Source organism: Bos mutus, chromosome 10, assembly GCF_027580195.1.
Source record: "Bos mutus isolate GX-2022 chromosome 10, NWIPB_WYAK_1.1, whole genome shotgun sequence".
Taxonomy (NCBI): domain Eukaryota; kingdom Metazoa; phylum Chordata; class Mammalia; order Artiodactyla; family Bovidae; genus Bos; species Bos mutus.
Window position 1 is genome coordinate 2,108,735 of NC_091626.1, and position 1,153,433 is coordinate 3,262,167.

The 1,153,433-nt window shown below is 39.9% G+C and overlaps 1 protein-coding gene, 1 long non-coding RNA gene, 2 other non-coding genes and 1 pseudogene across 4 annotated transcripts; 3 read left to right on the plus strand and 2 right to left on the minus strand.

Moving 5' to 3' along the window:
* Positions 1–381,643: 381,643 nt before the first annotated feature.
* On the plus strand, positions 381,644–886,718 carry KCNN2 (potassium calcium-activated channel subfamily N member 2). Its single transcript, XM_070377191.1, has 11 exons — positions 381,644–382,617; positions 540,345–540,430; positions 716,456–716,660; positions 717,495–718,783; positions 719,378–719,473; positions 760,640–761,058; positions 843,413–843,554; positions 867,079–867,189; positions 875,607–875,734; positions 881,946–882,015; positions 885,635–886,718. Exons 3-11 carry the CDS (start codon positions 716,639–716,641, stop codon positions 885,920–885,922), a joined length of 2,565 nt encoding a protein of 854 aa, XP_070233292.1. The 5' UTR covers positions 381,644–382,617; positions 540,345–540,430; positions 716,456–716,638; the 3' UTR covers positions 885,923–886,718.
* On the plus strand, positions 447,137–447,873 carry LOC102270388 (E3 ubiquitin-protein ligase RNF138-like; annotated as a pseudogene).
* Positions 476,537–476,608, minus strand: TRNAY-GUA (transfer RNA tyrosine (anticodon GUA)). Its single transcript has one exon. It is a non-coding gene; the product is annotated as a tRNA-Tyr (tRNA).
* Positions 716,197–717,468, minus strand: LOC138989355 (uncharacterized). Its single transcript, XR_011465537.1, has 2 exons — positions 716,991–717,468; positions 716,197–716,449 (listed from the first exon to the last, which is right to left on the minus strand). It is a non-coding gene; the product is annotated as an uncharacterized lncRNA (long non-coding RNA).
* Positions 886,719–1,103,198: 216,480 nt separating the features above from the next.
* Positions 1,103,199–1,103,785, plus strand: LOC102271324 (small ribosomal subunit protein uS17m). The gene has a single exon (XR_001351299.2). It is a non-coding gene; the product is annotated as a small ribosomal subunit protein uS17m (transcript).
* Positions 1,103,786–1,153,433: the final 49,648 nt, after the last annotated feature.

The following is a 1,153,433-nucleotide window of genomic DNA, read 5'->3' on the forward strand; positions in this document are numbered from 1 at the left end:
AGAGGTGAAGTTGGAGAGTTAGGTTGAGGCTACTTCTAAGGGGCGTGGAATGTCCATGTGTTAGGATCAATGTATTGAAAAATGGTAACACGTTATCTCTTTTTAAATTCTATGTACTTGAGTTTCTCCATCATCAGCCAAAGCATACAACTTCCTTTAGAGCACAGACATTAGAATTCTTTAAGTTGAAATGCAAATGAAAACCAAGTATTGTTATTTAGCTTATGATATTCAAAATAGGGTTTAGCTGCAAGACAATAAGCTTGGGAGCCAAGTTTTTTCTTAAAAGAAGGATTGCTTTCTGAATTCCTTTATCAGGCTGAGAACAGAGCCCAGGGCTTCGGAGGACGGACTTCTGCTACAGTGTTTAAAGATGCCCCTGTGTCTTTTGTTGTCTATGCCTGGAGGCTTGAATCAGGAATAAGGCAGAGCAGGGCTTCCCAGTCCAGTGGGTGAGGGCTTATCTCCTGTCTCTTAGTTTTCAGAAAAGCTTGGCATGACCTGAGGTAGCCATGCCCCTTGGCTAGTGGCTGTGGCACCTGGCTGGCAGTTTCTCACATGAACAGTTTTGTATGTGGCTTGAGCAATGGAATCAGGCACTCTGCCTATGCTTGGCTTAGGAGATGCTCTGCAGTTTGGACTCCACCAGCCAGCTGCTGGGCAGGTATGTTGCTACCCATTGTGGCCATGTGGCTTCCGACGCTGCTGCTGCTGCTGCTAAGTCACTTCAGTCGTATCCGACTCTGTGCGACCCCAAAGACGGCAGCCCACCAGGCTCCCCTGTCTCTGGGATTCTCCAGGCAAGAACGCAGGGGATTGCATAGGGCTGTGGGGAAGCTCATCTTCCAGGTGCTTGGAGTGTGGGGTGTGACCTGAGGGCCTGTGGTCAAAGTTCAGAGGCAGAGAGGCCTGGCACAGACTCCCACTAGACCCATTATGGCTGTATTCCCACAGATGATATATTTTTGCTCAGCTGCAGCAGATGCACTCTTTCATGGGGCCCAAGCTGTGGGTGGAGAGGCTGCTTTAACAGCGCGTGTGTCCTGTTCAAGTTAACTTTACCGTTAATGAGTGTGTATACTTGCATTTGAGGTGCTTTTACATAATCACTTACGATTTCAATAACTCATTTGTCTATGAAAGAAAAGAAAGAGCTCATAGATTCTTTAAATGTCACTCTTTCAACTATTATACATTTTTGAAGTTTTATTCAATCCCCAGATTTTGAATAGTTGCAAAATATTTGATGTACAAAAAAAATGGTTCTAAATGTATCACATCTTTGTGGGAAAAAAACCTTCTTATAAGGGTCAACTTTCTGAATTTGAAGAGCTCATCATTAAAAACTAGGTCAGAAATTACTTGTATACTTATTTGAGAGATAAAAACTGATACAGAATTTATGCATAAAGAGTCACACCTAAGTTTCTTTTAAAAGATTGAAAAATATTTATGTGTTTTATACAAATTCAAATTTAACAACTTTCTTGTTTCCTGTCTATTTATCAAAATTATAATTACAATGTAATATAATTTTTTAAGCAGGCCACATATAGATGTCCCCAAGTCTCCTCCAGTGTACAGAACAAAGATGGTGAACTTTTATGATTGTTATGAAAAAGGACTAGAAGCATTGGCAGAGAAAAAGAAAAGTCTGTGGTCCCTCTGCCCCTTCTCTAAGGCTTAGAAAGAAGGGAAGCCAATGAGGTCAGGCATCAAGGATTACAGAATTAGCCAGATAGGTATGAGGGAGCCTAAGATACTAGTTCTAGTAGTAAACGGTCTCAGTTTATGCTATGAGATGCTGCAGGATTTAAAAGCAGCCTTGCAGCTGGCCACTACAAACATGGAAAGTGCAGATGGTACCCAGCAGCAATGGTGGAAATGAACAGGCCTGTGGTAGCCCTTCTGGTTTCATGGACTTGGAGTCATGAGCAAAGGATACAGGAATCCCTTTCTGCCCCAGGGAGGGGATGTGGAGGTGCCCTCTGTGATAAGACCTGATGGAGGCCTGGAGTAAGAACATTGAGGTTACCATCTGTGGGGCCATCTAGACTGGGGACAAGCAGCTGGGACAGTAGACGTAGAGATGGATGCTCTCACATCACCTCCAAGCAGCCAGACTTGACCAACTGTATCATGGAGCAAGGGCTTGCTACCGTGGCCCTGGCTTCTGAGAAGAGAAAGTTTTATCACAAGGTCCACCAACAAGGAGACAGGAGGGAGGGGCAAATCCATCTCCCTAATTATGTGTTTGGTCAAACTTTATGAATTAGGGAAGGATGGGTTGGTATGAGGAAGCACTGGCAGGTCAGATTTTGATTAGGAGGATTTTAAGCAAGATAATTTATGATAAAGTCTGAAAAAGGGCTCTACCTGTGGATCTTCCTGAAAACGGACCCCTTCCTCCTCCTGAAGAAAGATCTGGCTTTCAAGGTCTGCTTGTGTCCCAGGCCTTTGATTCCCTGGTGGGGAGAAACTTGGGTGCCTGGATGTATCTCAGGTCAAAATATCCCCTTCTGCATGTGCTCCAGTGACATGACTCAGTTTAGACTCAGTGCCCCTGTAAGATGGCTTTGACATCCTGTTATTGATATGATAGGTCCAGACCAGACCAGACCAGTGTGAACTGGTCTGTGATGGGTACAGCTGCACCCGTGGGGTCAGGCAATCCAGCCACTCAGCAGCAAGGGCCACTGGACTCAGAGGATGCTGTTGTGGTCTGACAGTCCCTCTTTGCCACTACCAGGAGGGCGGGTAAGTGTCTTTTATCTATACAGTGGCCATCTCAGGGAAGTCAGAAGTAAGGGAGCAAAGGCTAAAAGACTGAAATTTTGATTATAAGGTCTATGCCATCCAAAAGAGATCAGGAAAACTAGCTGTTGCTATGAGGCTAGCTTTGCATAGACTATTTAAATGTAATCATTTAAACTGACTGTTTAAGATCAAAGACAGTGAAATATTACTAATGGTACATCTAAACTATCTATGCTCCTGAGCTTGGTGGGAGTTTGATGAAGAAGATCAGGTCAGTCTTAACAGAAAGAAAACACTAAGCTCTTAGGTCACATCGGATTGCAGTGTGAATAAGTGAGTATCCACTCTCCCCAGCTGAGGACTTTCACCTCATTTGCGAGGGAGAGGTTACTTTAAGCTTTTGTTGGCCCTAATGTCTCTCTCTGAGCTATAGACTGAAGCTATAGCTTCACCTTCTTTCCCTTCCATTCTCCTGAACCTCCAGTCTCTTCAGAGATGGACACACGCTGCCGGAACAAGAACGTCCTCACTCCTCCCAGCAAACCAAAGGAAAACCTCTTTTTACTTCAAATGATGCGTTTTCCTGTTAGGAAAAGTCTGGCCTAATAAATATGCTCATTAGAGCTTTTATTTCAGTTCACACTATCTTTTCTTCCTAAATTCTAAAATATACTAAAATGCATTAGGTGGCAGGAGAGTGATGAATCAATCCCCTTATGTAAAGTGGCTATAAGTAGAGATTGTTTGTAAAAAGTTGGCATTAAGACATCACCAAAAGCATCCTCTCAGGTCTGCAGAAAGGATTTTGGAAATGACATGTGATACATTAATTCTAACTTACTGCTTCCCACGTACCATGGAATGGAATAATCACTTTTTAAAATGCTGAAAATATTGGATGATTATTTCTAATGTGAAACTTTTAACATCATAAAATATGCATTGTGAAATGCCTGTCATATATATATATATCTGTTGGGTTGGTAATCTCTAGGATAAAGGCAAATAAATATGAAAGCAGAAACATGAAAGTTGTGAGGGAGCCAGGCCTCTCCCTGAGGTTTCTGGTGTGTCTAGGCCTCTCCCACCAGTGACATGAGATTTTTGCTGAGGATTCTACCTCTTAACTCTCCTGCTTGCTCTGCTGTCCTCCTTGAGATGCGTCTCACCGCGTGCTCTTTCTCTTGGAACACTCATATTTTATCACATACTGTATGGGAGTCAGGTACTAAATATCTATGTGATCTAGAAAATGTGATTGCTAAATTTTTTTTTTCTTTTTAAAAAGTGAAAAGTCCAGTTAAGATGCTCAGCTTTCAGTTATATACAGAAAATGTGACTACAGCTTCTTAACCTATTCTCTCTTAAATTACCCCACTGATTGAAATGTAATAAGGAATAGCTGCTCCACAAAATATGATTAAGAATGACATATGCTTAGATTTTAAATAAAAAAGGTCAGGTCCTTAATGTATCACAGAATCCTAGTTTATAAGGTCCTGCTTTATCAGCCCGCCCATCTCATTTGTCTCCTGGATTTCTCTATTTTAAGGACACGACGATGCTGTTGGTTTAGGGCAGGGTCCTCCGCTGTGATAGCGGAAGATTAGGGAGAAGGCTGACATTGACGATGCAGTCTTTCCTTTATTCTGACAGTCTTGTCTTTGAATGGGAAAGGGTCAGTATGTTCACTATGGAAATTAACGATGAGCCTTTTTTCCCCTAGAAAAGAAAAGGAGAAACATTAAGGTTTCAGATGATAATTGCTCTTTGATTCTGGACATGAGTCTTTGGAGAAATTCCCTTTGGTAAACGCAGTTCACTGCCATGCAGTGGAAAAGGCCATCAGAAGCTTTCATAAAGAAGCTAATAGTATAGAGTAATAACTGTTTTGCCAGGGCATTGGGGGAATTCACCAGAGAGGTTCTGTAAAGTGGTTTAGAGATGAAAAGTGCAATATAAATGCTAAGTAGCCACATGTTTTTTTCTGGGAAGAGGTGCAGCAAATGTAATCAGGGTTCTGCTCAAGCTGAGCTGCCTGATGGCCACCTCCACGCTCACAGTTCATGTTGAGAGAATCACCCGCAGAACTTCCAACAGAGCATCTTTTCCCCTGCTACCACAATTTAAGCCTTTCCCACAAAACTTAGGGCAGTTTAAGTCTCTGAAAGCTTTTGCATGATTGTGAAGAAAAAGCCAGCACAAGATACATAGTAGGCACTCTGTTGATTTTGTTTTGTTTTAGTATTGCTTGCTGCTGCTGCTAAGTCGCTTCAGTCGTGTCCGACTCTGCGACCCCATAGACGGCAGCCCACTAGGCTCCTCTGTCCCTGGGATTCTCCAGGCAAGAATACTGGAGTGGGTTGCCATTTCCTTCTCCAATGCATGAAAGTGAAACGTGAAAGTGAAGTCGCTCAGTCGTGCCCGACTTTTAGCGACCCCATGGACTGGAGCCTACCAGGCTCCTCCGTCCATGGGATTTTCCAGGCAAGAGTACTGGAGTGGGGAGCCATTGCCTTCTCCATGTGGGAGCCCTTTATTCGGTGCTTTTCAGTGTCTCAAGGATGTCAGCACTAGATGGCGCTCCGTCACTGCAGAAGACTGGCTCACCGGCAGTGCTGGCAGCGATGGGAATCTCTCATTTTGTAATTAGCCAAGGATGCAGATACGCAGAGGTCTATTTTAAGCCACTTTCTTCCCGTTTTCCTTGATAAGAAATCCTGACCTTTTTATTTTGGAGGAGAAGGGGTGACCAGGGACCTACTGTCTGATTTTACCTCTGCATAATGCAAATGCAATTTGATTTAATTCTCACTTTGAGGGACAGAGTGCCAGGCTGCTGGCAGCTCTGTCTCAAGGTGTGTGGTATTGGTAATGGGCTATAATGGCCCTCCTACCACTGACTCTGTCTCATATGAGCAGTCGGAAGATGACTGGAGGTCTGGAGAGACGGAGGTGTGTGATTGATTCTCACGATGAGAGTATGTTTACTAGTCTTTCCTTCTCTGAAAGCTACTGACTTTAATTTTCATCAGAATGAAAGTATTGGTTTTCTTTTAGTTCTTGGAAATTCCCATAATGGACCGAAATGTTCCTTTGCCCTTTAAAAAACAGTTTACAATGATTCAGACTATTAGTATGATTTTTAAGATAACTGAACAGTTAAGCCTTAAGGTAATGTCTAACAGCAAATGCTTAGCAGAAGAGATTACTGGCTTTCATAATAAGCAGAATTATTTTTGTGGGCAGAGGGACTATTCCCCGAAGCTTCCCATTGTCTACAGGTGCTGTGAGGAGATGCGTTTTGATTCGTTCATTGTGTTATGATCAGTTTGGTGTTAAAAACATTCAGAAGGAGATAAATCCTTTAAAGAACTTAAGAGGACAAAGGAAATGAGTTCTTCACCAGAATAAAGGCCTCGGAATGATTCCCTCGTTATTTATACATTTATCCCTTATTGAGGCAATCACGGGGCTTCCCTGGTGGCTCAGATGGTAAAGGATCCATCTGCAATGTGGGAGTCCTGGGTTCAATCTCTGGGTTGGGGAGATCCCCTGATAAGGGCGTGGCAACCTGCTCCAGTATTCTTGCCTGGAGAATCCCCAGGGACTGGTGGGCTACAGTCCACAGGGTTGCAAAGAGTCAGACATGACTGAGCGACCAAGCACAGAGGCAATAGGGCATCCCAGGTGGCTCTAGTGGTAAAGAACCCGCAAAAAGATTCCTTATAGCAGATACTCAGAATGGAAATGAGGGAGGAGGAATTCTTGAAAGAAAAGCCAGAGAAGCTACTGAAGAGGCTAGAAGTAGCTTGATCTAAGAGAAGGGAAGAAGTTCAGGTGTATGTTAACACCACAGATCTTAACCTGTGTGCTGGGACACCCCAGGGAACTGCAGCAAACTCACAGAGATGCCCTGTGACTCTATGATTTTTGAGAGAAACAGCATCACCTGTCAGAAACCAAGCAAACTACTTCAGAGTTACGGTATTGGATTGCGCTCATATTCCTTTAAATGACGTGTTTCTGCAAAGCTGGCTTTATTGAGGTTAAGGGGATAAAAAGCAAGCACTATTTTAACACCACCGAAGCAATGGACATGAACTCAGACAAACTTCGGGAGATGGTGAGGGACAGGAGTGCCTGGCGTGCTGCAGTCCATGGGGTTGCAAAGAGTCGGACATGACTGGGCGACTGAAGAACAAAAATGTAAAAATCAACGTGTAATAGTGAGGGTGGCAGTGTCTGATCTGATTCTGACAACTGGGGAGTCGTGCAGTGTCCAAAAGGCTCATAGACGCCTCGTTTGTAAGTGACTGTAGTTTACAAGTAAGTGAAACTATTTTTTTCCCCTTCAGTTTATGTGTGTTATTTTTTCAAATGGCTACTAAAATTGTTAGGACGTGAATACTTACTTGGTGTTTTGGATCTAACTACTCAATGAAAGGAACTATTAGGTATTTATTTTGGCATGGGGTTCCATGAAAAAAATTACTGACAACCTTGGGGTACCATGACCTTTGAGAAAGTTTGAGCACTTCTGGGCTAACTTTTAAGTGGCTGCTCTATCTTCCTTAAGGAAAGGCTGACATGCTCCCATCTCCAAGCCTTTGCATTTACTGTATCTCCATGTGGCATATGCTTCCCTCAGATACCTGATTGATTGAATCCATCACTTGCAGGAAGTCTGCTCGGATCTCATGTATTCACCGAGGCCTCCACGCATCATGCTCACCTCTCCAGCTCTCACCTACCCCTTCTTATTCTATTTTTCCACCATGCATTTCGCTTTTTAAGGCACTAAATTATTTAGTTGTTTGTTATTTTTATTATTGTCTACTCTCTCACTGAGCTGTGTCATATGGGAAAAGTTCTTTATTTACTGAATTGTAAATTAAAAAAAAAAATGTTTGGAAGAATGACTGGACACAGAGTTCTTTGTAAATATTTATTGAACTAGTGAAAAATTGTTGGTGGTATCTCAAGCCTGGTAAAGCCATGTTTCCCATATATGTTTTTATACAAAAAGTTTAAAAAATTATCCAGATAAAAATCCCTTAAGAATGAACTCTTCCTTGCTCAGAGATATTTTGTGGTTCATGTACTGGAAGAAAAGTTAACTGAGTCACATTTTTGTTGCTACTTAAATGAATTCTTGTGTTTTTACTTTATAGAATGATAAAGTAAATGAATCCAGAAGTTCTATTTTTGCTTTCCATAGTTCTCCATTCTTTAAGATTAGCTTAATATATACCAAAGCTATACTTAGACAATTCCTTTCATTATCTCCAATAGATGTGATCTTTAGTTCTGTGAAAGAATTAAGTATGTGTGATGGTTCACTTAAAACCTGAGACCTCTCTGAAGTTAAGAAAACCTCACAGAGGTGTCAGGCCCGCTGTAGTGAGGGTTGGAATCATTACAAAGAAATGAGGGAAGAAGGTCAGCTAAACTCGGTTGATTCAAGGTGGAAAGATTCCATGTTGACTCAGTGTATCCGTTTTCTACACTGCATGACACCTTACCACAAACTCAGCGGCTTAAAATAACACAGGTGTATGACCTCACAGTTGCTGTGGGGTGAAGAGGCTGTGTATGGCTGGCTGGGCCCCCTGCCCAGGCACTCACAAGGCTGCAGTCAAAATGCCAGCTGGCTCACACTCTCAGGTGAAGGCCTGACTGGAAAGACTGGCTCCAGACCTGAACTCACTCCTGTGACTGAGTGGCTGGGGACCCCTGCTTCTCTGGCTCTTGGCTGGAAGCCCTCTTGGATCCCAGAGGCTGTGCAGTTACCGGCCATGCGACTTTCTCCACGTCTGGCTTCTGATCGGCACTTTCTCCCCTCTTGGGCCAGGCTGCATGGCAGGCAGGATTGTAATTCCTTGACTAGGGATGCAGCCTGTGCCTCTCGAGCAGAGTCTTAACCCCTGGACTGCCAGGGAAGTCCCCTCCATAGCTGGTTTCTAACATGGCTGGTTGCTTCTTTAAGGCCAGCCCAGGACTCTCGCTAAGACAGAGTCATGTAACATGATTGTGGGAGTGACAGCCCATCACGTTTGCTGTATTTTATTGGTTAGAACAAGTCATGCATCTTACACTCAAAAGGAAGGGATTTTACAAAGGCATTAGCATCAAGAAGTGGGGATTATTAAGGTCTGCCTGCTACATCAGGTGGCAGAAATGGAACACTTCTTTATTTTCTGCAAGAATTCTGACTCCTGTTTACCATGTCAGCTCTATAGTAGACTAATGCCCTTTTCCTTGCCTGTATTCTCCAGCAAGAGCTGTGGAATGGCCACTAACTGTGCTCCTGGTGTGGGTTCATAGTGATGAAGCCCTCGAGCCCAGGCTGCTCTCTGTGCACTCTGAGGCCCCTTGACCGCCTCTGCTGAGAGTTGCTAGCCCCCTTATCTGACAGAGGTGGTTCAGCTTTAGGCTCTTTGCTGCAGAAACTCTGTGTTGGCTAAAAAATAAAGATTTAAAAATACATTCTCCTCCTTGAGTTTTAGGCTTCATTATGTTTATTTTTCTGAAGGTTCTTTGTTACATTTGTGATCTAATGAAGTACTACCTTGGAATCAATGATAACATGTTGTGTCTGGCAAAGCGTGTTTAGATATATTTAGATGATGGGACCTAACACATCACATACGTTTTCTTATCACAAATATAAAAAAATGACCGAAAAACTCTATAGCTTACCCCTGCTGCTGCTGCTGCTAAGTCACTTCAGTCGTGTCCGACTCTGTGTGATCCCATAGACGGCAGCCCACCAGGCTCCCCCGTCCCTGGGATTCACCAGGCAAGAACACTGGAGTGGGTTGCCATTTCCTTCTCCAAGGCATGAAAGTGAAAAGTGAAAGTGAAGTCGCTCAGTCGTGTCCGACTCTTAGGGACCCCATGGACTGCAGCCCACCAGGCTCCTCTGTCCATGGGATTTTCCAGGCAAGAATACTGGAGTGGGGTACCATTGCCTTCTCCAAGCGTACCCCTATTCTTATCTAATTTGAACTGCTCATCTATTTTATTGCTAACAAATGATGCTCTCTTTCTATCAAGACAGACTGCAGTAATAGTGGCGAGCAGCATGGTAGAGCTGCCTTGTAGCTACACTGGATCACCATGGATAGACACTATATCTTCTGTACCCTGTCTTTCCTCACTCTTAGAGTTTCTCAATAGTCTCACCTATAAAACAGCCTTCAGTCCTTGGAAGAGTACAGGAGGGGCAGATTGTTTTGTTCTCACTGGCTTAAGAAAAGTTTGGGCAAAAACGTGACTCAGGACTGCAGGAAGATATGAAATGCATTTTAAATAACTATATTTTACTTAACTTGACCTTATACTTTCACTGAAATACAGTGTGCATTTTATTCAATATTGTTAACCAGCATCTTCAGAAAAACATAAGGATAGGGCTGCTATTTGGCATCAGAGAAAGAGAAACCAACACTGCTTTCTTGCATTAAGCTCTAAAAAAAACGGGTTCATCACCTGATAAGTTCTACTAATTATAAAACTGAATTTTAGAAAGAAAAGAAAAACACAAAGTAGTGATTTAACAAAATTAATCTGTCATTTTTACAATGAATATATATAGTTTCAGTAATAAGAACAATTAAATGTTATTAATAAATAAATTAAGCTATCAAAAGACATGTGCAAGTTACTTAGAAGTCAGAAAAAAGTCATTTTGTGAGGTATTATGAAGTAAAATTTCACTGGGGATGAATACTGGAATGTTTTTCCCAAAGCTCATGAGAATCATAAATCCATGGAAACAGAGGAGTCTCATTTTGCTTTGGTGAAAAAGAGCTGTAGGAAGCTTTGCCCAGGGGTATGAACCTGTGTTTATAAAAGCCATAACAATTTCACTGTTTTTAATCATCTTGCCTTTCTGTGGATTTCACTGTGAGTGAACTCTGTACCCATGGAAAGCCTACAATACATAGTTACCCAACAAGATAGTCAGGATTCAACTATTCTAATAAATCAAAAAGTATTTTTAAAATATTTATCAAGCACTCTTAATATCATGGATGCCATATATAAACACATAGTTTTTCCCATGGCCTCATAATTCAAGGTATCATGGCATCTATCCCACCAATAATCGTCAGAATGCAGGACTGTACGTATCTGCACATTCTCTTTAGAAGAATGTTGACTTTAATTTCTGAAGGTTTTGTAGGCTTGATGTAGACTTTATAGGTAAGAACAAATTCTTACAGCCTTTTTAAGGTCGAGATTTCCTGTGCACATGCTGGGGGTGCTTTGTGAAGCCAGTCAGTGTCTGTGAGAGAGGAGTTTATTGACAAATAGGTCAACAGCTGCTCCAAATGGGGACCCACATTGAGAAGGTACCGTGTCTGCAACAGCGGACCTATAGCAGTGGTTCTCCAACTGAAGCTTCTATCAGAATCACTTGGAGGCCTTGTTAAAACGGATTGCTTCCCCACCCCCAGTTTCTGATTAAGTAGATCTGGCTGTGGGGTGTGAGATTCAGCATTTCTAATGGCGTCTTAGATGATGTGCAGCTGTTCTGAGAACCACATTTTGAGAAGCAGTGACCTGGAGGGTCACCCTAAAGGAACCAGTCCACCCTAAGGAAATCAGTCCTGAATATTCATTGGAAGGACTGATGCTGAAGCTGAAAGTCCAACACTTTGGCCACCTGATGCGAAGAACTGACTCCTTGGAAAAGACCCTGATGCTGGGAAAGATTGAAGGTGGGAGGAGAAGGGGATGACAGAGGATGAGATGGTTGGATGGCATCACCAACTTGACGGACGTGAGTTTGAGCAAACTCTGGGAGATGGTGATGGACAGGGAGGCCTGGTGTGCTGAGATTCATGGGGTGGTGAAGAGTCGGACTTGACTGAGCGACTGAACTTACTGACTGCCTGACCTGGAGGGTCAGACCATTAGCTAGTTTGATTAGGAGCTGGCTGCTTGCAGGGAGAACATGAGGAGAGGCAAGCTGTAAGGAAGACCTGAAATGAGAGTGAGGACCCTGAGACTTGATACAAAATACTTTCTTAGGGAGTCCATGGCTGACAGTGATCTTGGGAGCAGTCATTCCCTCCCCTTACCTGCTGGCAAGAAACAAGGAATTGCTCACGTAGGGAGGCAGTTCTCATTGTGATTAGGGCCACGGGATTTGGGGTTAGCTGAGAGCTGAGTCTGAATTCCTGCTCCACCTCATAGCGCCAGAGTAAGCCATTTAACCTCTTTAAAGACAGAGTAGGTTCTCAAGAGCAACAGTGTGGTAGTCATCCATCCTTCCAAAGCAGAAGGAACCCCAGTGAATGCAGCTTCTGCTTGTCCTCCCTCTGCCCAGCCCTGGAACCAGGGCAGGGTTCACATAACCTGGCTTGGCCCCAGGGCAGGGCAGGACTCTACCTCCAACCACCTTACATTTTCAGCTTCATTCCTGTTGTGTAGTCGTTCAGTGCTGTCCAACTCTTTTGTGATACCACCGACTGTGGCCTGCTAGGCTTCTATGTCCGTGGGATTTCCCAGGCAAGAATACTGGAGTGGGTTGCCATTTCCTCCTCCAGGGGATCTTCCTGGATTAAGGCTCAAACCCGTATTTCCTGCATTGGCGGGTAGATTCTTTACCACTTGGGAAGCCACCCTGGTAAAGAATTTGCCTGCTACTGCAGGTGACTCAGGAGCCTCGGGTTCGATCCCTGGGAGGGAAAGATCCCCTGGAACAGAGAATGGCAACCCACTCCAGTGTTCTTGCCTGGAAAATTCCATGGACAGAGGACCCTGGTGAGCTACAGTCTGCTGCTGCTGCTGCTGCTGCTAAGTCACCTCAGTCATGTCCAACTCTGTGCAACCCCATTGACGGCAGCCCACCAGGCTCCACTGTCCCTGGGATTCTCCAGGCAAGAACACTGGAGTGGGGTGCCATTTCCTTCTCCAATGCATGAAAGTGAAAAGTGAAAGTGAAGTCGCTCAGTCGTGTCCGACTCTGTGCGACCCCATTGACGGCAGCCCACCAGGCTCCACTGTCCCTAGGATTCTCCAGGCAAGAGTACCAGAGTGGGGTGCCATTGCCTTCTCCAGGGCTACAGTCTAGGGGGTCGCAAACAGTCAGACGCTACTGAAATGCATGCTCACATGCAGAAAGCTTTTCAGCTGGGGCTCTTTAAAAACAAACACATTAACAAGAGACAGTTGACTAACGTGCAGTGCGTGTCCATTATAAAGAGTAACTCAGCTGATGGCTTAGAAGTCTGGCTTACATAGAGTCTTCAGCGAAGAACAGTACATTTGTGGAGAAGTGACAAGACAGAGGAAAGTGATTTTAGGCTTCCAAGCACTGCAGACTGGGAAGGTAAACATCTGGGAGGGAACTAATGAGTAAGGTTTGCACACAGGTTCCTCTGGTGGGGTCTCTGGGCTGGTAAGTTAAAGCAGAATCTATATCCTGCTTTTCAGCAGAAAACGGGGGAGGATATGGGGAGTGTTTCCTGCATTTGCTGTTGCCCAATTGCCTTCAGCTTGAAATTATTTTTTATATCAAAGAGGTACATTTTGGGGTGACATATCCTGGTTTCCTTCAGCCATATAGATGTTCTGCTAAGAGTGAGGGGTGAGAACCAGTGGGGGAGACCAATGAAGGGATGGTTAGAATTTGTTGGTGGTCACAGCCCCATCAGTGCCATCTGCAGTGGTTGGAGCGTCCAGGGGTGAAGGCCCATATCTACTGCCAGGATTGCTCCATGTCTTCACCTCTGCCAGGACTTTGCTCACATGTTAACTTAAACAGGTGACATCTTCCTGAAACTGTTCTTATTTAAAGGAGCAGCCAACCTATCCCAGAACTCCCTCTCCCCATCCTAGCTTTAGTTTTTATCTTAGCATCATCTACCATCTTTTTTTGTCTGCCTCTCCTGTTAGAGGTTGAGTTTCATGAAGGAAGAAAATTTGGCTCTTGTTCACTGTTGTATCCCAGTGCCCAGAATAATATCTGACACATAGTAGTGCTTGATAAGTATTTATTGAATGAATGAACACTGTAAGCCTGTGATATTTTCCAGCAAATTCACTCTTTGCCTAAGAGAGCTAAAATTCATTTGTTGCTTGTAGCTTTTGACTCTGACCAATACAGACAGCTGTTATTATGAAATTTTTGGTAGTTTTTAGTTACTTTAAAAATCTTTCCATTCTACTTTCATGTAGAAAAAGTGTCAGCCAAGAACGTTTGTTATTAACCAGGATTTGGTGAGATGCAAATGTGAAATAGCTTGGTTTCTTATCTCCTTTTTTCCTTTTTACCATCAAACATGTGCTGCCAAGTCTTTTCCATCTCAACAGTGTCTTGGGCAGATTTCACTGCTTCCTGGACACTTTTGGGCATAAAATTCCAGGCCAGCTTAATTTAATCAGACTAAAACCTCAGCCTCATCCCCAGTAGAGAACTCTCCTCTGCCAGGTTTGGCTTGAGTCCCCCAAGACCTGTGTTGGTGAGGGGACTGCACTGGTGGGAGCCTGGCTTGCTCCTTGTTTCGTTCTGAGCTCCCTTTCCTTCCCTTTCCTGGGGTTCCTCTTTCTTGTAGGTTTGGGAGGAAGAATGGAGGAAGGGGCACGTGTTTCCTGTTTGAGAATGCTGTTTCATCCTTGGCTGGCCATGTCTTCTGTATGGCTGTTATCAAATGACAATGCTTTTATTGCTCAGTAGGCTGCCCTTTGGCCACACAGCTCAAGTCTGCCTGGCTCCCACGGTGTCCGTTTGACTCAGAGGAGGTACACTTAAGGTGGGGGGCAGACCACTACATCGCCACCCCTTTCTTCGGCCATCATCTTCCCACAGCTAATTCCTTGTATTCTTTGCTGAAAAGGTCGCAGAGGCAGATCAAGAAGTCCACAAATACGTGGTGTCTGGCTGGGGAATGGATGTCCAGTGTTCTTTGCAGCCACTGCTAATTTCTCAAATCCCATACCACTCGGCTCTGGGGCAAGAGAATAGCCTTGTCCTCAGAGCAGAGTGGAGCAGCCATGGGACTTTCACCTTATGCCAGGATTTCTTTTTTCATGTTTTAAAGCCCTTTGTTTGGCTATGTATTTGTGTGTGTGTGGATTTTTATTGGGGTGATATTGGTTTATATTATTATACAAATTTCAGTTAAACAACATTGTATTTTGGACTCTTATATACCACAGTGTGCTCATGACCAAAAGTTTAGTTTTCATCCAGTTCCATCGAGCTGACCCCCTTTACTCTGTCTTCCTCCATCTACCCACCTTCTTATCAGGTAACCACTACTCTGTTTTCTGTATCTGTGTGTTTATTTTGTTAATTATTTTTTATATTCCACAAATGAGTGAAATCATACAGTATTTGTCTTTTCCATCTGGCTTATTTCACTTAGCATAATACCCCCAAGGTCCATCCATAACAAATGGGAAGCTTTCATCTTTTTATACTTATGCCTTTTTTTTTTTTTTTTTAGGCCTCACTATTCATCTTGCAGGATCTTGGTTCTCTGATTGAAGCTGGACCCCTCTTAGTGGAAATGTGGAGTCCTAACCACTGGCCTGCCAAGGAATTCCTGATGCTAGTATTGCTTAATATGAGCACTATTGCAAATTTGGACAGGAAAATTCTTTGCTGTGCAGGGCTCTCCTTATATTGCATTGATCTTTAACATTCTTGGATCCTGTCCATTAAATGCCAGTAACATTCCCCAAAATGCCTCCTCACCATTTTCAGCCTCTACTTGGTTGGAGAACCACTGCTAGACCAACAGCTCAGTAACCCGTAGGGATTCTAGAATTTCCAATCTGTTACTTATACAGGCTGGTGGGAGTAGTGGGTGATGGCTGCATGGCTGTTAGTTCTGTAGAAGCATGCCGGCAGTTCGCTTTAGAATGTGGGGGCTCTTAGTACCTATTATCCTCAGCTGTGGGCATTAGGTGATATTCTGAGAGAAGAGAGAGGCTTTTAATATCATTTTACAGGCAGCTAGCAGCACGTCTCCAGATCACAGTGTAAGATGTGTTTTATCTGGTATTTCTTTTATTTCACTGGTCCCCTCCTGGTATGTACGTTCCAGTCAATCTCAGTCAGAAAAGCTGCCCCTTTCCTATCTCCTTCTTCTGAATTCTTCTGGAGTACTCTCATTCTTTGGCACAGTATAGTTCCTACTCATCTTCTTTAAATGTAAATCTTATCAGAATCCTAGCAAATTATTTGTGATATGTGTAATTAGGGATGTAAAAAGTAAAAGCTAATGGTTTATATTTGGTTGAAACATGGAATGGCCATTCTTGTAGGTTAAAAATGGTTGAATATGAGCATTTTGTATAATTCAGTCTAATTATGGTAGTAAACTTCATACCCAGTTTGAATGCAACTGTAAGGCTTATCATAAAGCAGTAGTGACTGTGACAGCAATTGAGACATTACATCACTTACAGGAGACACGGCCTCAGATTTTATCCCTGTTTACTGTGAGTCAGTAGTATCTGAAGAGCACAGGGAATAGGAAGGGAGCAAGCCCCTTAGGTTCATGTTGTGTTCTGCGGGTACAGAGTGTCTTCACGTGTGTGATCTCATTTGCTCAAGCCTGTTCTCTAATGGCATCGCTGACTTGATGGATGTGAGTTTGAGCAAGGTCTGGGAGTTGGTGATGGAGCAGGAAGCCTGGCGTGCTGCAGTCCATGGGGTTGCAGAGTTGGATATGACTGAGCAACTGAACTGATTCTCTAATTAGGCTAAATACTTACAATGTTCAAATAATCAGGAAATACCTTGTTATGATCGTAGCATTACATACTTTGGTTTCAGGGATATTATTATATATAGTTTTTATGACTTTTGATGTAGGTCATCAAAATGGAGTTGAAATATTGGTGTTGATTTGAAGACAAAAAAAATCTTTTGTGGGTAACAATAAAAGAGAGAAATTAGTTAATAATAATTAAAAATCCTCAGACTTATTTTTCAGTATCTACAAATAAGGAGATCTCCCTCATTATTCTTGTAGTGCTAACCCATGGAATTCCATTGACATGGATTTTTCAAGGAAAATCAAGCTCATTCATAATGTGAATGAAAACTTTGTGTCCATGTATGTGAATGTGAAGAATGTGCCCTAGTGAGTAGAGCCCTTTGAAGCTGAATGCTATGTAATATGTACATGGTTCAGCTCTCTCTTTCTTCTTGCAGAGAAGAAGTCATGAGAATCCTGGTGCTGTGTCCTTTATTCTCCTCACCCTGGAAGAATCCACGATGTCACATGGATCGGTTTGCTTTGAATCCCGTCTGTTTAATTGTGGTAATCATTTTTGCTGACCCTCCTTCCTGAGCCTCCTTCTTGAGGAGCAGTTTCGGATCTCTGCAACTCTGCCTCAGCCTCAGTCTGCTCTAGTATCTCAATCCTAGATGTTTAGGGGTTATTTAGATAACCCCTAAATGTCCTGGAAAATGCTGGGGGAAAGAGGTCAAGAGATGTTGGGCTAGTTTCAGCCAGAGACTTTGTTTATCACAGCTTAAATGAAAGCATTACATTTAATTATATTCCCTTTGGCATTCCTCTGTCTCTTGGATGTGATAATTAATGTGGCACAGAACAAGCAGTTAATAACTGTTGGTTTTTATCTGTCTGTCTTTAACTAATAACCTTTGACCTGCAAAGATGGTTTAGAAAAATATTAGGTAACTCAGTTTTAGCCATTATAATGTTGTAATGACTTGTGCTGACCTAATGTCCTTGCTTTATTTGGTGGCTCAGATAGTATAGCCAAAATATAAATGTGAGAACTCTCTAAATCAAGGCTAATACCTCCAATGACAAGACTGCTGTCAAGGTGCTTGGATGGAAGTGACTTTTATAGCTGTACCTTAGCTTGGATTAACTTTGTAATACAGGCCACATCACATGATCTCAATATTAGAGGTAAGGATGCATCGTGATGAAGCTTCCTACCAATTTTCAAATGTTTGCCACTTCTCAAAGCTATTTTCTCAGTTTCACTGCTGCTGCAGTTGCTATTGTTTACCTGGACTTTTTTTTTCTAATTAATTTATTTTAATTGGAGGCTAATTACTTTACAATGTAATGGTTTTTGCCGTACATTGACGTGAATCAGCCATGGGGATGTGTCCCCCATCCTGAAGCCCCCTCCCACCTCCCTCCCCATCCCATCCCTCAGGTTTGTCCCAGTGCACCGGCTGTTTCATGCCTCGAACCTGGACTGGCCATCTATTTCACATATGGTAATATACATGTTTCATTGCTATTCTCTCAAATCATCTCAAATCAAATCATCCCACCCTCGCCTTCTCCCACCTGGACTTATTGAAGACATTCTTCTGAAACCCAAGAAATAACTTTTGCGTGACTGCATGTAGTCAGGATGGTTGTAATGGTGTGAAAGTTTTTTGCTTTGAACCAGTTTCCTTCAACAACAAACTGTTCTGTTGCCCCCTTGGAATGATGAAACTTCTTCATAAATGGTATATTAAACACAGAATGTTTGAGCAACATCAACTATCTCAAGGCAGACATGATTTCTGATCAACAACTCTGGGGAAGGGCCTTATCAAAATTTATAGCAGAATTTTAGGTTTAAGGTTTTTAAAAAAATATTTTTAAGCCCCTGCCAAGTCGAGTGGGTTTGCTGAATTAATGAGGGAATGAATTGTGGAAGGCATCATTGTATGTTAATTGATATTCCCTATTTGAAATGGACAGCTCTGTATCCTGTGCATTGTCTGTACTGGACCCTTGACCAGTTTCTGGGCGTTGCCTGAACTTTCTTGTCTGCTGTGCCTATGGTCACTCCATTTACTCCAGCTTGATTGCCCTTTCCATCTCTACTGAAATTCTACCCATCCGTCCGCGTCATCCAAAGCTGTTGTTTCCCTAAAGCCTTCTTGGCTTTTTCTATCACCCCAGAGGAAAATACTAGTAACTATCTCACATGGTTGTCAGAGTACATTTGCTTGTTTCTTTTGTCTTCAGCACTTTTCTTGTGTAACAGTAAAATGTATACACACATATAATGTCTTTCCTTTTAGAACTTAAGTTCTCTAAGAATAGACTGTGTTCTGTTTGTCTTCCTGCCTCAGACACACACACACACTTCAGCAGAGTGTCATATATGTTAGCTCCTCAATCTTCTTTTGTTAAATGAATAAAATTTACAGGGGATTAACTTTTCTTTCTATATTGTAAGACCTATAAATTCCCCATCCTTCATAGAAATTTTTGACAAAAATGCTGATAAATTGAAAAAACATTAAGACTTGATTTTCACTGAAATTTTTAAGTCACTGGTAGACATGGATTGCGGGCAGGAGGAGAAGGGGATGACAGAGGATGAGATGGCTGGATGGCATCACTGACTCGATGGACATGAGTCTGAGTGAACTCTGGGAGTTGGCGATGGACAGGGAGGCCTGGCGTGCTGCGATTCATGGGGTGGCAAAGAGTCGGACACGACTTGAGCGACTGAACTGAACTGAACGGAGACATGTAAATGAAGAACAATGGACCAGGCTCTGGGAAAACTAGATTTTTAAAAGACATTGAGTGGATAAATTTGTTTTGATTGGTTGGGTGGGGATGAACAAAATCACTGTAAGAACCATTGATATTTAGTCTAAAAACCTAGGGAGATAACACAGCCTTTTTCTTCTGTCAAGAGTGAAATGTTTATTAATATTGTTTTCTAGTTTAGAATTCAGCACGTGGTTCTCAAGTAGTCTCCAGATCGTTTATTTAACTCACAAACTCAAAGCAGCAGCAACAGAAACAACACTAGAATATTATTTCTAGTTTAGGTAATAGATGGAACAAAAAATGATGAACAGGGCTTAGCCTGGAGTAGGGGTGGAACTGGAACCTCTGAAGCTGAAGCAAAGGTGTGGAAGGCTGCAGCTCTTTCTGTTTTACTGTTATTCTAGGCAGGTGGCTGTTTGGGCTGATTATTTATAGATACATCGCAGTGTGATAGCCAGTTTCCCGAGTGGAGCCTCAGGCAGTGAGGTTGGGATGAAATAGGCATGACGCTGCAGGTTCCCTCGAGCCATGGGAAGGAACTGCGGGGCAGCTATGCGGTATTACCCCCATCCCCTCCTGATTTTCCCTTTCGATACCATTTTCCCAGAGGGGTTTGCAAAACATTCATTCATTTTAAAAGGTGTTATGGTAAATTCCCTAGTGGAAGCTTCCTTTCTGGCAGAGACAGGTATTATAGCCTGAAGAAATCTGGGTTACTGACTTGGAAACCAAATAACTGAGGCTGAATGAATGGACCAGAAGCTGCACATAAAGGGAATCCCTTCTGACTGCATCTTTCATGCTGCAGGGCTTTAGCATGCAGGCAAGGCCACCCATGGGTTTGGGTTGCCAGGTAACCAGAGTATCCACAGATTTCCTTTTTTACTTTATTTCTGATTCAGGAAAGCTGTGGTTCTTTATGCAGGAGGTTAAAGAACCGCCCCCACCCTCCAAACACAGACACCCTCCTCCTCATTAAGGTTGAACCAATCACATTCACCTCTTGGTGGCTAATATGTTTCAAGGGACACAGTTGTTCTTAAAATCTAAGCTGTATGAAAATCAGAGTTTGATAATGTCAGAGGTAACAGAGTTCCTGCTTGGCAGCCAGAGGGAAACCCCATGCTTTCTGGAGGGGGAAAGGAGGAGTAGGGGAGTGGAGGGACAGGGATTAATCCTGCATTTTCAGCAATTCAAGCTCTTCTGCCCGCTTGCTGTGAATTTTCCTCGAAAACACCCAAAACTTACTAGGGAAATTCTCCCCAATTGCTTGATTTTATTTCCTTTAAAAATCGATTCTTTAGCCATCCTTTTCTAAAAGAAGAACCAGCTTTTATAATGGGTAATTTAGCAATATGGTAAAACAAAAAGGACTGAGTTCTCACTCTTTTATAGAGAAGGAATATGGGGATTAAAAGTCTTAGGTTAAGCAGTTTTCTTCCCATTTTGTGGAGAGGTAGCCAAACTGAATGGTTTTTGAAATTTTATGGAGCAAAAGCTAAATAAACTGGCAGCCCAAAGTGTGATGAAAAGTGAGCTTTTTGGATAGTTTCTATGCCTTTAGGTTGTCTGTGGCTGGGTGTGTGTGGGGGTGTGTGTGAGGGTGGTATGTACAGTTGAGGCTCTGGTGTGTGTTAAGTGGTATAATCCCTCTCTGAGAATACCTGGCAGGAGGCTTACAGTAACACCCTGCATTGAGCATGGCACTCAGCATAAGGCCCAGCTGTGGAAGGAGACACTAGTATTTCCCTGTAAATGGACAGTGCTCTAGAAGCGGTGGAAGGAGACACTGGTGTATTCCTATAAGCAGACAGTGCTCTAGGCCAGCGGTGGAAGGTGACTCTAGTGTTTCCCTGTAATTAGACAGTGCTCTAGGACAGCGGTCCCCAAACTTTTTGGCACCAGGGACTGGTTTCATGGAAGACAATTTTTTCACCGACTGGGGCTAGGGGCCTGGCTTTGGGATGATTTAAGACTTGGGGTGAGGACTAGGCTTTGAGATGATTCTAAGTTCGTTACATTCATTGTGTACTTTATTATTATTATATCAGCTCCACCGCAGATCATCAGGCTTTATTTAGATCCTAGAGGCTGCTCTAGGAAACATTCCAGAGATAAGTTTCTCCAGCTCTACTTATTGAGAATAAGTAGAACTGGGAAGACAGATCTTCAGTCTACTCTCTTTTAATGCTTACTGCCTGGGAAGTTTGTGCTTTAAAATCTCAGTCATTTTTCCAAGCTCTGATGGGATGAAGGCCAAAGTAAAATGAGCCTTGTTCTGACTAGCTGCCTTTAGCACTTTGGATAATCAACTGTTGATGGATCAGTGAGATCATTTTCTGTTAGTAAAAAACCTAACATTTAGAAGATTCGACTTAAATAAGCAGAGCACAATAGCTTACTGTTTAGTGGAATTCTTCAAGTCGCTAATAACCATCTGTAAAATTCATCTTGGTTGAATTAGCAAAGCCTGCTAACAGATAGTAAGTGACACCAGTGGCTGGGCGTTCTGAAATGCTTTTAGCCCTTGGTCCTTTAATGTTCGGGATGCTTCTTGGGTTAGTTATAAATTACAAATGGGGGGGGCTGCAATTTCATGATTTTAATATGGTGTAAATAACAGTATATTATAAAATGTTATTTCTCCCTCAGCATTTCTATAGAGATGAAGTCTGACTAAGATGAGCATCAAGAGTCATGTAGATGGGAAAAAGACATCACCAAAAAGTAAAACACGTCCTGAATGGTACTCCAGGCTGGCTACATCACCTAGTCCTCTAGGTAAAGGGAGTGATGAGTGATAATTGTGCTTACTTCTATTTGTTTATATATATCTGTATGTGTTTATACTTGTGGGCACAAATATGAATGTGTAATCACAGGTACAAGTCTCATTTTTAGTGTGAGTGGATTCCACCACATTCTCCTCTACTCTTTTTCAAGGCTTTAGTCCAGTTCAGTTCAGTCACTCAGTTGTGTCCGACTCTTTGGGACCCCATGAACTGCAGCATACCAGGCCTCCCTGTCCATCACCACCCCCCGGTGTTTACCTAAACTCTTGTCCATGGAGTCAGTGATGCCATCCAACCATCTCATCCTCTGTCGTCCCCTTCTTCTCATGCCCTCAATCTTTCCCAACATCAGGGTCTTTTCAAGGCTTGGATTCCATTAAAACCAGGGAACTGGAGTCCCCCAAGTTGGTCCCACTGCAGTCATGTCTGTCTTGTGGAGTGGCTGGGTCAGCTGGCGTATGTACTTCTAAGCATCTAGTGTGTCCTCTGTGTGTTTTATTGGGATGTGAGAGGCAAGGTGGGGGTAGGGAGAAGAGACTCATGGGAGTTAAAGGATGGCTTCTGACTGGAGGTGGACATGCTGCCTTAGAGGGAGTTGAAATGCCAGAATCAGAGTGTGCAGATCTAGAGGCTAGAAACTGGCTTCTATGCAGACTGACTCCACTGGCCCACTCTGGTTTTCAGAACTCCCCTGCTAGACACACAGGAAAGGCTGTTTAGAAAATGAAGAGATTTTCCTCTTCTATTCCTCCAGCATCTCACAGTCATCTTGATGGCCACGCTACACTTGCTGTACTGCCTGACACTCTTCTTCCTAAGAGAAAAAGAAAGGGTGAATAACATTCATTCAAGGGTGGGTACCTTGTCCGTTCAATTCAAAGTGTCCCCTCCCCCTTTGAGGCTCAAATCAGCAGAGAAATGGTCTTTAAATTTAGAGTTTATCCATAATTCCTGAGAAGCTGAATGTACAGTTTCACAGCATGTAGATGTTGTATGCAGGCTGTCAGATTCGGCTATGCTGTGTTCTCAAGGATGCTTTTAAGATTGTACCTGTCTCTTCTGCCAGTAATAGGATTTATATTGCAGAATTTTTTTGACTTATTTGTATGTATTATGTTGTTTATGCTGCTAAGTTGCAAAATGGTATTTACTCTGTGCTGCTGCTGCTGCGTTGCTTCAGTCGTGTCCAACTCTGTGCGACCCCACTGATGGCAGCCCACCAGGCTCCCCCATCCCTGGGATTCTCCAGGCAAGAACACTGGAGTGGGTTGCCATTTCCTTCTCCAATGCATGAAAGTGAAAAGGGAAAGTGAAGTTGCTCAGTTGTGTCCGACTATAATTTCTTGCTGCCTTTTAAAAGCAGTCTCTGGTTTTGATTTAACGTGAGACTTATTATTTAAGAATAAAATCACCAAGAGGAACCAAAGATATTTGCAGTATTTTTGTTTGGCTTCCCTTCGTGTCTGGTTTCCTCAGCAAGCTCTTGGCTCCGTGTGTGTGCCTGGGGTAGAGATGGATGCTGAAGAAAAGTAGTAATTGAAGGCCCAGTGACTTGGATGATGTCAGAGAGCTCTTTCCTCATAGAAAAAGAGATTCCTCAACCTGAAGGCTTTCAGAAGCCCTTTGATCTCTGAGCTGTGCCCCACGTGTGCGTGAAAGAAGGGAAGGAACAGCGAGGCAAATGAAGCCCGGGGCCCTTCTCACCGTGTGCACACAAGGAGCCCTGGGGGTGGACTCGAGTGTGCTGCCTCACAGGCGCAGTGGGTCAGATCCCTCAGGGATGATCGGGAAGGGGGTCTGGGGAAGAGCTGGAGCACTATGTTCTAGGGAGCACAGTATTTCTCAGAAGTCACAAAATCTGTGTCAGAAATTATCATCTTGAAAACTGTTTATAAGGTAGAGAAGAGTATTTTGAGCTTCATTTGAAACTGTGGAAACAAATATAAACGGTCTGAATATCGTGTCAACTGGAGTAAAAAAAGTCCATTTTCTTATAAATTTACCTTAAGTTTAGGATGAGAGCACATGCGTTAGGGTCTTCAGCAGCTGAATGAGGCTTTTCAGGTTATTAAAAATAGGAAGAAATATGGTGCATCTCTTTGTAGTTAAAGGTACAGGGTTGATTTTGCAAGAGCAGTTGGTCAGTGGTTACCTCTTTAATTAGCTTTTCCCATGGATCCTTAATCTTTCTTCTGCTACTTCCTTCAGAAGCAATGACACTGGGTGTTGGAGGAGAACATATGAGAAGGATCTTTTTTATTTTTATACTTTAAGTTTCGAGAAGGAAGGTGTCAATTTTTTAATAAAAATCATGTATTTAACCCCCAAATTTTGCAGTCTCATGACTGTGCTATCTAGAGATTTTTCAAAGTCTTGACTAGAGTACACACAGTGATTAGGACGTATTACTAGGTTAATTAGAAGCTGCTCCTCTTAAAGATTCAAAATTGTTCAGGAGAGAAAATTGCTAGAGAAGGGAGAGTTCAGGGAGAGGATTTGTCTCTAAAAGCTGCTCTCCCGTGAAGGTCATGCCATTGTTGCAGCAAGATGTGTCTGTGTTCTTGTTAGGCATGCTCATTATGCCTGCTTTGTAACAGCTGTGTTACGTGAACAGCAGTGTATTAGAATAATTTTCGCTCATTGACTAAATTAAAGCTAGAATACTAAACCAGCTTTGACCCTGACATTACTGGTGACTTAGTTCCCTTGGTGTTCAGCCCTGGCCAGTGCTCATTCTGCTTCTTGGACCAATGTCTCCTGGTGCCCTTTGCTGGGCTCTGTGGCTGGGTCTGCATGCCCTCTACATGGTTTAACACCACTTACATCCTGGGAAACCACTTTCCCAGCCCAGATCTTCCTCCTGACCTGCTGATCCATGAATATGACTGATCCCTCATCCACCTCTCAGACTCAGTGTTCCCAGCTTAACTTCATAGTCCCCCACCTTCAGATCTGCTCTCATTTTAGTAGAAATAAGTGTATCAACTTTGGTTTCTCTCCCTTCCACATCCAACAGACCCATGCAGTCATCACCTCCTGTAGAGTTTAAATCCACATCTCTTTCAGACACGTTCTCCCTCTTCAGTTCTACCAATGCCACTGTCCATCCTTGTCCTTCTGATCCAAGTTGCTTGGAAGGCTGCGACCCCTGGCCAACCAGTAAGGTCCCCGGAGCATGACTGTTCCTCTGGCTCCTTTCTTTGCTTTCCTCCATACAGTGAAAGTAACTAGTACACACAGCCTGGCCTTGCGGATGTGGTTCATTGTCTGTGAACTGGCTTGGAGTCCTCTGGAGAGGCGACGGAGCTCCAGAGCCCTGGGACTTGTCTCACCTGTTGGCAGTTCCCATCTGGGCTTTCCTCTGGGCGGTTCAACAGAGTTCCCTGCTTGCCTATGAGTTCTATCTGCAACAGTTGCGTTTCGTATTTCATAAAGGCTGTGGCTTTTTCCTTCTTTAGCACCTATACAACTGTTCCTTGGAGTAACTTTAGATAATCCACAGGGCCAGCTAAGGTCCTTCCAAGTGGTTTGCTTCTGTGACCGAAGGGTAAGAAGTAGGTGCTCCCTCCTTACTACATTTCTCTAATGTTGGTTGCAGTTGACCAGACTCTTTTCTTCTTGTCTTCTCTTTCATCCTCTTCTCTTCCTCTTCCCACCTCCCTTCCTCCTTCTTCCTTTCCTCCACCTGCTTCCTCTCCCTTCCTCCTCCTCCTGTTGATACTGTTGCCTCTTCACCTTCCCCTCCTCTCTGCCTGCCCTCTGCTCCTCACTTATACTCCATATACTTTTGTTTTATGTTTTTGGCAGAGGCCCTTTTTGAGGGAGTTTGTGTTTACTCATTTCTGAGATGCTTTTAGTTTTTTCTTTTTTTGTGCTTTACTTTAGTGTCCATCATTCTCTTCTGTTAAATACTGTGTACTCTGTAATTTTCTGTTTAGTTGGCCTCCACTTTTATCTTCTATTACGATTACCTCATCGCTTCAGATCCTCTTCTTCCTGTGCTGTTAATAATTTGTCTTCCTGGCTTGAATTTTGCATCCTCCCCCATTTTATAGCAAAAGTCATCTTTCTGAATTGCAGACCTGCTTCGGAGGCTCTTTGTGTGGTATACAAGCGCCTTTGTCCCTGGGTCCTCCTGACTCGCCAACATTCTTTCTTGCATTGACTTTCTTTGAAACCTATGTTTCAGCCATGAAGAGTTATCTGTGGCTCATGTGGTTTAACAGCTGGTGTGCTCTTTCTGGAGCCCCTGGTGCACAGGCTTTCCCTGTCTCTGCAAAGCTCTTGGCTGTTCTCCACTCCATCCATTTGCCTTAAATACACCTACTTAGTTTTCATAAGTTATCTCAAGTATGAGCTCAAGCATCTTTGTCTTAAAGACTTTTCTGCTTTTGCTTCTCCCACAGTAGAATTGACCACTTTCCCTTGTAAGTCCCCACTCTACCTTCTTCTCAAGAGTGTTCAGGAGCAGCGTTGAGCTTAATGAAATCTTAATAGAATCTCTTCATGACCCCTACTATGTCCCAGGCTCTGTTCTGAGCGATTTCCACAAACCACTTACCTGGTAACTTATCTGTCTCTGTATATGGACAGGGAATATCTTAGTAATATTTTAAAGTTATTAGCTTTCAATAATATGAATAAAAGATGCAATCAGAGGAGAAAGGTCAGTTCTTACCACAAATTTTAACTACTTGTATAGTCTGCATACCATCTGCTTTTGTTTCTGAGACCCATCCCTCTGGAGCTCTCTCTCTCCTTCTCACGGACTACTTTTTTTTTTTTTTAATAATTATTTGCTTTCTTTTGTGCATCTACTTCAGTAGCAGTATTGCCAATTTTCAAATCATAGCTTTGCAAGTGACTGTGTCTTTGTCCTTTAGTAACTTTATTTCTAAAACTTTGATATTTTGATAATTAAAAGAGCAGTTCCTCTCCATTGCCTCCCTGCAAATAGGTTCACCAGTACCATCTTGCTAGATTTCGTGCATGTGTGTTCAGTATTTGCCTTTCTCTTTCTGACTTACTTCATTCTCTACAATAGACTCTCAGTTCATCCACCTCCTTAGGATTGACTTAAATGCATTCTTTTTTAAGGCTGAGCAACATTCCGTTGCAGATGGTGACTGCAGCCATGAAATTAAAAGACACTTACTCCTTGCAAGGAAAGTTATGACCAACCTAGATAGCATATTGAAAAGCAGAGACATTACTTTGCCAACAAAGGTCCGTCTAGTCAAGGCTATGGTTTTTCCAGTGGTCATGTATGGATGTGAGAGTTGGACTGTGAAGAAAGCTGAGCACCGAAGAATTGATGCTTTTGAACTGTGGTGTTGGAGAAGACTCTTGAGAGTCCCTTGGACTGCAAGGAGATCCAACCAGTCCATTCTGAAGGAGATCAGCCCTGGGATTTCTTTGGAAGGAATGATGCTAAAGCTGAAACTCCAGTACTTTGGCCACCTCATGCGAAGAGTTGACTCATTGGAAAAGACTCTGATGCTGGGAGGGATTGGGGGCAGGAGGAGAAGGGGACGGCAGAGGATGAGATGGCTGGATGGCATCACTGACTCGATGGATGTGAGTCTGGGTGAACTCCGGGAGTTGGTGATGGGCAAGGAAGCCTGGCATGCTGAGATTCATGGGGTCACAAAGAGTCGGACACCACTGAGCAACTGAATTGAACTGAACATTCCATTGTATATATGTACCACAACTTCTGTATCCATTCATCTGCTGACAGACACCTAGGCTGCTTCCATGTCCTAGCTATTTTAGCAAGTGCTGCAGTGAACACTGGGGTACGTTGCTTCCCTTTCAGTTATGGTTTTCTCAGAGTGTGGAGATACAGACGTAGAGAGCAGACCTGTGGACCCAAAGTGGGAGGGTCTGCTGCTGCTGCTGCTCAGTCACTGCAGTCGTGTCCGACTCTGTGTGACATACAGACGGCAGCCCACCAGGGTCCCCTGTCCCTGGGATTCTCCAGGCAAGAACACTAGAGTGGGTTGCCATTTCCTTTGAGGGAGGGAGAGGGTGAAACAAATTGAGAGAGTAGCATGAAAACATGTATGTTACCATATGTGAAATAGATAGCCAGTGGAAATTTGCTGTGTGACACAGGGAGCTCAACCCAGGGCTCTGTGATAGCCTAGAGAGGATGCAGTGGAAGATGGGAGGGAGGCTCAAGGGGGAAGGGGCATATGTATACCTGTGGCTGATTCATGTTGATATATGGCTATGGCAGAGACCAGCACAAGATTGTAAAACAATTATCTTACAGTAAAAAGTTAACAACCAAAAAGTGCAACAGAAGAAAGTATGTGAAACAGTCCCTGATATAAATGCTGAACAAATGTTAATTATCAGATTATTAAAACTTATTTGCAGCAGCATATGAAATGCCTTATCATCATGTATTACCAAATATACTGTGGGCTGTTGTCCCCATCCAGCTACTGGCCCATTTACATCTGTGTTTCCTAACAAATTATTATAAAGAGTTTCCTATATTTGCTATCTTGGTCTCATTCTCCTTCTTAACTCATTGAAATGGGGCATTTATCCAAACCACTCCAGTGAAGCAGACCTTATAACATGAATCGAAGTCTCCAGGGATTGACACCATGTCAGTCAATTGTCAGTTCTCTCTCTTTGTCCCAATTGGCTTCTTAAGAGCAGTTGACATGGTTGATGATTCCCTCCTTGAAAAAGTTTCTTCTTTAAACTTCAGGCACATGGTAAGCCTGATTCCCCTCACTTTGGGGGCCCCTATCTCTGTTGCTGGCCCCTCTCCTCTTCTCTCCTCTACAAGATCCCTGAAAGTAAGCATCCTCCAGAGCTCAGTCTTTGGTCCTGTTCTTTTATCTGTATTCTCTTTTAACCTGATCTGACCTGGTTCCATAGCTTCAGTTCAGTTCAGTCACTCAGTCATGTCTGACTCTTTGCAACCCCATGGACTACAGCACACCCGGCCTCCCTGTAGATCACCAACTCGTGGAGTTTACTCAAACTTGTCCATTGAGATGTTGATGCTATTCAAACATCTCATCCTCTGTCGGCCCCTTCTCCACCACCTTCAATCTTTCCCAATATCAGGATCTTTCAAATGAGTCAGTTCTTCCCAGTAGGTGGCCAAAGTATTGGAGTTTTAGCTTCAGCATTAGTCCTTCCAATGAATAGTCAGGACTGATTTCCTTTAGGATGGACTGATTGGAGCTCCTTGCAAGTGTCTTCTCCAACACCACAGTTCAAAAGCGTCAATTCTTCAACGCTCAGCTTTCTTTACAGACCAATTCTCACATCCATGCATGACTATTGGAAAAACCATAGCTCTGACTAGACAGACCTTTGTTGGCAAAATAACATCTCTCCTTTTTTATATGCTGTAAGAAATGGAGTAGCCATCATGGTCAACAAAAGAGTCTGAAATGCAGTCCTTGGATGCAATCTCAAAAACAACAGAATGATCTCTGTTCATTTCCAAGGGAAACCATTCAATATCACAGTAATCCAAGCCTATGCCCCAACCAGTAACACTGAAGAAGCTGAAGTTGAATGGTTCTATGAAGACCTACAAGACCTTTTAGAACTAACACCCAAAAAAGATGTCCTTTTCACTATAGGGGACTGGAATGCAAAAGTAGAAAGTCAAGAAACATCTGGAGTAACAGGCAAATTTGGCCTTGGTAAATAGAATGAAGCAGGGAAAAGGCTAATAGAGTTTTGCCAAGAGAACACACTGGTCATAGCAAACACCCTCTTTCAACAACACAAGAGAAGGCTCTACACATGGACATCATCAGATGGTCAACACCGAAATCAGATTGATTATATTCTTCACAGCCAAAGATGGAGAAGTTCTATACAGTCAGCAAAAACAAGACCAGGAGCTGACTGTGGCTCAGATCATGAATTCCTTATTGCCAAATTCAGACTTGAAGGAAGTGGGGAAAACCACTAGACTATTCAGGTATGACCTAAATCAAATCCTTTATGATTATACAGTGGAAGTGAGAGATAGATTTAAGGGACTAGATCTGATAGAGTGCCTGATGAACTATGGATGGATGTTCGTGGTATTGTACAGGAGACAGGGATCAAGACCATCCTTATGGAAAAGAAATGCAAAAAAGCAAAATGGTTGTCTGAGGAGGCCTTACAAATAGCTATGAAAAGAAGAGAAGTGAAAAGCAAAGGAGAAAGGAAAGATATAAGCATCTGAATGCAGAGTTCCAAAGAATAGCAAGGAGAGATAAGATAGCCTTCCTTTTTGGGGGCCAGAGTGAGGTACTCCGCCCGTGGCAAAGGTCATGAGGAAGGAGGCTCGACATACGCAAAGGCGGGATCGAGCCTCAGGAGTCCCCCTGGAAATCCTCGAGCATCTACCCCCATAACCAGAGCTTGCCTACTTTACTACTTTGTGCTCTCACCTACACCTCTGACTTTATGGGGGGCTGTCCCCCACCACCTCTTTCAGAGAAGGAGTTAACTTAGAGCTCCAGTTAATAAAAACTCCTGGGCGTGACAAGAGTGTTTTAACCTACAAACTCCTCTGAAGGTTCTCTGGCCTGCCTGACAGGCTCATCCGGCCACATGTGATTACTCACAGCCTCCCAACCGTGAGAGGCACGAGATGCTTTAAACCTTCTAAAAACAGGTTCCTTAGAAAAGTTAGAAAACTATAAGTATAGTGGGCTGATTAGAAATTGTATTGGGGAAGGGTTTTTCATTTGTTGAGCCAATGTTTGTTGCTAAGTCTCCACATCCCCTGCCCTTACACACATTAATGAATATATAGAAGAAATAAGTATTAACCTTTGATATTAATCACGTTAGACCTTAGGCTAAGTAAATTCCTTCCTTAACTAAAACCCACTATACACTCACCCTATAGGAATGTAACTTTATTTGGGTGGCGTCTGTTTTAAGAATAATCACCCCTGGAGAAATAAGTGTCCTGGTTGACTGACCGCTGTCACAAGGAGAGGGTCATAAATTGTCAGCAGGCCCCCCTGGCCAGAAGATGATGTAACACCCCTAAGACCTCTGTATACATTTGTATGAAGCACCTGACTTTGATAAAAGTCAGGACTGCTGACCCCACGTGACTTTTGCATAACATCTCAGTGTATAAAAGTAGACCATGGAAAATAAAGAATTGGGATCAGTTTCTCGAAATACTGGTCTCCCCATGTTGCTCTCTCTCCCACTCTGGCTGAGTCTCCATCTGGAGCGCGGAACCCACCATGCTTACTAATTATGCCTGGGCTTCTAAGATCCGACTGGGGAGGCCTCAGTGTCTCCTCTCCTTCAGGAGAATGGAAGGACGCCTGTGGCCTACGTAAGTGGTGCAAGCTTCTTGTCTTGAAGTTTTATTGGTCTCCCGTGTAAACCAAGCTACTCAGCCTCTTTTCTCCACTGAATTTTCCTACTGAGCTATCCTCATCCTATTACTCTTTATATCTTTGATAAAATATTTAAATAAAAGTCGCCAACGCCGTCCCCACTTCGAATACCCTGGATCAGCCGGGGCTGGACCCTGGCACTTCCTTAGGGATCAATGCAAAGAAATAGAGGGAAACAATAGAATGGGAAAGACTAGAGATCTCTTCAAGAAAATTAGAGATACCAAGGGAACATTTCATGCAAAGATGGGCTCAATAAAGGACAGAAATGATATGGACCTAACTGAAGCAGAAGATATTAAAAAGAGGTGTCAAGAATACACAGAAGAACTGTATGAAAAAAGATCTTCATGACCCAGATAATCACGAAGGTGTGCTCACTCACCTAGAGCCAGACATCCTGGAATGTGAAGTCAAGTGGGCCTTAGAAAGCATCACTATGAACAAAGCTAATGGAGGTGATGGAATTCCAGTTGAGCTATTTCAAATCCTGAAAGATGCTGCTGCGAAAGTGCTGCACTCAATATGCCAGCAAATTTGGAAAACTCAGCAGTGGCCACAGGACTGGAAAAGGTCCGTTTTCATTCCAATCCCAAAGAAAGGCAATGCCAAAGAATCCTCAAACTACCACAAGGAGATCCAACCAGTCCATTCTAAAGGGGATCAGTCCTGGGTGTTCTTTGGAAGGACTGATGCTAAAGCTGAAACTTCAATACTTTGGCCAACTCATGCAAAGAGTTGACTTATTGGAAAAGGCTCTGATGTTGGGAGGGATTGGGGGCAGGAGGAAAATGGAACAACAGAGGATGAGATGGCTGGATGGCATCACCGACTCAATGGATGTGAGTTTGGGCGAACTCCGGGAGTTGGTGATGGATAGGGAGGCCTGACGTGCTGCAATTCATGGGGTCGCAAAGAGTTGGAAATGACTGAGCTACTGAACTGAACTGAACTGAACTGACCACACAATTGCACTCATCTCACACGCTAGTAAAGTAATGCTCAAAATTCTCCAAGCCAGGCTTCAGCAATATGTGAACTGTGAACTTCCAGATGTTGAAGCTGGTTTTAGAAAAGGCAGAGGAACCAGAGATCAAATTGCCAACATCCGCTGGATCATTGAAAAAGCAAGAGTTCCAAAAAAACATCTATTTCTGCTTAATTGACTATGCCAAAGCCTGGACTGTGTGGATCAAATAAACTGTGGAAAATTCTGAAAGAGATGGGAATACCGGACCACCTGACCTGCCTCTTGAGAAACCTATATGCAGGTCAGGAAGCAACAGTTAGAACTGGACATGGAACAACAGACTGGTTCCAAATAGGAAAAGGAGTATGTCAAGGCTGTATATTGTCACCCTGCTTATTTAACTTATATGCAGAGTACATCATGAGAAACGCTGGGCTGGAAGAAACACAAGCTGGAATCAAGATTGCCAGGAGAAATATCATTAACCTCAGATATGTAGATGACATCACCCTTATGGCAGAAAGTGAAGAGGAAAAAAAAAAAAATAAAAGAAAATGAAGAGGAGCTAAAAAGCCTCTTGATGAAAGTGAAAGAGGAGAGTGAAAAAGTTGGCTTAAAGCTCAACATTCAGAAAACTAAGATCATGGCATCTTGTCCCATCACTTCATGGGAACTAGATGGGGAAACAGTGGAAACAGTGTCTGACTTTATTTTTTTGGGCACTGCAGATGATGACTGCAGCCATGAAATTAAAAGACACTTACAATCCTGGTAAGGAAGGTTATGACCAATCTAGACAGCATATTGAAAAGCAGAGACATTACTTTGTCAACAAAGATCTGTCTAGTCAAGGCTATGGTGTTTCCAGTGGTCATGTATGGATGTGAGAGTTGGACTGTGAAGAAAGCTGAGTGCCGAAGAATTGATGCTTTTGAACAGTGGTGTTGGAGAAGACTCTTGAGAGTCCCTTGGACTGCAAGGAGATCCAACCAGTCCATTTAAAAGGAGATCAGTCTTGGGTGTTCATTGGAAAGATTGATGCTGAAGCTGAAACTCCAATACTTTGGCCACCTCATGTGAAGAGTTGACTCAGTGGAAAAGACTCTGATGCTGGGAGGGATTGGGAGCAGGAGGAGAAGGGGATGACAGAGGATGAGATGGCTGGATGACATCACCAACTTGATGGACATGAGTTTGAGTAAACTCCAGTAGTTGGTGATGGACAGGGAGACCTGGCGTGCTGTGATTCATGGGGTTGCAAACAGCTTGACATGATTGAGCAACTGAACTGAATTGAGGTGGTAATAACTTGTCTTCCAAGGAGTAAATATCTTTTAATTTCATGGGTGCAGGCACCATCTGCAGTTATTTTGGAGCCCCTCCCCCCAAATAAAGTATGTCACTGTTTCCCCATCTATTTGCCATGAAGTGATGGGACCAGATGCCATGATCTTAGTTTTCTGTGATCCGTATTTCAGATAATATCCATATGTTGATGAATCCTCTACTTTGTTTCTAGCCCTAATCGCTTCCCTGGGATCCTCACTCCGATACTGAACTGGTTACTGGGCACTATTACAGGGATGTCTAATATGCAACTGGGATGCAACATGCCCAGAGTAGAACTGCTAACTCTTCTTCTCCAAAGTTTCCTTCCCGCCAACCCTACCACGAGTAAGTGGGACACCATCTATACTAGGCTGCAGCCTAGGATTCATCCTGGATTGCTTCCTTAATTTTGTTCTCTATTAGTGAAAGTCCCCACAGTCTCTCTTTGTAATACTTCTACAGTCCCTAACTCTACTTTTCATCCCTCCTTTAGTCTTCTTGACTTTCCAAAGTATAAGTCCGATTAGGTCACCCTTCCCAGGAGCACTCTAAAGCTTGCATTATGCTTAGAAGGAAAGTCAGTTTCCTTGACATGGCCTAGAAGGCCTCTCACGAACTTGTTCTTTTCTGTCTCTGGGATCTCATCTTCTAGTTTCTTCCTCGATCCCTTCACTATTAACACATTGGATTTCCTTGACATTGAGCATCCTAAGCCCTTATCAGTGCCTTTGCACTAGTGGTTCCTTCTGTAGTGATATCCTTTCCTCAGATATTTTCATGGATGTTGCCTTCTCATCATGCAAATATCAACTAAAATATAGTACTAAGTATCAACAGAATGGTCTATATTTATTTAGAATTCTTAATTTAAGATGGCTCTTTTATTGATCTGTATTTTGTTTTTTATAACTGTTATGAAGAAGAGGTTTAACTTTTCTCCCAAAATTTAGCCAATTGTTCTAGTACCATTTATTTAATAGGCAGCTATTTTCTCCACTAATTTGAAATGCCAATAGCAGACACTTCAACTGCTTGTACTGGCATTTCTTGTGAAGGAATTGGTGAGTGCATTTAACCCAGATTTGGATTTCACAGGATGGCCAGCAAGTCTTGTGGATGGTGGCCAAGGTTTATATTTGGTTGAAAATCCTTTGGTCTCCAGGGAATTTTAAGCTAGCACCTACTATTGAAAGAAATTTATTTGTGAACAACACTCTTGTGAGCATCATAAGAAATGTCTAAGTTAAATACCTATTAACTACCTCCTTATTTGTAAAATATCTGGCCCATATGGTAAAGAGTCTGCCTGCAGTGCAGGAGACCTGGGTTCAATCCCTGGGTCAGGAAGATCCCCTGGAGAAGGTAATGGCAACCCACTCCAGTATCCTTGCTTGGAAAATTCTGTGGACAGAGGAGCCTGGCAGGCTACAGTCCACGATGGTGTCACAAAGAGTTGGACATGAGTGAGCAACTTCACTCCTATCTGTAAAATATTTTTCTAGCCCCTTTAGCTGTGAATCTTATGATTCTAGGTTTGGGCTATTAAAAAACTTTTCTCATATATTTTTCAATGATCTCTACCCATATATACTGATATTTAAGATATTCTGTGTTTCCATACTCCTTTTTTTTTTTTTTTTGCCTTAGAGATTAGAGTATAGAAATTCAGCTGTTTTTAGGTATTTCTTTTTCTGGAAAAATATTTGTCAACATCAAAGACTGTGCTTGTTAGCATTTTGAGATTCTAAACTTTGCCTCACATCCATCTTTGTTCTCTTTTTAGCTCAGCTGCTGTTTCGTTTTTATGACCAGACAAAATGTAGATAATCGTGGGGCCCCTGGAGTATGCTGGAGTTGTGCAGCCTTTACTCTTTCACTCCTGTTAATGCAGGAACTTTCTGGTCTTCCAAAGGAGACTGAACTGCAGAAATATCAATGTTTGTTCAAGATCTCTTTTTCCCAAATAGCTGTGCTGAATTGACACCTTATTTGGGCAGTTTCCATATTGAAAGGCTCAGAATGCTCTACAGACTCCTCTTTTGCCCTCTAAGAAAAAGGTCTAAACATTTAAAATAGATATAGCAAAGCTATTATGTGGGAAGTGTGGTCATAGGGAAGAATGTCATTTTGATAACAGAAAGCAGGAAAACTCCTGAACAGAGCCTGGCTTCGTTCTTCTCAGGGCTAAATAAATAATGCATTTCTCAAAGCCTGTATCTTTGGATAAAAACCTAGGTTTGGGTAAAGAAGAAAGGCATTTCAACTCTATTATTGGCCTTCAGATTGTTTCTGTTTTCCACCAATTCTGAAATTGCAGTCAATTAGGTACTTTTTCTTGTGACAGATTGGAAACCAGAAGGGAGCTTTATGAATTCAAACAGAGAAATTTGAGCTAAAAATGTCTGTAAAGTACTGCTTTGCACATTTTCTCCTTAGAATTTACAGAGTACATTAATTTTCTGATATAAGCAATTATGAGATGTTTTAGGCTTAACCTTATGTAAAGCTAACAGAAGACATGCCTTATTTTGATTTTCTAATTTTTAAATGTATTTATTTTAATCATTTGCATTCTGCTACAAAACTGATAGGCTGATTGGAATGGGATCTCATGAACCTGAATCCCCACGCTTTCTCCTTGATTATCAATTCTTATGTTTTTAGATTGATTCTGTGTTGATGATCCATGAGAGCTAAACTTTTTTGAGTTTGTAGCACCATCTGGGCTTCTCATTCTAAGTCTGTGAAGTGAAAATGATATATTTCCTTTTATGGTTGGCCATAAGTTTTTGGTTTCTTAAGAGCAAAGCTTCCCACTCAGGGTTCCAGTGGCCTCTCTGTGTTCGTGAGCAGAACTTAGAAGAGGGAAGTTAGGGATGATCTAGAGCCTGGGTTGGCATCTCGTGCTCATGGCTTTTCTCCTATATGATCCGTTCTTAATTTCCTTGCTTTCAGTTAGCATTTCTGCTGGTTTTGGTGCCTTACCTGGTGGTGTGACCCAAGCTCTCATTCCTGGGGGGTTTGAGCCCCTGATAATTCTACCCTTCTCCAGTTATGGTTGTTACACATGTCCATTTACAGTAGAAACTGGAGAAAGGAGTACTGGAGTTGTTTGAGTGGATCACTTGAATGTCAAATATATTCCTCCTTGTCTACACCTCCACCTGCTAATTAGGGTCAATTACCCTGCCATTATGATGACCATTCTTTTTGTCTGTGGCCCCTGGACATGGGAGTTCAAAGTACCCAAGTTACAGTCTTAGCCTGTAATTCAGTGAGCTCTTTGTTGTGTTCCCTGACAAGAGAGTCCCCCCATCTTTGGACCAAGACTTGAACCCTGCAGGGCCCAGAGCTGTGGGAACAGGAAGCACAAAATGCCCCTGTGAGACACTGGGAATGATGATCAACGGGGGCTATTTCTGCTTCTGTGCTTCAGTCCTGGGTCCATGTGGGCTTTTTAGTGACGAACAGAAGTCTCTGATTCAGTGTGTCTGCATCCTAAAGGATGACACACCCATCATCACAGAGTATTGCCTCAGAGCTGGCTTTCTAGCCCAAGTGATACACAGTGAAGGGCCGGGGTGAAGCTCATTACTGAATTCAATAGGATTAAAGAAACGACTGTATACTGAGAATGGGGTACGCAGTTTCTCCTCTCAGGGTGGACTGATTCTCAGGACACATGTAGCCAGAGAGGAGATCAAAAGTTTTGTGTTTGGATAATAAATGCCCATATCAAATGCATTTGATAACGCCTCAGTGAATGTCCAGTTCTCTGCTGATGGAGCAATCACTTTTAAAATCAAATTATCTGAACTGTTTGAACATCTGAAAAATAGTAATTGTAGGCACTTGGCAGATATGATGGCCACAGGGAGAAAAGTTAAGCATAGTACATAGAAAACTAAGAAAGTAGATTTTAATGAAAAAACCATGTACTAACTTCTCAATTTATTGATTTGTCATATTTATTGTCTCCTACTGGATATCAGAGCCAAGGTGCCTGGGAACTCTGTTCACAGATATTCCAAACGCTTAGAATGGAGCCTACCACTTAGGAGAGCTGAAGAAACAGCACTTGAAGATAGCCCCGTTGGTGCCTTGGAATACGGTTAAGCATCAGTAGATATTTGTTGAATGGGCTTGAATGAGTTAATAAATGCTGCCAGGTGGCACCGTGGTAAAGAATCTGCTGCCAGTGTGAGTTTGATTCCTTGGTTGGGAAGATCCCCTATAGGAGGAAATGGTAGCCTGCTCCAGTATTCTTGCCTGGAAAATCCCGTGGACAGAGGAGTCTATGTAGATTGTTGAGCTGGGGTCCCTGGGGTCACAAAGGGTCAGGGATGCCTGAGTGTGAACACACACACGCACACACACACATGAGTAAACTAAACCTTGAGCTTTTATTTGTTCTTTCAGTATCAATTTGACCCTTTAAAAATTAATTTAGTTACCATCATATATATTATAATGAGTGTGTGTAAGTCACTTCAGTCATGTCCGACTCTTTGTGGCCTATGGACTGTGGTCTGCCAAAGGATTCTTCAGGCAAGAATACTGGAGTAGGTTGCCATTTCCTCCCCCAGGGGATCTTCCCAGCCCAGGGATCAAATCCAGGAGAGTTCCTTGGACAGAGGAACTATAATAAAATACAATTATATGACAGCAATGGAAAAGGAGATCTTTTCAACAAAGGGTACGGTAGATATATGGTTCAATATAAACACTTATTTTTAAAAGCATATGTTGTATGAGTTGCTTGCTTGCAGTCAATGCAGTGATACAGCTTTGAAATTATAGACATACCTTGTTTTATTGCACCTTATTTTTTTTATTGTACTTCACATGTACTGTGTGTTTTACAAATTGAAATTTTGTGGCAACCCTACATTGAACAAATTTATTATTTTTTTTTCTAACAACATTTGCTCACTTCATGTCTCTGTCACATTTTGTTAATTCTTGAAGTATTTCTTTTTTTTAAATTTTATTTTATTTTTAAACTTTACAATATTGCATTAGTTTTGCCAAATATCGAAATGAATCCGCCACAGGTATACATGTGTTCCGCATCCTGAAGTATTTCAAGCTTTCTCATTATTGTTATATTTTTAGGGTGATCTATGATCAGTGATGGAGAAGGCAACGGCACCCCACTCCAGTACTCTTGCCTGGAAAATCCCATGGATGGAGGAGTCTGGTGGGCTGCAGTCCATGGGGTCGCTAAGAGTCAGACACGACTGAGCGACTTCACTTTCGTTTTTTCACTTTCCTGCACTGGAGAAGGAAATGGCAACCCACTCCAGTGTTCTTGCCTGGAGAATCCCAGAGATGGGGGAGCCTGGTGGGCTGCCCTCTATGGGGTCGCACAGAGTTGGACACGACTGAAGTGACTTAGTAGTAGCAGCAGCATGATCAGTGATCTTTGATGTTATTATTGTAATTGTTATGGGGCACCAGAAACCATGTCCATATAAGATGGTAAACTTAATAAACATTGTGTGTGTTCTGACTATTTCACCAACCAGCCATTTCCTACCTCTCTCCTTGGGCCTCCCTGTTCCCCAGGTCACAGCACTGCTGGAGTTTGACCAGTTAGCGACCCTACAGTGGCCTCTAAGTGAAAGAGTTGCACGTCTCTCCATTTTAAATCAAGAACTAAAAATGATTAAGCTTAGGGATCACAGCATGTTGAAAGCCAGTTAGGGAGCTAGGCCTCTTGCATCAAACAGTTAGCAAGGCTGTGAATGCAAAGGCAGGACTCTTGAAGGGAATGGAAATGCTATTCCAGTGAACACATGAATGATAAGAAAGCAAAACAGCCTGTTGCCTTTATGATGAAAGTTTTAGTGGCCTGGATAGAAGATCCAGTGAACCACAACATCCCCTCAAGCCAAAGCCTAATCCAGAGCAAGGCCCCCGCCTCTCTTCAGTTCAGTGAAGCCTGAAAGAAATGAGGAAGCTGCAGAAGATAAGTGTGAAGCTAGCAGAGGTTGGTTCATGAGGTTTAAGGAAAAGCCACCTCCATAACATAAAAGTTCAGGGTGAAGCAGAAGTGCTGATGAAGAAGCTCCAGTTTCAGAAGATCTACCTGAGATAGTGAGAATGGCTTCACCAAATAAGAGATTTTCACTGTAGAAGAAACAGCCTTCTCTTAGAAGAAGAATGCCATAAGACTTTCATAGCTAGCGAGAAGAAACCAGTGCCTGACTTCAGTGCTTCAAAGGACAGTCTGACTCCTTTGCAGCTGGTGACTTGAGGTTGAAGCCAGTGCCTGTACTCACTGACCACTTTGGAAGTCTTAGGGCCCTTAAGAATTACACTAAATCTTTTCTAGTTGTACCATAGAAATGGAACAACAAAGCCAGAATAGCAGTACATCTGTGACAACTTGGTTTATGGACCATTTTAAACGCACTCTTGAGATCTACTGCTCAGAAAACAGATTCCAGAGATATTACTGCTCATTGATGATGTGCTTCGTCACCCAAGAACTGTAAAGGATATATACAGTGAGGTTAATGTGGTGTCCGTGCCTGGTGACACAGCTTTCATTCATTCTCCAGCCCGCAGAGCAAGGAGTCATTTGGACTTTCAAGTCTCATTCTTTAAGAAGTACATTTTGTAAAGCTATAGCTGTCATAGATAGTGATTCCTCTAGTGGATATGGGCACAGTAAATTGAAAACCTTCTGGAAAGGATTCACCATTCTAGATTCCATTAGGGTCATTTTTAATTCATGAGAAGAGGCCAAATATCAACATTAATAGAGTTTTTTGAAACAGGTTTATCTAACCCTCATGGATAACTTTGAGGGGTTCAACTTCAGGGGATAAAATAATGGCAGATGGGATGGAACTAGCAAGAGAACTAGAAGTAGAGGCTGAAAATGACTAAATTGCTGCAATCACATGATAGATCTTTCATGGATGAGGAGTTCCTTCTTATAGGTAAGCAAATAATTGGTTTCTTGAGATGGAATCTACTCCTCGTGAAGATGCCAGGAAGGTTGTTGAGTGACAACAGAGGATTTAGAATATGACATAAACTTAGTGAGGAAAGCAGCAGCAGGGTTTGAGAAGATTGATGCCCATTTTGGAAGAAGTTTTACTCGGGTAAAGTGCTATCAAACAGCATTGCCTTCTGTAGAGAAATCATTTGTGAAAGGAAGAGCCAATTGATGCAGCAGACCTCATTGTTGTTTTATTCTAAGAAATTGCCACAGCCACCTCAGCCTTAAGCAACCACCACCCTGATCAGTCACCAACCATCAGCTTCAAGGCAAGAACCTCCGTCAGCATAAAGATTTCAACTCACTGAAGGCTTGAACTGTGGTTAGCATTTTTTAGCAATAAAATATTTTCAAAATTAAGCTGTGTACATTGTTTTTAGACATAAATCTATTGCACATTTAATGAACTATAGCGTAACTCAGTACGCCAACAAATTTGGAAAACTCAGCAGTGGCCAAGGACTGGAAAAGATCAGTTTTCATTCCAATCCCAAAGAAAGGCAATGCCAAAGAATGTTCAAACTACGATACAACTGCACTCATTTCACACGTTAGCAAAGTAATGCTGAAAATTCTACAAGCTAGACTTCAATAGTACACTAACCGAGAACTTCCGTATTTCAAGCTGGATTTAGAAAAGGCAGAGGAACCAGAGAGCAAATTGCCAACATCTGTTGGATCATCAAAAAAGCAAGACAATTCCAGAAAAACATCTACTTCTGCTTCATTGACTACATTAAAGCCTCTGACTGTGTGGATCATAGCAAACTGTGGAAAATTCTTAAAGAGATGAGAATACTAGACCACTTTACCTGCCTTCTGGGAAACCTGTATGCAGGTCAAAAAGCAACAGTTAGAACCAGACATAAAACAACAGACTGGTTCCAAACTGGGAAAGGAGTACGTCAAGGCTGTATATTGTCACCCTGCTTATTCAACTTATATGTAGAGTATACCATGAGAAATGCCAGACTGGATGAAGTACAAGCTGGAATCAAGATTTCAGGAGAAATATGAATAACCTCACATATGCAGATGACACCACCCTTACGGCTTTTTGAAATAAGTTGATTCTAACCCTCATGGATAACTTTGAGGGGTTCAAGGCTTCAGTGGATGAAGTAACTGCAGATCTGATGGAAATAGCAAGAGAACTAGAAGTAGAGGCTGTACTAGAAGTAGAAAGCAAAGAGGAACTAAAGAGCCTCTTGATGAAAGTGAAAGAGGAGAGTGAAAAAGCTGGCTTAAAACTCAACGTTCAGAAACTAAGATCATGGCATCTGGTCCCATCACTTCATGGCAAATAGATGGGGAAACAATGAAACAGTGACAGACTTTATTTTCTTGGGCTCCAAAATCAGTGCGATGGTGACTGCAGCCATGGAATTAAAAGACGCTTACTCCTTGGAAGGAAAGTTATGACAAACCTAGATAGTATATTAAAAAGCAGGAACGTTACTTTGCTGAAAAAGGTCCTTACAGTCAAAACTATGTTTCTCCATAGTCATGTATGGATGTGATAGTTGGACCATGAAGAAGACCGACCACCAAGAATTGATGCTTTTGAATTGTGGTGTTGGAGAAGACTCTTGAGAGTGCCTTGGACTGCAAGGAGATCCAACCAGTCCATCCTAAAGGAGATCAGTCCTGAATATTCATTGCTGAAGCTGAAGCTCCAATACCTTGGCCAGCTGATGTGAAGAACTGACTTAATGGAAAAGACCCTGATGTTGGGAAATATTGAAGACAGGAGGAGAAGGGGCCAACAGAGGATGGGATGATTTGATGGCATCACCAACTCAATGGGCATGAATTTGAGCAACTCTGGGAGTTGGTGAAGGACAGGGAAGCCTGGTGTGCTGCAGTCCACAGGGTTGCAAAGAGTCGGACATGACTGAGCAACTGAACTGAACTGAGTGTAGCTCCAGTATTCTTGCCTGGAAAATCCCATGGACAGAGGAACCTGGCGGGATACAGTCCATAGGGTTGCAAAGAGTAGGACACGACTTAGCAACTGAACCTGCACACACAAACCAAGATAACTTCTGTATGCACGGGGAAACCAGAAAATTTGTATGACTGTATTGCCATACTCACTTTACTACATTGATCTGGAACTCCACATACATCTGCGGTGTTATGTCTATACATTTTCTACAACAAGTTCAAAGCATTTTCCATGCTTAAAGTTCTCACAACAGAGTGACAAAGGCATTATGTCCCAGAAATCCTTATGCATATTTTTAGATGGAAAAGATAAAGGCAGAGCCAGGTAGCCATCTAGGTAAGGAGAACTGTGGGAAGATGCTGGTGGAGTTTAGGGCCACGGTTGGCTTCTATGATCCATGTTATTGCTCTGCTTGCTGGAGAACTTTGCCAGGCCTCTACCCACAGCTTCAAGTAAGTGACTTTTTTTTTTTATTGTATTGATATTTATTTATTTTATTTGAGTATAATTGGTTTACATTGTTGTATTAGTTTCTGCTGTACAACAAGGTGAATCAGCTCTCTGTATACATATATCTCTTCCATCTTCAACCTTCCTCCCAAACTCCCACCCTTCTGTAGGTCATTAAAGAGCCTCAAGCTGAGCAAGTAATCTTTAATATTACTAGTTTCCAGAATTTTCTCCTGGTTTTCAGTGGCCCACTTGTTATATATTCTCTCTAATATTTATCTCTTTGCATTTTTTTTAGCCTGTTTTTTTTCCACTTTCTTTTCTTTCTTTGGTCTAAAGGATGTCTTTTATTCCGATTTTAGATCAGCTAAGAATTCCCAGTTGGATTAGGTCCAGAGTCATGAAACTGTAATTAAATTGTCAACATCTATAGTGCTCTAATGTTGTTATTCTGAGAAAGGATACAGGACAGGGGTTGGGTCGATGACTCCAGAAGAGAAATGGGGGTACTGAGTTGTGAAAAAAAATGTGGCGTTTAGGACACTCTGGGGATAGAAAGGGAATGATAAAGCTAGGGACTTTCAGAGCAATATACATCTGCAACCTAGCAGGAAACCCGTATGAAAAAATCTCAGCTTCCTCTGGATTCAAAGGGCAGAGAGAAACAGCTCTTGCCTTGCAACAAAGGGTAAATCAACAAGGGATGACAGACCTGCCCAGTCACAGTTTATAGCTGAGAATTTCCCAAGTTGCAACAAAGCAGATTGTTTCATTTAAATAGCTAATTCTCTTTGTTTTACTGGAGGAGAACATAGGTAAATGTGGAGGCAGATAATGCTGTGGGCTATAGGGAAGCACCCTTGTGGGGACCTTCTGTACTGTAGTAGATGAAAGACACCAAAGTGGCAGATTTCTTGGATAATTAAAGATGAATCATGCAGGGAAGTAGCCTGAACTTCGTGAGTTATATGTTGTTTCAAGCAGCTATTAATTCTGTGCTATAATTAGCAGCAGAAGATTTTGAGTAGAGCCAATTTGATTATTGTTTCTTTGCTAGTGCATGTAACAATTTCCAAGTGTGCTAGTGCAGACAGGAGTCAAGATAGAGGGTAAAATGCAGATGTATAATTGGGCAGCCACAGAGATCACCGTTTGGTGGAGATCTTTCTGTTTGAGTATTATGCTGTTCAATACATACTTTAAAAAGAGGTCTAACATCCTACCAGTATAATAAATCTACTTCTCAAGGGGTCATGTTACTGAATACAGTAAGAACCATTGCAAAACAACACCTGAATCGGTTCCTTTGTGAAGATTTGCAAATCTGGAAGTAACAGAGAATAATGTAGAATTTCTTTTAACACCCAGAGTGAAGATTAGCTTCCATTTTACAGCTGCATATAATTATATCAGTATATTAATTAATTTTTGTCTATGTATGGAAACAAAGTCTATGCTGTTGAGAAATGCCAGGGTATATATTCTATTTCTCTTAAAATGAATTAGCTGGAAAGGTCCCGGGGGATGAACCCCAGGATGAGTGTAAGGGTGGAGATCAATAAACGTACAGACACCTGCGGATCCAGTCAGTGCTCTGCCTGGGTCTCCTCAGAGTAGCTCCATTTCCCTCTGTTCTGTTTCCTTTATGCTTCCTTTTTGGAAGGAATACCCTCCAGGATGCTGGAGCTAGCTTCGCTTCTGTGCAAGGAGAGCAGGGAGTGTCTGGGCATTTAGTCCCCAGATCCAACCCATAACCAGTGATGGATGTGATGAGGTAATACACCTCAATCTCCCTTGCCCTTGAGGGGACAGTGGCTTGCCCTCAAGTCCCAGTGGGATTGAGCTGAAGCTACATTCTCTGGGACTTGGCTTGAAATCTCAGCCTTGCACGGCTCCCTTCCCTGTCCTGTCTCCTTTCCCCATGTCCAGATTGTTTATTTCAGAATACTTCCTATCAATCAGTTTTACATGACTCTGCATCTTGGGGTCCCCTCATGGGGAAGCCAACCTGAGCACTTGCCCTATGCAGTTAGAATTGGAATGCCATGGAGTGGCAGACTGTTGTGTTATAATTCCTAATGTTTCCATTCTATTTCCATTCATTCCATTACTGACTTTCCTCTTACTGACTTTCCTCTTCCTTTTCCATTTCCATTACTTTTCCATTACTGACTTTCCTCTTCCTTTTCCCAAAGAAATCACCCACTGGTCTTCTGTATGTTTTTAGGATAGGTGTGCATTGTTAGATTCATATTGTATTTAAGTAAGCCTCCATATATGCCTATTAGTAGGTTACCTGAGACTTTAGTTAAATAAATGAGAGACTTCAGTTATTTTTATACTTGGGAAGGGAATTCCTCTTTAGCATTCAGATCCATGAATCTGCTTTGTAAACAGATTACTTCCTATACCAGTTTATTTCAGTGCATTGGAAGCAGCACTAAAAATTTATCTGGTATTTGCATAAATCTGTAAATAGAAGAGGGAAAAAGAAAAATGAGAAGTGGGGGAAGGTTGCTAATATTTATTGGGAATCTACTATATACCAGACACTGTATGTGACCTGAAGAATGGCAGGTTAAGGGACTTGCCCCAAGATCACACAATTAATAACAGTCAGGCAGGAATTTAAACCTGAACAGAAGTGAGGTAACATAAGCTTCTGTGTCATTTGAGGGAAACCTGTACCCTTATACATTATGATGATTTTGCTTCTGCTATCTTCACGCAAGCTTGTCAGTCTTCTTGGTTAAATTTACCACTGGCCCATTTTCCCCATTCTTACAGCCAAGGATCTATGTCAGGCTTCAGTGGACTGCTGCCACCTGCTCTGCATACTCCCTTTTGCATAGGAAGGCCAGCATCACCTTTTAGAGTGCCATGGCATCTCCAGAACACAGCTGTCATTCCCCAACCCCTCTTTCCATAAAATTAAAAACATTTTTTATTATGGTCTTAGAGACTTTCCATTAGTTGGAGGAATGTTCTCCTTTTGCCTGTTGCTGCTATTGTCCATTGGCTGTGACACGTCTTAGCAAGATAAACCAACTTGCTTTTAATCAATGCACAAGCCAGACATGGGCCTAGGACATCTAAATTCTTTCTCTCCTGACTGCTCACACGTGTGCCTTTTCCATGTGATGTCCACCAGGCCCTGGTACTGGAATCCTTACCAGCAGAGAGGAGGCCTCGGTCTTTATCCATCAGGTCCTCACCTGACTATGCACACTCCTCCCAGCCCCACTCAGACACTAGTCTGAGGGTCTTCTGTATTCTTCAATGGCCCTGCTCTTTGTTTTCCTGTTGTGAATATTCATGCATTGTTATTCATTCTCCTCAAACTTTCCATCACTTGGTGAAACCTCTGATTTCCTGGTAAACTTTGTGCTATTTTGATAACTTTGTGTTTATTTGTGAGATAGCAGAGTTTAGAGTTTAGAACTAAGAGCAACTTTTGAGGCCCTCTAATCCAGCCGTCTCAATTTAATTTGTACAATTTATGACCTAAAACAGTTCATAATTTCAGAAGTCATATAATTTTCGGTTCAGGAAACTTTGAAGCCAGAAGAAAACAAAAAACAAGGATCACATGTAATATTAGTGTCCAATGATAACTGTTACTGATATTTTGATGTATATATTTGAAAGAAATATCTTTTATGCTTGTCTTATAAAAATTTAAGTATGAATATTTTATGTTCTTCATATATGTTTTTAAGATATTTTAATTAAGCATGTAATGAGTGCATACTCACTGTTAAAAATTCTAACAATATAGCTAAATTGAAATTTCCCCTTGTTCCTTCTTCCCTGTTCACCTTCCCAGTCTGTTTTCTCCTCAGACTTAATTGCTATTAATAAATTCAGTGCATGTCTTTTAAAATCTTTTTCATACACATATATACATACAGAAATATATAGTTTTTCTTGCATATATATTTATATTAATTGTGTCATTATCTGCATTGGTCTGAAACTTACTTCCTCACTTAGTAATATGCTTTAGACATCTATCTATGTCAGTCTATCATTTCATTCTGGATCCTGACAGAAGATAAATAGCTCAAATAAAGTTAAGTAATTTCAAGACAGTTTGGTGATAACCTGAACTTCATGGCCAGGGTGTAGGGAGATCATAGGAGGCAGTGCCGTACTCTGAGGTTAGTAATAATGAGGGCATTGTTTTCACCTCTAGACTGGGGTAGAGGAGATATAGGGGGTGAGTGAGATGGGCTATGGGGATGGAGGGAAGGAAAAAACGGGGGTGGGGGTGGGAAGAGAGAGACGTGTGGAATGAGCTGCTTGGCAGGATCAAGATTCAGCTGCTGCTGCTAAGTCGCTTCAGTCGTGTCTGACTCTGTGCAACCCCATAGACGGCAGCCCACCAGGCTCCCCCATCCCTGGGATTCTCCAGGCAAGAACACTGGAGTGGGTTGCCATTTCCTCCTCCAATGCCAAGATTCAGCAGGGGGAACCAAATGTTGAAGCCCTGCCCCCAACCATAGCGTATTTGGACATGGTGCCTTTGGGAGGTAATTAGGGTTAGATGAAGTCATAGGGTGGGGTCCTCAAGGTGGGATTAGTGCCCTCGTAATAGAAGGTAATAGAAGATGAAAGAGCGTGCTCATTCTCGCTCCACACCCAGGCACTGAGAAAAGGCCCTGCTGGCACGTAGTGAGAAGGTGGCCATCTGCAAGCCAGGAGCAGCATTCACCAAAACCAAACCCTGCTGGACCTTGATCATGGACTTGACAGCTTCCAGAACTGTGCAGAGAGAAAATTCTGTTGTTTAAGTCACTCAGTCTATGGCTTTTTGTTATGTAGCCCCTCTGATCTTGGAGGAGGGTCCTTGTTGGCTGAATCCAGTGGGAACCTGGAGAGCTAGAGAGTTGTTGATGCAGCCCATATCAGCCTCCCTAGGCTCAGCAGGCATGTGCATGCAGATTTAATTTGTTCATAAATTTCCAGTCCTTCTAGATGACAGGCTTTGTTCTGGAGGTAAGGCAATAAGGTAAAAAAAGCTATTGTCATTCAGCAGCTCACACCATTGTATTGGAGCTAGTGTTCCATAGACTGCAGTGTTTCTTAACTTCCTTGTGTGACTTTGTTAAGGATTTGTTACTGATAGGAATTTATGTCACTTTAACTTTTCCTTATTTAAACAGTGCTTCATGAATATTTATATTTATGCATCTTTCTGTGCATATAATAATATTTCTTGCTGGTAGAGTCTAAGAAGTAGAATTGCTGGATTAAAGAATATATGTCTGAAAGTGTTAGTCACTCAGTCGAGTCTGACTCTGTGCAAGCCCATGGACTGTAGCCTCTCCCTATGGAATTTTCCAGGCAAGAATACTGGAATAGGTAAGCCATTCCCTTCTCCATGGGATCTTCCCAATCGAGGGATCGAACCTGGGTCTCCCACATTGCAGGCAGACTCTTTACTGTCTGAGCCACCAGGATTTAATATTAAATAAGCTGATCTAAATTATAGTTGTATAAATAGGTGCAGTTCATTTCAGTTCAGTCGCTCAGTCGTGTCCAACTCTTCTCGACCCCATGAATAGCAGCATGCCAGGCCTCCCTGTCCATCACCATGTCCCAGAGTTCACTGAGACTCACGTCCATTGAGTCAGTGATGCCATCCAGCCATCTCATCCTCTGTCGTCCCCTTCTCCTCCTTTCCCCAATCCCTCCCAGCATCAGAGTCTTTTCCAATGAGTCAACTCTTTGCATGAGGTGGCCAAAGTACTGAAGTTTCAGCTTTAGCATCATTCCTCCCAAAAAAATCCCAGGGCTGATCTCCTTCAGAATGGACTGGTTGGCTCTCCTTGCAGTCCAAGGGACTCTCAAGAGTCTTCTCCAACACCACAGTTCAAAAGTATCAGTTCTTCGGTGCTCAGCCTTCTTCACAGTCCAACTCTCACATCCATACATGACCACAGGAAAAACCATAGCCTTGACTAGACGAACCTTTGTTGGCAAAGTAATGTCTCTGCTTTTGAATATGCTATCTAGGTTGGTCATAACTTTCCTTCCAAGGAGTAAACGTCTTTTAATTTCACTGCTGCAGTCACCATCAGCAGTGATTTTGGAGCCCCCCAAAATAAAGTCTGACACTGTTTCCACTGTTTCCCCATCTATTTCCCATGAAGTGATGGGACCAGATGCCATGATCTTCGTTTTCTGAATGTTGAGCTTTAAGCCAACTTTTTCACTCTCCTCTTTCACTTTCATCAAGAGGCTTTTTAGTTCCTCTTCACTTTCTGCCATAAGGGTGGTGTCATCTGCATATCTGAGGTTATTGATATTTCTCCCAGCAATCTTGATTCCAGCTTGTGCTTCATACAGCCCAGCATTTCTCATGATGTACTCTGCATATAAGTTAAATAAGCTTAACATATAAGTTAAATAAATATAAGTTAAGTAAACACATAGGTTATGAGTATTTATTTCTCCTCCCACAATGATAGTTATTATTCTCTCAAATTTTACTAATCTGATGCAGACTGGGAACAGACATAGTGATTGTTTGTGTTTCAGTTTTGCTGACCACTAGTAAGGAGAAGACAATGGCAACCCACTCCAGTACTCTTGCCTGGAAAATCCCATGGGTGGAGGAGCCTGGTAGGCCACAGTCCACGGGGTCACAGTCGGATACGAATGAGCGACTTCACTTTCACTTTCATACATTGGGGAAGGAAATGGCAACCCACTCCAGTGTTCTTGCCTGGAGAATCCCAGGGACGGGGAAGCCTGGTGGGCTGCCGTCTATGGGGTCACACAGAGTCGGACACGACTGAAGGACTTAGCAGCAGCAGCAGCAGCAGTAAGAATTAGGAGCTTTTAACACGTTTATGGCTGTTTGTGTTTCCTATTTTGTGAATTCTCTTATTCGTACCCTTTGGCTAATTTTTTAGATTCATTGTCTTAATTATTTCAAAGAGTTTTTGGTACATTTTAAGTTGTTCTCAAAGTCTTGTTCTGTTTGCTTTAGTAACACTGTTTAGTCAAGCCTTAGGCGCTGTTTATATGTGGTGGCCCCTCCGTCATTGTGCTGATTTTCCTCAAATATAAGGCAGTGTTTGGTTGAGTTCATCTTGTAATTAAGAGTCCCTCTTGGTTCTCCCTTGAATGCTTGTCTCTTTATGACACCTTATCCCCAACGACTGGAAGTCTGTACTGGTGGGTGGACTGCACCGGCAGCTGCTCTCCTGGGAACACAATCCCATTGTTTTCCCTGGGGCTTGTGCTACTGCCTGACTCTGTACCCGGCTCCCTGCTCCTGGCGTGGATGTCTTTGTTGCTGCAGCCGTGCCTGGAGAGGTCAGTGGGGCCCGGAGAGGTCAGTGGGGAGCGGCACCTGTTTGTTCCAGCCTCAGGCTCCTTAACCAGCCACCTGCCGGCTGCTCCCTGTCCTCTCTGCCCTTCTGTGAGCTGGGCTTTCCTTGAAGTGACTCCAATTTCCCATGCTCTTTCCTTTTTTAATTTGTATTTATTTTTTAAAGTAATGGACTTTATTTTTAGAATAGTCGTAAGCTTATAGAAAAACGGACTAGAAGTTATAAAATTTACACATACATCTCCCTCATCCTTCCTCTCTCCACACGTTTTCCTCTGTATTAAGGTCTTGCATTAGTCTAGTACATTGGCTACAGAATGATGAACCAATATTGATATATTATTGTTATTAACTAGAATTCCTAGTTTATGTTAGGGTTACGTTACGTTAGGGTTCATTCTTGACATTGTACATGTTCTGTTGGTTTTGCCAAATGCAAAAAACTATTCATACAGAATAGTTTCATTCTGCTAAAAACCCCCTATACTCCTCTGTTTATTCTGCCTCCCCTAAGTTGTGGTGATCATTGATATTTTTACTGTCTCTCTACCTTTAAAAAATTTTTTTTATGGAAATATAGTTGATTTACAGGATTGTATTGGTTTCAGGTATACAGCAAAGTGATTCAGTTATACATATATAAGTATATTGTTTTATAAAACATTATCTCCCATTGTAGATTGTTACAAGATATTGGGTGTAGTTCCCTATGATATACAGTAGGTACTTGTTACTTATATATTTATATGAGTAGAAAAGGACAACCTGCTCTAGTATTCTTGCCTGGAAAATTCTGTGGACAAGAAGAGCCTGGTGGGCTGCAGTCTATCGGGTCTCAAAGAGTCAGACATGACTCAGCAGCTAAACCAACACCATGGTTGATTTATAGTGCTGTGTAGGTTTCAGGTGTACCACAAGTGCATTAGTTATACATACATGTTTGTCCACTCTCTTTTAGGTTCTTTTCCCATATAGGCCATTACATAGTATTGAACAGAGTTCCCTGTGCTATATAGGACATTCTTATTAGTTATTTATCTTATATAGGGTGGTGTGTATGTATCAATCCCAGTCTCCCAATTTAACCCTTCTGCTGACCATGATTTTTTCTACATCCATGACTCTACTTACGTTTTGTAAATAAATTCTTTTGTACTTTTTTTTTGGATTCCACATAGAAGTGATAGCATATGATAGTTGTCTTTCTGTATCTGACTTCACTCAGTATTACAATCTTTAGGTCCATCCATGTTTCTGCAAATGGCATTATTTTGTTCTTTTTGTGGCTAAGTAGTATTCCACTATAATGGAGAAGGCAATGACACCCCACTCCAGTGCTCTTGCTTGGAAAATCCCATGGGCGGAGGAGCCTGGTAGGCTGCAGTCCATGGGATCACTGAGTTGGACACGACTGAGCGACTTCACTTTCACTTTTCACTTGCATGCATTGGAGAAAGAAATGGCAACCCCCTCCAGTGTTCTTGCCTGGAGAATCCCAGGGATGGGGGAGCCTGGTGGGCTGCCATCTATGAGGTTGCACAGAGTCGGACACAACTGACGTGACTTAGCAGCAGTATTCCGTTATATATATCTACATCTCCTTTATTTATCTGTCAATGAACATTTAGATTGTTCCCATTTCTTGGCTGTTGTGAATGGTGCTGCTGTGAACATAATGGTGCATATATTTTATTGAATTATAATTTCATCTGAGTATATGTCCAGGAGTGATATTGCTGGATCATATGGTAATTCTATTTATAGTTTTTGGGGAATCTCTGTACTTTTCTCCACAGTGGCCACACCAATTTACTTTCCTGCCAACAGTGTAGGAGGGTTCTCTTTTCTCCACATTTATTATTTGTAGACTTTTTGGTGTTGTCCATTCTGCAGCTGTCCCTTTCTTGTATGTTCCATTTCCTTCTACTCCCGTTTGCCCTCTGTCCTTCAGGGGGTCCTTGGAAATTTATGTGCCCAAGAGTACCCCTTCTTGTTTTTCAGGACTATTCCATTCCCTTCTCCAGGAGATCTTCCCGACCCAGGGACTGAACCCAGATCTCCTGCATTGCAGGGAAATTCTTTATCATCTGAGCCACCAGGGAAGCCCATTACAGGATTCAAATATATTTTTCATATTATATTTGTGATTGGAGGGAGAAGACTAGCACATGAACTATCTTAGGTATTGCCAGACTTTTGCTGTGAAAGGCCACGTAGTGTTTGAGGCTTTGCAGACCAAATGGTATCTCTCATAAGCACTCTTTTCTGCCTTTGTCATGCAGAAGTAGCTATAGATGATAAGTGATGGATGGATTTGGCCATGTTCCAACCAGTATGATTCACAAACAAGTGTTAGACAGGATGTGACTCTCAGGCACTGGTTTGTGACTGCCTGACTTTCTCCCTTTTGTGATAGGTGAAGACTGAGCCATAGATGAGGTCAAGAAATTTGTCCAAAGCTATCCACTAGGGAGTAGAAGAACTCAATTGATCTCCTCATCTGCTTACTCATCTGTGATCTTTCCTCCACTTTGCTCTTTTTGCAGTGTTAAAGAATTTCCTAAACATAGCTAAGCTCCCCAAGAGCCTTGGAAACAAGAAAGTTACTTTCAGCTTTTTACTTTTTGTTGTGTGACTTGAGGGAAATAAAGCCCAGGCCAAGTTGCCCAGCTTGGAACTACTAGGGGATCTGAGAGCTGAGGGCTGGTTGGGTTGGTGGCATTAGGACTGTGCGCAGGATTACCTTCCATATTTCAGTCTTTCTTTTTGTCAGCTATAGAAATATTTGACAAGATTAATGGAGCATAAAGCATTTGAGCTCTGCTGAGACAAGGTTCTTTGTTACAATATGATTCCTTTTGTTTTGTGATTCCTGTTCATCTTGAATGAAACTCAGGATTTAAGTGTGTTAAATAATTAAAGATGGAGTTGCAGAGGCCAGTGTGAAATCCCATACTAGTTTTGAAACATTTGCTATAGTCAGTTCAGTTCAATCACTCAGTTTCCTCTGACTCTTTGTGATCCCATGGACTGTAGCAGCCAGGCCTCCCTGTCCTTCACCAGCTCCTGGAGCTTACTCAAACTTATGTCCGTCAAGTTGATGATGCCATTCAACCATCTCATCCTCTATCATCCCCTTCTCCCACCTTCAATCTTGCCCAGCATCAGGGTCTTTTCCAATGAGTTAGTTCACATCAGGTGGCCAAAGTATTGGAGTTTCAGCTTCAGCATCAGTCCTTCCAATGAATATTCAGGACCGATTTCCTTTAGGATTGACTGGTTTGATCTCCTTGGAATCCAAGGGACTCTCAAGAGTCTTCTCCAACACCACATTTCAAAAGCATCGATTCTTAGATGCTCAGCCTTCTTTATATTCCAACTCTCACATCCATACATGACCACTAGAAAAACCATAGCCTTGACTGGATGGACCTTTGTTGGCAAAGTAATGTCTCTGCTTTTTAATATACTGTCTAGGTTGGTGATAGTTTTTCTTCCAAGGAGCAAGTGTCTTTTAATTTTGTGGCTGCAGCCACCATCTGTAGTGATTTTGGAGACCCCCCAAAATAAAGTCTCTCTATAGTCTGTGAGTGATAAATTAAGAGTATTGCTTTAGATAAGGAACTTGCTTGGCAACATCCTCCAGAAGATGGAAGAAGGAAGGGGGCAACTGACAGAAACCAGACCTCCCGTTGTGTAGCGTTTACACCCTATTGGCAGACCCCATAAAATGAGACCACTGAGCCCTGTGACTTGAAGGCTCTTGGCTGTAGAACTGACTTCAGGCTGCTGGAGCTGTTCCTGGTGGATTTTGCTGGAAGCCTTGTCAGAACTGAGGGCCACTTCCTGCTCTTGCTTGCGGGGAGACCCAGAGCTGCACCAGCGACCCCTACTCATCTCAAGATGCCTTCTTCCCACACTTTTCTTTGGAGTAGGTCATTACCTGTGTTCTATTTTCCCTACTTTGATTACACTATGTTGTCTGATTAGTGTGATTAAACTATTTTATGCAGTAAACCAAGTGATTTGTGGATTGAATATGAGCTCTGTGTCATATATCTCCAGTCCCATGATTCTTATCTAGTTTTACTACTGGGCCCTGCAACAAACACATTCTCACTTAACCGTGAATATTATCCCTCAGTTTTAGTCAGCGGGTCCCTCATGGGGAGAATTTGATAGGATGAAAGCTGTTTCTCCTTTTATGTAGCCTGGGTGCAACAGAAAGGGATTGTGCTGGAGTCTGGATTGAGGGTTGAATGTGTATTCTGGCACTTACAGACTGGGTAAGTTGGAAAGCATTGCTTGAATTCTCTGTTTGTCATTTGATTCATCCTGAAATGAGAATTATAGTGCCCATCTCATAGGGGTTGTTGTGAAGATGAAGTGAAATAGTGTATAAAAAGGTAATTTATATGTTGAAAAGCATTGTGAAAGCTAAAGCTATTAGTATCTTGGAGATACTAAGGTTGGAGAATAGAAGCCTTGATGCAGATAACAAATTAGTGCCAGTTGCTGTGATTTATTATTTGAAATGCAGGAAATGGGGGAATATAACTGAAACACTCAATATGTTAGCTAGCAAACCCGTATAACATTTAATAGGAAACTAAATGTTATTTTATTTGTTTAATTTTATTATTCCTGGGAGCTTTATTTCAAGTTAGTGCCTCTACTTTTAATCTTCGTACAATTATCTAGGAGAATAAATTAAACCTGCCTTTCATTGGGGGTGTTTCAATGAAGTGTTCCTTTTAAAAGTGTACTTGTACAAAATATAGTACTGCTTTGATCTGAGGAATGTGACAGTGAAATGAGTTTCACCTGTTTGTTTTAAAAAGTCATTCTTCACTCTGACATCATTGTCAGAGTGCAGAGTTTAGATTTCTTGGTTTGAATTTCATATTTGACATTTACCAGCTTTGTCACGTTGGACAGGTTTCTCACTGTCTCTGCTTCTCACCTACTTCATCCATAAAATTGAGGTAATTATAGTGCATACTACTTTTTTTATAACTTGTTTTAAGAATTGAATGCATCAGTGTATGTAAAGCATTTAGAGCAGTGCTTGGCAGATAGTAAGGGCTCACGGAATATTAGATATTATTACTTTTTGCCAACACTGTGCTAAGCATGGTGCTAAGGATCTAAGAGAGCTGATCCATGTGTTAAAAGAGAAAAATGAGCAGATCTGGGATATTGAAAGAATAGTCTACTCTGAGTGATGTGGGCGGGGTTAAGGGGGGTAGGGAGAGTTCAAGGAGCATAGAGGCAAAATGGGGAAATGTTTAAGGAATAAATCTGTTGCTTACTTTTCAGAAAACCTTCTCAACAAGCCTTCAAGGCATGTGTCAGACTTTGCATTTCTTTTTGCATTTGAGGAGACTAGAGCGCCACAAATGGTGCCTGGTAAAGCCTGGTTTTGACCTCAGAAATCTGTCTTCCACTGTGCAAGGCCATTGCCAGGCCTGCTCTATGGAAATATCTGACAGCCCAATGGTAAAGCAGGGAATAAAACACAGCAGTAGCTATGGTGTATAAAGTGCTTTGTCAGTGCTAATAGCTGTGTTATGTTACGCCATGCAGAGATACATATTGAACCTGAATCTGGATATTAGCTCACTTGATGCATGGTAATAAGGTATATACCCTTGAGTGCTGGTGCCAATGTGTCCTGTCTACCTCCAGTGCAAGCTCCCTGGTCTAAAATAAGACAAAGATGGTGAATCTGTGGTTGTTGGCTTTTCTGAAGCCTCGGAGAGCAACCATTCAGGCTGCTGTAAGACCCTGTAGACTGTACTCCGCCAGGCTTCTCTATCTGCCAGATTCTCCAGGCAAGCATGCTGGAGTGGGTTGCCACTTCCTCCTCCAGGGGATCTTCCCAACTCAGGTATTGAGCCTACATCTTTTGTGTCCTCTGCATTGGCAGGCCCCACCTGAGAAGCAGGCTGCTGAAAACACTAAACCTCAGATGCTCCTTCCTGGGGAACAAGAGAGCTGCAGGAGAATTGCATCCGGATACACAGTTATCGTAACTTCTTGATGTTGCATGTGCTGTTGCATCACTGTTTACTTGTTCAGTGATAAAACAAAGTGAAAGGAAGGAAGTTCAGATCCAGTCATTGTTCCCACCAGTCCTTGGACCCTGAGTCATCTTTGGGCTGGCCTGTTTCCTACCTTAGGGCCTCATACTGCACTGTTACTGAACTTAGATCTTCCCGGGACTCTTCATCGTGGGGGCGGGGGCAGAATTCACAGCAGCAAAATCATGACTTTCACCACTGGCAAAGAGTCCAGAAGGACCACCTCACTGTGGGAAAGTGGAATCAGCTGAGCAAGAAACCCAACGCTCTCCACAGTTAACTTTCTCTTTGAAACTTTCTCTGTGGATCCGTTTTAATGATTGGAAAATGCTACCCATGAGACAGGGTACAACTGTCAGGAGAACTAACATTTTTCTTGCTTTGTAGCATAGCTTATTTAATTTCTAACTAAAATTTTAGTTAGAAAACTAAAAATTTTCCAACAGTATGAATACTAAGGAATCAAGTGAGACAGCTCCCAGTTATGGCAGGAAGAAGATCATGGTGATTCCTCTCTGCAAAAATAAATACAGAACTGGAAAAATTTGCCCAGATATGCGTTTAAGGGCATTAGAAATTGACCAAAGACAGACAACAAATTGACATGAGTTTAATCTTTGAAAATGAGAAAATTTAACATAAGGACAGCAGGCATAAATGGCCTTCTTGTGTGAGGTTCCTTCTGTAACCCTAGATAAAATACATTATGCCCAGAAATTTGAATTTCAGATAAACAATAAATAATTATATTAGTAAGTATGTCTAAAATATTGCATGGAGCATACTTATATTAAAAAATTACTCATTATTTATTTGAATTTCAAATTTAACTGAGCAGCCTATATTATTATTATTATTTTTGCTAAATCACACAGCTTTCCATCTCTCTCCAACCCCACCCCTCACACCAACACCTGAAGCAGCAACAATGTGGGGCTGGAGGGGAAAACTGGTTGTTTTGCTGCCAGAGTGAGTAGATTTGATTTAGGGTGGGAGGCAGGAATTAAAACCTGTGGCTTTGTCAGCTAAAAGTGAAGAACTTGATTGGGAACAAGAAAAATCATCTACTTTATTGACCTGAGGTTGCAATTTTTATTGGGGTGAGTGTTAGACCAGCCAGAAACTTAATGGAGAGATCCTGGAAATGAGATCAGCTCTTCAAACATTCCTGGCTTAATGGAAAACCACACAGATGCATGGAAGAGACTTGAGAGAGCTGAGGGGCAAATGAATCTCAAAGAAGAGCCGACTGACTGGAAATTTGAATATATTCCCAGGCTGCATATATCAGTCAGCAGAGGGTGGAAACTGTATGGGCTTAAGATGTTTGAGTCTAACCTCCACTCAAAACATTGACTGACCCAGTAAGCTATATAAATACAGGGGAAATCACTAAGAAGTCAGAGTAAAAGATAAAAATTAAAACAAAAATATCTGTCCAGAGACATCAGTGATAGCACATAGCACGGGAGACAGACTTTATAGTTTAAGTCTGTGCAAATTAGGAAGGAAAGATAAAAAATTCTCAGAAAAATGAAGCATTGTTGTTATAATGTATTCTCTAAAATGTCCAGTTTTCAGCCAAAAATTGTGAGAGATACAAGGAAACAGGAAAGTGTGATCAATATTCAGGGCAAAAAGCAGTCAATAGAAACTGATTCTCCTTGGGCCCAAAGGTCTCAAAACGGCTACTGTAAATACGTTAAAAAACAAAATGTTGTTAAAAAACTGCCACTGATAGCAAATGCTAAATCTTAGTAGAGAAATATAAACTATTAAAACATTGAACAGGCAGTCTAACAGTAAAAACTAAGATAACAAAGTGAGAAACTCAGTAAATGGGCTCCAGAGCAGGAAAGTGAATAATCCTGAGGAAGGAAATTATCCAGTTCAAAAACTAGAAAACATGAGGATGAACAGAACCTCAGGAACTCGTAGGACAATGTCAAGTGTCCCTACATTTCTGTAATGAGAATCAGAGGGAAAGGAAGGAGAAAGGGAAAAAAATACATGAAGAAGTAGTCATCTGAAACCTGTCAAATTTATTGAAAACCTGTATTCTACATATTGAAGAAGTTCAATAAACTTAAACAAGGATAAATACAAAGAAAACTACACCTAGTAATGTCACAATGTAACTATTGAAACACAAAGACACAAAGCAAGTTTGAAAGTAGCCACAAGAAGAGTGACTCACGTTTACAGAGAAACAACAATGAAAATAGTGCGTGATTTCTCAGAATACGATGGAGTCCAGAGGGCAGCAGAATGACACTTTAAAATGCAGAAATGAAGAAGTTTCATTCAATAATCCTATATCCAACAAAACTATTCTTCAGAAAATGACAGTGAAATAAGGCATTCCCAGATTAACAGAAACCAAGAGTGAAGTTTTTCAGAAGGAGAGGAAATGATAGTAATTCAGATCCACAGAAGGAATGAGGAACATAAGAAATGATTAAGATGTGAGTCAGTATAAAAGACTGTGTATATATACTTCTTGTCTTCTAATTTATGTAAAAGTATCAGTTCAGTTCAGTTCAGTCACTCAGTCGGGTCCGACTGTTTGCGACCGCATGAATCGCAGCATGCCAGGCCTCCCTGTCCATCACCAGCTCCCGGAGTTCACTGAGACTCACATCCATCGAGTCAGTGATGCCATCCAGCCATCTCATCCTCTGTCATCCCCTTCTCCTCCTGCCCCCAATCCCTCCCAGCATCAGAGTCTTTTCCAATGAGTCAACTCTTTGCATGAGGTGGCCAAAGTACTGGAGTTTCAGCTTCAGCATCATTCCTTCCAAAGAACACCCAGGGCTGATCTCCTTTAGAATGGACTGGTTGGCTCTCCTTGCAGTCCAAGGGACTCTCAAGAGTCTTCTCCAACACCACAGTTCAAAAGTATCAGTTCTTCGGTGCTCAGCCTTCTTCACAGTCCAACTCTCACATTCATACATGACCACTGGAAAAACCATAGCCTTGACTAGACGGACCTTTGTTGGAAAAGTAATGTCTCTGCTGTTGAATATGCTATCCAGGTTGGTCATAACTTTCCTTCCAAGGAGTAAGCGTCTTTTAATTTCATGGCTGCAATCACCATCTGCAGTGATTTTGGAGCCCCCCAAAATAAAGTCTGACACTGTTTCCATTGTTTCCCCATCTATTTTCCATGAAGTGATTGGACCAGATGCCATGATCTTTGTTTTCTGAATGTTGAGCTTTAAGCCAACTTTGTCACTCTCCACTTTCACTTTCATCAAGAGGCTTTTGAGTTCCTCTTCACTTTCTGCCATATGGGTGGTATCATCTGCATATCTGAGGTTATTGATATTTCTCCTGGCATTCTTGATTCCAGCTTGTGCTTCTTCCAGCCCAGCATTTCTCATGATGTACTCTGCATAGAAGTTAAATAAACAGGGTGACAATATACAGCCTTGATGTACTTCTTTTCCTATTTGGAACCAGTCTGTTGTTCCATGTCCAGTTCTAACTGTTGCTTCCTGACCTGCATACAGGTCTCTCAAGAGGCAGGTCTGGTGGTCTGGTATTCCCATCTCTTTCAGAATTTTCCACAGTTTATTGTGATCCACACAGTCAAAGGCTTTGGCATAGTCAATAAAGCAGAAATAGATGTTTTTCTGGAACTCTCTTGCTTTTTCGATGATCCAGCAGATGTTGGCAATTTGATCTCCGCTTCCTCTGCTTTTCTAAAACCAGCTTGAACATCTGGAAGTCCATGGTTCATGTATTGCTGAAGCCTGGCTTGGAGAATTTGAGCATTACTTTACTAGCATGTGAGATGGGTGTAATTGTGTGGTAGTTTGAGCATTCTTTGGCATTGCCTTTCTTTGGGATTGGAATGAAAACTGACCTTTTCCAGTCCTGTGGCCACTGCTGAGTTTTCCAAATTTCTTTAAAGCAATAAATGTAAGACTGTTAGATTTATAACATAAATAGATTTAACTTATATGATGATAATAGCCTAAAATATGGAGGAAGAAATGGAACTATATTGTATCAAATTTGCTATATTTTATCAAAATTAAGTCAATATTAACTAGGTTATGATTAGTTAATGATGAATAATGATTCTTAAATGAACAAGTACTTTAAGAAAAAAGCTTAAAACCAATAGAAGAATTAAAATGGTATATTAGAAAAAACATATTTAACACAAAGGAAGGCATTAAAAAGGAACAGAATAAGTAGGACATTAAACATAGAAAACAAATAGCAGACTAAGTTCAACTACATCGATAATTATATTAGAAAGTAGAGATGGTCAGACTGCATAAAAAGGCAATATCCTACTGTGCGCTATCTATAAGAGATACACTGTGTTTAAAGACACAAAATTGGCTGAAAGAAAAGAGATGGAAAAGATTTACTTTGTAAACAGTAACTATGAGACCTGGAATAGCCGTATTAATTTCAGGCAAAATAGACTTTATAGCAAAGAGTGTTATTAGAGTCAATGAGGATTATTTTTAATAATAATACTGGAGTGGGTTGCCATTTCCTTCTCCAGGGGAATCTTTCCAACCCAGGGATTGAACCCAGGTTTTCCGCATTGCAGGTAGACTTCTTACTGTCTGAACCACCAGGGAAGTCATTTTGTAATAATAAAGAGTCAATATATCAGGGATATATAACATTTATAAATTGTTATAGGAACAATTTATAACAACAATTGTTATAGGAACAGTCTCAAAATACATGAAGCAAGGGACAGAACTGGAAGATATTGACAATTCAGCAATTGTAGTTGGAGGTTTTAATAGTTCTCTGGAAGTATTTAATGGAACTTCTAGACAGAGAATCAGTAAGACTATAGAAGAAAATCACTGTGAAGCAGCTCGGCTTATCTGACATACGTAGAACACATCAACAGCAGCAGGATATGCATTCTTGTGTGTGTGTGTGTCATTTTGGCTGAGTACTGGACATTTTGTATAAAAGAGTAGTAGAGCCTGTGCTGAGTAGGGTTTCCACCTGGAAATGGGTACCTCTTTTTCTTAGTGATTCACAGGAGGGGATCTCGCCAGTCTAGCTTTTACTTAAGCTAATTTCAGGTCGTGTTGATGTATTTACCATTAATGTATCAGTTTTCAGATCTGTCCAGTGGTGGGTGAACTGCGGCTGCCTACTACTTAGTATGAACTCTAGGCTGCTGGCGGGGTTTCCTAGTGTTCCTCATTCACCCTTATGAAGGGCTGTGTCTCAGAAGGGTCTGTTTCTATGCTCTTACCGTCTCCACACTGTGTACTGCCATTTTTGGTTATTTGGTGGGAGGCTAAAAGTGAGGATGGGCTGTGCCCAGTTCTCTTGGTTCTGCTTCATTTAACCAGATCCTGGTACAGGGGTCTCAGGGATGGGGACTTTCCATTGGTCTTGTCTGCCATATGGCTCCTGAAGCTCTGCCTAGAATCTGTGGAATGTTGAGGGCCGGAGTAGCTCCCTAGTCCGCCCGAGTGGTAGCTGACCTCTGAACCTCTGCTTTGTGCCAGCACAGAAGCCCGGCCCTGGGGGATTTCCTGCCCGCTTCGCAGTGGCAGCGGCCGTAGCTTTATTCCTCCCTGGACAGTGGCCCTTGACTCGAGAGCACGCAGGTGGTTGCCCCGGACCTCCGCGTCCCAGCCCTAGCGGTGGATTAGTACTCCTTGTGTTGCCTGGTGCTAGCCCTGGTGGTGACGTTGAGGGGGCGTTCCCTGATTCTGCCCTCAAAGTCTCTCTTTGCCTGGGGTAAAGACAAGTGACGGCTTCTCCTCCATCCCAGAGGCAATGACTCTGCCTGGGCTCTGAGGCGGGAGCACTTCCTGCCCCAACCCCAGGGACCTTCACCTCTTGGCTCTCACTTTCAGAAGGTCTTCCGGAAGGGAAAATGCATGGGGCTTTGTGTGCAGCACCGGGGATGGGGGTGGGATGGGGTAGGAAGACCTGTGAGAGAATGGGCTTCCTTGTGTTGGGAACAGCAAGAGGCCTCAGCGTCACTCTAGCCCACGCTTTAAGGAATGAACAATTCCTTAAATTTTATCTGTTTCCTGATTATCCTCTTTTAAGATGATCACCTCGTCATGCTGTACTTTGCCACAGGTGAAGCAGTTCGTGTGTTTGACCTCTCATGAGAGGAATCTATCTTATGAAAATTAGTTCTCCTCTCTGCCTTGCTGCCTTGGCTCTCCATGAGCTTAAGGCATTTCATGATTTTATGTTATTCCATTTTCCTTGCTTCCAAGGTGAGTGGGAGTCACATTTTTGTTGTTGCCTTGTAGGTCTAAAGGGAAGAGACACAGGATTCCTCTTTAATTAGTCTTTACCATTTCTGACTTTCTTTTTGGCTCTCCTGTTCCACAAAAGGTAGCAACTCCTCGTACTTTTTGGGAGAAGGTATCATTAGGATTCCATGTACCCTTAAAGAAACTGAAGCCATCAAGATACTTCATGTCATCTTAAGAGTTGAGTAAAGAACTAAAGATTCTAAGGTTCATATTCTCAAGTTTAAAATTTTAATGTTTCAATACTAAATAGTTAATTGCTTTTAAAAAGGAAGTTATGAAAAAATGTGGGATGTGGTTGCAACTTTTGACTGGCTCTTGCTTTGAGTAATTTTAGATTCTTAATAAGTTGCTTACATTTTACAGTCTTATATTATATAGAATATATGTTTTAAAGTGTTAGAACTTTCTGTATGACTTAGACCTACGCACCATAAACATTTGGAAAAGAGTGGATGAAACAGCATTTGGAAGAGACTTTGGCCAGTAGATGAAATTTTATTTGGTCTTAATATCAAATAACTTTTAAAATGAAAAGTTTTAGTTTTCCACTTTTCAATTCTTTTGGCAAGATATGATGAAAAGAAATCCAAGAGGAGTGCATTGAGTGGGATGATAGACTGTGAGATGCCAAGAACACTAATGACTTAAGAAGAATGGGAAAAAATAGGAAACTGTTTTGAGGCAGAGCAGTTCAAATATTGAGAAAAACATCTCACTCAATTTGGTGAGAGGGAAATTCTGGTGATTTTATTTTTCTTAGTAAAGAATCAGTCAGTTCAGTTCAGTCCAGTCACTCAGTTGTGTCCGACTCTTTGAGACCATATGGACTGCAGCACGCCAGGCCTCCCTGTCTATCACCAACTCCTGGAGTTTACTCAAACTCATGTTCATCGAGTCGGTGATACCATCCAACCATCTCATCCTCTGTCGTCCCCTTCTCCTCCCACCTTCAATCTTTCCCTTCAGTCAGGGTCTTTTCCAATGAGTTAGTTCTTGGTATCAGGTGGCCAAAGTATTGGAGTTTCAGCTTCAGCATCAGTCCTTCCAATGAACACCCAGGACTGATCTGCTTTAGGATGGACTGGTTGGATCTCCTTGTAGTCCAAGGGACTCTCAAGAGTCTTGTCCAACACCACAATTCAAAAGCATCAATTCTTCGGTGCTCAGCTTTCCTTATAGTCCACCTCTCACATCCATACATGACTACTGGAAAAACCATAGCTTTGACTAGATGGACTTTTGTTGGTAAAGAATAGATTAACTTTAAAAATCTGCATTTCATCTGGGAGTACAGCCTGCTTGACAGATAAAGCAGGCATTTCACATGAACCTCCTACCCATTCGTGAAGCTTTAGACGTCTACAGGAAGAATGGTAAACCAACAAGCAAAAAACTCACAAATTAATCCTAAGAAGTAAATGCTTGGTTTAATTGCTTACAAGAACCTGTGGATGTCTGAGGGACCATTGCACAGTAAGGCAGTTTTTCTTTTCTGCAAATAGCAAATTTTCATTCAAAATACTCACAGAAGCTCTCGCTCTTCAGTTTTTATGCATGAGGCCAAATTACATCTACCTAAGACTCTACCTAGGTGATGGCTATGTAAAGTTGAACATTGAGGTTTTATTTAGATATAGAATAAACAGAATCTTCACAAAGGAGCTTATTTTTAAAATTGTATGTCTCTTTTATTCTCCAGGTTTTATGAAATCATCTAATTCTCTTACCTACAAATTTTCTAGAGTCCTCCTAGAATAGGACTCTTCTTTTGTGTATGTGTGAGTGACATGTAAAAATTATATAAAATTCAAATTTCAGTGTCATGAATAAGCTTTTATAGGAACACAGCCACCTCATTTGTTACAGGTCATCTTGGTCTGCTTTGCTGTGTGATAGCAAAGAATTTGGGTAGTCTTCTCAGAGATCAGGTGGCCCACAAATCTTAAAACGTTTGTTCTCATTTTTTATAAATTTTACTGACCCTTACTATAGTCAGTAAGTCTAAAACTGTAGTGTAATACCAGTCACCCAGGGATCTTACTAAATGTGGATTCTAATAGTCTGATAAGTGGTGTTCTGATAAGTGGTTAGTGAGAAGGTCTGGGAAAGAGTTACAAACTTCACCACCTTCCCTTCTGGATACTGTCGGCCTTCCCCTTCTTTTTTCTTTTCCCGTATTGGTCCCCCTGGCCCAAAGGAACGTGGGTCAGCCAGACAGACGTAGGCTGCATGCAGCCACATGCAGAGAAAGGCAGCTGGCCTGATGCCCTCTGACAGCCCAGCTAGCTGAGAGGCCTGGGCAGGGTGGAGTAGGCGTGAGGGAGCATGTCCTGCTCTGACACATGCCCCTGCCTGCTTCCCGTGGCACCCTCTTCTCCCCACCCCTCCCTGGCCTAGACCCCCACCATTACATCCCTGTAGACATGGAGAACCATCCGTTTGTGTCTCTGGAGCACAGGCTGACATGGTGAGAACTCCTGCCTTTCTTCTCTTTCACCATCTTCTTCACTTTATCCTTTTCCTCTCTTCCTTCCAGCTTATTTACTTCCTTTTTTCTCACTGTGTCTTCTCTTCCCAGGCGATGTCACCTGTTTCCATGGCTTCAGCTGTTATTTTTATATCAAAAACTTCCAAAATGTTTGACCAGGCTTTCTTCTGAGTATTGGTTTGCCTGCTTGAGATTTCTACTTGCTGCTGCTGCTGCTAAGTCGCTTCAGTCGTGTCCGACTCTATAAGACCCCATAGGCGGCAGCCCACCAGGCTCCCCCGTCCCTGGGATTCTCCAGGCAAGAACACTGGAGTGGGTTGTCATTTCCTTCTCCAATGCATGAAAGTGAAAAGTGAAAGTGAAGTCTCAGTTGTGTCCGACCTTCAGCGACCCCATGGACTGCAGCCTTCCAGGCTCCTCCGTCCATGGGATTTTCCAAGCAAGAGTACTGGAGTGGGGTTCCATTGCCTTCTCTGTGAGATTTCTACTTAGATGTATCAAATTTAATATTCAGGCATCATCAGTTCAAATGGATTATTCCTCCAAATGAGCTCATCAGCTCAAGACTGGTTCTCCTCCAGTGCTCTCTTTAATGGTGAATGACTGGCACCTCCAACTCAGCCATTTATGCCAGAGACCTGGAAGTTGGCTTGCTTCACCCTCTTTCTTGACCTCCTCAACCTATCATTATTAGCACCTCCTAAAGATCTTTGGAATCCGTCCATTTCTTTCCTTTCTCACTGTCACCATTCTAATCTAAGTCAGCATCATTTGTCACCTGTTCTTCTGCAGTAGTTTTCTGTTGAATATCCTTATGTCTGGTTTTGCCACACTAAAATCCATTGTTTTTGCTGTGGCTGGAGTAATCTGTTTAAAATGAAAACAGGATCATATTCCACTTCCTTAGGATAATGTCCAAAGTCCTTATGATCTGCAGGTCCTGCATACCTGGCCCCATTCCAAACCTCTAGCCTTTCTTATTACTTATTCCCTTGCTTCCTGTTTTTTTTGCCATATTAGATTTTCTTTCATGTACTTTTCAGCCAAGTGGTTCAAACATATGTTGTTTGTAATCTAATATCACGACATTGTAGGTAATCCATTTGAACACTCAAATTACTATGGCCCCCAGTAGGGAATTCCCATGGGGGCACTGTGCAAACCAACGTTAGGTACAGAATTTCCTAGCAGGCAATAAGCTTTCACTTAGACACATAATAGGTTTTGCATTCAGAGGGAAGAACAGCATAGAGGACTTTCAGATCTGTGTGCCCCTCACATTGCTGAGGAAATGAATCCCTAGCTCTAGACACTTTTCTAAATGAGGCTTTGAGAAAACATTCATTCTTAGACATAAATCCATTATATATATATATATTGAGATTTAGTTGTTCTTCCCAGAGATTAGAGACATTATCTCAAGGTGTCTCAGCTTCAGTGATACATATAATTCCATCCTAATGGAATACAGTGGTATACTCAATGTAAGGTGGTAATTTACTGAGAGTTTACTATGGCAGAAAATATTAATCATAATCTTAGATGTCAGTAATATCCAAGATTTATTGAATGATTACTATATAATTCTTACCCAATCATATAAGATAAATACTGTTGTTAACCCCATTTTCGGATAAAGAGATTGAGGTCAAGTAACTTGCTTAGAAACATAGCTAAAGGATTCTGGATTTGAAAGCTTTGAGAAAAACTTATTTTCCTGACTGTACGTTTACAGTGTAAAGCAATGAGAGATTTCCCAGCTTTTTTGTCATATGTCACTTCCCACCTCCTGCCCCATCCCATGCTAGGCCAGTCTTTCCTTGTTCTGTAAGCTCCCATATCTATCCCACTCATCCCCTCAATAGCCCACATCTTGTAGTTCACCATCTGTGTGTTCCAGGGTGAAAGTAGAATGCTCTCACCCTGAGGCACATCAGTAATGTGGGCTAAGTGTGGATTTGTTTTTGAGAAGTTTTTGCCCATTTAGAAGACTAGCATGGATTGATGGGATAGAGAGGGCTTTGAAGACCTGGCACATCAAGGGTTGAAGACAGAAGCGTCCATCCAAGACAGTTGTGAGGATTCCCCCAAGTGGGGAAGGAGACAGGTGGGAATCTCTGAGGACTCAGTGCCACCACAGTGGGAGGGGTCATAGCTGCAGAGTGAGGTCACCAAGCGTGGAGGCAGAGGTCCCGAAGGCCACACTGGACTTCATGTCCTCAAATGGAAGTACATCCTGGCTTGGGCCAGCAGCAGATCACTGGTGACCACACAGACTGAGGAATCGACCCTTCACTGTGACCCAGCATCCCATAAACCCTGAGATATTGAAAGGTACAAATTTCATGGAGAGAGGCTTGAAAATTTACTGGTATATTTGTCTTCATGTAGATCATTGTCTTTCTTCATTGTCATTCATGGTAGGGTGGAGCTGAAGCAGACACAATTGAGTTGTATCTGCACATTTACAATAAAGTGATGTGATATTATTGGCATCTTGAGTGACCAGGAACAACTTGCCCTTGTTGCAGCAGGCCTTGGTTACTTGCCATCTTGCCAGTTGGCCCCAGTGAGAATCTCAGCCTCCATACAGAAGTTGGCCAACTGGCACTATTGAGTGATCTTATATAGTGAGAGAGGACAACTTGTGAAGCCATCCTGAGGAAGTGTTCTCTGAAGGACCTGACCTTTGGTGTTGCAGCTATATGTTTAGGCTCTGGCATTATTGCTGGAAGTAACACTGTTTTATCAAAGACAAAAGTTATTGAATTTAGTTGAAAGTACTTCCTGTTATAAATAAAGAGAAAATACAACCTTTGAATTTACCTGTAATACAGCAGAATGTGATATGAACAACTGTGAAATCTTATTTTTATTTAGCTTTATTGAGTCCACGTGTAATTTTCATCAGACAGAATGCATCCAGTGTAATTTCCTGGTGCTGAATTATCTTAGATAAATGATAACTGTACCTTTTAAAATGATATCTAGAGGACAGTTAAGCATTCTTCAGTTTAGGAGATTAAAAAAAAAAGACACTATTTTTTCCACCAGAAAAGTCTAAATAATAGATGACCTTGAGTTCTTTGTGTGTTTTTTTTTGTTTGTTTTAATTTTATTTTATTTTTAAACTTTGCAAATTGATTTAGTTTTGCCAAATATCCAAATGACTCCACCATAGGTATACATGTGTTCCCCATCCTGAACCCTCCTCCGTCCTCCCTCCCAATACCATCCCTCTGGGTCGTCCCAGTGCACTAGCCTCAAGCATCCAGTATCGTGCATCAAACTTGGACTGGCAACTCATTTCATACATGATATTATACATGTTTCAATGCCACTCTCCCAAATCTTCCCACCCTCTCCCTCTCCAACAGAGTCCATAAGACTGTTCTATACATCAGTGTCTCTTTTGCTGTCTCATACACAGGGTTATTGTTACCATCTTTCTAAATTCCATATATATGCGTTAGTGTACTGTATTGGTGTTTTTCTTTCTGGCTTACTTCACTCTGTATAATAGGCTCCAGTTTCATCCACCTCATTAGAACTGATTCAAATGTATTCTTTTTAATGGCTGAGTAATACTCCATTGTGTATATGTACCATAGCTTTCTTATCCATTCATTTGCTGATGGACATCTAGGTTGCTTCCATGTCCTGGCTGTTATAAACAGTGCTGCGATGAAAATTGGGGTACATGTGTCTTTTTCCCTTCTGGTTTCCTCAGTGTTTTATCAGTTGAACCTCTTCATGTGAATGTGAAATCTTTCATATATTTGTAAAGTATGATTTTCAAAGAGGTACAATGATGATTTCCAGGTAAAAATCAAATGAATATATATCATTCACTTTATTTAATTATTAGTGAAGGAATCAGTTAGATGTTCATACCAGTTGAAAGGAGACTTCCCAGGTGGTGCTAGTGGTGAAGAACCCACTTGCCAATTCAGGAGATGCAAGAGATGTAGGTTCAATCTCTAGGTTGGAAAGATCATCTAAAAGAAGAAATGGCAAGCCACTCCAGTATTCTTTTGAATTTAGTTAATTTATTTTTAGTTGGAGAATAATGGCTTTATAATACTGTGTTGGTTTCTGATGTACATCAGCATGAATCAGCCATAGGTGTACACATGTCCCTCCCTCCTGAATCTTCCTCCCATCTCCCACCCCACTGCACCCCTCTGGGTTGTCACAGAGCATCAAGTTTGAGCGCCCTGTGTCATACAGCAAATCCCTGCTGGTTGTCTGTTCTACATATGGTAATGTACATGTTTCAGTGCTGTTCTCTCAAGTCGTCCATCCTCTCCTTCCTCCACTGTGTGCACAAGTCTATTCTCTATGTTTGCATCTCCACTGGTGCCCTACGAAGAGGTTGTTCAGTACTATCTTTCTAGAGTCCATATATATGCATTAATACACGATGTTTGTTTTTCTCTTTCTGAGTTCACTTTGTATAATAGGCTCTAGGTTCATCCACCTCATTAGAACTGACTCAAATTTGTTCCTTTTTTATGGCTGAGTAATATTCTATTGTATATATGTACCACACTTTTTAATCCATTCATCTTTTGATTGCTAGGTTGCTTCCATGTCCCAGCCATTGTAAATAGTGCTACAATGAACATTGGGGTACATGTGTATTTTTGAATTATGGTTTTCTCAGGGTATATGTTCAGTAGTGGGATTGTTGGGTCATGTGGTAGTTTTATTTCTACTTTTTAAAGGAATCTCCATACTGTTCTCCATAGTGGCTGTATTGGTGGGAATGTAAATTGATATATTCCAGTATTCTTTCTGGGAAAATCCCATGGGTAGAGGAGCCTGGTGGGCTACAGTCCATAGGGTTGCAAAGAGTCAGACATGACTTAATGACTAAGCATGCACTAGTTGAAAGAACATTTAAGAATCCAGGACATTTATAGGTAACTTTATAAAGAAATATTATCCTAAGGTAGCTGAATTAGTTATAAAACTATTTAATGTATTGCTTTGGCCACAAAGTTTGTTTGGGTTTTTTATAACATCCACTGGTAAAAACCCAATGAACTTTTTGGCCATCCCACTATAACAGGCCATAAATCTTTGGGGGTTGTCTGTTCTACTGGATAGAAGTCTACACACTAATAAGTAAATTCACTTCATCTAGACCCTTTAGATTGCAAAAAGATAGGGCGCTGAAAGATGAACTCCCCAGGTCGGTAGGTGCCCAATATGCTACTGGAGATCAGTGGAGAAATAACTTGAGAAAGAATGAAGGGGAGGGAGCCAAAGCAAAAACAATAGCCAGTTGTGCATGTGAGTGGTGATAGATGCAATGTCCGATGCTGTAAAGAGCAACATTGCATAGGAACCTGGAACGTTAGGTCAATGAACCAAGGCAAATTGGAAGTGGTCAAACAGGAGATGGCAAGAGTGAAAGTTGACATTCTACAAATCAGCAAACTAAGATGGACTGGAATGGGTGAATTTAACTCAGATGACCATTATATCTACTACTGTGGGCAGGAATCCCTTAGAAGAAATGGAGTAGCCATGATAGTCAATAAAAGAGTCCAAAATGCAGTACTTGGATGCAACCTCAAAAATGAGAGAATGATCTCTGTTCATTTCCAAGGCAAACCATTTAATGGTAATCCAAGTCTATGTCCCAACCAGTAACACTGAAGAAGCTGAAGTTGAATGGTTCTAGGAAGGCTTACAAGACCTTTTAGAACTAAAACCCAAGAAAGATGTCCTTTTCATTATAGGGGACTGGAATGCAAAAGTAGGAAGTCAAGAAATACCTGGAGTAACAGGCAAATTTGGCCTTGGAAAACAGAATGAAGCAGGGCAAAGGCTAATAGAGTTTTGCCAAGAGAATGCTCTGGTCATAGCAAACACCCTCTTCCAGCAACACAAGAGAAGACTCTACACATGACATCACCAGATGGTCAACACTGAAATCAGATTGATTATATTCTTTGCAGCCAAAGATGGAGAAGCTCTATACAGTCAGCAAAAACAAGACTGGGAGCTAACTGTGGCTCAGATCATGAACTCCTTATTGCCAGATTTAGACTTAAATTGAAGAAAGTAGGGAAAACCACTAGACCATTCAGGTATGACCTAAATCCAATCCCTTATGATTATACAGTAGAAGTGAGAAATAGATTTAAGGGCCTAGATCTGATAGACAGAGTGCCTAATGAACTATGGACAGAGGTTCATGACATTGTACATGAGACAGGGATCAAGACCATCCCCAAGAAAAAGAAATGCAAAAAAGCAAAATGGTTGTCTGAGGAGGACTTACAAATAGCTGTGAATAGAAGAGAAGCGAAAAGCAAATGAGAAAAGGAAAGATATAGACATTTGAATGCCTTGGAGTTCCAAAGAATAGCAAGGAGAAATAAGAAAGCCTTCCTCAGCGATCAATGCAAAGAAATAGAGGAAAACAATAGAACAGGAAAGACTAGAGATCACTTCAAGAAAATTAGAGATACCAAGGGAACATTTCATGCAGAGATGGGCTCAATAAAGGACAGAAATGGTATGGACCTAACAGAAGCAGAAGATATTAAGAAGAGGTGGAAAGAATAAACAGAAGAACTATACAAAAATAAATCTTCACGACCCAGATAATCATGATGGTGTGATCACTCACCTAGAGCTAGACATCCTGGAATGTGAAGTCAAGTGGGCTTTAGGAAGTATCACTATTAACAAAGCTAGTGGAGGTAATCGAATTCCAGTTGAGCTATTTCAAACCCTAAAAGATGATGCTGTGAAAGTGCTGCACTCAATATGCCAGCAAATTTGGAAAACTCAGCAGTGGCCACAGGACTGGAAAGGTCAGTTTTCATTTCAGTCCCAAAGAAAGGCAATGCCAAAGAATGCTCAAACTACTGCACAATTGCACTCATCACACACGCTAGTAAAGTAATGCTCAAAATTCTCCAAGCCAGGCTTTAGCAGTACATGAACTGTGAACTTCCAGATGTTCAAGCTGGTTTTAGAAAAGGCAGAGGAACCAGAGATCAAATTGCCAACATCCGCTGGATCATGGAAAAAGCAAGAGAGTTCCAGAAAAACATCTATTTCTGCTTTATTGACTATGCCAAAGTCTTTGACTGTGTGAATCACAATAAACTGTGGAAAATTCTGAAAGAGATGGGAATACCAGACCACCTGACCTGCCTCTTGAGAAACCTGTATGCAGGTCAGGAAGCAACAGTTAGAACTGGACATGGAACAACAGACTGGTTCCAAATAGGAAAAGGAGTACGTCAAGGCTGTATATTGTCACCCTGCTTATTTAACTTATATGCAGAGTAAATCATGAGAAACGCTGGGCTGGAAGAAACACAAGCTGGAATCAAGATTGCTGGGAGAAATAACCTCAGATATGCAGATGACACCACCCTTATGGCAGAAAGTGAAGAGGAACTCAAAAGCCTCTTGATGAAAGTGAAAGAGGAGAGTGACAAAGTTGGCTTAAAGCTCAACATTCAGAAAACGAAGATCACGGCATCCGGTCCCATCACTTCAAGGAAAATAGATGGGGCAACAGTGGAAACAGTGTCAGACTTTACTTTTTTGGGCTCCAAAATCACTGCAGATGATGATTGCAGCCATGAAATTAAAAGACGCTTACTCCTTGGAAGGAAAGTTATGACCAACCTAGATAGCATATTCAAAAGCAGAGACATTACTTTTCCAACAAATGTCCATCTAGTCAAGGCTATGGTTTTTCCTGTGGTCATGTGTGGATGTGAGAGTTGGACTGTGAAGAAGACTGAGCGTGGAAGAACTGATGCTTTTGAACTGTAGTGTTGGAGAAGACTCTTAAGAGTCCCTTGGACTGCAAGGAGATCCAACCAGTCCACTCTGAAGGAGATCAGCCCTGGGATTTCTTTGGAAGGAATGATGCTGAAGCTGAAACTCCAGTACTTTGGCCACCTCATGTAGAGAGTTGACTCATTGGAAAAGACTCTGATGGTGGGAGGGGTTGGGGGCAGGAGAAGAAGAGGACAACAGAGGATGAGATGGCTGGATGGCCTCACTGACTCGATGGACTTGAGTCTGAGTGAACTCTGGGAGTTTGTGATGGATAGTGAGGCCTGGCGTGCTGCGATATATGGGGTCTGAAAAAGTCAGACACAACTGAGCGACTGAACTGAACTTGTCAAAGATAAGGTGTCCATAGGTGCGTGGACTTATCTCTGGGGTTTGTATTTTGTCCCATTGATGTATATTTCTGTCTTTGTGCCAGTACCATACTGTCTTGATGACTGTGGCTTTGTAGTAGAGCCTGAAGTCAGGCAGGTTGATTCCTCCAGTTCCATTCTTCTTTCTCAAGATTGCTTTGGCTATTTGAGGTTTTTTGTATTTCCATACAAATTGTGAAATTATTTGTTCTAGCTCTGTGACAAATACCATTGGTAGCTTGATAGGGATTGCATTGAATGTATAGATTGCTTTGGGTAGTATACTCATTTTCACTATGTTGATTCTTCTGATCCATGAACATGGTATATTTCTCCATCTGTTAGTGTCCTCTTTGATTTCCTTCACCAGTGTTTTATAGTTTTCTATATATAGGTCTTTAGTTTCTTTAGGTAGATATATTCTAAGTATTTTATTCTTTTCGTTGCAATGGTGAATGGAATTGTTTCCTTAATTTCTCTTTCTGTTTTCTCATTATTAGTGTATATGAATGCAAGGGATTTCTGTGTGTTGATTTTATATCCTGCAACTTTACTATATTCATTGATTAGCTCTAGTAATTTTCTGGTGGAATCTCTAAGGTTTTCTATGTAGAGGATCATGTCATCTGCAAACAGTGAGAGTTTTACTTCTTCTTTTCCAATTTGGATTCCTTTTATTTCTTTTTCTGCTCTGATTGCTGTGGCCAAAACTTCCAAAACTATGTTGAATAGTACTGGTGAAAGTGGACACTCTTGTCTTGTTCCTGACTTTAGGGGAAATGCTTTCAATTTTTCACCATTGAGGATAATGTTTGCTGTGGGTTTGTCATATATAGCTTTTATTATGTTGAGGTATGTTCCTTCTATTCCTGCTTTCTGGAGAGTTTTTTCATAAATGGATGTTGAATTTTGTCAAAGGCTTTCTCTGCATCTGCATCTATTGAGATAATCATATGGCTTTTATTTTTCAATTTGTTAATGTGGTGTATTACATTGATGGAAATTGAAACTGTAATCAGAAATCTTCCAGCAAACAAAAGCCCAGGTCCAGACGGCTTCACGGCTGAATTCTACCAAAAATTTAGAGGAGAGCTAACATCTATCCTACTTAAACTCTTCCAGAAAATTGCAGAGGAAGGTAAACTTCCAAACTCATTCTATGAGACCACCATCACCCTAATACCAAAACCTGACAAAGATGCCACAAAAAAAGAAAACTACAGGCCAGTATCACTGATGAACATAGATGCAAAAATCCGTAACAAAATTCTAGCATTCAGAATCCAACAACACATTAAAAAGATCATACACCATGACCAAGTGGGCTTTATCCCAGGGATGCAAGGATTCTTCAATGAACATTAATTTTCTAGACTAGGGGTCAGACACCCAGGCACTGGAGTCATAGAAATCAGAGTTACACTGTTTGTCTACCTCTTATGAACTCTGTCACCTTGAGTATTTACTTCTCCTCTCAGGGCCTCAGTCTTCTTACAAGGATTATTGTGAAGGTTATGGAAAAGAATGACTATAAATGTTCATTACAGTGCCTTGGACACGGTTGTTCAGTAATACAAAATAAGTCACAAACTATGATTCATCATTGTAGGTTAGATGCTATACTAGGCAGGTCTTGGGCATTTAGGGATGATATGATCCTATACCTTAAGATAATGTTATCAAGCCCAAGCTCATTCTGCTCACTGCACGACAGGCCAGTAAATTGGGAGATTAGTTGTTGGAGCAAAAAATGATGACTTTAATCGAAAAGCCAGGAAACTGAGGAGATGGCAGACTAGCATCTCTAAGAACCGTCTCCTCTCAGTCAAGATTCAGGGTCCTTCTATATATGATAGAGAGTGGGGAGGGGCTTCCAGTGGCATCAATCAGCGGCAGAGCAGGGCTGTCAACTGGTTGCTGGTTGACCATTGCTTACTTGGTGGGGAGGAGGGTCCCTCTAGGGTGCCTGACCAATGGCTGAGTAAGACTGTTCAGCTGGTGTCTGCATCAACGGAGCATGCATGCTGGAGCCAAGGAGGGGAAGGCCCTTTATGCCTTGGGTCCCACCTGGGGCCACCACTTCAATAAGTGCTTCTGTCAGAAGGAGACAGGCCTGTTGTCAACAGCTATCATATAAAGTATTCATTGATTTTATAGAAGATGCATAAAGGGCTGTGGACATATTAGTGACAAAGCCATTAATTCAGCCCATCCAAGGGTGGTATATTGAAGAACATACAAGACCATGACCTTCAAGATGGGCTTTGAAGGAATCTGAATGTAATAAAGTGCCCCTGACCACAGCCCTTAGCACACAGCAGTACTGTGTACCCTTACAAAACCCCTGCCCCCAGTATGTTAAGAGTTACTAGGAACCCTTGTTTGTCCTGCTCAGCCACTGGTTGATGCCTCAGTGGGCCCTGCCCCCAAGTGACCAGCTGTCAAATGGCAACCATCAGTGGGGGCATTTTTAGCCAACAGGTCAGAGAGTAGCCTTTGGTCATCGTCAGGCAGAGAGTAAGGTAAGAGGCAGACCCTGTTTCCCCCGGGGGCCCTAAGCTTACCCTGCCCTGGACCAGCAGGTAAGCTGGGGGCAGGGGGCAGGCTGGAGGCTGTGTCCTGCAGGGCTCCAGAGCATTACCCAAGGCCGCCCAGTGGCTGGCAGAGAGTAAGGTAAGAGGCAGACCCTATATCCCCGGGGCCTCCCAGCTCACCTTGGGCTAGAAGGTGAGCTGGGAGCAGGAGGCAGGCTGGGGGCAGTGTCCTGTGTCCTGCAGGGCTCCAGAGAGTTTGCCAAGGCTACCCAGTGGCTGGGCTCAGGTGCTGAGGAAGCAGTGAGCCTCTCCCGAGCCCCGCACCATCCCTGTCTCTGCGACCTAATGGCAGGGCCCTCTGCATGGGACACAGCCTGCGAACCTGGTCCACAGGGGCAGTCTCAGGAGCCTGAGGACCAGTTGGGCCCTGGGTGCCTGGCTCCCGCAGCGATGACAGTTGGTGGCAGGGTCTGGGGACTGGCCCTGGGGGAGCTGCCAGCTGAGAGCTGCCTCCTCTTAGCCAAGACTGGGACCTTGGAGGGGAAACTCATTCCTCGGGACCTCATCCTTTCTTGTCAGAACAGAGAATCATGTCAGTGTGTTAGAGATTTATAGGAATATTGTTACCTGACCATGACAGGATCTCTAGAACAAAGGATCTGACACCAAAACGTTTGCAACAACTAACCACGACCCTCCCTCACCTTTCCTAGAAAAGGGCTTTGCTGAAAACTTTTGGGGAGTTTGGGATTTTTAAGAGATGAACCACCCATCTCCTTGCATGGCCCTCAGTAAGCCTGTCTCTGTTCCAAACTCCTAAGTTTTGGAATTGTTTGGTCTCACTGTGTGTTGGGCACATGGACTTGCATTTCAGTAACAGGTGTCAGCAAAGTTTTTCTTTACAGGGTCAGATAGCAAGTATTTAGGCTTTTTGAACCTTAAACATATTTCTGTCACAGCCATTTTTCTCTGACGTTGCAGCATGAAAACAGCCCAAACAGAAAACACACAAACAAATTTTGTGTGACTCTGTTCCAATAACTCTTTATTTACAAAATCAGGCAGTGCCTGGATTTGGCCTTTCTGGCTTAGAGGATGAACTAAAGAGTATAGCCTAGGAGAGAGGAGCCAAGATGGTGGAGGAGTAGGACGGGGAGAACACTTTCTCCCCCACAAATTCATCAAAAGAGCATTTAAACGTCGAGTAAATTCCACAAAACAACTTCTGAATGCCGGCAGAGGACATCAGGCACCCAGAAAAGCAATCCAACTCTTCGAAAGGAGGTAGGAAAAAATATAAAAGACAAAAAAAGAGACAAAAGAGGGAGGGACGGAGTTCCGTCCCAGGAAGGGAGTCTTAAAAAGAGAGAAGTTTCCAAACACCAGGAAACCTTCTCACTGCTGAATCTGTGCCGAGCTTTGGAAGCACAGAGGGCAACATAACAGGAAGAAAAAATAAATAAACAATTAAAACTCGAAGATTGCGAGTCCTACGGTAACTCCCCAGCGGAGAAGCAGCGCAGAGCGCCTGCACGCGCCGCCATTAGCAAGCGGGGCTGGGCAGGGGGCGCAGCGCGGGCTGCATCGCTTAGAGTAAGAATCTGGCCTGAATACCTGAGCACTATCTGAGCGAAATAATTTGGGCTAGCAAACCAGACTGTGGGATATCTACACACGAAAAGCCAGCCCCAACCTAAGACACCGCCAGGCCCGCAGACAGAACAAAGAATTGAACAGAGATAGCCGGCTGCAGACCTTCCCCCTCTGGTGACAGGCAGCCAGAGCCAGAAGGGGGCAATCGCAGCCCCAGAGAGACATTATCTATAAAACTGTAAGCAGGCTTCTTTGCTAACTAAAACTTCTTGGGGGTCTGGACGGTTAACATCTGCCTGAGAAGGTGCGCCGGTTTTACACCCAGATAACCGAGTGGCGGGGAGGCGATAAGTCGCAGCATTGGCGCTCGCCAAACACCTCATCACTTGAGCTGCTCGGACCTGGGAAGAGCACAAAACTCAGGCCCAACTGAGTCTGCACCTCTGAGGACTACCCGAGTGCCTGAACCTGAGCGGCTTGGACCTGGGAGGTACATGCAACCCAGGGCCAGCCTTGGATTGTTCCCGGCGGAACAACCTAGAGCCCGAGCAGTGTGGGCAGGGAGGCTACACGCGCCGTGAGCGGGGCAGACCCAGTGTGGCTGAGGCACTCTGGCTTCGCCAGTGTTATTTGTTTGCAGCATCCCTCCCTCCCCTCCCCACAGCGCGACTGAACAAAGAGAAGAAATACAGCTCCACCCATCAGAACACCGACACAAGCTCCCTAACCAGGAAACCTTGACAAGCCACCTGTACAAACCCACACACAGTGAGGAAAAGCCACAATAAAGAGAACTCCACAAACTGCCAGAATACAGAAAGGACACCCCAAACTCAGCAATTTAAACAAGATGAAGAGACAGAGGAATAGCCAGCAGATAAAGGAACAGGATAAATGCCCACCAAACCAAACAAAAGAGGAAGAGATAGGAATCTACCTGATAAAGAATTCGAATAATGATAGTGAAATTGATCCAAAATCTTGAAATTAAAATGGAATCACAGATAAATAGCTTGAGACAAGGATTGAGAAGATGCAAGAAAGGTTTAACAAGGACCTAGAAGAAATAAAAAGAGCCAATATATAATGAATAATGCAATAAATGAAATTAAAAACACTCTGGAGGCGACAAATAGTAGAATAACAGAGGCAGAAGATAGGATTAGTGAATTAGAAGATAGAATGGTAGAAATAAATGAATCAGAGAGAATAAAAGAAAAACGAATTAAAAGAAATGAGGACAATCTCAGAGACCTCCAGGACAATATTAAACGCTACAACATTCGAATCATAGGGGTTCCAGAAGAAGAAGACAAAAAGAAAGACCATGAGAAAATACTTGAGGAGATAATAGTTGAAAACTTCCCTAAACTGGGGAAAGAAATAATCACCCAAGTCCAAGAAACCCAGAGAATCCCAAACAGGATAAACCCAAGGTGAAACACCCCAAGACACATATTAATCAAATTAACAAAGATCAAACACAAAGAACAAATATTAAAAGCAGCAAGGGAAAAACAACAAATAACACACAAGGGAATTCCCATAAGGATAACAGCTGATCTTTCAATAGAAACTCTTCAAGCCAGGAGGGAATGGCAAGACATACTTAAAATGATGAAAGAAAATAACCTACAGCCCAGATTATTGTACCCAGCAAGGATTTCATTCAAGTATGAAGGAGAAATCAAAAGCTTCTCAGACAAGTAAAAGCTGAGAGAATTCTGCACCACCAAACCAGCTCTCCAACAAATACTAAAGGATATTCTCTAGACAGGAAACACAAAAATGGTGTATAAATTCGAACCCCAAACAATAAAGTAAATGGCAACGGGATCATGCTTATCAGTAATTACCTTAAACGTAAATGGGTTGAATGCCCCAACCAAAAGACAAAGACTGGCTGAATGGATACAAAAACAAGACCCCTACATATGTTGTCTACAGGAGACCCACCTCAAAACAGGGGACACATACAGACTGAAAGTGAAGGGCTGGAAAAAGATTTTCCATGCAAATAGGGACCAAAAGAAAGCAGGAGTAGCAATACTCATATCAGATAAAATAGACTTTAAAACAAAGGCTGTGAAAAGAGACAAAGAAGGTCACTACATAATGATCAAAGGATCAATCCAAGAAGAAGATATAACAATTATAAATATATATGCACCCAACACGGAGCACTGCAGTATGTAAGACAAATGCTAACAAGTATGAAAGGAGAAATTAACAATAACACAATAATAGTGGGAGACTTTAATACCCCACTCACACCTATGGATAGATCAACTAAACAGAAAATTAACAAGGAAACACAAACTTTAAACGATACAATAGACCAGTTAGACCTAATTGATATCTATAGGACATTTCATCCCAAAACAATGAATTTCACCTTTTTCTCAAGCGCACATGGAACCTTCTCCAGGATAGATCACATGCTGGGCCATAAAGCTAGCCTTAGTAAATCAAAAAAATAGAAATCATTCCAAGCATCTTTTCTGACCACAATGCAGTAAGATTAGATCTCAATTACAGGAGAAAAACTATTAAAAATTCCAACATATGGAGGCTGAACAACACGCTGCTGAATAACCAACAAATCACAGAAGAAATCAAAAAAGAAATCAAAATCTGCATAGAAACGAATGAAAATGAAAACACAACAACCCAAAACCTGTGGGACACAGTAAAAGCAGTCCTAAGGGAAAGTTCATAGCAATACAGGCACACCTCAAGAAACAAGAAAAAAGTCAAATAAATAACCTAACTCTACACCTAAAGCAACTAGAAAAGGAAGAAATGAAGAACCCCAGGGTTAGTAGAAGGAAAGAAATCTTAAAAATTAGAGCAGAAATAAATGCAAAAGAAACAAAAGGGACCATAGCAAAAATCAACAAAACCAAAAGCTGGTTCTTTGAAAGGATAAATAAAATTGACAAACCATTAGCCAGACTCATCAAGAAACAAAGGAGAAAAATCAAATCAATAAAATTAGAAACGAAAATGGAGAGATCACAACAGACAACACAGAAATACAAAGGATCATAAGAGACTATTATCAACAATTATATGCCAATAAAATGGACAACGAGGAAGAAATGGACAAATTCTTAGAAAAGTACAACTTTCCAAAACTCGACCAGGAAGAAATAGAAAATCTTAACAGACCCATCACAAGCACGGAAATTGAAACTGTAATCAAAAATCTTCCAGCAAACAAAAGCCCAGGTCCAGACGGCTTCACAGCTGAATTCTACCAAAAATTTAGAGAAGAGCTAACACCTATCCTGCTCAAACTCTTCCAGAAAATTGCAGAGGAAGGTAAACTTCCAAACTCATTCTATGAGGCCACCAACATCCTAATACCAAAACCTGACAAAGATCCCACAAAAAAAGAAAACTACAGGCCAATATCACTGATGAACATAGATGCAAAAATCTTAAACAAAATTCTAGCAATCAGAATCCAACAACACATTAAAAAGATCATACACCATGACCAAGTGGGCTTTATCCCAGGGATGCAAGGATTCTTCAATATCCGCAAATCAATCAATGTACTACACCATATTAACAAATTGAAAAACAAAAACCATATGATTATCTCAATAGATGCAGAGAAAGCCTTTGACAAAATTCAACACCCATTTATGACAAAAACTCTCCAGAAAGCAGGAATAGAAGGAACATACCTCAACATAATAAAAGCTATATATGACAAACCCACAGCAAACATTATCCTCAATGGTGAAAAATTGAAAGCATTTCCTCTAAAGTCAGGAACAAGACAAGGGTGCCCACTTTCACCATTACTATTCAACATAGTTTTGGAAGTTTTGGCCACAGCAATCAGAGCAGAAAAAGAAATAAAGGAATCCAAATTGGAAAAGAAGAAGTAAAACTCTCACTATTTGCAGATGACATGATCCTCTACATAGAAAACCCTAAAGACTCCACCAGAAAATTACTAGAACTAATCAATGATTATAGTAAAGTTGCAGGATATAAAATCAACACACAGAAATCCCTTGCATTCCTATACACTAATAATGAGAAAACAGAAAGAGAAATTAAGGAAACAATTCCATTCACCATTGCAACGAAAAGAATAAAATACTTGGAATATATCTACCTAAAGAAACTAAAGACCTATATATAGAAAACTATAAAACACTGGTGAAAGAAATCAAAGAGGACACTAATAGATGGAGAAATATACCATGTTCATGGATTGGAAGAATCAATATAGTGAAAATGAGTATACTACCCAAAGCAATTTATAGATTCAATGCAATCCCTATCAAGCTACCAACAGTATTCTTCACAGAGCTAGAACAAATAATTTCACAATTTGTATGGAAATACAAAAAACCTCGAATAGCCAAAGCGATCTTGAGAAAGAAAAAAATGGAACTGGAGGAATCAACCTACCTGACTTCAGGCTCTACTACAAAGCCACAGTTATCAAGACAGTATGGTACTGGCACAAAGACAGAAATATAGATCAATGGAACAAAATAGAAAGCCCAGAGATAAATCCACGCACATATGGACACCTTATCTTTGACAAAGGAGGCAAGAATATACAATGGATTAAAGACAATCTCTTTAACAAGTGGTGCTGGGAAATCTGGTCAACCACTTTTAAAAAGAATGAAACTAGAACACTTTCTAACACCATATACAAAAATAAACTCAAAATGGATTAAAGATCTCAATGTAAGACCAGAAACTATAAAACTCCTAGAGGAGAACATAGGCAAAACACTCTCTGACATACATCACAGCAGGATCCTCTATGAACCACCTCCCAGAATATTGGAAATAAAAGCAAAAAATAAACAAATGGGACCTAATTAAACTTAAAAGCTTCTGCACATCAAAGGAAACTATTAGCAAGGTGAAAAGACAGCCTTCAGAATGGGAGAAAATAATAGCAAATGAAGCAACCAACAAACAACTAATCTCAAAAATATACAAGCAACTCCTACAGCTCAACTCCAGAAAAATAAATGACCCAATCAAAAAATGGGCCAAAGATCTAAATAGACATTTCTCCAAAGAAGACATACAGATGGCTAACAAACACATGAAAAGATGCTCAACATCACTCATTATCAGAGAAATGCAAATCAAAACCACTATGAGGTACCATTTCACACCAGTCAGAATGGCTGCGATCCAAAAGTCTACAAATAATAAATGCTGGAGAGGGTGTGGAGAAAAGGGAACCCTCTTACACTGTTGGTGGGAATGCAAACTAGTTCAGTCACTATGGAGAACAGTGTGGAGATTCCTTAAAAAACTGGAAATAGAACTGCCTTATGATCCAGCAATCCCACTGCTGGGCATACACACTGAGGAAACCAGAAGGGAAAGAGACACGTGTACCCCAGTGTTCATCGCAGCACTGTTTATAATAGCCAGGACATGGAAGCCACCTAGATGTCCATCAGCAGATGAATGGATAAGAAAGCTGTGGTACATATACACAATGGAGTATTACTCAGCCATTAAAAAGAATACATTTGAATCAGTTCTAATGAGGTGGATGAAACTGGAGCCTATTATACAGAGTGAAGTAAGCCAGAAGGAAAAACACCAATACAGTATACTAACGCATATATATGGAATTTAGAAAGATGGTAACGATAACCCTGTATACGAGACAGCAAAAGAGACACTGATGTATAGAACAGTCTTATGGACTCTGTTGGAGAGGGAGAGGGTGGGAAGATTTGGGAGAATGGCATTGAATCATGTGAAATGTCATGTATGAAACAAGATGCCAGTCCAGGTTCAATGCACGATGCTGGATGCTTGGGGCTGGTGCACTGGGACGACCCAGCAGGATGGTATGGGGAGGGAGGAGGGAGGAGGGTTCAGGATGGGGAACACATGTATACTAATTAAATAAAAATTAAAAAAAAGAAAAAACCTTTAAAAAATAAAAAAGAGTATAGCCTATAGTGGCCCCCCATTATCTTTGGGGATACAATTCAAGCCCCACAATGGATGCCTGAAATTGTGGATAGTACTAAAGCCTAGGTATACTGTTTTCATTTGTATTAATGGGCAGGTAGCATACATAGAGGAGAAGGCAATGGCACCCCACTCCAGTACTCTTGCCTGGAAAATCCCATGGATGGAGGAGCCTGGTAGGCTGCAGTCCATGGGGTTGCGAAGAGTTGGACATGACTGAGCGACTTCACTTTCACTTTTCACTTTCATGCATTGGAGAAGGAAATGGCAACCCACTCCAGTGTTCTTGCCTGGAGAATCCCAGGGACGGGGAAGCCTGGTGGGCTGCTGTCTATGGGGTGGCACAGAGTCGGACACAACTGAAGTTACTTAGCATAGCATAGCATACATAGTGTGGATACAGTGGATAAAGGGATGACTCACTTCTGAGGTGGGATAGAGGAGGAGAGTGGAGTTTTCATCATGCTGCTGAGAATGGCATGCAGTTTAAAATGCACCAATCATTTATTTCTGGAATTTTCCATTAATATTTCAGATCATAGTTGGCCATGGGGGACTGAAACCACGGAAAGTGAAATGTAGGAGAGTGGGGGGATTACTCTCTTTGTTAGAGGTTAAGGATGGACACAGGGTAAAGTTGTTTGGTGATCTGATGGTGAAGCTCTCAAAAGGAAAATTGACAGAAGGTGGGAGAAGGAGTTTTCATGGTCTTGAGTTTTAAGTGACATAGTTTCTGGCTATGCTCTTCCCTTGAATATTCTTGGGTTGTCAAGTGGAGCACAGGTAGGGCCAGACCAAGCTTGTCCATAGGCATGAGCGGGCAGGGAGCCGTTAGGGTTTTCTATATGGAGCATCATGCCATTGGCACATACTGACAGTTTTCCCTCTTCCGTTCCAGTTGGTATCCCTTTCGTTTATTTTTCTCATCTGATTGCTGTGGCTACGACTGTCAATAATGTGTTGAATAGAAGTGGTGAAAGTGGTATCCTTGTCTTGTTTGAGATTTTAGCAGGAAGGCTGTCAGCTTTTCACTGTTGAGTATTATATTGGCTGTGGGTTTGCCGTAAGTAGCTTTTGTTATGTTGAGATATATTCCATTTATACCCACGTTGGTTTAAGAGTTTTTATTGTAAATGAATGTTTAATTTTGTCAAATGCCTTTTCTGCATGTATAGAGATGATCATGTGGTTTTGTCTTTTGTTGATGTGCGTCACATTGACTGTCACATGTCAAACTACGCTTGTGAATGTGGGATGAATCCCACTTGGTAGTGGTATACGGTTGTTGTTATCATTCTTAGTGGCTAAATTCAACTAATTGTGTTGAGACATCATGGTGTATATAATCATTACAAGGAGGGGACATTTTTAGGTTTCTAAAAGGAATTGCTTATAAGGAAGTGAAGTACTGTTGTCACTGTAATATCAGAATATCTACCAGAATACTCACGTTTTTATATATACATGTGTATGTGTGTATACATATACACACATACACTGAAAGATGAACTCCCCAAGTCAGTAGGTACCCAATTTGTTACTGGAGAAGAGTGGAGAAATAGCTCCAGAAAGAATGAAGAGGCTGAGCCAAAGCAAAAACAACACTCGGTTGTGGATGTGATTGGTGGTAGAAGTAAAGTCTGATTCTGTAAAGAACAATATTGCATAGGAACCTGAAATGTTAGGTCCATGAATCAAAGTCAAACAGGAGATGGCAATATCTCCTGTTTGTGAATATCAACATTTTAGGAAGCAGTGAACTAAAATGGACCAGAATGGGTGAATTTAATTCAGATGGCCATTGCATCTACTACTGTGGGCAAGAATCCCAGAGAAGAAATGGAGTAGCCCTCATAGTCAGTGAAAGAGTCCGAAATGAGTACTTGCATGCAATCTCAAAAACGACAGAATGATCTCTGTTTGTTTCTAGGGCAAGCCATTCAATATCACAGTAATCCAAGTCTATGCCCCAACCACTAATGCTGAAGAAGCTGAAGTCGAATGGTTCTATGAAGACCTACAAGACATTCTAGAACTAACACCCAAAAAAGGTGTCCTTTTCATTGTAAGGGACTGGAATGCAAAAGTAGGAAATTAAGAGATACCTGGAGTAATAGGCAAATTTGAATTTGGAGTACAAATGAAGTAGGGCAAAGGCTACCAGAGTTTTGCCAGTGAATGCACTGATCATAGCAAACACCTTTTTCCAGCAACAACACAAGAGAAAACTCTACACATGGACATCTCCAGATAGTCAATACTGAGATCAGATTAATTATATTCTTTGCAGCCAAAGATGGAGAAGCTCTATATAGTCAGCAAAAACAAGTCTGGGAGCTGACTGTGGCTCACATCATGAACTCCTTATTGCCAAATTCAGACTTAAATTGAAGAAAGTAGGAAAAACCACTAGACCATTCAGGTGTCACCTAAATCAAGCCTCTTATAAGTGGAAGTGACAAATAGATTCAAGGCATTAGATCTGATAGAGTGCCTGATGAACTATGGATGGAGGTTTGTGACATTGTGCAGGAGGCAGTGATCAAGACCGTCCCCAAGAAAAATAAATGCAAAAAGGCAAAAGGATTGTCTGAGGAGGACTTACAAATAGCTGAGCAAAGAATAGAAGCTAAAGGCAAAGGAGAAAAGGAAAGATATACCTATCTGAATGCAGAGTTCCAAAGAACAGCAATGAGACATAAGAAAGCCTTCCTAAGTGATTAATGCAAAGAAATAAGGGAAAAAATAGAATTGGAAAGATTGGAGATCTCTAAAGAAAATTAGAGATACCAAGGGAATATTTCATGCAAAGATGGGCTCAATAAAGGACAGAAATGGTATTGACCTAACAGAAGCAGAAGATATTAAGAAGAGTTGGCAAGAATATACAGAGGAACTATACAGACAAGATCTTTATGACCCAGATAACCACGATGGTGTACTCACTCACCTAGAGCCAGACATCTTGGAATGTGAAGTCAAATGGGCCTTGAAAGCATCACTATGAACAAAGCTAGTGGAGGTGATGGAATTCCATTTGAGCTATTTCAAATCCTAAAAGATGATGCTGTGAAAGTGTTGCACTCAATATGCCAGGCCTTTTGGAAAACTCAGCAGTGGTCACAGGACTGGAAAATGTCAGTTTTCATTCCAATCCTAAAGAAAGGCAATGCCAAAGAACATTCAAACTACTGCACAATTGCACTCATCTCACATGCTAGCAAAGTAATGCTTAAAATTCTCCAAGCTAGGCTTCAACTGTACATGAGTTGAGAACTTCCAGATGTTCAAGCTGGATTTAGAAAAGGCAGAGGAACCAGAGATCAAATGCCAGCATACGTTGGATCATAGAAAGAGCAAAAGAATTCCAGAAATACATCATTTCTGCTTCACTGACTACACTAAAGGCTTTGACTGTGTTGATCACAACCAACTGTGGAAAATTCTTCAAGAGATGGGAATACTAGACCACCTTACCTACCTCCTAAGAAACCTGGAGGCAGGTCAAGAAGCAATAGTTAGAACTGAACATGGGACAACGGACTGGTTCCAAATTGGGAAAGAAGTACGTCAAGGCTGTATATTGTCACCCTGCTTATTTAACTTATATGAAGAGTACATCATGCAAAATGCTGGGCTGGATGAAGCACAAGCTGGAATCAAGATTTCTGGGAGAAATATCAATAACCTCAGATATGCAGATGACAGCAACCTTATGGCAGAGAGTGAAGAAGAACTAAAGAGCCTCTTGATGAAAGTGAAAGAGGAGAGTAAAAAAGTTGGCTTAAAACTCAACATTCAAAAAATTGAAATCATTGCATCCAGTCTCATCACTGCATGGATAATAGATTGGTAAAGAGTGGAAAAAGTGAAAGACTTTATTTTCTTGGGGTCCCAGATCACTTCAGATGATGACTGCAGCCATGAAATTAAAAGGCGATTGCTCCCTGTAAGAAAAGCTATGACAAACATAGACAGCTTATTAAAAAGCTGAGATCTTTGCCAACAGAGATCCATCTAGTCAAGGCTAGATGGTTTTTCCAGTAGTCATGTATGGATGTGAGAGTTGGACTATAATGAAAGCTGAGTGCCAAAGAATTGATGCTTTTGAACTGTGGTGTTGGAGAAGACTCTTGAGAGACCCTTGGACTGCAAGGATATAAAAAACCAGTCAATCCTAAAGGAAATTAGTCCTGAATATTTATTGGAAGAACTGATGCTGAAGCTGAAACTCCAATACTTGGGCCACCTGATGCGAAGAACTGACTCATTGGAAAAGACCCTGATGCTGGGAAAGATTGAAGGCAGGAGGAGAAGGGGACGACAGAGGATGAGATGGTTGGATGGCAAAACTGACTCAATGGACATGAGTTTGAGTAAATTCTGGGAGTTGGCGATGCCAAGAAAGCCTGGCATGTTGCAGTCCATGCGGTCACAAAGATTCAGACACTACTGAGCAACTGAACTGAATTGTGTGTGTGTGTGTGTGTGTGTGCGCGCGCACTAAGCTGCCTCAGTTGTGTCCAACTCTGTGCAACCCTATGGACTATAGCCCACCAGGCTCCTCTCTCTCTCGAATTCTCCAGTCAAGAATACTGGAGTGGGTAGTCATTTCCTCCTCCAATCTTCTCGACCCAGGGGTTGAACCCGTGTCTCGTATGTTTCCTGCATTGACAGACAGGTTCTTTACCACTAGCACCACCTGGGGAGCCACGGGTGTGTATATACATGTTTAACTCAGAACATTTAGGACTGTAAATTCAGATCTTAATCGAATGGAAACCCACAAAGACTCCTTTAGCTGAAAGTGTTATATATTGGTCGAAAGCACTTAAACATGCCCTAGGAGATACATATCGTTCCTTCTTGTAGCAGCCTTCAGTCTGATTTTAAGGAAAAACAATTAAAAATGGCTCAGTAAACTCTGAAAGAATTCCATTTTATGGATGATTGCACCACTAAATAAGAAACCATTGCCTGTGAAATAGTCTAATTGAATTTCTGATGCCATGGATTAGGTTTATTATTTTTCAAAAGAAAACTACATTTAAGATAAACTGAAGCTTTAAAATGGTTATTAAGCTACCAAATATTTTTGCTTTTTTGTATAGTGAACATAAAATATTTGGAAAACTAATAAAATAGTTGGGAACTCAATCTAATAAGAAAATACATTAAAATATTTTAAATGATAGATTAGTAGATTCTTAAACCACTTGTATTATGACAGACTGGAAACCTTATCCCTAACCCTTTTCAGTATTTCAATAGAATCTACTTTAAAAATTATTATTGGTTCACTTCCACTGCTATCATGCTTCTGATTTTATTCTTGACTACTATGAGACATAAAAGATATGAATTTCTTAAGGTATCAATTCTCAAACTTTTAAAGAAAATTGTTAGCATTTTCCAATGGAAATTGAACTCATTGATAACAAGCAATCAGTGATGAACAAAATGGTACAAAATTTCATACACAATGGATTTATTAAAAGGTTTGTCCTTTGGTAGGATTTGTGGTATATAAAATAAAAATATTTGGAATTATAGATTATTCTCTTATAGTGACAAAGAAAGCACTTTCATTTTTAGATTAGTTTTCAGTTCAAAAGAAAGACCCTCATCTCTTCCTAGCAGGTTGTAGGCTGTGATTTTTCAAGTCACTAAAGGAACAGAAATAATTCCAGTGTCAGACTTGTTCAGTTCAGTTCAGTTCAGTCACTCAGTCGTGTCCGACTCTTTGCGACCCCATGAATCGCAGCATGCCAGGCCTCCCTGTCCATCACCAACTCCCGGAGTTCACTCAGACTCATGTCCATCAAGTCAGTGATGCCATCCAGCCATCTCATCCTCTGTCATCTCCTTCTCCTCCTGCCCCCAATCCCTCCCAGCATCAGAGTCTTTTCCAATGAGTCAACTCTTCGCATGAGGTGGCCAAAGTACTGGAGTTTCAGCTTTAGCATCATTCCTTCCAAAGAAATCCCAGGGCTGATCTCCTTCAGAATGGACTGGCTGGATCTCCTTGCAGTCCAAGGGACTCTCAAGAGTCTTCTCCAACACCACAGTTCAAAAGCATCAATTCTTCAGCACTCAGCCTTCTTCACAGTCCAACTCTCACATCCATACATGACCACAGGAAAAACCATAGCCTTGACTAGATGGACCTTTGTTGGCAAAGTAATGTCTCTGCTTTTTAATATGCTATCTAGGTTGGTCATAACTTTTCTTCCAAGGAGTAAGCAACTTTTAATTTCATGGCTGCAACCACTCTCTGCAGTGATTTTGGAGCCCCCCAAAATAAGGTCTGATGCTGTTTCCACTGCTTCCCCATCTATTTCCCATGAAGTGATGGAACCAGATGCCAAGATCTTCGTTTTCTGAATGTTGAGCTTTAAGCCAACTTTTTCACTCTCCTCTTTCACTTTCATCAAGAGGCTTTTGAGTTTCGCTTCACTTTCTGCCATAAGGGTGGTGTCATCTGCATATCTGAGGTTACTGATATTTCTCCCAGCAATCCTGATTCCAGCTTGTGCTTCTTCCAGCCCAGCGTTTCTCATGATGCACTCTGCATATAAGTTAAATAAGCAGGGTGACAATATACAGCCTTGACGTACTCCTTTTCCTATTTGGAACCAGTCTGTTGTTCCATGTCCAGTTCTAACTGTTGCTTCCTGACCTGCATACAGGTTTCTCAAGAGGCAGGTCAGGTGGTCTGGTATTCCCATCTCTTTCAGAATTTTCCACAGTTTATTGTGATCCACACAGTCAAAGGCTTTGGCATAGTCAATAAAGCAGAAATAGATGTTTTTCTGGAACTCTCTTGCTTTTTCCATGATCCAGAGGATGTTTGCAATTTGATCTCTGGTTCCTCTGCCTTTTCTAAAACCAGCTTGAACATCTGGAAGTTCACGGTTCACGTATTGCTGAAGCCTGGCTTGGAGAATTTTGAGCATTCCTTTACTTACATGTGAGATGAGTGCAATTGTGCGGTAGTTTGAGCATTCTTTGGCACTGCCAAAAGACTTGCTCAGTACTTAAAAAAAGAACAACAGGACTGAGATGGGAAGGCATGCTTCTGTTCCAGAAGGACCGTGACAGTTTGGGGAACATGACTGGTAAGCCCAGGATGTAAGACTGCAAGTGAGTACATTATTAAATGGTCTTTAAACATTGACGGCCAAGAATGGTTTCCCTTCTATCCTGTGCTGATTTATTTATGCATGTGGGTTTGGGGAAGAAGGGGGAGGCATTGAGCAGAGGAAGATGGAAGAGATGAGGAGAGGATAAGGAATCTCCAGGGAGACAATCAGATCATTTGTCAATAATATTATCTTCTCTTTTTAAAATTATCATTTATATCTTTCATTTTTTAACTTATTTCAGAGGTAAATAACAGCAGAGTAAGCATTTTCCTCTAATCCCTGATTGGGAAATGCCTCTTAGTTTTCACCATAAAGTGAAGAAACAATTGCTCTTGCTTTAAGGTAAATATTCTGTATCAAATGACAGAATCATTGTTTATGCAATCATATTATAACTTATTGGATGCTTATATTGTAGGCACTCTGCTAGGTGCTTGAAATAGCCTTTGGGGTCCAGTTTACTAACAGTTTTTAATGTACATATTTTTAATACCATCAGTGAATGCTGTTTTATTAAATATATTTACTTGTTTCAAAAGATTTAAAGCTTTATTTCAAGTTCCAGTATGTAATAACTTACATGAATGCATCTCATATTAGAAATAATTGAAAGGTGTATATCGATGCAAATATACATGAGTAATGTACAATTTCCACACAGAGAATATAGCTAATAACATTATCACAGCTTTGCATAGAGATGAGTGATTAACTGGTCTTATGGTAGTCTTTTATGGTAATCATTTATCCTTATTCTTATTTTATAATGTATAATTATTGAATCACTGTTATACATCTGAAACTAATATAATAGTGTATGTTAATTATAACTTAATTAAAAAGATACCAAAATATATCTCATATTAAACAACAGACTGGTTCCAAATCAGGAAAGGAGTATGTCAAGGCTGTGTATTGTCACCCTGCTTATTTAACTTATATGCAGAGTACATCATGAGAAATGCTGGGCTGGATGAAGCACAAGCTGGAGTCAAGATTGCCGGGAGAAATATCAATAACCTCAAATATGCAGATGACACCACCCTTATGGCAGAAAGCAAAGAAGAACTAAAGAGCCTCTTTATGAAAGTGAAAGAGGAGAGTGAAAAAGTTGGCTTAAAACTCAATATTCAGAAAACAAAGATCATGGCATCCAGTCCTATGTCTTCATGGCAAGTAGATGGGAAAACAATGGAAACAGTGAGAGACGTTAGTTTTTTGGCTCCACAATCACTGCAGCCATGCAATTAAAAGATGCTTGCTCTTTGGAAGAAAAGCTGTGACTAACCTAGACAGCATATTAAAAAGCAGAGACATTACTTTGCCAACAAAGGTCTGTCTAATCAAAGGTAGGGTTTTTCTAGTAGTCATGTATGGATGTGAGAGTTGGACTATAAAGAAAGCAGTCCATGGGGTTGCAAAGAGTCAGACATGACTGAGCGATGGAACTGAACTGAACTGAAACACTCTAACATTTCTGCAATACATTGATTTGACTAGTTTTTAAAAAACATTGTCCTAGATTTGGCTTGATATATTTTTATTTCAACTTGATGAATTTTGTGAATTATTGAACTGTAAGTATGGAACTGTATTTTATTTTTATTGAGATATAATTGACATATAACATTATATTTGTTTCAGATGTACAACATAATGGTTTGCAAAATGATGACCATTGTCAGTTTAGTTAGCTTCTATCACCACACAGTTACAAATTTTTCTCTTATGATTAGAACCTTTAAGATCTCCTCTTCTAGTAGAGTAGTCTACTACTCTTTACTAGACTTTAAAATGTACTGTACATTATTAACTATAGTCATAATGCTGTACATCACATTCTCATGACTTATTTATTTTATAACTAGAAGTTGTAACTTTTGACTTCTTCACCAATTTCTCACCATGGCTTCCCTGGTGGCTCAGACAGTTAAGAGTCTGCCTGCAATATGGGTGATCCCTGGGTCAGGAAGTTCCCTGGAGAAGGAAATGGCAACCCAGTCCAGTATTCTTGCCTGGAAAATCCCATGGGTGGAGAAGCCTGGTGGACTGTAGTTGGGGTCACAAGGAGCGGGACACAGCTGAGTGACTGCCACGTACACACCCATTTCACGCACATTTCAACCCCACCTCTGGCAAGCACCAGTTTGTTCTCTGTGAATTGCATTTTTGTTTGTTTATATTATCAATATAACTGAGATAATAAGGTATTTGTCATTCTCTGACTCATTTCACTTAGCATAATTCCCTCAAGGTCCATTCATGTTGTTGCAAATGGCAGCATTTCCTTCTTTCTCATGGCCTCATAATATTTCCTTGAATATATATGCCACATTTTCTTTATCCACTTTCCATTGATGGACACTTGTTTCCATGTCTTGGCTTTTGTAAATAATGTTTCTTGAACACCAACTTTATTTTAAATGATTGAACTCATATTTATAGGGGAGAGAGATATAATTTTCTTTTTCATGCAATTTTGTCAGATTTTTCCATCAGGGATTTTCTACTTTTGTATAGTTCACTGGGGAGTTTTTCATCTTTCCTGTGTTCTGAAGTAATTTATATGGCAAGAGCATTATTTGCTCTTTGAAGGAATAAAGAGCTTACCTATAAAACTGGGTCTAGTGGCTCTTTGTGGAGACAGTATTAGAACATCATTTTAATATTTTTGTCTTGTTTGCAAGAAAGCAAAGTGGTTTTTGTTTGAGGAGGCTTTATGAATAGGGGAGGAAAGAAGAGTGGCAAAGGCAAGGGAGAAAGGGAAAGGTATTCCCAACTGAATGCAGAGTTCCAGAGAATAGCAAGGAGAGGTAAGAAGGCCTTCTTAAATGACCAATGTAAAGAAATAGAGGGAAACAATAAAATGGGAAAGACTAGAGCGCTCTTCAAGAAAAGTAGAGATATCAGGGGAATATTTCTTGGAAGGATGGGCATGATAAAGGACCGAAATAGTAAGGAGCTGACAGAAGCAGAAGAGATTAAGAAGAGGTGGCAAGAATATACAAAAAAAAAGGTCTTAATAACCTGGATAATCATGGTGGTATAGTCACTCACCTAGAGCCAGACATCCTGGAGTGTAAAGTCAAGTGGGCCTTAGGAAGTATAACTATGAACAAAGTTAGTGGGCGGGAGGAGTGATGGAATTTTAGCTGAGCTATTTAACACCCTAAAAGATGAGACTGTTAAAGTGCTGCACTCAATATGCTAGCAAATTTGGAAAATAGAACAGTGGCCACAGGACTAGAAAAGGTCAGTTTTCATTCCAGTGCCAAATAAAGGCAATGCCAGAGAATGTTCACATTACTGCATAATTGCACTCATTTAATATGCTAGCAAGGTTATGCTCACAATCAATCAAGTTAGGCTTCAGCAATATGTGAACTGAAAACTTTTCAGTACAAGGTGGATTTTGAAGAGTCAGAGGAACAAGAGATCAAATTTCCAGCATTTGTTGAATTGTGGAGAAAGCAAGGGAGTTCTACTTCTGCTTCATTGATTACGTTAAAGCCTTTGACTGCATGGATCACAACAAACTGTAAAAAATTCTTAGAGGGTGTGGAGAAAAGGGAACCCTCTTACACTGTTGGTGGGAATGCAAACTAGTACAGCCACTGTGGAGAACAGTGTGGAGATTCCTTAAAAAACTGGAACTAGAACTGCCTTATGATCCAGCAATCCCACTGCTGGGCATACACACTGAGGAAGCCAGAATTGAAAGAGACACGTGTACCCCAATGTTCATCGCAGCACTGTTTATAATAGCCAGGACATGGAAGCAACCTAGATGTCCATCAGCAGACGAATGGACAAGAAAGCTGTGGTACATATACACAATGGAGTATTACTCAGCCATTAAAAAGAATACATTTGAATCAGTTCTAATGAGGTGGATGAAACTGGAGCCTGTTATACAGAGTGAAGTAAGCCAGAAAGAAAAACACCAATACAGTATACTAATGCATATCTATGGAATTTAGAAAGATGGTAACAATAACCCTGTATACGAGACAGCAAAAGAGAGAGTGATATATAGAACAGTCTTTTGGACTCTGTGGGAGAGGGAGAGGGTGGGATGATTTGGGAGAATGGCATTGAAATACATATAATATCATATATGGAACGAGTCTCCAGTCCAGGTTTGATGCACGATACTGGATGTGTGGGGCTGGTGCACTGGGACAACCCAGAGGGATGGTATGGGGAGGGAGGAGGGTGGAGGGTTCAGGATGGGGGACACATGTATACCTGTGGCGGATTCATTTCGATATTTGGCAAAATCAATACAATATTGTAAAGTTTAAAAATAAAATAAAAGTTAAAAAAATAAAAACAAAATAAAATTCATTGCAAAACAAAAAAATTCTTAAAGAGATGGGAGTACTAGACCACCTTACCTGTCTCCTGAGAAACCTGTATTCAGGTCAAGAAGCAACAGTTAAAACCAGGCATGGAACAACTGACTGGTTCAAAATTGGGAAAGAAGTACGTCAAGGCTGTATATTGTCATCCTGTTTATTTAACTTAACATGCAGAGTACATCATACAAACTGCTGGGATCAATGAAGCACATGCAAGAATCAAGATTGTCCGGGAAAGTATCAACAACTTCAGATGTGAAGATGATACCATTCTGATGGCAAAAAGCAAAGAGGAACTAAAGAGCCTCTTGAGGAGGGAGAAAGAGGGGAGTAAAAAAGTGGCTTGAAATTCAGTGTGTAAAAAACTAAGATCATGGCATCTGGTCACATCACCTCATGGCAAATGGAAGGGGAAACAGTGGAAGCAGTAACAGATTTTCTTTTCTTGGGCTCCAAAATCACTGAGGGTGGTGACTGCAGACTTGAAATTAAAGGATGCTTGCTCCTTGGAAGAAAAGCTAAGACAGACCTAGACAATGTATTAAAAAGCAGAGACATCGTTTTGCTGACAAAGGTCTATCTAGTCAAACATACAGTTTTTCCAGTAGTCATGTACAGATGTAAGAGTTGGACCATAAAGAAGGTTGAGTGCCGAAGAATGGATGCTTTCCAGTTGTGGTGCTGGAGAAGATTCTTGCGCATCCCTTGAACAGCAAGGAAATCAAACCAGTCAATCCTAAAGGAAATCAACCCGGAATATTCATTGGAAGGACTGATGCTGAAGCCCCATACTTTGGCCACCTGAAGTCAATAGCCAACTCATTGGAAAAGCCCCCAGTGATGGGAAAGATTGAAGGTGAAAGGAGAAGGGGAAAACAGAGGATGAGATGGTTAGATACTGTCACCAACTCAGTGGACATTTATTTGAGCAAACTCTGGGAGATAGTGAAGGACAGAAGAGCCTGGCATGCTGCAGTCCATGGGGTTACAATGAATCAGACACAACTTAGGGAATGAACAACAATAACATTATTACTGATACATGTTCTTGAAACAATTTTGGCAATTTCTGTTTTTCTAGAAAATTGTTCTGTTCAATGAAAAATTTCAAATTTTTATTCTGTATTTGGCCAGAGACAGAGAAGAGGGAATTTTTAGAGTAAAAATGATAAGCCTGACTTAGAATTTGAGTATATTGCTTTTGCCAGTTGAGTTAAATATTATATGAGACTTTCTTTAAATTTAATACTCAATAAATTATTATCACCTCTGATTGATCAAAATTTGTAAAAATTCTACAATATATATCATACCATTGTGCAACTTGGCTTCCCTTCCCTCTCTTACTATATCAAGGGAATCTTTCTTTGATAGTCCATGTAGAGCATGATTTCTTAAACTTGAACATTTGGGGCTTGATAATTCTTTAATGCAGGAGGCTATTTGGTGATTATAGGATGTTTATTTGCATCTCTATCTTCTACCTACTAGATGTCTGTAGCCCACTGGTTCAATGAACATGAGTTTGAGAAAGCTCTGGGAGATGGAGAAGGACAGGGAACCTGGCGTGCTGAAGTCCATGGAGTTGCAAGAGTCAGAACGATTCTGTGATTAGTTAATACCTACTGATGAAGCTTAATTTCTTTTCAGTTTTCTACTATTACAAATATGTCAATATTCTTTCACTATTTTCTAAGTATTTTTATGGGATAAATCCTAGTACTGGAATTTTGCACACAATTTTCACCTTAATATTGCCAAATACCACCCAAAGAGGTTATTCCAATAACTCTGACAACATTGTTATCAACCAAGTATTATATTATTTTTTCCCTTATATTCTCTGTGAAATAAATCATTAATCTTTCCAATTTAAATTAATTTTACTGCTTTAATTTGCATTTCTTTGCTTAATGTACATTGATCAAACTTCTGCATCATTTCCTATAATGTATCTGTTGTGTTTTTTGCCCCTTTTTATACTAGATTCTTAATCCATTTATTTTACTTTATACAAGTGTTAATATGCTCATTTGTTGAATTTTCCTTCAGTTCATTGTCTTTTATTCTTATCAAATTTATTTTTGCATAAATAATTTTGCTTTTTATGTAGTCAAATTGATGTCAGTCTTTAATTACTTCCCTGCCATGCTAGGAAAGACTATCTACATCCTAAGATGATTAAAATATTTACTCTTTTTCTTCTAACACATTTATTTTCCTATTACTTATATTTAAATTTTTGATCCCTCTGGAATTTGTGCTACAAACTGTTATATAAAATAAACTTATTTTTTCCCACAAGTGGTTACTCCATTTTTTTCATAGTATTTATTTACTAGTTTGTCCTTTTCTTTCTATTTAAAATATTACCTTTCAGATCAGATCAGTCGCTCAGTCGTGTCCAACTCTTTGCGACCCCATGAATTGCAGCACGCCAGGCCTCCCTGTCCATCACCAACTCCCGGAGTTCACTGAGACCCATGTCCATCGAGTCAGTGATGCCATCCAGCCATCTCATCCTCTGTCGTCCCCTTCTCCTCCTGCCCCCAATCCCTCCCAGCATCAGAGTCTTTTCCAATGAGTCAACTCTTCTCATGAGGTGGCCAAAGTACTGGAGTTTCAGCTTTAGCATCATTCCTTCCAAAGAAATCCCAGGGCTGATCTCCTTCAGAATGGACTGATTGGATCTCCTTGCAGTCCAAGGGACTCTCAAGAGTCTTCTCCAACAACACAGTTCAAAAGCATCAATTCTTTGGTGCTCAGCCTTCTTCACAGTCCAACTCTCACATCCATACATGACCACAGGAAAAACCATAGCCTTGACTAGACGAACCTTTGTTGGCAAAGTAATGTCTCTGCTTTTGAATATGCTTCAGGTTGGTCATAACTTTCCTTCCAAGGAGTAAGTGTCTTATAATTTCATGGCTGCAGTCACCATCTGTAGTGATTTTGGAGCCCAGAAAAATAAAATCTCTCACTGTTTCCACTGTTTCCCATATATTTCCCATGAAGTGGTGGGACCAGATGCCATGATCTTAGTTTTCTGAATGTTGAGCTTTAAGCCAACTTTTTCACTCTCCTCTTTCAGTTTCATCAAGAGGCTCTTTAGTTCCGCTTCACTTTCTGCCATAAGGGTGGTGTCATCTGCATATCTGAGGTTATTTATTATCTTCCACTTATTTGTCCATTTCAAATACCATACTGTTTTAATTCCTGAATCTTTAGAGTAAAATTTGGAATTTGGTAGAAAATTGGTCTTTTTTTTTTTTTCCCTAAATTGTTAGGTAAGAATATTTTTGCACATTTATTCTTCTAGGAATTTTGTGATCAATTTTTTATATTCCATGAAAAATCTTGCTGGAATTTTATTTGGATTATATATATTGTTTGGGGGAGAATTGAAAGGTTGCAATATCCCCTGCCCTTCCATTATCATGGTTTATCTCCCTATTTGTTGAGCTCCTTAAAAAAACCTTTAGTAGAATTTTTCTTCAGTAGTTTTGTTTAGTTGGTATCTCTCTCAGGTTACTTTCTCTAAATGACTGGTTATTTTCCATTTTCCATTTATTTTTGTGATGATTATAATAGGCAGCTGATATTTGTATGCTCACCTCAAATGCTGACCCTTTGCTCGAGCATGCACACTAGGTACCCTTGTAGTTGGTTAAGTGCTGCTTCTAGGTGAGCGTCCCTCTAGTGTGTGCAGAAGGTCCCCTGTACAGGTCCTGTACAGTTGGGTGTGTTTCACTCCTGGGGGAGCTGGCTTAGGCTCTAACTAGAAGTAGACTAGCCAGGTGCCCCTTCCCTTTGTTTAGACTTGGGCAGTATCAACAGTGCTCAGCATTCTGGCCTAGGCCAGGTGCTGTAGGCCGCTTCTGTATCCACTGGGCAGAGAATGGACTGCGGGATCCAGCTGTCAAAGGCAGTCTGTACTTAATTACCTTTAATTGTGCTTCACTGCCCATCTGGCTTCTGTTCCTGCCAATTCTGAGCCTAGAGCTTTCCTGGAAGGAATAACCTCTACTTCTGCTGAAGGCTTGCCCTGTGCTTACTTTGCATTTTGGTTTTCTCTGCTCTGGTTTATCTGTAACTATAATCTGTTGTGCTTTTTATCTTTCAGAAAGCCATCCATATTTCTGATAAAAGCAATTCTTACTTTCATAATTATCATGTTTTATCTTTATTAGTATGGATTTACTGCTTTTTAAATGGAAATTTTGTGTGTATGTATAGTTGGGGAGGGAGTATTCAAATCAGAAATTTGGAATTAAAAAAATATGTTTTCTAATAAGCTACATTTCCTAACAGGAAAGTGATTTGAGTAGATTATGTAAGTAACTAGGCACATTTCCGGATGTTATTTTTATTTCTAATGACTTTATTAGTTCATTCTTTTGTAGTTTTGGAGTTGCTTTCTGTTAATTTAGTCATCTTGATCTATAGGCTCCAGACTGTCTTCTTCTCCAAAGCAGTTTCTTCTGACACTGCTCGTGTCTCATCTATTATGTTGCCCCTGTCTGGGGGAAAAAAATACACATACACACACACACACACACACACATATAAATGCATACCTATATTTTATATCTTTTATTCTCTTATTATTTTGAACTCTTTTCATATTCTGCATTCTGGGTACACAGCAGACATTTATTGAAAAGAATATATGTAGTAGCTACCACAGCAATTTTTCCAAGCAGCAACTCATGCAAAATCTTGACTATTTTTCAAAATCAATAAAATCCTAAACATGTAGGTAATTGATTGCTAGGTAATTTGAAAATATCACAGTAATACTTTCTAATATCATTGTTTCATTTCTCTTTTCCATCATAGTCACTTAAAAATCATTTGTTGTTTCAATTATTCAGTCTTCTAGGTTTTCTCAAAAGGATTCAAGAGGATAATTTATTAAATGGTCACTCATAATGTTTTCCAGAAGAGGAAAAATAGGGCAGAGCAAACCCGTCTCTCCTTCAGTCCCACCATTGCATTAATTTCTGCCAGACCAAACTGTGTATATATAAAGTATTTTACTGAAGGGTTCGACATACTCAAAGACATACTCAAAAGGGTATTGCATGGTAGGAGAGTCTACAGTTGATGTATTAGCTGGATAAATGTTTCTTTTTGGAAAATGTTATGTGCTTACTTTTAGCCTGTGCCGTGTCTTCGCTGCACACGGGCCTTCTCTAGCTATGGTGAGTGGGGCTACACGCTCGTTGTGGTGCATAAGCTACTCAGTACAGTGGCTTCTCTTGTTGCAGAGCGTGAACTTCAGGGCGTGTGGGCTTCAGTAGTTGGGCACATTGTCATTGTTGCTCTGCGGCATGTGGAATCTTCCCAGATCAGGGATCTAACCCATGTCCCCTCCATTTTGCAGATGAATTATTAACCACAAGCCACCAGAGAAATCCCCAAATGTTTCCTTTTTTATAAAAGGGAACATATTTTTAGACTTTTGGCTTTCATATGCTCAGTGTTGCTTGTATATTTTTACTACCACTGACCTCACTTCTTTTGTATGTGACCCTCTGCTGTAATACACAGGTTTCTCAGTTAAACAACTTTAACATCCCTGAGGAAATACTAAGCTTTTCCAAGGAAGCCTTTATGCTTTGATCTTTCCCGGCTGAGAGGAGCTACCCCATGCCCGAGGTCAGGGGCTGCGGCCGAGAGGAGCAACCCCATGTCCAAGGAGTGGTGGAAAAACATCTATTTCTGCTTTATTGACTATGCCAAAGCCTTTGACTGTGTGGATCACAATAAATTGTGGAAAATTCTTCAAAAGATGGGAATACCAGACCACCTGACCTGCCTCTTGAGAAACCTGTATGCAGGTCAGGAAGCAGCAGTCAGAACTGGACATGGAACAACAGACTGGTTCCAAATAGGAAAAGATTGTCACCCTGCTTATTTAACTTATATGTAGAGTACATCATGAGAAATGCTGGGCTGGAAGAAGCACAAGCTGGAATCAAGATTGCCGGGAGAAATATCAATAACCTCAGATATGCAGATGATACCACTCTTATGGCAGAAAGTGAAGAGGAACTAAAAAGCCTCTTGTTGAAAGTGAAAGTGGAGAGTGAAAAAGTTGGCTTAAAGCTCAACATTCAGAAAACGAAGATCATGGCACCTGGTCCCATCACTTCATGGGAAATAGATGGGGAAACAGTGAAAACAGTGGCTGACTATTTTTTTGGGCTCCAAAATCACTGCAGATGGTGACTGCAGCCATGAAATTAAAAGACGCTTACTCCTTGGAAGGAAAGTTATGACCAACCTAGATATCATATTCAAAAGCAGAGACATTACTTTGCCAACAAAGGTCCATCTAGTCAAGGCTATGGTTTTTCCAGTGGTCAAGTATGGATGTAAGAGTTGGACTGTGAAGAAAGCTGAGCACCGAAGAATTGATCCTTTTGAGCTGTGGTGTTGGAGAAGACTCTTGAGAGTCCCTTGGACTGCAAGGAGATCTAACCAGTCCATTTTGAAGGAGATCAGTCCTGGGTATTCATTGGAAGGATTGATGTTAAAGCTGAAACTCTAATACTTTGGCCACCTCATGAGAAGAGTTGACTCATTGGAAAAGACTCTGATGCTGGGAGGGATTGGAGGCAGGAGAAGACGGGGACGACAGAGGATGAGATGGCTGGATGGCATCACTGACTCGATGGACATGAGTTTGAGTAAACTCCAGGGGCTGGTGATGGACAAGGAGGCCTGGCGTGCTGCCATTCATGGGGTCGTGAAGAGTTGGGCATGACTGAGCGACTGAACTGAAAGTGCACAGCGTAAGCATAGGTGTTCATCTCTGGGGCTTGTGACCAGGGGCTCTAGTTCCAGGAGGAAGAGTATGTTCTCTCATTCTACTCAGTTCTACTTTATTCTCTTTGTTAACGAGTGTGTTAGTCCAAGTCCAGTTAGGCAAATGGCATGACATCATACATTTTAACAGAATCAAAAAGTACCAGGAACTGGTATTGGAGAATTGAAGGGTGATATGGGATGTTGTTGTTGTTGTTTTTCAGTTGCTCAGTTGTATATGACTCTTTGCGACCCCATGGGCTGAAGCATGCTAGGCTTCCCTGTCCTTCAGTATCTCCTGGAGTTGTTCAAACTCATGTTGATTGAGTTGATGATGCCATCCAACCATCTCATTCTCTGTCACAACCCTTTTCTCCTGCCCTCAATCTTTCCCAGCATCAGAGTCTTTTCTAGTGAGTGGCTCTTCAGATCAGGTAGCCAAAGTATTAGAGCTTCAGCATTAGTCCTTCCAATAAATATTTAGGGTTGATTTCTTTAGAATTGACTGGTTTGATCTCCTTGCTGTTCATGGGATTCTCAAGAGTCTTCTTTAGCACCACAGCTTGAAAGCATCAATTCTTCAGCACTCAGCCTTTTTTATGGTCCAATTCTCACATCCACACATGACTACAGGAAAAACCACAGCTTTGACTAGATGGACCTTTGTCACCAAAGAGATGTCTTTGCTTTTTAATATGTTGTCTAAGTTTGTCATAGCTTTTCTTCCAAGCTTTTCTTTTAATTTCATGGCTTCAGTCAGTGTCCACAGTGATTTCTGAGCCCAAGAAAATAAAGTCTGTCACTCTTTCCATTTTTTTCCCACCTATTTTTCATGAAGAGATGGGACTGGATGCCATGATATTCATTTATTGAATGTTGAGTTTTAAGTCAGCTTTTTCACTCTCTTTCACCTTCATCAAGAGGCTCTTTAATTCTTTGCTTTCTTCCTTTAGAGTGGTGTCTTCTGCATATCTGAGATTATTGATATTTCTCCTGGCAATCTTGATTCCAGCTTGTGCTTCATCCAGCTTGCCATATTGCATGATTTGTAAGTTCAATAAGCAGGGTGACAATATACAGCCTTGATGTACTCCTTTCCCAATTTTGAACCAGTTCATTGTTCTATGTCTGTTTCTAACTGTAACTTCTTGATCTACATACAGGTTTCTCAGGAGATAGGGAGGGTGGTTGGGTATTCTAATCTCTTTAAGAATTTTCCTCAGTTTTTTTGTGATCTACACAGACAAAGGCTAAGCATAGTCAATGAAGCAGAAGTAGGTATTTTTCTGGAATTCCCTTGATTTTTCTATGATCCATTAATGTTGGCAATTTGACCTCTGGTTCCTGTGCCTTTTCTAAATCCAGCCTGTTCATCTGGAAGTTCTTGGTTCACACATGGTTGTAGTCAAGCTTGGGGGATTTTGAGCATTACCTTGCTAGCATGAGAAATGAGCACAATTGTGGATGTGAATGTTGGAACATTCTTTGGCATTTCCCTTTTTTGGGATTGGAATGAAAACTGACCTTTTCCAGTCTTGTGGCCACTGCTGAATTTCCCAAATTTCCTGACATATTGGTGTAGCAGTTTCACATCATCAACTATTAGAATGTTAAATAGCTCAGCTGGAATTCCATCACCTCCACTAGCTTTGTTGGTAGTCATGCTTCCTAGGGCCCACTTGACTTCACACTCCAGGATGTCTGGCTCTAGGTGAGTAATCACACTGTCGTGATTATACAGGTCATTAAGACCTTTTTTTTTGTACAGTTCTTATGTGTATTCTTGCCACCTCTTCTTAATATCTTCTTCTTCTGTTAGGTCCACACCTTTCTGTCCTTTATTGTGTCCATTTTTGCATGAAATCTTCCCTTGGTATCTCTAATTTTCTTGAAGAGATCTCTAGACTTTCCCATTCTATTGTTTTCCTCTGTTCTTTGCATTGTTCACTTTAGAAGGCTTTCTTATATGGGATGAATGAGGTAATGCAGAGATAGGAACTTCATGAAGTGACTGTTATCCTAAAGCAGAGGAAGTAGAAGAGTGTGAGGTTAATGGGACTCTGAAGGTTGATGTTGGGGTCCCCAGAGCTGACACCCAGGCCTGCAGATGGGAGCTGCTGCCCGGTGCTGGCATCTCTGAGGGAGTGCACTGAAGCCAGCTCTGGGAGTGAGGAGATAAAGGTGAAACTTGAACCAGCAGTTAACCGCTGCTGCTGCTAATAGGAACCATGGCTGGGCAATGCTGATGGGAATGTAGATGGCAGGTATGAAGAAGAAAGTTCTTTGTTCTTCCTCCAGCTCACAGTCTCCCTGTAGTGACCTCTATTGGCAGAAACTAACAGGAAGCTGCTGGGATAGGAGAGCTGTCTACAGAGTCCCAGTCCCAGCATCACATAACTGGGCAGAGAAGGGAGGGTTTGGAGGTGGAACAACAGTGAGTCAGTGAGGGTTTATCATGATGTGAGGTACCTTGCGTTCATCAGAGACGCACAAGCTAGTCTTGGCTTGTGGAAATCACATTTTGGTGCAAGGATGGTTGACAAATAGAGCAGTAGAGAAGATAGAGGCCTGAAATGGAAGGGTGGTACATACATGGTAACATGATTTGATAAAAGTACCTTGCCTTCAGTGGACAAATGATTACTTTTCAATAAATGGTGCTGGAGAAAGTAGTATCTATTTGGGGAAAATGAATCTTAAATTAACCTCACCATAAAAATTAATTCAAGTGGGCCATAGATCTAAATGTGACTGGTAAAACAAGAAAGTCTTTAGAATGTAACAAAGGAAAATTACCATGGATTAGGCAAGATTACTTCAATAAGACTCCCAAAACACATTAAGGTATAAAAGAAGAGAAAAGAAGATATATTAAACTTCATTAAAAGTAAGAACTTCTGTTCATCAGAAGATATCATTAAGAAACTGGGCAAACCTCACATTGAATAAAGACATTCATTATGTGTGTGTGTATGTGTGTGTATATATATATATATATATATATATATATATGAAGTCACTCAGTCGTGTCCAACTCTTGGTGACCCCATGGACTGTAGCCTACCAGGCTCCTTTGTCCATGGGATTTTCCAGGCAAGAGTACTGGAGTGGATTGCTATTTCCTTCTCCAATACACACACACACACACACACACACACACACACACACACCTGACAAAGGACTCATATCCAGCATGTATAGATATTAAGCATCAGTAAATCAATACAGATAAAGCATATAACTCAAGTGAATGCCACAATGAGAGAATAGAACAAAACCATAGAATGTCTGTAATTAAAATACTGAAAACATTAGGGGATAACAGAGCAGCTGGAGTTGCTGAGGGGAGTATAAACTGGTTCAGTTACTTTGGAAAACTTAGTTGGCATCTGTTAAAGCCAAACATACTCTGATCTTGTGACGCAGCAATTCTATTTCCACGTATATTTCCAAGAAAAATGAGCATCTGTATTTACCAAAAGGCATATAAAATGCTTTTTGAGGCTTTGCTGCTGCTGCTGCTAAGTCACTTCAGTCATGTCCAACTCTGTGTGACCCCATAGATGGCAGCCCACCAGGCTCCCCCGTCCCTGGGATTCTCCAGGCAAGAACACTGGAGTGGGTTGCCATTTCCTTCTCCAATGCATGAAAGTCAAAAGTGAAAGTGAAGTTGCTCAGTTCTGTCCCACTCTTTGCGACCCCGTGGACTGCAGCCCACCAGGCTCCTCTGTCCATGGGATTCTTAGTTAGCCCCAAACTGGAAAGAATACAAATGTCAAATGGTAGGAGAATGTAGGAGCAAGCTGTAGTATAATGTATTATTGGAGTGGACTACTGCTATGCAGCCGTGGAAAGAAGGGGTGCATAAACACAGAAACATGGCTCAATCTCAAAAGCATTCTTTCAGACAAGCGAAACCAGGCCAGACTGTGTACACCCTGTGTGATTCCATATATGTGAAGTTAAAGGCAGATAAAAATAATCGATGATGATTCAAGTCAGTGTAGAGGGTGTCTTTGAGGTGAGTATTGCACTGGGAAGAGGTGCAGGGAATTTTCTGGAGTGACATAAATGCCTATATCTTGATCTGGGTGATGCATACACAGGTAAAAAGTAAATAAAAATTTACTTAGCTGCTGAGTTAATAATGTACACTTAGCAGTATGAAAATCATACATCAAAAAAAGAAAGACTCTAAAAAGGGAAAGAATATTTCTTTTGTTAGCACATTCCTGGCTTTGCGTGTTTGGAGTGGTAGATTTCCGTGATCGTGCTTTGGAGTATTTGGCTCTTTTCTGTCCTAAGGAAAGCCTAGCATCACACAACAAAACAGAAATCGTAACAGCTCTTAGGTTGACCTTTTTGTATCCTTCTAGGAGTGGCATCATTTTCAAATTGAATTCTTTGATTTTTGGACACTTTCTGAGAGAGACCAAGGGGATGGGGAGTTTGTTCATCACACCCTGTATAGAAGGATGTAAAAGGCTCACTTACAAAGGCTTCACAGCACATGGAGAATCAAGTGCAGAGAGCACCCTGGAGACATAAAGGGAAAGCCGTGAAGCGATACAGAGAGCAGTGCTCAAGGGCTCAGGTGTGTCGTGAGATAACCTTGCACAGAAAGCTCTTGACAAGTATTAGCTATTGATGCAAACCTTAGGCTTTTAATAAAGCCAATAAATGCCATATCTGGCAACTGGTGAAGAGTTGTCTGCCTTTTTAAAAATCTTTGTGTGTGTGTATAGAATGTGTGAGTGTGTGCATGTGTATGTACTCAAATGTACACTGTGAGAAGAGAACTCTCTTTGTATTAAGTCATTGACCCTTCCCTATGAGAGATCACTTCTGTTGCAATAAATAGCCTGTTTGTATGTATACCTAACGCTTGTCAGCAAGGAGCCCAGTGGAGAGTCAAGCCCTTTTGTTGAGGAAGTCATGGGCATTCTGCCAGAGAAAGTCAGGCGCTCTGGGGAAAAGGTGATTGTAACTGAAGTGTAATTAAAGAAGCAAGAAGACCGGAATGACCATCATTTGGAAATGAGGGGAAAATCCAAGAAGGAGCGAATGAAGACTAATGGTGTAGTGCTAACCCAAAGCTAAGTTTCTAGCATTGCCTGAATAATACATAAACTTGTAATTAAGATTTAAGATGATCCCCTGTGGGAAATGTACTTATGGGCCAGAAGAATTCAATATTTCTTGTACCCATTAAAGGCAAAATGATAAATCATCTTTTTTCTTTCTCTGTTGGAAGTAGGAGCATGGTAACTTAAATCACAAAGAAAGTGCTGATGTGTTTAGAAGGAAGAACAAGTCTAGGGTGGTGCCAGGAGGATGGAAATTCAGAGGAGTCTTGGTGAGTCTCATCAGCTAAATGTGGCAAAACTCAGAAGAGTTATGACTTTTTGGTGTAGGCATGGGGTGCAAGATAAGGGTAGAATTGGCTTGAAATTTGAAATTTTAGGAGTTTTTCTTTTGAGAAGTTGATATGAAGTTAAGTGAAGTAAAAGATGTTTAGTCATGTCCGACTCTCTGTTACCCCATGGACTGTACTGCTAGGCTCCTCTGTCCGTGGAATTCTCCAGGCCAGAATACTGGAGTGGGTTGCCAACTCCAGGGCAGAAGTTGATATAAAGAGTTTCTAGTCTGCCACTCTGTTGGTGAAGGAAATGGCAAACTACTCTAGTATTCTTGCATAGAGAATCCTGTGGACAGAAGAGCCTGCTGGGCTGCTGTCCATGGAGTTGCACAGAGTCAGACACGACTGAAGTGACTTAGCATGCATGCATGCATTGAAGAAGGAAATGGCAACCCACTCCAGTATTCTTGCCTGGAGAATCCCAGATACAGAGGAGCCTGGTGGGCTGCCATCTATGGGGTCGCACAGATTTGGACATGACCGAAGTGACTTAGCAGCAGAAGCAGTCTGCCACTCTGTATTTGTTGGACTGAGATTTTCAGTTTGAGATTTTTGCAGTGAAAGTGTGAAACCCATCTTGATGGTTGGATGACATCGCCAACTAAATGAGAATGAGTTTGCACAAACTCAGGGAGCTGATGGACAGGGAGGCCTGGCATACTGTAGTCCATGGGTTTGCAAAGAATTGGACATTACTGAGCGACTGAACAACAACAATCTTGATTACATTTTGTGAAATAATCGTGTGTGGTCCTTGGGTAGATGCCAATTCACATCAATCAGGAAGGTGCAGGGAGAAATACAGAGAAATAGAAACTGGAGTTGTAAAGGTAAAGAGCTCACTTGCTTCTTTTTATACACAAGAAACCAGAGTAAATTGTCCAAAATCCCATGGCCACTTTTCAGTAGGGCTAGAACTTGGATGCAAATTTCCTGACTCAGCACCTAAGATCCTGTTCATCTTCCACAAAGCTCCACAAAGGGGTGATTTCCACCAGAGACACTGCTCAGTGTAGGAGTCATCATTTTGTCATCAGAAGGCATTTTCTGGTATCTTGTTGCCTTCTAATCGGTGCTGATACTGTTCACGGATGGAGAGAATCATAGACACTTTTTAAACTTTTAGGTTACAGGATTAAGGGATAGATCTCCAGGCAAGAATACTGGAGTGGGTTGCCATGCCCTCCTCCAGGGGATCTTCACAACCCAGAGGATGATGCCAGGGGATGATCCCAGGGCTCGAACCCCATCTCTCATGTCTGCCTGCATTGGCAGGTGGGGTCTTTACCATCAGCGCCTCCTGGGAAGCCCTGAAAGTGAATTTCACTCTTTTGAAATTATGGTTTGGCTGCATTTAAAATTTTGGAATGATGGCTCATTTTCCTGAGTACTTGGAAGATGTTGAATTGTTTTCTTCTGTTGTTATCATTGGGAAGTCTGTTGTCAGTCTAATAATTAGTGTCCCTTGATAAATAATTGATCATTTTACTCTGGCCTTTTCACATTTTGTTGTTGTTTTCTTGTGGTTTCAGGCTGAGGGCTGATGTATATAGATTTAGCTGTATTAATTCTACTTGAGACTCATTAGGATTCCTGTAACTAAGGATTCTTTAATCACCTGTGAAAAAAGTCACAGCTATTATCTTTTTCAATATTGCCTCTTTCCTGTTTCCTCCTTTCCCTCCTGCCACCCTCTTTAAAGATACATGCTGGACCTTCTCATTATCTCTTCTGCTCTCCTGAAGCTCACTTTCCTGGTTTGCATCTCTATTTATATTGGTTTCATCCTTAATCCTTTCTTCACAGCTGTCTTCCTCTTCAGATTTTGAATCTGCCTCTCTACCTATGCATTATGTATCCATTCCCTAAAGTTCTAAACTTCAACAAATAGGTTTGTCCTTTAGATGGTTAAAATGTTCTCTTCCTGATCTAGTCTTTCTCAAAAGTGGATCCCTTTGAGGATACCCTCTTTGTGTGGAGTCTGTTTCAGCACCCTGACTTTCCCAAGCTAAAGTTCATCACTGTACGGCTCTTAATATGCTAATCCTTCTAGAACCACCCCTCATTCTCTATTTCCTGATATCAACAAAGCTTTAGCTCCATTTACCATTTCAGCGTCTACTGAATTTCAGTTTTTTAGTTTTCCTCTTCATTTTGGAGCTTTTCTTTTACTTTTAGGTCCTCGGTCATGTGTGTAAATGGAATGTTGTTACCATGCTACTCTGGATGCTTTGGATGGAAGGGCTTTTAAGGTTATTCAGATCAGGGTTTCTTAAATTTAATATTCATATACATCACCTGGCAACTGTGTTAAAACGCCAGCTCTATTTCAGTAGATCTGGGAGAGGGCCTGAGATTTTGCATTTCTCACAGACTCTCAGCTGATGCTATTGTTTCTGCTCCATGGACACCATCTTAGTAGAAGTATCCTAAATCATATGCTTTTGTAAACAGAAACCCATGAAAATTTTATCTCTTTTCCAAAGAGGCAAAGGACTAGAAGATAGAGAAAAAAAATTCTAATTGTTTTATTAGTTAGACTTGTTTGCCTGCAAGTTATATCATATAAACACTAGAGAATCTCTTGGGATCCTAAAACAGAAACTTTTTTTTTGTCTGCAGAATGACTGAAAACAGGAACTTAAATGTGATCTACTTTGTCTGTTTCCTGCATTATTATGTTTTCTCTCTCTCTTATGTTCCTTGTTACATGAGCACATCAGCCATAGAAGAACTCTCTCCTCTTCTGTCTCTCTCAAGATCAAAGAAGTAGTATACCAGGCTGGACAAAGGAATGGCTTATTAAACCATCTGGTTTGAGTTATGACTTTGCCATTTACTAGCTGTTTAAGTTTGGGCAAGTAACTTAACCTCTATGACTCTTAGTACTCTTATATGTAAAATGGGAGTATTAACAGCTCCTACAGAATGGGATTAAATGAGTTATTATATAGACAATTCTTAGAATAGCCATTGAAATAGAGTAAACATGCAACAAATGTTGTAATTTTTATATTTTCTTCTATTTTACTTCTTGTTTGTCTTCTGAAAAATGACTCATTGGTTCAACTTGGTTTCGATACACAGACTTGGACCTATCAGAGATGGCCAGGAGTTATGATATGTGTTATATTGTATGAAATAGCTTATCTTGTAGTAGTCACGTGATTGAAAGTGGTGGCCATTCTTTGTAAAGAGGAGGGTTTGATCTCATGGACTATTAGTAGAGCTCAGTCAGGGGTTCACAATACAGTGCTTGTGAACTAATGTAAACAAGTATTTTATTTCTTCTAGGTAAATTATATTAATTACATAAACCATCATTTTTAAAAGCAATTAGGAGCTAGTTACTAGAAACTGAGAATCATTATTGATTTGTTGTAGTTATTCAGATACTCAGTAGTGTCCAGCTCTTTCTAACCCCATGGACTACAGCATGCCAGGCTTCCCTGTTCTTCACTACCTCCCAGAGCTTGCTCAAACTCATGTCCATTGAGTAGGTAATGCCATCCAACCATCTTGTGTTCTGTCGTCCCCTTCTTCTCCAGCCTTCAGTCTTTCCTAGCATCAGGGTCTTTTCTAAAGAGCCATCTCTTTGCATCAGGTGGCCAAAGTATTGGAGCTTCAGCTTCAATATCAGTCTTCCAATGAATATTCAGGATTGATTTCCTTTAGGATTGACTTGTTTGATCTCCTTGCAGTTCAAGGGACTTTCAAGAGTCTTCTCCAACACCACAGTTCAAAAGCATCAATTCTTTGGTGCTAGGCCTTCTTTATGGTCCAACTCTTATATCTATATGTGACTTCTGGGAAAACCATAGCTTTGATTATATGGAATTTTGTTGACAAAGTAATGTCTCTGCTTTTTAATATGCTGTCTAGGTTGGTCACAGATTTTCTTCCAAGGAGCAAGCATCTTTTAATTTCATGGCTTCAGTCACCATCTGCAGTGATTTTGGAGCCCCAGAAATAAAGTCTCTCACTCTTTCCATTGTTTCCCCATCTATTTGCCATGAAGTGATGGGACTGGATGCCATGATCTTCGTTTTTTGAATATTGAGCTTTAAGCCAGCTTTTTCACTCTCCTCTCTCATTTTCATCAAGAGGCTCTTTAGTTCTTCTTCACTTTCTGCCATAATGATGGTGTCATCTGCATATCTGAGATTATTGGTATTTCTCCTGCCAATCTTGATTCCAGCTTGTGCTTCATCCAGCCTGGCATTTTGCATGATGTACTCTGCATATAAATTAAATAAGCAGAGTGACAATATAAAGCCTTGATGTATTCCTTTCCCAATTTTGAACCAGTCTGTCCTTCCATGTCCAGTTCTAACTGTTGCTTCTTGACCTGCATACAGGTTTCTCAGCAGGCAGTAAGGTGGTCCAGTATTCCCACCTCTTGAAGAATTTTCCACAGTTTGTCGTGACCCACACAGTCAAAACCTTTAGTGTAGTCAATGAAGCAGAAATGATGTATTTCTGGAATTCTCTTGCTTTTCTATGATCCAACGGGCGTTGGCAATTTGATCTCTGGTTCCTCTGCCTTTTCTAAATCCAGCTTAAACATCCAAAAGTTCTTGGTTCATGTACTGTTAAAGCCTGGCTTGGACAATTTTGAACCTTACTTTGCTAGCATGTGAAATGAGTGCAATTTTGTGGTAGTTTGAACATTCTTTGGCATTGCCTTTCTTTGGCATTAGAATGAAAATATTTTATTTGTATAATTTAAACTGGCGTGTTTCTCAGGGCTAGTTTATATGACATCATAGTTGTGGTCCATGTATATTTCAGGGGTGTTATTTATATGACTCCAGTATGGATGGTCACCTGGATGTCTGCAAAAACTCCGGCATTTCTACAGTTGACTCAGCATGATTTTCCAATATTCTTTAAGAAACTTGGGTCCCATAAGGTTTAGCACAGTTGCAAAGGTCCTGTTGCAGAGTGCAAATGCAAACATTTGGATTTTTAAATGTTTTCAGGAAGGACTGTCTTATCAAGGCGCCTATCAGTCACCAGTGTGGTCTTGAGTGGCCCACTGCTTTGTATCACTCTTATTCTAGTTTTTTAATTATAAATCATGTTTAGCTTACATCTGTTAAAATTTTCTGTGGATTTATTGGTTAACCTTAAGTTTGTTGATGCAATAATTTTCTAAAAACTAGGTATTTAAATATGAATATAATTCAGATACAAATCACCCATAGTCCTATTGCTAATGTAAATTTGTATGTAATTTTCCTAAACTCTATATTCACTCTTATTACTGGCTTCATTTGCCACTTATATATGGGAATAAATGAAGCCAAGGGGCTGTGGTTTCTCTTTAACCTGCTAACATGGGGCTTGATGAGAAAAGTTGGAGAACCTTGCATTGGACAGAGTGTCTCCCCCAAAATGTTAAAGTCTTAATCCCCCGTGCCTGTGAATGTGACCTTATTTGGAAATAGGGACTTTACAGATGATCAAGTTAAGATGAAGTCATTAGACTGGACCCTAAACCAATGTCCTTATGAAAAGGAAAAATTTAGACACAGAGACAGACACATACAGGGAGAATGTCATGTGTAGGTGAAATAAGAGATCAAAGTGCTGTGTCCATAGGTAAAGATGTCAGTGATGGTCAGCCAGCCAGAAGCTAGGAGAGAGGCAGGTCAGATTCTCTTTCATAGCCCTCAGTGGGCTCCAGCCCTGCTGAAACCTTGATTTCATACATCTAGCCTCTAGGACTGTGAAAAAATGTATTTATTCTAAGCCACTTAGTCTGTGGTATGTGTTACAGCATCCCTAGGAAACCAATACAGAAAGGAAGTTGGGTAAACAGGAATATAGATAGATAGGAGATATGTAGATACGTGCATGGGGAGATGGGCGAATGGATGGACGGATGGATAAATTGATAGGTAGTTAGGCAGATAGGTAGATGATACACAGATAGGTAGATGAAGAGGAAATCAGGAGATGAAGAAGGTGAGGCCATGTTCTATACGATAAAAATGAATGCTAAGGCTGTATCATTAGCTATGAGCTGTGGACTTGTTTGCAAAGTCTGTTGCAAGTCATCCAACTTGCACGCAAAGCAGGAAAATCACAGTGGCCCTTGATACCAAAAAGACATCTTGTCTGACTTCATTCTGTTAGGGAGCTCGTGTCTGGTGGTCCAGAAGTTCAGTCAGACCATTTGGACATGTAGAGTGGCAGTTTCTGGCTGGGTGTGAGAACAGCAGATGGTTTCCATTTTCTCAGCAGTATTAAGAGTTTGCTACTAAAACATGCTGAACTGGGCTGTCGCTGGTTCTGGTTGCTGGTGAGACTGACCGTTCAAGTGCTGCCTTTTGGTATGTGCTCAAGAGCAGGAATGGCCAGTGTTGGAGTATCAGTGGGAAAGAACGGGTTGTGAGGATGGAAACATTCTTTCCAAGGAGGTTGGCTGTCACAAGACTTTATAAAGCTGGCAGCTCCTGGGGTTGGGATTGCTGCTCTCATATGAGGGGGAGGAGGCAGTGCTGGGACTCTCTCTGTTGTTTAGCTTATGGAAATCTCTGGGGGCTTCTTGCAATTTCTAGAGAATTTGGTTGAGTGTACCTTAAGCAGAGAGCTAACTTGCTTTAGGAAATTAAATAGAGAAAAAAAGTGCAAGGTCTCTGGCATAGGTTTTCCATCTCACTTAGGTACTGGAATGCCTCACTGAAATTGTTCCAAATCTCATTGATCCCTAAGTTGCTCCTGTCCCAACGTTGGTGCAGATTCTGAATCCTGATTCTGTTTCCCATTTCATCATGCCACTCCTGCCTTGTGCCTTGCTCACTATATGCTGTCTTAATTTTCTGACTTTTTGACTTGGGCCCTTTCAACACAAGGCCCTTTTGTATCTTTGGCTCATTCTGCTTCAGCATCCTTTGTATAGGACCCCTGACTCTCAGGGGACCAAGCCCTGGCCCTCTGACTGGAGACCCAGCTGGCCTTGCCCAGTCTTTTATGTAACTGCATCAAAAAGGATGATCCCACTGAACCCCGGGATAGGGTAAACGTGAAATTCCAGACTGTGCTACCACATCACCCTTGAGCAGACTTTCAGAGGAAATGTCTTGAAGTGACTCTGTGGCTCTGGAATCCCTGACCCACTTCAAGAATCGAGAAAGTAGAGGAGGTAGTGGTGGTATGGAGGTTTCTTTGGAAAACACCATTGCTGTGAATGCTCCTTTTTGCACAAAGCCCCATGAGCATGGATGGCCTCCACAGACGCTCTCTTATCCCAGGACCTGGCTGCCCCAGACCTGGTGCCAAGCTGTGGTGTGGAGGAGGTGGAGGAGGGGTGCGCTTATGGAGAGGTGACTGCTGCACGCTCCTGCACACTGCCTGACTGTGCTGCCTTTGGGCTCATGGTGTTTAAAGTTTCACTTCTGCCTTAGTGAAGATATCTCTATGAATCCATGTATGATGCTGTCAGTGGACACTATCTCGAGTCATAAGTACTCTCTTGTGTAACAGTAAAAAATATTTTTAAAATTTATTTTCAGTGTGTAGATGAGATCAGTACAATGTAACTAATCATTGGGTTGCTTTCAAATTATCTTTAAAAGTTTGTTTACAAAAATTTTTTAAATTTGAACTTGTGTTAAATTTATTATTTTCCCTTTTAAAACACAGGCTGTCAGCTGACCACTATTTCACTTTCCAAACAAAGACTGACATAGGTTATGTCAAGTTAATGGAGCAGAGACTATAAAGCTCACCAAATATTGCATTCCTTTCTTATACTTCCCAGCCCCCTTGCAAGTAGGTGAATTTAAGTGGAGAGTTTGGCCAATGCAATATGGGGTAGCATTTGGGTCTCTTCCTACCTAAGGTAGGGAACAATCTGTGCACGAGTTTGTAGTACTGTCTATTGTTGACGAGACATATTCCACATGGCACGATTACAATACAGTGGAGATGCAAGCATCCTGGATTCCTGGGTGACCACATGGAGCTGAGGTCTGTGAACCTGTGAGGGACAGGTCGTGTGAGAGAAATAAGCGAGTTGTGTCAAGTCACATGGACTTCGGAGCTAATTTATCATCACAGCATGGCCTTGCCCTCCCTGGCTAATTATATGTCTTCTCTAAATGAGTAAAATAAAACAATAGAGAGTTTCACTATCATATAAGTCATTGTCTAGACTTGGCTATACAGTCACCCCCATTTTAATAAGGAATAGTTTGAGAATATACCTCACTTTATATTTGACATGTATTGTATGTCTCTTGCTGAAACAGATTGACTGTTTCCTTAAGGTCATGTCTTTGAAGAGCCCCAAATTACTGTCTTTTGTCATTATTCATTTTACTCTAAAATTTATATTGACACTGATAACATTTTCAGCGTGTCCACCATTTCTCGTGTGGCAAATAGTATCAACAGCTGGTTAATATTGTCACTTAGAGCAGATTTAGTATAGAACTCTGAAAAATAATAATCTCTCTATTGTTGGCAGTGGAAACCCAGAGTTTCTTCAGTTCAATTCAGTTTAGTTCAGTCACTCAGTCATGTCTGATTCTTTGTGACCCCACAAATCACAGCACGCCAGGCCTCCCTGTCCATCACCAACTCCTGGAGTTCACTCAAACTCACATCGATCGAGTCAGTGATGACATCCAGCCATCTCATCCTCTGCTGTCCCCTTCTCCTCTTGCCCCCAATCCCTCCCAGCATCAGAGTCTTTTCCAATGAGTCAACTCTTCGCATGAGGTGGCCAAAGTACTGGAGTTTCAGCTTTAGCATAATTCCTTCCAAAGAAATCCCAGGGCTGATCTCCTTTAGACTGGTTGGATCTCCTTGCAGTCCAAGGGACTCTCAAGAGTCTTCTCCAACACCACAGTTCAAAAGCATCAATTCTTCAGAGCTCAGCTTTCTTTGTAGTCCAACTCTCACATCCATACATGACTACTGGAAAAACCATAGCCTTGACTAGATGGACCTTTGTTGGAAAAGTAATGTCTCTGGTTTTCAATATGCTATCTAGGTTGGCCATAACTTTCTTTGCAAGGAGTAAGCGTCTTTTAATTTCATGGCTGCAATCACTATCTGCCAATTTTGGTCATAGCAAGCACCCTCTTCCAACAACACAAGATAAGACTCTACACATGGACATCACCAAATGGTCAACACCGAAATCAGATTGATTATATTCTTTGCAGCCAAAGATGGAAAAGCTCTATATAGTCAGTAAAAACAAGACCGGGAGCTGACTGTGGCTCAGACCATGAACTCCTTATTGCCAAATTCAGACTTAAATTGAAGAAAGTAGGGAAATCCACTAGACCATTCAGGTATGACCTAAATCAAATCCCTTATGATTATACAGTGGAAGTGAGAAGTAGATTTAAGGGACTAGATCTGATAGATAGAGTGCCTGATGAACTATGGACTGAGGTTTGTGACATTGTACAGGAGACAGGGATCAAGACCATCCCCATGGAAAAGAAATGCAGAAAAGCAAAATGGCTGTCTGGAGAGGCCTTGCAAATAGCTGTGAAAGAAGAGAAGCAAAAAGCAGAAAAAAGGAAGGATATAAGCATCTGAATGCAGAGTTCCAAAGAATAGCAAGAAGAGATAAGAAAGCCTTCCTCAGCGATCAATGCAAAGAAATAGAGGAAAACAACAGAATGGGAAAGACTAGAGATCTCTTCAAGAAAATTAGAGATACCAAGGGAACATTTCATGCAAAATGGGCTCAATAAAGGACAGAAATGGTATGGACCTAACAGAAGCAGAAGATATTAAGAAGAGGTGGCAAGAATACACAGAAGAACTGTACAAAAAAGATCTTTACGACCCAGGTAATCACAATGGTGTGATCACTGACCTAGAGCCGGACATCCTGGAATGTGAAGTCAAGTGGGCCCTAGAAAGCATCACTACGAACAAAGCTAGTGGAGGTGATGGAATTCCAGTTGAGCTATTTCAAATCCTGAAAGATGATGCTGTGAAAGTGCTGCACTCAATATGCCAGCAAATTTGGAAAACTCAGCAGTGGCCACAGGACTGGAAAAGGTCAGTTTTCATTCCAATCCCAAAGAAAGGCAATGCCAAAGAGTTTCTTAGGAGGTGTCTATAACATATACTCAGGTTCATGTAGACTTAGAATTTGATGGTTCAAAAGCTAGAATCAGGCTTACAATAGGCCTGGAAGCAGGCCTGTATATACCAAGGGCTTCCCTGGTGGCTCAGTAATAAAAAACCCGCCTGACAATGCGGAAGATGAGGGTTTGATCCCCGGGTTGGGAAGGTCCCCTGGAGAAGGAAATGCTGACCCACTCCAGTATTCATGCCTGGGAAATCCTGTGGACAGAGGAGCCTGGTAGGATACAGTCCATGGAGTTGCAAAAGAGTTGGACTTGACTTAGCAACTAAACAACAACAACATATATTCCAAAGACATTGTAGCATCAGATAATACTCCCGCCACACATTAGCAGAATCTCATTTCTCCTAAAAGTATTTACCAATATTTCCCCAGAAGATGCCTCATGTGTATCCCCACAGCAGTTTGTCACCTGTGAGCACCGTGTCACATCTGGGTTCTTTTCCTGCTCTTGTTCTAGCCCTGTCTATTCCTCAGAGCTGCTAGCAGAAGGAAGAAGGCCACCCCTGTGACTGCCCATCAGGAAGACAGTTCTGTCTGTGCTTGCTAATGGTCTTTGGTCTCTGAAATCCTTAATGCTGGATTTGTTTCAGAAGCTTTGAGGCATATGGTCACTTGAGCCTTGATGCAACTCTGCTTGTCTTGAAAATGTCACCAAAAAATCTCTAAAGAATATTCTATATTATAATCCTTAGTCTTCCAGTAGGGGGGGTCAAACCTAGAAGATCTGAAGAGAAATAGGCAGCATACCATCTTCTTCGTACTCCTTGGCAAATTTTGTTATAAGATCCAATGAAAAATATGTTCCTTCTTTAAATATAAAATAGAACCTAACACGCCTTTCACCAGACATCAACACAGGGTATGTGTGTGTAGTGTGCATGCATGTAGCAGATGGAAGTGTGCATACCAGCAGAAGAAGCTGTGCCTTGGTAAAGCTGAGGCCCACTCTACACACGATTTTACTTCTCTGTGACTTGCTTTTCATTGTATAGAGCATTGTATCCATATCAAAGAGGCTGAGGACACTTGAAAAAGACTGATCTGGGTTTCTCAAACTAAACCAAATATACAGATTGTAGAAATATAAAAAAGATTCCTTTAATAAGAAAGAAAAAAGTCAAAAGTTACAATGACTCATGTCCATCAACAGATGAAAAAAATAAATAAATAATGCATATGAAGGAATATTACTTGGCTTTAAGAAGGAATGGAATGACAATATATGCTGTAACATAGGTAAACCTTGAAAATGATATGCTAAATGAAAGAAGACAGACACAAGGGACAAGTACCATATGATTGCTCTTAGATACCTAAGATAGACAAATTCATAGAGACAGAAAGCAGATGCTGGGGGTGGGGGTTGGGAATTCATCATTTAATGGGTACAGAATTTTCTATTTGGAATGATGAAAAAGTTCTGGAAATGGATAGTGGTGATGGTTGCACAATTCTGTGACTGTGCTTAATGCCACTGAATTGTACACTTAAAAATAATTAAAATGGTAAATTTTATGCTATATTTGTTTTACTGCAATAGAAAAGGAAAAAAAAATTCTGCAAAGATTCTAAGAGTACATACAATAATATTATAAAATACCAGGTAAGCTGTGAAATTAAAGGATGATGATTTAGTTTTGGTAGATTGTAAACTTCTTGAGGACAGAAACATATTATTGTAGATGTTACAGTATCTATTTGAATGTCTTACACATCTCAAGACTCAATGAATCCTAGATGAATTAGATGATAGCCTACAGGATTTTTTAAATTTAATTTGTCCTCAGAGGAGAGGAATAAGTGGGTTTCCTGATCAAACACAGGGAAATGCTTTTAAAGGCTTGTTCTCTTAGAACAGTTTATTTAGACCTCCTGGTGTAGGCTGGCTGCTCAGAAAGCTTGGCAAAGAGCCAAGCAAAGCAATAAGAGAGGACTGATAGGTTGAGGGGAGAGCGATCAGATTCAGTCTGATGTGCAGCTCTAGCAAAGGGATGCTCAAAGGTTAATAGCACAAGATACTGGCTTTGAAAAAAGAACATTCTTTGAAAGAATCCAAAAGGACACGGGAACAAACTTGACTGGAACTGATTGTACAGAATCTCTACTATGCAGAAGGAGGGGTTGAGTAAAAAGCACTTAGGATGGATCATATTCCTCTTTCATGGCAGCAGAATACAGGTGATGAAAGGAGCCAGTGTCTATAGCCACTGAACTTTTCTAAGCATTTATTTAAAAAAAAAAATTCTTTTCTTAGATTATTCCATTTGATACCAATTATATCTCTACATGCCAAAAAAAGTTTTTCTGGGAGGTTATATTCTTAAGGGAGTACAATTAAGCATCTAAATTTTGTGGTGTAGACTGAAATTTTATTTTATAATTTAAATTTAATCAGTAAGTTTTATTTTAGATCATTTCTTATAAGTAATATATAAATACATTATCACTTCATTAAATATTTGAAATGAAAAATATCTCTCCCTTCCAATTATCTCATTTCTTTTAACAGAGGGAAATACTGTCAAGTTTCCAGACAGTTCTCTTCTGTTTACATACATATATGTAAATATATACATAGCTTTTATTTCCATTAATTTATTTAACATAAATTGAATCAAATTGTCTTTTCCTGAAATCTGCTTTTTGCTGCAGTGGAATGGCTGAAGTTAAGGAAGAGACTAAAACCATGTCATCTACACACCAAAAAAAAACAATGTTTGTATGATGAGGAACTGCCCATATTAATTAGATATTTAAAGGAACAAAACCCTACAAGGTGATCATCAAGCTATTTGTATGAAAGGTGTGGAAGTTTATGTGACCATAAAGTAATAGGAAAAGTTTCACACACCACATACAAAAAAGTCTCACAACTTCAAAGTCACATCTTTATATTCATGTACGAAGAGTGCAGGCAACTTATTTGTTTTATCTTTGGTTGGATGAAACTTTAAGAAATTAACAACTTTTGTATATGTGTTAAATTCTGCATTTCCCTTCATCCTCTGTTCACCAAAGTGAAGAATCACAGCTAGTTGAATTAATTATCCAGACTAGAACACATATACTATTAGGCCAGATGTTTTGGAGGTCTAAAACCTGGAGCAATATAATTTAGCTACAGAATCCTCATTGAAGTCATAACCCTCAAATTAGAACTTGGCACTATGTCTGGCTTAGCGGGTAAGGAAAAGAGAAGACGTTTTGCCTCCTGATTTTTCTCTAATTACTATGTATTGGATTAAAAAGCATTTTGTTAGTTGTGTAGGTGTTTGTGTTTCATTTGCAATAAATGAGGTCCTTTAGGTTGCTGCTCGTTGTGTTGTTAGCACAAGACAATCTCTCTTTTTGAGTATTTGATCTATAGATAGGCAGGCCTCTGTGCCTGCCTCTGCCATGAGATGCCTTCCTCACTTCAGTCATGAACACCTCTTCATCTTCTGTGTCTCCCTGCATGTCAGTCCTACTCAGGGTTCAAAGGGCTCATTGGAGACTTCGCTGTGGTCCAGTGGTTACGACTCCACACTTCCACTGCAGGGGCCATGGGGTCAATCCCTGGGGAGCTGAGATCTCACATACTGCACAGTGCAGCCCAAACAGCAGCAATAACAACAAACAGAGGGCTTACTGGGGACGCTCAAATGCATTTGGGGCCTCCACTCCAACTGGGACCTTTGGAGTCTGGCGAATCAGTCACCAGACAATCCTCTTGCCTTCCTTTTCCCTCCTCCCTGTAGTTCTAGTACAGGTGGTTACCCCAGCTGGAGATGCCCCATTTTTTAAACAAATGTTCATTGCTAATAGTGAGGTGTATGGTCTTTTTTAATTGTTTTAAGGACAGACCTTATTACCAGCTAACATTTTCTAAATGCCTCCTTTATGTAAAACACTCAGTATTTATTTCTAGTTCTTTTGGATCCAGGAGAAATGCATGCTTTGTACCCTTAACTTTGGACTTAGCAGAATCAGACAATCAAAGATGTTTGGATATGGCAGGAGACCGGGTGTTTTATGGCCTTTTGGGTCCTTTAGCCAAATTATTATCAAGGGAGTTGATTCTTGACGAACTGATCTAAAACAGCCAAGGTTTGGGAGGCCAGGCAGAGGCAGATCAAGCAAACAAATAAGCCTGTTAATGATCTGTGCATATGGGGTTTTACAACTTCCAAAATTAATGTAGTGGCTTTAATTTTTGTGAGCTAAAGGATGATGCCAAACTAACCTGGATGGCAGGAGATGGAGACTGTATTAAACCAAGTAGGTTCTTAAAGTCTGAAAATGCAAATTACTACTGCATTTGTTAATGAGGTTGCTATTTTTAAAGACACACACTAATACAGCCAATCTGTCTCATAGCACAAGGTGACTCTTATGTTATTGCTCCTTCATGGATTTTTTTCCTTATCTTCCACTAAGCATTTTTTCCCCTCTTTTCCTTCTGGTGGGATCCACTTAGTTATTTCAACTGGGTTAGGAGGTGCAGATTAGGGAATGCCCTTGGGCTTCCCAAACTGGACATTAATCAAGAGGTTTCAGAGATCACCCAGTTGGATTCTTGGAGGTCAGCACTGGCCAACCTCATATTCTGAAAAATTCAGGAAAATAGGAACCTTAGAGTGGGATTTATGAGATTTGGGTGTTAGAGCCTCACGTTCACTAACAGGTTGGGTGAACTAAGCAGGTGATTTGATCTTTCTGGGCTGCAGTCTGAGTGTATGAAATGGGAGCTGGTAGGGAGGTGAATTGGTATAAGCCCTAGGGAAGTCAACTGAAAATATTTGTCAGAAATTACACATTTAGATACATTTAGATCAATCCCATTTCCACAGTTTAATCCTTCAGATTGTGAATGAGAGATTCACCAAAGACATCCATTGCTGCATTGTTGTATTATTGTAAGTTTGGCAGCAACCCAGTAGGGGATTGGTCAGATAAATGTTGGTACCTCTGTATGTTGCACAGCTGTACTCCATTATTGATATGGAAAGTTGTCCGGTATATATTAAATCAAAAAAGCAAGATTCAGAAGAATGTGTCTAATGTGCAATTTTGTTTAAAAGAAGAGGAGATGAACAAGAATGCATACTAATTCTTAAGCTTATTTGCATGCAGAAACTTTGGAAGGAGACACAAGAAACTAATTGAAAACCAAGCCCATCTTTTCCCATAGTCAGCCTGGACCCTGAGGTGGGAACCACATTTTATATCTACACTAATATGCCTTTGCTTTTCCACTGTTTCCAATAGCATTTCCTTCCTCCTCTGGGACAGTTATGCTCAAGCAGATGTCTTGGTTGTTCATTACAGGAACTTGCCCAAAGACTTGCCTACTCTTCACTGGAAAACATCAACCATTTGCGCCTTAAGATTCTTTGAATTCTTAGTTCTTAAAATCCTCATGATGATTTCATTAATCCTGGACTGTTGTGTGGAGATTCTTTTTTTTTTTTTTTTTAATATATTTTATTTTATTTTTAAACTTTACATAATTGTATTAGTTTTGCCAAATATCAAAATGAATCCACCACAGGTATACATGTGTTCCCCATCCTGAACCCTCCTCCCTCCTCCCTCCCCATACCATCCCTCTGGGTCGTCCCAGTGCACTAGCCCCAAGCATCCAGTATCATGCATCGAACCTGGACTGGCAACTCATTTCTTACATGATATTTTACATGTTTCAATGTCATTCTCCCAAATCTTCCCACCCTCTCCTTTCCAACAGAGTCCATAAGACTGTTCTATACATCAGTGTCTCTTTTGCTGTCTCGCATAATCGGGTTATAGTTACCATCTTTCTAAATTCCATATATATGCGTTAGTATACTGTATTGATGTTTTTCCTTCTGGCTTACTTCACTCTGTATAATAGGCTCCAGTTTCATCCACCTCATTAGAACTGATTCAAATGTATTCTTTTTAATGGCTGAGTAATACTCCATTGTGTATATGTACCACAGCTTTCTTATCCATTCATCTGCTGATGGACATCTAGGTTGCTTCCATGTCCTGGCTATTATAAACAGTGCTGCGATGAACATTGGGGTACACGTGTCTCTTTCCCTTCTGGTTTCCTCAGTGTGTATGCCCAGCAGTGGGATTGCTGGATCATAAGGCAGTTCCATTTCCAGTTTTTTAAGGAATCTCCACACTGTTATCCATAGTGGCTGTACTAGTTTGCATTCCCACCAACAGTGTAAGAGGGTTCCCTTTTCTCTGTGTGGAGATTCTTACGCAATTCCAATCAAGTCATTGTGTTAAAAGACAAGCCTTAAACTAAGTTTCCAATTTTCATTAAATTTTGACCTAATACTACAAACTTTTGCAATGTAGTATCTTCTTTTACTGCAGTAAAGAGTATACTCAGCTTTGTCTTATCAATAGCTTGTGTTGGTGAATTTAGGGGAACCAGTGTTTGATAGAATAAAAAGTCATTACTTAATGGGGCAGGCATAGTGTGTAAGGAAACTGGAGAGATGATGAAAGGGAGGCAAGACTCTTTCCAGATTTTTTTCATACGGTAAACTCATATGAATTCATTATCCATTTAAAATTAAATGGAGTAAAAGTAGATCTTATTTTGGATAAATAAAAATGTAAAATAAAGTCAGGGCTTAACTATTAAATCACTAAGCTTTCTTTCAGTGTTCTGTTTCTATTAAAATTTCATAAATTGGTGTGTTATTGAAGAAGGCTGCTCAGTTTATATACCCAGTATAATGGGGTAGCTTCCAAACACCCAGTCCGATGATTCACCGGTATTTCCAATGCTGATTTCAATTAACATTTGTCACAGCTAAAAATACATTTTTTTTCCTAGAGCCCAGGTCTATTTTGACAGAGTGATTTTCAACATTGTGACTTTTTAGCATAGGACACTGTGGTTTTAATTGGAAAACCAATTACTTTAAAAACTATTCAGCTCCTGCTCTTTACCATGATTTATATCAAAAGAGGCCTATATTTTTGGCAGCAATAATGATTATTAAGATTAGTGACTGGCAGAAAATCCAGTGTCCCAGAGTGAACTGGATCTAACTTCAGAGAACTCTGAAAGTATTCTCAGAGCCTCAGCTGACTGGGGTTTAAAGACTTGTTGTTTTTGAGGAGTCAAAGTAACATTAAAAAGAAAGAAAGAAAGAAAACTGGCAGAAAAGAAAAAAGAAATTTTAAAAGCAGTAAGAATGAGTAGCAAAACTAACTTTGGCAGGCTTTTGTGGGATTATAGTTTGTTTCATCTTTTTATTCCCTTTAAATAATATATGGAAGGAACAAGGTAAATTAAAAGAAGATGAAGACAAAGGAGAAGAAGGAGGAAGAGAGAAGGAGAAAGAGGAAGAAGGAGGAGAAGGGAAAAGGGAATAGGAAGAAACGGAAATAATACTCTGTGAAGATGTGCTAGGGTTAAGCTTTATGAAAAGTAAATCTAAGTGCTAAAAGAAGGAATGATTAGGCAGAGATAATTAAAAATGACACTGGAGCACTTACATTTATTCCTGAGCAGCCACATTCTTTAGGTACTTCCTTTTTACTTTATTAAATCTGAATATAGAAAGAAGTCATTAATTTTCAAAGTATTATACCATAGCTTTTACATTTGCATAATAATATGTTTTGTTTGAATGGAATTTACAATTTAACAGAGACTCTCAAATATGTTCTTATTCTTGATATCATGTAGTATTCACTATTCTCTATGTATGGCACATTGAACAAAGAATATGTTCTTTCTTTCTATCAATGGTATTTTTTTATTCTATTAATGTTACATGATGTTTACTTGCATCTTTCAGACATAAGTTATGATATTTATCACTCAATATTAAAACAAATTACATATTCAAGAGAGTTTTTTGAAGCTGGTGTCCATCTGTTAAATATAGCCTCAGTTGACTGCACCAGCTTGATTATTTGCTTGAGCCTTTTTCTTCACTCATAATCATTTTGTTTTTTTCTCTGTCAGTTGACAAAGGCTGACATTTTTGTGTTGGCATATGGGACTGAAATTTCTAAAACTTGGGTAACAAATTTTTCTTTGTGGTTAGAGAAGAGGTTGGATTGAAATTCTGTTTATCCTGTCACTTCTTCTGACGAAAACATGGAGCACTGCCCCAACTTTAGATGAGAGAATACCCACTGCTGGTTGGCTGTAAGCATGCCTGGGAACAGGTAGGGCAGCCTGCCAGGACAGCATCTGCATGAAGGACTCAGGTTTACTCTTGGGAGAGACTCATACTAAGGTGGACTTGAATACTCCCTACCATCTGTCTACCAACTCTGTTTCCTCCCTATCCCCATGAATATATAGCTGTGTCTTTGTTAATAGGAGAAAGGTTGATAAAAGCACAGAAAGAGATATGTGGTACAGATCAACACTGCAGCTCTGCTCCTTGGTGGACTTGTGGGAGACAGTGGAAGTGACTTGAGAATACCCCAGGTTTCACACACTTAGGTGGCACTGCCTGGGGGCTACCATGGTCTTGACTAGAAGCTGAAGTAGTGTTTGTAGGGCACTTGAGACTCAATCTTGAGCCTTGGGAGAAGGCTCACCAGACCCAGAGCAGACTCCATAGCACATGGGATTTCCACTGTATAGAACTACAGTGAGCAGTCACTGAGATTCTTTAATGAGAGACACTGATTCTAACTAACTTTAGCAAAACTATATACTTCAAATACTACAAAAATAGCTGCTCACTTTTTAGATTGAAAGAACATAGCATCTCTTTACTATAGACCTTTCTCACTTCACAACTGAAATTTTCAGCTCTTAAAAAAGGCACTTAGCTTTTATATTCATGAGAAAAAGTATTCAGAGCTCCCAATATTTGATGAGTAAATGAATGGCTGTTGATCCCTGAGGGTCTCTTCCAACTTTGTCTGACACAAAATTGTAAATAGAGGCTTATCTTTGCTGGCCTTCTTGCATTAAGTTGCTTTTCCTTAGACTCAAGTTTCTGTATTGGCTGAGTTAAGTGTTTCTGTGTTTGAAGCTAGGAGGTGAGCTAGATAACACTGAGATTTATTCTGGTGCTGTAAGTCTATTATTTCTAATAAAACCCAATTTCCATGCAACTCTTAATCCCCAGGGTCCAGAGGCTCCTTCCTTTTTAGTAGTTGTGGAATTTTGGCCAATTTTGGGTTCTTTTATTCATGTCTTACTATGGCTGGGAAAAAATAACTCCAACTTTCCTTATGTATATATTGAAAACCAATAGAAGTATGGGAGCTGAAAAATTATCATCAAAATAAAAAATAAGAATGGCTAACCAAAGATTTATTTATGGTTTCTTAGTCTTTCTACCCCGGAGAAGGCAATGGCACCCCACTCCAGTACTCTTGCCTGGAAAATCCCATGGATGGAGAAGCCTGGTAGGTTGCAGTCCATGGGGTCCCTAAGAATCGGACATGACTGAGCGACTTCACTTTCACTTTTCACTTTCCTACATTGGAGAAGGAAATGGCAATCCACTCCAGTGTTCTTGCCTGGAGAATCCCAGGAACGGGGGAGCCTGATGGACTGCTGTCTATGGGGTTGCACAGAGTTGACACGACTGAAGCGACTCAGCAGCAGCAGCAGCAGCAGCAGTCTATCTACTTTCAAGATAATCTTTTTTCCCCTTTTTCTTCTGTTTAGTCCTTCAGCAGGTATTAACTGGACATCTACTGTGTGTCAAGAACTGTGCTGTGTGTGTGTTTACTAAGGGTCATGTTTATAACTGGAAACAATGGGGAAGTGGTCTCTGATCTCATGGAGTGTTCAGCCTAACAGGTCAGACAATTAAGGACCTCTCTGCTATCTATTAACCTAAGCTTGTGCTTTGGTTTCATTTAGTGCACAACAGATGAAATAATGCTTAACTTATACTGTTTAGATTACTGTAGCTTTGTAGTATGGTCCAAGCCAAGCTTCAACAGGACATAAACCATGAACTTCCAGATGTTCAAGCTGGATTTAGAAAAGGCAGAGGAACCAGAGATCAAATTGCCAACATCCGTTGAATCATAGAAAGGCAAGAGAGTTCCAGAAAAACATCTAATTCTACTTTATTGACTATGCCAAAGCCTTGACTGTGTGGATCACAACAAACTGTGGAAAATTCTTCAAGAGATGGGAATACCAGACCACCATACCTGTCTCCTGAGAAATCTGTATGCAGGTCAAGAAGTAACAGTTAGAACTATATATGGAACAGCAGACTGGTTCCAAATCGGGAAAGGAGTATGTCAATGCTATATATTGTCACCCTGCTTATTTAACTTATATGCAGATTACATCATGTGAAATGATGGGTTGAATCAAGCACAAGCTAGAATCAAGATTTCTGGAAGAAATATCAATAACCTCGGATATGCAGATAACACCATCCTTATGGCAGAAAGCAAAGAGGAACTAAAGAGCCTCTTGATGAAAGTGAAAGAGGAGAGGGAAAACTCTGGCTTAAAACTCAACATTCAGAAAATGAAGATCATGGCATCCGGTCCCATCACTTCATGGCAAATAGATGGGGAAACAATGGAAACAGTGACAGACTTTATTTTCTTGGTGCAGATGGTGACTGCAGCCATGAAGTTAAGACAGTTGCTCCTTGGAAGAAAAGCTGTGACCAACCTAGACAGCATATTAAAAAGCAGAGATATTAGTTTGCCAACAAACGTCCATCTAGTCAAAGCTATGGTTTTCCCAGAAGTCACATATAGATATAAGAGTTGGACCATAAAGAAGGCTGAGCACCAAAGAATTAATGCTTTTGAACTGTGGTGTTGGAGAAGACTCTTGAGAGTCCCTTGAACTGCAAGGAGATCCAACCAGTCCATTCTGAAGGAGATCAGTCCTGAATATTCATTGGAAGGACTGATATTGAAGCTGAAACTCCAATACTTTGGCCACCTGATGTGAAGAACTGACTCATTGGAAAAGACCCTGATGCTGAGGAAGATTGAAGACAGGAGTAGAAGGGCACGACAGAGGATGAGATGGTTGGGTGGCATCACCGGATCTATGGACATGAGTTTGAGTAAACTCCGGGGGTTGGTGATGGTCAGGGAAGCCTGGTGTGCTGCAGTCCCTGGGGTCACAGAGAGTTGGACACAAGTGAGCAACTGAACTGACTGTTGTCTAGTCTGAAGTTAGTGAATGTGATGAGAAAGAGTGTGTTAGTAGCTCAGTTGTGCCTGACTCTTTGTGACCACATGGATCTGCCAGGCTACTCTGTCCATGGAATTCTAGGCAAAATTACTGGAGTGAGTAGCCATTTCCTTCTTCAGGGGATCTTCCCAACCCCGGGATCGAACCTGAGTCTCCCATATTGTGGGCAGATTCTTTACCATCTGAACCACTAGGGAAGCCCCATACTTCTTCCTTATTTTTTTTTTTTAAATAATGCCCAACTCATAGAACTGGTAGATGTATAAAAATGAGACAAAATATATAAAGTACCTAGCAAAATGTCAGCAAGAAAGCTCAATAAATGGGGGAAGATCTGTGTATGGTCCCTTTTCTATGTCCTTTGAATTAAAACAAGTTGGGTAGAACAATAACATTATGAGTAAATCTGAAGATAAATTACTTGGAAATGTTAATAAAGTAGCCCCATTTTCCAGTCATCGTCTTGCAGAAGACTGTCTGTATATTTCTTAAAAAGCCATGATAGTTGGGGTGAAGGATTGAGGAATGACACATACCCAAGTCTTCCATAGTACTGTTTTACTTCACTTGTTCAGTAATTGCAGGCTCCCCCCTGCAGGGCTAAGGAATGAATTAATAATAATAATACAGTCTGGCCTCCTACTCATTACACGTCTCAGAAGGGCTATTTCTCCCCCATAGCACTTGCTTTTTGTTGTTTTCATTTCCTGGGAAGTTGGTCATCAATGATGACTAGTTTAGTTTAGTTTCTGGTACACAGCAAAGTGGTTCAATTTTATATATGTACGTGTGTATACATATGTATGTATATGTATGTGAAGTGAAGTGTTATTTGGTCAGTTGTGTTTGACTCTTCGTGACCCCATGGACTGTAGCCCATCAGGCTCCTCGGTCCATGGAATTCTCCAAGCAAGAATACTGGAGTGAGTAGCCGTTTCCTTCTCCAGGAGATCTTCCCTACCCAAAGATCAAACCTGAGTCTCCTGCACTGCAGACAGATTCTTTACCATCTGAGCCACCGGGGAAGCCCATGTATATGTATATATTCATATATACATACATTGTTTTTCATATTCCCTTCAATTATGGTTTATTGTAGGATATTGAATATGGTTCCCTGGGCTATACAGTAGGACCTTGTTCTTGTCCATCCTATATATAATAGTTTCCCTCTGCTAATCCCAAATTCTCAATCCATCCCTCCCCTAAAACATTGTTCTTTGGACTTCTCAACTCAAACACTTTCTCCCAGTTTTGAAAATGTAACGTGCTTTGTGCCGAAGAGCACTAGGACGTGGGGGTTGACTTGCCTACTTATACAAAAATATATTGTACCTGCAATGATGGAGCTGAAATTTTAAGTTTGTAGAAGAAGGAATTCTATTCTTAGTTTCCTTCAGTAGCATAGAAGGCTGTGTCTATACAGAATCAAATGAGATCTGCCCATTATACAACTGTTCCGATCTGTGTAGATAATCAAAATACTGAAAACCAAAAGGTCAAAAATCCTCTTGTAGTTTTATTACTGGAATATCCTGATTTGTTGCTTGAATCAATTATCTTCAACAGATCAGTAAAAACTCTCCTCCTCTTGTTTTGTGATAGTTATAAAGTGGGTTACACGACTTCTTTCTTTCTGCATTTCAGATGGATGTGGGCAAAAGTTTCATTTAGGCACTAACAAAAGGACTGTCGTTTATCCATCCAGGATTTCCTTCGGTTTCTCTCCTGCAGTTCTGCCAGCTTGAGAATGGTGGTGCTACTGCGCTATTCTTGTTTCCCTGTTGAAAATGAGTTCGCTTAGGGCTTTCCCTCCCCGGATCATTAACAGCAATTGGCAGTGAGGTAAAGAAGAAAGCAGCACTTAGCACTGTGACTCAGAGAACAAGCCAGGGACTTCTGAAGGTCAGGGACAGCCTGCCAGCATCCTCCTGGCTCCCGTGCCTGGTGTCCCACAGGTTGCCAGGTGCCTTGGCTGGGTCACTGTCACTTTTACAGAGAAGCATCACATACAGGCATTGGCTTGAGGAGGCAGAGCTGATTGCAACAGACTGACAATCTGATCTGTGGAGGCAAACCCGAGGCTGATGGAGTATGTTTCAGAAAGCTCTCCAGCATTCCCCAAAGCACAAATCAGGTCAGAGAAAACTTGAATTAACTCTTGAAGCAAAGCACAAAGAAAGCAGCGCTTTGCTGGTGGGTGGAGAGATTTCTGTATCCCCAAAGCCAAGCAGTAGGGAAGCTAATAGGTGTTTTGCACAGAAGCCTTCCAAAGCAGGCTAGAGGTACATATGCCTGCCTCTAGGTGATGACCAAATGTGTCTTGGGTGCCCCAACCCTGAGACAATTCTGCATTTGTCCCCCTCCAAGGACTCTGGCTCCCTCTCCTCCTTCTTTCTGGAGCCCGAGGGAGGGGGGAGTCCTCCCTGCTCAGGTGCCCAGGGCTGTCACTTCAGCTCTAGGTCCTTGCAACCTGGCCCTCAGCAAGACAGGTGACTGTGTCAGCAGTCTAGCCAGCAGCCATAGGGGTGCTGTTTCTATGCAGTTCACTTGTCTCAGTGATCTTTGGAGGGTCTCTGCTTAAGCATGGACACAGCTTTGATGAGCTTCCCCCTCCCGTGAGCTTGTCCACAATATGCTATTCTTAGCCATATGTATCTCTGAATCGAGGCAATCATTGCCATTCTAGGGTTAAAATAATAAGAAAAATTCTTGACAACTTTGAAGGCAGACCCTCCTGCTACTTCTAAATCACAGGCGCTGTTCTCTGGAGCAATAAAAAGGAAAATTACAAAAAGGCAGGCTGGGAAGAAGCGTGCGCTCCTGCGCGTGGGCAGAATCGTCTGGGGAGTGTTTCCAGGGATCTCTGGCAGGAGGCTTCTAGTTCGTGAAGGATTTCCCCGGCACTGTGCCGGGGCAGGATAACAGATGGGCTGCTTGCTGCTGCGGGAGGGAAAATACCTTTTGTCATCGCCAATGCCCTTCACTGCAGGCCAGCAAATAGCAGAGCTATGCAGGCACCTCTTCTGCTCCTGGATGCAGTCATGAGGCTTTGGAGTTTGCTGTGTAAGAATAGAAACTGTATTTTCACACTGTTTGACTCCTGAAAACTGTCAGCTCTGAGGAGTGCCTTGTTCTTCTTCAGAGGCGCAGCTTCTGGAATGCTCCAGCGAGTAGCTAAAGGCGTTTTTATTTTTAGAGATTATGAGACATTTTCAAAGGCTTTCTGTTTATGACCCCCCACTCCCACCCCATGCTTTCCCAGGTTGCTGATCTCATTTTTCTCTGTCTTCAGGCTTGTACCATATGTGGAGACCAGAAGCCCCAGGATACCAGATCACAATTTGAAAAGGTTTCCCTAGTTAGAACTAGACTCTTAGCACCCTGAGCATACAAATTAAGAAAAACTCAGCTACCGCTGCAGTTCTCTAAAGTAGCCTGCATTTGGCTGGCCATTCTGTTATCATCTTGGGTTGTTTTGTTTGTGACCCCCAACACAGTGTACAGGAAAGAGTAAACCCATCCAGAATTCTTCACTGAATTCTCACAATAACCCAATGAGGTAGACGTTGTGAGTTTCCTAATTGTTTCCCCAAAAGGCCAAATCAAAGAGGAATTAGTATAGTTCAGATAATTTGGACCCTGTTTGTCTTCTGCTGGGTGAGGCCCGAGGGGAGCGTTGGTTCCACTTCCTTCTCATCTCCAGCCACCTCCAGCCTGGCACAGTGCCTTTCCTTCCCGGGGAGGTGGCTCTTGCTCCTCTGATGCTCCTGTGCAGACTCCAGTGAAGACTTCCAGCTGAACCTAGTTGTTCTGAGTGCAGATTTTGGACCTGTAAGTGTGCTGTGTACACACACCTTTTGTCACTACAATTTCATTTTGAGAGTTGTGATCCTTTCATACCTACTCTTCTTCCTTTTCCTCTTTTCTTTCTCTACTTCTGGCTCCTTCTCTTTCTCGTCTATTTCTTTGAGGACAATGGACTATTTTTAATCTATCATATGGGTTTTAAAATCAATGTTGACTCACTTTTATCTCTTGTTGCTATTTCTGAAAGATGTTTATGCAAATTGGGCCCCCAAATGCTAGGCTTCATTCTCAAACTACCTGATCTTGCTGCTGCTGCTAAGTCGCTTCAGTCGTGTTTGACTCTATGCGACCCCATAGATGGCAGCCCACCGGGCTCCCCTGTCCCTGGGATTCTCCAGGCAAGAACACTGGAGTGGGTTGCCATTTCCTTCTTCAATGCGTGAAAGTGAAAAGTAAAAGTGAAGTCACTCAGTCGTGTCCGACTCTTAGCAATCCTATGGACTGCAGCCCACCAGGCTCCTCCGTCCATGGGATTTTCAAGGCAAGAGTACTGGAGTGGGGGTGCCATCGCCTTCTCATCTGATCTTGAGAGTCTTCTAATCTCTAGTGTGAAAAGCAATTTTGGCCCTAAAACAGGTGATGAAAAACAGCTTCCCTGTGTTGTCATTTGTTACCAATGACTTAATGTGCTTATGCCTTTGTGATTGCTGGGTAAATCGCTGAGTTACTGTCCTCTCCTATCCTGCATGCTTCTTGGTGGCGAGGATGATGTCACTCATTCATGGTGCCTAGAAGACAGATTGGGATTTCAGCTAATTTAATTTAATCCTTGTAAAAAGTCTGTATGTGTCAGAGAGCTGGAGGAAATGATTCATGTACAGCTGAGAAGGGCAAAGCCTTTTCATTATGGATGTCTAACTACTAAACTATTGATTGAAAAAAATTAATCTTTCCAGATACTTATAAACTAGATAACTAGATACAGAACATGATCCAGAAAATATATCCAAAATTCTGTTATTTCCACAATGCTGCCAGGCATATTTGGAGAATTTTTAAAATCTCCTGGAAACCTACTAGCTTGTGAAAGGAAAAGCCCAGAAAAAATGTTTTAAACATTTAAAAACTTTTTCTTAACTCTTGTAAAGCCTAAATAGAAAATAATGTGTTTGCTCCAGAAATGTTTACTAGGAACCATGATAACATAAAAGCAATCAAGTTAGTTTTTTGAGAAGCACAGAAATAAGAATTCATCTTTGTGAAATTCTATAATTTATATGGAGTCTTTTGATGAAGTGGGGGATTTTTTTTTTCCAACTTCTTCAGAGGACAACACAGGGCTTCCCTTGTGGCTCAGATGGTAAAGCGTCTGCCTACACTGCGGGAGACCCGGGTTCGAGCCCTGGGTCAGAAAGATCCTCTGGAGAAGGCAATGGCACCCCACTCCAGTATTCTTGCCTGAAAAATCCCATGGACGGAGGAGCCCAGTAGGCTATAGTCCATGGGGTTACAAAGAGTCGGACATGACTGAGCGACTTCACTTCACTTCACTTCACTTCACTTCAGAGGACAAGTTGTTCAGGACCGTGAAGAGAGGTAGAAACAATGATTCATTCACTGTCAGGATTTTATTACGAACATTGTTATTTATTTAGTAGCAGATTCCTTTTTAAGAAGAGCTGTGTTGGTCAAGTGAACAAGCTGATACACAGTTGGAGCTAAGACAGCAGAGGGCTTGCTCAAGATCTGATGGCTTTTTTTCAAATTACTTTGAGGGTGGCAGGATTAGATAACTGCAGGGATTTTGCTTTGCTGACTGAAATTTGCAAGCTTGGTGCAAGAATTGAGTTGCTTGTGACAAGAAGATTTTCGAAGAATAAAGGAGACAAGGATGGTGAAAGGCTTAGTGACTATAGCGGCAACTGCAGGAGGGGAAAAACGTTGCCTTGGGAGGAATTGTTTAAAATGAAAATGTGCTGTGTGTTGCTAGTTATGTTTTCCACTCTCCTTCTACTTTCCCCTCCCCTCTTCAGTTTTCAGTAAATTTTCTGTTATTCATTGATGAAATTGGCTGGGAGTGTGACAGAAGCTTGGGTGTAACCTCATAGTGGGGTCATGAGCCAAGGCTGCTCAGGGGGGATGAGATGTATCTGTATATTCAAGGAAATCAGTACTTTTAATCCCCTGACATGTATCAGAGATCAGGAGAAAACCAACTTTGATCTATAGTCAGCTGCTATTGGATTCCAGTACGCATCCATTACTTGAACCATTCAAAGTTGTCTTAATTTATCTATACTTTTGCAGAGATGTGGTAAGCTGAATAATGACTCCCCAGAAGTACCAGGTAATGCCTGGAATCTGTAAATGTTGCCTCATATGGAAACACCGTTCTTACAGATGTGATTAAGTTAAGAATCTTGAGGTGGGAATGTTATCCTGGGTTCTAAATTCTATCACACATATGGTTGTAAGAGGGAGCAGAGAGGGATGTTACACAAACACAGAGAAGAAGGTGTAATGGAAACAAGGTAGAGAGATCTGGCTGGGAGATGTGGTCATGAGCCAAAGAATGCCAGCAGCCACAGCAAACTGGAAGAGACAAGAAATAGATTCTCCCCTAGAAACTCTAGAAGGAGCACAGTCCTGCTAACATCTTAAATTGGCCTGATTTCACACTCCTGGCCTCCAGGACTGCGAGAAAATAAATTTCTGTTATTTTAAGCCACTAAATTTGGAGTAATTGTCACTGCAGCCAGACCTTGGTATTTTGATGGTTGGCCTGAATTTAGTGACTTCTTATAATTTTTTACATCTAAATGATGCACGACTCAGAATGGTGTCAATAATATTAAGTACTAAGAACCAAACATATGCTCTCCCGCCAGTGTGGACCGTGTGCTGACTGCAGATGGCTTCAGTTCAGTTCAGTTCAGTTGCTCAGTCGTCTCCGACTCTTTGCAACCCCATGAATCGCAGCATGCCAGGCCTCCCTGTCCATCACCAACTCCCGGAGTTCACTCAAACTCACATCCATCAAGTCAGTGATGCCATCCAGCCATCTCATCCTCCGTCGTCCCCTTTTCCTCCTGCCCGCAATCCCTCCCAGCATCAGAGTCTTTTCCAATGAGTCAACTCTTCGCATGAGGTGGCCAAAGTACTGGAGTTTCAGCTTTAGCATCATTCCTTCCATAGAAATCCCAGGGCTGATCTCCTTCAGAATGGACTGGTTGGATCTCCTTGCAGTCCAAGGGACTCTCAAGAGTCTTCTCCAACACCACAGTTCAAAAGCATCAATTCTTCGGCACTCAGCTTTCATCACAGTCCAACTCTCACATCCACACATGACCACTGGAAAAACCATAGCCTTGACTAGATGGACCTTTGTTGGCAAAGTAATGTCTCTGCTTTTGAATATGCTATCTAGGTTGGTCATAACTTTTCTTCCAAGGAGTAAGCGTCTTTTAATTTCATGTAGATGGCTGCAGTCACCATCTGTAGTGATTTTGGAGCCCCCCAATATAAAGTCTGACACTGTTTCCACTGTTTCCCCATCTAGTTCCCATGAAATGATGGGACCAGATGCCATGATCTTCATTTTCTGAATGTTGAGCTTTAAGCCAACTTTTTCACTCTCCACTTTCACTTTCATCAAGAGGCTTTTTAGTTCCTCTTCACTTTCTGCCATAAGGGTAGTGTCATCTGCATATCTGAGGTTATTGATATTTCTCCCGGCAATCTTGATTCCTGCTTGTGCTTCTTCCAGCCCAGCGTTTCTCATGAGGTACTCTGCATAGAAGTTAAATAAGCAGGGTGACAATATACAGCCTTGATGTACTCCTTTTCCTATTTGGAACCAGTCTGTTGTTCCATGTCTTGTTCTGACTGTTGCTTCCTGACCTGCATATAGGTTTCTCAAGAGGTAGGTCAGGTGGTCTGGTATTCCCATCTCTTGAAGAATTTCCCACAGTTTATTGTGATCCACACAGTCAAAGGCTTTGGCATAGTCAATAAAGCAGAAATAGATGTTTTTCTGGAACTCTCTTGCTTTTTTGATGATCCAGCAGATGTTGGCAATTTGACCTCTGGTTCCTCTGCCTTTTCTAAAACCAGCTTGAACATCTGGAAGTTCACAGTTCACGTATTGCTGAAGCCTGGCTTGGAGAATTTTGAGTTCAGTTCAAATGTTTAGAAGTATTGTGTTAGTTGAAAGTGGCTCCCCTGTGGAGTATAAAGTGTATAAAGTGAGAGGCAGGCAGGAAAAAAAAAAAAGGGTCAATTAAAGGGGAGAATTTGAGGCTATACTACCTCAGTCAGTTCAGTTCAGTTGCTCAGTCATGTCCGACTCTTTGAGACCCCATGGACTGCAGCACACCAGGCCTCCCTGTCCATCACCAACTCCCAGAGATTACTCCAACTCATGTCCATCAAGTTGGTGATGCCATTCAACTATTTCATCCTCTGTCATCCCCTTCTCCTCCTGCCTTCAATCTTTCCCAGCATCAGGGTCTTTTCCAGTGAGTCAGTTCTTCACATCAGGTGGCCAAAGTATTGGAGTTTCAGCTTCAGCATCAGTCCTTGCACTGAATATTCAGGACTGATTGCCTTTAGGATGGACTGATCTCCTTGCAGTCCAAGGGACTAGCTGTTTGGTATTTTAAAAGTATGGTAGCAAATTTACAGCTCTATTGCATATTAATCAAAACATGTATCATTTTAGGCAAAAGGAGTTTCAGAATTCTTTCTTGAGTCTGAAGAGATATTTGGCTTACATTTAGGCACCATCATAAAATTATACTTTTTAACTTTTAGGATCATAGCTGGTAAGAATTGAAGTAATGGAGATAGGTAGGAAGATCAGGGTAACCTATCTAATGTTATGTTTGCTTGTAGGATGTGCTCATTGTGTGAATGATGGCTGGGATCTCATGCCATATGTGCATTGTGGTCTCTGTCTTGACTTTTTGGCAGGTGTGTCTGGTGAATCTGAGTTAAATGCTATGAGTTGGGATGCCACATTTTGCCATTTATTTGTTCATTCCTTCAACATTTACTAACAGCTAGTGGAAAGGGCTTCCCTGGTGGCTCAGATGGTAAAGAATCTGTCTGCAATGCAGGAGACCTGGGTTTGATCCCTGGGTTGGGAAGGTCCCCTGGAGAAGGGAGTGGCTACCCACTCCAGTATTCTTAACCTGGGAAATCCCATGGTCAGAGGAGCCTTGTGGGCTACAGTCCCTGGGATTGCAACAGAGTCAGACACGACATCGAGACTAAACGACAACAACCTTAAGGGTAGGAGTCGAAGTTGTGGGGAAAGGTGGTGAAAGGTTGTTGTTGAATCACGCAAAGATGCCGGGATTCATGGCCCCCGGAGGAGAAGAATTCAATCCGGGGCCAGAGATGAGGCTTGATTGCTCAGAGTTTTATGTAATAAAGTTTTATTAAAGGAGATAGAGATCGCTCAGAGCTTTTGTGTAATTAAGTTTTATAAAGGAGATAGAGAAAGCTTCTGACATAGGCATCAGAAGGGGGCAGAAAGAGTACCCCACTGCTAGTCTTCAGCTGGATGTTATATAGTCACTAGCAGTCTGTTAATGAAAGAAAGGAATGTCTTAAAATTCAGAATGGCACCAGGCCCCTCACCCATAAGATGCATTTTGGGATAATCTTGGCACCAAATGGTTTATCCTGGGCCATAAAATGATCAACTTGAATCTTGAAGAAGGGCAGACCACCATACAAATAGTTTCATTTACATAGATTAGGGGAACAATATCTGAGTATAACATACTGGTTTGTCAAGTAGGTTCTGAGCCAAGAGGAGGGACAACTTGAAGAAAGAGTTGGGGTAAATGCATAGCACATTAGCATAGCTTAAGACAAACATTTCCATAAGAACATTGGTTATCTCTAGGTTAGAGAATAGTTAACTTCAGGTGAAACCAGGTGTCATTATGGCAACACAGTATTTTAAGAGAAACCTCCTTTTGAATTTGTATAGAGAAGGAAAAAATATCACTAGTTTCTTTCCTTCTGGTGCTTAAGAGAGATAAAAAATGTCTGACACTTGCAGGCTATTTCCTCCTTTTGGAGACCCCTGGCCTTCCTGCCTGTTACCCTGCCATTGGGAAATAACTTTCTAAACAGAGATACATTGTGAGGAAGGCACAGAATGCCTGTAAACTTCAGGCTTTCTTAGGAGATAGTAGTTTTTAAGAGAGAAGGAAAAGTGTTCACCTCTGTTCAAGGTTCAGTAACAGATTACTTGTGTGGTGGACATGTTTCCTTGTTAATGAAATGGATTAACGTTCCCTTCATTTATTCTTGGCTTCTGCTTCTCTGCAGAATTTTATAAGAAACTGGCCAATGGAGGTGCACTCCAAAAAAGGAACATTTAATTTACTAATTTATCAGTCCTGGGGATGATGGTATAGCATTCTCATTTTCTTTTATTATTCCAACTTTACAAGCATGCAAACCATCTGTCTTCACAAGCAAAACTTAATGTAGAAGCCTGAACAATTAGGAAGTAATGAAGATCTTGTAAAACAGCTATCAGTAAAACACAGGAGAGGCAGCACTTGTAAAATTGGAATGAATATGAATCAACAAGCCTGCAGATGCGGGCTCGTCAGGCCTGAAGATGCTACTTAGCTAATTTACAGACTTGTTGCCAGTTCATTTTGAAAATATTATGGAAGAGAGAGCAGTTTGAAGTAGTTTTAAGTAGAATGGTTCTTGACAGTAGGTTCTAATAAATCTAACTCCATTGACTCTGGAAACACATGAACAGACATTGAGATAAAAAAGAGGTGAGATACAGAAGAGTTAGTTAGAACACAGTTAATCATGGGTCCAGTCTGGCTTTGAGTCCTTCTACTGTCCTTTACTGTGTGATCTTGGTCAATTTATTTAATCCTGCTAAGCCTCAGTTTCCTCCTCTGTAAAATGAAGGCAATAGTATCTATCTCAGAGTATTATTATTGTAAAGACTCAAGTGATACTACAAATAAAGCACTTAGCAGAAGCCCTTCAATAAATGTGATCTAATGATTAATTATGGAGAAATCATATAAATCCATATTAACTGATATTTTTGCATGAAATTATAAAAATAAAAGATAAAGGGCCTCAAATAGTGTCTCATGTAATTTACTGACATTGAACAATTCACATTCTCTTGGTATCTGGCTTTGTTACACACACCATTATAAGCAGCCTGGAATGGGTAAATCTGTTGGAAATGCTTTCCTTAAATCTTCATTGATTTGTTTTAAAAATTTCATCTTAAAATGCACCCTGTTGGTGAGTAAAGCAGGTGAATGGTCCATGTTTTTGGCCAGTAGAGGTCCAGGATATGCTTGTTTGGGCTTGTTTTATTCAAGAGAAATACTTGTATCTGAGGAAGATGAGCCATCACAGGTGCCAGAGTGATATTTCACCAGTAAATTCTACCCAGGCCATGACTACAGAGAAGTGATAATATGAGATTTTACTGAACAAACAAATCTAGACTACCGCCTCTACAAAGATTCAGAATCTACACTTTCATGAGCAAGAACTGAAAAAAGAAAACCAGATAGGCCAGAGGACTTGACCTGAGGGGTAGCAGGTAAGTCATCGGCTGCAAATGTCCTGTGGCATGGAAATAGCTAAGTTAGATCTGGTTGGATCTCAATATGATTTTTGGAAGCTGGTGTAAAAGCTTTTAAAAATTAGGCTAATTAATTACTTGATATTCCTGGTTATACTTTCTTTGCTCTTTAATATGAAATGACATACCTGGCAGTTGAGGGAAGGTGACCTTTGACCTTTCCCTATTAGTAATTAAAGAAGGTTCCAATGTATCACCTTGAATGGAATCAAAAGTGACTGCTTGGCAGCTTGCTTCCAATACTTCAACGTGGCTGAAAAGGGCTTCTGAGAAAGGCAATGGGACTCTGGGAAATTAGGAAATTAGAAAGATTAGCTTGTAAGGACAAAGGAAAAAGATGATCTATTTATAAGTTGTTAACAAAAGATTTATAACTTCTCAAAGTAAGGGAGAGATGTGATTTATCTTGCCAAACGCTGAAAAGTAGGAGTTCTCAGGAGAAAGCGTGGATTAGCAGACCCGAGGCTAACGACGAGAGAGCCTTGGAAATCCGTGACCCAGAGTAAGATTGTGCACTTTCAGGAAACCACTAAATTGGTAACAGAACAGGTTTGGCCAGATGGGCTTTGTCAGCTGTTTAGTGATGCAGAGAAGTTCATTTTGTCTGAGAGAAGCAGGCAGTCGGCAGTATTGAGGACTAGAGACTAGGGGTCAGAGAGATTTGAAAAGAGCAGCACAGGGACAGGCGACCCTGAAATAAAGGCCTGCTCTGAAAGCAGAGGCCGTGTCCTCCCTGGGTCCTGTTTACTGCTTCCTATTGGTCACGGGAACTCTGGGCCCACACTGTTAACCATGGCCAGGCCTGGGTCGGGACCCCCAGAAGAACTTCACGCTTTGTCAGTACAGAGGGACAGAGCCGCATCGCTGCCGTCACCCACAATCCCGGAACTTGTAAACAGCTTTTGCTTCAAGACCCAGTTAAGGTGTAAGACTTTAAAGTTCATTCTCCTGTGCTTGTACCTAACTTGAAACCAACTGACCGTTTTTATTTATTTTATTTTTTTAATTTTATTTTATTTTTAAACTTTACATACTTGTATTAGTTTTGCCAAATATCAAAATGAATCCACCACAGGTATACATGTGTTATTTTTAGATCTGGATTTTGGTGTTTGTAGGGGAAGTGGTAAGAAGTATATATTTGTTTTGAGTTCTAAGTTCTCCCTTCTCTGCTTATTAAGGTTTCAGGACCAGAACATTTCGGGTCCACGTACGTCACTCATGTTTTCCTATTGCTGCTATTGATTGTTGAAAAACTCACCCTTTCCTTCTAATTTCTAGGGATCTTTAGGTGGGAAACAAAGTGCGTGCCATTTAATCCAATCTGGCCTAACTACTTAAAGATTTGTTTTATTTAGAAATAATTTCAAACTGCAAAAGCTATAGACATAGTACAAAGAAATGCAGTACACCCTGTACCCAGATTTTAGCCCCATTTGGACCTATTTCTGAAGCAACTTAGCAGCAGCAGCTCAATAATTTCTTCTCTCTCTCATATATTCTTTCATGGGAACCATTTGAAAGTTGAAAACAATATAATTGTGTACCCCTAAATATTTCAGTGTAGATTTCCAAAGAAGCAGACTATTTTCTTCATGACTTTAATACATTGATCAACGTCAGTAAAGTTAGCATAGGTATAACACTTTTACCTAATCTACTTCATTATAGACCAGTTTTAGACCAATTTACTCTATACAGCCTTTTATAATATTTCTGTACATGTGTGTGGATTTTTCTCCTGTACTGCAGGATCCATTTAGGATCAAGTACGGCATTAACTATTAGCAGTTTTAGTCTCCCTAATATGAAATAATTCTCCAGATTAGGGAACTGTTCCAGATTAGGAAAAAAAAAATTCTTTATCTTTTATGCCGTTGACATTTTTGAACAATGTAATTTCTTTTTTTTTCTTTTTTTTAATTTTATTTTATTTTTAAACTTTACGTAATTGTATTAGTTTTGCCAAATATCAAAATGAATCTGCCACAGGTATACATGTGTTCCCCATCCTGAACCCTCCTCCCTCCTCCCTCCTCATACCATCCCTCTGGGTCGTCCCAGTGCACTAGCCCCAAGCATCCAGTATCGTGCATCAAACCTGGACTGGCATCTCGTTTCATACATGATATTTTACATGTTTCAATGCCATTCTCCCAAATCTTCCCACCCTCTCCCTCTCCCACAGAGTCCATAAGCCTGTTCTATACATCAGTGTCTCTTTTGCTGTCTCATACACAGGGTTACTGTTACCATCTTTCTAAATTCCATATATATGCGTTATTATACTGTATTGGTGGTTTTCCTTCTGGCTTACTTCTTTTTAAAAGAAGAATGTTCTTCATTTTTGGTCTATGTATGTTTCGTGATGATTTGTTTTTCAGTTGTTAGGTTGTGTCTGACTCTTTTGTGACCAAGTGGACTGTAGCTCACCAGGCTCCTCTGCCCATGGGATTTTACAGGCAAGAGTACTGGGAGTGGGTTGCCATTTCCTTCTCCAGGGCATCTTCCCAACCCAGGGATTGAACCTGAATTTCCTAAGTTGGCTGACAGTTTCTTTACCACTGAGCCACCAAGGAAGCCCCTCTGTGATGATTCCTATATACCCTCAGTCAGAATGGTACTATACATAAGTGGCATTGTATTCTTCTTAGTGTGTGTTGTCTGGAGGTATATGATTTCCACTTGCCTGCCATTTGTGATGTTAATTTTGCCAGATTTCTCCACTGTGTGGATGCTGTCATTTTCTCTCACTACTAATAAACAGCCTGTGGTGAGATGTTTTAAGACCTTGCAAATATCCCGCTCCTTATCAAAGCTTATTCTTCAAATGAAAGTTAAAACTACCATGAGATGTACTACCATCCACCCACTAGAATGGCTAAAATTATGAAGACTGATCATAACAAGCATGTGAAGCAACTGTAATTCTCATGCTTACTATGGGAATGGAAAGTGGTACAGCTGCCTTGAACAATATCCGACAGTTTCTTATGAAGTTAAACATGCACTTCTCATATGACCTAGGAGTTTTGCGCTTAGTTGTTAACCCAAGAGAAATGAAAGCACAAGTCCACACAAAGACTTGTGCATGAATGTACACATCATCCTTATTCACAATAGCCCCAAACCAAAAACAACTCAAATGCCCATCAAGAGAGGACCACATATACAAGTTATAGCATGCTGATATACCATGGAATACTACTCAGTAGTTAAAAAAAAGAATGGCATTCTTATACATGCAACAGAATGGATGAATCTCAAAAATATTATGTTCTGAGAAGGAAACCAGGCAAAGAATAGGTACTGTATGATTCCATTTATGTGAGATTCTGGAAAAGGTAAAACTAATATCTAGTAAAAGAAGGCATTATTGGTTGCTAGAGACTAAGGATGGTGGAGATGTGTTGACTGAAGGGGGGCACATAGGAATTTTGAGGAGAGAGAAATGTTTCTAATCTTGATTTTAGTGGTGGATACAACAGTGAAAAAATCTGTTGAAACTTCTGGCTGTACAAATAAAGGGTACCTCTTATTAATATTATGTGTAAATTTTGCCTCCCTATAGTTGGTAATTTCCCTCCTATATTTAGTATCTGTTTATGATTCTACCCTGAACCAGTCCTTACTATAATGGTTGCAAAATGATGATTTGCCAACTCCAGCATTCAGTCCACTTTAGCAGTTGGTACTTGACATTCTCTTGCATCAAATGTGTACCCTTATCTTGTATCTTTCTTTCCCTATTTATTTTCATTACAGACTCACAGAGTCCCAGTTTTTCCTCAAAGCCTTATACTTTACTAATCCTTTAATTGTTTGGCATTTAAATTGTTTGGTATTTGTCTTGGGTAGCCATCTCATGTAACCTGGTAGCTGTGACCTTGTGACACGCCTCATCATTTATTTTTGAGCACTTCCTTGCTCTGAAGCAAACTGAAGTTCCAGGCGAATCTTGCATCTTCTCTGTCCCCACCCTAGAACAGCCATTTCTCAAGATGTTCTGGTTTCTATTAATATTAGCAGGAAATCTTAATAGATCCTTTCAGAGCTGATTAGTTTTTGCCAGAGTCACTCTAATGAAAGGAATAGGGATTCAATTTTTGGAACTGTCTTCAGAGAGTTTGAGGAAGAGGAGTGAGGCTGAGAGGGGAGAAAACTATCCTTTAAAAAACTTGTTTTTTTTTCTTATAAAATAATGCATTCATTCTTAAGACATGGAAAAATCAGAACTGGAAGTCATCCAAAATCCAAACTGAGAGCAGTAGTCATGTTGTTATTTGTGGGTCTAGATTTGATTTAGCCCATTTCACTAGCTGTCACCACCTTGCATTCCTCATTTACATTGTAGAATTTTATGTCTATTCTCTTAACCATAAAAAATAGCATATTCCCACTGGAGCTCTGTTGGTTACTATGCTTCTCAGGAAGGCAGCCCCACGAGTGGGATGTGTATGGGGGTCTGTAGGTATGTGTGTGTGTGTACGGGCTTGTGTGTATGCTTAGGAAGGAGAAGCAAAGTACGTTCAAAACTGAGTAGACTTCAGAATTCTATTTCCACATAAAGTTGGGCAGGGCTAGAATCTCCTTTTCTTAAATGACCATTTATAATTTCACAAGCTTTGACATAGGGTTAGCAAGGCATCGTGGCCAAGAATATACGAATACTCAAAAGCAGGCCTCAGGTTTTCTTCTTGTTACTGAAAATACCCATAATAAGTCTAATTTATAGTGTCATAGCTGCTTAATCAGAATCTAGTGCCTGTGGCATGACTAGAAGGTCCTCAGGCAGGGCCCTGTTAGAACTCAATAATGAGGTGTAATCTTCCCTCACATTTTTAGGAGCCGTTGTCATCTTGTGGATGTAAGAGAACAGTTGGTTTCTGTAATGGGAAATAGACGAAACCCTGACACTTGAGTCATTTAATATGAAACTAAAAGAACCCAAGAAAATACACCGCAGGAAACACAGGAGACGGGAAGGCCTTATCCAGCTCTAATTTCTATTATTGAATAAGAGAAAGGTAGGAATGCCCATTAAGTGTTTGGAATGGCTGTCTCATCTCATGTTTCCTGTTGTGAAGTTTGATTTACAGAATTGAAACTCCGTTATACTATTTTCTTTGACTCATTCAGCAGATACACCAAAACATTATGGTTATATGATTTTTTTTCTCCTTTTTTCTTATTTCCCCCTATTTTTATTTTGTAAACAAAGAACTGTATGGGCTTTATAGAAAAGGATATAAAATTCCTTTGTAGAAAAGGATATAAGAGATTCAAGTAATAAAAGAAACTAGAATCACTCAAAAGTTCATTCAGAAATAACATTCTTAATATTTGATGAACTCTATTCTATAGGTATTTTAATCTATACATTCAAACAGGATAGGTAAAAATAATTTAGAAAACTGAGCTCTTATGAAACATGCTAATTTAAATAAAATATATTAAATAGAACCTTCCTTGACTTTCACTTGATTTTTGAAAAAAAAAAAAGATACTGAAAAAAATTTTTAAGTTATAATTGATTTATAATGTGTTGGTTTCAGGTATATGGAAAAGTGATGTAGCTATATATATATATATATATATATATTCTTTTTCAGATTCTTTCCCTGTTTATGTTATTACAGAATATTGAGTAGAGTTCTATGTGCTATACGTAGGCCTTTCTTGATTATTTTATACATAGAAGCCCTTATATATAGTAGTGTGTGTATATTAATCTCAAGCTCCTAATTTATCCCACCCCCCTTTCTCCTTTGTTGTGGCAGTTCAGTCACCCAGTCGTGTGTGTTAGACTCTTTGCAGCCCCATGGACTGCAGCGTGCCAGACCTCCTTTCCCTCACCATCTCCCGCCCCTTTCTCTTTTGGTAACCTTTTATTTGTTTTCTATGTCTATGAATCTATTTCTATTTAAAAGACCCTAAAATTAAACTGAAGGAGTTGCTGAAATACAGTAAATAATTTTCACTGTATGCTGCTAAGTCACTTCAGTCATGTCGGACTCTGTGCAACCCCATAGACGGCAGCCCACCAGGCTCCCCCGTCCCTGGGATTCTCCAGGCAAGAACACTGGAGTGGGTTGCCATTTCCTTCTCCAATGCATGAAAATGAAAAGTGAAAGTGAAGTCGCTCAGTCCTGTCTGACTCTTAGTGACCCCATGGACTGCAGCCTACCAGGCTCCTCTGTCCATTGGATTCTCCAGGCAAGGGTACTGGAGTGGGGTGCCATTGCCTTCTCCGTTTCACTGTATATTTGTACTTAAAAATCCCCCTACAGTTAAGAAAAAGGATTTAGAAAACAAAATGTGCACATGTGCATGTCTGTGTGCATGCCTGTGGTGTGATGTATTTGCTTAAATGCCTATTTTGTATGTGTGCACATCTGTGTGCCAGTGTGTAAGTGTATTTCTTTGTATGTTGTGTGTGCAGGTATACACACGTGTGTATTTGTAAAAAATGAGTTTTGGGGATTGGAATCCTTAAATTCTTACTTCAGCTGAGAATGTCAGTCTTGCAAGAGGAAGTCTTGAATCAAACTTTTTTTCCTTTGGAAATGTGGAGACACCACTGCACTTTTCTGCCTTGAGGTATTATACAACTATTGGTTGTGAGTTCCCCAACATGAACCCAGAGATGGGAGTAGCAGATTCTTCTATAAGTAGTCCTGGTGGCTTAGATGGTGAAGAATCTGCCCGCAATGCAGGAAACCAGGATTTGATCCCTGAGTTGGGAAGATCCCCTGTAGAAGAGAAAGGCTACCTGCTCCCTATTCTTGCCTGGAGAATTCCATGGACAGAGGAGCCTGGTGAGCTACAATCTGTGGGGTCTCAAGGAGTTGGACATGACTGAGCAACTTAACATTTTCACTTTCATTCACTTTCACTTCATTGTTATAAAGAAATCTAAGAACACTCTGATTTTTTTGCCCCATATGACATGCTTTATTGGTGTCAATGTCTATATTTTTAAAATATACTCGAAGCTCAGTAACTTCTTTAATATACGTTTTGGGGTTAATCAGTCTTTTTTGTATCATAATGGCATTCATTGCCTTTTGAGTTTCCTAAAAGAACTGCCTACATTCCTCTAAAGAAATACTTCTTGGTCATGGTGTGTTATTTTTTCAATATACTGTGCACTTGATTTGCTAATATTTTATTTTGAATTTTTGTATCTATATTCATGAATGGAATTTGCATACTTTAATTATTATTGGTGTTAAGGTAATATTAACTTTGTAAATAACTCTTTTTTTTTTTTTTTTTTTTTTTGCTGTGGTCTGCAGCAGTTTAACTATCATATGACTGGGAACTATCTGTTTTATATCGACTTGTCTGTAAAGCCCACAATAAAAATGTCTGGGGAAAGTGTCTTTTTAAGATGGCAGATTTTAAAAATTGGTTTTTTAATATTTACTACCAATTTTTTACCTGTTGGTATTTTAAATTTTTCTCCCTTTTCTTGGACCAGCTTTGGCATCTATTTTGTTAGGAAACCATCCATTTCCTCTAGTTTTTCAAAAATGTTGATATGGAATTGAAGATGATATTCCCTTAAGTCCTTTGATCTCTTCTGTATTTAAATCTTTGATTTTATTTGTAATATTATTAACTTTTGTTTTCTCCCTTCTCCAGGGCTTCATCTATTTAAAATTTTTAGAAGCAGCTTTTGTTTTATTCCTTTTTTCCTTTTTATTATTTGTATTTTTTTCATTAAGTTTATCTTTTTAAAACTGTATTAATTTCTTCTTATTTATTTATACTTTTTGCTTATTTTGTTGATCTATTTTCCAGTATATTATTTTCCATACTTAAATTATGCTTATTGTTTTTTAAAATTTTTCCCATATATTCTAACTGATGCCTTGATTAATGAACACAAGTTTGGCTTCTATTGGATATGGTTTATGTGTGGCTTATCCTTTACCTATTTTATCTTTTTTCTTTTATTTTTTAAATTCTGCCTGTTTAATTTTCATTCATTCATTCATAATAACTCATAATCTCTCCTTTGAACCATTGAATCTCTTTGAGATTTTTTAAAATAATTAATAAGCTTTCTGCAATTTCTTTGAGGCTACAGTTGACTATGACTGTGAATTCTTTCTGTGTTTCTTTTTGATGATTCCCCTTTGCAATGTGTTGTCTATTTGCCCATTGCTTGTATTTTATTATACGTCCCTCTTTTTGTTGGTAGATTTTTGTGCATACGTTCTAAATTGTTGCTTATCTTGGAGTTTGCTTGGCCACCTTATAGAATGTGGGATGGAATGAATTGGTGGAAAAGAGGAGAAAGAGTGATCATGATCATCCTAAACTTCTGCTTTGGTTTTCTGTCTTAAATCTCTTCCCTTAGATTTGTTAGTTCCTTTTTCTCGTGAGTCCTGTAGGTATAGACTTCCTGAGTCATGATTTGCAGCTCCTGACTGGTGCCCATCTTCCCCCAGCCTTACCAGTGGGAGCTTCCTTGGTTCAGATGCTCATCACAGGTAGCAGGAGCAGCCTGGCAACATGGTCCTCCTACAGCCCCACCTCCCCTGCCTTGTTTTGCATTGTTGGGACGATCTGTAGAGGAACACTCCAAGTTCCCCAGGATACTGCATGACCCTACATCTTAGCAGGCAGTCATAGGGTAAGTAGCAACACATCTGATGTCTGTAAACTTTTGAGGAAGTCTGTGTCCTGCCCAAGGCATGAGGCAAGGGCTCTGCATACCCCCAGACTTCACAGAATCTGGCTGCAGGGCCTCAGAGTTTGTTGCATGGTTCTATGTTCTTTCCCATTGAAACTCTGAAAAAGCAGTGGAGAGAGCAGCTGAATGAGTTCACTGGAAATTCACTGAGTGGATTCATTGGAAGTTCATTGCTGCATTTCCTTTCTAGAGGAAGTGCTGAAGAGAAAGGTACCAGTGAGAAGAAAGGAAAAAACACAAAAATCTATCAACAAGCCTGTCAGTCCTTGGCTTACTGAGAAATCCACATTCACTTTAGAATAGAGGAGAAGCAGACCTGCGTATTCGGGTAAAATGACTTATGAGGATTGATTTTGTTATTCTGAGAGATTTGGGGCCAATTTGTATTTATATTTCACCAGTTAAGATGCTTCACACAATCAAGGTTGCGTTTATTCATCTCTGGCATCAGTTTCATTGCTTCTGTTAGTGGAGATTTAGTGGGTGACTTGTGTGCTCTGTTTCAACATTAATAACAAAAACCCGTATCTGTTTCTGGAGGAGACAAGTTGGATTTTTCAAATGAACAGCCCCGAATTGTTGCCAAGAGGCGGGTGAAGTGAACACACTACTGAGCCCTGAGGTCAGGTGGGATCCCTGAGATCAGGGATGTGCTGCTGGTTTTCAGTTTCAGATCCACCTGTCTGTACTCAGTTTGTAATGCTGGGACTGGGACTGTGCAAAACACGTTTCTCTTTTGCCTGCTGGGTTTCAGTGAGGATACCTGTAGGAAGCACTGGAGAGTGCCTCAGAAGGCTGGAAGGAGAAGAGACACATTCTGTCCAGTCTGCACCCTGCTCCTGCCAGCAATACCTCTTTATCCTGGCAGTGCATTTGGTTCAGATCTCCAGATTTGACTTCCACATTCTATGAACCAACCTCATTATGCCTTCTTGAAAGCAGTAGTACCAGCGAGGCAAAGCTCTTGCCTCAGAGGTCTAAGTAAGCTTGACATTGTGTGTACACAGGAAATACTTGTCTTAACCACAATTTATCATTGTTTAAGAAAGTCAATCAAAGGCCGGTAATTTATCTTAAGCAGTTATGTGTAGAGAACTCTAAAATAGAATTAAATTAGTAAATATTAAGGGAAAGAGGCAACCTACTCCAGTATTCTCGCCTGGAAGACTCTATGGACAGAGGAGCCTGGTGGGAGAAGGGGGAAGAGGGTTGTAAGATTCTGTATTAAAATTCCTCTCTTTGGATGCTCTTCACCTGGTTGTGATACAAATGCGGTGAATACAAGTTTTTAATATATGTATTTAATTAATATATTTGCTGACAGCTACCAACAATTGTATGGCTGGCTTCTTGGCTTATATTTAATTATGTGTGTGCTGTGTGCTCACTTGCTCAGTCATGTCTGACTCTCTGTGGCCCCATGGGCTGTAGCCCACCAGGCTCCATTGTCCATGAAATTTTCCAGGCAAGAATACTGCAGTGGGTTGCCATTTCCTACTCCAGGGGATCTTCCGAACCCAGGGATTGAAACCAGGTCTCTCATGTCTCCTGCATTGGTAGGCAGATTCTTTACCACTGCACCACCTGGGAAGCTGTTAATTCAGTTCAGGCATTCAGTCACGTCCAACTCTTTGCGACCCCATGGACTGTAGCACGCCAGGCCTCCATGTCCATCACCAGCTCCTGGAGCTTACTCAAACTCATGTCCACTAAGTTGGTAATGCCATCCAACCATCTCATCCTCTGTTGTCCACTTCTTCTCCTGCTTTCAATCTTTCCCAGCATCAGTGTCTTTTCCAGTGAATCAGTTCTTCGCATCAGGTGGCCAAAGTGTTGGAGCTTCACCTTCAGCATCAGACCTTCCATTGAATATTCAGGAATATTTAGGATTGACTGGTTTGATCTCCTTGAAGTCCAAGGGACTCTCAAGAGTCTTCTCCAACACCACAGTTCAAAAGCATCAATTCTTTGGCACTCAGTTTTCTTTAATGTCCAACTATCACATCCATACATGACTATTGGAAAAACCATAGCTTTAACTAGACAGACCATTGTTGGCAAAGTAATGTCTCTTTTTAATATGCGTCTAGTTTGGTCATAGCTTTTCTTCCAAGGAGCAAGTCTCTTTTAATTTCTTGGCTGCAGTCACCATCTGCAGTGATTTTGGAGCCAAAGAAAATAAAAAGTTGGTCACTGTTTCCATTATTTTCCCATCTATTTGCCATGAAGTGATGGAACTGGATGCCATGATCTTCGTTTTTTGAATGTTGAGCTTTAAGGCAGCTTTTTCACTCTCCTCTTTCACTTTCATCAAGAGGCTCTTTAGTTCTTCTTCACTTTCTGCCATAAGGGTGGTGTCATCTGCGTATCTGAGATTATTGATATTTCTTCCAGCAATTTTGATTCCAGCTTGTACTTCATCCAGCCTGGTATTTCGCATGATGTACTCTGCATATAAGTTAAATAACCAGAGTGACAATATACAGCTTTCACGTACTTCCCCCCCGCCCCCGACAATTTTGAACCAGTCCATTGTTCCATGTCCAGTTCTATTGCTTCTTGACATGCATACAAATTTCTTAGGAGGCAGGTAAAGTGATCTGCTATTCCCACCTCCTTAAAAATGTTCCACAGTTTGTTGTGATCCACACAGTCAAAGGCTTTAGCATGGTCAATAAAGCAGAAGTAGATGTTTTTCTGGAACTCTTTTGCTTTTTCAATGATCCAATGGATGTGGCAATTTTATCTCTGGTTCCTCTGCCTTTTGTAAATCCAGCTTGAACATCTGGAAGTTCACAGGTCACATACTGTTGAAGCCTGGCTTGGAGGATTTTTAATGTTTCTTTACTAGCATATGAGATGAGTACAATAGTGTGTTAGTTTGAATATTCTTTGGCATTGCCTTTTTTGGGATTGGAATTAAAACTGGCTTTTTCCAGTCCTGTGGCCACTGCTGAGTTTTCCAAATTTGCTAGCATATTGAGTGAAGCACTTTAACAGCACCATCTTTTAGGATTTGAAACAGCTCATCTGAAATCACCTCCACTGGCTTTGGAGGAAGCTATTATATTTGATTATACTCTGAAACACATGCAGCATTACAGCTGAAGGTGAGTGCAAACTGACTGAGAGGAAGAGGATCAAGATTTGGAAACAGAACCCTCATGTCCTAAAAATACGAAAAGCATCAGTGATTTCACAGGTTGACCCCCATGTATGAAAGACTTAACTAAGACTCTAGGGTCCTCGATCATGCTTCCCTGGGAAGCACCTGGGTGGCAAAGGTCATCGCTTTGCTGTGGGTCTGACCACCCTGAGACTCACATCCATGATGCCGGCAGCAGAAACCGAGGCAGGTGAGCAGAAGGACCTTATGTGCCTTAGAGTTTAAATTATTATTTATACTTTTAAAAACATTTTAAGCATTATTTTTTATAAGCCAGTTCTTTTTTTTTTTTTCAACTTCCAACTTTTGTGAATTTGACAACTTTGTAAACCTAGACTTTGTTTTGTGCTTTTCTCTAATAACTGGAATATACAGCTTTTTATTTTAAATATTGAAGTTTATCAGATGATAGGGTAAGGTTTTCATATAATTGGTGTATCTTTTCTTTCAGTATCTAGACTGCAGTTGTACTACAGTGTTGTGTAATAACCTGGAAATGCTTTAGTCTAGTACATATATAGGTACATATATATGTTTATTTAATGTTCAGTTAATGAGTTTTCCAATTGCCTTCCTTTGTCAATACATTGTTATTATTTAACTTTCCCACAAGATGTGTTGTTTACAGAAGTCTTTAGAATAGTTTCCACTTTATTTCTTTATAATTTCCACTTGGTGGAAGTGATTTATAAGATGTTCACTTTTGCAAAGAGCATACAAATTCAATTTATGCTGATACAGAAAGGGGACTGTTTTATGTTATTTTGCTGGATCAACTTGTAAAACACAGACACACTACCTTTCTCTGGCAAACTAGGTCATTTGTATGGTGTATTCAATAATGTCAGTGTATCTGCTAATTTCTATGTCCTGCTCCTTTCAGAGTTTAGGAACTGATACTTTGGCTTCTGTATATTGACTCAGGTCATGTGATACTTTGGCTTCTGCATACTGACTCAGGTCATGTGATTTCACATTTGAAATTTCTGGAAGAAATAGTTTGAATGATCTCTGCTTGTGGAAAATGTCTTGCTCATATGGACTTCTTTTTTTTAATTAATTATTTTTTAATTGAATGATAATTGCTTTACAGAATTTTGTTGTTTTCTGTCAAACCTCAGCATGAATCAGCCATAGGTACACATGTATCCCCTCCCTTTTGAACCTCCCTCATCTCCCTCCCCATCCCACCCCTCTAGGTTGATGCAGACCCCCTGTTTGAGTTTCCTGAGCCATACAGCAAATTCCCATTGGCTATCTATTTTACATATGGTAATGTAAGTTTCCATGATACTCTTTCCATACATCTCACCCTCTCCTCCCCTCTCCCCATGTCCATAAGTCTGTTCTCTGTCTGTTTCTCTATTGCTGCCCTGCAAATAAATTCTTCAGTGCCATTTTTTAAGATTCTTCCTTCATTAATGCAACAAATGTGGTCAGTCACTGTCACATGCCAGGTACTGTGAGGCTCTGGCAGCAGTCAACAACTGCAGGTAAGATTCCTGTGCTCAGGGAGCTAGCCTTCTGGTGGCGAAAGACAGACAATATGTAAAAAGCATCCTGAAAAGATTAATGATAATTGTAAAGGGTGCACAGAGGGAAAGGAAATGGGCTCATGTGAAAATAACTGGTGTGGAGGTGAGAAGTGGTCTAGGGAGGTTTCTTTAAAGAGGTGGCACTTGAGCTGAGGCCTGAGAATAAGAGTCAGCCATGCTGCAAAAACTTAAGGAAGAGTGCTCTAGTGCAGGCTGAAGAGTGAGTGCCAAGGCACTGCAGCAAGAAAGAGGTTGGAATGTTTGAATGAGAGACAGGAAGTTAGGGACAGGGAGCCCAGGGTGCCATGAGGAGCAGGGGAAATAACAACCATCATGGAGGGACTTTTATTATTAATTTTTACTTTATATGAATATTTTATTGAGTGAGAGAGAAGCTGTTTGCAAAAAGGAATACTTCAAACTTAAAATATTGAAAGTGGTAAAAAGATCAGAGGCATGATGTCACAAGATGGCATATAAAGTGAAAATGAAGAAGCTGTTTAACCTTGACAGGGGGTTGGGGATAGTTGTCTAGACAGCAGGGAATATATGTGATTTTCTTATACAATTTTAGGTGGATGACTTAACTTTAATTTATGACTATCAGAGGCATTTACAAGAAACAACCTAAGTTAAGTTTTGCTTACATAGTTTAACTGATTTTGTATACTCAGAGGATTCATCTCCATTTTATTTTATTTTAACAATTTTGACACATTTATTATCTCAGATATGGAGGGGCAAGATTTACTCACATTATTGGTCTTTAAAAATAATTATTTTGCCTAGATGGATCTTTAGAAATTTAAATTTTATTCATAGTGCAGTAAGATGCCAATAAAGGAGTTTAAGCTGATAAAAGACTAAATCTAATATATAGTAGTTGTTACATTCTTAATCAAAGTAGAAATGGTATAAGGTGGATATTTGTCTCTTTTTTACATAATCTAGTAACATAAGTCTTTAAATTTCTATTTCCTAAAAAGTGTTTAAGATTATTATCATTTCATTTAAAACCTAAAATTAGATTAAATGCCATCTTGGACAATTTAGGTTTGCAGGTAATACATGAATTGATTTTTTTTCCACCTCTTATATTCTGTCTTTTATAAAGAAAAATATATTTATTATAGAGCAATCATTTCTAATGCTTAATAATCATGAATCTGATCAGGACCTCAGGGACTCATATATTTGAAGCCTTGGAAGAATCTAGAATAATCTAGTTTACCTGTGGGTTGAGTGGGAGGGTGGGAAATGACAAACTTATCTTCTCACTGGCAGCTGTCCTGGCCTCAGAGTGTCCCATTGAAGTGTCCCACTGACATGACTTGTAGGACTTTGGATCAGGATGTTATATCATTATATCAGCACCCCCTTTCTTTCTTCCTTTTTCTTCTACTAGGTGATACCCCCGCCTTGGACTGCAACCCTTGAACTGATATTGCAGTCCATCTGGACTGTGGAATATCAGGCAAGAGAGACATGATATTGTCCCCAAACAGTCTCCCAAGAATCTTATAAAAAAGGAAGCTTATTCCCTGTTCATAGTTGTCAGGCACATAAATAAGGACATTGGGGCTAGGTTGTATTAGAGAATTAGATTGTACTGGGGAGTTAGGAAAAGAAAGAATGTGCCTAGTAGTCTACCACCCAACTTTGGCAATAGGAAAGCATAATTGCCTTGTGGAATATATTTTCATTTTGAAAAACCTAAAAGGTAAACATTTCCAACATATTAAGGGGATGCTGAAGAGACAGGAACAGCATACTGATTGTTTTAGAACAGGGTTTCTCAGCCTTGACACTATTCTTTGGGGCCATATCATTCTTTATGAGGGTGAGGCTGTCTCATGCATTGGAGAATATTCAGCAGCATCTTTGGCTTGTACCCACTAGATGGCTATAGCATTCACTTCACTTGTGACAATCAGAAATGTCTCCAGGCACTGTCAAATGTCCTCTGGAAGCCCACATCCCAGTTCATGGAGAACCACTGCTTTCCATTCTCAGCCAGATTATCCTTAGGCCCACCCTTCTTTACTCCTTTACTCTTTACTTGCTTCTTTACTCCTTAAGTCATCACTTTTATGTCGGTAAACATCTGGAACCTTTCAACTGTTTTCATCTATCCCTTTCCTATCTTCAGTTAAAATTTTAAAATGTGAAATGTGTCTGTGCACTCGAATTTCTTCCTATTTAGTTTGTTTTAGATGTTCAAAGACCTGAATTTGCTCTGATTATCAGCTCAGAGGACTTAGGAGAGATTGCTTAGAAAGATGTTGAGTGTTATCAGTGGTAAACACAAGGGGAGAGCAAAGATACCATCAAGAAAATAGGTAGGGATGAGTCCTTTGCATCTTATCATATAGTGCTAACATTTGGTCAAATAATTTCTCAGGGTGAATAGAACCAAAATTTTATTCTTGTAGACTTAAGTTCAACAAGGGAGAGAGGAAACAAACAAATTAAAAGACATAGTATTTGAAAGTTCTAAACTATGTTGATAAAATGTCCTAATTTAATAGCAACAACAAAAATTAGTCTATGAATATGTTTAGAAATTTATGGCATTCAACTGATGACCTTAAATTTGTGATTTGAGCTTAGTAGCTGAGTGACCTTGGGCTTTCATTCTTTGATTTAGGGGAAAAATTACATATACACATAGCACTTTCAATTTGGATAACCATCAGTCCTCAATGGAAATCGTATATATGACCCAAATGAACTCTTTGGCCAACCTGGTAATAAGATGGAGACAAATACACCTCCTCTGGCCACCCGGTAATAAGATGGACAGAAATATACCTCCTTTGTGTTTCAGAAGAAGAAGTCCAAGGATTTAGTATCCCAACAGATTTAACCAAAATCAAACATTCCTAGTATCATAGACACAAGTCTTATTGGATCAATTCAATCAGATCAAACTAGTTTTTCAACCACATAATGTTTTAACTTAGTATCTTAACAGGTGTATAGATTTGACTGATAAGCAACTCAGGTGAAAGTGATGAATTTTTGCTGATTTTAAACTAGATAAAGAAAGTGAAAGTTGCTCAGTTGTGTCCAACTCTTTGTGACCCCATGGACTATATAGTCCATGGAATTCTCCAGACCAGACTACTGGAGTGGGTAGCCATTCCCTTCTCCAGGGGTCTTCCCAACCCAGGGATTGAACCCAGGTCTCCCTCATTGCAGGCAAATTCTTTACCAGCCGAGCTATTATCAAACTAGATAACAAATTTTAAATAAAGTCACTAGGTTGCTCTTACTTCATTCAAATATTTAATTTCTCCTTTCTTAAGAGGATAATTAGCTTTGTAAATATGGAAAGTGAGGCATTTTTGACTCATGTCCAATTCTTTGCATTTCTAGTTGTCTTAAGAAACTTAGTTTTCCTGTAGGGTCACACTGCTTTGTGAAGCCAGTGAAATCAAATGGAAGTTTGATCTCTTGTTAACTTGTCAGCACTAGTGCTGTTAAGAAATAGCCCCACTTGGCACTGTTAAGAAGTGACCATTGGGTATGTGAAGCTTGCCTTACCTCAAGCATTCTGCACTGTATACTATTCCCTCTCAAGATGCTTGGCTTCCCAGTCATGGCTTGTTAAATGTTTGCATCAGAGCTGTTCCAGTGCCCCATTACCTTGACAGATGATTTAGTCTCTTAGCTATCACTTTTACACTCTTACTGCCTCCCTCCTCCACCTCTTCTCCCTCTCCTTCCTTAGTCAGCTCTGATGCTACCTTTCATCCATGTCCTATTCTGGTGATGGTGTGAAAGGAATGAGAATTCTCACCACAGTGGCCTAGCTAGTCATTCATTTATTAAATATTCATGGGTTTGTACCTGTTTTAAGCCCTGCAGGTTATTTAGTGGTGAATAAAACTGAGTTTATACCTGCCCTCCTGCACCCTATAGGTAGTGGCGGGGGGTGGAAGTCAAATGAGCAAAAATAACATATATAATTAGAAAATATGTGGGAAGAGCAGGGGAAAGAGCACAAAAATGGCCTTGAGGTGGGGTAGAGTATGGCTTGACTTAGGATAAGGACAAAGGGCAACTTGTATGTTGTAGCCAATGGGGGAAAGAGAGCCCTGCTCTACTGTAGACTGCTCCCCCGCCCTCCATTTTCCCTTGCTGTCAATCAAGCAAACCCAATCAACAAAGCAAGGAGGTTTTAAAGCTTGGACCAGTACCTTATGAGATGTGGCATATTTGGGGAGCTTTCTTGATCTTTACTGGGCTCTGCTTTGTCAGGTTTAATGTAATCTTAAAACTCAACATTCAAAAAACTAAAATCATGGCATCTGGTCCCATCACTTCATGGCAAATAGATGGGAAAACAATGGAAACAGTGACAGACTTTATTTTCCTGGGCTCCAAAATCACTGTGGATAGTGACTGCAGTCATGAAATTAAAAGATGCTTGCTCCTTGCAAGAAAAGCTATGACAAACCTAGATAGTGTATTAAAAAACAGAGACATCATTTGCTAGCAAAGGTCCGTCTAGTCAAAGCTGTGGTTTTTCCAGTAGTCATGTACAGATGTGAGAGTTGGACCATAAAGGAGGCTAAGCACCAAAGAATTGATGCTTATGAATTGTGTTGGAGAAGACTCTCGAGAGTTACCTGAACTGTAAGGAGATCAAAGAAGTCAATCTTAAAAGAAATCAACCCTAAATATCCATTGGGAGGACTGATGCTGAAGCTGAAGCCCCAATACTTTGGCCACCTAATGTGAAGAGCTGACTTATTGGAAAAGATCTGACTCATTGGAAAAGACCTTGGTGCTAGGAAAGACTGGAGGCAAAAGGAGAGGGGATTGACAGAGGATGAGATGGTTGAATGGCATCACTGACTCAATGGACATGAGTTTGAGCAAATTCTGGGCATAATGAAGGACAGAGAAGCCTGGCATCCTGCAGTCCACGTGGTCGCAAAGAATCATACACGACTTAGCAGCTGAACAGCAACAATGTGATCTTGGCTACATCTTCTCAATGATATGTTTTGTACACTTTGTACTACACATGTCATTTCCATTCCTCTACTTTGCCCTCTAACTTGATTGTCTATTCTGCAGGTATTGTTTGCTCAGCTCAGCATGCTTTCTAGGTCCCTGGATGTGACCTTGCTTTTCTGGACTCTTCCCTACACATTTGTGTCTCTCCTCTCTAGTGTGGTACTCTAATGGACTTCCAGGGAGAGTACCACTCTCCCCCACACTGTTCCAAGGTGTCATCTTGACATTATCCAAACTCTGACGGTAACCTGGTTGTAACATTCTTGAGATGTTACACAGACATGTGCTCTTTCTTTTCCTCCTTTTCCTTCCTGCCTCCTTTCCTTCCTGCCTCCCTCCATATTTCTTTCTTTCATTCTTTCTTGTGACAATAGCTGAGCATTTTCTAAAATTAATGACAGAAACCAAACCACAGATCCAAGAAGTTCAGAGATCAAAGGGAATAAATACTTAAAAAAAAAAAAATTATGCCTAGACATATTTTCAAACTTCAGAAAACCAAAGACAAAGAGAGAATCTTGAATAAGGTTAGAGAGGAAGGAACCTATGGAGGAACAAAGTTAAGAATTTCATGAGACCTCTAATCAGAATCTATTCAAAGATGACAGAGAAGTGAAGTATTTAAAGTGTTAAAAGAAAACCCCCCGAACTAGAATTTAGTATCCAGCAAAATTATCCTATAAGAGTGAAAGAGAAATAGAGGCTTTCTCAGACAAGCAAAACCTGGGGGAATTTGTCTCTGACAGACTTGCCTTACAAGAAATGTTAAAAGAAGTTCTTCAGGGAGAAGGAAAATGATATAGGTCATAAATTAGGATCAACATGATGAAAGGAAGCACATCAGAGAAAAAATAAGTGCCAGTAAAGTGTGGGTTCTTTTACATTTACAGCTTGTTGGGAGCTGAAAGTGATGCACCTGGTTGTGGACAGAATAGACTCCTGTCTGAAAATTTCTTTTTGTATGCTGTTCATTGTCACTTCACCTCTCTGAGCCCTGTTTCCTCATTTCCAGTGTGGACATAAAATTACTTACTTCACAAAGCTGTTGCCAGCTTCAATGAAAGAACAGATATTTAAAATTTTGGGAATCTCAAAGACTTATTTCAATTCCTTAATTTATAAATTTAATTTTATAAGTCCATAATTCCTTTTTTTTTTAGTTTTTTTTTTTTTTCAGGCAATGGGAAACCCTCCACAAATAAGCACCAAGCTTTGTAATTTTTATGGATGCTAAACAAATATCAGTTATTACCCTTAGAATGCTAAATATGAAAGCAATTTTAATGGAGGAAATGAAGTATTTTGCCTCAGTGTTTTTGCCACCCATTAGTCCCTAAGGTTAAAGGCCTGACACTCAGGGTCCTAAAGTCTAACATTCAAGTTATTGACTTATTGTAAAAAGTTTTGCTCCCAGTGGCTTTTTAGTGAAATATGTAATAAGAATTCAAATGGGATCTAAAATATCTTAACTGTCCAGTGAGATTTCAAAGACGAATTTCTCACCTGACAAAGTGAATCAGGAGTAACTACTCTCATTGTTTGCAAGGGAAATAAAACATTTAGGGAGGACATGTTAGTCATCAACACACAGCCACCTCCACCCCATTAGAAATGTACTTTGTTTCTTGACTATTTTCATAACATCACAAAGATTATTAGGTCCTCAAAGAGTTTAAATCAGCCTTTCTAAGCAGATGAGGCCATTGAGAATTTCACAGGCTCTGCACCTTGCAGTTGAAGGGAGGACAAAGTAAGGTAGGCAAATCAGTTAAGCCTTTTGCTTAAGTGAGTGAAAGTCATTCAGTCGTGTCTGACTCTTTGCAACACCATGGACTATTTAGTCCATGGAATTCTCCAGGCCAGAATACTGGACTGAGTAGCCTTTCCATTCTTCAGGGGATCTTCCCAACGCAGGGTTCGAACCCAGGTCTCCCGCATTGCAGGCGGATTCTTTACCAGCTGAGCCACGAGGGAAGCCCTTAGGCAGCTTTAAAGTCAGAACTTGTGGGCCTCCAGCCACTACGTTAGTCCCATCTCCATATTCCAGTGAAGAAAGTGAAGTGGATAGCGACCCTGAGCAGGGTAGAGCTGCTCTGCTGCTTTCCCCTGCTATAGGCAGACAGAGAGCTGCCGGTGGAGGGGCGCCCAGAGATACCTGGAGATGCCAAGTGCAACTGGAGGTCATGGTCTCCAGGAGGGAGTCTGACATTCCACAAAGGAAATGGATATATAAAATTGCCCCATTCAGACGCCCTGGGGATATCAAGGTATCCTGAGGGGAGGAATGTGAAGAGTTGGGGAATGTCCGAGGCCAATCTCGTAAAACAGAGCTCAGGTGAGAAGAGCTGTGGAGCCTCAGACAATGCACAGGGAACAGAGATAGGACTCTAATTATTTCTTATTTCCTAGTTTTGAGTTGTACGTGTTAAAAAAAACTGTTTTATTAACTAAATAGACACCTCATTTTATAAAATGCTTAAGTGACTTAAGTAAGCCCGTGATTTTTAATGTTCAGTGTTGGAAGAAGTTCAAGTTAACAGGCCTTCATTATAGGAGAAATTACAGCTACAGTCAGAGACCTAGGAAGTAAATACAAATTCTGTCCATGATATTTCCTGAAATCAATGGGAAAACATAGTGTCTGCGTGATGCATTCAACTTTATTAACAGAGAAACCATTCTTTGTTATGAACACAGACCTGAGTGTCACAGCATGAAATAACTACAGCTTGCCCAACCCTCGTAGTGACTACAAGGATCACATAATCCCCAGAGCTCTAGTCCATGATCCTAAATATTAGGTGACTCATGAGATAAGCTGCACAGTTTTTAAAACAATCTCCCATACACCTGGAGAACTGTCTGGACATAGGACATAAGCAGGCTCATGACACAGTGCCCTTACTGACAGTACTTTAAATTCGTAGGTGCATGAGTGTGGCCTGAATACAGTACCCCAGAAAACGCAATGATGAGATTCTCCCTTGGAGGCAAAGAAAAGTTCAAAGTCAGCTGATAGGTTTGGTCTTTCATTTCCTTTTTGCATCTGAGTACTTGAAATTTAAAATGGCAGCTGGTGCTGGCCCTCGCCCTCACCATCTCCTCCTTGCTCAGCCCTGATTTTGGGGGGAAAGAGAGGGCAGCTGGCCCACTGGCTTCTCTGGACTTTCACTTGAGCATTGCTCCTTTTCTGACTCCTCCTTGGAGTGAGAAGTCCCAGTCTCTTGGGAATCAAAGTAATTCAAAATCTTCTCTGTACCTCTTTTCTTTTGTTCCCCAGGGCCCAATCAACCTCCAGTTGTCTAGCTGACCGGTGCTGTGCTCTGTGGTCCTCGTTCCCTGCACCTTCTTGCTTTCCTGTCCCCTCTCCTATTTTAACCTCCTGTCAAAACACAGGTCTGCCAGTCAAGTCCTTTCCAGCTTATTCTATCAGTCAGCTATTCTCTTCTGTAGTCTGGATGAAATCTAATTTGTGTCTGAATGCAGATCTTGTAGAACGTGTATTTTAAGGACCCTCCTCTTTCTTTCTATAAACCAGATCCTGGAAACACCAATTATCTATAGGCACTCATTTAGCTATTTACAGTCGAACCAATAGGAGCCAATGTGCCTATCATAGTTGTTTTCAAGAAAATGATGTATCAGTAGCTTGGTGGAAAAGTTTTTTCCCATCTTGTTAGTTCAGTTTTCTGATGAAGGTTTGGATATTTATTTCCTGAACTCCTATTTACAAATTTAATTGCAAATAAACCCTGTATTATTTTCTTTGTCTTGCTTGTAGGAGAGTGATGTTTGCTGTATGCAGCCATAAAATCACGGGAGAATTTTTCTCTGCTTTGAACAGCAGCCAGATTAGGAAAGGAACCCACAGGTTTCTCCTATCTCAGGAAAGAGAAAGAGGGAAATTTTACCAGATGAAGCTTTTAAATCAATGTTGGTACGGTATTCATTAGAAAAAAGGGGTTTTTAGTGGCGTTTTTGAAGTTATTTTCCTCTTAGTATGATGTTGAGGAAGGTATCATACACATAGGAACCTGGCTTCTTTCTCCTCAGGGTTTTAAGCTATGCTAGTTGCTGCGATAGTGATCTTAACAACACTTCCTAATATATAGACTATTAGATGATGTCATGTGGGAAATCAGCTGTCAAGAGACTATTTTTGGCATAGCTTTTTAGGCCATAGTGTAGAAAGAGCAAATGACAGAGAAGATTGGAAAAGTAGTCTCTTTCTTACATCTGTCACTAAAATGCTATGTAACCTTGGGCAAGATATTGATCTTATTTAAGACATAGGTTTTATATATGTATGAAATTCAAGGTTCCCAAGAATTCCAAAATTCCTATGACATTTGAAAGAGTTAAATTTGTTCTTCATATCATTTATGGAGTCTCGTTTGTTCAGCAGACTTCAAGATGGAAACTACCTTCAAATAAAAATGCCTATCTAAATATATATGATGCTCAAATTTGGGGGAACCCCTCTCCTTTCCCTGGTGGCTCAGATGGTAAAGAATCTGCCTGCAGTGTGGGAGATCCGGGTTTGATCCCTGGTCAGGAAGATCCCCTGGAGAAGGAAATGGCAACCCGCTCCAGGATTCTTGCCTGGAGAATCCTATGGACAGAAGAGCCATGAGGTACAGTCCATGGGGTCACAGGGTCGAACACAACTGAGCAACTGACACACCTCTCCCTGTGTCAGACTGCTCCAGTTTTTAAAAATTCCATTGGAAATAAACTTTCTTCTTTAGTAGTGGAACAGCTAAACAGTACTTAGATATTATTTCTTTGCTTTCAGTCCTTATCTGAAGTGGGAAGTTTGAATGCTCTCAGCTTCTAGCTGAGCCTCTGCAGAGTATCTCTCTCTCTCCTTTTATTTATTTATTTTTCATTTTATTTATTTACTTTTTCCATGGAAAGGCATTTTATTTTAAGTAATAGCAATGAGTACATGTTAATCCCAAGTGAAAGTGAAAATCACTCAGTCGTGTCTCTTTGTGACCCCATGGACTATACAGTTCAGAATACTGGACTGGGTGGCCATTCTCTTTTCCAGGGGATCTTATCAACCCAGGAATCAAACCCAGGTCTGCCACATTGCAGGCGGATTCTTTACCAGCTGAGCCTCCAGGGAAGCCCAAACTCCCAATCTATCCCTCCACCCAACCCTTCCCCCCAATAACAATGAGTTTGTTCTCTAAGTCTGTGAGTTGGTTTCTTTTTTGTCAATAAGTTCATTTGTATCATTTTTTGATTCCATTTTTTAAAGATTCTATTATAAGCTATACCATATAATATTTGACTTTCTCTCTCTGACTTACTTCACTTAGTATGATAATTTCCAGGACCATCCATGTTGCTGTAAAAGGGATGATTTCATTTTTGATGGCTGAGTAATATTCCATTGTATATATGTACCGTTATCTTCTTTATCTGAGTGTTTCTGATCATGGATCCTCGTGTCTTCTCATGATCTTTCTGGGCATCAGAAGGCAGGGTTGGCAGTTTAAAGCTGAAATCTATTACTGTTCTTTTGGGCTTAAATCTATTAGACAAACATTATTCAAGGCAATCTTATTTGAGAAATAAAGGAACATACCTTTTCCTAAATAGTGTTCACTATTTAGTTCACTATTTAGTTCACTAGGGCATTAGTTTCAAACATTTTATTCTTCCATACCTACTCAAGGAATTTTGAACATTATGTAACTCACCCCCCAAACATTAAAAGTGGGTAACTATTTTTCAATGTAAGTTAAAAATATTTGCAAAGAATGATAATTTCTGTTGCACTTAATTGTGTATATTGGTCTCTCAAATGTTTCAAGGGGAATCCAAATGCCATTTAGATTTGATACCCTACATCATCAGCTTAAAAGATAAATAAGTTTCTTGAACAGAAATTTTATGTCACTCCATTTGTTCTTGGATTTAAATTTGCATGCCAGATAACTATGCTTAGAATTCTTTTTCTGATCATGACCATATGTCTCTGCAACAGAAATATTTAGGTAAATTGAAATTTATTTTTTCTAAGTTTGGCCTTACCATGATACTCTTTCTAAATTATTTTTGAAAGAAACTATTTTCCGGATTGAGTTATCATCATAATGACTTTTTTTCTGCACAATTAATTAAAATGTAATAGATAATTAAAATTCTTTATGAATGACTTTTAAACATGATGTAAAATTTTAAGGAAATTTATCTCCTAGTAAAACGAATGGATTTTTTTCTGTCCAGTTGATTTGTGAGTCCGTGAATAAATGTTGCTCATGCCTGAGTAAAATAGGACTGACATCACTTTACGGCTTCTCTGGTGGTGGCTCAGGGGGACAGAATCCACCTGCAGTGCAGGAGCCACAGGAGACATGGGTCCATTCTGTGGGTTGGGAAGATCTCCTAGAGGAGGGCATGGCAACCCACTCCAGTGTTCTTGCCTGGAGAATCCTCACGGACAGAGGAGCTTAGTGGGCTACAGTCCATGGGGTTGCAAAGAATCTGACCCAACTGAAGTAACTTAGCATGCATACATGCATGAGCATCACTTTTATTTATATTTTTATTTTCCAGATATAAGCACCCAAAGTCATGTCCCCATATAAATATGTAAGAATGGAAGGAGTTTTGTTATATGAATTTTTGAACTTCTTCCAAGTTATACCTCCAAATCGTACCCTTGTCAAATATTTGATAACATAGTTTTGTGTTATCACAAATGATTTTTAATAACATCTTTTTAGCTAATAACTTCAATTATGTTGAAATTAAGGAATGGAAAACTACCTGATTACCAAATAAATGTATTATCTAGTCAGTAGAGCAATTTTCTTTCCCAGTTTCTGGAATGTATTAAAAAAAAGCTTTATCAAAACTTGCCAATGGATAATTAATTATTCCCATCACTTTTTACTTTTGTGGATTTTGTTGAATATGATCTATTAAGAAAGGGTTGGAAAACAGAAATATCGTTAATTTTAAAGTTTTTTTTTGTCAACTCAGTACTTTTTATTAAAATGCTTTAATTTCTTCCCCTCACATTTGTGTGTACAGATAGAGAGAGATGGATATGGATATGGATATAGATATAGATGTGTATGTCACAACCTTGAGGCTTTAGATTTAGCTCCTGCTATTTATGGAAAATGTGTTGGCTGTCGAATTTGCAAAGCCAGTGTTGACTGTTAAACCTGTCCAATGAGGCTTTTTCTCAATAAAAATCTTTGGTTCAAGTACACTTTTCATTCAGATACCCATCCTAGGGACAACTGTCTTCTTTTCTACCTTCTAATTGTAAAACATATATGTGTTTAAGGCATGAAGTCTTGCCAAAGGTTAGTGCTCAGATGATATAAGGCTCTGGGCTTTGCCATCTTCTGTACCATTATGCTCCTGGCTTTGATCTCTAGGGATTCTCATTTAGGAGTGATGATTATGCAGAATGGAAATGATGATGTCCTTTGGCATCCTGGAGCTTTATAAATCCTGAGACAGTGCACCATAGTAGGAATAGGGTAAGTGAAAGTTGATCTTTCTTTCTTTAAAAATTTTATTTTATATTGGAGCATAGTTGATTAAAAATGTGTTAGTTTCAGATGTACAGTAAAGTGATTCAGTTTTACATATATGTGTATCTTATTTTTTTTTCAAATTATTTCCCCCTTTAGATTATTACATAATATTGAGCAGAGTTTCTTGTGCTATACAGTAGGTCCTTGTTGATAATTCTAAATATAGCAATGTGTACATGTCATTCCTAAAGTCCCAATCTATCTCTCCCACCCACCTGTTTCCCCTGGTAACCATGAATTTGTTGTTTAAGGCCTGTGAGTTTCTTTCTATTTTGTAAATAAGTTCATTTGTATCATATTTTTTAGCTTCTATAAATAAATAATATTATATATTTGTCTTTCTCTGTTTGACTCACTTTACTTAGTATCAGTTCAGTTCAGTCACTCAGTCATATCTGACTCTTTGCAATCCCATGGACTGCAGGATGCCAGGTTTCCCTGTCCATCAACAAACAAGCCCCAGAGCTTGCTCAAATTCATGTCCATAGAGTCGGTGATGCCAGCCAACCATCTCATCCTGTGTTGTCCCCTTCTCCTCTTCCTTCAATCTTTCCCAGTATCAAGGTCTTTTCAAATGAGTCAGCTCTTCACATCAGGTGGCCAAAGTATTGGAGTTTCAGCTTCAGCATCAGTCCTTCCAATGAACACCCAGGACTGATCTCCTCTAGGATGGACTGCTTGGATCTTCTTGCAGTCCAAGGGACTGTCAAGAATCTTCTCCAAATACCAGAGGACAAAAGCATCAATTCTTCGGCACTCAGCTTTCTTTATAGTCCAACTCTCTCATCCATACATGACTACTGGAAAAATCATAGCTTTGACTAGACGGACCTTTGTCGGCAAAGTAATGGCTCTGCTTTTTAATATGCTGTCTAGGTTGGTCATAACTTTTCCAAGGGGCAAGTGTCTTTTATTTTCATGGCTACAGTCACCATGTGCAGTGATTTTGGAGCCCCCCAAAATAAAGTCTGTCACTGTTTCCCTTGTTTCCCCATCTATTTGCCGTGATGTGATGGGGCCAGATGCCATGATCTTCGTTTTCTGAATGTTGAGTTTTAAGCCAACTTTTACTTAGTATGGCAATCTCCAAATTCATCCATGTTGGAGTAAATGGCATTATTTCATTCTTTTTAATGTCTGAGTAATATTCCAATGTATATGTACCACATCTTCTTTATCAGCTCATCTGTTTAGGTTGCTTCCACATCTTGGCTGTTGTAAACAGCACTACACTGGAGAAGAGAACAAAAGGAGAATCAGCATAATGTCTCTATGTCAGTGACGTTCTCAACTGGCGTATATTTTTTTAATTGAGATGTAATTGACATATAATGTATTAGTTTCAGGTATTCAACATAATTCTTTACTTGTATATGATGTGGTCAGCTGGTCCATTTTTGAAGAAAGAGTTGAGTCTCAAATTGATTCCCTCAAAACCAACGAAGCTTTTATTCTTTTGGAAAACTTGGTAGACCCTCAGGAAGTATGCATTTTTAAATTTGGAGGCTACTGCCCTAAACCAAGCCACCAATATCCTTAGTGTCTTTATTTATCATGTGTTTTCCTCAGTGTAAATACGTAATTGTCTTTCATAAAATGTTTTGCATGACCTTGGGCATACTTTGCTTTGGAACAATGACCAGTGCTTACAGAGTTTGTTTTATGGGAAGGAAAAATGGTCATATTCCTGATACCAGAGGGATTTAAGGTTCCCAGCAGGGAATTCACCCTGAAAATGCCCCCATAACAACATCTGAACCTGCCTCCTGGGTGAATGACCACAGTTATAGACATGAATCTCTAACCAGTCCCTTTTCAACAGCTCTGATCCTCAACTTTATTAGCTCCTCAGAAGAACTGTACAAAAAAGATCTTCACGACCCAGATAATCATAATGGTGTGATCACTCATCTAGAGCCAGACATTGTGGAATATGAAGTCAAGTGGGCCTTAGAAAGCATCACTATGAACAAAGCTAGTGGAGGTGATGGAATTCCAGTTGAGCTCTTTAAAATTCTGAAAGATAATGCTGTGAAAGTGCTGCACTCAATATGCCAGCAAATTTGGAAAACTCAGCAGTGGCCACAGGACTGGAAAAGGTCTGTTTTCATTCCAATTCCAAAGAAAGGCAATGCCAAAGAACGCTCAAACTACCGCACAATTGCACTCATCTCACATGCTAGTAAAGGAATGCTCAAAATTCTCCAAGCCAGGCTTCAGCAATATGTGAACCGTGAAGTTCCTGATGTTCAAGCTGGTTTTAGAAAAGGCAGAGGAACCAGAGATCAAATTTCCAATATCCGCTGGATCATTGAAAAAGCAAGAGAGTTCCAGAAAAATATCTATTTCTGCTTTATTGACTATGCCAAAGCCTTTGACTGTGTGGATCACAATAAACTGTGGGAAATTCTGAAAGAGATGGGAATACCAGACCCCCTGACCTGCCTCTTGAGAAATCTGTATGCAGGTCAGGAAGCAACAGTTAGATCTGGACATGGAACAACAGACTGGTTCCAAATAGGAAAAGGAGTACGTCAAGGCTGTATATTATCACCCTGTTTATTTAACTTATATGCAGAGTACATCATAAGAAACACTGGACTGGAAGAAACACAAGCTGGAATCAAGATTGCCAGGAGAAATATCAATAACCTCAGATATGCAGATGACACTACCCTTATGGCAGAAAGTTAAGAGGAACTAAAAAGCCTCTTGATGAAAGTGAAAGAGGAGAGTGAAAAAGTTGGCTTAAAGCTCAACATTCAGAAAACGAAGATCATGGCATCCGGTCCCATCACTTCATGGGAAATAGATAGGGAAACAGTGGAAAGAGTGTCAGACTTTATTTTTTGGGGCTCCAAAATCACTGCAGATGGTGATTGCAGCCATGAAATTAAAAGACGCTTACTCCTTGGAAAGAAAGTTATGTCCAACTTAGATAGCATATTGAAAAGCAGAGACATTACTTTGCCAACAAAGGTCCATCTAATCAAGGCTATGGTTTTTCCTGTGGTCATGTATGGATGTGAGAGTTGGATTGTGAAGAAAGCTGAGTACTGAAGAATTGATGCTTTTGAACTGTGATTTGGAGAAGACTCTTGAGAGTCCCTTGGACTGCAAGGAGATCCAACCAGTCCATTCTGAAGGAGATCAGCCCTGGGATTTCTTTGGAAGGACTGATGCTAAAGCTGAAACTCCAATACTTTGGCCACCTCACATGAAGAGTTGACTCATTGGAAAAGACTCTGATGCTGGGAGGGATTGGGGGCAGGAGGAGAAGGGGACGACAGAGGATGAGATGGCTGGATGGCATCACTGACTCGATGGATGTGAGTCTGGGTGAGCTCCGGGTGTTGGTGATGGACGGGGAGGCCTGGTGTGCTGTGATTCATGGGGTCGCAAAGAGTCGGACACGACTGAGCGACTGAACTGAACTGAACTGAGCCATTCTCAAATGCTCCTGACAATGTCTTAGCCAAGTTTATTTCAATAAACTCCTGACTTAGGATTGTCAAAACTGTTCATTTTAGAGCAGTAAAACCCTTTTCTTTCTTTTTAAATGACTATTTGAAAAGATAAAAGCATAGCTGCTTTATTGCAATTATGGAAGTAGAAGTCTTGCCTCCTTGTCGGTCCCTGAGTTCTGGGAAACCAGGTTTGAGAATCACCATCTCAACTAGCCTCTCACTTGCCTCCAACACTGTCATCACAGATCACCAATTGGATACCTTTTGAAACCACCTATCAGTTTTAAAAAATGCTAATACCCAGGTCTACCCTCAAGAGTTTTTGTTTACTTACTCTGATGTCTTCACACCTAGGTCATTTCAGTGTGCAGCCAAAGTGGAAAACCACTGCACCAGGTTTCCTTTAGTGTAAATTTGATTGTGTTACATTTAATCTTAACATTTTTAAGCTTCTCAGTGGTTCTCCAAGTGTGTACCCCAGACCAGCAATTTCAGCAGCACCTAGAAACTTGTTGGAATTACAACTGACCTAGCTTACACCCAGACCTATTAACTCAGAAATGCTGGGAGTAGGGCTCAGCAATCTGTATTTTAACACATCTTCCAGGGGACTCTGATTCATGCTTACATTTGAGAAACACTGACCTACAGAATAAAGTCCAAACTTGGGAGCCTAGTGTGTAAGAATTTTCCCTGTCTGAACTTTACCTGTTCTCACTTTACCCTACTCATACTAATACAGTACCTACTCTCTAGTCTCTGTTATGTTAATGATTTCATGTTTATTATAAAAACATTTAAAATCAGATAATTTTATGTAAGGACATTTCAATATATCCACTGACTAGGAATTCTAATACAGTGTTAAGTAGGAGTGGTGAGAGCAGGCATCATCCTCTTTCTGCCCTTATGGGAAGAGTATTCAGTCTTTCACCATTAAGTATATTAGCTATAAGTTTGTGTGTGTGTGTTTCTGAAAGTTTTTTTTTTTTTTTATCAGATTGAGATAGTTCCCTTCTGTTCCTACTATGTTGAGTGATTTTTACCACTAATGGATATTGAAGTTTGTCAAATGCTTTTTCTGCATCTTTTGAGATGATCATATATTTTTCAGTGTATGTATATTTACTGCTGGTATTGATCTAGCAACTTTATTTGGGTAATGTGGGGAAATTTTAAAACCTAAACTATCATTTATGATTCTAAAAAACACCCTCTGTGTCTTAGGGTATTTCCCTCTCATATGTGTCATGGCATTAGACTATTGCAATGAGTAGAGAAATAGTTGATTTTTCCTTTCATCCAGGCTAATCCTTGAGCTTCCCAGGTGGCTTAGTGGTAAAGAATCCACCTCTCAGTGAAGGAGATGCAGGAGACATAGGTTTGATCCCTGGGTTAGGAAGATTCCCTAGGAGGAAGAAATGGCAACCCACTCCAGTATTCTTGCCTGTAAAATCTCATGAACAGAGAAGCCTGGAGGGCTACAGTCCATGGGATTGCAAAGAGTCAGATGTGGCTGAGCACATACATACACATGCTAATGCTTTCCATTAGGTATCAATGCGTTTGGATTATACAATTCAGTACTTGACATTTTTTCTAGGCAAAATTATGACATGTCATCTTTCTTAGGAAAGGAAAAGATCATTAATGTTGATTAAGAATTCACTGTTCTTAGACTGTGTGCAGTTTATTATTTAACATTTTTCTTACACATATCTCATTGCTAAGAGTCATCTTCATTTTTCAAATGAGATAGACTCAGAATTTAGTTATTTACTTCTACAATGAATCTTATTCATGCATTATTAGTTTCAAAAACAATATTTCAACATTACAGAATGAGAAAATGGAGGTGTGAATCTCTCATCATCCCAGCACTCTATGCAATAAGTATTTTGGAGAATTAGATGTTGGCTATTTTTGTCAAAACGTCTATGACATCATTATGAAGAGCCATTATATTAAGTGCTTTTATATACTCTTTTAATACTTACTACTTGCCTTAGTGAGCATAGAGGAGAGTGTAGATAAATAACTGCTACAATACCTAACACTTCATATGCACCAATAAATGCATATGCATTTAGCTGTTGCTAAATGCAAATAGCTGTTGTTATCATTATTACGTTGCCATTTGTGTCCTGACCACAGTATTAGATTACGTTCTCAATACTTTCTGTAATCCCCAATGCTAGTCATCAGAGTGGTGAACATGAGCAAGGATTTTAAGAAAACTTAGGGGTTGATGGTCTAACCCAGGACCTTAGTTTGGTACAGTGGGAACTTAGTCTGTCCAGACTAAGCATTAAGGAAAAGGAGCAAGAAGGGGCGGGGGTTAAGAAAGAATGATGATGGCAACAAACAGAATTTTGGAGCACACAGCATCGCCTCTTTTTCCAAATGTCAAATTCAGGACAAGGGAAATGCTCAGCTGGAGTAGGAACAGAGCATTAGAGTGTGGCTTCACGCTCTCACCTCGTTCTGAGACCTTAAATTCTCCCACACCACAGGCATCGTCCCCGCTCTGCTTCAGATTAAGTTCACAATCTTGACCTATCAGTGAGAGTCTGATTTGTTCCCAGGAGAAAGAAGAGTAACGTTGGTCAGTAGGAAACCAAGTGGAACCCAAAATCCGAAGGCTTGTATTTGAATTACAGTTCTGTGTTTCAGGGTACTTTTAGGATGCTTTTAGTGATAAGTCAAAATAAAAACCAGAACACACCTGAACCTTCTTAATTGGTTCTACCAACAAGTTAACTCCATATCTCACATGATGGAGCTTTTAGAATAAGACGGGCTTCTGAAGTGATTATTAGCTCCTCAGAGATGCGTAGAAGAATAGATGGCAGGCTCTTCCTGACTGCATCTTTGAGGAGCTAACCACCACCTAGGAATCACAAACCCTTTTTCAGGAGCCCCGTAATAGGCATCACAACACACCTGGATCAAATTGGGTAAAGAGTCTGTTCCTAATTTAACTGCCAGCAAGAGAAATGGGTTTCCTGCAAACCTCTGGTCTACCTTGCACCTGGGGTGAGGCTGGATTTCCGTAAGGCCCATCTACGTACAGAATCCTGGTTTTAAACAAAAAGTGGGCGATGGATGCTCGATAGGAATCCTGTGTGTTTACCATATATTTCCTCTTCTGATCTAGGTGTACTCAGGCTACATTCAGAGTCCGGAGGGCTTTTGAATTTCAGTTTATCACCTCACTGCGGATAATGATACACTTCTCACAGGATCTCGTGTAGGTTAACTGAGGCTACATATGTAAAAGAGCTAGGATTAGAATTTTTATTACTGTCTGATCTCTTTAGCTCACACTGACTTCCTATGGAGTTTAATAATTCAGTAATGGTTTTATGTGCATTAGTCATATCTCCAAGTAATCTGTAAACATTTTGTAGGTAAGAACCATGATGCTTCTTTGGTTTTTTATATTCTCTAGAACATTGGGCACATACTGTGTTCTATATATTTAATTGACTATAGTGCTCTATTTGAAAAACGTGTTGCAGATTTTTTTGAAGTTATTCTTGTTTTAAAAAATCACTTATTCTAGAGTATATTTTTTTCTTTTTTCCTTATGTTTCATAGCATATTGATTCATTTATTAGCACTTTTGCAAATAAATTTAAAATACATTTCATTTTTCCATGATTTTAATGGCTCTGTATAATTTCTACTATGATCAGCAATAAAGTCCTAGATGGAAGTGGCAATCTATAAAGGCCTGATATGTTATCCAGCCTCTTCTCTAACATTTTAATCCTGGTAAAATTAATGATAAATATGATTAATGGTAATCCTGATATGTAACAGTGGAGGGAAAGTGAGCTTATATGGAAACCCACCTGGTAGGGGAATGTATGTGGTAACTGAGTTGGTTGTGAAACTCAATTTATTTCTTGTAGTCAAGAAGTAAATTTTACTTCTTGAGTAAAATTTTTAGGCCTTATCTCTTAAGCTTTTTGTATCAGTGGAAGCATTTCTCCTCCCTACCCTCAGAGTTACTATCCTAGTCCAGAGTCACCACCTCATTTCAGTTTATCTAGTATCTTCTCAACTTTGGATCCTTTAAAAATATCTGAATTATTTTAATCTAATATTATACTTATTTTTCATGGCTACTTCATGATACCTAGTGAGTTACTAGGCACATGTAATAATAACTGCCATCATAATTAGTGGAGATCCTGTGCCAGGCTCGAGGTTTAATGTTTACATACACTTTAAAATGCCTTTCAAGTTGACTTCTATTAAGCCCGTCTTATAGGTGAGGAAACTGAAGCTGAAAGCTTTTAAGTAACTTGCTTAGGTTAAGTGTTAGGTGAAGGATTTGAATCCATGTACTTTTGGGTTTAAAGCTTCTGCTTTCATTTAACTATATCTCAGATGAGATCTTCCAAATCTCTCCATGTCCTTTTATGTTAAACTAAAGTTGGACAACATGATACCAAGATTTTTCATGCCTTAAGTTTTTGTAAATGTTATGAATCCTAAGATCAGTTAAAATCTTATAGGGAATTATAGTTCTTGATATTCATATTCTCAATTCAAATACACTGATCAATGTAGATATCTTTGGAAGACAAAAGGCTTTATTTACACATGTTTTGTGCATAGATGTGTATATGAATATAGATAAGTATAATCTCTTCTTTAGTATTTAATATTTAGAAAATTAACAAAGATTTTAGAAGTTGTGAGATAACAGAAAACCCCTCAAATGTGCCATTAACAGTAGCTTTCCTTGAAAATAAAATATTTTGACTCTTGTTTGATAATTGACCTTACAAATATTAGGTACATTTTCTAAGTGCTAGGACTCTCATTAATGATTATTTCTATTAATTGAGTTGATGGAATTTCCTAAGGGCCAAAATTTAAATTCTCATAATTAAAATATTTTTTTCAATATACCACTATTAAATGAATCTCAGTTTTTCTCGAGTTTGCATAAAACATTATCATGAGCTGTTGCATTTACTTTGGTGGCAGAAGGCAGTGTATCCTGCTAACCCAAAACCTTATCTTTAATTTTGAAAAGTAAGTTGGTGAGTAAAGCCAAATTTAAGCTGGAATAACTTTTGTAGTCAATGAAGAAGAAAATACAAATCCTATCTAGGAGGAAAGTATATTTAGTGATGACTCAGACGAATGCTGGGGCCTGATAAGAGCACTCCTTCAGGTTTTTAATTGAAATGTGACTACAACAAGGGATTGACAGAAATCACCTCTGATTTCCAGATAAATGCACAAATCCAATGTCACTGAAAGCTGATAAGACAGATTTCCAGAAAAGCGATTTTAAAAGTACCTCCCGCCCTGCTTATTTCAAAATAGGACAACTCTAATGCAACTTCGTTTATCTGACAACTGAATTTTTAATGGCTGTCCGGGTGTCACTGGCAGTAAAGTAGGATTATTTCCATTTTCTCAGACTTTTTAAAGCCTCTTTGCTCCCTGTAGCTATCTAAATGCCAAGTAATAAGATAATATCAATAGCTGGCATAAGGGTTTTACATTTTAGTTATTACAGCAGAAAGCTCACCTCTAAGGTTGTTAGTTTCCTAGTGTGCTAAGAATGTATCTTTCTGAGCAAGATATTTCCATGCATCTCACCCTAACCCCTACACCTCAGGGCAAATGTTGCACAGCATGACACACACATTAAGAAGGAAATAGAATGGGTTTCTCTACTTACTAATTTATTCCGCATGAAAGAAGCTTCTGGTTCTTGCTGCAAATCAGTACTAAGTGTATCCATGGTATTCTGTCACTTCCTCTATTTATTGTGACCACTGAGACTACTTTGTTTGTAGCTGCAGGAAGGAAAATACCTAGTGGGATTTAGTGGGAGGCTCTAATTAACTATGGAGGCCTCAGAAGAGGATCTTATATTGGGAAAATAAGGCCCAATGGCTGCAGAGCCATCTTCTTCTACTATAAACTGGGTTCTTCGCCCATATCTCAGCAGATTCTCAAATCAGTATTGTTATGTGGGAGTTTCTTAGGGAATACTCTCAGGATCAACATCTGGGGAAGGGAAGGGAAAGGAAAAGAGGGAACCAGGACTGATCAGAGGAAGTTGGGTAGTCTCGAGGATATTCTCAAATAACTTGATGGAAAGTTCTGAAACTGGTATTACCCCACATTGCAACAAGGGAACTTGATTTTTATGTTCTTGTGTTGATTGTCACTGGATGCAGGCTGCCCCCAGGAAGGAGGTGCAGCCTGGGGTAAGAAGCTGTCTTCAGCTGAAACAATTTCTGGAGAGAGGTGACAATTGAGAGCTGTCAGCCATGGTGATCCCCAGAGGATCAGATCCTTCAGTCCTGGAGGAATACCTGTGGAGCACACCACAGTCTTTAGTTCTCCAGGTGATGGTGAGATCCCAGAGCCATGAGTTTTGGACTGAGCCTTAATGTGGGAGCAGTGGGTAAGAAGAATATATTATTTCCAGAAGATTCTGCAATAAAAATCTGGAGATAAGTATATATGTGTGTGTGTGTGTGTGTGTATACAATTATATCTATATATTACTCCTTGGAGAAGGCAATGGCACCCCCTCCAGTACTCTTGCCTGGAAAATCCCATGGATGGAGGAGTCTGGTGGGCTATAGTCCATGAGGTCGCTGAGTCGGACATGACTGAGCAATTTCCCTTTCACTTTTCACTCTCATGCATTGGAGAAGGCAATGGCAACCCACTCCAGTGTTCTTGCCTGGAGAATCCCAGGAACGGGGGAGCCTGGTAGGAGGCCGTCTATGGGGTCGCAGAGAGTTGGACACGACTGAAGCGACTTAGCAGCAGCAGCAGCATATATTACTCCTAATTGTATTCTATATTGAAATGAAATTACAGAACTGCTTTTCCTTGTTTCCTACCTATTTGATGGCATATTATTATCCTTTTATGACTTCTTTACTTTTTCAAGTCTAAGCTTGATGTTTGTTTTTTTTTTACCCTAGCTTTACCTTTATGAAAATATTGAGAAAATAGAAAGGTTTCTGTTGGGCTTCCCTCCAATCCTTAGAGATGTTCTGAGGCCCCTTTGAAGACACTTAGAAGATCTTGGAGTAGTTTCTTAAAAATTTATCGTTAAATCACCAGAATCAGAAATGGTAGTCAATAATGCTAGGGTCTTGTGCATATTATTGGCTTGTGATTTAACACATTTTATAGGGAAATCTTATATGTGGTAAAATTTGTAAGCCTAAAAGAATATTGTGTCCTTATGCATGTAATGTCTGATTTTGTTTCAACTTGGGTATGCAAAGGTACACAGATATTTGGTTGAACATTTCTCTAGATGTTTCTGTGGAGATAATTTTTTGATCTGATTAAATAAGTGAGCTTTCACTGGAGCAGATTACCATTCATAGTATGGGCAGAACTCATTTAGTCTATCAAAGGCCCTAATAGAGAAAAAACTGGCCTCCCCAATGAAAAGTGAATTCTGCCAGCAGACTGCCTTTAGGTTGGAACTATAATTCCTCTCTTGTGTGTGTTTTTGTACCTCATGTCTTTGTCCATTCGTCTGTTGATGGGCAATTATATAGCTTACATATTTTGGGCCATTGATATTTTCTGTTGTGTTTTTTTCCCCCTATTTTGTCTGTTCTTTATTATTTCCTTCCTCCTACTGATTTTGGACTTGGTTTCTTCTAGTTCCTTTACATGGTAGGTTAGTTGTCTATTTGAAGTTTTTATTTGTTAAAATAGTCCTATGTCACTATAAACTTCCAGTTTAGAACTGCTTTCACTGTGTCCCATCGATTTTAGACAGTTGTGCTTTCATCTTTATTTATCTCAAAATTTTATGATTTGCTTTTGATTTCTTTATTGAACCTTCGTGTTTTAGTAGCATGTTGTTTACTCTCTGCATGTTTGTGTTTTTCCCATTTTTCTTCCATAGTTGATTGCTAGTTTCACTCCATCTTAGGTGGAAAATGGCTTGATACAATTTCTATCCTTTAAATTTTGTTCAAACTTGCTTTGTGGCCTAGAATGTGATCTATTCTGGACAACTTTCCATGTACAGCTGTAAAGAATGTTTTCTGCTGTTTTGGATAGAATGTCCTGTATCTGAACTTAATGTCTCTTAAGTTCAGCTGACCTAGTGTGTCATTTAAGACAACTGTTTCCTTGTTGATTTTCTGTCTGGCTGACCTGTCCATTGATGCAAATGGGTGTTAAAGTTCCCTACTTTTATTGTATTATGTCAAGTTCTTATTTTATGTCTGTTACTATCTCTGTGTTATATTTAGGTACTTCTATATTATATGCTTCTATATCATGCATATGTACATATGTTATAATACATTGAGTTGGTCAAAAAGTTCATTTGGATTTTTCTGTAGCATCTTATGGAACCCAATATACCAATATATATTAAGCACATATATGTTATAATATATTATGTTATGTATATTATGTAATAACAGATAACAGATGTTAATGAATGTTATATTCTCCCAGTATTCAATCCTACATCTCTTGATTGGGGCATTTAGTCCATTATTATTTTGGGGGACAGAGGTAGTTTTTCTTTTTTTTTTTTTGGAGGATTATTGCTTTACAATATTGTGAGGTTTCTGCCATACATCATCATGAACCAACCACAAGTATACACATGTCCTGCCCCTCTTGAACCTCTCTCCCATCTCCCATCCCATCCCACCCCTCTAGGTTGTCACAGAGCACTGGGCTGAGCTCCCTGCATTACACAGCAAACTCCTACTGGCCATCTGCTTTACACATGGTAATGTTTATATTTCCAGGCTACTCTCTCAATTAGTCCCTCCCTCTCTTTCCCACCCTGTGTCCACAAGTCTATTTTTTATGTCTGCATTTCCATTGCTGCCCTGCAGATAGGTTCATCAACACCACCTTTCTAGATTCCATACACATGCGTTACTATGCAATGTTCATTTCTCTTTCTGACTTACTTCACTCTATATAATAGGCTCTTGGGCTCTTTTTTTATAGCTCAGTAATATTCCATTGTATATATGTGGCAAAATTTCTGTATCCATTCATCTGTCCATGGACATCTAAGTTGCTTCCATGTCCCACATACTGTAAAAAGTGCTGCAACAAACACTGGGGCGCAGGCATCTCTTTCAGTTATGGTTTTCTCAGGGTATATGCCCAGTAGTGGGTTTATTGGGTCATATAGTAATTGTATTCTTAGTTTTTTAAAGAATCTCCATACTGTCTTCCATAGTGGTTATGTCAATTTACATTCCTCCCAGCAGTGCAAGAGAGTTCCCCTTTCTTCCACATCCTCTCCAGCATTTATTGTATGTAGATATTTTAATGATGACCATTCAGACCGGTGTGAGGTGACACCTCATTGTAGTTTTGATTTGCATTTCTCTGGTAGTGAGCGATGTTGAGCATCTTTTCATGTCTTTGTTGGCCATCTGCATGTCTTCTTTGGAGAAATGTCTGTTTATGTCTTCAGCCCATTTCTGGTTGGATCATTTGTCTTTCTGCTATTGAGCTGCTTGTATATTTTGGAGATTAACCCTTTTTCAGTTGTTTCATCTTCAACTATTTTCTCCCATTCTGAGGGTTGTCTCTTAATCTTATTTATTGTTTCCTTTGCTGTGCAAAACCTTTTAAGTTTAATTTAGTCCCATTTGCTTACTTTTGTTTTTATTTCATTACTGTAGGAGGTGGGTCAAAGAGGATCTTGCTCTGATGTATGTCAAAGTATGTACTGCCTATATTTTTCTCTAAGAGTTTTATAGTTTCTGGCCTTACATTTAAATCTTTAATCCATTGTTTTGGATTTAAAAAAAGTTTATTTTTTGTGTGATGTTAGAAAGTGTTTGAGTTTCATTCTTTTACATGTAGCTGTGAAATTTTCCCAGCACCACTTATGAATGAGTCTGTCTTTTCTCCATTGTATATTCTTGCCTCCTTTGTCAAAAATAAAGTGTCCATAGATGTGTGGGTTTAGTCCATTGATTTTTAAAGTGATAATTGATAGGTACATAGGTACATACTCACTGCTGTTTTGTTTCTGGTTGTTTCTGTAGTTCTCTGTCTGTTTCTTTTGTTTGCTTTTTCTTTTGTGGTTTGATTATTTTATTTAGCAGTACCCTTGTGTTCCTTTCTCTCTAGTTTTTGTGTATCTGTTTTAGGTCTTTGACCTGTGCTTACCATGTGTTTCATGTATGTTAACTTACAACTATATCCAGTTTTAAAAACTGTCATTAAATTCAAACACACCCTAAAAGATCTGCATTTTGAGCTCTTCTCCCCTGTGTTTTATTTTTTTTCTATCATTACTTATGTCTCCTACATGTCTATTTCTTAACTGGTAAGAACATACAATGCAGTGTATTTTATAATTTTCTTCATTTACTCTTCATTTTCCATTATTTAAGTGTTTGATCCAGACTTTACTATATACTTGCCTTGACTAGTGGAAGTTTTCATTTCCTGTAAATTCTTGCTTCTTGTTGTAGCCTTTTCCACTTGGAGAAGACTCTTTATTAATTCATGTAGGGGTGGTTTATCATTGATGAAGTCTTTTGTTGTTTCCTTGTCTGAAAAGTTCTTTATCTCTCTTTCATTCTCCTTCTAAATGACAACCTTGCTGAGTAGATTTCCCTAGGTTGTAGGATTTTCCCTATTATCACTTTAAATATATCATGCCAGTCCATTTTGACCTAAATTCTAAATTTTTTTCTGCAAAAAATCAACTAACAGTCTTATGGGGAATCTCTTCTATATGACTCTGTGTTTCTTTTGCTTCCTTTAGAATTCTCTCTTCATCATACATTTTCCATCTTATGATAATTGTATATCTTAGTGTGTATTTCTTTGGCTTCATGTTTTTTGGAACTCTCTTTTCTTTCTATACCTGTATATCTGTTTCCTTCTTTATGTTTGGGAAGTTTTCAGGCATAATTTCATCAAATACATTTTTATCATTTTCCACTTCTCTTCTTCTGGAACTCCTGTAATACGAATGTTAATACACTTGATGTTTTCTTCAGATCAGATCAGATCAGTCGCTCAGTCGTGTCTGACTCTTTGCGACCCCATGAATCACAGCACGCCAGGCCTCCCTGTCCATCACCAACTCCCGGAGTTCACTCAGACTCACGTCCATCGAGTCAGTGATGCCATCCAGTCATCTCATCCTCTGTCGTCCCCTTCTCCTCCTGCCCTCAATCCCTCCCATCATCAGAGTCTTTTCCAACGAGTCAACTCTCCGCATGAGGTGCCCAAAGTACTGGAGTTTCAGCTTTAGCATCATTCCTTCCAAAGAAATCCCAGGGCTGATCTCCTTCAGAATGGACTCGTTGGATCTCCTTGCAGTCCAAGGGACTCTCAAGAGTCTTCTCCAACACCACAGTTCAAAAGCATCAATACGACTGTGTGGATCACAATAAACTGTGGAAAATTCTTCAAGATATGGGAATACCAGACCATCTGATCTGCCTCTTGAGAAATTTGTATGCAGGTCAGGAAGCAACAGTTAGAACTGGACATGGAACAACGGACTGGTTCCAAATAGGAAAAGGAGTTCGTCAAGGCTGTATATTGTCACCCTGCTTATTTAACTTATATGCAGAGTACATAATGAGAAATGCTGCACTGGAAGAAACACAAGCTGGAATCAAGATTGCCAGGAGAAATATCAATAACCTCAGATATGCAGATGACACCACCCTTATGGCAGAAAGTGAAGAGGAACTCAAAAGCCTTTCTTAGAGGACCCTTAATCTGTTCTCATTTTTAAATTTTATTTTTCCTCTTGGCTTTCTGATTAGGTGATTTCTATTATTCTGTCTTCCAGATCACTTATGTGTTCTTGTCTATCACTAAATCTGCTTTTAATTTCTTCTAGTGTGTTTTTCATTTCAGTTATTGTATTCTTCACATCTGACTGATTCTTTTTTATGTTTTCTAGTTCCTTGATAAAAATGTCACTGTATGCATCTTTTCTTTCCCCTAGTTCAGTTAGCATTCCTTTTACTAATGATTTGAACTCTTTTTCTGGTAACTTATTTATCTCTGTCTCATTAATTGCTTTTTCAGATATTTTTCTTGTTCTTTCATTTGAAACAAGCTCCTCTATTCAGCTTGCTTGCCTTTCTCTATGAAATAAGGTAAAATAGTTCACTATCCCATTCTTGAAGGGATGTCCTTATATGGGAGCATTCATATGCAGTCTCTGTGTGCCCAGTGGCTTTGGTGGGAGAGGTGGATCTGAGATGAACACAGGTCATGTCTTCCCCAGGCTGTGCTGGAAGCTATTTTCTTGGTGAGAAGTGGAGTTGGAGACGGAGGTTCTAAGTCATGAACCAGTTGTGAATTGGGGCCTCTCTGATGCTCAGTGACCAACATTGCCCTATTGATGGGTAGAATTGTGTTACAAGGTTCTAGAGTAGAAGCCCTGAGGATTGGGTCCAAGTTTCTCCTGTTCTGTTTAAGTGTGCACTCTCCCCCATCCCAGAGATGGCACATTCACCCCAAAGGGGAACAGCAGTTCAGCCAGAGTGGCTGGAACAGGTGCTTGGTGTGGGCCAGGCTGCATTCTGGGACGGTCCTGGCACACAAGCCAGAGCTCCAGACCTCTCTCAGTCAGCTGACCCTGCAAGCACCAGCAATGGTTGCTTCTCCACATTCAGACTCAGTATCAGGTCTGAGAGCCTTGGAACTGAGCACCCTCCTTGGCAGTGGCAGGCTTTCACCCTAGTGAGGAGCTTCCTTGCACAGCAAGAGGGGAGTTGTTTGGTGTGGGCCAGTGTGCATGCTTGGTAGGTTGCAGGAAATTAGCCAGAGTCCCAGGTAGTTTCAATTTACTTTTTTTGCTTTGCCCCAGGAGTAAGTAAGTGAGTGCACAATCTTCATGAGTGAAACTTTTGATTTTCTCCAGCCCTCCTATTAGTCCCACTGGTTTTCAAACCAGCTAAGGGGCTTGTCTTGCCAGTAGTTTTCTCCAGGCTAGGGGGCCCAGTGTGTAGTTTGAACTGCTCAGTCTCCAGGGAGAATCTCTGTGCCTATGTAATCCCCTCCTCTTCTGGGTCCCCTTCAGGTGTACAAGTCCCAAAGCCATCACTTCTGTTTTCTTCCTAACTGCCTCCAGGTGAATCTTTACTTACAGCCTTGGGTGTATAAATCTGTCTGCCAGTTTCCTATTTGTTTTTAGTGAGAATTTTTCCGCACTGTAGATGCATTGGAGAAGGAAATGGCAACCCACTCTAGTGTTCTTGCCTGGAGAATCCCAGTGATGGGGGAGCCTGGTGGGCTGCCGTCTATGGGGTCACACAGAGTCGGACACGACTGAAGTGACTTAGCAGTAGCAGCAGCAGTAGATGTATTTTTGATGTCTTTGGGGGTGGGGGAAGTGAACTCAATTTTCTTCTACTCTGCCATGTTGATCCCTAAGTAGTTGTAAACTTTTAACAAAAAAGAAAGAATAGGAATAAATTAAGCATTAAATTCAAGAAATTTGGGAAAATATACCATGAGTGTCTAAATCCCTTGTGTCCTTGAAGTTGTGGATGGTTAACTCTGGCATGGCAGCCCTGTTGTTGTGTGTGGTAATTGCTACATTTTTCCTAATCATAATTCTCTTAATTATATTTTCTGGGTCCTCATTGACTATGACATTAGCTGTCATTTTGTCACCTTAATTTTGAAGATTTTATCTTCAGAGCATTGCTTATGTGGTTTCCTGGTGCTTTTCCAGAAGGCTGAATGGAGCCTGGGTGGTGTAGGTGCAGAGCCAGGCTTTAGCCCTCCTAGAGATTTGGTGGGTGGCCTCCTACATGTAGGGGAGGTTGCTCCTATCTTTGTACTTAGAAATACTTAATTTTTAAATGAATAAAATTAAATGTACCCAACTTAAAATTAGCCAAGATGATTCTTTTAGAGTAACACGTCACAGAAATGAAATTCTGAGAGACAATTATAACTTGCACCATGCTCCAGCCAAAAACAGATTTTTATTTTTTCTAATATTTGTTATTGCTTATTTATTATTAAGATTAAAGTTATTTTATTATTATGCTAATATCTTAAGTGAATTAATAAAATGATCAATTATTTCATTCATAGCCTTTTATATTTGTGTATGTAGCTGAAAAGGGAAGCTAGTAGGCTTTTTGTTTCTTCACCCATGAAATCTCTTTTAGCATTGTGTTTATCTAGCTAGGTTTCTGGGCAAAGCAGGCATAAGAAATAATCCTTATGATACACATCTACTCTGTCTTCCAGAAAGGGACTGTGTCAGGGTATTTTACCTACATATGTCTTTGCTATTCATCGTCTGTTCCTCCGGAAGATGAGTAAAGTCCTCAGGATCATATTAGAGGTGACCATAAATCTCCAGAGTCTTCTGTGAATCCTAACGAAGAATTTTACTCTGTTGTCTTAAATCCTTTTTACCTCTTTGAAGGGAAATCATTCTCAATCTGTACAGTCTGGTATTTTACTCATTTGTTTACTTATTTAACATGTATTTTCCAGAGCTTATTAAATGTCAAAACTGTGCTGGATGCCAAGTTGTTATTAATAATAATACAAGGTGATATGAGACTGGATACTGTGGGATCTAACAGACTGTTCTTGAGCTAAACTATGTTGTGGTGAAAAAAATCTCAAGGTTTCAGTGGCTTAATTCCACAAAGTTTCATTTCTCACTCATGTTATAATCTTACAAGTCTACCATCATGAAATTCTCTGCTTTCAGCTGCATAAGCAAGTGAGAGAATTTGGAGATGTTCTACTCAGTTGTAAATCCTTCAGATGAGAGTGATGTCATTATCCCCAGCAAGTGGACTGAAGCTAGTCACAAAACCCTGTCTAACAGCAGGAAATTCTGGAAAAATATTGATGAGCACCGGGAGTATGTGGTGGTTACTCTTGTCTTTGCCACACTCAGTACAGGGATCAAGAGATATTTTTTTGAGGAAGGGACATTTATTCCAGCTAACACATTAGACAAGAGTAACAGTAATCAGAAAAATAGGTGGGAAAGCGTTTTAGGCAGAGGGAGCTATGCATATGGAGACTATGAGATGGGAAAGAGCCTGATACATTTGAGAAATTGAAAGATGACCAGTGTGGCTGTAATGTAGAAAGAAGAAGGGCTATGAGAGCTCATGTTAGAAAACAGGCAGAAGGTAGATCAGGCAGGATCAGGGCTTGCAGACACTGTTAAACATTTCTGATCCTTCATACTAAATAGAAATCCACTGCAGAATGTTAAGCAAGGCAGTGACATTGTGATCTTTGTATTTTAAAACATCACCCTGACTGCAAAGTGAAGATATTATTGGAGAGGATAAGAATAGGGCTGGGAGACCATTTAGGGGTTTTTCAGAAGTCCAGGAGAGAGGTGGTAGTGACTGGGATAAAGAAGGGAGCCATGAAAGTCAAAACACATGCATTTGAGAAGTCTAGGAAGTCGAGGTGGTTAATTGAATGTGGAGGATGAAAAAGGTCTTAGTGATGGCAGTAGGTTTCTTTCAAGAGCAACTATTGAGCCAGGAAATGTAGGGAGCACAGCAAGCAGATTTTTCAGGTGTAGGAGTAAGCAGTGGGAAGTGAGTAATTATATATTCAGTCCTAGACACAAGGAGTTGGAGTTGCTTGTTAGATGTTTAAAAGGAGATATTGATGAGTAAATTAGATATATTTTTATGAAGTTTCAAATAAAGGCCTGGACTGGAATTACACATTGGAAGTCCTTGATTTATAAGTGGTAATTAAAACTATAAAGGATGCTATGAATGCTTCAAAGGAGACAAGATGTCTTGAGATGACTCTGAGAAACTTTAGGAGTTAAACTTTAGGAAGAGGAGGAGTAGGCCAAAGAGAATGAGAAGCAATAGTAAAGAGGGAAGAGGAAAACCAGAGGGTGAGGCTGCAGAAAGAAAGGGGAGAGCACTTTTCAAAGGAGGATTCCTTTGTGAGGACGGTTGATCAAGGCTCAAGTCTGATGTCAGGAAATGTGATTTGATCAGGCAGATAGAGGTCCTTAATGACCTGATCAGAAAAAGAATGGCTTTGACCGAAAATAACTGTTTTCAGTGTCAAGGTGAACTTTCAGGTGTGCCTGGTAGATTCCCTGAGCAACTCCTCTAATAACTGGATTTTTCTTAAATATAAATTTATTTATTTTAATTGGAGCCTAATTACTTTACAATATTGTATTGGTTTTGCCATACATCGACATGAATCTGCCACAGGTATACATGTGTTCCCCATCCCGAACCCCCCACCCTCTCCTCCCTCCCCGTACCATCCCTCTGGGTTGTCCCTTTAAACTAAATGTTTTAGAAATCTTTCAGTAGAGCAAAGCATTGTTTAACAGAATTGAAAATGTCACTGCTTCAGCACACAGCAGATTGACACAATGGATACAGGTTTCCAAAGTTGAGTGCATAATGACATTTTAGAGAAAGTTTCAAAATGACTATGCCATCAGTACAATTATGCTATGAAAGTGAAGTCATCTATCTTCTTAGTCTGCTTTTTATTGGTCTTAAATGTACTGTTTCTGATTTGCTTTTCAATTTAACATGAAGATGCAGAAAGCCAGAGAAGCTAAAACAGTAGAAACTGTGAAGGGGATACATTGGAGAAATGGTCCGGGAGGCAAAATTAGCGTTGTCTAGCCTGTGTGAGAAAATGAGAAGGGGTCACGCTGTGACTCTTTAGTCACAGCTGTAGAGAAGTTCAGAGAGTGCTGGCTAGTGGCTCTTCTTTTCCATGGAGAGTCGGAGGAAGATGGATTGAGCTAGGATTGCTGTACGAGATAATTGGTTTGATGATAAGAGCTCTTTGACTGTAAGTGATTTAAAAATTGGAGAAGGCTATGAAGAGAAGTACCAGATTTCCCATCTTGCACGACATTTAGCAGAAAAGTTGAAAATCCTTTGGGTTTCTGTCATGAATCTTCTCTGGGAATGGGAAGTCTTCATGCATCTCTGAGGACATCCCTGATATGAGAAATAAACAGGAGAATGAAGCTCCTGACTAGGATTCTTGAACTTTGCTGATTTCCTTCTCATAGCATCTTTCAACCATGTCTTTATGAAGGTTGAAGACCCTTAGAAACTCTCTTTGGGGAGGGAGGCCTGGGATTTGTGACCTTTTGAGTTTTTGCTTATGCCCTATTGAATGAAGTAGATTCAGTATGCAGTAGGTTGCATTCTGACCTTCTCTTATAAACCTGGCTCATTTTCTTCTGTAAGAACTTTCCTTGTGTGCCAGTTTCCCCAAGATCGCTAGCATTTCTCAGTTACTTCTTTACTTTAACATCCAAAAAACAATCATCTGAGCCTGTAGCTTTTGTGAGCCTAGGAAGTCGACTCCTCCTTGCAAGGATGACACTGCCGAGTCTCTTTGTTGGCCACACTTCCCTTTGAATCACTGCTCTGGGCTTCTCTGCCTTTTCTTTTTTGCCTGCCTGCAGGAAGCTTTTCCACATTATTGAGATGCTTCCCTATCCCTCTTCATTCACCTAATGGGTGCAAAAGGTTTTAAATAGACTTTACTGAGTTTTAGGGAGGCAAAGAGGGTGAGAAACGTGGATTATACTGCAGAAAAGGCAAACAACTCTGGAAGCACATGTTGCTGCCTCTGGGATCTATCTGTATGCAACATATGTACCACATACCAACCCTGTTTTCTTCTTGGCTCTGGGCTGCAGCCATGTTACTAGGAGGCACTGATCTTCCAGTATAAACATTTCCTTTCCTATCTTTACTTTCTCATCCCTATTTTCCCGGATCTCACAACCCCATCCCCTTTCCTTATGTGCCTTATAAGGACACGGTAAGCAAGTCATCGCCTAGCTGTTAACCTTTTATATTATTTTTGCAGAGCAATTTTAAGTTTAGTTGCTTGTTGACTCAACTGTGCAGTTCCAGAATAGCCTTTGCTTTCCTTTGCAGAGTGAAGCACATTCAGTGAGGCTATTTTGTATTTTTCATCAGTAGAACCCTGGCTCTTAAAAGACCTTCACAACTTTGAGATGAAAAATTATTCTTAAAGACTCTGAAGGTCCCAAACCATCTTATTAATCTTGTATTTATGTACCTAAGTTTTGCTTTCCATGAGTCAGTTTCTGCCTATTTCAGCTAGAAAATTTTTTTCTAAAAAAAAAAACAAAAAAATTTTTTTTCCATGAAAATACATGTGTGTGTGTGTCTGTGTATTTTCAGAAGCTAAAAGTGTCTCCCCATTATGTTAATACTCCTTATAGTGGTGCTTGGTAGAGAGAATATTCAGACAAAAGCATATTCATACACAACCTCTTAAAGGAACTTGGGGAGGAATTTAAGAGTGAACTTTGCTCCTAGCCTGCCACATCCATCAGTCTCAAGTCCTGTTGATTTTGACTCCTTAATGTCTTTCAAATGTATCTCTTGGATCCATCCTGCAGTTACCTGTTTGAAGGCAGTTTCTGCTATTTTTGTATTCCCAGCTCTTAACCAAGATTGGCAAATAAGAGATGCTCATTCGAAGATTATTGCATAATTGGAGGCACAGAGGAATGAATGAGAAGTAACTAATGATGCTAGAAATTTGAGGGTGGACTCCTAGGAAAGTAGAACTCAAGGGACTGCCTTTTTTTCCTCTACAGAAAGATTGGACAGAATAAGGGAAGTACATGCAGGACTCAAGAGAACAAAGTAAAATTGAAAAAGGTAGAATATAAAGACTGTAATGGATTTTTATAAATCAGTTGAGCAGGAGAAGGGAAATGTGGTTCAAGTTCCTGTGTAAAGATAGATTTATGTATCTATCTATTGAGCTATTAGCAGAATGAGGGACTAAATATAACCAGAGCCATACTCTTTGCAAACTCATGGACTGTAGTCCGCCAGGCTCCTCTATTTATGAAATTCTCCAGTAAAGAATACTGGAGTGAGTAGCCATTCCCTTCTCAAGGGGATCTTCCCCACCCAGGGATCAAACCCGGGTCTTCCACATTGCAGACAGATTCTCTACCATCTGAACTACCAGAGAAGCCCATTAGATGCTCACTTTAACATAATACTAACCATGTCATGAACATTTTAGTCTTTACCTCAACTCTGTACAGGTAGTTATTAGCATTATCCCCATTTTATAGATGGAGAATTTGAGACATAAAGAAATGAATTAACTTGCCTAGGGTCATGTTACTAGAGAAGGATGGAATCAGGATTTGAACCCAGATCTGTCTGAATCTAGATATTGTGCTCGCAGCTTCTATAGCATGTTGAGTATAAATACTGCTAATACTCTGTATTTCCCTAATCTTAGTGTGGCTAAATTATGCTTGGGAGAAGGAAATAGCATAAAGGAAGGGGTGTAAGTTTAAATAAAAGTAAAAAATGCGGGGAGAGAAGGGGTTCTAGGCAGTCTCAACTCATTTCACAACCTTGCCTAGGGATGTCTTAATTTTTGTGTGTAGGCTAAGTGTTTTACAATTGACTGTATACCAGGTAAACACTTAATCCTCCCCTCTTGTCACCAAATTCATTTTATAGATGAAGAAGCTATGGTTCAGAGAGCTAGAACCTTGTAAAAGACTCATGCAGCTAATACCTTAAAACTGAAATTCAACCCCTGACCTAAGACTACATTCTTGCCTTAACTTGTGTGTAATAGCAAACATTTATCATAGGTATGATGATCTTAGATCTAGTCAAAGCTATTCTAGGAGCCACTGTTCTTGAGTTTCTTTGAGTATTCTTTTTGCCACCAGAATTAATTGCCTTTTTACATTTCGGGGACATTCTTTGAGCAAGTCTCTCTCCATACCTGTATACCATTCAAGGGTGAGTCTTAGGGCTGCTCTGTCTTCTGGGGAAAGAGCATCACAAAGTTCCCCACCTTGGACTCTGATCCATTTTCTTTGGTGGTGCCAGGTGTGTGGACTTGGCCACTGTTGACTTGCCTGCAGGCTTTCTATGAGACTTTTGGAAAAACTGCCTGTCAACTGCATTAAAATGAAGTCTAATTATTCTCCATTCTGCTGTGACAGACATCACAGTGATGGTATATTTGCATTTAAATACTGCAAATATTTAACATGAATTACATACTAAATATTTGAATTTGTGCATGCAAAATGTCTGTCTCTGGGATAGCTCATATCTGCTGAATTGTAGAATTCTGGGGTTTTATGAAACACAGGGAACACTGACGAAATTAAACTAACTTAGGAACAACAGTCAGACTGTCTAAATTATATATATATTATTGTCCCTCATTTGCATGACCAATTATAGGGAAGTTCCTTATTGTGAGATGTAATAATTTTATATAATTGCAGCAGCTTCAGCAGTTTTGAAGGAGGTTTCCCTAGCAGAACACAGTCTCAGGGAAAACAAATTATGTTGATTTACTAGCAATTCTGCAAATGGGTTGTCTGGGGGAATCAGGGGGAGTCTTTATGGAGCACAGAGAAATGGCTCACTATTTGACATTTTAAATTGCTTGCTTGGAATATGCAAAACTGCAGACCTCTAATTGCATGTTGTCGCCTCTGAGGAGCCACTGTTTTTGCACTTGGATTTGGAGACTTGCTGTGTGATGATTAAGAGGGGAAAATAATACCCATTTACCCAAGTTGTAGAGGGCAGGGCTCTCTATGAACATCCAGGAAAAGCGAAGAAGAGTGAGTCTGTAGTAAATTCCTATTTAAGACAGCACTAGCAGCTCTACAGTTTTGCTGAGATTAGCTTATGTGAATGTTCTCATTAAATGAGCAGTGTGGCACTTGGCAGTTTAGAAATCTCTTAGTCTCATAAAATCCAGGACGAGATGGGCTTTAGAGATAAACTCTGCTGTGCTGCTGTTCACTGTGCAGGCAGGAACCCTGAGAAGTGAAATTCCTGTCCAGGAGGCCCCAGCTGTGTGCTGGAAGAGCCGAGGCTGAATCTCCCTGGCCAGGGCGTCAGGTCCCATCAAGGGGGTGATTCCTGGCTGTTGGATGATGTTGAATGGGGCTTTGTAGCTCTGGATAGCATTTTGTTTCTTTTCTATTAGATCCAAGAAACTGAGAATGGCATTTTAGGGGTGGCCAGCTGTGACCAGCTGCTGAAGCAGATCAGGGAGCTGCTTCCTCGACAGAGCATCGTATGCTGAAGCTGCCCATGAGGAGGTGTGGCCTCTCAGACGGTCTTGTGTTCCCGACACTGAGAGTGCCCTTCTTCTGTTTTATGCTGAAGACGTAAATGGGGATGACAGGCTTGGGGCTGCTTTTTCTCTGACTAAACATTTGAGAAAACTTGAGCGTCTTCAGGGAATTCCTGGCCTGGAGTCAGGAAGTGCTAGTGCTCTCGGGTAGTCTCAGCCTACAACAGCTTGAAGCGTGATTTTGGTCTCTGGTCAGACTGAGGTCGGGCCGTGTCAGTGAGACCGCTGAACCCTAGTTGCTAGACTACGGCGAGGTGTGGACCAGTGACAAGGACCAGTGGGCAGTGACAAGGCTCTTTCTGCTAGCTATGTGATAAATCTCCACATTGAGATGGAAAGTTGGTGTGAAACAAGGAAAGTGCTTATTAGGAGGGAAAAGGGCACATGTGGATAGACCCGTGGGAGGGATCAGAGAGAGCCGTGCCCACCTAGCAGTTTGAATCACTTCTGTGGGACATTTCCTGGGTTTCTGGTTCTGAAGCTATATTTGGTTTATCTCAGGATCCTCCCATGTGTGTGTGCGCATCTCGTAGCCAAGGTGGATTCTAGTGAAAAGGTCTGAGGGTAGGTTGGCATCACTTACTCCGGGGGGGATGCCCCCTCTCTTTTTGACTTCCAGCAGGTCTTTCTGTTTATGTGTAGTCAGGAGGGTTTTCTTGACTTTGAGAAAGAGAAATACGTGGTCTTTTTACCTTTTATTTGGGCAGGGTCCAGCTCCTTTCTCGATCCTGCTGTTACGGGGTTTCTGTCCACAGGGAACATGCTCCAGGGGCTCACTCTAGGGCCCACCCATCTCCTGCCTAACTGGTAATAAACTTTTACTTATTTATTTAACCAGAAGTAGGTTTTTAAAAACTGAAAAAAAAATTTTTTTTCTATCTCCTGGATGTGTTTAACTTTTTACTGTATTACTCATGTGGAACTTTGATGTGACATTTTATCCTATTTTTGTTTTATACCAGATTAGAAAATTTTAGAGGATAGAGGATTCATCTGAAATAGTTTTCATCTCCTTCCCTGCTCAGCACAGCAGTGCCGTCCATGAAGACAGTTCTCATGGATTATTGCTAAATGAGTGGATACAACGCTAACCATCTCTACCCCCGCACTCCCTCCATGTTTCCCAGTATGTGTGGCTATGGGAGTAGGTTTCTGCTCCCAGTTTCTCTCCCTCATGGATGTTGTGGGTAATGGCATGGAGACCTCTGCTTTGTCCCTACCATCCCTTTACTAGCTGATTTCATTTTCCAAGACTTGTATAATAAAGAGAAATTTCAAAGATATCCTCTAGAACTGTGTGCACATCAATTTTCTCATTTCTAAATTCAGAAACTCAGTTTAAAAAAAAAACTTTTTTTTTTCGCTGTTCACATAGAGCTATTTCTAGTGAGTTTACTTAATGGGAAATACAGTTACCATTAATTTTAGAGAATTAGGCCCCTTTTTTTTGACCCTGCAGTTTTTTTTATTGATACTGTTTTATCAAGAATCTTGTCAGAAAAATGAACCATTTTTAGTTTCTCTGGAACTACACCTTTTTTCTGGGGCTTCCAAGGTGGTGCCAGTGGTAAAGAACCTGCCTGTCAATGCAGGAGATGAAAGAGAAGCAGATTGGATCCCTGAGTTGGGAAGATCCCCTAAAGGATGAAAATGACAACTCACTCCAGAATTCCTGCCTGGAAAATTCCCTGGGCAAGAGCAACCTGGGGGCCTATATTCCATGGGGTCACATGACTGAGTGACTGAGCCCACCATTCTTCTACCCCAAGTTTAAATGTTTGTAGAACCATTATTGTTGGTTTTTGGCAATTCTTCTGTTAGGTAGATTTAAGGCCAATATTCTGAAGGCCAATTTTGTTATTTTTATTCTTCATAAAACTTAGTCTCAGATTCATGAATAAATTTTATAATGTGAAAAATCCTCCCAAATGCTGTGTATATACTGTGTGTGCTCCCATTTGAGATCAGAGTCATTTGAGCACACCCTTACTTTGTAACTCAAAACAGGATTGTAGTAAGTCATTCCAGTGCACATGGAGGAGGAGGAATTTGAGGAGGTAGAGCCAGAGACCAAACTGGATTAACATGTTACCAAAAGGAGGGGAGTGAAGGGCAAAAGCTTAAGATGGAGAAGAAGAGAGAACAGAAAGAAAGATGACTATGTAGAGACTGATTCTGACTGTGTGCTTAGGATACATTAGGAATTACAGCTACTATAAGACACGGTATCTGGGAGAGGGGAGGAGCAAGTTTGTCTTAGTTAGATAACTACGGAGGGGTGCAGTTGGACTGGAACCTGGGGTTCTGTCCAGAGGTAGCCAAAAAGGACGTGGCATCCTATCAGGTCCTTAAAAATGGTGCCGAACTGTTGAATCTCCTTATTCTCTAGGCATCGAAAGGCTGAAATCATTTCATTCTAATAATTTTACAAACTAGAAAACATAGGAATCCCAAGGAACAAATATTTAACCTTGAAGATGAACTCATGTTTAAAAACTACATATTATATATCAAGATTGAGCAGATACAACCAACAGAATACTTAGTATTCTAAGATCTAAGCATTATATATCAGAAAGAAACTATAAAATAAGAAAATTTAAAGTAATTGGAAAGATAAAGAATAAATACATAGCACAATGAAAAAATAAAATTGTATAAAAATATTAGATAGAATACAAAAGAGCAAAGCAGACATCTGTGAATAAAGAACATAATCCTTGAAATTATAAGCATGAGAGATGAGTGCAATAGATTATTAGGCATAGAAGAGAGAATTCGTTGAACTACTATCATTAAAGTAAAATTCCTAGGGGGTCTAACAGATAAGATAATTGGAAAGATTCAGTTTAGTTCAGTCACTCAGTCATGTCCGACTCTGTGACCCCATGAATCACAGCACGCCAGGCCTCCCTGTCCATCACCAACTCCCGGAGTTCACTCAAACTCATGTCCATCAAATTGGTGATGCCATCCAACCATCTCATTCTCTGTCATCCCCTTCTCCTCCTGCCCTCAGTCCCTCCCAGCATCAGGGTCTTTTCCAATGAGTCAACTCTTCGCATCAGATGGCCAAAGTAGTGGAGTTTCAGCTTCAGCATCAGTCCTTGCAATGAACACCCAGGACTGATCTCCTTTAGGATGGACTGGTTGGGTCTCCTTGCAGTCCAAGGGACTCTCAAGAGTCTTCTCCAACACCACAATTCAAAAGCATCAATTCTTCGGCACTCAGCCTTCTTCACAGTCGAACTCTCACATCCATACATGACCACTGGAAAAATCATAGCCTTGACTAGACAGACCTTTGTTGGCAAAGTAATATCTCTGCTTTTCAATATGCGATCTAGGTTGGTCATAACTTTCCTTCCAAGGAGTAAGCGTCTTTTAATTTCATGGCTGCAATCACCATCTACAGTGATTTTGGAGCCCAAAAAAATAAAGTCTGACACTGTTTCCACTGTTTCCCCATCTATTTCCCAATGAAGTGATGGGACCAGATGCCATGATCTTCATTTTCTGAATGTTGAGCTTTAAGCCAACTTCTTCACTCTCCTCTTTCAGTTTCATCAAGAGGCTTTTTAGTTCCTCTTCACTTTCTGCCATAAGGGTGGTGTCATCTGCATATCTGAGGTTATTGATATTTCTCCTGGAAATCTTGATTCCAGCTTGTGCTTCATACAGCCCAGCATTTCTCATGATGTACTCTGCATATAAGTTGAATAAGCAGGGTGACAATATACAGCCTTGACATACTTCTTTCCCTATTTGGAGTCAGTCTGTTGTTCCATATCCAGTTCTAACTGTTGCTTCTTGACCTGCATACAGATTTCTCAGGAGGCAGGTCAGGGGGTCTGGTATTCCCATCTCTTAAAGAATTCTCCATAGTTTGTTGTGATCCACAGTCAAAGTCTCTGGCATAGTCAATAAAGCAGAAATAGATGTTTTTGTGGAACTCTCATGCTTTTTTCAATGATCCAACAGATGTTGGCAATTTGATCTCTGGTTCCTCTGTCTTTCTAAATCCAGCTTGAACATCTGGGAGTTCATGGTTCACACACTGTTGAAGCCTGGCTTGGAGAATTTTGAGCATTACTTTGCTGCATGTGAGATGAGTGCAATTGTGTGGTAGTTTGAGCATTCTTTGTCATTGTCTTTCTTTGGGATTGGAATGAAAACTGACCTTTTCCAGTCCTGTGGCCACTTCTGAATTTTCCAAATTTGCTGGCATAATGAGTGCAGCACTTTCACAGCATCATCTTTTAGGATTTGAAAATCCTCCCTGCTCTACCCATTATCTAATATTATCATCCTCGTCATAATGAACCTCACCTTCAAAATATATCCATGATATTGTAAATAATGTACCATGAATAAAATATGGACTAAAATAGCCCCATCCTTGAGAAGTTTACAGTCATCATCAGTATTCAAAGCCATCCTCATTGTTATTGGTTACATAACACATATCAAGGGTCAGAAACCAAACTAAGTATTACAGGTCAATTACTTCCTTTACTATTAAAGTTTACTTTGTGACTTTACTTGACTAACTAGAAGATGGCATCCTATATGTCTTCTTTTGAATAAATAAAGGCCAAATTAATTTTTCTGTGAAACCTTTTATCTTTTCTGATATTCTGTTAGAAAAGCTTTTTACAAATATACAATTCAAATGGATGACCAGCACAATTAGATTTATTTAATTTATTAAATAATTCACTAAACATTTATTGGTCATCTACTGTGTAGGCTAAGGTGTGTAGTTGTTCTAAAGTCTTAAGAGTTATGCCAATTATAGTTTATTATCTACCAATGTAGCCCAAGAATTAGTGCCTCAAAACAACATCCATTTATTTGCTCATAATTCTTTATCATGGCAGTATGGGTTGAGCTCAATTTGGTAAATTTCATTTCTGCTCCACATGGTGCTGGTGGGACTCATATGTGCATTTGGGCTTTGGCTGCTGCTGCTGCTAAGTCAGCTTCAGTCGTGTCCGACTCTGTGCAACCCCATAGATGGCAGCCCACCAGGCTCCCCCGTCCCTGGGATTCTCCAAGCAAGAATTCTGGAGTGGGTTGCCATTTCCTCCTCCAATGCATGAAAGTGAAAAGTGAAAGTGAAGTCGCTCAGTCGTGTCCAACTTGTAGCGACCCCATGGACTGCAGCCTACCCTGGTCCTCCGTCCATGGGATTTTCCAGGCAACAGTACTGGAGGGGGGGTGCCATTGCATTCTCCGTCAGTTGTGTCCAAGGATGTCTTAAATAGCTGGGGTGGCTGAAACAGCAGGGACTTGACTCCATAAGCTCTTATATCCTCCCAGAGCTTTTCCACATAAAGGTGGAATAGTTCCCATTAGGCTAGTGCTTTACAAGCCTTTGTTGTGATGTTTGATAATGTTCCATCGCCCAAAGCAAGTCATATGGCCAAGCTCAGAATCTGTGTGTGTGTGTGTGTGGGTGGGTGGGTGTGGTGGTGGTGGTGGTGCTTTAGTTGTTAAGTCATTAAGTTGCTAAGTCTGACTCTAGTGATCCCAGGGGCTGTATTTAGCCTTCCAGGCTCCTCTGCTCATGGGATTTCTCAGGCAAGAAATTGGAGCGGGTTGCCATTTCCTTCTCCAGGACATCTGGCTGACACTGATCCAACCCAGGACTCCTGCATTTCAGGCAGACTCCTGTATCACAGGTGGATTCTTTACTAACTGAGCCACCAGGTAAGCACAGTGTGTGTGTGTGTGTGTGTGTGTGTGTGTGTGTGTGTAATACCCAGTGTGTGTGGATATGGAAAGACGTAATTCCCTGGGGTCATTACTACAGCAGTTTACTTCAAGGGTAATTAAAAATCTAACTGGAGTTGAAATCTGAGTTAACTAAAAATTCTATGACAAAATTTTAGTCTTATTATCCCTTTAAGATAAGAAACCTTTAGTCATTTCTTAGATCATAATACTCCATCTGATTTAGTCCATAGGGGAATTTAGTCTAAATGGCTAGCCAATCTGAATTCTTCAGGTAAAAGCAGATGATCATTAAAATAGCTTCTAAGAATCTGTCCATTTTAGATGAGAAGACTGGTTTTATATAGTCCCTCAAATGTGCTTCCTTGGAAAGCTCTTCTTGGAGGCAGTGAATTATTGCTTCTGTGGAAAGATCAAGTGACTAACCTTCCATTCATATCTCACTGCCACAGGCAAAGAATCTTTTGGCCTCTTTAGAAACTAGAAGAAAGATGATGCCCTCTAGTATTAATACATTGGACAGTTCAGCCTGAAAGAATATAATTAATCATTACTTTCTGGGTCAGCTCTTGAAACAGCTCCTTTATCATCATCCATCTTTTTTCTAGAAGAGGTCTTTAAATTCTACTTTGTTAAAGAAAGAATAATGTGACTGCTTTTTGTGGGGGTGGGATAAGAGTTTGGGGAAGGTATCATTTTCTTTAAGAGAGAAAGATTTTAAAATAACCATATTTGTGAAAGTCCTAATGTTTTGAGAATACTTATATCTCCAGAAAAGGATCACTTGTACAGAACGTAAAGGACATTTGTGCCAACAACTGCTACCGCTCTATTTCTTTGCAGCAACCCTATGGTTCCACGTGGGAATTTACATGTTTCCTGGAGAGTGGACTCTATCTCTGTGTTCTAGCTTCAGTGTTAGAGCTTAAGATTGTAATTAGTCTTTCCATTTTATTCCACTAGCCTCGGTTCAGATGTGGTCAGGTAACCTAAACTATTATTAGATTGAATTTGTGGGAATGAAGGGAAAATTATATTCTTTTTTGAAATATGAGGAATAAAAAGTATATAGTGTGTGGAGATGCTGATAGCTCTTTTTCTCAAGACCATGAGAGGAACCAGTGCTGCATGAATAAAACCACACTGAAGGCAGAAGGACAAAATAAGGAGAAATTAGGTTCAAAATGGCATCAGTGAACTATTGAGTCAAGCTTTAGCCGAGAAACTTTTCAGTTACATAAATCAATGAATTATTTTTTTGTTTAACTGAGTTTGGGTTGCACTCCTATTATTTATAACCTAAGCCATCCTAACTAATGACCACAAAAAGCAGGTGAAATGCTCATTTTGTAAAAATCCCTGGAAGGTTACACAGAAGAGGACACCTTTAAATTGTGCCTTGTCACTCAGTGGTGTCCAGCCCTTTGAGACCCCCTGGGCTGTAGCCCACCAGGCTCTTCTGTCCACAGGGATTCTCCAGGTAAGAATACTGGAGTGGATTGCCATGCCCACCTCCAGGGGATCTTCCCAACCCAGGAATTGATCCCAGGTCTGCTGCCTTGCAGGAGGATTCTTTACCATCTGAGCCACCAGGGAAGCCCATGCCTTTAAAGGATGGTGATAAAGGAGAGGATGATTATAACCTACGGGAACATTGCTTGACATTTTGTTTAGCACCTTGTGTGAGAGTGTCTCACAGATGACATTACATGGTGCAGGAAATATCAATAATAAGAAACATCTGGAAATGGAACTATGCTTGTGCTCAGTTGTGTCCAACTCTTTGTGGCCCCATGGACTGTAGCCCACCAGGCTCCTCTGTCCATGGGATTTTCCAGAATACTTGAGTGGGGTTGCCATTTCCTACTCCAGGAAATCTTTCTGACCCAGGGATTCAAACTGCACCTCTTGTGTCTCATGCAGTGGCAGTTGATTCTTTAACCAGAATGACAAGGAAGATTTTGGGGACTGGTCTGCCTTGGCATACCTTCTACATGCAGAGTCACTTGTATGAATATTAATTTAGCAGATATTCATAGAGTACCTATGATGTACCAGATGCTTAGAATATGGAGAATAATAATGATAATCCCTATACTCAAAAATTCAAAATTCAATGAGAAGAGAGTAAAAGAGATTCAGTAAAATTTCAACTCAGTATAGCAAATCTGTATGAAGTATTGGGTTGGCCAAAATATTCGCTGGGGTTTTTCATAAGGTGTTATGGAAAAAACTGAAGGAACTTTTTGATCAGTCATTGGACATTGGACATCAGACATTAGAAGACAATTAATGAAATAATTCTATCCGCAGTCTCGGACAGTTCCCAAATGTAAGTCCATGGCTTATTTGTTGGTTTGTTTACCTGTGGCAAATGAGAAAATTAAGAAAAACCTAATGAGTGAGATTTTTATAAAAACAAAATTTATTAACTTGAAAAGGTCATTTATTCTGAGATTATATGCTTCCTTTTTGTTTTTAACTTGCCCTATATATTATGATAGGTGTGTGTGTGTGTATTTTTACTTGACAAAGTAAAACTGAGCAATCCAATATTAAGACTCCCTTATTTATGTTTGTATTTCAAAACTTGGTAGTCACTTGTCTAGGCTGGAAAAGGCTTTAGTGTATAGATTATTCTGAAATGCATCTTCAAGAATAAATACAATTTTGAGGCATAATGAACAAGACAGGGACCTCAGTGTAAGCCCTTGATGTGACAAGGTGAGGCCTGTTTGGGGCATGGCACCTCTTTTGGCCTATTTTAAAGGATAGATCATGCAGGAAATGGCAAGCACTGAAGATGAAGTAATTGGCCTGATTCAGATATTAAAAGACCTCGAATGTCATCTTGAGAACTTAGATTTGATCTACTAGGTGGTTGGAACTACTGAAGCATTTTATTTTTATTATTATTATTTTTAATATAAATTTATTTATTATAATTGGAGGCTAATTACTTTATAATATTGTATTGGTTTTGCCATACATCAACATGAATCTGCCACAGGTGTACACGTGTTTCCCATTCTGACCCCCCTCCCGCCTCCCTCCCCATACCATCCCTCTGGGTCATCCCAGTGCACCAGCCCCAAGCATCCTGTATCATGCATCAAACCTGGACTGGCGATTCATTTCACATATGATATTATACATGTTTCAATGCCAGTCTCCCATATCATCCCACCCTCGCCCCCTGAAGCATTTTAAAGTAGGGGAATAACATGACCAGATATGTGATTTTGAAAGATAATTAAAGTATTAGGGAAATGGATCCACTTCTTTGACAGTTACATTTTTCAGTGGAGCTAAAAGTAAAAAGAAGCTACTTTTAAAATATGAAGAATAAAACTCTTAAAAAGGTTCTGATATTTGTCAGCAGAAGGAATTTGTTCACAAGCTTGGCTGTTGCTGGTGGTCTTTGAACAGTAAAAGGAGTGCCTCTCTCTCTCTCTCACACACACACACACACACACATGACTTCAGAATACAACTCCCTATCCAGCAGTTTGCTTTTCCTCCACTTTATCTTCGAGTGAGGAACAGTTTTGTCCTCCTGATTTGCAGCACTGAGATTTGCAGTATCTGATTTGCAGTATCTGTTGGTACTCCTAGAAGCCAAAGGAGCTTCCAAGGAGCACCTTGGGATCCTTGGGAAAGCATCTCATTACTATTACAAGGAACTTGGAAAAGACATGCTCGTAGAGTCTGGGTCTCTCCAGGAGACACTGCTTGGACAAGGAGGCAGTTGTTGGTTCGTTTTCCCCATTCTAAATGAAAACGAAAGCGAAGAGCAGCTAAGCTGCCATTTTACCTGCATCAACACTGGATTAAATTGAGGCATAACTAGTAGAAAGAAAATGCTTTGAGGTTGGAAAGATTTTGTTGGAGTTCCAGGCCTTTGCTTATTAGCTATTTGATCTTGGCCAAAGATGTTAACTTTTCTGATCCTCAGTTTGTTCATATATCTGTTAAACCTCATAAAATCGCTGGGAGGTTTAAGTAAAATGACAATTTAGAGTCAGTTTCTGGCCCATCATGGATGCTCACACATTGGCACTTGACTTCTTACACAGGAGAACACCTGGATATTCTCATTTTATATTTTCAGGGTCCAGGCAAGAGTGCAAATGGAGGCCTATGTACCATATGTCTAAATGCTTATTATTAATATAAATCAGACCAACAAACTTTCAAATAAATATTCTTCTGGATTAGCAAATATACCTTCATAGTGGAAAGTTCAAAACTATGTGTAAAGCAACAATTCATAACAAGTAACTGTGGATAGGGCATGATCAAATTCACATATCTGCCAGAGATCATTGTTCTCTCCATAAATGCTCACTGGCAGTGGCCACTGGTCTGGGCAGGAGGAGACAGTGTCTTTTCTGAAGGCACGGCCAGGGCTTCGCCATTTTCTTGCCTGAAAAAGTCAGCTTATCTAATTCTATAAGATGTCAAGAGAAAATTAGAAATGACTATTAACTTTTTACCTTATCCTTAAATTTTAAGTTTTCTTTGTTTTTAACAGAAATCATAATACTTTAATGGGCTTCCCCAGTGGCTCAGTAGTAAACCCACCTGCCTGTGCAGGAGCCATGAGTTGAGGGTTCGATCCCTGAGTCAGAAAGGTCCCCTGGAGGAGGGCATGACAACCCACCCCAGTATTCTTGTCTGTAAAATCCCATGGACAGAGAAGCCTGGTGGGCTACAGTCCAAAGGGTCGCAAAGAATCAGATATGACTGACTGAGCATGCACACACATATAGTACATTAAATACATAAAGGTACAGGTTTTTTTGAGGTGACCACTGATTTAAGGAGACATTTGTTGGCCTGAACCCTTAGAATCCTTTAATTGGTAATTCAGCATTGGCCTACCACAGAGGAAAATCTTACAGTTTTCCACAAACTTTTTGGAAATAATTTATACCTATTTGGGAGGTGAGTGGGAAAGAGTTATCTGTTTGTTCCAAAACATTTAATGGCTTGCTTGTTATTGTTTAAAATATAAACCTTTACTCCTGAAACATTTTCTTATGATTCTGTAATGTTTCTGAACTGAGAGGGACTGGTGGAGTGCTTGGGGGAACAGTTCTCCCTGGCGTGGCACTTCCTGGGTATCACAGTGAGGTTAGCGTCCCCAACCTCTACCCGTTGAAAGGCAGGAGGGCACACCCATCTTGGGGGATAACCCAAGTTCCCCCAAGTATTTTCTCAGGCTCCTGGGGACCATCATTATCTGCCCTTTTAAGAACAACCTTTCCTGATGCTTTGTCTGCCCTTTCTGGATGTTTTGCAACCATCTGAATTTCCCAAATCTCCACCATGATCTTCCCTCCTGCTACCACCATATTCCAACCCACAAAGACCTCTCCCTCCTGTGAATGTACAATACCATATTATTTGCCCATATATATAATCTTGTGATATATATTATATTGTTGTCTTATGTCATTATTTAATATGCATATGCTTTATAAACTTTTATAGTTCTATATATTACTTTCCCAATTAGCTTATAGGCTGGGAGACCTGAAAGGTGGGAGAGGGGGAAGAAAAATCCTCTACAGTATTCCCTGTGCTGATCAATGCCTCTCTTTAATTGGGTTCCAATAAAAAGCCTGGAATATTGTCCCTAAGCAATTTAAGAATGACAGTAGACATTTCATCATGAATTATGAGCTTTACATGTCTACTGGGGACTTGAGTTTAGCTTTGGACCATTTTGGTAATATGACCTTCAGTGAATATGCTTTGGATAAATGAATTAAAAGTTAGAGCGACCAATGACTTGTGAGAACTTGGTCAGAACAGCTTCCTTTTCTCACTAGGGTAATTGGAAATTTTCCATTCTCATGACAAGAGAGAAAAGACTGTTCTCTCCTTAAATGGCTGTCTTACCACTGAAAATCACCCAGGATTTTGGTAGCATTTTGCTACCAACAAAAGCTCTTTGTCCTACTTTGATAAGTGAAGAGAAATACAGTGATAATTCAGATGTACCCTCTCCACCTCCTCTCCCCAAAAGGAGCATTCAGGATCTGAATAGCTCAACTGAATTCTATCACTGCTGGGAGCCAGTGAGGAACTCCGCCCATGACAAAGGTCATGAGGAAGGAGGCTCGCATACGCAAAGCGGGATCGAGCTTCAGGAGTCCCCTGAAATTTCGAGCATATACCCCCAAACCAGAGTCTGCCTCCTTTCTGCTTGTGCTTTCACCTAAACCTCTGACTTTACGGGGGCTCCCCACCACTACACTACCTCTCTGAAAATTGGAGGGTGGCTCTGACCAACCACCTTTAGAGAAAAATAAGTTTTCTGAAGAAAAGGTCTTAAATGTTAACAGGGCTCCGGCCAGAAGATGATGCAAATCACTAAGCTTTTGCATATGATAAGTTTGCAGGAAGAAAGCCTGGTTTGCTGCAAGAGCCCATTACCCCTTCCCCATTATCCTCTATGCATAACTTTAGGTATAAAAACTACTTTTGTCTGCTTTGCGGGCCTTGTTCATGCCTGACCAAACTTGGTCTAAGTAACAGTGAAGTCACCAGTTACAGCAAATCTCATAGAGGATAAACAAATATTACCCCTGGTTTCTAGCAAAATTTAGAGGATCAAGGCTTGCATCTGTTTTTCTATCTTCCTGTATTTCCTTATTAGAGGAGCCTATAAAAAATCTGGCATCCAGTCCCATCACTTCATGGCAAATAGGGAAACAATGGAAACAGTGACACATTTTACTTTCTTGGGCTCCAAAATCACTGCAGATGGTGACTTCAGCCATGAAATTTAAAGACACTTGCTCCTTGGAAGAAAAGTTATGACCAACCTAGACAGCATATTACAAAGCAGAGACATTACTTTGCTGACAAGTTCCATCTAGTCAAAGCTATGGTTTTTCTAGTAGTCATGTACAGACGTGAGAGTTGGACTATAAAGAAAGCTGAGGGCAGAAGAATTGATGCTTTTGAACTGCAGTGTTGGAGAAGACTCTTCAGAGTCCCTTGGACTGTGAGGAGATCCAACCAGTCAATTCTAAAGGCAATCAGTCCTGAATATTCATTGGAAGGACTGATGCTGAAGCTGAAACTCCAATACTTTGGTCACCTGATGCGAAGAACTGAGTCGTTAGAAAAGACCCTGATGAAGGGAAAGATTGAGGGCAGGAGGAGAAGGGGAAGACAGAAGATGAGATGGTTGAATGGCATCACTGACTCGATGGACATGAGTTTGAGTAAGCTCTGGGAGTTGGTGATGGACAGGGAAGCCTGGAGTGTTGCAGTCCATGGAGTCACAAAGAGTCAGACATGACTGAATGACTGAACTAAACTGATGAAAAATCTCTGTCCTTTTAATTTATTTTGGTTTTACATTTTATTACCTGAAATATTCCTAATTTGGTTTCCCATTCTCCCTTCTACACAATCCCTGATAGATTTCTGATTATCTTGTCAGGTGAGAATACTAGATGAAAACAGCTCAGCGAAACATTCCTAGTAGTCATCTCTAATGTGAACCCCCGTATCTTATCCACCTTCTTGGAGCCAGCAATTTGACTTCTTGGAATTTGACCTGAGAAAGAAATACCACAAGGACATGGCTGAATGCACAAAGATGTTTATGGCAGAATTACTTACAGTAACCTAGAAATAATCTAAATGTCCATTAAGAGGAACTGATGAAATAAATGATGCCACATTATAGAATTCTATATGCCTGGTTAAACAATGAAGCAAATTTTCAAGGAATAGTTAGATATCTAGTCTCATAGACCTGTATCTGTAGAGAATAGGTCTGGAAAGTTGGGGGGTGGGGCGGGGCTTTGCCTCTGAGGAAGAGTGCTAACTGTGCATTTCTTTTGTTCATCTTCTTTTGTATCCTTTGAGATACTTTTGCAAAGTTCTTAAAAGTTTGTGGCTCAGGCAGTAAAGAGCCTGTCTGCAATGTGGGAGACCTGGGTTCTATCCCTAGGTTGGGAAGATCCCCTGTAGAAGGAAATGGCAACCCATTCAAATATTCTTACCTGGAGAATTCTGTGGATGGAGGAAACTGGTGGGCTATAGTCCATGTGGTCGCAAAGAGTTGGATACGACTGAGTGACTAACACTAATAAAAGTTTGTGCATGGATGCTTATGTTTATGTTTAAGTTCCTAAGATTTTTTTAATTATTTTGTTAATATCATTTATTTTCTTTTTATCTTTTATTATCGGTGGGCTGTTATATAAGAATGTTATCGTATAAATTTGGTTGGTCTTTAATTCAGCACCTTTGCTGAACCTGGTTCTTAATTCTAATAGATTAGCTATAATGGAATACATGATATTCTTGTAGTCAGAGTCTGTTAAATTTTGAATGTAGCAAATCATATTGTATGTAAGTGATAATTTAACCACTTTTTTCTCAATCCTTCTTTTTCTTTAGTACATTTTTATTTTCTATTTTGGGGCTGAATTAATCAAGTCTTCCATAGCCCCTATACATTTTCCCTTTCTTGGCCTAGAAATAGTTATTGCTAAGGTTTTAATCTGTATACTTTATTACAAAATTTCCTTAAAAAAAAAAAAGAAACCCAAATATATTTAATATTTTCTTTACAATGGCTCAACAAGAGATTTACTTTTATTTTTTATTTTTTAATATAAATTTATTTATTTTAATTGGAGGCTAATTACTTTACAATATTGTATTGGTTTTGCCATACATCAACATGAATCCACCACGGGTATACACGTGTTCCCCATCCTGAACCCTCCTCCCACCTCCCTCCCCGTACCATCCCTCTGGGTCATCTCATTGCACCAGCCCCAAGCATCCTGTATCATGCATCGAACCTGGACTGGCAATTCGTTTCATATATGATATTATACATGTTTCAATGCCATTCTCCCAAATATAATTTAATTTTAAAACAGAAACAAATAAAAATGGCAGTACACCTTAAGATAGAGGATCCTATACAGAAATCAAGGAAAGGACGGACCAAAGAGAAAATGATAAAACAACATAGTGAGAGAGGCTGGACAGCTGGTGCCAGGGCTCTTGGAGAATCTGCTTCAGCTGGACTTTGTTGCAGGTACTTAAAGGTTTTATGGGTGTTTCTAGAACTTAGCAGTGTGTGTGTCTGTTCAGAGGGCTATTGCTGGATGTTGATTTCTAGCAGGCAGTGCATGGAGAGCATGTGGCCCTGATGTCACACGGGTGAGCCCACTCGCCCTCCAAGACATCCAGGCCGACAAGCTGCAGTGCCCACGTGCTGCTGGGGAGTCACAGGGACCTGAGACCTCAGATCTTCACAGGCTGTTCCCACCGCACTGTGGATGAGCTCCACCCATTAGGCAAGGTCTGATGCAAGCTATGCAGAAACTCCCTTGTCTCCAGGTATCCTAGGGTCACCAGGCCCTGCTCAAGCCCTTGACTGTGGGCCGTCAGCACCCCCTCTAGGTCTTACTCCCTTAAGGGTGGGAGCCAGTCATGGTTGTGGGAGGCCCTGATGGATGCTGGCAATCTAAAATTATTTTGTTCAAAATAATAGAGATTCAGAGGCAACAGTGGAAGGAAGGGAGCCTCCATTAAAGAGATAGGCTTTAAAGAATAAAAAAAAAATTGGTTTGTGCACATTGCAGACTCTTACATCATTTAGGAGGGTAATGTCTCTCTTTAGGAAAGATATTACTAAGGAGGAAGTAAGTCCATGAACAAACTCATCTGGATGGGTCGATGAAAGTGGGGAAACCAGATGAAGTAACTGAGGTAGGATACAGCTCAAACCCGTCTTTTCCACCTCTTCTAGCCAGAAGAATCCCTTTATTCTGATGTCCTATTTTACTCAGGGCTCCACAGTTAAATCCTTAGCTGACTTCTCATTGTCTTAAATATATTAGTTTGTTTGTTTTTTTCCAGAGCTTATTAAGGTTAGGGAACAAATCCTCAGCCAGTATCTGTCTGGGACACAGAATCAGAATCTGTGGAATCAGAAAGTGGATTGTCTTTTGTTTCAGAAGAAAACTGGGAAATGAAATTGTATATAAATCTCTTCTTACTTAGCCTTGATTAGACGCCAATATAGGTATTGCGATTTGCAAAGAAAGCAATGGCCTTGGGCTCCATCACTTTGTGTATTCAGATCGTGGGCTTTCAATTACCTTTCTGTGCACTGATAAGGATGCGGAAGGTTGAAGAGTGTCTTTGACTTAGTAAGCTAAACCCAGAATCATATTAATTGATTAATTAGACTGACAAAGACTTAGATAAGATTAAATTTGTCTTCTCTGTGGTGTTTTCCTGACATTCAGTGCAAAGACATAAAGACTCTTAAGGTCAAATTGAGATCCTGTCTCAGCTAGAGAATCTAGCTCTTAATCCCAAGGTTTGTTTTAAAGCTAAAAGTTTATAGAACATATGAGGTTAACTTGGATTAATAATGTCACGCGAGTGTATGTTCCTCGGTTCTTTGTTTCGTCACAACAAAGATTTGGAGTGATGGGCCATTAAAGCCCTCGGCACATCACAGCTCTTGGGTCTTGGACAAACTGTGCTACAGCTCTTAGGCAAATCAGTGTTACAGCTCTATTTTATTTAGAAGATAGCAGGAGAATCCAAGACTTGACGAGAAGAGAGTGGAGGAGTGCGTGGGGAGGGAGAGAGAGAGAGTGAGAGAGAGAGAGAGAAAGAGAGAGAGAGAGAGCGCATGCACGTGGGAGAGAGAGTCCGAGAGAACGCGCTTTGGCTCCTCCTTTTATATGTTTTTTCCTCCACCTGGGCCTGCCCTATGCAAATTGGGCTTAGCCAGGAGTGCTGTTTGTTCTGTTTGTTCTGCCTGAAGTCTTCACTCTGGTCCTTGGACCTTCCTTATCTTCTAGCCACCGCCATTTTGGGCTCCTTTTCCCTATTCTACCTACCTAACAATAATATATGTTTTTTATAAGAAATAGTATGATAGTATAATAATACAGATGCCATATTACACGTAAGCTGTAAACAACCTACCTCTCCAGCTTTTCCCCCTTTCCCTTTGTTCTCCTAATATAAAACTATATTCCATAAAACTTTGGGAGGAAAGAAATGAGTTCTGCTTGCTCTTTTCCCCTGCAGCTGCTGGTATTGGAATAAAGATGCCCCTGGCTGTTTCTGATTCAAGTCCAACTCAATGCTTTGTTTCTTCCAAATCCTCAAGTTCAATACATAGCAGATGTTCAATTCATACCTGTTGACTGACTGCATGGAAATTGATTAACTCTAATAAGAAACCTGGGGACCTGTAGGCACATTCCTCTGTGTTTTACACGAGAATGTGCCTACCCCTGCATTTGGGATCATCACTCTGCTGGATGGAAACTCTGAAGCATGTGGTGAAGATACAGTTTCTTGGCCCCCTCCCCTGCCATAGTATATGCTAGATAAGGTTCCATGTTCTCATTAAACTCTTTTATGAGTTGAAATTAAAGCGAATTAAATTCAGGTGGTTAAAAAAATTAAAAGCAATTACCTTACAGGCTTTTTTTTTTTTAACATGAAGTTTTAGCCAATAATCTTATGAGAAAGAATGCCACTGAAATGGAGGCAGCTGCCACCTCTGCTCTCCAGATTCTTGTTTGTTTCCTTAGGGGTGACATTTGGTGTGGCCCGGAGTCACTCCTGACAGCAGGATCCTTCAGGGCGGCAGGGGATTGTCTGACTTGTTTTGTCCTAAAATTATTCTATACCCCTGAAGACTGACAGCAAATAGACTTCTGGCTGAATAACAAGCGAGGGTTGGATGACAGGCTGACATTCTTCAGAATTTCTGCAGTAACCAGTCAATCTGCTGTACCTTGGGCACTGCTCAGCCTGCGCTGAAACATTTAGGAAAACCGCAGATGCCTCTATCCATGCCCAAATGAAGCAGAAAATCTTGCTTTCAGGACTGGCAGACAGTTAAAAATTCTCCCCCAAAGAGGTACTTTTGTGAAGTGTGTATACAAAAGCAGCTAATGTCCATTACTGAAATGACTATGTGAAGGAACCAATTTGTTTCCGTTTAGAAAACACTTTCTCTTTAGAGTTTTAAAATTAAGCCTGGGAAGTGAAAAGAGTTTTTTTTTTCTCTCTCTCTCTCTCTTTTTAAGAGCTAGATGTGTCAATGGAGAAGGCAATGGCACCCCACTCCAGTACTCTTGCCTGGAAAATCCCATGGAGGGAGGAGCCTGGTAGGCTGCAGTCCATGAGGTCGCTAAGAGTCAGACACGACTGAGAGACTTCACTTTGACTTTTCACTTTCACGCATTGGAGAAGGAAATGGCAACCCACTCGTGTTCTTGCCTGGAGAATCCCAGGGATGGGGGAGCCTGGTGGGCTGCTGTCTGTGGGGTCCCACAGAGTCGGACACGACTGAAGTGACTTAGCAGCAGCAGATGTGTCAAAGTTTTTGGTTATAAACCCAAGAAAAGTTAATTCATTGATTTGAAAGTGAAAGTGAAGTCGCTCAAGTCGTGTCCGACTCTTTGCGACCCCGTGGACTGCAGCCCACCAGGCTCTTCCGTCTATGGGATTCTCCAGGCAAGAATACTGGAGCGGGTTGCCATTTCCTTCTCCAGGGGATCTTCCCGACCCAGGGTTTGAACCTAGGTCTCCCTCATTGCAGGCAGACACTTTAACCTTTGAGCCACCAGGGAAGCAATGATTCATTAATTTGGATGGAGTTAAATAGAATTTATTTGAAATTGCTAAGATGTAAATTAGTTGAATCAATCATGTATCATATATTCAGTCATATAGTTAAATTAGTGCTCATGGTAAAGAATCTGCCTTTCAATACAGGAGACGTAAGAGACACGGGTTTGATCCCTGGGTGGGGAAGATCGCCTGGAAGGGCACAGTAGCCCACTCCAGTATTCTTGCCTGGAGAATCCCATGAACAGAGGAGCCTGGAGGGGTACAGTCCATAGGGTTGCCCAGAGTTGAACATGACTGAATTGACTTAGCATGCACCCATATATATATGAATGAAATCATATACATAGTTTTGATGGTGGACGGGTAGAAAAGAAAGGCACCAGGTGAAGAGAGTGTGCCCCTGGTTTCGAGAAGAAGCACGTGTTGATGAATATCACCTGGATTACATTGTGGCGAAGGCACCCCACTCCAGTACTCTTGCCTGGGAAATCCCATGGACAGAGGAGCCTGGTAGGCTGCAGTCCATGGAGTCTCTATAAGAGTCGGACACGACTGAGCAACTTCAGTTTCACTTTTCACTTTCATGACTTGGAGAAAGAAATGGCAACCCACTCCAGTGTTCTCGCCTGGAGAATCCCAGGGACGGCAGAGCCTGGTAGGCTGCCGTCTATGGGGTCACACAGAGTCGGACACGACTGAAGTGACTTAGCAGCAACAGCGTCAGGGAATACTAGCTCTCAGAAAGGAAGGAGCTGCCCTGTGTCTCTTTCCATTTCCTGACATTCTTTGTGTATGCTCAAAGAATGGAGAGACTGCAGCAAGAAGGTTCTGAGAGTCAGGCTCCAGGAACACTGATGAATGAATGGAGGAGACCCAGGGAATGCCCAGCGCGGGAAAAAGGAAATCACTGGTAATGTCATGTATTTCAAAGAACTTCTCCAGAGGTGATAGCATTTTTTTTTCCAGTTTTTGTTTGTTTTTTAGTATTTAGTGAGAATTTATTGCACATACAAAACAGTTCACAAACTGAGAGCTCGCAAACCAATAGTTAATGAAGTACAGAGGTATATTGTTATAAAACAGCTTATATAGTGAAAATGCAGAGACTATTAATTCTTTACAACGATTGGTTATAGGATTAGAGTTCCTGATAATACAGGATTGGTTACAAGTCATTACTTTATGCCATTTTAGGGGAGGAACTTAAGTTTTGATTATGATTTTCAATGACCAAGTTAAGTTCCACTTGTTTTAAAGAGTAGGCTAAATTGTTTCACCTATTTGCTTTAAATGGTTTTGTCTGCCTAGGGAATTTTGAGATTTGGTCAGTTTGCATTTAACATGAACAGTGTATATATACTGTCGGAGAAGGCAATGGCACCCCACTCCAGTGCTCTTGCCTGGAAAATCCCATGGATGCGGGAGCCTGGTAGGCTGCAGTCCATGGGGTCGCTAAGAGTCGGACACGACTGAGCAACTTCACTTTCACTTTTCACTTTCATACATTGGAGAAGGAAATGGCAACCCACTCCAGTGTTCTTGCCTGGAGAGTCCCAGGGATGGGGGAGCCTGGTGGGCTGCCGTCTCTGGGGTCGCACAGAGTCGGACACGACTGAAGCGACTTAGCAGCAGCAGTGTGTATATACTGTATTTTGCTTAGCCATTCATCTGTCAATGGACATTTGAACACTTGGGTTGTTTTTCCCTTTTGACTGTTGTGAACAGTGCGGCTATTAACATGGGTCTGCAAATATCTTCTCGTGATCCTTCTTTCAATTCTTTTGGGTATATACCTAGAAGTCAAATTGTTGGATCATATGGTAATTTTATGTTTAGTTTTTTGAGGAACTGCTATACTGTTTCCATAGTGGCTGCACCATTTTACATTCCTTCCAACAGTGTACCAGGGTTGCAGTTTCTCCGCATCCTTGCCAATACTTATTTTCCATTTTTATTTTTATTCTGATAGTAGCCATCCTAATAGTTGTAAAGTGTTTCTTGTAAAATGGATTCATTTAAGCAATTCAGGGCAAAGAAAGCAAAAAGTAAAAATTTATTTTAAAAGTCTCATCACCTAGATAAAAGCACTAATTTGTCATTGTTAGAGATGGGAGATATCAGAGCATGTTTATATGCTAGGATTGACCTAGTAGAGGGGAAGAAATTGGGCAGTTCATCTACAAAGACAGAGGTATAGTAGTCAGCCTATAAGATACTGTAAAATAATCAGCAGTGTATTTCTTGTTCATACCACAGTCCTCTGAGGACAGACCTCTGTCCTGGGCCGCACTCTTCCAAGTGGTGATTCTGGAATTGGAGTTCCTCCCGTCGTGTGGCTCTGCAGTCCTGGACTCCAGCACTTCCAATCATGCAAGGGTCAGAAACAGTGTGAGCCAAGAATCTCAAGGAAGACTTTAGGGGCCAAATGGAGAAATGGCCTTCATTAATTTCACCCCTATTCCTTTCATTTCCATTCGTGCTGTAACCCAGTGAGAAGGAAGGCTGAGAAATGCAGTTTCATGCTTTTAGGAAGGAAAAAGAATGGATGAACTTCTAGCCAATCTTTGTCATAGAAAGGAAGGCAGAACATTTGGGTGATCTTTTATTAGATATAGTTATGTGGACTTGTGGAAGTTCTCTCACTTCTCAGTGAAACAGGAAGTGATGGGGTAGAGAGGCAGGAAAGTTCAGGGTTTGAGGGAAGAGGGAGTGGTGTAGAATGGTCATCTAAGTGGGTGGAGAGTAAAAATGCTCAGGGGTAGTAGTAGAATGCCTCCCAGGGCATTGTGGTGCAGTGCTGGGGCTTGGGTCATGGCTGCTGTCTGTCTGCAGGTCCAGTAGAGGGGTGACAAGCCAGAAGCTGCAGCCTACGGGTGTATGTATATCTGCCAGTCACTGTGGCGGCCATGGCCCTTGGACAGCACTAGCTGTTGCTTCATTTCTGCCTCCTAAACATCATTCAGGTTCCCTTTTAGGTCTGCTATTAACCAGCGGCCCTAGAGGGAAAGGAATTCTGGGAAATGTAATTCTTAGCCTCAGTCAAGGTGGCAAGAGTGCAACCCAGCATACTTGGCTTTATTTCTCATCAAAGCACCTGTTCACCACTATTTGAAATATTTGCTGTGTGCTTCCTTTATTTGTTTTTTTGTTTTCTTGTTAGTATAAAATTTAACTTCATGAAGATGCTGATTTGGTTTGTCCTCTGTAATTATTGTCAGCACGTAGAACAGTGTCTGGCATAGAAAGTATTTGTTGAATGAATGAGTTTTTGGACATCCTTCTGGATGTCCTTCTATATATGTGTACACACAGCCACATACAAACAAGTGAAATTTTATAAGAATGGGGTCATACTCTCCAATTACAGCTCTATACCTTTATTTTTTAACATTGGAAAACCATAGGCAATACTTCAGTGGCAATAAGTGTTGGTCACTATCACACTTTAAAATTGTTGAAGAATAACAATATGCCTATCTTTATATAGGCATATAAATATATGCCTATCACAATATAATTAATAAATTGAATTAATGTAATTAATTGGTCACTGATTGGTAGGCATTGTGCTTGCCTGGCTCTGGATTAGTAAGGCAGGCTTGATGAAAATCACAGAAGGGATTCTTTGAAATAAAATCAATACAGTATGACTTTTTCAGTATAATTTCAGACTCATTGATCTATACTCATTTATCTATAACTTGAACTTTTTCCCAACCATGGGGTGCTCTTTAAGGGGTACCTGTGGGCTAGTGTCTAGGGTGGGTAGAATATGGAATATATTTTCCAGAAGGTCCTTTTCAAATGCTAGACTAGGCAGAGAGAGTGAGACAACTTGTGCTTACTTAGCAATATGATCCATGAAACTTAAAACTTGGTGTGCTCAGACTCACAAATCCTCAGAGGTCTGTGTGCTTTATTCTTATACATTTTCTCCATTCCTTTAGTACTAGGATATAAAAGCAGTAGAACAATAAATAAAAAGCAGGAGAACAAAACATGCTTATGGTATGTTTTGGAGTAGCCATTTGGAGCCCAACCATACCCAGTCCCCTATTGGGGCTCCAGGCTGGTGGTCTAATTTGGGGAAGTGATGATATATGTAAGCTCAAGGAGGGCTTATGTGAGATGCTCTGAATCCAGGCCTGGGAAAATGCAGAATGTCTTTGTAACTTATGAAAATATCATGAACATTCTTCAAAATCAAGGATTTTTTCTTATAACCCTTAACATGCATATGAACCAGCTAGTCCTCACCATAGACCAGTTAAAACAAGTCTTTGGGAAGAGAACCCAGACGTTGGCCTTTGCAGAATCTGAATAAAGTGAGCATGAAATTCACAAGTGGATACATTGCTCCGATTTCCATCTGTGCTTATAATCAGGGGGCCTGGGTACCTGTGACCATGTGAGGCAGAGGAGAGCTGTTTAAACACACAGTCAAAAGTGGTGTAAGTAGCAGCCTGGCCAGAGGGTCTAGTTATCACCTACCAATGGGGACCTGCTGTCACTCACAGCGGGCAAAGAGTCAACCCCACAGTGTGGTGTGGCCTGAGGGCTTGTGATTGTGGTGCCATCCACTTAGACTCAGAAGAGTCTCATATTTCCACCGTCACAGATGACAAGTGAGACTTAAATTTGCAAGCATTTCTAGCAGATAATACATTACATGTATGGTGCTTATTCTCTAGCTGGAAGCCACTGAGAGATTTTGTGAAGCTCATCTTGTAATGAGTTTACAGGAATATAATTATTTGTATGTTTCTTTGTAATTGTTCTAAGTCTTCTTTTTATTATTTTGTTCCCTTAAGTGAGAAAAATACATTGTAGTAAATATATATAGTGAAAGTGAAATTTGCTCAGTCGTGTCCAGCTCTTTGCAACACCACGGACTATACAGTCCATGGAATTCTCCAGGCCAGAATTCTGGAGTGGGTGGCCTTTCCCTTCTCCAGGGGATCTTCCCAACCCAGGGATCGAGCCCAGGTCTCCCGCATTGCAGGTGGATTCTTTACCAACTGAGCCACAAGGGAAGACCAATATATATAGTATGATCTTATTTTTTAAAAACTAAGATTACCAATGCTTAGAAAATTACTAACTCCCTGCATTTTCATAGGGAAAAGATGGAATAAGACATATCACTTTTAAACTTTGATGTCTTGAGTTAAGGGTGTGAAGTAAGAGTGAGATTAGAGAGGGATAACATTAATTTTTTTAATTATATTATTCACAAAGAGCACATTAATGTTGTAATTTTAGAAAAGGAATTTCAGACCAAAGTGTTTAAATATACAATCAGAGAGATTTTTTTTTAATCCCTTTGTGCTGAATGAAAAACTTAAATGGGAGGAAGTCTCAAAGAAAAAGATGATGGAATCTTGCTACTGATGTTACTGCAAAACCAGAAGCTATCCATTTGTCCATTCATTCACTGAATGTTAACTGAGCCACCACCTCATCACAGGTACTGTTCTGGCATTATTCTATGACAGCAACTAATGGAGCATTTTGTTACCTTCTCTTGCAGAAGAGACATAAACAAATGATACATAAGTTTACTAGTGAAAAGTGGTGGTGAGGATAGCTAACGAACGATATAGAGGCAGGGTGGGATGTGGATGGTGTGCCAGGGAAGATCTTACTGAGAGGTGGCACTTCAGTAGAGATGTAAGTCAAGCAAGGAAGCAAGCCATAGAAACATTGGAGTGGGGGTAATACATTTCCAGAAAAAGGGAACAACATATTCAAAAAAAAAACAGCAAGAAGGTTGGGCTGACTCAGGAGGAATGAAGGAGAAAGATAAGGTCAGGAAGCTGATCATGGCCCAGATGATACGGGTCTTATTGGCCAGTGGTAAGCACTTGAGGTTTTATTTAGAACGTAGCGGGGACCAGTCATTAGAGGCTTGTGAGTGAGGCAGCATGGTCTGATACACACTTGAAAATGATCACTTTGGATGTTGTGTGAATAGATTATTGGGGCATGAAAGTAGAAGTCATGAGACAAGTAGGAGATTGTTTCATTAGACTAAACAAGGGGATCTGGGAGAACGTTGACCTCTTTAACTTTCTGGTGCATACTATCATTTGTTTAGGTTCCTTCTGTTGTTGTTGCTCTTGGATATAAGGAAAACAAATTCAAAGGAAAGCCCCTTTGAGGTCCTAAGTGTGGACTGAGTGAAGCTATTGCAACTGAAATAGATTGCTTAAGAGTCTGAGCCACTCAATCATGTAATTGATCCTTGCCTTCTTGCCGGGATCCAGACCCGGTGGATCCAGGAATTGGAAGCGGGGACAGCGTCGGCAAGGATCAGGAAACAATTGCTTAATTAAACTTTAATTAAGGATATAAAGAGTAATATAATAAGGATAGCTCAGCAGGAAAATTCAGTGGAGAAAAGAGGCTGAATAACTTGGTTTACATGGAAAGCTAATAAAATTCCAAAGCAAGGAATTTACGTCACCTACATAGGCCACAGGCATCCTCCTGTTCTCCCGAAGGAGAGGAGACACTAAAGCCTCCCCGGTCAGATCTTAGAAGCCCAGGCATAATTAGTAGGCTTGACGACTACTATGCTCCAATTCAGCCAGAAGGTGAGAGAAAGAACGACATGGGGAGACCAAGTTTTGGTGAACTTGAAGCCCACACTTTATTTTCCAAAGTAGTTTTTATACCTTAAATTATGCATAGAGGATAATGGGGGAAGGGGTAGAGTCATGCAGTAAGCCAGGCTTTCTTCCTGCAAACTTATCATATGCAAAAGTTTAGGTGATTTGCATCATCTTCTGGCCCGGAGGCCTGTTAACATTTTAAGACCCTTTCTTCAGAAAACTTATTTTTCTCTAAAAGTGATTAGTCAGGCGCCACCCTCCAAAAGCATTAGATACAGTTGCATTCCTATAGGACAAAGGTGTGGTGGGCTATAACAAGAAAAAGAATTAACTCAAGGGTCCAAGGTTACAAACATTAAAGCTACTACTTACACCAATTATATTAATCAATACACTGCCAGGGACACAGCAGGTAAGGGATATGGAAATTTAGCAGCAAACATTGGCCCAAGTGAAAAACCCTTCACCAATACAATTTCTAATCAATCTTTTAACTGCTCAAAGGAACCTGTATTCAGACAGTTTAGAACATCTCATGCCTCTCACGGTTGTGAACTAAAACACTCTTGTCACGCCCAGGAACTTTATTAACTGGAGCTGTAATTTAACTCTTTTTCAGAGAGAGGTGGTGGGGGACAGCCCCCCGTAAAGTCAGAGGTGTAGGTGAGAGCACAAAGCAGTAAAGTAGGAAGATTTTGGTTTTGGGGGTAGATGCTCGAGAATTTCCAGGGGGACTCCTGAGGCTCGATCCCGCCTTTGCGTATGCCGAGCCTCCTTCCTCATGACCTTTGCCATGGACGGAGTTCCTCACGCTGGCTCCCGGCACCTTCTAAACACGTTTAGTTCCGAATGCATCACTTCTCTGGTACTTTGGAATGCTACTGACCTTATGACTTGATGTAGCAGATAACACAAAACATTTAATGAACAGCTCAAGTTGTGTACTTAGTGATGTCCAGTGCTCAGGACCACAGTCTCTATTGGGGCCTGTTAGCTCTTCAGGAGCTTTTGTTGAGTGGTGAGTAGTCCTTTGCTGTAAGGGCAAGCCCCTGGTCTAAAATCCCAGGAACTGTACTGTAAGTCTTCTAGGCTTCCCTGGTGGCTCAGACACTAATGTGTCTGCCTGCAATGTGGGAGACCCGGGTTCAATTCCTGGGTCTGGAAGATCCCCTGGAGAAGGAAATGGCAATCCACTCCAGCGCTCTTGCCTAGAAAATCCCATGGACGGAGGAGCCTGATAGACTACAGTCCATGGAGTCGCAAAGAGTCGGACACAACTGAGCGACTTCACTTCACTTTTTAGAGACTATATAGCAACTTCATCATTCACAGAGAACTCTGATATAGCCATACCTGCTGGGTCAAACAGCCCAAGAAAATAAAGCCCTTGTATTCAGTTTGGATCTGCTGCAGAGCTTTCTTTTGAATTGGACCCCACAAGGAACTGGTAGCCTTTAGTTGCTTACTTGATTGATATGTGGGATCAGTTTTCCAAAGTCCAACATATCTTGCCTCCAAAATCCAAAGAGCCCTACTAAGTGCTGAGCATTGTGCTTAGTGGTAGGAGGTATAAGGTACAATAAGTTTTATCTTTTAATTTAGAGGGAGTACCCTAGGCTTTTGGATCCCTGAAAACTTTACAGAAGTGGCAGTTCCCTGCTGTCAGGCTTGTTGACAATCCTCTGGGATACATCTCTTACTAGAGCATCTTGGGTACATGACCTGTCTGCCCATCAAGTTCAGATAGCATGACATTGTCAGTACAGTGAACCAGCATGATGACACGTAGGCTGTGAGGATGCTGAAATTCTTTAGAGACTATACCTTAGAGGGTTAATATAGCCCTGAAGAAAGAAATGCATTCTTGCTTGACAAAGTTGATTTTTATGCCTTCAGAATATTAGAGAATGGGTATCTTTGGGGAAACATTATTCTTCCTTTGACAATCCTAATCCAGAGACTTCTAGCTAAGAGCATTTTACAGATAAGGAATGTCTTCCTCATCAGTTCAGGTCCGTTCTGTCACTCAGTCATGCCTGACTGTTTGTGACCCCATGGACTGCAGCACACCAGAATTCCTTGTCCATCACCAACTCCCAGAGCTTGCTCAAATTCATGTCCATTGAGTGGGTAATGCCATCCAACCATCTCATCCTCTGTCATCCCCTTTTCCTCCTGCCTTCAATCTTTCCCAGAATCAGGGTTTTTTCCGATGAGTCAGCTCTTTGCATCAGCTGGCCAAAGTAGTGGAGCTTCAGCTTTGACATCAGTCCTTCCAGTGAATAGTCAGGATTGATTTCCTTTAGGAGCGGCAGGTTTGATCTCCTTGCAATCCAAGCAATTCTCAAGAATCTTCTCCAACACCACAGTTCAAAAGCATCAGTTCTTCAGGACTCAGTCTTCTTCATGATCCAACTCTCACAAGTGTCCATGACTACTGGAAAAACCATAGCTTTGACTACATGGAATTTTGTTCGCAAAGTAATGCCTCTGCTTTTTAATATGCTGTCTAGGTTGGTCATAACCTTCCTTCCAAGGAGCAAGCATCTTTTAATTTCATGGCTGCAATCACCATCTGCAGTGATTTTGGAGCCCAAGAAAATAAAATCTGTCAGTGTTTCCATTGTTTCCCCATCTATTTGCCATGAAGTGATGGAACCAGATGCCATGATGTTAATATTTGAATGCTGAGTTTTAAGCCATATTTTTCACTCTCCCCTTTCACTTTCATCAATAGGCTCTTTAGTTCTTCTTTGCTTTCTGCCATAAGGGTGGTGTCATCTGCATATCTGAGGTTATTGATATTTTTCCTGGAAGTCTTAATTCCACCTTGTGTTTCATCTAGCCCAGCATTTCTCATGATGTACTCTGCATGTAAGTTAAATACGCAGGGTGACAATATACAGCCTTGACATACTCCTTTCTCAATTTTGAGCCATTCTGTTGTTCCAGGTCTGGTTCTAACTGTTGCTTCTTGACCTGCATATGGGGATCCCAGGAGGAAGGTAAGCTTGTCTGGTATTCCCATCTCTTGAAGAATTTTCCAGTTTGTTGGTGATCTACACAGTCAAAGGCTTTAGCATAGTCAATGAAGCAGAAGTAGATGCTTTTCTGGAATTCTCTTGCTTTTTCTATGATACAACTGAGGTTGGCAATTTAATCTCTGCTTCCCTTTCCTTTTCTAAATCCAGCTTGAACATCTGGAAGTTCACGATTCATACTATGGAAGCCTGACTTGGAGAATTTTCAGCATTGCTTTGCTAGTGTGTGAGATAGAGCAATTGTGCAGTAGTTTGAACATTCTTTGGCATTGCCCTTCTTTGGGATTGGAATGAAAGCTGACCTTTTCCAATCTTGTGACCACTGCTGAGTTTTCCAACTTTGCTGGAATATTGAGTGAAGCACTCTCACTGCATCATCTTTTAGGATTTGAAATAGCTCAACTGAAATTCCATCACATCCACTATCTTTGTTTGTAGTGATGCTCCCTAAGGCCCACTTGACTTCACATTCTAGGATGTCTGACTCTAGGTGAGTGATCACACCGTCATGTTTATCTGGGTCATGAAGATCTTTTTTGTATAGTTCTTCTGTGTATTCTTGCCACCTCTTCTTAATATCTCCTGTTTCTGTTAGATCCATACCATTTCTGTCCTTTATTGTGCCCATCTTTGCATGAAATGTTCCTTTGGTATCTCTAATTTTTTGAAGAGATCTCTAGTCTTTCCCATTGTATTGTTTTTCTCTATTTCTTTGCATTGATCATTTAAGAAGCCTTTCTTATCTTTCCTTGCTATTCTTTGAAACTCTGCATTCAGATGGGTATATCATTCCTTTTCTCCTTTGCCTTTAGCTTCTCTTCTTTTCTCAGATACGTGTAAGGCCTCCTCAGAGAACCATTTTGTCTTTTTGCATTTCTTCTTGAGGATGGTTTTGATCACTGCCTCATATACAATGTTACGAACCTCCTTCCATAGTTCTTCAGGCTCTTTGTCAGTTCTAATCTCTTGAATCTATTTGTCACTTTCATTGTGTAATCATAAAGGATTTGATTTAAGTAATTACTGAATGGTCTAGTGGTTTTCCCTACTTTCTTCAATTTAAGTCTGAATTTGGCAATAAGAAGTTCATGATCTGAGTCACAGTCTGCCCCTGGTTTTGTTTTTGCTGACTGTATAGAGGTTCTCCATCTTTGGCCGCAAAGAATATAATCAATCTGATTTCGGTGTTGACCATCTGATGGTGTTCATGTATAGAGTTATCTCTTGTGTTGTTGGAAGAGGCTGTATTCTATGACCAGTGCATTCTGTTGGCAAAACTTTGTTAGCTTTGCCCTGCTTCATTTTGTACTCCAAAGCCAAACTTGCCTGTTACTCCAGGTATCTCTTACTTCTTACTTTTGCATTCCAGTCCCCTATGATGAAAAGGACATCATTTTGTTGTTGTTGTTAAGTTTTCAGTATCATATATGTTTGCCTTTTCATACTGTTCATGGGGTTCTCAAGACAAGAATACTGAAGTGGTTTCCCATTCCCTTTGCTAGTGGACCACATTTTGTACAACTGTCCACCATGACCCATCCATTTTGGGTGGCCCTGCACAGCACGGCTCATAGTTTCATTGAGTTAGACAAGGCTGTGATCCATATAGTCTTCCTCATAGCAGATAATATTCATCTCTCTACCAGAAAGATGGTCATCAGCATGATTACAGTTATTCTGGGTCACCTGTCTTCTTGCATTTCAGTAACTAGGATGAAGCGAGCTGCTGTAACTCCTTCTTTCCCTAGATTGGTTAGCTGTACTTCATAGAAACCAGAAACCAGGGACTTAGCTCTCAGCTGAGGCATCTAGTGTCTTTCTGTTGCATTCGTTATTTCTCTTCTCTATAAATCTATTAACCCATCCATCATCTCTTCATCCATCCATCCACCCACCCATTCTGTGCTGTGCTTAGTCGCTCGGTTGTGGATGCCTCTTTGCCTGCTGGGCTCCTCTTGTCCATCCATCCATACATCTACATAAACTTGCACTTGAAAATTATACAAATGCAAAATATACCAAAAATAGAATTAAAATATACAAAAAAATTTAGCTCAAATATGGCATAAAATATCCATAAAGTTAAGTAAAACCTGTCAAGAGAGGCAAGATGGTGTGCAGAGAAGTTCAGAAGGGATGAGGGAGCAGTGAGGAGTTCCATCCTGGGAGAGACTCTGAGGGCTGGGACTGGCGGGGCCTGGTCTGTCCCCTGTGGTCAGAGTGCGCCTCATGGGGGGATGAAAGCAAGGCTTCTAAAGAGGGGTGCTCACCGCCCACTTCCGTGACGAGCATCTGTGCTGCTTTGCTGTACCCCTGCGGATGTGAGGTGCTCTTGCCGTTTAGGAGTCTCCGTCTTTCCATCTGAGAACCATGCAAACCGGGCTTTGCCTTCCTCTTTCTTTCTTCATCTTTTATTATTTCTGTTGCTTGCCAGGTAAACATAGATGTAGGAAGGATGAATAAACCAACTTTGTTAAAGGCCTTTCCTTTGTGTTTATTTTTGTTCTTTTGGCAATTTTATTTGGGAAATTTGTTTATTAAAAATAAAATAATTAAGAACTTCAATAATAAAATTTGAAATTAAAACTTTATATATTGATTCCAGGCTCCTTTGAACATTAATTTCAATTATGGAAAATTTCAAATATATGAAAGTCAAAAGAAATACGGTACATACAATATGCTTAGTCATGTGCAACTCTGCTACCCTTTGGACTATAGCCTGCCAGGATCCTCTGTCCATTGGATTTTTCAGTCAAAAATACTACAGTGCGTTGCCATTTCCTTCTCCAAGGGATCTTCCTGACCCAGAAATCATATCCATGTCTCTCGTGTCCCCTGCATTGCAGGCAGATTCTTAACCCACTGAGCCAAAGGATGCCCGTCTATACCATATACCCATCACTAAAATTAAACAAATATTAAACTCTTGCTGTTTTCCTTCAAGTTTCTCTTTCTCTTTTAGTTTTTACTTTGTAGAAAATAAAGCATTATGAATGGATAAAAAATCTACCCCTTCACTTTCCATCTTCCTCTTACTCCAGAAGTGCATTTTTATTATTCCTAAGCATGTTTTTGTGCTTTTATTATACCTTACATATTTATGAATACTGATTTTTTGTTACTTTTTTATGCATCTCACATCGTGCTTTTTAACTCTGTTCTTGTTGACTCATGGAGTTCTCTTTTAAACGTTTTTAGCTATTAGAATTTATTCTACCCTTGAATTAGTTTGTCACCCTGCTTATTTAACTTATATGCAGAATACATCATGAGAAATGCTTGGCTGGAAGAAGCACAAGCTGGAATCAAGATTGCCAGGAGAAATATCAATAACCTCAGACATGAAGATGACACCACCCTTATGGCAGAAAGTGAAGAGGAACTAAAAAGCTTCTTGATGAAAATGAAAGAGGAGAGTGGAAAAGTTGGCTTAAAGCTCAACATTCAGAAAACGAAGATCATGGCATCTGGTTCCATCACTTCATGGGAAATAGATGGGAAAACAGTGGGAACAGTGTCCGACTTTATTTTTTGGGGCTCCAAAATCACTGCAGACGGTGACTGTAGCCATGAAATTAAAAGATACTTACTCCCTGGGAGGAAAACTATGACCAACCTAGACAGCATATTCAAAAGCAGAGACATTACTTTGCCAACAAAGGTTCATCTAGTCAAGGCTATGTTTTCTCCAGTGGTCATGTATGGATGTGAGAGTTGGACTGTGAAGAAAGCTGAGAGCCGAAGCATTGATGCTTTTGAATTGTGGTGTTGGAGAAGACTCTTGAGAGTCCCTTGGACTGCAAGGAGGTCCAACCAATCCATCCTAAAGGAGATCAGTCCTGGGTGCTCATTGGAAGGACTGATGCTAAAGCTGAAACTCCAATACTTTGGCCACCTGATGTAAAGAACTGACTCACTTGAAAAGACCCTGATGCTGGGAAAGTTTGAAGACAGGAGGAGAAGGGGACAACAGAGGATAAGATGGCTGAATGGCATCACCGACTCGATGGACATGAGCTTGACTGAACTCCGGGAGTTGGTGATGGACAGGGAGGCCTGGTGTGCTGTGATTCATGGGGTCGCAAAGAGTCGGACATGACTGAGCGACTGAACTGAACTGAATTAATTTATCTGTTCTTTGGTTTATTGACATTTAGATTTTTCCAGTTTTTCTATTATAAGCAGTACTGTGATGAGTATAAACAGCCCATTTCTTTGTGAATATTTGTAAACAGTTTTCTAGGATAGGCAACAGGAGTATATTTCTGCTCATTGTGGATCATAATCTATTTATCAATCTATCACCTATCTATCTAGACATACATATTCAGCTTTGTTAAATATTATCCAGTTCTTTTTCAAGGCGGTTTTTACCAATTTACACTTCACTGATAGCATAAAAGAGTTGTTCTTATGAGCCTGGTAAGTAGTTTGTATCAAACCATATAGAATGTGTGATAGGCCAAATTTGTCTGCCAGTGGCCACTCTTTGGAGAATTTCCATTTTCTCAGCAATCACACTTTTTGAAGTGTTTAAAACCCTCTGTATATGCTAAGTTATTTCAGTCGAGTCTGACTCTGTGAGATCTCATGGACTGCAGCCCTCCAGAGTCCTCTGTCCATGGGGATTCTCCAGGCAAGAATACTGGAGTGGGTTGCCATGCCCTCCTCTAGGGGATCTTCCCAATCTAGGGATCGAACCAACATCTCTTATGTCTACCCTTCATTGGCAGTTGGGTCTTTAACCCTACTGCCACCTGGGAAGCCTCTAAAACACTCAGGGAATGACATGAAGTTATACCTCATAAAAAATGTCCTGCCTTCTTATACATCAATCACTAGATTTATTCAGCATTTTAATATTTTGCCACTCTGATGCATATAAATTGTATTTCATATTGCCATTTAATTCATTTCAATAACTATATGGAATTTTCAGTGAATTTCTCAATAATGAGGTTAATCATTGTTGTATACATTCATTGGCCATTTGGATGTTTGTGATTTCTCAGTTCTTATCAATTATACGTCTTTCTTTTGGATTGTGTGTCTTTTTTCACAAACGTTTATTTGATTTATGTGTTATTTAAGTCTTCTTACAGCCTGTTATTAGTCTTTTTACTTTGTTGTGCCTTTTGTAATAGCTTTAATTTTAATGTAATCAAATAATAATTTCTCTTATGGTTTTGGGGTTTTGTGTCATGTTTCAGAAATTAATTTTTATCCTGAAATCAGAAATTAATTTTTATACTGAAGTTATAAAAATATTTCCCCAAATTTTAGAGATTTGCTTCTTTCACTAAAGATATTAATTTTTTATTCACGGGTTGGAGACCTGCTTTTGTGTTTTGCTATATGGATTACCAAAATGTTCGCACCAATTATTAAAGTGTATTTTTTTCACCATTTGATTAGTTGTATTTTCTCTGTCATATATATATATATATATATATATATATATATGGGCTTGGTGAGCCAATATAGCACTGTTTATTATAGTCTCAAAGTAAGTCTATACCTGAAAAGAACCCTTATTTTTAGAAATAGCTTTGGCCATTCCTGGTCTACTGAGTGAATTGAGTATCAACATGACAAGTTGCTTAAGAAGCTGTTGAGTTTTTGATTAAAACTGTACTAAATGAATTAATAGATGGTCTAAATTAGATAACTTTTTTTTAATATAAATTTATTTATTTTATTTTATTTTTTATTTTTTTCTAATTTTATTTTATTTTTAAAACTCCCCATCCTGAACCCTCCTCCCTCCTCCCTCCCACACCGTCCCTCCGGTCGTCCCAGTGCACTAGCCCCAAGCATCCAGTATCGTGCATGGAACCTGGACTGATAACTTTTTAACTCCTGGGACAGTCCTTATTTCATCATGTTGCATTATCACCTTTCTGTATTGTTATATTCAGTTTAGTAATGTTTTAGGTAGGATTTTTACTTCTGTATTCACAAGTAGCATTGACCTTTCTTTTTCTTTCTTTTCCATGTGTGATTTTGGTACTAAGGTAATAGTAGTCTCACTAAGTTAATTGAAGAGATTTTCCTCTTTTTTTCTATTGTCTAGAATAGGCATTGGCAAACTATGGCCTGTTTGCTGAATTTGATCCATTGCCTATTTTTGTAGGTATAGTTTTGTTGAAATATAGTTTTGCCCATTTGTCTGTGTATTGTCTGCTTTTATGCTACAAAACAGAAGTGCATCAGAGATCATATAGCCTATATATAAAAATAGAAAAACAGATTAAACCCCAAATAAGTAGGAGGAAGGATATAAAATTGAAAGCCAAAATCCATGAAATAAGAAAGAGAAAATAGAGAATTCCAGAAGAGCCAAGAGCTAATTCTTGAAAAATATTAATAAAAAACAAACTTTTAGTAAAATTAACCATGAAAATGAGGGGGAAATAAACATCTTTAAATAGGGAACAGGGGACATAAAAGTCAATGCTACAGTTCAGGGATATAAAATTATAGTAGAATATAAACAATAGAATTCTATTCAAATCTGAAAACTTGAACTAAATATATATTTTATTTAGAGAGTAAAAATTAACTGAAAATATTGGTTTTGACTCAAGAATGAATTTATTGTTGTTGTTCAGTCACTCAGTCATGTCCAACTCTTTGAGACTCCATGGAGTGCAACATGCCAGGCCTCTCTGTCCTCAGCAATCCCAGAACTTGCTCAAACTCACCCATTGAATCGGTGATGCCATCCAACAGTGTCATCCTCCATTGTCCCCTTCTCCTTCTGCCTTCAGTCTTTCCCAGCATCAGGGTCTTTTCCAATGAGTCAGCTCTTCACATCAGGTGGCCAAAGTATTGGAGCTTCAGCTTCAGCATCAGTCCTTCCAATGAATATTCAGGAATGATTTCCTTTAGGATTGATTGGTTTGATCTTGCAGTCCAAGGAACACTCAAGGGTCTTCTCCAACACCACAGTTCAAAAGTTCCAATCTTTGGAGCTCAGCCTTCTTCTTTTCCAACTACCACATCCATACATGACTACTGGAAAAACCATAGCTTTGACTAGATGGACTTTGGTGGCAAAGTAGTATCTCTGCTTTTCAATATGCTATCTAGGTTGGTCATAGCTTTTCTTCTAAGGAGCAAACGTCTTTTAATTAGATGGCTGCAGTCACCATCTGAAGTGATTTTGGAGCCCAAGAAAATCAAGTCTGTCAGTGTTTCCATTGTTTCCCCATCTATTTGCCATGAAGTGATGGGACCAGATGCCATGATTTTAGTGTTTTGAATGCTGAGTTTTAAACCAGCTTTTTCACTTTCCTCTTTCATTTTCATCAAGAGGCTGTTTAGTTCCTCTTCACTTTCTGCCATTAAGGTAGTGTCATCTGCATATCTGAGGTTATTGATATTTCTTCCGGCAATCTTGATTCCAGCTTGTCTTCATCCAGCCAGGCATTTCACATGATGTACTCTGAATAGGTGCTGAATAAGCAGGGTGACAGTATACAGCCTTGACATACTCCTTTCCCAATTTTGACCAGTCCATTGTTTCATGTCCTGTTCTGACTGTTGCTTCTTGATCTGCACAGAGATTTCTCAGGAGACAGGTAAGGTGGTCTGGTATTTCCATCTCTTGAAGAATTTTACACAGTTCGTTGTGATCCACACAGTTGAAGGCTTTGGTGTAGTCAATGAAGCAGAAGTAGATGTTTTTCTGGACATCTAATAGATATATATAGCCATTAATGAAATTGAAATTGTAAAACTGTACCCAACCCATGCGTGCGCGCGCGCGCACACACACACACACGGACCAGATGATTTTATAAGCAAGATCTTCCTCATTTAAGGAACAATCTTATATAATGTGTTCTGGACAATGTGTGTTAGTCACTCAGTCATGCCTGACTCCTGGGACCCCATAGACTATGTCTAGGCTTCTCTGTCCATGAAATTCTCATGGCAAGAATACTGGAGTGGGTAACCATTCCCTTTCGCAGGGGAGCTTCCCAACCCAAGGACAGAACGCAGGTCTCCTGCATTGCAGGCAGATTCTTTATATCTGAGCCATCAGGGAAGACCTGTGTTCTAGACTAGAGGTTGACAAATTAAAGGTATTCATTATCCAATCACTTTTCAAAACATTATTATTATTAATCTTTAAGTTATCTGCTTTTATGCTACAGCACAAATGTGAATAGCTCAATTCCGAAGCTCAAAGCTTCTCAGGTCATACTGGCACTATCAAATTTCTCTCCACACCAGTCTGAGGTTCTGGGTTTCCCTGGTGGCTCAGGTGGTGAAGAACCCACATGCCAGCGCAGGAGACACAAGAGATCGGGGTTCAATCCCTGGGTCAGGAAGATGCCCTGGAGAAGGAAATGGCAACCTGCTCCAGTATTCTCGCCTGGGTAATCCTACACAGAGAAGCCTGGTGGGCTACAGTCCATGCAGGTAGCATAGTCAGACACGACTGAGCACACATGCACACATGCATAGCTTGAGGTATAGACAGACTCCTGGCTACACGTCCTTATGAAGCCATCCCTTCCCTTAGCCCCCCCGAAATCCAGGTTGAGCTGAGCTTCCTTGTCCCCGAGTGATAGTGAGTGGATCATTTCAAGCCCCTGTTCTCACTGAGGGTGCAGGCATTTGAAGACATTGGTTCTAACACTTTGTCTTGCTGAGGCTCAAAACCTTATCTCTTGTCTCCAGTGGGGGCTCAAGTACTTTGTTACTGAGACAGTCGTTCCTCCAGCCTGCTCAAGGCATCCACCACAATAGCTCAAACACACTAACAATTATCAGTTCATCTCTAGTTAGTTTTGGAAACAAGTAAATCAGTGTTTGGGGCTGCATTTCATCTCCCCCTGTAGCCCGCCCACCACCTGCACATCTCACAGTCATGTTGAAGTCCTAGTCCTCTAGTCTTCAGACTGTGATTGTATTTGGGTTTAGAGTCGTCAACAAAGTGATTAAGTTAAAATGATAGGATCCATTGGGCTGGACCCTTTCCAGGAGAGCTGGTGTCCTTGTATGATGAGGAAATTTGGACATGGATACCTACAGAGCAAAGACCATGTGAGAACGTGGTCATTCGTGTACCAAGGAGAGGGGCCTCAGAAGAAACCAACCCTAGCAACACATTGGTCTTTGACTGCCTTCAGAACTGTGAGAAAATGAATTTCTATTACTTAAGCCACCCAGCCTGTGTTACCTTGTTGTGGCAGCCCTAACAAACTAAAGATTTCACTGTTTCTTGTGAGCTCAACTTTGCACTTAAAACATTTGCTATATCCTACCCAGCATTTCTAGTTGTAGCTGGAGGGGTGTTTAGATTAGCTAGAAAACATATTATGGGAACTCAATTCCCAGGCTCATTTTAAAGAGCCAGACTGTGCCTTCTGAAGTCTGCCAATCTTCATTAAAGCTGTCACCGGGTGTATAACAATGATCGTTAGACCAGAGGTCAATGGCCCTATGTTCGTCACAGGTTTCCATTAACTAGCTGCAAGCCAATTAATTACTCCCTCTCAGCTTCAGAGCTGTCATCTGTAAAAGAGTGGTTTCCAAATGGTTCTAAATCTCCACCTCCTCAAAGCCCCCTCAGGAGCTCCTGAGGCGTGAACGAGGAGGAGGAGGACAGGTGGGTTCTGTGCTGTCAGCCCATTTACTCTGTGTGTTTTTGCTTTTGCATTCTGAAAAATACCTCATGAACAAAGCATTGTGGGACCAAAACAAGCTTAAACCAGCTTTTTAAAAGATAAAATCTTCAGTTCCTATAGCATCCTGGCAGCCTGTTGTTTTCCAACAGTAGCCTCACGTCCACTGTCTGTAGATAAAACAAGGAATCAAGCCCCAGAGGTCAAATGATTTTTCTGGGTCTTGCCGGGAGTCGGTGGCAGACTTGACACAAGATGCCGGCCCCTGATTCCTGGGCTTTGCCTCTCGGCTACAGAACAGCGGGCACGTGTGGCTGAGGGCATTGTCTGCGAGACAGTGATGGACATAACACTCACGACCTGTTCAGGGCTTCCGTGAGAACTGTGGAGAGTATGATACTGATTCTTTTAAAAGTGCTGCGTGTTTTTCATCCATTCACTTTTCTCCCACTTGCCTGCACTGGTGTCGGCTGGCAGGGTATCTGTCAATGGCTTAACAAGTCACTGGAAAAAGAAATGGTATCTGGCCACCCGCAGGGAAAGGAGGCTGCATGATCACAGTGGATCAGAATCACAGTGGACATTCATTGTCCATCATAGAAGTCATGGTGCAGGCATTTCACTGACCACATCTCCAGCTGTGCCCTCTACAGAAGATACCCACCTCCCCACCCGCCCTCCCCCGACCCACTTCTCAAGCCCCGTGTGTAGCCCTTTGGTGTTCCTGGGTCCTAGGAGCCCCTGGGGATCAGCGTCCAGCAGAGGCACAGGCTGCAGACAACAAATGCTTATCTTAGCAATTTCTGTTGAAGCAAAGGTTTTTTTTGTGTTTGTACAGGATCCAAAAGCAAACAACAACAAACAGATAAAATGAATGCCATGGACCACTTTTGATTTCTGAACATGTAAAAAATATATTGGTCTCTTTCCTTTAATATTAATACATGCCTCAATTCTTTTTTTAATTACCCTGTTTTCCTCCCCAGTAACAATCAGTACCTACTTGCTTTTGACAGCTTTCCTGCTAGAAAGTTTCATGTTATCTTAAGTTTGTTGCAACTGTTTCCACAATAGTAAGAGGGGATATTCCCTTACATCTTTGTACGTCATGGAGTTGGCCTCTCGGTATCACAGTAGCACTAAGAATTTTGCCTGATTTGTTTTTCCTAGAAGAATAGATACATTTGCTGTGAAGTTTTTCTGGAGTTAGACTATTTGTAGCCGTGCTTTCATACCTTATCTCTATTCATCAATCACAAAGCATTACTTTAAACTGTTTTTCCCATGATTAAGAATCCGAATTTATTTCAATGAGATTTATAATGCCAAACAAAATATTCAACTTTATTTCTGATTTTTAAGGAATTTTTCATGGAGCCAAGCAAATTTGGAACCAGAAGTAACCTTAGCTGTCATAGTCTGCTTGGAATATTTCTTGTTTGTTTTTGAGTTTCCATTTGGGGATTCATCTTGCCCCAACTCTCAACCCTTGTGATTTGAGTGAAGTTGACTTTCATTCTCCCTTGCTCTGGGGAGATTAGGGGGTGGAGGGAATGACTTGGGCCTGGCTGATTAACATGTTCTATTTCTCTGATCTCATTGATTGGCCCAAGGATAGGTTCAATAATCATGCTTTCACTGTGTTAGTAGAGAAAGTTCTTTTTGGCTTTTGACTTGAACCTGGGAGGATGGGATAGGGTTGAAGCTGCTAGCAGTCATCCTGCCCCAAGTTGGAAACTGACAATGAAGCCCCTGTGGAGTAGAAGTGAGCCAAGGAATGGGAAGAGACCAGGTCCTGGTAATTAATACAGGGTAAGCTGAGCCTAGACATGTGTGCTCCTGGACATTTTAGTTACACAGGACAAGAAACTACCCTTTTCCCTCCCCAACACACACTCATATACTGTTATTTTTTCTGAATCACCTTGATTTGGATTTTCCTCCATCTACAACTGGATGATTCTAGGAGCCAGGGTCAATTTGGAGTTCTCAAACTCTTAATGCTAAAAGTTCAGCTTCTCTATATATCTGTGCCATGTCAAATCTTGGAGACCAAGTTTGGGGTGAGGTTGAAAAGAACAGTTTTCTTGTTTTGCCAGGCAAAGTGGAGTACAGCAGGCTAATGCCTTCAAAACCAAGTGTCCCCACTTGGGGAAGATAGTGCCAAGTTTTATAGTAATGGTTCAGAGAGGACTTGACTGGCTCATGGACTTCCCTCTGATGGGTTGGTGGTGAGGTTAGTGGGAGTCTGCGTCATCAACCTTCAGGTCCAGCTGGTCTGGAGTCTACATGCTTGCGGGCAGCACACCACTGTTAATCATTAACTTCTCCCACTTTGGGGAGGGGCTCACTATCTACAGATGGCTCAAAATCTGTTGGTAAGGAAAAAGGACCTTGCCCCAAGGCTGCTCTTGACTGCTTCTCCTTGGTCTTTCATGTGCCCCCTTCCCTAATTAACAATTGCTTGAATCTGCCCTTTGGAAGTCAGGGAGGGTCATGGAGGCTGAATGAAGGCTATTCCCATAATCCAGGAAATGGACACAAAGGCCTCGTGCCCAGGAGGCCCACAGGGCCCTGCATGGTATCACCCTTGGAAATTCCATGCCAGAATGTGGTATCATGCGGCCCCTGGTTCCCCAGATTTTAGCATCCCCCAGCCAATACTGCATGCTGGATATCGTCATATCCCCAGTTCTCACACTGGAGGATCTGCTTGCATGCATATATGGACACCCAGTCTGTGAATCTAAGCTCTGTCCTGAAAATCCCTGGAGTCACCCTCAGTCTGATGCTTGGGCTGAGGGATATGCCCTTTGGTGGTGTGGTTGCTTCTTAGGTGACAGATCTGAAGAATATGTCTATATAGTCCCTGTGGGGCTTCCTTGGTGAACCAGACAGTAATGAATCTGCCTACAACAATACAGGAGACCCGAGTTCGATCTCTGGGTCAGAAAGATCCCCTGGTGAAGGGAATGGCTACCTACTCCAGTATTCTTGCCTGGAGAATCCCATGGATGGAGGAGGTCTCAGAGTCTGACACGACTGAGTCTCACACACACACTCACTCACTCACTTCCTGCAAACAGGCTCAGCAAGAAAGATTTCTGGATCCAGGAACATAGTCTTGAAGGAAGAAGGCCCAGAGCCTGGGGAACCCACCCTGACCCCTGGTTTCTCAGCCCTGTGGAGATAAGGTTGGCTAGAGCTTGGGGTCCCTCTTGCTTGGGCCTCAGGGCGATGCTGGCTTTGCTTCCTCTTCTCCGCTGTCTAGTTTTATAAGAGCTGGTTCTTAGGGAGATGGGGAACAATTGACGGCTGTGAGTTGTGTGGCAATTATGGCAATGCTGACAGCCTCCCGATGTCACTAAATCTTTCTCCTGTTTCTGAGGGCTACCAAAGAGGGTGAAAAGGAGTGAGAAAACAGACAGGTGACTTTGATACTTCTGCTGCTTTTTGTTTGCATAATATCTTCTGTTTCTAAAAATAGGTATTTGTAATTAAATCACAGCAGTAGGCAGTATCCTTCTAGGATTTCCCTCACTAATTACCCTGACCATTGACTTCATGTGGCTGCACCATCCTCACCTTTGGGCTCTTCTCTCTTTCCCCACCCTGGCTCCAGTGTCTGGGCGTCTGCATTTTCTATGACCTTTGACTGCCTTGTGATAACCTTGAAATCCACCTTTGTATTACAGCAGTAACTGTGGTCTTCTTTGAGCTACTTACTCTTCTACCTTGGCCAACCACCTTATTATATGCAAAGAAGTCCCTGAATACCTTTCTGCATCCCCAAGCTCCTGCCCACACCCACCAGCCCAGCAGCCCCAGGACAGCTAACCTGTTTTTAGCTCAATTCAGTCTCCTCGCTGAAGAATAAAATATGGATTTATAGATATAGACACATACATATACTTGTAGAAAAAAGCATTAGAAGTCATCTCTAAGATTACCCAAACATTCTTTGGCCCACGTATTATATTTTATACAACAGGATTCTGTGCCCTATTAAGGTCTTGTGAAAAGTCACACAGCCTACCAAGGGCTCAGCTGGAACATTACCCAGGCCTCTTAACCCTCACTCCATGGCCCTCCCCATCCCCTCATGGTGACTCCCTCTGTCACATACAAGATTTTTCCTTCTTTCTGCCATGCTGAAATTATTGGAGCTAACAAAATGTAAGAAATTTTTATTTCAAACATTATATTTTTGTTTTATTTCTTATTTATTAGCTCAGGTTTCTCTTATGTTTATCATTATAATACCTTCTAGTCTATGAATATTAATACAGATCTCTGAGTTGGTTTGTATTTCTCTTTCCTCTTTTTTAAAAAAATTATTTATTTTTTAATTGAATGATAATTGCTTTACAGAATTTTGTTGTTTTCTGTCAAACCTCAATATGAATCAGCCATAGGTATACATATATCCCCTCCCTTTTGAACCTCCCTCATCTCCCTCCCCAGCCCACCCTGCTAGGTTGAAACAGAGCCCCTGTTTGAGTTTCCTGAGCCACACAGCAAATTCTCATTGGCTATCTATTTTACACATGGTAATGTAAGTTTCCTTGTTACTCTCTCCATACATCTCACCCTCTCCTCCCCTCTCCCCATGTCCATAAGTCTGTTCTCTATGTCTGTTTCTCCATTGCTGCCCTGCAAATAAATTCTTCAGTACCATATTTTTAGATTCCATATATATGCATTAGTATATGATATTTATCTTTCTCTTTCTGACTTACTTCGCTCTGTATAATAGGCTCTAGGTTCATTCACCTCATTAGAATGAACTCAAATGTGTTCCTTTTTATGGCTGAGTAATATTCTATTGTGTATATGTGCCAAAATTGTGTTCATGTAGATGGACATCTAGGTTGCTTCCATGTTCTAGCTATTGTAAACAGTGCTGCAGTGAACAATGATATACATGTGGCTGTTTCAGTTTTGGTTTCCTCAGGGTACATGCCTAGGAGTGGGATTGCTGGGTCATTTGGTGGTTTTATTCCTAGTTTTTAAGGAATCTCCATACTGTCTTCCATAATGACTGTATAAATTTACATTCCCACCAACAGTGCAAGAGCATCCCCTTTTTCCACACCCTCTCCAGCATTTACTGTTTGTAGACTTTTTGATGATGGTCATTCTGGCAATTATGAGGTGATATCTCATTGTAGTTTTGATTTGGATTTATCTAATAATGAGCCGTGTTGAGCATCTTTTCATGTGTTTGTTAGCCACGTCTACGTCTTCTTTGGAGAAACGAGGTTTTTTTCCCACTCTTTGATTGGGTTGTTTGTTTTTTTGGCATTGAGTTGTATGAGCTGCTTACATCTTTTGGAAATTAATCCTTTGTCAGTTGTTTCATTTGCTATTATTTTCTCCCATTCTGAGGGTTGTCTTTTCACCTTGCTTATAGTTTCCTTTGCTGTGCAAAAGCTTTTAAGTTTAATCAGGTCCCACTTGTATACTTTTGTTTTTATTTCCATTACTCTAGGAGGTGGGTCATAGAGGATCGTGCTTTGATTTATGCCATCGAGTGTTCTGCCTGTGTTTTCCTCTAAGAGTTTTATAGTTTCTGGTCTTACATTTAGGTCTTGACTTTTGAGTTTATCACTGTGTATCCTGTTCCACTCAGTTCAGCTGCTCAGTCATATCCGACTCTTTCCAACCCCAAGGATGGCAGGACATCAGGCTTCCCTGTCCATCACTAACTCCCAGAGCTTACACAAACTCATATCCAATGAATTAGTGATGCCATGAAACCAACTTATCCTCTGTTATCCCCTTCTCCTCCCACCTTCAGTCTTTCCCAGCATCAGGGTCTATTCCAATGAGTCAGTTCTTTGCATCAGGTGGCCAAAGTATTGGAGTTTCAGCATCAGCATCAGTCCTTCCAATGAATATTCAGGACTGATTTCCTTTAGGATGGACTGGGACCCTCAAGAGTCTTCTCCAATACCACAGTTCAGAAACATGAATCCTTCGGCACTCAGCTTTGTTTATAGTCCAACTCTCACATCCATACATGGCTAATGGAAAAACCATAGTTTTAACAAGATGGACTTTTGTCAGCAAAGTAATGTCTCTGCTTTGTAATATGCTGTCTAGGTTGGTCATAACTTTTCTTCCAAGGAACAAGCGTCTTTCAATATCATGGCTGCAGTCACCATCTGCAGTGATTTTGGAGCCCCCAAAATAAAGTCTGTCACTGTTTCCATTATTTCCCCATCTATTTGTCATGATGTGATGAGACTGGATGCTATAATCTTAGTTTTCTGAATGTTGAGTTTTAAGCCAACTTTTTCACTTTTCTCCTTTGCTTTATCAACAGGCTGTTTAATTCTTCGCTTTCTTCCGTAAGGGTGGTGTCATCTTCATATCTGAGATTATTGATATTTCTCCCAGCAATCTTGATTCCAGCTTGTGCTTCATTCAGCCCAGCATTTCTCATGATGTACTCTGTATATAAGTTAAATAAGCAGGGTGACAATACACAGCCTTGATGTACTCCTTTCCCGATTTGGAACCAGTCTGTTGTTCCGTGTTTGGTTCTAACTGTTGCTTCTTTAGGAGAAGGCAATGGCACCGCACTCCAGTACTCTTGCCTGGAAAATCCCATGGATGGAGGAGTCTGGTAGGCTGCGGTCCATGGGGTCCCTAAGAGTCGGACACGACTGAGCAACTTCACTTTCATGAATTGGAGAAGGAAATGGCAACCCACTCCAGTGTTCTTGCCTGGAGAATCCCAGGGACAGGAGAGCCTGGTGGGCTGACATCTATGGGGTCGCACAGAGTCGGACATGACTGAAGCGACTTAGCAGCAGCAGTAGCAGCAGTTGCTTCTTTACCTGCACACTGATTTTTCAGGAGGCAGGTCAGGTGGTCTGGTGTTCCCATCTCTTTAAGAATTTTCCAGTTTGTTGTGATCCACAGTTAGGAAGTGTTCTAATTTCATTCTTTAACATGTAGCTGTCCAGTTTTCCCAGCACCATTTATTGAAGACACTGTCTTTGCCCCATTGTATATTCTTGCCTCCTTTGTCAAAAATAAGGCACCCATAGGTGCATGGGTTTATGTCTGAGCTTTCTATCTTGTTCCATTGGTCTATATTTCTGTTTTTGTGCCAGTACCATACTGTTTTGATGACTGTTGCTGATCAAGTCAAAAAGGTTGATTCCTCCAGCTCCATTCTTCTTCTCAAGATTGCTTTGGCTATTTGGGGTCTTTTGTGTTTACATAATGAATTGTGAAATTTTTTGTCCTAGTTCTGTGAAAAAAATGCCATTGTTAATTTGCTGGGGATTGCATTGAATCTGTAGATTGAGTTTGGTAATATAGTCATTTTCACAATATTGATTCTTTCTACCCAGGAACATAGAATATCTTTCCATCTGTTTATGTTGTCTTTGATTTCTTTCATCAGTGGCTTATAATTTTCTTTGTACAGTCCTTTTGTCTCCTTTGGTAAGTTTATTCCTAGATATTTTATTCTTTTTGTTGCAATGGTAAATGGGATTGATTCCTTAATTTCTCTTTCTGATTTTTCATTGTTAGTATATGGAAATGCAAGTGATTTCTATGTATTGATTTTGTATCCTGCAACTTTGCTAAATTCACTGATTAGCTTTAGTAATTTTCTGATAGTATTTTTAGAGTTTTCTATGTACAGTTTCATGTCATCAGCAAACAGTGAGAGCTTTACTTCTTCTTTTTTTTTTTTTTAATTTTTTTTTAAATTTTATTTTTTTAAAAAAAATCACATGCTCCCCATCCTGAACCCTCCTCCCTCCCAACCTCCCCATACCATCCCCCTGGGCCTTCCCAGCGCACCAGCCCCAAGCATCCAGCATCGTGCACTGAACCTGGACTGGCATCTCGTTTTCATGACATTTCACATGTTTCAATGACATTCTCCCAAATCTTCCCACCCTCTCCCACAGAGTCCATAAGACTGTTCTATACATCAGTGTCTCTTTTGCTGTCTCGTACACAGGGTTATCGTTACCATCTTTCTAAATTCCATATACATGCATTAGTATACTGTATTTATGTTTTAAAAGAGCTTTACTTCTTTTCTGATCTGGATTCCTTTTATTTTTCTTTTCTGATTGCTGTAGTTAGAACTTCCAAAACTACATTGAATAATAGTGAAAGTGGGCACCCTTGTCTTGTTCCTGATTTTAGGGGAATGGTTTCAGTTTCTCACCATTGAGAATAATGTTTGCTGAAGGCTTATCATATATGGCCTTTACTGTGTTGAGGTAGATTCCTTCTATGTCCATTTTTTGAAGAGTTTTAATCGTAAATATGTGCTGAATTTTGTCAAAGCCTTTTTCTGCATCTATTGAAATTATCATATGGTTTTTATCTTTCAGTTTGTTAGCATGGTGTATCACAGTGATTGATTTGAGTATATTGAAGAATCCTTTCATCCCTGGAATAAACCCAACTTGATCATGGTGTATGAGTTTTTGATGTGTTGTTGAATTCTGTTGATAAAATTTTATTGAGGATTTTTGCATCTGTGTTCACCAGTGATATTGGCTTGTAGTTTTCTTTGTTTATGTTGTCTTTGTCTAGTTTTGGTATCAGAGTGATGGTGGCCTCATAGAATGAGTTTGGAAGTGTTCCTTCCTCTGCAGTTTTTGGAAAGAGTTTTAGAAGGATAGGCACTAGCTCTTCTCTAAATGTTTGATAGAATTCTCCTGTGAGGTCTTCTGGTCCTAGGCTTTTGGTTTTGGGGGGATTTTTGATCACAGCTTTGATTTCAGTGCTTGTCGTTAGGTTATTCATAGTATCTATTTCTTCCTGGTTCAGTCTTGGAAAAGTGAACTTCTCTAAGAATCGGTCCATTTCTTCCAGGTTATCCATTTTATTGCCATATAGTTATTCATAATAGTCTCTTATAATCCTTTGCATTTCTGTATTGTCTGTTCAGCAGTGGCCACAGGACTGGAAAAGGTCAGTTTTCATCCCAATCCCAAAGAAAGGCAATGCAAAAGAATGCTCAAACTACTGCACAATTGCACTCATCTCACACGCTAGTAAAGTAATGCTCAAAATTCTCCAAGCCAGGCTTCAGCAATACGTAAACCATGAACTTCCTGATGTTCAAGCTGGTTTTAGAAAAGGCAGAGGAACCAGAGATCAAATTGCCAACATCCTCTGGATCATGGAAAAAGCAAGAGAGTTCCAGAAAAACATCTATTTCTGCTTTATTGACTATGCCAAAGCCTTTGACTGTGTGGATCACAATAAACTGTGGAAAATTCTGAAAGAGATGGGAATACCAGACCACCTGATCTGCCTCTTGAGAAATTTGTATGCAGGTCAGGAAGCAACAGTTAGAACTGGACATGGAACAACAGACTGGTTCCACATAGGAAAAGGAGTATGTCAAGGCTGTATATTGTCACCCTGTTTATTTAACTTATATGCAGAGTACATCATGAGAAATGCTGGACTGGAAAAAGCACAAGCTGGAATCAAGATTGCCGGGAGAAATATCAATAATCTCAGATATGCAGATGACACCACCTTTATGGTAGAAATTGAAGAGGAACTAAAAAGCCTCTTGATGAAAGTGAAAGTGGAGAGTAAAAAAGTTGGCTTAAAGCTCAACACTGAGAAAACGAAGATCATGGCATCTGGTCCCATCACTTCATGGGAAATAGATGGGGAAACAGTGGAAACAGTGTCAGACTTTATTTTTCTGGGCTCCAAAATCACTGCAGATGGTAACTGCAGCCATGAAATTAAAAGACGCTTACTCCTTGGAAGGAAAGTTATGACCAACCTAGATAGCATATTCAAAAACAGAGGCATTACTTTGCCAACAAAGGTTCATCTAGTCAAGGCTATGGTTTTTCCTGTGGTCATGTATGGATGTGAGAGTTGGACTGTGAAGAAGGCTGAGCGCCGAAGAATTGATGTTTTTGAACTGTGGTGTTGAAGAAGACTCTTGAGAGTCCCTTGGACTGCAAGGAGATCCAACCAGTCCATTCTGAAGGAGATCAGCCCTGGGATTTCTTTGGAAGGAATGATGCTAAAGCTGAAACTCCAGTACTTTGGCCACCTCATGAGAAGAGTTGACTCATTGGAAAAGACTCTGATGCTGGGAGGGATTGGGGGCAGGAGGAGAAGGGGACGACAGAGGATGAGATGGCTGGATGGCATCACTGACTCAATGGACGTGAGTCTGAGTGAAGTCCGGGAATTGGTGATGGACAGGGAGGCCTGGCGTGCTGCGATTCATGGGGTCGCAAAGAGTCGGACACGACTGAGTGACTGATCTGGTCTGATCTGATCTGATTGTCTGTTGTAACCTCTCCTTTTTCATTTCTAATTTTGTTGATTTGATTCTTGTCTCTTTTTTTCTTTGTGAGTCTGGCTAAAGGCTTGTCAATTTTATCTTCTCAGAGAACCATCTTTTAGTTTTATTAATCTTTACTATTGTTTCTTTCATTTCTTTTTCAGTTATTTCTGCTCGGATCCTTATGGTTTCTTTCCTTTTGCTAATTTTGGGGTTTTTTGGGTCTTCTTTTTCCAGCTGTTTTTGGTGTAAAGTTAGGTTGTCTATACAATTTTTTTTTTTTATGTTTCTTGAGGTAGGATTGTTTTGCTATAAACTCCCTCTTAGGACTGCTTTTTCTGCATCCTGTAGGTTTTGAATTGTCGTGTTCTCATTGCCATTTGTTTCTAGAAATTTTTTAATTTCCCTTTTGATTTCTTCAGTAACTGGTTGATTATTTGGAAATGTATTGTTTATTCTCCACGTGTTTGTTCTTTACAGTGTCAGGAGCCGCATTAGGCATTACTGACAAAATAGAGGCACTGCCCTAAACCCCCTCCCTTTGTTCCGTAGGCACAGACCCGGAATGAAGGAGTTAGCCTTTGTGATCCTGACTTATTTTTCCCTTTCCTTGGGCTAAGTTGACTGAAGAGAATATTAAGGTGCTTATTGTTTTTGAGAGGATCATGAGAAGGCATAAAGCCTTCTGCAGCTGTGCTCAAAGAATAATTCATAAAGTTAATCACTGACATTTGTTCAAGGACTTTTACAAAAAAGTGTTCTAGGGTGAGCACACAGGCCGCAACTTGAGACCATGGGAGGGATTGGTATCTGAAGCCCATTTGTGAGAAAAGTTTATGGCAAAGAGTTTGCTGAATTTAGGGCTTAGGAATAATTAAAATCGTTAGAAGCTAAAGATTTAAGGATTGCTGTAATGTTAGCATATTCTACTATAGCTTATAGAAATTAGGGACTTTAGAGATATTATTAGGTAGAAGCCCTTTCTAAGAAATAGTGAGCTTAGGATACTAGGGGCAAACAGGACTTAGAAAGATAAGAATTAAACTGAGGAATGTGGTATGCAGCCCAGACATTAGCATGAGTTACAGTGTATTCACAAGGACACATGAGAAAAAGTAGATAAGAGAATCGCTGAGGAAGGAACTCCTTTTGAGGGGCAACAATGATTTTTGGAGAAAAATAAATCTGGGTCCATGGGAACTAAAAATATCAAACCTCTGACTAATGCTTTTGTAAATGTATAAAAGAGAATCATAAGCTTGAAATAAACAGGCAGTCCAAGTAAAATGAGAGGCTGCCTCAGTTTCTCACTGATACCGCTCACCCCTTCAGGTTGAATCCCTGGATGCTGGAGCTGGACTCCGGAATTACAGTTTGTTTCTGTGATTTATATCTAGTCCCATAGCATTGTGGTTGGAAAAGATGCTTGATATGATTTCATTTTTCTTAAATTTACTGAGGTATGATTTGTGACCCAAGATGTGGTCTATCCTGGAGAATGTTCCATGTGCACTTGAAAAGAAGGTGCATTCTTCTGCATTTGGATGAAATGCCCTGAGGATATCAATGAGATCCATCTCATCTAGTGTATCATTTAATACTTGTGTTTCCTTATTAATTTTCTGTTTTGATGATCTGTCCATTACTGTGAGTAAGGTGTTAAAGTCTCCTACTATTATTGTGTTACTTTTAACTTCTCCTTTTATGTCTGTTAGTGTTTGTCTTATGTATTGAGGTGCTCCTACGTTGGGTGCATAGATATTTACAATTGTTATGTCTTCCTCTTGGATTGACCCCTTGATCATTATGTAGTGTCCTTCGTTATCTCTTGTAATCTTCTTTATTTTAAGGTCTATTTTGTCTGATCTGAGGATTGTTACTCCAGCTTTCTTTTGCTCCCCATTTGCATGGAATATATTTTTCCATCCTCTCACTTTCAGTCTATATGTATCTTGAGGTCTGAAGTGGGTTTCTTAGACAGTATATATATATATATATATATATATATATATATATATAGAGAGAGAGAGAGAGAGAGAGAGAGAGAGAGAGAGAGACAGTATATATACAATTTTTGTATCCATTCAGCCAGTCTGTGTCGTTTGGTTGGAGCATTTAATCTGTTTACATTTAAAGTAATTATTGTTATATATGTTCCTATTGCCATTTTCTTAATTGTTTGGTGTTTGATTTTATATATCTTTTTCTTCTCTTGTATTTCTAGACTATATAAGTCCCTTTAACATTTGTTGTAAAGCTAGTTTGGTGGTACTGAATTCTCTTAATTTTTGCTTGTCTGAAAAGCTTTTGATTTTGCCATCGATTTTGAATGAGATCCTTGCTGGGTACAGTAATCTTGGTTGTAGATTTTTCCCTTTCTGTACTTTAAATATATACTGCCATTCCCTTCTGGCCTGCAGAATTACTGCTGAAAGATCATCTGTTAAGCTTATGGGGTTTCTCTTGTATATTATTTGTTGCTTTTCCCTTCCTGCTTTTAATATTCTTTATTTGTATTTTATCTTTGTTCGTTTGATTAGTATGTGTTTTGGCATGCTTCTCCTTGGGTTTATCTTATATGGAACTCTTTGCATCTCTTGGACTTGATTGACTATTTTCTTTTCCATGTTGGGAAAAGTTTCAACTATAATCTCTTCAAAACTATTCTCATCCCCTTACTTTTTCTCTTTTTGTTCTAGAACCCCTATAATTTGAATGTTGGTGCATTTGATATTGTCCCAGAGGTCTCTGAGGTTCTTTTCATTCTTTTTTACTTTATTCTGCTCTTCAGAAGTTATTTCCACCAATTTATCTTCCAGCTCACTGATTCAGTCTTCTGCTTCAGATATTCTGCTATTGATTCCCTCTAGAGAATTTTTAATTTCAGTACTTGTGTTGCTTGTCTCTGTATGTTTATTCTTTAATTCTTCTAGGTCTTTGTTAATTTATTCTTGCATTTTCTCCATTATGTTTTCAAAGTTATTGATCATCTTTACTATAATTATTCTGATTTCTTTTTCAGGTGGTTTGCCTTCATTTATTTGGACTTCCGTGTTTCTAGTTTGTTGCTTCATTTGTTCAGTATTTCTTTGCATTTTCATTATTTATTATTATTTTTTAAATTTATTGTGTTTGAGGTCCCCTTTTCCAAGCCTTCAGGGTTGAATTCTTTCTTCCTTTTGGTTTCTGTCCTCCTCAGATTGGTGCAGTGACTTTTATAAGCTTCATATAGGGTGAGATTTCTGCTGAGTTTTTTTTTGTTGTTGTTGTTTTGTTTTGTTTTTCCTCTGATGGGCAAGGCTGAGTGAGGTGATAATCCTGTATGCTGATGATTGGGTTTGTATTTTTGTTTTTGTTGTTGTTGTTGTTTGGATGAGGCATCCTGTAACAGGGTGCTACTGGTGGTTGGGTGATGGTGGGTCTTGTATTCAAGTGGTTTCCTTTGTGGGAGTTCTCACTATTTGATACTCCCTGGGGTTAGTTCTCTTAGTCTAGGGTCGTGGAGTTAGGGCTCCCACTCCAAAGGTGTAGGGCTTGATCTTGAGTTTTGTGTGGTTCTATATATTCTTTTCCACTGGGCAGGTACTCCTGTCTGCTCTCAGCTGGTGTTCTGCATGTACTTCTGTGTCTGATGATACGTTCCTGATGTATCTGTGAAGAGAGATGTACTCCATGTCTACCTACTACTCTGCCATCTTGTCAGCTTCTCTTTCTCTTTTCAAAAAAGGTGACTTAAAATTTTAAATTTCAGAAGCTAGTGTGTCTAGGATATAGACATTCAGTTCAGTTCAGTAGCTCAGTTGTGTCTGACTCTTTATGACTCCATGAATCGCAGCACACCAGGCCTCCCTGTCCATCACCAACTTCCGGAGTTCACTCAGACTCATGTCCATCAAGTCAGTGATGCCATCCGGCCATCTCATCCTCTGCCGTCCCCTTCTCCTCCTGCCCCCAATCCCTCCCAGCATCAGAGTCTTCTCCAATGAGTCAACTCTTCACATGAGGTGGCCAAAGTACTGGAGTTTCAGCTTTAGCATCATTCCTTCCAAAGAAATCCCAGGGCTGATCTCCTTCAGAATGGACTGGTTGGATCTCCTTGCAGTCCAAGGGACTCTCAAGAGTCTTCTCCAACACCACAGTTAGAGTAACCCTAGAAAGTTTAAGCTGTTTACTCCTCATTAGCCTCAGGAATTGGGAACATGGTTAAAAAAAAAGAAAAGAAAAGAAAAAGAAAAGGTGAATAGATGTTTTCCTCTAGTTCATCCACTAGCAGTGTAATTAATCACATCCTGAGACCATCTGAGGTCAAGGATATTTTCTATGTTCCTCTACCCAACATGAAACACATACACACGCACACTAAAAATGACTAAAATCTTTTTCTGAATAATCAACCATCTTTGCAAAGAATTATGTTTTCTGAGAATGAGAGAAATTCATAATGTATAAGATAATAGTTTCTAGCATAATTCAGTTCCTGTGTGTGTGTATTGTACTATTGGGGAGGGTACACATTTCATATGTAAAGATTTATTCATATCAGCAATTAGAAAGGAATTTTTTCTTTGCCAGCTATGTGACTCAGTGGTTACCCATATTCTGTGGACTTTATTAGATTTGGTTTTGCTCTCATGGGATTTGCAGTCTGGTTCATTTATATTTTAGTCTTTTTTTCAGATATATAATATGGATTGAATAGATGAAATCAGTAAATAAACACATGATAAATTCAGTTAGTAAACCTAGTAAGTGAATAAGATGAAATATTTACAGGCAACATAGTATATCAGTTGGTAAACTCATTAGTGAGGTAGTCATTGTAAGAAGAATTAATGTGATTTGCAAATTTAGATAATGTAAGAATGGAAGAATTTATACATGGTAATTTTTTCTTTATTATTTGTATAATTCTGGGATAATTGGTTAGAAAAATCTTTACTGCTCTGTATCTCATTTCAAAATTTCTTAGCTACATTTGGTCATAATTTGTATCTTTGTAGAATCTTATTGAATATTAGAGCACAAATGGGTATGCAATCTGTTCTTGATCATAACATCTGTTCAATAGTAAATCTTTGTGTTCTGCTGCCCTCACCAAAGGGAATATTGACATTTACTGAGCACCTGTGTTTCACATACATTATTTAACAAAATCATCACAGTTACCCTGCGGGGCATGCATGTGTGTGCAATCATTATCCTTATTTTAGAGATGTGAAAACTTTGATGTGAATGGTTCAGAAAAGATGTGTTGAGTCACAAAACTAAAGGATGATAGAATTAGGAGTTGGAACTTGATCTGACTGCTAACAACATGCTTCACAGCACAAAATAATACAACCACTCTAAAAGGCTGAAGTTGGTGATACTCTCAGTTAATGGCCTAATAATTCTTTTTACTTCTCTATTGATACTTGCTTTAACCACTGTAGAATCCTCTATTGCATCTTCATTGAGAAAGAGAAAAAAAAACCGAAATGGTCTAAATTAGGTGTAATGTTTCCATAGAGTGTTCAAGCTCCCAGAAATGTTCTTTAAACTGACAACTTTTCATTAAAGTCCATCTTCTGGAACTTTGGTGAAAGCTCCATGATTGAAAAAAGAGCTCCACAATAGAAACAAGACTTCATCTTGTGTTATTATTTGAACAGAGGCCCTTAAGTGCCTGGCACTTATAAATATAGCTGATAATATCAAAGAGAATACCTACTTTGTACCAGGCATCATACTTTGCATTTGTTTCATAATATTAGTCATAATAGTACCTACTTATTAGGTACTAATAAAAATAAATTTATTATTTAGGTAAAAATAAATCATCTTTTATTTATTTCAATATTTCAATGATGTAGAAACATTATCTCCATTTTACATATGAGGAAACATCTTCAGTGAGGTTGTCTAAACTCACATAGCTAGTTAATAGCAGAACCTAGAATTGATTTTCCAGCTAGGTGACTTATCAAAACTGAAATATTATAACTGACAGACTTTAATTGTCATCTAAAAGGAAGGGAATGGGGATAGTCCTGTTGAATGCTTTTTACCAGATGAAATCTCACAGGCATTATTCCCCGTCCTTCCAAAGTAATTTCTGAGCATCCCTTCTATGTGAAAAGCTCTCTGCCAGTGAAGGACTTTGGAAGATAGACAGTAACCTTGCTGTAAAGGAACTTACAGCCTGCACAGTAGAGATTGGACAAGCACACAATAGCTACATTACAACCTAGACAATACCCAGGGAAGAACACAGTGGGAGTCCAAGGAGAGGGTCCTTCCTTTCTCTCACTGGCATCTAGCCAATAAAAAAAAAGGAACTAAAAAAATTTTTTTTGGATGAGTAAAACAAAATGGCAAAAGCTTTTGAAAACCAGTTTAAGATTCTTATTAAGTATTTTTTCTGGATAAAAAAAAAAAAAAAAAGCCAAATGCTTTACAAGCTAGTTTTCCAAAAAAATGGAAATGTGAGAGGTTCTGAATAAGACAGAAAAGGAAAAGAAAATAAGAAAAGGTGGGAGAAGAGGAGATAGGATGGTGACAATAATAGGAAAGATCACAACTATTGTCCCTAGTTTTAGAAGCAGTAGAGATAGAAACAGTTTGGCGTTCTGAAGGGCATACTCTCAGAATGGCTAGTTTCCTGTGAGCAGTAGGCGGCAGTCTTAATATCTTCTGCCTTAACTCTAAAGCACGGTTCAAGAGATGGACTGTAGCCTTGGAGAAAAGGTCATGATATTTGGAAACTGGAAACCGACCATGTTAACAACTGACCTGCAAGATCCATTGCTACTTTTCCTTTCATTCAACTGTCAAATAACAACTGATGTCTGTCTTATTTTGTTCTCAATCTTGTGTGTTTCATTACTTAAGGATGGTAATAAGACAGAAACAGAGTTCTGAGTCGAGCTCTCTGCCATAGCCTCTGTGACATGTGGAAAGAGAGCAGGTTGTTTTGGGTAGAGTCATCCAAGTACACCTGGAATTTGGATTGACATAATTAAAATCACATGTGTATGCATAAACATGTATGTAAATATGTTTATATTTTATATATCTATCAATATACTCCATAGATAGTTAGAATTGGAGAATTCCCAAGGCTTATTGATTCCAAATTCCATAACATCCCAGTTAGTGTTATGAATTGCTTTATCTCGTCTTCACATGAAAATTTCCATTTCAGAAAGCTAGCGTGTTATATACTTCTCTACCAAAGTTGCTTTGCTAATGATGTTCAGAGCCTTCAGAAGATGGCCAGTCCTTTCAGTAGCTTCAGTGATGAGTGATTGAGCTTTAACTATTTACTTAATTGACTTTTGTCTTGATTTCATGTTGAAAAAAAAAATGATCATTTTTGAAGTCTTTGCATTATCATGGTTGAGGTCTTTGCTAATAGCAGCAGTGTCGTAGTGGTGTGGACTTATTATTTGTGTTATACGTGTCTATGTGCTGGTTTAGAGGGTGGATTTCTAAGTCCTTAACAGTCAAAATCCATTGAACCCTGTAAATACGTGAGGGTATAGCATCAGGACAGATGTCTAATAGCATAGGACCTGGAGCATGAACAGTTTGGGCAGCCATTCTTAAGAAAAAGTGTGCACAAATATTTAAATTTTGTCACCCACAAAAGCTTATGTCCATGGGAACATGTTGCTAAGATCCTCCCTTCTCAGAAGGGCCTATGGATACAGAAGCCTGGGTTTCATCACCATCGCAGTAAATTTGCCTCTGATCAGTACTCTCCACACTACCTTCAAAACACCTTTTCCCATTTCTCTTGCTTTCACTTAACTCAAGTCTTTGGGGGCAAGACCTTGGGTCTTTTTAATCAGCATATATTTAAGTTATTGTAAAAAATGCTTGTTAAAATAAGCAGAACTAGAAATTGCATTAGAAACTGGTGTCCTTGATATGTTCACACCTCGTCCTGCAGAAACTAGATCAAAAGATCTTAGTTATGTGAAGAATCCTCACTCATTAGCCTTTCTGTGTTTCTTCCCTCGACAACACAGGGCATGATCTTTTTCTGTGAGGTGTTGTGGGTAAAAATATAACAGTGATTATTGTCATAGCAGTGGTTAACATTCATGTAGAAGTCAAATTGTGAGGATGCTAGCAGAGTAATTATTTTACACATAAGAAATAACTGTTAGTTGGCATTTGCTGGTGAAACTATTAGGAGGAGTAGAATAGAGAAGGAAGAAGGAAATGATTTATGAAGAGCTGGGGCTTGCTCGTGTGTAGTCATCTCTAGCTAAAGCCTGAAAACCCGATGGGCTTTTTGTTGGGGGCCAGAGTGAGGTACTCCGCCCGTGACAAAGGTCATGAGGAAGGAGGCTCGACATACGCAAAGGCGGGATCGAGCCTCAGGAGTCCCCCTGGAACTCCTCGAGCATCTACCCCCATAACCAGAGCCTGCCTACTTTACTACTTTGTGCTCTTACCTACACCTCTGACTTTACGGGGGGCTGTCCCCCACCACCTCTTTCGGAGAAGGAGTTAACCTAGAGCTCCAGTCAATAAAAACTCTTGGGTGTGACAAGAGTGTTTTAACCTACAAACTCCTCTGAAGGTTCTCTAGCCTGCCTGACAGGCTTGTCCGGCCACATGTGATTGCTCACAGCCTCCCAACTGTGAGAGGCATGAGATGCTTTAAACCTTCTAAAAACAGGTTCCTTAGAAAAGTTAGAAAACTATTAGTATAAGTATAATGGGCTAATTAGAAATTGTGTTGGTGAAGGGTTTTTCATTTGTTGAGCCAATGTTTGTTGCTAAGTCTCCACATCCCCTGCCCTTACACACATTAATGAATATATAGAAGAAATAAGTATTAACCTTTGATATTAATCACGTTAGACCTTAGGCTAAGTAAATTCTTTCCTTAACTAAAACCCACTACACCCTCACCCTGTAGGAATGTAACTTTACTTGGGTGGCGTCTGTTTTGAGAATAATCAGCCCTGGAGAAATAAGTGTCCTGATTGACTGACCGCTGTCACAAGGAGAGGGTCGGTAAATTGTCAGCAGGCCCCCCTGGCCAGAAGATGATGTAACACCCCTAAGACCTCTGTATACATTTGTGTGAAGCACCTGACTTTAATAAAAGTCAGGACTGCTGTCCCCACGTGACTTTTTGTATAACATCTCAGTGTATAAAAACAGACTCTGGAAAATAAAGAATTGGGATCAGTTTCTCAAAATACTGGTCTCCCCATGTCTCTCTCTCTCTCCCTCTGGCTGAGTCTCCATCTGGGAGCGCAGAACCCACCAAGCTTACTAATTTTGCCTGGGCTTCTAAGATCCGACCGGGGAGGCCTCAGTGTCTCCTCTCCTTCGGGAGAACGGAAGGACGCCTGCGGCCTACGTAAGTGGTGCAAGCTTCTTGTCTTGAAGTTTTATTGGTCCCCCGCGTAAACCAAGCTACTCAGCCTCTTTTCTCCACTGAATTTTCCTACTGAGCTATCCTTATTCTATTACTCTTTATATCTCTAATTAATATCTAATTGAAACTATCGTATCCTGACCCTCGCCGACGCCGTCTCTCCTTCGAGTACCCTGGATCAGCCGGGGCTGGTCCCCGGCAGCTTTTAGAGAATCAGGCCACCAGTCCAGGATGAAGCAGATGTTCAGTTAGGCTACACGTAAAGGCCTTTTCCTCCTCCCCACGGGTTTTATGTTGATCTCACTTTCTGGGCCTTTTGGATTTTGATCCCTGGAAGGGTAACCTGGGTATGAAGTTCTAAAGGTAAAAAGTACTGTTTACTTTAGAAAAATCATATGGACTATATCCCAAGATTAAAAGCCCCCAAACCTTATTAGACTTGAACATCTCTGCTTATTGATTGGTTAACAAGTTATTAAAGGAAGATAGGAAGCAATTCAAGTGTACAATCAAACTTGCTTACTGTTTAAAAGGATTCTGAATCTGGAATCTCCTGAAGATACTTTGGTAAAACCACAGAATGTGAAGATGCTTTCTGTAAATAATACCAGTGTGGACTCCTCTGAATAGATTTAGCTGAACTATGAATTTTTAAGAAGGTTTGTGGATGTAGATGAGTATATGCAAGTAAAAGCTTACATTAATTAATGCATATGTTGGAAAGTACAGCCTCATGTCCTATGATATTTAGTCTTTGTCCATAATCAGTCAGTTCAGTTCAGTCGCTCAGTCCTGTCTGACTCTTTGCAACCCCATGGACTGCCGCTTACCAGGCCTCCCTGTCTATCACCAACTACTGGAGCTTACTCAAATTCATGTCTGTCGCATCAGTGATGCCATCCAACTATCTCATCCTCTTTCATCCCGTTCTCCTCCTACCTTCAATCTTTCCTAGGATCTGGGGTTTTGCAAATGCATCAGTTCTTAGCATCAGGTGGCCAAAGTATTGGAGTTTTGGTTTCAGCATCAGTCCTTCCAATGAATATTTAGGACTGATTTCTTTAGGATGGACTGGTTTGATCTCCTTGCAGTCCAAGGGACTCTCAAGATTCTTCTCCAACACCACAGTTCAAAAGCATCAATTCTTTGGTGCTCAGTTTTCTTTATGGTCCAAGTCTCACATCCATACATGACTACTCGAAAAACTATAGCTTTGTCAAGATGGACATTTGTTGGCAAAGTAAGGTCTCTGCTTTTTAATATGCTATCTAGGTTGCTCATAACTTTTCTTCCAAGGGGCAAGTGTCTTTTAATTTCATGGATGTGGTCACCATCTGCAGTGATTTTGAAGCCCCCAAAATAAAGTCTGTTACTGTTTCCATTGTTTCCCCTTCTATTTGCCATGAAGTGATGGGACCAGATGCCATGATCTTAGTTTTCTGAATGTTGAGTTTTAGGCCAGCTTTTTCACTCTCCTCTTTCATTTTCATCAAGAGGCTCTTTATTTCTTCTTCATTTTCTACCATAATGGTGGTGTCATCTGTATACAGATGTGAGGTTATTGATATTTCTCCTGGAAATCTTGATTCCAGCTTATGCTTCATCCAGTCCAGCATTTGTCCATAATACTTATTTCTTTTAATTTGGCACACCATTTTTGAGCTTTGCTCTCTCTTTTTCTGCTTTGATCTGATTTAATGATCTAAGCACACATAAGATATATTAGAGGTGGTTTTTCAAAGTCAAGTTGGAGGGTACAAGGTAGGAAACATTGTTCTTCCTCTACTGTCTTTTGTTCAGTCATTAGGACCTGCTAATTAAATTGATGAAAACCAGATTAACAAGAGAAAGGGCATATAGTTTTTGTGATGTTTATATTTTAATGTTTATGTGCACGGAGGTCTTCATAGATAAGAAATGAAGACCCTCAAAGAGGTGGTTAGTTTCAGGGGCTTATATACCATTCTAACAAATTTATGAAGAAGTAACAAGAAAAAAGAAAAGGATATAGACTTCGAAGGGTGGTCAGTTGTGGGAAGGTAGATATTTGGGAGAAACTAATGAAAGATAAGGGTAATTTTAGTAAAGTCTATTCTTGCATATCTACCTTAGTACTGATTTTCTATGACATAAAGTAAGGAGCCTTGTCTGGAAATCTAGAGGTGTAAGTTCTGGCCATCATTCTTCCTTCAGCCATGTGAAAAGAAAAATTGCTTTATTTGGCTTGTGTGTTGGTGGTGGGGTGGAGATCAGGATAGACTGCTGCTGCTGCTGCTGCTAAGTCGCATCAGTTGTGTCCAACTCTATGCGACCCCATAGACAGCAGCCCACCCAGCTCCCCATCCCTGGGATTCTCCAGGCAAGAACACTGGAGTGGGTTGCCATTTCCTTCTCCAATGCATGAAAGTGAAAAGTGAAAGTGAAGTCGCTTAGTCATGCCCGACTCTTAGTGACCCCATGGACTGCAGCTCCCCATCCATGGGATTTTCTAGGCAAGAGTACTAGAGTGGGTCACCAGTGCCACCTCTGCAGGATAGATTATCATTCTCTAATACATATTCCATGGAACACTAGTCTTGGGAACAGTTACTTCCCAATGATTCCATGGACAATTCAGGAAGCAACATCTCTTTATCAGAGATTCACAAAGTACATGAACTGTGAGAATTGCTACATTAAAGAAATCTGCCTAATACCATTTTATCTAGCATTGCCAAAATTATCTGACCAGAAGAACTTTCCATTTTGCTTTTAAAAAATAGCAACTTTTAAATACTCCTGGAAATATAGGTCTGTAAAAAATACTCAAGTAAAAACCTGAGCTTAATGCTCTTTAGGATACCTTACTGGTCTTATCCTTTATAATTTTAATATTTAATTAATTGTAAGAATCCATTTGTAATATATTGAGTGCTGTACAGAAGGTGTCAAAATTCATTTGCTTTTTTAAGACATATATACTTACACACAAAAGTAAAAAACACACCTGACAATATACAGGAAAGACATGGTAATATAGACAGAAAAGTAAATTCAGCTTATAAGCAAGATATATGCATATGTGTGCAATTGGCATGAAATGTGTACTTCAAAGGGAAGAATCACAAGAGAATTATAGTTGTGAGGCATGTGGAATGTCAGTGGAAATATGCAGCGTTATGTGGGAGAAACTAATGGACGATGAAAATGTGCAAGGGAACTAAGGAGCATATTAACGGGGCTGGGAGGACGGTCATTGAAGGGATGAGTCCAGGGAGTACAATGGGCAAGAGGCATGGGAGTCTGCTTGAAGATGTGTAGTAAAGGGAGAGGTCATTTATGTCACTTAGGACTTCCCTGTCCTGAGATAGGGACTTTTGTGGAGATGGATGCAGGCAACATGGTAGGATAGGGTATGTGTTAGAAATAATGGATCAAGAGGAGTTGGAATGATCCAAAAGCTAAGTTCCCTGATGCCAGCCAGAGGACTTCCTACCAAGGCGTCTCTTCTAAAGAGAACAACCTTGGTCCTACTAGGTTAACCATTTTCCCCAGTGGAATCTCTCATTCTATTTGGCTGATGGTTAAAATTAGTTCATGGGAAATAGATGGGGAAATAGTGGAAACAGTGTCAGACTTTATTTTGGGGGGCTCCAAAATCACTGCAGATGGTGGTTGCAGCCATGAAATTAAAAGACGTTTACTCCTTGGAAGGAAAGTTATGACCAACCTAGATAGCATATTCAAAAGCAGAGACATTACTTTGCCAACAAAGATCTGTCTAGTCAAGGCTATGGCTTTTCCAGTGGTCATGTATGGATGTGAGAGTTGGACTGTGATGAAAGCTGAGCGCTGAAGAATTGATGCTTTTGAACTGTGGTGTTGGAGAAGACTCTTGAGAGTCCCTTGGACTGCAAGGAGGTCTAACCAGTCCATCCTAAAGGAGATCAGTCCTGGGTGTTCATTGGAAGGACTGATGCTAAAGCTGAAACTCCAATACTTTGGCCACCTCATGCGAAGAGCTGACTCATTGGAAAAGACCCTGATGCTGGGAGGGATTGGGGGCAGGAGGAGAAGGGGACGACAGAGGATGAGATGGCTGGATGGCATCACCGATTTGACGGACATGAGTTTGAGTGAACTCCGGGAGTTGGTGATGGACAGGGAGGCCTGGCGTGCTGCGATTCATAGGGACACAAAGAGTTGGACACAACTGAGCAACTGAACTGAACTGAGCTAAAATTAGAAGCCCTTGGTAGTTATGGAAATTCTTCATATACTTTTTTTTTGGCATAAGTCATGCATAAAAGAGAGCAAAAACACAATTAAGCATACTGAACATGTGAAAACTGCTTTCCTAGGAGTTCTTGCTTTTTGGAGTGTGTGTTCTTTTTTTTTTTTAATGTGATAATTTGTCTGGTACAGAGAAATTTAGGACTGATTATCTACCAAAATCAACTTTGCACTTCCCTGCTTTCTCAGTTGTTTCCAGGCAGAAATAATGGTCTGTGGCTTTTCTCTTCCTGGCCTTTCTCTTCTCCATTGAATATACAGGTCCTGTTATTTTTGCAAATCTGTGTCTCATGAGACTTAACTTCTCTTAGGGCAAAGGGTATGCCTCAGTTATTCTCATATTCCTCCAGCACTTTGTAGCATGATAGCCAGAAGTTATTCATGTATGGATGTGACTGTTGGACTATGAAAAAAGCTGAGTGCTGAAGAATTGATACTTTTGAACTGTGGTGTTGGAGAAAACTCTTGAGAGTCCCTTGGACTGCAAGGAGGTCCAGCCAGTCCATCCTAAAGGAGATCAGTCCTGGGTGTTCATTGGGAGGACTGATGCTGAAGCTGAAGCTCCAAAACTTTGGTCACCTGATGAGAAGAACTGACTCATTTGAAAAGACCCGGATGCTAGGAAAGACTGAAGGCAGGAGAAGAAGAGGCTGACAGAGGATGAGATGGTTGGATGGCATCACTGATTCAATGAACATGAGTTTGAGCAAGCTCCGGGAGTTGGTGATGGACAGGGAAGCCTGGTGTGCTGCAGTCCATGGGGTCGCAGAGTTGGACATGACTGAGCAAGTGAACTGAACTGAACTGAACTGATAGAAATATTTAAGTGAATTAAATGAAATTAACATAAATTTTACTGGACATATTTTATAAAATTTGAAAATTTGATTTTTATTAATGTAACAACATGGAAGTTATTCAGTAAGCCTTTGGGATATTAGACATCTGACAAAATTTTATGCACAGGCAGGAATAATTGCTATTACTGAATTGATTAAGGACATTGTTAAAAATATTTGATCATTATTTAAACTGTAATACATTTAAACTCACAAACCTTATGTATCTAATTTCCTTAAACCTCGAACACCAATTCATTGAAATTTTCTTAAACATTTCAATAAAGTTACAAATCCAAGAAGATGATTTTTCTTAAATGTTTTATTAACCTTTAAAACACATATCATTATGGCAATAATTACAGAAGGTTTGATTAAAATAATTAACAACTGTTTTAAAATATCCACACCATGAGTGTTGTTCGTTGCTTCATTACTTGTGTATCTATTTCTATGGCTAACATTAGCTAGTCATGTTTGCTCTCAAGGGAAGCCATCCACATACCAGAGCGGAAAATGCCCTTTCTGGATTGATGCTCTGTGGGGTACCGGACCTGGTTGCGTCTTCCGTGGTCATTTGAATGAGCATATTTTGGAGTAGGTTCTCTCTGTGTTAAGGTTCCCCTGCTGTGAGGCTTGTGAAGCCATACTTTTCTGTGCAACCTGGCACTACCCGCTTTTGCTCCCGTGTTCATCGTGCCTTAGTTTCAGGGCGTTACTCCTGGTTCCCTGTTTACTTCATTATGTGGTATTAGTATTAGACTTTTTATTTTTCTGTGATTGATGTGCAGAATTGCCTGTTTCTACGTACCATCACCCTCTTTCTGAAACCCCTTCACATGGAGAGATGACTAGGTTTTCAGGATATGCTCCAGATCACTGGTAACTTTTATTTCTGGGACAACCGTATTTATTCTTCTAACTTCAGAGAGACAGGTGTTTTGTTTTGTTTTGTTTTCCAGAGCCTCGAGAGATTAAAAACTGTGAGTTGCACAAGCTGTTTTGTTTCCTATTACATGCAGCTTCTAGACATAACCTGCACAGCCTTCAGCCCTCCTAAAGTGGGAAGTATCTCATTCCAAGGTCCTGCATCTGTGTTGGCAGAGTGACAGCAAGGACACAGGAGATCCTGTTGGCTCTTCTCAACAAGCTGTCTTGGTTACTTTCTGTAAATTAAGTGTAAAGTTTGTAGCTGAATGGTGAAATCTACTCACAGCCTCCTTAGGTTTAACATACTAGACCTGGCTGGCAAAGTGCATACCAGGATGATACCTTTCTCTTTAAATGAAGAAATGATGTGAAAAGTCAAGGCAGCAGGATCCTTAAACAAGTCTTGGTGTTTGCAGGTGTCATGTCCTTCCAAAAAATAAAAATAAAATAAAAACATATAGAAGTGATTTATTCAAAAGGCTGTTACTACCTTTGCTGTATCTCTCTTAGAAACATTTATAAGAACTACTAACATTCTCTATCACAATAAAAAGGGAATGTGTTACATGGCTAGTTTCAGGGGAATTCCAGACCTTGCTGGGAGCAGAAGAGTGGGAGCTTCCTGAGATTCCCCACAACATCCGATATTCTGTATGTTTGTTCCTTACTTGCCTTTTAAAAAGGATTTCTGTTAGAGACTTCCAGAGGCTTCTCTGAACTTCCTATCTCACTCAGTCATTTATCCCTTTGTTCATTTATTCATTGATTCAGTCTATCAGTATGTAACTGATAGACTCTGTACATTTACAGAGTGGAATCTAGATACTAGATACAGTACTAACAAAAGAACAAAATGTAATCAGTTTAAAACAAAACTTTTCCTTACAAAAGTTTCTTCTGTTATCCGAGAGAGGGGATTACAAAGCTTGGCCTCAGTATTACTGATCTCGGGACCAAAAGGAAACTCATAATGGCCTCTAGGTTTAGGAGACAGAAAAGAGCCTGAGGTTAAACACAAGAGCTATTTACCATTAGCAACAGGGCAGCAGGCACCAGTCATCCTACGATTGTTTCAACTAGACTCTAATTACAAAAACATTGAGGGCTGCCGTCGATGGGGTCACACGGAGTCAGACGCGACTGAAGCAACTTAGCCGCAGCAGCAGCAGTGTCGGACTGACTTTATGACAATAAAAGCATTTAAAGTTAAAATGCTTTTATCAATTTGTATGTTGTCAGCTTGGCAAGCTTGTTTTCTTTTCTTTTTAAGAAGATTCTTCTTGCAAATATATAAGCAAAGAGTTAAGGAAACTCAAGAATAAACTAGCACAGAAAGATTGTCGTGTTTTACTGCCTTCTCTGGAGAATATCTGTAATGTACACATTACTTAGTCTTTAATAAGTCAAGTAAGCCTAAGAATGAATTGTCCTGTATTGATAATTAATGATGTTAACAGTAGATGTGTCACATGGGTGATGTGTGGGAATGCAGGGGGATGACATACTGTCTTTATCAGATAATCAGTTTAATAAGAGTATAATCTGCCTTGGAGTGTGTCTTTGAGCTTTCATGGAGAACCATCTTGAGTCCAGGCCTAACTACATCATTTGTGGGACTTTTTTTTCATTTTGCACCAGTGCAAAATAAAGATGTGGGATCTCTTTGCAAAAAAAAAAAAAAAACAGGAAAAATATACAATTAAAAGTGCTAAAATATAATGAAATATATAGATAAAATGCTTAGTAAAGAAAAATTAAAATTTAAATTATTAGCTTGAATTTTAACATTCATTTTATATCATACAAAATACCAGGTTTAAATAGAAGCCTTTAACTTTTATGCAGAATCACTGAAATTACACAATTTGTATTTTGCATTTTAATCCTGCATATGTATAAAAATAATTGCTTCTGACACTTGGATGAGGTCTGACATTTTTTAAGAAATTTCATGTATATAACTTTATATACAAATTAAGATACTATCTGCTATCATCATTTTATGGGCAACTCTGCAGGGGCTCAGAGGCTTTGTTGGTGTTGTTCAGTTACTAAATCACCTTTGACTCTGCAACCCCATGGACTATAGCACACCAGGCTCCTCTGTCCTCCAGTGTCTCTAGTTTGCTCAAATTCATGTCAGTTGAGTCAGTGATGCTCTCTAACCATCTTATCCTCTGCTGCCTCCTTCTCCTCCTGCCTTTCCCAGCATTTTCCCCAGCATCAGGGTCTTTTCCAATGAGTTGGTTCTTTGAATCAGGTGGCCAAAGTATTGTAACTTTAGCTTTAGAATCAGTCCTTCCAATAACATTTAGGGTTGATTTCCTTTAGGAATGACTGGTTTGATCCCCTTGCAGTGCAAGGGACTCTCAAGAGTCTTCTCCAACACCACAGTTCCAAAGCATCAATTCTTCGACACTCAGCCTTCTTTATGGTCCAACTCTCACATCTGTACATGACCACTGAAAAAGTGATAGCTTTGTCTGTACTAACCCTTTGTCATAAGCTATACCACATGTTTAATGAGTCTATCAAAATAGAGAGTCTTTGTTAAGATAATCTATTTTATTTATGTTATATTTCTACCTCTTAAATTATGTTGCTATTATAAAAATTTTGAAATCTGTAAACAGCAGTTTTCCTTTATTTAGCACTCACCCAGATCTTCTTTTCTTGTGAGGTATCATAAAGGATGGGAGTTTTTCTGATGAGGAGTAGTAGCATGGTAAGAGCGTTGAGCACTCCAGTTTTCAGCTCTGCTGTTTACTATCTGCAAAGCTTGGACAAATCATTGAACATGGGGATAATGAAAACGCCTAACTCTCTTCATGAAGATGAAATGAAGCACTGCATGTCAAGCACTTAGAACAGTGCCTGACTGTGTTATGCAGTCAGTGCAGAAAACCTGTTGTTATTACTGTGTGTGTGTGTGTGTGTGTGTGTGTTAGTCGCTCAGTCATGTCTGACTCTTTGCAATCCCATGGCCTGTAGCCCACCAGGCTTCTCTCTCCATGGAATTCTCCAGGCAAGAATACTGGAGTGAGTTGCCATTCCCTTCTCCAGGTATTACTGTTTAGGGGAATCATTTTGTTGCTCATTAGCACTTGTGTGGCAGAAGGAAGAGGAGGCAAAGGAAATATATCCCGTGTTTGTTAGTTTTTACACTTTCCTGAAATGTGGTGAAAGATTTAATTTGGGGTCTGATTGAAATAAAAGAATATAAGACCTTGTATCAGTAATTAAAAACTGCATCTTCCTGGTGAAACATCACAGGTTAGCCAGATTCATCTGTTGCAATGTCCCCAACTATACCCCAGTTCATCCGGTAGTTAATGTACCTCTAAGTAGAAGCGTTAGCTGCCTGTGAACTCTGAGTGTCAGAGGGATCAAAAAAGAGCCCATTAGTGAAAATCTCTCCTCCCTGGCAAAGAGACAGTGACTTTGAGTGTTTATAGCCCTAGAGTGAATGGTTAAGCTGTCCCTGTGCAGTTTGGGAAATTTAGAAAGAGACCCAGCTCTACTTCCAAGCCCCACCCAAGTCCCTTAACCTGGAATCATAAATTCTAAAATCTGCCTTCGTGCTTCAAAGCTCCTGTTTTATAATGCAGACACCCGGGGGAGCTGTGCCACTTTTAGCTGCTAATTTATCCTTCAAAGAAATGAGTTCCTGAGCTGCTTTTCTTTCAAGCTGAAGGGGTTCTGCACTTGATCATGGAGAAGGGCTTGGAGCACGGGGTAGGGTCCAAAATAGGAAATGTACAGTTTGAGGGAGAGCAGAAGACAGGCTTTAGTCTGCTTGAGGAGAGTCGGTTCAGGGGAAGATCAGCTGGCCGAGTCCGGAGACCTGGATCTGCTCTTGTATTGCCTCTGGGTTGCTGAGCAGCCTCGGAAGGTCAGAGGGCAAGCTCTTTGAGCATAAGCCCTGCTCTGATACTCTGTGATTCCCTGTCCCTTCTGTATTTGTTCTGCTAGCTGGTTTGTCTCAGTCCTTAAGTGAAGAACAAAAGATAGATCTCAAGAGATGAACAGTTTCAAACCTTCCCAAATGTTCTGGAAGGTTTCCTTTGCATGCTATCTATCCATTTAAGCCCTCAGTGTTTTCATCATAGTTTATTTCTAAATTCTCAGTCTGATAATTCCAGCATCTCTACCTTGTATGGCTCTGATACTTGCTCTGTCTTTTCACAGTGTTTTCCTTTTGATATGCCTTGTAATTTTATTAATAGCCAGACATGATGACTGGGTAAAGGTACTCCTGTACACAGGCCTGCAGTGATGTGGTGGTGAGCCCCACGAGCAGGTCTCTATTAGGGAGCCTGTGCCTCTTGACTGTGAATTTCACAGTGTTTCTCAGTTATATGTCTCCTATTTTAGGTGGGACAGGATGGTTATAGGGGGCTGGAATTGGTAGGTGGATTCTGAAAATACCCCAGCAGCTTAGGCTCTGGTTCACTCGTTTCTCCTGAGGACAGGCCTTACTCAGAACAGAATGCTCTGGTGTGTTTATTAATTTAGTTTTTGACCGTGCCAAGGTTTAGTTGCAGTACACAGGATCTTTAGTTGCAGCATGTGGGATCTAGTTTCCTGGTCAGGGATTGAGCCTGGTCCTCCTGCTTTGGGAGTGCAGAGTCTCAGCCACTGCACCATCAGGGCAGTCCTGCTCTTCAGCTTGAAAAAAAAGAGGGGCATTAAGAATGCTTCCTTTTCCTCTCCTCCTATTGGAGGAGGCATAAGGAGATTTTTCTCCAGCATTCACCGTGAGAACCAGGTCGAGCTTCTAGAGGTAAAACTCACAAAGGTGTGCCTCTCTCTGACTGGACTCTCCTGGAATTTTTAGCTCTCAGACTTGTCCACACTGAGCCTCCAGCAGCTAGTTAATTACAGTTCAGGTTTTCCTGCCCCAGCACTGGTTCCCATGGAGTCTTCTGCTCTGGTGTGTTGTGATTCTTTGTATTTATTTGCCTGTCTGTTTCTTCAGTGTAGGGTCAGAAGTTTGCCCTGTGACCTTAGTTCTCTAACAGGTCTAAGAAGAGTTGATGATTTTTCAGTTTGTTTAGCGTTTTACTTGTTAAGATGAGGTGGTGACTTCTAAGCGCCTTACATGTGGAACCAAAGACCAGAAGTCTGAAAAGTTTACTTTTACATACCTTGTGTCTGAAAGTGTTAGTTGCTCAGTCGTGTCTGACTCTTTGCAACCCCATGGATTGTAGCCCTCCAGGCTCCTGTGTCTGTGGAATTCTCCAGGCAAGAATACTGGAGTGGGTAACCTTTCTTCTCCAAGAGGATCTTTCACCCAGGTCTTCTGCATTGCAGACAGATTCTTTACTGTCTGAGCCACCAAGGTGTTGTATTTACAGAAGAATCTGCCACTCCCATCTCTGGGTTGTTGTTGGAAAACTCACAATTTTTAGTTTTACAGTATCTCGGGGAATCTCTAGTTTCTTGAGGGGTTATAACTAATTTTTCAAATTCTCTAAACAAATACAATAATATTCAGTTTCATGTTTTGAAAATAGTATTTGTGGGTATTACTAACCACAGCTTTGTTCTAGGTCTTAAACTAACTTGCTTCAGCCCCTCAAGAGCAGATATAGGGCTGTCCTTTGATGATCTCTAGGCTTACAGCTATTTGGGGGCATTTAGGGATATTTTCCTGACATCTAATAGGTTCAGGACAGACCCAGGACTTGTGAGTAGATGAAAAATTGCTACCTCCAAGTGTGAGCTGCTGATGTACTGGTGCAGATGAGCAGAAGCAGAGTAGACAGTCAGTCTTCTGGAGGCCTGTGGATGGCTGTACTAAAGTGTTCGGTGTGACAGCTCAGTGGTTGGCAGTCCAGGGCTGGGGTAGTTTGGCTTTTGCTGCTCACCAGGATTTCCCAGGCGTGCTCCAACCTTATTCTCAGTGCCAGGCAGGCAAGGGCTGGTACAGGTACAAGACCTCACAAAGCCATTGCTTGGGTGAATTCCTCTCAGTCTTCCCAAGATCCTGTAACACAGCCTGCCTCCCCAGAAGCCTTCTTCATTCTTTCACCCAAAAACATTGATGTTTTACAATAGAGCTTAGCAGTCCATTAAAACTGGAGCTGAGATCATCAGTAAAGAAAAACCAGTCATCCTTTCCCTTTCTTGAAGATAGAAAGGGCACAGACTCTTCAATCATTCCTAAAGGGGAGTATGGGTGATTTATTTATATTTTAGGTCTCTTCTCCATGATTTCAGGTCTCCCAATAAAGAAGGGGAGGGAAATTAACTATTTGTAGTGAAGTGATTAAAATTAAAAACTCTTGTCACTCACTGCCTCAAGGAGTCATAAAAGTCAAGAAGAACTAATATGTGGTTAGAATATTTTAAATATTGAGAATTATTGCTCAAAGACCCACTTATCTCTTTTGTACTTTTGGTACTCCCCTACTTACCCGTGGGGTGATTTCTGCCTTCCAAGAATTGGTAGCAGGAAAACGAGGCTGCATTTTCAGCTATCCAGTATATTTTACGTATATTTAGTTCAATAAATATCTATTAAGCATCACTAAAGCTAGATTTTATTGGATAATTGGAAAATGGAGAGATAAATAGAACATAGTTCTTGTCCTGAGGCTTATAGGCTAAAAGATAAAATAGATTCTAAAAATACATGCAGCATGAAAAGTATAGAACAGAGGTGGGAAACATTATACTTTACTTAGTGAATAAGAAAAGACTCTGTGAAAAGAGGTAGCATCTGAAGGAGTAAACAATGAAAAACATTTTTTGACAACTATTGATACAGTCCATGGGGATGCAAAGAGTCTGAGCACACACACACACACACACTTAGTAGATGTTATGATTTTCTCCTCAGCATCAAGCCAATATGTTGGTTAGGTCACAGCAATGTAGTTTGAATGATATTGACCCTATGGCTTCTCCATGGAGAATTTTGAGCATTATTTTGCTAACATGTAAGATGAGTATAATTGTGCGGTAGTTTGAGCATTCTTTGGCATTGCCTTTCTTTGGGATCAGGATGAAAACTGACCTTTTCCATTCCTGTGGCCACTGCTAAGTTTTCCAAATTTGCTGGCATATTGAGTACAGCACTTTCACAGCATCATCTTTCAGGATTTGAAATAGCTCCACTGGAATTCCATCACCTCCACTAGCTTTGTTCGTAGTGATGCTTTCTAAGGCCCACTTGACTTCACATTCCAGGATGTCTGGCTCTAGATGAGTGATCACACCATCATGATTATCTGGGTCGTGAAGATCTTTTTTGTACAGTTCTTCTGTGCATTCTTGCCACCTCTTCTTAATATCTTCTGCTTCTGTTAGGTCCATACCATTTCTGTCCTTTATTGTACCCATCTTTGCATGAAATGTTCCCTTGGTATCTCTAATATTCTTGAAGAGATCTCTAATCTTTTCCATTCTATTGTTTTCCTCTATTTCTTTGCAAGAAATAATTCTTCAAGCCAGGCTTCAACAGTACATGATCTGTGAACTTCCAGATGCTCAAGCTGGATTTACAAAAGGCAGAGGAACCAGAAATCCAATTGCCAACATCCACTGGATTATCAAAAAAAGCAAGAGAGTTCCAGAAAAATATCTACTTCTGCTTTATTGACTACTCCAAAGTCTTCAGCAGAGTGGATCACAACAAACTGTGGAAAATTCTGAAAAAGATGGGAATACGAGACCACCTTACCTGCCTCCTGAGAAATGTGTATGCAGGTCAAGAAGCAACAGTTAGAACTGGACATGGAACAATAGACTGGTTCCAAATCAGGAAAGGAGTACGTCAAGGCTGTATATTGTCACCCTGCTTGTATAAGTTATATGCAGAATATATCTTGCAAAATGCCAGGCTGAATAAAGCACAAGCTGGAATCAAGATTGCTGGGAGAAATATCAATAACCTCAGATATTCAGATGACACCACCCTTATGGCAGAAATCAAAAAAGAAATAAAGAGCCTCTTCATGAAAGTGAAAGAGGAGAGTGGAAAATTTGGCTTAAAACTCAACATTCAGAAAACTAAGATCATGGCATCCGGTCCCATCACTTCATGACAAATAGATGGGGAAACAGTGGAAACAGTGACAGACTTTATTTTGGGGGCTCCAAAAATGACTGCATGTGGTGACTGCAGCCATGAAACTAAAAGATGCTTGCCCCTTGGAAGAAAAGCCGTGACCAACCTAGACAGCATATTAAAAAGCAGAGACATTACTTTGCCATCAAAGGTCCATCTAGTCAAAGCTATGGTTTTTCTAGTAGTCATGTATGGATGTGAGAGTTGGACTATAAAGAAAGCTGAGTGCTGAAGAATTGATGCTTTTGAACTGTGGTGTCAGAGAAGACTCTTGAGAGTCCCTTGGACTGCAAGGAGATCAAATCAGTCCATCCCAAAGGAAACCAGTCCTGAATATTCATTGGAAGGATTGATGCTGAATCTGAAACTACAATACTTTGGCCACCTGATGCGAACAACTGACTCATTGGAAAAGACCCTGATGTTGGGAAAGATTGAAGGCAGGAGGAGAAGGGAAGGACAGAAGATGAGATGGTTGGATGGCATCACTGACTCAATGGACATGAATTTTAGCAAGCTGCACGAGTTGGTGATGGACAGGGAAGCCTCGTGTGCTCCAGTCCATGGGGTGGCAGAGTCAGACATGACTGAGCGACTGAACTGAACTGAACTAATCTTCTCACTGGATATGCCTTAATTGGTCCAGTCTATTTAGGGAATCCTGCTTCCTTTCCATTGTAATTAATTCAGGTAATCCAGGCTTAATTCATTTTGCCAGACCACAGACATCTGTCAAATTTTCCGGGAATTCCATGACATTTGTACTGTCTTTCCTTCTGGTTGCTAGTTTCTGTAGTGTATAGATATGAAACGGTGAACTATAGTCTCAGTGAGGGAAGCAAGCCTAACATTGATCCAGGCAAGGGGCACAGAACAGAGAGAAAGGCAGAAAAATGGAACCTCAGTACTCAGCTAACCTATACATGAAACTTGAAATCCTTCAAGCGTTTCCTTTCACAAACTGACAGCTTTACTTAACCATTTAGGCTAATTCAAATTAAGATTTTTGTACTCGGAAACAAAAGTGTTATAAATGATACAAGATGAGGGACTGTTGGGGGACTGGTGATACAAGATCAGGGAAGCATAGTTCAGACTTAACGGACAACAAAGATGAAATGTATCATAATTTGGGAGCACAAAGGTCATGAGTGGTAGGTGAAATTTGAGGATTAGAATTTTACAGCTGAACAGAAATGCAAGGATTGTACATTTAGTACCTTCCTTTGTCATGTGAAGAAAAGCCAGATTGGAGACCTCCTGACATTTCTGGGGTAGAAATGGGCAGTGGCAAGATTGGTAGTGAATGCCACCAACCTGTTCCTTAGATCCCATCTGCCTCTTCACTTCTTGTTTGGTCACAGTACATCATTTTCAGACAAGTCTAATTGCCTACTGAATAGCTCTTCCCCACAGTGTATTCAGATTCAATTAGGATAAGACAGAGCTCATGATTTTTTCCCCAACTCTTGTTATTTCCCCTATATTTCCAGGCTTCAGTTGTTCAAGATACATATCTTATTTTTTCCTTTTTATCTAAATGTTCTTTTTGTATGATCCACCCACTTTCCATTACACCTATATCTCTTCTTCGAGGATGGATTCTCCTGCTATCTTCTAAATAAAATAGAGCAGTAACACTGATTTGTCTAAGAGCTATGACATGGTTTGTTCAAGACCCGAGAGCTGTGATGCACCGAGGGCTTTAATGTCCATCGCTCCAAATCATTGTTGTGATGAGACAAGAACTGAGAAGCATACACTCGCCTGACAATTTGCTTGACTATGATGACTCAGCCAAAGTCCCACACAGTGCACAGCCTCTGATGGCTATGCACAGACTTGCCCCCTTGTTTTTATCTTCTAGTTTGGCTACCCAGAGTTCAGTATGTTGGTCAATGTCCCTTAGCCAGTTGAATTTTGAGCCTTTACTAGTGTGTAAGGCTTGCTGCTATCCAGTTGAGGGAATTTATGCTGTTGCTTTTGTTTGTTTTGCCCCATGTTTGGATTAGAACCAGTAGCTTGGAGTTTCCTTCTCCGATGGCTCCTGAGAGGGCACAGCTTGGACACACACACAGTCTTTTGTCTGCAGTGGAAGGAATGGCTGTGTTTAGAAATAATATATAAGCCTGGCTTCCTAGGAGTCATCTCTGGGGCAGAGCGGCTCTTTGTTCAGATGGTATTTAGTCACAGGCTGTGCTCAAGCCTCTTGTGCCAGTGCATTCTGACCTGTGTGTTGATGGGTCTATGTGTGGATTGGGGTTTCTTTCAAGTTTGCCTCCATCCACTATGACCACTCATGAGTGGGTTCAGCTTAGCGGAATTGCACAGCCTTTCCAAAACCCAGTGTTAGCCCTGGTGCAGTAGGGCTGCTCTTCTTGGCTGTCTCTTTCCCTTTTTCTCAGTGTTAAACTGGCTGCTCTGGTATTTAGTTTGTGGAACTACCATACATTCTCTTATCCAAGATATCTATTGCTTTGGACAATGGCCTTAGGCATGGAGTTTGCCACTTCCTATTCCAGATAAATTAGTCGCTTCAGGCATATTGCAGGACTTTTTATTCTCATGGCCTTCTTCTATATCAGGAAAGTCCCCTGGGCACCCAGTGTGAGCTGGGAGAAACGATCTTCTTTCTAGGCATAGCACTCTGTGAGTGAGTACTGGAGAAGGGATGCAGTCCCTGGTCTTCTCAGGTTCCCCTCCTTCCAGGGTACCTCTACTCTGGGACATCTGCAAATGGTGGACACAGTGGAGAAGGAAGATGTGAATGAAGCCATAGGGTAATGGTGGTGTCAAAGAGCTCTCTTCTAGGTGACAAAGGGCAAATAGTTAGTGAGAGAGTCAATTCCTAGACAGATTGATAAGAAGTCCGGGGGTCCCCAAGGGGGACCTAAAATTCTAAAAGGGTCTAAAATTCTCAAGGAGGAGGAAAGGACAAACGGTTTTTCCCTTCTATATACCTTAATATTATATAACAATATGGGCTTCCCTGGTGGCTCAGATGGTAAAGCGTTTGTCTGCAATGTGGGAGACATCCACTGGAACATTGAAAAAGCAAGAGAGATCCAGAAAAACATCCATTTCTGCTTTATTGACTATGCCGAAGCCTTTGACTGTGTGGATCACAGTAAACTGTGGAAAATTCTGAAAGAGATGGGAACCAGACCACCTGACCTGCCTCTTGAGAAACCTGTATGCAGGTCAGGAAGCAACAGTTAGAACTGGACATGGAACAACAGACTGGTTCCAAATAGGAAAAGGAGTACGTCAAGGCTGTATATTGTCACCCTGCTTATTTAACTTCCTATGCAGAGTACATCATGAGAAACACTGGGCTGGAGGAAGCACAAGCTGGAATCAAGATTGCTGGGAGAAATATCAATAACCTCAGATATGCACCCCACTCCAGTACTCTTGCCTGGAAAATCCCATAGATGGAGGAGCCTGGAAGGCTGCAGTCCATGGGGTCGCTGAGGATCGGACACGACTGAGCGACTTCCCTTTCACTTTTCACTTTCATGCATTGGAGAAGGAAATGGCAACCCACTCCAGTGTTCTTGCCTGGAGAATCCCAGGGATGGGGGAGCCTGGTGGGCTGCCGTCTATGGGGTCTCACAGAGTCGAACACGACTGAAGCAACTTAGCAGCAACATGCAGATGACACCACCGTTATGGTAGAAAGTGAAGAAGAACTAAAAAGCCTCTTGATGAAAGTGAAAGAGGAGAGTGAAAAAGTTGGCTTAAAGCTCAACATTCAGAAAACTAAGATCATGGCATCTGGTCCCATCATTTCATGGCAAATAGATGGGGAAACAGTGGAAACAGTGTCAGACTTTATTTTGGGGGGCTCCAAAATCACTGCAGATGGTGATTGCAGCCATGAAATTAAAAGATGCTTATGCCTTGGAAGGAAAGTTATGACCAACCTAGGTAGCATATTCAAAAGCAGAGACATTACTTTGCCAACAAAGGTCTGTCTAGTCAAGGCTATGGTTTTTCTGTGGTCATGTATGGATGTGAGAGTTGGACTGTGATGAAAGCAGAGCACCAAAGAATTGATGCTTTTGAACTGTGGTGCTGGAGAAGACTCTTGAGAGTCCCTTGGACTGCAAGGAGACCCAACCAGTCCATTCTAAAGGAGATCAGTCCTGGGTGTTCATTGGAAGGACTGATGCTAAAGCTGAATCTCCAATACTTTGGCCACCTCATGTGAAGAGTTGACTCATTGGAAAAGACTCTGATGCTGGGAGGGACTGGGGGCAGGAGAAGGGGACGACAGAGGATGAGATGGCTGGATGGCATCACCATTTTGATGGACATGAGTTTGGGTGAACTTCAGGAGTTGGTGATGGACAGGGAGGCCTGGCGTGCTGCGATTCATGGGGGTCACAAAGAGTTGGACATGACTGAGCTACTGAACTGAACTGAACTGATATAACATTAATGTATCCTGCTTGAGGACAGTTTCTGGAAAAAACTTCTGGCTAATCCTGTTATCTTAAAATGTAAATTATGGGAGTGGGTCTAGTAAGGTCTTTACAACCTCCAGACATTCTTTTGATTCACTGTAATAAGTAATTAAAAAGTATATAACTCCATTGCTAATACTAGCGAGGGAGCACTCTTTCTGCCTCTTCTGATGTCTATGTCAGAAGCATTCTCTATCCCTTTTATACTTTAATAAAACTTTGTTACACAAAAGCTCTGAGCGATCAAGCCTTGTTTCTGGCTCCAGATTGAATTCTTCTCCTGCGGAGGCCAAGAATCCCAGCGTCTTGGGTGGTTCAGCAACAACTTTTCATCTTGGGGGCTCGTCCAGGATTCTTCAGGACAAGGTAAGGATGCTTGGAGCTCTAATTCTTTGTTCTCCTAGTGAACAAGTTTTCTGCTGTACTTTACTAACTCTACAGTGTTCTTGTGTGAATGAATGACACGCCCTAAATGAAGAAAGTGAGGAGCCCTGCTCTACAGTTCCATGGTGACCTCATACGGCTTATGGCAGAAACCTGCCAATGCCAAGAGGCACTCAATGTCTCCCTCAGGGACCAACCAGAAATGGGCAAAGTGTGTGGACCAAACTCTCCGTTCTCGGTCAAACTTTCTGGTCTCTTTGACCATTTCATAACTTCTTGGGAATTCGAACTGCTAACCTATCTGCCAGATCATAGAGTTTCAAGGGACTTGTGATCTATGCTGTTACTGTGTACTGTTACTTAGGTCCCAAACTTGCATTGGTAGTCAGGAAGCACCTAGCCTCGCCAGGAGTCAGAAGTTCTGAAGCTAGATGGAGCTCTAGCTCCAAGAACATCTCTGAGGTTAAAGGTTACTCAGATTGGAAGTACAATGAGTTTCTTCCTTTGGTAAAGCTAGCTCTTAGTGGGCCAGAGGAGGCTTTCCAGTGGCTTTTGTCCCAACTCCTTAGATATTCTTTCTGTGGAATCTGTGGGAATGAACTGGAAGGACTGGCCCTAATAACTCGAGGACAAAAATCACTTTTTCCTCACTGGCCAGCCCTTCACCGTCTCTTTCTATGGCTTACTGGTGTGGTGATGGTTGGAAGGAACATCTTAGTTTTATGTTCTTATTGTGGTCAGGAATATACTCAGGGTCATGCACAGGCACTCAGTTGATGAATGTTTCCCCCAGCAGTCTTAGATTGGGAGGCATTCTGGAAGGTTACTCTGATTGCACCCTAGGTGGCATCAGAGGCAAGCGAGGTTTTAATGGTGAAGAACTGGACATCAGTCTGGGATGCCATCAGGTCTACCCCTGGTACATCTCCACCCGTCTCAGTGGTAGAACAGGGAGGCACAAGTTCGGTGCCTGTGTCAGTAAGAGACAGACTAAGTCCAACCAGGAAAGGAAAGCTTTGGTGTAAAGTCTGTCTACACCCCTATTTAGAGCAGGGAGGGACGCCTCTGGTAGAAAGATGATGCTTGTCACTTTTCCTCTCTCTTACAGATGGTAGCTAACAATTCCAGCCTCACTCCTTTGAACTATATCCTGAAAGACTGGGATGGATTTGATCCCCAGGGCTTAAAGAAGACACATCTAGTCTTCCTATGTGATACTGCATGGCCAGGGTATCCATTGGAGGATGGCAAACGGTGGCTGGTTGAAGGATCTCAATTATTACTGTTTTACAATTGGACCAGTTCTGTGGAAAACAAGGGAAATGGATAGAAGTAGGATATGGGAATTCTCCATTGGGACTTAGGCAGTCCCAACTATAGAACCAGACTGGGACTATAATACAGCTAAAGGAAGATGGAATCAGAGTCATTTTGTCAGATGTATTCTTGAAGGATGTATTCTTAGCAAACGCGTGCTAAGACTTTAAACTATGCCAAATTGGCAAACATAGAACAGGAGGAGAAGAAAACTTCTGGTAAATTCCTAGATAGACTGAGAAAAGCCCTTCAAAGATTCACCGAGATTGATCCTAAAAGTGAAGAGGGAAGAGTGATCCTAAAAGATAGATTTCTCACTCAGTCGGCTCCAGATATCCGCTGTAAGCTATTGAAACAGGCATACGGGCCAAATCAGTCTTTAGATAATCTGTTGCAACTGGCTCAAACAATCTATTATGGTAGGGAATATGAGGAAAAGAAAGAAAGGCAGAAAAAGACAAAGGAACAGGCAGAAGCCCTTGTAATGGCTGTCAGAATTGTTCTTAAACAGCCTGAGAAAAATGCCCAGAGAGACCCAGGTGAAAAAGGATGGGCTTGCTATTACTGTGGAAAGGAGGGGAACTTCAAGCAGGATTCCCTCAGGCATCTAAGCCGCCCCTGGCTCCAGGACTGGTCTCCAAGGGACCGCCCTAGAGGAGAGACTGCCCTCAGAAGTGTAGGTCTCAGGGGTTGGACTCTCAAAACAATCAGGACTGAAGGTGCCCAGGGGTACCCACACAAGCTCCCATCCTAATTACACCCGAGGAACCCCAGGTATTAATAACTGTGGGGGACCAATCCGTTGATTTCCTTTTAGATATTGGGACAACTTACTCTGGGCTTACTGAAGCCCCTGGCCCACTTTCTTCCCGATCTGCTTCCGTAGTGAACTGTCTGGACAAGCTGAAAGGTATTACTTTAGTTGTTCTTTAAGCTGTAACTGGGGCTCTGTTCTATTTTTTCATGACTTTCTAATAGTACCAGAGTCTCCTTCACCCGTTTTGGGGAGTGATATACTGAGCAAGGCCCATGCCTCTGTTTTAATGAATATGGAGCCCTCCCTTTCTCTCCCTTTAATTGAACAAAATATAAGTTAGAGTGTGGGCTGATGGAAGATCTGTGGACCAAGCAAAAAATGTTATTCCTATAGTTTTCAAGCTCAAAGACCCAAACTTATTTCCACATAAGAAGCAGTATCCACTGAAACCTGAGATTTAGGACAGGTTAAAGCCCATCATTGAGAATTTAAAGGAGCAGGGGCTATTAATTCCCTGTAACAGTCCATACAACACTCCTATTTTGGGTATAAAGAAATCAAATGGTAAAGGGAGACTAGTTCAAAATTTACAAATAATAAATGAAGACTTGGACTGCCCCCCAAAAAGGAGGGACTGTTCCCCTTTGAATGTATTTATGGAAGGCCTTTCTTATGCACAGACATAAGACCTGGAGCCTTAGAATTAGCTAATTATGTAACTCAGCTCTCAGCCTTTCAATAGGCATTAGTGGAACTCCAGGAGGTGACTCCTGACCCAGCCTCTAAATCAAGCAAGTCTCTGTTTGAGCCAGGAACTGAGGTCCTGACAAAAACATTGGGATCTGGGGGCCAATCTCTCAAGACCCTCTGGGACGGCCCTTGCCAGGTTATTCTTTCTTCTCCCACAGCTGTCAAAGTACCAGGAATTGATTCGTGGGTGCATCTCACTCGAGTTAAGAGGTGGCACCCTGACCAGAACTAAGCAACGTCATTTTATGTCTTTACTTTCTATGCTCTGACTTTGTACTTTTCAGATGGGCATGATAATCTATGTGAGCCTACTTCTGCTGACTCCAAAAATCCTGAGTCTACTGTTTGACCCACAAGACAATGTCTTCCTGTCCTGGCCTCATTCCTATGCCACATTTCACGATCAGTCTAATCGCTGGGTTTGTGGAGCACTCCCCTCCTCAAGTGGAAGACTCCCTCTGGTGGGTTTCTCCACTTCAAGGAAAGGACTCTCTTCAACTCTGTGATGACATCTAACAACTCTAAGATGGACTAGTGCAACACTTTGTACTTTAACTATGGACAAAATGTGACTTTCAATTTTGATTATACATTGTCTTGGTTTAATGACTGTTTTGCCTTACATCTGTAACTGTAAAACAGGGTTTGTTTCTAACCGTCTGAAAACTTTTAAGTTACAAATAGTTGTCCAAGCTCCTAGGAGTGGCACAGCCCCCTCCAACCCTGATCAGAGACCAGGGTTAGGAGAATATGTTGCCTCAGTAATTTAGGGACCATGTCCCTAAACAGCAGGACGTAGTTATGGAATGAAAACAATGTCTCTTTCCCTTGGCAACATAATTCTCCTAAAAGAAAAAGGGGAATGAGAGAGTCAATTCCTAGGCAGGTTGATAAGAAGTCCGGGGGTCCCCAAGGAAAGAGGGATCTGGAATTCTCAAAAAGACAAATGGTTTTTTTCCTCTATATTCCTTAGAATGTATTCTGCTTGAGGACAGTTTCTGGAAAAAATTTTCTGGCTAATACTGTTATCTTAAAATGTTAATTATGGGAATGGGTCTATTAAGGTCTTTACAAACTCCAGACATTCTTTTGATTCACTGTAATAAGTAATTAAAAAGTATACAACTCCATTGCTAATACTAGTGAAGGGGCACTCTTTCTGCCCCCTTCTGATGTCTATGTCAGAAGGGTTCACTATCCCTTTTATACTTTAATAAAACTTTATTACACAAAAGCTCTGAGCGATCAAGCCTCATCTCTGGCCCCGGATTGAATTCTTCTCCTCTGGAGGCCAAGAATCCTGGTGTCTTGCGTAGTTCAGCAACAACCTTTCAGTAGGACCTAGAGACCAGCAGATGTGATTTTTGCTACTATCTGTTGGTCTCAGAGGACCAAAGTTTTCACTTTTTCAAAGCAGAGCTTCTCTGCATATTCTGTGACTTTATACCTTCCCAATTCCAGGCAGCTCTAGATGAGCAGGAGGAGTTAAACATCTGGCAGGTCAATACTGCCTGTATATGGATCACTTTTGTTGAATTCCAACCCATCTGAGACTCTGGTGTCTACTCCGCATGCTCTGGTAATCCTCCTTTTTCTTTAGAGGTCTAATGCTGCCCTTGAAGGGAAAGGAAGAGCTCTTCTTTTTCCCATGTTGCATTTTTTATTCCTTTTGCTAATAAAGTGTTTGTGGATCCTTTTCATCCCAACACACACCCAAAAAGCCTCTTACAAATGAGCTGAAGTGGGGGTGATGATTGGGGTGCAGCATTTTGTTTCTGTTGTGCCTGGGGTATGGTATCTACCCCAGAGATGGGGCTGGATGGGGGAGGAGAGACCTCATTTTCTTGGCCTAGAATAGAGTTTCTGCATCAAGGGGTTGGGGTTGAAGACAAACCACCAGTAGACTATTCCTTCCAGGATAAAAGCATAGCCACAGACTACCACGAGCTGGAGGAAGGAGTAGATCCAAACTTGTCCCCCATCTTGGCTGCACAGATCTGGGGTAGAACTCTCATGACATGAAACTGATTGGGGATAGGTGGGAATGGATTGGCCTTGGCTCAAATGCCACAGTTCCTACTGAAACACAGTTCTTAGTTGATTTTTTTAATGAATATTTTTTTTTATTTGTTGTATCTCCATAGGACAGTTTTCAAAACCTCTAAAAGATTTTTTTAATTTTATTTTATTTTTAAACTTTACAATATTGTATTAGTTTTGCCAAATATCGAAATGAATCCGCCACAGGTATATCTGTGTTCCCCATCCTGAACCCTCCTCCCTCCTCCCTCCCCATACCATCCCTCTGGGTCGTCCCAGTGCACCAGCCCCAAGCATCCAGTATCGTGCATTGAACCTGGACTGGCATCTCGTTTCATACATGATATTATACATGTTTCAATGCCATTCTCCTAAATCTCCCCACCCTCTCCCTCTCCCACAGAGTCCATAAGACTGATCTATACCTCAGTGTCTCTTTTGCTGTCTCGTACACAGGGTTATTGTTACCATCTTTCTAAATTCCATATATATGCGTTAGTATACTGTATTGGTGTTTTTCTTCCTGGCTTACTTCACTCTGTATAATAGGCTCCAGTTTCATCCACCTCATTAGAACTGATTCAAATGTATTCTTTTTAATGGCTGAGTAATACTCCATTGTGTATATGTACCACAGCTTTCTTATTCATTCATCTGCTGATGGGCATCTAGGTTGCTTCCATGTCCTGGCTATTATAAACAGTGTTGCGATGAACATTGGGGTACACGTGTCTCTTTCCCTTCTGGTTTCCTCAGTGTGTATGCCCAGCAGTGGGATTGCGGGTCATAAGGCAGTTCTATTTCCAGTTTTTTAAGGAATCTCCACACTGTTCTCCATAGTGGCTGTACTAGTTTGCATTCCCACCAACAGTGTAAAAGAGTTCCCTTTTCTCCACACCCTCTCCAGCATTTATTGCTTGTAGACTTTTGGATCGCAGCCATTCTGACTGGCGTGAAATGGTACCTCATAGTGGTTTTGATTTGCATTTCTGTGATAATGAGTGATGTTGAGCATCTTTTCATGTGTTTGTTAGCCATCTGTATGTCTTCTTTGGAGAAATGTCTATTTAGTTCTTTGGCCCATTTTTTTGATTGGGTCATTTATTTTTCTGGAATTGAGCTGTAGGAGTTGCTTGTATATTTTTGAGATTAGTTGTTTGTCAGTTGCTTCATTTGCTATTATTTTCTCCCATTCTGAAGGCTGCCTTTTCACCTTGATAATAGTTTCCTTTGTCGTGCAGAAGCTTTTAAGTTTAATTAGGTCCCATTTGTTTATTTTTGCTTTTATTTCCAATATTCTGGGAGGTGGGTCATAGAGGATCCTGCTGTGATGTATGTCAGAGAGTGTTTTGCCTATGTTCTCCTCTAGGAGTTTTATAGTTTCTGGTCTTACGTTGAGATCTTTAAACTCTCACTATTTGCAGATGACATGATCCTCTACATAGAAAACCCTAAAGACTCCACCAGAAAATTACTAGAACTAATCAATGATTATAGTAAAGTTGCAGGATATAAAATCAATGCACAGAAATCGCTTGCATTCCTATACACTAATAATGAGAAAACAGAAAGAGAAATTAAGGAAACAATTCCATTCATCATTGCAACGGAAAGAATGAAATACTTAGGAATATATCTACCTAAAGAAACTAAAGACCTATATATAGAAAACTATAAAACACTGGTGAAAGAAATCAAAGAGGACACTAATAGATGGAGAAATATACCATGTTCATGGATTGGAAGGATCAATATAGTGAAAATGAGTATACTACCCAAAGCAATTTATAGATTCAATGCAATCCCTATTAAGCTACCAACGGTATTCTTCACAGAGCTAGAACAAATAATTTCACAATTTGTACAGAAATACAAAAAACGTCGAATAGCCAAAGCTATCTTGAGAAAGAAGAATGGAACTGGAGGAATCAACCTACCTGACTTCAGGCTCTATTACAAAGCCACAGTTATCAAGACAGTATGGTACTGGCACAAAGACAGAAATATCAATCAATAGAACAAAATAGAAAGCCCAGAGATAAATCCACGCACATATGGACACCTTATCTTTGACAAAGGAGGCAAGAATATACAATGGATTAAAGACAATCTCTTTAACAAGTGGTGCTGGGAAAACTGGTCAACCACTTGTAAAAGAATGAAACTAGAACACTTTCTAACACCATACACAAAAATAAACTCAAAATGTATTAAAAGATTTTTAACATATATATTTTTTCAATAGTTAATTGTCTGTGTGTGAGTAGGCTCACTACATTCCTTATTCTATCATTCCAGAAACTTCACTATTCACTTTTAACATCCCAAAATTTTAAAAATATGAAACTAACTTAGTTCTCTCTCAACTTTTGAGAGACCCTGGTTGCTACCATATAGAAACTCAATTTTTAATTAATGAGCAAATGAATAAGTGCAAACTGATGGTATTATGAAAGATGGATAGAAGTGGAAATTTAAGAGACTGTTGCAGTAGTTGAGTGTACAATGCCCTTTTTTTCTGCTTACTTCTCCTCCATTTTCTTTTCAACCAGAGAATTTAGAAATTTAGGCAATTTAGGAATACAGGATTTTCAAAATCTTAAATCTCCAGGCATTAGAAGCAGTAGCTTTTCTCCCAAAGGGGCCAAGATTAAAAGAATAGGAAGTGTAAATCTAATCTACCTCTGCACCAACTTCTACTTCAATCCATTGTTCACACACTTTTTTCAGTATAACTGCAATGACTTAGTGTCTTTGTATTAACCCTGTGTCCCATAAGAAGGCAACAAGATTGGAAATGTGTGGAATGAGAACAAGCAAAAATACCTCTACCAAATCTGAAAATCACAGGTCTTTGTAGGTACTTGAAACTGAAAATGAAGTCACTCAGTTGTGTCCGACTCCTTGCAACCCCATGGACTGTAACTTATGAGGCTCCTCCATCCATGGAATTTTCCAGGAAAGAGTACTGGAGTGGGTTGCCATTTCCTTCTATTAATCTCTGCCCTGGCATGGATGGAGGAAAAGATGGATGGCAAAAGGATCCCATTGAACTTTATAGAAACTCTATTGCAGAAAAATATACAGTTGATATGTATGTCTATTTAATATGGCTTGATCCTATCCAAGTTGTCCTTGATTGATGCACAAGGTAAGTGTGTGACATATGCATCACTTTCCCTAACTAAAACCACCAAATTAATTAATCATCACATAGCAATCTGTTACAAAGCTAGTGGTTTGTTCATTTCCATTTTATACCAGTTATAGATGTTGAGAGACATTTATATGTCTCTGTGAAAATAATGGACTAACATTACTATTGGAAAACATTCAAAACTCTTCCTTCCTCTCTCCCCTCCTCTTTCATTGTTGCTTATTGAATAGTGAGGATGAACAGTGGATGTATGAGATCCACATATGGAAATTATTGTCAGAATTGAAAATGGTCATTTACTCATGACTGAAAAATTACACAATTTATTTTTTCAGTTATTTACCTCCTGTGTAAATCTGGGCCTACCAGTTGCCTTTTAATATCTATTCTCCCTCTCTTTCTCACTAATGACACATCAGATTTTAGCTAGCCCTAATGGCATCTAGAGTAAAGACTACATTTCCCAGCCTCCCTTGCAGGTATATGTGGCCTTGTGACTTACTTTGGGTCTATCAAGTGCAGGTGAAAGTGTCCAGTTTTATTTGTGGGAAATGTCCTTAAAGGGAAAAGCATGTATATCTTTGTCCCTGTGTATTTCCTGCTACTTCTTGTTCAGTCACTCAGTCATTTCTGACACTTTGAGACCCCATGGACTGCAGCATGCTAGGCTTTCCTGTCCATCACCATCTCCCAGAGCTTGCTCAAACTCATGTCCATTGAATCTGTGATGCCATCCAACCATCTCATCCTCTGTCATCCCCTTCTCCTCCTGCCTTGAATCTTTACTAGCATCAGGATCTTTTCTAATGAGTTGCCATTTCACATCAGGTGGCCAAAGTATTGGAGCTTCAGTATCAGTCCTGGCAATGAATATTCAGGGTTGATTTCCTTTAGAACTGACTGATTTGATCTTGTAGTCCAAGGGACTCTCAAGAGTCTTCTCCAACACCATAGTTCAAAATTATCAATTCTTTACCATTCAGTCTTTTTTATGGTCCAACTCTCACATCTTTACATGACTCCTGGAAAAACTATAGATTTGACTATATGGATCTTTGTCAGCAAAGTAATGTCTCTGCTTTTTAATATGCTGTCTAGATTTGTCATAGTTTCCCCCCCAAGGAGCAAGTGTCTTTTAATTTCATGGCTGCAGTTACCATCTGCAGATGAGTGCAATTGTGCAGTAGTTTGAGCATTCTTTGGCATTGCCCTTCTTTGGGATTGGAATGAAAACTGATCTTTTCCAGTCCTGTGGCCACTGTTTTCCAAATTTTGCTGGCATAATAAGTGCAGCACTTTCACAGCATCATCTTTTAGGATTTGAAATAAATCAGCTGAAATTCCATCACCTCCACTAGCTTTGTTCGTAGTGGTGCTTCTTAAGGCTCACTTCATACTCCAGGATGTCTGGCTGTAGGTGAGTGATTACACCACTATGGTTATCTGAGTCATTAAGATCTTTTTTGTATTGTCTTCTGTGTATTCTTGCCTGGAGAATTCCATGGATAGAAGAGCCTGGCAAGCTACAGTCCATGGGGTCACAAAGAGTGAGACACGACTGAGCAACTAACGCTTTCTGTGTATTCTTGCCACCTCTTCTTAATATCTTCTGCTTCTGTTAGATCCATACCATTTTGGTCTTTTATTGTGCCTATCTTTGCATGAAATCTTCATATCTCTCATTTTCTGGGAGAGATCTCTAGTCTTTCCCATTCTATTGTTTATTTCTTTGCATTGATCACATAGGAAGGTTTTCTTATCTCTCCTTGCTATTCTCTGGAACTCTGCATTCAGATGGGTATGTCTTTCCCTTTCTCCTTTGCCTTTCACTTCTCTTCTTTTCTAAGCGATTTGTAAGACCTTCTCAGAGAAACATTTTGCTTTTTTGCATTTTTTTTTCTTGGGGATGGTTTTGATCATCCTATACAGTGTTACGAAATTCCATCTATAGCTGTTCATGCACTCTATCAGATCCTAGTTCCTTGACTCTGTTTGTCACTTCCACTGTGTAATCGTAAGGGGTTTGATTCCTGCTACTGGAATGGCTTTAATAATGCTTATTCTTAAAGAGCTACCTTAACTTATGATGCAGTCAAAGTTATAGAATCCTGGGTTCCTGACAACTCTATAAAACTGCTATTCTTCCCTGGACTGCCCACTTGTGAGCACTTTAAATGAGAACATAAAATCGTATTTTTAAGCCAATATTATTTTGCCTTTACTTTCATGAGTTTCTGAATCTATTACAAATCTAATCTCATCTATTCATCAGTGAATCAGTTTTTAGTTAGAAAGTGATAAATGTAGTATTAGGTGATGTTTGTAAAAGCACTATGCGTATCCGTGATGAGAGTGGATAATCAAAAATCACTGATATACTGCCTAATAAAAGAGATTTGAGGTATAATTGACATAGAATTTAAAACTTCATGTATTTAAGTTGTTCAGTTTGTTGAAGTTTGACATATGTGCGCACCTTTGAAACTATGATCTCAATTAAGATATTAAATATCTCCATCACATCCAGATTTCCTCTTGCTCCTTAAAAAATTGCTCTTTCTCCTGCTTCTTCCTGTCCATACCTAACTCCAACCACAGGCAGTTGTTGATCTGCTTTCTTACACCATGGAATACTGATGACTTATATTTATTGCTGAGTACTATTGCATTGTAAAGGCGAATCTATCATAATTTGTTTATCCATTCACTGGTTAATATATATTTAGGTGGTTTTCAGTTTGGGGTATTATCAGTTCAGTTCAGTTCAGTTCACTCAGTCCTGTCCGACTCTTTGCGACCCCATGAACTGCAGCACACCAGGCCTCCCTGTCCATCACCAACTCCTGGAGCTCACTCAAACTCACGTCCATCGAGTCAGTGATGCTGTCCAACCATCTGATCCTCTGTCGTCCCCTTCTCCTCCTGCCCCCAATCCCTCCCAGCATCAGAGTCTTTTCCAATGAGTCAACTCTTCACATGAGGTGGCCAAAGTAGTGGAGTTTCAGCTTCAGCATCATTCCTTCCAAAGAACACCCAGGACTGATCTCCTTTAGAATGGACTGGTTGGATCTCCTTGCAGTCCAAGGGACTCTCAAGAGTCTTCAACGCCACAGTTCAAAAGCATCAATTCTTCGGCGCTCAGCTTTCTTCAGAGTCTAACTCTCACGTCCATATGACTACTGGAAAAACCATAGCATTGACTAGATGGACCTTTGTTGGCAAAGTAATGTCTCTGCTTTTGAATATGCTATCTAGCTTGGTCATAACTTTCCTTCCAAGGAGTAAGCGTCTTTTAATTTCATGGCTGCAATCACAATCTGCAGTGATTTTGGAGGCCCCAAAAATAAAGTCAGCCACTGTTTCCACTGTTTCCCCATCTATTTGCCATGAACTGATGGGACTGGATGCCATGATCTTAGTTTTCTGAATGTTGAGCTTTAAGCCAACTTTTTCACTCTCCTCTTTCACTTTCATCAAGAGGCTTTTTGGTTCCTCTTCACTTTCTGCCATAAGGGTGGTGTCATCTATGGCAGAAATACTAACTCTTGTGTATAAAATTTTTGTGAACATCTACTTTCACTTCTCATAAGTAAATAACTAGGAGTAGAGTGGCTGGTCATGGTAGGTTTATGTTTAATATTTTGAGAAACTGCCAAACAATATTCCAGAGTTTTGCCATTTTGTCTTCCCATTAGAAGTATAGAAGAGTTCAGCTCCTCCACATCCTAGCACTTAATATGATTAGTTTTTTAAAATTTTAGGCACTGTAATAGATTCTAATAGATTTTTATTTGTATCTCACTGTGGTTTCTGTTTGCATCTCCTTCATAGTAATAATGTTGAGAATCTTTTCATACTTTTCCTTGATATATGTTTCTTTGATGAAATTTACGTTCAGATTTCTTGCCTGTTTTTTGTTTGATTTGCTTTTTTCCTACTATTGAGTTTTAGAGTTCTTTTGAGATTTTGTTTACAATTCCTTTGTCAGGTATGTGAGTTGCAGATTATTTTCTCAGGTCTGTGACTTGTTTTATTCTTCTCTTAACAGCATCTTTCAAAAAATAGAAGTTATTGATTTTGATGAAGTTCATCTTATCAATTTTTTAAAAGAGATCTTTGTCTAACCAAAGGTCACAAAGATTTTCTCCTATACTTTTAAAGTGATTTTAATGGCTTTAGAGTTGTTTACTTAGGTCTTTGATTCATATTGACTTAATTTTTATATTATATAAGGTTTGTATATGGTCAATTGAAGTTCTTTTTCCTTTTCTTTTTTTTTTTTTATTTCTTCAAGTACTTCTGTATCACATGTAGATCTAAAAAACTCTCAATCTGTTCACCAGGAAGCTCTATCCCAAAGACTGCTTGATAGAGTAGTCTTGGAAATAACCAGATCTGCTTTCATGGTATGAGGGCTGCTTGGGAAGAACATGGCCTTGGTAGAAAACCTAAGGCAGATCCTGGAGATTCTAGGCATTATAGGCTTTGAAGATAAGAAGGAAGTTCTTTTTCTAAGGGAGATCAAAACAGCACACCTCTATATGACTGTCAGTTATATTCTGCACAGGTAACTACAACCTTTATTAGTGAATAGTTAATTTAATAATTATCATAACATATAAACTGAGTTTTAGTGGTGACATAACATATGTTCTTTGTTGATTAAACCAAATAACACTTATCCAGTAAAGATTTACTGAGTGCCTATAACATGTTCAACACTGTTTTAGGCCGTGGGGATACTGTGTTGAATAGATATTGTACCTCTTTTCATGGACTTGACATTCCTGTGGGGACATATTCAGTTGAGCTGTGAAGTTATTGACTTTAGATAGACACAACCTAACAAATTACACACACTAAATCGGGTGTTCAGCAAACTTGATGTCATTCACCCTACGGATAGGCAGGCTAGCAAAGACTGCTGGCAGCAAATACACATTACTTCTTTCTCCCTCATTTTGCTGCTCTCAACCCCAGAGCTGAAGAGTTGCCTCTGAAAAAATAAAACCTACCAGCAACTGGAGGCTTCCATTCCTGGATCATGAAGAAAGGCATTCTGGCGTTTGCTAATGTAAGCTTGGCCCCTCTGAGAATCTATATTTTTGGTCTTAGAACAAATCCTAGGTCCTGTCCCATAGGCTAGGATAAGATTTCTTAACAAGTACCAGATGCCAATATCTTAAGAGGTCAGCCTGGGCCCATATTCCTCACATTCTCTGGTATACATTGCTTTACAATGTCAAGCTGCCTCTAATTCCATTCCAAAAGGCAAATATTTAATGATTTCTTATATTCCTGACCCAATCATATACACACAAAGTCTGTGGTTTAATCAAATTGTTTCTATTTGTTAAAAAAACAGCATGACTAGAAATTATAGATGATAAAACTTATAAAAAGGTATATGAAAGCATGAAAAAGGGCTTTGTAGTTCCATATTGCTATTAATTGTCCAACTTACTATAAACTAAGGCACAAAAGGAATTGCCTATCTGAGAGGACAAAATTCTTTAAGAATGGGAAGTTTTTTTCAGTAACTATGTAAAATCATTACCATGAAAATCAGCTTTTGAGGGATAGGATAACTTGGGGACTAATTTCTAATGGTAACAGCTAGTAAAGCCTAAGGGATGTGTTCCTCTCCTTAAGTCTTGAGACTTCTCTCAGTCACTCACCTCCTAGAAAGAGGTGTCAATGGATGATAAAAGCTCTAGCAATGCAATTTTCTACCAAAATCTAGTTGCACACTATTCACAGCAGAGACAATATAATATCACCGGAGGACTGGAGGTAGTCTGGGCTCTGTGGAGAGGCAGGTGCTCTAAGATGCTGATCTACAGCAGAATCAAGAATAACTCAGGATCTGGAATATTCAAGTGGAAAGATCTCTACCTCATCTGGGCATTCATCTCCCACTCTTCCCCCACACCCCAGACAATAATGCGAATATTGATTTGCCCCATTCTTCATGCAGGTTGGGGGCACTTCTACTGAATCACAGTTTAGTATTCAAAAGAAGGCTGAGCCCCTTGAGTAGCAAACCTGTGAGGAAATTTTAGTCTCCAAACAAACTGCTGAGGCAGAAGAATTTATTCTCTGTCCTCTAGAACTCTCCTTGTAGTTTGACATGATTTGTATTATTTTAAAGCATATTCATTTATGAGGATAACAGATTTCGGGTTATTTTTGGGTCTTCAGCAGGAAGATAACCTTCTATTACATTAATATAATAAAACACAGCAGATCCTGACAAATTTATGAATTCCATTAGCCAGAGCATATAATAGGGAAACCTAACCTCGTATGGCTTGTGTGAGTGGGTTTGGAAGGTTTCACTAAAGAACAGATAATTTATTTTATTTTGTAATTGAAGCAAAGTTGATTTATAATGTTGTGTTAATTTCTGTTGCAGCAAAGTGATTCAGTTATACATACATATACATTCCTTTTTAATGCTCTTTTCCACTGTGCTTTTTGATAGGGTATTGAATATAGAGGTTCTGTATGTACAGATCCTCTACTACACAGTAGGACCTTGTTGTTTATCCATTCTCTATATAAAAGCATACACCTGCTAACCCCAGACTCCTACTTCTTCCCTCTCCCAACCTTTTGCCCCTTGGCAACCACAAGTCTGAAGAAGAGATACTATAAATACAAGTTATGCTAATGGTGCCTTGTGCTGAGAGCAGTTCAGGTGGAAGGAAAACTTTGTGGAAGGCTTTCAAGCTACAGAAACCTTGACATTTTTGAAGAACTAACTAAAGAGCAACATAACTGTGAATGAAGAGAACAGGACAAGGTGAAGGTGAAGGGTGAAAGTGAAGAGGTCATTCAGATATGACCTAAATCAAATCCCTTATAATTAAACAGTGGAAGTGACAAATAGATTCAAGAGACTAGATCTGATAGACAGAGTGCCTGAAGAACTATGGATGGAGGTTCGTGACATTGTACAGGAGGCAGTGATCAAGACCATCCCCAAGAAAAAGAAATGCAAAAAAGCAAAATGGCTGTCTGGGGAGGCCTTACAAATAGCTGTGAAAAGAAGAGAAGCAAAAGACAAAGAAGAAAAGGAAATATATACCCATTTGAATGCAGAGTTTCAAAGAATAGCAAGGAGAGATAAGAAAGCCTTCCTCAGTGACCAACGCAAAGAAAAAGAGGAAAACAATAGAATGAGAAAGACTAGAGATCTCTTCAAGAAAATTAGAGATACGAAGGGAATATTTCATGTGAAGATGGGCTCAATAAAGGGCAGAAATGATATGGACCAAGACTTCCCTGTCTCTCAAACAGTAAAGAATCTGCCTGCGATGCAGGAGACCAGGGTTCAATCTCTGGGTTGGGAAGTTCCTCTGGAAAATGGAAGGGCAACCCACTCCCGTATTCTTGCCTGGAGAATCCTATGGACAGAGGAGCCTGGCAGGCTACAGTCCATGGGGTCGCAAAGAGTCAGACACGACTGAGTGACTAATGCACACACAACAGAAGCAGAGGATATTAAGAAGAGGTGGCAAGAATATACTAAAGAACTATACAAAAGGACCTTCACAGCCCAGATAATCACGATGGTATGATCGCTCACCTATAGCCAAACATCCTGGAATGCAAAGTCAAGTGGGCCTTAGGAAGCATCACTATGAACAAAGCTAGTGGAGGTGATGGAATTCCAGTTGAGCTATTTCAAATCTTAAAAGATGATGCTGTGAAAGTGCAGCACTCAATATGCCAGCAATTTGGAAAACTCAACAGTGACCACAGGACTGGAAAAGGTCAGTATTCATTCCAATCTCAAAGAAAGGCAATGCCAAAGAATGCTCAAACTACTGCACAATTGCACTTATCTCACATGCTAAAAATGTAATGCTTAAAATTCTTCAGGCCAGGCTTCAACAGTATGTGAATTGTGAACTTTCAGATGTTCAAGTTGGATTTAGAAAAGGCAGAGGAACCAGAGATCAAATTGCCAACATTCTTTGGATCATCAAAAAAGTAAGAGAGTTTCAGAAAAACATCTAATTCTGCTTTATTGGCTGTGCCAAAGCCTTTGACTGTGTGGATCACAACAAACTGTGGAAAATTCTGAAAGAGATGGGTATATCAAACCACCTGACCTGCCTCCTAAGAAATCTGTATGCAGGTCAGGAAGCAACAGTTAGAACTGGACATGGAACAACAGACGGATTCCAAATTAAGAAAGGAGTATGTCAAAGCTGTATATTGTCACCCTGCTTATTTAACTTCTATGCAGAGTACATCATATGAAATACTGGTCTGGATGAAGCACAAGCTGGAATCAAGATTGCTGGGAGAAACATCAGTAACCTCACATATACAAATGACACTACGCTTATGGCAGAAAGCAAAGAACTAAAGAACCTCTTGATTAAAGTGAAAGAGGAGAGTGAAAAAGTTGACTTGAAACTCAACATTCAGAAAACAAAGACCATGGCATCTGCTCCCATCACTTCATGGGAAATAGATGGGGAAATAGTGGAAACAGTGGCTGACTTTATTTTCTGGGGCTCCAAAATCACTGCAGATGGTGATTGCAGCCATGAAATTAAAAGACACTTACCCCTTGGAAGGTAAGTTTGACCAACCCAGACAGCATATTAAAAAGCAGAGACATTGCTTTGTCAACAAAGGCTATGGTTATATCTAGTCAAGGCTATAGTTTTTCCAGTGGTCATGTATGGTTGTAAGAGTTGGACTATAAAGAAAGCTGAGCATTGAAGAACTGATGCTTTTGAAATTTGATGTTGGAGAAGACTCTTGAGAGTCCTTTGGTCTGCAAGGAGATCCAACCAGTCCATCCTAAAGGAAATAAGCCCTGAATATTCATTGGAAGGACCAATGCTGAAGCTGAAACTCCAATACTTTGGCCACCTGATGTTAAGAACTGACTCTTTTGCAAAAACCCTGATTCTGGGAAAAATTGAAGGTGGGAGGAGAAGGGGACAACAGAGGATGAGATGGTTGGATGGCATCACCAACTCAATGGATATGAGTTTGAGTAAACTCGGGGAGTTGGTGATGGACAGGGAAGCCTGAGGTGCTGCAGTCCATGGGGTCACAAAGAGTCAGACATGACTGAGCGACTGAACTGAACTGATTGAGGAATTTGATAAACTTGCTCTAAAATTCATGTGCATGTGACTAAGTTATTAAAAAGAAGAAAACTCTAAGGAGGAACTAGGCCTAACAGATATTATTGCTATAAAGCCACCACAATAAAATATTTTGATGTTGACACAAAATGAGACAAAGCAGACCGAGAGAAGAGAAGGGAGGACTGGGATTCAGAACTCAATCCCCAGGCTGCGATCCTCCAGCCTGAGTCTGATCTGGTTCCTTCTTCTGGAGCTGCTCGTGTTTTCTGTGTGTCCTTGCTATTCTCTTGTCCTTTCCTGGGCTAGACTTCAGCAGATTCTCTGTGTCTATGCCAGCTTGCTCTGCCTGTGAGTGCTTGTTTAGTGATCTCTAAAGTGAGGCTTTGCTTCCCAGCAATGGTTTCTAGAAGATGTCTGCCACGCTTGTTACCTTGGGTGCAGCAGGTTCTTAGCCTGGATGCTTACATATCTAAGCATCTGTGAGAGACAAAGCACAGCTCAGAACTGCTCTGCCCTGGAGACAAAGAAGCTGGGGTGTTTACCTGCCAGTCCAGGTCACCGTTGGATGAGGGAGGCTCCCTGTCCCTTCCTCTCACACTGGTAGTTAGTTACTTCTGCGTGGGCTGTGTGCTGTGCTGAGTCACTTTTGTCACATCCGGCTCTTCATTCCCCCGTGGACTATAGCCCACCAGGCCCCTCTGTCCATGGCGTTCTCGAGGCAAGAATACTGGAGTAGGTTGCCATGCCTTTGTCCAGGGGATCTTCCCAATCCAGGGATTGAACCTGCCTCTGTTACATCTCCTGCATTGGCAGATGGCTCCTTTATTACCACTAGCACCACCTGGGAAGCTCAGCCACGTCTGCAGTCTGGGCATTTGTTGTTCAGTTGCTAAGTGGTGTCCAATTTTGCGACCCCATGGACTGCAGAATGCCAGGCTTCTCTGTCCCTCACTATCTCCCAGAGTTTGCTCAAACTCGTGTCCATTGAGTCGGTGATGCCATCCAATCATCTTATCCTCTGTCTCCCCCTTCTCCTCCTGCCTGAGATTTTATACTCCCACTGTTGGAGAAAACCCTTAGTCTGAGAGTCATCATTGTTGGTTGTAAAATGCTGTTTGTTAGCTCATACGGGAAGTGTTTCTGCTATTTTTTTGCATATATAGGGAACTTACAGAGTCTTATGGTTTTAAAGAAGCTGGTTAGAAAAACCAAAGCTATATTTAGGTAGTGGTGGTATACTTCTATTACTTGGAACTCTCTGGAAATGTCTTGATTTGGAGCTGTCTCTAAGCTAAAGATACAAATTGTTTCAAAAGTAGAACATAGTGGTTTTTCTTTGTGGAAACACCTCATAATTGAATACCACAAGCTTTAAAGTAATTAATTGTGTCACTGTGTTGAGGCTGAATTAATCAGCTTTTCAGAAAACTCTTGTCTTCCTGTTTTAGAGATCAAGTTCCTACTCAGTTGCCAACATCTCTTATCCAAGTGAAACAAAGCACACCACCCAGACTCCTAAGAGAATGGTCAGCCTCACAGTTACTCTCTTGACCAAGGAGAGTTGCTGCAGCCAGAGCTGCTTGCAGAAGAATGCTGATGGCTAGAGGAAGTGTACTGCATTTCCCCTGGGGACCTAGTGGCTGAAATAATGGCCTCAGTTTGCAAACAAATAGCTTAGTGTTAAAGCCCCGTATCCAGTGGAGAGCAGTACAAGTACTGGAAAAGGTATTAGACTGCCAGAAGATTAAGACTCAAAATTCCACCTGGCCATTTATTAGTTGTGTAATATTAGATGTGTAATTTAACCTCCCAAGTATCAGTTTCTCCTTGTGTAAAATGCCGGTTAGCTTAATTCCCAGGGCCATTTTGAGAATTAAATAGAATAAAAATAAGCAATGCCGGTATCACAAAAGATATTATTGATATAATAAGAAGAAAAAAGCTCTTTTTACAGGAAACAGAATTTATTTGGTTAGGAAATTAGTTAGTTATTGGTTTTGACCTTTTCTGTGGGAACTCCAGAATGTGCTAATTTAATTACAGGTTACTTCTGTTTTGGGCTTCCCCAGTAGCTCAGCTGGTAAAGAATCTGCCTGCAATGCAGAAGACCCCAGTTCAATTCCTGGGTCAGAAAGTTCCCCTGGAGAAGAGATAGGCTACCCTCTACAGTACTCTTGGGCTTCCCTTGTGGCTCAGATAGTAAAGAATCCACCTGCAGTGTGGGAGATGTGGATTTGATCCTTGGGTTGGGAAGCTCCCCTGGAGGAGGTACATCTGTTCCATGTGGTCTTCAGTTCAGTTCAGTCACTCAGTCGTGTCCGACTCTTTGTGACCCCATGAATAGCAGCATGCCAGGCCTCCCTGTCCATCACCAACTCCTGGAGTTTACTCAGACTCACGTCCATTGAGTCAGTGATGCCATCAAGCCATCTCATCCTTTGTCGTCCCCTTCTCCTCCTGCCCCCAATCCCTCCCAGCATCAGAGTCTTTTCCAATGAGTCAACTCTTCGCATGAGGTGGCCAAAGTACTGGAGTTTCAGCTTCAGCATCATTCCTTCCAATGAACACCCAGGACTGATCCCCTTCAGAATGGACTGGTTGAATCTCCTTGCAGTCCAAGGGACTCTCAAGAGTCTTCTCCAACACCACAGTTCAAAAGCATCAATTCTTGGTGCAGCCTTCTTCACAGTCCAACTCTCACATCCATACATGACCACAGGAAAAACCATAGCCTTGACTAGACAAACCTTTGCTGGCCAAGTAATGTCTCTGCTTTTGAATATGCTATCTAGGTTGGTCATAACTTTCCTTCCAAGGAATAAACGTCCTTCAATTTCATGGCTGCAGTCACCATCTGCAGTGATTTTGGAGCCCCCCAAAATAAAGTCTGACACTGTTTCTACTGTTTCCCCATCCATTTCCTATGAGTGATGGGATGCCATGATCTTCATTTTCTGAATGTTGAGCTTTAAGCCAACTTTTTGCCTCTCCTCTTTCACTTTCATCAAGAGGCTCTTTAGTTCCTCTTCACTTTCTGCCATAAGAGTGGTATCATCTGCATCTGAGGTTATTGATATTTCTCCCAGCAACCTTGATACCAGCTTGTGTTTCTTCCAGTCCAGCGTTTCTCATGATGTACTCTGCATATAAGTTAAATAAACAGGGTGACAATATACAGCCTTGACGTACCCCTTTTCCTATTTGGAACCAGTCTGTTGTTCCATGTCCAGTTCTAACTGTTGCTTCCTGACCTGCATACAGGTTTCTCAAGAGACAGGTCAGGTGGTCTGGTATTCCCATCTCTTTCAGAATATTCCACAGTTTATTGTGATCCACACAGTCAAGGCTTTGGCATAGTCAATAGAGCAGAAATAGATGTTTTTCTGGAACTCTCTTGCTTTTTCCATGATCCAGCGGATGTTGGCAATTTGATATCTGATTCCTCTGCCTTTTCTAAAATCAGATTGAACATCTGGAAGTTCATGGTTTACATACTGCTGAAGCCTGGCTTGGAGAATTTTGAGCATTACTTTACTAGCATGTGAGATGAGTGCAATTGTATAGTAGTTTGAGCATTCTTTGGCATTGCCTTTCTTTGGGATTGGAATGAAAACTGACCTTTTCCAGTCCTGTGGCCACTGCTGAGTTTTTCAAATTTGCTGGCATATTGGGTGCAGCACTTTCACAGCATCATCTTTCAGGATTTGAAATAGCTCAACTGGAGTTCCATCACCTCCACTAGCTTTGTTCATAGTGATGCTTTCTAAGGACCACTTGACACATTGCAGAATGTCTGGCTCTAGATGAGTGATCACACCATTGTGATTATCTGGGTCATAAAGATCTTTTTGTACAGTTCTTCTGTGTATTCTTGCCACCTCTTCTTAATATCTTCTGCTTCTGTTAGGTCCATACCATTTCTGTCCTTTATTGAGCCCATCTTTGCATGAAATGTTCCCTGTATCTCTAATTTTCTTGACGAGATCTCTAGTCTTTCCCATTCTGTTGTTTTCCTCTATTTCTTTGCATTGATTGCTGAGGAAGTCCTTCTTATCTCTTCTTTCAGGGGGCTGTGACTGGCGCACTAAGCGCAGCTGAGAGGAGCTACCCCACGCCCGAGGCCAGGGGCTGCAGCCAGGAGGAGCAACCCCACATCCAAGGAGCGGTGGCTGAGCGGGTGCAGGAGGGCCTAGAGGAGCTATCCCACATTGAAGGTCAGGAAGGGCGACAGTGAGGAGATACCCCTCGTCCAAGGTAAGGAGCAGTGGCTGTACTTTGCTGGAGCAGCCGTGAAGAGATACCCCACGCCCAAGGTAAGAGAAACCCAAGTAAGACGGTAGGTGTTGCAAGAGGGCATCAGAGGGCAGACACACTGAAACCATACTCACAGAAAACTAGTCAATCTAATCACACTAGGACCACAGCCTTGTCTAACTCAGTGAAACTAAGCCATGCCCGTGGGGCAACCCAAGACAGGTGGGTCATGGTGGAGAATTCTGACAGAATGTGGTCCACTGGAGAAGGGAATGGCAAACCACTTCAATATTCTTGCCTTGAGAACCCCATGAACAGTATGAAAAGGCAAAATGATAGGATACTGAAAGAGGAACTCCCCAGGTCAGTAGGTGCCCAATATGCTACTGGAATCAGTGGAGAAATAACTCCAGAAAGAAGGAAGGGATGGAGCCAAAGCAAAAAGAATACCCAGCTGTGGATTGACTGGTGATAGAAGCAAGGTCTGATGCATGAAGAGCAATATTGCATAGGAACCTGGAATGTCAGATCCATGAATCAAGGCAAATTGGAAGTGGTCAAACAAGAGATGGCAAGAGTGAATGTTGACATTCTAGGAATCAGTGAACTCAAATGGACTGGAATGGGTGAATTTAACCCAGACGACCATTATATCTACTGCTGTGGACAGGAATCCCTCAGAAATGGAGTAGCCATCATGGTCAACAAAAGAGTCGAAATGCAGTACTTGGATGCAATCTCAAAGACGACAGAATGATCTCTCTTCATTTCCAAGGCAAACCATTCAATATCATAGTAATCCAAGTCTATGCCCCAACCAGTAACACTGAAGAAGCTGAAGTTGAACGGTTCTATGAAGACCTACAAGACCTTTTAGAACTAACACCCCAAAAAGATGTCCTTTTCATTATAGGGGACTGGAATGCAAAAGTAGGAAGTCAAGAAATACCTGGAGTAACAGGCAAATTTGGCCTTGGAATACGGAATAAAGCAGGGCAAAGACTAATAGAGTTTTGCCAAGAAAATGCACTTGTCATAGCAAACACCCTCTTCCAACAACACAAGAGAATACGCTATACATGGACATCACCAGATGGTCAACACCGAAATCAGATTGATTATATTCTTTGCAGCCAAAAATGGAGAAGCTCTATACAGTCAACAAAAACAAGACCAAGAGTGGACTGTGGCTCAGATTATGAACTCCTTTTTACCAAATTCAGACTTAAATTGAAGACAGTAGGGAAAACCACTAGACCATTCAGGTATGACCTAAATCAAATCCCTTATGATTTATACAGTGGAAGTGAGAAATAGATTTAAGGGCCTAGCTCTAATAGATAGAGTGCCTGATATGGAATGAGGTTCATGACATTGTACAGGAGACAGGGATCAAGACCACCCCCATGGAAAAGAAAAAAAAAAAAAAACAAAAAATGGCTGTCTGGGGAGGCCTTACAAATAGCTGTGAAAAAAAAAGAGAAGCAAAAAGCAAAGGAGAAAAGGTAAGATATATAAGCATGTGGTCTTAGGGGTGGCTATATCCCAATTCATATTGTAAATGTTCATTAGCTTTTCAGGACATTAGGAAAAAATTGTCTTTGTCTTCTTCATTGCAGGCTTCTATACTCTTTGTAAAATCATCACAGAGAACTAATAATATTTTTTCAAGCATTATGCTATTAGTTAAAAAAATACATTTAAGTGACAGGAAATCCTTATTGAGTTATCAAGACTTGGAAAAAGACCAGTTCAGAATGCCTTTGGCACAAAGATTACATAAGAAATGCATTTCCAACCTTCTAGGAAGGTGAAACAGACTGCCCAGGGCCGAGTCCACTCTGAATGGGTGGGTGTAGTGATGCCAGCATCAAATACAAAGGAGTAGGACTGGTCACGGTTTCAACAGGAAGACTGCTGGCTCTGTGAGCAGGTTGAATCTTGCTAGAACTGTAACCAAGCATGTTCAAAAAGAACAAGAGAAAGATTCTTGAAATACCTGTTGATGCATAATATGAATCAAGTAGGAATACAGACATTGCAGGATGCAGTGTTTGGGAAAGGCATTTGGAAGTGGATCTTGTGTTGACTTGAAGATGGTAGGGGTCGAAAAGCCCAAGGAGAGAGATAAGAAATTTAGAGATGAGGGAAACAGTGCACCGGAACTGAATTCATGGATGAGCAGGGCAAGAGGCAGAACAGCTTGGCAGAAGCTAAAGCTGTTTGTGGGGGGCAGTGGGAAACTAGGTTTTGGGGGAGGAGGTGGGAGAGGAGGTTGATGTAGCAGTTTGCTTCCCTGGAAAGCACACTTTGAGACAGATATACATGCAGGAAATTCATAGGAGGATGTTTTTGGAATGAACATCTGTTGGGAACTGAAAGCAACAGGATTGAACAGAGGGAAAAGATGAGCTTCTCTAGCTTTCATTAAAGCTACATTCATTGGTATAGTTACTTTTACTTTTTAGCAAACACAACTTGCATTTTTCACTTATCAATCTTCTTGAATATCTGTTAGTATTAGTACCCATATCATTAAAAAAAAAAAAAAAACTGCCACATGTATTCCATGATATGGTTGCTTCCTTAAGAGAAAATTTAATTTAAACATACATACTTAGTACTGCAAACTATACTGCAGTGAGCACAGTTGTATTTGTTTCTGTACACTGGAGAATAATATGAAACAAAGATCAAGAGATCAAATATTTATTTGAATAAATGACTTTGTTTCAGCATTTTAGTATCTGAATTCTTTTTTCTCAAAACGATAAATTTCATAATCAGATCGGATCAAATCAGTTGCTCACTCATGTCCGACTCTTTGCGACCCCATGACTTGCAGCATGCCAGGCCTCTCTGTCCATCACCAACTCCCGGAGTTCACTGAGACTCACGTCCATCGAGTCAATGATGCTATCCAGCCATCTCATCCCCTGTCGTCCCCTTCTCCTCCTGCCCCCAATCCCTCCCAGCATCACAGTCTTTTCCAATGAGTCAACTCTTCGCATGAGGTGGCCAAAGTACTGGAGTTTCAGCTTTAGCATCATTCCTTCCAAAGAAATCCCAGGGCTGATCTCCTTCAGAATGGACTGGTTGGATCTCCTTGCTGTCCAAGGGGCTCTCAAGAGTCTTCTCCAACACCACAGTTCAAAAGCATCAGTTCTTCGGTGCTCAGCCTTCTTCACAGTCCAACTCTCACATCCATACATGACCACAGGAAAAACCACAGCCTTGACTAAACGGACCTTTGTTGGCAAAGTAATGTCTCTGTTTTTGAATATGCTATCTAGGTTGGTCATAACTTTCCTTCCAAGGAGTAAGCGTCTTTTAATTTCATGGCTGCAGTCACCATCTGCAGTGATTTTGGAGCCCAGAAAAATAAAGTCTGACACTGTTTCCACTGTTTCCCCATCTGTTTCCCATGAAGTGGTGGGACCGGATGCCATGATCTTCGTTTTCTGAATGTTGAGCTTTAAGCCAACTTTTTCACTCTCCACTTTCACTTTCATCAAGAGGCTTGTGAGTCCCTCTTCACTTTCTGCCACAAGGGTGGTGTCATCTGCATATCTGAGGTTATTGATATTTCTCCCAGCAATCTTGATTACAGCTTGTGTTTCTTCCAGTCCAGCGTTTCTCATGATGTACTCTGCATATAAGTTAAATAAACAGGATGACAATATACAGCCTTGATGAACTTCTTTTCCTATTTGGAACCAGTCTGTTGTTCCATGTCCAGTTCTAACTGTTGCTTCCTGACCTGCACACAAATTTCTCAAGAGGCAGGTCAGGTGTTCTGGTATTCCCATCTCTTTCAGAATTTTCCACAGTTTCTTGTGATCCACACAGTCAAAGGCTTTGGCATAGTCAATAAAGCAGAAATAGATGCTTTTCTGGAACTCTCTTGCTTTTTCCACGATCCAGTGGATGTTGGCAATTTGATCTCTGGTTCCTCTGCCTTTTCTAAAACCAGCTTGAACATCTGGAAGTTCACGGGTCACATGTTGCTGAAGCCTTGCTTGGAAGATTTTGAGCATTACTTTACTAGCATGTGAGATGAGTGCAATTGTGTGGTAGTTTGAGCATTCTTTGGCATTGCCTTTCTTGGGATTGGAATTTCATAATACCAATGATTAAAGTCTATTCTTTCCCCCATGATGTGAAATGGTAACTTTTTCATAAATTATATTTCTATATACAATTATGTCTATTTCTGGATTGTTAAAATTATTAATGTCATCAATATTATAATATTTTACCTCCTTTCAATATGTTTTATATCTGGTAAAAATACACTTTCAACCTTCTTCACACAATCTGTTTTCATATTTTCAGAATTTATTTAACTCTAGCTTATTTACTATTCCTTATGAATTTTAAAATCAACTTGTCAAACTCTGTGTAACATTTTTTTTTTGAGATGGCATTGATTTTAGATGAATTTGGAGAAAAAGTCATTTTCTTCAAGACTTCTTTTATGTCCTTCATTAAAACTTTGGCCTTTTCTCTATGAAGATCTTGTCTATTGCTTATAGTGTTTAATTCTAATTATGTTTTAGTTTCTATTTTGAAAGGTATCTTTTTTTTTTTTTTTCTTACTACGTTTTCTAATTGGTTTTGATAGTGGATATTGATTTTAATAGATTGGCCTCCTAACTGGAAACATTGCTAAACTCTCTTAAGATATAATGTGACATGTGGTTCTATGAATTTTCCTGTTCTTTGAGATCTGAGCATTTTCCAGTCTTCCTGGATATTTATAACCCCTATGGAGACCCTCTCTCCAAACTGAGCCCTTGTAATCTGTTATCCTGGCTGATGGCAAACACTTTCATTGTTGCTTAGTCTAGCTGGGGTGAGGGAAATATGTGGCTATCTTCTAACCCGGATGATCCTGCTACAGCATGGCAACTAAGAATTCTGTCAGATCCCTCAGCTCCTTCTTCTTGTACTTATCATCTCTAAAGGTGAAATACCCTTGGTAACGCTTCCAACTTTTGCAGCATTAATCTTCTAAACATGTTCTGAACTGTGATTAAAATGTTCAAACTGATCTCATCAGTTTTCTTCCGTATCTCCACCACCCCTGCCAATTTCTTGTCTGTCAAGAATTCGACTTCATTTGTAAGCCCAATAGTATATATGGATAAAAATAGAAATATCAAAGAGTCAGACTATAGCAAACATTGAAGCCTATTTTTTCCCAAATGGACAGTCAATTGTTCCATTACTGTTCATTAAATCCTTCATACTTTCTCACTATTTTTTAAAGATTGTTTTTTCATAGATTTTTTTTGTACATACAGATTAATTTTGGTAGAATTTATGTATTTTAATATTACAATATTAATTCTAAATCCTAGTGTCTCTAGCCATGGGCATGATATATGTCTCACCATTTATTCTTGCCATTTTTATTCTCTGACCATAAGAATACTTATGGCCTTTCTCCACAGTTCTTGCAAATTTCTTCTATGGTTTATCCCTACATGCTTTATTATTTATGTTGTGATGTGAATGGGATCTTTAAAAAAAAACCAACTTTCTCTAATCAGTTATTGCTATTAAATGGGAAGTTAATTATTTTTTTTCCACTCCCTTTTCTTGTTGCAGTTCAGTTTGGGTATCTTTATTAAGTTGTTTTCAAGTTCAATAATCCTTCTTCTACTAGATTCAATTTTTAATTAAACTTATCTATTTTTTTTTTTTTTTTCCATTCTAGGATGTCCTTTTGATTCTGCTAACTCCAGGATCTGGATCATCTACGAGTTTTCTTCTATTGGATATTTTTTTCTTGGCATGTGTCATATGGGTCCTGTGCCTTGTCATGCCTAGTAATTAGTTACTGAATGAAGGACATGTTTATTATAAGAAAAAAAGAGAGAGTTACCAGTTGACGCTATTTCCACCAGAGAGGTTCACCCTTTCCTCTATAGAGTATGGAGATGATCCCTTGATTTAGCCAGAAAGTAAATGAGTCACACCTGAGCTGCACTGTAAGTGAGATCCAGCCTACCTGCTTCACTCTGATTCCAAGGCTTTCACTATTCTTGCCTTTCTCTTGAGAGTGTACCAGTTATTTGTACTTCTGTTCTACTTTTAGAGATTTAAAGCTTAGCTTCCCCCTCTTCTATTCCATATAACTATAGACTGTAATAATTATTCTACGGGGAGACCAGTAGTGTGTTTTTGTCCCTTCAAATCTCCACTTGTATCATTCTAGCCCCCGTATAGCTGCCCAAAACTTCTGTGTTTGTTGTTGTTGTTGTTGTTCCTATACTGGGAACCAGATCTGGATTCTGGATTCCAAGCCTCTATGCAGCCCAAGTTGGCATATTCTCCTTACCAAAAATAAATAAATAACAGTTGCAGCTCATCAATGTGAACGATTTATTCCATCTAAAGATGTTTAAGCTTAGGGGCTCCTCTTGTTGGCAGTTACTTTTCTCTAAAGCATCAAGAGAATGCAGAAAATTATACTTTGCCTTCAGATTTTAGTCTCCACCCCAGCACAGTTGTGGAATTCTGCAGATGTTGGGGGAAATCATCCATGTATTTGAAGCCCCTTGAGTTTGCAGCTTTGTCACCACTTCACTGTAAACTCTGCTGGCTTCTCTGCTCCCCATCCGTGGATCCTCTGCCAGGGATGAGTGCTGATTCTCCAACCTGGGCCGTAGTCAGAGTCAGCCACTGCCTGTGACTGATCTTTAGTTCACTCTCAAAGTGTCTCTTCTCTCTAGAATTTTAGTCCCTGTAGTTCCAAAGCCCAGGATTTTCAAATTACTTTTAGTGTGAATGTCAAGCTTCTTACTGTATCTTCCCCAGTACTAGGAATGTCAGGCCATTTATTGGTATGTTTTGGCCCTGATTTCAGCACAACGTTTTCTTGCCATCACCACCACACCACCCCTAAGCTCAGTGTTTCTCAGCATCTTAGGTTTGGTGGACAAACCAGACATACGTGAGTAACCTTGGGTTGTAAAGTGACCGATATCCCTGGATATGAGTATTTCCACAGTTGAGTCTTGGCCCACTAGAATTTACTTTCAACAGTAGAAAACTGTAGGTATTTTCATACAGTATCTTTCCAATTTGTGAACTCTCAGTGCAAATTCATTTATTGATTATCTAAGCCATTCTTCAGGTTTCAAAGCATTTGGAATATTTAGTGTATTTTATACATGATGTATTTTCTGAGCCCTGTGCATTTGAATTTTTTCTGTTGCCTTCATACATGAATGGTTTGATATCAAACTCTTGAATAATAAATGCTTTATCCCTTTCCCAGGACTCGGGGGAATTTTTCTTCCTCAGATGTTGAAGAAGAGATGTCTTTTCTTCCTAGATGTTCAGGCTTATAGACATTTTCTATACACTTCGACTGTTTCTATCTTTTGGGTCCAGAAACTTTCTCTAACTTTGCGTATTTGACTTTAGAAGGGCAGGCACACCTCAGAGATATTTTGGTTCAGTTCCAGACCACTGCGTTAAAGTGAATATCACAGTAAAGCAAGTTACACAAACGTTTTGGTTTCCCAGTGCATGTACAAGTTGTGTTTACACGGTACTGTGCTCTGCTAAGTGTGCAACAGCATTATGTCTAAAAAGATTACCAATCATAATGTAAAATATTTTATTGCTAAAAAATGCTAGCCGTCGTTCAGCCATCAAGTAACTGTGGTAGTAATACCAAATGTCACTGCTCGCAGGTCACCATAACTAATATGATAGTGATGAAAAGCATGGAATATTCTGAAAATTACCAAAATGTGACATAGACGCGAAGTGAGGAAATGCTGTCAGAAAAGAAATATCAGTAGACTTGCTCTACGCAGAGTTGCCACAAACTTGCAATTTGTTTAAAAAAAAAAGTCTGCAAAGCAAAATAAAATGAGGTGTGCTATAATATCTTACTTTTTAAATTAAATAGGACACATGTTTGCTACAAAAGTTTTCCAATTTAAAGAATATTAAAAAATCATAAAAGTCACCCTAAATCCCACCATCCTGAACAAATATTAACATCTTTTGATCATCAGTCCAGACTCAGTGTATATATACAAATATAAAGATGGACAGATAGATAAGTAAATGTAAATAATTTCATAAGTATAATATTGTATTCTTATTCAAAACCAAATATTAGATTTTATTGTATTTTAACTTAGAATAAAAGAAAACTAAAGGAAAACAAAAGGAATTATTAAACTTCAGAATAATGTGTCTTTACTTCAAGACATATTTATTTCTAAAACATTCCTCTAATATTAAGGAAAAACCCATAATAGACATGTTTCTGTTTTATTCATTGACTCCTAGCTATGAGTCAATGCTAACAATGAGCGCTAACGACGAATCAGTCAGCACTCTTTTATTATTCCTTTTCATTTCCTGTCACCTCTGCATTTTCTGTTGTTCAATTTTATTTAGCATTTGTAACATTCAAAGTTTTTTACAACCATATTCCTTCATTCTTTGTTGTCTAGATGAATTCAGCGTTTTCTACCAGGTCACAATTTCTTGCTTGCTCTAAACATCATTACTACCCTTTTCTTGCTGTATGGGGCAATTTTTCAAAAAGTTCTTTGGGAATTATTGCCATCCTTGGATGTTTTCACATTTGATTGTGTCTTCCTCTTCCTTTTATAATTGAATTTTCATGTGTCTGAGCCGGGCACTGCCCATTTCTGCTTGTTTTCCCTGAGCCATGCAGACATGTCCCCTAACCTTCAGCATTGTTACTGCTGTGGGGAAAGCTGAGGCTGGGGTGGTTTCTTACCCCTCTGTGTCTGTGTATCTAAAGAATCATTTTTTATTATTAAAGTTTATTTCCCAGAAATCTTGATATTGACCCATTTAAGGCAAAAGATGACATTTTTGTTTGCAGTTTCGGTTCTGCCTAAATACTTACAAATATTTTGGGTGTCACTTTTGGGGTTCTTCAAAGATTTTGATGATCCTTATATTGTATTGTGTTTGCCTTCCACGTACCTTTGCTTTAGACTGTATTCTTGCTTTTCTCTTCTTTCTCAATGCCATTATTTTGCTTGTCAACCCTATTCTATTTTTTGCTATTTAATTTTTATGTCAGTAATGAGCAGTATAATGTGCTGCTGCTGCTGCTGCTAAGTCACTTCAGTCGTGTCCGACTCTGTGTGACCCCATAGACGGCAGCCCACCAGGCTCCCCTGTCTCTGGGATTCTCCAGGCAAGAACACTGGAGTGGGTTGCCATTTCCTTCTCCAATGCATGAAAAGTGAAAAGTGAAAGTGAAGTCACTCAGTCGTGTCCAACTCTGTGTGACCCCATAGACAGCAGCCCGCCAGGTTCCCCCGTCCCTGGGACTCTCCAGGCAAGTGTACTGGAGTGGGGTGCCATTGCCTTCTCTGACAGTATATTGTATTGGTTATCAATTGGTTGCATTCTTTCTGTAATCTCCTTTTAAATTTTATTCTTTACTCCATGGTCTTTTTTTTTTTTTTTTTTTTTTGAGCTCTTATTAGTTGAATTAAATTCAACAATTCTTTGCAAAAATATATAAGGAATCTTGTCACACAGATTATGTTTTCTTCAATTCTGAGCTGTTTCTCTCCCTTTTGCATGCTATTTCTCTTACTTTGTTTTACTTTATTTATTACAATATACGTTTCAGTTAAGGTCCTGGCAGGAAGAAAATGGTACATGAAAACCCGGATTACTGAGGAAAGTTTAATAAAGAAACTTTACAAAGGTACGGGCAGGCTTCCAAGATGCCCAAATCAGCAGTATCCCTAGGCCAGCAACACACGGTAACCACCCATTACCACCCTCAAGCCTAAAGGGATGCAGAGATGGTTTACCTCCTGGAGCCTAGGGAAGGCAGCTGTGGAGAAGGCTGCCTGATGGAAACTGTGTCCTTCTAAGAAAGGGTCAGGCTTCTCCATGGTCACATGAGGTCAGATGAGAGAGAATAAACTCCCCAGCCTCATTCCTCTCCTTTCTTCCAACCTTTTGCAAGTGTCTTCCAGTAGGAAGCCAGCAGGTAAATGTGGTGAGCACCAACCTTCCGGGGTGCTAGTGTAGGAGGGAGATGTGTGCAAAGAGGCTGGAGAGAAGGGCCGACGGGAGCCATCCGGGATTCAGAATACTGGCAGAGTTGCCATCCCTCTGCTTTTCCTCTTGCTTATGTTTCAGTGGTTCTGCCCAGATCTTCTTTTACTCTAATGCAATGTGGGTTAATTCTCCGTAGTGTTCATCACACCTAGTCTGAGTCTGTTTTCTCTTTCCCTCCAAATCATTCTTTGAGAGTGAGGTTGCTTCCCTTTTACTTTTCTAGTGCTGGGGCTACAGTTATAAATATGGGCATATGGGGAATGGTAGAGTTTAGATAAGATATGTGATCTGGATTTTACTCTCTTTGATTTCCGTTAAGTTTCTGATTTCAGTGCTCCACCAAAAGCTATTCATGGGTTTTGGACTCGTTTCCCCAAGATATTTTTCTACATCTATGATTTTAAATTCTGATATAACATTTCTGCTTTTCTTTCCTTTGAACTTTCTTTCCTTTAAACATTATCTAGTGAAATTTTAATTTCTTTATACTCTTTTCCAATGCATTAGGCTCATTTTTAATCTTAATTTAATATCTTTTCAACTTGTCCTGTTATATTTTTACCTTGCTGTTTACTTCTTGTGATTTTCTTTATATATAGACAGCTGTTTCTTGGGTCCTTGAGGGACACAAGTTTTCCAAAAATACTTATTTCTTGTAAGAAGTGATTTCACTCATCTGCTATTACTCTGAATGTGTAGGATAATGTTCCTTTCTCCTTATTCTGCAAATACTCTCACAGGGCCAAAGCTTTTCTCTCATTTTGATTGAAACAAGGCAGGAAATATCTATATACTCTCTTTGTCAAAGGACTGGATGTGTGGAATTCCCTTGGCTTTTCTCAGTGTCAGCTTGGGTATTGGTCAAATCCCCTTGTCAAGTCTACTGTTTAGAGACAAGATTGAAGTGGACAGCATCCAGACAACTTCCTAGTGTTCAGCAGGCGTTTGTCTAACGCATCTTGGCTGTACTGAGGTGGGAGCTTCCCCTGCTCCCTCTTTTTGGCAGTCTGACATTTTGAACAGATGCGATCCATGAGAAGCTATAATTATAGTACAAACCACTGCCAGGGTTTTTTCTGCTGGGGAATTTCTATGCCCAGCTAGAGTACCTCTCGGTGTGATCTGTATATCCTAGATTAGACTGTGCCACACTCAGTTCAGGCCTGCTTGGTTTATTGCCTCTTGATGAATACAGAGAAACTATAAAGGGAGGCATGATCTGCTTACTTCAGGAACACCAATCAAGAACTGACAGATTATATTTAAAAATTGTTTCCTGAGTTAGAGTCTCCACATGGGGACTCAGTGGGTGGAGGAGGAACACAATATCCTTCTATCTGCTTTCAGACAGGTGGCAAATCAGAATAGCTTTTCTCAGTTTTACTCTATAACCTTTCAGAGTTCATGGAAAGTCCTCAGCTTCTGCAGTGGTTTTTGAGAAAATCTGAGGTTTCACCTTTCAGAGGGCTCTTCACCATGGGAAGTTTTGAGTGTACATCAACGTGGCTGGAATGATATCATTTTCAATTGGGAGCCATACTGTCCTGGTTCCTGAAAATACAGAACATGTGAGAAAATTGGACATAAGGTATGTAATCATTTTTTCTTGGTTTCATTAAGTCTCAGAAGTTTCCTCCTTGTCTAGACTGACTTTTCCTTGATGTTGTTGCTGTTTTTAGTTGAAAGGCAGTGTGTAATTTTATTTAAATTTGCTTCATGTGTGAGTTTAGAGGCATTATTTACTATGTGCAAGAGCAGGCTGAGTAAATTTAGTTTAATAATAAATTATCGCTAACCAAATGAATCAGTAAAAGAAGTATGAGAAGTAACTGTGAAGTTCCTTGCTTGGCTGTTTTGTAATAATGAGATGGAACTACCTGCTTAGATTCTCTGTAGTGTGACTGACAGGAGCAGATTCTAGTAATCATGGGGCTTCTGTGACCTTTGATTGACTCCACTGCTAACAGATGTTTAATACACTAACCAGAGATACCAGAGTGGCTCCCCAGAGAACCATCCAGAGATTGCAGTCAGCCCTCAGGATCCATGGGGAATTGATTGCAGAACCAGCAGTGATGCCAAAGTTTGCAGATGCACGAGTCCCTTATATAAAACGTAGTGTTTGCACAAAGCCACATGCATCTTCCCATACAGTTTAAATAATCTCTAGTTTACTTATAATCTCTGATACAATGTAAATGCTATGTAAATATCACCAGCATTGGACAAATTCAAGTTTCACTTTTTGGAACTTCCTGGAATTAAAATAATTTTTTTTCAATCTGTACCTGGTTGAATCCATGGACACTGAACTCATAGATACAAAGGCCCATATGTTATTCTTTTTTTCTGTTCCTTCCTACCAATAAACATTTAGCTAAATTTCACCAATAATTTTTCTTTTGCTAGCTAATTTATCTTTATTTCTGTGATACTAAAAATGCAATTTTCCCTCTCAGCCTCCATATATATCTATGTATGTGCCTGTCCTTTCCTTTTGCCCATATAACACAGGCCTAATCCCTGTTATATATAACCCCTGTTATATGTTATAAGATTCTCAAGTGTCTTCTCCAATACCACAGTTCAAAAGCATCAATTCTTCGGTGCTCGGCTTTCTTCATAGTCCAATTCTCACATCCATACATGACCACTGGAAAAACCATAGCTGTGGCAGTGTCATCACCATTTCCTGCACACCAGCTACAGCACAGGTAATATTTCCCTTTTGTTTTGGTGATAGTAGAAGGTGTTTATTGAACTATAGCTTATTTTTCTCTGGTATTTGTGGATAGTAAAGCTCAGACTAGGGTGGCAGTGATAAGTGATAGTTTGGGATGTATTTTTAAGGTAGAACCAATAGATTTTGTTAATTCATTGGATTTAAAAGCTTGAGAGAAAGAGTTGAATGAAAGATGATACTAAAATGTTGGACCTGACTCCAACAGGAAGGGGCAGAGTTGTTATTGATTGAGATGCAGAAGGTCACAGGAAAAAAAAGCTGGGCAGCAAGGTGGGTATGGGGTTGGAATCAAGAATTCAGTTTATGATACATAAAGTCTGAGACATCTATTGGACATCCAAGTTGGAGAGGTTAAGTAGGCAGTTAGATATCACAGATAAAGGTTCAGTGAAGAGATTGGGCTTGATACATAAATTCATGATTACTAAGTATATTGTTTATATTCAAAATGTTAGGATTAGATGGGATCACCTAGGAAGGGAATGTAGAAAGAGAATGGTTCTGAGAAATTATTCTCAAAGATTCCAATCTTTAGAGACCCAGAAGGTAAGAAGAATCCAGTAAAGGAGAGAGAGAAGGAACAGCTATTGAGGGAAAGGAGATCTTGGAGAACACGGCATCCCAAAGTGAAAAAGTGTTCGTTGCTGAGTCATGTCTGACTCTTTGTGACCCCAAGGATTGTACCCTCTCAGACTCCTCTGTCCATGGGATCCTCCAGGCAAGAATACTGGCGTGGGTAGCCATTCCCTTCTCCAGGGGATCTTCCCAACCCAGGGAATGAACCTGTATCTCCTGCACTGCAGGAGGATTCTTTACCATCTGAGCCACCATGGCATCCCAAAGGACAAGAATAAGGTGTTTTAAGGAAAAGGCTGGGGTCATATATGCAGCTGCTATTGGTGGTTTATGTAGTTTGGGGACTGTGAATCAACTGCTTGATTTAGCAACTGAAAAGTCATTCATGATTTAACAAGAGCAGTTTCAGTGGAGGACTGAAAGCAGAAAGCACAATTGGAGGAGGTTCAGGAGATAGCAAGTGGTAAGACTACAGACAACTCTCTCAAGGACTTATGTTATAAAAAGGATCCAAGAGCTGGAGCAGTAGCTGAAGGGATACAGGGTTTAGAGGAGAAAGGGAATGAGGCAGAGAAGAAAGGGACAACCCCAGGAATCATGTTTTTGAGCTGGCAATTGAAAACAGGATCTAGTGCCCAAGAGATGGAGTTGGCCTGAATAGGAGTCCAGAAACTTAGAAAACCTGGCGAATGAAATGATACAAAGTTCTAAAGTCATACCTTTTCAAGAAGGGCTTTGGATGATATTTTTTGAAAGTTTTGAGTTCATTATATAGGATATAAGGTATCGTATAGGATATTGTATATTTTGAGCAAGAGAAACGTATGATTAGAGAATGACATGCTTCTGACAATGAATGGCTCTCAGGCTAAAAGCTCTAGAAATGAGCAACTCACACTGCTGGTCCTTTCCTCCAAGTGACTTTCCTCCAGACTCAGTCTTCTTTTAGTCATCCTATGGTGGTAGAACATTTCTGATTTGCTTTATGTTGTTTTCGTCCCAAGTTCTGTAGAGTTGTCTGCAAAGATAAGATTCAGGATGTATTGCATGGCTATACTGGAAATAAAAGTTGAAACTTTTATATTCTTGGCAACATATTCAATTGTATGAATTGTTCCACCAAAAGCATGGTTAGACTCTTTGGCATGTCCTATGGCCTTCCTCCACATGCCAGCTGTTGATGGCCCTCCCATGTTGGAGTGCTTTAATTAGACCAAATTATCATGATGGTATTACACTTCCCAACCAGATGGCATTATCAGAAATTTTACTGTACTCTTACAAGTAGATTAGACATTGAAAGGAAGGTCCTAGGTAGTAACAATAAATGTTTTTTCTAAATCATCTGGTCTAAGGTAGGCTTTGGCTCTGATACTTGATTTGACAAGGTCACTTTGTTCACACACATTAGATAACCAGTAATTCTCTAATGAGTATGACATTGCTTCGATTCTGTTTCTTGGTTTCTCTCCATAATAACTATAGATATAAGCCACATAGAGATCTAAATGATCAAAGCATCATTCTTGAAAAAAATCAATTTATATTTACTCAGCTTGCTCAATCAGTGTTAAATTAAACTGAGTCATGACATAGAAAATGAAAGTTGGATCATACCAAGCTACTGACTCATTCAAGGCAAAGCTATTTAAGTCCCTCTTTAATGAGAGAGTGATTTTTGGTGTTAGATACTCAAATGATAGCTTGAGAATCATGTTGTTCATTATACAATTTTCTGAGCTTCCTGAATGCTTAACATAGCATGAATACAAAGCATCAAGTCTGTGTAGGTTTTGACAATTAATAGACTAGGCTTTCCAGAATATGCTGAGTAAAGAATTGAATAATTATTAACTAAGAACTCAAGAAAAAGATAAAAATGATAGGCTCCTTATTAGATAGGACTTAATTTGACTATATGGAGAGCTTGAAAGCATTATCTTAATATACTAGGAAGTCAGCAGGAGGGCTGAAGCACCAGTCAAACCTCAGCTCCACACTTCCAAACAAATAGAGCCTTTATTGCCATTATCAGCTGAGCAACATAGTGTGCTTGTTTTGGTTCATAACAAGGGACAGAATGTAAAGTGTGTCCTTCTGGGGAAACTGACTCATTAATTTAGTTATTCATTCAGAAAAATGTGTGTATCAGACCATGTGCTAAGATGGGTAAGACATGATCTGTGGTATTAAGGAGACTTAGTTGGAAGTGACAAAATATTAACAAAACATGCCATCAAATGTCATAAGTAGCTTCATAGCAGTGTGTACAGCCTCTCGTGGGCTATTCAGGGAGTGGTCAGTGTACCTGCAGGAGCAGCAGGACAGGCAGAAGTTCAGGAAGATCATAGGATTAGAATATAATTGAGATGAGTAACTGTTTATGAGGCGTAAATGGGAAGAAAGGGCTTTACAGGCATAAGGAGCCATTAGAACAGAGCTAGGATGATGTCTTTGAGGATAATAGAATATTGGTAGCAAGAAGTGAGACTAGAGGTAAAAATAAGGGTTGTATCAGGTGGCGTTATTTAAGTCATAGAGAAACAGACTGGAATGTGAAGGACACCACAGGATGACCACTGCCGTGGTTGAAAGTAGGGACTCTGGAGTAACTAGAGTCTAGACTCGGCCACCTCACCCATGTGTGAATTTGGTCTACTTACTGAGCTTGTTCAAGTTTTAATGTTACAATTGAGCAGAGATATAATGTGATCCCTGAGCCTGCTCATCTCTTGTCATCTCACTCTTCCCTGTCACTAGGCTCTAACTATACCAGTTCTCTTATCTGACCTCCAAGGAATGAAACTTATTCCTGTATCCAATCTTTTGCCTGTGTTGTTCTTCACATTAGTATGCTCTTTATCCAGCTCTTCGGATTGCTGGCTCCTACTCATCATTGAGTTTCCAGCTCAAATGTCCCCTCCCTCGAAGGGCCTGTCCTGTCTATTGTTGGTGAAGTAGTGTCTCCCACCCTCCATCTCATACAGTCGGTCTCTATTTCATAACTCTGGCTCATTTCTTTCTTGATTTTTATCATCATCAGAAATTATCTAGATTTATGATGTACTTGTGTATTGTTTATTTCATGCCACTGGAATATAAGATGCAGAACTCTGTCTCTATCTCTACATATTTATTTTGTGGGGGATGCTTTCCACAACTTTCATTCAAATCTTAAATATGTATTCTTAATATAACACAGAAGTCACTGATTTAAATCCTGACTATCCACTCTTTTATCCAAATAGATTCCTAATGACACAAACATTTGGATATTTTAGAAAGTAAAAACAAAGATTTTATAATTGTACTATCCAACGTAGTAGCCTTGTAACTATTTACATTAAAATTAAATAAAATTGAAAATTCAACTCCTGTGTTTTACTAACTGCATTTCAAGTACTCAGCCCCTTGGGGCTAGGTGGCTACCATATTGAATAGTGCAGATATAGAACATTTATACCACTGAGAAAGTTCTACAAGACAACTGGGTGGATTTATTTATAATGTTACAGAAAAAAAGCCTCTCAAAGCAGGTTATAAAACCTAAAAAGGGAGAATTTGACAAATTTTATTATATGAAAATTAGAAAGTTCTGCATAGTCAAGTATATTACCAACAAAGTAAAACAAAATAACAAAGATGGAAAATATTTGCAACTGTAGTGACAGATTAAAAGGTAATTTCCTTGAGTGTATAAAGATTTGTGTAATTGAGTAAGTAAAAGAAACACAACTTGATTGAAAATGTTAAAGGAAATAAAGTCAAATGTCAAAAGAATATGAAGAGATGTTTAATCTCACTTGTTAAAAAATGTCTAAACAATAGTGGCATCCCTTTTAAAATCTATTAAATTGGCAAAAATGTGTATGTTTGGTACTAGTGAAGGTATAGGAACTTGCCCTATTCATCAAATAAATGTTTTTTTTTTAATAGAGATTCTAAAGGAAATGATGAGAAACAAGGAATTAGAATATACTGTTTTGGTCAGTTTGAGCTGCTTTAATAAAAATACTGTAGACTAGAAGCTTAAACATTTATTTATTTAAAAATAAATAAACATGTATTTCCCACATTTCTGGAAGCTGGGAAGTCTAAGAGGAAAGCACCAGCAGATCCAGTGTGTAGGGTGGGCCTGTTTCTGGCATATGTATGGTTGGGTACCACCCTCATGACCTAATTACCTCCCAGACTCCTTACCCTCTAATACCAACACCTTGGGGCTTAGAATTTCAGTGTGAGTTTTGAGGGGACTCAAACATTCAGTTCATAACATGAATATTGCTTGTTATCCTTTTGAAAAATCTTCCCAATAAGCATTATGTGATATATATGCTTCTATAACTTGTTTTTCCATTTATATTTTTGAGGATTTTTTGTCAGCCCATAAATATCTAGTTCATTTTTGTGGCTGTATGATATCTTGTTGTCTGTGTGTACATTGATTTAACTCTTACTTATAGCCATCCATTTTCTTTTGAAACCTCTGGAGTTGATCATGCTTGGTCTACATCAATCATGGTGGTTCCATTCCTGCATTCCTCTCCCCCACCCCAACACCCCCTCCATCTCCCCTAGCCCCAGCATTTGCTTTAGGAGTTGGCATGTGACCCTGCCAATGAGACATGAACAAGAGCTATCCGAAGGGCTTCTGGAAAATGTTTGCCTCCATGATTATTAATAAAAGAGATACTAATAGGAAATGGTCCCTCTACCACTGGACGTGATAACTTTTAACTTTGATAGCCATCTTGGGGCCATGGTACAAGCTAGCCTAAGGAACACACTTATTTGCTAATGATGACAGAGCAGAACTATGGAAAGATTCTGCATTCTTGATGATTTTGATGAACACTTAATTACTTAGTCCCTGAGCTAACTTAAAAGCAAAGACATTACTTTGCCAACAAAGGTCCATCTAGTCAAGGCTATGGTTTTTCCAGTGGTCATGTATGGATGTGAGAGTTGGACTGTGAAGAAAGCTGAGCACCAAAGAATTGATGCTTTGGAAGTGTGGTGTTGGAGAAGACTCTTGAGAGTCCCTTGGCCTGCAAGGAGATCCAACCAGTCCATTCTGAAGGAGATCAGCCCTGGGATTTCTTTGAAAGGAGTGATGCTAAAGCTGAAACTCCAGTACTTTGGCCACCTCACGCAAACAGTTGACTCATTGGAAAAGACTCTGATGCTGGGAGGGATTGGGAACAGGGGGAGAAGGGGATGACAGAGGATGAGATGGCTGGATGGCATCACCGACTCGATGGATGTGAGTCTGAGTGAACTCCGGGAGTTGGTGATGGACAGGGAGGCCTGGTGTGATGCAATTCATGGGGTGACAAAGAATCGGACATGACTGGGCTACTGAACTGACTGACTGAACTGACAGAGCTAACCTATCTCCATACTTCTTGTTGGATTAGATAGTAAGATATATTTCTATTTTTTAAGCCAATTGAATTAGAATTTTCTACTACTTGTAGCACCACCCTTATAGCAGAAAGTGAAGAAAAACTAAAGAGCCTCTTGAGGGTGAAAGAGGAGAGTGAGAAAGTTGGCTTAAAGCTCAACATTCAGAAAACTAAGATCATGGCATCTGGTCCCATCACTTCATGGCAAATAGATGGGGAAACAGTGGCTGACTTTATTTTGGGGGGCTCCAAAGTCACAGCAGATGGTGACTTCAGCTGTGAAATTAAAAGACACTTACTCCTTGGAAAGAAAGTTATGACCAACCTAGACAGCATACTAAAAAGCAGAGACATTACCTTACCAAAAATGGTCTGCCTAGTGAAGGCTATGGTTTTTCAAGTAGTCATGTATGGATGTGAGAGTCGGACTATAAAGAAAGCTAAGCACCAAAGAATTGATGCTTTTAAACTGTGATGTTGGAGAAGACTCTTGAAAGTCCCCTGGACTGCAAGGAGATCCAACCAGTCCATCCTAAAGGAGATCAGTCCTGGGTGTTCATTGGAAGGACTGATGATGAAGCTGAAACTCCAATACTTTGGCCACCTGATGGGAAGAGCTGACTCATTAGAAAAGACCTGATGTTGGAAAAGATTGAAGGCAGGAGGAGAAGGGGACAACAGAGGGTGAGATGGTTGGATGGCATCACTGACTCAATGGACATGGGTTTGGGTGGACTCTGGGAGTTGGTGACGGACAGGGAGGCCTGGCATGCTGTGGTACATGGGGTCGCGAGTCAGGCATGACTGAGTGACTGAACTGAACTGAACTACTTGTAGCCAAAAGTATCCTAATTTTACAGCTGATATATCTGTAACTTAAAACACACACACACACACATTTTTATGTTGAAATCATCATAGACTCACAAGTAGCTGCAAAAATAGTGTAGAAATAGCTGCCTATATTTCATCTTGCATCCCTCAAAGATAATAACTTGTATAAGCACAGTGCAATATCAAAACCACAAAACTGATTTTGGTGCAATACTACAGATCTTACTGAGTTTTCACTGTTTTACATACATTCCTCTGTGTGTGTGAGTCTGCACATTTTTTTCCCGTATATAGAGTTCTGTAGCTACCACCACAATCAAAATTGTTCCATCAGCTCCAAGGAACTCCTTTCTGCTATCCTTTTACATCCCACCCACTCTAACAACCACTAACAACTAACAACTCCCGTTAGCCTAGAATTTTATCATTTTGAAGATGTTATTTAAATGGAATTACTTTTGAGACTGATTTTTTCCCTAAGCATAATGCTCTTAAGAACAGTTTGTTGCATATATAAGTAGTGTGTTCATTATATGGATGTGCTAGAATTTGTTCTGATCTGAAAGGACATTTGGGTTGTTTTCAGTTTTTGCTTTTATAAATAAAGCTTCCATGAAGATTTACACACAGCTCTTTATTTTATTTAATTTTTTGGTGTGTGTTAATAGAAGTTTTCATTTCTCTGGATTAAATGCCCAAGGATGTGATTTCTGGGTCATATAGTTAATGTTTAACTTTTTAAAGAGACACCAAACACCTTTCCAGAATGGCCATACCATTTTATATTCTGACCAGCAGTGTACAAGAGTTACAGTTTCTCTGTAACCACCAGCATTTAGAATTATACAACATTTTAAAGGTCTTCTAATAAGTTTATTAGAAAGTTCTTCTAATAAGTGTACTGGTATCTCATTGAAATATCACATTTTCAAAGGATGCATAGAAATGATCAACAAGGGTTATATTGAGGAAAACAATATGAAAGCAAGAGGAAAAATAGACATTTTCCTTGTAACTTTCTGTTATGTATTTTTTAGGTGTATATATATTACATTTTGGAGAAGGCGATGGCACCCCACTCCAGTACTCTTGCCTGGAAAATCCCATGGATGGAGGAGCCTGGTAGGCTGCAGTCCATTGGGTCGCAAAGAGTCGGACATGACTGAGCGACTTCACTTTCACTTTTTACTTTCATGCATTGGAGAAGGAAATGGCAACCCACTCCAGTGTTCTTGCCTGGAGAATCCCAGGGACAGGGGAGCCTGGTGGGCTGCCGTCTATGGGGTCGCACAGAGTCGGACACGACTGAAGCGACTTAGCAGCAGCAGCAGCAGCAGCATGTTGCATTTAACAGATCAGCAGGATTATGGGTCATTGTCTTATTTTTATCTTTATATTTTTGTTTTCAAATCCATAATCAATGTTTAACAATTCTGATATTTTAAGTTGTCAGTAAACATCAGCATACCTGTCTCTGTGTTATCATCAGAATTAATGTCAAGGAAACGCTGCAGGCTTCTAATAATGTTGGATGTCCTGGTTTTACATTTCACTGGCTTAACCCTCATTTACCCAAACTGAATATAATCATTCCCTTGTGCCTACAAATTTGCCAGACTACATCCTGTACTGGACATGATTCCATTTGTTGTCTTCTGAAGTCACACAAAGCAGAATATATTTTCCTGTTAAATGCCATGCTTAATAGCATTTTGGAATTTAATTGCTTGTCTTTTGTGCAACTGAAAGAGAATGTAGAAAACAAAAAATGTACGTTGCCTTCCTTGAAGTCTGTTTGTTTTCCTCACAACAATAATTTTACTTCCAATTTGATCATTTTAAGAGGAACTGGCTTTTTGAGTAAGGTCACATAAGAGTAAATGTGTAGACACTGGTTATTTGTTATCTGAATAATGACTCTTAGGGAGGCCTGCAAACCCTCTCCATCACCAGAGACAGAAAAAAATAAAAATGCTTATTCAAGAACATGAAAGGAGCAGAAATAGAATGAAGTAGGGCCTGACCTGGCAGGGAAAGTGTGTTCTGCTCAGCAGAATCATTTCAGCCACCTTCAGCACCTTTTGACCTGAATGGATTGGTTGTGTGGTAAACCACGCTGATTGTTCACCTGTCAGTGCCCTTCGGGCAAAGACCAGCAGGAACACTCCTAATAATGAAGAGAGAGTCCATTACCCATTGTGACAATGGAGAGCAGTCACCACAGAGAACTACTGGTGTCTTATTAAGAGGGTATTGTTGTTGTTCAGCCGCTCAGTCACATCTGACACTTTGCAACCCCATGCACTGCAGCACCACAGGCTTCACTGTCCATTATCAACTCCTGGAACTTGCTCAAACTCATGTCCATCAAGTCAGTGATGCCATCCAACCATCTCACCCTCTGTTGTCCCCTTCTCTTCTTGCTTTCAGTCTTTCCCAGCATCAGGGTCTTTTCCAGTGAGTCAGCTCTTCACATCAGGAGGCCAAAGTATAGGAGTTTCAGCTTCAACATCAGTCCTTCCAATGAATATTCAGATTGATCTCCTTTAGGATGGACTGGTTGGATCTCCTTGCAGTCCAAGGGACTCTCAAGAGTCTTCTCCAACACCACAGTTCAAAAGCATCAATTCTTCAACGCTCAGCCTTCCTTATGATCCAACTCTCACATCCACACATGACAAAAACCATAGCTTTGACAAGACAGACCTTTGTCGGCAAAGTAATGTCTCTGCTTTTTAATATGCTATCTAGGTTTGCCATAGCTTTTTTTCCCTAAGGAACAAGTGTCTTTTGGTATCATGGCTGCAGTCACCATCTGCAGTGATTTTGGAGCCCAAGAAAATAAAGTCTGTCACTGTTTCCATTGTTTCCCCATCTATTTGCGATGAAGTGATGGGACTGGATGCCGTGATCTTAGTTTTTTGACAGTTGATTTTCCAGCCAGCTTTTTCACCATCCTTGTTCACCCTCATCAAGAGGCTTTTTAGTTCTTCTTTGCTTTCTGAAGCATTCTGACACCATAAGGGTGGTGTCATCTGCATATCTGAGATTATTGATATTTCTCCTGGCAATCTTGATTCCAGATTGTGCTTCATTCAGCCTGGCATTTCACATATTCTGCATGTATTCTGCATATAAGTTAAGTAAGCAGGGTGACAATTTAGAGCTTCACATACTCCTTTCCCAATTTTGAACCAGTCTGTTGTTCCATGTCAGGTTCTAACTGTTGCTTCTTGACCAGTGTACAGGTTTCTCAGGAGGAAGATGAGGTGGTCTGATCGTCCCATCTCTTGGAGAATTTTCCACAGTTTGTTGTGACCCACACAGTCAAAGGATTTGGCACAGTCAATGAAGCAGAAGTAGATGTTCTGGAATTCCTGTGCTTTTTCTATGATCCTACGGATATTGGCAATTTGGTCTCTGGTTCCTCTGCCTTTTCTAAATCCAGCTTGAACATCTGAATGTTCTCAGTTCATGTACTGGATATTAGAAAGAGCATCTTTAGGAAAAGGTTTGGGAGAGGGTCTAAGGAAGCTGGGTTTTTCTATAAGCTGGCTGTCAGAAAGCAGAGACCAATTCTATGGGTATCTAAATCTTATCTGTGGGGAGGGGGAAATAGAATGAGCACAGAGATATGACTGGTAAAGTAGCCATCACTCATCTTAACCAAGAAATGGAGGTGTTTGACATTTTATGGGTGACACTTAATTTTGCCCAGCATCAGGGTCTTTTCCATTGAGTCAGCGCTTCCCATCAGGTGGCCAAAGTGACCTTGATTTTTGTTTCTGCTTTCTGCCTCCCTCACTATCTCCTAAAGTTTTCCCAAGTTCAAATCCACTGAATCGGTGATGCTATCCAACCATCTCATCCTCTGCCTCCTTCTTCTCCTTTTGCCTTTGATCTTTCCCAGCCTCAGGGTCTTTTCTAATGAGGCAGTTCTTTGCCTCAGGTGGCCAAAGTATTGGAGCTTCAGCTTCAGCATCAGTCCTTCCAATGAGTATTCAGGGTTGGTTTCCTTTAAGACTGACCGGTTTGATGTCTTTGCTGTCCAAAGGACTCTCAGGAGTTTTCTCTAGCACCGCAATTCAAAAGCGTCAATTCTTCAGCACTCAAGCTTCTTAGAGTAATCTTGTCTGAGAATTATGAGATTTTGAGATTGTTAATATTCAGTGAATCAATATTATAGACTAAGTGTGGGTACCAGAGCAGCTTCTGAATGTCTATGATTGCTCCTCTGCTTTCTTTATCACATTATTGAAAAAGTTGAAGTCCCCATATCATCATTTGCCATAGGTACCATAGCTTGGTATATGTAATACTCCTATGGTCTAAATGGATTTCATTTACATGCCATAGCTTTTTGACCTGATTTTCAAATACGTCGTCATTATTTCAAGGTAAAATGCAAACATAACTTTCCCATCAACCTGGAAGTCAGTCTCTAGAGTCTGTATGATCCAGCCTTCTGCCTCCAGGCTAAGCTACCCATGATGATTGTGAAAATTTGATGCCTTTTCAGCTTCTAATGATCTAACTGAAAGGAAGACAATTTCCCTGTTGCCCTCAGAAGTCCATAGCCTTCACTCTGACCCACTGAAAATGTTTTCTACTTTATTCCCCAAGGAGACACTCTCTCTCTTGCGCAACTGAACTCATTTCCTGAAGCAGGCTTTAGAACTGAGCACTCAAAACCAGAAAAACCTGACCCAAATCTGGCCACCTAACCTGTTTTATTTTGTATGCATTCTGTTTTACAAAGAGGAGGAATTTTATATAAAATTCTCCTTTCACCTGCTTGATGAATATTTGGCCACACTGGGCAACAGACTAACTGAATTTGAGCAGCAACTGTTGCTTTAGGTTATCCAGAGAGCGACATGTTCCCCACCACAGTCTACTGCACCACTGCCCTGGATCACTCATGTTTCCTGCTCAGCTTCTTAACGTTTGAGGTGTCAACCTTGGCGTAGAGAACTTTTTTTCTGCTGGTGGTATTTATTTCTCAAAACAGGATATGGATTATAAGGTGGTCTGTGGGGTATATTGTGTCATTCAGTAAACATAATAGACCTTGCTAGAGTGTGAATTGTGCCTTAAGTTTTATAAAACACATTATTTTTATATTAAGGGCAACTTGGATATATTATGAAATGCAATGTGGAGTGGATTTAAAGATCAATCTAGAAATTTTTTAAAAATCCTGCTTCATGTAGCTGCCTCAGGCTACACCCAAGACCAACCCATGAGGTAGTTATGGAGACCTTGATATCTGCCACTGGAGTCACTTTGGTGGAAAAGTTACAGAAAATTAGTACTAATATAATCATTTCAAGTTTGTATTTTTGCAGACTTTCAAAATGTCATGGAGTTTCTGAAATGTAAGGAAATTTAATTATTAGATAACCTTTAGTTAGCTAGTTTATTAGGGGTATGAAAAATACTAATACATAAAGCGACTCTGGGCAGACAGAACCCAGATAACCAGATTTCCAGTTTTGTTCTATTTGAAATGTATAATTGCTGACCATAATAGCAAAAGAATTAGAGCTAAATTATATAGTATTGCTACCTTTTTGGTTTAATACTTCTCTTGTTACTTACAGAATAGCAGATTGAAAACTTATCTCTCAAAGAAATTCAAAAGTCTTCCTTGCTGCTGCTGCTGCTGCTAAGTCACTTCAGTCGTGTCCGACCCTGTGCGACCCCATAGACGGCAGCCCACCAGGCTCCCCTGTCCCTGGGATTCTCCGGGCAAGAACACTGGGGTGGGTTGCCATTTCCTTCTCCAATGCGTGAAAGTGAAAAGTGAAAGTGAAGTCGCTCAGTCGTGTCTGACTCCTAGCAACCCCATGGACTGCAGCCCACCAGGCTCCTCCATCCATGGGATTTGCCAAGCAAGAGTACTAGAGTGGGGTGCCATTGCCTTCTCCAAAGTCTTCCCTAATGTAATATAAAAATAGTTTCTAATGACATAGAAGATAAATAATCTCAGGTAAGACTCATATGAAATTTGCAGGCTACGCTAGTTTATATAGACTGACACCTTTAGACAGTTTTAACTCTACAATGATTTGAAGCACAGTAGTTGTGGCAGATGGAGAGAGACAAAATATTACAAGTCAAAAATGAATCTTAGTTTTCAAATGTGACTTGTGATATATTCCTCATCTTTGTATAATGAAAATGGCATAATTACAGATCAAACATCATGCTTCTGATTTAATGCATTTGTGTTTCCCTTTATTAATAGTCTCTCTTTTTTGCTTTTAATTGAAGTATAGTTTACATATAATACCATATTAGTTTCAGGTGTGTAACTGTGAGTCAACATTTGTATACATTACAAATGACCACCACAATCAGTTTAGTAACCATCTGTCACCATACAAGTTATCAGAATATTACTGACTGTATTCCTTTACTTTACATTAGATCCCCATGACCTATTTATTTTATAACTGTGGGTTTATACCTCTTATACTCCACCTATTTCACCCAAGTCCTCAAACTGCCTCTTCTGCAACCACCAGTTATTCTGTGAGTCTTTTTCTGTTTTGTTTGTTCTGTATTTTAGATTTCACATATTAGTGAGATCACATGGTTTTTGTCTTTCTCTGGCTTCTATAAGTCCATCCATGCTGTTGCTGTTGTAAAGATTTCATTGCTTTTTATGACTGAGTAAATATTCCATTGTATAATGTAACCACATACTCTTTATCCATTCATCCATCTGTGGACACTTGGGTTGCTTCTGTATCTTGGCTATTGTAAATATATTGCAGTGAACTGGAGGGTGTACATATCATTTCTGATTAACATTAGGGGTCTACTCTGTGTGGGCTGCCTGCACACACCTGGTATGGTTGCTGCTGGTAGACGTGATCGGCTCCCAGGTCGGCTGGCTTTGAAGCTTGCACGTGATTGTGGCGGGTGTCCTGGTGGGCAGGACTTGTCCTCAGTCTGGTTAGCTAGGAGGCCTGGCCAAGACTACTGCAGGTACAGGGATGCACAGGGCCGCTACTCCGTGTAAGTGGCTGTGATGCCTGGCTGCAATTGTTGTGGTGGCCTTGCTGGAGTGCAAGGCTGGGCCCCGGAAGTGAAAGCTGTTTTAGAGGCAGTGCTGGTCAGGACCACCTGCTGGGTTGGGCAGAGCAAGTTTGGAGGAACCTTGGTGCTGGCTGAGATGCACTGCTGAGTGAGGCTGGGTAGAGGTTGCTTTGGAGGGGTTAGCCCAGGTGGATGGGTTAAACCTGGGTTAACCCAACTGGATGGGTTACATCCAGCTTTCCTGGATGTAAGCTCTGCTAATTTTCATAGCCAGACATTATGGGGGCTCATCTTCCTGGTGCAGGTACCCTGAGCTGGGAGCCTGACTTGGGCCTCAGACTCCTCACTCCTCAGTGGGGACCTCCAAGCTTGTGATATCCCTCTAGTGTATGGGTCACCACACCACAGGTATCAGTTCAAACTATACCACATCTCTGCCTTGTCCTACCCATCTCGATATAGTCTTTTCTTTATATCCTTAGTTGTAGAACTGTTTTGGTAGTCTCCAGGTCATTTGGGCTTCCTAGGTGGCTCAGTGGTAAAGAATCCACCTGCCAATGCAGGAGATGCAGGAGATGTGGGTTCAATCCCTGTTTCGGGAAGATCCTCTGGAGTAGGAAATGGCAACCTACTCCAGTATTCTTGCCTGGAGAATCCCATGGACAGAGCAGCGTGGCAGGCTACTGTCCATAGGGTTGCAAAGAGTTGGACGCACCTGAGCAACTGGGCATGCTCACATGCAGTCATTCACACATACAGTTGTTCTATGTGAAGTTGTGGTTTGGTGTGTCCATGGCAGAAGGTACACTCAGGATCTTCCTACTCTTCCATCGTTTTTCTTTTAACTGAGGTAGAGTTGATGTCAATACCTCAGATATGCAGATGACACCACCCTTATGGCAGAAAGTGAAGAGGAACGAAAGAGCCTCTTGATGAAAGTGAAAGAGGCAAGTGAAAAAGCTGGCTGAAAACTCAACATTCAAAAAACGAAGATCATGGCATCTGGTCTCATCGTTTCATGGCTAATAGATGGGCAAGCAATGGAAACAGTGACAGGCTTTATTTTCTTGGGCTCCAGAATCATTGCAGATGTTGACTGCAGCCATGAAATTAAAAGACTCTTTGGAAGAAAGGCTATGACCAACCTAGACAGCATATTAAAAAGCAAAGACATTACTTTGCTGACAAAGATCCATAGAGTCAAAGCTATGGTTTTTCCACTAGTCATGGATGGATCTAAGAGTCGGACCAAAAAGAAAGCTGAGCATTGAAGTATTGATGCTTTTGAACTGTGGTGTTGGAGAAGACTCTTGACAGTCCCTTGGACAGAAAGGAGATCCAACCAGCCCATCCTAAAGGAAATGAGTCCTAAATATTCATTGGAAGGACTGATGCTGAAGCTGAAGCTCCAATACTTTGGCCACCTGATGCAAAGAGCTGACTCATTAGAAAAGACCCTGATGCTGGGAAAGATTGAAGGCAGGAGAAGGGGGTGACAGAGGATGAGATGGTTGGATGGCATCACCGACTTGATGGACATGCGTTTGAGCATGCTCCAGGTGTTGGTGATGGACAGGGAAGCCTGGCATGTTGCAGCCCTTGGGGTCGCAAAGAGTTGAATACGACTGAGCAACTGAACTGAATCACTTTGCTGAATAGCAGAAATTAACACAGCATTGTACATCAATTATCAGTTCAGTTCAGTCATATGTATTTGTGGTTTTGTGTGTGTGCATGCTGAGTCACTTCAGTCATGTCTGACTCTATGTGACCCTATGCACTGTAATTGATGAGGCTCCTCTGTTCAAGGGGTTCTCCAAGCAAGAATACTGGAGTGGGTTGCCCTACTCTCCTCCAAGCAGTCTTCCTGACCCAGGGATCAAACCTGAGTCTCTTACATCTCCTGCACAGTCAGGTAGGTTCTTTACCACAAGTGCCACCTGGGAAGCCCTACACACACACACATACACTTATACACTTATGTGTACATATATATGTATGACAACATATATGTGCACACTTATGTATACATATGTGTATATGTATGACAATATATAGTATATGTGTGTGTATGTATATTATATATATATATTCTTTTTTATATTCTTTCCTATTGATTGGGAACCTATTAGTTATCTCCTGAAACCTATTGCTGTTACAGTTGGTGATTAGATTGCATTTGCTTACCTACAGTTGAATAGTAACTGGTAAAATTTTGCACAAATGTTACAACAGAAGGAATTTTATAGCATATTTGAGTCTTTGGAATCTGAAGTTTGACTTATAGAAGGAGTTAACTGATCTCAGAGGAGCAACTGTGAGCCATACTTGAATAATTTATTTTTCAACAAATATCCAATGGCGGCTTCTTTTCCAAAAGCCTTTAGTTATTTATATCAGCTTCTGTGGTGGATCATAATTTCTTTAATTTGTTTCAAAATAAAATGATTAATAACTATTGCTGAAAATATATGATGCATAAATATATTTCACATCATATGCAACTTTGAAACTTACATATTCTTTGTTACTGGTTCTACATTAAAAGTGTAGTTGCTATAATAATTTTGCTTGAAGAATAGTCAGTGTTTGCTTTTTTTTTTTTTTTAAATGAAGGCAATGGTATCACTCTTGGCTGGATAGGAGCTCTAGGAACTTACTAGATCCAAACATAGAAGTTACCTTTTATAGGTCACAGTGGTTCAATATTAGTATTTTCATATGGTTTAACCTCAACTCTCCAGTTGCCTTACTTGTCATATTTGTAGCACCTGGAGGAAAACTTTCATTCCACATAAGAACCACCTCATGATCTTCTCTTGCAAAGCTGCTTTCCCTCGTTAGGAGAGGCACCTTGTCCATTCCATTCAGTAAGCTGGAAACCTGCGCCCCCTCTTTTACACCCGAAGCTGTGAAATTTGTTCATGTCTCTGTCTGGCACTGTGTTCTGTGCCCAGCCACTGTAGCTCCCTGTCATTTTCCCAGACCAGGGTGTACCGTATTTCCTGCTACCAGCAATCCTCTGTACGTACTTCACTCTCTACTTCAAACACTGTGTACATAATCGCTTCTCTCCTTTACCACTAATCATTCAGTTTTAGTACCTTGGGAAAGCCTTTATGTTTGCATTGACATATATCAGACTCTTTTTAACATCTCTCTGGGAACTGTGTTGTTGTTGTTTTTTTTTTAATTTCTGTTTGCCTCAATTTTTAAAAGGAATTTAGTGGTATTCTTCACATAAAATAAAATTTGTTCTTCTCATTTGACTGGTTTGTTGAGTTTTGCCAAATGTATAACCACCACTGTAATCAAAATATGTAACGTTTTCATCAACACAAAAAGTGACCCCTTTGCAGTCAGTCTCCTCTCCTGTCCTTCAGCCTCTGATAATCATTGGTATGATTTCCATCCCTATGGTTTTGGTTTTTCCAGAAGGTCACATAGAGAAAGCATATAGTATATCACTTTTACTGTCCAGCTTCTTTTACTTAGCATAATAGTCTTGAGATTCATTTGTATTTTTACATGTATCAATATTTCATCCTTTTATTTCTGATTAAAATTCCATTGCATGGTATACTACAGTTTGCTTATCCATTCAATTCATTTATTTGTTGTTACACATTTGGATTGTTTCTAGATTCCAACTGTTAGAACCAAGCTGCTGTAAGCATTCACAAAAAAGAATTTGTATGGACATATGTTTTCATTTCTCTTGGATAAATACCCACAAGAGGAATTGTTGACTCATATGGTAAATGTATATTCATCCTCATGTGAAATTAGCAATCTCTTTTCCATACAGGTTATACTATTATCCTATTTTGTACTTCTACCAACAGTAGATGAGAATTCTAGTTGCTCTGCACCCTTACCAGTGACTGGCATCATAGTTCTTTTAAAAATTTAGCCATTTTAGTGGCGTAGTGATATTTTGTTGTGGTTATTAATTTGTGTTTTCCTAATGGGTAATGCTGTTCATTAATTTTCATGTACTTATTGGCATTTGTATACTTTCTTTGGTTAAGTATTTGTTCAGATCTTCTGTTCATTTTTCAGTTGTTGTCTTCTTACTAATGCATTGTAAAAGTTTTTAAAAATATATTCTGGATACAGGTTTATATTTTTAAGTTAGATATCTGTTTTTTCAAACTCTTTTACAAAGTTGTCTATTTTACATCCCTGCCAATAGTACATAAGAGTGCTTATAACTCAATGTCTTCATCAAAACTTGCTATAGTCACTCTTAATTTTAACCATTCTAATAGTTGTGTGTGTGTGTTTCATAGGCTTAATTATTTAGAACAGCCTTTGATTGACTGAAAAATTTTGATTTACTGAAATACAGGAAGGTTCCATATACTGTGCACCCAGTTTCTCCTATTAGTAATGTCTTATACTAGTATAGCACATTTGCTACAATAATGACTATATTGAATATATTATCATTAACCAAAGTCCATAATTTATGTAGATTTCCTTATTTAGATTTATTTATTTATTATCCCTTTATTTAGATTTTCTTAGACTCTTTCCCAGATTCTAGGATGCTGTGTAGAATAACAAATTATATTAAGTTGTCATAAATCCTTAGGCTCCTTTTGGTTGTGAAATTTTTTTCCATTGTGTTTTTAGTTTGTACTTTTCTAATAATTAGTGATATTGAACATATTTTCATATGCTCACTTGCATATGGGTATTTTCTTTGGTAAAGTGTCTATTCAAATCTTTTCTGATTTTTGTTATTTTTCTACAGTTTTGAGAGTTTTGAGAGATTTTGTTAAATATTCTGGCTACAAGTTTTAAATATATATATATACTGCTTAGTCACTTCAGTTATTTCCAACTCTGGGCTTCTCTGTCCATGGAGATTCTCCAGGCCAAGAATACTGGAGTGTGTTACCAAGCCCTCCTCCAGGGGATCTTCCCAACCCAGGAATTGAACCCAGATCTCCCTCATTGCAGGCAGATTCTTTACCATGTTCAGTTCAGTTCAGTTCAGTTCAGTCCCTCAGTCATGTCCGACTCTTTGCAACCCCATGAACCACAGCACTCCAGGCCTCCCTGTCCATCACCAATGACAGAGTCCACCCAAACCCATGTCCACTGAGTCGGTGATGCCATCCAGCCATCTCATCCTCTGTCGTCCCCTTCTCCTCCTGCCCCCAATCCCTCCCAGCATCAGAGTCTTTTCCAATGAGTCAGCTCTTTGCATGAGGTGGCCAAAGTATTGGAGTTTCAGCTTCAACATCAGTCCTTCCAGTGAACACTGGTTGGACCTCCTTGCAGTCCAAGGGATTCTCAAGAGTCTTCTCCAACACCACAGTTCAAAAGCATCAATTCTTTGGTGCTCAGCTTTCTTTATAGTCCAACTCTCACATCCATACATGACTACTGGAAAAACCATAGCCTTGACTAGACGGATCTTTGCTGGCAAAGTAATGTCTCTGCTTTTTAATATGCTGTCTAGGTTGGTCATAACTTTCCTTCCAAGGAGTAAGCGTCTTTTAATTTCATGGCTGCAGTCACCATCTGCAGTGATTTTGGAGCCCAGAAAAATAAAGTCTGACACTGTTTACACTGTTTCCCCACCTATTTCCCATGAAGTGATTGGACCAGATGCCATGATCTTAGTTTTCTGAATGTTGAGCTTTAAGCCAACTTTTTCACTCCGCTCTTTCACTTTCATCAAGAGGATTTTTAGTTCTTCTTCACTTTCTGCCATAAGGGTGGTGTCATCTGTGTATCTGAGGTTATTGATGTTTCTCCTGGCAATCTTGATTCCAGCTTGTGCTTTCTCCAGCCCAGTGTTTCTCATGAAACACTTAGTCTGCATAGAAGTTAAATAAGCAGGGTGACAATATACAGCCTTGACGTACTCCTTTTCCTATTTGGAACCAGTCTGTTGTTCCATGTACAGTTCTAACTGGACAGTTCTAACTGTTGCTTCCCGACCTGCATACAGGTTTCTCAAAAGGCAGGTCAGGTGGTCTGGTATTCCCATCTCTTTCAGAATTTTCCATGGTTTATTGTGATCCACATAGTCAAAGGCTTTGGCATAGTCAATCAAGCAGAAATAGATATTTTTCTGGAACTCTCTTGCCTTTTCAATGATCCAGCAGATGTTGGCAATGTGATCTCTGGTTCCTCTGCCTTTTCTAAAACCAGCTTGAACATCTGGAAGTTCACAGTTCACATATTACTGAAGCCTGGCTTGGAGAATTTTAAGCGTCACTTTACTAGCATGTGAGATGAGTGCAATTGTGGGGTAGCTTGAGCATTCTTTGGCATTGCCTTTCTTTGGGACTGGAATGAAAACTGACCTTTTCCAGTCCTGTAGTCACTGCTGAGTTTTCCAAATGTGCTAGCATATTGAGTGCAGCACTTTCAGCGTCATCTTTCAGGATTCGAAATAGCTCAACCGGAATTCCATCACCTCCACTAGCTTTGTTCATAGTGATGCTTCCTAAGGCCCACTTGGCTTCACATTCTAGGATGCCTGGTTCTAGGTGAGTGATTACACCATCGTGATTATTTGGGTCATGAAGATCTTTTTTGTGCAGTTCTGTGTATTCTTACCACCTCTTCTTAATATCTTCTGCTTCTGTTAGGTCCATACTATTTCTGTCCTTTATTAAGCCCATCTTGGCATGAAATGTTCCCTTGGTATCTCTAATATTCTTGAAGAAATCTCTAGTCTTTCCCATTCTATTGTTTTCCTCTATTTCTTTTCATTGATCGCCGAGGAAGGCTTTCTTATCTTTCCTTGCTATTTTTTGGAATTCTGCATTCAGATGCTTATATCTTTCCTTTTCTCCTTTGCTTTTTGTTTCCCTTCTTATCATAGCTATTTTTAAGGCCTCCTCAGACAGCCATTTTTGCTTTTTTGCATTTCTTTTTCTTGGGGATAATCTTGATTCCTGTCTCCTGTACAATGTCACATACCTCTGTCCATAGTTCATCAGGCACTCTGTCTATCAGATCTAGTCCCTTAAATCTATTTCTTCAGTTCAGTTCAGTTCAGTCGCTCAGTCGTGTCCGACTCTTTGTGACCCCATGAATCGCAGCACGCCAGGCCTCCCTGTCCATCACCAACTCCCGGAGTTCACTCAGACTCACGTCCGTCGAGTCAGTGATGCCATCCACCCATCTCATCCTCTGTTGTCCCCTTCTCCTCCTGCCCCCAATCCCTCCCAGCATCACAGTCTTTTCCAATGATCAACTCTTTGCATGAGGGTGGCCGAAGTACTTGAGTTTCAGCTTTAGCATCAGTCCTTCCAAAGAAATCCCAGGACTGATCTACTTCATAATGGACTGGTTGTATCTCCTTGCAGTCCAAGGGACTCTCAAGAGTCTTCTCCAACACCAAAGTTCAAAAGCATCAATTCTTCAGCACTCAGCCTTCTTCACAGTCCAACTCTCACATCCATACATGACCACAGGAAAAACCATAGCCTTGACTAGATGGACCTTTGTTGGCAAAGTAATGTCTCTGCTTTTGAATATGCTATCTAGGTTGGTCATAACTTTCCTTCCAAGGAGTAAGCGTCTTTTAATTTCATGGCTGCAGTCACCATCTGCAGTGATTTAGCCCCTGGTAAAGAATCTGCCTACTAATGCAGGAGACACAAGAGACACAAGTTTAATCCCTGGGTAGGGAAGGTCCCCTGGAAGAGGAAATAGCAACCCCCTCCAGTATTCTTTCCTGGAAAATCCTATGGACAAAGGAACCTGATGGACTACAGCCCTTGGGATCGCAAAGAGTCAGACACGACTTAGCGACTGAGTGCACGGGCTAATGCAAACACACACGTATATATATACATATATTTATATGTATATATACTTTTTTACAAATCTTTACTCCCAGTCTGCGGTTTGTGGCTTGTCTTTCCACTTCCTGAACAGTATCTTTTAAAGAACAAAATTTACAGTTTTGGTGAGGACCAGTTTATCACTATTTTCTTTGTATGGTTTATGCTTTTTGTGACTTTTCAAGAAATCTTGGTCTAACTCAAGGTTAAAAACAATTTTCTCCTATGTTTGTTCTATAATCTTTATAGTTCAAATTTTTACATTTAAATTTTTGGAAGTTTATTAATAATCTACATAACAGTTTGATTTTGACTTTTTGCAATTGAACATTTTAGATTAATTTTAAAATCACTCAAATAAAATATATAAAATATAACATATACATTTAATATATTTAAATTTTTCAGTGACTCAGTATTCTTTCTTTTGCACCTCTCAGTTATTGGATTGCCTATAATGCTAAAAGTTATTTGCATATCAACATTACAATTCAATTTCTTTTTGAAGTGTGCATATATTGTTTCTTAATCACAGTTCCTTGGTTGAAAGCAATCGAAGCCAGAAGCCAACTCTGCTTCTATTAGCTAAACAGGTGACTTACTGGAAGACTATGAAAGAGCTGAAGAACCTGGCTTTATACAGAAGGAATTAATTAACTTTAAAAGGTCTTGGAGGTAAGAACTTGCTTCATCATTTCCACTGTAACAAATGCCCTGAAACCATCTCATTGTCTGGGTGGGGTAGGATTGGAGGAATCATCCTTTGGCTGCTGGTTCTGCTGCTAAGTTGTTTCAGTCGTGTCCGACTCTGTGAGACCCCATAGACGGCAGCCCACCAGGCTCCGCTGTCCCTGGGATTCTCCAGGCAAGAACACTGGAGTGGGTTGCCATTTCCTTCTCCAATGCGTGAAAGTGAAAAGTGAAAGTGAAGTTGCTCAGTTGTGTCTGACTCTTCGCAACCCCGTGGACTGCAGCCTACCAGGCTTCTCCGTCCATGGGATTTTCCAGGCAAGAGTATTGGATTTGGGTGCCGTTGCCTTCTCCGATCCCTTGGCTACTTGCCTCAAAATTAAAACTGAAGTCTAGCAGGGGTCTGGGAATGAAAATTGTCAACTGGCTTAGCTTGTTGAGTGGGTCATATGTTCACTTAATGACTGGGAAAGATGTTCCAATCAATAGCTCTATCAGACTGTATTCAGTGGGCTAGGGTCCTTTCCTACAATGAATTTTGGGTGCTAATATTTAAAGGAGGCTTGGATTCTGGGAAGCCTCCAGCAACAGATGTTCTTTCTATATGACGTGTTGCCTTGAAACTCTCCTTGCAGCTATGTATGTGTTTGTATGTATTTTATCCCATATGCAGAAACAAAAATGATGCCTAAATAGGTGTATCTGTCTTAATGAAGTCATCAGTCTGGCCCAGATTTGTTGCTGAAAAACCAATTAGTAGTTCAGACTTAAGAGAGAAAATATATAGTGTTAGAAAGAAATGGGATCCAGGACAACTGTATTCTAGTTTTCTCTGAATATTAACTAGCTGTGGGATTTTGACAAATCATTTAATTTGTTTGCATCTCAGTTTGCTTAATTATAGAATAAAATTATTAAACTACATTATGTCTATGGATCTTCCTGCTCTAAACTCTGTAGTTATAAGGATATGATCTATGTAAATATTAGCTGTTCTTGTGTTAAAAAAACAGTAGTTACAACAAGACAACTGCATACACAGAGACATACATACATAGGCGTGCTAGTTTGGCAGACAAAGTATAGGAAGCCTAGTTAAATTTGAATTTCAGATAAACAATAGATAATCTTACACATAATAAATTTTATCTGTTTTTATCTGAAATCAAATTTTACTGGGTGTTCTGTATTTTTACTTGCTAAATCTGGCTGCCCTAAGACATACACATGCACACAGAACAACAAACAGGAGGAATTACTTGGATTAGCACTGTGTATGCAGCTCATTCTTTTTTTTTTTTAGTTTAATGTTTATTTTATTTTTTTGTTTTTTAATTTAAATTTATTTATTTTAATTGGAGGCTAATTACTTTACAATATTGTATTGGTTTTGCATTCTTAATTTAATCTATAGCAGCTTCAGTGTATTTTTTCAACTGAACTCAAGAGGTTTTCTAGATGAGATAAAACCCTGTTCTTCCATTAAAGGACAATCTTGATTTAGTTGCTTTTGAGAAATAATTTTCTTATTGAATGTCATGAATGAATTTGTTAAATGTGCTATCGTGTACAAGCTCGTGCTAGTTTTTCACCTGGGGCAGAGAAGTATTTTTCTAAGCAGCTTACTGGGTTGCTGATTAAATGAGTATTTTGCCTTGTTGAGAATTGAGGTTGACTCTATCAATAAAACCCATTGGCTTTTTAAATCTCCTTTGCTTTGTACTCCTGTACCTATTAATCACACAGAAGTTGCTTATCAATCATCATCTTGGCTTTGATAGATACTTTATGTAATAAGTCTGGACCTTCAGCACTGAGTAATCACTTGGGAATTCCTGCTTACGAAGGTTCAATAACTATACAACAGTGAGACTGTTGATATATGATCTCTTTTGCTTTCATACTTTCCCCACTACCTGTACCAAAATGACAGAATATCTTTATTCTGTCTTTGTAATTTGCGATTGCTTATTTTAACTTTGACACATGATGCATGCAGCTTAATTTGAACAAGGACTTCTCATTTGTAAGCCCTATTGCAGGTATTCGAGGGCATACATGCTTTTAAAGGCAGAACTTACTGATGAGAGTACTTTCTCTTTTGTTATAGCTCTAATATGGAAAATTAGTTTAGTAGTATCTCTTAACAATCTGTGGCTTTGCTGTCAGAAAAGGTACTAGTATAAAACTAAAGTGGTAGAGTGATAAAAGAAATGACCACAAATGAAAATCACTTGTTTGTATTGAAATTCAAGTGAAAAGTAAATAAACTTTGAGAAAGTGATGTGAAGATTTTATGAATCATATAAAATAAAATTTCCTAGTAGTTTGATAGGTAAATTGAAAATCCTACAATTCTGTCATTAAATTTATTTCTGAAAATCATGCCTGGGGTAAAATGCTGAGTCTCATATTCATAAATTTCCTAAATATATTGAGTAAAATAGATTTCTTACTTATCTAAACTTCTTCCCAGTCTAGGAACAGCTTTTTATTACATATTCTTTGGAGGCCTAATTTTTTTCCTGCTCAGTTAGTAATGTCTACTTAAGTCTACTTTTTCTTAACTTTAACACTGAACTTTAATCAGTTCAGTTCAGTTCAGTTCAGTCGCTGAGTCATGTCTGACTCTTTGCAACCTCAGGAACTGCAGCACGCCAGGCCTCCCTGTCCATCACCAAATCCCAGAGTCCACCCAAACCCATGTCTATTGAGTCTGTGATGCCATCCAACCAGCTCATCCTCTGTTGTCCCCTTCACCTCCTGCCCTCAATCTTTCCCAGCCTTATGGTCTTTTCCAATGAGTCAACTCTTCACATGAGGTGGCCAAAGTACTGGAGTTTCAGCTCCAACATCAGTACTTCCAGTGAACACCCAGGACTGATATCCCTTAGGATGGACTGGTTGGACCTCCTTGTAGTCCAAGGGACTCTCAAGAGTCTTCTCCAACACCACAGTTCAAAGGCATCAATTCTTCAGCACTCAGCCTTCTTCACAGTCCGACTCTCACATCCATACATGACTACTGGAAAAACCATAGCCTTGACTAGACAGACCTTTGTTGGCAAAGTAATCTCTCTGCTTTTGAATACACTGTCTAGGCTGGTCGTAACTTTCTTTCCAAGGAGTAAGTGTCTGTTCATTTCATGGCTGCAATCACAATCTACAGTGATTTTGGATCCCAGAAAAATAAAATCAGCCACTGTTTCCATTGGTTCCCCATCTATTTTCCATGAAGTGATTGGACCAGATGCCATGATCTTAGTTTTCTGAATGTTTAACAAAAAAAATGTTGGCTTTAAAGCCAACTTTTTCACTCTCCTCTTTCACTTTCATCAAGAGGCTCTTTAGTTCTTCTTTACTTTCTGCCATAAGGGTGGTGTCATTTGCATATCTGAGGTTATTGATATTTCTCCCAGCAATCTTGACTCCAGCTTCTGCTTCCTCCAGCCCAGTGTTTCTCATGATGTACTCTGCATAGAAGTTAAATAAGCAGGGTGACAATATATAGTCTTGATGTACTCCTTTTCCTATTTGGAAACAGTCTGTTGTTCCATGTCCAGATCTAACTAATTGTTGCTTCCTGACATACAGGTTTCTCAAGAGGCAGGTCAGGTGGTCTGGTATTCCCATCTCTTTCAGGATTTTCCACAGTTTATTGTGATCCACAGTCAAAGGCTTTGGCATAGTTAATAAAGCAGAAATAGATGATTTTGTGGAATTCTTTTGCTTTTTCGATGATCCAGGAGATGTTGGCAATGTGATCTCTGGTTCCTCCGCCTTTTCTAAAACCAGCTGGAACATCTGGAAGTTCACGGTTCACATATTACTGAAGCCTGGCTTGGAGAATTTTAACGTCACTGGCGTGCTGCGATTCATGGGGTCACAAAGAGTTGGAGATGACTGAGCGGCTGAAATGAACTGAACTGAACTGAACTGAGATGAATGAACTGAACTGAACTGAACTGAGATGAATGCAATTGTGTGGTAGTTTGAGCATTCTTTGGCATTGCCTTTCTTTGGGACTGGAATGAAAATTAACCTTTTCCAGTCCTGTGGCCACTGCTGAGTTTTCCAAATTTGCTGGCATATTGAGTGCAGCACTTTCACAGCATCATCTTTCAGGATTTGAAATAGCTCAACTGGAATTCCATCACCTCTACTAGCTTTGTTCATAGTGATGCTTCCTAAGGCTCACTTGAGTTCACATTCTAGGATGTCTGGTTCTAGATTATCTGGGTTGTGAAGATCTTTTTTGTGCAGTTGTTCTGTGTATTCTTAACACCTCTTCTTAATATCTTCTGCTTCTGTTAGGTCCATACCATTTCTGTCCTTTATTGAGCCCATCTTTGCATGAAATATTCCCTTGGTATCTCTAATTTTCTTGAAGAGATCTCTAGTCTTTCCAATTCTATTGTTTTCCTCTATTTCTTTGCATTGATCGCTGAGGAAGGCTTTCTTATCTCTCCTCGCTATTTTTTGAAACTCTACATTCAAATGGGTATATCTTTCCTTTTCTCCTTTGCTTTTCACTTCCCTTCATTTCACAGATACTTGTAAGGCCTCCTCAGATAGCCATTTTGCTTTTTTGCAGTTCTTTTTCTTGCGAATGGTCTTGATTCCTGTCTCCTGGACAATGTCACATACCTCCATTCACAGTTCATCAGGCACTCTGTCTATCAGATCTAGGCCCTTAAATCTATTTCTCACTGCCACTGTATAGTCATAAGGGATTTGATTTAGGTCATACCTGAATGATCTAGTGGTTTTCTCCACTTTCTTTAATTTCAGTCTGAATTTGGCAATAAGGAGTTCATGATCTGAGCCACAGTCAGCTCCAGGTCTTGTTTTTGCTGACTGTATAGAGCTTCTCCATCTTTTGCTGCAAAGAATATAATCAATCTGATTTTTGTGTTGACCATCTGGTGATGTCCATGTGTAGAACTTTAATGCTCTTTCTACTCTTTACAAAGTTAAATTTTTATAAATTTATTTTATATTTTCCTTTTATTATATCAATTTATCTGAGCATTATTTCATGTAAGACTGATTGAAAAGAGCAAGAACCTTATTTATCATCTTAAAAAGGTGTGTTGTTTTATGTCCTACACAATGGTCTTATACTCTGGGTTTTCCTCCTAATATTTTCATGATCTGATAGAATTGTTTCTTGACATTTCCCCTCTTTCACCGTGCTATTCACATATCGAAACTTACCTGCTACCCTGAATTCTATTAAATCAAAGTCTCACTAAATAGCTGATTGTAAGTTTATTCTTAACTTTATCTATTTCTTTCTGTCGCCACAGAATCCCCCTCTTCTGTCTGACTTCATCTCTTGCTTGCCCTACTGCAGTAGGCGTCTAGCAGTCTCTCTGTTACTGCCATTCCTCCTTCATACCCGTTGTCTAAAAGGCATCCAACAGTCATTTCAAGGCGTACAAGGCCACATATGAGCAGTTCTTGCCTGTCTCTGCAACTGCAAAAGTGTAATTTTCAAACAATTATGTAATTCATTAATGAGGAAAACTGTAAGATGAAAAAGTTGGTTCAGAGAAGGATGTAAGACACAAATATGTAGAGGATCAATGGAAAAATTAAAAACAAAGGAAGTTGGAGTAGTAATATTGAGTTAGATATAACATGGATTAAATACTACAGAGAAATAAAATCATAGCCTTTGGGATTATTTACAAGGAAAAAATTAGTTTATGGATTTCCTGTAAATTAATATATACCTCTACAGAGATATAAAATCCCTGACTTTAATCAATGGTAAATAGTGAGTTACAACCGCCAAGAGTCAGAGTACTCTTAGGCATCTTCTTAGATAATACACTAGTATGACCGCAAACATTATATAGCCATCTTCCTGCCTACATTCTGAATTGCAAAACTTGTCTCCCAGTCCTCTCTCCTTTGGTTGCCAGGGCTCTTGCTACACTGACCTCCTTTCCATTTCTTTAGGCTCTGGTGCATATCATTCCCTGTTCCCGAAATATTTGGCTACCTCATTCTCCAGGTCACACCTCTCAGATGGTGCTTATCTCAATGTCCATGGGGTCGCAAAGAGTCAGACATCCCTGAGAGACTGAATAACAAAAACAACAAAGGAGTTTTAGTACCAGATAAATCAGACCTTGAAGGTCAGGGCTTCAGGTCAGCATGGTCTAAGCCTGAAATCCTTCCTGAAAACATATATCCAAAAGTCCCATCCCACAATCAAAATATCTTGTCCTTGATTATACACACACACCACACACACACACACACATATATATACACACACTCATATATAACTGTCAGTTATCACAGTGGCTTATAGTCTTATTTAAAAGTGAGTTCTCTGTCCTCCTCCACCCTCAGGAGAGATCCCAATGTGACAGTTTGCCTGAAACCCTGGAATGTTCATTTTAAGTAACATCTGGAGATTCTGACATTGTTGACCTGTGGACCACATGTTGAGAAATACTGGTCTGGGAAATCCAGATACCAGTTTTATGCCTGGGTATTTATATGCAACTTAAAGGTTAGCCAAACAGAAACCTGGGGATACCTGCCTTGGGAGTCTGGCTCCTAAGCATAAGGAAGGTCTTAAAGTAATTAGTTACACATCCTAGCAGGATCAGTAAAGGCTGTGGATTACTTACAGTAGGATGAGAAGTTAGCATAGTTTGCAAAACTTAACTAAAAGATGCACTGGCAATAAGCTAGTGACTATAAAAATGAAAGACTTTTAAAATTTGAAACTACTCAAGGGACCTTCTTTATGTCTACAGATTGCACCCCCATGGATTTTAGTATCCAGTTTGAAGATTCTGGGGCATTTCTGTAATACATTTTGGTAAAACATGGTAAGTTATTTGAATAGCCACTTGTGAAGTTTCCCTTTTTTGCTGTTCCTGTCTTGGTTCACCCAAGGTCAGATGGGCAGATAGCCCAGAATCATTTACCAGCTGTAGCAGGAGTCTGGACAAGCCCTGCGATTTTCTTGCTGGGGAAAGCACAGAGGAAAAGAAACCACACACATACTCATATCCTTGTTCCCACACAGACCGTGGTATGTCAGCTGATGTGATAGGAAAAACTAAAGGAATGCATAACCCAACTCAAAGGAGACTTTATTTTCGATCAGCAGTGCCTAATATAAAATAAAAAGAGGCAAAAAAAGATTAGCTATTGAGCCTAGAACAATCTGAAAGTGGAAAAGAAGACACTGGATGCTCAGAGGGAAGTACAAAGTCCCAAAGGACAGCCTGCGAGCATCTCCTGTCCTTCACGTACTTCACTTCCTGTTCAGCCAGTGAAAGACCCAGCTTGCCATTTCTCGTTCACTAGCTACTTCTATGAGTTGTTATTGAAACACCAATTTTGGTTAGTTAGGCTATTTAGGCAAACAACCTTGTAGATAATTTTGATTCACTGGATTGACTTGAAGTTTTACCAACTTTGTATAAATCTGGTAGCTATCTTGTGCCTTTGGGACACACTTTGTAAAAGGAGGAAGTTGCATTATGCAGTTGAAATGGGACTCTGTGGGGTATGTAGATTGTTGTCTTAGTTTTGATAGAGTCGATTAATGATTTCAACTGTATTCTATACAGTGTCCTGGAACTGAACCATGGCCATTAGGTAAAACCTATAGAAATCTGGAACTTCCCTGGTGGTGCAGTGCTTAAGACTCTACCCTTCCAATGCAGGGGATGCGAGCTCCATCCCTGGCCAGGGAATTAAGATCCCACATGCTGCGTGGCATGGCCAAACAAACAAACAAACAGGAAATCTGAGTAAGAACTGGACTTCGGCTAAAAACAGTATATTAATATTGGCTTATTAGTCATGACAAATGTGCCATACTAATGTCAGATGTTGGAATCAGGGGAAATTGAGCTCAAGGTATACAAAAACTCTCTATAAATATTTATGACTCCTCTGTAAATTTAAAATGATTCTAAAATTTTTATTTAAAAATGCATGTATATGGTTAAGGAGAGAATTTCTTAAAATCTAGGTAATATGGTGTTCAGGTTTCTACTTGGTTCTGTTGATTTGGCAAAGACAAGCAGTTCGTTCTAAATTTATTAAATGATCTTAAGACAGCACTTTAATAAGTTACATCTTCTCAGGAGACTGTTTTTGTGTTTTCTTCCAATCTGCCAATAATCTAAGAGCAGGATTAATTTGCTTTGTGCTCAGGTAGACAGAATTAGAAACATGATCAATGTAGTGGTTACTGAAATAAAACTTGACTTTTCTTTTCTCAGAATAATAGCCTACATTTTCTTGACTTGGAAGGAAATATTTCCTCAAGAAATAAGGAAGTTTTTATGCCTTATAAAATCTGGAGAATTGAAATAAAAGGTAGAAATAAAACATTTTCATCATTCTAATAAAAAATTAACTGTTATGAGCAATTCAACATATTAAAAATGTTTGTAGCAAATTAAATGAAAGCAAATGTAAAAACAGAAATAATGTCAAAAAACCAGGGAGATATAAAAACCATGGTGCATTATTGCAAAATAACTCTAAACAGGTGATGTGTTTAGTTAAGATGATGAATAGTCAGCAAGACCCTATTCCTCTTACTGTTTCCCCTTCTTTATAATTTCTTTCCTTCTGAGTTTATGGGTTCCATCACAAAGTAATCAAGTTTTAAGTCTCTAACACTTTTAACTTTTGGTAGCTTTTAGTGACGAGGAAGTAGGAGGACACAGAAATTAGCTGTTTCACTTTGTGGTCGTGCTTTTGGTAATATCACTACTGTGAAACCAGAAGATTTTATAGAAATTCTCAAAATATTGTGCACACACACACATATGCACACACGCCATACTGTAAAGCACACACCACACATCCTTACATATGTTAGTAGGCTAGCTGGAGGTCCTCAGCGTGCTAAGGGCACAAGCGGGAATGGACCATGCCCGTTAATCTGGAGAGTCAGCTAAGTGGAGATAAGTTAAGGAACCTCATGTATATAGGTAGATTCAACAGATTTTCAGCCAAATGTTTGCTGAGACTGAAAGAATAGCAGATTCCCTGGTGGCTCAGACTGTAGTCTGCCTGCAATGCAGGAGACCTGGGTTCGATCCCTGGATCATGAAGATCTTCTGGAGAAGGAATGGCAACCTACTTTCGTATTCTAGTTTGGAAAATCCCATGGACGGAGGAGCCTGGTGGGCTACAGTCCATAGGATCACTAAGAGTTGGACACAAATGAGCGACTTCAGTTTCTTTGAGAGAATAGAGCACAGGACAGATAAATTTTAGTTTAAGAGAGATGGATTGTGAGCAGGCTTAGGGAGTTCCCCAAGGGGGAAATTTAGGATAGAAAGTTAGTATGAGAACCCCTGAAGAATCAGGGGCTGCAGGGCAGGTCTTTATAACAAACTGTCCATAGGGAAGAATAAAATGCTGTTTCCCAATTTCATCCCAAGGAAACCTTCATAGGAAAACATCAATGTAGCCTTGTGACCAGAATGACTGGTTTGAGACTTGGGAACAGGATATTTCATTGTCCCTTGTCACATACACAGAAGAGGATAAGTGTCGTTGCACAGGGGGGTCAAGACCTGCATCTAGTCTCAGCTTTACTTCTAATTTAACTTACAGCCTTGGGGAAAACATCTTACTGCTCTGATTTTCGTTTTCCTAAGATGAAGTTACTGGACTAGAAACTTTCTAAGTCCCTTTCAAACCTACTTTCTGAGAGGCTAGGATAGTGATGTAACTATGTGATCAAATTTCCTAGAGAGCTTCCCCAGAAAACTGGCACATTAAGAAAACAGCTTTAGAAGAAGTATACAGAATTCAGATTCTGTAATAGATGAATTTTAGCATTTTGTCATTCCCATGCCCATTTTCCTCTCTGTTCTGGTTGTGAATATAAAAGTTATTTTATATTCAGTCATTTGTTGTCTGTCCCCCCGTTATTTGTTCATACTTTCCTCTTCTCTTCATATATTGAAGTTGAAGCACCTTCAGTATTTGTAGTCAGGAGTACAGACTCCAGGACTTGAGGACTTCCAAGCAGTGAGGGAATGTTCCTACTTCTAGCAGGCATGGATAACTTCTGCCTCCCTTACATCCGGTGCATGTTGCTCTCAGAAGGTCTTGGGAAGATCCCTTACCGTTCTCTGAATCAATATGACCTATATAAATACTAACTTCCTAGAAATGATTTTATGCCCAAATTGTGTTTCTGACTCTGGTATTTTGAGTTCAGTAAGAATAGTCCAAAACATCAATTCTGCATTAGACATGTTTTCATTTACACTCTCTGGCATGGGTCCCTGGCCAAAATGGCAGTAATGTCCTTACTCACAGCTTTGGGCTCCCTGGGACCATAGCAGGCTGCAAGCTGTTGGTCTTTCTATGCTTGTTCATCAGCCTTGTCACATGGCTAGGCATTGACAGGAATCCTCTTTTTCATAGGAAGCAGTAATTCCAGAAGGGACAGAGAGAATTTCTACCTGTTAGCCATTTTTGGGGTTTTTAGATGACAGTTTATAGAGTAGGATGCAAGTCATGTTCTTTATGAAGCTCCTAACCACTGAGACTTCAGCTGACAAATTAACTAGGGGATTTTCTCAGTCATTAACTGCTTGACTGGTTGTCTGAGAGTACTAACTGTCTCAGACTGATTCTTGGTGACAATCTAGTTAAGCTGCGACTCATCATGTCTCTAATGTCTTCACTCTAGTATAAAATGCTCAATAAAGTCTGTACAAATAAAATGGCTTTGGATGAAGAAATAGTATTTCAGCAGTCAACTTAAAATCTACTTTTACGTGTAACACATGGCATGATATTAAATACAAAAGAGAAGGAAATACTAATATATTAATAAAATAAAATAGTTCTGTTCCCATAAGGACAAACTTAAAACTTGGAATGATAAAATCCTTAAAAGTTTGAAATCACTATTTGCAGATGACATGATCCTCTACATAGAAAAACCTAAAGACTCCACCAGAAAATTACTAGAACTAATCAATGATTATAGTAAAGTTGCAGGATATAAAATCAACACACAGAAATCCCTTGCATTCCTATACACTAATAATGAGAAAACAGAAAGAGAAATTAAGGAAACAATTCCATTCACCATTGCAACGAAAAGAATAAAATATTTAGGAATATATCTACCTAAAGAAACTAAAGACCTATATATAGAAAACTATAAAACACTGGTGAAAGAAATCAAAGAGGACACTAATAGATGGAGAAATATACCATGTTCATGGATTGGAAGAATCAATATAGTGAAAATGAGTATACTACCCAAAGCAATTTATACATTCAATGCAATCCCTATCAAGCTACCAACAGTATTCTTCACAGAGCTAGAACAAATAATTTCACAATTTGTATGGAAATACAAAAAACCTCGAATAGCCAAAGCGATCTTGAGAAAGAAAAATGGAACTGGAGGAATCAACCTACCTGACTTCAGGCTCTACTACAAAGCCACAGTTATCAAGACAGTATGGTACTGGCACAAAGACAGAAATATAGATCAATGGAACAAAATAGAAAGCCCAGAGATAAATCCACGCACATATGGACACCTTATCTTTGACAAAGGAGGCAAGAATATACAGTGGATTAAAGACAATCTCTTTAACAAGTGGTGCTGGGAAATCTGGTCAACCACTTGTAAAAGAATGAAACCAGAACACTTTCTAACACCATATACAAAAATAAACTCAAAATGGATTAAAGATCTCAACATAAGACCAGAAACTATAAAACTCCTAGAGGAGAACATAGGCAAAACACTCTCCGACATACATCACAGCAGGATCCTCTATGACCCACCTCCCAGAATATTGGCAATAAAAGCAAAAATAAACAAATGGGACCTAATTAAAATTAAAAGCTTCTGCACAGCAAAGGAAACTATTAGCAAGGTGAAAAGACAGCCTTCAGAATGGGAGAAAATAATAGCAAATGAAGCAACCGACAAACAACTAATCTCAAAAATATACAAGCAACTCCTACAGCTCAACTCCAGAAAAATAGATGACCCAATCAAAAAATGGGCCAAAGATCTAAATAGACATTTCTCCAAAGAAGACATACAGATGGCTAACAAACACTTGAAAAGATGCTCAACATCACTCTTTATCAGAGAAATGCAAATCAAAACCACTATGAGGTACCATTTCACACCAGTCAGAATGGCTGCGATCCAAAAGTCTACAAATAATAAATGCTGGAGAGGGTGTGGAGAAAAGGGAACCCTCTTACACTGTTGGTGGGAATGCAAACTAGTACAGCTACTATGGAGAACAGTGTGAGATTCCTTAAAAACTGGAAATAGAACTGCCTTATGATCCAGCAATCCCACTGCTGGGCATACACACTGAGGAAACCAGAAGGGAAAGAGACACATGTACCCCAATGTTCATCGCAGCACTGTTTATAATAGCCAGGACATGGAAGCAACCTAGATGTCCATCAGCAGATGAATGGATAAGAAAGCTGTGTACATATACACAATGGAGTATTACTCAGCCATTAAAAAGAATACATTTGAATCAGTTCTAATGAGGTGGATGAAATTGGAGCCTATTATACAGAGTGAAGTAAGCCAGAAGGAAAAACATAAATACAGTATACTAACGCATATATATGGAATTTAGAAAGATGGTAACGATAACCCTGTATACGAGACAGCAAAGAGACACTGATGTATAGAACAGTCTTATGGACTCTGTGGGAGAGGGTGGGAAGATTTGGAAGAATGGCATTGAAACATATGAAATGTCATGTATGAAACGAGATGCCAGTCCAGGTTCAGTGCACGATGCTGGATGCTTGGGGCTGGTGCGCTGGGAAGGCCCAGGGGGATGGTATGGGGAGGGGGGAGGGAGGAGGGTTCAGGATGGGGAGCATGTGTGTATCTGAAATTAAAAAATTAAAAAAAAAAAAAAGTTTGAAATCTGATATCTAATCATAGTGATGAGAAAAAGAAGACAAAATTTTGATCTCAGAGCTAGAGGATGAGAGATGTGGTAGCTTGAAGCAGGACTTTGGTCCTTGTCTTCTTTGAAGAAAGAATTCAACAAAAAGACAGAGATTGTGAAGCAGATAAATTATATGGGCATATGCTTATGCTGATATTTGGTCTGATTCAGGGAGCTCCTTGATATATATGTGCATCTTCCAGCCAAGATGGATTCCAGGACAAGTTTCTGGGAGGTTAGCAGAACATATTGCGGGTGGGTGCCCCCTCCGTCTGTTGACCCCTGAGGACCTTCTCTGCTCATGAATGGGCTGGGAAATCCCCTTGAGCACAAAAATGAGGAAAGCTCTACCTTTGTTGTTTTTCAGTTGCTCAGTCATATCCCACTCTTTGCCACTCCATGGACTGCAGCACGCCAGGCTGTCCTTCACTATCCCCCAGAGTTTGTTCAAACTCATGTCTATTGAGTTGATGGAGCCATCCAACCATCTCATCCTCTGTCGCCACCTTCTCCTCCTACCCTCAACCTTTCCCATACATAAGGGCTTTTTCAGTGAGTCAGCTCTTCTCATCAGGTGGCCAAACTATTGGAGCTCTAGTTTTAGCATCAGTCTTTCCAGTGAGTATTCAGGATTGATTTCCTTTAGAATTGACTGGTTTGATCTTCTTGCTGTCCAAGGTACTCTCAAGAGTCTTTTCTAGCACCACAGTTTGAAGGCGTCAACTCTTTAGTGCTCAGCCTTCTTTATGGTCCAACTCTCATACCCATTCTTGACTACTGGAAAAACCATAGCTTTGACTGGAAAGACCTTTGTCAGCAAAGTAACGTCTCGGTTTTTTAATAATGCTGTCTAGGTTTGTCATAGGTTTTTTCCCAAGGAGCAAGCGTCTTTTAATTTCATGGCTGCAGTCACCATCTGCAGTGATTTTGGACTCAGGAAAATAAATTCTGTCACTGTTTCCATTGTTTCCCCATCTATTTGCCATGAAGTGATGGGACCAGATGCCATGATTGTAGTTTTTTGAATGTTGAGTTTTTAGCCAGCTTTTTCACTCTCCTCTTTCACCCTCATAAAAAGGCTCTTTAGTTCCTCTTCACTTTCTTCCATAAGAGTGGTGTCATCTGTATATGTGAGGTTATTGATATTTCTCCCAGCATTCTTGATTCCAGCTTGTGCTTCATCCAGCCTGGTATTTCACATGATGTATTCTGCATAGAAGGGTGACAGTATACAACCTTGACGTACTCCTTTCCCAATTCTGAACCAGTCTATTGTTCCATGTTCGGTTCTAACTGTTGCTTCTTGACATGCACACAGGTTTCGCAGGAGGTAGGCAAGGTGGTCTGGTATTCCCATCTCTTTATGAAGATTCTGCAGTTTATTGTGATACACACAGTCAAAGGCTTTAGCGTAGTCAATGAAGCAGAAGTAGATGTTTTTCTGGAATTACCTTGCTTTTTCTATGATTCAGTGGATGTTGGCAATTTGATCTCTGGTTCCTCTGCCTTTTTAAATCCAGCTTGAATTATTGTTTTTTTTAATATACCAACTTCTAGTATAACAATTATAGTTGAAGTATTGTTTTTAAATATTATCTGAAGACAATAAAACCCTTAGGCTCTACATCTGAATGGCATTCTCACATCACCTCCCCTCCCCTTTATGTACTTCCCTTCCTTGGTCATGAAAGAGACATAATTTTGAGAAGTCACAAAATTTAAGCATTTATTTCTTCTATAAGATGCTTCCTAATATGCTTTAAAAAAAAAAAAAAAAAGAGCCCAGTTCCTCAGAAAGATCAGTTGGAATTTTAAAGATTCAGAGAGATTAAATGACATTCTCAAAGTCAAATCACTTAGAAAGCAGTAGAATTTAGATTTGAAAGAAGATCTGTTTGACTCATAACTACTGTTGTGAATTTACAGAATAATGTTAGTTTTCTCTGAAGTCTAATGACATATGTTAATGTTATACATTATTGAGCATTTACTTTGTACCACTACTCGTATTAAGTATTTCATGTACATTATTCTGCATAATTCTCATGGCAACTGCCTGTAGTAATATAAAGACTTCATTTAATAGGTTAAGTGACTTTTCTAGGGTCACATGGGCAGGAAGTGATAATGCTTTAGAGCAGTGCCATGGAGTCATGTACCAAAGCTGCTGAATTTTAGGCCAATTTTCTGGGATAAATTTCATGCTCAAAACTAGACATTCTCGTACATGATCCTCACTACTGTCATCAGGACTAAGAAACAAAGGACAATGGCAGGTGCGTACACGGTGTTCTTTAAAAAAATGTGTACTTCCTGTTTTAGTTGTTTTTTTTAAAAGGTCCTATGTGTGTGTGTGTGTGTGTGTGTGTGTGTGTGTGTGTGTGTGTGTGCTAGGTCATATCCAACTCTTTGTGACACCAGGAACTGTAACCTGCCAGACTCCTCTGTCCATGGGGTTCCCCAGGCAAGAATACGGGAGTGGGTTTCCATTTCCTACTCCACAGGATCTTCCCAACCTGACCCAGGGATCGAACCCACGTCTCTTGTGACTCCTGCACTAGCAGGGGGATTTTTTACCACTTGAGCCACCTGGGAGCCTGAAAGGGCCCTAGTTGTATTCAGAGTTTCAGTTTATTGAGTGACTGGATAGATCTGGCTTGCCGTGGGCTAAAAACAAGACTACAGTAGCCAAATGTGGATTCTTCCAATTTAGTCATCTGCTAATTGATATTTTCTTACCAGCCAGAATCTGGCTAGGAGTTTCCATCTATATTTAAATAATACTTGCTGATCTGATACTTTCTGTAGATCCTGCTATCTTATGATTATAAAGAAGTATTTGTACATTTTTAAATGATGAATTTCGGGTCGCAGGGCAATAATAGCTGCTTACGGGGAGCTGAATTTCATTGGTTTAAAGAAATAGATGGAGGCAGAGAAAACTGTGACAATTACAATCTAGACCTTTGTGAAATCAAATGTATATTGAACATGTTAACTGTGGGTTTCTTTGGAAAGCAATTTGCAACTAGAATTGAAATCCCAGCTGTCACATGCACTTCTTCATGTGGAAAAATGCTTTGCACTACTCTTGATCTTGCTCCAAAAGTTATTTTTTAAACTGGCAACTGAATAGTAGAAAAACTTTGGGTCCAATTGGGCTGATCTTAAATTATAGATGGACTTAACTAAGCATGGCTCATCTATATTATACTTGCTTTTAGTGAATTGCTGAACACTAGGAAGCCTACCAATGTGCTTAATCAGATAATGATCCCCACAGGAAAAGGTGCTGGAGTTCCACAGCACAGTAAAATCTCACACAGAACTGTGTAGGACTCAGCTGCACACAGCTACCACCCACACAGCTCATTCCAGCTTTCATTGCCTCACAATCCATTTATGGGCAAGCCATTCCTGTGGCTCCTGGAAGACTGGCAAACAATCACTGAATCTCACAGCTGGAGATGCTCCTGGAACCTATCTAGGTTAACATCTGGGTTTGAATCTTTTAGCCTCTCTAACCTTATTTGTTCCCCCAATGAAAGGGGATATGAATATTTATGGGATTATTATACAGATATAGCACAGTACTACTAGCACTGTAGCTACTTGCTGCAGGACAAGTAGTGATTATAGCAATAGCAATAATTGGTAGCTATTATTACTATTCATAGGTAGAATTCCTCTTTACTCTAACCCAGAGAGTTTCTATCTTGTTCCAATACGAAATATCTTTTGAGATGGAAATTCCATTCATCTCCAGATAGTTCATTTCCATTTCAACTTATGTTTGCATTTGTTTTATTATGCTACATTAAAGATGTAAGACAAATTATCATTACTTTTGAGCAAATCTCAAAGGCTAATTACTTATTATAGTAAAAATGTTAAATTCTACTCTGGAAAATTTTCTTAAGCAGTTTTTAAATGCCCGCAAACAATTATTTAAGAGTTTGACCTACAACAGCTCTGAAGATCTGGAATGGCACACGTGGCCTGTGACATGAGGAATGTTAGAAATAAACATTGTTGATGAAAGCCTGACTCTGCACCAGTCTGTGTGCTCAGTAATGTGGATATAAAAGTAAACTGAACACAGTTCTTGACTGCTGTTGGGCTAGCTGGAAGTCCCCTCTATTTCTACCTATATATCCAGGCTACCAAGGCCTAGGAGAAACTGGACTTTCCCTTTTACTCCACTCTCTTACCCCACCATCTCCCATCCTTTTTGCATCCCAGAGAACTTGAAGGTAGGGATAGAACACATCCATGAAACTGGCTGACCAATGCTTATGGGTCTAAAATACTTCATTTAATTTCTAGTGGTGAATTTCTAAACTCTCAGATGACCAGACAAGCAACCATTATTTGACACTGATCCTAAGAAGTCCCATTCCCATATACAAGGCCCATAGATCTGGTTAGAACTGGACATTGAACAACAGACTGGTTCCAAATAGGAAAAGGAGTATGTCAAGGCTGTATATTGTCACCCTGCTTATTTCACTTATATGCAGAGTACATCATGAGAAACACTGGGCTGAAAGAATCACGAGCTGGAATTAAGATTGCAGGGAGAAATATCAATAACCTCAGATATGCAGATGACACCACCCTTATGGCAGAAAGTGAAGAGGAACTAAAAAGCCTCTTGATGAAAGTGAAAGAGGAGAGTGAAAAAGTTGGCTTAAAGCTCAACATTCAGAAAACGAAGATCATGGTCTTTGGTCCCATCACTTCATGGGAAATAGATGGGGAAACAGTGGAAACAGTGTCAGACTTTATTTTTTGGGCTCCAAAATCACTGCAGATGGTGACTGCAGCCATGAAATTAAAAGATGCTTACTCCTTGGAAGGAAAGTTATGGCCAACCTAGATAGCATATTCAAAAGCAGAGACATTACTTTGCCAACAAAGGTCCATCTAGTCAAGGCTATGATTTTTCCAGTGGTCATGTATGGATGTGAGAGTTGGAGTGTGAAGAAAGCTGAGAGCTGAAGAATTGATGCTTTTGAACTGTGGTGTTGGAGAAGACTCTTGAGAGACCCTTGGATTGTAAGGAGATCCAACCAGTCCATTCTAAGGGAGATCAGTCCTGGGTGTTCTTTGGAAGGACTGGTGTTAAAGCTGAAACTCTAATACTTTGGCCACCTCATGCAAAGAGTTGACTCATTGGAAAAGACCATGATGCTGGAAGGGAATGGAGGCAGGAGAAGGGTACAACAGAGGATGAGATGGCTGGATGGCATCATCGACTCGATGGACATGAGTTTGGGTAAACTCTGGGAGTTGGTGATAATCAGGGAGGCCTGGCGTGCTGTGATTCATGGGTCTCAAAGAGCCTGACACGACTGAGCGACTGAACTGAACTGAACTGAATAGATCTGGTGCCACAAAGACTGCCTGTCCCTAGGTACTAATGAAGGTCAAGATTAAGCTGAATAAAATAGACAAAGTATTTAGGACCTCTTTGTGTTGAAAGTCAATTATTAATCATCATTTTCTGAAATTGTTATGGTAATAAAGACTGACCTTTTAGTAAAAATCCTTTAAAATTGTATTATTATGATTATTTCTAGTTATAAATTCTTATGTTTCCATCATAAAGACTAAATAAAGGAGACTTCTCTTGCCAGTGCTAGACATTAAAGGACTGGGAGTCCTTTGCTTTGAGCCCAGAATAGGCTTTTAAAAATTACTGTTATTCCTTTTTGTGTATGAACTGTGGTTTTCTATTCTGTCTTAAATAGTATATGTGAGTAAAGATCTATTTGCAACAGTTAACTCAGAGTTCTCTGCCTGGACAATCAGAAACTTTCCAGTGGGCAGAGTTCCACACTCTGTAGATCCCCACAGAGATCTTGTGTTCTCAAACAAAAACAAAATGCCCCAAATCCATACAACATTTGCGCTATATTATAAAACCTTAAACTGGCAAATTGGAAAGGAGAACAGCAAGGTTTAGAAATATGCCAACTCGGTGGCCTTCAAATTTTATCTCAGTTCAGTTCAGTCCAGTCAGTCATGTCCAACTTTTTGTGACCCCATGGACTGCAGCATGCCAGGCTACAACAAGTTGTTCATCACCAATTCCCAGAACTTGCTCAAACTCATGTCCACCGAGTCGCTGATGCCATCCAATCATCTCATACCCTGTCATCCCCATCTCCTTCCGCCTTCAATCTTTCCCAGCATCAGGGTCTTTTCCAATGAGTCAGTTCTGCACATCAGGTGGCCAAAGTATTGAGCTTCAGCTTTAGCATCAGTCCTTCCAATGAATATTCAGGACTGATTTCCTTTAGGATGGACTGGTTGGATCTCCTTACAGTCCAAGGGACTCTCAAGAGTCTTCTCCAACACCACAGTTCAAAGGCATCAGTTCTTCTGCACTCAGCTTTCTTTATGGTCCAAATCTCACATCCATACATAACTACTGGAAAAACCATAGCTTTGACTAGATGGACTTTTGTCGGCAAAGTAACATCTCTGCTTTTTTAATATGCTGTCTAGGTTGGTCATAGCTTTTCTTCCATAGAAATTGTCTTTTAATTTCATGGCTGAAGTCACCATCCCCACCAGTTTTACCTCATGCTTGGGTAAAAGGTCAATTCAAATGGTAAAATTTACCAAATATCCCCTAAAAGAATTTTGAAAGACATTCACCTTTTTAATTTTTAAACATTATAAGGAATTTACCATTTTGTTTTAAGCATTCCAAAAAATTTATGATCTCTGTGTTCACTGACAGTGTTCTGAGTAGTATACAGATATTGGAAGTCTAAGAAACACAATCCTCATGCCTGGCTGCCCTAAAATAGTACATATCAGAATGGTATTATTTAAATAAATCAACCTTTTGATAATATATAATGAAATGTGTCAATATGTAAAAGGTCTGGATAATTCATGAACCAGTATTTTCCCAATGAATGTAGCATAATTTTGCTAACTCATGCCTGGGTAAAAGATCAATTCAAATGGTAAAATTTACCAAAGGATTTTAATGTAACAAGTACAAAAAGCTCATTGATGTGGGTTCAGATTCCACATTGTAGCCATCTTTTAAGCAATTATCATTTGTTCAATTTTAACGTAGTATCAAAGAAGAAGATCCACAGTTGTCCGAAAAAGCATTAATTAAAATACTTCTTCCTTTCCCAACTATGTACCTGAGGGAGACCAGGTTTTCTTCATCTACTTCTATCAAAGTAGAATATTAGAATGAAGGCAGAATCACACATGGCATCTATATGTCTCCTAGGTCAGACATACATACATTTGCAAAATTGTAAAGCAGTGCTACTCTTCCCACTAAACATTTTGGTTTGAGAAAATATAGTTTTTTTCATAAATATATGTTATTTATGCTAACATGGATTTATTGTTATTATTTTGAATGAATTAATAGGTACATTTTTTTAAATTTTAGTTTTAATAAAAATATCAATAAACAGAACTCATCTAAACAGAAGCTCTTTGGAGTCCTCAGTAATCTTTAAGAATGTGGAAAGATCTTGAGAATGACCTGGTGTTTCAGTGGGCAGTGCTTTCACTGCTGTGGGTCTGGGGTTTGATCTGTCGTCGGGGAACCTGAGCTCCTGCAAGCCACACTGCGGGGTCAATTTTTTTTTTTTAAAATATGGGAAAATCTTGAAACCAAAATGTTTGAGAATACCTTTGTTATTCTCCCTTTATGCGGTGGTTCTCAATCATGGCTGCACAACTGAGTCGACTGGGGACCTTTAAACAATTCTCACCTTTAGATCCCAGCCTCAGAAATTCTGATTAAGTGATGTGCCTTGTAGCCTGGATGAAACGATTTTAAAATCTGTTCTGGTGGATCTAATGTGTAGCCAAGTTGAAAACCACTGCCGGAGACTACATGCCGCGTGGTCACCTGAGGCGTAAATGCCAACACGTTCTCTAAAACACATTTTCCATCTCTGTTCCCAGAGGATAAAGATGGAATGCAGCCCTTTGTGGTATCCCTTGGAAATTCTTGTTGTCTGTTGCTCCTGGAAAGCTGTGTTTTAGAAGTTGTCTACTTCTGTTCTCCATCAGTCGTTGTCATATTTCCTTAAACCATTCTGGTTCCCATTTATTTGGCCTTGTTCATTCACTTCCACATGTATGTATTTAATAGACACTTTAAAACAGGCTCTTTCTTTGGTCTGGGTTTTAACTGACAAAAGATAAGATAGTTACAGTGATTGGAAATAACTCGGTTATGCTAAGAAATATTAATAAATGGGGTTTCGATTTAAGCCCAGGAAGAATGATAAGTTAAGAGCATAAGAATGAGTGACCAAGTTATGTGCAGTGGCAGATAATTCTTTATTTACAGTTGTTATTTATCACATGGGGTTTTGCCCAGACTTTTAACAGTTGTCTAAATTTTTTTTTCCCCCTGGAATGTTCTTTGGACACACTGACTTCCGTTTATTCACAATAGCAGCAGTGTGCTGTCACTTCTGATAGTTGGCATCTAACCAGAGCAAGAGTGATGCTATTTTGTACACGAGTCTTGTTTCACTATGAACAGCAGAGTTCTCTCCTGCCTTCAAAACTCCAGGCCAAGTTCCCTGAGAATATTTCTTATGGTACGGTCCTTTGCGATGCCTTGTACTGACCACCAAGTGTCCCTCTTGCTCTTTTTGCTATTAAAAAAAAAAAAAAAAGTATTTACTGACAAAAGGACATTTATTCTTTGTCCTAATCCTGATTCATAGATTCTAGTTCAAATTATGAGTGGTTGCATCTTAACCAGCTTCCTTGTTTGATGCCACTTTAGCAACTTAATGTTGGTAGTCTGGGTCCTGCTGTTTGGGTTAATGGCATGAAGAGAAAATAACAACATCTTGCAGAAATCACTCTGACAACACTCTGTGCAGATGACCATTCAATCACTTGAAGATTCCTGTTGATAGAGGTGAAATCCTGGTTATTTATAAGAGCAGAACCATTTAATTTCAAAGGATAAAACATGATTGTAAACTCAGTTTTCTTACTTGTGTAAGGCCAGTTACCAAGCAAAATATAGAATACTCTACTGGAAAAATGAATGGAATGTGATACAGAGACAAACTTTCCTGGAGACAAACTTTCCCAGAATCTGAGTGACAAAATCCTACAGTGTGTGGCATTATCAGTTCAGTTGCTCAGTTGTGTCCGACTCTTTGTGACCCCACAGACTGCAGCACGACAGGCTTCCTTTCCTGTCCATCACCAACTCCCAGAGCTAGCACAAACCCATGTCCATTGAGTCAGTGATGCCATCCAACCATCTCATCCTCTGTCGTCCCCTTCTCCTCCTGCCCTCAATCTTTCCCAACATCAGGGTCTTTTCCAGTGAGTCAGCTCTTCACATCAAGTGGCCAAAATAATGGAGCTTCAGCTTTAGCATCAGTCTTTCCAGTGAATATTCAGGACTGATTTCCTTTAAGATGGACTGGTTTGATCTTCTTGCAGCCCAAGGGACTCTGAAGAGTCTTTTCCGACACCATAGTTCAAAAGCATCAGTTCTTCAGTGCTCAGCTTTCTTTATGGTCCAACTCTCACATCCATACATGACTACTGGAAAAACCACAGCTTTGATTAGACAGACCTTTGTAAGCAAAGTAATGTCTCTGCTTTTTAATATGCTATCTAGATTAATCATAGCTTTTCTTCCAAGGAGTTCAGTTCAGTCGGTCAGTCATGTCCGACTCTTTGCAACTCCATGAACCACAGCATGCCAGGCCTCCCTGTCCATCACAAACTCCCAGAGTCTACCCAAACCCCTGTCCATTGAGTTGGTGATGCCATCCAACCATCTCATCTTCTGTTGTCCCCTTCTCCTCCTGCCCTCAATCTTTCCCAGCATCAGGGTCTTTTCAAATGAGTCAGCTCTTCCCATCAGGAGGCCAAAGTATTGGAGTTTCAGCTTCAACATCAGTCCTTCCAATGAATACCCAGAACTGATCTCCTTTAGGATGGACTGGTTGGATCTCCTTGCAGTCCAAGGGACTCTCAAGAGTCTTCTCCAACACCACAGTTCAAAAGCATCAATTCTTCAGCACTCAACTTCCTCACAGTCCAACTCTCACATCCATACATGACCACTGGAAAAACCATAGCCTTGACTAGATGGACCTTTGTTGGCAAAGTAATGTCTCTGCTTTTGAATATGCTATCTAGGTTGGTCATAACTTTCCTTCCAAGGAGTAAATGTCTTTTAGTTTCATGGCTGCAATCACCATCTGTGGTGATTTTGGAGCCCAAGAAAATAAAGTCTTTCACTGTTTCCATTGTTTCCCCACTTACCACATGAAGTGGTAGGACCCAATGCCATGATCTTCATTTTTTGAATATCAAGTTTTAAGCCAGCTTTTTCACTCTCCTCCTTCACCTTCATCAAGAGGCTGTTCAGTTCCTCCTTGATTAATGCCATAGGGTGGTGTCATCTGCATATCTGATGGTATTGATATTTCTCCCAGGAATCTTGATTCCAGCTTGTGCTTCATCCAGCCTGCATCATGTACTCTGCTAAATAAGCAAGGTGGCAGTTTACAGCCGTGACATACTCCTTTCCTCATTTTATACCAGTCTGTTGTTCCATGTCTGGTTCTAACTTTTGTTTCTTGACCTGCATACAGATCTTCTCAGGAGGCAGGTAAGGTGGTCTGGTATTCCCATCTTGTTAAGAATTTTCCACAGTTTGTTGTGACCCACACTGTCAAAGGCTTTAGCGTAGTCAATGAAGCAGAAGTAGATGTTTTTCGTGGAACTCCTTTTCTTTTTCTGTGATCCAATGGATGCTGGCAATTTGATCTCTGGTTCCTCTGCCTTTTCTAAATCCAGCTTGAACATCTAGAAGTTCTCGGTTCACGTACTATTGAAGCCTAGATGAAACCATCTCATCCTCTGTCTTCCCCTTCTCCTCCTACCTTCAATCTTTCCCAGCATCAAGGTCTTTTCCAATGTCTATTCTTCCCAGTTAGGTGGCCAAAGTATTGGAGCTTCAGCTTCAGCATCAGTCCTTCCAATGATTATTCAGGACTGATTTTGTTCTCTAAAGTTTTATCTTATAAATGTTGTAGAAGGGAGAAGCCAATAAAATAGAATGTTGTAAAACAGATTTTCACAGTTGATGTCCGTGTTGATACCAACTTGATGTCCGTCTGGGCCCATAGGTGAGAATATACTTTTGATAAATATGTATACCAGTTTTTCTAGAGTGTACATCCCAAATTTCATGGTCCGTAGAAATAAAGTGACATTCTGAGCCCCTATCAATGAGTTAATACCATTTCAATTTTTCTCATTTATCGTCTGATGCTCTGAAGCTCTTTAAGCGGGGCCAAAAGTCCCAGGACTAAATGCAACCTGATTTAATATGATCCAGGGCTGTGATTGAGACATTAGTTTCTGTACTTGCTTACTGTACCCTCTGGCACCTTCAAAGTTCCTCTTTGTTGGGGCAAGCTGAGGTCAGTTGAAACAAAATGCTGGAATAAAAATGGGAAACTACACTCACTGACACCCTCTCCTCTCAAATCTTACTCAGTAGGCATTGATTTTTATTACTACATACACAGCTCTTTCATGCTACACTAAAGGGAGGACGAGCTTGACGTAAGATGCTTAGAGTATAATGTTGTTGTGATGGAAGCCATGCTGCATCATGAAATGAACATGGACTTGGAATTCCAGCAGTTCTAGGAGTTGATTGACCTCTGGGCCTGTGTTGTGTGTGTTAGTTGCTCAGTCCTATCTGACTCTGAAACCCCTTGACTGTAGCCCACCAGGCTCCTCTGTCCATGAAATTCTCCAGGCAAGAATACAGGACTGGGTTGCTGTTTCCTTTTCCAGGGGATCTTTCTGACATGTGGATTGAACCTAGGTCTCCTGCATTGCAGGCAGATTCTTTACCATCTGAGCTACAGGTAAGTCCTGACTTCTGATCCAGGCACATATTAACTACATGATCTTAAGCAGGTATCCAAACCATGCCAAGACTTTATCTAGTTTTTAAATTAACAAAAAATGATAGCACTAATTCTCCAGAGTAATAACTTCCAGGGTTATAATTAAAAGTAGTGTGTGTATTTTTTTAAAGGAGCATTCAATAAAATATGTAAACAAGTGGATGATAATACTCTTTTGTTGTCCTTCTGAATTTTCTGTATTATATCTCTGCCAAATAAAAAGGAAAAGGAAAAAATTTATATTGTCCTATGGTTTTCGAACAGGCAGAGGAACAAGAGATCAAATTGCCAACATCTGCTGAATCATGGAAAAAGCAAGAGAGTTCCAGAAAAACATCTATTTCTGCTTTATTGACTATGCCACAGCCTTTGACTGTGTAGATCACAATAAACTGTGGAAAATTCTGAAAGAGATGGGAGCACCAGACCACCTCACCTGCCTCTTGAGAAACCTATATGCAGGTCAGGAAGCAACAGTTAGAACTGGACATGGGACAACAGACTGGTTCCAAATAGGAAAAGGAGTCCATCAAGGCTGTATATTGTCACCCTGCTTATTTAACTTATATGCAGAGTACATCATGAGAAACACTGGGCTGGAAGAATCACAAGCTGGAGTCAAGATTGCTGGGAGAAATATCAATAACCTCAGATATGCAGATGACACCACCCTTATGGCAGAAAGTGAAGAGGAACTAAAAAGCCTCTTGATGAAAGTGAAAGAGGAGAGTGAAAAAGTTGGCTTAAAGCTCAACATTCAGAAAATGAAGATCATGGCATCCGGTCCCATCACTTCATGGGAAATAGATGGGGAAACAGTGTAAACAGTGTCAGACTTTATTTTTTTGGGCTCCAAAATCACTGCAGATGGTGACTGCAGCCATGAAATTAAAAGACGCTTACTCCTTGGAAGGAAAGTTATGACCAACCTAGATAGCATATTGAAAAGCAGAGACATTACTTTGCCAACAAAGGTCCATCTAGTCAAGGCTATGGTTTTTCCAGTGGTCATGTATGGATATGAGATTTGGACTGTGAAGAAAGCTGAGCACTGAAGAATTGATGCTTTTGAAGTGTGGTGTTGGAGAAGACTCTTGAGAGTCCCTTGGACTGCAAGGAGATCCAACCAGTCCACCCTAAAGGAGATCAGTTCTGGGTGTTCATTGGAAGGACTGATGCTAAAGCTGAAACTCCAGTACTTTGGCCACTTCATGTGAAGAATTGACTCATTGGAAAAGACTCTGATGCTGGGAGGGATTGGGGGCAGGAGGAGAAGGGGACAACAGAGGATGAGATGGCTGGATGGTATCACCGACTCGATTCACCTGAGTTTGAGTAAACTCAGGGAGTTTGTGATGGACAGGGAGGCCTGGCGTGCTGCAATTCATGGGTCGCAAAGAGTCGGACACAACTCAGCGACTGAACTGAACTGAACTGATGGAGTATAGAGTAGCCTTCAGAATCAGCAGGAAAGTTGCAAATGCAGTATTTGGTTGCAATCTCAAAAACCACAGACTAATTTTGGTTCATTTCCAAGCAAATCATTCAACATTACAGTAATCCAAGTCTATGTCCCAACCACTGATGCTGAGAAAGCAAAACCATCTCAAAGAAAAAGAAATGCAAGAACAAAAAGTGGTTGTCTGAGGAGGCTTTACAAATAGCTGAGGAAAGCAGAGAAGTAAAAGGCAAAAGGAGAAAGGGGAAAATATACTCAACTGAATGCAGAGATCCAGAGAAGAGCAACGAGAGATAAGAAGCACTACTTAAATGAACAATGCAAAGAAATAGACAAAACAATAGAATGGGAAAGACTAGAGATCACTTCAAGAAAATTGGAGATATCAGGGGTATATTTCATGCAAGGATGGGCACTACAAAGGACAGAAATGGTAAAGACCTAACAGAAACAGAAGAGATTTTAAAAAAGGTGGCGAGAATGCACAGAATTCTACAAGACAGGTCTTAATGACTCAGCTAACCACAATGGTGTGGTCACTCACCTAGAGCTAGACATCCTGGAGTGTGAGGTCAAGTGGGCCTTAAGATGCATTACTGTGAACAAAGCTAGTGGAGGTGATGGAATTCAAGCTGAGCTGTTTCAAATCCTAAAAGATGATGCTGTTAAAATGTGGCATTCAATATTGTCAGCACATTCGGAAAACTCAGCAGTGGCCACAGGACTGGAAAAGGTCAATTTTCATTACATCCCAAGGAAGAGCAATGCCAAAGAATGTTCAAACTACCATACAATTGTGCTCATTTCACCTGCTAGCAAAGTTACACTAAAAATTCTTCAAGCTGGGCCTCAGTAGTACATAAACTGAGAACTTCCAGATATACAAGCTGGATTTAAAAAATGGCAGAAGAACCCAGGGAGTTCCAGAAAAACATCTATTTCTTCCTCATTGACTAATCTAAAGCCTTTGATTGTGTGGATCACAACAAACTATGGAAAATTCTTAAAGAGATGGGAATACCAGACCACCTTACCTGCCTCCTTTTTGACCTGTGTACAGGTCAAAAAACAACAGTTAGAATTGGACATGGAACAACAGACTGGTTCAAAAGTGGAAAAGGAGCACAACAAAGCTGTTTATTGTTACCCTAATTATTTTACTTACATTCAGAGTAAATCACATGAAATGCCAGGCTGGATGAATCACAAGCTGGAATTAAGATTTCTGGGAGAAATACCAACAGCCACAAATATGTAGATGATATCACTCTAATGGCAGAAAGTGAAGAGTAACTAAAGAGCCTCTTGATGAGGCTGAAAGAGGAGAGTGAAAAAGCTGCCTTAAAACTCAACATCCAAATAACCAAGATCATGACATCTTGTCCCATCACTCCATGGCAAATAAAAGGGGGAAAAGTGGAAACAGTGACATATTTTCTTTTCTTAGGCTCCAAAGTCACTGTGGATAGTGACTGCAGCCATGAAATTAAAAGACTCTTGCTCCTTGGAAGGAAAGCTATGATAAGCTGAGATAATGTATTTAAAAACAGAGTTGTCTGTTTTCAGAGAAAGGTTTGTATAGGCAAAGCTATGGTTTTTCCAGTAGTCATGTATGCAAGTGAGAGTTGGACCATAAAGAAGACTGAGTGCTGAAGAATTGATGGTTTTGAACTATGCTGCTGGAAAAGACTCTTGAGAGTCTCTTGGACTACAAGGAGATCAAACCCATCAACTGTAAAAGAAAACAACCCTGGATATTCATTGGACTGATGGTGAAGCTCTAATACTTTTGCCACCTGATGGGAAGCACTGACTCGTTAGAAAAGACCCTGATATTGGGAAAGATAGAGGCAAAAGTAGAAGAGGGAGGCAGAGCATGAGATGATTAGATAGCTCACCTACTTAATGGACATAAATCTGAGCAAGTTCCAGCGGACAGTGAAGGACAGGGGAGCCTGGCACGCTGCAGTCCATAAGGTCACAAAGAGTCGGACACAACTTTGGGACTGAACAACGACGAGGTAACTAAACTCTATCCGTTAGTAAAATAAAGGAAGGTGGATGTCCTGAAATAGCAATTGTTAGTTGATGTGTTTGTGTCTTTTTTCTGTTGTAACAAATAACTGTTTTTAGTGACTTAAAACGGCACAGTTTTTTAGGAACTCAAACAGGATTTAATTAAAATGGCTCATGAACAGATCCTCAGAGTCACATTCCTGGATGACATTTCTCATATGTCCAAGTATTATAACCTCCTGGAATAGAGGACTAGGGGAGCAAGGATCAGGGTAACCCATAGCAAGCAGTGAAATCATAGTTACTTGGGTCCTCACTGTAGAATGGAATAGAGTGGAAAGTTAAATGTTGTCATCATAGCAATGAAGTGATTATAAGATGATGGAATCATCAGCCTTCTTAATATGGTTCTGGTGAGCATACACAGGGAAACTTAAAGGCCACGGGCTTCCAGTGAACACACTTGGAAAACTGGAAGCTCTCAATGATAGCTTTGAAAGAATGCTTTGTCTCCTAAAGTTTCAGGGTTCATCCTGTAATAGGACAATGGATAGGACTATGGATCAACCCCAGGACAGATTATAGGGTTGCAGATGGAAGTCTTGGTCAGCCTCTTACACTAAGATAAAGACACTACTAGGGAAGAAGTGGGACCCTGAGAAGTAGGATAAAGACCTTTGGACTGACCCTGGCCAGATGCAAATGTCTTGAACTTCTCCTAAATTCCCTCTGACTACTGAGGGATTTCTATAAAAGCTTTTCAGTGACTACGCTTCAGTAGCCTCCCAAACTGATGTCAGTGCTCTTCAGCTGCAGTCCCTATGACCTCTTACTATATTCAGGGCAGTTACACTTTTTAAATAGAAGGGCTGGACGGATTCAATAGAAGGGTTCCTTAGAGTTGAGATGGTCTGTAGACCAAAAATTCATTAAGACCTCAGCAGTCCATATGAACAGGAGCCTGGGGAGCATGTGGCAGTGGATTCTAGGGTGCTGGAACAAGGGATTTGAACAAGGGTGGGGGAGATGAGACATACAGCTCAGATGGCCAAATGCATTGCTATGGGCTTACCATCAAAGAGCTAGGATCTGAATGTGCTGGTTCAAGAAGTGGAACCCTGAGAGACTTACCCTCTGCAGGCCTACCAAATCTAAGCATAATCTCAGTAACGCCCTAGATTTTAAAAAGATGAAAAACTGAAATTTCCCTGAAACACTGGAGAGGTATGAATCTAAAGATTTGGAGAAATTGGAATGTTGGAATGCTCTATTATTTGCAACCCGCTAAGCCAGTCTTGACTGTACTCCCTGGTAAAACCTGAAGGACATTCTCTTCAGCAGATTAATTGAATGTGTCTTTGACAATAAAAGGACATTTTTAGTTTTTAAACATAAAAGTTTATAACTGTAAAAATTCCCTCCTGAGTCCTCTTGTAAAATCTTCAAATAGTGTTTGTTAGAACATTTCTCAAAGCAAGCTGTGAAAATAATATTACAATGCATGGGAATTATTTAGAATAACAGATAAGACAAGATTTAGAATTGATGTTCATAAGTTATGATACAAGCCAGCAGCCTTATATAAAAATAAGATGTCATTATTGTAATGTTATCCTCAAAAATAGATCCTTGGTAATGTCTTTTGACAGGATGAACTTCAACAGTTCAGATTCCAAAAGCCATATATATTTAGATTTGGTCACTATAAATGAAAAGATTACTGTGAAAGCTCTGCTCTTTTCTTTTTACTTAATATAAGACTGTTGAACAGTTGTATATCAATTTGCTTTCCAAAAGTAATTTTAATATATATTATTCATATGTTATATCACACCTTTGTTTGCACATGAATAAGCATATAGTTATAATTTAATGAATATTCATAATGGAAATCCTTATGCATCCATCACTCAGGTCAAGAAATAGTACACTGCCAGCATCCTAAGGCTCCTTGTTGGCACCTAATTGATTACAGTCATAACCCTTTCCTCAAAGTTAACCACTGTCCTAAATTTACCTTCTATTATTTCAAGGTTTGCTAGTTATGTAGGCAGTTTTTTTTGTTGTTCAGTCACTCATCTGTGTCTGACTCTTTGTGACCTCAGGGACTGCAGCACACCAGGCTTCCCTGTCTGCTATCTCCCTGATTATACTCAAACTCATGTACGTTGAGCCAATGATGCCATCCAACCATCTCATCTTCTATCGCCCCCTTCTCTACCTGCCCTCAATCTTTGCCAGCATCAAGGTCTTTTCCAATGAGTCTGCTTTTCCCAGCAGGTGGCCAGAGTATTGGAGCTTCAGCTTCAAAATCAGTCCTTCCAATGAATATTCAGGGTTGATTTCCTTTAGGATTGACTGGTTTGCTCTGCTTGCTATCCAAGGGACTCTCAAGAGTCTTCTCCAGAACCACAGTTCAAAAGCATCCTTTCTAAAACTGATGCAATTTTAGGCAGTCTAATTTAATTTTGTCTGATTTTGCACTTTTTTCTCTACAATTGACATTTTAAAAATATCAGGCTAAGAAATATTGCAAGTGTAGTAACTTAATGAAAGGGATATGTCCCACAATTAAATAAATTTAAATAGGGACTTTAATTTTGTTAAGTACAATGTACATAACAAGTACTTAAATATTTTGGCTAAGCAGGAGAGTATTTTTAATTTTAGAAATGCATACTAAGATATTTGCAGGTGTAGTATCAAGATGTCATTAATTTACTATGAAATATTAGATAAAATGAGTATAAATATATACTTACAGATTTTATATCATATATATATTTATTTATCTTTTATTTTCACAAAGCACAGTAGGGGAATAAAAGGTTTTAGAGTAAATTTTTGTCATCTTTGCCAACAGCTATTTTCTGCCTAAAACAGAGCCTCTGTTTTGCTACTGCATCCTCATGGGCACTGAGGGAAGGGCTGTGGGGCATCAAATGAGTCTGTGACCTCAGACATCAGTTGTGAATTGGCATTATCTGAAGGCAATGGCATCCCAACTCCAGTGCTCTTGCCTGGAAACTCCCATGGGCAGAGGAGCCTGGTGGGCTGCAGTCCATGGAGTCGCTAAGGGTCAGACACGACTGAGCGACTTCACTCTTACTTTTCACTTTCATGCATTGGAGAAGGAAATGGCAACCCACTCCAGGGTTCTTGCCTGGAGAATCCCAGGGACGGGGGAGCCTGGTGGGCTGCCGTCTATGGGGTCACACAGAGTCGGACACGACTGAAGCGACTTAGCAGCAGCAGTAGCGATCCATTGAACCATAACATTGGACATGCACAGCACAGTCTATTATAAAGTGAAAGTTGAATAGAGGGACCAGGTCTGAGCCGATCCAGGAGACAGAAGTAAACGGCATGATCGAGTGGCTCAGACCCCCAGGGTGCCTGTCCCTCTCACTTGGCTCCCTTGCCCTCTGTCCACACCTGTGCCTTCCTGATGGGTTCCCTCTGGCTGGTGAAAGGAAGAAGGACAAGCATGAGCCTGGTTACAGGTTTATCCTCCATATGCCAGGGCAAAACAGCCACTAGACTACTCTCTCACTGAGGGTGGGGTGCAGTGGTGGAGGGAAATTCTCCCAGTGGGTAGAATTTAGGGTGGTGCATCTGTTAGCCACTTGGCATTCAAGGAGAGATGATCTAAGGTGCAAATATACATTTACTCACAGACAGGAGCAAACACATTGGCATGTTACTCATGGATAGCAACAAACTGGCCTATTGTCAAGAAAGATTTCTGGAGAAAAGAGATACAGATGCTCTTCTCAAAGTGGTACAGGATATGAAGTTACTCATGTCAGGTAGATGTGTACCTGGTTGCCAGTGTACCTGGCAACCACTTAGGAAAAGACCCTCAATAATCAGGTGGACAAGACAGGTCTTTGTCTAGATGTCAGCCTCTTTTCTCAGCCACCTTGGAACCTACCTAATTAGATCTACATATCATGTGATCATAGCACAATTGAGGCTATGACTGAGAATTGAGGCTGTGATAGTTTTTCCCTTATCTGGTTACTGCTGTGCTGAATGTCTGGTCTTCTCAGACCAAACATTGATGCTGATCCTCTGTGGTACCATTTACCCAGAGGCAAGCTGACTACCTAGTTCAGATTAATTCTGCTCCACTACTCCCATGATGTAGAGTACAGCACTTTCTCCTTATAAGGAAGATGCATATTTCACAAGGAATTTGTCTTCTCTACCTGTAAGTTTCTGATGGCATTACCATTTGCAGAATAACAGAATGCATGCTTTATTCATGGCCATGGTGTCCCATGCAACATCATTTTGACCAGGGAGTACATTTTACGGTAAAGGAAGTAAGCCTGTTCTTGTGAAATGCATTGGATTTACCCTACCACCTGGTAGTACCTGGCTTAATAGAATGGTAAAGAGCCTGATAAAAATTTATTTTGGGTGCCAGCTGAAATAGAGTACCTTGGACAATTGAGGAGTTGTCCTGTAGGATGAGATTCTTGCCTTAAACTAAAAAGCCAGTATATGGTGCTTTCTCCATAGTCAGAATGCATCGAGGCAAAGGAAGAAGCGGAAGTGGCCCCTCTCACTATTACCACCTGTAATTCACTTGATTTTTTGGGGGGGGTTTAATCCCCATAAATAGTGAATTTGGAGGTCCAGTGCCCAAGGGGAGGAATGCTTTCATAAGGAAACACAGTCATAGTTCTGATGAGCTGAAAACTGAGACTACCCCATGACCATATTGGGTTTTTAATGCTGATGAAACAACAGAGAAATGAGTCACTGTGTGGGTTGGGGTAACTGATTGTAGTTTCAAGGAGCAACTGTACCTCTGCTACAGAGTACGGACAAAGACGATTGTGTCTGGAACCTAACAGAATGACTAGAGTGTCTCTTAATATTCCATGGCCCAGTAGTAGAGGGCAGTGGAAAATCAGGGCAGTCTGATGAATGATAGTCATTGAGTACACTTCTTTCCTTAAAAAACTGCATTCAGATGAGGTCCTAATAGAAGTTGAGTGAAGCATGGCATGGATGATTAGAAAAAAATAAAAGGCAATCATAATTACCAATCTAGGTGTTGACTCCTGCCACAAAGGTAGGGACTATAATTATTTCTTTTCCCTTCCCCTCACCCTCTTGTCTTATATAAAGAACGCTAGTAATACTAATATTTTAGATCTCAGATGGAAGTGTGACTAAATTAGCATCACTCTGTGATAATATGGGAACTAAATGAAATGTGTATTACTTGTGTTAAGGAACACAGACTTTTTACCTATTTGAAGAATAAGAACTGACCAAGAGGGGTGAAGGGCTAGGCTCTGCAATCTGCTTATCATTTGCCAGTTCAGAACTGTCCTTCCCCACCCTTCTCTGTGCCACAGGAAGCTGATCTATAAGAATTACACAAACAAAGGACTGCTTAACCTCTAGCTTCCAATTGAGTTTGACCAGTGGGAAACCAGTAAGTGAACTGAGAACTTCCAGATGTTCAAGCTGGATTTAGAAAGGGCAGAGGGACCAGAGATCAAACTGCCAACATCTGTTGGATCACAGAGAAAGCAAGGGAATCCCAGAAAAATGTCTACTTTGGATTCATTGACTATGACTTTGACTGTGTGGATCACAACAGACTGTGGAAAATTCTTAAAGATATGGGAATACCAGACCACCTTACCCGTCTCCTGAGAAACCTGCATACAGTCAATGCTAAAGGAAATCGATCTTGAATATTCACTGGAAGAACTCATGCTGAAGCCCCAATACTTTGGCCACCTGATGCAAAGAACTGACTCATTGGAAAAGACCCTGCTGCTGGGAAAGATTAAAAGCAAAAGGAGAAGGAGGAGGCAGAGGATGAGATGGTTATTAGATAGCATCACTAATTCACTGGATATGAATCTGTAGAAACTCTGGGAGACAGTGAAGAACAGAGAAGCCTGGCATGCTGTAGTCCACAGAATCACGAATAGATGGATGTAACTTAGCGACTGAACAACAGCAAGGCAATGGAGAATCCCAGTTGGAGGTTGGAGGAGAAGAGGAAAGTAAGTTCATGATACTTATTCCTCCAGTCTTTTCCACGCAGGAGGGAGCTATCTTGTTCCCTTTACTACTTTTCTCAATAGTCAGTCTGCCCGCCTGCCTCTTTGTGAGTGCTAGTAATCTCTTTCTCTACTAGGGATCTAGACTTGGCTGCAGTGTCATTGGACAAATCATGTCATAATCCAGAGTTTTCATGCTTTCCCTACACCCTGCCCTTGCCTTTGTAAATGGCCATTTTATAAATCCTCCTCACATCACCCTAGTTTAGTGCCATCAACTTCTTGCTGGCTTCTTGCAATGTGTGATATCGCAGCATGTTTGTATACTGATGAGTATGATCTGGTAGAGAAGGAAAACTTGATGATGAAGAAGAGAAAAAAGCTACTGGCAAGAGAGAAGATTGCAGATAAGCATGGAAAAGAAGCAGCGACAAGTTTGGCCTTACTAAGGAGCAGGGAAAATTTATCCATTGTAGCGGGGTAAGAGTGGGTTTCCCAGGTGGCTCAGTGGTAAGGAATCTGCCTGCCAATACAAGAGGTGCAAGAGATGGGAGTTCAATCCCTGTGTCAGGAAGATCCCCTGGAGTAGGAAATGGCAACCCACTCCAGTATTCTTGGCTGGAAAATTTCATGGACAGAGGAACCTGGTGGGCTACAGTTCATGGGGTCGCAAAGTGTTGGACATAACTGAATGACAAAGCACACACACAGAAGGATGGAGGACAACATTTGTGAGTAGAAGGGTAGGTAAGTTGATGGATTTATTGTTCGTCAGGGTACAGAAGCTGTCTTTTGGTTATTTCTAATCTCTCAGTGAATTCATAAATCTTAAGTTCATTCACAAAGACTTCTTACACAGGACAAAAAGCAAACATTAACCATAAAGGAAAAGTAATAACTTGAACATCATTAAAATTAGACTGGGAGAAAACTCTTAAAATATATATATATATAAACTTTAAAGGATATATATCTAGAATATATGAAATAAGAAAAAGACAAATGACTCATTGAAAAATGGACAGAATTCTTGAACTGGTACTTGATAGAAAATGATATTTAAATGGGTAAATACACATGGGAAAGTGCTCAATATTATTATTCTTCAAAGAAGTGCCAATTAAAATCACAGTGAAATACTACACTCAAATAATGATGGCTAAAATTTAAAAATGATAGTTAATAAGTGTCAGTGGAGACTTGAGCTCAACCTGGTAGAGTTTAGCCAGTTGAGTATTACAGAAGGATAGAGACAGGTGAATTCAGGATACGGACCAGAAAATGACTGTAGCAACAGCATGGAGTCTAGGCAAGTGAGGTGGGTCGTGAGTGCACGAGGGGGGTGATGGAGCATGAACAGGTCAGCGGTGGGACTTCCTGCACCTAAAGAATGTTTGGAGTCTTAACACACTGCTTGTACTCCGTATTAAGAAATCTTCATCTCCTCATCTTGTCTCCATGAACTGCACCTCAGGGAGACGATGTCTTTAGTCCAGTGTTTCCAGGATGTGTAGGAGGAGATATCCACAAAATGTTTTCTTGCTCTTGAGGATACTTCTGTTCCTGTTGAGTAGATACCTACCTTTGCAATAGGTAGTCAGATAGTCAGTGTAAACTCAACACTAATCTTCTTGTGCAATCACATATCTATGTAAGCTAAAGATACTCACTTTGCAGGAAAGCCGGTACACAGGAGCTTCACTTCATGATGAGAGTGTGACAAGCTAACGGGAGGTGACTTTTGGAATGGTGAAACTGCCTTCAGTACTCATTCTTTATAACATAAACATTCACCTGATGTTAAAAAGTGAATGAATAATTTATATAATAAAGAAAGAGCTACTTTAATTATTGTTCTGGTTGTTAGACAAGCTGCGAGACTAACATATTGGCTTTTAAATTATTTCACCCATTCAGCCAGGAAAATGGTTTTATGTGGCTTTTTTTTTTTCTTGAATACAATAAAGAATGAAAGATAGCCAGCCTGGCTCATGAATACATAATGAACAGTGACTAGTAGAGATGGGTCTGGTACCACCTCAAAGAGTAAATCAGCTATAAACTATCCCAAGCTAATTTTCTGCTCAGTAAGGAGCCGCGGCTGTGAGTCTGAGGCCACATAGAAAGACACTCTTTATTTGGGAAAGCTTGTGCCCTGGCAACCCACAGAGCAGGTGCAAATGGTGTTGTCTCATCGGGTGTCACCTGTGGGGGGCAGGTGCCCTGGCTGCAGTGTTTTGATTATTTTCTGATTTCTTGAGTTACTGTGCTCTCTCACTCTAAAAAATTGTGTGTGTGTGTGTGTCTGCATGTTTAGCAGTGCTGCAGAAGTTCATTTTCTTTATTTGTTTTGTTGTTTAGTCACTAAGTTGTGTCCAACTCTTTGTGACCCCATGGACTGTAGCCAGCCAGGCTCCTCTGTCTGTGGGATTCTCCAGGCAAGAACACTGGAGTGGGTTGCCATTTCCTTCTCCAGGGGATCTTCCTGACCCAGGGATGGAACCTGCATCTCCTGCATTAGCAGACAGATTGTTTACCACTGAGCCACGAGGGAAGTACATCTCTTCTCTTATGAATACAGTTTAAAAGAAGAAAAAAGAAAAAAATATTTTTCTCCTTGTGATAAGTACTCCTAGGATTAACTCTCAACGTCTTCCCTACGTACCATATGGCAGTGTTAACTGTAGTCATCATGTTGAGTGATGACTCAACATTACCTCCCTAATAATTATTAATCTTATAACTGGAAGTTTGTACCATTTCACCACCTTCCTCTAACCTTTCTCCCCATACTCTCATTTTCTATGAGTTTTTTTTTTTTTTTTTGCAGATTCTACATATAAGTGAGGTCATACAATATTTGTCTGTCTCTGTTGGACTTATTTCACTTAACATGATGCCTTTAAATTCCATATGTGCTGTCACAAATGGTAGGATTTCCTCATTTTTTATGGCTGAGTAATACTTCACTTTGTGTATATATCACAACTTCTTTATCCATTCATCCATCCATGGACACTTAGCGGTGTTTCCATTTGTTGAATATGGTAAATAATGCTGCTATGAATATGGGGATGTAGATATCTTTTCAAATTAGTGGGGTTTTTTTTTCCCCTTTGGATACATTCCCAGAAGTGTAAGTATTTACTAAGTCATATGATAGTTCTATTTTTACTTTTTTGAGAAATATCCATACTGTTTTCTATAGTGGATCCACCAATTTACATTCCCAATTAAAGTACACAAGGGTTCCCTGTTCTATACATCCTTCCTAGGGTTTGTTATCTCTTGTCTTTTTAATGATGGCCATTCCAACACATGGAAGGTGATATGTCATTGTGGTTTCATACATTGTAAGGTTCATGTTCTGTGCCGTGCTTAGTCGCTCAGTCATGTCTGACTCTTTGCAACCTCATGGACTGTAGCCCACCAGGCTCCTCTGTCTATGGGGATTCTTCAGGCAAGAATACTGGAGTGGGTAGCCTTTCCCTTCTCCAGGGGATCTTCCCAACCCAGGGATCGAACTCAAGTCTCCCACATTGCAGGCAGATTCCTTACCGTCTGAGTCACTCATCATATGTTATGCAGCAATACAAAATTAATACAAAGATATTTTCAACCATATATGTTTTCAGAGAGCATTCTACCCCATACCATATCTTTAAGGAAGCACTAAAGAAAGTAATCCCTTTGAGTCAAAACAGAAATCTCCAGATAGAAGAGAGTAAACAGAGGGTCAACAGGGATGAGCACCAAACCTCTCATTGCAGGCGGTGTAGATGAAGGTTAATATAGTGTTACTGAGTTAAGCTGCTCCATACAAATCTAAATGATCTCAGCAAAGTCCAGGGAATGAAAGGGGTTGGTGGTGGAGAGTCAGCCTGTCTTCTTAAAGGCTCACTTGTTCAAGAGAGTAGGGATAGGAGAGCAGAGGAAAAATCACCCAGGACTTTAGCTGAGGAGGTAGAATGAAGAGACAGTTCACTCAGCCAGCAAAAGTGAGGAAAGGAGAAAAGAAGCTTTGTTGGCAAGGTAATGTCTCTGCTTTTGAATATGCTATCTAGGTTGGTCATAACTTTCCTTCCAAGGAGTAAGCGTCTTTTAATTTCATGGCTGCAGTCACCATCTGCAGTGATTTTGGAGCCCAAAAAAATAAAGTCTGACACCGTTTACCCTGTTTCCCCATCTATTTCGAATGAAGTGATGGGACCGGATGCCATGATCTTCGTTTTCTGAATGTTGAGTTTTAAGCCAACTTTTTCACTCTCCTCTTTCACTTTCATCAAGAGGCTCTTTAGTTCCTCTTCACTTTCTGCCATAAGGGTGGTGTCATCTGTATATCTGAGGTTATTGATATTTCTCCCAGCAATCTTGATTCCAGCTTGTGCTTCTTCCAGCCCAGCGTTTCTCATGATGTACTCTGCATATAAGTTAAATAAGCAGGATGACAATATACAGCCTTGACGTACTCCTTCTCCTATTTGGAACCAGTCTGTTGTTCCATGTCCAGTTCTAACTGTTGCTTCCTGACCTGCATACAGAGTTCTCAAGAGGCAGGTCAGGTGGTCTGGTATTCCCATCTCTTTCAGAATTCTCCACAGTTTATTTTGATCCACACAGTCAAAGGCTTTGGCATAGTCAATAAAGCAGAAATAGATGTTTTTCTGGAACTCTCTTGCTTTTTCCATGATCCAGTGGATATTGGCAATTTGATCTCTGGTTCCTCTGCCTTTTCTAAAACCATCTTGAACATCAGGAAGTTCACAGTTCACATATTGCTGAAGCCTGGCTTGGAGAATTTTGAGCATTACTGTACTAGCATGTGAGATGAGTGCAATTGTGCGGTAGTTTAGAAGGCAATGGCACCCCACTCCAGTACTCTTGCCTGGCAAATCCCATGGATGGAGGAGCCTGGTAGGCTGCAGTCCATGGGGTCGCTAAGAGTCGGACACGACTGAGCGACTTCACTTCCACTTTTCACTTTCATGCATTGGAGAAGGAAATGGCAACCCACTCCAGTGTTCTTGCCTGGAGAATCCCAGGGATGGGGGAGCCTGGTGGGCTCCCATCTATGGGGTCGCGCAGAGTCGGACACGACTGAAGTGACTTAGCATATTGAGCATTCTTTGGCATTGCCTTTCTTTGGGATCGGAATGAAAACTGACCTTTTCCATTCCTGTGGCCACTGTTGAGTTTTCCAAATTTGCTGGCATATTCAGTGCAGCACTTTCACAGCATCATCTTTCAGGATTTGAATTAGCTCCACTGGAATTCCATCACCTCCACTAGCTTTGTTCATAGTGATGCTTTCAAGGCCCATTTGACTTCACATTCCAAGATGTCTGGCTCTAGGTCAGTGATCACACCATCATGATTATCTGGGACATGAAGATCTTTCTTGTACAGTTCTTCTGTGTATTCTTGCCACCTCTTCTTGATATCTTCTGCTTCTGTTAGGTCCATACCATTTCTGTCCTTTATTGAGCCCATCTTTGCATGAAATATTCCCTTGGTATCTCTAATTTTCTTGACGAGATCTCTAGTCTTTCCCATTCTGTTGTTTAAAGCTTACTAAATAGTAAAAATAAGATGGAGAAAAGAAATCCATGTATATATTGGCCGTTGTAATAAATGAGAAGTACTGAATCCCCCATCGAAAGACAGTCAGATTAGGTTAAAAATCCAGTACTTCTTTCATTTGTAATACATTTAAAACAAAATGATAGAGAAGTGTAAGATTAAACAAAGATATATAAAACAAATACATACTCAAAGAAAACTGAAACAAACCTGATGTCATAAAAGGACCTTCAAACCCAAAGGCATTTAGTGAGACCAAGAGGGATGTTCAGTTCAGTTCAGTCGCTCACTCGTGTCTGACTCTTTGCCACCCCACGAATCACAGCACGCCAGGCCTCCCTGTCTATCACCAACTCCCAGAGTTCACTCAAACTCATGTCCATCAAGTCGGCGATGCCATCCAGCCATCTCATCCTCTGTCGTTTCCTTCTCCTCCTCTGTCGTTCCCTTCTCCTCCTGCCCCCAATCCCTCCCAGCATCAGGGTCTTTTCCATTGAGAGGGATGTTATGTGGTGATAAACATTACAGTCCACAAAGAATATAAAATGAACACAAACCTGAATCATCAAATAAGAACTGTTAAGTGTATAAAGCAAAAAATTCTTCAAAATACAAAGATGTGAAGATGGAAACAAAATGATATCTCTTAATTTGTGTCCCTTTGAATTTAATGAATCAAAGAGGGGAAGAATTTAAATTTTACAAAAAAGATGTATATCTACATGTTCATAATTATTGAAGAGATAAGAATATAGGATAGATGCGGGACTTTGTACAGCAAAATAAAATATACTTTAATTTTCACACTCATGTTTCATGCTGACTTTTTTAGACTAATTGTGTACTTGGACAAATAAAGCTTAACAAATTTTAAAATTTAGAAATTTTACAGACTATTATTTAAACATAATTCAGTAAAACCAACCATCAGATTTTTAACTATGTGAAAAGTAAAATTCACTGTTAAAATGTCTGTATCAAAGAGGAAATCAAAGCTGAAGTCAAATATTATGTATAAATTAAAAAAAAAATTCAACTAAGACTAGTAAAACATAACTAAAGCTACACACAGAGGAAATTTTATGGCCTTAAAACATTTATATTAACTGGAAAAGAGAGACTGAAAATAAACTAATAGATTGTCTAATGATTAAACATCTTTCCACTTCTGGGATAGCACAACTTCATCATAATGTATTTTTATGTTGTTTCTTTGGTTAATTAATATTTTGTTTAGAATACTTATCAAATCAGATCAGTTGCTCAGTCGTGTCTGACTCTTTGCGACCCCATGAATCGCAGCACGCCAGGCCTCCCTGTCCATCACCAATTCCGGGAGTTCATCCAGACTCACGTCCATCGAGTCAGTGATGCCATCCTGCCATCTGATCCTCTGTCATCCCCTTCTCCTCTTGCCCCCAATCCTTTCCAGCATCAGAGTCTTTTCCAATGAGTCAACTCTTCACATGAGGTGGCCAAAGTACTGGAGTTTCAGCTTTAGCATCATTCCTTCCAAAGAAATCCCAGGGCTGATCTCCTTCAGAATGGACTGGTTGGATCTCCTTGCAGTCCAAGGGACTCTCAAGAGTCTTCTCCAGCACCACAGTTCAAAAGCATCAATTCTTTGGCGCTCAGCCTTCTTCAAGTCCAACTATCATCATACATGACCACAGGAAAAACCATAGCCTTGACTAGACGAAACTTTGTTGGCAAAGTAATGTCTCTGCTTTTGAATATGCTATCTAGGTTGGTCATAACTTTCCTTCCAAGGAGTAGGCGTCTTTTAATTTCATGGCTGCAGTCACCATTTGTAGTGATTTTGGAGCCCAGAAAAATATATATATTTTATTTTTAAAATATATATATATTTCTGTTTTTTTAACTTTACAATATTGTATTGGTTTTGCCATATATCAACATGAATCTGCCACAGGTATACACATGTTCCCCATCCTGAACCCTCCTCCCTCCTCCCTCCCCACACCATCCCTCTGGGTCATCCCAGTGCACCAGCCCCAAGCATCCAGTATCATGCATCGAACCTGGACTGGTGACTCGTTTTATATATGATATTATACATGTTTCAATGCCATTTTCCCAAATCACCCTCTCTCTCTCCCACAGAGTCCAAAAGACTGTTCTATACATCAGTGTCTCTTTTGCTGTCTCGTATACAGGGTTGTCATTACCATATTTCTAAATTCCATATATATGCATTAGTATACTGTATTGGTGTTTTTCTTTCTGGCTTACTTCACTCTGTATAATAGGCTCCAGTTTCATCCACCTCATTAGAACTGATTCAAATGTATTCTTTTTAATGGCTGAGTAATACTCCATTGTGTATATGTATCACAGCTTTCTTATCCATTCATCTGCTGATGGACATCTAGGTTGCTTCCATGTCCTGGCTATTATAAACAGTGCTGAAATGAACATTGGGGTACACATGTCTCTTTCAGTTCTGGTTTCCTCAGTGTGTATGCCCAGCAATGGGATTGCTGGGTCATAAGGCAGTTCTATTTCCAGTTTTTTAAGGAATCTCCACACTGTTCTCCATAGTGGCTGTACTAGTTTGCATTCCCACCAACAGTGTAAGAGGGTTCGCTTTTCTCCACACCCTCTCCAGCATTTATTGCTTGTAGACTTTTTGGTCACAGCCATTCTGACTGGCATGAAATGGTACCTCATAGTGGTTTTGATTTGCATTTCTGTGATAATGAGTGATGTTGAGCATCTTTTCATGTGTTTGTTAGCCATCTGTATGTCTTCTTTGGAGAAATGTCTATTTAGTTATTAAATATGAGAAATTTTTATTTTTATAGTATGTCACATTTTTATATCAGATTTATACTTGTCTGATAAAATGAGTTGGATTGTATTCTTTCTTTTTTCCCCTTGTTAAAAGTTTAAGCTTGTTATTATTATTTCTGGAACTATTTCTATTAACTACAGTGTTTAGTAGCTCTTGAGCAAAAAGCTATGTAGGTTTGATGCTGTCTTTGCGGAAAACTATTACTACTGATTCAATTTCTCATGCAATTAATGATTTTTAATTTTCTTCTTAAATAAGTTTGGTAATTTATATTTTCCTGGGAATGTGTGCATTTCATTTATATCTTTAATGTGTTGATATAAAGTTGTTCATAATATGCTCTTATCTTTTAAATCTGTTCCATCTAGAGTTCTCACTCCCCTTTCCTTACTAATATTGTCTATTTGTATATCCTTTTTCTTGATTAATCTTGACAAATAATTTTTTAAACTAGGCTTTTCAAAGCACAGACTTTGATCTTGTTGATCCTTTCTATTATATGTTAGTATTTCATTTTGTTTATTTCTGATATTATTATTTCACTTCTACATCATTTGGGTTTTCTGTATTTTCTTTTTCTAACTATGTGAAATGTTAGAAAAAGGCTTCACTTCTATTATAAGCAATTACAGGTGTAATTTTCATCTTGGCATCACTCTATCTGTAACTGCAGCTATAGCCCATAGTATTTTTTGACATTATGCTGTATTTGTACTCTCTTCCTCTCTCTCCCCAGCCATACAGACACAGTCTTGTACACATACATATATCTGCATACACAAAACCCTCAGTTTCTTATGGTTCAATCATAATATGTAAAAATATATCATATCTTCATAGAAAATTTTAATTTTTATTGACATTAGTCAAATTTCTAAGAGTGAATCCAAAAGTCTGTTTAAGTGGGTGTTAGTGTATCTGTCCTTTATGTCCTTCTATAATGACTGCACAGAGATAAAATGCTTCTTCTGCTTGCCCTGGTTTTAATTTTGTTGTTGGAATTGATACACTGTTTTACTAATTTGGATTTTAGATCAGTTTCTGATTTTATAAAGGAATATTTCACAACGTTCAACATTCACATCTTTACTTTGCATTCCCCCTAATGCTACCCTATAGTGAATAATTCAAACAGTGGAAAAACCAAGCAACCTTTATTGGGTATTTAAAAAAAAAATGTAATGTTCCAATATCCTAGCCAGATTAACACTACTTCACAGAATCACGTGTCAACATTGCCAATTTAAGGACTTATTTTGCTAGCAAAAGTTATTTTTTTAAATGCTGTTTAAAGGATTTGGATGGAGTATATTATGTATGTACATTTTTTCCTTAATTTCATTTGCAAGAATGACTCATTGATGGCAACAGACGGGACCACAGAGACACACTTACAACACGGTAGTGTAACATGCAGGACGAATTCGACAGTGGTGACTTCTCCCTTCCATACCCCAGGCACCTGCTGGTGTTTCCTGACCTTGCTTGCCCTGGGTGGATTCCTTTGAGTCTATTTTGTAGCAAAGCAGTAATATAATTTCTTATAAACACCTGAAACTAACACATGCCAGTTGTATTTCCTTGAATAATAACATAATCATGACATATCTGTGTTGATTAAACCCTAGGCCTCAGAGCAGAATTATACTTTCCCAAATTTTCTCAGGTTTCTAAGCTGAGTTTCTTGGGAGTTGACATTTGGAAAAAGGTTCACATCGTCCTGGAAATGCTGCAGAATAACGCTCTGTGGACACACAGCCTTTGTGTTTACCACGCGGCACATTCTGTCCCTTCTACGGGTCTGGCCTTCCTCCTGTGATCATTATTCCTCTGTCATCGGGCTTCTTTTCTCTAGGGAGAGATTGCCGATAAGGAAAGTGTTTATTCAAGCTCGTTCCTCCCCCTCCCCTCTCAAGTTTTGCCAAATAGTATTTATTTAATTTTTTTCTTGATTTTTTGGACCAAGTTTCAATATTTCTGTTTTTTTTTTTTTTTTTTGAGGGGGAGGCTTGAATTATAATGTTAATAGGTATTCAATTCCAGCTTGATGGTTACCTTTTAAAGAAATATTTATTTTTAGTTGTGCTGTGTCTTCACTGCCGCGTGGGCTTTTTCCCAGCTGTAGTGAGGGCCGGGGGGCTCCCCTCTAGCTGCAGTGTGCGGGCTTCTCACTGCTGCGGCCCTCTCGCTGTGGAGCGCAGGCTCCAGGGCACTTGGGTTCAGCAGTTCTGGTAAGTGGGCTCAGTACTGGCTCCGGGCGTCCCGCACAGGCTCACAAGCTGTGCTGCACGGGCTTTATTGCTCCACGGCGGGTGAGATCTTCTTGAATCTGGGATCGAACCCACCTGTCCTGCACTGTCAGGACGACTCCTTACCACTGAGCTACCTGGGAAATCTGATGGCTGCTTTCCTGTCATCATTTTAAAAGCCATTATTTTCTTAGGTCTTGCATTGCTTTTGCTGGGAAATCAGCTCCTCTTAGTGTTGATTTCTCTGGGTGGACAGTACTTGCCCTGGCTTAGACAGAGTGGAGGTTACAGCACAGCTGTAGCTGATTAAAAGAATTACTGTTGACCTTGGGTCAGGTCCCAGAAAAATGAAAAGGATCCCATATATCTTTCAGCTTTACCTCATTGTAAGGAGCAAATTGTAGGAGCCCAGAAATTTGGATTCACTATTACACAAAAAATTCAGAGAGTGTTATTATTTAAGGAAATACAACTAGCAAATGTTAGCTTCAGATGTTTATAAGAAATTATATTAGTTTTGCTATAATATAGGTACTAATTGTTGGAGAAGGCAATGGCAACCCACTCTGGTACTCTTGCCTGGAAAATCCCTACGGAGGAGCCTGGTAGGCTGCAGTCCATGTGGTCGCTAAGGGTCGGACACGACTGAGCGACTTCACTTTCACTTTTCACTTCCATGCATTGGAGAAGGAAATGGCAACCCACTCCAGTGTTCTTGCCTGGAGAATCCCAGGGACGGGGGAACCTGGTGGGCTGCCGTCTATGGGGTCGCACAGAGTCGGACACGACTGAAGCTACTTAGCAGCAGCAGCAGCAGCAGGTACTAATTACATATGTTAGAGAAGGGTTTTTATTCTTTTTTATTTTAAAATTCTGTGTTCTTTACTTCTTTAGTCAGAGTACATAAAAAAAGAACTTGAATAAATTCTCTATCAAAATTAAAGAAAATATATGGCAAATTTTCTTAAATTTTCATGTAAATTTCTTGGAAAATGAAGATTCAAAGTCTACTTGTCTTAATATGATACTGTATCATAATAGATCTAGGAATGGCTCCAAAAATTGAATTCAGTTATCAAAATACAAGTTGACCAACAAGCTAATAAAACTTAACCTTGTCAAAGCAATTTCTCTAAGTATAAATTAAATATCTACTGACTAACTACTTTAATCAGTTATCAAAGACTACATTTTAGAGGAAACATTCATAGAATTATAAATTAATAACATTTCCTGTGTCAGTATAGCATAGCTTGTGTTAGTCTTACTGTAACCATCAGATCAGATCAGATCAGTAGCTCAGTCGTGTCCGACTCTTTGCGACCCCATGAATCACAGCACGCCAGGCCTCCCTGTCCATCACCAACTCCTGGAGTTCACTGAGACTCACGTCCATCGAGTCAGCGATGCCATCCAGCCATCTCATCCTCTGTCGTCCCCTTCTCCTCCTGCCCCCAATCCCTCCCAGCATCAGAGTCTTTCCCAATGAGTCAACTCTTCGCATGAGGTGGCCAAAGTACTGGAGTTTCAGCTTTAGCATCATTCCTTCCAAAGAAATCCCAGGGCTGATCTCCTTCAGAATGGACTGGGTGGATCTCCTTGCAGTCCAAGGGACTCTCAACAGTCTTCCATTGCTGTCTAGAAAGTATACATTTTTATATGTGTTACTATTTGATATTCTGCAAAATGTCGTTTACTCTATACTATATTTTTCATGTTTACTAGGAACAAGTATTTATCTCTTTTGGAAAGGGTGAAAAATGTAGTTTTATTTCACCATCTATCCATTTTCGAAGAGAATAAATTTTGTGTGTGTGTGGTAAGTTTAGTATTTATTTGCAGGATTGGCTAAGTATCTAAAATGAAAAAATTGGTATGATGAGTGTTTTCTCTTTTTAAGATATGTATGATTTTGAGGTACAAAAGTAGCAGTAATATTACTACTTATATGACTGAGGAAACAGAATCAAGTTGTTGTCCTAAGATAATGAAATGGAGTGTAATAGCAATAATTTGTTATGGTCCAGCACACACTTACTCATTTTTTTAAATTTAATTTTATCTTTTAACTTTACAATATTGTATTGGTTTTGCCATATATCAACATGAATCTGCCACAGGTATACATGTGTCCCCCATCCTGAACCCTCCTCCCTCCCCATACCATCCCTCTGGGTCATCCCAGTGAACCAGCCCCAAGCATCCAGTATCATGCATCAAACCTGGACTAGCAACTCATTTCATACATGATATTATACATGTTTCAATGCCATTCTCCCAAATCTTCCCACCCTCTCCCTCTCCCACAGAGTCTAAAAGACTGTTCTATACAACAGTGTCTTTTTTGCTGTCTCGTATACAGGGTTGTCATTACCATCTTTCTAAATTCCATATATATGTGTTAGTATACTGTATTGGTGTTTTTCTTTCTGGCTTACTTCACTCTGTATAATAGGCTCCAGTTTCATCCACCTCATTAGAACTGATTCAAATGTATTCTTTTTAATGGCTGAGTAATACTCCATTGTGTATATGTACCACAGCTTTCTTATCCATTCATCTGCTGATGGACATCTAGGTTGCTTCCATGTCTTGGCTATTATAAACAGTGCTGCGATGAACATTGGGGTACATGTGTCTCTTTCCCTTCTGGTTTCCTCAGTGTGTATGCCCAGCAGTGGGATTGCTGGGTCATAAGGCAGTTCTATTTCCAGTTTTTAAGGAATCTCCACACTGTTCTCCATAGTGGCTGTACTAGTTTGCATTCCCACCAACAGTGTAAGAGGGTTTCCTTTTCTCCACACCCTCTCCAGCATTTATTGCTTGTAGACTTTTGGATCACAGCCGCTCTGACTGGCGTGAAATGGTACCTCATAGTGGTTTTGATTTGCATTTCTCTGATAATGAGTGATGTTGAGCATCTTTTCATGTGTTTGTTAGCCATCTGTATGTCTTCTTTGGAGAAATGTCTATTTAGTTCTTTGGCCCATTTTTCGATTGGGTCATTTATTTTTCTGGAGTTGAGCTGTAGGAGTTGCTTGTATATTTTTGAGATTAGTTGTTTGTCAGTTGCTTCATTTGCTATTATTTTCTCCCATTCTGAAGGCTGTATTTTCACCTTGCTTATAGTTTCCTTTGTTGTGCAGAATATTTTAAGTTTAATTAGGTCCCGTTTGTTTATTTTTGCTTTTATTTCCAGTATTCTGGGAGGTGGGTCATAGAGGATCCTGCTGTGATGTATGTCTGAGAGTGTTTTGCTTATGTTCTCCTCTAGGAGTTTTATAGTTTCTGGTCTTATGTTTAGATCTTTAATCCATTTTGAGTTTATTTTTGTGTATGGTGTTAGAAAGTGTTCTAGTTTCATTCTTTTACGAGTGGTTGACCAGTTTTCCCAGCACCACTTGTTAAACAGATTATCTTTAATCTGTTGTATATTCTTGCCTCCTTTGTCAAAGATAAGGTGTCCATAGGCATGTGGATTTATCTCTGGGCTTTCTATTTTGTTTCATTGATCTATATTTCTGTCTTTGTGCCAGTACCATACTATCTTGATGACTGTGGCTTTGTAGTAGAGCCTGAAGTCAGGCAGGTTGATTCCTCCAGTTCCATTCTTCTTTCTCAAGATCGCTTTGGCTATTCGAGGTTTTTTGTATTTCCATACAAATTAAACTAGGTGTTGTGAACCCACTTTACCTGCATTAGGTACATGGGGGGACATGGCAATTAACAAGAGAACCCCTACCCTCGTGAAGTCTGTAGCTTATCAGGGAAGGTGAATAATGAACAAGTATTAACTGTTGCACTTCGTACAGGTATATCTTCTAGAGCTGGTATTAAAGTTTCCAAACAATTCAGATTCTACAGAATCATTTAATAAACCAGCATTTACTGGGATAAGCTAAGTTATGATGAGTTAACAATAACAAGAACAACAAATGTTCCTCAGTGACTTGAAACAGCAAATTTGTATTTCTCACTTAAGCTACCCACAGTTGGTTGGCAAAAGGCATCAGTTCATTTTAGTTTGATGGAGGCAAAACCATCTTGCTGCTGCTGCTGCTAAGTCACTTCAGTCGTGTCTGACTCTATGTGACCCCATAGATGGCAGCCCACCAGGCTCCCTCGTCCCTGGGATTCTCCAGGCAAGAACACTGGAGTGGGTTGCCATTTCCTTCTCCAATGCATGAAAGTGAAAAAAAGTGAAGTCCTTCAGTCATGTCCAACTCTTAGCGACCCCATGGACTGCAGCCTACCAGGCTCCTCTGTCCATGGGATTTTCCAGGCAAGAGTACTGGAGTGGGGTGAGGTTATTTAGGGTGCAATTTAGTAGAGTGAGAGAGAGGTAGAAATTTCTTGCCCTGCAAGTAAATGCTTCTGCCCCAAAGGGACATATTTTCACTCACATTTCACATAGCCACATAATTTCATGGGATGGACTGCATTCAGTGGACCCTTAACAAGTGAGATAATCTCAAATTCTCAATCAATCATGGCATTAAGATCAAAGTCCAGGATCTATGAATGATACAAAGTGTTCTTCCTATCAAAGGATAACGTGTAGTGGTTGTCAGATTCAGCTGTGATTACTATTGATTCTAAGAATTCTGAAATAAAAACACAAGTTACCTCACCTGGCCTCATGCAATATATATGGTGGGATGAAATAGGATAACAGTAATAAACAACCCCATAGCCTCAACTAGATGGACCTTTGTAGGCAAAGTAATGTCTCTGCTTTTTAATATGCTGTCTGGGTTGGTCATAACTTTTCTTCCAAGGAGTAAGCATCTTTTAATTTGTGATGAGAAAAAATGAAAGATACACAATAGTGTTTCTTTGTACCTTTTCTGAAATCCACTGGCATATATGGTCAGGGCCACATACTCTAGGAGTGAGGACTGCTCATTAGTAAGGCCCTGAAAATACTTTTAGGAAGACATCCCTTGCTCATTGTTGTCTATGGCCCTTAGCTCTGTCCTAAAAGTGACATTTTCTTGAGCGTCTTTATAGGTTACCATTTGGATTGGGAAGTTGTGGTTCATGAATTAGGTTTTTTGAGGTGAAATTAAAATAATGTTTAATGAGACCAAATTTACTTGGCTGGGAATTGGCAGTACTTGAATCACTAACTGGTTTACTCAGTTAATTTGAAGTTGTCCTTCCAACCAAATGTGGATATAACACTGGTATCATTCATTTGTTCAACAAACATTTACTGAGAGCTTACATTATATTGGTTGCCATTCTAAGATATATTAGTGATCAAAATAGGCAAAGATTGCTATCCTTGTACAACCTGTATCCTATGTACAAGAGAAGCATTCCTCACTCAGTCTAAAGGTAACGTTTCCTCTCTCAGTTCAGTTGCTCAGTCATATCTGACTCCTTGCAAGCCCATGGAATGCAGAACACCAGGCTTCCCTGTCCATCACCAATTTCTGGAGGTTGCTCAAACTCATGTCCATCGAAATCGGTGATGCCATCTAACCATCTTATCCTCTGCCGTCCCCTTCTCCTCCTGCCTTCAAACTTTCCCAGCATCACGGTCTTTTCAAATGAGTCAGTTCTTTGCATCAGGTAGCCCAAGTATTGTTGTTTCAGCTTTAGCATCAGTCCTCCCAATGAATATTCAGGACTGATTTCCTTTAGGATGGACTCGTTGGATCTTCTTGCAGTCCAACGGGCTCTCAAGTCTTCTCCAACACCACAGTTCAAAAGCATCAATTCTTTGGTGCTCAGCTTTCTTTATAGTGCAACTCTCACATTCATACATGGCTACTGGAAAAACCATAGCCTCAACTAGACGGACCTTTGTAGGCAAACTAATGTCTCTGCTTTTTAATATGCTGTATAGGTTGGTCATAACTTTTCTTCCAAGGAGCAAGCATCTTTTAATTTCATGGCTGCAGTCACCATCTGCAGTGATTTTGGAGTCCCAAAAAATAAGGTCTCTCATTGTTTCCATTATTTCCTCATCTATTTGCCATGAAGTGATGGGACTGGATGCCATGATCTTAGTTTTCTGAATGCTGAGTTTTAAGCCAACTTTTTCACTCTCCTCTTTCACTTTCATTAAGAGGTTCTTTAGTTCTTCTTCGCTTTCTGCCATAAGGGTGGTGTCATCTGCATATCTGAGGTTATTGATATTTCTCCTGGCAATCTTGAATCCAGCTTGTGCTTTATTCAACCCCAGATTTTGCATGATGTATTCTGCATATAAGTTAAATAAGCAGGGTGACAATATATAGCCTTAATGTACTCCTTTCCTGATTTTGAACCAGTTTGTTGTTCCATGTCCAGTTCTAACTGCTGCTTCTTGACCTCCATATGGACTTCTCAGGAGGCAGGTAAGGTGGCCCAGTATCCCCATCTCTTTCAGAATTTTCCACAGTTTGTTGTGATCTACACAGTCGAAGGCTTTTGCATAGTCAATAAAGCAGAAGTAGATGTTTTTCTGGAACTCTCTTGCTTTCTCAATGATCCAGTAGATGCTGGCAATTTGATCTCTGGTTCCTCTGCCTTTTGTAAATCCAGCTTGAACATCTGGAAGTTCATGGTTCACATACTGTTGAAGCCTGGTTTGGAGAATTTTGAGCATTACTTTGCTAGCATGTGAGATGAGTGCAATTGTGCGGTAGTTTGAACATTCTTTGGCATTGCCTTTCTTTGAGATTGGAATGAAAACTGACCTTTTCCAGTCCTGTGGCCACTGCTGAGTTTTCCAATTTGCTGGCATATTGAGTGTAGTACTTTCACAGCATCATCTTTTAGGATTTAAATAGCTCAACTGGTATTCCGTCACCTCCACTAGCTTTGTTCATAGTGATGCTTCCTAAGGCCCACTTGACTTCACATTCCAGGATGTCTGGCTCTAGGTCAGTGATCACACCATCATGATTATCTGAGTCATGAAGATCTTTTTTGTACAGTTCTTCTGTGTATTCCTGCTACCTCTTCTTAATATCTTCTGCTTCTGTTAGGTCCATACAATTTCTGTCCTTTATTGAGCCCATCTTTGCATGAAATGTTCCCTTGGTATCTCTAATTTTCTTGAAGAGATCTCTAGTCTTTCCCAGTCTATCGTTTTCCTCTATTTCTTTGCATTGATCACTGAGGAAGGCTTTCTTATCTCTCCTTGCTATTCTTTGGAACTCTGCACTCAGATGCCTATGTCTTTCCTTTACTCCTTTGCATTTAGCTTCTCTTCTTTTCTCAGCTATTTGTAAGGCCTCCTCAGACTACCATTTTGCCTTTTTGCATTTCTTTTTCTTAGGGATGGTCTTGATCACTGCCTCCTGTACAATGTCACAAACCTGCGTCCATAGTTCTTCAGGCACTCTGTCTATCAGATCTAATCCTTTGAATCTATTTGTCACTTCCACTGTTTAATTGTAAAGAACTTAGGTCATACCTGAATAGTCTAGTGGTTTTCCCTACTTTCTTCAGTTTAAGTCTGAATTTGGCAATAAGGATTACATGATCTGAGCCATAGTCAGCTCCCAGTCTTGTGTTTGCTGACTGTATACAGCTTCTCCATCTTTGGCTGCAAATAATATAATCAATCTGATTTCAGTATTGACCATCTGGTGATGACCATGTATAGAGTCATCTCTTGAGCTGTTGGAAGAGGGTGTTTGCTATGACCAGTGCATTGTCTTGGCAAAACTCTGTTAGCCTTTGATGTGCTTCATTTTGTACTCCAAGGCCAAAATGCCTGTTACCCCAGGTATCTCTTGACTTCTTACTTTTGCCTTCCAGTCCCTTATGATGAATAGTACATCTTTTTTGGGTATTAGTTCTAGAAGGTCTTGTAGGTCTTGATAGAACCATTCAACTTCAGCTTCTTCAACATTACTGGTTGGGGCATAGATTTGGATTACCATGATATGGAATGGTTCGCTTTGGAAATAAACAGAGATCATTCTGTCATTTTGAGATTGTGCCCAAGTACTGTATTTCAGACTCTTCTGTTGACTATGATGGCTACTCCATTTCTTCTAAGGGGTTTTTGCCCACTGTAGTAGATGTAATGGTCATCTCAGTTAAATTCACCCATTCCAGTCCATTTTAGTTCACTGACTCAGCTCTCATAGTTTTCCCTTTTTCTTCTTTCTGGCTATCCCAAAATTCTTGAGTAAGTTAGCTGATCAAGAGGGTAAATTAATACTTTGATTGGCTAGTTGACCCATGTTCAAACATTGTGCCTAAATATTAATAACAACTTTTTTATAACTTAAAAACATTTAGTCCTTTTTAGATATTCACTACATATGAAGAATACCAGGGATGGCAGAGCCTGGTGGGCTGCCGTCTATGGGGTTGCACAGAGTCGGACACGACTGAAGCGACTTAGCAACAACAACAACAACAACATATTAATGAGTGCATGCTAAGTCACTTTAGTCATGTCTGACTCTTTGTGACCCCATGAACTGTAGCCCACCAGGTTCCTCTGTCTATGAAATTTTTCAGGCAAAAATGTTGGAGTCAGTTACCATTCACTTCTCTAGGGGATCTTCCTCGTCCAGGGATTGAACCCAGGTCTCCTGCATTGTAGGCAGACTCTTAACCATCTGAGCCACCAGGGAAGCCATGTACAGGGAGGGCTCAGGGTAGGTGTGGATAATTCATGTAAAACAGTTTGCATAGGTTTTCTGGAAAGAAAATTTCCCACCTGATAGTTCCCACTTGCCTTTCTGACAAACAGTATTTCTGTCCTGGTAAGCACCGCTTTCCTCTGGGTGTCCTGTTCTCAGTTGATATCACACACGTCAGATCTGTAAGTATACTGGAAACCATATGGTCCAAATGTCTTATTCTGCAGACGTGACATTTGAGGGCTGGAAATTTAAAGAAGCTTGGTTTACATCTTCAGAGTGTCTGACTGCCTTTGTCAGATGTAAGATTAATTGTAACAGATTTTGCCTGAAAAGCAGATGAAAAAAAAATAAATAAAATCATTTCTTGACTTCCCTTCCCCCTACCTCAGTGCATGATGTTCCAACACTGAGTCTTCCAATTGATGTTTACTTGTGGTATATCTCTCCATGGAAGATGTAGCGCTTAAACCAGTCAGAAAGGGCTTTGTTGAAAGCAATAGTAAAGAGCAACACAGCAGTGACTTAAACTTAAAACTTAAAACAGACACTGATTTCTCTCTCCTATAAAAGACATGCAGAGATAGGCTGCTCAGGGGTGGTGAGCCAGCCAGCAGTCTTCATGTTTCAGGTCCTTCTTGCTCAGCTCTCCACCATCCCTGGAGTGTGGCCCTTGTCCTCCTATCCAGGTTGGCTTGTCTGTCCATCATATCTGTATTCTAGACAGCAGGATTTTGGAAAGAGAAGAAAGAGGTAAAATATGAATGTTACTGAGTCAGTGTCAGTCAGGTGTGATCAGAAAAGCAGGACTAGTAAGAGTGAAGTAGAATAAGGGATTTATTTGAGGGACTTGACCTTCCAAACTGTGGGTATGGGTTAAACTGTTTCTGTTCTGCTGTGCTGGTTTTGTGTATGGGTGCTGAGCCTGAGGAGAGCAGGGCAGGCCATCTGAAAGATGGACGTGTTCATGGTCAGTTTTATGTGTCACCTTGGTAAGGCTGCCACCCTCTGTCATTCAGCCAGGTGCTGTGTAGGGATTTTGTATTTGTGACTGGTCTATAATCAGTTTAAGTAAGGAAGATTATCCTTGGTAATCTGGGTAGGACTGATTCAATCCGTCAAAAGGCAGAACAGAGGCTGCCCAGAAGAAGAAATTCCACCTCCCAACTGCAGCTTCCCTTCATGTCTGGGAGGTCCAGCCTGCCCTTCCTGATGGCCTACCTAACAGACAGCTGGCTTTCAGTGGAAGACAGTTCCTCGTAATGACTCTCTTAATTTGTATCTCCTGCTGGTTCTGTGTCTCTGGCAAAACCCTGATGGCACAGACTTGGGGAGAGAGAAACAAGGATGCCCTGGAACCCACGCAGAGGAAGTAGAAGCTGCATTCATCTTTAACTGCCTCCAAGCCTCCAGCTGCAAGGAGGCTGGTGGAAAGCTGGCTTTGTCATGCAGCTAACCCACCTTGTCCAGGAGCTAGAGAAGCAGCAGGATCCAGCAGGGAGGGGACTGCGGCAGGCCCAGCTGCTCTGTCATGCTGACAGGACAGGACGAGCCAGCAGATCTGTGACACGGTGCGCCAGCTGCAAGGGCCCCCGACTTTCCTGTGACCTTCCTAGTGTAGCCATGGCTGCCGCTGCACTTCTGCCTTCCTGACCTTGTGGGAATGTCTCCTGTGCCCATCCTAGTCCAGGACCAAACTAGAGGAGGGGAGCTTGGGAAACACTGCTCCAGTTGAGCTAGGCTGACACAGTACAAAACCACCACCACCAAGGTATCTCTGGGGAGGTTTTTTGGAAGCTCCCAGATGCCGATTTATTTTATAGCTCCTTGGCCTGATCGAGCAGAGCATATTTGGCTGTATGTCTCAAAATGACAGGTTCTCTTCTTTTGAAAGGGAGGACGAACTTGGGGTTGCTAACTAATCCTTTCAGTCAGAGGACTACTCTTTACAGGACGCAGTTCCTATCTTCTGAAGCCTAATTTTTAGGAGGGGAAATAACATATTGGACAAACCTGTGTGTTAAGCTTCGTAAACAGAAATACTTCCCCTTCATCAGTTCAGTTCAGTCGCTCAGTCGTGTCCGACTCTTTGTGACCCCATGGACTGCACTCCAGGCTTCCCTGTCCATCACCACCTCCCGGAGATTGCTCACGTGTCCATAGGGTCAGTGATGCCATCCAACTATCTCATCCTTGGTTGTCCCCTTCTCCTCTTGCCGTCAGTCTTTCCTAGCATCAGGGTCTTTAACACTGAGTCAGTTCTTTACATCAAGTGGCCAAAGTATTGGAGCTTCAGCATCAGTCATTCCAATGAATATTCAGGACTTCCCCTTCATGGTCCCTTGGAAACCTTCATGGGGTGTTTTTATGTTAAAAAAAAAAAGAACAAAAACCGTTCATATATAAAGTATGATTCCCAGGACAGCAGTGAAGCACTATCAGTGGGTGATTCTGTACCCTAGGTATCAGAGGATATCTTCTATAGATTAGCAGCAGCACTTCTTAAAAGCCTTGAGGGGATGCTTTCTTCTCAGGAAGAAGAAAATGCAGGGTCAGCAACCAGGGACTTCAGTAAATGGAATGCCTTTGGGGCTCTGCTTTAGTACAATGCAAAGGAAATCATGGATTTACATAGACAAAATGCCTCTTTGTGTGTACAAATTCAACCAAATCAACTCCAGTACATGTATTATGTAAGACATATATTATGTCTATGGAGCTTTATCACAGGCCAGGCTCTGGTCTAAGCAAGGCACTGGTCTAAGCAATGTAAGTAGATTAGCACATGAAAACTCACTAGAACCTCAGAGTATTTACCTTCACTATTATTCATATTTTACAGATAAGGAAGTGCAGCACACAAAATAAATTCAACAAGAGGTTGAACTCAAGACTGATACTCTGGAGCCCTTCTCTTACATTTCCCCGATTCACTCCTGGGTCCTGACTCATCCCAGAAATAATACATCCAGTACCCTCTCTGTTCTAAGTAAGGCAGGAAAGTGAATACAGGAAAAAGTGTTTCAGCAAAAACAAACACTTAAAGCAAGAGTTTCCCCTCAGCCTACAGATAACTGCAAAATTAATTATATGCCCTATTTTAGGATTGTTCTGATTAAATACAGTGAAATAAATAGTAACCTCTTACTATTTGGGGATGAGTTTTAAAGGAAAAACCCTGAAAGTGAAAGGGAAGAAGAGGTGAGGCTGGATGGGCTTAGCACCTCCAGTCAGACCTGGAGGAGTGCCCTGTGATGGGGTCCACGCTCCCCCCACACCTAGTGGACCGACAGAGCCCTTCTAGTTAAGGTCTGTGAGGGCACATGTTTAATGCTCCTCTGAAGCACCTAGGAGTCCTCCGGGGAGTTGCACAGCCCCGGGGGCTCAAGAACTGTTTTGGGAAGGAGTACTGGAAAGAAGGGGCTTGGAAGGCAGCTATCAGTTTAGGGCCTTCCAGACTGGTGCACTGTGCTCCATGCTATGATAAGGTGGGACTCAGGTGTTGTTTTCTCCTGGGTCAGTATCCACTGGGGCCAAGAACCCATATATGACACCGTAACTGGCCTGTTTTTTAATAGGGGGAGGGGTGTCACTGTGGGCTTTGACCCAGAAACCAGCCAGAGGTGTGTATTATGCTGACAGCCAGCTCTGAAACCCCTGGTAAGAAGGCAATCAGATAGCAAAGGATATGATTCTTCATTGTCCTTGAAGTCACTTCGAACCTGTGATGACCATGTGACTGATTAAAAACCCAGACAGGTTGAGTGTTGCAGAAAATATGAAATGAGCCTGAAGCCTGTAAATCCACGGAGGAATTTTTTTTTTTTCCCTAGGCAGCTGATAACAAAAGGTCTCCAGCATGATAAACTGCCTGCCTGCAATTCAACTGTATCAAAATCCTCTTGGCTCTCTTAAAAATAAATAAAATTGGAAATGGAAACGTGTGAAGACATACTGAACAGTAGCAATCAAGATTTCGAAGGCTAGAGACATTATGCCATTCACAGAATTCAGGAAAACAGCCTGTCTGTGGAAGGCTGTCCCAGCTCCAAAGGCTGAGCGCGGCTGGGTGAGTTCCCCGCAGCCGCTGGAAGCGAGCTATAAATAGAGCGGGGCGGGAAGCGCCCTGCTCAGGGGGCGGGCGGGAGATCCCCGGCTCTCCGCTCCCCACCCTCCGCCTGCGGCGCGCGCTCCCGGCCGGGGAAGCCTGCGCGGCGGGCCTGCCGCCTTAACCCTCGCCACTCCGGGTAGCTCCGGGAAGCAGCTATTGGCGGGGAGGGCGTGATGGCGAACCGGCTGGGAAGGGAAACGGAGACACGCTTCTCACCTGGGCCTGGCAACCCTCCACCGGGGATCTCTCCACCCCCTTCTCTTTCCCTTCGAGCTTTGGTTAACCCTTGAAATCCGGCCTTGAAATACACAAGAGGGGGTTTGTTCCCTGACTTGAAGTCGAGCGGCTGAAATCCAGGTCTTTTAAAACCATCCCAAATTTGGTTTGAGGAATCATGTTGGCTGTCCTATTTCAGCGTGGCGTACCCTCCCCCGTGCTGCTCTGGACAGTTCCTTTTCCTCGGGAGGGAACTGTCAAGCGAGGTGTGTGTGTGTGCGCGCGCGTGTGTTGTTTTCGGCGCATGCACACCCCTCGGTAGCCTCAAGGTCGGCAATACCCTGAGCATTCCCGGCCCCCCGCCGTCCGGGCTCGGCCCTGCCAGGCAGGGACGGAGAGAGAGGGAGTCCCCCGTCCCGGCAGGGCGTTCTGCGAGCGGTTTCAGCGACCAGCAAGGTCGGTGCTGAAGCAGGGCCGGGCGCGGGGAAGCTGGGCTCCGGAGGGTGGACCCCAAACAGCCGCCACTGGGCGGCAGGGACCCGGCCGGGCCGCTCGGCGCGCCAGGACTCCCCCGGGGGTGCTCGGAGACCCCGGAGAGGAGGAGCGGGGAGGGGCGCGGGGCTCTCCCAGGCGGCGAGCTGTCCCGGAATTTGAGGACCGGAGAGGCAGCTGGTTTCTGCCCAGGACTCCTGATTTCTTCTCAGATGGAAACAGTTTCTCCAGGTGAACCTGCTGGAATTCTCAATGGAGTCTCACTCGGGTTTAGCCTCCTGGTACATTTAACCGAGGCCGCATTTATCCCCGTGAGAAGAGGAAGGTGCCAAATGGAGCGGGGCTGTCGGTTGCAGAACACGGTAAGCTGGAGACGAAGGTGGCCTTGCCAGGGGCTGGGGTGGGGTGGTGGGGCACAGATTTAATGGGACCCTCCTCTCCCAGCCAAGATGGTGAAAGGAAGTTTGCCTTGGTCTTCTACTCCCGTTCACCCTCCCAGGCCTTCTCTGCTTTATCTTTTCCCTGCCTCCACTCATAAGTTAAAAAGAAACATTCCCCTGGGTGGGTGGGTGGTGGAGAGACTCCCTTATGTTCTTATTTTCGGCATGTTCAGGTTCTAGGCTAGTCGCAGATGCCACAGTGCGACCTGAAATTTCCCATCGCCCTTCCTTCTCTTGCACCTCTCCTCCCTTCTCCCTTGACTGAGTTCCCTGCTCCCCTCTCTCCTGATGCAGCCTACTTTTCTTTCTTTATTATCCTCCTTTCTAAGTTTCCTTTTCTCTCTTCAAAAATTTGAACCATAAGGCAGGGAGGGAGGCGGGAATGTTGTGACTGTAATGTACTGCTGGAGTGATAGGGTGATGGGTTGATGGTTTATGAAGCATTTATTCACCAAGCATTGTTGAGCACTCACTCTGCGCACTTCTTCCTGTATTCAATGACCAGACCATTTTCTCAAAAATAAACTGCCCCCCGGCTTTTTCCTGAGAACCTCTCTGCTTTCCTCTAGGCTGCAGGAGTGGACATCTGCAGGACATGAGGAAGAAGAGGGAGTGTCTTAGATCCAGGCTAGTTGGGTGCTTCTATGCTCTCACTCCTTGGAGGCCTGATAATTAATCACACATTAGTCATGTTAACCATTTATCAAGCACTCACTGTGTTTGTGGTATTGTTCTAAGAACTTTACAAGTATTCACTCATTTAAACCTCGTAACAACCCCATGAAGTAATGACTACTATTATTTTTTACACGTGACATAGGAACGGAAGATTTAAAGAATTTGTTCATGATCACACAACTATTAAGTGGGAGAGCTGCGATTGGAACACAGAACATCAGACGCTGGATCACAACTCTTAATCTATTATATATCTGTGTCCTTAGATATTTGCCCATCTATCTGAGATGGTTGAGTGAACAAGGCAACCAAAATCCTTTGGAGTCTGTATTTTAGTTAAGGGAAACAGACAATATATTCAGCAGATAGACTGGATAACTTCAGGCAGTGGTAGATGCCACAAAGGAAAGAGAACAGAATTTGTACTAGGGAGTGGCGACCTTCACGTCAAGAATAGAGAGGGACATTCTCTTTGCGGTGGGAACTTTCAGGCTGAGACCTTAAAGCACTGAGGAAAGGAAGTACAAATAGCTAGTGAATGTGTACTAGTTATTAACTTTAGTAATTACGGGAATGCAAATCAAAGTCATGGGATACTCAACCCATTTGGTTGGCCTTGAATTAAGAAGTTTGAAAATATCAAGTGATTTAAGAGGATGTAGATCCACAGGACCTTCCAACATTGCTGATGGGAATTTAAACTGGCACAATGACTTTGGGAAATGTTTGGCATTGTGCCCTAATTTGGACATTTGTACACCTGTGATCCAATTGTTCAACTCACTCCTACATTTATATATATTAAAAACTCTTGGATTTGTTCAACAGGAGACATGTATATGAACATTCATAACAGTCTGGTTTTAATGAAAGTCTGGAGAGAACTCCGATGCCCATCACCAAGGAATAGATAAACATTGTAATATTTTCACTAAGAGGAATATTATACAGCAGTCAAAATGGATTAACTGGGTGACACATAACAATATGATTGCATACAAGCTATATAATATTAAGTGAAAATTGGATGAAAGATTACATACAGCAAGACAATCTCATAATGTTGAAAATTAACAAGAAACCCTTCCACTTAGGAATATATGTAGATGCATATACAAAAATAGGAAATTTATGAAAATACGAAAGCAAGACAATAAAACTCTGAGATTTGTACTTGTGTTTACCTTAGACGGGGAGAAGCCAGGTGACCATGTGATTCCTTAGGGGTGAGTCAGTGGCAGGGTCTCGCCTAGGTTTTGACTGGTAGGGTCAGGTCTGCTTGTTACATTGTTAAAAATAACTTGTAAATAATGAAAGGTGACAGGCCACGCATGCAACTAACGAAAGTAAATGATGAATTAAACATTAAGACTAACCGTGTTCTGTGTTGGAAAGGTAGGAAAGAACAGAAGTAGATGCCTCAGTCTGGCAAAGGGAGGCTGATGTTTCTCAGGATGAGGAGAGTAGCCAGAGTCAGGGTTGGCCAGCAGATCAGACAGGTGGTCTGGAACCAGATCGTGCAGAGCCTTGTAGGTCAAGCTAAAGATTGAAGGGTTTTAAGGAGAGAGTGAAATAACATTGGATTTAAGGTTTTCAAAGGCTCCTCTGTGGCTGTGTGGAGAATAGACGATGGGAAGGCACTTCAGAGGCCACTGTAGTAAGAAAGGAGAGGAGATGGCGTGGGTGCAGCTGTGCTTCTGCGTGTTACTTACTGCATCGGGCACTAGCCTGGAGGTCAGGTGGAGGTCAAAATCTAGTTCTTGCTCCCTCGTCAGGAAATGTCCTTGTCACAGGGCTTTGAAGGCCTGGAGGAAGAGCACCGTTTTGAGATTGGCGGTCAGGGCTCTGTGGGTCAGCAGCAGCCCAGGGGGAATCAGTGCCATGAGCATGGACTTGAAGAGAAGTCGATGGATTCGGGACACATGTTGAAGGTAGAATGGACGGGGCCTATTGATGGATTAGAGATGGGTGTTAGGGAAAGAGAGGAGTCAAAAGTGACACCTGCATTTTTTTTTTTATTTGACTGTGAGGATATTGATGCTGTTTACAGCGAATGGAAAAAATCTTATTTTAAGTATATTAATTTTGAAATTCTGTTAGACAGTCAGGTGTACATGTCAGGTAGGGAGTTGGTTTGAGTGTGAATCTTGAAGGACAATCTGCGGCAAGAGACTTAAGTGTGGAAAGTATAAGCCTGTAGATGGTGTAGTCCAAATTCCTTCACTTAAGTTGTCACTGTCAGATTGTGAATTCCCTGGGGGCAGAGGAATTTTGTCTTTTTAATCCTCAGAGGAGGGTAAAGTAGAATAGGTTATCCATAAATATTGGTTGAATAGATACCAGAAGGATGCATCAACAGTGCAGAGGTGGAGAAATCGAGGGACCATGGAGGAAATGTCCTGGATGACCCTACCAGTGTCCAAAAGTTGAGGCTGTGTCCTTTCCAGTTCCTCCTGAGGCTGAAGCAAGTCTAATGGAGATGCCAACCCTTTAGGAAGATGTGACCTAGAGTCTTGGAGCCACTGTTCCATGTGGTACCCAGAGCTATTCAGAGCAGCCCCAGATGGCACAGACTAGAGAGTAAAGGAAAAGGCTGGCCGGGAGAGCCCTGAGGGTCAGGGAGGCCAATGCAGAAGCACGGAGCTGGCACAGGTACTCAGCCAGGAATGCAGCAGAGCTTGTTGGCGCAGGGACAGGTGAAATCAGAAAGAGGAGAGAGGACCCAGAGGCTGAACCAAAGGAAAGGCAAGGGAATTGTTACCAATGGAGCCATAGATTTGGTGTCAAGTCCAGTGTATATTATAGGCGTATTGATAATCACCAGCTACCTACCTTGGGGCTGGCCACAATCTTCTTATATGCCCCAGGTCCACAAGACCCCAAGCTGTGCTGTCCTTTGAGGCCTGCCCATCTCAGATACCCCATCCCATCGTCCTGCGGAGCCTCCTGAGCAGCACTGCCCCTCACAGTACCCTCCAAATCCAGGCTTGAGGTGACCTCCCTGACTACACTTGTGCCGGCAAGGTTCTCCCATGCCACCGTTCCATCACTGCTGCCATTTAGTTCCCCAGCCACCACCCTTGCACATTGCAGTTCGTGTCTCTTTACTTATCCGTCTCCTTCCTTTTGGCGATGCCCTTGTGTCTATTCACTGGTGTATCTCTGGTCCAAGCAGAGACTGGCTTAAGGGACATTGCACAGGGATTGTCAAAAGAAGGAGGGAGGAGGAAAATTTCCCCTTTTTGTTTGGCTTTAAGATGATCAGGATGAGACCATCCCCTTCTCACTAAAGATAAACACACAAAGTCCTCTCTTTCCTTGGACAGCTGGATACAGTATTGCTTAAGAATGTAAACTTTGGAATAAAATCAACTGGAATTCGTTTCAGGCTCTAACGCAAATAGCTAGGGGGGTCAGTTCTCAAAGACTCAGTTTTTTTCATCTGTCAAATGCAGAAAATAACAAAACCTCCCTTATGTTGTCATTGTCAGTTTTAAAGAAGGCAATGATGTGAAGCTTCTAAGCACAGTGCCCGGCATAAAATAGGGTCCCTGTAAAGTCTAGGTATTGGGCTTCCCTGATAGCTCCATTGGTAAAGAATCTGCCTGCAATGCTGCTGCTGCTGCTGCTGCTAAGTCGCTTCAGTCGTGTCCGACTCTGTGTGACCCCAGAGACGGCAGCCCACCAGGCTCCGCCATCCCTGGGATTCTCCAGGCAAGGACACTGGAGTGGGTTGCCATTTCCTTCTCCAGTGCCTGAAAGTGAAAGGTGAAAGTGAAGTTGCTCAGTCGTGTCCGACCCTCAGCGACCCCATGGACTGCAGCCCACCAGGCTCCTCTGTCCATGGGATTTTCCAGGCAAGAGTACTGGAGTGGGGTGCCGTTGCCTTCTCCCATCTGCAATACTGGAGACCCCAGTTCAGTTCCTGGGTTGGAAAGATCCACTGCAGAAGAGATAGGCTACCAACTCCAGTATTCTTGGGCTTCTCTGGTGGCTCAGCTGGTAAAGAGAATTCCATGGACTGCATGGTCCTTGGGGTCACAAAAAATCGGATATGACTGGGTGACTTTCACAGTTTAGATATTCTTATTTTCTAAGACATTTAATTGTCAATGCCTTCTTTATTGACCAACTTCAAGGAAATGCTTCTAATTCTGAGAATCAAGGCTCCTTATCCAGAGGCGCCTGTGCTCTGGCAGTGAGGTAGTAGGCATTTTTGCCAAAGGAAATATTTCCTGGGCATGTGGGCATTTGCTGTCTCATTCCTCACATTATGCCATGTAGTATTCCACTGTACATAATTCTTGGCGAGCCAGGAGTCTGAATAACAGTGAGGATTCAGAATTTATTCATTCAACATTTCATAAACTGTGATTGAATGTCTTACTATGTAAATGGAGATGCAGTGATGACTAAGACACAGCCCCTGCTTTCAAGGAAATCAGTCTAGTTAGGAAGGCAGACAAATAAACCAACAATGACAATTCGCATATTCACAGGATTACTTCTGGTCCAGACCTCCACACCCCCACTTCCGCCCAGCCCTGGCAAGATTGGTGTGAACATAGTAATGTTACCGATCTGGGTCCTTGGACTCTTTAGTCAATAGAAATTGAGAAGAGGCCAGATGAGAATTTCAAGCAAGGCTTTATTGTGGTTCATGCTGCAGCACAAGGGAATGAAAACAAGTAACAGGTGCCCTTGCTGGCTCCCCAGGAGGATGGGCTGGTTCCTTAAGCGGGGTGAGGGAGGGCGGCAGGTCCATGGCTTGGGCTGTTCGGGTGACTTATGTGGCCTGCCCACACCCTTGGTGGTGCTTTGTGCAGGCATCATGCCCAGTGTGCTGTTTTTGTTCCTCCCGCCTCAGAAATAGCAGTTGGTTTGTGGCGTTTGTACCTTACTGTTTATGATTTTCTCTGACTGCACAAGCCAGTTATTTTTAGTCCCTTAGAGTTTCTTTGTATTCTGCTGCCGGAGAAGCCCTTTGTCCAGGTGCAAGCAGGTAAAGTGTCCCAGGTCCCAGGCTGTCTTAATAATAGTCATGGTATTTGTAGATATATTTACAGTGTACAAACACGTTCAGGCTTCCCTGATAACCCAGTTGGTATAGATTCCATCTGCAATGCAGGAGACCCCAGTTCAATTCCTGGGTCTGGAAGATCAACTGGAGAAGGGATAGGCTATGACTCTAGTATTCTTGGGCTTCTCTGGTGGCTCAGCTGGTAAAGAATCTGCCTGCAATGAGGGAGACCTGGGTTTGATCCCTGGGTTGAGAAGATCCCCTGGAGAAGGGAAAGGCTACCCATTCCAGTATTCTGGCCTGGAGAATTCCACGGACTGAATAGTCCATGGGGTCGCAAAGAGTCAGACACGACTGAGTGACTTTCACTTTCACAAATCAGGTTCACTTTGAATTCTCTCTTTTGATTTTCGTAACAACTGTATAAGGTAGGTAGTGATCACTACTCATTTTATGAATGCAACCTAAGACTCCAGTGAACAGTTGTGTTTACATTAAGTCAGGCTGTCTTGGGCCATAATCTGTCCTTCCAGCCTCTCCCATTGTCCCCGTGCAGAGGTCTGTCAAGTTCACCACCCTTGTGGACCGGGCTTTAGTCATGATTCTGAGTTTTTCTCCTTGGGTTTGATGGGCAGGTTTAGCTTCCCTGTTGGGACCTGTGTTCTCTACAGACTTACACTGATGACTGACCCCACTCAGTTAGCCTTGTGCCACCCTTCTGATCTCTAGGACTCCATTGTGGTACTGGCCACTGGCCAAGAGACAAAGCCCAGGGAAGGGTTGTAACAGCATCACTGAGAAAGCGACAGGCACTGTGTTCACTGTGAACTGTGCTTTTGCAGTGGGGAAGTGGAGGAAGCGACAGAAGGATCTCTTCGTTTCCCAGTTCTACAGTGCTGTGATTCAGCCAGTTGTGTTCCTGGATGTTTCTCCTAAAAAGGGAAAGAATATAGGAGTCACTTGAACCTCTTTAAAGATGGAATGACGTATTTACACTTTCTCAGAGATGTTTCACTGCAGTTAAGTCATTTATGAAATTCATAGGAGTCTTCCGATACAGGTTACATCATTGATTGAAATCTGCTTATGGTTATTCACATAAATAATTTTATGTGTTTAAATTTACTTTGGGAAAGTAAAATCTCACAGACTGGTCCTGTGACTGTAACACGGAAGAGTGAGTTTGTTGCTGAGAAAATGTGTTTTTCAAATCTATTGTGTTTTTCATCTTTGTGAAAGGTGTTATTCGGTGTTTTTGCTGCCCACAGAATGTGTGGGTGGGGCATCTCAGACACCTCCTGCCAGGCCTGCAGTGCAGCAAGAGGGTGGTTTTGCCTGTAGCAGTTCAGAAATACTGAAGGAACAATCTCCTCCCCAGATCTCTAACCAGGATAACTTGGATTAGATTATTTTGTGGGGAGGGGATTGGTTAACTGCTCATTTCTTTTTTTAATTTAAATACGACGTTTGTAAAACACAATATAAATAAAAGCCATACTTTATCAAAGGTGAGTTTTCCAAAGGGATTTTAAAATTCCATTTGCTTCAGTGTATTGAGGATCAAGCTATATATGGTAAAGAAATACTACTAAAATTTTTGTTCTGTATTCAGGGAGACTGGTCTGAATTTGTAAAAGGTCTGAACCGCAGTGTGAGTGCTCTATGAAATATCTTTGTTATACTTTCAGTTCATGCAGTAGTAGTACCAGCAGAGCAAATTGGATGAGAGTTTCCTCATGTACAGGTAAAATTCATACACACTTGTTAAAATCAGTTGAATATAAACAGGTTAGTCCTTCAACAAATCTCCTTTTGTTTCAAAGTGGTTAACATTTTAGGGTGTTAATTTGCCCAGCAGAACTTGCATTGTTCCTAAATAACTTTAGTTCAAGATAATTCAACAGAACCTACTTTCTAAACTACTGAAACCTAAATGATTTTTACTGTAAATTCAAATTGAAAACCAAGCATCCAGTCCCAGATAAGGTTGGTTTTCTGCTTAACTTTAAGGGAAAGATTTTTTTTCCTTTCGGGTTGAGAAAAAATTATCACCTGACTTGTAACCGACGGTTTTGATGTGTTCTAAAAGAGAAGAGCCTTGCCAACTTCAAACATCTGTGCTCAGCACACCCCTCATTCCAGACCCCAGCCTCTATTGTTAATATAAACAATTTTTATACAGCCCCTCAGATAAATGGCTGGCAAACACCGTGTCCAAAATGTGATTATCATGTATATGTCTGAAGATACTGGCTGCCCTTGGTCAAGGCATCTCTGGCAAATTAGCATTGAATCTTTCTGGTTTGTGTTTTATAATTCTACTGAAAAATAGAAACTGATCTTCCCTCATGTGGAATGGTAGAGATAGATGGAAATAAAAGCAGGACAAGCCAGACCAGTGCTTCTCAAATTCCTGTTTTTCAAAACACAGATTTCTAGGCCCTAATCTCAGATACTGTTGGAATTTTTCAAGATCCCATTTCTAACAAGGAGAAGGCAATGGCACCCCACTCCAGTACTCTTGCCTGGAAAATCCCATGGACAGAGGAGCCTGGTAGGCTGTAGTCCATGGGGTAGAGAAGAGTCGGACACGACTGAGCGACTTCACTTTCACTTTTCACTTTCATGCATTGAGAAGGAAAGGGCAACCCACTCCAGTGTTCTTGCCTGGAGAACCCCAGGGACAACGGAGCCTGGTGGGCTGCCATCTATGGAGTTGCACGGAGTTGGACACGACTGAAGCGACTTAGCAGCAGCAGCATTTTCTAACAAGCTCTCAGATGATGCAAATGCTTGCAGGTTCATGGACCACACTTCAGGCAGCACTGGCCTATGTCATTAATTTCAAGGAAGCATAGGTGTTAACACTGAGAATGCACTTCAGAAACAAAACTCATAAGAACATGACTCTTCTTGCAGAGGGAGGGAAGGCAATGCTAATGTGACCAGCTATGCAGCTGGGCCCCAACTGTCTTGGGTTTAAAACTGAAAGTCTTAAACTTTCAGGCCAGCTAGAAGATTGGTCATCTTCCAAGGCAGACTGGGCTGGTGTATCAAGGTAGCTTTGTGGTACTTTGAAGTGATGGGTGTTTGGCTTAAATTTTAAACCCAGGAAAAGCCAAAGCATGCTGTGAATTGACACATAATCACATACAACTAAGGATTGCCAGTCTGCATCTTCAGCTTTTCTAAATCTTTTAAAAGTTGTAGTGGATTGGGTGTTTCTAAACTTGTGTGCACATTGGAATCACGTGGGGAACTTAAAAAAAAGAACGGGATACCCGTGTTCTACCCTCTCCTGTATTGTGAATTAATTGGTTTAAGATGTGAACTGGGTGCTTCTAGGTTTGAAAGGTCCCCAGGTGATCCAAATCCATAGGCCAGTGGGGGCATCACTGTGGTAGAGTCTCCGAGATGGCTGCCAGCGACACACCCTCCTTTCTGCTTTCTTCCTGGTTGCCAGGGGGTATGTCAGTTTTCTGTCTTTTGACTTGCTTTGAACAATGAAATTTAATGACAGTGAAATCTGGGGCTTGTAGCCTGGTGGCACTGGGTTCCTCTCTCTTGGAAGGCAGCCTCCTTGTGAGAGGTCTGACTGTCCTGAATTTGCTGTGAGGAAGCCCCAGCTTGCCTTGGGGAGAGCAAGTCACTGCGTGAAGGAGCTGGGCACACGTATGTGAGAGGAGCTTTCTTGGACCTTCTAGTCTGGTCCAGCTAACAGCTAAATTTGGCGAAGTGAGTGACCCCAGTTGATGTCACCAGGATTTTGGAACCGTGCCGGCAAGCCCCCCTCATCTTTGCCTTAAGTCATTTCATTTTGGGTGATTGGTTTTGGAATAATATATAGCTGAAACACAAGTGTATTTCTTGTACTTATTGGTAATAATAATGCAAAGGAGGATTTTTGGAAGGTTCTGTGTGAATGAGGGACGACTTATTTGTCATCCCGATCAAAGTACGATGCAAACTGAAACCATATTGCTGAATATTTGAAGGGGAAATAAAAATTACTATGTTAATAAAATTATTCATGATAGTGACAAAGATTTCACTGTTGTTATCGTAGTAGCTTCAACCACGCCTTCTCTTAGGTTTTCTGAAAAGCAGAGCCCAAGGCAGTGCTTAGAGTGCTATCAGTTCTTCTGGGCTGTGCAACCCAGAGAATGAGGGTGATGAGGCACAAGAGTGTGTGATGTGATTCTGTGTAATGCTATGTATCGCCACACTGGCTGTGGTCTAAAAGCAGGGAGCTGTGCTAGGACACACTGTGTCACTCTGCGCTGGCTCAGTGTTTGGGTTCCCCTGGAAGCACTGCAGAAAGGAACAAAACCTTCGTGTAGTGCACAAAAGAGAAAAAGAGGAACTTAGCTTCCCGGGTCCTTCTAATTTCATTTCTCACTGATGAAATTTCACTCCCCAGGAAGTTAATTCTCTGTACTCCTGCCTCTCTGTGGCTGCTCAGGAATCTGGGCACCATGTCATAATCTTTTTCTGTATTTTTCGTTTGTTTGCTTGTTTTTACTAAAACATACTCTGAGGTATCTGACTTTGATACTGTTTTTGTAAATTACAAAATATAATTTGTTTTGGCAAATTATGGGCTTCCTTGTGGCTCAGTGGTAAAGAATCTGCCTGCAATACAGGAGACCCCGGTTCAATTCCTGGGTCAGGAAGATCCACTGGAGAAGGGATAGGCTACCCTCTCCGGTATTCTTGGGCTAATTATGGGCTTCCCTTGTGGCTCAGCTGGTAAAGAATCCGCCTGCAATGCAGGAGACCTGGGTTCAATCCCTGGGTTGGGAAGATCCCCTGGAGAAGGGAAAGGCTACCCACTCCAGTATTCTGGCCTAGAGAATTCCATGGACTATATAGTCCATGGGGTCGCAAAGGTCGCTCAGACAGGACTGAGCAACTTTCACTTCACTTCACACTTGGAAATTACATTCTGAGGCTGAAATGATCCATTAATGTAGATCGTCATCCTGCTTTTCGCCATGTGCTCAGTATCAATTCCAATATAAATACCATATTAGTCTTGACTGCTCTTCTCTTTCAATAATCTTACTGAACACCACCATATCCCTGGACGTTGGCAAACGTCAACTCCAAGAAGTTTGTATTTATTTTACTGTTAGGCAGAGCCCAGTCTTTCCTCATATAGAGTGGAGTGTGTGTGCTTTCTAACCTTGAGAGAAGCAGGACGCCAATGAGCTGTCACTTCTGGACACCTATCCTTTTTGATGAGCTGTTAACTCTTTTTCTAGTCAAGTCTTTTTTGCAACAGGAAAAGAGATGAGGAGCAAAACCATGCCATGTTTAGTTATTTCATGAGGCTAGTAGCTCCTGAACATCAAGGGCTTTATGTAACTGATAGCACTGTATTTTGCAACCCAGTCCCACTCTAGTTGAAGGAGCCATTGTGTAGGAGAATCAAAAGCCTGTTGAACAGATTGAAGGATTTATTGTCAGTGTTGATTGGGGTGGGGGGCTTGTTTCCACTAGTTTCTCATCAGTTTGCTGCTGATTTTGTTCCTTTCAATTGTCTTTATGTATGTAAGTAGTGAAGATCATCTAACTCCAAAAAGGTAGGCAAACGAATCTTGTCTATAATTAAAGTCTGTGAAGTTAATCTGGCCATTGCCTTTCCTGTGGACAGGTAATCTCCCCTCCTATTTCCCATGACTGAGGTAACTGATTAGATCTGGTTATCAATTTTTCTTCTTTACTTGGGGCACAGAGAGGTGGACTTCCTCTCATTTTTATAGAAATATTTCTAAGTACTGAGCATGGGAAGACTCATGTGCCATCAATCACGTTATAGAAATTGTAGAACATCTCATGCCTTTGTTCCCTCCCCCTGTTGCAAAGTCCTAAGCCTATGGTATCATTGTTTTCCAGTGACAATTCCTAGGTTCACCTTATTCACAAGTGAAGGAGATTTGGCATGCATTTAATGTCCAGATAGCCTATGCTTCCTATAAGGATGGATTTTCCAAATGTTCCCCTCAGCAAGTGGTAGCTCTTTGGACTTAATTTTTTCTCCTGAATGGAAGGTAAACTCTATCTGTGGACACACAGAGGTGTTGCTTTACTTAAGACTCTTAAGTGAGTGAAAGATGTCAGTTCAAACTGGCTCAAATGAAAAATAATTCCTTGGCTCACATAAGACAAAGGTTGTGGATAGGACCAAACTTATCCAGGAATTAAGCAATGGTATTATAAAGAGCTCTCCTTTTTTTGCTTTTTCTAATTTTATCACTAACTCTTGATTCTTTGTGTGGGTGTACCACGGCATGGTGGCTTCATGCCATACCAACAGATCTAAGCTTTACCTCTAAAGTTTAGTTTTATTTAACACAAATTTTAAGATTGAGTTTAAAAGGATGCTGCTGCTGCTGCTGCTAAGTTGCTTCAGTCGTGTCCGACTCTGTGCGACCCCATAGACGGCAGCCCACCAGCCTCCCCTGTCCCTGGGATTCTCCAGGCAAGAACACTGGAGTGGGTTGCCATTTCCTTCTCCAATGCATGAAAGTGAAAAGTGAAAGTGAAGTCATGTTCAAATTTGGGAGGAATTTGAGAAGGTAAGAGAAGTGATTTCCCAGGGAAATTCAAGATGCTGTACTGCAAAAAATGAAAAGTATGCCATTCTAGTAAAAAGGAAAAAAACAAAACAAAACAAAAACCACAGTCACTTCTTTAGGAACGGGACCCACTACCTCCTAGATGCGAGACTTTAGCTTTGAGAACTCATTTGCCACATTTTGTCAGTTATCTGAAAATGGACCCAAGTTTCAGGAATAGACTCATATTAACTGAGCCCAGAGAGACTGTATTCTCCTGTAAGCTTACTGAACCCTCTTGACAGTCTTTATTCTAATAGGGTATAAATGATCAGATTTCTGCCTAATAAATTGTGAACAGTTTGGTTTTGATTACCCATCATAGTGCTCAGTTTACAGTATTTTTAGATTCACTTTAATTATAAAATTTTGGTTAGAAAGTAATGTAGAAAATTGGGAATGAATGGAAATATATAATTCATTTAGTTAAAATCAGCTGTAATTTGACTACTTTTTCTGGGTGTGGGTGTCTATATCCTATTCCTCCCACACAGGAGTCTGAGTATATTGTATGTAACAGTTGATTCTTGCTTTATTTACTGCTGTTTAATTTGAAAGCATCTTTCCATATCATTTCTCTTCACTTTGTTGTTCAGTCATTAGGTTGTGTCCTGACTCTTGTGACCCCATGCACTTACATGATATTAATGGCTGTTCTCAAAATTTTCATTCACTTATTTTATAGACAGAATTGTATTCTCACAGATCCTTAATTGTATATTGTGTGTAGTTTTTACAAATGTAAAAGAATGAGATGTGTTTTACTTTAAACGGATAGAATCACATTTATTTTACAAACAAAAGGTAACTTCTAGGAGGGAGATTTTTAGATACATTCTTAATTAGGAGATATTATAACCAAGTCATAGAGAACATGGTTGGATGGTTAATTGTCACAATATTGTTAAATACATTTGGCCTCCTGTTATTGAAATTGTTTATAAGTTTAATTAAAAAAAACTTTTACATGAAATATTCTCATGAATGTATTTTGTATAACAAATGTACTTAGCCTCAGGGACAATCATCCTTGAAAGATAGCTATAAATTACATCTCTGAACATTACTTGCAAGATTTTATCCCTTTTAGAAGACAGACTTGTGCAGAACCTCAACTTTAGCTTTTAAGATAGAGAAGAAATATGGATTTAACAGAAAATTTATGATCACAGAAAAATGTTATGACTACCTGTGGTCTGCAGTCATAGCCAACTCTACTGATTCACTGTTCCAGGTCAGCCTAGCCCTGCGGGCACCCTGGGCCACAGATTTGCAACCAGAACTGACCAAGCGTTTATTTACCCTGTTTCCATGGGTGAAAGCTCAGGGTGCTGTCACTTCTGCTGTTTCACATTCCAGTCCCCTCCCTCCCCCGCCCCCCATAAAGGATAGACTGACAAGAGAGACTTCGGAGACTCTGCCTTGCTCTGGGATGCTGGAGGGGCTGGTGACAATCCAGAGGAGCGGAGAGGAAGTTAATATATTAGGAAATGGATGTTGACCAAAGAGAGATAGGAGAGGAGGAGCCTGTGGATAAACTGCTTGCCTTTTTTTAATTTAAATAGGAAGGAAACCCAACTTTATTCTTATGTATATTAGAGTTCACAAAAAAGTAGCTAGCAAATGGCTTAATTTAGAAGCTTTTGTATTAATGTCACAAAGGAAAAGAAAAGGGGAGAAGTTTCTTTAGGATGAAGAAATTGATTTCTAAGGGAATAAACAGGAGATAGAATAGCTTGTGATAACCACTGCTTATGGTTATCATCAGTGGTATTTTCCATCTTTTTCAAGGCTATAAAGACGCTCTCAGACCAGACAGTCCTTCTCTTACCTGCAGACCATTCTAAGGTGTCTGTCCTCACGTGGAGGTAGGTGGAGGCCTGCACAGCCTGCATGTCCATAGTGGAGCCATTGCAGGCTCCTGTACTTACTCCCTCATGTTTTCTCTCCTTTTCCTGCCTAACTCTCCCTTCCTCAGGATTACAGCCTCCACCCCCACCAGGAAAATGTGCATGCAGTCTGTTGTCTCTGATCTTTCTATGATAAATACATAAAAAGTAATTTCCTTCTCGAAGTACTTTTGCAAATACTTTCTTTCCAGTTTTTAAATACTGTTGAAGATGAAAACCTTCAACTATAGATTTCCAAGACTTTTAAACCATTTAGTAGGATTCATGGTAATATTTTTTTCTTTCCTTTTTTTTTGCTCATAGGATTCTAAGGCTAGCCTTATTTTCCTTTTCTTTAAGTTCTTTTGGGTCTCCACAATGACCATTTATATCACAAGCCATAAAAATTTTCAGTTATAGGATGAAAATCTCAAAATCACTGCACATTGTTTTGGACCACAAAGCCTAATTCCCTATTCCTGCCTCTAGAGGTCGTAAATTGGCTTTTGGGTTAGCCCTGAGAGACACTGGCTTCTCAGGTACACACCATCATGGATCCAACCCATCACATTGTCACTCCCTCGTCAGTTAATCTCAGCTAAAGGTCAGAGATACAGCAGAGAGAGTGCAGGTGATCATGGATGTGCCACAAAGATATCAGTAAGAGAATGTTTTATAGAGTTATAACTAGATTTATTGAAGGTTAAGTCACTTCAGTCGTGTTCGACTCTGTGTGACCCCATAGACAGCAGCCCATCAGGCTCCCCCGTCCCTGGGATTCTCCAGGCAAGAACACTGGAGTGGGTTGCCATTTCCTTCTCCAATGGATTTATTTCAAGATTTATTGAAAGCTCGATTTATTGAGAGTATGACTGCATCCTACTTTACCCAGTTATTTATTTCTGAGTGAATTCTGGAGAGGCACCTCAAACATTTTACCCAGATACCTTTTATTTTCACTGTTGCTGATAATTTGGGGGGGACAACCATCAAACTAGGCTCCTCTTCCTTAATAGTCTGCATATTTACTTTTTATCTCTGCTCTCCTCTGATAATGTAGGCTATCATTAATCATCTCAACCTTGTTGTTGCTGTTCAGTCGCTCAGTCATGTCTGACTCTTTGCAACCCTATGGACTGCAGCATGCCAGGCTTTCCTGTCCTTCACCATCTCCTGGAGCTTGTTCAGACTCATGTCCATTGAGTCAATGATGCCATCCAACCGTCTCATCCTTGTCGTCCCCTTCTTCTGCCCTCAATCTTTCCCAGCATCAGGGTCTTTTCCATTGAGTGGGCTCTTCACATTAGGTGGCCAGAGTATTGGAGCTTCATTATTAGTCCCTCCAAGGAATATTCAGGATTGATTTCCTTTAGGATTGACTGGTTTGATCTCCTTGTAGTCCAAGGGACTCTCAAGAGTCTTCTCCAACATCGCAATTCCAAAGCATCAATTTTTTGGCACTCAGCTTTCTTTATGGTTCAACTCTCACATCTATACATGACTACTGGATTCTCAACCTTAGACTCTACCTATTATCTCCTGACTAGTCTTCCTACCAATCTTACCAACTTTCCATGTCTGGGCATCATGACATCATGACCTCTTTTGGAATGGAATCTGTTCATGCACTCTGTTTCAACCTTTCAGATGTTCCCTTGGCTTCTGTCCTAACTCACCAGCAGGGCATATGAGGCTCTCATGCGTTCGTTTCTGCTACCGTCTAGACTTCTCTTTCACTGCTCAACTAGAAAGATTTTCATGTTTCTGCTGCGCTTCATTACTTATTATTTACCCAATGAGCTCTGCTTTTACCTATACTATTCTTTCTCTCCTGTTTTCCTCTTTTCGGTAATGCCCACACTTCCTTCAAGAGCTAGTCTCAGCATCTTCTCAGAGGAGTTTTTCTGGGCTTCTTAAAGGGGCCAGTTAGCACATAAGTGAGAGTTAGCTTTGTGAATTGCCATACACCAGGAACCAGCCCTTGCTTCAGCACGTCCTGAAACTGGTATTTTGCCAGTGTCTTCAGCAATGGACAGTATCCTGAGAACTGGTGCTGACTAATCAAACTCATGGAGACAAAGCTGTGAGCTCTGGTGGTGATTCATTCGTTTTATTTGTCAGCTATAACTACAGCCGAGTGTGATGCTACAAGCATGTGATCCTGAGTGAGATAGACTAGGGTTCATGGTTACTAGTGTGTGACATTGGGCAGGGCACCAGACCTCTTTAAATGTTAGTGTATTTGCATGTAGGATTGAGGAAATTATACTTTCTATTTCTGAGAAGTGTGAAGAATTAACGCCCTTTTCTAGATTCTAGTCATTCATGTAGAAGTTAATGAGATTTTCCAAGTTCAAAGACTCTGTCAAGGGTAGACCCAGGTTTGGAACTCAAATGTTGCTGCTGCTGCTGCTGCTAAGTTGCTTCAGTCGTGTCCGACTCTGTGCGACCCCATAAACAGCAGTCCACCAGGCTCCCCCGTCCCTGGGATTCTCCAGGCAAGAACACTGGAGTGGATTGCCATTTCCTTCTCCAATGCATGAAAGTGAAAAGTGAAAGTGAAGTTGCTCAGTCGTATCTGACTCGTAGCGACCCGATGGACTGCAGCCTACCAGGCTCCTGTGTCCATGGGATTTGCCAGGCAAGAGTGCTGGAGTGGGGTGCCATTGCTTTCTCAGTGGAACTCAGTTAGTATGACTCAAATCCATGTGCATCACCACCTGTCCTAAATAGTTTTCTTAACTACTTCTTTTAACATTAACTTCGTGTAAAGTAATGATTTCTTTTTTGAAATCATCAATTTCGATTCACTAGCCAGATACATGTCTTATAGCATGTGTGTATTATACATATTATGTATGGAGAGAGTAACATGGAAACATACATTATCGTATGTAAAGTAGATAGCCAATGGGACTTTGCTGTATGACTCAGGGAACTTAAACCAGGGCTCTGTAACAACCTAGAGGGGTGGGATGGGGAGAGAGGTGGGAGGGAGGTTCAAGAGGGAGGGCACATACGTATACCTATGGCTGATTTCATGTTGATGTTTGGCAGAAACCAACACAATAGTGTAAAGCAATTATCCTTATTTAAAAATAGATAAATTTTAAAAATTGGAAAAGATAATTGGTTACAAACAATAATATTACTCTAACTTGTTTAATCAGGAATAATTTTTATTAAAGCATGTCAGGTAGCTCCCAGTGTTTCTAGAAGGCCAGGAGAATCAGTCTGGGGGATAATAATGCAGGGTTGTTGGTACTAAGAAGCACACAGACAAGAGACATACCCCAGACCACCAAGAGATACTATTTGGCAGAAGCACCATTGTTCCATTACAACTGCCCCAGAAATATCTTCACCACCCTCAATCTTGTCAGGAAATCTGAACTCCCACTCTGAGCTGAAAAAGCAAAATAACATTGTTCATTCCCACAGTGAAATTTTATGAAGTTTGTCTGAAAAAACTTAGGTCACATGCTTGCATCACGATTGCAGGAGATTGCAAGAAATGATTGTTGGTTCTCTGACCTCTAGGAGACTGAAATAGGGGTTAAGTCAAAATGCACTGTCTGCCACAGTAAAAAAAAAAAAAAGAAAAAGTTCATTGATTTAGCACCTAAAATTTTTATAGACAGAGTATATGTATTGCATTTGCAAAAAAAAAAAAAAAAAAAAAAATGTTTCCATGGTGTTGGGTATGGAGAACTCCGAGTAGGTGGTGATGCTGACGTCACTGCTGCTCTTCTGTTGGCGTCCCAGCCTCTTTGAGAGGCACCAGCACACCAGTGGCCCAGGTTCTCCTTAGTATATTCACACCCATAAGTGCTAGCCTGTGAGATGGGATGATGTCTTCATGAAGCACGTGGACTTTGGAGCCCAAGTGCATGGGTTCCAGCCCTGAGTCTCTCATTGCCTGGCTCCTGGAACTTGAACCGTTAACTTCTCAGTTTACTAATCTGTGTCGTGGAGGTATTGATACATTAGGTAGCAGCAAAGACAAATAAGTTGGTATTTCCAAAGTATTTAAAACAGTGCTTAAAAATCAGAGGTATATAAGCATTTTTAGATAAATTACATGCTGCTAATAATGTTTATTTTCAGATCATTAGAGCAATTTGAATCCTCTACCTGTGATCTTATATGCAGATGATGCATGGTGACCATTGCTCAGTCACAGTAATTTTTCTCTGGTCACTCATGAGAAGGAGGCAACTTTTGTTATAGTTTATATGCATTGGCCCTCCGATATACAATTTTACAAATAGGAAATCAAAATGACCTTACTGGAATATTCTCATCAGTTGTGTCCCAGAGGTTTAGTCTGAGAAGTACATCATTCTCTCTGCTGAAGACCTGATTCAACGTGGATTCAAAAGAGCCTTACCATTTCCAGTCCCACAAAGCTGATAACACTCAAATCTAAAGCTTCTACCCATCGCCACTGTCTCTCCTGTAGAAAATAGACATGTGTCAGCTGAACAGCCAGAGAAGGCAATGGCACCCCACTCCAGTACTCTTGCCTGGAAAATCCCATGGACGGAGGAGCCTGGTGGGCTGCAGTCCATGGGGTCGTGAAGAGTTGGATACAACCGAAGCGACTTAGCAGCAGCAGCAGCTGAGCAGCGTGTGTAAGACTCTTCACTCCTTGTATTTGCCTTTGAGATCCCTTGAGCTCGGGTCTTTTCAGCATTGTGTTCCTATTTTCTGGCACAGTGCCTGAGGACCCACGGTAGATGTTCAATAACTTTTTATAACTAGGATCTTGATAACTAGTACCAGGATCTTTATAACTAGTATATACAGATAAAGCTATTTCAGGATAAAAGGAAAACATTATTGAGTATTCACTTCAGTGATGGAAAATAAGCTACAATTAATACTTGCCTCAGTAAACAGTCACTAAATCAGATGAATTAGTTATTCCCTTTATACAGTATAATGTAGGATTTCATTTGAACACATTCTGGTGGTAGGAGGGAATTGTTTTTCTTTCAAGTTTCTCAGGATGGCGTTTTAAGGATAATACCATCAACTTTCAGAATTTTGCCTGGATTGTATTAGGATTTCTACTTACCGTCCATATATTGTTCTTTGAGGAAAAACTATGTATTTAAAAAAATTTCTTAAGTGATTTTTCCTCAGTTTTCTGTGGGGATCTAAGGAAGGAATTTTTATTGAGCTTTAATTGGCATAGAACATTATGTTGGTTTCAGGTGTACATCATAATGATTTGATATTTGTTTACATATAGCGAAATGGTTGCCGTGGTAAGTCTAATTAACATGGGTCACCTCATAGTGATGATTTTTTTCTTGTGATAAATAAAAACTTTCACTCTCTTATCAACTTCCAAGTATCCAGTATTACTAACTTTAGTCACCCTGCTGTACATTGTATCCCATGACTTATTTTTTAACGGGAAGTTTGTGCCTTACACGCCCTTCATCTGTTTCACCCAGCACACCTCCTGCCTCTGAAGCCACCAATCTGTTCTTGCTTCTGTGAATTTGGTGTTTGTTTTTAACTTTTTTTTAGATTTTATGTAAGTGAGATCATATCCTGTTTGTCTTTCTCTGACCTACTTCACTGGGCGTAATGCCTTGAAAGTCCGTTAGTGTTGTCACAAATGGCAAGATTTCTTTCTTTCTTGTGGCTGAATAATATTCCACTGTACGTTTTCCCTATCCATTCATCCATTGATGGACACTTAAGTTGTGCTTTTTTCTAACCTATTGTACACAATGCTGCAGCGAGCATGGGGCTGCCCGTATCTTTTCGCAGTAGTGTCGTCATTACCTCCTGATAAACATCCAGAAGTAGAATTGCTGTATCATATAGCAGTTATGTTTTTAACTTTTGGGGGAACATCTACACTATTTTCCATAGAGGTTGCATCAACTTAGTTTTCCACCAACAGTACACAGGATTCCCTTTTCTCCATATCTTCACCAGTACTTACTATTTGTTGTCTTTTTGATATTAGCCATTCTGGCAGGTGTGAGGTGATATGTTATTGTGATTTTGATTTGCATTTCCCTGATGATTAGTGATGTTGAGCATCTTTTCATGTACCTGTTGGCTGTCTTTATGTCTTCCTTGGAAAATGTAGGAACTTTAAACTGATTAGCAAAGCTAGGTAAAACTGACGTGCTCTGGGCTTCTGAGTGATGGGACCTGTCTTGAGACCACACATTTCTTTCTGTATTATCTTAAATTTCATCAACAGAGTTAATCTCTCATGAATTTTAAAGGCTGTGGTATATGAGAGAGAGAGAAGGAAAGGGAGGATCTTTAAGGTAGCCTATTAAAAATGAAAACTTCCACAAGGAGACAAATAAGTTATACTTAAAATAGTGGCAAAAATCTCTATGGTTTAGACAGTTAAAATAGAAAGGAAAACATCAAGAAGAACATTTGAAAGTATAAATAGATCAGGGGCCAGAAGTGGACTTTGCTTGTTCTAAATTAGTTGAGAACCAGCCTTTGTGGGTTTTTAAAGAAAAGTACTGGGGGCAATGACACTGGCCCATGTCCTCAGCCCCTCTCCATGCAGCTCTAGTCCTGTGCTCTAGTCCAGCAAACTTCCTTTGAAGTATTCTCGAAGTGGGAGACTGGTTCTATGTAAGATGAAATTGACTCAGAAGTTTTTTCAACTGCCCAAAGAAATTAATACCTTCAGAAGGAGCTTGAGGACACTGTCAGAATTAAAAAGAACTTGGTGACAATTTGACAATGAAGTCACTTTTGAAACTTCAGAAGAGCCAGACTCTATGAAGATTTAAAGTGATCCATTGGAGGTTGTTTAAAATGCAAAATTCACTTTAATTTTGAAAATGAATTGAAGTTCTTCAACTGTGTTCCTTGTAAAAGTCACTGGTTTGCATCCTACTGAACCCCAAGATACAACAAGGCCAATTTATTTCTTCTCTGCCTTCCTTCCTGTCTCTGTTATATCTAAACCCTTAGCACAGTATCTAGTACATAGTTAATTGGTATGAAATATACATTAAATAAGTACTGTAACAATGCTCAGTTTAATTGCCAAATACAGATTGGAGATTTGAAAAAGTAGTATATATTACATAGTCATGTACTTCAGAGATATAAAAATTCTAAATAGCTGTGATTACTCATGAGTTTCTTAAAGATGTCATTGAGGGACTTGCCTGAAGGCATGAGCTAGAGGGTTGGATTTTGGAAGGCCAAGGATAATATGAGATACAGGAGCAAGCCATCCATGAGGAATTTTGTACATTTGCATTTCCACATATAATTTTAGATGGAGTCCTAAACGTCAAGCTAGGCTGACAATTTGCACACACAAAAAAAAAATTCTCCAAATTTCTCTTTGATCTACAGGCTCACAAATTTCATTTAACATTTTACTGTAAAATGTGCTGGTTGAGTAAAATTCAAGGGTAATTTCACTTATTTACTTGGCAATATGAATTTGGGAGTAAAAATAAGGTCACATTATATATAAAGTTGCTTAGTCATGTCCGACTCTTTGTGACCCCATGGACCCCATAGAGAGTCCATGGAATTCTCCAGGCCAGAATACTGGAGTGGGTAGCCTTTCCCTTCTCCAGGGGATCTTCCCAACCCAGGGATCGAACCCAGGTCTCCCACATTGCAGGTGGATTCTTTACCAGCTGAGCCACAAGGGAAGGCCATGGTCACATTAACAGGCACACATCTCTATTTCTCTTTATGGTAGGTTGTATGAAAGGCCCCAAATCCTTTTTCACTCATACACATAGAACGTGATGTTAGCAGTCCTGTTATCAACAGGTAGAGTCCTTGTCCTTAACCCCTTCAGTCTGGGTTGGCCGTGTGACTGACTTTAGCCAGTGGGGCATTAGCACATGTGCCTCAAGAAGAGTCTTGGAACCTGCTTGCCTATCGGGCTTGTGCTTTGCGGCACAGGGCTCCCCACGTGAAGACGCCTGGACCACCCAGTGGATGAGGACAAGACATAGAGACCACCCAGTGGGTGAAGACAGGACACAGAGCACAGCTGGCGGCAGAAGTAGAGCCGCCTAGCTCCCGACGTGTGCACGATTGGGCCCATGTGAGACACGCAGCAGGAGCATCCTGCCATGCTCGGCCTACCTCATGAGCTTGGCAAATAGCTGTTTTCAGCGACTCGGGTGGGAATGATTTGTTATGCAGCGATAGGTAACTACTACACTCTGGTCCTGCTGTGCGGGCGTTCCACCCTTTCTTAAATTCCTCCTCACGCATTCTAGGGGTCCCCGGTGGATGCTGCTAATGTTCTTTGAAGTATAATACTCTTGACCACCATGATTCATCTGTGCTCCTCCTCTCTGACTCATGGTTCCTTTGGTGCTGGTGTCTCTGGTGTGGTGGGCAGTGCCCAGAGGGGCAGCGCTTCTGCTGGTGCCACTGCTGGCATCTCCCATAGAGGTCCACACTGTAATGTGAGTCCAGCTCATTTTGGGACCTCTGGTGTTTCATGATTAGGGCAAAGGTGGAGGGATAATTGGATAAAAATCAGGGAAGACAGCATTTGAGAGCTGGCGGCACCTTAGAGATCGTTCCATCTTCTCATTTTACAAAAGAGGATCCTTGTACAGAGAGCTTTGTCACTGGCCCAAGGTCCCGTGATATATGAGTGCCAGATCTGGGACTGGAACAGAAGTCTTCTCATTCCAGATCTGGGGATTATTTCCATTCCATTCTCATCAGGTTTGCTTTTCTCACATCATTTAAGATTTTTAAAAAGTGGAATGTAGGTCTGGAGAAATCTTAACCAAGATGATAAATAAAATATCTGGGGTATGCTGAATTATCCCTAGGAAATAATTTGATTGTAGTGTGATACAGGTGCCCATTTTCCCTTTAAAATTTGCACTATCCTGTTTAAGTGACTGCTGCATTTGAGAAGTGCTTTGGAGATGGAGCTACAACTTAGGCATTCCTGGTGATGTTTGGAAGCCTAAACGTCTTCCCCAGTCAGCCAGGGTGGCAGGCAGTTGGGTGGGAGTGGGCTCTGTGGGAACGTACACCTCTACATGCGGGGTCTGCCTTAGTTCAGACGCCGATGGCACCATGGAGCACACTTGGTCCACATGGGGGACCCCAGAACTGCCCCCCGCACCCCACATTACTCAGACCTCACGTTAGGGTGAGGCTCGGTTCAGCAGGGAGAGGTCTGGGGTGCTGACAGCCACAGTTGCCGGACTTGATCCTGTGCTGTGGGGGTCCTGCTGTGCCTTAGTGGTAACAGGGTGTGTAGGATGCAAGACACTGTATGTGCGAGGGTGTTCACATCCCAGGATCAGCCCCGCTCTGGACTCCGAGGCCCCGCAGCTCTTCTCTGTTCAGGTGACAGGTGGCCCCTTTGGAGCATCCTTTTCCTGTTGATCTTCACTAAGATCACTGAGATTGGCTGTTGTGTGGAAAGCTCAGGATGGAGAAGCGGGGAGCCCTAACTGTGGAGGAGAAGCAGGGGGCCGTAACTGTGGAGGAGAAGCAGCGGGCCGTAACCGTGGAGGAGAAGCAGGGGGCAGTAACTGTGGAGGAGAAGTGGGGGGCTGTGACCATGGCGGGAGGACACACGTGTGTTCTCTGGAAGGCCTCAGGCCCGCCTGGCACCGGGGCAGGCGGGCCGTCATGTCGAGGCATCATCCATAAAGTGCTGCCAGACATAAAGCAGGGGGTGTGAAATGGGGAAACTCGACTCTCCTCCAACCAGCGGGAGGCCTCCCTGTGACTGAGGATCAGAGCGGGGCTGGCGGAGGCCTGCTGCCCTCCCCACTAGCCACTCTGTGATCAGACGTGGAGATCAGGAGAGACATCATTTGCTGAGGCAGATGTATTTGTCTTCGATGTATTTTTAAAACATTCCCAGGCCTTTCTTTCTGGGCATGTTCTTTCATCTCTGATGTTGGTTTAATAATGCTGCTTCCAGTAAGGAAAAGAAATATGAGAAAAATGATCTGTACACTTACAGTGCAGATCTGGACACCATTCATTGTGTGGCTGTAGCACAAGGAAAATGAGGGCAGTCTAGTCATAACATTTCAATTTCAAGCTTCTGGTGGGTATTAAAAAGTGATTAAAAGGAATTTTAAAAAATAATGGAAAATACCTTAAGGGTCTTGCTTTAAATTGGAAATCCAAATTGAGAATCACATCGATGATTTAAGGTAAATTAAAATATGGAACAGATGGGCCCCACAAAGCAGTAAATTGAGAATGGGGGCTGACTCACCACTGTCCTAGTGACATGTGAGCTAGGAGAGCTTTTCTTTCTTGGCTTGATATTCCTTTGCATACATGAATTAACATGTATTTGGTCTTTATTCAGTTCCTAATTGGGGTTATGATTGAGCTAGTCATTAGGAAGACAGGAGACAGGATCTTAGGGGGTTGGGCATATTTGAGGCTGGGAATAGTAAGAAAGCAGGAGAAGGCAATGGCACCCCACTCCAGTACTCTTGCCTGGAAAATCCTATGGACAGAGGAGCCTGGTAGGCTGCAGTCCATGTGGTCTCTAAGAGTCGGACATGACTGAGCGACTTCACTTTCACTTTTCACTTTCATGCATTGGAGAAGGAAATGGCAACCCAGTGTTCCTGCTTGGAGAATCCCAGGGACGGGGGAGCCTGGTGGGCTGCCATCTCTGGGGTTGCACAGAGTCGGACACGACTGAAGTGACTTAGCAGCAGCAGCAGCAGCAGGAGTGTCTAGGAAGAAAGGACAATCCATCCGGGCTCCTTTCCCCATGCGCCTCACCCTGATAAGGACACATGATGAGCCGGGCATCAGACGATTATGCAGCTTTCTCTGACAAGCAAATGGAAAGAGATCAGTTCCCATGGGGATGAGACTTTATGAAAGAAAAGGTACTTGAGCCTCACAGGCTGCTCAAAGATGAAGATGAATATATCTTTTCTAGAAGAGTGTTTGGAGGCCTAGAGGAATCTTCAGAAAGTGGCTTGCTTTCTGTTGTAGCTGAGGCGTGGACAAGAAAATGTGGAGTTTAGCTCTATTGCCAGGGGTTTGGGACTTCAAATCAGAAATTTGGACTTGATGCCTCATTCTCTATCATCACTGTGAGCAGGGAAACTGCTCATATCACATGCAGAGGAGGTATTTGTCAGAATTATTAGCAAGAAAATATATGATTTTTTTGGCATATGTCTATCAGTCTTATGGTCTGGCATCAGAAATTTACATGAAAGTTCCCATTTGCATTGTGAGGTTTGGATTAGGACTTGATTTTTATAGCCTGAGTATAATCACACACTACAGATGGTGACTGCAGCCATAAAATTAAAAGATGCTTACTCCTTGGAAGGAAAGTTATGACCAACCTAGATAGCATATTGAAAAGCAGAGACATTACTTTGCCAACAAAGGTTCGTCTAGTCAAGGCTATGGTTTTTCCTGTGGTCATGTATGGATGTGAGAGTTGGACTGTGAAGAAGGCTGAGCGCCGAAGAATTGATGCTTTTGAACTGTGGTGTTGGAGAAGACTCTTGAGAGTCCCTTGGACTGCAAGGAGACCCAACCAGTCCATTCTGAAGGAGATCAGCCCTGGGATTTCTTTGGAAGGAATGATGCTAAAGCTGAAAGTCCAGTACTTTGGCCACCTCATGCGAAGAGTTGACTCATTGGAAAAGACTCTGATGCTGGGAGGGATTGGGGGCAGGAGGAGAAGGGGACGGCAGAGGATGAGATGGCTGGATGCATCACTGACTCGATGGACGTGAGTCTGAGTGAACTCCAGGAGTTGGTGATGGACAGCGGGGCCTGGCGTGCTGCGATTCATGGGGTCGAAAAGAGTTGGACACGACTGAGCGACTGACCTGATCTGATCTGATAATCACACTTCCGTAAGTACTCCTGGCTTCAAATATAACCAAACACCTAACTGCCTGTGTAAAAAACTTTGCAGAGGCACCCACTCACTAAGTTTCTGGGTGAGGTCAAGGACTCTCTCTGGTAAGTTGCTTATTTCTACTTTATGATTAAGAGAAAAAGTGTATTTAAGAATTTTTTGCATTTCCACCCAGCAGAATTTTAAATGTATTCTCATAAAAACTTCAAATCCAAAATTAGTCATTCAGAAATGTAATGGAGATGCAGTAAATATAATATAGCACCATTAGCCATGATAAAATAAAAATCAATTATAATCAGAACCAAGTTAAGCTTTTTCTAAATTAAGCAGCATGACAGAGTGGAAATTAGCAGGAGCAGGACTAGTCACACAGTAATGTTCTGATTTTGCTACCAAAGGAGTCCAAGCCACATAAAGAGTTGAGAGATGTTGTTTTCTGTTTTCAGAAAGAATTTGTGCAATATCTTATATATATTTTGATAGAATATACTAGTAAAGCCTTTTGGGCCTGTGGGTATGTTTGTGAAAAGATTTTTATTTACACAATCAATTTCTTTAGACAGGGGACTATTTAGATCATAATTTCTTTTGAGTCTTCCATGGTATTTGTTTATTATTTTAATAAATTTGTCAGTATAAAATTATTTATAATATAATCCCTTATTGATTTTTTGTATGATTCTGTAGGAGCTCAAGTGCTGTTTTGTCTTTTATTTTTGATTATTGAGAGGATTTTTTTTGAAAATTAACTCTTTATTTGATTTTTTCATTTTTTTAATATGTTTCTCATTTCTTAATTATATCTCCTTTCTACTTACTTTGTGTTCAGTTAGCCATTTGACTTTTTGAGAGAGAAGCTTACATAATTAACTTTAGACACTTTTTTTCCTTTATTGAGTAAGGGTTTGGAGCTATAAGTTTCTCTCTAAGCAATGCTTTAATTGAATCTCATAAGTTTTGAAATTTGTTTTTATTTTCATTTAGTTCAGATATTTTCTAATTTTCTTTATTTCCTTGTTGACCTATTTTTAAAAGTGGGTTTTAAAAATTCATAGAGTATTTTAGACTAATTTTAGGTTTACAGAAAATTGAGCAGAAAGTATAGATCATTCCCATATACCCCCTTTCTCTCTTGTTCACAGTTCCCCCAGTTATTAACATGAGTGTGGGATCTGTGTTATAATTGCTGAACCAAGAGTGATACAGTATTATTAAATTACATAGTTTACATTACGGTTCCCTCTTTGATTTCTACAGTTCTGTGGGTTTTGATAAATGAGTAATGTCCTGTATCCATCATAACAGTATCACACACAATAGTTTCACAGCCCTAAAATCCCTTGTGATCCACCGATTCATACCTTTCTCTCCACTGCAGTCCCTGGCAACCCTTTACATTTTTGTGTCTATAGTTTTGCTTTTCCCAGAATGTTGCAATCATAGAGTCTGTAGCACTTTTTCAGACTGACTTCTTTATCTTAGTAATATGCATTTAAGATTCCTTTGTTTTTTCATGGTTTGATAATTCCTGTCCTTTATTGCTGACTGATACTCCATCGTGTGGATCTGCCAATCTATCTGTCCTCTCACCTTTTGAAGGATATCGTGGCTGCTTCCTGTTTTTGACAATTGTGAATAAAGCTGCTACACACACTTCATATGCAGGCTATGTGTGCATATGTTTTCAGATCAGTTTTGTAAACAGGTTCATGACGGTTGAATCAAGTAATAAGACTATGCTTTGTTTTGGGGAATACACACACACATTAAAACTGTCTTTCAGAGTGGTTCTCATTTTGCATCCTCACCAGCAATGAATGAGAATTATTTTTGCTCCACATTCTTGTTTTGTCAATTTTTCATTTTAGCCATTCTTAGAGGTATGTAGTGGCATCTCATTGTTGCTTTGATTTGCAAAAATGTGGCCTACTGGAGAAGGGAATGGCAAACCACTTCAGTATTCTTGCCTTGAGAACACCATGAACAGTATGAAAAGGCAAAATGATAGGATACTGAAAGAGGAACTCCCCAGGTCAGTAGGTGCCCAGTATGCCTGGAGATCAGTAGAGAAATAACTCCAGAAAGAATAAAGGGATGGAGCCAAAGCAAAAACAATACCCAGTTGTGGATGTGACTGGTGATAGAAGCAAGGTCCGATGCTGTAAAGAGCAATATTTCACAGGAACTTGGAACGTCAGGTCCATGAATCAAGGCAAATTGGAAGTGGTCAAACAAGAGATGGCAAGAGTGAACGTCGACATTCTAGGAATCAGCGAACTAAAATGGACTGGAATGGGTGAATTTAACTCAGATGACCATTATATGTACTACTGCGGGTAGGAATCCCTCAGAAGAAATGGAGTAGCCATCATGGTCAGCAAAAGAGTTCGAAATGAAGTACTTGGATGCAATCTCAAAAACGATAGAATTCTCTGTTTGCTTCCAAGGCAAACCATTCAATATCACAGTAATACAAGTCTATGCCCCAACCAGTAATGCTGAAGAAAATGAAGTTGAATGGTACTATGAAGACCTACAAGACCTTTTAGAACTAACACCCCCAAAAGATGTCTTTTTCATTGTAGGGGAATGGAATGCAAAAGTAGGAAGTCAAGAAACACCTGGAGTAACAGGCAAATTTGGCCTTGGAATACGGAATGAAGCAGGGCAAAGACTAATAGGGTTTTGCCAAGAAAATGCACTGGTCATAGCAAACACCCTCTTCCAACAACTCAAGAGAAGACTCTACACATGGACATCACCAGATGGTCAACACCGAAATCAGATTGATTATATTCTTTGCAGTCAAAGATGGAGAAGCTCTACACAGTCAACAAAAACAAGACCAGGAGCTGACTGTGGCTCAGCTCATAAGCTCCTTATTGCCAAATTCAGACTTAAATTGAAGAAAGTAGGGAAAACCACTAGACCATTCAGGTATGACCTAAATCCAATCCCTTATGATTATACAGTGGAAGTGAGAAATAGATTTAAGGGACTAGATCTGATAGATAGAGTGCCTGATGAACTATCGATGGAGGTTCGTGACATTGTACAGGAGACAGAGATCAAGACCATCCCCATAGAAAAGAAATGAAAAAAAGCAAGATGGCTGTCTGGGGAGGCCTTACAAATAGCTGTGAAAAGAAGAGAATCGAAAAGCAAAGGAGAAAAGGAAAGATATAAGCATCTGAATGCAGAGTTCCAAACAATAGCAAGAAGAGATAAGAAAGCCTTCCTCAGTGATCAGTGCAAAGAAATAGAGGAAAACAACAGAATGGGAAAGACTAGAGATCTCTTCAAGAAAATTAGAGATACCAAGGGAATATTTCATGCAAAGGTGGGCTCAATAAAGGACAGAAATGGTATGGACCTAACAGAAGCAGACGGTATTAGGAAGAGGTGGCAAGAATACACAGAAGAACCATACAAAAAAGATCTTCACGACCCAGATAATCATGATGGTGTGATCACTGATCTAGAGCCAGACATCCTGGAATGTGAAGTCAAGAGGGCCTTAGAAAGCATCACTACGAACAAAGCTAGTGGAGGTGATAGGATTCCACTATTTGAGAATATTCCAATATTTGAGCTATTTCAAATCCTGAAAGATGATGCTGTGAAAGTGCTGCACTCAATATGCCAGCAAATTTGGAAAACTCAGCAGTGACCACAGGACTGGAAAAGGTCCGTTTTCATTCCAATCCCAAAGAAAGGCAATGCCAAAGAATGCTCAAACGACCGCACAATTGCACTCATCTCACATGCTAGTAAAGTAATGCTCAAAATTCTCCAAGCCAGGCTTCAGCAATATGTGAACTGTGAACTTCCAGATGTTCAATCTGGTTTTAGAAAAGGCAGAGGAACCAGAGACCAAATTGCCAACATCCGCTGGATCATGGAAAAAGCAAGAGAGTTCCAGAAAAACATCTATTTCTGCTTTATTGACTATGCCAAAGCCTTTGACTGTGTGGATCACAATAAACTGTGGAAAATTCTGAAAGAGATGGGTATACCAGACCACCTGACCTGCCTCTTGAGAAGCCTGTATGCAGGTCAGGAAGCAACAGTTAGAACTGGACATGGAGCAGACTGGTTCCAAATAGGAGAAGGAGTACGTCAAGGCTGTATATTGTCATCCTGCTTATTTAACTTATATGCAGAGTACATCATGAGAAATGCTGGGCTGGAAGAAGCACAAGCTGGAATCAAGATTGCTGGGAGAAATATCAATAACCTCAGATATGCAGATGACACCACCCTTATGGCAGAAAGTGAAGAGGAACTAAAAAGCCTCTTGATGAATGTGAAGGAGGAGAGTGAAAGAGTTGGCTTAAAACTCAACTTTTAGAAGACGAAGATCATGGCATCTGGTCCCATCACTTCATGGGAAATAGATGGGGACACAGTGTAAACAGTGTCAGACTTTATTTTTGGGGGGCTCCAAAATCACTGCAGATGGTGACTGTAGCCATGAAATTAAAAGACACTTACTCCTTGGAAGAAAAGTTATAAGCAACCTAGATAGCATATTGAAAAGCAGAGACATTACTTTGCTAACAAAGGTCCGTCTAGTCAAGGATGTGTTTTTTCCAGTGGTCATGTATGGATGTGAGAGTTGGACTTTGAAGAGAGCTGAGCGCCAAAGAATTGATGCTTTTGAAGTGTGGTGTTCTCCGACTCTTGAGAGTCCCTTGGACTGCAAGGAGATCCAACCAGTGCATCCTAAACGAGATCAGCCCTGGGATTTCTTTGGAAAGGATGATACCAACGCTGACACTCCAGTACTTTGGCCACCTCATGCAAAGAGTTGACTCATTGGAAAATACTCTGATGCTGGGAGGGATTGGGGGCAGGAGGAGAAGGGGACGACAGAGGATGAGATGGCTGGATGGCATCACTGACTTGATGGACCTGAGTCTGAGTGAACTCCGGGAGTTGGTGATGGACAGGGAGGCCTGGCGTGCTGTGATTCATGGGGTCGCAAAGAGTCGGACATGACTGAGTGACTGAACTGAACTGACCTAGTGACATGGCACCCCACTCCAGTACTCGTGCCTGGAAAATCCCATGGATGGAGGAGCCTGGTAGGCTGCAGTCCATGGGGTTGCTTAGAGTCGGACACAACTGAGCAATTTCATTTTCATGTATTGGACTAGGAAATAGCAGCCCGCTCCAGTGTTCTTGCCTGGAGAATCCCACGGATGGGGAGCCTGGTGGGCCGCTGTCTATGGGGTTGTACAGAGTCAGACGTGACTGAAGCGACTTAGCAGCAGCAGCAGCAAGCTCATCTAGGTTTTCTCTTGGATTATATTTTCAGAAATTTTCTAATTTTGTGTTTTACATTGAAGTCTGCAATCCATTTTGAGTTAATTTTTGTGAAAGCTTTAGCGTCTGTGTCTAGAGGTTTTTTTGCATGTGAGTATCAAATTGTTCCAGAGAAGGCAATGGCACCCCTCTCCAGTACTCTTGCCTGGAAAGTCCCATGGACAGAGGAGCCTGGTAGGCTGTAGTCCATAGGGTCGCTAGGAGTTGGACATGACTGAGCGACTTCACTTTCACTTTTCACTTTCATGCATTGGAGAAGGAAATGGCAACCCACTCCAGTGTTCTTGCCTGGAGAATCCCAGGGACGGGGAAGCCTGGTGGGCTGCCGTCTATGGGGTCGCACAGAGTCGGACACGACTGACGCGACTCAGCAGCAGCAGCAGCAAATTGCTCTGGCACCATTTGTTGAAAATACTATGCTTTTCTATTGAATTGCCTTTGCACATCTGTCAACCATCAGTTGACTTTGTGTGGATATATTTCTAGGCTTTCTATTCTATTCCATGATAAACGTGTCTGTTTTTCTCCAATATCACGCTGTCTTGATTAATGTAGCTTTATAGTAAGTCCTAAAGTCACCTCTATCTGTTCTTCAACTTTGTTCTTTCTCTTCAGTATTGTTTTGGCTGTTATGGGTCTTTTTCCTTTTCACATAAACCTTACAATCAGTTTATTGATTTCTACCAAATAAATTGCTGAGATTTTGATTGGGATTGTGTTGAATCTATAGGTCAAGTTGGGAGGAGCTGACATGTTAACAATAACAAATCTTCAGATCCATCCATATGAAATCTCTCTCCATTTATATAGATCTTTTAAAATTGCTTTTCATTGGCATTCTAAAGGTTTCTCTATAGAGATCATGCACATATTTTACTAGACTAATGTATTTCATTTTGGGGCATTCTTGTTATAAGTGGTATTACGTTTTTAATTTCAAATCCCAATTGCTTATTGCTGGGATATATAGAAAAGCAATCCACTCTTTTATATTAACTTTGTATCTTCAATTTTATTGTAATCCTAGATTTAAAAAACTGATTTCTGGTTAAATTCTGTTGTATAAGAGAATGCAGTCTATAAAATTTCAATCCTTTTAAATTTCAGATATGTTTTATAACCCAGCATGTGATCAAACTTTGTAAATGTTCCAAGTGCACTTGAAAATAATTTTATTTTGCAGTTATTGAGTAGATTGTTCTATAAATGTCAAGTTAGTTGGTTGATAGTGTTTTTTTTTTTTAAATCTTCTGCATCTTACTGAACTTTATCTTTAATTCCACTAGTTGCTGAAAAAGTATTGAAACCTCTCACAATAATTATTAATACTAGCTTGTGCTTACTTGGGCATAATATGTGTTAAACCACTGTCTTAGATAATTGAGTATTTGAAGAACTTGTTTGACAGAACTTCTGGAAGTTTTCAGTCCTCTACTTCCATATTTGAAGTACAAATAAGGGATATAATATGTTTCTTTAATTTTTTCTTAATGCTCTTGTTTTTTCAGTTCAGTTCAGTCGCTCAGTCATGTCTGACTCTCTATGACCCTATGAACCGCAGCATGCCAGGCCTCCCTGTCCATCACCAACTCACGGAGTCCACCCAAACTCATGTCCACTGAGTCAGTGATGCCATCCAGCCATCTCATCCTCTGTCGTCCCCTTCTCCTCCTGTCCTCAATCTTTCCCAGCATCATGGTCTTTTCAAATGAGTCAGCTCTTCGCATCAGGTGGCTAAAGTATTGGAGTTTCAGCTTCAACATCAGTCTTTCCAATGGATACCCAGGACTGATCTCCTTTAGGATGGACTGGTTGGATCATCTTGCAGTCCAAGGGACTCTCAAGAGTCTTCTCCAACACCACAGTTCAAAAGCATTAAAATCTTAATTAATTAATTAAAATCTTAAAGGTAAAGTGGTACAAAACCTGAATTTTTGGTTCTCTAAGAGGACACAGTTTTCTTAAAACATTGAACTGCTTTTGGTAACTGTTTCTTTAAGTGATCTGTATTTGCATTGATCTTTTATGATGCATTAAAATTTTTTGATATTTTTTACAAAATTCCCAAAGATCAAGTTCTAAGTAGGGTTCATCTGACCTCTAGCTAACTTTTGGGTTTGCTAGAGGGTCCCTGGAACACCTCAAATTATTTGTTTTCTCTCCATCTCAGAGGAATATTAGATTATTTGGGCTTACTGGGTGTGTTTGAATTGCATGGGCTGCTACTGCTGCTAAGTCGCTTCAGTCATGTCCAACTCTGTGCGACAACTATGTGCCATCCCCACAGACGGCAGCCCACCAGGTGCCCCGTCCCTGGGATTCTCCAGGCGAGAACACTGGAGTGGGTTGCCATTTCCTTCTCCAATGCATGAAAGTGAAAAGTGAAAGTGAAGTCGCTCAGTCATGTCCGACTCTTAGCTACCCCATGGACTGCAGCCCACCAGGCTCCTCCGTCCATGGGATTTTCCAGGCAACAGTGCTGGAATGGGGTGCCATTGCCTTCTCCGAATTGCACGGGAGGCACTGTCAAATGAGTGGTGATAAAGCATCCTTCAGTTTTATAGTTTTATATTGTTTTATAGTATTTTCTTTTTGAGATTGGAGATTGAATATTTATTCTCATGGTTGGGTCTCAGGAAAAACTGAAGGGCTTGAATCAGTATTTTGGAATGTAAACTGTGCTGACTATCCTGTCTTGTCACTTCAGGTATCTTTTCATGTATTTAGAAAAAAGGCAATTTTATAGATTTGCAATGATCTAAAATCTGAGAGGTGTGGTATATCTTGTAGTGCTATATAAATTGACAGGTAAAGATTCAGGAAAATCTTAACAGTTTTACAGTGGTTGATAAGCCTTAAGAGAGAGAGAAAAATATCAGGTACTTTGATTCTCTTAAGTTTTCTTCTAAGGCATACTCAGATATCACAACAATGAGCTAAAATTCCCAGGAAAAAAATGCATTGGTACCTGTATAACCTAAGGAGGAGAACTGGTTCTATTGTTTTGCAGAGAACCGGCATGGTTAACTATCTAAAATTGGAAGGCTGGATAAAATCTTCACAGCTTCATGTATCCTACAGGAAAGACTGCATCTGTAACCATTACTGTACAAGTTGCCTCCTCTTATTCAATTTCTTGAGTAAAGAAAGGCTATAATTTATCATATTCTTTTTCAGCTTTCTCTCGGAAGGAATTCTTCCCTTAGTCAGACTGGAACTAGCATTGTGATACTTTAGATCTCAAATCTTATGATCAGTTGAGAACTAGCCGATAATCTTCATAGTCCAGTGCTGTGACAGTGTAAGTATGTCTTTACAGTTCTGAATTTTGAGGGGATACAAACAAATTTAATAAGGACATTTGAATAGAGGTTTATGGATTTCAAAATTTTTCACATTATTTTAGTCCTCTTATTACCTACTGTGAGAAAGAGAGTGTAGAAGTTCATGATACTTATGGTGTTCTCTGCTCAGCACTTTTTCCAGTTTCCTATCTTCTAATACCAATAACCATCTTCCAGCTTCCTTAGGGAAATGCCTGCTCTGCTAACATGGTTCCAAGTAAGGCTATTAATCATAGTGCTGTCTGTAGCTGCTCCTTAGCTGCAGTGTCTGGTCAGTCAGGATTACCACTTGCACCTTCCTATTCATAGTGACTGAGAAATTGTATGTGGTTTCTAGGGCCTTATGTGAGCTCTCCCTGCACTTTGCTGCTGAAATGAATATAGAGAAAATGTCTTCTTGCTTTTTGGGCTCTTGTTACTAGATCAATATGAATTTGGAGATGCTTTGAAAATCCAAGTTGTCTAGAATAGGAGAGAATTGGAGTTAACTTTGAGATGAGAACAGATGAAATAAAAAGATAGTTACTCAATGGATTGAACCCTGGGTCCAGCCACATTTGACCATGTTTCATGAGCTAATAAATGCCTTTTTTCTTAAGGTAGTTTAAGATGATTTTCCCCTTACTTAGTTCATTCAGGCTTCTGTAACAAAGTAGGTTGCTTGTAAACAACAGAAATCTATTTCTCAGAGTTCTGGAGACTGGAAATCAGGATGTTGGCATGGTTGAGTTCTGGTGACAGCCCACTTCCAGGCTGTAGACTGTTGTCTTCTCCTGTACCCTCATACAGCAGAAATAAGCAGCAAGCACTGACAACTCTTATAAGCGCACTGATGTGACACATGAGGGATTCACCCTTAAGTCCTCCTCTAGACCAAAGGGTCACTGCCTAATGCCATCACAGTGGGGAATAGGGTTTCAACATATAAATCTGTGGGCAGGGGATACAGCCATTCAGTTCATGACAATAGATTATTTCATTTGCAACCTAAAGCATCTTCCCTATTGCAGTTACTTTTGCCGCATTTCACAGATGGAAAACTGAGGCTCTGTGAGGTTAAGTGATTATATATATATATATATATATATATATATATATATATATATATATAGTTTCTCCACTATATATAGTGGGAAAACTTGATAAAGCTTATTCTCATTTCAGCTACTCATTCTGTCTACCGATTACCACGCCGCTTAATAATAAATATCTCGTGGTTGTTTTTTTGTTTGTGTATGTGTGCATGGCTGATCCTTCTTTTCCCTAAAGAAGGTTTGCTGATCTGACTATATAAGCTCTTCTGCTCAAGGGATGATGTCTGTGTGACCGCATGGCTCTACTGACACTCTCTGCCTGTCCTGTCCACTCACGACCAGGTTTCTATGCTCCTGGTCTTCCTCTCAGAAGAGATTATCTAACAAACCACATATACCAGGCTTGAGTCATTTGAAATCTGATTCTGATCCGATGCATCTGTGCTGACCACTTTATCTCAGAATGGGTCTCCACTGTTGCAGAATCTTTCTGAAGGCATCCTGGAGTGGGTTGGTGAAGGTAGAAGGAAAGATCCTCCTTGTTTGTTTCAACCTGTGTCGACTGGCCTGCCTGTCCCTAAACAGTCCCCAGCCATCCCTGTGAGCCCTAATGGCAGAAAAATGGGCTGAGACTTGAGGGAAAATACTTCTACATTTTGTGAGCAATAAGAAAAGGAAAGGAACAAGTAATGTGATTCTTTAAAGGTTAGATACAGTAATACTTCCCAATTCAGCTTGCTGGAGAAAAAGCTGCTCCATAAATGAATTTTAAAGAAACACTTTAAACACCCAAAACTTTAGAGAAAACTATTTTGAACATTATAAGGTTGAAATTTTTCTAACATTTGTTGCATACATACACTCCTGCTTGGCTTTTTGAATCACATTTCTCCTAATAGGAACTATTTCCTTAGACACTTAGAGGTTTTGTTGTTTCTGGATGACCTCTCAGTGGAGTACTCATTGCTTTTTAATAATTCCATTCTGTTTTTTAAATGTATTTTCCTATATATTGTAATTTTATCTACTAATTGCTCCTTTTTATGGTTGGTAATATGTTCTTTGCTGTTGCTTTGAATCTTCTTTTATATATAGTCTGCACGACACATGCCTCCTACTCTCTCTTCTGGAGTAGGGGGTGAAGGATTTGTGGCTGTTTTTTTCCCTCTCTTAACATGTAGATAACTCTTCCATTTACATCTATTGTTTTCAGGCAGGCTTGGACACGAAGCATCAGTGGGTCTCTGGGAGAGAAGGAGCAGGACTTGGCTAGAGACCTAGTTGTCACTGGCACTTTGCTGACCACTTGTGAGATATCAGCACTATGCCTTATCTAACGGAAACCTCACAACGAGGCTTAGAGCGAGATTCCTGGGCACTGTACTAAATGCTTTATACATATTATCTCCCTTAGCACTCAAAAGATCTCTATGTATCTCATAAGAGGAAGGCAACTTGGAGGTAAAACAGAGCACAAACTTCGATCTAGGTACACTGGATCCAGGGGCAGATTCGGCAACATGATGGAATTACAGATTCTCTCCTAAAAGGTTCTATTTAACATGTTCTATTTCCCTGGGTCACAAAGCATGTGGCAAAACAGATACAGTTCTGATTCTTTCCAGACATCATGTCCTTAACTACCATCCACATGGCCTTAATTCCTTATTTGCATCTTCTTTATTTCTCTGCTTAGTCCAGCAGACTTCCTCTAGGGCTTGGTTTGCTTAACTCCTGTCTTTTCTTCCCTGGGATTAATTCTTCTCCCTATATATTCTACTCATCTGTACACTTATGTCCCCAATATTTCCTGGGCTTGTATTTCCTTCATGGCTTTAAAATTGGGCCCTGTATTATACCTCCTGTATCCTTTCCACATAGTGCTTAAAACAGGTGATTTAAATCTGCAGTTATGTGAGTGAGTTTGTCTTTTATTAGGCACATCAACACTACATGTATTTGAAAATGGGCTGTATTAGTATGTTTCTGGACTAAGGGGGCTCTCATTGCTCAGTCGTGTCCGACTCTTTGTGACCCTCTGTACTATAGCCTGCCAGGTTCCTCTGTCCGTGGGATTTTCCCAGCAAGGACACTTGCCATTTGTGGGTTGCCATTTCCTTCTCCAGGGAATCTTCTCTACTCAGGCATCAAACCAATGTCTCCTGCATTGGCAGGCAGATTCTTTTACCACTATGCCACCTTGGAAGCCCTAGTATGTATCTGGTCTATGGGAAACCCACATATGGACTTTCAGACCCCCTTGCCATAACTTGACAGTCTCCTGGGTCTGAGTCCACAGGTTGAGATCACTGCCTTGGAATAGCATTATTTAATGACAGAGAGCCAACTCAGCAGTCTAACAGACTCTGCAGCCCCCAAGGTTTCATGATCTTGATCATGAATCTTAACCATCACACAACAAGACTGCCTTTTCTTAGGCCTCATTGTCCCATTTAGATGAGGTCAGGCATTTAAAGTACTTAACACAGTATCAAGGCAGCATCCTGCTCCTGTCCATGGTTTGGATGTTAAAAGACATAAAACAGAGTGATAAACCAACTTTGACCAGGGCAAACCGGGCCCTGGGCTGATTTGGTAACACAGTCTGGAGTTACAAGTTGTGTTACACAGTGAAATCAAAATAAGGGCTTGCATTGTCCAGCTGATAAAGAAGTTTGTAACCAAGTTGGCTTCCCTGGTGGTTCAGATGGTAAAGAATCTGCCTGCAATGCAGGAGACCTGGCTTTCATCCCTGGGTTGGAAAGATCCCCTGGAGAATGGAATGACTACCCACTCCAGTCTTCTTGCCTGGTAAATCCCATGGGCAGAGAAGCCTGGTGGGTGACAGTCCATGGGGTCACAAAGAGTCGGAACCAACTGAGTGACCAACACTTTCACCCTTTCTGTATAATGACAGCCCATACCTCACAGGGTCATCTGTGGGGTATCATTCCCCTGCCACCTCTCTGTCGCTGGATATTGCTCAGAATTCAGACTTCGGCCTTTCCCCTTTTCTCCATGTGAGCTGTACCACAGAACCTCAGGACAGCCTCTCTCTGCCTCCTGACACTGCCAGGCTCTGCCCTTTCCCATAGACGTTTTCCTCTCTGTCCTTCCACAGCCCCTCCTGACTCTGGTTCTCCTGAGGGCTGAGGCTTCTGTTACAGATGCCAGGAAACGGTCTTCCCTGGTGATCAAGTGACTTAAGACACAATGCTCCCAGTGCAGGGAGCCAGTGGGTTTGATCCCTGGTCAGCAAATGAGAATCCCACAGGACTCAACTGAAGATCCACACGCTGCAACTAAGACCTGGCACAGCCAGATAAAGAAATATAAAGCAAAATACCAGGAAGCACTCACAGGTATTTCCATTTGGGACTCTGTACAAACCTATAGGAGGAGAAGGAGAATATGATGGGGCGTGTGCTTGATGTGGAAGGGAACGGAAAAAATGGCAGGGAGGGAAATTCTGCCATAGTGTATGCATAGAAGGGTTATTGAGCCTCTCTATTGGACTAACATGTATCAGCTCTAACAAAAATTGATGGGGGTGGTGGCGGGTGGGGGAATCCACAGCCCTGAAGGTTTCATTCTTTTTAGCATGAAGTCCTCAGAGACTCTGCCACAGAAAATCTAAGGGTCCACCAAGCTGAATGAAAACCAGATCAGAGACAGAACTTCATTTTTAATCCTTTAGAGGGTAACCCCAAGTAATAGCAGCTGAGCCAAGAATACTTTCTCTATCATATCCCATGTAATCATTTCATAATCCTATTGAAGCAGGTTCTGCTGTTACTTCCATTTTATAGGTGAGGAAACTGACTCAGAGAGACCAAGTGACTGCAAATAACTGGCCCAGCATTACCCAGCTAGTAAGTAGATGAGCATCGATTTTGAAAACAGGTCTGTCTGATTCTGTGCTCTGGCTCTTAAATCTCTTGCTACAAAGGGATCCTGAATGTATTCCTTCTAAAGGGTGGTGGTGGTGGTTTAGTTGGTAAGTTGTGCCTGACTCTTGCGACCCCCTGCCAGGCTCCTCTGTCCATGGGATTCTCCAGGCAAGAATACTGGAGTGGGTTGCCATTTCCTTCTCCAATTCTAAAGGGTAGATGTAGTTTAATGCTTAGACTTGGTAAGAAATTCCTTTTGCAATAAACTGTTAAGAAAACTACCCCCCACCCCCAGTTGACACTGCCAGTTAAATATTGGTGTATCTTAGTTTTCACATGGCAGGAAGTAGCTGTGGTTGGGCAGGTGGTCCCCACAGAGTCCAATCAATTTCAGTGTGTTCAGATTACAAATTGACCTGTAAATGAGTTCTAGCATCTCAAGGGAAAAGCAAAGAGTGTTGCATTATCTGTGAAAATTCATTAGCAATGCCGGAAAACTGTGTCCTGTAGTTGGTGAGTCACAAGTCACTATGTATCTTTAACATTCATCCAGGCCTCATAGACAAAGCAGGTAAAGTTCCCATCCATTTCAAGTATTGGAATACTAATTTTTTAATTAGAACCTCTGTTCTGCCTTAAACTCTGGGTCTGGCCACTAGCTCACCCAGATCTATCAAGTGAGTCACCTTCGTCAGTTGCCACCACCTCCCTGGGGGTGGTGGTTCAGTCGCTCAGTCATATTAGACTCTTGACAACCCATGGCCTGTGATTTTATGCTAATTGGTCTCTAGTGCCCTAGGCTTCCTCCAACTTCCTATATTGGTTTCTTTTTTGCTACTGTAACACAGTACCATAAGCTTCAGTTCAGTTCAGTTGCTCAGTCGTGTCCGACTCTGCAACCCCATGAATTGCAGCATGCCAGGCCTCCCTGTCCATCACCAACTCCCGGAGTTCACCCAAACTCTTGTCCATTGAGTCCATGATGCCATCCAGCCATCTCATCCTCTGTCGTCCCCTTCTCCTCCTGCCCCCAATCCCTCCCAGCATCAGAGTCTTCTCCAATGAGTCAACTCTTCACATGAGGTGGCCAAAATATTGGAGTTTCAGCTTTAACATCCGTCCTTGAACATCCAGGGCTGATCTCCTTCAGAATGGACTGGTTGGATCTCCTGGCAGTCCAAGGGACTCTCAAGAGTCTTCTCCAACACCACAGTTCAAAAGCATCAATTCTTTGGCATTCAGCTTAGGGGCTTAAAATAACACAAGTTTATTATGTTACAGTTCAGAAGTCGAAAATAAATTTTACAGAGATACAAGCAAATCAGTGGCAGCCTAGCCGCCTAATTTATGTTAGGAAGCCTAACTAATGGCAGCCTGATTTCTTCTGGATGATCTAGAGAATCCATTTTCTTGCCTTTTCCAGTTTCTAGATGCTGTCTTCATTCCTTGGCTGTTCAGCTTTTCTTCCTCTGTTTCATTTCTGGGCCTTTCCTGACTTTGCTGCCTCCCTCTTTTAAGGACCCTTGTGATTTACATTGGCCCCACTTTGGATAATTTCACCATCTCAAGGTCTTTAATCATAACTTCAAGGCTCCTTTTTACCATGTAAGATAATATCCATAGGTTCCAGGGATTAGCAAGTGTCCACATAGCTTTGGAGGCCATTGCTCAGTCTCGCATACCTCCTCCTTATGGAGGGCTTCTCAAGGAAGAAGAAAGGTTCTGTGGTATCATGAACCTAAGGTGAAACATGAAGCAGGAATTTGATTCCAATCTTGAATCGGACATTACATCCATTGTTGGATCATACACAAAGCATTTTATGTCCCAGATAACATTCTGTAATTGAAATCTTCTACCAGTTCACTAATAGCTCTCCTAGCTAGAAAATTCCACAACTAGACAAATTCATTTCTATTAAAATATAAATGACTTGAAGAAATTTTACTGTGGATTAGACTTTTCTTCAAAGGACTGAATTTACTCTAAAAATAATAGTTCATCTGTGATGACCTAGAGGGGTGAGATGGGGGTGATTGTGCAGTAAAACTGAATGTACCTATAAATTTTGAACTGAGTATTTATATGTGTAAGTTTTGTGGATACAATTGGCAGTTTTTGTAATTTATACTGGGATCTATTTTGTAAATGTCATGAAAAAAAATTGTAGAATTTTAGAATTGAAAGAATTTTAGGGAAACTTTGGTTTAATATCCATTCATCCCACAAATATGTATTAAGACTTTGACATGACAGGATTATAGTGGAAACGGTGCAGGTTGCTCCCACACGTCTCTAGGTATCACTGCTCATATGACCGTTTAAGGAAAGGCACCACCTGTGGTCTGCAAAGCACAAGTGAAAACATACTTGTTTACAACACCCTGGTTCCTTGAGATAAAATAGTGAAAAAGACAAAACATTCCTAGACCTCTGAGACTTCTCAGTCTGGAGAGGACAATCCACATACGAAGAGGCAAATACACAGTTGATAAAGGCAACATGACAGGTTTCTGTGGGAGAATGTAGGAGAGTCTGGAGCATGCAGGAAGTTTCCTAGGAAAATATTTCATCTACCCTGAGCCCTGAATGAAAATGACAGGCTAAAGAAAGCAAAGGCATGGAGAAGGAAATGGCAACCCACTCCAGTACTCTTGCCTAGAAAATTCCCTGGATGGAGGAGCCTGGAGGGCTACAGTCCATGGAGTCGCAAAAAAAAAAAAAAAAAGAAAGCAAAGGCAGAGGAAGAGATGAATGAAGATTGTTCAGGCCAACTTAATTGCAAGCTCTTAAGGTGAAGACAGAAGATGATGCTTGAGGAGTAGAAATAGTTCTGCAGAAATAGTTCTGCTGCAGAAAAAAAGAAATGGCCAGAAAAACTAGAGGCTGCAAAAGGTTAAGAAACTTGTGTTTTGTCACCTACCCTATCTCCTCTGGTTCATTAAGGGGCACCTTAAGTTACAATAGATTTATTCATCACAAGTACTGTTGTGTACCCTGGGAAGTGTTCTGCTGGCGGCTACACTACAATGCAGTCTCAGATTATCATTGCTCTAGACCAGAGCTTGTTGGTTGCAGAGGACAGCAGCTGTGTCCTCCTTGTCTTTGCACACCTGTGAAATCCACTGATTGCCTGCAGTTCATCTTCAGAGATGTTCTGGTTATTGAAGTCTCTGTCAATATATATAACTGAAATTTAGATAATTATTACAGAAAGATGTTTGATCTGGATATGATATCCCTGCTTATACAAAGCTAAAGGCAAAACAGAGAAGCTAAGAGCAAAAGCATACCATTTTCTCTGACAGGGTCCTGTTTGCTTCTGTTCTGGTATGCTTCCTGTTAGCAATCGATACAAATTGTCTATAAGGCAAACAACATTGCATTGATAAAATGACATGAGTCCATCATGCGTCTTAAAAAAAATCAAGATAAATTATGTTCCCATTTATAACAATTTATAACAATGTCATACTGCTTTCATCTAATCAAATTATTTTCTAATTTTATTTTAAAATATCAAATATATTTCACATTAATTTGGCTGTCCAAATACCAGGGTAATTTGTTGCTAATGGGTTATCATCATTGCTCTCTTTTTTGTGTTATATTTGTGAAATTTTCAGGAAATAAAGATAGTCCTGAAGGAAGTTCATGAATGTCTAAGTAAATCTCAGTTCTCAACTGGTTTTGCTTGGTAGTGTATTTTTAGTTCCTTTGCCTGAGTTGGATAAAAATTTTAAAATCTTCTTTTAGCTATGTTTTTTTTTGTTGTTGTTATGGTTATTCTCAGAGATTTTATATATATTTTTTAGTCAAATATGATTTTTTATTTTTCCAAAGTTGTTATTGTGCTTATGGTGTGATTGTTCAACCAGTGATTTTCTTTTGAACTTAACCTGCTGCTGAAATATATTATTAGGTCTAATCTTTTTTCTAAAACTTTAATATGAAAAGTTTCAAACATACTGAAAAATTGGAAGCATTTTTCAGTGAACATCCTTGTACCTAGTCTCTAGTTTCTAGTGCCAATAGTTTACTATGACCGCTAATCCTTTTCATTTGATTTTTTAAAAACAACTTTTTTGGATTATCTAGATAAATAATAAGTAATAATTATTACTGCAAATAAGTTATTTGCAAATAATTTCCTCCTACTTATCAATATAATACCTCTTCTTTCTTGGCTTAATTCAATAAATGCTTTATAATTAATAGCTATTGTTGATATAGATATATATGTTGTTGATATATATATATAACTAGCTATTGATGATATATATGTATATTAATAGCTATTTTGACTTGATCTCATGAATGAGAAGAATATGTTCAGAAATCTGTTGTTCAGTGTGATATTGCTGGTAATTTGGCTTAGATGTTCTTTTTCAAACTCCATTGATTTTCTTTGATTAATTTATTAAGTAATTGATTGATCCATTACTTTTTGAAATATTTATCAGAATCCTGTTTTGTCCCAGGCACTGTGCTTGGCACCAAATGTACTTATAGGGATTAAAAAAAAAAACAAAAAACTCCGAAGATCCTGGATCCTGCCTTCTTGGGGATTAAAGTCTAGTGGGGTTTGTATGATAAGCTGTGATAATAAATGTCCTACTAATAAAACACTTTGTAATTCATTGAGTAAAACCTAATTGGTCTTAGTGTTTTATTCCTTCAGCATATGGATAAGTTAGATTTTTTAAATTACTTTTGTTTCTGTTTGAGTTTGCCAAATTCTCATACACTGATTATACTTACTTTATAATTTGTCTTTTTCTGTGATCTGGTAATTCACATGACGGGACATGAGAATTGTTGCTAAGTCATGTCAGACTTTTTTGCAACCCAATAGACTATAGCCTGCCAGGCTCCTCTGTCCATGGGATTTCCCAGGCAAGAATACTGGAGTGGGTTGCCGTTTCCTTCTCCAGGGGATATTCCCAACTCAGGGATTGAAAGCAGGTGGGTTCTTTACCGCTGAGTCACCAGAGAAGTCCTAACGTGAGAATTATCTTTTCCTTAATGATTGGAAAGAATCTGTCCAGGCAAACTTTTATGGTAATTCTTTTTTATTCAACTTGTTTTCCCATAAATGCACCGATTTCACTTTTATTTTTGGATCCCTTCATTGGCTATTCAGGGTTTTTTGTGTTTCTGTTTTAAAAGTGTTTTTTTGTTTTGTTTTTTTTTACTTTTGTTTGAAAAAAGCCATTGAAATCGTGTTAGGAATTGCTTTGAATCTACAGGTGGCTTTGGTAATATTACCATTTTAACCAGTATTAATTCTTCCAATCCATGGATGTGAGGTACTTTTCTATTTGTTTCTTTGAATTCTCTCATTATTATCTTGAAATTTTCCAAGTAGAGATCTTACACCTCTTTAGTTAGATTTATTCTTAAAGTATTTTGTTGTTTTTGATGCTATTGTAAATGAGTTCAATTTTTGATTTTTCAGAAAATATTTTTTTTTAATTTTTCAGACTTGGATAGAAAGTGTGTTAATTTTGCATATTATTTTTGTATTCTGCAAGTCTCCTGAACTCATTGATTAGATGTAATGATTTTTGTTGTTGTTGAATCTTTAAGATTTTTTTATATACAAAATCATGTTGTGCAAATAGAGACAATTTTACTACTTTTCCAATTTTGTTGCCTTTTATTACTTTTTCTTGCCTGATTATTCTAGCTAGGACTTCTAGTACTATATTCAACAGGAGTGGTGAGCACCTTGTCTTGATTTTCATCTTAGAGGAAAAGCCTTCAGCTTCACCACTGAACATAACATTAGCTGTGGGTTTGTCATAGATGGCCTTTACTATGTTGAGATATATTCATTCTATTCCTAGTATAAGAGTTTTTATTAATAATGGATGTTGAATTTTGTCAAATATTTTTTCTGTGTCCATCGAGATGATCATACTGTTCTTTTCTTTCATTTTGTTAATGTGATTTATCACAGTGATTGTATTATATGTGTTGGATTTTTGGTCATAGTAAACGATGCTTTTAGTATACTGCTGAATTCAGTTTGCTAGTATTTTATTGAGAATTTCCATGTCTGTATTCATCAGGGATATTTGTCTGTAGTTTTCTATTGTGTCCTTTTCTGACCTCATAAAATGTGTTTGGGAATGTTCCCTCCTCTTTGACTTTTTTGCGAAGAGTTTGAGAAGGATTGATGTTAATTCTTTAAATGTTTGGTAAAATTCACCAGTGAAGCCATGTGGTCCTGGGCTTTTCTTTGTTGGAGGTTTTTGACTACTGATTCAGTCTCTACTAGTAATGATCTATTTGAATTTTCTATTTGTTCTTGATTCAGTCTTGGTAGGCTATATGTTTCTAAGAATTTTTCCATTTCACATTGAATTGCATAGAAAATTTTCTTAAAATACTTATTTTTAAGTCCCTTTTATTGGTTCTGTCTCCTTTTTCATTTCTAGTATTGGTAAAATTGAAGTTCTGCCTGCTTCTGTACTAGATAAATGCTATATCTTTTGAGGGGACTGGTGATATGTTTTAAATAGTCTGCCAAAAATATACATAATATGATTCCCCTTATATAAACAAAAGTTATGTTATTTTTTTTCTGAAACTATACATGTTAAGCTGTTGACAGTGGCTGAGTTTGTAGGGAAAGAGTAGTGACTTTTAATTTTAACTTTTCAGTGCTTTTAGTTTTTTTTTTTTTTTTTACTATATGCATTAGTTTCTAGTTTATAAAAAGTGAGTTGATTGAATAACAGGATAGATTGTTAATGATCATAGGTCATGGTACTTTATTTGTACTTTTCTGTGTTTTAATAATTTAAACAAATTTTATTTTAAATTTTAACAGTTTTTAAATCCAGAAGGAAAAGAGTATAATAAATTAGGACAGTGGCTAGCAGAAATATCTAAATTCATGCGTATATCCCTCTGTATCCTTTTTGGGATAATATCAATCCTATGGGTCCAGGAGAAGAGTGGATTTAGAAGTATGGTTGCCAATGAATTCTTCTCCAGATCAAGAAGAAACTGTTACAGAGGTTTGCAGTCTCAAGGAATCATTTCATTACTTTTGTTGTTCTGTCTCCTAAAAATGTAGGGATGAATTCTTAGGGATGAGCAGTTTAGAACACCAGAAATCAAATGTAGACTTAATCTTCAGAATGAAAGAAAGTAATTTTTTTCTTGAATCAACTGAAGCTTTCTCTAGAAGACAGAAAAATAACAGTCTTGGGAAAGCAATTGTATTTACTTTGTAGTAAATTATAAGCAGGCGATTAAAGGTTAAGGCACAGTTTCTCAATCTCTACAGTGCTAGAAGTAAAACATACAAATTTCTGAGGGCAGTACCATGAAACTCTTTACCAAGTACCAAGAATCATTGGTACTTGGAAACTCAGTGCCAAGAGTCATTTTTGGCTTTGTTTGCTGTGTGTGCCTGTGCCCTTCCTTCTGAAGGGTGTCCTCTGGCAAGGGAAACACGTAAATATTGTGGCAGTGCAGCTCAGTAACGTGTGGGAGATGAAGGAGTTGTGACCATCTTTTAGGACCATGGTCTGTAAACCTTAGTATGTATCAAAATACCAGAAAGCCTGTCAGAGCACATTCCTGAACCTCGTCCCCACAGGTTCCCCACAGGTTCTGACTGAGTAGCTCTGGGTGGGGCCTTGCGAGTTCTTCAGTGATGTTGCTTTTGGGGGTCTGGAGACCACACTTGAGGAATTAGGCCTTCATAAAGGGCCTAAGCCAGAAGCTGGAGACCTTGATTAATAGATTATGGTTTGGCCCTCTGGTATGTGATTACAAAACTCTAAGACCCCAAAAAGTGATTCTCAAACTTTAGTGGCAATAAGAATAAGAATCACCCGAGGATTTGTTGAGTTTTAGGTTCCCAGGGCCTGTCTCCATGGCACGGGGAGGAGTTGCATTCACAGTTAGTATCATAGATGTTTTGACGCAATGGTCCGGGGACCATGGTTTTAAAACTACATTACTGACATATTTAGAGGTTGCTGTTTCTTAACTTCTTCCTCTAAAATGATTAAGCCCTAATGTCAGTAGTACTTAGCTGAAGACCAGTGATGCTGATATATGAATCAAGAGTAGCAATTTTATTAAGAAAAGGAAGATTTGAAGTGAGTGCTCCTCTCTGCTAGCCTCAACTGGTAAAGCTGAGCTCTTTACTTTCTACATTCCTGTCCCAGAACATCACTGTACAGCTGGTAGCCTTGCTAGAATTAAAACCACAGTGTTGTAGAAAGCATCGAGTTTATGTGGCTGATCTTGCAAGACCAAATTTGTAGAGAAAATACAACTTGGAAGGTATGGACAGGTAGGAAAAAAAATAAATCACCATTTCTATGTATATATGTAAATGTAGATGTAGGGAATCAACATAAAAATCAGAATCCATTTCCAAGGACTACAAAGACAAGATTGAGACTTTCTTTTATTTTATCAAGTAAATATTTCAAAAGTTTGAAGTTTAAAATCTTCACTTAGTTTCTTTCAGTGCAGTAAACCTTTAAAACCATGATGTTTTAGGCCTTTACTTTAAAACATCTGTGGTCTGATGGTCAAGATTCAAAATTGGAGCTAAGTCATCACAAAATAACCAATGGTAAGAAAGTTACGTTGAATCAGTGATAATTTTGCCACAAGATAATCATTTCTAAGCTTAATAGCATAACTGTTGAGTACAGGAGTAACCTTCTATTTGTGTCACTGAGTATTTAGTTATTCTATTCATGGAGTAACTTGCCACAAACTTCCTGAGACAAGGTAGGGATATTGGAAATTGCTTTAATGGCAGTTCTTGTTTCTGAAGTAGTTGATCATTCATCCTCCTGGAAAATACTGGGTTTCAGGTGTTGGTTTGAAAATGGAACATAAATTGTACCAAGATTCTAGGCATTTGACAGCGTATCAGTCGTATATATCTGGCTTCTGGTATGATTTATACAGTTTTCTGGTATATGTTTTAATTGAAGAAAAATATAATACTGCCCAAAAGTGTTTTTATGTATGTAGAATCAGTGTCACCACCTCTCATATCAAGAAAAGGAATACTAACACCTCCATGGGCCTCCTCTTTGTTCCCTCCAGTCAGCAACCTCCATAAAAGGACTCACTATTCTAAGAACTTCTATCAATATGGATTGGTTTATCTGTTTTAGAACTTAATATAAATGGAACGTTAGAAAATGGACTCTACTATTTTTGCCCTTTTTAGCTCAAGATTATGTCTGTGAGATTTATAGATGTTTCATGTTGCAGTGCTTTGATCTCTTTCATTGCCATGTGATATTCCATTGCTTGAATTTTTTTTTTTTTTTTTTTACAATTTATCCATTCTACAGTTCTCAGTTCAGTTCGGTCGCTCAGTCGTGTCCGACTCTTTGCGACCCCGTGAACTGCAGCACGCCAGGCCTCCAGTTCTCAGTTTTTTAAATTAGAAACAATGCTGAAATAAGGATTCTTTTACAAGTATTCTGTTGTACATGTACATTCATTGGTGTAGAGTATATCTCTGGGAATGGAATTGCTAGCACATAGGATTTACATATGTACAGTTTTGGTCTATACTGAGTTGCCAAAAAGTTTTCCCAAGTGATAATATGAATTTCAAAATTATTGTAATTTAAAATCATAACAGCAATATATGAAAGCTGTTGGTACTCCACATCTTCACAAACACTTGGTATTGTTCTGTTTTATTTTAAACTGTTTTCGCAAGTGCATAATAGATTTTATTGTTAGTTTATTTTAAATTTCCTGGATGACTAATGAAATTAAGTATCTTTATATTTGTTTATTGGTCATTTGAATATTTTTGGGGGGTGAAATTCCTGTTCTGTACTTTAACTCTTTTAAAAATGCCTGCTTTCTTTGACTGACTTATACAATATCTTTATATATTCTACAAGTCTTCATTCAGATATCTGTATTGGAAACATCTTCTACTTTGTGGTATATCTTCTTATTCTCTTAACAGTAACTTTTTATGTACAGATGTTTTATATTTTAATGGAATCCAACTTATCAACCTTTTTGTTTGTGCTTGATGCTACTTCTCTCTTGTTTAAGAATCTTTCACAGGTCACGAAGCAACAGTTAGAACTGGACATGGAACAACATGGGAACTGGACATAGGAAAAGGAGTACGTCAAGGCTGTATATTGTCATCCTGCTTATTTAACTTACATGCAGAGTACATCATGAGAAACGCTGGGCTGGAGGAAGCACAAGCTGGAGTCAAGATTGCCGGGAGAAATATCAATAACCTCAGATACGCAGATGACACCACCCTTATGGCAGAAAGTGAAGAAGAACTAAAGAGCCTCATGATGAAAGTGAAAGAGGAGAGTGAAAAAGTTGGTTTTAAAGCCAGCATTTTTTTGGCTCAACATTCAGAAAACAAAGATCATGGCATCCGGTTCCATCACTTCATGGAAAATACATGGGGAAACAGTGGCTGATTTTATTTTTCTGGGCTCCAAAATCACTGTAGATGGTGATTGCAGCCATGAAATTAACAGACGCTTACTCCTTGGAAGGAAAGTTATGACCAACCTAGATAGCATATTGAAAAGCAGAGACATTACGTTGTCAACAAAGGTCCATTTAGTCAAGGCAATGGTTTTCCAATGGTCATGTATGAATGTGAGACTTGGACTGTGAAGAAAGCTGAGCACTGAAGAATTGATGCTTTTGAACTGTGGTGTTGGAGAAGACTCTTGAGAGTCCCTTGGACTGCAAGGAGGTCCAACCAGTCCATCCTAAAGGAGATCAGTCCTGAATAGTCTTTGGAAGGACTGATGATGAAGCTGAAACTCCAATACTTTGGCCACCTGATGCAAAGAGCTGACTCATTGGAAAAGACCCTGGTGCTGGGAAAGATTGAGGGCAGGAGGAGAAGGGGACACCGACTCAATGGACATGGGGTTTGGGTGGACTCTGGGAGTTGGTGATGGACAGGGAGGCCTGGCGTGCTGTGGTTCATGGGGTCACAAAGAGTCAGACACTATTGAGTGACCGAACTGACGGATGCCAATAAAGCAGTGTTTCAAGTTTGTTCTCTCATATCTCCTTTTCTAGTATTCATAGTTTGTGTTATGTGCATTTTAGAATGAGCTTGCCAATTTCCACCCAAAGTAAAACTGCTGGAATTTTGTTTAGAATTGAATGTGGACTTCCCTGGTAGAAGAATCTGCCTGCCAATGCAGGACACCTGGGCTCAATCCCTGGGTCAGGAGGATCCCCTGGAGGAGGAAATGGCAACCCACTCCAGTATCCATGCCCGGGAAATCCCAGGGACAGAGGCTGGCAGGCTACAGTCCATGGGGGTGGTAAGAGTCAAACACAACTTAGCAGCTAAGCCACTACCACCACATTGAATGTATGTATCAATTGGTATCAGATGAAAACAACAATATTGAGTTTTCTTATCCTTGAATGTAATATGATATAATATAAAATACTTCATTTATCTAGGTCTTTAATTTCTCTTAGTGATATTTTACAGTAGTATCTCCATTTCTTTCATTAGATTTATTATAAATTATTTAAGGAAACTTAAAGCTATTAGACATTATATTGTTTTGAAATTTTATTTTCTAATATTGTATATAGACTATCCAATAGCCTTAGTCTTTATACCTTGTATTTCTTTTTTGTAGATAGGCTCTCCAGGGTAGTGTCTAATAGACCTGGTTTTTAGCAGAACTTCTTGTTGTAAATATGGTAATAGGGGGAAACTCAAAGGGAAAGGTTTTTCTATTACACCAGTAAGATGTTGTCTGTTTGTTTGTTAGCAACACTTTGTTAGATTTGTGGTTTGCCACTATTCGTGGTTTGCTAAGGGTTCTTTTCCAGATGGAAGAAATTAATTTCATCTGTGTTGTCCAATTTATCTCCATAAAATTGTTCACAGTGTCTCTTGTCTTTTTTAATTGAGGCAAAATGTGTGCACAGTGAACTGTACAGAACTTAAGTTTATAATTTGGCAAGTTTTGCCCAAGTATTCAACAACATTATCAAGATTTAGAACATTTTCATTACACTAAAAGTTCCCTTGTGCCCTCTTCCAATCAATTTCCAGCACATTTTTTACTTCTTTAACAGATTGCTTTCTCCTTTTTCTTGAACTTGATGTGAAAGGAATAATTATATTTTTGGAGGGGTATTCAGTTTTCTGTGTCACAACATAATGTTTGTGAGATTCATTGATCTTCTGGCATGCATCAGTAGTTTATTTTTTGTTTGTTTGTTTTTTAAATTGAGCAATATGTCATTGAATGAATAGACCAAAATTTGTTTATCAGTTCTATCAGCTGACAGATTATTTTTACTTTGGGACCTTTTTAGTTAAAACTTCAGTCAACAGTCTTCTAAATGTCTTAGGAATCTTATATTTTGTGCACATTTGTCCTCATTCACTTGGGTAAATGGGAGTGAAACAGCTGCATCACAAGATTGTTGTTGTTGAGTGGCTAAGTCATGTCTGACTTTTTGAAACTCCATGAACTGCAGAACGCCAGGCTTCCCTGTCCTTCACTAGCTCCCAGACTTTGCTCAGACTCATGTCCATTGAGTTGGTGATGTCATCCAACCATCTTATCCTCTGTTGTTGCCTTCTCCTCCCGCCCTCAATCTTTCCCAGCAACAGGGTGTTTTCCAATGAATCAGCTATTCACATCAGGTGGCCAAAGTATTGGAACTTCATTTTCAGCATCAGTCCTTCCAATGAATATTCAGGTTTGTTTTCCTTTAGGATTGATTGGTTTGATCTTGCTGTCCAAGGGACTCTCAAGAGTCTTTTCCAGCACTACAGTTTGAAGGCATCAATTCTTTAGTGCTCAGCCTTCTTTATGGTCTAGCTCTCACATCCACGCATGACTACTAGAAAAACCATAGCTTTGACTATACAGACTTTTGTCAAGAAAGTAATGTCTCCATTTTTTAATACACTGTCTAGGTTTGTCATAGCTTTTCTTCCAAAGAGCAAGCATCTTTTAATTTCGTGGCTGTAGTAACTGTCCACAGTATTTTGGAGCCCAAGAAAATAAAGTCTGTCACTGTTTCCACTTTTTACCCTTCTATTTACCATGAAGTGATGGGACCAGATGCCATGATCTTACATTTTTGAATGTTGAGTTTCAAGCCAGCTCTTCACCCTCCTCTTTCATTCTCATCAAGAGGCTCTTTAGTTCCTGTTTGCTTTCTGCCATTAGATCATAAGGCAGGTATCCATTTAAAGTTATAATAAATTGTCAAAGAGCTTTCCCAAGTAGTTTATTTATCTTACCCTCCCATCATGAGTGGCCGGGAGTTGCAGTTGCCTCGCATCCTCGTCAGTACTTGGTGGTGGTTTGTCCCTTTGACCTATCCCAGGGCTGTGAAGCACCATCTCCTGATAGCTTTAACTTGCATCCCCTCAGGATGGTGATGCTGAGTTCCATGTCCTGTGCTTTCTGGCCACTCACATACTTTTTTTTTTGTTTGGTAGTGTCTGTTCAAGATTTTAGACCATTTAAAAAGTTGAACTGTTTTTAATTGTTGAATTTTAGAGTTCTTAAAATATTGTGAATAACTTCTTTATCACACATATACATGCTAGTATTTTCTGCCAGTGTCTGGCTTATCTTGTTTTGAAATTTTCTTTTTCATGTGAGAATAGATTTAGATTTACAGAGACATTGCAGAGATAATACAGTTTCCATAGACCCCACACGCAGTTTCTCATGTTAGTAATCTTATATTCAGTTCAGTTCAGTCGCTCAGTCATGTCCAACTCTTTGCGACCCCATGAATGGCAGCATGCCAGGCCTCCCTGTCCATCACCATCTCCCGAAGTTCACTCAAACTCACATGCATCGAGTCGGTGATGCCATCCAGCCATCTCATCCTCTGTCGTCCCCTTTTCCTCCTGCCCCCAATCCCTCCCAGCATCAGAGTCTTTTCCAATGAATCTTATGTTAGTATAGTACATTTGTCATAATTAATGAACCGGTACTGGTGCAGTATCATTAATTAAGTCCATATGTTACTGATATTTTCTTGGTTTTTACCTAATGTCTTCTTTATCTACCCCAGAGCCCATCCAAGATATCATATTTAGTTGCTCTGTCCCCTTAAGCTTCTCTTGACTGTGACAGTTTCTCAGAATTTGTCATGTTTTTGACGCCTTTGATAGTTTTGAGGAGTACTAGACCAGTGTTTTGTAGGCATTTCTTTTTTTATAAGTTAGACTGTGTTTATGGGATTTGGGGAGGATGATCACAAAGGTAAAGTGCCCATCTTAACACCCCATAGCAAAGGCACATCCTGTTAACATGACTTCTTGTTGATCTTAATCATCTGACTTAAGGTGCTGTTTGTCAGGTTTCTCCACTGTAGTCATTCCTTTCTCTTTTGCATACCATACTCATTGGAAGAAATTACTTTGTCAGTTCATACTTCAGGGAGTATAAAGTTATCCTCCCATCTCCTTAAAGGTAGAGTATCCACCTTGATTATTTGGAATTTTCTGCACAATTGGTTTGATTGTCATTTATTCATTCACTTATATCAGTATAGCCTCCTGCATGTTTATGTTTGTTTACTGTATCTTTTGGTTTATAAGCCAGTACTACTCTTTGATATTTTGCTCTTAATTATTCCAGCTTTGGACATTGGGCACTCCTTCAGTTGCCTCCTGTCCCCCTAGTATAATCCTATTATGTAATAGTCACTGTTACTATTATTTAGCAATTCCTTATGTTCTGGCATCATAAAATGCTCATCTTGTATGTTTCCATCTCCACTCCATCTCTATTTCTCCAGGGAGCCCTGGTGCCTTTTATTGGAGGATATAATTAGAAATCTATAGCTGATGTTTTGTTGTTGCTATCAGATCCATTTAGTAGACAAAACAATATAGTATGTGTGTGTATAGAAAGAAAGAAAGTGAAGTCACTCAGTTGTGTCCAACCCTTTGTGACCCCATGGACTGTAGCCTACCAGGCTCCTCCGTCCATGGGATTTTCCAGGCAAGAGTACTGGAGTGGGTTGCCATTTCCTTCTCCAGATGTGTGTGTATCTGAACCCGTGAATATACACATACCTCGGTCTAGATATCCAGCTATATCTGTACTAAGCTAAAGATGAGTTCATTCCTATGCATCCAGATGTAATTCGGCATCACATGGATCAATCTAGGCTTTTCTTAGTGTTTTTCTGTGATCTCTCACTTAAGCAGTGAGAAACCTGGCTTCTATCATCAGCTATTCATTCACTTGAGTGTTTGATTCTGGTATACATGAGTAGTGATTTCAGATGTGTTTGTCTATATCCTTAGACTAGAGGACAGTGGTTATGTGTAGTTCCTTTTGTCTTTAGTCTTACAAACTCTGCCTGTTTCCAAAGTTACTTAGGTCTGTATTTTCTTGCCTTAATTCCCACAGTTGTATACATTTGGAAAGCATATTCTTTTGTCACAGTCTGCATTTCCATTCTGGGATTCCCTGGACTCCTAAATGACTTTTTAAAAATCTGCATACTTTAAAATTCAGTCCCCTCTAAAATTCCATGGGTTTTGACAAATGTGTAGGATCATGTATACACCATTACAGTATAATATAATATAGTTGAACTGCACCAAAAAATCTCTTCTGCTTCACTTATACAGCCCCCCTCCAAATCTTCACCTATCACTGACCTGTTCACTGTCTCAGTTTTGTGTTTGTGATAACATTATACAAATGGAATTATACAGTACATAGCCCTTGAGACTGACTTCTTTCAGTCACCAATACTGAAGGCAATTAAGAATCTCCCCTATCTTTAAGTGAGTTGATACCTCATTCTCTTTTAAAATTGCTGAATTGTATTCTATCATATGGATATATTAGAGCTTGTTTATCCATTTCCTTATTGAAGAATATCAGCTCCTTGCTGCCTGTTAGCTGAAGGCTTCCCTGAGTTCTTTGTCATGTAGGATACTGCATTGGCCAGTTTACATAGTCAAAACCAACAATGAGTAAATCAGTGGATAGGATAGAATCAGTAGAGAAAGTTATCCGACAAGAAGGAAGTTACAGTTGAATGTAACATAATCAAGGAAATGACTTCTCATCCACTTTGCCTTTTTCCCCTGCTTAGAAATAAATCACAGGTCCTGCCAACACTCAGGCTAAGGAGATTGTACAGAAAACATGGGATATCGGAAGGTGGGGTTAACTGGGGCCATCCTAGCATCTCTTCTCCAAAGAAGCACTTTGTTCAATCTTCTTAGCCTCAGTTCAGTTCAGTTCAGTTCAGCCGCTCAGTCATGTCTGACTCTTTGCGACCCCATGAATCGCAGCACGCCAGGCCTCCCTGTCCATCACCAACTCCCGGAGTTCACTCAGACTCGCGTCCATCGAGTCAGTGATGCCATCCAGCCATCTCATCCTCTGTTGTCCCCTTCTCCTCCTGCCCCCAATCTCTCCCGGCATCAGAGTCTTTTCCAATGAGTCAACTCTTTGCATAAGGGTGGCCAAAGTATTGGAGTTTCAGCTTTAGCATCATTCCTTGCAAAGAAATCCCAGGGCTGATCTCCTTCAGAATGGACTGGTTGGATCTCCTTGCAGTCCAAGGGACTCTCAAGAGTCTTCTCCAACACCACAGTTCAAAAGCATCAATTCTTCCATGCTCAGCCTTCTTCACAGTCCAACTCTCACATCCATACATGACCACTGGAAAAACCATATCCTTGACTAGACGGACCTTTGTTGGCAAAGTAATGTCTCTGCTTTTCAGCCTACAGAGTGATGATATAACTGAATAGGACAAATAGAATCAATGATGTGTGACAAATAGGGAGGAATCGGGATTTGATATTAGACCTGCACATTCATGTGGAGCAGAGACTCTCAGGAAGAAGGATTTGAGTAATAGACCGCCATCTGATAACAGTCCAAGTATGGTTCAAAAAAGGACCTCCTTATTGTCCTGATGAGTGCATTCTCTTGGCAAAACTCTATAAGCCTTTGCCCTGCTTCATTCTCTACTCCAAGGCCAAGTTTGCCTGTTGCTGCTGCTGCTGCTAAGTGGCTTCAGTCGTGTCTGACTCTGTGTAGCCCACCAGGCTCCCCCGTCCCTGGGATTCTCCAGGCAAGAACACTGGAGTGGGTTGCCATTTCCTTCTCTAATGCATGAAAATGAAAAGTGAAAGTGAAGTCACTCAGTTGTGTCCTACTCTTAGCAACCCCATGGACTGCAGCCCACCAGCCTCCTCCGTCCATAGGATTTTCCAGGCAAGAGTACTGGAATGGAGTGCCATTGCCTTTGCCAAAATTTGCCTGTTACTCAAGGTATTTCTTGACTTCCTGCTTTTGCATTCCAGTCCCCTATAATGAAAAGGACATTTTTTTGGGTGTTAGTTCTAGAAGGTCTCGTAGGTCTTCATAGAACCTTTCAACTTCAGCTTCTTCAGTGTTATTGGTTGGTGCATTACTTGGATTACTGTGATATTGAATGATTTGCCTTGGAAATGAACAGAGATCATTCTGTCGTCTTTGAGATTGCATCCAAGTACTGTATTTTGGACTCTATTGTTGACTATGATAGCTACTCCATTTCTTCTAAGGGATTCTTGCCCACAGTAGTAGATATAATGGTCATCTGAGTTAAATTCACCCAGTTAAATTCACTCAATTGGAATGAATTAAATTCATTCCAGTCCATTTTAAGTTGCTGATTCCTAGAATATCGACGTGCACTCTTGCCATCTCCTGTTTGACCACTTCCAATTTGCCTTGATTCATGGACCTAACATTCCAGGTTCCTATGCAATATTGCTCTTTACAGCATCGGACTTTACTTCCATCACCAGTCACATCCACGTCACGGTGTTGTTTTTGCTTTGGCTCCATCCCTTCATTCTTTCTGGAGTTATTTATCCACTGATTTGTGGTAGCATATTCGGCACCTACCGACCAGGGGAGTTCATCTTTCAGTGTCCAATCTTTTTGCCTTTTCATACTGTTCATGGGGTTCTCAAGGCAAGGATACTGAAGTGGTTTGCTATTCCATTTTCCAGGGGAACACGTTTTGTAAGAACTCTCCACCATGACTGGTTGATCTTGGGCAGCCCTACATGGCTTGGCTCATAGTTCCATTGAGTTAGACAAGGCTGTGGTCCACAAGAGAAGACTCTATACATGGACATCACCAGATGGTCAATACTGAAATCAGATTGATTATATTTTTTGCAGCCAAAGATGGAGAAGCTCTACCAGTTCAGTTCAGTTCAGTTGCTCAGTCATGTCCGACTCTTTGCGACCCCATGAATCGCAGCACGCCAGGCCTCCCTGTCCATCACCAACTCCCAGAGTTCACTCAGACTCACGTCCATCGAGTCAGTGATGCCATCCAGCCATCTCATCCTCTGTCGTCCCCTTTTCCTCCTGCCTCCAATCCCTCCCAGCATCAGAGTATTTTCCAATGAGTCAATTCTTCGCATGAGGTGGTCAAAGTACTGAAGTTTCAGCTTTAGCATCATTCCTTGCAAAGAAATCCCAGGGCTGATCTCCTTCAGAATGGACTGGTTGGATCTCCTTGCAGTCCAAGGGACTCTCAAGAGTCTTCTCCAACACCACAGTTCAAAAGCATCAATTCTTCCATGCTCAGCCTTCTTCACAGTCCAACTCTCACATCCATACATGACCACAGGAAAAACCATATCCTTGACTAGACGGACATTTGTTGGCAAAGTAATGTCTCTGCTTTTGAATATGCTATCTAGGTTGGTCATAACTTTTCTTCCAAGGAGTAAGCGTCTTTTAATTTCATGGCTGCAGTCACCATCTGCAGTGATTTGGGAGCCCCCAAAAATAAAGTCTGACACTGTTTCCATTTCCCCATCTATTTCCCGTGAAGTCATGGGACAGGATGCCATGATCTTCGTTTTCTGAATGTTGAGCTTTAAGCCAACTTTTTCACTCTCCACTTTCACTTTCATCAAGAGGCTTTTTAGTTCCTTTTTACTTTCTGCCATAAGGGTGGTGTCATCTGCATGTCTGAGGTTATTGATGTTCCTCCCGGCAATCTTGATTCCAGCTTGTGTTTCTTCCAGTCCAGCGTTTCTCATGATGTACTCTGCATAGAAGTTAAATAAACAGGGTGACAATATACAGCCTTGACGTACTCCTTTTCCTATTTGGAACCAGTCTGTTGTTCCATGTCCAGTTCTAACTGTTGCTTCCTGACCTGCATACAAATTTCTCAAGAGGCAGATCAGGTGGTCTGGTATTCCCATCTCTTTCAGAATTTTCCACAGTTTATTGTGATCCACACAGTCAAAGGCTTTGGCATAGTCAATAAAGCAGAAATAGATGTTTTTCTGGAACTCTCTTGCTTTTTCCATGATCCAGCGGATGTTGGCAATTTGATTTCTGGTTCCTCTGCCTTTTCTAAAACCAGCTTGAACATCAGGAAGTTCACAGTTCATGTATTGCTGAAGCCTGGCTTGGAGAATTCTGAGCATTACTTTACTAGCATATGAGATGAGTGCAATTATGCAGTAGTTTGAGCATTCTTTGGCATTGCCTTTCTTTGGGATTGGAATGAAAACTGACCTTTTCCAGTCCTGTGACCACTGCTGAGTTTTCCAAATTTGGTGGCATATTGAGTGCAGCACTTTCACAGCATCATCTTTCAGGATTTGAAATAGCTCCACTGGAATTCCATCACCTCCACTAGCTTTGTTCGTAGTGTTGCTTTCTAAGGCCCACTTGACTTCACATTCCAGGATGTCTGGCTCTAGGTCAGTGATCACGCGATCATGATTATCTGGGTCGTGACGATCTTTTTTGTACAGTTCCTCTGTGTATTCTTGCCACCTCTTCTTAATACCTTCTGCTTCTGTTAGGTCCATACCATTTCTGTCCTTTATCGAGCCCATCTTTGCATGAAATATTCCCTTGGTATCTCTAATTTTCTTGAAGAGATCTCTAGTCTTTCCCATTTTGTTGTTTTCCTCTATTTTTTTGCATTGATCATTGAGGAAGGCTTTCTTATCTCTTCTTTCTATTCTTTGGAACTCTGCATTCAGATGCTTATATGTTTCCTTTTCTCCTTTGCTTTTCGCTTCTCTTCTTTTCACAGCTATTTGTAAGGCCTCCCCAGACAACCATTTTGCTTTTTTGCATTTCTTTTCCGTGGGGATGGTCTTGATCCCTGTCTCCTGTACAGTGTCACAAACCTCAGTCCCTAGTTCATCAGGCACTCTATCTATCAGATCTAGTCCCTTAAAACTATTTCTCACTTCCACTGTATAATCATAAGGAATTTGATTTAGGTCATACCTGAATAGTCTAGTGGTTTTCCCTGCTAAGTCGCTTCAGTTGTGTCTGACTCTGTGCGACCCCATAAACAGCAGCCTAACAGGCTCCGCCGTCCCTGGGATTCTCCAGGCAAGAACACTGGAGTGGGTTGCCATTTCCTTCTCCAGTGCATGAAAGTGAAAAGTGAAAATGAAGTTGTTCAGTCATGGCCGACTCTTAGGGACTCCATGGACTACAGCCTACCAGGCTCTTCCATCCATGGAATTTTCCAGGCAAGAGTGCTGGAGTGGGGTGCCATTGCCTTCTCCGATGGTTTTCCGTACTTTCTTCAATTTAAGTCTGAATTTGGCAATAAAGAGTTCATGATTTGAGCCACAGTCAGCTCCTGGTCTTGTTTTTGTTGACTGTATAGAGCTTCTCCATCTTTGGCTGCAAAGAACATAATCAATCTGATTTTGGTGTTGACCATCTCGTGATGTCCATGTGTAGAGTCTTCTCTTGTGTTGTTGAAAGAGGGTGTTTGCTATGACCAGTGCATTTTCTTGGCAAAACTCTATTAGTCTTTGCCCTGCTTCATTCCCTATTCCAAGGCCAAATTTGCCTGTTACTCCAGGTGTTTCTTGACTTCCTACTTTTGCATTCCAGTCCCCTATAATGAAAAGGACATCTTTTTTGGGTGTTAGTTCTAAAAGGTCTTGTAGGTCTTCATAGAACCATTCAACTTCAGCTTCTTCAGCATTACTGGTTGGGGCATAGACTTGGATTACTGAGTTATTGAATGGTTTGCCTTGGAAATGAACAAAAATCATTCTGTCATTTTTGAGATTGCATCCAAGTACTGCATTACAGACTCTGTTGTTGACCATGATGGCTACTCCATTTCTTCTGAGGGATTCCTGTCCGCAGTAGTAGATATAATGGTCATCTGAGTTAAATTCACCCATTCCAGTCCATTTGAGTTTGCTGATTCTTAGAATGTCGACTTTCACTCTTGCCATCTCTTGTTTGACCACTTCCAATTTGCCTTGATTCATGGATCTGACTTTCCAGGTTCCTATACAATATTACTCTTTAAGTATCGGACCTTGCTTCTGTCACCAGTCACATCCACAGCTGGGTATTGTTTTTGGTTTGGCCCCATCCCTTCATTCTTTCTGGAGTTATTTCTCCACTGATCTCCTGTAGCATATTGGGCACCTACTGACCTGGGGAGTTCCTCTTTCAGTATCCTATCATTTTGCCTTTTCATACTGTTCATGGGGTCCTCAAGGCAAGAATACTGAAGTAGTTTGCCATTCCCTTCTCCAGTGGACCACATTCTGTCAGATCTCTCCACCATGACCCGCCCGTCTTGGGTTGCCCTACAGACATGGCTTAATTTCATTGAGTTAGACAAGGCTGTGGTCCTAGTGTGATTATATTGACTAGTTTCCTGTGAGTATGGTTTCAGTGTGTCTGCCCTCTGATGCCCTCTTGCAACACCTACCATCTTACTTGGGTTTCTCTTACCTTGGGCATGGGGTATCTCTTCATGGCTGTCCCAGCAAAGTGCAGCCGCTGCTCTTTACCTTGGACGAGGGGTATCTCCTCACCACCGCCCTTCCTGACCTTCAACGTGGGATAGCTCCTCTAGGCCCTCCTGCGCCTGTGCATCCACCGCTCCTTGGATATGGGGTTGGTCCTCCCGGCCACCGCCCCTGGCCTCGAGTGTGGGGTAACTCCTCCTGGCCACCACCGCAGGTCTATACAGTCAGCAAAAATAAGACCAGGAGCTGACTGTGGCTCAGATCATGAACTCCTTATTGCCAAATTCAGACTTACGTTGAAGAAAGTGGGAAAAACCACTAGACCATTCAGGTATGACTTAAATCAGCTCCCTTATGAATATACAGTGGAAGTGACAAATAGATTCAAGGGGTAAGGTCTGTTAGAGTGCCTGAAGAACTATGAAGGAGGTTTGTAACATTGAAAAGGAAGCAGTGATCAAGAGCTTCCACAAGAAAAAGAAATTCAAAAAACCAAAATGGTTGTCTGAGGAGGCCTTACAAACAGCTATGAAAAGAAGAGATGAGAAAGGCAAAGGAGAAAAGGAAGAAGATATACCATTTGAATGCAGAGTTCCAAGATTGGCAAGGAGAGATAAGAAAGCCTTCCTCAATGATCAATGCAAAGAATTAGAAGAGAACAATAGAATGGGAAAGACTAGAGAGCTCTTTAAGAAAGTTAGAGATACCAAGGGAACTTTTCATGAAAAGATGGGCTCAATAAAGGACAGAAAAGGTATGGACCTAACAGAAACAGAAGATATGAAGAAGCAGAAGAACTATACAAAGAAGATCTTCATGACCCAGATAATCACAATGATGTGATGACTCACCTAGAGCCAGACATCCTGGAATGTGAAGTCAAGTGGGCCTTAGGAAGCATCACTACAAACAAAGCTAGTGGAGCTAATGGAACTCCAGATGAGCTATTTTAAATCCTAAAAGGTGATGCTGTGAAAGTGCTGCACTCAGTATGTCAGCAAATTTGGAAAACTGAGCAGTGGCCACAGGACTGGAAAAGGTCAGTTTTCATTCCAATCCCAAAGAAAGGCAATGCCAAAGAATGCTCAAACTACCGCACAATTGCACTCATCTCATGAACTAGCAAAGTAATGCTCAAAATTCTCCAAGCCAGGCTTCAACAGAACATGACCTGTGAACTTCCAGATGTTCAATTGGATTTAGAAAAGGCAAAGAAACCAGAGATCAAATTGCCAACATCCACTGGATCATTGAAAAAGCAAGAGAGTTCCAGAAAAGCATCTACTTCTGCTTTATTGACTATGCCAAAGCCTTTGACTGTATGGATCACAACAACCTTTGGAAAATTATGAAAGATATGGGAATACCAGACCACCTGACCTACCTCTTGAGAAATTTGTATGCAGGTCAAGAAGCAACAGTTAGAACTGGACATGGAACAATAGACTGGTTCTAAATAGGGAAACGAGTACATCAAGACTGTATATTGTCACCCTGCTTGTTTAACTTATATGCAGAGTACATCATGAGAAATGCTGGTCTGAATGAAGCACAAGCTGGAATCAAGATTGCCAGGAGAAATATCATTAACCTCAGATATGCAGATGACACCACCCTTATGGCAGAAAGTGAAGAAGAACTAAAGAGCCTATTGTTGAAAGTGAAAGAGGAGAGTGAAAAAGTTGGCTTAAAACTCAACATTCACAAAACTAAGATCATAGCATTCAGTCCCATCACTTCATGGGAAATAGATGGGGAAACAGTGACAGACTTTATTATTTTGGGCTCCAAAATCACTGCTAATGGTGACTGTGATGAAATTAAAAGACACTGACTCCTTGGAAAGAATGTTATGACCAACCTAGACAGCATATTAAAAAGCAGAGACATTGCTTTGCCAACAGAGGTCCATCTAGTCAAGGCTATGGTTTTTCCAGTAGTCATGTATGGATGTGAGAGTTGTACTGTGAAAAAAGCTGAGTGCCAAAGAATTGATGCATTTGAACTGTGGTGTTGCAGAAGACTCTTGAGAGTCCCTTGGACTGCAAGGATATCCAACCAGTCCATCCTAAAGGAGACCAGTCCTGTGTGTTCATTGAAAGGACTGATGCTGAAGCTGAAACTCTACTACTTTGGCCACCTGATGCGAAGAGCTGACTCACTGGGAAAACCTAGATGCTGGGAAAGCTTGAAGGTGGGCGAGGGAGGGGAAGACAGAGGATCAGAGGTTAGGATACCATCACAGACTCAATGGACATGAGTTTGAGTAGACTGCAGGAGGTGGTGATGTACAGGGAGGCCTGGCGTGCTGCAGTCCATGGGGTTGCAAAGAGTCGGACACCACTGAGCGACTGAACTGAACTGATGTCCTGACAAAGCAGAGGAGTAGAGAATCCAGGCAGTTGGGGCAAAAACTCGCCACCAAGGATTTGCCAGCTTCTGCCATGACCTCTCGAGGCTCCCAGATGGCTCAGCGCTGAAGAACCTGCCTCCAAGCGGGAGACGCAAGTGTGATCCCTGGGTCGGGAAGATCCCCTGGAGAAGGAAGTGACAACCCATTCAAGCATTCTTGCTTGGAAAATCCCTTGGACAGAGGAGCCTGGCATTCTATATTCCTTGGGGTGGCAAAGATTTGGATACAACTGAGCAACTAACTAGAAACTACAAAGCATATTCTGTCTAGGGGTGGGATTCCTACCAGTACTGCAGCTCTTGAACTTGGAGGGACACAAGGAAGCAGACAGTACTGGACAAGATATAAAAGACACAGATCTTAGAAATAACAATTGTGCACAAGTTGTTAGCACTAGGGCAGAAATTTCAAACAGAAGGATTGGGATAAGAGTCATAGATATCAGGGTTCATGCAGGGGGTCCGAACCCTGGTCACCCACTACTTTGGCCACTGCCCCTGTGGTTTCCTTCATCCCCATACCCCACCATGGGTGAGGAGCTCTCTGTGGCCTCATCCTATATCAAGGATGTTTTCTTCTGCCCCGTCTGTCAGGAGGTGTTCACAACTCCCATGTATATCGCGACCTGTCTGCACGTTTTCTGTAGAAAATGTTTCCTGACTGCAATGACAGAAAGCGGAATATACTGTCCCTTCTGTCGTGGAAATGTAACTAGGAGAGAGAGATTGTGTCCTGAATGGGCCTTAGACCTTGAAAATATCATGAGGAAATTTTCTGGTAGCTGCAGATGCTGTGCAAAACAGATTCAATTCTGTTGCATGAGACATCATTACAAATCTCATAAGAAGTATTGAGAGGAATATGGTGTTTCTTCTGTCATTCCAAACTTTAAGATCTCTCAAAATTCAGTAGGGAACAGTAATAAGACTGAAACATCCACACCTGACAACACAGAATCTTACCAAGAGAACACAAGCTCTTCTGGGCATCCCACTTTAAAGTGTCCTTTGTGTCAAGAATCAAATATGATGAGAGAGCATTTCCTGGATCACTGTGACAGTGATCACCTTTCAGAATGCTTCCTGGGATGTGGCCTATTTGTGTATCTCTTCCTTGGGGCGATCTAGCCAGATTACTCGAAATTTTGTTAGTCATCGAAATCAAAAGACATCAGTTTGATTACGGAGAATTTGTGAATCTTCAGCTAGATGAGGAAACTAGCTATCAAAATGCTGTTGAAGAATCTTTTAAAATAAACATCTGAAGGCTGTAGATGTCTGCATCTTTGTACCTGAAAGTGCCATCTTTAGGGAGAAAACTTTATGAAGTCACTGTTTCAATAAGTTGATGTATATATTAATAAAATTGAAAGTGAAAGTGGCTCACTCGTGTTCGAGTCTTTGTGACCCCATGGACTATACAGTCCATGGAATTCTCTAGGCCACAATACTAGAGTGGGTAGCCGTTCCTTTCTCCAGGGGGTCTTACCAACCCAGGGATTGAACCCAGCATTGCAGGTGGATTCTTTACCAGTTGAGCCACAAGGGAAGCCCAAGAATACAGGAGTGGGCAGCCTATTACTTCTCCAGCAGATCTTCCCAAACCAGGAATTGAACTGGGGTCTCCTGCATTGCAGGCAGGTTCTTTACCAACTGAGCTATGAGGGAAGTCTATAGTTCAGTCTATTGTTTTAGTATTTTTAATTGAAAAATAAAGGTGGGTCATCTAAAAACAAATTCTTTTGATAAGTTAAAAGTTAAAACTTACAATATTATCTTGTAATGCTGAAAAGAGAATCCCTTTTGTTTTTATCTTACATTCAGTTCAGTTGTTCAGTCATGTATGACTCTTTGTGACCCCATGGACTGCAGCACACCAGGCCTCCCTGTCCATCACCAACTCCCGGAGTCTACCCAAACTCATGTCCATCAAATCGGTGATGCCATCCAACCATCTGATCCTCTGTCGTCCCCTTCTTCTCCTGCCTTCAATCTTTCCCAGCATCAGGGCTTTTCAAATGAGTCCACTGTTGACATCAGGAGGCCAAAGTATTGGAGTTTCAGTTTCAGCATCAGTCAATCCAATGAACACTCAGGACTGATCACCTTTAGGATGGACTGGTTGGATCTCCTTGCAGTCCAAGGGACTCTCAAGCGTCTTCTACAACACCACAATTCAAAAGCATCAATTCTTTATAGTCCAACTCTCACCCAGAAAAAAAGCATAGCCTTGACTAGATGGATCTTTGTTGACAAAGTAATGTCTCTGCTTTTTAATATGACGTCTAGGTTGGTCATAACTTTCCTTCCAAGAGTAAGCATCTTTTAATTTCATGGCTGCAATCACCATCTGCAGTGAATTTGGAGCCCAAATGAACAAAGTCTGCCACTGTTTCCCCATCTATTTGTCATGAAGTGATGGGACCAGATGCTATGATCTTAGTTTTCTGAATGTTGAGCTTTAAGCCAACTTTTTCACTCTCCACTTTCACTTTCATCAAGAGGCTCTTTAGTTCTTCTTCACTTTCTGCCATAAGAGTGGTGTCATCTGCATATCTGAGGATATTGATATTTCTCCCGGCAATCTTGATTCCAGCTTGAGCTTCATCCACCCCAACATTTCTCATGATGTACTCTGCATATAAGTTAAATAAGCAGGGTGACAATATACAGCCTTGACGTACTCCTTTTCCTACTTGGAACCAGTCTGTTGTTCCATGTCCAGTTCTAACTTTTGCTTCCTGACCTGCGTATAGGTTTCTCAAGAGGCAGGTCAGGTGGTCTGGTATTCCCATCTCTTTCAGGATTTTCCACAGTTTATTGTGATCCACACAGCCAAAGGCTTTGGCATAGTCAATAAAGCAGAAATAGATGTTTTTCTGGAACTCCCTTGCTTTTTCAATGATCCAGCAGATGTTGGCAATTTGATCTCTGGTTTCTCTGCCTTTTCTAAAACCAGTTTGAACATCTGGAAGTTCATAGGTCACGTATTGTTGAAGCCTTGCTTGTAGAATTTTAAGCATTACGTTAGTAGCATGTGAGATGAGTGCAACTGTGTGGTAGTTTGAGCATTCTTTTGCATTGCCTTTCTTAAGGATTGGAATGAAAACTGACCTTTTCCAGTCCTGTGACCACTGCTAAATTTTCCAAATTTGCTGGCATATAGAGTGCAGAACTTTCACTACATCATCTTTTATGATTTGAAATAGCTCAAGTGGAGTTCCATCACCTCCACTAGCTTTGTTCATAGTGATGCTTCCTAAGGCCCACTTGACTTCACATTCCAGGGTGTCTGGTTCTAGGTGAGTGATCACACCATCGTGATTATCTGGGTCGTGAAGATCTTTTTTGTACAGTTCTTCTGTGTATTCTTGCCACTCCTTTTGTTAGGTCCATACCATTTCTGTCCTTTTTTGAGCCTGTCGTTGCATGACATGTTCCCTTGGTATCTCTAATTTTCTTGAAGAGATCTCTAGTCTTTCCCATCCTATTGTTTTCCTCTATTTCTTAGCATTGATTGCTAAGGAAGGCTTTCTTATCTCTCCTTGCCATTCTTTGAAACTCTTTATTCAAATGGGTATATGTTTCCATTTCTCCTTTGCTTTTTGCTTCTCTTCTATTGACAGCTATTTGTAAGACCTTCTCAGACAGCCATTTTTCTTTTTTGCATTTCTTTTTCTTGGGGATGGTTTTTATCCCTGTCTCCTGTACAATGTCAAGAATCTCCACTCATAGTTCATCAGGCACTCTTACCTATCATATCTAGTCCCTTAAATCTATTTCTTAATTCCACTGTATAATCATAAGGGATTTGATTTAGGTCATACCTGAGTGGTCTAGTGGTTTTCCCCATTTTCTTCAATTTAAGTCTGAATTTGGCAATAAGAATTTCATGATCTGAGCCACAGTCAGCTCCCCGTCTTGTTTTTGCTGACTGTATAGAGCTTCTCCATCTTTGGCTACAAAGAATATAATCAATATGATTTTGGTGTTGGCCCTCTGGTGATGTCCATGTGTAGAGTCTTCTCTTGTGTTTTTGGAAAAGAGGATTTTCTATGACCGGTGTGTTCTCTTGGCAAAACTCTATTAGCCTTTGCCCTGCTTCACTCTACTCCAAGGCCAAATTTGCCTGTTACTCCAGGTGTTTCTTGACTTTGTACTTTTTCATTCCAGTCCCCTATAATGAAAAAGGCATCTTTTTGGGGTATTAGTTTTAAAGGGTCTTATAGGTCTTCATTGGAGAAGGCAATGGCATCCCACTCCAGTACTCTTGCCTGGAAAATCCCATGGACAGAGGAGCCTGGTAGGCTGCAGTCCACGGGTCGCTAAGAGTCGGAAATGACTGAGTGACTTCCCTTTCACTTTTCACTTTCATGCATTGGAGAAGGAAATGGCAACCCACTCCAGTGTTCTTGCCTGGAGAATCCCAGGGACGGGGGAGCCTGGTGGGCTGTCATCTCTGGGGTCGCACAGAGTCGGACACGACTGAAGTGACTTAGCAGCAACAAAGGTCTTCATAGAACCGTTCAAGTTCAGCTCAGCATTACTGGTCAGGACATAGACTTGCATTACCGTAATACTGAATGGTTTGCCTTGGAAATGAACAGAGATCATTCTGTCGTTTTTGAGATTGCATCCAAGTGCTGCATTTTGGACTCTTTTGTTGACTATGATGCTACTCCATTTCTTCTAAGGGATTCCTGCCCACAGTAGTAGATATAATGGTCATCTGAGTTAAATTCACCCATTCCAGTCCATCTTAGTTGCTGATTCCTAGAATGTCGACGTTCACTCTTGCCATCTCCTGTTTGACCACATTCAGTTTGCCTTGATTCATGGACCTAACATTCTAGGTTCCTATGCAGTATTGCTCTTTACAGCATTGGACTTTACTTCCATCACCAGTCACATCCGCATCTCGGTGTTGTTTCTGATGGAAGAAACAACAAACTCTTTCTGGAGTGATTTCTCCACTGATCTCAAATAGCATATTGGGCACCTACAGTCCTGGGGAGTTCCTCTTTCAGTATCCTATCATTTTGCCTTTTCATACTGTTCATGGGGTTCTCAAGGCAAGAATACTGAAGTGGTTTGCCATTCCCTTCTCCAGTGGACCACATTCTGTCAATAACTTTAGTACTTTCTTTCAAAATATAGTACTTCCAGTATGTCACGTTAAACCATTCTGAGATTTGAGAATGTCTTTAAAGGAAAATTGTAGAGGTCATTTTGATGAAATTGTGTTTTAAATTTTGTGGATTAGTTAAATATCATTTATTGTCTTATGTGTCTTTCATGTAAGTTTTTTTTAATTTATTTATTTTGATTGGAGGCTAATTACTTTACAATATTGTATTGGTTTTGCCATACATCAACATGAATCCGCCACGGGTGTATACGTGTTCCCAATCCTGAACCCCCCTCCCACCTCCCTCCCCATATCATCCCTCTGGGTCATCCCAGTGCACCAGCCCCAAGCATCCTGTATCCTGCATCGAACCTGGACTAGCGATTTGTTTCTTATATGATATTATACATGTTACAATGCCATTATCCCAAATCATCCCACCCTCTCTCTCATGTAAGTTTTTCATAAGGAAAATATTGACTTTCTTTGCTGTTATCTGGGAGCTCCTCAGTATGGAAATCTTTGTTTAAAACCTCCCATCCTTTGATCCGTTGTTTAGGAATAGAGATTGGCTTTATAGGTACACAGTTCAAATTAATGAGACAGTCCTTGTTTTTAATATGCAGATGGCTGAATTGGGGTAAGGGAAGAAACTGTGTTGATAATTTATACCTAAATTTCATAGTACCACTTAACAGGCCTCAGCAGTTACAATTTATGTTGTTAAACAGAGTCTTATTTCAGATGCATTGCTTTATTTTTCAATTAAGCATGGTTTTTTCCTTAAAAAAAAAAAAAAAAAAAAAGAATCATAGATCTTATGCCTAAATTACAAGGCCAAGACAAGCTTAGCTGAATTCTGGAGTGCCTGAGATTCCCAAGTCCTTCAATTTCCCTTGCCCTTGGACAGCATTGAGTCTAGAAACTGGAATGAAATTAAATCCACAGTTATAAGGAGAAGGAGCTTTAGAAACACCCTGATCTGTTGTCTGGTAACTCCTCTGAGGCCTCAGGGAAATTGCAAGGGAAGCAGCCTCCCTTTTAGCTTCGCTTTTTCTCTCTTTGACATACTGTCTCCAGGGCCTAAATATATTTCCCCTAGCTCCCAAGGGCTTTTCTATTTTAAGCCTTCTTTCAAATAGTGGAATAAAAGGCCTTGTGCCTTAGTCTTGGAATTTCAAATATTCTGGGAGAGGTAGAAGGGTTCCATTGGAAAGTAATATCCTGAATCTATATCTTTCTGAAATTGTATCTCCAGAGGGCTACTTATCCTTCAATAAAAGGTCACCTGTTCATCACCCATTGAAGAGTTATTTGTGGGGCATCTATTGGTGCTATGAACTGTGTTACTTCTAGAATGAGACTGAGAAAAATGCACATTATTCCCGCCTTTAAGATTGTTTAGTCTAGTGAAGCGTCAGACTTATCAGTGGACACATATCATGGACACATAGCAAACTTAGGGCTCTAATTCGGGCACAGAGCAGGAGACACATATCCTGATTATGGGTCATAGCAGAGGAATGGGCTTGGTCACAAAGATTGTTTTATGCCCTGTTGAGGATTTTATTGTTCCTAAAACATTTTCAGGATGGAAGAGACATTTTAGTTTTAGAAGATCACTTTGCCTACAGAGTCCAGAATGGACTGAAGAGGAGGCAAGTGTGAATTCAGGGAGAGCAGTAGGATGGATATTGCAGAAACAGATAACGTAGGCTGGACTAGAGTGGAGCCACTGGAAATACAGAAAACAAGTGTGAAAGATATTTTAGGACATGTAGATCAGCAGGCCCTAATGTGACAGTGCTTTGTGGTTTGCACAGCAGGGTGGATGGTAGTTCTCGTCCCTGAGGCAGACATCCCTGGAAGAGGCCATGCGTTTTAGCAGAGGAGGACATAGGAAAAGTTCATGAGTTAAAGTTTAAATTGGTAGATTTTGAGAGGCATTTGAAATGTCCAAAAGGAAATATCAGGTTGCAGTTGCTAGATGAGTCCAGCATTCAGAGTAAAGGCTGTAGGTCTTCTTGATAACACTTGACAATTCCTGGGCATGAATGATATCACCCAGAGATGAGCATAGAATGAGAAATACAGAGCAATAGATGAATACAATGCCATGTACATCTAAAAAAAGCTTCTGGGCCACATGGGCTTTGGCAAAAACACATTGATCTAATTTGATCTTTTTTCCCACCAATTATTTACAGTGACTTTGGGCCTGGACCATTTCTCTGTAAATATGTAAACTGAAGAAAGCAGTTAATCTCAAAGGACTATACATTTAAATAGTATTTTTTAATATATATATTACAAACCTAGAAACTGAAAATGCAAATGAGTATGTGGATGGAGAAAGGGAAAGTATCTATATTAAAAGTTTTTCCAGAACTGAATTAAAATAATTTATGAAAAGATGAGTAATACCAGTTTTGTGCCTCAGAGTGAGGGCATATTGCTTTGCAGTGTGTACATGGTGATGGCACCTCACTCCATTCTTAGTGCAGAGAAAATAATTCCTCTTATTGGATAATTTCTTTAATACCTGAAAATTTGAAAGGCAGAATTTAATTAATCAACATCTAAATTGCTTGATATTTTGATTTCAAATTCTGAGACAGGGAATGCACTCCTAAGGAAGCAGAGGGAATTGGGACTCAATGAAGTCTCAGTGAACAGGCAGGAACCTTATGGACCCATTGAAGATAGTCTCCTTGGAGGATTTTGTAAAAGTTTAAAAAAGTTTTTCTCTGCTTTGAAGGTATCTGATAGGACCATTTTATGACCATTACTTGGAATATTCTCAATATCTAATCAATTTGAAGTTCTTTCTCATGTCTAGTCCATTTCTTTCTTGCTTCCCTTTAAGGCATTTCTTCTTATTCAAAATGACCAGCAGCTGCCTAGAATCTTTCATTTAATACTTCTTCATATAAGTAAGGAGATTAATGAAGTCAGCTCTCAGTCTCATCATCTGAGTTAAAATCACCAATTGAACAAGTGGTGTGTCATTGCACACTTAATGTGGTGTGCGAGGTGGGAGTGTGCTCAGTCGTGTCTGACTCTTTGTGACCCCATGGACTGTAGTCCACCAGGTTCCTCTGTCCACGGGATTCTCTAGTTAAGAATACTGGAATGAGTTGCCATTTCTTCTTGCAAGGGATCTTCCTGACCAACCCACAGATCAAACCCATGTCTCCTATAGTGGCAGGTGGATTCTTTACCACTCAAACCACCTGGGATGAGAAAAAAGTAAAGATGCCTAGACAACCAATGTTGACACCAGGGGAAACAACTTCAGCCATCCAACCCTTTTCTCAAAAGTCCATTTTCTAAGCCCTCAGTATATATTTTTTTGTCTTCTGGTTTTTCTATTGATTTGGAGGGATTAGAAATAGAAATGAAGAAGGATGGTTCTGTCTGTATATGAAAAGTTAAATGGATGCAGACCCTTCCTGTTATGCTTGATCACATTGGTGGAATTCATTTGCTCCCTTAACAGATGCTTATTCAGCCCCTAGATTGTGCCAGGCACTGTTAAAAGTTCTAAGGCTATAACTGAGCAAGTAAAACAAACAATTGAAATGTACTTTTCCTCATGGACCACAAATATGATGGAATGATTGTAGGGGTGAGTCTAAAAATTGGAAACTGGATTCTTCCTTGGTAATTACACCTACAGTTGACCCATCACTGTTATCGGTTTTATAATCAGTTGTTCAAACAAAATTAATTGAGTCTACTCATGCTAGGTGTAGGGTTCGCATGGAACTTGTAATTTGCTAAGAAGAGGAAGTCCAAACGTAGATCACTGCATGACAACCTAAGGCAATCAAGAGATTTTTGCAAGGCAGCACAAGATTAACAGCTGACTGCATGGCTCAGATTCTGAGGAGGTATTTGCTAAATTATGTCATGAAATATTTTTTTCCTTCACAATGTTGGTTGGTGGAATAGACATAATGTAAAAATAATTTGATGTCTGCTTTCATTGCTATCAACTAATAGGATCTCTGTGGCAACATGACGTGAAGTTCTAATTCTCCTTCCTTTTGGGAATCTCTTTGCTCTGAATCCATTTAGTTGTATGTCAAGCTTTCATTAAATTCACTGAACCTAGTGATTATTCCATATGGTTGTTTGTTAAATGTATGCTTCCAGCTGCAGAATTTGGATAATAATCTAGATGTTCAAGGATACTTCACACTTTTGTAATTTATGCAAATAATCCTTTTCTTTGTTAACTTGTCCTTGAAACAAACCAACCATTTGTCACCTGTGTGATGCTTGTGTTATTCCTCAGACTCTGGCTGACATTGGGCAAATTATGAAGACAACAGATTAACTTTCTTTGCTGTGGGTTAGCTACTGGGAATCTTGCATGAAGACATCTGAATATATGAGGCTGATGATAAAGCCTTTGTGAAAAACATGCCTAATGACTTGGGTAACCTCCATCATCCTTTATGGAAGATGACATTGATGCTGATGTTACCTTGGAAACGTTAGATTCTCTTTATAACTGTTGTTGACAGCCAGACTTCAAAAATGTTGCCTTGTTTGAATCATGGTATGCTATCATTTGGGAATGTTGGTACATTGTGGAGAAGAAAAAAAGGCATTATTAAAAGTGAAGATAATAGTAGACAGCTTTCAGGTGGGGTGCCACCAACTGATGAACCCACCCTGTCTTTTGTGTTTGATCCTATATTTTTGAGGAATGGGCCATACAACTTTCTACTAATGTAAGCCCCTGCACTCATGGTAATATCTGTTGGATCAAGTAGTAGAGAAATGTGTGCTCATTGCAGTCTTGGTCCTTTGGAACTGGATAGGGGCTGTAACAACAAAACGTACTATATTCTGCCATGGGAATGAGGGAATGGAGAATGTAGACCTGTGGAGAATGAGATAAATGAAGCAGAAGGCAGAGAATAGAGGAGATAGGGGATAGGGGACAGTCTTATCCATCCCACTTCCTTCCAGTTGATGTGACTATGAAACGATCACCAGGAGCCAAGATAGGAAGTCAGTCTTCCCACAAATCAGAAAATCAGTGGCTTCATTGCTAGAGAAAGGGAGAATGAATATTAAGGCAATGAAGTGATGGATTTCCTCTATAGTCAGAGACATGAAAGGAGAATTTTTGAACAACTGGAAGTTTCCTTTAAAAATTTTTTTTTCTTGTAGGCTATTTGCTCTACAGTATTGTGCCATGCCTCAACATGAATCACTCACAGGTATACACGTGTTCCCTTCCTCCAGAACCTCCCCTCCCACCTCCCACCCCATCCTCGTCCACACCTCTAGGTTGTCACAGAACCCTGTGTCACACAGCAGATTCCTCCTTGCTCTTTTACGGGTGGTAAAGTCCACGTCTCCATGCTACTGTCAGTGTATCCGCCCTCTGCCTCCCACACTGTGCCCACAAGCCTGATTTTTATGGCTGTGTCTCCATGGCTGCCCTGCAAATAGGTTCATTAGTACCAGCTTTCTTATCTGATGAAAGTGACCCACACATTATAAGAGGAATCATTGTAAAATTTTTATCTTTTAAAGAATTGTTAAATGTAAAGAATAAGGCAAATCATTATTTTCTTTATCACTGTTAATTTCATGATCATTTGACCAGGATCAGGTTGAAATTTGGTTCATATGGTGTGTGAAGAAAAGGCTCACTGAGAAATGATACCAGAAGAGAGCTGGTATTTACCTGCTTGAGTAAATACTTTAGGAGGCAGTTTAGCAATATGTTACTTCATACAAATATAACTAATACATATAAATGTGTCTTTCTGCTACATTTTGAAACTTAAAATGATATTTAGTAAATCAAACTCACTGGCATTCTCCTCCTCCCCAGCTATTTGAATTTGGTAAATTTCTACATGGACTTCATCCATTTTTCACCCTCTGGCAAGTAGTAGTGAAACTGAGTCCCTGTTAAAAACAGAGTTCCTCTGCTGAGTTTAAGGCTAACATCTCTGTCCAAAACATTCTTCCTTTTCTTGACCTATACCTATTCCCATCAAGATTGAGGAGTATCAGGGGAAAAGGGGGGGTTGAAACCTTATAGGTCTCTCCTGAGTACAAAAGCCCCACTCGACTTAAAAAGATGCCCAATGTGAGCGTTGTGGTTTAAGTTTTACTTGAGGCAAAATGAGGACTGCAGCCTGGGGCACAGCAGTTCAGATTGCTCTGAGAAACTGCTCCAAAGAGGCTAAGGGGTTTTGGTGATGGGGGAGTTCATGCAGTCACGCACTTATCTTACAAAAGGCTTTCTGCTAGTCACAAGGAGCTGATGTCACCATGAAGGCGTTTAGTGCTCTTCTAGATGGAGGAGGTGCAAGGATTGGGCTCATAAAATCAGTTCTTGAAAACCTCTAATTAGCTAAAGACCTGCTTTGCCAGTTTTCTTGGAGCATAAAGTGCCTCATTCCCCCCGCCGTGAACTCCTTTCAGGGCACGTTGCAGGTCAGCAGCTGCAGCAGCCCAGGCTTCATCCCCACGGAGGCAGATGGCAAATGCCCTTGGCAAGAGCCAGTTTGTCACCAACACCCCCCGTTTCTTGTTTGTAGAAATGAAAGACCTTAGTCTCCTGGGCCTTCCCTGAGTTCATGTGCTGGATACACAGTGAAGCCAAGCAAACCAGAACATCGGAGTCTTGAGTACAGAAAGATTTATTGCAAAGGGCAAGCAAGGAGAATGGGCAGCTTGTGCTCAGAAGACCCCAAATGTCCAATGGCTTTTAGATAAGGATTAAAGTCTAAATTAGTGGGGAGGGTGGAAGGGTGTGTGATGTTTCTGGACTCTCAGCCTTCGGGTTCTGACTAGTCTGGGTTCTGTGTGCTTGTGGTCAATATGTCATTCCCATCCTCCACCTGCTTGGGGGGTTTTGGTTTCTGCAGAAACAACTCAAAAGTATACAGCAGATTGTTGTGTACTGTCCTTTAGAAGGAACTAGAAGCCCTGGGACTCTATCATCCTGATAATTAACTGCTTGAGTCTGCTCTTTGGACCTCTGGGAAGGCTGTGGTGGCTGAAGGTTTATTTATTTATTTATTTGCCTCCTACAAATAAGAAGCCAGGCGCACACAGGAACTTTGGTTCTGGGGAGGGCCCCACAGGGTTCCGTTTTGTTTCAGTATGTGACTTTGGTTTTGAACAACTGTCAATTTACTAGTGCTGCTTAAAGAATTTTTCTTGGATTTTAGAGATGAGGATATGTCTTCATCTTTTGCTTTCCTGGATAGTTACTCACCAGTTGGTTTGCTTCATCATAAAATCGCCATCTGCTTTCGTGCGTATGAGGCCCTGTAAGGAGAGGGGCAGACATCTCTTGTTTAATAACAGTCTCTTATTACCTTCTCTGCTTCTAAGAGGGCTAGGAGGGCTCCATGACCTTCACAGTGGTAGACATTCAGCCTGAGAAACAATGGGGGTATAAAGCATGAGCACATACCGCTAAGAGGGGCATTTAATTTCTGGCTTGATTTGTATAGGAGAGGTTGGGACATGACTTAGGCATGTTAGAAAAGCTTGCTTAAAAGTAGCTGTAGAGCTGCATGCCTAGGACCCAACTTTCTAACCTGGTCAGTCTCTAACCTGGTCACTTTCACACCTGTACTGGCTATGACCACTCTGACAGTTTCAAGAACCGTTTGAACAAGGCTTATGTAGGGCATCCTGAATCTTAGCCCTTCTCCTACCTAACCCATTCTGACAGCTTTCACAACCCTCTGAATGCCTCAGGCTTTCTTCTTCTTGTAGTAAATATGGTGAGTGTCCCAACCATCTGACACTTGGAAGTAGCCCGTGCCAGTGCTCAGGGCACTGTTTCTTCCATAGCAGCAACATGCTCTTAGGGGACAACAACCTGCCTGTGAGATGACTGGGCACCTCTGAAGCATCTGTTAGCCTGTGTGGATCCAGGCATCCAGAAAAGAGACAGCCCCTGGGGGCTGGAGGAAAGGAGTGGGAACATTGAGAGATGTCACTGTGAAGAGGAAGGGAAGCTTTCTGCATTGGAAGAACCACAGGAACCAAAACTGCAAATAGCAACATTGTCAGCATTCACTGAGGCCTCATGCTGTGCAAGGCACTCTGCCCCATGTTTTCCACATGTTACATCATTTCACCTCTGTAGATGGTGCTGTCACACTGCTACCATTCTCAGTGCTGAGGAAAGAAGCTGGGCGGTGGGGGAGTGAAGGGACCTGCCTGAAGTCACAAAGCTAGTCAGTGGCAGAGGCTGGAGCAGATCAGACATGACTGCCATGAGGAGGAGAGGCTGGCCCTGCACTGTGACACACAGAGCTGCCCAACACTCCTAGCCAAGCTGGCACAGTTGTACAGCTGTGGAGCTAGAGAGCTGTCAAAGGCAGGGCTTGCTTCATAGAGTTTCCCCAGCCTGGTAAAAAGGCAAACCATTAACTCATGATTTCCAGGAGCCTGGACGCTGTGGGGAGACCCTTGGAGTTCATCCCCCATCTGCCATCTTCCCCAGCCATTCACAGCACATTAACATACCAACAGTAACACTCAAATCGACACGTACATTCTTATGTTGCTGGAAATGCGGATATGTGAAGCAAAGTCATCCATCCATGCCTACTGTATGACCTTGGTCTGTTAAGCGAAATCCAGACCAGCTTTTCCAGGCTCTGGATAATGGTGTCCTCACTTTCCCACGGGAACATCTGGCTTCCTGTCCCTCACGCCCCTCTCTATTTTCCACTCTGTGTCTCGGGCATTCTAATCTCCCTGCTTCCTCCTCTATGACCGGTCATAACTCCCCTCTTCTCAAGGCTCAATTTAATATATGCATATTCTAAAAAGCTCTTGGTATGGATTGAGGTACCTTTTCCTCTCCAATTTTTCTGAACAACATACATTTGCTCCAGTTTTTGAGAACAGCAGAAATCGTCCTTGAAATCTATCATAAAGCTCCAAAAAGACTTCAATATGAAGCAAAATGATAGGTGGCCATGCTGATGGAGAGGTGGAGCTGTTTAGTATAGGGTTTGAGGACAGTTGAGCTGCTGCAGATAATTGTCATAATTTCCATTTCCATTGGAAAATGGAAAGTCCCCAAAAGCAGAAACACGTACACAGTGGCAAAGCTGTTTGTTTATTTAAGAAAGAGTATGTAAGGACTCCATGCCAGTAAAGGTCAAAAGTAGCTATTTTAAAATGAACTTCATTTAGGGTAGCACTGTGGTCTTTGATCATCATTTAGTCAGGGAATTGTATAGAGTTTTAAAATACCCAAATATTATGGAAATGAACCTGTGTTCTGAGGTTTCATTAAATTATGTTTAAGTTCATTTTTCATGTGGAAAACGCGCTTCAGGCTTCAATATGATGAATTGTTTCCTCCGGTTGACAGTGGTGGAGGAAGGTAATTTAGTGTGCCTGCTGCAGTCCTCATGGTTTCCTCCTCTTTTATTCTGGGCTGTTGTGATTAATAGGATTACATTGGAGTGATCACAGTTGCCTGTTTGTTTATCCCATCACTGAGGTCAGTGCTGAGGCTCTTATTTCAGGGTTCTTTAGGTTGTGAGATCTAGTTTTCATGTTCATAATGTCATAAACTTTTGCTGTATCATCACCACTGTGCAATGTTGAACTGAGCTAAGTGAACTCTCAGAGTCGTATCCATGTTATAGGAATTTGATCATTTATCTGGAAAGTATTGACTGAGCACTGCTGGTGAGTGATATCTTACACTGTGCTGAGGAAATCAAGGCTATTTCACAGGGTCTAGCTGAGAATGCAGTCCATGGGGTGACAAAGAGTCAGACAAGACTGAGAGACTGAACAACCACCACCACCACCTTATACTTTGGGAACCTGATTAGTGGTATAGAGTGAGTGCTGGGGTGAAGAGGTGGAGGGGAAATGGCAAGTGAGTGGCTTTGGTTTCATCAGTAGTGAAGTAAAACAGACTAAGTGATAATTATTTTCCATGTTTAGATTGTGAAACATCTTGCCATTTGGTGGAGTGTCAAGAAATACATATGAATTAAATTTAGTTTGACATCAACTAGGAGATATAAGTTACAGGTGTATGTACAGTGTCATTCTGGATGTGTGATAGTTAAAAGTATGAGTTGCTGCATCTGGGGCAATACTGTCCTTACATTTGAGCAAGTGGGGTCCTTGTCCCAGGCCCCTGTGCCCTGACTGTACTGTCCTTGAAATGTTCTGACCGCCCCTTAAATGTTTGTGCTGGGGGCTTTGAGTGCTGCCCAGCCAGAGCACCCTGAGCCTGGTTTGGCAAGTCAGTGAGCCCCAGTCTCACTTTCTCTCAGGGGGAGTGCTTGCAGCTCTCTACCTTATGTGATGGGTTGACCAGATATCCGGAGGCACTGTGGCACTTACACCTGTGGAATCATCTCAGGACCTTGTGGTAGCAGGGCTCATATGAATGGGCCCTGATCCAGAAGGGTAGCCTGGGGGGAGGATTATTCCTGCTGGCCAGTGCAGTGTAGTATATTTTTGTTATCTCACACAAGATTGGGATGTCTGAATGGAGCTCACATAGAGATCATTTTGAAGAGCTTTCATGCATGTTGGACATAGAACAAGTTTAGGCCTTGGGAGTACCTTCAGGCCACCGGTATCTCTTGAGCTTGAGTCATGTATCTAGACCCATGTGTTGGCTCTTGCTTGTCCATGTCATGGCTAAAGGATCACTTCCAGTCTCCAGCACCCGAGTACACAGGTTTGGAGGCAGATATTCTTTATCCCTGACCCCTTCCTTCTGGCACCCAGAAAAGTTGCTCCACCCCTCCATAGGCTCCCTACTACATAGTGGTTTGCCCTAGAGGGAAGTTGTGCCTTTATCTGCTTGGGCATTTTGAGGCTGTTGCTCTGTAGTGCCAGTGAACCCTTCCATATGGTATCCGCTCCTGTCTCTGATCAAGATGCTGATGTCATGCTCTCCCAGGTTGCTGGACAAGGGAGAGGCCTTCCTTACCCTAAGGCAGGTACTTCTGTTGTCTTCCCCACTTGTGACAGTGTGTAAAAGACAGAGGTGAGATCAGTACACTCTGGGAAAGCTCTGGTGATGTTTTAAAGCGTTCAGAGTAGAAATGGGATTGGAGGATGCATTGTTCTATATTTATATCATACAGTTATGTACAGTAAATTTAATATGTGCTGTGTTATGCTTAGTCACTCAGCTGTGTCTGACTGTTTGCAACCCCATGGACTGTAGCCCACCAGGCTCCTCTGTCCGTGGGAATTCTCCAGGCAAGAATACTGGAATGGGTTGCCATGCCCTCCTCCAGGAGATCTTACCTATGCAGTGATCAAACCCAGGTCTCCTGCATTGCAGGTGGATTCTTTACCATCTGAGCCATGAGGGAAGCTCATGAATACTGGAGTGGTAGCCTATCCCTTCTCCAGGGGAACTTCCTGACCCAGGAATTGAACTGGGGTCTCCTATATTGCAGGCAGATTCTTTACCAGCTGAGCTACCTGGGAGGCCCCAGATTACATGATCAGAAAACAAATTATCATTTGCATGTCTCTGCATCTTTTATGTAAGACTTCTTTTTGTGGACACTAGAAGTGAAGCACAATAAAAATGTCTGTGAGAGTCATCAGGAGCCAGTATTCGTGGGCAGCACAATGGATGATATAGTGTCAGGAGTAATGAAGTAACCAGCATTGAATAAGTGGAAGAAAGAAACTTCAGAGGCAAGAAGCCCTGCATTTTAAAAAATACAAAAGGTTCTGAAGAGCCATGGCACTGTGAGTAATAATAGCATGCTACCTTTTTCTCCCAGTGGGTGATAAGAAATTAGCCAGGAATGATGCATGTGACAATAAAGAACATGTGTTGGTGATTCCTCCTGGTGACTCATATGGTAAAGATTCTGCTTGCAATGTGGGAGACCCGGGTTCAGTCTCTTGGTCGGGAAGATCTCCTGGAGAAGGAAATGGCAACCCACTCCAGTATTCTTGCCTGGAAAATCTCATGGATGGAGGAGCCTGGCAGGTTACAGTCCATGCGGTCTCAAAAAGTTGGACATGACTGAGTGACAGACACACACATTACTGATTCCTGGACCCAAACAGGAAAAGTTAGTACATGGGCACTAAGAAAATAAGCTAATATGCATCTCTACTCCACCCATTATCTATCTCTTCATCAAAAAAATCATTATGACTGAGCCCATAAGTTCTGTTTTACACCTTAGAAATAAATTTGCCAGTGTTAACCATTTTAGAGAAGGATACCACAAAGTTATTTGCCAAGAGCCTCTCATGCCCTAGGGATGGCCCTCTTGGGCAGGGTAATTTATTGGTGGTACACAGGAAATAAGCTCTCTGCACTGCCCATTGGAGGATTTGTGTTGAGCTTATGGGATTCCCTGATGGCTCAGATGGTAAAGCGTCTGACTGCAGTGCAGGAGACCCGGGTTCAATCCCTGGATCAGGAAGATCCCCTGGAGAAGGAGACGGCAGCCCACTCCAGTATTCTTCCCTGGAGAATCCCATGCATGGAGGAGCTTGGCCTACAGTCCATGGGGTCTCAAAGAGTTGGACACGACAGAGCAACTTTACTTTCAGACTCAAAGCTGGAATTTACCCTCCCCAATAAAAAGAGAAATAAGAAGCATCCTACTTCTCAACAATCAACCCTGAATATTCATTGGAAGGACTGATGCTGAAGCTGAAGCTCCCCTACTTCAGCCACCTGATGTGAAGAGCCAACTCATTGGAAAAGACCCTGATGCTGGGGCAGATTGACGACAGAAGGAGAAGGGGGTGACAGAGGATGAGATGGTTGGATGGCCTCACTGACTCAATGAACATGAGTTTGAGCAAACTCTGGAAGGATAGGGAAGCCTGGCATGCTGCAGTCCACAGGGTCTCAAAAAGTCGGGCATAACTGAACGATTGAACAACAAAAACTTCTCAGCAAGGAGAGGAAAAAAAAGTCAGGGCAGTGAGGGGGCATAGAAGAGAAGCCTGATGGGCACAGATATTGAAAGAGAAGTGGAAGCAGCTATTTAAGAATGTTAGATAAAATTAAGCTCTTAAATGGAAGGTAAAATTCCTGTATTTTAAAAATACAGGTGTATATGGAAACACAGCTTTTTCTGCAACTAGTAATAAGAACTTTTGAGGAGATGTGTCCATCCATTGCAGAGCAGACTTATGGAACAGAGAACAACATGAGAGAGATGGCTTAAAATCGACAATGCAATACAAAGATAAATTTAGATTCTAAGTGAACCAGGCGGCACTCTTTTTAATTGAGGCCATGTTTTCTTTTGTTTAGAGATCTGTTATATCTCTAATTCATTGTAATTTTCCAAATAATTCTTGAAAGATTTTTAAATCACATTTGCAAGCTCTTGTTATTCTCTTGTTCATTGTTCCTCTGTGCTTGGAGGTCTGCATATACTCAAAGGAAGCAGATGCATTCTTCGCATAGCTTCACCTATACTGAGTTGCAGTACTTAAGGAGTTAAGGTCTTTTCGTCAAATCAGAATTTCCCTCATGTTGTTTTAGGCCTTGTTCTTTTTTAGTCTTTGGTTTCTGAACACTCAGGGATTCCTGCCACTCTGCTGTGTTTCTTCTAGTGTATGCACGCCTACTTCCGGTTCATGATAAATACCTGTAAAACGTTACCCTGGTTCCTTATTTTCTACTTGTTTTTACTAATCAGAATTTTTGACCACACCAGGTCTTGTCAGTCACAAAGCTGGTCGTTCAAGTCATCAAATCCTTATCTGCATTCTTTCTTTCCCAAGTTTTTGCAATGAAAGTGTTCTTTTATACTGAAAAGTCTGTATCATGGTAGTTAAGATGTCATAAACACTTTGTGAATATTGTAGTTTGTGAACAACATGCTGTAGGTATATATTCCTTCATTTCCTATTAGTTTGATCTGCTAAGATGCTTACCATAAAAAAGGACAAGAGGACACATGGGTCATAGCAAACATCCTCTTCCAACAACACAAGAGAAGACTCTACATGTGGACATTACCAGAAAGTCAATACTGAAATCACATTGATTTTATTCTTTGCAGCCAAAGATGGAGAAGCTCTATACAGTCAGCAAAACAAGACTGGGAGCTGACTGTGGCTCAGATCATGAACTCCTTATTGCTAAAGTCAGACTTAAACTGAAGAAAGAAGGGGAAACCACTAGACCATTCAGGTATGACCTAAACCAGTCCATCCTAAAGGCAATCAATCCTGGGTGTTCATTGGAAGGACTGATGTTGAAGCTAAAATTCCAATACTTTGGCCACCTGATGCAAAGAGCTGACTCATTTGAAAAGATGCTAATGCTGGGAAAGATTGAGGGCAAAAAGAGAAGGGGATGACAGAGGATGAGATGGTTGGGTGACATCACCAACTCAATGGACATGAGTTTGTGTAAACTCCAGGATTGGTGATGGGCAGGGAGGCCTGGTGTGCTGCCGTTCATGGGGTTGCAAAGAGTCAGACAGGACTGAGTGACTGAACTTAACTGAACTGAAAGACAAAGGAGAAAAGGAAAGATATACCCATTTGAATGCAGAGTTCCAAAGGATAGCAAGGAGAGATAAGAAAGTCTTCCTCAGTGATCAATGCAAAGAAATAGAAGAAAACAATAGAATGGGAAAGACTAGAGATCTCTTCAAGAAAATTAGAGATGCCAAAGGAACTTTTCATGCAAAGATGGGCTCTCTCAATAAAGGACAAAAACGGTATGGCCCTAACAGAAGCAGAGGATATTAAGAAGAGGTGGCAAGAATACACTAAAGAACTATACAAAAAAGATCTTCAGGACCCAGATAACCATGATGGTGTTATCCCTAGACTAGAGCCAGACATGCTGGAGTGTGAAGTCAAGTGGGCCTTAGGAAGCATCACTATGAACAAAGCTAGTCGAGGTGATGGAATTCCAGTTGAGCTATTTCAAATCCTAAAAGATGATGTTGTGAAATTGCTATACTCATTATGCCAATAAATTTGGAAAATTCAGCAGTGAGCCAGGAATGGAAAAGATCAGTTTTCATTCCAGTCCCAAAGAAAGGCAAAGTCAAAGAATGTTCAAACTACCACACAGTTGCACTCATCTCACATACTAGTAAAGTAATGCTCAAAATTCTACAAGCCAGGTTTCAACAATACATGAACCGTGAACTTCCAGATGTTCAAGCTGGATTTACAAAAGGCAGAGGAACCAGAGATCAAACTGCCAACATCCGCTGGATCATAGAAAAAGCAAGAGAATACCATAAAAATATCTATTTCTGCTTTATTGACTATGCCAAAGCCTTTGACTTGTATGGATCACAGCAAACTGTGGAAAATTCTGAAACTGATAGAAATACCAGGCCACCTCACCTGCCTCCTGAGAAATCAGTCTGCAGGTCAGGAAGCAACAGTTAGAACTGGGCATGGAACAACAGATTGGTTTCAGATCAGGAATACATCAAGGCTGTTGTATCTTGTCACCCTGCTTATTTAACTTATATGCAGAGTACATCATGAGGAATGCTGGGCTGGATGAAGCACAAGCTGGAATCAAGATTTCTAGGAGAACTATCAAACACCCCAGATATTCAGATGACACCACCCTTATGGCAGAAAGTAAAGAAGAACTAAAGAGCCTCTTGTTGAAAGTGAAAGAGGATAGTGAAAAAGTACACTTAAAACTCAACATCAGAAAACTAAGATCATGGCATCCGGCCCCATCACTTCATGGCAAATAGATGGAGAAACAGTGGAAACAATGACAGGCTTTATTATTTTGGGCTCCAAGATCACCGCAGATGGTGACTGCAGCCATGAAATTAAAAGATGCTTGCTCCTTGGAAGAAAAGTTATGACCCACCTAGACAGCATATTAAAAAGCAGAGACATTGCTTTGCCAACAAAGGTCCATCTAGTCAAAGCTATGGTTTTTCCAGTAGTCATGTATGGATGTGAGAGTTGGACTATAAGGAAAGTTGAATGCCAAAGAATTAATGCTTTTGAACGGTGGTGTTGGAGAAGACTCTTGAGAGTCTCTTAGACTGCAAGGGGATCAAACCAGTCAATGCTAAAGGAAATCAATCCTGAATATTCATTGGACGGAATGATGCTGAGGCTGAAACTCCAATACTTTGGCCATCTGATACGAAGAACTGCCTCACTGGAAAAGATGGTGATGCTGGGAAGGATCAAAGGCAGGAGGAGAAGGGGATGACAGAGGATGATGAGATGGTTGGATGGTATCACCAACTCAATGGACATGAGTTTGTGTAAACTCTGAGAGTTAGTAATGCACAGGGAAGCCTGGGGTGCTGCAGGTCCAAATCCAAAGATTTGGACAAGACTGAGCAACAGAATTCACCTGAGGCAAGATGGTAAGTAAATGGAAATTACCAAAGGGATAACTTCATATAGTTGTTTGATGTTCAAATAAAAGAAAAAGATAATAACCTTCAAATGACTCTTCATAAAAGAAGTTTTGCTACAAGATCATAAGTAATTATTGAACAGTGACAACTTTTTTTTTCAGAAACACTGGACAGAGAAACCACACAAGTTTAAATTTCTGTCAGTTTAAACCAGGTTTATAGTTTTAGCTCAACAAATATAATCTCTATCATCAGATCAGATCAGTCGCTCAGTTGTGTCCGACTCTTTGTGACCCCATGAATCTCAGCACTCCAGGCCTCCCTGTCCATCACCAACTCCCAGAGTTCACTCAGACTCACGTCCATCGAGTCAGTGATGCCATCCAGCCATCTCATCCTCTGCCGTCCCCTTCTCCTCTTGCCCCCAATCCCTCCCAGCATCAGAATCTTTTCCAATGAGTCAACTCTTTGCATGGGGTGGCCAAAGTACTGGAATTTCAGCTTTAGCATCATTCCTTCCAAAGAAATCCCAGGGCTGATCTCCTTCAGAATGGACTGGTTGGATCTCCTTGCAGTCCAAGGGACTCTCAAGAGTCTTCTCCAACACCACCGTTCAAAAGCATCAATTCTTTGGCGCTCAGCCTTCTTCACAGTCCAACTCTCACATCCATACATGACCACAGGAAAAACCATAGCCTTGACTAGACGAACCTTTGTTGGCAAAGTAATGTCTCTGCTTTTCAATATGCTATCTAGGTTGGTCATAACTTTCCTTCCAAGGAGTAAGAGTCTTTTAATTTCATGGCTGCAGTCACCATCTGCAGTGATTTTGGAGCCCAGAAAAATAAAGTCTGACACTGTTTCCCCATTTATTTCCCATAAAGTGATGGGACCAGGTGCCATGATCTTCATTTTCTAAATGTTGAGCTTTAAGCCAACTTTTTCACTCTCCACTTTCACCTTCATCAAGAGGCTTTTTAGTTCCTCTTCACTTTCTGCCATAAGGGTGGTGTCATCTGCATATCTGAGGTTATTGATAATTCTCCCGGCAATCTTGATTCCAGCTTGTGTTTCTTCCAGTCCAGCGTTTCTCATGATGTACTCTGCATATAAGTTAAATAAACAGGGTGACAATATACAGCCTTGATGTACTCCTTTTCCTATTTGGAACCAGTCTGTTGTTCCATGTCCAGTTCTAACTTTTGCTTCCTGACCTGCATACAAATTTCTCAAGAGGCAGATCATAGTCACAATTAAAATACCTGCAATAGATACACAAAAGCTAGAGAGAAAGGAAGTTAAATGTAGCATAGTAAAGGAAACCATCCACAAAATGTCAAAACCAACTCCTAAATGGGAGAAAAGATTTGCAAATTATATGTCTGACAAGGAGTTAATATTCAAATATATAAAGAGTTCTTGCATCTCAATATCAAAAAGGTCAGCTCAACTGCAAAATGGGCAGAAAATCTGACATTTTTCCAAGGAAGATATACAGATCAGAAAACTGCCACATGGAAAGAGGCTGAACATGACCAATCATCAGGGAAATGCAAAGCAGGGCCACAGTGATGTATCATCTCACACCCGTCAGAATGAAATAGATGTTTTCCCGGATGTGGAGAAATGGAAACTGCAGTACACTGGTGGTGTGAATGTAAATTGGTAAAATTACCGTGGAAAACAGTGTTGGAGGTTCCTTAAAATCTTAAAAACAGAACTATCATATGATCCAGCAATTTGGAACCTGGGTTTCTGTCTGACGAAAATGAAAATATCCATTCATAAAAGCTCACACACACCAGTGTTCACTGTAGGATTATATATAATAGCAAAATATGGTAGCAATGGAAGTGTCCATCAACAAATGAATGGATAAAGGAGAAGCTTAACACAGAGAGAGAGAGGAGAATGGAATACTACTCAGCCTTAAAAAAGAATGACCTTTTGCCATTTGTGACAATGTGGATAGCCCTGGAGGGCATTATCTTTAGTAAAATGAGCGAATGACAAGTACTGCATGTTTTCACTTGCATGTGGAATCTTAAAAGTAACATGAGTGAGTATAGCATAATAGAAACAAACTCATGTAAAAACCAAACCAGTGGTCTCCACTGGAGAGGTGTTGGGGGAGGGGAAACTTAGAAGAAGAGGATTAAGAGGTACAAACCACTCATATAACATAGACACAAGGATGTAATGTACAGAGCATGGAATACTGCCAGTATTTTGTAATAATTTTAAGTTGATTATAACCTATGAAGAATATAAAGTCCCTGTTGTACACCTGAAACTAATACAGCCTTACAAATCAAAGCACATGTGTCTGCTCAGTTTTGTCTGACTCTTTGCGACCCCATGGACTATAGCCCACCAGATTCCTCTGTCTGTGGAGGAAAGAACAGTGGAATGGGTTGGCATTTCCTTCTCTAAATCGAACCAGAGTGTCCTGAAAGACTCCTTTATTGGCAGGCCTATTCTGTGACCACTGTGCCACTGGGAAACTGTAAATCAACTGTATGTCAATTTGAAAAACACACACTATCATCTTCCCCCTGGAATTTACTGTGAATAGTGAAGTAAGGGACTTGATAGGTGCCATTCCTTTCTCCAGAGGATCTTCCTGACCCAGGCATTGAACCTGGATCTCCAGCATTGCAGGAAGATTCTTTAATGTCTGAGCTACCAGGGAAGCCCTTGGAGTATATAGATTATTGCACACATAAACTATAAGATCCCAAATGCTATGTGGCATGGCCAAAAAAATTTTTTTTATCTTTTATAAAAAATTTTATATAAAAATTTATATCTTCAAAGAAATCCCTTGTTCCACCCACAGTTACCTCTGGGACTCATCCCCTACTGTTTTCCACCTTGCTCTCTCTGTCCAAGTCGCAGTGGCCTCCTCTCTGATCCTCAGCAAGCACTTGGGGACTCTGTAATCACCGTCTCCCATGTTCTGGATGTCTTTCTCAGAGTTTGACTCCTTACTTCCTTTCAATCTCTCCAGTGCAAAGTGGCTTTTCTTCTCTGATTGCCAAAAATGGCACACACCTCCAACACACACACACAATATCTATTTGTTTTCCTCTGCTTCATTTTTCTCTTCGGCATTACCACATGTATTATCGTATTTTACTTACATATCTTGTTTTTTATCTTTCCCCTTCACGAGCTTTAAGCTTTGGAGGAGGAAGTTTTTTTCTGTTCTGATTACGGCTGTATCCCCAGTACTGGAGTAGTGCCTGGGACATAGTGAGCCCGCAGTAGCTATTTGCTGAATGAATGAAGGAGACTGCAACTGAAAGGGCACTTGGGTACCTAGAATCTTGCTCTAATTTATTTATACTGGAGAAGTAGTGTCTTAACAGAATATGTTAACCTCAGGAATTTAAAAAAAAAAATTATTTTTGGCCATGCCACATGGCATTTGGGAACTTAGTTCCCCAACCAAGGATCAAAGCCCTGCTCCCTGAATTGGAAGCATGGAGTTGCCAGGGAAGTCTACTTTCATCATAGATACTAGGCAGACAACAAAGAGCTGTTAGCTACTCTTTAAAAGTCCTGCTAAGTGATCTGGCCTCTTTCTTGGGAGGATAGGACCTCTTTCCTCTGTGTTGTCTCTGGATCTTAGCTGCAGTTGAGATGAATACTTCCATTTCTATATCCTGTTACATTAGGATTAATGTATTTAAAAATTTGTTCTAATGAACATTGCTAGTGTAAAACTGAGTGAAACAGTGAAAATGGAATTGTAGGTGTGTTGCTTTCCAAGTATATTTTGATATAAATAGCAAAGATGTTCATTTCTCTTCCCTATATCTTCTACTCTACAGCTTCCCAGAAAGGGAAGGACTCACTCCTTTGATGGTTTCTCTGTTTCTCTGTATTTGCAGTATAGTTACCTGCAGAGTCTTGAAGTCAACCCAGACTCTGCATGGGCTCATCTTAAGAGTGGTTTGCCTTTGTGGAGCAATTACCATGTGCTCGCTCTGGTTTTAAATCCTTTGTGTGTAATGAAAAGAAATCATATATGAATCCTGTGAGTTTGGAAATGTTATCACTTCACTCTTTAAAAAGGATTCTGAGGTTCAGAGGGCTTAAATCACTTGTTGAAGTCATAGATGCATCCAGAAGAGCCAGGGCAGACTCCAAACAGCAGTGGAAAAGGTACAATATTATGAGCCAGGGTGTCTGGTTCAAATCCTACGTCTGCATCTGTGGGCATGAAGAGATATTTATAACTTCCCCAGACTTGAGAGGTGGGCTCAATTCAGTTCAGCTGCTCAGTCATGTCCAACTCTTTGCCACCCCATGGACGGCAGCATTCCAGGCCTCCCTGTCCATCAACAACTCCCGGAGCTTACTCAAACTCATGTCCATTGAGTCGGTGATGCCATCCAACCATCTCATCCTCTGTCATCCCCTTCTCCTCCTGCTTTCAATCTTTCCCAGCATCAAGGTCTTTTCAAATGAGTCAGTTCTTCACATCAGGTGGCCAAAGTATTGGAGTTTCAGCTTCAACATCAGTCCTTCCAAAGAATATTCAGGACTGATTTCCTTTAGAATGGACTGGTTGGATCTCCTTGCAGTCCAAGGGACTCTCAAGAGTCTTCTCCAACACCACAGTTCAAAGCATCAATTCTTCAGTGCTCAGCTTTCATTATAGCCCAACTCTCACATCCATACATGACTACTGGAAAAACCATAGCTTTGACTAGACAGACTTTTGTTGGCAAAATTTCTGCTTTTTGATATGTTGTCTAGATTGGTCATGACTTTCCTTCAAAAGAGTAAGCGTCTTTTAATTTCATGGCTGCAATCACCATCTGCAGTGATTTTGGAGCCCCCCCCAAAATGAAGTCAGCCACTGTTTCCTCATCTATTTGCCATGAAGTGATGGGACCAGATGCCATGATCTTTGTTTTCTGAATGTTGAGCTTTAAGCCAGGTTTTTCACTCTCCTCTTTGACTTTCATCAAGAGTCTCTTTAGTTGTTCTTCACTTTCTGCCATAAGAGTGGTGTCATCTGCATATCTGAGATTATTGATATTTCTCCTGGCAATTTTGATTCCAGCTTGTGCTTCATCCAGCCCAGCATTTCTCATGATGTACTCTGCATAGAAGTTAAATAAGCAGGGTGACGATATACAGCCTTGACGTACTCCTTTTCCTATTTGGAACCAGTCTGTTGTTCCATGTCCAGTTCTAACTGTTGCTTCCTGACCTGCATACAGGTTTCTCAAGAGGCAGGTGAGGTGGTCTGGTGCTCCCATCCCTTTCAGAATTTTCCACAGTTTATTGTGATCCACACAGTCAAAGGCTTTGGCATAGGCAATAAAGCAGGAATAGATGCTTTTCTGGGACTCTCTTGCTTTTTTCATGATCCAGCGGATGTTGGCAATTTGATCTCTGGTTCCTCTGCCTTTTCTAAAACCAGCTTAAACATTTGGAAGTTCAAGTAACAATTCAAGTGTATTTAAACCCAGTTAAAATTGTCTGTTGGATATGTAGACTGAGTAATTCAGATATAGTTTTGTTATTTTTCTAATTAAAATTCAGAACTTGTACTGCTAGAGCTCTCAACCCAGAAAATGAAAAATGATTGTATCAGTTTCCTAGAGCTGCTGTAACAAAGTACCCAAATTGAGTGGCTTAGAGCAACAGCTTATTGTCTCTTCATTTTGCGGATAGAAGTCTAAACTCAAGGTACTGGCAGGGCCATTCTCCGTCTGACACCTTGTGATGAAATCCTTTCTTGTCTCTGCCGGCTGCTGGTGGCCCCAGGCGTTCCTTGGCTTGTACCCGCATCACTCCTGCCGTCTGTCTCCACATGACCTTTTCCCATGGATCTCGTCACACCAGCCTCCCCTGTGTGTGTTGGTCTCGGTGTACAGATTTCTCCAAACTTTATAAGGACACCAGTCATATTTGATTAGGGCCTACTCTAATTACTTAATTTAACTTCACATCCTGAAGCACTGGGGATTACAGTTTCAACATTTCATTTGGAGAGACACAATTTAACCCATAGCAGTGATTCTATTGATTCATGTTCTCTTTGGGACTCATGTCAAGTTTAAGCCTCTGTGCTTTGTCTAAAATCTGCCTGCTTTCCCTCAAAGGGATACTTAACATTAAATCTGCCTGGATTCCTTACTAAGGTTATTTTCTGTCTAATACTTAAAAATAGAAAATCAAATGAAAAAAACCTCAAAGACAATTCTAGTAAATCTAAGTTTTATTTGAACTTTCTTATGTTAATTAATTCCCCCAAGTTTACTCCAGATACAGAGTAATACTTAATTTCCCTCCCTTGTAAAGTAATACTCCAGTTTTCTAGTTAAATAAAAAGTATCTTTGATTGTGCTGTCTTGCTCCCACCTGAAACATTAGGTGCCACTGATGCTCTTCATGGAAAATAGCAAGAAGAGAAAGGGAAAGAGGGCTAGAGATACAATTTAATAACATAAAATGTAGCTGCTAAAGTCCCTGAGCCTGGTAGCTGGTTACACAAAGTTCTTTCTTCTTAATCATAGCTGTCTTTTCCTCCCATCCATTTCATGTTTCTCCTACTCCGCTACAAACACAGCTGGATGATATTCTTTATCTAATTGGTGGCCCAGTTCTTTATTCTTGTAGTATCTGAGTCTTCCGTGGTCTTATTTATATTAGATGGTTCTGGTTTCTCACTGACCACTACATACTCGATAAGGAGAAACTCAGATATGAGCCAGTGAATCCCATCGTGCGGTAGTCCTCCACTGTGTGATAGTAACCCACTAGTCATGGCCAGTGTGGACACCTGCTTCTCAGACTGTTGTCTTGGTAGCATGAGGGACCCAAGATGAAGGGGACATTCTGTTTCCATTTTGTTTTATATAAGTTGATTCCTGGTAGAATCACTGCTTCTGTGGACCCTAGGACTTCCAAATGCATCAGGTGCAAACTTGTTCAATTAGGTAAAAAGATGTAGTGGCGAGAGGAGTCATTACCACCTCCACTCTTGTTCTCAGCCCATTCATTCTGGCAGCGGGTGGTGGGGAGACAGCACTAAGTATGAGCTGTTGATTTATGCCATATACATCATACTGATAAATCACATGGGGCACCCCTCTGGCCTCCTTGTCTAGTATACCAGCTTCTGCCATCATTTAAGAATGCAAGGCTGTTGCTACTTACAATTGTTATTTTTCTGATATAAAGTTTACTAAACATGTACTTTAAATCTGTTTTACATGCCATGTTTTTTCTTTTGTTTTACAGTTATATGAGTCACTCTAATTTATGTTTGTTGTTCATGCTTAATTGGTGTAAATGTCCTCAAATCTACAGTCTCTTCAAGAATAGAGTGGTATATACTCCTTAAATTTCTTTCCTGGTTACTTAGGTGCTAGCAGAACTTAAGCAGGATGAGCAATGTGGGCTCATGCAATTGTTAAATTCATTCAGGAAACAGGACCATGGGAGGAAATGAAAGCTGTGGTTCTGCCTGTCGGAGCTCCTTGGACAGGATCCAGGTTTCTTGTCTACCAAAATTTAAGGCTACTGCTCGCTTCTGGTGGACTGCCATCCTCTAATTCTGATTCCTTGGCTGTGTGCACACTGTTCTGCCATCTCAGCTTTGTAGATTTGCTGCCGCTTCTGACTTGCAGAGTTGGATGTAGATTTTATCTGTTTCTGGGCCTGTGGTCCACCTGGACCCTCTCATCTAGCTTTGCTTCCCTTCATCTCTACCCACTATGTAAGAAAGCAATGTACTTTGCAGAATTTGTCTTTCACAATCCAGAACTAGCACAGTCCCTGCAGGCATATTAACCAATGTCTACTTGGTTATATAGTTATAACCAAGTATAAATGCAGAGAACCTCGATTCCCTGCATGCGAAAGACAGACACTGTGTATTCATAGAGGCACAGGTTTTCATATAACTTCATGTACAGCAGTCATTCAGAAAAGCTCAGTGCTTTGATACAACTACTCTAGTCATCTTGAATAGATCAGAGAGTTTGACCTCAGTTTGGAAGAAGCTTCAGACTCTGGCAAGTGAGTGACTAATTTTCTAGGTCAAAAATAATACTGTGAATATCCAGAAATAAATGGAAAAACCTATATGGTTTCCCAAGCAGTATTCTTACAATGACATATTTATATTCTGCCCAATGTACTTAATTTTTCACCTTATAAAAATAAGGAACTAGGTATGGATAATATACCTCTGTAATTCTTAATGTCTAGCATCTTGATTTTTAGAGAAGCATATTATCCATTTCATTATTATTTTGAATTTTCTTATAGAGCCTGGCAGCCTAGATTGAAATAGCAAAAAGTAAAAGTCACTCATTCCTGTCCAACTCTCTGTGACCCCATGGACTATACAGTCCATGGAATTCTCCAGGTTAGAATACTGGAGTGGGTAGCCTATCTCTTCTCCAGAGGATCTTCCCCACCCAGGAATTGAACCAGGGTCTCCTGCATTACAGGCAGATTCTTTACCAACTGAGCTAGCAGGGAAATAGCTAAAGGACCAGAAATGAAGCATAATGATTAATAGCAAAGCATCCCATGCAGCCCCATAAAAATTAGTCTTAGATAAGGTCTTGTTTAGCTTCCCTGGTGGCTCAGACGGTAAAACGTCTGCCTGCAATGCAGGAGACCCAGGTTTTAATTCCTGGGTCAGGAAGATCCCCTGGAGAAGGAAATGGCAATCCACTCCAGCATTCTTGCCTGGAAAATCCCATGGATGGAGAAGCCTGATAGGCTACAGTCCATAGGGTCGCAAAGAGTTGGACACGACTGAGCGACTTCACTTTCACTTTCAAGGTCTTGTTTAATATCTTAATTTATAATTTATTAAGCAAGATGATCTATTGAAAGGGACCTTTTATATACCCTGATCCAAGTGAGAAAGCAAGATTCTTTTATTCATAATCCCTTGATGCTCAGTACTGATTAGGATATTTCAAAACTAAAAAACAAAACAAAACATTTCTTTGTGGTTTTACTGTCTGCCTAAATTTAAGACGCATAGCTGATGAACTTCTATCTCATTTAGGCATTATTTGGAGTCTGATTATTATCTCAGCCTTTTATTTATAATCTAACTGATTCTAGTTATACATTTTTATTTCTGGAACAGATTCCTCTATCATTATTTTAGAGCCACTAGAGGTATAACATAACCTTGAGAATAGACTAATACAGCCCAAGGTATTTTATTTTTATGATTCTTTTTGTACCAAGTAATTGATCTGCCATTTTACTTTTCACCTATCTTCTTGAACATTATGATCACAATAGGAATAGGAATTTTACTTTGCACAGGTACTAGGTTTGATTGGCTATTTTGGTCAAAATGATAAAATTAGATAAACTGCCTTGTAATTTTAGTGTTCCTTGTAATTACTTGTTTGTGGAATGAAACGTTGGGGGAACTCAATGCCTTATGTTGTCTGGCCCTCTAACCCCAGAGAAGTGCAGGAAAGCAAGTGCACTGTTTGCTCACTTCTCTGTGAGCCTTTGTCACTGAGATACGAGTCTGTAGCTTCCAAAGGGGCCATGGGAGGCTTCATCCTTTTGGTAACCTCACTGGTGTCGCTTTATGATCTCTGAAATCTGCCGCTGTGCTGTGCTTAGTCACTCAGTCATGTCCGACTCTTTGCAACCCCATGGACTGCACAGGTTAGCTATAGAAATTTGGATCTTTATATGGAGAATCAGATTATAAGTGAAGGAGTGAAGATCTTACCAGTTATAGAAAAAACAAGCATTTAACACTATTACCATATTTCTTCAGGTTATCAATGCCTATTCCCATCATATGTGTCTTTACTCTATGAGGTACTTGTTGGTATCTTGCTGATGGTTAAAAATACATACTGATTCTATTTGTTAAATCATTTCTTAAGGAGGTAACCAATATATTTCCAGTTTGTTATTACACAGAAGCAGTTTATCTAATTTTCTCACTTTGACTCCATTTAAGAACTGTATCTCCCTAACTATACAACCTTCTTGCCCCTGCCCTGTATTGGACGGACATAATCCATGAGGAGGTCTTTGCTCATATTCCATATGGCAGGGGAGCCACCTGTATGTTGCTCATGTATTGCTAAATTCCTCTTGAGATACTCTGTTACCAGCGTCTCTTCCCACACAGTACTGGGAGAGGCTTCCTCTTTTCTCCTCTTTCTCCAAGCCAGTTACTCTACCCTGGGATGAAAGTTTTATACCATCTAATACAGCAGGAATTTCATATCCAATGAGTTTGCATAGGATATTAAATTTACATAAAAAGCAATGCTTGGTACTTTTAACTTTGGTCCTTAACATTTATTGGGAAATTTTTATATCTAGAGACCTATTTTTTTCTCTCTTAAGTACAAAATATGGCTCTTATAAGGGAAAGCTTGTCTTTTCAGGTGTTTTTTTCTGAAATGGGCTTCAGGAGCCTATTTTGCAACACTTTTCCTTTGCACTCCAGCCATGGAGACCTGGGTCGGGAAGATACTCTGGAGGAGGAAATGACAACCCACTCCAGTTTTCTTGCTGGGAGAACCCCGTGGGCAGAGGAGCCTGGCGGGTTACAGTCCATGGGATCCCAAAGAGTTGGACACAACTGAGCATCTGAGCATATGGTAATCCTAATCTTCCTCAAAGCAATGTATGTCTCTTGCTGAGTAGAGGGAAAGCCAAAAACAAGGAAATGTGAAAAACTAAAGTATTCATACACTTCAATATTTCACTACCCTGGAATAGTGTGGAAAGCATGAAATCTAAGGACTTTTGATTAAAGATAGGCGATGAACACATTTGAACTTCCCAAGTGGATCCGTGGTAAAGAATCCACCTGCAAGTGCAGGAAACTCAGGAGACATGGGTTTGATCCTTGGGTCGGGAAGATCCTCTGGAGGAGGTCATGACAACCCACTCCAGTATTCTTGCCTGGAAAATGCCATAGACAGGAGCCTGGTGGGCTACAGTCCATGGGGTTGCAGAGTCGAGCATCAGTTAGTGGCTAAGCATGTGATGAACCCATTTATCTGCCACACATGAATACACTTACCAAATTATTTCCTAAAACCCCAGAAACAATTTTTATATATATATATATATATATACATGAATTTTTAAAGGTGTAAGATAGATGGAGAAGAGAGACAACAGCATCATGAATATTTTAGAAATAATACAAAGACTCAGTAGATCTGAGAGAGCCGAGTCTTGAATTAGTCATGGAGAAACATTTAAAATACCTCAGTTTGCACAGCAAACCTCCAATATGCTCACAAATTGGTAGTCCCAAATAGCTGAGAAGGTGAGGGTGAAGCTGGGGGTGAAGCTCAAGAGGATTGACTGAAAGACCCTTAAAGAAACAGTTTCCTCCTTCCGTTCAGCACTTGCCCCTATTCCAACCCAACAGTAAACTGAAGGTTTTTCTTTGTAGATAATAAAGCATATTTTTCTCAGTAGGTAATAAGCTGAATTGGACACATGTAAGAAAAGAGAACCACATTGAAACAGGGGTATTAAATGAAAGGTTACACCTGAACATTAAGACCTTCCTACCCCTGCCCTCTTTTCCCACTGTGCTTCCAAAATGGGAGTGATTGGAAGATGAATTTTGGGGATTTCAAACAAGTCTAAGAGAAAATATTTAAAGATACTGATAATGGGATTTCTTAAATGAAAAAGACTAGCCACATTCCCCCATGGAAAGACTGTAATCAAGTAGCCCACAGAATTTACAGTCAGTGTTTTAGATATGAGTGATTAGGCAACAGTGAACAATATTTGATGAAGTGTCTAACATAGAGGAGATTAAAGCAAACAAAACAGACTTATGAAAATGAAACCTTTAAAAATTAATCATTAATATTCTCAGAAATGGAGAAGGCGATGGCACCCCCACTCCAGTACTCTTGCCTGGAAAATCCCATGGACGGAGGAGCCTGGTGGGCTGCAATCCATGGGGTCGCTAGGAGTCAGACACGACTGAGCAACTTCACTTTCACTTTTCACTTTCATGCATTGGAAAAGGAAATGGCAACCCACTCCAGTGTTCTTGCCTGGAGAATCCCAGGGATGGGGGAGCCTGGTGGGCTGCTGTCTATGGGGTCGCACAGAGTTGGACACGACTAAAGTGACTTAGCAGCAGCATTCTCAGAAAAATGTCTGTGAAATAAGAACAAGATGTGTTTTAAAGGAATATTCAGAGAAAGACTCTTGAAAATTAGTATATACACATGGCAAATTGAAAAAAGAAGTAAGTTTGGAAATTCAGTAGTAAAGATATAGTATCTGAATAATAAAACTTCCAGAAAGAGAGAACAGAGAACATGGAAGGAAGGAAAACATTTGAGAATTTATTTGAGAAAAATCCCTCAAGTTGAAGAAATGATTTTCTAAATTGAAAGGGCCAATAGAGTTCCCAGAACAATGGATGATAATAAACTCAAACTAAGGCATGAAATGTTAGAAACAGAACTCTAGACAAGCAGGAGATCCTAGAAGCATCAGTAACAGTGGGGTGGTGACTGTACCATGCAAAGGATCAGAAATCAGAACATCCTCAGAGTTCCTCACAGCAGCACCAAAAGTAGCAAAGTGGCAGAGTAAAGTCTTCCAAATTTTGAGGATAAACAATATCTAATCTAAAATTGTATGCTTAGCAGAATCATCAATTATGTATGAAGGAAGCCTAATATATCTTCAGACATGCAAAATCTCAAAAGCATAACTCCTAAAAACTCTTTCTTGGGAAGCTACAAGAGGGATAGCTTCGCTAAAATAAGAGAATGCATGAAGAAAGAGGAATTAATGGGATTCAGAAATAAGTACTCCACCTCAAGGAAGAGATTGTGAAAAGAATGCACTGGATGAGGACTGTGCGCTAGCACAAAGGTCAAGCATCTCAGGGTGAAACAAGTTGGACAGGTCTGGGAGAAATGTCGCCAATAAAGAAAACATTTTTAAAAAATGCCTAGTATATTTAAATACATTGAAAGATGTAGCAAATTGGAGAAGAGATTGGAAACACATTAACATTAAGCACACTGGGAACTAGAACAGTTACTAAATCTGAAGAAAACAAGTTGTGCAAGAAAAGAAATCAAATTACTACTTAGCTACAAATATGAAATAGACATAATAATGTCAATCCTGAATGCAGTATACTGTTATTAGGTGGGGATGGAAGGGGAGGGCAGAATGAAATGGATGGACATATAGAAATGATGAGAGTGCTTCAGTCTCGTCTTTCATTGTGGAAAGCCAATAGATCATCTGTCCTTCTTGCCCACCCCTTGTCCCCGCCCTAATCTAGTGTACACTGTAAATAGGAATATTTAGTAATGTGGAGGTAAATACCAAAAGAAACAGCTCAAAAGACTTACAGGAAGTTAACTGTGAGGACCTGGAAATGGTAAAAAGTAGACCTGTGAAGACTAATGGTTTTCATAATAAGCCCTTTTATGTTCTTGTTAGTTGCTCAGTCATGTCCGACTCTTTGCAAGCCCATGGGCTGTAGCCTGCAGGGCTCTCTGTCCATGGAATTCTCCAGGCAAGACTACTGGAAGGGTTGCCATTTCCTTCTCCAGGGGAATCTTCCTGACCCAGGGTCAAACCCAGGTCTCCTGCATTGTAGGCAGATTCTTTACCATCTGAGCCATGAGAGAAGCCCAAATAAACTGTCTATCATCGATTAAGACAAACTTGAATAGAAACAGAAAGAAATGGTGTGAAATTAGAAGTAAAACTATTTTCCAATCACAAATCTTTCTGTCTCTATCTTGTTCTCTCTCTCTCTCTCTTTTTTTTTTTAACTGTTTGACTTAACCCCTCAGAACCTGTCTTTTCTTCACAAGGAAAGTCATGACTGAATGAGATAATTCATATAAAGCACTTAATTATAGTAAGTGCTAGCCTTAGGTAAGCTTCAACAAATGGCAGGCCTTAACTCCTCTTTATGTGTTTCCAAGTCTCTGTAGAGAAGGGTTAGGGTTACCAAGATTCAAAAACTGTTTCAGTCACACAGCTAAAACAATAAGTCACATTTGCCAAAACAATAAGTCACATTTGCCTGAGAGTCTCAGCTCTGAGCCCACATTTCACCACGGCCTTGTCTGTTGATGCCACCTATCTACTGTACCAACTAGCTTTCCTTGTAGATGGAAACTGCTTTTTCATCTTTATTCCAAACAGTGCCAGATTCATAATAGACACTTACCATTTGAATTAATGTTATTAGACTGTTACATTAACATGTCTAAATTTACATAATAGAAATAAAAATATTTTCAAAGTATACTACAATACAGTTTATTTTTAAAATCAAGTAACAGTCAACCTGATCCAAGCTTGTTAATCATTGTTTTTGTTCAGTTGCTCAGTCATGTCTGACTCTTTGCAACCCCATGGACTGCAGCACACCAGACTTCCCTGTTCTTCTCTATTTCCCAGAGGTTACTCAAACTCATGTCCATCAAATTGGTGATGCCTTCCAACCATCTCATCCTCTGTCGTCCCCTTCTTCTCCTGCCTTCAATCTTCCCCAGCATCAAGGTCTTTCTTTTCCAATGAGTCAGTCCTTCGCATCAAGTGGCCAAAGTATTGGAGCTTCAACTTCAGCATCAGTCCTTCCAATGAATAGTCAAGACTGATTTCCTTTAGAATTGACTGGTTGGATCTCCTTGCAGACCAAGGGACTCTCAAAAGTCTTCTCCAACACCACAGTTCAAAAGCATCAGTTCTTCCAGGCTCAGCCTTCTTTATGGTCCAACTCTTACATCCATACATGACTATTGGAAAAACCATAGCTTTGACTATATGGACCTTTGTTGGTAAAGTAATGTCTCTGCTTTTTAATATGCTGTCTGGGTTGGTTATAGCTTTTCTTCTAAAGAGAAAGCATCTTTTAATTTCATGGATGTGGTCACCATCTGCAGTGATTTTTGGAGCCCAAGAAAACAAACTCCGTCACTGTTTCCGTTGTTTCCCCATTTATTTGCCATGAAGTGATGGGACTGGATGCCATAATCTTAGTTTTTTGAATGTTGAGTTTTAAGCCAGCTTTTTCACTCTCCTCTTTCACCTTCATCAAGGCGATCTTTGGTTCTTCTTCACTTTCTGCCATAAGGGTGGTGTCATCTGCATATCTGAGGATATTGATATTTTCCTGGCAATCTTGATTCCAGCTTGTGCTTCATCCATTCCAGCATTTCACATGGCTTACTGTGCATATAAGTTAAATAAGCAGAGTGACAATATACAGCCTTGACATACTCCTTTCCCAATTTGGAACCAGTCTGTTGTTCCATGTCCATTCCTGACCTGCATACAGATTGCTCAAGAGGCAGGTCAGGTGGTCTGGTGTTCCCATTTCTTTCAGAATTTCCCACAGTTTATTGTGATCCACACAGTCAAAGGCTTTATTATAGTCAGTGAAGCAGAGTTTTTGTTAATATATGTCAGAAATATCTATTTTTAAAATTCTGTGGCAATTCTTCTTCAGGTTGAGTTCCATAATGTCCACGGCCTTATTGCCCTATTTCTTCTCTGGATACAAGGGGTCCTTCATACACACACCACAGAGAGGACTAGGGAGTAGACACTGGATACACAATTTTGTATTGATTTGAAATAAAGCTATTGCGAGGTATTTTCCTGAATGAGAAAGTCGTCAAAAAGGACCTAAGGGTAGACGAAATAATATATCCTTTGCATAATATCATGAAGTCTAAATAAAATATGATGGTTTGGTTTGTAAATATAAATAATATAACATAGGACAAGATGGTAATAATCCTTATCTAATTCTCAGAGAAAAACAGCTTGCTAAGTACTGTTAAATTCTCATCACCTCATTAACTATAGAAATCTAGAAGGTATCATAAAAGACAAGGATGATAAGCAGCTGGCGAATCATTTGTGAGGAAAGATTAAGATAATTAAACAAGAAAAAGTTGGATAAATAGTAATGAAGAAATGTAACAATATTGCATATCTGGAAAATGAGCATATTAGAAAAAATTGAGAAACAGTAGGATGAACAATTATAATGACAACTCATTCAAGTTTGGTATTTTTAAGTCAATTGGTATAGTGTGTTTGTGGTAGTGTTATTTTAAATGGAACTATGTTAAATATAATCTTCCGAAGAACAGAATTCCAGGAAAATAAATCAATTTATTACTTCTGTCTTTGTCGTTTGCTATAGATGGTCAAGATTTGCAATAATCCTCCTGGTTTACTTTTGTTAATTTTTTCACCTTGTTAATATTTAGCTAAATTTATTTCAAAATATTTCTTTTTTTAGGCATGTGGAAAAAATTTCAGACCAGTTATTTAAACTTTGCAGCTTATTGTTAGGAAACAGATTGACATTGAATCCAACATACATTCTGTTAAGTTTTTTTCCTTTAAAAGAAAAGGAAAGATTGTTAACATACTCTGTTTCTCCAGCGAATATTTTACAAGTATATTTATTGTCTTGAGTGAGTTTTCTTACCTATGCAAATTATGACAAAGAATCTGAGTAGTGGAGGGCAGGACCTGCCTACTATAAATGAAATATATTTTTCATTATATCTTCAGCATCTAGCACAGTTCTTGGTACCTCTAGGTATTCAATAAATATTTTTGAGTAAATGAATATGTGTATGTCTATAATGGACATTCTATCTGTACATTTTTATCGAGTCAGAAAATAAAGTTTCCTTAAGGATGTGTATATGGGTTTCCCAGGTAACACCAGTGGTAAAGTACCCGCCTGCCAATGCAGGAGACTTAAGAGTTGTAGGTTTGATCCCTGGGTTGGGAGGGTCCCCTGGAGGAGGAAATGGCAACCCACTCCAGTATTCTTGCCTGGAGAATCCCATGGACAGAGCAGCTTGGTGGGCTAGGTCCATGGAGTTGCACAGAGTTGGACGTGACTGAAATGACTTGGCACTGCACAAGGTTATATATGCCTCTCTTCTAATTGGGTGGAGGTCATAGGTTTAGTAGCCAAATGTGGAGTCCAAATTTTTGTTTCCCCTTGGAGTTAGAAGTTGGGACATATATTTTTAGATGAATAGCCAATAATGCTATTATTATCTTGATCTATTCATCCATTCTGCATCCATGTAGAGCAGTGGTTCTCTCAACCTGAAATAAGAGACTTAAGAAATACAGTGAAGAGAGTAGAGGAATTAGGCAAATGAGGCTAAAGCAGGAAGAGAAACACAGGTCAGAAGCTATCAGTTTTCAGTTTTATTTCTACGTTTTCCTTTCTGAACTTTGATTTATTGGAAAGGTTTTTATTTGATTTCTGGACACACTTTGTCACAGTTTTACTACCATGAGGGAGAGTTCTCAAAGCAAAGGAAATAAATACTGTAGGTTCTATATAAGTTCTGCTTGCTCCCAAATCTATTCTGTGTGCTTAGTTCAAGTAATTGGGCTGCTGTTGAAACCTACAATATCCTATGGTAGACACAGCATATTTAATAACTGGTCCTTTTACATAGCAGTCTCCTTATTCACCACTTCATTACTTGGAATTTTCTCTTTTATCTGGCTGCAGTACATCTTAAAGTAATTTTTTGGAGGACATGTATATGGTGTTTCTTCTGCATCCTTTGCTTATCTGAGAATTTTGTGTTGTTTTCACATATTAATAAATGATTTGGTAGATAGGAAATTTTGGGTAAAACTATTTTCACTGAGGACTCTATAAATTTTCCAGCATCTTCTGGCACTACTTGTTGCAAAGAAGTCTGAGACTTGCCTGGCTTCCTCTCCAAATCCCACTCATAAAATTTGCAAAACAATGAAAATCACAAGCATGCAAACCCCATAGGAAAGTAAAGTGAAATTGAAGTTGCTCAGTCATGTCCAACTCTTTGTGACCCCATGGGCTGTAGCCTACCAGGCTCCTCTGTCCATAGGATTTTCCAGGCAATAGTCCTGGAGTGGATTGCCATTTCCTTCTCCAGGAAAGTAAAACCAGGAAATTGCCATTTCCTTCTAAGGAAAGTAAAACCTACCCACAATTCATTTGTCATTCTGGGGGGACCACACACCTCGAGAGCTTATTGGTAGAGATTAAATAGGTATTATAGCAATAACATAATAAATCCTTTTAATATATACCCTAAATTAATGTATAATAAATATTATAGAGTTTAAATAGCACAGTATTTATGTTTCATGAACTTCCTTATGCTTATACAGTCATATCTACACATTACACATAGATATATTTGTACATTTACTTTTTAAATCAGAAGTCATTCTACATATTGATCAACTAGTTGCTTTTTAAATCTAGTAATATGTCATTTACTTCATTTTAGATCAGTTCATTTAGCTGTTCATGTAGAATATCCAAAATTAAATGAAAACACTCCTGTCTTCCAACTATACATCTAGATGAGACCAGATTTTCTTTCACAAGCTACAATCAAAGCAACACTATTTCAACAGAATAAATAGGTAAACATGAAGAAAAATACTTGTTTTCTATTAAGCCAGACACTGAGATTTGCAAAACATATAAAACAATTCTACTCTCCTTGCTAAATAATTTTTGTTTTATGAAGCAATTATTTTACATATAAATGTTGTCGTATCATAAAATAGTTTTCCTATTGTTATTTTAAAATTAATACATATTTAAATGATTTCTCTGTTTTAATTTCCTACACAGTATTAATGGTAGATATAACCCATCTGAAAAAGACTTTCTTGAGACCTTCAAAATTTGTTTAAATTGCAAAGAGGTTCTGAGACTAAAATTTGTAGGTTTGTTGGCATATACGATGAGATTTGTTTTCAGCTATCAGTTCAGTTCAGTTGCTCAGTCATGTCTGACTCTTTGTGACTCCACAGACCACAGAACATTAGGCCTCCCTGTCCATCATCAATGACCGGAGTCCACCCAAACCCATGTCCATTGAGTCGGTGATGCCGTCCAACCATCTCATCCACTGTCGAACCCTTCCCCTCCCGCCTCCAATCTTTCCCAGCATCAGGGTCTTTTCCAATGACTCAGCTCTTTGCATCAGGTGGCCAAAGTATTGGAGTTTCAGCTTCAGCATCAGTCTTTCCAACGAACACTCAGAACTGATCTCTTTTAGGACGGACTTTTTGGATCTCCTTGCAGTCCAAGGGACTCTCAAGAGTCTTCTCCAACACCAAAGTTCAAAAGCATCAATTCTTCAGTGCTCAGCTTTCTTCACAGTCCAACTGTCATATACATATATGACCACTGGAAAAACCATAGTCTTGACTAGACGGACCTTTGTTGGCAAAGTAATGTCTCTTTGAATATGCTGTCTAGGTTGGTCATAACTTTCCTTCCAAGGAGCAAGCGTCTTTTAATTTCATTGCTGCAGTCCCCATTTGCAGTGATATTGCAGCCCAAAAAATAAAGTCAGTCAATGTTTCCACTGTTTCCCCATCAATTTCCTATGATGTGACGGGACCAGATGCCATGATCTTAGTTTTCTGAATGTTGAGCTGTAAGCCATCTTTTCCCACTCTCCTCTTTCACTTTGTTCAAGAGACTCTTTAGTTCTTCTTTGCTTTCTGCAATAAGGGTGGTGTCATCTACATATCTGAAGTTATTGATATTTCTCCTGGCAATCTTGATTCCAACTTGTGCTTCATCCAGCCCAGTGTTTCTCATGATGTACTCTGCATACAAGTTAAATAAGCAGGGTGACAATATACAGCCTTGATGTACTCCATTTCCTATTGGGAACCAGTCTGTTGTTCCATGTCCAGTTCTAACTGTTGCTTCCTGACCTGCATACAGGTTTCTCAAGAGGCAGGTCAGGTGGTCTGGTATTCCCATCTCTTTCAGAATTTTCCACAGTTTGTTGTGATGCACACAGTCAAAGGTTTTTGCATAGTCAATAAAGCAGAAATAGATGTTTTTCTGGAATTCTCTTGCTTTTTCAGTGACCCAGCGGATGTTGGCAATTTGACCTCTGGTTCCTTTGCCTTTTCTAAAACCAGCTTGAACGTCTGGAAGGTCATGGGTCATGTACTATTGAAGCCTTGCTTGAAGAATTTTGAGCATTACTTTACTAGCTTGTGAGATGAGTGCAATTGTGTGGTAGTTTGAGCATTCTTTGGGATTGCCTTTCTTTGGGGTTGGAATGAAAACTGACTTTCTCCAGTCCTGTGGCCACTGCTGAGTTTTCCAAATTGGCTGACATATTCAGTACAGCACTTTCACAGCATCATCTTTCAGGATTTGAAATAGCTCAACTGGAATTCCATCACCTCCACTAGCTTTGTTCATAGTGATACTTCCTAAGGTCCACTTGACTTCACATTCCAGGATGTCTGGCTCTAGGTGAGTGATCACACCATTGTCATTATCTGGATCATGAAGATCTTTTCGTACAGTTCTTCTGTGTATTCTTGCCACCTCTTCTTAAGATCTTCTGCTTCTGTCAGGTCCATATCATTTCTGTCCTTTATCGAGCCCACCTTTGCATTAAATGTTCCCTTGGTATCTCTAACTTTCTTGATGAGATCTCTAGTCTTTCCCATCCTATTTTTTTCCTCTTTTTCTTTGCATTGATCACTGAGGAAGGCTCTCTTATCTCTCCTTGCTATTCTTTGGAACTCTGCATTCAAATGGGTATATCTTTCCTTTTCTCTTTTGCTTTTCACTTCTCTTCTTTTCACAGCTACTTGTAAGGCCTCCTCAGACAGACGTTTTGCTTTTTGCCTTTCTTTTTCTTGGGAATAGTCTTGATCCCTTTCTCCTGTAGCGTGTCACGAACCTCTGTCCATAGTTCATCAGGGACTCTTTTTATCGGATGTAGTCCCTTAAACCTGTTTCTTAATTCCACTGTATAGTCACAAGGGATTTGATTTAGGTCATACCTGAATGGTCTAGTAGTTTTCCCCACTTTCTTCAATTTAAGTCTGAATTTGGCAGTAAGGAGTTCATGGTCTGGCCCCAGTCAGCTCCTGGGCTTGTTGTGGCTGACTGTATAGAGCTTCTCCTTCTCTGGCTGCAAAGAATATAATCAATCTGATTTCATTGTTGACCATCTGGTGATGTCCATGTGTAGAGTCTTCTCTTGTGTTGTTGGAAGAGGGTGTTTGCTATGACTAGTGTGTTCTCTTGGCAAAACTCTGTTAGCTTTTGCCCTGCTTCATTCTGTACTCCAAGGCCAAATCTGTTATTCCAGGTGATATAGCCACTCAATAAACCTTTGGTTGAGGCTGCACCTGGAATGCCTGTGCTGACGTCATCAACCTCTAGCTGCTTTTTAAGTGATGTGTGTGCTTGCCTTACACCCTCTGTGGATCTTACTGAATGAGGGGCTTTGATGCATTGCTTCCACACCCTATATTCAACGTGTGCTTTCTCAGCTATCTGCCTCAGAAATACTTCAGTATAAAAATAGTGTCTAGAAATGGAATGATTAACCTCTAAAAGATTCTGAGACTCAGGTATTTGTTACCGTCTATATACATGTACTAGGGCCCCCCAGGTGGCACTAGTGGTAAAGAACCTGCCTGCCAGTGCAGGTTAGACATAAGAGACATGGGTTTGATCACTGGGTCGGCAAGATCCCCTGGAGTAGGAAATGGCAACACATTCCAGTATTCTTGCCTGGAGAATTCCATGGACAGAGGAACCTGGCAGGCTGCAGTCCATGGGGTTGCACAAACTTGGAGATAATTGAAGCAACTAGCACATTTTTGGTTTTGTTTCTCAATAGCCATTGATAAGTACATACACATATAAATGTACTTAGCATTTTACTATCTAAATTTTAGATAGAAATGTCTGCCTTACTGGTGAGCATATCTGCAGGGCAGCAGTGGAGATTCAGACATAGAGAACAGACGTGAGGACACAGTGATGGAAGGAGAGGGCGGGAGGAGCTGAGACAGTAGCATGAAGCACACACATGATCACATGTAAAACTGACCCAAGTGGGAATTTGCTGTGTGACACAGGGAGCTCAGTCTCGTGCTCTGTGACAGCCTAGAGGGGTGGAAGACGGAAAGGGGGTCAGGAGGGAGGGGACAGATGTATCCCTGCAGCTGATTCATACTGATGTATGGCAGATGCCAACACAACATTATAAAGCAATTATCATCCAGTTTAAAAAATTAAAAAAATTTCTACCTTCATTAAAATGTAACTTTCTAATTTGCTAATAAGCAAATTGAGTCGAGGAAGCACAGAATTATGCAGATAACTCAAATTCCCTAAATTGATGTTAGTTTATTTTAGAATTAGCATTTTTTAATTTTTTTTTTTAATTTTATTTTATTTTTAAACTTTACATAATTGTATTAGTTTTGCCAAATATCAAAATGAATCTGCCACAGGTATACATGTGATTTTAGAATTAGAATTTAGCTTTTTGTATACACTCATGAGTGGCTATTACATTGCTGACAAAAGTCCGTATAGTCAAAACTATGGTTTTTCCAGTGGTCATGTATAGATGGAGAGTTGGACCATAAAGAAGACTGAGCCAGGAAGAACTGATGTTTTTAAACTCTGGTGTTGGAGAAGACTCTTGAGAGTCCCTTGGATTGCAAAGAGATCAAACCAGTAATAGTTTGAACAAGCTCCAGGAGTTGGTGATGGACAGGGAAGCCTGGCATGCTGCAGTCCATGGGGTTTCAAAGAGTTGGACACGACTGAGTGACTGAACAACAACAAATTGAGAAATTTAAAAAAGGCTGTTTTTTATTGATTCCTATGTATTATTCTGTTGCAAAAAGTTGCTGTCATCCTCATTATTTTTTAAAACCAAATAACAGTGAAAAATTTTACCGTATAAAATATAAGTTATATTTGAGTTAAGAAAAAAATGACATTCTTTACTCTTTCTGGTAATAGAAATCACAAAGCTTAATGGACCGTAGAATTAATCCCACCACTCATTTTTTTTTTTTTTTAATTTTGGACACTGAGTTAAAGGAAGATGAAATGGCAACAAGTAAGGGACAAAACTCAGGTATCATTCACTCCCCTTCTTTAATCCAATTACAATTTGCTAGGCTGGCTCCTCTTCCTCTAGCTGTATAATGAGCAGTGTCAGGAAAATCAGCTGTAGATTTAGAGTTGCTTATCTGTTCTTGCTCTCCATAGTAGTTTCAGATACAACGAAGAACATGTGAAAGAGAGAGATGTTGGGGACAAAAACTAAAAGTCAGTTCAATGGCCAGCCCAATCAAGTTAAGCATATGATGATATATGGGCACTGAAATAAAATGCCTAACGGCATTTTAAAATTTCTCAACTGCTGGTGAAGTTGTCCTAGAGTCACAGTGTCAGCAGCTGACACAGATGAGTTTGAGATAAGGAGGAGAGATGTTTTCCAATGCCTTATCCAGGTGTTTCACACTAGGATTGGTGGGACTGCCTAGAAAAATAAAACTCCTGCCTGGGACTACAGGGAACATACTTTCTCTTTATCATCTTTCTCAATTAAAATAGGAAATGGCAGTCCTAATGTTTGTGTTCATACCTGTCAATGCTGTACCTTCATAGATGCAAGTGAGGAAATTAAACCGTTCTTGTTCTCAGAGTGATAAGATAGTGGTAGAGAAAATGTTTATACTCATGTGGAGCTAACCCCTATCTTTCAGTGTATGCATTTCCTTTTTGAATATAAAAAAGGCATTAAAACCAGAAAAATCAAAGCTTAGAAGTTATGGATGAGAATAAATGCTTTGGAATAGTAGTGAATGTATCTCAATTGTAGTTCTGACTGCCATTTTGTTTCTGCTATATTAATTGGGATACAAATTGCTATGGGAAAAATGTCACCTATTTTTTAAAATGATACTTTTGGATGCAAAAAGTATTAATAAGGTCATGAAAAATATTTGGATAACAAATTTTCAGTTCAATAAAATAAATATCGTGCTTAGTCAGTCATGTCGACTCTTTGGGACCCCATGGACTGTAGCTCACCAACCTCCTCTGTCCATGGGGAGCTGGAGTAGGTTGCCATGTCCTCCTCCAGGGGATCTTCCCAACCCATGGATCGAACCCAGGTCTCCTGCATTGCAGGCAGATTCTTTACCATCTGAGCTACCAGGGAAGCCCAGAAAATAAATATTTAAAAGTTACTTATTTTATCTACATTTCACACTGTTCTTGAAAATAATACTTTGGTAGTTTCCCCTTAGAATAAGTGAATTGCTAATTTACAGTGAATTGTATTATGTCTTATAGGAAAGATTATGAAAATATTTAGAAAAATACCTGGGCATTATTCTTCTGAGAGATAAGCATAATCAGTCCAATTTGCAAATACAACATATTTAGGACAAATTAGTGGCCTAAGAATCAGCACTAGTCAGAAAATTTGTATTTAATGAGTGTCATTAGGACCAGGATGAAACAAAAATTAGTGTAAGGAGTCCTTGTGTGATGAGGCATTAAAAACTAATGCATCCTTTAACTGCATTAAGAATTTATTCACACCTTAGTCACAAACAGTTTAGATTTATCTTCCATTTTAACATTAAAAATGTGTGCTACAGTCATTCCTGTCAAGAAGTTATTGATAAAGTAGACTGACTGCATCCTTTCACATGGGTGCTGATATGCACAGTCATGGCCATTGGAAACTAAACATATTTTGGGTAGTCTGTTGAGATGGCATATGAATGGAATGAGATCAAGAAGCAGCAGCCTTGGAAATTTCTTGAATTCAATTTATTCAAAGACAATATTATTGCTTCTAAGAGAAACAAAGCACAAAAAATCTTCAAGAAAGGTCAGAATGTCTATATTAAAACTTAGATTCTGTAACTGGAATTAAGTTCCTGAAATTGTAGGTACATATTTGAGTTATACATATTTAAATTTAGTGATACAAAGATTCTATAAACTACAGAATAATGTAGACTCAGGGACTTTTATTAAGCACAGACATATATAGCTGGTTTTACAACTGCAAGTAAGACATCTGATGAAACCATTATATACCAATAATTATTTCAGCCTTTTTTAATATTAATAATAGCACTTTATTGCTCACTGTATGCTATAAACTATGTTAAGTGCTTTATATAGAATAATCAGCTTAATGTTCCTAATGATCCCATGAGGAATGGCCTATTATTCCATCATACAGATGAGAAAACTGAGACATAGAAAGTTTACCATGCTTAGAATTAACAAGTTAGTGGTAAAAGTTAGAAGTACATCAAGGCTGTATATTGTCACCCTGCTTATTTAACTTATATGCAGAGTACATCATGAGAAACACTGGGCTGGATGAAGCACAAACTGGAATCAAGATTACTGAGAGAAATATCTATAACCTCAGATATGCAGATGACACCACCCTTATGGCGGAAAGTGAAGAAGAACTAAAGAGCCTCTTGATGAAAGTGAAAGAGGAGAGTGAAAAAGTTGGCTTAAAGCTCAACATTCAGAAAACTAAGATCATGGCATCTGGTCCCATCACTTCATGGCAAATAGATGGGGAAACAGGAAATAGTGGCTGACTTCATTTTTTGGGGCTCCAAAATCACTGCAGATGGTGATTGCAGCCATGAAATTAAAAGACGCTTGCTCCTTGGAAGAAAAGTTATGACCAACCTAGACAGCATATTAAGAAGCAGAGACATTACTTTGTCAGCAAAGGTCCATCTAGTCAGGGCTATGGTTTTTCCAGTAAACCTGTATGGATGTGAGAGTTGGACTGTAAAGAAAGCTGAGTGCAGAAGAATTGATGCTTTTGAACTGTGGTGTTGGAGAAGACTCTCGAGAATCCCTTGGAGTGCAAGGAAACCCAACCAGTCAATCCTAAAGGAAATCAGTCCTGAACATTCATTGGAAGGACTGATGCTGAAACTCCAGTACTTTGGCCACCTGATGTGAAAAACGGACTCATTAGAAAAGACCCTGATGCTGGGAAAGATTGAAGGTTGGAGGAGAAGGGGATGACAGAGGATGAGATGGTTGGATGGCATCACTGACTCAATGAACTTGAGTTTGAGTAAACTCCGGAAGTTGGCAATGTACAGGAAGCCTGGCGTGCTGCAGTCCGTGGGGTCACAAAGAGTCAGACATGACTGAGTGACTGAACTGAACTGAACTGAAACCCAGGTTGTCTGGCTTTAGGATTGTGTTTTTAATCACTGTTCTGTACTTGCTCTGATTCTTGCCAGTGTGGTTTTTATTTTTTTTCTTATCATTTTTCTACTTGATAAGAATAAACAGTCTGTATGTTATCTTAACTGTTCCCTCAACTTAAAAAAAAATTGTAATATCCAGCTTAATTTTTAAAAAACTTTTTTCTTATCCAACATAATTCTATGATTCAAACACTCTTGCAGATACCCTTAATTCCCTTTTCTCTTTGTTTTTGCACCTGGCAAACCCTTATGTCTCATGATCTCAAATATCGGCACATCTTGAAGATATTGTGCATTTGGCTCCAGGCCACCTCAATAAGCAAACAATACAGTAAGGCCAGTGACATGAATGTTTTGGTTTCTCAAGGCTTGTAAAATAGACTGCACTCTAAGTGTGCAATAGCATTGAGTCTAAGAAACAGTGTACATTCCTTAATTAAAAACATTGTTAAGTGTGCTAACCATCATCTGAGAACGTTCAGGGTATTGTAGTAGTGATTTATCACAAACCACCATAACAAATATAATAATGAAAAAGTATGAAACATTGGGAAAATTACCAAACTGTGACACAGAGACATAAGTAAGCATACACTGTTACAGAAACAGTGCCAAGGTGTTTGTTCAATGCAGGGTTGCCACAAACCTTCAATTTGTAGAAAGAAGAAAAAAAAAAAAAGTTTTACCTGTGAAGCACAGTAAATGATGTACTCTGGTGTTTACTTTCTTGATGTTTAACCGTAGCAGCTGAAAAACCACTGGAGACAGAATAAAGCAGGTGGTTCTACAATGTACCAGACATCACCAACTTTGGGTTAGTCCTAACGTGCTGCCTGGTAATATTTCTCTGACCAATTCACTCTTTCCATGGCTTTTCCAAACCACTATATAACCCTTTCCCGCTTGCCAGTTAACTAATGATTATTATTCATTTTGTTATATTTTGAACCCATTTTCTTGAGCTGGACCCATCTCACTTTAAAAAAATAGAGGTATAATTGGAGTGTAATAAACTGTGCATACTGAAACTGTACAAGTTGACCAGTTCTAAGTTATGTGTTTACCTGAGAAACCACCACCAAAATTAAGACAGTGAACATTTAATCCCAGGCGTTTCATCATGCTCATTGTAGTCCAGCTCATACTCCACCCCAATTCCCAGGCAACCAGTGACATTCTTTATGTCACTGTGGATTGGTTGGCATGTTACAGAATCATGTTACAGAACCTTTCATAAATGGGACTGTTATACGAATAAATTTGTGTATTCAGGTTCTCTTTTGCCTGAGTTCTTTCATTTAGCATAATGGCTTTCATTTATATTGTTGCAAATATCAGTTATTTATAAGTTCTTATTACTGAATATTATGCCATTATATAGCTATGTCCTGGCTAATGTTCACATATTCTTGGACTTTTGGGTTTCCAATTTGGGAATCTGTGTTTATTATCTAACCTGAATAGTACAGTAAAGTACACATGTAGTCACCCCATATATATGAGTCTTATTACAAGTCCTCTCTTCAGCTTGAATGGTCTGTTTCTCTTTCTATGTGCCACCATCAAGTTTTACTTTCAGTTCAATTCAGTCACTCAGTCGTATCTGACTCTTTGTGACCCCATGGACCACAGCACACCAGGCTTCCCTGTTCATCACCAACTCTTAGAGCCTGCTCAAACTCACATCCATTGAGCCAGTGATGCCATCCAACCATCTCATCCTCTGTTGTCCCCTTCTCCTCCTGCCTTTAATCTTTCCCAGCATCAGGGTCTTTTCCATTGAGTCAGCTGTTCACTTCAGGTGGCCAAAATATTGGAGTTTCAGCTTCATTATCAGTCCTTCCAATGAGTATTCAGGACTGATTTCCTTTAGGATTGACTGGTTGGATTTCCTTGCAGTCCAAGGGACTCTCAAGAGTCTTCTCCAACACCACAGTTCAAAAGCATGAATTCTTCGGCGCTCAGCTTTCTTGATAGTCCAACCCGCACGTTCCATGCATGAGTACTGGAAAAACCATAGCTTTGCCTAGATGGACCTTTGTCGGGAAATGTCTCTGCTTTTTAATACACTGTATAGGTTGGTCATAGATTTTCTTCCAAGGAGCAAGCATCTTTTAATTTCATGGCCACAGTCCCCATCTGCAATGACTTTGAAGCCCCAAAATATAAAATCTCTCACTATTTAGATTCTTATAAGAGGACAAGCCCTCCATCCTTAATCATCTGGTTCAAAATGGTCTGGTCTGTTTTGTCTAAAAGACATTTTTTTAGTCTCTCAGAATATAAATTTCTAATTGATTTGATAGTTTCTTCTCATCACCTAGCCAGCACCATCCTTGACAAATCAAAAGCCTATTTCTCAGGCAATATTCTTCATGAAGAATTGGCATTGGTTATACCAGCTTGCTAACATAAACTTTATTGAGAGCAACCCAAAATGTTTGTTTTTCCTTCATATTTTCTTTGTGTTTTATTCAGTGGATAGGAAGGTTTTATTGTCAGAGCTCTCTTTTCTCAGCTTCAGCGGATGACACAGTGATGTTACGTCATTTGATCAGAGTGTATAACACAAAGCAGTTCCTCTTCTCACACTTGGTAAAATCATATCAAATGTTAATGATTAGGGTAAGGTTATACTAGTGCATATAATAGATGGCCAGTAGACCCAAGAATTCTGGCCTTACACCCCTACTCAGTCTCCTCAGTCACAGTAAAACTCCCAAGGGGGATAATATCCATCCATACATGCATACAAGGGACAGTGTCAAATGGGAACTTTCTCATTGGAACCCAGGTCACTTGACCAGAAAATCCAGAGGTTTTGTATGGGGAATCTTGACCTTTCTCAAACAAAATTTGAGTCAAAGTGAGAAAGTAGTACAAGGTATATGAAAAATAATGCTGAATCTCTCATATGGGAAAAGATGTTCTGACTTGCAGGATGAAAGCAGAGACAAATGGGAGGAATGAGTCAACGTACTCAGAAGATTAGATTGTGGCAAGACGCTTGCTCCTTGGAAGAAAAACTATGACCAACCTAGACAGCATATTAAAAAGCAGAGACATTACTTTGCTGACAAAGCTCTGTCTAGTCAAAGCTGTGGTTTTTCTAGTAGGGATTTGAGGGTTGGACCATAAGGAAAGCCGAGTGCTGAAGAATTGATGCTTTTGAACTGTGGTATTGGAGAAGACTCTTAGGAGTCCCTTGGACTGCAAGGAGATCCAACCTTTCAATTCTAAGGGAAATCAGTCCTGAATATTCATTGGAAGGACTGATGCTGAAGCTGAAGCTCCAACACTTTGGCCTCCTGATGTGAAAAGCTGACTCACTGGAAAAGACCCTGATGCTGGGAAAGATTGAAGGCGGGAGGAGAAGGGGACAACAGAGGATGAGATGGTTGGATGGCATCACCGACTCAATGGACATGAGTTTGAACAAGCTCCAGGAGTTGATGATGGACAGGGAGGCCTGACATGCTGCAGTCAATGGAGTTGCAAAGAGTTGGACACGACTGAGCGACTGAACTGAACAGTAGCTTGAGAACAAGATAGGAAGAATACCAAAGAGCTGTTATCACACACTTCATCTCCTAGTGCACTTCAACCTCTCCTGCTTGCCATATGGCCCAGTAAGGGTCTTGGAATCTGACCAATCAGTTTCATGTTTACCTCTCCTGGTGAGAAGTGAGATCAAAAGAGATATTGAACAGGGACATAGGTGTTCTCCTTTCCTCTATTCTGGGGACACTTGGGCTAAGTTATAAGAGCTTAGTATGGATCCCAGGTTACTGATGTTCTAATAGAATCCACTACTTAATATGTCAAAGATGATAAGGACTGATGACATCTTTTCAAGTAAGTTTTGATTCATGTTAAATAGCAGTACAGTTTAAACCCCTTTCATATTAGCCTTCACCTTATTAACTTGAATTATTTTCTAGACTAGTTATAGGCACATGTTCCTGGTATTTTGAATAAAAAGGTGATTCTTCTTCTTTCCCACTGAGTATGTTATGTTGTCAGGTACCAGAAGCAACCTAAATAGAAAATTGATTATATCATTTAATAATTGTCAAAGCTTTGGCTTGAAATCAGCTATTCTAATCCCAAAGCATTATATTTTTGGCAGTTATTCTTTATCACTTAATTAACTTCCATGCAACACTCTGACAGAGCAGGTCAAGTCATTCAATTACCTGGCAATATATTTTATAACTAATCGATCTTGAAGGATTCCCAAAGAAACTACTTTGCATTAAATGAGATCTATATGGGCTTTATTGAAAATTTATTAAGTCAGTAGTAGGATAATGTTAAAAACCATATAGAAATTTTGCCATGGTCACATAATTTTGGCTGCACTCTTTAGGGGTAGAGCAGTGAGCCTTCTTCGTTTGTGTATTGGAAAGAACAGAATTTTTCCAAAGCCCAAATTCAGCCTACCTATAGATGCCTGTGTGACACACCTCCTTATGAAATGAGAGTGGGAACATTTTATGTCCATGTCTGGACACACTACCTGGAGTAACAGGCACACTTGGCCTTGGAGTACAGAATGAAGCAGGGCAAAGGCTAATAGAGTTTTGCCAAGAGAACACACTGATCATAGCAAATATCCTCTTCCAACAATACAAGAGAAGACTCTACACATGGACATTACCAGGTGGTCAATACTGAAATCAGATTGATTATATTGTTTGCTGCCAAAGATGGAGAAGCTCTATACAGTCAGCAAAAACAAGACTGGGAGCTGACTGTGGCTCAGATCATGACCTCATTAGTGCCAAATTCAGACTTAAATTGAACAAAGTAGGGAAAACCACTAGACCATTCGGGTATGACTGAAATCAAATCCCTTATGATTATACAGTGGAAGTGACAAATAGATTCAAGGGATTATATCTGATATAGTGCCTGAAGAACTATGGATGGAGGTTCATGACATTGTACAGGAGGCAGTGATCAAGACCATCTCCAAGAAAAACGCAAAAAGGCAAAATGGTTGTCTGAGGAGGCCTTAAGAATGGCTATGAAAAGAAAAGTGAAAGGCAAAGGAGAAAAGGAAAGATATACCCATCTGAATGCAGAGTTCTAAAGAATAGCAAGGAGAGATTAGAAAGCCTTCCTCAGTGATCAATGCAAAGAAATAGAGGAAAAGAATAAGATGGGAAAGACTAGACATCTCTTTAAGAAAATTAGAGATACCAGAGGAAATTTTCATGCAAAGATAGGCATAATAAAGGACAGAAATGGTATGGACCTAACAGAAAGCAGAAGATACGAAGAAGAGGTGAAAGGAATACACAGAAGAACTGTACAAAAAGATCTTCATGACCCAGATAATAACAATGGTGTGATCACTCACCTAGAGCCAGACAACATGGAATGCAAAGTAAACTGGCCCTTAGGAAGCATCACTACAAACAGAGCTAGTGGACGTGATGGATTCCAGTTGAGCTATTTCATATCTTAAATGATGATGCTGTGAAAATGCTGCACTCAATATGCCAGTAAATTTGGAAAACTCAGCAGTGGCCATAGGACTGGAAAAGGTCAGTTTTCATTCCAACCCCAAAGAAAGACAATGCCAAAGAATGCTCAAACTACCACACAATTGCATTCATCTCACACGCTAGTAAAGTAATGCTCAAAATTCTCCAAGCCAGGCTTCAACAGTACATGAACTGAACTTCCAGATGTTTAAGCTGGTTTTAGAAAAGGCAGAGGAACTAGAGATCAAATTGCCAACATCCACTGGATCATTGAAAAAGCAAGAGAGTTCCAGAAAAACATCTACTTCTGTTTTATTGACTATGCCAAAGCCTTTAACTGTGTGGGTCACTACAAACTGTGGAAAATTCTGAAAGAGATGGGAATACCAGACCACCTGACCTGCCTCCTGAGTAATCTATATGTAGGTCAAGAATAACAGTTAGAACTGGACATGGAACAACAGACTGGTTCCAAATAGGAAAAGGAGTACATCAAGGCTGTATGGTGTCTTCCTGTTTATTTAACTTACATGCAGAGTATATCATGTGAAATGCCGAGGTTGATGAATCTCAAGCTGGAATCAAGATTGCCAAGGGAAATATCAATAACCTCAGATATGCAAATGACACCAACCTTATGGCAGGAAGGAAGAGGAACTGAAGAGCCTTTTGATGAAGGTGAAAGAAGGGAGTGAAAAAGTTGACTTAAAACTCAACATTCAAATAATAAAGATCATGGCATCCAGTCCTATCACTTCATGCAAAATAAATGGGAAAAATCGAAGCAGTGACTGACTTTATTTTCTTTGGCTACAAAATCACTGTAGATGGTATCTATAGCCGTGAAATTAAAAGACTCTTACTTATTGGAAGAAAAGCTAAGACAACCTAGACATCATATTATACAGCAGAAACATCACTTTGCCAACAAAGGTTCGTCTGTTCAAAGCTATGGTTTTTCCAGTAGTCATGTATGGATGTCAGTTGGACCATAAAGAAAGTTGAGTGCGGAATAATTGATGCTTTCAAACTGTGGAGTTGGAGAAGACTCTTAAGAATCCCTTGGACAGTAAGGAGATCCAACCAGTCCATCCTAAAGGAAATCAGTCCTGAATTTTCATTGGAAGGACTGATGCTGAAGCTAAAGCTCCAGTACTTTGGCCACCTGATGCAAAGAGCCGACTCATTTGAAAAGACCTTGATGCTGGGAAAGATTGATGGTGGGAAGTAAAGGGAGGACAGAGAATGGGATGGTTTGATGGCATCATCGACTCAATGGACATGAGTTTGAGCAAACCTCCAGACATAGTGAAGGACAAGGAAGCCTGGCATGCTGCAGTCCATGGGGTTGCAGAGTTGGACATGACTGAGCTAGTGAACAACAGCTCCTCTAGAATCCAGAGCCTTTCTCTTCTCTCATGCCTCTGGATGTTCATGTTCTTTGTCCCTTCTTACTGGTGCCTGGTGTCCCTTACTGATGTCCCACCCCCTGGTGCCTAAACCTAATTATGAATCCAGTACCTTGGGGTCTGCTCACGGAGTTTGCATGGTGATTATAAATGCAGTCTTTGACCTATGAAAAAACATTTTATGGCTGTTTCACCATGTCTTTATGACTTTGAATCATGTAACTTGAAACTGGGGATGGGAGAAAACATCAGTATAATTGGCTAAATTCATTGGGTTCTTAGCATTGTTACCTTTCGTGTGTCAAAGCAGTGAAGATAAAATGCATGGAATCTGTTCTGGGTCTTGGGAATTAGGAAAGTTTATTGATCTTATGATGCCATCCCATGCCAGGCCTGACTAAGGAAACGTCATAACAAAGACTGGTGGATAGCCACTTGGTGATGACCATGATGACTGCTCCAGTGGTATTCAACTCTGCAAAACTCTGCCTTTTCATCCCATATAATGCTTCACACTTTAAAGTACCAGCACCATTCATTAATTCAGCAAATATTTATTACATGCTCATTAAGGGCAAGGCATCATACTTAATAAATTAACAAAGGAGGTAGAAAAGATATTTCTGTTTCCAAGCAGCTTATCATTTAAAAAAATTTTTAAGACATAATTTTATCTATTAAGCCACTGTCTTCAGTTATTCCAACCTTCTTACCACTCACCAACATAGTTTAATTCTGAATTCTCCCAGTAACCAATATGCATCAAAATCGGTAAATTGAATACATTTTTATAGAGCAAAGAATAGCCTTGAGCTCCCTCACCTCTTTTTTTTATCTGTCTTTGGGATATTCAGTTTTTAACACTACAAAGACTGACTCTGGTCTTCTGGAGATTAAGAGAAATATAGTGAGTGAGAAAGTTATACTTCATCACAGAAACCTTCAGCTGGGAAAAATGGCAAGAGACGACTGATATGTAGTTCCAGTTTACATTGTATGTTATACATGGTGTGTGTGTGAGTAAAAAAACACTCCACTTAATTAGTTCACTTCAGCATATATTAAGATTTTTCTCTGTTAGTACATGAAGATTTGGTTTTCATGGTTGTTTCAATGACTTTTCCAGTTTATGATATCATCTCTTTAAATATTCTCTTATTATCACTTAAGTCATTGCCAGTTTTTCACATTGTAATCCCCACTGCAATTAACAAGTTATGCATTCTCTTGCTGAACATGTGCAAGACAACTAGCGTCTATCGGTAGAATCAGAAGATTCAGGTCCTATGTATACATACTAGTGTATTTTGTATGAAGTTCAAATTTTGCACTGACTTTTCTCTGAAATTGTAGCACACTGATGTTCAGGGATTGATATTCAACATGCTACAAATCTGAAAGAGGCACTTCGAAGAATTCCGATAGAAACACTGTCTCCTTCGCAAAAGAGAGATTTTTAAATTTATTTTCTTTGCATTACACTTTACCTCATATGATTGATGGATGTTCATAATGTGTAGAATATTTTTTGTATAAAATATTTTATTAAATTATTCATTTTCTGTCAGTGACCATGCCTAAAAGTACCAAATCAAAAAATGTCATGTTACTGGCAATAAGGTGGTGAATTTAGTAAGAATGTAGTTATGAAATAAGGTCTTTTTTGGTAAGTCTTCTGAAATGTCTCCATGACAGAGTATTATAAGAAAGGAGCATTTATTTTGACCAGTAGATTTCACAAACAAGTTCTAAATGGGTACATTTCCCCAAAATTGCCTTTTTAGTCAAATATTTCTTACAGTGTCAATGTGATTTCTTAATCTCATCATGGGGCTTAAATTAAGGACAGTTGAAATAGAAGTGCTAAAGAGAAAATTAATGTAGAAAACCCAAGGGCAACTGGAAAATTTTATGCCCCTAGTATAGCCCATCAGAGAAGGCGGTGGCACCCCACTCCAGTACTCTTGCCTGGAAAATCCCATGGATGGAGGAGCCTGGTGGGCTGCAGTCTATGGGGTGACACAGAGTTGGACACGACTGAAGTGACTTAGCAGTAGCAGCAGCAGCAGTATAGCCTGTTGGAGAAGGCAATGGCACCCCACTCCAGTACTCTTGCCTGGAAAATCCCATGGACCGAGGAGCCTGGTGGGCTGCAGTCCATGGTATCGCTGAGGGTCGGACACGACTGAGTGACTTCACTTTCATGCATTGGAAAAGGAAATGGCAGCCCACTCCAGTGTTCTTGCCTGGAGAATCCCAGGGACGGGGGAGCCTGGTGGGCTGCCATCTATGGGTCACACAGAGTTGGACAGGACTGAAGTGACTTAGCAGCAGCAGCAGTATAGCCTGTTGGTGACTGTCTGGGCTTCACAGGTATAGGGATTCTACTGGGAGCTTAGTCCTGTCTTAGAACACAACACAGAAGATGTTTCCAAGGATTGCCTCGACGATGTCTGCTTTCTAGCCAAGCAGTGACACAAAAAGACCCGCCATGGATGTGTAATGGCTGCGTGTAGACTTTAGAATAGTCTAGGTGGGATCACTTAGAGTAGGTGATAGGAACTGACCTGTCCTTAGTCGCATTTTAACTTTGTAAAGCATATGTTTTGTAGTATTGCGTATTTTTTAACTGACCTTTGCCTAAAGCGGAAGATCTGTGCCACAAGGCTGGAGGAATTTACTCTGTACTGCATGTGTTGTATATTTCAAAGATTTCAGCTACCATCAGACAACTCAGTGTCTGAGCGAGCACGGACAATGCTGTGCTTGCTCAGATGCAGTGGAAAGCCTCTGTCTGGCCTGCTCTTGTAGATGAATTCGTCTATTTCCCTTCACCATGAAACAGCATTTCATGAAATCAAATTCCTGATTAGTTCCAAAAGGCCTACTTCCTCCAGTCTTGGATTAATTTTCAATATTCCATTCTTGGGATAATTTTGGTTGCCCTGAAAAACTGCCAAACATCAACCAAATGAACTGGATTTTGTGTCCAGGGCAAGGCAGCAAGTAGGAAGTTATCATGTGAGCCCTCAGTATATGAAATCAAAGCCTTCTCAATGGGCTGTATAAGTTTTGCTGTTTCTTCACTTCAGGAAATAATTAAAATTCTCAGCTTCCTCTAACATCGTTTTTCTTTTGACATCTAATACTATTTATTGCTGGGGACTTTGCATTTTTTTCTCACCATGTAGTATCAGCTTGGGCATGTTTGGAGAGAGGTAGTTTATAAGCTGTGGTTTTAGAAGTATTTTTCTAAAACAGCTAAGATGATTAATGATGCCATTTTAACAACTGTTCTCTCTTTAGGTTAGGATTATGGAATATTGTTACTTTAATATTCTTCTGGCACATAAAGAAAATGTTATATCCTGTCCCTTATATGTATCATGACGTTTAATCTCCCTAAGGACTGGAGATCGGTTTCTGCCAGTAATTGTACTTATACAGATTTTGAGTCTCTGCCACATTATTTTGCTCGACATAGAGATTTTTGTTTCCTTTCTCGAAAATAATGTGCTTATGAATCTCTGAATATTTACATATAAAGTCAGTTGTATGCATCAGAGGTGAATAAGATCCATAATTGGGTATGATGGAATGTGCATAGCTTTTGAAAGGGTCTACAAAGCTTTTGATTTTGTTAATGTGTCCAAAGGGAAGAGGATTCTTCTTGCTGTGAAAATCCTAGTTAAAAAATATGTAGTTCTGTAAATGAAATAATTACTCAGTTCCATTAATGAATATTGAAAGGAGATATAATGTGCAGGTATATTCATGGACATATATTTTCCAGGGGAAAAATAAATAATTTTTGTCCCAAAATACATGTGGTAAATGACCAAAGATTAAAATAAATCTATGAAATATTTTATTTTTTGAGAATTAACATAGCCCATAAACCTAATAGCCATTTTACTTTAGTTGAATTGCTGTATGATTTATCATTTGGCCAAAGTTATTATGAGACATGAAAAGAATTTGCTATTCTTAATGTTCTACTTCCATTCTGAAATGAATCACAAGTTGTATTATCTGAAAACAGAGTGAGTTTCAAAGGTAATTGCTATACTTTTATTTCTTAGGTTAATATATTCTCATGCATAATTTTTGGAGAGAATTACATTTCATCTGTCATTGTCTTCCCCTTTGTTTTTACCTGATAATTCCTCAGCTCATTTTCCTACTGTAGACCCATGTTTCTTAAGGTTAGCACGACTAACATTCTGAGCCGGGTAATTCTTTGTTGTTGGACACATCTGGTGCGATGTAGACTCTTTAGCATCGTCCCTGGCCTCTGATCACAAGACGTCAACAGCCCCTTCCCCCTGGTTGTTGTAACCAAACATGTCGTCAGGTGTCCCCTGGATTGTCAAATTGCCTCTTAGTGAGAACTGCAGACAAGGCAATATACCACGTCTATTTTTTTCAGTCCCTTAACTACTGTTTCACTTGGAAATAATTCATTTATTTATGTCAAGGAAAATTGTGAACATAAGCCTGCTATTCCCAGGGCTTGAAAATCTTTGATAAGGTTGAACAAGTAAGCTAGTTTATACAACATTTTACTCACAGCTAAAGAAGGCATCACGTGAGTGACTGAGAAGAATGGAATTTCTTATGGTGATACGTATAATAAGGCAGTGCTGTTATTATTACTTTTAGTCATTAGTCATGACTTTCATTTAAATATAAAGTTAACATTTTAAACATTTCTTTCACTTAACATGTGAATTAATGTGGGAATCAGTAAGATGTTAAACTATTCCTGGATATTCATGGACAATTTCATCACAAAAATCTTAGACCCAGAACTGATTAATGTTGTCTGAGGAAGTAAAGAATAACTTTTGGGGATCTATTTTCCATCAAATACAAATAACTTGCATTTTTACAAGGTAAAATCTACACATTAACATAGAACTTTGCTGACTTGTGGACTTTTAATCAGATTTCTTAATAGTGTCTGAACTCATATTCAGTAGCGATATTTACCCCTTTAAAGGTCAATCCTTCCAGATCCAGAACGTCTCTCTCCCCTGTGGGCAATCTCTTCTCCATTTTTCTTCTTCCTTTAAAATTAAGGCCTTTCAAAAAATAGATTTGAGGTCTTTGTAAAGCAGCATACCCTCTGTAGGATCCTACCATTTTAGATAAGCCTGTCTTAAACTTAGATGCCTTTGCAGTTTTAATACATGGCATTGTGTCTCATTCAGCCCTAAAACACAATAAACCTAACCATAAATGTCAACCCTTTTGCAGCCTTTCTATTCACTACCCATCCCCCTCCACAAAGGAAGAAAATGAAGAGAATAGTCATACCAAAATCAATCAGTAAAGTGTTCTTTACGCTTCTGTCTGGCAACCTTTAAATAAGAAATACACAGACTTCTAGATATGTGTGTGTGTGTGTGTGTGTATTATGACTTCTACAGAGGCTCATATTTTTCCATAAGTTAAAAATTATAATAAATAGGTGGAAAGTGGTCAAATGATAATTCCATAAACTATTTTCTGTCTGACAATTGCCTTTCACTTTGGTCTGATTTGCTTCATCTAATAGTAGAATGTGTCTGTCTGAAGATAAATGAATTAACACATAGGACAAGCTATGTAATCATGTTACATTTCAGGAGAAACTGTATGTGGTCAAACATGTTGAAGACAGTTTCTATGGAAGTAAAATAAGTTTCAATGCCTTTAGAAAATTATCAGAAAGTATTGGTGAAAAATTCCAGATACAATCACTTTTTCCCTCCAAAGCCTAATCCAAAGTATATTTCCATGCAAAAAGAGACTATTAAATGCTTAAACTTTTCACTTCAATTAATTTATTGTTTTAGGAGGCTCCTCTTGGTTTTATAGAACACTATTCTTTTGAAAAATTTAAGTGCTTCCTTTTAACGATTCCAAGAAAACAACAGTTAATTTCCCATTGCATTTTATTTCACTCTAAAAGTTAGGCCAGTCATGGAGTTAGGGTTTCATTTGTCATTTTGTTAAGGTCACATCATGTGGCTGTATTAAATTTAGGTTGTACTTTGATGTTCTGTACTGATGTATTTTCAGAGTTAAGACCAGAAGTGCTTGGCAAATGAACTGTCTTTCCTGCTTGTTTCTTTTCTATGATCTTTCATCTACTCTAATTCTGGTGGTAGTTTAAGAGGGACTATGAAAGTGGATTAGCCCTTGGAGACTGAATGCAAAAACAATAGCATCTGTAGGTTTGTTGAGATTCCTCCAAGGCAATTCATCTGAAAGAACATAGATATAAGGGACTGTTTTAGTTATCCATTGCTATGTAACAAATTACCCCCCAAATTTAGCAAGTTAAACAGTAAACATTTATTATCTCAGAGTTTCCGAGGGTCAGAAATCTGGCCAGGGCTGAACCAGATGGTTCTGGCTCCAGTTCTCTCACATTTTAGGGAAGCTGTTGGCTAGGGCTGCGGTTCTCATCACTCAACTGGAGCTGGCGAGCCTGTGTGCACAACCATGCCAGTGGCTGTCGGCATGCCTCAGTTCCTTGCTGCCTGTTGGCCTGAGGCTTTGGTTTCACGTGTGCATTGCCACAAGGCTGGTCACAGCCTGAAACTTGGTTTTCCCAAAGAGACACGAGAGAGAGGGAGGTGGAAAAAGAGACAGTGCCCAAGACAGAGACCAGTCTTAATAAGAATTTGTCTATTTCCTCTAGTTATCCATTTCATTGGCATATAGTTGCTAATAGTAATCTCTTATAATCATGTGTATTATTTATGTTGTGTTGATTGTAACTTCTCTATTTTCACTTCTGATTTTATTCATTTGGACCCTCTGTCTTTGTTTTTCTTAATGAGTCTGACTAAAGCTGTATCTACTTTATTTATCTGAGAAGTTAAATAAAACAATGAAAATTGTTGCGTGGGACCAGATTGTGGTAGTAATGACCCAAGTGAGACGTCTGCTTCAAGGAGAGTCCAGGACTCCCTGAAGTGTCTAGCAGCAGCGTTTCTGACTGCAGAGTGAGACGCAGGCATCCTCTGCCTGCCCAGGAGATCCCCCAAGTCCAGGCTGCTGTGAAGTCACTGTTTATGCCTTTGGTCTCAGTGCACATGAGCTTTTGTTGACTCCTTTTAAGAATGAACAGGGGCCTCCTCCGCTCCCCACAACTTCCCCAAGTCCATGGAGATCCTGAAATTAAGCCTCACTGGCAGTCAAATCCAAATACTCCAGGGGCTCCTCCTGATGCCAGAGCCCTAGGCTGGGGAGCCTGGTATGGGACTCATATTCTCACTCTGCTGGGAGAGTCTCTGAATAGAATTCTTCTCCAGTTTGTGCGTCACCCACTTGAAGGGTAGGGGATTTGACCAAATCACAAGAGTACCCCCATCCTACTGTCTCGTGGTTTCTTCTTTATGTCTTTAGATATACAAAATATTTTCGGTCGATCCCAGTCTTTATCGATCAATGGTTGTTCAGCAGTAGGTTCTGATTTTGGAGTGTATGACAGGAGGTAAACACAAGATTCTTCTACTCTACCATCTTGAAAGTCAGCATCTAGACTTGGCTTGTCTCTGTGATAGTGATAGGTATGCTGCTTCTTTAAAAAAAAAAATACCACAGGAATGAGAAGAATTTTATGAAGCAGCCTTTTTAGGTGGTTTGATGTAGTTCAGTTCAGTTCAGTCACTCAGTCGTGTCCAACTCTTTGTGACCCCATGAACTGCAGCACACCCAGCCTCCCTGTCCATCACCAACTCCCAGAGTCCGCCCAAACCCATGTCCATTGTGTCAGGGATGCCATCTAACCATCTCATCCTCTATCGTCCCCTTCTGCTCCTGCCCTCAATCTTTCCCAGCATCAGGGTCTTTTCCAATGAGTCAGCTCTTCGCATCATGTGGCCAAAGTATTGGAATTTCAGCTACAACATCAGTCCTTCCAATGAACACACAGGAGTGATCTCCTTTAGGATGGACTGGTTAGATCTCCTTGCAGTCCAAGGGACTCTCAAGAGTCTTCTCCAATACCACAGTTCAAAAGCATCAATTCTTTGGTGCTCAGCTTTCTTTATAGTCCGACTCTCACATCCATACATGACCACTGGAAAAACCATAGCCTTGACTAGATGGACCTTTGTTGGCAAAATAATGTCTCTGCTTTTGAATATGCTGTCTAGGTTGGTCATAACTTTCCTTCCAAGGAGCAAGCATCTTTTAATTTCATGGCTGCAATCATCATGTGCTGATTTGCTGTGATTTTGAAGCCCCCCAAAATAAAGTCAACCACTGTTTCCACTGTTTCCCCATCTATTTGCCATGAAGTGATGGGACTGGATGCCATGATCTTAATTTTCTGAATGTTGAGCTTTAAGCCAACTTTTTCACTCCCTTCTTTCACTTTCATCAAGAGGCTGTTTAGTTCTTCTTCATTTTCTGCCATAAGGGTGGTGTCATCTGCATATCTGAGATTATTGATATTTCTCCCAGCAATCTTGATTCCAGCTTGTGCTTCTTCAGCCCAGCATTTCTCATGATGTACTCTGCATATAAGTTAAATAAGCAGGGTGACAATACACAGCCTTGATGTACTCCTTTTCCTATTTGGAACCAGTCTGTTGTTCCATGTCCAGTTCTAACTGTTGCTTCCTGACCTGCATACAGGCTTCTCAAGAGGCAGGTCAGGTGGTCTGGTATTCCCATCTCTTTCAGAATTGTCCACAGTTTATCGTGATCCACACAGTCAAAGGCTTTGGCATAGTCAATAAAGCAGAAATAGATGTTTTTCTGGAACCCTCTTGCTTTTTCAATGATCCAGCGGATGTTGGCAATTTGATCTCTGGTTCCTCTGCCTTTTCTAAAACCAGCTTGAACATCTGGAAGTTCATGGTTCACATATTGTTGAAGCCTTGCTTGGAGAATTGTAAGCATTACTTTACTAGCGTGTGAGATGAGTGCAATTGTGCGGTAGTTTGAGCATTCTTTGGCATTGCCTTTCTTTGGGATTGGAATTCATACTGACCTTATCCAGTAGTGTGGCTGCTGCTGAGTTTTCCAAATTTACTGATATATTGAGTGCAGCACCTTCACAGCATTGTCTTTTAGGATTTGAAATAGTTCAGCTGGAATTCCATCACCTCCACTAGCTTTGTTCGTAATGATGCTTCCTAAGACCGACTTGACTTCACATTCCAGGATGTCTGGCTCTAGGTGAGTGATCAAACCGTCATAATTATCTGGGTTTTTTGTACAGTTCTTCTGTGTATTCTTGCCACCTCTTCTTAATATCTTCTGCTTCTGTTAGGTCCATACCATTTCTGTCCTTTATCGAGCCCATCTTTGCATGAAATGTTCCCTTGGTATCTCTAATTTTCTTGAAGAGATCTCTGGTCTTTCCCATTCTATTGTTTTCATCTATTTCTTTGCACTGATCACTGAGGAGGGCTTTCTTATCTCTCCTTTAGATCTTAGACATGATCTACTAGCTTTTAGCCTAGTGTTTCTTCCACTAGTTCACATTGTTCACTTCCTCATCTCTGCCCTTATATCTATAGCATTCTGAGTACCTAGATGTTTTAGTTTGTTCTATGGATGGTGAAATGTGAAAAGCTTGTGTTTACTGCAAAGAACTTAGGGTACAATGCCTAACTGATAAATAAATGCTATAAATGATCAGGACTGCCCAAGAGCATTTGGAAGTGCTTTGATTGGTGAGGAATTCAAAAGGGATGACTTAACTGGTAAAACCCCAAAGCGTTACCAGCTTGGTAACAATGTTGATAAACTCCTCACAGTACTGGGCAATTAAAGCAAGTGAGCCAGATCAAAATATAAAGATATCTATAGAAATAAAAGTTTCTGAAACTGAGTTTTTGATTTCATATTCTACAATCATGAAGAAACTATATGCCATGATTTCAGAATTATTGAGAAAAGTTTATAATTTTGAGTATGAGTTACCCTTTACAATATATTTTTTTAAGATTTATTTATGGCTGCACAGGATCTTCATTGCTATGCATGGACCATCTCCAGTTGCAGCAATTGAGGGCTACTCTCTAGTCGCAGTATGTGGGTTTCTCATTGCAGTGGTTTCTCTTGCAGAGCATAGGCTCTAGATACGTGGGCTTCTGTAGTTGAGTTTGTCAGCTCAGTAGTTGCTGCTCATGGGCTCTAGAGCGCTGGCTCAGTAGTTGTGGTACATGGGCTTAGTTGCACCGCAGCATGTGGAATCTTCCTGGACCAAGGATCAAACCTGTGTCTCGGGCATTGACACTTTTTATCAGTGAGCCACAAGAGAAGCCCTCTTTAGAATAATATTATACTATGGCCCTGTGCTCTGATATTTTTATCAAATTTACCTTGGCCACAAGGATAAGAATGTATGCTTGTATTTAAGAATATGTGCTGATGTTTTGAAAATTAGTCAGAATAACTAGCTAGTGAAGCTCTAGTGATTCCCTTTTGTTTAAAGATTGAGATAAATAATGGAAAATGCTTGCCATTTTCCTGTCTCCATTACCACTCAGGTGTTAGAAATCTGATCCCTTTCTCCTTACCGTACTAACCATAATTTCTGGGGTTTCAGATTATCCTTAAAATGATTCTTTTTGGAACTGATTTTGTAATAAGAGTAATTTTATTGAATCTAAGGAGTTTTTTGTTTTTATTTTTGTAATATATGTCTGTGCATTATTTAATAGTCATTTTATCTCACTCGTTTATAACAGAAAATTTTAACTATAAGGAACAATAAATCTAGTCTAGTGAGACCATTTCTGGTACTTAAATGCTGCAGTATAAGCCTTTATTTCACCTTTTAGAAAGGTTGTTGGTGGATGACGAATAAGTATGGCTCTTAGTTCTCATGAGCATCTTGTACTATCTTCTAGGTGATTCAGGATGCTAGAGTTAAAAATAGGAAAAAGGAAAGAGGGGAAAACATGAAAGAGTGGAGAATGCACAGGACTAGGAGTAAGTAGAATGAAGTTCAAGGCCTGCTCTAACATTATCTGCATGTGTGTATCCTAGTGCAAGCTTTTTAACCTTTCTTGGTCTAAATCTCCTCTTCCAAAAATGTTAAGAATACTTTTTAGATGTAAGACTCTCTCCATCCTTATATGTGAGTATTATTTTAGACCATCTGGCAATGTTATAAAATAAGACAGTGATTGATTCAGCAGGGAAATGGGACTTGCATTTTATCCATCAGCAAAAGTTGGATGATTACTCAAAATTCAAGGAATTTGGCTAATGACAAGGAGGGAGCCAAAGCCAAAGAATCATGCTAAGAGGTGCTCATCAGCTGATTTGGGTAAAATATTTGGTGTGACCTGGTTGAAGAGAGTTGTGTTGGGAGCAGGCTGAAATATAATGGTGACTACATTAAGGAGACAGTTGAATATTTCTTTGTAGTAATAGTTGAGATGAACTCTGTAGCTGAGGCCAAAGCCTTTAGAGCAGAATGAGAGCAGCTTGATTTATATTGTTCATTTCTCTATATTTTTCATGTTACTGATTATTTAATTTCTAGCACATTTAAATGTCAGTTTCCTTCCTCTTTCTTTGACTAAGGAATTGTGGAATATCTGCAATCTTAGATACCATCTGTTAGTGGGAAATTATAATTTAGTCCTATGACCAAATACACTAAATCAGTACATGTTTATAAGTGTTTTTTTGCCTCACAACTTGGTGTCATCAGATAGTCCTGGAAACTTGGCTACAATATGGCAACCCCCAATAATCCCAGATGAAAAAGTGCTGGATTGTATTTGATAGTATTTACAAAAGTGTATTCTCAAATTAACCCATCAGAAATTAGAATAAAGACTGAGAAAAGGGTGAAAACAGCCACTGAGAGAGGAAAATGAAGTGCAGTTTTGTGATCATATGAAAGACTGAGCTGATAAAAGAAATTTCATTCATACTGGATAAAGTATAATTAATCAGTCAATAATCTAAGTCTAAAAGCAAAGAAGGGAAGATCCCAGATACAAAAATTAATGCATAGCCAGGGAGATGCTTGTGTGCTAAAGTTGAAAGTCAACAAAACATAATCAATATCAGCCTAAAGACCTACTATAAAACTTAATTTTGAAAGCATAAGTGAAAGGCATAATTTATTTAGAAATTATAAATATTCACTTGAGAAGAAATAAACTATCAAGCACTAAAGATTTGGAACCAGTTGCCTTCCCCCTCCCCATTAAGACACCAGGCTCAGATGGTGTTACAGGATGTATTAATAATCCTTCAAGGCTTATAATTTTTATTTAAGGGCAAATTATTTTTATTTCATACAGGCTGTCACAGAAAAAGAAGCTAAACCACCTACCCAGTTATTAAGCTCTTAAAACAGTAATAACAAACTTGATAGAAAAGGGTAATAAAATCACAAGAGTCTCCATATGAATGTTGATACAGAAGTTCATGTGATACATCCATCATTAAAAAGTGTTTAAAATTAGATACAGTATCATTGATTGGGGTTTGTCTCAGGAAGGCAGAAATGTTTAACATTAGAAAAATCTAATATGGTGAGTTGTTAATATTCATGTTTATTAATTTGGTACAGTATGACTTTGAGAAGGCAATGGCACCCCACTCCAGTACTCTTGCCTGGAAAATCCCATGGACGGAGGAACCTGGTAGGCTGTGGTCCATGGGGTCTCTAAGAGTCGGGCACGACTGAGCGACTTTACTTTCACTTTTCACTTTCATGCATTGGAGAAGGAAATGGCAGCCCACTCCAGTGTTCTTGCCTGGAGAATCCCACGGACGGCGGAGCCTGGGGGGTTGCCGTCTATGGGGTCGCACACAGTCAGACACGACTGACGCGACTTAGCAGCAGCAGCAGCAGTACGACTTATGAGGCATTCTCAGTGAGAGTGTGTGTGTTATTAGTTGTCTTTAGTAAACAATAACTACGTCGCATCTCCTAACTGCTTCATTCCAAGCCTCACTTTGTTTTAACGCAATAAAAGCCAAATGGACAAATCTATAAGAGTAGTCTCACTCTAGGTGAGGGTTGGAGAAAAATGAGTTTAATCTTTTTATATACAGGAGAGAGACAGCCACCTCCTTCCCTCATGAAAGAGAAGACATACTTCTTGATTTATTTGAGATGGGATAGAAAGGATCCTGGATTCTCAGTCTAACATTTAGAAATGTATATACATCTTTCCAAGGGCCTGATAAATGGCTGCTGCCTGGGCTTTAAGAGCTAGAGATGTGTTCAAAGTCTGCATTTATATTATTTTGCAATGTCAATACCTGGGGAAGTAAGGCTTCAGTCTTCCTGGCACCTTAGGCGTTTAAGCTAGAGACCTAGTCCAGCCTGTAACCATTTGGCCCTCTTGATCCTTTTAGAGCAGAGCAATTAACTAGGCAAATGGCCACAGAGCTATTTCTTGCAGCATGTTTCCACAGACAGTGAAGGCGAACACTATCTTTATACCATATATGTTCCTGTGTCTCAGAATGCTAGGGCGTTAATAATAAGCCAGTGTAAAAGTTTTATTCTAAGTCTTCATACAAAAGATAAGAATGATTAAAATATACAAAGATTAGAAAGTACAATCCTGGTGTCAACTGCAGTCTAAACAGAGTGTACACAGAGCATTCAAGGTGCCACACAAGTAAGTTTTTAATACTGATAAAAATACAGCAAGTTTATTGAATGTATATATAAAATATATTGATCTATATATAAAACGTGACAGAATCCCTATTCTCTAATAGATTGAAACTGAATTCATACAATAAAATTTTATTCATTATTATAAAAAAATTGTAACTAGGAGTTAACCTTATGAAACTATAGAAGTTCATCAAGTGAAAAAATGAAATATTTAATTGGAAAAAAGAAGACGATGAAGAGGGGGTATGGATATAACCTGCTCATGAAAGTCAGACTCAGCATTGTGAAATCTCTGTTCTCCCAAATCCATGAGCTCACTTCATTTATAACTCAAATCCTCAAGGAGTTTTTGAGAAATCAGAAAACCTGATTCCAAAAGTCATATGAAAAAGTGAAGGTCTAAGGAAGTAAGGAAAATTTTGAAGAATAAAGAGAAATGTACTCTATTAGAAGAGAAATTTACTCTACAAATGTGTGTGATTTTATTCTTAGATATTTCTTAAATAACTTTATTGAGATATAATTCACATGCTATACCATCCACCCATTTAAAGTGTAAAATTTAGTGTTTTTTAGTGTATCCACAGCATTGTGCATCCTTCACACGGTATTTGAACTCCCTCTAAAAGAAGCCCATATCCATTAGCAATCACTCCACCTTCCTACCCTTTTCCCACTACTCCTGCTCGAGGCAACCACCAGTGTAGTTTCAGTCTCCATGGATTTGTCTGTTGTGGGTATTCCATCTAAATGGAGTCAGACAACGTGAGACCTTTCATAACTGGCTTGTTTCATTTAGCACGTTTTCAAGTTTCATCTATGTTGTAGCTGGTGTCAGTATTGTATTCCTTTTTATGGCTGAATAATGTTTCATGATATGAATATAGCTCATTTTATTTATCCATTCATCTGTTGATGATCACGTTTTGGTTTGTGTGAATGATACTGCTATGAATATTCATGTACAAGTTTTGTATAAACATATGTTTTCATTTCTCTTGAGTTGATACCTGGGAGTGGAATGAGCATTCTGTTAACCACTTGAAGAACTGCTAAATCGTTTACCAACCTGACTGCATCATTTTACAGACGAGGATGCCAACATGTGAACTGTCTTTCCATTTATTTAGAAATTGTTCAATTTCTTTTAATAATACTTTATAGTTTTAATGTATGTTTGCAATTCTTTTGTAGAATGCACATCTGAGTATTTTTTTCTCTTTGCCATTATCAATGAAATTTTCTTTATTTTTGTGTTACTGCTGGTGTGTAAAAATTCAATGGGTTTTTGTAATTTGTTTACCCTAGGGTTTGCTGAATTTCTTAGTTTTAATAATATTTCCGTTAATTCCTGAGGATTTTCTATGTATAAGATCATTTCATCTATGAATAGAGGTAGTTCATCTATCCCTTTCAGTCTACATCTTTTGTATCTTTTTTGCTGGTTATTTACTTTAATTAAAACCTCTAGTACAATGTAGAACAGAAGTGATGAAAATAAACACCCTTATCTTGTTCTTGATCTTAAGGGGAAGAAAAGATTCATTTTTTTCACCATTAAACATGATATTGCTGTCATTCAGTCGCTGAGATGTGTCCGACTCTTTGCAACCCCATGGACTGCAGCACACCAGGCTTCCCTGTCCATCACCAACTCCTGGAGCTTGCTCAAACTCATGTCCATCAATCGAGTCAGTGATGCCATCCAACCATCTCATCCTCTGTCATCCCCTTCTCCTGCCTTCATTCTTGCTCCTGCCTTTAGTCTTGTCCAGCATCAGGGTCTTTTCTAATAAGTCAGTTCTTCACATCAGGCGGTCAAAGTATTGGAGCTTCAGCTTCAGATCAGTCCTTCCAGTGAATATTCAGGACGGATTTCCTTTAGAATATACTGGTTTGATCTTGCAATCCAGGGGAATCTCCAGGGTCTTCTCCAGCACCAAATATGAAATTACCTGAAGGTTTTTTGTAGATACCTTATATCAGGTTAAGTAGATACTTAGCTACTCTTAGTTGGCTGGACACTTCTATTATAAGTAGTATTGGATTTTTCAAAGTACTTTTTATGTCTCTGTTGTGATGATTATATAATTTTCCCCGATCTTCTATTAATATGGTGAATATATTAACTGATTTTCAGATGTTAAACCAGTCTTCCTGGCATAATTCCCCCTCAGTATCTAACATTTTTTATATGTTGTGGAATTCACTTCAATTTTGTTTAGGATCTTTTTTCTGTATTCATGGGTGGCATTATTTTACAGTTTTCATTTCTTGTCATGTCTTTTGTAGCAGGGCAGTTGTTCAGTCACTAAGTGCTGTCCAACTCTTTGTGACACCATGGACTGCAGCACGCCAGGCTCCTCTGTCCTTCACTGTCTCCCAGAGTTCACCCAAATCCATGTCCATTGAGTCAGTGATGTTATCCAGCAGGGCAGTACTAGTATCATAAAATGAGCTGGGCAATGTCCCTTCCTCTTCTACTTTTTGCATGAGTTTGTAAAGGATTGGTATTCATTCTTTTTTGAAAACTGAGTGGAATTCACCAGTGGGCCAGCTGGGGCCTGGACTTTGTGGGAAGTTTGTAAATGATTGATTCAATCTTTGTATTCATGATTTGCCTACTAAGATTTTCTGTTTATTCTTGAGTCAATTTTGGTAGTTTTGTGTCTTTCTAGGAATTTGTCAGTTTCATCTAAGTTATCTAACTTGTTGGCATACAGTTGTCACGGCACCCTCTTCTAATCCTTTCTATTGCCCTTCTTTAACCAGCAGGATATTAGTGTGTTTAACTTCCAGATATTTGTCAATTTCCCAAATTTCCCTCAGTTATTGATTTCTAATTTAATTCCTTTGTGGTCTGAAAACATACATTCTGTTATTTCAGTTGTTTTAAATGTGTTTTGATTTGTTTTGTGGCTTAGCACTTTGTCTACTCTGGAGAATGTTGTGTGTGCTTGAGAAGAAGGTATATTCTGTTCAGTGGAGTTTTTCTAGAGAGATTTGTTCTGGTTGGTTTGTAGAATTATTCAGGTCTTCTGTTTCCTGTTAATCTTCTGCCAGTTTGTTCTACATATTATTGGGCTATTAAAGTCTCCAGCTATCATTGTTGAATTGCTTATCTTCCCCTACAGTTCTGTTGGTTTTGCTTCTTTTCACCTTGCGTCTCAGTGTGGAATTTCCATCCCATGAGCGAGTGGAGGCAGAGGTGATCAGGGCCCAGTGTTCTCAGATTATAGCATTGCAGGTAAGTCTCCTGCACTGTACGTTGTAACTGGGTCGGGGAATACAGACCCAGTCCTTTTGGACTTGCCTGGAGTAGCACTTTTGCAACATGGGGCTTGCAGGAAGGGGAGATGAGAAATGCAGAAGCCTCCTTTTCCAGTAGTGAAACTATGATTTCAAAGTGGGAGTTGGAGGAAGAGAGGGCTCCTGCCTTGGCTGCACAAGCCTGGGGTAGAGTTTCCCAGGAGCTGGGGAAATGGGTGGAATGGACTGGGTTATGGGTCAGATGCCACAGACTCTCACTCTTCCTACTGAGACTTAGTAGATTTTCTTGAATGAATATTCATCCATTTGTTACATGCATTTAGGGAAATTTCCAGAGAATATGAATGATTAATAATTTTTTAAAAAATTTGCACCTGTTAAATTGTTTTTCTTGGGAGACAGTCTTCCAGTCCTCACTCCTTCCTTCCCACAGTCCACTCCCCTCTTTTTGAAGATTCTGAAATATAATGAGACACATATATATATAGCTTCCTTATGTTTCCTCCCCCACTTTTGGTTTATTTAACTAATTATTTTATAAGGATCATTTCACCATTAAGAACATGAAATTGTAGAGGGTTTATTCAATAAGCTGTTTCTTATCTGTGGAATCTGTATATCTGCCATTTGTTAGCTGATTCATAAACACAGATGGCTTCATTGAATTTGAATCCAGTAAAAATCACTGAATCTGTTCTGGTTCCAAGAAAACTTAGATGTGCTATAGTCAGTGAGTGAGCTTCCTCACATGGCACTGTGGGGACAGAATCTTAGAAGTTTATTCAGGCAGATCATCATGTCCTTAGGTTTGCTTGTGCAGTGACTTCTTGTTCTTTAGTCGCTCAGTCGTGCCCGACTCTTTGCGACCCCATGGTCTGTAGCCCACCAGGCTCCTCTGTCACTGACTTGTTACCTGGCATTAAATTTCAGGCCAAACCTGACATTGGTCTCTGCTTCTTACCTGGATTTAAGACTGGAGCTAAGGTATTACCCCTACTGTAAGCACAATATACAGCTTTATAATTGTAATAGCTTACTGATTATATTTCCTCCTAGTAGCCATGGCCCTTGTAGTCCTGGTATAATTCGTTTTAGGTAGAAATCATTGCATGACAAAATTGGTTTCATTGGACACAGGCTTTCTCCATATTGTGAGAGTCAAGTAACAACCTAGATAATTGAGCTTCAGAGAAAGAGTATTCTTAAATATTTTATAAACCCCCAAATTAAAACAATTTTCTAGATCTTTCCCATCAAGTCCAATCATTTTATAATATAGTACTTTACCCATGTTCGTATAATGGCAGCAGATACGGTAGGAAGCTTAGAAAACTTACTGAGTTAAATAGCATGAGTGGAGCTCCCTTTCCTTCTTATTCTGAGAGTTGTAGCAGCTCTTGTCATTGTGCGTTCCCAGTGTTTTATGATACTCAGTTTCCATCCCCAAAATTTGAAGAATCCTTATTTTATATATCTTGTTTGATATTAAAATGATAAATATCAGATATTATGTATCAAATGAGGAAGAGATATTTATTACCTCCAACTGGGTTCAAACTCTGGAAGCATCCTTGTTTAACAGAGGAATTCCACCTTAATAGCAAAGGAAAGCCATTCTATTTTTGTCCCACCATGCAAGGATGTTTTTCTGGACAGTGAAGGAAGGAGGGAGGAGACTTTTAAGTTTTGGGCCCCTTTGGATTTAATGACTACTGTGAATTTGAGTGAACTCTGGGGAATAGCAGAAGAGCCTGGCATGCTACAGTCCATGCGGTCACAACGAATTGGACACGACTTGACGACTGAACAGCAGCAACAAATCTATTTTAGTACTAAGATCTCTTTTGTTTAATATTGGGAGAAAATTCTTACAATGTGATGAAACTTACTGCCTAAAGCCTTGAGCCTTCTGTGTTAGGACACGAGTTTCTAACATCCTAAAGTTCCTCTTCCCCTAAATTTCTCGTTTTGCAAGTTAAAGCCCAGAAAAATGGAATTATCTTGTCCAAATTAGACAGGTTTCTTGTCACCAAGCCTAGTAATTTTCTGTGCTCGTGGTGCTGCCTCTAATAGAGGTATCTTCTGAGGGTGTCAGGACAGTTCTTAGTGTCCAGCACTTCTTTTTCTCCCCCTGGGTTTCCTAGACAACTTTGCCAAGGGAGTAGAAGTGAGAATGAAGTTGGCAGTTCTTCACGTTCTGTCTTCCTTGTCACAGTGTACATTTTTTGAAATGTCAGTGTCATCTGATACTGGAGCCTCCAAAACCCTGAGTGGCTTCATGGAACACATTGTGGGTTTACCAGTTTTAGACAGGAAGAAGGAGAAAGACGTATACTTTGTCGTGTTAATCCCCTGAGATTTTGAGGTCAATATGTTACCATAGCGTAACCTGCTATTTCCTTATTAGTGTAAACTCCAAAACTTTGTGGGCATCGCCTCAAGCCAGTGATATGAAACGAGTCGCCAGTTCAGGTTCCATGCACAATACTGGATGCTTGGGGCTGGTGCACTGGGACGACCCAGAGGGATAGCGTGGGGAGGGAGGAGGGAGGAGGGTTCAGGATGGGGAACACGTGTATGCCTGTGGCGGATTCATTTCGATATATGGCAGAACCAATACAATATTGTAAAGTTTAAAAAAAAAAAAAAAGACTCTGTTGAAAGCATTGTACTGAGTTCTTTGAGAATGAGGACTGAGAAGAATATAGCCTCTGGCCAGCTGGCTGAGGAATAGTGGAACCAAGTAAGCCAAAATGAAGGCAAAAGAAGGGAAGGATTCTACAGTTTCTCTCAAAGAATTCAGTAGGCCACGCCTGTCTTTTGGTGAAACACTGTGTATAGGTAAAACTGACTGAGTTTTGGTTGTTGTGTGTGTAACACAAAGAGCCCATAGGACATGCACTTACATTTAAGGTTCTTCTCTTTTAAAAAAATATGTATGTATTTTTAAACATATTTGAGAATAGTCTGGTTAAAATCATACAATGTGGGAAATACTGGCTAAATGACTTTGCAGAGGCTCCTCATGACACTGAAGTATTTGCCAGTAACCTGATTTCTTTCTACACTGCACAGTCCTTATTATGTTACATTAACTTCATTTTGTGTTTTTTGGATCATTCCCATGCTGCTTAGAGTGCACGGGGTTGTGGCCTAATTGCCTAATTATTATGCATATTAAATAATCTATAAAATGAGTAGAATGTGAATTAAAAGGAATGAGCCTTGGTCACTGTAGGTGGTATAGGAGAACAAAATGGTATTATCATCACAAATGTAAATGGAACATTAAGCATAATGTATCACTAGACTAAAGATCTTTCGAAAGATTTTTTGGGAAAGAAATCCCCCCGAAACACACTTATGGTGACTTATTTAAATCTTAATGAAATGAAGAATAAATATAATTCACTTAAGGACAGTCTCTATTTTAAAAATAGTATTTGTTTCTCAGTATTTTACTTCTAATTTAAAATGTCCAGACCCAAACTGCTCTAAGAGTGTATAGTATTAGAAACCACACTGATACTTATAGCTTTAAAAAAAAAAAAAAATTACCTGTCAGTCCTTTCCAAAGACATCTCCTTCCTACTATAGTTAGATAGGGGAGGGTGTGAAAAAGGTAGATTTATCGTTTTATTTTTCAAAATTACAATTGTTAATGTGCTGCTTCTGCTGCTAAGTTACTTCAGTCGTGTCCGACTCTGTGCGACCCCATAGACGGCAGCCCACCAGGCTCCCCCGTCCCTGAGATTCTCCAGGCAAGAACACTGAGGTGGGTTGCCATTTCCTTCTCCAATGCATGAAAGTGAAAAGTGAAAGTGAAGTCGTTCAGTCGTGTCAGACCCTCAGAGACCCCACGGACTGCAGCCCACCAGGCTCATCCGTCCATGGGATTCTCCAGGCAAGAGTACTGAAGTGGGGTGCCATTGCCTTCTCCAGGTTAATGTGCTGCTGCTGTTGCTAAGTCGCTTCAGTCGTGTCTGACTCTGTGCGACCCCATAGATGGCAGCCCACCAGGCTCCCCCGTTCCTGGGATTCTCCAGGCAAGAACACTGGAGTGGGTTGCCATTTCCTTCTCCAATGCATGAAAGTGAAAAGTGAAAAGGAAGTTGCTTAGTCGTGTCTAACTCCTCACGACCCCATGGATTGCAGCCCACCAGACTCCTCCATCCATGGGATTCTCCAGGCAAGAGTACTGAAGTGGGGTGCCATTGCCTTCTCCGGGTTAATGTGCTAAATTTTCAATTTCCCACTGTGACTGTTCTTTAGTTTCATTCAAGGAAAGACCTCAAAGTCAAAGTTCATAGAAATTGCTAATTAGTTGGATTTGTTTTCTCCTCCTATTGTCTTGTTTTTACTTTTACAAAGTAGACAACCCTGAAAGACTACTTAAATTCAATCTAAAACAAGAAAAAACTTGATGTATTTGCTAACCAGCCAAACCAAGATACATTTCTGTGACTTCATGTATGGGCTTCAAATCCATGCACCCCCATATCTACAGCTCTTAAGACTTTGTCCTGTCTTCTAGTATTAGTTCTAATCTCCATCCCTTCACTGAATATTTCCATTTGAATTTTTAAGATATACCTTATTTCAATGTGTCTAAAGCCAATTTTAGATTTTTTCCTTCAGAAGTAGATCTTAAATTCATCATTTCTGTCTGCAACACCAAATTTCTTCTCTAGCACAGGCCTGGATCCTTCAAATCACCCTTCTACCTCTCTTTCCTTTACTTCCTTTCCACCCCACGTTTTCTTCAAGACCACGTCGTCCTGTGAATTTCTCTCAAGTAGCTTCCTCTTTCTCTTGCATCCCTCACCGTCCTCGCCCTTCCCGACTCTCACAGCACTGCCTCAGGGGCTCCGTTGCTGGTCCCCTGCCTCCCCTCCTGAGCCCAGTCTGTCCTCCACATGAGCAGAGCAGCCCTCCCCCTCATTCTTCATCCCGGTTTCCACCAGTGCAACACTATTGTGCATCTCTTTTGCCCATAGAGTAGAGTGAGGTCACAGACTCAAGAATTTATATAGGTCTGGTGTCTGTCACCTTCCGTCATTTCTTAACCGAGAGTCTCCATTCCAGCCAAGCCAAATCTGTTGACTAGCCAGCAAAAATCTTAGTTCCTCTTTCTGATTTTGAATCGTTCGGTCCATATTTCTCACTTAGAATGTCACACCGATGCCCATCCAGATCCAGTATGTATTTTTCACATCCCTGTCTATTTTTAGACTTTTTACTTTACTGGGCACATAGTTAGTGGACATCTACAGTGGATCCTATAGCTAGCTGTTCTTCATGGGGTCTGAGGCAAGGTACAGCTGTCTTTGTACCTTGATGTCTTGGGACTGGTCCCTGCTTTGTACTATGACAGAGAAAACACTGGACTATGAGGAGACCTCTCATAACAACCGCTCTCTGAACTTACAGAGAATGTCTTGTTCTTCACTTTCTTACCACCTCAGGGTGTCAGTAGATAAAATTGCTATCCAGGGCATTTTTTGTTGGTGAATAAACTGCCTTGGACAAGGTCTTTCTTTCCTAGGACTTGGCCTCCTCATGTGTAAAAGGAAGAACTGAAAATCATGTATCACTTGATGCAATTCCATGATTCTGGCCATTGCACATGACCAGAATTTTTGGTTTTCTATAACCATGAATTGTCAGCCAACTTTCTATATCCATACCTAATGTATTGCGTTATCTTTGTGGAATGATCTATGGATTCTCAGTTGATGTATGTTACTTGATTTTCAACATCTTAAGCCTTTTAATTTAGATGGTATTTGGAAACATTATTGTCTGCCCTCCTACCCTCAACCTTTTTAAAATCATTGTAGGAGTTTTTCCTTGTCCTTGAAAGAAAGGCAAACAGGAACACTCCTAATACACTGTCTCTCTCTTAGGATGACTTTCAGAAAATTAAGTCTTCCTATATTTATCTCTTGAGGACAGTCTAGGAAAGAAAACATTAGACTCTTTCTTAAGTGATATTCATCTCTCCAGTGTTACTCAACACACTGGTTACCCAGCCCTGTTTACATGCTGAGAGTCATGTTAGAGCAAAATGAAGATGTCTTATCTCAAGGAATCAAAGTGATATCAAATTCAGTTGTTTAATTAAAAGCCCCATCTCAGTCAGAAGTATTTTCAAGATGTATGAAACCAGGAAGGGGCAGTGCATGTCAGAACTAAATTCCATGATGGGGGCTTAGGTAGTGGGCTGGGACTGGCACTGCCTTCCAGATCTGTTATACCACTTACGGAGTCTGCACAGATCAACAGTACTGACACCACATCACACACTCAGAGGTAGAAACAAAGGTGAGAGGAATTCACATGTTGTTGACAGGATGAAACGCACACTCCTCTCCATCTGTGACAGAAAGTCAGACACAGATACAGATCATTGCTGCTACAGATTCAAAGTTTCTTACTTCATCTGGGTCCTCAAATCTTACAGAAAATATACATAGGTCAACCGTCTCCCAGTTGTTGGGATAAACAATCTCTTTCTTAAATCTTTCTGTCTGCACTCTCAGTAGAAGATTTTACCTTTAACTTCATAGAAAGTAAAGGAGATGAAATGTAATTCCTTAAAATTCCAACTTTTCATCCATTCAGTGCTAAATTCTTTCAATATACAAGGACGATGTCAAAGGTCAGATCTACTATATGGTTCCAATGTGTATTGATCAGCCTGTCCATCTTTCTAGAACAGTAGATCTCAACCCTGGCTAACCCATAGGAATGACCTGGCATCTTTTACAAAACTGATGCTCAGGTTCTGACTCTGGCCAATGAAATCTGAGTCTCTCTGAGAGTGAAACTCACTTATCAATAGTTTCTAAAAGTTCCCTGAATGAGTCCATGAGCAGCCAGGCTTACAAACAGGTCCTTAGCTTAAAACCTCCTCAAGAGTAAGCATCTTTTGTGTTGAAACAGATCCATTGAACTCTATACAGAGCACGTTTCCATCTAGTAATAAGCGTGGTGTAATGTTTTTTTCACATGCATACCGTATTACTATAACTGACTTGAGTGAATTTTACTATTCATATAACCAAAGTTGGGGAAAAAAACTGTATAATGCTACAGTAATTTTGAAATTTAAACTCTCAAGAAGGTTCTAAATACCCATCAAACAAAAATGTAGTTACTAGTGGTGAGAAGCACAGGGAATAGATAGTTTATACCTTGATGCCTAGAACTGATATGTGCACTATTCTCAAGCACATACTTGACCTCAGGAATTTTAACCATTTCTCACTAAGAAAACTAACCTCAGTGCTTTGTTCACTGAATATAACGGCCCTTTGCTTTGAAAAAACTGTTATTTTAAGGTGTTATAGTGATTGGCCCACTGAAGGATGACTTTATTGAGAATGCTATTTCCCATATAGATAGGAAAAAAATCCATGAAATTTATTTTTTTCCTTCCCACTTGTCTATATGCTTGGACATTGAACAGGGTTGATTTCTCCTCTATATTGGTAACCATGTTTGTACTTGGTTTCATGAACTACTCAGCATTTTAATTCAATTAAGTATTGAATTTTTTATTAAAATTCTTCAAATATAAAATACTTTCTACTTGTATTAAATTTATGTACCTACTAAATATATTCTCTACTTGTTAAGTATATATTAAACACATACCATACTTAATATGATAACTATATCAACTATAATGCTGACAGAGAAAAAAATTCAGTCAAACCATTTCTTTAAAACTTTGTCAACTCTTTTTCCATTGATATGTTAATTTTGCTTGAGTCTGCATATACAGTAGAATATTATTCAGCCATGAAAGGAAATGAAATACTGATACCTGCTGTAAAATTGCTAAATTTTGGTAACATTGTACTAAATATATGAAACCAGCTACAAAAGACTGTATAAGGCATTCAGTTCAGTTCAGTCACTCAGTTGTGTCCAACTCTTTGCGACCCCATGGACTGCAGCATGCCAGGGCTCCCTGTCCATCACCAACTCCTGCAGTTTACTCAAACTCATGTCCATTGAGTCGGTGATGCCATCCAGCCATCTCATCCTCTGTCGTCCCTTTATCCTCCCACCTTCAATCTTTTACAGCATCAGGGTCTTTTCCAAGGAGTCAGTTTTTTGCATCAAGTGGCCAAAGTATTGGAGTTTCAGCTTCAGCATCAGTCCTTCCAAAGAATATTCAGGGCTGATTTCCTTTAGGATGGACGGGTTGGGTCTCCTTGCAGTCCAAGGGACTCTCAAGAGTCTTCTCCAACACCACAGTTCAAAAGCACTAATTCTTCAGCACTCAGCTTTCTTTATAGTTCAGCTCTCACATCCATACATGACTACCGGAAAAACCAAACCTTTGACTAGACAGACCTTTGTTGGCAAAGTAATATCTTTGCTTTTTAACATGTTGTCTAGGTTGGACATAACTTTCCTTCCAAGGAGTAAGCGTCTTTTAATTTCATGGCTGCGATCACCATCTGCAGTGACTTTGGAGCCCCCAAAATTAAAGTCTGTCACTGTTTCCATTGCTTCCCCATCTATTTGCCATGAAGTGATGGGACCAGATGCCATGATGTTAGTTTTCTGAATATTGTGTTTTAAGCCAACTTTTCATGGTCCTCTTTAACTTTCTGCTTTCTACCATAAGGGTGGTGTCATCTGCATATCTGAGGTTATTGATATTTCTCCAAGCAATCTTGATTCTAGCTTGTGCTTCATCCAACCCAGTGTTTTTCATGATGTACTCTGCATATAAGTTAAATAAGCAGGGTGACAATATGCAGCCTTGACGTACTTACTCCTTTCCTGATTTGAAACCAGTCTGTTGTTCCATGTCCAGATCTGTTACTTCTTGACCTGCATACAGATTTCTCAGGAGGCATGTCAGGTGGTCTGGTATTCCCATCTCTTTAAGAATTTTCCACAGTTTATTGTGAACAACCTTGGGAGTATACTAAAAACCATTGAATTGTGACTTTAAGTGGGTAAATTGCATTAAATGTGAATGATATCTCAATAAAGCTGCTATAAAAATTTACTAACAGGAAATATAAATCACCTTTCACCTTCAGACTATGTGAATTTTAAGTGTCAAGGATAAATAGACTCCTATGAACATTCAGAGTCAAGGCATATTGCCCTCATGAACTCTTTCTGCAGAATGTACTAGACAATGACCTTCAGGAGGCCAGAGGAGAAAAATATCAGTGTAAGGACAGGTGATAAGTATTAAGTATGTATTCACCTGTAGTAGTAAGACTAAATGGTTGTTACAAATAGAATGATCACATGTCCAGTTTGCCAGTATAGACCAGTTTATACCTCTGTCTTGGCCCAATTAACTTGATCCCCTTCACTCTTAAAACTTTTTTTTATAAGTTTGAAAAAATATTTGTTTTATTACTTACTTATTTTATTGCATATTTGTTTGACCATGCTAAGTCTTAGTTGTGGCATGTAGGACCTTTTAGTTGTGGCATATGAACTCCTAATTGAGGCATGTGAGATCTAGTTGCCTGACCAGGGATTGAACCCAGGTCCCTGCATTGGGAACTCAGAGTCTTAGCCACTGGACTACCAGAGAAGTCCCTCAAAACCTTTTGACTTTGTAAATTACATGAATGTTCTCAAGTTATGGGATTATAGTAGCTTTTTTAAAGTCTTGTGCTCTAACAATGTAGATCATATAATTTACTAATGATGGGAGAGAAGTGGGTAAGTATGAAAAAGTAGCATAAGCCTAATAATTGCCTTTGAAGCATTCCTGAGAGTAAAGAGATATTCCTTTGAATTAGATGCTAAGGGAGAGGAAGAGGGAGAGGAAGTTATTAACAAATTTTAGACTAGGAAATAAATAGAAATAGAAACTTTGAGTGTTTGGTTCTTCTGGTTCTCAAGGCAATTAGAAATTCCCATGTCTCTTCCACCTCACCTCACTTTCCAGTATGTTTCATCCCACATCACTGTTGATAAAACTCGGGTTTTACTACTTCAGTGGTCCTTTCCCACCCATTCATATTTCTTGATGGTGGAAGATGCATTGTGGGGTTTGTTGTAGGTTTTGTCCATTCCGTTAGTTTTTGTTTCATTTATTCTATTGGATTTTTCTTTAGGGGTAATTCAGGAAAATTTAAAATCTGTTATGCAACCCCTATCTTCTTCCCAGAGTGCTCCTGAAAGCACATCATCCTCTTTTATTGTTTCTTCTTTTTATTTTTATTTTTCTGTGTGTCATGTCCTCCAATAAATTGCCAAAAAGAACTTAGGAGAAGTTTGTTTCGGTTTTGTGCTTTAAAATTTGAATTCCTGAAATGTCTTTATCCTTGCGTTTAGATGACAGTTTGTCTAAGGAGAGAATTCTGGTGAAAAATCCGTTTCCTCCAAGATGTTGGAAGCACGTCTTCATTTCCTTTTAGCTCCCAGCATTGTTGGTGGCTCAGTGGTAAAGGCTCCCCCTGCCAAGCAGGAGACGCAGCTCCATTCCTCTGTTGGGAAGCTCCCCTGGAGGAGAAAACTGCAACCCACTCCAGTATTCTTGCCTAGGAAATCCCGTGGACACAGAATCCTGGCATACTGTAGTCCGTGGGGTTGCAAAAGAGCTGGACAGGATTTAGTGACTAAACAACAAGATTAAACTGTTGTTGAGAAGTCTGTTATGATCTTCCATCAACCTTGGTCATCTGTCATCACTGATGGTCTTGATGTTCACTAGGAGTGTCAAGGATTTCCCTTATCTATGGTGTTCTGAAATATTGTTGTGCTGTGTCTCAGCATAAGACTTTCTTCATTCATCTTGCAGGGATTTGATAGGTCTTCTACCTCATTCTGGGAAATTTCCAAGTATTATTTCCTTTGAATTTTCCTCCTTTCAATTATCTGTTTTTTCTCCTCAGACACCTAGTCAGGTAATGAATCTTTCTAAATTCAGCTTCTAATTCTGATTCTTCCCATAAATTTTTCATAATTATTTTGTGGGTTTTTTTTGTCCTATAAAAGTTATCTTATTTTCCAATAACTTCTTTTGATTTTTAAATTTTTATTAAAGTATGGCTGGTATTCTTTTAATATTTAAATGTTTTTCCATCATATATTTAGTTTCTAGGAACTATTATTTTCATACCCATGTCTTTTTTTCTTAATAGCATTCTATTTTATCTTAATGGGTGTGCTAAAATTAAATATCAATACAAAATAGAGATGGGAATTGAGTATTCCCTGACCAGATGATACTATTTAAGTCATGTAAGCAAAACTAAATCTAGCTTGTTTCACCAACATAAGTGAAACTTAGGCTATTTCTTGTAAATGCCTTTGATAGTCATAAAAGAAACAAGTCACCTTCCTAAAGTTGGCATAGGATAATGACTTTTCACCAAATTCCCTGCTGTCTGGAGATACCCACTGTAATACCCAACGTCCTCATTTTCACATTGTAAGTAATTCTGTGGCATCATCCCCCCGAGTTTTATATCAGTTTTTAATTTGAAAGTTCTGAGTCCATGAGCTGTTCTTACATGCACAATGAACACTTTACATGCTATTCATTGTTTTGGAGGCTTGCCTTTTGCTAATTCTGGGTCTTTGATAGGTATATTTCTTTTCTTGCCAAGAATACTAATTAAGAGTAGTTTTGGAGTCTCCTCTGGTAGCTTTGGGTTTTTTGTTTCTTTGAAATGTTGTTTCTACCATGCTTTTTAACTTTTGTCTGTCTTGGTGTTGTTGGTGTGAGACATTTTATTTCACTGTCTCTGGGCCTTTGATGTTTGTTCTTATTTGAGCACAAGGTACTAGGAATCCCACTGGAGGTTTAGTTGGTTGCTCAGCCGCATAGCAGCATATCAATGTGCAATCATACCCCCTATGTTTCATGAGTCAGGACGTTTCTCTACAGAGTTCTTTGCTCTCCTCCCAGGGAACTAAGACTGCCATCGACGTTTCTCAGAGCCAAGGAGGAAAGGAGGGTGAGACTCTTCCCAGGTACATGGACACTTGTACTTAATCCCCCTGTTTTCAGCATGACAGCCTCTCTTTGTGAACATCACTGCTGTTGCTGAGGTCAGAGTTCCTCTGGGTCAGTCGTTCCAGACTTCAGTCTTAGGACAGAACAGGAGAGGTGAAATAGTGCCCTAACTGCTTCTTGAACAAACACCATCTATCTTTGAGATCCTTTGTTCCTCCCTTTCCTCAGTCCTTTAGTGTTCTTGCAGTGTGTGGCTTGGCTTCTTTTTATCTTCCACCACTGTGAACATTTTTGGGGCTTCCCCGGTAGCTCAGTTGGTAAAGAATCTGCCTACAATGTATGAGACCCCTGTTCGATTCCTGGGTCAGGAAGATCCCCTGGATAAGGGCGTGGCAACCCACTCCAGTATCTTTGCCTGGAGAATCCCATGGACAGAGGAGCCTAGGGACTACAGTCCATGGGGTGGTAAAAAGTGAGACAGGACTGAGTGATTTCACTTCTTCACACTGTCCACATTCAGCTTGCAGCTTTCTCTAACCAGTCCACTTTTAAGGTTCTGCTTTCTGGCTTGCTAATAGTTCTTGACATTTCTCACTTGCTTCATGTTTTCATGAACACTCTGACTTTGTAGAATCTGGGCTTTTTAATTTGCTGTCTTTTTAGTTGGACATTGGGAGATGTTGGAAAGGGATATTTGCCATGTGTACGATGACCCTCTGTGATAGATTTTATTATTTCTATGATATACATAGAATAAAAAAAGGTACAGTAACTTGCTTAATATAGTATAAATAGTAACCTGTGCTATATGGATTGAACCTAGACTTGAAAGCTCTTATTCTCTGCAGGAACTGATTCACAAAAACTAGTTCAAAGTGGTAACTTTAAATAAGACAGCAAATCCCAACAATACTAACAGTTACTAAATATTTCCATGCAGCACCTCGTTTCCTCACACTCCTGTGAGTGAGGTCTATTTCTATCCCCAATTTACAGATGGGAAAACTGAGTTATCAAAAGGCCACCAGGAAAGTAAGAGAAAACCCTAAGTGGTGTCAGTACCCTCAATCAAGAGTCTACGAACATTTCTTATAAAGGCATAGTAAATATTTTAAGTTTTGCTTACCGTATGGGCTCTATTGCAATTACTCAGCTCTGCTATTGTCACAAGAAAACAGCTCTAGGAAAATGTGTAAGGAATGAGCGTGGTTGTGTTCCAGTAAAGCTGTTTACATAAATAGGTGGTGGCCTGAATTTGGCCTGTGGGCAGGAGTTTGTTCATCCTTGCCTTATATCAGCCATCACCATCCTTTTTGGCAGTAGGTTTCCAGTTTCATGGAAGACAATTTTTCCATGGATCTGGTAGTGGGGGGTGGTTTCGGGATGATTCAAACACATTACATGTATTGTGCACTTTATTTCTACTACTATTACATCAGCTCCACTTCAGATTATCAGGCATTAGATCCTGGAAGTTGGGGATCCCTGACTTAGATAATTTTTAAAAAGTAGAAATAATGAACACATTGTAATGAAACTAAGTTCTGCTGCAGCCAGAGAGATTATTACACTCTTGCTATTAGGCAGAGAGTCAAAAAATGCATGGTCATTTCAAAGCCTCAATTGAGTTGGTCAGATACTAGACCTTGATTAGAAGGAAATAGAGGGTGACAGAAGTAAGGGCCAAGACTAGTAGCAAAGGTGCTTGAGGAAGAGATGAGGGATTCCCCACAGGTGGTGCAGTGGTAAAGAGTCCACCAGCGGTGCAGTAACTGTGGAGACACGAGTTCAATCCCTGAGTTGGGAAGGTGCCCTGGAGAAGGAAATGGCAAACCACTCCAGTATTCTTGCCTGGAGAATTCCATGGACAGAGGAGCCTGGCGGGCTACAGTCCTTGGTGTTGCAAAGAGTCGGACATGATTGAGTGACTAAGCGACAACAGCATCCACAACCTGGGCAGGGTCTTTCAGTGCTCGTTGCTCTGTTGCCTCAGATGCTTACTTTCAAGGATAAATCATAAAAATGGACTAATGGCACCAAAATTACCAGTTGTCATTTGCATGAGGTGAAGCTCCACCTGAGAGCTTTGCAATCCTCTGCTGCTGCTGCTACGTCGACCCAGTAGTGTCCGACTCTGTGCGACCCCAGAGATGGCAGCCCACCAGGCTCCCCCATCCCTGGGATTCTCCAGGCAAGAACACTGGAGTGGGTTGCCATTTCCTTCTCCAATGCATGAAAGTGAAAAGTGAAAGTGAAGTTGCTCAGTCGTGCCCGACTCTTAGCGACCCCATGGACTGCATCCTACCAGGCTCCTCCGTCCATGGGGTTTTCCAGGCAAGAGTACTGGAGTGGGGTTCCATCGCCTTCTCCTGCAGTCCTCTAACACCTCAAAAACAAACACAGAAACACACACACAAAGTTTATCTGGAAAAATTAAGAGCAACCTCAATGGTAATCAAAAGAAAATAGTAAAATCATCAGTGACTTTTAGGCTATAGCCTTGTTATTTTGGTAACAAGAAACAGGTGGCATCATCATTTCTGAACGACTGATATCAGACATCATGGCACCTCTTTTTCATTTGAAACCAAGATCAGAGGGAAGTCTTATTTATTGCGTCCATATAATCCAGAGCTTGAGGAGGAGGAGAAATGTCCTTGTTTGGTGACAGGACAGTTTTGCTTTGCCAAGAGTGTAACTTGGATAGAGTTAATGAAATATTTCAGTTTTTCTAAAGAACTAGGTTCACGGGTTGTGTTGTATAGGAAACCAGCAAGCCAACAATCATTTAAGAGTTTATTTCTCCTGGAGTAGAGACTTGTCAGCTGTAACCAGGATCCCAGCCTCAGGATAGAAATTCGAATCACTTTTTATCTTCTCTGCCACAATGAATAAGAATAAAATAAAACACTGGTGAAAGAAATCAAAGAGGAGACTAATAGATGGAGAAATATACCATGTTCATGGATTGGAAGAATCAATATAGTGAAAATGAGTATACTACCCAAAGCAATTTATAGATTCAATGCAATCCCTATCAAGCTACCAACGGTATTCTTCACAGAGCTAGAACAAATAATTTCACAATTTGTATGGAAATACAAAAAACCTCGAATAGCCAAAGCTATCTTGAGAAAGAAGAATGGAACTGGAGGAATCAACCTACCTGACTTCAGGCTCTACTACAAAGCCACAGTTATCAAGACAGTATGGTACTGGCACAAAGACAGAAATATAGATCAGCATCAGCAGATGAATGGATAAGAAAGCAGTGGTACATATACACAATGGAGTATTACTCAGCCATTAAAAAGAATACATTTGAATCAGTTCTAATGAGGTGGATGAAACTGGAGCCTATTATACAGAGTGAAGTAAGCCAGAAGGAAAAACATAAATACAGTATACTAACGCATATATATGGAATTTAGAAAGATGGTAACAATAACTCTGTATACGAGACAGCAAAAGAGACACTGATGTATAGAACAGTCTTATGGACTCTGTGGAAGAGGGAGAGGGTGGGAAGATTTGGGAGAATGGCATTGAAACGTGTAAAATATTATGTAGGAAACGAGTTGCCAGTCCAGGTTCGATGCACGATGCTGGATGCTTGGGGCTGGTGCACTGGACGGCCCAGAGGGATGGTATGGGGAGGGAGGAGGGAGGAGGGTTCGGGATGGGGAACACATGTATACCTGTGGTGGATTCATTATGATATTTGGCAAAACTAATACAATTATGTAAAGTTTAAAAAAAATAAATAAAAATAAAAATACAGCATCGGGAAAAAAAAAAAAAAAGAAATATAGATCAATGGAACAAAATAGAAAGCCCAGAGATAAATCCACACACGTATGGACACCTTATCTTTGACAAAGGAGGCAAGAATATACAATGGATTAAAGACAATCTCTTTACCAAGTGGTGCTGGGAAATCTGGTCAACCACTTGTAAAAGAATGAAACTAGAACACTTTCTAACACCATACACAAAAATAAACTCAAAATGGATTAAAGATCTAAACATAAGACCAGAAACTATAAAACTCCTAGAGGAGAACATAGGCAAAACACTCTCCGACATACATCACAGCAGGATCCTCTATGACCCACTTCCCAGAATATTGGAAATAAAAGCAAAAATAAACAAATGGGACATGATTAAACTTAAAAGCTTCTGCACAGCAAAGGAAACTATTAACAAGGTGAAAAGGCAGCCTTCAGAATGGGAGAAAATAATAGCAAATGAAGCAACTGACAAACAACTAATCTCAAAAATATACAAGCAACTCCTACAGCTCAACTCCAGAAAAATAAATGACCCAATCAAAAAATGGGCCAAAGAACTAAATAGACATTTCTCCAAAGAAGACATACAGATCACTAACAAACACATGAAAAGATGCTCAACATCACTCATTATCACAGAAATGCAAATCAAAACCACTATGAGGTACCATTTCACGCCAGTCAGAATGGCTGCGATCCAAAAGTCTACAAGCAATAAATGCTGGAGAGGGTGTGGAGAAAAGGGAACCCTCTTACACTGTTGGTGGGAATGCAAACTAGTACAGCCACTATGGAGAACAGTGTGGAGATTCCTTAAAAAACTTGAAATAGCACTGCCTTATGATCCAACAATCCCACTGCTGGGCATACACACTGAGGAAACCAGAAGGGAAAGAGACACGTGTACCCCAATGTTCATCGCAGCACTCTTTATAATAGCCAGGACATGGAAGCAACCTAGATGTCCATCAGCAGATGAATCGATAAGAAAGCTGTGGTACATATACACAATGGAGCCATTAAAAAGAATACATTTGAATCGGTTCTAATGAGGTGGTTGAAACTGGAGCCTATTATACAGAGTGAAGTAAGCCAGAAAGAAAAACACCAATACAGTATACTAATGCATATATATGGAATTTAGAAAGATGGTAACAATAACCCTGTGTACGAGACAGCACAAGAGACACTGATGTATAGAACAGTCTATGGACTCTGTGGGAGAGGGAGAGGGTGGGGAGATTTGGGAGAATGGCATTGAAACATGTATAATATCATGTATGAAACGAGATGCCAGTCCAGGTTCAATGCACGATACTGGATGCTTGGGGCTAGTGCACTGGGACGGCCCAGAGGGATGGTATGGGGAGGGAGGAGGGAGGAGGGTTCAGGATGGGGAACACATGTATACCTGTGGCGGATTCATTTTGATATTTGGCAAAACTAATACAATTATGTAAAGTTTAAAAATAAAATAAAATTTAAAAAAATTTCTAATGTGTGATTTTTTAAGTGGAAAATACACTTTATATTCAGCTGTGAAAGAGAAATCTGTAGCTAGATAAAGAATAGCAAAGGAGAGTTACTTTAGTTTCTTCATTGTGAAACATATTCCTTACGTTCTGTAACACAAAACACTTTCAGCATGATTGTGGACTGAGACTAAGACGGGAAGGGATCATGCTGTCCCCAGACTTTGAAAAATAGTCAGGTGCTGTCATTACGTTCGTATCAACAAATACAATAAAATATGTGCAATATCTGTATGAGGAAAACTAAAAAACTCTGATGAAAGAAATCAAAGAATAAATTTAGAAAGAATCAATGCTTATTGATGGGAAAACTCAGTATTGTGAAGATGTCAGTTCTTCCTAACTTGATTTTTTGATTCAATGCAATTCTAATAAAAATCACAGCAAGTTATTTTGTGGATATTGACAAACTGACTCTAAAGCTTATACAGAAAGGCAAAAGACCCAGAATAATCAACACAATATTGAAGGAAAAGATCAAAGTTGGAGGACTGACATTACCTGGCTTCAAGAATTTCCTATAAGCTACAGTGATTGAGAAAGTGTGATATTGGTGAAAGAATTGACAAATAGATCAACTGAACATAATAGACAGCCCAGAAATAGCCCCCACTGTAAATTCAGTCAACTGATCTTTTACAAAAGAGCAAAGGTAATATAATGGAGAAAAGACAGTCTTTCAACAAAAGGTCCTAGAACAACTGGACATCCATAGGCAAAAAATAAATCTAGACATGTCCTTACATCCCTCACAAAATTAATTCAAAATGGATCATAGACCTAAATGTAAAATGCAAAACTATAAATATCCTAGAGATAACATATGAAAATCTAGATGACCTTAAGTTTTAGATATAATATCAAAGGACAATTCATAAAGAATTAATAAGTTGGATGTCATTGAAATTAAATTTTTTTCCTGCTCTGTGAAAGACACTATGAAGAGAATGAAAAGATAAGCCACAAACGAGGAGAAAATACCTGAAAAAGACATGTCTGATAAGCAAATATTATCCAAAATATCTCAGCTCAGTCACTCAGTCATTTCTGATGCTCTGTGACCCCCTCGACTGTAGCTGCCAGGCTCCTCTGTCCATGGAATTTTCCTGGCAATAATACTGGAGTGGGCTTCTATTTCCTACTTCAAGGGGGTCTTCCCAACCCAGGTTTCAAACACACATCTCTTGGATCTCCTTCATTGGCAGGTGGATTTTTTTACCATTGTTCCACCTGGGAAGCCACCCGTAACATACAAAGTATATTAAAATTGAGCAATAAGATCCAACAATCTGATTTTTTAAAAGGCCAAAGACTTTAATAGATACCTTACCAAAGAAGGAACAGATGTCAACTAAGCATGTGAAAAAAATATTCAACATCATATGTCATCAGAGAAATGCATATTAAAACAATGAAATACATTTCACATCTGTTAAATGGTCAAAATCCAGAACCTAAAGCTGGACACCTAAATCTGAAGAGGACATAGAGCACACAGAATTCTCATGCACTGCTGGTGGGAATGCAAAACAGTGCAGTAACTTTGGAAGACAGTTTGTTGGTTTCTTACAGAAAACTAAATATACTCTTACCATGTGATTCAGCAATTACACTCCTTGGTATTTACCAAAGGAGTTGAAAACACATCCACACAAAATCCTGCACACAGGTGTTCAAAGCAGTTTTACAATTGCTGAAACTTTGAAGCAACCTAGAGGTCCTTCCAAAATGAATGGATAAATACATTGTGGTTCTTACAATAGAATATTATTCAGTGCTGCAAATAAATGAACTATCAAGCCATGAAAAGAAATGGAGGAACCCTAAAGGTATATTACTAAGTGAAATAAATAAGTCTGAAAAGGCTGCATAATGTAGGATTCCAGCTATATGACATTCTGGAAAAGGCAAAACTATGGAGACAGTAAAAAGATCAGTGATTTTTAGGGCAGTGAAACTACTCTGCATAATCCTGTGATGATGCATGTGTATCACTATACATTTGTCCACCACTCCAGTGAGTATATTGATATTGACAGAGACTATGCATGTGTTGCAGTGGGGAGTCTATGGAAAATATCTGTACCTTCCACTCAATTTTCCTGTGAACCTAAAAGTCTAAATTGTGTCTTTTAAAAAAACAATCAGGGAACAAAATCATTGGGTTTGCATCAACTATAGACTGTTTCAGGGTCAGCAAACATTTTTTGTAAAGGGTAAAGTGTGGTCTTTAGTGTACATACCTTTTTTTTTTTTTTTTTTTTTTGACAATTCCTCAAAAATGTGAAAACAATTGCCAGCTGGTGATCCTTAAAAATGAAGTGGCAGTTTGGATTAGGCCACAGCTTGCCAATCTCTGAACTGTGTAATTAGAAACATTGGTCTTTCAGAAAAAGTTCCTAATGCTAACTTTGTAAATAGATAAAATATTTTTGAGTACCTCCTGGTCTAACAAATAATAGATTAGAAATCTGTATTCTGATTAAAATGGTGTTGTTGAGTGATGTATTATCCACCTTATTCAATCTAACAATATTGGACAAAATATTTTAAACATATACTTGAAGTATATGGAGCTTCCCTGGTGGCTCAGTTGGTAAAGATTCCACCTGCAATGCGGGAGACCTGGGTTCAACCCCTGGGATGGGAGGATCCCCTGGAGAAGGGAAAGGCTACCCGCTCTAGTATTCGGATGTAGTACTTAGATGCTCCATCACTATGACAATGAGCAAAAGGAGAGAGGAGTCTTACCCAAGAAGAGGAAAACAAAACTTCATGAAAGATGGCTGATAAACTCAGTCAGCAGGTGAACTGTCATTCAGTGAAATACATATATTAAGGCCATCTTCCAAAACAGACTTAAAAAAAACAAGTATCTTTGAAATCTTAAAAGGGATACAGGAATTCATATGTGCTTGCATGCTAAGTCTCTTCAGTCGTGCCTGACTCTGTGCAGTCCCTTTCCAGGGGATTCTCCAGGCAAGGATACTGGAGTGGGTGGCCATGCCCTTCTCCAGGAGATCTTCCAGACTTGGGGATTGAACTTGTATCTCTTATATCTCATGTGTTGGCAGACAGGTTCTTTACCACTTGTGCCAACTGGGAGGCCTGATAGAGTAATAAGTTATATTATAAAATAAGAAAAGGTAATTATGAATTACAGACAGATGTGACCAAGAATAGGGAAAGCAAAACAGAACAAATGAGAGATTCTGGAATTGAAAATTACTGTCATGTTTTAATTAATAGATGAGCATAATCAAAGAGATAATCAGTTGAAGACCAGAGCAAAACTCTGAAAGTTTGAGAAAAAAATGAAAATGAAATTAAAGACCTAAATCATAAAATAGATTGAGAAATCTAGCATATACCTAATATATGTTCCAAAAATAAGAAATGTGGCAATGAGAAAAAGGCTAGATTTTAAGAAATGAGACAGTGTCTTCTGAGTCAAAGAAAGACTTAGATCCTTAGATAGTGACCTAAGTGGTAAATATTAGAAATAAAAGTTCAGTCAGTCCTAAATACAGTATAGCAACACCGCCACCCTGTATGACACTTTTGGATGAAATAGAAAACAGTTCCTTCTGTCCATACTGTCCATTAATTTCATGATTGGATGAGGAGCCCATGGCCTAGGTTTTGCCTCTAGTTGCTCCCCTAGCCATATTCCTTTGAAAAGGGCAAGAACACCCTGTTCAAAGACCCTGTTCTCCAACACCACAGTTTAAAAGCATCAATTCTTCAGCACTCAGCTTTCTTTATAGTTCAACTCTCACATCCATACATGACTACTGGAAAAACCATAGCCTTGACTGTCAGATGGACCTTTGTTGGCAAAGTAATGTCTCTGCTTTTTAATATGCTGTCTAGATTGGTCATAGCTTTTCTTCCAAGGAGTAAGCGTCTTTTAACTTCATGGCTGCATCACCAACTGCAGTGATTCTGGAGCTCCCCAAAATAATTCTGTTACTGTTTCCATTGTTTCCCCATCTATTTGCCATGAAGTGATGGGACCAGATGCCATGATCTTAGTTTTCTGAATGTTGAGCTTTAAGCCAACTTTTTCACTCTCCTCTTTGACTTTCATCAAGAGGCTCTTTAGTTCTTCTTCGCTTTCTACCATAAGCATGGTGTCATCTGCATATCTGAGGTTATTGATATTTCTCTCGGCAGCCTTGATTTCAGCTTGTGCTTCATCCAGCCCAGCATTTTGTGTGATGTATTCTGCATATAAGTTAAATAAGCAGGGTGACAATATGCAGCCTTGACAAACTCCTTTCCCGATTTAGAACCAGTCTGTTGTTCCATGTCCAAATCTAACTGTTGCTTCTTGACCTGCATACAGATTTCTCAGGAGCAGGTCAGGTGGTCTGGTATTCCCCTCTCTTTCAGATTTTTCCACAGTTTGTTGTGATCCACACAGTCAAAGTCTTTGGTATAGTCAATAAAGCAGAAGTAGATGTTTTTCTGGAACTCTCTTGCTTTTTCTATGACCCAACAGATATTGCCAATTTGACCTCTTGTTCCTCTGCCTTTTCTAAACCCAGCTTGAACATCTGGAATTTTACAGTTCACTTACTGTTGAAGTCTGACTAGGAGGATTTTGAGCATTACTTTGCTGGCATGTGAGATGAGTGCGATTGTGTGGTAGTTTTTTTTTTTTTTTTTCCTTATGTGTATGATAATATGTGCTTGAAGTCAGTGGAATAAAACTCTTTAAATGCTGAGGGAAAAGGATTCACATCCTGAGGCATGGTATAGCACTAAAATTGTCATTCAGAAGTAAGGATGAAATAGTTTTAGTGTTAGTTGCTCAGTTGTGTCTGATTCTTTGTGACCCCGTGGCCTTTAGCCTGCCAGGCTCCTCTGCCCATAAGATTTCCCTGGCAAGAATACTGGAGTGGGTTGCCATTTTCTCCTCCAGGGGATCTTCCTGACCCAGCAGTTGAACCCGGGTATCCTACATATAAAGGCTGACTCTTTACCATCTGAGCCACCATGGAAGCCCATAAATAGTGTTGGACAACATCTAATAGAATTTATCTCTTACAGATTCTTGCTGAGAGAACTACAAAAGGATGGACTCCAGCAAAAGAATAAGTGAATCTAAGGAATGGAGTGGGATATAAGCAACGACAGTGAGTAAAACATGTATTTTTAGTTCTAATGTAACACAGTGATTTTATTGAGAAAAAGAAATGTTAAACTTAGCTGAGTTTACTTCAGTTATACCCTCCTCTCTGCCTGTGTTTCAACTATTTTCAGTATAGTGACTTGCTGTTTATAGACAATTATGTGTCTGTTTCTCCTGCTAGCTAACTACCACTACACTAAGAAAAGGAAAACAGTTGCTATTTAAATAATATAAGAGAATGAAAACCAGAAAGTATTTGTCTTTATAAGCCTTGGGTAGGCTCACCTAGTGCTTAGATAAGTGCCTCTCATGTAAAAGGTGATCAATTTATTTATTGAGTGAATAATATATTCTCTTTTCCAGCCCGTGCTAAGATTAGTGATCAGAGGTTCATGTCCTTGGTTTGTTTTTCTCAGAAGACAGTGATAAAAATGAAGCTATAATTAAAACATGTTACAAAGTCTACATTTTCAAGAACTTTTGGCAAAGAATAATTTTGGGGGAGACAGTTTTCTGAGAGTTCTCTTTTAGGTCTTAAATAAATCTTAGGTTTAAAAAAATCTTGACTTTTATCTGAGCAACAATGAAAATCTGGTTCTTGATTGGAAAGGAGGTAGGTATTTTAAAGATAAATTCTTAAAGTATTCTTTCAGGATACGTCGCCCAGTTATTTTTCCATAAAAAAGGCAGACAAGGTCCTCACCATCATTCCAGAAGCACTTTCTGTCCAGGCTGTGTGCTGCCCTAGTATTTCTTTAGGGAAATCTCTGAAATGGCCTGGCAGCTCCAACCTGGTGGTGAGATCATTATCTTGGCAGAGTGATGGTCATTTCCTTACACTTTTGCTCCATACCCAGCTTGCCAATCAGTAGTTGGGTATATTTAAGGTACCAGCACTAACAGCCAAGGTCCCTTACTTAATTTTATGATTACCTTAGAAAGGGCTTTTGTCCATATACTCATGTTTGCCGAGAATGTGTGACATATTGTTAAAAGCCAGACTTTTCATGAGACAGGTTGGTCTAGTCCCCAAATCTGTAATATTTGGTATTTATTGGTGAGCCAGCTATGGAAAAGTCTAGGTCTTGTAAATGTTGTATTGTTTCATCATCTGGGGTTTTTGAATCTTAAAACTTGTGATGTGGCTGCCGGCTAAAACTGAGCTGCTGATCTGGCATCAGGTTATAAGCCAGGCATCATCTAAATTGAAGTCTTTTCTGTTTTCACACCTACCATCTTTCAGACTACTAATAGCTAGTTAGTATCCATTGATTTTTCACAGAAATAAAACAGAAACCTGTTGTTGTTCAGTCGCTATGCTGTGTCTGACTTTTTACGACCCCATAGACTGCAACCTGACAGGCTTCCCTGTCCCTCGCCATCTCGTAGAGTTTGCCCAAGTTCATATTCTTTGAACATACACCTGTTAAATATCTAATCAGTTTTTGCTCTCTTTTTGCTACCTATTTAAAAGAAAATATATAATTAGCTCAAGAGTTAAAGAAATATAAAAACAATTATACTTCAATTGATAGCATCCGTTTGACATTAACATTTTCCTAGTTTAGGATAGAAAAATAACTCTTATTTACTGTGATGAAAAGATTTCCAAAGACATATGGTAAAGAGTTTGATGCTTTGGGGCTTCAGAAAAACTTTAGAGAAAAATTTTATGGAAATGCTTTTGTTTACTTTTTCAAACTCATTTCTTTGAAATTATGAGAGAGAGGGGACCATGTCCATTTTCCTTTAACTATATTTTACAGTGTTTCAATTAAGTACATAATATACAGTATTTTTCACATGTAATGAAATCAGTGGTTATTTTAACAGTAAGACAGAAGGCTCACTGAGCATTTGAAAACAGCCATGGTAAGTAGGGAAGTATATTATTCCGAGTCTATTTAGGTGATTGAAGTAATTTTAAGAGGAGAATTTAATATAAAATATGGTCATCCAGGAATTGGACATCTGGCAAAAGGAACACTAAGATTTCACAGACTGTCCCTAGAGCTGAGAAAGTTAAGGGAACAGCTTAGAATTATCAAAAATTAGAATTTTGGCTGAGGGACACAGAGCTTAGGCTCAGACTTCTGAGAGGGTGGGGCTGAGCTGTGTTAGAGCCTTGGGAAAGGCACCAAGGTGCTGCACAAGTGTGGGAGCGTGACCTTTATGGAGGGGGTACCAGCTGGCTGCATCTGGGGCCAGCAAGAAACCACAGTGGGGTGGGTCCTGCCAATGCTACTGGAATCAGCTATACTACTGGAATAATCAGCCAAGGGTGCCTCTTTGTTGGATGGTAATAACTTCTACAGAGTACATCGTGAGAAACGCTGGGCTGGAAAAAGCACAAGCTGGAATCAAGATTGCTGGGAGAAATATCAATAACCTCAGATATGCAGATGACACCACCCTTATGGCAGAAAGTGAAGAGGAACTAAAAAGCCTCTTGAGGAAAGTGAAAGAGGAGACTGAAAAAGTTGGCTTAAAGCTCAACATTCAGAGAACAGAGATCATGGCATCTGGTCCCATCACTTCATGCGAAATAGATGGGGAAACGGTAGAAACAGTGTCAGACTTTATTTTGGGGGGCTCCAAAATCACTGCAGATGGTGACTGCAGCCATGAAATTAAAAGACGCTTACTCCTTGGAAGAAAAGTTATGACCAACCTAGATGGCATATTCAAAAGCAGAGACATTACTTTGCCAACAAAGGTCCGTCTAGTCAAGGCTATGGTTTTTCCAGTGGTCATGTACGGATGTGAGAGTTGGACTGTGAAGAAAGCTGAGCACCAAAGCATTGATGCTTTTGAACTGTGGTGTTGGAGAAGACTCTTGAGAGTCCCTTGGACTGCAAGGAGATCCAACCAGTCCATTCTGAAGGAGATCAGCCCTGGGATTTCTTTGGAAGGAATGATGCTAAAGCTGAAAGTCCAGTACTTTGGCAACCTCATGCGAAGAGTTGACTCATTGGAAAAGACTCTGATGCTGGGAGGGATTGGGGGCAGGAGAAGAAGGGGACGACAGAGGATGAGATGGCTGGATGGCATCACTGACTGGATGGACGTGAGTCTGAGTGAACTCTGGGAGTTGGTGATAGACAGGGAGGCCTGGCGTGCTGTGATTCATGGGGTCGCAAAGAGTCGGACACGACTGAGTGACTGAACTGAACTGAACTGAATGAGAGTAAAAGGAATCAAAACAGTAACAGGAAATAACCTAGAAGGACAGTGTTCATCCTTTATCCTTCTTTTATCCTGTCTACTCTTTCTCTAGTGCCCCCTATTGTCAGAACCTAACACTGATCCCACTAGCCAAAGAGAAATGGTTTGCACCACCTCCCCGCTCCTCCCAGAAGCACAAAAAGTGAAGAATACAAGAGTGGACCTGCCACAGTAAGTCTGGTTAACATCCATCACCATATGCTTACAATTTTTTTCTTGTGATGAGAACTTTTAGGATCTGTTCTCTTAATAACTTTAAAATATACAATATAGTATTGTTAATTATTAAAAAAAAAAAAAAGTGGACCTGAAGCTAAGAGGTAACAGTTTAATAATGAGCATAGGAGAAAACAAAATAAAATAAAACTGACCTGTCTTTCTTATCATCTATATGATTATTTCATAAAAAATAATACTTTTGACCTTTGTATTTTAGGTAAAAGTAATCATTTTTTTTCCAGAAAATATTTTTCTTGCTCAATTAATTAAGTGGAGTCTGAAAAGAAATTAGTTGGATAAAGATGGTTGGCTCAACATATGCTTGTGCTTTCCGAAATTTCTTAAAATAGCTGAAGAGGTGTTTTAAAAAATCTTAATTATGTTATAAAATAATAATAATTCATGACAGAAAGAAAGAGGGGGAAAAAAGAATTCTGATGGAAAGGCACATCCCAAAAGAAAGCTGGAGAATGTCACTGCAGATGTGGGAGTGGTTCCCAGGGAGCGGGAACCTAAAAGTCAATGAATATGAGAAGCAGATCAGGCTTCTGAATATTGGGATGAATAATAGGGTAATTTCTTTCTGAGGAGGAAAACCAGTCAGCCTCCCCACCCCTTTATCTGCAAAGGGGCTAGCAGGGACAGTATCAGTTTGCTGTCAACATAAAGGGATTGGTGTAGGCTATGGGCCACAGAGGAAGTCCCTCATATGGTTAATGACCCCTGGAAGGAGCATTGGGTCAGAGAGTAGAAGAATAGCTACAAAGTCACCTACAAAACATGCCCTGTTCTTTTCCTACAAACACCTGAGGAAACTATACAAGAAAGGAACAGATCAAACAGTGACTCTGAAATACAAAGATGAATAGACAATAAAGAATTGCATGAGAAGGTCTGTCACTATGAAAGGAAGTCACCAAAGTCACAAAGAAGATGACTACTCCTGAAAATTTAGTTATTTGAGTAGACTAAGAAAAATAATAAAGGAACTATAATTGTTATTGAAGAGATGATATCTATTTTTTAAAGGCTGTTATCAGAAGAAAAACAAATGCCTTGGTAATTATAAATCATTGATAATTTTAAAATAATCTCAATTGTTTTATAAAACTGTAATTCAGGATAATGCATATGGGGGAAAAAGGAAGCAGATGAATTTAATTCATACAGAACAACATGAATCAGCAACAGTATTTATACCAATGTAAGTATTTTGGTAGAAATCTTAAGGTCTCATTAGTTATCTTCAAGGTTGAATAGACACAGCTAAAGAACGAGTTAACGTTGAGGTGCATGTATCATTACATAAAGTAGAATTTTCTTCTATTCTGAAGAAATATGCCCAGGGCTGGGATTATAAGATCATATGGTAACTCTATTTTTATTTTTTTTTTACCCCTCAGTTTAAGGAACCATCATTACTGTTCTTCATAGTGGCTGTACTAATTTACATTCCCACCAACAACGTAGGAGGGTTCCCTTTTCTCTACACCCCTCTCCAGCGTTTATCATTTATAGACTTTTGGATGATAACCATTCTGAGCACTGTTGGGTGATACCTCATGGTGGTTTCGATTTACACTTCTCTGATAATGAGCAGTGTTGAGTATCTTCTCATGTGCCTGTTTGCCATCTGTATATCTTCTTTGTAGACATGTTTATTCAGATGTTCCCATTTTTGATTGAGTTGTTTGTTTTTTTGATATTGAGTTGTGTGAGCTGTTTGTTTATTTTGGATATTGACCCCTTGTCAGTTGCATCTTTTGCAAATATTTTCTCCCGTTCCATAGGTCATCTTTCCATTTTGTTGATGGTTTCCTTTGATGTGTGAAAGCTTTTACATTTGATTAGGTCCCATTTGTTTATTTTTTATCTTGGGAGATAGAGCTAAGAAGATTTTGCTGTGATATGTCCAAAAATGTTTTGCCTATGTTCTCTTCTTGGAATTTTATGATGTCATGTCTTATATTTAGATATTTAAATCATTTAGAGTTTATTTTCATGTATGATGTGAGGGAGTTTTCCAGTTTCACTGATTTACATGTAGTTGTCCAGCTTTCCAAACACCACTTGTTGAAGAGAATGTCTTTTCTCTGTTGTACAGGTTTGCCTCCTTTATCATAGATTAACTGAATGTAGATATGTGGGTTTATTTCTGGGCTATCTGTTCTGTTCCATTGATTTGTATGTCTGCTTTTGTGTCAATACTATGCTGTTTTAATTACTGTAGCTTTGTAGTGTTGTCTGAAGTCTGGAATGGTTATGCTTCCAGCTGGGTGCTTTACCAATTCTGGGTCTTTTGTGGTTTCATATACATTTTAGGATAATTTGTTCTAGTTCTATGATAAATGTCATGGGTATTTTGATAATGATTACATTAAATCTGTGTATTGCTTTGGTAGTATGGCCATTTTAACCATATTAATTCTTCTAGTCCAAGAGCATGAGATAGCATTCCATTTCTTTGAATCATCTTCAAAATTATTTATCAATGTTTAATAGTTCCTAGTATGTAAGTCTTTCACCTCTTTGGTCAGGTTTTTTTCTAGATATTTTATTTTTTGATGTGATTTTATAAGTTTTTTTTTGCATTCTCTTTCTGATATTTCATTGAAATCTGTTGCATTTTATTACAGTAAAGAAATGCAGCAGATTTCTGTATGGTAAGTTTATATCCTGCTACCTTACTGAATTCATTTATCAGTTTTAGTAGTTTTGCCCAATGTTCATAGCAAGACCATTTACAGTAGCCAAGACATGAAAGCAACCTAAGTGCCCATCAGCAGCTGAATGAATAAAGAAGATGTAGTATATACACACACACATTGGCTATTACTCAGCCACAAAAAGAATGAAATAATTCATATATAGCAACATGGATGGATCTAGAGATTATAATACTAATTATTTTAAGTCAGACCGAGAAAAACAAATATCATATGATATCACTTTTATGTGGAATCAAAAAAATGTGGTATAAATGAACTCATTTACAAAACAGATTTACAGACTTAGAAAACAAAATTATGGCTATGATAGGGAAAAGGGAAGGAGGAATAAATTAGGAGTTTGGGATTAACATATACACCCTACTATATAGAAAATAGATAAACAATGAGGACCTGCTGTGTACCACAGGGAACAATATCTTACAGTAACCTATGATAGAATATAATCTGAAAAAGAACATGTATATCATATATATGACATATATATCATAAAGAATCACTTTTTTATACACCTGAAACTAATATAACATTGTAAATCAATTATACTTCAATAAAAAAAGACATAACACAGCAACATGAATCAACAATAATATCTATGCCAATATAAATTCCTTGGTAGAAATTTAAAGATTAGTTGGTTTAAAGGCAGAATAGACACAGCTAAAGAACGAGTTAACAAGTCAAGGTTTTTCTCCATGGAGGAAAAACAGATTAAAAATGACAAAAAGTTGTTATGTGGAAAATGGGTTCAAAATGCATAATATTTTTGTCTTCCAAACATTTCAAGCATATAAAAAAGAGAATGCAGGGACTTCCTTGGTGGTCCAGTGGTTAAGATTAGGTGCTTCCAGTGCAGACGGCATGAGTTCGTTTCCTGGTCAGGGAACTAAGATCCCACATGCCATGTGGCCAAAGAAAATAAAAATTTAAAAAATAAGAGAGGTGGAATGTAAGAAACAACCAAATTATTTATAAAGCATTTTCAGTGTATACTACTATACTAATTTAAAAGGGCCCACCAAGCTACAGTGGATTAAATAATGAAAGACACATAATTTTGCCTATTGTGTTCACAGTCACATCCCTAGAAGACTGAACAAGTGTTTGGCACATAATAGATACTCAAAAAAGATTTATCAAATGAATGAAGGAGTCTAAATGTAAAATGGTAAATTTTGAGAATACCAAGATTAAAGAAAAAAAAAAAGATTCCAAGTGTCTACAAAGAAAAAATTGTGAATTAGATTTGCATTATATGTGATGAGAAATACCAAGTGGGGCAAAATTTCACATTCTGAGGGAAATTAATTTTGAAAATAAAATCTTATAGCCAGCCACATTAACATTTAAGTGTGAGTATAAAATAAGACATTTACAAGGATGCAAAGACTCAGAAACATACTAATCTGTAGATCCTCTGTAAAGTCAGCATTTAAGCTTGTGCTCTAGCAAAAGAAAAATGAATTAAAAGAGGACATAGACTGCGGAACAAATGAACCAGGAAAGCTTGTAGCAAAGTTTATGTAATTATGCTTCATTGAAAAAATAATAGCCTGGCACTAAAATTCCCAAAGATTTTAACAGAAGAGTCAGTTGGTCAGGAGTTGGGGGAAAGTTGAGTGGGGATTACCAGACAGGAGGAAGAAAAAAATCTTTCCTGCTCTGTTCAGTAGGTAAATAGAGTAATGCATTAAATTTTTTTTTCTTTTTTTTTTAAATTTTATTTTATTTTTAAACTTTACATAATTGTATTAGTTTTGCCAATATCAAAATGAATCCTGTTTTAACATAATGGAAACCATAGGTTAAATGTTCTTAAAACTCAGAGTATAGAAGAATGCTTTAGAGTGTTTCATTTAAAAAAATGTTTGGTCAAATTATATTAGCATTCTTAATGTTGATTGTACAGTAGCTAAGTGGTATCTAAATCTCTGTGACCCAATGAACTACAGAAATACTGTCAAATTCTCTGTAGTAAAATTTGCCAATTTATACTGTGTCAACAGTACTTAAAAGTACTTTTTCCTGTACCTTCACAACACTTGATATAATCAAATGACTTTTTCCTCAATCTGATCATATTTTTAAGCTTAGTCTTTATTCAAGCAGTGTATCATGGTTATCCCTTGAGACCTATAAAAGAGAGCTCTAATTTGTTCTTTAGAAAGCTATGGTACATATACACAATGGAGTATTACTCAGCCATTAAAAAGAATACATTTGAATCAGTTCTAATGAGGTGGATGAAACTGGAGCCTATTATACAGAGTGAAGTAAGCCAGAAGGAAAAACACCAATACAGTATACTAACACATATATATGGAATTTAGAAAGATGATAACAATAACCCTGTGTATGAGACAGCAAAAGTGACGCTGATGTATGGAACAGTCTTATGGACTCTGTGGGAGAGGGAGAGGGTGGGAAGATTTGGGAGAATGGCATTGAAACATGTAAAATATCATGTATGAAACGAGATGCCAGTCCAGGTTCAATGCACGATACTGGATGCTTGGGGCTAGTGCACTGGGACGACCCAGAGGGATGGTATGGGGAGGGAGGAGGGAGGAGGGTTCAGGATGGGGAGCACATGTATACCTGTGATGGATTCATTTTGATATTTGGCAAAACTAATACAATTATGTAAAGTTTAAAAATAAAATAAAATTAAAAAAATAGCTGTATAATGTTTCATAGTGGTTGGTACTTCTTAAGATCATGCCTGTTTTGCTCTCGTTGCCGTTGTTAATAATAAATATTCTTCACCAACTATTCTTGTGTAGGCAAAGACTGCAAGGTCAAATGTGAGAATCTAATTTTAGCAGATGCTATTAAACTTCTTTGACTTTAAACTTGTACTGACCACTCAGTCCAAAACACTTTAAATTCACTCAAAATTCTTATTACTCTGAAAAGTTTCATTCACTTATTTGTTTATCTGATATTTTACTCTGTTTACCTCGAGAATATAAGCCCTTTTAGACAGGGACATTGTCTAACTTGGCTGTATGCCCAGTGTTTATAGCAGTCAAGAAGTTACTGATGAATGAATGCAAGTGTGAGGGATAAACCCACAGTGTCTTGCTACTTCCTCACTTTTGTTCCTGCTATTCCCTCTACTGAAAATATTGTTACCTGTCAAATTATACTTACTCTTCAAGACCTAGTTCCACTGCTTCTTGATTCATGAAGGATCCTTTGAGTTCCTTCCCTTGGAAGTGACCTTGTCTTTGCTCCTGCCTCTTCAGTAGCCTGTACTACAGTCCACACTCACTGCATCTTGCTTTGATCATAACAGCATCCTTTGTTGTTTACACAGCTGTCTTCTCAGTGGATCAGAGACTGCTGAGAACAGAGGCCATGTCCATTTATCTTTCTGTTCTCCAGCACTCTGATCATTGTACCTTGAACTTGACAGAATTCTTATTTTAATGACAGTATTATCATATGTACCTTAATACTCTGATACGCTTAGTAGAAGAATGTTCAAATTTGAAACCAAAAATAAAGAGTTCTTTCATTCTAAGTTGCACGATACTCTTTTTATTCTTTTTTAATTGGAGGAGAACTGATTTACAATGTTGTGTTAGTTTTTCTACTGTACAACAATGTGTATCAGCAATCCGTATACATATATCCCCTTCCTCTTGAGCCTCCCACCCACTCCTCACCCTCATCTAGCCCTTTACCTCATCACAGAACCCCAAGTTGACTCCCTGTCTCATACAGCAGGTTCCCACTAGCTATCTATTTTATGCATGGTAGTGTGTATATGCCAATGCTGTGCTCTCAATTCTTCCCACCTTGTCCTTACCCCACTGTGTCCAGAAGTCTCTTCTCTATAGACATAGAGACATCTCTATTCGTGCTCTGCAAATACATTCATCAGTACCATTTTTCTAGATCCCCTATACATGGTTAATATAAAATATATGTTTTCATTTTATAACTATTTTACTCTATATGATAGGCTTTAGGTTCATCTACATCACTACAAATGACCCAATTTGTTCCTTCTTTATGGCTTAATAATATTCCATTGTAATATGTACCACTGCTTCTTTATCCATTCATCTGTCAGTGGACATCTAGATTATTTCCATACCCTGGCAATTGTAAATAGTGCTGCAATGAACGTTGAGGTACATGTGTCTTTTTGAATTATAATTTTCTCAGGGAATATGCCAAGTAGTGGGATTGCTGGATAATATGGTAGTCCTAGTTTCTTAAGGAATCATCATATTGTTCTCCATAATGGCTGTGTCAATTTACATTCCCATCAACAGTGCAAGAGAGTTCCCTTTTCTCTATATCCTCTCCAGCATTTATTGTTTGTAGATTCTTGATGACGGCCATTCTGACTGTTGTAAGGTGTACCTCATTGTAGTTTTGATTTGTATTTCTCTAATAATAAGCAATATTGAGCATACTCATATCAGATAAAATAGACTTTAAAACAAAGGCTGTGAAAAGAGACAAAGAAGGACACTATATAATGATCAAAGGGTCAATCCAAGAAGAAGATATAACAATTATAAATATATATGCACCCAACATAGGAGCAGCACAATATGTAAGACAAATGCTAACAAGTATGAAAGGGGAAATTAACAATAACAAAATAATACCCCACTTAAATACCCCACTCACATCTATGGATAGATCAACTAAACAAAAATTAACAAGGAAACACAAACTTTAAATGATACAATAGACCAGTTAGACCTAATTGATATCTATAAGACATTTCACCCCAAAACAATGAATTTCACCTTTTTCTCAAGCACACACAGAACCTTCTCCAGGATAGATCACATCCTGGGCCAGAAATCTACCCTTGGTAAATTCAAAAAAATTGAAATCATTCCAAGCATCTTTTCTGACCACAATGCAGTAAGATTAGATCTCAATTACAGGAGAAAAACTATTAAAAATTCCAACATATGGAGGCGGAACAACACGCTGCTGAATAACCAACAAATCACAGAAGAAATAGAAAAAGAAATCAAAATAAGCATAGAAATGAATGAAAATGAAAACACAACAACCCAAAGCCTGTGGGACACTGTAAAAGCAGTGCTAAGGGGAAAGTTCATAGCAATACAGGCAATACCTCAAGAAACAAGAAAAAAGTCAAATAAATAACCTAACTCTACACCTAGAGAAACTAGAAAAGGAAGAAATGAAGAACCCTAGGGTTAGTAGAAGGAAAGAAATCTTAAAAATTAGGGCAGAAATAAATGCAAAAGAAACAAAAGAGACCATAGCAAAAATCAACAAAGCCAAAAGCTGGTTCTTTAAAAGGATAAATAAAATTGACAAACCATTAGCCAAGCTTATCAAGAAACAAAGGGAGAAAAATCAAATCAATAAAATTAGAAATGAAAATGGAGAGATCACAACAGACAACACAGAAATACAAAGGATCATAAGAGACTACTATCAGCAATTATATGCCAATAAAATGGACAACGTGGAAGAAATGGACAAATTCTTAGAAAAGTATAATTTTCCAAAACTGAACCAGGAAGAAATAAAAAATCTTAACAGACCCATCACAAGCACGGAAATTGAAACTGTAATCAAAAATCTTCCAGCAAACAAAAGCCCAGGTCCAGACGGCTTCACAACTGAATTCTACCAAAAATTTAGAGAAGAGCTAACACTTATCCTACTCAAACTCTTCCAGAAAATTGCAGAGGAAGATAAACTTCCAAACTCTTTCTATGAGGCCACCATAACCGTAATACCAAAACCTGACAAAGATGCCACACAAAAAAGAAAACTACAGGTCAATATCACTGATGAACATAGATGCAAAAATCCTTAACAGAATTCTAGCAGTCAGAATCCAACAACACATTAAAAAGATCATACACCATGACCAAGTGGGCTTTATCCCAGGAATGCAAGGATTCTTCAATATTCACAAATCAATCAATGTAATACACCATTAACAAATTGAAAAATAAAAGCCATATTATCTCAATAGATGCAGAGAAAGCCTTTGACAAAATCCAACATCCATTTATGAAATTTACCTCATAAATTTACCTCAACATAGTAAAAGCTATATATGACAAGCACACAGCAAACATTATCCTCAATGGTGAAAAGTTGAAAGCATTTCCTTTAAAGTCAGGAACAAGACAAGGGTGCCCACTTTCACCATTACTATTCAACATAGTTTTGAAAGTTTTGGCTGCAGCAATCAGAGCAGAAAAAGAAATAAAAGGAATCCAAATTGGAAAAGAAAAAGTAAAACTCTCACTGTTTGCAGATGACATGATCCTCTACATAGAAAACCCTAAAGACTCCACCAGAAAATTACTAGAACTAATCAATGAATATAGTAAAGTTGCAGGATATAAAATCAACACACATAAATCCCTTGCCTTCCTATATACTCATAATGAGAAAATAGAAAGAGAAATTAAGGAAACAATTCCATTCACCATTGCAATGAAAAGAATAAAATACTTAGGAATATATCTATCTAAAGAAACTAAGACATGGAACAACAGACTGGTTGCAAATAGGAATAGGAGTTCGTCAAGGCTGTATATTGTCACCCTGTTTATTTAACTAATATGCAGAGTACATCATGAGAAATGCTGGACTGGAAGAAACACAAGCTGGAATCAAGATTGCCGGGAGAAACATCAATAACCTCAGACACGCAGATGAAACCACCCTTATGGCAGAAAGTGAAGAGGAACTCAAAAGCCTCCTGATGAAAGTGAAAGTGGAGAGTGAAAAAGTTGGCTTAAAGCTCAACATTCAGAAAACGAAGATCATGGCATCTGGTCCCACCACTTCATGGGAAATAGATGGGGAAACAGTGGAAACAGTGTCAGACTTTATTTTTCTGGGCTCCAAAATCACTACAGATGGTGACTGCAGCCATGAAATTAAAAGACGCTTACTCCTTGGAAGGAAAGTTATGACCAACCTAGATAGCATATTCAAAAGCAGAGACATTACTTTGCCAACAAAGGTCCATCTAGTCAAGGCTGTGGTTTTTCCAGTGGTCATATATGGATGTGAGAGTTGGACTGTGAAGAAGGCTGAGTGCCCAAGAATTGATGCTTTTGAACTGTGGTGTTGGAGAAGACTCTTGAGAGTCCCTTGGACTGCAAGTAGATCCAACCAGTCCATTCTGAAGGAGATCAGCCCTGGGATTTCTTTGGAAGGAATGATGCTGAAGCTGAAACTCCAGTACTTTGGCCACCTCATGCGAAGTGTTGACTCGTTGGGAAGACTGATGCTGGGAGGGATTGGGGGCAGGAGGAGAAGGAGATGACAGAGGATGAGATGGCTGGATGGCATCACTGACTCGATGGACATGAGTTTGAGTGAACTCCGGGAGTTGGTGATGGACAGGGAGGCCTGGTGTGCTGAGATCATGGGGTCGCAGAGACAGACACGACTGAGCGACTGATCTGATCTGATCTGAAAGAAACTAAAGACCTATATATAGAAAACTATAAAACACTGGTGAAAGAAATCAAAGAGGACTTTAATAGATGGAGAAATATACCATGTTCATGGATCAGAAGAATCAATATAGTGAAAATGAGTATACTACCCAAAGCAATTTATAGATTCAATGCAATCCCTATCAAGCTACCAAAGGTATTCTTCACAGAGCTAGAACAAATAATTTCACAATTTGTATGGAAATACAGCAACCTTGAATAGCCAAAGCAATCTTGAGAAAGAAGAATGGAACTGGAGGAATCAACCTGCCTGACTTCAGGCTCTACTACAAAGCCACAGTCATTAAGACAGTATGATACTGGCACAAAGACAGAAATATAGATCAATGGAACAAAATAGAAAGCCCAGAGATAAATCCACACACCTATGGACACCTCATCTTTGACAAAGGAGGCAAGAATATACAGTGGAGAAAAGACAATCTCTTTAATAAGTGGTGTTGGGAAAACTGGTCAACCACTTGTAAAAGAATGAAACTAGAACACTGTCTAACACCACACACAAAAATAAACTCAAAATGGACTAAAGATCTAAACATAAGACCAGAAACTATAAAACTCCTAGAGGAGAACATAGGCAAAAAACTCCTGACATACATCACAGCAGGATCCTCTATGACCCACTTCCCAGAATATTGGAAGTAAAAGCAAAAATAAACAAATGGGACATGATTAAACTTAAAACCTTCTGCACAACAAAGGAAACTATAAGCAAGGTGAAAAGACAGCCTTCAGAATGGGAGAAAATAATAGCAAATGAAGCAACTGACAAACAACTAATCTCAAAAATATACAAGCAACTCCTGCAGCTCAATTCCAGAAAAATAAACGACCCAATCAAAAAATGGGCCAAAGAACTAAATAGACATTTCTCCAAAGAAGGCATACAGATGGCTAACAAACACATGAAAAGATGCTCAACATCACTCATTATCACAGAAATGCAATTCAAAACCACTATGAGGTACCATTTCACGCCAGTCAGAATGGCTGTGATCCAAAAGTCTACAAGCAATAAATGCTGGAGAGGGTGTGGAGAAAAGGGAACCCTCTTACACTGTTGGTGGAAATGCAAACTAGTACAGCCACTATGGAGAACAGTGTGGAGATTCCTTAAAAAACTGGAAATAGAACTGCCTTATGATCCAGCAATCCCACTGCTGGGCATACACACTGAGGAAACCAGAAGGGAAAGAGACACGTGTACCCCAATGTTCATCGCAGCACTGTTTATAATAGCCAGGACATGGAAGCAACCTAGATGCCCATCAGCAGATGAATGGATAAGAAAGCAGTGGTACATATACACAATGGAGTATTACTCAGCCATTAAAAAGAATACATTTGAATCAGTTCTAATGAGGTGGATGAAACTGGAGCCTATTATACAGAGTGAAGTAAGCCAGAAAGAAAAACACCAATACAGTATACTAACGCATATATATGGAATTTAGAAAGATGGTAATGATAACCCTGTATGCGAGACAGCAAAAGAGACACAGATGTATAGAACAGTCTTTTGGGCTCTGTGGGAGAGGGAAAGGGTGGGATGATTTGGGAGAATGGCATTGAAACATGTATAATATCATATATGAAACGCATCATCAGTCCAGGTTCAATGCATGATACTGCACCAGCTTGGGGCTGGTGCACTGGGATGACGTGTACACCCGTGGTGGCTTCATGTTGATGTATGGCAAAACCAGTACAATATTGTAAATTAATTAACCTCCACTTAAAATAAATAAATTTATATTAAAAGTAATTTCATGTGTTTTTTGGCCATTTGTATATTCATTTTGAATTAACCTCCACCTACCTCTTTCCTTTTTGTAAATGAGTATTATAATTCCTAACTTGCAAGGTTACAGTGAAACCTTTTACATGTACAACAAAACATGTATGTGTGAGGTTTGCAAGCAGCCATATATGAAGCATAATTCTTGGAACATAGCAGACAGGTATTTGGTGATTCATTCATTTCCTCAGTAAACACCAAGTGCTTGCTCTGTGACAGACACTTATGACAGTGATTATGATAAAAAAAAGTCCCAAACCTTAGAGTTTTCATTGATAGATGTTTGTAATTTGGGGAAGGATAAAAAACAAGGAAATACATTTTCATTTAAGTGATTAAGAGGTTTAAATCTCAGGTATACACTATACTGGAACAAGAGAATCCCAGACTTGAGATGTTTGTTTAATGAATCTGAGATCAAATTCTACTTCATTAAAAAATTATTAAACATAGAGACTCCTCTCAATGTAAGTCCAGATAAATTGAAGAACTTATTAATTACTTTTGAATCTCTTAGGTGAAACAAACATAATCTATTTATATAAACTTTATTAGCATATGGAGTACAACCCCACTCCAGTACTCTTGCCTGGAAAATCCCATGGATGGAGGAGCCTGGTAGGCTACAGTCCATGGGGTCGCTAAGAGTCGGACGGGACTGAGCAACTTCACTTTCACTTCTCACTTCCATGCATTGGAGAAGGAAATGGCAACCCACTCCAGTGTTCTCGCCTGGAGAATCCCAGGGACGGGGGAGCCTGGTGGGCTGCCATCTCTGGGGTCGCACAGAGTCGGACACGACTGATGCGACTTAGCAGCAGCAGCAGCAGCAGCAGCAAGACTAAATTTAGTGACTGTATTTCAAATTTTTAAAATGTCAACCAAATTCATTTAAAAAGCAACCTAAAATGTATAGCCTTCAACTGTCTATCTGAGTCTTCAAAATAATATCATGGTGGTGTATTATTCTGCTTTTTAGGTGGAATAGCTTCTTTTTACAAAACATAGATCAAGTAGCAGTATAATGTCTGAAATTTAAATTTTGGTAATTTACTTTGTCACTCCATTTCTGATATGTAAAATAGCTTTCTTCTCAGCTACTTACTTGACAAGTGTATTTTCATGAGTTTCCTACTGTCTCTTCTTCATTATTTAATTTGGGACTCAGAAATTTTAAAACATTGTCAATTATATACAAGAATAAAAGTAACTTTGGGGCTTATATAATTTAAGCTTTATATTGTGGCTTTCTTTTTTCACATATAAAATCTGTCATTTTAATTTTCTCTTAACACATATCATGACTTTTTACTTTCGAAAGTAAAAGACAACAGCAGCAATAAGTCATTATAGCTTAATCATAATAAATATTTCATGATATACTGCCTAAGGCCCCTAATATTAAAAAAAATTAGAATAAATTCCTGAAGATAGCAATTAAAGTAGCTCAAGGAGAAGTTAATTTGATTTCCTTAATTATTTCAATTATTACAATGATATTTAACTAGTTTCACTAAATAATAGAAAAGGTAAATCTCTAAAAATACATGATTGCCTAGAAGTTAAAAAATAAAAAAAGATTCACTGATCCCTTTTCAGTACTTTAGATAAAGCTATTTTATTTTATATCATTCAGTGTTTGTTTTCACAATGATTCATTCAATAATGATTTCTTCTTAGAATTTTTATTCCTGGGAAATATGAACTATTAGTTTGTTTTCTTCTCCCATCTACTAAGATTTCTCCCATCACTTTTTGCATTTCCTTTTAAGCTTTTATTGGTTAGGAACTTTCTCCTGAACTTAAGTTGTATTCAAACTTAGCAATTATACTCTCACTGGTATAGTTGCCACCTCATTTTTCATGTGTTTCACTTGCAAATCCATGAAACTCTTTCAAATGTTATAAATTTATAAAAGGCTTTCCCTTAAAAAATCTATTCTATTTGTGATTCTTTGACATAGTAGTTGAAGAAATGGAAGCAACAGTTAAATCTCTCTGTGTGCACATACACACACAACACACACAGATTTTTTTTTTTTAAACAAAGCAAAGATAACCTAAGTTTACTTAATGGACTGATGTTGAAACTGAAACTTCAATACTTTGGCCACCTGATGCCAAGAGCTGACTCATTTGAAAAGACCCTGATGCTGGGAAAGATTGAGGGCAGGAGGAGAAGGAGACGACAGAAGATGAGATGGTTGGATGGCATCACCAACTCAATGGACATGGGTTGGGTGGGCTCTGGGAGTTTGTGATGGACAGGGAAGCCTGGCGTGCTGCAGTTCATGGGGTGGCAAAGAGCTGGACATGACTGAGGGACTGAACTGAACAGGAAAAAAAAAATTATTATTGTGGTGCCACTGAGAAAAATTAAAGCAACTGGATCTTTGAAAACATTTGGAAGTCTGGGGAAGATAAGACAGAGAAATAAGTCCCTATTTTAAAGCCAGAGACAAAGGCAAAGCATAGAGTTTGACAGAGGATTGAGTCCAGAGAATGAACTTGAACCTGCACAGAGTACATCCTCACAGATAGAGAACACCTCATAGATTTTTTTCTTTTTGTTTGCATTGAATGCCAGGTATTTTAGATAGATATACCAAATTGCTGTAACAGACTTAAAAAAGTGAAAAATGTCTCAAACACAATAGAAGTTAAAACAGTTGTGATGTGAGAGTTGGACCATAAAGAAGGCTGAGCGCCAAAAAATTGATGCTTTCGAATTGTGATGCTGGAGAAGACTCTTGAGAGTCCCTCGGACAGCAAGGCTATCAAGCCAGTCAATCCTAAAGGAAATCAACCTTGAATATTCCATTGGAAGGACTGATGCTGAAGCTGAAACTCCAGTACTTTGACCACCTGATGCAAAGACTGACTCATTGGAAAAAAGCCTGATGCTGGGAAAGATTGAAGGCGGGAGGAGAAGGGGACGACAGAGGATGAGATGGTTGGATGGCATCATGGACTCAATGCACATGATTTTGAGGACCGGGAAGCCTGGCATGCTGCAGTCCTTGGAGTCGCAAAATAGTCAGACAGGACCAAGTAACTGAAAAACAACAGCAAGAGATTGCATTTGTTTTGAGATGAATTGGAAATTAATTTTGTCCTTTAAATGTATTTACAAGCAGAATTGTGAAAGGTAAATTTAAATACTCCATGGAGTCTCAGAGAGTTGGACATGACTGAGGGAGTGAACTGAACTGAAATTTAAACACTAAAGTAGGATTCATTTCCCAGAATTATTGACAAAAGTAGACCCAAGGAGTAGTGGTGTCTTTATTTTAAAGTTGCCTGGGGAAACTGGTTTATTCTTTGATTTTCAGTCTCATTACATGTGTGATAGTGGATGACATTATGACCAATTCTGCTAAAGTAGTGACACCCAGAGTCACATCTATTAATTATCTGCTTCTAGTATTTTTCTAATCCAAGTGTAAACTAAGTTTGCCAGTTATGGTTTAAAACTGTGACAGTCAAATAAAGAGAAATTTTAGGTTGATTTGGTTGGTTAAATTTTGTGTAAATAGGAAAAGTGAATCCTCCAGTTTCCTGGTCATCACTGGATGACTTAATCACTTATCCTCTTTTCTAATTTTTACCTTCCCACAAAATTCCTTGGGTTTTTTGTTTGTTTGTTTAAACCTTTTACTTGTCATTAGACTGTTACTGGTACACAGATCTGTAAGATAATTGGATCTGAGATTACTAGCATCTGAATTGGCAAAAATATTTTCAAATGAATGGAATTCAATAAAAAACATAATTCTAGTCCACTAACTTCATTCTTTTTTTTCTTTTAAAGCATATACTGATAGCTTGAATTTAAGTAATGTTGCAAAAATTGTGAGAGTCCCAGTAACTTTATATTCCACTGAGAATCTGTGATTTGGCCACGCATCTTATTGTTTTGAATTAGAGTAGAACATGGCACATTGGAATAAATTTTTAAGGTAAGAAGCTTCATGGAATAGAGAATTGATGGTATTGTCTGAATTGAAAATAGAATCAGAACACATGCCATCAATCCTATTTAGTCTGCCAGGTATTACATTAAATTTAATACTAAATTAGTGTTATAAAAATTAAAGGTCCATCCTAAATCATTCAGTATTTCCTTCTCTTCCTTTATACATTATTAAAAATTTCATTAAAAAAAAAAACTAGACAGTCACTGGTAGACATCAATAATCTTTGTAGATTTGCATATTGCCTTCCAATCTGTCCCCATGTATTCCAGCCTTGTAATTTCCTGTTTATAGCAGGTCTTGTTACATATTCATGAGGATGCATTGCTATAGTCTCAATAAGGAATATATCACAATAAATCAGTCTTAACTAAAAGTTTTTCTTCACAGTTTCTTTGTTATCTTTAGATGATCTTGTTTGTTGGAATGTTTAAGAAAGAATTCCCTTTGGATTATATTCTCTAGCTTGAAAAGTTCTAGTCTTTAATCCTGTGATGCCACGTAGTTTTATCTTAAAGGCCAATTCTAATAAATTGATAATGAAGACTCAGAACGTGTTGAGTAGGAATCTGAGTTTTCATAAGGTCTCAGCAGGTGATTGATTGGCAGTGATGTTCATGGAGGCAGTAGGGTGCTTTTGAAGGAAAGAATATTTATTACTGATTTTCAGGAATATTATATTCTATTTAGTATTTTTACCAAATACAAAAATAATTTAGTTTCTTGCCTTTGGAAACAGATTTTTACTGTTTAAATTAGTCCTTTTTTAAGGGGATAGGCAATTTTCAATTCTCTGTTTCTGGGTTAGAGTACCTCTTCATGTACCTCAACATACATATACCAGATGTCATGTCTGAGGACGAGTTTCTGCCTTAGCTCATGAAAAATAAGTTTCATAGATTTTTAAAAATTGGGTCACAGTCTTCTCTTATCATTATTTGCATGTTTTTTCATCAGCTCATATTCTATGTGATGGTGAAAAGGTTTGGAGTCAGCCTAGTTTGAATACTTTTTGGGAAACCACTTCCTTTTTTCTGAATTAATCAATGCAGAATTTATTTCTTCATTCTGATAGCTTAATGAATACAAGAATTCTTTTTTCTTATAGTTCAGAAATTTATCAATAGGTATATTTTAATCAGTCATACTTAGAACACGAAGACACATCAATTTGCTCAGAAAATGTTGACTGTGCTTTTCTCTGATTGCTGGTCTTCTGATTCTTCTGTTCTTTCCCTTAAGAGAACTACTTGTTTGCTGACTTTGTTCTGTTTTCCATCCTCTACATCAGTCATCTCCTTTTGCATTTAATTTTGTCCCATTCTTCTGAAATGGCCCTTGAGTTTTTAATACACTTACCTGATACACATCTTTTTAGAATTGACCCTTCCTGCTACAACACAAATTTTAAATTGTGTATAGCATTATTTTTTAGCAATTCTTCCTTATCTCATTCATTTGATGTTTTGCCTCAATATTTATAACAACCTCCTTTTATTTAATAGCAGTCATGTCTCTTAAACTTTGTTGACTATGTCAAACATCTCCTGGAAGTTTTTTTCTGATTTCTACTCAGAAGAAAACTGAGTGTCAGCAGTGTCATTTTTCAGAAGTGTCATTTATCTTATTTGACAATATTTTTCATAGGCCATGTGAAATTTGGAAAAAAATAACGTTTTTCTTGCTCTCTCCTCAAATATAACACTAGAACTTTCAGTAAACAGAAATAGAAGATTGACTTGGTTTTTCATTTCATCCACAGGTGTGATGTAGAGTTTCTCTTCTCAGATAAACAAACTGGGCTGTTGTTGTTTAGTTGCTAAGTCATGTCTGACTCTTTGTAATTCCATGAACTGTAGCACTTCAGGCTTCCGTCTTTCACTATCTCCTGGAGGTTGGTCAAACTCATGCCCATTGAGTTGATGATGCTATTCAACTATCTCATCCTGGGTTGGCCCCTTTTCCTCCTGCCCTCAATCTTTCCCAACATCAGGGTCTTTTCCAATGAGTCAGTCTTTGCATCATGTAGCCAAAGTATTGGAGCTTCAGCTTTAGCATCAGTCCTTCCAATGAATATTCAGGATTGATTTCCTTTTGGATTGACTGGTTTGATCTCCTAGCTGTCCAAAGGACACTGAAGAGTCTTCTCCAGCACTACAATTGAAAAGGATCATTTCTTTGGTGCTCAGCCTTCTTTATAGTCCACCTCTTACATCCGTATGTGACTACTGGAAAAGCCATAGCTTTGACTATATGTTCCTTTGTAGGCAAAGTGATGTCTCTGCTTTTTAATGTGCTGTCTAGGTTTGTCATAACTTTTCTTCCAAGGAGCAAGTGTCTTTTAATTTCATGGCTGCAGTTAATGTCTGTGGGGATTTTGGAGCCTAAGAAAATAAAATCGGTCACTGTTTTCACCTTTTCCCTTCTATTTGCCATGGAGTGATAGGAGCAGGTTCTGTGATCATATTTTTTTGAATGTAGAGTTTTAAGCCAGCTTTTTCACTCTCCTCTTTCACCCTCGTGAAGAGGCTCTTTAGTTCCTCTTTGCTTTCTGCCATTTAGGGTGGTACTATCTGCATGTCTGAATTTATTGTTCTCCCAGCAATCTTGATTCCTGCTTGTGATTCATCCAGCCCAGCATTTTGCATGATGTACTCTGAGACAGACAAAGTAGTGTCCACTTAAATTCCAAGTTTCTGTCAGATTTTGATAAAGTATACTCTGTTTTGCTCAGGTGCCTCTTTTTTCTTCCCCCCAAGGCCTTGTTATCTCTATGATGTTGAACTACTGTAGCGTATCAAATAATACAATTCCTAGAAGAATTAGAGTGTTTCTTTATTCATAGATTCTTCACCCAATAAAATATCATTTGGAGAAATACTGATCCAAAAGCACACCATGCTACTTACATTACAGTTGTCAGGGATGTGCAGTCTCAGTTGTGTGTGTGTGTGTAAGAGGGAAGTGAGGAAGAGTAGCCAAGGAAACATTCTACTTACCTGGAAAGGTGGGAGCTAGCAACTGGAGCAGGATGGCTACCAGCCTAGTGAGCAATGGGCCTTTCTGGAACTAATGAGCAAAAATGCATCAGCCTCTTCATATTTTTTTTTTTTTTTTAATAATAATCTTTATATCATGAAGCAAGCTCAGAACATTTCATGAGCTAAAGGCTTAAAAGGATTTTCTAAGTCTAGATTTTCACTCAATAAATGAAGCATATTTATGTCTCTCATGGGGGGCAATGAAAAAACTGCTTCAAGTTACATAATCAACTTCTATATAAATATGAATATTTCTGAACACCTTATATTCTCCTCTCCCATATGAGAGCAAAGGAGGATCCCAGGACATCATTTCAAAGTGACCATTCTTCACCTTTTCCTCCCCCAAGGAAATTGGGCTCTGTCTTCCATCAACACATGATTAACCTAACTACCATTCCAAACAAAATAGCACAGTTACTTCCTGAGCATGTTTATAAAATATGCAAATCCAACTTGTCCTTTGCTTCATTATTGCATCCATTATTTAGTTTCATTATAAAACATTTGAGGTTAAGAAAGGATAATTAACGCAATTAAGTTCCCATGGTTTAAAAATTACCTAATTTTAGTAAATGTTTTAATGGAATTCTAGCACAAAAATGAAGATGAAATTCATTACCTTCATTATAACAGCACCAAATAGAACAAAATAATCACTCTGAAACTCAAAATATGCTATAACTGAATATTTATTATTTAATAGAAAGCCACTAAACTATACCTATAGATTACCAATATATGAATATTTTTCTTTTTCTATGTTGCTGGATGAATAGTTTAAGGAAAGCAGAAGAAATGAGACTTAGCTATTTATTTTTAAAGGACTTACATCTGTTTTATCATATTATAGCATACTTAAAACATCACTGAATATGCATCTCAACAACTTTCCTTTTGGTCTACTTTGAGATTAAAATATTTAATCAACTTTTTTTTTTGAAACATGTTAAATATTAGACCCTGTATTAATGATTTTTTAATTTCCTAATGCTCATGTCAGAGAGGAAGAATTTTTCCTGTATGTTTTTCTGGCTGGTCTAAAAATTAAATTGACATGAGATAGATTAACAAGAGAAAAATCAAACAAAATTTTAATAGCATATATACATGGGAGAGACTCAGGGAAACTAAGTAAGTTGCCAAAACGGCCGAAGACCTTACCTTAAATATCATCTTTGGCTAAAGACAAAAGAAGATGTTGCAGATAGTGGTTTGGGACTTCAGAGGGGAAGAAGGCAATTCAAATAAAAATAGAAAAGTAAATAAATGTTTACTGGGCCACACAGAGACAACAGGACACAAAGTAGACTCTGATCTCTAGTCCCTGTGGAGTTTCCTCTACAATTTTAGTGCATACTCTAGGCAGATACCTCTTGTGATAGCTCTCTTCCAGAAATAGGCCTGGAATCTAAATTTTTTTAGCAGCTAAAGGAGAGGTAAAATGAAAAACTTTCTAAGTCTTCTGTTTCTTAAAAATTATCAGCTTGAATTAATCCTCATGCCAAAGAGACACAATTTGGGGTGGAAAATTTTGCTCCCTTGCACTCACAAGAACCAGTGGTGAAACGGGTATAAAAACTAGTTGATCAGCATGCTCTAGGTAACCTGCCTGGTCAGAGAGTAAAACTAGGCAGAGTGGAAGTACAGGATGCTAGTGTTTGGGATATGAAAAGAGAAGTAATCAACTAAACAGAAAATTAGCAAGGAAACACAAACTTTAAATGATACATTGGACCAGTTAGACCTAATTGATATCTATAGGACATGTCACCCTAAAACAATTTCACCTTTTTCTCAAGTGCACATGGAATCTTCTCTAGGATAAATCACATCCTGGGCCATAAATCTATCCTTGGTAAATTAAAAAAATGAAATCATCTCAAGCATCTTTTCTGATCACAATGCGGTAAGATTAGATGTCAACTACAGGAAAAAAGCTACTAAAAATACAAACATATGGAGGCTAAAGAACACACTTCTGAATAACCAACAAGTCACAGAAGAAATCAAAATAAGAAATAAAAATATACATAGAAATGAATGAAAATGAAAACCAACAACCCAAAGCCTATCAAATTCAGTAAAAGCAGTGCTAAGGGGAAGGTTCATAGCAATATAAGCTTACATCAAGAAACAGGAGAGAAATCAAATAAATAACCTAACTCTACACCTAAAGCAACTAGACAAAGAAGAAATGAACCACCCCAGGATTAGTAGAAGGAAATAAATCATAAAAACTAGGGCAGAAATAAGAGCAAAAGAAACAAAGGAGACCATAGCCAAAATCAACAAAGCTAAAAGATGGTTCTTTGTGAAGGTAAATAAAATAGATAAACCATTAGCCAGACTCATCAAGAAAAAAAGGGAGAAGAATCAAATCAACAAAATTAGAAATGAAAATGGAGAAATCACAACAGACAACACAAAAATACAAAGGATCATGAGACTACTATCAGAACTATATGCCAATAAAATGGACAACTGGAAGAAATGGACAAATTCTTAGAAAAGTACAACTTTCCAAAACTGAACCAGGAAGAAATAGAAAATCTTAACAGACCCATATCAAGCACAGAAAATGAAACTGTAATCAGAAATCTTCCAGCAAACAAAAGCCCAGGACCAGATGGCTTCACAGCTGAATGCTACCAAAAATCTAGAGAAAAGCTAAAACCTATCCTATTCAAACTCTTCCAGAAAATTGCAGAGGAATGTAAACTTCCAAACTCTTTCTATGAGCCCACCATCACCCTAATACCAAAAGCAGACAAAGATGCCACAAAAAAAAAAGAAAGAAAAATACAGGCCAATATTACTGATGGATATAGATGCAAAAATCCTTAACAAAATTCTAGCAAACAGGATCCAACAACATATTAAAAAGATCATACATCATGACCAAGTGGGCTTTATCCCAGGGAAACAAGGATTCTTCAATATTTACAAATCAATCAACGTGATACACCACATTAACAAACTGAAAGATAAAAACCATATGATTATCTCAACAGATTCAGAGAAAGCCTTTGACAAAATCCAACATCCATTTATGATTTAAAAAAAACCCTCCAGAAAGCAGGCATAGAAATAACCTACCTCAACATAATAAAAGCCATATATGATAAACCCTGGTATCTTCCCTGGTAGCTCAGATGGTAAAGTGTCTGCCTGCAATGTGGGAGACCCTGGTTCGATCCCTGGGTTGGGAAGATCCCCTGGGGAAGGTAATGGCAACCCACTCCAGTACTCTTGCCAGGAAAATTCCATGGACCGAGAAGCCTGGTAGGCTACAGTCCATGGGGTCGCAAAGAGTTGGACACGACTGAGCAACTTCACTTTCACTTTCATGATAAACCCACAGCAAACATTATCCTCAATGGTGAAAAATTGAAAGCATTTCCCCTAAAGTCACAAAAAAGACAAGGATGCCCACTCTCACCACTACTGTTCAATATAGTTTTGGAAGTTTTAGCTACAGAAATCAAAGAATAAAAAGAAATAAAAGGAATCAAGATTGGAAAAGAAGAATTAAAACTCTCACTGTTTGTAGATGGCATGATCCTCTACATAGAAAACCCTAAAGACTCCACCAGAAAATTACTAGAGCTAATCAGTGAATATAGTAAAGTTGCAGGATATAAAATTAACACACAGAAATCCCTTGCATTCCTATACACTAACAATGAGAAAACACAAATAGAAATTAAGGAAACAATTCCATTCATCATTGCAACGAAAAGAATAAAATATTTAGGAATATATCTACCTAAAGAAACAAAAGACTTATATATAGAAAACTATAAAACACTGATGAAAGAAATAAAAGATGACACAAATAGATGGAAAATATACCATGTTCATGGATCGGAAGAATCAATATAGTGAAAATGAGGATACTACCCAAAGCAATCTATAGATTCAATGCAATCCCTATCAAGCTACCAAAGGTATTTTTCAGAGAATTAGAACAAATAATTTCACAATTATTATGAAAATACAAAAAAAAAAAAACCTTGAATAGCCAAAGCAATCTTGAGAAAGAAGAATGGAACTGGAGGAATCAACCTGCATGACTTCAGGCTCTACTACAAATCAACAGTCATCAAGACAGTATGATACTGGCACAAAGACAGAAACATAGATAAATGGAACAAAATAGAAAGCCCAGAGATAAATCCACACACCTATGGACACCTTATCTTTGAAAAGGGAGGCAAGAATATACAATGGAGAAAAGACAATCTCTTTAACAAGTGGTGCTGGGAAAACTGGTCATCCACTTGTAAAAGAATGAAACTATAACACTGTCTAACACCATACACAAAAATAAACTCAAAATGGATTACAGATCTAAACATAAGACCAGAAACTATAAAACTCCTAGAGAAGAACATAGGCAAAACACTCTCTGACATAAATCACAGCAGGATCCTATATGACCCACCTCCCAGAATACTGGAAATAAAAGCAAAAATAAACAAATGGGACCTAATTAAACTTAAAAGCTTTTGCACAATGAAGGAAACTATAAGCAAGGTGAAAGACAACCTTCAGAACAGGAGAAAATAATAGCAAATGAATCAACTGGCAAAGAATTAATCTCAAAAATACACAAGCAACTCCTGCAGGTCAATTCCAGAAAAATAAATGACCTAACCCAGCAATTCCACTGCTGGGCATACACACCAAGGAAACCAGAATTGAAAGAGACACGTGTACCCCAATGTTCATCACAGCACTGTTTACAATAGCCAGGACATGGAAGCAACCTAGATGTCCATCAGCAGATGAATGGATAAAAAAGCTGTGTTACATATACACAATGGAATATTACTCAGCTATTAAAAAGAATGCATTTGAATCAGTTCTAATGAGGTGGATGAAACTGGAGCCTATTATACAGAGTGAAGTAAGTCAGAAATAAAAACACCAATGCAGTATATTAATGCATATATATGGATTTTAGAAAGATGGTAATGATGACACTATATGTGAGACAGCAAAAGAGACACAGATGTAAAGAGCAGACTTTTGGACTCTGTGGGAGAAGACGAGAGTGGGATGATTTGAGAGAATAGTATTGAAACATGTATATTACCATATGTGAAATAGATCGCCAGTCCAGGTTTGATGCATGAAACAGGGTGCTCAGGGCTGGTGCACTGGGATGACCCTGAGGAATGAGATGGGGAGGGAGGTGGGAGGAGGTTCCAGATGTGGAACACATATACACCCATGGCTGATTCATGTGAATATATGGCAAAAACTACCACAATATTATAAAGTAATTAGCTTCCAATTAAAAATTAAAAAAAATAAAAGTAAAAGTAAATAAAAAGAGAAGTAGAATGCATTCAAAGTCTGTTTTATGTATTCTGGTGTCACTTTATCCTTCTTTGGTGAGCATTTGTATATAGGTCAACATTCATAATTTAATGGATTTCATATATGTATGTGTGTGTGTATATATATTTTTCCCCCCACTTAAGGCATGAAAGTCCATTATTACTCTTAAATTGGCTATCATTTACCATTTGTACTCTGTTAGCCAGCTAGAGGAGAAGGCGATGGCACCCCACTCCAGTACTCTTGCCTGGAAAATCCCATGGACAGAGGAGCCTGGTAGGCTGCAGTCCATGGGGTTGTGAAGAGTAGGACACGACTGAGTGACTTCCCTTTCACTTTTTACTTTCATGCATTGGAGAAGGAAATGGAAACCCACTCCATTGTTCTTGCCTGGAGAATCCCAGGGACCGGGGAGGCTGGTGGGCTGCCATCTGTGGGGTCACACAAGAGTCAGACACGACTGAAGTGACTTAGCAGCAGCAATAGCAGCAGCCAGCTAGAATAGTTCTTTTTCTGTCTTTCCAAAAGCTACTGATATTTTCAGATAATTGCTTACTTTCCCTTCAATATTTAAACCAAGAGTAGCCAAATTTGTGTTTCTAGTAGTCATGTAGGGGTGTGAGAGTTGGATCATAAAGAAGGCTGAGTGATGAAAAGTTGATTCTTTCGAACTACGGTGCTGGAGAAGACTCTTGAGAGTCCCTTGGACTGCAAGGAGATCCAACCAGTCTATCCTAAAGGAAACCAAGCCTGAATATTCATTAGAAGGACTGATGCTGAAGCTGAAGCTCTAATACTTTGACCACCTGATACAAAGCCTGTTCATTGGAAAAGACCCTGATGCTGGGAAAGATTGAGGACAAGAGGAGAAGGGGGAGAAAGAGGATGAGATGGTTAGATGCCATCACCAACTCAATGGACATGAGTTTGAATAAACTCTGGGAGATAGTGAGGGACAGGGAAGCCTGGAGTTCTGCAGTCCATGGGGTCACAAAGAGTCAGACACAACTTAGCAACTGAACAACAACAAGCCAAGGCTGTGTTGGGTGTGCTTATGGAGAGGTGAGGAAACAAGTTTTGCTTCTTTTTTTTGTCATAAAATCCATTGGAGTATTTTTAACATTATTATTTTTTTCTTTTAGATTGAAGGCCCAGAGTTATATTAATCATTCTTGGTTCAAATCACATACTCAGTATTGGTCCACATATATCTATGGCAAGGGTCAGATGATTTGAAAGTATAGCATTGAAACATGTATATTACCATGTGTGAAATGAATCGCCAGTCCAGGTTTGATGCATGAGGCAAGGTGCTCAGGGCTGATGCACTAGGATGACCCTGAGGATGGGATGGGAAGGGAGGTGGGAGGGGGGTTCAGGATGGGGAACACATGTACACCCATGGCTGATTCATGTCAATGTATGGCAAAATCCACTACAGTATCATAAAGTAATTAGCCTCCAATTAAAATAAATAAATTTAAAAATTAAGAATTAAAAAAAATCACAATGCTGAATATTCAAAAATAATAATAATGATAAGCAAATATGAACACAAACCTAAAGCCAAAGCTAACACCTTGGAAATAATGACTGGCATCTAACCACATGCTTCCCTCATAGTGCAGTTTGTAGACCCCAGTTTGATTCCTGGGTTGGGGAGATCTGCTGGAGAAGGGATAGGCTACCCACTCCAGTATTCTTGGGCTTCCCTTGTGGCTCAGGTGGTAAAGAATCCACCTGCAATGCAGGAGACCTGGGTTCGATCCCTGGGTTGGGAAGATCCCCTGGAGAAGAGAAAGGCTACCCACTCCAGTATTCTGGCCTGGAGAATATCATGGACTGTATAGTCCATGGGGTTGCAAAGAATCAGACACAACTGATTTTCCCTTCATCTAACCATATAACTTTGGTTCCATTGTCTTTCTTAATCTAGGCTAAATATTATCCTTCCTTCTTATGTGTGAAATCTGTGTCTGTTACTTCCATGTATACTACACATATTCATTTACACACATTTATGCACATACTTATTGTTTAAACCTATAAAAAAGAATATCATACAATACGTAGTCTTTTGGAATTAATTTTTTAATATTAAATTGCCAAGATTCATCTATACTTTATATGCCACTACACTTTGTTCTTTTTAACTTTTGTGAAATATACCACCTCACAGTCGTGAGCTCTCCCATGGTAGATCACTATTCACAATAGGTTCTTCCAGTAGTGAACAGCACTACTAAACTACCCTTGACTGGAAATTCTGTTGGTGCATGTGTATATGTTTCTCTTTAGCATATATTCGTGAAATTGGAATGTCTGAATCACAGAAGTTTTGTGGTTCATCTCTAGGATATAATATCAGACTCATTTTCAGTGTGCTTGCAGCATTTCCCATTTACATTTTAAATTTTTATTGGTACCTTGGATATATACAAACATTGATGCATCTTTTGATAAATATTGAACCAGTGAATATTCATTCAGCAACACCAGGTGGTTAGTGGGCAGGACTTCACCCTAGAGGCAAACCAATAGACCATAATCACAAACTCTCTTCTCAAAAATTTCTTTCTGTCTCTCTTGTGTGCACACACGCAAAGAAATAGCCCTGGTTTTGCTCTCTGAAGCTCCTAGAACATCTGTAAATTGAGGAAGTTGGGCTAGATTAGCACCTTTCAAACTATGTCCTGTGACAACTTTGCTTTGTATGTCTATGAATGTGTGGATGTTGGAGATATTTTGGTAGATGAAGGTGGAGTAGAGGAAAGGAAGATGAGACAAGGCTAGAAATCTAGGAGATCTACCAATGCTACAAACAAAGAAGCTTCGCTTTCATCTCTACCTTTTTTGTATTCCATGTGATAAAGTTTTCCTGTTGATAAGTCAAATCAAAAGTTAGAAACTTGCTGGAACAGGTGATCTCTTAAGTCCCTTTCTGCCCTATTGTCCTGTGATTATACACTGTATCATTTAGGGCAATTCATGCTAGCTAATACAACTGATAAAGCCCGGAATCTCAGTGGCTTCGGAGAAGGCAATGGCACCCCACTCCAGTACTCTTGCCTGGAAAATCCCAAGGACGGAGGAGCCTGGTAGGATGCAGTCCATGGGGGTCACTACGAGTCAGACACGACTGAGCGACTTCACTGTCACTTTTCACTTTCATGCATTGGAGAAGGAAATGGCAACCCACTCCAGTGTTCTTGCCTGGAGAATCCCAGGGACGGGGGAGCCTGGTGGGCTGCCATCTCTGGGGTCGCACAGAGTCGGACATGACTGAAGCGACTTAGCTGAAGCAGCAGCTCAGTGGCTTAGCCAGCAGATATATTTTTAACTCACACAAAGCTTGCTACGATTGACAGAGGCTGTCCTCCATCAGGTAACTCAGAGATATGGCTGTCTCAGTCTTATGATGCTGTGTTCTCACCTGTGGCCTCTTAGGTTGTAGCAGCATAAGGAAGAAGAGAACGGGGTGAGCACATCCAGCTTTAACTGACTCAGCTCAGAAGTGACAGTTGAGTTCACAGCCCCATTGGCTAACCCAGCTCACCACAAGGATGGCTGGAACATGTCTGGGAACACATGGAACATTTGGTCCACAGTTGACTCTAGCTCATGTACCAAGTACAAGAAGCATAATTCAGAAGTAAGATAGCAGGTTATCAGAATCAAGGTGACATACAATTAAATAGTGGAGATTTTCTCAGAAAGATTCCTTGTGATCCTCAGGTTAATCCTTTCAAAAAATTTCCAGTGTAATCTTTTGTGTTCTGGAAAATATCCAGTGTTCCTGTTAGGATCCATACTTTTCTTGCTTTTAGGGTTGAAATGTAAAATATAAAAATTGGGTTACTGGTCTTTATTGTACTAAAATTTAATTTAAAAAAAATCTGGGTTCTATCACATGGAGTATGTGCAGTAGTAGGTCAGACTGAGCTATCTATTTCCTTCTATGCAGATCAAAATGCAAGGCACTTCCCTCATAAAATGTGTGCCTGTTTTTTTTTTTTTTTTTTTTTTAATGTTGCTCTGAGATGAAGGAGAACACAGAGTACAAACGGTCTTTCTGACTATCTTCATGTGACTTAATTTTATTTTTGAGCTTGTCGATATCTCCTTTAACAGCTCATTCTGCATCTCATCTCCCAGTGGTACAGCATGCTCAATATGATTCACTTTCTAAAACAATAGATTTAACTTGGACATTGCTAGTGATCAGGAGAAGTCCAGGTATTGAGTCAGAAGCAATTAAATCATTTCAGGAAGGGACCACTGCTGAGTTAGTGTGTTCTGTGGAAGTTGATTCTGGTGACTCAAAGCAACAATAAGAGCATGGTGGAAAGAAGCCCATGCCTGATGTGGGGGTGTAGCTGGCAGGAGGGTTGGGAAGATAGTTCACTCAGGGAAGCAAAGATAAAATTATAAACAGAATGATGTAGGAAACGCCTGGCATTAGGGAACATACTTAAGCTGCCTGATAAAAAGACACTGAAAACTATGAGAAGGAAGAGGGGAAAGTTAACTAGTATGAGGAAGAGAGGCCAGAGAGGAAAGGCTTATTGAAATATTTAGAGAAATACCTTTAGGAGCTTAAACAATTAGTTCTGCAATGAAAATGACCATTTTATTTCCTGACTTTGTTTTAAAATGCTTTAAAATCTAACTGGGGCAAAGCAGGTTTGGGGACAAAGAAAATGGGCTAGAACCTTGTTTTTTTTTTTTTGTTTTTTTTTTTTCCCTATTGGTTGAAGGAACACTCAACAAAGGAGCAAATAAAGCTTCTTGTTTGGGTTCGATTATTCTACTGCTTCCAGAGGTTACTCAGATCCAAGTAGGAGAGGTGATTCTTTGCAGTGTAAGCTAATAAAGCAACTCCCCAGTGGTTTTCTGGTAGGACTTTGCTCTTCCCAACCAAGCATTTTACCACTTTTCTTGAGGAAGCTTTCTGAAATCGTCACTTAATGTCCCAGGTGTGAAAGCCTTTGAATCATCAACTCTAAACACCAAACCAGCAATGGCCATAGGAGATTTCAAAAGATAATTAGAAATCTAAACTTTTTGGAGCCTTAGACTGAGATAATTTCATAGCTGAATTCTGACTGAACATTTTTCAAATGTAATGCCTGTAATTACTTAAATAATTAAAGTAAAAAATGGAAGCTTCCTAATTCATTTTAAGAAAGCAGAAAAACTCTAAACCAAACCTTACAGAGATCTCTAAGAACTAAAGATGATTTCATTTATAAAAAATGTTGGGAATATTTATATGTCAATTTATCTAATCCAGGCATATATTAAAAGAATAATAATCTGTGAGTAAGTAAAACTAACTTTTAGGTATGCAAGATAGTTCAACACAAGTAAATTAAATACAAAATGTGTTATATCAATACTTTTAAAATTAAAATTAATTATATTGTAATATATCACATTAAATATTATATATATATGTTATGTATATATTGTGTGTTAGTTGCTCAGTCATGTCTGACTCTTTGCAACCCCACAGACTGTAGTACATCAGACTTCCCTGTCCTTCTATCTCCTGGAGTTTACTCAGACTTGTGTCCATTGAGTTTATGATGCCATCCAACCATCTCATCCTATGTTGCCCCCTTCTCCTCCTTCCTTCAATCTTTCCCAGCATCTGGGTCATTTCTAAAGGGTTGGTCTTTGTATCAAGTGGCCCATGCATTACAGCTTCAACTTCAGCATCAGTCCTTCTAATGAATATTCAGGTTTGGTTTTCTTTAGGATGGACTGGTTGGGTCTCCTTGCAGTGCAAGGGACTCTCAAGAGTCTTCTCCAACATCACAGTTCAAAAGCATCAATTCTTCCCCACTCGGCCTTCCTAATGGTCCAACTCTCACATTCCTGCATGACTACTGGAAAAATCATAGCTTTGACCATATGGACTTTGTAGGCAAAGTGATGTTTCTGTTTTTAATACTCTGTCTAGGTTTGTCATAGCTTTTCTTCCAAAGAGCAAATGTCTTTTAATTTCATTGCTGCAGTCACTGTCCATAGTGATTTTGGAGCCCAAGAAAATAAAATCTGTCACTATTTCCACATTTTCCCCATCTGTTTGCCATGAAGTAATGTGACTGGATGCCATGATCTTGGTTTTTAATGTTGAGTTTGAAGCCAGCTTTTTCACTCTCTTCTTTCAACCTCATCAAGAGGCTCTTTAGTTCCTCTTCACTTTCTGCCATAAGAATGGTGTCATCTGCCTATCTGAGGTTATTGATATTTCTCCCAGCATTCTTGATTCCAGCTTGTAATTCATCCAGCCTGGCATTTCACATGATGTGCTCTTCATGTAAGTTAAATAATCAGGGTGACAATATACAGCCTTGATGTACTCCTTCCCCAATTTTTGACCAGTTCATTGTTCCATAAATGGTTCTAACTGTTGCTTCTTGACATACATACAGGTTTCTCAGGAGACAGGTAAGGTGATTTGGTGTTCTCATCTCCTGAAGAACTTTCTACAGTTTGTTGTGATCCACAAGGTCAAAGGCTTTAGTGTAGTCAATGAAGCAGAAATAGATGTTTTTCTGGAATTCTCTTGCTTTTTCTATGATCCAGTGATTTTGGCAATTTGACCTCTGGTTTTTCTGCCTTTTCTAAACCCAGCTTATACATCTGAAAGTTCTCAGTTCACGTACTGCTTAGCCTAGCTTGAAGGATTTTGAGCATAACCCTGCTATGATGTGAAATGAGCACAATTGTACACTAGCTTGAGCATTCTTTGGCATAGCCCTTGTTTTGGAGTGGAATGAAAACTGACCTTTTCTAGTCATGTGTTCACTGCTGTTTTCCAAATTTGCTGACATATTGAGTGCAGCATTTCAACAGCATCGTCTTTTAGGATTTGAAATGGCCCAGGTGGAATTCTATTACCTCCACTACCTTTGTTCATAGTGATGCTTCCTAAGGGCCACTTGACTTCACACTCCAGGATGTCTGGCTCTAGTTGAGTGACCACACCATGGCGGTTATCTAGGTCATTAAGACCTTTCTTGTAGAATTCTTCTGTGTATTCTTGCCACCTCTTCTTAATCTCTTCTGCTTCTGTTAGGTCCTTTCCTTTTCTGTTCTTTATTGTGCCTATCTTCACATAAAATGCTCTCTTGGTGTCTCCCATTTTCTTGAAGAGATCTCAAGTCATTCCCATTCTGTTGTTTTCCTCTATTTCTTTGCATTGTTCACTTAAGAAGACTTTCTTATCTCTCCTTGCTATTCTCTGGAATTCTGCATCCAGTTGGGTATATCCTCCCTTACTCCTTTGCCTTTCACTTCTTTTCTTTCCTCAGGTACATGTAAAGCCTCTTCTGGCAACCACTTTGCCTTCTTGCATTTCTTTGGGATGGTTTTGGTCACCACCTCCTGTAAATGTTACAAACCTCCACCCATAGTTCTTCAGATACTTTCCCTACCACATCTAATCCCTTGAATCTATTTGTCACCTCCACTGTATAATCATAAGGGATTTGATTTAGGTCATACTTGCATGGCCTAGTAATTTTCCCTACTTTCTTCAATTTGAGTCTGAAGTTTGCAATAAGGAGCTGATGATCTGAGCCACAGTCAGCTCCAGGTTTTTGCTGACTGTATAGAGCTTTCTGCATCTTTGGCTGCAAATAATATTATCAGTCTGATTTCAGTACTGACCATCTGGTGATGTCCATGTGTAGAGCTTGTTGGAAGAGGGTTTTTGCTATGACCGGTGTGTTTTCTTGACAAAACTCTGCTAGCCTTTGCCCTGCTTCATTTTGTACTCCAAGGCCAAACTTCCCTGTTTGGTATCTCTTGATTTCCTAGTTTTTCATTCTAATCCCCTTTGATGAAAAGGACATTTCTTTTTGTTGTTGTTGTTAGTTCTAGAAGATCTTGTAGGTCTTCATAGAACTGTTCAACTCCAGCTTCTTGGGGATTAGTGGTTGGGGCATAGACTTGGATTACTGTTATATTGAATGGTTTGCCTTGGAAATGAACAGAGATCATTCTGCCATTTTTGAGATTTCACTCAAGTACTGCATTTCAGACTCTTTTGTTGACTCTGAAGGCTGCTCTGTTTCTTCTAAGGGATTCTTGCCCACAGTCATAGATACAATGGTTTTCTGAATTAAATTCACCCATTCCTGTTGATTCCTAAAATACAGCTGTTCATTCTTGCCATCTCCTGCTTCACCACATCCAATTTACCTTGATTCATGGACCTAATATTCCAGGTTCCTATGCAATACTGTTCTTTACAGCCTCGGACTTCATTTTCACCACCACACACATCTGGAATGAAGCATTGTTTGTGCTTTGGCCTAGCCTCTTCATTCTCTCTGGAGCTATTTCTTTGCTCTTCCCCTGTAGCATACTGGACACCTACTGACCTGGGGGGCTCATCTTCTGGTGTTATTATCTTTTGTCTTTTCATACTGCTCATGGGGTTCTCAAGGCAAGAATACTGGAGTGGTTTGCTATTCCTTTCTCCAATACACATTTCTTAGAACATAGTATATTTCATCGGAGAAGGCAATGGCACCCCACTCCAGTACTGTTGCCTGGAAAATCCCATGGATGGAGGAGCCTGGTAGGCTGCCATCTATGAGGTCGCACAGAGTTGGACACGACTAAAGTGACTTAGCAGCAGCAGTATATTTCATACTGGAAAAAAAAAAAAAAAAACACCTAAATCTAATTTTTTTTAAATCATAGCTTGGACAAAAGGTATCGTAAATTCTTACAGATAACAAGAAAGGAAACAAAAAGCTACAGTGACATATAGTGTCAACCACATACCAACAATTCGGTGGCTATTTAGGTTATGTGTGTTAGTCACTCAGTTATGTCCGACTCTTTGTGACCTCATGGACTATAGCATGCCAGGTTCCTCTGTCCATATAATTCTCTAAGCAAGTATGGTGGAGTGGGTTGCTGTTCCCTTCTCCAGGGAATCTTCCTGACGTAGGATCAAACCCAGGTCTCCTGCATTATAGGCAGACTCTTTACCCTCTGAACCACCAAGGATCAAAGGAAGTTTCACTTTGGGCAGGAGATGCTGCTACTGCTGCTAAGTCACTTCAGTCGTGTCCGACTCTGTGCAACCCCATAGACGGCAGCCCATCAGGCTCCACCATCCCTGGGATTCTCCAGGCAAGAACAATGGAGTGGGTTGCCATTTCCTTCTCCATTGAATGAAAGTGAAAAGTGAAAGTGAAGTCACTCAGTCGTGTCCAACTCTGCTACCCCATGGACTGCAGCCTACCAGGCTCCTCCATCCATGGGATTTTCCAGGCAAAAGTACTAGAGTGGGTTGCCATCACCTTCTCCGTTGGGCAGGAAATGAGCAGGCTTCTATCTATAGTCCTTTATTAGTATAAAAGCACTCTTAAATCCCTGTCTTCAATCACTGCAGAGTGTAAGTACAGGATCCCAAAAGGAAGGACTCACCAAAAATAGATACAGGATGAATATAGTTAATGTTGAATTTCAGTGACAGCTGGCAAACCTAGCCTCAGTTGTTGGTCCAGTAATATACAAGCATATATGAGGATGCTCCTGAGTAGTGTGGTTATGCAAGTTAAGAATGAAAAGGCAGCCTCTAAAGATGTTTCATTCATATCGACTTAGCCCTGTTCCTAAATTCCGGAACTTCCTGAAAATCTGAATGGGAAGTTAAAGAGACTGCACCATTTTTCTTTTGCAGCAAGCAGTGAACAGAATCCAGACAGAACCATCAGTAGAAAAATTGGACCTGATAGCTAGAAAGATTGTTTGCTTGTTTCTTTAAATATGCACATGCACGCATACACACACACAAAGAGAGATAGAAAAGTAAGTGTGTGGATTTTTCCAGGCACTAGCCCAGACATATTTCTTTGCTGAAGTTTGGGACAACAGCAACAGTTTCTTGGTTTTATATTTATGTCTTTGATTAACTGTGCTACCTACAGCTTTGCTCAATGAGTCTAGTAGCACAGGTTATGGGCCCCTAAAGTCATAAATTCAAATTCATTTTCTTAGTGAGATTGCTTATCACTTGAAATGGTGCTTTCATTTTGGAACTCCTAAAACTGCTTGATTGTTCTATAACTCAATGGTAAGCATGCAGGTGAAAGCCTTAAATAAAATAAAGCCAAAAAATGTTAATGGCTGTCAAATTACTCAGCATAAAACCCAAGAATTGATGGGTTTACAATGCATTAGCTGTTTCAAAAGAATTGTCTTAAAGTGCTCAGCCAGTTGCAAACAAATTCATCAAGCAAAGCAGGTACTGATAAAATATTTAAATCCTTGAAATAATAAAGGCTGATTAAGGTGTCAAAGTTAATGAAAATAATTATCCCAATGGAAAATCTGGATCATTTTCTTCCTTAATCAAAAACTCTGAACCTGCAGTCAGAGGGTGCACTCGGTGTGCAGGTGGGGGAGGTGGAGAGGAATTTGGATGTCTGGTCAGACTTAAAGTGGCCTGAATGTTAGCAGGATTATTGATGGATGTGATATCTCTGTAGACTCATAATAAAACACCTTGTATTTGTTTAGCATTTCATACTTCACCAAGTGCTTTCACCTATATTATTTCACTTAATCTTCTCGAGGCTGTTGTTACTAGCATGAAGTTCAGAGAGGAAAGATGAATTGCCTAAGTTTGCATGGAAACCATACCAAAAGTTGATTTTCTAATTTCTTTCACAGCAGGCTTTCATCCACAGTGAAGCTGTCTTTTTGGTTAAGGCTGCTTGCCTGTTTGCTCTAGTGCAATTTATATGACTGTAAAATAACAATATAAGCAATTTTCTTGAGAAATTTCAATATTCTTTCTCAAGAAAATGAAAGAGACAAACACACAGAACTGCATGAGGTGATCTAGTTCAAGCCATTCGTTTTACAGATGGGGAAAGCAGGGTCCATGATGGTTAAACAACTCTGCCAAGGCCATTGAGTGAGTTGGAGACGAGTTGAAAAGCTGGGAATGAGCCAGCACGCCTCACACACAAAGCCAAGAAGTGCTTTCTTGAGCTGCCCACATCTTGTTCTTTCCCTCCCTTGCTCGTGCCACCTCCACTAAAACTTATGGAGAATTTGCTCTGAAGGGCCAGTAGTTACTGTAGCCTCACAGCCCTTGGGGATTTAAGATATACAAATAGGTTTCCTAAAATAGAAATAACTTCTTGCTGCATCAGGATAGTCTTCAGGCTTCAGGGTAGCGTCATGATTTTGATTTCTGGTTTCCTCTAATCTGTTGGTTGAATTGTCCCTAATTTGAATTCCTGCCTTTATAAGTGCGAATAGCTTCTCTATAAAGTTGTTTCAGTAAATTCTCAAATATTTTGAGGTAAAAAAGTGTGTCTAATACTAAAAAGACCAAGAAACACTGTCTTATAAAATTTTGCACTCATAAAAAGCACCTACTAAATGTAATTTGGGGTGATTATATATCCTGTTTGATAAAAATTATTGTGATTGCTTCAGGCAGCAAGAGTGGTCTAAACTTTAATGTAGAGATAAATTGTGGTCTTGAGATTTTTAGAAGAGAAACAATGTCAGGGTCATTTTTCATGTCTATGAACTTCTACCTATTGTAATGATATATTTTGGCCTCTGAACTGAATTGTTTATAGAGGAGAATAAATCATTGAAAATACAGAAAGGCTGTACAGTGATCAATAATTGTGCCAAGTTAAGTCAACATTATCATCACATAAAACAAAAAACTCTAACACTGTGTTTCATATGACTGACTCTTATATTAGTTTAAGGCTGATTAAACAGGAAAGCATTTGTGATTGTCATGTGCCCAAAATAATTTCCAAAGCCAGTTGGTTTTAAACTTTCAAATGAAGAACCCAATGTTACTCTTACTTCATTTATAAGCCTCAATGAATAATGCTTTTATCAGCTAATATAATTTAATAGGAATTTCTAAAATATAAATTGATGAATTACTGGAATCCTTTTAATTGATACAGAAGAAAATAATACTTTTGTTAGAATATTCTTGCTCTAATCTGCCTCATCATTCCAAGAATGAAAATCAAACAAAACTTAGGTTACCTGGAAATGTTAAGATTACATCATTTTCTAGAGAGTAGGATCAGTGATACCAAAGGAGTGAGGAAGAGCTGGTGCCCCTGCCCTGCCTGCCAGGGACCGTGCCCTCCACCTGCCTGATTCTCTTGTGCTTCAGTTGAGTGATGAATCTCCATCACTGTCGACCCATAAAAATTCCAGTTAGACTAAAAGATCCCAACAAGGCAGTATAAAGTTTAATTATTTAGATTTAAGCTGGCTCTTATTGCGTGCTTAGTCGCTCGGAGTCTTTTTGACCACATGGACTGTAGCCCACCAAGAATACTGAAGTGGGTTGCCATTTTCCACTCCAGGGGATCTTCCTAACCTAGGGATCAAAGCCACATCTCCTGTATCTCCTGCATTGCAGGCGGATTCTTTACCTGCCAACCCACTGGGGAAGCCTGGCTTTTATTGACAAGTATCAAGAAGCTAGCAAAATGCTGAAAATAGGGCCCACATTTTCTTCTTGAGTAACTTCTGAACACTTTTAAATAAAAGGACCAGAATTGAAAGCAGATTTCAGATTCTCTTTCAAGTGATGGATTGAGTAATTTGATCAACAGCAGAAAGTCATTAACTCATCTGATCTTTTTCAGTATACTGAACTTGCTAAGAACGTGCTCACACAGGCCTTACCACAGTGGGATCTGGCAGACTATCTCGAGTTCTCTGAGGAGTGTGGAGGTAGTTCTTCTCCACTGTCCTCAAGCAGGAATGTCTGGAGCAATGCCTCCAGGTGTGGTGCAGGTATATAGAAAGGACAGTGACTTGATGGGCGTGGGACTAGGTGTAGACCATCTCAGGTCATGTGTGATCTGTGCCCACCCCAGATTTTGTAAGGGACTGATAACCTAAGCTTGAGCAAAACACAGTGTGTTGGTTTGGAAATGAAGGACAGAAAGAAAAAGAGTGCCAGTGTAGTTTTTGTCATATAGAGATCCTCTAATTTCAGAACAAAGTGCCATAATAATACAGCAAACTACTCAAAGAGTATTCACTATGCCCAGAAGTGCAGAACCATGGTAATGACTGTGCAAATAGGAAATGTACAAAAGGACCTTAATGATCAATGAGAAAAATTTGGATTGTCCTGTGAACTTTAAAAAAAATTTTGTCAAAACATTTAAAAATATTTTATGGTTGGATATAAAGACAGAGAAAAAAATTCTAAAATAGCAAAACTAGTGTCTGTTTTCAGTTCAGTTCAGTCACTCAGTCGTGTCTGACTCTTTGCAACCCCATGAATCGCAGCACACCAGGCCTCCCTGTCCATCACCAACTCCTGGAATTCACTCAAACTCATGTCCATCAAGTCAGTGATGCCATCCAGCCATCTCATCCTCTGTTGTCCCCTTCTCCTCTTGCCCACAATCCCTCCCAGCATCAGAGTCTTTTCCAGTGAGTCAGCTCTTCACATGAGGTGGCCAAAGTATTGGAGTTTCAGCTTTAGCATAAGTCCTTCCAAAGAACACCCAGGACTGATCTCCCTTAGAACGGACTGGTTGGGTCTCCTTGCAGTCCAAGGGACTCTCAAGAGTCTTCTCCAACACCACAGTTCAAAAGCATCAATTCTTCAGCGCTCAGCTTTCTTCACAGTCCAACTCTCATTTCCATACATAACCACTGGAAAAACCATAGCCTTGACTAGACGGACCTTTGTTCGCAAAGTAATGTCTCTGCTTTTGAATATGCTATCTAGGTTGGTCATAACTTTCCTTTCAAGGAGTAAGTGTCTTTTAATTTCATGGCTGCAATCACCATCTGCAGTGATTTTGGAGCCCCGAAAAATAAAGTCAGCCACTGTTTCCACTGTTTCCTCATCTATTTCCCATGAAGTGATGGGAAAAGATGCTATGATCTTAGTTTTCTGAATGTTGAATTTTAGGCCAACTTTTTTACTCTCCTCTTTTACTTTCATCAAGAGGCTCTTTGGTGCTTCTTCACTTTCTGCCATAAGGGTGGTGTCATCTGCATACCTGAGGTTATTGATATTTCTCCCGGCAATCTTGATTCCAGCTTGTGCTTCTTCCAGCCCAGCATTTCTCATGATGTACGCTGCATATAAGTTAATTAAGCAGGGTGACAATATACAGCCTTGACGTACTCCTTTTCCTATTTGGAACCAGTCTGTTGTTCCATGTCCAGTTCTAACTGTTGCTTCCTGACCTGCATATGGGTTTCTCAAGAGGTAGGTCAGGTGGTCTGGTATTCCCATCTCTTTCAGAATTTTCCACAGTTTATTGTGATCCACAGTCAAAAGTTTTGGCATAGTCTATTTTAGTATACTATAATTTAAAATATTAGAAACATTGAGAATTAAAGTCTTTTACTTTCTTATAAAAAAAAACTTACTAGGAATAATTTGAACAGTGCTTTGTACCTTGTTCTCATCAAATACCTTACCATATGGAGAAGAAATTTTTTCTATGCCTTGATGAATTGTCACACTCCTTTCTAACCATGGATTACCTTCCAATATTTTATTTTTTGCAAGTGTCATGAAATAGTTCCAAAACCTCCTTTAATGTGATTTTTTTTTAATTTTGCTTTTAAAACATCTCCACTTTTCAGCCATGAATTCATCTTCACTAAATTTCTCTGGTTGCATATTACAGTCTCTTGAATATTGGCACCCCACCATTCTCATGATTAGCTATCTTCTATAACTCCATTTACTTTCTATTCCAAATTCTCTTCCAGAAACCTTTTGTTTCTCTGTTGCAATTTCATTTTTGTTGATTGTTTCCCTCCATTAAATACAATTTTTGTAATATTTCATGTGGGTTTATCACTGGAGGATAAGTAGACAGTACAACTATCTATATGCTTTGCTGTCTGTGTGTGAACTGAGTGACAGATACAGTAACCAGTCAAGGATAAGTTTTGGAACAAGAAATCTGTTTGTAGAATGAAGGGCTAGCATCAAAGTTTGTGTCTCATGTACTTTCTCCTGGTTTATATATGGTAGTAACTGAAATTTCAGCACTGCCTTTTTATGGAGGCTGGCGTTATTTGACTAAATCATGGTAACTGAAATGCATGCATGTCTGAACCATGAAAAGCAAAGACTGCTGCATTCCACCATAATGTTCATAAAATATATTGGGATTGAGGATTACCTGTTTTATTGACTATGCCAAAGCCTTTGACTGTGTGGATCACAATAAACTGTGGAAGATTCTGAAAGAGATGGGAATACCAGACCACCTGATCTGCCTCTTGAGAAATTTGTATGCAGGTCAGGAAGCAACAGTTAGAACTGGACAAGGAACAACAGACTGGTTCCAAATAGAAAAAGGAATACGTCAAGGCTGTATATTGTCACCCTGTTTATTTAATGTCTATGCAGAGTATATCATGAGAAACGCTGGACTGGAAGAAACACAAGCTGAATCAAGATTGCCGGGAGAAATATCAATAACCTCAGATACGCAGATGACACCACCCTTACGGCAGAAAATGAAGAGGAACTAAAAAGCCTCTTGATGAAGGTGAGAGAGGAGAGTGAAAAAGTTGGCTTAAAGCTCAACATTCAGAAAACGAAGATCATGGCACCCGGTCCCATCACTTCATGGGAAATAGATGGGGAAACAGTGGAAACAGTGTCAGACTTTATTTGGGGGGGCTCCAAAATCACTACAGATGGTGACTGCAGCCATGAAATTAAAAGACGCTTACTCCATGGAAGGAAAGTTATCACCAACCTAGATAGCATATTCAAAAGCAGAGACATTACTTTGTCAACAAAGGTCCATCTAGTCAAGGCTATGGTTTTTCTTGTGGTCATGTATGGATGTGAGAGTTGGACTGTGAAGAAGGCTGAGCACCGAAGAATTGATGCTTTTGAACTGTGGTGTTGGAGAAGACTCTTGAGAGTCCCTTGGACTGCAAGGAGATCCAACCAGTCCATTCTAAAGGAGATCAGCCCTGGGATTTCTTTGCAAGGAATGATGCTAAAGCTGAAACTCCAGTACTTTGGCCACCTCACGCGAAGAGTTGACTCATTGGAAAAGACTCTGATGCTGGGAGGGATTGGGGGCAAGAGGAGAAGGGGACGACAGAGGATGAGATGGCTGGATGGCATCACTGACTCAATGGACATGAATCTGAGTGAACTCCGGGAGTTGGTGATGGACAGGGAGGCCTGGTGTGCTGGGATTCATGGGGTCGCAAAGAGTTGGACACGACTGAGTGATTGATCTGATCTGATCTGATCTGTTGTAGCAAAGAATAACCCTTGAGTCAGGGAACACTTTGGGGCACACCTGCTTGAGTAGCTGACAGACCTGTCCATATCTGTGTTGCAGAAGAAATTGGGATAAATCAACTGGAGATTGTCCCAGGACAATCAAGGAAGAAAGAGAGAAGTCATGAGGAAAGTTACAGACCTTAAACATTGCTTGAGAGGGTAGTGTTTAAGCACAGCTGAGATGATCCTTGGGAACATCCTAAATTAAGTGTGTAGAGATCTGTTGTGAAGGGAGATATAAAAGAAAGATCCTGAAATGACAATTGGGGGCAGGGGCAATTCTGGCATTGTAACCCAATTGTCCACATCTGTTGGTGTGGATTTCTTGTGTAAGAGCCATAGAGAAAGTCTAGTCTTAAAAGAATACACTTGAGATATCTTGGAGAGTATCTTTGGAGAGCCTCTACGGGTCTTCTGACTCCTAAAAGGGATTTTTTCAACTGGAGAAACTTTTAGTTTCTTGTTGAGGTGTCAAGAGGCTGTCTTGGGCCATAAAGAAAGAGACAATTCTAGAAAAAGTAGCAAGAATGCGTAGGAAACTTTCTGAACAGTATATGAGAGACTGTCTCTCAGCTGCTTCTGGAGAGCCATATTTCTATTACCTTCCCAGAGGGATACAGACTAAGCAGTAACAAGTATCTTTGAACTTCACCAAGTAGTTCATGTATTGATCATCTGTGATATTCACAAACATTGCCAGTTTTATGTACACTCTTTCAGTTCCTATATGCAGCATTTACTGCAGTGTCTGTATCTGTGGACACTCCTATTATACCAGTTCTGCCTTATGAATTGGACCAAAAGGGTGTATGTTGTTATTTGGTTACTTTTGTGACCCATGGACTGTAGCCGACCAGGATCCTCTGTCCATGGGATTTTCCAGGCAAGAATACTGGAGTGGTTACCATTTCCTTCCCCAGGGGATCTTCCCAATCCAGGAATCAAACCAGGGTCTCCCTGCATTGGCAGGTAGATTCTTAACCACTGGACTACCTGGGAAGCCCGAAGAGAGTGAATAGAAGTTCCTTACTATCTACAGGGTGAGGGAAGGAAGCTGGCAATTTTCTTTGTTCATGCTACATCCTTTACCTCCTAAAAGAGAGCTTTACAACTCTGGTGAGTTTAAGCGGCTCCAAACTGCATCCCCTAGGCCTTCTGTGGCAGTGAATCCCTTTATAAATCTTTATCTGAGATGGGTTTCTTCCCCTCAACCAAGAAGAGATGCTGGCTAGGTTGGACTGCTGCTGTCAGGCTCCAGTGGGCCAATGGTAACGTGCTGGCCTCTGTCACTTCCTTCTGAGGTAGCAGGGGCTGGGAAAGTCAGGGAGAGAGGAGGAGATGAAGCCAGCTGCATTTCCTGAAATCCTATGTAACATTCAAGATGTCACGATTCAAAAGAGAACAAGATGCTGGTGCCAGGAGCCAATGTGACTTCGTTCAGTGCCTCTGTGCAAGCCATTCCCAGGAAGGTTTGGGATGGAGAGTTTCACTGGGTCATTACCTAGTGACAGGAAGGCAGCTCAAGAGTGGAAAATTCCAACACAAACACGCACTCAGGCAGGTTCTCTATGGCAACATATTTTAATATTACCACCTCACCCTCCTCTCCATCTAACTCCCAGGTCAAGCTTTGGTTCTGAAGAGGAGGAAAAACTTCCTTCTACCCTGTTAGGTTCTGTAATTAGGCCTAAGAATTAAACTGATATAAGACAGATCAACAGAAAAAAGAACGTACAATTTTATTTCATGTTTTTACTTGTACATGGAGGTCTTAGAGGCAAATGAAGAGCCAAAGAAACTGTTAGGACCATAAATTTATATACCTTTTTTATATGAAGAATGATAAATTATGGGGATGCAACAAGACATAGGCTAGGGGCAGTAAACTGTGGGACAGTGATTAGGAAATATACAACAGAAACCAACAGAAGATAACTTTCCCTGGTGGCCCAGTGGTAACGAATCTGCTGCCAAGCAGATGTAGGCTCAATTCCTGGGTCTGGAAGAGCCCCTGGAGAAGGAAATAGCAACCCATTCTAGTATCCTTGCTGGAAAATCCCATGGATAGAGGAGCCAGACAGGTTACAGTCCGTGGAGTTGCAAGACAGACAGATACGACTTGGCAACTAAACAACAGCAGATAAGGCTTATTTTAGAGGGTTTGTAAAGGTCCGTTTTGCCACTGACTTCCAGGCTCTGGTGATAAGAATGTGCTTTTCTTCCTCAAACAAGGATGGCACCTTTCTCATGGGAAATTTGGTGACCTGCCTTCAGGTGGGAAGAGGGAAGTCAGAGAGTTCTTCTTGCATCTGCTCTTTCCCATGTGCTTTCAGCTCAAGAACAATCAGTTTGCCAAGGGGATATATTCTGAGGTAGCATGTTCTGAATTTCTTCAGTTCCAAATGCCACTGTGGGGCAGTCATGGTTCACCTCTCCAGTGCTGCCAAAGGGTCACTCCACCTGCCATAAACAGATCGGGTCCAGAACCTCAAACAGTGACCCTTTTCTCAGTCAGATTTGATGCTGGAACAGCTGTAAGCTTGGACACGTAGCGCTAATCTGGATACTACAGAAAGCATGACAAGCGTATTGAAGTTCAGGTGAGTCAAGAGACTGTGATCCATTGGGGAGATGTGCCCACTGAGACATTGCAATGATACCCACTTCATAGTAAATGGTAAATGATGTCTTTTACCATTTCATTTTGACATTTACCATGTCAAAATGGTAAAATGATGTCTTTTATGAATCTTTCTGAAAATATCTGGCTTCTAGCCCCACTGTAGACCTGCAAAATCAGAAGCTCATGACAAAGGCCCCACAGACTCCATTTTTAACAGAAGATGGGTGAGACTTTGGTATATTTGTCTCAGTGTGTGTTGTTTGGCCAGCACTTAGGGACCCCTTCTAGAATTTTGTTAGGCATTTGATACCCAATCTGGCATATAAATGGTAGCTACTGATGCTACCGTTGTTGTTCTTATCATTATTCAGTTAAGTAAAGAAAAGTAATATTCTAACCCTAAGAATTATCCAAAAAATAATGGGCTCTTTGAAAGTACTGCTGTCATTGTCATGGAAATTGAGATAAAATGGTTCTATAGCTTGCTGGTTGAGAGCACAGTCTCTGTAGCCAAAGTGCATAGGTTTGAATGCTAATTTTCCTACTCACTATTTCCTTAACCTTGGACACACGACAGTGATAGAGTGTCCTCATTACCTCAGTCAGAGATAATAGGTAGTCCCTATATGCATAATATAGTTGAAACAATGACCATCTATCACATTTAAAATTTAAAAAAATGTATTTAAGCAATATTTTACTATCACTGAAATTAGAGTAATCTAGTCAAGGCTATGGTTTTTCCAGTGGTCATGTATGGATGTGAGAGTTGGGCTGTGAAGAAAGCTGAGCGCTGAAGAATTGATGCTTTGAACTGTGGTGTTGGAGAAGACTCTTGAGAGTCCCTTGGACTGCAAGGAGATCCAACCAGTCCATTCTGAAGGAGATCAGTCCTGGGTGTTCATTGGAAGGATTGATGCTAAAGCTGAAACTGCAGTACTTTGGCCACCTCATGCGAAGAGTTGACTCATTGGAAAAGACTCTGATGCTGGGAGGGATTGTGGGCAGGAGGAGAAGGGGACAACAGAGGATGAGATGGCTGGATGGCATCACCGACTGGATGAACATGAGTTTGAGTAAACTCCGGGAGTTGGTGATGGACAGGGAGGCCTGGCGTGCTGCGATTCATGGGGTCGCAAAGAGTCGGATACTACTGACAGACTGAACTGAACTGAAAAAGGCTGTATATTGTCACCCTTCTTATTTAACTTGTATGCAGAGTACATCATGCAAAATGCCAGGCTGAATGAAGCAGAGGCTGGAATCAAGATTGCTGGGAGAAATATCAATAACCTCAGATATGCAGATGACACCACCCTTATGGCGGAAAGTGAAGAAGAACTAAAGAGCCTCTTGATGGAAGTGAAAGAGGAGAGTTAAAAAGTTGGCTTGAAACTCAACATTCAGAAAACTAAGATCATGGCATCTGGTCCCATCACTTCATGGCAAACAGATAGGGAAGCAATGGAAACTGTGAGACACTTTATTTTGGGGGCTCCAAAATCACTGCAGATGGTGACTGCGGCCATCACATTAAAAGATGCTTGCTCCTTGGAAGAAAAGCTATGACCAACCTAGACAGCATATTAAAAAACAGAGACGTTACTTTGCCATCAAAGGTTCCTCTAGTCAAAGCTATGGTTTTTCCAGTAGTCATAGATGTGAGATTTGGACTATAACGAAGCTGAGCACCAAAGAAATGGTGCTTTTGAACTGTGGTGTTGGAGAAGACTTGAGAGTCCCTCGGACTGCAAGGAGATCCAACCAGTCCATCCTAAAGGAAATCAATCCTGAATATTCATTGGAAGGAGTGATGCTGAAGCTGAAACTCCAATATTTTGGCCACCTGATGCAAAGACTGGCTCCTTGGGAAAGACCCTGATGTTGGGAAGGATTGAAGGCAGGAAGAGAAGGGGACGGCAGAGAATGAAATGGTTGAATGGTACATGAGTTTGAGCAAGCTCTGCGAGTTGGTGATGAACAGGGAATCCTGGCATGCTGCAGTCCACAGGGTTGCAAAGAGTCAGACACAACTGAGCGACCAAACTGAACTGATGTAATCAATGGCATGTCTTAATATCCATGGCATTAATCTTTCTTAGTGGCACACAACATAATGATTATTTTTAAAATAAATATTTTTTTGTTTTTCAGTCAATAAGTCATGTCCAATTCTTTGTAACCCCATGGAATGTAGCACACTGGGCTCCTCTCTCCTCCACTGTATCCTAGATTTTGCTCAAATTTATGAGCAAAATTTACATTGAGACAGTGATGCTATCTAACCATCTCATCCTCTGTCTCCCTCCTCCTTCTTTTGACTTCAGTCTTTCGTAGCATCAGGGTCTTTTTCAATGAGTTGACTCTTCAAATCAAGTGGCCAAAGTACTGGAGCTTTAGTTTCAACATCAATCATTCAATAAATATTAAAGGTTGATTTCCTTTAGAATTTGCAGGTTTGATCTCTTTGCAGTCCAAAGGACTCTCAAGAGTCTTTCCCAGCACCACAAATCAAAGCCATCAGTTCTTCAGCACTCAGCCTTCTTTATGGTCCAACTCTCATCCATACATGATTACTGGAAAAATATAGCTTTGACTATACAGACCTCTGTCAGCAAAGTGATGTCTCAGTTTTTCAATACATTGTCTAGGTTTGTCACAGCTTTCCTTCCAAGGAGCAAGCATCATTTTTTTCATGGCTGCAGGTAAAGTCCACAGTGATTTTGGAGCCCAGGAAAATAAAATCCGTCATTGCTTCTACTTTCCCCCATCTATTTGCTATGAAGTGATGGGACTAGATGTCATGATCTTAGCTTTTTTTTTTTTAAATGTTGTTTCAAGCCAAATTTCACCCTCCTCTTTCAACCTCATCAAGAGGCTCTTTAGTTCCTCTATACTTTCTGCCATTAATTCTTGCCTGGAGAACTCAATAGACAATTAACAGTAGCTTAGATGTAATCAATTACAGTAAATTTCTTAATCCATGAAAACTGCTAGCAAGATTGTCTGGCACATAACCAGTATTCAAAAGGGTATCTATTAACGATTTAAGTGGGATTTTTCAGGAGAGGAGTTGTTTTCAGTAGGTACCTGGATTTGGTAGTATTTACTTCTTTCAAATTTAATTGGTAGCCCTGGTTTACTTCTCTCAGCATAATTATTTTCAGAATTCAATATTAATTGTCTTTATGTTTTTCCACTTGAGACTCTGGACTTCCTCTTCCCATTTGCTTTCCATCTTGATTTAGAGCAAGACTCCAGGTGCTTCATCAGTTGGATTACTGCTGTAGAAGTTTTGCCATGCTTTCTTCATTATTTGGGTTGGGTTGTAGTTGTTTTACTTGAGGCTGTTAGTCTTAGACCTTATTGTATAATAACATTCTTTGTTTTGCCCAGGTTGTTACATGGATGGAAGAGGGAAATGAATATTACAGGCTCTAAATAATTCAGATACACATGATTTCAGCTTGTGAGTGGAGTTATCCTCATAATGATATTAAAAAATTCACATCCTCAGCAGAATGCTGACCAAGGGTAGTTCACCATGAAATGGTACTCCACAGTACTTCTTCTAATTTATCTCACTTAGAACTGGCAAGGTTAATACAAGGGTTAATTATTTTTGGAATATTACACTTTATATAAATGGTTACTTGACCAACTTCCAAAAGAATACATAAGGTGGATGATGATAAAAGGTAAGGCACCTAGGGATCAAAGCGCTCAGAGTCTACCCCAAAGGAAGCAGAGGGAATAGATTTTTCTCGGCACTTTTGTGAAAAACTATACTGCTTATGCAATCCATTAGGCTTTATTTCCTGGCAGCTAAGAGCTAAAGCTGAAACTCCAGTACTTTGGCCACCTCATGTGAAGAGTTGACTCATTGGAAAAGATTCTGATGCTGGGAGGATTGGGGGCAAGAAGAGAAGGGGACGACAGAGGATGAGATGACTGGATGGCATCACTGACTCGATGGACATGAGTCTGGGTGAACTGCAGGAGTTGGTGGTGAACAGGGAGGCCTGGTGTGCTGCGATTCATGGGGTCGCAAAGAGTCGGACACGACTGAGCGACTGATCTGATCTGAAAACAAAAAATAAGTGTACACAATTTTGTAGCCTCTTTTACCAAATGGAGAATGGTATGGAATTTATTTACAGAAAAAAAAAAGCATCATCCTTGAAATTAAAGTCAAGCAAGTATTTATCAGGTTGATTTCTGATCATGCAGAGATATACTGTACACTACCAAAAGAAAATATTTTCAATAATTTTGCTGGCCCCATGATAATGAATATATTATTAACAAATACACTTAAATTGTTCCTATTAACCTGTAAGTTACCAAGGGTACTTTGAAAAGACTCACAGCATGTTCTGCCCATTTAAATGAATAATTCAAACTGGAATACATTTGGGATTAAAAAGAATGTCTTCAATGATTACACCATGAAAACAGATGAAAACCAGGACGGTCCTGGCAAAAGCTGAAATGTTTGGTGACCTCAGTAGAGGGTTTCTATATGATCCCTTTCAGATCTCAATTGGAAGGAAATTTTTAAGAGTAGAAGACAATAGACACAAAGTTATGTAAAATAAAGCATGAATAAAAGTGGGTCGTTGTTGTTTTGTTGCTTTGTAAAATAAAGCATAGAAAAAAACCCACATCTTCTATGCTGAGTTGTATCCAACTAATTGTGACCCCATGTGCTGTAGAATGCCAGGCTCCTTAGTCCTCCATTCTCTCCTGGATTTTACTCAAATTCATGTCCGTTGAGTCAGTGATACTACCTAACCATCTCATCCTTTGTGTCCCCATTCTCCTTTTGCCTTCAATCTTTCCCAGCATCAGGGTCTTTTCCAATGAGTCAGCTCTTCACATCAGGTGGCCAGAGTATTGGAGCTTTAGCTTCAGCAACAGTACTTCCAATGAATATTAAAGGTTGATTTCCTCTAGGGTTGACTGATTTGATCTCCTTGTTGCCCAAGGGAGTCTCAAGCATCTTCTCTCGCACCACAGTTCAAAAGCATCAGTTCTTCAGTGTTCTGCCTTCTTCATGGTCCAACTCTCACATCCATACTTGACTACTGGAAAAACCATAGCTTTGACTATATGGATTTTTGTCACCAAAGTGCTGTCTCTGTTTTTTAATATGTTGTCTATGTTTGTCATAGCTTTTCTTCCAAGGAGCAAGCATCTTTTAATTTCATGGCTGCAGTTACTGTCTATAGTGATTATGAAAGTAAAAGTGACAGTCACTCAGTCATGTCCAACTCTTTGCAGCCCCATGGATTATAGCTCTCCAGGCTCCTCTGTCCATGGAATTCTCCAGGCAAGAATACTGGGGTGGGTAGCTGTTCCCTTCTTCAAAGGATCTTCCCAACCCAGAGATTGAACACAGGCCTCCTGCATTGCAGGCAGATTCTTTACTATCTGAGCCATCAGGGAAGCCCAAGAATACTGGAGTGGGTAGCTTATCCCTTCTCCAAGGGAACTTGCCGACCCAGGAAACAAACCAGGGTCTCCTGCATTGCAGGCAGATTCTTTACCAGCTGAGCTATCAGGGAAGCCCGTGATTTTTTAGCCCAAGAAAATAAAATCTGTCACTGTTTCTACTTTTACCCATCTATTTGCCATGAAGTGATGGGGAGTGGGGGGTACCATGAGCTCACTTTTGTTGATGTTGAGTTTCAAGCCAAATTTTTCACTCTCCTCTTTCACACTCATCAAAGGGATTTTAGTTCCTCTTTGCTTTCTGACATTAGCGTGGTATCATCTGCATACTGATATTGTTGATATTTCTCCCAACAATCTTGATTCCAGCTTGTGATCCATCCAGCCTGGCATTTTGCATGATGTATTCTGCATAGAAGTTAAATAAGCAGATTGGCAATATACAGCCTTGTTGTACTCCTTTCCTAATTTTGAACCAGCCAGTTGTTCCATGTCCAGATCTAACTGTTGCTTCTTGACCCACATACAAGTTTCTCAGGAGACAGGTAAGGTGGTCTAGTATTCCCATCTCTAAAAATTTTCCACAGTTTGTTGTGATCCACACAGTCAAAGGATTTAGTGTAGTCAATGAAGCAGAAGTAAATGTTTTGGGGAACTCCCTTGCTTTCTCCATGATCCAATAACTGTTCACAATTTGATCTGTGGTTCCTCTGCCTTTTCTAAACCCAGCTTGTACATCTGAAAGTTCTTGATTTACATATTGCTGAAGCCTACCTTGAAGGATTTTGAGCATAATCTCACTAGCATGTGAAATAATGCATGGTAGTTTGAACATTTTTTTTGCATTTCCCTTCTTTGGTATTGGAATGAAAACTGACTTTTCCCAGTCCTGTGGCCACAGCTGACTTTTCCAAATTTGCTGGCATATTGAGTGCAGCACTTTCACAGCATCAACTTTTAGGATTTGAAATAGCTCAGCTGGAATTGTGTCACCTCCACCAGCTTTGTTTGTAGTGATGCTTCCTAAGGCCCACTTGACTTCACCCTGCAGGATTTTTTACTCTAGGTGAGTGGCCACGCTATCATGGTTATCTGAGTCATTAAGACCTTTCTGTAGAGTTCTTCTATGTCTTCTTGCCACCTCTTCTTAATCTCTTCTCAGTTAGGTCCATACCATTTCTATCCTTCTTCATTCCCATCCTTACATGAAATGTAGCCTTGGTATCTTTAATTTTCTTGAAAGTATATCTAATTTTCTTTCTAATTTGCCATTCTATTGTTTTCCTCTATTTCTTTGCATTATTTACTTAAGAAGGCTTTCTTATCTCTCCTGCTATTCTCTGGAACTCTGTATTCATTTGTGTATATCTTTCCCTTTCTTCCTTGCCTTTCACTTCTTTTCTTTCCACAGCTATTTGTAAAGCCTCCTCACACAACCACTTTGCCTTCTTGCATTTCTTTTTCTTTGGGATGGTTTTGGTCATCACCTCCCATAAATGTTACAGACCTCCATCCGTAGTCCTTTACACACTCTACCAGATCCAATCCATTTACTGTATCTGTCACCTGCACTGTATAACCATGAGGGATTTAATTTAGGTCATACCTGAATGGCTGCATGGTTTTTCCCTACTTTCTTCAATTTGAGCCTGAATTTTGCAGTAAGGAGGTCATGATCTGAACCATAGTCAGACCCATGTCTTGTTTTTGCGGACTGAATAGAGCTTCTCTCTCTTTAGCTGCAAAGAACATAATTGATCAGATTTTGGTATTGACTATCTGGTGATGTCCATGTGTAGAGTCGTCTCTCGTGTTGTTGGCAAAGGGTGTTTGCTGTGACCAGCATATTCTCTTGACAAAACTGTTAACCTTCTCCCTGCTTCTTTTTATATTCCAATGCCAAACTTGCCTGTTATTCTGTGTATCTTTTGACTTTCTACTTTTGCATTCCAATCCCCTATGATGAAAAGGACATCATTTTGGCATATTTTAGAAGAAAGTATAGACAATCAAATCAAATTAGCTGGGCATTTTGTGAGTCCTGCTGATAATTGCTAGTTTATGAAACCTAGTTTGTTTTTTTTTTAAGTCTGAAGCTTTAAGTGCTATGGACCACATTTGTGGAGGACACAGACAGGGTATCCTTCAAATTCTTAGTAGAGTCCTTAATGGAATTTTTCACCAACAATATTGTAATAGATTCACATTTATAGCAATCATTTGAGCTATTGAAATAAGCATAAATTGGAGTTAGATTGAATGAATAATAAGCTAAACAGGTAAGGACTTTTAAAACATTTTCTAGCTTCCACAAAAGTGAATGGGAGGCATTTTTTCTCAGCAAGAGGTATGCAAAGCTGTTTCTCTGCAAAAATGTAGTGGATCGGACTTCAGAGAGAAGAATTGCAGGTAAGATTGAAAATGCTGAATTTTGTACCCCACTTGATGTGACCCAAGAGTGGCTTAGTATCTTGGTGACTTAGGTTACATGAAGATTTTCCTTATGTGAGCTCTTCTGATAACGTGTATAGACCTGCCTGGATTCCCTGGTTCCTTGTACTTTTCATCATGCTATATACACAAAATTAAGGATGTACGTTTCTAGTAAGATCCTGATAATAGTCTAGGAGAATTGGAAGCAATCTTTTAATGACAGTGTGAATCCATATCTTCATTTTCATTTGTCTTGTAAAGAGGTTGGAAATACCAACACTAGTGTGAGCATTTCAGGTGAACCTTTAGTTAAAGGAATAGTATATTTATATTATGAATGAGGCCCACTATTGTTTTAATAAATGCCCCTCCCCAAAGGCAGCATGGTTCTCTGTCATCTTAGCATGTTTGGATTTAGGATTGGGGAACTGGCCAGAGCCGCTTCATCACAACTTCATCACGAACCCAGTCTTGCTGGGTTTCTAAGCCCACACACATAGGGTCTCTGGAGGATGAAGTGTCTTCTTTTCTTTAGGAGCAAAGAGAGAGCTCGCTTAGTACTGCGCTCATTTTCAAAGGTTCTCTGAAACCAGAGGTTTAGAAATGAAAGCCTGCTGTGTCTGCTTTGATGTGTCCAGAACAAAATTAGAGACATTTCTGGTACTTGGATGGAAATGTCAGCTGATCATATGAAAAGGTAAAGTGCACAGGGCATACCTCAGCAAGTCTGACAAAAATGGCATCCAGGAGATGCTGGTGGTTGGATCCTGTAAACGACATAATGGAGTCTATGGCCCCTGAAGGAATGCAGGCGGAAATTTGAAACGAGCAAGCGGGATTTAGAGGAAGCTAGGCCACGGTCTATTCTGGGTCACACTTACAGCCATGTGGGCATGACTGAGTTGCTCCTACTGCCTGCGTCTAGCCTGGGGCTAATTGAAAGGTGCTGAATACTTCTCTCCAGCTGTCCAGAGACCATTCCTTGCCCACCCACAGGACTGAGTATATTATAATTCTTTGACCACACACACACTCAAAAGCAGGTTAACTCTGGCTTTAAGGGTTTAAAGACATATCCTGGCACCAGATGGTGCTGAAAATGCTACTGTTACTTGATCAGCAGGCCTCATTAGCACCAATATTTAAAAATAGAGTGATTTCAAACAAAAATATATAGACTTTTAAATTATCTGAATAATTGAAAGCTCCTGTAATACCAGTACCACATTGCATCCTGGTAATGGTCAACTAGACTCCCTGGAGAAGTACGACAGGTGACCTCTGGAGGCCTTGGTTCAACGCTGAACTGTACTGCCAGGTGCCTTTACAACTTGCCTGCTTTTCCCATTTTTATTGCTGCTGAGCTTTTTGAAATATTTGTTTTTTAGCATTGTAACCCTGATTGAGACTGATGGGAAGTCACCATGGCTTAATGGAAGGCTCAAAGGCTTAAGAATCTTTCTGTGATATTTACTGGGCTTCCCTGATGGCTCAGTCTTTCCCCTGGTTTGTTAAAAACTGTATTCATCCCCCATATGAGAAGAATCCCTGCTTCTCTTTGGTGGGTAGCACTTGGTGAATAGTCTTTCTGTCCACCGCCAGTGGTCAGTGTAAAATCCTTGTAATTTTTGCTCAACAGTATATGTTCCCTCTACTAGATGTTTTTCCTAATTCCCTAAATGGGGAGTGTCTGGAATTAATAATTAGAAGGGAGACAAAGCTGCCTTGCTGCTGCTGCTAAGTTGCTTCAGTCATGTCTGACTCTGTGCGACCCCATAGACGGCAGCCCACCAGGCTCCCCCGTCCCTGGGATTCTCCAGGCAAGAACACTGGAGTGGGTTGCCATTTCCTTCTCCAGTGCATGAAAGTGAAAAGTGAAAGTGAAGTTGTGCAGTCGTGTCTGACTCTTCGCAACCCAATGGACTGCAGCCTACCAGGCTCCTCCGTCCATGGGATTTTCCAGGCAAGAGTACTGGAGTGGAGTGCCATTGCCTTCTCCGATGGCTGCTTTACAGAATGTGTATCCACTGGGAGGAGCAGGGCACGTGGTAAAGCTCACAGTGACTAGAACTAGCTTCCTACCTGGGCAGAGCTGAAGCAGAGAAAAGCAGGGCCGCAGGTGCACTGAGACTTTATCTGGATTGCGCATGTGAAACTAACAGAAAAAAATACTGACAATGCAGCTTTTTTCAGTTGTGGGAAAGGTTGTTAGAAATGATACTTTAAGAAGGAAGAAGAGATCTCTATTTTCAATCTAGTCTCTTTCATTACAGCTATTTCCTCTCTATCCTGTTTGTACCACGGGCTTTTACAGGTTATGAATCTTTTATAATTATTTTTCAGAAAGAGTTTCATGATTTTATTAGATTGTTGGATGCTTATTAAATCTTTATTGAGTCCTTACTATGCAATTAATCCATGAGTCTTGGCACTCCACTTTAAGGACCTTTATTTCATAAACAAAGGCATAGATCTGCACTTCATCAATTTTGTCGTTGAGAAAGGCTTAGCAGGAGAAACTTGATGGCACACAGAGTTTTTGCTTAATTATAAAGTTTACAGACCTTTTTATTCAGAGATTCACTGACTAAAAAAAAAATCCAATGAAAATATTTGTGAAAAAATGAAACCCTGAGAATATATTACAGTATTTTGCTTTAGACTCTTCAGAAGAAACTCCCTTTTACTGAAAAGCAATAGTAAAAGATAGCAAATATAAAAATATACCCACTATTTCTTTCCATTTTTTTGTGAAATAAACAAATGTATTATAAAAGACCTTTAAATGCTTCTACATGAAGGACAAAAGATCTTCCAAAGGAAAAAAGATCTTCCAAAGTGCAATGTCTGAATCCTGTGTATGCGCAGATTAGAAACATTTATTTTACTGATCTTGAGATTGTGGTGAGCAGATATCAGCATCTCTGAAATGACAAACAGTCTTCATTTCTTTAAAATTGATATTTAGCCAGATATATCTAAATACACCCTAGTAGAGGTCATCTAATTTCTACAGAAGGGGCTTTCTCAACATCTCTTTGAGAGAGCAGGGTTGTTGAGCTAAAGCAGCCCCTACTCTGTAGGATGGGGCTCACAAAGAAGTTATCACAGTAAATGTTTCAGGAAAAAAATAAGCAATCATAATAGGTATTAGGTCCTATGAGCTTATTGTGTGTGTGTGTGTGTGTGTGTGTGTGTTTTCCTGTATTTTAATATAGTGCTTGGATTAAGCCTTTTCTTTTTCGTATCTGTGCTTCAAAACAATTATTTTCTGGCCTCATTTGCCAGTGTCCATCCTTATATCCCTTAATCCCCTAAAACTGTGTCTTAAAAAAATGCCTATTTTTATGAAATATAATCATTTACTTGGAGGAAGAAAGTGATTGGCAGTGTTTTCAGTTAACTCTAGAAGATACGCAACATGTGATATAGCTCAGATGGTAAAGAATCTGCCTGCAACACAATTGACCCTGGTTCGATCCTTAGGTTGGGAAGATTCTCTGGAGAAGAGAATGGCAAGCCATTCCAGTATCTTGCTTAGGACAAGATGCTGCCTAGGTCTTCCTATGAACAGAGGACCCTGGCAGGCTACAATCCGTGGAGTCACCAAGAGTCGGACACAACTAGCAACTAACACTACTACTCCTCAAAAATCCAAAGATAATTTTGGCGAATGTTCTGATTTTGCTACCCAGACACTATCTATAGGCTTGACTTTACCAAAAATAAATATTCAGTAATCTGATGAATGTATGAAGTTGGATTTACTCATTCTGGTAAATCAATAAGAATTCATTGATGTGTCCCTCATGTAAATGGTTTGTTTCCATAGCATTGCTTGGCAAGTTAGAGAGCTCTAAAGTAGGAAAACCATTTGCTTCACGTCTGCTTTGTCCTTTTTATTTGGTTGGGAGTGAGGTGGTGGTAGAGTTGAAGGGGAGGAGATGGGAAGGGCTGGCTGGAGAGATGCCACATGCAGTGTGGTGTTTAAAGATCTCTGTCCTCTACAGACAGGTTTTAAAAAGGAGGTAGGAACCCAGATGAACAGGGGAACTGCTAAAGTTTCCTGACAGTGACTGGAAGGTCTGATACGTGGCTCTCTAGCATATGTCATAGACCTGCACTATTCTAGGGCTGCCCTAATGGCTCAGATGGTGAAGAATCTGCTTTTAGTCCTGGAGAACCCAGTTTGATCCCTGGGTTGGGAAGATCCCCTGGAGAAGGGAATGGCTACCCACTCCAGTATTCTGGTCTGGAGACTCCTACGGGCAGAAGAACCTTGTAGGCTATGGTCCATGATGTCCCAAACAGTTGGACATGACTGAGCGACTAACACTTCACATTTCTCTTATGCTATTTTCAAGATCACTTCCATGGGTATCTGCATTCATTAAAAACCAAAACTAAATGGCCCAAATTGAGAAATATCTTTAGCAAATTCCAAACCCTGCTTTTTTTCCCCCACTCTAATTAGGTCTCACATTAGCACATCCATTGTTTCCTTAGTGTAATTCCCCAGTTGAAAAAGGAGGCTTTGATATTCAAATGAGTTATAAAATACAAAAGTACTTTAATTCACTAATCACCAATAGCAAGATCAAAGTAAATTCTGTTTTAAAATTTAAAAATCTAAATAGTTCCTTTTTCTCTCTAAAGAATACCTAGTCCTAGATTGAACCATGGCTGACCCTTGTGGGCTTACTGCTGTTTAATGAATTCATTGGTTAATTCAAACATAGAAGCTCTGGGAGTAGATGGAAAGGAGAAAGTAAAGATAAGAAATTGGATGCAAAAAAAAAAAAAAAAGAAGAAGAAGAAATTGGATGCAGCAGAGAGAGCTCCTGAATGATGGGGTGACTTTAATGAGAAGCTTATTACAGTGAAAGTGAAGTCTTGCTCTTAGCTTCAATAAATCTGTGACAGAAGTACAGGATCGTCTCTGTGTTAATGAAGAGTTCACTAGGTATTCACAGGGTCCTGTGGCTTCTGGAAAGGCTAATGTGATTGTGGCGCCTAAGAGGAGAGCTTTGTCTAGGCTGAGGGAGGGACCAGTCTGCCTAACTCAGACACTCCTGAATCGTGCCTGGGTTAGGAACCCTGACTGAGAAAGGCTGACCAGGGCTGGTAGGGGATCCCATTGTATCCATAAACAAGAACTGGATGTTTGTCTTGGCAATAAGCTGATTCAGGTATATGGAAGGCTTCCCCATCTCTTAATATTGGCTCTACTTCCAGAAGGTCTTAGGACTTCCCTGGTCACTCAGACGGTAAAGCATCTGCCTGCAATGTGGGACACACGGGTTTGATTCCCTGGGTTGGGAAGATCCACTGGAGAGGGAAATGGCAACCCACTCCAATATGCTTGCCTGGAATATTCCATGGACAGAGGAGCCAAGAGTTGGATACGACTGAGCAACTTCACTTCACTTCAGTTCCAGAAGGTCTCAGCATTTCTTCACTTCTCTCTGCTTTACTATTACTCTTTACTTTCGCAAAACACAGTCTCTTTACAATAGCCCAAATGCCTTTTTAAAATAATTACATTTTTAAAATTGAGGTCTGGTCAGTTTACAATGTTGTCTTAGGTTCAAGGGTACAGTAAAGTGATTAAGTTTAGAAAGATAGGTAGATCTTTTCCAGATTCTTTTCCATTATAGGCTGTTACAAGACTTGAGCAGGCCCTTGTTGTTTACCTGTTTGATATGTAGTGGTGTGTATATGTTAATCCCAAACTCCTAGCTTTTTAAAGTATCCTTTGAAACAGGTGGTGCAGGTCATGCCACTGTCCTGATTCCAGTCCTCCAGGTGTGTTCCATGGTGCTTAGGTTAGAATCCAAACACCATCCCATGCCTCCAGCATGCTCTGTGACCCGGCTTCTGCCCATTCTTCTATATCCACCTCTGCCACTCTTTCTATGGCTTATGATCTAACCACATCACATCTCCATTCCCTGAACTCCCTGGAGCACATTCCTATCTTAGAGCCCTTGAAGTAGCTGTCCCTTCTGTGTGGAGCCAGCTGGTCCCAATTTTCTTAAGATTGGAACCTTTAAAAAAAAAAAAGTCAAATGTCAGTTTAAATGTCACTTCCTCAAAGAGCTACTCCTGAATCACCCAGTTTAAGCACCCCTGTTATCTTTATCAATTCCGCATATAAGATTTTTTTGCGACTGACCGCACTTAATTTCCTTACTTATATTTTTTCACACTCTCTCTCCTCTAGATTAGAATATAATATGAAAATAGAGATCCTATCTAGTTGGTTGACTCCTTGAACCCTGGCATCTAAAAAATATATGAAAAAATTTTAAACACAAGGTGGTCCTAGGAATGGAACAAGTCTACTTATTTCATAGTCAGTAAAGATCATGCAAAGGCTAGATGACTACTTGATGGAAATGATGTACAGGGTTTCTATTTAATTGTTCAGTTAATATTTATGATCATCTGGTCTATATGAATAACTATGAAAGGCACACATCTGTACAAAGAGGAGAATATCAGTGACTCCCTGTCCCTGCCCTTCAGGTGTTTACACTCCAGAGAGGAGGAAGATACAGGATGGAGACCTTATGGGTGCAAAGCAGTGTAGTGTTAGAGCCATACACAGGGGGCCATGCCAACTACAATTGGACTGAAAGAGAGAGGGTAGAGGGAAACTCTAGAAAGAGAAAGAGGCATTTTCCCAGTATATTAGGTGTTAAGAAAGTGTACTAAGTAAGATGGCAATGTACAGAGAGCATGGTGTGTTCTGAAAATGTAAAGAGCCTTGTTATTGGTGTTCAGTCACTAAGTCGTGTCAACTCTTTGCAACCCCGTGGACTACAGCACACCAGACTCCTCTGTCCTTCACTGTCTCCTAGAGTTTGTTTAAATTCACATACATTGAGTCAGTGATCCCATCTAATCCTCTTTCACCCCCTTTGCCTTTTTCTTTCAGTCTTTCTCAGAATCAGGGTCTTTTCCATTGACCTGGTCTTCACATTGGGTGGTCAAAGTATTGGAGCTTTGGCATCAATCCTTCCAATGAATAGTCTGGGTTGATTTCTTTTAGGGTTGACTGGTTTGATCTCCCTGCTGTTCAGGGGACTCTCATGAGTCTTCTCCAGCACCAGAATTTGAAAGCATCAATTCTTTGGTGCTCAGCCTTCTTTCTGGTCCAACTCTCATATCCGTACATGACTACTGGAAAAACCATAGCTTTGACCATATGGACTTCTGTCGGCAAAATGATGTCTCTGCTTTTTAGTATGCTGACTAAGTCTGTCATAGCTTCCTTCCAAGGAGCAAGCATCTTTTAATTTCATGATGCAGTCACCATAAAGAGTCTATTGTGGCCTTTAATGAAGGATATGCAGAGGTGGAGGAAGTGAGAAACACACCGTGAGAGACATGGGAGTGAGAGGCAAGTAGGAGCCAGATCAAGAAAGGCCTTGTAAGGTTTCTGGAAAGAAATGGATTTTGTCTTGTGGACAGGGAGGAGCCGCTGTACAATGATCAGATTTTCATTCTGGAAAGGTGACTGCAGCAGTAAGGGAATAGTTGCAGAAGGCTGTGATCAGCAGCAGTTTGGAGTTCTTTTAACAGTCAGATCAGAGATGGCAGAGGCTTAAATGGAAGCATTTGGAGGCAATGGGTGTACATAGCAAACATTTAGCAGGTAGTAAATCCAGGGCTTAGGTTGACCTCCAACTCTGTGATTCAGAAGTTGTTAGGAAAATAAAATCCAGATATCATCCTTGTTTTCTCTTTTCCCCTCCAAGCCCTCATCCAATTCTTCAGCAAGTCTTTTCAGTTCTACCTCAGAAGTCACCCTAAGTCTCTCCCTTTATGCTCTGTCCATGCCCACCACCTTCCTCCAACATGCCTTCTGTCTAACCTCTAGTAGCTCCCAGTTGTCATCACCTTTCCATTCTAGTCCCCCAATAATCCACTGTCTCCACAGCAGTGGAGGGACCCTTCTGAAAAGTACATCAGACTGTATCACTCCCCTACTAACAACCCCAACTCACATTTAGTGTTAAATCTTAAAGCCCTTCCTTGGTCTAAAATGCAGTCATTGCTTCCCACTCTACCCTAATGTTGAAATTATCCTACAAATCAGCCTCCTAAGCTTTTCCCATTTCCTTTGTCTGCATTCTTCTTTCTCCAGATCTTTCCATGATTTCGCCTCCTCTTGTCAATCAGGTCAGCTCAAATCTTGCTACTCATGAGTATCTGTAATTCTGGTGTGTATAAATTTATATGTGAAGATACTGTCATCTCTCATTGTCATGTAAGAACTTTAAAAGCAAGAATTTTGAGTATCTTATCCAGTATTCAATACAGGGCCTGCAACACAGTAGAATGTGGATAAATATTTCTGAGAATGAGTGAATAAATGAAAGAAAAGAACTCTCTCCTGATACCTTTAGCTCCCTTTTCCCTGAGAGGTAAATCGCTCTTAGGGGAATCCCTTTCTCTTCTCTGTCTGGTTTGTCTTCCTCTCCTCTTAAAGCTGAATGTTCCAGGAGATGCAGGTGGCTTTTGTTTACAAATGGAACACTGGCAGCCTTCCCACATTTCTGTGTTTAGAGAGTTTGCATGGAGAAAGGCAAGCCACAAATATGCTCTAAGCCTCACCAGATGAGACTGGGGAGATGGAGGGGGAAAAGAGGGAGACTGTTTTCCCTCAAGACCATGTGGCTTAAGGCTACAACCATGAAAGCACCCTGCAATGTTGATTTTCCCAGAATGGTCTTGCTGCTGCTGCTGCTGCTGCTGCTAAGTCGCTCAGTCGTGTCCCTGGGATTCTCCAGGCAAGAACACTGGAGTGGGTTGCCATTTCCTTCTCCAATGCATGCAAGTGAAAAGTGAAAGGGAAGTCGCTCAGTCGTGTCCGACTCTTAGCAACCCCATGGACTGCATCCCACCAGACTTCTCCATCCATGGGATTTTCCAGGCAAGAGTACTGGAGTGGGATGCCATTGCCTTCTCCAGTGGTCTTGCTAACTGTGATTTATTTTTAAATAATTCCAGAGAGATGGTACGGGGAGGGAGGAGGGTTCAGGATGAGGAACACCTGTATATCTGTGGCAGATTCATGTTGATATATGGCAAAACCAATACAATATTGTAAAGTTAAAAAATAAAATAAATAATAAAAAATAAAAAACAGAAAAAATTAAACAAAATTAAAAATAAATAAATAATTCAGTATAGACATGTGGCCAATGTAGTGTGTATAAATTAATAGCACAATCTCAGTGTTTTGTTAACAATGGAAGTGCTCCATTTCAACGAGCCAACTCTCCAAAGACCTCTAGAAAAATGATTCCAACATCATGATTCAAACCTATATATCTGATGATTCATGGATTTGTTGTTGTTCAGTCACTCAGTCATGTCTGACTCTTTGTGACCCTATGGACTGCAGCACATCAGGCTTCCCTGTCCTTCACCATCTCCCAGAGCTTGCTCAAACTCATGTCCATTGCGTCAATGATGCCATCCAATCATCTCATCCTCTGTCGTCCCTTTCTCCTCCTGCCTTCAATCTTTCCCAGCATCAGGGTCTTGTCTTGTCTTTTTTTTTTTAATTTACTTTATTTTTTAACTTTACAATATCATATTGGTTTTGCCATAAATCAACATGAATCTGCCACAGGTATACATGTGTTCCCCATCCTGAATCCTCCTCCCTCTTCCCTCCCCATACCATCCCTCTGGGTCGTCCCAGTGTACCAGCCCCAAGCATTCAGTATCCTGCATCAAACCTGGACTGGTGACTCGTTTCATATATGATATTGTACATGTTTCAATGCCATTCTCCCAAATCATCCCACCCTCTCCATCTCCCACAGAATCCAAAAGACTGTTTTATATACCAGTGTCTCTTTTGCTGTCTCAAGTAGGGGAAACCACTAGACCATTCAGGTATGACCTAAATCAAATCCCTTATGATTATACAGTGGAAGTGAGAAATAGATTTAAGGGCCTAGATCTGATAGATAGAGTGCCTGATGAACTATGGAATGAGGTTCATGACATTGTACAGGAGACAGGGCTCAAGACCATCCCCATGGAAAAGAAATGCAAAAAAAAACAAAATGGCTGTCTGGGGAGGCCTTACAAATAGCTGTGAAAGAAGAGAAGCAAAAGCAAAGGAGAAAAGGAAAGATATAAGCATCTGAATACAGAGTTCCAAAGAATAGCAAGAAGAGATAAGAAAGCCTTCCTCAGTGATCAATGCAAAGAAATAGAGGAAAACAACAGAATGGGAAAGACTAGAGATCTCTTCAAGAAAATTAGAGATACCAAGGGGACATTTCATGCAAAGATGGGCTCGATAAAGGACAGAAATGGTATGGACCTAACAGAAGCAGAAGATATTAAGAAGAGGTGGCAAGAATACACAGAAGAACTATACAAAAAAGATCTTCATGACCCAGATAATCATGATGGTGTGATCACTGACCTAGAGCCAGACATCCTGGAATGTGAAGTCAAGTGGGCCTTAGAAAGCATCATTATGAACAAAGCTAGTGGAGGTGATGGAATTCCAGTTGAGCTATTTCAAATCCTGAAAGATGATGCTGTGAAAGTGCTGCACTCAATATGCCAGCAAATTTGGAAAACTCAGCAGTGACCACAGGACTGGAAAAGGTCAGTTTTCATTCCAATCCCAAAGAAAGGCAATGCCAAAGAATGCTCAAACTACCACACAATTGCACTCATCTCACATGCTAGTAAAGTAATGCTCAAAATTCTCCAAGCCAGGCTTCAGCAATACGTGAACCGTGAAGTTCCTGATGTTCAAGCTAGTTTTAGAAAAGGCAGAGGAACCAGAGATCAAATTGCCATTATCTGCTGGATCATGGAGAAAGCAAGAGAGTTCCAGAAAAACATCTATTTCTGCTTTATTGACTATGCCAAAGCTTTTGACTGTGTGGATCACAATAAACTGTGGAAAATTCTGAAAGAGATGGGAATACCAGACCACCTGACCTGCCTCTTGAGAAATCTGTATGCAGGTCAGGAAGCAACAGTTAGAACTGGACATGGAACAACAGACTGGTTCCAAATAGGAAAACGAGTACATTACGCTGTATATTGTCACCCTGTTTATTTAACTTCTATGCGGAGTACATCATGAGAAATGCTAGACTGGAAGAAACACAAGCTGGAATCAAGATTGCCAGGAGAAATATCAATAACCTCAGATACAGATGACACCACCCTTATGGCAGAAAGTGAGAGGAACTAAAAAGCCTCTTGATGAAAGTGAAAGTGGAGAGTGAAAAAGTTGGCTTAAAGCTCAACATTCAGAAAGCTAAGATTATGGCATCTGGTCCCATCACTTCTTGGGAAATAGATGGGGAAACAGTGGAAACTGTCAGACTTTATTTTTGGGGGCTCCAAAATCACTGCAGATGATGACTGAAGCCATGAAATTAAAAGACGCTTACTCCTTGGAAGGAAAGTTATGACCAACCTAGATAGCATATTCAGAAGCAGAGACATTACTTTGCCAACAAAGGTCCGTCTAGTCAAGGCTATGGTTTTTCCTGTGGTCATGTATGGATGTGGGACTTGGACTCTGAAGAAGGCTGAGCACCAAAAAATTGATGCTTTTGAACTGTGGTGTTGGAGAAGACTCTTGAGAGTCCCTTGGACTGCAAGGAGATCCAACCAGTCCATTCTGAAGGAGATCAGCCCTGGGATTTCTTTGGAAGAAATGATGCTAAAGCTGAAACTCCAGTACTTTGGCCACCTCATGCAAAGAGTTGACTCATTGGAAAAGACTCTGATGCTGGAAGGGATTAGGGGCAGGAGGAGAAGGGGATGACAGAGGATGAGATGGCTGGATGGCATCACCAACTGGATGGATGTGAGTCTGAGTGAACTCTGGGAGTTGGTGATGGACAGGGAGGCCTGGCATGCTGCGATTCATAGGGTCGCAAAAATCGGACACGACTGAGCAACTGAACTGAAGTGAAATGATACAGGATTATTGTTACCATCTTTCTAAATTCCATATAAATGCGTTAGTATACTGTATTGGTGTTTTTCTTTCTGGCTTACTTCACTCTGTATAATAGGCTCCAGTTTCATCCACCTCATTAGAACTGATTCATATATATTCTTTTTAATGGCTGAGTAATACTCCATTGTGTATATGTACCACTGCTTTCTTATCCATTCATCTGCTAATGGACATCTAGGTTGCTTCCTTGTCCTGGCTATTATAAACAGTGCTGTGATGAACATTGGGGTACACGTGTCTCTTTCAATTCTTGTTTCCTTGGTGTATATGCGCAGCAGTGGGATTGCTGGGTCCTAAGCAGTTCTATTTCCAGTTTTTTAAGGAATCTCCACACTGTTCTCCATAGTGGCTGTGCTAGTTTGCATTCTCACCAACAGTGTAAGAGGGTTCCCTTTTCTCCACACCCTCTCCAGCATTTATTGCTTGTAGACTTTTGGATCACAGCCATTCTGACTGGCGTGAAATGGTACCTCATAGTGGTTTTGATTTGCATTTCTCTGATAATGAGTGATGTTGAACATCTTTTCATGTGTTTGTTAGCCATCTGTATGTCTTCTTTGGAGAAATGTCTATTTAGTTCTTTGGCCCATTTTTTGATTGGGTCGTTTATTTTTCTGGAATTGAGCTGCAGGAGTTGCTTGTATATTTTTGAGATTAGTTGTTTGTCAGTTGCTTCATTTGCTATTATTTTCTCCCATTCTGAAGGCTGTCTTTTCACCTTGCTTATAGTTTCCTTTATTGTGCAGAAGCTTTTAAGTTTAATTAGGTCCCATTTGTTTATTTCTTGCTTTTATATCCAATATTCTGGGAAGTGGGTCATAGAGGATCCTGCTGTGATGTATGTCGGAGAGTGTTTTGCCTATGTTCTCCTCTAGGAGTTTTATAGTTTCTGGTCTTATGTTTAGATCTTTAATCCATTTTGAGTTTATTTTTGTGTATGGTGTTAGACAGTGTTCTAGTTTCATTCTTTTACAAGTGGTTGACCAGTTTTCCCAGCACCACTTGTTAAAGAGATTATCTTTTTGCCATTGTATATTCTTGACTCCTTTGTCAAAGATAAGGTATCCATCCATGCCTGGATTTATCTCTGGGCTTTCTGTTTTGTTCCATTGATCTATATTTCTGTCTTTGTGCCAGTACCGTACTGTCTTGATGACTGTGGCTTTGTAGTAGAGCCTGAAGTCAGGCAGGTTGATTCCTCCAGTTCCATTCTTCTTTCTCAAGATTGCTTTGGCTATTCGAGGTTTTTTGTATTTCCATGCAAATTGGGAAATTATTTGTTCTAGCTCTGTGAAGAATACCATTGTTAGCTTGATAGGGATTGCATTTAATCTATAAATTGCTTTGAGTAGTATACTCATTTTCACTATATTGATTCTTCCAATCCATGAACATGGTATATTTCTCCATCTATTAGTGTCCTCTTTGATTTCTTTCACCAGTGTTTTATAGTTTTCTATATTATATATAGGTCTTTAGTTTCTTTAGGTAGATATATTCCTAAGTATTTTTTTTCTTTTCATTGCAATGGTGAATGGAATTGTTTCCTTAATTTCTCTTTCTATTTTCTCATTATTAGTGCATAGGAATGCAAGGGATTTCTGTGTGTTGATTTTATACAGGGTCTTTTCTAATGAGTTGGTTCTTTGCATCAGGTGGACAAAGTATTGGAGCTTCAGGATCAGTCCTTCCAGTAAATATTCAGAATTGATTCCCTTTTGGATTGACTAGTTTGATCTCCTTGCATTCCAAGGGATTCTCAAATCTTCTCCACACCACAGTTCAAAATCATCACTTCTTCAGCACTCAGCCTTCTTTATGGTCCAACTATCACATCCATACATGACTACTGGAAAAACCATAGCTTTGACTATATGGACATTTGTTGGCGAAGTAATGTCTCTGCTCTTTAATACACTGTCTAGATTTGTCATAGCTTTTCTTCCAAGAAAAGCCATCTTTTAATTTCATGGCTGCAGTCACCACGGATCACAACAGTGATAATAGAAATGCCTTTTTCTAGTAAAATGAGTAGTGTTCAGAATTTCCAGTTGGCTAGGATGACCCAGGTGTCCCTGCCTTTTCATGATGAGAGCAAAGACCTGAGACACCTGCCCCATGTGGGCGTTGCCTCCAGTGACCCCAGCAGCTCAACAGAGCGTGCCTGGCGCAGACCTCAGTGCATCCAGTCCTGCCATTCACCGTCCCTTAGTGCCCGTCCTGAGCATGTGATTCAGGGAGAAAGGCTGACTTCACAGTCATATTTTTGTGTGCTGTCCTCAGAGGGAAGCTTCCTCACATAAAGTTTTCAGTACTAATGAGAGCACCCAAAAGGCAGAGCCCAAATATCTCTGAACTTATGGGAGCAGGATGCGTAACGTGTTTGGACATGTTTCCCAAGAAATGTTTGTACTCTCTGGAAATCATTTCTAATGCCTTTTACTGCTGCTCATGACATTGTCGTGGGAGCAGGCAGATAACCCACTTGTCAGAAACTGTCTACATTTACTAAAGAATCTGTTCCTTATGAATGGTGGTTACTTTGTAGATGTGCCTGGGTCTCTCACATCACCCAGAGGCTGGTGGTCCACAGGCCTGTCTGAGCAGGTGGCTGCCATTCAGGAGACAGCCTGGGAGAACCAGGCACATGGTGCCTACCACCTTTGCGTGGTCCCTAGTGAAGTGCACATCTGCAAACCTAGCCTGGGAAAAACTCGGGGAGGCTGGTTCAAAAACCAGCACAGCACTGTGTACTACTCTGTTAGACATTTTAAATCCTCATAGTGACATGGCTTTTATTACAAGAAATCTCAGTATGAGGTTGTAGAAATATACACACCAAACTTAAGCAGCTTCATGTCTCAATCTGTAATTTCCTAGTGTCTGCAACTTGCTAATGCTGATCTCTGCTTTCCAGTTTGACTTCATTACTATGCCCTTCTAGTTTTCCTGAACCTGCCTTTTGTCATTGCACCTTTTTTTTGTTGTTGTTGTTAAATCTGTATAGTAAAGCCACCTCCTTCTATTAATGGCTCAGCTAGTCTTCTTCATAGTTGATCCTGAAAAAGTACAAACTTTTAATATTCCCAGATTGTAGAAAGGAGAATTAAATCTAAAGATGAGACACTTAGCAAATTCATGTTTTGGTTCATTAAAACAAATTGCAGTTAAAATACAAAAATGTCACATGATTTCTCAAGTTTATATAAGCCTTACCAACATTTTTAAGAATCATTTTATTTTTATTTTTTTAATTTTATTTTATTTTTAAACTTTACAATATTGTATTAGTTTTGCCAAATATCGACATGAATCCACCACAGGTATACCCACATTCCCCATCCTGAACCCTCCTCCCTCCTCCCTCCCCTACCCTCCCTCTGGGTCGTCCCAGTGCACCAGCCCCAAGCATCCAGTACCGTGCATCGAACCTGGACTGGCGACTCGTTTCATACATGATATTATACGTGTTTCAATGCTATTCTCCCAAATCTCCCCACCCTCTCCCTCTCCCACAGAGTCCATAAGACTGATCTATACATCGGTGTCTCTTTTGCTGTCTCGTACACAGGGTTATTGTTATCATCTTTCTAAATTCCATATATATGCGTTCGTATACTGTATTGGTGTTTTTCTTTCTGGCTTACTTCACTCTGTATAATAGGTTCCAGTTTCATCCATCTCATTAGAACTGATTCAAATGTATTCTTTTTAATGGCTGAGTAATACTCCATTGTGTATATGTACCACTGCTTTCTTATCCATTCATCTACTGATGGGCATCTAGGTTGCTTCCATGTCCTGGCTATTATAAACAGTGCTCACGATGAACATTGGGGTACACGTGTCTCTTTCCTTCTGGTTTCCTCAGTGTATGCCCAGCAGTAGGATTGCTGGATCATAAGGCAGTTCTATTTCCAGTTTTTTAAGGAATCTCCACACTGTTCTCCATAGTGGCTGTACTAGATTGCATTCCCACCAACAGTGTAAGAGAGTTCCCTTTTCTCCACACCTCTCCAGCAATCCATCCATGCCTGGATTTATCTCTGGGCTTTCTGTTTTGTTCCATTGATCTATATTTCTGTCTTTGTGCCAGTACCGTACTGTCTTGATGACTGTGGCTTTGTAGTAGAGCCTGAAGTCAGGCAGGTTGATTCCTCCAGTTCCATTCTTCTTTCTCAAGATTGCTTTGGCTATTCGAGGTTTTTTGTATTTCCATGCAAATTGGGAAATTATTTGTTCTAGCTCTGTGAAGAATACCATTGTTAGCTTGATAGGGATTGCATTTAATCTATAAATTGCTTTGAGTAGTATACTCATTTTCACTATATTGATTCTTCCAATCCATGAACATGGTATATTTCTCCATCTATTAGTGTCCTCTTTGATTTCTTTCACCAGTGTTTTATAGTTTTCTATATTATATATAGGTCTTTAGTTTCTTTAGGTAGATATATTCCTAAGTATTTTTTTCTTTTCATTGCAATGGTGAATGGAATTGTTTCCTTAATTTCTCTTTCTATTTTCTCATTATTAGTGCATAGGAATGCAAGGGATTTCTGTGTGTTGATTTTATACAGGGTCTTTTCTAATGAGTTGGTTCTTTGCATCAGGTGGACAAAGTATTGGAGCTTCAGGATCAGTCCTTCCAGTAAATATTCAGAATTGATTCCCTTTTGGATTGACTAGTTTGATCTCCTTGCATTCCAAGGGATTCTCAAATCTTCTCCACACCACAGTTCAAAATCATCACTTCTTCAGCACTCAGCCTTCTTTATGGTCCAACTATCACATCCATACATGACTACTGGAAAAACCATAGCTTTGACTATATGGACATTTGTTGGCGAAGTAATGTCTCTGCTCTTTAATACACTGTCTAGATTTGTCATAGCTTTTCTTCCAAGAAAAGCCATCTTTTAATTTCATGGCTGCAGTCACCACGGATCACAACAGTGATAATAGAAATGCCTTTTTCTAGTAAAATGAGTAGTGTTCAGAATTTCCAGTTGGCTAGGATGACCCAGGTGTCCCTGCCTTTTCATGATGAGAGCAAAGACCTGAGACACCTGCCCCATGTGGGCGTTGCCTCCAGTGACCCCAGCAGCTCAACAGAGCGTGCCTGGCGCAGACCTCAGTGCATCCAGTCCTGCCATTCACCGTCCCTTAGTGCCCGTCCTGAGCATGTGATTCAGGGAGAAAGGCTGACTTCACAGTCATATTTTTGTGTGCTGTCCTCAGAGGGAAGCTTCCTCACATAAAGTTTTCAGTACTAATGAGAGCACCCAAAAGGCAGAGCCCAAATATCTCTGAACTTATGGGAGCAGGATGCGTAACGTGTTTGGACATGTTTCCCAAGAAATGTTTGTACTCTCTGGAAATCATTTCTAATGCCTTTTACTGCTGCTCATGACATTGTCGTGGGAGCAGGCAGATAACTCCACTTGTCAGAAACTGTCTACATTTACTAAAGAATCTGTTCCTTATGAATGGTGGTTACTTTGTAGATGTGCCTGGGTCTCTCACATCACCCAGAGGCTGGTGGTCCACAGGCCTGTCTGAGCAGGTGGCTGCCATTCAGGAGACAGCCTGGGAGAACCAGGCACATGGTGCCTACCACCTTGCGTGGTCCCTAGTGAAGTGCACATCTGCAAACCTAGCCTGGGAAAACTCGGGGAGGCTGGTTCAAAACCAGCACAGCACTGTGTACTACTCTGTTAGACATTTTAAATCCTCATAGTGACATGGCTTTTATTACAAGAAATCTCAGTATGAGGTTGTAGAAATATACACACCAAACTTAAGCAGCTTCATGTCTCAATCTGTAATTTCCTAGTGTCTGCAACTTGCTAATGCTGATCTCTGCTTTCCAGTTTGACTTCATTACTATGCCCTTCTAGTTTTCCTGAACCTGCCTTTTGTCATTGCACCTTTTTTTGTTGTTGTTGTTAAATCTGTATAGTAAAGCCACCTCCTTCTATTAATGGCTCAGCTAGTCTTCTTCATAGTTGATCCTGAAAAAGTACAAACTTTTAATATTCCCAGATTGTAGAAAGGGAGAATTAAATCTAAAGATGAGACACTTAGCAAATTCATGTTTTGGTTCATTAAAACAAATTGCAGTTAAAATACAAAAATGTCACATGATTTCTCAAGTTTATATAAGCCTTACCAACATTTTTTAAGAATCATTTTATTTTTATTTTTTAATTTAATTTTATTTTTAAACTTTACAATATTGTATTAGTTTTGCCAAATATCGACATGAATCCACCACAGGTATACCCACATTCCCCATCCTGAACCCTCCTCCCTCCTCCCTCCCCTACCCTCCCTCTGGGTCGTCCCAGTGCACCAGCCCCAAGCATCCAGTACCGTGCATCGAACCTGGACTGGCGACTCGTTTCATACATGATATTATACGTGTTTCAATGCTATTCTCCCAAATCTCCCCACCCTCTCCCTCTCCCACAGAGTCCGTAAGACTGATCTATACATCGGTGTCTCTTTTGCTGTCTCGTACACAGGGTTATTGTTATCATCTTTCTAAATTCCATATATATGTGTTCGTATACTGTATTGGTGTTTTTCTTTCTGGCTTACTTCACTCTGTATAATAGGTTCCAGTTTCATCCATCTCATTAGAACTGATTCAAATGTATTCTTTTTAATGGCTGAGTAATACTCCATTGTGTATATGTACCACTGCTTTCTTATCCATTCATCTACTGATGGGCATCTAGGTTGCTTCCATGTCCTGGCTATTATAAACAGTGCTGCGATGAACATTGGGGTACACGTGTCTCTTTCCCTTCTGGTTTCCTCAGTGTGTATGCCCAGCAGTAGGATTGCTGGATCATAAGGCAGTTCTATTTCCAGTTTTTTAAGGAATCTCCACACTGTTCTCCATAGTGGCTGTACTAGATTGCATTCCCACCAACAGTGTAAGAGAGTTCCCTTTTCTCCACACCCTCTCCAGCATTTATTATTTGTAGACTTTTGGATCGCAGCCATTCTGACTGGCATGAAATGGTACCTCATAGTGGTTTTGATTTGCATTTCTCTGATAATGAGTGATGTTGAGCATCTTTTCATGTGTTTGTTAGCCATCTGTATGTCTTCTTTGGAGAAATGTCTATTTAGTTCTTTGGCCCATTTTTTGATTGGGTCATTTATTTTTCTGGAATTGAGCTGCAGGAGTTGCTTGTATATTTTTGAGATTAGTTGTTTGTCAGTTGCTTCATTTGCTATTATTTTCTCCCATTCTGAAGGCTGTCTTTTCACCTTGCTAATAGTTTCCTTTGCTGTGCAGAAGCTTTTAAGTTTAATTAGGTCCCATTTGTTTATTTTTGCTTTTATTTCCAATATTCTGGGAGGTGGGTCATAGAGGATCCTGCTGTGATGTATGTCGGAGAGCGTTTTGCCTATGTTTCCTCTAGGAGTTTTATAGTTTCTGGTCTTACGTTTAGATCTTTAATCCATTTTGAGTTTATTTTTGTGTATGGTGTTAGAAAGTGTTCTAGTTTCATTCTTTTACAAGTGGTTGACCAGTTTTCCCAGCACCACTTGTTAAAGAGATTGTCTTTAATCCATTGTATATTCTTGCCTCCTTTGTCAAAGATAAGATGTCCATATGTGCGTGGATTTATCTCTGGGCTTTCTATTTTGTTTCATTGATCTATATTTCTGTCTTTGTGCCAGTACCATACTGTCTAGCAGAGTGCATAAGAACATGGGTTGCTGAACCAGAATGTCTAGGAGTGAATCCTGACTCTGAAACCGACTAGCTGAATGATCTTGGGAAATTTATTTTGCTGTGCTGCAGTTTCCTTACCTCTATAATTGCAAAAATAGTTGCAACTTCTTAATGAGGTTGATTTAATTAAATTTGGTAAGGCCTGAGAAGTGCTTCAAATACTGGCCTAAACATGTGTTTTTAAAAATCAACTATTGTCTGTATTATCAGGGCCATCATTAATGATAACTTTGATAGACAGGAAGCTTATTGTAATGGGAAGGTTGAAAGGATCCTATTTGTAGCATATCTATCCCCCAGCTCTGTGACCTTGAAAAATGATTTTACCTTTCTAGGCTCAGTCCTCTTATTTATAAAGATGGGGATTGGCCCAGATAATTTCCGATTTTCCCTATATCACTAAATTTTATGATTCTACAATAATATCCTCCATCCTGGAGTTTAAAGAAAATGCCTTGAAAGAGAGTCTCAAAAAGAAGTCGTAAAAGTAATAAAAGTATAAATGGAAAGGAGAGATTGTGTTTAAATTTCTTTTTACTTGGAGTCAGAAAAATTGGGTCCAGGCCTGGCCACTTAGTTTTCTTTCTAATCCACCTTACCTCTAGCTTTTTTTGTTCTTTTTGATCTTGTCTGGCACTTGATAAGCATGTTGGTAGAAAGATGGAAAAAAAAAAAAAAGCTTTGACTGAGGATCACCAGCTTGTATGTAGGTTTGCTGTGTGTGGGGGATGGGGTGTGTGTAGGCAGGCGTGTTGTCTCAAGAAACCAGAGAATCAATGTCCAGAGAAAGTACATGAAGCCCTGCACCCCATGGGATTGGGAATGAGAAAGCTGTTATTTATTTTCTTGCTGATTTAAAAATAGGTGGCACAGTGATAGAAAATCCACCTGGCAATTCAGGAGACACGGGTTTGATCCCTGGGTCAGGAAGATTCCCTTGAGTACGACTTGGCAACCCACTCCAGTAGTCTTTGCCTGGAAAATTTCATGGACAGAGGAGCCTGGTTGGCTGCTTTCCACTGGGTTGCAGAGTCAGGCGTGACTGAGCACACATGTACGCACACACAATACATGGCAGACAAAGTTATTTCTGTATAAGAAAGAACTCTCATTCACACTATGATGAATACACGGATTGAGTTGCCAACTTCAACCGAGTTCTTGTCTTGAACCCTTTCCTGCTCAGCTCTTCCTCAGTGGCCAGCGCTGTCTAAAGCCAGGCTTCTTCCTGTCCCAACAACACAACTCTTGTTATTTCTCATTCTTTTTTTTTTTTTTTTTTTAGAGTACATTCTTGTAATCCAGTTAAAACATGGACAACATATCAGAACAGATGTTTTTCCAAAGAAGACATGGCCAACGGGTGCAAAAAAGATGTTCAGCATCATTATTCATCAGGGAAATGCACATCAGAACCACAGGATATTACCACAGACCTGTTTGAGTGACTGGTCACTCAAAAAGACAAGAACTAGAGAATGTTGGAGAGGATGTGTACACAGGCAACACTTGTGTACTGCTGGTGGCAATGTAAATTGGTGCAACCTCTATAGAGAGTAGTACAGAGATTCCTCAAGAAAATTAAAATACAACTACCATAGATCCAGCAATTCCACTTCTGGGTATTTATCCAAAGAAAATGAAAACACTAATTTATAGAGATATCGGCACCCAGATGTTCATTGTAGTGTTATTTACAATAGCCAACACATGGAAAGAATCCAAGTGTCTACTGATGCATGAACGGATAAAGAAATGTGTGTGTGTGTGTGTGTGTACATGCAATGGAATATTATTCAACTATAAATAATAATGAAATATTGCCTTTTGTGACAACATGGCTGGACCTCGAAGGCATTATACTAAGTGAAGTAGACAAAGATAGACACTCTGTGATCTCTCTTATGAGTAGAATCTAAACAACAACAACAACAAAACAAGCTCATAGATGCAGAGAACATATTGATGGTTATAGGAGGTGGGGATGGGTGGAGGAAATGGGTGAATTATTTTTATTATTTTTAGCTTAAATAAATTTAATTTAATTTTTACAATTTTTGCTTATAAAATACAGAATATTCCATTTTTGGAATCCTCCCTTTTCTGCAAATTGATTCTATTTGCTAAAATACTAAATGATCAAATAATATAATGGTCAGTTTGATCAGCACCTTGCAGACTGTGCGTTTTCCCCTTTGTCTCACAGAGGAGTTGAAAACTCTGGGGAGATTCTTCTCAGGACAGGGCTTGTCCACACTGTGCATGAGGTGCCTGACCTCCAGGCGGGGGTCTCAGCCACCTCTTGACATTCATTCAGAGCTGGACCCAAAGGCAAGCAGGACTCTCTGAGCGTCTACTCTCTCAGGGGCGTGGTGAGAATATTCCCCACCCCACAGTGGTGTCGTGCAGTTTAACAAGAAAAGTGAGACCAGGTCTGAAGATGAGTTATAGACAAAAAAAAAAAAAAAAAAAAAGTCCTTCCAATTAGGTATTTCATGCTCCCAGCTAAACAGGCCTTAATGACTGACTCTACCTTTAGAGTTGGAAGCAATCCATCTTTCCCCCAAGAGTTTGAAGTTTCCCGTCTTTTCATCATTTCTATGTCTCTGTGTGTTTTCTTCTTACTTGAGACATACTTAATTTCTTATTCTGTGACCTTTTCTCTATATAAATTGGAATACGTGCTTTTTATTAGCATCTTTCATGATCCATAATCCCTATTCTTTCCTTTTCAAAGCACTTAGTTTGTACACATATAAAACATGTGATAAATGGTAGAAATCAACTGATTTATTTATATAAAGCTAAATTTCATAAAATATAAATTTAAACATTGTGGTGCTTTTGTCAGAAACTGTGAACTATTGAATAACAGCAACACCTTTTTGTTGCTGTTTTAATGAGGAAGTTTATGCGAACTTTTGGACAAGAAAACACCCCTCCAATTAGGTGATTATTTTAAGCTCCCTCCTAAATATGCCTTATTGATCAACTCTACCTTGATACTTGGAAAGAATTAATCTTTTCCCCCAAGAAAAGATATTAATGTTGAAAGAAAGCAGAGCATAAGCTTCTTCCTTATCAACAGCACAAGGAAAGCCCATCTCTTGTTGTCAATTTATCTGTGTCCATCATGGTCCCAGTCCTCTTGGAAAATATGGGGAAAAATGGCCCAGATGATTATTTTGGAATATTTACAATTTTAAGAGTGAGTTAGCCCCATAAGCAAAGAGTAAAGAGCCCTGTAGGTCTGGAATTGAGAGCTAAGCTACATGTTGCTGGTAGCATTACTTGTACATGAGTCCTCCTGCACAAATAGCACCCCTTAACAGCAGCATTCCACCCAGAGGACCCCATATGCCTCTCTGCTCCTTAGGTGGTAGACTTTGCCCCATAGACCCAGGAACTGGCCTGCAGAGGATGAAAGGGGCAAGTACCCTAAGGGATGTAAGTGTGTCCGATAGATTCCAGCTATTCCTTGGAAACCTAACTCAACACTTCAGTACTTCAATGAGAATGTATCTCCTAATTGTATTCACCGTCTGATTTTTCTCTGTACAGAGAGAAGGTGAGACTAAGCAACTTTTAACTAGAGCTTGTAGAGAGCTTTCGAGGGACCAAGAAATCTCTTAGCCATCTTTTCCTTTAGCTTTCACATTATCCCTGTGAAGGAGGTTCTGTTTTTATAATGAGATTCAGAGTAAATAACTTCTCCGTGTTCCCAAACTAGTCAGTCATCAAGCCATCTGTAAAATATATCAGAAAATAAACCTCTTATTCATTAAATTTTAAAATTGCCATACTGTGGAAGATTATATGATTAATCAGTGTTACACATATCATATTAGGGTTTTCCAGAGAAACAGAACCAATAGGCTGTGCTCGTGTATGCAATACATATACGTGTGTGTGTGCGTGTGTGTGTGTGTGAAGAGAGATGATTTATTATAAGGGATTGGCTTTCACCATTATGGAGGCTGAGAATTTCCAAGACATGCAGTTGACAATGGTAGAGTGCAAAGCAGACATGTCATTCTAGTTTGTGTCTGAAAGCCTGAGCATCAGGAGAGCTGATTGTAGACATCCTGTTCCAAAAGCCAGCAGGCTTGAGACACAAGAAGAGCCCGTGTTTCAGTGCAAATCTGAAAACCAGAGCCCCAGCTCCAAGCAGTCAAGCAGGAGGAGTTCTGTCTTACTCAGTATTTTTATTCTATGCATGCTTTAAATACACTGGATGATCTCACTCACACTAGGGAGAATGACCGACTTTACTCAGCCTACCAATTCAATGTTCATTTCATCCTCAGAATGCCCAGAATAATATACGACCAAATGTCTGGACACTCCATGGCCAGTCAAGCTGACGTGTAACAGTAACCATCACATCCATGGTATATGGTTCTTTGGCAGTCAGCATTGGTGTTCATTGACTACCTACCCTGTGCTCAGCTCCCTGCCAGGCAATGGAAAAGATTGAAGCAGAGAAAATCAGACCGTGTCTGCCCTGGAGGGACTGGACCAGACAGGGCTAATCTCAACATCAATGTTCTTCAGGCCTCTAGAGCTGTGCTGTCCCTTAGAATTAGCGGGTGAGCCACAAACATGAACCATGAGTATAATTTTAGATTTTCTAGCAGCCATACATTTAAAATATAAACTTTAAAAATATGTTTTCTTTTACCCAGGATTCTAAAATGTATTATAATTTGCAATCACATAAAAATTATTAATGAAATATTTTACACTCTATTTTTTGAATCTGGTCTCTGAACAGTGTGTACTTTGCCACTACAGCACATCTCAGTTCCAGCAAGCCAGAATCTAAGTGCTCTGTAGCCACGCATGACGAGGAGCTGCTGAATAGGCAGTGAATCCAGAGTTTGCTAGTTATGCTCTATCTCGTCTGTCTTAATCACATTGTGTTATGGTCTGAGACTGAAGTAACTGAGAGTTTGGGGAAAGAACCTGTTTGGCGGATTTGATGTAACACAAGTGGAATTTCTCAGGACAAGCTGCCTGGGAAAATCAGACGTGGATTGTCTGCAGTTACTCTAAATCTACAGACTATCAGAAGTACTGTTACAAGGTTATCTACTTTTTATGAACCAGCATAGGCTGGTTGTTGGGCAACCCTGCTCCTAGATATTACTTTCTGTTCTGCATTATTCATATCACTTCACTCCCAAGTCACATTTACTATCCCATGCCACATGAGGACCTCCTTGCATGAGAATATTCTACTATTGTAAGATTTTGCTGATTCTCATCAAATGTATGTCATGTGCATCCCACTCACTCATACTTCTAACCAGCATCCCCCTTTTAAATAAAAGTTTTGTCATCTCCCCTGAGGACACGTCATCCATCCCCACACCATACCCCTAAGGTAATATGAGAATTCCATTTCTGGTCTCTCTCCTTGTCCCATTTGGGTAACTGATATTTAGATGCTACATGAGTCCTCTTCCCTCTTTCTTTCTTAATGTGGCTTTCCCAGGCAGACCTTCATGTGAAGACATCTTTGAGTCTCTTTTCCAGCCCACTCCTCCATTCTTTACAGTCTGAGTCTTCTCTCCAGCTCACAGAACTGTCCTTGGTGATGGCATTATTATGTGTCAGTTTGAGGGCAGATGATGTCACTGATATATCAAGGAAAAAAATTCATCTCAACTCTCAAGGAACAAGAACCCTCTAAAAGGAATGCCTGATCTTGAATTTTGAGACAGAATAGACTTAGAACCCAGTGCTCATTGTTCTATAGTGGTGATTTTCCTAGAATATAATATTGGTTAATACAGCATAGAATAACTTTGGTTTTTTAAATCCCCTTTTGTACTTTGGCCACCTCATGCGAAGAGTTGACTCATTGGAAAAGACTCTGATGCTGGGAGGGATTGGGGGCAGGAGGAGAAGGGGACAACAGAGGATGAGATGGCTGGATGGCATCACTGACTCGATGGACGTGAGTGTGGGTGAACTCCGGGAGTTGGTGATGGACAGGGAGGCCTGGCGTGCTGAGGTTCATGGGGTCACAAAGAGTCGGACACGACTGAGCGACTGATCTGATCTGATCTGATCTGTCCTCTTAGATAAAAATTATTTCATTTTCTCTGAGAAAACAATTTTCCCCCGAGTAGTGATTAAACTGTTTTACCCTTGAGGAGGAAAAAATAATTTAATATTCTGTTAATATTTATATTAACATCAGACTTTGTTATGTAAATTGTAGCTAATTCAGGCACTTGGGTCTAGATGCAGAGTTTTGAGTCAAGTTGCAGTGATTTTTTTCTTGATGTGGGAAACTAGTGTTTCTTCTTCTCTCTTGAGAAGCTTGTATGACCAGTGTTTCTTTGTGGGAGGATGTCAAGTCTTTTGCAGGGTCTCGCTCCCACACTGTGCTGAACACTTTAAATGCCATTTCCTATGATCCCACCCTTAACACTTCCTACTCCATGTTTCTCAGATCATCTCATGTGCTCCCTAAGCTGCACACAGTGTGCATTCACAGCCATCAAACCCATGAACCTTGGCAAACCATCTAAACCAAATTAGAGGAAAATGCAGAAAACTGATGAATAGAAAACAGTGTCCAGTCCAGTGAACCAATTCAGTTATCATGTATTTGCTTACCTTCACTGGGCTTCCCTTGTGGCTCAGCTGGTGAAGAATCTGCCTGCAATGTGGGAGACCTGGGTTCGATCCCTGGTTTGGGAAGATCCCCTGGAGAAGGGAAAGTCTACCCACCCCAGTATTCTGGTCTATACTTTAGACTCACATGGGTTGGCATGAAACCATCTTTGTGCAAAGACCAGCCTGACTCCTTTTACTTTTCTGCAGGAGAGGTCAGGGTTTGTGTAGGTGATACTTAAGCCAAAAGAGCAGAGGCAGTGGGTCATGATCAGAGGTGCCACCTGGGGAGCTGGGGACTTAGCAGACCAGAACCACCCTGTAGAACCTAGCCTGAGTTTTGAAGTCCCAGGTCTCAGGGGTCATTTCTCTACCAGACAGAATCAGTTGATCTGGTCCCTGAGAAGCAGTTCCTGCTGGTGGTGCTGCCAAGCTAGACGACACTGGTTTATTTTAGTTTTAGTTTTAGAGCTCCTGGTGGGAATTCCAACTCAAGAATGTGAATGCTGCACACAAGGGCAGTTCCCACTGTCTGGGCAGCAAATGCAAAGTAGGAAGGAGAGGCAAGTTGTCCTCTCTGTCTCTCAGCCATCTGTGGGGTTCTCTGTGGACCCCAAGAGACTGAAGGGACCCTACAATTGACAAGGCCTGCCCTCAAGCGATAAACCCATCTGTAAAGCCTTGAAAACTTTACAGGCTTCTCCTACAAGTTCTTTTTATAAGATACACCAGCACATACAGAATATTCTCTTCTCCTTTAGGTCTGTTCTTATCATTCAGGTTTCTCCAAGAAAGTGGGAAGTCATATTCTATAGATACCCAAACTGAATCTCAAATGCTCAGTTTTCTGTTCATCTATGTTAATTATTTTGTATTGTCTGTGACTATGCAACCTGAAGTTATGGCCTACACTTAACCACACTAGCTTCGCTAAAGGCATTTGGCATGATGTAAGTTTCAATTAATTTTTATAGGCTCCTTTCCTAACCTCCAAACCAACTCTGTCAGCTACACACATGTACTTTCCTGAGGGGACCACACACATACTGGTTTCTCTCAAGTTCTTTGCCGAGACTTTTTCACTTCCTACTTGATGGATGAAGTCAGCTTTCCCCTGCTGTTTCTTAATTTTTTTATGGGGGGTCACAGAACCACTCTAGATCTGCTGAATACTGTAGACCCACTCCTCATGTAACTGCATATGCAAACTAATTCATACTTGCAGGTTATTTTATGACTCCCTGACCTCTGCATGAACCCCAGGGCTAGGATCCAGTGACTGTGAGAAAACCTCACCTCCTAGTGAAAGTGAAAATCTGCCCATCAGATGGCAAAATATGAAGAGAGAATTTTCATGGTGGAAAATAATTTGATTGCTTCAGGTGGCAGTGAAAGTAATAATTCTTATTATTTAATCAGTCTGGATTCAGAATTCAGAGGAATATCCAAATATTAATTACCTAAAAAAATAGTAGAATTGAGGGTTAGTCTTAGACTTTTCCATAATAGCACATACAGAAGTTATTATTTTTTGGTTAATTTTGATTCATATTCCCCCCTGGGTAACTATAAGTTGTTCATAAGAAACATGTTAATCTATCAGGAATTAAATGGCTCTTCCTTGTTCTTCATATTTTGAGAGCTTTTGCTGTATTAAAAGTGATCTAGATAGTTTTACCTTGCAACTTATTTTTTAATTCTGTTGAGACATAAAACAATTTATAGTAATTGTTGGTTATATGAAGGGTCATAATAAGCAATCGTATGAGTTCTTATTCAAATTGCAAGCTGCTTGTATTGTCTCATAACTTCAAACAAATCAGCCTGTGCAGAGCCATTTTCTCTAGCTATATAATATGTTGAAAATATGAATAATAACCCTTACATTTACATCAAATTTTGGCCTTTGAGACAAGAATATAATAACATATTATAAAATAGATTTAGCTGGCATCTTATCATAATTCTCTGGTCTTATTAATACATTTGAAACCACTAATACAAAAACTGCTTATATATTTGATGCTGAAGCATAATGGGAGTCATTAAGTTACATTCACAAATGTTGTATATGTGTCATGTTTTACTCCCATTATTTAAGGTTGACAATTTATGTTTGCTAGATCTGATAAGCCTATACTCAGAGCACTTTGTAACAGGTTTACTATTAAATAAATTTCATAGACAGTATAAAAACTTAAAATGCAGAAAAATACAAAGTAGGAAATTAAAAGTACCAATATTCCTATCCCCAGGGTCTCTGTATAATGAGAGGGATTTCTCTCCATAGGGAAGTTTAACCTCTATCATGATAGCAGGAGTTTTTAGTTTTCAGTTATCTATCATGTCTTATGCTTTCTCCTTTTCATTTCAATATGACCATCCTTTCTAATTCCTAATTTTTAATAAATGCTGGAGAGGGTGTGGAGAAAAGGGAACCCTCTTAGACTGTTGGTGGGAATGCAAACTAGCACAGCCACTATGGAGAACAGTGTGGAGATTCCTTAAAAAACTGGAAATAGAACTGCCATACGACCCAGCAATCCCACTGCTGGGCATACACACTGAGGAAACCAGAATTGAAAGAGTCACATGTACCCCAATGTTCATCACAGCACTGTTTACAATAGCCAGGACATGGAAGCAACCGAGATGTCCATCAGCAGATGAATGGATAAGAAAGCTGTGGTACATATACACAATGGAGTATTACTCAGCCATTAAAAAGAATACATTTGAATCAGTTCTAATGAAGTGGATGAAACTACAGAGTAAAGTAAGCCAGAAAGAAAAACACCAATACAGTATACTAACGCATATATATGGAATTTAGAAAGATGGTAACAATAACCCTGTATATGAGACAACAAAAGAGACACTGATGTATAGAACAGTCTTTTGGACTCTGTAGGAGAGGGAGAGGGTGGGATGATTTGGGAGAATGTCATTGAAACATGTATAATATCATATATGAAACGAGTCGCCAGTCCAGGTTCGATGCACGATACTGGATGCTTGGGGCTGGTGCACTGGGATGACCCAGAGGGATGGTACAGGGAGGGAGAAGGGAGGAGGGTTCAGGATGGGGAACACATGTATACCTGTGGTGGATTCATGTTGATCTATGGCAAAACCAACACAATGTTGTAAAGTTTAAAAATAAAATAAAACTAAAAAAAGAAAAATTAAAAAAATAAAAAATATGGACTACTTTCTGTAAGGTATATATGATGTGTAAAACCATTTTTATTTAAACTCAAATATAGACTATTGGATAGGAGTTTGGACTTTGAGTCACCACTTTTTCCAGAATTGGCCATGTCACTTTCATTCTGTGTGAAGTTGTGTATCTCCCTTTTTTTCATCTTTATTTCCTATAAAATGGGGAAAATTGCCATACCACTGTCATAAGGAAGAACAGTTATCTAAATGGGGAATGTATGAATAAATATATGTGAAGTTCTTAGTGCAATATCTGGTATTTAATAAGTAACTATTATGCCAGCTCTTACTGGGAATGCTGGTGGTGCTTTTGAATAAAAACCATTTCTTTTTTCTGATCATAAGTTTTTTTATAATGCTTATTCATAAACAGTATTTACATATGCTAATTAGGAAGAGAAAATACCTTCTCTTAAATAGTAGTTTCCTCCTATTCTTTCAGTAAGTTCAGTAGCTCAGTCGTGTCCAACTCTTTGTGACCCCACGGACTGCAGCACACCAGGCTTCCCTGTCCATCATCAACTCCTGGAGCTTGCTCAAACTCATGTCCATTACGTTGGTGATGCCATCCAACCATCTCATTCTCTGTCATCCCCTTCTCCTCCTGCCTTCAATCTTTCCCAGGATCACTGTCTTTTCCAATGAGTCAGTTCTTCGCATCAGGTGGCCAAAATATTGGAGCTTTAGCTTCAGTATCAGTCCTTCCAAAGAATACTCAGGACTGATATCCTTTAGGATTGACTGGTTTGATCTCCTTGCAGTCCAAGAGACTCTCAAGAGTCTTCTCCAAAACCATAGTTAAAAAGCATCAATTCTTCAGTGCTTAGCTTTCTTTATAGTCCAACTCTCACATGCATACATGATTACTGGAAAAACCATGTCAGTAAAGTCACATCTCTGCTTTTTGCTATACTGTTTAGGTTGGTCATAGCTTTTCTTCAAAGGAGCAAGCGTCTTTTAATTTCATGGCTGCAGTCACCATCTGCAATGGAGCAGAGAAAATTGGAGCTCTGCTCTTGGAGCCCAAGAAAATAAAAGTCTCTCATCTAAAGTTTCCCCATCTATTTGCCATAAAGTGATGGGACCAGATGCCATGATCTTGGTTTATTCAGTGTTGAGCTTTAAGCCAACTTTTTCACTCTTCTCTTGCACTTTCATTAAGAGGCTCTTTAGTTCTTTACTTTCTGTCAAAAGGGTGGTATCATCTGCGTATCTGAGGTTATTGATATTTCTCCCAGAAGTCTTGATTCCAGCTTGTGCTTCATCTAGCCTGGCATTTTGTGTGATGTACTCTGCATATAAGTTAAATAAGCAGGATTACAATACACAGCCTTGACATACCCCTTTCCCATTCTTTATCTACCATCAATAGTTGACAGTGTTAAACTTTTCTATAGTTATAAATATATAGAGAGAGATACATGTGAAAGTGAAATTCACTGAGTTGTGTCTGACTCTTTGTGACCCCATGGACTATACTGTCCATGGAATTCTCCAGGCCAGAATACTAAAGTGGATAGCCTTTCCCTTCTCCAGGGGATCTTCCTGACCCAGGGATCAAACCCAGGTCTTTTGCATTGCAGGCAGAATTTTTTACCAGCTGAGCTGTCAGGGAAGCCCAAGAATACTGGAGTGGGTAGCCTATCCCTTCTTCAGCAGGTCTTCCCACTCCAGGAATCAAACTGGGATTTCCTGCATTGCAGGCAGATTTTTTTACCAACTGAGCTATCAGGGAATTTGTATATATGCAAATCCACAAAATTTGTATAGATAATTTTAAAGAAATTATACTAAATGTTATGTTTTATAGAATCATGAATTTTTCACTTGATAAATGCCAGAAACCTTTCTATGTCAATGTGAGTAAACATTCTCTTTATAAAGGTTTTATACATTTTTTCCTATAATTTAAAAATTCATTTGTATCCTAAAGTTTTATTCCTGCTATGAAGGAAAGCTATTAATTTTTGTATTTTTATCTTATAACAGGTTCCCTTACTGAATTTTCCTGTTTGTTTTCTTAGTTTTATTCAGTTTATTCTTTAGAATTTCTAGGTAGACATCATATCAAGAGCAAAAAATTTAATTATGTCTTATTCTAATACTTTTCATCCCTTTTTCTTTACTGCATTGGCCAAAATTGCCATTATATGTTGAATAACTATAAATGGTATCTTCCTTATTTAACTCTTGCCTTTGCTAGGAATGCTCTTTTCATTTAAATGAAAAATTTGTTTGCTGAAACCTTAGAATCATTCTTGGATAATTTGCATTCAATCTGTTAACAAATTCAGTTGGAAATACCCTCAAAATATGTGCTCCAGTTCCTTTTATATATATCCACTACTACTTCGTAGGTCAAGTCACCATGATGTTTTACCTGGCACTGCAGTACTTGCTAAGAGTTCTGTATGTATCCACCTTTTCTTCTTTGTAATCTGTTGTTCCTAAACAGAATGATCTTTTTCAAATGTAAAGCTAGTCTTGTCAATGCCATGGTTAAGTTTCCAGGCATTGTAATCATATTTAGAATACATTCCAAATTTTTGCAAAATTTCCACACGACTTATCCTTGACAACCTCTCCAGGCTTATTTCCTAAAACTCTTAGTTGTTCCCATTCTGTTCTCAATCTTGCTAAACTGGTCTTCCTGTTGTTCCTCAAACACACCAACAAGGCTTCTGCCTCCAATCCCTTGAATTTCCCTCTTTCTGGAATATTCTATACCATGATATTCCTGTACCTCATTCCTCACTTTGTATATATAGACCCATGCTCCTTCAGTTCAGTTCAGCCACTCAGTCATGTCCTACTCTTTGTGACCCCATGGACTGCAGCCCGCCAGGCCTCCCTGTCCGTCACCAACTCCCAGTGTTTACTCAAAATCACATCCATCATGTCGGTGATGTCATCCAACCATCTCATCCTCTGTCATCCCCTTCTCCTTCCGCCTTCAATCTTTCCCAGCATCAGGGTCTTCCAAGAAGCAGTTCTTTGCATCAGGTGGCCAAAGTATTGGAGTTTCAGCTTCAACATCAGTCCTTCCAATGATTATTCAGGACTGATTTCCTTTAGGATGGATTGGTTGCACCTGCTTGTAGTCCAAGGGACTCTCAAGAGTCTTCTCCAACACCACAGTTCAAAAGCATCAATTCTTTGGCACTCAGCTTTCTTTATAGTCAAGTTCTCACATCCATACATGACTACTGGAAAAACCATAGCTTTGACTAGATGGACTATTGTTGATTAAGTGATGTCTCTGCTTTTTAATATGCTGTCTAGATTGGTCATAGCTTTTCTTCCAAGGAGTAAGCATCTTTCAATTTCATGGCTTCATCATCTGCAGTGATTTTGGAGCCCCCCAAAATAAAGTCTCTCACTGTTTCCTTTGTTTCTCCATCTATTTGCCATGAAGTGATGGGACCAGATGCCATGATCTTAGTTTTCTGAATGCTGAGCTTTAAGCCAACTTTTTCACTCTCCTCTTTCACTTTCATCAAGACACTCTTTAGTTCTTCTTCACTTTCTGCCATAAGGGTAGTGTCATCTGCATATCTGAGGTTATTGATATTTCTCCCAGCAATCTTGATTCCAGCTTGTGCTTCCTCCGCCCAGCGTTTCTCATGATGTACTCTGCATATAAGTTAAATAAGCAGGGTGACAATATACAGCCTTGACGTACTCCTTTCCCGATTTGGACCTAGTCTGTTGTTCCATGTCTAGTTCTAACTGTTGCTTCTTGACCTACATACAGATTTCTCAAGAGGCAGGTCAGGTGGTCTGGTATTCCCATCTCTTTCAGAATTTTCCACAGATTGTTGTGATCGCCACAGCCCATGCTCCTTAGAGCAATATTTTCTAGCCACCTTACCTGGAGGTGCATCTCATTCACTATAGTCTTTGTCCTTTTGCTCAGGTTTTGTCTTCCTAACAATTAAAAACCCTTGACATTATATTATACAGTAATTTGTTTGTTTATTGTTGTTTCTTTGTTAGGATATAAACTCTTTGGAAGTCTGTCTTTATGTTGTTTATTGCTTTGTCTTCCCTGGTTATAACAGTGCCTAGGGCATAGTAGGAACTCCATGCACGCTATTTTTAGGATGAATCAATCAATCGGTACAGTACTTTTCAAGTGCAGTCATGGAAAGTCACATTTACCTTGGCATTTTAAAGACTCTTAGAAGTCTGGCAATTCTGTTTAACCTTGTTTAAGGCCTTCCTGTTTCACGTAATTGTTTAAACGTGATAAACTTTTTCCCCAATATATCACTAGTAAAAGCTTATACAATCTTGCTCTCTTGAACCTGAATTGGGAACCCGGCTTTGTTGTTCTCACTCTTTCTCTGTTTTTTATGCTATCCTTATCAGATTTTGAGGTAAGAGTCCTTCCAGCTTTAAAATTAAGTGGAAATTTTAAGCTTATCCGTATGATCTGAAACAGTTTTAAAGTTAAAATAAGGTCATTAATTATTTCCTTGAAATCTTGAGAGAAACTTAAAATATCTAGATCTAGTGTCAATGGTCAAGGTTATAATTTGACAGTCTTCTGGTTTTTCTAAGATCCGGAAGATTTTATACCTTTTCATAAATTATTAAATTTAATTTTTTCTGGGAATTAAATCACTTAATATGGTTTATGTATGGTATAATATTTATATAATATTCTCATATTTTAAAGTCTTTGTGTATATGCTTTTATGGTTCTTTTATCATTCCTAATGTTTATGTGTCTGTGTTTTTCATTATTTGGTTACATTTTGGTCTCTTGGTAAATATGCCAGAGTTTATATGTTATATCTGTCTCTATTACTTGGTTTTATTTATTAATACAGCTATTTGGTGGTAGGGAGACTTGGTTCTAATACGTTTTTAACTCCTTTCATGTGGTTTAATAAATTCCTCCATGAGGGAAATTTGTTTTCACTTTAGTTGAATTATAGCAAAAAAAAAAAAAAAAGTCTCTAGGAGTCTACACTTCAGAATATATTGAGATTCTCACATAATAGAGCAAGCTCATTTTTGGTAAATTTTCATTTTATAAATGTTTTGGAACATGTATAGGATACAGGTTTTATTTATATTTATAGTCAAGCCAGATAACTGCATTATCAATGTTCTCTTTAATTTTTGATGGTACTTTAAATTATTAAAACAATCATATTGATTGTCCTTTATTTCTACTGATTTTTGATTTACACATTCTTGTGCTGTACTAACTGAAGTATGAAACTTTATGGCCATTAAATCAACTTTGTGAGATATTTGCTTCTATGGTCATGACTAAAGCTGGCCTGGACTTGTGTCCTTTTTCTACTACTTTTGTTGAGTTTTAAAGTTATGTTAGTCTCATAAAAGAAGGAGCCCAGAAGAGATGTATCTTCTTTTTCCTATTCTCTAGAAGACTTTGTGTAAGATATCTTTTCAATATCTTTGATAGAACTTGCTGGAAAATCCATCTAAACCCATAGTTTTTTTGTGGGAAAGTTTTACTGGACTTTATAAATGAATTCAGTTCAACTTCTAATTATGTTTTGTTAAAGAAATATTTATGCTTACTTCATACTTCCAACATTGTTATTGAGAGGTCAAAATCAGTCTGTGTTGTTCCTACCTATTTAGTCTTTGCATTTAAGATTTTCTTGATGTCTTTGTTTTCTGCAGCTTCACTCTGATGTATATAGGTCTGGATTTGCTTTTACTTATCCTATGAATTTTTCTTAAGGCTTATTGAATAAGAATTGTTTTCTTTCATCAATCTGAATTAAAATATCCATTCATTTTAAACACTGCTTCTTTCCTATTCTTCTGGAAATCAAATTAATGTATGTTACACTATGTCTTTTAATGTCTCTTACCTTGTCCAATGTATGTTTCATGTTTTTATCTCCCCACATTTCATTCCAGCTGTTTTCTTTTAATCTATCTTCTAGTTTTTTAATTTTCTCTTTAGTAGTGTTAAACTCACCTATCGAGTCCTTAATTGTATTATTGCATTGTTCATTTCTACAACTTCCAGTTAATTTTCAAGTCTTTAGTGTCAGATTTTACTTTTTTCCAATTGCTTATTATAATACTTAAATTCAGCTTCTATCTCATTGATCATAGTAACTACATTACTTTATATGTAAAGTATATTACATAATTCATAAACACAGATTTTATTTCGGTTGTCTATGGTTTGTGTTGATTTTAACTATTGTTGCCTTTTTTCTGTATTATATAGTCTTTTATTATTTGCTAAAAATTTTATTTGAAAATTTATTTTTGAGGAATAATTTGAGACTTATATATCTTCTAACAGAGAAGAATATGCTTTTTTAGTGACCGGTACTTAAGAGTGAAAGTGGTCTTAGATCAAGGCTTAGGGATTTTCTAAGTTACCTAGTTGGCCTGTCAGAACGTCCTAACGTAAGAGTGCAGCCCCCAAGTTTCCCCACCACCAATAGAGTATATGCTGCGTTAAATTTCTACCTTTAGTGAGTGAAAGTCGCTCAGTCGTGTCCGACTCTTTGCAACCCCATGGACTGTATAGTCCATGGAATTCTCCAGGTCAAAATACTGGAGTGGGTAGCCTTTCCTTTCTCCAGGGGATCTTCCCAACCCAGGGACCAAACCTAGGTCTTCCACATTGCAGGCAGCAATTTTATCTTTATCAGCTGAGCCTCAAGGGAGACCCAAGACTACTGGAGTGGGTAGCCTATTCCTTCTCCTGTGGATCTTTCTGACCCAAGAATCGAACCAATGGTTCCTGCATTGCAGGCAGATTCCTTACCAACTGGTCTATGAGGGAAGCAAATAAATTTTCTACCTTTGGTGGGCATTAAATTCAGATTCATTCTTCCAGCTCCTGAAATTTACATAAAATATCTACTTGCCTTTCAGTGCTTACCCCCCGCAAATAGACAAATTAGTATAAAAGCATCAGCCAGGGAAGAGGGAATGCTCTTCAGGGTATTGAATCCTGGTGTCTTCAGCACCTAAATCTTGCCGCTTCTCAATTTCAGGAACTCCCCCTCTCAGGTGCTTCTCCTACATAGGCAGTGTGCCTGAAAAGAAGGTCCCTAATGGATCTCTTTTTATTTTATCTTCTCAAGAAGAAATTCCATGATGTCTTGTTGGGTGTTTGATGTTATTGCTGCTACTGCTAAGTCACTTCAGTAGAGCCTGACTCTGTGTGACCCCGTAGACGGCAGCCCACCAGGCTCCCGTCCCTGGGATTCTCCAGGCAAGAACACTGGAGTGGGTTGCCATTTCCTTCTCCAATGCATGAAAGTTAAAAGTGAAAGTGAAGTTGCTCAGTCGTGTCCGACTCTTCGAAACCCCATGGATTGCAGCGCACCAGGCTCCTCCATCCATGGGATTTTCCAGGCAAGAGTACTGGAGTGGGTTGCCATTGCCTTCTCTGGTTTGATGTTATTGGGTTGGCCCAAAAGTCTGTTTGGGTTTCCTGTAAGATGTTACAGAAAAAAACCCAAACTGAAATCAAGATATTTTCTGGCTTTTTCACCAAATATTTTGGTGGTCTTCATGGGGTGATGCCAGTGGCCTAGTCTGTCATAAGCACAAGTGGAATCCTCTGTGTATGTTTATGTGTATGAGTTTGTGTGACTGTCATAATTAGCTTTCTTTTTTTTTTGTTTTACTATTTTTTATTATACTTTATGCCAGCAGGTTGAACAATACGCTGAACACGGAATTTTTTTTTAATTTTATTTTTATTATAATTTTTTTTTACTTTACAATATTGTATTGGTTTTGCCATACATCAACATGCATCCGCCACAGGTGTACACGTGTTCCCCATCCTGAACTCCCTCCCACCTCCCTCCCCATACCATCCCTCTGGGTCATCCCAGTGCACCAGCCCCAAGCTTCCTGTATCCTGCATCAAACCTGGACTGGCGATTCATTTCTTATGATATTATACATGTTTTAATGCCATTCTCCCAAATCACCCCCCCTCACAGAGTCCAAAAGACTGTTCTATACACCTGTGTCTCTTTTGCTGTCTCACATACAGGGTTGTCATTACCATCTTTCCAAATTCCATATATATGTGTTGGTATACTGTATTGGTGTTTTTCTTTCTTTTAAAAACTCATTTCTAGTACCAGTCTATTTCAGTTCAAGCTCTTTCTTCTGGTGGCAACTTGTTATTCTCCTTTTAAATGATGAGTTTCTGTCATGTTTAATGATTTTTCGTTGACTGCTCATGTTGAAAGCAGATCTAGACAGTTGAGTATTAGTGACTGATAAAGTCTCCATTTGCAGTCCTGTTGCCTTCATCACTTGAAATATGCTCAGGTATATTGGATGAAAATAGACAGTTAGGCATGCCCCGTCATAAGCGAGTGATCCACTCTCTTATGGATCCACTACATGGATTTATAGATGAACTTCACCACCACACTTTGGGCAATTAATGCCAGCAAAAGGCAAAGAAGTGGACATTTTCCATGTTCAGTACAAACTAGGCATTATAAAAAGAGATAGTCTGGTATTCCCCTCTATATCACTTTCAAACTTACGATTTCCACAGGCCTTTGAAGACAGTTAACAGCATGGGCTGGAGAAGGCAGTGGCACCCCACTCCAGTACTCTTGCCTGGAGAATCCCATGGACAGAGGAGCCTGGTAGGCTGCAGTCCATGGGGCCGCGAAGAGTCAGACACGACTGAGCGACTTCACTTTCACTTTTCACTTTCATGCACTGGAGAAGGAAATGGCAACCCACTCCAGTGTTCTTGCCTGGAGAATCCCAGGGATGGCAGAGCCTGGTGGGCTGCTCTCTACGGGGTCGCACAGAGTGGGACACGACTGAAGTGACTTAGCAGGAGCAGCAGCAGCAGTATGGGCACTGAAGCCACATAACCTGAGCTCTCACTTATTAGTTGTATAATTTGGGTCAAGTAATATAGTCCCTCTATACTTCATGTTTCTAATCTCAAGATAATAATAGTACCTCCTTGGATTACTAAAGGAAGTACAATTAGAGCAATGCATGGCATTTAAGTAGTAAATGCTCAATAAATGTTGACTGTCCTCATGTCCCATGTGAGCTTTAAACACATAGGTTTAAAATTCCTTTTCTTTTTTTTCCCATTGCTAGATATCATGATTTATGTGAGATTGTTCTGAATATTTAATACAAAATTTTCCCATACAACTATTTTGCTGATAGTTATTTAAAATCCTTTTATTTTATCAATGTTTGATAAAAGAACAAAATATTGAACTTCCTCAGGCTATTAGAGTAACCTGAGCACCACAATTCTACATCTTTCTAGATAACAGAAAATTTTCTGGTTTTAATTTATAATTTTATGTCAAATTATTATACCCTAAATTATTTTCTTCAAATTTCTTTATGTTGGCTTTTGTTAATCAGGTTACATTTAGTCAGTTAGATAATTGGCACTTGGAAGTTTTGCAGTTCAAAAGAAATGATCTCCTTTTGGCATCTAAAACAAAGGATATAATTTGTAGTAAGCAGGCTATCCTTGTCTTCTGGTGGTGGAGTCTGCTCAACTTTAAACAACTTATTCAGTTAGAAGCTAATTAATGTGTTAAAAACTCTAGTTGAAAAGGTTGGCAACATCTATAATCAGATGAGTAATTTACTAGAGATAGAAATTATAAGACATGATCTGATGGAAATGCTAGAAATTACGTGCGGATATAATCAAGGTTAAATGAGATCCTAATGGTAGGGAGTCTGATCCAGTAGGATGAGTATCTTTATAAGACACCAGAAGGTGGTGTCTTCTGTCCACGCACGTGCACAGTGAAGGCCCAGGAGAGGACATGGTGAGGAGGCAGCTGTCTGCAGGCTAGGCAGAGCGCCCTCACCGGGACCTGAGGTGGTAGCATCTTCATCTAGGACTTTTAGCCTCCAGAATTGTGAGAAAATAAATTTCTGTTGTTTAAGGTATCCAAGATATATTATTGTTGTTGTTGTTATGGAAGCCTGAGCAGACTCAAATAGTTGGGTAGAATTTATAGAGAATTCCAATTAGAGAAAATCTGAGCAAATACATGGAAGAAAGAATAAAGTTTATCAGGGTATGTGCAAGTGAATTAGTAGTGCTGGAACATTAAAACAAGACTGTGATGAGTGAAGAAGAATGGCAATAATGAGTAAATAATGATAAATAAATTGAGTCATTTCATGGAAGCCCTTAAATTCCATACTGAGGAACTTGGATTTTGTCCTAAAAAAGCAGATGAGAATTAAGTAATAAATTCACAAGATGACATTTATGGTTTTTTTTTTTTTCATATGTGTTATTACTTTATTTCACAGAAAGTAGCAACTTTCTGTGAATGAGAAGGATTGTTTTTATTTTCACATTATAGACAACAAAATTATCATTTTTAATCAACAATTGTAGGCCATGTGAATGATGAATTTTTGTGGACATAAACTGAGGGAGAGGAGATCATTAGGAAGCTATTCTAGTCTTCAAGATAACAGACAACAAAGGCTTAAACCACTATACTGGAGGTAAAGATGGAAAGAGCTGACATGGATCTAAATACCCCTGTAGGTAAAAATAACATCTCATTGTTGTCTTTGAGGTAAAAATTAAGAGAACAAGAGATGTAAGGGATTCTTTGCAGGCAGAAACAGATCCCAATTTTAAAATACATGATGCATACACAATTTGGGAGATTATTTTAATGGAAAATAATACATAATTATAAAATACCTGCCCCCCTGGTTTGGCTCCATGATAAATTCACCTCCATGGGTGGATTTATGCTTAAATGTCTGGATAGATCTTGTGCCGTCAGTTCTGCTCACATTCATATGGAAAGGGCACAGATGGGGAAGGGGGGGCAGTGAATGGGTTTGGTTTTGGTCATCCCCATATAGGCATCAGAGAAGCAGTCAGAAATGTTTGAAAGGATGCTCGACATAATAGTCTGAAGTTTTTGAAATCTGAATTTGCAGAATAAGTATATTAATTTAGGAGTCATCAGAGATTAAGCAGAAGTTAAAACTAAGTAAAACAATTGGATCATCCAAAGAAGACATTCAAGTATGAAATTTTGAGGAACACTTTAATAGATGCAGAGACTCAATGAGAGAACAATAACATTTTAGTTCAGTGGTCTAGGTATTAAATAACAGCAGTGCTGAAGGGAATTGAAGTGTGTTATTTCAGAAATTTTAGTTGACCAGGAAGACTAGAACAATTTGACAACAGAGGGATGAATGAAAAGCATGAACGAGGATGATAATGAGTTATAGCGCTCGGGCCAGTTGAGTAGATGAAATTGGCATACTAATGTGGGAAGTCAGAACAGTTTTTGAAAAAATGGCTAATTTGAAGTGACTTCAGAATATCATAATAGAAATGTCTATTAGCAGTTGGAAATGCATCCAGCAATTGCTGACTTTGAGCTCGATATTATCTTTGTCTTTATTTTCCAATGTAAAGGAGAAAGTTCCAACATGTAATATCACTTGTCTAGTGCCTGGTACTCCTATAGAAGGTGAGTTCAGAATCATCAGCCAGTCAGTGGTATTCTAAGCTCTAAGAGTGGGGAAAGTTACTGCAAGAATATTCAAAGGATGCCCACAGACAGAATCCTAGAGAATACCAAGAGCCAAGAGAATAGAGGATAAAAGCCAACCAAAAAGCTTTTGCTCTCTATTTCTCTCTTCCCTCACTCCCTGGCAAGCACCAAGTTGCTTTCTTCCTCCGTGGATTTATATATTCTGGATATTTTATGCAAATTATATAATATGTGACCTTTTGCGTTTGGCTTCTTTTACTTGGCATAACATTTTTGAGGTTTAGCCAAGTTTGTACCTTGTATCAGTATTTCATTTTTGTGACTGAATAATATTCTGTTCTGTGTCTGTGCCACAATTTATTTATGTATTCACCCACTGATGAACATATGGGTTGTTTCCACCTTTTAGCTATTAAAATAGGACAACTGTGAACATGCATTAATTTGAATACCTGTTTTTGATTATTTTGCGTATATACCTAGAATTGTTGGTGCAAGTAAAATTCTTTAACTTTCTGAAGATTCCTGAACTGTTTTCCACAGGGAGTTAGCCATTTTATATTTCTACCAGTAATGTGTAAATTTTCTAATTTCTTCATATCCTTGCCAACACTTATATCTATTTGCTTGTTTATTTGATAACCGCTCTTGTGAGTATGGGCTTCCCTCGTGGCTCAGACGGTGAAGAATCAGCCTGCAATGAGGGATACCTGGGTTTGATCCTTGGGTTGGGAAAATCCCCTGGAGGAGGGCATGGAACCCGCTCCAGTATTCTTACCTGGAGAATCCCATGGACAGAGGAGTCTGGCGGGCTGCGGTCCATGGTGTCGCAGAGTCAGACATGACTGAACGATTAACACTTTCACTTGTGGGTTAAGGCAGTACCTCATGATTCTGATTTGCATTTCTGTGATGATTAATGATGTTGAACATCTTTTTGTGTGCTTGTCAGACATTTGTATATCTCCTTTGGAGAAATTTCATTCAGTTCAAGTCTCTGGTCATTTTTTAATTGGCTTGTTTTTATTTTGTTATTGAATTGTACATGTATTTTTGTGTTTTAAAGAATAAATCCTTGTCAGATATGTGATTTGCAAGTATTTTTACCCAATCTGTAGGTTGTTTTTCACTCTTTTGGTACTGTTCTTTGCATGAAAAATTAGATTGATGTAGTCCAATTTATTTACTTTTTTTTCTTTTGTTGTTTGAGCATTCAGTGTCAATTTAAGAATCCTTTGCTAAACCAAGGTCATAAAGACTTACTCCTAGGGACTTCCCTGGAAGTTCAGTGGTTAAGATTCCCTGCTTCCAATGCAAGGGGTGTGAGTTCAGTCCCTGTCAGGGAGCTAAGATTCCATAGCAAAGCCAAAAATAATTTTTTCTATAACTTTAGTTCTTAATTTAGATCACTGATCCATTTTTAGTTAATTTTTATATATAATATGGGGTAAGGGTCCAACTTCTTTCTTTTATATGTGGGTATACAGTTAGTACCCTCATACCATTTGTTCAAAAGACTGTCTCTGTCCCATTTAAGTGATCTTGGTACCCTTGTTGAAAATCACCTGGTCATAGAGTTAAAAATCTTTTTCTGGGCCCAATTTTGTTTCATTGCTGTGTATATATTTATCCTTTCTCCAGCACCACACTGTTGGTATTATTTTAGTTTTGTAATTAGTTTTGAAATCTGGAGTGAATCCTCCAAATTTGTTCTTTTTCAAGATTATTTTGACAGTTTAACCAGTTTCAGGATTGTTTAACTTGAAATTTCATATGAATTTAAGAATTTGCTTTTCTATTTCTGTGAAAAAGGCTAATAGAGTTTTGATAGGATTGCTTTGAATTTGTAGGTCATTTCGCCATTTTAACAATATTAAGTCTTCAAATTCATGAACTTAGGATATCTTTCCATTTCCTTAGATTTAAAAAAAATTATTTTCGTTAGCTATTACAGTTTTCAGCATAAAAGTCTTTCATGTCTTTGGCCAAGTTTATTCATAGGTATTTTATTCTTTTGGATACTACTGTAAATAGAATTATTTTCTTAATATCCTTTTTCATTCATTGCTGATATGTAAAAGACAACTAATATTGTGCATGATCTTGTATCCTGCAACTTTTTGAATTGACTTATTATTCATAAAGAATATTGGCTTATAATTTTCCTATCTTGTGATATATTTTTCTGGCTTTGGTTTCATGGTAATATAGGCCTCATAGAATGAATTATGATGTTTTCCTTCCTGCTCTATTATTTTGGAATAGTTAGAGAAAGATTGATGTTAATTCTTCTCTATATGTTTGGTAGAAATCACCACTGAAGCTTGATCCTGGACTTTTCTCTATTGGAAGGTTGATTACTGATAAAAAAAAAAAAAAAATCTCTTGTTCTAGGTATATGCAGATTTATTATTCTTCCCAATTCAGTTTTGGTAATTTATGTATTTCTAGTTTTTATTTCTCTAAGTAATCTAACTTTTGTGTATAGCTGTTTATGATATTCTTTTATAATCCTATTTATTTTTTAATTTTAAATTTATTTTTTTAATTGAAGGGTAATTGCTTTACAGAATTGTGCTGGTTTCTGCCAAACATCAAGTCAGTAGTAATATCCCCACTTTCATTTCTGATTTTCTTTTTGTGCATCTCTCTTCTCTTCTCTTAGTAAGTCTAGCTAAAAGTTTATCAATTGTTTATGTTTTTGAAGAATCAACTTTTGGTTTCATTGATTCTATTATTTTGTTATTCTTTATTTCATTTATCTCTACTCTTATCATTTACTTACTTCTGCTAGCTTTGCCTTTAGCTTGCCCTTGTTTTTCTAGTTCTTTTTTTTTTTTTTTCTAGTTCTTTAAGATATAAAATTTGATTATTGATTTGGGAATGTTTATTTTTGTTAATGTAAGCATCTACAGCTATAAACTTCCTTGTAAGCATTGCTTTTGCAGTGTTCCATAAATTTTGCTAATGTTGTTTTTGTTTTCCTTTGTTTCTGATTTCTCTTGTGATTAGTTCTTTGAGCTGTTGATTATTTGAGTGTGATTTTTAGTTTTACATACTTATGAATTTTCCAGTTTCCTTCCTGTTATTGACATCATTCCATTTCCATTGGAAAAGATAATTTTGATAATTGCAATCTTTTAAATTTATTGAGATCTGTTTTATGGCCTAACATATGCTCTATCTTTGTGAATGTTTCATGTACACTTGAGAAGAATGTGCATTACGCTATGACTATGATTTTGTGCATCAAGTACAATATATTGGATTATAATGAAAAACACTGTACAGTTATTAAAATATATGGGCTTCCCTCATAGCGCAGTTGGTAAAGAATCTGCTTGCAATGCATGAGACCTGGGTTTGATCTCTGGGTTGGGAAGATCCCCTGGAGAAGGGAAAGGCTACCCACTCCAGTATGAAAAACACTGTACAGTTATTAAAATATCTTCAAATGTTATGATATAATAATAAATGAGACTTTAATTAAAACCTTGAATAAGGTACCGTACTCAATGAACATGAGTTTGAGTGAACTCCAGGAGTTGGTGATGGACAAGGAGGCCTGGCATGCTGTGATTCATGGGGTCGCAAAGAGTCGGACACGACTCAACAACTAAACTGAACTGAACTGAATCTCAAAATTGTAATACATATGAACAGTATTTTAAGATACCTACATAATCTAATATGATATAAAAATATGTATCATTTCTTTTGGTGACAAAGTCATAGGTACTTAGTATTAATGGAATTAGTAATTAAAGGAAATAATACATTTCAGTTAAAGGTTAGCGAAAATAAAGATGCCACGTTTTTCTGAAACTCATAGACATACTGAATTCTATCCCCACACCCTCTGTAGGCCTAAAAACCCTAAGTGAAGAACTTCATCTAATGGGTTTTTCTTTAATTTCAAAACACTGCTCTAAGCCATTGGTAAGTACTGTTTGGAGGTTAAAGGAAGGAGAATGGGCAACTCTACCTAGCCCTACCACAAGTCATCTCCATCCTAGAGAAGAGACTTACTTTTCCCTTCTGGCGACATCTCAGTCCCAAAGTAGAATCAAATCTCGGTGTCCTGATGGAAGGAAGAGGCTGAAGCTCTTGCTTCAGCTACCAGCATCATTGCCTACCCTCATAAAGTAGCTTTGGGGACAAATTCTTAGGCATTTAGTATGATTAGAAAAAAGTCTCATTTCTGAGGCTTAATTAGTATTAGCAGCACCAAAAAGTCTCTGTAGAAATGGCCTTGGGTAAGAGCAAATTAGTGTTTTTAATTATTATCATTAAAAATGAATATTTACAGGAAATTGGGCTGAAGGCCATCTGGCCCAAGCACATTCCTAAGGGAGGCCATGAATCACTAAAGGGGTGAAAGGGAGAGCATGGTACAGAGGGGATGGAACTATTTATAGCTTCTCAAGGCTTCAGTTGAAGTCACCAGATAGAAAGGGCATTTAAAAGTTAAAGCAAGCATCAGAGACTCAGTATGAAGAATGTGAGTATTTTTTAAAGAAACATGTCCACACCTTAATATTAAAATGTGGTTTATATATATATATTTCTTTCTTCACTCCCATGTATTTAATCTTTATTATTTCTTTTAATTGAGAGATGTAAAGTAAGCCCTTTAGACTTTATTTACATTGGCCTTGGCAGGTCATTTTATTTCAGTGGCTCTCTGTGAATAATATGCCATCCTTAGTTATTTCCTTGGTGTTATGTGAATGAAAGAGTTGGTACTGATGAAGTTGTGCAATATTTGGATTCTTTTTAAGCATAAATAATTAATTATTTCAATAATATAAAATCATATCTTAAATATAGGATTGAGTTGTAAGGTGTTAACTTTAGGTCATTTCTTTTATCTGCCTTTCTTGTGCTGTGCTAAGTCACTTCAGTTGTGTCTGACTCTCTGCAACCCTATGGACTGGAGCCCACCAGGCTTTTCTGTCTATGGGATTCTCCAGGCAGGAATGCGGAGTGGATTGCCATTTCCTATTCCAATCTTTGTTTCTTAATTACTATAAAATATTATTTGCTTATAAAAAACAAGTCAGAGAAAGAATGATTAGATTTTATTCTTTGCTATTCTTAACGCTTTGACAAAATAATACTGTAAGATCTAATGATAGCGGGATTTTGGGAAAGAGGACTCTCTCCTCTTTTGCCCCTGGGAAAATAAATTACTGAAACACTTTTGGGAAGTAAGTTGCAATTTATCTCAAGAAAATTAAAATAGTAATATGATTAGACTTCATAATTCCACATCTAAGAATTTATCCTGGGGAAAAATCATAAATACAAAAAAATCTTTCTGTGAAGATATATTCATCACAGCATTATTTATAAAATTAAAATTAAGACATTCTAAATATGACATAATTGAGGTTGGGTTATATAAGGGATATAATATTTGGCCATTAAAAATAGTATACATTAAGTGTTTGTAACAGCATGGAAAATGTTCAAGCATTTGTGCAGTATATACCAAGTGAGGTGTGTTAGTGCAGTGATAAAAGCACAAGCCCAGGCTTTATAATTGTGCAGCTTATTCCTACAATTATATATTAAGTAAATAAAGAAAGAAGAAAAATTATGATATAGAATATCATCATAAATATGCTATTAGAAATCATCCTGAATAGAAACCAAGGGTCAAATTAAAGAAACCAAAATGTATCCAGAAGTTGATCTTGAAAAATCTTTCTGTGCAAATATATTCACCACAGCACTATTTATGAAATTAAAAATTAAGACAGTCTAAATATGACATAATAGATAGTGGGTTATATAAGGGATTATATAAAATCTTGGGTAAATTATTTTGTTCTCTTTCAAATTTTCTGTTTTCTAAAATTTTATAATTAGAAGGTAAATTAATATATCAGCTAAAAAAATACTTATAAGCTAAAATTAACATGTAAGCTAAAAGGAATGATAGTAATACAGCTTTCTTGTAACATGTGTGATACCTCTATTTTGCAGACCCACTTCAGATGTACAGTGTTTTTCATGGGGAATTGCTGTGCTGGCCAGTTCAGTTCAGTTCAGTTCAGTCACTCAGTCGTGTCCCACTCTTCACGACCGCGTGAATTGCAGCACGCCAGGCCTCCCTGTCCATCACCAACTCCCGGAGTTCACTCAGACTCACGTCCATCGAGTCAGTGATGCCATCCAGCCATCTCATCCTTTGTCGTCCCCTTCTCCTCCTGCCCCCAATCCCTCCCAGCATCAGAATCTTTTCCAATGAGTCAACTCTTCGCATGAGGTGGCCAAAGTACTGGAGTTTCAGCTTTAGCATCATTCCTTCCAAAGAAACCCCAGGGCTGATCTCCTTTAGAATGGACTGTTTGGATCTCCTTGCAGTCCAAGGGACTCTCAAGAGTCTTCTCCAACACCACAGTTCAAAAGCATCAATTCTTAGGCACTCAGCTTTCTTCACAGTCCAACTTTCACATCCATACATGACCACTGGAAAAACCATAGCCTTGACTGGCTGGACCTTTGTTGGCAAAGTAATGTCTCTGCTTTTGAATATGCTATCTAGGTTGGTCATAACTTTTCTTCCAAGGAGTAAGCGTCTTTTAATTTAATGGCTGCAGTCACCATCTGCAGTGATTTTGGGGCCCAAAAAAATATATAGCAAATCCACATTTGATCAATATCAGTATAAATTATATAAATTACAGTGGTTTCAGTTGAAAGTATCATAAACATCCAATCAAACCTGAACAACCAGAGGGAATTTATTAGGAATTAATCCAAAAGGTGAAGGTTAATTTCATGACTTAACAATGTCACCAAGAAGTTCCTCCCTCCCATTCTTTTTTGTCTTGTTTTCTTACTCTTTCATCCTCTGTATGAGGATGGTTTTATCCTCAGACTGCCTCCTCTATGTTTGCCAGCGGCAACAAAGGCTGTTGCTCTCCTCATTGACACAAATGTCCTGATTGGACCAACTTAGATCATGTGGTCATTCCTGAACCAGTCTCTTGGGCTGGAAGCATGTAATATACTCATTAGCACAGTATTGAGTTACATGCTTATTCCTGAATCACTACGGAGCCAAAGGAGACAGATTTATCCTGATTGTTTCAGAATGCAATCAAAATTTATTGAATAAGTCCCCATTTTCAAATGTTTAAATTTTTTTTTAGAAAAGGTGAAAAACTTAAACACAGACTTTGTATCTCCAGGCCTACTCAGTCATCTACTGCCCCTTAGTCATTACTCTATACACAGGGACATGTTGGAAAGTCACCTCTACCATGAGGCTTTCCCCTCCTTGGGTTACACTCTAGAAAGCCTGGAGGTCATTGATCCAAACGTGGGATTTTGTTGTCCACACCATACCCTTTACCTGGCCCTCTTACTCTCTTCATACTCAACATTTCATCCCTGCTTACAGCGCCACTAGCTCTCTCTAAAAGTTTCTATGGGATAAATTTTATGACCACTTTCTTGGGCTTTGGCCCTTGGTTTCCAAGTGAAGTTTTGAAAATTCTCCAACTTTTTCACTCTCTTGAATTTAAAAGTGACTTTTAGGCCTGTTGTCTCTACTACAGGTTTTTGAAAGTCTAATTTGTATTTCAAAAGACTGGAAATCAACTCTTTGTTCTCAATGAGTTCTTTTCTGTTTTTTCTTCCCTGGAGCCATAGCTTTCAGTCTCCAAGTCTATTTTTAATTGCAGAAGGGCTTTAAGGTAAAAAGCAGGTTTAAAGCAGTTACATTAAGGAATATTTCTAAACATTGTCTTGCTGACATAATAAATGCCAAGAATCATACAGACATTAAACACTATAGGGATTCAAAGGAAAGAGAAAATTAAGTTCTAGCAAGGGAAATCAGATATCATGAAAGTAGTAAGACTTGAGCTAATTCTTGAAGAATGAGTAGAAGTTTGATAAGAAATAAGAAATGAAGTTCTTTTTGGTGGCTTACCTTTGCTCTACTGGATTATATCATCAAGAGTGTCTATAAGGAGCTTCTCCTTTAGCAAAGATCAGGTAGGAATTGATCTATGTATTTGTAGGGATAATTATCAATTACATTTGTCATTTCCCTCAAGAGGGTACTTGTTTTGGTCTATTTAGGCTGCCGTAAAAAAAATACACTGGGTAACTTATAAACAGCAGAATGTTCTCCCAGTTCTGGAGGTTAGGAAGTCCAGGATTGAGGTGCCAGCAGATTTGCTGTCTGGTGAGGGCCTGCCTCCTAGTTTGTAGAAGGTGTCTTCTTATTGTGTCCTCACATGGCAGAAAGTGTGAGAGAGCTCTCTGGGGTCTCTTTTATAGGGGCACTAATCCCAATCTTGAGGGCTTGACTTTCAGATTCTCATAACCCAGTCACCTCCCAAAGACCCCCACATCCAAATGGTATCACACTGAGGGTTAGATTTCAACATACCAATTTTGAAGGGACACAAACTTTCAATCTATAGCAGCACTTCACATCATTATCATCACCTTCAGAAAGCATAAAGCACATATTTGCCTTTCTAACTCTCTTAAATTGTTTGCCTCCTTTTGTTATCCAGTACTGTTTGTGTGACCGAACTGGGATGCACCAGTGCCTCTCAAAGTGAGGTCACAAGCGTCAACTAAAAACACATTGTTCAGTCGCTAAGTCATGTCTGACTCTTTGCAACCCCATGGATTACAGTATGCCAGGCGTAGAGGGCTGCTAATAAGAATTGATGCTTTTGAACTGTGGTGTTGGAGAAGACTCTTGAGAGTCCCTTGGACTGCAATGAGATCCAACCAGTCAATCCTAAAGAAAATCAGTCCTGAATATTCATTGGAAGCACTGATGCTGAAGCTGAAACTCCAATACTTTGGCCACCTCATGCGAAGAGCTGACTCATTTGAAAAGACCCTGATGCTGCGGAAGATTGAAGGCTGGAGGAGAAGGGGATGACAGAGGATGAGGTGATTGGATGGCATCACCAACGATGGACATGAGTTTGAGTAAGCTCCGGGAGTTGGTGATGGACAGGGAGGCCTGGAGTGCTGCAGTCCATGGGGTCACAAAGAATAGGACATGACTGAGCGACTGAACTGAATAAGAAAAGGGCTTATTTTGGGCCTTATGAATTACAATTCTGGAGATAAAGATTTCAGGTAAAACCAAAAGAGTGTTCCAGGGATGAGAAAGAGGGGTTTATAAAGGCAGAAGACATGCAGATGTACTCTGACACAAGAAAGGAAATATTTGTCTTTAGGGGATGGCTGTCATGAGTTGTTATAAAGGTCTGATAAGCATTTTGAATTTCTGGGTCACGGGGCATATGTTCTGGATGCCTATGTTAATACAATAAGCCATCAAGAGTTAGAGTCCACCTGGCATACATCTCACTTCCTCCATGGCCTCTGACCTCATTTTAGAGAGTGTTCTTAGCTATACTCACTCCATTTCAATTTTTTTTTAATTTTTCCTTTAGATGATAATGTTAAAATAACTGAAAGCTACTTTTTCTCTCTTTAGTGATGAGTCACAATGGAAAAACCTTTAAAAAAGTAAAATTTTAGTTTCTCAGACTAGTGTTTGGGTCTGTTTTTATTAATTTACTCTATTTCCAAACTGGGATGTATGGACTGCTTTGGAAAATTCCTGCATTACTAGGAAATCAGTTTTCCCCTGAGGACCTTCTACCTGGAACTGTACTAATTCCTAGAGTTGAAACACTAGCTTTTCTGCAATTATTAGCCCTATAAGCTTGGACATTTAACCTCTCTCTGTTTCCTCTTCTGTAAAATGGGAATGATAAACCTTATCTTACTGTTTTCTGAGAGGATTAAATGAGAAAATTATGTCAAACCTGGTAGCTACTTTCACTATGATTAGAATTATTAGATAACATAAGCAAAAAGTCCTTATTGTCATTTCCCTCATCCTCTGTCTGCTGAGGGCGTGTTTGGGGGGCCTTTTCTCCATTTAAAAAGAGCTCTTTTGTAACCTATTTCTGTTCTACCCCTAGTGCCATGAAAGACCCTCTGGCATACATAGGCTTGCCCTTCTCCTAATCTTCTTCATGGTCTCCCGTTCTGAGAGCTCTTTCCGGCTCCTGACTCATGCTTTCCTCATAGCCTCCTCCTAAGGCCTCTGCAGGGAGCTCCAAGGAGAAGGCCAGTGCAGGAGCTGCGCTGACACAACTTGACCTTGGCTGCAGTCAGCACTGCCCAGCCTGACGGGACTCTTGAGTCCTCTTTAGCTTCTTGACTGAGAAGTTGTTCTGTAGAATCCTACAGAAGAGGGTAAAACTGATCTACTTCATGGGGGACAGATTCCAGCCCACAGGGTAAGGGTAAGGCAGTTCTTATGCTGAGATGAAACCAAATGTATTTGACCAAGGCAGTTTCACAGAGAAGGCTTGTTATGTAATTAGTAAGTGTAAAACAGTTTGCACATATTATCTAGAATATTCCCTTCAGAAGATTCTCATGAGGCATGTATTACTATTTGAGATCTGAAAATACTGATACTCAGTGTTAGGTAGCAATTGCCTCCCCCCTACCCCCACCCCAAATTAAAGTCTACATCTGTAAAGTTTCATAGCTTTCCCTTCCTAAGAATTGGAGAGCATTGATTGAAAGTGCTCTTAGCTGGGAGACGGTGTCTCTCACCGTCATTCCTTTATGTGCTATTGAACTTGTTATCATGCTTGAACTTGCATAGTCAGTAACAGTTCATTTGTAAGTAACACATCTCCCGCTTAAAGGTAAATTCCTTATGGATTGAGATTTTGTCTATATTTCTTTACATACATAGACAGTGAACATTTAATTTCACAAATGTTTATTTCAAACCTACTACATTTAAATCACCATATTAGATATGTAAGGATATATAGATCATGTCTCTATATAGATAGCAAACATTTGCTTATTTCAAAAATATTTATTTAGAATCTACTACATTCAAAATACCATGTTAGGAGATGCTACTGTAGACACAATATAAAAACATGAAATCCCTAATCACAAGGAGATTTTTCATCTAACAGTAGAGGAACTAACACAATTGGAATAATAGCTGCAGTGGAAGAAACAGAAGAAGATAATAGGTCTTAACTGCTGGAAGTAATTAGAAAAATGAGAACAGGTAGTTGGCAAAGGAAAGGAAGACAATGCACATGGCAGGATGCAAATAGAATTTTATTGTATTTCATTTGTTTGATATGACATTGTTCTGAGAGAAAAGGCAGTCAGAGCAGTTTTCTAGGTCTGTGATTTTACCTTGGATCTGAGAGTTCTGAGACCAGTAGACTGGAAGCAGAGCAGTTTGGAGGGTTTGGTACATTCTGGTATAAGAACATTACAGACATTATACAACCAAGCCTGGGTTTGAAACACAGTATGTCTGAGGCAGCTCAAAAATACAACTGCCGTAAGATGGTTAAATGAGCTACTGAAGCTCATGTCACTCTGCTTTTCAGGGGCTACATTACTCAGACTCAGAAGGTGAGTGATGACACAAACAAGCCACTACGGACTTTCAAATGGAATAGAGAAGACTTGTGAATGGAAGGGACCAGAAGAGGCCCCATAGACTGTGACATCAGGCAGATAGAGCAAGCTTAGCAAAGCACAGAGGCAGTAAAATCGGATATGTGCCAATGTGCTTGCCAAAAAGTCAATTCACTTTGGCATACCGGTCATTGGGCAAGTTGATTTTTGGCAAAATGACTTGCTTCTGGAAATCCTGGAACATATATAACAAGGAAAAGAGATGAATAAAACAGTATCTATTGCTCTCATACTAGATGTTAGACACTGTGCTCAGTGCTTTGCATATTTCACCCTTAGAGCAAGGTGTATATTAATTATGCTAATTTTTCAGAACTAAAAACTGAACATCATACAACGTAGAGGGTAAAATTTCCCCTCAGGATCTCCCAGTCATTTAGTTTAAGTGCTTATTCACTTAGTCATGTCCAACTCTTTGTGATCTCCTGCCAGGCTCCTCTATCCATGTAATTTTCCAGGCAATAATTCTGGATGAAGTTGCCATTTCCTACTCCAGGGACTAGCTGAAGAGTGCCTTTTGAACACAGATTTTTTTGGTTTTAACATCGTGTAGTTTCTGCTTCAACACACAACCCAAGTTAGTGTTAAAGTGTTTATGAAGAGAAATTGGTGGAAATAGCTCTATAGTCAGAGGCCAGAGCTCAACTAATAAACCTGAGATCTGGAACCATGAATTCATTGGAAGAAAGAGAGTGACAGTACCTTATTTGTGCTTGAAGAAAATTGATCTTATAATCAATGTATGCAGAGAAGGCAATGGCACCCCACTCCAGTACTCTTGCCTGGAAAGTGCTATGGACGGAGAAGCCTGGTAGGCTGCAGCCATGGGGTCGCACAGAGTCGGACACGACTGAAGCCACTTAGCAGCAGCAGCAGCAGCAATCAATGTATGCAGTGTCAGAGAGACACTTAAAAGCCTGTGGCAGTAGATCCTATAAGAAATAAGAACCTAACTAGGATAACAATGAAAATTGGTAAAATAAAACAGGTTTGAGAGAGGTGGAATGGCAAGTCAGTAAAAATTAGGGATTTAGAGTAGGACACTAGAAAAAGAGAAGATTGTGACAAAAATATTGTTATTGAGTGAAGTTTGGAAGCCATTTTAAAGAGGAAACTCAGGAGGAAGGGTGATGTATTATATTTTTGATATTGAGAATTTGAGGTATCAGTTGTGTACAAAGGCAGAGAGTTCCTTCTGATAGATGGAAATTTGTAAAATCTGGAAATCTGTGACTTCCCCTTAGAAAAAGTTTTGGCTGAGATATGATTTAAAAGCCATTTATGTTAAAAAGAAAGTAATGAGAAACAGTACCAAATATTGTTATAGATTTTATTTGAATCAAATTACTTAGAAAGCAAGGTATAGTTAGAAGAGTCAGGCTGAGGACGAAGCCTCTAAGTACATTCAGTCAATGAGGAAGAAACCCAGAGGGAGTCATGAAGGAGGAGAAGCAAAGGAGAACACTGGTGTTCAGAGGACAATGGCAACAGAGAAGGAAGGGGTCTATCAGTAGAGCCAATAGTTCAGAGGGCTCAAGAAAACTAAGACCGAACACCATTTAATATTTCAATAACAGAAAAGTCACTGGTGGCATTTAAAAAATAATATGATGTAGAATGATGGGCAAGAACACTATAATCAGATGTTAGAGAGTGCGTAGATGATGGGCTGAGGGGAAGGAGGGTCAACCAGAGGAGACAAGAAGGTGAAAATAAAAGAGAGAATAGAACTCTCGAGTCAAAGAGTGTATCTACAGAGCAGAATCATATGGAAAGGAAAAACTGAAGATAAAAGGCAGAGAAAGGAGGCTTGATGGTGCAAGTTCCTGAAGGCTGTGGAAGGTGATAGGGTTGATGGTACAAATGGGAAACGTGATCTTGTACATGAGACAAAAGTCTGCCATTTGAGAAAATAATAATTGTATGATGGATTGCAGTATTAAGAAAGCTTTTGAGATGGGAAGTAAGGGCACCTAATGTCTTGGACAGTTTGACCATAAACAGAGCCACGGACAAAGGCTGTGTTCAGGTATATTATTTGAAATATGATGCCAGGAATAAAGATTGAGAGGAGATAAGATAGGAAGGAAAGGAAGCAGATACAAAGATAATTAAGTTGGCCACCATTGCTCAGTACTGTGGGACCTTCAGAGGAGATTTGTGCAGTGATCAAAGAAATATGCCCATTGGTGAATATACATATTTAATCTTAGAGCCTAATCTTGGCTTCTCTCATGATTGAAACCCAATCAGTACACATGAGCAGGAGCAGTAGCTAATGTGAGAATAGGTTGGTGAGCAGTAGCTTGGTGAGATGGAATGGCCTAGGGGTAGCCACCATCCTTTCTCTCGTGGCTGTTTCATTCATGAGTCCATTGAAACGTTGCTGAAAACATGCTGGTTGGCATATACAAGGAGTGGTCTCTGGCAGACATTAAAATAGAAGGCAAAAATCCATTCTTCTCCCATAGATCCATCCATGTACTCATTCTCCAAAATGTTTTATTTCCAATTCTCCAATAGTATCTATTCCAGGCCCCTGAGCAACCAGCCAAGCCATTCACCATTGCCCAGGAGGCCATGCATATCCACACTTAAGCTACATTTTTCACAAACGAAATGAAAACCGCATGAACTGATCAAAGCTCTGCCTGCCGAAATGAATTTCCCTTCATGACTATCCTGTAGCGCTACCCCCAAAGAGGATCTAGACAACAGCAGTCTGTTTTCAGCTACTGCTAGTGTATTGAGCCAACCCATCTGTGAAGAAGGCTTGGGACTTTCCTCTTCCATCAGTTAGTTGGAAGGAACTTCTCATGGGGCCATAGGTGTGAGTTGCTGGGGAGAAGTTGATGTGACAGAGCAGGTGCCGTCTGGGCCATCTCATCATGTAACATGCCATTTTGAAGACCTTCTGGACCTGTTGGCTCTAACCTTGAATATACCATTTCTACCAGTTTTTCCAGGAGTCATGTACGGGTGTGAGAACTGGACTATAAAGGAAGCTGAGCACAGAAGAATGGATGTTTTTGAACTGTGGTGTTGGATAAGATTCTTGAGGGTCCCTTGGACTGCAAGGAGATCCAACCAGTCCATCCTAAAGGAAATCAGTCTTGAATATTCATTGGAAGGACTGATGATAAAGCTGAAACTCCAATACTTTGGCCACCTTATGCAAAGAACTGACTCATTTGAAAATTTCCCTGATGCTGGGAAAGATTAAAGGCAGGAGGAGAAGGGGATGACAGAGAATGAGATGGCTGGATGGCATTACAGATGCAATGGATGTGAGTTTGAGTACACTCCAGGAGTTGGTGATGAACAGGGAAGCCTGGCATGCTGAAGTCCATAGGGTCACAAAGAGTCAGACATGACTGAGCGACTGAACTGACCATACAGTAGATAGTTACTGAGCATGCCCACACTTAGGATTTTGGTAAATTTTATAAAACCACCTTCTGATGGGAACTTTGGTCAACATGGTCAGTCCGTGGCTCATAATCAAATATTTCATCTCAACCAGGGATAAAGATCTATGGTACCTTCAAAATCCAATGAGACCAACCAAGTTATAGGCCTGTTTTTCAGTATGAGGGTTTTGTCTTTTACCTTAGAGACGATGTCTTAGCATGTCAAAGACCATTTGACTCTTGAAGCGTCAAAGAAGCAGATCTGAGTTTTTGTGAGATTGTATCTGTCAGGGTGTAATCATAAGCTAGAAACACAAAGTTTGATATCAAGAAACTAATTTACCATAGTACCAACAGAGAGGATCCCCTCCCCATGGCTGAAGTTCAGATTATGGAACACATGTGGTTGCAAACCACCAGATAACAGAAAATTCTCTGGTTTTCCTGGGCAGATAAGAAATACCTCCACGGGACGCTGGCAGATTAACAGCAGTGGCATCACCTGCAGGTGATGAGCCTGTATCACCACAGGAAGAAGCATCAAAACAGCACACCTGGACCAAAATGGTGGGAAGAAGCACAAGCTGGAATCAAGACTGTCGGGAGAAATGCCAATAACCTCAGATATGCAGATGACACCACCCTTAGGGCAGAAAGTGAAGAAGAACTAAAGAGCCTCTTGATGAAAATGAAAGAGGAGAGTGAAAAAGTTGGCTTAAAGCTCAACATTCAGAAAACGAAGATCATGGCATCAGGTCCCATCACTTCATGGGAAATAGATGAGGAAACAGTGGAAACAGTGTCAGACTTTATTTTGGGGGGCTCCAAAATCACTGCAGATGGTGATTGCAGCCATGAAATTAAAAGACACTTACTTCTTGGAAGGAAAATTGTGACCAACCTAGACAGCACATTAAAAAGCAGAGACATTACTTTGCCATCTAGGTCAACTGAACTGAACCAAAATGAGAAGCCCCTTTCTCTACAGAGTCTCTCCAGTGTCCTCTATTGACAAAGATTAATATTAAACTCACTGAAAAGGGAGAGATACATCAGTTCAGTTCAGTTGCTCAGTCACACCCAACTCTTTGTGACCCCATGAATTGCAGCACGCCAGGCCTCCCTGTCTATCACCAACTCCTGGAGTTCACTCAAACTCGTGTCCATCGAGTCGGTGATGCCATCCAGCCATCTCATCCTCTGTCATCCCTTTTCCCTCCTGCCCCCAATCCCTCCCAGCATCAGAGTCTTTTCCATTGAGTCAACTCTTCACATAAGGTAGCCAAAGTACTGGAGTTTCAACTTTAGCATCATTCCCTCCAAAGAACACCCAGGGCTTATCTCCTTTAGAATGGACTGGTTGGATCTTCTTGCAGTCCAAGAGACTCTCAAGAGTCTTCTCCAACACCACAGTTCAAAAGCATCAATTCTTAGGCACTCAGCTTTCTTCACAGTCCAACTCTCACATCCATACATGACCCCTGGAAAAACCATAGCCTTGACTAAACAGACCTTTGTTGACAAAGTAATGTCTCTGCTTTTGAATATGCTATCTAGATTGGTCATAACTTTTCTTCCAAGGAGTAAGGGCCTTTTAATTTCATGGCTGCAGTCACCATCTGCAGTGATTTTGGAGCCCCCAAAAATAAAGTCTAATACTGTTTCCACACTTTCCCCATCTATTTGCCATGAAGTGATGGGACCAGATGCCATGATCTTAGTTTTCTGTATGTTGAGCTTTAAGCCAACTTTTTCACTCTCATCTTTCACTTTCATCAAGAGGCTTTTTAGTTCCTCTTCACTTTCTGCCATAAGGGTGGTATCATCTGCATATCTGAAGTTATTGATATTTCTCCCGGCAATCTTGATTCCAGCTTGTGCTTCTTCCAGCCCAGTGTTTCTCATGATGTACTCTGCATATAAGTTAAATAAACAGGGTGACAATATACAGCCTTGACGTACTCCTTTTCCTATTTGGAACCAATCTGTTGTTCCATGTCCCATTCTAACCTTTGCTTCCTGACCTGCATATAGGTTTCTCAAGAGGCAGGTCAGGTGGTCTGGTATTCCCATCTCTTTCAGAATTTTCCACAGTTTATTGTGATACACACAGTCAAAGGCCTTGGCATAGTCAATAAAGCAGAAATAGATGTTTTTCTGGAACTCTCTTGCTTTTTCCATGATCCAGTGGATGTTGGCAATTTGATCTCTGGTTCCTCTGCCTTTTCTAAAACCAGCTTGAACATCTGGAAGTTCATGGTTCATGTATTGCTGAAGCCTAGCTTGGAGAATTTTGAGCATTACTTTACTAGCATGTGAGATGAGTGCAATTGTGCAGTAGTTTGAGCATTCTTTGGCATTGCCTTTCTTTGGGATTGGAATGAAAACTGACCTTTTCCAGTCCTGTGGCCACTACTGAATTTTCCAAATTTGCTGGTATTGAATGCAGCACTTTCACAGCATCATCTTTGAGGATTTGAAATAGCTCAACTGGAATTCCATCACCTCCACTAGCTTTGTTCATACTGATGCTTTCTAAGGCCCACTTGACTTCACATTCCAGGATGTCTGGCTCTAGGTCAGTGATCATACCATCATGATTATCTTGGTCAGGAAGATATTTTTTGTACAGTTCTTCTGTGTATTCTTGCCACCTCTTCTTAATATCTTCTGCTTCTGTTAGGTCCATATAATTTCTGTCCTTTATCGAGCCCATCTTTGCATGAAATATTCCCTTGGTATCTAATTTTCTTGAAGAGATCTCTAGTCTTCCCCATTCTGTTGTTTTCCTCTATTTATTTGCATTGATCACTGAGGAAGGCTTTCTTATCTCTTCTTGCTATTCTTTGGGACTCTGCATCAGTGTTCCTAAATTCCCAAGTATTTCCACAGAAGATGTTCATGCATTTGGATCTGAGGTAATCAATTTGTAACTGTCAGAGGGATTCACTCCCCACCCCGCACCCCACCCAGGATGTGGCATGCATGTTTCTATAGGATAACTGTTGTTTCCTGGCCAGGTCTAATGACGATTTGTCATCAGTATGGTGAAACAGCATGATCTTCTGTGATACACAGCTTGTATTGTGTCAAAGAATTGTCAAAGCCCTGGAGGTAGACCATGAATGTGAACTGGTATCTTTGCTACATAAAAGCAAACTGCTTCTGGTGTCCTTCCTGATGGGGTTAAGAAAGGATGTGTTCACTATGTATTCTTTACCTATGAAGACTATGTGGCTGCATGCCCAGTGCCAGAGTCTGCATTGATCCTCCCAGTAAGATACCACATTCAGCATAGCAGCTGTGATGAGGGCTACAGTTCATTTGACTGTATGAGTGCCCACTGTCATGCCTCATACTCTTTACTGGTTTCGCAGAAGACAAGCAGATAAATTGAGTAGGAATGTATGGAGATCATTTTTACCCTTTAATTTTTTCACACTTATACTCATCTCTGCAATTCCTCCTGGAATATAGTATTGTTTCTAATTTACTATTATTATGAAGCGTAGCTTTTGAGGCTTATATTTGACTGTTTCTACAAAAATGATTCATATTTCACTGGTTAGAGAACCATTACGGGAATTCTCCTAGCTATTAATCATTGGTAGCTCAATTTATATATTTAGGGCCCAGGAAAATAACCACAGGGTTGGTGTGAGAGCCTAGTGAAGGTTACTTGGGGGCAAAAATACATTTATCACCTGCCTTCTGCTTTAATAAAGCTGCAAGTCCCCACTTTAATAAAGGAACTGTGATGATGTTTTGGTTACCCTAGTGTCAGGGGTAGACTGTGCCCAGTGATCCTGGAAAAGTCTAGATACTATCTTTTCTTCAGCACAGTTACCAGTAAATGGCTGTAGATCCATTAGGAGAAGATAGTGGGAATATTTGTTGTACGAGTTCCTGGTGGCCTTACAGGATTATCTCATCAGTCACTGGGTTGTGGGTCTCCTAACTGACTTAGGTCTGGAGACTAAAGAAGGAATCACAGTTTGTTCCACTGCAGCTACTGACATCAGCGTTCTGCTTGCTGATTTCTGATTTTAAAAAAGGAAGTAGCATTAATCACTATTATGTACATATTGCTCCCAGCTGCCGTAGGTCCTATGAGTCTGATAAGCACTCTGGTCTTATTGCCCATTTTGACAATTACATCAACTTTGCCTCTGATGTTTAATGCAACCTACCTTGTTTCTACCCTTCTAGACCCCTGTCATCCTCACTGATATTATGGAACCCAGTCCTGTGGTAGAATCTCTTATTGTAAACTCTGATCTATAAGGGACGGCCATCACTGTGGGTTTTGAAGATCTCAGTGTTTCCTCACTAGCGCATTTTTTTTTTAATTGCCTTAATGAAAGTACTGTTTTCTGCGCTCTTCTGGAGAAATAGTCAAGGGATGAGTTCTCTAATTCTATATAATCCATTCTAACATTCCTACCTCCTCAAGCATCTAACTTTCATACTCTACCAAGACGGTTTCAACATCTCCACATCGTTCACTGGAGGCATCATTGAGGCCCGTCTTCAAGGACTGATCCCAGTAGCATATTAGGAGCGGACCCCTGAGGTCTGCAAGCATATCAGCCGTCAGCATTATTCCTCCTCATACCCCCTATTCAGCTTTATTCCTCCTCCATACCATAGTCCAAAGTCCTCATGCCCCATCCCTGCTCATCCTTGCTCATCCCTCCTGGGACATATTGGCTAATTCCTTTATTTCCTCCTGGAGAAGGAACTGTGTTTCCTACATTAGACTCAGTTAAGCATTTCTCCTTTGTGTGTGTGTGTGTGTGTGTGTTAGTTGCTCAATCATTTCCGACTTTTTGTGATCCCATGAAATTGTAGTCCGCCAGGCTCTGTCCATGGGATTTCCCAAGCAAGAATACTGGAGTGGGTTGCTATTTCCTTCTTTAGGCCTTTCTCCTACTCCATCCTAATCTGTAACATCTGAGAATAATTCTGATGCCACTGTGTACTAGGTATCACTGTGACCCTGCATACAGGTCCTTACTGCTGTTTGGCTGTTAAGGGATCAAATTCCAAAATCTCATAACATTTTTCTCCAGCCAGTCCTGGTACCAGCCATTTTACCTTTGTCCCCCTGAGAGTTCAGCTTAAGATGAAGGACTGAATACAGGTAGGTTATTTGCAAGTGGTCCTAGAATTAGGGCCTTGGGAAGGGAGGCAGAGAGGGAGAGAAAGAACATACAATATCACATTATCAAGTTGGCCACATTGCAGACGACTGATCCTTGAACCTGAATTGGTCAGGAATAACCTCATGTCCAGAGATGGCAATGGCACCCCACTCCAGCACTCTTGCCTGGAAAATCCCATGGACGGAGGAGCCTAGTAGGCTACAGTCCATGGGGTCGCACAGAGTCGGACACGACTGAGCAACTTCACTTTCACTTTTCACTTTCATGCATTGGAGAAGGAAATAGCAACCCACTCTAGTTTTCTTGCCTGGAGAATCCTAGGGACGGGGGAGCCTGGTGGGCTGCCTCTCTGGGGTCACATAGAGTAGGACACGACTGAAGTGACTTAGCAGCAGCAGCAGCAGCAGCAGCAACCTCATGTCCATGAACTCTGCCCCAAATGATAGGTTACATATATGTAACAGGTGTATTCCAACAAACATCCTACAAACCAATACCAGAAACCTCCCAAAATAGGAAGTGAGACCACTCTGTTTGGACTGAGGCATTGTCATGGCATGCATGAAGGTGGTCAAAGCCAACATGGATCAGGTGGCAATGCTGATGGCTCTAGTAAGAGTTGCGGCTGAAAGGGTGTGAAATAATGCATGAGTTACTCAAATCATCAAGGGAGAACACTTTGTAATCACTCACGCCAGGATGGATGGGTGAATTATTGTTATGGATGGAGGGACTAAGTAAAATATAAAAAAATCTCTATTTCTCTGCTTAACCTCTTGACATTCAGAACCAAAAATTAATGCTACATTATCTCTTTAGGAATTTTCCACAGTTTATTGTGATCCACACAGTCAAAGGCCTTGGCATAGTCAATAAAGCAGAAATAGATGTTTTTCTGGAACTCTCTTGCTTTTTCAATGATCCAGCAGATGTTGGCAATTTGATCTCTGGTTCCTCTGCCTTTTCTAAAACCAACTTGAACATCCGGAAGTTCATGGTTCACGTACTGCTGAAGCCTGGCTTGGAGAATTTTGAGCATTACTTTACTAGCATGTGAGATGAGTGCAATTGTGCAGTAGTTTGAGCATTCTTTGGCATTGCCTTTCTTTGGGATTGGGTTGAAAACTGACCTTTTCCAGTCCTGTGGCCACTGCTGAGTTTTCCAAATTTGCTGGCATATTGAGTGCAGCACTTTCACAGCATCATCTTTCAGGATTTGAAATAGCTCAACTGAATTTCCATCACCTCCACTAGCTTTGTTCATAGTGACGCTTCCTAAGGCCCACTTAACTTCACATTCCAGGATGTCTGGCTCTAGGTGAGTGATCACACCATCATGATTATCACAATAAACTGTGGAAAATTCTGAAAGAGATGGGAATACCAGACCACCTGACCTGCCTCTTGAGAAACCTATATGCAGGTCAGGAAGCAACAGTTAGAACTGGACATGGAACAATGGACTGGTTTCAAATAGGAAAAGGAGTATGTCAAGGCTGTTTATTGTCACCCTGCTTATTTAACTTATATGCAGAGTACATCATGAGAAATGCTGGGCTGGAGGAAGCACAAGCTGGAATCAAGATTGCCGGGAGAAATATTAATAACCTCAGATATGCAGATGACACCACCCTTATGGCGGAAAGTGAAGAGGAACTAAAGAGCCTCTTGATGAAAGTGAAAGAGGAGAGTGAAAAAGTTGGCTAAAGCTCAACATTCAGAAAACGAAGATCATGGTATCTGGTCCCATCACTTCATGGCATATAGATGGGGAAACAGTGGAAACAGTGTCAGACTTTATTTTTGGGGGCTCCAAAATCACTGCAGATGGTGATTGCAGCCATGATATTAAAAGACGCTTACTCCTTGGAAGAAAAGTTGTGACCAACCTAAACAGCATATTGAAAAGCAGAGACATTACTTTGCCAACAAAGGTCCATCTAGTCAACGCTATGGTTTTTCCAGTGGCCATATATGGTTGTGAGAGTTGGACTATAAAGGAAGCTGAGCACCAAAGAATTGATGCTTTTGAACTGTGGTGTTGGAGAAGACTCTTGAGAGTCCCTTGGACTGCAAGGAGATCCAACCAGTCCATTCTAAAGGAGATCAGCCCTGGGTGTTCTTTGGAAGGAATGATGCTGAAGCTGAAACTCCAGTACTTTGGCCACCTCATGCGAAGAGCTGACTCACTGGAAAAGACTCTGATGCTGGGAGGGATTGGGGGCAGGAGGAAAGGGGATGACAGAGGACGAGATGACTGGATGGCATCACCAAGTCGATGGACGTGAGTTTGAGTGAACTTTGGGAGACGGTGATGGACAGGGAGGCCTGGCATGGTGTGATTCATGGGGTCGCAAAGAGTCGGACATGACTGAGTGACTGAACTGAACTGAACTTAACTGAGAGTTAGCCCTGAAGCAACTGAAAATTAATCTTTTTGTCTGATTTATTTTCTTACTGTTAGTAAACAGTCACAAATATATTTAACTTAGGCCATGTCAGTAGTTCTACTCGTTCACTTGTGTCCATTTAAGAAGCTGCATTTTACCTTTAAAATGTTTTATGTGGGCCAACAGTGTTTCCTGAGGCAGACAAAATTAGGGCAGTGTGTTTCAGAGGAAAATAGCAATTCACAGTTAAAATTAGGGTCCATAATATAACATAACCAGATATAACGTCCCACTTTCAGCCCAGGAATTCGTAGGAAGCTGTGTAATAACACAGCATCAGGTTTTTAGATTGGCTTTCCTCCTGAGTTACATGCAATCTTATAAGAGACAAACATGCAGACTGCAGCCTTGTGCTGTAAGTCCAGTCTTCATCGTGTATAAGTTGAAGCTTCTTTATGTACTTCCCCCCAGTATCAGGAAAGGGAGAGAAGCAATTTCTTGGACTGCCCCCCTTTGTTGAAGGACGTGGCATGTAACTCCACAGGCCAGTGGATGTAACGAAGAGGAAGGTAAATTAGTTCATTCAAGTTTTTGTCACAGAGACTCCCTGGGGATCTGTGATACAAACCAGGCTACATGCCGAAAGGGACAAAGGGAGGCTGGGAAGAACTAGCCGTCAAGTACAGCCAAGCACTAACTTCACAGATGAGTGTAGACAGGGAAGAACTACAAGAGGAGTGCGGAGGGACTGCTGGTCCAAGGAATGCAAAGAGGCATGAACAGATTCCGGTGTGGCCTCGGGAGTGGCTTCACAAATAGGCTAGAGTCCAAAGGAGGGATAACTTGGGTTTGGAAAGGTGACTGTGGAGGTGGAATGGCAAGCCGTGTGGAGAGAACCACTCTGCTATTCTTCAGGGATCAACCCAAATAAAGCTTCTTTCATGAAGCTTTTCTTCTCTTAAGGTGCAGAACCACCTCATCATCAGGCTTTTTATATCTCTCCTCTAGCCTTTATAGCACACCGTTGTAGATTACTGAGATCACTTTGCTGCATGCGTGCCACAATTCCCTTACCAGAGAGGGGACATCTCACAGCTGGAGTCATGTCTGACTCTTTCATGGAAGCCCAGTATCCAGGACTCCAGAAAGAGTCAGTTTGCAAGAAAATCGGGGCGTGAATGAGAGAGGCAGTGAGGAGCACGGCTCATAGATTTTGTTCTCGTCTTATTTTGAATTTCTATTCTAACTACCGGGTAAGATTTCCCTCACCAGGCAAGTCCTCTTTTCTGCCCTTTGGCCACATGCTCTCCTGTGCTTATGTACTAACACAAGATTGGAAGAGAAGCGGGAGGACCATCACACACAGACCACAGCGCTCCAGCGACAGCACTCCGAATGATAAACAGAAGGACCCCTACAGCCCAAGGCCACCCTTCTCAAAAGTCTTTACAGAAGAGCAGTTCAGCAGTGCAGAAGTAATAAGGTTAATTTTCTTTTTTCTATTAGAAACACGTTTTAAAAACCTATTAAATGAGGGCCAGAAAAAACATGAAATGTTACTTTACTAATAAACATAAAAAATTAGGATTTGGGGATTAAAATAAACACACTACTGTAGGTGGTGCTAGTGGTAAAGAACCCACCTGCCAATACAGGAGACGTAAGAGACCTGGGTTTGATCCCTGGGTCACGAAGATTCCCTGGGGGAGGGCATGGCAACCCACTCCAGCATTCTTGCCAGGAGAATCCCATGGACAGAGGAGCCTGCTGGGCTACGGTCTGTAGGGTTGCAAAGAGTCAGACACAATGGAAATGACTTGGCACACACTTATATAAAATAATCAATAAGGACCTACTGTGTAGCATAAGGAACTATATTCTGTATCTCGTAATAACCTATAATGGAAAATAATCTAAAAATGAGTTTATATACCACTGTTTTCCACTTCAAACTAACACAACATTGTAAGTCAACTATATTTCAATAATTAAAAAAAAAAAACTAAACCTAGTTCAGCTCAATATTTTTAGGATACGTCATTTCCTTAGATACTCCATTTCCAGGGGGACTATACAGAATCTGCACTAAAATATTTTAAAGGTTAAATTTTTTGAATGAATGTTTACTAAATATATTCAGAGAAAACTGCAAAATTATGAACAGAGAGCTAGAACATAGCAACTGTGACTGTATTAGACATGGACATTTCATAAAGTGTAAGTTCCTAAAGGGTTGGCACTACATCTGAAAGTAGGCAGATAAAACTGCGGCTCCTGTTGAATAAGCACCATTGGAAGTGGAGGGCTTAAGGACATATGTGAAGCCAGATTCTGTTTCATCAGCTATGACCCATGTCTAATTAATGCTCTGTTTTTAGAGCAAAACTCATTTTCCTTTCCCTGAAGGCAAATATGTGCCAGAAAATTAGATGCAGCGCTATCTGAGGTCCAATACACTGTAATATTTGAGCTGCCCATCAGTCACAGTGTCTTCCTTTGAAAGCACTCGACAGTTTCCTGTCTCATACCAGCCTGGAAAGAGGGAAGCTTTCTGGATGGAGAATCTGCTTTTCTGTACATCTGAGCAATGACCAGCTGCACGGCCCTCATATTAACATTAAGCCTAACATTAAGCCTAAGTGGACTTTATATTTAAAGTGACACTGTGTCTCTGCATGGCATGCTTTTTTTTTTTTTTTTTTAGGTATTGGTAAATTTCCTCCTCAAAAGATAATAGCACTGACTAGAAATGACTTAGCCTAGATATATTTGTGGTTATTGAAATAAGAGGTAAAAATACAAATAAAATGGCCTTTGGTTTACCATCTCATTTGTGGTTGATGAAGATACTCTTTAGATTCCAGAAATTAAAGTGACTCTATTTGCAGCAACTGATTTATAAAATCAGAATCTTGACAGTTTAATAGCCATGACCATGAATGTGGAATCTCTCCAGTTAGAGGCTGCTTTTAGCCAGCACCCCTTGGCAGAGTCTTCTTCATTTAGAGTTGAATGAAAATTAAAATTTTCCTTTCAAAAATTTTCACCAATTTTGGCAGGCTCCCTCTCTCCTGGAAAATCATTCTCAGGTCATCTCTGTCCACATTGTGCCTTGCATCAGTGAGTACGTTTTTCTCTTACTTTGTTTTGTTTTAGAATGATTTAAAGAGTCAGACATGCCGAATACCTAGCACAGGACCAGATATTTACTCGGTGCTCAGTTTCTTACTGCTATAACTAAGGAAGTCTTCCTGCGTGGATTAGGAATGGACCTTTGGTTCCATTTTCAATGAAATACACTTGACTTGAGCTTCCAAATTCTTGCTGTGCCACTTATTATGTTGATACATTGAACCAGTCAGTTACAGTTTCCTTCGGCCTCAGTTCCTCAGCTCTAAGTGGGCAAACGCACATTGTTTCACAGGGTGCTGTTAGGTTTGCATATGTGCTCAATGGCTAAGTCTTGTCTGACTCTTTGTGACCCCATGGAGTGCAGCCTGCAGGCTCCTCTGTCCATAGGATTTCCTAGGCAAGAATACTAGATGGAGTAGGTTGCCATTTCCTCCTCTAGGGGATCTTCCAGACCCCGGGATCAAACCAGGGTCTCCTGCATTGACAGTCAGATACTTTAATGCTGAGCCATCTGGGAAGCTGTGAGGTTTAACAAGATGCTAAATGCAATAAAGACAACGCTTTGGATTCTGTGAAGTACAGTACATGCTATAGCTATTAGCATTGAAAAGAAGAGAAATCCAGATCTCATGATGAATTCTTTCCCTTTGTTATCTACTCCCATTTTATCAGTAAATAATGGCCCCCTTTCCTAGAGACTGATAGCATGAATGAAAAGAAAGATCTTAGGAGCCAACCCACTGTGGAAATGGCGTCCCTTGCTTTCTCAGACCCCTGAGAAGTAGCACCACTGACATGCTGATCCTCAGGAGGGGGGCTCCCCAGTCCTCTCCTGCTTCTTGGCCCAAGTTTCTGGCACCATCCCTCCTCTTCCTGCTGCTGGCTCTTTGAACAGGCTGTCCAGGCATTTTAAGTTTGGCAACCAGTGCAATGAATTGCTTCTTCTTAAAATAACTCAAATCACTTGATTTGGCTTGCCACTAAGCCTTTTTCCCCTGGATTCATTCTGTAGAAACAGAAGGGGAAAATGTAAATGTCCACATAGACCAGGCCCACTTCCATCTTCTGTTCTGTACAAACCCCCATATAGTCAGGAACCCAAGTGTTGACCTTTTCTAGAACAGCTGACCCTGACCCAAATTCTTAGCTTAGTGCCTAAGACCTTCTAAGGATTGAATGGAACCCCTGGAAAATTTATATTTGCTGAGGTATGTAAGCTATCCTCATGTAAATTCCTGTAGGGGTTAAGCCCTAATGATTGAGGAAGGTATAAAATGGAAAAATTAGATATAACTGGAGAGGATTGCACTTGACATAATTCCCTAGCAACCTCCCAGTTTTCAAGGCAATGTTTATTTTATATGTAGTACATTTCAAAGTAATGCTTTTAATGTTATTGCTATGTAACAGGCTAATTTTCTCAGTAGCATATGTAGCTCAAAGAAGATCTGTAAGACTGAAAAACACAAGTAATTGCAAAGTGCAAGGTTAATTGTATTTTGAGCTAGAAATGTTTACTTTTTCTGATTTGTTCTACTGCTATCATATTTATGAGCCACCCTACCTCTCTGAAACCTTGTTTTGATCTCTATAGAAAAGAAGATATTAGCCTGAGTTGTTTTTATATGTTCCTTTTGTTTTTGTCCATATGGCTTCCATCTACATTGCTCCTGTATAGTTGGCTTCATTATTCAAACATTTATTCTGAAATACAGTAGGGTTTTCACTTTCCTTCTGCTGGGGCACTGAATGTTCTCAATTCCTTTAAATTAAAGCAGACCTCCTCATTTCAAAAGGGACCTTCCCAAGGCCTTTGAGAATCCTCAATGGATTCATTTCAAGGAACATTTCATTTCTTCTCTCCACCTAACAGTCATCTAGCACTGAAAACTTTAACTGAACTTTTCAGACCCTTAACATTTCTAGATACGTGAGCTTAAGTCATTTGTAGGTATATAGCTTTAAAGACGAAAATAAGTCCAAACCTTTATTACGTTATAATCATTTGCTAGTAAACTAAATCAGCAAAACTGCCTCAGTGATGATAAAATTTGCAGACACGTGGCCATGGCTGAAGAGGAAGATGAAATGTGTTACGCAGAGTGGAAGGTGGCCAGCAGCTCTGGACGGTGACCCTGAGTCCTGGGGGGATTTGCTAGGTATCAGAGAAGACAGTCTGCCCTCGGACTCCTTAGATTCCAAGATCACTTCTTCCCTGGATGTGCACAGTGGCAAAGGCATTTTCCTTTAGTATATGTCCATTTCCTTTCTTCCACTCTGAAGACATGTTTTTGTAGCTAAGCAGATCTCTTCTACTAAATTCACAGCATGAAACACTTCTGAAAACTCTTACTAAATTTTACTTGTGAAAAAGGTCAGCCCAGTAGTCTTACTGGTTGCCTCATAGAAATACTTGTACAAAGGCTTTTGGCTTATTTCAATGTCGCTGTTCAGTTAAAAGTTTGTTTTTCTTTTTAAATGTAACCAGATAATGACTTATAGCATTTTAGTAAACACTTAATATCTCATTTACACCAAGTGTGGCTCTAGCTGAAATGGTTCCATGGACCACTTTTTTTGTTTCTACAGTATTTCTACAGTTGTTCCTGTTCTGTATCTGAGCTACCTTCTGATACTTTTTTTTTAGGGCAATGTCACATTGATAGATAAATTGAGCAGAAAGTAAAGGGTTCTTACGTGCTCCCCTTGCCTGCACACAATTCTCCTTTGAACATCCTGCATTTGTGTAGTATGTTTATTATAACTGACGAACTGTTATTAATAAAGTATCAACTGAAGTCCATAGTTTACACTAGGGTTTATGTTTTGTGTAGTTCAGTCCTATGGCTTTTGACAAGTGTGCAGTATCATACATGCAACACTATGATATCAGTAACAGTATCGTACGGAATATCTTCTCTGTTCTCAAAATGCCCTGTACGCCTATTTGTCCCTTTCTCTCACCTCTCCCTCACCCACAGTGATTCCTGGCAACCTCTCGTCATTTTGCCGTCTTTATAGTGTTGCCTTTGCTAATACTGTTCACTGTTCAAAACTGTTACGTTTTCTGGCTAGGAACCATGCCTTGGACTTAAACTACTCCTTTCATTTTCATCACTGAACCAATGGAAGATTTTCTTTTCAAGAAGGATATAGATTTACACCAAAAGTTATTGCCGAGATAGCAAACATGTAGAATAAAACAACCAGCCTGAGTTATCGGTTTTAGAGACCACCTTTTGGAGACCACCTATGATGTCGAAAGCTCAGCTTCTCTGTATACCATTGCCAAATCGAATCTCAGAGACAGAGTTTTGGGTGAGGTGAAAAAAAGGACTGTTTTATTACTTTGCCAGGCAAAAGGGGGCACAGTAAGCTAGTGCCCTCAAAACTGTATCCTAACTTGGTGAAGATAGAGATTTTTACAGTAATGGTTCAAAGAGGACATGATCGGCTCATGGACATTCCTCTGATGGGTTGGTGGTGAGGTAAGGAGTCTGCATCATCAGCCTTCAGGTCCAGCTGGTCTGGGGTCTGCATGCTCGTGGGCAGCATGCCACTGGTAATCATTACCTCCTTCCACCTGGAGGGAGTTTCGGTATCTGCAGAATGGCTCAAAGATATTGTTGAGTATATCTGTTAATGGGGATCCAAGAGCCTGCCCCAAGGCTGCTCTTGACTGTTTCTCCTTGGTCTCACATCTCCTCCCTTCCCTGATTAAGAACTGTTTGAATCTGCCCATTGGAACTCAGGGAAGGTCCTGGAGGCTGAATGAAGGCTGTTTCCTGTGGTCAAAGAAGTGGGCAATGCAAAAAGGTTTTGTGTGATACCAGGACAAAGGAGCTGCCTGGTATCATCGAGGCCTAGTAAGCTTGCTCAGGGCCTCTCTTGCATATTAGCGCTGGAAGCTGAAGAGTCAAATTTATCCCTTAACAACATGATAAATTGCTGCACACATGGGCTCTTGGGAGGCCTCACGATCCTGAGGGTAAATCCACATGCATCAAAGGTAAACTGAAGCCCCAGGCTAGACCGAGTCCCGGAGGCTGCTTTCCCTAGCAAGATCACACAAGTTTCAATGCTGTTCTGCACCCCCAAGGCTAAGCTTGATTCCCAAATCAGTTAATTAAAAGTGTCAGTGACTCCAACTAGACCTCTTACAACAGGAACAGGGAGAGATTAGAATCCTCTCAACGAAGTTTCATTGCCCTCAACTCAACTCTCTTTGCCTCCAGAAGATACAAACACCTGCTTTTCTGTCTCCTTGAATGTTGTGTAGTGGTTTACATTTCTCATAAATGACTATACCTGGTGAGTCCCGCTAATTCAAGCCACACTCTCACCAGTCACAGGACCCTAATAATTCAAGTTCTTTAGGTATCTGATAGAATACAGTGCCAGCATTTATTTTACAGAGCTATCAAAAGACAAGATTAATGCATTTCATGGTACACAGCGAAAATAAACAGCTTTATACAAAGCCACCCATAAAAAGCAGAAACATTTTTTTTTACATATTTCTCACTTCTATGTCTTAAAAAAATGGAACTGTTTTCATTATTTGTCATTCATCTTCATATCTTATTGCTCCTTTTGGCCTTAAAAATGAAGTTTTTTTGCTAGATTTTCACCTTTTATGAAATAAGAAACACTGATTTAACACAGATTCCAATAGTTGTCAGCTCCCATTACTGCGAATTCACAGATCCATTCACATTTATTTATCTTATTGGGTTCTTGCTCCTTTTGGCCTTAAAAATGAAGTTTTTTGCTAGATTTTCACCTTTTATGAAATAAGAAACACTGATTTAACACAGATTCCAATAGTTGTCAGCTCTCATTTCTGTGAATTCACAGATCCATTCACATTTATTTATCTTATTGGGTTTGTGCTAATCAAATACTTTAATTGTTGGAATAATGTGATTCTTGAAATAAACTAACCTTGTTAAGACATTTAATAAGGTGATATCTAGAAAGATATAATAGAAATATATGAAGAACTCTTACAAGTTCTTTGGATACTTGATAGAAGGGCTTTCTTCTGGAGTAATTTTATGGGAACATTCCAATCCTAGAAGTGAGGGTTAAGACTCACAGATACATAGAGAAGAGAAGTTGACAGGAGCTAGGTGATATTCTGAGAGTGGGATTTGGAGGAAGATAAGAGAAGCATTCAGCCTTGGCCTTATGTTTACCAAGGACCTCAGATTGAGAGGCTGTCACCACGTAAGTTGATGCAGATGGGAGCAAGGAACACTGACATCACTGAAATGTGTTCATCACGTCCCTTACAGCTCATCCTCTTTGGAACTGTTTTTAGCTTTTCTTTATCAGGAGCCCCCAAAATGGAAGTGGCTTAGATCTTCTAACTCAGAGGAAGTGTGATATGGTGGGCTTCCCTGGTGGGTCAGACAGCAAAGAATCCACCTGCAATGCAGAAGACCTGGCTTCAATCCTGGGTTGGGAAGATCCCCTGGAGGAAGGCATGGCAACCCACTCCAGTATTCTTTCCTGGAGAATCCCATGGACAGAGGAGCCTGGCAGACTGCAGTCCATGGGGTCACAAAGAGTCAGACACAACCGAGCAACTAAACACAGCACAGTTATACGGTGCCTTACAGAATTTATAGGTCTGGATTATGATAAATTCCTCTTTAGCATTAAAGTTTTTTTCCCATGTACAGAGTCCCAATCATGTAAGACAGAAGCAGAACTGCTGTCTTAAAAACCAGAAGTCACTTGAGGCTCCTCCTGGCCCTTAAGGTGGCACCGAAGATACTCTCGAGGAAACTTAAAACTTCAGAAAACAAGACTCGGAAACTACTAGATTGGCCTAACCGCCCTGACATACAGATGTCAAAATCTAGGCTCAGAGAGATGAGGTATCCTGTTGAAGATTGCCCATCTGGAGGGAATAGATCTCCAGATTCACAATGAAACATATTTTCCTCAGTAGGAATTGCTGAAGAGTAGTTTCCTTTTGCGGAGAAGGCAATGGCACCCCACTCCAGTACTCTTGCCTGGAAAACCCCATGGACGGAGGAGCCTGGTGGGCTGCAGTCCATGGGGTCGCTAAGAGTCAGGCACGACTGATTGACTTCACTTTCACTTTTCACTTTCATGCATTGGGGAAGGCAATGGCAACCCACTCCAGGGTTCTTGCCTGGAGAGTCCCAGGGATGGGGAAGCCTGGTGGGCTGCCGTCTATGGGGTCGCACAGAGTCGGACATGACTGAAGTGACTTAGCATAGCATAGTTTCCTTTTGATCCTATGTTATTCTGAGTTAAGAAGGCCAGGATTCTCAGGAATGATGGTGCATGGTAAGCTATTAACCTGGCCCCAGAGATGAATCCTTGTAGGAGGCATACACAATCAGTCATATTAAAACACTTGTGTAGAAATATTTAATACATAGTACTATGTAGCTCAACCATTTAAGACATGCTCCGGTGAAGTCATTATAACATTAAGAGTGCTATATGGAATTTATAAATATGCTTATAGTCACATAGGCCTTTAGTAATCACACCTAAGTTCATATACATACATGAACAAAAAGAAGGCAGGGAAGAGAGTAGTCCAGTGTGCCCTCTGAATCATTGCATTCACTTAGTAAATATTTACGCAATAAATTCCAGATTCAGCACTCACGCAAGAGCACGTGGAGACCAGCGAATGCCCTTCAGAACGGCCTTTTCAGAAGAGTGGCCTCCTTGCAGCTCCTTCCCAGATCCATTTTTTCCCCTCCCCACTTGCTGTGTTCTCTCATCTCTCTTCCTTGTGGACCTCTATCGACCCTTTGCTGCTACCATAACTTTCTGCTTTTGAGACAGAGCCCCTTGAGATTTTGTAGAAATAAAAAAGAAAATAGAGGCTTGTCTGGACTGCAGAAATTTAGAATTACTGATCTCACTTTTTTTTTTCAACAGCCAGCTTTGTATTGTCTCAACTCCAGCTTAAAGGAATACACTTTTCACAAAGCTGATATCACCTGACCTTCAGGCTCTTATGAGAGGATCATTTCTCAATTCACTCTCAACTAAACATTCCCCTCTGAAGGTAATTTGAACTTTAAAAACCCCAACCCCTTAATCAAAAGATCCCAGTTGGTTCATACCAGTTTTATTAATCATTGTTGAAAGCTTGCAATATTAGCAAAAATCATCTCTTCTCCATAGACTGGAATTGTTAGGCTCAACCCTATACCTTGAAATTAACCTTTTTCTGACGTTGATTCCTGTTGGGTTTTACTTTCATATCTGATACCCACCCTCCTCTCCTGGTTTTGGGTTTAGCTATTCTATGGTGGTGTTGACCATCATCCTGAGGAGTCCTGCCCTTCTGTGAGGTGTGAGCAAGTTTTCGAGGGAGGAAGAATTTGAAAGATTATCTAATTGCTAATGCCATTTTTCAAGTGAGAATTAGGGGCTTGGAGAAATAAAGTGCCTTATACAGTCAGGAGGTTGGTGGTGGTATCAGTAAAGTGGAATTGAAATAATGAGAGAGGCAGCAAGAAGCAGATCTACTAGCAGACAGCTGAGGTGAAGATGTGAGAGTTGGACCATAAAGAGAGCTGAGTGCTGAAGAATTGATACTTTTGAACTGTGGTGTTGGAGAAGACTCTTGAGAGTCCCTTGGACTGCAAGGAGATCCAACCAGTCCATCCTAAAGGAAATCAGTGCTGAATATTCATTGCAAGCACTGACACTGAAGCTCCAATACTTTGGGCACCTGATGCAAAGAACTGACTCACTGGAAAAAACCCTGATGCTGGGAAAGATTGAAAGGCTGGAGGAGAAGGGGACAACAGAGGATGAGACGGTTTGCATGGTACCACAGACTCGATGCACATGAGTTTGAGCAAGCTCCAGGAGTTGGTGATGGACAGGGAAGCCTGGTGAGCTGCAGTCCATGGGGTCATAAAGAGTTGGACACAACTGAGCAACTGAACTGAACTGAGGTGACAATTCAAAACAAAGGAGAAATACCCGTAGAAATGCAAGTGACTTACACATTAGCCATTATACTCAATTTCACAATAATCATATGTTGAGCAAAATGGACATGACGTGTTGCCAGGGAACTGCCCATCTCGGGCAGCGTGCCTGCCGATCTTCACAGCAGCATGAGTGTGACCATGAAACAGGTTGTAAGACACTGAGGAAAACAGAAAAGGGACCAAATAGGGCCAGATCTAACAGGCAGGCCAAAGCCACAGACCACAAGAAACCTGGTTATTTGTTCCCTGTATCAGAACTAGGAAAAATTGGAAAAGCTTGAAGGCAAAACGAGGAAGGGGCAGCAGAGGATGGGAAGGTTAGATAGCATCGCTGACTCAATGGACTTGAATTTGAGCAAATTCCGAGAGATAGTGGAGGCCAGAGGAGCCTAGAGGGCTATATCCAAGGGGTTGACTTAGCGACTGAACAACAACGAATCGGAACGAGAAATCGATGTATATCTCCTAAGCTTTTATTTCCATTTCTGCACCGATGCATCAGCACTGCAGCGGTTGCTGCTCCACACCTGACAGAATCCTGCTCCTCATCTGCTTGCTCTTCAATTGCATTGACTACATTTCTACTCTTTGGAAACGCTTCTTAGATTAGATTCCTTTTTGCTTAGGCAAGATAAGGCTGTGTTTTGAGGAAAAGGCAATATGGTTTTAAGACAGGTTCTCTAAATGTCCTATCTGCAGAGGTTGCCTAGAATTCATTTTAGAATACTTGAAGTCAGGGGCTTCCCTGGCGACTCAGACGGTACAGAATATTTGAAGTCCACTGCCAGGTTCTTGTCATCACTCATTTTTTGTTTGATGTCCTCAGGTAACATCTTTGCTTTCCTAGTATTAAATAAAATCTGAAGGATGGCCCCTTATGTAGCTATCTGTAAAGGATGTATTTTGTTTAATGAGTATAATCCTAGATCTGAAAGAGTCGAGCCTTGAAACAATACATAAACTGCAGCAGTAGTTTATGATATTATCATACAATGTATATAATTATATACTTATAATAATAATTGTAATTTAATTACTATATTATATAAGAATCTATGATTATATGTGATAATTATTTTTATTGAAGTACAGTTGATTTGAAATGTTAACTTCTGTACAGTAAAATGATTCAGTTTTATATATATATATAATACACTTTTTACATTCTTTGTCATTACAGTTTGTCATTAAGCATGGAATATAGTTCCCTGTGCTGTACAGTGGAACCTTGTTGTTCATTCCTTCTATATCCTGTAGATTACCCCTACTAACCCCAGCTTCCCACTCTACCCCTCCCTCAAACCCCTTCCCTTGGCAACCACAGGTCTATTCTCTATGTTTATGAGACCGTTTCTCTTTTGTAGATAGGTTTATTTGCTATGTTATCATATGTTAGATTCCATGTGTCAGTGATAGCATATGGTATTTGTCTTTCTGACTTACTTCACTTAGTATGATAATCTCTAGTTGCATCCATGTTGCTAAAAATAAATAGTTATTTTTAATGGCTGAGTAATATTCCTCTGTATATGTACTGCAGCTTCTTTATCCATTCATCTGTCGGCACACATTTAGGCTCTTCCCGTGTTTTACCTGTTGTGAATAGTGTTGCTATGAACACTGGGGTGCATATATCTTTTTAAATTATAGTTTTGCCTGGATGTACACCCAGGAATAGGATTGCTGGATCATATGGTAATTCTATTTTTAGTTTTCTGAAGAACCTCCGTACTGTTTTCCATAGTGGCTACACCAACTTAAATTTCTACCAACAGAATAGGAGGGCTCCCTTTTTTTCACACTCTCTCCATTATTTGCTATTTGTAGACTGTTTAATGATGGTCATCCTGGCCAGTGTGAGGTGGTTCCTTATTGTAGTTCTCATTTGCATTTCTGTAATAATTAGCAATATTGAGCATTTTTTCATGTGCTTACTAATAGGCTGTCTATATGTCTCCTTTGGAGAAATGTCTACTTTCGTCTTCTGCACATTTTTGGATTGGGTTGTTTGTTTTTTTGTTATTGAGTTGCATAAGCTGTTTGTATATTTTGGAAATCAAGCCTTTATTGGTCACATCATTTGCAAATATTTTCACCCAGTCCATAGGCTGTCTTTTCATTTTGTCTATTGTTTCCTATGCTGGGCAAAAGCTTGTAAGTTTGATTAGGTCCCATTTTTTTTATTTTTGTTTTCACTTCTATTGCCTTGGGGACTGAGTTAAGAAAACATTGGTGCAATTTATGTCAGAGAATGTTTTGCCTGTGATCTCTGCCAGGAAGTTTATGATGTCAGATGATAATTCTTATAACTATATGTACATTGGGTATACTATATTACTAGTCACTATTGATAGCAAAGACAAGCACAGTAAAGGACAGAAATGGTATGGACCTAACAGAAGCAGAAGATATTAAGGAGAGGTGGCAAGAATACACAGAACTATTTTTAAAAAAGACCTTTATGACCCAAATAACCATGATGGTGTGATCACCCACCTAGAGCCAGACATCCTGAAATGTGAATTCAAGTGGGCCTTAGGAAGCATCATTACAAACAAAGCTAGTGAAGGTGATGGAATTCCATTTGAGCTATCTCAAATCCTGAAAGATGATGCTGTGAAAGTGCTGCATTCAATATGCCAGCAAATTTGGAAAATTCAGCAGTGGCCACAGGACTGGAAAAGGTCAGTTTTCAATCCAGTCCCAAAGAAAGGCAATGCCAAAGAATGCTCAAACTACTGCACAATTGCACTCATCTCACATACTAGTAAAGTAATGCTCAAAATTCTCCAAGCCAGGCTTCAACAGTACGTGAACCGTGAATTTTCAGACATTCAAGCTGGATTTTAAAAAAGCAGAGGAACCAGAGATCAAATTGCCAACATCCCTGGATCATCAAAAAAGCAAGAGAATTCCAGAAAAACATTTATTTCTGCTTTATTGACTATGCCAAGGCCTTTGACTGTGTGGATCACAACAAACTGTGGAAAATTCTTCAAGAGATGCATATACAAGACCACTGCCCTGCCTCCTCAGAAATCTGTATGCAGGTCAGGAAGCAACAATTAGAACTGGACATGGAACAACAGACTGGTTCCAAATCGGAAAAGGAGTACATCAAGGCTGTATATTGTCACCCTGCTTATTTAACTTAAATGCAGAGTACATCATGAGAAATGCTGGGCTGGAGGAAGCACAAGCTGGAATCAAGATTGCCTGGAGAAATATCAATAACCTCAGATATGCAGATGACACCACCTTTATGGCAGAAACTGAAGAAGAACTAAAGAGCCTCTTGATGAAAGTGAAAGAGGAGAGTGAAAAAGTTGGCTTAAAACTCAACATTCAGAAAACTAAGATCATGGTATCCGGTCCCATCACTTCATGGCAAATAGATGGGGAAACAATGGAAACAGTTGAGAGACTATTTTGGGGGGCTCCAAAATCACTGCAGATGGTGACTGCAGCCATGAAATTAAAAGACGCTTGCTCCTTGGAAGGAAAGTTATGACCAACCTAGATAGCATATTAAAAAGCAGAGACATTACTTTACCAACAAAGGTCCGTCTAGTCAAAGCTATGGTTTTTCCAGTAGTCATTTGTGTGTGAGTTGTGTGTGAGTGTGTGTGAGTGTGTGAGAGTGTGTGTGAGTCCAAATGTGTGAGTTGGACCGCAAAAAGAGCTGAACGCCAAAGCACTGATGCTTTTAAACTGTGGTGTTGGAGAAGACTCTTGAGAGTCCCTTAAACTGCAAGGAGATCCAACCAGTCCATCCTAAAGGAAATCAGTCCTGAATATTCATTGGAAGGACTGATGCTGAAACTGAAAGTCCAATACTTTGGCCACCTGATATGAAGAGCTGACTCATTGGAAAAGACCCTGATGCTGGGAAAGATTGAGGGCAGGAGGAGAAGGGCGTGACAGAGGATGAGATGGTTGGATGGCATCATCAATGCAATGGACATGAGTTTGAGTAGGCTCTGGGAGCTGGTGATAGACAGGGAAGCCTGGAGTGCTGCAGTCCGTGGGGTCACAAACAGTCGGACGTGACTGAGTGACTGAACTGAACTGAGCTGAGAGTTACATTATTTATGTAACATAATTTTATTCAATGTTCTCTGGTTAAATTTAGACACTGTGGTTAAATTATAGTTACACTTTTAAATACTCTTCTTCCATAAATCCTTTCCCATATCCTCTCCACTGTGGTCCTTTTGTATTGCCTATGTAAGCCTGTGATGTTTCAGTATTTTAGTTGTGTAATGTTTAACCATTCTTGTTGAACAATTTAAGTATTAGAACTGAAAGAGACATGGAGAAGCAGGATTTAACTGTGGGTAAGCTGAGATGCAAAGATATTGTGTCAGTCACACTATCCTACATTTTTATCATTCTAGTCTTCATTCCTTTGTACCCTACCATGTGCAAACCTTGAGGATGTATTCATAAATCCCAACTCCTCTCACGGTTGATTTGCCAAAAATAGTGAATACAAGACTCCCACTTTATGCCTTGTCTTAGAAGAGTGGGGAAGGAGACATATCAAGGGTGGAGAGGAACAGACCAGGCCCCCCACTTCCAGTCCTGGCTGTTAGTCACTAACTGGGCCAGATCTACTGGGGGTAGAGAAACTTGGAATTGGATGAATTCTTTCTCACTGTCTATTTAAATTTGACTCATTTTTTTTAACCCTAATATTCAGTAGTACTCAGAAAATATATGGGATCTAACTCAGAGAACCTCCAGATTTAAGAAAAGACAGGGATTATTTTAAAGGAGTGGTAAGAAAATAAAGCTCTTACCTGATTTCACCCTATGAAGTTAACCCATTAAATACATCAGTTACATGATTCCCCTTAAATCATTTCTCCTTTGGGGATTACTTATTCCCATCTGGGGGCCTAGGGGAAACGGGGATCTGTGTCTCTATTTGTGTTAAAACCTTCATCCAAGAAGACAGTGGAGTTTCACTGTTGGCCATTTTCTCCATAATCCCAGTGACCTTCAAGGAGCTAAACAGGCTGATAAGAAAATGCGAGGTCTTTAGACTCTGTGTCAAGGGAAACGTTGGATTCTTTCCTTGACTAATGACCAGGAAAAAGATGGAAGGTTTCTCTAAGCTTATTATATGTATCACAGTTATCACACAGAAACATTAGAGAGTGAGACAGAAGATGGGGTGGTGCAAAGGGTCTTTGGTTTGAATTTATTTTTGAAAAAGTGGAAAAATGATGGCATTTTGGTATGATACTGGAACATTGAGTAAGGCATTATGAAGCACATAGGATTTGATTTAGGAGCAAGAAATTACTCTGTTATACTACATTTTGCTTAACCTCAGTGCAACTTATATCAAACTTTTTCCTGACTGTATAAATAATTTATTTACCATGAACAAGAAATATAATAACCATAGCAGAGTAGATATTTTTCCTGTGAAACAATGACTTTCTACTCAGCAGCTCATCTCAGCTTTAAATATATTTATAGGTCCAAAAAGATACCTCTTTATCTCTCTGAAATTCAGGCTATATTCTAAATGTCTGTATGTGAGGGAGTTCATTCCAACTGTGAATTTCCACTGTGTTGAGGCAAGTAGCCCAATGGTGGTAGAGGGGCAACAAAGACTGGATCTGAACTGCATGGAAATCCACCTGCACAGGATCTTCTTACTCACCCTCAGGGCTCTCAGGGAAATACCTTGTCCCTCTTAGGAAGGCTCCCTGCCGGGGAGTTCAGGGTGCAGACAGCAGTGGAGAAGGCCCAGGGCCCCATCCCACTGAGGAGCACATGGGAGGAGCCTGAGTGGACGAGGCCAGTGGATTTCTCTGCCTTCCCACCCAGAATGTAATCTTGCTGGTGAAGGTCACCCTTCACGTACTGTAGTTTCCCCATTTTTGTGAAAGTAATGGAGAAGAATGTCCTTCTGTCTTTGTTTCCTTAGCTGAAGGCTTCTTCTCGCACTTCTCTTAGGTGTCAAATATCCTCTATTGTGGGAAGCATCGCATGAGTTCCCTGCAGCTCAGACAGTAAAGAATCTGCCTGCAATGCAGGAGACCTGGATTCGATCCCCAGGTTGGGAAGATCCCCTGGAGAAGGGAATGGCAATCCACTCCAGTATTCTTGCCTGGAGAATCCCATGAACAGAGAAGCCTGGTGGGCTGCAGTCCATGGGGTCACAAAGAGTCAGACCTGACTGAGGAACTAACACTACTGCTATGGCAAGCATTGAAATGCAGTGTTTTCATAGGTTCACTGGAGGGGACACCCACTTCATAGGGTCACCCATATTGCACAAGTCCCTAATGCGGTGGCATAGTCTCCAGCTGAACCTTTAAGAATCCTCTCCCAGCCCCTGCCCCAGTTGCTGCATCTCTGTTTCTCCATATCTTTGCACAGAGCATTCCTTTCAATGCACCTTGAGCCTAGCAACCGTCTTTGTATTGAGCTGCTTGCTGGGAAACTCTTGCTTTTCCAAACCATGGAAGTGCGGTTTGCCCTCATCGATGCCCTGTTTCCTTATTTTATATTGAGGGGTGTTTCAAGCTTTTTCTCACCTTCATCTACTCCAGATGAGGAGTCTTGTGTTCATATGTGTTCCCTAACTGCAAGACCCCTGAGCTCTGCCAAGATCTCTGTTATGCTACTCTTCTCTCATGGCAGCGTGGGCAGGCCTATCTGTTTCTACAGGAACTTTGGTACAAGTTGGGGGATGAATGAAATAAAAGTGTCTTCTTCTGGAAAACAGCTACTCTGAGTAGCTCTCTTGGCAACCCCTCACTTGATTTGGTGGCAGGGAATTAAAAGCACAGGGCAGGAAGGGTAAATGCCACAATGTTCTCACCTGTGAAAGATTCTTCCTGAGGTTTCCTTTCTACAATAGATCTCTTGCCTTCTGTTATATAAGCTCTTATGTGTGGTTGTCACTGGAAATTTTATAGAGATTTGTAGAGATGTATCTAACTTCTCTCTTCAGAATGTGGTAGAATTTATTGCCCCTGTTTCCATTTAAAGTTAGATGCTTTAAATGAAATTCTAGACAACTGAAGTCCCATTTGATATCCTGTTACAATAAAAACCCACAATTAAGCTGAAAATACATAAAGACCTAACAGTTTGAATTTCCAATCTCTTGGCTGTATTTCACATTTTTTTGTGTGCAGAACCCACTGTAGTATGAGTTACTTACCCAGAGAATGATAGAATGTTGGTGCTTGAAGGAACTTTGAAATTTTCTTAGTTCATTCGCTCCACTTAGCAGTTCACATAACTGAAAAAGAGAGATGTTAACTAGGTTAATTAAAGACCAAGGAGTATGTTTAATATGTTAAAAAGACTTTTACAACTCTTAGAATTTTTAAAATCACCATTCAGCTGAACACTAAGACTTTGCTTAGTAGAGTCTCCAAGCTCCACTTGGAGGCTGCATTTTCAGAACTTGCTGGAGACTTACATCTCATGTAGTCATATCTGTTTATTTTGCGAGTCAGGATGCTAAATAGTTACAGTTCAAGAGTTATAAACCAGGTCTGTCTAGGGACAGTCGTCTTGTCATTGAACTTGGGATTTCATGTGTGCCTCTGTCCGTGTGCGTGCATGCTCACACACACACACACACACTCAAATTTGGTTCTAGGACAGCAGAGTAGCAGAATGTTTTGTGGATGCTTGAGGCCACAATTAAACAGATGAGAGTCTGTGAGAGTGAGGGAAACAGGTTTGAGGAGCATCTTGATGATTTCGTGCAATCTTGCCTTTGTTACTTCCTTAAGAGATTGAGTATGCTTGACATTTTGATGGTAATGTGTTTAAATCCAATTTTAAAAAATAAAATTACTATTCTGTTAAGTGAGTCCTTGCTCAGACTGTACTGGACAATGAGGAGCCCAGCTTACATTAAAATTACCTAATTATTAAGCCTTAAGCCACCATCAACAATAAATCTAATCTCATTAGGAAGCTACAAAGTGTAGTGGTTAAGAGCATAGACTCTAAACTCACATTTTCTAAGTTTAAACCTGGATTTGCTACTAACCAGCTATAAAATTTTTGCAGAGTTGTTGATGTCTGTGTGCCACTGTTTCCTTACGTACCACCTAGAGTTGATAGGAGTACTGTTCTCATTTTGGTGCTAGCATAAGCACCAAATGCTGCATATCCCTTGAGTTGACATTAAAGTCCAACCACTTAAGCTTGTATTTAAAGACAGTAAAACGTAAAGTTAACTTGGTAAGCAAAATATTTACTTTGTCATTGACAGTATAAATTGCATTGACTTAATTAAGTTAATGTCACACTCTGTATACTTTTGATTTGTTTTCTGTCTGGATAACATGAGAGAAAACATGTTGAACACGGGGAGTAAATGCATGATATTAACATAGTGAGGGTTTCATCAGTTAATCCGTGAGATCGAAAGCATGTTTCATTCTATAAAGCTGTATAAAATATAAACAACCATTATTGTTATAAACTGTTAATTAACAGGTGTTCAATGAGTATGAACTAAAAGGCAGGGCCCGAAGATGACTGCTGTTTGATCATCTTTTGTCAACTTCATTAAAGAATAGTTTCGTTATGAAAAATTTTTCACATGCTGTACCGAGGCCTGTGAAATCTGAAGTAAGCATTGAGTAGTTGGCAAAATATAATGGCTCCCTAAAGATGTTCCTGTCCTAATTCTTATGAAAGTAAAAAAGGGTCTTTGCAGATGTGATTAAAGTTAAGCACCTTACAATATAGAGGTTGATCTGGATTATCAGGTAGGCCTAACCTAAGCACATGAGTACTTACAAGGAGAAATCTTCTTTGCCTGTGGTTAGAGTCAGATGCAGATGTCAGTATGGAGGAAGGCTCAGGAAGATGCAATACTGCTGGCTTTGAAGATGGAGAAAGAGGGCCAAAGCCAAGGGAGACAGTGGCCTCCATGGCCTCTGGGAGCTGGAAAAGGAAAAGTACAGATCTGCCTCTAAAGCTGTCACAAAAGGACACAGCCCATGATTTTATGTCAGACTGCTCACCTATCCAACTGTACAGTAAGATAATAGACTTTTTAAAGCCACTAAGCACATGATAGTTTGTTGCAGCAGCAATAGAAACTGATACAGATGTTGATACCTGGAAGCAGGAGGTGCTGTATCAGATACCTGAAATGTGGAGGTGGCTTGGAATTGGGCTTTGGGAAAAGGCTGGAAGGGTTTAGAAGAGCATGATTGAAAGAGCCTGGATTGTCTTGAATAGGCTGTTGGTGGGAATTTGGATGTTGATGACTCAGTGAGGACTCAGAAGAGAGGATAATGGTAAAGGATACATAAACTGCCTTAAAGAACACTTAACTGTTGTGAAAATACTATCTCTGGAAGGGAAGGTAACTATTGGTGAGAGCTCAGAACGAAATGAACTTTTCTTAGGAACTGAAACATAGGACATCCTTGATATATGGTGGCAGAGACCTTAGTAGAATTGGGTCCTGTAGGTATGTGGAAAGCAGTTTTTGTAAATGATGAACTTGGCTATTTACCTGAGGAAGTTTTCAAATAAAATTTTGAAGGTGTAGCCTTTTTTTTTCTTGCTACTTACAGTAAAATGAAAGAAGAGAGATAAATTGAGGGGATTATAGAACCAAGGTGTGATGATCTACCTATACAGTTTTCAAAAGTACTAAAAATAAGAGATTTAATGTCAGGAAAGCATACTCTGAAGGAGTAGTGAAAGGTAGTGCTATACAACCTTTGCTAATGCCTGAGAAAATACTGAGATTAAGAGATACACTCCAGGAGCCTCTAGAAATCTTAAGGCACCGACCCCAGCCATCTCAGCAAGAGCCAAGAACATACATGGATTACCTAGGAAAGACCTGCAGACAAGCCTCACTGCAGAGTGGAACACTGACATACAGGTTCCTTGGGCTGGACTCCACAGTGCCCCGAAGGAGGGGAATGGAAGGGCCCCTGTGGGTGTGGGTCTGGGTCTGGGTGTTTCTCCCCCTGGACTTGCCAGCCCAGCTGGTTCTTCGTATCCAAAAAAAGGGAGATTTTTCCAGGAGCACTTCTGGTTCTTGGAATCCACATGAGTCTTCAGGCAGTACTACATACACTAAACATGATCTGATACTTTCAGTGAGGTCTGTCATGGCAGCCTGAGGTCAAGCATGTGTTTTATTTTGTCTTTGTTTATGAGGAGGGTACAGAAAATACATGCATTCTCACAACAGTGAAATCAATCAAGGTTATAAGTTAATTCGATTCCAGTGTTGCTACCAAGTGAATCATGGAAAAAAAAAAAAAAACACTTTTCAGCTTTCAAAATTGGTGAGATTTTGGCATTGCAAAGCAAGAGAGAGCAACTGTGTGTGTGTGTGTGTGTGTGTGTGTGTGTGTGTAAGAAAGAGTGCTAGAGTGGGAGAAGAATACAGAGAGATAGAAAAACGCAGAAATAGATATTCAGCCATACTGAGAAATCAAAGGGAGTGTTTTGGGATGAAGTATTAATTCTGTCTAGGAGAGTCTGAACGGGACCCAAAATAGTGGCTAGAGTTTTACAGAGGGGCCATGGGAGGTAAGGAACCATTCTTGGTTCTTAAATTCTAAAAAAGCCAACATGGGCAAGGTAGGCAAAGACGAACTGAGAGATGCATCCTGAGGGCAGCGAGAAGGATGCTTTGACTGGACCTTATGCACTTAGCAGACAGTGGCAGAGACAGAGCTCCTATCGGACTGGGAAGGCAAGAGTGTGGGCTTTATTCTGTACCAGCATAATCTTCCAGAAGCTTCCAGAAAGGGAGTACCATGGCCAGTTCTTCCTTCAGCCCTATGTTAAAGGGTGGGTGCCTCGAGAAAACTGTGCTCCTCCACAATTTTTCTGAAAGCCAAGGAGAAACCAAACCTTCCTACACCGTGCCTGGAATTCCCCGATGCCCTCTGGCCCCAGTTCGGCTCTCTTCCTAGATCTGATTGCCTTCACAGCCATCTGGCCACACTAGGCATCCCGACAAAGAAATTTTGAGGATGAGATTTCATTTTTAAATAAATTACATTTTTTAATGCATGGTGTCCTCCGAGTTGTTGAGCCTGTTCTTGCCTTCCTGTTTGGCAAGTTTCCTCCTGACTGTTGCAGTCATTTCTTCCCAGGACACACCAGATTCTGTTTCGTTAGCAACAGTGGACTCTGACTTGCAACAGAGAGAAGGTGCTGTATACAAGCTGAGGGAACATACTGCAGAAGTGGAATATTCTCCCTCCTCCCACCCAATACTGAGGAATTAAAGAGGGCAAAATACTGAGGAATTAAAGAGGGCAAGAGCAAGTTACACACACACACACAAATATAAGTGAGAGGCGAGGTGGGATGTAAGCAGGAAAGAAATGCAAACATTGTGTTCTGCTGGCAATGAAATGTCATGTTTGCCCTGAGATCAAATGAAAACAATTCTTGATTTTGATACTCTGAAAGGATGCTCTGAAAGATATTAACGAGCCCAGCCTTTACCCTACAATCACTGAAACACAGTCTTGGTGGGTATTAAAGCGTCACTGGTTTTAATTCTCTCATCTGCCTCCCTTGAAATAGATGTTTGAAAGTTGGCCTTATTTCAGCTTGTCGTACGCAGGAGCAGAGTCCCACAGCTCCCAGATCCAAGTTGTCCCTCTGAATGTCCTTCACTTTACGGTAGGATTCAAGCAAGCGTTTCTGGCGCAGTGCTTTTGATCTATTAACACAGCTACCATAATTATATCACTTCAAAGCACAGGCAAAAGTCACAAATCTATCTTGAAAAGAATAATTATCTTAAATTGATTTTAACTATGATGTAAGAGCTGAGGATTATCTGTCCAACACAAATAAATGAAATTGTGTAGGGTGCAGATGCTTGGAATTAGAAAAATTACTAAAATTTACATCAAGATAAATTTGTAGAATCAAAGGAGTGATTTTCTTGTATTGGCAGTGAGTCGGTCATCATTGTCATTTACAGTGTCTCCATCCATGCTTTTTTTTTCTGTGCTGTGACTTCTCTTGGACCAAAGGTGAGGCTGAACTTGGGCAAAGATGTCTTCATTATTCACTTTCCTTTTTTTTTTTTCTTTTTAATTTTATTTTATTTTTAAACTTTACATAATTGTATTAGTTTTGCCAAATATCAAAATGAATCCGCCACAGGTATACATGTGTTCCAAAGGAGAGTTCAGCTGGTTTAATTTCATAAATCTAAGTGGTATATGAAAATATAATAAGGGCATCACAAGCAGTTAGTTCTCTTGCAATTTTAATTACCTTCTAGAAATACTGTCAGAGAAGGCAATGGCAACCCACTCCAGTACTCTTGCCTGGAAAATCCCATGGACGGAGGAGCCTGGTAGGCTGCAGTCCATGGGGTCGCTAGGAGTTGGACACGACTGAGCGACTTCACTTTCACTTTTCACTTTCATGCATTGGAGAAGGAAATGGCAGCCCACTCCAGTGTTCTTGCCTGGAGAATCCCAGGGACAGGGAAGCCTGGTGGGCTGCCATCTATGGGGTCACACAGAGTCAGACACGACTGAAGTGACTTAGCAGCAGCAGCAGAAATACTGTAACCTGAATCAGCCAATCTCTTTGCTTGCCATCTGACTCTACTTTCAGCAGGAAATCTACGCATTTTACTTACTAAAGAGGCACGTGGCCTTCTATAAAGATGTGGATCCTTAAGCCTTTGAGCATTTAATTATTATTGTGTGTTTCATTGAGATTCATCCTGATTACTTTGGGAGCTCTTGGAACCTTTTATTCTATATTGCTGTCAATGTATTAGTCAATTTGTGGTTGGCTTTTATTTATTTGTTGGTGAGTCTCCAGTCTAACCACAATTTTAGTCGTGTTATACGCTCTTACTAAAATGCATAGCTCCATGATGTGCCAACTGTGGTTGCATCATTCTACCCTAGGTAATGTTGGGTTGATCCTTTAATGGGTCAGTCATACTTAGTATGACAAGTTAGTTGTCATACTTCAGGGCCTGAGACAAATTCTCTAGCAACACAGTATCATGGGTTAAGGAACCACCCTTACTGAGAGCAGGAGAAACTCATGAAGCCATGAAGCAGCAAGAAAAGGGAAGGTAACCCAGCCCCACCACCCTGCTGCCTTCCCACCATCTCAGGATGCCTTCTGGGGACACTTTATGTCCCTGTTCTTGCCCATCTCCCATTCTCTTTTGCAGTTCAAGTATGAGTGCAGCTTTGTTACTAGGGGCTACACAGAGGTCTCAATGCCATGTCTGAGGGACAGTTGTTTACAAGGGTGGTGCTCTAGGGAACTGGCTATTCAGTGCCTGGTCACCATGGGACACACCTTGTAGCCCCCTTCTTCAAGAAAGAAGTTAGTGTTACTGTGGGAAATTGAGCTTTGGAGCCAACCCTCCTATAGGAAGAACCCTAACCACCCCCGCCCCAGCTCATTTAGCTAGATCTTTGTCAACAGTGCCAGGTAGACACCAGGGATCACTTTCGGGTGCTTCAGACCATTGCACCTCACACTGCCAGCCCTAGGATAGCACTTGCCACAAGACATTGTCCTTTCAGCTGGCCAAAAGAGATATATGTCTGTCTCATAAATTCCTTAATTGTATTCCTACAACCCTATCCTCAGTGCATGCCTGCCCTCATCATTCCATTAGAATGTTCCAATAGCCTCATAGCCAACCTTTGTATTTGTATTATCTTTCCTGTATTCCCAGCCAACAGTTCTTTCTTTCTATAGCCTAAATAGGCCTTCTGACTTTCCTCTCCGTGTATAGTAGTAGGGTCCATCCATCCCTGAATGTCCTTTATTGACTATGCCAAAGCCTTTGACTGTGTGGACCACAACAAACTGTGGACAATTCTTCAAGAGATGGGAATACCAGACCACCTGACCTGCCTCCTGAAAAATCTGTATGCAGGTCAAGAAGCAACACTTAGAACTGGACACAGAACAACAGACTGGTTCCAAACCGAGAAAGGAGTACATCAAGGCTGTAAATTGTCACCCTGTTTATTCAGCTTATATGCAGAGTACATCATGTGAAATGCCAGGCTGGATGAAGCACAAGCTGGAATCAAGATTGCCAGGAGAAATATCAATAACCTCAGATATGCAGATGACACCCCCTTATGGCAGAAAGCAAAGAACTAAATAGCCTCTTGATGGAAGTGAAAGGAGAGAGTGAAAACACTGGCTTAAAATTCAACATTCAGAAAACTAAGATCATGGTATCCGGTCCCATCACTTCATGGTAAATAGATGGGGAAACAATGGAAACAGTGACAGAGTTTATTTTCTCTGGGCTCCAAAATCACTGCAGGTGGTGACTGCAGCCATGAAATAAAAGATGCTTGCTCCTTAGAAGAAATGACAGCATACTATAAAGCAGAGACATTGCCAACAAAGATCTGTCTAGTCAAAGCTATAGTTTTTCCAGTAGTCATGTGTGAAATGTGAGAGTTGGACTATAAAGAAAGCTGAGCACTGAAGAATTGATGCTTTTGAATTGTGGTGTTGGAGAAGACTCTTGAGAGTCCCTTGGACTGCAAGGAGATCCATCCAGTCCATCCTAAAGGAAATCAGTCCTGAATATTCATTGGAAGGACTGATGCTGAAGCTGAAGCTCCAACACTTTGGCCACCTGATGCAAAGAATTGACTCCTTGGAAAAGACCCTGATGCTGGGAAAGATTGAAGGCGGGAGGATAAGGAGACGATGGAGGATGAGATGATTGGATGGCCTCACTGACTTGATGGACATGAGTTTGAGTGTGCTCCTGGAGTTGGTGATGGCATGCTACAGTCCATAGGGTCACAAAGTTGAACATGACTGAGTGACTGAACTGAACGAACTGATGCAAGATGCCCAGTCCCCTGTGAAGTCTAGCTCACTCAAAAATCTGAAATTCCCAGAAACTTCTCTGTGAAGCATGGTGGGCGCTGCTGCTGCTCTGTCCTCCTCACTGTCTCTGCAGAGAGCAGCCCTGAAGCTGCTGTGAGAACCGCCTTCTGCAGGGGTTTGCAGTAGTGAAGGGAAAACAGACTCTATTCTGTGGCCTCTGCTCTCCTGGATGGAGCCCAAGGCTCCACTGTGTTAGGGAACATGTTGAAATAGGCTGTGTGGGTACTAGGTACAGCTCATTCTCCTATTAGAAACTTGACCTTTATCTAGTTGCCTGCAATCAAAGTGAATTCTAGTGTGGGTTTCAAAGCTGATGCTCTCTTCAGATTCTTCCATCCTCTCAACTAAGGGGTGGCCTTGCTTATTGTGCCGTGATCAGGCACTTCATGGGGCCCCAAGTGGAACAAGCCACTCCTTATCAACACTCTTCACCCACCGAGGACCCCAGTCATTCTCTCTCCCCCCACCCCACCCCTCCCCAATGACGTACTCCACATTTCCCACTTATGCCCTCTGGCCATTTGTGAATTCCCAGCAAGATCCATGTGCATCTTAGGTATTCGTTACATTCTGAATGTACAACATGGCAGTGCTCTTAGAATGGCCCCTGTCATACCACACACAGTTCTTTTTACCTCATTTTCTGCTACCTGTGAGCACCTCGACCTCCTACAACAGTCTGATGTCTGCCTTTCTCAGCATATATGACTCTTACACCTCCAAGGCTCTAAAGGATGTGTCCTTTCTTGGAGCAACCTGCCCTTAATCTGTCTACTTGATAAATGCCCACTCAGTCACTCAGACAAGTTCAAAAGTCAGTTCTTTGTGAAGCTTTCCCTGATGGCTGTAGCTACTCATTCCTCTGGGCCCCATGGGCACTTGCTCACGCTGGAGAACTTGCTTCCTGTGTGGTAATTACCCATGAGCAGAATCTTTCTCTCACATTAAACCATACTTCCCTGCTAAACAGGATGATCTTGACTTACTCAGTTTTACATCTCAACTGAGTGCACAGCAAATTAGCAGCTGCTGGAGAAGGCAATGGCACCCCACTCCAGTACTTTTGCCTAAAAAATCCCATGGACAGAGGAGCCTGGTAGGCTGCAGTCCATGGGGTCGTTAGAGTCGGACATGACTGAGCGACTTCACTTTCACTTTTCACTTTCATGCATTGGAGAAGGAAATTGCAACCCACTCCAGTGTTCTTGCCTGGAGAATCCCAGGGACGGCAGAGCCTGGTGGGCTGCTATCTATGGGGTCACAGAGAGTCGGACACGACTGAGGCAACTTAGCAGCAGCAATGTTAATTAAATGATGGCAAAGTATGAAGAGAACAACACGAATGATTATACACACATCTTGGTTTACAAAACACAGCTACCTTATCATCATGGATGAAGTGCCCACCAAATTTTTCACTTCCGTAGTGGATTGTCTATTCTGTTTCTGTCACTGGTTGAAGTGCCGCAGAGCCGATGGATTGCCTGATGGCTTTGCTACGACAGTTGAAGAGGTAGTCCGGTTCTGGGTGTACGAAGATAATAGAGATGACAAAATTCTGAGGCATGGACAAAAAGCGAAATGATAGTTTAGAAGGAAAAGAGTGGAAATGAATGAAGGAAAGTTTGGAAGAAAAAAAATCTAGAAGACCTCACAGTTTGGATATATACAGAGAGTAGTCGATGATGGAGAAGTGGGAGAGTTGGGGGCCACAGGGCAGGGGTGCTGAGTGATGGAGGCTGAGCTTCTCTGCAAAGGTTCTGTTCCCCCCTCCCAGTCTGCAGAAGGCAGTGTGATGTGGGGTAAGGCTCACTCATCAATGCTTCAACCACGCAAAGGCCAAGAAGACATGTTGGTATTTTATAGTATTAACAAAATATCAGGAAACAAAGAAGTCTCATTGATTTGAACTCTGTGAAAACAAAATTTGTGGTATTTGAAGGGAATGTGATAAAATGTAGCTTTATGCTCTATGCAGAATTTACTGTGCAAATTATAAATAATTAATCTACTTAAGAAAATAAACTGCTTTCAAGTACTTTTAAGTACTTTAGAAGCACTGATTACATAGAAACAGTGATTAATTTTCTTCTTCAACAAAGGACCAAGTATGTTCTCTATAAACATCTGTCAGACTACAGTCGGTATAACTTATTTTAAATGATAAATACTTGTCTGTAAGTACCAGGACTGCATTTCTTGAAAGGTGTTCCATTTTTTTCCCCATGCAAACTCATTCTCTTCTCAGAGAACACTCATTTGGAGGGTTAGCCCCTTCTTTGTTGTAATCTATTGTATGTTGAACCTTCACTCAATTCCAGGACTTGTGCTTTCCAGCTGGGGCTGCAGCAGAAAAGATCAAATCTATTTGCAGGTTGCTAAGAGTTTAGTTGTGAGTCTTATGTATGCAAAAATGTCTACCATACAAAAGCTAAAAACTTAAAAGTTCCATGGTGGGAAGAGCTATGTGTGAGCTCTTTGGCAGTTCAGAGGAGGCAAAGATTTGATTAGTTCATTCATTTCATGTTTATCCTGTCTAGGATTTTGCATTTCAGGGGTCATGCAGATTAAAAGTAGAAGATATTCTCTACCTTCAAGGAGTTTAAAGTCTCGAGCAGGGTTGAGTAGAAGAGACAGAGCAAATGACAGAGACAAGCTGGTAATTAATTAGTTCAAAAAGTGGATGCTCTCTTACTGCCTGAGTTGAGGTGTGCTGGTCTTCTTAGCAGCTAGTCTGTCTTGAGGGACAGATAAGAGATTAGTAGACAGTGGAGAATGTCTCCTTCGCTTGTCCCACCCACTGCGAGGAGCAATAACCCAGTGAAAAGAAGTAGCATAGAAGATTCCAGAAATATTTAGTAGTTGGAAGAGGCTAAATGATGGGGACATGAGTAGTGGTTTGATAAGCAAAGCTGGAAAAGGATTATGAAATGGCTCAATTGTCATAATAGGAATATGTCATTTCTTTGGGCTTATTTAACTAGGTCCAGGGGAAATAAGATCTGAAGTGGTCTTATTCCCCCAAAGTGACAGAACTGTCAGTACCCAGCAAGCCATGATCTCAGTTCATTGAGCACCACTCTTGCTGAAGAAAGTCAGGGGTAGAAGTAAACACTCCTACACCTCCTGTTGGCTCAGGGGTTGAACCCATGGAGGAGCACCTCAGAGTAGGTTCAACTGCCTTAGTGAATCGAATTGCGCTTTCACAGAGCCCAAAGCACCGAGCCCAAAGCGCCATGCTTTCCTACATTTCTCTTCACTCCATCAGATGCCACTCCTGTTTTCATTGGCCACAACCCCAAATGTGGATTTGGGACAATGCTCTCAGTGCCAGTCACCTAACTCCCCTTGGGGAGACACACTTCTCCCACCTGCGCTGATATATCACCTGGCCTCACCTCACAATAACACAGGCCTTGCTCACCTTAATGAGTACTTTTTCTACCCATAAAAGTCATATTTATTGGGCAACATATGGTGATTCATACCCTTTAAAAGTTTACAGTCTGAAAGAAGAAATGCTGATATGAGTGAGAATAAAGAGCACCAAAGGAGGAAGTGGCATGGTGTTTTTCAGTTTTAAACAGAGTAGGGCGAAGGGGAAGGCCACATGAGATTAAGCATGGAGGGGACATGAGGCAGACTCACCACAAGTCCAGGTTCAATGCACGATGCTGGATGCTTGGGGCTGGTGCACTGGGATGACCCAGAGGGATGGTATGGGGAGGGAGGAGGGAGGAGGGTTCAGGATGGGGAACACATGAGAAATAAAGGAATAAAATTTATAAAAAAAAATAAATAAAAAAAAAAAAAAAAAAAACAAAAATAAAATAAAATAAAATAAATCAAGTTTCCAAAAAAAAAAAAAGAAAATTGGAACAGGGGTTGTTGTTGTTGTTCATTCTCTAAGTCATGTCCGAATCTTTGCAACCCCGTGGACTGCAGCATGCCAGACTTGGCTGGAGTTTGTGCAAACTCATGTCTATTGAGTCAGTGATGCCATCCAACTGTCTCATCCTCTGTCACCCTCTTTTCCTTCTGCCTTCAATCTTTCCCAGCATCAGGGTCTTTTCCAATGAGTCGCCTTTTTTGCGACACATGGCCAAAGTATTGGAGCTTCAGCTTCAGCGTCAGTCCTTCTAATGAATATTTACGGTTGCTTTCCTTTAGGATTGACTGGTTGGATCTCCTTGCTGTCCAAGGGACTCCCAAGAGTCTTCTCCAGCACCGCAATTAAAAAGCATCAGTTCTTTGGTGTTCAGCCTTCTTTATGGTCCAGTTCTCACATCCATATGTGACTATTGGAAGAACCATAGCTTTGACTAGATGGAATTAGGGATGGAACAAGTGAAAACGTTAAAAGAGAAATACAGATTTACCCGGGGATTGTAAGTGAGGTTTATTCATCTTTTTGCTTATTTTTGCCTTAATTATAGTCTGAATTTTATTCCTACATATTCTGTCTTGATATGTTTATACTGAAGGTTGTCATCAACCATTATTTCCTCTCCAAAATAATGTTTCTTATAAAAGTTTACAACACAGAATCCTTTCCCTTTTACAAGTGGTTTATTCTGAAGGAATAAAGTATATTTGATTTGTGCTGTGGGTCCCAGGTGCTGGTGTCATAATTGTTGAGTGTCATAGGTGCTGAGTTCTGATATTTTCCATGCAGGTGATTTTATAAACAACTACCAACTGATATAGTTCTGTATTTCTGTAGATTACATTTATTTTTGTTGTTGGAATATGTTAGTAAAGGGAAATATTTGGAGAGATTCTTGGCTGCTTTCTGAACACTTGCATTTTACCCATGTATTACAGGTTCCTGGATTGCAGAATTACTTGCATAGTTTTAGATATTTTATTACAGTGTTTCAGATACTTTATTGCTGTAATCCTTCAGTGCCCACCAGGTGTTGGGTAATGTAGATAAATACAAAGGCACAGGCCTTCCTTTATACACTATCCTGAAACATGGGAGCATGGAGTCTAGGGCATTTCTTGTGACATTCTAATTTATGAGCTTGTTTGTTATTTACTAAGCCTAGAAAGAATAAGATATGGAGCTAGTTAAGTTAGAGGCACAAACTGGCAGGATCATTTATTAATACTAAGCTATTCAGTTGTGTTTTGTTCCTTCTGCTGTAATAATGGTGAGTTACTTTTCTCTTTACCATCCCAAGAAGCTTACATTTCTCATTCTCATGCCTGGTCTCCAGACAGTCATGTGACTGTAAATGCATCTATCTTATTGGACTGTCACCAACGTGATATTGCATCACTTAGCCTCAGTTGCAAATATGCAGTGAGATGGTGGTTTCTACAGTGGTCCCTTGGTATCTGAAGGGGACTGGTTCCAGGCCCCACAGATGCCCATATCTCTTATATGAGATGGCATAATACAGTGAATATAGTCAGCCCTCGGTGTTTGTGGTTTCGCCATCCACAGGTACCGAGGGCTGACTGTTTGTTTAATGAACCCACCCAGCACTGCTGCTTCTCAAGGGTCAGGGGAGCAGAATCACTCCTACAAACATGGGGGCAGTTTTACCTGTTGGCCCCCTCTAGCAGAAGCCTTCTTTAATTTTCCTGTACTCTCCAGACAGTTTGTAAGAGGGGCAATAAACTGGGTGTTTTGCAGCTTCTGTTTTTGGCTCTGTAACTGAAACCACTACTACCTTAGACTTTGGAACCTAGATTCAGAACATGAAGCTTCTTAGAATCACGAAAGATGAAACATCTCTTCTTCATTCTGTAGTAGAAATAACAAAATATAAACATCTCAGTAGAGTTGTTGTTATTTATTTGCTAAGTTGTGTCTGACTCTTTTGCAAGCTCATGGACTGTAGCCCTCCAGACTCCTCTGTCCATGGGATTTCCCAGACAGGAATACTGGAGTGGGTTGCTGATTCCCTCTCCAGGGGATCTTCTCAACTCTCAGATCAAACCCACATCTCCTGCCTTGGCAGGAGAATTCTTTACCACTGAGCCACTAGGGAAGCCCCATCTCAGTACAGGATCCTGACACAAAAAGGGAGGGAAAGGTACAGCACAGGGATAATAGCTGTAAATGGAAGTGTATCTTCAAAAATTATGAATTGCTATGTTGTACACATGAAATTTATATAATATTGTAAACAACTACATCTCAATTTTTTTAAAAGCTAAAAAATATGGGGAAGATAATACAAAAGGAAAAGAAAGATACCATGTAAACACTGCAACTACATAAACACTGAACAATGAATATTAATAAACTACATCTCCATGCAATTACACTGAGGAATCTTATGACTATAGTAAATATTTTGTTAAAGTGTATAAAATATACATTGACTGAAATGGCCCAGCATCATACTAGGTACCATGAAATATTTTTAATAATACCGGTAAGAACCCCTCCAGGAGTTGGTGATGGATAGGGAGGCTTGGCGTGCTGCAATTCATGGGGTCGCAAAGGGTCAGACACGACTGAGCGACTGAACTGAACTGAACTGAACGGAAGAACCCTGAAGCTGAACTCTGTCTGCACTCTGTGGAAACAAGGCTGACAAATATAACACTAGCAGACAATATGTAATAGCATATCTGGAGCATGGAGTACATTCCATACTGGGTCAGAGTTTTGTGGGAAAGTCTCCAGGAGGTGAGCCTCTTCCGTTCATTCACAAAAGGAAATGGTAATTAACCTGTCATGTGTTGGTGAGAAGACTGGACCAGAATTAGCAGATTATTTCCTAATTACGGTTTGAGATACTAAGAGCTTTAAGCATGACAAAAGCTTTGCAAATGGAAAGAAAGGATTCAGTGTATTCAACATTTCATCAAAAATTGCCTGTACTCATTGACAGGCAATTTTGGGTCATTAACCACCCAAAATGACTGGGATAAAATTTGGGATCATTGAAAGAAACTGGGAAGGGAAGCCAGCCTGCAGAGAAAAATGAAAGGTTCAGTGCTAACTGTGTATAGCTGGTGCAGTTGTAAGTGGGAGACTGAAGTTAAGCTGGTTACAATGACAGTTTTATGTGCAAGGGGAACTTTTGTGCACAGAAAAAAAAGTATTTAAAGTTACTTGAATTTGAAATTAGGGGCTTCCTGGTCTCTTGGGAAATCTGCCTGCATTGCAGGAGACCCATGAGAATCTGCCCCCCAGGTTCAATCCCTGAGTTGGGAAGATGGCTTAGAGAAGAGAATGGCAACCCACTCTAGTATTCTTGTCTCCATGGACAGAGTAGCCTGCTGGGCTACAGTCCATGGGGTCACAAAGAGACATGACTGAGTGAATTTGAAATTAATACTGAATTTATTAAAATCTAAAATTTGCAATATAATTTTCTTTAACCCCATAAATTAAAATTACAAATATTTTTATTGATAATTCTCAATCATATAAAATAAGAAAAGTTATTTTCAAGGGATCCTTTGATAATTTTTGATTAATTCAGATTTACCAGATCTATGTGTGAACCCCATTAAACAATGTGCCCTATTTTTACAATGCATGTAAAAATTTGCTACAATTAATTTAATGTTTAAACACCTCACTTGTCTGATTTGGTGGATTTAGAACCCTAATAGGAAAACCATTCCAAATATGAATATTCAATTTCTTATAAATCTAATAAAGTTTATATATTTGTAAGTACATTTATAATGTCAAACTTTGATGCATATTAATAGTTTTAATATAATTAATAAAATTTAACTTTCAATTTAAAAAATCACAGTCTAAAATTTCAAAGTTAATCTGTTGGATTTTCTAATATTGCTAATTTTTCTCACACATTACAAGCATTAAGAAAAATCAAACATGGATATTATCTTGACCTTTATACTAAAGTATTTGTACTATGCATTTAATTTATTTCATTTGTTTAATTCTAATCTTTCGCAAGGATAAGAACTATGTACTCATAAAGAAAATAATTCGACCCATGTGAGTGGTGTGTGGTTTATTATTAACCAGTGATGTTTAAACAGAACAGAGGTCTCAAAAGTCATGTTTTCAGAGTGATTCTGCTTGTGTCACAGATGGGCACATTGTACTTCTATGGTCAATATAACTACTGGAGAAATCAGACTCCTTCCTTTTCAGTGATGTCTGGTTTCTCCTTCATTCAAATTCCCCTTGCATACATCTGCATTCCCCCAAAGGTTGCAGAAAGCATCCTTTACTACTAGATTGGATTCTGCCTGTCTTAATTTTCAGGACACTTTAAGGCCACTTCATATTTCTTTTTTGTAGAAGGAATCCTTCATTCCTTACGCAGTGACAGTTAACTGTCTTACAAACCTCTTCAATGCCTTCTGAATTTTTCTTGTTTTCCCACATCTTTTCTATTGGGTTAGGCCCCACCTCTAAATATTTTATTATCTTCCATTGAGTTGTATATACCTCACTACCATCATCTTAACTCAGCAGTCACTTTCAGTCACTCCACTGAAAAATTTAGAGAGGTTTGGAATGGTCTTTAAAAACATGGGTGAAGTCTATTTTCATAGAAATGTGTTTGTGGAGATATTGCTGGTAGGAATGTAGATTGGTACTGGTCAATTTATGAAGGTTCCTCAAAGAAATAAAAATAGAGGTACCATATGAACCAGCAATTCCCCTGCTATGTGTATATCTGAAGGAACGAAATCACTATTCTGAAGAGACAGCTGCACCTCTATGTTCCTAAGAGCACTAGTTACCACAGCCAAGACATAGAAACGAACTAAGTGTCCACTGGTAGGTGGATGGATAAAGAAAATGTGGCATATGTATAGAGTGGAATGCTATTTTGACATGAAAAAGGAGGGAATCCTGCCAATTGCAATAATGTGGATGGACTTTGAGAGCGTAATGCTAAGTGAAATAAGTCAGACTGAGCAAGACAACTACTGTCTTATTTAGGATGGGCTTCCCTGGTGGCTCAGATGGTGAAGCGTCTTTCTACAATGCGGGAAACCTGGGTTCGATCCCTGGCTTGGGAAGATCCGCTGGAGAAGGAAGTGGCAATCCACTCCAGTACTATTGCCTGGAAAATCCCATGGACAGAGGAGCCTGGTAGGCTATAGTCCACGGGGTCGCAAAGAGTCGGACACACATATACATGGGTCTAAAAAAACTGAACCCATAGAAATATAGTTCAGATTTGTAATTGTTGGAGATGGGGATAGTGGGGTGGGACAATTACATAAAGGTGGTCAAAAGGTATAACTTTCCAGTTATCAGATAAACAAGTTCTGGGGATGAAATGCACACCATGGTGACTATAGTTAATAACACTATGTGTGTGTCTGTGAGTTGCTAAGAGAATAGATCTCAAAAATTCTCATCACAAGGAAAAAAGTTTTTAATTATTTGAGGTGATGAATGTTGCCAAGCTTATTGTGGTAAACATTTTGTAATAGACATGTACAAACATATGTCAAATTGTACAAACTTGTAAGTTATGTGTTATTTATATTTCCATGTATAATAACATGTAGGGGGGAAATGAAAGAAATGAGTGCAGGTGGAAATGAACAGAGCAAATGATAGAGCCTTAAGTGTTGCCAAAGTCTAAGAGTTAAGGGAAGGAAAGGTCAAAAGAAACAGAAAGAGTGGTTAGAGATATGGGAGAAGATCCAGGATTCACACGAAAACCCAAGATGGAAAGAGCTTCCAGAAATGGAGGCGGGTGAATAGTTTCAAAGAACCAAGTCATGTGAGATTAGGAATGAGAATAAGTTTTAAGATTAGAAAGAACCTAGTTGAGAATGGGCCTTGATTTAAGTTATGATCCTGATATTATTTCCAAGTTACTCTCAAAAACTAAATAATGGAGATGATTGAAAGCTGACTTCTTGAAGGCATTGCAGAGTAATTGATTGCCATTGTGCAAGGCTGAAGGGTAGTCACAATTGCCTTTAAGCATATGAATAAAAATGAACATTTATTCTTATACTGCAAAGTGTTTCATGAAAGCAAATATGTTTAAAGCACTCACATAAAAGAAACAGCCATTAAACATGAAGAAGAATATTTTAGAAGTTGTGGAGTATTTGGCCTTGCTGCTGCTGCTGCTGCTAAGTCACTTCAGTCATGTCCAACTCTGTGCGACCCCATAGATGGCAGCCCACCAGGCTCCGCCGCCCCTGGAATTCTCCAGGCAAGAACACTGGAGTGGGTTGCCATTTCCTTCTCCAATGCATGAAAGTGAAAAGTGAAAGTGAAGTCGCTCAGTCATGTCTGACTCTTAGCGACCCCATGGACTGCAGCCTACCAGGCTCCTCGGTCCATGGGATTTTCCAGGCAAGAGTACTGGAGTGGGTTGCCATTGTCTTCTCTGGTATATGGCCTTAAATGTCTTGAAAAGTGCTTAGAAAATAATTGTAAGTATATGTGTACATGGGTAGCTCAGATGGTAAAGAATCCACCTGCAATGCTGGAGACATGGGTTCTCTCTCCAAGGTTGGAAAGATCCCCTGGAGAAGGGAAAGGCTACCTGCTCCAATATTCTGGCCTGGAGAATCCCACAGACTGTATAGTCCATGGGGTCGCAAAGAGTCAGACTCAAGTGAACAATTTTCACTACGTGTATGTTTTGGGTTGGCCAAGAAGTTCACTCAGGTTTTTCCATAACTAAGTTAGTTCGGGTTTTTCCATAAAACCATAGTTATGGAAAAACCAGAACAAAAACTTTCTGGCCAACCCAATATGTATTAATATGATCATTTCAGAAAAGCAGGAAAGTGAAATGATATCTAAATTCTTTAAAAAGCCTTATTATTGATGCTTACTTGTAAAGGAATTGAATAATGTGTCTGAAATGCCAACCAGAATTCCCAGATATAAAGAGTACTCAAGTAATAGTCATCATTCTGTCACCAGCTCTAGATACAGCTTCATTCATTTCAAAATTTATGTACATCCACTGTCCCAGGTACTAGCGATGAATCTTACCAACACTCCTTACTATTCTAGTGAGGGAGACAGATTGAAAGAGTAAACAAATATATGACTAAAATAATTGCAGTTTGTAAGTAGTTATGAAGAAACCAGATAAGGGACAGACGTGCAGAACCCTTGAAAGGACAGTGAAGATGGCTCCTTAAGAAACATCTTTGAGTGATATGATCTGATATGTGAGCAGAGTACATACTCTTGCTAAACTGCCATACAGAACAAATATACAAAGTTTGTAGCCAGATCTCTCCTTATTTTCTGTTGTCCTTTCAAGTTGCTCTTAGTGAATGACTATAGTCAGTAGTGTTTTCATCTAGGAAAAAAAAAATCTACTCTTGGCTTGTGTTGAATTTTAACACTCAGAACCCAGCATGAATTTGTAACTCCGGTCCATTAGATTTTTTTTTTTCTGGTACAAATAACCTCACATATTAAAAGTTTTATTTACATTTGGCTTGCCTTTAGATAGAAAAATTAACTAAGGCCCCAAGTCTGAATTCTACCTTCTATAAATGTAGTGACTAGGAATAAAAGATGAGATGTCTTGATTTATACCAGCTGGAGAGGCTGGCTATGTTTTCATTTTTCTCAAGGCTTTCAAGTCATGTCCTTGAACAAAATCAACCAGCTATGCACTTTGAGTACCTTTTGCAATACTTTTTATGAGCAATTTTTAAGGTCCATTAAGCCAACATTGTACTTTTACATCTGTATTTTAACTTTTGCTTTCCTTCTTATTTTTCATACATAGTTTGGTAGGTGAACACAAATTATTCAAGTGCTATTTCCATCTGAAATCCTACTAAAGAAAACTAGTTGGAGCTAAAAGGACTTCCATGAATTAGTAATCACCAGGGAGGTGATGATAAAATAGATCTAAGATGCCACTGATGGTTTCTAAATATGTGTACGTATCTAGGAAAAAGGAAACAATATTCTTGTTGTACATGTAAGAGAGTTTGAATATTTCATGTCACGTCTAACGTGTTTTAATGGTCCTTTTGGTACATTTGTGTGTGTGTGTGTGTGTGTTAGTCACTCAATTGTGTCCAACTCTTTGTGACCCCATGGACTGTAGCCCACCATGCTCTTCTGTCCATGGAATTCTCCAGGCAAGAATACTGGAGTGGGTTGCCATTTCCTTCTCAGAGGGTCTTCCCAACTCAGGCTTTGAACCTGGGTCTCCAGCATTGCAGGCAGATTCTTTACCATCTGAACCATGAGGGAGGCCCTTTGGTACATTTAGTAATTATCAATATGAGTTACTCTCATGCTATTCCAGAAAGGTAAGTGCTATCCTCACTTTACAGATTAAAATGTTGAAATTTAATCTGACTAGAAAATGAATGGAGCAGCATTGAAATCTAGTCTTCCTTCCTTGATAGCTTTTTTGGTGATTCTACATGACTATGGGCTTCCCATGTGGCTCAGTGGCAAAGAACCTACCTGCCAATGCAGGAAATGTGGGTTTGATCCCTGGGTTAGAAAGCCCCCCTGGAGAAGGAAATGGCAGCACACTCCAATATTCTTGCCAGGGAAATCCCATGGACAGAGGAGTCTGCTGGGCTACAGTCCATGGGGTTGCAAAGAGTTGAACACAACTTAGGGACTGAACACACACACATGCATATCACTATGAAGTGAGGATGGATACCAGCCCCAGCCAGTAGAATTGGATACAATCCATAAGGGAATGAACAATGATGCTAGTTACAGCTTTTGAAAACCTAGCATTATTTCTGGGCTGGGAATTTCCTTGTGAGAGTGGGAACTGAAATTTTCTCTGTCCCCAGAGAATTTCTGTTGTGACCCCAGCAGCCTAAGACAGCGTCTTCACTGGGGTTGAAGGTAAAGCAAATGAAGGGCAGACTCGTGGATCAGGCAGATACCTGATGCTTTCCAGTGCATCCTGTCTTAGAAGTTCCTGAAGAAGATGCAAATTAAGGGAGAAAACCCAGAAGAGGAACATATGAGTTCCAGGAAATAAAAAGGGTTTCCTTGGCCCCCTTCCCTGCCCACTCCAGGTAAGGGGGATCGTCACTAAGGTTCCCCAAGCAACAGTACGTGGTGTGATTTCTTGCGGTGACCTAGATAGCCAGCTCTCACTGGGATCTTGCTGCCCCAGCTGAGAAGGCTGGAGTCTTGGCCACTAAGAACATCTAGAACTCAGGTCCCCTTTGCTCCATCCCCACCTCTGTACCTCGTCAGATCATGCTTTTCAGTCCATGGTCCTGGCCCCAAGTTGCAAACTAGTGGTATGAGACTAGCTCTGAGCAGAAAACATTCCCCCATCTACTGCTTTGTGTTTAAAAACAGTTTAAAGCCACACATATTTAAAGATTAGGAGAGCTAATGTAAAATGTTGGATTTCATACTTCTTTAAAAAATGCAAGAACTGGCATTATCAAGTCCTCAGACTTCAAGGGGAACAGCTTGATCTAGCTTAGTTGGGCGGCTTCCTTTAAGTGGGGCATATATTTCTCAGTTTTTGTAGTTCCTACCTCTCCCTGTGTTATACCCTAATAGCTCTACTCACTTGTTTCAGGCCAGGATCCTGGACGTATTTGAGCTTGCAGTGTCTCCTAGACATTCAAATCACAAAGTCCAGTTTACTTGCCAGGATATTGCCTAGATATTGAGTCCCTTTTTGAGATACAAATGCCTATCTTCCTCTTGAGAAGTGTAAGAGAGGAGGGAAATAAAACACACTCATTACATTTTTACTCATCCTAACCACATACAATGGGAGAGACTTGCTTAGAAAAGATGAAACACTTCTGTTACGGATACATAACTTAAGAGTGTTAGTCTCTCAGTCATGTCTGACTCTTTGTGACCCCATGGACTGTAACCCACCAAGCTCCTCTGTCCTTGAAATTCTCTAGGCAAAAATACTGGAGTGGCTTATCTTCCCGACCCAGGGATTGAACCTGGGGGGGTGGGAGTAGGGGCAGATTATTTACCATTTGAGCCACCAGGGAAGCCCAACAGAACTTAAGTCAGGGTTTAAATTCAGGACTTTCGGCCTCCAGAGTCCAGATGTTTTCCATTACACCATGAAAAGAATGCATTGTAAAGTAAAAGCTAATGTTTTCTACCCCAAAAGGAGATTTTTAGTGATTCCATCTGCAAATATTTAACTTCACCTATGAAAAGACAAATTCAAATGATCATTTGCCAAAAGACTGAGCAGACTGTCAATCCTTGTGTTCTTTTTTTGTCCCAGCCTCCCACTTGACAACCAAATTACAATGGAGTACAATTCATATATTTTCATTATTTATATGCAACTGCTTATATTCCAAATGACTATGATCTGAAGATTGCTGTATGTCTGTGTGATGTCAAGCACACAAAGACATATATAAATGTCTTTCCCCTGGTTGGTGTTACTTTTCCAAACAGGTATCTTCCATTAAAATAAACTATAGTCAGAGTATAGTGTAAATTTCTATAAAAATACATCGTTAGATTTTACTCATACAATAATAATGATGCAAGTTTACAGACTTTTCATAATTTTAGTTTTATGGCTGAAATATAGAAGTTTCTTTAATGCTCCTTTTTTTTTTTAATTAGAGTATATTTCAGTTCAGTTCACTCAGTTTCACTCAGTTGTGTCCAACTGTGCGACCCCATGAACTGTAGCACACCAGGCTTCCCTGTTCATCACCAACTCCCAGAGTTTGCTCAAACTCATGTCCCTCAAGTCAGTGATGCCATCCAACTGTCTCATCCTCTGTCATCCCCTTCTCCTCCTGCCTTCAATCTTTCCCAGCATCAGGGTCTTTTCTAATGAGTCAGCTCTTTGTATCAGGTGGCCAAAGTATTGGAGTTTCAGTTTTAGCATCAGTCCTTCCAATGAATATTCAGGACTAATTTCTTTTAGGATTGACTGGTTTTATCTCCTTGTAGTCCAAGGGACTCTCAAGAATCTTGTCCAATGCCATAGTTCAAAAGCATCCATTCTTCAGTGCTCAGCTTTTGTTATATATAAAGAATATAAATGCAAATATATAAAGAATATACATGTAAACAGTATAGTTGCTTTACAGTATTGTGTTTGTGCCATACAGCAAAGTGAATCAGCTATATATTTACATATATCCCCTCTTTTTTGGATTTCCTTCCAATTTAGGTCACCACAGAGCACTGAGTAGGTCCCTGAGCTAGACAGTAGGTCCTCATTTGCTATCTGTTTTGTACATATCAATTATATTTATATATGTGTGTGTGTGTGTATGTGTGTGCACGCGTGTGTGTGAATTCCAATATCCCAGTTCATTCCACAGCTTCTTTCCCCCTTGGTGTCCACACATTTGTTCTCTACATCTGTGTCTTAATGAAACAGAAGTTTTAAGAATTTTTAATCTTTTCAATTTTGCTTGATAATGAAACAAACCTGCTATTGACTAAAATAAAAGCAAAACTAAAATTTTTTCATAATATTTTAAAACATTCCCCCCAGAAAGATTTCCTAATTGTCAGTCAGTCCTAATTAATAGTGTTTCACCAAATATCTTGCAAATTGACATACAAAATGAATCATTGCAGGTGGCAATCCTAAGTAATCAATAAGACTTTAAATTATGTATACCATAGTCTTTTAATAAAACAGGGAAGTATATAAGTAATTTTAGAAAGAATTAGCTCCAAAATCATTAACTTTGTCTTAGAATTTTATTTTCTACAAATAATTCTAGCTTTCCAAGAATTCACTGTAGCTGAAGTTGTTAAGACTTTACTGGGACACTTACTTTCAGGTCACATGTGTTGGTGTTGAGTGTTAACAATGAAGAAATATTTCTGGAGGGAACTTTCATCTACATTCCACAAATAATTATCGTGCCACCCTCCCAAACCCCCTCCCCACATACACCGCATGGCTTGTATGAGACTAGACAGCTGCAATTCTTGATATTCTGTGCATCTGCATCAACTTACTAATGCCTTTAGAAACAATGCTCTAAGAGACAGAGTCCATGGGAATCCCCATAAGGCTATTGGTTGATTTTTCTGCAGAAACTTTGCAGCCCAGAAAGTAGTCTATGATGTTTTCAAAGTCCTTCAAGGAAAAAGCCTGCAACCTAGGATATTCTACCGAGCAATATTATTATTCAGAATAGAAGGAGAAAGAAAGTATTTCTCAGGCAAGCAAAAACTAAAAGAATTCAGAAATACTAAACCTACCCTAAAATAAATATTGAAAGTTCTTCTCTAAATAGAGAAAAGAAGCAAGAACCTATAGTAAAGGGGAACTCACAATAGGAAAGGCAAAACTATAAAGAATTGAAGCTCACTTAAATAGGCCAGTACATAGATTAAAAAACAACCAAAAAACTTTGTAAACATTATTATGCCTACAATTAACAACAAAAGGGTAAACATGAAGATGTAAAATAGGACATCAACATAAAAAAATGTGGGGGAAGGAAGTATAAAAATGTAGTTCTTTTAGATTTTGTTTGAACTTATGTGACTACCAGTTTAAAGCAGGTAGATATAGTTATGGGTGAACATACTTGAAAACCAGGGTAACCACAAATCTCAAACACACAGTAGATTCACAAACACCAAAAAGAAAGGAACTCAAGCATACTACAAAATATAAAAAAAAAAAAAATCAAAGCACAAAAGGAGACACAAAAAGAAGAAATTAAAAAAGAAATACAAAATCAACTAGAAAATAATGTTTAAATTGGCAGTAAGTAGAAACCTATCGATAATTATCTTTTTAAAAAAATTTATTGGAATACAGTTGATTTACAATTTTGTGTTTGTTTCCAGTATGCAGCAAAGTAAATCAGATATATATCTATCTCCACGTTTTTTTAAGATTCTGCTCTCATTAGGCCATTACAGAGCAGTGAGCAGAGGTCCCTGTACTAAATAGCAGCCCCTTACTACTTACCTGTTGTACTTACCATAGTGCGTGTATGTCAGTCCTAACCTCAGTCTGTCAGTTTATCCCCACCTTCCCTTATCCCTTGGTAGCCATGGTCTGTTTTCTACACCTGTGACTCTACTTCAGTTTTGTAAATAAGTTCATTTGTAACTTTAATTTATATTCTACATATAAGCAGTATCATATGATACTCATCTTTCTGTGTCTAGCTTACTTCACTCAGTATGACAGTCTCTAGGTCCATCCTGTTGCTGTAAATGGCAATTTTTTTCTTTTTTTATGGCTGAGTAATATTCCACTGTTTATATATATACCACATCTTCTTTATTTGCTCCTGTGTTAATGACATTTATGTTGCTTCAGTGTCCTGGCTATTGTAAGTAGTGCTGCATTGAACATTGGGGTACATATATCTTTTTGAATTATGGTTTTCTCCAGGTATATTCCCAGGAGTTGGATTTCTGGGTCATATAGTAGTTCTGTTTCTACTTTTTTAAGGAACCTCTGCACTGTTCTCCACACACTGTACCACCACCAATTTACATTCCCACCAACAGTGTTGGAGTGTTCCGTTTTCTCTACACCCTCTCCAGTGTTTATTTTTGTAGATTTTTTTGCTGAGAGCCACTCTGACCAGTGTGAGGTAATACCTCGTAATTTTGATTTGCATTTCTCTAGTAATTAGTTATGTTGAGCATCTTTTCATGTGCTTTTGGGCCAGCTATGTATGTTCTTCAGAGAAATGTCTGTTTAGATCTTCTGCCCAGTTTTTTATTGGGTTACTTAATATTCTTGATATTAAGCTACATGAACTGTTTGTACATTTTGGAGATTAATCTATTGTCAGCTGCTTCATTTGCAAATATTTTCTCCCATTCTGAGGGTTCTCTTTTTGCTTGTTTGTGGTTTCCTTTGCTGTGCAAAAAACAATTACTTAAATGCCAATGGCCTAAATGCTCTGATTAAAAGGCATAGGATGGCAGATTGAATTAAAAAAAATATTTAACCTACAATATGCTGCCTATAAGAGACTCACTTCAGGGCAAAAGACATACAGGTTGAAAAAGAAGAGATAGAAAAATACAGTCATGTAAATGGAAATGACAAGAAAGTTGGGGTAGCAATACTCATAACAGAAAAAAGTAGATTTTAAAACAAAGGCCATACAGAAAGACAAAGTAGGGCATTGCTGCTGCTGCTGCTACTGCTGCTAAGTTGCTTCAGTCGTGTCCGACTCTGTGCAACCCCATAGATGGCAGCCCACCAGGCCCCACTGTCCCTGGGATTCTCCAGGCAAGAACACTGGAGTGGGTTGCCATTTCCTCCTCCAATGCATGAAAGTGAAAAGTGAAAGTGAAGTCGCTCAGTCGTGTCCAACTCTTAGCGACCCCGTGGACTGCAGCCTACCAGGCTCCTCTGTCCGTGGGATTTTCCAGGCAAGAGTACTGGAGTGGGGATGATAAAGAGATCAGTACAAGAAGAGGAAATTATATTCATTAACATATATTTATCCAATATGTGCTTGCATACATGCTGTCACTTCAGTCGTGTCCAACTCTTTGCGACCCCATGGACTGTAGCCCACCAGGCTCCTTTGTCCATGGGATTCTCCAGGCAAGAATACTGGAGTGGGTTGCCATGCCCTCGTCCAGGGGATCTTCCCAACCCAGGGATCAAATCCAAGTCTCTTATAGCTCCTGCATTGACAGGCGGGTTCTTTATCACTAGTACCATCTGGGAAGCCCAACAGAACAAATAATAGAAGACATAAAGGGAGAAATTAACAGGAATAATGTTGTGGGAGACTTTAACACACCACTGACATCAATTGACAGATTGCCCAAACAAGAAGTCAGTAAGGCACAAATGTCCTAAATGACACAATGGACTAGTTTGACTTAATTGATATTTACAGGATCTTACATCTAAAGAAAAAACCCTCAGATTACACATTCTCTTTAATATTGCATATTAAAGAGATATTCTCTAGGATAGACCACAACTTAGTCACAAAAAAAGTTCAAATGAATTTATAAAAATAGAAATAATTTGAAACATCTTTCTGACCACAAGGTATGAAACTAGAAATCAACAAGAGAAAGAAGAATGTAATCAAAAACAAACACAAGGAGGCTAAACCACACGAGACTGAAAAACAAATTTGTCACTGGGGAAATAGAAAAGAAATAAGAAGGACTTCAAGACAAATGACAATGAAAATACAACTATACTGAATCTATGAGATGCAGCAAAAGCGTTTCTAAGAGGGAAGTTCAAAGCAGTACAGGCTTTCCTCGAGAAACAAGAAAAATCTCAAATAAACATCAAAAGAACTAGAAATGAAACAACTAGAAATTCAAAGAACTAGAAATGAAAAACAAACAAAACTCACAGTCAGCAGAAGGTATAATAAAGATAAGAGATGAAATAAATATCATAGAGATTTAAAAAACAGAAAATATCAATAAAACCAAGAGTTGATGTTTTGAAAAGATAAACAAAACTGACAAACCTCTAGCCGGATATACTAAGAAAAGAGAGAAAACCCAAATAAGCAAAATAGGAAATCAAAGAGAAGAAATAAGTGATACCATAGAAATATAAAAATTCATAAGAAAATACTATGAACATATGCTAACAAATTGGGCAACCTAGAAGAAATGGACAAGTTTCTAGAAACATACAGCCTGCCAGAACTGAGTCAAGAAGAAACAGAGGATTTGGAACGAACTGATCTCTAAAAGTGAAATGGAATCTGTTAAAAAAAAAAAAAAATCCCTGCAAACAAAAGTCCAGGACCAGATGGCTTTACTGGAGAAGTCCACCAAACACACAAAAAACGTACACCAATCCTTTTCAAGCTACTTCAAAAGACTGGGGAGCAGGGAACGTTCCCAGAGTCATTTTGTGAAGCTACCGTCACCCTGTGACCAAAACCAAACAGAGACTACAAAAAAGAACATTACAAGCCAATATCTTTGAATATATGGGCGCCCTGATAACTCAGCTGGTAAAGAATCCACCTGCAATGCAGGAGATCCCAGTTTGATTTCTGGGTTGGGAGGATCCCCTGGAGAAGGGATAGGCTACCCCCACTCCAGTATTCTCGGGCTTCCCTGGTGGCTCAGTTGGTGAAGAATAACCTGCAATGCGGGAGACCTGGGTTCGTTCCCTGGGTTGGGAAGATCCCTTGGAGGAGGGCATGGCACCCCACTCCAGTATTCTTGCCTGGAGAATCCCCATGGACAGAGGAGCCTGGCAGGCTGTAGCCCATAGAGTCTCAAAGAGTTGGGCATGACTGAGTGACTAAGTACACAGCACATCTTTGAATATAGACGTAAAAATCTTCAACAAAATATTTGCAAATTGAATTCAGTAACCCATAAAAAAATCAGATATTATTGGAAATATTATATTTGCAATGATTGCAATGTTTTAAGAGGTTATTTATTAATATTATTTGCATGTGGCCTTACTATTTTCAGCTCCCTGAACTATCAGTTTTACCCTTTATATTTTATTTTCTCAAAGACTTTCTTAATTCAAATTTGATATCTTTAATTTCTTGAAAAGCTAACTGACTGTGGTTTGTTTTTTTGCCCATAATTCTCATTTAGCATGGATTATAGAAAAAAAAAATGATTCTTTGTACTTGCTATTTGGATAAAACAAAGGCTGAAGATTTGTAACTCTACAGAGAACCTCTGTTGTCACATGGCTGTGACCACCTCCATCTTTCCCTCAATCAGTGCTAGATGAAATAGTTCCAGAGAGTTCAGTGGAATTAACTTTTTATAGCAAAGTTTAGGAAATTGTTATTTTAGTTTCTCTAAAGTCCCCAAAGACCAGTTACCCCCATAAGGTAAATACTCAGCTACTTCAGTGGTAAAACTGAGCCCGATCTGTGGGTCATCTCTAGTTTTGTTCTTACCTGCATAAAAATCTGCTAGTTAGAATCTGATTCTGACCCAGTTCTTGCCAGTATTATTCAGGAAATAATACTGGAGTGGGTTGCCATTTCCTCCTCCAGGGGATCTTCCTGACCCAGGGGTTGAGCTTGAGTCTCTTGTGTCTCCTGCATGAGCACGAAGATTCTTTTACCACTGTGTCACCTGAGAAACCCCAGGTAGAAGCATGTAAGTTTTATATATGAGATCATACTGTATGAATTGTTCTGTCATTTGGTTTTATTTAATGATAAGAGTATGGGTGATAATTCTATAGGTCTTATTCATCCTCTATATATAGGACTTATTCATCATTTTAAGAAAAACTATTATAAGATGCCTTTCATGGGTATTTATTTTATTCTGTTTTGTTTTCCAACAATGTACACCATTAAATATATCTTTGTGCACACTTGCAAATATTTCTAAAGAATAGATTTTTATTAATGGACTTCTTAAGTGAAAAATATTCATTTAATATTTGATGGATTCTTGTCAAATTGGCTTCCAATAGGATTTACCAATGTATACTCATATCTATGGTATATGAAAAAACTGGTGTCTTGCATCCTCACCAGTGCATTATGCAGTATTAGTCAGTCTAATGGAAATAAACATCATTTCAATTTGTATTTCCTTGATTTTTCAAAGGTCTTTTTTTTTTAATTTCATCTTTGAATTACTTGCTCATGTCCTTTGTATTAGTTTTCTACTCAGTTCTTCACTTTTTGCTCATATGAAATTCTTAAACCTTTTTAAAAACATATTTCTTGATATTAAAATCTTCTGTCTGTTAAATATGACCCTCATCTTTTTTTTGGTTTTGGTTCCTATGGATGTCTTGTAATGCTATAAGATCAAATCAGTTGTCTTTTCCTTTATGGCTGTTTAGTTTAGTCAGTTTTAGGAAAACCTTTTTCATGTTATGATCATAAACTATATTTCCTTTATTTTCTTCTATACTTCTGTAGTTTTGCTTCTTAAATTGAGTGAGCTGTGTTTTTAAAGATTAGTTACATCAACTACATAAAGAAGGCTTAGAAAGCTTTTCTAAACATTTGAGGCAAGTGTCTGTTTTTAAAAATAAAATAAGAAACTGAGTCCCCTGTCCTTTTACCTTCCTAAAGACATACTCTGTGTCATACCCCTTACTACATTCAAATGTGAACTCGTGTTCCCTCTTCTTTATTTCCTCTTCCGGTCTTCTGGGAATCGAGGCTTCTCTAGTTAGTCACCTGAAAACTTCATCCTTCTCACATTTTCTGACCTGCCCTGAAGACTGTGAAACCATGATCCTCCTTAAACCTGCTATAATGAAGGCTGCTTCCTAGGAAAACTCAGGCAGGCCCTTGAGGAAAAAAATGAGAAAAACAAACAGATCATAAGGGCCTCCTAGGAAAAGGAGTACGTCAAGGCTGTATATTGTCACCCTGTTTATTTAACTTATATGCAGAGTACATCATGAGAAACGCTGTAGGCTTGTGGGCTGGAAGAAGCACAAGCTGGAATCAAGATTGCCGGGAGAAATATCAATAACCTCAGATATGCAGATGACACCACCCTTATGGCAGAAAGTGAAGAGGAACTGAAAAGCCTCTTGATGAAAGTGAAGGTGGAGAGTGAAAAAGTTGGCTTAAAGCTCAACATTCAGAAAACAAAGATCATGGCATCTGGTCCCATCAGTTCATGGGAAATAGATGGGGAAACAGTGGAAACAGTGTCAGACTTTATTTTTGGGGGCTCCAAAATCACTGCAGATGGTGATTGCAGCCATGAAATTAAAAGACGATTACTCCTTGGAAGGAAAGTTATGACCAACCTAGATAGCATATTCAAAAGCAGAGACATTACTTTGCCAACAAAGGTCCAGCTAGTCAAGGCTATGGTTTTTCCAGTGGTCATGTATGGATGTGAGTGTTGGACTGTGAAGAAGGCTGAGCACCGAAGAATTGATGCCTTTGAACTGTGGTGTTGGAGAAGACTCTTGAGAGTCCCTTGGACTGCAAAGAGATCCAACCAGTCCATTCTGAAGGAGATCAGCCCTAGGATTTCTTTGGAAGGAATGATGCTAAAACTGAAACTCCAGTACTTTGGCCACCTCATGCGAAGAGTTGACTCACTGGAAAAGACTCTGACACTGGGAGGGATTGGGGGCAGGAGAAGAAGGGGCTGACAGAGGATGAGATGGCTGGATGGCATCACTGACTCGATGGATGTGAGTCTGAGTGAACTCCGGGAGTTGGTGATGGACAGGGAGGCCTGGTGTGCTGCGATTCATGGGGTTGCAAAGAGTTGGACACGACTGGGCGACTGAACTGAACTGAACTGAAGGACTATAAGTCTAAGACATACAAACATAAGATATTTTCTTTGCTACTTGTTAAAGAAAGGTATGGGGAGGGAGGAGGGAGGAGGGTTCAGGAGGGTTCAGGATGGGGAACACATGAGAAATAAAGGAATAAAAAATTAAAAAAAAAAAAGAAAGGGACAAAAGTGAAGCAAAAAGCCCTTCCTTGCCATGTCTTGGTAAATCCGACCAGAACTGACTTCTCTACCCTTTCCCCTGAGTGGAGATCTAATAAAAAAGTCAACACTCTGGCCTGCTAAGGTAGCAAGTGGCACCCCTTCAATTATGTCAGAATTTACTACTTGTGGGTAAAATTCAGTTTTAAAATTGTTGTTCTTTTCTTTGCTGTTCTCCACAGTCCTGATCTTGGGATAAGCAAAATGCTAACATATATAATAGGAAATATAAAAGTACTTTATTTTGGAACTCTGCTTAATAACCTAGAAAAATCTTTTTGATATATAGCTTAGTACACTTCATATTATATTTATCCTCAAGAACAAAGTGTTCTGTTCTATAAATCTTTTTTTTTCATTATCTATGAGACCACTAAAAGAAAAGTATTAAAAACCTGTTTTAGTGAAGTATTTAATAAACTTAAACAAAAACATGACCTTTATCTCGGCTAGAGATAAAAACAAAAAATTCCATGAACAAATTAGTTCTTCATGTAAGAATGGGAAATGGGAATTTTGCATTCCCCTGATTTAATACCCAATTCTGAGCCCCCCTAGACAACCATTCATGTGACAGCTTTGAACATTGGTTTGGCTTTCATTAAGAGGGCCTCTAACTCTCCTGATCTCTTTTGAAGTGAGCACTGAAGTAAGTCTGATCCTGGTGTTACAGTCACTTGTCAGTATCAAATGAGACCTCTGCCACCTCCACAGTGCCTCCTCTGTGCTATGCTCTCTTGACTGCTGAGTCCTCTAAGATATTTGCTTCAAACAGCCGGACCACGTGCTGTTGGTTGGGTGCAGAGTGCACTTTTGCTGCCAACCCTCTAGACTGAGAGTGTATAACTCCCCAGATTGCCACAGCTCACCTCTTTAAAAAGACTTTAGTCTCACCATACTGTATTTGCACTACTTAAGGGGGATGTTGACACATTACAGAGAACTTAATCAGTGGTCACAAGTGACCATTATGAATTATCTTCAAAGGATACTTTAGTCTTAGTTCCTTTTCATTGTCTGTTAGAATTATATGATAATGGTGATTTTTAACTGTAGAATTCAGTACAAAATATAACTGAGTTTTACTTATATGTAAGAGAAATTTACATTCCACAATCAAAATAAAAATTCCTCAGCTCATTTTTTTATTGAAATTCTTCTTGGATATTTATTGAATCATGATACTGTTAGGATTTAAAAGCCATTTAGATAGAGTCTCAAAGAAGAAAGTCTGGAATCCTCAAATTCCTTAAAATGCATGGATAATATTCTTGCTTGGGAAATCCCATGGACAGGGCCTGGGGTCGCAAGAGTCAGAGACAACTTAGCGACTAAAACACCACAATAGTAACTCATGCTACTTAGAAAAACTTGTTCCTACTCCACTCTAATTTTATCTACTACTGCCTCAGCACTGTTCATTTTAAACTGATACTTTCATTTTAGCATTCAATTATGTTTGGGAATTTCTCTCATCAGTTGTTAACAACTTTCTTGATATATAATTCACATAATATATATATATATCACCCATTCCAAGTGTACAAATTAATGATTTTTAGTGCATTCACAGTTATGTGACTATTACCATGCTATGCTATGCTATGCCAAGTTTCTTCAGTTGTGTCCGACTCTGTAAACCTATGGACTGTAGCCCACCAGGCTCCTCCATGGGAGGAGGAGAGAGGCTGGAGCTTCAGCTTCTATGGGAGGAGGAGAATCCTTCCATGGGATTCTCCAGACAAGAGTACTAGAGTGGGTTGCCATTCCCTTCTCCAGGGGGACTCCCCGACTCAGGATCAAATCCGAGTCTCTTACATCTCCTGCATTGATTGGCAGGCACATTTCTTATCACTAGTGCCACCTTAAAATATTTTTATCACATCGGTAAGTAACACTTTTCTCATTAATGAATCCCATTTCTGCTGCCTCCTCAACCCCAGCATAAGACAGCCACTAATGTAACTTTCTTTATAGATTTGCTTATACTGGACATGTCCTATGGATAGATTCATACATGTTGTCTTTTGTGACTGACTTTCCTTCACCTTCTTCAAGGTTCCTCCTTGTTGTAGCATTTATCATATTTCATTGCTTTTCACTGATGAGTAATATTCCATTTTAAAAATATACCATGTTTTATTTATACACTTACCAGTTGATAGACATTTGAATTCTTTCCAGTTTTTAGCTATTTAAATAATGCTTCTGTAAACATTCATGTGCAAGTTTTTGTGCAGATGTATATTTTCATTTCTCTAGTCTATGTGCCTAGGAGTAGAATTTCTGGATAATATGCTGGTTTTAGAATTAGTATTTTAAGGCACTTCTAAATGTTTTCCAAAGCTGCTTGTACCCCTTTACAGTCCCACCAGCAATGTATGAGTGTTCAAATTTCACCATGTACTCTCCAACACTTGTTATTGCTTGTCTTTCTGATTAAAGACATCTTAGGGGTTATGAAGTGGTATTATAGTTTTGATTGACATTTTCCTAGTGGCTAATGATGTTGTGCGTTTATTTTCATGTGCTTATTTGTCAGTATTATACCTTCTTTTAGAAATGTCTATTCAAAGACTTTGTCTTTGGGTTATTTATTCTTTTCGTTATCAAGTTTAAAAGTTCTTTATATTTTGGGTGCAAGTCCTTTTTCACATCTGTGACTTGCAAATATTTTCTCCCAATGTCAGAAGATGAAGAGGAACTAGAGTTTCTTGATGAGTGTGAAGGAGAAAAGTAAAAGAGCCAGCTTAAAACTAAATATTAAAAAAAAAAAAAAAAACTAAGATCATGGGCACCCGGCCCCAATACTTCATGGCAAATAGAAGGGGAAAAGGTGAAAGAAGTGGCAGTTTTCTCCTTATTGGGCTCTCAAATCACTGTGGATTGTGACTACAGCCTTGAAATAAAAAGACGATTGCTTCTTGTCAGGAAAGCTATGCCAAACCTAGGCAGTGTATTGAAAAGCAGAGACATTACTCTGCTGACAAAGGTCCATATAGTCAAGGCCATGGTTTTCTCAGTGGTCACGTATGGTTGTAAGAACTGGACCATAAAGAAGGTAGAATGATGAAGAATTGATGCCTTCCAACTGTGGTCTGGAGAAGACTCCTGAAAGTCCATTGGACAGCAAGGAGATCAAACCAGTCAAACTTCAGGGAAATCAACCCTGTATACTCATTAGAAGGACTGATGCTGAAGCTGAAGCTCCAGTATTTTGGTCATCTGATGCAAAGAACTGACTCATTGGAAAAAGTCTCTAATGTTGGGAAAGATTGAGGGCAGAAGGAGAAGAGGGCATCAGAGGATGATATGGCTGGATGGTATTACCGATGCAATAGATATGAATTTGGGCAAACTTCGGGAGATCATGAGGGACAGGAAGGCCTGGTGTGCTGCCATCCATGGGGTTGCAAGGAGTCGGACATGAGTGAGCAACTGAACTGAACTGATATTCAGTATGATTGGATTTTGTTGAGAATTTTGCATCTGTGTTCATAAATAATATGAGTCTTTAGATTTCTTTTCTTGGGATGTCCCTAAGTTCAATAATCTTATTTTTTTTTTCTTGTCAGCTCAAATCTGTTGAGCCCCTCTTGTGAATTCTTCATTTTGGTTATTGTACTCTTCAACTCCAGAATTTCCATTTTATTTTTTTAAATAATTTATATCTCTTTAGTGGCATTTGCTGTTTGATGAGTCATTCCCATCACACCTCCCTTTAGCCGTTCTTTAATTATGATACAGCACTGGGCTTGTGAACCATACTTGTTCACTACATTTGTCAACAGAGTTTTTTGAACTATTGAGACAGGAATGATCACTTCCCTCTAAATAACATGGCTGTGTATATGAAACCTAGAACTGCTACAGCTGTTTTACCTACCATAAGGTAAATTAGTTTGACCAATATATATGGAAGAGAACAATGACATGAAAACACCTGAGGAAAGTTGCTGGAACCCTGATGAAGTCTTAAGCTCTGAAACAAACAGAACTGGCATATTCCGTAATTATGATATTTTCAGTTATTAGAGCCAAGAAATACCCAGAAGAACTGACAGCCAGTCCTGCTAGATCCCTGCAGGACTGCAGACAAGTTCCTCTAGGCCACAGGGCAAGGAGCTTGAGCCTCTTTCCTCTCCCTTATTATGTAAAAAGACAAAATGGACTCTGTTAGTGAGAAGAAGTAGTCTTCATTGGCCTTCAGTTTTTACTGTGAATGTTGCCAAAAATGAGAAATGCCAAGGGTGCCAGCAAAGTCAGCAGAATACTGTATCTGAAGAGACTAGGATCTGTATTTTTTAATATTTTTTAATTGGGCACCTTGGACCTGCATACATACAGCACTGCGGTTTTATCCAGTCTTGTATTTGAGCCTCATGAATTATTCTGTTGATCAAATGAAGTTAACAAAATGACAGTAGTTGAGAATCTCAGAATCCCGATCAAGCCAGGGAGGACATGTCCATGAGGTCATTCAAAGACAGGCATGGTAATAACCAGCTACTACTCTCTGTTCCTTGACTTTTAGTGGGGTGCCAGCCAGTATGAGCAGATAGAGTCAACAGGTTATCCTTCTACTCTGCAGGAAAGGCTACAAGGGTGTTAAACTGACTCACCACACAGATTGAGAAGACTGTACTTGAGGGTTACCTTTTTCTTGCTAGTCAGTAACTGCATGACCTGGGGTAGCCCAGGCACCACATTTCAGGATTATCCTTACCTGTAAAGCAGAAGTGATCATAAAAACTGCCTTGCCTTGGGGTAAGGGTGCTTGAGAGATGAAAATAAAATAACACATGAGAAACTGCTTTATAAACTAGAATGTGCTATTCAATAAGTCTTTTTTATGACTTGGTAGCTCAAATATGTGTTTCTAGTTGCCCAGGTATATCTGTATAATCTATAGACTATTTTTAAAGGACTTATCACAGTCAGTAATTTCAACCTGTTCACCTATTTAATTATGTAACATCATTCAATTATACCAGCAAAACTAGTATAGCTTCTATCTTTTTTTTTTGCTGCACAGCTGAGACTTTTATAGATATGGTGATTAGCTGAGACATGGTAGGAAGCAAGGATGAGGGTAAAACAAATTTGGAAATGTTAAGATATTAATGAATAAGTCCTAAGAGTATAATTAATCCCTGAATAATAGTGGTACTACTAAAAATTAACAAGACTATCACCAATAAGCTCATTCAGGTCTTGATACTTTCTAATAATAATGTGGGACCATAAAGAATATAATACATAAAGATATTTTACTATTTTCTTCAAATGTACATTTCTTATGAATTGAGAACAGTATGTGGTTCAAAAATAAGTGTTTTTTAATGAAATGTGTCAGTAAACAAAGAATTGTTGTGCTGAGAGAACAACTCTGATATTTTCCCAAGTCCCCATTTGCATCAAATGCTAAGCAAACTAAGTTGAAAGAGGCTGTGGCTTGTTACAACTTTTGTGGTTGGCACCATCAAATAACTTACTCACCCAGGCAAAGACAAAGAAAAATCTCAGAAAAACACTTACTTTGTAGGTCGAAGAATCTCTCAGAGCACTCAATGTGGCAAACAGATGCCCTGGTGCCTGCATCAGCTGTTCTGACAGCCTTTTCAAATAGACCAGAAACATCGAAATTCAAGAGTCCTGCTTTTTATAAGAAACAGAGATAGCATAGACTAGTAATTCCTGTGAAAAAGAGAATTAAAAAAAAAAAAAACTGTTGGCATAATATAAATCTGCATAAAGTAAAGGATTAAGTGCAAATGACCTGAAGCTTTTTCCCAAGCCCCCGTGGTCTGGGAAAATCATCCTTCTAAGACCGTTAGTAAGTGTTTGTGGAGTGCTTTGGGAGTGTTATATGTATGTGTCTGTTCACCAGCTTGGAATACAACAAATAAGAAAAAGCAATCTTTCTAACCCATCAAGGTTAAAAAAAAAAAGGTAATTTTTATAAGAACATGACACTAGAAAATAAAGGGCATTAAAATGATAGGATTTGAAATGTATTTTGTGGATGAGTATGACCTCTGGTGTTAAACTAGAGAAATTTCCAGCACTTATGCATCTTAATGACAGAAAGAGAAGCAAATGCAACTTTCCAAGAGCTTATTATTGGAGGTTGCAAGCCCTTGTATTGTGACCTTGCTTTCAACCTCTTTTTATTTCCTCCCTCTCTCTTTCCCTCCTCAGTCTCACAAATAAAAATGAGTATTTACTATGTGTGAAGTACTGTCCATGGAAAGAATATTATCTTTGTTGTTCTAACTACTTAACTTTACATGGTACATCTATAATCTCATATAGGGAGAAAAATAGCAAAATGATGGTAAACTATATGAAAAGTTTACATACAAGCTTGAAATCGGTTTGTTAATTTTACAACGAAAAGAGGCTAATGAAAAGAACTCCTTAAATGTGCCCCTGTCATAACCCAATAGTGTAAAATGTCCTAAACAATAATGTTATGAGGATTCAGACTAAAACAGAAACTTACTGTGAGATCTTGTCATTTTTCATCATCATACTGATAGTGGATGATCATACTCTCCAATGCAGATGTTTATTACCAAGAAGATTTTTTGATTGTGTGTGATAGATGATTCCTTGAAACAGAAAGATGATAAATATCTGACTGACTCTTACTTTCATTTCTCTCCAATCACAGTGGGTTTCATATTATTTCATGAGCTTCTGCAAGGTGCTGGCTAAGTGGAAGCACTGATCATTTGAGCTTTGTTATTCTTACGGTTCCTTATGTTATGTGCCAAATCTCCATTTCTTTCTTACCTTGTGCATCCTTTCCTCCCAACCCTCCTTAAATCTCAACAGTCTTTGTTTCTACATGATTAAAGGGACTGCACCTAATCTTGTACTAGACAAAGTATACAACATTTATTTCCCTGTTATTTTGTTTGTAGAACTTATTTGAAGCTTTGAGTTTGCTATATGAGAAAGTCAGTTTGACCACAAAAGATGCAGATATTGTTTTTTTTTTGGCAGTCATTTTTAAAACAACATTTTAATAACTCTAGAACCTTATATCTAAATCTTTAACAGTTTAGTGTGGTAGCAATTATTATATTTGGAGAGGGTATTGATGTAGTCTTTCAGTTAAATTTACAAAAGGCTAATGAGAGTATTAATTTACCATGATAAATATATTTGATGTATTTAGATTTGGAAGGATGAATCAAACTTTTTCACTTAATCAGCTGTGTGTAACAACTAGAAGAAGGTCATATAATTCATTACAAAGTGAAAATAAATGTATTATGAATTTTGTGCTTGAGTTGAATTTTACTTCACACCAGAAGGTGAAAAAATTTTAATTTGGAAGCTTTTGTTGTAATTTCAAATTACTTGTTAGAATTGTTTTTAAAAGTCATGCTCACCACACAATTCATGCATATCTACTCAGCTACCCCAAAGATTCTATGAGCTTAATAATTCTAAAATGTGTTATTGAATTGCAAAAAATCATAATAGAATATAAAAATAAAATGCTGTCTCCAGCTTTTAGCCATTCAAATTCTATTCTTGACCAAGACTACTGAGAAATGCACGTTCTCTGGGACTAAAAGCAACTCTTTACTTTTTTTTTTTTCTCCTGGATTTGTTTGCTTGGATGCACAAAAAAATTTTTAAATTGTTTTAACTCATGTCCAAAGGATATCCTAAAATGAATTATTCACTCCATAGCATTGAAACACATACACTCTCTTAGGAGCAGGTACCTTGTAAGCAACTTTAGGGTAGCTGCCGAGTAGAATATCAAGAAACTGGATCCAGCTGAGAATTCCAATTACCTAATGAAGGTGATCCGCTTTCACTTTAATTTCTTGGTCAGTCTAACTCTTTATAACGTCTATCATAAAAATCATGCTTTAAAATCACAATTTAAAAAGTAAATATTCAACTGGCCAGTGTATTTCATTCCATTTTCTGGAAATGGGGATCTCGATTTACAAAGAAATACAAACGACAAAGACGTAAGATGGAGCAGTAACAAAGAACCCTTGAAAGGTTCCCTTGCCGCTTTGTTAGTGCAATGTATCGCCTAAAAGGAAAACACATCACAGGAAATTTGTGAGACACAAAACGTAATTTTTATTGGTTTATTAGCAAATAAATATTATACCTAACTAGAGCAAAACTCCAGTACTGTCCTCAAGCAACTATTATTCAGCCCGAGTTCTCATTGTTAATAATTTCCCAGCCAGCGTGTGACTGACGGTGTGAATCAGCCCGCGCCAGCCCCTCTCCATCCTCCGCTGCAGTCAGGCACAGAAGATGCTCGGTGTCGCGCATCAGTGATCCGGCCTTTGCTTTGTCTGTGCTGCAGGTGGAGAGGAGGAAGAGGAACAGAAGACGAGCTGGTGGTGGCTGGCGGTCGCTGAGCATCCCCCAAGACCCTCAAGCAAGCGTCTTCTCCAAGGCAGGAAAAGCCCACGGACCTATCCACTGGGGTGGCCAGAGGGCCTGAGCGCGTAACCCAGGACCCGGCGGCCGGGGGCGCCAGCCCCTCATGTTCCGCAGAAGGCGCAAATGTGAGCGGCGGTAGCTGGGAAAGCCCTCCACCCCCGCCAGGGGGACCCGGGAAGCCCAATCCAGCTCCTCGCGAGGACGGAGGGGATCCCCTCCTCCGGCCCCGCCCCCATCCTCCCCTGCCCAGGCGCCGAGGCGGTTAACCCTTGCTGCGCCGCAGCGCACTAGGGCGAGAGCGCCGCGCAGCCTATCCCGACTACCAGGCGCCGAAGCCCAGCGGCGGGGGAAGATTAGGGCTCGAGGGCCGCTTGGATCTCGCCGCGGCCAACCTGGGGCTCAGGCGCCGGGGTTCTCACCAAGCCCTGCTGCACTGGCTCAGCTAGCCATCAAACCTTTTCTCTCCATAGTGGGTGTCCCCACAGTTATTTGGCGGGTGGTTGGCATCCCACTCTCAGTAGGACAATCAGGGAGACGTAGGCGTGGGGCGAGGGGGCTGTTGCTCCGCAGCTCTTAAGAGGCGTGCATGCCGGTGAAGGAGTGGCCCCGGGTTCCGCACCGTTCCCTCGCCTGACGCCCTGGCTGGGGTGGCCCAACGTGCTGCAGTGCCCGGGCAAGTGATCGAGACTGCACGTCCGGCAACAGTTAGGGGGGCTGTGGCGCGGGAAGGAGGGACGCCCCTACCTTTTCCCCCTCTCACTGCAAACCCGCTGCACTCCCCAGCCCTCGGGGCTCAAGGGTAGTCCCCGATCATCAGCAAGTGGAACCCTCGCCCTCCCCCTGTCCTAGCCTGAGGACCCTAGGGTTTTCATCCTGCAGATTCCCCCCTCCCCATCTCTCTCTCACACACACATGCTCCCCTAAACCTCGCGCCGCAAACTCAGTCTTGGTCCCCGCAGGTGATGTCATGCCCATTGTTTTGGTGCGCCCGACCAATCGGACTCGCCGCCTGGATTCTACCGGAGCCGGCATGGGCCCTTCCTCGCACCAGCAGCAGGAGTCTCCGCTCCCGACCATAACGCATTGCGCAGGGTGCACCACCGCCTGGTCTCCCTGCAGCTTTAACAGCCCTGACATGGAAACCCCATTGCAGTTCCAGCGCGGCTTCTTCTCGGAGCAGCCGCCGCCGCCGCGCTCCTCGCACCTGCATTGCCAGCAGCAGCAGCAGAGCCAGGACAAGCCGTGCGCGCCCTTCGCGTCCCTCCCGCACCCTCACCACCACCCGCACCTCGCGCACCAGCAGCCGGGCAGCGGCGGCAGCAGCCCATGCCTCCGGTGCAACAGCTGCGCCTCCTCCGGTGCCCCGGGGGCGGGGGCGGGGGATAACCTGTCCCTGCTGCTCCGTACCTCCTCGCCCGGCGGCGGCGCCTTCCGGACCCGCACTTCCTCGCCGCTGTCGGGCTCGTCGTGCTGCTGCTGCTGCTCGTCGCGCCGGGGCAGCCAGCTCAATGTGAGCGAGCTGACGCCGTCCAGCCATGCCAGTGCGCTCCGGCAGCAGTACGCGCAACAGCCAGCGTCCGCCTCCCAGCACCACCAGTGCCACAGCCTGCAGCCCGCCGCCAGCCCCACGGGCAGCCTCGGCAGCCTGGGCTCCGGGCCCCCGCTCTCGCACTACCACCACCACCCGCACCCGGCGCACCACCAGCACCACCAGCCCCAGGCGCGCCGCGAGAGCAACCCCTTCACCGAAATAGCCATGAGCAGCTGTAGGTACAACGGGGGCGTCATGCGGCCGCTCAGCAACTTGAGCGCGTCCCGCCGGAACCTGCACGAGATGGACTCCGAGGCGCAGCCCCTACAGCCCCCGATGTCTGTCGGAGGAGGTGGCGGCGCGTCCTCCCCGTCTGCTGCCGCGGCCGCGGCCGCTTCGTCCTCAGCCCCGGAGATCGTGGTATCCAAGCCGGAGCACAACAACTCCAATAACCTGGCGCTCTACGGAGCCGGCGGCGGCGGCGGCAGCACTGGAGGAGGCGGTGGTGGTGGCGGCGGCGGCGGCAGCGGGCATGGCAGCAGCAGTGGCACCAAGTCCAGCAAAAAGAAGAACCAGAACATCGGCTACAAGCTGGGCCACCGGCGCGCCCTGTTCGAGAAGCGCAAGCGGCTCAGCGACTATGCGCTCATCTTTGGCATGTTCGGCATCGTGGTTATGGTCATCGAGACCGAGCTGTCGTGGGGCGCCTACGACAAGGTAGGTGCTCGAGCCCTTTGCCCACAGTTCCCGGGCCGCAGAGCCGGACGCCTGGTGGTTGGGGCGGTCGCTGGCGGGAACTCTCTGCCTGCGGGTCCCTAGCTTTCCCCTGACGATCGGAGATGTCCGCCGCGAGGACGAGTGCCACTCCGACTCGCACCCTTAACCCTAGTCTGGAGAGGAAGCTTTTACGCGCGCAGCCAAAGTTCTGGAGGGAGTGAATGCCCCGCCAGTTTGGGTATTTTAAAGAAGTGATTTCAGGACTCCTTGGGGGAAAGCATGCTTTATTTCTCTCCTGAGGCTCACGATTTAGGAGATCTCTTTCAAACCCGAAGGCTTAAACTCAAAGCTAATTTCCTCATGGATTTCATTTCGAGAGCCACAAGCTGCACTGGGGTCCGTGTAGTTGCGGCCCCCCCTGCTGCTTGGCCTTCCCTGATCTCCTCACTTTCCTGACAGATCACAGAGCCAAAACAGGTGCCCCTACCTCCATCCTCCCCCTGGGAGCTCAGATCCAGTTGCTGGGGATTGGCCGACCCCTCCCAGGGCTTAAAAAGTGCTTCTTTTAAAAAAGTGCTTCTGTCTTTGTTGCAGGCGTCACTGTATTCCTTAGCTCTGAAATGCCTTATCAGTCTCTCCACGATCATCCTGCTTGGTCTGATCATCGTTTACCACGCCAGGGAAATACAGGTAACTTACTGCTCTACTGTTTATGAATGACCCCAACGTGGGGAAGTGCAAGGCAGCAGATGCTTTTCCAAGCTCTCCTGTCCTTGCCTGAGGTTACAGAAGACACATGCTGTGTTCTTACCTTAGCACCTGACCTGTTCTTTCAAGAAGTTGAAAGCAAAACAGTGCAGCATATAAATACACAGTAGTTTCCAGGATGTATTTGTTAAACCTCAGATTCCTCCCACCCCCGCCCCTTCTTCTTTAGGTAGGTCCACTTCTCCATGACTGTCATTGCATATGCTTTCCTTAAGGCCAGTTAAGCACTAGCCTTAATCTGTAGGGTAGATGAGTATTCTCCTTTAATACACATTTAACAAGATGGATGGGTCATTAGGGAAGATTGTGCCTGTCTGTATCACCTTCCATACCAACTGTAGCTTAAAAAAGAAAAGAGTCCTGGGATATTCCTCGCTAATGTGCATTAATAAGGCAAGAGGAGAGTTCTAACCTTTTCTATATCTTACCCTAACATTAGAGAAAGAAGAATCTGTTGTGAATTTAGAATACAAATTCTGTATATCTGGTAGTTTGGTAGATTTTAGGTACATTTATTATTTAAAATGTCACTTAAGAGCAAAGGCCACTGCCCTTGTGAGTGGACTTCTTAGGAAAATGTTTGTCTAAATGCAGCCAGGAACTCTGTTGTTAGATATGACCAATAACTGGCAATTTCAGAATATTTGATCTAAAATTCATGGGTCACCTTTTGGATTTTTACTTTGCTGTAGCTTTCGGTCAACAGCATACTAAAGTTAGTGAATAAAATAACTAGAGTTTTCAAAAATTTAGAAAGATTGGGATTTTCCAGTTTACGATTTACACTAATATATACTTTCTGGTTTTTTTTATTAGCTGTTATTTATTTGGCCAAACTATTAAACTCTTGAATTTAGGGTGCTTTCCATTAGGAGTTGCCATTAAATTTAAATTATATTTAATTAATTATAAGTTAAATTAATTTTAAGTTAGTAATTCACAAAGACAGTAGAAGAAACCCATTTTAACTACTACCCAGGCAAAATAAAGATACACTTGATCCCACATGAGGATGGAAAAATTACATAAGCATGCTTTCAAATTTGCAAAGACTTTGAAAATTGTGAAATTGAAGGATTAAGGATAGAGAAGGAGAATTAGAAGGAGTAAGAATATCTAGAGGTAAGTAATAAGACTGCACTAGCCAAAGAAGGCAAGCACATTTGAACTCTAAAATTTGAATAATTTACATAGGTCCATCTTTAATTCAACACTAGTGATCCTGGGCTTTTGAGATTCTTTGAATATTTTAAAGTAATACTAAAATGTAACTTACACATAAGAGTATCTTTTCATTTTGACTAGAAGGAAAATGCTTGAGGCTGGGGAACGAACTAGGTCTAATGGCCGTTTGACTTGGTTTACCAGATGAGAAGCCTGTGATCAGAAGAGGTGACCTGCCTGCCAGATGCCACAGCTAGACAGTACAGAGCCTGACTGCCCTGTTCCGCTAGCCCCCACCCATCATGCTTCCCGCTGCGCTCTGCTACTGCGTGTCAGGAGCCCGGAAACATGACATGTCTGTCCTCTCTAAATCCAAAAGTTTGATATTTGAATTGGGATAAACTTACAAGATTTTTCCAAAATCTTCATAGGTATTTATGAAAGTCAAGTAGCTTAATTTTTTTTTTTTTTTAAGACTAGTGCAGTTTTACTTAATCTACGCTGGAAAGAGACCTAGCTGGTTTTTTTTTTTTTTTTTTTTTTTTGGTGTTTGGGTTTTTTTACTTAGACATCAGCTTTCAGATTATTCCTGTTCCTTCTGAAAAACACACAGCTGAACAGACACTCATGGTGAAGAACATCTGGTGGTGTTAATATCAAGAACAAACTGTCTTCCTGAAAGCACTCATTTTTTATTGGGAAATTATTTTGAAATAATTTATAAGAGTTTGAGAGCTCCAAACACTGGCCGGATGTTAATTATGTGTTATAAAAAAATTTTGATCATATTTGATAACACTGTTGAAACTTAAAGTAATACAAATAAAATAAACCATATTTTTAAAGATCACTTTACACTTGAAAGAATTCCACTCCTGGCTAATTTTGAGGATAATTTCTGTTATACAAATGCATAGATATATTGATTAGAGTATGTATATAGCACAGGTGTTAAAAATGAAGACATGAATGCTGCACGTAAGGATTATAAGCACAGTGAACCTCTTTACTGCTGTGGCAGCATAAATATCACAAAAAGTTAGATTTTTAAAAATTGGTGATGCATGGTTTCTACCAAACCAACCACACTTAAGATCAAATTAGATGCTCTGGTGATATCATTTAGTTGTTTGGATATAGCTATTACTGTTTAATCTTGAGAGATTTTTTTCCTCCAGCTAAAGTTACAAATTTTATCTGAGCTGCATTTAAAAAATATATATATATATAAAATGGAAAAGGACAAAATAAATATGGAGACCCTGAGCTAGAAATCAAGAACCACAAAAGTGTGTTCTAATTCAACCAGAGAGTAGAGTCAGTGATTGCTTCTGAAATACTTCACTCTGAAACACAGTGAAGTCAAGTGCACAGGCTAATGTATCCATGTGTGGAAAGTGGTGAAGTGTGCCCTTTTTAACTTACTGATGTCATTGGTATAGATGTACTTCTTTCATAAGTTTTAAGCAAATATGTACTTCTCAGTTTATTATTAAGAATCCCAAGTATATTGATTAGCTTTGAGTTAAAGAACTCACTGTAGGGGTCATGCCACCATTCAAAGCATGTTCCTGGACATAGCATTCAGTCTTACGTGACACTTAATCTTTTTCTTGTTAGCACAGCAGTATGTTGGTTGGGTAGTGAGAACTAGCTAGTATGGGTTTTTGGTGCATGGTAGGATTTCTCACTGCACTCAGAAAAAATCAGTGTTAAAGCCAGTGTTCTGTCTGGCTGTCCACTAGAACTTCTTTTGCAAAGCTTGGGGAGGCCCTGACATTTCCATGAAGAACCTTGGAAAGCAAGTCAGTGTGACCTTTTATAAAATGTTTATAAACAGTCTGTCAAAATTAGATGGTTCAGGTGAGTCATGGATGGAAGTGGTTGAATTAAAATAGTGTGATAGGGAGGCTTTGTAAGGACTTAGCTCAGTACATTTCAGCTTTGCTGTCATTTTTCAGTACCACAGACAGCTCAGTGCACCAGCTCAATGCATAGTCTGCTCATTTCACTAATTACTTTTACACCCCTGCCCACAAACAAAAATGAAGTCACTCTTTGGGGGTGGGTGGGTCAGAATGCTTATGTAAAATCAGGTTTAGCGGGGCACATTATCAGCCAAGTAGATGTTGCTGCTGCTGCTAAGTCGCTTCAGTCGTGTCCGACTCTGTGCGACCCCATAGACGGCAGCCCACCCGGCTCCCCTGTCCCTGGGATTCTCCAGGCAAGAACACTGGAGTGGGTTGCCGTTTCCTTCTCCAATAAGTAGATGTTAGGTTTTCTCAAATAGATATTTGACTTTCCTATATTCAGCAGCAAAATTTAAAAATTACAAATTGATATGTAAAATAAATTTTAGCAAATGCCTTTTGTTGCAATCTTCTGACAAAGAAAAAGTACTATGGGGATTGTTTTATACACTTTGGAAAGGTCACCTAATACTAAATAAGTAGCTTCCTCATCTCAAGTATAAGATCAAATAATAGGGAAAACAGAGGCATGATTTCCTGTGACTTTTCTTTTTCTTGCCCTTCTTCTTTGATGGAATAAGAACAAAACAATGCTCAAATGCTCTTTAAGATCTTTAATATCAAATAAGTTGAATGTAGATTTCACTTTATCTTTTCAACTTTAGTGTAGTTGAGTTTCTCTTGTGAAAGGAATTTTAGTTGAAAGAACGATTTAGTATTTTTGAGACAGGCAAATACAAGATTGGGAAGAAAGCATCTTGGACGATCTTTCTGGTTCTTACAAGATGTGGCAAAATGGAGTGTACTATACTTAAAAGTTGAAAACACTTTTGTTTCCTTGATTTTGTTTTGGTAATATAGTTATATAATAAAGAGGACTAGAGAAAACACTGATTTTTCTTTGGTATCTTTTGCAGTAGAGTAACTATGCATTCTTCTTCAAATTAGCTTTTCAGAGATGGATGCTATAGATCTAAAACTGGAAAGGCAAAAATTAAAATTTCTTTATACTCGTGCATGTAGGCCACACAAAGGAGAAAGGAGTGACTGAGAACAGGAACTTTAACAAACTCTGAAGGCTCCTGGACTGGTTGGGGAGGGATGGTTAAGTGTCCACTGAGTAGACTGTGGCTCCCCTGTGGAGGGGGCGGGGGAAGGATGCTTGCTTTTGTATTCCTGCAGAGAGCAACTAGATACTTCCAGACCATACAGAAAATGCTGCATATAGTTGCTATTCTTGTGAGTAAAATAATAGTAAATAAATATACATAGTAAAAATAACTGGTACAGAAGAGCTTAAAATAAATATGATAGTCACATTCTCAGTCCTGTTTTTCATAAACAGCCACTTTTAAATTTCTCATGCATTTCTCCAGAATCTTAAATAATGAATATTTACTTGTGTTGAGAGACACGCACAGGGCTTCCCTTGGTGACTCAGCAGAAAAGAACCCACCTGCCAATACAGGAGACTCAGGTTTGATCCCTGGGTCAGAAGGATCCCCGGGAAAAGGAAATGGCAGTCCACTCCAGTATTTTTGCCTGGACAGAGGAGCCTGGCTACAAGTCCATGGGATTGCCAAAAAGTTGGACACCACTTAGCAACTCAACACCAACAGAGACACACGTGCTCTGCTTTCATTGCTGATATATTTTGGTTTTCTTCATCAGCACGTGGAGGCCTGTCTCAGCCTTTTTCCACTGTTTATTACCCCATTGTATGGATACACTGTGCCTTACTGACAGGCCTTTGGTGTTTTCTAGGCTTTTGCTATTATAAGCCATAATAAAACATACATGCTTATTTTAATCTGCTAATTAGAGAATGTACATATGATAAATGTCCAGCAGACAGATTGTTAAGTAGAAGGGAGTTTGTATTGTAAATGGAAAGGTACTGCTCCCCAATCCTTTAGAAAGATCTTCAGAGTTTTCATTCTCTGCTTCCCCACACATTATTTCCCCACAACATTGTTTACATTGAATGTTATAAAAAGGAATTTTAAATAACTTTGGATTTGCAAAGTTTACTATTTTCTTGAAAAATATTTTTTGTGAAAAATTCCTTAAGGACAAAGCTCACGGTCTCATAGGGTTATTTGCAACATTTTGCAGTGTCTAATGGTACGTTATTGAATCCTCTGACAAACTGGCCAATCCTTGTAAAGTTACCATCAGAAGCAAATATTTGCCAAAATTTTTTTTTTTTTTAACTTAAACTTTGGAGATAAAAGAAGGTGAAAGAGTAGAAGGAATGGTCTTCAAGTTGTCCTTCGATCTCTCCCATATCTACAAGGCAGAGAAACATTAACTCATTTTAAGACTGAAAGGCTGTGAGGTGGGTACCTTGCTTATATTGCTTTGTGGTGTGGTGGGCAGCTCCGTGACCTCTGTCTGTACTGCCATCAGCTTCTGCCTCAGTTGTAATGAGACTCTGAGTCCCTCTGACTTCACGTATACCCTGTAGTAACGAAATCACTCAGGACTAATTTCCTCCACCTGCCCGTGTAAAGATCTCTGCATTATTAATGGGCGTGACACTAAATAAAGCAATCCTGCTGTGTTTACAGAGCAGCATCACAAATGAATGAAGACTGGAACTTTAGGTTTACTGCAAGTGGGTTCGCTTGCTCTGCCAAGTCGTTTCTGGGCCGTGTTTTTTTTCTGCTCGGTAAGAGGGCCACTGTGGGCTGTCATCATCCCAAACCACATCTGGCAGGGTGGACAGAGGAAGCCGGCACTGATTTAACTTCAGGGAGTTACTTTTGGTCAGGGTATAAAGTGGTTTCATGAGGCTATTTTAGAGAGAATTTCTGCTCATTAGAAAATAATATGATGTTTGCTACTTGGGGAGTATATTTTTAACCTGAAACTCCTTTAGAATTCTCTTTTTAGAACTGGAAAGACCTGAAGTGTTATCTGGCCCAGGATCCCAGCCGGCATGCCATCTCAGATAAAAGTAGCCACCCCGTATCTGCCCGAACCCTCTCACCATGATGGTCAGTTTGTCAGTACAGGCTGGCCCATTGGCAGACAGCTCTTACTTTTAGGAAGGTTTTCCTTATGTTGGGGTGAAGTCTTCCCATATTCAACATTTAATAGTTTTTGAGCTCTGCTAATACAATGAGAAATAAGACAATCAGGTTCCTTCTCTCCTGGAACTGACATTCCATGCAGGCGGGCTAAGGAGAGAGACAAAAATTAAGGAAGAACATCCTTAGAAGTTGTGATAAGTTGTGTCATAAAGCCCCCATAAAAGGGACTGTGGTAGAAAATCATTAGGGGCCAACGGTTGTCATCAGATGGGGTGATTATGGGAGTATTCTCCAAGGAAATGACTTTTAAACCAAGATATAAAGTAAAGGAAGTTATCAGTTACTGGCAGAGTCTGGAGGAAAAACCTTTTCAAAGTCCTAGTGACTGAAAAGGATTTCTTGCACTTACACAACTGAGAGCAAATCAGTGTAGTCCAGGCAAGGGGACAGTGGTACTGGGTGGTGTGAGGGTTGTTATACTGAAGGGTCCTGAGCCCATACTTTGTGATACCTTCTTCAAAGTGCATGAGACCATCATTGAAGCAAAGACGAGTCACAATCCAGCTTCCTGTTTAAACATATGTTTTGTTTGGTGGGGTGCGGCGGGGAGGCTCTGAGGAGATTGGTCTGGAGACCATTAGACTCTTAATCAACTCACATTGTAGAGATGATGCTCAGTTGGCTTGGTTAACAGCAGTGGAAATGAGGGGAAATGGTCTGGTTTGAGACCCAAGTTGGAGGAAGAATGGACGTTTTAGTGATTGGCTATGACAGGTGAGGGCAAGGGATGATGCAAAGATGATCCCCAGGGTTCTGGTAGGAGCATCTGAGTGTGTGATGCTGAAGGCGGAGGACTCACACCAAAGGGTAGGATGTGGAGTCAGGGTTGCTTCTGATGGAAGTGCTTCTGATTATACAAGAGAATCTTGAATTCAGAGGAAATGTATGGACTAGAAATTTAAGTTAGCAAGTAATCAGCATAGAGGCTATTTAAACCCATAGGAATAGATAAAATCACTGAGAGAAAATAGATGAGAGAAGAAGGTGGAGAGTGGATCAACCTCTGACATCTAGAGGTTTTGTGAAGGAGGAACTAAAGAAAAGAAATAAGAATGACTTGTCCTTGAGGTGGAGATGGGAGTGTTGGAAGGTGGGCACAACGCTGTGTACTGAACACTGTGAAGTCTGTTAATGTCGGGTAAAGAGGTGCCTTTTGGATTCGATGAGTTGAAGTCATCCCTGACTTTGATGAACAATTTCAGCGGAACAGTAGAAACAGAAACCAGACTGCAGTTTCCAGTATAACAGGCTAAGTCAATCCTCCCTGCAAAGAATTGCAGAACAAACATTTCAACGTTGGTTGCTGCTGCTAAGTCGCTTCAGTTGTGTCCGACTCTGTGAGACCCCATAGACGGCTTCCCCGTCCCTGGGATTCTCCAGGCAAGAACACTGGTGTGGGTTGCCGTTTCCTTCTCCAATGCATGAAAGTGAAAAGTGAAAGTGAAGTCACTCAGTCATGTCCGACTCTTAGCGATCCCATGGACTGCAGCCCACCAGGCTCCTCCGCCCATGGGATTTTCCAGGCAAGAAAATGGGGTGCCATTGCCTTAGGTCTCTTTAAATGCCTCCTATTTAAACAGTATCAATTCCTTTGAATATTCCTGATCACACTTAGGATGTCCCTGATCCTATCCTTCTGGACTTCGACTCTGTTTTGTTGAATTCCCTCTTTGAATAAGAAGGTCAGAAATGTATTCAGTATTTTCAGGTAACATCTGCCGGTGAACTTGTTACCTCCCTTTGTCAAAAATGCTTCATTGTACCAACTGTTATTTCCTCTAAAATGGTCTTTGCTTCACACAAACTGTTGCCAAGTACACTTGTAGAATTGTTACTGAACTGAACGTATGGCTTTACATTTATTGACTCTGTTAAATAGCATCTTGGTTTCAGATGAGTGTTTCAGCCTGTCAGAATTCTTTGAACTGTAATTGTGATGTTTATTTGACACACACTTTATTTAGGTATGGAAAATGCTGTGTATGGATTGGTTATGGCATTGGCAAAACTCAAATCAGTGCTCAATTCTGTTCCAGAAACATGGTCAGTATTAGTGGCTGTCACCCCGCTTGCCCACACTCACCTCTGCCCCTAGCTTCTCACTAGTCGTGACTTTGAAAAGTGTACCTGAGAAACGCATGCCCAAGGCATGAGTGAGCCACAGTCACAGCTGAGAAGCAGGACCTTCTCTGCAGTTCGCCATCTGCTCAGCCGTGGTATTTGTTTCGGCCTTTCATGTCATAACAACTCTGTGGGCCCTGACTATAGGGCAGCCTACGTTTCTCAACAAGAATGTCATGAGGACTGTCAGATTCTGTGCTGAAATCCATGTATTCTGTGCTCATGATCAGCCAGTCTATTCATGATATCCAAGAAGGAAACAAGACTCATGGGCTTGTCATTTTAAGAATGAAAATATATTAGGCTTTATGACCAAATGCCTTTTCTCTTAAAAATTTTGATTTTCTCTCCAGATGATAAAATTAATAAATATTTATGTTAGAAAATCTATAAAACATAGATAATGTGAAAAGAATGCTAGTTTAATCTCACCACCCAGAGACAAGTATTATGATGATAGAATGTGTTTATATGAAGTACATGGACCTGATATTTGCTATATATTAGTATAAAGAAATTTATTGTTCTTTTCATGTAATTTTCTATTCATGTCCCCATGCCATTGGCTATTCCAGTTTTTTTGCATCATATGGTATATTCAGTTTAATCCTTTCCCTTATTTTTGGACACTTAAAAAAATTAGAAAGAAAAATTAAAAAGAACCTATTATAAATATTTATATAATAAATACTTTGCAAATGAATTTATATAAGGATGTCTAATGATTTCCTAAGGATAAATTTCCAAGGCAGTAATTACTTAAAGAATATTATTTAAGACAATTGAGAATTTGTCAAATTATCCTCCCAAAAGTTTATATCAGTTCGTTGATTTTGAAAGTACTTACAAACCGCTTCGTTAAATATCTGATATAATTGTTTTCTGGAGTGTCTATGTTCACCTTACTGGTTCATGTTTTGAGTACTGTCCTACTTTGTGAATCTAGAAATGTGCCTCCCTGGAGCCTCTTATAGCTTCTTATTTCTCCTTGATTTTGGTTTCTGAATCTTGGCTAACCAGGTTTGTCGAAGGGTAGTTGTGCTTGATAGAGTTTGTATAGAAATGATGCAAAAGCAGTATTGGAAGATAACTTTGTCCACAGATGTTCCCAATCTTTGTTATTCTAGGAAGCTGTGAAAACCATAATTTCCGAAATTGTTCTCTGCAAACTTCCCTGCTGAGCAAAGCATCAGACTCTCTTTTGAATTGTTTACTGTGTTTTGCAGCATCGTCTGTGGCTTTGTGCACTGACTCTAAAGCCATCCGCCTGGGCTCACACCCAGCTCTGCCGCTGACTAGCAGTGTGACCTTGGGCATGCTACGTGGTCTCAGTGTGACCTTGGGCATGCTGCGTGGTCTCTCTGCACTTCGCTGTCCTTGTCTGTGAAATGGGGACTATAGAGTACTTCTCTCATCGGGTTGTTGTGAGAGTTGAGTGTGCCTGTGTGTGTAACTGTACACATATATATGTGTCACTTAGAACGCTGCCTGCTGTGTGCTGAAGGCTGTTTAGGTGTCACTGCTGGTCACTGTTAGCTGCTTTGGGGGTTGTCGGGGTGGAAGGGGAGGAATTGGAGCACAGCCTCCATGGGCTTTGGGAAACAGTGGTGATATTTTTTTCTTCTTTTTCAAGTCTTACAGGAAGGAACAGAAAGAAAAAGGTGTGCGTTCAAAACAGGGTTCAGTAGTTTATTAACACTTAAACTCGAATAGCTGTTGTGTGTGTTCTTTTTTTAACAAAAGCTTTGCTCTCCATTAAGGACAGCCAATTTTTTTTTTAAACTGAGTTAGTTCAGATTCTCCCTGTGGGCAGGTTGGCCATCTGAGGAAGTAAGTGTACATTTTGGTTGTCAGGTTTCAGATCAGTAAACTAGTGTTAGAGTACTATGATGTCAGGCTCACCATTTTTACAAAAATAGCTGTTTTGCCTGTAAACCTACCATAGGTTTGGCTTCTCGCTGGAAGCAAGGTTCTGTGTGAGCTACATTAACTCCTTCAGGAACCCAGGTCACAGCTTGATGGCATCTCCATCTAATTAGGACCCTGGTGACTTAAAGAGTTAAGTACAGCACCCTGAAAAGTAAGCAAAGGGAATAATTTGTAATGGAAAATTCTGATAGGAAATCCCTGCTGAAAGGTTAAGAGGTAATAAACAACCAAAGGCATATGTAAAAAGGATTGTAACTGACAGCATTTCTGTCTGTATTCATTTGAAGGTTTATGATATATTTACATCTTTTTTCTGGATTAGGTTTATCTCTGTTAAATTTTGTTTAGCATGCCACCACCCTCAACCATTGTGCTTGGAGTACATTGGTTGGAAAGAATTGAGAAGAATTTTGTGTGTCAATATGACAAGTAATATCTCCAAATACTTGTTGTTCAGTGATTGGGTTTACTTTTATCAGATGGCTTATATCTCCCCTTCTGTTTCATTTCCAATGACCATTACTTGCATCTGTATTATGCCTATCTCTCTTTGTGAACAATGAGTTAGTAATGTGTGTAGTATAGTGTTGGGTGAGTTTTCTTTTTTGCTTTTTGAGTTTGTGAAACACATGGGAATTTAGACATTATATACCTTAAACTGAACTGTGTCAAGGAATTGTAACAGCCAGTGTTTTACATCTGTAACTTGCCATGTGCTTGCTTGACTGTCTGAGCATTGTTACCTGGTTATGTATTTACCCATCGTGGTTATCCAGAAGGTATTAAGATGAGGTTTTTACAAAATAATCTGACTGTAGAAACCCTTACTGGTTTTATCCACTGAGGTGGTCTTCTATCAGAACTTTTTGGTCTTCCAAGGAAATTGTGTGTAATATTTATATATTGGTTTTGGCTCTAACATACTGAATTTGGGGAGGAGGCATTAAGCAGTGTAGTATGGTTGTCATGGTCTCGAGCAGTGCTTTTCTGAGGATAGTGTCTGCTGTCAAGAGGGTTAAAAATACACAGTGCTAATCCTTAAACTGCTTAAAGTTTTCATGAGTGGTCAAGGGAAATTGTATCCTAGTACTGGGTTTATTTTTAAGGTCACAGATTACTTAAAATATTGAAAAACAATAATTGGACTGAATATTTATTGAAATTGGATGCATATAAAATGATACAAAAGCGATGGCTGTGAGATTTATAATAGTTACCTCATGCGTTTTCACAGACATATCTAGTGCTTCTAGTCATATATTCAAGCAAAATTGTTGACTGAACACTTAATTTCATTTATTTGGATTTAATTATGAAATTCAAGATGAAAGTCTTGGCTTCTAGGAACTTGCCTTAGGTCAGTTTTCATATTGGTAAATCCCCCCCACATTTGGAAAAAGTTTTTATATCAAAGAGCATGAATTGCTATCTGTCCTTTGAAGCAAAAATAGCTTAAGATATGTTTATTTAGTTAAATGTGTGATTCATTTAAAGCTTCAGCTTACTGCTTAAACTTGTGGGTAATGTAAATTTTGATGCTATTGTTGAAAATTATTTTGCAAAGAATTTTACTTCTTTCCCACTAGTATCTTAGTCAAGAATCCTCACTCTTTGTTCTCATTTGTCTGTGTCAAAGAGGATACTTAATGAAAATGCATTGGGCAGACTCAAAAATTAAGCAATAGTGATATGAAGAGAAATCTCTAATTTGCTTGGGGCGGGGAGAGGCAACAGTACCATATTAAGGCTGAAAACTACTTTTCAAAATATCCTTGATTTGCAATTCACTAGCTCTTGTAGGTTTTTTTTAATATCATTTTTTTAAGCTTAATCTTCTGTATTCTTGTTTTTTTCTTTCAGCGTATCTGCTTGACACAGTCGTTTTTTATCCTTTTTGACAACGTACCTACTTTTCAGTTACTACGTTTGGGCCGTGTTCTGCCTCCCGCCTCAGAGTGGGTCCCTTGGGTGCTCTGTACATTGGGGATGCAGATCCAGCCCCCTCGCTTCACGTTCACTCCCTCACTTAGTCTGAGACTGTGTACACAGGTTGCTTCTGTGGCAGCTATTCTGAAATCGTGAATCCATCAAGTGTGTCTTATTGCAGTTTTATACAACTGGCCACAGAGGACAGCAGGTGTGTGTTTAGGACTTTGTCGCTCACACCCGTGTCAGAACATCTCGGGCAAAGACCACGGAGCACATTCAGTAGCGAGCGTTTTCTCTGCAGCGTTTGCCTAGAAACAAGAGGCCTTCTCTGCACTGTTGTACATGAGCACATGTCATCACAGTGAGATGACTGATGTGGTGGAGGGTGGGATGAAGGCTGTCTTCAGGATCTGAACTGTGGCGTATTGCCATAGGGAAACCAGATTCAACAAAGATGAACAGGATCAGGCCGGGTGGCTGGTGGGGTGGAGGTGACGAGCTCAGCCGCCCCTGTACGGTATGTCCTACCTGCTCTCCCAGGCTGAAGATGAACTGTTGTTAATTGGCTTTCTTTTCCTCTCTCCTCTGGTGGTATGCTGATGACCTGTACAGTTATAATGGGATCAAAAAACATTGATGACTTTCACCCTTTTTTCTTAAACACAGTGGGGAAAATGACAAAAATGCTACAAATCTGGTCCACTTTACCAAGAAGACAAGAACAGGGGAATTTCCAAATCATCTCATTGACTTTGCTTTAAATTTGCCCATTGAATCCTTCCTTTGAGGAGCAGCCCTGCCTACCCAGCAGTCTCTGAGGTCCCTGCTGGGTGTGTTTACATAAGCACCCCTCTCAGCTCCTCCAGCCTTGTTTGCACTGGGGAATATTCCGGGGGAGCACATGCTGTGTTCTGAGATTTCCAGCCACATCGGGATTCCCTAGCTGACTCTGAACCTGTGGGCTGAGTTGAGGAGCTCTCCGTACCCTTGGGTGCCACTGTTGTTGGAGGGAGGAGATGGAGACATAGATAGAATATTTTCCAGTCATGGAAAATGCATGCATCACATCGGACACTTGTGCTTGTGTTTATGCTAAGTGTTAAAGCTTTGTGTAGTGTAGACAAGCCAGTGCCTAGACATGACCCAGCTGTCTGGCAGGGCCAGCCACTGTCCAGCAGAGGCTGGGGGCAACAGAAGGCATGCCCTTCCCCCCAGAGGACAGTGGAGGTTAGGAGGGGCTGTGTCGGCCCCGTTTATCTGGACAGCCACGGGGGCCTCTGAGAAGCAGCCCCTGGGTGGTGGTCACCCCTGGCTTTGGATCTGGACAGATTGCAGTCAGAACTCAGATTGGAGTTGGAACTCAGCCTCACCCTGGGTGACCATGAGAAGGAAATGTGACCCCTGGGAGACTCATTTCTTTATTTGTAAAATGGAGATGAGAATTACGTCTGTCTCACTAGACTGTTTTGATGATTCAATGAGACAGTGTTTATGAAAAACCTAGTATAATGTGACACATTCAGTAAATGTTAACCCTTTCTCTACTAGTCTTCCATCGTTGCTGTTATTAAGCAAGTATAGACCGAGCAGGGAAGCAGAACCTAGAGTCTTGGAGGTTCTCAAAGTGGGAAGGGGATTGGGTAATAACGGATAATATTTCAAGGAAGTTAAACAAGTTCCGATAACAGGGCGATTGGGCAGAGAAGACAGATACTTGATTAGTTAGGGCAGGGGGTTGGCAAACTAGAGCCCATGGGCCAAATCTGGCCTCGTGGGTAAATCCAGCTTGCCTGTTTGTATAAAAAAAGTTGTATTGGCACACACTGGCATGCCATATACAGCTGCTTCTGCACTACAGCTTGTGCTACCAGCAGAGCTGAGTACAAGGAGACCATTTGGCTGCAAAGCCAAAAATATTTACTTTACAGAAGAAAGTTTGCTGACCGTTGAGTTAGAGCCCAGGCTGGTCAACAGAGGCAGAGAGAAACATACACAGGTGTGTTTCTCTCTGCCTCTGCCTCATAGCTTACTTTATTCTTTGCTCCAATTTTAGCCTTCTTTTTAAAAATTGTTTATTTGTAAGTTCTGTTGGAATATAGTTGCTTTAGTTGTGTTAGTTTCTACTGTACAGCGGAGCGAATCACCTGTACATATTGTACATCTCCTCCTTTCTGGATTTCCTTCACATTTAGGTCACCACAGAGCACTGAGTAGATTTTCCTGTGCTATACAGTAGGCTCTAGTCAATGATCTGTTTTATATATGCTGCTGCTGCTGCTAAGTTGCTTCCGTCGTGTCCGACTCTGTGCGACCCCGTGGACTGCAGCCTACCAGGCTTCTTCGTCCATGGGATTCTCCAGGCAAGAGCACTAGAGTGAGTTGCCATTTCCTTCTCCAAGTTTTATATATAATAGTGTATATATGCCATCCTCAATCTCCCAATTCATCCCACTTCCCCTTTTCTCCATCCATGTCCACACAGTTGTTCTCTATGTTTGTGTCTCTATTTCTGCTTTGCCAATAGGCCCATCAGCACCATTTTTTCTAGATTCCACATATATGGATTAATATGCAGTATTTTTGTCTTTCTGACTCAGTGTGATAGTGTCTAGATGAGCAGAGGTTCAGGTAGCACAGCTCGCACCTGGGAAATGCAGATTTCTGCTGGAGTGAGGTCCCCGCTGTGATCCAAGCCCTTGGGCTGCCTGTAGGATCTGCATTCTGGGATGGAGGGGAATGGCCTGGGGGAATTAGAGTTCTGTCATCTTCGATGAATAGAATAGTTGTGGGAGGAACTACTTTCACGGGGAGTCTGAGCTTTGCAACTCAGAGTCCTTTCTGGTGACCAGTGATGAGACACTGGGCATGCCTGACCCTTAGAGTGAAGTTTCTCAGTCGTGTCCGACTCTTTGTGACCCCCATGGACTGTGTAGCCTGCCAGGTTCCTCCATCCATGGGATTTTTCCAGGCAAGAATACTGAAGTGGGTTGCCATTTCCTTCTCCAGGGGAATCTTCCCAACCCAGGGATCGAACCCAGGTCTCCCACATTCCTGGCAGACCTCAGTGCCCTGTAAATTAGTCTCTGCAAAGCTAGGTGGGGGATGGTTTACATTTTCATGATCTTGTTGGTGGGGCTGGTCTCCACCAAGAAGAGAGGCTCATTTGTTTCAAGTTTTTAAAAAAGGGTTTTAACTCTACATTCTATCATGCACACACACACACGTCATTATTAACATGGGAAGCAACACAGAATCTTGCCTTTTTTCTTTAGGTCTGGAATTCTGGCTACATGTATAATGTACTAAGTATGTGTACTCCTGTTCCCTAGTGATTCAAGTTATATTTCCTGTCCATCATCTCCATTCTCAGCTGCCTGCTGGACAGCTCCCCTTGGAAGCCCCTGCGGCCCTTACCATTCCCAGGCCTCTGCCTTGCCCTCTCCTGCCCGCTGTCCTCACAATGGTGGTCCACCTAGGGCCCCATTGAGGACCCTTGCTCTTTCCTCCACACAACTCTCCTCCCTAACCCTTGTCCCCAGTAGAGTCAACAGGTCCTACAGGTGTTTCCACCTCAGTGTCTTTTACATTACTTCTCCTTCCTAGTCACATTCTCAAGGACTTTAGTTCTGTGTTTCCCAAACTTTTCATGAAATATATTTATATACTACATAGCAGTTATATATTATTTTATTTTTCATATTTTAATATTTACATACTTTTATTTTTATTCTGTATTTATATTTTTCTTTAAATCAGCTCTCTTCTTTTAGCCTAATCTTAATAATATCTATGAAATTGTAGTGTAATTGCATATGAGACTTTCCTGGTCTACCTACAATACAGGAAACACAGGAGATGTGGATTCGGTCCCTGGGTCGGGAAGATCCCCTAGAGAAGGAAATGGCAACCCACTCCAGTATTCTTGCCTGGAGATGTTCATGGACAGAGGAGCCTGGTGGGCTACAGTCCATGTGTCTACAGACACAAGTGAAGCAATTGAGCACACATACACACACACACACACACCCATCATAATTGCATATGTTTTCTAACACGTAGTGAATTAAAACTATAAATAAACAACTCAGCCTAGAGTCATCTCAGAGGAACACATGAAGCTCCTTGTGGAAATTTCTGCTTTGGGCGTCACCCTTGTTTTTAGCGTGTGTGAATGTGGTCTCCCTGCTCCCAGTGTGACCTTTCTCCTCCCCTCTCCCACCTCTTTCAGATGGTCCATCTCCCAAGTGCTGCATGCATGTCTGTCCCAAACATAAACCTGATCCTGTTGCAACAATTCTAAAATGTTCCCATGGCTCTCTGTTGTTTTCAGGATGACTTTCTTTAATGCAGAAACCCACAACAGGGTTCTCATGATCTGGCCCCCGTCTGCCTGTCAGCCCCATTCAGCCCTGTTCTTATCCCCTGTATATCCTGCCTCTCCTCCAGCAAGACTGAATCACTTGTTCCTGAAAGATGTCACACTGTTCCATGCCTCTGTGCATGCAGTGCCTTTCCCCTTTATTTGCCTGAATCCTGCTGGTACATGAAAATTCAACTGAGGGATCATCTCTGCCAAGGAAGTCTTCCCTGCCCAGCCCCTTACTCCCTCTGACTTCCCCCACCTTATTTTCCTGGCTACCCTCAAGTTTTATACAGTGATGAAGAATTGATGCTTTTGAACTGTGGTGTTGGAGAAGACTGTTGAGAGTCCCTTGGACTGCAAGGAGATCCAACAAGTCCATCCTAAAGGAGATCAGTCCTGGGTATTCATTGGAAGGACTGATGCTGAAACTGAAATTCCAATACTTTGGCCTCCTGTTGCGAATAAGTGACTCATTTGAAAAGACCCTGATGCTGGGAAAGATTGAGGGCAGGAAGAGAAGGGGACAACAGAGGATGAGGTAGTTGGATGGCATCACCGACTTGATGCACATGGGTTTGGGTGGACTCCGGGAGTTGGTGATGGACAGGGAGGCCTGGCGTGCTGTGGTTCATGGGGTCACAAAGAGTTGGACATGGCTGAGCGACTGAACTGAACTGAAGAGCCCGGATGAGAAATGAAACTTGATTCAAACCAAGTTTTTCCAACTTCTTACTGATGATTTCTGACAACCTGTTAACTGAGCTTCAGTTTCTTATCTGTAAAATGGGGATAATAGAGCCTCTCTCATGAGATTACCCTGAGGATTTTACTGAGATTTTGTGCTTTGCCCAGTGCTGGGCACACAGTAACCACGCAGACTTTGGCATTCTTATTGTTTTTGTTGTGCTTCCCATCCTTAACCAGGACCTCTGTGATCCTCACTTTCTCTTGGGTCTTTGGGGATAAGGCATCACAGAGTTTGGGGAGGCAGTCAGGCTGGGAGAGAACATGAAGTGCCAGGTACAGCGTGTGGCCTTGGGGGTTCATTACTGGGGGTCTCTATTACAACGGCATCCATCAGTCATGGGTCATGTCTGATTCTGCTTCCCAGGGCTGAGCAGCCCAGTGAACAGCCCTGTAGAGGGTGTATCTAGCGATCATACATCGTGCTGTGATCTCTATGATGGTGAGTGAGCCAGTCATCTCCTCTGTCCCTGTATCACCATCTGGGAAAGTGGGGCAGCCATCACTTGACCATGTGTATGAGATGACCTGTCCTAGAGGTGGTGTGGCAGTGTAATACTAACAATAGTTGCATTCACGTGCCTTATCTTAGCATCAGTTCTTTTTACTCTGTTGTATTTTCCTACTATCATTTCTATATCCCCAAAGAAATTTAGCTATTTGTAATTCAGTTTGACTTTAAATCATTAAAACGAAGTATTAAAACACGCAGAAGTGTAGTTAAATATCATTGGTTGAGGTTGTAACAGTGCATTTGTTTCTCTTCCTCATAACTCTATCAAAAGAGATGGATTTTGTACATTTGGCCAAAAGACATGTGAAAATGAACCTATCCAGATACAGCCATGCTGTGATTAGGAAGCCCTGGTCCTTTTAGGAGGGGCTTGTGAACCACAGGACTCTAAGAGGAGACAGGTCAGCTTCCAGCACTTCTGTCTGATGGCAGAACCCTCCTCTTCGGGTCTCCCCTTCATCTCCTGCAAGATGTTTGTGGTGGCTCCCACTGTGCTTGTCCTTTTACATCTCGATCCTTAAAAAATACTCTCGGACTTCTTCAGTTCATCACAAACATCACCTTCTCTTTGAGGCCTTGTCTAAGTATTTCAGGCAATTTTTTTCTTTTTCTGTTTGTATTGATTGTCATTCTGTATAATCGAGTATTTATGCCTCCTTGAGTTGTTTTCTGTGGATATGCTTTACCTTTCCATGGGCAGTTACACAACTGTTTTAGCTTCCCTGGTGGCTCAGTGGTAAAGAATCCACCTGCCAATGCAGGAGACAGGGGATTGGATTCCTGAGCTGAGCAGATCCCCTGGATAGAAAATGGCAACCCACAACCCACTCCAGGATTCTTCCCTGGGAAAGCCAAAGGACAGAGGAGCCTGGTGGGCCACAGTCCATGGGATCGCACAAGAGTGGGACATGACTTAAAAACTAAAACAGCACAACTGTTTGCCCCCAAGCTGCATCATTGTGTGCTGCCATTCAGAACACTGATGGAGCTAAACCAGAGGAGGGACAAGGCAGGAGCTGGTTCATCTCTGCTGTCCATGTTTTCTTCTGACAGTACCAGATAGTGCTGGGCAGTGATGGGGGCAGGGCATGGTACCTATCCTTTGGTTATGCAGATTTCTCTGTAATCTGATAGAGTATGATCCTCTTCTTGGATCTAGAGACTTGTACTCACAAGAGAATGACAGATTACCATCCTGTTGACAAATGAACCATGAGGTCAGTATTTTCTCATGTATATAACTTTGCCCACAGTTTAATCATGGTTCACAAATAGGCTTCAAAAATGGTTGCCCAGTGGGAAGCAACTTAGAAGGCCATGACGTATGTTTCCTTTTTGTTCTCCTTTAGCAATAATCTGCAGCTCAAAACTTGCCTTCCATGACTATTTAACACGCATTTTCCAACTTTTCAGTTAGTCCTAATAGGTGACCATTTCTGAGATCTATAATATCTCCATGTCCGCTTCTGTGATGTACGATCATTTGGGAGCTTTAGCAGATTAAGTAAATTGTCTGTTGTGGATATTTGCCAGCCTGAACTCAAGTTATAATTGTCCAATGTATAGGTATCTACATACAATTATTGCTGCCTCTGGGAAAAACAGTAAATCTGTCATCTTCTGTCTATTCACGTGTCAGCATTTGTGCTCTCTATTTCCATACGGTTACATTAGGAAACTGCTTTGAGGTGTTTGCCTCGATACCTCTTCCTCTGTATGTTAGAGGAAAACAGAGAAAGTTGGTGGAGAAAAGCCATCTTGGGGAGAGTTTCTCTCCCTGACCCAAGAGTCAGTAGCACCCTTGTCTTGGACGAGGCGACGCTCCCCTGGCCCTAAGGGATAGGTGGTGTCTGCTCCCACCTTGCTGGTCATACGTCTGACCCTGGGAATCAGCCACTCCCGGGATTATCAGCTCCTGTGTGAAACCCCTGTAAGTGAACCTGCTCATGTGCAGAACTTCTCTCTGAGCTGTTTGTGTTTAATATTATGTTCCCTGGCTTTAAAATGGTTGGAATAACCATTTCATGAATGTGTGAACCTTCTTGAGTGTAGCCATTGGGGTTCATGGGAACAAATGGGTATCTCAGAAAAGAATTTTCCAAATTTCCCAGGTGGCAAGCTATAATAACCAAAATGACCTTTAGTGGAAGAACCATTCAGTTGGGTTGGTGCAGTCACTGGAAGGGTGTTTTTGTGTTTTTTTTTTAGGCCAGGTTTCCTGTTTCTGAATCTGAGCCTCAGGCTACAATGAGGTCTGTGTATGTTTTGACCCTATATTTTCTTATTGCTCTTGGTATTTGATGATTATATCAAAAATTAAATGTGATGACTAAGGTAATGGTGAGATGAAAGTGATATTTCTTAAGGAATATGCAAAAAGATTGACTACCTGAAGGTAAATATGGTCTTAGAAAGATGAGAGAGACAAAGGGGAGATACTGGAAGACTTAATAAGCACTGAATGCTTTGAGTGGATATGGGGTAGGAACAGAAGATCCCCTACACTAATGTGGAAATTGTTGAGCCATATGAAATAGAAGTCAGGATTTGTTAGCTACATGCTTAATGGCTATTCCTTGGAGAGGTGAAATAACTAACAGACATCAGAATAATCAATGTGCCAGTTACATACCTACTGTGAACAGGCACTGTGCTGAGTACATTTATAAATGTTGCCTCATTTTATCTCGATTGTAATTTTTATTCAGCTAGTGAGTAGCAAAGTTGAGAATGAAATTGAGATCCAGGACTTCAAAAGTTCTTTCCTCCTGCAAAATGACCCTTACTTTTAGCTGTGATTTTATCTGAAATATATAAGTAAAATGCTACTTTCTGTATCAGCTATAATGATAAAATAGCATAACCATTTCTTGAAAATGGACAATGTTCAAGCCTTTGGCTCACTTTAATGTAGATGAGGGAGATTTTTCCTCTGAATTTTACAATGTGCTTTTCACTTCACCACCGTTGATACAAGGAGACTGTGGAAGAGCAATCTTTATCCATAACTAATCATTCTATAAAATATGTCATATTTAGTCTTTTTCATCTGTCTCTAGGGGTTGTTCAGAAAGAGCCACAGCGTTGGGATAGAAGCCAGTGTTCAATTAGCCATGAAAGTGAAGGAGAGGATGGGAAGGAACACTGATGACTGTAATAAAATCTGGATGCTATATGTGAGTCTGTGCTATATCCATGCTCCACTCTGGGATTCCCATCTTAACCCCCTAATTCAGGTCTTTGACATATTTCCTGAGCGTAGCCTTGTGTTCAGCCAAAACAAGTGACATCTTAGGAAACATTTCTTGGGAAGGAGACGTGCATTCTAGTTGCCTGTGGCCAATAGGTTTCCTCTCACCATCAACTCCTGTTGGTTGGTTGTCCATGTAGCACAGCTTTGAGACGGATTCTGGAGGCCACTTTCACTGTCTCAGGAAGCTGATCTTCATAAATGTGGAGTGCATTTAGTGTGGTGGAATGCTCTACCTCATAACATTCAAGGTGTGCAGACATGTTGCACCATTTGCTGCTGCAGAAGTCAGGGTCTGAAGACGTAATCGCTGGTCGGGCCTTTGGTCTTCCCCTCCAGCCTGTGTGCCTGTGTTGGCTTTTTCATTTCTGTCCTCCTCTTCCTTTTTCTTTGCCTCTTTCTTTCCCACCCTTTAACAAAATCCTCTCTCCCTTTCTCTGCAACATTGAACAGAAGTTAAACCAAAGTTAAAAATTAAAACGTTAATTTTTTTCTTGTATTGTTTCCAATTTGAAATGTACAAGTGCATATTCATCTTGTTGTATATAACTGGTATCAACCATGAGAATCACCTTCAATGCCAATAGTGAATACTGTGCAAGGAAAGCCAGAATCCTCCTCGTGGCCTGTAAGTTTCTTTGTGATCTGATCTTTCCCACTCCTTCAGCTGCGTTCATTAACAGTGCCTCCCCCGCTACACACACACATCGTTGGAACTATCCCAGACTATTTGGAGAGCCAAAACTGTGCTCTTCTTTCAGCTTCTTGTGCCTCTGTGTGTTATATGCTGCAGCTTTGGCCTGGCATATACTACTTTTGTCCACCTGCCTTTGGACCTGGCTTAGGTTTCCCTCTGTGGCAAGCTTTTCCTGACCCCATCAACTGACCTAGTTGCGTTTCTGTGTTAGCACTGTGTCATGATCTAGTGTGGTATGCTGCGATCATAAACCACACGGATGAGGCACGTGGGTAATATGTGTTCAGCCTTTTCTGTGTGTCGGGGAGTATGCTAACAGCCATATTTGGATTATGTTACAGTCGTGTGATAACTTAGTGAGCTAGGTGTTATTATTTTATTGAGAAAAGTGAAGTACAGGGAGTAAAGAGACTTGCTCAAGATCAATCACAATGCTTGAGTGTGGTGGAGCTTTTTCAACAGAAGTGTAGTTGTTGGTTTACACTGATTGTTCTCCCCTGCATTGTGAGGACATTTCCTTGACATCAGGGGCTGTTGCTGATTTCTTTATCTCCACAGTGGCTCAGCTGCAATGCGGGAGACCTGGGTTGGATCCCTGGGTTGGGAAGATCCCCTGGAGAAGGGAAAGGCTACCCAATCCATATTCTGGCCTGGGAAATTAGACCATGGACGGTAGTATCTCCAGTAGTGGCTGGCATGTTGTACAGGCTCAGAGTGATTGTTCCATTAAATGTGATTGAAATCTCATTCGTAATGGACTTTCTGGTCTTTCATGGCTGTGAATTTGGGAGTGTAGAAACATATAATAAACTGGTTTTCTGTTTTGGTGGTTCCTCAGACTTTTGTGTATTCCCTGCACATTCAAAAATCATGTATCCTCAATTTCATTTATTGGCAGTAGCCCTAGTTTTGAATTTAATACATTCAGAAGAGTTTGGAACTTTAAAATTCCTGCCATCTGAAGGATTGAGTGGCATTGTTTTTCTCTCATTCTTAATTTCTTTGTCTCTACTGTAAACACCTACTAAAGAATATAAGAAGGTATGGCTGATACTGTTTATAAGACAAAAAACCAGTTGGCTTAATTAACCTCTCAGATTGATTTTGACAGGAATTGGTTCCCCTCTCTATTTACCACCTCTGATTAATCCACAAGCTTGGTGGTTCTGCTTTTTGGTAGAGAACGTTCCTTAAGAAGTAGGTAGATTTTTACTTTTACCTTATTTTCTACAGCCTGCCTTTAGGATGCAGTGTTTTTAGAAGGACTCACTGTCATTCCCAAGAGCATTAGAACAAAATGGACCAAAAAGAGATTCTAGAGAATACAAACTTCATTGTGGCCCCTCTGATTATCTCTTTATTGGAGCACCAAGCAAGTATATTTGCTGGTTTGAATCCAAATACAAATTTGTGATCTTTCTTAAACATCAGCTGCTCCAGCCGTGCCTGTCTGGTTTTGCCACGTGGAGGTTCAGAGCTAGTCCCCATGATTCAGACTTAATTACAGGCATGGCTCATTGTAACACATGTGCCACTTTCACTTTTCACTTTCACGCATTGGAGAAGGAAATGGCAACCCACTTCAGTGTTCTTGCCTGGAGAATCCCAGGGACAGGGGAGCCTGGTGGGCTGCCGTCTATGGGGTTGCACAGAGTTGGACACAACTGAAGTGACTTAGCAGCAGCAGCAGCAGCAGCCACTTATTGACTACCTTGTTGTGTTTTCAAATCAGCAAAGTAATAGTTAACATAACAACACACAACCATTGTGAACAAGTAAAGGAGAATGTTTTAAAAAGGAAGTTTTGAGCATTCAACACTAAGCTACAATTCAGTTCATTTTTCGCTTAACCTTGACTGTCATCAGACTGGGTTGACTGTGTTTCATAAAGCTCCATGCTAACTAACTTAGAAGGCTGAACTTAGAAAAATAAAAATAAACAACTAAAAAAGATTCTTCCTTGTGGTTTATACACAGACTTGGGGCTCTTGTTTCATACACTGCTGGGATGTGTTCCCAGTTGCCGAGACTCTGAGCAGCTGAGCTTAAAGAACCATGCTGGTGACTTTCTTCTTTCACAGCTTCTCCACTGGGTTCAGCTTCAACAGAGCCTTTTTGTTGTACATGAGAAAGGAAAGAAGAAAGACTGCCCGGCCCAGTGCTGGGAGGGAGGCTCTGAGCCTGTATTGCAGAGGGGTTTCTTCCCAGAGGTACTCTAGGTCTTGTCTGTCAGCAGAGATTTTATTTATCATAGGTGAAACAGAACATTACAGCCAGAATTGAAATATTCTTCATTTTTCTTCAAGTCTCATTTTATCGCTTCCTTCTGTAGTGACGAGGGCCATTCAGAAATATGTGTGCACTTTTCCAGTCCGTGTTTTGATATGTGCACTAAATATACCTGTATTTATGAATGATCTGTAGTATTTGGAATTCTTTACATTTCACAAAGATGCTATGCTGTGTCTGTCATTGTACAACTTGCTTTCTTTTTTTTTCACTCAACACTGTATTTTGAATGTCTAGTCTAGTTCAGTTACATTAGTTATAGCAACTATGCTTTTTGTAAAAATTTCTGACATTTACTTTGAGTTAATACTTTCTCATGACTTCTTTCTCCTTTCTTTCCTTATGTTGGGTGATGTGAGGATTTTTTAAATTTATTTTTTTCTTTATTTTATATCAAATATGTATATTTTACAGTATCTAAAGTTAATCAGAATTTTTCTCCTTTGTTCATACTGAATCACAACCCCTGGAGGCCTTCATTTAATCCCATACCTCCATCTGTGTTATTGATATCCAGTATTTATAGCTTGCTTTTCTAACCTCATCCAAATTAATCTTTATGATGATGCTGATAACTATAATTATTTGCAATTTTAAATTTAGGCTTACTAGTGTGCTTACTGGTTCCTTCCCTCTTCCAATTCTATTCTGGGTCCTCTTCCCTTCAGTCCGAGCTTGTAGTATGTTCATTAGCAGCCAGTCTGCTCTTTATCTTCATCATCTTTTTCACCTTTTTTTCCTCTGAAAGAGATTTTACCTATATATAGAGGTATACAGGCTGACCCTTATTTTCTTTAGAACTTTGAAGATTTTAGTCAATTATTCTGTATCAATTTTTATTTTATCAGTCTAGATAGAAGCATTTCTAAAATTTAGAGAGAGGTATCATAACTCTGCATACTCCTGCCTTCCAAGAGAGGATCAGTCAAAACTCACAGTTATCGTTCAAGGCAGAGCTGTTACTGGAATGTGAGACTGTGTGTGTCGTAATGCAGTGATGGCCTTTGGGTGACTGAGTTGTACAAGATTGTTTGGTCTTTCGTTAAATGAGTCAAGACTGTAGGCTCTTTTGAGACCTTGTGTCTGCTTTTTGTGTGATGTGTATGTTTACTGTGTGTTGTGTATATCTTTCCTCTCTGCCAGGACTTCCTGCTACAACTCATTGACTAAATGTAATAACTCTCTTCCTTTAATCTGCAGGTTCCTTCCTTATTGTATATCTTTTGTTTCTCCTTAGCTGAATGCTAGTGCCCTACATAACCAGACTTGTCAATAATACATGGGTTTGTTTGATTTTGTTGTTAGTGTGGTCTGTATTTTCTTCCTAAAATTGTTTTACAACTGGCTGAGTATGCGATGAGCAGCCATAGATTTGTTTCGGATGCAAATCTGAAGCTGGAGTGCCTAGGTTCATATCCCAGACCCATACCTCAGCACCATATAAACTTGATTCACCCTCTAACCCCTCAGTTCCCTCATTCCTAAGAGAAAGATGGAAACTGTGTCTACTCTTTTAAGGTAAGTATTTAATATGGATTCATACATGTACACATACACATGAGGGACAGGGAGGCCTGGTGTGCTGCAGTCCATGGGGTCTCAAAGAGCTGGACAGACTTGGAGACTGAGCAACAACAAACACATACAGGTTAGAGCAGTGCCAGGCGCTAATAACCTGCGGTGACTTACGCACACTTCCAAACGGCTTTTAAGTTTCATCTCAAGTACCGTGGTTTGAGGTTCTATTCAGGTGAAGAGGTTCTTTGAGGTTCTATTCAGCTGAAGTTTTTACCAAATATTCAGGATGAAGAACATCTAACTTGGAGAAAAGCTAAACCAGGAAGAGGTTTATACCCCAGGGCATTGAATGTAATGTGTAATTTTATTTAAGTATTTGCTTCTGCCAGTGAAGCAGGAGGTCTGAGGGGCTACTGTCATCTAAATCATCAGGGAATAGAGGTGACATTTTAGAATTCCTAATGTAAATTTAAGCATTTATTTGCTTTTTAAATGTTTGATTTGCATCTAACTTTTCTGTTCAGCCTGCTGCCCCCGTCAAATGATGTGAATTCTGGATGACCTGAACTTTTACTCCAGGCTTTTCAGTAACTCACCATTTGACCATGGCCACATTCTTTCAATTGCCCGTGCTTTAATTGGACTGTTATAAGGGCAAATGAGCTAAAACATGTGCACAGGCTTTTAGCTAGTTTTCTGAAGTGCTTCAAATAACTAAGGTGATGATACTACATTTTAGCTATGTGGCAATAATTGCTGTAATGCTTCTAATAAAAAATGTACAGTTTTCACTTCAGATTAAATGTTTAGAATCAACAGATTCATTCATATTCAGCCGTTTCCTGGCTTTAAGACTTACCATGTTTATTTTATTTTACTTGTTCTTGTTATTGTTCAGTTACTAAGTCATGTACAATTTTTTTGAAACCCCATGGACTGCAGCACACCAGGCTTTCCTGTCCTTCATTATCTCCTGGAGTTTGCTCAAACTCATATCATTTGAGTCGATGATACCATCCAACCATCTCATCCCCTGTCACCCCCTTCTCCTCCCACCTTCAATCTTTCCCAGCATCAGGGTCTTTTCCAATGAGTCAGTTCTTCACATCAGGTGGCCAAAGTATTGGAGCTTCAGCTTCAGCATCAGTCCTTCCAGTGAATATTCAGGGTTGATTTTCTTTAGGATCGGCTTGTGGTTTATTCCCTATCAACTCCCAAAATGATGTCAGGACACTTACAAAATTTATAGACACTTAGACCAGCATGTCAATGAAACATTAGTGAAAAATTGACCATAGAGGGATTTTATTACAGTTTTTTGTTTGCTCTAATATTGATTTTCATCCTTTCCAATCCTGTTAATATCATCACTGATGTCAATGTCTGTGTCCATCTGCTCTTAGTCTCCTTTCAGTTAGGTAAGAGTGCCTTCATCTGAGGCTACCTGTTGACCCACTACAGATATGAATTATTGGAAAGAAACTATTATTTGTTTACCACTGTCTTCGTCCGTCAGTCCTGTGAGAGAGTAGACCTTCTGAACGGATGATGAAATTGAGGCTTAGAAAGTTTAAGTGGTTTTGCTGAGGTCAGGTATAGTCAGTGGTGGAAGGTCAGAGTGAAGACTAGATCTGCCTAAGTCCAGGAGATTCTAGAGCACAGCCTCCCAAGCCGTACACCTTCTTGCCTTCTGTCATATCACTTCTGTTGAGAGAAGTGAAAGGGGAAAAATAATTATTCTATCTTTATGGAAGTTAAAATGAAATTTTTAGATACAGTTTGCATGAATTCCAAAACACTGTGACCATAATTACCCAATAATACATTAGCACATGTAAAATGCCTGAATGGGCCCACAGAAGGTATGGACCTATGAGAGAAGCCATGTAAAAGGGGGTTAAGATTTTAAATAAGTTTTAAGAGCAGCAGGGCATGGATTTTTGATAACCTTAAATTACTGGGCCGAATTGGACTAGTATAAGATTTTGGTCTGTAGACATAGCTCTTGTCTAAGTCAGAAAAGGAAAATTCAGAAACATTTGAAGTTTCTATACCTCCTCTCGCTGGACTGGAAGAAACACAAACTGGAATCAAGATTGCCAGGAGAAATATCAATAACCTCAGATATGCAGATGACACCACCCTTATGGCAGAAAGTGAAGAGGAACTCAAAAGCCTCTTGATGAAAGTGAAAGTGGAGAGTGAAAAAGTTGGCTTAAAGCTCAACATTCAGAAAACGAAGATCATGGCACCCCGTCCCACCACTTCATGGGAAATAGATGGGGAAAGAGTGGAAACAGTGTCAGACTTTATCTTTCTGGGCTCCAAAATCACTACAGATGGTGACTGCAGCCATGAAACTAAAAGACGCTTACTCCTTGGAAGGAAAGTTATGACCAACCTAGATAGCATATTCAAAAGCAGAGACATTACTTTGCCAACAAAGGTTTGTATAGTCAAGGCTATGGTTTTTCCTGTGGTCATGTATGGATGTGAGAGTTGGACTGTGAAGAAGGCTGAGCGCCGAAGAATTGATGCTTTTGAAGTGTGGTGTTGGAGAAGACTCTTGAGAGTCCCTTGGACTGCAAGGAGATGCAACCAGTCCATTCTGAAGGAGATCAGCCCTGGGATTTCTTTGGAAGGAATGATGCTAAAGCTGAAACTCCAGTACTTTGGCCACCTCATGTGAAGAGTTGACTCATTGGAAAAGACCCTGATGCTGGGAGGGATTGGGGGCAGGAGGAGAAGGGGACGACAGAAGATGAGATGGCTGGATGGCATCACTGACTCAATGGACGTGAGTCTGAATGAATTCCGGGAGTTGGTGATGGACAGGGAGGCCTGGCATGCTGCAATTCATGGGGTCAAAAAGAGTCGGACACGACTGAGCGACTGATCTGATCTGATACCTCCTCTCAATAATGACCTTGATCTATTTTTCCTTTTGCATTTCCCTTCGTCCTTTTCCATGACTGACTTTCTCATTTTTATAAGTTAGTACTTAATTTATATTCTTGCCCCACTTGAAGATTCTGTGGAATATTATTACTTATACATGGGGTCATTTTTACCGGGGTCTGCAGAGTGTGTTATTGCCTCATGATAATCATTCAAGATTGACTTTATCTTAAATTTTTGTAGATGAGCAACTTGAGATTTAGAGAGATTATTTATCTTGCCCCAAACCACTAGCTAGTAAGTGGTCAAGTCAAAAATTAAATCCAAGCTTCACTGGCTGCAAAACATCTGTGTGTATTTCCTATGAGTCATACAATGATATCAGAGTCTTTTCAAATGAGTCAGCTCTTCGCATCAAGTGGCCAAAGTATTGGAGTTTCAGCTTCAACATCAGTCCTTCCAATGAACATTCAGGACTGATTTCCATTAGGATGGACTGGTTGAATCTCCTTGAAGACCGAGGGACTCTCAAGAGTCTTCTCCAACACCACAGTTCAAAAGCATCAATTCTTTGGCGCTCAGCTTTCTTTATCAGTCCAACTGCTATATCCATACATGACTACTGGAAAAACCATAGCTTTGACAAGACAGACCTTTGTTGGAAAAGTAATGTCTCTGCTTTTTAATATGCTGTCTAGGTTGGTCATAACTTTTCTTCCAAGGAGCAAGCATTTTTTAATTGATTTTGGAGCCCAAGAAAATAAAGTCTCTCACTGTTTCTACTGTTTCCCCATCCATTTGCCATGAAGTGATGGGACCAGATGCTGTGATCTTAGTTTTCTGAATGTTGAGCTTTAAGCCAACTTTTTCACTCTCCTCTTTCACTTTCATCAAGAGGCTCTTCAGTTCTTCACTTTCTGCCTTAAGGGTGGTGTCATCTGCATATCTGAGGTTATTGATATTTCTCCCGGCAATCTTGATTCCAGCTTGTGCTTCCTCCAGCCCAGCATTTCTCATGATGCACCCTGCATATAGGTTAAATAAGCAGGATGACAATATACAGCCTTGACGTACTCCTTTCGTGATTTGGAACCAGTCTGTTGTTCCATGTCCAGTTCTAACTGTTGCTTCCTGACCTGCATACAGATTTCTGAGAAAGATTGAAGGCAGGAGGAGAAGGGGACAATAGAGGATGAGATGGTTGGATGGCATCACCGACTCAATGGACATGAATTTGAGTAAACTCTGAGAGTTGGTGATGGACAGGGAGGCCTGGTATGCTGAAGTGCATGGGGTCGCAGAGTTGGACATGACTGAGTGACTGAACTGAACTGATACAATTTGATATTCTGAGCAGCTGGTTGATATTTAAAAGGCATGAACAAAAGCCTCCCAAGAAGTAACTCTGCCACTCAACAGTTACCATATATACTTTAAATTCTAATATTTGATATACATCCCTTTTGAAATATGGGCTGCTCTCTCCATTACATGTTTTGTTGTTCAGTCACTCAGTTGTGTCCAAATCTCTGCCACCCCATGGACTGCAGCATGCCCAGCTCCCCTGTCCTTCACTATCTCCTGGAGTTTGCTCAAATTCATCTCCATCAAGTCAGTGATACTGTCTAACCATCCTATCCTCTATCATCCCCTTCTCTTCCTGCCCTCAATCTTACCCAGCATCAGGGTCTTTTCCAATGAGTTAGCTCTTCACATCAGGTGGCCAAAGTATTGGAGCTTCAGCATCAACATCAGTCCTTCCAATGAGTATTTAAGGCTGATTTCCTTTAGGATTGACTGGTTGTATCTCTTTGCAGTCCAAGGGACTCTTGAGATTGTTTAAGTTGATGATTATTCCTTATTTTTATGGTGGTGGTTTAGTTGCTAAGTTATGTCCGACTCTTGCGACCCCATGGACTATAACCTGCCAGGCTCCTCTGTCCATGGGATTCTCCACTGGAGTGGGTGGTCATTTCCTTCTCCAGGGGATCTTCCTGACCCAGGGATCGAACCCAGGTCTCCTGCATTGCAGGCAGATTCTTTACCAAATGAGCTACAAGGAAGACCTATTTTTATAGACATGTACATAGCATGTATGTGCTCAGTTGCTCAGTTGTGTTTGACTCTTTGTGACCCCAAAGAGTCTTTGGACTGTAGCCAGCCAGGCTCCTCTGTCCATGGGATTTTCCAGACAAGAATACATACTGGAAAGGTCCCCATTTCCTACTTCAGGGGATCCGACCCATAAACCGAACCTGCATCTCCTGCATTGACAGGCAGATTCTTTACCATTGAGCAACCTAGGAAGCCTACATAGCAGTTGAAGGTATATTAAATTAAATGTAGACATACTTTTAGCTGCTTAACAAAAAACTCAACTAATAGTGGGTTAAGCATATGGAGTCAGTGGTTGCTGACTCAGTGGCTCCAGATGTCAGGGATGGCACGACTGTGATTCTTTTCACCTTTTTCTTATGATCATAAGATAACTTCTGCAGACCTCAACATCACCTCTTTTTAGGGTCAGAGGAAGAGAATGAAGCATCCTGTGCCAGTAAGATATCATTTTTATCCAAAAAAGCAAAGACATTCTAGCGAGTGCCCCTGCTTATGATGTCTGGTCATGACTATATCACATGGCTACATGTACCTGCAGAAGAGTCTGGGAAAGTGGACATTTCTGTAATGGAAATGGAAAAGAGAAAAGAGGGAAGGAAGTGGCACAGTGTTGGCCCTAATGTATGCTGACTGTTTATTTCATCATTACAGCTACTTTCAGAGACAACAAATAGCATTATCTCCATTTTACAGATGACAGAAGAAATAGGTCCATGAAGTTCACATGACTTCCTAAGGTCCTGTAACAAGTTAGACCATCTGGAAGCTGAGCCTGGCTTTCCTACATTCCAGTCCAGTTCTTTACACTCTTTCCCCAGGGAAGAGTTAGCAATTCATTGATTAATATTTTAGTGCAGCAGTTTGGAAATCCTCTTTCCTGGATGCAGAAAGCTCTCAGGACAGCATGAGTGCACGGGACTGCCAGGGTGGGCAAGAGGCTCCAAAAGCAAGAAAGGCTCCAGAGTGGGTGATAAGGAAATCTTCCCAGTTTTGTTCAGCAATGAACCCAGAATATGAATTCTAAACATAGCTTTTCTGGTTTTGCTCCAGTCCTGGACTGAGGGTCTTGGCAGGAATCTCAGTGACACCACTGACATCTTCTCCCTTCACCTGTTTGTTCTTTGACCTAGTCTGTGGCAGGGAGTTGTGGTCTGAATTCTTCATTGATTTTGTCTTGTACTGTGCTGTGCTTAGTTGCTTAGTTGTGTCCAACTCTTTGCAACCCCATTGACTACAGCCTGTCAGGCTCGTCTGTCCTTGGGGATTCTTCAGGCAAGAATACTGGAGTGGGTTGCCATGGCCTCCTCCAGGGGATCTTCCCAACCTAGGGATCGAACCCAGATCTCTCACATTGCAGGCGGATTCTATATTGTCTGAGCCACCAGGGAAGCCCATGAATACTGGAGTGGGTAGCCTATCCCTTCTCCAGGGGATCTTCCCGACCCAGCAATCGAACCAGGGTCTCCTGCGTTGCAGGTGGATTCTGTACCAGGGAAGCCTGATGCCTTAATAAGGAGATCCTCATTATTGTCTTACCTCTTTAGTGAGTTTTCACTTTATTTTATCCAAAAGTTGTTTTCTGACTAAGGACTCTCTTTTTTGCATGAACACATTTTGTGCATTTTCCTTTGGGCCACTATCCCCTTGATATCCAAGAACTCAGCTTGGAAGTTCTTAGTCCTGAGTTATATGAAGAGTCCAGGCAATGGAAGGGAAAGAAGGGGGAGGTACCAGGTACTAGTTTATGTTGGAGCCTCCTCTTTATTTTTCTCAGTGTCTTCTTCATGCCTCTCTTTTGGAAATTTTCACCAGCACAGTAATTATTCATTTATATTTCACTTCCTTATTGAACACCAAGAGGCTTTTGAATCTTTGTATCCATAGACCCTTACAAGCAGAAGCATTCAGTATCTGAGTGAACTGCAGAACTTGGTCTTATTGAATATTTGGTTTAAAGGTTAACCAAAGAGTCTTATTTATTTTTTGTTCATGTTGTTGAAAACAGTTATGTAATGTAATGGTTCAAGGTTTTGCCTTGGTAAGCAGAACAGTTTCAGTGTAAATTGTGTTCAGTGCGTTTCATGTCTGTAGATTATCATTTGAATGTCAGTTACTGCTTTCTAGTTTATCGGGTTTGTACATATAAACTATTTGTTAGGGTTGCAATTGAAAGTCTAATGAACTCAGTCATTCTCATTTCCCCTTCCTCTCTTCTTCAGTCATTTCCTTATTTTTGTTATTAATTAACTTGCATTTTTTCATTCACATGATTCCACAATAAGAGTATTTTTTAAAATGTGTAATTGAAAGTCTCCCTTCCATTTCTCATCCCTAGCCACTCAGTTTACCTCCACTAAGCAACATTTATCAGTAAGTTCTAGAATATTCTTTCAGATATTTTTGCACATACAAATATGAATATATGTTCTCCTATTTACAAAGCTACACAAATAGCATATAGAATGCTTTTATTGTTGTTGTTCAACTGAGTGACTTAATAGACCATTTCCTTGAATAATATATAACAATTTTATCATCTTTTCTAAACAGCCTACTGATCCATTTTGTGGAAATCTCTAATTTGTTTAACCCTTTTCCCTTTTAGTGGATATTGAGATTATTTCTAGTCTTTTGCTAATATACAATCTATGCTATAAAAATATCCATACATGTTTATTCTCACATATGTAAATATGTCAGTAGGACAGACTTCATCTAAGAAAATGAAATTGCACTGTCAAAGAACATGTACATTTATAACCTGATAAATTGCCCTCCCTGGAGTTGTACTGATTTACACTTCCACCCACAGTGTATAAGCGTTTCCTATTTCTCCACACCTTCATTAGTATAGTGAGTTATAAAACTTTTAGATATTGTGCAGTATGACAGGTCCAAAACATGGTATCATATTTTCCCCTTATGATTGAAGTTGAGCTTTTTTTTAAATAGGTTTAAGAACTATTTCTATTTCCTTTTCCTTTTCCATGACTTTCTCTTTTTATCATTTGTTTATTTTTCTGTTAGTCTGCTCATCTCTTTCATAAGGCATTAAAGGAAATTTTATACAATTAGGGAAATTAGTTTTTTTTTTGTGGTAATAGTTATGAAGAGTTTCCCCATGTTTTGGTGTTTGTCTTTTTTATTCTCTTTATTATAGTTTTGGCCAGGTGCAGAAAGCAAAAAGATTAGTGTAGTCAATTAAAAAATGTATCAATATTTTCTTTTAAGACTCTGGTGTTTTTGTCACAGTTAAAAGGCTTTCCTTACCATAATAAAGAACAATATGAAAAAGAAAATACATATACATGTATAACCGGATCACTTTTCTTATACCTAAAACTAACACAATATTGTAATTCAATACATCTATAAAAAGTGAATAAATAATTTAAAAGGCCTTCCTTTTAGTGAGCTTGCAAAATAATTCTTACATGATTTCTTCTATTATGTTAGTAGTTTAGTTTCATTTTTATATCTAAATCTTTCATCCACCTGGAATTTTTCTTGATATATTTGGTGTGAAGCATCCATTCAACTTTATGTTTCTCTAGTCGGCTATTTAGTTGTCCCCAAATCATTTTTTAATAAACTGTGTTTTCCTCACTGACTTGATGGTCTGCCTTATAATACTGTGAATTTCCTGGTATGTTGGGTCTATTTGGTCTGGTCTTCTGTACTGTCCCATTGGCCTATCAGTGAGTTTATGTCCCAGTACCACATGGTTTCAATCATTAACTTGTTTAATAATCTATCAGAACTGCTTCTCCATCTTACTCTTCCTTTTCAGAGGTTTTTTGTTTGGTTGGTTGGTTATTCTACCTATACTTACTTTTTTAACAAATACATGCCTAAACTTATTTTATTCAGAATTATTTTCATGCACCACTTCTGTGCTGAACACTGCTGTGAATTCTCTACTGGAAAGGAAACTTGATATATAAGACACTGTCCCGAGATCAGACCAGAGAGCTTTCACCTCACTGAAGAGAAAGAGCACGTGTTGAAGGCGGCTCCCCTTCCCCCTCTGTGTGCACAAGTCTGTTCTCTGTATCTGCATCTCTGTTCCTGCCCTGCACACAGGCTCATCTGTACCATCTTTCTAGATTTCATACACACGTGTTAATACATAATATTTGTTTTTCTGAAGAATTGAGAGAGTAGGATTGACATATATACAGTGCCATGTGCAAATAGATAACTTGTGGGAAGCTATGTGGCACAGGGAGCTCAGTTCAGTGCTGTCTGACAACCTAGAGGGGTGGGTTGGAAGGGTGGGGGAGGTTCCAGGGGAGGGGGGGATATATATATAGCTCATTAAGTTCATTGCACAGCAGAAACTAACACGACATTGTAAGCAGTTATTCTCCAATTAGAAGGTGGCTGAGGCATTGCCGCTCAGTCCCTCACTCTCCTCAGCTGGCTAAGCTGAGGGCCTTGTGCCAGCACGTGACCTGATCATGTAACGGGCCTGTGCCACTCTCTCTTTGCTGCTGACTCTTGCTACCAGGTCATCTTGGAAATGAGCTTGAAGTAGATTGTGTGTTGGATATCTGAGCAAATGGAAAGCTTGTGATGGGATATATTTGGAGAGCATGTCCTGTTATGCCTACAAGTTACTTTACTTTACTCTGGCATTAAAGACCATTAACCACAGCTCCAGAATTAAAGCAGATGAAATCGTCATGCTTTAGGCCCTAGAATCTTTCTTCTTTGATCAACATCAAAATGAAAAATGAATAGAGATGGTTTAATAGCTGTCATTTTGACTACTCTAACTCCCCCACAAGTTAGCTTAAAAGAGATCGTCTATGTATTATATGGGTCATATTGAATGTAATGGGAATATTTTTACAGTTGGATTTTCATTCTTGACCTGGAGTCACTTGATGAAAATTTAGAGTGTTTTCTTATTCTGGGTAGAATATTGGGTGCCTTATCATAGCTCTGAACCTGGTAAATATTATTTGACAGTTTCTAATTGACAGCCCTCACCCTTGACTCTAAAAATACTTTCTTTTCTTCCTGCTTCACAGACAGGCTTGGCTTTCCGGCTGCCCTCCACATTTGGGGTTCCTCAGGACTTGGCCCTGTGTCCTGTCCTCTTCATTTCCTCTAATTTTTCTTTTGATCTCATAAAACTACCTAAATATTGATGCCTTCCAAATTTATTTCAATAGTCCAGAGTTCGCCTCTGAGTGGCTTGCAATCCTGCTGCCTACTTGGCATCTATACTCAAATGGCAGTGGCCAAAACGGAACCTCCCCTGCTCCCCGTGTCCAGCCCACTGTACTCAGGACGTGGCACCAACATCAACTGTGTTTGTCAGAGTAGAAGCTCGGTCGTCTCTGATTCTCTTTTTTTGAATGACTCCCACATTCAGCCCATCAGCAAGTTCTAGCTAGATCTCCAAAATATTTCTCTAGTGCACCCACTGTATTCATTTCCATGGCAACCCTCACTGATCCTGGTCCAGGTCAGGGGGATACTACCTACCATCAGATGCAATAGAACTTCCTAACTAGTGTCCTCCCTTGTAAACTCTGGTTTAACCTGTAAATCACATCGCGTCGTTCCTTGTGTAACACTCTCCAGCAGATTCAGTGCCCTTGGACTGAAATCCGATCTTGACACTATGGTCGTCAAGGTCCCACATATCTTTCCACCCTTGTCTCTTCAAACTCATCTCCTGTCTCTCTGCCCCTTGACCTGCCACTCTGGTTTTCTTACATTTCCTTAGGCATGCTAAGCTTTTGTAGCCTATGGCCTTTACATGTGCTATCTCCTCTGCTGGAATGTTCTTCTTCTGGCAGTTTATATGACTGGCTCTTCTCTTCTTGCAGATGTTGCCTTAAGTGCTACTTCTCAAGATGACTTCCCTGATGACCACGCGTGCTGTCACCTCCAATTTATCGTTCTCTATTCATCTCTTGTTTGTTTCCTTCATGGCGATATACACAGACATAATTACTTTAGTAAATTGCTTTACATCTGCTTCTTTGATTTTGTTTTTCTTTCTTGGTGAAAGTTAGTTCCATGGGGCAGACTCTGTCTGCTACAAATCCTACCTTGTGGCTAATACATGGCAGAATGCCTGGCACATACTGAGTATTCAGTACACTGAATATTTAGTGAATAAATGAAAAAAAAACAAAGGAACAAGCAGCTATTATGGATGGGGGGTAAGTGAAGAGTAGAAGGAAATATTTCTTTCTTTAGCACTGAAGTATGTACTATGATAAAACCAAGAATTAAAATAATTTCAGGTGTTGATTAAACCCCTGATGGTAAAAAGCAACTACACTATAGAAAATTTCTCTGGGGACATTATTGAACATGCTGTCAAATTGCAGAATTATGCTGCTGCAATGACTTAGCATTTAATAGGGTGTGTTCTCTACAAATTTGGAAAATATCAGATTTATTTCACTTGTGTTCAGTATTAGTATTCTCATCTCCCTTGAGCATGCTCAGTTAGCATTAGGACCTGTCTAGTGATTAGAGTAATCAATATTAACTGAGAAACAGCAAGGCAGTTCATTTTCCAAGTGTTTATAATTCTTTACCAGATAGATATGGAGCCTCGCAGATGAGTAGAGTGACAGTCTGACAAAGAAATCCTTATTGTCCTCTGTGGTGGCAGCTATAAGGGGCACACAAAGAGATCACGATGGAACAAAACGGGAGACTTGCAGATTTGTCTCAGCCTGGACGGTGTCCTAAGGAAGGTGAGACTATGGAGTTTGGTCTCAAAGGAATAAGAATTTGCTCGGTGGAAAGACTTTCCATAAGACAGAATGGACAAAGAAATGGTAGTGTGTTCTGAAATCTGCAACCAGAGGGAAATGTAAGAGAAGAAATAGGCAATGAGTTTGAAGAGATAGGCAAAACCAGATTGCTGAATTGACAGGAGGAAGGTGGCTTGGAATGGTTTTAATCTTGATAGCAATAGGATTATATAATTTCCATTTTCAGGAGGTCACTGGAGGATGGATGATGGCTTCCAGTAGGAGATATCTGGTTGTAGAGGTAAAAGGCATGGAAGAGGTCCTCCTGGAAAGGACAGAAAGAAGAGTCAGAGATGAAGCTTACTAGAGAAGGGGCTCATGAATGGTTGTAAGGGGAAAGGGCTTTTTTTTTTTTTTTTTTTTTTTTTTCAGGAAAATGGGATATATTCTTCAGAATGGCAGCAATTTTTTTTAAAAAAGCAATGTCACACAAGCCAAGAGAAGAGATCTTTTTTAGAAAGGAAGAAATGATTAATATCAGATCAAGTGAGATAAAGATTAAGTTGGAAGAACTAGAGTTCATAATGAAGGTGTTTTGACTGACCCTTAGGCAGAGCTGTATTGGTGGAGTGATGGGTGATGAGGATGAAAGCCCCAGGGAGGTGTTGGGGCTGAAAGAAAAGTGAGAAAATGAAGACTGCTTAGGGCAGACACAGAGCCAGCGGGGACTCTGTGTTGAAGTGAAGTGAAGCCATTCAGTCGTGTCCGACTCTTTGTGACCCCGTGGACTGTAGCCTACAAGGCTCCTCTGTCCATGGAATTTTACAGGCAACTGGAGTGGGTTGCCATTTCCTTCTCCAGGGGAATCTTCCCGACCCAGGGATCGAACCCGGGTCTCTCGCATTGCTTTACCGTCTGAGCCACCAGGGAAGCCCTTGTTTGTGTTGCTCTGATTTTAATGAACGGTGGGGATTTGAACATGCTTGTATCCTCTGCTGAGAGGGAGAAAGCACAGGAACTGGAGGGGAACTGGATTTCGGTGGAACACTGCTGTAAATAGGTAGAACAGAAGAGAGTGCAAATAAGGAGAAAAGGAGGAGATGTAGGTGAGCTTGTGGCTGAAGTATAAAATGGAGGTATTTCTGATACTGAGGGCAACTGTACTGACTGGAACAAAGTTGGCTCTGCAGGGAAAAGACTCCTGTCTGGAGCAGAAGCTGTAGGGGTCGGGGGATGATGGCAGAGACGCTGAGGGTGCAGCTGGCACTGAAGGCATGTGCCTGTGGTGGGCCCAGCCCACCTGCACGACCCGATGGAAAGTTACCTGGGCAGGCCCACCGGAACAGGAGGGAAAAGGCTGCTGAGGACTCCGGCGGCACGGTGGCTGCAGTGCTGGGAAGGAAGGAGTGAACCAGCTTCCTTAGGGAAGTGAGCAGGGAGGGCGATGGGAAGGCCTGGAAAGAGGGGGTAGCCTGCGTGAGGTCAGGGGACCAAGTGCTCTGGGAGTGATGGGGGAGGATCGGGAGAAATAGGAGCCGGGAAGTAACATCAGCATTATACACTTTACGGCTCACCTCAGAAGGTACTCATTCTGCACTGATGCTGCTATTGCCCAGAAGGGAGTGGGGAAAGCCTGTCTTGGAATCGTGCTGAGAATCTGTAGCACAGCGTCTGTCTATCCGGTGTCTTGGTGCTTATGACTCCTTTTGCGGGTGGATTTGATTTGTTTCCAAGTCGTTCAGAACCATGTTTGGTGAAGAAAGGAGACAAACTGGGTAATATCATTTTCAGTAGAAATGGAAACGTAGACTTAAATAACAGTATTGTTTTTCTTACGTGACTTACACTGGCCCTTGATAGCACTTTACCAAGAGTAATGATAGCGTCTCTAAATGTATAGAGCCTCTCAAAGGAGCTAGTTGGAGGAAGACATCCTTTTGGGCATAAGCATCTTAAGAGATTTTGGGTTCTGAAGAGTTAGAGAGAATCCTGTAAATACTCACTGATAAACAGTTTAGAAGGCTTCTACCATTATATCTATACAATCTTTTGTATATCTTTATTATTGAAATGCATAAGAATATTTCTGTCGCCAACTTAATGGCTTTATTTATGATCTGTTTCTTTCTTGGAAACTGGAAAGTCTAATTTTAACTTTTTAGCATTTCTAATTTTTAGCATTTATTTATCAAACCCTCTGAGTTCCCTAGGTAGAAAGTTAATGATAAAGGCATACAGAAAACCATATGTTGCCATAATTTGTTGAAAATTTGATAAGAGATCCTGCTTATTCTCCAACTTTTTTGAAGTACCAGAAAGAAGTGATCATTTGGTCCTCAAATTCCTGTCCTTGCAAGTAGCACTGATGGCAGTGTTTGAACAACAAAATGGGCAGTAGCTGTGACCTGCAGGACAATTAACTTAGAATGGGAATTTGTTACCATCTAAGTGCTGGGTGGAGGAGGAGAACTTGGCAACCCATTCCAGTATTCTTGCCTGGAGAATTCTATGGACAGAGGGGCCTGGCGGGCTACAGTTCATAGGATTGCAAAGAGTCGGACTCGACTGAAGCAACTTAGCATGCAAGTGGTGCGGAGATGACTATTTTGACTCCAGAGGAGCAGAGGTCATAGAATCCAATCACCCTGAAGATCTGCTCAGCCAACTTCCTTTGCAACTCACTTACCTGAGAACGCACTGTTCTCACTTGGGTTGCTTTCATCTCATGCTTTCTACAGAAATTGGCTACCTACCAAAAGGCAAAGAATATGTCATCTCTCTCAGTGGGAGAGCACTGTTGGCATTCTGGGCAGACAGGTCTGTTTTGTGCGTGGGACTCTCAGAACTACAGCGAGCTTGGCACCGCTGGCTTCCTGGCTGTAAATGCCAGTAGCCTTCACAAGTCACTGTGACAGTCAGAAATGATGCCTCTGGCTGTTTGTGATCTAGAGCCTGGGGGACTTGTTTACTGAACAGCCAGGGAAGACAGGAAACATTCTTTTCTGTTCCTTTTATTGTCTATCTTCTTTTTCTTTCTTTTCTTTGTTTTCGTTCATTGTGGAGTGAGGAATGACAGAAGTAGGGGAAAGGAACCTTTATTATAGAAAGAAAGATGGAAAACAAATTAATAATCCAAGGGAAGGCTTCGGGAGAGCAGAAAGAACGAGGTAAAATATAGAGCAGTAGCAAGGAAGCTGGGAGAAACGTTTTTGCCACATTTGTCTGTGGTCCCTTGTGATTTTCTTTCAGAAGCCAAAAATAAGATTATCTGTAAGAATGCTCCTGTATTATTGCATTAGAGGGTATACCCAATTGCCCAGGCACTGTAAATAAATTTCACTGAGAATATGGCTAGAATTGCGCAAGGTTTCAATCCAGATCCTCAAGGAGAAGAACAGCTTGTTACAAGTCTTTCTGACTTCATCTAAGGTGGGGGGCGGTGGGGGGGGGTACATTACTGATAGGCCCCAGTCCCTTATTTTTAAATGATATCACTGACATGATTATACAGGAGCACAGACTCCAAAATAGCTTCAGCTCCTGTATAGTGAGTTTGTAATCTTAATTTTTACAAAATAAAGTTCTTCTGTGCCAATGCCATTTTCTTAAAATAGTGTACCTGGCTACTAGCATTTAGAAGTTAAGACCTAGCGCTCGCCATGATTGCTTAAAGTCATCTGTGATGTATTTTAAAAATCTGCACTAACCCTTGTGGACCATTCATGCCATACTGAAGCTGATTTTCTACTTTATTTTTTCAGTTGTTCATGGTGGACAATGGAGCAGATGACTGGAGAATAGCCATGACTTATGAGCGTATTTTCTTCATCTGCTTGGAAATACTGGTGTGTGCTATTCATCCCATACCTGGGAATTATACGTTCACATGGACGGCCCGGCTTGCCTTCTCCTATGCCCCATCCACCACCACCGCTGATGTGGATATTATTTTATCTATACCAATGTTCTTAAGACTCTATCTGATTGCCAGAGTCATGCTTTTACATAGCAAACTTTTCACTGATGCCTCCTCTAGAAGCATTGGAGCACTTAATAAGATAAACTTCAATACGCGTTTTGTTATGAAGACTTTAATGACTATATGCCCAGGAACTGTACTCTTGGTTTTTAGTATCTCATTATGGATAATTGCCGCATGGACTGTCCGAGCTTGTGAAAGGTAAGTTTGTTTCTTTTCCTGAGAACATAATTTGCCTTATAGTGTCCTTAAAAGTGGGAGAAAGAACACATTTTAGACCAGAAACATGCAGAGACTTACGCTTGAAAATGTGGGGTTCTATCATGAGCTTATTTTAAATGAATGAGAAAGAACTTTTCTTAAGATATTTTGCATACAGCAATGTCTTGATGGTTATGTATTTTTCTTTCTAATCTGACCAGTTTTCAGTAGAGGGCTGCCTTTTGCTGCCTTTATAATCAGAACTTGGAGACCTTCCCATTGTGTAGGAGACTCCTATCAGAAATGCTTGTCTAATGGTAATACTGAGTCCTTTGGTGCCTCTTTGGTTATAGTGTTGATTATTGCTGAGACAAGTGGGGATACCTCAAAGTGCTTTGCTGATTCAGTGCCTACTTTTAACAGTGTTCACGTGATTATAGATAAGGGGCCTATAGGTGTATACTGGGTTTTATTGAACTCTCAGCAGTTAGTGAGAAGGGTCCATGTGTATTTGATATATTGTCTGAAGAGCTCTGGTAGTGCAGAGCTAGATGCAGTCTCAGAACTGCTTGGCGAGTCTGGGTTCATCAGTTAGAGCATCTGCAATATTAACCTTGCCATTTAACAAACAAGCAAAAATAGACTTGTTACGTAAATGGGAGGAACTGGAGAGGGAATCTATTGTGACCTTGGTGAAGAAAATTCCAGTTGAAATTAGCAATAGACATATAGCAAGGACTTAGAAGTTTATAGAACTATTAAATATTGGGATGTTGGTGTTTGTAGTAACTAGGTATTTTTAAATTTAGCTTTTGAAAGAAACTAAAATGTACATACACATATGTACAAATAGTTTAACAAAGAAAAATATCTGTATGAAAACTGTTGCAAAAATAACAAGCCCAGAACACACCTCCCCCATTTCTTCTTTCCAGAAGCAATCACTTTAAATTCATTTAGCCATTTCTTTGTTAACTACTTTCCAAAGTTCCAAATGATATTGCTTATACTGCTGCTGCTGCTGCTAAGTCGCTTCAGTTGTGTCCAACTCTGTGCGACCCCATAGATGGCAGCCCACCAGGCTCCCCCGTCCCTGGGATTCTCCAGGCAAGAACACTGGAGTGGGGTGCCATTTCCTTCTCCAATGCATGAAAGTGAAAAGTGAAAGTGAAGTCACTCAGTCGTGTCCGACTCTAGCGACCCCATAGACTGGAGCCCACCAGACTCCTGTGTCCAAGGGATTTTCCAAGCAAGAGTACTGGAGTGGGTGCCATTGCCTTCTCTGGCTTATACTGCTGCCTCTAGATTTTTCATCTAGATCTTTCAGGAAGTTGGGGTTTTAGTTGTCTTTCACTTTCATGTACACATTGCTTTCCTGACTCTTGCCCCACAAAAAGTAATTTTTCTTTCTAGTAAGTTACATAAGCGCCAATCATCTATATTCCATAGTTATATCATTATTATTATTACTGTGTGAACTGCACTTGTAGTTGAACTATATGGTATATTATAATCATTTTGCCTTTTCTGCACATCCTTTTATTTTCTTTGAAATTAATAATCACCTCTTTTTATTTTCTTAGTTTTTTATTTAGTTTTCTTTGTTTTTGCTAATTTTCTATATACTTACCACTAAGTCATATCTAAACCCTTCTACATTATGTAAATATAATTTTACTAGATTTATATATTTATTAGGGAAAACCTATCAATTTTGCTTCAAACTTGAATGTCTGGGGACTTTCTAAACTGCTTGTCAGTCAAAGTGGAGGTTTCCTTTGCTTTATTTGTATGTTTCATATCTTTCTTCTTGAACCTCATTTTTCCCTCTTTCTTCACTTATTCCCTCATTTTAACAAAATTCATCTTCCAGTAGCTTCTGAGGAAAGGTGGTGGGTGAGAGATATTTTTTTGAGACCTTGCAGGTATGGCAACTTCATTAGTCTCCCTTGCTGGATGGAAAGCTCTAGTTTGAAAAGCATTTCTCTTGGAACACTGGGGACTTCATTTCCTTCTGACATCCAGGGTGCGGCAGTCTGATGCTGTTCTCATTTTTTAATCTTTTTTTTTTGACGGAAACTTTTAGGATCAGTGATCTAAAATTTCAGCAGGGTATGCATGCTCAGTCACTCAGTCATGTCCAGCTCTTTGTGACCTTGTGTACGGTAGCCCGCCAGGCTCCTCTGTCCATGGTATTCTCCAGGCAAGAATACTGGAGTGGACTGCCATTTCCTTCTCCAGCACAAGGGTATATCATGGTGTAATTATTCTATTTAATGCATTGAGCCTGTCCAATCTTGGAATTAATCTCCTTCAGTTCTTGGAAATTTTCTTGAATTATTTAATAATTTTTGTTCCTGTTTTTTGTTGTGTAGATATTGATCCTTCTCTATGAGTTCTATAATCTTCTTATTTCCCTCTGTGTTGTTTTCCACCTGTTTTTGTTTCATATATAGAAGATAATCTCAATTTTTCTTTCAAGGTCTTTCTTTTGGAATTTTATTACTTCTTTACTATATATTAATTTCCATTGTCTCATATTTGCTCTTCAAATGCCCATTTTTTAAACTAGCATCACACTTTTTTATTCATAAATGTACTGTTTAATTTCTTTAGAGATGTTAATGATAATCTTTACTATTTTTTTCCTTTGTGTATTTTCCGTTTCCCCAGAGATGTACTTTTCTGGGTTTTTGTTTGTTTTTGTTTTGGCTTCAGTCTCTTTTAGAAGCTTTCCTTCAGTATTTAGGTAACTTTAGCAGTCCCCTTATACTTAAGATCGAGGAACTAAAGACCTGATTAGAAGCTTTCTGTACAGATCTAGAATTTGTCAACCGTGGACTTCACTACATGGTGATTAGGGTGGGAGCGTAGAACATCAATTTCAGTATCTTTACATAGTTTTATTTTTCTCTGAATAATCCAACTGACTCATGGGAAATCTGTTTTGAAAGTGAAAAGTGAAAGTGTTAATCACTCAATCCTGTCTGACTCTCTGCAACCCCATGGACTATAGCCCACCAGGCTCCTCTGTCCATGGAATTCTCCAGGCAAGAATACTGCAGTGGGTTGCCATTCCCTTTTCCAAGGGTTCTTCAAAACTCAGGGATCAAACACAGGTCTCCTGCAATGCAGACGGATTCTTTACCATCTGAGCCACCAGGGTACTGTCCTGCAATGAAGGTAGATGCCTGGGTGACAGTATTGTGGAAATTGAAAGATGGGACAGAAAGAAGAGGTTTCATTTAGTATGTGAATATAATAGTTATTTATCTTCCTAGTTGCAGTGGAGTTAGGCTGGCTCTCTCCAGTGCGTAATGCCCTGTAGTCAGCCAACAGACCTTGGGTTTTACCTCTCCAGACAAGAAACTTGCAGACTTCTGCCAGGTTGGCGAAAGGCATTACCAGCAACACAGAGTAGAAGCAGGAATCAGGGTGTCTAACTGCTTTTGTACAATATTTCAACCTGTCCTTTCACTGAAAGCTCCATCATTGTCTGCTGTCACTGAGGTACTGGTGCCGAGAATTCCTAATTCTTTGGTGTGTGTATGGAGGGAGGGGCGAGGTTGCTGGTTCTCAGTGCAGATATGGCGGCTTTCTGACCAATCCGGGTCTAGAATTCTCATTTCTCAAGTCAGGTAAGCCACTTACCACTTGTCAGTTGGCTTTCTAGCTACTTTATTTCTGTCTTGTCACTCATAACCCAGGAAGGAGTTGTGCTTTTTTGTTTGCTGTCTAGCCATTTTAAGAAGGTTTAGGGAGGGAGCTGAGGCCTGTGTGTTTGTTGAGTCCACCTGCTTTTATGAGAAATTCCCTAGTGACTAGGTTTTATTACTAAGTATCTGAATCTTTTTTAAAACTTCTCTACATAAATACAATATTTGAGGGATTAAAGATTTTCCTTTTAAAGAAAGGTAGACTCCTTATGGTGTGCTTTGTTTCCTAGCAATCATGGTACTTAGAGGCTTATGATATTTTCTGGAGCAGCTGTACCTGTAATACTTGGAGAATCAATATGGTAAACTTTAGTTGATATACCTGTGTGGTCTATGAAGATGACTCTTACTTTAAAGTTGTGCATAGTGTTAAAGCGTTAGTTGCTCAGTCATGTCTGACTCTTTGCGAACCCACGTGCTGTAGCCCGCCAAGCTCCTCTGTCCATGGAATTCTCCAGGCAAGAATACTGGAGTGGGTAGCCATTCCCTTCCCCAGCGGACCTTCTCAACCTGGGGATCAACCCAGGTCTCCCGCATCACAGGCAGATTCTTTACTGTCTGAGCCACCAGGGAAGCCCCAAAATGGTGCATAACAATGTAACATTGGAGGTAAAAGCATAATCGAACAATATGTACGTTTAGTGCATCTGGTCCCTACTGCATCTGCTTCCTAAGGGCCAATTACATAACATAGCTTCAGTATCCTGCACATGTCATTCATTTCCTTTTCAAAATGGTTCATCTTAACTTTTTGATCCATTGTCCCCAAATACAGAAAGCCCGAGGCAAGCTGTGTCAAATCTTTTCACATCCCAAAGTATGTGTGGTTTTTTAACACACTGAGGTTATTAGATGACAGACCTTCCCTGTTTTTATATAAAGAGGCACAAGAAAGTGAAAATTGTTGTTTCATATCAGGAATGAGTCTGTAGCCAAGAGTTACCTAACTAGACCAAATCCATGGGTTGGGGAAGGGAGCAAGCCCGGACTCGTGACTCGGACACTGGGGCTTAGTGTCAGCAATTTAGAGGCTGAACAACCTTGGGCCAACCAATTTGCTTCTTTCTGCCTTGGATTCCTCATTGAAAACTACATGGATTTATAAACTTTTCTCTTCCAAAGATAACATTTTATAATTATACAAGTGTAGAGAAGAAAATCATTAACCAGTGTTGTGATAGTAGGAGATTTTCCCCATTCTGTTTTTCATTAAATTTCCCATTTTGTTGCACAGATCTCTAGACTATAACTTGTAAGATACAAAGATATTTTAAAAATTTGCTTTGTTTTAGCAAGTTAATTTTGAATGTGATGTAGCCTGCATATTTCTCTTCCTTAGCTGCTTGCTTTCTGGCCTGCCTTCCTTTCTTTTGTGAAATTTGCAATACTGAAATATAATACACAAATCTCCTGTTATTTGGTTTGGAATTTGGATTTATATGAGCTCTACCAGGCCCATCTTTGAGCCCTCCAAACATTCTTTCCATATAAAAGGTATTCACACCCGACAGAACTTCTCTTCTTAATTAGAATAACTCTAAAAATATTTTTTTTAAGGAGAGAGCTTTGGAGAGAGAGAGAGACAGGCAGATGGCTTTCTGAAGCAGTTTGTTTTGCAAACCTATCTGTCCCCTTCTACCAAGTACAGCACACATAGACGTTTCTGGAAAATGTTCTCCACTGATGAGGAGGCCTCCCATAGGAGGCATCTATTCCTGACATTACTTTCCATGTACCTCTGATTTGCCTGTATTCAAGAACTTTTCCTTTTTTCCCTTTCTTTCTCCCCTCCTGCCCTCCTTCCCTCCCTCCTGCCGCTCTCTCTCTTTCTTTCTTTCTTTCTTTGATAAGAGGAAGCAGAGTGGCAAATATCTGGCATCATTTCTGTGGCCTCCATTTGTCAGGAGGAGGCTGCCCGAGACCAAATCACAGCATCCTCTCTCTGATTCTGGTCTGGCCTTGTGTTGTGGACATCAGACCTGCAAAGAACACTCCTTTTTGAAGCACCCTGGGAAGTGTGGCCTCAGGCTGTTTCAGAGAAACTTCAGGAGCATTTGTATTCAAAGAAGTCTGTCTTCCAGAGATCATGGTCCTGAAAATCGGGATTATCGCATCCTGACTTACACTTTTTCAGACTTTACTGGCTCTGTGAAGATGGCATAGGTTAGTGTTCATCCCAAAGTGTGTTTCACTGAACGCTGTTTCAAAGGAAGGTGAGGAGCTGTTTTGAAAGCGGTGGGGGCTGGATCCTGTGGGCCAGCTCTGTGCTACATAAAGAAGGGTGCGTTGTAACTTTCTACACAGTTTGAGAATTTTTAAAAATATTTCTTTGTTCAATATATTCTTTTGCTTTTGGCTGCAAGTTTTATAATGTGGGTGAGGGGTCAACTTTGGGGTGGAGCTGAAGAAGGGGGAAAGAAAGGTGGCAATGTTACCAAGCTGAAAAGCAACCATTGTGGAAGTCTGTAATAAACTAAAGATGCTAGGAACTGTTTCTGTCACTGGAAAAGATTCCTTTAGTTAAGACATTGTAGCCAGAAACACTGTTTTTATTCAGCTCATTGTTTTATCTCTAAGAGCATTTAAGTATGCATTAACTAATAGGCACTAGTAGAGAGAAATTTTTCTAAAAATGACTTAAGAATACTTTGCTTTTTTTTTTCAAAGTGGGAAAATTGGAGAAGCAAACAATAAAATTTATTTTAAATAGCTTCTTATCATCTAAACTGCATTTTGGGTGGATTAAGAATAAATTCTTTCCATTACTAAAAACAGATGAAAATAAATTTGTTACTTACTTTTTAAATTATCCTAGACAACCTGAGGAATGGAGTTTCAATTGCGTTTAGAATCTACCATTCAGTGTCTTAAAAGCACGTTTCATTTCTTCCATTAATCAATTTGGACTTTTTTTTTTTTTTGATGTTCAAGCTGGTTTTATTTTTTATTTTTTTATTTATTTTAAATTTTTAAAAGAAAATCCATCCTGAACCCTCCTCCCTCCTCCCTCCCCATACCATCCCTCTGGGTCGTCCCAGTGCACCAGTCCCAAGCATCCAGCATCGTGCATTGAACCTGGACTGGCATCTCGTTTCATACATGACATTTCACATGTTTCAATGCCATTCTCCCAAATCTTACCACCCTCTCCCTCTCCCACAGAGTCCATAATTTGGACTTTTTAAATTCTGGAGACAAGATCCAAGAATAAAGTAGATGATAATGCCTAAAAAAAAAAAAAAAAAAAAACCTCTGTCACTTATAGTTCATTTCTGTTAATTGCTTGAAGGTGATTTCTGAAATGCAGTTGAAACTTACTTTATTATACTGTGGGATATTGTGGAATATCACCATCAAATCATGTCCATAATGAAACCTTGTACAACATACAATTCAGCCTGCCCAGCCTGCTGGGTTTTGTTTTGTTTTTTAATTTAATTTTATTTTTTAACTTTACAATATTGTATTGGTTTTGCCATATATCAACATGAATCCGCCACAGGTATACACGTGTTCCCCATCCTGAACCCTCCTCCCTCCTCCCTCCCCATACCATCCCTCTGGGTCATCCCAGTGCACCAGCCCCAAGCATCCAGTATCGTGCATCGAACCTGGACTGGCGACTCATTTCATATATGATATTATACATGTTTCAATGCCATTCTCCCAAATCATCCCACCCTCTCCCTCTCCCACAGAGTCCACAAGACTATTCTATACATCAGCCTGCTGTTTTTAACACAAGGATTGGTTATGTATTCAGGCATCAGTATTATGAAGGGGGACTTGCTAAGGAAAATCCTGGTAGAATTAGAATATCTTATTTTGTAACTAAACAGATTTTTATCCTTTTAGCGCCAATTCATAAAGGACATCTGATTTGGGCCTCCACTTTCTATTGAATATGAACCCTGAGTATCAATCATCTAAATTTTATCCATACTAAGATAAAATGAATACCCTTATTCCTGAAAACCAAAATAACCAAATTTAGAATGGTAGTTGTTTGTGTTCTCAGTCGCTCAGTCATGTCCAGCCCTTTGCAACCCCTTGGACTGTAGCCCACCAGGCTACTCTGTCTATGGAATTTTCCAGGCAAGAATACTGAGCAGGTTGTCATTTCCTCCTCCAGGGGATCTTCCCAACCCAGGGACTAAACCTGTTTACATCTAGGAAATTAATTAACCATTGTGAACGTTACCTTTTTATAACTAGAGGTGAACCTGTCACTCTAAAATCATATACATTTACAACTTCCTCTATATAGAGGACAATTTAACATAAAACTAAACCTGAAGTTTCAATAAGTAATAAGGTATTTAAATGGTTAAGTGATCTGTGTTCTAATTTTCCAATTTCTCATTTCAAAAAAGTTTTCATTTGCTTTAGTTTTTCAGTATGATATAAACCAGTTTCTCAGAGAAGGCAATGCCACCCCACTCCAGTATTCTTGCCTGGAAAATCCCATGGGCGGAGGAGCCTGGTGGGCTGCAGTCCATGGGATTGCTAAGAATCGGACATGACTGAGCGACTTCACTTTCACTTTTCACTTTCATGCATTGGAGAAGGAAATGGCAACCCACTCCAGTGTTCTTGCCTGGAGAATCCCAGGGATGGGGGAGCCTGATGGGCTGCTGTCTATGGGGTCGCACAGAGTCAGACACGACTGAAGTGACTTAGCAGCAGCAGCAGCAAACCAGTTTCTCAAGAACAGAGGTAGATGGGATCTGAAAGTCTCATTTGTTCTATTTATTTATTTTTATTATTCAAATAAGATCACACGTAGGGGAGTGCAAAGTGAGAAGCTACATAGAACACAAGCTTGTTTTCCTGATCTTCCACATGTGATTTAGTTTTTACATCTTTAGGAAATCACCCGGAGACCTATCCTTTTTCAAGCCCTGATCCCCAGAGGTGCCTCAATTCCTGTTGATTTACTTAAATTTGAAACATGTTACCTGTGATCAATTTTCTTTGATAGTTGTAGAAGTAGTTATAAACTAGGCATCACAGTGCTTAGGAAGCATCCTGCCAGCACCTTGATTTATTGCCATATCCTGGATAATTAGATTATTTTTCACCACTTAAGTTTCAGTTGTTGCTAAGTAAACTAAGCATTTCATCAATGGGTTTGTAATCTGTGGTTGATGGTAATGTAATACTTTGTAAACTTATACTTCCAGGGTCTGATTCATACATACGGATATAGCATTTTCAGGCTCATAAGTGAGTCACAACTCTAAAATGGGCCCTTTCAAGTTATAAAAGTCGGCAGTTTGAAAGCATTCATCGTGCATCTGTGCCTCACAAAGCATCAATGCTCAGTATAATGTTTGCCAAATAGATTGGTTGTTAAAGTCTTACAGAAAGAAAGCCAGAACTCTCTCCAACTCGATTTTATCTTTATTCCTATGTAGATAGGATTTGTCTTTAGGTCTGTCTCCTGAGATAACAATGAGGATTAATATTTGTTTGCAAGGTCCTTTGAGATCCTGGTCTGATTGAGTACAGTTTGAAAATACCAGCAGTGGTTATGTTCAAGCAGAAACAAATGAGAAGCCGAGCAGCTCAGCAATCCAACCTCGCAATGCAGTCACCTCGTCTCAGTCCTCGTATCCTGACATTCTTGCCAATGTCCAGATTCTATGCACTATGCGCTCTGAGTGTCTTCCCATTTTGGAAAACCCTTTGGTCATCTGTGTATAGTACATTATGCAGAGTGTGTGTACGCGCTTCTGGGCAACGTCCTTCTTCTCTCCAGCTTCAGAACCACCATGCCAGATAAAAAGAAAGATTGTAAAGTCTAAATGTAGATGTCCTGACAGTCAAGCTGTTGTGTCTTTAAGAAAATTAGTGTATTTCTTAGACATCCAGTGGGGCTTGTTTGGCAAAAGCACAAGTGTTCCCTTCTTGCCTATAGGATTGTCTATGTTCTGTTTCCTTTCAAGCTTCATATCCTTTATTTATCTTTTAATTGTAGCTTTTTAAAACTTCATTTTATTTTATATTAGAGTACAGCTGATTTACAATATTGTATTTGTTTCAGGTGTACAGCAAAATGATTAAGTTATATATATATATATATGTATGTATGTATATATATTCTTTATCAGATTCTTTTCCCATATAGGTTATTATAGACTGTTGAGTAGAGTTCTTTGTGCTATACAAGTCCTTGTTATCTGTCTTATATATAATAATGTATATATATTGATCCCAAACTCTGAATTTATCCCTCCCCCCATCTTTTTCTTTGATAAGTGTAAGTTTGTTTTCAAAGCCTGAGTCTCTTTTTGTTTTGTAAATAAGTTCATTTGTATAATTTTTTAGATTCCACTTATAAGTGATATCATGTATTTGTTTTTCTCTAATTTCACTTAGTATGATAATCTCTAGGTCTAAGCACACTGATGCAAATGGCATTATTTCATCCTTTTTTATGACTGAGTAATATTCTATTGTATACATGTACCGCATCTTCTGTATCCATATGTTAGTCATTCAGTTGTGCCCAACTCTTTGTGACCAGACATATTAAAAAAATATTTAAAAACCTAAGATCATGCCATCTGGCCCCATTACTTCATGGCAAATAGAAGGAGAAAAGGTGGAAGGGCCTCCCTGTCCATCACCAACTCCCAGAGTTTACTGAAACTCATGTCCATCATGGCAGTGATGCCATCCAACCATCTCATCCTCTGTCATCCCCTTCTCCTCCTGCCCCCAACCCCTCCCAGCATCCGGGTCTTTTCCAATGAGTCAGTTCTTTGCATCAAGTGGCCAAAGTATTGGAGTTTCAGCTTATTTTTGTTACCTAATCATATAATCTTTCTAGTGAGTTTCAAGTGGTCTTGTTTTAATTTACAGTTCTCTAGTGGTTAGTGATGATGAACATCTTTTCATGTGATCACCAGCCATTTGTGTATCTTTTTTGGTAAAATATCTGTTTAGTCTTAACATTTTTAGAACTGGGTCATTTATCTTATTAAATTGTAAGAGGTCTTTATATATTCTAGCTTCTGGTTCTTTATCAGCTATATGACTGGCAAATATTTTCTGAGGCTTCTCTTTTCATTTTCTTTCCTGTTTTTTTGAACACACTGAAACCTTGTCCATTTGCCTTTCTCTAAATCAGCCTTGCCTCCCAAAGCCTTACAAGATGAAAGCCACCTACACATACCCAGTGGACTGTGAACTCTTTGAAGAGACTTGAATCTCTTGTTAAGTTTCCTGTTTCATGTGATTCTCCTTCCTACCCTTTTCCTACCCTGAAGTCTTGCTTTTCTAGTAACCACTATTTTCTAGTAACAGAGATGGAAGCAAAGGAGATTGTTTTTTCAGCTCAACTGAAATACTTTTCTAGTTCTTGTATTGCTTTGATAATTGTAGTAGCTATGAAAAATGAAGTCCGAATGCTATCTGTCATTTTTGCACTTAAGGTGAAGATGTTCCTCACTTGATACTCCCCTTCCTAAGTTGAGGTAACAATTTGATTTAATTAATCCACAGCTCTCTTCATGACCAAAGGCAAGCATCTGTAACATGCCTGAGCCTGTTTTAAGGAGGTAGGTAAAGATTGTTAAAAACCAGTCTCCCCCTCTTCTTTGTATGAGCTTGCTAGATTTTATGACAGTCCATAGTCATGACTTTGAAACAGTGATGCTTGGGCTATGGGCTACCTGACCAGATGACTCTTGTTTGATCGTTCTTCAGAGTGTAAATCACAGGGACATGGCAATTGACATTCCACACTCGGAGCTTCACAGTGGCTCAGGGGCAAAATATTTTTGAGTGACTAGTACCCAGTGCTTTTACATTGAGGTTTCTTCTTAGAGATCTCACGTTCTAAGAGTTCGTCTGTGTTACGAAAAATGTACTCTATTGAAGCCGTATCTCCCGTGTCTCCTGCATCGGCAAGTGAATTCTTTACCACTGGCACCACTTGGGAAGCCCTAACAGAAGATGCAATTTAAAAATAAGTTTTAGCAGACTTTGTGATATCTACCGGAGAAGGCAACGGCACCCCACTCCAGTACTCTTGCCTGGAAAATCCCATGGATGGAGAAGCCTGGTAGGCTGTAGTCCATGGGGTCGATTGTTATAGCTTTAGAACCTCTCACGAAACTCATGCAACTAGCTCATGTAAGAATGATAGCCTGCAAGTACGAAAGCCACAGTGAAAGGCACAGTGTATTCAAATTGAGTTGCATTCACAGAAAATATCTTTGCCAGTGTTCACAATGGAAACTTAAATTCAGAAACTTTCTTGATTTAAAGAAATAGTACCCAATATTTCATGTGATTGGGCGTATTAGAGATCATATGCAGTCTGTTTTTGAATAAAACTGGAGAGAGGCTCTGAAGCAATGGAGAATTATCCTGAATTTTATTACTTTGAGGTGGTTTTATGTTTTTATCCCAGAAAGCCTTACTAAATGAAGCATCAAGTACAGAAAGATCAGCTTTGATCAGTAGTTTTAATCTGGTTTAGTGGTGGCCAGCCCTTAGAATTTCTGGCTTGTTCTATGTCTGAAAAGGGATGAATTTCTTAGAGTTACTTCGCTACTGTTATTATGGTCATCTGCTTTCTAGTAGTTAGTCAGGCGTTTTTTTAAATAAGTTCTAAGAAGCTCAGAGGTGTCACTATGAATTAAGAGGCCACTCTGTCAAGTTCTGTATTCCTGTTTAAGGAATCTTCATTTCTGAAATACTGATATTTTGTGTTCCTCTTCTCATCCACCATCCATGTGTGTATCATCAGGATCCCTGTTCTTTTAACCCTCCTGAGGTCATTGGCATTTCTCATGATGGAGCAGGTATTTGGGTAGAGGTGTGATAGTGGGTGGCTGGATGGCAAAGGGACTCAAGGTGCCTTGTTAGACAGGTTTGATGTGGTCTTGAGGAAGAACTAAAAGGGATTGTAGTTATTTGTCTGTGGTATAATATGAGCAAAACTTTGACCTGGTCCTGCTTGGGTGAGGGGATGAGTTTTCTCCCAGTATTCTTTGAGTACCTGTGGTACTCTGTATCTGTGCGAATGGGGGTAGTTATAAATGCCCCAGCTGAGCTCAACTTCTCGAGAATAAAAACCAGATCTAGTACCACCTTGAGCCCAGAGTCCAGAGCCCTGTAATATCTGGGTCAGAGGAGACCTTACAAGTCATCTAATTCTGTCAGGTCAAGATTGATACCACTACCATCTCCCCATGAAGACTTATAAATGATTCCACACAAATGTTTACCCATGAAGTCAGGACAACAGAAGGCTAGTTTGGAACACTGCATGAGTGACTTCATGTATTAAAGCTGAACCCTAGAAGAGTCAGTTTGAAAAATACTACTAATGGGAATGTCTGTTCAATGTCGAAAAGAATTTGTATGTCTTTATTTTATCATCTTCTAAAAATGAGTTCAATGGCAAGAGCTTTACTGTTTAGTAAGTTAAAAGGGGTTAATGAGGAACTCTGTTAATTTGACATTTCTTTCAAGCAGGGGCAAAACTAGCACTTGGTGAGCTTTTGAAGCGGGCAGGGACATTGGTCTTGGAAATCTGAATCCTCCCTTGTGTGCTGGACAGGCAGGCAGACAGCCGCACAGAATCATGACAGGCCTGGCACAGTGCTGCTAGCAACGCCTCTCTGTGTTCAGCCTAGAAGGATCTTCATTGACTCTGCTGGAGTCACAGACTTCTGATAGAGTTTCTCGATCGTTGATCTTGGGTGTTGCTTTAGAGGCTCTCAGCATCTGTGTGGCTCCGAGCACTGGCTGGGGTTTGCCAAGGGAAGGCAGAGGGAAGCCACCCAAGGTGACATTAGAGAGAGAACTCCACGGTGCAGAGAAACCCTGGCACAGAAATGCGTGTGCCTTCTACAGCATTCCATCTTTCCTTTCATGAGGACCACTGCTGTTCTCCCTGCCACTCCACTGCAGGCCCACAGCACGCTCCATGTCACGGGCACTCCCGAAAGCCTCCTGAACGTGTATCCATACATGTTCCATACATGAAAGTATCCATACATGACTAATATAAACACCCTAGTCCTACTCCTGTGAGGAATGCCTACAGCAAGTGCTGCTCCCCCTGGTCTGTGGAACTTCCCAGAATCCTGACCACAGCCTTCCAGAAAGAAGTCTCATGAGTTTTGAAACACCAGGATTTGGTTCCTTGTAATGATTCTATTTTCAGTAAGAACAATACAGAAGTCTAAGTAAGCCCTTTGAAAGATAACATGACCCTTTGTCATAGCCCTTTATCTAGTTTGAGTTTTTATTGGAGGTCTGATCTGGATTGTGACAATCGCTCAGTCCTGTCTGACTCTTTGCAACCCCATGGACTAGTTTTCCAAGCCAGAATACTGGAGTGGGTAGCTTTTTCCCTTCTCCAGTGAATTTTCCCAATCCAGGAATCAAACCAGGGTCTCCTGCATTGAGGGCACATTCTTTACCAACTGAGCTATCACTGAAGTCATGAAATTAAAAGACACATGCTCCTTGGAAGAAAAGTTATGACCAATCTAGACAGCATATTAAAAAGCAGAGACATTACTTTGCCTACAAGGTCCACCTAGTCAAAGGTATGGTTTTTCCAGTAGTCATGTATGGATGTGAGAATTGGACTATAAAGAAAGTGGGAAAACTGGTCAACCACCTGTAAGAGAATGAAACTAGAACACTTTCTAACACCATACACAAAAATAAACTCAAAATGGATTAAAGATCTAAACGTAAGACCAGGAACTATAAAACTCCTGGAGGAGAACATAGGCAAAACACTCTCCGACATAAATCACAGCAGGATCCTCTGTGACCCATCTCCCAGAATATTAGAAATAAAAGCAAAAATAAACAAATGGGACCTAACTAAAATTAAAAGCTTCTGCACCACAAAGGAAACTATAAGCAAGGTGAAAAGACAGCCTTCAAAATGGGAGAAAATAATAGCAAATGAAGCAACTGACAAACAACTAATCTCAAAAATATACAAGCAACTCCTGCAGCTCAATTCCAGAAAAATAAACGACCCAATCAAAAAATGGGCCAAAGAACTAAATAGACATTTCTCCAAAGAAGACATACAGATGGCTAACAAACACATGAAAAGATGCTCAACATCACTCATTATCAGAGAAATGCAAATCAAAACCACTATGAGGTACCATTTCACACCAGTCAGAATGGCTGTGATCCAAAAGTCTACAAGCAATAAATGCTGGAGAGGGTGTGGAGAAAAGGGAACCCTCTTACACTGTTGGTGGGAATGCAAACTAGTAGAGCCACTATGGAGAACAGTGTGGAGATTCCTTAAAAAACTGGAAATAGAACTGCCTTAGGACCCAGCAATCCCACTACTGGGCATACACACCAAGGAAACCAGAATTGAAAGAGACACATGTACCCCAATGTTCATCGCAGCACTGTTTATAATAGCCAGGACATGGAAGCAACCTAGATGCACATCAGCAGATGAATGGATAAGAAAGCAGTGGTACATATACACAATGGAGTATTACTCAGCCATTAAAAAGAATACATTTAATCAGTTCTAATGAGGTGGATGAAACTGGAGCCTATTATACAGAGTGAAGTAAGCCAGAAAGAAAAACACCAATACAGTATCAGTTCAGTTCAGTTCAGTCGCTCAGTCATGTCCGACTCTTTGTGACCCCATGAATCGCAGCACGCCAGGCCTCCCTGTCCATCACCAACTCTCAGAGTTCATTCAGACTCACGTCCATCGAGTCAGCGATGCCATCCAGCCATCTCATCCTCTGTCCTCCCCTTCTCCTCCTGCCCCCAATCCCTCCCAGCATCAGAGTCTTTTCCAATGAGTCAACTCTTCGCATGAGGTGGCCAAAGTACTGGAGTTTCAGCTTTAGCATCATTCCTTCCAAAGAAATCCCAGGGCTGATCTCCTTCAGAATGGACTGGTTGCATCTCCTTGCAGTCCAAGGGATTCTCAAGAGTCTTCTCCAACACCACAGTTCAAAAGCATCAATTCTTTGGCGCTCAGCTTTCTTCACAGTCCAACTCTCACATCCATACATGACCACTGGAAAAACCATAGCCTTGACTAGACAGACCTTTGTTGGCAAAGTAATGTCTCTGCTTTTAAATATGCTATCTAGGTTGATCATAACTTTCCTTCCAAGGAGTAAGCGTCTTTTAATTTCATGGCTGAAGTCACCATCTGCAGTGATTTTGGAGCCCAAAAAAATAAAGTCTGACACTGTTTCCACTGTTTCCCCATCTATATGCCATGAAGTGATGGGACCAGATGCGATGATCTTCATTTTCTGAATGTTGAGTTTAAGCCAACTTTTTCACTCTCCTCTTTCACCTTCATCAAGAGGCTTTTTAGTTCCTCTTCACTTTCTGCCATAAGGGTGGTGTCATCTGCATATCTGAAGTTATTGATATTTCTCCTGGCAGTCTGGATTCCAGCTTGTGCTTCTTCCAGCCCAGCATTTCTCATGATGTACTCTGCATAGAAGTTAAATAAGCAGGGTGACAATATACAGCCTTGACGTACTCCTTTCCCTATTTGGAACCAGTCTGTTGTTCCATGTCCAGTTCTAACTGTTGCTTCCTGACCTGCATACAAATTTCTCAAGAGGCAGATCAGGTGGTCTGGTATTCCCATCTCTTTCAGAATTTTCCACAGTTTCTTGTGATCCACACAGTCAAAGGCTTTGGCATAGTCAATAAAGCAGAGAATAGATGTTTTTCTGGAACTCTCTTGCCTTTTCGATGATCCAGAGGATGTTGGCAATTTGGACTCTGGTTCTTCTGCGTTTTCTAACAATATTCTAACGCATATATATGGAATTTAGAAAGATGGTAATGATAACCCTGTATGTGAGACAGCAAAAGAAACACAGATGTATAGAACAGTCTTATGGACTCTGTGGGAGAGGGAGAGGGTGGGATGATTTGGGAGAATGGCATTGAAACATGTATAATATCATATATGAAACGAATCTCCCGTCCAGGTTTGATGCACGATACAGGATGCTTGGGGCTGGTGAACTGGGATGACCGAGAGGGATGGTACATGGAGGGAGGTGGGAGGGGGGTTCAGGATGGGGAACATGTGTACACCCATGGCAGATTCATGTTGATGTATGGCAAAACCAATACAATATTGTAAAATAATTAACCTCTAATTAAAATACATAAATTTATATTAAAAAAAAAAGAAAGCTGAGTGGCGAAGAAGTGATGCTTTCAAACTGTGGTGTTGGAGAAGACTCTTGAGAGTCCTTTGGACTGCAAAGAGATCCAACCAGTCTATCCTAAAGGAAATCCATCCTTAATATTCATTGGAAGGACTGATGCTGAAGCTGAAACTCCAATACTTTAGCCACCTGATGCAAAGAACTGACTCACTGGAGAAGACTCTGATGCTGGGGAAGATTGAAGGCAGGAGGAGAAGGGGACGACAGAGGATGAGATGTTTGGAAGGCTTCACTGACTTAATGGACATGAGTTTGAGTAATCTCCAGGAGTTGGTCATGGACAGGGAAGCCTGGCGTCCTGCAGTCCGTGGCATCACAAAGAGTCTGACATGACTGAGGGACTGAACTGGTCTGGATTGGTCTTTGTCTTAATCGCTGCTTCTTCTTGATCATTTTGTATAGGGTCATATATTAGGATGAGTTGAGGAAATGGACATATTCTCAGGGTGCTGAGATATTGCAAGCAAGGTTTTGTAAACTATGGTCCATGAGTCAGATTTGACCCACTGCTTGTTTTCAAACAAACCACAATAAGAACAGTTTTTACCTTTTTAAATCACTGACTTGGGAGTATTGTATGACAGAGACCATATGTGGTTTGCAAAGCTTATAACAGTTACTGTCTAGCATTTTATAAAACAAGTGTACTGCCTACCAACCCCCTTTTTTTGTTGTTGTTTAGTCACTCAGTCATGTTCGACTCTTTGTGACTCCATGGATTGCAGCATGCCAGGCTTCCCTGTCTTTCACTATCTCCTGGTGTTTGCTCAAACTCATGTTATTGCATCGATGATGCCATCCAACCATCTCATCCTCTGTTGCCACCTTTTCCTCCTGCCCTCAATGTTTCCCAGCATCATGGTCTTTTTCAATGAGTTAGCTCTTCCCATCAGGTGGCCAAAATTTTGGCGCTTCAGCTTCAGCATCAGTCCTTCCAATGAATTTTCAGGGTTAATTTCCTTTAGGATTGACTGTTTTGATCTCCTTGCTGTCCAAGGGACTCTCAAGAGTCTTCTCCAGCACCACAGTTCAGAAGCATAAGTTCTCTGACCTTCAGCCTTCTTTATGGTCTAACTCTCATATCCATACATGACTACTACAAAAACTGTAGCTTTGGTTTTTTAAATTAATTTGTTTTTAATTGGAGAATAATTGCCTTGCAGTGTTGTGTTGGTTTCTGCCATAAAACAACGTGAATCAGTCATGGTACATGTATGTCCCCTCCCTTTTCATTCTCCCTTCCATTCTGGTGCCCTCCCACCCCTCTAGGTTGTCACAGAGTACTGCTGACTCCCAGTCTTAAAGAAAACATCATTTTTGTCAAGTTTGTTTCAAGCACAGTGTGATATTATCAATTTAAAAGGATTTTTCTAGTTTTACTTTGAGGTTCAGGCAATGAATTTATATTTGACACAGTTTAAATCAGGAGAGTTTTTTCCAGATAATCTTTATACTGTATTTAGGACTAGCTATAAACTATTTTTGGTGACAAAGGATCAAACGTTGGTATTGGGTCAAGTACTAGGTACAAATGTCATCCAAATGTTAGTCAGTGATCTAAGCTATACTGACTAGTACTAGCTAGATGCCAGCATAGGTTTTTTTTATATATGTTTTAAAGAAAAAATAAACCCATCTCTGGTGTCCACCTTAAGATAATTCAACAAGATGTGAAAGAAATCCTTTGATTTGTCATGGAGTCTGCTCTCCTGGGTTTTGACTTTACTGACCTTGGGTAACATCAGTAGAAACACTGAGTCATTAAAAAATCTGATCTGGATGTTGTGGAGGAACAGATCATGAGATGGATTGAGAGTTGAAGCTGTTAAAATGTAGTCACTGGCAGAATGACTTTCCTTTGCCTAAGAAAATCATCTACAGTCTCCTTGCAGCCCTGTTCCTCAGTGTGTAGACTGGGCTGTGGGTGCAACAGGCTTCCATGCTGCTCACTACTGGCCCCTGTAAGGGCCATCTGGTCTTCATTGCTGTTATGCAATGAAGTAGCATCATAACATACTATGCCTTTGCCCTATCTCCGCTTCCATGTGCAGGACTATTTCTATCAAGTCAGCTGATGTTACTTAACATGGGCCTTCCCATTTGATTTTCTTATGAATTAAGACCTCTCATGAAGTTTGCTTGCTATTTCTCTTAAACATGACTGCTTTTTCCCTAAACATCATGTGCATTCCTCAGAAGAATGTAAAGGAAGAAGCTATTATTTAGCAAAGATACCAGCTTCCCCAGTGGCTCAGCAGTAAAAAATCTGGCTGCAGTGTAGGAGCCACAGGAGATGTAGGTTCGATCCCTGGGTCAGGAAGATCTCCCCTGGAGGAGGGCATGGCAACCCACTCCAGTATTCTTGCCTGGAGAATCCCATGGACAGGGGAGCCTGGAGGGCTACAGTCCACAAAGTCAGACACCACTGAAGTGACTGAGTACGCACCAGCTTTCTCAGACAGTACCATGGTTCTGATAACATTTTTATATTAAATTAAGAAAATATTCACACAACGTGCTTTATAGGAGATCCAGAACTCTAATGGTGTTTTAGCCTGATAAGAATTTCACATTAGTGTCACATCACAGCTTCACCCTTCCCACCTCCTCATTCCATGTGATCCTTCAGAGTGGCTCTAGATATGTCTCATTTTGGCTGGGCCTGATCTGGCCCCAGAGGACTATCTTTTCATAGCAGTTTTCAACCTAGGTAAAAATAATGTTCCGTTTCCTTACCCAGTGTTTTTGATGGGCACATTTTTTCATACTGAAGACACATAGGTGGGATGTAACTAAAAATTGAAACACGGTTCTTTCTCCAAACAAATTTATTTTTTGAATGCTGCAGATTTTTGTACCTTTCCAATAGAGCCGTAATTTGTCTTAAGCATTTTCCAATCTATTTTGCACATAGCCTTGGATGTTCTTGATTTAAGCATATATTACATAGCCTTTTTATAGACTTCTTTGTTGGAAAGGAAGAAATCCTGAGTTATGGTTACTTACTAGTGAACCAGCCTATTTAGGTGAAATTGTCAAAAAGAAAAGAAAAAAAAGCCAACATGTGGGTTAAGTCTTGTTAAGGTAGAATACATTTTAAAAGAAGTGTCTGTAATGTGCCCACTTCTATTCAAATTGAAACGAACTTTCTTGGTATGCTTTGAAAGGAAGTACAGTGTCTGAGTGGCCTTTCGGCTCCCCAGGTTTTCATTATCAGTGCGTAGTCACTGGTAGTCTACTAAAACTGCCCCATTCTTCCAATGAGGCTTTTCTAAGATCACCACGAGGCACAAAGGGGCAGGTGACTCAGTCAGATGGCGAGCTCGTGCTGCTGCCGGCGGCATCTCCATATTAAGGATTGTTCAGATGTGTCTTAGTCTTCCATAAAGCAGAGAAATAGGCTGTGTGCTGGTCTCTTAAGGACCAGAAATGCCTGGACACTCCCAAAATAATACTGATGGTATTACATTATTATATCAAATTATATACATTGATCGTTTGGGTGCAATCTTTTCAGTACCTTACCGATCAGCTCCAGTCCTTCTCACCATCGTGGCGCCTGTGGTGACGAGGCCAGGTCACTGAGTCTGACCCCATCCTCCCCTTCGGGCACAGGCTTTGGCTCCTCTCTCTGAGCAGTCGTGAGCCTCATGGGGTGGGCTGTCGTCAGAGACCTGTAGATGACTGCCACAGGGCTGATTGGAATCGTCCAGAAAGCAAGTTCTGCTAAGGCCAGTTGGCATCTTGCCAGGCACATGATTAGCACTTGGATAATTGTTAGCGTCCTTAATTCTCCGAGCCCATTATTTTATAATCATGGGGCTCATTATTGTTGACTGTCCAGAGCCTGTCACAGGATAATGCCCTGTGGCAAACACAGTTGAAAGAGATAAGTGCACACCTCCCCAGTACCTAGCACAAGAAGCTGAGGTCCAGTAAGTCTAGTAACTGTCAGCTGCAAGTCACCTGAGGCAGGGCAGCGAGGCTCATACCCCTGTTTGCACGGAGTGTGGTGTGAATGATCCCAGCTTGGCTCCACCAGGGCAGCATGGTGGCTTTGATTTTCCATGTGCCTGGTACCTGGAGGCATGCCAGCCATCAGTCAGTAGTTGTTGCATAAAAGGATAAGTGGTTAATTCTAATATTTAAGTTTTGTTCTTCATGTCCTATGACTTAATTAGATTGGAACACAGCTCCCCACCTACTCATCCCCCACCAAAAATCCCAAAAAACTCACAGGCCAAAAAAGACAAAATCATACATGTTAAATGAGGAGACTAATAGAAATCTATTCTCCTCAGGGACTTAGGAAGTGCTTCCTAAGTTGTTTTCTACTCAGTAAGTTCGAGTTGCTCTAATTTATGTTAAGATTTATTTCTAAAGTTATTTATTAAGATAAAAAAAGTGCTACCTGTGGCTTCTGGAGCAGACAATGAGATAAGATCAAAAATTCCTACTCATTTCATTTGCATATATATATATATACACACATACATACATATTTACTTTTATATATTGTCATTCTCAATATCTGTACTGGGGGCAGAAATATATATTTTAAAAGAAAGGCATCGTCTTTGCCCTCTAGGAATTTACAGTATAGTAGGGTAACTGTGTGAACACACTCTAACAAGAGAGAGAATAAAATAAGCACCATAGCCAAAGGACAAGCAGATCGATCATAAATCAGAATTTAAACGCTTGGGGAAGACTCCTCAGAGAAGAAAAGATCTGAGTCAGGACTTCAAAATAAATAGAATTTCAAAAGGTCCAAAAGTGAGGAAGACTAGTACAGACAGAAAGAACAGCATAAATACGGGTATGGACCAGGGCAACAGCAGGTGTGGTCACAGAGCAGAGACTTTATAAAGAAGGGCTGTGGTTGGAGATTTAGTTAGACTGGGGCTGATGCACGGGAAAATGAGTCTGGATTTTCATTTATAGCTCTGTTCTCTTAGACTTCCTTTGCAATGCTTGTGTTATTAACACCTGTGTGTTTTTTTTTTTTTTTTTGAGAACCTTTACTAAATTGGCTTTTTTTTCTTGAATACCTTTACTTTAAAAGGAAATGTACTATCACTATGGTCAATAGTAAACCCATATTACTTGCTCTAAATAAATCCAGAAAACCCAACAGAGTTATTAAATTCTCCTTTGACAATCTTCCTTCACTTCTGCTCTGAGCTGAACCTATAGGCTTGTTAAAAAGAGACTGGCAGATGTCTAAGGCCTGATCTTGACCTGCTGACTCTAACTGATGCTTGTTCTTAAACACATCAAAAAGTTCACAAGAAGATTCAAATGACAATAAATGATTAAAATGATATTTTTTAATCCCGAGTCTCTGTGCTAGTGTAATTCATTGTCAAATGCCTCCTGAATCTTTGGCCTGTGTCACTGCCTACGTCTTGCACTTTGAGAAACTCTGCTAGAGAACTGGAGAGGGCACGACAGGCTTTAAGTTATCTGAGTAATACACATGCTCTCTGTGCTTCAGAAGGAAAACCTTGGCAGCCTATTGTAACGGGCTCTAGGGACAAGAAAACCATCCAAGAGCCTATCATAGGATCTGATCTAGGCCAGAAGGGAGGGGCCCAGACTAAGAAGCTGTCTCCTTTCCTGTGCCAAGTCCTGAGAAAGTGGTACCCAGTGATGTGTGGGGGTCAGGGAGAAGGCTTGGAGAGTAATCTGAGATTCTAACTTGTGTGAAGTGGTGAGTGTTGTGGGAATTTAAAGATACACTGAATATGGAAGAAGAGACTTGAATATGGGGCAATGAAGGGATTTCTTTTGGAGGTACCAAAAAGATACTGAAAGAAGAGAATAGGGTGGTTAAGACCAGCTTGGTCTTCATCTAAAGAGATGGGAGGAAGGGAACGGAGGAAAGTAGTTAAGGCTCAAAGAAAGTAAAATTAAGGGAATTTTCATCAGATAACCTCTGGTTTCTGTGAAATGGAAGTTAAAACCATATATGGAAAGCAGATTTGGTGCAGAAAGGACAATAATCTAAATTCAGTAAATGAAAGATAACTTAATCTGTTCTCCACAAGGCCCAGGTATGAATAAGAAGCTTAACTGTCGTATTACAAACACTGTATGTATCTTAAAATATTACAATCTCAGATTCACATGATAATCCTTTAGGACATTCAGTTCGGAACTCATATGCCCTGTTTCTTATGGGTGTCTGAAGGGTCCTGCCTTCTTAGTTCTGAGTGACTTCCACCAACAATCCCCAAATGCACACATCTGTCAGAGTCACAGAATTTTGAAACTTTAGGGGTGAGAGGGACTTTCAAAGTTACCTTGCCAGCTATCAACTTAATTCTTGAATCCTGTCAACCAAACAAAGGGTCATCAAGCTATCCTTGAGACATCAGAGGATGCCCTGGCCAACTCTGAAAAAGAAAAGCCTTTCATTGGACCAACTTATTCTTTTTGTAAATATATCAAAATGTGATGAAACAGTCTTAGCACCTTTACTGGCTAGCTAAACCTGAGTTTCCTGATGACATCTTTCCCCACCCTCTACTGAATCCTGCTGCTGCTGCTAAGTCGCTTCAGTCGTGTCCGACTCTGTGGGACCCTATAGACGGCAGCCCACCAGGCTCCCCTGTCCCTGGGATTCTCCAGGCAAGAACACTGGAGTGGGTTGCCATTTCCTTCTCCAATGCATGAAAGTGAAAAGTGAATCCTACTAGAGCAAAAAGAAAGACTCATGCTGACATCTTGGTTCATAGCAACAGAATTTACTTGATACAGATAGAGGGTTATTTCTTTTTGATGATGGTTAGAGTATTTTAATTAAACAGTTATAGTGAAATACCATTTAGATACAGATTTTAAGATGCATTGTGTTTTCTCTTCAAAGCCTCTAGAACATTTTCGTCTCTAACCTTCTCAAGCATCACTCCTCACTTTCTACCTGGGGTGATACTACTCTGGCTCTTGGGGTTGGACTGCCAGCTCGCTCGGGCAGTCATTCTCTTTCACGCATTGCTTCAGTTGTCTGCCCGTCAGCCACATATGCCAGCCGGTGGCACGCCAGCCTCTCTTCCAGCACCAGATTGAGGACAGTGACACGTTCCTTACAATCTATTGACTCCTCTCTGAGTGAAACACTGGCCTAACCCAGTGCTGGGCACGTTGAGACTGCTCCATAAATAGCTGACAAATCAGGAGACTGTGTCGGAGAACAGTTTGAAGGATGAGAAGCTCTTTTGTTTCTGAGTAAGAAGGGGAGGCAGATGTCACACCCCTAGCTCCTCTCCCAGTCCTCACAGAATTTAAGGTTATGACACACACTGAGAGAAAGTTAAACAAAGCCGGGCCGGGTACCTAGCCTTAGGGACGAGAGCCTGCCCCGGAGATGAGATGGTGGGGCAGGAAGCAAGGAGAAGGAGCCGGTGTGGAAACCCTCTCCTTTGCGGCCCTTTCAGATTCGGCCTCGTTTCTGGCTGCTGCGCACACCATGTCTGCTTGAGGTCACCTCGACTTGCAGCTGAGACGGCAGAGAAGAAAAGCGGGTGGTAAAACACTTATTTTCAAGAGTATTGGAAGGGACAGCTGAACTGGGGCACAAGTGTGGCCTGGTGCAGGGTTGACCCTCCCCTTCGGAGCCGTGAGAGGGGGGGAAGCTGGTCCCCCGGTGTCCCTGGGCCACCTGGCCCGGCCAAGCCTTTCTCATCCTCCTCCTACCCCTGCTGCTCGCACACCATCAGCAGCTCCAAGAGACAAATTCCAGGGCTGGGGATGTTTTCCCTTTAACGGGCATGTGCGGGGGCGCAGTTCTGTCTACTCCTCGGCGCAGAGTTGTGCTTTGCTTCACGTAGGGAGGGAAGGACTCGCTGTGCTCTGAGGGTGAGTCTTCAGTCTGCTCATTCTGTAAAAATTAGCTAATAATGTTTTTGTTTTCCCCTAAAAATAACTGGGAAACAAGGATTTTCTTATTATCCTCAGTCAAGAAAAACTAACCCTGAACTTTGATTTACAGGACAAATAATAAAGGGCCAGGTCCCTTCAGGTATGCCCATGAAATGACTACATGGCTATATGTAAGCTGTTGTCTCTTTAAAAGCGATTCTGTGATTTGATTCCATAGCTTCACTTAAAACATTCAGATAGTAGAAGAAATAGAAAAATGAATAAAGCTTGTTTCATAGCCACTTCTAAATTGTATAACATTTTTGCATGAAATAACATAAAGGAGGGTTTTTTTTAATTATCTCGACTTATATTAAGGCACAGTTGAATAGTATATTTTGCTTTTCCTTTCTGAAAGTTTCACAAATTCAAAAGGATGTATTCATTTTCATAAGGATTTTAGCCGGACATACAGCTTATCGATACCTAAATATGCTTCTAGCTCCATTGAGGGCCTCCTTCAATGGAGAACTGAGGTTAAAAAAAAAACACATCCACATTGAAAAGAGATCTGATTTGCTCATGCGCACATTAACCAGTTCAGTCCCTCCCAGCCCCAATTCTGTGCTTTGTGCTCTGTGGCAGTTTGGAGGCTGTTGGTAGGGTTTTAGAGATGGGTCCACAGGACGGTGATGAACTTTTTTTGCACCATTTACATTATTTAGTCCAGTCTAGCAACGCGTGGTACAGGGTTGCATTATAATAAAGAATAAACACTTCCCTTGTTCTCAGGGAAATGTGCACATACACAGATTAACCACTAAGACATCAGCGCCATAGAAGAAAGATCTCAACTGTGCCTGGAGCTCAGTCATGCTCATGAACTCTTTATTGAACAGCACTGGAAAGTAGATATCATTATCCCATACACCCTCAAGAAGGGTGATGGCATCTTCAAGAGGGGCAAGCATCGGTTCTTGGGGGGATGAATAAATTTTGCTCTATATGTATAAAATTTAAATATATATGAAGTACAAAATCGGATCTATAGTAGCCTGTGGTATCACAATATCATGTGGGTGTTTAGGTTAATAAAGGCTTCTTGGTGTATTGGCAGGGAGTGGGGGAGTGATAGGAAAAACAAGGTTGAGAGATGCAGTTTATCCTTAGGATGTAGCTGCACAGTCTGTAACTCAGGAAACCGAGGTGCTCTGTCTTTGGTTGAACCCCTCTGACTGATCCCGAAGACCACGGTGCTTTGGGAATGTGAGCTGGTGGGGGGGGGGGGGGCGGGTCAACAGTGCGGCCTTTATTTAAGGACTTGGGCTTATTCTTTTAGATTCATCAAGTTTAGCCAAATGTTGATGGAGGCAGCAGAGTGGGCGGCCGGGAACCAGGGAAAAGAAGCTCCCAGTGTTTGTCAGTGGGTTGTTACCATGCACAGATAAGCGTCTTACAACGGTACAACTGCTAAATTCATGTTACATATTTCTGTGATAGCCAAGATGGATTTTTGAAAGGCATTTCAGGGTTTTTAAAAGATGCTGCTGCTGCTGCTAAGTCGCTTTAGTCGTTTCCGATTCTGTGCGACCCAATGGACGGCAGCCCACCAGTCTGCCCCGTCCCTGGGATTCCCCAGGCAAGAACACTGGAGTGGGGTGCCATTGCTTTCTCCTTAAAAGATGCTAGACTGTAAGTTTAAGGCCCTTCTGTACACTTTTTCAGCCTATGTCATTGGCATAAGTTAAAGCTACTAGGCAGATCATTGCACATATTTGCTTTCTTCTGCTCATTCATTGGTTCTCAGCCTTTGAGACACTTAAAGCCCCCAAACATAGGAGATACTCAGTTCTTTCTTTTAAATTGAAGTATAGTTGAATCACAATGTTGTGTACCACAAAGTGATTCACTTTTTTCTTTTTTATATTCTTTTCCACAGTAGGTTTTCCAGGATATTGAATATAGCTCCCTGTGCTGTCCAGTACTGTGCTGTTTACTTTATAGATAGTAGTGCATTCTTATCATTGAATTCATGTGACAACTGCCTCCTCTTGTTGTCACTAGCTAATGACACAAGAGGAGGCAGAGGTGATTTGTAACAAAGGCACTGCAGTTTCGGGTCCCCTGTGTGTGTAGCCAGACCTCTGGGTTGTGTTTACTGAGAGTGAGACCCAAGAGCAGCACATCTCCTTGGTGACACGTGCTTGTCCTCCCAGCCTCTCCACCGGGGTAATCTCCGCTCAAGTCACATAAGGACACTTGGTCACAACACCTTCAATGTCCCTGGCTTCTCATGCCCCAAGTTAAGAGCGGATTTGCAGGGCAATCATAGTTAGGGCATTTTGGACTGAATAATGAATGTAATGATTCAGCAGGGGAAACTTCGAGGATGTGCAAGGGAAAAAGAGCGAGAAGGGGGGGGCCCTGAAATGGAATGGATTTAAAATTTCAGAGCCTAGCAGGCTGGTCTTAGGAGAGCTGCCAAGGGGAGATGTGCTTGCATTGTAGCAGCAGTGTTTCAGGTTAAGTGGGAGAAGAGGACCGTGGCAGTCAGAGGCATCTGACATTGGAGTCAGTTATCAGCGGAAATAATGCATGGCCTCCCAAAGGCTCTTTAAATATAGGATTGATTTCTTATCTGTCTGGAAGGAACTTGGGATAAGTCTGCCTTGAAAATAAACATAATTTGCTGAAGGTTTCTTATATCCAGTGAGTCTGTATTTTTTTTTTTTTTTCCCAAAGAAATTTTCCTATATTGAGTTGAAGAGAAGCAACACAGAGATGACAGCGCAGAGCCTGGAGCTCCATGGCCTGGATCGGAACCCCAGCTCTGCTGTCTGTCAACTGTGAGGGCTTGTGGGATGTACCCAAACCCCTGGGTCTCAATTTACGCATCTGTAAAGAGGGGTAGAATGGTCCCCACTTACTAACTACTTACTGTTATGAGGATTCAAAAAGTTAATATTTTTAAATGTTACGTAACGGTCTATTATTAATAAAATAAAATCTTTTAAAGACTTACTATGTGCAGAGTTTAGATCTCTTCATTTCAGAACTTAAAAAGACTTTTATCAGTGCTTTTGAAGTTGTATGCATATGTTACTATCTCCTATCCAGAAGCAAATTATTTAAATAAACTTCGGCATGGTTTTGAAGCATCTCATGCTTAGAGGTGCAGATATTTCAAGGTGTGTTTGCATTGTCAGGAGAACCCAAAGAAACAAAACCTGCCCCACTTTGATGCTTCTGGCGCTTTGACAGCTGCGGGTCAGGTGCTGTGTTAGTGTCACATTTGGTAACCTAAGCGGCTGCCTCTGAGGACCCTGCTCTTCTTGTAGCTCTCTCAGGTAGCTTTCACTCACAACCTCAATTATCTTCTCAGCGGAGGAGCTGCTGGGGTCCTTGTCCTGGTTTCTGCTCTCAGACCAGTGTTTCCCTCTCCTTGCTTCTCAGAAGACTTCTTAGAAGACCCTGCTTCGTAGAAGCACCTGCTTTTTTTCTTTTTTCAACTTTTTCTTTTGTTTTGGTGTATAGCCAATTAACAATGTTGTGTTAGTTTCAAATGAACAGTGGAGGGACTCAGCCGTACACATACGTGTATCCATTCTCCCCCAAACTCCCCTCCCATCCAGGCTGCCACATAACATTGAGCAGAGTTCCATGCAGTAGGTCCTTGTTGGTTATCCACTTTAAATATAACAGTGTATACCGTAAGTTCTTTCTCTAAGTCTTTGAGTCTGTTTTGTAAGATGATACAAATGTATCATTTCTTTTTAAATTCCTTATAAAAGGAATGTCATGATCTTTCTCCTTCTCTGACTTTCTTCACTCAGTATGACAATCTCTAGGTCCATCCATGTTGCTGCAAATGGCATTATTTCATTCTTTTTACTGACTAATAGTCCATTGCACAAACGTACCACATCGTCTTTATTCATTCCTCTGTCGATGATTTAGGTTGTTTCCATGTCTTAGCTATTGTAAACAGTGTTGTAGTATCTGCTTTAGATGCCCCTTCTGGTTGCAGCTCTTTCCTTTACTCTTGGCCACTGCCCTGAGCACACTGAAGATTTGCTTAATTTCTCTCCGCTACATGGTAGTCGTCATTCCCTAAGCTGTCAATACCTGCATAGACAGCACATCCCTCACCCTGGATGCCTGGATCCTTGAGCTTGCTGTCTTTGTCCTCTGTCCCACCCCATCTACCCACTCCCACGGCACTGCCTAGACTAGTGCTTCTCAAGCTTTACTATTTGGAGAAGTTGCCTGGGGATCTTGTTAAAACACAAGTTAGATTCAATATGGTACGGGGAGGGAGGAGGGAGGAGGGTTCAGGATGGGGAACACGTGTATACCTGTGGCAGACTCATGTTGATATATGGCAAAACCAATACAATATTGTAAAGTTAAAAAATAAAATTAAATTAAATTAAAAAAAAATAGGTCTGAGCTGGGGCCTGAGATTCTGTGTTTCTTGCAGGCTTCCGGGTGATACTGATGCTGTTCGTCCAAGGACCACAATTTGAGTAATAAGGCTCGCAACTGTCCAAAGCATCTCACCTGCAAATCCTGTTGGCTCTACCTTCAAAATATCATCCAGCATTAATTCACTTTCCAGTATCTACCAGCTATTGCTGTGGTCCAAGTCACCCCTATTTCTCATTATTAAAGGGGAAATAGGTTGTAAAGAATGAGTCACACCAAATCACTTTATTGTATGCTTAAAACTAACATAATATTATTAATCAACTATACTTCAATTAAAAATTAAATAAGAAAAAGATTGACTCGCATCATCGCCTCCTGTCTGGGCTCCTCTGGCCACACTGCACCTACGGCAGGTCCCCACCCGGCACCCAGAGATCCTTTAAAATGCAGATCCGATCATATAAACCCTCCAGGAACTTTCCATTATACTTTGTTTTTTTTCTTTTTTAAATTTTATTTTATTTAACTTTACAATATTGTATTGGTTTTGCCATATATCAAAATGAATCTGCCACAGGTATACACGTGTTCCCCATCCTGAACCCTCCTCCCTCCTCCCTCCCCATACCATCCCTCTGGGTCGTCCCAGTGCACCAGCCCCAAGCATCCAGTATCGTGCATTGAACCTGGACTGGCGACTCGTTTCGTATATGATATTATACATATTTCATGCCATTCTCCCAAATCATCCCACCCTCTCCCTTTCCCACAGAGTCCAAAAGACTGTTCTATACATCAGTGTCTCTTTTGCTGTCTTGTATACAGGGTTATTGTTACCATCTTTCTAAATTCCATATATATGCATTAGTATACTGTATTGGTGTTTTTCCTTCTGGCTTACTTCACTCTGTATAATAGGCTCCAGTTTCATCCACCTCATTAGAACTGATTCAAATGTATTCTTTTTAATGGCTGAGTAGTACTCCATTGTGTATATGTACCACAGCTTTCTTATCCATTCATCTGCTGATGGACATCTACTTTGAATACATCCAAAGGCTTTTCCTTCTGGCTGTTTCTCCACACTGGCTTCCTCCTCCTCTTCCTCACACTCCTCACATCTGCCCCTGCCTCAAGGCCTGTGCACTTCCCTCTGCCCTGAACACCCTCCTCACTTTTGCACACACTCTTCCTCACCACACTCAGCCCCAGGATCAGTCATCCCCTCTTCAGGGAAGTGGGTTCTGACAACACATTGACAGCTGTCCCCACTCGCTCCCCAGACCCGGCACTATCTGCCCCTTACTCTGCTGTTTGCCTCTTGTTCCCTGACATTCTTCTGTCATGAAAGTCATAGTAGTTTCTGCATGCCAGGCAGTGTTCTAAGTGCTTTGCAGGTATTAATTCTTTGAACTTCTTAATATCCTGTAGGGTAACAATATTATCATTCCCCCAGTTTACAAATGAGGGAACTGAGACACCAAGAGGCTCAGTCACTTTCAGAGATCAGATAGCTGTTAAGGAGCCAGCGTTTGAGCTTGGCTGTCTGACTTCAGAATCCATGCTCCAAACCATTCTGCCTTCCACTGTTAAACGTTCGATATAAATATATTTTTAGAAATATAAGTATTTGTTATTACCTATCTCTCTGACTGGAATGTAAGGTCCATGCAGACCAAGACTTAATTCCTTCCAGTTTCTACTGTGTCTCCAGTGCTTAGAACCCTAGTAGGCACTCCAGAATGAAGGAATTCTGCTAGCTTTACTCTCTGTATTTAAAAGCATCATTTAGTTGTTTAAAGAAATTAATGTAAAGATTAGTATTTTCACTAAAGTCTGGGGCCTTTTTTACATAAGAGTATATGTTACTTAGGTTGTAAATTTTTGATAAATCTACTTAACATTATATATTTAAAACCTAGTCTCCCTTAAGAATTTAAGCTCAACTTATAAATCTCAATGTACTACTGATAAATATAGTTAAATTAAAAATAGCTTTACTGATACTTTCATTAATGGTTGATTGATTCAAGTTGATACGACTGTATTCTTAAACAGTTGTTCTCATTTACAAACTTGGTTAATTAAATTGCTTTCACTGTTTTAAGTTCTATTATAATTTAATGTATTCATTTTTCTTTTTAAGTCTTTGAAATGCCTGACAAGAAACGTTTACAATGCCAACAAGCCAAACTTCTCAAACCCTTCAACGACTCTTATTTATCTAATAAACTAAACTTACAGCAGATCAAACTCACTTAAACACCCTAACACTGTTTTACAAATTTAATCAAATGATTTAACATCTCTTAGCATGAAATCACAACTCTGATTAAAAAAGAATAGATTAATCCTAAACTTTACTTGTAAAACAACTAGTAGAAAAGGATTGTTATATGGCATTATTTCTGTAAACTTTTGAGCCTAGTTAGTATTCATACATGCAGCCTGCTTGGCGAGGGTTCTCTGCTCCAAGGCAGTCTGAAGCAGCCATCCAGCTGTTCACTGAGTCACACACAGGGCAGAAAGCCTGTGTTCATCTGATCACTAGATCTAACCACACTGCAGAGGGACATGCCAGGCCTTTTCTTCTAGTTGTTCTGATAACGAGATTTGGAGGCCACCTTCTTTAGATTCAGTTAATTCTCACCTCTGTGTCTCAATTTCGTGTGCTTTCCTTGCCTGCTTCTTTTGCAATTTTTTATTCAGTTTTTGGGCTTTGATTACAGCCACCTCCCTGATTGTGACTGAATTCTTCATTCTTTCCCACTGGTCCACTTCATCCCCTTGAATCATGCTGACAGTGAACATTTGTCAAACTGTGTGTATTTCAGTTCACTGATCTTTTGTTTAACTAATAACTTCATTGAGTAGTAACTCACATGTATCAATACTTCATTCCTTTAATGGCTCAGTAATATTCCATTGTATGAAGAGACCACATTTTTCTAACCCATTTCTCAGTTGATAGACATTTGGGTTGTCCCCAACTTTTGGCTTCCCCAGTAGCTCAGCCAAGATCCCCTGGAGACGGAATAGGCTGCCCACTCAAGTATTCATGCACTTCCCTGGTGGCTCAGTTGGTAAAGAATCCACCTGCAATGCAGGAGACCTGGGTTCCATCCCTGGGTTGGGAAGATCCCCTGGAGGAGGGCATGGCAACCCACTCCAATATTCTTGCCTGGAGAATCCATGGACAGAGGAGCCTGGCGGGCTACAATCCATGGGGTCTCAAAGAGTTGGAAACGACTGAGCGACTAAGTGTGCGTGCGCACACACACATTTTTGGCTATTAGGAATAAAGCTGCTGTGAAGATTCATGTACAAGTTTTTACATGTACATATTTTTTAGTTCTTTTGAGTTTATTTCTAGGAGTAGAATTGCTAGATCCTGTGATAACTCCATTTAATCACTTGAGTAGATGCCAAAGTGTCCTCACCACTTTACATTTACAGGAGTGTGTAAGTATTCCAATTTCTTTTATATTCTCATCAGCACTTTTCTGACTTTTTGATTCTAGGCAATTCTACTAGGTGTGAAGTGGTGTCTCATTGTGGATTTTATTTGTGTTTCCCTAATGGCCAGTGATAATGTACATTTTTTCATGTGCTCATTGGCAATTTGTGTACTTTGGAAAAAATGTCTATTCATATCTTTATCCCATATTGTAGTTGTGTTGTTTTTTTATTATTAAACTGGAAAAGTTCTTAATATATTCTAGATATAAGTTTCTTATTAAAAACTCAATTTGCAAATATTTTCATTCATTTGTTGGTTTTCTTTTCACTTCATTGATGGTGTACTTGGAAACACAGTTTTTAATCAAGTCCAGTTTATATGTTGTTGCTTATGTGTTTGATTCATATCTAAGAATCTATTAACAAATTTAAGTTCATACAGATTTACCACTAAGTTTTCTTCTAAGTGAGGCTTCTCAGGTGGTACAATGGTAAAGAATCTGCCTGCTGATGCAGGAGACATTGGAGACAGGTTCGATCTCTGGGTCTGGAAGATCTCCTGGAGGAAGAAATGGCAACCCACTCCAGTATTTTTGCCTGGAAAATCCCAGGGATAGAGGAGCCTGGTGGGCTACAGTCCACAGGGTCACAGAGTTGGACATGGCTGAGCGACTAACACTTTCTTCTAAGTTACATAGTTTTAGTTCTTACATTTAGATTCTTCATCTATCTTGAAGTAATTTTTATGCCATGGTATAAGATATCTCATTCTTATGCATGTGGTTCTGCAGTTGTCCCAGCACCATTTCTTGAAAGATTGTTATTTCCTCCACTGTATGCTTTTGGTGCCCTTGTTGAAAAATCAGTGGACCATATGGGTTTATTTCTGAGCCCTCTACTTCTATTCCATTGATCTCTCTGTCTATCCTTACTTCAGTACCATTTTGTCTTGATTATCCTTGCTTGGTGGTAAGTTTTCAAATTGCAAAGTTTTAGTCCACAGCTTTGTTCCTCTTTTTCAAGATCGTTTCACCCTTGAAAAGAAAAGAAGGAAAGTGAAGTTGCTCAGTCATGTCTGACTCTTTGCAACCCCATGGGCTGTAGTCCACTAGGCTCCTCTATCCATGGAATTTTCCAGGTAAGAGTACTGGAGTGGGTTGCCATTTCCTTCTCCAAGGAGTCCCTAGAAATCCCGTGGATTATAGGGTCAGTTTTGTCAGTATCTACAAAGAACCTAACTGGAATTTCTGATAGATATTGCATTGAAGATCACTTTGGGGAGTTGTTTCCTATCTTAAGACGATAAAGTCTTCTGATCCATGAACATTATATGTACATATTTAATTTCTTTCAGCCATGTTTTGTACTTTTCAGAGTATATGTTTTGCACTTCTTTTCTTAAGTTTATTCCTAAATATTTTATTCTCTTTGATGCTAATTTAAATGACATTATGTTTTTAACTTCATTTTCAGATTGTTCATTACAAGGGTACAATTGATTTGTGTATATTGATCTTGGATCCTGTCACCTTGCTGAGTTTGTTTATTAGGTCTAATATTTTTTAGAGGGTTCCTTAGGATTGTCTGTATATGAGATCATGTCATCTGCAAATAGAGATAGTTTCACTTCTTCCCAGTATGAATGCCTTTTACTTCAGTTTTTGTCTGATTGCTGTTCTAGAATGTCTAGTACAATGTTGAGTAGAAGCAGTAAGAGTGGACATTCTTGACTTGTTCCTGATCTTAAAGGGGGTGTATCCAGTCTTTTACCACTAAGCGTAATGTTAGCTGAGAGTTTTTCATAGATTAGAAGGCCTTTTTCAGATTGAGGGAAGGTCCCTTACATTCTTAGTTTTGTGAGTGTTTTTGTCATGAATGGGTGTTACAGTTTTGTCATATACTTTGTCTATGTCTAATGAAATAATCATGTTATTTTGTGTTTTATTCTGTCAATATGGTATATTACATTAATTGATTTTTTAATGTTAAACCAACCTTGTGTTCCTAGGATAAAGCCCACTTGGTCATGTTGTCTAATTCTTTTTATATATTGCTAGGTTTGGTTTGCCAGAATTGGGGTGGAGGGTCAGAATTCTTGCATCCATATTCATAATAGATATCAGTCTATAGTATTTTCTCTCGTGATGTCTGATTTTAATGTCAAGTAAATACTAGCTAATGGAATGAGTTAGGAAATATCCCCTCCTCTTTTCTTTTTCAGAAGTGTTTATGGAGAATTGGTATTAATTCTTCTTTAAACATTTGAAAGAATTAATTGATGTCTTTTTGGGCTTCTCCTCTGACTTTCTGTCCCATCTAGCTTATTTTTTAAAATTTCTGCCAAATATGAATATCTGGAATATCAGTGACTATTTGAACTAAATTTTTTAAATGTTGTAGCATTTTATATTGCTGTTACAGGATGAAAAATAACACCCAAATAAGAACTTTTCTAGACTTGTGTATTAAATGGTTTCACATCACGAAGGGAGGAGAATCACCAGGAATGTTTCAAATCATGTCCAGGAGCTGCTTTCTAAAGGTTATAGTTTTACCTTTCCAATCTTTTCCCTCAGTTTGTAGGCAGATTTTTCTAATGGAAGTGCATAAATCTAAGTTCTAAATCTTTCCACGGGTTGAAGCACTGTAAGAAAGGAAAGGACAGTCTCACATTTCATAGACTACAGGGAATATATTATTGATTTCTTTTAATAAGCCAAGTGGGCCGTACCTATTGCCTATGACCTTAAAGATGCTGACGTCATCTCTGGACCATCTCTGTGCATGCCTGTTTTCTTTCTGTTCCCTTTCACCCTGTGCCTTTCCCTAGAGCACCCTTGGGCCTGGAACTCCTCTGTCTTTTGGTTCAACAAGGTCTCTCCTTTCTGCTCACCAGGTACTTTGGAAATCTTGCCATTTTTTGGAAAGATTTTCCATAAATATAAAAAAACCTGACATGTGGGTGCAGTAGGAGTGCTTGAATGCAGGGGAGAAAGAAGAGAAGAAGAGACACTGAATAGGGCTGGTGGAGGACGAGGGGTTTCCCCTATGCGAGGATTTTCCAGTAGGTGGGGATGGGGGATTCCAAAGCAGGACAACAGCTCAAGTGGCTCTGTGGGTATTTCTCTGGCTTATAAATTCCCATCAAACCTGTCCCAGGCTTGTTTATTAAAACCTGAATAATATTAATGTTGGTCTCAGAGTTTATAGATTCAATTCTCTGAAACTGCTTTCCTCCAGTTGGTGATACAAGCGCTGTATATAGAATATTCCTCTTGTGTGCTGATTTCTCCTGGAGTATTCCCCCATAGTTTTCATTAAAGAGGTCTTCCCCAGATAAAGAAAGGCTTTTTCTTCAAAAAGTTTTGAAGATTGGTCTGGATGCAGAGAGAAAGCCTATTAATAAGATGGGGAATAAGCTAAAACACCTATAGGCCTTTGAACACTTAAATGTTTCATTCTGTTCCATCTTTTTTTATCGTTAGGATTATTTAATTTCTTTTTAAAAATTTTAGTGGATAATTGCTTTACAATGTTGTGTTGCTTTCTGCCATACATCAACATGAATCAGCCATGATAGCTGAGTTGGTAAAGAATCTGCCTGCAATGCAGAAGACCCTGGTTTGATCCCTGGGTCAGACAGATCCCCTGGAGAAGGGATAGGCTACCCACTCCAGTATTCCTGGGCTTCCCTTATGGCTCAGCTGGTAAAGAATCCGCCTGCAATGAGGGAGACCTGCGTTCGATACCTAGGTTGGGAAGATCTACTGGAGAAGGAAAAGGCTACCCACTCCAGTATTCTGGCCTGGAGAATTCCAGGGACTATATAGTCCATGGACTGTATAGTCCATGGGGTCGCAAAGAGCCAGACACGACTGAGCTATTTTCACTTTCATGCATATGTCCCCTCCCTCTTGAATCTCCCTCCCACCTCCCATACCATCCCACTCCTCTAGGTTGTCACAGAGCACCAGGTTTGATGATGCCTTTTGCCATATTTAGCATTGCTTCGTAGCAGAGTGAATCCATCACAGACATGTATAAATAAATTAGTAGCATTAATTTAAAATTGCTATTTCAGACCGAAATTGTATAAGCCTTTGTCTCTTGTGAGAATGCATCGTCTAATGGCCATTTGGCTTTTATGAAAGGGCCATATATGCATGAGAAGATAAGGAGGAGTGGAATGTAATGCCTCAGGCCTACCTGTGTCACGAGTTAGGAGTAATAAACCGTATTTATTTCAGTGCATTTAAGGGCTGCTCAATGATTATGGCCTCTTCCTCTGTTTCTTTATATCTTTCATATTTATTCAAGATGATAGCTCTTTTATCTGTATTAATTCTTGGTTTTAGAAAGTAATTTTGTTAGACTGTGGATTTTCATTTCGTTCTCTCTGTTTTATGGGGATTTTCTCATTAGAATAATGAAAGAATATTTTAATAACAAACACAAAAAGTAATAAATGCTTTAAAGGAACAAGCGTTAAATGAATCCACTACACCCTTTAAGGGCAATATTAGTTCTTGCAGACACATTTACAATACGTTATTATACTATGGAATAGTTGATATCTCCTAAACCATAATTGTAATTCTGTTCCTTGAACCTACAAAATGCTAGTTTTGAACACTTTAGAAAAGTGTCTTTTCAATATAACCTACTTTTCTTTCTATAGAAGTATTTGTTTTAAAAGTATTTTTAAAACACAGGTACATTTTTTATAAGACCACCAAAGAGAATTTCATCCAGATGTAATCAATGTTAAGTAACTGTTTCCTAGTGGTTTTAAATTTTCTATTCATTGTCTTTTCACTTCTCAAGACTCTGTAACTAGGATGGAATCCAAAGCCCCTGGTGAGTCTTTTTTAATTTTAATTTATATTTATTTATTTTAATTGGAGGCTAATTACTTTACAATATTGTATTGGTTCTGCCACATATCAACATGAATCCGCCACGGGTGTACACGTGTTCCCCATCCTCTTGAGGACACGCTAGTCTGGCCTGTGCTTTGCTCTTAACTGTATTTTAGCCACGTCTTCCTCCCCTTCTCGTTGCTCCAGATACCACATAACTCTTGCGTTTGGGCTCCTCAGAAAGCCAGAACTTTTCTGTCTTGGTGCTTTGGAATATGATGTTTCCTCTACCAGCAAATTCCCTTTCCAGTGTCATCTTTTCTTTTTTTGTCCTTCAGCCGCAAAATTGAGTTTGTCATACTCTGCAGTTCATTCCATCTTTTTTAGTTTTATTATTTTTTTCTCTTCAGATCCCATGCTTTCTCTCCCTTTTCCCTTTCCCACAAAAGTAGCCATTTTGTTAAGTATGTGTTTAGAGATATGCCCATCTCTGATATATTGTGCTTTCTGTGAGTGTATGTTTTTACGTTTCATTAATGGTATTGCATAATAAATCTCATTGCGCTTCTTGTCCCTTCCCAACATTGTTTTGGGGACCATTTCTGTTGCTGTTTTGCCAGCCTAGCTTATCCATTCTAGTACGGGGTAGTACTCCATTGCACGTGCTTGCCACAGTTATCTTTCTCCGGTGACGGGCACCAACGCCATGCTGGGGACAATATCCTCACACGTATTCTTTCATCCATCTCTTCACAGGGTTAGTCCCTGCTCCTCTTTTAGGTCCAGTCTTAATGTCACTTCCTCAAAGTCACATCGCCTGGCCTTTAGTACCATGCTACGCCCATTTCCTGTCTAAATTCGGCTCCCTTGTGGGCTCCTGGGACATTTCTTGAAAATGGTTGTTAGAGTTTGCAACCATATATTTATTTTGATGATTTTGGCATTTTGTTTTGATGATTGTCTTTCTTACCAGACTGTGAGCGCTTTGGCTGTAGGGACCGTAATCTATTCTGTTCATCACTCTTTCCTACTGCTTAATACAGTGCCTTTCACTCAGTTGAGGTCATGCTATACATAATATTGTACGTTTTTAACATTATACTACGACAGTTGTGATATAGAAGCATGTTTTAATATTTAAGAGGCTTCATTTTTTAGAGTAGTTTTAGATGCACAGCACAGTTGAGCAGAAAGAATTCCCATATACCCGCTCACCTCCTCACACGTAGCCTTCCCCTCCATCAACATCCAGCGTCAGTATGGTATCTTTGTTACAGGCGATGAACCTTCGTTGACCCATCATTATCAAGCCAAGTTCACAATTTATGAAAAAGCTCATCTTGGTGTTATGCATTCTCTGAGTGTGGAAAAATGTGGAATGACAAGTATCTACCTTTACGGTATTTACAGTATCATACAGAGTAGTTTGACTGCCCTAAAAATTCCCCATGCTCCACCTGTTTATCCCTCCCTTCCTATGTCAAACCCTACACCAACCATTAATTTTTTTTTTTTTTACTGTATTCACAGTTTTGTCTATTGTTTTCTTGAATGTTATATAGTTGGAATCATACAATATGTGGCCTTTTAAGATTGGCTTTTTTCATTTAGCAGTATGCATTTGAGGCTCCTCCATGTCTTTTAATGACTTTATAGTTCTTTTATTTTTTTAGCGTTGAATAATGCTCCATTGTCTAGACATACCAAAATTTATCTACCCATTTATTAAAGGCATGTTGGTTGCTTCTGAGTTTTAGCAATTCTTAGTAAAGCTTTTATAAATATTTATGGGCTTTCCATTTATGGCTCAATGGTAAAGAATTTGCCTGCCAAGTGAGAGATATGGGTTTGATCCCTGAGTTGGGAAGATCTTCTGGAGAAGGAAATGGAAACCCACTCCAGTATTCTTGCCTGGAAAATCCCATGGAGAGAATAGCCTGGCACGCTGTAGTCCATGGGGGTCACAAAAGAGTTAGAAATGGCGTAGTGACTAAACAAGGGTGAGGGCTTAGATAGTTTTTTAATATCTTTATTCTTTGCTAATATAAGCATTCAGTGCTGTAAATTTCCTTCTAAACACTACTTTCACTTCATCCTACAGATTTCTATTAGTGTTTTCATTTGCATTTAGTTCAGATATTTTTTAATTTCTCCTGAGACTTGTCCTAGGACCTTTGTGAAGTTTTGAATGTTGTTTAATCTCCAAGTATTAAAACTTTCCAGCTATCTTTCTGATATTGGTTTCTGGTTTAATTTTCAGTGTTCTATAAGCATACATAGTATGATTTCTATTTTTTTTATATTTTTAAGGTCTGTTTAATGGTCCAGAATGTGGTCTATCTTAGTGACTATGTGATCTTGAGAAGAATATGTATTCTGCTGTTAATGAGCAAAGTATTCTATAAATGTCAATTAAATCCAGCCAGTTGATTATACTGTTCAGTTCAACTATATCCTTAGTAATTACTGCCTATTGGAACTTACAGTTACTAGTAGCAAAATGTCAGTCTCCACCTATAATAGTGAGTTTATCTATTTATCTTTCCATTTTTACCAGATTATTGATTCAAAATTGACCCCTTTATCATTATATAATAATCCTGTTTTTATTCCTGCTAATTTTCCTTGCTCTGAAATCTACTCTGTTTGAAATTAATACAGATACTCCAGGTTTCTTTTGATTAGTATTGCCATGATATATCTTTCACCATCTTCTTACTTCAATTCACATGTGTCTTAATTTTTAAAGTGGGTTTTTTTGTGAACAGCATATAGTTTAGTATTGGTTTTTGATTCACTCGAATGATTCTAATTCATTCATTTCATTCATTATGACTTATTCATTCATTTAGTTAATAATATGTGAACTAAATGCAAATGAAAACACTACTCTGTCGGAGAAGGCGATGGCACCCCACTCTAGTACTCTTGCCTGGAAAATCCCATGGACGGAGGAGCCTGGTAGGCTGCAGTCCATGGGGTCACTAAGAGTCGGACACGACTGAGCGACTTCACTTTCACTTTTCACTTTCATGCATTGGAGAAGGAAATGGTAACGCACTCCAGTGTTCTTGCCTGGAGAATCCCAGGGACGGGGAGCCTGGTGGGCTGCCGTCTATGGCGTTGCACAGAGTCGGACACGACTGAAGCGACTTAGCAGCAGCAGTGCTTTAATTGGTCTATTAGACCGTTGACGTTTAGAGTGATTACTAATATAGTCAGATTAATATCTACCATATTTGTTGTTTTCTGCTCATTGCTCTTATTCTTTCTCGTTTTTGTCTTTTGCCCCTTTCACCTTTTTCGTTTTTATTTGAGCATTTTATGTAATTTTGCTTTCTTTCCTTTCTTAGCATATCAATTATACTTCTTTTTTTCCTGGTGGTTGTCCTAGAGTTTGTAGTGGACATTTGCAACTAATCCAGGTCCACCTTCACATAACACCACAGGCATGCCTTGTTTTATTGTGCTTTGCTTTAGTGGATGTCACTTGTACTGCATGTTTTACAAAGTGAAGATTTGTGACAATCCTGTGTCAAGCAAGTCTATTGGTGCCATTTTTCGAACAGCATTTGCTCACTTTATGTCTATGTCTCACATTTTTATAATTCTCACAATATTTCAAGCTTTATTATTATTATATTTGTTATGGTGGTCTGTGATCAGTGATCTTTTATGTTACTACTATGAAGCATTAAAGTCTCAGATGATGGTTAGCATGTTTTAACAATGAAGTATTTTTAAATTAAGGTATATATGTTGTTTTATAAACACAATGCTATTGCATACTAAACAGGTTACAGTGTAGAGAGAGCATAACTTTTCTATGGGAAATGAAAAACTTTTGTGACTTGCTTTTCTGTGATACTTATTTTATTGCAGTGATCTGGAACTAAACCCACAATACCTCTCAGACTTGCCTCTGTATGGCTTCACTGGGTGGTACAAGTTTCTTATAACAAAGTATTGTAATTCTTTCCTCTTGTCTTATATCATTGCTGTTGTTATTTCAATTATCCATAATCTACAATCACCAAATACATTGTTGCCATTATTAATTTAATCAAACTATTATCTGTTATATCAATTAAGAATAAGAAAAAGAACCCAGTATTAAAAATTTACCTTCACGTATTCCTACTCTAGTGCTTTTTATGTTCTTTATGGACATTCAAGTTTCTGACCTGTATCATTTTCCTTCTCTCTAAAGAAATTCTAACATTTTTGCAAGATCTACTGACAACAGATTCCTTTGGTGTTTGGTGGTCTGAGAAAGTCTTTCTTTCTCCTTCTGAAGGATGATTTCTCTGGTTACAGAATTATAGCTTTTTTTTTTTCCTTTCAAGACTTTAAATATTTTGGTCTTGTCTCTTCTTGGTTGCATGATTTTTGAGAAATCTGATATACTTCTGATCATTTCCCCTCTATAGGTAAGTTGTTTTCCGTATGTCTTTTTTCGAGACTTTTCTTTGATTTTCTGTAGTTGGAATATGATATCCCTAGGTGTTGACGTTTTGGCACTTATCTTGCTGAATGTTCTCTGAGCTTCCTGAGCCATTGATTAGTGTCTAACATTAATTTGGGGAAATTCTCAATCACAGTTGCTTCAGATGTTTCTTCTTTTCCTTTCCCTCTTCTCCTCTGGTATTCCCAATACATGTATGTTACATTTATGTTAACATGTAGTTCTCCTATAGTTCTTACATATTCTGTTTTATTTTTTTCAGTGTTTATTCTTATCTATTTTCTGTTTTGGAAGTTTCTATTGACATTACTTTAAGCTTCAACCTTTTCCAGTCTTACAGTGTTTGGTTTGTTTTCAACCTCTAGTGTTTCTGTTTGGTTCTTTCTTACAGATTTCATCTCTCTCCTTATATTATTAATCTTATAATATATTAAGATTAAGATGTTGATATTAATAATATTATATTGTGTTAATAATATTATACATCATATGATATAATAAATTAATATTAATCATTAATATATCAACTAATAATATAGTATATTATATAATATATTATAATGATAATAATATATTAATAATATACTGATATATTAATCACTCCTTATGCTATTACTCTCCTACTGCTATTGCATATTGTCTTTTTTTATCAGAATACAATTAGTATTTTATTTTATTTTTATTTTTAAAAATGTATTTATTTTAATTGGAGGCTAATTACTATACAATACTGTAGTGGTTTTTGCCATACATTGACATGAATCAGCCATGGGTGTACATGTGTCCCCATCCTGAACCCCCCTCCCACCTCCCTCCCCATCCCATCCCCCAGGGTCATCCCAGTGCACCAGCCCTGAGCACCTTGTCTCAGGCATCGAACCTGGACTGGCGATCTGTTTCACATATGATAATATACATGTTTCAATGCTATTCTCTCAGATCATCCCACCCTCGCCTTCTCCCACAGAGTCCAAAAGGCTGTTCTATACGTCTTTGTCTCTTTTGCTGTCTCACATATAGGGTTAACATTACCATCTTTCTAAATTCCATATATATACATTAGTATACTGTATTGGTGGTTTTCTTTCTGGCTTACTTCACTCTGTATAATAGGCTCCAGTTTCATCCACCTCATTAGAACTGATTCAAATGTATTCTTTTTAATGGCTGAGTAGTATTCCATTGTGTATATGTACCACAGCTTTCTTATCCATTCGTCTGCCGATGGACATCTAGATTGCTTCCATGTCCTGGCTATTATAAACAGTGCTGATAGTGAAAATGAGTATACTACCCAAAGCAATCTATAGATTCAATGCAATCCCTATCAAGCTACCAATGGTATTTTTCACAGGACTAGAACAAATAATTTCACAATTTGTATGGAAATACAAAAAACCTCGAATAACCAAAGCAATCTTGAGAAAGAAGAATGGAACTGGAGGAATCAACCTGCCTGACTTCAGGCTATACTGCAAAGCTACAGTCATCAAGACAGTATGGTACTGGCACAAAGATAGAAATATTGATCAATGGAACAAAATAGAAAGCCCAGAGATAAATCCACGCACCTATGGACACCTTATCTTTGACAAAGGAGACAAGAATATACAATGGAGAAAAGACAATCTCTTTAACAAGTGGTGCTGGGAAAACTGGTCAACCACTTATAAAAGAATGAAACTAGAACACTTTCTAACACCATACACAAAAATAAACTCAAAATGAATTAAAGATCTAAACATAAGACCAGAAACTATAAAACTCCTAGAGGAGAACATAGGCAAAACACTCTCCGACATACATCACAGCAGGATCCTCTATGACCCACCTCCCAGAATATTGGAAATAAAAGCAAAAATAAACAAATGGGACCTAATTAAAATTAGAAGCTTCTGCACAACAAAAGAAAGTATAAGCAAGGTGAAAAGACAGCCTTCAGAATGGGAGAAAATAATAGCAAATGAAGCAACTGACAAACAACTAATCTCAAAAATATACAAGCAACTCCTGCAGCTTAATTCCAGAAAAATGAATGACCCAAACAAAAATGGACCAAAGAATTAAACAGACATTTCTCCAAAGAAGACATAGAGATGGCTGACAAACACATGGAAAGATGCTCAGCATCATTCATTATCACAGAAATGCAAATCAAAACCACAATGAGGTACCATTTCACGCCAGTCAGAAGGGCTGCAATCCAAAAGTCTACAAGCAATAAATGCTGGAGAGGGTGTGAAGAAAAAGGAACCCTCTTACACTGTTGGTGGGAATGCAAACTAGTACAGCCACTATGGAGAACAGTGTGGAGATTCCTTAAAAAACTGGAAATAGAACTGCCTTAGGACCCAGCAATCCCACTGCTGGGCGTACACACTGAGGAAACCAGAAGGGAAAGAGCCACGTGTACTCCTTAGTATTTTAATCACCATTATTTTAGATCCTGGTGTAAGAACGCCACCATCTCTGCTGTATGTCAGTCTGGTTGATGCTTGATGATTGCTGCATCTCCTCACTTTTTTTTTTTACCTTTAGCATTTTTTGGGAAAGTCAGACATGAGATATTGGATAAAAGGAACTTAGGTAAATAGGTCCATTGCAGTCCCCATTATTATACAGAGGCTTTATTGATGTGGTGGTGATGTGGGGGAAGGGAAGCACTCTGTGTGCTGTGGTTAAGTCTGAGTGTTTCAGTGAACACAAGCCCCTGGGCTATATTCATCACAAGTGCTTCTTAGGTGTTTTCCTCCTCCTTTAGGTGATAAAAGAAGGCTTGGAGGGCTTGGAGTTAGGTAATTCCCTTCCTTCAAGTCAGACTTTGGGAAGAATTGGGTATTATCCTTTCCCCATTTGATTAGATGCTGGTAAAAACTAGTAATGAGAGCAGGCTTTTGCTAAGGAAAACAAATTGCTGTGGACTTATTATAAATGGTTATTTATCCCTTCTTTCTGAAAGCAGGATGGAATTTTTCTGTCATCTTTCCCCTAAGGTCTTAGAGATAAAACTCATCGAAGCCTTTTGCCTCTCGTACCCCATGCTCAAGCCTCCAGGAGTTGTGTTTCTCTCTCAAGCTAGTTCATGCTCAGTCTCCAGAAATTAGCCAATTAACCTTGAAGTATTCCTACCTGATACTGACTTCAGAGGGGTTGCTGACCAGTTTCTATGCCAGCTAAGCTTTGGTTTTCTGTATCTGCTTGGGGCTCTAATATTCAGGGTGTTATTTGTCCTATAACCTCAAGTCTCTCCTAGATCTAAGAAGAGTTATTGATTTTCAGTCTTTCACCTCTTAATTGTTGTGAGGATTAAAGTGAAAGTTTTCAAGCTCTTAACTGTCACACTAGAGCTCCAAAGTCTAGAAGCATTGTTTTTCATTAATGAATAGCATTTCATCCTCTGGGTGTATGTCTAATTCTTGAAAACCTTTTGAAAGAAGAAAAGATCTTTTAGTTCAATCAAAAACTGAAGTGTCACAGAATTTTCTACTTTTTTACTCTGAGGACTCATTTTATTTTACATGTTTGTAATTTTATTTATTAACTTAGGCTTTTTAGATTCTTCTTAAAGCCTTCCCATCCATACCTTCAGAAGTAAATATGGAATATTAGATGTAATATTAGTAATCATTTTGGAGACTTTTAATTTTAAATCATCACATAAGTCTAAAAGCAAAAGCTAGTCATTTTTATACAAAGAAATTGTCTTTATTTTGAGTTATCTTCAAGAAGACCCAGAGGGATGGTATGGGGAGGGAGGAGGAAGGAGGGTTCAGGATGGGGAACACATGTATACCTGTGGCGGATTCATTTTGATATTTGGCAAAACTAATACAATTATGTAAAGTTTAAAAATAAAATTAAATTTAAAAAAAATACATGGAACTTAAAAAAAAAATGAAGAAGAAAAAAAAAAAAGAAGGCACATTTCATTAACTAGATAAATTAATGAGCATTTGAAATGAACTTTTTTATTTTAGTTATTATTAAGCTTCTTAGTAAATATCTTATGTTCTGCTAATCCCCCAGGGGTGGGTCCTTATCACTGAACACCTGGAGCTGGGTAGCAGGGTAGACTGTTTGCTTTAATCTGATGACACTGCAGCTCATGATTCCCTGTCTTAAAACTTTAAGAAAAGGCTCTATCTACTGACTGTAGTTTATAAATATAAAAGTAGTTAGAATACTTTTGTATGGTCAGACCATTCAAGATGGCTGTTCTCTTGCTCTCTGTACATCCCCAACTCAACCAGTCCCTGCTTTATTCACGTGACTAACCAGTTCTTTTAGTTATAGGGTTTCATTAGTCCCTGGTAACTGATGAGCCCACATGACACCAAATCCCCCGAGAATGGTAGCCTCCTTCCCTCCCAAACCTCAGAGGCTGCTGCTGCATCCCCACCACCATCTCCTGCCACTAGGGTGTTGTTCCAGGAACCTTTATGTAAGATTCTCCCGTCCAGTAAGCCTCTGATACCTCTGTTGCTGTAGCCAGGCTCTTTCTTCAGTTTCAAGGCTGGCCCAATAAAAGTTTTATAAACCTGCAAGGTGTAGCACAGGTCTTTATATTGGTTTCTGTAGTATTTTTTTGGATGTTTCATCAGTGTAATAGATTTCATTCAGTTCAGTCACACAGTTGTGTGCGGCTCTTTGTGACCCTATGGACTGCAGTAGGCCATGCTTCCCTGTCCATCACCAACTCCCAGAACTTGCTTAAATTCATGTCCATCTAGTCAGTCATGTCATCCAACCATCTCACCCTCTGTCGTCCCCTTCTCCTCCTGCCTTCAATGTTTCCCAGCATCAGGGTCTTTTCCAGTGAGTCAGTTCTTTGCATCAGGTGGCCAAAGTATTGGAGCTTCAGCTTCAGCATCAGTCCTTCCAGTAAATATTCAGGACTAATTTCCTTTAGGATGGACTGGTTGGATCTCCTTACACTCCAAGGGACCCTCAAGAGTCTTCTCCTATACCACAGTTCAAAAGCATCAATTCTTCGGCTCTGCTTTCTTCATGGTCCACCTCTCACATCCATACACGACTACTGAAAAAACCATAGCTTTGACTAGATGGACCTTTGTTGGCAAAGTAATGTCTCTGCTTTTTAACATGCTGACTAAATTTGTCATACCACATTTTAATTTCATGGCTGCAGTCACCATCTGCAGTGATTTTGGAGCCCAAAATAATAAAGTCTGTCACTGTTTCCATTGTTTCCCTATTTGCCATGAAGTGATGGGACCAGTCATGATCATAGTTTTTTTAATGTAAACTTTTAAACCAGCTTTTTCACTCTCCTCTTTCCCTTTCATCAAGAGGCCCTTTAGTTCTTCTTTGCTTTCTGCCATAATGACGGTGTCATCCACATATCTGAGGTTATTGATATTTCTCCTAGCAACCTTGATTCCAGTTTGTGCTTCATCCAGCCTGGCATTTCACATGATGTACTCTGCATATATGTTAATTAAGCAGGGTGACAATATACATCTTTGATGTACTCCTTTCCCAATTTTGAACCAGTTCACTGTTCCATGTCCAGTTCTAACTATTGCTTCTTGACCGGCGCACAGATTTCTCAGGAGTCAGGTCAGGTGGTCTAGTATTCCCATCTCTTTAAGAATGGTCAAAGTTTGTTGTGATCCACACAGTCAAAGGCTTTGGCATAGTCAATGAAACAGAAGTATATGTTTTTCTGGAGCTCTCTTGCTTTTTCTATCATCCATGGATGTTGTCAATTCGATCTCTCATGCCTTTGCCTTTCTAAATCCAGCTCGAGCATCTGGAAGTTCTTGTTTTACATATTGTTGAATCTTGACTTGGAGAATTTTGAGCATTATTTTGCTAGCATGTGAAATGAGTGCAATTGTGTGGTTGTATGAACATTCTTTGGCATTGCCCTTCTTTGGATTTGAAAAGAAAACTGACCTTTTCCAGTCCTGTGGCCACTGCTGAGTTTTCCAAATTTGATGGCCTATTGAGTACAGCACTTTCACAGCATGATCTTTTAGGATTTGAAATTGCTCAACTAAAATTCCATCACCTCCATCCACTAGCTTTGTTCATAGTGATGCTTCCTAAGGCCCACTTGAGTTCACATTCCAGGATGCCTGGCTCTAGGTGAGTGATCACACCATCATCATTATCTGGGTCATGAAGATCTTTTTTCTACAGTTCTTCTGTGTATTCTTGACACCTCTTCTTAATATCTTCTGCTTCTGTTAGGTCCATACCATTTCTGTCCTTTATTGTGACCATCTTTGCATGAAATGTTCCCTTGGTATCTCTAATTTTCTGAAAGAGATCTGTAGTTGTCCCCATTCTATTGTTTTCCTCTATATCTTTGCTTTGATCGTTTTGGAAGGCTCTCTTATCTCTCCCTGCTAGTCTTCGGAACTCTGCATTCAGATGGATATATGCTTTCATTTTCTCCTGTGCCTTTTGCTTCTCTTCTTTTCTCAGCTATTTGTAACGCCTCCTCAGACAACCATTTTGCCTTTTTATATTTCTTTTTTCTTAGGGATGGTTTTTATCCCTGCCTCCTGTACAATGTCATGAACCTCCATCCATAGTTCTACAGCCACTCTGTCTATCACATCTAATCCCTTGAATCTATTTGTCACTTCTAACTGCATAATCATAAGGGATTTGATTTCTAGTGGTTTTCCCTACTTTGTTGAATTTAAGTCTGAATTTTGCAATAAGGAATTCATGATCTAAACCACAGTTAGCTCCCAATCGTTTTTGCTGACTATATAGAGCTTCTCCATCTTCAGCTGCAAAGAATATAATCAGTCTGATTTTGTTATTGACCATCTGGTGATGTCCATGTGTAGAGTCTTCTCTTGTGTTGTTGGAAGAGGGTATTTGCTATGACTAGTGCGTTCTCTTGGCAAAACTCTATTAGCCTTTGCCCTGCTTCATTTTGTACTACAAGGCTAAACTTGCCTGTTACTCCAGGTATCTCTTGACTTCCTACTTTTGCATTCCAGTCCCCTGTGATGAAAAGGACATCTTTTTGGGGTGTTAGTTCTAGAAGATCTTGTAGGTCTTCATAGAAACTTCAGCTTCTTTGGCCTTAGTAGCTGGGGCGTAGACTTGGGTTACTGTGCTATTGAATTGTTTGCCTTGGAAATGAACAGAGGTCATTCTGTCAGTTTTGAGATTGCATCGAAGTACTGCATTTTGGACTCTTTTGTTAACTATTAGGTCTACTACATTTCTTCTAAGGGATTCTTGCCCACATTAATAGATATAATGGTCATATGAATTAAATTTGCCCATTCCAGTCCATTTTAGTTTGCTGACTCCTAGAATGTCCACATTCACTCTTGCTATATCCTGTTTGACCACTTCCAATTTGCCTTGATTCATGGACCTAACATTCCAGATTCCTATATTGCTCTTTACAGCATCAGGCTTTACTTCCATCACCACAACTGGGCATTGTTTTTGCTTTGGCTCAGCCTCTTCATTCTTTCTGGAGCTATTTCTCCAATCTTCCTCAGTAGCATATTGGGCACCTACGTACCTGAAGAGTTCATCTTTCAGTGTCATATCTTTTTGTCTTTTCATAGTGTTCATAGGGTTCTGAAGGGAAGAATACTGAAGTGGTTTGCAATTCCCTTCTCCGGTGGACCACGTTTCATCAGAACTCTCCACCATGACCTCTCCATCTTGGCTGACCCAGTGTATTTAGGAATTGTTTTCTATCAACCTTGAGATACTTTATAACACACTATGCTGGACCCCTTACTGTTCATGGGGTTCTCTAGGCAAGAACGCTGAAGTGGTTTTCCATTCCCTTCTCCAGTGGACCACATTTTGTCAGAACTCTCCAACATGGCTCATAGTTTCATTGAGTTAGATAAAGCTGTGATACATGTGATCATTTTGGTTAGTTTTCTGTGATTGTGGTTTTTCATCCTTTTTGCCCTCTGATGAATGAGGATAAGAGGCTTGTGGAAGTTTCCTGATGAGAGTGACTGACTGTCTGGAAAACTGGGTCTCACTTTGGTGGGGAAGGCTGTGCTCAGTATATCTTTAATCCAATTTTCTGCTGATGGGTAGGGCTGTGTTCCTTCCCTGTAGTTTGGCCTGAGGCCGAACTGTGAGAGGGGTAAAGGCAGTAATGGTGACCTCCTTCAGAAGGACTGACACCAGTGTGCCACAGCTCCCAGGATGTGGTAGTCACTGCCCCAGTGCTGTGGCAGGTCAACACACATCCCCGCTGGAGACTCGTGGACACTCACAGATGAGCCCGGCTCAGCCTCTTGTGGGGTCACTGAGCCTTTTTCTCTGGGTCCTGGTGTTTACAAGGTTTTGCTGCATCCTACCTGATGCTGGGAAGGATTGAAGGCAGGAGGAGAAGTGGATGACAGAGGGCGAGATGGTTGGATGGCATCACTTACTCAGTGAACAGGAGTTGGAGCAAGCTCCTGGAGATGGTGAAAGACAGGGAAGCCTGGCATGCTGCCAGGGGTCACCGTCATGGGGTCGCAAAGAGTTGGACACAACTGAGTGATTGAACAACAGCAACCTGGGTGTATGCATTTAATAATAAATAGGTCACATGTTCTCTTCTTTCCCCTATGGAACCATTCAGCTATTAGGAGGGCAGACAATGCCTTAATATCAATCTTAATTTTGGTTGAAAGAATGTGATTAGGTGGATAAGGCCTTTAGAAAGTTTACCCCTGTGAATTCAGCATTGAAAGTCCTGACTTTTGACCTCAATGTTTATTTCTGAAACTCACTTGGACTGGGAGTGGTTTAATTTTTATCCTCATAATACTTTATTTCCCTGTCTTTTGGACTGTATCTTCATTGACATTTAGTAAAAGACATCCGTGTAGATTTTTCATTTGGTTAAAGGAAGCAATGTGAAAACATGAAAAAAATAGTGAATCTTGTATTTCAGTTTTCCCGTGTTATTTGCCAGTGCTGTATATATATATATATATATATATATATATATATATTTTTTTTTTTGGTAGATATTTTAAAACAATGCTGTCGAATAGAACTTTATGCAGTGAAGAAATTGTTCTTTCGCACTATTCCATATGTAGCCACTTATTAAAGTACAGATTTTAAAATTGTATTTAATTTTAGTTGCATTTAAATAGGCACTTTTGGCTAGTGGCTACCATATGGACTAGTACAGATTTAGACTTTTGTTTGTTGATCGGTTGGTTTTTTTTAATGTCTATAAAATTAAGTGTGTGTGTCTGTGTGCATGTGTTGTCAGAAAAGTTTAAGGACAAGTCTTTCATCCAAAGAAAGCTATCCAAAAGAAAAATTGGCACAAAAACTATAGAATTGGTTATATATAGAATCGGAAAGAATTGTCCAAGAGATAATTTAAAGCATAATAAGTTTGGTACACAGATTAAATGGACTTCTTCCCAGAAAAATGAAGAGCACTCTAGGAATTGAAAACAGTGTCTGCTAGAAAGAGGGAGAAAGAAAGGGAGTCAGTGGGGGGGAGAAAGAAGAAGGGAGGATATGGATGAAGGTAAGGAATTACTTGTTGAAATTTTAGAACTTCTAAAGGAGGTATAATTACTACACTGGCTTTCTAATACAGTAGGAGGGAAAACTAATCTGCTTTCTACAATGAAAACTCATGAAATTACAGTTAAATCAACAGCAAAATCTGCTTTTTCCTCCATAACAATTAATTTTCAAATTAATGATGGAAAGAGCTAAAAGTAGAAATAGAAAGGGTTAAAAGTAGAAATCAGTTCAGTTCAGTCGCTCAGTCATGTGCGACTCTTTGCCACCACATGGACTGCAGCACACCAGGCTTCCTTGTCCACCACCAACTCCCAGAGATTACTCAGCCTCATGTCCATCGAGTCAGTGATGCCATCCAACCATCTCATCTTCTGTCATCCCCTTCTCCTGCCTTCAATCTTTCCCAGCATCAGGGTCTTTTCCCAATGAGTCAGTTCTTTTCACCATGTGGCCAAAGTATTGGAGTTTCAGCTTCAGCATCAGTCCTTCCAGTGGATATTCAGGACTGATTTCCTTTAAGATAGACTGGCTGGATCTCCTTGCTGTCCAAGGGACTCTCAAGAGTCTTCTCAATTTCTACTCAAGTAGAAATAAAAAGAGTTAAATTTATTGGAAGTGTTACATAATTCAAATCCTTTATGATGACCTCAAGAGTTTTTCCAATTTGAAATTAAAGAACTAACATTCCTGTAGGATAATCCTGTGTAAGGGGATCTCCACCCTCCTGGGAAAGTGGCAAATTACGATTCTGGGGGTGAGAAGGTCAGGCAGCAGTTGCCTGAGTGATGTGTAAGGAGTAAGACTTCATCTGTCCTGATGGGCAGCTTTTTTCCTCCAAAGCCTATTTCTTGCTTCCTTTTTGTTGTCATTGTTAAAATTTTCTTTTTCTCTAGTTAATTTCTCTTGCTTTTTTATCTGTCTCAAAGGATTATCCAGTTTTATGGGCATAGTAACATATTTAAATGTTTTGACCGGTTAAACCAAAACAAAACAGATCGCAAATCCCCACCTTACCTCAATCTGTTAATATATTTTGTTTCACCTTTATCTCCTTCTTAGCATTTCTAAAGCAACTGTGCAGCTGTTTACTTCCGTGGAGAGAGAAAACAGATTGCCCACAATCTGCCAAATTTCTGTGTTGTCTGGGTGTGACAGTTCTGTACATAATGATTCCAGGAGAACATTCTTAACTATATTTACAGTTTAAAATGTCGGAGCACCACTGTAGTAACACAGAAGGAGCTGAAAGTTTTAGATAATGAAATGCTTAGCCTGGTTTGGACAGACTGCACTGTAAACCAATTCCTATCACTCCATGTGGGTGGATGGAATTTTGGCCAGGTCAGTGGCATTTGAGAGGATTAAGATAGGAGAAAGTGTTGAATTCCAGAGATGGGACATGGCAGTATTAGAAAAATATTTCTGTTGCATCTTTTGATGTGTTGGGGACAGAATAGTAAAGGGGCTTAACAGCTAGAATCCCTAATCTCATGCCTCACTTAAAAAAAAATACTGTCCCAAAGAGCCTTGGGAAGGCGCTTAAATGTTCCCAGTGGTGGAGTTTAGCCATGCCAACAGCAGCAACAGCAGGCACAGCGAACATGATGCTGCCTCCTCTCAGTTTATGGGGAAGTGGTAATGTTTCTACACTTCAGCCACGCCCTTCACTTTGCCTACCTGTCATCTTACTTTTAGCTCTTTGTCAATAAGAAATTCTGCCCTGGTTCTTCCTTTTGAGTTCTGGCTATTCTCTCTTATTTCCCTGTCTGAAAACTACTGTCGCTGTAATGCACTGGGGAATGAAAACTTCAAAGCCCTGATCTTAAAGAATCTCTTCCTGCAGATCTAGGTATGACAGGCATGGTGCTAGAGTGAGTTGGAAAGGCACACTTAGTCACTTTCTGTGATATCTTTGTAGAATATATTAATACCCAGAGAGTATAATTACAGCATATTTTAGATGTAGAATTAACTTAGGCATTATAGTGTGTTTTTGAATACACCTCAAACAAAGCAGAAGTATATAAAGAAATCTGAAAGTCCATATTCAGCAATATGGCAGAGAAGATTTGATATCCTGATAACTTTTTACCAAACACCTAGAGGAACTGGATGAGATGGAAATGTATAGCTAGATGTCTGAGAAAGTTAGGAAAATCTCCACATGCCCCCTCAAAAAAACTGCAGTAGGAGTCAGGTAAGAAACTGGCTCTTATGCTTCAGCAAGTCTGAAGACAGCTTCTAATTTTGGTAACCAAGAGGCTTACTGTTTCTAGCTTCTGTTTCCCACCCCCCCGCCAAGGGGAAACCACAGTAAAGAATAGAATTTATATTAGAACACACAGCACTGAGCAGCAGCTCTTGTAGCAATGTGTGGAGTTCTTACTAAGGATCAATGCTAATATACTTTTTGTTCTATTGTATTCCATTCCATTTTATTTATAAAATGCTGGTCATGATGGTGGTTCTCAATCTTGGCCGTTCGTTCAGGTCACCTGGGAGCTATACAAATACACATTGCTGGCTCCCACCCTCTGTGATTCTGATTTAATTGATTCTTGGGTTGTGGCCGGGCGGTCAGGGTTTTAAAAGCTCCCTGGGTGATTCTAATGCACAGCCAAGGTTGAGAACCATAGCACTAAATTGATTTCGCTGTCTACTAATGGGACTTGACAGCAGTTTGAAAAACACTACTGTATGGGGATATACCTTTAATGAAAGAGTAGACTAAATATAAAATCTCCTACCACAGAAGGAAATGAAACAAACAGAAAATGTACCTGTCTCCCAGCCTAGGCAGTATATTGGGGTAAAAAGTAGGCTCCCCCAATGCATATATAACCACTGGCTCATCATACATGTGGCATGTGACACCATGAGTCACCTGGCAGAGCAGACCCAAAAGTCTCCAAAGGGATATACCTCAACACAGGCCAGTGGGAGGCCTTTCCTAACCTGAGACGTATACCTCCCCCCATCCCGTTCTCAATCATCCAAGGCTCCAAAAAAAGCATGAGGCTACAAACCACCAGGAGAGAATGCAGTAACAACAACAGAACACTTGAACACCAGGCCCTGCAGAACTTCAGATATGCACAATAAGAAATAGATATTTCTGAGTTGATTGAAGAAAGATAAATGAAAAGCATACAGCAGAATGCACTACCAAAAAGACTGGGGGAAACTTTAAAAGTACCAAATGAGAATCTCAGTGGTTAAGTAGCAGATTAGACAGAGCTATCTAAGAGAGAATTTGTAAACCAGAAGACAGAGCTAAATAAATGTTTCTCCAGTGGTACAGATTCTTTATGTCTAGAAGTAGATGGGAAATATTTAAGAAATGAAGAGACATATGGGTACAGTGAGAAGGTATAAGTACTTCAATTTAGACTTCCAGAAGAAGATAATAATGAAAATGGGGATGTGGCTTCAAATTTTTAAAAACCAATGAGATATGAATCCTCAGATTCAGGAAGCCAAATATATCACAGGAAGGTAAAGAAAAAGAAATATGTATGTAGACATATTGTAGTAAATTACTTAAATGAAGTGAAAGATCTTAAAAGGAATCAGAAAAAGGAAAGAAACTTGTCACTGATTGCTATTCCTGTTTAAGTAGACATCTCAACTTCAAAAATCAGAAGGCAGAATACATATCAGCAGAATGTTGCAAAAAAGTAGCTGACAATCTAGACTTATATAACTATCTCAAGTTCACTTTAAAACAAGGTCAATGTAAAGACATCATTAGATAATCAAATAGTGTATTTACCCCTGATAGATCCTCCCTAAAAGAACTTCTAAAGGATCTCCTTCAGAAAGAAGGATTAATTTCAGTTCTATGGGCCATGTAGCACTTAGGGGAGGAGGGTTACTGAACTTAAAGTCTAAAGTTCTGCTTGAAAGTTCTAAGGACAACCAGTAAAATAAAACTAGAATGTGTAACAGCCAAGCAAATAGAGGACAGAAAAATATGTGGTATGAAAAATGTGTACAACAAATAGGGCAAATAAAAATTCATAATACTATGATAGAGACAAACCCATGGATACAGGTAAGCACAGCAAGTGACATTATTAATTTTCTTTGATGAAAGATATATCTAAAGTACATGAACAGGTTGAAAATGAAAGGGGAAAATATACATTAGGCAAATATTTAATACTAATCGGAAGAAGATAGGCATGGCTTTGTCTATCAAATAAAAATAGTCTTTAAAGCAAAACTTTATTGAGTTAAAAAGATGATTACATAACATATACACTTCACTAGAAAGATTTAAGAATTCTGAACTCATCTGTGTAAGTCTAATTATGTAACTTCAAAAACACATAAGAAAATGAACAAATTCTAAGAAGAAATTTCCACAAGTACCATCACAGGGGGCACGGTAGATGCATCACAGATGTACCACCACAGGCGCATCACTAATGTACCTCAGCATTTAATGGGTCATGCAGACCAAAAGTTAGGAACAATGCAAATGATGTATATGTAATTTGAATGACAATAAACTTGATCTTATGTTCAGCCCTGTAGCCAGCAATTAGTGACTATACATTCTTTCCAATTTTCACAGACTTTTTCAGTAATTGACCAAATGTGATCTGTGAAATATATCTTAGTATATTTCCTAGAGTTAGAATCAATGTATGGTCTGTGTTTTTGGATAATAGTACAGAGAAGTTAGAAATCAAAACTCTGATGTTCAGCTGGTTTTAGAAAAGGCAGAGGAACCAGAAATCAAATTGCCAACATCCGCTGGATCATGGAAAAAGCAAGAGAGTTCCAGAAAAACATCTATTTCTGCTGTATTGACTATGCCAAAGCCTTTGACTGTGTGGATCACAATAAACTGTGGACAATTTTTCAAGAGATGGAAATACCAGACCACCTGATCTGCCTTTTGAAATCTATAGGCAGGTCAGGAAGCAACAGTTAGAACTGGACATGGAACAACAGACTGGTTCCAAATAGGAAAAGGAGTATGTCAAGACTGTATATTGTCACCCTGCTTATTTAACTTCTATGCAAAGTACATCATGAGAAACACTGGACTGGAAGAAACACAAGCTGGAGTCAAGATTGCCAGGAGAAATATCAATAACCTCAAATATGCATATGACACCACCCTTATGGCAGAAAGTGAAGAGGAACTAAAAAGCCTCTTGATAAAGGTGAAGGTGGAGAGTGAAAAAGTTGGCTTAAAGCTCAACATTCAGAAAACGAAGATCATGGCATCTGGTCCCATCACTTCATGGGAAATAGATGGGGAAACAGTGGAAACAGTGTCAGACTTTATTTTTCTGGGCTCCAAAATCACTGCAGATGGTGACTGCAGCCATGAAATTAAAAGACGCTTACTCCTTGAAAGGGAAGTTATGACCAACCTAGATAGCATATTGAAAAGCAGAGACATTACTTTGCCAACAAAGGTCCATCTAGTCAAGGCTATGGTTTTTCCAGTGGTCATGTATGGATGTGAGAGTTGGACTGTGAAGAAGGCTGAGCACCAAAGAATTGATGCTTTTGAACTGTGGTGTTGGAGAAGACTCTTGAGAGTCCCTTGGACTGCAAGGAGATCCAACCAGTCCATTCTGAAGGAGATCAGCCCTGGGATTTCTTTGGAAGGAACGATTCTAAAGCTGAAACTCCAGTACTTTGGCCACCTCATGTGAAGAGTTGACTCATTGGAAAAGACTCTGATGCTGGGAGGGATTGAGGGCAGGAGGAGAAGGGGACAACAGAGGATGAGATGGCTGGATGTCATCACTGACTCAATGGATGTGAGTCTGGGTGAACTCCGGGAGTTGGTGATAGACAGAGGCCTAGTGTGCTGTGTTTCATGGGGTCACAAAGACTCGGACACGACTAAGCGACTGAACTGAACTGAACTGAACAATAATTAAATTTAAACTAAAAACGTGTCATGTTAGCCTTCCTGCACCCTAGCAATAATGGCTGTTTCTGTAGAAAAAGCTTCATGATGATAAATGTTTGTATTCTTCCAAACTGTATATTAATATAGACTTTATAATGGATTATTCTTTTGATACAACATCCTGTATGTCTTTTAATTCAGCAGGCCATCACAGAGAGGCTTCCATGAAAGTACCTGAGGGGTCCTTCTGTAATAGATTACTAATGTAACTTTCTATTTAAAACAAGAGCTCTTTTATAGACGCATATGACCTTGGGTAGACTCTCTTTGCTCCCAGTGATCTATTATCTAAAAGCCTGTCCTTCCAGAATTCAACTGAGGGGACAAAAGCTAGACAAAAATATATAGGCTTAAAGTGGAAATGTACTTTATTCATAGAAAAAATAATCGACAGTCTCAGTGAGAGATTCGTGCCTTTTTTATTAGACATGTTTTCGTGCAGCTTGGAATCCCATTTCTCCAATAGCTACAAAAGAGACGAGGAAGGACCTGACTGAAGCGGATTACAGCGTTAGCGACAGCCTGTCTGCATGGGAGTACGACGCACGAAACGATGAGAAAGTCACCACACTAGACACCACAGTCTAGTGCTTTCTCATTTGGAGACAAACGTCACTCCTCAGTGCAGTGTCACTGTCTCAGGAGAACAAATACCTAGAGTCAACTAAAGAGAGACAAGTTTTTGTCATGAGTCAAAATGGAATTGCTGTTCTTTATAGTCGAGTGAGTCAGGAGGACAAGTACATTTAAGTAGTGACTTGTAGGGAAAAAATTATGTGAGCAGCCAAAATGATTTGATGCAGAAAGTTAGCTGGTCGTTTGGGGTTCAGTGATCAGAAATTCCCTCGTGGGGGCTCAACTTCGGCAAGAGCCTTTGGCAACCTGGACTTCTGCTTTCTCGGGCTCAGCAGCTGCTTCTGTGCTCCTCAGCTGGGGTAGATGCACCTCCTTCCTGCTGTCACTCAGCGGACCCTCCTCTAGTGCCTTCTGTAACAGGCCTTGCCAGATGCTGTCACGGCTGATGAATGCAATTCAAGAAGGACCAAGGACCCACCTTGAGGGCTCACCGGTTAGGAGGAGAGCAGGACAATGGGCTCCATCACCAGCTATCCAAATTGGAAAGAAACACACGCCCAAGAGAGGGACAGAAAACTCGATGATAGTGTGAAAGAAGTGTCATTTGAGCAGGACCTGAAGAATATGCAACAGTTGTGAACCAAGGGATAAGTGTGGAACAGATGGAAGAGAAGACATACAAGTTAGTTGTTCTGTTGGACAACACAGTGTGTAGAGGCAGAATCAGAAAGGCAAAAAAGAGCCTCATTTACCAGACTCCAAACGCCAGCATAAGAGACTTGTAAAGTGTTTTCTACAAGAGAATAACTGATGATTTAAATACCTGAGGACAGGGGTCTTTAATACAGTACTAACAGTTGATTTAAAATGTTTCTGCTTCAGTGGAAGTCTTGTAGGTTATTTGCAGCATTTGGTCACATAATGTTCATTGTTCTTGCGGAGAAAGAACTTTAAAATCATTAGGAACTGCCTCATGGAGATTATGTAAGGAATGTCTTGCTTCTCGAGTCTACATCAGATTGAAGAGTTAAAAAAGAACAAGAACACAAGGATCTCAAATTATCCATTGCATAAAATATTTAATTTCTTATGAATAAGTGGATTTAACTAAAATTATTTTTCTGCCCTCAAGGGCTCTCAGGAAAGCAGTTTAATGAAGGGTACTGATTTTAGAAGCTTTTAAAATTTTTATCATAGAAATAATCTATAAAGGCCCTTGAATTAAGTCCAAGGGTAGCAAATCTTGAACCCTAGATGCCAAATAGCAGAGCTCAGATTCAATAAGGAGGGAAAGGCTGAGTGTGTGATTGGAAGTAAGAACACCTGGGTTCTAGCTCCTGTCTGCTGATCATTACTTCTTTCACCTTAGACAGTCAGTTCACATTTCTAGGCCTGTTTCTTTAGCTGTTAATGAGAAACTTGAACTGGTAGGCTTCTAGGATCCATTTATCAGTTCATAAGTATAGGAAAGTAAGACAATGAACAAGTAGAGAAAAAAACTTCAGAGACAAGTTCAAATTTTAGTCATTCAGTTCAGTTCAGTTCAGTCACTCAGTCGTGTCTGACTCTTTGCGACCCCATGAATCGCAGCACCCCGGGCCTCCCCGTCCATCACCAACTCCCAGAGTTCACTGAGACTCATGTCCATCGAGTCAGCGATGCCATCCAGCCATCTCATCTTCTGTTGTCCCCTTCTCCTCCTGCCCCCAATCCCTCCCAGCATCAGAGTCTTTTCCAATGAGTCAACTCTTCGCATGAGGTGGCCAAAGTATTGGAGTTTCAGCTTCAGCATCAGTCCTTCCAAAGAAATCCCAAGGCTGATCTCCTTCAGAATGGACTGGTTGGATCTCCTTGCAGTCCAAGGGACTCTCAAGAGTCTTCTCCAACACCACAGTTCAAAAGCATCAATTCTTCGGCGCTCAGCTTTCTTCACAGTCCAACTCTCACATCCATACATGACCACTGGAAAACCATAGCCTTGACTAGACAGACCTTTGTTGGCAAAGTAATGTCTCTGCTTTTGAATATGCTATCTAGGTTGGTCATAATTTTCCTTCCAAGGAGTAAGCGTCTTTTAATTTCATGGCTGCAGTCACCATCTGCAGTGATTTTGGAGCCCCCCAAAATAAAATCAGCCACTGTTTCCCCATCTATTTCCCATGAAGTGATGGGACCAGATGCCATGATCTTCATTTTTTGAATGTTGAGCTTTAAGCCAACTTTTTCACTCTCCTCTTTCACTTTCATCAAGAGGCTTTTTAGTTCCTCTTCACTTTCTGCCTTAAGAGTAGTGTCATCTGTATATCTGAGGTTATTGATATTTCTCCCGGCAATCTTGACTATTTAGTCATTAGTATATTCCAATCTTCTCTAAAGTGAAACTGGCAGGGGATTATCTTTTAATTTAACTTAATTTTTAAAAACTGTATTGAAATATAGTTGGTTTACAGTGTTGTGTTAGTTTCAGATGTATATTCTTTTATATATTTCCTTTCATTATAGGTTATTATAAGATATTAAATATCGTTGTGTGTGCTATACAGTAGGTCCTTATTGGTTATCTATTTTATATACGTGTGTGTGTGTGTGTATAGATAGAGATTCTCCTTGAGGGCACACACCAAGCAGCACAGGGGATCTTAATTCTCTGGACTAGGGATTGAACATATACCCCTGCATTGGAAGCATGGAGTCTTAAATAGTGGACCACCAGGGAAATCCATAGTGTGTATATTTCAATCCCAAAGTCCTGGGTCCAAGTTATTTCTCCATTGTATGGGTATACCTTGTTTTATTCAATAAGTTTTTTTTTTGATTGCTGTTTAAACTCAGGTGACTGTGTTACTTCCAGACTTATCAACTTCACTTTCTCAGAGGTCTTTGTTAGTTTTTGCCCTGTGGATTTTATAATCATCAGACCCTTTGGAACTAAGGTGTATTTCTATTTATCCGTGACACACATACGTGGTAATAACTTGGGGCATTTAATACAGCAATAACAGTTGTTTTGCAATTGTTTTTTGTTGCAGTGCATAGTCTTATAGGCTATTTCCAGCATTTTGTGCCTTAATATTCATTGTTCACATATGGAAAGAATTTTAGGATCGTTAGGTCCTGCTTCATTGGAATTATGTAAGAAATATCTTTCTTCCAAAGAAAAATCAAACTGAAGAGTTAAAAAAAGAACAACATAAGGGTCACAAATTAGTAAATGCCTAAAATATATAGTATCCTACACATTTGTGGAATGTGTAGAATTAGAGGAATTTGTGTCTTTTTATCTTGGGAAAGTAATTAGTAATAATTTTAATTAATTTTACAGGTTCAGCATTGTTGAACCAAAACTAATAAAAATCCAGATTTTCTTTGCATACACTAAATTTGTTAATGTTGAGACTGACAAGCAACCAGCAAATTGCAACATATTACAACACAAAACAATACAAACTACAAGTGAGAATGTGGGCATTAGTATTCTAAGTAACGTATTTCTCTTACTATTTGGCTACATGACAAAAATCGTTGTTATTGTTTTAGTCACTACTGTTGCTGCTGCTGCTAAGTCACTTCAGTCATGTCCGACTCTGTGTGACCCCATAGACGGCAGCCCATCAGGCTCCCCCGTCCCTGGGATTCTCCAGGCAAGAACACTGGAGTGGGTTGCCATTTCCTTCTCCAATGCATGAAAGTGAAAAGTGAAAGGGAAGTCACTCAGTCGTGTCCGACTCTTAGCAACCCCATGGACTACAGCCTACCAGGCTCCTCCATCCATGGAATTTTCCAGGCAAGAGTACTGGAGTGGGGTGCCATTGCCTTCTCCTTTAGTCACTAAGTCATGTCCAACTCTTCTGCAACCACATGGCCTATAGCCCGCTGGGCTCCTTGTCCATGGGATTTCCCAAGAATGAATCTGAAGTTGTTTGCCATTTCCTTATCCAAGGTACCGTCCCAATGCAGGGATTGAATGCAATCTCCCACGTTGGCAGGCAGATTCTTTACCACTGAGCCACTAGGAAATCCCTACATAACAAAAATACACCTGTATTGATTTATCCTGCCTTTGTGTTCCTATCTAAAGCAAATCACTTCCAAAATTGAAATTTCTTTAGTGATTAAGCATGTAAGATTTAAACTTGTAATTTAGGTTTCAAACATTTATTGGGCTCCTATTGGAACCAAATATTCAGCTAGCCAATGGGATTTAAAAGACATTCCGCTTTCGGGTTCTTAATGACTAGTGGAAGAAACAAGTAATAAAATGACAGCTTTAACACAAATGATGTGACATCCCTAAGGACTTGTGCCTCAGAAAACTAGAAAATACTTCTCAGATGGAATGGGTGTTGAAGATGGAGAAATAAGGTGAAGGACAATTAGAAGCCAAGGAATAAGTACAGTAGAGTTTGGTATGTAGCTGATGATGGGGAGAAATGGCAAGAATGGTGGATTGGACCACCAACAGTGGGTTGTACCACAAGGTAAATGGCCTTGGATATTATGCTAAAGAGACGGCACTTTTCCATCCAAGATTATGAGGCAAAGTAACGTTGTTAGATTTATGTTTTAGAAAAACATAACTCAGGAAACCCAGGAAGAAGATGCAGAAAGAGATGCCAGAGACAAGGAGGCTGGGATTGTGTCTGTTGCAATTGACTAAGGCTTCATCATCTCATCCCTAGAATATGACAGTGAGAATGGGAAATCTTTCACTTGTCCATTCACTAAAAAAATCTCTTCTTTACCTACCATGCACCAGTGACAGTACTAACTAGCACTGGGCATGTAGCTTTGAGCCAGAAATAGTGTGTGTCTCTGTGGACAAGTGGTGGTAGACTGCAGAGTGGGGGCTGTGAGACAGGGCTGCCTGACCCCTTCTCAGGAGGAAGAGGGGTGCAGGTGTTAAGACATGACTTTTAGATTGGATTCCAAGGACCAGAAGTCAGGCTAAAATGGGGATTGCTGCTGTTGTTCAGTCCCTAAATTGTGTCCAACTCTTTGCAACCCCATGGACTGCAGCACACCAGGCTTCCCTGTCCTTCACTCTCTCTCAGAGTTTAAGAAGAAAGGACAGTGTGTGCAGAGGCCTGGAGGGGTGAAGAAAATGTATACCCCATGAATTGTGAAAGTTCTTCAGCTGGAGTTTAGAATCCAAGTGTGAGACAAGCAAAAACTAAGCCAGAGAGAAAGAAGAAATGGCTAGGTTGAGGAACAATAGCAGGTGGATGCCTCAGAACATCACAGCTCCTTGATCATAGGGAACAGGCATCCATGTGACCCCAGGTTGTCTGACTTAGGGCAGTTTGGTGTCTGAAGATACCCTAGACAGAGGAGAGGGTCGTGGAGGGGGACAGCAGCGTGCTGCAGAAAGGGCGCAGACTGGAAGCCAGAATGTATGTCTCAGTGCTGACTGGCCCGAGCCTCCCCAGAGGCCACTGTGCACTCCGACCACTGCCGTGATGAGTGCTGTACCTCTTGTCTTGTCGTGGAGCCAGGGGGTTAGGACACAGACCTGCAGGAAGCCTGCCACTCCTCTTAGCCCCAGAATAGCTCCTAAAAGGGTCTTCTGTCTTGCACCCACACTGCACCAAGCACAGTGTGTGTGTTTGTTAGTTATTCATTGTGTTCTGTTCCTGACCCATCATATGTCTATGCTGGTAATTCTCAGAAAATGAGGTTCAGTGGCTCCTGAGCTGAATATGATGGAGCTCATAATTCTAAATACAGCAGAAACATGATAGATGGATAGGTGGATGGATGGATAGATAGATAGGATTGTAGGTTTGAAAGCCATGCCCTGAACAGTATATGAAGTGACCCCTGCCAAGTGATTGCAGGATAAGTACCCCTTATATTAATAATGCATATATATAAACTGAGAATCATATAAATCCTTAATGTAGAAACAAAAATGCCCCACAGTAGACCTTCTCTCCATGGACTGACTCAGAAAAAAAAAAAAAAAAAAAAAAATGTGGCAGTTATTCCTGAAGTCCCTCTTTAATTTTAGAGGTCAACACTTGTATAAAGTGTTCAGCTGACTTTACATCAGTGAGAGACTTTATGGGAATGTTATTTTTAAGTAAAATATACAAGTTCAGAAACAAACATTAATTAAATCAAGTGGAGCAAAAGAAAGCTATTGTGGGCTACATGACTCTTCATACTGCTTCAAAATAGTTTCTTTGCAAGCTAAGTAAATAAAATATTCACACTGTGGAAACATCTACTTAGAAATAATGTTGATATATATCAAAAGATGCAGAATGATAGGTCATCTGTGCACCCATTCCCGTGATTTTTTTCTATACTTTGCTATCAGTATATATACCACTAAACATTAAGCAGAATTAGCTTGTAAATATATGAATGGAGACTGCTTCTGTCATTTTTTTTCAATAGGATGCCACATGAGCAGGATCTGAATACTGACAATGAGAGAAGTGCTCTAGTGTTTAGGTTGTCTGATTTAGAAAGCGGTCAACCCAAAAGACAGCTGCCCTGCTATGATCTTTTCTGTGGACTCCTCCTGGGGCACCAGCTGTGTCCCATGGTGTGGCAGGATCATGGAAAATGACTGAAGTAGGTCTGATAGGAAGACCGGGGGTGCTTTGCCAGCCTCTGGAGACTAAGGTAGTTCTTCACTCACTGTGGATTTCAGAATGTTGAGCAGCGTACTTTGTCTGCACTGCTGGCCCCAGCTTCTGGTACAGTCTCCATGAACTAGGGGAGCATTGCCTGCCCGATTGAACTATTATACACTAGGAAATCAAAAGTCAATTTGTTTCTATCAAATACTCCTTTTCTTTAGCCAAGAAGCCAAATAAGTAACCAAATAACAATGGAGCACAGAACATCATGTAAATGTATATGTAGGGTAAGGTTTTGGAAGTCCAAGAATGTATCATACTTCTTTATCCCATTTCACTTTAATGGGGAGAAAGTTTAGTGTAAACGTTTTGAAGCTGAACTGAAAAGTTAAACTGTCCGACTCTTTGTGACCCCGTGAACTATACAGTCCATGGAATTCTCTAGGCCAGAATACTGGAGTGGGTAGCCTTTCCCTTCTCCAGGGGATCTTCCCAACCCAGGGGTCAAACCCAGGTCTCCCGCATTGCAGCTGGGTTTTCTTCACCAGCTGAGCCACAAGGGAAGCCCAAGAATACTGGAGTAGGTAGCCTATCCCTTCTCCAGGGGATCTTCCCGACCCAGGAATGGAACCGGGGTCTCCTGCATTGCAGGTGGAATATTTACCAACTGAGCTATCGGGGAAGCCTGGCTGAATTAAAACAGCTGTGTTAATACAGCCTGATGAGGTGTAGTCTGTGGTTCTCCTGCCATAATGTGGCCCATTTGTCCTCACTGTCCAATATGGCAGCCAGACAACCCACATGGCTATTTAATTTTAAATTGTTTAAAATGAGAATGAAAAACTTAGTTCCTCATTTGCACTAGCCACATTTCAAATGTTCGGGGGATACCTTTAGTTAGTGGCCACTGAATAGGACAACAAAGATTACAACTAATTACAACAATTAGTAAACAGTTTCACACTTTTTTGCATAAAGTTCTATTAAGCAGTCCTGTAATGTAGTTCATACTTCCTGTTCTAATTTGCATGTTTTCAGGTTCAGTTCAATTCAGTCGCTCAGTCGTGTCCAACTTTTGCAACCCCATGCACTGCTGCACACCAGGCCTCCCTGTCCAACACCAACTCCCAGAGCTTATTCAAACTCATGCCCATTGAGTTGGTGATGCAATCCAGTCATCTCATCCTCTGTCATCCCCTTCTCCTCGCACCTTCAGTCTTTCCCAGCATCAGGGTCTTTTCAAATGAGTCAGCTCTTCGCATCAGGTGGCCAAAGTATTGGAGTTTCAGCTTCAGCATCAGTCCTTCCAATGAATATTCAGGACTGATTTCCTTTAGGATGGACTGGTTGGATCTCCTTGCACTCCAAGGGACTCTCAAGAGTCTTCTCCAACACCACAGTTCAAAAGCATCAGTTCTTTGGCACTCAGCTTTCTTTATAGTCCAACTTTCACATCCATACATGACTACTGCAAAAACCATATCTTTGACTAGACAGAAAAACAGTAGCTTTGCTTTCTATTTCCTATAAGATGCCTCACAGCTCATGTAGAACCCATGCAAATACTTTATCCCCTGGGGCACTCTATGGTTCCCAAGCTATGCACAAAGTGATTTTTAACCAGGTTTCATGGGATGGAGGAGAAACCCAGTGTTGAGCTGTTGACTTATACCTGCATAGCTAGCCCTTCGTCATCTACATTCATCACACAGAGAACTCTGCTTTTATATCCAGCTGTCACACTTGGCTTCTATAAGCCCCATTGTGCCATGTTAGCAGAAGGAAATGTTGCTGGCTTAGGAGATTCATATTCAGTTAGTGCGATTTAAGAGGAATAGAGTTGAAAGAGATCATTTCATTACCGGTGCTTGTACTGAAGAGATGAAGAGGTGACTGACAAGCATGACACAGCTAAGCTTAAGTTCATGAATTAGGTGATTGTTGTAATCCTGACCCCTGATGGCTTTTGGTTACCTGCTTGTAGCCCAAATGCAGAGGTCATTTTCCAACCAGGTTTCCATTTGCAGTATTCCTTTGTATTCTTGAATTCTCTGTATTAAAAAAAAAAAAAAGTGACTCTCACCTATTTGGGAAGCAAAAATTGTGTTTCTTTGGGGAAGAGGTGCCGTATCTGGCACCAATCTGTTTGTTGAGCCGAGTGTGTCGCCCACTTTGCTGAGTGTACGCTCTCCCACATTGCTTCTGCAGGTAATACACATTCAGCCAGCAGATTTTTTAAAATATTTATTGATTATTTGTATGTGCCAGGTCTAGTTGTAGCGTGTGGGATCTTTCAGTTGCAGCACCTGGGATCTCTAGTTGCAGCATGTGGGATCTAGTTTCCTGTCCAAGGATAGAACTTGGACCCCCGGTATTGGGAGCGCAGAGTCTAAGCCGTCTCAGCCAGCAGTGGTTTTGATTACCATTTTAAATGCTGAAAATACTAAAAACTGAAGGTTGATATAAGACTTCTGAGTTGGTTCTGTTTTTCTTGTTTTTTCTTTTTCTGGAGTAGTTGGAAACAGTAGTAGGAACTAGCAGAGGCTGTGGCTATATTTGTGCATGATGGTAGAAAATGAGCCTGATTTTTAATTGCTTTAAGTCAATCAAGTTTCCGAGTTTTGTGGCTCATGCAGTGATTTTTCTCCAATCATTTATTCACATTTTCCAGAGTTTCACTCGCAGTAATTTCCACTCTTTCTTTACTCACGTTCTCATTTTCAGCCTCTTTTTTCCACATTACTCTCCTCTCCTCATCATGTCTTTGCTCTTTTATTTCGCTTGTATAAAGATATGTTTCCTAGGCTTAAGGAGACATATAGTTTCTTTTTTTTTAACTTTTTCTTTTGTATTGGGGTATAGCTGACACACATATGCGCACCCCAAGGACTCCCCTCCCATCCAGGCTGCCACATAACTTTGAGCAGCATTCCATGTACTATACAGTCGGTCCCTGTTGGTTACCATTTTAAATATAGCAGTGTGTCCAAAGACACGGTGTTTCTATTGCAGACCTCTGAGACCTTTACATAGTGGAGGGCTGACAGCATTGGTGACAGTGAGTCAGGCTTGAGGATGGTCTTTTTCCACACAGAAGTCCCCCCTCCAGGAGCCTAGACCTGGGTTTTAATTCAGTTCATGATGCTTTGGCATTGCAGTCTACGTTTAAGCCACTCATGCTCAAGCAAGCAAAGTACAATTAGCAGGCCTTTGAGGATGAATTTTTAAAATTGAAGTGGGAAAATTTAACTGGCGAGCCTTGCGATGGCCTTCTCAGAAAGTGTGCAGTCCTGCTCCTCAGCCTCGCTGGAGTCACCATGAGCTTAGTGTTCTTGAGAGCTGTCCCTGCTCTCTTCTCGGTGTGGTGGCATGGTTTTCTGACTCCACTCCTTGTCGGCTCTCTCTCTCTCTCATAAAACGACATTCAGGAATGTTTTCTAGAAACATAGCTTGGAACTATGAAGTGCTGGAGGCTAAATGGCTTGTCAGCATTGGTTCTAAGTAGGAATTTTCATTTGCTGTATTTTGAAAACTAAAGCTTTAGAATCTATTCATGATAATTGTCTACTGTTGATGTGGCAACTTAGAGCTGGGCTGATTGGGGTCTCTGGGATATATTCTTTTTCAGTCGAATTGGAGCCTTAAACAGACATCAGAAATTTCTCAGGAATGTGTAATAGATGATAGGATGCTGAAATGTACTTTCCCATCGCTTCCCCCACCCCAGGATGGAAGTACTAGTGTGGGAGGGAGGGAGGGAGACTGGGGAGTCAGAGAACAGAGTGTCATAGAAAAAGGTGTTTTCTTTTTCTTTTGTCTCATTCAGACTTCTTACTGAGCATCCCTCTTCTTCTTACTCTCCTTGTCTTACAGACTGATCTCCTCTCACCCCAGCTCCTTTGGCTCTGCCAAGATAGTGCCTGCCTTACTGCTGCTTCCCCCTTCTTCCTTCCCCAAGTCCTCTTTCTGCCCTTTACCACTCAGTGATATTAGCCCCTGTGCTCATGACAGTGGCAACAGAAGGGAGCAAAACTAAAAGCTGCCTGTGCTCAGAAAAGCCCTGTTTGCCACCTTGCCTGTGTGCAAGAAGGCACACTTGCAAAAGCAGTGACTTTTCTGTGTCTGCTTTTACACAAACGGAGAGGGATTTGGTCAAGTAGAAAGAAGCACAGTCGTTATGTACTCATCAAGTAGTGTGGGGTTTGCGCTCCGTGATCTCAGTGCTGGCAGCCATCCAGGAGGTTCTCGTGACAGTGGGAAGGGGGCTCAGGCGTGAAGAACCACGGCTCTGAGGAAAGGACTGGGGCAGGGGCAGTACCTCTGGATACGGAGCAGCGCTTTCTGGACTTGCTCTCAGGATGAGTCAACAAGACCCTGACATCTGTGTCTGCAAATGCTGCTTCAGCTCCAACATGGTTAGAAAAATGCACAGGGATTTTTGTTTCTTACACATTTACAAGGTACAGTGTGGCATTTGATCTGGAGAATCTCAGAGGGGTGAAACGTGAAAATATGCAGCTACCTTAGATTGGATCTAGAATGGAATGTGTACCCAGGCACACACATACACACACACTCAGACACACCCAGACACACACACCACACACACACACACACCCAGATACACACACACCCCACACACACCCAGACACACCCAGACACACACACACACACACCCAGACACACCCACACACACCACACACACACACACCCAGACACACACACACTCAGACAGACACACACACCCCACATACACCCCACACACACCCAGACACCCACACATACCCACACACACTCATACCCACCCATCTCACACCCACCCACACCCACACACCCACGCACTCACCCACACCGACACCACACACACTCACACCCACCCACACCCCCACACTCACCCACACCCACACACCCACACACACACCCCCCTCAGATGACGCCCCTAACTTGCTCCGTCACACCTGAGGCTGCTGGTATAGGAGTGGCCCCAGCTTGTGTATATCAGTTATAGCTGCTATTTCTTAAACGGAACAATCTGTGCTTCCAGGATGATGCCCACGACAGGGGCTTTTGCCTGAAGGCAATCCCAGGGAAGTCCCCTCATAAGCTGATTGCACTGGTTGGGCCAGGCAGTTCAGTTCAGTTGCTCAGTTGTGTCCGACTCTTTGCAACCCCATGGACTGCAGCACGCCAGGCTTCCCTGTCCATCACCAACTCCCGGAGCTTGCTCAAACTCGTGACCATAGAGTCGGTGATGCCATCCAACCATCTCATCCTCTGTCGTCCCCTTCTCCTCCACCTTCAATCTTTCTCAGCATCAGGGTCTTTTCCAATGAGTCAGTTCTTCGCATCAGGTGCCCAAAGTACTGGAGTTGCAGCTTCACCACCAGTCCTGCCATGGAATATTCAGGACTGCTCTCCTTCAGGATGGACTGGTTGGATCAGCGGGGGCAGCCGTGGGGATAAACTGGTGTGGCACTGCCACCTAGTGACTGCCCGCCCGCTGCTCTTCCCAGAAGAGAAGTGAGTCTCTGTGGGCTGTCAGCCTGGTAGAAAACTGCGGTGGGGCGGGGGCTACGGGGTCTTCTAAAACTGCAGCCCTCCGCCCAGGCCCTTGTAGACATGCTCTCTCTGCATCAGCAGAGCCTGGGGTATGTCAGACAGGAACTGTATTCCGTGGTTTTGGTAAGGAAAGGTTTGATCTGGGGCTAAGAAGTCTTGGGCCTGACCAAGTGTGGTTCCATGGCCGTCTCCAGGTGCCCACCTACCCCTTAGAGGAGCTCACAGTGTGTGGAGGATGCTGGGCACATCGCAGGCACAGAAGGAATGGAGGTCACCCAGAAAAATGAAAAGAACTACTGGTTGGTCGGGAAGTTTGTAAACAAGAAGGGAAGAGAACCTTGATGGAAACGCAAGCCACGATTATAACATTGCTCTGGAACTTGGTATTTTTATGATTGCCTGGGAAGTAGCTGGGGCTTAAGAGTATAATTTGTGCCAAATTCCATGGTTGTCAGGTTTCAATGCTCTCCAGATGTGTGGAAATTAAGCTAGCTCCAGATTTTCTGATGGCTATCGCAGAGACCCAGCTAACCTCCCTGGAACTCTGGACCAGTGGTTCTCACTGCGGGTGGTTCTGCTCCCCAGGGCCATTTTGGAGAAGGGTTTATTTTTTCTGTTACTGAGTGGGACCACAGATACTCTGTATTGGGTTTGTATGGGACATTCCTACCCAACAAAAAATTGTTCTGTATCCCATTTGACATTAGACTGACTTGTTGGACATTCTACGTACTAAAAGCCTATTTATAATTTTCTTAGATTAGACCTATATCCATTTAAAATGTAACATAATTTTTGTGCTCATTTGTAACATATACTTATTTTTTAAATAATGTTATTAGTGTGTGAATTGAGAGAAAATTGTCATTTGTTTTATTTGGAATTTGACCAAAAGTTTTTCACATTTTAGAAAATCACATTAGGTATGATCATGCTCTGTGGCATTTAAATTGCCAGAACTACACGCTTTCATAAGCCTGAACTGTATTCAAGTCTTATATTAATACATATAGGTGCAAGCAACTGACTGCTTCTTAAGTCTTCTAGGTTAGCCTTGCCTGAGTATTTCCCTTCAGGGAAATCTCTCATGATGGACACTTGTGCCCTGGGGTCTTTCTGCACATTCATTTTTAGGAACCTTTAATTTCTTAATTTCTATGACTCTCTAACCTGGAAGTTCTTTCCTAGGGCTGGGCATATTTCATGAGCCCTTTTTATCAAAAACAGCCTGAATGCTGGTAAGTCTTTTCAGGTCTGTTTAGGGCATGTTGAGGTAATATTGTATTCCTGTAAGTTTTTAACATAGATAATTGTCAAATAGTTATATATGTATAAGAACTAAGATTGTTAGCTTATTGACAAATGAGTCATTTCTGAACTCACTTATTCAAACAAATGAAAATACCTACATGAATAATAGAGAGTAAGACAATAAAACATTTTATCATCTTTTCAGGGAAATGTAAGGAATGTAATTCTTCAAATTTGAAAATCGATGGATGTTCTATTAGCCCCTCTTTTCCTTCAGGGCCTTTGACCTTTATCTCAGAGGAAGCTCGTGCTCTTAGGCCGACATACCCAGTGAGGCTCTGTACTCTGTACCCAGACCAGTCTTCTGTGGTCTGTATCGCAAATGAAATTCTTTCTTTCTTTCCCTTACACACACACATAGACACAGACACACAGAGACACAGAGGAAAGGGAAAGGGAGGGGAAGAGTAGGGGAAAGGAGAGACGAAGAGAGAAATGTTTAGCTCTTTGACTTTTCTAAATTAACAGAAGAGAGGAAAAAATTCCAAATGTACAAGGTTAAAGTGTGGGTCGCTCAATCGTGTCTGACTCTTCGCGACCCCATGGACTATAGCCCACCAGGCTCCTCTGTCCATGGGATTCTCCAGGCAAGAATACACGAGTAGGGTGCCATTTAGGAGCAAAATAAATTCAAAGTAGAAAACTGATTTTGATGTTTTAAAGAACTACACAGTTAATCAAGATTGAATCTGCCTTATGCCCAGATGAAAGTTAGGCTTAACAGGTAACATTGTATGGCCTGTATCTACTGCGTGGCTCTGGATACTTATTGTATTGAAGGAGGTCTATCCTGGGATCCCCAAGGTCCTAAAATCATGTCTGTTTTCATGACTCAGTGATAGGGAAGAAAGTAGGAGTATGAGGAAGGGGTGAGGAGCAGGTCACATCCATTGGGCCAGTTCAAATTCTGACCTGGGGGGATTTCTGTAAGTCAAGTAGTTTTATACATATAACTAAAGTGTTTTCACTTTAGAGCACCCTTACTCAGAAAGGATTTTAGTCAAGGGTCTGGACCTTTAAAATCTGAGTCTTCAACTGGCAGGCATCACAATATTAGCTTCATTGTGGGCATGAAGTAGATCTGGACACCACGGTTTGACCCATATCCCGGTGGGCTGCCCAGTGTTCCGACAACTCAGCACTGAGTTAGATGGAGTCATAGGTGCACATCTATATTCTGAAGGGGATCACCCCTGGCCCAGGAAGCTTATCGCATAGAGAATTAAATATGCCTCCTCCATGGGCAGGCAGAGCAGAGAGAACTAAATGAACTAAACACTCCTGTTTAGTTCATTCTCCCAGATTCTCCATCCTTCCCCTCTGGGAAGATAGACTGCCTCCCTCCCCCCAACACCCCCCACCACACACACATGTTAATACAATTAAATAATGTTAGAGGGAGAAGGCAATGGCAACCCACTCCAGTACTCTTGCCTGGAAAATCCCATGGACGGAGGAGCCTGGTAGGCTGCAGTCCATGAGGTCGATAAGAGTCGGACACGACTGAGCGACTTCACTTTCACTTTTCACTTTCATGCATTGGAGAAGGAAATGGCAACCCACTCCAGTGTTCTTACCTGGAGAATCCCAGGGACGGGGAGCCTGGTGGGCTGCTGTCTCTGGGGTCGCACAGAGTTGGACACGACTGAAGCGACTTAGCAGCAGCAGAGGTAACCATTTATATATTTTTAAATTTTATTGAAATACAGTTTATTTGTTGTGTTTCTGCTGTACAGCAGAGTGACTCAGTTATACATATTTATATACTTCATATTTTCCACTTTGGAGGCTCCTCTGTCCATGTGATTCTCCAGGCAAGAATACTGGAGTGGTTGCCATTCCCTTCTCCAGGGGATCTTCCCAACCCAGGGATCGAACCTGGGTCTCTCGCATTGCAGCTGAACTCTTTACCATCTGAGCCACCAGGGAATCCCTGCCATATCCTTTTTTTTTCACATTCTTTTCCATTTTGGTTTATTACAGGATGTTGAATATCATTCCCTGTGCTGTACATGGACCACATCTTGTTTATCCATTCATCTGTCAAAAGACATTTAGGTTGTTTCTATGTCTTAGCTATTGTAAATAAAGCTGCTATGACCATAAGGGTACATGTACCTTTTTTAATTATAGCTTTGTGTGGGTATATGTCCAGGAGTTGGATTGCTGGCTTATATGGCAACTATATTTTTACTTCTTTTGAAGAACCTCCATACTGTTTTCCATAATGGGTGTACCAATTTACATTCCCACCAGTATGATAGGAGGGTTCCCATTTCTGCACAGCCTGTCCAGCATTTGTGATTTGTAGACTTTAATGATGGCCATTATAACCAGTGTGAGGTGGTATATCATTTTAGTTTTGATTTGCATTTCTCTAATAGTTAGTGATGGTGAGCATCTTTCCATGTGCCTACTAGCCATCTGTATGTCTTCTTTGGAGAAATGTCTATTTAGGTCTTCTGCACATTTTTGGATTAGGTTGTTTGATTTTTTTTTTGGGGGGGGGGGGGCTGTTGAGTCATATAAGTTGTTTGTATATTTTGGAAATTAAGCCCTTATTGGTCATGTCATTTGTACATACTTTCTCCTAGTCTGTAAGTTGTCTTTTTGTTTTGTTTATGGTTTCCCTTGTTATACAGAAGCTTATAAGTTTGATTAGGTCCCCTTTGTTTACTTATTTATTTATTTTAATTTCTAGTGCCTTGGGAGACTGACCTAAGAAAACATGGGTATGATTTATGTCAGAGAATGTTTCGCCTCTGTTCTCTCCCAGGAGTTGAATGGCGTCATGTCTTTAAGTCATTCTGAGTTTGTTTTTGTGTCTAGGGTGAGGGTGTGTTCTAACTTCAGTGATTTACATGCGGCTGTCCAACTTGTCTAGAGATTTGAAGAGACTATTTTTTCTCCATTGTGTATTCTTGCCTCCTCTATTAAAGGTTAATTGTCCATAGGTGTGTGGGTTTATTTTTGGGCTCTCAGTGCTGTCCCATTGATCCACATGTTGGTGTTTGTGAGGCAACCATTTTTAAGGTTAGCTGTGATCTGTTTTTCCCCTCTGTAACTTTCAAAGTTCTCTCTATTCCTCGTATTAAAAATCTAGGATGATCCCTCTCTGCATAAGTCTTTTGTTATTCTCTAGGAGTCCCTTAGACTGCAAGGAGATCCAACCAGTCCATTCTAAAGAAGATCAGTCCTGGGTGTTCATTGGAAGGACTGATGCTGAAGCTGAAACTCCAATACTTTGGCCACCTCATGCGAAGAGTTGACTCATTGGAAAAGACCTTGATGCTGGGAGGGATTGGGGGCAGGAGGAGAAGGGGACAACAGAGGATGAGATGGCTGGATGGCATCGCCGACTCAATGGACATGAGTTTGAGTGAACTCTGGGAGTTGGTGGTGGACAGGGAGGCCTGGTGTGCTGCGATTCATGGGGTCGCAAAGAGTTGGACATGACTGAGCAACTAAACTGATCTAAACTGACTGACTGGTGCAGATACTAAGTAGACCTTTTCTTTAGAGATGCCTGCCTTCCAGTTTTCCTGGAAAATCAAAGAAATTTTTTTAAATTCCCTTATCTTTCCTTCCACTTCTCTATTCTCCTTCTGAAAAGTTAGTTATTAGACCCTCTGTGTTCTCTGAAAATACATCTTTTTTGTTCTCTTTTTTTCCCTTCCCTTCTCTTTTTGTCCTACTGCCTGGAAGATTTCTACCAGTTTATATTCTAATTGTATTATGATTATTTTTTATTATAACTTTAAGGTTTTTTAAAAGTTCCTCTTTTTTTTATTCTTTAGTTGCACTCCTTTGTAGCATCCTGTTTCTTTTTATAGATTGCATATTTTCCTTTAGCTCTTTCATGATGTAGCATAGAAAGTGCAGGAATCCCACATCCTGTCACTCTACGTTATCTCTAGATTCTTCTTATTTCTTCCTTTTCCCTTATTTCCTTCCTTTTCCCCTCCCATTTTTTTGGCTGTATATTTTTATAGAAAGTATACTTCAAATGTGTACTGATCATTTGTTATTCTTTCATGTTCCAGACTGGAAATTGGAAGCTTTGCATGAGGAGGGAGCTGGTGAAATTCTCTGTGGGATATATAAGTGAAAAGCTGCATTTTTTATTAGAAAACCCTTCCTGTGATGAAAGTCTTTTTACTGAAACAGTTCTGTTTCTCCAGAGAGAAACATCCTTTCTCTGTATTAGTGAGTTCTAATATAGGGTCATAAGCGGGGAGTGAAGAAAGGAAGTTAGGAATGTTGTTCAGCTTCAAAACTTGAATTTAACTACCATGTTTTCAGATCCAAACATCTTTCCTAACCTTAGCTGGGCCCTGGCTCAGAATCTCCAGTCTTTCCTCAGAGAACAAAACTCTGTCTCCTGTTAGCTGTCTGGCAGTACCATGCCGGGGCAGGCACCTGGGCATCTATTATTCCATATACTCAGACATCATAATTTCTCCTGTTTTCAACTTTGGACTTTACCCACTCATTGCATGGTTTCTCCAAGTTGTAAACTTTCCATGGATGGTATAATAAGCTATGCCTTTAAATTGTGAGTATTTAGGCCATTTATATTTAATGTGGTTACAGATATGCTTGGGTAAATATGTACTCTGGCTACTTGTTTTCTATTTGTCCCATCTGTTCTTTGCTCCTTTTTTCCATTTCTGCCTCATTTTGGATTGCTTATCTTTTTTTCATTCTATCTTATATCTTTTACTAGGTTATAACTCATTACTCTTTGATATATTATTTTTGATTATTCTTTTAGGATTTATAGCATACCTATACACTTAGGTATACTATAACTAAATTACCACAGTCTTATCTTCACCTGATATTCTGTCGCTTACTACAGTCTACCTTCAAGTGATACTGTACCACCTTACATACAGTATTTTCACTTCTTGAACCTTACAGTTTTATCTGCACATACTGATCAGTAAGTAGTTGGCTGAATAATCAAGGAGACCTCTCTACAGTTCTCTGGATCTGTCTCTGTGCAAATGTTTCCTCTCTAGTTCTTGGCCCTGTAAACTCATGGTCTCTGTGTATTCCCAGTTCTGTCCTCAATTTGGGAAGACCTCTGGGCTCTGCTGATCTCCATCCCTGAGTGACATTCTGAAGCCTTTCCTGAGGCGTGAAGCTGGGGCCCTTTTACGACTCACTTCAGTTGTTTACCACCTCACAGGAGTCACTGTTCTTTGTTACTAGATTATGTTGTGGTAACTATTGTTTCAAATATTTTTTCTGGTTTTGTAGTTGTTTTAGGAAGCAGTGTAAATTCAGTCCTTTGTTGTTCCATCTTAGCTGGAAGCAGAATTCCCCATGTACTTTTGTTTGCGTAAAAATATGATAATTTGTATTCTCTGATTTCTCTCTTCCTTTTGTTCTTATGGGTTTATATCTTTTTCAATTGCCCTACTATCATTTTAGTGTTATTTCAGGAGAGAATGGTGGATTCAGGAGAAAGAATTGATGGCAGGTTGATCACATGAATGTAAATCTCCGTAATACTTCTCACCATTTAACTGAGGCTGACATTTGAGGTCAGAGCTGACAATTAAGGTATTTTTGCATTCCATAGTATTAATAGTATGTTTAATAGAAAAGGGTTAATGAACATAGTTTATAAGCTGTACATCTCCATTGTTGAATTATTTTTTACATGCGTAAAACTAACTTATAAGTTGCATACAGATCTTGGAACATAACTGATAAGTCCGATTCATACTGATTAAAGGGAAAGACTCATTTCTATCCCCTTTTCGTATCTCTATATATGTGATCCTGAAGGCCTAACATGTGGTAAGGACAAGTCAGTTTGAGAAAAAATGTTTCATATTTGTCATATTTGTTAATTCAGTAAATCCCAATTTCCTGCTATATTCTTTTAAGTGAAGATAAAACAATGAGTAAAGCATAATCTTTGTCCTCAAATTCTTTATAATTTAGATTCTCGGGGCCTGTTTATTAAGCTGAGCATATGTTATATGCCTTCTGGGCCACGTTGACATTAATGGCATGAGAGATACCTGTAAGAGGCTCCTGGTATACAGAGAACGGACATGGTACTCTGTGGTCCAACCCAGAGTACCATGCTAAAATTACTATGTGGAACCTGGAATAGAGGAATTATGACCAGATTCTCAAAGTACAAATCAGGGCTAGGAAGGTGGGGGAGGGTTTTGTTAGGCAGAAGAAAATGTACCTGTAGAGAAAGAGCTGGGGAGGGGATGGCATAACTGCCCGCCCTTACTATAGCCAGAGCTCCTGTTGCTTATGGAAAGGTGCTGTGGGCGGGGCAGGAGTTCTGGGTAGAGACCATCTCATTCAGAGGGAAAAATTCAGTAATGCCCTTGGAAAGATCACCCTGGTGAACTATAGCAAATCTAATGGAAATTGTCATATTTGTGATTTCAAAAATAGTGATAGATCCACAGCCAAGAGTGAATGAAGAAATGAATGGAAACTAAGAAAATAAACATTTTCTTCTTTTAAAACCTTAAAGCTGATCTCACAAGCTTTAAGTCTTTGCAGCATGCAGTTCTGTAAAACAGTTCACGAAGTCCTTTCCCTAAACCCTAGAGCCCTTATTTTAAAAGTTTGAGATCATCATAAATTCCTTACACTAATTTTAATCTTCTTTAATATGTCTTAATTAAACAAGCATTCATATTGATTAGAATTTGAAATTTGCCCCATGAATTATTTTTTCAGGTCTTTCCCAGAATAGTTCTCCTTGTGGAGAAGGTTGGAATTATCTAAGTAAGTTATTGAAGTGAAAAACTGTAGGAAATATTTTGAAAATGTTTAACTATTTAAATTGTGTATATTAATCATTCACAATGGTGTCACTCTGCATTTATTCAAAACCTGGAAGTGTTCTAGGCAATGTCATCCTGTTGATAAGTCTTAATATTTGTTTCTGAGTTTCCAAGAAAGAAACTTTGATTGTTCTAATAGTAGCTAATGTGGTCCCTAATTACCTTCCTCTTGTTGACTAGTCATAAGTATGTCTGAAATGTCACTTAAACATTAGTATGAAATATTATTTTTCCATTCTAAGTTATCTTTAAGGCATGTTAGTTAGTTAATAAGAAAAAAAAAAGGTAATTTACCCTTGAACCCCAAGCCATTTAAATGCCAACTCCTAGAAAGTTGTCTGTTTCTAATTAGACCCTTCATATAGCAATACAGTGTCTGACCCAATAGACTTGCATAGCATATAACTGCTGCTGCTGCTAAGTCGTTTCAGTCGTGTCCAACTCTGTGCAACCCCATAGACGGCAGCCCACCAGGCTCCCCTGTCCCTGGGATTCTCCAGGCAAGAACACCAGAGTGGGTTGCCATTTCCTTCTCCAATGCATGAAAGTGAAAAGTGAAAGTGAAGTCGCTCAGTCGTGTCCGACTCTTCGCGACCACATGGGCTGCAGCCCGGCATATAACTAATACTAATTAAATGATATAATGGCATAATACTTGAGGATGGTGAAGAATTGAATAAGGATGGGAGAAATTTGTATATTTTAGACGTGTGTATTTATTAAATGTAGGAAACTAACTTTCATTGTAACTTTCAAAGTCATTAAGTGCTCTATACTTTGAGAACCAAATCAAAGCGCTTCAGGAAGAACAGATGACAAAGATTTTCACACCTTTGCCCAAGCTGAGGAGACTGACCTGTGCGCCCCAGCAGTGAAGGCCCCTTAAAGACCTTTGTTTACAGTACAAAATCTCAAACTTCCTCTTTGTAGTCACTCTACCAGAGGAACAGCATGTGCCTGGCAAGTAGGCAGGTATGTGCTAGTCACTCATGATGTAGCAAAAACTTGAGGATATCACTCAGACGTGGTCACGTTTTCTTCGTGGCTAGCGACTGAGAACACTTTGTTGATAATGGGTAAAGACCATAGCTGTCTCAGCCAAAGATTGTAAATAGAGAAAATGCAAATTCAGTGCTGAACACATAGTGAGGCCTCAGCAAATATTTCATCTGCATCAAGGAGTCAGGGCCATCAGCTCCTAAACGTATTGGATCTTTATGTAAATCGTGCTTTGTTAGGAAGGAACTTTGTGTCACAGCTGAAAATTGAATAGGATGTGAAGCTTTTGCCTCCCCTCTCCTGTGTAGCCCACACTCATGCCGAAGTAATGTATTCTCTGTTTCAGGCAATTGCTTGATGAGGACTGTTCATAGAGAGCCTCAATATTGTGAGTGGATTATAATCCAAAACGTGCTTCTGAGGGTCCTTTTTGAAATAGAAACTACATTCTCCCATGGCACCCCCATCACACAGGCATCGCAGCCTCCCCAAGCAGCCCACAGAGCCTGGTAGCCCACGCGTAGCTGAGCTCTCACACGTGTCACATCATTCTGCTTTTATGTGCGTGTTATTTATCAGAGGTTCTCAGAGGAAGCGCACTCATCTATCTTCCTTGAAAGTTAGGAATACATCTTTAAAAAAAAAAAAATTGAAGTATAGTTGACTTACAGTGTTGTATTATTTCAAGTGTATACCAAAGTGATTCAGTTATACATATCTATGTTTTTTTTCCAGATTCTTTCCCGTTATAGATTATTATAGTTCCCTACTATGTATGTTCTTTATCAATGCTATTTATGGTAGGCCTTATTATTTATCAGTTTTATTTATGGTAGTATGTATCTGTTAATCCCAAACTCCTAAATTACCCCTCCCCTCCCCTCCTCTTTCATAACCATGAGTTTGTTTTTTGTGTCTGTTTCTGTTTTGTAAATAAGTGCATTTGTTTCAATTTTTTTTTTCGATTCCACCTATAAGCAATATCATATGATATTTGTCTTTCTCTGTCAGACTTACTTTACTTAGTTTGACAATCTCTAGGCCCACCCAGGTCACTGCAAATGGCATTATTTCATTTGTTTTTTTGATTGAGTAATATGAGGAGTAAGGCTTCCTGGTGGCTCAAAAGGTAAAGAATCTGCCTGCAGTGCAGGAGATGCAGGAGACATGGGTCCGATCCCTGGTTGGGGAAGATCCGCTAGAAAAGGAAATGGCAACCCACTCCAGTATTCTTGCCTGAGAAATCCCGTGGACAGAGGAGTCTGGTGGACTGCAGTCCATAAGGTCGCAAAGTGTCAAGCATGACTGAGCATGTGTATCTGTCTATCTATCTGTCTAATATGAGGACTACATCTTGACCTCCATTTTGGCAGAGACAGCCTCTCCACTCAGCCATCTTAGGAAGAGGGGACTCTGCCTCTGAGTCACGATGGCCGTTTCCTGGAGCTGAGCGGTGAGGCTGCTGTTCTCCTGCCACCAGAGACTCGCAGCATGCTGCTCAGCAGGGCTGGCTGCTGCATACCTGCCCTTCCCTTTTCTTTCAGAAGATACGGCGATGCCATCATGCCTCCTTGCTCTGGGTTTCTACTCACTCCAGCCAGGGCTTTCTCTTTCCTAGCCAGTGTAACAGGAAATACCATTTCTTAGCTTCTCTCTTGTTTGGAAGCAAACAAAAGAGTGTAAAAGTGATAAGCATAGGCCATTCTGTGTCTGAAGACAGAGATAAGACCCACTGTCTCCACTGTCAAAGGGACAGCACTACAGGGGAAAGCTTATACTCTCTAACCTTTCTGCACTTTGGGTTATGGCAGAAGCCTTGGCATGAGATAAAGAACAGAAAAAAGAAATCTCGGAGGATGTAATGGCGCAATGTAGGTTGTGTATGGTATCAATCCTGGGGCTCAGGTCATGGGGAGGCTTCTTGTCTCCACAGCTCTGATGACACAGATGGTTGAGCTAAAAGGCAGAACTGAGTGAATGCCAGCTTGGGGGTTATCAGCATGCTTCAGAGACCAAGAAACAAGGAAGGGGAAGCTGTTCCTAGTGGGCTCTGGGAGCTGGGAAGAAAGGGTGGTCCTTAACACAAGTAGAGTAAAGAGTACGGAATGCCCATGACTGCAACCCTGCGTGAGGGCCACCCTGCCCACGACTGTGCAGAGCACACATCCAGGGCAAGTTCCTCCCGGGTGACAACTGGCATGGCCTCACGCTTGTATGCGTGAAGGATGGTAGTGGCCCACAAGGGGCCCGGGTTACTGTTTAACACCGGTAATTCAAGAAGAACATTGAAGGATATCTCTTTCTGATATAAAAACCTTCCTCCTCGCTAGAAAAACTTGACACCTTCTAGGATAACCAGGATAACCTACACATCTCTCCTTTTGAATACAAACTCTGTGTGTGTAACTCATGAGGCAATGACTTACATTAAGCTTTAGTTCTGGGTGTGGACTGTGCAATCAAAGATATTTTTCCCATCTTCAAGGAGGACGACCAGTACGGGACAATTACAGTCTAGTCCTGTGGGAGGGAGCCCCCAGGAGAGGCTCCTGACTGAACTGATTTTGAAGGGTCACCATTGGCCCACCAGGGAATCAGATAGCAAAGGGGACACCACGGCCTCTCCTGATACAGAGGCAAGGAAGGAGATTGGGCACCCGCACATCGTCCTACACATTGGGCACATCAGTGAACATCAAGGAAGGAGGGCATTTTTGTGAGCAAAGAACAGGACTCAGAGATAAATGTGCATTAGTCAACTAACACCAGTGATAAAAGCTATTTTCATATTTTACAGCTTCCCTTTCAAATTATTTTTAAAGTTGAAGAAATCCTGATGTCTTTCATATTGCTTAGGTAGAACCCCAATTTTACTTATAATAGTGAGCTGTGAAAACCTCCAAATAGAGCATTTTGTAGAAGCTACTTAGTAAATTCACTGGATTGAGTCAAACTGCCCTTGGCGGCCCTCCTCTAGACTAATTATAAAGGACTGGCTTTGTTTGCTATTTTTCAGGTACCATGATCAACAGGATGTGACTAGCAACTTCCTTGGAGCAATGTGGCTGATATCAATAACTTTTCTCTCCATCGGTTATGGTGACATGGTGCCTAACACATATTGTGGGAAGGGAGTCTGTTTGCTCACTGGGATTATGGTAAGTGTCTTTTCACTGTCCGTCTCTTTTATGAATACTCACGAAGGCACTTAGTCCATTCCATCTATGTGTAAAGTCATGGTAAAATATTTGATTTCCCAGCAGCAGAAAGGCAGCATATATAAGTCAATTTTCTACTGGAAGAGAACATCAACAGTTTTCATCCTTTTTTAATTTAAATGAAATATAGTTGTTTTGCAGTGTTGTTAATTACTGCTGTATAGCAAAGTGATTCAGTTATACATGTGTGTGTGTATATATATATTCTTTTTTAATATTCTTTTCCATTATGGTTTATCATAGGATATTGAATATAGTTCCCTGTGCTGTACAGTGGGACCTTGTTGTTTATCCACTCTCTATAAGCTCATGTCTTCTAACCCCAGCCTCCCTCTCCACCCCTCTTCCAAACCCTTCCCCCTTGGCCACCACAAGCCTGTTCTCTATGTCCATGCTTCTGTTTCATAGATAGGTTCATTTGTGTCTTATTTTAGATTCCACATATAAGTGATACCCTATGGTATTTCTCTTTCTCACTTAATATGATAATCTCTAGTTTCATCCATGTTGCTGCAAACAGCATTATTTCCTTCTTTTTAATGGCTGAGTGGTATTTCATCAGGTATATATACCACATCTTCTTGGTCCATTCATCTGTCAGTGGACATTTAGGTTGTTTTCATGTCTTAGCTATTGTGAATAGTGCTCATATGAACAAAGGGTGCGTGTTTCTTTCTGAGTTATAGTTTCATCTGGATATATGCCCAAGAGTGGGATTGCCGGATCATATGGTAATTCTAGTTTTAGTTTTTTGAGGAGTCTCTGTATTGTTTTCCACGGGCTGCACCAATTTACGCTCCCACCAATAGTGTAGGAGGGCTCCCTTTTCCTCACACACTCTCCAGCACTTGTTATTTGTAGACTTTTCAGTGATGGCCGTTCTGAATGGTGTGAGGCGATTACCTCATTGTGGTTTTGATTTGCATTTCTCTAACAATTAGTAATGTTGAGCATCTTTTAATGTATCCAATGGCCATCTGTATGTCTTTGGAGAAATGTCTATTTAGCTCTTGTGCCCATTTTTGAATTGTTTTTTATTGTTGTTGAGTTGTACAAGCTGTTTGTATACTTTGGGAAATTAATCCCTTGTTGGTGGCATTGTTTGCAAATATTTTCTTCCATGCTGTAGGTTATCTTTTCATTCTGTCTATGGTTTTGTTTGTTCTGGGCAAAAGCTTATAAGTTTGACTAGGTCCCATTTGTTTTTGTTTTTATTTCTACTGCCTTGAGAGACTGCCCTAAGAAAACTGGTATGATTTATGTCAGAGAACATTTGCCTATGTCCTCTTCTAGGAGCTTTATGGTGTCGTGTCTTCTATTTAGGTCTTTAAACGATTCTGTGTTGATTTTTGTGTATGGTATAAGCGTATGTTCTAATTTAATTGATTTACACGGGGCTGTCCATCTTTCCCAACACCACTTGCTGAAGACACGTTTTCCCAGTGTATATCCTTACCTCCTTTGTCAAAGGTTAATTGACGGTAGGTACGTGGGTTCACAGTTTTCATCTTAATTTGCATCATGAAGCTCCACTGAGGAGAGAGTGCTGCTGGATTTGCTTTTTGGGATGAGCAAATTTGATCTTAGAGCTTCAGCTTCAAGGTCAAGAATTTCTTTACGTCTGGATTCTGCCATTTCCAATTTGCCAGGTGAACTTAAATGAAATCCTCTTCTCTGAAATGTACTTTCCTCATCTATAAAATGCGGGCCATGAAAACTATCTTGAAATGTATCAAACAGTTGAAGAATAACACTTTTTCAATTAAATAGTGTTTATCATTTTAGTGAATATTTCTTTTTTATTATCTCAATTACAGTGCTCACCTAGTAACTAGAAATAGAGCAAAAAAAAAGGACAAACTGTCTCTGTACCTCCTTTCATGGAGCTTATAGGTGACCACTTTTTTTTTTTAATAATTAACACCTTTTTTAATAATTAACAAATGATTGTTAATTACATTTTTGACAAGTATGTGAGGGACTAAGACTTCTGATCAGATTTGGGCACTAAGGGAGAGGAATGGGATCTATTCAGAGAAAGAAATCCCTGGAAAGTTGACTTTGAAACTGAGATGGGAAAGGGTGGTAGCCAGGCAGAGTGTCAGAGAGGAAGGGCATTCCAGGGAGAGGAAGAGGTTTGTATGAAGAAAGTGAGGCCAGGGAGGGACTTGGTATGTGGACACAAGGCCGCTGGGTCAGGAGTGTCCAGAGTGATTTGGGAAAGAGACACAGGGCTGGGAGTGGGAGGCCAGATCTTATGGAGCTTTAGAGTGAGGTTTGCTGCCTGTCGTGGCATGCCACTCTGCTGGGACACTGAGCAGGCTCAGACATGTTCCTTGTCCCTTACTCACCTGGCCAGGACTGGTGTGTACCATTTACTTTAGATGTAAGAAAATGGAAGGCTATCAAATTGTCTAAAATTTACTGCCATGTGACGTGAACTTTGAAATGTCTGCCCCAGATGCTCCAGTTTTAGTGACTTGGGTTCTCCTCATTCCTTATCTGCTTCTTCAGCTGGGTTACAGCAAAGAGCATCATCCTGGTGCTGGTTTGGTTTCTGCCTACAGAAGGATGTGAGCTAGCACTGGGAGCCCCATAGGCAGGAAATGCCCAGAATGCCTCAAGCCAGGCATCTCTGCCCAACGCCTCCACTGTGTCCACCCCAGGTTGGCACGAGAGAAGCAGGCTCTCAAAGTGAGGACCTTTGAAGCATGGCCAGGGCAGTGTGTACCCTTGTAGCAGCTGCTTAAGAAGATTGTTCAAAGAGCGAGAACTAGCTGGAAGGACTGAGTGTCCATGACATATACAGAGTAGGAACATTCTTCTCCCACTTGGCAGTACTGAACAGCTAGCTGTGAAAATAAAATCTGGGGGCTCATTTTAGGGTTACCAGTTGTAACAAGATGACCATTTGTGGAAAATATAATTTAGCATTCTTTGCTTGTAAAAGAAAATACAGTTTTATGAATTTTAGTAATTTTTATTACAATTGATATGGTCCTTTATGATTACTCTTGGATCCCTTTCTTTTTCCTCAAAAGATGGCATTTTATTATATAGTATAATGCTTTGGGAAATAAAATGTGCATGGGTGTATTTTTGGAGGGCCCATAACAAGCCCACAAGGGACATGAATGACGCTATTTATACACACAGAACTGGTGATTGCAGAGTTTTTCCCCTTATGCTTCTTAGAAACAACTTCTTTGGCATTGGTTTTTGGCAAGACATCCACTCTTTTATTCTTGAATCAGGTATGACTCAGGGTTTGTACAAACCGCTTCATTTGCCATGGATCAGAGCCAAGTTTGAGGTTAACCTTGCCTGGCTCTTGTAATACTTTTATCTTTCCTTGATTTTTTCTCCGTCCCTAACATCTCAAGAGCAGCTCCTGCAAAGTCTCATCTGACAGCACAAATCTTTTATTTCATGCCTTAAACTACTTCCTTGCTTAAGTTTCACTTGTAATCTTACTTTGTTTTTAGAGAATATGTTCTAAGCCACTTGATATATATGGACACAAAAGTATTCCATGCAGGGAAATTCACACTATCTTCCCTGCTGCTCTCTGAGCTCCTGCTGTAAACTTCAGTCCCTCTGTCCTTAATCTAAGGAGCTCCATTCCATTTCCCTCTTAAGAACAGTTTCTTAATTAACTTGATGAGAAGTTGTTTACTTCATATAGAAAAATTGAGTGCTATTTGACTAATCTATTTGCAAAACTGTATACAGTGGCATAGTCTTTATCCACTGGCCAAGCAAATTCACACAGACTCAGGCCACAAAGCAGTGGTCTGGGGGTGCTTCTGGGTAGTTGGTTATAGCCCATGTACATTTCCTGGGGATCAGGAGCCTAAGCATTGAGGTTACCTAGAAACTGTACAGAGAGTGGCTGATAAATTTAGTTTCCTAAAAGAGGTTTTCTCAGAGTTTGTATAAAAGGTGAGTTTCCTTTAGATGAACTGTTTTAATTTTGTCAGATATCTTTTCTTTTTTTTTTTTTTTTTTGCCTTTGATCACATGAAATTTAAATACCAGTTTTTTGCATTGGAATTGCCTAAGTCAGATATGACTTGCTTTTAATTTCAGGCTCTTTTATTCATTTTTTTTTTCTTTCTTCTTCCAGCCTATTCGCCCCTGCACTTTTGCAATGCATGTTTAGATAAAATGTACATTGTCACGTTTCTCATGAGTCATTGCTCCGTGTTTCTCTGGTCTTTGATAAACTGTGAAAAAGAAGGACAAGTCACAGCAGCCCTGGGAGAGCGCAGGGTCAGCCCTGAACCATCTTGCACATCATCTCTGAAGCACTGAGATTCCTTGTGTTCTTTTGTATTTCAATTTTCTTGTTCTTGTGTTTATGAAATTTTGATAGAATTTATACCCTATGTGATTGTTTCACTTTGAAGCATGTAATATACAGTTGATCTGAATGCTAACGCCTGCAAAGCTTTCCCATTTCAAAAGTGTAGACGTAAAGAAATTAGCAGTACATGTTTTCTTCGTAAAGCTAATGAAAGTAATGAATTATTTCATAGAATCTTCTTAAATATTCACATTTCATTGGTTAAAAACTCAAAATGAAACTGTCATTTAAAAATTTTAAATAACAATTTATATCATGAATTACTTTGGGGAGCCAAGGACATTAAGAAAAGCTCATTTCTGCTATGGTTCTTGGCAGAAATGTATTGTTAAACCATGAGGGAAGAGAGTTTCCATAATATTTCTAAGAAAGAAACAAATGGTCTTATCAAAAAATAACTTCTCCTTGGCTGAAATGTAAGTTGTAAATCCAAGACAATCATGGAAAGATTTTAAAATAAATTTTAGGTTGTGTTTACAATGCTATGTAAAGATGATTATCAAAATATTAAAACAAGGGGTTTTATATGTTAAAATGCCTGAACAAGAATTCCGTTGTGATAGATCAAATGAGTCAAGACCTAACTAATATTAGAGCTGACAAAACAAAGATCTCTTCCCTTTCCATGGGTCTTATTTTAAAAACACAAGATTATAGAGCTGCCTAATAGACAAAGTCCTCATTACCCTTCAAGAGAAAACCACTGAGGTTGTCATTATTTGTCTTTTTCCTTATTCTTCTATCCTTCCTCTTTTTAAAAGAATTTTACTCAAGTGTAGTTGTTTTACAATGTTGTGTCAATTTCTTCCGTACAACAAGGTGACTCAGTGATGCATGCACACATATTATATTGTCTTGTTATAATTTGTCACAGGATATTGAATATCGTATAGTTCCCTGTGCTATGCAGTAGGACCTTATTGCTTATCCATCCTGTGTGCAATAGTTTGCCTCTGCTGATCCCAAACTCCTAATCCTTCCTCCCCTATCCCACCCTCTTTGACACCCACAAGTATATTCTGTATGTCTGTGAGTCTGTTTTTCTTTTGTAGATATGTTGATTTCAGTCGTATTTCAGATTTCACATATAAGCGGTATTATATGGTACTTGTCTTTCTCTTTCTGACTTACTTCAGTATGATAATCTCTAGGCCCATCCTTGTTGCTGCAAATGGCATTATTTCATTCTTTTTATGGCTGAGTAGTACTCCATTGTTTATATATACCACATCTTCTTTATCCTTTCATCTGCTGATGGACATTTAGGTTGTTGCCATGTCTAAGCTATTGTAGATAGTGCTGTTCTGTACATAAGGATACATGTATCTTTTCAAATTGTAGTTTTGAAAATATATATGCCCAGGAGTGGGACTGCTAGATCATATGGCAATTCTACTCCATAGTGGCTGAACCAACTTACACTCCCAGCAATAGTGTATGAGAGTTCCTTTTCCCTACACCCTCTCCAGCATTTGCTATTTGTAGACTTCTTAATGATGGCCATTCTGACTGGTGTGAAGTGGTACCTACTTGTAGTTTTAGTTTGAATTTCTCTAATAATTAGCAATGTTGAGCATCTTTTCATGTGCCTAATGGCCATCTGTATGTCTTCTTTGGAGAAATGTCTGTTTAGCTCTTGTGCCCATTTTTGGATTGGGTTGTGTTTTTTTTTATTAAGTTGTATTAGTTGTTTGTATGTTTTGGAGCCAAAGACCTTGTCAGTTGTGTCATTTGCAAATATTTTCTCTGATTCTGTAGGCTGTTTTGTTTATAGTTTCCTCTGCTATAGGCTTTCCTTGTGGCTCAGCCAGTAAAGAATCCACCTGCAATGTGGAAGACCTGGGTTCAATCCCTGGTTTGGGAAGATTCCCTGGAGAAGAAAAAGGCTACCCACTCCAGTATTCTGGCCTGGAGAATTCCATGGACTGTATAGTCCATGGAGTCGCCAAGAGTCAGACACGACTGAGTGACTTTCACTTCACTTCATTTCCTTTGCTGTTCAAAAGCTTGTAAGTTTGATTAGCTCCCTTTGGTTTGTTTTTGCTTTTATTTCCATTGCCTTGGGGCACTGGCTTAAGAAAACATTGGTACAATTTATGTCAGAGAATGTTTTGCCTATATTCTCTTCTAGGAATGTTATGGTGTCTTGTCTTATATTTAGGTTTTTAAGCCATTTTGAGTTGATTTTTGTGTAGGGTGGGAGAGTGTGTTCTGACTTCACTGATTTACATGCGACTGTTAAACTTTGCCAGCACCACTTGCTAAAGAGAATGTCTTTTCCTCGTTGTGTGTTCGTGCCTCCTTGTTGAAGATTAATTGCCCATAGGTGTGTGGGTCTATTTCTTGGCTCTGTATTCTGTTCCATTATCTGTATGTCAATTTCTGTGCCAATAGCATGCTATTTTCACTACTGTAGCCTTGTAGTATTGTCTGGAGTCTGGGAGGGTTATGCCTCCAGCTTTGTTCTTTTTCCTATAAGGATTGCTTTGGCAATTCTGGGTCTTTTGTGGTTCCATATAAATTTTAGTATTATTTGTTCTATTTCTGTGGAAAAATATCATGGGTAATTTAATAGGGATCACATTGAATCAGTAATATGACCACTTAAAAAATATTAATTCTTCCCACCCAAGAGCACGGGATATCTTTTCATTTCTTTGAATCATGTTTCATTTTCTGTATTAATGTTTTGAATTTTCAGCATGTAAGTCTTTCACCTCTTTGGTGAGATTTATTCCTAAGTTTTAGTGGGGTTTTTTTGGTGTGATTTTAAAAGAGATTGCTTACATTCCCTTTTTGGTATTTCATTGTTAGTGTAAAGAAATGCAACCATTTTCCTTATGTCAATCTTTTATCCTGCTGTGTTGCTGAATTAGTATATCAGTTCTAGTAATTTTTGAGTAGAGTCTTCAGGGTTTTCTTTGTATATATTTTACCATGTCATCTGCATATAATGACAATTTTACCTCTTCTCTATGAATTTGAACACATTTTATTTCTTTTTTTTTGTCTGATTGCTGTGCTTAAAGACTGCCAATAGTTTTTGAAGAGAAGTGGTGAAAGCGGCATCCTTGTCTTGTTCTAGATTTTAGTAAGAAGGCTTTCAGCTTTGAGTATTATATTGGCTATGGATTTGCCATAAACAGCTTTTACTATGATGAGATATATTCACTCTATACACATTTTCATCAGAATTTTTATCATAAATGAATATTGAATTTTATCAAATGCTTTTTCTGCATCTATTGAGATGATCATATGGGTTTTGTCCTTTTGTTGGTGTAGAGTATCACATTGATTAATTTGCATGTGTTGAACCATCCTTGTGAACCTGGGACGAATCCAACTTGGTTGTGGTTTATGGCCTTTTTTATGTGCTTTCAGATTCAGTTTGCTAATATTTTGTTGGAAATGTTTCTGTCTATATTCACCGAAGATATTAGCTTGTAGTTTTCTTTTGTAGTAATGTCTTTGGTGACAGTGGTGTTACAGAATGTCTTCAGGAGTGTTTCTTCCACTTCAGTCTTTTCGAAGAGTTTGAGAAGTATTGGCGTAAGTTCTTTGTATGTTTGGTAGAATTCTCCATTGAAGCCTTCTGATCATGAGTTTTTGCACTTAGTGAATTTTTTTTTTTTTTTTTTTATTACTGACTTGATTCCATTTCTAGTGACTGGTCCATTCAAGTTATCTATTTCTTCTTGATTCAGTTTCAGTGGGCTATATGTTTCTCAAAGGTTGTTCATTTCTTTGAGATTGTCCAATCTTTAAGATTGTCAACTTATAATTTTTCATAATATTCTCTTGGTTTGTTTTTTTCTTTCTCTGCAGTATCTTGTTATTTCTCCTCTTTCATTTCTTATTTCATTTGGGTCATCTGTCTTCCCTATAAGCCTGGCCAGAGGTTTGTAAATTCTGTTTACCCTTTCAAAGAACAAACTCTTGGTTTTATTGATTTTTTTTTGTATTTTTTTAAATCTCTATTTTATTTATCTCCTCTCTGATCTTTGTTATCTCCTTCCTTCTGCTAAATGTAGGTTTTGTTTGTTCTTTTTCTAATTCTTTTAGGTGGTGGATTAGGTTGTTTTTGATATTTTCTTTTTTTTTTTTTTTTTTCTTTTTTTTTTTTTAGAACCATTTATTTTTTATCATGCTTATATACTAATAAGTGAAATTATTTTGTAGCATAACTAGCAGTAGAACATGCTTACTCAAAGGGATTTATGAATGATACATTTACCATAGTAATCCAGTGCAAGCAAAGGGACTGAAGGCAAATGAGAGAAGACATGAAAGCTATTTCAAAACCCTTATTTATATGACAATTATATAATTTTAGAAAAGATGGAAGTTCATTTTTGAAAGACAATTCTTTTTATAGATGAGAAAACAAGCAATTTCAGATTTTTTTTATTATTGAAAGCTGAACTGGCACAGAAGAAACTTAATACAACTTTTCAATCTCAATTAGGTATGTTAATTTAAAACTTTTATTGGTCAAAATCAGTAATTAAGACTCTGCACTTCCATTACAGGAGTGCAGGTTCAATCTCTGGTATAGGAATTAAGATCCCACATGCATTGTGGTGTGGCCAAAAAAAAATTTTATTTACTTACTTGAACATATTTATTTAACCATTGTTCTCCTTGTTTCATATAAATTATAAGTTTTACATCTTTTTCACTTTTCTTGTGGCTATTATACAGTGTTTGAAATATAGGTGTTGGTAGTTATTTGGCTATTTTTTAAGGTTTCAAATGTATTACATTTTATTTTACAGTACTATATTTTATCATTTTCACTTTTAAGTAGTCTTAAAATATAATACCTAGTATGACTGTAAAATGAAAATTTATTTTAATAAATATGTCTTCACTCTGTGTTTTCCAGTTTCATCCACCTCATTAGAACTGATTCAAATGTATTCTTTTTTTTTTTTTTTTTATTTCAGGTATTTGCTCCCCATCCTGAACCTCCTCCCTCCCCCTCCCCATACCATCCCCTGGGCCGTCCCAGCGCACCAGCCCCAAGCATCCAGCATCGTGCACTGAACCTGGACTGGCATCTCGTTTCATACATGACATTTCACATGTTTCAATGCCATTCTCCCAAATCTTCCCACCCTCTCCCTCTCCCACAGAGTCCATAAGACTGTTCTATACATCCGTGTCTCTTTTGCTGTCTCGTATACAGGGTTATTTACCATCTTTCTAAATTCCATATATATGCGTTAGTATACTGTATTGTTTTTTCCTTCTGGCTTACTTCACTCTGTATAATAGGCTCCAGTTTCATCCACCTCATTAGAACTGATTCAAATGTATTCTTTTTAATTTTGAGTAATACTCCATTGTGTATATATACCACAGCTTTCTTATCCATTCATCTGCTGATGGACATCTAGGTTGCTTCCATGTCCTGGCTATTATAAACAGTCTGCGATGAACATTGGGGTACACGTGTCTCTTTCCCTTCCGGTTTCCTCAGTGTGTATGCCCAGCAGTGGGATTGCTGGATCATAAGGCAGTTCTATTTCCAGTTTTTAAGGAATCTCACACTGTTCTCCATAGTGGCTGTACTAGTTTGCATTCCACCAACAGTGTAAGAGGGTTCCCTTTTCTCCACACCCTCTCCAGCATTTATTATTTGTAGACTTTTGGATCGCAGCCATTCTGACTGGTGTGAAATGGTACCTCATAGTGGTTTTGATTTGTATTTCTCTGATAATGAGTGATGTTGAGCATCTTTTCATGTGTTTGTTAGCCATCTGTATGTCTTCTTTGGAGAAATGTCTATTTAGTTCTTTGGCCCATTTTTTGATTGGGTCATTTATTTTTCTGGAGTTGAGCTGTAGGAGTTGCTTGTATATTTTTGAGATTAGTTGTTTGTCGGTTGCTTTCTTAAAGAAGGCCTGTGAACTTTCCTCTAAGAATAGCTTTTGCTGCATGCCATAGGTTTTGAATGGCTGTATTTTTGTTGTTATTTTCCTCAAAATATTTTTAAATTTCTTCTTTGATTTCATCATTGATCCATTTGTTTGTTTGTTTTTGTTTTGCTAGCATGTTGTTTAGTCACCAAGTAATTGTTTCTGTTTTTTTCTCATTTCTTTTTCTGTGGCTGATATCTAGTTTCATGCCATTGCGGTCAGAAAAGATGATTGAAATAATTTCTGTTTAGGCTTGTTTTGTGCCCAAGAATGTGGTCAGTCCTAGAGCATGTTCCAAGTGCACTTGAAAAGAATCCGTATTCTCCTTCTTTTAACTACAGTGTCCTTAATAAGTCTAGGTGTTCTGTTGTATCATTTAGGGTCTCTGTTGCCTTATTGATTTTTGTCCCAAATATCTGCTCATTGATGTGTGTCCTATTTTTCCTTGAAATTTGCCATTTTTATTATGTCTTGGTGTAGGTATGTTTGTGCTTCCTATGTCTGGATATCTATTTCCTGCTTTAGGTTTCAGAAGTTTCCAGCCATAATTTCTTTAAATACATTTGCAATACTTTCTTCTCTTTCTTTTCTCTCTGAGATCCCTATTAGGCATAGATTGGCATTCTTTATATTATCCCATAGGTTGCTTATGTTGCTTTCATATTTTTTTTTTAATTTGTGTTTCTGTCTGCTCTCTTGATTGGGTGATTTCAATTATTCTATCATCTATATCACTTATTCATTCTTCTGCATTATTAATTCTGCTTTTCATAGTCTTTAGTTCAGCTCTTGTTTCTTCACATGAATTCTTTCCTTTCTCTTGCCTCTTCCTTATGGTTTCTAATTCCTTTTTATAGTAATCTGCATTTCTGTTGATAGCCTTTCTTAATTCCTTCAATATTCTCATTGTCTCCTTGTTGAATTCAGTGACTATTAGACCAAATAGATCTCTTTCATTGTTTGTTCTTTCAGGAGAATTCTCTCAGTTTTTTAATTGGAAGTGGTTTTTCAGTTTCTTCATTTTACTTATATTTCTTTGCTGGCAACCCACTCCAGTATTCTTGCCTGGAAAATGGTATGGACAGAGGAGCCTGGTGGGCTATCGTCCATGGGGTCGGTCACAATGAGTTGGATACAACTGAGCAGGCAGGAACGAGTTTAGGAGAAACAATTATCTATTGTGGTCCTTGAGGGCTATTTTTCTGTGGGAATGCTCCTGTGTAGCTTGCATGGGTTTAATATTTTTGGTGTGAGGGCCGTTTGCAGTATGGATACCTGTCACCTTTTTCCTCAGTGTATGCTGGCCATCATCCCCTTGATAGGAGGTGTGACTGATGCTATGTGATTGGATCCTGCACTGGGTATTGAGTGGGGCCTCCTCTTTGCTCTTTGGTTATCACTGCCCTACCCAGCAGAGAAGGCTATGGCACCCCACTCCAGTACTCTTGCCTGGAAAATCCCATGGATGGAGGAGCCTGGAAGGCTTCAGTTCATGGGGTCTCGAAGAGTCGGACACGGCTGAGCGACTTCACTTTCACTTTTCACTTTCATGCATTGGAGAAGGAAATGGCAATCCACTCCAGTGTTCTTGCCTGGAGAATCCCAGGGACAGGGCAGCCTGATGAGCTGCCGTCTATGGGGTTGCACAGAGTCGGACAAGACTGAAGCGACTTAGCAGCAGCAGCAGCAGCAACCCTATCCAGGACAGGTCTCCTCCCTAATTATTGGAGTGGAAGCCCCCAGCTCCACTTTTGAGCTGTGTTTGTTATGCACTGTGAGGTTAGTGGGATTGGCATGGTCCCACTGGGAGAGAAGTCACTGAGTATTCTTCTGCTGGGCCTGTTCACCTATGACTATACTCTGTTGTGTCACTTTTTACCCATTGTGTGGGCTAATAAAGTAGGTTGTAGTTGGCGCTGCTTTTGGCCCCAACATAGGGATGCTGGCAATCAGCCCCGGTGCCTTTGACATTTCGTTTTTCACAAGACCACCAGCACACATCCACTGGAGTAAGACCCCATAACTGTAGTGAGTGCTATTGAGGCAGCTCACATCCTGGCCTGACCCAGCCCCTGTTGTACACACCTACAAAACCTACAACTGCTGTGTGCAGATGCGACCCAGCCACGGGAGCACAAGTTGTTTGTTAAAGTGTTCCACGGATGCTGAATTTACAAAGCTGACAGTGGAGTTGTAAATCTGCAGTTTGTGCAGCCACAAGGAAAGATTTCAGCTCTGCTTCCTAAGTTGCACAACCCCTGGATCTCAGCTGTGATTTCAGTCTCACCTCTGTGCTTGGACAACCACTGGCATCTGCTCCCAGAACCACCAAGGTGGTGGCTGGAGCACCAGAGCCTGCCCAAATGGGAGGGGACTGGGGCAAGGGCCAGGCTGTGCAGGCCTGCCTGTGTGGGAGCCTGTCATAGAGTCCATGGGAGCAATAGCCAGAGGTGGGGAAAAGGCTAGAATGGAAGCCACACTCCGCCTTTGTGTGCCATTGACACTTTTATGGCAGCCCAGGGTTCTTCCCTGAAGACTCCTAGTTGCTGCTTCCCACAGTCCAGCCCACTCAGGCTGTCTCCATTCCACCAACAGCAGCCCTCTCCATAGCTCTATCTTCTAAACCTGGTGTTCCAGCACGCAGTCCCTAGCTGTACCAGCATATGTGTGTCTCAAGTTGGGGTGCACAGGGCAGTCGCACAGACTATGTGTATAGGTCTCCCTGTGTCCTGCCACAAACCAGTTGTTGGAACCTCTGAAGTTTCTCTTCTGTCCCAGCTAATCTCCCTGCCAGTGAAGTGACGGAGAAGGAAATGGCAACCCACTCCAGTATTCTTGCCTGGAGAATCCCTTGGACAGAGGAGCCTGGTGGGCTGCTGTCCATGGGGTGGCACAGAGTCGGAGACGACTGAAGCGACTTAGCATGCATGCATGCATTGGAGAAGGACATGGCAACCCACTCCAGTATTCTTGCCTGGAGAATCCCAGGGACAGAGGAGCCTGGTGGGCCGCTGTCCATGGGGTCACACAGAGTCAGACACGACTGAAGCGACTTAACAGCAGCAGCAGTGAAGTGAGGGGACTTCCCAGGATGTGGGAACCTCTACTTACCATCAGAACTGCCTTCCAGAGGGACAGAACCTGTTCCACTTCCTTTTTCTTTTTTTCTACTTGATTATTGTAGAGGTCTTTCTTGTCCTTTCAGATGTTTGAGGTCTGCTAGTGTTCGGTAGGTGTATTCTTGATGTATCTGTGGTAAAATACGTGTTCCATATCCTACTTCATCATCTTGATTCCAATCCCCTAACCCTCTCCTTTTTGAGGAGGCACTAAAGACTTGAGGATTTATTGTTGTGGATGTTATGATAAAGTTTGGGATGAAGTTTAAATGGCTTTATTCTTTTGATTAGAGGTAGGCAAATAATGTTAAATCATAGAATTTCCCTTTTTGTTAATACCAACTAGTTTCTCAGTCTCTCCAACTTTATTATAAAGCAGTTGATTTGCTTAGCATTTAAAAATTTACCCTATCTACCATTTTATATCTGTACATAAAGATGCAACACAAGCTGAAAGCTGTCATTTTTCCTTACCTGTGAGTATATATGATTGTTTCAAGAGTAGAATACAGCCTCATTCATAAGAGTATCTCTTGTCTTATATTAAAATGAAAGTCATTCATTTTTAATGTTTGCTTCTCTAATTCCCTAAAATTATGACAACTTTGTTGGCCCTTTAACTATTTAGAGTGGATGACTGCATTTTTGGCATAAATTATTTTAAAATATGGAGCAGTATCTTCACATTCCTTCAGATAGTGGTTATTATCTAATAATAGGTCCTCTATTGATAGTGAACATTAGAATTCAACAGAGTCCACTATGGATTCCTCAACAAAAGTGAGGTCACTTCAGATTTGAGTGATTTAAGCTTCTTCCATCGTATTGGTAATTCCGTATTTAAAAAAGCAATGCATAAAAGTTTTCTAGTTCATAATCATTTAAAAATCATACTAGTTAATTTTTAAAATTTTATTCAGGGAGCAAAGTATTTAATCATTTTTTACACCACATTAGGTAAAGAACACTTCATAATTCTGTCATCATCAAATTTACCAGATATCAAAAACTCTTAACAAGGTCACATAGCATCTTAGTTGTCAGAGTTCAGTAGTTTTCATCCTGAAGGGTAGGAACACTACCCTTGGGTATGTTAGGGTATGTTAGTGTATGTCTAAATGTTCCTTTAGACATTTGTAAAAGGACCATAACTTAGCCAGAGCTTATATGAAGAGAATGAATGATATTAAAGAAAGCTAAGCCTAAAGTATATTCCTGCTACTTCCTGTCTGCATTTAAGCATTACTTTTCCCCTGCCAGTAGAAGTAGGAGTCTTGAAAAATGAGACTAAAGCCATTCCTTGGTGTTGCATATGTGAGTAAGGAAAAAGAAAATCTTTTATCTGTCTTATACAAGTTGACATGAGGTGTTTAATTCCAAGTGATAATTTTGAAGAGGTTTTTACTTTTCTTTTTGCCCTTTGGCTCTTTCCGATGTTGTTGTTCAGGCTATAAGTCATGTCCAACTCTTTGTTACCCCGTGAACTGCAGCACACTGGACTTCCCTGTCTCTCACCATCTCTGGGAATTTGCTCAAACTCGTGTCCATTGAGTCGGTGATGCCATCCAACCGTTTCATCGTCTGTCGCCCCCTTCTCCTCCTTCAGTCTTTCCCAGGACCAGGGTCTTTCCAATGAGTCAGCTTTTCACATCAGGTGGCCAAAGTATTGGAGCTTCAGCTTCAGCAACAATTCTTCCAATGAATTTAGGATTGATTTCCTTTAGGATTGACTGGTTTGATCTCCTTGCTGTCCAAGACACTCTCAAGAGTCTTCTCCAACATCACAGTTCAAAAGCATCAATTCCTCAGTGCTCAACCTTTTTTATGGTCCAACTCTCACATCCATACATAACTACTAGAAAACCATAGCTTTGACTATATGGACTTTTGTTGGCAAAGTGATGTTTCTGCTTTTTAATATGCTATCTAGGTTGGTTATAGCTTTTCTTCCAAGGAGAAAACATCTTTTAATTCATGGCTGCAGTCACCATCCACAGTGATTTTGGAGTCCAAGAAAATAAATTCTGTCACTGTTTCCATTTTTCCCCATCTATTTGCCGTGAAGTGATAGAACTGGATGCCATGATCTTCATTTTCTGAATGTTGAGTTTTAAGCCAGCATTTTTACTCTCCTCTTTCACCTTCATCAAGAGGCTCTTTAATTCCTCTTCACTTTCTGCCATAAGGGTGGTGTCATCTGCATATCTGAGGTTATTGATATTTGTCCCAGAAATCTTGATTCCAGCTTCTGCTTCATCCAGCCTGGCATTTAACCTGATGTATTCTGCATATAAGTTAAAAAAGCAAAGTGATAGTATATAGCCTTGATATATTCCTTTCCCAATTTGGAACCAGTCCATTGTTCCATGTCTGGTTCTGTTGATTCCTGTATACAGGTTTCTCAGGGGACAGGTAAGGTGGTTTGGTATTCCCATCTCTTTCAGAATTTTCCACAGTTTGTTGTGATCCACAAGTCAAAGGCTTTAGCATAGTCAGTGAAGCAGAAATAGATGTTTTTCTGTAATTATCTTGCTTTTTCTATTATCCAATGGATGTTAGCAGTTTGCTCTCTGGTTCCTCTAACTTTTCTAAGTTCTTGGTTCACATAATATTGAAGCCTAGCTTGAAGGATTTTGACCATTATCTTGCTAGCATGTCAAATGAGTGCAATTGTGCAGTAGTTTGAACATTCTTTGGCATTGCCCTTTTTTGGGATTGAATGAAAATTGTCCTTTTCCAGTCCTGTGGCCACTGCTGAGTTTTCCTAATTTGCTGGGATACTGAGTGCAGCACTTAACAGCATCATCTTTTAAGATTTGAAATAGCTCAACTGGAATTCCATCACCTCTACTAGCTTTATTAGAAGCAGTGTTTCCTAAGGTCCACTTGACTTCACACTCCTGGATGTCTGGCTCTACGTAAGTGACCACACCATTGTGGTTATCTGGGTCATTAGAACTTTTATGTACAGTTCTTCTGTATATTCTTGTCACCTCTTCTTAAACTCTTCTGCTTCTGTTAGGTCCATACCGTTTCTGTCCTTCATTGTCTTTCCCATTCTGGAAAGGTGTGTTCATTGAATCTCATCAAATAAAGGCCCATTGAAAAGATTGTATCCTTAAATTCTTACTATAGTTTCTGTTTTGTGCCCAACAGTTAGAAGAGATGATAGGCCTTTTCAGCCCTGAGGCTGAATTCTCCACCATTGCCCTCAGCAGACCTTCACTTCTCCCCAAGAAAATTTCTTAAGAAATAAGGCAGCTGCTTTTAACTGAAAGTTGTTGTGACCCTCTCATTGTCTCTACAATGCCACCTAAATTTTCTAAACTATCAGCCCTTTGAGTTGGCAGAGCTGCCCTTCCTGTCTCTGAAATACGTGTGCTCACACTGGCACCATTGCTAAGAAGGAGATTTAAACTCAGAGATGACTCATTGTTGATGACCAGGTCTATGCACCACTTCCTTCTTTCCAGCCACTGAAGCGCAGGGAGGAGCTGAGCAAGCAAATCCATCTGAAGGAGAGTTGGGGTTCCTAAACCCAGGTTTTACCACTGAACTCAAAAAGCACACACATACCTTCTCCCTGCTTCCTTAGGACGAGGACATTTTAACTGACCTCTACCCTCCTATCAACAATACAGTTCATTCTCGAACAACATGGATTTGAACTGCATGGGTCCACTTATATGCAGATATTTTTCAGTAGTAAATACTACATACTACACAATCTGTGGTTGGTTGAATTTGCGAGTAGAGGGCACACTATAAGTTATACTATAAGTTATTCTCGATTTTCAACTGCAAGGGGGCTTTGTGTCCCCAGCCCCCTCTTTGTTCAATGGCCAACTGTGTTTGAAGATACTCAGAGGCAGGGACATTTTAATAGAGGGAATTTGTCTTCAAAGTTATTTTGAATATTGTTTATTCTCATGACCTAAAGAGATCTTGTAAAACTCCAGTGGGATATAATACTAAAGCTGAATGCTTGTCTTATGCATTTTTATGAAAAAATAATTGTGTCAGAAAAGTGCATTGAAAATATATTTATTGTTGTAGGGTATTGAGTCAATCAACTCCAGGGACAGAGAAATGGGCAAAGTTTTCAATTTCCCTTTAAAGGAAAAGTTAATATTTAAAATGAAAGTAATCTTTCAGCTATTTCATTAATTTAGGTGTATTTTTGGTAGAAAATATGATTTTTTCAAAATAACTGTATGTTAACAAATTTTTATTAGTGATAGTCCATCAGTCAGCTATAAAACTGAAGCTTGACCTTTTAGGAGTTATTGTAAGACAGAAGGATAATTTAACAGTGGAATCATTTGAACGTTAGCAAATTTTTGCAGTCATTCTCTGTGGTGATGAGTATTCTGGAACTACCCTCCACATTATAAATTTCATTATTATTATGTTGAATATTTGGCAGATGGCTTTTTCAATAAGGAAAGAATCAAAACCTTTTCCCAGTGTGCTGTTAAAGGAATTTCCATTTCCATAGGCTTATATATTAAGTTATTAAAGCTTGATCCCAAAGTGGTGCTTCAACATGATTTTTAGAAGTATATTTGTAGGATGAGCATCACTAGGGATCTCATGTAAAAATACGTCATATCTCTGAATTTTTTGAACTATGTGATAAATGATCTTGGGGAAAATGAGCTACTTGAACTTCTTACATTCTAGGGATTGGCGTGGCTTCCCATGTATGTGCTATATTAGAGAAGAATACAGCAGAGAAAGGCACTACATTTTACTTATTGCTGTATCTATAACATGAATGATCTACAACATTGTATTAATTTCTGTTGTACAGCAAAATGACTCAGTTACATTTATACATGTGTATATTCTTTCTTACACTCTTTTCCATTATGGTTTATCCCAGGAGATTGCATACAGCGCCCTGTGCTATACCGTAGGACCTTGTTGTTTATCCATGGTATATATAATAGTTTGCATATACTAACCCCAAATTCCCAGTCCATCCTTCTCCCTTCCCACCCCTCCCTTGGCAACCACAAGTCTGTTCTCTTTGTCTGTGAGTCTCTCTCTGTTTTCTAGAGGGGTTCATTTGTGCCATGTTTTAGATTCCACATGTAAATAATATCATATGGTATTTGTCTTTCTGTTTCTAACTTCCCTTATTATAATAACCTCTAGGTCCATCCATGTTGCTGCAAATGCATTCCTTCATTCTTTTTATAGCTGAGTAGTTTTCCATTGTATGTATATACCACATTTTCTTTATCCATTCATCTGTTGATGGACATTTAGGTTGCCTTCATGGCCTAGCTGTTGTGAATAGTACTGCTATGAAAATAGGGCTGCATGTGTCTTTTCAAATTATGGTTTTACCTGGATACATACTCAGGAGCGGAATTGCTGGATCATGTGGTAGCTCTATTTTTAATTTTCTGAGAAACCTCCATACTATTTTCCATAATGGCTGTACCAAATTACATTCCCACCATCAGCATAGGAGGGTTCTCTTTTCTCCACACTCTCTCCAGCATTTATTGTTTGTAGACTTTTTGATGATGACCATTTTGACTGGTGTGAGGTGATAGCTTGTAATTTTGAGTTGTATTTCTCTAATAATTAGCGACGCTGAGCATCTTTTCATGTGCCAATTAGCTATCTATGTCTTCTTTAGAGAAATGGCTATTTAGGTCTTCTGCCCATTTTCCAATTGGCTTTTTTGTTATTGAGTTGTATGAGCTCTTTGTATATTTAGGAGTTTAAGCCCTTTTTGGTTGTGTCATTTACAAGTATCTTCTCCTATTCTTTGGGTTATCTTTTTTTTGTCATTTCCTTTCCTGTGCAGAGACTTCATTTCAATTTGTCAGCATCTAAGACTCTCCAGGTGTTGGGATTCAACTATAGCTTATGTTTTCTGATTGTCTTTTGTCTGCTCACTTTAGCATAATGAGCATTAATACTTACACACACACACACACACACACACACACATTAGTTTTCTGAGTATCTTGAAGTGGCAGGTTAGTTACTTGCTTAGTTTTTTTTAATAGCACAAATGAAATGAAAGAAAAGTAACCAGGATACATTTTCTGACTTTGGTGCAAGAACTATGACTCATCTCGTTAAAGGCATGCAGGGATTTTAATTTCAGAGAGTAACATATGTTAGCCCCAACTGTTTCTATATCCATTGTGATCATGGCAAGATTTGGAGAGAATGTTGTAAAAGCATATTTACATTCATTCTTATTCACTTTATGAAACAGAATGGCTCAGGAAGTAGATACTGAGTGGACAGTAATATCACATCATTTCTTAAATTACTATAATCATTAATGTGTTAGCAGGAACTTACTTTGAACCTAGAAAACTTTCGGGGATGAGCCAGCTTCAGTTTGCATAACTATAAAAGTTACTTTTTTGAAATCTGATTCTATACATATCAAAACATCTTGTGATTTATTAAGAACTTGGAAGGTATAAGACTTACATATAAGGAGCTAAGGACTTTGGAAAAAAAGGTTTCTAAGTGGCTTTTGGGGTATAATTAAAAGAGTGCAAGTGTGATCATGGAGTGAGGGATATAAAGAATAGTTTCACTAATTACTTAACTGTCAGATTCCCTTGCTTCTGCACTTTGCAACAGACATACTAATTGTAATACACAAAATTTTTGGTGAGCTAGAGAATGCTCAGCAAGAAATGGGCCAGCAGCAGGAAAAAGCAGAGCACAAGAATAAACACAAATAAAAATCAACTTCCAAATGTTCTTGATACCAGTGATTTTCCACTCCTGTTGGGATTTTGATTTCTTTCCAGAAGAATCGGACCAATGGCCTCCTGCCACCAGAGAACAATATTCAGCATATAGTGCCAACTGCCATTTATAGCTATCTCTCTAGTGGTCGAAGCCCCTCCTTTTTTTATATTCGCTGTTTATTAAAAAGCCACTGCTGCTCTTGACTTTCTCATTGCTCATGATTGATGAGTGCCGGGGAGCAGACATGCAACAGGTGACCCTGTACTTGTCAAGAGAATGTTCTCATGCCATCGGTGGGTACCAATGACTAGCCTGAGTGGTTACTTCTTCCTTCCATTGATTCAGGCTAACCTCTCTTACTATAACTTATTTAGATTTTGTGGCAATAAAATAGGTTTAGATACTTCAAAAGGCCATTCTTTTCCTTCATTAGCACACAGCCCTAAAATCACTTTATTTCATTGTCTACACATGGCCCCTGTGAGCTGAGAAGAGGGTCAATACTGAGAGAGTTAAAGCTTAGGGCCCTTTAAGGCTTCTGCCTGCAATGTGGGAGACCTGGATTTGATCCCTGGGTGGGGAAGATTCCCTGGAGAAGGAAATGGCAACCCTCTCCAGTATTCTTGCCTGGAAAATTCCATGGACAGAGGAGTGTGGCGGGCCACAGTCCACGGTGTCAAGAAGAGTCGGACATGACTGAGCAACTTCAGTTTCACTCATGGCCCAAAATATCAGCATAGCTAACAACACAACTCAGACATTGCTGACCCTGTGCTCCTACCCTCTGCCTTTATGTTCCTTGTTTGTCATTTCCTGAAAGTCTTCATAAGTAAGTGAAATGACTCAAGTAAAAGTCTTTATCTTGTGTTTAAAATAGAGAGCAGTTGATGTAGCTTGCCATTTTCTCTCCATATCCTCCTTCACTCAAAGCAGTGACTCTATGTTGGAATCAGACAGAGCCCTTTAAAAGATTCTAGTCACAAGATAATTTGACTTAAAAGTTGTACCACTCAAACAATAAGAATAATGTTTTGCCTTATGTTGATAACTAACCGTAGTGCTCAATTTTTAAACAGTCATACTTTAAGAGTTGATAATAAGCTGAAGTTTTGCTTAGAAATACAGTGCTCTATATTGTGTCATGGAAATGATCACAAATAGGAATATATGTGATCTTACATGTGGATAAAGGTATGGATATGTAATCTTACATATGGATAAAGGGGTAAAGGGTGGAAAATATACCAATGGTAGTCAGAGTCCATAATTGAATAATTACTTACTCTGCCTTAATTGCCTCATCTCTAAAATCAGAAGGTTAAACCAGGTAGGTCTAAAAACCTCTGGCCTCTTTCTCTGATGATGTGATCAGTATCACTTCATTTCTGAGGATATTGATTTCTCCACAGAGCTTGGTGGATGGAGATATTTAAACCCTCTGGAAATACTGTATTTAAATAGCATTACCCTATTAGTAAGACCATCTCTGTATATTTGTAATTATCAGATTGTGGCAATACAAAACAGTGTATTTTCTTTTCCTCTCCTCAATCTTGTCCCTCTTTGTAACAACTCATTCAGTAAGATAAACAATTCCTTCTTTGGTTAATAGTTGAATGGCTAAATTACACTTTTTAATTCAAATAAAGTGATTCTATAATTACATAATAAAACATAAGTATGAATTATGAAGAAAGATCATTTTCCTAGGTTGAATTTTTTAAGGTTAATAAAGATAGGTAAAGGTTAGGTTAAATGTTTTCTTAAACTACAAACTTTGTCACTTTAAATGTGAGCATTTGTTTGTATAAGTAATATGTATTCAATATAAATAATGTGGACTGTTAAGGAAAGCACAAAGAATAAATTAACTTACTGGTATTCCAGCCATTGAGAGAGAAACTCTGTTCATGGTTGGCCTTCTTTGCTTTCCAAATATGAATTCCTTTTAAAAAAATAAAATTAGAAGCAAGTTACATATACAAGTTTTTAACTTACTTGTCTAAATTTTATAGTCTTTAGATATTATAGGAATAAAATTTTATTATTTTTATAATATGAAAATGCTGTAAGTAATAACCAATCCCTTATACTTAAATATTTAAGATGTAAACCACAGTTTTAAGAGGCTGCAGAGTTGCTATTAAAACTAGTGATTTTTAGACCTATTGGGAATGAGGAAAACCAGGTTTCCTTGTGGGGATCTGAGATTCTCTTGGAGGGCTATTCAGTGAGCATCCTATCATCTTAGCTAACATAAAGGGGATGCTATTTAAAAGTAGTTTAAAAGGATTCCAGTCTGTTGCAAAATCCCCAAGTACCATAACGTGTTTGTGCCCCTCTTCTGTGGTTCATTGTTGTCTCTACCTAGACAGCTAGGTAGTCTCAGCTCTCTGTGGTTCTCCCCAGGTTGAGGCTCTGTCTGGAGCAGGACCTCCTAGCCTGGGCCCTCCCATAGGTGCCCCAGCTTTGCCTCCTGACCCCAAATGTAATCACTGGTCTTTGAATCATGAAGACCTCATGCCTCACAACTTGGAATGCATGCATCTTGACTCCAGAGCCACAGGGCTTTCATCTCTGGGGCATGGCAGTATCACACTTCTCCTAAGAGGTCAGTGTGATAGCCTATAACTTAGAGAAGGGACCAGTGTTGAGTTTTTCAAAATCAAGGTAGCACGTGCCTCTCTTCATACTGGTGAACATCTGGAGCAGTAAGGTGGTTATCCCTGACCTTTAGCATTTCCTGTATGTGTGTTGTCCAGGTTCAGATCTTTCTGCGATCCTTTCTGTTCTGTGCGTGGACCAGTTTGAAGCTGTGCATACAATGCATCTCTTTCCATTCCTGACCTTTCACGGTTGACCATCCTGAAGACCTGCTGGTTTTTTCTTGACAGATTATAGAATTTTACTTTTTAGAGAATAATTCTTATTTCCTTTCTGTGAATTTATGCTAAGACACTGACTTATATTTCTGTTTTGCTCTGTCTTTAAGTATAACTGATTTGCTCTGTTTTTAAGTCTGAAAATTCAGCAAGTTGCTGTTTTACCATTCATTTCATGTAATTAAAATATGTTCAATACAAACATCATGCTTTAGTTCTTAGTTCACCTATTTTACATTTTTTAACATCAGTCTAAAGGCATGTTACTTATGTTTATTGGCCGTGTAGTTTCTGTCATATTGATGGAAGACAGCGATTACTACAATTTACTTTTTATCTCTAGGTAGTCATGTACATAGTACAAAACATTATTTAATGAGGCTGAGACCAAAAAATAGTAACTCTAGGGGTTTTCTCTTCTCTCCTGCTTTTCAGGGTGCTGGTTGCACAGCCCTGGTGGTAGCTGTGGTAGCAAGGAAGCTAGAACTTACCAAAGCAGAAAAGCACGTGCACAACTTCATGATGGACACTCAGCTGACAAAAAGAGTAAGTTACCACCCCTGTATCTCCAAAGGGAAGAGTCACGTTTTTTCTTTCTTTGTTTTAAATCATTTTATATTGGGATATAGTTGATTTGCAATGTCATTATAGTTTCAGGTATATAGCAAAGTGATTTAGTTATACATGCTCTGGGGTCTCCTCCTGATGCCAATCCCCTAGTCTGGGGAACCCTACGTGGGTTCAGACCTTCACTCCTGTGGGAGAACAGAGGGAGAGAATCCTGTGATATAATTATTCTTCAGTGTGAGGGTTGCCTACCTGTGGGGTATGGGACTGGACTGAATCACCAACGAGCCCCTCCTGCCATTCCATTGTGGCTTCTTCCTTTGGAAGGAGCATGTCTTTTTTGGTAGGTTCTAGTCCTTGTTTGCTGATGGTTGTTCAGCAGTTAGTTGTGATTTTGGTGTTTTTGTGAGAGGAAGTAAGCGCGGATCCTTCTACTCTGAGTCTTGTCTGGAGCTCTTGTTTGCTATCACTGTTGGGCAATAATAGTTTTACTTTGACACCGGAAGCTGAAACGACATGGTTTAAAGTGAAAGCATTCTTGAAGTCAGTTCTATTTTTTCACATGGAGTCTAAACTTTTCCTAACTTTAGGTCAGTCAGGAAATAATTGGGAAACCTTGGTATTTACTGAAGTATAAAAAGGGACCACATAAGTCTAATATTGTTGGGGTTCTGAAGGACTGAGCGACTTCACTTTCACTTTTCACTTTCCTGCATTGGAGAAGGAAATGGCAACCCACTCCAGTGTTCTTGCCTGGAGAATCCCAGGGAAGAGGGAGCCTGGTGGGCTGCCGTCTTTGGGGTCGCACAGAATCGGACACAACTGAAGCAACTTAGCAGCAGCAGCAGCTGTATTCCAGGGATCAGAGAATTTTAAACTTTCATAATGCTCTTCCTTCAGCAAATCAGATGAAAGTTGTGTCTCTTCCTGCTTGGCAAAAAAAAAAAAGACTTGTATTCTCACTAATGTTGCACTTGGGTCTCCTTTAAGGATCTAGATCTGAGAGCTAAGTGGCCTTCCTTTAGTTTTAACCACTAGGACTGATTTCCCCAAACTGATCAAGTTTTCTGATGTTACTGCTTTTCTGTTGTAAGTTCTTATATACATTTGATAAATTCCTTATCGATAGTGTTGAGTTATGGAGAAAGAAATGGCAACCCACTCCAGTATTCTGGCCTGGGAAATCCCATGGACATAGGAGTCTGGTAGACTCCAGTCCGTGGGGTCACAAAAGAGTCAGACACAACTTAGAAACCAAACTACAACAATGTTGAATTCAGAGTCATATTGTTTGTAGAAAGCTTTTTCAGTAAGAAGTACTGTTCTACTTTCAAAATTCACATTCTGTATCATGGTTATTGGGCTTCCCTGATGGCTCAGACAGTAAAGAATCTGCCCAGAATGCAGGAGACCTGAGTTTGATCCCTGGGTTGGGAAGTGCTCTGGAAAAGGGCATGGTAACCCACTCCAGTGTTCTTGCCTGGAGAATCCCCAAAGGCAGATGAGCCTGGCGGGCTACAGTCCATGGGTCTCAAGGAGTCAGACACAAATGAGTAGCTAAGCACACACACACATCATGATTATGATGCTTTAATTCTATTATCTCACTATTTCTTAAAATTGAAGCTACTTTGCAATATTTCTTGTGACCAGAGTCTTTAATAGGTCTGAAAAAGACACTCAAGCAGGCTTGCTGACAGATCTATTTTTATAGGCAAAATGTCACTACGCACAAGAGCAAATGTTAAGATGGCATTAGAATCAAACATAAATTTCCAGTTTATGAGAGCCATTCCATTACTCTACTCAATACAATATATGAAAACAATAGCCTTTTTTGTGGTTCTCTCTGCATTATTTTATACAGTTATCAATGAATGTCATTTGTCATAGTTATCAATGAATGGAATTGATTCCTTTCCATTTAGTTATTTATGGAATTTTTAAGTGCCCACTTATAATTTTTAATAAAGAAGGGCCTAAAAGCCATACATAGTTACTAACATGACAGATTCAAAAGACAGATTCAAGGGTGCTCCTTATTGCTAGAGAAAACTACAACCATTCCCTGAAGCACTCCTGATGGTCAACAGGAGTAATAATGGTCACAACATTTTGAAATCTTAATATGACCCTAAAGAAAAAGCAATATGAACGTTAAAAGATAGATTACTCTTGCAGGAAAAAATGTAACCTTCCAAGTCTTCCATTGTGTATCTTAACAATTTCTATGAAAAATTATTCCCCATGCACAAAGTTTGAGGAACAATTTTATATAGAAATCTTATCTCTGTGGGACGACATTCACCACACAAAATGCAATGTTTGAAAGTAGAACACACAGTTCACTGGGCACTAACATTCAGAGGACTGTCCTGTGTAGTTACAACCGTTTACATGACACACTGCAATTCAAAAATGGCCGGTGGCCCATGTAACCAGAATATTCTAAGAATTTCAAAAAGAAAGCATAATAGCGATAACTTATCACTAGGCTTAGTGAGACAGGACCAGCTATTTAACAGATATCTAGCAAATCACCTTACAGAGACAGTCTGTTTACTGTGCTAAAGCTTTGGGAAATATATCACTATTACTGTACATTCAGGTCTGAACCAAGAGGAAATCTTGGCGTTTGGCCCTCTGGTTACTTACGTTTTGGAAAGAAACTTGAAAACAAGCAATTCTGAGAGCCCAGACATAATTTTTCAAGTCGCTAGATGTACCATGAAGGATAATTATACATATTAATGTCCACAGTGGGTGTTTCCAATCCTGTTAAGAATTCTCAATCAGATCCATAATAAGAACACTATTATGCAGTTATATAATTTTGTCTCTTGCAGCAGGTCTCTCAACAAGTGAACAGAAATTCGAGAGGATTTACTTTGTATAGCTTTTATGTCATGCTTGGCTACGTATCCTAGTGGGTCAAAATACAAATGCATGGAGCCCTTGCCCTGCTCCATTCACCCTGCCCCAGGTACCTGGTCTAAAGAAGGACCAGGCTGGTGAGAAAGGTTGGGGCCCTAAGCACATCCATCTCTGCTGCTGCAGGGGCACAAAGCACACGTCCTGCTAAGCTGCACAGATTTAGTGACCTTTGTTTCTCCGTGGGCATCCTGGAGGTATCACCCATAGTATATGGAGCAACAGTTTACCGTAAATATCAGAAGGAGAGTTAAGAAGCCCTTCTGCTTCTTAAAGCAGATTATGTTCCTTCCCCTTGAATTTTGGAAGACACTCATAAAAGCCCCTAAAGGAAGAAGCAAGAGGAAGAAAAAGAGAAAAAGACAGAAATATATTTATATATATAACTTATATACAAGTTGAAAAAGAAAGTAGTAAAAATCAAAGGAAATCTATAAGCAGTCTGTTATATAATGCTCTATGTATCTTTTAGGATTGAACAAAGCAGATATTCAGTTAAAAGCCAATCAGCTATAAGAGGTTTTGTGGTTTATAAAGTATTGTTTCACTTAAAAATATATTTTACCTTAGTAACTATGACTTTAATATGTTGCTGATTCATCAGTAATTATAAAGTAATATGTCATGTCCTTTATACCTGTGAAGTGGGTTGGAGTCATCTGGAGACTATTACTATTGGGTTGGCCAAAAAGTTCATTTGGGTTTTTCCATAACATCTTACAGAAAAACCTGAACTAACTTTTTGGGCACCCCAATACTTTTAGTAGTATAAATTTCTTTGTTGTTGTTGTTCAGCCACTGAGTTGTGCCTGACTCTTTGCAACCCCATGGACTGCAGCATGCCAGGCTTCCCTGTCCTTCACTGTCTCTGTCCACTGAGTCCATGATGCCATCCAACCATTTCATCCTCTGTCACCCTCTTCTCCTGCCATCAATCTTTCCTAGAATCAGGGTCTTTTCCAGTAAGTTTGCTCTTCATATCAGGTGGCCAAAGTATTGGAGCTTCAGCATCAGTCCTTCCAATGAGTATTCAGGGTTGATTTCCTTTAGAACTGACTGGTTTGATCTCCTTGCTGTCCAAGCGACTCTCAAGAGTCTTCTACAACACCACAAGTTTGAAAGCATCAGTTGTTTGGCATTCAGCCTTCTTCATGGTCCAGCTCTCACATCTGTACATGACTACTGGGAAAACCATAGCTTTGACTATACAGACCTTTGTCAGCAAAGTGGTGTCTCTGATTTTTAATATTCTGTCTAGGTTTGTCATAGCTTTCCTTCCAAGGAGCAAGTGTTCTGTCAGAACTCTCACCTATAACTCGTCTCTACTCCCCTCCAGTCATTCCTCTACCATCTCAAAAAACCTTTTAAAATACATTAAGGATGAGCATTGGATCATTTTTGAAAATTTTATGGACTTAACCAATTTGACATTTGCTCTTTGTAGATGAGAATCCAAACCAAAATTGGTTGCTATGTTCTGTTCCAAACACTCCTGTGTTCAACATGTTTTTTCTCGGTACTGCTTACCCAGTTTTCTCGCTGCCTCACCAGTCTGTGTTCATCTTGAGCTGATAAAACCAGGAAGGGAGGATGTATCAGATCCCTTACCAGTCTTCCAGGCAGTACAGCTGCTCAGAGAGCTGAGACCTCCAGTAAACAGCCCTCCTCCTTGCTAAGTGGAGAAGGGCCTGTCCCAACCCCAGGCAGTGCTGGTCAGTCACTTCCCTCTCCACTCTTTAAAAACAAGGTCCTCCTTCAAAGCTGAAGTCATCAAAACAGAAATATAGATCAATGGAACAGGATGGAAGGCCCAGAAATAAACCCACACCCCTCTGGTCACTTAATCTATGACAAAGGAAGCAAGACTATACAATGGAGAAAAGACAGTCTCTTCAGTAAGTGGTGCCAGGAAACTGGACAGCTCCATGTGAAAGAATGAAATGATAATATTCTTAACAAAATTTACAAACAGCTCATGTGTCTCTATATCAAAAACAATCAAACCAAAAAAATGAGCAAAAGACCTAAATAGATATTTCTCCATGGAAGACATACAGATGGCCAAGATATACATGAAAAGATGCTTGACATCACTAAGTATTAGAGAAATGCAAATCAAAACTACAATGAGGTATCATCTCATACCAGTCAGAATGGCCATCATCAAAGAGTCTCCAAACAATAAACACTAGACAGAGTGTGCAGAAAAGGAAACCCTCCTACCCTGTTGATGGGAATGTAAATTGGTACAAACACTATGGAGAGCAGTATGGAAGTTCCTTTCAAAACTAAAAACAGAGCTACATACAATCCAGCAATTCTACTCCTGGTTTTATATCCAGAGAAAACCATGATTCGAAAGGATACGTGCACCCAGCATTCATTTTTTACAATAGCCAAGATGTGGAACCAACCTCAATGTGGTACATATATACAATGGGATATTCAGTTCAGTTCAGTCACTCAGTCATGTCCGACTCTTTGCGACCCCATGAACTGAAGCACGCCAGGCCTCCCTGTCCATCACCAACTCCTGGAGTTCATTCAAACTCACGTCCATCGAGTAGGTGATGCCATCCAGCCCTTCTCCTTCTCCTCCAGTCCCCAATCCCTCCCAGCATCAGAGTTTATCCAGTGAGTCAACTCTTTGCATGAGGTGGCCAAAGTACTGGAGTTTCAGCTTTAGCATCATTCCTTCCAAAGAACACCCGGGACTGATCTCCCTTAGAATGGACTGGTTGGATCTCCTTGCAGTCCAAGGGACTCTCAAGAGTCTTCTCCAACACCACAGTTCAAAAGCATCAATTCTTCAGTGCTCAGCTTTCTTCACAGTCCAACTCTCACATCCATACATGACCACTGGAAAAAGCATAGCCTTGACTAGACGGACCTTTGTTGGCAAAGTAATGTCTCTGCTTTTTAATATGCTGTCTAGGTTGGTCATAACTTTCCTTCCAAGGAGTAAGACTACTCAGCCATAAAAGGAATGAAATAATGCCATTTGCAGCACCATGGATGGACCTGGAGATTATCATACTAAGCGAAGTAAATCAGACAAATATCATATGATATTGCTTATATGCAGAATCTAAAAACATGATACAAATGAACTTATTTACAGAACAGGAACACACAGAATGAACTTATGGTGATCAGGGAGAAAGGGTGGATGAGGAGGGATAGACTGGGGATTTAGGATTGTCATGTACACACAGCTGTGTTTCCAATAAATAACCAACCAGGGCCTACTCTATAGCTCGGGAAATTCCGTTCAATATTCTGTAACAAAACAAATGGGAAAATAATTTGAAAAATAATGGACACTTGTATGGGTATAACTGAATCGCTTTGCTGTACACCTGTAACTAACACATTATTGTTAATCAACTATACTCCAAATAAAAATTAAACAAAAGCCGGGTCCTCCAACCTGAGCAACTTACACCATATTCAATTTCTTACCTTTACAAAGGATGTCAGTGTCAGATGGAAGAGCCTTCTGAACAGACTCCTACCTCTGTGAGGAAGAGAAATGTGTTTGCATAAGAGTGAAGATCCAAGCGTTAACTGGAGCACCTTTTCACTTCACTGTGGGTGGTGGTGATGTCACTTACATGCACTGCAGGTGTTCGGCCTCCCATGTTTCAGTCATTTTTCTGTTGGTTGGAGAATGTTCCCTATGCAGAGTCTAATGAATATCCAAAGGCAGTCACAACTAAAAGCAGTCTTAAGATACCAGCCATTTTCTTAAAGTGGGTTCTAGCAGTACAGTTTCATTCAAAAAGAAAGCGTTTCAGCACTAAGAAAAAGGATTCACCATCAGCCACCAAGGCCGATGCTTTTTCTGCTAAAGTGGAAAAATACACATGCCTACTTGGGCCATAGTTTTGGTAAATTATAATACTCTCTCTTATTGTAATTCTAAGTGCTGAAAAGGACTGACAATAATTCTCTTTAACCTTCTCATGTTAGAAAAAACTCAAGTTCTACAAGGTTAGCTAACCTCCTTGACCTGACTTGGTTGGTCCAAAGTCAGGGACTTAAAATCTGTTTCTGAAGCCCAGTTCATTGTTCTGTCTTTCCCCAGGACACTGCCTTAAAAAAAAAAAAAAAAAAAAAACTTTTTGTTTCATATTGCAGTATAGCCAGTTAACAATGTTATGATAATTTCAGGTGGACCGCAAAGGGATTCAACCATACATATACATTGTATGTGTATCCCTATACATGTATCCATTCTCCCACAAACTCCCCTCCATTTCAGGCTGTCACATGACACTGAGCAGAGTTCCCCGTGCTATAGAGTTGGCCCTTGTTGGTTATCCACTTTAAATATCTAGTGTATACCTGTCCGTCCCAAGCTCCCTAACTATTCATTCCCCCGATCTTTCCTCCTGGCAACCATAAGTGTGTTCTCTGTCTTTGAGTCTGTTCTATAAATAAGTTCATTTGTATCATGTGTTTTTAGTTCAGGTATAAGGGATGCCATACAATGCTTCTGCTTCTCTGTCTGATTTATTTCACTCAGAATGACAATCTCTAGGCCCACCCATGGTGCTGCAAATGATATTATTTCATCTTTAAAAAGTTGTCTTCCTCCACCCAGTCCCCCTTTAGCCTGCAGTTCTCCTTGTGAGAACTTAACTTTATCTACCATTCAAAAGAATTAAATGGATTGACCTCAGAATAAGTAGCTTATAACAAGCACAATGGAAAGTTCCGGGTCATCAGTTCTTGTCTTATGAACAAGAAGGAGGACTTGCAGGGATTTTTAAAGACGAATCAAGAAAGCAAGTGATTGAAGCCTCACTAGGAAGTATTCACACTTTCCATCAGCTGCAATAGGTTTTGGCAGTGTCACTAACATCCTTTACGTTTGTCCTGACCATATGAAACACAGTGTATTTAAATTACCAACAAAATCTTGACAACATAGACTCTCTGTCAGTTGATTAAAGTGTGCTAACAAGCATGCCATTTGCTGAGTCACGCTGGGAGGCTGGATGACTGGGTCTCTTTGTACATTCAGCAGTGGGAACATGCCCTTCCTGTAGAGCACAGCCAGAAATGCTGAACAAGCTGCAAAGGACAAGGTTAACCTTGGCCTTCTGGCATCTTGCCTTTCTCCAGGGAAATGAAGAACATGGAGAGAACAATTGCAGTACAAGGTGAAGAAAACAGTAGATTCTTCTTTTTTTTTTTTTCTTTAAGTGGTGAATGAAAGGTTCCTCAAGGAAGAGGTTAGCCCAAAAAAGAGATCAGTAGCCCCTCATATTTCAAGGTAAGTGTTCCCAGACAGGTGTAGGTACTTTTCAAAATGCACAGATTCAAGAAAACAATTTGAGTTACTAAGCAGAGCTAGAGCTTACCATGATCATCAGGCTGAAGAGTAGACCCCCAACCAAGTTGCAAAGGATTCTGCTCTGGAACTTATCACCAGCTGTGTTTGTTTGTTTTCCTAACAGGTGAAAAATGCAGCTGCCAATGTACTCAGGGAAACATGGCTAATTTACAAAAATACAAAGCTAGTAAAAAAGATAGATCATGCAAAAGTCAGAAAACATCAACGGAAATTCTTGCAAGCTATTCATCAGTAAGTACCATTCTTCACTTTCATTCTGCATTGGTATCTCTGGTTTTTAATTCTTGCACCTACTTATTCTTCTTTCATGCGAGAGTGAAAAAGAGAACATTATCATGTTTGTTCCCAGAAGACATTTTTTGGCATTTTAATAATTCCATAAATTTTCTTAGAATTTCATTTGTCAGTTCATTTTATGATGAAAAATCATTTATTATTGGGAGAATAGCCACATAATATATTAATTAAAGTGTCTATTCAGTTTCTCTTTTTAAATAGAAGGAATAATTTCAGTTAAAATCTTATTTTTACATTTATTTATTCATACAGTTTGCTCTAAGATGTTTAGTTTGTATCTAGTACAAAACCTTGAAAGAAATTTAACATTTTATGATCTACTTGGATTTTTTTAACATACTGCCAACATCTTTATATGAAGGTAGTACATGCAATTGATTTAATACTTGAATTTTTAAATTAGTTTTTAATTAGGATTGGGGGATTTTCTATATGCTATGTGTTCATTATTGATTTTAGAGTTCCTATAGGCCTTGCGCTCTTCTGTCATTATTCAGACTTTATCCAAGCCACGGTTACTCAATTTGTCTAAGTCATTCATACCATTTTATTGTTATACCATCATAGGCTTTAAAGTATACATCTCTATCTAGTAAGTTTCCATGATAATTTGAAAGCACCAGGTCTTTCTCCCCCAGGCTGGCAGCATCGTTACCGTAAGTACATTATGTGGGTGTCAGCTGTGATGTCATGCAGCCTTGATCTTAATGCCATTTCCATATGGAGAAGGGCAGATGCATCACATTGGTGGGTCAGAAAACTGGCTTTTCTCAGGCAGCCTACCAGGGTAATCATGGAAAGGTAGGTAAATACTAGGTATCCAGATTAGAGAGTGATATGTATTTTCTCAGAGCTAATTAGCACAGAGACAGGAAGTTTTGAGGTTGAAGTTTTCATTTTACTTATTTAGCTAATTCATATGTATATTACACTTACATTCTGTGGGAAATCACCAAGCATTCATCTCTACCTTTCCACCGGCCCATCCACTGCTCTTTTTAAGGAGGTAACACTGAAAATGTGGAATGTGTCTATGTCTATAGACATACATGTATTTCTACAGAAATTGCTCCCTTCCCTAATGAAAATAAAATCCAAGAACCCAAGCTCTAAAATAGGAGGTTCTGCACACGCGGCGGAGTAGCTGGTCTTCACTGCCGTCTTAGCAATCCACACGGGTCCTTTCCCTCACTGCCACCAGCCCCAGAGTGACCTTATTTCTGCTTCAGCTCTGTAACTTGACTGGACACACACAACTATGCATTTTCCACATTACAAAGAAAAGAATGTTAAGGTAGTACTCTTTCCAAGTCTGGGCGAAGAAGAAAAGTGAAAAAGAGGAACATTGTATGAGACCCAGCTCCCAAGCAGGAACTTGCTTCCTCGAGTCATAGCTACCTTTAAAGCTAGGCACCACACCTGGACTGCTCACCGACACATCTTGATTTCTTGAGGCTTAGACCTAAGAGAGTGGGTCCCCTGAGCGATGCTATGCTTTCACCTCCCCCTCAAGAGTCACCTGGTAAACTTTCCTGGTAGAGTGATCGTTCCTACATGCCCCCCCAAACCATACAACACAGTAACCTCAGCGTTCATACAAGAGGTACACATGGCATACTGCGGAGAGTTCTTTCTTTGTACTTGAATGTTTCGATACTAACCTATTTTGTTCGGATCTATTAAAAAGAAAACTTACCTTTGTGGTTGTGAGAAGTTGTAGTGTCCTGGGATGAAAGGATGAGAGGTGACGTGGAATTGAGCCAGTGGGTCAGTCTCTGGGTTCAGCAATCACACATCCCATTTCCTCTGGGATTGTGTTAGTGTCCCTTCCTGCTAGTGTACCATGTCTCCAGTATATAATGAAATGTGACACTTGCCTTTGATGGCATTGATAAACTTTCATAGAACTGAAACAAATAAATGCTTTGACAATTTTCCTCATAATTCTGTAGCCATATATAAATGGTGGTTATTCATATATTTATAAAAGTTTGTCATAGACCTCTTAAGCTCAGAATACATTCACACTCAAAACGTTGGGGGACAACTTAGGGATATCCATTGTAAAATTTTTTTCAACTTTGCTATAGGTTTGAAAATTCCTATAATAAAAAGGCAAAAAAATATTTGGGGAAACTAAGTATAAAAGCTGTTCCTAAGCGATTGGTATACTGCCACAAGACGTATTGACCTGATGTGAAGGGTTTCATGGTGTAGGTGTCATGTGTCTTTCAGCACGCTGCCTTTGGGCAGAGGAAGCCACAGGTGATTCTTCTGCTTCTTTCAGACATTTCTCATTGTTTCTTCTGTAGCTGTGTGTACTTCTAAAGCAGATGAGCTTCAAGCAACTCAAAGATAAATTGTTTTGTAAATTAGTCTTGGGACTATGGGGTTTCCTTTGATGTGGGAGGGTCCTTACAACTTTGTGAAAAGTAGACGGGCTGGGTGGGGCTAGATTATTCTAATTATGCATAATTACCTTTCATTTGAACTTAGTGAAGTCATAAAGGAAAGCACACAGGGCTCGATTCCTACGGGCATGGCCTTTACTGCCTTCACTGCCCAGCCTTGTCCATCAGCAGCGGGGGCAATCTGACTTGCCAGTTGAGGGAAAATGTACCCATTCATTCACTAGAGCTCTCCTGGCCTCTGCTCTCCTCTGATTTGTCCTGAGAGCTTTGCAGTAGCTCTGTCCCCTCTACCAGCCTCTGTCTCAGCTCTCCTTCTCTTTCCCAAGCCTCATGGCCTCTCTCCCGGACGCAGGACTTTCTAGTCTCCGATGGATGCCTAACTCTGCAGGCCTGTGTCCTCTTTTTAGGACCCTGTCTGTCTTTGGGGATCATCACTTAGTGCCATGAAGCATTCTGTTTCTGTAACTTTTACCACTTTCTCTGGTATCAACTTTACAGCTTCTCATTCTTACGTCTCAGCTAGAGACTCATCAATTAATATGCACTTGTCTCAAAGCCAAAAAGCCAATAATTTCCATAACAGAGAGAGTTAGATTACCCACCTTTCAGAAAACCAGGCTTCCCAATAGCCCCGACTTGGAAAAGATGTATCCCCTCCAAAAAAAGTGTAATCCTATTGTTTAGAGTAGTATCCATTTAACTATATCCTATTCACACTAGGCAAAAACATCTCCTATTTTACTTGAATGTCACGTTTCAAAGAGGCCAAGACAACTTGATCCAAGTTCTTCCTTCCGAACTCTAGTTCTGGAGGAAGCTATGTGCTTTCAGGTGGGGGAGTACAGTAGCAGTGCAGAAGGGTGGTGACGTAATGGAATAGTGTTTCTCTTTGATCAATATGCCCAAATCCTGCAGAATCTTGACAGGACCTTCCAGCTAGCGAATCGAGCCCCCTGTGCACACTGAACTCCACTCTGTGTTGTTTTGTTCCAGAATATTTTACAGTTTCTTTTCTTTTGTTTTGTCTTTTTATTTCAACAAAATGAAACATAGAGCGCGGAAGTAAGTTGTGTGAGCCGCTCCTTTCAGCATTTGCAGAATTTCCTGCCGGCTGCATGCATCCAAGCGGATCCTCTATTGTGAATTTTAGTAGTCTGATTGCTGCTGTGGAAATGTGTTCCGAAATCATGATATTTTCCTGTGATAAGTGAAGTTCACAAGGAAGAAATCAACATATGTTTCTTATTCTTCTTTTGGGGTGGGGGGAGAAGTAAAATACACGTCTGCATGTTACCTTTTATTCTGGCAGCTGCAGCTTACGTAGGCTTTCCGTACCAATTCTACTTTTCAGGCAGTCTAAGCGGCAACACGGCAAGATGATTTAAGTTCAAGGCTACTCTACATCAGCTTTCCAGATTAGCAGAAAATAAAATGGGCAAAATTCTACTGTCAGAGGCACAATAGAGTTAGCCAAGAGAAGTATGTTGTGTGGAAGGGGAAGCACCCGCTTCAGCCAGGGGCCCAGCACTGGCCCTGCTAGCAGGCTTGCAGAGCTCAGAACTGTGCTGTCCTGACCCAATGCTGGAGACTTCCCATCTGGTGGTCCGAAACTTTGAGTCATTCATGTGCCAACTCTGCTATGACTTCCCTAAATTTGAAAAAAAAAAAGCTTGATATAAATCCCTGTCATAAATGGATTTAAAAATATGTCACTCCCAGCAAGGAGAGAGAGGTAATGGTAAACTGGTTGACAACTGAGCCACTGGTATTGAACTCAAGCCACAAGCTGTTGCCTGCAGAGAGCTCTGAGCTGAGATTCTGCTCCCTCTTTAAAAAAAAAAGAGGAGGGGGAAGAGCAGGTGTTAGAAGATAAAAACAGGATAGGACTAGCCCGGGAGATTTTTCTTATAATAATTCAAGAATTGGAAGAGAATTAAAGGGAATAACTCTCTCTCCATCTGGTTTAGTGTTCTTTAATGTCTTGCTTGAGTATCACTTAGTCATCTAGAACACCTCCATTGGTATAAATCCAGCTCTTCAGAAAGAAAATCCCAATCTAACACTCTTCTTTTCACACGCAAAGAAACTGAATGTCAGGTTAGGGCCAAGGAGCACAGGGTCTGCGTCTGACACTCATACATTTCTCTAGAATGACCCACACCTGTTTGAAGTTGGTTTGCTTGTGTTTGGGTTTTGTTTTTTTTTTTTTACTCTTTTTTAAAAGGCACACATCAAGAACTGCAACCCTTTTAAGTACTTAGAGAGAAACATTTCTCAACAACATATTAGATTTAAATATGTGTTTGTAGATTTCTTTTAGACTAAAACATATCCCATTACTATAATAGCATAAAAAGGAGCCCGTTAAATTAGTTCCAAGTCTTCTAATAAAGAAACACACAGTCACAATCACAAGATCTGACCTTAACCTGTTTGAGATTGGTAAAGATCGTGTCGGAAGCAGGTGTCACTTAAATGCTCACTGGCAGGAGGAGCTATCTTTTCACTCTGGACAGATTTGGTGGCATATTGAAGATCCATATTTCAGAACAAAAATCACTGAGCATCGTGAACATGTGTTACAGAAATCTCCCTGGCAGTAAAATCTTGCCCTGTGAATTTTTGTATCCCTTCTAGCCAATTACCTTTCATTTAAATTGGGAAATAATCAAGAATACATGCTCCAGCATTAACACTATACTTTGTAAAATGACTTGTCACCAGAGTAATAAGGTTAGCATGGGTTTTCACAAAGTATATCAGAGACCTGCTTCTCTTGGAGCATGGCTTTGAATGGTTGACTTAAAGAGCAATAGACTGCTTTTCTCTGGTTGGAAAATCTTAATTTCTTGCTAGGTAATGAGCACTGAATAAATATTTGTTGAAATATTACTGTCACTCAGTTACAGTATAGTAAGTACTCATTCAGAATTTTAAAAAAAAGGTTTTATGACTGTCAATCAGATATACTCAATGTTATTTAAAAGTTTCTAAAAGTAACTTTACAAGTAGAAGAGATACCATCTGTCAGACATTCGAATTGTCCTGTGACTTTTATCTACAATAAAAAAAATGAAGGGAAATTCTCCCAAGGAAATGGTCTGGCTTCCCTTCAAATTCAGTGGCAGTGTAAAAGTCAAGTGAAATAAATACAATGAAGAATAAGAGAATTATGTATTTTGAGTTATCTTGCTGCTGGTTGAATAAAAGTTTTCTTGTTGCTAATGAGAATCTCACTTATCACTGTGTTTCATCAGGTTCAAATACCTAACCCAATCCATTTCAGACTAAACAGGGCTAACACCTGTATCTAGTCACGTAGACATAGGAAGGTGCTCATGCGCCAACACTGATAAAATTCCTGTTGCTTTGCATATTTCTTCCTATGTCTATTTGTCACGATACTGGGGCTTTAAGGAATGTTTTGGCTTTTCTCATATGGTTAAATCCTTATGAGCCTTTCTCAATTCAACTTTGACTCCCTGGTTAATAGTTGTCCTAAGGACACCTTATCTGTTTCTCTCTCCCTTCCTTTTTGCGGTGTTGGGGAAGCATGCTTCTCATTGTACCAGATACATAACCAATTGGGACTTTACCCTCAAATATTCAAGGCATTATCCATGCAGTTATTTGCTCTTGTCAATTTTGTGCATGCTCTTTGGAAGGCTTATGATAGTCGCAGAAAAGAAAAAAAAAAAAAAAAAAACTTTCTGACTTCAGATTCTGTCTTTTAGATTGAGGAGTGTAAAAATGGAGCAGAGGAAGCTGAACGACCAGGCGAACACCTTGGTGGACCTGGCGAAGGTGAGCTTGGGGTCTCAGCCCCCATATTCACACCTGTTGGAGCTAACCCCTGCAGAGAAAACAGTACCACTTCAGGAGGCGGCCCCTCCAAAGACATTTAACCAATCAAACCGGCAGAACTTACCAACGTGACGGCCCTGCTTAGAAGAATTCTTCTAAGACTCTTGCTTAGTGTGCACTTTCCCTCTACACATTCTAAAAGCTTCGCTGCTTACAGGAATTTGAAGTTCAGTTACAAATATAAATAAGCTATGAGACAATACCTTTGGGATGCTTATATGTAGCTTAGTCTCATCCCTATGAGAGCAGAGCCAGATCTTGGGTTTTACTATGAGGTTCAAGGCTAAATGGGCTTCCCTTCTGGCTCAGCTGGTAAAGAATCTGCCTGCAGTGTGGGAGACCTGGGTTCAGTCCCTGGTTGGGACAATCCCCTGGAGAAGGGAAAGGCTGCCCACTCCAGTATTCTGGCCTGGAGAATTCCGTGGACTGGGTAGTCCATGGGGTTGCAAAGAGTCAGACATGACTGAGCGACTTTCACTTTCAAGGCTAAATATAACTCATTAATAAATCTTTTTTTACCTATTTTAAACAACTGGCTTTCTGTCCTGTTCCATTGATCTATATGTCTTCACACTACTTTTTAAAAGTACATTAATAGTCCCCAATTCTTATATTACATTTAGATGTTTTATCTGGTTTATTTTGGTTGTTCCTTTCAAGTAAACTGTACTTCAAAATATGAATATTTTTCAACAATGACGACATTCCTTTCAATGTTCTAAATTTTAAAGGAGGCATTAGAACAACATTTATGTATGTGTTGAGCCTGTTAACATGAATGCTTTGAAAGAGGCAGTTCTCAGTCAGACCTGTGTTCTGCTCTTTGTTTGCTGTAACAACTATGTCCTTTACAAGGGCCCCATCATATTCTTCAAAAATTATACCTATTTGTCCTAGAGTCATTAATTAAATTCATTTTAGTGTATATCAGTTCAGTTCATTTGCTCAGTTGTGTCTGACTCTTTGCAACCCCATGAACTGCAGCACACCAGGCCTCCCTGTCCATCAGTAATACATACTGTATAAATATGTTAGAGTGGAATATTTGATATCTTACAAATAGAAGTGAAGTATTTAGTGACTTACCCCTAGGAGTAAGATTTACATCTATTCATGGCAAATAGATGGGGAAACAGTGTCAGACTTTATTTTGGGGGGCTCTAAAATCACTGCAGATGCTGACTGTAGCCATGAAATTAAAAGACGCTTATTCCTTGACAGGAAAGTTATGACCAATCTAGATAGCATATTCAAAAGCAGAGACATTACTTTGCCAACAAAGGTCCGTCTAATCAAGGCTATGGTTTTTCAAGTGGTCATGTATGGTTTTGAGAGTTGAACTATAAAGATAGCTGAGTGCCAAAGAATTGATGCTTTTGAACTGTGGTGTTGGAGAAGACTCTTGAGAGTCCCTTGGCCTGCAAGGAGATCCAACCAGTCCATCCTAAAGGAAATCAGTCCTGGGTGTTCACTGGAAGGACTGATGCTAAAGCTGAAACTCCATTACTTTGGCTACCTGATGCAAAGAACTGACTCATTTGAAAAGTCAAAAACGGATTCCTAGCATCTTTCCTGATGCTAGGAAAGATTGAAGGCAGGAGGAGAAGGGGATGACAGAGGATGAGATGGTTGGATGGCATCACCGACTCAGTGGGGTAAACTCCGGGAGTTGGTGGTGGACAGGGAGGCCTGGCGTGCTGCGGTCCATGGGGTCACAAAGAGTTGGACACGACTGAGTGACTGAACTGAAGTGAACCCCTAGGAGATCATGTATTGTTCATTTAAGCTGGGCAGCACATATATATGAGGCCTGAAGATGTGCTCAACTAATATTTACACCCGTGGTTCTCAATGGGACACATTGTGAACAAAGAAGGAGCAGGTTCTTATTATCACTCCTAGATCGAATGATAAAAGAAATTGGGTATATTTATGAAAAAATAAAAGAGGTCACTTGAAAATAATATATATAATATATATCGTTTCACTATAATATATACTATTATACATAATAAATATACTCTTGAAGTAAAATTATATATCTGTGAGGCAAGATGCTGTGTCTTTCAGTTACTTCTTTAGTGCCATGCTTAGTATTATTGCAGACTGTCCATGACATAAAGAGATTAGTATTTGCTGAATGAATAGTCTCACGTAGTCTCAAGACTGTATAGTAAACATAGAGTTAATGAACTGTCTTCCTGGCCAAACCCAGGAAGGTTTGCCTGTGTTCTGAACAGTAACTTCCTTATTCAGTAAGTTCATTTATCATCACTAAGGGGTTCTTAAACAGGATAAGAACACGTATTATAGAGGGAAATATGATAGGAGAGCAGGCTTAGCCATAAAGGTCTGAGGCTTGGAAAAGGCTGCAGTGGGTTAAGGTTAATGTCGCCAGCCTTCCTTTCTTAATTACCTTCTTCCCTCTCTGGTTCTAAGCTGGTCAGCACTGAAGTCTTCTTTCCCTGTCTCTTGTCTCCCTATTTCCAGAACTATAACTGGGAGTCAGTTATGAATATCCTCTGATCAGGACAACCAGTTGCAAAGTTCACTAGGACACTGAAAACATTTTCATATTTCAAACCACTTAGTTCTAATTAAGCCATAGCTAACAAGGTGGATTGGTAACTTTAGTATCTCCTCTAACATTTATTTTCTCGCTGCTGCTGCTGCTAAGTCACTTCAGTCGTGTCCGACTCTGTGCGACCCCATAGACAGCAGCCCACTAGGCTCCCCCGGTCCCTGGGATTCTCCAGGCAAGAACACTGGAGTGGGTTGCCATTTCCTTCTCCAATGCATGAAAGTGAAAAGTGAAAGTGAAGTTGCTCAGTCGTTTCCAACTCTTAGCGACCCCATGGACTGTAGCCCACCAGGCTCCTCCATCCATGGGATTTTCCAGGCAAGAGTACCGGAGTGGGGTGCCATTGCTAGTTATCTGTAAAAATTCTATTTGACCCAAAGGAGAGCCTATAATTTGGAACATAAGGCAGCAAAAAGATATTTAGGCATTTTTAATTGCTTTAAGTTACTAAATTACTCGATCAAATCAGTTTGTCCTAAGCTTCATTCATATTCCAGTCAAAATGGCTGCTATATCCCAATACCATCTGCAATATTATATGTTGTTCTTTAAAATCAGCTTGTTTTTAACAATCAGACTTACCCTAATTAGTATTACATGTTACATAATGAATTTGACATGCTAACTTTTCTAACAACCCTTAAAATATATACATAAATATAAAATCAAAACATGTTTGTCTCTCCACACACCACTTAAAATCCTTGGACATACCACCAGCAATACCTGCACACCATTTTCTGCAACTGAATCAAATTAATTCCTATGGTCTTACTTTTCTAAGCCCTGGCATTGAACAAACACACCAAATTTGTTTGGCCAGGTCACGTGTTCAGTTAGCTGACACCCCTGTTGCACTGCAAGTTGCCAAAAGGAGACCAGCCCTCAAGCTCTGATAGCTGGCTAGTCTGCTTCCAGGGCAAGTGTAATTAAACCTTCATTCGTTGTCTCTCTGTTCTTCTCACTCCTGTTTTCTAGACTCAGAACATCATGTATGACATGATTTCCGACTTAAATGAAAGAAGTGAAGACTTTGAGAAGAGGATCGTTACCCTGGAAACGAAGTTAGAGACTTTGATTGGTAGCATCCATGCCCTGCCTGGGCTCATAAGCCAAACCATCAGGCAGCAGCAGAGAGACTTCCTCGAGGCTCAGATGGACGACTACGACAAGCACGTCCCCTACGACGCTGAGCGGTCCCGGTCCTCGTCCAGGAGGCGGCGGTCCTCCTCTACAGCACCACCAACTTCATCAGAGAGTAGCTAGAAGAGAATCAGTTAACCACAAAATAAGACTTTTTGCCATCATATGGTCAATATTTTAGCTTTTATTGTAAAGCCCCTATGGTTCTAATCAGCGTTATCCGGGTTCTGATGTCAGAATCCTGGGAACCTGAACACTAAGTTTTAGGCCAAAATGAGTGAAAACTCTTTTTTTTTCTTTCAGATGCACAGGGAATGCACCTATTATTGCTATATAGATTGTTCCTCCTGTAATTTCACTAACTTTTTATTCATGCACTTCAAACAGACTTTACTACTACATTATATGATATATAATAAAAAAAAGTTAATTTCTGCACACATTTGGTCACTCGACATTTCTAAAGGCTTACTTTTCACATTATTTTCAAGGTAAAATGATTGATTATCATCTAACGCACTTTGATCATTTTTATTTCCGAAAGTTTGGCCAGGCAGAAGTCTTTCAATTACTCCATACCTCGTCACTAAGATTTTCTCTCATTATGAAATATTATAGTCAAAACTGTTTGACCCAGCCAGCTTACCATTCTTTGAGTTCACATGTCATGTCTATTTAATTTTGTTTCCAAGTTATGTGGAAAGTGAGACTGTTACATCAAAACCTATAATATGAACTAGGACACCGATGCTTTCAAGAATTATTTTATTCCTAGTTTATCAGAAAATTTGCTTGAAGAAAGTATCAGGGTACACCACTGTATACCAACTAATGATGCAGAATTTTAGATGTAAACTACTTATTTCATCTTTCCCCATGGATTTATTATGAGAGGCCCATGGTTCACTCTGTTTGCATTATATACATACATGTTCATATACATTTGTGGTTGCATAGCTTCTAATAGCATAATCAACATAAATGAGCATAACTCTAGCAAATGGTCGGTCTGTACTCTTGGTCTGTGGTTACATGTTTGGTACCGGGAAGTGAATGCCATCTGCTAAATTTCAAAAGTTTTAGCACGCTTGTTTCACAGCTGTTAAGATCAGTTTCTGTGAAAAGGAACTCAATATTTATTGGTGCAAATACATCTCTTTCCAGAATTACTCTAAAAATCCACTGGGTTTGGGAAAACCACCTTTGAGGTAATAGTAGTTTGGATTTCCTTAACCTGGTAGTCTCTAGAGCCTAGGAAGAGCTGGCAGGGGTAACATGATAAAAATCAGGCTTCACTTGGACAACTCTGAAACCAGCCCTCTCGGGCTGGCTTACACCCAAAAGAGACTCCTTCATTTTCAGAGAACTCTGCCTTTACCCTCTTCCCCTTGATTCTACACAGCACCCTTTGGTGTCTGCCCTATGAGATAGCCTCCAAGTGTTTTTCTTTACACAAAACTAGAGCTACATATTCATCAGCTTGCATAGTTCAATGAATAAAATCACTTTCATAACTATTTTCCGTAATTGATGCAAAAATTAAAACGTTTCCATTCAAGATCAAGGACGTAAAAGTATGATTCCTTCAGACTGCGTGAGAATCACTTACCATTTATTACTCAAGCAGAGTGACTGAAAATAAAGCTCTTTCACACACCTTATATATTTCAGTGTAGAATGAAGACAAGGCTTGCAAATAAGTAAAAGTATTAGAGTACTGCTTATAGGAACAAATTGCTGAGTTAAATGAACTTAAGATTCCTACTCCAGTAGGATTTCTACTTCATGGATGAGATAAAAGTTTATTTTGGGTAACATACAAAAATACATCAAGTATTTGGTATAAACACTGGATATAAGGAAGAGAGAAATTGTGAAAAAATGATTAATTCTTGTGATTCTTGCAGTTAGTTCTTATCTAGTCTACCTCTGTGACTAAAAACCATAATAGCAGATAATTAAGCTTAATTATCACTTTACTGATCAATTAGCACCACCTTCCCAGAATACTAGAAGACAAGGGCAAAAATAATATACTGTTCCTCTTTTTGAAGAAGAGAGCAGAGAAATGAGTTTTAATTTAGATTTCATTGCCTGGTGTTTGTTCACTGGCTCCATTAATTGTCCCTCAAGGAGGATGTCATTTAATTCATCTTTTCCTGTTTATGCAAAGTATATACAGACCAGACATCATTAAACAAAAGTATATGGTCTTTTGTTTCTGTATTTTAAATAATACCAAACATCCACAATTTGGAAGAGGAGGCAAGAACCCATCTGTTGCATAGAATTCGTGGTCAATGATCTGTTGAATGAACATAACTCTACCTGATGGTACCAAGCCTTCCCCCACATGGCATTGAACATGAAACAAGATCCTCTGAGGAGACCTTAGATTAGTCTTTAGTGAGCTCTATAACTTGCTCTAGATTACATTCTTGTTTTCACAAATTTCTAATGATAACTGAATGTGTTACACTTCGACCTACCATGCCCTAGCCTCTCTTCTCTACAGCCAATGGCAGAACATACAACCACCACTGATCATTGTGAACTACAACAGCACCACCTTCCTCAATACTTTTATTCATTTCCCCTACTTATACACAGTGTCATGAGTTAGCCACTAGAAAGAAGATTCCATGCTCTTAAAAAATCATCAACCAAAGTCATAACAGGTAGTAGATCTAGAAAATTTTATATGCTTTCTCCCTAATGTCACCTCCACTGGCAACTGTTTTGCCAGAGACTCTCCATCAAAGCATCTGCAATAATCAAATAATTCTATTCCAAAACAATATGGAAATTGGGATAAAAATCTGTTGGTTGGGTTGCAGTCAAATCTTGAAAGATGGATTGAAGTTTTACAGCCCTGTTATTCAACTTTGCCCAGTCTTGAGAAGTAGAATGAAAAAATGGAAAGAGGAGGTTAAAAGTCAGAACTGGGTTTAGAACTGAATTCTTGCTAGTTCTGTGTACTTAAGCACCCTTAATCCTTCTGAGCCTCCTTTTCTCCTTTTTCTCATCTACAAAATGAGTATAAAAAGATACAGATATCAGTGGAGCTCTGTAAATCCTAGCATCTATCTTAACAAATGACAGTAGGTATTTTTAAATGTTATTTCCAATATAACGCAACAAATATCAAACATCCCATTGCCTATCTTTTAAACTTTTAATACCTCATAGTAAAGGTTATGAATTCTTCCACTCACCTAATTAATTCTTACAACAAGTTACTGGACTATGAATTCATTTATTGATTTCCTGGTCCTGTAACGCTTTTTTTTTAAGTGATCCTAAAATGTGTGTCTGTGTGTGTGTGCTTGCTGAGTTGCGTCTGACTCTGCGACCCCATGGACTGTACCAGGCTCCTCTGCCTATGGAATTTTCTAGGCAAGAAATACTGGAGTAGATTGCCATTTCCTACTCCAGGAAATCTTCCCAACCCAGGGAATGAACCCATGTCTCTTGTGTCTCCTGCCTTGGCAGGCGGATATAAATAGCATATATATGCTTTTTGTGGTTCTGTCCTGCTCTTTCTTCTTGCCTTCCCACAGAATCTCTTCATAAATATGATCCAGAAATGTAGATAATGCTTGTGCCTTGTGCTTAGGATTTGGAAACTTGATTAGGGGTGTGCTGGTGGGCTCAACGAAAACTTAGACCAAAACCATGCCTTTAGTTCAGGAGCCTTAACATAGTTCTCCCTGTCTGTGTAACCCTCCCTGAAACAGTGTGTGCATTCTAGCAAAATTGTCAAGCCAATCTATTCAGAGAAAATTAGCAAACTGGTCGTTTAACAGATAGTGTCCTGGAAGACGTGCGGCTTGGAGCATCAAAAGGCGTGACACGAGCAACACCTCTCCTCGCTGTCACTATTGCAAGAGGCCCTGATGGACGTGCTGCATTTCAGTTTTCTAGGCCAGGGGACAAACAGACAAAAGCCCTGGCAGTGATGCTTTCTAAAACTTACTGTATTCAATATGTTACAAGTCAGTGAACCCAGAAATAGAAAACGTATCACAGGTATTGCTTATTTTGAGTTGTTAGAAATACTTCGAATTTTTTCCCCCCAGACCTGTCCTTTTCTCCACTTACAGGTTTTCCTCTGACCCAACGTTCTTGGCATTCCCACATGGTATTGGGGGTGGGGAGCAGCTACAAGAGGAATTAGAAACTGTGGGACTGCTCATCCTGGTAGTGTTAGAACCTCTGGATTGGAGCTCACTCAGCTTCAGATCCAGATAAAGGCTGAGTGTGAGGGAGGCAGTGGTCTGCAGACTCCAGCCAAGCGCAAAGAGGAGGTTTCCTCCTCTCCCAGCTCCCACTTTCTTAGTAACTTGCCTCCTCTACTCCTTGTTAGGGAAGCAGCTCTGGTCTCTCACCAGAGCCCAATTATTCAGTTGTCAACTTCCCTGAGGTCACCTACCCCGGCCAAAAAATGTATGTATATATATATATATATATATATATATATATATATATATATATATATATGTATGTATATATATATTGGGGGGCAGTGAAACTTAGTACCCTCAGCCAAGGTAAAGGAATGGAAACATTTGAGGACTTTCACTCAAGTGAAAAATGCACATGTGCTGTGGGACATTTTGTGGCTCTGAGTGACAAGGGATTCACAGGTCATAGAACAACCTGGGCAGTCACCCATGTCCTGAGGCAAAGGCGCCTCCCACCTCTGCTGAAACCTGGCAGTTCCTGAGCCCTTAGTCACACAGGCCAGCACTGTACACGCCTGTGACCATTAGCCCTCCTCAGATGGAAGGTGAGAGATGGGATATGACACTAAAATGAAGGTACCATCAGTACCTTCTGCCAACCTGCAAAGAAATCAACCCTGAATATTCATAGGAAGGACTGATGCTGAAGCTGAAGCTCCAATACTTTGGCCACCTGATGCAAATAGCCGGCTCATCAGACCCTGATGCTGGGAAAGACTGAGGGCAGGAGGAGAAGGGGATGACGGAGGATGAGACGGATGGATTACATCACTGACTCAATGGACATGAGTCTGAGCAAACTCTGAGAGATAGTGAAGGACAAGGAAGCCTGGCGTGCTGCAGTCCTTGGGGTCACAGAGTCAGACATGACTGAGACTGAACAGCAACAACAACAACAGTATCTTCACTGTAAAGGAAGAATTGAAAATGCTTTAGGAAGAAGACGTTTGGTACAACGCCCAACAAAAATCTAACAACCTGTGGTCATAACATTCCAGTAGTAGTAGTATGAGTCGCTCAGTCGTGTCCAACTCTTTGTGACCCCATGGACTGTAGCCCACTAGTCTCCTCTGTCCGTGGGATTTTCCAAGCAAGAATACTGGAGTGGGTTGCCATTTCCTCCTCCAGGGGATCTTCCCAACCCAGCGAACAAACCCACGTCTCTTATATCTCCTGCATTGGCAGGCAGGTTCTTCACCAAACCTACATTATTCTGGGATTTCCCTGATGGTCAAGTGACTAAGACTCTGCGCTCCAAATGCAGGGGGTCAGGGTCCAACCCCTGGTCAGGGAACTAGATCCCACAGGCTACAGTGAAGAGCTCATGCACTGCAACTCAAGATCCCACATGTCACAACAAAGATCAAAGATCCCACATGCCACAACTAAAACCTGGTTTTGCCAAATTAATGAATATTTAAAAAATAAGTTTTCTGTCTCAAAGCCCACCATTTTCACCGTGCCAACAACCATCCCTTTAAGGAGACTAGAGTAGATGCAGCCTGTCTCTTCAGTTTTTACACGTATCATGTGATCACGTGTCACCTATTGCCCCTCTTTCTCATGCATTCTCACTTTCATTCAGTTACTGTTAATAAATGCAACTCTTAGGTCAAACATTCATAGTTTCATGGCCTTAGGGAATATAAGCTCAAAATTAGCCTTTCTGTTGAATAAAATCACTGTGTCCCAGAGAGAAAAATGACAATCCCTAGATAAAACCCTTTCAGTTCAGTTCAGTTGCTCAGTCGTGTCCGACTCTTTGCGACCCCGTGAATCGCAGCACGCCAGGCCTCCCTGTCCATCACCAACTCCCGGAGTTCACTCAGATTCACGTCCATTGAGTCAGTGATGCCATCCATCTCATCCTCTGTCATCCCTTTCTCCTCCTGCCCTCAATCCCTCCCAGCACCAGAGTCTTTTCCAATGAGTCAACTCTTCGCATGAGGTGGCCAAAGTACTGGAGTTTCAGCATCAGCATCATTCCTTCCAAAGAAATCCCAAGGCTGATCTCCTTCAGAATGGACTGGTTGGATCTCCTTGCAGTCCAAGTGACTCTCAAGAGTCTTCTCCAACACCACAGTTCAAAAGCATCAATTCTTTGGCGCTCAGCCTTCTTCACAGTCCAACTCTCACATCCATACATGACCATTGGAAAAACTAGATGGACTAGATGGACCTTTGTTGACAAAGTAACGTCTCTGTTTTTCAGTATGCTATCTAGGTTGGTCATAACTTTCCTTCCAAGGAGTAAGCGTCTTTTAATTTCATGGCTGCAGTCACCATCTGCAGTGATTTTGGAGCCCAAAAAAATAAAGTCTGACACTGTTTCCCCATCTATTTCCCATGAAGTGATGGGACCAGATGCCATAACCTTTGTTTTCTGAATGACTTTAAGTGAGTCAATATTTTTATTTTTGAGTTTGTAGGGAAAATAATATCCATTGTGGGGAAAGGTTGAAATTCCTTAAATACGACTGCAATGGGCCACTTTTCATTTTCTTTCTTTTTTTAAAAGCTTGATGTTAATACTATTTGTATATGTTCTAAAATAAGTCCAGGGAGTTTGAGGATTATAATTCACTTAACAGAGAACACTGATGACAAAGGTGTTATTGCTCTTAAATCAGGTTGCAGTGGGCAAAAAAAAGGTAAAAAAATATATTTTCTAGTAATTGGTCTATAGCTGCTGTGTGTCATCCTTTATATCTTTATGAGATTCCTGTTCCTCCTTTTTTTCTAGAAATAGTCACATTAATAGGATATCTTTTTGGTATCAATAATAAAGAGAATCTAAAAATTGGTTAAAAAGCAGTATTTTTTTAATTTGAAGATTAAATATTTAGAGGAAAAACTTTGTAAAAATATTTAATGAAAACTTGTTTATAAAAAGGAGAAAAAATTATAACATGGGTCTTCATTCTTGACCTTGATGATCAGAAAACTATACATTAAAATGATTTTGAAAGAAACAAACAACAAAAAACCAGCAAGAAAGCACTAAAAGGAGAAAGCATAAAGCAAGGAGACCAAAGTAAAGAATATTATGAAGCCTGAAAAGTAACAGTCATTTAATTTACACTCTTCAAGGATAGATACTCTAAGATTGAGTTCAACATGAAATGCATCTATGTGCTTTTTAGAAAGGACATAAAATTATAGGAAAAAAAAAAACATTAAAACCCAAATTACAGGGGATAATTTAGTTTAGTGCAAACAACCAGAAACAGCGATGGCAACATCCATTTCAGACTAATGGAACTGAAGAGAAACAATACGAAGTCACAAAAGGATGGTCATGTTAAACTGATCCTTGAAGAGAAAGCTGACATGAATTGCATGCACGAAAGAGTAAGGCATATAAAGCAAACCTACCAGAAATAAAAGGAAAAACAATTGTTGTGGAAGATTTTAAGATCCCTTTCATCCTGGAGAGATCAAATGAACCAAAAATCAATAGTCATGGTGTCAAGAAAAACAATTATTATTAGAATTGGCCAAGAACTAACTGAAACATGGAAGATGTACTTTTTGATAAATGACGTGGAGGAACTAGACAGACATTTAAAAAAAAAAAAAGATAATACTCTTTACAAACTTCACATCATACAAAAGACTAAATTCCAAATGAATCAGAGAGCTCAGTGTGAAAACCAAAACAGCTTAAGTATTAGCACACAATGTGCGTGAATTTCTCTAAAACCTAAGATAATGAAATATTTTCTAGACTCCAAAGGCAACAGAAGACTGATTAATTTGATTACATAAAAATAAAAGAGCTACTGCATAGCATGGAAGAAAAGATGATGACAAAGTCAAAAGAAGCTGATAAACTGGAAGAAATATTTGCAACATTTATTACAAAGGACCAAAATCTCTAATATAAAGAAAGAATCCCAAAAATTGGGATAAAAAATTCTAAAACCCTGATAGAAAATAGAAAATTAGGCAAAAGATAGATGATTTACCAAAGAATGATATAAAATTATCCTTAAACATATCAAAAGATGTTCTTTTCATTCATAGTAAGAGAAATGCAGATTAAAACTACAACTGAGTGAGTGATATACCACTTCTCACCTATTAAACTGGCAAAAATTGAAAGTTTGACCGGATAATTTTTTGGAAATAGGTATATAAGCATGTTAATACTTTGCAGGTGGGAATGCCAAAGGGTTCAAGCCACAGGAAGAAAATCTGACAGTATCTAAGAAAACCACATTGGATTTCTTTTTGACCCAGAAACCCTTCTTTTAGGTTTTTATTTTGTTTATGAAGATTTAATGTCAACGTAATGAAAGTATATACAAAGTCATAAATTATAGTATTATTTGTAATTGCAAAATAAATACAATATACATACTGAGATTTAAAATTTTTTCTTCAAAATTGAAATACTTTGCAGCTACATAAAAGACCAAGGATGATCTCCTGAACAAATAGAAAATGACTTCCAGGATTAACTGATAAATGTCAAGAAGGCAAAGTGTAACAGTATATATGTGCATGTGTGCTCAGGTGTGTTGGCTTTTCATGACCCTATAGACAGCAGCCCACCAGGCTCCTCTGTCCATAGGCTTCTCCAGGCAAGAATACTGGAGTGGGTTGCCATTTCCTTCTCCAGGGGATCAGCCCAATCCAGGGATCAAACCAGTGTCTCCTTGCACTGGCTGGCGAATTCTTTACCACTGAGCCACCTGGGAAGTCTAACAGTATAAATGTATGAAGAAGAAATAAGAAAAATACATCTATTTTTGCAAACAGAAATACTGGAGGGGTGAGCCAGAACCAGTAATGAAACTGTACACATATAGGGCAAAGCTTGGAATAGAGTAGAAAGGATGGGGAAGAGTAGCTGACACTTTGGTTCAGTCGCTCAGTCGTGTCCGACATTTTGTGACCCCATGAACTGCAGCAGCTCCCCAGGCTTCCCAGTCCTTCACTATCTTCAGAGCCTGCTCAAACTCATGTCCATTGAGTCAGTGATGTCATCGAACCATCTCATCCTCTGTCATTCCCTTCTCCTCCTGCCCTCAATCTTTCCCAGTGTCAGGGTCTTTTCCAATGAGTTTTCAGTTCTTGGCATCAAGTGGCCAAAGTATTGGAGTTTCAGCTTGAGCATCAGTCCTTCCAATGAATATTCAGGACTGATTTCCTTTAGGATGGACCGGTTGGATGTCCTTGCAGTCCAAGGGACTAGCTGCACTTATTACATATTTACTTTTTGAATCCTGTTAATATTTGGGGTTCAAAAAATTGTAGCAATGACAATATGAGAAAAACCTTAAAACAAAATGCAACCGTATAAAAGTGCGTGTGTTGGGAGGGGAAATAATCTTAGTAGTATAACTTTTTATTTTGCACTAATCATAGACTTACAAAATATTTGCAAAAGCACTACTTCCTTACATCCTTTACTCCACTTCCCTTAATGTTAACATCTTACATAATAACCATGGTGTAATTATAAAAACAAATTAACACGGGTACAACATTAACTACAGACCTTATTTTAAAAGAAAAATGAACGTGTCTAAAGAAATGTATCCGGCTTGTTTTACACAGTAGTGTGGGTTAGCATTTCTGAAACTACTTTCTCTACATTGGAAGGTTGAGAAAATGAGTAAATCTACTGAGGGCAATGGGACCAGGTTTCTCACTGTTGGAGATGGGAGTTATCAGTGAGGAATGAACAACCCTGTGCCATTGGAATTGAACTGAAGTTTCAGTATGGACTCATGGATACAAGCATAGAGATATATGTTTAAGTACACATATGTTTGTGTGTTGATTTCCTAATTTGGCTTACTGTAAGCACCTAGAGACAGAAAAACAAAAATCCAAACCTGGTGCTCACATCTTGCATTCTTAAAACCAATCTCCACTAAACATTCAACAGCATTCTCCTTGAAGAAATGCAGATTCCAGGAGTAAGGCAGGGAAGTTTCAAATAAGCCTGGGCATCTTATGCCAACAGTAAGAAACATTCAAATGACAGCATGAGGACCCCAAGGGCACAAAGGGCACTCTGAGTGTACACAAATCATAAAGTCATAAATCTGGATAATTTGAGCACCAAAAATACTGATATTATAACAGTTTATAATCCATTAAATTAAAAGAGAATGTTTGTGTCCATGCTTAATAAATGGACTTCCCTTATGGCTCAGCTGGTAAAGAATCCACCTGCAATGCAGGAGACCCCGATTTGATTCCTGGGTTGGGAAGATCCAATGGGGATAGGCTACCCACTCCAGTCTTCTTGGGTTTCCCTCATGGCTCAAATGGTAAAGAATCTGTCTGCAATTCAGGAGACCTGGGTTTGATCCATGGGTTGGGAAGATCCCCTGGAGGAGAGGGCATGGCGACCCACTCCAGTATTCTGGCCTGGAGAATTCCATAGACTATTCCATGGGGTCACAAAGAGTAATAACTGAGCGACTTTCACACACCTAATAAATAAGAAAGCAAAACTCTTCCTTATGGGGTGTGAAAGTTTGTGGAGAACAGGATGGATATTTACAAAGTGTCAAAATATCTCCCAATACATTATCCTACAAATTACAAAGGGTTAATTAACATTACTTTGCCAACAAAGGTCCATCTAGTCAAGGCTATGGTTTTTCCAGTAGTCATGTATTGATGTATTCTAAAGGAGATCAGCCCTGGGATTTCTTTGGAAGGAATGATGCTAAAGCTGAAACTCCAGTACTTTGGCCACCTCATGCGAAGAGTTGACTCATTGGAAAAGACTCTGATGCTGGGAGGGATTGGGGGCAAGAGGAGAAAGGGACGACAGAGGATGAGATGGCTGGATGGCATCACTGACTCGATGGACATGAGTCTGAGTGAACTCTGGGAGTTGGTGATGGACAGGGAGGCCTGGCGTGCTGTGATTCATGGAGTGGCAAAGAGTCGGACATGACTGAGCGACTGATCTGATCTGATCTGATCTGATGTATTGATGTGAGAGTTGGACTGTGAAGAAAGCTGAGTACAGAAGAATTGATGCTTTTGAACTGTGGTGTTGGAGAAGACTCTTGAGAGTCCCTTGGATTGCAAGGAGATCCAACCAGTCCATTCTAAAGGAGATCAGTCCTGGGTGTTCTTTGGAAGGAATGATGCTAAAGCTGAAACTTCAGTACTTTGGCCACCTCATGTGAAGAGTTGACTCATTGGAAAAGACTCTGATGCTGGGAGGGATTGGAGGCAGGAGGAGAAGGGGACGACAGAGGATGAGATGGCTGGATGGCATCACCAACTCGATGGATGTGAGTATGAGTGAACTCCAGGTGTTGGTGATGGACAGGGAGGCCTGGTGTGCTGCAATTCATGGGGTCACGACCAAGTCATGACGTGACTGAGCAACTGAACTGAACTGAACTGAACTAATTGTAATTTTACTGTTGAAAAAAAAAAAAACTAAACAAAAACCTAGTGAGCAATTCTTCAATCAAGGAAACAAAGAAGCATCACCAGTAATGGTGCAAACCAATGTCATATGGCTCCTCATATGATGCAATATTGAAGGTGGAGGAGAAGGGGATGACAGAGGATGAGATGGTTGGATGGCACCACCAACTTGATGGACATGAATTTGGGCAAGCTCCTGGAATTGGTGATGGGCAGGGAAGCCTGGCATTCTGCAGTCCATGGGGGTGCAAAGATTCAGACACAAGTGAGTGACTGAACTGAACTGAACTGATGACGCAATAAGAAGGACCCATTATGCATGGGATATTCCTGCTAAAAATGCATGATCTGAATCTAGTAATGAGGAACTAGCAGAAAGTTCAAAGACAAAAATCCCCCAAAATGCAAATTGATTAAAAAAAAAAAAAAACTAGCCAATACTTTTCAAAACTGTCAATTTTAGAAAAGACAAAGAAAGCCTGAGGAAATATTCTAGATAAACAGAAACTGAATATATATAAAAACTAAATGCTAGTCAATTTCCTGCATTAGATCCTGGACTAGCAGAAAAAACAAATTATGAAGAACATTTTCAGGGAAAACTCGCAAAATCTGAGCATGGACTATCAATTAGGTCATGATTTGTACCAATCTTAAATTTTCTTATTTTGCTAACATTTTTGTGATTATATAAGTCAAAGCTTTGTTCTTAAAAAATGCACATTTAAAATTTATCATAAAAGAGCATAATGTCTTCAACTTACTCCCAAATGGTCCAGAAAAATGTCACCTGTCATGAGACAAGAAACAGGGAGGGGGTGGGGGCTGAAGGGAGACTAACAAAACGCTATGAAAAAAATGTTAACAAATAGTGAATTTAGTTTAAAAGTATACCAAAGACCTTTGCATTATTTCTACAACTTTTCTGTAAGTTTGACATTATATCAGAATTATATCCAAAGAAAAGTACAATCAACAGGGGGAAGATATAATAAGAAGAGTTCTTTACAGGAAATAAAAAGAATGGGATAGGTCTATATACAGTCATGGAAAGCTCTCCAAGGTACAGTATTATAGTTTTCTTCCTAAACTTGGAAAATAAATGAATTCCTACTCCACTTACATAACACACAAAACCATATGTGTCTCTGCATTCATACACATATGTGCAAAGGCTATTCGAATCCCACCTCTCCTCTGGGGCTCAGTTCAAATACTACTTTCTCCGTAGTCTTCCCTGCTCATCCCAGTTGAAAATAAATGGACCCTCCTCTGGCCTCTCATTTTCCTCATGTGCTTAACACGCCCTGCTTCCTGCTGCACCTGAGAAATACAAGACCTCTAACCCATGAACAGAGAACAGACAGGTGTTTATCTGGACAGCCCTCAAGAAATCAAAGCAGTGAATTTTAGGTGCTATGTGCCCACGAATGTTTGTTTACTGAACAGAAATACATTGGCTTTGCCATTTCCTTTTCCATGGCAAGGCCAACATATTTCTGTTCAATTAACAAACATTCATGGGCACATAGCATGTACAAGTGGTGCCTAGTGGTAAAGAATCCATCTGCAGGAGATGCAAGAAAAACAGGCTCGATCCCTAGGCTGGGAAGATCCCCTGGAGTAGGAAAATTGCACCCCATTCCAGTATTCTTGCCTGGAAAATTCCATGGACGGAGAAGCGTGGTGAGCTACAGTCTGTGGCACCACGAAGAGTCAGACACAACTGAGCAGAGCACACATGTTGGCCTTGCAGGCAATATCCTAGCAAGGATCCTCCATCCTGATTAAAGAAAAATATTTCTCATCTCCTCCCAGCATGTTTGGAATGCTGAGTGTTCTCAAGATATTATCTTGTGCAGTCAGTTGATCTTCACCTAGAGCTTGCTCTCGAGTTCCTGCTTCTTGGAGCCTAAGAGCAGGCTAAATATGGCTGAACCACATCACAACCAGGCTCCAGGGATATTTGCTTTCAAACACTTAACATTTGCTTTGTGTTACCCCTTTATTAGGAAGATTAAAATTGAAAGGGAAGCAAGTGAGGCAGGGCTTTCTTCTTCTGTCTCTGCAAGAACAGCTTGTTTCCATGACATTTATACAGGGAGCTTTTTCTAAATGACAAGCAGATTGTTAGAAGATGTTATTTTCTGTCTCTTTGCTTTGGATCTTCACTTAGTGGGTGTAATGTAAGAGAGATAGCCTCACTAGGAGGCTGACTGTCAGGTATATGGATTTGGGAGAGGATTGGTTGGGGGTTTGTTGAATTCTTTCTGTGGGGGTTGCTATAGCAGCAGCCCAACAGATTTGGCTAAAAGTTGTAAGATGTATTCATGTTGTTATTTTTTACATGGAGTAACATTTCTGCAGATATAAGTGTCTGCTCTTTTTAGCCCTTTCTCTTAGTGAAGAAATCAAAGGCTCACAGAAGAAGCCATCCATGGGGGCAGCAAGAAGTATGAGCACCCAGGCCCAGGTGAAATAGCTAAGTTTAACTGAGGTTGAGGCCTGTCTTCTGTACCAAAGAGGTCAGCCTTGAGGCCGTGACAATGGATGAAGAAAATGCCAGGCTCTGCGACCCTGAGCCTGGCCATATTCTATGCATGTAAGGGGTTACCATCACCTCCCATGCACACCACTTTGTGATGGTTATGAACTGCTTTCACTCACATCACCCTTTTGAAAGAGCTTACAGAAGACTGGTTCATTTTCCATCACAAATCTCTCTCTCCTTTTACTTAACCCCTCACATTGTCACCCGTTACTGCCTTGGTTCAGGCCTCATCACTAATACCATGGGTTTGGCCAGTGCAACTCCAAGATCTTGGCATCCTCTGCAGGTGTGTGGGGCGGGGTGGGGAGTGGGGTGGGAGGAGAAGGGAAGATAAATGACCCTATAAGACTTATTATGTCGCTCCTCTTCATGGAAGAACACAGCTGGCTCCGTACTGTCCACTAGATCAGCTCCAACCTCCTCAGGCCCTTCACACCTAGTTCTGAATCTCCTTTGCCTTGCACTTTCCCCTGCCCTTGCTGGCAGCCGCTGCCCCAAGCACCCTACAGTGTGTTTCTCACACATATTATGCATGGAATTACCACTCTCTGCCCACAGATTTTTGTTAGTTTGGTCAGTAGAGCTTTTAGAAAAATATTTTGAGCTTGAATAACTTTAAACAGGCATACACTCTTCAGTTTTCCACAGGCTCCCTTGGAATCCCTGCCTACCCCTACTCCACTTTGTATCTTTATATCCCTTGCTTGGCCCCTGAAAGCATCGGAATTTATGCCTCTTGATTGAGAGCTGCGTTTACTTCCTTATAATTAAATCCTCACCATCAGGATCTAGAGCAAACATCACCTACCAATTTAAAACATGGCACGGCTTGCCCAGGAAGGTGGGCTGCTGCATCTGCTGGGCTCCCTCCCACTCTTCTCATTCCTCTACAACAGCACTGATGTAACTATTATAATTAGCATATAATTGTGTTTATGTCCTTCTACTCAAATCATATCGTCAGTTTCCTCAGAAGAAATCAGGCTGAAAATTGTCTATACATACACTGACAGGCAGAGTGCTGGACTCTGTGAACACTTGTTGGATAAATGAACAAGATGACCAACCAAGTCGCAAGTCAGTTTAGCACATTCAATGGCACAGGCCTTGCAGTGCACAATGCCTCAAGTTGAGTCCTGGTTTTCTAACCAAGAACAGGCTTTTCATAGGTCCCCATACTACCAGAGCCCCAAAAGCAAAAGGGCAATGATTCCTTCGTTCCAGTTAACTGGCTCCACTGCGTATAGCTGGTCCTCACATCAGTTCAGCTCAGTTCAGCTCAGTTCAATTCAGTCGCTCAGTCATGTCCAACTCTTTGCAACCCCATGGACTACAGCATGCCAGGCCTCCCTGTCCATCACCAACTCCTGGAGTTTACTCAAACCCACATCAGGTCCTCACATCAGGGAGTTCTCAAAGCCAGAACACTGATTAAGTCCATGTGATGTTTGTAGAGACACCAGCAATAAAACATGAGTGTTGCCAAGCATTCTCCTTGCCTCACCTTCTGAAGAGGAGTTTGGTTGTGGGTCTACAGAGGTATCTTCAAGGTCAATGGAATGAAGCAGAAATGAAGAAACAAACCTAAAGAATGAGATAGATAGTCCTAAAAGAGCAACTGGAGGAACATGGGGTAGAAGGCTAAAGAGTGAAGAAATGAAAAGATAGGGAGGAAAATAAGGGAAGCTACTGGGTCCTGTAAGACTTGGTAAACAATTGCTCAAGAGAAGTTTTAGGAAATTTTGTTGCAAATAGAGTTATTTTCTGCTTCACCATTCCCCTGAAGAAGGCCTTCTTGAACAGGTCTCTGTGACCTCTCCTCCAAGCCCTGGGAGTCATATTTGTATTTGTCTGGGATATGTCACAGGGCTGTGTTATGCAAAGCAACAGCTTCAATGCTCAGAACCATTTGGTAACATATTTACTTATTGTTTAATATTCAAACTTACAAAGTAGAGAGAAGGTAGAATGTGAGGCAAATACTATCAAGGATGGATTAATGTAGTCTTCTTGAGGAACTGACCTTTTATCTTCATGAAATGGCCCCAATTATTTCTAGTAACTCCTTATCTGGAAGCCTTCTTTGTTTGAAATCATTAGAGCTAACCTATCCTTTTATGATTAGTTTTTGCATGGGTATCTTTTTCCATATTTTAACTTTCAGTTTGTCTGTGTATTTGCTTTTAAAGTGAGTCCCTTATAAACAACAAATAATTGAGTCTTCCTGTTCATTTCTAATCCAGTCTAACAACCTTTAACTAAAATTTTTGGTCTATTTACATTTAATGTACTCACTGATATGGTTGAGGAGTGTAAGTCTACACCTTCCCGTTTGTTTCTTTTTTATGTGTTCTATTTGGTTTTGTTCCTCCTTTTCTATCTCCTTTTCAAGTAATTGAATAAATTTTAGTATTCCATTTTTTTGAACTTAGGAGTCATCTGATAGATATTAAACAGAAGTCCAGAGAGACCACCTGATTCGTTAAGTTTCTTCCAAAGTCAGAAGAGATATTACAAAAAAAAAAATTCTTTCAGCTGTTAAGAAAGAGCTCTCTGAAGATAATATAGAAGAGCCAAGATCTTCCAGGATGCTAATAAATAAATTGCAAGCAAGGAGAATTACAGAAAAAAAAGATCTTTGAAAAGCCAAACTTTTCAACCTTGAAAAATGTTGCTCTTTGGTTTGATGGGATTTGTAAACCATTTTCATCATCCCCTACCTCTCTGCTCCTCTATCTAAAGTAGGAACAAATGAAGTAATGTCTGAAATTCCTGTGTAGGCAAGAAAACTCTTCACTAGTACACACAGAAATATTACTATTTGTTTCACCAGCTTTCTCCAGTTCATTTCATTGTTTAATCAGCTTAAGATCATAGCAGAGATATTCTGATCCCATGTTTCTTGAAGCCTTTCACTTGATAACTGTGTCCTGGCTCCTTTAGGTGTCACACAGCACAGCTACATAAAGAAAAACACTTTTACATTATAACTGAAATTATGTCTCAGATTTGGCTCAAAGAGGTGGGGAGAAATACTCAGAAAGGCAGGAGTTGACAGATCATTCAAATCAGACAATAGCCAGCTTAGGGCATGTATGGAATATGCACATTTAAGGATGTTCGGTTAAATAAATCAGCAATATACTGATTGTCTAGTATGCTTGACTTCCTCTATCCCTGCCATCAACTGACTGTTCAACCGCCCAGAGAATTCAAGCTTTCTGGTTCTTTAATTTTTCAACTGTACTTTATGCTCATACATCCGAGTACTTAATATTGTGTTACAGCATTAATTCTCCCTGAATTGATTTATAGATTCAAGCACTCTCATTAAAACCTCAGCAAGTATTTCTATAAAAATTGACAAGCTGATTTAAAAAATGGAAATGCAAATGACCTAATACAGCCAAAACAGCACTGAAAAAGAAGAAAAGGTCTGGAGGAGTCAAACATTTACTTGAAATCACTGTGATGCTGGCATAATGGTATACTATTTAATATATGTATCAAGGGAGCAGAAGAAAGACCATAAAGTTACAAATAAACTTATACATATTTAGAGACAACATATGTAATGTATATGTCAGTGTGTGTATACACATGCACCAAGATAATTAAACAAGGAAAGGATAATTTTCAGCAAGGGACCTGAACAATTGGATATCCATATTTTAAAAAAGTAAAACTGACGCTTATGTCACAGCACATATAAAAATTGGGAACTAAGGCAATGGTTTTAGTTTTCCAGAATGCCATGAGGTTTGGTAATCCAAAGACAAATGGTCTCTCCAGAAGCCTTGGCATGATTTCTAGTGGATCTCCCGACAATTCCGTTCAGAGTAAATGAACACTACCATGAGTCCAGTGCCCTTCCTAGAGAAACTGATTTCTATGAGAGCATCAGTGGAGATTCTATTTTTTATGCTACATACATTTTACCCTTAGGATAAAGAAAAATGTCATTGTTATTGAGAGAAAATGCATTGCAATTTCATGGACTCTGATTATTAAACCCACATTTGCTATATATTCCATCATCATAGTCTATAGAAACAGTGAAAAGCTTTAGAAGTGTTCGGGTTTTAATGTTAGTTTTGTTACCTTCATAAAACTAGTAATTTAGGATAGTTTGGCACCCAAACAAGCTGACAGCTACTGACATTGTAGATTTAAAAAAAATGTTCCACTTAGTGCAGTTAAAACTCATCCCAGCATGTTAATTTTGCTGAATGACCATTCTGGTGTGCTTAACTATGCAAGTCATTAGCTTCTTTATTGCCATAGTCCATCTAGAGAAAAATAATTTTTTTCAATTACCTTTAAGAAAAAACAGACTGATTTGCTAACTTAATGCAAGGCAGTAAGATATACTCATGGATCAATACTTTAAGAAAACACTGACAACTGTTAACAACCATTTGTTAGGACATTCCTGTGTTTTTGATACTGTTGTGAATATGAAATCTAAAAATGAGTAAACATATTCTTTTAGGTAGGAATCTGGACGTGTGTCTGCAGAGTTTTGTACCTGATTTGAATAGATTAATTCTGTAATTGCTTCAGTTTTCTATTCAGGCTCTAACAATGCAATCTTGATCTGACACACAAAGAGGTAAACTGGGAATCAGATCATCTAATAAGGAGTTTGTATGACTTTCTTGTCACATCACATTACCTACACCCTGACTAGAATGTGGGGCCATTTACTGAGAAAATAACATCACTTATCTCTGAGCCATTAACAAAGTATCTGTCCCTGGGTAGGTACTAAACTAACACTATTGAATGAATGAATACTACACTGTAACTGCAGCTGTCTAAGAAGTTACAGTTGTGGTTATTAATCTTTTCTGATTCATGAACTCCTTTGAGAACTAGGGGCAAAAAAAAAAAAAAACATTTTTACCAGAGACAAATGCATGAATAATACAACGTTATGTAGGTTATTCAAGGAGTACCCTGAAGCTCATTTCTGGTGTACATATTAATAATTGTACACAGAATTTTAAAAATTACTAATGTCTTTCTATTAACTTAAAGTGAAGGTGAAACTGTTAGTCACTCAGTCATGTCCATCCATCTCTTTGTGACCCCATTGACTGTAGCCCACCAGGCTCCTCTGTCCACGGGATTCTTCAGGCAAGAATACTGGAGTGGGTTGCCATTTCCTTCTCCAAGGGATCTTCCCAACCCAGGTCTCCCACACTGCAGGCAGACTCTACTGACTGAGCCACCAATTCAGTTCAGTTCAGTCGCTCAGTCATGTCTGACTCTACGACCCCATGAATTGCAGCATGCCAGGCCTCCCTGTCCATCACCAACTCCCGGAGTTCACTCAAACTCACGTCCATCGAGTTGGTGATGACATCCAGCCATCTCATCCTCTGTCGTCCCCTTCTCCTCCTGCCCTCAATCCCTCCCAGCATCAAAGTCTTTTCCAATGAGGCAACTCTTTGCATGAGGTGGCCAAAGTACTGGACTTTCAGCTTTAGCATCATTCCTTCCAAAGAAATCCCAGGGCTGATCTCCTTCGGAATGGACTGGTTGGATCTCCTTGCAGTCCAAGGGACTCTCAAGAGTTTTCTCCAACACCACAGTTCAAAAGCATCAATCCTTCGGCACTCAGCTTTCTTCACAGTCCAACTCTCACATCCATATATGACCACTGGAAAAACCATAGCCTTGACTAGATGGACCTTTGTTGGCAAAGTAATGTGTCTGCTTTTGAATATGCTATCTAGGTTTGTCATAACTTTCCTTCCAAGGAGTAAGCGTCTTTTAATTTCATGGCTGCAATCACCATCTGCAGTGATTTTGGAGCCCCGAAAAATAAAGCCTGACACTGTTTCCACTGTTTCCCCATCTATTTCCTATGAAGTGATGGAACTGGATGCCATGATCTTCATTTTCTGAATGGTGAGCTTTAAGCCAACTTTTTCACTCTCCTCTTTCATCAAGAGGCTTTTTAGTTCCTCTTCACTTTCTGCCATAAGGGTGGTGTCATCTGCAAATCTGAGGTTATTGATATTTCTCCCAGCAATCTTGATTCCAGCTTGTGCTTCTTCCAGCCCAGCGTTTCTCATGATGTACTTTGCATAGAAGTTAAACAAGCAGGGTGACAGTATACAGCCTTGATGTACTCCTTTTCCTATTTGGAACCAGTCTGTTGTTCCATGTCCAGTTCTAACTGTTGCTTCCTGACCTGCATACACATTTCTCAAGAGGCAGATCAGGTGGTCTGGTATTCCCATCTCTTTCAGAATTTTCCACAGTTTATTGTGAGCCACCAGAGAAAACTTCTATTAGCTAATAATCTGCTATTTAACCTTCTGATTTACATATTCATAGTTGCATTTAGCCTGTTAGAGATCTTAAAATCTTTTTTAGAATAAGAAGTGTTCTAGAAGGATACTGTCCAAATTATACTGTTTATATTTCCATCTGTCTCATTAACCAGTTGTGTGGCTTTGGATAAATTCCATAAACAATCTATAAATGAAGGAGGTTGAACTAGATGATTTCTAAAGTTCTGTTTGACTCTGAAATTCTCAGCTCCAAAGCACTGGAATTTCCCTGATGAAGGAAGAGATGTGTGCAACGTAAATACGCTTCAATGGGGAAGCACTGAATATCATAAATATTCAATGATTTTTTAAAAATATTTTTATAGCAAACTCTTTGCAGATACCTGCAGGAGTCCAAAGATCAGATCGATAGCTTAGACATGTATCAATTTTCAGGACTCTTCAGATTTCCATTGCGTAAGGGAGTGAATATTCTCTCTCCCCAGTGGCTATTTGACTTTTAACATAATCTATGGTCGCAAAGGGTCACACACGACTGAGCATGCATGCATATACTGGGAACACCTTGTCAAAATTACTTCTGAATCCCAAGTCTAACATAAGGCATGTCCTGTAGAAAATAAGATTTGAGCAAGAACAATCACAAGAGCTGATGATAGTATTCAAAATATAGCATACTTCCTGTGAGACTTATCTTTTCATGGCATCAGATACAATATTTTGTGACATCAGTTCATGCAGTACTATATGCTGTTAAATTCATTTTTCTAAAATGCCACTTACATTATTTTTCTCCTCAACTCCAAAATGCTAAGTGTCTTACCACTCTCACATGGGGTGAAGTCTTAAGTTTTATCTGTGCACATGAAATCCACCCACCATCTGGCCCAAGTAAACATTAGCTCTCCCTGTTCTCCCTAAACAGCATTCTATTTTAGACAAGTTAATCAGCCACATCCTGCCAGTATCTTCAAACCTGACTCCCTCCATGCCATGCTCAGGCTATGATACTTTCTTGCAGTCAAAGTCTGTTAAGCATAGAGCTCTGTTTTCACTAGTGGTAAACAAGGAAATTTGACCCTCTTACCAAAACTATAACTAGAAAAAATTATTTAAAAAATTCATTTGAGTTCTCATGCAGCTAATAAATAAATAAAAGTGAAGAATTGTAAGTCAATATCTGCAAGATAAAGGAAAGGTGGATAATTGAGTAGAATATTGGGGGCTACTCATGCCCATATTATCTGCTGATTCTGTAACTGCACACTGAGAAGTTGAGCAGAGCTTTGGACAATCACAGTGACAAAGTAACATGGGTTAGAGTTTGGGCTATACAAAGGAAGACAGGAAGATTGACATCTTAGCAATAGAAAAGTGGACTAAGAAATGGATCATATTTCAGAACTTAAACCTCAGATTGGTATCATTTCTGGTTTTAACAGTATTAAGGTGATTCAGATGGCTAGTGCCACTCCTTTCTGTAAGGAAAAAAAAATGTCTCTCTTCTGCAAAGATGATAAAACAGACACACACTTTAGACTCCACATTATCTCTAAATCATTTCATATATTATATCCTGAAAAAAGCATGAAAGTGTTAGCTGCTCAGTCAAGTCCATCTCTTTGCAACCCCATGGACTGTAGCCCACCAGACTCCTTTGTCCATGGAATTCTCCAGGCAAGAATACTTGGGTGGGTAGCCATTCCCTTATTCCAGGAGATCTTCCCAGCCCAGGGGTCAAACCTGAGTCTTCCACATTGTAGGCAGATTCTTTATCATCTGAGCCACCAGGGAAGCCCTACTATATCCTGAACCCAACTATAAAAATCACTAGCTACAAATAGAGTGAGCAACATTTTACAAAGTCAAGAAAAACAATAAATTATAGAAATAAACCCTTAAGAGACCTTCATAATGGAGTTATCAGACACAGACTTTAACTTCACACAGTAGATCCTTGAACAATGCAAAGATTAGGGGCACTGATCCCCCGTGCAGTTGAAAATTCACACTTAAACTTTTAACTCCTCAAAAACGTAACTACTACTACTACAAAAAACAAACAAACAAATAAACAAAACCAACCTTAACTATTAACAGTCTGCTGTTGACGAGAAGCCTTACCAGTAACAAACAGTTGATTAACACATATTTTGTATGTTATATATACTATATACTGTATCCTTACAGAAGAGTAAGATAGAGAAAAGTTTAAGAATAAGAATAGAATAAGAATAAGAATAAAAAGTTTAAGAATAACATAAGAGGAAATATATTTATATAGTATATATATTTATTGAAAAAATATTCATTTATAAGGGGATCTATACAGTTCAAACCTGTGTTGTTCAAGGGTAAATTGTACGTTCAACAAAACAGAAGACTGAATTTTTTCATAGAAAATAAAAAAGAATCAACTGAAAATCCTAAAACTGGAAAAGAAAATAATTGATATTAAGAATTAAAAAGATAAAATTAAAAGCAAATAAGACTTTATGAAAGGAAAGATTTGTGAAGTGTAAGAAATGTCAGAGAAAATATCCTTGATACAGGGTCAAAAAAAATTTCTAAGATAAAAACACAAAAAAGTGTAAGACCCAAAATTAATGAGACAAAGAAATGTAATAAGAATTCAGTAGGAAAATCTCATACACATGTAGTTAGAACCCCAGATAAATAGAGTTAATGCAAAATGGAATAGAAATAATATTTTTAAATATAATGGCTAAGAATTCTTCAAAATTGAGAAAACATATCAAGTCACAAATTAATGAACCCCAGGCATGATAGACACAAATTCCTTAAATCTCTAAAATACATTACAGTGAGCTGTAAAAATTTTTTTAATTTAAAGTAGAGGAATAAAATATATCATTTCCAAAGAAATAAAAATATTGGTAGTTAACTTTGACAGAAGCAAAGAAATGATAACTACCAGACTAATGTTTCATAACCAGCAAGTATTTTCTCTCAAAAATAAATATAAAGGCAAACATTTTTCCTGAAAAATAAAAAGAGAAGCATTTTAATCAAAGAATACTATGAAGATTTCCTAGGCATAAAAAAGTTTATGCTAGAGAGATGCTCAAAGATATAAGAAATAAAGAGTAATATAAAGGATTACTGAATGGGAAATCTATTTTTTTTCAGTGTTTTGTAGTTTTTATTTTTTTAATTTAATTTTATTTTTTAACTTTACAATATTGTATTGGTTTTGCCATATATCAAAATGAATCTGCCACAGGTATACACGTGTTTCCCATCCTGAACCCTCCTCCCTCCTCCCCCCCCCATACCATCCCTCTGGGTCGTCCCAGTGCACCAGCCCCAAGCATCCAGTATCGTGCATCAAACCTGGACTGGCGACTTGTTTCATATATGATATTATACATATTTCAATGCCATTCTCCCAAATCATCCCACCCTCTCCCTCTCCCACAGAGTCCAAAAGACTGTTCTATACATCAGTGTCTCTTTTGCTGTCTTATACACAGCGTTATTGATACCATCTTTCTAAATTCCATATATATGCGTTAGTATACTGTATTGGTGTTTTTCTTTCTGGCTTACTTCACTCTGTATAATAGGCTCCAGTTTCATCCACCTCATTAGAACTGATTCAAATGTATTCTTTTTAATGGCTGAGTAATACTCCATTGTGTATATGTACCACAGCTTTCTTATCCATTCATCTGCATAAACACTAACAGTAGAAAATATTAACAAAATGAGTTATAACAAAAAAACAAAAATAATGAAACATTTATATTTAATTGACATACACACCAAAACAATAGTGTTTAAGTAAGAAGGGGAATAAATAATATTAAAGAATTTTAAGGGCCTTACATTCTCAGGAAAGGGATAAAATACGAAATTTAAAATAAGTATTTAGAAGTGAAGGGCACATACTGTCACTAGGATAATTATTAAAAGTAAAATAAGAGATGTACAAATGACAAGTTAATAGAAGATAAAAGGGTATAATACAAAAATTAATCCTGAAGACGGCAAGGAAAGAGAAAAAGTTAAACATCTTTAAATACAAAGAATGCTGAAGTGTCAGTCGCTCAGTCATGTCTGACTCTGTGCCACCCCATGGACTATAGCCCACCAGGCTCCTCTGTCCATGGAATTCTCCAGGCAAGAATACTGGAGTGGACTGCCATTTCCTTCTCCAAAAGAATGCTAAAGTTGATTTAAAACCATGTATATCAGTAATTATACTAAATTTAAATGTACTAAATATCCAAATTTTTTAATCATCAAAATATTTAAAAACACTGAACCCAACTATATGCTACATCTAGAAACAACTCAAAAATATAAAAATACAAACATTTAAAGCTAAAGGGATGAAAAAGAATACCATAAAGAATACTGAACCAAAAAAGCCCACATAATTTTGTTAATCAAAGAAAGTAGAGATTTTTTTTTTTTAACTTCTCTCAGTTGTTACTAAGGTCAATCAGACTAAAAGAAACAAAATTCAATATGACTATGAAAGATTTGACCAACACAGCAGCAAGCCACACACCAATGAATGTTTGGTAAACTGCTAAAAAACACATTATTGGCAAGGACACACAGAACACTTATTTATAAAAATTGATCTTATACTGTCCCCAAAGATAGTTTCCAAAATTGTCAAAGGACTGAAGTCAGAGTATGCTCTCTAACCACACTGGAATTAAACTAGAAATTGCTATTTGAAAATATAACTAAAAATCTCCACATCTTTGGAGGTTAATCAAAACACTGCTGAACAAACAATGAATCACAGAAGAAATCACAAGGGAAATAAAACGCTTGTGAAATGAATGATTTTTAAAGGGGCAAAATCTATAGGATGTAGGTAAAGAGAATTGCACCTTATCATTTATATAAGCTTTACATTTTTTTCCACATATTAAGTTCTTACTAGAAAATAAAGATGCTGAAAAATAAACACTACAGTCTTCTGTCTTAAAAAATTAGAAAAAGAAATGCTAATCAAATTTTAAAATAATAGAAGACAGAAAGAAATAAAGAGCAGAAAGAAATAAAGAATCAAAACTACAGTGAAGACAATCAGTTAAAAGATGTTTTTTGAAGAGATTAATCAAATCAATAAAACCCTAGTGAAAGTAATTTAAGAAATACAAAGGGTAAATAAGCAATATAGAGAATGAGAAAAGGAGGTTACAGGTCATATACTATAAACATTTATGCTAATACATATCAAAATTCAGATGAAATAAAAACTCTTAGAAAAATATTTTACCAAAACTGACATGAGAAGACACAGAAAAAATTCTTTACCCTAATATAACTATCAGGGAACTGAATCTATAATTTAAAACATATTCACAAAGAAAAATCCAAACCAAAATGGTTTTACCAATGAATTGACTGAATACTTAAAGAAAAATTACCACCAATTGTACTTAAACTTTTCCAGAGAATAGAAAAAGAGAACTTTTCAGATCATTTTATGAGGTTTTATGAACCTCATTTCAGATCATTTTATGAACTTTTCAGATCATTTTTATGAGGTTAGCATAATCTTGATGTCAAAACCTGTCACACATATTAAAAAGAAGAAAAAGTATAGGCTGATTTTAAAACAATAGGTGAAAAAAACGTTTTAAAATTGTCAAATTCAGCAACATATAACAAGGATGATCTATCATGAAGAGGCTGAGCTTATTCTGGAAATGAAAAGAAGGTTCTACATTTGAAAGCCATCCATGTAATTCACCTCATTAACAGAATAAAGGAAGAGAAATATACTATTATCACACTTGATTCAGAAAAAGCATTTGATAAAATCCAACATCCATTCATAGTAAATTAAACTATAATTATTAGCAAACCAGGAACAGAATTTCTCGAGTTAAAATGTTAGAAAATTTTCTTTATAAGATCAGAAATTACACAAGAATGCAGATGAACACTGTCACTATATTAAACATTGCACTGGGTGTCTGATAAGTGTTATAAAGCAAGAAAAGAAAAGAAAAAAAAAGACTCAGAATAGAGGAAATAATACTGCTATTTTTAAATGACAATCGCACATATAAAGATTCAAAAGAAAATACGGACGAATCATCAAGGCAATAAATGTACTCAATAGAACTACTGGTTACAAGGGCAATGTCTAAATATTACATTCTTTATACTAGTAGCAAATAAATAGAAAATGAAATTTTAAAATAGATATAATTTGCAATAATACCAAAAATATGAAATATCTAAAATAAATATAAAAACATACATAAGAACTAAAAATAAAGTCAAAAGCATTCTAAGAGTAATTTTTAAAGGACTTACATACTTATATAAGATTTAATATATGTGCACATATAAATCATTCAAGTAGATTTTTAAAAGCATAAAATAAAGACTAACAGTGTTCATCTCAGTAGTGAGACTACAAAACATGGCTCTTCTCATACATTTTAGTATTTTCTGAAAGTTTTAGGATAAGATGGTCATGTTCATGAATTAGATAACTCTCTACCATGAGGATCATTATCAGTAATTTCTTCTTAAAACGGTCTGTTTTCAATGCAGCATCAATAAAAAATCAAGCTGTTATTGGGGGGATTGACAAGCTTATGTTAAAGTTTATATGAAAACTAAAATGGCAAAGAATATTCAAGACATTCTTGAGTAAGAGTAAGAAATTATTTATCAGATCAAGTTGTAATATTTTTAAAGAAAACAATGGAGCACATGGAAGATTGTCCTGGGAAACAATTTCATAATTTGAATTACAAAAAAATCATAAACAGAATAAAAGCGCTATCCATAAAAGAAAAGACTGCCAAATTAAACTGTATTAAAATTAACAAAATCTTTTTTTTTTTTTAATATCTTTAGAACAGTGAAAAAGCAAGTCATAGATGGGGAGATAAGACTCGCTGTACTTAAAACCAGCTAGTGTTTCACTTTTTGAATTTATAAAGACTTCCTAACAGTAAAAAAGATGACTCACATTCCAATAGAAAAATAAAGAAAACATGAATAGGCACTTCACAAAAGAGGATATTCAAATAGACAATACGTATTTTAAAAGATCCTAAACCTTAGATTTAAAGGTGAACTGTGGTGTTGGAGAAGACTCTTGAGAGTCCCTTGGACTGCAAGGAGATCCAACCAGTCTATTCTGAAGGAGATCAGCCCTGGGATTTCTTTGGAAGGAATGATGCTAAAGCTGAAACTCCAGTACTTTGGCCACCTCATGCGAAGAGTTGACTCATTGGAAAAAACTCTGATGCTGGGAGGGATTGGGGGCAGGAGGAGAAGGGGACAACAGAGGATGAGATGGCTGGATGGCATCACTGACTCGATGGACATGAGTCTGAGTGAACTCTGGGAGTTGGTGATGGACAGGGAGGCCTGGCGTGCTACGATTCATGGGGTCGCAAAGAGTCGGACACGACTGAGTGACTGAACTGAACTGAACTGAAAATTAAAAAGGCAATAATATTACAACTATACACATACAAGACTGGCCAAAAAATTGATAATACAAAAAATATCATATGCTATCACTTACACGTGGAATCTTTTAAAATGCTACAAATGAACTTATTTATGAAACAGAAATAGACTCACAGACTTAGGAAACAAACCTATAGTTTGTAACCAAAGGGAATGTGGTAGGGGATAAAAGAGGAGTTTTGGATTAACATATTCAGACTACTTTACATAAAATAAAAAACTGGACCTATTGTACAGCACAGGGAACTATATTGTCAGGAAGATCTCCTGGAGAAGGAAATGGCAACCCACTCCAGTACTCTTGCCAAGAAAATTCCATGGATGGAGGAGCCTGGTGGGCTACAGTCCATGGGGTCGCAAAGAGTCGGACACAATTGAGTGACTTCACTCACTCACTCACTCATTCAATATCCTATAATGGAAAAGAATTTGAAGAAGTACATGTATAAATTGGTATAGACACTGTGGAAAATATTTTGTCAGTTTTTACTTAAAAATAACCTTGCCCTAGGACCAAGCAATTCCATACTTAGGCATATATTCAACAGAAATACATGTTTATGTGTAACAAAAAGGTTTTGCAAGAAAATAAAGAAGATATTAGAGAAGGAAATGGCAACCCATTCCAGTATTCTTGCCTGGAGAATCCCACAGACAGAGGAGCCTGGCGGGCTATAGTCCAAGGGGTTGCAAGAGTAGGATACAGCTTAGTGACTAAACCACCACCACCACCAAAGATGTGGTACATACATATAGTGGAGTATTGTACAGTCATAAAAAAGAATGAAATAATGTCATTTGCAGCAACATGGTCATACAAGAGTGTCATACTGAGTGAAGTAAGTCAGACAGAGAAGGAGAAATATCATATGACATCCTTTATATGAACAATCTATGGTGGGGTCAATGGTGACCTCCTCCCAGAGGGCTTATGCCATACCCAGGTCTACTGCACCCAGAGTCCCTGCCCCTGCAGCAGTCCACTACTGACCCATACCACTGCAGGAGACACAGTTCTGGCTCAGTTTCTGTGGGGTCTCTGGGTCCTGGTGCAGACAAGGTTTGTTTGAGCCCTCCGAGCGTCTCTGGCCAGTATGGGGTTTGATTCTAAATGCAATTTTGCCCCTCCTACAGTCTTTCTGGGGCTTCTCTTTTGCTGTTGAACGTGGGGTATCTTTTTTTTGGTAGTTTCCAACGTTATCCTATCAATGGCCATTCAGCAATGAGTTGTTTCCCCCAGCATTAACTCCATCACAGGCCCGCTGCCAGAACTTACACAGGACTGGGGACGCAGACTCTTGGAGGGCACAAACAAAAGTTTATGCACACCAGGACCCAGGAGAAAGGAGCAGTGACCCCACAAGAGACTGACCCGGACTTGCCCATGAGTGTCCAGGAGTCTCCAGCAGAGGTGTGGGTCAGGTGTGGCCTGTTGTAGAGTTGGGGGCACTGAGTGCAGCATTGCCTGCATGGAAACTTTTGAAGAAGGTCACCATTATCTTCATTACCTCCACCATAATTTGGCCTCAGGTCAAACAACCAGGAAGGAACCCAGCCCCACCCATCAACAGAAAATTGGATTAAATATTTACTAAGCATGGCCCCGCCCATCAGAACAAGACTCAGTTTCCCCCTCAGTCAGTCTCTGCCGAAGCTTCCATGAGCCTCTTATCCTTCTCCATCAGAGAGCAGACAGAATGAAAACCACAATCACAGAAAACTAACCAATCTGATCAAATGGACCACAGCCTTGTCTAACTCAATGGAACTATAAGCTATGCCATGTAGGGCCACCCAAGATAGATGGGTCAGAGTAGAGAGTCCTGAAAAAAGTGGTCCACTGGAGAAGGGAATGGCAAAGCATTTCAGTATTCTTGCTTTGAGAACTCCATGAACAGTATGAAAAGGCAAAAAGATAGGACACTGAAAGATGAACTCCCCAGGTCAGTAAGTACCCAATATGCTCATGGAGATCAGTGAAGAAATAACTCCAAAAAGAATGAAGAGATGGAGCCAAAGCAAAAACAACACCCAGTTGTGGATGTGACTGGTGATGGAAGTAAAATCTGATGCTGTAAGACCAATATTGCAAAGGAACCTGGAATGTTAGGTCCATGAATCAAGGCAAATTGGAAGCAGTCAAACAGAAGATGGCAAGAGTGAACATTGACATTTTAAGAATCAGTGAATTAAAATGGACTGGAATGGGTGAATTTAACTCAGATGACCATTATATCTACTCCTGTGGGCGAGAATTGATTAGAAGAAATGGAGTAGCCATCATGGTCAACAAAAGAGTCTGAAATGCAGTACTTGGATGCAATTTCAAAAAAAAAAAGAGAATGATCTCTGTTCGTTTCCATTCAATATCACAGTTATCCAAGTCTATGCCCCAACCAGTAATACTGAAGAAGCTGAAGTTGAATGGTTCTATGAAGACCTACAAGACGTTCTAGAACTAACCCCCCAAAAATGATGTCCTTTTCATTATAGGGGACTGGAATGCAAAAGTAGGAAGTCAAGAGATACCTGGAGTAACAGGTAAATTTGGCCTTGGTGTACAAAACAAAGCAAGCCAAAGGTTAACAGAGTTTTGCCAAGAGAACGCACTGGTCAGAGCAAACACCCTCTTCGAACAACACAAGAGAAGACTACACATGGACATCACCGAATTCAGATTGATTATATTCTCTGCAGCCAAAGATGAAGAAGCTCTATAAAGTCAGCAAAAACAAGACCGGGAGCTGACTGTGGCTCAGATCATGAACTCCTTATTGCAAAATTCAGACTTAAATGGAAGAAAGTAGGGAAAACCACTAGACCATTCAGGTGTGACGCAAATCAAATCCCTTATGACTATACAGTAGAAATGACAAATAGATTCAAGGGATCCGATCTGATAGAGTGCCTGAAGAACTATGGATGGAGGTTTGTGACATTGTACAGGAGGCAGTGATCAAGACCACCCCCAAGGAAAAAAAAATGCAAAAAGGCAAAATGGCTGTCTGAGGAAGGCTTACAAATAGCTGTGAAAAGAAGAGAAGCAAAAGAAAAATGAGAAAAGAAAAGATGTGAGAGTTGGATTATAAAGAAAGCTGAGTGCCGAAGAATTGATGCTTTTTAACTATGGTGTTGGAGAAGACTCTTGAGAGTCCCTTGGACTGTAAGGAGATCCAACCAGTCCATCCTAAAGGAAATCAGTCCTGAATATTCATTGGAAGGACTGATGCTGAAGCTGAAACTCTGATACTTTGTCCACCTGATGCCAAGAACTGACTCATTGGAAAAGACTCTGATGCTGGGAAAGATTGAAGGCGGGAGGAGAAAGGGATGACAGAGAATGAGATGGTTGGATGGCACCACTGACATGAGTTTGTGTAAACTCTGGGAATTGGTGATGGACAGGGAAACCTGGTGTGCTGCAGTCCATAGGGTCGCAAAGAGTCAGACATGTCTGAGCGACTGAACTGAACTGATATGCAGAATCTAAAAAGAAGTGATACAAATGAACTTACTTACAAAACAGTAACAGACTCACAGACTTCAAGTAGGAGCTTGCCAGGGGGAAGGATGGATAGAAAGTATACTTAGGGAGTTCGGGATGGGCATATACACACTGCTTTATTTTAAATGGATAACCAACAAGTACCTACTATATAGCACTTGGAACTCTGCTCAATGTTATGCAGTAGGCTGGATGAGAGGGGAATTTGGGGGAGAGGGGATACATGCATTTGTATGACTGAGCCCTTTCACTATTTACCTGAAGCTATCACAATATTGTGTGTTAATCGGGTATACCTCAATACAAAATTTTTAAAAAAGGAAAAACAGAATATGCATTGTAGCATTTATTCTAGTTATAAATTAGAAATAATTCAAACATCAATCAACAGAAGAATCGATAAATTACGGCATATCCATACAACGAGATAGTATCAAAATGGAAAGATACAGCTAGATCCAATAACATTAATGAATTTGATGTTGAGCAAAACGCAAGTCACAAAAATGTAAGTAGTGAATTATTCTTTCATATACTCTTTGAGAATAACCAGTGAGAGTAGAATTCATGATAGTAATTACCAGGAAGAATATATTATTAAGAAGAAAGAAGTATAAGGAAGTCCTCCGGGGACTAATAACATTCTATTTCTTCTAACATCAACACTGAACATAGAAGAGGCTCTCAGGGCCTGCCACATATTGGATACTCACACAGGAATGTTCTTTACCCTACTGTGCGTGGCAGTCAGGACTGCTCATTGTATAACCTATAATATAAGGGCAAAAGAGTGAGGCTACATGTCTTGCAAGGCATTTAAGTTCAAGGTCCCAGGTTTGGTTGCCTCCTATCCCGACATGATCTAGTCAGTCAGTCTTTGTTAAACCTGTGGTCAAGATGTAACACTGTGTGGTGGCTTGGGTCATCAGAACATGCATCAGAAGGGGCTTCCCATGTGGCTCAGACAGTAAAGAATCCGTCTGCCAATGTAGGAGACTCGGATTTGATCCCTGGGTTGGGAAAATCCCCTGGAAAAGGAAATGGTAACTTCAGTATTCTTGCCTGGGAAATCCCATGGACAGAGGAGCCTGGAGGGCTATAGTCCAGTTCAGTTCAGTTGTTCAGTCGTGTCTGACTCTTTGTGACCCTGTGAACCGCAGCATGTCGGCCTTCTCTGTCCATCACCAACTCCCAGAATTTACTCAAACTTCTGTCCATCGAGTTGGTGATGCCATCCAACCACCTCATCCTCTGTCATCCCCTTATCCTGCTTTCAACCTTTCCTAGCATCAGGGTCTTTTCCAGTGAGTCAGTTCTTGGCATCAGGTGGACAAAGTATTGGAGTTTCAGCTTCAGCATCAGTCCTTCCAATGAATATTCAGGACTGATTTCCTTTAGGATGGACTGGTTGGATCTCCTTGCAGTCCAAAGAACTCTCAAGAGTCTTCTCCAACACCACAGTTCAAAAGCATCAATTCTTCGGCGCTCAGCTTTCTTTGTAGTCCAACTCTCACATCCATACATGACTACTGGAAAAACCATAGCCTTGACTAGATGGACCTTTGTTGGCAAAGTAATGTCTCTGCTTTTTAATATGCTGTCTAGGTTGGTCATAGTTTTTCTTCCAAGGAGCAAGTGTCTTTTCATTTCATGGCTGCAGTCATCATCTGCAGTGATTTTGGAGCCCAAAAAGTAGAGTCTCTCACTGTTTCCATTCTTTCCCCATTTATTTGCCATGAAATGATGGGAGCAGATGCCATGATCTTAGTTTTCTGAATGTTGAGTTTTAAGCCAAACTATTCACTCTCCTCTTCCACTTTCATCAAGAGGCTCTTTAGTTCTTCTTCGCTTTCTGCCATAAGGGTGGTGTCATCTGCATATCTGAGGTTATTGATATTTCCCCAGGCAATCCAGCTTGTGCTTCATCTAGCCTGGTATTTTGCAAGATGTACTCTGCATATAAGTTTAATAAGCAGGGTGACAATATACATCCTTGATGGACTCGTTTCCTGATTTGGAATCAATCTGTTGTTCCATATCCGGTTCTAAGTGTTGCTTCTTGACCTGCATACAGATTTCTCAGGAGGCAGGTCAGGTGGTCTGGCATTCCCATCTCTTGAAGAATTTTCCACAGTTTGTTGTGATCCACACAAAGGCTTTGGCATAGTCAACAAAGCAGAAGTAGATGTTTTTCTGGAACTCTCTTGCTTTTTCGATGATCCAATGGATATTAGCAATTTGATCTCTGGTTCCTTTGCCATTTCTAAATCTAGCTTGAACATCTGGAATTTCATGGTTAACATACTATTGAAGACTGTCTTGGAGAATTTTACTGAAATTTTAATGAAAGAACATTACTTTCCTAGCATGTGAGATCAGTGCAATTGTGCAGTAGTTTGAGCATTCTTTGGCATTGCCTTTCTTTGGGACTGGAATGAAAACAGACCTTTTCCAGTCATGTGGGCACTGCTGAGTTTTCCAAATTTTCTGGCATATTGAGTGCAGCACTTCACAGCATCATCTTTTAGGATTTGAAATAGCTCAACCTGGGCTATAGTCCATGGGGTCATAAAAGTCAGACACAACTTAGCAACAAAACAACCACATGCATCTGAGTATCTGAGTTCTCTGCAATGAAGCTGCAGTTACCCCTCATCTGGATCCTTTAATCTAGGTAAGTCATTAATTTGGACACCTTTCTGTTTATCTTTTTACTTGATTTTAATGTAAAAAAGTTTAAGAAACCAAAACCACCTGTAAGCCCTAGCTTTAAATATGTTTATAATTTCTAGCTTTATTCCTAATTTAATTTCTCAGGGGAGTTTTATGTTTCCTGTGTCCATACTCACAATACAAGTTAGCTATATTTTCAGCCCTTCATTACAGCTTTTGTCACTTGGGTGGTCACAGTTTTCCACAAGGAAGCATTTTTCATAACTCACAGGACTTATAAGAAATTTTTTAAAAAATCAAGAGGTGCAGAGTTGAGTAGGAGATACAAGCCTATTGGGTAAGCTCACTCACTAAGTACTCATTCTTCCAATACCAGCCTAAAGGTACAAGTGATTCAAAACCACACCCCCGCAGAATTTCAGATTTCTACATGCTGTGGACTTGGTTGTCTGAACAAGCCCTGACACTGATTGTAAAATCCCCAAACACCAATTGCCTATATGATCATAATAATTTTTCCATTTCTTATCATTCATGATGAAGTGTAGGCCACTTGAAATCAGTTTGGTTCCTAGCAAATGTTGAAAAAATTTAACAACATAAGTAAAATGAATTAAAATAGAGAGTGTTTATTTTTAACTTATTTAATTCTGACACATCAAGCATTCTCCCTGGGTAAACACAGGGAGGCCTGGAGTGCTGCAGCTCATGGGGTCGCAAAGAGTCAGACACAACTGAGCAACTGAACTGAACTGAACTGAAATAAAAGCTTAGAGCTCATTATGTCTAGGGTGGTATACACCTTGGTTCTCCTAAGACAGTGCCAGTTTACACGTGCTGTCCCACGTACTTATTAATGTTATCTATTTCACTTTTTTTTTTTTTTTGTTTAAAGCTTTATTTTACTTTTTAATTAATTTATTTTAATTGGAGGATAATTACTTTACAATATTGTAGTGGCTTTTGCCATACATCGACATGAATCAGCCATGGGTGTACGTGTGTTCCCCATCCTGAATCCTCCTTCCCACCGCCCACCCCATCCCATCCCTCTGGGTTATCCCAGTGCAGCAGCTTTGAGTGCCGTATTTCATGCATTGAACTTGGACTGGTTGTCTATTTCACATATGGCCATATACATGTTTCAATGCTACTCTCTCAAATCATCCCACCCTAGCCTTCTCCCACAGAGTCCAGAAGTCTTTTCTATATATCTGTGTCTCTTTTGCTGTCTCGCATATAGGGTCACCATTACCATCTTTCTAAATTCCATATATATGCTTTAATGCACTGTTTTTCTTTCTGACTTACTTCATGCTGAATAATAGGCTCCAGTTTCATCCACCTCATTAGAATTGATTCAAATGTATTCTTTTTAATAGCTGAGTAATATTCCATTGTGTATATGTACCACAGCTTTCTTATCCATTCGTCTCCTAATGGACATCTAGCTTGCTTCTGCCGGGAGCCAGCATATTGCATACTGAGTGCATATTGCATATTGAGTGCAGCACTTTCCACAGCATCATCTTTCAGGATCTGGAATAGCTCAACTGGAATTCTATCACTGCCGGGAGCCAGCGTGAGGAGCTCCACCCATGACAAAGGTCATGAAGAAGGAGGCTCGGCATATGCAAAGGCGGGATCGAGCCTCAGGAGTCCCCCTGGAAATTCTCGAGCATCTACCCCCAAAACCAGAGTCTGCCTACTTTCTATTTTGTGCTTTCACCTACACCTCTGACTTTATGGGGAGCTGTCCCCCACTACCTCTCTCTGAAAAGAGAGTTAGCTTACAGCTCCAGTTAATAATTCCTGGATGTGACAGTGTTTCAACCTACAAACTCCTTTGGAAGTCCTTTAGCCTGCCTGAATAGGTTTTCCGGCCACATGTGATTGCTCAGAGCCTCCCAACTGTGAGAGGCATGAGATGTTCTAAACTGTCTAAATACAGATTCCCTTGAGCAGTTAAAAGATTGATTAGAAATTGTATTGGTGAAGGGATTTTCACTTGCTGGGCCAATGTTTGCTGCTAAGTTTCCATATCCCTTACCTGCTGTGTCCCTGGCAGTGTATTGATTAATATAATTGGTGTAAGTAGTAGCTTTAATGTTTGTAACCTGGGCCCCTTGAGTTAATTCTTTTTCTTGTTATAGCCCACCACACCTTTGCTCTGTAGGAATGCAACTTTATCCAATGCTTTTGGAGGGTGGCTCCTGACCAATCACCTTTAGAGAAAAATAAGTTTTCTGAAGAAAGGGTCTTAAAATGTGAACAGGCCTCCGGGCCAGAAGATGATGCAAATCACCTAAGCTTTTGCATATGCTAAGTTTGCAGGAAGAAAGCCTGGCTTGCTGCATGACTCTACCCCTTCCCCCATTATCCTCTATGCATAACTTAAGGTATAAAAACTACTTTGGAAAATAAAGTGCGGGCCTTGTTCACTGAAACTTGGTCTCCCCATGTCGTTCTTTCTCTCACCTTCTGGCTGAATTATTCAGCCTCTTTTCTTCACTGAATTTTCCTACTGAGCTATCTTTATTCTATTACTCTTTATATCCTTAATTAATGTTTAATTAAGCAGTTGTTTCCTGATCCTCGCCGACGCCGTCCCCACTTCAAATTCCCTGGATCCACCGGGGCTGGACCCCGGCATGCTTCCATGTCCTGGCTATTGTAAACAGTGCTGTGATGAACATTGGGGTACACATGTCTCTCTCAATTCTGGTTTCCTCGGTGTGTATGCCCAGCAGTGGGATTGCTGGGTCATAAGGCAGTTCTGTTTCCAGTTTTTTAAGGAATCTCCACACTGTTCTCCATAGTGGCTGTATAGCTTGTATTCCCACCAACAGTGTAAGAGGGTTCCTTTTTCTCCACATCCTCTCCAGCATTTACTGTTTGTAGACTTTTGGATCACAGCCATTTTGACTGGCTTGAAATGGTACCTCATAGTGGTTTTGATTTGCATTTCTCTGATAATGAGTGATGTTGAGCATCTTTTCATGTGTTTGTTAGCCATCTGTATGTCTTCTTTGGAGAAATGTCTGTTTAGTTCTTTGGCCCATTTTTTGATTGGGTCGTTTATTTTTCCAGTATTGAGCTGTATGAGCTGCTTATATATTTTTGAGATTCTTTGTCAGTTGCCTCGTTTGCTATTATTTCTCCCATTCTGAAGGCTGTCTTTTCACCTTGCTTATAGTTTCCTTCATTGTGCAAAATATTTTAAGTTTAATTAGGTCCCATTTTTTTTATTTTTTGCTTCTATTTCCATTACTCTGGCAGGTGGGTCAGAGAGAATCCTGCTGTGATTTATGTCAGAGAGTGTTTTGCCTAAGTTTTCCTCTGGGAGTTTTATAGTTTCTGGTCTTACATTTAGATCTTTAATCCATTTTGAGTTTGTTTTTGTGTATGGTGTTAGAAAGTGTTCTAGTTTCATTCTTTTACAGGTGGTTGACCAGTTTCCCAGTGCCACTTGTTAAAGAGATTGTCTTTTCTCTATTGTATATTCTTGCCTCCTTTGTCAAAGATAAGGTGTCCAGGGGTGTGTGGATTTAGCTCTGGGCTTTCTATTTTGTTCCATTGATGTATACTTCTGTCTTTGTGCCAGTACCATACTGTCTTGATGACTGTAGCTTTGTAGTATAGTCTGAAGTCTGGCAGGTTGATTCCTCCAGTTCCATTGTTCTTTCTCAAGATTGCTTTGGCTGTTTGAGGTTTTTTTGTATTTCCATACAAATTTTGAAATTATTTCTTCTACTTCTCTGAAAAATACTATTGATAGCTTGATAAGAATTGCATTGAATCTATAGAGTGCTTTGGGTAGTATACTTATTTTCATATATTGATTCTTCCAATCCATGAACATGGTATATTTCTGCATCTATTTGTGTCATTTTTTATTTCTTTCATCAGTGTTTTATAGTTCTCTACATATAAGTGTTTTGTTTCTTTAGGTAGGTTTATTTCTAAGTATTTTATTCTTTTTGTTGCAATGGTGAATGAAATTGTTTCCTTAATTTCTCTTTCTGTTTTCTCATTGTTGATGTATAGGAATGCAAGGGATTTCTGTGTATTAATTTTACATCCTGCAACTTTACTATATTCATTGATTAACTCTAGTAATTTTCTAATGGTGTCTTTAGGGCTTTCTATGTAGAGGATCATGTCATCTGTAAACAATGAGAGTTTTACTTCTTCTTTTCCAATCTGGATTCCTTTTATTTCTTTGTTTCTCTTATTGCTGTGGCTAAAACTTCCAAAGCTATGTTGAATAGTAGTGGTGAGAGTGGGCACCCTTGTCTTGTTCCTGACTTTAGGGGAAATGCTTTCAGTTTTTCACCATTGAGGATAATGTTTGCTGTGGGTTTGTCATTATTTGGCTTTTATTATGTTGAGGTATGTTCCTTCTATTCCTGCTTTCTGGAGGGTTTTTTATCATAAATGGGTGTTGAATTTTGTTAAAGGCTTTCTTTTTATCTATTGAGATAATAATATGGTTTTTATCTTTCAATTTGATAATGTGGTGTATCACACTGATTGATTTGTGAATATTGAAGAATGCTTGCATCCCTGGGATAAAGCCCACTTGGTCATGATGTATGATATTTTTAATATTGTTGGATTCTGTTTGCTAGAATTTTGTTAAGGATTTTTGCCTCTATGTTCATCAGTGATATTGGCCTGTAGTTTTCTTTTTTTGTGGCATCTTTGTCTGGTTTTATTATTAGGGTAATGGTGACCACATAGAATGAGTTCGGCAGTTTACCTTCCTCTGCAATTTTCTGGAAGAGTTTGAGTAGGATAGGTGTTAGCTCTTCTCTAAATTTTTGGTAGAATTCAGCTGTGAAGCCTGGGCTTTTGTTTGTTGGAAGATTTTCTATTACATTTTAGATTTCCGTGCTTGTGATGAGTCTGTTAAGATTTTCTATTTCTTCCTTGTTCAGTTTTGGAAGGTTATACTTTTCCAAGAATTCATCCATTTCTTCCAAATTGTCCATTTTATTGTCATATAGTTGCTGATAGTAGTCATATATGATCCTTTGTATTTCTGTGTTGTCTGTTGTGATTTCTCCATTTTCGTCTCTAATTTTGTTGATTTGATTCTTACTTTTTTCTTGATGAGTCTGGCTAATGGTTTTTCTATTTTATTTATCTTCTCAAAGAACCAGCTTTTAGTTTTGTTGATTTTTGCTATGGTCTCCTTTGTTTTGTTTTGTTTTTCTGCCCAAATTTTTATGATTTCTTTCCTTCTACTAACCCTGGGGTTCTTCATTTCTTCTTTTTCTAGTTGCTTTAGGTGTAAAGTTAGGTTATTTATTTTATTTTTTCTCTTGTTTCTTGAGGTAAGCTTGCATTGCTATGAACCTTTCCCTTCTTTTTTTTAAATACAAATTTATTTATTTTAATTGGAGGTTAATTACTTTACAATATTGTATTGGTTTTGCCATACATCAACATGAATCCGCCACAGGTATACACGTGTTCCCCATCCTGAACCCCTCTCCCTCCTCCCTCCCCGACCATCCCTCTGGGTCATCCCAGTGCACCAGCCCCAAGCATCCAGGATCATGCATTGAACCTGGACTGGCGATTTGTTTCATATATGATATTATACATGCTTCAATGCCATTCTCCCAAATCCTGCCACCCTCTCCCTCTCCCACAGATTCCAAAAGACTGTTCTATACATCTGTGTCTCTTTTGCTGTCTCGCATACAGGGTTATCGTTACCATCTTTCTAAATTCCATATATATACTTTAGTATACTGTATTGTTGTTTTTCTTTCTGGCTTACTTCATTCTGTATAATAGGCTCCAGTTTCATCCACCTCATTAGAACTGATTCAAATGCATTATTTTTAATGGCTGCATAATACTCCATTGTGTATATGTACCACAGCTTTCTTATCCATTCATCTGCTGGTGTGCATCTAGGTTGCTTCCATGTCCTGGCTATTATAAACAGTGCTGCGATGAACATTGGGGTATACGTGTCTCTTTCAATTCTGGTTTCCTCGGTGTGTATGCCCAGCAGTGGGATTGCTGGGTCATAAGGCAGTTCTATTTCTAGTTTTTTAAGGAATCTCCACACTGTTCTCCATAGTGGCTGTACTAGTTTGCATTCCCACCAACAGTGTAAGAGGGTTCCCTTTTCTCCACATCCTCTCCAGCATTTACTGTTTGTAGACTGTTGTATAGCAGCTATTCTGACTGGCGTGAAATGCTATCTCATTGTGGTTTTGATTTGCATTTCTCTGATAATGAGTGATGTTGAGCATCTTTTCATGTGCTTGTTAGCCATCTGTCTTCTTTGGAGAAATGTCTATTTAGTTCTTTGGCCCATTTTTTGATTGGGTCGTTTATTTTTCTGGAATTGAGCTGCAGGAGTTGCTTGTATATTTTAGAGATTAGTTGTTTGTCAGTTGCTTCATTTGCTATAATTTTCTCCCATTCTGAAGGCTGTCTTTTCACCTTGCTTATAGTTTCCTTTGTGGTGCAGAAGCTTTTAAGTTTAACTAGGTCCCATTTGTTTATTTTTGCTTTTATTTCCAGTATTCTGGGAAGTGGGTCATAGAGGATCCTGCTGTGATGTATGTTGGAGAGTGTTCTGCCTATGTTCTCCTCTAGGAGTTTTATAGTTTCTGGTCTTATGTTTAGATCTTTAATTCATTTTGAGTTTATTTTTGTGTATGGTGTTAGAAAGTGTTCTAGTTTCATTCTTTTACAAGTGGTTGACCAGTTTTCCCAGCACCACTTGTTAAAGAGACTGTCTTTAATCTATTGTATATTTTTGCCTCCTTTGTCAAAGATAAGGTGTCCATAGGTGCATGGGTTTATCTCTGGGCTTTCTATTTTGTTCCATTGATCTATATTTCTGTCTTTGTGCTAGTACCATACTCTCTTGATGACTGTGGCTTTGTAGTAGAGCCTGAAGTCAGGCAGGTTGATTCCTCCAGTTCCATCCTTCTTTCTCAAGATTATTTTGGCTATTCGAGGTTTTTTGTATTTCCATATAAACTGTGAAATTATTTGTTCTAGCTCTGTGAAAAATACCATTGGTAGCTTGATAGGGATTGCATTGAATCTATAAATTGCTTTGGGACTGAATCCCATAGGTTGTCATGTCTTCATTTCATTTGTTCTATGAACATTTTGATTTCTTCTGTGATTTGTTGGTTATTCAGAAGCATGTGTTTAATCTCATTATGTCTGTATTTTTAATAGTTTTTTTCCTGTAGTTGACATCTAATATTACTGCATTGTGATCATAAAAGTTGCTTGAAATGATTTGATTTTTTTTTTTTAATTTTCCAAGGCTAGATTTATGGCCCAGGGTGTGATCTATTCTGGTGAATGTTCCATGTGCACTTGAGAAAAAGGTGAAATTCATTGTTTTGGGGTGAAATGTCCTATAGATATCAATTAGGTCTAACTGGTCCATTGTATCATTTAAAGTTTGTGTTTCTTTGCTAATTTTCTGTTTGGTTGATCTAGCCATAGGTTTGAATGGGGTATTAAAGTCTCCCACTATTATTGTGTTACTGTTAATTTCCCCTTTCATACTTGTTAGCATTTGCCTTACATATTACAGTGCTCCCATGTTGGATGCATATATATTTATAATTGTTATATTTTATTCTTGGATTGATCCTCTGATCATTTTCTAGTGTCCTTCTTTGTCTTTTTCATGGCCTTTATTTCAAAGTCTATTTTATCTAATATGAATATTGCTACTCCTGCTTTCTTTTGGTCTCTATTTGCATGAAATAGAGAAAAAATTCTTTTTCCAGCCCTTCACTTTCAGTCTGTATGTGTCCCTTGGTTTGAGGCGGTGCAGTATATATAGGGGTCTTGTTTTTGTATCCATTCAGTCTTGTTTTTGTATCCATTCAGCCAGTCTTTGTCTTTTGATTGGGGCATTCAACCCATTTACACTTAAGGTAATTGTTGAGAAGTATAATCCCGTTTCCATTTACTTTGTTGTTTTGGGTTCAAGTTTATAAATCTTTCTGTGTTTCCTGTCTAGAGAAGACCCTTCAGAATTTGTTGAAGAGCTGGTTTGGTGGTGCTGAATTCTCTCAGCTTTGGCTTGTCTGTAAAGCTTCTGATTTCTCCTTCATATTTGAATGAGATCCTTGCTGGGTACAGTAATCTGGGTTGTAGGTTTTTCTCTTTCATCACTTTAAGTATGTCCTGCCATTCCCTGCTGGCCTGAAGAGTTTCTATTGAAAGATCAGCTGTCATCCCTAAGGAGCTCCCCTTGTGTGTTATTTATTGCTTTTCCCTTGCTGCTTTTAATATTTGCTCTTTGTGTTTGTTCTTCATTAATTTGATTAATATGTGTCTTGGGGTTTTGCCTTGGGTTTATCCTGTTTGGGACTCTCTGGGTTTCTTGGACCTGGGTGGCTATTTCCTTCCCCATTTTGGGGAAGTTTTCAACTATTATCATCTCAAGTATTTTCTCATGTCCTTTCTTTTTGTCTTCTTCTTCTGGGACTCCTATTACTCGAATGTTGGGGTGTTTAACATTGTCCCAGCAGTCTCTGAAGTTGTCCTCATTTCATTTAATTCTTTTTTCTATTTTCCTTTCTGCTTCATTTATTTCCACCATTCTATCTTCCACCTTACTTATCCTATCTTCTGCCTCAGTTATTCTACTGTTGGTCCCTCCAGAGTGCCTTTGATCTCAGTTATTGCATTATTCATTATTGATTGACTCTTTTTTTATTTCTTCTAGGTCGTTGTTTAAACATTTGTTGCATCTTCTCAATCCTTGTCTTTATTTATCTGTAACTCCATTTTGTTTTCAAGATTTTGGATCATCTTTACTATCATTATTCTGAATTCTTTCTCAGGTAGACTCTGTATCTCCTCCTCTTTTGTTTGGTTTGGTTGGCATTTATCATGTTGCTTTTCCTGCTGAATATTTCACTGCCTTTTTTTTTTTTTTTTTTTTTTTAGATTGCTGTGTTTGGGGTGGGCTTTCTGTAGGCTGGAAGTTTGTGATTCCTCTTTATTGTGGAGCTTGCTCCCTGTGGGTGGGGTTGAACTGGTGCTATTTCACTTTTCAAAAGCTAAGTTTGAACAGAAGTCTCCCTCTCCTTTTCAGACCCAGTGGCTAATATTGGCATCTTCTTATGGTGAAGGCAGAGAGCACAATCACATGCATAATACTTCCATAGCTTTGGATCATGCTATGATCAATAACATTCTGTTGAATAAAGCAAGCCACATAAGAATTCCAAGCTAAGGGGCTGAAAAACATACCCCTTCTCTTGTGGAAGGAGCTGAAAAATCATATGGCAAAGAACCTGAACATGGCGAGAATGTAATCTATTACAGCCTTCCATAATTGCAAATAATTACCATCATCCTTGAGAAACCCATGAATGAGACTTCTTACACTGCAAGCTGGTCACCTTACATATTTTCATGTTACACTCTAATGTCTTTCAGAGAACCATGTGTGAGGAACTGTATCACATCCTGAAGTTCTCCAGTTTTTATAAAGCCTTTAAGCTTATGAGATAGCAGTGACAGTGGCAGATGTTTAATATTTTCCTCTGGGAACCCTGTCCCTAATTCTGTACACCAATTGCACATGAGTGGGAATGACAAGTCCTTGAATTATGTGCAAGCCCAACTTTACTTCTCATGTCTATTCCAGAACACTCACTTTCGCCTCAGCTGTTCTGACAAGCAACAGAATCAGAGCCAGAAGTCACTAGGCACAGCCTGAGGGACAGAAAGTAACACTTTTCCTTTAAAACTGAACAGAATTGGACAAGGTTGATAAATTTCCCTGAAGCTGTATAAACCATGTACCACTGATAACTGGGGAAATTTTCATGTTCAGTTCACAGAAATGTACCAGAGACCAGCAACATTTCAGCAGAATACTGTAGTCTCCACCCCAGTGTAAGGAGCTGAATTTACCTATGTCCCCAGGCCCACCTGCTGTATGATTCTTATTTGGTCCTTGAAATGGGAGACTCTCCAACAGGGCAGGGCTTCTCTAGCAAGAGCTACCATTTTTAACTCCTCTTGCTATTTCCTACCCATGGGGAAGATAAAAGAATGTGTGTACATCTAAGATGTCAATTTTGAAGGCTCTGAAAAATGAGGTGAGTACATAGTGGCCCTCATAGCTGATCAGTATAGTTCAACAGACAGAAACAATTACCAAAACCTATCACACAAGCTTCTTAACCTCATCCATCAAAAGGCAGACAGAAAACCACAATCACAGAAAACTAACCAAATTGATCATATGGACCACAACTTTGCCTAACTCAGTGAAACCATGAGCCATGCCATGTAGGGCCACCCAAAATAGATGGGTCAGAGTGGAGAGTTCTGACAAAACGTGCTCCACTGCAGAAGTGAATGGCAAACCACTTCAGCATTCTTGCCTTGAGAACCCCATGAACAGTATGAAAAGGCAAAAAGGTATGACACTCAAAGATGAATCCTTCCAGGTGTCCAATATGCTACTGGAGAAGAGTGGAGAAATAGCTTCAGAAAAACTGAAGATGACTGAGCCAAAGTGGAAACAGCACCCAGTTGTGGTTAAAGTAAAGTTGATGCTGTAAAGAACAATATTATATAGGAAGCTGGAACGTTAGGTCCATGAATGAAGGTAAATTGGAAGTAATCAAACAGGAGATGTCAAAAGTGAACATAGACATTTTAGGAATCAGTGAACAAGACATTTAGGAATCAGTGAATAGGACTTCAGTGAACAAGAGTGAACATTGACATTTTAGGAATCAGTGAACTAAAATGGGTGAATTTAATTCAATGACCATTATATCTACTACTGTGGGCAAGAATCCCTTAGAAGAAACGGAGTAGCCCTCATAGTCAACAAAAGAGTCAGAATTGCAGTACTTGGTGCAATCTCAAAAACAACAGAATGATCTCAGTTTGTTTCCCAGGCAAACCATTCAATATCACAGTAATCCAAGTCTATGCCCCAAACACTGATGCCAAAGAAGCTGAAGTTGAATGGTTCTATGGAGACCTACAAGACCGTCTGGAACTAACACCAAATAAAGATGTCCTTTTCATCATAGGGGACTGGAATGCAAAAGTAAGAGGTCAAGAGACATGTGCCGTAAGAGTCAAGTTTGGCTTCGGAGTACAAAATGAAGCAGAGCAAAAGCAAATAGAGTTTTACTAAGAGAACTTGCTGCTCATAGCAAACTTCATCTTCAAATAACACAAGAGACAGCTCTACATATGGACATCACCAGGTGGTCAGTACCAAAATCAGATTGATTATATTCTTTGCAGCTGAAGATGGAGATGCTTTATACAGTCAGCAAAAATAAGACTGAGAGCTGACTGGGGCTCATATCATGAACTCCTTATTGCCAAATTCAGACTTAAATTGAAGAAAGTAGGGAAAACCACTAGGCCATTCAGTTCAGTTCAGTTCAGTCGCTCAGTCGTGTTCAACTCTTTGCGACCCCATGAACGGCCTGCACACCAGGCCTCCCTGTCCATCACCAACTCCCAGAGTCCACCCAAACCCATGTGACCTAAATCAAATCCCTTATGATTATGCACTGGAAGTGACAAACAGATTCAAGGAATTAGATCTGATAGACAGAGGCTATGGATGGAGGTTTGTACCATACTTATACAGTATAAGAAGCAGGGATCAAAATCATCCCCAAGAAAAAGAAATGCAAAAGACAAAATGGTCATCTGAGGAGGTCTTACAAATAACTGAGAAAGAAGAGAAGCAAAAGGCAAAGGAGAAAAGGAAAGCTATACCCATCTGAATGCAGATTTCCAGAGAATAGAAAGGAGAGATGAGAAAGCCTTTTTAAAGTAAACAATGTAGAGAAATAGAGGAAAACAATAGAATGGGAAAGACTCAAGATCTCTTCAAGAAAAGTAGAGGTACCAAGAGAACATTTAATAAAGATAGACACAATAGATGACAGATATGGTATGGACCTAACAGAAGCCGAAGATATTAAGAGGTGGCAAGAATACAGAGAACTATACAAAAGAGATCTTAATAACCTGGATAACCAAGATGATGTGATCACCAGAGTCAGACATCTTGGAGTGTAAAGTCAAGTGGGCCTTAGGAAGCATCACTACAAACAAAGCTAGTGGAAGTAATGGAATTACCACTGAACTATTTCAAATCCTAAAAGATGACACTGTGAAAGTGCTGCACTCAATATGCCAGCAAATTTGGAAAACTCAGCAGTGGCCACAGGACTGGAAAAGGTCAGTTTTCATTCCAATTATAAAGAAGGATAATGTCAAAGAATGTTCAAACTATTGCACAATTGCACTCATTTTACCATGCTGGCAAAACACTGCTCAAAAACCTTCAAGTTAGGCTTCAATAGTATGTGAACAGAGAACTTTCAGATGCACAGGCTGGATTTAGAAAAGACAGAGGAACCAAATTGATTCCAGAGATCAAATTGCCAACATCCATTAGATCACAGAAAAAGCTAAACAATTCCAGAAAAACATCTACTTCTGCTTCACAGACTACATTAAAGCCTTTGACTGTGTAGATCACAACTGGAAAATTCTTAAAGAGATGTGAATACCAGACCACCTGACCTGCCTCCTGAGAAATCTGTATGGAGGTCAAGAAGCAACAGTTAGAACTGAACATGGAACAACAGACTGGTTCCAAATTGGGAAAGGAATACATCAGGGTTGCATATTGTCACCCTGCCTATTTAACTTATATGCAGTACACATCATGAGAAATGCTAGGCTGGATGAAGCACAAGCTGGAATCAAGATTGCCAGGAGAAGTATCAATAACCTAAGATACGCAGATGACACCACCCTTATGACAGAAAGCAAAGAGGAAATAAAGAGTCTCTTGATGAAGGTGAAAGAGGAGAATGAAAAAGTTGGCTTAAAACTCTACATTCAAAAAACTAAGATGATGACATCTGGTCCCATCACTTCATGGCAAATAGATGGGGAAACAGTGTCAGACTTTATTTTTCTGGGCTCCAAAATCACTGCAGATGGTGACTTCAGCCATTTAATTAAAAGACACTTGCTCCTTGGAAGAAAAGCAATGGCAAACCTAGACACCGTATTAAAAAACAGAGACATTACTTTGCTGGCAAGGGTCCATACCGTCAAAGTTATGGTTTTTCCAGTAATCATGGACAAATGTGAGAGCTGGACAATAAAAAAAGGCTGAGCACTGAATAACTGATGCCTTCAAAATACTGGAGAAGACTCTTGAGAGTCTCTTGGACTACAAGGAGATCCAACCAGTCAATCCTAAAGGAAATCAGTCTTAAATACTCATTGGAAGGATTGATGCTGAAGCTGAAGCTCCAGTACTTTGGCCACCTGACGCGAAGAGCTGACTCATTGGAAAAGATCTGATGTTGGGATAGTTTTAAGGCAGGAGGAGAAGGGGAGGACAGAGGATGAGATGGTTGGATGGCATCACCAACTCAATGGACATGAATGAGCAAACTCTGGGAGATGGTAATATACAGGGAAGCCTGGCGTGCTGCAGTCCATGGGGTCACAAAGAGTCAGAAACAACTGAACAATGAACAACAATCAGGTCAAATTAGATGGGATGGTGGGAGCACAGCACTGTAATTGACAGGTTAGTAATTTAGGTTCTACCATTAAGTTGATGTGAGACATCAAGTCAGCATGCCTACATTTCCTTATCTGTATCAGTTTGTACCGAGCAGTTTTCATGATTCCTTTGAGCCATCTCTGAGTTTTTGGAGTCAATGATATACTCAACATTGTGTGTGTACCCAGTCATATCTGATTCTTTGCTACCCCATGGACTATAGCCTACTATGCTTCTCTGTCCATAGAATTCTCCAGGCAAGAATACTGGTTTGGGTTGCCATTTCTTACACTAGGGGATCTTTCTCAACCAAGGATCGAACCCATGTCTCCTATGTCTCCTGCATTGGCAGCCAGATTCTATACCACTGAGCCACCTGAGAAGCCTTGATATACTCATCACACAGTGCCAAATATAGTTGCCCTGATTTCATTGGGAAATACATACCCAGTCATTAGGATATTCTGGACAAGGGTAGGGGCACTAATATTTCTTAGAAGGAAAATTTTCTTCCTTCTCACCCTGTTTCCATTATTTAACTTTCTAAACAAATCCCACAACTCTCCAATAAGGAATTTGTTGTTTCCTGTTATTAAAATCAAAATCCCAGCCCATCTTCACCTACACAATTCCTTTGGGAGGATGGAAAATGTAAAACAATGAATGGATAAATGAACACTGACAGAAACAAGAGTGGTATGCCAAACTCCTCTGCTACTTCAACATTATTCGCTCATTCATCCAAAGATTTATGCAACTAGGCAGTAAATGAAGGCTGAGAATGCAAACATGAATAAAGAAAAAGAAAAAAAGCAATTCTTTCAGAGAGTGCAGAATCCATCAGATCAGATCAGATCAGTCGCTCAGTTGTGTCCGACTCTTTGCGACCCCATGAATCGCAGCACGCCAGGCCTCCCTGTCCATCACCAACTCCCAGAGTTCACTCAAACTCACATCCATCGAGTCAGTGATGTCATCCAGCCATCTCATCCTCTGTCGTCCCCTTCTCCTCCTGCCCCCAATCCCTCCCAGCATCAGAGTCTTTTCCAATGAGTCAACTCTTCACATGAAGTGGCCAAAGTACTGGAGTTTCAGCTTTAGCATCATTCCTTCCAAAGAAATCCTAGGGCTGATCTCCTTCAGAATGGACTGGTTGGATCTCCTTGCAGTCCAAGGGACTCTCAAGAGTCTTCTGCAACACCACAGTTTAAAAGCATCAATTCTTCAGCGCTCAGCATTCTTCACAGTCCAACTCACATCCATACATGACCACAGGAAAAACCATAGCCTTGATTAGATGAACCTTTGTTGGCAAAGTAATGTCTCTGCTTTTCAATATGCTATCTAGGTTGGTCATAGCTTTCCTTCCAAGGAGTAAACGTATTTTAATTTCATGGCTGCAGTCACCATCTGTAGTGATTTTGGAGCCCAGAAAGATAAAGTCTGACACTGTTTCCACTGTTTCCCCATCTATTTCCCATGAAGTGGTGGGACCAGATGCCATGATCTTCGTTTTCTGAATGTTGTGCTTTAAGCCAACTTTTTCACTCTCCACTTTCACTTTCCTCAAGAGGCTTTGTAGTTCCTCTTCACTTTCTGCCATAAGGGTGGTGTCATCTGCAAATCTGAGGTTATTGATATTTCTCCTGGCAATCTTGACTCCAGCTTGTGTTTCTTCCAGTCCAGCGTTTCTCATGATGTACTCTGCATATAAGTTAAATAAACAGGGTGACAATATAGAGCCTTGATGTACTCCTTTCCCTATTTGGAACCAGTCTGTTGTTCCATGTCCAGTTCTAACTGTTGCTTCCTGACCTGCATACAAATTTCTCAAGAGGCAGATCAGGTGGTCTGGTATTCCCATCTCTTTCAGAATTTTCCACAGTTTATTGTGATCCACACAGCCAAAGGCTTTGGCATAGTCAATAAAGCAGAAATAGATGTTTTTCTGGAACTCTCTTGCTTTTTCTATGATCCAGCGGATGTTGGCAATTTGATCTCTGGTTCCTCTGCCTTTAGGCAGATAAATTCACAAAGAATGACCAGTGAGCTATAGCTGTGTCAAAAAATGTAGTTATGAAGATTCATAAAAAGGTCAGGAAGGTTCAAAGAATGGAAGACCTAACTGTAAGTAATTTTTCAAGCTGTGATTAACACCCTGACTTATGCTTCACAAAGTCTTTGACACCAATTGTTTTATTCCCCAATATCCTATGACGGAGATGCCGTGCTTTTATTGCAAGTCTCTGATCTTACTTTTGCATAAGAAGAAACCAAGACCAAGAGAGATTAATATCTTATTTTGTATTGGAATTATACAGACCTACTCATACAAAGATTATAAAGATATTCCTAAGCTTTAATCTAGTAATCTCACACCTAAGAATTTAGCTGCTTTGAACCTCCCCTAAAATCAAAAAAGTATATTATAAATATTAAGATTTCCCAGTAAAGATAAACAAAAGATTACCTGTCATTAGTAAATTATTATTGTGCTAATAAAAATGCATTAACCTAAAATCTGTACTCCACAAGCAGCCTGTTTATTCACATATTATATTCGATCTAGAACAGAAAATAAAAATATTTTAGATAAAACTGTTTTCCAACCTGCATGAATATTTTTATCAACTTTTAATGTATATTTTTCAGATCCCTAGAAACTTGTCTTCTTGACACTGTGCATGGCGAGCAATCAAATCAATTTATTGTCTCATATGAAATACACTTAACTCCTCCTAGTATATATACCTGACCCCCCTACTCAAGATTTTAATAACAGCTAGAAAAATTTTTGACAGAAAAATCACATCATCTTAAGAGAAAGAAGCAAAACTTTGTGTATCTAACATAAATGGTACTATGCTAAGAAAAACTTCAAGAAACATATTAAATATATTCATGTTTGATACCACAGCTTTAACCATAATCCAGAGTCACAAGCTGGAATCAAGATTGCAGGGAGAAATAGCAACAACCTCAGATATGCAAATGATACCACTTTTGTGGCAGATAGTGAAGAGAAACTAATGAGCTTCTTGATGAAGGTGAAAGAGGAGAATGAAAAAGCTGGCTTAAAACTCAGCATTCAAAAAATGAAGATCATGGCATTCAGTCCTATCACTTCATGGCAAATAGATGGGGAAAATATGGAAACAGTGTCAGATTTTATTTGGTCTCCAAAATCAGTGCAGACAGTGACTGCAGCCACAAAATCAAAAGATGCTTGTTCCTTGGAAGAATAGCTGTAACAAACCTAGACAGTGTTTTAAAAAGCAGAGACATCACTTTACTGACAAAGGTCCATATAGTCAAAGCTATGGTTTTTCCAGTAGTCACATATGGATGTGAGAGCTGGACCACAAAGAAGGCTGAGTCCTGAAGAATTGATGTCTTCAAACTGTAGTGTTGGAGAAGACTCTTGAGAGTCCCTTGGACTGCAAGGAGATCCAGCCAGGCAACCCTAAAGGAAATCAGTCCTGAATATTCATTGGAAGGACTGATGCTGAAGCTGAAACTCTAATACTTTGGCCACCTGATGTGAAGAGCTGACTCATTGGAAAAGACCCTGATGCTGGGAAAGATTGAAGGCGGGAGGAGAAGGGGACAACAGAGTATGAGATGGTTGGAGGCCTTCACTGACTCACGGACATGAGTTTTAGAAAACTCTGGAGATAGTGAAGGACGGGGAAGTTTGGCATGCTGCAGTCTGCGGGGTCGTAGAGAGATGAGACTTTGCAACTGAACAACAACAAATATTTTGTCATTTCCACCACACTGCACAACTCTTGTTTGAATGCATGTATATGTGTTTATTTGTGTTTTTCCTTTAGTTCTCTCATCACAGACTATAATTTTAGACTTGTATCATTAATATCAGTTACGTCTTTAATTCTGAAGATTCACAGGGCAAGGGTATTCCGCCTCAGTTCAGTTCAGTTCAGTTCAGTCGCTCAGTCATGTCTGACTCTTTGCGACCCCATGAATAACAGCACGCCAGGCCTCCCTGTCCATCACCAACTCCCGGAGTTCACTCAGACTCACGTCCATCAAGTCAGTGATGCCATCCAGCCATCTCATCCTCTGTCATCCGCTTCTCCTCCTGCCCCCAATCCCTCCCAGCATCAGAGTTTTTTCCAATTAGTCAACTCTTCGCATGAGGTGGCCAAAGTACTGGAGTTTCTGCTTTAGCATCATTCCTTCCAAAGAAATCCTAGGGCTGATCTCCTTCAGAATGGACTGGTTGGATCTCCTTGCAGTCCAAGGGACTCTCAAGAATCTTCTGCAACACCACAGTTCAAAAGCATCAATTCTTTGGCACTAAGCTTTCTTCACAGTCCAACTCTCACATCCATACATGATCACAGGAAAAACCATAGCCTTGACTAGATGGACCTTTTTTGGCAAAGTAATGTCTCTGCTTTTGAATATGCTATCTAGGTTGGTCATAGCTTTCCTTCCAAGGAGTAAATGTATTTTAATTTCATGGCTGCAGTCATCATCTGCAGTGATTTTGGAGCCCAGAAAAATAAAGTCTGACACTGTTTCCCCATCTATTTCCCATGAAGTGATGGGACCAGATGCCATGATCTTCATTTTCTGAATGTTGAGTATTCCTCTTACCATCCATCAATCCTCTACCACCTAGAAGGTTGCACGGCACATGGTAAGTACTCAGAAAATACTCTTTAATGGCTGGTCCTTAAGATTCAGGTCAGTGTTCTATGAACTGTGTCATGATATTGTTATTGAAACACTACTAAGCATTCAAGATCTTACAGCAATGCTACCTTTACTCTCAAAAGAACTCAGAGAAGGCAACAATATTGAAAATAAATCACCACCACCATGGATTAGTGAGGAAATTTTATCAGTTTCAGAAGAACCACCCTGAGAAAACACAATTCCAATACTTTCTTCAGTTTTAAGAAATAAAGTATCGACTTCTCAGTGAGCAAATTATTTCCAAATTTCCACTGGGGAATCACATTCACCAAAAGGTATTAAAAGCCTGAAAAATCAGAGTTTAAAAGTTCAAAGTGTCAGTTTCCTTGATTCATGTTCCCCTTTGGCATAACACAGCATTACCTCCATGCTTTACTCTTTTCCAGTCTGACTAGAAGGAAAAATGAACCTTTATTTAGCCATTAAATATAATGCTCACTATCAGGGTGAGGTCAGTCACAAAGGATGCATGACTGAATGCCAGCGGCCCACATAACTGCCTCTTTCTAGGTGCTTAATGTGGCCTCAGCTCCTTTAGACTGGAACCACTTTGACAGTGATGGGTTTTTAAACAAGACTTAATAATAACATCCTCAACTTTTGATAGTCCACCTATTCAAAAAAAAGGATATATTCGCTTACTGGCCCTAACATAATGGACAGAACTTTGTAACCTCTCAGGTAATAAATTCTGACAAAAAAGGAGAAATATCTTAAAGAAACTGAATTACATTCTCCTTGCAGAGATACTAGGTGTCCTGGGTTATAATTCTAATTGAAACCTATTTTTATTAATATACAATCATACATATAGAGAACATTTTCACCATATTCTGAGTTATAGTGACATAAATTACTTATTTTGGAAATAGACTCAGAGGTAAGGAAAATGGCCTATTTTATTGACTATTCTGAGATATTACCATACTATGTGCTGCGTATGCTGTGCTCTTTGTGATCCCAGGAACTGTAGATGGCCAGACTCCTCTGTCCATGGTATTCTCCAGGAAAGGATACTGGAGTGGATTGCCATGCCCTCCTCTAGGGCACCTTCCTGACCCAGGGACCGAACCCACATCTCTTGCATCTCCTGCATTGCAGGCAGATTCTTTACCACTGTGCCAATATCCTTGTAGGTGATCAATATTATCCCATTTTACACATGAGGAAACAGAATCAGAAAAATGAAGAAAATTTTCCAGTTTGGTAATGTCTTAAGAAGTAGAGCCCAGGGGCGGTCCTAAGATGGCGGAGGAATAGGACAGGGAGACCACTTTCTCCTCCACAAATTCATCAAAAGAACATTTAAACGCTGAGTAAATTCCACAAAACAACTTCTGAATGCTGGCAGAGGACATCAGGCACCCAGAAAAGCAGCCCATTGTCTTCAAAAGGAGGTAGGAAAAAATATAAAAGAAAAAAGAAGAGACAAAAAAGGTAGGGACAGAGCTCTGTCCCGGGAAGGGAGTCTTAAAAAGAGAGAAGTTTCCAAACACCTGGAAACACTCTCACTGCCGAGTCTGTGGTGAGCCTTGGAAGCACAGAGGGCAACATAACAGGGAGGAAAAATAAATAAATAATTAAAACCCACAGATTACGAGCCCAGCGGTGACTCCCCCATTGGAGAAGCAGCGCAGACACCTGCACCCACCACTAGCGAGCGGGGTCTGGGCAGGGAGGCATGGGCTGCATTGCTTAGATTAAGGATCTGGCCTGAATGCCCTGAGCACAATCTGAATGAACTAACTTGGGCTAGCAAACCAGACTGTGGGATATCTACCACGTGAAAAGCCAGCCCTAACCTAAGACACTGCCCGCCAGGCATGTGCACAGAAAAAAGGACTGAACAGAGATAGCCGGCTGCAGACCATCCCCCTCTGGTGACAGGCAGCCAGAGCCGGAAGGGAGCAATCGCAGCCCCAGAGAGACATTATCTACAGAACTGTAAGCAGGCTTCTTTGCTGGCTAAGACTTCTTGGAGTTCTGGACGGTCAACATCCACCTGAGAAGGTGCGCCGGTTTTACACCCAGAAAACCGAGCGGCAGGGATGGGGGAGGCAATAAGTCGCAGCGACCGTGCTCACCAAACACCTTATCACCTGAGCCGCTCAGACCTGGGAAGGGCACAAAACGCAGGCCCAACTGAGTCTGCGCCTCTGAGGACTACCCAAGTGCCTGAATTTGAGCAGCTTAGACCTGGGAGGTGCATGCAGCCCAGGGCTGGCCTCAGACTGTTCCCGGTGGAGCAACCTAGAGCCTGAGCTGTGTGGGCAGGGAGGGCACATGTGCCGTGAGTGGGGGACAGGCCCAGTGTGGCTAAGGCACTGCGAGCACACGCCAGTGTTATTTGTTTGCAACGTCCCTCCCTCCCCTCAGTGCGACTGAACAAGTGAGCCTAAAAGAAAGTGTCCACCACCCCTCCCTTTGTGTCAGGGCAGAAATCAGACACTGAAGAGACCTCTGTTTTAGAAGAAGCTAAAACAGAGGGAACTGTTTTGGAAGTGACAGGTGCAATAGATTAAAACCCTGTCATTAGTACTGACTACATAGGAAGGGGCCTATAGATATTGAGAAATATAAGCCGGACCAAGTGTTCTTGCCTGGAGAATCCCAGGGACGGGGGAACCTGGTGGGCTGCCGTCTATGGGGTCGCACAGAGTCAGACATGAAGCGACTTAGCAGCAAGGAACTATCTGAAAATGAACTGACCCCACAATACCTACAACACCACCAAAGAAAGTCCTAGATATATTTTTACTCTTTTTATGATCATTCTTTTTTTTTTAATTTTTTTAAATTATTAAGTCCTCTATTACTCCTTTAATTTTCACTTTTATAACCTACTATTACTTTGCAAAAAAAAAAAGACCCTATTTTTTAGAAGCAAACTTCATATATATATATATATATATTTTATAATTTTTTTAATTTTTTTTCTTCTTTTTTTTTCTTCTTTTCTTTAATATTATATTTTTAAATTCCAAACTCTATTCTAGATTTTTAATCTTTGCTTTTTGGTATTTGTTATCAATTTTGTACCATTAAGAACCCAATCTTCAGTACCCATTTTTACTTGGGAGTGAGATTACTGGCTTGACTGCTCTCTCCCCCTTTGGACACTCCTTTTTCTCCACCAGGTCGCCTGTGTCTCCTCCCTACCCCCTCTCTTCTCTACCCAACTCTGTGAATTTCTGTGTGTTCCAGATGGTGGAGAACACTTAGGGAACTGATTACTGGCTGGATCTGTCTCTCTCCTTTTGATTCCCCCTCTTTTATCCTCCTGGCCACCTCTGTCTCCTTCCTCCCTCTTCTCTTCTCTGTATAACTCCGTGAACATCTCTGAGTGGTCCAGTTGTGGAGTGCACATAAGGAAGTTATTACTGACTAGCTTGCTCTCTCCTCTATTGATTCCACCTCATCTCATTCGGGTCACCTCTAACTCCCTTCTCTCTCTTCTCTTCTCCATGTAACTCTGTGAACCTCTCTGGGTATCCCTCACTGTGGAGAAACTTTTCATCTGTAAACTAGATGTTTTATCAACAGTGCTGTATAGAAGGAGAAGTCTTGAGACTATTGTAAAAATAAGACTGAAAACCAGAAGAAGGAGGCTTAAGTCTAAACCCTGAGAACACCAGAGAACTCCTGACTCCAGGGAACATTAATTGACAGGAGCTCATCAAATGCCTCCATACCTACACTGAAACCAAGCACCCCCCAAGGGTGAACAAGTTCCAGAGCAAGACATACCACGCAAATTTTCCAGCAACACAGGAACACAGTCCTGAGCTCCAATATACAGGCTGCCCAAAGTTACTCCAAAATCATTGACATCTCATAACTCATTACTGGATACTTCATTGCATTCCAGAGAGAAGAAATCCAGCTCCACCCACCAGAACACCACACAAGCTTCCCTAACCAAGAAACCTTGACAAGCCACCTGTACAAACCCACCCACAGAGAGGAAACTCCACAATAAAGAGAATGCCACAAACTGCCAGAATACAGAAAGGACACCCCAAACTCAGCAATATAAACAAGATGAAGAGACAGAGGAATACCCAGCAGGTAAAGGAACAGGATAAATGCCTACCAAACCAAACAAAAGAGGAAGAGATAGGGAATCTATCTGATAAAGAATTCCAAATAATGATAGTAAAAATGATCCAAAATCTTGAAATCAAAATGGAATCACAGATAAATAGCCTGGAGACAAGGATTGAGAAGATGCAAGAAAGGTTTAAGAAGGACCTAGAAGAAATAAAAAAGAGTCAATAAGGAATAATGCAATAAGTGAGATCAAAAACACTCTGGAGGCAACAAATAGTAGAATAACAGAGGCAGAAGATAGGATTAGTGAATTAGAAGATAGAATCGTAGAAATAAATGAATCAGAGAGAATAAAAGAAAAACGAATTAAAAGAAATGAGGACAATCTCAGAGACCTCCAGGACAGTGTTAAACGCCACAACATTCGAATCATAGGAGTCCCAGAAGAAGAAGACAAAAAGAAAGACCATGAGAAAATACTTGAAGAGATAATAGTTGAAAACTTTCCTAAAATGGGGAAGGAAATAATCACCCTAGTCCAAGAAACCCAGAGAGTCCCAAACAGGATAAACCCAAGGCAAAACACCCCAAGACACATATTAATCAAATTAACAAAGATCAAACACAAAGAACAAATATTAAAAGCAGCAAGGAAAAAACAACAAATAACATGCAAGGGGATTCCCATAGGGATAACAGCTTATATTTCAATAGAAACTCTTCAAGCCAGGAGGTAACGGCAAGACATACTTAAAGTGATGAAAGAAAATAACCTACAGCCCAGATTACTGTACCCAGCAGGGATATCATTCAAATATGAAGGAGAAAACAAAAGCTTCACAGACAAGCAAAAGCTGAGAGAATTCAGCACCACCAAACCAGCTCTCCAACAAATGCTAAAGGATATTATCTAGACAGGAAACACAAAAAGGGTGTATAAACTCGAACCCAAATCAATAAAGGGCAACAGGATCATACTTATCAATAATTACCTTAAACGTAAATGGGTTGAATGCCCCAACCAAAAGACAAAGACTGGCTGAATGGATACAAAAACAAGACCCCTATATATGTTGTCTACAAGAGACCCACCTCAAAACAGGGGACACACACAGACTGAGAGTGAAGGGCTGGAAAAAGATTTCCATGCAAATAGAGACCAAAAGAAAGCAGGAGTAGCAATACTCATATCAGATAAAATAGACTTTAAAACAAAGGCTGTGAAAAGAGACAAAGAAGGACACTATATAATGATCAAAGGATCAATCCAAGAAGAAGATATAACAATTATAAATATATATGCACCCAAAATAAGGGCACCGCAGTATGTAAGACAAATGCTAACAAGTATGAAAGGGGAAATTAACAATAACACAATAATAGTGGGAGACTTTAATACCCCACTCACACCTATGGATAGATCAACAAAACAGAAAATTAACAAGGAAACACAAACTTTAAATGATACAATAGATCAGTTAAACCTAATTGATATCTATAGGACATTTCACCCAAAAACAATGAATTTCACATTTTTCTCAAGCACACACGGAACCTTCTCCAGGATAGATCACATCCTGGGCCATAAATCTAGCCTTGGTAAATTTAAAAAAAATTGAAATCATTCCAAGCATCTTTTCTGACCAATATGCAGTAAGATTAGATCTCAATTACAGGAGAAAAACTATTAAAAAGTCCAACATATGGAGGCTGAACATCACACTGCTGAATAACCAACAAATCACAGAAGAAATCAAAATATGCATAGAAAGGAATGAAAATGAAATCACAACAACCCAAAACCTGTGGGACACTATAAAAGCAGTGCTAAGGGGAAAGTTCATAGCAATACAGGCATACCTCAAGAAACAAGTCAAATAAATAACCTATCTCTACACCTAAAGCAACTAGAAAAGGAAGAAATGAAGAACCCCAGAGTTAGTAGAAGGAAAGAAATCTTAAAAATTAGGGCCGAAATAAATGCAAAAGAAACAAAAGAGACCATAGCAAAAATCAACAAAGCCAAAAGCCAGTTCTTTGAAAAGATAAATAAAATTGACAAACCATTATCCAGGCTCATTGAGAAACAAAGGGAGAAAAATCAAATCAATAAAATTAGAAATGAAAATGGAGACATCACAACAGACAACACAGAAATACAAAGGATCATAAGAGACTACTATCAGCAATTATATGCCAATAAAATGGACAACGTGGAAGAAATGGACAAATTCTTAGAAAAGTACAACTTTCTAAAACTGGACCAGGAAGAAATAGAAAATCTTAACAGACCCATCACAAGCACGGAAATTGAAACTGTAATCAGAAATCTTCCAGCAAACAAAAGCCCAGGTCCAGACAGCTTCACAGCTGAATTCTACCAAAAATTTAGAGAAGAGCTAACACCTATCCTACTCAAACTTTTCCAGAAAATTGCAGAGGAAGGTAAACTTCCAAACTCATTCTATGAGGCCACCATCACCCTAATACCAAAACCTGACAAAGATGCCACACACACACAAAAAAAAACTACAGGCCAATATCACTGATGAACATAGATGCAAAAATCCTTAACAAAATTCTAGCAGTCAGATTCCAACAACACATTAAAAAGATCATACACCATGACCAAGTGGGCTTTATCCCAGGGATGCAAGGATTCTTCAATATTCACAAATCAATCAATGTAATACACCACCTTAACAAATTGAAAAATAAAAGCCATATGATTATCTCAATAGATGCAGAGAAAGTCTTTGACAAAATTCAACATCCATTTATGATAAAAACTCTCCAGAAAGCAAGTTAGAAAGAACATACCTCAACATAATAAAAGCTATATATGACAAACCCACAGCAAACATTATCCTCAATGGTGAAAAATTGAAAGCATTTCCCCTAAAGTCAGGAACAAGACAAGGGTGCCCACTCTCACCATTACTATTCAACACAGTTTTGGAAGTTTTGGCCACAGCAATCAGAGCAGAAAAAGAAATAAAAGGAATTCAAACTGGAATAGAAGAAGTAAAACTCTCACTGTTTGCAGATGACATGATCCTCCACATGGAAAACCCTAAAGACTCCACCAGAAAATTACTAAAACTAATCAATGAATATAGTAAAGTTGTAGGATATAAAATCAACACACAGAAATCCCTTGCATTCCTATACACTAATAATGAGAAAATAGAAAGAAAAATTAAGGAAACAATTCCATTCACCATTGCAATGAAAAGAATAAAATACTTAGGAATATATCTACCTAAATAAACTAAAGACCTGTATATAGAAAACTATAAAACACTGGTGAAAGAAATCAAAGAGGACACTAATAGATGGAGAAATATAGCATGTTCGTGGATCGGAAGAATCAATATAGTGAAAATGAGTATACTACCCAAAGCAATCTACAGATTCAATGCAATCCCTATCAAGCTACCAACGGTATTTTTCACAGAGCTAGAACAAATCACTTCACAATTTGTATGGAAATACAAAAACCTCGAATAGCCAAAGCAATCTTGAGAAAGAAGAATGGAACTGGAGGAATCAACCTGCCTGACTTCAGGCTCTACTCCAAAGACACAGACATCAAGACAGTATGGTACTGGCACAAAGACAGAAATATAGATCAATGGAACACAATAGAAAGCTCAGAGATAAATCCTTGCACCTGTGGACACCTTATCTTTGACAAAGGAGGCAAGAATATACAATGGAGAAAAGACAGTCTCTTTAACAAGTGGTGCTGGGAAAACTGGTCAACCACTTGTAAAAGAATGAAACTAGAACACTTTCTAACACCATACACAAAAATAAACTCAAAATGGATTAAAGATTTAAATGTAAGACCAGAAACTATAAAACTCCTAGAGGAGAACATAGGCAAAACACTCTCCAACATACATCATAGCAGGATCCTCTATGACCCACCTCCCAGAATATTGAAAATAAAAGCAAAAATAAACAAATGGGACGTAGTTAAACTTAAAAGCTTATGCACAACAAAGGAAACTATAAGCAAAGTGAAAAGACAGCCTTCAGAATGGGAGAAAATAATAGCAAATGAAGCAACTGACAAACAACAAATCTCTAAAATATACAAGCAACTCCTGCAGCTCAATTCCAGAAAAATAAATGACCCAATCAAAAAATGGGCCAAAGAACTAAATAGACATTTCTCCAAAGAAGACATACAGATGGCTAACAAACACATGAAAGGATGCTCAGCATCACTCATTATCAGAGAAATGCAAATCAAAACTACAATGAGGTACCATTTCATGCCAGTCAGAATGACTGTGATCCAGAAGTCTACAAACAATAAATGCTGGAGAGGGTGTAGAGAAAAGAGAACCCTCTTACACTGTTGGTGGGAATGCAAACTAGTACAGCCACTATGGAGAACAGTGTGGAGATTCCTTAAAAAACTGGAAATAGAACTGCCTTATGACCCAGCAATCCCACTGCTGGGCATACACACCAAGGAAACCAGAATTGAAAGAGACACGTGTACCCCAATGTTCATCGCAGCACTATTTATAATAGCCAAGACATGGAAACAACCTAGATGTCCATCAGCAGACGAATGGATAAGAAAGCTGTGGTACATATACATAATGGAGTATTACTCAGCCATTAAAAAGAATACATTTGAATCAGTTCTAAAGGTGGATGAAACTGGAGCCTATTATAAATAATGAAGTAAGTCAGAAAGAAAAACACCAATACAGTATACTAACGCATATATATGGAATTTAGAAAGATGGTAATGACAACCCTGTATGCGAGACAACAAAAGAGACACAGATATATAGAACAGTCTTTTGGACTCTGTGGGAGAGGGCAAGGGTGGGATGACTTGGGAGAACAGCATTGAAACATGTATAATATCATATATGAAATGAATCTCCAGTCCAGGTTCAATGCATGATACTGGATGCTTGGGGCTGGTGCACTGAGATGACCCAGAGGGATGGTACGGGGAGGGAGGAGGGAGAAGGGTTCAGGATGGGGAACGTGTATACCTGTGGCAGATTCATGTTGATGTATGGCAAAACCAATACAATATTGTAAAGTAATTAACCTCCAATTAAAATAAATAAATTTATATTAAAAAAAAAGAAGCAGAACCCATATTCAGTCTACAAGACCTGGTTCTTTGCATAACTCCATCTACTTTTTTCTTCTGGCCTAGATTTGGAAACCATACTATATTCCCATCTCACACTGCCCTTTGCTGTAGTGACTGTTATATAAGAAGTTCTGTTTCCTCAGTATCCACTCTGCCAGGACAGAAAAGTATAGACTTATCTGTAAGGGCACTTGGCAGGGCTTTTCCCCATTAAAAAAAATATATATATATTTATAGGGGTGTATGAAGTTTAACAGTCATGCTTACTATGCGCTATAGACCTAGCTATTCAAATTGTGATGCTGTGGGAAACTCAAACAGGAAGAACTGAAACACGAAATAGAGAACAGAATTATGATTAATGAGGGTCATGGCAGCATTGTTCATGGTAAAAAAAAAAAAAAAAAACAGAACTAATCACATGTCTCCTGACAATAGATTGAACAATAAACTGCAGTACATTCATTCAATAGAATATAATACAGGAATGAAGATGAACCAAATTCAGCCTTCCACATTAAGCAAAATGAGACTTGGTGCAAAATATTAAATAGTTTCAAAGGTGAGGGAGAAGTGGATGATGACAAGGCAGCCATGAGATGTTGTGAATGTAGCAGAAAGGCAGAAGCCATGAGACCTTCAACAGACATTCATTCATTCAACAAATACTGACTGCCTGCTAACTATAAGGCTCTACTAATCCCAGAAAGGCACTAGTGAATAAGAACAAACTGGAACTTGCCTTCCAAGTTTTGAGACAAGATGGTCAGTTTGGTTTGAGACAGGTCTAGTTTAATTTAAGGTGAATCATAGTATGCAGGTGAAGGTGTCTATATACACTAGAGGCTGGAGTCTAAGAGAAAGATAAAGAACAGAAACTGAGATTTGGGAGTCACAAAGAAATGAAAGTTGAAATCATAAGAGAGATTCTTCTCTCTTATGATTCTGTGACAGGAAAATAGATTAGAACTGAGAACTAACATTAGAGAAGTTCTATAAGTTAGGGAAAGCAAGAATAGAAGGCATCAAGGATAAAGGGGAAAATCAACCAGAGACACAGAAAACCAGGTTGGACAAGCTGGCAGAGAAGGCAAAAGAGGAAAAACTTTCAAAGGTCAGAGGATGAGGAGGGAAATTTTCCAAAAGACAGGTAAGGACTGGAGTAGGAACAACGAGTTGGATGCCACGGGATCTCTGAGGGGTCGTGTAGTCCTTTGCCATGTTCTGTCTCCTGGGAAAGCCAACGTGCACCAGTTATGCTCAGAAATTCCAGAGTGGAAGGAGGTCATGTGGCAGTTCCTTGCAGTTTCAGGGTCTGCATGATGTGCTGAAATAGAGGTGGATCAAGAGAGATGGGGTCTGAGAGCAAAGCACAGAGATCACCAAGCCTCAGTAGAAGGTATTCTTTTGACAAGATGCTGAGAAGTGACAAGTTCAAAGTGACAGGATGCAGTATGGAGAGTGGGGTGAAGGGGTAACAGTGACCCCAAACACTGATGTTAATGTCCAATGTCATCATGAAATAGTGGAGAAGAACCAGGTACTCACCATTCCCTCATGTCCTGACTTTATGTAGGACTTCATGAAACTTGAAATCTAGAGGAGAAGGTGGTGAAGAGCTCTGATTTGACTGAGAAAATAGGAATTAGATGATTTTGCCATAAATTAACTTTGGTTAAGTTTCCATGATTTGGAAGAATTTGGCTCAAAACAGAAATGAAGAAAAGAATCAATACCACATAGAAGATGAGAGCCCAGAACCTAAAGACAGGCTGTTTGAGTACAAATCTTAGTCCCATCACTTATTAGCTGGGTGACCTTCTTTATGCATCAGTGTCTTCACTTATAAATAAGATTAATAATAGATTTACCCTATAAAGTTTTTATGAAGATTGAACTGATATTTGTATACTACATGGAATAGTTCTTGATGTGTAGTATGTGCTTTTTTTAAAAAATACTTTTATTACAGAAACATGGGTATTTTGTATATTTCCTACATAACTAATTACAGGAAAAGTAGTCAATAAACAAGTGATGAGAGAAATGCACTGGATTTAATGATGAGAACAATCTACAAGGACTTTGAATGTCAGGTTACTGAGCATCGAGGTGGGAAAGTTTGAGGAGTACAGAAGATGACAAGGGTGAGGCACTGCAGAGATTTGTCATTTGACATATCTGCCTATGGAAGGAAGAGAGAATGGTTCAAGCCATCTTGGTATTAGATTTTGTGCTTATCATAAACATTTCCATAGCATCCTGGGCCACAGGATAATATGCCTTACACTATTTCCTATAGACATAACCCAAAGGGTGCCTTTATAATTATTCCAGACTGGGGAGTTAGAGACAGACTATAGACGGTGACTGCAGCCATGAAATTAAAAGACACTTACTCCTTGGAAGGAAAGTTATGACCAACCTAGATAGCATATTCAAAAGCAGAGACATTACTTTGCCAACAAAGGTTCATCTAGTCAAGGCTATGGTTTTTCCTGTGGTCATGTATGGATGTGAAAGTTGGACTGTGAAGAAAGCTGAGCACCAAAAAATTGATGCTTTTGAACCGTGGTGTTGGAGAAGACTCTTGAGAGTCCCTTGGACTGCAAGGAGATCCAACCAGTCCATTCTGGAGATCAGTCCTGGGTGTTCTTTGGAAGGCTTAATGCTAAAGCTGAAACTCCAATATCTTGGCCACCTCATGCAAAGAGTTGACTCATTGGGAAAGACTCTGATGCTGGGAGGGATTAGGGGCAGGAGGAGAAGGGGACGCCAGAGGATGAGATGGCTGGATGGCATCACTGACTCGATGGACGTGAATTTGAGTGAACTCCGGGAGTTGGTGATGGACAGGGAGGCCTGGCGTGCTGCAATTCAGGGGGTCACAAAGAGTCGGACATGACTGAGTGACTGAACTGAACTGAACTGATAGTGACCACCTTACCATTAAGGAATCCACAGTGGCAGAGACTGCTGGCAGCTCCCTTTTATTCTCTCATGGTCAGAACTGGCCTAGTCACTGCAGTATTTCTTGATGTCAGGTGGACCTCCTGAGTGAGTTCTTGTATGAGAGTAAGAGTTCTGTGTCAGATTCAGGCCTAGATGATGGAATCTACCATGTTCTTTTCCTCTCCAAGTGCCAGGAATGAAGACAACTCCCAGGCTGGCTTGAAGCTCTATGGGAAAATGGCAGAGCCCCTACCATCTACCACTTGAAAGACCACGTGGAGGAGGGTGGCATGCCCACCTCTTCACTGCTCATTTCTATTACAACAGTGAGAAATAAATTTCTACTGCATTTGGAAAAAGTATAATTTGTAGACTATCATATTGGTTATTATACTCTAACTGGTTAGTGAAATCTCAAATAGAGAGGGTACTTACTACCTATGTAGCACTCTCATATATCAAGGTTTATACAAATTAGATTTATGTAGTCCAGCTGAAAATGAAGTTATAGCTATGTATATTTTCACAGGTTTTCCCAAACTTCAGTAATTTTTACATCAATTTTATAACCTTTGCAGGGTTGAAGTTATCATTTTTATCCCCAGTGCTTGGAACATCTGGCTCATGATAAGTACTCAATAGTTATTTGTTAAATGAAACTATGTGTGTGTGGGCGGGGGCAGTGTTTCCCAGATGGCTCAGTGGGTAAAGAATCCATCCGCAATGCAGGAGATCCAGGAGACATGGTTTCGATCCCTGGGTCAGGAAGATCCCCTGGAGGAGGGCATGGCAACCCACTCCAGTGTTTTTGCTTGGAGAATCCATAGAGTTGCAAGCAACAGGACATGACTGAAGTGACTGAGCATGCACACACACACGTGTGTGTGTGTGTGTGTGTGTATAGATATACACACATACATATCACTGGTACTTAATATTTTTCTTTCAATAGGTTCACCTGTTGAACTTAAATACCCACATTAATATTGTATTAAGCAAAATGCATACTTTTATATACACCCATGTGAGAATAAGTAGATACACACATGGAGGTATATGTAAACATAAATATATATGAAATTATGAGTTTGCTATTTTGTTGTTTCTTTCAGTTAATATTTAAATAACTAAAATTCTAATACAATCACCTGAATGGGAAGGAAGTCCAAAAGGGAAGGGCTGATTCATTTGGCTGTACAGTAGAAACTCACACAACATAGTAAAACAACTATAAGATCAGATCAGTCACTCAGTCATGTCCGACTGTTTTCGACCCCGTGAATTGCAGCACGCCAGGCCTCCCTGTCCATCACCAACTCCCGGAGTTCACTCAGACTCACGTCCATTGAGTCAGTGATGCCATCCAGCCATCTCATCCTCTGTCATCCCCTTCTCCTCCTGCCCCCAATCCCTCACAACATCAGAGTCTTCTCCAATGAGTCAACTCTTCGCATGAGGTGGCCAAAGTACTGGAGTTTCAGCTTTAGCATCATTCCTTCCAAAGAAATCCCAGGGCTGATCTCCTTCAGAATGGACTGGTTGGATCTCCTTGCAGTCCAAGGGACTCTCAAGAGTCTTCTCCAACACCACAGTTCAAAAGCATCAATTCAAATTAAATTACCAATCTGTTCTTACAACCCAATCAATTTGTATACTATCAGAGATGGAGGTATTACACTTTCAGAAACACCAATTCAATGCAATTAATTTGCTTATTATGCAGTCTCCCAAAGCATTCTCCTCTTTCATGTCATGGAGTAGACCCACCCCTGCGAGGTAATAATGTTCACTTCCAGAGAGAATGTAACCATCACAGGGAAGCCCAGTGAATTCCTGAGTATGATACCATCTACTTGATTATAATAAATATGGATGTGATATACAATAATGCCTTGCAATCAAATACAGCATTCAGTATCTAATTTACTGGATTTTATGAATCCTGAACCTTATTTTTTCCCATGTTTCTAGGTAAAATGAAGTATCCTAACTCATGATTATAGAACTTATTTTTCTACATTTCTAGACATGTCAGTTGCTTAATAAATAATATATATATATATATAAAAATATAGCTTTAAGAGAACAATATCATGGAAGTTAGGTTTTTATATTTTGTGTTACTTTGAAAACAACTTTTAAAACGGTGATCTCTTCAAGTATCTGAAGAATTTAAGAAAATAATTAGTTTGAAAACTGACTGCAACTATAACATTTCAGCAAAGTATTTAAAGTTTTGTAATTATTTCAGAATATTAAAAATTTTTAATATTTTTAAAATGAAAAAAAATTTAAATGTACATTTTTGATCCAGACATTCCCTTTAGAATTTCTTAGAGGAAAAATAAGTACCAATATATACATACAAAGGATATTTATTGAATCATTATTCATAATGGGAAACAATCTGAATATCCAATACTAAGAAAACAGTTGCATGAATTATGTGACATCCATCCTATAGATCAGTCTTATGGACTCTGTGGGAGAGGGAGAGGGTGGGGAGATTTGGGAGAATGGCATTGAAAAATGTATAATATCATGTATGAAACGAGTCACCAGTCCAGGTTCAATGCACGATACTGGATGCTTGGGGCTGGTGCACTGGGATGACCCAGAGGGAGGGTACGGGGAGGAAGGAGGGAGGAGGGTTCAGGATGGGGAGCACGGGTATACCTGTGGCGGATTCATTTCGATGTTTGGCAAAACTAATACAATATTGTAAAGTTTAAAAATAAAATAAAATTTAAAAAAAGAAGAAGAAAAAAAAAAACATACAAGGTAAGCATGGGAAAAAAAAAAATAGCTTAGATCTCTATCTACTCTCCTGAGGGTCTATGTCATACGTGGATAAATGAAAAATGCAAACAGTAGAAAAACATGAACAGTGGGCTCTCATTTTTATAAACAGTTTTGTACCTGGATTTATGTTTGAATGAGTAAGAATAATGGTAAAGGTAAAGGTATATATCATGTTATCTTAGGGAAGGCAAACGAGAGAAAATTATTTAATTCTTTATACATTTTTATATCATTTTAGTTATATAATAACCATATTTTTAATTAAAAAATCTGACGTTAAAAATAATTTTTTCCCAGTAGCAAGGAAAACTCTAGTCATTTTTATGGTTTGCCTTTTACCTTTTTTCCTGGCAATTAAAAAACTTTTATGTAATTAGAAAAGTTTGTTTTCTAGTAATTGTGTATGCATGCCTGTTGTAATATTTACTATGTAGTTTTTATATGTGGGTTTTTTTTATTAAATGCCACAAATTTACAGATTTACCATAAAGGGTGGCAAAACTATTGAACAAATCTGGATTTATATTTACTAAGTTCATAACACAGTTTGGAAAAACAGCCAAAATATTTGATTTCAGTGCTTCACCAAAACTGCTCTTGTTAACTTTTAATCAATCTTGTTGACTAAAGCTAATTAAAATAGCACCAGCTTTAATGAGTCTAAGGGGAACTTAATTGATGTTCTCCTAACAAACAAGCATTTTAAGAGAGAAACCCAAGTCGAAACTGGATTCATTTTAACAATGCCAGAAGGCAGTTCAATCCAGGGTGTTTTGTTATGGATGGGTGATTGGCCTGGGAATGTGATAATTGAACACTGTGAAAAAGAGCCAAAGTTTGCAAAGATATGACTTCATTCAGGCACACTCAGAAGTGCAGGAAATTATAAATGTATATGTACACATATAGCTGGACTTTCCTGGTGGTTCAGTGATAAAGAATCTGTCTGCCAAACAGGAGATGCTGGTTCAATCCCTGGGTCGGGAAGATCCCTTGGAGAATGAAATGGCTACCCACTCCAGTTTTCTTGCCTGGAGAATCCCATGAACAGAGGAGCCTGGAGAGCTACAGTCCATGCATTCACAAAAGAGTTGGACACGATTTAGCACTTAGCAACTAAACACCACCACCACCACATACAGCCATTGAGAAAAAGTATTTGGAAAGAAACCACAGATTTGGAATGCAACAAAAAAGTGGATACTTTAATTTGGTTTGAAAAGTTCTTATCGAGAGCATGATACATTCATTCACCTGCTTGTCTCAAACATTTTATTTTATTTATTATTTTTTTTAATTTAATTTTATTTAACTTTACAATATTGTATTGGTTTGGCCATATATCGAAATGAATCTGCCACAGGTATACATGTGTTCCCCATCCTGAACCCTCCCCCCTCCTCCCTCCCCATACCATCCCTCTGGGTCGTCCCAGTGCACCAGCCCCAAGCATCCAGTATTGTGCATCGAACCTGGACTGGTGACTCATTTCATATATGATATTATACATAGTTCAATGCCATTCTCCCGAATCATCCCACCCTCTCCCTCTCCCACAGAGTCCAAAAGACTGTTTATACATCAGTGTCTCTTTTGCTGTCTCGTATACAGGGTTATTGTTACCATCTTTCTAAATTCAAACATTTTATTTAAATTTTATATTACCTGTCCAGTTCTGTACTGTAAGAATAAAACAATGAAAAAGATGAGCCTTGTCACAAGTTCAAATGATGCCATTTTAAGAAATACAAGTGCCACCTCTTCTCCAGATTCTTTACTGCTATCCACCTGAAAGCTGTGATAAGAAATACATAGATCTGAGTTGACTACAAATATTAATGTCTACCCTGGAGTTGTACCTGAAGTATAATTGAGGGTACAGAGATACATAAGAGAACAGATACACCATAAGACCATTTCAATATAGCAGTGAGCATCAAACTCAAGAGATGTACACCCCATGGATTAGGAAGATCCAGTCTCAAAGTCTGGGAAATGCTTTCTTGAAAAAAATAATAGCTTTTACCTATGAAAAAATGAAGGGTTACTGGTAGATGTGGGCCAGAGCAGGAAAGGATCCAGGAAGAGGCCCCTTACATAGAAATGTGGGTTCACATGTCAGAAAGTTGACATCCTGTAACAAAAAAAAAGTGATTTTCTTCAATATAAAGAAGAAAATTTATACTCTTCCTCTCTTTCTATTCTATAAGAAGTCTCAACTTTTGGTGAGAACTGAAGATCCCCTTTATCTACACTATTAATATTATCCTCTTTGGGAATGACTGGGCAGCTGTAAGGAGCGAAGTGGAAGGCAGGAGTTCACAAAATAAGAATTTTGTGCCTCTGTAGAGAAGAACCTGTAACCATACCTCAATGTAATGCAATGACCTCTACTCTTAAGAATTAGCTGAGAACAAGGAAATCCAGTGTACTTACAGAGATACACTGTGAAAGCAAGAAGGGAATCAGCAAGAGTGTTATTTAAAAAGTACAAAAGAATTTTTCCCTAGAAATTTCCAAATTAAATATTTTTAGAACATCAAGCCTCTGTCCACAGCTCGGAAATTGAAGACTAAAAGTTGTGGCGGTTTTTTCCCCTCCTTTTTCTCATGCTGTTCTACCTTGGACCATTTTAAAAAATATGTCTCCAATCTTGACATAAAATCATTTATTTATCTTATTCAGTTCAGTTCAGTCATGTCCAGCTCTTTGCAACCCCATGGACTATAGCATGCCAGGCCTCCCTGTCCATCACCAACTCCTGGAGTTCACTCAAAATCATGTCCATTGAGTCTTTGATGCCATCCAACCATCTCATCCTGTGTCGTCCCCTTCTCCTCCTGCCTTCAATCTTTCCCAGCATCAGGGTCTTTTCCAAGGAGTCAGTTCTTGGCATCCGGTGGACAAAGTAATGGAGTTTCAGCTTCAGCATCAGTCCTTCCAATGAACATTCAGGACTGATTTCCTTTAGGATGGACTGGTTGGATCTCCTTGCTGTCCAAGGGACTCTCAAGAGTCTTCTCCAACACCATGTTTCAAAAGCATCAATTCTTTGGTGCTCAGCTTTCTTTATAGTCCAACTCTCACATCCATACATGACTACTGGAAAAACCATAGCCTCGACTAGACAGACCATTTTTGACAAAGTAATGTCTCTGCTTTTTAATATGAGGTCTAGGTTGGTCATAGCTTTTCTTCCAAGGAGTAAGTGTCTTTTAATTTCATGGCTGCAGTCACCATCTGCAGAGATTTGGGAGCCCCCAAAAGTAAAATCTGCCAGTGTTTCCATTGTTTTCCCATCTATTTGCCATGAAGTGATAGGACTGGATGTCATGATCTTAGTTTTCTAAATGCTGAGTTTTAAGCCAACTTTTTCACTCTCCTCTTTCACTTTTATCGTCTTGATTCCAGCTTGTGCTTCATCTAGCCCAGAATTTCTCATAATTTATTCTGCATATAAGTTAAAAAAAAAAAAAAAAGGTGAAAATATACAGCCTTGACATACTCCTTTCCAGATTTGGAACCAGTCTGTTGTTCCATGTCCAGTTCTAAATGTTGCTTCTTGACCTGCATACAGATTTCTCAAGAGGCAGGTCAGGTGGTCTGGTATTCCCATCTCTTTCAGAATTTTCCACATTTTATTGTGATCCACACAGCCAAAGGCTTTGGCATAGTCAATAGAGCAGAAATAGATGTTTTTCTGGAACTCTCTTGCTTTTTCAATGATCCAGCGGATGTTGGTAATTTGATCTTTGGTTCCTCTGCCTTTTCTAAAACCAGCTTGAACATCTGGAAGTTCAGAGTTCAAGTATTATTGAAGCCTGGCTTGGAGAGTTTTGAGCATTACTTTGCTAGTGTGTGAAATGAGTGCAATTGTGCGGTAGTTTGAGCATTCTTTGGCATTGCCTTTCTTTGGGACTAGAATGAAAACTGACCTTTTCCAGTCCCATGGCCACTGCTGAGCTTTCCAAATTTGCTGGCCAATTGAGTGAAGCATTTTCACAGCATCATCTTTTAGGATTTGAAATAGCTCAACTGGAATTCCATCACCTCCACTAGCTTTATTCATAGTGACGCTTTCTAAGGCCCACTTGACTTCACATTCCAGGATGTCTGGCTCTAGGTGAGTGATCAAACCATTGTGATTATCTGGGTCATGAAGATCTTTTTTCTACAGTTCTTCTGTGTATTCTTGCCACCTCTTCTTAATATCTTTTGCTTCTGTTAGGTCCATATCATTTCTGTCCTTTATTGTGCCCATCTTGGCATGAAATGTTCCCTTGGTATCTCTAGTTTTCGTGAAGAAATCTCTAGTCTTTCCCTTTCTATTGTTTTCCTCTATTTCTTTGCACTGATCACTGAGGAAGGCTTTCTTAATCTCTCCTTGCTATTCTTTGGAACTCTGCATTCAATTTCATTCAGCAGTTTACATATCACCAAGACAAAAGGAGAGCACTTGCCTTGGGTGCTGGACTCAGCCATACATATGATTATCAATGGCAAATTCCCTTGAGCAGAACATGTATGGGTGCTGCCTTGGATTTCAGTCCCTGTGGTTGAGAATCTTACAAGGAACTAAGAAAAAAGACACTGAGGGTTGGGGAAGGAGATAGGCCTATGTTTCTATATTATTATGCTTCAAGGTACTCCTAGTGTTGGATATAAGATGGGGACTTAACTGGTGATCCAGTGGCTAAGATTCCATGCTCCCTGTGCAGAGGGTCCAGGTTCAATCATTGGTCAGGGAACTAGATCCCACATGCAACAACTAAAGTTTCCTCATGAAGCAACTAAGGCCCACCATAGCAAAATAAATAAATAAATAGGATGATTTGTTGCGATCTGAAATAGAATTATTTGTATGTTGTAGAGGTACTGGAAATAAAATACTAAAAGAACCTAGTATTTTCACAGAATGAGACACTAATATGAATGTGTCTTCTTTCTCACATAATCTCACCTCTCTTTGTCTGTTCACTGGGTAATATTATACTATTTTAAATTTTTAAAAATACTTTTACTAAATTATTGACAATTCTTACTATTTTTATAAGAGTTTTAAATAGCAGTGCAAGATTGACTTGCTAGGAAAATGTGAGTTAAAGTATAACTTAGTAGTTATATTTTATAACTAGTAAGCATTTGGCCACCTTTACCTTTTGTGAACTAAACACATTCATATGTTTTTATAAGCACCATTCATTCCATTGGTGATCATCAGCAATTATATATGTCATAATAGTACAAAGACAACTTATTGAGGACACTGTAGTCTTAAGATTTTCTGAGAGCAATTTTCTGATAAAACAGATTTTGGTCATAATTTTACCAGTTGCAAAATTATGTGCTGTGCCAGGAACTAGGCAACAAAACTCTTACGAGAGCAGCAGTAATGAATGGTAACCATTGTGGACGTGTGTTCTTCACTCTTCATGTAGAGGTGCAGAAAAAGTGCTCACTGGAGAAGCAAATACAGCCAAGATCGCAACTATGATTGAATAAAAAGTGTGCCTATAACAAAGCAAATTCCTATTTACAGCTTAAGGTTTTTAGAGAAAGTGAAAGTGACTCAGTTGTGTCTGACTCTTTGAGACCTCATGGACTATGCAGTCCATGGAATTCTCTAGGCCAGAATACTGGAGTGGGTAGCCTTTCCCTTCTCCAGGGGATCTTCCCAACCCAGGGATCAAACCCAGGTCTCTCGCATTGCAGCTGAGCCATACGGGAAGCCCAAGAATATTGAAGTGGGTAACCTATCTCTTCTCCAGCAGATCTTTCTGACCCAGGAATCAAACTGGGGTCTCCTGCATTGCAGGTGGAATCTTTACCAACTGAGATAACAGGGAAGCCCTTGAAGTTGTCTATAAATTTCTCATTTTGAGTCATCCAAGAGTGCTCCAATCTAGAGCTATTGTGAAAAGGATGCTCCCTTCCCAGTCTGTCTATAATCTGTAAAGCCCTGGTGGCCAGAATCTTCCCAAGCTTGATGTAATCTCCTTTATACCAGAAGAAAAAATACATCAAGAACTCTAAATCCTTTTCAGGGTATCTCAACACTGGAGTGGATCCAATCTTTGGTGACAGTCTGTCTGTCTGAATATACCAGGAATACACCTCAGGCTAAATAGAGTAGCAGGTAAAACAGGTCTGAGAAGAGCAGCAAGTTCATTTCATTTCAACTGGGGTAAAAGAGATCACTCCAGAAGAATTCTAACTTCAATTATAAGTTATATATTAAAAAGTTACATATAAAAAAATGAGAATAGTACTGTTATTCACTCAGTCGTATCTGCTCTTTGTGACCCCCATGGACTGCAGCTCACCAGGCTCCTCTGTCCATGGAATTCTCCAGGCAAGAATACTGGCGTGGGTAGCCATTTCCTTGTCCAGGGACTCTTCCTGACCCAGGGATTGGACCCAGATCTTCTGCATTGCAGGCAGATTCTTTACCATCTGAGCCACCAGGGAAGTCCACATATTAAAAAATTATATCTGAAAAATTTTCCTGGCTTGCATGTGATCAACCAAAAGAGAAAAACAAGGCATTCACAAAATAGGTTTCCATAATCTCATCTTGAATTGTTACTCTCCCATGTCATAGCATCAAATTACAGCCAGAAGAGGGACATGGGTTTTTTTCCTTTTTCAAAGGTGCAGATTCCAGCCTTGAAAACACCAGGGAAATAAAAAGCCCATCACTGAATGTAGGGTTTTGAGAAACTGTTTCAAACTTAAAATTTAATTAATTGGTTCACATCAGGCTACCAATAGATTAATGCTTTTGTTCTTGGCACCACCACCTTTATAAAGAATACATGGATGGAAAATGTGAATAAATAAATAAGAATGATGAATGAACTCACATTTAAAGATGGATAAAGAGAAGAAGACCTTTTCAAATACCACCTGGGAGAAGAACTTAGAATTTCCCATTCAAAGGTACTCATCATATATCCTGCCGAACTTATCAATTGTGTTTACTATTTTAGTTTTCATTAAGTCTTAACACAAAGCTACTTGGGATAAATATACAAACAAGGTTTTGGGTGATTTGCTGCAACCCCAGTAATTGCTTTTTCCATAACATACTTTTTTGGAAACATACATAACAATATAACCCCATGCTACATATTGAAGGTTTCTAAAAACAGATGTTATTTTTTAAACATCACTTTGAGGTTCAAAGCAAAATTATATAATGACATATCCACAATAATGTCATGAGTTCCACTGCCATAAAAATCCTGTGTTCCGCTTATACATCATTTTCCTCCCCCATTCAGGTCAACATTGATTTTTTTTTATAGTCTCCATAATTTTGCTTTTTACCCAATGTTATACAGTTGGACTTATATGGTATGTACTCTTTTCAGATTGGCTTCTTTCTCTTACTAAGATGCATTTAAGGTTCCTCCATATCTTTTCATAGCTTGACAGCTCATTTCTTTTTAGCACTGAATAATATCCCATCGTCCACATGTATCACAGTTTATTTATCCATTCACTAACTGAAGGATATCTAGGTTGCTTCCAACTTTTGGCAATTATGAATAAAGCTGTTACAAATATCCGTTTGCAGATTTTTGTGTGGACGTAAGTTTTCAACTTCATTGGGTAAATATCAAGGAGTGTTTATACTGCTGTATCCCATAGTAAGAGTATGTTTAACTTTTCAAGCAGCAGCCACACGGTCTTCTAAAGTGGCTGTACCATTTGCATTCCAGCCAGCAATCTAGGAGTGGTCCTATTACTGCACATTCTCACCAGCATTTGGTGTTGCCAGTGTTTTTGAATTTTGACCCTAAATAGATAAGTAGGGGTATTTCATTGTTAATTTGCAATTACCTAAATTCATAAGATGTTGAACATATTTTTACATGCCTATTTGTCAATTATATATCTTCTTTGTGAGGTGTTTGTTCAGGACTTTGCCCATTTTTTTTAGTTGGGTTTATTATCTTATTGCTGAATTTGTATATTTGTATTTGTAGAATTATTTGTATATTTTGGATAAGCCTTACAAGACACACATTTTGCAAATATTTCCTTCCAATCTATGGGAGGAACTCCTCTTGAGTTTCATTTCTCATAGAAAAAGGTACTTATTTGGGAGAATAGGATATTTCTTTGGCTGGCTGTCCCTTCAAGTAAACTTCAGATATCCAACTGATAATTCTACAAGTAGTATTTTCTGACACCTCCCACATTCAGAAATGCAAATTTTATCCAATCTATATTAATAGTTATCTTGTTCACAAATTAATTATAATAGATTTTTATCCCTCAAACTCTGTTCCTCAAACATTTCATTTTCTCTTTTCCTTTGTTACTGTTGTTTAGTCACTAAGTCGTGTCTGAATCTTTGTGACCCCATGGACTGTAGCTCGCCAAGCACCTTTATCCATGGGGTTCTCCAGGCAAGAATATTGGAGTGGGTTGCTGTTTCCTATTCCAGGGAATCTTCCCGACACAGGGACTGAACACGTCTCCTGCATTGGCAGGCAGATTCTTTACTGCTGAGCCACCAAGGACCCATTTTAAAAACTGTCAGACTTTAGTATGCAGCCCACCCTTGCCAAAGATTAGCAGTAAATTGATCTTCGCCTGTGAGGACTAGGAGAGGAGAACTAAGTTAGAGAATTTCTGTCTACACTTTAAGATGGGATACCTATCACCTCAAGTTGCCCAGCTATATTTGACTTAATAGCAAGATAATTTCTTAGGGTTTATTACTGGGACAGAGAAGCCTGGTGTGCTACAGACCACGGGGTTGCAAAGATTTGGACACGACTTGGTGACTGAACAGCAACTTTACTGGGACAGCCACAAAGAAATATCACTTTAAGCTTTAAAGCTATGGATTCTAGAGAAAAAAGCATACATCTCTGATGGGGAAAAGAACTGAGAGTAATTCTTCATTTACGATGCCTCATTATACCATTAGAGAAGGCTTGACAGAGAACAATGGCAATAACCACAGAAAGGAGTACAATTAATTAAAAAAAAAGATTAACTCACAGGAATTCCATAGCCTGGGCAAGGTAGAAGATAATCTCATATTAGTTTGCCTAGAAGGAAAATCACCTGCTTGCCTTTACTGAATACTCACAAGTTTTCAGGGCAAGCTGCTACATTTTACAGTTAGGTAAGCAAAACACAATGCTTATCATTCCCTAGAATAAGTGGATAAAGTTCAAAAAACATCTCTGTCAGATCTGAGATGGTTTAAATGAGTTCCTGCTTGCAGCAAATAAAGTTGATCTTCCCTGCCAATTGTACTTTTCTTTTTAAACGTGTAGTCCTTGTTTCTGTTTGTAGTTGAACACTATTTCAAGAGAGAGAGCTTTGGCTGGTAATGGTGAGGAATGATCAAAAAACTCATGTTGCAAGATCCCATAAGAATCAAATCATCATCATTCATTTGATGACCATTTCCAGAATTGTATCATGTAAGTACTCAGTTGATAAAAGCATACAAAAGCTTGCCCAGGTCTACACGATCAGACTACACTGAGAGACTTACAGGTAAGGATATAAAGAGGATGTTATCCAAAAGCAACTCATGCCTCCTCTCAGAAAACTCCAGAGGGATAGACCTCCCCTCCTGCAAAATGAATTAGAAACAAAACTTCTAATATGGGGCTCATAAAAATTTCCCCCACATGACAAAATAGGACAATTACCATGAAGAAAAGCATTTGGCTTAATGTTACTTTCTCTGCGGAAAATAAATATACGAAGACAATGCCTACCTTATACCATCACTAATTATTAATAGGGCTTCCCTGGTAGCTCAGCTGGTAAAGAATCCAACTGCATGCAAGAGACCCCAGTTCAATTCCTGGGTCAGGAAGATTCCCCTGGAGAAGGAATAGGCTACCCACTCCAGTGTTCTTGAGTTTCCCCAGTGGCTCAGATGGTAAAGAATCCGCCTGCAATGAGAAGACGGAGGTTCGATCCATGGGTTGGGAAGATCCCCTGGAGGAGGGCATGGCAACCCACTCCAGTATTCTTTTCTGGAGAATCCCCATGGACAGAGGAGCCTGGCAGGTCACAGTCCATGGGGTCACAAAGAATCTGACATGACTGAGTGACTAAGCACAGCACAATCATTAATAAGGGACACAATTTTGTCACCTGATAGTAGAATCTGATGCTGGGAAGGATTGAAGGCAGGAGGAGAAGCGGACAACAGAGGATGAGATGGTTGAATGACATCACCGAGTCAACAGACATGAGTTTAAGCAAGTTCCGGAAGATGGTGAAGGACAGGGAAGACTGGCATGCTTCAGTCCATGGGGTCACAAACAGCTGGACACAACTGAGTGTCTGAACAATAACAAAGTAGAATCTGATCCATAGAAGGGTTCCATTTGACTTCATTAAATAATATATGAAATAGATGTAAAGATATTTCCTTTTTAATCTGAATTTCTTGCTTATTTCAGTAAACTGGAAATCTAGCAATATTTGGTCCCTATTCCCAAGTGCAGACCAATGGGCTGGACCTGAGAAGTAACCACTCCCTAACACGAGCTTATGGTACCTGCCGTCACTCCTTATATCCTTATCGCAAGTTCATTCTGTGATTTGTGTCACGTACTTAATTCCTGTAGAAATTTGAATCCATAATTCCTAATATTGAGTACATAAGGAACATGGACTTGATGAAGCCACAGAAGTCTTAAAAAGTGATTTATACGTAAGATTTTTTTTTTTTTTTTAATGCAAGAGCTGAGGTTTCTGGAATGGTGGAATGAAGGCCTCCGTAAATATATTCTTTGATAAAATCAATAAAATCACCTGCAAACTTGTCAAAATCAACTTTTTAGGAACTTTACAAATTAACCAAAGGATCATAACAATCTGAAGAACAGTTTATTTTTAAAAAACTCCAAAACATCAGTAAGAATGGCAGTGTTTGGGGCATGTTAACTTGGTCTATTCCTTGCCTCTCTCCTAAATCCCATGCATCCTTGAAAACCAGTAGCTTTGCATCTGCAGTAGCTATAAAACCATGAGTCAGGCTGCCATCACAGGCAGATAAGGGACTTCACACTCCTCAAGTCCCATCAGCAGTGTGTTGTTGCTATTTGGTTTATCTCATGGCTCCCACTCCCCCAACCCCCACAAAACATTATTTGACCTAACTAGAAGCTGACTGTTTGAAATAAGTTCCATCCTTAGGCTGTTTGTCAAAAACAATAAACAGCAATTGTTTAAAAACACAGCAGCTTAAAGCAGTGATGCAAACTGAAACAAACAAGAACCCGATCCGCCCCTCCAAAAAAATTCAAAAGAAGATCTGAGTAATGAGATATCCACAGATGACTTTCAGAAGTTCTGACATATTTCTGGGGATCTAGAAAAGCCACACAAATGTTCAGGTTTCTGCATATGACCAGCAAAGATTTAAGAGAGCCCTGAGTGTTTTCTTCTGATTGGTTGACTTTGAGGCCCTGCACAAGCAGAAAATAAAGGTTAAGGTAGACTTACAAGCTGCCTTAGTATTAAATGTTTGGTCCAACACATGCACACAAAACCTTCTATAAAAACTGAAAGATTTATTGGTTCAAGGCATTTAAGAAATCTCTATTCAATCATTAACTGACTGCTAAACTAAGTAGAGACATCAATGGCCACAGACCACAGGGAACAGAGACTTTACAGAATAAATTTTGACCTTGGAACCCTTCTTTCTTTTTCTGAGAATAGGGTTTGACTAAGGACTTGTTACTTAAGATACTTAGTATTAAGACAGAGGCCCTTCTACATGTATTGTGACTCCTAATAAGCATTTGTTCTGATTTGTGCTAACTATTAGTGAAATTGGGTACTTGGAGGAAATTTGGGCATCTGTCAAAGGGAAATGGATTAGTAAACTATGTGAAAGCTTTCTACAACAGCAACTAGAAGCAATGAACGAGATGGACATAGACAGCAAAATGGGGCTTCCCAGGTGGTGCTAGAGGTAAAGAACTCACCTGTCAATGCAGGAGTCATAAGAGATGTGGGTTTGAATCCATGGGCTGGGAAGATCTCCTGGAGGATGGTATGGCAACCCACTCCAGTATTCTTGCCTGGAGAATCCCATGGGTGGAGGAGCTTGGTGGGCTACAGTCCATGGGGCCACAAAGAATCGGATAAAATGGAGAGGTCATAAATGGTCAAAATGGCATGAAAAAAGCAAAACAGATTGAGGGTTATAAGCCCTCACACACGCACACAAAATAATAGTATTTACTTTGCAATAATTTGTAAAAATAAAGGATATTTAGAAAACACTGGAATGTGATGCCTATAGAGAAGAGAGAAATTAGAATGGAGAATACATACGGAAGGATTTTCAGGGACCAATAAAGTTGATTAAGTAATGACCTGAGATTTCAGGTCATTGACACAATCTCTGTAACCAAGGAAAGAAAAAAAAGGAAGGAAGAGGAGGGAAGGGAGGAAAGATAAATATTGAGTGAAAAATGAAAAATAGAAAAGACTGAAGGAAACTAAAGAGTAATAATGGGAAAAAAAAGTCTACATTTGAGACAATAAATCTTGTAGATTTTTATCAAAAATGAAATCAGAGTTAGAATTATCTGGGGATATGCGGTTTCTGGACATCTGGAAAGCTGGAGGCAAATATATGATCCATGGACACCTGCATGGTGAGATTACCTTTTATCCTTGCCTGTTTCCCACCTCCAGAGATAAGCGTATGACATTCCTACTGCTCTGCTGCTGCTGCTGCTAAGTCGCTTCAGTTGTGTCTGACCCTGTGTGACCCCATAGATGGCAGCCCACCAGGCTCCCCCATCCCTGAGATTCTCTAGATAAGAACACTGGAGTGGGTTGCCATTTCCTTCTCCAATGCATGAACGTGAAAAGTGACAGTGAAGTCGCTCAGTCGTGTCTGACTCTTAGTGACCCCATGGACTGCAGCCCACCAGGCTGCTCTGTTCATGGGATTTTCCAGGCAAGAGTACTGCTCAGGATGGTTCAAAAACAAAGAAAATCCCATGTGTTAAACATTCCCTTGAATATGAGTATATGAGTGCATAATTTTTACTGTGAACAATTTTAATAATGGTACCATAACCTAAATATAGAAGGAAATGGCCTAATGAGAACTTTAATTTTTGTCACCTCTGGTAAGATTTTGCCTTCAGAGAATACCCCACTGGGAAAGTTCATACCAAGTTAAACTTCATGTTATTAAAATGCATCAATATTTTAAATGACAGGTTCTGCCTTTTAAAATGTTTTCTTACTCCCAGTTCAGTTGCTCAGTCGTGTCTGACTCTTTGCAACCCCATGAATCGCAGCACTCCAGGCCTCCCTGTCCATCACCATCTGCTGGAGTTCACTCAAACTCACGTCCATCCAGTTGGTGATGCCATCCAGCCATCTCATCCTCTGTCATCCCCTTTTCCTCCTGCCCCCAATCCCTCCCAGCATCAGAGTCTTTTCCAATGAGTCAACTCTTCTCATGAGGTGGCCAAAGTACTGGAATTTCAGCTTTAGCATCATTCCTTCCGAAGAACACCCAGGACTGATCTTCTTTAGAATGGACTGGTTGGATCTCCTTGTAGTCCAAGGGACTCTCAAGAGTCTTCTCCAACACCATGGTTCAAAAGCATCAATTCCTCAGTGCTCGGCTTTCTTCACAGTCCAACTCTCACATCCATACATGACCACAGGAAAAACCATAGCCTTGACTAGATGGACCTTTGTTGGCAAAGAAATGTCTCTGCTTTTCAATATGCTATCTAGTTTGGTCATAACTTTTCTTCCAAGGAGTAAGCGTCTTTTAATTTCATGGTTGCAATCACCATCTGTAGTGATTTTGGAGCCCCAAAAAATAAAGTCTGACATTGTTTCCATTGTTTCCCCATCTACTTCCCATGAAGTGATGGGACCAGATGCCATGATCTTCATTTTTTGAATGTTGAGCTTTAAGCGAACTTTTTCACTCTCCTCTTTCACTTTCATCAAGAGGCTTTTGAGTTCCTCTTCACTTTCTGGCATAAGGGTGGTGTCATCTACATATCTGAGGTTTTTGATATTTCTCCCAGCAATCTTGATTCCAGCTTGTGCTTCTTCCAGCCAGAGTTTCTCATGATGTACTCTGCATAGAAGTTAAATTAGCAGGGTGACAATGTACAGCCTTGATGTACTCCTTTTCCTATTTGGACCAGTCTGTTTTTCCATGTCCAGTTCTAACTGTTGCTTCCTGACCTGCATACAGATTTCTCAAGAGGCAGGTCAGGTGGTCTGATATTCCCATCTCTTTCAGAATTTTCCAGTTTATTATGATCCACACAGTCAAAGGCTTTGGCATAGTCAATAAAGCAGAAATAGATGCTTTTTCTGGAACTCTTTTACTTTTTCCATGATCTGGCAGATGTTGGCAATTTGATCTCTGGTTCCTCTGCCTTTTCTAAAACAAACTTGAACATCTGGAAGTTCACAGTTCACGTATTGCTGAAGCCTGGCTTGGAGAATTTTGAGCATTACTTTACTAGCATGTGAGATGACTGCAACTGTGCAGTAGTTTGAGCATTCTTTGACATTGCCTTTCTTTGGGATTGGAATGAAAACTGATCTTTTCCAGTCCTGTGGCCACTGCTGAGTTTCCCAAATTTGCTGGCATATTGAGTACAGCACTTTCACGGCATCATCTTTCAGGATTTGAAAGAGCTCAACTGGAATCCCATCACCTCCACTAGCTTTGTTTGTAGTGATGCTTTCTAAGGCCCACTTGGCTTCACATTCCAGGATGTCTGGCTCTAGGTCAGTGATCGTACCATTGTGACTATCTTGGTCGTGAAGACCTTTTTTGTACAGTTCTTCTGTGTATTCTTGCCACCTCTTCTTAATATCTTCTGCTTCTTTTAGGTCCATACCATTTCTGTCCTTTATTGAGCCCATCTTTGCATGAAATGTTCTCTTGGTATCTCTCATTTTCTTGAAGCGATCTCTAGTCTTTTCCATTCTGTTGTTTTCCTCTATTTCTTTGCATTGATCGCTGAGGAAGGCTTTCTTATCTCTTCTTGCTATTCTTTGGAACTCTGCATTCAGATGCTTATATCTTTCCTTTTCTCCTTTGCTTTTCACTTTTCTTCTTTTCACAGCTATTTGTAAGGCCTCCCCAGACAGCCATTTTGCTTTTTTGCATTTCTTTTCCATGGGGATGGTCTTGATCCCTGTCTCCTGTACAATGTCACAAACCTCAATCCATAGTTCATCAGGCACTCTATGTATCAGATCTAGTCCCTTAAATCTATTTCTCACTTCCACTGTATAATCATAAGGAATTTGATTTAGGTCATATCTGAATGGTCTAGTGGTTTTCCTTACTTTCTTCAATTTAAGTCTGAATTTGGCAATAAGGAATTCATGATCTGAGCCACAGTCAGCTCCCAGTCTTGTTTTTTGCTGACTGTGAGCTTCTCCATCTTTGGCTGCAAAGAATATAATCAATCTGATTTCGGTGTTGACCATCTGGTGATATCCATGTATAGAGTCTTCTCTTGTGTTGTTGGAAGAAGGTGTTTGCTATGACCAGTTTTTCTCTTGGCAAAACTCTATTAGCCTTTGCCCTGCTTCATTCCGTATTCCAAGGCCAAATTTGCCTGTTAGTCCAGGTGTTTCTTGACTTCCTACTTTTGCATTCCAGTCCCCTATAATGAAAAGGAAACTTTTTTTTTTGGTGTTAGTTCTAAAAGTTCTTGTAGGTCTTCATAGAACTATTCAACTTCAGCTTCTTCATCATTACTGATTGGGGCATAGACTTGGATTACCATGATATTGAATGGTTTGCCTTGGAAACGAACAGAGATCATTGTGTCGTTTTTGAGATTGCATCCAAGTACTGCATTTTGGACTCTTTTGTTGACCATGATGCCTACTCCATTTCTTCTAAGGGATTCCTGCCCACAGTAGTAGATACAATGGTCATCTGAGTTAAATTCACCCATTCCAGTCCATTTTAGTTCGCTGATTCCTAGAATGTCGACATTTACTCTTGCCATCTCTTGTTTGACCACTTCCAATTTGCCTTTATTCATGGACCTGACATTCCAGGTTCCTATGCAATATTGCTCTTTACAGCATCGGACCTTGCTTCTATCACCAGTCACATCCACAACTGGGTATTGTTTTTGCTTTGGCTCCATCCCTTCATTCTTTCTGGAGTTATTTCTCCACTGATCTCCAGTAGCATATGGGGCCCCTACTGACCTGGGGAGTTCCTCTTTCAGTATCCTATCATTTTGCCTTTTCATACTGTTCATGGGGTTCTCAAGGCAAGAATACTTAAGTGGTTTGCCATTCCCTTCCCCAGTGGACCACATTCTATTACTCTAAGATTGTTAAAAAATAAAATGCAATATGGAAAAAAATTAACATCTTATAGATATTGCTGTACTGGTTAAGTTATTTGTAAATTGTAGTGAGAAAATGTTATAATCCAGAATACGCTAAAATAGGGATTATGTTTGCTCATTTGGTTCAACGTTTGGCTACAAATGGGCTCACTAATTATTATGAGAATGTGTTTTGGCCTTAGAATCACATGTACCCTTCTGAGAATGGCATTTGACTCAGGCCTTATTCCTTCAGGTAATCTGTACTAACTAAACAGAGGTCTTTACTGTGTGTATCATGATTTGGAACAACTTCTTTGCAAATAATGGACTCTCCTCCACCTTTCCACATAAATGAAACCTTTAAAATGCAAAAATCTTATCCCTACCATTTTGCCATAAGCAAAAACATTAAAATATACAGAAAAGGCTGTCAGTGACAATCAGCTATGAAGATAAGAAGCTAAATAGAGCTTTCAACTTATTTTATAGGCAGATATCATGTGCTTAGGAGCAAACAGAGGAAGACGCACATGGAAAAAAAAAAATTAACTTTCTAGAGGAAGCAGGCTCTCCAGGAAACTCATGAATGAAGGAAGAGATAAGGTTTGGTCAGCAAGATGTATTGGAGTTCTAAGTCAGGGCCACAGCAGAGATGTCTCTAGAAGAGAGATAAGTTGAGCAAATCAAGATGGGGGTTAATAACTTAGGCTAGAAATAGCATACAAGCTAACCTGGTGACTGTTGTTGTGTAGTTGCTAAGTCATGTCTGCCTCTTTTGTGACCCCATGGAAAATAGCCTTCCAGGCTCCTCTGTCCATGGGATTTCCCAGGCAAGAATACTGGAGTGGGTTGATATTTCCTTCTCCAGGGGATCTTCCCAGCATAGGGAACAAACCCATGCTCTTACAACTCCTGAATTGGCAAGCAGGTTCTTAACCACTGACCCACCAGGGAAGCCCAAGCTGGTGACTAAAGCGGTAAAAAACAAAAAAACAAAACTTCAATAAAGGGAACCAGGTAGCCATAAGCAGTCACCACAGATCACAGACAAAAGAAAAGAGTTAGAATCTGAGAATCATCAGAAATGACTAATTAGAATGGACAATTTGGACCGAAGCCCAGATTGCTGACTATAAGCAATAAAAGGCCAAACTGTCCAGCAAAGAGTAGATTTAGTCAACGAATGGTAAGAAAAGAACTTACTAAGTGCCAGGAACCACTGCAGCTCACTTCTGTTTTCCAAAGGTCAGCGTTTGGTTAGATATTTTCTCACCAGTATATGTAGATATCTGCATCCTTGAGGAAGACTGCTGCTTTGTAGTTACTGAAATTACCACAGGACTCATTACCAATGCCATGCATTTATCCTACTCAGTTGGTGTAGTTTGAATTCCAGAATGAATGTATCACACTTTACTAAATTTCTTAAGCTAAACCCTGAATACTTTTCTCAGGCCAAGCCTTCTTTAAGTGTCATAAGAATAGACTAAATTACTCTAAGCACTCTCAAAGCAGTATCAGAGATTTCTCAGACCAAAAGAAACAAAAAATATTTCTTATGCAAAAATATATGTTCCAAGCTTCATCCCCCTTCTTTGTTCTGCCTAGGTTTTTTTTACAGCTGCATCATCAACCTGTAGCATAATCCTTAATTCAGTGTGTGCTGGTAAATGCAAATACATTTCTGAAAAATGTTATTATTTTCAAAGCATATATGCTCAGTAAATTCAGTGTGGAATGAAGCAAGTATGCCCTCGGAACTTCTGATTAAAACACATACATAAACACATGTATTTGGAGGGGGGGCAGGAAGGAAGGATTGTGCCTCTTCTGACTAGCTACTGTGGGCTTAGTGAAATAAACCATAAAAAAGAAACTTTCAAAACTCATACTTAAGACTTCAGGTTTCTGGTTCTAGATCTTAGAAGCTTGGAAATCACCACTCTGTCATAACAACAAATAGAAAGCTGAACAAACTGAAAAATCAACAACTCAAATACCTAAGAATGGAGAGAGCACAGGGCAAAACATTGGTCCCAAGACTGGAAAGATAGATAGGAAAATAGAGTCACGGCTTACCAAACCTGAACTATAATTGATTAATTGTTGGAGGCTCAGTGAGGACAACTCTGAGAATTAAAAACTTCAGGAGAACTTGGTGATGGAGGGGGAGAGGCACACAGTATTTTGTGATTTACCTTCAGGAGCGTGACCAGGTTCTCATGTAAATATCAAAGAAAAAGACCTCAGGCTTCAGGTAGGGGGAGGAGAAAAGGAATCACTTTAAAACATGTCAGAATGGAGAAGGAAATGGGCAATCCACTCCAGTATTCTTGCCTGGAGAATCCCATGGACAGAGGATCCTGGTGGGCTATGGTTCATGGAATCGCAGTAGTTGGACACGACATAGAGCTCTCATTATGGCATAAACTAACACAGTATTGTAAAGCAATTATCCTCCAATTAAAAGTAAAAGAAAAATTTTTTTCTAAAAAAAGGAAAAAGAAATATGCCAGAGCACTCACCTTCTTAACAAGGCCTGACCTCTAGGGAAACTATTTAACCACAGCCTAACTTGCTGAGGTATTAACAGAGCCTAATGACCTGCGGAAAGGAAATACTCAAATTTCATTCCTCTAGCCACCCTGTTTTCCATGAGGGAGGAGGAAAAAAAAATGAGAAACACTTTTGAAGTTCACTGAGAGACAGACAATGATAGGACTTTAGACCGTTTCCCCACTCCCACTCCTGACCACCACATTACTAAAAGCCTGTTACAGAATTTCTTTTACCTGTTACATCCTGTCTAGCTATCAAAAAGAAAAAAAAAAAAATTACAAGAGATACCAAAAGGCAAAAAACACCATTTGAAGAGACAAAGCAAGCATCAGAACCGGACACAACAGTGACATTGGAACTAACAGACCAGGAATTTAAAATAGCAGTGTAAGGATGCTAATGAATAAAGGAGACAGCATGTTAGAAGAGATGAGCAATATAAGCAGAGAGATAGAAATCCTAAGGATGAATCAAAAAGAAATTCTAGAGATCAGTAACACTGTAAAAATGAAGACAAACTTTAACAGGTTTATTAGTAGATTGGACATGACTGAGGAAGGAATCTCTGTGCTAGTGGATGTATCAGTAGGCTCCTCAAGGACTGAAACCCCCCCCCAAAAAAAAAACACAGAACATAACAGCCAAGGATTGTGGGACAACCACAAAAGGGAATACCAGTAGAAGAAAGAAAGGAATAGAGAAATATTTTAAACAATAATGACTGAGAATTTTCCCAAACTAATGTGAAACTCCAAACCCAAGATCTGGGAACCTCAGAGAACATAAAGCAGAGTAAATGCCCCCAAAATAATGATGCTGAGATATATCATTTTCAAACTACAGAAAATCAAAGATAAAGAAAAATTCCTGAAAGAAACACCTCCCTTATTCATAGTGAAACAAAGGTAAGAATTACATTTAGTTTTTCCGAAATCATGCATGAGAGAAGAGAGTGGAGTGAAACAATTGTTTAAAGAAAAACAAAAAAACAAAAAACCTAGAATTCTGTACCCTGTGAAATTATCCTTCAAAAGTGAGGGAGAAATAAAGACTTGCTCAAACAAATAAAAACTTGAATTTGTTGCCAATAATCCTGCCTTGCAATAAATGTTAAAAGAAGTTCTTTAGAGAAAAGGAAAATTATATAGATTGGAATTATATAAAGAAAGGAAGAACACTGAAGATGAAATAAGTAGAGGTAAAACAAAATCCACACTTGGACCTTGAGTAAGATGAGAAGTACGAGTATAGGAAACACCCTAAGATACTGATAAGCAAGTTTGTCTACGTGGGTATGATTTAGATGTTAAAAGTAACCTTCATTTCCTGAGCTGCAGCAACAACGTAGAAGGATGAGTGTAAGCAAAGGAAAAGAGATGAGGAAGGAAGATATTTCCGCAAAAAAATGTCTACCCTTTCTGCAGTAATAGAAATTCTAAATGATCTTCCTGTTGCTACCTTTCTCCCAGTTCTACTTCGCATACATTACTCATGCCTGCTTAATCCAGATTTTATATGCTTATAAAAAGGGAGGAAATGTGTAACTTGGGAAGGGCAGACAGGAAACCTTTATTCTAATCTATGCTCCACTTCTAACTTGGTCATTTACAAGAGACACAAGTTACTTTGCTTCTTTGGGCCTCAGTTTATTCATCTATGAAGTGGGAGCAGTTAGTTAACCTAGACAATAACCTCAGAAGACCCCTGTAGCTCCAAAATTCTTTGTTCTAATTAGGAGAAATCCAATGCAGGAGACCCATGTTCAATCCCTGGGTTGGGAAGATCCCCTGGAGAAAAGAATGGCAAGCCCTTCCAGTATTCTTGCCTGGAGAATCCCATGGATAGAGGAGCCTGGCTGGCTTCAGTCCATGGGGTCACAAAGATTTGGACATGGCTGAGTAACACACACACACACATGAGGCTTATTTTTTTTTTTTTAATTTTAAATGCTTCTCTTCTAGAATTCTGGAATTGACTTCACAGATGCCATGCAAATATCTATGGGAGACAAGAGGGTAGTAAAACAAATTTTCATTCATTTACAGTCATTGCAATCAAGATGGTTTGGTCTGATTAAGAGGATAAAAAGTCCAAAATCCCCTTATGAATTCAGACAGGAAGAGGAGAATGAATTATCTCAGACTGTCAGCATACTAAATTTCAGCCCCTTCTATATTTCTCATTTAAATCAATTTTTTACCTCACAATAAAAATTCTAGTCTTCTAAGCAAAGATATGAAGACTTGCCTGATTTTTTTCCACCAGAGGAGACCTCTCCATCCTCTCAATTCCTGCCTGCCCTCACATCACTCTCATGGCCTGTTATCACTTTCTACATGGCATTATAATCATATGAATACAAAAGTGATCTTTCTTAGTAGACTAGGGACATCTTTGGTTTCTGCCCAGTGTCTTGCAAATAGAAAAAAATCATTTTGAATGATTGAATGAATGAATAAATGAGTAAGAAGGAAAGAAGGAAAAGAGGAAGGGAAGGTGTGGGAGGGAGGGAAGAAGGGGAAAAGAAGTGTAGAAAGAAAGGAAGGAAATAATATACAAATATTTAGAAATGAATCAGATGACCTCTCATTCTCCAAAAGAACTAATGACTCACAACTACAGAAACAGTGTACACGGTGAGGAAAACTGTACCCAACAGGATGCACAGCTGACTAAGAAGGTAGGGCTTGAATTAACTCCCTGGAGAATAAATGATGAGGCACACAATGAGCCTGCTCTGGCTTGTTTAAGGCGCTAGAATGCCTTGAGACACCTGGCACCATGACAATCCCTCATCTCAGGGATAGGGATTCTTGTATTTAACAATATTCAGTACGCATCTCAACCCTCCCTCTCCTTTCAAACTCCAGACCTGAATATCACACCTCAAGAGTTTTTACTCTTTCCTTTCAACTCACCATCAGTTCCTATCATTCTTCCTTAAAGACAATTTTAAGCAGAACAGAATAAGATTCAGACTTGATAAAAGTTGAACGCTCCCTACCACCATATCCCTTGGTATTAGAATCAGCAAAAGTAAAGCCTATTTAAACTAAAAACAAAGCAAAAGCACCATAAAATTATAGTTTATATTTCTCCAAACAAGTTTTAGCCTAACTTAAATGAGTTGTGCATAGAGAAACAAGCAAAAAAAAATTAATATTTAATTTTCAAAGGCAATCCAATATGCCATGTATGGTTACAAACAAAATGTCCATGGGGTCACAAAGAGTTGGACATGACTGAGTGACTAATATTATCACTTCACTTATTGTGGGAAATGGAAGAAATATTAAAACGCAGCACTTCCTTGCCCACCTGTGTCCTTGCCTGAATATCGCACCTCAAGGAATGAAAGGGAGACACTACTGATAATAAATGGCAAAGGTTACCTCACAACAAAATCAAATCACTAAGCTCTGCTTTTACCCAATAATGTATGGTAATATGTTCAATTACAAGCTATTAAATGATTCTTTTCTGGAAGAAAATTACTATTCTAGACTACAAATAATCTAAAGCAGCAACGTTTCAGAGGACAGAACCACTATTTTTGTACCCCAACTTCCCCTTCAGTCCTCCACACAGTAATTTTGTTCATCAAGCTGTCACAACAGTGGGCAAGCCAGTATTCAACACAGAGGACTCTAGACAGGGAAATTGACCCTCCAGGGGAAATTCAAAGTACCTCTTGAAACTTAATGAACATCTTATCCATTCGAACAAATGAAAGCTTAAATTAGGTTGCTCCAGGATCTCAATGTTAAGTATGTGTACAATTCAATTACTCATCCCAACGCTGTCCCCATAACTTTTTTTTTTTTCACTCTACTGCTTCTTAAAAAAAAAACAAGCCCTAGGCAAATGAGGTAATGATGGAATGTTATGAGAGTTTTTAGCTGGAGCATTCAGTCAGGACATCAGAGGGAAAGATCAGAAGCAAGACCTCTGCTTTCTGAATGCAGCAGCTGCTTAGAAGGGCTGGCTGGGACCTCTCTGAAACATGAGCCAGAGGACAGTCATTCTGAAACAGAAAAGCCCAGCCCCAAGAGTTATGTCTGGAGCTCAGGGAATCACACTGCTGGGCCCTGCTTCCTTTGCCATGTTGCAGTCCCACCTGGCTCATGTCATTGGACAACTTTGTTCTGATCATTTTAGAAAGATCTCAGTGAGGGATCTTCCAGGCAGATTCCAGCACACCACTGGATCCAGAACTACCCTAAGATATGGTACTCGAGATGAAAACAAAACCCTGGGTCTCCAAAAAAAAAAAAAAACATGGAAGGCAAGTGCATGTCTTTGGCTTGAATTATTTGGACAGTTGATTGGATTTGCTAGTCAGTTACTAATAGGCACCAAATAAAAGCAAATCCAGAAACCTTCTTGGACCCTAAGGTATCTACTAAGCCTTTGCTCAGAGTGAGTCAGCCATCACTTTTCAAAAATTCTTAGGTCTTTGAGTGGGGTCAAATACATGTATACTAAATATTTGAGGAGGCATAGAGACTGACAGTGGCCATCAGCAAGGATATAAGAAGGCCCAGAACCTAGATGACAGAACAAGTGTACCCTTCCTGACTGAAAGGAGGAGTAAGCACAGAATGACAATATGTAAAAGTGTGAACGAAACCAAGTGAGCACAACAGTGGAGAATGAGGAAGACACCTGGGTTCTGATCCCAGACTTGCTACTGTGATGAGACTGTGAATAAGTCATTAATCTCTTTGAGCTCCAGTTTTGAATGTGTAAAAATAAAGACATTGAACTATTAGTATTGATGGCATTATGTTTTATGCCTTGCCAGTTTCAGAACTGAAGTTGACAGAAGTTAGACTGGAGGATTGTTAAATTTACTTTTACCCCTTATATGATTTTAATGTTTTAAAAAAATCAAATTGAGAAAAAACAGTTCTTGAGACAAGACTTCTCAAGCATATGCCACCATAGCAAAGTGTCTTAGGATATCAGTTAGGATGAGTTTGGCCTCAAGAAATCCTCAATATAATTTACTAAATAGGAAGAAAATGCTTTCTTTCTCATTGGAAGATTTTCAGAAGTCGTGCTACTAAAAAAAGTCCTCTAAGACTCGATTTCTTGACACTCTGCCATGCTGCCGCCTGCGGCAGTGGGCCTCCCCTCCCCCTAGCTCTTCCCTGCTTACCGGGTTGCTGCAGCAGCTCTGGAACCATGTCCTGACTAGCAGCTGCAGGAGGAGAACGCAAGCCATGCTGGGCCAGTTCTGTGTTTTGTATCAGCAAGGAAGACAATACTCAGAAGTTCCCAGCAGATCTCCATGCAAGTCTCAGAATTTTTATGTGTGCCTGTGCCCATATGAAAAAAAAAAAAAAAAAAAAAAAGGACTACCAGGGTTGACCTAGTGTAATCATAGCTTCATGCCTTGGCCTTAGACATGTGGCTAGATGTCCCTGAAGGAGCCAGCTGTGGGGAAATGGGGCTATTGTCAAAGAAATGGGGCAATGGCTTTGGAGAGGAAACCAAAATTGCTACACAGGGAAGGGCTCCAAACCATAAGGATAATGCCATAATTTAAAGGAATTAGCGAGATCAGTGATCCTGCTCAAGTTCGCCACTTACCTAACAATGGTGTGCATCACAAATTAAGTATAATCAGAAGAAGGATTGCTGCCTCTTAGCAGTCTCTGATGGATCAATAGAAAAAAAAATTTAAATATCATAATAGATGTGAACTTGATCTTTATAACATAACTCTCCTGTGTGTTATTGGAGAGCCGTGAAGAGAGTAGAAGAGAGGAGATTAAATAACACTGACTAGAGTCAGAGGAGTTCTGAATCAAGGTCAGCAGAGAGAAAATAATACAGAGGATGGGAGTTCAAGACAGGGACAGGAGGAGGGGCTCAGGGGAGGAGTAGTTAAGGAGTTTGGGACTGACACATACACACTGCTATATTTAAAATGGATATTCAACAAAGACCTACTGTATAGCACAAGGAACTTGCTCTATATTATGCAACAACCTAAATGGAAAAAGAATTTGGAAAAGAATAGATGCATGTTTGTGTATGACTGAATCACTTTGTTGTACACCTAAAACTAACACAACATTGTTAATCAATTATATTCCAATGTAAAATTTTTTATTTTATATAATAAAAATAAGTAAATAAAAATGAACATTTAGCAAATAAAAAAATAAGCTCAGCTGATTAGCAACTGAAAAAAAAGACATGGGCAGCAGGCAGAATTGGCAGCTCTTAGGGACAGACTGGATGTGATGGTCCGGAGGAAAGAGTCTTTAAGGTGATGGAGAAAGAGAAAGAAAAACAAGACAAAAAGAAGAACAACATTTCCAGGAGAGGAATGAAAGCAGATAATAAATCCAAGTTCAAGTTTGTGGACTGTTAAGTTTGAGGCTGTCTGAGTCTATGTGTAAAGCTCAGATTAGATGTATCCTTCGACCAAGCATCTTTTTGTAAGAACAGAGTAAGAGACAAGAATGGTGGGACACAACTCTGAGGAAGACCAGCAATGAAGCACTGAACAAAACAAGAGAACTGTTCAGAGAGAGAGATGGAAACTAGAAAAGAAGTATGCCATGAAAGTGAGGTAAATATCTGAAGAACAAGAGTACTATATATGAGGTAAAACATGGCTCCAAAGTCATCGATTGATTTTAGCCATAAATCAGTCAGCATAATTTAAACCCATAGTCTAAAGAGACCTGGCATTACACATGTGGAAGTAAGACTGCAGTGGCTTCAGGACTGAATAATACAAGGAAATGAGACCTAGATATGGAGTGGCCAGAGGGAGTAAGAATTAAAGGAGGATATTTTGTTTTAAGGACAGACAGACCCAAGCATTTATACAGGCTGAAACAAGGAGCCTCAGAGAGAAAGAGGTTCAAAGACCCCAGGAGAGGAGGTAAGGATCACATTTCACACTATAGCAGACTTTTTAAAATGTCACTTCTAACAGACTTATTAATTCATGTAACGAATTCTGTTTGAATCACTATTATCCCAACAGTGGGGATACAGCAGGGAGTAAGCGATAAACAGTAATTTTCTACTAACAGATCACAGCAACTCAAATTCATTCAAATAAGAAGCTGACAATATGTTATCTTTTATTAACAGTTCTAAAACTGGTGAAGCTTGCTAGGAAAATGTGGAAAACCATAAGCATTGTCTCACTGGAGAAGCCCCCAGAATGAAAATATATTCACATAGCTGTTTTGATACCTGTTCACCACACAGTTCCTGAGGGCAGTGGAATGCTGGGTCCTCCTAGGCCAACCTGCAGGGGCTTCCGTAAGACTAGGCAGACTGAGACTAGGCAGTCCTATCCAGAAAGGCAGAGCAGGGACTTCACAGCAGTGGTTACAGAGCCAGTGAGGACAGCTAAGCATGGTGGTCAGACACCCGACAACAAGCTCAGACTAAGAAATCTTAGGGAACCTTGCAACGACTGATGTCACCGGGCTCTCACTATTGTCTTCCTAGGCGCATCCTAAAGGTAGCACCATGAGTCCCTCTAAGGAACTACATTCCTTATTCTAAGCCCCTGCTCTTCTCACCACGCTTGCCTCCGGTCTCTGTGACTTGACAGTCTCAGCATCTTTTCTCCTGAATCCTCACACCCCAATTTTTAAAACAAAATTTATTATATTTTATTGTTTATTCATTTGGCCACACCGGGTCTTAGTTCCATCACAAGGGATCTTTAGTTGTGGCCTGAGAATGCTTAATTGTGGTATGTGGGATCTAGTTCCCTGATCAGGGATCAAACCTGGACCCTTTGCACTGAGAGCTTGGAGTCTTAGCCATTGGACCACCAGGGACGTCTCTTCACACTCCAATTTGTCACTTCTCTAAACCCAGGGTTATTCACTCTTCAGTTCCCACCCCAGGCATCTGCCCTCACCATCGCCTGTGCTCAGGACACTCTACCCTGAGAAAGCTCCAGGGCTCACTCCTCACTTCATTCAAGTCTGCTCTAATATCTTCTCATCAGAAAGGAATTTCCTGATCTCTCGGTAAAAAATAGCGCCACAGTCAGTCTCCATCACCTGCCAGATTATTTTCTTCATAGCATCACCAGCATCAGAATACAAATTCCACAAAAGCAGGGATTCTGTCGGTGGTGGCGTTCACCCCTGTATCACTGGATGCTGCTGCCACACCCAGGACGTCACTAACACTTCCACTGGGCTCATTCTTACTCTTCTTCAGCATCATTCCTCCCAGGATGACTTGTCTGCCCTTTTCCCCTCTTACCTCACTTCAAACCCAGGCTCAGCCCATTGCCTCTCCATCCAGAACAACTAGCCATTGTGTAAAGAAACAGATCACAAGTTTTAAAATGTCCTGTGACTCACAGAGCTGTACCAAAACAGAACCGTAGGACAAGCTAAGCTGAAAGCCTTTTAACATCAGCTTGTTCACATCCATATAAGACCCTAGACTAACTGACTTTAAAGTCCAAAAGAAACACTAGTGAACTGGAGATCCACTCAAACTTTGCTCCTCCACAAAACAAGGAGAATACTGGCAAAAATGACCACAGTCTACTTCTTTAGAGCTCTGGAAATAAACCAAAGACCTACAAAAACTCCAAGGAGTATTCACTAAAGAGAAATGGCTGAATCTCAGGAAGAACAAGTCTTGCCCCTACTCCTCTCCTCAGCCCTGTGTTAGTTTGAAAATAAATAGCCTCATAGCTGCACAAGCTCGGAAAGCCATCAGCCTAACATGCTGGCCAATCACCCACACCAGGTGAATTCTAGAAGGAAACACCATTGGTGGTCCAGCAACTCACCTAGTTTGAAAATTTTGAACAATCTCTACCAGATCTCACTTGCTAACTGCTGCCTTAAATCCAGCTCATGACAAGTCCAAGTCCTCACATTCCTCTCCCACTAACACCATTTCAGTACTAATATCACTCTACTGCTGCTGCTGCTGCTAAGTCGCTTCAGTAGTGTCCGACTCTGTGCAACCCCATAGACAGCAGCCCACCAGGCCCCACCATCCCTGGGATTCTCCAGGCAAGAACACTGGAGTGGGTTGCCATTTCCTCCTCCAATGCATGAAAGTGAAAAGTGAAAGTGAAGTCACTCAGTCATGTCCTACTCTTCGCGACCCCATGGACTGCAGCCTTCCAGTCTCCTCCATCCATGGGATTTTCCAGGCAAGGGTACTAGAGTGGGGTATCACTGCCTTCTCCGAATATCACTCTAAAAACTTCCCCTTTTTGTAGACGTCATTGAGAATCAGTCAAGGTAGTACCTTCCTAGATCATCGAGTCCAGTGAACCCAGCTTTGCATGACCAATGGGTTTCCCTGCTGCTCTTTGGCAGAGCCTTGGACTTTCCCCACTGGCCATTATTTTCTTGTCTTTCATTCTCACTAGCCTGTCAGTCAAGGGGTATTTTTTTCTCTTCATCACGAAGTGGAGCACAAATCCTGGAATGTAGTAGACACTAAGGAAATGCTTACTAAATGACTGAGTTTATTTAAGATGAAAGTTGGGAGATTTGAAATATAGCATCTGGAGTTTAGTTTGCATTTTGTTTCAACAAGAAATTAAATACCTTAGCCCACATGTCTTTGCCTCCTCAGTGAAAGAATAGAAGCAAAGGCAAAGAATTCAAGAACAGAACAAAATGCCGAGAATGCTGGAGAGGGTGTGGAGAAAAGGGAACACTCTTACACTGCTGGTGGGAATGCAAACTAGTACAGCCACTATGGAGAACAGTGTGGAGATTCCTTAAAAAACTGGAAATAGAACTGCCTTATGACCCAGCAATCCCACTGCTGGGCATACACACTGAGGAAACCAGAATTGAAAGAGACACGTGTACCCCAATGTTCATCACAGCACTGCTTATAATAGCCAGGACATGGAAGTAATCTAGATGTCCATCAGCAGACGAATGGATAAGAAAGCAGTGGTACATATACACAATGGAGTATTACTCAGCCATTAAAAAGAATACATTTGAATCAGTTCTAATGAGGTGGATGTAACTGGAGCCTATTATACAGAGTGAATTAAGCCAGAAAGAAAAACACCAATACAGTATACTAACACATATATATGGAATTTAGAAAGATGGTAATGACAACCCTGTAAGCGAGATAGCAAAAGAGACACAGATGTATAGAAGTCTTTTGGACTCTGTGGGAGAAGGAGGGGAGGGATGATTTGGGAGAATGGCATTGAAACATGTATAATATCATATAAGAAACGAATCACCAGTCCAGGTTCAATGCAGGATACAGGATGCTTGGGGCTGGTGCACTGGGATGACCCGGAAAGATGGTACAGGGAGGGAAGTGGGAGGAAGTTCAGGATGGGGAACATGTGTACACCCGTGCGGATTCATGTTGATGTATGGCAAAACCAATACAATATTGTAAAGTAATTAGCCTCCAATTAAAATAAATAAATTTATATAAAAACATGCTGAGAATGTTCACTTGAAAGAGCACAGAACAGCATGCCCACAGGCAGGCCTGAGCCCTGCTGCACCGCGTCAGGCAGAGGTCACATAGAATCCTCTCGCAGGCATCGGGTCACAGGGCTCACCTCGCCAACAGCGACACTGCACGCATCAGACATGTGCTGAATGTGCCACACTCACGGCGCCGGCTTCTTGGGAGGAGAACATTAGAGATGTGACCAAGGTAATAGAAGAGAGAGCAAATGCAATACCCTATGTCACCACGCCTTCTTTTTTAATGCAGACTTTATGGTCTTTCACTTTCACCCCTTTTAGAGACATGGGTAAGAAATGCATTTCTCTATCCAACACAGACAACAATGTTGTGATGAACAGAAGCTGACACTAAGTGTGGGGTTTGGGAGTCAGCAGGCAGTGACAGAGACATCACAAACCCTGACATGCCACTTCTAATGACAGGCAGCTACCATCCAGATCTGGTGCCACCATCCTTCTTCAGTTCTTAGGAGAATCTAAACAACATGCCAAACAGAAATAAACCCACAGATAAAGGAAACAAACATGGTAACCAAAGAAAGGGGTGAGGCATAAATCAAGAGTTTGGGATTGAAATATACACACTACTATATATAACATATACACACTACTATATCAGATCAGATCAGATCAGACCAGTCCTCAGTCATGTCTGACTGAGCAACCCCATGAATCTGCAGCACGCCAGGCCTCCCTGTCCATCACCAACTCCCGGAGTTCACTCAGACTCAGGTCCATCGAGTCAGTGATGCCATCCAGCCATCTCATCCTCTGTCGTCCACTTCTCCTCCTGCCCCCAATCCCTCCCAGCATCAGAGTCTTTTCCAATGAGTCAGCTCTTCGCATGAGGTGGCCAAAGTACTGGACTTTCAGCTTTAGCATCATTCCTTCCAAAGAAATCCCAGGGCTGATCTCCTTCAGAATGGACTGGTTGGATCTCCTTGCAGTCCAAGGGACTCTCAAGAGTCTTCTCCAACACCACGGTTCAAAAGCATCAGTTCTTCGGCACTCAGCCTTCTTCACAGTCCAACTCTCACATCCATACATGACCACAGGAAAAACCATAGCCTTGACTAGATGAACCTTTGTTGGCAAAGTAATATCTCTGTTTTGAATATGCTATCTAGGTTGGTCATAACTTTCCTTCCAAGGAGTAAGTGTCTTTTAATTTCATGGCTGCAGTCACCATCTGCAGTGATTTTGGAGCCCCCCAAAAATAAAGCCTGACACTGTTTCCACTGTTTCCTCGTCTATTTCCCATGAAGTGGTAGGACCAGATGCCATGATCTTCGTTTTCTGAATGTTGAGCTTTAAGCCAACTTTTTCACTCTCCACTTTCACCTTCATCAAGAGGCTTTTGAGTTCCTCTTCAGTTTCTGCCATAAGGGTGGTGTCATCTGCATATCTGAGGTTATTGATATTTCTCCCGGCAATCTTGATTCCAGCTTGTGTTTCTTCCAGTCCAGCGTCTCTCATGATGTACTCTGCATATAAGTTAAATTAACAGAGTGACAATATACAGCCTTGACGAACTCCTTTCCCTATTTGGAACCAGTCTGTTACTCCATATCCAGTTCTAACTGTTGCTTCCTGACCTGCATACAGATTTCTCAAGAGGCAGATCAGGTGGTCTGGTATTCCCATCTCTTTCAGAATTTTCCATAGTTTCTTGTGATCCACACAGTCAAAGGCTTTGGCATAGTCAATAAAGCAGAAATAGATGTTTTTCTGAAACTCTCTTGCTTTTTCCATGATCCAGCGGATGTTGGCAATTTGATCTCTGGTTCCTCTGCCTTTTCTAAAACCAGCTTGGACATCTGGAAGTTCACGGTTCACATATTGCTGAAGCCTGGCTTGGAGAATTATGAGCATTACTTTACTAGCGTGTGAGATGAGTGCAATTGTGTGGTAGTTTGAGCATTCTTTGGCATTGGCTTTCTTTGGGATTGGAATGAAAACTGACCTTTTCCAGTCCTGTGGCCAAGTTTTCCAAATTTGCTAGCATATCGAGTGCAGCACTTTCACAGCATCATCTTTCAGGATTTGGAATAGTTCAACTGGAATTCCATCACCTCCACTAGCTTTGTTCGTAGTGATGCTTTCTAAGGCCCACTTGGCTTCACATTCCAGGATGTCTGGCTCTAGGTCAGTGATCACACCATCGTGATTATCTGGGTCATGAAGATCTTTTTTGTACAGTTCTTCTGTGTATTCTTGCCATGTCTTCTTAATATCTTCTGCTTCTGTTAGGTCCATACCATTTCTGTCCTTTATTGAGCTCATCTTTGCATGAAATGTTCCTTTGGTATCTCTGATTTTCTTGAAGAGATCCCTAGTCTTTCCCATTCTGTTGTTTTCCTCTATTTCTTTGCACTGATCGCTGAGAAGGCTTTCTTATCTCTTCTTGCTATTCTTTGGAACTCTGCATTCAGAAAATAGAAAACCAGCAGGGACCTACTATATAAGACAGTGAACTACACTCAATATTTTGTAATAACCCATAAGGGCAAAGAATACAGAAAGATAGAAGGATAGATATATAGATAAATAACTGAATCACTTTGCTGTATACCTGAAACTAATACAATGATTGTAAATAAGCTGCCCTTCAATTAAGGATTTAAAAACAAACAAATAAACAACAAGGATATATTGTATAGCACAGAGCAATATAGTTATATTGTAATAGCTTAAACTGGAGTAATAATTATTATTGATTTAATACTTCACACATCTGAAACCAATATTGTAAATCAACTAGATTTCAATAAATTAAAATAAAAAACATATTGCTATATGGGCTTTCCTAATGTTCAGATTTTGTTTTAAATTTCATGGAAGAGGAGGATAAAAAATTAAGGGGTAGAGAAGACTAAGGGAAGAAAGAAGCATCATGAAAGCCAAATAAAGTGGATAAAATGTGTCTGTAGACCACCGGATCCCACCCTTGCTCTAGTTCATCTACTCTTACAGATGTGGAAATTCACAGCAAGAGAAGAAACATGACTGGTCAGTATCAGGAACAAGAACCCAGGTTGCTTTCTTCCTAGGCTTCTCCTTTAATACATCTTCCTAGTCTTGCTTTCACATAACCACAATCTTAATCACACAAGCATTCTGACGTTTGCTACCTGTCTCCTGGAAAGGCAGTATGCCCACAGAGTAAAATCACTCTTTGATACTTAAGGAAAGAAGAGCAGAAGTGGGGCATAAAATTCTCTCCACATGAAGGTACTCAATGAACTCCAGCTCCTAAGAGGTCTCCTTCCCGAATATTTTGCAATCTGACCCAAGGGGTTAGAAAGCGCTCCAAGTAAACAGTTGTCATTACCCTATCTTACCAACAAATCAGCCCAGCAGAGTTTCTTTCTTCTGAGCCTCTCACAGCATCTTTGAAGTTTGCATCTCATGCACTCACTAAGGAAACTTGCACAGGAAAATATTAGTTATGCTGATGAAGGTGCGGTGCGGATAATAGAAAGCTTTAGACCAGGTAGATGGAATGAAAGCTCAGAGGGAAAAAAGCAAAAAACAGGAACAAACCCAATGCATCTGTCTTCCTCTTTTTTTTTTTTTTTTTTTCCTGCAAAAGTTTATTCATAAAGCTGCTTCTGAATATCTGTCTCCCAAGCTGTCTTTAAACAGGGATTATTTCAGCAGGGAGTTTAACTTCACAAACTCTTCCTGAAAGTATATAGCCTCTTAATATCATAGTTCTTTCTGACTTGATCTAATAACTTCTTTTTCAGTTATCTTTTTCAGTAGCTGTGGCCCTTTTTGATCCCAAATTAAGTTTAAAAGGGGCTTCCCTGGTGGCTCAGATGGTAAAGAATCTGCCTGCAATGCAGGAGATCCAGCTTCAGTCCCTGGGTAGGGAAGATCCTCTGGAGAACGGAATGGCTAGCCACTCCAGTATTCTTGTCAGGAGAATTTCATGGACAGAGGCCCTGGTGGGCTATAGTCCATGGGACTGCAGAGTTACACATGATTGAGAGACTAAGTTAAAAGAATTTAGGAGGGGTTGTAATTTTATGTCTGACAGGAAACTCTATGGACAGAGGAGTCTGGTGGGCTATAATCCATGGGATTGCATGGGATCCATGGGATCGCATAGGGTTAGACACGACTGAGTGACGAAGTTAGAAGAATTCAGGAGGGGTTGTAACAGGAAAACAGGTTAATTAATACATGGGATGCACCAAGCTAAAGCCAAAATATTCCGACAGGACTTTTATAAATAGAAACATGAACCTCTCTTCCCAATACATTTTTAAAATTTCTCTCTTGGTAGATCAGACAACCATCATTGGATTATGACTATTAAATATTTCTCAATATCAGTTAGAGTCATTTGGGGGAGAGTTAAGAATACAGTTCTGTAGGTCCTGCCCCAGGCCCCATGGATGAGTATTCTCAAAGAGTAGACTTTGTAATACTCCATCACTTTTGACTGAAATCATGGTTAAAGAGGTGGCTGCCCCTATAGAACTAAACTATAGCTTTTCTATATAACTTGGAACAATTCAGTAAACCTCTTCACACATGTATAGAGGGCTGTGAAGTAGGTACAACCTCTACTCAGAGCATGGTATAACACTACATGAATAGCTATCACATGTTACATATGTGTCAATGTGCACAACTGTAATTTCACATGTCACTGAAAACATCTTTCTATGATTGCTATTTGAGCAATAAGCTTCGAGAATTAACCACATGATTATCAGAAGAGGCAGAATTTAATGTTCTGGAACATTTGTAATCATACAGGTTTCAGAGCAAGAAATGAAAAAGTGGTGACTGAGGACAAGTAAATGAAAGGACAAGTAAATTTAAACCAAAAAGCTGCTGCTTTTGGTTTAAAAAATCAAATTAATTTAATTTGCAAATCAAATTTAATTTAAAAAGTAGACTTAGCCTGAAAGAAGTATGAGCAGAAAACAAATTGTCCTTACTCTACCTTCAAGCTTCTATTTGACCTTATCTAGCCTCTCTCCAGTGTAGCAGTTTCACACTGTTGTCACAGATTGGTCATCTGAACCAGTTCTTGTTGGCTAGTCCTCAATATATTGTAGCGCCATGGGTATCCTAGTAGAGCCTTCCTCTGTATTACAAAGTCACTGTCCTGGGAGATTATCTTAATTACTACTGCTTTCTAAAAATGGAAGTAGATTGGCTTCCCTGATGGCTCAGACGATAAAGAATCCACCTACAATGCAGGAGACCTGGGTTCAATCCCTGGGTCAGGAAGATCTGCTGGAGAAGGGAATGGCTACTCACTCCAGGATTCTCGCCTGAAGAATTCCAGGGACAGAGAAGCCCAGTGGGCTATAATCCATAGGGTCACAGAGACACGACTGACTAATACTTTCACTTTTTTTCACATAGTTGATTTACAGTGTTGTGTTAGCTTATGGTATACAGCAAAGTGATTCAGATACATACATATACAGATATACCTATGGTTCTTTTCCATTCTAGTTTCCTATAAGGTAGTAAATGTAGTTCCCTGTGCTATACAGTAGGACCCTGGTGTGTGCTGATTCTTGATAATACATTTGGTAAATTTATTTCAAGCATTTCAGACAGACTATCATGAAAAGATAGACTGATACCTTTGAAGTGTTTGATGTGACATCCATGGATATCAACTATCAGTTCAATCATTTAGTAACACATCTGTACTGATTACACGTTATGTGTCAGTCATTACCTTGACAATGGAAACACAGTCAAGAGCATGGATACCAAGTTCCCTGCTCTCATAGGCCTCTCATTTTAGTGGACATGGATGATACACTAACAAAATGAATAACAAAGGGTCCTATGTAGATAATTACAATAGAATAGTTTAAGAGAGAGAGAATGGGTGAGTAGGGAAGATCTTTCTGAGGAAGTAATATGGAAGCCAAGATTAAAGGGGATGGAGGCAAATCTAGGACACTGGAGAAAAGAAAACCACAGGTAGAAGGACCAGCCAGGGCCAAGCCTCAAAGGCCGAAATGAGGTTTGCACAGTTCAGAAATAAAAGAAAGCTGGTGTGGCAGAGCGATGGGTTGGAGAAGGGAGAAGCTTCTCAAAACAGAATAAATTTTGGGGGTACAAAGAGCAATTGTGCGACAGTTCATGAAATCTGAGGAAGTGTTGTTGATAACACTACTGTAATAACGGTAATGTTTCAGTTGTGATCACTGGACTATGGTCATATGAGAGTCTTTATTTTTAGAAAATAAACTCTGTGTTTAGGAGTACAGGAATATTGCTTGCAATTTACTCTTGAGTGGTGTGTGTGTGTGTGTGTGTATGTGTGTGTATGTGTTTGTGTGTGTGCTTAGTTGCTCAGTCGTGTCCAACTCTTTGTGACCTCATGGATTGTAGCCCACTAGGCTCCTCTGTTCATGGGATATTCCAGGGAAGAATTCTGGAGTGGGGTGCCACTCTCTCCTCTCCAGGGATTGGACCTGGGTCTCCTGCATTGCAGGCAGATTCTTTACTATCTGAGCCACCAGGGAAGCTCATATATAGATATAGATATATACATACATATTTAACATTTAAGGAATCTGGCTGAAGGAAATATTGCAATTATTTTCATTCATTTTTTAATTTTTTGAAAAGTCTAAAATTGGCCCCAAACCAAAAGCTGAAAAATACTCAAAGAAAAAAGTAGCAGTGGGACACATATCCATTAGACTGACTAAAACTTAAAGACTGAAAATAGCAAATGTGGACAAGAGATAAGATAATTAGAACTTCTTTTTGGAAATCTCTTTGGTGGTATCTATGAAAGCTGAGTATATACGCCTGTCCTGTGACCTAACAATTCTTCCAAGTATGTACACAACAAGTCATAACTGTTCATTCAAATATGTGAATAAGAATAATCAAAGCGGTGCTATTCATATAAGTCCCAAACTGGAAACAGCCCAAGTATCTCTCTATGCAAAAATAGGTAAGTCGATCAAAATACATTCATATAATAGTCATACAATAAATAACTTAGAACTACACATAACACTGTAGGTGGATCTCACAAACATAATATTGAATAAAAGAAATTAGAAACAAAATAACACACACAACATGACTTTGTTAATAGGACGTTCAAAAAGCAGGAAAAATGCCCCATCAGTAGAGCAGGAAGAGACACACGGATCTTTTAATAGTGTACTTCTTGGACTGGATGCTGGTTACATGCATTTGCTCAGTTTGTGAAAATTCATTAAGCTGTACCCTTATGCACACTTATACTCCTGAAGTATAAAAAGCTAACAAGAGCACCTCCCTGTTGGTCCAGTGGTTAAGAATCTGCCTGCCAATACAGGGGACACAGATTCAATACCTGTTTCGGGAAGATTCCACATGCTGTGGGGCAACTAAGTCTGTGCACCACAACTACAGGAGCCCAGGTGCCCTGGAGCCCCTGCCTGCAACCAGAGAAGCCACTGCGATGAGAAGCCCGAGCATCGGAACTAGAGAGCAGCCTCCGCTACTGCGATGAGAAGCCCGAGCACCGCAACTAGAGCACAGCCCCTGCTCACGGCAGCTGCAGAAAGCCACCCGCAGCGACAGAGACCCAGGGCAGCCATAAATGAATAATTCTAAAAAGGTAACAAGAAGATACTGCAAGGAAAAATATAAATACATTGACAACAAAATTTTACTTTCTATAAAAATTAACTCAAAATGATTAACACACTTAAATATAAAACTAAAAACTTATACAAAGAAACAGAAGAAATTCTTCAGGACTTGGGGACTAGAAAAATATTCTTAGACTTGACACCCAAAGCATGATGTGTAAAAGGAAAAACTGCTAATTCGGAGCTCAACAAAATTTAAAACCTGCTCTGCAAAGAGAATGAAAAGACTGTAAGAAAATATTTGCAAAGCACATATCCAAAAAAAGACTTGTATCTAGAATATATTAAGGACACTTTATATATTGTGTTGAGTTACAGAACTCAACACTGAAAATCCATTAATCAAATTAAAAAAGGTCAAATTCATGGGCATTTTATTGAAGAGGCCATATAGATGACATCATATGCCATTAGAGAAATGCAAATTAAACCCTAAATGAAATATCACTATATATATAATAGAATAACTGAAATAATTTGTTAAAAAATAAAATTTAGTAATAACACCAAATGCTAGGAAGGATGCGAAGAAATTGAATTATTCATACATTGCTGGTGAGAACATAAAATGACACAGCTACTCTTAAAAAGAACATAGCAGTTTCTTATAAAACAAAATATGCCTTAGCCATAAACCTAGTTATTTCACTTTGGGAATTTATATCAGAGAGACAATAGCATATAATCACAGAATATCCTGTACACAATTGTTCCCAGAAGATTTATTCATTATAGCCAGAAACTGAAAAACACTCAAGTGTCCTTCAACAGGTGAATGGTTGAATAAACTGTGGTATGTACATATCATAGAACACTGATCAATAAAAAATAAACTACTGATATACACAATAACTTGGATGAATTGCTAGGGAATAATGAAGAGTGAAAGAAAAAAGCCAATCTCAAAAAGTTACATATTGTATGATTCCATTTATGTAACACTCTTAAAATAACAAAATAATAGATATGGAGGACAGATTAATGGTTACAAGCAAACCCAAAAGCTTCTGTGTAAGTTTAGTGGCTCAGTCATGCCCAACTCTTTGCCACTCCATGGACTGTGGCTCCTCTATCCTTAGGATTCTCCAGGCCAGAATACTGGAGTGGGTTGCCATTTCCTTCTCCAGGGGATCTTCCTGACCCAGGGATTGAACCCAGATTTCCCACATTGCAGGTGGATTCTTTTCCGTCTGAGCCTCCAGAGAAGCCCAAAAGCTTCTAGGGTAGGAGAAAATTCTCTTTTAAAAAAGAATTCTGGAATTGATTAATAAAATTTCTATCAGTTATACCAGAAGAATGTATCTAGTTTTGAAAGAAAATGATTTTGAGCCTAGAATTTCAGGTCAGTTAAAATAAAAAATTCAGCTTTGAGGACAAAATTAAGGTTTCCACATATACAAAGAAGAAAAGAAAAAATTAGTAGCAAAGAATCTCTCAAAGTTCTTAGAATGTGAAATTTACATTTTGTGTACGTAAGATTTTACCTGCACAACTGGTTGATACTGTTGTTATTGTCTAGCCACTAGTCCTACAACCAGAATACAAACAAGTAATGAATTTAAAAGATTAATTTAGTTGAAAAAAGCTATAGTTATTATTGTTTAATCTATAGAGTTCATTTGTAAATAAGAACAACCATATTCTGAAGCAAAACTTTTGAAGTTTATTAACATGGTAGATTAACTGGAGGTGACAGGATGGGATTAAAAGGAAGTTGGGAATCTTACAGAATGCTCAAATCTTCACTTAATTGGAAGAAAATATATTCTAGATGTTGATATAAAATATAGGTTTATTTACCTGTGTTTTTATAATACTCAATTGTACATTTTATCAGAGTACAATCCCATCTCTATTTGCTACGAGATATCATGCCCAGATTAGTACCTGGCATTTAAGATTGGTGAAGAGAACTTTGCTGGTGGTCCAGTGATTAATAAAAAGCCTGCCAGTGCAGGGGACATGGGTTGGATGCATGGCCCAGGAAGATTTCACATGCCACTGAGCAAAGTCCTTGCACCACAACTACTGAAGCCTGCAACTAGAGATTCCACTGCAATGAGAGCCCACACATCATACAGAGGAGCCCCATTCACTGCTACTAGAGAGAGCCTGCGCACAGCAGCAGAGACTCGGGGCAGACATAAATAAATTAATTAATTTTAAAAAAGATTGGGTGAACAAATGATGACTGAATATATCATCCTAACTCCCTAACCCTAACCCTATATTGTGTTGGCCAAAAAGTTCATTTGGGTTTTTGTACCATGGCAGGGAAAACCAAACAAACTTTTTGGCCAACCCAACATAAATGAATACATTTATTTCAGGGGAACCCTTCATAGGTTGAAATGATTTCACACATTAGTAATAGTAGTAGTGTTAGTAGTAGTGTAGTAGTAGTGTTAGACTCTCAGTTCAGTTCAGTTCAGTTCAGTCGCTCAGCCGTGTCCAACTCTTTGAGACCCCATGAACCACAGCATGCCAGTCCTCACTGTCCACCACCAACTCCTGGAATTTACCAAAACCCATGTCCATTGAGTTCGTAATGCTATCCAATCATCTCATCCTCTGTCGTCCCCTTCACCTCCTGCCTTCAATCTTTCCCAGCATCAGGGTCTTTTTAAATGAATCAGTTTTTCCCATCAGGTGGCCAAAGTATTGGAGTTTCAGCTTCAGCATCAAATCCTTCCAAAGAACACCCAGGACTGGTCTCCTTTAGGATGGACTGGTTGGATCTCCTTGCAGTCCAAGGGGCTCTCAAGAGTCTTCTCCAACACCACAGTTCAAAAGCATCAATTCTTCGGTGCTCAGCTTTGTTTATAGTCCAACTCTCACATCCATACATGACCAATGGAAAAACCATAGCCTTGACTAGATGGAACTTTGTTGACAAAGTAATGTCTCTGCTTTTTAATATGCTGTCTAGGTTGGTCATAACTTTCCTTCCAAGGAGTAAGCGTCTTCTAATTCCATGGGTGATAGCAGCCATGAATCACTGCAGATTTTAGAGCTGCAAAAAATAACGTCAGCCACTGTTTCCCCATCTATTTGCCATGAAATGATGGGACTGGATGCCATGACCTTAGTTTTCTGAATGTTGAGTTTTAAGCCAACTTTTTCACTCTCCACTTTCACTTTCATCAAGAGGCTCTTTAGTTCTTCTTCACTTTCTGCTATAAGGGTGGTGTCATCTGTATATCTGAGGTTATTGATATTTCTCCCGGCAATCTTGATTCCAGCTTGTGCTTCATCCAGCTTGGCATTTCTCATGATGTACTCTGCATGTAAGTTAAATAACAAGGGTGACAATATACAGTCTTGACGTACTCCTTTTCCTATTTAGAACCAGTCTGTTGTTCCATGTCCAGTTCTAACTGTTGCTTCCTGACATGCATACAGATTTCTCAAGAGGCAGGTCAGGTGGTCTGGTATTCCCATCTCTTTCAGAATTTTCCACAGTTTCTTGTGATCCACACAGTCAAAGGCTTTGGCATAGTCAATAAAGTAGAAATAGATGTTTTTCTGCAACTCTCTTGCTTTTTCCATGATTCAACAGATGTTGACAATTTGATCTCTGGTTCCTCTGCCTTTTCTAAATCCAGCTTGAACATCTCGAAGTTCATGTTTCACGTATTGCTGAATCCTGGCTTGGAGAATTTTGAACATTCCTTTACTAGCATGTAAGATGAGGGCTATTGTGAGGTAGTTTGAGCATTCTTTGGCATTGCCTTTCTTTGGGATTGGAATAAAAACTGACCTTTTCCAGTCCTATGTCCACTTCTGAGTTTTCCAAATTTAATGACATATTGAGTGCAGCACTTTCACAGCATCATCTTTTAGGATTTGTAATAGCTCAACTGGAATTCCATCACCTCCACTAGCTTTGTTCATAGTGATGCTTCCTAAGGCCCACTTAACTTCACATTCCAGGATGTCTGGCCCTAGGTGAGTAATCACACCATCGTGGTTATCTGGGTCATGGAGGTCTTTTTTGTACAGTTCTTCTGTGTATTCTTGCCACCTCTTCTTAATATCTTCTGCTTCTTTTAAGTCCATACTATTTCTGTCCTTTATTGAGTCCATCTTTGCCTGAAATATTCCCTTGGTATCTCTAATTTTCTTGAAGAGATCTCTAGTCTTTCCCATTCGATTATTTTCCTCCATTTCTTTGCACTGATCATTGAGGAAGGCTTTCTTATCCCTCTTTGCTATTCTTTGGAATTCTGCATTCAAATGGGTATATCTTTCCTTTTCTCCTTTGCTTTTCACTTCTATTCCTTTCACAACTATTTGTAAGGCCTTCTCAGACAGACATATTGCTTTTTTGCATTTCTTTTTCTTGGGGATGGACTTGATCCCTGTTTTCTGTACAATGTCATGAACCTCTGTCCATAGTCCATCAGGCACTCTGTCTATCAAATCTAGTCCCTTAAATCTATTTCTTATTTCCACTGTATAATCATAAGGGATTTGATTTAGGTCATACCTAAATGGTCTAGTGGTTTTCCCCACTTTCTTCCATTTAAATTTTAATTTTGCAGTAAGGAATTCATGATCTGAGCCACAGTCAGCTCCCGGTTAGACGTTCAGTCATGTCCAGCTCTTTGCAGTCCCATGGACTGTAGCCTGCCAGGCTCCTCTGTCCATAGGATTTTCCAGACAAAAATACTGGAGTGCATTGCCATTTCCTCCTCCAGAGGATCTTCCGACCTGGAGATCAAACCCACTTCTCTACATCTTCTGCATTGGCAGACAGGTTCTTTACCACTAGCGCCACCTGGGAATCACCTGGCAAATGACTTCACACATCAGTAATCAAAATAAAATAACTGACTGTATGGATCACAACAGAGAGGGAGGGAGGCATGATTTGGGAGAATGGCATTGAAATATGTATAATATCATATATGAAATGAATCGCCAGTCCAGGTTCGATGCAGGATACAGGAAGCTTGGGGCTGGTGCACTGGGATGACCCAGAGGGATGGTATGGGGAGGGAGGTGAGAGGAGGGGTTCAGGATTGGGAACACGTGTACACCCGTGGCGGATTCATGTTGATGTATGGCAAAACAAATACAATATTGTAAAGTAATTAGCCTCTAAATAAATTAAAAAAAAGAGAGAGATGGGAATACCAGACGACCTGACCTGCCTCCTGAGAAATCTGTACACAGGTCAAGAATCAACAGTTAGAACTGGACATGGATGAACAGACTGGTTCCAAATCGGAAAAGGAATATGTCAAGGCTGGATATTGTCACCCTTCTTATTTAACTTCTATGCAGAGTACATCATGAGAAATGCCGGGCTGGATGAAGTACAAGCTGGAATCAAGATTGCCGGGAGAAATATTTATAACCTCAAAAATGCAGATGACACCACCCTTACGGCAGAAAGTGAAGAACTAAAGAGCTTCTTGATGAAAACGAAAGAGAAGAGTGAAAAAGTTGGCTTAAAACTCAACATTCAGAAAACTAAGATCATGGTATCTGGTCCCATCACTTCATGGGAAATAGATGGCGTAACAGTGGAAACAGTGACCGACTTTATTTGAAGGGCTCCAAAATCACTGCAGATGGTGACTGCAGCCATGAAAAAAAAAAAAAAAAAAAAAAATGCTTACTCCTTGGAAGAAAAGCTATGACCAACCTAGACAGCATATTAACAAGCCGAGACATTTCTTTGCCAACAAAGTTCCATCTAGTCAAGGCTATGGTTTTTCCATTTGTCATGTATGGATGTGAGAGTTGGACTATAAAGAAAGCTGAGCACCAAAGAATTGATACTTTTGAATTGTGGTGTTGGAGAAGACTCTTGAGAGTCCCTTGGACTGCAAGGAGATCCAATCAGTCCATTTTAAAGGAGATCAGTACCAAATATTCATTGTAAGGCCTGATGTTGAAGCTGAAACTCCAATACTTTGGCCACCTGATGCAAAGAACTGACTCATTTAAAAAGACCCTTATACTGGGAAAGATTGAAAGCAGGAAGAGAAGGGGACAACAGAGGATGAGATGGTTGGATGACATCACCAACTCAATAGACATGAGTTTGAGTAAACTTCAGGATTTGGTGATGGACAGGGAGGCCTGGTGTGCTGCAGTCCATGGAATTCAAAGAGTCAGACACGATTGAGCGACTGAACTGAACTGAACTCTGTATTAGTACTTTACACATGATGAAACTAAAGATAAAAAAATAAGTAAATTGCACAAGTCTTATAGCTATCAAGAGTGAAAACACACATCTGCAAAATCTAAAATCAGAGCACATCTTCTATAAAAAGATGTTTTCATCATTGAGATGGAGGTAAAATATTAAAAGACAATAACGTTCATAAATCTTTCTATTCTAAACAACAGATATGTAATAGAAGAAAACTAGGCAAAGAATACCAAAGAACGTTACACATTAAAAGATCCTGCTTAGAAATCCCTATCAAGAAAAAATCAGTGAAATAGATTTCAATAAGAGAATTTGCCTCAGACAGTAAAAGCATCTGGCTGCAGTGCAAAAGACCCAGGTTCAATCTTTGTGTCATGAAAATCCCCTGGAGAAGGAAATGGCAACCCACACCAGTACTCTTTTCTGGAGAATCCCATGGACAGAGGAGCCTGGTAGGCTACAGTCCATGGAGTCACAAAGAGTTGGACACGACTAAGTGTCTTCACTTTCTTGTTCTTTTCAAGAGAATTTAGAAGCCTAGTGTTTTAAAAACTTAGTAGGATATTCCTGAAACTCTGAACCTGATACATCTTTAGAGGGGTAGAAATTTGACTATTTTTTTCATTTATTTTTGGGTTATCAGTGTATGATTTACAGAAGGTAACATTCAGTGGTCCACTGGTGTTAATCAAAGGAGTCAGCATGTAGTTGTACTCACAGCTAAGGCTTATCATAAAATGATATTCACAAGGAAAGGAGACTTGGGTGGTGTCTAGAGGCATTCTTTCCTTCTTGGGAGGATGTCCCTATAAGTCAACATGTTCCTTTTCCCAGCAACGAAAAATGTAGTCAAAAGTGCAATGTTTCTGTCTCATGAGGCCAGTGGAGACCCAGTGCCCAAGGTTTTCATGGAGGGGCTGGTCACACTTTCTCTTCCAAAGAGCTCTTTCCAACATTCCAGGTTCCCAGAAGGAAAGCAGGTATTTAGCATAAGTCAGAGTGATTACACAGTCCAGAGCACAGTGAACCATCTTTAACAGTGGGGAGAATGGGTCAAGTGCCAAGATCTCAGATGCCAGCCAAGAGCCAATCTGCAAGGAGGTCTTTCTGAAGAGAGCGGTTTCAAGCCTGCTGTGTTAACACTTTTCTGCATATTAGTCTGTTTAGTTTTCTATTGTTGAGCTTGTTTTTATAGTTTATACTTACCTGGAAAATAATCTTCTGCTTGGGCTTTCACATTAACTGTTATATTGTTGTCCATCAAATTGCATTTTTGTTCCTCGTATTGTATGTGTCTCATTCTTAACAATTGCTCCAGTGTAAAGCTTACTTGTTAGGCTTTCTAAAGAACAAGTTCTTAGTTTTATTCATTGACTTAACTTTTTGCTTTTCTTTATTTAACCTGTACTTTGTCTTTATCAATTCCTTTGTGTTTTATTTTGCTAGTTTTATCTCTTCTACAGTTGAAAACTAATTTGAAATACATACAAAACTGTTAAACTCATTAACAACTTTTACAGCAAAACTAAGTAATAAAATATTTCAGGGAATCCCCAAGAACAGGTGGGTAAGGACCAACTACCAGTGGCCATAAAAGCCTGCATGAAACCAGCAACTGTGTAGGAGGAAATAAAGTGAAAGATAGAGATCACTGGCAAAGCCTACAGTGACTAAAATGCATGTACGCTTCCATGCTCAGTCGTGTCTGACTCTTTGTGACCCCATGGACTATAGCCCACCAGGCTTCTCTGTCCATGGGATTCTCCAGGCAAGAATACTGCAGTGGGTTGCCATTTCCTCCTCCAGGGGATCTCCTTGACCCAGGGATCGAATCCATATCTCTTACATCTCTTGTGTTGGCAGACGGATTCTTTACCACTGAACCACGCAACACAGTCATATTAAACATCCCTAAGACAGAGACAGTAGTCCTGAAATTGTACTTACAATCACAAGAAGCCAGGACTTCTTAGAGAATGGCTGATTCTCGGTCTAGAGCAGGAAATGGAGAAGAGGTTCCTGTGACAAGAGGAAAATCTTGTCATAGCATGTAGAAAAGAAGCTCTCAAAGACTTTATGGTCACATCAAAAGATTCAGGGCCCATCTTTAACAGGCTTCTACTGGCCCAATATGGGAAAATCTGAGCTTCGATGAGGATAATTGTGTAACCAAGCTGGACCTTAAGGGGCTTCCTAGGACAGGCCCTTCCCCTGTATCCTCTACTTCGTCTTCTCTCAGAAGTACCTAGATAATATCTGATGCACACTTCCTGAATTGCTTTACCGATATGAACCTCCCTAATGACCATGAGCTCATAGGCCAGGCCTCCTGGATCCTCAGGAATGATAATGTTAACTCCTGTGATACTGCCCTGTTACCTCACCATCAGCCAATCGGAGAGTTGTGCAAGGACTGATCACATACCCTGTGACTCGCCTCTCTCACCTGGCTTTTAAAAATGCTTTCCTGAAACCCTTGCGAATCTCAGGGCTTTTTAGGGCATGAGCCACCCATCTCCTTGCAGAGCCCTGCAATAAGTCTCCCTCTGCTCCTGGTTCCCCTGTACTGGTTTGTTCTGCCTCACTGTGCCTCAGGCACAGCAACTTACTTGAATAATTGTGACAGATTAAAACCCATCAAATATGTTTATATTCATGAGTCCTAATGATACCAAAATAAACTAAATGGTTAACTTCAGAGAATGATGGGGAACCAATTCATTATCTCTAGAAAATTGATAAAGGGAAAAATGAAATAGCAGTATTAGATTCATTCTTCAGCACTGCCTACCCTAGTAATTATCTCATCTACTGTGTTCTTCAACTATTCTGTTTTTTACACCTAATATTTCCAATTGTTTTAAAATAAATTAATTGCTTTTTCATTGCTATAACTCTTTTTCATTTATAGCTTATTATCTCTTTAATATATTTATTATACTTATTTTAAGCTGTCCCAATAACTCTCCTTCAGGTTGGATACGCTTTTCAGTTTATTTTCTTTCTCATAGAGCTGAGGTCAGCGTACTGATTTTCAGTAAAAGGCTGCTGCTGCTGCTAAGTCGCTTCAGTCGTGTCCGACCCTGTGTGACCCCATAGACGGCCGCTCACCAAGCTCCCCCATCCCTGGGATTCTCCAGGCAAGAACACTGGAGTGGGTTGCCATTTCCTTCTCCAATGCATGAAAGTGAAAAGTGGAAATGACGTCACTCAGTCGTGTCCAACTCTTCACGACCCCATGGACTGCAGCCCACCAGGCTCCTCCGTCCATGGGATTTTCCAGGCAAGAGTACTGGAGTGGGGTGCCTTCGCCTTCTCTGAGTAAAAGGCTAGATAGTATTTTTGGTTTCGTGAGCCAGATGGTCTCTGTCGCAACTACTCAGCTCTGCCATTGCAGTGTGAAGCAGCCACAGACAACACGTAAATGAGTATGTGGCTGTATTCCAATAAAACTTTATTTATGGGCATTGAAATTTGAATTTTGTATAATTTCAGATGGATGAGATGGGGCACGTTTGGGGGGGGATGGCTGTAGACTGAATTTTATATTTTAATGTGTCACAAAATATTATCTTTCTACTTTGTTTTCAACCATTTAAAATATACAGATCATTCTCAGCTGAGGGACCATATATAAACAACAGAGAGTAGATTTTGTCCACGGGCTGCAGCTGGCTGACCATGATGTTGAGGGCTTGCCCTTCTCAGGCACCTGGCTATTTTCACCTGTGAGCTCAGGTTTCCCTCATAGCTGAGCTACCTAAATCCTTATACTTCCTCTTTAATGATGACAAATTTTTAAATAAGGACTTACTTGGCTAGGAATTAATAATAGGTTTCTATGTTACTTCTATTTGTAAATCTTAGGGTCTGACTTTCTCTTAATCTCACTGAAGATCCTAAAGAGAGCAGAAGCACTGACATGGTGGTGATTTCCCCATTGTCCTTCAGACTATTATAGCAGATCCCAAGGACCTAGTATTTTCAGTTGAATCTAAGACAGGCTGGGATCTGGGTCCCTTTATTGCACTGCTTGTACCTGGATGAGCTTCCCTGGTGGTTCAGATGGTGAAGAATCCACCTACAGTGTGGGAGACCTGGGTTCAATCCCTGGGTCAGGAAGATTCCCTGGAGGAAGGCATGGCAACCCACTCCAGTATTTTTACCTGGAGAATCAGGTACAAATGTGCTGAGTTTCTCCTGATGGGCTACAGTCCATGGGGTCGCAAAGAGTCTGACATGATTGAGAAACTCAGCACATTTGTACCTGGACAATTGTCTCCTTAAGCAACAGAATACAAAGAAATGATAAGGGACAAAAAAAATAACTGCATGCATGTGCACTCGGGGCAAGTTATGAACTATTAGATGATAAAGGCCAAAAACCAAACTTTCTGAGGTGCCAGGAGCAAAAGCAGGATATCAGGCATGATGCCCACATACAGCACCACTAAGGGTATGGGAAAACCACCTAAGCCACACCTCTGGCCCAACCATGAATCTGCCCCAACCTCACCCCATTAAGGCCCAGTCCCCACCGCTCTCCGGGAAGGTACAAGGGAGCCTGTTACTTGTTTTCCCTCCCTTGTGCTGCATCATGAGCCCCAATAAAACCTTGCCTGAATTGCTTGTCTGGTCTTTTATCAGTTTCTATTGATTAAAGAATCTGAGGACCTGGGTTGATAACAAACCCTTATCTCTAAGAATTTCATTCATAGTGAGTATTAAGAAGACAACTTCTCTGCTTTTTTTTTTTTTTTAAACTGGAGAAATTTTAAATGTGGGACAAGATTAACCAAGGATCTCCATTTATCTTTTTTTTTTTTTTTTTTTTTTTGGTGGGGGGAGGAATCAAGAAGAAATTTGAAGTTATCAGCTTAACACCCTGCTGACCTACAGGACACCTGGAGCAACTAGACACTTTTCAAGTTCTGAGCTACATGACTGTTGTCCTCAGCTGAAGCTGTCTTTCCCTGAGCCTGCTGAAACCAGAGACGCACCAACAACACTCGAGACACCGAGACTGGGAAAGACAGACCTATAAAGTCACAACCTTTGGAAGCTCAGCAGTTAAGAGGCTAACTTTCTTTGTATAAAATTATAATAATCATTGCTTTGACTCCTTGTCCTGTTCTGCATCAAACACCCACTTTGGTCTGCCCTAACTGTCCTAGGTTTTAACAGGTAAGAATAGCGATCTAAGAAGCATGCCGCACAGTCACCTCCAGGCCAAGACAGGAGAGTGAGCTCCCAACATTTCCCAGTGCCAAGTTCCTCCCAAGGAAGTGGGGATGGTGAGTAGAGAAAAGTGTAAATATGTAGAGAGAGTGTAAATATGCTCCTAAATGATGTCTCATCTGCAGGAGAGACAAAAGGCATACATCCCACACAGCAAGTTTTCACTTAACTATCACTTCATAGCAGAGAAGGCAATGGCAACCCACTCCAGTACTCTTCCCTGTCTTCCCAGGGTCCAGCCTAGAACTTCCACCAAGCTGGAAGCTCCGGCTCTAACTGTACTTCACTTACATGGGACTTTTCTCATTATGTCATTGTCATGAGAAGAGAGATCTATTTCATGGGCCATTGAGCATGGTTCAGCTTTAGTTGGTCCAACTTCAACTGCATTGGCTCACCTTGTTTTCATCTTTGTGAGGATACACAACTCTCCACCTTATCTTTCCTATTAGCTTGGCCAATAGAGAGTGGATTACATACTTTTTGACCAACCCACTATTTCCCCAGATGGCTTTGGTAGCCTCTGCTGGCTTTTTCCAAAATGTCCGATTTCATACATCTTACTTTAGCTTTGTCTTCTGATCCATACTTTTCATTATAATGATAGCTTTTATCACTTGCTTCTGTGCTGTGTATTATATATTTACACTAAATATTAAAAATATTATTTTCTAGATAGTACTCAGAACCTCTTCTCATATGTTCCTCAAGTGCATACACACAATCACTCCTGAATAGTTTCTCTCACTCATGACATTACCTGCTGCAATTTAAAAATTCCCATCATACACCATGTTTTCATCACATACCAGGTCACTCAATTTAAATTAGATGAATAACTTAAATCTAAATCGTAAGATACCCTTGGAAAGTAAGTTATTTCTTTCTCTACACATTTGATACTCAAAAGAAGTTTATAATTATATTTGAAAGCATTTATGGTAAATTAATTTTCTGAAATGGAATTTGAAGTGTTAGTTTCCACCCTTCTGCTGCTAAGTCGCTTCAGTCGTGTCCGACTCTGTGCAGCCCCATAGACGGCAGCCCACCAGGCTCCCCCGTCCCTGGGATTCTCCAGGCAAGAACACTGGAGTGGGTTGCCATTTCCTTCTCCAATGCATGAAAGTGAAAATTGAAAGTGAAGTCACTCAGTCGTGTCCAACTCTTAGCAACTTCATGGACTGCAACCTACCAGGCTCCTCCATCCATGGGATTTTCCACCCTTCAGATACCACCAAAACCCAAGTTTAAAACATTGTCAATAGCCATGCTAATCTGGTTTGGACTGGATACATTCTAAGTCTTTTTATTCCGAAATCAAATTCCAATTTCTCCAGAAAATTTTTCCTAGGACTTCAGCCTATACTCACCGTGTCTTCTCTAAATTCTCAAGGTCTTAATGTCTGAAGCATTTGTTTGGCTGAATGTAAGGACTTAACTTTGTCTATTACTCAGTTATCTTTTCAGGTATGGGCCCATCTGTACACATGAGCTGATAAGCTCTTTGAGAAAAGTGCCCTTGCTTCTAAGAAATAGAGATCTGACATATTTGAGTTCCTAAAAGAAATGGCTATACATGGAAACAAGAATAAGATCTATATAAACAGACTTTACGGAAATTTAGAACCAGCCAATCAAATATGTCTTAAAAGTAAAGGAAGAACAGTGTCTCAAACAGGCATCCCAGAATTACTTTAAGAATTTCTATTACTGTTCTCTTACAACCTGTCTGACAGTGGTCAGAGTGATCTTTTTCTTAAAGCACATAGAGATCAGATTTCCAGTTTAAAACACCCTCTAGAGTTTCTACCAGATTGCAAGAGGACAGGGCACAAATCATATTGGAATTTTGGTGGCCACAACAGGGAGGATCTCTTACACTGGATCTCTGCTCCAACTCTTACACTGATTCCCCTTGGTCTCCAGAACCCCCAGTAGGAGAATTACACACAGGTACCAATGGCCCTGTTGTATAAAGTAAGAAAGTTCCATTTGTACTTGAGACTTAGGTCACCATTCTAGGAATATTTACATGGAGACTATATTCATTTCCTGTGGCTGCTGTAAAGTTGACAAAAACTTGGTAGCTTAAACAATAGAAATTTCTTCTCTCCCAGTTCTAGAGACCAGAAGTCTGAAATCAGTACCACTGAGCTAAAATCAGTGTGTGGCTATGTCTGAATTCTCTCTGCAGGCTCTAGAGAAAAACCCATTCCTTATCTCTTGTATTTAGCTTCTGTTGGCTGCAGGCATTCCTTAACTTGTGACTCTATCACTCCAGTCTTCAAAACCAGCATCTTCAACTCTCTCTCTGCTATGACTTCTCAGCACCATTCCTCTATGCATACAAAATCCCTCTTGTCTCTCACTTACCTGTAACAGCATTTGTGGCCCATCTAGACAATCCACTGGAGAAGGCAATGGCAACCCGCTCTAGTACTCTTGCCTGGAAAATCCCATGGACGGAGGATCCTTGTGGGCTGCAGTCCATGGGGTCGCTAAGAGTCGGGTATGACTGAGTGACTTCACTTTCACTTTTCACTCTCACTCATTGGAGAAGGAAATGGCAACCCACTCCAATGTTCTTGCCTGGAGAATCCCAGGGACGGGGGAGCTTGGTGAGCTGCTGTCTATGGGGTCTCACAGAGTCGGACACAATTGAAGCGACTTAGCAGCAGCAGCAGCAGATAATCCAGGATTGTCTATCCATTTTAAAATCCTTTACTTACTCACATCTGCAAAGACCTTTACTCCAAATAAAGTCCCACTTACAAGTTCTGGAGAGTAGGACTGGATATCTTTGGGGTGCCAATTTTTAGGCAATGATATGGACCATCTACAGGTTTCCAGTTAAGGTAATATAGACACACAACAAGCCTGTCCAGTTCTTGAACCAAACTCTGCATCAGCAAGGCAAAACTCACATATGAGGGGAAAAAGCAAAGCACCCAGGTATCCTGGAGGAATGTGTGCCTCCAGCTTCTAGCATGCTGAAATGCCCATTTCCCTGAGTCCTTCTGACAGATTCTCATTGCCCTTAGAATAAGTTTCAAAACCCATGACCTACAAATCCAACATGATCTGACTGCTCTTTGCTTCCCTGACCTCTTGTCAGACTACACTCCCCTGTATTCAGTAGCTCTTTCAAAAAATGAGAACGTAGAAAGAACTTATGAGGGGCCTCTGTACTTGCTATCTCCTTTGTCCAGAATTCTTTTGTTCATTGATTTGATTGCTTATTTATCATGAGTCATATCATCATAACAAAAGTTCCCTGAAGTGAGAATCTTTCTTGTCTTTCTTCCCTCCTCTATCCTCAACATCTGGCACAGAATCCATTCTCTCAAGAAGTTATAAAAGTGAGACACATAAGACTGAGAAACAATATAAGCATCGCAGGCATTCAGTCAATGTTTGATTAATAAATCAACACAGGTGGACAGGGCAGGAGTCAGATGTCAGCACCGCGAAAACCTCACAAAAACATTTCTAGGCAAAACCCTGGAAAGGGAACACCTTTCATGGAAAAGCATACAGATGCCTTAGACTATGTCAAGATTAGGTGGGATTGCATGACAGGAAAAGAAAGCTAAGAATGAAAAGATTTTCCTAGTTTATAGCTAGGATATCAACACTATAGCTACATTTCAACCTTGCTAAATTTTACAAATATCTTCAGTGTAGATAAGAGCTTATGCTCTTAAGAGAGAAATATTAATGCATTCTGAAGCTTAACGTAATTACCTGTTCCAAGACTGTATTTGATTTAGGATAGAATAATATGATAACAGTATTGTTCTTGTTTTATTGTTTTAAATGTTATCTATATAAAAGGAAACACCTTCAAAATTACTTTCTAGAAAGACCCTTTAAGAGGTACTTCGCATAAAAGCAGGGATAAATGCTACTTTTGGACATGTAATCACAAAATCATGATGCTGCAGGTAATAGTCCACTGGATAAAACTCTTTTAAAACAAAATTACTAGCTATTAAATAGCTCTTGTTGTTTGGTAGGTGATACTATAATCAACTGGCAAAATGCTATTTCAGAGCAGCCTTGCCTCACTCCAGTCCTGTATTGTTATTTAAATTAACAGCAAAGGGCCTTCTTGTTCTAAATCGATTTCAGATTCCAGGTAAAAGTAGTACCAAATAATACAGATTTAACACATGGGACAAAATGGCCAAAACAATTTATAAAGATATTATCCAAGTCACCAACTCTACCATTAACTATTGCCTGACCTAGGCAAGTCACTTTCCCTCCCTGAGGACCTTCTCAAAGAGGTATGTGCCACAAATTATCTCTAGGATATCTTCAGCACTTAGATTTGGTGGAGATCTACTTATATCCAAGACCAGGCTTGGTGGTAGAGGTAAAGAACCTGCCTGCCAAAGCAAGAGACATAAGAGATGCAGGTTCAGTCCCTGGGTTTGGAAGATCCCCTGGAGGAGGGCGTAGCAATCCACTCCAGTATTCTTGCCTGGAGAATCCCATGGACAGAGGAGCCTGATGGGCTCCAGTCCATAGGGTAGCAAGCAGTCGGACACGACTGAACCGACTTAGCACACACACGTACGACCTGGCTGTGATAAATAATGAGGCACTCAAGCAGAAACTGTGAGACACGATTTCATGCTAAGACGTGATCTAAGAAAGGCTCACCCACTGACAGGAATAGATTTGGGTGAGACAGGATTGCAAGGAAGCACTGGCCTTTTTCCCATGTAAAGACTTGGGAAAGAAAATCAAGAAAGAGTTATCACTTGGTCCTACCTGCCTGATTCTTACTTCCTTATACTGGGCAAGAAAGAAAAAAAAAAAGTGTAAGTGTTAGTCACTCAGCTGTGTCCAATTCTTTGCAATCCCATAGACTATGGCATGCCAGGCTCCTCTGTCCATGGGATTCTTCAGGCAAGAATACTAGAGTGGGTTACCATTTCCTACTCCAGAGGATCTTCCCCACTCGGGAATCAAACCTGGTTCTCCTGTATTACAGGCAGATTCTTTACCATCTGAACCACCAGGGAAGCCCAATACTGGGTATAGGCACTCCAGTTTCAACACAGATCAATGACAAACAAATTATAGTGTAAATTATAGTGCATGTACAACCAAAACTCATGCCAACGCCATGCCATGCTTTTGCACAACTCTTGACAAGCAGGGGCCAGGAAACTGACTTGACTGTTCACAGGAGCACCTGAATGGACTACAGCCCATATGGACAGAATTGTTTATTGTGTCTCCAGGGAGCCCTCAAATAGCCATTGATGTGAATAAATGGTAACACAATCCTTTTATCTCAAACACCTGTGCTTGTGATTACAGAAGTCTTCATGGACCCACTTTTCCCATATACACGTCATGAAACTAAAAATTTCCTGTTTCTTTAAAACTCTTTCCATTTGAGAAGAGGCTTGGTCTTATTTCTTAGAAGGGCTCTATACAATGTCTGTGACTGTATCTTTAAGTACCAGCCTCTTCTCCTTTTTCAAAGAAATGTTTCCACTGAGGGTAATGCAACCTTTATGAATTTTTTAACTGACATTCTTTGTACCTTTTTCCCTTACTAAAATGGAAAATGTGCTTCTCAGGATTCTTTTCTGAGCCTTAAACATTTTTAAAGAGTATGTTTCCTTTTACTGTGTCTAAGTTTAGTACCACAAAAATGAATCTAATAGTTTCATGCTCTAATCACTACAAGATGGCACATTTCTGAAAACCACTAGGAAAACACTGGTTGCCCTTTGCAGACTTCCTAAAAGAAATGTTACCTTTTAGTGGCCCGTAACTACTCTAGGATAATGATATAAAAGGATCTTGCATAGGACTGCTTTTCTCAGGAGAGCCTCTGGGCCTTCCTAACACCACATTTTTTTCCATATCTCCAGACGCTGAGGGACTTGATCCTATCACCATATATTCCAAATTCCAAACAACTCTCCCCTCTTTGAGCCCAAATCCATGATGCTCAGTTCTCAGAGAGCTGTAAAGAGTACCAACCCAGGAAATGAATTTCCAGTGAAACGCAGTATTGACGATGGCCCCCAGGCCTACTTTTTGTGGAGGGTGGGGAGGGGAGTGCTGGGGTCCTTAGAGTTTTCCTAAGCAGAGAACAGAGAGGTTAGCGCCCAGGAGGGTTTCCTTCCTAGAGCACTGCAGGCCCCATAGGTAGACCTATGTTCACCAGTGGTCAGGAGTATATGTGTATAAATAAAAAGAAAATACTGATTGAATAAAGGTCTGAATATAATTTGGGATAAGGTGGGAGTTTGTTTATAACTTGCAGTACATGAAATATCCTGGACAAAAAGAACAGCATAAAATAGGATTCTCCCCATCCAAGTTTCTCTCTGGTACTCTTCCTCCTCACCACCTTCATGTCATTAGAGAGAAGAATGCATCTCAAATGAAACTAGGCCAACTTGCTCTCTCCTTAAGGGTCATCCTAGTACAAAAACACTTTCAAAAGAAAAATAAATTGCACTTGCTTAACCCTAAAAGACAAAGATGTCTTTATTGAAGGTTTCTTGAGAAGGCAGCATTCAGGGAGTTCACAAAAGAAGATTTTCTAACACTTTTATTTAACCCCTTAATTTCTGCCTGATGTCTCACTTCTTAATATTCTTTCTTCCTTTCTGTCCTCCTGCCCCAGTTTTCCTTGACTCCCTATTTTTTTCTCTCTTCTCATCTGAAATAATTTGCCCTTCTCTAAATTTCAATTTTCCTTTTCATTTTGACCTTTTATCAGCATGAGAAAGACCACACTTCTTCTTTTACTTCTCTCTCACATGAGATAGGGGAGTCCTGGGGTTCAAGGGAAGCTGAGTCTGGAAGACAGAAAGGTTAATGGATAAGAGGCAGAAGGAAAGCTTTAATTACTAACACAGAGGATACATGGATGCATGCTAAGTCACTTCAGTCATGTCCTACTCTGGGACTCTATGGACAGGAAACCACCAGGCTCCTCTGTCCATGGGATTCTCCAGGCAAGAATACTGGAGTGGGTTGCCATGCGCTTCTCCAGGGGATCTTCCTGACCCAGGCATCAAACCTGCCTCTCTTACATCTCCTGCGTTGGCAGGTAGGTTCTTTACCACTAGCACCACCTGGTAGAGGCCACATGAAATGGAACACAACAGGTGTAAGGTCCAACAGATGTGTTCAGCTGAGTCAGGCAGGAAGCAGTACTGTGGGGTGCTTGAGGGAGGAGCACTTTTCACTTGGCCAGAGAGAACAAATGTGGCACTCACATGAAAAGTGAGCTGATCCACGGTTGAAGAGAGGAGGTGATGGAAAGACACTGAATCTTGTCTCCAGGGAAAAGGGATGACACAAATCAGAGATCTTGATTTAAAAAGGCAGTTTACTGGAGGGCTACACAGAAATAAAGAAAAGCCCTCACCAGAAGTAGGAATAAGACCAGCTCCATGAAAGCACAGCACAGCACAGCAACAAATGGACCAGTTCCACAGAACCATTAGATAACACCTAACGGGCTCTTGAGAGTCCCTTGGACTGCAAGGAGATCCAACCAGTCCATTCTAAAGGAGATCAGCCCTGGGTGTTCTTTGGAAGGAATGATGCTAAAGCTGAAACTCCAGTACTTTGGCCACCCCATGTGAAGAGTTGACTCATTAGAAAAGACTCTGACGCTGGGAGGGATTGGGGGCAGGAGGAGAAGGGGACGACAGAGGATGAGATGGCTGGATGGTATCACCGACTTGATGGATGTGAGTTTGAATGAACTCCGGGAATTGGTGATGGACAGGGAGGCCTGGCGTGCTGCGATTCATGGGGTTGCAAAGAGTCGGACACGACTGAGCGACTGAACTGACTGACTGACTGACTGACAGGCAGTGTCTGGAGAGTGCCGCCATCAGAATGAATTAATCCCAATAATTTGTCTTCTTTCATTTCACTTCACTCACATGAGAATAAGGGCTGATGTGCTAGAGAAGTCAGTCCTGAGGAGAAGAGAGAGGTCTAGAGAACACTGTGACATGTAGGCTTCAGGGCCACCAGGGTGCAGTCCCAGGACACGGGCTAGAACTCCTGGCAGGAAGCTTCAGTTACAGCGCCTGCAATGAGTGGCTGAGGAACAGAACCAAGCGTGGGCTCACAGGAGGAGCCCAGAGGAACACACTCTAACCTCCCTTATCCTCTACCCAGGGGAACTGCAACAGCTGCTTCCAGAGCTGCCTGCACTGTTCTGAGTGCTGGGTGGAAACACAGCCCTGCCTCTCTTCTTTATGATAAACAGGATTATAATGTAAGAGCCTGAAGATGAACGTGTGGTCATGATTCCCAGGAGGATGGTGAAAATCGTAAATAGTCACCTGATTTGATGAGAATCAGAGTTTTTCAGGTAGCCATTCCCTTCTCCAGGGGATCTTCCCAACCCAGGGAGTGAACCCAGGTGTCCCACATTGCAGGCAGATTCTTTACCAGCTGAGCCACAAGGGAAGCTCAAGAATACCGGAGTGGGTAGCCTATCCCTTCTCCAGCGGATTTTCCCAACCCAGGAATCAAACCCAGGTCTCCTGCATTGCAGGCGGATTCTTTACTAACTGAGCTATCAGGGAAGGAATTAGAGTTTTTCTTTCCTTCCCAGTTCACAGTGATACAGGGATTAAGGTACAGGAATTGTAATAGCATAAATACTGTCAGACACACCAAAATCACATGTGACCAGCCATAGCATGGACTGGTGCTAGGCAGAAGTTTTAAAATGCGCCCTCATCATTTCCTCTTGTTTTGTTTGCCTTTTTAACCCAGTAAAGTAATGCTTTCTAGTTTCCTTTGATTCTACCATTAGAAGTAAATGGTAACTCCATAAAATCCATACTATGGTTCAATAATTTGCCTCTTCCCAGGGGCATTTGCACTTAAAATATGCAAATATGCTGCTGCTGCTGCTAAGTCACTTCAGTCGAGTCCGACTCTGTGCGACCTCATAGACGGCAGCCCACCAGGCTCCCCGTCCCTGGGATTCTCCAGGCAAGAACACTGGAGTGGGTTGCCATTTCCTTCTCCAATGCATGAAAATGAAAAGTGAAAGTGAAGTCGCTCAGTCGTGTCCGACTCTTATCGACCCCATGGACTGCAGCCTTCCAGGCTCCTCCGTCCATGGGATTTTCCAGGCAAGAGTACTGGAGTGGGGTGCCATTGCCTTCTCTGCAAATATGCTAGACTTGAGAAATGAAAGAGGAGCTATGCAGAAATGCAAGCTCTGCTAATGTCCCTCAAAACAGACAAAAAATGTCTTCTTACTCCTCTAGATAGTGAAAAGTAAAAATGTTTATCATTCAGTCATGTCTGACTCTTTGCAACCCACGGAATGTTGTCTGTCAGGCTCCTCTGTCCATGGAATTGCCCAGGCAAGAATACTGGAGTGGGTAGCCATTCCCTTCTCCAGGGAATCTTCCCAACCCAGGGATTTAATCTGATCTCCTGCACTGTAGGCAGATTCTTTACTGTCTGAGTCACCAGTGAATCTGATCTTGTTTGTACATTTTATTTCCAACATATTTGGGAGGTATGGTAAGCTCCTATAACCAGTTTCCAACTGCAGTATTCCTACCAGAGGGAACTCAAAACCTTTGCAATGATTTACCAAACTAAAACAAATGTTTTTTTTTTTCTCATGTGGGAACTGAGACCGTGTACTAGATCATGAGCTGGCCCACAATATGTTATTTTGAAGTTATTATCAAGAAGAACACATATAATTCCAATAATAGCCCTGATGGCAGAACCCAAACTGTCAAATATTCAGTTTCAGTTCTCTATCTGAGAACACACACTGCATTTGTGTTCACTTTCTGGGTGGCACAACTGAAGGACAAATGACCTTAGAGTAAGCAATACAAAAGAGAAGTCAAGTCCATTCTAAAAGAAAAACAAGTAGTCAAGAAATTGATTCCTCATCAGACAAACAAACGCATGCAGAACTTGAGAGCAACTCACCTCTGACAGTCAATATGTCCCACTGCTAGAGGGACATATTCCATGGGTCTCATTTCTGCCCCAACAACTTGCCACAATTCATTACCATAAAATACAGTGATACAGATATAATGTAAAATATTCAGTAAATGGTATCTGGGGGAATGAATTCTACCATTGGCTATCACTTCAAAATAATACATCATAGCTAAAGCTATTTATATTTAGAAGAAAAATAGCAAAGATACACTGTACTCAAAATAATGAAAAGCCCATGTATGCTAAGTAGCTTCAGGAGTGTCCGACTCATTGCGACCCGATGGACTGTAGCCCTCTGTGCATGGGATTCTCTAGGCAATAATACTGGAATAGGTTGCCATGCCCTCCTCCAGAGGATCTTCCTAACCTAGGAATCGAACCTGTGTCTCTTCTGTCTCCTGCATTGACAGGCAGGTTCTTTACCACTAGCGCCACCTAGGTAGCTCAATGAAAGGCCCATTTGACTACAAATAAAGCATGAGACTGGAAAATACATTCTTTGACTATTACTCACAACATCGACAACTTTGCCTTAAACAATATTATCTATAGCGTTGTTAATATTATTCACCTGAATTTTACAGGTTTGGGAGTTGTTTTTAAATGTTACTTTTTATTCAGTTTTATAATTGTAAAACCCTGTAAGGCTAGAGTTCATTTCTGGTTTTACGTTTATACATGTCTAAGTAACAGTATTCTAAAAATAATTCATCTACCTTGGGAATTTAGGAGAATACTTTTTTCTTTCGAAAGAGTCCATGAGGGCTTCCTGGTGGCTCACTGGTAAGGAATCCAACCCACCTGCCAATGCAGGAGACATGGGTCTGACCCCTGATCTGGGAAGATCCCACATGCTGTGGAGCAACTAAGCCCATGGCCCACAACTATTGAGCCTGAGCTTTAGAGCCAGGGAACTGCAACTACTGAGCCCACGTGCCAGAACTACTGGATCCCAGGTGCCCTGCAGCTTGTGTTCCGGGACAAGAGAAGCCACTGCAATGAGAAGCCAGCACACTGCAACGAAGAGCAGCCCCTGCTCACCACAATACGAGAAAACCGAAATTTCAAGCACAGCAATGAAACCCAGCACAGCCTAAAACACATAAATAAGTCAGTTAATTAATTAATTTTCCAAAAAGGTCCCTGAATAACTTTAGGTGGAAAGACATTACATTTTGCCAGAATTAGAAGCAATGAACTGGGTAAGGTCTAGGTCATGATTAAATTTCTGGCTCGATTACTTTCTAGCTGTGTCATCTTCAAGCAAATGTCTTTATTTTCTTTAGCTTCAAGAGTGTATAATTATAGTAGTTCCCTCGTAGTTTATATAAAATTAGGTAAAGTGAAAGTGAAGTCGCTCAGTCGTGTCGGACTCTTTTCAACCCCATGGGCTGTAGCCTACCAGGCTCCTCTGTCCATGGGATTTTCCAGGCAATAGTCCTGGAGTGGATTGCCATTTCCTTCTCCAGGGCATCTTTCCAACCCAGGGATGGAACCCGGGTCTCCCGCATTGTAGACAGACGCTTTACCGTCTGAGCCACCAGGGAGGTTAAAATTAGGTAAAATTACATATAAAATAACAAAAAGTGCCTTGTCGTAGTAAATGGTCAAAAAATATTAGCAATTAAAAGCAATAATTTCAGATCTGACGTTTCAAAATGAACAGATGTCAAGACAGTGCATACATGCCCAAGGGTTTCTGAAACTGGCTCTTCACCATGAACCCTGGACAGACTAGGCTTTCTAGGAGGACTTCGACAAATACCAAAACACAGGAAAGTGGTATTTGGTCAATGAACCACTGGATTATAAGCAATAGACGGATCCTATTGCCTATAAATAATATAGAAGATTACTCAAGAGTAAGAGCATAAAAGAACTGTGTTTAGCAGCATTCAAGTCCCATCATATCTCCGGTGTAATATAAGGCTGTTTTAGATCAACTCCAACTTCCAAAATGAGGTGAGAAAGTTAGGTGACTTGGTTAATTTCAAGATTAGCCATATACTTTTTCAGACTACAAGTATCAATTTCATAAGATTTTTTTTTTTCCTGATAGTAAGAAGTTCTAAAGATATACAGGATCCTATACAGATTTTTTGTTGTTAATCTAATTAATGTATTTGGGTGGCACTGTGGATCATCTTTTGCATGACCTTCAATTGGCCTTAATTTAGCATGATACTAGCCATACTGTTCAAGCCATCATTTTAGCAGAAATACATGATTTCCTTATAGCAGTGATTATTGAACTATGTTCTATTCCCATTCATATGGGATAGTTCAGTTCAGTCACTCAGTTGTGTCCAACTCTTTGTGACTCCATGGACTGTAGCATGCCAGGCTTCCCTGTCCGTCACCAACTCCTGGAGCTTGTTCAAACTCATGTCCATCGAGTTAGTGATGCCATCTAACCATCTCATCCTTTGTTGTCCCCTTCTCCTCTTGCCTTCAGTCTTTCCCAGCAGCAGGGTCTTTTCAAATGAGTCAGTTCTTCTCATTAGGTGGCCAAAGTATTGGAATTTCAGCTTCAACATCAGCCCTTCCAATGAATTTCAGGACTGAGTTCCTTCAGGATGGACTGGTTGGATTCCCTTGCAGTCCAAGAGGCTCTCAAGAGTCTTCTCTAACATAAGCATCAATTCTTAGGTGCTCAGCTTTCTTCATAGTCCAATTCTCACATCCATACATGACTCCTGGAAAAACCATAACCTTCATTAGACAGACTTTTGTCAGCAAAGTAATGTCTCTGCTTTTTAGTATGCTGTCTAGGTTGGTCATAGCTTTTCTTCCAAGGAGCAAGTGTCTTTTCATTTCATGGTTGCAGTCACCATCTGCAGTGATTTTGGAGCCCAAAAAATAAAGACTCTCGGTGTTTCCATTGTATCCCCATCTATTTACCATAAAGTGATAACACCAGATGCCATGATCTTAGTTTTCTGAATGTTGAGTTTTAATCCAACTTTTTTCACTCTCCTCTTTCACTTTCATTAAGAGGCTCTTCAGTTCCTCTTCATTTTCTGCCATAAGGGTGGTGTTATCTACATATCTGAGGTTATTGATATTTCTCCCAGTAATCTTGATTCCAGCTGGTGTTTCATCCAGCCTGGCATATTGTGTAATGTACTCTACATATAAGTTAAACAAGCAGGGTGACAATATACAGCCTTGATGTACTCCTTTCCCTATTTGGAACCAGCCTGTTGTTCCATGTCCAGTTCTAACTGTTGCTTCTTGACCTGCATACAGATTTCTCAGGAGGCAAGTAAGGTGGTCTGGTATTCCAGTATCTTGAAGAATTTTCCAGTTTGTTGCAATCCACACAGTCAAAGGCTTTGGTGTAGTCAATAAAGCAGAAATAGATGTTTTTCTGGAACTCTCTTGCTTTTTTGATGATCCAACGGATGTTGCCAATTTGATCTCTGGTTCCTCTGCCTTTTCTAAACCCAGCTTAAACATCTGGAAGTTCTTGGTTCACATACTATTGAAGCCTCACTTGGAGAACACTTGGAGAATTTTGAGCATTACTTTATTAGCGTATAAGATAAGTGCAATTGTGCAGTAGTTAAAGGATTCTTTAGCATTGCCTTTCTTTGAGATTGGAATGAAAACTGACCTTTTCCAGTCCTGTGGCCACTGCTGAGTTTTCCAAATTTGCTGGCATATTGAGTGCAGCACTTTCACAGCATCATCTTTTAGCACTTGAATAGCTCAGCCTATTAGCCTCAGGACACAGCCCTAACCCCACCCACCACGGGGCACTGGGACACTTCACAGCAGGCAACTAGCTAGGTGAGAAGACAGCCCCTGCCATGAGCAGACAGACTGCCTAAAGATTCTGTGAGCCCATAGCAATCCCTAGTCATGGCTCTGTCCAGCAAAAAGTCCTCATCTTTTAGGACTTGAACTAGCTCAGCTGTGTTTCTAGCAAACCAGCCCCAGCCCTGGGACTGGCCTCAAAGAGCAGTGAGCAGGCACCAGTCCCAGAACAGACTGGGTCCCAGCCTGCCCACCAGCATGAGGACACTTGCTGCAGGACCACTGCAGACCCATAGCATGCCATGCAGGATGTAGCTCACCCAGCAGCAAGCTGACACCAGCCCTGAGAAACATTAGGTGCCCCAGGCTCCAGCACTGCCCCATGGCAGGCTGACACCAGATTCAGGAGCCTGAGAGCCCTGCAAGCACAAACCCCAGGAAAGGCTTCACCCACCAGTGAGTGAGTACGAAACCTGGGACCTCCTAGGCTCAGGCCCACCCACCGGCAGGACAATATTAGCTCTGACATACTTTGGATCCTTCAACCAGCCACCTTGGGATCCAGCCCCAATCTCCAGCAGGCCAGCACTAGCCATGGGATACTTCAAAACTATAGCCAGACACGTAATGAAATAGTCCAACACCCCAGCAGGCCAACATTAGATCTAGAAACCCTGACCCCCAATTCACCCACCCACAACCCAGTTCTGTCCAGTATGAGCCAGCATTGCTCTTGGGACCTCCCCCCTCCCCACTGCTGAGATTTCAACAAACGGCCTTGTGAGCTAGCCTGCCAACAAGTGACTGGCAACCTCCAAACAAAGCAGGGCCTGGAAACCAGCCAAACTAGAGGCCAGTGACCCTCCCAGATTGTTCTTCGTAGTCACCCTGCCGCAACAGAAGGAAACACACAGCTCACAGAGGGGGAAACCCTTGAGAATATAACTTTCATGACCATCAGTTCAGTTCAGTCGCTCAGTCGTGTCTGACTCTTACTGGGAAGTATAATTCTGAGATGCGTAGGACATTGCTTACAAAAGACTACTTCTCCAAGTTTGGGAGATATAACATACCAGATATACAGAAATAAAAACAGCAAATCAGACAAAACATAGCAATAAGGGAACTCATTCCAAGAGAAAGAACAGGAGAAAACCTCAGAAAAACTAAGTGAAGTGGCGATAGGAAATCGACCCAAGAAAGCATTCAAAGTGATTATTATAGAGAAAATCAAAGACCTTGGGAGAATAGTGAATGAACAGAGACAGAAGTAATAAGTTTTTAACAGAAATATAAAGAAGAACCAGAGATGAAGAATACAGTAACTGAAATAAAAAAGAAGCTAGATGGAATCAGTAGTAGAGTAAATCTTACAGATGAACAGATAAGCAAGCTAGAAGATAGTGCAGTAGAAATCACACAAGCTGAACAGAAAAAAGAAAAATCAACAAAAATAACTGAAGACAGTATTAGTGACCACTGCAACAGCACCAAGCATGTACCAAGTGGCCAAATGGATACAAAGTAAGGGAATGGAAAAGGTGAGGAGATGAAAAAAGATACAGCATGCAAATGGAAAGCAAAAGAAAGTGAGATAGGAATATTTATATCAGACAAAGTACTCTTAAAACAAAGATTGTAAAAAGAAATAAAGAACAACACTACATAATGATCAAGTAATCAATACAAGAAGATATAATAATTCTAAATGTATATGCACCCAACATAAGGCAAATATTAACAAATGTAAAGAGAGAAATCGACAATAACACAGCAATACTAATTTAACACCCTGATTACAGCAACAGACAGAATATCCAAACAGAAAATATTTAAGAAAACACTATATTTAAATGTCACATTAAGTCTAAAGGATTTAATAATACATGTAGAGTATTCCATCCAAATGCAGCAAAATACACATTCTTTTCTAGTACACACAGAACACTATCTAGGATAGATTACATGTTAGGCCACAAAACATATCTCAGTTAGTTTAAGAAAACTGAAATTATATCAAGCATTTTTCCAAACCCCAGCTCTGTGAGACTAGAAATCAACTACAAGAAAATAAACTGCAAAAAACACAAACACATGGAAAGCTAAACAATATGATACTAAGCAAGCAATGGATCACTGAAGAAATCAGAGGAAATAAAAAGTTACCTGGAGAAAAGTGAAAATAAAATACAATGACCTAAAATCTATGGGACATACTGTAGCAAAAGTAGTCCCAAGAGGGCAGTTTATATCTCTACAATCCTATCTCAAGCCAGTGGTTATCAACTTAAGTGATTAAGAGATACAAACTGCTGTGTATAAGATAAATAAGCTACAAGGGTATACTACACAGCACAGGGAACATAGTCAACACTTTATGATAGCTTTAAATGGGCTATAAGCTTTAAAATTTTGAATCACTATGTTGAACATATGAAACTAATAAAATGTTGTAAATCAACTTTACCTTGGTTAAAAAAAAAAAAAAAACTGCCTTTTAAAAGATCTTTGGGGAATTTTATAGAGCTCCTTGAGGTGCCAATCAATACAACAAAATTCCTTGTATACAAAAAGAAGAATATGGTAAAGCAGTCAGACTAAGATTAGAAATTGGGTCTGCTAGTTCCTGTCTGTGTACTCTAACAATACAGGATAAATCCTACAGTATGATGTAGATTTTACAATATAAGCTAAAATTTTGTAAAGTCCAGAGTCAGCTTAAAATTAAGCAGAATACATTGTCTGAAAGGACTCTAAATAAATCTAGTTGCAGAGAACTAGTCTAGGTGAAACATGATTCATTCAGATACTTGGCTTATAAAATAAGGTGAAGAACGGAAGTCTAGAAGAAAGTATATGAAAAATACACTGCCATTGTGAAGATTTCTATCTTAAAGTCAGTCTATTGAATAGGAATTCTTAAGCATCATGTGATCACTTTGTCTAAAGATCAAAATCACTATCAAGATACCATCTTTTTCTTAGGTGTTGTACATACTGTATACAACATAAAATTCTGTAACTGGTTACCTTTTCTAGAAACAGTATACTTGGTTAGTCAGTCTGCAGTTATAAACTAATTATACCAGCTATTATACATTCTAACTGTAGTACCAGCTACTAAATATACCTTGTTAATCAATGTTTCTCCAATCCCCTCACACATCACCATTTCTTCTTTTACCCTACTCCAAGCTGCCCAACACTCCATCTTATGGACACTTCCTACTCCAAGTATTTCTATCCATAGAAAACCCTGACTTCACATTTTATACCATCTGAGGACTCTCAAAGATTGACACAGAAGTCCCTACGATCTCACTCCAAAATGTTGTAATTAAAATATGGAATAAGATGTGGACTTTAAATATATATATTAATTTTTTATTGCTATGTAAGAAGTACCACAAACTTGAAAGTTAAAAGAAAGTTTAAAAGAGTACCATTTATTATCTAACAGATCCTGTAGGTCACAAGTTCAAATATGGGTTAGCTCATCTGCAGAGTGTCATCAGGCTGAAATCAAAGTGTTCAGTGTAACTCTAAGTCCTTGTGAGATGTGCAGTCTTCTCCAAGTTTATTCAGATTGTTGACAGAATTCAGATTTTTATTGGAGATTGGAGCTCTTCTGGGTACCCACAGTTCTTTGCTCTGTGCCCCTCGTAGACAGTTCACAATATAGCTGTCTGCTTTCTCCCCTTGCAGCTGAAAAATTCTTCTCATGCCTGCATCTCTTCCTTCAAAAATTCTTAGTCCTTTTAAGGGCTATCTTGATTAGGCTATGGACCCTCCCCTCCCTTATTCCATAATCTCTTTTTTCAATTTACTAAAGCTGTTTTAAGACCTTTAATTACATCTGCAAAATCCCTTCACTGTTGTCATACAATGCAACCTAATTACAGAGTGAAATATGTTATATTCACAGTCCTTCCCATATTCAATGGAACAAAATTATGCTAAGTATGTACATCAGCAGGTGGGGATCTTGGAAACCATCTTATAATTCTGCTTACCACAGACACCTTACTTTGCTACTATTCTAGATTTCCATTCTATAAAATCTCAGAAGTTTTGGGCCTAAGGTTTTTAAGGGCACCTTTAACTGAACCAAGAAGCATCATAAGCTAGAAAATGAATAGGACCCCTCTGCTTTGTAGGATGTACTGTTTTCCTCATTCTCAAAGGGCATGAAAGAAGACAGGAGAGAAAAATTATCATTTATCTGTTGCCTTTAGATTATGTCATGATAAATTCTCCATTTAAAATATGTATAAGAGTGTAAAAAACTTTTTTAACTATTTGCATAGACTGCATATAGTATAACACAATCATGGATTTCACCAGATTACTATTAGAGTGAATGTCTCTTAAAATGAAAAGATATTTATAAATGGCTTATAGAGAAAATTTTCAGTTTCAAAGAATATAACTGACAAAATTGAAAACTAAATTCAATGATCAAGGTGTAAGTTTTTCATACTGTCCTTAAAAACCTTTCCTAAAAGTTCATTGTATCTGAACTGGTTTTAGGATGCACAAAATAAAGAGTACAATGAATATCCGGCTCTTTCAGGGTTCACTGTGTATAATAATTTATGGCAAACATTTCATACACAGTTCAGAAGTGCATGCACTTGTTTTGCTCCAAGAATATCCCTGTACCAAAAATACACAGAAATGAATTGTCATTGGAATGTACAACATCCTCATGATTTGGGATTTTCTTTCCACAGCTTATCAACAAGATTCTAGAATTAAATTTTATTGAACAGAAAACAAGAAACAACCCTCCTATAGTTAATGGAAACTGATAAATAAATATGAAGCAACAAATTAAAATGTATATAAATAATAAATGTAATTTTAAGTGGATATTTAACTCAGTTAATTTATAATAACTTGGTTCGCTAATTTCTTCACTGAGAAACATATTCTGTGGGAGATCAACTGAAAAATAGAAGACTGGAGGCTAGGAGTACATGAGAGTATATTTGTGCCTGGACACAAACAAATGGGGCCATGAATCTTCCTTTTGAATTTGGAGACAGTGAGATCTCAGCACAATTGTAAATCATTCTACTCCACATTCTTTTAGTCTTAAGCATTTCATTTTAACCTAATGAAACAAATGAACCCTCATTCTCTACCAAAATCATGTTTCTGACCAGCTGGGAAAGATGAAAGCCATGGTTAAGATTTTTGAAGAAATTGTCTAAAAAAAATCATTGTGCACTTCATTGGCTTCTAATCATTCCCCAGATCAAAGATAAAATTATTTATAGAGGACTGATTAAAAACTTTTTTGTTATCTTTTTCTTCCCTTTCAAACGTATTTTGGTATTTCTATACAGTAAGTTTCAAGGTGCATTTCCCAATGGGACCAGTCACATTAAGTTTCATTAATTAGCAATGCAGCTTTGGAACTAAGCTCTTTTACTAAGCTCCACTTAGTAAAATACAGAATGCAATATCTGAACTTATAAAACAATTATGTCACCAAGCATATAAAAAAAATTCTTCCAATCTACTATATTACTTATATATAAATATTTAATAGAAACACTGGGTGGGGGCCATAAAGAGAGAAATTAAAGCTAGTGTATTAGAAGTCACCGTCAATGGAAAAGCAAGCAGATAAAATGCATTAAGAAATGATAATGTAGAGTAAGAAAAGAAGATTCAATAACAGTGTCCAATTTACATCTACATTTTTTATAGTAATAATAAAAATTTCTTTCAGTAGAGCTCTTCTATAATTAATCAAAAAAAGTATCTAAACTGCAATTAACTTAGTAACTTTAACATCTTCTAGCATTAAGATTGATATATCTCCGAAATATATAAAACTGGTAATCATTTGCTTTCTTTGAGATTTCTGATCATTCCTAAAACTAACATCATGCCTGGAGCATTTAACACATATTTCACTGGGAAAATGGATTATTATCTCTGTTGTCCACCTTCCACTACTAGACCCCCTAATTATTTGCTTTTGAAAGGAACACATACATCCTTGTCTCCTCCCACTTCGCCAAAGCAAATCCTTCTATTCAAATATTATATTATACCCCATCTTGCCTCTTACTGGATCGCACTCTGTTAATTTCCCCCACCTGCTCCACCTTTGTAAGTGGAACTATATACTGAAGTGGCTATCCAGGGAAAAAAGCAGATGGAGTTTTACAAAGCACTTTTCTTTAAGTACTATCCCATTTGCAATATTTTAGAAAGTGAAAGGGAAAGTCGCTCAGTCATGTCTGACTCTTCGCAACCCCATGGCATTCTCCAGGCCAGAATACTGGAGTGGGTAGCGTTTTCCTTCTCCAGAGAATCTTCCCAACCCAGGGATCGAACCCAGGTCTCCATATTGCAGGTGGATTCATTCCCAGCTGAGCCACAAGGGATGCCCAAGAACACTGGAGTGGGTAGCCTATCCCTTCTCCAGTGCATCTTCCCGACCCAGGGATTGAACCAGGGTCTCCTGCAACACAGGCAGACTCTTTACCAACTGAGCTATCCGGGAAGCCCAAATTTTAGCAATTTTTTAGATATCCAAGCAAAAACAAACAACACCAAAATACAAAATACAAAAAAAAAAAAAAGTGGATAAACCATTATAAAGATGGAACCTGGAATGTTAGGTCTATGAATCAAAGGAAATTGGAAGTGGTCAAATAGGAGACAGCAAGACCAATGTCAACATTTTAGTAATCAGTGAACTAAAATGGACTGGAATGGGTGAATTTAACTCATATGACCATTATATCTACTGCGTGCAAGAATCCATTAGAAGAAATAGAGTAGCCATCATAGTCAACAAAAAGAGTAAGAAATGCAGTACTTGGATGCAATCTCAAAAATGAGAGAATGATCTCTGTTCATCTCCAAGGCAAACCATTCAATATCATAGTAATCCAAGTCCATTTATTCCCCAACTAGTAATGCTGAAGAAGCTGAAGTTGAACGGTTCTATGAAGACCTACAAGACCTTTTAAAACTAACACCCAAAAAAGATGTCCTTTATATTATAGGAGACTGGAATGCAAAAGTAGGAAGTCAAGAAACACCTGGAGTAACAGGCAAATTTGGCTTTGGAGTACAGAATGAAGCAGGGCAAAGTCTAATAGAGTTTTGCCAAAAGAATGCACTGGTCATAGCAAACATCCTCTTCCAACAACACAAGAGGAGACTCTACACATGGACATCACCAGGTGGTCAATACTGAAATCAGTTTGATTATATTCTTTTGCAGTCAAAGATGGAGAAACTCTATACAGTCAGCAGAAACAAGACTGGGAGCTGACCGTGGCTCAGATCATGAACTCCTTATTGCCAAATTCAGACTTAAATGGAAGAAAGTAGGGAAAACCACTAGACCATTCAGGTATGACCTAAGTCAAATCCCTTACAATTATACAGTAGAAGTGAAAAATAGATTCAAGGGATTAGATCTGATAGACACAGTGCCAGAAGAACTATGGACAGAGGTTTGGGACATTGTACAGGAGACAAGGATCAAGATCATCCCCAAGAAAAAGAAATGCAAAAAGGCAAAATGGTTGTCTGAGGAAGGCCTTACAAATATCTGTGAAAAGAAGAGAAGTGAAAAACAAAGGAGAAAAGGAAAGATATCCCCATTTGAATGCAGAGTGTCAAAGAATAGCAAGGAGAGAGAAGATAACCTTCCTCAGCAATCAATGCAAACAGAGGACAACAACAACAGAATGGGAAAGACTAGAGATCCCTTCAAGACTTCACTTTCACTTTTCACTTTCATGCATTGGAGAAGGAAATGGCAACCCACTCCAGTGTTCTTGCCTGGAGAATCCCAGGGACAGCGGAGCCTGGTGGGCTGCCATCTATGGGGTCACACAGAGTCAGACATGACTGAAGCGACTTAGCAGTAGCAAGGGAACATTTCATGCAAAGATGGGCCCAATAAAGGACAGAAAAAGTATGGACCTAACAGAAGCAGACGATAATAAGAAGAGGTGGCAAGAATACACAGAAGAACTATACAAAAAAGATCTTCACGACCCAGAATAATCACGATGGTATGATCACTCACCTAGAGCCAGACATCCTGGAATGTGAAGTCAAGTGGGCCTTAGAAAGCATCACTACAAACAAAGCTAGTGGAGGTGATGGAATTTCAGTTGAGCTATTTCAAATCCTGAGAGATGATGCTGTGAAAGTGCTGCACTCAATATGTCAGCAAATGTGGAAAACTCAGCAGTGGCCACAGGACTGGAAAAGGTGTTTTCATTCTAATCACAAAGAAAGGAAGTTCAAAAGAATGTCCACACTACTGCACAACTGCACTTATCTCACACACTAACAAAGTAATGCTCAAAATTCTCCAAGTCAGGCTTCGACAGTATGTGTACCAAGAACTTCAGGTGTTCAAGCTGGATTTTAAAAAAGGCACAGGAACCAGAGATCAAATTGCCAACACCCATTGGATCATCGAAAATGCAAGAAAGTTCCAGAAAAACATCTATTTCTGCTTTACTGACTACACCAAACCCTTTGACTGTGTGAATCACAACAAACTGTGGAAAATTCTTAAAGAAATGGGAATACCAGGCCACCTAACCCACCTCCTGAGAAATCTCTATGCAGGTCAAGAAGCAACAGTTAGAACTGGACATGAAACAACGGATTCATTCCAAATAGGGAAAGGAGTACATCAAGGCTGTATATTGTCATCATGCTTATTTAATTTATATGCAGAGTACATCATGCAAAATGCTGGCTGGATGAAGTACAAGCTGGAATCAAGATTGCCGGGAGAAATATCAATAACCTCAGATATGCAGATGACACCACTCTTAAGGCAGAAATCAAGGAAGAACTAAAGAGCCTCTTGATAAAAGTGAAAGAGGAGAGTGAAAAAAGTTGGATTAAAACTCAACATTCAGAAAACTAAGATCATTGCATCTGGTCCCATCACTCCATGGCAAATAGGGAAACAATGGAAACAGTGAGAGATTTTGTTTTTGGGCTCCAAAATCACTGCACATGGTGACAGCAGCCATGAAATTAAAAGATGCTTACTCCTTGGAAGAAAAGTTATAACCAACCTAGACATCATATTCAAAAGCAGAGACATTACTTTGTCAACAAAGTTCCATCTAGTCAAGGCTATGATTTTTCCAGTAGTCATGTATGGATGTGAGAGTTGGACTGTAATGAAAGCTGAGCACCGAAAAATCGATGCTTTTGAACTGTGGTGTTGGAGAAGACTCTTGAGAGTCCCTTGGACTGCAAGGAGATCCAACGAGTCCATCCTAAAGGAAATCAGGCCTGAATATTCATTGGAAGGACTGATACTGAAGCTGAAACTCCAATTCTTTGGCCACCTGATACAAAAAACTGACCCATTTGAAAAGGCCCTGATGCTGGGAAAGATTGAAGACAGGAGGAGAAGGGGATGACAGAGGATGAGATGGTTGGATGGCATCACTGACTCAATGGACATGAGTTTGAGTAAACTCCGGGAGTTGGTGATGGACAGGGAGGCCTGGAGTGCTGCAGTCCATGGGGTTGCAAAGAGTTGGACATGACTGAGCGACTGAACTGAACTAAACTGAATTCTGAAGCCTGTCAGATAGGAATGAAGACTCTAAAAGACAGCCACTATGGAGAACAGTGTGGAGATTCCTTAAAAAACTGGAAATAGAACTGCCTTATGACCCAGCAATCCCACTGCTGGGCATACACACTGAGGAAACCAGAAGGGAAAGAGACACTTGTACCCCAATGTTCATCGCAGCACTGTTTATAATAGCCAGGACGTGGAAGCAACCTGGATGTCCATCAGCAGATGAATGGATAAGAAAGCTGTGGTACATATACACAATGGAGTATTACTCAGCCATTAAAAAGAATACATTTGAATCAGTTCTAATGAGGTGGATGAAACTGGAGCCTATTATACAGAGTGAAGTAAGCCAGAAGGAAAAACACCAATACAGTATACTAGCGCATATATATGGAATTTAGAAAGATGGTAACAATAACCCTGTGAACGAGACAGCAAAAGAGACAGTGATGTATAGAACAGTCTTATGGACTCTGTGGGAGAGGGAGAGGGTGGGAAGATTTGGGAGAATGGCATTGAAACATGTAAAATATCATGTATGAAACGAGATGCCAGTCCAGGTTCGATGCACGATACTAGATGCTTGGGGCTAGTGCAATGGGACGACCCAGAGGGATGGTATGGGGAGGGAGGAGGGAGGAGGGTTCAGGATGGGGAACACATGTATACCTGTGGTGGATTCATTTTGATATTTGGCAAAACTAATACAATTATGTAAAGTTTAAAAATTAAATAAAATTTTTAAAAAAATAAAAATAAATAAAAGACACAGTAATGTAGTCCCAGCATTCTCTTGCCTTATGCAGAGCCTGGACAATGGGTCTTCCTTTTCCACATTTTAAACTCTCTTTCTAGCAACCTCAGAGGCACTGAGAGTCAGAATATACAAAGGAAATGCATTCAAGCAGATGTTAATAACTTGCTGGGTCCAATATTTAAAGCCTTTTCCCATTTGTCCACTGGGTTGGTATCTAATGACAAAATAGTTTAGCCTGAACAAATCAATGAGGGTGGGGTCAAATCTCTTCTCCAGTGGAAAGAATTGGTCTATTTTATATTCCAAAAAAAGGTAAATTTTTATAATGAAGATCAGAGCTTAACTTGCTGGGTTCAAACAAGCAAGCCATTGAGAATAGTGAAGTATGAATCTCAGAGTAAATGACTCCCTGGTAGGCCCATTCTGAAATGGCTTTTCCTCCTGGGTATTTCAGATGAGTACTTCACCCTGCCAAAGGACATGTTAGAAATGTGTCACACCACTTTCGTGTTGCAAGTTAATGTCAAGCCAGTGACACTACAAGCAAAGGCATTAATCCTTGCTCATTTACCCAAAAGAGTCCATCTCAACCCTAGCAAAAACTAACACCAGCAGACAAATTAATTTTTTAAATTAAAATGTGTAGCTACAACCTTTTTTATCTTTAATGAGGCAAGAAGTTGATACCTTAGATAACTTAAAGAGTTTTCATGGTTATTCCAAACACACCTCTTTCCTTAAGTCATTCACCTCCTGAAGGTCTCAGTTGGCCACTATTCACATTGATCATGATGCATATAATGCTTTGAACACAAAGGGGCCCTGAGTATTCTCACCAAATCATCCTGCACTCCTTTTTTCTTTGTCCACCACATACAAAGACCATTACCTTTCAGTCTCCTGAATGTATGAAGCTCATGTCTGCCTATGTCCTTCTTTCATGCTATTTTGTCCTGAAACATTCTTGCCTTTCTCAGACTAACTTGTCATACCTTTCAATTACTGGGCAATCCTCTTGTTCCAAACTGGACAGAGGAGCCTGCTTCATGCCTGCAAAGTCTCATATGTTCTTTTTAAATCTCGTAAAAAATTGGAATTAAATATAAAAAAATCCGTGTAATTTTTTATTCCTAGTACACTGGAAACTTCATGGACTCCATGATTATAATGATCTTGTTTACCATTCTATTCCCAGTATGAAAAGATTGATTATTGCCAAAAACTGCTTGAGCAGGCAGTCTAAGCAAATATCTTATTTGGAGAAAAAATTTAGCTCTATTGAGGAGCTCATTAATTCGTTGATGGCTCAGCTTCTTTTGGCCACAGTAGACCCAGCCTTCACTATAGTAGCCAGTTCATTTCTCATTTTAAGCTGTCATTGCTCAGCAACTCACCCTTACCAAAATCAATGACATCTATGGACTTGGAAAGAATATTTACTGACTAGCAATTTGGTGCGGGTAATTCTCAGGAGTGTACAGCCCCTTGTCAAAACTATGGCATTCTTTTCTGCTGGAAGATTAATTGATGCAATTAGCAACAACTCTTGGGTTACTCAAAGGACTTTCACACTGGTAGCTTTGTCATGGATCTTACTGACCAGCCTCTGAAAGAAATACCATGAAAAGAAATGCCAGTAAAAGGCTGATAGTGGAAACTATCAGGGATTTGTATTACTTTTAAACCATCAAAGCAGAAACTCAAAGATGCTTAAGCTAATCAAAAAGCCAGTGCATTTAGAAAAATAAAGGATAGATGCTTCATTTTTAGTATTGCAAAGGAACTGTTGGCAGAACTTTTCTGCCGCAAAAGATTACCTCTGAAAGCGCTATGGTTTCACTGCCACTTGGTCCACAAACTAGTGCAGTCTGTATGCCTATTACCAGCCAAAGAGAGAACCTCTCATGATAGACATTCTGAAATCCAGAAGGGCCTATTGAAAAAATGTGCTCATGACCTCTATATACTCTAAAAATCCTTTATTTCATATACATGCACATATAAACACACAACCACAAGAGGGTGTTAGACTGTGTTAGGAAAGGAAGAGTTAAAAGTATAGAAGAACACATGTCAAAATTCAATACGAGTGTTCATGAGACAAAGAGAGTCTCTTTGTCTGAGTCAGGACGGGCACTCAGGAATAACCAGAGGGGTCAAATATTGATACAATCAGCTAAGGCAGAGAGAAGCAGCAGTCATCACAAGCCACAGGCAAGGGATGTCCCAAGCCCAGAAGACCACAGAGCAAACAGAAGCGCCTAACCTGAGCAGAAACAGAAAATCCTCTGCCTCGGAGGAGTTTTCTGCTCTCTGCTGCTTTATCCTTAGTTGTGGATATTCACAGACCTGGGCCCTTGTCACCTGTCAGTCATGGCTAGAAACAACACACAAGTCTGCCCTCCTGAAAATATCCAATTGTAGAAAATGTTTATAAGTTAATATTAGAATATCTTTGGTTGATTGCTTTGGTTGACTGACTTAATGATAGGGTCAAAAATGTTCTATGTCTGGTTGTCTTATGATGGACGATCACTGGTTCTAAAACAAAACCTTCCATGACTACTCCTCACTCTCATCAAGCTAATTTAGGGAGCCTCTGTTCTAATTTCATAACACATCACACATCCCTCTGTCATAGCATTTACTCCATTGGATTGAAATTATCTGTTTACCAGCCAGTCTGTTTCATAAAACAGGAGCTATTCCAATATGGGAGCATAGGTTTCATCTTAGTCTCACCAGTGTCATTACTCATAAACCATTCAAATTTTTATTTTTTTTATTTTATTTTTATTTTTTAATTAAATTTATTTATTTTAATTAGAGGCTAATTACTTTACAATATTGTATTGGTTTTGCCATACATCAACATGAATCTGCCATGGGTGTACACGTGTTCCCAATCCTGAACCCCTCTCCCACCTTCCTCCCCATACCATCCCTCTGGGTCATCCCAGTGCACCAGCCCCAAGATTCCTGTATCCTGCATCAAACCTGGACTGGCGATTCATTTCTTATATGATATTATACATGTTTCAATGCCATTTTCCCAAATCATCCCCCCCCTTCCCTCTCCCACAGAGTCCAAAAGACTATTCTATACATCTGTGTCTCTTTTGCTGTCTCCCATACAGGGTTATCATTTCCATCTTTCTAAATTCCATGTATATGCATTAGTATACTGTATTGGTGTTTTTCTTTCTGGCTTACTTCACTCTGTATAATCAAACTGGGTATGATTTTCTAAAAGTACATGCCTTTTAAAATTGCTATTAATCTCCTACTTTCTATACATTCTGAGAAACCTGCCAAAATCAGTAGGTTTGTGAGGTGGTTTCAGGTAGAACAGAACATTTTATTTGCTTTGTCATTCACACTAGGTCCCTGTATGAGTGCAATTTCACTTTTAAGAGTAGGAAGCTATGTGTGATTTATGTCCAGGGTGGCAGATTTGACTGGTGGTGAAGAAGGAAGAATATGACATCTTTCAAGTTAAATTATACATAAAATTTTTTGGTGATAAGCACACAGAGGCCTGAGTGGAAGCCATATCTAAGCAAAGGACTTTAATAAGAACAGCAACTATTTTGTGTTACTTAGACCTAATATTAGCACTAATAACTATGCCAATACAGGAAAATAGGTGACTAGAAGTTTTAGCCCAAGAGGAATCTGCATTTTACATTTAGATCTAAAATCTTTATTGAGTTAATTTTTATGAAAGATATAAGGTCTGTGTCTGGATTCTCTTTTTTGGCATGTGGATGCTGCTGCTGCTACTGCTGCTAAGTCGCTTCAGTCGTGTCCGACTCTTATCGACCCCATGGACTCAGCCTACTAGGCTCCTCCATCCATGGGATTTTCCAGGCAAGAGTACTGGAGTGGGGTGCCATTGCCTTCTCCGATGTGGATGCTAAGTTGTTCCACACCCATTTGTTGAAAAGACTCTCTTTGCTCCATCATATTGCCTTTGCTGTATTGTCAAAGATCTGTTGACTACATTTATGCAGATAATTTTACAGGCTTTCTGAAACCTAGATGACCTGGGATATGATGATGAATTTTAGATACAATGCCAAAGGTATAAGTCATGAAAGAAGAATCTGGACTTCATTTAAATTAAAAATCTGTGCTGTGTAAAAGACAATGTCAAGAAAATTAGAAGACAAGCCACAGACTAGGAGAAAATATTTGCAAAAGTCACATCTGATAAACAACTATCTGTTGTCCAAATATATAAAGATCTAGTAAGACTCAAGACAATGAACATTTTGATTTAAAAAATCAGCCAACAGGTATTTCAATAAAAGAGTCACACAGAGGGCAAATAAGCTAGAAAGATGCATGATATCAAATGTCATCAGAAAAATGCAACTTAAAACAACAATGAGATGTCACTGCACACCTTTTAGAATGCCCAAATTTCAGAACACTGAAAACATAAAAACAAGGATGTGGAGCAAGAGAAACTCATTCAATGCTGGTAGGAATGCAAAGTAATATACTACTTTGTAAGATAATTTGGTAATTTCCTATAAAACTAAACATGTTCCTAAACATGATCTGGTAATCATGCTTCGTGGTATTTACTAATACTTAGAGGCAATCTGGAGAAGGCAATGGCACCCCACTCCAGTACTCTTGCCTGGAAAATCCAATTAATGGAGAAGCCTGGTAGGCTGTAGTCCATGGAGTCATGAAGAGTTGGACACTTACTGAGCAACTTCACTTTCACTTTCATGCATTGGAGAAGAAAATGGTAACCCACTCCAGTGTTCTTGCCTGGAGAATCCCAGGGACAGCGGAGCCTGGTGGGCTGCCATCTGTGGGGTCGCACAGAGTCGGACACAACTGAAGCGACTTAGCAGCAGCAGCAGCAGCAGCAGCAGCAGAGGCAACCTAGAAGCGACTTAGCAGCAGCAGCAGCAGATGTCTTTTAGTAGGTGAATAGATAAATAAACTGTGGTACCTTCAGACAATGGAATATTATCCAGTGCTGCAAAGAAGTGAGTTGTCAGACCAGGGAAAGACATGAAGAAAACTTAAATACATATTACTTAGTGAAAGAAGCCAATCTGAAGGGCTACATATTACATGATTCTGGCTATACAGCATTATATATATAATAAGGAAAACTATGGCAAGTAAAAAGATCAGTGGTTATCAGGGTTTGGGGTGGGTGGCAGCAGTGGAAAGGGTGACTAGGTGGAGAATAAAGGATTTGTACAGAGAAAATACTGTATGACACCATAATTATATATACGTATCATCATCCTTGGTCCAAATCCTTAAAATGTACAACATCAAGAATGACCCCAAAGACACACCACAGAGTTTGGGTGATTGTGATGTGACAATGTAGGTTCATCAGTTTGTAACAAATATACCACTCTGGTGGGGGAATGCTAATAAAGGGGGAGATTATGCATGTCAGAGGCAACAGGTATAAGAGAACTCCCTGTACTTCCTGTCTCTCTTTTCTGTGAACCTAAAACTGCTCTAAAACTATAAAGTCTTTTTTAGAAAAATTAAAGGTTTGATAATAAAAGAAAAATAAGTCTATTTTAAAAAGAAAGAAACATGCATTTGGTAGTTTGGCTCAAGTGATGCTACGATCCATCAATAATGTCCATCCAGCAAAATCTTCTGCTCAGATGCCACAAAAAATACCCAGGCCTCTATGCTAGTGCTTCTTCAATAATGGACACAGTTATGTCTATTTTGTCTAAAATGTGCTTAACTCACTAAAGCATTAACAACAGTAACTGACAAGATAGAACATCTCCCTTAAGCTTTAAATTTTCACTGGCATTAGAAAAACAGCATAGACTTTCAGGCCCTAGAGAGGCACTTGCATATATTGTCTCAAATAATTTACAGCAATATTGTGAGATAGTCAGTAGTTTCCCTTTATACAAATAAGAAAATCAAGGATCAGAGAAGTTAATTAACATGTCCAAGATTACAGAGATCACACCAGTCAATCCTAAAGGAAATCAGCCCTGAATATTCATTGGAAGGACTGATGCTGAAGTTGAAGCTCCATTACTTTGGCCACCTGATGCACTGGAAAAGACCCTGATGCTGGGAAAGACTGGGGGCAGAAGGAGAAGGGGATGACAGAGGATGAGATGGTTGGATGGCATCACCAACTCAATGGGCATGAGTTTGAGCAAGCTCTGGAAAATGGTGAAGGACAGGGAGGTCTGGTGTGCTGCAGTCCATGGGGTCGCAAAGAGTCAGAAGACTGACTGAACTGACGATGATGAAGATAACGGAGCCAAGAAATGATGGAGTTGAGGTATGAACCCAGGTCTACAGACAGAGGATCCTGGCAAGCTAGAGTCCATGCGGTCTCAAAGAGTCAGACATGACTTAGTGACTAAACAACAACTGTATGATCTTGGGGCTTCTCAGGTGGTGGCTAGTGGTAAAGAATCTGTCTGCCCATGCAGGAGACATAAGAGATGTAGATTTGATCCTTGGGTCAGGAAGATCCCCTGGAGGAGGGCACGGCAACTCACTCCAGTATTCCTGCCTGGGAATCCCCACGGACAGAGGAGCCTGGGGGCTATAATCCAGGGGGTTGCAAAGACCCCAACTGAAGTGAGTTAGAACACACATACTGTATGATTCCAAATTCTATACGTTTCCTGTGTCCTCAAGCTGGTCACCATTCAGAGGCTCGTATTTGTTCTGGAGGTTATTGAAGTTCAGTGAAAAGAGACTGAGTAGCTGAAAGGGAAGTGAAAGTCTTTCAGTTATGTCTGACTCTTTGTGACCCCCTGAACTATACCATGGAACTATAACCATGGAATTCTCCAGGCCAGAGTACTGGAGTGGGTTGCCTTTCCCTTCTCCAGGGGATCTTCCCAACCCAGGGATCAAACCTCGGTGTCCCTCATTGCAGGCAGACTCTTTACCAGCTGAGCTATCAGGGAAGCCCACGTAGCTGAAACAGGGGTCAAAGAAAAACAGTCTAAAGAGACTAAAGACTGAGTGTCACAGAAAGGAGTGTGCATTGGTGGCTAATACACCAGCTTGAGAAAGTTGGAATCTCAAGATTTTAAGATTTTGTCATTGGAAAGACAATTTGGAAATATATTTCAAAAGTCATAAAAAGTTTATATTCTTTAACTCAGGTATTACAGTTCTGGAAATCTATCCTAAGGATGTATTCCAAAACACAGAAGAGCTATATGCATAACCATGTTCATCCTACTGGTTTTTGTAAGAGAGAGTAGAAGAGTGAAAGAGGGAGAAAGGGGGAGAGAAGAAAAGGGAGAGAGAGAGAGAGAGAGAAAGAACAGCATTTGTTTATACTGAGTCTGTCTTATTCCACCAGGGAAGTGAAATTCATTTCTGAGAGTGTATCAAGGTAACTGGGTGCAAAATCAAACCAGACCACAAAAATAACTAATATACAAATTTATAAAATATGTAAAAATAATTAATCTTATTGAATATTTAGAATTATTAAAGTTAATATAATAAAATATATTACAACTCTACCAAAAGATATAAAATATTTAGAATTTGAGGAACCAAGGACATGCAAGACTGTTATAAAGAAGACTGCAAAATATTAGAAAAGCATGTAAAACAAAATCCCCATAAATGATAGGATTTAATATCTTTGAAATGCCACTGCTTTCCAAATTATTCATAAATTCAGTGCAAGTTCAACCTAAACCCCAGGGTGCTTTTTCCAGATTATTTTCCAGAAAAGAAAATTATTTCAAGTTTTTATATGATGTTCATTGCAATCATGTTCATAGCAGTAAAAACTGATAGATTATAAGAAGTGAAATAAAGATATTCTGATCACTAGGGTTAGCACTAAAACAGTAATAAAAGTATAGCTTGTAAGCTAACTAGAAGAATAGGAAAATAAAAGCAATGAAAATGTTTAGTTGAATAAAAGAGAAATAATGATGACTGATATGAAAATATTTAATAGTGGTTACAAAAATACTCTAGGTATTTGCATTAATATTAAACAAACCAAATACTTGAATTAAAAGGTAAAAAATGCCAAATGAATAAAAAGCCAAGAACACCTACATGTTGCTTCCAAGAGACAGATCTTAAAAGAACAACCAAAAAGAAAAAAAGTTTGAACATATAAAAAGAATGGAAAGCTACTTAATGAAAACACTAACAGAAAGAAGGCCAATGAATTGATATAAAAATCAGATAAAGTAGACTTAAAGTTTTACTTGAGGTTGAAAGGGGTATTTTAGAATTATGAAATTTATCAAACATAAATGAAAACATAACAATTCTAATTATAGTTAGAGATTTTCACATCTATCATCACATTTTAAAAATAGATAAAAACACTAGATAAGTAGATTTTTAAAAATTTGTCCCCAAACTAGTTTTTATTTTATTTCTATTTTTTAATTGAGGTATAGTTGACATACAAGACTTTTTTTAAACATAATTAGCAAATTTAACCTTATATAGAGAGATAAATCATTTGTTTAACTTCTGTATTTCTTCAGCAGTTAATTTCTGTAAATTCTAATTTCTGCTATATTGATCTAAAGATTGTCAATATTTCTTCAAAGAACATCTATAATATTTAATAAAATAGACCATAAACTGGGCCATAAAGCAGTTTCAGCAAATTCAAAGCACTGAAATTATCTTGAACATGTCCTCTGACAATTAAGCTAGAAATCAGTAACAGTAAGGAAGATAATTATAAGACTCCAAAATGTTTATAGTTATCCATTACACTCCTAAATAACCAATGAATCAACATAATGGCAACAAAAATTACAAAATACTATGAACTGAATAATCATGAAAATTTATGGGATTTAACTAAAGATCTGCTTAGAGGAAAAGATACAGAGAAGAAGGATTGAAAATCAATTATCTCAAGAAGCTAGGAAATAAATGGCAGTGAGAAAAGAGAACTGTCCTACACTATGGGAATGTAAATTGTTTTTACACAGACAATGGAATATTACTCAGCCACAGAAAAGAATAAAATAATGCCATTTGAAGCAACATAGATGGACCTAAAGACTGTCATACTCTGGTGAAGTAAGTCAGAGAAACACAAATGTCATATGAAATATCACTAAATATCACAAGTATCAAATATCATTTTCTATATGTGGAAATATAAAAAGCGGATACCAATGAACTTATCTACAAAACAGAAATAGAGTTAAAGATGTAGAAAACAAACTTATGATCACCAGGGTATAAGGTGGGAAGGGATAAACTGGGAGGTTGGGATTGACATATACAAACCATTATATATAAAATAGATAACTAATAAGGACCTACTCTATAACACAGGAGAATTCTACTAAATATTCTGTAATGGCCTTTAAGGAAAAAAGCTTAAAAAGAGTGAATATATGTGTAACTAATTTACTTTGCTGTACAACTAATACAACATTGTAAATCAACTGCATTCCAATTAAAACTTTTTAAAAAGGAAAATGAATAGCAAATTACACCCAGACAAAATAAAACGGAGGAAATAATAAAGAGCAGAAATTAATTCAAAACTTACAGTAGAGAAATTTGACACCATTAAAAGTTTGTTTTTTGCAAAGGCTGAGAAAATGATAAACCCCTAGCAAGACTAGTCAAAAGAAGTGAGTGAGTGATAGTCGCTCAGTCGTGTCTGACTCTCTGCGACCTCATGGACTGTAACCCGTCAAGCTCCTCTGTCCATGAAATTCTCCAGGTAAGAATACTAGAGTGGGTTGCCATTTCCTTCTCCAGGGGGTCAAGGAAACAGAAAAAAAAAAAAAAATCACTACGGAGCCTACATAGATGTTGTTAAGTTCATAGAATATAGTGAACAACTTTATACCAAAAACAGAAAATTTAAATAAAAGAGACAAAGCCTATTAAAATACTTATCAAAACTGAGACAAAAAAAAAAAAAACCTGAATATTTTAACTGTATATTTGAACTCAAAATAAAGACTTTCCCCACAGAGAAACTCTTGGCCAAGAGTGTCTGATTCCAAGTGTGAATTTCTCAAAATATTTATTGTACTAGGTTGAAATGTATCCCTCCAAACTTTTTGTCCTCCCAGAACTCCAGAATGTGATCTTATTTGGAAATAGGTTCACTGTAGATTTAATTAGTTAAGATCAGGTTACACAGCATTAGGGTAGGCCCTAAATTAAATATAACTGGTATTTTCAAAAGAAGAAGAGAAGAGGCCCTGACATACAGAGACTGCCAGGTGAAAATGGAGATGCTGGGGTGAGGTTTCCTTAAGGCAAGGAATGCCAACTATTACCCAGGAGGTAGGAAGAGGCAGGGAAGAATCCTCTCCTATAGCCTTCAGAGATAGCATGGCCTTGCCAACCTTAATTTGTGTCTTGCCTCCAGAACTATGAGAGAGTAATTTATGTTGCTTCAAGCCTCCCATTTTGTAATCATTTTTTAAGGCAGCCCATGGAAGGAAAGTTATGACCAACCTACATAGCATATTCAAAAGCAGAGACATTACTTTGCCAACAAACATTCATCTAGTCAAGGCTATGGTTTTTCCAGTGGTCATGTATGGATGTGAGAGTTGGACTGTGAAGAAAGCTGAGCGCCGAAGAATTGATGATTTGAACTGTGGTGTTGGAGAAGACTCTTGAGAGTCCCTTGGACTGCAAGGAGATCCAACCAGTCCATTCTGAAGGGGATCAGCCCTGGGATTTCTTTGGAAGGAATGATGCTAAAGCTGAAACTCCAGTACTTTGGCCACCTCCTGTGAAGAGTTGACTCATGGGAAAAGACTCTGATGCTGGGAGGGATTGGGGGCAGGAGGAGAAGGGGACGACAGAGGATGAGATGGCTGGATGGCATCACTGACTCTATGGACGTGAGTCTGAGTGAACTCTGGGAGTTGGTGATGGACAGGGAGGCCTGGCATACTGCGATTCATGGGGTCGCAAAGAGTTGGACATGACTGATCGACTGAACTGAACTTAACTGAATAGAAAACTAACAGTTTTATAGAATAGTTGCAATCTAATTAGAACTCTCGGAGTATAGAAAAAGGGAACCCTCTCCAATTTGGTCTACCGGGATATGATAAATATGATACCAAAACTAATAAAGATATTACAAGAAAGTAAAGTTGAAAATCAGTATCACTTACAAACAAAGACAAAAATTCTTAACAAAGTATTAGAAAATGGAAGTCAAGAGCAATAATCAATATTAATCAACGTTACCACAATAACAAACCAAAGGAAAAGAAAATATGATCTTTTCAGGGAATGCAGAGAAGACATTTGATAAAATTCTAAGAACATTCATGGAAAAAGCTTTGCTAAGCTAAAAACAGAAAATAATTTTTTTTAACTTAATAGATGAAGTAGAAAGAAGAAAGAGGACCTTTTAGCAAGCCCTACACTTCAAGTTGAAATACTGAAAGCTTTTTCTATAAAATCACAAATGAGACAATGACATCTGCTTTGACAACTTCTAATGGACACTATACTGAAGTATTTTGACCAGTGCAATAAAGCAAAAAAATGTTTAAGGATGTAAATAAATGAAAAAGTTCTTATTTGCAAATAATGTATGATTATAATTGAAAATTGAATTCAATTATAATTGAAAATTATAATTGAAAAAATAATGATTGTATTCACAGAAAAATCCAAAGAACCTATTAGACTACTGGAATTTTTAAATTAATAATTAAATTTAGAAAACATTGCTAAATTCAAGATTAAAATTTTAAAATCACTGTATTTCTATGAACTAGCAACAATTAAAAATAAAATTTATAAAATAATAATATTTATATAAAAGGGGAAAATTATAAAACACTGTGATGGTTCATTTTGTGTACCAACTTGATTGTCCATGGGATGCCCAGATTTCTAGGTGTGTCTGTGAGGGTGTTTCTGAATGAGATTATTATTTGAATTGGTGGACTTAGTAAGAACACTGCTCTCCAAAATGTGGGTGCACATCATGCAATTCATTTTGGGCCTGAATATAACAAAAGGTTGGGGGAGAGAGGAATTTGCCCCTACTTTTAGAGCTTCCCTGATAAGCTCAGTTGGTAAAGAATCCTCCTGCAATGTGGGAGACAGGATTCAATCCCTGGGTTGGCAAGATCCCCTGGAGGAGGAAAGGCTACCCACTCCAGTATTCTGGCCTGGAGAATTCCATGGATTGTATAGTCCATGGGGTCGCAAAGAGTCAGACAACACGGAGACTTTCCTTCTGTTTTTCTTACTCATTGCTTGAGCTGAAACGTGTCTTCTTCTGCCCTCAGAGTGGGATTTACACCATCACCTTTGCTGGTTCTCAGACACTGGGCCTGAAATTCTTTACTTTGAATTTAAATTACACCACTGGCTTTCTTCCATTTGATCCGAAGAGTCAATTAATTGGAAAAGACTGGTGCTGGGAAAGATTGAAAGTGAAAGAAGGGGGCAGCAGATGATGAGATGGCTAGAGAGTATCACTGACTCAATGTACATGAATTTGAGCAAACTCTGGGAGATAGTGGAGGACAGAAGAGCCTTGCATGCTGCAGCCCTTGGGATCACAAAGAGTCAAACCTGACTTAGTGACTGAACAACAACAGCAACTGGCTTTCTTGGGTCTCCAGTTTGCAGATGGCAGAGCATAGAACTTATCAGTCTCCGTAACTGTGAGAGCCAATTCCTCATAATATCCAGACTAACATTACTATTCTAGGAATAAACTGAATGAAACTGAACTACAAAACATTACTGGAGCTTTCATTCTACTTAGGATGCAGACAGTAACTAGAGAAATTCACTTGCATCTTGGAGTTTCCTGTGGTGTTTCTCTCGCTTCAGGAGTTATACAATAGGTCTGGGTTGCTAGAATGATCTGGTTTTTATCAAGACAGAGACTTTAAAATAAATATGAATATCTTATAGAATTTAGTGTGAAGTATGGCAGATAGCATATTGAAAAGCAGAGATATTACTTTGCCAACAAAGTCTAGTCAAGGCTATGGCTTTTCCAGTGGTCATGTATGGATGTGAGAGTTGGACTATGAAGAAAGCTGAGTGCTGAAGAATTGATGCTTTTGAAATGTGGTGTTGGAGAAGACTCTTGAGAGTCCCTTGGATTGCAAGGAGATCCAACCAGTCCATTCTTAAGGAGATCAGTCCTGAGTGTTCACTGGAAGGACTGATGTTGAAGCTGAAACTCCAGTACTTTGGCCACCTCATGCGAAGAGTTGACTCATGGGAAAAGACTCTGATGCTGGGAGGGATTGGGGGCAGGAGGAGAAGGGGACAACAGAGGATGAGATGGCTGGATGGCATCACTGACTCGATGGACATGAGTCTGAGTGAACTCTGGGAATTGGCGATGGACAGGGAGGCCTGGGATGCTGCGATTCATGGGGTCGCAAAGAGTTGGACACGACTGAGTGACTGAACTGAACTGAACCGAACTGATGGATGACATGCATGAACAGATAGATAATTTCAACAGACACATGAAACTATATGAAGGGGCCTTCTTCAAAATGGGAATTCTAAGATGAAGAATTATTTTTATGGGCTTAGATGCAGAGTGGATATAGCACAGAGAAAAATCAATGAAATTGAAGGATACAGCTAAAGTAGTAAAGGAAATTTTAACTTAAAGGCTGCGATAAATGATCTATGCTTATTCTTTAAGGGGATATAGAAGAGTAAATTGGACCTACAAGTAAAAGAGAAAAAAATATCAAAATGACAACAGATCAATAAAATAGAAAACAATAAATAGTGAAAATGACTAATGTCAGACTATTTCTATTTTGAAAAAAAAATAAAACTGAAAAATTTCTAGCAAGACTGAATGAAAAAAAGAAACTACAAATTCTAAATATCAAGAATTAATGAGAAAACATCACCACATAAACTAAAAAACATACCAAGGCCATTAAAAGGAAAAATTATGAACAATTTTATGCCATATACATTAAGTGCATTAATTCCTTGGAAAAACTTACAAAAACTGGAAAAAGAACAATGTAAGTATATCTATATTCATTAAAGAAATTAAAATGTAATTAAAAATTTCTCCACAAAGAAAATATCACTCCAAGATGGTTTCACTGGTCAATACTATCAAGCATTTAAGAAAGAAATATCAATTTCAGACAACTCTTTTTTTTTTTTTTCTTCCAATTTTATTTTATTTTTAAACTTTACATAATTGTATTAGTTTTTGCCAAATATCAAAATGAATGCTACAGGTATACATGTGTTTCCCCATCCCGAACCCTCCTCCCTCCTCCCTCCCCATATCATCCCTCTGGGCCGTCCCAGTGCACCAGCCCCAAGCATCCAGCATCAATCGTTTCCTACATGATATTTTACATGTTTCATTGCCATTCTCCCAAATCTTCCCACCCTCTCCCTCTCCCACAGAGTCCATAAGACTGTTCTATACATCAGTGTCTCTTTTGCTGTCTTGTACACCGGGTTATTGTTACCATCTTTCTAAATTCCATATATGTGTGTTAGTATACTGTATTTATGTTTTTCCTTCTGGCTTACTTCACTCTGTATAATAGGCTCCAGTTTCATCCACCTCATTAGAACTGATTCAAATGTATTCTTTTTAATGGCTGAGTAATACTCCATTGTGTATATGTACCACAGCTTTCTTATCCATTCATCTGCTGATGGACATCTAGGTTGCTTCCATGTCCTGGCTATTATAAACAGTGCTGCGATGAACATTGGGGTACACGTGTCTCTTTCCCTTCTGGTTTCCTCAGTGTGTATGCCCAGCAGTGGGGGTTGCTGGATCATAAGGCAGTTCTATTTCCAGTTTTTAAGGAAATTCCAACATATGGAGGCTGAACAACACGCTGCTGAATAACCAACAAATCAAAAAAAGAAATTATAGAAACGAATGAAAATGAAAACACAACAACCCAAAACCTGTGGGACACGGTAAAAGCAGTCCTAAGGGGAAAGTTCATAGCAATACAGGCACACCTCAAGAAACAGAAAAAAGTCAAATAAATAACCTAACTCTACACCTAAAGCAACTAGAAAAGGAAGAAATGAAGAACCCCAGGGTTAGTAGAAGGAAAGAAATCTTAAAAATTAGAGCAGAAATAAATGCAAAAGAAACAAAAAGAGACCATAGCAAAAATCAACAAAACCAAAAGCTGGTTCTTTGAAAGGATAAATAAAATTGACAAACCATTAGCCAGACTCATCAAGAAACAAAGGAGAAAAATCAAATCAACAAAATTAGAAACGAAAATGGAGAGATCACAACAGACAACACAGAAATACAAAGGATCATAAGAGACTACTATCAACAATTATATGCCAATAAAATGGACAACGTGGAAGAAATGGACAAATTCTTAGAAAAGTACAACTTTCCAAAACTGGACCAGGAAGAAATAGAAAATCTTAACAGACCCATCACAAGCATGGAAATTGAAACTGTAATCAAAAATCTTCCAGCAAACAAAAGCCCCGGTCCAGACGGCTTCACAGCTGAATTCTACTACACCTATCCTGCTCAAACTCTTCCAGAAAATTGCAGAGGAAGGTAAACTTCCAAACTCATTCTATGAGGCCACCATCACCCTAATACCAAAACCTGACAAAGATCCCACAAAAAAGAAAACTACAGGCCAATATCACTGATGAACATAGATGCAAAAATCCTTAACAAAATTCTAGCAATCAGAATCCAACAACACATTAAAAGATCATACACTATGATCAAGTGGGCTTTAAGGGATGCAAGGATTCTTCAATATACGCAAATCAATCAATGTAATACACCACATTAACAAATTGAAAATAAAAACCATATGATTATCTCAATAGATGCAGAGAAAGCCTTTGACAAAATTCAACATCCATTTATGATAAAAACTTCCAGAAAGCAGGAATAGAAGGAACATACCTCAACATAATAAAAGCTATATATGACAAAACCCACTGCAAACATTATCCTCAATGGTGAAAAATTGAAAGCATTTCCTCTAAAGTCAGGAACAAGACAAGGGTGCCCACTTTCACCATTACTATTCAGACAACTCTTTTAAAAAATGGAGGAGTATACAAAATTTGCCAACTCATTCTATGAGGCTTACATAATGCTGACATCGAGATCACAAAATCATATTGGAGACCATATTCGTTATGAGCACAGACTCAGTAATAATGATATTAGCAAATAGAATGTAAACATAAATAAAAAGGATAATATGTCACAAATGAATGGGATTAATTTCAGGAATCCAAGATTGACTTAATTTTGAGACTCAAAGAACACAAGTCATCAGAGTAACATACTAAAGGAGAATAATTATATAATCACTATAATAGATATAGAACAAAATTTGACACAGTGTTACTACCCATTTATGGTAAAAGTACTCACAAACTTGGAAGCAAATTTCTTAACTTAATAGAGCATCTAAGGAAGACCCAGATAATAAGATACCTAACTTTGAAATACTGAATAATTTCTACTTAATATTAGGGTAACACAAAGATGGCAATTCTTATTACTTCTACTCAAAATTATACTGGACAGCCTAGTCATTGCAATTAGGTGAGAGGAAAAAATAAATCATAAAAATTGAACATAAAATTTAAGCTTCCTTTGTTGGCGCAAAGGAAGACATACAGACATACAGAGCAATTGAGCTAAACATAATATCTAAAAACATATCCTAATTTATGACAAAGTTGTCACTGTAACACAATGGGGAAAGGTTTATCTCTTCAATAAATTATGCTAAAGCAATTGGCTAACATATGGGGAGAAAAGCTTTGACTCCTTCCTTACATCATACACAAAATTTAACCTCATGTGGATTCTAGATATAAATATTAAAAGAATAAGGATTTTACAATAAATGTTGGCAAGAATGTGAAAAAAGGAATCCTCCTACACAGCTGTTGGAATGTAAACTGCTGTAGCCACTATAGAAAACAGTATGGAGATTCCTCAAAAAACTAAAAATAGAGTTAGCGTATGATCCAGCAATCCCACACCTGGGATTTTGTCCAGGGAAAATCATAATTCAAAAAGATAGATGCACCCCAATGTTCACTGCAGCACAATTTACAATAATCAAAACATGGAAGTAACTAAATGCCCATCAACAGATGAATGAATAAAGAAACTGTGGTATATTTATACAATGGAATATTAGGTATAAAAAAATGAAACTGCCATTTGCAATATCATGGATGGACCTAGAGATTATGCTAAGTGACGTAAATCAGAGAAAATTATGTGAATCTAAAACACAAATGAACTTATTTACAAAACAGAAACAGACTCACAGACATAAAAAACTACTGGTTACTGAAATGGAAAATGGTGGGGAAGGGATAAATCAGGAGTTGGGGATTCACAGACACAAACTACTTATATATAATGAAGGTAAACAACATGGTCCTACTACATAGCACAGTAAACAATATTCAGTGTCTTGTAATAACCTATAACGAAGAAGAAAATGAAAAAGGATATGCATATTAAAACAACATTCAAAAGACTTAAGATCAGGGTATCTGGTCCCATCACTTCATGGCAAATAGATGGGGAAACAATGGAAACAGTGACAGACTTTATATTCTTGGGCTCCAAAATCACTGACGACAGTGACTGCAGCCATGAAATTAAAAAACACTTTCTCTTTGGAAGAAAAGTAATTTCAAACCTAGACAGCATATTAAAAAGTAGAGACATTACTTTGTCAGCAAAGGTCCCTTTAGTCAAAGCTATGGTTTTTCCAGTAGTCATGTGTGGATGTGAGAGTTGGACTATAAAGAAAGCTGAGCACTGAAGAATTGATGCTTTTGAACTGTGGTGTTGGAGAAGACTCTTGAGAGTCCCTTGGACTGCAAGGAGATCCAACGAGTCCATCCTAAAGGAAATCAGTCCTGAATATTCACTGGAAGGACTGATGCTGAAGCTGAAGCTCCAATACTTTGGCCACCTGATGCGAAGAGCCGATGCACTGGAAAAGAACCCTGTTGCTGGGAAAAATTGAGGGCAGGTGGAGAAGGGGGATGACAGAGGATGAGATGGTTGGATGGTATCACTGACTCAATGGACATAAGTTTGAGAAAATTCTGGGAGATAGTGAAGGACAGAAAAGCCTGGCGTGCTGCTGTCTATGGGGTCGCAAAGAGTTGGACATGACTGAGCGACTGAGCATCAACGTAACTGAATTCCTCTGGCTGTACACCTAAAACTAACACAGCATTGTAAATCAACTCTACTTCACCATAGTGATCCAGTGGTTAGAATTCCACCTTCCAATGCAGAGGAGGTGAGTTGAATCCCTGTTGGGGCTACTAAGATCCCAAATACCTTGGGGTAATTAAGCCCACACACAAGTACTCTCCCGCTGGCGCTGGAGCCCATCCCCCACAACTAGAGAAGCCAGCACACCACAGAGAAGATCCTGCATGCTGCAACTGAGACCAAATGCAGCCAGATAATTTATTTTTTAAAAAGAAAAGTGAAAGTTTTAGAAGATAACAGAGTATCGTCATGAATTTCAGTTAACAGTCTTATGGACTCTGTGGGAGAGGGAGAGGGTGGGAAGATTTGGGAGAATGGCATTGAAACATGTAAAATATCATGTATGAAACGAGATGCCAGTCCAGGTTCAATGCACGATACTGGATGCTTGGGGCTAGTGCACTGGGACGACCTAGAGGGATGGTATGGGGAGGGAGGAGGGAGGAGGGTTCAGGATGGGGAGCACATGTATACCTGTGATGGATTCATTTTGATATTTGGCAAAACTAATATAATTATGTAAAGTTTAAAAATAAAATTAAATTAAAAAAGAAATTTCCTAAATGGGAGGAAAAGACACTAACTGTAAATAAAAGATTGATAAATTGAAGTTAAAAATATAAAATTCCTGTTTATCAAAATAAGCCATTAAGGAATGAAAAGTCAAGCCAGAAAGAGAAAGAAGCCTTTATATGCATATACATATACAGACAAATGCATATACAGCCAAAGAATCTACAATAAATAAATCCCTACAAGTGAACAAGAAAAAAAGAAAAACAGGTAACTAAATTAATAATAAGGGAAAAGACTTAGGTACCTCAAAAAGCATATTTAAATGACCAATGGACAACAACAAAAACCCCTTAGCAGTATCAACTGCTGCAAAGATGTGGAGCATCTAGAACTCTACACTGTTAAATGTAAAATTAGTTTAATCACTCTGGGAAATTGTTTGGCAGTACCTTTTTTTTTTTTTAACTGTTTATTTTGTATTGGGGTATAGCCCATTAACAATGTTGTGATGGTTTCAGGCGAACAGCAAAGGAACTTAGCCATACATATACATGTATCCATGCCCCTCCAAACTCCCCTCGCTTCCAGGCTGCCACAAAACATTTGAGTTTCATGTGCTATACAGTAGGTCCTTGTTGGTTATCCATTTTAAATACAACAGTGTGTACATGTCCGTCCCAAACTTCCTAACTATCCCTTCCCCAGTCCTTTCTCCTGGCAACCATAAGCTCATTTTTTAAGTCTCTTTCTGTTTTGTAAGTATGTTCATTTGTGTCATTTCTTTTTAGAGTCCACATATAGGGGATGTCATACAATATTTCTCCTTCACTGTCTGACTGACTTCACTCAGTGTGACACTTTCTAGGTCCATCCATGTTGCTGCAAATTGCTCATCATGGATCCTGTGATCTATCAGTTCCATTCCTAGGTATATCCTATAGGCAAAGGCACAGGTGAAGGTGTTCTTGGCCAGTACCAGGAGTAGGGGGAAGTAAGGGAAGATGCCTAGTGCTCAAAATTTGAGGAGGTGCTCACTCCCAGGGTCATAAAAGTGCCAGAGTGATCTTGATCAGTGAGTGCTTCCTTAAATTTTGCACCCCAAACACCTTTCTTGCCTCACCTACTGTCATCTCTGGTCTTGGCATCAGTGTTCATAAGAGTCAAAACACCCAAATATCCATCAACTGTAGAATAGGTTAAGTAAACTCTTATTTGTAAAATTCACCATGCAGCAGTGAAAAGAATGAACTGGTAATATGCAGCAACACATATTAATTTCACAAACAATATGGAGCCTAAGAAGTCTCCCACAAAATAGTACATGGCAAAAACCAATACAATATTGTAAAGTTAAAAAATAAAATAAATAAAAAAAAAAAATGGTAAAAAAAAAGTTCAAAAAAAAGGCAAAGTTAATCAATGATCATAGGGATTAGGATAGTAACTAGTTTCAGAGGAGAGAATAATTATAAGGGTACCTAAGAGAGGTTTCTAGAGTCCTGGTAAAAGTCTGTACCTCGATTGGGGTAGCAACTACATAGGCAAACATCAGCTGAGATGGACATAATCATTATATGCATATTGTCTATCCTTATGTGTCACTTATGATTTGCTCACTTCTCTGTGTGTTATTTGGTTAAAATGTTAACTAAAAAATTTAAAACACAATGCAAATGAATGTCTATATTTGTATACCTATATTTTGATGAAAGGGAGGATGGGGACCATAAAGGGGAGACAGGTAACAGGGGGCTTCCCCTGTATCTATCATGCTTCACTTATTTTAAATATACTGAAACAAATATGGCAAAGTGATAGAATATGATAGAGGTGAGCAATGGGTACACAGTTCATTGCATTACTCTTAACTTTTCTTTTTCAAATGTTTTATACTTAAAACAAATAAATCAGCAATGTGGATTATCTGAAGCTGGGATCTGATCCACTGAGAGGATGGTTCAAACTACATCATTATCAACACCTCTTACAAAATACTATACATCTTTGCCTTTTCCAGTAGACATCTCATTCCACTCCCTGCCAAGGCAAAATATGCTGTTTGCAACAAGCCCTTCAATCCCATTCAAGAAAATTTCGCAAAATGAGGAGAGCTTGTTTTTAGCTTTACTTCATTATGATAGGTTTTTAAATTGAAGCTTGAAAAAGAATATCTTGCCTTTATTGTGTCTCCAGCAAAGTCTGATGCTCCTGAAAAAAAAAATTACAAGTGGTTCTGTTCACCTCTCACTGATCCCAAATCATAGAAAAGATACTAAATAAGATTAACTTTACACCCACAAGGCCTTCTGTGTGACCGACTTTAAACTGCAGATACAAAGCTGAAAGAGTTGATTCTTCACTCTTCCTTTCTGCCTGTTAAGCTCAGCTTTCTAAAAAAGTATCAGAAGTGCTAGGACTTTCACTGTGCTTCAGTTAGCTATGGCTTATCTCCACTTAAGAAATTGCTTCCTCTCTTATATTAGAGAGAGACTGGCAGGAAATACTCCTCATGTCCTGGCTGAGAGTGGAAGATCCTAAGACAGGCTGGGTGAGAAAGCTCTCTGTAGACTTGTTCCTGATTTCCATTGATTGCAATCCTCTCCTAGCTCTAGGTCAGTTTTTTAAATGTGTGGGGTGGGTGGGTAGGAGTGGAGTAGGACCTCAAAGACAGATCCAAGGAGAAATGGTAGTAAATTGACTATATGGAAAGACCAAGGTAGGTATGATACAGTGAAAAGAACAATGGGTTTAAATTCTGACATACTGGGCTGAGCAACCATAAACAAGTCGTTTTAACCTGAGTCCTATCCCTCTCTGCAAAATGACCAGGGTAATACCTCTCTCTCTCAGGAGTTTTGTGTGGTTTCCATGCTGTGAAATGTTGAAAATATTACATGGGTAGTAAAAGAAAATGCCTATCTTTGGCTCACCTGCTAGTCCAACCCTTGAAAGCACTATCTAATTGATCTTTAAGTCAGGTTTCATTATTTTTCCTGTATGCTCAGTCATTACACATACATTTCATTTCTTCCACTTCCTTTTACATCTCCTCAACAGGCTGTTTAATACCTTCATAACACACTATGAAGGATCAAGGCATTTGAGCTTTTGTGCTTCTGAGCTTTTCAGTTTTGATATGTCTACATTCTGTCTTTTAGTTGAAATGAATATGTGCCATTCACAAGCAGATCACCAGATGATAAACACCTCTCAAAAGACACATTAAAAAAGCAAACACAGCTTTCTTATCCATTCATCTGAGGGAGGAGGGTTCGGGATGGGGAACACATGTATACCTGTGGTGGATTCATTTTGATATTTGGCAACACTAATACAATTATGTAAAGTTTAAAAATAAAATAAAATTAGAAAAAAAAAAAAAAAAAAAAAAGCAAACAAACAAACAAAAAAACACCACAATTAGTAGAAGGAAAGAAATCAGAAAAATCTGAGCAGAAATAAATGGGGAAAAAATGAAAAAAAATAGTAAAGATTAATAAAACTAAAAGCTTGTTATTTGAGGAGATAAACAAAATTGACAAACCTTTAGCCAGATTCACCAAGAAAAAAAAAGAGAGAAGAATCAAATCAACAAAATTAGAAATGAAAAAGTAGAGGTTACAAAAGACAATGCAGAAATACAAAGGATTATAAGAGACTATTATGAACAACTATATGGCAATAAAATGGATAACCTGGAAGAAATGGACAGATTCTTAGAAAAGTTCAATCTTCCAAGACTGAACCAGGAAGAAATAGAAATTATAAACAACCCAATGACAAACACTGAAATTGAAGCTGTGATCAAGCGTCTCCCAAAAAACAGACTCCCAGGACCAGATGGCTTCACAGGAGAATTCTATCAAACATTTAGAGAAGAGATAATGCCTATCCTTCTAAAACTCTTTCAAAAAATTGCAGAGGAAGGAACACTTCCAAACTCATTCTATGAGGCCACAATCATTGATAGCAAAACCAGACAAAGACAACACAAAAAAAGAAAACTACAGGCCAATATCACTGATGAACATAGATGCAAAAATCCTCAACGAAATCTGAGCAAACAGAATTCAGAACATATCAAAAAGCTCACACACTATGATCAAGTTGGGTTTAGTCCAAGGATGTAAGTATTCTTCAGTATATGCAAATCAATCAATGTGATACACCATATCAACAAATTGAAAGATAAGAGCCATATGATTGTCTCAATAGATGCAGAAAAAACATTTGACAAAATTCAGCACCCATTTAGGATTAAAAGTCTTCAAAAAATTGGCACAGAAGGAACCTACCTCATCAAAGTAAAGGCAGTATATGATAAGCCTACAGCAAACATTATTCTCAATGGTGAAAAACTGAAAGCATTCCCCCTAAGATCAGGAACAAGACATGGGTATCCCCTTTCACCACTGTTATTCAACATAGTTCTGAAAGTCCTAGCTATAGCAATCAGAGAAGAAAAAAAGTAAAATAAATCCAGATCAGAAAAGAAGTAAAGCTTTCACTGTTTGCAGATGACATGATACTGTACATCGAAAACTCTAAAGATACTATCAGAAAAATTACTAGAGCTAATCAGTGAATTTAGCAAAGTTGCAGGATACAAAATCAGTACACAGAAATCACTTGCATTTCTATATACTAACAATGAAAAAGCAGAAAGAGAAATTAAGGAATCAATCCCATTCACCATTGCAACAAAAAGAATTAAATATCTAGGAATAAGCTTACCTAAGGAGACAAAAGAACTGTACACAGAAAATTATAAGACATGGATGAAAGAAATCAAAGGCAACATAAACATATGGAGAGAAATTCCATGTTCCTGGGCAGGAAGAATCAATATTGTGAAAATGACTCTACTACCAAATGCCATCTACAGATTCAGTGTGATCCCTATCAAATTGCCAATGGCATTTTTTTTTACAGAACTAGAACAAAAAACTTCACAATTCATATGGAAACACAAAAGACCCTGACTAGCCAAAGCAGTTTTGAGAAAGGAGAATGGAACTGGAGGAATCAACCTTCCTGACTCCAGATTATACTACAAAGCTACAGTCATTAAGACAGTATGGTACTGGCACAAAAACAGAAATATAGACCAATGGAACAAGATAGAAAGCCCAGAAATAAACCCATACACCTATCAGTATCTTATTTTTGACAAAGGAGGCAAGAATATACAATGGGGCAAAGACAGCCTCTTCAATAAATGGTGCTGGGAAAATTGGACAGCTACATGTAAAAGAATGAAATTAGAACACTTCCTAACACCATATACAAAGATAAACTCAAAATGGATTAAAGATCTAAATGTAAGACCAAAAACTAAAACTCTTAGAGGAAAACATAGGCAGAAAACTCAATGACATAAATCAAAGCAAGATCCTCTATGACCCACCTCCTAGAGTAACAGAAATAAAAACAAAAGTAAACAAGTGGGACCTGATTAAACTGAGAAGCTTTTGCACAGCAAATAAAATTATAAGCAAGGTGAAAAGACAACCCTCAGAATGGGAGAAAATAATAGCAAATGAAACAACTAACAAAGGATTAATTTCCAAATATACAAGCAGCTCATACAACTCAATGCCAGAAAAACAAACAACCCAATCAAAAAGGGGGAAAAAGACACAAACAGACATTTCTCCAAAGACATACAGACAGCTAACAAACCCATGAAAATATGCTCAACATTGCTCATTATTAAAGAAATGCAAATCAAAACCACAATGAGATATCACCTCACACCAGTCAGAATCGCCATCATTAAAAAGTCTACAAAGAATAAATGCTGGAGAAGGTGTGGAGAAAAGGGAATGCTCTTGCATTGTTGGTGGGAATAGAAATTGATACAGCCACTATGGAAATTCCTTAAATAAAACTAGGAATAAAACTGCCATTATGACCCAGCAATCCCACTCCTAGGTATATACCCTGAGGAAACCAAAATTGAAAAAGACACATGTATCCCACTGTTCATTGCAGCACTATTTACAAAAGCTAGAACATGGAAGCAACCTGGATGTCCATCAACAGATGAATGGATAAAGAAGTTGTGGAACATATGCACAATGGAATATTACTTAGCCATAAAAAGGAATGCATTTGAGTCAGTTCTGATGAGGTGGATGAACCTAGAATCTATTATACAGAGTGAGGTGAGTCAGAAAGAGAAAGGTAAATATCATATTCTAACACACATATATGGAATCTAGAAAAATGGTACTGAAGAATTTATTTACAGGGCAGCAATGGAGAAACAGACAGAGAGAACAGATTTATGGACGTGGGGAGGGGTGGAGGAGAGGGTGGGATATATGGAAAGAGTAACATGTAAACTTACATTACCATATGTAAAATAGATAGCCAAACAGGGGCTCTGTATCAACCTAGAGGGGTGGGCTGGGGAGGGAGATGGGAGGAAGGTTCAAGAGGGAGGGGACATATGTATACCTATGTCTGATTTATGTTGAGGTTTGACAGAAAACAACAAAATTCTGTAAAGCAATTATCCTTTAATAAAAAATAAAATGAAAAAAAAATTTTTTTTTAAGACACATTAGCCAGACTTTACTGAGTCACGCAGTCATACCGTTCATCCAGATGGTGTCAGGAAGGGTCAAGTTTTTGAACGGAAGTAATTATGAATCATCAGTAATCAAATATTTCCTAACCCTAAGGCTATGTCACAGCCTATGTCAGACTGCAAGCTTTGGAACATCATTACAGCAAAAATGACAAATTTTATTAGCTTCTTTTTACAGAATAACACAGCATTTGCAATTGGCAGATTGATGTTTCCTGTTTCACCTAATTTGGAGGGTTTTGCATTTTTTTAAGAAAATGTGTTTGTTTTGAAAAAAGAGATATTCTCTTTCATATCATATTTCTACTGACTTTCAGCTCAAGCTCCCTCTCCCCACAAGGTAGGAATGTTGGGGTATCCATTCCTTTCTTCTCTTTGCACTCTTTTACTCAATCCTTACCAAGGAAGAAAAGTCACTGATCTAATTTTTTAGAGCATCCCACTTCACTTATTGGCATGATTGCCACTTTGGCCATTTTATCCCTTTCTGTCTTCCTTTATCTTCAAGTAGACGCATAGTCCTAATCAATGAAGTGGGATGAATGACTCATTTCAGACCATCATTGCAGGCTGGATTGTTATCGACTCAGCAGAGAAGTAAAGGCAGTTATTTGAATTTAGCCCTCTGCCTTGCCTTCAGTCCAGTTTCACCAGCCATCCTTGCATTCAGAGTTACAGGGTACTTGTGTTCCATTAATCTAGAGACACTTTACATGTTCTCATCCTAAGGATATCTAAAAGGGCATCTATTTCACCCCGATGAAGGTCATGAGTATGTGCTTTGTAACTGTGAGGAACAAATGTAGGCTCAAGCAGTCTATACCACTGGGTCAATCCCATCTTGCATTGGGCAATGTTCTTGGATAATGCAGCAATAGGATTTCATTAAGTTTAGCTGTCCTCCAGAAGCATCTCTTGAAGAAAAGCTTAATTCCGCCTTTTGGTTAGCATAGCTGAATGTGATCAGGCCTCCCTACCAGTCTACAAAATCCCATTCTGAGGAAATATGAGAAATAGAATAGCATTGCTACCACTTAGGTCAGAACCCATAATCACCATAAGACAGAATTCAACCTCAGGTTATAGTTGAGGGTCAGAAATCAGGCCATAGCCATGATTAGCCAGCTACGGGATAACCTCTGACCCACCACCACAGGTCATAAGGGCTTGTCATTGTCGAACTTTCAAGATGATAGGAGCAATCGCTCAACGAGCACAGAGCTAGGGAGTCAGCTAGGGAAGCAGAGTCTGAAGTTTCTCTGCTTTTCACCATGGGAAGAAGTCTGAAAGGAGAATCCTGAGCCTAAGGTCAGGATGACTATCACTGTCAGTTCAGTTCAGTTCAGTTCAGTCGCTCAGTCGTGTCCGACTCTTCGTGACCCCATGAATCGCAGCACACCAGGCCTCCCTGTCCATCACCAACTCCCGGAGTTCACTGAGACTCATGTCCATCGAGTCAGTGATGCCATCCAGCCATCTCATCCTCTGTCATCCCTTTCTCCTCCTGCCCCCAATCCCTCCCAGCATCAGACTGTCAAGTGACACCCAAACATTCTAGGTGACAAGACAGACTGTGAAAACATTTTCTTGACATTTTCCTATAGAGCAGGATATTCGAAAAAGAGAATGAGGAATAAGCATGTGTTTCAGCATCCTTTGCTCTCCCCTCTCCATATGGAAAAAGAACTGATTTCCATAAAAGGTGTACATCTGATATTCTGGCAGGACATCAATTCCACTGTTCTCTTGGTGCAAGAGATAATTGATCATAACATCTGCATTCCTTCATGCAAATTTGTGACTGAGTTTCCAACAGTTTTCAACAATCTCCTGTTACAAATGGACAGTGCCCAAAGAATATTCTACAAAATATTCTTCCCTAGAGATGCTCTTTTCTTTGAGATGAAGGGATAACTTGCTATGGTAATAGGTAAAGAAAGCCAAGTAACAAATGCTCCCAGAGATTCACAAAGCTTGTTAATATATCAAAGGCTCTGAAAAATCCAGCAAAAGACAAACCAACCAACCAACCAACCTCTGATTAGCATTTTCTTCCTAAACCTGAGTTCCCATAAATCTTCCTTTTCCACGTAACAGAACTGACATTCAGAAGGACATATATCGGAAAACTCTGTCCTGTCTGGAAGTATATGCAGGAGGCTTGACTCTCATTTCCTGTCTCCAGTGCTGCTGAGGAGAGAAGAGAAGGGAAAAAAGAAGGGAAATGAAGGACTCTCCTACAGGCACATTTGAGTGGCTCACTGTATTGCTAACATATAGGAAGAACTATGCTTATGGTTGAGAAGCCAAACATACCAGAAGGCTACAGCACAATATCTAGATGAAGCAGACTTCATTTATTTATAATGGAACAGCTCGCAGTCTGAACCCCACACATGCAAGTGGATGAATCCTTTTTCACATCCCTCAGGCCCATTGGAAAGACCTGCCTATGCCCTGCTTGATGGCACAAGCAAGGCACGCTTTTCTGGAGGATCACTAGCCCATGAATACCTTCTCAGCTGGACATTTCTAGCCCAGGGGTGTGAAGGACCTGTGATTCAGCCTAGGCAAGTCCCAGAGGTGAAGTGCAAGAGAAGAAGTGAAAACTGCAGGGAATCGGGACAATCAACCCCTGACTTAGATACTACTGTGCTACATTAAAAGGCATCCCGGCACTTGGAGGTAAAGCAATAATTTCCCAGTGCTCATAATTCTGTGCGTTGTGAGTTGGCTGGTCCCAGCCCACAAGTCTTCTGTTCCATGTTGTGTAGCTGAGGCTATTCATGTGGCTGCATTTGACTGGGGGCTCACCTTGGGGGTCTGTAAGGTACCCCCAATCCTTCAGGGTCTCACACTATTCCATAGTCTTACCTCCGATCCTTCAGGGTCTCTCACACTATTCCATAGTCTAGTCTGAACTCTCTCACAGCAAGGCAACTGGGCTCCAAGAGAAGGAGAGCTCCTGGTTCTCTTAGGGTTCTCAACTCCAAAATCCCAGAACATCATTTGTGAAACGTTCTATTGGTCAAGGGAAATTCCAAGGTCAGCCCAGATTCGACAGTCCAGACTTGATATGAGAAAAGCATTCACAGAGGGAGACAGGAGGCTGTAGATGGTTATCTTTGGAGACTATCTACCATAACACCTAACATTTCATGTTTCACAATTTCAGTGGTTAAACAGGCAAAAATACTGAAAGGGTTGCCATTTCCTTCTCCGGGGGATCTTCCTGACCAGAGGATCGAACACATATCCTCTGCATTAGCAGGTGGGTTCTTTACCACTGAGCCACCAGGGAAGCCCAAACAGGAAAAATGCCACCATCATTTTTGACAAAGCAGCAAATTCAAAATGCAGTATTTTTTATCCAGACCTTTAAAAAGATTGGGGAAACCATTATAGACCCCAACAGTTGTCTCCAATTAGAGCAAACTAAACGAGCCCCTAACTCATTCCAGCCTATCATTTTCGAAGGGTAAATCTTTCTAGGAGGTGACTAGAATAATCCTGGACTAACATGAAGTCCCTTTATGGAGATATTATAACCCCTGGCTACTCAGTGACTTAAAAATAATTAAACTTCTAATTGTGTTCATGTTTTCATTCCTCACTCACAATCCTTCCTGAGAAGTAAGCAAGGATCCTTCTTATCAGCAACCCAACTGATCTCTGAGCTGGGATTTAGCCATATCCAGGAAAGAAAAGCTAAATATTTATTTAACAGTATTATCACCCTCCCTTAAAAGCACCAGCTTTTCCTTTTGCCTCATTCACCACTTGAAACATGTGGGAAAGCTGAGTGGGCTGGGCAGCTGCCGATGTAGTACATTCTGAGGGACACTCAAAGGGAACCCTGTCCAAAAATAATCCTCACAGCTGCCATGACACAATGCCTGAAATTCCACCGATATTCATTTCATTCACTTATGGTGTTGGTTCTGCTGGGATTCAAGGACAGAATGCAAAGATCCCAGGATATGGGAACACATGGGGTCATCATCACAATTAGCTTCCCAACCTGGGGTAACGACTTAACATAGGTCTTTGGACCAGTGAGGGAAGACCAAGCAGGGTCCGTGAGGGCCAGAAAGGCGGAGGTGTCTCCTGGAGACAGGTTGTATGTTCCTGGAGCTCTGGGCGCCCCAAGAGTAGAGAAAGGTAAAGAAACAGGGCTGCTGCTGCTGCTGCTAAGTCGCTTCAGTCGTGTCCGCCTCTGTGCGACCCCATAGACGGCAATCCACCAGGCTCCCCCGTCCCTGGGATTCTCCAGGCAAGAACACTGGAGTGGGTTGCCATTTCCTTCTCCAATGCCTGAAAGTGAAAAGTGAAAGTGAAGTTGCTCAGTTGTGTCTGACCCTCAGCGACCCCATGGACTGCAGCTAACCAGGCTCCTCGGTCCATGGGATTTTCCAGGCAAGAGTACTGGAGTGGGGTGCCATTGCCTTCTCTGAAGAAGCAGGGCACACCACTCCAGTTCACAATGTTCTGAAGGTTGTTTGTTGGAGGAAAAAAAAAGGCTCAGGAGAGAAAGGAGTGAGACAGGGCAACAGGACGTATTCTGAATATATTCTCCCAAAGTTCCATTTCAAGAATCTTCAAGCTAACACTTTTCATCATGATTATCAATACCAGGACAAAAAGACATCCGTGTGCATAGCAAAGAGAGTTAAAAGAGAAGCCTGCGAATTAAGCTTTCCCCAAGATTATAAACCAAAAATAGCTGATACTTGTAGTGTACTGTGTATAAGTCAGACGATGTTCGGAGAACTTGACATATTTTGGTTTCTTTGGTCATCACAGAAGTCCTGGGATGTAGGTGCTTTCATGATCCCTATTGTAGAGAAGGGGAAACTGAGGCCAGAAAGGTAGATTAACTAATCAATGCTGAAGTCAGAATTTGAAGCCAGGCAGTCTGACGACCAGAACTCAAGGCCTCCAGCATTTACCACCACACTGTGACGCTCTCTAGGGACCCTTCCACACCCAGGGCTCACACATGCAGAGAACGTGCCATAAGGTTAAAATTCTATTTCCAGCACTGGCAAAGAAAATTCTGAATCTGGAGGCAATTATTTCTTATTGCCTTTACTATTGGTGTTAGAACTCTGATACCATGGCCTTCACATTTATAAAATAAAACACAGTATTTAAATATTATGTTTCCTTCAAAAATAATTTATGGAAACTAATGTTTATTCAAAGTGACCCAAAAGTTATGGTCAGGCAGGCAGGAGTGAAAGAAGTGCTAGAAAAACAAGTCTCCATGTCTAGGAAGCACTGTTTCTTGTCTTATTTTCTTAAACCAATGGCTGTGTCACAAAGTTGGACTGCCTGATCTCCAGGCATACTTATGACACCCCCGTGCACCTCAGGAGGTGGGATTCTGAGCAGACTGACCTGCCCAGTGGCTCACGTGGCCTCTGCAAGAGCCAGAGCAATAAAGCACTGCCCAAAATGAAGACCAGTTCTGAAAACACACCTTTCTCTGTTCCTTGTTGGTTAGATATTTAGTCAACTATAAATTCCAGCTGCTGCTACTGCTGCTGCTGCTAAGTCACTTCAGTCGTGTCCGACTCTGTGCGACCCCATACATGGCAGCCCACCAGGCTCCCCTGTCCCTGGGATTCTCCAGGCAAGAACACTGGAGTGGGTTGCCATTTCCCTCTCCAATGCATGAAAGTGAAAAGTGAAAGGGAAGTCATTCAGTCGTGTCTGAATCTTAGCGACCCCATGGACTGCAGCCCACCAGGCTCCTCCATCCATGGGATTTTCCAGAGATGATGTTCAATTCTCCTCCGCCCGTATTCTCTACTACTCCTCTTGCTTTCTTCCCTTATCTAATTGTTGTTGCTGTTCACTTGCTCAGTTCTTTGCGACTCCATAGACTGCAGCACACCAGGCCTCCCTGCCCCTTACTATCTCCCGGAGTTTGCCTTAACAGTATAAACACACAAAAATTCTCCTTCTCAAATGGTTGAAGGGATTGAAGAAGGAGTTATTTTGCTGAGGTGAGAGAGGAGCTCAAAGCTGCAAGTGAAATTGCTTTCATAGACTACCATTAAGTGATCTAGACACTTAGACTCATTTAACAGAAATTGAAGTTAGGTTACAACCAGAAAAGACAAGAGCATGGTAAATCTACCATCATGAACTTCTAACAGGAAATTCTGAATACTTGAAAACACTAAGTCCATTTAGGAGGCTCGCTTACTGAGAAGCAACTGTAGTATTCAGTGTTGAAGAATCTAGTGAGATAACTCCCTGCCCTGTACTCTGGCTTTGAGATAATCAAAGTGAATCATACATTAGGAATGAGAAATGGAGTTTCCAAAAGGACCCACTAAACATGCAATTCATCCAGAGGCGGCAAAGTCATCTCCACCTCCTGTACCATGTCCCCCTAGCAGTGCTCAGCCCAGCTGAGTACCACGCTCCTCCCACTACCAGGCAATTGGAAATACTTGAAATTTCATTAGTAGTCACAATGATTGAGAGGCACTGCTGGCATTTATGAATGGCAGGCAGTGATGCTAAATGTCCTGCAGTGTGCCCCAGAAGGTGCTGCACAGTGCAGAATTTCCTAACTGAAATAGCACACAGCATCCATCCTGATACCCCTACATCAGACAGCTGCCACACCATCTCTCGGAGCCTCCAATTTCCAATTTCCAACCTGTCTACTTGTCTGGAATTAACAAATTAGCTCTTTGTGTTTAGAAGGCATTGTCTCTCCTAATTTTTTAATTAAGAGGAAAGGCTATAATTCACCTCTACCCTGTCCTGTTGAAAGGGATTAAAGAAATTACTTAAGTGATATTTACATCTAGTGGCCAGATAATAATAGGAGAAAATCCCCCTTTAAGTACAAGTAAGATCTGTGGAACTCTGTGACACAGGAGGACATCAAGTGGTTGCGTTTAGGAAAGGGCTAGTGGTTTTGATGAAAAACAAAGATGTGAGCCAAAGTAGACCATACTATGTCTTTCCTTCCCAGCTTCCCTTTCTCCTCAAATAGTCTCTGAGTGACTGCTATCTGTAGGTGTTGTATGATGTGCTGTGAAACAACGGTGAGCAGGAAGTGACATAGTCCTTCAGGGAGACTAACCTTAATAAAATAACCACACAAATAAGCCAGCGAACGAGGACTCAAGTGATCATCAAGGATTGCGAGTTGCATTGCCTCTAGACACAAAGAGCACCAAACGAGTATGACCTGTGTCGTATAGTTTCTGGGTTCTGTTACCAACAAGTTAGTTGGACCAGTCACCAAACTTTGATAGACTCAGTTTCTCCTTGATATACAAATGCACATTGCATTGGACAACAATGTGAGTTCTAGTGGCTGAGAGAGAACCGTGTCCAGTTTTGAGGTTTTAAGCATGACTCATTCCAGTTCAGGATGGTGACCCTGCTTCCTGATACAGTCTTAATGACCTCCTCCCACAGAGAGGCCATAGTGCTATTGGCAACATGAGCAGTCTTGAGATTCCTCGTGGGGCTTTCAAGAACAGGCAGCATCATCAAACTTATTCCACTAATGCTTATAGAATGCCAGCTCTGAGCCTTGTTCTGCACGAAAGCCAAGTACAGAAAGATGAATAAGCAACAGTCCTTGCCCTTGAGGAGCTCCAGCTGAAGAGGAAGACATAATCATAGATTGTGATGTATCACATGAATGCTATGGCCAAGCGTCACTGGATCACAGAGAAAGGAAGAGACTGTTCACTCCTGTGTTGTGTTCTGAGGTAACTCAAAGCAGAATGACTGGAGAGGGAGCACTTGACTCTCAGCCCTTTCTGATAGAGACATTTGCTGTTTGCTTTGGATAAACTATCCCAGAGCCAAAAGGTCTCACTTTTTTTGGGGGGGGGTGGTCTGGATTCTCTACAAAGTTTCTTGTTCAAACCTAAGTGTAAAGTGCTACTTTTTAGGACAATTTAACTCAGATTCATTGAATGAGGAGTTGGGAGATTTTCCTGCATATACACGGTGGTGATTATGACTTTCTTTTCACAAATTTTATGAACACTGCCTGCCTCCACTTCCAGAACCCTCCACTCCAGCTGACACAAACTCAGCAGTGTAGCTGCTGCTACAGAGAACAAGGAGTTTGGGGATGGCAGAGAACACAAGGCTGCCTTTCCAGGGATGATGAATTAACAGTGACCCCTCCTCATCTGCAGGTCCCCAAGACACTGAGAGCCTCATCCTACAGTCGCTAGCTTCTAAACACCTCTCCAGTCCACCCTCTCCTTTCCCCCTCCATCACCCTGCCACCAGCTCCTGCCCCCCGACTCCTGACTTCTCCAGGACAGGAATGAGAGTCCACCACGTCACCGTGCCCAATCTGTGAACTCTCTCTCTCTCTCTTTTTTTTTGAGGTCAAATTAAGGAAAGTTTTGCTACCTCCCAAAGCTGGAGAAGCTGCTTGGTTGACTTTTCAAAATTGGTCTCCATCTGGAAGCAGCAGGAAGTCAAAGCAAAGGCCTCATTTAGATCTGGGGAAATCTGAACAACTAAAGTGCCCATAGTAGCAAGAGCAGAAAGAATTCCACAGTGGAAGCTTCTCCCAGGAAGCTAACATCCAGGTAATGAAAATAAGAAAGAATAAGAGACTCTACTTTTCCCTAAGGTTTCCTGGGCTTTTTCCCCCTAACTGCCTCTATCTTCAGTTCATTCACTTAGTATCTGGCAGTTCCTATGTAGTGAGACAAACTCTGGTTCCACAAGGAAAAAGTGGCCCACAAGGAAGCAGTCAGCATCATCTAGATATAAGGCAGGGTACATTTCTCTCTGCCACACCAAACTGAATCAGCTCATATGCTTGTGTCAAAATTTCCTACAATTTTTTTGAAGTTACAAATGCCTCTTAGTTTCAGCCCGTTTCTTCCAGCTCTCATGAAAGGTGTCAAAACTGGAAGCTAAAATAATACCAGTTCTTTCTTCAAAAAAAAGTACAGTAGATTATGTCAAAAGATGTAGTATTATTTACATACAATATGGTTAAGATATTTATATGTAAAGAATACCCGCATCTGAAACATCTGAAGAGAGCATGGGGCAAATTTTAATAAAAGGCACATGTACAATAAGGGCTTCCCAGGTGGCGCTAGTGGTAAAGAATCCACCTGTCAATACAGGAGACAAAAGAGACTCGGGTCTGCCCCCTGGCTCAGGAAGATCTGGAAGCAACCCACTCCAGTATCTTTGAGTTGAGAATCTCACAGACAGAGTGGCGGGCTACTGTCCATAGGGCTGCAAAGAGCAACTTAGCATGCACAGAATAAGGAGGTTGAAATGGGAAATCAGAAGCTGGTGATAGCATTTTGAAAGTTGGGTTGGTGGCAGGCATTATCAACTACATGTCAGAGATCAAGAATGCAGCACTCAGACATGGAGTGACTCCCACTCCACCACGCTTGTCTCCCGGGCAGCCTTTCTTGGTGATTCTTATCTCCCACCTGCAGACCCATGGCTGGTCAAAGCCCCAGTAGCTCTCCTGGAGCAGCACAGAATGACTGTCCAAGCTGAAATGAGAATATGAGGCAACTTCTCCAAACTCTGGATGTACAATATTACAGTTTTGATGCTGATATTTTTAGAGGTCATAGAACCATAGATCAACTTAAAAAAAATATCTGATTATTGTGCGGGCATGAGAGACTAGTTTTATCAATACTTATTGTTATTTTGAGGAAATAATCTTTGATAAAGATGTGTGATACATTCAGAGGATGAAGCATAACTTTTTTGTAGGGTTATTTGTGCTAATATTATGACTTATGGTCTCAAGAAAGATATACTCCAAGAGCTCACTTCTAACACTCTGGTGAAGCAAAAGATTCCATGGTCAGAGAACTAAAGCAATAAAACAGAAATTCACAATGCTGCCATCTCAGGGAATATAATTTTAGAATGGTCTCTCCTCATCCCAAGAATCTCATCCCAGAGCTGCCGTATCTAAATCCTTCCCCCATTCACCTGTTCCTTTCCATTCCCCATGGCCACTCAGTTACTCACGAAGTAGGCTATTCTGAGAACCGCTCCCCCTTGACCTTTTCAATCTTACTTCAACATAACCACCAATTATCTTTGACAAAATCAAATCCAATCATGTATTCTACTGCTATAAATTATTTAATGACTTTCTATCATTAGAAAGAATGACTTTCTAGCCAGAAGTAATAAAATCTGAACTCCTTAGTTTGACAGCAAGGACTTTAACAGCCCACAGTGTATCTTCTCTTCTATATCCCCATGCTACAGAATCACAGCCCTTTCCCCCACCTCAGCTCACTTCATGCTACAAGCACCCTAACCACTTCCCCTTCCTCAGACAAGCTCCGTGCTTTAGTGCATCTGTGCTTTTCTATATGCCACCTCCTTCACCAAAATGCTGTTTCCCACCATCTGCACCTCAACGAAAAGTCAATTCATCTGCAATCTATGGGCAGAGTTAGGTGATAGGTAACCTAACTCTTTGCACTGTCCTCCTTACACAGTGAAAAAGTAATTGTTAATGTGCACTGTGTGCTGAAAATATAGAAGTGAATAGAAAAAGAAGAAACCCAGATCCTGCCACCATGGTGCTTACCTGAGAGTGCAAAGGTCACAATGTAAAAACTGCTCAAGGCAGTCCAGGGGAGTGGCATGTGAGCTTTCAGAATACATAATGCATGTAAGTGACTTAGGGAGATCAGGGAAGGCTTCCTTAAATTGGACACATTTCGGTTGAAATCTGATGAGCATGCCGGGCAAAGGGGGACAGAGTTCTGCGCACATGAGGGGCATTTAACCCATTCCTGTCCTTGAACGTCTTGTTACCATGCTGCAGGGACATCTGTACAGTAATTGAGGGTGAGCATTTAGAAATTTTTGGAGCAATATGACAGAGTCATTTTATACCTCTTGAATCTAATAAAAACTGAGGCTTGGATTTTGTGTGTCTTTTATTCATTTTACTTTTGTAGTGTTTCCTTTTTATTGTCCTCATAAAATATCAGTCTGTGATGGATTAGATAATTAAAAAAAAAAAACTCCCAGAGAGTTTGAGAAGGGTTGCCCTACTCAGAACGAATGTGTGTGAAAAGAACTCACACTAAGACAAACAATGGCTCTGGAAGAAGGCCAGATGTCACCCCTGAGTGGGGTGCGCACTAGGAAAGGAAAAGAGGCTGGTGATGTGGACTTGGAGAGTCAAGCACACACGTGATGGCTATGGTGATGATTACCAGTGTAACCAACAAGAGAGAGAGGATGGAATCTGAGCAGAAGGGAGGAAGATCCAGGACGCAGCCCTCAGGAGCCTATGAGGGAGACAGAGGAGAAGCCAGCGAGGCTGAGTGACAGCATGTGTGGGGCCTGCAAAACCAGGAGATGAGACACTTTCAAGCAGGTGGAGTGGTCAGCAGTGTCAAATCAGCCGAGAGGACAAGTTGACTGAAAAATATCTCCTGGGCAGAGTGACATAGGAGTCACTGCTGTCTTCAGCAGAGACAATCTGATGGAGAGGTGGGGCAATCTGCAACTAGTTAAGCAACAAGAAAGTCGAGGAAAAACAGAGCAAATTGCAGAGTAGTAAAAAGGGAAAAGATCTGCTAGCTAGACATAGATGTGGGTGCCAAGCGTTTGTTTTTTGTTTGTTAGGGGTGTTTGCTGTTTTTTTTCCTTGGGGTTGTTATTTTTTGTTTGTTTGTTTTAATAAGAGAAATTTGAGCATTTTAATAAATGACTGGCTCCTGTTGAGAGGGAGAGGTTCAATGTAGAAGATGGAGAAAATATAAACCATAGTTTACATTTTCTGGGAAAATGGATGAGATTGGTATCCAAAGCACAAATAAAGAAAGTAAGCTTAATCCCCCAAAAGACAGGATTCTTAGAAGATTGGCCTGTGAAATCTAAGAAGACTGAAGAAGAATGAAGAAAGGAGAGAGAAATAGGAAGAAAGAAGATACATCAACAGACTGAATAAAAGTGTTTGTGGATCCAGAGAACAGTCATTGTGGGGAGGAGAGAATAAGTCAGCCAGAAAGCAAGAACATCATAATCAGAAAGAACCTTTGATTTAGTGATTTTTGAACAGAAAGGCCCATAGCTTTCCTGCGTTATTGCTCTTTCTTTGATGTTTTACATTTCTTCTTCAAGCTTGTTGTCTTTCATTTCTTTGAAACTGGAGAAATGCACCTGCCTGACTTCTCTTTTTCTAAGAGGAGCCAATGTAAGGTCGGATGTTCCTCTCTTTGCATCTATTCCTTTATGTATGGTAGGCATGGATTCCTGCTGGTTCATTGGCCCACGTTTGCTGTGTCTTCTGGTGATTCATTATCTCTGCAGTAATTCCATCCAGGCCAATGATTGCCAAAGCACAGGAGGGGAGGGGTGAGAAAAGCGGCAACCTGAAGCACTTCCAGTTTTGATTTGGGTTTATTTCCAACACGCAACCAGATTGAGTGTGTCTTCCGCCACGAGCCACATCTTCCCACGGCGCTCACACTCTGAAGAGTCAGGGAAGCTCACAGTGTAGTCCTGAGAGTCCCAGAAACTGTTGATCAATGTTGCAACTTCCCCTCACCCTCCTTATGTAAGGAACTGCCCTGCCTGAAAGCCTAGTCATAGAGCAATCTACTTCCCCACCTGGTTATAATGTGGAATCAAACATCTCAGAGGATGCTTCTTTTCCACTCCTAGATCTTGTCTGTCTAATCAAAGAATGATTAGATGGGTTGCTGAGGATTATGCCCCTTAGTTTTTGAACAGGGATCACAGAACGGCAGCCTACAGATGGGATCCAGCTGGCAGATAATTTGGTTTGGCTCACATAGTGTTTGAAAGACAGGAACATTTCACATAAAAATCCATTTTCCAGCGACTTTTTGAAAAACAGATCATCTGGTAGTCCTCAAGGGCAAATTTTCCTCAGTGACAAAACTGGCTAGAACTGAGCTATGGTGGTCTTTTCTGTATGGGTGTGCCATTCACTTCCACCCTCCTTATTCCCTGCTGCCTTCAGTTCAGCCCTCTTCAGAGTGTTCTGGCCCCTGGTTTTAGAAGAGCCCCGTTGTATTGCTCACTCTGCCAAGAGAATGCACTCAGTTCAGTTCAGTTGCTCAGTCATGTCTGACTCTTTGCAGCCCCACAGACTGCAGTGTGCCAGGCCTCCCTGTCCATCACCAACACCCAGAGTTTACTCAAACTCATGTCCATTGAGTCAGTGATGCCAACCAACCATCTCATCCTCTGTCGTCCACTTCTCCTCCCGCCTTCAATCTTTCCCAGCATCAGGGTCCTTTTCAATGAGTCAGTTCTTTGCATCAGGTGGCCAAAGTATTGAAGTTTCAGCTTCAGTCCTCCCAATGAATATTCAGGACTGATTTCCTTTAGGATGGACTGGTTGGATCTCCTTGCATTCCAAGGAACTCTCAAGAGTCTTCTCCAACACCACAGTCCAAAAGCATCAATTCTTTGGTGCTCAGCTTTCTTTACAGTCCAACTCTCACATCCATACATGACTACTGGAAAAAAACATAGCTCTGACTAGACAGACTTTTGTTGGCAAAGTAACATCTCTGCTTCTTAAAACACTGTCTAAGTTGGTCATAACTTTTCTTCCAAGGAGCAGATGTCTTAATTTCATGGCTGCAGTCACCATCTATAGTGATTTTGGAGCCCCCCAAAATAAAATCTCTCACTGTTTCCATTTTTTCCCCATCTATTTGCCATGAAGTGATGGGATCGGATGCCATGATCTTAGTTTATTGAATGTCAAGTTTTAAGCCAACTTTTTCACTCTCCTCTTTCACTTTCATCAAGAGGCTCTTTAGTTCTTCCTTGATTTCTGCCATAAGGGTGGTGTCATCTGCATATCTGAGGTTATTGATATTTCTCCCGCAATCTTGATTCCAGCTTGTGCTTCATCTAGCCCAGCATTTCTCATCATGTATTCTGCATACAAGTTAAATAATCAGGGTGACAGTATAAAGTCTTGATATCCTCCTTTCCCTATTTGGAACCAGTCTGTTGTTCCATGTCCAGTTCTAACTGTTGCTTCCTGATCTGCATACAGATTTCTCAAGAGGCAGGTCAGGTGGTCTGGTATTCCCATCTCTTTCAGAATTTTTTCCACAGTTTATTGTGATCCACACAGTCAAAGGCTTTGGCTTAGTCAATAAAGCAGAAGTAGATGTTTTTTTCTGGAATTCTCTTCCTTTTTCGATAATCCAATGGATGTTGGCAGTTTGATCTTTGGTTCCCCTGCCTTTTCTAATTCCAGCTTGAACATCTGGAAGTTCAGGTACTGTATAAGCCTGGCTTGGAGAATTTTGAGCATTCCTTTGCTAGCATGTGAGATGAGTGCAACTGTGCAGTAGTTTGAAAGTTCCTTGGCATTGCCTTTCTTTGGGATTGGAATGAAAACTGACATTTTCCAGTCCTATGGCCACTGCTGAGTTTTCAACTAATCACAGAAAATATCCTTTTTCAACAACACAAGAGACGACTTTACACGTGGACCTCAGCAAATGGTCAATACCGAAATCAAATTGATTACATTCTTTGTAGCTGAAGATGGAAAAGTTGTGTACAGTCAGCAAAAACAAGACCTGGGGTTGACTGTGGCTCAGATCATCAGCTTCTCATAGCAAAATTCAGGCTTAAACTAAAGAAAACCAGGAGAAACACTAGGCCAGCCAGGTATGTCTTATATCAAATCCCCTATGAATTCACAGTAGAGGTAAAGAATAGATTCAAGGGCTTACTATCTAGTTAACAGTGTGCTTGAAGAACTATGGACAGAGGTCTGTAATATTGTACAGGAGGTAGCAAAAACCATCCCAAAGAGAAGCAAGAAGGCAAAGTGGTTATCTGAGGGTACTTTACAAATAGCGGAAGAATAAAGTGAAAAGCAAGGAGAGAAGGAAAAATACATCGAATTAAACCTAGTTTCAAAGAATTGCTAGAAGAGACAAGAAGGCCTTTTTCAATGAATAGTGCATAATAATAGAAGAAAACAGCAAAAGCACAAAGACTAGAGATCCCTTCAGGAAAACTGGAAACATCAAGGGAACATTCCACCCAAAGATGGTCACAATAGAGGATAAAAGACCTAGTAGATGCTGAAGAGATCAAAATGAAACCGAAAGAATACATGGAAGAACTGAATATAAAAAGATCTTAATGAACTGGATTACTACAATGGTGTGGATAGTCACCCAGAGCCAGGCATTCTGGAGTGTGAAGTCAAGTGAGCCTTAAGAAGCACAGCTGTTAATAAAGCTAGTGAATGCGATGAAGTTCCAATAAAACTATTCAAATCCCTAAAGGATAACGCCATCAAGGTTTTACATTCATTATGTCAGCAAATCTGGAAGACCAAGCAGTGGCCACAGGACTGGAAAAGGTCAATCTTCATCCCAATTCCCAAGAAGGGTAGTACCAAAGAATATGCTAACCACAGGACAATTGCACTCATCTCCCATGCTAGTAAGGTCATGCTTAAAATCTTGCATGCTAGGCTTCAGCATTTTGTGAACCAAGAGCTTCCAGATGTCCAAGCTGGGTTTAGAAAAAGAAAAGGAACTAGAGATCAAATTGCCAACATTCTCTGGATTATAGAGAAAGCAAGGGAATTTTGGAAAAATATCTATCTCTGTTCATTAACTATACTAAAGCCTTCGACTGTGTGAATCATGACAATCTGTGGAAATGTCTTAGAGAGATGGGAATACCAGACCATCTTACCAGTCTCCTGAGAAATCTGTGTGTGGATCAAGAAGCAATAGTTAGAACCCTGTATGGAAAAACTAATTGGTTCAAGATCAAGAAAAGAGTACAACAGGGCTGTCTGCTATCATCTATTTGTTTCACCTATACACTGAGCACTTCATGAGACATGTCAGGCTGGATGAGTTACAAGTTGAAATCAAGATAGATGAGAAAAGCATCAACAACCTCAGATGCATGGATGATGCCACTGTAATGGCAGAAAGTGAAGAGGAACTAACGATCCTCTTGATGAGGGTGAAGGAAGAGAGTGCAAGAGCCAGCTTAAGATTAAGTATTAAAAAAACTAAGATCATGGCATCCCACCCCTATTGCTGCATGGAAAATAGAAGGGGAAGATGTGGAAGAAGTGACAGATTTCCTTTTATTGGGCTCCAAAATCACTGCAGATGGTTACTGTAGCCATGAAATTAGAAGACAATTGCTTTTGGCATGAAAATGTTGACAAACCTCGACAATATGTTGAAAAGCAGAAACATGACTCTGCCGACAAAGGTCCATGTAGTCAAGGCTATTGTCTTCCCAGTGTCATGTACAGTTGTGAGAGCTGGACCGTAAAGAAGACAGGAGGACAAAGAATTGATACCTTCAAACTGTGGTGTTGGAGAAGACTGCCAAAAATCCCTTGGACAGCAAGGAGATAAAACCAGTCAGTCTTGATCGAGATCAACCCTGAATATTCACTGGAAGGTCTGATGCTGAAGCTGAAGCTCCTGTATTTTGGTCTTCTGACTTTTCATTGGAAAAGCCCCTGATGCTGGAAAAGCTGAGGGAAGAAGGGGAAGAGGGCATCAGAGGATGCGCTGAAATGGCTGGACAGCATCACCAACACAATGAACATGAACTTGGGCAAACTCTAGGAGATAGTGAGGGACAGGGAGGCCTGGCATGCTGCAGTCCAAGGGGTCGTGAAGAGTTGGACATGACTGAGAGAATGAACAACAGCAGCATTGCTCCAATATTCCTTCCCCAAGTCCATATTGCATTCTGTTGGCAGGTCATTTTTCTACCTTAGTTTTGGGGTTGTGACTGGGGATATTTTCCCCTGTCTTTCAAGGTGGATTTTCTTCTTTAGTTTTTGTTATTTGAATTTTTGTAGTCACTTTTTTTGTGATTTTTTTTATTACTTTATGTATTTAAACAGAGGAGAATATAGTAAAATTGCTTTCATATCATAAAAACCTGAAGTCTTCCTTACCTGACCTTTAATATCTTCTATATCTAAAATGAGCAGTTACCAAAATATACTGCAAAATATTTAAACATCAGAAATAGTGAAATTGTTGATGAAGGGCTTCAAGCTCTGAAAATGAAGTTACTGAAGTAACACATACAAAAAATCAGTAGCAGTCTATATATTACCAGAAAAATCAAGCAACATAACAGTAAGGACTTTTAACAAACTTTTTATATTTCTTTTTTCTTTCATTTTTGTGATAATATGGATATGCAAAAAAGTGTATATAGCTTCTTTCTCTTCGAAAACATTCAAAACATAGTATAAGAGGCGAAGGAAACAGAATGAGTATCCATCCCTCTCTGGAGGCAATTCATAGATTGTCTTCAAGATATACAATAATCCCCTGAGAATGCATAAGACTAGACAAGTGGATTTCAGTATTTTTCTTAGTTGAGAATCTGCATCCTCAGAGATAAAGGGACACTGAGCAAAGTTCAATGATGTCACTTGCCCCTGGGATAATGATGCTAGCCTTCTCAGTCATCTCCCTGCCTCCATCAGTCCCTCTGTGATCCTTCTCCCATGGAGCAGACAGGGGGTTCTTTATAAAACACCACCACTTGTTCAACCCTTTCCAATGGCTTCTCACATGCTTAGAGTGAAATCCCTCACATGGCTTTCAAGGCCTACAGAATCAGCCATGGCCACACTCCCACCTCTGCATCTCCCTTTTTGTCCCCTTCCTCACAGTACGCCATGCTCACTGACCTCCTTTCTGTTCCTGAACCAACCACATGTGCTCTGGCTGTAGGGCTGTCTCCCTGGCTGCTCCATACATCTCTCCTTCAGCTCTTTCACAGATTGGCTCCTCCTTGTCATCTGGGTCTCAGTTCAAATGACACCGTGCCACAGAAGTCTTCCTTGAACGCTTGATCTGAAAATACCCTTCAGCCACTACCTGATACGTTCTCTGTGATTTTCATGGCACTCATCACCATCTGAAATCATTTTGCTCATTTACCTGGCTGTCTCTTTCTCAAGCAATACTGTCTCCTTGAGAATAGGGACCATGTCATCCTCCCCTGTGATATCCTCAGCTCATTGGGTAAATGACTTAGTTTTGTAGGTGACAAACTTGGAGAGGGAAAATGGCTTAGACAAAATGCCATAGCTCATGAAAAGCAGAGATCACCATGCAATTCACACCTCTTGAAATCAATTCAGAACCTTCTTTATAAACCCTACTTCAGTAAAAGGGAAATTCCACTGTAAGTGGTTAGAAGTTTATGAAGGTAAAGCTGAATACTGCCCACTGATTTCATTAAATTTAATAAGAATTATTTGGCAGCAGTCTAATTAATAGTCATTCCATTTTAGTACATATAGCATTATAACTGAATGCTCTGTTCATTGGCTGTTTGTATTAATAATATTCATTTTCAAAGACTGGCCTCCAATGCTATCATTTATCATTTCACATGTTCTTTAGCCACTTACAGTACCAAGAAACATAATATCAATAACAATGCTATTACAGTTCAGTTCAGTTCAGTCACTCAGTTGTGTCCAACTCTTTGCGACTCCATGAATTGCAGCATGCCAGGCCTCCCTGTCCATCACCAACTCCCAGAGTTCACTCAGACTCACGTCCATCAAGTCAGTGATGCCATCCAGCCATCTCATCCTCTGTTGTCCCCTTCTCCTCCTGCCCCCAATCCCTCCCAGCATCAGGGTCTTTTCCAATGAGTCAATTCTTCGTATGAGGTGGGCAAAGTATTGGAGTTTCAGCCTCAGCATCAGTCCTTCCAATGAACACCCAGGACTGGTCTCCTTTAGGATGGACTGGTTGGATCTCCTTGCAGTCCAAGGGACTCTCAAGAGTCTTCTCCAACACCACAGTTCAAAAGCATCAATTCTTCGGCACTCAGCTTTCTTTACAGTCCAACTCTCACATCCATACATGACCACTGGAAAAACCATAGCCTTGGCTAGATGGACCTTTGTTGGCAAATAATGTCTCTGCTTTTGAATATACTATCCAGGTTGGTCATAACTTTCCTTCCAAGAAGCAGTTTTAATTTCATGGCTGCAGTCACTATCAGCAGTGATTTTGGAGCCCCCCAAAATAAAGTCTGACACTGTTTCCACTGTTTCCCCATCTATTTCGCATGAAGTGATGGGACTGCATGCCATGATCTTAGTTTTCTGAATGTTGAGTTTTAAGCCAACTTTTTCATTCTCCTCTTTCACCTTCATCAAGAGACTCTTTAATTCTTCTTCACTTTCTGCCATAAGCGTGGTGGTGTCTTCTACATATCTGAGGTTATTGATATTTCTCCCAGCAATCTTGATTCCAGCTTGTGCTTCTTCCAGCCCAGCATTTTTCATGATGTACTCTGCATATAAGTTAAATAAGCAGGGTATTTCAGTTAAATGTATATAATTTTGTTGTCTTCCTATGAAGTCAAATTGCTAATGAGTTTAAATTTTCTTTCTCAGACTCCACCAAACAAACAATTAACTGTCAGTGTTGCTAATTGGCTAAATCACTCCTGAATGACTCCAGGATCAAATGAATCCCTAAAAGCTGGTGGTATAAATCTTGCCTTTGACAAAAATTCAGAGCTGTATTCAAAGCTGAGAACTATGTCATGGTAGTTCACTAGTGTATCATTTTAAAAAACCAAATAAAGTAAAAAAAATGAGCTGTATCAGTGAAGCAAGCATGGAGGTTTCCTCTTACAAGAGCCACAAAACATTCTGTTACAGATGAAAGTGTTCATCTTTCCAGGGACATCCACCTTTAAAAAACGGGCATTGCATCCAAGTTTGGGCAATCCAATCCCAGAACAAAGGAGCAGCCTGATTAAAAACTCACAGGGCTGGAAAGGCTTGGTCACCTCAGGCTCAGGTGGAGACTGTCTCACTATTTGGAGAAGTCCCTGGGAACAGAACTGTCCACCTCTTTTCTGCCTCTCATACTCCCAACACAGCAGGAGTTCGAAAGGGAAGTTGGCTGACTAACCAAAACCTCCACAGTACAGAAGTGCTCTCTCATCTCAGTGAAATTTCAACAGTGTCGCTAAACCTAAAACTGCATATTCTGCTTCCTGTCCAGTTGGAAAAAATGGGGAAGGGTGTGTAGACTGAGGGAGGACAGTGTCCACTCAAACACTCAGGGTGAGATGTTCCTCTTGAAGACTTGACTCTCAGTGAAGCTTCTCCAAGGAGAGGGAACACCACAGAGGCAGGAGCTATGAAGTCAAGGAGAAACTAGAAAAATAAATATTTGGGAACACTTCTATACGTACCTGGATTGCCATCAGGGGACAATACAAGCTTTAGCACTTGAAACCATCTTCTCTTTTTGGACTATAAACCAATTAAGTCAATGAGGCTGTTAGCCTGGGCAATCAGCCTTGATATTTCTAAGTATTTTATTTTTTAAAAAGGGAAAGTCCTTTCCTCCCTGCTCCAGACATAGCGTAAACCAAGCATCCTGAACTGAGCCTGTTAACCCACTCTATGCCATGTTCTTTCTCAATAAACTGAAACCTACTTCATGTTCTGTGATAACACCCTGTGGACATGGAGAGAAATACCCTGGCTGAACTGGAATGAATTTGAAAGTGTGTGAGAGAAAGGAAGAGTTTTGGTAAGGGATTACATAAACCCAGGGACATCCTGGCTCTTCCAACGTACTAAGCAGCAGCAGAGGCCAGATTATCTGCTATGCAAACACTGTCACCAGAACATCAGTAGAATTCCTTGATTGCGTGTACAGCAAGACTTCCCATCATTTGATTAAGCTATTTTTCTGTTCAAAAACCTTCAATGAGACCTCCATCCTACCAGAGTCAAATCCGTCTTTCGAGAGTCAAATCCATCACCCTCTGCTCCTGAAGACATGCCTTCCACTCCAGAGTGGCTGTGTGCATTTGTCCTACAATCTCCTCAAAATTGTTTCCTCATCCCATACTTTTTTTTCATATAAAACATCCTCTTTCCAAATCCAGATAAGCATTTTGCTTGATAATCCCAGACTTTACTGATTCTTTTGTAACGGGATTCCTTTCTGATTAGGCACCACGCTATTTGGTCTACAACTTCACATTCTTCTCTGTAACTAAAATACAAATTCCATGAACATAGGATTCAACATCCCCTATTTTCATAAAGAAAAGTATCTTGGCATAACCTAGTGAGTTGTTAATAAATTTTGGTTATTTGTTGTCCTAATTTCTGACTGTTACATATGCCAAATCCCATGATAACAAGTATAAATTCATTAAAAATATTTTGGCAAACCTTTCAAAGCTCAATGATTCATGTAATTATAATATTAAAGCAACAAGATCAAAACTATGCTAACTTATGAACTGTATTTTTAACAACTATCATTCTAGTAATGATGAATCTGGTATTCCTTCCCTCCCATGGCATTTGAATTTAAATCCTCTACTTGCCACCATGTAAGTTAACTGTCATAAATACATGAAAACCTGGGAAGCCTGTAAGAAAAGCCTAAAAGAAATCTCTTCCCCAAATTGTAAGTCAGCCAGTAGGATTCCCACCCCAGAGAAAAAGAAAGGAAGTATATTTTTTATCTCTCAGAACCTGAGTCTCAGTTCCCTTTCTTCTTTTACTCTCTAGTTTCAGAATTCATCATTTGAAAGCAGTTGGGTAACAGAGAATCCAGAAGGACTGTCTGCAGCTTCCTTACCTCTCTCTCCAGTGCTGTGTGGAAAGGGATGAAATGAGAATTCCTTTATTTTTGAAGAGTAGCCTTTCAGAGCTCTTGATAGGAACATGAACTGTGGCTGGTACCTGCTGCAGGCTGGTCACTTTGCCCGCAACAGGAGAGGGGGCAGAGATGAGGATACCTGATCAGATAGCTTTCTGCTGACTTGTGGAGTGTCTGCCCTAGGAAGGCAGAGGCTCAGGGTCACCCCATCCTAGCCACACAGGAAAAGAAGAGGGCTGACTTCACAGCTTTATTATAGAGTAGAGAGATAGTGTTACCTAAGGACACAAAGTCCCTCAGAAGCATAGTTAACTTCAGGGTCCAATCCAACTACCTTGCTTCAGGTTAGCCTTAACAAGTAGAAAATACACGTTCAATCTGCCTCATGTGAGCCAAGTTCTTACTGGAAGAGTTGTGGAAGGCCTGCTTGCCCAGCCAACACAGCATTTTTCAGTGGTCCCCAACCAGTTTGGCACCAGGGACTGCTTTCGTGGAATAGTTTTCCACAGACCAGGGCTGAATGGATGTGGTTTGGAAATAGTTCAAAGGCATTGCATTTACTGTGCAATTTATCTCTATTATTATTACATCAGCTTTGCCTTAGATCATCAGGCATTAAATCCTGGAGGTTGGGGACCCCTGCAATAACCTGAAATTCTCAACTTTATACTTATTCTTTTGCTTCGCATATTACTTCCAGGAAACCATGTTTCAAATACAATTGCAATTCAGATGATACATGAGAATCCTCCCCATCCCAACTCTCCTTAAACCTGGATGGAATTAGCTGTAATGTAGCCATAAGAAAGGTAATGTTCTCCTGAAAATTCCTATTAATACTCAAAGAGCTTCACCCCTTCTGGCCTTATTTGCCTCATGGCCTCTAGCTAAGCCTCCCCTCCACCTCCAACATCCATATTCATATGATTTTAATGATTTATGAACAAACTCATACACAACCCATTCACCAAGCACTTTGAAATTCAGTCAACTTTCACTTGAAGACTTGAGTGACATCACAGAGCATAGTCTTCTATTATTAATATCTGCTCTCCAGACCCACTCTTCCTTCCCACCACCTCCATTTCTTTCTCTCTTAACTCTTCTCCCTCTCTTCCTCTGGAACAAAACAAATGGCTCCTCTTTTCTGGGTCATAGCCATTTTCTGAGTACTTAATGTTGCTTGAGCATGCTCTACTGGCTATACCGTTTCCAAGCAAAATATCAAAGTATTTCTTTCAAAGTCAAGTCTTCCTCTAGCAGGAATTCTGGTCAGTATTTTGTTCATATCGTCACCATCACAGCCTAGTGTGATAAAGTAAACCACTGATACTGACATCTTGGTTGATAAAATCAGTAAGAAGAGGAGTTGAAGGGGATGAGAGTCTGAGCTTTGGTGGAAGAGACAGCCAAGTAACTCCCTCCCCAACACCCCCCCAAAAAAAAAACTTGTAGTCTGAGGAAGCTGTGACAGGGTCCTGCAAACCTTAATAGCAAGCCACCCAAAGCCAAATTCAATGTGCTTCTCAGCTTGACCATTGGATGGTCCTAATAAAGATCCTTAACTCTCTTAAACATCAGTCATTTTTGTGCCTTGACTTTTTTAGAAGGGAGAAGTCTGCCACTCAATAGAAAGCCAATTCATCTAACAAAATCCTCAGCATCTAAGTGAAATAAGAGAAATACTTTTCCTAGTTACTTTTGTTTGTTTGTTGAGAGATTTGAATGTTCAAAGTCATTTACAATCCAGCCTTTACCTACCCAACTTTAAGTCACAAAAGCTATAGTGCTTCATGACCCAGGCACCCGCACTAACATTGATTCCTCCAACACTGCCTGCTGTCTTCTGACTGCCTGCCCTCACAGTGCTGACCCTCTACCTGTTAGGGAGGTAGAATAGGAAAAAGGAGTCCAAAATGATGGTGGCTAAAAGACAAGGAAGGGAAAAGCCCGTGAAAATAGAACAAAAGAAGGTCCGAGGACCGGAGTGAGGACCTCAGGTAAAACAAACAACACTCCTGGCTGGCCCAATTTGCATAGGACAGGCCCAGGGAGAGATAAACATATAAATAGAAGAGCCAAAGCTAACTCTCTCTCTCTTTCCCACGCACTGGGGCGCTCTTCTCCTCGTATCTTTGGATCGACGCGCCCTCATGCCTTGAAGATGGATTTTCCTGCTATCTTCCAAATAAAATAGAGCTGTAACACTGATTTGTCTAAGAGCTATAACATGGTCCATTTGAGACCTGAGAGCTATAACACAGACTATCCAAGACCTGAGAGCTGTGACACGCTGAGGGGGCTGTAATGTCCGTCACTCCAAATCTTTGTTGTGACGAGACAAAGAGCCAAGGAACATACACTTGCATGACATACCTAAACTATCCTTTCTTTCTTTCTAGCTTCCAAAAGTGAAATTACATGTCTCTTTTCCTGAGAAGGCTTCCCCTGATTCAACACCCCTCTGGAGTTTTTGGCTCCTCTACTACCTGTGTGTGTGTGTGTGTGTGCATACATATATATAATTATAATCCTAGCATTTTGCCTTTCCCATGCAATTATAATAATTTGTTTACATGTCCTTCTCCTCTGCTAAAGGTGATTCTTTTGAAAGCATGGCTAGCATCTTACTCATCTCTAAAACCCCAATGCCTAATGCTGCCTCTTATATAGAAAGCATCTGATAAATCTTAACTGCATGGATCTCTCCCATTTTCATAAGCTTTTTGAAAAAGAACAGCATTTAATCTTTTGTAGCTCCCAACCCACCCAGTAATGACACTTGTAAATCAGTTTTAAATTATTATACTGTCATATAAGGTATCAGAGAGTAAAGGCAACTCTCCAAGGACACTAATCACAAATGCCCATTTCAGCAGAGGATGGCTTAATTTAATCTGAGAGGCCATATTCCAGAGGTAGCTTTCCATCCCTATCTCAGTCAACACCAGAGATTTTTTTCATTAGTAGAAACTATTTCTATATTACATTTATGTTGGCAAAAAGAATGATATTAAGCCTTGTTGGGCAATGTCATCAAGATGGCAGGTAGGAGTGTTCACCACCTTTCCCCCAAAGAACAGCAATTTTGACAATCTTCCATGGATGAGTGCGCCTTTGTGGAAGCCTGTGAGTCAATGGAGAAGTTCCAGACATCAATGGAATAACAACAATAAATTATCCAAGACTCTCTGCACTGAAGAATAAGAAGAATGGCTTCACTTTACTCTTGTCATTTCTCCCCTAAGGCAGCACAGTTCAAGAGCCAAGAGAAGCCTGCTCAGCCCACGATGGATCCCTCTGGGGAAGTGGGATCATGTGAGCAAGTTCTCAGCTCTTCTCACTGTGCCATATCCTGCCAGAGAGGCCCATTTCCTTCTCGTTCTATTCAGAATACTGAAGTATGCTGTATCACTGGGTGAGTCTGCAGAGAGTGGCTGGGAGACAGTAACCGGGGCTCTTGGAGGGCATTCAAAGGGACAGAGACCCTAAAAACCATTTCATAGACTCCAGGAAGAAGCCCATTCATGAACCATGGGGGGTTGCCCTGACTACAGGTCTGACCCACAGGCTTTCTCAGTACTCCATATTATTCACCCATACACACCCCTCCCTGTAGCCAGCTTCCTGTGCATGCTCTCAATAGCAGTGAGAGCTAGTGAACACATGCAGTAAGCTGACCTGATTCTGTAGGTTTGGGAGAAAGCACGTAAACTTGTATTCAGTACCATCCACAGGAAAGCAAACAGAAGGTTGTCAGTAGCTGGCCTGGCTTTACAGGATCAAAGGAAAGCAGACATTCTTAAGTATTTCCCACCAAAGGAAACAAGAAATACAAGTCAGTAGTAAACACAAAAAAAGATCTGAGAAAGCCTCAGAATCCCTAACAGAGCTGAAAGAGGTATTTCTCTCTTGAAACCTACCAATAAAGACTAGAGAAGGTGATTGCTTCTTCAAATACAAAGACAGCAAAACAAGACTTCAAGGAACATGAAAAATCATGGAAACATGATACCAGTGAAGGAACACAATTTTGCTATAATCGACTCCAAAGTAAAGGAGATCTGTGATTTGCCTGATACAGAATTCAGAATAGTTATTTTAAGGGAAGTCAGTGAGCTACAAGAAAATAATTTTTTTAAAAAATCAACAAAATCAGGAAAACGATATATGAACAAAATAAGATTTAACAGAAAAAAAAATTTAAGAACCAAACAAATCCTTTAGTTGAACAAAACAATAAAGAATAAAAAAATGCAATAGAGAGCATCAACATCAGACTGGATCAAGCAGAATAAAGAATCTGTGAAGTAGAAGACAGTTCACTTGAAATTATCTAGCCAGAGGATAGCAAAGAAAAATTAAAATAATAAAAAAGAATGAAAGAAGTAAAGAATACTATGAACTATGGAATACCATTAAGAAAAACAACCCATGCATGATCAATCCCAGAAGAAAAGAAAGGGAAAAGGAGTGGGCAAAAGATTATTAAAGAAGTAATGGCTAAAAGTTCTAAAATCTTGGGAGAGATTTGAATATCCATGTTCACAAAGCTCCTAAGTCCCCCTAAAATTTCAACTCAAAAACTCTTTTCCAAGGCACATTATGATCGAACCAACTAAAACTAAAAACAGATAATTTTTAAAGCAACAAAATAAAGAAAAATCTTCACATAAAAGGAAAACCCCATAAGGCAGAAACTTTTTAGGCCAGGAGAGAGTGTGATGATATATTCATACTGTTAAAAGAAAAGAAACTGCCAACAAAGAATACTTTATCTAGTAAAGCTGCCCTTCAGAAATGAAGGATAGACTCTCCCAAGCAAACAAAAGTTGAGGGAATTTGGCACTAGTAGACCTGATTTACAAGATATGGAGAAGAAAGTTCTTTGAAGTACAATGAAAAGATGTTAATTAGCAAAAGGAATTTTTCCTGGCAAAAGTAAGCATGTAGTCAAACTCAGAAAACATTAATACCACAATATGGTCATGTGTTAACCACTTAATTCTAGTATAAAGGTTAAAGGATAAGAGTATTAAAAATAACTACTAAAGCTACAGTAATTTGTTAATGGATACCCAACATCAGTTCTGTTCAGTCACTCAGTCATGTCCGACTCTTTGCGACCCCAGGAACCACAGCACGCCAGGCCTCCCTGTCCATCACCAACTGCCAGAGTCTACCCAAACCCATGTCCATCGAGTCCATGATGCCATCCAACCATCTAATCCTCTGTCATCCCCTTCTCCTCCTGCCCTCAATCTTTCCCAGCATCAGGGTCTTTTCCAATGAGTCAGCTCTTCGCATCAGGTGGTCAAAGTATTGGAGTTTTAGCTTCACCGTCAGTCCTTCCAATGAACACCCAGGACTGATCTGCTATAGGATGGACTGGTTGGATCGCCTTGCAGTCAAGAGTCTTCTCCAACACCACAGTTCAAAAGCATCAACTCTTCAGAGCTCAGGTTTCTTCATAGTCCAACTCTCACATCCATACATGACTACTGGAAAAACCATAGCCTTGACGAGACAGACCTTTGTGGACAAAGTAAAGTCTCTGCTTTTTAATATGCTGTCTAGGTTGGTCATAACTTCCCTTCCAAGGAGTAAGCATCTTTTAATTTTATGGCTGCAGTTACTATCTGCAATGATTTTAGAGCCCCAAAAATAAAGTCAGCCACTGTTTCCCCATCTACTTGCCATGAAGTGATGGGACCAGATGCTATGATCTGAGTTTTCTGAATGTTGAGTTTTAAGCCAACTTTTTTACTCTCCTCTTTCAGTTCCATGAAGAGGCTCTTCAGTTCTTAACTGTCTGCCATAAGGGTGGTGTCATCTGCATATCTGAGGTTATTGATATTTCTCCCAGCAATCTTGATTCCAGCTTGTGCTTCTTCCAGTCCAGCATTTCTCATGATGTACTCTGCATACAAGTTAAATAAGCAGGGTGACAATATACAGCCTTGACGTACTCCTTTCCCTATTTGGAACCAATCTGTTGTTCCATGTCCAGTTCTAACTGTTGCTTCCTGACCTGCATATAGGTTTCTCAAGAGGCAGGTCAGGTGGTCTGGTATTCCCATCTCCTTCAGAATTTTCCACAGTTTATTGTGAGCCACACAGTCAAAGGCTTTGGCATCGTCAATAAAGCAGAAATAGATGTTTTTCTGAAACTCTCTTGCTTTTTCGATGATCCAGCAGATGCTGGCAATTTGATCTCTGGTTCCTCTGCCGGATACCCAATAGAAAGAGAAGTAAATTTTTACATTTTCTTGATTAATTGCCTGATTAGAATCTCTAGTAAATTGTGCTCTTCTCTTGACATTTTAAATTGTGTATTGATAGTCTATCTCCATATCAAACTATTTCCATTTCAATCTACATGTTGGCACCCCACTCTAGTACTCTTGCCTGGCAAATCCCATGGATTGAGGATCCTGGCAGGCTGCAGTTCATGGAGTATCGAAGAGTCGGACATGACTGAGCGACTTCACTTTCACTTTTCACTTTCATGCATTGGAGAAGCAAATGGCAACCCAATCCAGTGTTCTTGCCTGGAGAATCCCAGAGACGGTGGAGCCTGGTGGGCTGCCATCTATGGGGTTGCACAGAGTCGGACACGACTGAAGCGACTTAGCAGCAACCAAACTGATACTTGGAAATCATGAAATCAGCTAACTCTTAAAAGGTATGAATCAGTGACTAGGCAATAAAGTTAGAATATATTGTTCTACATCTGTACTATCCTTCTGATTCTAGATTCTTAATCTCCTCTTCTGTATAGTTAGGGAATCAAACAAAATAGTATTTAATATGGTGAATGAGTGAGTGACTTTGGCTTCAGTCTCACTTGGTAGGAAACCCTGCAGTGTGCCCTCCATACACCAGCTAGTAGGGCAGACTTTGGGAACAGACTGCTCCAGGGTTCCAATTCGTTAAGGTTACTGGTATGGCCTTGTCTGTGTTCACTCAGTAGTGCTCAGCAGTCTTAACATATTTAATAAATGTTAACACTCATAACAATTCTCTCATGTATGACACCTAGGGAAGGATTAAGATCAAGGATATTAGAATGTCACTGCAGGAATGCATTGATTTTAATCATTATGCAAGGATACAATTGCCTCACAATCCCCTTACACTCCTATGGAACAGAAAAGACTTGGACTCTTGGACTCATTTGAATACTTTGGCCACTTGATGTGAAGAGCCAATATATTGGAAAAGACCCTGATGCTGGAAAGGATTGACAGCACAAGGATACAAGGGTGGCAGAGGATGAGATGGTTAGATAGCACCACCAACTCAATGGACAAGAATGTGAGCAAACTGTAGGAGATAGTGGAGGATAGAAGAGCCTGACATGCTGCAGTCCATGAGGTAGCAGAGTCAGATATGACTTAGTAACTGAACAACAACAATAACAACTAATTTGAAAATCCCTGCTGTGACTTGTTAAAACCAGGGTACTTTTGATTAATAAGAGAGCAATGTTATCTAGTGACTTTTCAAGTTAAACCCTATGTTCAGTTCAAATCAGTTCAGTCACTCAGCCATGTCCAATTCTTTGTGACCCCATGGACTGCAGGACACCAGGCTTCCCTGTCCATCACCAACTCCAAGAGCTTGCTCAAACTCATGTCCATCTAGCTGGTGATACCATCCAACCATCTCATCCTCTGTCATCCCCTTCTCTTCCTGCCTACAATCTTTCCCACCATCTGCTTTCCCATGGTAACTGAAAGTAAATCAAAGATTCAGAATACCATTCTTGAACAGATTCATATGAACATGACTTAGAGAAATAAAAATTCATAGGGCATTTACAATGACATTCTGTTAATCTTTAGATACCAATATTCACTATAGAATGCATTCTCAAATTTAAAACCCAGAATTGAACTATATGTGACTTTCTACCTACCCCAATCATTATCAGTTCAGTTCAGTTTCTCAGTCCTGTCCAACTTTTTGCAACCCCATGGACTGCAACATGCCAGGCTTCCCTGTCCATCACCAACTCCCAAAGCTTGTTCAAACTCATGTCCATCTAGTCGGTAATGCCATCCAACATCTAATCCTCTGTCATCCCCTTCTCCTCCTGCCTTCAATTTTTCCTAGCATCAGGGTCTCTTCCAATGAGTCAGTTCTTCACATCAGGTGGCCAAAGTATCGGAATTTCAGCTTCAGTATCAGTCCTTCCAATGAATAATCAGGACTGATCTCCTTTAGGATGGACTGGTTGAATCTCCTTGCAATCCAAAGAACTCTCAAAAGTCTCCAACACCACAGTTCAAAAGCAGTGCTCAACTTTCATTATAGTCCAACTCTCACATCCATACATGACTACTGGAAAAACCATAGCTTTGACTAGATAGACCTTTGTTGTTAAGGTAATGTCTCTGCTTTTTAATTTGCTGTCTAGGTTGGCCATAGCTTTTCTTCCAAGAAGCAAGCGTCATTTAATTTCATGGCTGCAGTCACCACCTTCAGTGATTTTGGAGCCCAAAAAAAATAGTCTCTCATTGTTTCCATTCTTTCCCCATCTATTTGCCATGAAATGATGGGACCAGATGCTATGGTCTTAGTTTTCTGAATGTTGAGTTTTAAGCCAACTTTTTCACTCTCTTCTTTCACTTTCCTCAAGAGGCTCTTTAGTTTTTCTTGACTTTCTGCCATAAGGGTGGTGTCATCTACATATCTGAGGTTATTGATATTTCTCCCGGCAATCTTGATTCCAGCTTGTGCTTCATCCAGTCCAGCATTTCTCATTATATACTCTGCATATAAGTTAATTAAGCAGGGTGACAATATACAGCCTTGATGTACTCCTTTCCCTATTTGGAACCAGTCTGTTGTTCCATGTCCTTCTAAATGTTGCTTCCTGACCTGCATACAGAGTTCTCAGGAGACAGGTCAGGCGGTCTGGTATTCCCATCTCTTGAAGAATTTTCCACAGTTTCTTGTGATCCACACAGTCAAAAACTTTGGCATAGTCAATAAAACAGAAGTAGAATGTTTTTCTGGAACTCTCTTGCTTTTTCTAGGTAAGATGTTGGCAATTTGATTTCTGGTTCCTGTGTCTTTCCTAAATTCAGCTTGAACATCTGGAAGTTAATGTACCGTTGAAGCCTGGCTTGGAGAATTTTGAGCATTACTTTGCTAGTATGTGAGATGAGTTCAATTGTGCAGTAGTTTGAGCATTCTTTGGCATTGCCTTTCTTTGGGATTGGAATGAAAATTGACCTTTTCCATTCCTGTGGCCACTGCTGAGTTTTCCAAATTTGCTAGCATATTGAGTGCAGCACTTTCACAGCATCATCTTCCAGGATTTGAAAGAGCTCAACTGGAATTCCATCACTTCCACTAGCATTGTTCATAGTGATGCTTCCTAAGGCCCACTTGACTTCACATTCCAGGATGTCTGGCTCTAGGTGAGTGATCACACCATCATGATTATCTGGGTCATGAAGATCTTTTTTGTAAACCATTTACTTCTAATCTGCTTGTTCTTAATGTACAGATGGGTAGTATTTGAATAAAGCCAGTGTTTTAAATGTAAAAAAAAAAAGAACTGTAGTTCTTCTGTTCTTCTGTGTATTCTTGCCACCTCTTCTTAATATCCTCTGCTTTAGGTCCATACCATTTCTGTCCTTTATAGAGCCCATCTTTGCATGAAATGTTCCCTTGGTATCTAATTTTCTTGAAGAGATCTCTAGTCTTTCCCATTCTATTGTTTTCCTCTATCTCTTTGCATGGTATCACTAGGGAAGGCTTTCTTATCTCTTCTTGCTATTCTTGGAACTCTGCATTCAGATGCTTGTATCTTTCCTTTTCTCCTCTGCTTTGCTTCTCTTCTTTTCTCAACTATTTGTAAGGCCTCCTCAGACAACCAGTTTGCCTTTTTGCATTTCTTTTTCTTGGGGATGGTCTTGATCACTGCCTCCTGTACAATGTCACAAAACTCTGTCCATAATTCTTTAGGCATTCTGTCTATCAGATCTAATCCCTCGAATCTATTTCTTACTCCCACTGTATAATCGTTAAGGGATTTGACTTTGGTCATACCCGAATGATCTAGTGGTTTTCCCTACTTTCTTCAATTTAAGTCTGAATTTGGCAATAAGGAGTTCATGATCTGAGCCACAGTCAGTTCCCGGTCTTGTTTTTGCTGACTGTATAGTTTCTCCATCTTTGACTGCAAAGAATATAATCAAATTGATTTTGGTATTGACCATCTGGTGATGTCCATGTGAAGAGTTTTCTCTTGTGTTGATGGAAGAGGGTATTTGCTATGACCAGTGCGTTCTCTTGGCAAAACTCTGTTAGCCTTTGCCTTTCTTCATTTTGTACTCTGAAGCCAAATTTGCCTGTTACTCCAGGTATCTCTTGACTTCCTCCTTTTGCATTCATTATACTTTTCCAACCAGTATACTTTTGGTTAAATATCTTTCACAAGATATATCTCCAGGGTTCATCTATGGCTTTAATTCTGTAATTTAGGCCTATAGAAAGCTTATATCAAATATAGGCACCTTTCTTACCTGCCTACTGCTTGTTTCAATTATCTATTGACTTTCTTGAAATGTCATTTCCTTAGCTACCGATAGGCATAGCCTTTTATATTTGGCCTTTCTTGTTTTTTGTAAAATTCTACTATGTTTTTTGTACCCTCCTTGCATCTGGATTTTCACCATTTCTTCACCTATAAGCAATACATCTGTGTATCTCATCTGAATTTTTGCTAACACATATCTCATAATTACTATTTTCTTACTAGTAATTTCCTAGTTGGTTTTTTCTAAATTTTTCAAGAGTTCTTTTTACCTTTATCTGTAAGGTACTTCATTTCCTCATTACACTGATCAGTTTGTGGTTTACATCAATTTATAACACAGTCTTTTTTCACCACATTTTAACTATTAAGATAGAAATAAATACTAAATCACTTTTCTATTAAGAAGCTCAATATTAAAAATAACTATAAGCTTTACTACAATATAACTTTTTGAAAATACATTTAACCAAATTATAACAAGGTTTTAAGAAAAATTAGAAGTGGGGAGTGGCCAAGATGGCAGAATAGCAAAACCCTAAGCTCACCATGGACACATCAAAACACATTTACAGAGTAACTATTAATGAGAAAGAGTGGAAAATAGCAGACAAGATCTCCTTCTGCAGCTAAAAAAGAAAAAGAAATAATCACAGTGAGATGGGTAGGAGGAGTAGAGACACAGTATAGTCAAGATATCTAACTCAGGTGGTCAATCCACAAATGGGAGGATAATTGCAACTGCAGAGGTAATCCCCAAGGAGTAAGGGAATCCAAGTTCCACTACCCCAAATCTGTGTTCATCAAAACAATATGGTATATGCACAAAAACAATCACATAGTTCAATGGAACAGGATCAGTTCAGTTCAGTCAGTCGTGTCTGACTCTTTGCGACCCCGTGGTCTGTAGCACACCAGGCCTCCCTCCCCATCACCAGTTCCTGGAGCTTACCCAAACTCGTGTCCATCGAGTCGGTTGGATGACATCACCAATTCCATCGCTGACTCAATGGAAAAGGATAGACAGCCCAGAAATAAACCCAATGGGCAATTTATTTATGACAAAGGAGGGAACAATATACAATGCAGAAAAGACAGCCTCTTCAACAAATGGTGTTAGGAAAACTGGACAGCTACATGCAAAAGAATCAGACTTAACTACACTCTCACACCTTGCATAAAAATAAATTCAAAATAGACTAAAGACAAATATAAGATCTGAAATCATACAACTTTTATTAGAAAACAGGCACTATGCTCTTTGATGTCAGTCTTCTTAGATTTTTTTTTGATGTCTCTTTGGGCAAGGAAAAGAAAAGCAAAAATAAACAAATGTGGCTACATCAAATCAAAAACTTTGTATGATGAAGCTATCAACAGAAGGAAAAGGATACCAACAAAACTGGAGGAGATATTCGCAAACAATTTATCTGATAAGAGGTTAATATTTAAAATGCACAAAGAACTCATTCAACTCAATATCAAAAAAAAAAAAAAGATTGAAAAATAGGCAAAGATTCTGAATTGACATTTTTCCAAAGAAGATATAAAATAGTCAAATGCACATGAAAAAAAATGCTCAACATCACTAATCAACAGGGAAATGCAAATTGAAACCACAATAGAGGTGTCGTTTCATACCTGTCAGAATGGCTATTATCAAAAACAAACAGCCAGTGTTAGTGAGGACACAGAGAAAAGGGACCCCTGTGCACTGTTGGTGAAAATGTAAATTGATGCAACAACTATGGAAAAGTGTATGGAGATTCCTCAAAAAATTAAAACTAGACCTACTATATAAACCAACAATACCACTCCTGGTTCTTCTGAAGAAAGCAAAACCACTAATTTGAAAAAATGTATGCACCCCTATTGGAGAAGGAAATGGCAACCCATTCCAGTGTTCTTGCCTAAAGAATCCCAGGGACAGAGGAGCCTGGTGAGCTGCCATCTATGGGGTCACACAGAGTCAGACACGACTGAAGAGACTAAGCAGTAGCATGCACCCCTATGTACATAGAAGCATTATTTATAATAGCCAAGATATGGAAGCACCATGAGTGCTCATCAGTAAAGGAAAGGATAAAGAAGCTGGTGTGTGTGTGTGTGTGTGTGTGTGTGTGTGTATACATACACATACAATGGAATGTTACTCAGCCATAAAAAAATTAAATCTTGCCTTCGCAACAGCATGGGTGAACCTAGAGGGCATTATGCTAAGTGAAATAAGTCAGAGTAAGACAAACATTATGATTTCACTTCTTTGTGAAATCTAAAAAGCAAAAGAGATGAACAACAAACATAACAAAGCAAACAGAGATAAAGATACAGAGAACAAAGAGGTGTTTGCCAGAGGGGAGAGGGTAGGGGAGGAAAGAAAGAAGTGAGGAAGGTTAAGAAGTACAAAGATCTAGTTGTAAAATAAATGAATCATGGGTATGAAACATAGATTGTAGGGAATAGTAATATGTAGTATCTTTTTGTATGGTGATATAATAAAACTAGATTGGGGTGGTCATTTTAAAATGTGTTGAAATATTGCTATGTTGTAGGATAGGAGCTAAAATAGCATTGTAGGTAAATTATATTCAAAAACAAACTCAGAAAAAGAAATCAGATTTGTAGTTACCAGAGGCAGGGATGGGGAAGGGGGTGTGTATAGGGGGAGTTGGATAAGAACAGTCAAAATGCCAAATTTAAGATATATAAGTACTGGGGATGTGATGTACAATATAATAGATGTAATTAATGCTGCTCTGTGTTATACATGGCATCCCTGATAGCTCAGTTGGTAAAGAATCTGTCTGCAATGCAGGAGACCCCAGTTCGATCCGCTGGAGAACGGATAAGCTACCCACTCCAGTGTTCTTAAGCTTCCCTTGTGGCTCAGCTGGTAAAGAATCTGCCTGCAATGCAGGAGACCTGGGTTCAATCCCTGGGTTGAGAAGATCCCCTGGAGAAGGGAAAGGCTACCCACTCCAGTATTCTGGCCTGGAGAAGTCCATGGACTATATAAGTACTGGAGATATGATGTACAACACAATAGATGTAATTAATACTGCTCTGTGTTATACATGAAATTGTCAAGAAAGTAAATCTAAGAGGTCTAGTTACAAGGGAAAATTTTTTCCATATCCTTAATGTTGTATCTATATGAGATGGTGGATGATGACTAAGCCTACTGAAGTCAGTTTTCATGATGTAGGTAGATCAAATTGTTATGCTGTACACCTTAAACTTGTACAGTGCTATGTGTCAATTATATCTAAAAAAAAAAATTGAGAGAGAAAAATAGAAGTGTTATGGGAATCATTTTCTTAGCTGAGGGAACACTGCACCCTTCAACAAACTAGGAATTAAATACACTGGCTTGGGGTTAGAGAAGCAATGACTCAGTGGTCACAAGTTCACCAGAAACAACATCTAAAAAACATTCAAGCCTGACTTTAAAGAATAAATACAAGTAAATAACATCTTAATAGACCAAGAAGATAACAATAAAATATCTGAAACATGTAAGAGAAAAAGAAGTTTTATATCCCTGATACAAAAAGAAGTCTTAAAAGTTCAAAAGAAAAATTTATGAAAAACAGGGAAAGGATAATAGGAAAAGAGATACAAGTGGTTAATACTTATAAAAATATGTCTTCAATCTTATAAGTAATAGAAGGAAGACATATTTAAATAACAGGCTTCTATTCTCAAATAGAAATAACGTGTTTCTGAGACACGCTAAGAAAAATTGAAAGTCATATGTTGAAGTTTCTTTCAGTTTTTATTGCTGCAAAATAAATTGCTCCTACATTTGGCAACTTAAAAACCACCATCTAATTCTGTTTACAGATTCTGTGGGTCAGAAGTTCAGAAAAGGCACAATGGGCAGTTTGTTTCTTCTCTATGATATCTGAAGCCTCAACTGGCAAAACTCAGGAACTGGAGGTGATGGGACCGTGGGAGGCAGGAATCACTTGGAGGTGTCTTCACTCCTATGGCATCAGCTGGCTGTCACCTGGGAACTCACCTGGGCTGTGGGCCACACCCTTGCATCCTCCCCATGTGGCCTGGCATAGAGGTGTTGCTTTTATTACATAGTGGTGCCCCAGACCCCAAAGACAAGGGTCCCCAGGGAAGCAGATGGAAGCTTATCACCTTGTGAGCCAGCCTGCAGAGTCACATAGTATCAAATCCACTGAAGTAACCTGCCCAATTCTATAGGAATAAACAAACCCCATCTCTCAATATGAGGAGTATCAAAGTCATATTGTATAAAGACCATGTGAGAGGGGAGATTCTGCTGTGATCATCCTTAGAAAACAGTCTGCCACAGAAAACCTGTCGGAAAATGCATCCTCTCATAGAAGGCCAAATGTGAACTGATATCTTTCTGAAGGCTAAAGCAGCATCAACCAGAGGTGTTTTGTTTTTCAGTCACCAAGTCATGTCTGATTCTTCGTGACTCCATGGACTGCAGCATGCCAGGCTTCCCTGTCCCTCACCAGCTCCTGGAGTTTGCCCAAGTTCATGTCCATTGAATAGGTGAAGCCATCCAACCATCTTATTATAAATGCTCTAATCCTTACATGCAAAAATAACTTTTTCCCCCTAAGTCAAAGCATATTCTAAGTGGGGGAATGGATAGACCATTCACTCCTCAAATATATCAATTAATAATCTTCTAAATATAAATAATTAAACTTCTATAGCACCTCCCTTACCCACTCCAGTATTCTTGTCTGGAGAATCCCAGAGACAGGGGAGCCTGGTGGGCTGCCGTCTATGGGGTCACACAGAGTCGGACACGACTGAAGCGACTTAGCAGCTGCAGCAGCAGCAGCACCTCCTTTAATGCAGATATTCTCCTGGAGCATGTTTCACAGAATGAATTCAACACAAGAGTCACATATTCATTCAACAAATAATTGCTGAGTTCCTACTAAATGCCACGAGCTCTGCTAGGTGCTGATTAACATGAACACCATTCTTGCTCTCATGGATCTAAAATCTACTAGAGAGGTGTATATAAAATAATCAAACAATTGTAGAAGTGCTTTTAAAATAATGTATAAGAAACTGTGAAAGGACATTCATATAGAATTATAGTAGGGATGAAGAATGTGAGATTTAAACTGAGACTTGAAGAATTACTGGAAATTTATTCTTTAGACGGGTGGAAAGATTTCCAATCGCGCAACTGCACTCATCTCACATGCTAGTAAAGTAATGCTCAAAATTCTCCAAGCCAGGCTTCAGCAATATGTGAACCGTGAACTTCCTGATGTTCAAGCTGGTTTTAGAAAAGGCAGAGGAACCAGAGATCAAATTGCCAACATCTGCTGGATCATCAAAAAAGCAAGAGAGTTTCAGAAAAACATCTATTTCTGCTTTATTGACTACGCCAAAGCCTTTGACTGTGTGGATCACAATAAACTGTGGAAAATTCTGAAGGAGATGGGAATACCAGACCACATGACCTGCCTCTTGAGACCTATATGCAGGTCAGGAAGCAACAGTTAGAACTGGACATGGAACAACAGACTGGTTCCAAATAGGAAAAGGAGTACGTCAAGGCTGTATATTGTCTCCCTGCTTATTTAACTTATATGCAGAGTACATCATGAGAAATGCTGGGCTTGAAGAAGCACAAGCTGGAATCAAGATTGCCGGGAGAAATATCAATAACCTCAGATATGCAGAAGACACCACCACCCTTATGGCAGAAAGTGAAGAGGAACTAAAAAGCCTCTTGATGAAAGTAAAAGAGGAGAGTGAAAAAGTTGGCTTAAAACTCAACATTCAGAAAACGAAGATCATGGCATCTGGTCCCATCATTTCATGGCAAATAGATGGGGAAACAGTGGAAACAGTGTCAGACTTTATTTTGGGGGGCTCCAAAATCACTGCAGATGGTGATTGCAGCCATGAAATTAAAAGACACTTACTCCTTGGAATGAAAGTTATGACCAACCTAGATAGCATATTCAAAAGCAGAGACATTACTTTGCCAACAAAGGTCCTTCTAGTCAAGGCTATGGTTTTTCCAGTAGTCATGTATGGATGTGAAAGTTGGACTGTGAAGAAAGCTGAGCACCGAAGAATTGATGCTTTTGAACTGTGGTGTTGGAGAAGACTCTTGAGAGTCCCTTGGACTGCAAGGAGATCCAACCAGTCCATTCTAAAGGAGATCAGCCCTGGGATTTCTTTGGAAGGAATGATGATAAAGCTGAAACTCCAGTACTTTGGCCACCTCATGTGAAGAGTTGACTCACTGGAAAAGACTCTGATGCTGGGAGGGATTGGGGGCAGGAGGAGAAGGGGACGACAGAGGATGAGATGGCTGGATGACATCACCGACTCGATGGACATGAGTTTGAGTGAACTCCGGGAGTTGGTGAGACAGGGAAGCCTGGAGTGCTGCAATTCATGGGGTTGCAAAGAGTCGGACACAACTGAGTGACTTAACTGAACTGAACTGAACTTAAAGATTTCCAGGCAGTAGGGAAGTGAAGTGAAGTGAAGTGAAGTTGCTTAATCGTGTCTGACTCTTTTGTTACCCCATGGACTGTAGCCTCCTAGGCTCCTCCATCCATGGGATTTTACAGGAAAGAGTACTGGCAGTAGTTGTCATTTCCTTCTCCAAGGCAATGGAAAGAATTCATATAAAAGCCATGAAGCAGGAAACAGGTTAGCGTATTGGACAAACATAAAGAAGTCCAATGCTTTCCCAATGTACTTACCGAGTGAGGGCGATGAGGCATAGCAGGAGACAAGAGAGGCAAACAGGACCCAAAACCACGGCCTTATGTCCACATCAAAGATCTTATACTTTACTCTCTGTACACTCTTTTTATGTGATTCTTTTTTTTTTTAATTGCAGGCTAATTACTTAAAATATTGTAGTGGTTTTTGCCATACATTGACACGAATCAGCCACGGGTGTACATGTGTTCCCCAACCTGACCCTGCCTCCCACCTCCCTCCCCATCCCATTCCTCAGGGTCATCCCAGTGCACTAGCCTTGAGCACCCTGCCTCACGCGTTGAACCTGGACTGGCAATCTATTTCACATATGATAATATACATGTTTCAATGCTATTCTCTCAAATCATCCCACCCTCGCCTTCTCCCACAGAGTCCAAAATTCTGCTCTTTATATCTGTGTCTCTTTTGCTGTCTCGCATATAGGGTCATCATTACCATCTTTCTAAATTCCATATATATGCGTTAATATACTGTATTGATGTTTTTCTTTCTGACTTACTTCGCTCTGTATAATAGGCTCCAGTTGCATCCACCTCATTAGAACGGATTCAAACGCACTCTTTTTAATAGCTGAGTGATATTCCATTGTGTATATGTACCACTGCTTTCTTATCCATTCATCTGTTGATGGACAGCTAGGTTGCTTCCATGCCCTAGGTATTGTAAACAGTGCTGCAATGAACATTGGGGTACATGTGTCTCTTTCAATTCTGGTTTCCTCAGTGTGTATGCCCAGCAGTGGGATTGCTGGGTCATAAGGCAGTTCTATTTCCAGTTTTTAAGGAATCTCCACACTGTTATCCATAGTGGCTGTACTAGTTTGCATTCCCACCAACAGTGTGAAAGGGTTCCCTTTTCTCCACACCCTCTCCAGCATTTATTGTTTGTAGACTTTAGGATAGCAGCCATTCTGACCGGTATGAGATGGTACCTCACTGTGGTTTTGATTTGCATTTCTCTGATAATGAGTGATGTTGAGCATCTTTTCATGTGTTTGTTAGCCATCTGTATGTCTTCTTTGGAGAAATGTCTGTTTAGTTCTTTGGCCCATTTTTTGATTGGGTTGCTTATTTTTCTGGAATTCAGCAGCAGGAGTTGCTTGCATATTTTTGAGATTAATTCTTTGTCAGTTGCTTCATTTGCTAGTATTTTCTCCCATTCTGAAGGCTGTCTTTTCACCTTGCTTATAGTTTCCTTCATTGTATAAAAGCTTTTAAGGTTTTTTTTTCCTTTTATTTTTCCTTTTTTTTAATTTAAATTTATTTATTTTAATTGGAGGCTAATTACTTTACAATATTGTATTGGTTTTGCCATACATCAACATGAATCTGCCACAGGTGTACACTGTTCCCCATCCTGATCCCCCCTCCCACCTCCATCCCCATACCATCCCTCTGGGTCATCCCAGTGCACCAGCCCCAAGCATCCTGTATCCTGCATCAAATGTGGACTGGCGATTCATTTCTTATATGATATTATACATGTTTCAATGCCATTCTCCCAAATCATCCCACCCTCTCCCTCTCCCACAGAGTCCAAAAGACTGTTCTATACATCTGTGTCTCTTTTGCTGTCTTGCATACAGGGTTATCATTACCATCTTTCTAAATTCCATATATATGTGTTAGTATGCTGTATTGGTGTTTTTCTTTCTGGCTTACTTCACTCTGTATAATAGGCTTCAGTTTTATCCACCTCATTAGAACTGATTCAAATGTATTCTTTTAATGGCTGAGTAATACTCCATTGTGTATATGTACCACAGCTTTCTTATCCATTCATCTGCTAATGGACATCTGTAGAACTGCCTTATGACCCAGCAATCCCACTGCTGGGCATACACACCAAGGAAACCAGAATTGAAAGAGACACATGTACCCCAATGTTCATCACAGCACTGTTTATAATAGCCAGGACATGGAAGCTTTTAAGTTTAATTAGGTCCCATTTGTTTATTTTTGCTTTTACTTCCATTACTCTGGGAGGTGGGTCATAGAGGATCCTGCTATGGTTTACGTCAGAGAGTGTTTGGTTATGTTTTCTTCTAGGAGTTTTATAGTTTCTGGTCTTACATTTAGATCTTTAATCCATTTTGAGTTTATTTTTGTGTATGGTGTTAGAAAGTGTTCTAGTTTCATTCTTTTACAAGTGGTTGACCAGTTCTCCCAGCACTACTTTTTAAAGAGCTTGTCTTTTCTCCATTGTATATTCTTGCCTCCCTTGTCAAAGATAAGGTGTCCAAAGGTGCATGGATTTATCTTTGGGCTTTCTATTTTGTTCCATTGATCTATGTTTCTGTCTTCAATATGGTATGCCAGTACCATACTGTCTTGATGACTGTTGCTTTGTAGTATAGTCTGAAGTCAGGCAGGTTGATTCCTCCAATTCCATTCTTCTTTCTCAAGATTTCTTTGGCTATTCAAGGTTTTTGTATTTCCATACAAACTGTGAAATTATTTGTTCTAGTCCTCTGAAAAATACCATTGGCAGCTTGACAGGGATTGCATTGAATCTATAGATTGCTTTGGGTAATATACTCATTTTCACTATATTGATTCTTATAATCCATGAACATGGTATATTTCTCCATCTATTTGTGTCATCTTTGATTTCTTTCATCAGTGCTTTATAGTTTTCTATATATAGGTCTTTTGTTTCTTTAGGTTAGATTTATTCCTAAGTATTTTATTCTTTTTGTTGCAATGGTGAATGGAATTATTTCCTTAATTTCTCTTTCTGTTTTCTCATTGTTAGTGTATAGGAATGCAAGGGATTTCTGTGTGTTAATTTTATAACCAGCAACTTTACTATATTCATTGATTAGCTTTAGTAATTTTCTGGTGGAGTCTTTAGGGGTTTCTATGTAGAGGATCACGTCATCTGCAAACAGTGAGAGTTTTACTTCTTTTCCAATCTGGATTCCTTTTATTTCTTTTTCTTCTCTGATTTCTGTGCCTAAACTTCCAAAACTATGTTGAACAGTAGTGGTGAAAGTGGGCATCCTTGTCTTGTTCCTGACTTTAGGGGAAATGCTTTCAATTTTTCACCATTGAGGATAATGTTTGCTGTGAGTTTATCATTTATGGCTTTTATTATGTTGAGGTATGTTCCTTCTATACCTGCTTTCTGAGGGGGCAGTTTATCATAAATGGATGCTGGATTTTGTCAAAGGCTTTCTCTGCATCTATTGAAATAATCATATGGTTTTTATCTTTCAATTTGTTAATGTGGTGTATCACATTGATTAACTCTCTGTATACTCTTTTTTTTTTTTTTTCCAATTTTATTTTTAAACTTTACATGATTGTATTAGTTTTGCCAAATATCAAAATGAATCCGCCACAGGTATACATGTGTTCCCCATCCCGAACCCTCCTCCCTCCTCCCTCCCCATACCATCCCTCTGGGCCGTCCCAGTGCACCAGCCCCAAGCATCCAGCATCGTGCATCGAACCTGGACTGGCAACTCGTTTCCTACATGATATTTTACATGTTTCATTGCCATTCTCCCAAATCTTCCCACCTCTCCCTCTCCCACAGAGTCCATAAGACTGTTCTATACATCAGTGTCTCTTTTTTTGCTGTCTTTACACCGGGTTATTGTTACCATCTTTCTAAATTTCATATATGTGCGTTAGTATACTGTATTTATGTTTTTCCTTCTGGCTTACTTCACTCTGTATAATAGGCTCCAGTTTCATCCACCTCATTAGAACTGATTCAAATGTATTCTTTTTAATGGCTGAGTAATACTCCATTGTGTATATGTACCACAGCTTTCTTATCCATTCATCTGCTGATGGACATCTAGGTTGCTTCCATGTCTTGGCTATTATAAACAGTGCTACGATGAACATTGGGGTACACGTGTCTCTTTCCCTTCTGGTTTCCTCAGTGTGTATGCCCAGCAGTGGGGTTGCTGGATCATAAGGCAGTTCTATTTCCAGTTTTTAAGGAATCTCACACTGTTCTCCATAGTGGCTGTACTAGTTTGCATTCCCACCAACAGTGTAAGAGGGTTCCCTTTTCTCCACACCCTCTCCAGCATTTATTATTTGTAGACTTTTGGATCGCAGCCATTCTGACTGGTGTGAAATGGTACCTCATAGTGGTTTTGATTTGCATTTCTCTGATAATGAGTGATGTTGAGCATCTTTTCATGTGTTTGTTAGCCATCTGTATGTCTTTTTTGGAGAAATGTCTATTTAGTTCTTTGGCCCATTTTTTGATTGGGTCGTTTACTTTTCTGGAGTTGAGCTGTAGGAGTTGCTTGTATATTTTTGAGATTAGTTGTTTGTCGGTTGCTTGATTTGCTATTATTTTCTCCCATTCTGAAGGCTGTCTTTTCACCTTGCTAATAGTTTCCTTTGATGTGCAGAAGCTTTTAAGGTTAATTAGGTCCCATTTGTTTATTTTTGCTTTTATTTCCAATATTCTGGGAGGTGGGTCATAGAGGATCCTGCTGTGATGTATGTCGGAGAGTGTTTTGCCTATGTTCTCCTCTAGGAGTTTTATAGTTTCTGGTCTTACGTTTAGATCTTTAATCCATTTTGAGTTTATTTTTGTGTATGGTGTTAGAAAGTGGTCCAGTTTCATTCTTTTTACAAGTGGTTGACCAGATTTCCCAGCACCACTTGTTAAAGAGATTGTCTTTAATCCATTGTATATTCTTGCCTCCTTTGTCGAAGATAAGGTGTCCATATGTGCATGGATTTATCTCTGGGCTTTCTATTTTATTCCATTGATCAATATTTCTGTCTTTGTGCCAGTACCATACTGTCTTGATAACTGTGGCTTTGTAGTAGAGCCTGAAGTCAGGTAGGTTGATTCCTCCAGTTCCATTCTTCTTTCTCAAGATCGCTTTGGCTATTCGGGTTTTTTGTATTTCCATACAAATTGTGAAATTATTTGTTCTAGCTCTGTGAAGAATACTGTTGGTAGCTTGATAGGGATTGCGTTGAATCTATAAATTGCTTTGGGTAGTATACTCATTTTCACTATATTGATTCTTCCTATCCATGAACATGGTATATTTCTCCATCTATTAGTGTCCTCTTTGATTTCTTTCACCAGTGTTTTACAGTTTTCTATATATAGGTCTTTAGTTTCTTTAGGTAGATATATTCCTAAGTATTTTATTCTTTCCGTTGCAATGGTGAATGGAATACTCTTAAGAGGTTTTATAGCAGAAACACAACATAGCCTCTCTCTCTCTCTCTCTCTCTCTCTCTCTCTATATATATATATATATATATATATATAGTCTTTAAAACATTGTTCTGACTTTTCACTAAAGGATGGAGATTGTGGGACCAGAGGAGGAGACTAGTTACAAGGTCCCTACAGTGATAGAGGTGAGAGGTGTGTGTGAGTGAGTGTGCTGGCAATGACGATGAGCTCACTTGGCAGGGAAATGAAGTAAGTTGGGTGTTCAAAATCCAAAACTAGAAATTTATATACGCTTCATGGCCGTATAATTGGATACAATCTTTCTAGAATACAATTCGACATTTTGAAAGCCTAAAATGCCTAACATTTCCTTTAAGACAAGAATCCTACTTCTAGGTATTTATCATAAAGAATAATCACAGATATGTGCGAAGAGTTAGATCAAGGGATATTTAGAGCAACAATGGTATAAACTAAGACTGAAAATCATCAAAAGACTGTTGTTCAGATCCTGGTTTTCTATTAAAAGGAATTAGGGATCCTTAAAGAAAAGACTGATTTTGGGTACAGGGCAGGGAAAATACAAGATGAATATGGAGCAAACAGTAAGAAAAGATAGGGGATTATCAAAACACAAATGGAGGGTTTCCCTGGTGGCTCATTGGTAAAGAGTCCACTTGTCAATGCAGGAGACCTGGGTTCGATCTCTGGGTCAGGAAGATCCCTTGGAGAAAGAAATGGCAACCCATTCCAGTATTCTTACCTGGGAAATCCCATGGATAGAGGAGGCTGGCAGGCTACAGTCCATGGGGTCTCAAAAGAGTCATACATGACGGAGCATACACACATAAAATGAGAAAATTTCTTATGAATTAAGAAATTTGGGGGACTTCCCCGGTGGTCCAGTGGCTAATACTACATGCTAACAATGAAGGGGGCCTGGGTTGGACCCCTGGTCAGGGAACTAGATCCCACATGTTGCAACTAGGAATTTGCATGTGCAACAAGAAAGATCCTTCATGCCTTAATGAAGACTGAAGATCCTGCATGCCACAACTAAGACCTGGCACAAATAAACACATAAATATTTTTTTCATTTTAAAAAAAGAAATATTAGTAACAAAAAAGTAGGAGAGAGAATTGTCATTATTAGTGGGAAAGCAAAGCAACAGGGGTTTGGTGAGAGGGCCAAGGAGGAAGGCAGAAGTCCCAGGAGCTATGTGAGACCATCTCAGTTACTGACTCTATTTGATTACCCACTCCAACTTTCCTACACACTTCAGAAGGTGGTAACTGCCAGCCCTCATGTTGTATCTTGTGCTAGATCAGGGTCTCCATGCTTTTTAATTTAAGTTTTAAAATATAAAACAAACCTCAGAAACTTGAAGTATTTTCTCATCTTCTAGGATATTTTTAGTTAGTTTTTTAAAGCCATCTCAAGAGAAATTCTTTCATGTATGAAACTATACCAAGAAGGAGAACAGAAAGAGAATTCAAGGCACATATATGAGAAGCAATTATCAGAAACCCAAGTGACAATATGCTCCTACAAGCTATTCAACAATCACCGACTCCACGTTTTGTTTCTCACTGTTGCTCCTTATGCTTGAGGCATCATCTATGGTAACTAGATTCTCACCGTGACAAATCCACAAGTCTCTGCTTGCTCCTCAGCATATTCTGATATAACACTGTCTACCTCGACCCCCAATTCTAACTCTGGATGTATAAACTGACCCTTAAGGTCTCCTTTCTCTGAAGGGTTATCTCCTTCACAAGAGAACTGGTAACATTTCAGGTTAACATGGGGATGGTACTTAAACATGTATGAGCTTTGACACCAATGATCAGATGCTACTATCATCATGCCTGATATTTGACCCATTTACTTACACAACAGAAGTAAAATTTCATTAGAACATAGATTCAGCTTTTAATACTGCCCAAATACCAATAGAAAGACCAAATTCCTGAGTGTATTTATTCCTAGATGTTAACATCCAATCTATGGAAACAGTGTGGTCATTTGTTAATTACAGCTGTGTGTTCACTGAGAATACATTTTGCCCATTTGGCAGAAATCCAAAATATTAAAACTACCGAGCTGGGTTCCAAATATATTGAGACTGCTCTATCCTTTGGTTCTAAGATAGTTCACAATGCTGAAAATTTGGACTTTGAATTTTTTGCAATCCCCCAGAAAAGAAAGTAGTCCCAGGGGTAATAAATTGTTAGGAAAGATGAGTGCCTGCAGGTACAATGTTGGCCAACTTTGAGAGAAATGACTGATTGTCTCAAATAATCCCCAACTAACTCTAATCATGGCTTGTGCCCCTTTGCATCTCCTGGGTCTGAGATCCTCCACTTAGAATTACTTCTCTGAGTTAGGTCTCAAGGAGCCACACACACAACAAAATGACATAGCATAGTATTTTAGAAATTGTGGATATGATATACAGCATCTAAGCCACTCTTTATTTTGTCAGATACAGAAGTTGAAGTCAAGAGAGGCAGTGTGACCTGTACAAGGTCACCCAGACAGGCAATGGTAAAGACAGCCCTAAAGCTCTGAGACAAGGCTTCTAAGTAACAGTGTCCTTGTTGTATGTATAAAGACGTAACAGAGATCCTGCCATGAAGTTCCTGTCCAGGACTCCAACCAACACAGATTGTTTCTATTGCTATCACTATGCATCACTGGTTCTTAAACTGTTATCTCTGGACCAGCAGGATCAGCATCAGCTGGGAACATTTTTAAAATTATTTTTTTTAATTAATTTTTGGCTGTGCTGGGTCTTCATTGCTGCATGGGCTTTTTTCTAGTTGCAGCAAATGCAAGCTACTCTTTGTTGCAGTGCAGGGGTGTCTCACTGCAGTGGATTCTCTTGTGGAGCACGGGCTCTATAGCGCAAGCTCAGTAGCTGTGGTGCACAGGCTTATTTGCTCTGAGGCATATAGGATCTTCCCGAATCAGGGTTCAAACCTGTGACTCCTGCATTGGCAGGCAGATTCTTTAACACTGAGCCACCAGGGAAACCCTGGGGACTTTTTATTAATGAAAATTCTCAGGGGGCCTCTAGACCTAAATCAGAAACTGAGGGTGGATCCCAGTAACTCACGTTTCAATAATGAAGCTTTTCACACGTTTACCCATGTCAGGATCCTTATTTTCTATTTTCACCAGAAACCTGACACAACATAGCACTTATTTTCATGGAAACTTGGTATGGAATAGATCAATTTCTCTCAAATATTAATGTGAGAAATCACTACCTGGGGCTTCTGGTTAAAAAGCAGATTCTGATTCAGTAAGTTTGGGTTAGGGCTTGAGGTTGTTCAGTTCTAATAAGTTCCCAGGTGAGGTCAGTGCCTTGAGTCAGTGAACCACACTCTTAGAAGCAAAGGAGTATAGTTAACAAGCATCAATATCAAATTTTCAGCCTAATTATCTTGGACTAAGGAGAGGTGAAAACTGGGATATGCCACCATTCATGTGTCCTTTCATAGCATCAGCACCAGTGGCCTCTTGTGGCCCTCCAAAAAAGACATAGATCAGTAGACTTCTCTCCCTAACACTCCACAGTTCTTGCTAGTCAGTTGTACAGTTTCAGTGGTGCTTTTGGGACAAAGCATAGGACTGAGGAGGACTGAGGGAGGGCTGTGCTGCAGTAAAAAGAGCAGCCAAGGGAGCAAGACTCTGAGGGGCCCTGCAGTGGGAGGGCTCTGGGTGCCCATGAGAGAGACCAGGGAGACAGACATAGGGCCAAACAAGAAAGCTGGGAGGCACTGATGACAGGCATGACTGACTTCCCAGTTTTGAGAAAGTCAGTCCAGGGCAGAGGTGCGAGGAATGTCAGTGAAATCCATACAATTTAGTTTGAGGATGGGGCCTGTCATGTCTGATGGAATGCCTTCACCCTCAGTAAGTGTTTGGGCATTTATCATTAAACCATCCCTCTGTCTTTACATACAGTACTCTTAGATCTGCCTTTTTAAAAATCTTCCTTCTTATTTATATTGGGAACTTTCATCAGAAAAAGGATGACCCAGAGGGATGGTATGGGGAGGGAGGTGGGAGGGGGGTTCAGGATGGGGAACACATGTATACCCATGGCGGATGCATGTTGATGTATGGCAAAACCAATACAATATTGTAAAGTAAAAATAATAATAATAATTTTAAAAAAAGAATAAAAAAAAAGAAAGAAAATATTTTCTCCACAATTGCCATTAAAGAAACCCTATGCCAAATAATAAAAAGAAAATGCTGTTGGGCTGTACTCAAGGCAACATATGACTGCCGTGAATTATTCTGATTGATGACCCAGTGATGGGTGGGTGTGCACTGTGGTCTGGATGCTCAGCATCAGCATGGCAATATGGCAAGAAAATTTTCTGCTGCGTATGGGCTGTTGGCATAGGGATTTTTCTTCTCTGATTTACAGTCCTGTATTCTAACATCAGTTTTCATACTCTTCAAACTGGACAGTTTCTGGCAGTTGCACAGTCAAAGGTCAAATGGACAAGGTGACTAAAACCACATTCACGAGGGAGAAAGGCAGGACAGATCCTTGAGTCATATTCATGGTACAAATGGACGCCAAATACTCTGTGGTTCCCTTAGAGGAGATTTGGTGTCACTAGCCCAAATAACACTGCTGCCCTGGCTGACCCTCTATAATGGATCTTAATATAATGAGATCCCTGGGTGTATTAAAGAGTACAGCCCCCACCTCCAAGAGAATAAGACTTGTAGTGCAAGGTCATTTTTAATATAGGTCAGGAAGGAAGGAAAAGAAAAAGTCACCTGTCTTATCCTCCAAGTGACTTTGATAAATAATTTGTTGGCACATTAAATTTAGTTGAACTACACCATTCCTACTGCTATAAAACAAAGAAATGAGACTATCATGACCAAAATATTCCCCTTCTTGGTGATTCTTTATTAAAGTTGGCTGGTAACTTGAAACTTACTTCTAACAAGCCTTGAACCCTGAAGTCATTCTCCCCAGCAATGGTTCAGCAGCTGACATTTTATATCTACACTACATCTCAAGCCAAAAGAGCCTCTTTGCCTTTCCAAATATCCTGCCAACCTCCACCAGGGAATTCTGGATGGTGTGGAAGATTCAGGAAGTGAATTGAGGCTGCCAGGAATCTTCATCCAGGTTAATCAGCTCTGTAGACGCTAGGAGAAAAGAAGCAAGCTGGCTGGCTGAGTGGTGCAGATAAGCAGATGGCTTGGGCACAAGTTAAATGAACTGCATATTGGCTTCCAAATTCTCCTGCATCTAAAGCCATCAAAACAACGTGATATTACTGCAGATTTCATTATCAACTTGATGAACATTTACCATAATGGGAGAGAGGGGACGATAAATTCAACACTTTGTTACCTTTAAATGTGAACTTCCCTTTTACAGTACACATCAAAAAGAGTTACGGGAATGAAATGTTAAAGACATCTAAATATTTTATTTTTAAGATAATTCCAAATTCATATATTTATGGTGATTATAAGGAGTCCAATTTAAAAATTGAATAATTACTCAAGGTGAAAAGACTGCAATTTTTGTGTGAAATATTTTATGACACATTTACTAATAAGAAAAAAAGATTGTATTCAGTTGCTTAAAGATTTCATTAATTTAGGAAACGAAGAATGTTATACTTTTCTGCCACTGATAATTGTTGCTTTCTTCCTAGGGAGTCCTATGATTTTAAATGATCTGAATGAACCCACACATGAAGAATGAATTTAGAGTCATAATTCCTTACTATTAATAGATAAACTTAGGTCAAGTCTGAAGCAGTAGGTATCAGGGAGTCTTAATTCTCAGTCTACACTAACTCATATATATATAATACAAAATCAGAAAATGATGATTAAAAACTATGTGGCCTTTCATTTTCCCAGGAAAAAAAAGATAAATATCTATTTGCTGGAATAAAAAAGCATCACTTGGTGAATAAATTTGAAAATAAAAGTTTGTTTGGCTCACTCTCTCTGTTTATCAGCTCTCATGTTAAAGCACAGAATAGTGGTGGGTACCAGAACCAACATGAAAGGATCCAGCACTTGAACATATGCTGAGATTTGTAGGTCCTGATGACTCACTATTTTTAGTACTAAAGAAATTATTTATGTCATTATAAAGGTTTAACTTTGAGAATTCACCATTACTTTAGATAATTCATGAAGGCTAGAGCAAAGTGTTTTTTTTTTTTAATTAAAATGCAGCAATTTTAAGTAAAATGTTTTGAGGATCAGATAACCCAAAGAGCAAATAAAATCTTTGTGATTTTATGGAGTATGATGTATCTAATGGAATCTACAAACCTAATAATGCATTGAATGAAAGTTATTAGTCTTCCTTGATTCCATTTGTTCTTCTACAACATTTTGTTATATCCAATATACTTTTTTGGGTGCTGGAGATACAAATGTATAGTAGACATCCATTTTGCCTACAAAGCACATATCTTTCATTTTATGAATAACAGCACCTCCCTGTTTCTATGGGGAACTGCTTCACTTCTACTTGATCATTTGAATGACAGAAACTATTACTGCTCTCCCCACTCATGAATACAGAGCAGGACACTTGACCCCAAGTAGGCCAACCAAAGCACCCACTTCCCCTGGGAACAGTAATTGATCCGGAGATGAGCACATCTCAGAGGGACCAATCAGAGCCTGATTTTAGAAAGACACAGCTTCTTGAAGGACCAATCAGAGCCTGATATTAGAAAGACACAGCTTCTGGTGTGACTCATAGCCATGGCCACCATCACATGGAAGTATTTGAGAGAATAAAGCTGTCAACTACAGGCAAAAAGAAAAGAGAGTGTTGAAGACACTCAAGTACAACTGAAGTGCTTGAAATTCCTAGAGCAGCTGAACATTCTATAACTTGTCCTTCAGCCCTGTGAGCTACCCCCATAACCTTTCAAACAATTCATCCTTGTGTCACACATTAAGTCAACCCTTTACCAATGCAAGTTGAACCGCACCTGTCCACTAACAAGCAGATTTTTTCAGGATTTTTGACTACATGGAGGGTCAGCACTGCCTAACCCTCATTTTGTTCAAGGGCCAACTGTAGTTTGAGTTGAACTTCTATCTCTTAAAACCAGGTAAGTTCTATCTTCCTATATTGGGTGGCCAAACCCACCCAGTTGGTCCTCTGACATTACAGTCTAGTGAGAGAGAATATCAGTCAAATGATAAGTACATCTGTGGTTTCAAGATGTGTCAATACTACGAAGGGACACTGACAGACTTTCAACCCTTCACATAGCATGTTCACCAGAAACCCCGAGAACAAACCTTCCATCACTGGCTGAGCAATCTCCAAACTCCTTCAGTTTTGCGATCTGACTTGGAGCATAGTTCTGAGCATAATTTCAGAAAGCTTTTATGAAAGGTTTCTGAGGGCTAGATTTAATCTACTAAACTCAGAAATGCACACTATGCACTAATCAAGTGTTCACTGGCCAGGTCTACAGACAAAGGGAGATTGATTACTTTGGCTAATGGCCAGTTGTGGGTTCCACAGGGAAATAGTTAGCAGCAAATGGACCTGGGGCTAAAGGAGCAAATATTTTCAATTAAAAAATTAAACATGTATTCCACATTTCCTAGAAGAAATTATATGTTAGGGTAACCAAGAGAAAAGTTATTCTTTACTGAATAATTTAAGATAATTGATATGAAAGGAAAAATAGAACTAGAAAAGCACCCTTGGGGCGGAGCGACCTGCGTACGACGTGACGCCATCACGCTCCGGTAAGCCCTCTGCCGGGCATACACGGAAACTGTGGAGTTCTGAGGTGGGTTGTTTGCCAGTCCCGGAGCGCCGCAGCGTGGGAGCCCTCAAGGCGAGGTGACCAAAGCCACATCATGTCCGTAGTTCGTTCATCTGTCCATGCCAAATGGATCGTTGGTAAGGTGATTGGGACAGCAATGCAAAAAACTGCTAAAGTTAGAGTGACCAGACTTGTTCTGGATCCCTATTTATTAAAGTATTTTAATAAGCAAAAAACCTACTTTGCCCACGATGCTCTCCAGCAGTACACCGTTGGGGATATTGTGCTTCTCAAGGCGCTCCCTGTCCCAAGAACAAAGCATGTGAAGCACGAACTGGCTGAGATCGTTTTCAAAGTTGGACAAGTCGTAGATCCAGTGACTGGAAAGCACTGTGCAGGAACCACTTACCCGGAGAGCCCAGTTGATCTGGAGACCACCCCGCTAGCCAAAAACCTGGAAGAACTCAGTCTCTCCACAACACAGTGAAGGAGGATCGGAAAACAGAGCCAAAAGGGAATTTATAAGTTTACTCTATGGAAAAAATTTTCTCAGTTTCCTCACAAACCGTCCAGTTTCTCGTCTGGTATTTATGAAATCGCTAAAAGTAAAGTCTTTGTTATAATTTTTCATAAAAAAAAAAGCACCCTTGTGCAACCCCTTGCAACAGTCACCAGTGGACAGAGACATTAAATAGAAGGATGGGGAGCATTACAATGGAGGGACCAATGTTACCACCTGAACCAGTGATCAATCTTAGCACCCTTTGAAGTGAGAAAATCAGACACTGTGTGTCTTTCATGGTGGGACACAACACAAAGCACATAGCCTTGCCTAGGAAGTATTTTTAGGAAACAAGTGAACCAGAATAAAATCAAGCCTATAGACATCTCTCATTTACTGGCAAGAGAGGAATAGAAAATCAAGTTAAACAGCACCACAAGGAAGCCAACAGACAAATCCAAGAAAGAAAACATTCTAAGGAATGACTAACTCAGTTTCTGCAACACATCACCTGCAGAAAATAAAAAGGCAGGAGGAATAAGACTACACCAGATTGAAAGAAATTTAAGAAAAAGAGATCAACTAAATTAATATGTGTACCTTGTTTGGGTCCTGACTCAACCAGACCAACTGTAAGATGACCTTCAATGAGAACTGGAGACATTTGATAGTAGAGTAGTTATCAGAAGTTATCAAGAAGTTATGATAACTATGGTAAGATTGTGGTCTATATTTTTCAGGGAAGGATACTTACGTATGCAGAAGTGAAACAACACAGTGTGTGACATTTGTTTTTAAAAACTTCAGCAAAGGAAAACAAAGGGCAAATGGGGCAGAATCTTGATAAATGATGAAACTGAGTGACAGGCAAAAAGATAGTCATTGTTCTTTTGTATTTCATGTATATTTGAAAATTTCCAGATGAGCTTTTCAAAATTTGGCTCTTTGCAAAGAAAAATTATCTCTTTTTTTTTCAGGGACCATACTATTGAGAATCACTGTGAGACAAAACACATATTGCAATTAAGCAACTTAAAAGTCAGTCAAAAGAAAACAAGAGAAGCCAGCTTTCAAAAATATCTCATTCAATAACAAAATGTGTTTAAGAGCAGAATATCAAAACAAGACACTGCATTGGCTGATGGTTATAAGTTTTCAAAATTTAGCCAAGAAGAAAGAAGTTCTTCAGTAACAAATTAAATTATTTAGAACATTAAGAGATAGTTCATTTCCTGATTTTTTTAAAAAATTTAATGAAAATAATTTTAAACTTTATAAATTGGTCTCTATGTACAGTCTTATTCACCACTTCTCCAGTCAATCCAAGTTTATATACTTATTTACAAATATATTTAAAATATTTTAAAGACTGGATTTAAGAGAAACAAATTATCAATTCATAGGAATATGTACCACTTAAAATCTTGAAAAAAAATTTTAAATACCCATGGTATATTGATGAAAGGAGTGGATATGAACAAAAATGACTATTACTGGAGGTAAACATAAAATTTAATGAAGAAAGAAACTGCTATCTTTCCATACAAAACACATCACATTTAAAATATATGATGTGAGGATTACATCAGAATCCAAGCTAAACATTGTCAACAATATCGTCATTACAAAGGGCCAATACAGGAGATTCTGTCCACCATTTTTCTTGAAGTAAAATTTGAAAATTACAAGGAGTTATTTCGCCAAAAGGAAAAAAATTTGTCCACAACTGTACATAACACTGAAATTTACAATTAAAAAACAACACTGCTCTGTTCCTCAAAGAAAATGTAGATGACTTTCTCCTCCATGACTTCTAGACTGCCTGCCTGGAGAGTGACTGGGAACTTTCTAGGTGTCCCCTGCTCCTGTCTTTCTGTAACCTCCTCCTTGGAACGTCTGGCATCATATACACAACTGTCCAGCTCTCAAAGAAATCAAAAGTCTTCTTAAAATACCCTCATCTTTGAGGTAGAAAATACTCAAAAAGGGTTCAAGCAATTTCTTAATAGAGGACATCATATCTGACTAACAATAAGTTTGGCCTGAATCTCATTGCTATTTAAAAAATAAGAAAAAATGTTTTTAAGGCAGACATCAAAGAAAATGCAAATGATTCTGCTGTGTTCTTTTCTTACAAGGGGAGGGTTATGTCATCCAACTGCTAATGAATAATAATGAAAATGACAAATTATCACACAAGCTTAAAGTATGAGTATGTTTGTTCCACTAAATATTGTTTCTTTTCAGGAAAAAAAAAAAACCTGCTTTTCTTCAAAATTTTTAAAATTTAAAACATTTACTAAAATTTAAATTTACTAAATAATAAAATATTTAGTAAAAAATTTACTAAAAAATAAAAATTAAATTTACTAAAATTTAAAACATTTACATTAAAATAATAACCTCTGTCATGTTTTTCTTTGCTGTAACTACACTATTAAAAAGGGACTAGCTATCTGCAGGAAGTTCAAAATACTGGATTTCACTGCAGATAGGGTTTAATCATGTAAGTTGAAATTTTGTATAGTCTCCAGGAGTGAGTAGACTTAGAAAACCTTTCAAACATTCTCCTCTTCTCATTTGTTTCATCCCATGAGATAAAAGGACACTAATCCAGTTTAAGAGATTGTTGCTGATATGACACATCCTTCTTTCACTCAAATCCTTCCATCCTTCATTCTTCATCACTTCATCTTCCATCACTTCATCCTTCCATCCTTCATTCACTCAAAGCTCAATAGCTTGATTATCTCTCACACTTTGGTCAGTGAACCGTCTTCCCAGGCTGCACTCTCCTGGCTCTTGTCCTGCCTCACTAGCATCTCTGCTCAGGCCCCGGTACTGTGTCCTGCTCCCTCACTCCACTTCTAAATACTAAAATTCCTATTAAGAACAAGGTGTGAAGAAAGCAGAATTCATGAGAAATTACTTTCTTCCCACTTAATCAGTGGGCTTCCCCTGTGGCTCAGCTAGTGAAGAATCTGCCTGAAATGTGGGAGACCTGGGTTTGATCCCTGGGTTGGGAAGAGCCCCTGAAGAAGGGAAAGGCTACCCACTCCAGTATTCTGGCCTGGAGAATTCCATGGACTATGTAAGTACTGGGGATATGATGTACAAAGTAATAGGTGTAATTAACGCTGTTCTGTGTTAGCCTAGAGAATTCCATGGACTGTATAGTCCACGGTGTGGCAAAGAGTTGGACATGATTGAGTGACTTTCACTTTCACTGTCATTCAATCAGCATGTCTTATTTATGTCTCTCTCTTTCCATTAACCTTGCTTTGTGAGACCTAAAACAATTTTAGAATTTCTTTCACTATTTCATTGAGTTTTAGCTCATTGAGGTCACCTGTGGTCTGTAGATTAGAGTATACAATATAGATGATAGCACCATACCTTGACAATTTCTAAATTTGAGGCAGAAAAATACCGCTTTGAAATTATTATAATTAAGAATGATGAAGAAAATAAAACAATGTGTATCATGGGGAATACTATTTCTATGAATTATTATCAGAGACTCAGAGAAAATGGGACTGTTTAAAAATCTAGAAGAAATGGATAAATTTCTAGGAACATGCAACCTATCAAGGATGCATCATAAAGAAACAGAAAATCAATAATGAGACTCTTTTCTCATTGGATCACTACACCAAAACCTCCCCATTAAGAAAAGTTCAGGACCAGATAGTTTCACTAATGATTTCTACCAAACATTTAAAGAAGAATGAACCCCAATCCTTCTCAAGCTCTTCCAATAAAACTGAAGAGGAGAGAACACTTGGCCAGCACTACCCTGACACAAGAGTCAAAAAAGAACACTACAAAAGAAAGTTCCATTACAATATTGATCAAGAACTGAGAAACAAAAATTCTTAACAAAATACTAGCAAACCCAATTCAACAGAATATTAAAAGAATCATATACCATGATCAAGTGCAATGTAGCCCTTGGATGCTAGGGTGGTTCGACCTACACAAATCAGTAATCATGCGTGTGTGCTTAGTTGCTCAGTCGTGTTTGACTCTGTGATCCTATGGACTGTAACCCACCAGGCTCCTCTGTCCATGGGATTTCCCAGGCAAGAGTACTGGAGTGGGTTTCTATGCCCTCCTCCAGGGGATCTTCCCGACCTAGGGAGCGAACCCATGTCTCCTGTGTCTCCTGCATTAGTAGACAGAATCGTTACCACTGAGCCACCTGGGAAGTCTTGCTACATCACAGTAACAAAAAGAAGGATAAAAATTGTACAATTATCTCAATAATTTCAGAGACAGTACTCAACAAAATTTGACAGTTCATGACAAAAACTCTCAACCAAAGGGATCTAGAAGGGATATACCTCAACATAATAAAAGTCACCTATGTCAAGATCACAGAGAACATCATATTCAATAGTGAAAAGGTAAATACTTTCCCTCTAAGGTCAGGAAAAAGACCAGGATGCCCACTTTTGCCACTTCTTTTCAACATAGTACTGGAAGTCCTATCCAAACCAATCAGGAACGGAAAAGTCAGGCATCCAAGTCAAAAATTTCCTCTGTCTGCAGATGACATGCATACATATATATGTGTGTGTGTGTGTGTGTGTGTGTGTGTGCATAAGAACACATATGTATATATAAGAATATATATATTTATATATAAACTAAATTCTCTACCAAAAAGTGTTAGAGCTAATAAATGAACTCAGTAAAGTTGCAGGAACAAAGTCAACATGCAAAAATCAGTTGCATTTCTATATACTAACAACCAACTCTCTGAAAAAGAAATTATGGGAAAAACATATATAATATCATCAAAAAGGAAAATACTTAGCAATAACCAAGGAAGTAAAAGATTTCTACACTATTTGAAACCTATAAAACCTCTTATGAAAGAAATTGAAGGAAACACAAAGAGATACTATTTTGTGTTCATGGACTGGAATAATCAATATTCCATAATACCCAAAGTTTTCTACTGGTTCAATGCAATCTTTATCAAATTTTCAATGGCATTTTTCACATAGAGGAAATAATCCTAAAATTCTTATGAACCACAAAAGAAACTGAATAGCTTAATAAATCTTGAGCAAGCAGTATAAATTTGGGGGCACCAAGCTTCCTGATTTCAACTATTTATGAAGTTATGGTAATTAAATCAATATGGTATTGGAATAAAAGAAGCCACATAGATCGCTGAAACAGAAAAGAGAACCAGAAGATAAACCCATGCATATATAGTCAATTAATTTATAACAAAGGTGTCAATAATATACAGGAGGAAAGAAGACTCTCTTCAACAGATGGTACTGAGAAAACTAGACAGCCACATGCAAAAAGGTGAAATTGGACCCTTATCTCACACCATACACAAAAATCTACTCACAATAGATTGAGGAATAAAACACAAGACCTTAAACCATAAAACTCTAGAAAAACACACAGGAGGTAATCCCTTGACGGTGGCTTTGGCAATGATTTTTTGGATTTGTCACCAAAAGCACAAGCAACAAAAGCAAAAATAAGTGGGACTGTATCCAACTAAAAAGCTTCTGCACAGCAAAGGAAACAATTAACAACATTAAAAGGCAACCTACAGATGGAATAAACTATTGCAAATGAAGGTGAAAGTCACTCAGTCGTGTTCAACTCTTTACAAACCCATGGACTGTAGCCTGCCAATCCCCTCTGTCCATGGAATTCTTCAGGCAAGAATACTGGAGTGAGTATCCATTCACTTCTCCAGGAGATCTTTCCAACCCAGGGATTGAACCCAGGTTTCCTACATTGCTGGTGGATTCTTTAAAATCTGAGCCAAAACTATATATTTGGTAAAGGGTTAGAATTCAAGTATATATAGAATTTGAACAGTTCAATAGTATAAATCAAAAGCCAAAAAATACCCCACAAATAACCCAACTTGAAAATATACAAAATATTTGAGTAGAAATTTTTTCCAGAGAAGATTCACAGATGAATAACAGATATATGAAAATATGTTCAACCTCACTAATCATCAGTTCAGTCGCTCAGTCGTGTCCTACTCTTTGCGACTCCATGAATCGCAGCACGCCACGCCTCCCTGTCCAACACCAACTCCCAGAGTTCACTCAGACTCAGGTCCATCGAGTCAGTGATGCCATCCAGCCATCTCATCCTCTGTCGTCCCCTTCTCCTACTGCCCCCAATCCCTCCCAGCATCAGAGTCTTTTCCAATGAGTCAACTCTTCGCATGAGGTGGCCAAAGTACTGGAGTTTCAGCTTTAGCATCAGTCCTTCCAAAGAAATCCCAGGGCTGATCTCCTTCAGAATGGACTGGTTGGATCTCCTTGCAGTCCAAGGGAACCTCAAGACTCTTCTCCAACACCACAGTTCAAAAGCATCAATTCTTTGGCGCTCAGCTTCTTCACAGTCCAACTCTCATATCCATACATGAACACTGGAAAAACCATAGCCTTGACTAGATGGATCTTTGTTGGCAAAGTAATGTCTCTGCTTTTAAATATGCTATCAGGTTGGTCATAACTTTTCTTCCAAGGAGTAAGCGTCTTTTAATTTCATGGCTGCAGTCACCATCTGCAGTGATTTTGGAGCCCAAAAAAATAAAGTCTGACACTGTTTCCACTGTTTCCCCATCTATTTCCCATGAAGTGATGGGACCAGATGCCCTGATCTTCATTTTCTGAATGTTGAGCTTTAAGCCAACTTTTTCACTCTCCACTTTCACTTTCATCAAGAGGCTTTTTAGTTCCTCTTCACTTTCTGCCAAAAGGGTGATGTCATCTGCATATCTGAGGTTATTGATATTGCTCCCGGCAATCTTGATTCCAGCTTCTGCTTCTTCCAGCCCAGGTTTCTCATGATGTACACTGCATATAAGTTAAATAAGCAGGGTGACAATATACAGCCTTGACGTACTCCTTTTCCTATTTGGAACCAGTCTGTTGTTCCATGTCCAGTTCTAACTGTTGCTTCCTGACCTGCATATAGGTTTCTCAAGAGGCAGATCAGGTGGTCTGGTATTCCCATCTCCTTCAGAATTTTCCATAGTTTATTGTGATCCACACAGTCAAAGGCTTTGGCATAGTCAATAAAGCAGAAATAGATGTTTTTCTGGAACTCTCTTGCTTTTTCTATGATCCAGTGGATGTTGGCAATTTGATCTCTGGTTCCTCTGCCTTTTCTGAAACCAGCTTGAACATCTGGAATTTCACAGTTCATGTATTGCTGAAGCCTGGCTTGGAAAATTATGAGCATTACTTTACTAGAATGTGAGATGAGTGCAATTGTGCAGTAGTTTGAGCATTCTTTGGCATTTCCTTTCTTTGGGATTGGGATGAAAACTGACCTTTTCCATTCCTGTGGCAACTGCTGAGTTTTCCAAATTTGCTGGCATATTGATTGCAGCACTTTCACAGCATCATCTTTGAGGATTTGAAATAGCTCAACTGGAATTCCATCACCTCCACTAGCTTTGTTCATAGTGATGCTTCCCAAGGCCCACTTGACTTCACATTCCAGGATGTCTGGCTCTAGGTGAGTGATCACACCATCGTGATTATTTTGGTTGTGAAGATCTTTTTTGTATGATTCTTCTGTGTATTCCTGCCAACTCGTCTTAATATCTTCTGCTTCTGTTAGGTCCATACCATTTCTGTCTTTTATTGAGCCCATCTTTGCATGAAATATTCCCTTGGTATCTCTAATTTTCTTGAAGAGATCTCTAGTATTTCCCATTCTGTTGTTTTCCTCTACTTCTTTGCATTGATCGCTGAAGAAGGCTTTCTTATCTCTTCTTGCTATTCTTTGGAACTCTGCATTCAGATGCTTATATCTTTCCTTTTCTCCTTTTCTTTTCGCTTCTCTTCTTTTCACAGCTATTTGTAAGGCCTTCCCAGACAGCCATTTTGCTTTTTTGCATTTCTTTTCCATGGGGATCGTCTTGATCCCTATCTCCTGTACAATGTCACGAACCTCCGTCCATAGTTCATCAGGCACTCTATCTATCAGATCTAGCCCCTTAAGTCTATTTCTCACTTCCACTGTATAATCATAAGGGATTTGATTTATGTCATACCTGAATGGTCTAGTGGTTTTGCCTACTTTCTTCAATTCAAGTCTGAATTTGGCAATAAGCAGTTCATGATCTGAGCCACAGTCAGCTCCTGGTCTTGTTTTTGTTGACTGTATAGAGCTTCTCCATCTTTGGCTGCAAAGAATATAATCAATCTGATTTCGGTGTTGACCATCTGGTGATGTCCATGTGTAGATTCTTCTCTTGTGTTTGGAAGAGGGTGTTTGCTATGACTAGTGCATTTTCTTGGCAAAACTCTATTAGTTTTTGCCCTGCTTCATTCCATATTCCAAGGCCAAATTTGCCTGTTACTCCAGGTGTTTCCTGACTTCCTACTTTTGCATTCCAGTCCCATTAATGAAAAGGACATCTTTTTTGGGTGTTAGTTCTAAAAGGTCTTGTAGGTCTTCATAGAACCATTCAACTTCAGCTTCTTCAGCTTCTTCAGCATTACTGGTTGGGGCATAGACTTGGATTACTGCATGGTTTGCCTTGGAAATGAAAAGAGATCATTCTGTCGTTTTTGAGATTGCATCCATGTACTGCATTTCGGACTCTTTTGTTGACCATGATGGCTATTCCATTTCTTCTAAGGGATTCCTGCCCCCAGTAGTAGATATAATGGTCATCTGAGTTAAATTCACCCATTCCAGTCCATTTTAGTTCGCTGATTTCTAGAATGCCAACGCTCACTCTTGCCATCTCCTGTTTGACCACTTCCAATTTGCCTTGATTCATGGCAGGTTCCTATGCAATATTGCTCTTTACAGCATTGGACCTTGCTTCTATCACCAGTCACATCCACAGCTGGGCATTGTTTTTGCTTTGGCTCCATCCCTTCATTCTTTCTGGAGTCATTTCTCCACTGATCTCCAGTACCATATTGGGCACCTACTGACCTGGGGGGTTCCTCTTTCAGTATCCTATCATTTTACCTTTTCATACTGTTTATGGGGTTCTAAAGGCAATAATACTGAAGTGGTTTGCCATTCCCTTCTCCAGTGGACCACATTCTGTCAGCCCTCTCCACCATGACCCGCCCGTCTTGGGTGGCCCCACGGGCATGGCTTAGTTTCATTGAGTTGGACAAGACTGTGGTCCTAGTGTGATTAGATTGACTAGTTTTCTGTGATTATGGTTTCAGTGTGTCTGCCCTCTGATGCCCTCTTGCAATAGCTACCATCTTACTTGGGTTTCTCTTACCTTGGACGTGGGGTATCTCTTTATGGCTGCTCCAGCAAAGCACAGCCGCTGCTCCTTACCTTGGACGAGGGGTATCTCCTCACCACCACCCCTCCTGACCTTGAACATGGAGTAGCTCCTCTAGGCCCTCCTGCGCCCGCGCAGCCACCGCTGCTTGGACGTGGGGTTGGTCCTGCTGGCCGCCACCCCGGCCTCGGGCGTGGGGTAACTCCTCTTGGCCGCTGCCCCTCAAGCATGGGATCCTCCCGGCTTCTGCCCCTGACCTCGGACCACTAATCATCAAGGAAATGCAAATCAAAACTTATACCACTGAAGACATTAAAAAGACAGAGGCTGATAGGGTAAATGGAGAAAATGGAACCCTAGTATGCTGTTGATAGGAATATAAATCGGTATAACCACTGGGGAAAACAATACGGAGGTTCCTCAAAATATTAAAACTAACTACTATAGGATTTAGAAATCCCACTTCTGCATATATATCCAAAGGAAAAGAAATAACTATCTAGAAGAAATAACTCCCATATACTCCCATTTTAATGCAGCATTATTCATAAATAGCCAAGATATGGTAACAACCTAAATATCTATCAATAGAGAAGAGATAAAGAAATTGTAGGATTTGTATACAGCAAAATATTATTTGGCCTTAAAAAATAAAGAAATTTTGCCATTTGCAACAGCATGGATAAAACTGGAGGGCATAAGGCTAACTTAAACCAGACAGAAAGAGAAATACTGCCTAATATCTCTCATATGTGGAATCCTAAAAAAAAAAAGCAAACTCATAAAAACAGTAGCATGGTGGTCACAAGAGGCTGGGGATGGGAGAAATGGGGAGAGTTTGACAAAGTGATACTAAATATTTAATTATAAGATGAAAAAATTCTGAGGCCCTTACGTATAGTATAGTGGCTATAGTAATAATACTGTATAATATACTTGAAATTTGCTTGTGATCTTAAGTGATTTCACTAAGGGAATAAAAAGGTAACTTTGAGTTAATGGATGTGTTAATTAATTTTGATTGTGGGAATTCTTTCACAGTGTACCTCTGGCTATTATCACATTGAACACTTTAAATATGTTACAGTTTTGTCAATTTTGCCTCCATAAATCTGGGAAAAGGCTTGTTCATGAACATTCATGCCTTATTTATAATAACAAAAAACAGTAAGCAATGTCAATGTCCATCAACAAGTGAACAGATAAGCAAACTATGGTATAATCATACAATGAAAAACATTTTAGCAACAGAAAAGAACAAACATCACACCCAACAGCCAGGATGAACCTCAAAATAATCATGCAGGGTATGGTAGAAGCACTCAGAGAAAATAATAATACATGCAGTATGACTTCACTCATAAAACACAATGTGCAAGCCAATCTTAAAAAAGCAGATCAAGTTTTCTCAGGGATTGGAATAGGTATTGAGGTTAAAAGTGTATGTGACAACTTTTGGGGGATATGAATATTTTCATTATCTTGATTACAGTGATAGTTTTATGGGTGTACATATCAGTCAAAATTTATCAAATTGGAAACTTAAAATACAATCAATTTAGTATATATAAAGAAACATAATAAAGCCCCATAAAAAATATATACCGAGTTAGGCTTTAAAGGAAAGATGTTGCATGTGACATAGTAAAGGGAAGTGTCTTTGAAAAAAGTGAAAGTTAAATTGTTAGTTGCTCAGTCATGTCTGACTCCTTGCAACCCCATGGACTGTAGCCCACCATTCTCCTCCATCCATGGGATTCTCCAGGCAAGAATACTGGAGTAGGTTTCCAGCCCCTTCTCCAGGGGACCTTCCCAACCTAGGCATTGAACTCTCATCTCTTTCATCTCCTGCACTGGCAGGTAGATTCTTTTTTTATTATTATTAAACTAATTCATTTTAATTGGAAGCTAATTACAATATTGTAGTGGTTTTTGCCATATATTCACATGAATCAGCCATGGGTGCACATGTGTCCCCCGTCCTGAAGCCCCCTCCCACCTCCCTCCCCATCCCATCCCTCAGGGTCATCCCAGTGCACCAGCCCTGAGCACCCTGTCTCAGGCATCAGACCTGGACTGGCGATCCATTTCACATATGGTAATATACACGTTTCAATGCTATTCTCTCAGATCATCCCACCCTTGCCTTCTCCCACAGAGTCCAAAAGACTGTTGTTTACATCTGTGTCTCTTTTGCTCTCTTGCATATAGGGTCATCATTACCATCTTTCTAAATTCCATATATATGTGTTATTATACTGTATTGGTGTTTTTCTTTCTGACTTACTTCACTCTGTATAATAGGCTCCAGTTTCATCCACCTCATTAGAACTGATTCAAATGCATTCTTGTTAATGGCTGGGTAATATTCCATTGTGTATATGTACCACAGCTTTCTTATCCATTCATCTGCCAATGGACATCTCGGTTGCTTCCATGTCCTGGCTATTGTGAACAGTGGACAGGCAGATTCTTTACTGTCTGAGCCACCAGGGAAGCCACTTCGTGTCTTTGCCCAGAGTTAATGTTAGGTTTGGTATGAAAAAAGCATCCTGGTGTTCTCAGCCAAGTATAAATTAGAATTTGAAAGAAGGATCATTTTTACAAATCCAAAACTCAACAGGAAGCTGAATTAGTGGCCACAACATATCCAAGGATAACAAATGCCACTCTGCACAGATGGGAGAACAACTCCTTCATGACATCCTTCATGATTGGACTAGATACAATCATTTGACCTCCATCTTGGTGGCCAAGAATGCCTTAACATGTCCTTCAACTTCACTAAGCATCAGTCCACCTGGATTCAGACTGGGGATAAGTTACAACTATCTTTGATTTACTTTTCTCACCTGAGACATAGAGAAAATGATTTTTAAAAAATAATACCTACTTCACAGAGATGCGTTAATACATGTAACATAGATTAATACACATAAGCTGTGAAGACCATCTATTATTTTTTCATTATCATTCTCATTTTAAAGATGAGAAACTAAATTTCAAACAGGTAAACTAACTCATAAGTAGATCCAAGAACTGATGGTAAGATTCAGGTCCTCACTACTAGGTCAGTGTTCTTTCCCATTCAACACACAGATTCCCTGCAGGCAAAATATGTTTGCAGTCTGCAGGAGTTCACACGGCTGATCAAATAAAAGAGGGCAAAACTACTTACCACTTAACAGTTTGGCAAACTAAAACCTAGGAAATTTAATCTCTGTGCTCATTGGGAAGATCCTGTACCCAGCTGACAGAGACCTTGTTTTAAAATGATTGGAAACCCTAACTAGATTGAAAGAAAGAGAGGGAAAAACAAGATTGGTAATTACAGACTACTGAAGTGAGCCCTAAGCGAGGCAAAACTGGTCCTTGACAGCTGGTAAAGAGGAAGGGAGAGGTCACATGTTAATTTAAGTGTATTGTCTTTCTTGGAAAGCAAAAGAGCCTGCCTTTCAATTTAGCCCCTGTTTTTGGTGATAAAACTCGCAAGCTGGTTCTTTTCCCACTGAGCCTTCCCAGGATGCTGTCACCTGAGCCTGTGATATGACCTGATACAGTCATCACTGGAGAAACACATGAAAACCCATCTCTTTTTACCCCTCGAGTTTATTTTGCCTCCGGATATTCAAGAACTTGGAATTAAAATAATCTCAGCCCCTGACTTGAATTTTAACTTCCTATGTGTCTATTAGCGTTTCCAAAGGAGCTCAACCTGCTGTCTGGAGTTCTAATGCGCTTCCGGGTGCCAGAGAAGAGACTGCAGATGAATAAATCATGTAACTCAGTTCCCTTCATTGCATTTTCTTTGAGAAGATTAGAGGCCTCACATCACCTTATTTGGCTTTCATGGGCCCAATCCTACACACAAAAAAGCAAGAGCCCTGAAATATTTAGCACTGGAAGAAATTCCTTCTAGTTTCCCCACACTATAAAGCCCCAAATCACCTTCTTTCTGATTCTTGCCCACGGTGATCGGTGTGTGCTTCCCCTACTCCATTTCTCACTGGGCACTCAGCGAGCCCTCCTCTCCCCTTCTCCCCACTCAGGGCTCCCAGTCTCCGACTCATTCATTTGTCTCTATCAGCTATTACCAAGGTTGCTCTGGACCCACCTCTCACCACACACTCCCACAATAATGCTGATTAAAGGACTCCCACACGTAAGACCAAGGCAAGAGAGAGTACTTCCAAAAATTCCTTTGTGGAAGACCCTTGAAATGCAGCATTTATTCTGTGGACAAAGAACAAAGTTGCCTGCCATTTCAGTAAACAAAAATGTTGCCTGCAATTCTGGTAAACAATGTATTATGCCCACCAGCAGGCCATCAGCCACTGCAGCTGCCCCCAAAATGGAGCAACCTGAGGGGAATTCAGAATGGAGAAAAACAGGATCCTGGCCCTAGGTAGCTATGATACATATCAAAGGCAGCATTTCAAGGAGCCCAGTCTCTTGCATCTTCCCAGACATAGAAAAGCACTAAACTCATTAAATTGAGATACCTTGTTTTTGTGATTAGCAGTAACCTTCTGATGTTCAACTACAAGTTGTTTTCAGCAAAAATTCCTACAAATCTTGACTCCTACCTTACCTCTTTGGAGCAGTTCCTCAGAACTTTCTGAAAGGCTGCTTTCCTAGTCAACTTCAATAATATCCCCAAATAAAGCATCATTCTCAACTTTTAGGGGGGTGGCTTGGTTGGTTTTTTTTTCAGTCAACAATTTCATTGGCTAAGAGCTTGTATCTAATTTGATTAAGCATATTAGTTTATGGGAAATATTCAAACTGAACATATATGCTCAGTTTAATATAATCACCAATGTTCTTTTTCTTCCAGATGTTGGGGCAGTTTTCAAATCAAAGTGATGGTGTTGTAGGCATGCGTTTTGGGAAACAAACTCACTCAGAAGGACAATGCAGATAGTGAAGTCCAGTTTATTACACCAGCGGGCCCAAGGCAGAGTCTCCTCTTAGCCAAGGACACCAACCAGTTTTTGTGAAAACCTTTGTGGCTCAGAGGTTAAATCGTCTGCCTGGAATGCGGGAGACCTGGGTTCAGTCCCTGGGTCGGGAAGATCCCCTGGAGAAGGAAATGGCAACCCATTCCAGTACTCTTGCCTGGAGAATCCCATGGAAGGAGGAGCCTGGTAGGCTACAGTCTATGGGGTCGCAAAGAGTCGGACATGACTGAGCGACTTCAATTCACTTCACTTCTATATACCCTAAGTGTACGTGCCCAAACCTACCTCCCCAAATTCCTTGAAACTAGTCTGAACAAAGGAAGAGAAAGACAGTCAAAGTTAACCCGTGATTCATATGCCTTAAGCCCAGGTAGTTAACAGTGGACAATTATCAATAGGCCTGTGGTCATACCCCAATAAGCATAATAGAATTTATGATTCTATTTGGTTACACAGATAATTAGGGTATTCTTTTAGGCAATGGAGAGTCTAGGTATGAGCCCTGGGGTTCTTCCATCCGGGGGGCCTGGTTTTTCCAGTTGCTATGTCATTTTCATTGATACTGGGCATATATCTCAAAGTCCACAGTCAGGCCCAAGATGGAGTCCTGCTTTCAAGATGGAGCCTGTTCTATCTGTTTCCTCCTTCAATGGTAAGTTCAGAACATCCATTTTCCGCTTTTATTAGCCAAATCCAGTTTGCCAATATGATAAAAAAACACACACACACACACACAAAAGAATCAGAAATTAAATGCACAGAAACAAAAGAGAATTAAAGAAAATCTATCAGATGTGGTTCCCATGAAAAAAAGGAGTCAATTCTTTTTGACAAAGTAGAGAATCTAACAGAATGAATTAGTGAATAACAATACTTGCCAGGTCTTTTTATTTCTTTGAAGCACTTTTAGCAATCAATACTTCATTTTTTTCCTCATAAAGAAGGTAGAACAGCACTGTTAACTCATTTGTCAGATGAAAACACAGCACCAGAGAGGTTCATTAACTTGCTCAAGTTCATACAAAAACAGAACTGGTACCCAGGGTCTCTTAGCTCACAAGAAAATAACCTAAAGGAAGAGATCCTTTCCTCTTCAAGTAAATTCTCTTTAGATACTAAAGGCCAACAGACTGGAACTCTGTCAGTCTTGGACTTGAATTTCATCTTGACAGGAGCTTCAAGCCTGTAGACTTTCTGAGAGACTCCAGCACCTGTTCGTCCTTCCCAGAAGCTCGTCCATCCTTCCCAGAACATGATTGTTCCATGGTCTGAGGCTCAGCATCCACGGTCCTTTCTGGAAGAAGAGGGAGGGCTTGGGAGGGAGAATCTTCATTCAGAATTCTTCCCAAAGCTTCCACTCTTTAGAATTATACAATTGATGAATTCAAAAGCATATTAATGGGCCAGGAGTAGGTGGTCTCTCTTCTTCCTTTCTGAACTAGTTAGGACAAGTATTTTACTTTCTCAAATAAATTAAGGCAGAACCCACCTTTCCTCTTCCCATCAGCTGATTTTATTAGAAAAATAAGAATTTAAGATATATATACCACGTTTAGAAGCTTTATCATCAACCCTGATGAAACCAGGAGTATCCATTCAAGATGCTAATTAGTGACTTGGTTCAGAAAAGAGAATGAAAACAATGATCTTAAAGAAATCCAAATAAGGGAATAGGAGTTTTAAATCAATACCTTTATTTCTGTTACCTTCCAAAAATAACTTAATATTACAAAATACATTTGCTTTTCAGTTGTTCAGTTACGTCTGACTCTACAACCCCATGGACTGCAGCGCTCCAGGCTTCCATGTCCTTCACTCCCACAGTTTGCTCAAGCTCATGTCCACTGAGTCGATGATGCCATCCAACCATCTCATCCTCTGTCACCCCTTCACCTCTTGCCCTCAATATTTCCCAGCATCATGGTCTTTTCCAATAATACATATAATAAATAATCATAAACCAAAATAATTGTTGGAAGATGCAGTCAAGAGCTGAAACTACTGGACAGTTTAAAACAGAAACTGCCATTTGCCATGCCAGTGAACACCACTGCTCTTTAAAAAAGAAAAAGAAAGAAAACGTACTAGAGTAGAGTTGGGACTAAATTCAGCTTTTAAAAAATTCCCCATTTTATTATAAATAAAAGAGATTCAAAAAGTAAGGAAAGAACCAAGTTTCTCCTTTTTGTCTTTTATTCATTTCTGCTTCAAAACCTTAAGGAATTTTTCTTTCCCTCAACTGTCAGATTTTTTACTTTTCCAAATAATGTCCATCCTAAAGGAAATCAGTCCTGAATATTCATTGAAAGGACTGATGCTAAAGCTGAAGCTCCCATACTTTGGCCACCTGATGCGAAGAACTGACTCATTGGAAAAGACCCTGATGCTGGGAAAGATTGAAGGTAGGAGAAGAAGGGGATGACAGAGAATGAGATGATTGGATGGCATCACGGACTTGATGGGCATGAGTTTGAGCAAGCTCTGGGAGTTGGTGATGGACAGGGAGGCCTGGCATGCTGCAGTCCATGCAGGGTTGCAAAAAGTCAGACACAACTGAGCAATTGAACTTCTACTAGAGAAATATTCAAGACAACTTTTGTTGTCTTTCCCAAAATGGTTTTTCCTTATAAAAGTGTGGGGAAATGGAAGGGTGTGGACTAGGACACAGGAGAACTGGGGTTTGGGCCCAGAACAAGTCCTTAAACTCATATTTGATCTCAAGTCACTTTACCTGCCTGGTTTCAGTTTCTTTCTTTGTAAGATAAAGAAGCAGATGAACTATCAGATCTTTTCCAACACCAGCATTCTGTGTTTACTAAAGCAAACTTCTGCCATTGCTCTTTCCTGGAAAGTTATGTTAAGTCTGTGCTCAGTGTAGTCATGATCTCCAGCACCTTCTGATTATGTCCTATATGGTTTATGTATATGGATTCACAGTAGGTATCAGCATTTATTTCTTTTAACCACGTCGAAGCTTTTTATATACCTTTTTTTTTTACTTAGTATGTCATCAAGTCCATTTCTGATCCCTGAAGCTAACTTTTACACCCATTACTCTAACAATAAACTAAAATTCTCCCTCTAATGAACCTATTTCTATAAAATAAAGAAATCTAAACAATTGCTTGAAACCATTGTGTATTGAAGAGTTTTATGGATTTTTGGTAGTTATCCACATATGATATGTGGTATGAGTGTCATGGGACCAAATCCTGAGTACGGTGCCTGCTGCCTCCATACATCTTCTGAGGGTTTCACATGGTCCTGGTTCAATGTACAGACTTGTGTTCTGGTGTCATGGCCCAAAATAGATGAACCCAGTTACTGGTGAACTAGTAACTTCCTGATAGTATGAATGCCCTGTCAAAATAAAGGAAATTTGAGATTTCTTGATTTAAAAAGGCAGAGAAGAGGAATTTTGCTTTCTTTCCTTCATCCACTTATTCAAATATTCATAGAAGCCTGAGAGGTGCAAAGTAGAGCAGCATAGGTAATATTAAACAGCTGCTTGCAATACATCCAGAGGAACTCCAAGAAAAGGGAGAGAACCTATCTGAATCAGCAGAGTGAGAAAAAAGACATGGAAAATTTGCACCTAACAGAATGGCAGACCCTTTCTTCAGAGATGCAGGACTTCTCTGATATAAAATAAGGAGTGACCCAGCTACTGCTCAAAACAGCTTGAGTCAGACAAAAGCATTTCTCATCCCTACTGCCCTCATCAGTGCTTCCTTTACTGTACCTACTTGATGAACACCTGATTTAATGAACGTCCAATGAATGTAATACCTCTTTTGCTTGTGGAAGGAGTAGGCAGAACCCTACATCTTGAGGAAGAGCTTGGTGATGGGAAGAGGCAGAAGTAGAGAGCTGGGAAAGCACTGCTTTCTAGGAGGTCACGTGGGTTGGAAATGAGACAGGAGATAGCGGGGCCCCAGGCTGAGCTGCCGGAACCTGTCTCCTGTTTCTTTAAGATACAGATAATGACAGAAGCAGAGCTCTGCTTGAGTACAAGATAAGGAAGCCACATTTGTCTTGGGATCAAGGAGACCTCTCAGACCACACATGCGCAGAAAAGACCCTCAGGGTCCAGGGAAGGGAGGGGGTGCTAGCCCATAATATATCCTGCCAGCTTCCCCGTAACCCTCACGCTGGAATCCATCTTGGCTAAAAGATACGTGCGCACATCAGGAAGGGCCCTGAGTCAGACTAGATATGGACAATAAGCAAGATGACTGGGCAGAGAAAATCTGGAAAAAGTGCCCCCACGGAAGCAATTTAAGCCACCCCAAAAGTGTGGCTTACTCTGAACCCACCTGTGTCCTTCACATGGGCTTAGCTTCTAATAAACACATTACAAACTTCACTAGCTTTTGTCTGCTGGCTGAATTCTTTCCTCAAAGAAGACAGAGACTGAGGTTCTGTTTCAAGCTCACTGGCCCTTGTGATCTAGTGGTTAAGATTCGACCCTCTCACCACCACAGCCCAGGTTCAATTCCATCAGGAAACTAAAATCCCAATTCAAGCTACCACACCCCATGTCCTCCTCCCTGTGCCTAGCAATCATCCATGACCAAGAGAAAAGGGTCAAGTATGTCCTCTTATGAATAGTCTAGTAGCAGTAGATATGCAGAATACATGAAGAAGAAAAGATCCCTTCTCAGTCTAGCAGAATCACCCCAGGAAAAGGGCCAGGGATTTGTCATGGAGCTATGAACATCCCCTGGAGAAAGAAATAGCTACCCACTCCAGTATTCTTGTCCGGAGAATTCCATGGACAGAGGACCCTTGAGAGCTACAGTCCATGGATTAGCAGAAAATTAGGATATGATTGAGGACTAACACTTTCACTTTTTTTTTTTATGAACAGAAGTCTTTCCATCAGGTTAACACTTTAGTGGGGCTGTTAATTCATAGATAAAAAGGCAGAAAGGGTAAGGTAAAACATCATTTGGTCTATTAAATATTTACATCTACATATAGGCAGGGATAGGATAGGAAAAAGGATTTCAGAAACAGTCAATCTGGGGTTACATAGAGATTCTACAATATAAATGAGGACACAACAGTCGATAAAGAGAAGAAAAACTTTCTCCCGGAAATATATTCTAGGCAAGATGATACAAGAAAAGCAGAGAACTTAACATTACAGAAAGCTAACTAGAACCAAGATAGAGGCAGAAATGAAAAGGAAGTTGGATAGGATGAAGAACGACTATAAAATTTAAATGCAACATGAGAATTAAGATCAGCAGGGGAAGAAATAAAAAGTGTATTTTACATTACTGAAAATAAAATCAGTTATGCAGAAGAGAAACTTCAAACCTCTCAGAATGCAAACACAGAGACAACTGAAATTATGAGAAAAAAACAAATGAAGAGAGAATCAAGAGTCAGCGTAGATATTACTGGTATTTTTTAAATATATCTGCAAAGCATTACATGCCACATATTCCCTTTGTTAATCATCTTATTTTGACCTCTGTTTTTTTAATGTTTTTAGTTCCTCAGATATGTCCTTTTTTCTAAAGCTATTGCATTTAGCACTTATTCTAAAGCCATGTGTTCTTCTAACTACTATTAAACATGGTATCTGCATGATAAGAAAATATATCTTATTTTTTGCTGCAACAGAAAAAATAAATTACTCCATATCATAAACTCTCTTTGCAAAAATAGTCTTATGAAACACCTAGAATTCAGATACAATTGCCATCAAAGAGAGAGCAACTACTTTAAACCTCTGAAATGTCTACAATTATGATTAACCTTATTGTTTACCAGTGACCATGCCTAGATAATAATATTAATAGTAAAATCTCTACTACCTCAAATGTAAACTGCAAATATGTTATGCAAAAGGTAAGATGAAATACGTCAACTCCAGTAGAGTTCTCAATGTTTTTTAGAGTTTTGTTGCTATTTCTGTTAACAGATAACATCTGGGGGGAAAAATTAAAGTAATAGTCAAAGTGCAAGAACACTTGCTTGAGCTAAAAAGGACAAACAACAGTTTGGAAGAGTTCTATCAGAACCATGCAATATTGTTTATTAAAATTAACCAGGATATAAGCATGCCTACATACAATATCCGTATGTCAAGCACCAAGAAAAAGAAGTAGCAAAGCATGAAAGAACACATTTTTGATGGAAGAAGTTTCTCCAAAAATTGCATTTTCTTATATACTACGAAGGACAGAGACAATAAAGAAATATTTATCTAAAAGCAATTCTTACCCTAATAATTCCTAATAATTCTGCGTAGGTAAGCTACTCAAGGGAAGAAAGCAATAAAGCAATAATAAATCTTTCTCATCCTTACACACACACACACAAGGATACTCAATTAAATGGTATGAGAGTAAAAATTTTAAATAAAAACCTTAAGAAGTATTGTTTTAAATGCCGCTTTATAACAGCATTGAATACAATTATTTCTTTATGGTTAGATTAGTAAAGAATATATGGAAAATAATTAAAAGATGTCTACAGAAAGATAGGTTGAAAACAATATTTTAAGTCTAAAAGTACAGATGATAATAAGATAAATGGACTTAGATAAAAATGCAAAAATTGCTTCAACCTATAACATGGTGGAAAATATTTTCATAGCTTTAATGGTTATTATTTCATTGTCAATAGCAACAAAGGGAGACATTATAGTGTATTTTTTGAAACCAGAATTTGTATTTTAGAGTAGAGTCATAGCTTTCAAATAACTGAAAATTAGAACAATGAGTTTAAACCAAATTTGTAAATGTTCTCATGGAAAAAGACCGAATATTAGTTTTGACAGTAAGTGTAATAGTGTAAATTAGTATCTTCTTACTCTTCTCCACTCCTCTCTGCAAGGAAAGAGGCCCATTTCTATCAATTTCTGTCAATGACACTAGTATTTTTTATATGCAATTACATTAGAAACTTTAGGATGATTTCTGATCCACCCATAAATCTGATAAGGTACGGAAGCATGTGAATTTTTCCTTAGAAAGAGCTCTTGAATTTGTCTTTCCCATTCTTACTCCTCCAACTATGATTAAAGTTACTAAATTCTTCATCCTGTTCGATTCTAAGCTTCCTCTGTTCATCCTACATATTAGATAACTTTAAAATTCTACTTCAATCAGACTGTAATCCTCCTGAAGAATTATGTCTAAAACCTTCTATTCAAAAAGAACTGGCTGTCTTACTGTCCCTAAATGTCACTTTCTTTATAATTTCCACCCATCAGTAGATGGCATTTTGCCAAAAATGCCTTCCCGCTATCCATTCCAATGATCCAAGTTTTATTGTTTTGCCAAGACTTATTCAGATACCACCTCCTCCATGAATTCTCCACTTAATCCAGTACAAGTCTTTGAATTCATCTAGGATTTATACCATCCATACTGCTTATTGACATCTTTAACATAATGGCATGTGTGTGTGAGTGCTCAGTCGTGTCTGACTCTGTGATCCTATGAACGATAGCATGCAGGATCCTCTGTCCGTAGAACTGTCCAGGCAAGAATACTGGAGTTGCCATTTTCTTCTCCAGGGGATCTTTCTATCCCACATCTCTTGCATCTCCTGCATTGGCAGGCGGATTCTTTATCACTGTGCCACCTGGGAAGCCCAATAATATGTGTGGGTTTTATTTCTTAAAGCACATATATCCCTATTCACTTGCTAGTAGGTATCATAAAGTCCTTGTGAACTACTGAAGCACACCACTGTTTTCCAGCACTTTTGACAGTAGTTTCTCAGCAAATCATGTTGAACTGATAAAAAATGATGAAAGCATACCCTCTGTTTATTGCCTTGTGCTGCTCTTCTCAAGGCATTGGATTGGTTCTCGACATAGTGTGAACTCCCTTCTCTTGGAAATGCAGTTTGAGATTTAATTCTAGATCATGTGGTGGTTCTCAACTATGTTAATTTTCTCATTTAAAGTCCATGTCATACCTACATGAAAAAAAATTTTTAATTCATGCAAGAAATGGTAAACCCAATCAACTATGGCCTAAGTAAGTAAGATGAACTATTATGCAAAACGTCCAGAATTTGGCTGCCATAATGACTCCTTGACTCCACTAGGGACTCAGGCTTCTTCTGTACCTGTTCCTTCACCTTCAGCCTGTGACTTTCCTCCTTGTGGAGACAAGGGGACTGCTTCCTCCCTGGAGGAAAGGATGGAAGGGCAAAAGGCCTGAAGGTATTGTCAGCCAAACCTGTCATTTTCTGAAATTTTTCCCAGGAGCCCTGCCCTTGCAAGTTTATGTTAGGGGACAGAATTGGGCTACAAAGTATTTAACCTCAGATCTCCCTGAAAAGTAATTTGGAAGAAAGGGGAACTAGGCATTGAGTAGAGAGCTAGAGATATCTGTTCTGGGTCCTAATAAAGAAAAGAGGCATTAGTAACCTCATTCTACACAGTTTAAAATATTTTATTTTGACAGAAGTTCAGACTTTGACAAAATTTACAAGACTAGTAAAAAGAATTCCCAGATACCTTCACCCAGATTCCCTACTATAGTTGTTGCTCTCACATGTTACTGGAAATCCATCCCAATTCAGGAGGGTGTGAGCCTAATTTTATATATATCATTTTTTAAAATTTGAATCTGTACCCCCCAAGAAAGCATCCATCAATTCCTATTTGCTTGAGTGCATTTTATCAGGAATACCTTTTGAAATTTGCTGAAAGCTTTTTCAGTATCAGTGGAGACAAAACTTTGATTGTTTTTCCCTTAGACGTATCACTTAGATACATGAGTTAGTTATATGTTAACAGGCTTCCAAACGTTAAACTAACCTCACATTCCTAAAATAAGCTCAAGTCATTGTATATTGCTTTCTTATAGTAGCACTGGATTCTGTTCACCACACTTTATTTTGAACTCTTGCATCAATATTCATTGATAATAATGGCTCATAAAATTTTTTACTATCTTTATCAAATTTATATGTCAGTGTTATACTTGCTTCATAAAAATATTAGCAAGTTTTCCTTCATTTTCAATGCTCTGGAATAATACATAAAGCATTGGGACCATCTGCTCTTTGACATTTACTAGAATTCCCCTGTGAATTCTCACCTGAACATGGTACTTTCTAGGGGTATCCTGATAACTTTTTCAGTTTCTTCTAGAGAAATTTGTTTGAGGAAACACTTTATCTTTAATTGGGTTAATCTGGTAAATTTTTATGGCCCTAGGAAATCAACTATTTCATCTCCATTTTCAAATTTATTGCTTAGAGATTTACAAAATAGGCTGATGATATTTTAAAATTTTGTCCAACTCACTCTGGCTATTTCTTATTTTATATATTTGTGATTTGTTATTTTTTTTCTTGATCATGGTATCCATGTGCTTAAGTTGCTCAGTCATGCCCGACTCTTTGCAACTCCATAGACTATAGCTACCAGGCTCCTCTGTCCATGGGGATTCTCCAGGCAAGAATACTGGAATGGGTTGCCATGCCCTCCTCCAGGGGATCTTCCTGACCCAGGGATTGAACCAAGGTCTCCCACATTGCAGGTGGGTTCTTTCCCATCTGAGCCACCAGGAAAGTCCAATGGTATCCATAGGTTTGTCTACTTTGTTAATGTTTTCAAATTACCACAAATTTATTAGGTCTAGTTTTCTATCACTCTCTTTAATTGCTCCTTTCATCAGCAGTATCTCTTTCCTTGTGTTCTCTTTTGGTTTACACTGGGGTATCTACGAACTTTTGTCTTTGCAATTTTTCTATTCTTTCACTTTTATGATAAAGATGCTACAAATTTTGTTCTACTATTTCCCTATTATCACTGATTTAGACATATATCACTGTTTGAATGTTTTCATTTTTTAGAAAACATAGTTTTTTTAACATTTCTTTTTTAATTTATTTTAATTACTAATTACTTTACAATATTGTGGTGGTTTTTACCACACATTGACATGAATCAGCCACAGGTGCACATGTGTCCCCCCATCCTGAACTCCCCTCCCACATCCCTAGCCACCCCTTTCCTCTGGTTGGCCAAGAACACCATCTTTGAGTGCCCTGCTTCATGAATCAAACTTGTATTGGTCATCTATTTTACATATGGTAACATAAATGTAATGTAATATACAACTTTATTGACCACCCCCAAGAAAAAGAAATGCAAAAAAGCAAAATGGTTGTCTGAGGAGGCCTTACAAATAGCTGTGAAAAGAAGAAAAGCTAAAGGCAAAGGAGAAAAGGAAAGATATACCCATTTGAATGCAGAATTCCAAAGAATAGCAAGGAGAGATAAGAAAGCTTTCCTCAGTGATCAATGCAAAGAAATAGAGGAAAACAATAGAATAGGAAAGACTAGAGATCTCTTCAAGAAAATTAGAGATACCAAGGAAACATTTCATGCAAAGATGGGCTCAGTAAAGAAAAGAAATGTATGGACCTAACAGAAGCAGAAGATATTAAGAGGTGGCAAGAATACACAGAAGAACTGTACAAAAAAGATCTTCATGACCCAGATAATCATGATGGTGTGATCACTCACTGAGAGCCAGACATCCTGGAATGCAAAGTCAAATGGGCCTTAGGAAGCATCACTACGAACAAAGCTAGTGGAGGTGATGGAATTCCAGTTGAGCTATTTCAAATCCTCAAAGATGATGCTGTGAAAGTGCTTCACTCAATATGCCAACAAATTTAGAAAACTCAGCAGTGGCCACAGGACTGGAAAATGTCAGTTTTCATTCCAATCCCAAAGAATGGAAATGCCAAAGAATGCTCAAACTACCACACAACTACACTCATCTCACAAGCTAGCAAAATAATGCTCAAAAATTCTCCAAGCAAGGCTTCAACAGTATGTGAACAGTACGTGAAATTCCAGATTTTCAAGCTGAAAAGGCAGAGGAATCAGAGATCAAATTGCCAACATCCTCTGGATCATCAAAAAAGCAAGAGAGTTTCAGAAAAATATCTGCCTCTGCATTATTGACTATGCCAAAGCTTTTGACTGTGTGGATCACGACAAACTGTGGAAAATTCTGAAAGAGATAGGAATACCAGACCACCTGACCTGCCTCCTGAGAAAACTGTATGCAGGTCAGGAAGCAACAGTCAGAACTGGACATGGAAAAACAGACTGGTTCAAAATCAGGAAAAGAGTACGTCAAGGCTGTATATTGTCACCCTGCTTATTTAACTTATATGCAGAGTACATCATGAGAAACTCTAGGCTGGAAGAAGCACAAGCTGGAATCAAGATTGCTGGGAGAAATATCAATAATCTCAGATATGCAGAAGATACCATCACCCTTATGGCAGAAAGCAAAGAAGAACTAAAGAGCCTCTTGAGGAAAGTGAAAGAGGAGAGTGAAAAAGTTGGCTTAAAACTCAGCATTCAGAAAACAAAGATCATGGCATCTGGTCCCATCACTTCATGGCAAATAGATGGGGAAACAGTGGAAACAGTATCAGACTTTATTTTGGGGGGCTCCAAAATCACTGAAGGTGGTGACTGCAGCCATGAAATTAAAAGACACTTGCTCTTTGGAAGAAAAGCTATGACCAACCTAGACAGCATATTAAAAAGCAGAGACATTACTTTGCCAACAAAGGTCCATCTAGTCAAGGTTATGGTTTTTCCAGTAGTCATGTATGGATGTGAGAGTTGGACTATGAAGAAAGCTGAGCACCAAAGAATTGATGTTTTTGAACTGCAGTGTTGGAGAAGACTCTTGAGAGTCCCTTGGACTGCAAGGAGATCCAACCAGTCAGTCCTAAAGGAAATCAGTCCTGAATATACATTGGAAGGACTGATGCTGAAGCTGAAACTCCAATACTTTGTCCACCTGATGTGCAGAACTGACTCATTGGAAAAGACCCTGATGCTGAGAAAGATTGAAGACGGGAGAAGGGGATGACAGGGGATAAGATGGTTGAATGGCATCATCAATGTGATGGACATGAGTTTGAGCAAGCTCTGGGAGTTGGTGATGGACAGTGAAGCCTGGCATGCTGCAGTCCATGGGATCGCAAAGAGTTGGACACTGATCAAATGAACTGAATATAGATGCAGAAACTACAAAATTTTATAATCATACAATAATTGGAAGGCATAAAATTTTATATTGCATTTTTCTTTCAAGTGTTGTATAATAAAAAGTCAAATATCCACATGTAAGAAACTTTGGATTTTTTTTAAATAATAATTTCTAGTTTTAGTCCATTGTAATCCAATAGTGCTATTTGTAATCTAATAGCATTATTTTTAATATTTAATATTTTGACCTCTGTTTTCTTTGTTATCTAATATGATTTTTTTGTTTCACCTGTCCTGGAGAAACATGTATCATCTATTTCAAGGTATGAAGTTCAGTATATCATAAAATTTATCTTTTGGTTATGATGATTAAGTATATTTTTCATCCTAACTCATTAAATGATGTCCATCACTTCTTTTACTAAAGTTTCCCTGGTAATCTCTTGGTTAAATGGAGTTCTAGTTTCTTCAAAGAAACCTCAAGGATACATAATTGCTTGAGCTTTCTGGTTTGAAAATTGTTTTTCTATGCCTTGATACTTGAAGGACAGCTTGGCTGGAGGGAAAACTTTCTGTTTCACACATTCTTTTCTGGAAACTGATGCTCTACTGTTGCCTTGCTTTATCTGCTGTATTTGAGGAGTCTCATGTCAGTCTAGTTATCTTTTCTTGTAACTTAATCTTTTCCCCTGCTGGTGCTAAGGACTCTCTATCTTTGTTTAGTAGCTTTATTAAAGTATGACTTTGAGTCGATTATTAAGGGTTAGTTTACAATAGTGCCAGTGAGCACTTTCAAAAAGTCCTTTACACACACAAAGGTTTTCTTTTTTTCCTTTTAATAGTGGTAAATATTAGTTCTGTTCAACTTTTTGTTTTTGTCCCTTAGGACTTCAACCATCTAAATGTTATTCCTTCTGTGTGTCTTTCAAACCAACCACTATCTCCCTGTGTCTTTTTACTTCTACATTTATCACATTTTCCTGGAGGCTTTCTAATTTTTTTTCTATGTTCTTTAGGTTTTTTGTCTCTTATTCTTTGGCTAACTTATATGCTAGTCTACATTTCCAATATGATTTTAACTTTTTCTTCTATTTCTTTCTTTAATGAAGTTGTTTCTTTTGCATTTTAGTCCATTTTGTTCTCAGATTTTGGTCTTACAATTCAAAGCATTCTCTAGAAACCACAACATCTTGTTTGGGGATATTAAATCCAGTCTGAATTGTTGCATTTCATTTTCTTTCTGTTTGGCCATTTGTTCTGGTGATGATGAGTCTTTAATCACCTGAATGTCTGGATTATTCTCATTCTGTTTTATTTTTGTAACAGTCTTAAAAAGAAGATGGAAACATTCTTCTGCATTTTTGTGGACAGAGCCAGAAGTTTGGGGTGTTTGTGAGAAAGAACAAATAGCTTCTTATAGCAGTGTAACAAGGAGTGATTTGTTTTTTTTTTTTACTCAAGTATTATATTTTGGAGGTTGGGGCAATGAGGAAGGGGCGTGGTGTGTCATTTCCTATTTTGATTCTCTCTGTCCAAACTTCCCTGTCTTGTTTCCTTTCTCCTCCACCAGCTACTTTCCAAGGATGGCTCTCTATTACCTTAACCTTCCTCTTTGCCTGCAGTGTTAATTCTCAGTTATTATATATTTACTTATGTCCCACAAATACCTTTGAGTTCGTCCCCTACAGTTAGAGGTCTGACCTAACACCACTATGCTTTTTCTATATTTTCTAACTTTTTCTTTCTGCGGATGGTTTCTATTGGATTAATTTTCCCCACTGCTATCTCCCCATTTACTTCTATGTAGTCTTTTGCTACCAGTACTCTTGCCTGGAAAATCCTATGGATGGAGGAGCCTGGTAGGCTGTAGTCCATGGGGTTGCTAAGAGTCGAACACGACTGAGCGACTTCACTTTCACTTTTCACTTTCATGCATTGGAGAAGGAAATGGCAACCCACTCCAGTGTTCTTGCCTGGAGAATTCCATGGACGGAGGAGCCTGGTGGGCTTCTGTCTATGGGGTGGCACAGAGTTGGCCACGACTGAAGCGACTTAGCAGCAGCAGTCTTTTGCTAAAGTGCCCATACAAGCCGCAAAGGCTTGCGGCAGGGAATATGAGAGACAGTATGCTGGGATTTCATGTTTATTCTTCCTGTTAGTGGTAACTTGAGGTTTGGTAACTAGAAGTTGGACTCCTAGTTATGGTGATGGAAAAGGGTTTGTGCAGTTGTGTTGTTTTTATTGTTTGTTTGATGTTTTTTTTTGTTTTTTGTTTTTTTGAGAAGTTGGGAGAATTGAATCTATACATCCACCCTTGGCTCAGCTTTTTTTGAGATACTGACACATAAAAAATTGAGAAACAGGAATGACAATAAACATCACCATTCAAAATAGCTGACTAGCACGCACTGTTAAATTTAAAATGGATAATTAACAAGGACCTACTATATATTAACAGCACAGGGGAACTCTGCTCAATGTTATATGGCAGCCTGGATGGGATGAGAGTTTCAGGGAGAATGGATATATGTATACATATGGCTGAGTCTCTTTACTGTTCACCTTAAGCTAGCTGCTGCTGCTAAGTCATTTCAGTAGTGTCTGACTCTGTGCGACCCCATAGACGGCAGCCCACCAGGCTCCCCCGTCCCTGGGATTCTCCAGGCAAGAACACTGGAGTGGGTTGCCATTTCCTTCTCCAATGCATGAAAGTAAAAAGTGAAAGTGAAGTTGCTCAGTCGTGTCCGACTCTTCACGACCCCATGGACTGCAGCCTACCAGGCTCCTCCATCCATGGGATTTTCCAGGCAAGAGTATTGGAGTGGGGTGCCATTGCCTTCTCCTATACTCCAGTATGAAATAAAGTTTTAAATAACCCCAGCTAACTAGAGAACTCAGGCTTTAGGTAGAAAAATGTATCAAGAAGAGATCTTTTAGGAAACTGAACCTCTAAGAGATTTACTACACTCATTTTTGGCAACTTTCCCATGACTTCTAGGACATAGGAAGTGGGCAGTCTGAGATAGTATTAAAGGATATAATGGCAAATTTAGGGAGATAGTAGTCTTAACAGACACCACTAATAATATTATCAGATATTTAAAGAAACTACTCGAGTATGGCACCCGTAGTACTGTTTCAGTACAATATGAATACAAACAATTGTAGATAGAGGGGTATTTAGGACCTTCAGAACAGTTTCCACTGCAGATAGAAACACTGAGATTATTAGCACACATCACAAACAGACACCAACTGCCACATCCAAGATAGATGGCTTATTTTACTTTCATGGCATATTATGCCGCTACATCACGTTATGTTACAACAGAATCTCCTGCACCACCTCTTCAGTGTGAAAAATTGAACATCTGCTCATATGAGACACTGTTTAATGATGTGTGCCAAACTTAATGTAACTTCCACCTGACACTTCATCGCTTATGCTTAGAGGCCCATCTTACACCGCCAGCATTCCTTAGTATTCCAGCATTGTTTTCAAGTCAACTGAACACCATAAAAATTAATTTACTCATTAAATGTTATAATATGTTTTCCATTCTGTGATATACGTGGAACTGTAAATTAGAAACGCTTCCTTTCCATTTTCTGTGTCTGTCAAGATAACAGGGTTTCTTTCTCATATAATTGCCACTGCTTTAATCTTTGCCTTCAGAGATAAAATATTACTGAAAAAAAAAAGAAAAGTTCTCTCTCGCTTGCTTGTTTTATGATAACTGAGCTTCTTCCTTTCCTGTATCCTGGAGTAAATGGGTGGAAAACTGGCAAAATTCTTTAAAAACAGCAAGAGTTTTCTGGAAAAAGATGGGAAAATAGGCCCTTTTCCCTTTTTCCTCAAGGATTTTTAGCAAAACCACATAAAAAGGAGGCATTCTTTCTTCTGCTTATGTGACACTCATGACGTTTGTAATTATTTGCTTATTAGTCTTTCCTTCTATTTTTTGACTCATAGACACGGAGCTCACCTTTTGGAGAATTTTTTTTCTTTTAAATTGTATTTTCACTTTCATGCTTTTTGCTTTGTTAAAAGCAAGACAGTTATGCCTGCACACATCACCAAACCAATACTTAACACTTATTTACAATTTCACCATCTCCTAAGAATGGAATCTTAAACCAGTCACTCTGGAATTACCTGGTCAGCACTTTTGAGGTCATCTGCCCAATAAACCTTACCCTTTCCTATAGGAAGGTGACCTTACCACAATGAATTCACATTTTGCTAGTTCAGCTTCCTTTTCCAGCTCTCTTTGCCTGTGAAAGGCTTTCATCTTATAAAGCTCCTTGGAGCATCCTTCTGTCTGCTAGATGGGATGCTGCCTGATTCAAGAATGGTTGAAATAAAGCCAAAAACTTTTAAATTTACTCAGTTGAATTTTATTATATAACAGCTCTATTCAAATAAGCTGCCTTATGAGCCAAGGTTCATGATTTTAATTTTTAGAAATTCATCCATTTTTTCTAGACTCTCAAGTTTAGTAATATAATGTTATACATCTTTTATATAAAATTTCCTAGCATCTTTAACTCTACCCCATTTTTAACTCTTGAAAAGGTTTAGGTTTTTTGTTGTTTTTCTATTTAGATTTCTCCAAGAATCTTCTAGATTCTAGTTAAAGGGGGGAAAAAACTTATACCTTAACTGACTATCTCTGCTTTTTTTTTAATTAACATGATTTTATCTTTATACATCTCTTCTTAAAAATATTTATTTTTACATTAAGTTTCTAGCTGTCCAATAAATGTCCTTAAATGTATAAATTTATCAGAATTCTTTCACTCCAATTTAATTCATTGATGATTTTTCAATTTAGTTTTGATTTTCTTTTAATCCCAGTTCTGTGAATATAACTTGTATATCTGAGAAGACTGTACTCCGTACTTTATAAACTTATATATAGATGATCATATTTGGTCAAATCTGTAGATTGTATCACCCCATATTCTAATTCATTTTATCTATTTGATCAATTTCTGAGTGAAGTTTTTGGATTTTTTTTTTTAAGTCTTCCACTTTGATTGTGAATTTGTTCTTCTTATGCTGTTTCAATGTTTTGCTTTATACATCATAAATCTATGTTACTAGGTTAATGAAGGTTTGTCCTTCATGTTTCTTAACTGATTTATGTAGTTAAAATGTCATTTAGTGCCTCCTGCCTTGAATGCCATTTTTGCTTGGTGTTTTGTATTATTTGCTTTCTTTTGAAAGGCAAATGTTAGGATCTCTTTCCTGATTTGATTTCTGAACTTCTGGCTTCCTTTTGTTTTACAAGTTTCCTGAAATATCTTGGAGCTTAATTTTTTTAACCCAATCTCAGAATTTCTACCCCAAATTGGGGAATTCAATCAGTTCCCATTTATTAGAATTACCAGTATATTTAAATTTTTGTTAGCCACCCTTTTTTTTTATTTAACATATTTTCTTATTTCTTTCCTCTCTGGTATTTAGTTGGAGTGAAAAATTTAGATTTTTTTTTTTTTCTCCTTTGTGATCTGGAATTCAAACATCCTATTTGTATATTAATATTTATTTTTATTTTCCTACCACATATATTTAGTTACATCTATCTCATTGAGCGAGGAAGGCAGGTTAGCTCATACTTCTTATATTTTTTAATTCCACATTAAAGTATACAAATTTTTGTCTAGAAATGAACAATTATTCAGACTTAACAGCAGCATTATTTTCTCAGATTCTTCCTCACCATGATTTCTTGTAATACATTTTTTTGGGGGACGGTTACATATATTGCTCTTTTTGCTAGAATACACCTGGTTATTCTTTAACTGGGGGTTGTGTGGAATTTATCTTCTTTAAATCTAAAAGACACATATATTTTCTCTTACAGATAAATGAGAATTTGACTAAACATTTATTAATAAATCAGGGTTCAAATCTTTTGCCTTCCTCTATCTAATGTTACCATTGAGAAACATGATGGCAATCCAACTCTTTTTCCATGTGTGTGTCTTTTTGGATTTCTTTCTTCAGAAGTGTCTGCTTACACTTGGTGTTCTGAGAATTCCTTCCTAGTAAATCGAGAAAGATATGTCATCATCTTCCTTCCGCCAGGCCTCAGTGTGCCCATTCAAAATCAGGTACCCATTCAACCTCTAAGTTGTGGGAAAATTATCTTCTAATATTTCTTTAAGTATATTCTCTCTTCTATTTCCTTCTTTGGGTGCTCCTATTGATAAACTTTGAAATTTCTAGGTTTTTTTCCTTTCAGCTATTTTTTTTTCAAGCTTTTTTGCTTCCATGCCTTTTTGTGGTGGTTCTGGGATAATCTTCTGCTCATTGTTGCTGTTCAGTCAGTTGGCTGTGTCTGATTCTTTGCAACCCCATGGACTGCAGCACTCCAGGCTTCCCTGTCTTCACTACCTCCCAGAGTTTGCTCAAATTCGTGTCCATTGAGTAGGTGATGCTATCTAACTATCTCATCCTCCATTGCCCCCTTCTCCTTTTGACTTCAATCTTTCCCAGCATCAGGGCCTTTTCCAATGAGTCAGCTCTTCGCATCAGGTGGCCAGAACACTGGAGCTTCAGCATCAGTCCTTCCAATCAATATTCTGGGTTGATTTCCTATAGGATTGACAGGTTTGATCTCCTTGCAGCCCAAAGGATCCATGAAGGGGCTCTGCTCAGTATCTTGGGTCAATATTTTGGTGCATAAATTGTGTTTCTTTTTTTATTCAGGTTAACAGAGCATTTGGTTTTCAATCTGGGTCATCTTATTTCCTATTCCTAAAACCTCTAAGGATTTTGCTGTACTATATAATTGAATGTTCTTGCTTTGTAAACATGACATCCTATCATCTCATGGAAGCCAACAGATAAACTCCTTTTATTTTTAAAGTTTATTTTTTAATTGGAGGATAATTCCTTTACAACATTCTTCTGGTTTCTGCCATACAACAATGAGAATTACATTATATAATATATATAATTATATTGATATTATAATATCAATATAATTATAACATAATAATATATAATACTTTATATATATATATATACATCCCCTTCCTCTTGAGCATCCCTCCCCCCTCCCATCCCCATCACAAAATACCAGGCTGGGCTCCCTGTGTTACATAGCAGCTTCCCACTAGTTATTTATTTCACACATTGTAATGTATGAATATACGTGTATGTCAGTGTTAATACAGTGTTAATACATACTGATAATGTATGTCAGTGCTACTTTCTCAATTCATCCTACCCTCTACTCCCCTGCTGTGTCCATAAGTCCAGTCTCTACATCTGCATCTCCATTCCTTCCCTGCAAATAGGTTCATCAGTATTATTTTTCTATATTCCATATATATGCATTAATATATAGTGCTTGTTTATCTCTTTTTGATTTCATGCTATTTAATTGTTAAACTCCATTGTAACCTGAGACATCAGGTCCTCTGTTGAGTTGGTGGTGCTTGTTCTACAAACATTTGGAGATTGGAGTTGCTGGCTTGTTTTTCTGCTTGATTCACCATTAGCTTGTTTGTGGGTATTATTTTTACAACAGCCTTTCTCCAGTTAGTAGGGTGAAGGTCATGATCCACAAGTAAATAATTTTCTAGGTGAAAGAACCTTTCACTCTTCCCACTGGCCAGTGTGGTAGGTGGAGGCGGGTCCACTTTCTGATCCATAAACCAGTTTTCTGACGATACTCTTGGAACCACTTTCTGCACTTGATACCCAAACCTGATTTTAGAGACTCCCTATATTTATCTCACAGTCTGCAGCCATCTTCTCCTCTACCTGTTTTGAGCTTAGTTTCCCCACCAATCTGCCATCTGTCTTTCAAGTACTCTTCAAATTCTAGTTCACTGATGGCTCCTCTCCCTATATCTTAGCACTGCTGCATTTTTATTCATTATATTTTGTATCTGTGGTTTACAACCATGAATCCAATAAGATGAAGTAATCTTCTACCCAGAATAACACGTATATACTGACACTTCAGGGCCCCCTGACACTGACCAACCTGCCGGGGAGAGTGGACACAAGAAAATGTCACTGACTCACTGGCCTTCATTCACTCCAGCTTTTCCAAGAAAATATATCTGAATCCCCACTTCACAGCTTTCCCCTGACCTTCCATCCACTTTTCAAGGTCTCCTAGACTTTCTGTCAGTGGCTCATCCCTTACCTGGTTAAACTGCCAAGACCACTACAGGAGTATGTCAGATGCTAACACAGATGTATCAATACCTTGGCTTTGCATTGCTTTTATAGCCACAGGTCTAAACTGAAAAAGATGAAAATGTCTTCAAGAAAGATCCAAAAGAAAGCAAGGCAGACACGATACTGCCAGGCAACAAAGCAGCTGGGTGGGAGAGGACCCTCAGGCCAACAGCCTCAGCTGCAAACAATCACGGGGAGTGATGAATGGTCTTGCACAGGGTCATCATTACCCTCAGGGATGGGGACAGCCTAAGATGATAATGAATATGTTTGAGGAGAATAATATAACCTCATCTGGTATGGATGGGTGGCATCAGCATCTAGGCTGCTGGATAGGAGAACATGTTGACATTATTTATAGCTACAATGCAGAGCAATGACAGAGATCCATTGTAAACAATGCCTTCCAAGGCAGCTGCTTTCCATTAAAACCTTGTAACAGAAAAGAGTGTACAAAGGGTGTCTTAGGATGGTGACGTTAAAGAGGGCTGTCATCTATGCTAAATCTGGGACTCATTTGCGTTCCTATTTTTATTTCCATTTACATTTTTTTTAATATCTGAGCAAACTTTCTAATTTTTTTAAACAGTATTTTTTTTTCTTAAGCATGCTTCTATTTAGAGCTCTCATTACTTGAAAATGGGCCAAACTACACTTTTTTTTTTTTTCAAAAAGTAAGGAAATTTGGTATAAGATGCTCTCCCCAAATCCCCAGAAAAAATATTTTTCTCTAAAGAGATCTTTAATTCATAAGTCTATTAAGGAATTGCCATTCCCAAAAGAGGAGTTTTACTTTACCTGAATATAGGTTAAAAGGTCATTATCAGTTTTTTAAAAAATCTGATTATAAGTAAAAAGAAGCTCTTAAAATCCTGAGGGTAGAATATATTAATCATGAAACATGACCTAGATAAGTCCCTGTGTACCTAATGCCAATCGCTAGTTGTAAAACTACAGGGTCTCGACATCAGAGGAAACGAGAGCCCCTAAAGTGAGTAATATTGCAAAATTCTGGTAGACAAAGAGGTTCAGGACTATGATTCTACTTCAAAATGACTTGCTCAAGTTTGACTTTGGAAGCCAAAGAAAAGTTTTACAACAGAATAGGTGCAAATCTATTGTAAGCTCTCCTTTCCTGGTGGCCCCCTCCTGTCTGCTGGGAGATGCCAGTCCTGTTGCTTTGAGTTCAACATATGGGCTTGTGCCAGCCTCCCCTGTAGGGAATTCTCTGTCTCCTTTGATCTCGTCAAGATGTTTCCAGGAAGCCATAGACTTTTCTATTTCTGCACCTCTTGGCTGAACATCTAGTCCTTTCACAACTCTCCTACCTCTCCCCTTGCTTTTTCTCCTTGTCTGGGTTTTTTAATCACTCTCCCCATCACCAACACAGTCTACACGCACAGTTTATCTTGTTGTGCTCTTTGATACAGGGCACTGGGGAGATGATCCCCCCAGAATCAGTTCTGTGGTGTACAAATCCAACAGACCATCTTTAAACATGGATTCAGGTTGGAGTGTTAGAATAGAACCAAGTGCAGATCTTGGAGTTAGGCTTCCATCAGTCAATGCTGGGCTTTGTCACCCATTGAGCATGTCACTTACACAAGTCACTAAGCCTCTTTGACTTGCAGTTTATTTGCCTATGAAAGGGAGAAAATAATGTTGCCTACTTTACAGGGTTATTGTAAGATAAATGAGTTCATCCATATGGTGACTTTATACAATAAATTCTCAGCAATTGTTAGCATATTACTCTTCCTAAATGACTTTATACTTAATGGCAGAAATCAAAGCACAAAGAAAAAGAGGCAAGACATTTATAACCATGAGACAAGACTCAACAAAAGCCAGTTGAGGGATTTTTATTCAACTCTTCACAGAGGCTTTTGATTTTCCTTGTTGAGCTATTAGTTAAGTATGGCCATTAACATTACTCATATGTTGTTAAATACTGGGGAAGCCAGGTCCGTCTTAGAGCTCATCACATAGGAACAGGTCTTGATTTTGTCTCCCAGCCTTATCCTCAGCTCTCCAAAGAGTTCTCAACAGGATAGGCTGATGTTGCTTAATGATGTGTCATCATACCCTCTTGCAAAAAGTCAAGATTTGTCTTTGTGATACTTCAAACTAACTAGTTATTTCCTCAAAACCTTAAAATCATTGTGTGTGTGTGTGTGTGTGTGAGTTGCTTAGTCACATCTGACACTTTGTGACCCCATGGACTGTAGCCCTCCAGGCTCTTCAGTCCATGGGAGTGGACTGGCAAGAATACTGGAGTAGGTTGCCATTCCCTTCTCCATGTTTTGTATGTATCTATGGCCAATTATGGTAAAAAATAAATAAATAAATAAAAGTTTTAGGTAAAATGCAATCATTTAAAGTATTGCTCACCTCAATTTCCCCCTCAAAGTAGACCAAGCCTGCTTTATGAGAAATCTAGTTTCTCATCCAGCAGGTGAGTTCTTCAATTTTGGGAGCGGCAGGAATTCCTGCCTCAGACAAAGTATCGATATATTGAGAACAATTATTATAAGGTACTTCAGACGAGTAAGACAATGAAAAGAATCAAATTAAGTGAGATTAAAAGCATGTCTTGTGGGCTTCCTGGGTGACTTAGTGGTAAAGAATCTGCCTGCCAATGCAGGAGACGCAGGTTTGATCCCTGGGTCGGCAAGATTCTCAGGAGAAGGAAATGGCAACCAACTCCAGAATTCTTCCCTGGAAAATCCCCTCAACATAAGAGCCTGGTGGGCTATAGTCCATGAGGTCACAAAGAGTTGGGCATGACTTAGCAACTAAAACAACAAGAGCATATCTTATGTCCCAGGGTGTTGAAGGGAGGCTTTTGGTTGGGAAGGTACTGCAAAGAGTTCAAATTTAGAGGAGAGAATTAGAGCACAAAGAGGGCAGAGACAAGTAAGCAGATGGAGTCACAGTGACTGCTGTAGTCCAATGAATTTAAGTATCACCTTTATCATAGCACATGGGTGAATCTGGCTGTTTCATAAATCCCAAAGCTAGGTATAACCATTATGGCTCCAAACATCTCAGCTGCTTATTTCAAAATTCACCTCCACTGATCATTCAACCTGAAATTCTCACTATATCATCATTCTGATTAAAAGGCCAATCCATTCATTTAGCCAACACTCCAGAGCAGTCTATATAAACCAAGACCAACATAAAAGTGAGTCTCTGCTATCAAGTCTGTTCTTTAATAAATTAGATAAGAAAACAAATTATTATGAGGTGATCAGTGAACATACTATGAGCCAACCCTACAGGGGGATGTCTGGAACATTTCACAGAGGAGACAGCATTTAGGATGTTTTGCAAAGAATTAGGAATTCAGTTGTACAAGTTTTAGGGAAGTTGAACTTCAAGCAGTAGAGCAATTAACAAAAGCAAATGTGTGAAATTCATTTGAGTCATGAGAGAAAGTGTTCAGAGAATAAAATAGTTCAGCCTAACTGACCCTGGGGTGTCTGTTTCAGGGTCAGGGCCACAGTAATGCTGTGGAAGTTAAGCTTGAGAGAAAAAAGTAGAGAAAGCAAACTGTGAAGAACCTTGCCAAACTCCATAAAGAGTTTGAAAGAACTTCATCTGGATTTAATGATTGAAACTCAAGACTGCAAACAAGGAATACCAAAGCTATTCCAATAATTATGTATGAAATTACAAGAATAAGGCAGAGGTTGCAGATAGAGATAGGGAAATACTTGAGTCTTCACATATCTAAATACATACTGGACATTTCACTTTTGGTATCTTGTCGACTTTGCAAACATGACATATACAGAGTGAAATTCATTACATTTCCAACCAAATATATTCCTTCTGTTTTCCTATCTTGCTTAGTGGTTCTGCATCCATCCAGTCTGCCAGCCTAGAAACAAATGAAAACTCTAACATTCTTCTCCCCTCCTGCCCCTCCTCTCCAATTGGTCACCAAACACTATTGATTTTAATGGGATAGAGAGGTAAATTGGGAAATAAAAGGGAAAATTGCTCAAGATCAACATGAAATCACAAGCACTATCTGATCTTTTAGGTCTGAGGTGTGACTAGTTAGGAAGAATTCACTCTCCACTAAAGCCTGAAAGCATATAGTCACAAGAACAATGGTGACTCTTGAAGGCCACCCTCTTTCCCCTGCTGAGAGCTTGCATCACTTCCAAACTCTCCACTGAGCTGCAATGAGGTTGATGATCTTACCTACTCTTCTGTTACCTTTTTAATCTAAAAAAAACAAAGCTATTTTAAAGATCATGGATCCTTGACAAGAACAAAGTCAATATTTTGCAAAGACTTGGGTAAAAGTGAGCTAATAAAAGCCACTTAGTAATATTTCTCAGATAGGTACAACCTCGAGGTTAAATCTAAAGGTAAAATTGGTTTCAGAAGCGGAGAGAGAAATACAAACCACTAACAAACCTCATTTAGAAGCATGGGGAAGGAGGGAGGTGAAGAGCAAAGAAAAATATATAAACACAAATATGAGATAGAGAAAATTAAAATACTAATTGTAAGAGAATGCTTACAAAGTTTCAAAGTCTATGCAAATAAAATCCAAAAATGAGAAAGACAATATACATTACTAAATAGCTCGGTTGGTAAAGAATCTGCTTGCAACGCAGGAAACCCTGGTTCAATTCCTGGGTTGGGAAGATCACCTGGAGACGGGAAAGGCTACTCACTCCATTATTCTGGACTGGAGAATTCCGTGGACTGTATAGTCCATGGGGTCACAAAAAGTTGGACACGACTGAGCTACTTTCACTTTCAAAACTGACACTAAAACTAAGAAGTAGGAAAAAACCACAATGTTATCCAAAACTTTCCTCACAAAAAGCACCTATACAGATAATGTCACAGGTGAGTTCTAAAAAACCTTCAAAGAACAATTTCAATTGTTTAAAATTTTCCAACACAGATGGAGAGAACACAAATTGCTGATTTTTTTCAAAAGCCTACATGATAGTGAAACAGAAATCTGATAAATATAGCAGGAAAAAAAAAACACTATAGTCTAATCCAATTCATGAATATTAATAAAAAAAATTCTATATAAAGAGATAAGCAGATAGAAGCCAGAATTACCCTTAAAGAATGATGTATCATTAACCATGCCAAGGATGATTCAATATTAAGGCACATACTAATATAATTCACTCTCTCAACAAGTTAAAAGGAAAAAAGCATGTATATTATCAGCTATACAGATGCTGAAATTGCATTTCATCTTTATAACATGGTATGGAAGAAGAATTTTAATTTTTAATAAATGATAAATATATAGAAACTCCATTGCCTGATAAAATATATATATATACCTCATGTCAAATGCCAACCATTCTGCATGCTAAATACATATCAAATACTTAGGAGAGTTTTTTGGGAGATATTTAGTACCATACATGTGTTAACTACTACTACTTATAATTATCATAGCCATTACTGGAAACATTTCCCAAAAAAGTAATAAAAACACATTATTGTCACTATTTAACACTGTTTTGAAAGTATTCAATTAAATTAGCTAAGAGAAATAAAAGACAAATCTTAGAACAAAGTTGAACACTCAACATTTTAGAATATACAATTTCATACCTGTAAACCCCCAGCAATTCAAGTGAAAGAATAGAAATGGTAATAGAATCCAGTGATGTATGTGGTTATTATATTAATATATCAGAATCAATAGATTTTTTATATGACAACAATAACCAATTACAAAATGTAAGAGAAAAACTCATTTACAACATAAACAAAAGGATAAAATATGTGGATGTGAAATTTGCAAGAGATGACCTCATTATAGATAAAGAAATGTTTGAAACACTGAAGATGAATACACAGGATGGTGGATAAATAGGAAGATTAGCCTTATTCTTGGGTTCCAAGATTCAAGTTGTAAAGATAAATTTTCTCATTAATTTTGAAGTTGAATAAGTTGATTCTTAAGATCATATATAATCAAAATTTTCCATTAAAACAAAAGAGTCATGGGGACTAGCCTAACCAGATAATAAAACATTACAAACATATCACAAATGGAATGGTACCAATGTCTGCAAAAACAGCAGAGTATAGCATTCAGAAACAGGCCTAAATACATAAGAAACTTGTAGAATAAATTTGGCATTCCAAACCAATTCATGATATTGAGATAACTACCCGCTGTTCTGGAAAAACTTTTTTTTCTTATAAGATCATATTATACTGTCAGGAAGCATTCAACAGGAGGCTTCTTGTGTGCTGTTTTGGATCTGTCACGAATCCTCTGTTCCTTATTAATTCCTGAATATTCAGGAATTAAGAGGAGTGGCAAACCACTCCTGGGGCTGAGGAATGCATGCATTTCCTCCGTCAGCTTTTCCATACTGTGAGAAGTATCTATTTACAACTCTCTTCCTTTTTATGGGCCATACGGTAAAAGTGATTATTTACCACCCTCTCTCTTTGATATGGATCGTCTTATGTTTCCTTTTGTAAGTCTGGACTTTTGATCTTTATCTTTGCTGAAAAAAGCTACCTTGTAAAACAGTATATATACCCACACTATGTTGAATAAAACACCCTTGTTCCATCAGAGCTTGGGTCCCCGTGTCTTTCTTTCTTTCTCTCTTTCTCTTACTCTCTCTCTCTCTCTCTCTCTCTCTCTCTCTCTCAGGCTAATTCTTTGGCACACAGAAGCCCGCCGCACTCACTTTCTTGCCCAGGCTTGCAAGACCCCCTCGAGAGGGTGCCCTGTGCCTACGTGAAGCGGTCCGAGCCCTGTGTCAAGGGCTTTTTATCAGTTTTCTGCATAAACCAGTGAATATCAGCCTCTTTCTCTCTCTCTTTTACTTTCTTATCATCGACTCCAGACCACCAGGTTTCAGTCCATTAAAGGACCCCAACATTATACTAGATACTTTCTATACTAGGGTAAATTCCAAAATGATTAAATATTTAAATCTTTGTTTTTGTAGTAAACCTATAGTAAAACTACAAAGTAATAGGCCCATTGTGCTGTGTGATACCAGAAATGTGTCTCCTTTGCAAGAGGGAATGTCAAGGTCTCAGCTGGTGCTAAGAAAAACCCCCTGTAACTGCTGCTGTAGGCACTGATTTGCAATGGTCCCAAGTCTGCTTCCTCCACTACTCAGAACCATGGGTTCCAACGGCATTTTCTTTTATTTTCTTCCAAGTTACAGTTCACTCAAAATAGGTAATAAAATAAGCACTAGAATAACTTTCCTAAAGATAGAGACCATGATTTTCCTAGTTCTTGGAACACAATGGATATTCCTCATTTTCAGGTCTGAACCCCAAGCCCACCCTCATGGACAGCAATCTGATGCTTCAGGACGCTCTCTAGACCTTTGCCCACCCTTCCTTCCATACTTCCTTCCCACGCACCGTCCTTATCTTCTTATCTCTATCTGGAAAAGTTGACTTCACCGTTTCAGATCCCTGTTTTCTATGCTTCAAATACTCCCCAGAAGCACCTCTTGAACTGACGGTGTGTTCTGTGCAATGTGTTCTTTCTTCAAATGAATTTCAGGGCACTAAATATTCTGAAACTGTTTGAACTACACCAAGAAATATGCAACCCTAAAACATCAGTCTGAAAAAGAAAACATCAGGAATTGACAATCGGTTGTGTTTAGGGCCAGTTATAAAATGCCAAAATGTGATTGATCAACATATCAAAAACTACGTGCACACATAAGGACTAAAACTAGAAGGAAAATGAACACAGCGACATAGTTATGCTAGCACAGTAGAAGGTTGGTTAAGTTTCTTCCTTTTAACTTTTTTAGTATTTTGCAACATAAATAGAAATATAAGTTTTTCCATTTTTAAAATATCTCCATAAACAAATAAAACAAACCAAAAGGATTCACTATTATATTTCCTGTCTGTTCTTAACCACTTTACTCACATACACACTTTATAAAAAAATGTTCTGTAAACTGCTTTGCTAATTTAGCTTTAGATATTAAGCATTCCATATCACTTAAAATCTTTAAGAATATTTTACTAGTTACATGATAATCCAAAGAAAGACTGTATCATAATTTTGCTTACTTATTCCACTGTGATAGGTGCTGATGACTTTGGCTTTCCAGATGCCTCAGTGGTAAAGAACCTGCCTGCTGACGCAAGTTCAATCCCTGGGTCGGGGAGATCCCCTGGAATAGGAAGCGCTAATCATTTCTGGTATTCTTGCCTGGAAAATTCCATGGACAGAGGAGACTGGTGGGCTACAGGTCAGGGGGTCACAAAGAGTCAGAGTCGACACAACTGAGAGACAGAGCATGCATGCACATTCCGCTGTAGTTGGACATTTGGAGGTTATAATAGCAAAAGATTTTAGACAAATGCTGTAATAGCAATAATAGCATGTCTGACAATTTATTTAGATAATTCCATGTGTAAAAATCTGCTAGCTCAAATTAAGATTTTCTATCTGGATATTTATATTAAAAAGTTGGTTTCAATGATTTTATTGATTAACATTAGCCATGCACTATCAAACACAATTCTCATCTTTGGTATTCCTTCTTCACGCGTATGACAGGGTAGGCCATCTTAGCCAAGTCTTCAAAAACTGATAAATGAGGATTTCAAGAGACCAGTTCACTGGCTTATTCCTAAAAACTTGGATTCTCACATCTTCTAACTCATTCTATGGGACCTTAGGTGAAAACCTAAACAAAAATACCTACACTTGAGAAGAGCATATAAAAATCCCCCAGAAGGCCCTCAGTTCTCCTGAAGTGAAGGATGTAGCAAAGTCATTCTAAACTTACTGTAGATCAGAATCACCTGGGTGGGGAGTGGGGTCTTGTTAAACACAGACAGCTGGGCCCCACCTCCAGCCTTTCAGTAGGTGGGAGGATCCCTACAGTTCCTGTGACTACCACCTCCCTGTGGCTGATCTGGGAACCACTTAGAGAATCATTGCACTGAATTGTTATGTTAAGTGCCTGCCATGTCCTGAGTACGACCCAGGTGCACAGAGACAGCTGTAAACAGGCAAGTTTAATGTTCTCACAAAGCTTATCACCTAATAAACAGACATTAGGCAAAAAGCAAGTATGAAAATGAGCAGAATTTTCTGACAGTGCCATGTTAAATCTTCTTAGAGACTCTCTAAGGCAAGAATCGACACCTCCAAAAGCAAAGTCCTGGTACCTATTGCCATCTGTGTCCTTTCTCTCTGGCTGCTATAGAGTCTAAGTCAGCAGAACCGATCAAACTACTGTTTATGTTTTAGCAAATTCCTACTCAAACTAGGCAAAAAGACAAAAAGACCACCCCTAGGCAAAAAAAAAACAAAAAAAACAACCCACTGTTGAAGAACAAAGGCAAGAATCCATCTTCTGTTCACAGTTCTGGAAAGCACTTTTGTATCAAAAAACTGAATTCTCACTGCCACTCTTACTCAAGGCCTAATTATACATAAAGAGACTATATCGAGGTATAAAACGAAGTTACACATGCAAGTTATATATACAAACCACCTGACTTAGCAGAATCAATGGAAATGCTACCAGCAACTCTTGCGCTAAAACTGCTTCCAACAAAATGGAAATGAAATACTTAAGTGAATTAAATATCATGCTATCTACTTGACATTTACAAAATGCGTTCTTTTCAAACTCATTTGTAGTTAGGGATTAAAAGACCTTAGACAACAGAGATCATCCCACCCCACCTATCGTGCCCCCATGGATCACTACAGGATTGTCTTAAAGATCTCTAAATGCCCTGTTCCCTTTTACATCTACAAACAGCATTAAAAGAAGACTTAATAAATGGACTTTGGTATAAATAACTGGTATAAATAACTAAATGAGCTTCTTAGCACATTTACTTGCCTTTTGCCATTGCTTTAGAGCCGAAGAGCTCATTTCACAGTTTCATAGCTTCAGAGTTGGCTTTTAAACATGCTGTAAACATGATTCAGAATAAAATACACATTTTTACAGTTAACCAGTATACCCAAATAGGTACATATCTCAAACAAAATTTTACAAAATAATATTCACTCCCACCACACATGAAACATGATGGTATTTTCATTCCATTTCCTTTGTTTTCAATGCCAGTGGAACCCACTAAATTTATTTTACAACCTAATGGGTCACAGCCCATAGTTCAAACGATATCTGTTCTAGGATATATATAAAATCCATGCAAAACATCTCAAAAGAAATAGCCCAGGTTATTCTTCCCTCAAGTTTTTAGAGACAGAAGGGGATGAGAAAAACTATTTGCACCATTTTCTTTTTTTGTTTTGTTTTAATTGGAGGCTAATTACTTTACAATATTGTGGTGGTTTTTGCGTACATGGACTTGAATCAGCCATGGGTGTACATATGTCCCCCATCCTGAATCCCCCTCCCACCTCCCTCCCCATCCCATCCCTCTGGGTCATCCCAGTGCACCAGCCTTGAGCACCCTGCCTCATGCATTGAACCTGGACTGGTGGTCTATTTCACATATGATAGTATACATGTTTCAACATTTTCATGCAGCTCAGGCTCCAAGAACCACCCCTTCCTCCCCACACAGGACGTGTGTTTTAGTACCTAATCTGTGTCAGGTGTATAATCTCCACCTGTGTCTTTCTTTAGTGAAACAGCAAACTTTAAGCCACTGTCATGATCCAGATCAAGTCTGACCAATAGGACCTTCAGTGAGGGTGGAAATGTCCCATATCTGTGCTGTCCAGGACAGTATCATTAGCCTCAAGTGACTATTGATCACTCAAAAGGTGCCAAGTGTGACTGAGAAGCTAGATTTCTATTTTGCCTAATTTATTTTTAAGTAGACACTTGAGTCTAGGGGCTCCCACAGCAGACAGAGCAGACATAGATTGTCCGTAAGTATTCATCACATCTCTACAGTGAAGATTTTTGCCAGACAAATTAATATTGAACTTTCTGCCCTCCTAGAAACCTAGCAACCAAAAATGTTTCTTTAGGATTCAAAATCATTTCACTTAGGGATTATAGAGATTTCTTCCACGATCAAAGGACGTGCCTTTTCTACCAATTTGTTCTACACAGTGAGCAGATTTAGCTAAATCATAGGAAATATGCCCCGTTTGGCATGTGTCCTGCCCATGGAGGTTTGCCTGCTCTGCTTGATTCTCACACTAGTTGAGTGCCCTGGGGGCATTTGAATTATCCCCACCTGTGATCCTGCCAGAAGAGACCAAAGGAAACAGCCCTGCCATGAGAGCTGATCCACAAGCATTACCATTCACCTTGTTTGCTCCTTTCAGCAGCTTGTACAGTACACATCTGCTACAGAATGGTAATGTTCAACAAAGACTTGTCCTCCCTGGAATTTCTACAAGGGAAATTTCCCTTTGATCTCTTAATAGTGGCATGTGTTCTGATGTCGGCTTTTATAAATGGCTTCGACAACTGGAGCTCTGATTTCAAGGTGGCCAGGTGTGTCTGCACCATGACTTCACCCTCTGCTAGCTGGCACAGCATTGAAAGTTCAGTGGTTTTTGCATTTCACAGCAAGTGCAGGAACCATGCCTTACAACTGAGTGCCCCAACCTCCTCTACTCCCTAGATGTTCACTGGGACCCATGATCTAAGAGGACTACCTCTAGAGCAAGCCATGCATGTTGATCAAAGCTGGTTTAAGGCAAAGTTGCAAGCAAGCGAAACTCATCTACATTTATCTCCTCTAGTGTCACCCTCAGTCCCATTAAAAGTTGTTCTCCAAGTCCCCAGTCCCTTCCTACCACCCAGGTTCTCTTCTGAGATGCAACAGCCCAGATGTAACACTCTACTTTCAGTGGGCAGATCACCATCAAGAACCTCTCCCCAATCTCTTGTTCTTAAAACTTACTTACTCCAGGTGCAATATTTAGGACCTTACTAGATAAAGTACTCAATAAAGTAACATACCCAAGCTATGAATCTAACAAAAATAAACTTGTACCTAGATACAATGGCCTCATAGAAATAATGCCTTAAGTCATTTTATTGTTAAATATTTTGTGCCTTATAGAAGATATGTTTTGACTTGCAAATATTTGGGAACTCTTTGGTCATATAAAAAGAGACTTTCTATAGCTACAGAGATATCATTAATACATCAAACTTCACTGCCTCAAAAATCCAAATAATTGATACATATCTGCTGTGGAGTAAATAGTAATTCTGCTGGGTAATGTTGCATGAAGTCTTCTGGGTTTCCTAAGTCAGGAACCATGCTTTCCAACTGAGTGCCCCAACCTCCTCTACTCCCTAGATGTTCACTGGGACCCATGATCTAAGAGGACTACCTCTAGAGCAAGCCATGCATGTTGATCAAGGCTGGTTTAAGGCAAAGTCTTCTGGGTTTCCTAAACTTAACTGATTCAAGTTAGAAACATGTTTTAGGCAAGACATTTCTAAAACTTAGCCTTGTTCTGTCTTATACCCCTTTACCATTAATCCAGCCAGATTCAGTGGCTTCAAATTACTATACAAAGTATAGCACCAAATCATTCAGTTCATCTATTGAGTAGATGACAATCTATTTAAACGTAGAAAGGAGGGTAAACAGTAGAGCCAGTTCTATCAGATGTCCTAATCCACAGACCATCTCAACCTGAGCAACATGCATAATAGACTATGACTCAACTTGGGATTTCAAACGATGAAAATCAAGGATATTCTCTAAAATACATTAACTGGTTTCAATCTTCAGAAGGGTTACTGGTACCATAGTGAAAGGAGACCAAAGATTATCCACATTATAATACTAATAATTCTTTTGCTAGATCTATGAGTCTCAGACATCACTTCTCAAAAGCATGTTTCTGGAAGTATACCCCACTCACAACTCTGCTAAGGACTTCCCCACAAAGGCCTTCCCCACCATGGATCCATCAAAACAAGCACTTGTGAACAACATCAGTTCAGTCAGTTCAGTCGTTCAGTCGTGGATTAAGGCTGACTCTTTGCGACCCCATGGACTATAGTATGCCAGGCCTCCCTGTCCATCACCAACTCCCAGAGTTTACTCAAACCCATGCCTGTTGAGTCGGTGATGCCATCCAACCATCTCATCCTTTGTCGTCCCCTTCTCCTCCCACCTTCAATCTTTCCCAGCATCAGGGTCTTTTCAAATGAGTCAGTTCTTCACATCAGGTGGCCAAAGTATTGGAGTTTCAGCTTCAACATCAGTCCTTCCAATGAATATTCAAGACTGAATATCTCCTTTAGGATGGACTGGTTGGATCTCCTTGCTGTCCAAGGGACTCTCAAGAGTCTTCTCCAACACCATAGTTCAAAAGTATCAATTCTTATGCACTCAGCTTTCTTTATAGTCCAACTCTCACATCCTCACATGACTACTGAAAAAAACCATAGCTTCGACTAGACGGACCTTTGTTGGCAAAGTAATGCCTCTTCTTTTTAATATGCTGTCTCTGTTGGTCATAACTTTTCTTCCTAGGAGTAAGCATCTTTTTATTTCATGGCCACAGTCAGCATCTGCAGTGAATTTGGAGCCCAAAAAAATTAAATCTGCCACTGTTTCCACTGTTTCCCCATGTGATGATGGAACAAGATGCAATGATCTTAGTTTTCTGAATGTTGAGCTTTAAGCCAACTTTTTAACTTACCTCTTTCACTTTCATCAAGAGACTCTTTAGTTCTTCTTCACTTTCTGCCATAAGGGTGGTGTCATCTGCATATCTGAGGTTATTGATATTTCTCCCAGCAATCTTGATTCCAGCTTGTGCTTCATCCAGCCCAGCGTTTCTCATGATGTATTCTGCATATAAGTTAAATAAGCAGGGTGACAGTATACAGTGACATGAAATTGCAAGAATTTGCTTTGTCTGTCACATCTGAGAATTTTCAACACATTCTTTTCTTCAACTTGATTCAATTCAGAGTACTCTCCAGTCTCTACAAGTCTTGGGCGCATATGAGCACACATCAACACTCAGATGTCTAATAGGCTCCCAAATTAACAGTTCAAGTCTGAGCCCTGATCCTACACTCCACAAACCTATTCTTCCCAGGCTTCCCCCACTGCAGACTATGGCAAGGTCACTCTCTCAAAGGCTCAAAACAAAGACACAGAATTCATCCTAAACTCCCCCCTTCAGCTCATACCCCACCTCTAATCCAGCAGCAAAATATGAAGTCTCTACCTTCAAATTACACAATCACCACCTTCACCACTACCAGCTTGGGCCAGTCCACCATCATCTCTCACCTGATGATTACATAGACTGTATAACCCCCTGCTTCCTCTCTGGATCCCCTACTTTCAATGCAAGAGACAGATTCTGTAACAGTGTAGATCAGATGATGAACTCTTAAGGTCTTGCATTAACTTCCATCCCTCAGAACAAAAGGAAAGATTCTTATGGCCATCAATATAACCTTATCTGTCTCCTCCTCCTGCTTCTCACCTCCTCCCCTGCAATCCTGCCTCGGCCCTCCCCCGCCCCCTTGCCATTCCTCAAGGGTTTACACTTGCTGCCTTCTCTACCTCTCATCCTGTTCTTTCAGAGCTGAGGTTCTTTCCTCCTTCACCTGGGAAAGTTTGCAAATTTCACATTTTTAGTGAGATCTTCCCTGGACTTCTAATTGAAAATTGAAGCCACCTCCCTACACACACACACATACACACACACACACACACACACACACACACATTCACTTCCTTTCCCCTATTCTTGCTTTATCTTTATCTGGAGCACATAGACATATATTGTATTTCATTCCTCTACCTCTTTACCAGATTTCTTCCCTATGTGCATATAAGGTCTATGAAGACAGGAATATTTTTGTGCTCTGTTCCATTGTTGAATCCTCAGCTTCTAAAACAATACTGAGGCATAACAGGTGCTCAGTAAATATTTGGTGGACTGGAAAAACACGGATAAGTATGCAGCTTTTGTGAATTTGTGGCCCCCACCTGCACTCTTCTTTCAGGAGCTCACCTTTCCTCGCCATCTATCCAAGTGGTCCCAGCAAGGAGCTGACATGTGGACATCCTTGCTACAGCTGCACATCACCTCTGTCTTGCTCCAGAGTCTCCCTCATCACATGAGGGCCACTTGTGCCACCTGTGTCACGGCCGCCACCTCCATGCCCCTCACTGCATCAGCCCCCCAGGCCTGCGCCTCTGCTGCAGTGCCTGCTCTGGCATGAAGGCCCTGCCCTCCCCTTAATGATTCTGGACCCAACATGACCACAGGCCTTTACCTCAATTCCTTGGGACAACTTCTTCACTTCCTAGTGCAGTTCTGAGCAAATGATAGAATTTCTCCAT

Excerpts from the sequence above, each read along its gene's own strand:
- KCNN2 (XM_070377191.1), top strand. The coding sequence starts at position 716,639 with ATGTTCCGCAGAAGGCGCAAAT. Across the intron at positions 867,190-875,606 it reads ACACTCAGCTGACAAAAAGA|GTGAAAAATGCAGCTGCCAA; the intron begins GTAAGTTACCAC and ends TTTTCCTAACAG. Across the intron at positions 875,735-881,945 it reads TTCTTGCAAGCTATTCATCA|ATTGAGGAGTGTAAAAATGG; the intron begins GTAAGTACCATT and ends TCTGTCTTTTAG.